This window comes from Phalacrocorax carbo, chromosome 6 (assembly GCF_963921805.1).
Source record: "Phalacrocorax carbo chromosome 6, bPhaCar2.1, whole genome shotgun sequence".
Taxonomy (NCBI): Eukaryota; Metazoa; Chordata; class Aves; order Suliformes; family Phalacrocoracidae; genus Phalacrocorax; species Phalacrocorax carbo.
Window position 1 is genome coordinate 11,836,408 of NC_087518.1, and position 1,153,433 is coordinate 12,989,840.

The 1,153,433-nt window shown below is 43.4% G+C and overlaps 13 protein-coding genes, 3 long non-coding RNA genes and 1 other non-coding gene across 38 annotated transcripts; 9 read left to right on the plus strand and 8 right to left on the minus strand.

Annotated features, from left to right (window-relative positions):
• The first annotated feature begins 36,970 nt into the window (after positions 1-36,970).
• GRIP2 (glutamate receptor interacting protein 2) lies at positions 36,971-167,942 on the plus strand. Of its 2 annotated transcripts, none has more exons than XM_064453713.1 (24): positions 36,971-37,020; positions 108,790-108,870; positions 112,093-112,228; positions 113,031-113,176; positions 116,002-116,088; positions 116,384-116,459; positions 117,011-117,156; positions 124,018-124,165; positions 124,626-124,795; positions 128,797-128,922; positions 129,816-129,968; positions 130,189-130,375; positions 136,110-136,255; positions 136,921-137,001; positions 145,057-145,123; positions 145,927-146,072; positions 146,358-146,502; positions 150,984-151,123; positions 153,522-153,698; positions 156,803-156,956; positions 159,920-160,040; positions 163,086-163,322; positions 165,041-165,187; positions 167,692-167,942. In XM_064453713.1, exons 2-24 carry the CDS (start codon positions 108,831-108,833, stop codon positions 167,887-167,889), a joined length of 3,174 nt encoding a protein of 1,057 aa, XP_064309783.1. In that variant the 5' UTR covers positions 36,971-37,020; positions 108,790-108,830; the 3' UTR covers positions 167,890-167,942. The 2 variants fall into 2 exon arrangements, with proteins under 2 accessions (XP_064309783.1, XP_064309782.1); XM_064453712.1 differs by lacking the exon at positions 36,971-37,020 and adding an exon at positions 83,350-83,945.
• A 5,395-nt stretch (positions 167,943-173,337) lies between these two features.
• SLC6A6 (solute carrier family 6 member 6) lies at positions 173,338-232,093 on the minus strand. 6 transcript variants are annotated; one of them, XM_064453716.1, is made up of 16 exons: positions 231,995-232,063; positions 227,422-227,457; positions 224,838-224,903; positions 207,655-207,894; positions 206,919-207,053; positions 204,454-204,688; positions 198,369-198,501; positions 194,902-195,036; positions 192,854-192,957; positions 192,615-192,739; positions 187,741-187,853; positions 184,953-185,090; positions 183,804-183,906; positions 182,782-182,882; positions 181,920-182,090; positions 173,338-180,416 (listed from the first exon to the last, which is right to left on the minus strand). In XM_064453716.1, the coding sequence occupies exons 3-16, from the start codon at positions 224,890-224,892 to the stop codon at positions 180,276-180,278; spliced, it is 1,929 nt and encodes a 642-aa protein (XP_064309786.1). In that variant the 5' UTR covers positions 224,893-224,903; positions 227,422-227,457; positions 231,995-232,063; the 3' UTR covers positions 173,338-180,275. The 6 variants fall into 6 exon arrangements, with proteins under 6 accessions (XP_064309786.1, XP_064309787.1, XP_064309788.1 ...); XM_064453717.1 differs by lacking the exon at positions 224,838-224,903 and having other exon boundaries at positions 231,995-232,093; XM_064453718.1 differs by lacking the exons at positions 224,838-224,903; positions 231,995-232,063 and adding an exon at positions 230,285-230,580.
• Positions 232,094-327,420: 95,327 nt separating this feature from the next.
• Positions 327,421-344,565, plus strand: LOC135313820 (uncharacterized). Of its 2 annotated transcripts, XR_010373312.1 has the most exons (4): positions 327,421-327,596; positions 331,720-332,324; positions 334,232-334,292; positions 341,540-344,565. It is a non-coding gene; the product is annotated as an uncharacterized LOC135313820 (long non-coding RNA). The 2 variants fall into 2 exon arrangements; XR_010373311.1 differs by lacking the exon at positions 331,720-332,324.
• Positions 344,566-423,395: 78,830 nt separating this feature from the next.
• LSM3 (LSM3 homolog, U6 small nuclear RNA and mRNA degradation associated) lies at positions 423,396-426,804 on the minus strand. Its single transcript, XM_064453743.1, has 4 exons — positions 426,666-426,804; positions 425,539-425,649; positions 424,133-424,228; positions 423,396-423,812 (listed from the first exon to the last, which is right to left on the minus strand). Exons 1-4 carry the CDS (start codon positions 426,684-426,686, stop codon positions 423,732-423,734), a joined length of 309 nt encoding a protein of 102 aa, XP_064309813.1. The 5' UTR covers positions 426,687-426,804; the 3' UTR covers positions 423,396-423,731.
• On the plus strand, positions 426,737-439,880 carry XPC (XPC complex subunit, DNA damage recognition and repair factor). Of its 2 annotated transcripts, XM_064453732.1 has the most exons (16): positions 426,737-426,926; positions 427,580-427,778; positions 428,682-428,809; positions 429,635-429,758; positions 430,698-430,782; positions 431,293-431,450; positions 431,657-431,777; positions 433,148-433,237; positions 433,675-434,610; positions 435,083-435,243; positions 435,504-435,585; positions 436,045-436,179; positions 436,683-436,852; positions 437,181-437,274; positions 437,824-437,913; positions 438,550-439,880. In XM_064453732.1, the coding sequence occupies exons 1-16, from the start codon at positions 426,821-426,823 to the stop codon at positions 438,757-438,759; spliced, it is 2,889 nt and encodes a 962-aa protein (XP_064309802.1). In that variant the 5' UTR covers positions 426,737-426,820; the 3' UTR covers positions 438,760-439,880. The 2 variants fall into 2 exon arrangements, with proteins under 2 accessions (XP_064309802.1, XP_064309803.1); XM_064453733.1 differs by lacking the exons at positions 437,824-437,913; positions 438,550-439,880 and having other exon boundaries at positions 437,149-437,245.
• Positions 439,881-441,159: 1,279 nt separating this feature from the next.
• Positions 441,160-922,794, minus strand: TMEM43 (transmembrane protein 43). Of its 2 annotated transcripts, none has more exons than XM_064453737.1 (13): positions 922,789-922,794; positions 456,298-456,361; positions 455,436-455,585; positions 453,720-453,854; positions 452,916-453,010; positions 450,973-451,022; positions 448,666-448,735; positions 446,797-446,867; positions 446,510-446,631; positions 445,816-445,890; positions 445,633-445,734; positions 444,012-444,129; positions 441,160-443,053 (listed from the first exon to the last, which is right to left on the minus strand). In XM_064453737.1, exons 2-13 carry the CDS (start codon positions 456,307-456,309, stop codon positions 442,851-442,853), a joined length of 1,203 nt encoding a protein of 400 aa, XP_064309807.1. In that variant the 5' UTR covers positions 456,310-456,361; positions 922,789-922,794; the 3' UTR covers positions 441,160-442,850. The 2 variants fall into 2 exon arrangements, with proteins under 2 accessions (XP_064309807.1, XP_064309805.1); XM_064453735.1 differs by lacking the exon at positions 922,789-922,794 and adding an exon at positions 458,727-458,779 and having other exon boundaries at positions 456,298-456,781.
• LOC104047914 (uncharacterized) lies at positions 456,838-465,870 on the plus strand. 2 transcript variants are annotated; one of them, XR_010373313.1, is made up of 3 exons: positions 456,838-457,014; positions 458,727-458,825; positions 465,750-465,870. It is a non-coding gene; the product is annotated as an uncharacterized LOC104047914 (transcript). The 2 variants fall into 2 exon arrangements; XR_010373314.1 differs by lacking the exon at positions 456,838-457,014 and adding an exon at positions 457,024-457,108.
• LOC104047913 (netrin-4) lies at positions 473,488-526,848 on the minus strand. Its single transcript, XM_009508296.2, has 10 exons — positions 526,725-526,848; positions 519,587-520,128; positions 506,640-506,903; positions 490,498-490,624; positions 489,775-489,963; positions 481,791-482,004; positions 480,863-480,999; positions 479,844-479,912; positions 478,527-478,697; positions 473,488-477,631 (listed from the first exon to the last, which is right to left on the minus strand). The coding sequence occupies exons 1-10, from the start codon at positions 526,789-526,791 to the stop codon at positions 477,495-477,497; spliced, it is 1,917 nt and encodes a 638-aa protein (XP_009506591.2). The 5' UTR covers positions 526,792-526,848; the 3' UTR covers positions 473,488-477,494.
• On the plus strand, positions 497,991-531,376 carry LOC135313821 (uncharacterized). Of its 2 annotated transcripts, XR_010373315.1 has the most exons (5): positions 497,991-498,091; positions 509,037-509,127; positions 526,737-526,849; positions 528,025-528,138; positions 531,294-531,376. It is a non-coding gene; the product is annotated as an uncharacterized LOC135313821 (long non-coding RNA). The 2 variants fall into 2 exon arrangements; XR_010373316.1 differs by lacking the exons at positions 497,991-498,091; positions 509,037-509,127 and adding an exon at positions 522,596-523,085.
• UROC1 (urocanate hydratase 1) lies at positions 532,043-576,090 on the plus strand. Its single transcript, XM_009501959.2, has 20 exons — positions 532,043-532,333; positions 539,077-539,207; positions 541,915-542,008; positions 543,101-543,160; positions 546,298-546,426; positions 547,052-547,113; positions 548,049-548,115; positions 548,727-548,870; positions 552,492-552,580; positions 553,084-553,146; positions 553,868-554,047; positions 555,552-555,649; positions 555,892-555,964; positions 557,337-557,458; positions 562,244-562,314; positions 563,964-564,062; positions 565,784-565,883; positions 568,758-568,839; positions 573,730-573,829; positions 575,848-576,090. The coding sequence occupies exons 1-20, from the start codon at positions 532,208-532,210 to the stop codon at positions 575,986-575,988; spliced, it is 2,031 nt and encodes a 676-aa protein (XP_009500254.2). The 5' UTR covers positions 532,043-532,207; the 3' UTR covers positions 575,989-576,090.
• Positions 580,592-593,014, plus strand: ZXDC (ZXD family zinc finger C). Its single transcript, XM_064453722.1, has 10 exons — positions 580,592-581,699; positions 582,224-582,376; positions 583,333-583,411; positions 583,527-583,657; positions 584,476-584,646; positions 585,197-585,882; positions 586,613-586,697; positions 588,491-588,663; positions 589,613-589,714; positions 590,776-593,014. Exons 1-10 carry the CDS (start codon positions 580,607-580,609, stop codon positions 590,860-590,862), a joined length of 2,760 nt encoding a protein of 919 aa, XP_064309792.1. The 5' UTR covers positions 580,592-580,606; the 3' UTR covers positions 590,863-593,014.
• Positions 593,357-605,595, minus strand: CFAP100 (cilia and flagella associated protein 100). Its single transcript, XM_064453727.1, has 14 exons — positions 605,526-605,595; positions 605,063-605,169; positions 603,482-603,674; positions 602,783-602,850; positions 601,957-602,120; positions 601,255-601,335; positions 600,475-600,653; positions 600,234-600,396; positions 598,620-598,668; positions 597,914-598,065; positions 596,972-597,107; positions 596,291-596,493; positions 594,655-594,748; positions 593,357-593,666 (listed from the first exon to the last, which is right to left on the minus strand). The coding sequence occupies exons 1-14, from the start codon at positions 605,590-605,592 to the stop codon at positions 593,553-593,555; spliced, it is 1,770 nt and encodes a 589-aa protein (XP_064309797.1). The 5' UTR covers positions 605,593-605,595; the 3' UTR covers positions 593,357-593,552.
• Positions 596,777-643,522, plus strand: KLF15 (KLF transcription factor 15). Of its 4 annotated transcripts, XM_064453723.1 has the most exons (4): positions 596,777-597,007; positions 597,112-597,214; positions 634,241-635,348; positions 641,492-643,522. In XM_064453723.1, the coding sequence occupies exons 1-4, from the start codon at positions 596,933-596,935 to the stop codon at positions 641,658-641,660; spliced, it is 1,455 nt and encodes a 484-aa protein (XP_064309793.1). In that variant the 5' UTR covers positions 596,777-596,932; the 3' UTR covers positions 641,661-643,522. The 4 variants fall into 4 exon arrangements, with proteins under 4 accessions (XP_064309793.1, XP_064309794.1, XP_064309795.1 ...); XM_064453724.1 differs by lacking the exons at positions 596,777-597,007; positions 597,112-597,214 and adding an exon at positions 629,468-629,831; XM_064453725.1 differs by lacking the exons at positions 596,777-597,007; positions 597,112-597,214 and adding an exon at positions 632,985-633,105.
• Positions 786,548-812,146, plus strand: SLC41A3 (solute carrier family 41 member 3). 4 transcript variants are annotated; one of them, XM_064453728.1, is made up of 11 exons: positions 786,548-786,694; positions 787,756-788,074; positions 798,555-798,662; positions 799,492-799,563; positions 800,353-800,497; positions 802,592-802,738; positions 805,348-805,492; positions 806,202-806,281; positions 808,080-808,214; positions 809,021-809,169; positions 811,252-812,146. In XM_064453728.1, the coding sequence occupies exons 2-11, from the start codon at positions 787,784-787,786 to the stop codon at positions 811,435-811,437; spliced, it is 1,458 nt and encodes a 485-aa protein (XP_064309798.1). In that variant the 5' UTR covers positions 786,548-786,694; positions 787,756-787,783; the 3' UTR covers positions 811,438-812,146. The 4 variants fall into 4 exon arrangements, with proteins under 4 accessions (XP_064309798.1, XP_064309800.1, XP_009507499.1 ...); XM_064453730.1 differs by lacking the exon at positions 786,548-786,694 and adding an exon at positions 787,506-787,590; XM_009509204.2 differs by lacking the exons at positions 786,548-786,694; positions 787,756-788,074 and adding an exon at positions 791,111-793,070.
• On the minus strand, positions 820,373-854,092 carry CHST13 (carbohydrate sulfotransferase 13). Of its 5 annotated transcripts, none has more exons than XM_064453740.1 (3): positions 854,070-854,092; positions 825,269-825,351; positions 820,373-821,707 (listed from the first exon to the last, which is right to left on the minus strand). In XM_064453740.1, exons 2-3 carry the CDS (start codon positions 825,332-825,334, stop codon positions 820,862-820,864), a joined length of 912 nt encoding a protein of 303 aa, XP_064309810.1. In that variant the 5' UTR covers positions 825,335-825,351; positions 854,070-854,092; the 3' UTR covers positions 820,373-820,861. The 5 variants fall into 5 exon arrangements, with proteins under 5 accessions (XP_064309810.1, XP_064309811.1, XP_064309808.1 ...); XM_064453741.1 differs by lacking the exon at positions 854,070-854,092 and adding an exon at positions 852,826-852,896; XM_064453738.1 differs by lacking the exon at positions 854,070-854,092 and adding an exon at positions 851,975-852,170.
• Positions 921,263-941,770, minus strand: TXNRD3 (thioredoxin reductase 3). Its single transcript, XM_064453734.1, has 16 exons — positions 941,531-941,770; positions 934,888-934,948; positions 933,175-933,284; positions 932,867-932,980; positions 930,927-930,999; positions 929,925-930,044; positions 929,376-929,518; positions 928,006-928,121; positions 927,672-927,897; positions 927,355-927,447; positions 926,844-926,920; positions 925,797-925,953; positions 925,495-925,602; positions 924,482-924,577; positions 922,807-922,941; positions 921,263-922,507 (listed from the first exon to the last, which is right to left on the minus strand). Exons 1-16 carry the CDS (start codon positions 941,651-941,653, stop codon positions 922,445-922,447), a joined length of 1,815 nt encoding a protein of 604 aa, XP_064309804.1. The 5' UTR covers positions 941,654-941,770; the 3' UTR covers positions 921,263-922,444.
• Positions 941,771-1,102,851: 161,081 nt separating this feature from the next.
• LOC135314053 (uncharacterized) lies at positions 1,102,852-1,108,519 on the minus strand. The gene is made up of 3 exons (XR_010373538.1): positions 1,108,107-1,108,519; positions 1,105,641-1,105,856; positions 1,102,852-1,104,340 (listed from the first exon to the last, which is right to left on the minus strand). It is a non-coding gene; the product is annotated as an uncharacterized LOC135314053 (long non-coding RNA).
• Between the last annotated feature and the right edge of the window lie 44,914 nt (positions 1,108,520-1,153,433).

Consider the following 1,153,433-nt stretch of genomic DNA (forward strand, 5'->3'; position numbering starts at 1 on the left):
GAGAGAAAAACTTACACTAAGCCTGTCTGAAAAAAAGCAGATATATTTTTCCCCATATGAATTCTGTTCATCCAGTTTTGTCTTTCTTTTCTGTTATGAAGTTTCTTATGTTTTCTAGCTGGCCCAAATACAGCACTGCTTAGCATAGCAGCCTCTTTTTAACAGAGGTCTTTCTAGCATTAATACCCCTGCATTCTTTTCATTGGAAATGATGCTGTTGCTATACAAAATTGCTTTAAAAATTATCCTGTGACCCAGAGGTTGTCCTTTGTGAAGGCAAACTGAAATGCTAAAGACAGATCTACACAAGGATGGGAAATCTGCATCATAAATTGGCAGTCTTCTAACACATGAATATAATTGAATACCATAATCACTGTTGCAAGGGATTTGTTGCTGAATTGATGCCTTTTCAGTCTATGTCACTAGCTTATTTGCAGGAAAAGGTTCTTGCCATAACACGGCTGTTGGGTGGTTTGTGTGAAATGAGGTGGTGGTCTCCATTTGTTCCCTTATGGACAAATCTGTATGTGATAACTGGACATACTGCTAGGAGAGGCAAAAGATTGAGTGAGAGCCGGAATTTGGTGCTGGAGACCAGTGTTGGCCATGGCTCATGAGGCACCAAGGGTTTGTCTTGCTGCTGCCTCCACCACACGTGCCACAGGGTAAAGTTTATTTCTCCACATTACCAGTCCAGCAGAGTTCTTGCATGCTGAAGTTTAGTTCAGTGTTAAAAGGAGAAAAAAAGAGCAGTCAAGGGAGGGTGGTTCTTGTGTAGCTCAGCATGCTATGGATGAAGGGAAAATACCGCTGTCCTGGTTTTGGCTGCGCTTTGCCTTTGAGAAGAGCCAGGGGGGCTTAGCACTACCTAGGAAAAACAAACAGTGGAGGAGAGAGGTGGGATTTAACTCACAGGTTGGTCTCCTTCCTCAGTAGTTCTATGGCCTTTCAAATACTTTGTCCTGAAGCTCTCTGCCAGGTGAGAGAGAAAGTTATCTTGAAAGCCAGGAGAGGTGTCTTGCTTGGGCCTCTCTGAAGAAGCAGCTCACTTGTAATAAAGATGGCCATTACCGCTTGTCACCTCAGTGGATCTCCATGAAGTCAAAGCCCTTGTCCTTTGTGCTCAGTGATTTTCTTGCTGAGCCAAGGTGGGTTTTGCTGCATGCAATTTATATAGCATTTCTGAGCCGCTGGGAGGCAGTTCTCCAACCCAGTTTTCCTTCTAATGTTCACTTCTGCATGAAGATAAAAAGTGTTTTTGAGGATTCCCTTGAGGACCAATTTAGAGTTCAGTTTTGATTGAATTAGTTGGATGTATGTAAATAGAATCACACATTTAACAGAAACTCAGATGAAAGACACTTTCCGGAGGGCTCAGGGCAGATGTCAGTTAGCCTGCAGTGAGCACCTCAGAGCAAATCCTGCACTCCTCTGTTTTATTGTGGTTTATTCCTTTCTCCTTCACATCTCAGTCACTGGTAAATACTGTTGTTGTGAGATGTATCTTTGTTTTGGGCACTTGTGACTTAGATCTACCTTGGGTCTAGGGCTGGCCCCTTTTATGTAGTCATGGGCAACAGAAAAAATGCTTTTGTGCTTTTCCCAAAGCCCTGGTGTTTGTGAAAAACTGGAGTCGTAAATATGGATGTCACAATTTGTTGGTGTGAGCAGGGAGGGAAGCGAGGGTTAATGAAAACTGCTTTAATTAGCTGTCTCTGTGCTGGGGGACGTGCACCCCATCCCTCTGCAGCCCGGAAAGGGGGATGTGGGATGCTTCATTACCTCCCTGCTGTGAGCATGTGGCTGATGAGGAACAGCTGCCTGCAAAGCAGTGGCCCAGGCAGGGCTCAGGTACTGTTCAGACAGCAGATGCAGTGGAGTAGGGGCTGTGAGTATGGCTGAGGTTGTAAAGGGCTGTGTGGTCCCACATCTCCATCACACAAATCAGGAGCGCAGAGACTGGCAGCCGATTTACACCTTGGCTTAGTAAGCCCGGAGCACCAGGCTCCACTCCGGATACATCTGTAAATCGCTGAGGAAGGTGACTTCCAAGGGCTCACCTCTATTCCTCATGCCAAGAACCTTAATTGCACTCTTCTTGACTGGTCGTTATTCTTCATCTGGGTACCTCATGAGGTCATAACATACCTTTACCACTGCTTTTGCACCCAAAAACACCCATTCATCTTCCTGTGGGAAGCCATGTCCTCTGCAAGATGTACCTGCTGGGCTGTAGCTGGGATAGGTTTGGGAACACTCCAGCAAACAGGCAGTGCTTGCTGCTGATGCAGCAGGGTCAGGTCCAGCTGCTGAACTAAGAACACAGGGAAGGTCGTGAGTTACAGGGCGGGACAAAACTTGTGCTTTCCTAGGTGTCTTGGAAGTGGCCAGCTTGCTTCCTTTCCACTACAGGCCTGGAAGGGCCCTTAATTTATGTTTCCTCAGGTTTGCAAGGCTCAGTGCTAGAGGCTGGAAAATGTTGCACTTTCCATGGCAAAGAGGGCTGTGCACTTATATAGGTGTATATAATCAACTGTGGGACCAATTCTTTCATTTCAGCCATCTCATAGAAGCACAAACATCCCTAGTAACAGCGAGGCTTTCTGAGCCTTGTATGCAGAATAATCTCATCAGTGCTGCACTCACTTGTAGCTATGCTGTTTAGCCAGGGCCTAATCCCATTCAGATGCAGCTGTGCTGCTTCTCTGGTATGTCTGTACAGCACATGGTACTATGCAATCTGATACTCTTCATTGCTTTTAAAAGCAAAGTAAATAAGATGCTGTCCATCTTTTCCCTCCCTCCCCTAAACCTGCCTGCCTGCCACCCCAAATTTGGGCTCATGTGAGTTATTTAGCTAAAGGCTAAATCACATTATGTCATACATATTGACTGGAAACAAAGCAAGTCTCAGCAGATGCCAAATGTCAAGTTTGATGGAAAATGCTTAATTACTTCTTCCAAACCTACTTCCCCCCTTCCCCGTGTTCTCTGAAAATTCCTCTCTTGCAGTGTGAAACGTCCTCTCTGTTTCAACTCTCAGTTCAACTCTCCAGGCTAGGACTTCTTGTTCCCTGTGAGAAGCTGGGAAACTCGGATGAGGGAGCTTGGAAGAATGGGATCATTTCAGCATAGCCTTTGCAGCTTATTTTTATTCTCAGTTTCATGCTCAGCTTTCTCCTATAGCATCATTTTGGGATTTTGAGGTTTTCTCTCTGCTTTCTGTACCTCAGCTCTCCTTTCCAGTGGATTTTTGCACTGTATCTCTTTGGCTGTATTTTTACCACTTGCTGTATTCCATAAGAGTGAATTGCAGAGTACCTGGTGGTGATGTGATAAAATCATAGAATCATAGAATCATTAAGGTTCAAAAAGACGTCTAAGATCATCAAGCCCAACTGTCAACCCAACACCACTGTGCCTCCTAAACCATGTGCCGAAGTGCCACATCTACATGTTTTTTTTGAACACCTCTAGGGATGGTGACTCCACCACCTCTCTGGTGTAGAGCTGCTTGGGAGTGTCTGTCTGATCCCAGGTGAAATTACTGGTCAAAGTGAGATGATGGGAGTCTGAAATGCTCAAAAACTAGTCACAAGAAGTGTGTATTATATGTGTGAAATCTAGGTTCTATTCACTGTACTAAAGCTGGTCAGGGCACGGGCTTAAATCTTGCTTTCCACAGCCAAGGTGAGTGCACTGTCTGCAAGGCTGTTCTGGAAGGACCTCTATTTTCTCCCTGCTATTTTTTGCTGTTGGTCTAATGATGTATTCAGATGGGGTTTGTCCCTAGGTGGGACAAATATATGTTTATGAAATCACGGTTACTCCCACAGGACAGAAAATCTCCCCTTACAAAGACACAGCAGTTGGACACGTAACCCTTCAGGACAGCAGCGAGGATTTGAATACACAGCCTTGATTTGAATACACCGTCTTAGGCTTTCTAAGCAACTGCCCTATTCCAGGTCTTTTTCACCCTTTCCTGTTTCTTGTCCCATCCAAGCACTGAGCAATTCAGTTGCTGCAGAGCACAGACAAGGATGTGTAATATGTACAAGGAGCCTGTTGATGGTACAGAATTGAGATGAATGAGTTGCATTTTGTTAATATTTTAAATCCTTTCTGTTATAAATGATTTTCCTGTGCTTGGCTATCACAACTTTCCAGATCTGCTTGTGTGTCTTCCCCAATATTTTCATTTGTTGAGCCTCTCCTGTCCCACTGGGCCAGCCCAGCAGCAGCAGAGATTTCCTCGCACAGGGTCTCCCAGCACACAGGGAGCCATGATTTGGGAGGCGGGGAAGGGGTAGTGGTGTGTGCATGGTTGTAGTGTTTCCACAGAGGTGGGAAACTAGGCAGCATGGTGGACATCTACAGGGCCTGGGAGACACTCTTTCACTGTACAGCAGGGCACAAACAGCCTGTAGCATGACATTATCATAAAGTGAACCACAAAAAGAAGATAATGAAATGAACTTGGATTTGCTCTCTTTTTAAAGGGTAGTTCCCTTAATGTCCCCCCTGCTCAGGATCCCCAAGGTCCTGAACAGCATTTGCCATCTTCAGGCAGTCCTTGCCCACATGGGTGTTTGGACTTGCATTAGGGTTCAGATGTTATCTCTCACCGGGCTCTGATGTTTGGAGCATCCTCAGTCCCACCCAGAAACAAACCCAGAGCAATTCACTTTGATGTCTAAAGTCTGAATTAATGAAATGACTGAATTAACAATTTGTGCCTCTTGGGGAGGAAAGCAAGGGGAATATGTTGGCCTATATTTTATCAGAAGAAAAAAACTTCAGTTGCACGTACAGAGCCAAGATTTCTTAGACTCTATGGTCTCTGTATTGCTCCAGTGCAGGATCTCTGAACCTGCTCCATTCCCCACACAGCAGCTTTTTGCTGACTTGGAAGCTGCTGGCCAGAACAAGGGCAAAGTAAAACTTTGTTTAATTTCTTTCCTTGAATGTTGAAATGGGATTTTGAAAAAGAAGCATCTCTTCTGGGCTTTTATGGCTGTGTGCAGTGGGACCTTCTTGAGGGCAGAAACCCCCTCATCACTTCTGAGGAGGATCGTGAAGTTCCATTCCTTAATAGTTGTGAAGCACTTGGATGCTGCAGTGATTAATGCTATAGAGAAGGCACAGCCATGGAGAGTACAGGACCCTGGATTTAGAGCAGGCTTTGATTGGGGTGAGGTGAGTTGAGTGCTGAGAAGCCCCTAGCTCTGTGGTTTCATCAGTGTGTGCAAGGGCTGCCTGTTTGGTTATCACCATTAAACCACTGAAGAGGAAGAACAAGAGACCCTCAGTTAAAAATGTTACATATCCTATAATTAAAAATGTGCACTTCCATATTTATGCACTCGGAGGCTGAGTTAAAGTGATAAAACCACTCTTAAATGTGCACTTCATAAGGCTTTCATCATGCAGTTTATAGTTGTAATATTCTTGTACTCAGTTCTGCTTTTCTATGTGGTTTTTATGTACAATCTGTCTGGAGTGGTCAGAGATGGGGTACGGGCAGTGACAGTATTTGCACATGGCTTCCTGAGCACAGAAGTGGTAGCTGGCAGCCCCAGAGCTGCTTGGGGCCAGCCTGTCTGCCAGCAGATCAGGTTTCCTGTGTCCTGGCACGGTGGTGCCTTGCTAAATTATGACCAGAGCCCGTTCCACACAAAGTGTGTTTTTCCAGCAAGATGAGCATATCAGTTGTTCAACTGAATCTCAGCTGGACTTTCTTCACTTCATTGGAGTGGGTAGAACACTTTACTGTCCTAATTAATCATTAATTAGGGGTGCAAAGTGTTACCGTACAACGCTTGGTGTGTCGTGGGAGCTGCTCAGCATCCTGCAAGATTACCCCCCAACTTGTTTGCTCAACTCCAGCACTAAGCAAACTGCAAAACAGGGAGAGAATAGGAAGGTTTTACTTTTTTGAGAAACCAGGTCATCTTATGCCTTTCTCATACAAAATAGCTTTAAGAGAGAGAACATTTTTCTGCAATAACATTGATTATTTTTCTGTGGTGTTTTCTCACAGAAGAAGCAGAAGAAACTGCCTGTTTTGGCAGGTTTTTTTATTATTATTATTCTCTATACAAGATGCTTTTGGGAATTGATCCTTAATAAAAGGTAAAGGAAGAGGGCAGAACTGAGAGGCATAAAGCACTAAGTTGTTTTGTCCATCCACAGAATTTCCTGGATTCTGCCTTGTCCCTTTATTAGCTTTATTTGGGTAGAAAACCATTGAAATTACAATCTTGTCTTCTAGGATGACTTGTCCCAGGCCCTTGGTTTTGAAAAACAGTACTGTGGTCTCTAAACCATCTCAGGGGTGAACACTCTGGCTGTTCCCTTTTGCTACTTGCAATCTGTTATGCTGCTATAGGAAGCTGTAAATTGTTTGTTTGTTTACTTTCTCCTACACAGCTCCTGTAAATCTTTCCTCCCCTGCTCAGAGTGTGACTTATGATTCATCAGAGGGTTGGTGCAAATCACCCTGAAAGGGATAGGAAGTACGAATTTGCTGGTCAAACAGCCAGTGAGTCATTTATATAATACACATACATATATGCACATATACACAGATACATATATAACACTCCTGGAAATCACAGCTCTGTTCCTCTTAACAGTTGTTCCCACTGCTAGTGGCATAGTAACGTTGTTGATTGTATTGCTCTTCTCTGGCATGCAATGGCCGATCGTGTGCCTGCAAAGACCTGGGCTAGCAAGAGGAAGAGCGGAGGGTACATTGCCACCCCACGTGCAGACCCTTTCCCTCTATATTGACCATGAAAACAGGCTTGGCAAAGCTTTGACATCAGTACTGGCACTGGTGCTTTCCCCCTGCATAAAAATAAGCCTCCCCCATGGCTCAGCTTGGTGACAGTCCTAAAACATGAAATATTTTCCAATAGTCCACAGCACTGGCAAACCTGCATGTGGGTGATATATCCTGATGTTTTCCTATGTGCAGCCCCAGTCAGGCCTTGACCTGCAAGGTAGGACTTTGCCACACCAGGAGTTTTGAGAGAGACCTTTGCCCTAGCAACAAATTTTATTTGGGTTTTGCAGTAAGAAAGCCTTTAAAAGAGCGGGAGGCTGGGTCTGACTATGCTGATGTCAGTCTGGATTTAGCTGCGTTGAAGGGAATGAGGTTAGTCTAGATTGACACTGGCATAAAAGGAGGGCAAAATTAGGCTTGCGGTATCTAAAAAATGTCTTAGGTCCTGATTCATCAAAGTACATAAGCGTGGCCGAATTCTTCCTAAAGCCCATATGTTAGCATTTTGCTGACAGAGGACATTTATTTTTATTCAGCAACATCAGGACTAAATGGAACACTTTTGGAATGGTTTCCTTCTGACTTGTAGTATAATTGGCTCTAAATTCAGGGGCAAACGTGAGAAAACATGTTTTAGGCTGAGAATTTCTTGTATGTTAAATAGGGTATTTAACAGCAGAAAGCATTTTCTAATGAAAATATTGTGTCAGTTGCAATGACAACATTTCTAGTACAGTGGTGTAATTATTATTTTTGATAATCTAAAAACATACTATTATTTTGAGCCAAAAAAGCTATGGAGTGGTCATCATGTAGGGATTTTTTTTTTTACTGGCAATAATCTATTTCTATATGCTGTTATAATCATGACATAATCACAATCTCAAGATAATATAAGCATTTGTCTGCCCTTCGTGCATCAAAATACCTCAGAGGTGTAATTATCCCCTGGCTACTATATTTTCTGACAAGTCTTATTGCTTAAATGTTGCAAGCCCTGAACACTGATGTGTACAGAAAACATTAAATATTCATTTGCTGATACACGTATTTATAAGAATCCCATTTCTCTGTTGAGTGAGTGGTGGTTTTCAGGTCACCCAATTCAATAGCTGTGAAAATATTTGAGGACTCAGGGATTTTTGCTCATTTGAATTTCTGTAGTTTTGTTTTTCTTGGGCAAAATAAATGCAGTAACTACTTTGTTAAGAATCGGGAATACATTTCTCCTACAGTTTGTTCTGCTAATAGTCCCTGTGCACTGTGTGTGCAGCTGGCCTGGCCTAATTCATTTACATTCATATAAATATATGGCACTTGGTGCAAAGCTGCAGCTCCTCCCATCTTTTGGAGGTGCAGACTGACCTTCCGCCCCCTCGTGCCAGTTCATAGTGGGGAGACAGACAGCCTTGGCTAGGCTGCAGGAGGGGAGATTTCCATTTAATCTCATGTATCTCCCTGAGCTTGGTGAACAAAACTTCATTCTTTTTGAATCATTACAAAGTACTTGTCTTTTCTGCAGGATGAGCAAATCCACCACTCCCCCAGCTGAAAGTCCCTTTTATTTGTGTTGTTGCAGTGTGTATCTCCACAGCCATTTTTGGCCAAAGCAACCCCTTGCGTTGAACCTGGTGTTGGTCAGCTGGTGTCTGGGTGGTCTCAGATTCAGAAAGTAAAATGACCAATGCTAGTAGCAAATGTTAGAAGGTGCCTTAGCTTTTTTTAAAAAAAGCAAAACAGTTTGTTCCTGGTCTGTATCTGTAGCACAGAATTGTAAGATTCATATTTCAGAGAATGGATATTAGTTATGGCTATGTATAGACCCTATTTGTTTGAACTTGTGGTGTCCACATGGTATGTGTATGAATGCTATGCATGCCCTGGGGGCTCTCTGGACTCTCTATCTGTGTTGCTCTGACTGCAGGAATTGGTAGGTTTGCTCCTTTCAAGCTGCTCAGGATGAGGAAGGATCTGGGGATCTCTCCCATGAGTTTTGCTCTCAAGTTTCACCAGCAAGAGCAGTGCATTAGTGTCACCTCTGATGTCGGTAAATGACATAGGAAAATGAGACAGAGCCAGGAGTTCTCGCCAGTGATTACACGGCAGCAAAGCTGCAAGAGGTATGTGTGCCCCACTGAAGTGATGGATAAACCCAGAGGCTGCATGGTCCTCAATGGCAAATTAAATCTTCCCCTAGTAATTGCCTGAAACATGACTTCTGATCTTTTGCATGAGCTGAGGAGTTGCACTGCTGCCTGTTCTTCTCCAAATGGCCCAGGCAGTGAGGGGTGCCTTCTCTTGAGTGTACCAAATATTAGGGAGGTACAGGAGCTGGTCAACATGCTTGGTTGTTTTTGTTTTATTTTTGGTGGGGTGTTTTTTGGATTTGTTTCTGTGTGTGTTTGGTTGTTGTGGGTGGTTTTTTTCTAAATAAATTTAAAATAAGGGGTCAAAATGCCTTTTGTTGCATGTTTTTGCCTGCTGAGCCCTGAGGAAACGTTTCTGTTATCACCCTCACTCAGGTACATAGGTATTTACCTGTTGTTTGGAGGAGAGCATCACTTTAAAATCAGGCCTTTTCTGCTTCTTGTACTTGAAAGGAAGATAAATAACTCATTTACTCCTTTTAGTTTGTCTTGGACTTTTCACCCCTAAGAAAATGTGAAGCCAAGTGGAATCAGGGAAGGGCTATATAGCAATCAGTTTATCCATGAAATGTATTTGGTTTTAATTGCCTCATTAAGTCAAGTTATGATAGATTATATTACCTTACCCAATGAAATCTGACATAATGGGATGCTGTCAGAAGTTCTGGAATAACAGAGTGATATTCACTTGACTGGGGTTTTCTTGCTTGTGTTTATAGCCTTGTCGATCACTTGCAGTGGTTATATGCATTAAGAAAGCCTGGACATGAGAAAAGGCAAGGCCACTAATGCTTTTTGTTGTGACTACCTGATGGGCTTGTTGTTCCACTGGGAATTAATGCCTTGCTGGTAGCACAGGAAGGAGGCGTGGGCTGTTGTCCTGTGGTGTGATGGAGTGGATGTCTCACGTTTCTGATGATGTCTTCCATGGCTCTGTCCATCTGCTGTTAACAGGGATCGCAGCCATTCTCTGCAACCCACAGGATAATTTCCAGCTGAGGATAACTGTGATATTTTTAATTCTTTGATTGGTGGTTAATAAACATGGCTTGAATAGGCCCCTCCAGAGGGCTCAGAGAGGTGTATAGCAAATGGAGATGTCGTGTCCAAGGCAAAGCAAGCTTGCTTGGCAGCTGGGGCCGGTCTCGCTACTCCAGCCACGAGGAAACAGGAACCGTCTCTTATTTCCTGGCTTGTGTTGGTGGCTTGTGTAATGGAGAGATATGAGAATATCTTCTGTTTCTGTGATAGATGAATTTTGTAGGTCTCAAACTGTTTAAATAAGACTCTTGGTTACAGTGGAGCTCAAAATATCTCCTCAAAAAAAAGAGAAAACCCCCACCCTCAGGTAAATCATTATGCTGCATTTGTTTTTCAAACCCTGTAAAAAAGAAATTAGCAATTTTGAATACAATTCCTTTTACCTTTTCCATTTCTCCCTTAAAATCTCCCAGTTGTTAAATTAATTTTTGCATTCAACCCAATCTTACGAATACTTCTTTCACCCTCTTCAATTATCCCTTTCTCTTCCCCATCCTTTTCCAGAATAGTTACCAGTGGATGAAGTTTTTGGAAACAGTATTGCCATGTATAGGTCTGGCTCACCTATCACATTTTCCCTTAAATAAGATGATACTGGTGTTTTTACATCACAATTTACATCACAATTAAGGAGAATTACAGTTATCTTTAATTATCAAGAGCTGGACCATTGACTTGGATGAATCCCCATTGTGTGTCAAGGCTCTTACAAGCATTGATTAGGATGGCAGGTTTTGACAGCTGAGTCAGCCAGAAACCTTGAGATATGATATTTGGGGCTGTTCAGTGATAATGAGTCTCAACTGCCACAGGCTTCTTCCCCCACCCCCAGCCCCCCCCCAAAAAAAAAAAAAGTTTAGAGCTTTCTCCTTCATCTGGACAAGGACATTTTTCGGATTCTCTTGAAATGGATGTGGCGCCGTATGTTCTCCTGCAGCAGTCACTGCTGTAGATATTTGTGAAGGAAATAGGTGAGATTTAGGAAGTGTTTGGAGATAAGGTTATTGACATTAAAGCTGAGAAGTTGATTTCCATAATAATTTTTGAGGTTTGTGAGACAAAAATATGTTCTGATTCAGAATTAATCTAAACTTAAGAATTTTCCAAAGAAGTGAAATTTCACAATGTTACTCATGAAATCACATAAACATGTTTCCAGGGGAGTAGATTGCTGTCTGACATTTCTGTGGCACTTTGGCTGAACATGGTGTTATTCTTGTCAGCTTCATTCAAGTTCCTTAGCGGGAGGTGGTAGGAGACTGAGAAAATTCACGTCAAGTACAATTTGCAGCTCCATGGATCCCTGTACTTCCAGGCCAGGAATGAACTTGCAAGCATTAGACAGGGCTAGGCAGGCTGTTCAGCCCCACAATTAGTTTGGCCACCGTGGCACGTGCTTGTAGTGTGCGAAGTGAAAACACAACTGCACGCCCTTCTGATCCTGATGACCTGCACAGCCTTATCCATGAGACAGCTGACTCCATCCCTCTTCTTCTCTGTCCTCCCTATTGAGATTGTCCTGACAGACCCCCAAACCAGTTTGTTTCTGAGCATTGACTATGTTGTGGCTACTGTGGACTTGGAAACCTTGGAGAAACACAGCAGAGCCAGGCAGTGCAAGGCTCCCATGGATGCCAGTGAAAATGGAGCTACTTCTATCTAAAGTTTTCTTAGAACCTGCCAGTCCTTTAGAAAAGTATATATTTCATCAGAAACCCACTTTCTTTCTGTTCTTCCTCTTTCTACTCATCCATCTGCACATTCCCATTCCCACTCTTCTCTTTGCCTCTTCCTTTACTTCCAACCTGAAGTTCTGGTACCGAGTGCTGGTAGTGGACTGCCAGCCCCTCGCAAGCAGCCAGAGTTGGTATGTTTTGGGAAAATGCAAGCCCATGAAACAGCATGGAAATGTGAATGCTTCTCTGGAGGCACAGAGGAAGCCACAAAGCTAAAACCTCGTCCTGATAAAATCCAGGGAGCTTTTACTGTAATGAAGTTCTTTAGCAAGAACTGTTGGTTGTTTGGAGCTGCCATGCAGTGATTATTTTTTCAATAAGAGTTTCAACTTCACCTGGGTATATCTGTAGTGATTGCAGGACTGAACCTGAATGTCTGGGGAGAATATGCTAAACTTCACTGCTGTTGGTGACAGGCTTCAGTAAAACCTACCTCCGCAAGCCTAGGGGTTTAGACATCTGCTTTATTTGGGCTTCCTGCAAATCACACCCCCAAGGAGCTTAAGGGACTGAAATAATCTGCACTGACAGTGCATGGTGTGGAAATGTCCTTCCTTAACCATCCTGCTGATACATGGCTTCAATGTGGAAGCAAAGGCAGATTGATGGCTGAGAGCAAGTGGAAATCACACGGAGGTTTTGGTTTGACCTGGGGTAGCCATTGGAGAAATAGTGGGTGGAAGAGCAAAATTTGGTCCAGAAATGTCATTCCTTCTGTTTCTTAACTATCTGAAATGCTGGTGAGATAACTCAGCTTCTTGTACCAGAAGCGCTGCTGTGTTTTCCTTTTCAGTGCCATCTTTTCAGAGTATTTGTTTCAATTCCCTTGGTACCAGACCAGGAGAGCTGAGCCTCCAAACAGCTGTATTAAGTCCATGACTTCATTTCCAAATGGTGTCTCTTGAGAATATAAGAAGGTGGTGGGGTTTAGGAGCAGTGAGCTGGCTGATTCTGGGGATGGCAGCTTCAGGGGTCAGGAGATGCTGTAATTAATAGGGAATGGTGAGCCACTGGGAAACTCTGGCACACAAGCTGATGTCCTGGGTAGAAGCTAAGGGGAGAGGGGGAAGGCAGTGAGAAAGTTGGGAACAGCCTTCCTCTTTCAGCCCTCATTAAAGCTGAGCCCTGGCTGTAGGAATCCTTAATTCAAAGGGGCAAATGAAGTTGTTTTTCCTCCTAAATAAGCTTAGATCCCTGTATTGCAGCCCTGATCACTGTGCCGTCTAAGTGCTTTGAGGCCTTAAATGTATTTGCGCTCTCCGGAGTATCTTGATGGGGGAATGTGCTCTTACCCTTGTTTTTAGCTGCATGGTTGAAGCAGAATTCCTGTTGACTGTAAAGGGTTGGCTTGGCTCCGTGTGGCATGGCCCATCACCTCGCACAGGTCCAGAAGCAATGCCATTCATCCCTCCTATTGGTAAGCCATGGACTTCTGTGCCAGGAAAAGGAAGGGTGTTTTGGGGCCAGTTGGCAGCTCTAATGTCTCTCCATGATCTGGCCAGAGGTCCTTACAGCCTGAGCCACCTACCTCTGGCCTCTGTTTCTTTACAGCAAGTCAGAGAGAGCTATTTCAGTTTGAAATGCTTGGGAGTAGGCTTTGAGAGGCTGATTATTCACAGTCATGCATGCACTACTGGAGAATAGGATAGGGTTTGTTCCTCTTCAGCTTTCTGGTCTGCAAAATAATAACAACATTTGCTGCTGTGAATCCCCTGTGAGGCAGCAAACTTGGAGCCTGTACGTGAGGTGCAGTGGTAGTCTGCAGAACAGATACAGTTTGGGAGGTGGGACAGCAAATTACCCACCTCATCCCACTGAAGCAGGCTGCTTTGTCGATGGCTTTGATCTCTTCCTGGCACTCAGAAAGAGGTGAATCCCCTGCCTCCATCTGACCTACTGACTGAAATGTGCACCATTTGTGAGAAGGGCCATATTTCATCAGGGTTTGGGCTGAGTCCAACACCTCGTAGCCAGACTTCCCCTGCAGGTAATGCCTTCTTGCATGGCACCTTCAGGCTGAATTTGGACTGGCAGGGTATCTTCCAATTTCATTCCACTGATGGTTGTCCAGCCATCCTGTCTTAAAAGCTAGGCAGATAACTTGACTGTCTTTGCTGTTTCTTTTTTATTGAGTGATCTCTTGCAGTGCTGTTTGTTCTTTCTAGTCCTTCACTTATGAGCATCAGGGATTCAAGAGAAAGCAGAATTTTGGACCCACGTGTCTGTATACCTTTAGCGTCTCTGAAGGGATAGAGATCATTCTCCAGTAAGAAACCATTGTTACAGGATCAGTCTCTTTAGACTTGGGTACAACTGCGCCACTTGTGATACTTTATACTGCTGAAAAAACTCCATGTTTCTTTGAACTTGCATCCTTCTGCAGCTGTCTTCCAGCCTGCATTTGGCACAGGATCAGAGTCGTCACCTTTCCAGATTTCTGTATTGAACCAGGAAAAAACTTTCAGAGAGGCTATAGCATGGGAGTGCCTGAAAGCATGAAGTTGTGGCATTGTGGAGCTGAGAGTAAAGGAGCGGTATCTTGACATGCAATGATCAGACTTTCACAAAACAAGACCCAGAGTTTTGGTTTAACAATTTTGTGTCAGTCTCTGTCCATTTCCCCTTCCAGTAGAAAAGTGTCTACCTACATGTTCCTGGGCTCGGCTGTGGCATACATTTGGGTCTTTGCTCTTCCCGGGGACACATGAGAGATGTATCAGTCACCAAACATCATTCTACCCCGCTTTTCCAGGGCTGTGGCTCTTTCCCTACCTAGTGAGGCTTGACAAAGACTATTTAATAGTGCCATTATGATCACACAGCAATCTTCAGAGGCCAGAAGGGCAATGCAGGTACTGGAAGATCTTGTGAACTACTATCAAACAAGTGAAAGAATTGAAGGTAATTGCAAGAAAGGACCTGGGAAAGAAAATGTGCAAGTCAGATAAGTTCATATTTTACCCAGCTCTCTTTAATAATTTCCCATGATAAATGGCCACTGTCTCTTCGCTGGTCTCATCATTGTTATTGTAACAGTGAAAATACCATGGCCACTGTCGGGTACTGAAATTTATTTGTGGCTGGTACATTTTTTTGTTGTCTCTACATCAATTACAGCCCTTTATTCATCCACAGGTATTTCTGAATATGTGGTGATACGTGTTTTCTTGCCCCACAAAACCAACCAAACAAAAAGCCAAATCTGCACCTGGTGCTTTCAAAATTGGGAAGATTTTAAAGCTATTTGAGGCCCCCCCCCCCCTTTTTTTTTTTCAATTTCAATTGTGAGACTACATTCTCTTGAAATAAGCATGAGCTTAGTGTGAGTGGCTGGAAGTAGCTGTGTGAACCCTTAATTGGTCTGTGAGGCCTGTGCTCTTCCATTGCTTGAAGATTTTGAAATCCCCAACTTTCATTTCTGTAACTGCAGTCAAGCTAGAAAGATGCTGCACACAGGTGGCAAAGCTCCAACGTTATCCTCTCTCTGTTGCCTTGATTTATTTTCATGTTTATTATTTCATAATGAAGCCAAAAGACCAAACTAATTCACCTCAAATGCAGCAGTTTGAAGACACCAAGTGGTTGTCTTCACAAAAGCTTCTTATGAGCTTTGAAACAGCTACAGAATATCTAAGGGAAGGTAGTAAAACGGTAGGGAGTCAGCAGAAATTTGCAGAGGGGGTCAGCTTCATTACATGGAACCTAACAACAGTGCTGCATGGTGTGATTAATAACCACAGCAAGCGAGATAGTGTTTTCTGCTGTCTGTAGACTCACTCTGCCTAGCAGAAACTTGGACTTAGCAACAAGCAAAATATATTGTGGCAGAGAGGATCAGGCAAGGGCTTACTGGTGAGATAGTGCTTGGAGTAGGATGCGTCCCCTTGCTTTGGAGGCATTTGCTCAGTTTTGAACAAGGACATGGTATCTTTCTATGCTGCAGCAGACTGTGTGTTGCATGTGATTACTGACAACCGTGCTGCAGCATTGGTGATGCATGGGTTGACCTGTTGGTTTTTGGAACTCACTTCCAAGCACTACCTCTGGAGAATGATGCCTTTGTTTTTGCCTGAGGGCTGCCTGCCAAAAAGCAGGCCAGAGGTATGGGTATGTTTAAATCCCTCTGCTGTGACTGGTGGGCCCTGACATTGGCAGATAGTGATGTGTTTCTGCATCCCTTGCTCCTTAGGGTCTTCCTGCTGAATAGCTACCATCCTTTTGTGTTTGTGGCAGATGTGCTTCACCTATGTTTTATAAAAATTAAGGGTGGTAGCACTGGCTCCTTTCCTGTTTGAAGTCACCTGGGATGCTCCAACACTAAGTACCACCTAATAATACTGCTGGTTAAGGAGCAGCCTCTTCTATGGGGCATAGGATGGCTCTGCTTTCAGGGGTAGGATTAAACATGAGCATGAAGGAGAGGAGGATTGCCCAGGCTGAAGCAGAGCGGGTGGCTGTTCTCTGTCTCGTCAGGCAAGAGGCAGCCACCGCATGCTGCTGACTCATGTAATGACCCTTGTGCTAATGCTGTTCCCTATCATTTAACACAAAAATAAAACTGCTAAATTGAGACCAATTTGAAACATGCGTGGTTTGCTTTGGAAAACACTTAATAGCTGCTATACTTTAACTCTAGAACTGTGATTGGAAAAAGAGGGAGAGGTAAATAGTTTGTATTAACTTAGCAACATTAAACTGTTATTATTGAACTTTCCTAAATTCTGCCCAAATCTTGGCTCAAATCAAACAGCTTCAGATAATTTGTAAGAAGCACACGGTGAAGCTAAGTGGGAATAGGATATGAAAGAGTATGGTTTCCATTCAGGTAATCACAAAGTGTTTCCAGTACTCACATAGTTAGTGAGTTGCTTTGAAGGATTTTCACCCCTTAAATCTTTAGTGCTTTGAGGCAGTGATTTTGGTCTGCAGATGAGTACAGAGCAAATTGCTGCCCTGACTGCAGAATAAATTTTGAAAGCAGGGTGAGTGCAATCTGCAGGATTAGCAGCCAGGCTGGCCATAAAGCAGACATCTTTCTAAAACATGTTATTAAGAGATCTCGTGATTACTTAATCATGAAAAAGTAGCTTACAGGGCCTGGGTGGTTCATGGAGGCTTGTTGCCTTTTATAGTGCCCAGCCAGGCCCTGTTTTAAGAATGGGGACAAAAACCTCTGTGCTGCAGATGACAGCAGCTTTACGGGCATTTGCACACTAAGGCAGACAGTGACATTGCATCAAAGACTATTCTTCCTTCTCCTTTTGTACAATGGGACACACAGTGCTGTGGCAGGTGGGAAAATGCAGAATGGGCTGAGTGCAAGTAGCATCTGCAGTCATGGGAGACGTGCTAGTGGTAGCTTTGGTCCCTGAGAGCTCATCTTAGCAAAATGCTTTATGTTGCTCCATGCTGTCTTGCTTTCCTGCTGCTCACTGCATTGCTGCAGCTCTCTAAAATACTGATTAGATGAGAAGGGGATTGCCCTCATATTACCATCTATAGCATTGCTTGCCGAATTGAGAGTCATGGCTGCATTACAGCCCCAAATTCATGTTTTTTATGGAAGCGGCAATGATTGACTCAGTATGGACAACAACTTGAATTGGTTATGTCAGCTCTAACTAATGACACTGAAGACCAATAAAGTGACTCTTAGATTGTTTTGGCATTATTAGTCTCATTATTAGTTATGTAGACCTGACAGCAGCATTAACCGTCAAAATAAAATAAAATGGAATAAAATGGAATTGTACTTATTGGGCTCAGCCAGCATGGGTTTATGAAAGGGAGGTCCTGCCTGACTAACCTGGTCTCCTTCTATGATAAGGTGACCCGCTTAGTGGATAAGGGGAAGGCTGTGGACGTTGTCTACTTGGACTTTAGTAAGGACTTTGACACTGTCTCCCACAGCATCCTCCTGGAGAAGCTGGCTGCTCACGGCTTGGACAAGTGCACTCTGCGCTGGGTTTAAAAACTGGCTGGCTGGCCAAGCCCAGAGAGTTGTGGTGAATGGAGTTAAATCCAGTTGGTGGGTGGTCATGAGTGGTGTTCCCCGGGCTCAGGGTTGGGGCTGGTCCTGTTCAATATCTTCACTGATGATGTGGATGAGGGGATTGAGTGCACCCTCAGTAAGTTTGCAGATGATACCAAGCTGGGTGGAAGTGTCGATCTGCTGGAGTGCAGGAAGGCCCTACAGAGGGACCTGGACAGGCTGGATCATTGGGCCACAGCCAACGGTATGAGATTCAAAAAGCTAAGTGCCGGGTCCTGCACTTCAGCCACAACAACCCCATGCAACGCTACAGGCTTGGGGAAGAGCAGCGGGAGAGCTGCCCGGCAGAGAAGGACCTGGGGGTGTTGGTTGACAGCTGCCTGAACATGAGCCAGCAGTGTGCCCGGGTGGCCAAGAAGGCCAACAGCATCCTGGCTTGTATCAGGAATAGTGGCCAGCAGGAGCAGGGAAGTGATCGTGCCCCTGTACTCGGCACTGGTGAGGCCACACCTCGAGTTCTGTGTTCAGTTTTGGGCCCCTCACTGCAAGAGGGACATGGAGGTGCTGGAGCGTGTCCAGAGAAGGGAACAAAGTTGGTGAAGGGTCTGGAGAACAAGTGTTATGAGGAGAGGTTGGGGGAACTGGGGTTGTTTAGTCTGGAGGAGGCTGAGGGAAGACCTTATCACTCTTTACAACTATGTGAAAAGAGGTTGTAGCGAGGCGGGGGTGGTTCTCTTCTCCCTAGTAACAAGCAATAGGACGAGACGAAATGGCCTGAAGCTGCGCCAGGGGAAGTTTACGTTGGATATTTGGAAAAATGATTTCACCAAAAGGGTTGTCAAACAGTGGAACAGACTGCCCAGGGAGGTGGTTGAGTCACCATCCCTGGAGGTATTTAAAAGAAGTGTAGATGTGGTGCTTGCGGCAGTGATAGGTTAGTGGTTGGACTCAATGATCTTAAGGGTCTTTTCCAACCTTAATGATTCTATGATTCTATAAATTTCACTGATGAGGGATACGTGAAAAATTACAGCTATTCTCCAAAGGAAAGGAGAGGAAATGGAGTGATTCTGGGTAGGAGTGAGATGGAGATGGGGGGAAAGTTTAGGGAAGGTTACCAGTATGCTGAAGGTTGTACAAAGAAGGAGCATGAGCAAAGGGGAGCAGGACTAGAGGTAAAGTCTGGCCCTGCCCTAGGTGGATAAGGTTGGGTTCTCCTGCATGTTACCAGGAATTGTGGACCCCATCACTCTTGAGCCTTGCTGCCTGTGTAGTGCTTCCCCCTTCCCTTTGGGACTCTGCTGCCAGCTTGATATCTAACCTGGGAACCACTGCAAAGAGTTTCTCTATTGTGCAAGGCTGGAACAAACACCCTGCCATCTCCCAGGGTGCTTGTGAAAGCCTTAATGCTTGTTAAGAGCATGGGGATTGCAAATGGCAGAGACCAATGCAATCTGGGATGAGCTCTTGTCAGGAGCAGGCTTTGTTTTGGTTGCTGTCCATGGACAGGAGCATGAGGAAACAGGCATATCCATCCTGCCCTGGAGAGGATGCAGGGAGATCCTTGCTCAACAGAAGAGCTGCCTTTGCTTCTGGGTAGCCAAGCCAGCTCTGACCATGGTAAGTAAATTGCTGAGACAAGGCAGTGGATGTTACCTCCCACCCTGGAGAGAGATAGAAGAATTATTACACCTCAGAAGGATGTGTGGGAATGACAGTTTCCTGGGGTGGTACAGTTTGCACAGTGCTGCTTGTCTGGGGCCATGTCTCATTAAAATCTGGACTTTAATGAGCTGAGAAGACTGCATCTGCCAAAACTGCCATGGCCATGTCTGGGTGGGAGAGTTCAGGCCTGAAAGGGTTAATCAAGCTGGCAGTGGCTGTCGCTACTGGGCCATGCTCTGCCCTGTGCTCGCCTTTGCATGGGGGTGGTGGGCGTGGGTTGCATCTTGCTCAGTGGTGAGAGTAATGGCTCTATAATGCCTTAAATGAAGTGCATGATAATTTAATTTGTACATCCATTAATACTATCTACTGCAGAGTTTGCTCTTAATTATACAGCTCTAAATGGAGTTTTAGGTGTATTAACGGGCTCTCAGTCCTGCTGCCGGGCACAGCCATGTCCATCCCACACATAGTTGCTTGGAGAAGGACATTTCTGTTCCACTAACCCCACTGCTCTGGTTGGCAAGGGCTCCTCCCAAGCTGACAGTCATTGCCCCAAAATCACCTTTCCTCCCTGAAATGACGAGGAGACAATTCTGATGGATATTTCCTTGGCATCAGTGTGGGAGATAAGACAGTATTGACTCTCTCTGCAGGGCCTGAGGGCAAAGGGGTCCTGAAGGACCTGTAGCCCCAGAGCCAGGAGCTACCTCAGCTCCCGAAGTTTTCCAAGGGAGCTCATCCTACAAATAGGAACAGGGCAGGCACCCAAATACCTTTGTAGGTTGGCCCAGCTTGACCTGACTATTAGTGAACTGTTAATCTGCCTCTGCTATTTGTTCCCATGGGTATGAGTGGGTTAATAAGCATCCATCTTAAGTAATGTCTCATGATCTGATTTACAGCTGAGAAGCCAGCAGTAAGGGTGTGTACTTGTCATCTGCCTGACTCCCAGACAGCCTTTCCCAAGCACACGGGGTTATTTTCCGCTTAAGCCTCCTGAGTCTGAAAACTGTCGTTTACCAAACAAAATGATTCTTCCAAAGAGAGTGCTGCTCTTACCCCTTGCCCGTGGCTCAGTTTGCAATGCCAGGATGGCAATAGTGGGAGGGACTCTGAGCTCTCAGTCTTTGGAGATTTACATGGATAGGAGATTATGTCAGAGTTTCCCGCATGGGGCTCTTGCATCCTTCTCAGTGGTTTGGCTGGTGTCTGAAAGCAGCTATGGCCCTGGGTGGACACTGCAGGCTGCATGTTGTTGTCCATTAAAGTCTCTTTAAAAATATCAGAGGGTAATTTAAAAACACTTAGAGGCTCTAAATTAGTTGAAAAGTTTAGAGTCTAAACTTTTGAAATAGGGAGTGAAGCTCCTTGCAGGGATGTGTTCAGTGGTTGTGCTAAAAGTGTCTTGACTGGCCACTTCACCTCGTAGTGCCTCAGTATTTCCAGGAAACTGGGGAAATTTACTTGCCTCTTTCCAAAGAAGTTGGCGAGAAAGTGATTGCTGAAAAGTGCTGGATAAATGTAATTATGCAAGTCCAGGAAAGTCAAGGTTCTTTCCTACAGACCACACAGTTACTTAGCATTTCTGATAGATACAGATATTATTGCCTGTCTGCATTAGCTTTTTCTAATCTTTGAAAGGCAGCCAGAATACTTTAAGAATCACTGCATTTTCTGAGCTGATGCTGGGTCTTTTGCCCGAGGTGCATTTGAAATCTGCCAGAATACATGTATTGTCGAAAACAGAAATTGAAAACCATCTACAGAATCTGCTGCCCCTGTGAGTTATGAGCTTTCCCAAGTCATCAGGGAGAAGAAATGTCTGCTCTCGTCTGCAAGAGCTGTAGATGGACAGAGGCAAAAGAAATCCTTCTCTCTCCTTGCCCCCTCCCACCGCCACCCAAAACTCTCTCTTTGGGTGGAAAGAAGCTTTTGACAGAGACACGCATGCATACACACATGAGAGCTTTTGTGCCTCCCAGTGACCTGCCTGCCTCTAGCTGTCCCTCCTTCCCAGGGAGCTGGAGCTGCTGAGACACAGGAGTCGGGGAGATCCCATCCCTTCTCTGTGGCCGTGAGACCAAATGAATAAAGTGAACAAGGTTTTGAAGATCCTTAAGAAGTCATCGAGGAGGAGGAAGAGATGGACAGAGGAGCAGAGGGTGGAGGAGGAAGGGGAGAGCCGGGAACTCTGTGACCCAGGTGGTTTGTGCCACCTGCACCTCTGTTTTACTGGTGGTAAGGAAACAGAAATGCTCCTGCTTGCCTGGAGATAATGTGCCTGTTTGATATCCATTGCTTACGTGACAGGAGAGCTTCCTGCAGCCAGGCACTGCTGTCGTGCTTTTCAAGGGCTGAAAAATATTAGTAAGGGCAGGGAACTGGGACTCCTGGGTCTCCTTTATAAACCTTGTCTTGCTTACAAGAGTGGCATTCTGGACATCTGTGGAGTGGGGACAGTAGGGAGTCTTCTGTCCAGTGGATGGTTTTCATAAAGGTGCAGGGAGGATGTGTCACCCATTGAAATTTTTGTTGTGTTTTGAGATATTTAAGCCTGGATATTTATTATGTGTATTTGTGCAACAGCAAAGCAATGGGAAAATGACAAATTTAGGTTGCCCTTTTTTCTGAGGGATGCTTTTGTCTGTAAGAGGATGCTATGGTCAAAGTCGGTCTGGTCCCAGGTCTGTCATATCCATCGTTATCTTCCAAGCAAACTAGGCTGTGGCTGTAATATCATTAAAAATGAATCTGGTTTTAGTCTGTCTATAAAAAAGCCAAATAAGACAAACCCAGAACCTGAAAAGGGGACATTTACAGCATTCACTGACATGTCCCCAGCACACCTGAACACTCTGCTGGTGGCTGTGACCCAGCAGAGGAGAATGTGAAAGGCTGTGCTCTTGGCAATCAGGCTCAGCTTCCTGTATTCTGCACTGCCAGCATCTAAGGATATGAACTGCTTATGAAACTACACTTAAGATGAAGCTATGCTCATGTGTAATGTAGGTCACTGTTCTTTTCACTGTCACATTTGGTAGATTGTTTGAAATAGTGTTGTTGCAGCTTTTGAACATTTTATTGGCTTGCTCTTTTTCACACACCTAATTCTGTTGAGCTGCTTTTCTGACCCTGTCCTGGAGCATCTGATGGCCCCTACCTTACAGGACCCCAGGTGGCTGGATGGATTCATTTACAGCTGGAGACCTGGGGCACAGAGAGGTTGCTGGACTTGCCCAGGGTTACACAGATTGGGGCAGTGCTGGGCACTGGTCTCCAAGCTTGAGGCCTGAGCCAGGGCTGTGGTAAGCAACACTGGTGACTGTCTTGCTCTTGGCTTCAGCTTTGATGTGAAAAAATGCTTTCTGCTAAAAACCTGTGTTGCAAAGGTGGTTCAGGTCAAATGGGTGAGTGACAGAAAGCCAGCAAATACTAAGGTGGGGGTGGCATGTACAGCTCAGACTGTCTCTTTGTGCTTTTGTGTGTAATGCCTTCTTTAATTGCACTGTGGCAATCAGTAGAGCATACTCTAGCACACCCTGTTGTCTTTCCCTGTGACCTGGCTCAGTCCTAAAGCCAGCCAGTCTAGAGGGCAGTTACCTGGGCTGCCCATAACCCCAGGGAGTTCCAGCCGCTGGAGGATTCTTTAGGAACCTTTCTTGCATCCCCTGAGGTCTCCCTGCTTTTTCCAGTTACAAGCTATGGTGAGAACAGGATATCCTTCTTAACTGGGTCTTCTTTGCTTGTAGGATTTGATTTAATTTAATTTTCTCATCCATTAATTCATTTTGCTTCCAGTTGCCCAGACTTCCTCCTGTTTTACCTCCTCAGGTAGTTCAAGAGTCTGAGATATGTTTTTGCCACCATTTTTTCCAGTGAAATATACTCAACTATTTTTGCTTAAACTTTTAATTATATTTCTTACATCATCTTTAGTTAGAAATTGATCAACAGATAAGAAAGGAAATTAAAAACTGAAAATATTTATGTATCAGAAATGAGGAGGCAATGGAAAATGTTAGTTAGTCCTAAATTGACAATTATTACTATTGTTAACCTTGTGTGTATTTTAATTTATCTTTATAATAGGCTGAGCTGAGAAGGTTCACACCCAGCCCTGGGAACGTGATCCCATCAGGGTTGAGATTTACATTCCGTTCACATCCTTCTAACCATCTGCTAAGTTTTGGGTGCTGACCTGAGAGAGAGAGTGTTTTCGTTATCTTTTTTTTCATTTTGCTCTTCTTTTTTATCAAAAGAATGAAACATATGTTTTGAACCTGCAGTTAATGCCTACCTGTATAGGCAATACTAGATAGGTGGTTGGGTCCATCTCAGCCGGCCATGCGGGGTAGACCTCTCCCTCTGAGCTGTGTCCAGGCTGCTTAGCAGGGAAGGAGAGGAATCAGTGCTTCTCAACCGAAAATAGACAACTTAAACCTGAGGGATGAGAGCCTGTTCCTCTCTGTTGGCTGTAAGGCAAGCATAAGCAACTGGCTAAGATGAAGATGTCTCACGTGGGCTGACTCTCTGTGGCTTGTAGGGTTTTGGGACACGAATGTGTTATATCTAAGAAAGTTTTGGCTTTACTGCCTGGGTATGCTTCAGGTGGAGAAGACCCTCTTTGACAGTCTCTGCTACTCTGGAACAGTTTGTTAGCCTGAGGCTTTGTGAAAAGCTGAACTGATGGCTTTTTTTTCCTAAATGCAAGATAGGCAGGGGGTTAATGCCCCTTCTGCCATTTAGACAAAAATGATAGAGATGGATTGCCAGAAAAAAAAAAAGCATCCGTTAAGGAAAATGGGGAGAAAAATAGCCCATTCCTGCAGTCAGGTCTCTGCCAGCAGTTATTCCAGCCAGTTATATCTCCACAATAAAATGTAAATGAATGCAATCATTTATTTTGCAGCCTGGAGGCATAGGAATATGAAAAGATAAGAGAGCATTTTCCATTGTTTATATGGTGGAGGTGGCTCTTCTGCATCTGCTACTGTCTCTCTGATACCTTGGCAGCATCTAAATGTTGCCTTTATTATTAAAAACACATATATGGGAGTCTAATACCTTAAACAGATTAGCATGGTGTTTACAGAAGTGTCAGCCAGCCCTCACTCCCTGCAGGCTCTTGGCATTTGTGTGCCTTCTTCAGGACCAGTGCACAGAAAGCAGAAAAGGCATCAGCTGCCCAGGACTGGTAAAAAAACAGTTTGTGCAGAGACATAAGGCACGGAGCGATGGGCCTGTAATGCCTGCGTTTTTTGCTGGTCGGAGGGACGAGCAGGAAGGATTGAGGGATGCCAGTGAGCTGCTTCTCTGGAGGCTGAGGAGGGAGAACAATAGGACATGGCAGTGGCATTGGGATGATCTCTGACTGTATTTAGGCATGTTTAATTGGCCTGTCAGTTTTTCACATCTCATGCATTTTCATAAGGATTCCTCTTTTGCCTCTTGTTTTATCTTCCTGTAGCTCCTTGGATTTCCCCATGGAGAATCTCTCCAGATTTCTTTGTTTTTTCCACCCCCATCCCCCTGCTGTGGCCCCCCTCCTCCCCCCATTTCAAAGCAGCACTGAGTTGCCTGGTTTTGTGGTGTCTAAGCAGAAAGGTAGATTTAGCAAAGGGGCTGTTTGGGAAAATCTCACATTATCCTCAATGGGGAGAAATTTGGTATGGGAGGGGTGATTGTCAGTGACCTAGATGCATGTGCCATCTATCATAGCTCTCTTTGCACTGGACTAGGGCTCTAAATATAAACCCACATCCCAGTCATGTGTAATGATATGTGGAATTAAAATTTATACTGGAGATCTTTTTAAATTTTTTTTCCTCTGGTCCCCCTGAAAGCTAGGATACATTTATTCTTCTGTATTTCCACACAGCATCAGCTACCTTAGAAATACAGAGCTACTCAACTTCTAGGTTAAATAAATATATCCAAAGGGATGTTGCTCAGTCTTTCAAATCCTCTGTGTTAAACTCCTACCCTTCCATTGCTAAGTGACGCCAGACCTAGTTGCTTCATCCTCCCACAAGAAATCCCCAAGGCATGTAATTAAAACCAAGCCATCCTTGTAAAGCCACTGGCTGAGCTCCCCAGAATTGTTCCTGCATTTCTTGTGGCTTTGAAGTTCACAAACGCTGGGGCTTGGAGGGACCTGAGGACCCACAGAGGTGCAGCCCTGGCAGAAAAAGAAAATCAGGAGCTACAAGTATCACTGATGGGCCCCTCTCAGAGCCAGTCTTGTCCCACCTGATCCCTGGGGTGAAGACAAACATCCTGAGATAGGTGTCTGGCCCACAGTGGGAACACATCAACAGAAGAGTCCAAAACTACATGGCTAGGCTGTCCAGAGGGTTTGGGTGCTTTAGGTACCTTTGGTCCTGATGAAACTTCATAGCCTTTCAGAAATATCTCATCACCAGGATTTGGGGCTGGTCCTCTGGGCATCATGGGGCAAAGCTTATGAGAAGCCAGTGAGGTGTCCCAGACCCTAGGCAGGGTAGGAAGTGGGAAGAGCTGCAGGTTGTGGTGGAGGCCAGGGATGGATGTCTCCTGCTTGCCTGCTTTGGAAGAGGTACCTATATGTCATGCCAGCAGAAGAGCAGCTGCCAAAAGGCCCTCTGTGTCCCATCAGTGGGGTTGTTTTCACATGGCTTTTATGTGTTTCATGATGACAGTTTCGTTTGTGGCAATTTATTGTCCTGCAGGGTTGTCTCCTCTGTTTATATCCCATGGGTCTTGTACAGTAGTAAATCATTGTAAAGCTGATAGCTTAGTTTCCAGCCATAAATTCAGATGCTGGAAAAAGAGATTTGTGTATTCCTATGCCTCTCTTTGAATGTGGCTGTTCATAGAGCTCTGTGTGCCCCTGGGTGTGAAGATGATGATTGGTAAAAGCGGTGATAACTAAAATAGTGCCTTAAGGAACCTCTGCATAAATGCTTGTTGGTTTGTGGGGTTTGTTTGTTTTGGTTTGGTGGGGTTTTTTTATATATGGGAATGCAGGAGGTGAAGTATTTTGGACAAGGCTGTACATCAGGGAAGGGGGAGAAACAGGAAAGGAAAAAAAGGTCCTTTTGGCAGGGCATTGGCACCAGACCGGGCGTGCATGTGCTGTGCTATTTGGTCCTGGTCATGGTCTAGGGACTGCTGGAGTACTGCAAGCAAGGTTTAAACTGCTGCAGGTCCTGTGACAACTCTGAAACCAAGTGTTCTGCTAGTGGGAGCAGTATTGTTGCCAGTGGAAAAGGGAAAACCTAAGAGCCGGAATTAACGTGTGGCTCTGAAGAAGTCAGGTTTAATAGCATTGAGGCAGGGATATTTGTAGATAAAGGTAAAGGATCCTGAGAAAGGCAACAGGCTGGAGACCCTAATAATCTTCTCTATGCCTGTGCCCAATGGTAGTGAGTGTACTGTAAATGAAGCAGTTATTAGCAGTTGTGTTCGTATCACAAGATATAAACAAGTCTTTTGAGCTAGAAAGAGTTGCCTTTTTCCAACCTTTTGAAGTGATTTCCCTTGTGGTGACCAGCACAAGGAGAAACCTGTATTTCTTAAGTGGAGCCTGGTGCCCTTTCAAAGCCCTGGCATCTCCAATCTCCCTCTTTGCTAACAGGGTTGTGCAGCTGCATTATTTATAGGTCCCCCTGGGCATCCCACTTGCACATCCTGCAGTGGCTGTGGAAACTGGATTGCTGGTGTACGCTGGAGATTCAAAGGTGACTAAAAGCTCATGAACGGCTATGGGATCTCTAACTTCCAGCAAAGACAATTGTATAGAGAAAGCTTTTGATGAAACAGAATCAATCCATTGTAACCAAACATAAGTTTTGCTGTGAAAATATTCTGTTTCAACATTTTCAGCAATTAAACACTTCTTCATGCAGACTGTTTGGTTCTAGAAATTAATTAGCTGATAATATCCTCTTTAGAATAAAGACAAAAGTTTTCATGTCTCTGCTGAAGGCTAATATTTTCAAAAAGAAAAAGAAAAGTAGATGAGTTCCTTAAATCTCTGTAATCTTGCCTTGATAAATATACTTCCTTACTTTTAAGCTTTCCATTAATTTCTGCGTGTCTCTTTCTCACCTTTCATATAATGCTAAGTGCTAAAGAGTGGCTAAATCAAAGCTTCAGGTTTCAGCTCTCAGAGGACTGGAGTGATCAGATTCAGTCCAGTCCTTCCATCTTGGGGTCACCTGTAATAAACGCCAAGGAAGCGGCTAAGAGTTAAAATTTGTAAGGGAACAGAAGGTCTTTTTCTTGAAGAGCAAGTATGTGAATGCTCATATGGTTAGAGATGGCGTCCATGCCTCACTTGCTTATCCAGTAGTTGTAGAAGCTGGGTAGTTTAGTCCTTTTTGCAGCTGTATCTTGAATTAGTCTGTGGATGAGACAAGCACAGGTGAGCCCGGAGGCCAACTGCTTCATTTCCTAGGGAAGCAGAGACATTCACTGAACTAACTACTCTGCAGCATTTGCTTTGGCAGCTTTTTGCAGATGAATAATAAAAATAAGTAAAGCCAGGCAGCATAGGAATTTTAGAAAACTCCAGACACCATCTTTCCTCTGATCAATCTGAAGCCCCACCTGTAGGGCGCATCAACACTTACTTCGGAGCAAAGTGTTTTCCTGCTCATTCATGTGATGATGGGACCAATCCATTAATAACGAAATGCAAATACAGAGTGAGGGTTTCAGGCTCCCTGATTATAAAATGCAGCTTTGATTTTTTGTTTTAGACGTCAACATAAAATAAGGTATAGACTGAATTGTTGCCTTTGCAAAGGGCTGGGCTGAGTTTGGCATTGCAAGTTAGAAATGAATGTGGCAGTTCCTGGATGAGGGAGGTGTAGGGTATTTAGGGTAGGAATAGGAATAATAGGAATAGGAATAATAAATGAGGTCTGAAGAGAGTAGACATGTGAGCTGGAGTTCTCAAAGCCTCCTCCCCCCTGGATGGCAAAAGTATATATCTTCCCTAGCGGGAATTATTAAATTGATGGTGAGTCCTTTTCAAAATACCACCTGTCATTAAGGTTTCATCTATTTTTAATTATGCCACCATGATGATAATTACTGTGATTTAGGCATTTCCATACATGTCTCTGGTTAATTATGGGGCAGTCAATTCTTGGAAGAGTGAGTGTTGGGTCACCTCTGCAATGGTGCAGCTCTGGGTCTGGTAACTGTAGTGGCTGGCAAATCCGCACCTACTGTCAAATGGGGTAAGAAAATGAGGCCTTGTGTGAATGGAAAAATGCTTAAAGTAGGAAAATTTAATGATGAGTTTTCAGATTGATGTATGCATTTAATTAGGACTGGGCTCAGTTCCATACTCTGCTGTTGGCTCCCAGTCCTGTACTGGGCAACCCACTGATGGGCAAGTTTTCTGCCAGAGTAAACTGGTGTGGCTGTTTTGCAGACGAGAACACATTGCCAGTTATATGTGGCAGTGGATGTGATCATTAGATTTGATGGTGGACAAGGATAATTTAGCTTGATGTCCTACAAAATCACAGGCCAAACCCTTCATCTGTGTATCCCTAGTAACTTGGACAAGACCAAGGCAAACCTTCCAGCTGGTTTTCTGGAAGGCAGACATCTGGTTTTGATTTAAGGAGACCAGAACATAGGCAATGTGTTTTTTCCCTAAGTAATTTTTTCTTGTGAGTGAAACACCTTTACTGCTATTATTTTGGAAAAGGGATCTTGTTTATAATAGTTTAAAATGGAGAGAAATTTACTTCTCTTGGCCCATTTGTTCTGTCTCCTTTACTCAAACCATGCTTGGTATGGTACAGGAATGTTTGTACAATGCAGGCAAAATGAGTCCCCAGATGAGGTCTCTATAAGCAACCATAATATTGGTGCAGTATTTAGTGATAATGAATTTCAACTTCATGGGTCCTCCTTGAAAGCTCTGCTATTGATTAATAATAGCGTAACTTGAAACTTTCAAACTTCTGCTTAAAAAATAAAGTAGTTTTTTACTGGGTGCTAAATATCAGTTACAGAAAGTCTGCTGGCACAAACATGCTACTTTAAAAAGGTACATGTCTTTCCTAGCAGAAACAGTACTGATTTTGCATGATTATTTAAAATTTCACAACATAACATGTCTAAATTGAGGCTGTTTAATTTCAAAGCTAAGCTACATGTTTCAGTGACCACAGCTTTCCTATCTGGGCACCCCACCACGGGGCTGGAAAGACTGATGGTGCTCGTAAGTAACAGTTGGTTTTGTGTATTATCTTTTAACTGTGCTCACCCTAAAAGACTGCAGCTGGCACTTTAAACTGGGTAACAAGAACCTGCTTAAAAGGGAAATGACTTTTGGCCTTTGGCATACTAACTCCTCTCGGGCTATTACCAGCTAATTGCTTCATTAGCACAACAGAAATGTAAAATACAGTGAGAAGACTGTTGGGAGTACATACATGAAGGCATTGCGTGACCCCCGTCTAGGCTAGCATCTGCAGTCAGCATTTGCAAGAGGCTTTCGTTCTACTAAGTAAATTGGCAGTCAGAGCGAGTGGCAGTACAGCACATGTTGATAAGACTATTTTAATTTCTTGCTTCAGGAGACTCAGCTGTCTCCTTGGAAAGACTAATGCCTTGTCCATGGATTCGCAGATTGAACAAGCCTACTGTACCATTTAATTATTTAAAAATGGCTTCAGCATTTCCTGGCAAAATAAATGGTAGCTTTGGGCTGAATCCCGGCAACCGTGTTCCACCTGCAAGACCACGCTTCTTACCATGGGCAATAGGCCGTACCACTTTGGTCTTTACTTTTTCTGATAATACAGCTCTCATAACCCCATTTCCAAATGCATACGGTATTTTCTTGCAATTAAATAGCTGCTGTTATTTACCACTATTGCAGCAGCATTTCCAAGTAGGGACCTGACTTCTCTTCTGCTTTGTTGTGCAGAAGCAGGAAAAAAAGATGGGCTGACTATCAAGCACCTGAGCTTTTGGTTTGCTGTGAATGCTAAGACTGCAGCATCACCAGGGAAAGACTACCAGGGAAAAATATAAGAACTTTACACACGAATTGTCAAGATGTTCTTGTCAGCTGATAAAATAATGATAGTAGGAGGAGATGTCTAAGTAATACTGATAGGGCTCAAGTTAGAACCTCAAGAAAAAGAAACGTAGATGTGAATTAGCCTTCTTAGCTTTGGGACATAATCCAAATGCCATTCACCCACTTGAATTGCACAAAAATGCCCATAAAATCCTACACATTCAGCCTTTCTGCCAATCTGGGGTGTGAATTATGGAGAGGACAACTAGGAAGACATAATCAGCACATAGCTTTCACCCCTAGCCTTCACTCATCTTTACATCATCTTCCTTGAATTCTAGTTTCAGTCTAATCTAGGTACCAACCATTAGCATCTCAGTGGTTTGGGTTGGAGATACAGTCCCCATGAGTGTTCCTTTTTGAAACTGTGGGAGTGTGGTGATTACGCATGGCTGTGTTCATGGTCTCGGTAAATGTGATGGAGGCTCTTGCTGGTTTCTTGCAGCTTATGCTACAGAGGGTCGAAGGTCTGGAGAAACTCTAAGTCAGAAAAATAACTGCATATAGCCAAAAATTAAACATGGCATTTCTCATGACATGGCCTTCTGTGAAGCTGGTGAGTTTGAAAAAAGTTTCACAGGGTGTTCGGAGCATGTGTCAGAGAGGTCATCCGTGGATGCAGAAAATAAGAAGGGCTTTCAAAATCCTGAGAGTGAAGGTTGATGACTGAAGCCTGATTGTATACTTAGCTGAACACAGTTTCATGACAGACTGTCACCTTCATAAGCTATTGTCAGGGTAATTAAAACTAATAGGGCCACATCAGACTTCCCCCCCACCAGTGTTGCTCCATTGGAGGCTGTGGAATCACACAGTGGAAGTCTGTAGCCATGCTAATTGGGACCAGGCAAGGTACTTGTAAAGCATAATTTAGACCATTTCCTTTTGGGAATTGTCTTCTAATCAAGCATGGCTTCAGTGAAACTGTTCATCGTTCATGCTGTCAGCAAGATCATTTATTAAGGATAATCAGTTAAAGCTGTACAGGTGTCAATGGGGCCAGAGCATCTTCTCCCCGACCTTCGTTACTGACAGTGTCAGCACACGAGGAGAGATGAGTTCCACTTGGCTTTGTCAAGCTGTCAATTTGACCACCCCCCAAAACTAACAGCATTTGTTTGCAGCATATGTGATTTAACAGGCACTGAGAGGCAATAAACTTGGAGCCTGGGGTCTGTTCAGTCGCTTTGGGGAGGGGTGAGCACCTTCTGGCGGTTGCTCTGCTTTATAGAGAGGATACAAGTATTTCTGTGGGAATTGACGTATCAGGAAGGACAGCTTCATTGCCAGCACACAGCATCCCATGGGTCTATGTGAGAACGGATTTTTATAGATCAGTTCATCCTGAGTTTGGTTCAAGGCATTACTGTACTGGATTTGTTGTTTCAGCATTGATCCAACTTGCTTATCTAAGGCAGACTTTTTGTCTCCAAGTGCTTTAATGCCACATTTGGCTGATGTTATTTGCTTCTGTAGCTCTCAAATAGCTCCCAAGCTCTTAGGGGGAGATCTGTTCTCTGCTAACTGCAATGGCTTATCTTAACATATGCTATGGAGTGAATATTTTTGAGACATACCTTCAGTCTGTTGTTGGCCAATCTGATGTATTTTAACTGGATGGAATTATCCAACAAAATCTGTTTATCAAGGGCAAGGTTTTAAAAAAGTGCTATAGTAAAAGAAGGCAGGCTGCTTCATACCTTTTGTTCCTGATACCTGAAATTATTCCGATTAAAACTTACTCATATGCTATTTATAGAGCACAACCATCTGTAATGCACGCTAGTTATTTTGCTTTCTTTTTAAATGGAAGATGTACACTGGTTAGCCAGTTTAACGTATTCTGATCTATAGTGATGATTAAAATCCTGTTAGCCCAGTATCTGGTAATATCTGATTTTACTTTTTGCAGAAAATGTGCAAATATGAAATTAAAAGGAAAAAAAAGGTTGCCTTTCCATAGAAATCTGCACTTTTCTCCCTAGAACCCATTTTATGTGTCTACCCACTGACTGTACCCATAGTCATACAGAATTGAAGCATGTATAAAGTAAGGTCAGAACATCCTTTAAACTAGTGAAGAGAAGATAAAAATAATCTGACAAAATTCACAAAGGCAGTATTATCGGTATTTGTAACATTAATACATTCATCCATAACTGTACTGTTCGTAAGAGAAATGATGTCTTTTAAAATAGGTTTTACTACAGTCTGTAATTTTCAGGATATGTGTTAGACACACGGGATTTTGCATTATTATTCCTGAGGAAGAAAACAAACTGTATGGCAACACCAAGGAAAAAAATTAACTAATTTAATGTGAGCTCTACTTTGAATAGTTTCTGCTCCTTTAATTTTGTTTTGCTACATATTTTTAAATGCTTACATGAATAGAAGGCTGTTTTCCTCCTTACCGTTTATCCACAGTTTGCTATTATAGAAAAAGTGTAATCATTGCTAGACAGATAAACGCAGAAGTGCATACATATATTTTGAATACTGTATATTCATTAATCACATGGTGTTTTGCTTTATTTTTCTGAAACTCTGTGTATATCTATTTCCATTATCCTCTTGCATTATTTGCAATGGATTCTATGGCATGGCAGAGCCACTTCAAATACCAGACATGATAAATGGTAATAGATTTCCCATTATCCAAATGCTTTCTTATCCTCTTAGTTTAATTGCTGCATTTCTCACTCCTTCTATTGTGCATTCTTGATGACCAGTGTCCCCATAGTCATTTCCTTAGCTGAAATGAGGATTAGATTTATATGTGGGAGAGCTGAAAACACTCTTGTTTCAGTATCAAAGAGAAACAGCTGTGTTTTGTTTGTGACTGGAATTTCCTCTGAGGTAAAATCAATTGTCTTGGGACATCCAGCCAATTCCCCCTGCTAAAGAAGTTCTCTGAGCCTCTCAGAGGAGGGTAAACTGGATCTCAGTATTCAGGTTTATGTCTGAATGTGCTTAAATCCCAGTGATGAACGTAGAGAGAAGCCAAAATGGCATGGTTCCTCTAGTCTTATGTGTACACTGGTACTTCAGCACAACGAAAGTGGGCAAAATCTGGCACAAAACGATATTTTGATTGGGAAAACTTGTATGAATTTTTCTGCTACAGCTCCAGGAAAATTAATTGGAGAGTAGCAGTGAGAGAATAAAGAGTAACCTGGACAGAGCAAGCAAGCTAGGGATCAGCCCTCAGGCTGTCTCAGAAACTGAATATTTGGGGCTCTGTGTGATCTGATCAGCCCCTTAGGGCTCTCGCAGCCATGGCAGAAGCAGGAGGAGAAGCCCTATTGCCTGGCCCCATCCCTCAACCCATCATCAGTCCCACGTGCATGTTTCTCACGCAGTACAAGCATGCTCAGGCTTTTCATCTTCTGTACGAGGCTTTAAATACACACATTACATTACATCTAAATTTATCTATACTTAATATACATGTACGCACCTATCAATGCTTTCAGCTTCATATTTTAAAGAAAACAAGATGGAATCAAGAAGCAAATGTCTTGTGCTGTTACATAAAGATTGATCTTTAAAGCACTGAGGGTTTATTGAGTTTCAGGGGTCTGTAACTGGAATTCTTGAATTCGAAATTCAGTGTTAGCTCCTCTGGGATTGCCATTTGTGCTGTGCTGTTAACACTGCTATGTGTTCAGAGCATCTCTCTTTTAGCCCTTTCCTTGCTGGAAAGCTTTCTGGGTCAGTCTGTGTTACGTTTTCCTTTGGTTCCAAACTTACACCTTTGAATTTGAATTTACCAAACTGTGCCTGTGTCTTTCCAGCCTGAACAGTGGGGGAGTCACCCTGGTAATTAAGTGCAAAGACTCAGTGGCAGAGCACCACTGAGATCAGGTATCAGAGGTGAATTATTCTGTGTCATGTCTCTTGGGGGCCTCGTAAAAAGATGCACTGCGTTGCTGCCTGCAGCAGTTGGTCTGTGGAAACAATTTGTGACCCTCTAAGTCATCTGTGGGATCAGCAGAAATGTTGGCTAGAGAATGTGCTGAGAGACTTCGTGTTGGTAAACTCCCAAATGTCCACCTATTGCAAGCAGCCTTTAGCCCTCAGGAATCGACTTGGTAATGGGGTTTTCTTCTATGAACTTGGAGTTTCCCCATGGCTTCCTGGAAGGCACCTTTGAGCTCCTCTGGGACTATGGTAAGAAGCAGTTGAGAACTGCTTCTGCCATCGTCTGAATTCCCACAGAGAGTGAAAGAATATTTTGCTGCTTCAGGTGCTAAAAAGCAGTGGGAGAGGCTCAGCTCAGTAGAAAAGGCTAACCAAAGTGCTACACTCCATGTGATTTGGGTCTAAAAGTCATGAAAGGGAGCAGTAACATATTGGTCAGGCAAAGTCCTTGGCAAGAGTCCTTCTCCCAGAAGAGTGTGGGGATGAGCAGGGCTGGGCCAGGAAGGTGGTGAGACCTGATGTGCCATCACAAACCCTTTCTGAGGTCCTTCCACCCAAAGAGAGTGGGAAGAGTCCATGTTTCTCTGCTATCCTCCCTGACTTGGGAAGTGTGCTGTGAGGAGATGGAGAAGAGCAAAAGGGGTGTTGGAGGCAGAGTGTATGGGTGTATGATCATTAACACACGCACCTCAGACTTAAAAGTGCTGCCATGGAGGGGCAAAGTACACCCCGTTACCACTGATGCCTCTCTGGCCTAGGGTTGCAAGCAGGGACTGGGGGGACAGAGTTCATGGAACTGAGGGCACACAAACTACAGTCCTGACTTTTGTTGAACACAAAGAAAATTGTACCTATTGGAAGCCTTACAGATTGTCTTTGTGAGTCACTGTCAGGCCATTCAAGTCTGTGTTTAGCCCCACTTGAAAAGATAAATGAATATGACCAAGCTTTGTAAACACTTAGTGGTAAGCCGCGGCTGTTCTCTCCTGGGCATTCAAAAGTTCAGAAAATTACTCCTTTGGAAATCTTATTTTTGGTGACAGCATGTGAGAAAAGTGAGACTGATACCAGACTAGTAAGCTGAACAAAAGAACAGGTAGTGTTGTATCTTCTCAGCTAGTTTCACAAATGGCTATTCTTTGGATAGTTTTATTACACTGTGTCTAATATATTGTATATCTATTTCACCCCACTGTGCTGCCTGTATTTGACAGGGGGTAACTTGAGGACTGTGGACTGTGTCCTGTCACTGTGTAACCCACAGGCTTTTGGTTTTTCATGTCCCCTTAGTCACCACACCTGGCTGGACAAAGGGACCTCTTTTCTTTTAGGTGCTCCAAATCTACCCTGTCATGCTGGCTTTGAGTCCTTGTACAGGTCCCTCAAACTCTTCTTTATCCCATAAAGTAGGCCCCCTTGAACCTGGTCCCTTCATGTGTGTGCATTGGGTCTTTCCAACACCCCAACCCACACAGACCCTCCAGTAGTACAGCTGGTTAGAAACCCCCACTGTCTCACACAGCATGAGTTCCTGGTGAGGGTTTGTATGGGGCTGACTTCTTGTGGGGACCCAGAATAGTCTTGCCATGAGTGAGGCATCTGTTTTGCCTTCCCCTACATTCCCTGGTAATTCTGCCCAAAATAAACATGGTGTTTTCTATTACTCGATAACCCCTGCTGAGAACCAGTCATGTCCTGGGATGCTGCCTGGGGCTGCCCACTGTTCTCTGCTATATGCAACAGCTTATAAAATCAAAAGCTCTCTAGCGGTTTTGAAGGTGCAGCCCTGAACTGCCCCAAGGCTGCTCCATTCCCAGCACACATCTCCTGGATGATCCATCATCCCACTTCTGCAAGCAGGAGGTGGGACTCAGAATACATCAGGTGTGTTGTTTGGCGATCTGATGTTCATCAGGTCACCTGAGTGCCCCCAGGGCAGTGACTTTGTTCTTGGGTCTGCAGGATATTGTTGATGGCTTCTGCAGACAGAAGACCTTTTTTTTTTGCAGAAAAGTTTCTTTAACAGGACTTAATGCTGCCAGGGCTGTTGCCAGTGCATAGCCCCATGGCATGTGCACTGGTCCTGGGCTTCTGGTGAACTGATCCCTTATAATTGAGGGCTTTTATCGTCTTTGCTTTGATAAGCTCTGGATTAGCTTTCTGGTGAAGTGCAAGCATGCACCCATATGTGCTAGGGAGTAATGCTACTTGCAAATTAATCTGTTAATGTACTACCAGATTCCCAGCCCTTAACAGCAGGAGGCTGGCGATAAGTTTATACACATCAATAAGTGATTTTATTCATCTGGACAAGATAACAAGACAAAATAGCCCTGCACTGAAAGCACTGTTGGAAAGGGTCTGTGCCCCCTCTAGCTCTTTTTTTTACCATCCTCCACCCCAAACCCCTTCCCTCTCACTCTGTCTGCCACTACATAAAGCACAACTCTGTTTCACAGTAATCATAAATTAATTTCAAGCCGGCAGCCCCTCACAGAGCCAGGCAGAGATGCAGAGGGAGAAGCAGCACAGAGCCATGTGAGCGGAGCGCTGGAGGCTGCGGTCAGGGAAGATGTTTGCTGTTTCACTCAAGTGCCGGCTTGGGGTGGTGAGACGGAGGAATAAAGGTACGGTGAGAGCGGAGCGGCTCGCTCCTGCCTGTGAGAGGGACTTGGAGGGGACTCACTTGAACATTTACTTTTCCTTAACTGGGCAGGAAGAAAAAAGCTACATGGTCTGTGATTGATTTTTCATCCTCGGTGTGCACTGGTGGGGGGGAGTAGGATTATTTTACTTTCTTGCATGTCATATCTTTTTCAAAGCTTGAAATTATATTTTTTCCCCTACTGAATGTCTGGATTTTTATTCTATCCTTCTGCCACGGTTATTATTGCAGTAAAGCAGATTTAGGTGTGCCTCAGAGTCCCACAAGATTTCTTCCTCCCATGCAGGAGCTGTTACTTTGTAGGGAGAGGCACTTGGGTGTTTGCCGGACTCCACCAGACTGTTTGGGAGTTCTCATGTCTGTCCCAACCCTGTGCTCCTTCCCGGGAGAGGAGTGGGTCCAAAAAATGAGAAACCTGAGAGGATAACAGGGAGAAAATCAACCTTGAGAAGATTTGAGAAGCAGTAATATTTTAAGTATATCTCAGAGTAAATTCATCTGAGACAGGACAGGGTTTCTCTTCTCGCAATCCTGCAGCATTGCACGTGATGAGAAGTAAAGAAGTTTTTTGTGTCACGCTGTGATCCCTTGGTCCTTTGCCCCCAGCTTAGTTGTGTGAGTTTTAGATGGTCTCTGAAGCTGTGTGGTAGAGGTTGCTGTGGCTGCAGAGCTCCCAGGGCATTCTGCAGCTGGTGCTGGTGCTCAGTCCAGTCCCTGTTGGCTTTGATTTCTGAAGGGTTTGCATTTTAATGGGCCTTGGAGCCATTGCTAACCGCTGGGAGCTCTGCTCTCGTGTGCAAGCCCTTACTGCTGGCGGCACTCCTGCAGCAGATCAAAGTCCTTTGGCGTTGATTTCATGCTTCACTGAATGCATAAACTTAGCTGTTAGCCTCACTTAAGGGGAGAGATGCTTACTTGCTGGTGCAGGGATCTGTGCATTGACACACAGGAATTCTGTCAGGACACTGGCAGGTATGAAACTTTGGTAGCAAAGGGAAGGCCCTGAATGCAATGCATATGTTTCTGAGGCAGGCTAGACCTTAAGTCTGAGGTGAAATTCCTGTGAGTGACTTGCCTAGTAAGTAAAAAAGTATTTGCTTAGATCAAGGTTGTAATTCTATGGGACAGACCTGAGAACAGAGCAGCAGCCTGAGGACTGCTACACTGTACATTGGTTATTGGGGTGCTGAGAGAGCAAGGAGCTACATGGGTTATGATTGCCTTGCCATACTGCTTCCTCCAGTGGGTGTGCAGGCAGTGCCGGGCACACAGAGGCATCAGGAAGACAGTTTCTGTGCTCTTCGTTGCACACAAAAGTCACTGTGGGGTTACTGTCCTGCTGTGGCAGCCTTGGAGCTGAGCTTATTTCAGATGTATGAATTTGTATTTGGCATCATTTGCCTTTGACAGTTTATACTGGTGCGTCTTTGTTTCTTCTCCTCCCTGGTTTGGAGGCTTCATGGGCTTCTCTCTGCACTGGAAGGAGTTTCATGTTTTCTATCAAGCAGGGTGACACAGGCAGGATTTCCACCTTCTAGAGAGATGCCTGGAACTGCTTGGATAAAACACAGCCTGGGGACCTTTTTAGTGTGGAAATACTAGGAGATGATTTGGTGCCTTGTTAGAAAGACTCTTTGGACGCAGGTAGAGTAAGTGCATTTGTGCCTGTAAAACACTGTGAAAATGCAGCCTGAGATTGTAATGCAGGTTAAAAAAGCCTTATCCCTGTACTGCCTGATAAAGTTTCAGTGGCTTTGGTTGAAATATTTAGAATTGACTTAGATCACCTGCATTTCTTAGTGACAGATTTAAATGAAGAATCGCTAATCCAATGCTAAATTGTACTGCTTTGATCAAGGATTAAACAGACCTGGAATTGGCTTTTGGGACTAGGGCTTTGAAATGAACAGCCAGAGAGAGAAGTTGTTACTTCTATATTTTCGGACAGCTGATGTTTAAAGTACATCCCTAAAAGATTCAGCAAAAATAAGTGATGCCTAGGCACTGTTGGTACCAGAATGAGCCCATCACGACAGGGCAGCAACCAAAGGTGGGAGCTGGTATGAATTATGCTAGTGAGTAATGAACTCTGTTGCATTTCCCATCTGTAAATGCTCACAAATGAACTCGCTATCTGTTGCATTCTAGGAGATGGTCACGCCTGGGGAAAATATTTGTTGTTTGACTAAAAATCCCAACCACCTTTGTTTTGGAGACAGAAAGGAAGACAGTGAGGGGGTCTGCAGTGCGATATATAAAAGAGAGTGGCAGATAGCCCAGTCCAGGTATCTGTCTGTCCTCTGGTCCAAGCATTTATGTGACTCAATGTCCAAAAAACATGTGCCCTGTCTGGCTCTGCACCTGGGTGCTTACTTGGGGAGATACCCCTTCTGCTCAAAGTTGATTGTAAATTACGTGTAAGGTAGTGTGTTCAAATCTCAGCTATGGTGGCTGCTGTTAGTTTTATGTAGTTTTAAATTGAAACATCCTCACAGAAATGAGGATTGATGTCCCTGTATTAACTGCTACTCTCTGCTTCATAACAGACCCCTTCCCACATGCTGGCACTTCTTAGGCAAGCTTTCCCCCAACTCCCTGCTTTGTGCTTTCTTCTCCTTCCCTCAAAATCTGTCTGCTTCTCCCCAGCTAATCCGCTCACTTCAGAGAGAAATTCTTGCTGTCGGTCCTCTTGGATTCCTGCTTTCCTTCTCTTGCTGAGCCCCTGAGCTTTTCTTGGCATGGGGAACATTCACAGTTAATCTGGCAGGCATTCATTCAGCTGGCTGGGGGCAGGCAGTGCTTCCCTGCCCACAGCTCAGCAGCTGCCTTCGGCTAACGCTGGCTCATACAGCTAAGGGGCTCCTCAGTCCTCTTCAGGGTCCCTTGATCCTCTGCAGAAGGTGCTATTCAAAACCCCAAGAAACAACAGTCACTTGTCCAGTACAATAATTAAACTTTCCTTAGCATTAGTGGGGTGTTCCACTGGAAAAACAAAACGACACTAGCAAATGCTGTGGATGCCATGTAGCAAATGACTGTCTGAAGGGCCATTGCCCCCTTTGCCGGTGTTACCGCCATGCATCCTGCTGCCACAATTTCTGTACGGCCATGCCTGATATTCAGCTGAGATCAAACTGGACTATTTGGAGGGTGTTGGTTGGTAGTTGGCTTCCCTGCTAGTCCCCAATTACTGCAGCAAATCAACTGTGTTTTATAAATAAGTAAACAGAAGTGGTGGAGATCCTAAATCATTAACCAGATACATATGTCAGCCTGAAAAGCAGCAGATGAGGCAATTAAAAGGTGCCTTCACTGTTTCTTCTGCTTCCCAAAACCTGCAGCCCAAGGGAGGGGATGCTCTGCTGGTGAGACCAGGAGATGCCTGAGCTACCAGCAGCGCACACCGAGGGGCCTGGAACCCACTGCTGTGACAGAAGGAAAAGCTTGGTTCGAGATGTTCAAGCTTAAAATGTGTTTATTTTTGTCCACTCGAATTCTTCCCAGTGTGTGGTTCAAATGGTTTTAGAGTAATAAAAATAGTTTTGCTGTTTCTTTGTCAAAAATTGTCATTTGGAACATGCTAGACACAAGAATTTTTAAAAGAAGATATATATTATGCTTTCCTTTTACTTACATCTGTGTTTTATTTGCCTTTTAAGTTTCACCGAGCAATGTTAATACTTTTTTACTTTTCTGTTTGGACTAGGTGCTTCCTTTTACTTTTTGTTCTTCCTCTCTTGTGTTTGAATGGGAACTGAGAAAATAAGTAAGCAAAGAAAAAAACACCCCCAAAACCCCAGGAACAAACTAGAAGGATGTGTTTAGAAAAACTGTCAAATGGCATGAGACTTGCAAAAAAAATTATCAGTTTTAGTATGGCAGCTTTTATACCGAGACCCAGATTTTCAAAGATATCACATTTGTGCTTGTAGGCATCCTGACTTGTCCTTTAGAGAGAAGTTACTGTGTCCTCTTTGGTGTAGAAAGATGTTCAGTTTTATTTACACGTTTTTTGTTGTGACCAGTGTCATGGAAAATCAATCCCATGAATTGGGAACAAGTGCTTGTGCCACATCACCTTGTTTGCTGCCATAAAGCATCCCGGCTTTGCTTCATAGCAGAGGGTGTTTCTGTGGCTGGGTTTCTGTCACCAAAAGATTTGCTTGCTGTGGAAAAACAAGAAATATTTTGGATCTCTTGTTGGCAAGGAACACACACACACACACACACAAAAGAAAAAACAACCCCAAACCAAACAACAACAAAAAAAGGTAAGCAGGTAAACTGTTTCCATCCTGAGGCATTGTGCCAAGACCAGGGCACTGCACAGAAAAGTCTTAGCGTGAAAAGTCCTATGGAGCACCTATTCCTGGAGGAAGCAGTGGTCGTTATTACTGCGTTTATCCTCCAGGCCTGGAAAAGCCAGTAAAATAAAGCAGTTTTTATTTAGCAGATGGGTAACCGGCACACAAAGAAGCCAGACTTCCCCCCAAAACGCAGCCATGGTGTGGAGGTTGAGCCCGTGGTTTCAGAAAACCTAAGGCTGAGTGCAGTGCTATAGCCCTCACTTGGCCACTTTTGGGTTTTTTTGGGATTATAGTTGCTTCCGAGAATTTATCCTCACCTGCGTGTTTTGTAGCAGAAGACATCTCGGAGGCTGCTGTGGTGAATGTCTATGGGGTTGTTCCTTCTGCAGCAATGACAGCCAGGCAGTGGTGAACACAGGAAAGCTCCCTAAGCTCAAACCACCGAGTTGGTGGTAGCTGTGATTCCTCTTCTGTCAGCATGGCTATGCTTCAGCCCTTTCCATACTTCATTGATAACTCATTATCAGGCATGTTTTATGTCTCCTAATAAAGCCCAATTTAGCCTGATGCTGCAGCATCCCAGGTGACTGTCGCCTGCTCTGAGCACTGTGTGCCTCCTTTGGCCCCAGCTCATCCTTCATCTTCCTCTGGGTTCCAGCAGCAGAGAGGATATTGGTCTCTTAGAGGGGGTAAGTGAATGAAAAAGGGCCCTTGCAGCCCCGAGGCAGGTGATAAATCCTTGCAGGGAAGCCGGTGTGCAGGACAGCTTGTCCAAGGTGTCATTAACCCTTCCTACTGGAAAGGTATAGTATGTGCTGGTGTCCTGAGGGCAAATCCTGCCCAGATCCCATGCATGTGCTTTGGTTGCAACAGGAATGAAAGCCCACACTGCCTCACTGTAATACATTAAATAAGTGCAGTTGTGCTGGCCCATGCAACAGGGGTGTGGTCCCTTTGCTGTGATGCACAGCGAGTCCCAGGCTGCTTCGGGAGTGCTTTGGAAAATCTGGGCTTTGTTGTCTCTAGCTGTAAACTACTGGAAAAAAGGGGTGAATTCCTTGTGCTTCTTGTGCATGCCCATGCATCCTTTCTGTTTTGCCTATAAAACCATGTGGGTTGGTTTTTCTGTATGTTACTAAAGCTAGAAACAGAGGTTGGTGACTCTTTGTCCAATACCTTCTGTTTATGTTACCACAATGAACAATTTGCCTGTTCTGGGGGTTTTAATGGCATTTATTTTCTGTTACAACTACTCCAGCTGCCCCAGTTGAGACTCTCGGGAAAAGCCCAAGATGGCGAGAGCAGGCGCTGGGGCATGTCAAGGCTAATGCATGCTGGCAGTGCTCAAGAGGACCCCAGGATGGGAACAGTGAGGGGACACTGCAGGTCAGTGTCAGAGCAGCACTGGCAGAGCCATAGCAGACTGCAAGATTAGCTTTTTAGACTGACCTGATTCCTCTTTGCATGGTGGAGATGGGGTTTTCCAAGAGGTGGCTGTTATTTAGGTGGCTAAAGGTGTAGGTAGGTGCTTATTGGAAAAAACAAAATTAAAAAAAACCCCAAAAACCTAAGTTCCCTAAATATTTTTATTGCATTTGATTTCACAGCCTCTTGGCAAGACAAATAGAATTCGAGCTTGAAGAAGCAGGAGGTTTTTTTTCCAGTAAGGCTGTGTGACGCTGACAGAGGGGTTTCTGTGCCTCAAACAAGGACATTTCCCACCATGTCCTGATGACCAGCAGTTTCAAGAATTGTGAGGGAGATTTCTAAAGGTAGCTAGGAATGAACAGCACTTTAATTCCAGTAGAAGCTAGGAGCCTAGACAGACTTGGAAAGCTGTTCCTTGATGGCCGAGACACTTAAAAACATCCCACCCTCCTGTGCTGTTTCTTTAAACATCTCACTAAGCCAAAAATCCAATTCTTGAGCTTTTTCCCCCCTTTATCCCAACCAAAAATTTTTTGGTTGAACTGCTTGTCTCAAACTATTTTTTTTTTTTCAGTCAAGATAAGAATTTTCACCAGAAACTGTTTTCAAAATCAGAAGAAAGGCAATTTCTGCTTTACCCAGGGAATATATAGATAATGGAATTTTTTTAAAATTCTTTTTTTTTGGTAAATAAAGCTAGTTTTGGGTTTTTGACACTCTCTAGTGCTTGTGAGCTGGGGGAGTGATCTGCACACGCTCTTGCTGTGGTGAGTAAATGGCAAGAGACCACAGCTCTTGTTGGTGAGGGGTGACCTACAGTTCCCAAATGACATGGAGAACCCCTTGCAAAGATAACTTGGCCCTTTGCTGCTGTGTGACCTGGCTGTAATTAGGAAGTAGAGAGCCTCCTTGGGAGCGGAGAGAGGCCCATTAAGGAGAATGGGGTAAATGAAGAGCAATGAGCTAATGGCAGAGTGGAGTGGTAAGAGGTACTGACCAAAGGAGGATTGCTGCTATGGGTGAATGCACTGTCTCATGGGATGGCACTGGGAGGACAGACGTACCTCCCAGTTCCCACTCCATCACCAGCTTTGCTATTTAATTAAGAGTCCTGTGATGTTCTTGGGGTTTACTCGCTGGGGTCATTGGGTGAGGGGAAACAACATTTCCATCTCTTGTGCTAGTGAGGAGGAAATTTGAAAACATGTTTTTTACAGCCCCAAAAGATAAACGTTTGCCTGTCTTATGTGGGCAGGCTATGATTTAATGCTAAACTAAAGATGGGGGGGGCAGGTAGACCTGACTCCAAAGCACTGATTTTGACTTTATACTTGTCTTCATCTCAACCCCTGCCACCCTTCAGGTTTCTCATAACTCATGTCCAGGCACATCGTCCCTCTGTCCTTGGGTAATGGGTTTTTTTTCTTGATCCTGGATTGTGCATGATTGGCAGCCTTGCACATTAAAGACGGGATTTGACAGGAGGACAAGGAGGGCATCGAGGCCATGCTGATGCTGCTGGGAGCATTTGCCGTGGCTCTAGTCGATGGGCTTCCTGCGAAGGGATGAAGTACTGCAGCAGTGGGCAGCCTGGATGTCAGAATCAAGACCTTCAAAAGCAGTCTTGAGGAGTAATTTTAATAGTACTAACTGTAGTCTGGTCATAATTTTTTTCTTGTGCTTCTCTTCTGCTGACTTAGAAATATGAATGGGGCATGGCGTGTGGGAAGCCATTTGCTGCTGTATTGCTGAGCGGTCTTGAAAGGTGTTGTAGAACCTGGTAGCAATCCAGGCGGATGAGTTTGCCCATCTGATGAAGAGCCTGTCCCATGTGTCCCCTGGTGCAAGGGCATATCATGGTGATGCATGGACAGCCCCTGAGGCTGGGAACTGCTGCTGATTTGCATCTCTGGCGTGCAAGCTCAGCCAGGCATTTTTGGAGAATGAAGAAAAATTTTCTTGACTCAGATGACATTTAGTCTGCTTTATCATATAGAGGAAAATTAGGCTTTGAATTTGGAAAGCTGTAGAAGGTCCATGAGGTTGCCACTGGCCAATGTGCCGAGTGTGCAAGAGAAAGAAATTGAAATTCAGGTTATAGTGTGGTTTGACAATTGCCATTTAACTATTTTTTTAAAATAAAATGTAGTTCACCAAAGGTTATAAGATGCAGTGAGCTCAGGCTCAATGTAAACAATATTTTTTTAAATATTATTTCAGAATTAGCCTTATTCTGCTTATCAGCTCTCTCTTTGCATTGGGTACATGTCACCAGAGAGGGTTTGGGTGTTAAAACCATGGATCTGAAGAAAGTTGGTTTCCCTGTTTAGTAATTGAGACACTTTCCTCCTCTCTCCATTCCTTACATACAGCTATGTGAGATTTTTGCCTACTTCTAAGTCAGTGAATAACACAAAACAGATTGGAAGCCAGTATTCAAAAGAGGTGAGGAAATACCTTGATCTCCTATTCCCCTGCATCTGTAGAGATTTGATCTGTAGCACCTCTTACCTTGTGTACAGGTAACTGACTTTGCATACATATGGGGGTGTGCCAAATCACACTTCTGCATTTGCTTTAGAACAGAATAGGGATATTCTGTAGGTCAGTCTGGAGGCCAGTCTGCTCCCGCGCCTCAGGACTATGTCAAGGAAGTTGGTGGGGTTTTTAACTCTATTAGCGTCTCAGTTGCTCTGCTCTCTGTGTGGCAGGAAGTACTTTTGTTTTAATTGCAAAAATCCACCCAAATTTGACAAAATTGAAAGTCTAAAATCACCCCATGGGCACCCCCAGTAAATGTTATATAATGCTTTTCTTCGCTTTGTGAGTCTTAAAATTCAGGGCTCCCACCAGGCTGATCTCTGCCTCCAGTGTGACATCTGAAGCAACTAGGCAAAACTATAAACCCCCATCAGTAAAAATTATTTTTTCCCCCCTTCATTTCTTTCTGCTATATTCATGTACAAAAATACAAAAAAACCAAACCAGAAACAAACCAAAAAACAACCCCTCAAGTCAGGTGCTAGAAAGGCAGGAGCTCCAGTTATTTAAAGACTGGTGTTACTAGTACAGGAAGTTTTATATTCTTGCTTGGCACATCCAGGCTTTCTATCCTGTTTCAGTGTAAATAACTGGTAAAGGAACTAGGTTTTAATTTCATACTTTGAATGATAATGGATAAAATAAAATGGCCTTATTAACTAAAAAAATATTTTAACAGTGCATTGCAGAAGAGTAAGAGGACAAAAATAACGTGAAGCGACGTTTCAGTGTTCTGGCTCTGGAGTCCTGAGATGATAACAAGGCTACATATTAGCAAGGTATAAAGGTCTGTATTTTAATTCATATTTTTGTAATCTGGCCAGAAAAATATGTTTTTATGAGTTACAGCTACAATCAGAAAGCTAAACAACATTGGCTCTTGCTGTAGACTAAAATTAGGGTAATTTTTCAATTAGTTCCAACAAATCTGGTGGCCACCAGCTGCTCTAATAATGCAACAGTTAGCTAATAACAAGAAGTGCTTCTCTAGCTTTCCACTCCCTCCCTGACATGTTTTGCTGGCTCATTTAGCTAGGGTAAAAGGAGCTATCTGTCTCCTTGCAGAGTGTGCTGGGATGGGAGCTGGACGGGATCCCTCTGTTTGCTCTGATCTCTGTTGTATGAGCTGGTTGCATCCCACCGTACTCAGGGGAAGGAAAATAGCACCATGTGCCTCATCCTTGGGCCTAAGTCCTGAAAAAACCCAAAACAATTATTTCTGTTGTTTTCTTTTAATAAAGCTTTATAAAAACTTTTCTTTAAACATGCTGTGTTGTGCATTTGAGGCTCAGCGGGTCCAATGTGCCTGAGTTAGGGTTGTGTCCTTGCCCAGGCTGGCAGCCTAGTGCTGAACTTTTCTCCTCTTCTTGGTTTCACTCAGATCCTGAGGGTTATTGTAACCTAGTTTTTTGTGAGCAATTTCTGTTTCTCTCTCTCCCTCTTGCTCTTTTTGCTTTACGCAGTATAGTCAGACTAATCGCACAAAGCCGTGGAAATCAACAGCAGTGTGTAATTCAGGGCTTGATAACTGATAGTGGGAGGGTGCAGGGGAAGGGCACGTGTTCCTTGCAAAATCACCACATGATTTATCAGTCCCCAAGACATCTGTCTGCATTTCCTTTTTTACAATCTATTTCAGGAAACACAAAAGCAAAAGGAAACTAAGTGCCTTTTCAAATAAATGGTCTATCTTCACAAGCAATACGTCCCTTCTCATCCAAGTGCATTGGACTGTAGAGGAACAGTGATGAGATAATGTTTTCTCCTTGTATACACTCTTTTTTCCAGTGAGAAAACAGGCTGGAGCAGAAAACAAGTGCTTTGGACATTTGTCCAGAATCTTGCAGCAGCGTGCTTCGTACTATTGCTCTGACTGTGCTGCCTCAGATCAGCATCTATTGTGCTGGTGGCAAACACACACACAAAAAGAATAGAAGTGATTAAAAACCAACACTTGCTGAGATATCTGTGTGTGAGCATACTTTTCACCAAGGTACCTCAGCCTAAACATAAAGTTACCAGAGACTTAGCTTTTTTTATGAGAAAATGTAGACTTTTTGCTGCTCACTGTCAGGTAACCAAGAGGAAATATCATCCTTTTTCAGTCAAAGGTTTTGCACATAACTCTTGGGGTTTTTGTTCCCCTTGCCACTTGCTTATATCTTGTTTTGCTTGAAGTATGTTTGCATATTTTTATAAGTTTTGGGAAATTAGGTATGTAACTGATAACGTCTGGCAGTGAGGAAGGCAGAGTCTTTCTCCCCAGCTAATTTCCTCCCAAGCCTATTGCAACCCATGTGAGTGGTCCGAGAAATGGAGGTAGTTGGGAGTTTTTTAGCTAAAACGGAGAGTCAGAACCCAGAGATCCATGGGATCTGTAGAGTTTTCATGCACCTGCCATTAGAAACATCTTCCTGAGCCCAGGATGAACTTTCTAACCACAGTCAGACTAAAGAGAAATATGTTTCCCTGTGAAATAGCCAATCACTGCGTGGACAGGACAGTCACATAAGCAGAGAGATCCCAGCTCAGATCCCTGATATGCCTGATTTAGATCTGGAATTGTCATCTCATGTCGTTTTAGATTATCAGATATGGTATGTACAGCCTCTGTATCATGAGAGAAAAAATAAAGTTCAGTTTTTGAAGACCAAAAACCACTTCCCCACTCACATCTGCTGCCGGTGCAACACGAAACACATGTAGAGGTATGAATCCAATAACACAGGTCTCTCTTCCTGAAGTAATTAATCCTCTGCCTGTAAGTGTGGGCTCCAAGCCTGAGCATTGGTTTATCCAATATCTCTTCAGTGATCCCAGATTGAAAATGAAATAGTGGCCAGTTTATTTAACAGCCACTGTCCCCATATAGTAGCAAAACCTGTGATCTTACATCCCAGAGATACTGGCAAGATCTTTTCTTTGACAAGATCATCCCAGATTGGTAAAGCAGGAAGAAATAACTCCTTTTTGTTTTTATGATACATAGCTGAACATTCATAAAAATGAGACATTTTCAGAAAGCATGGAACTGTCTGTAAAATGAGCACTGCTTCCTGGTGCAGTTAATTTCATATGCATTTTCTTTCTTTTGAGTCTATTATCCTGTTTTCTGATGAACTCCCTTCCTGCCCTGAGAAGACCTATTGCTTACAGTTTTGTCTTCAAGCAATGTTCGTAATAATAGATATTATAATGACTTGAGAAATTCAGGTACTAGAGCACCTGCATTTATACATTCCTTTCTGGGAATAAAACCCAAAGAAATATAGAGAGGGGATAAACAGACTGATTTGAAAAACAAAAAGCAATTCTAATATCCCTCACAGGGTAAATTAAAATTATTGTAGTGTTTCTGATATATTGTTTTCTTGGAAAACAACCAAGAGCTGAGCTTTTGTTGAGTAAGTCCAGCCTTTGTCTGTATGTCTGTCTAGCAAAGGTGGTATTTGGTGCAGTGGAGTAGGCTGGTTTCAGGTTGCAAGCAGCACAGGAGATGTGCTGGTGATTAAAGCCTCAGTGGCAAAGTCCACCCTGATTTTGAGAACCTCAGGGGGTGAAGTAAACCCCACGGAGCCCCTGACCCTGCAGCATATCCATATTACTGCTGGTAAATGCAGATGGATTAGCTGCAGTCTTGGGCTTGTGCTCCCTGTACTGCATAGGGGCATACTCAATGAGAGAATAAGAGCTTGGTCCCTTTCCCACTTCTAGACATCAGATGAAGTTCAACCCAAGGACTGGAGATCATTAGACTTTCAAAGCTGTTGGGGGTACACATGAAGAGATCTGGAGATGTTACCGGTGGAAAACAAAGCCCATGCTGTGTTTGTTTTGCTGTCATGTCTCACAGTCCTGCTTTATGCAGGGTGGGCGTGTTGAGGAGCTGCTTTTGGGGCAGAAATTAAGTGGCTCATGTCTGCCTTTGGAGGCAGGATCCAGGATCCACCTGGATCCAAGAAGATTGAGACAAACAAAACCCAGGAGGTGGATGGGGACTCAAAGTCATCAGGTGGCTGGTGTGAACTTGTGTCATGGTACTGAAATCAAGGTCACTGTGACTGAATTGGCCTGGGGTTTGCTCCAAGACCTGCTTTGTTTAAGGGCTTCTTGGCAAACCCTGTAGTGGATGCCCATAATTTGGCTTGGGCCTTTTGAAGCCTTAAAGTATCGAGCTGGGTTTGAGTAAGGTTGTCCATCCAATGCTGCCTTTTCACCAAAGGGAGCTGTGAAATCCTGTTGAAGGTGAAGGTCTCCAGAAGCAGCCTTGGGTCATAGGAGGAAGTTTGTTCGTGTGTGTCCCACTCATGTATGGGTTGGAGCCTGAATCCTCTGTGGTCACTCCTTGGGGACCCTTTTCAGGTCCATGCTGAGTGTCTCCCTACCACTGCCACAAGGAGTGTGATTTAGGGCTGTGGTGCTTGGAAGGAGCACAGAATGACCAGTCTGACCAGGGGGTTGGTGTGATGGGACCAGTGGGACAACTTCCATCACTGGCTTTAGCCATATTCTTGGGAGATATTGGAGTTACCAATGCTGGGTTGCTAAACCCTGCTGCACCCAGACTGTTTGCCAAAAAAACCCCTTTATCTGCCACTTCTACTGTAGCTTGGGGTAACATGATATTTTAATTTTCCACAGTTTTACCACTTTTTTTTCCCCCTGCACGTAAGCATCAAATGCTGTTTGCTGAATATTTCACTTTTTCTTATTTGGACTGAAGGTTTCTTTTACCACTGGCCCTTAGGGGACCAATTTAGCTGCACTGAACCAGTTTTGGTGTTCAATTCCTCCTTTTCAAAGAGCTGCATTTCCACATCAGTTGAACCCTTTGTATGCTGGCATCTTCCACACTTCCAGCTCAGTGAACGTCTAAAAAAGATACTTCTCCCTCCTGTCTATCCCCACACATACATATGCCTCTGCTATCTAAATGGTGGGGGGACATGAAAGTCATGCTGAGAAGTGGGGGAGATTTTAATGTAAATGATGTACCTCAAGGGACACAACCTCATTCCAGCTGAGTGAGGTTTAATGCACAGAAACGCAAAATATTCAGCCCATGTATCATTGAAGCATTGCAGCAAAGCCTCTTCTAGCCAGCAAGTGCCTGAGTAAATTCTGAACTGCTGACTGTGTCTCAGCTCTCTGCCCCAACCTGTGCTATGATACCGTCTTCTGCAATTGCAAACACGTCCTGTAGCATCCCGTTGTTTGCAGGGCTCTTGTCCCAAGTAAATCTTCATCCTGTTGGTGTCTTGTAGCTTTCATACCTTGATGGGAAAGCCTGCAAAATCCACTGTTCTCTTCCAGTCATAGTAAAAGATGTGGGCAGAGGAGGTAATTTCATAGTCTGTTGTGTTTTTCTGATAAAATACACAGGATAAAAGATAATATGGGTGTTTTGGTGCCCATAGTATATGAAATAATGCTTGGAGATAGGAAGTGCAATAAGTGTGAATATTGTTTTAGGTTATGACTTTCCTTAATTTAACCAAAGTTTGTGATGTTGGTGTCATGGTGGAGGAGAGAGGGCTTTGTGTTTTATTACAGGGAATTTTCAGAAGCAGCATTCTGACTTCAGCACATGGGTCTTTTCATGGGGCTGGTGCTCTGCAATCACAGAGATGCTTTAGAAAAGCCCATCTCTCTGTCTTATTTGAATCATCTTCCCACACTCGGCTGCATAGGAATCAGCCTATTCAGACTTACAGGATAAAGATAGTAGAGCCAAAACAAACTCCTGGAGAGGATCCCTGAAAGTCAAATATGCATGCATCCTGCACTAAGTTTGCAAATACCCCTAAATCCTATATATTCCTTTAGGGCCATTAAGTAGGATCTTTATTTCCATTCAGATTGTAGCATCTGAGTGATGGATTGCAGAACTCTGCCTATTGCCTGCCTATCAGTTTAACTTCTCAAAGCCCTTTTGGAAGCAATGGAGTCCAAATGGTCTTTTTCACCCTAGTTGGCACAACCCTTTCTCACTGTAGGGTGGAAAAAGCCGGATGAAAATAGGTCAAGGGATTGTATTGTAAATGTTATATTTAAGATCTCCATCACAAGCTGGTGTAAGACAGCATCTGTGCTGGGTTGGCTGGGTCTGGTGTGTGATGTGCTGGGGGCCTATGTGTTTTAATGCTGGTATTGTGTAAATTGTATTATACTAGTTGCTATATGTTAGTATTAGTGGTATATTGTAGCCCTGTAGCCTGTGCAGGGATATACTGTGTGCAGGGTAATACAAAATTTGAGTGATTTAGATCTCTGTCCTTAGCATGGCTGACTTGATAGAGCAGCCAGGAAAGACATTAGACATGTTCATGTATTTCCCTTCCTATCTCGCATGCAGGCTGTTATCCCCGCTGGCTCCTGTTTACTGGATGCTGCTGCTCAATTCTGCATAGTCAGACTCTGTTATTTAGGGATGGCACCAAAGCAGTGTTATTTGTTTCCTTTTTCCATTCCATATGCATGTCCCCCCTTCCCCTAAAGCCGCAAAGTGTTTGAGATGATACATGCAGAAGACACTTGCCTCCATACTTAGGGCTTGCAATGACCACCCGTAGCCCAAGACACCTCGGTTTCCCAGTTCTCCCCCATGCAAAACACATCTCTGAACAGGTTCCATGGCTGGTGGAAAAGGAGATGTCAAGCTGATCCCCAGCACAAGCACAAATCATCAAGGGCTGGGATCCATTTATTTATTTGTGACGTATCCTCTTGGCTCTGGTGTTCAAGTTATTAAAATGAGGCTTGTCAGCACACCAAAGAGGGTTGGGCGGGGGCTTTGCATGTTTCATGCGGTTTGATCCTGCTTGGCTTGTTAACACTCAGTTACTTTTGTGATTAATTATTTAATCCTCTCCCTCGGTACTGGGGTATAATAGCACAACCCCCATTTCTGCTGAGATTCACTGTTCTTCGCTTTTCCCTGCAAGTGCTTCATGCCACCTCGAAGCACAGAGTGAGGAGGTCTGTGCTGTGGTGCTTAAAGAGCCCATCAGCCCCCAAGCGGCTGCTTGCCCTGCAGCACTGCTGTGGCAGCTGGGCAAGGACCAGGGCTCTGCCCGCAGCCTCCGTCCCAGTTAGTGCACGTACCAAAAGTCAGTAGGGAGCAGTGGGGGGAGCTGTCCCTGAGTGCCCTGTCCCTCCAGATAGAGCCTCTCACTCCAGAGGGTACTTGTGTGAAGAGGAGACAGCAAATGGGGCCGGCGTTGACTCCAGATGCAGTCAGACACAAGAATCGCAAATTGGAGGCAAACTTGTCAGTAGAGAGACTTTATCTGGGGAGTCAGGCCTGGCAGCCCTCTTCCCTTTCTCTTTCAGATGCCTTTTGAACAGCTTTCAGTTCAAGTTTTTGTAATCACCCGGGCGTAGCTTCTTCAGCCGTTTGGTTTTAGGGGTGTTGCTTGTTGCCTTGATTTGCTCTCTGAGGCCATGTGTGCAAAGAAGTTTGCCAGTTCTCTGCACCCAGTGCTCAGGCACGCGCCTGTACATAGCAGGGGCTTGTGCCTGTCGTGGGGCAGGTGTGGGGTGCCCCTGGAGCGTGTTGCTGTGGTTAGGTGCTGATCTGTATTAATGCTCCACATGTGTGGGGGTGGGTATAGGGTGAATTTGTGCCCAGTGTTGTAGTTGTTACTGGGGTTGTGTTTCAAAACGGGTGAGCTGAGTGCTTGCAACACCCAAACCATCGCTTGTCCTCTGGGGCATCAGAGCCCATGGACCACATGCAACTGGTGGCCCAGGGAGGGCTGGCAGGTCCCTCCTGGCTCAGGAAGGCACCTTCCTCCCTCCCAAGCATCCTCAGCTGTGCTTCCTGCTTGAAGCCCCATCTGCTGGGTAAGGTGAGGCCTGAGGTCTGAATAATTAGCAAGGAATTAGCTGTGTTTTCTTTATGAGACAGTCCCCCCAGTTCCTCTGATGTTTGCATCCTTCTTTCATCTCGAGCCTCTGTGGCAGGTGCCCTGTACAGCTGTGGGATGCATGGGAGGCTCTGCCGAGGAGCAGGCAGGCGCATCCCAATGCAGCAGGGTTGGGAGCTGGTGCTCACACCCCAGCCCTGCAGCTGTGACTCAGAGGGTGTGAGTCTGCCCTTTGCCCTGCTGCAAGCTCTCCATCTGCTGTTGGGTGAGCCACCCTTTCTTCAGGTCCGTAAAATAGTAAAGTGCCAACTCTCCTCCCCACTAAAGATATTGGAAAAGCTGATTACTTTATGTTTAGGAAGCTGATGAAGTATTAGCCTGGGTTTCTTTATGTTTTATTGGGGGTCTATAAATTAAATAGAAACTCATAATGATGAGGAAGGGAGCTAAGGAGAGCGATTATTTGTCGGTAAGACAACATGACTAATGGTTTTGTGACATGTTAATTGAAAGTGTTGGAAGTTTTAGCAAAGTAACACCCGAAGGCAGCTGGTACTGATTGTATGGAGCAGACTACAACAGGCTGCATCACTCACTGTTTAGGAAGCTCAGTAGTAACCAAAAGATGTTAAGTAGCATCTTTAAGACTTTGAGCCAGATGATGGAGCCACGAAGCTCCAATCCTCTGAATGTCCCCATGTTTTTAAAGCTCAGGCCCCTGCCTGCAGAACAGTTCACTGTCTCCAAATGTTGTCTGTGCTGCAGTTTCCCCATAGGTTTTAATGTTTGAATGGCTTATCTCTGCCAGATCCATTGGGGATGTTTTGCTTGACCTCCCAGGGCTGTACTTTGGTGTAAACCTGTCTCCCTGTACAGGTCTGGAGTACAGAGGCATGTGTGCTCATGGCCTCTGCCCATGTGCCCTCACCATAAAACTTTCAACATGCAGATCCAAGATCAAAAACACCTCCTAGGCGAGCAGCAGTGGGTCCCTGTGAGCCCTGGCTGCCCCCCACAGCGTGATGTGGGGACTGTCACTGTCATGGTGTGGAGTGCCACTGAGACCCTCCCCATCCCTGGGGCCAAATCCAGCTTTCAGGAATGACGTCTCATTTCCAATTGCAGAATCATAGTGTGTGCCTCCACCTCCAGTGTCCATTAATAGCATATAAATAACACGCTTGGGTCAGAGATGCTGAGTGTAATACATAAGCTGGAAAGAATTCACAGTGGAGGCTGGACTTGCCTCCCTGGCAATTAGATCATAGTAAAAATAAAATTCAAGCATAAAATATCCTCTCCCCCACCCCAACTCAACCAACTCTTGAAATTATGTTGGGCCACACCATACGTGTGAGTATCCATGGGGTATTTTTTCACAACAAAACAGCATTTTAAGACTCCAGTTTCATAACCACTAAGCCATATTGGTCATATTATTTATTAATAGTTACCATTTCAAGGGCTGGGCCTTGATGTATAAACTTCACTTTATACTGTTTCTTTGTCTACTTAATGCTCGTGGAACTGTTCATTTTACAGGGAAACTAACATACATGTGGGATTGAGATTGTTTATAAGAATATGTTTACCTTCTCTCTTTCAAGAAACTAGCAAAAAAAATATAGTTCTGCAATAAAACAGTATATGAAGTAAGGAAGTTTAAAGTACACATTATATGCGACATCTTGGTAAAGTCCCACTTACAAAATCATTAAATCTCTCAAATTATTATCTAAATAAATATTTTATTGTATTTTAATGTGCTTTATTATATTCTGCAGTGCCCTGAGCACCTTGACTTCATAAATAAAAGAATTATTATGTAGAGTCTTTGCAGTATGAGAATTAATGCTTAAATGCTTGGAGACTTATAAAAATATCAGCAGGTTTTCTAAGGCTAGTGATAAAGGTTCATAAACACGCTAATTTTTCCACACTCAAACATTTCAGGTCAATGGAGTAAAGAGGAGATGTTAAAACCTGTGCTCTTTTAATAAGAGACTGGTGTGTTTGGAGGGCAGCGTACCCAACTGTTATACTGCAGCACTCTAATAACATCTCTAGACACTGCAATAGCAATAAAGCATGACAAGATTGTATAATAACTCTATTAATCTCTTTTTCCAGTAACATGAAGAGAGCGTATTACAGCAATCATCTAACCCTCACCTCCTTTTGTGCCTCAGGAAATTTGGGGCAATTATTGCAGAGGACCACCATCTGATGTTTTATGCTCTGAACTCATTTTTTGGGTGGTGCATGTAGTGTGTTTTGCTTCTTGGAAGGAACTGGGAGCAGGACATACATGTGTGTCTGTCCCACCTGCCTGCCAGGAGAGGCATCGGGAAGGGAACAAAGCCAATTTGATGTAAAGGAACATTAAACATGCTGACCCCAGCTTTCCTCCTCACTTGCATTATGTATGTGTTTTTCCCCTAACTTTGAATCCTGAGAGATGGGGCAGGAAGAAAGCTCTGGGATGGAAGCACTTTTGCACTGGGCTTATGGTAGGAGCCCGTTGTAGGGCGGGCATCGTTGCCCTCCCCAGTCTGGGTTGGGTCTTCTGAGCCCTGGGCAGGGTTGGCAGCAGCATCCATCCTGCTGGTGCAGCTCTGTGCCATGCACAGGAGGAGCTGCACATCGCCACAGCACGTTCCCTGGTGAGGGAACCGCTCCAAAGTCCTCAATGGCCAAAGATTAAACGCAGGCTGTCTCTAGATGGATGACCCGTTGCCGATTAAGCACACAACAGGGAAATTGTGGGTTCTTTTCCCCCTCCTGTAAATTTGCACATCTAATAACTGCTTGGGTAGCAGACATATAAAATTGGTCTGGATGGAGAGGTTTCCAAAACGATACTACTTGACCTCTGCCACCCACACTTTCCAAAGCTCCTGAGTAGCCAGGAGGCACCCCAGAAGAAGATAATTAGGCTTGTGCTATTTCAACCTCCTCTGATCCCTAAGAAAGAGTTAATTACAGTCTTTTCCCTCTTGCTCAAAGGTGGCTGGGTATTATCATCAGAGTTGTAATTATTCATGCTAATTGCTTATTTGGAAAGGGAGAGAGAATGAGAGAGAGAAGCCCCAGACTCCACATCAGTGATTAGCAGAGCAGACCAGGTGCACTTCATTAAGGCTGGACCGAGGTAGTGCTAGGGGGTGGAAGGAGGTTGGGGATGCCGGAGTGTTTGTGAGTGAGTAGTGGAGCAGACCTGGTCCTGCTAATGCTGCCACCTCCTCTGGGACTGAGGCAAAAGAGCATGCACTTCTTGCAGACCTTCCTCCGGTGGAGGGCACTCCGAGGTAATTGTACTTCTGACTGGAGTCTTTGTTTGTTTTGTGGCTTAATTAACCTTTCATCTTTTTGTTTTGTTTTGTTTTAAATCTCTTTACGAGGGAGCGGGGTGGGTTATGAGATGCTTGTCTGAGGTTTGTGTTTAAGCTCCTCTACAGATCTTGCGGCTGATATTTCATTAACTGAACAAAAACATCTATGATCCCCTGGCAGCCTCAGTGTTGATGTGTTGTTTAAGTTGGGAAGGGGAAAAGGTGTTGTGTCTGTCCTCTTCCCTAGTTATGTGTTTTTAATAATAACGCTGATTTCCTTTGGAGGCTTATTCCTGTAACCAGATCTGGGGTTCGCCTGTTAAAAGCAATGGATTTAAGCTTTACTTTTTGGTGGCTGAGGGTATCTGAAGTGTGAGGTCCTGATAAGATGCTTTGAAGGCAGTAGCATGGTAAAATATAGTATGCTGTAGAAGCTGGGACTTGGTGAGAAAACGCTGTAGGAAGCTGTCTCTTTGGGTGTACCTGGAGTGGATGGGGACGGTGGTGTGCTGTGTGATGGCACACACTGGCTTCTTCTGAAGTAACCAAATTTTTGGTGAGGTGGGAGCTTGTTGTGAGGACTTGAATCATCCCTAAGAAGTAATTATTTTATTTTACCTATTTTTTTTTTTTCCTGGAATAGAAGGACCATGTGTCCTGCTTGACCAGGGTTGCAAACTGTTCTTGGTATCTAATAGTTGTGTGTGTCAGTGCAGTGATGAGAAGTCCACTGTGGCATGGGTTGTTTTCTGTTGATCTTTCTGTTTCCCCTTAAGGCTTTGATTCCTGCTGTTCTTAAGGCTGAGAAAAACAACCTTAAGAATCACACTTAACAGGCGACATGAACTACGCAGGTTTTAACAAAATAACTGGAGAGAGCTGCTCCCTGCCAAATACCTTTGAACGTTCCTCTATCCTTTTTATAAAGGTCTCTCTGCTGTCATCCTTACGGACAGCATCCATGTGCTGTGCTGAAAGCGAAACTGGAGAGCTTTCTGTTTTGGAGATCTAAATTATTGTCCTTGTGCTTTTCCTAACAGGACATAATTATGTTTTAATGTGCTGAATAATCTTCTCGTCTGGATGTTTTCCTGCTTATTTAAATTATATAGGCTTTCCATGTTCATGTCCTCTTCCTGATACAGGAATTATCTCAAGTACAGCATGGTAGGGACTGAGGACTGCTGCTGCAGGGACTGCAGTCATCCCCATTCTCTGTGTGGGAAGCAGGGACAGTGATGGGGAGATGTCTCCTTTGAAGTGTCGAGGAAGTTGGATTTACAAAGAGGTTGGAGGCTTGGATTACTATTCTAACAGGTATTGCGTTGCTGAACCTGAGCTGAAGGTTTACTTGTCGTTTTCGAAGCTTTTTGTGCCCTTTATTTGGAACACTAGACATCTCCAGGAAGGCAAGGAATCCCAATTTACAGAGGTGGTGCAATAGAAATAATTTTGAGTGAACCCACCAGTGTGCATCCAAATCTGGATCCTCTAAAGGTAGCAAACTTTCTCCTTCTCTTGAACTCTGTGGGAATTAAAAGTCTATGTGCTTACTAAGGCATCAGACCAAAGCGTGGTGTGGGTTTTTTTTTCTTTCCTCTTTTCCCTCCTGACAATTACCACTTCATCCCTTGCTGTTCTGTTCCAGAACAGCATAAGTGCATGTTGTCTAGCCAATTGTTACTTACTGCTTTCCTATGGACCTTACATTTCCCAAACACCTCCTAAATAATGTTGCTGTAGAGCACTAATACACCCTTGTGTGCTCCTATAAGAAGCTTCCTGTGCGCTGCCAGCAGCACTTCCTTCCTCTCTGCCTGCAGTTTGTTCTTTGTGGTGGGGTTACAGGATTGTAAGTAAATGTTGAGCTATTGAGTGACACAGGTACAAGAAGGTCAGTTCCATGTGTAAATTGCTTGAGGAGGTCAGAAATCTTTGGGCTGTAGACCTGATTTTTGCTTTGCAGGGGTTAAAGTAGTGAGTGCTGGTGCCATCAAGAAGGGAGAGCAACATCCAGGAGTAATGTGCTTTGGAGGCTATCAAAGTCCCTGTGAAACTGTGGGCTCTCTACCATGAATGTAAGACATGAGGGAAACATGGAGCAACTCCATACAGCAAACAGCTCATAACTCTCATTGAGATACCCTGACTGTGGGGCTCTGCAGGGGCAGAATTTACTTTTAAAATCTCCATGGGCCATGTAATTTTCAAATCATAGAGATATTCCTTGATGGATTGTTGTCTCCCCTATTTCTGCTTTGAGATCAGAGTTAGAGTATGTAGGTAGGGGAGAACTATTAAGCCGTTGCTGATAGGGAAACAATTAAAATAATGTCAGACACTGTGCTCAGAATGTCTCGGTGGGATTGAGTTATTGCTGGCTCAGACTGGGGCTAAGCTCTTTCACTGCCATGTTGTTAATTCCTGTCCCAAAAGAAGGGAAGTGACAAGGGTGCTAAGAGCAACGTGTCCACTCGGAGTATGATATTGGGAGCTGCTGCTGCTGTGTGTTCAGTGACTGGAGGGTAGCCAACATGCATCCTAGGGATGTTAACCACTGTTTTAGTAATAGTAATAATAAAAAAATACAGCCTCTCTAAGTGACCTGGAGTGTCTCGTGCAACCAGCTGACTTTGTGCGCCTTAGGAAAAAGGACGTAGGATGTCTAACACGGGGGAGTCCCAAACAGAGATGACACTGTAGCCCTTGAGCTGTTGACATCCAAATTTTTGGGATGTGAGGAAAGAGGCTTGGAGCAACGCAGCTGCAAGTACAGGACTGGGTAAGAAGCTGGGCAGTGAAGACTTGTAGCGGTTTGGTGTATTTGCTAAATGCTTGCCTTTCATCTGCTGTTGACCTGTGTTGGACTCGGAGCTAATTGGGAGATATACAGACAAGCCTTTTGGAAAGCAGGCATATCTAAGCAGGTTTGGTGTGCTTTGATCTGAAAGGCTCTCCTGTAAGTGTCAGCCAGCCTTTCAACTGATTGCTGTGGGAGAGAGGTTTTGATGCAGTGAGATTGCACGGTTGGGTTTAGTGGAATTTTTTTTTTTGAAATCCAGAAGTTGAAATCAGAAAATGTGTAGGAAACGCTTTGTAAGAGGCTGGCTTTGGCAGTGGTGGTGGGGGGACCAGGGAAGCTGACTCTTCAGTCTACATCAACTCTTTCAGTAGTTTGGGCAGTCTTACAATTTTCCTTCCTTTTCCTGACAGAATCCATTAATTAAAAGGCTACATCAGTCAGCCCTCATTGAGTTTGACAAACCTGAGATTCAATGCTAATTCATAGAGATGCTCTGTGTGGTATGTGCATGAGTGTCTTTAGGGGCTAGGGCAGCCAGCAAGTAATCATTTGTCAATCTGAGTTCTTGCTCTATCTCCCCCCGGTATATCTGAATGAGGGAAATAGGGGAGGGGAGGAGTTTACAAAAAAAATAGTGAATATCACAGAAAAAAATCTATACATTAGCTGTCAGAACAGCAAAGCCGAGAAAAGGTGTTTGGCAATGACCAAATTATTCTTCCCCAAAAGTACACTTCTCCATGGTGAACCCTTGCAGGACTCCGGGCCAGGCCTGACCAGCATGGGACTGTGCAGCTATGAGAGCAGTTTTTCTAGAAATTAGCTGTGGGAAATATCCCAGCTAGAAATTGTTGTTTGCCCTGAAGTGTAACCCCTGCAGCAAGTGATGTCCCTTGCAGTGTGGTTTTTCAGACAGTTTCTGTAGCTATGTTGTAAGGGACAATTGCTGATTTTTTTTTTTTCTTGTGATGCTGCTATTTCCTTTCTTTGCCCGTACAACATTGATGAGGTCATCCCCCATCATCCTTACCCTCAGCAGAACTTTTAAACCTTTGTTCAAGTCTCTCTTTGCTGTTTTGTCTAAACAATGACATGCAGGAGATGTATGTAACAAGCTTCTGTGGAGAGACATATGTAGGCATATATGTGTGTATATCCATTTTACTAGCACTTAAATGTATTACCAGTTTCTCCCACGTGCCTTTGCTGGTGCAGCAACCTGTGGTGGGGATTTCATGGGCTGTTCCCAAACTCACAGACAGGCACATTGCAGCTTTCTTTATTATTCCTCTTTCCATGCTCAGCCAGAGTTACAATGTCCCTAACAAGGTAGTAGTAATTTTTCATTTTCCAACATATAACAACTAAATATTCTTCATAGTATTACCTTAACAACAAATAACCTGTGCTGATCCTTTGTGCTGTGTTATTCTCTTACCCCCCTGCCATTGCACTACGCATGTGCACACATCCATACGCACAAACCCACTACTTCGTTTTCTTCTGAGGTCCCCACCAGCTATAAAGCTTTGCTGCTGCCACTCTCTGAAGGCCTTTTGTATGTCCATCATCAGAAAATGACTGGGCAGTAGTCTAGTAGGGATTTAGCCAAGCAGTCCTGGGCACGAGGCTCAGCTGGTAATAATGCTGTGTAATCTTAATCCTAACATAATCGATACCATGGTGCTGGAAGTTCTCGTGTGAACTGTCTGAACCCCCTCCCCATCTCCTTCTAGTTGGCTGCTCTGTGCCTTCAAAAAGTCCTGACTTCAGGGGCTGATGTATATTAATTTTTTTCTTTCTTTACTCTGTGAGGTTTAATTCAAGTTAGCACACGAATTTTGCAGCTTGCTGAGTTTACGCAAGGGGAGCAGCAATGTCAGAACAGGATCTTGATTTCTGTCAAAAGTCTGGGAAAGAAGATAAGGGATGCCCAGTGCTTCAGCTGGACTTGTTTGGAATATCAACACATTATTAGGATGACCAAGTCAGGCCCTCCTGGCTTTAATATCTGACTTGTGACTCCTGAAGAGCCCGGTGCACCCAGGTTGAAATCGGCTCTGAAGCCTGATTCTCCTTGTTGCCTGGGTTTCTTGAGGGTTTTGTTCTGTTTGGGTTTGCTTTTTTTACTGTCCAGCAGCTATTTGCTCTGGTAGGTCAGCTTATGTGGATGCCAAAGCAAGAAATATCAGCTGTGCATCTCAGCAGCGCCTTTTTTCTTGCAGGGTGATGTTGTGGCCCTGTATATACGTGTGTGAGAATAAAAACATTAAATTGCATCCCTTCCTGTCTCTGTTCTCCTCCCCCAGCCCTGCGTTAGCCATTTTAAAAGGAGTTTGAGAGTCCAACACTCTCAATGGAAAGCACATGCTGCTCCCTTGTGGAGTACCACGCATTGCAGGCGAGGCCAGGAGTGTAGCGCTGCTTTGCCTTGCAGCCTTAGGCAGATTGCTCTGTATAAAGGAGCTGGTCTAGCAGCCTCTGAAACAAGTGGTGCTCCTTTTAGGAAGGGAAAATGGGATTTTGCAGGTGATGAAATGAGGATTTTTCCTGTTGTTGTTTTCCAGCCAGCCCCTGCCTTGGAACGGAACACATTGGAATAGCTCATGGAGCTGCTTGGCTTTGCAGGGTAGATGAGAAAGAAGAATGAGGACATGGTGGTGGGGAGAGGTTTCTCCAGCCTTTTTTAGAGATGAGTTGACCTGAAGAGCCTGAATGCATAGGATATTACAGGCTTGCCTGCATGTCCAGCATGGTCCCTGCAGGCAGCCCTGTGTCTGCAGTGCCACAGCCTAAGGCAAAGGCAAGGTGCTGGGCACTGCCAAACACAGGGCTAAATCCTTCTGACAAGCGATGAAGCAAACCTAAGGTCTGGGCTGTTCCCAAAGAGGAGCAGGAATTGCCTCAAGTGCCTCCTGCACTGCTGAGGAATCTGCTAAATCCTACCATCAACTATCAGCTTCTGACTCTTAGAGAGCTCAATAAATAAATGGTCCTTATCATGTCCGCTGGAAGTGGAAGTAGGTACCTTTATGGAGAAAAGTACTCTTCTCTTCTGATGCACAGGGAGGGGGTATAGGTTTGAAGCCTGGCTGTAATCCCAAGATGGCAGAGTTGGCTCGTGGCTCCTGAGCTCCGCCAGCTCATGGACCCACCAAGGGGCAGTGGGAGCTGGCCTTGCCCTTGGCGCTGGCGGCAGCCGGAGCTGCGGCAGTTGCTGGGCTGTCGGCACGAATGTGCCTCCATCCCTCTGACTGTGCCCTTCAGCACCAAGGTTGCTTGGGGGGAATATATAAATAAGACAAGAATATCTCTTGTGACCCTCCTCTAGTTGCTTTGGAAGGTCAGTTGTACCTGTGCTATGAATGTGGGTGTCTCGCTACAGCATTAATAGAAGCCTCATATTAATATTGATGTTAGAATTGAAAACATAAATTGATTGCTAATTAGCAGCTGAACAGTGGCTCAAGTGGTGCTGGTAATGATACATGAGGGTCGGCTTCCCAAGCAGTGTCTGCTCTAAATTATACAAATGGCATAATGTAGATCACAGGTCCTGTTTGCATTTAAAAGAGCAGATAAACACATCTTCCCAGCAGACACTCAGCAGGCTACTAGTACAGGCACATTTTGAGACTATATTTTGTGACATTCCCTGGAAGGGGTTGGAATGATCATGGTGGGAGACTGCCTCCTGCTCACCTGTTGGTGGTTGCTCTTGGCACTTTCATGTAATGCAGAAATGCAGAGTTGGAGACTTTTAAACAAATTTTAGCTTTAGATGATGGGAGGAGGCAGTCTTGCATCGTCTCTTTCAATTCCAAGGGAAAACAATTATCTGGATTTGTTCAGCCACTGCCTCTGGAAACTTGCCTGGAGTCTGAAGTGTAATGCAGTGCAGGTACTTTTTGGAAGTTGTCCTTGCTGAGGAATGAGCTTCTTGTCTGCCTCTGAGGCACTCTGGCACTCTGGAGTATCCTGGGCTAGGGGAGACTTGTGCTCTAACTTCAGCAGATCAAGACCAGATCTGCCAATACACGTGAGTGCCTGCACGTGAAGTGAGGTCCCGGAGTCATGGCCACTTGGATCCTAGACTGGAGACAAAGCCAGTACTGGGTATCTGGGCTGCAAACACAGCCTAGATACTGAAGCCAGTTCTTCAGAGATATTAAATAATTTGAAATTGAATATTTGAAATAGCCTGAGGCTATGTTACATCTCTGAGCATGGACAGTGTTGTTTGATTGAAAAAAACCTACAGGTCGCCTTCCCTGGCCTGTGCTGCTGACTCTTTCAGCCTGTGCATACAGACATCTGTCCCGTAGAGCGGCATCCCAGGCTGCCAGGCTCCCAAGTGCTTCCCAGGAGGGATATGTGAAGGTAAGAAATACTGTACAAAGCTGTCTGCTGGTATCAACCTCAAGATAAGGGAATCTGTAGACTGTGCCCGGGACAAATGAAGTAGTGCTGCTCACTTCTGCTGGTTTTCACTTTGCTTACAGAAATCTATCATGGGGAGAGGTATGGCTGGCCAGTGGTCCTGGGGTTGTGCAGGGCTGTGGTGGAAGATCATCCTTGTCTCCCACCTTGAGTCCAATTAGATAAATTTTTTAAGAGGAACTGATGCACAGCAGAAACGTCTTGTCCGTGGGAGCTTTGTGACCCTCTGTATCTTGAGAGCTTCCCCTCCTCAGGGGCTTTTTTTTTTTTTTTTTTAACTTGGAGAATTTTTGCAGCAATGTGGCAGAGAAACAACTGGCAGGGCTGGATTGCTGTTCTGCTCTCCTCCCAGCTGCAAGCTATAGTCCAGTCCAAAGATCATTTGCTTTTTATCCATAGCTTTTCCTGTTGGCCATTTCAGTTCCTATGCTAAAGAAGCACAAGTTTCTCAGCTGTGGATTTAGGAAGTAGACTATCTTATTGGGAAAAAAAGCGGTGACCACTAGTCAGGCTTAGCTGGGGTTAGAGGCTCCCCTTCACTTTTTTTTCCCCCTCTTCTTTTTTTTTTTTTTTCCTTCCAACTGGAGTGTTTGTTGGCTTGATGTTCTGGATGAGGAGTTACTAGGAGGAAATCTTTAATGCGTGTTGATGAGGCTGCTTTGTGTCAAAATAGAAATCCATTGCACAACTCTACCGAACTACCGAACAGTCTGAAATGTGGAAATCAATGTAAGTATGTGACCTGTGTGATTTTTAGGTAAGACCATGTGTAACCTTCACTAGAGGTTTCTGGGTCTCATTGATGCCATCAAGTCCAGCAGTGAAGTTACCTTGAATGGACAACTCTGCATTCTGTGGGATTTTTTCCTGGGGTAGGGGAATAGGGTGGTGTTTTTGCCCCCCTCCTCCAATTTAAATTCCTGGAAAGAAAAATTTGGTTTGTAAAACTGAAGACAGAGCCATGCCACCATCCAAAGCATGCTGGCATCTCCCATGGTTCCCCTGTTGTGAATGGGGTCGAAGAGTAGCTCTCCTGTGCAGCTTTGTTAGGGTTTGTAGTTAGCTCTGCCGTCTGGTCTGTTAATCTATCGATTCTCTCTCGTGTGAGTCTGTGCTAATCAGGTGCAATACTGGCATCCGTATTACAGATCCTCCTCTAATGAGGTGATAGTAGATGGCGCATACCATTAAGCTTCCAGACTGCTCTAATGACTTTGTTTCTGATCAGGCACCGCTTGTGTATTAGTATGTGATGTCTAAACTTGGTAGAGTGGTGTCAGAGCTGCACTAGGTCTGCTCTCCAGCAGACTCCTCTCTTCCCTTCCCTTGTTCCCCAGCTTCATGCATGAGCAAAGTAAGACTGAAGCACTGCCTTATCTTAGAAAAAGGCTTGGGGGAAGGAATCTGGGACAAATATAACCAATAAAGCAAAATGCAAGAACCTGCCAGGTTTTGTGTGTTTGCACTCAGTAATTTTCTATATCTTTCTTCTCAGCCTTCATATTTTTCCCCAAATCTTTACCTCATCAGTCTTAGGGAAGTCCCAATTCAAAGCAACTCCTAATTTACACTCCCCCCACCCTCCTTCACTTATTTAATTCAAATGCTGCTTTAATACTCTTCTGGTCCTACCTGAGCCTAACATTTTCACAGGAGAAAATAAAAAAGCTTAGTTGTCTTTGCACTGCTTAGTTGTCTTTGCTCTCTGGTTTGCTGATGGGGTGACTAACTGCTTCATTTTGTAATCTGTAAAGAGGTGGTGTCTGGCCGCACACAGAAGCGGTGTTTAGGGTAGGCTGTGCTAGCACAGACATGTGAATGTGTCTCAGTAGCTCCTGGAGCAGAGCCAGCTCCTAGCAGCAGCCTCCAGGGCCAAGGGTTGACAGGGTATTCTTGTCTAAACAAGCAAACGCTCTCCTCCAGAGCTGATGGGTATGCAAGAAGGACCAGTGGTGGGGCTGCCAGCTATGGACTCCAAGCTGGAGCAGCAGATCCCAGACCCCGGGCACTGGGGAAGCTCTTCAGGACGCTGTGCAAAAGCAACAAGAAGTGAGGCTAACTTCTCCTGTTGATCCAACTTTCATTGTAAAGCCTGAAGAGAGATTTCCCAAGGTACCACAGATGAGGTGACTGAGGAGTCCTTTTCCTTCTGTGTCTTCCTGGTTGAAGTAGGCATGGTGGGAGGTACTCAATTAGCAAGGGGAGCTAACATTGCCCTTGTTCCCTATACATTCCTATCAAGATCTGTGTTGGCACACTTGGCTTAGCTTAACATGACTGAAGAGCCTCATCTAAGATGTAGAGTAATGTAGCTGAACTTGCCTAGGTCCGAATTTGTCCCTAGGCAACATTTGCCTGAGTTGAAGACTCATCTTGTACTGTACATTCATTATAGCTGAATTCTGTTTAAGGATGCTCATGGTAGGGCATCCCATAAAATAAATCAATTATGCTTTAGCCATCTTATCTACTAAGTGTAAAATGGGGATTGATTGTGCCTCTGAGAAGAAAATGCTGTGTAACACATCTCATCTATGTCTAAATGTATTTCTGGTAGATCAAAGCGACTTAGAAACAGCTGTAGCAAAAGTAAGATGCTGGAGCTGGATGGGAGCTGGCACTGCCTTGTCATATCCTCAAGGCTGATATGGGAGGAGCCCCATATTGCCTTAATACAGCATCCTTTTTTGCAACTGCGCTTGAACAACAGTCTTGGGGAGAGCCCCCAATGTAATACCTGATCAATTGTGCCCTTGGTATGTCAGATTATCTGTAGATGCAATGCTAAAGCACTCTTGTTAATAGATTTTTATCTTCTGTACTGGTGGATTCAAGGGGAATATAAAAGATCTGGAGTGCTGGGCCACAGCGTGTGGGAGGAAAGCAGCCTGAGTCACTGATGGTTATTAAATGACAGCAGAATTGAAATGCCTCGAAAGCCCCAGCCGTGCACTCATGTAGGCTGCTAATTGTTGATGATCTGCAAAGGCAAAGCCCTGACTGAACTTCCAAGAGAGCCCTGTCTCCCTGTAGAAAAAGAGGATTAAAACAGCCTTTTTGCTGTCATCTCAGCTGAGATATAAGAACTCGTATGACTCAGAAGGCATGGCTTCCCCTTGGGCTGCTGGCTGAGATAGGATGGCATCACTGCCCTGGGTCCCCAAGAAGCATCTCCCCCCACCTCTCCTGTGGCACCAAGGGGAGCCCGGCATGCTGCTACATGGTCTGCACTTCTTGTGGCACCTTGGTGGTGGCCTCCATAGATGCAAGAACTAAGGTGCAAAGGATAGTTGTCCCTGCCTTATTCTGGTGTGAAATCAGTTGTCGGGAGAGATGCTGGAGGGGCAAAGGACTGTTGGATGCAGAACTGCTCCTTCTAGTGCTGAGAGCACCTTTTCTTTCCCAGAAGGGCGAGGGTACTCTTCTAGGATACAAAGCTCCAGTTTCAATTGCCCAATTGAGAGTAGTCTTCTCCATCTTGTGGTTCCCTCATTCACCTGGGTTGGTTTTAATTCCCTCCAGGCTGTGCTGGAAGCCTTTCTGGTCAAGGGTGAGGAACATCAGGTTTAGCTGGAATTAGGTATTTCCACTAGATAACAGCTGTCCCTGGAGGATTTTGTTGGAAAAATTTCTCTACCTGTTCAATTCTCTTACAATCCTGATGCCATGAATCCAGGAGGAGCTGAGCACTTGCAGCTCTGTGAATCACTCCTGGGCTGGCACTGGTGGCCTAAGGGACTCAATGGAGAGGAGCTGTGTCATGGAGGTGGCGTGCAGGGCACTCCTTCACTGCAGTGTGCTGTCAGCAGGCTCCCCCAACAAAAATTGCAGCACCTCAACCCAAGGTATGCACAGCTTAATGCAAACTTTGCATAATGAGAACCTTAACTAAGAGCTTACAGCTCACTTTAAAGTCAGTAGAAGGACCAACTTGATCATCCCTGCTGACAGCCCCAAGAGATCGTGACTCTCGTCTCTGTGGTTTAGCGTGACTTTTTGTCCCTAAAACTGGTACTGACTAATTCTGCAAAAAGAGCTATAGCTCGGTGCCTGGGGAGGTGTTGGAGGTATTAGTAGGTCACTGGTTAAAGCTATGTAAAACTCACCAGGGCTTAGTTAGAGGTCAAAGCCTTATCCCCAGACATAAGACCTGCTTGCTGCGTGGGGTGGCTCAGACACAAATATGTACCTGCCCTCCAGCTCCTTTGGGCTCGCACTAATGCTGGCTCCTTCCTTGCGGTCCTCATCAACTTGTTCATCTCTAAGAAAACACAATGCTTTCCTAAATTTAGCTGCAGAACTACTGCCGGTGTTGTCTCTCCTCCCCCCTTCCCCTGTTTCGAAAGCCACCTTAAAAACTGCACAGCGATTTAAATGGCAGCTTGATGGGAATCTATAGCAAATGACTCTGCAATTAGTAAATCTCTCCTATTGTGACAGCTCTATTATTAAACTGCCATAAATGCCAGGCTATTAATCTGCTGTCTCCTCAATCCCCATGCTTCCCTTTCCTTGCCTGTCCTTTTCACTGTTTGATTTTTTTTTTTAAAGTTTCAACTGCCTTCCAGCAAGTGTTTCCAGGGAGAGGGTGCAAGGTGGCACTTGCAGGGGGAGGAAGGCTTTGTGGCACTGTCCCTGTACAAAGCCTTTAATCTGTAAGGCAGGCGAGAGGACACCCCAATGGTCACCTCTCACTTGCTTTGAAACTTTTGCTACTTCAAAACAGAAGAATGTGAAACTCCTAATATGCAAAAGCCAAAGTTTAGCCCTTAAGGAAGCCTCCTTTTGCAAGTAGTCAAAGAGGTAAGGAGGGAAGCTACGACAGCAAATGGGTGGCAATATTGTCTTAGCAGAAAGGAAGGCCTGGAAAATTCATAGCTGTCCTGACGGCAGGGTGAACATTGCAGCTGCTGTTTCCTCCATCCCATGATATATGTGTGCATCTCATTTCTTAGCCCAGAAATCTGCTCTGTGACCCCAGGGCTCGGGGACAGGTGGTGCTGTAGGCAATGTGATGGGGCAGGAGCATGCAGAGCTGCAAACAGTAATGAAAGCAGAGCCTCAGATTTTACCCCAGATGGTGCCTCCATAGTGCAGGTGTGGTGTGTGTTGGCGCTGCACACTTGCACATACTTGTCCCTCCTGAAAGAGCAGAGGCTGCCTAGCCAGGGGCAGAGGGAGTGATACCGTGTGGAGAAGCAGTTGCTGTAGCATAGCACTGGGGGTGACAAGAACATTTTGCTTTTAATCTGAGCATTGACATTGGCCTATAGAGGAGGCAGAGCTGACACCTCTGTCCTGGGGTTTCCGCTAGGGAAGGAAATAGTGTCCTCCTTGCAGTGATGCAAGGACAAGCTTATCACAGGGAGGTGTCTGCTGGCTGGCAATAAAATGCTCAGGAAGGTCCCCACCAGCCTTAAATCTGTGATGTCTTGGCTTACAGCTGCTGCTTGGGATGGCGCTGGTCTCAGAGGAGAGGTCTGCCACCCCTGCAGCTCCTCTGGCACCATGGTGCCCTGTGGAGGAAGAGCTCATGGTGGTGCTGCCTGGCAGCCTTGCAGAATATCTGGATAGGTACTTAGAAAATGTGCATGTAAAGCTGTCCTGTTCTTCTCTGCTTCAATAAAAAGTGATACTGCCCTGTAACCACCGTATTTTTACAAGCTGCTTGGAGAAGACTATCTTGCAGGTACTGTCTGGACTAGATCTTTCTAAAAGCTTGGAAATTTGGGATTGTATGGACTTTTTACAGCTGGAGTATAAAGAAAGACTCCGCCCTACTCCTTGGAAGAACTAACAGGGAAATGACACCTCAACCCAAAATCTGAGATTTAAAAACTTGTGAGGATGAAGTGAAGAGCAGCAAAACTCTGTTTAAAGGGAATTGCACCTTATTTTTTCAGGCTTTTTCCTCAGCCTTAATGAATTAAACATAGGCACGATGGTATAAATCAGTTGTGCCATGTAAACACCTAAATTCTCTTTGCATCCCGTTGCTATGGAAACTTCCCCAAAGCCTGGGTACCTGCAGAGCTGCTTTGCTGCTCTGGGCACATCGGATGCCTCTGAAATGGGGCACCTGGTTAAGGAGATCTGCTGTGGACAGACTCAGCCTGTTCTGGGAAGGACTTTTGTCTGCTGCTGCTTTTGGGCTGATGAGGTATTAAAGAAAATGAAGATCTGTATCCACTTAGCGCCAGCTTTGGTCCCTTGTGATGGGAGATGGGCTTCCGCTGAGCATGCTGCTCTCTGTTAACTGGGGGTATTTAGGAGGCTCTTAGATACAGTATTATACTCCTAATTATGCAGAAATCCTTCAATCTGGCCTGTTTCATCTGGAATTATGCTCAACTGTCAAATCCTGCCAAATACCTTCTTCTTAGAGCAAGGGAGGCTGGTGCACTTGGATTGCCCTCTGCAGAGAGGCGAATCCCGGCCAGGAGGCCAAGCCGCCTGACCCCAAGTGGGATGAGCAGATAAGGGGGCTGCTGGTTTAGATGCACCCACTTCCCTTCTCCTTGCAGCCATGGCTATGGCCCCCACCTCCCCAGGCCTTTACCCTATGGGGTCCCAATAAATGCTTATGTTGTTGTATGCATCCTTAGTAAGGGGAGTATTTTTGTGTTTGTCTGTGAGATTCCTTCATGGCACCACTTCCAGAGGAGGCGCGATGGAGGCTTTCACCAGAGAATATGGGGGAGGAGAGAGTGGCTTTTGTAGAGGACTGATGTGGCAGCTACAGGAATGACTTGTGAAGAGCTTTTGCACCCTCCTCCTCCAGCACTTTTTTTTTCCTCTGGCTAAATCACTTTACGCCAGGAATGAGTCATCCTAGGGATAACTAAGGCTACATGGCACTTTGTATATCTGACAGCGTAATTCAGATCACAAACATCCTTTGTGGTAGTGCAACTGCTCCCTAAAAAACCACCCCTGCAGGCTTGAGACCAATGCTGTTTCTAAAGGAATCCAGTTCTTAATCACCTCAGAACATCACAGAAAATGTCAGTAATTGTTAGCCATTTATTCCTGGGCCACAATCTGCACAGCATCCGATGCTCTCCTGTAGTTACTGCAGACGTGCACCTGAAATCTTGCAAGGAAGCTTTAATGCCCTCTTTGTGATCCGTCCCTCAGGCATTGCTTGTTGGTTCAGAGCATCTGTAATGTTTATTGCTCTGTTTGATCATTTTGATCAAGACTCATTTTCTTGTTGTCTCCTCCCCACCCAACATACATGCATTGATTCTTAGCTATATAGAGAGCAACCCCATAATTTTCACTCAAATCTCCATGTCCTATTAAGCCTTGTGCTGCTTCATAGCAACGAATTAATAGTTGAGTGAAAGGGTTTTATAGTACAATATATTTTAGAGAATGAATGTTCTTAAATTACCATTCTGTAAGTAATTGGAGAGAATATTTCTGTTAAGAAAAACTTTTTCTAGGGAGCTCTTTTAAACCTGTAATGCTAGTTCCTGTTCTGCAGTAGGTTTGGTTATTACTGTGTGTCAGGGATGTCAGATAATATGGGAGATAGCAGAACTAGGTTTTCATAGCTGCTCTTATTGCTTTTAGAAAATATTTTTTTCTTTTTTTTTCTTTAAAAAAAAGGGGGCAAACAAACAATTTTTTCTAAGTGTACATCCTCAAAACTTGATTTTCTCGGCAATAATTCATCTAGTGTTGATTCTGGCCTGGATTCTGTGTGTTCGTCTTCGTGGAGTAATAAGGTTTGCAGTCGTGAGCCTTTCAATATTGTTCCCAGTGGCCCTTGCACAGAAATGTACTCTTGGAGTAGGAGGTATAGCTCTGGAGAATGAACTTCAGCTGCAGTTCCAGTGCCTTCTGGTATCAGAAACAATGTCTAGGAAAGCACAGGGAAATAAAATATTGAAGGAACAGCTCTGCTCTAAACTTTATGGCAAAAATTAATAAATCTCTAACTTTTAATGCCTTATTGCATGTGTAACTACTGTGTTTCAGCATGCAAATGGCTGCTTAGGTAGCAGAGAGTATTACACTTCTCATGTGTAATCAAAAGGTACACGAGAAGGTGTCTTTCTCATAAACTGGGTCACTGGGTTAATAGAGTTTTGCAAATATCCCCTCCTAACCCATGCTGTTAATATCTCAGCATCCATCTAGATTTTAATACTGTCATATGGCCGTGATATGCGTGTCTTATCCTCTGCTTGCTCTGAAGTTTTTTCTCCCTCAGTGGAGGAAATACTCTACATGATAGAAATCACTGCTGAATGCAATGTGATGCTTTGACTGGCAACAATTCGTCTTCATTTGAGCACTAAATATTCCATTTCTCTAGCCCAGTGAAAGGCTTGATTTAGGATAGTGGCTTAGTGACTATGCCAGGCACAGGTTTGAAAAGGCAAATATTCAGCTGAACCATACACAAATTCACTTTTTGAAAACTAGTTAAGCTTTTGATGTTTCTGTGTCTGGTACGTGTTCTCTAGACTCTTGTGTTTCCTGCTGCTGTGGGTTTGACTGAGACACTCTTGTATTGGTGGTGTTTGTATTGCTTTCTTGCTGGGTTTTAGTATGTTGCCTTTGATAGTGATTCAGCAGGAGGTTCTAGGTTTTGGGGAGGAGGAATAAGGGAAGCAGTTAATGAGATGTATTTGCTGTTCTGTCAAAAGAGATGAATCTTCTCTCTACTTCACAGATTGCTAAATTTAGGAACTTAATCCAAGGGATCTGAGATGAATGATTCTCTAGTCTTTCTCCTTGGCCATCTTAGAGGAAACCTGTTGGTTAGACAGCCCATGTAGGTGGGATGGATCCCTTCTGTAACACCTTCTTGAAAGGTGCTGCTCCTGTTCTGAACAGCGCTGCTGAGCTTTTATATCATAAAACATTTATTTTCCTTCTGATTCAAACGCCAAATGCTTCAGCCTTCTCCCTATCCCTTTTGGCCCCAGGTGCTCTGTTGATTTTCTGAACTACAGTCTGGGTAGAGTGGGCTGGCACACTGTTACTCCTAATGGTGTGGCCTTCCCTGATCTGATAAAGAGAATATGAAAAAATGCTGTGCTAATGGGTATGTTACCCCTGTTAGACTGGTAGTCAGGATCTTGCAAGGAGGTTCCAGATGCCTGGTTTTCTGAGTAGTGTGGGTGCAGGTTTCACATGAAGGAGGACTCAGTCCTCCTTGCTGTGTAGCCACAGGAGCTGAGTGGCCACAACCTGATTTTATTTTCAGATGTATTTGAATGCACTTTTTCTCACCCTCCCCTCCTTCTGAGAATTAGGGGTTACTCTGCCTTTGCTATTAGGGATCCTCCTCTCCCTCCTTAAAGTGCATTTCTACCAGAGAGATCACACAACCAAGCCAACCCCTTTTTCTCGCATCAATTCCAGGTGGTTAAGATTACCAAGTAACTTTGCTTGCAACGTGTGAGAGCATTAGGTTACTGTTTTGGTTAGCAAAACAAAAGCAATTTATCTCCACTTAAATGGAAGGCAGTTGGTCTCCCCATTAGCTCTTTAAATCTTCTCCCAGCCTAGAGCTTAGCAGCCAGGCCCTGGCTGCCCTGAAGTTTGTGGGATCATGCTCTGACTTCTATGAGATAATGGCTTTTCTGCCCACGTCCAAATTACACTGGCTACCAGTTACTAAAAGGAGAATGGTAAATTCATCTGTTAGCTGCTGTCTTCCTGCAAGATTTACTTCCATCAGGGATTTTTATAGGCTAATGCTGTATCTTTCATGATGGGGATGTGTGGTGGAGAAAATTTATTGTTCCCTTCCTAATAGATGGCTGTAATTTCATTTCAGAACAACCACTTTATGTGCGAGAAAGTGATTCCATTATGCCACTGCACAGCGTCGGGAGCATCTGTGGCAGTGGGGGCATTTGGATTAAAGAGAGTAAAGACTGCACATCTGCTGCCCTCCACCTCTATTCACAGAACACAGTGTTAATCCTAAAGAAAAGAGAGCAATTAGCTTGTAAACCCTTCCTGAACCCACTGGAAGATTAGCCATTTTCAATTAAAGCTTTTCAGCTGCAAAGATAATGGGCTGAAATTTCCAGCTTTTAAAAAATACTATTATTGACCATGTGGTTTTATTTCTGTCAATTTACATCCTTTATAATTAGCTACCCTGGGATAATTAGGACTGCCTTGCGCCATACCCTGTTCCCCACTCTTTCCTCTTATAATGCAAATGGCAAACTGACTTTGTGGTCTGTCTTCTGGCCTGTTGCAACTAGCACAAATCCACTTGTTGTTTGGACCCGTGCTGGTGATGAGCTGTAAGCAGTACTTTTGTAGATTCCTGTAACTCACAAGTAAAAGGATAAACCTTTACATATGGCATGCCATAACTGTTCCCAGGGGATCCAGATGGGAGGAGGGAGGCTGATCCCATCTTGTAAGCCTGCAATAACAAGCAATTTGCAGTCCCTTGGGGAACTCCACATGCTCGACAGCCAAAATACTTCTTTATATCTCACTGGTCCCAGCACTTGGGGGTTACCTGGAGCCGTGTGTGGCTCCGTTTTGTCCCAGCTTGGGAGGTAAAACTTCACAAGCTGGAGCTGGAGCCAAACCGGCAGATGGAAATGCCTCGCCCCACAACACGCAGCTGATTGACTCTGTCCGAAGGCGTCTGCGTGTTTGAGCACTTCTGAAAGCTGCATCACTCCTCAGGGCATCTGGGTAGAGCTGGGAACCTTCCTGTGGCAGCAAGGGAGTCTGACCTGGTTTCACCCCATGTCAGAGAGCTGCACGCTCACCGCTGCATTGTTGCAACGCCTTTTGGGTCATCTCTGTTTGCTGAGTGTGGTCTGCTCCTACTGTGTTTACTGTGGCTAATGCATAAGTGCAGCACTGGCATCACTCAGTGTGGTCTGTGCTGCAGACCCAGCGTGGGTGAGAGTCTCGGGCTGGAGGCAACAGCAGCTTATGCCCACATCCAGCACTGATGACTGCAGCGTCTCCCATCAGCCAGGTATCCCTGTTTGTACCGCACATGCAGCCTTGCATCCCATACTACTGCAAGTTAATGTGATCAGCACTTATGGATTTGGTGGCTATGTGTGACTCTGAAACATAGCCATGCCTGGGCTGCTGTTAGTGGCTGTGCTGATCTTCCAGGGAATTGCTTGGCTATGTAGTCTGATGTACCTGACATGGAGATTAGCCCTCTGGCCACAGCCAAGGACGTCTGAATGAGGTAAGCTCTATGAGCTATCTGAATGCAAAACCACCTGGAACTCTGACTTTGGGTGCAACATCAGCTGTGTTTTTTCTGAGTCACCAAAATTATTGGTATTTCTCCTAGTTCTTGGCTGTCTTCCATGCAGACCTTGGCCAGGTCCCACCTAGCTTTGCCTTGTCTCTTCCAGAAGAGTTGCACAGTGAAGGTACTGCATGGTAGTGTGTAAGAGTGGATATAAAAGCTATTAAAGTTTTTGGGTTTGGTTTTTTTTTTTTTGCATAAGGAATATGGCTTGGTGCTCTTGCAATCTCACTAGCCTTATCATGCTCCTGATACTAACATTGTCTTTTTGTAGTCAGTGCTTTTCCTGCTATTTCTGTGTTGAAATGCATATGAAAATATGCCTTGGAAAATATTTTAGATCTAAACTAGTTAATACAGCACCTTGGAGAGAAGGTATCTGATGCAATAGAGTACAACTGAAGCCTCATTAAGCAGGAATTCAGTGATTCTCCTGGATGCCCCAGCAATTAAATTTCATCTCGATTCATATGCAGGTCAGGAGAGTTTGGAAGGAGAATAGAGGAAGCAAAGCACTGTGGCTCCGTACTATGCAAATTAGTGTTAACATGGCATTTCATTTATTGTTAATGCATTGTTACACTGCTACTCATTGAAAAGAAACTGTGTGACAACTGCTAAGACTGATGACCCACTTGCTTATTTTTCCATCTGCGTTGGCAGCGTTGCCTCTGAAAAGACCAGTGCCAAGATAAATCTCTTAAGGGGAAGGGGAGGTTTTATTTCCCACAGAGAGGAGTGGAGCTGGGATGCTGATGAAATGCTAAGGCCTGTCCTTCAGGCTGCAGGAAGCTGTAGCGTTGTCTCTCTCTCCTTTGGGGTGAGACATGGCATAGCCCGCGTCCCTGCTACTGGAAGGAGCCTTTGTTTGGGCTCAAGGGCTGGGTCCTTTTGAAGCAAGAGGAGCGAGTCTACTATTGCAAAGACCTGAGCTCCTGTGGCATGGACCATAGAGGTTCAGGAACGCTGATGTGCTTTGCAGACCCATCAATGAGTTCACACCCCTGCTCCCACAGGGCAGCTTCCTGCTGTTGCTTTGGCTGATTAGGCTGAGGAGCTGGGGCTGCTGTCCTGTTTTTGGAGGGCTGAAGTGCCAGTTCGCCATTTTCTTTCCATATCCCAAGGTCCACAGCTGGATATGTTTACTCTTTTCTGTTTTTGATTAATGTGGTCTATGTGATGGAGCTTTTTTCTTCTAAACTGCCTACCCATAGTGGGGAAGGAGGGTGAATACTGGCTGGCTGCTAATACAGACCCATCACTGTTTTCATTCTTGGCGATATTAATAAAGTATAAAGAAGAAACAGAATTTCTGCTGAAGAGGAGAGATCATGAACAGGCTCTGCCAGGGCAGCACTGGTTTTGATATTGAGGTGCCAAGTGCAGCTGCTGCATACTCACTGTAAATTGGAATGGTTTAATGACCTTAAAACTGGGAACCAGTCCTGTCACTGAAGAAGTTTGACACTTTCCCTCCAGTTTTTTAGCTGTAAACACTTTGCTGTCATTCTGGCACGTTGATCACTAAAAGCTGAGAAGGTGAGAGCTATCAGGCATTTTGGTTTCCCCCAGTTGCATCGTGCTGCTCTCTGTTTCTGTTTCTGCTTAGTTCCTCCATTCACACATAGTTCTTTGCTAAGCTGGTTCAGTGCATGCTCAAGTGGGTTTTACTTGTGTCCCAAGGCTGCTTGATATTGGCTAGCTACATTGCTACGAAAGATTTGAGGGGAAAAAAACCAGTAAAGCTAATTAGGAGCATCCCCAAATGAGGGTGTGTGTTTTGCCCAGAAAAAGTGCTTGTTCTGTACAATACAGCCACAGAGGTAGAGATAAATGGGAGAAATGTGATCTGTCTAGCTGAAAGTGGTGGACCTGCTTTCAGATGCTGTGTGTACAGCTTCCAGAGTTCTGCTTCTTTTGGAGCAAGTCATAAACTCCCACCTTGCCCTGGCATGGCTGGTGGTTGCTGATAGATCATTAACCTCCTGCTGCATTGCTTATTGCTGTGTCTTTTCAACCTCATCTCCATTTAGCTTAAAAAAAAAAATTGGAAAGCTGAGATTCACTTTTGTTGGGTTGACCTCTGCTAACAAGGTCCCTGAATGAGGTCTTTTGTATCATTAGAACTGGCTGAGGAGTAAAGGATCTTGAGGGTCCTGTACTTTGCTGCAGCCTGTTTGTCTTACCAGTACTGGAGTCCCCATCCCTGTAGTTTCCTACTTTCATTACTCAGATCCAGAAATCCAGAACTTGGGGTAAATTGTGGGATTTCTCCTCATGTTCAGTGACTAAGGAAAAAAATGGCATAGCATATATATAGTATTAAGGGAGAAAGACATCTTCCATGCTGCCCTGAAGACCAACTCTTTATGGCCTCACCTAGGGCAATGGGGCTGGGGCTTCTCTTTGCATAACCTGAAGTATGACTGAAGGATCCATAAATGTGATTGCTCCCCAGAGCTCAGAGCACTTTCTTCCTCCCATGCAGACTGAGCATCGCAAGTCCTTTTACCGGGCTTTGGACTTGTTCGCACAACTTCAGATCACTGACTGAGGTATCGGCTAAAAGGGTGCAGTAAGGAGAAGCTGCCTGGACAAGGCAGGTTAATCATTGAGGTTAACCCCAGAAATGCTGGAAAATGCTTTGAAGCAGTGTGAGACCATGCCTTGGTGGGGGCATGGCTTGCAGGCATGGTTTTGATGATGGTGCCTGTTAGTTATGGCTCTTGACTCCTATTTGAAATGCTTGTTTTACCTAGTGGTATGATGTCTTCTGGCAGACGGTTGCAGAAAGCACATACCTGACCCTATGGTTGACTCAGAAAAGCCCCAGTAGCAAGACAGACCATGGGGGAAGGCAGGCCAGGAGAAGGATGAGAAGTGTGCATGAAGTCACCATCAGGACTGTGGTGATAAATGTTTTTGTAGGTCTGAAAGGATGTTTTACCTCAAATTGTTAAAAGAAACCCCTGTGACTACTGAAAATGGCAGTATGCTCTTCTCATTTGGGTTTTAGGGTAGAATTTTTAAATTCCCAAATCTGCATAGCAATTTCTCTTCTGTGACAGTCTGTCTCATGTAGTCTAGTCCTTTAAATTTGCTGTCATTAGTAATGATGCTGGTACATCCTGCCTCATTTGTTAGCCCAGTGATGTGACTCTTGAGATTTACTCATGGGTATATTTTCATGTATTTATTCCTCTGGTTTCACAAAAGTGTTTTTGCCAGGAGCACACATGGAGAAACCAGATGTAAAGCATCAGTGAACATGTATTTGTAAGGTGAACATACAGACCCTTAAAGTTTAGAGGACCACTGTGCTCTGTCATCTGGCTGAGACCAGCCAGTGAAGTTTTTCAAGGGAGTTAAATATAGTTTATTGTTCATCTTGGAGGAGTGTGGTGATTGCTTTCCATATGAAGTTGAGACAAGATGTTTTGTCTCCTCTATTTAGCTAAAAATCTAGGTAACTCACTTGGCTTTCAGTTGCTTGCAAAATGAAAGGGCTGAGCCATCACAGGTTATAATTTCTTGCCAGGCGTCCATTCAACAAGACTAGACTAATTTGGTGAGAAAGGACCAGTGCTGTCCCAGACACACAGACTCACTGACTTGTTTTTAAATTTAGCAAGTGAAAATTCAAGTGCCTGGGCTTACATCTACATGGAATAGGGAAGGAAACATTCCCGCTGTTGGCGGGGGGATATCTGCTGAGGTTGGCCTAGGGATGTTGGTCTTTGGGAACAGGCCAAAAGTTCCAGTTTTTACAGTTTTGAGCTTGCTTTCTTTCCTGAACTAAAGGTTTATTACTCTGGCGTGCATTTCAGCCCAGTTAGGGATGCTGGTATACAGGTGAAATGCATAATCAGGGAATGCCGAAGCGCCAGTGTCAAAGGGAGAAGGGGTCACTGCAGTGCTTCCTTCTTCCCATTAATCAGCTCCAGGAGGCATCCTGCATTCCCAACTGGCATCTTCCCCCGCCGCTCCCCTGCAGGGCTGTCAGGTGATGACAGATGCAGATGTCTCTGAAATTGTTAGGCAGAAAAATGTACAGCAACCATTTTATTGTGCTCTGGTGGTGGAGGGAATGGATGGCGGTCTTGGAAGTACCTCTAGGAGCACTCTCCGTCTTGGTGCTCTGCACGTGTGTCACGCAGCAAGGGTTCTAATGGCCTACTGGATAGGTCAATTTATCTCTCAGTGTTCATTACCTATAATAAATTAATGTTTAGGACTGGCTGGTGGACTTTGCACTTAAAGGAAAGAATAATCAAGGACTTCTTCCTCTGGCTCCGTTATTACACTCTTTAAATACCCTTTTCTTTAAAGTTTTTTTTTTTTCTCTAAAGTCCATTCTCTCTTTCCCATAAAAATATATCAATAAAATAGTGTGTTGCATTTTGGGTCTATGTGTGGGAAAATAGGCCATCTGCTTAGACCAAAGATGAGCCCCACTGCAGGCCTCAGGCTGGCATGAAGTTGTCTGGGGTTTCTAAATAAGCACAACTATGTAAAATTGGAGCAGATTAAATGGAACAAATGTGCATCCAGTGGATACCTGAGTAATCAGCTGTGAAGTCATTTCCACCAAGAGTGTGATGGGTCTTCCTCTTGTTCCTCCTCCTACTCCCTGTCCACTGCAACAAAAAAGCAATCGAGGGGTGTAGGCTCCCCAAACCTCTTGATTTTGTGCAGAGATGGGTTGGAGTTCCCAGTAAAAACTGGCTTTCCCAGTAAGATGTCTGGAAGCACAGGGTCTGCTGTGCCAGAAACAAGCTTTGACAGGGTGGATGAGCAGGAAGAGGGGTTCCCAGCCCCAGGCAGACCCCTGATGTGCAGGTGTATGTTTTTAAATGGAAGAAGTAGAATGGGGAGGAGGAGATGGCAATGTAAAATCTTAAAGATTTGAATTTTAAAGAAATAGAAAGCATCTGCATCAGTCTCTTCTGAACCTTCCCTAACCCAAAGCAATTTCTGTTGCTATTAATATGATTTCTAGATGTGGTTAGAACGTCGGTGTTTGTCTGTGCACTGTAAGCGCATGTGGTTGGGTGTTTTTCCTCATCGTTTTCCTGTGGCTGACTGTTCATTACATTCATTCAGCCGTCTTCAGAGAGTCTCCTGAGACTTCCTAATGTGGACTGATGTAAGATTCGGTCTGTGTTCTCCTGGGCTCAAAGCATGTTCAACGCTAAATGGTCCGTTTCAGGATCTTGCTGGAGTGTTCCACAGTCCTGTGCTTCTGATGAGGATGCTTTCGGATGTGGTTAAATAAGTAATGGTTTAAATCACAGAAACAAATACCCATCAAACAGTGGATTAAATCTTTGATATTCTGAATAGCCTGTGATCTTCCCTCTTCTGTCCTCCCTGTCTTGTTTGCATAAAAGTGTATTCTGTAAATGTCATCCCAACCAGCTTAGGCTATGTAAAGTTTGCAGCTTCACTCCCACCAAGGTTTTGGGAGGATTTGTAAGTTAGCTCTGGGGAAAGATATATTAAATGCATGAGCAGTACAGTATGTGTTGTGTACGAGAAATGATAAACCAAGCACTAGTATATGTATGTGTATGTAAGAGTAGCTACTCCTTACTTAGAACAAATGAATTTTGCTGAAAGGTCAGCCTGTTCCTGAGAAGAGTAAATATTCATTTTTCTAGAGTGGTGGCCTACTGGCCACCAAGAGCCTGTGCAGACAGATGCTTCCAGCAGGGACCACCCAGAATCTGTTCTAGCCATGGGCTGTCCTTAGCCCATGCTTTCAGCTCAGCATTTTAAGCTGAAGGAGTGGCCCAAGAAAGCATTCCCTACACCCTTTTTACTCCTAGGATGGTAACAGAATATCAGTATATGCCAAGAAAGCAGAACTGAGATTTCTTTTTTTTCTTTTTTTCCTGTGGAAAGACATTTTTAACATATTTCCACCCCCCACCCCCCCACCTTCTTTTTCCGGTGGGCACAGTGTGTGGGTAAAAACTGGAAATTCTTAGGTGACACTTGTTATGTACTTGATATTGCCAGAGCATTTTTGGATAGCTGCTAATTCTGAGCACACAGCATAAAGTGAATGTCAAGAGGTACAAGAGGATGTACAGACTGTTCATGAAAAATCAAAGCTCTACATACTGTTCCTCGAGTTTGTCAAGCCATAGTTTAGGTTGATGCGTTACACTCTTTTATGACACCTATATTATTACATCAAAATATATATCTTTTTGTGCTTCCGAATTTTGCCGGTGTGTGTGGTGTAGCCTTTTCCTTTCCCATTAGAAACTCAAGCTGTTCACTTCAACTGGTTTTAATATAATGTCACCTGAAACACAAAGGAAGTGTTGTGTTTATGGGTTTTGGCCAGAAACCATAGAGTAAACATCTTTATCCTCTCCAGGCTCCTGGCACACTAGGCTCTTGTCGACCAGCCCAACAAATGCTACAAGCAATTCTTGGTTTGAAATGCCAAAATGCCTCTTCTTTTTCCACCAGTAGCAGAGGGACAGGGCAGCTCCATCCAGTTCTCACCCACAAAAACAAGCAGCTTCAACTGTGTAGTAGACCTGCTCTCTCATACCCTTTCTCAATGCAGCAGATATTCTGGGAAGAATTTTATGGTGGTGTAAAGATAAACAATAGCTTTTAGCTTTTCTTTAAAACATCCTATTGGAGATGTTAATTTCATGGCATCCAAAGCAATGGGATATTCTCAAATTAGCAGCCTCTTGTTGTATTTGTCGTGCAACTGGAGATGTTTTTTTCCTTTAAGATGAGATTTCTCTGCAGCAAAAGCATTAATAGCTGTGTGAAAAAATGTCTAATTGCAAATTTTGGTTCAATTACTAATTAAGTCTATTGTCAGACTGAACAACTTCTTAAAAACAAATTATGGACCAAAATATCTCTTTTGTAAGTAGGTTTTTCTTACTTAGTAATTTTGTTGCTTTTGTATAAGTTGTCTGTGTATTGAAACAGCTGAGTTCAAACCAAAATGGAGATGATGCTGTGTTTCAATCCAAGCAAGAACTCTGACATTGGGCTGAAACCCAGTTCTCCTTCTCCACATGGACCACAGAGTTAGGGTCCCCAGGTTGGCAAAATTTCCTGCTGGCACATCCAGATATGTTCAGGCCCTTTTGATTTATCCTGATTTGTTTCCTATGGAAACAAGACTTAACCTTGTTGCCTCTCCATGAGTATCCTTCTAAATTTGTAACCTCTTGAGCACTTTCAGCCAAATCTGGTAGGAGTCTCAAACATGGCTGGACCTTCCTACAAAAATGTAGATGGCTTTTGTGCCTTCGTGCCTCAGACCATGCACGTATTGCTCTCTTTTCACCATTTGCGGGTATAATCTTGCCATTATAGATGAAACCAGTTCCCAAGGAAATACAGCAACTATGGAGAAAACTGCCTTTTGGATGTAAGCCATGGGCTGGTTGGTACCAATAGGGCTTGTGTCTCACAGCTTGACTGAAATGGGGACCTGCATGGTGCTGCAGGTGGGATGTGAGCCCTGCGCTCACCCTTGCTGCTTCCCTTGCCTCATACCCCAGGGCCAGGATAGTGGCATCACCCTCATGCTCTGTATCTCCAGTACAAGTCAGCCTACTTTGTTTTTCATTTTCAATAGCAAAGGAAGCAGAAACTGGTTTATTACAACAATTTCTTTCTAGTCCAGTACCCTATCTCCACCCGCGGTGGAGGACCAGCTGTTCTGGGATAAGCCAGAACATGAAGCATCCTGTCCTGGAGGGCAGGACTCCCTGTGACCCAGCTGGTGACCAGCATTGCCCCTAAAGCCTCCCCTCACTGCAGTCCATTGCTTGCCCAAATCCCAGCAGAGGGCTTCCATGCATTTTGCCACTGCCCTTCCTAAGAGAGGGTTAAAACTAGTTTTCAGAAAATGCTATAGGGCAGGACGTAAGATTGCAGCTTCATACTCCCTTACCAGCACTGTGTGTGTGTATTTGGGAGGCAGTGTAATGCTTTGACAGTAGCTTGACATTGCCTTGAAAGGTGCTGGAGGCTCTGCAAGCACTTGCCAAGAGGGGGTGGGGGAGAGGAAAGTGTGTCAGGCAATACTGCAGTCGCAGCCTCTTCTTGTGCTCAGCCCCGCTGCTGCTGCTGCAACTTGGAGGTTTGCGCGAGGATCCGCTGCCGGCCAACTTCTGCAGCTGGCTCTGAGCACGGCGTGGAGGGCAGCGGTACCTCTGCCGCAGTACCGGCTGCCCGTGTTTCCTTTTATTTTTTTTTTTCCCCCCCTCCCCCCTCCCCCCCCGCCTGAAATCCCCATGAAAGCCACAGAAGGGTTCAGGCAGGAAAGGGCCAGCACATCTCAATGGGATGATGTCCGCTCTCGACCGGCGGGGCGTGAGGTGGAATACCGCTGGGAATGAAGTGCACGCTCGACATTTGCTGCATCTGCCGGAGAGTCAGGGTTCAGTGGCTGCCTCCCCTTCGACCAGCTGTTCTGTTTAATCATTGCGCTTCTAACTTTTGCTTTGCAATGCCTGATGGCCAGTCGAGGCGAGAGAACTAGCACGGGATTTTTAGGACCAGCTAAAAAAAACTTAAACCGTTCATTTTCCTATTTCTGCACAGGACTGGCGAGTCACAGGTTAAACAGCCATTTAAAGACATTTCTTTCTAAAGGATTGCTATATTTTTGAGTCCTCGCGAACTGGAGTGCCCAGGATGATTTCTTTTTTTATTTTCCTGCCGTGAAGTGAGGAGCATCCCGCTCGGCTGTGGGAGGCAGCCTGAAAGTGAGCCTGAGCTGGCTGGAAAGTGATTCCAGTGCAGGCAGGGAGAGAGAAAGGAGCGGCTGTTGCAATTAGTTGAATGATTTAATAGATAACAGCAGACATGCTTTGTGGACTGAAAAAGGATTTGCAGTCAGACTTTGGTGAGTGAGCCTGTCTGTATTCTCCCCCCCCTCCCCCCCCAATAGTTTACTTTTCTTTACTGATTTCCTTTAACCACCTTAAATATCATTAACAATTTCATGTGCAACATTGAAGGGGCTTTTCCAAATCCAAACCATTGCATATGAACTGTGACTTAATTGCTTTGATTTGCAAAATGTATCTCTGCTTCTCCAGAAATAATTTCTCCCTGTGACCACTGGAGACTACCCTTCAGGCTGCCTCCCTCCTTCCCCTTCTCCAGCTGGAAGATTGGCAGGCACAGAGACTGTTCTTAAGGCACCCCAGATATTGTGAAGCCTTTACAGCTGTTTTGGTTTTTTTAAAAAAACAAAACCTAAATGTAGGTCTCTTATTTCTCAAGATCAGCATGTGAATGGGCTGGGCATTCAGCAACGGTGAATTAGAGGGCTGGGGGAAAGACAGGTGTAAGGGACTCTGCTGAACATGGTAGAATCACTGCCAATAACCCCCACCTCCAGTGTAATCTACTACTACCTTGTCTAATAAATTTTTCAGCTCCTGCTAGAAATCTGCCATTTCAATGAGCTGATAATCCCTGTTTTAGAAACCTGGGGTGAGCAATTCACTATTACTGTGGAGTATCTATTTCATTTCCGCAAAAAGAGTGGGTAGATGAGTGTAGAAGGGCACCTTTACAAAGGGCACGGTCACCAAATCCTGGCCCCAGTCTTTCCAGGATGGGTAGGCTCTGATATTTCTAACTGGGCGCAATATTCAGGTACTTCGTTGCACGCTGTAGCTCTGCTTGTTGCAGCTAAATATACTGCATGGATCTCACTCTGCTGCTGTGATGCAAGCGTTTCCCTTCTGAAAGCAAAGACATTGGAGTTGGAAGTACAGAGGTAGTTTATGGATTCTGAATCATTTTGTGTTGCCTGAAGTGATGTAGTGGGACTGACTTTGTCCTCTTCTTGGCCCCAAGATGCCCTAAAGCATGAACCTTACTTTAGAAAATTGTTTTCCTCCCTAAATCTGAGAGGTAAAATAAACCAGGTGTAAAGCAGCTTAGTCTGGCTGTGTTGCCTAATCCCATGGTTGGTGACTAGATGCAGTGTTCCCTTACTGTAGCAGCACAGCAAGGAGTGGTTTGGGGGCTGGGGCTTATTTTGAAGCTGCCTGAGACATGGCGATGAGTCCCAGTAGGCAGAGGGAGTCTGGGCGCGTGATTTAATGGGGCAGGAATGCAGCCGTTCCATGAAAAGATCAAAAGACAACTTGGCAGGAGCTCACGTTGCTCTTGGGGCTGAGCCATAAGCTGGGCCCCTAGCTCAGAGGTGGCTGACACCAACTACGCTGGAGGAGTCTCCTCGGTGCCACCAGCCACAGAGGGGATAATTTGTTCAGTTCCTCAAACATGTTGCCAGACACACCTGGTGCTTCATTCATGCAAGTCCTGATGATTGCTGAGTTGCAAATGGTGATGTTATCTGGGTGTTGGGTCACCAAATGAGAAATATTCCTGATTCCAGCCCCAAACGTTTCTTGGAGAACCTTGGGCCAATGTGGTGTGTAGCTCTGTCATGTACAAGGGAATGGTACAGTCATTGACCTGGAAGGAAGCTGTCTTCACCCTGGTATCAGACCCTTACAGCTTGTGCTGGTGGTGATCCTGAGGACCAAGCCCATGCTTTCATCACCAAGTAGGTACTGGTTTCCTCAGCATCCCACAGATGAGGCCATCCTTTGCACCAGCCACAGACCAAAGACAGAGGCGGAGCGGGCAACCTTTTACAGGGCATGTATGGATAGGACAAGGGGTGATGGCTTCAAACTGAAAGACGGTAGATTTAGATTAGATACAAGAAAGAAGTGCTTCACAATGCGGGTGGTGAGGCACTGGAACAGGTTGCCCAGAGAAGTTGTGGATGCCCCATCCCTGGAAGTGTTCAAGGCTGGGCTGGATGGGGCTTTGAGCATGTGGTCTAGTGGAAAGTGTCCCTGCCTGTGACCAGGGGTTGGAACTGGATGGTCTTTAAGGTCCTTTCCAACCCAAACCATTCTATGATCTCATTTCATGTCTGCCATCCTTTTTCTTCTTAGTTACTTTAGTGCCTTGAGAGAAGTTTTGAGGGAGACTCACCACAAGGCATTGGGTTTGCTTTTGCTGAGGTGCAGTGCTCTTTTGGTCACTCAGCCGGGTTTTTAATGTGGTTTTTCTCCTGTCAACCTGACTTCTTCATGAGACTCATCCCCTTGTCTGGAAATCATCTGAGATGGAAACAAAGTGAATTACTGTCACATCGTTCATTTTAGCTTTTTAAGTGTGAGGGGTAAAAATGAAAAAGAGATGGATCGTTTCATAGAGGATTCCAAATGTTTCAGAAGTGCTTCCTGGACCCACCACCGTTAGGGTCTTGGTGATTTCTTTCCTCTCCACCAGCCACTCTTGAAAGTTTTCTGATGGGACATTTTAATAACAGAGCTTTTGTCTGTCCTTCAGAATGGAAAGGTCAGAAAATGCAAACTAGTAGACTTGTTTTGTGGAAGATGGGGGAAGCATTTATCTTCTGGTTAGAGCAAGCTTGGTATCAGCAGAGCCACACAGTGTGATATTGTGTTTTCACAAGAGTCCTTGCAATTTTGCAATTGGAGAATGTCCCTGAAATGCTTTATGACCTTTCTGAAGTCCAGGAAGACCCTATATGTTTTGCTTTAGCAAACTTCTGTTCAATTAGTCCTTACTGCAGGATCACTGCAAGAGTGGCCAGAAGGACAAAGCCATTGAATCTCCTTCATGCTGCCCTAAGTGATGAGCTGAGGATCCCATCACAAACCAGCCCAGGTTAAATGGTTAATTGACTACAGCACAGGCAACTTCAGAAGACCCTTTGTATTTCAGATGTATGCATTGGGTGACTTCATTATTTTTTATTTTTTAAAATATGGTTTGTATAGAAGGCAAAAGAAAAATAAAGATGGTAGATGAGGATGTTCAGTGCTTTCTATTTGGGTTTGTGTTTGATTTTAGTTTTTTTGTTGTTGTTGCCATTAGAAGCCATGCTTTTAGTGTGAGATGGACCCTCTGCAGACCAAGGAGAGAGCAGTGTGAATTTCTTGTGCCTTCCTCCTGACCAGCAAAGCCGCACCCTTTATTTGTAGGAAAAGAGACTTGTTAATAGGTTTTTGCCCCTTCTTGCTTGTTGGTTTTCATGAGATCAGCTCCTCTGTGCTGTGCTCTGCTCTCTCTGTAATAACCCCAGATCTTCCCTGCTTGCCAAATAGGCAGGGGGAGAAATAGAGAAAAAAAATATCTGAAAGGGATAGAAAACTAATGTGAGGAATAAGACAGAAGGAAATCTTCATAGATAAATCTCCTAGGAAGAAAGATTTTATCTTTCTTATTGAAGAATTTATCACAATTGTGCTGTTTAATATAACTCCTGCTCATCAAGCTGCTTACGTCACTTGTCAGCTTTGCCTCAGTGGCAGCAAAATGAAAGATTAAGAGAAAGAGTAACTGGGTTGTGCATACCAAGACAGATATGTCTGGGTCTGGAGCTGAATCACAGTGATCTCAATTTACTTGAGCCAAAACTGGGCAGAGAGAGTTTATCTGGGCCATTCCTCTGCCCTTAAGCTAGTATCAGCTGTACCTATGTTACCATCCATCCACCATGCATCTGAATATGTCCATGCTGGAAACACCACACCAGCTCACATTCATTCACTAAACTTAAATATTAGGGAAAAGCTTTCTGCATCTGCAATTTTGGTGCCATTGTTTCCTGTCCTAACTGAGACGACAGATTACTCCTTCCCTCTGTGTATCGCTCTTCTGGATGTCTGAAGACAGAAATAACCCTTTCTCTCTCCAACCTCTCTTCTGTTTAGCGTAGACAACGCATTCCTCCTCCCAGTCTCAGAAGTCATGGTTTTCTAGGCATCTGACCAGACTGAACTGATTCAGTGTGAATGAACTCCAGCTGGACCACGTTTCTTGAACTATGCTACCCAAACTTCGGCACTGCACTCAATCTGAGGCTTTTATTGGAGCTGAGTAAAACAAAAGGATGATTTTTCAGATCTTGCAGATTATACCCATTTTTCTTTGTACTGAGGTGTTAGCTTTTCTTGCATATGACATGGCACTGTGGAATTACATTTGGTTTGCAGTCCATAGTATCTGAAGAGTCCTGCAACTGTCACTTAGTTTTTCTCCATCCTTTATTCATTTGCTTATTCCTGCCCAGGTCTGGTAGCTTGTGTTCTCCTCTGCTGAACTGTATATTTGTTTTTTTCAAACACATTTGAATCATTCTGGGTTCAAAATTTGCTTCCCAGCCTGTTTCCAGTCCCTCATAGCTGGTAACTGTCATAAACATAAAAGCCATCTCTCTGCAATCATCCAGGTCACTTAACAAAAACCTGGAGTCTTACCAGGCTGCGGATGGGCCCCCACAGAACTTCGTTTAATACATCCATCCCTTCTGATTGTGAACAACTGATGAGTTTTCTCAGTGTGTGGTTTTCCAATCAGTTTTGCATATACTTCATAATCATCTGTCTCCTGCTTCCCAAACATATTTATAAAAATAGCACGTGAAACAGTGTCAGAAGCATTTCTAAAATTGAGATAGAACAACTTGCATTTTCTGTCTATCTAGAAATGTTGCTCTGTCATAGAAAGAAATTGAGTGGGCATGACTTATTTGTGGTAGGTCCAGATTTGTGGTTAGTCCTCCTCATTTTGTTTTAGCAGCTCACACAGATGGCCGGTTCCAGGAACTGAAAGAGAAGGAGATGAATTTGTCATTCTCTCACCCCCACTCTGATGTCACTTCTATTTGTTTTGGTTTGTTTTTTTTTCAAGTTGAACATTGGATTTTGCTCTTCTGCAGTCTTGCGATGTCTTGCCCATTCTCCATAAGGTTGTGAGGATATATGCTGATGGCTTTAGGACTTTGGTGGCCAGGTCTCTAAAGTTTTGTTGACTGTGTTAAGTATAAATGAGCTGATCTACAAAGTGGAAATGAGTTCTTGCTCTTTTCTAGAGATGACCCATTCCGCTAAAATTGCTTTTTATAGAAGAAAACCTACTAATTTCCTACAACTTTTCATGGCCTATAGAAACAAATTATCTTTTTATTTGGTTTTTCACCTCCTGTGTGGAGGTTACAGTGGGTTTTTCCTCTTAAAAGATTGTGCTCATGCACATTTGTTAGTAAAAGGATGTTCTTCAATGCAAAGGCCAGGCAGACTTAATAAAAATGTCAGTCCAAAGTGTCAGTTGAACAACTGCTGTTTAGGTTTTCTCTCCAGCACTTACTGTTGGAGTCCAGTTTCCAGCCCAGATGTTTGCTTCCCTGCCAACCTGCTTAAGAAAATCTCATTACTGCTGGAAGAGATGCACTCTGGGTTTGAGTGACCCATAGTAGGGGACTGAATTTCATGTGGTGTGTTAAGTCTTGCTTTTGGCTTTATGTCCAGGTTTGTTATTCTTTATAGTGTGTGTTCTGTTTGGTTAATCCTTACAAGCCAAGGATACCCACACTGCTGAAGTGTTTGTATACATAAGAGCATGTAGGGTTTGATTTATTTTGAAAATGGACTCTTAACATTGATACTTGTATGTGGATGCTAATGTTTGTTGCTTGTGATATCATCTACTTAACTCAAGGATGGAAATCATATGCAATTTTACCCAGAAGGTCAGAAAAAGTTGTTGGGCAACTTGGAGGGAAAGGTGCCTATGTTTTTTTGTTTATGCATGTGTAGGTGTTGCAAACAAAAGAAACAATTAATGCTAACAAGTAATACTAATCAGAAAGAGGTGTTGGGGCAGAACGTGAGGAGAGAAAGTAGAGCAAAAATAAATATTTAGCAACATTCATCTACTGACAAATGAATGCTACTAGGCATAAGAACATTTAAGGTTCTTTTCGGCTGTCAGTTCAGCTACTGCATAATTTTTAGCATGTGAGTAATCCCATCAGGGTAGGCATAGTCTTAAGCCTTGATAGGATAGGACCCCCAGGTCATTGTATGGCTGTCTATTCAAGGTGGCAGAATACAGTTTCAAGACAAGTGTGCTTATGTGGGAGTTAGGAAATTCTGGTTCTCTGACAGTCTGAGTGCCTGTCTGCTTCTGATTTTTTTTAATGTTGTTATTCCATTCATAACAAAAAAATTACTAACCAAGCTCTATGTTCTCAGCCGCAAATTTATTAATCTGTGGATTTACAAATCAGTCTGGTAACTTCAGAGACATGCAAAATCACACAGGATGAAGAATTTCTCTCATTCCATTCCCAACAATTGCCATCCCCAATTTTTTTATTTCAATGAAAGTTTTTTTTTTTTCCTTTGACCGTGTGTTTTTGTTCAAGGATCTGATAATTACATGCTTGGAGATGATGGCTTTTCAAAAGCATCTTTCCCAGCAATTTTCAACTGGAGATGTGGATAAAAATATCTCCCCAGTTTTTTTATCAGAAATGTTTTCAGTAATGTGCAATTATGAGCTCTGCTCTCATTCAATTCATCCTGGAAGAATTTGCTTCACAGGGAAATTCGTTTCGTAGCTTCTGTAGATGCCAGCATAGTTGTCAGCTGCAGGTTTTTGTGGGGAGGAGGGAAAAAAAAAAGCCCAGAAATGAAAATTGCTGTGAAGTAAATTGGTCCCAACACCTGGAAACCATGAAAGGATGGGATATCATACTTCTTTGTTAAATCATTGTTAAACTGCTTTGCATGTCAGTCCCAAAATGGCCTTGTAAATTATTTAGTATAGCTGAGAGTTGAAGAGATGATCCCACTTAATTGTGCCTCACAACTGATCCGTTTCTCATTGTGCAGGTTCATGAAATCATGTTAGAAAGGTGGAAGGAGTTGTGGTTTTCTTCCCAGCAGTACTCTAGCTTCCCATCTCAGTGTATAATTAACACTCATGTGGTATATCCTAATGAAGCTGTAAGTTAGGAGCTGGCTCAGGTTTGGGAAGATCAATGTTAGCATTAAGGTGACAAGGGCAGTGAAGCAGTTGCAAAAAGAATAAATACACTTTTGTCCTGGGAGGCAGGAACTTGTGCTGGTAAAAGTAAGATCTGGCTCCCTGCTGCCCTGGCATATGGGTGAAAATGGGATTTGCTGCATCCTTCTGCTTCACTGCATCCTTCTCTTTCCCAAAGAAGGGAGGTAGGTCCCTGATCTGGTGCCTGCTGCTGTTTTGGAGGTTGTATGCAAAGTTGTTTGCAGCTATTGAGCAAACTGACTTGCTCAATATCCCAAATAACTTATCCTTTCTCTGAGGCCTCTCAGTGCCCCTGGAGCCTGTAGGTCCAGCACACCCATCCCCTGCCCTGCGGGAGCTCTCACTGTAGTGAGAGTGGGCTGGCACAGCTCCAGTCAGCTGCTTTTCTCAGCCAAATAGCTGAGCTAAGTCATGGATCTGCTCCTCTATCTTTGAGCACCCATGTGCATGATGGTACAAATCATGAAGGTCAGAGTGAAACCTCTAATAGGTCCCCACTGTTGCACTGCCAGCCTTGGTGGAGTTGTTCGAGCAATAAATCTGCTTCTCCACGAGGTCTCAGTGGAGATCCCCTCCTTTTCTGCTGTTGGCATGATGGCTGATCTGTATGGGGTCGTTACTGCAGTGGATGGTTCAGCCTAAAATGTGAGGGATGTGGCCTGCTCCTGCCCTGGTGGTTTATAGAGGATAATTTCTTTGCAGAATGCAGCGCTGTTTGGGTAGGATTAAAGTCTTGGTATAAGATGAATGTACATGTTTTGCTAAAGGTGTTTTTTGTTTTGTTTTTAATAATGTAATGCATTTCCCGTATAATCTACTGTGTAAACAGCTCGTGTTCCTTCTTGCAATGAAACACTGCACTCTGCTCATGCTGTAAGAGTGTCTCGAACCTGCAGCCCAGCAGCCCCCCAGGTGTGGGGAAGGGATCTATGGGCAGATTTTCTGCAGGTCCATCCCCAGCTGATTCCTCTGCAGCATGCAATGAAGCCATGTGTGGGGATCAAGCGTTTGTGTGTGAGATAGGAATGGACTAGACACGGGGTTCTGGGATAGAGCCACAGAGATGTATGCCTGAAATCCAGAGAAATCTGTAGGAAGATGCTCGGGTACATATAGATCTGGATCAAACAGCCCAGGTGACTTGTAAACCCCATACCTGTGGAGTTAAAATCAGGGTGAAGTTAGAAGAGCTCTGAGACAGAGGGCACACCCCTCATTACTTCCTATTTTGCTCCAAAACCAGGTTTCACCCTGTGGTCTGTTGCTCCCTCACCTGCCCTTGCTACATAGCACGTGGCTCTTTTGCCTGACATCCCCCGCTCCTTGCTGCTGTAGGTGGGCTATGCAAGGCAATTGGTGCCATCAAGGTGGTGGCAAATGTTGTCCAGCTTCAGGCTGGCTCCAGGGACAATCCAGAGAGCTGCCATGATTTGTGAGGCTGGGGCAAGAAGCATGAGACAAGAGAGAAGTGTTTTATTAGTAGTAATAACTTAAAGAATCAATGCAACTCCCCATTCCCCCTGTGTTTCAATTTACCCCCTACCTTCCCACTCAAGCAAGCTTGGTGGAGGGATAAGCGGTCACCTTGTAGGAACTGGAAAACAAAGTGTTTTGCAGGCTGTGGTGTAGGTGAGCAAGTAAAGCTCCACTGGCTTTCCTTTCTAGAAGTCCCTTTATCATTCAGCAGCTGACTCAAGCAGTACTGTGAGCTATAATAGGCAATTAGCTCCTAGCAGATTTATGTGACACTTCGTTTTGTAAGCAAACAATCATGTGTGTTTAATCATTAAATGGATCTGCTGTACCTAATGTTCACAGAGCTGATCTTCTGTCTCTCATCTCCCTGTGCACACTTAGCTCTCTTGCACCTCTTTTGCACCAATACAGACCTGTAGACATTCCCGCTCGTGCAAAACTGGTGGAAATGTATTACTTGGCAGCTGCCTTTGGTTCTGGCAGGCAGTGGCAAGATGTAAGTACTTGGAAATATCTGCTCTCAGAGACATCCAGACTCCCTCTAGAGGTTAGCAAGGTGGAAATGGGAGATGCCTGGTGCAGGGATGTTGCTTCTTCTAACCCCTTGGTATGGTGAGGGCCTGGGCAAGCGCCCGCACAGCACCCTGCCGAGTGCATGCATACAGGCATTGTAGCATTCCCCAGACTTCTTGAGGCTTGGAAAGTAGTCAGTTTTAGTATTTGTAGTTAATTTTAGAAATACCTGCACACGCTGCTCTTCCACACATCTATTACACACTTGATGGAACCTGCTGGTTTTAATTTTTATTAGCACAAGTGCCTTGTTGAATCAAAATTAAGTAGGTATTTGGGAAGCATAATGAGGAGCATTACACTTAATGGTCTGTGTTCCTTAGTGGAGAAGGGGTATCACATGAGTCTCCTCTCTCCCCAAGACTCTGCAGTCTTTAGCTACACCTGAATTTTCCCTGAGTTCATTGCCACTTCCTATCCTCTGTAATCTGTAAAACTCCCAGCTGTGTCTTTTCAGGTGTGTGTGGCATCTTTTCAGATATGTGCCCTTATACAGATATAAACATGATGGGGCTTGGGTTGCGGTGCGTGGGGAAAAGGCAGGTCTGCAGGGTGCAGGTGGAGTTGTGCTGCTGGGGGCTGCTCAGCCCAGCCCCAAGAGGGCTTTCTGTGCTTCTGCCCTGTTCTCATCCAGGTTTGACTTGAGACCCTCCCTTGTTTGAAGGGGGAGCAAGTATTTGCCTAGGGCAATGCAAAAATGACTTGTTCCCAGGCCCAGGAAGAGTCTGCCATGAGCCAGTCCCTTTGCCTTTTTGTGATGCTCATGAGGGCTTGGGCTCTCACTAAACTGTGAGCACTGTTTTAACCAGTGTCCCTGTTCTCCAGTTTGTGGCTCCTGTTGGTGTCACCCTGTTCCTAGCTAATCCTTTGGCTGGGGCAATTTTGGATTTTAAACATATAAAAAAGCCAAAGGGAAAATTAACTCACAGAACTGTGAGGCTCAAATTCTGCACAGAGCAGGATTTCCGTGTGAAAATTCCAAGGCTGCCCGTTTCCTTACAGGTGCTCACAAGAGTGAGCATCTCTTGTGAGCCTTTCAGGGTATGGCAGAGCCCAGCTTGCAGCAACTCTGATTTTCACCAGGAGTTTCCATGCCTTTTGGGAATTTTTATGCTGTCTGTAGTTGAGACCAAGTTTGTCACCTGCTTTGCATCACCTGTTCAATGTGAAGCAACTGGGAACCAGCACATCCGTTTGCATGATGGCAGCTACATAAAACAGCTGGAGTGCATTAATAACTCTGCTGGAGCAGGGTCTTATCCATCATTCATATTAAATAGATGCTTGCTTTCATTGCTATGGTGCTGTGCTAACCTTTGGACACCAGGCTGTTTGGAGGATGGGATGGTGGCAGAGCCTGCAGCCAAGGGAAGGTTTGATGGGAAGCAAGAAGTGGGGCAAAAGCAGGAGCAGGGCTTGTTGGAAGCCAAACTTAATAGGCAATTCAGGCAAATTTTTAACAGCTGGTTTGATGAGGTCAGACCTTACCAGTTCCATCATCAAATAACTGAGCTTTGAAACTTTATTTCATCTTGTTGTCCTGCTAAATCTGATATTCCTTTGCTCTTTGATTTCTGTTCTTCTCCCTCCCTCCTTTCATTTTAAGCAAGGCTCTTGCTTAAAGTTTCTTTAGTCTTTAAGCTTATTTCATCTCTCACACAGCTCCTGTGAATCCTCCTGTCACAGCCAAGGATAAAAGCAGCCCAACAGTGTACATGGGCCATTGCATAATGGACGGTTTGTGTGTGTCAGAGTCTAAAATATACATATGTTTAGATCAGTCACGAAGTGGGAACATCTGTATGTATTCATATATAATGGCTTTTACCACATGAATGAATAATCCAGCTCCCACGATTTGGTATTTACTTTTTTTGAAACGTTGTTACTGAGGGGAGAATCACATTTATGGGAATTAAGTCTTAGTAAGGTTTAGCAGAGCTTCGTGGATAAGCTGGAAACAAGTCTAAATGGGGTGCCAGAAATCTTTCTTTTAAAGTAGTTAATGCTGTCTAGAACTCCTTCCTTATTTCTTGACTCCCACTGGTTTTTAAGCACTTTGCATCAGAATGCAGTGCAAATCCAGGAGAGAGCACCTGATTTGCAACCTACTGCATTGAATGTCTTCTCATATGATGCCATCTTCTAGCAGTACTAACTGTCTTTGCAGTCTTCCTAAAGGGATTCCCAAACCTTGGGGGCTGCATTGTGAGCTGAGGGCTCCAGCTGGGTGATTGCCCTATTTCAATGTTGCTGACAAACCTGGCTGTGAGATACCTTGGTGCACTGGGCCATGGGATGATGAAAAAAACTGTTGGAGATATAGGCTCCCCTTGCTTCAAAGAAAGCTGAGTGTTTGCTACATCTGTGCCCTGCTTGGTCAGGCTGGTTTATTCTCTCTCCACAGTCAGCGAAGCCTCTAAGCCTTGTGCCAGCCCTGCCCTCGCCACAGCTGGGGCTGAGCGTGTGCCTGGCTGTAGGCTACGGTTAGCCAGGGGTTGTCCTCGTTCACCAGACTGCTCTGATTTTTCATAGCTCCTTTTGAAGCGGTAGCCTAGTTGAGATAATAAGATCAGTGCAGTAGCAAACGATGTTGTGGACAGCTTTGATATCTTATTCTCATAGTTTATTTGACTTTTTTATGCTAGTGCTGAAGGTATCCTTTAGGTTTTATATGAATCTGTTTTCTCACTTCAACCCTTGATCCCTGGCTCATGCTTTTATTAAATGTTACTGCATTGAAGTGCATCTCTTCTGTTGCCTGATTTGCCTGTTTTGTTTTGTTGTTTTTTTTTTTTTTCTTGTGGTTTGCATGGATTTCCTTATTGCTGTTGGCACTGAGATTGATTCATACCATGCAAGGGCTTATATCAATCTCAGCCACCACTTGAACTGGCACAGCAAATTTCCCAGATTTGATTCCTCATTTCATTTTCTGGGCCTTTTCCCTGTGTGAGAGCAGGCTTGTAATTGGCAGCAGAGAGAGGGTGCTAACCTGGACAGCTGGCAGAGTGACCTTCCTTGCAGCAGCCCTGCTGGGCTCTCCTTGCCCATCCCTTGTTAAATCTTGCTGGTGCAGGGGTTGCCTGTGTCAAACTGATGTTGCCCTGGAGATTGGCAGGGTGTGATTCAGTGTAAGGGGGCATTTTCCCCAAATCCTCATCTAAGGAGTTATATTTTCTAGCAGGTTTCCTTAAGATAGGTTTACCACTCTTAGTTGCTCTCCACATTGCACGCTGTAAGTTTAGCACAGATGCTAAAATTTTATGTATGTTCTTGGGAGCACTTAATTTACTTGTGTAACATGGGCTCTCTTGGAAGTGCTATAAGAGTAAAACAACAACAACAGAAAAGGTATTAAAACTGTAGTGAGTCTCTCTCCAAAAAGGATTACCAGGCTGCGTGTTGACATGGTGTCTAGTTGCCACCTTGTATTCCCTCTCTGCTGAATCCAGTGGGTTTTCCTCTGCCCTATCTACTGTCTGCTACAAGAGATTTGGTCTTTGCTGTGTCCCTGCTGAAGTGGGAGAAGTTATGCAGCTGTAGCAAAGCCCAGAAGAAACAACTGTTGTCTTAACCCATTGATTTACAAACTCAAGGATATCCAATGATAGTTTGTGTTACTCCCACTTCTATTGCAAAACTCATGTTCCATCTCTTTACTTCCCATCTGTGTATATGTTGGAGAGTAGGTATTCTGGTTTTCCTCTGATTGAAATTCAGGATCTTTCAGCAGAAAAATGTAGTATAGAGAACCTGGACACTCATTGCTTTTTGGCTCTGTTGGAGAAATACTGAGGTAACCTCCTGCTTCACATGAGGGTGCGATCTCAAGCTTTGAGCTGGCAGAATCACAGAAAATACTTATTATGGAGAAAAATGACCTTTTCACTGAACTGTGATTTTTCTTTTCAGCTAGCATCTGCCCAAATAGCATGTTCACCTTTTTTTTTTTTTTTTGGCTCTTTTCAGCCTGAATGAGCCTTTCATAATCCAGTCCCACCTCCTGCATAATACAGGTCAAAGAGCTTGGCCCAATTACTGTGAATCGTGCCTTGGATCCCCTGTCTAAGGGGTGCTGAACAGTTTTTAGAAAGATGCCCATCCGTCATGACAAGACATCTGGTAACACAATGTCCAGGAAGTTACTTCCTCTCATGGGATCAAACAGGAGGACACACGCACATTCCCACATATAGGATGAGTCTCTACAGCTTTCCTTCCCACATCCCAGCTCTCTACCTCCTCATTGAAAAGTTATGTGCTCTGCTGCCATGCTTGAGCACCAGATGGATTGTCTTCTCCCCTTCTTTTCAGTGAAGCACTCACTACCTTGTGCTTCTGAAGCTCCCTCCCTACCTGGGAAGTTAAGAACCTCTTGATTTGACAGTTCTTTTATAAGATCTTGGAGGATGGAAGACAGCAGAAACCATTTTTAAGGCAAAGGTCATAGGGACTAAAAGGGAGTTTGTAAAAGGTAAAATAGGTCAAAGAATTAACTATTGCTATTACTGCAGCACATTGGTCTCCCTTTCAAAAGGTGGAAGTCCTGACATCTACTTGTCCTGTCACCCCCAAGCTGTTGACTTTTGCTGCATATTCACACCCAGGCTGTGCATGAGGGTGCTCGGTTCTTGGCACTGCCAATGGCACCTGAATCCTGTCTCCCCACCTCTTCCTTGGACCTCTGTGAGTCCAAGCCCAGCATTAGGTAAGACAGAAAAAAACTCAACACAAAATATTTCGTAATAAGGATATTGATAAATGTTTTTGGCTTTAACTATTAAGTCAAAAGTAAAAGCTTTTGCCTGCTTGGGTGTACCTTTTGACAAACCTTCCCAGCTGGGAGGCAGCTTAGTGCCAAACCCTGTGCAGTGAAAGCGGTCATGGTGGTTTTCATTAAAACACAATATGTTTTAGCTTTTTGACCACTGGAAGGTTTTTAAACAAACCAGTAATAGTGGCCACTAGGTTTAGGTGGCACTAGTGATTTGAGTGCTAAAGTCTAATAAACTGACAGTATTCAATTTCATTTGATTGAAAAGCCACAATAGAGCTGTCTTTTTTTTAATTTGATTTCACCCCACAGTCACTTAGCATGGCATTTGCTCTTGAATGAAGGAAAGTCCTCAGGGTTTGGATTCAGCAGGCTGTGTTTCTTATCCATCTCCATATTCAAGAGAAAGTTTGAAAGCTTGCGTGGAGTTAATAGGGCAATTGTATTCTCTTGCCAGCTAGGATTTACTGCTGCCTGCTGCATAGATTAATAAACCCAGTTGTATCTAGAGAGGCATTCTTCCTGGGGAATGGCGTTAGACTTTATCAGTCAATTCTCACCATATTAGAATTGCTCACTTGGATAACTTTCACAAAAGATCAGCCTGAAAATGTGTCTTATTCCTCTTTAATTTTTACTCTTGAAAGGTAGTTCCTTCAGATAACATGATTAGTATATCAGCAATATTTCATCTTCCTAGTTTATTGTTGGACTCTCCCCAGTATGGTCTACACTGTTTAATAAGAGAAATTGCCAGATTGACTAGAAAATGTAACTTTAATAACATCATTTCAGGCACTAGAACCATTGAGAAATAATAATCTCATTGAGTTGGTTTCTGCACTGTTCTTGTACCTCATGCACAAAATTACTGCATTGTGTGTGTGTCTGTGTGTGAAAATGTGACCTGCCAAGGGGGTGAAAAACTGCATAGTTTCCCCTGGTACCAGGCCGTTCATAAATATAAACTGATGAACCTGTCTGAAAATGCCTGGGAGGATGAGAGGGACTGGGAGACGGGAAGTGTGTCTCCCTTTCTCTCTTTATTTTTATTCTTTAACAACAGAAATTCAAATCTTGCTGGGGAGCACTTAAGAAAAGCAAACTGGAGAGGGCTCACTGAGTGAAATGGACCTTTTTGGCATGGATGTTTTTAAAGGATGCTTTGGAGGAGGTGTATAAAATTGAAGGTGTTTGGGAAAAGCTATTCGTGCTGAAGACCAGTCTATGCTGTTCTTCAAGAAACTCTTAATAAGCGTAACAATGCACAGAAGCGTATTCTCACCAGAATGGGGAAAGAGTTGTCCCTGGTATTTTTAAAATAAAGAGAAAAAATCACAGGTTACTTCAGAAGAACAACATGTGTTCCTCTGTAAGAAGAAGAGCAAAATAACCCTTACTTTCAAGTTTTGCGTCAAATATCCTTTGTTCTCCGCCTTACCATGCAAAGGAAAATGAGTGGTGAAGCTGGTCTAGAGCTGGTTCGCACAGCAGCTCTTTGCTTTGCTGAGAGTGATAGTTCTGGTCTTTCCTCCTCAAGACACAATTTTAATGAAAGTTGCAGGACTATAGTCCTCTTTCAGGCTGCTTCCTTTACCCTCAGGTTGATGGATATTGGTCATTGTGTTCCAGAAGTGCAAAAGGACAGTAGGTGGATGTAGAGGCAGCATGTGATGTTAATTTTCTCAGAAAACCAAAGAAAAAAATGGAACTGGATTTAATAATAAATTCTAGTCTCTTTCTCAAGTATTTTTTTGTCCATCTCTCAGTCAGCTTGAGTGGAAATTAAGAACTGCTTCCAGGTCCTCTATAGCACACTCCCTCAGATGTTCTGATTAGATAAATAAAGTTGCTCTGCACTGGCATCCACAGCAATAATGGCTGACAGACAATGCATTGTAGCAATGTCTCTGGTATATAAAAGACACAACTGTAATGGCAGGTTGACTGCAGATTCTTAAATCATGTCTTTTTCATTTCTTTCCTTTTTATGCTTTTTTTTTTTAATGGAACATCATGTATTTAAAGAAAGCATGAGGAGTACCGGATCTTGGCATTGCTTGCTGGGTCCAGCATTCCTTCTTATCAGATGGGACTTGGATCAGTCCTTATGAGGTGTCTAATATCCTTTGAAAGTTGTTGTGGGTTAAATCTTTCCAAACCCTGGCTTCTCTGCAGAGCTACCTTAAATGGGTGCTCTGTGTGTGTGTGCGCATGCGTGCACGTATTACATCTTCCACTTGTTTGCTAAATGCTGAAACTCTCTTCTCCATGAGAAGTGGGAGTCTTCTTCCATCATCGTTGTCTATCTGCTGAAGGTTTGCAGGGGGGAACAAATATGCTGTGGTATCCATTGGAAGCCAACCTGCTTGATAAGAGGCATGTTCTGACTCATATCTTGGTCTCATAAAGGCTACTGCTATGCAAATAACTATCTACATCATTTTGGCTGAAAATGGTTGCTTGAAACAAATTGTTCCTTTAAAAGTAATTTTGGTTTCTTATTAAAAAGAAAAAAAAAAAAGAACAACAAAGCATGGAGTTTTCTGTTGAACAATAGGCTATTGTATCTTTTATAGATCTGTTTCCTGTGAATAAAGCAGCAGGTGGTTATGAAATGATACATGCCTTAGAAGGGTTGGTAGATAAACGAACACAGACTTCAGAAGAAAAGAAGGGGAGACGTGGAGGGTGTGGGGAGACTAATTTTATGCTGTGTGTATTGGGGAGAGGAAATTAAGAAGTACAACTTCATCTTGGAATAACCTTGAAGTTTGGGTGAGTTCTCCCTGGCTCAGATGCCAGGAGTGACAACTGTGCAAAAGCTTCTGATGGCACAAGAAGCACATTCTCAGCCCAGGATAGGATCGCAGCATAGTTGCAGTGGGGCTAGTGCAGGTACTGGCAGCAGGTTGATAATGCTCTTGGGATGTTTTGGTTTTGTTGTTGGTTGTTTGTGGTTTTTTTTTCCACTAGAAGTAACTGGGAAAATAGGGGAAAGTTCAGTTATCATCTTTGGGACAAAGATTTTGTTCCAGCAAGCACAGTTATTGTATTGACATGGCCATTGTCTGGCTGTGCTCTCAGAAAATTTGTCATAAGAAAAGTTGAAGAGAAAACATTTCCCCAAGCCCTCATTTGTCTTCTGTGTAGCTCATGAATATGTGCTGTGAGGGGATTTGTTGCTATGAAAACAAAAATACGAGGCTCTTCTTCACAACAGGCAGCCTCTGCCATTTGTACCACAAATTTGTTGGTGTGTGTATTTATTAAATTAGGGAGGAGCTGCTCCCAAAACAACTTGGTCCGTTCCAGTCTGAGCTTACTGGTTAAAGGATTTATTTATTTATTTATTTATTAAATCTTGCTGGTGCAAAGGAGAGGAGAAGTATTTCAAAGCCCTGCTTGGGTCTGGGTGGCTGCCATGGGAGAATCGCACTGAGGGTGCCCTGTGCTGATGGAGGTGAAGGTGGGTTCTGTGATGTGCACTGGGTTTTTCACCGGCATACTTCCAAACACCCCACCCCACCTTTGGGAGAATAAAAAAGCCAGGAAACACCGGCCCTTTTGAAGGCTGGGGTTTTTTTTGGTTGCAGCATGCAAATAGTCAGTGTAATGACAATGAAATTATGCTTCAGAATCCTAAAGCAAAAGTGAAGGGTGGTTTTTTTCTTATTTTTAAACACTTCACAGGAGCATGGGCTACCTTCCTTAAGGATTTGGTGTATTTGTTGCTGTACGCTTGGGCTAGTTTTATGTAGGGCAGGATCATGAACTTTAGCTCAACTTTTGCAGTATTCTAGGAAAAGCAGTCTGGATATCACTGGCAGATGTTTTTCATCCATTTGTTTGGGTTCTATTTTACTTATTTAACTTTTCTCATACAAAGCTGGAGCAATGAATTTCTGGAGATGGGAAAAGAACTGAACATCTGTATTGGGCTTAATGAACTTATGTACAAACTTTCCATGGGCCTAAAGAGCTTTGGATTTAGTTGAGCGGAAGAAAATTCAAGTCACCTTCTGAGGAAGGCTTGAAGAAGGTGGGACCCTTCATAAAAACAGTCTCTTGCTTGAAGTGGAGACATGGGAGGAGCTCTTGGGCCATGGTGGACTCCATAATTAAGTAGTTTCAGGGAATCGTGCAATCTACTTGTAACAGTATTCAAAATGGACTTATTATTTTCCTGTCCTAGCCTCTCTCGATCTACTTGTCTTTTGTGTTAAAGGCTAAGTGCTTTGAAGACGGGGGCCCACTGCTGTGCCGCAGTTGTGCAGAGCTGACGCAGCCATCTCCGACCTGCTGTGGTGGTACTAAAATAACCCAGACTGCCCTTAGGGGGATGTGCTGGAGGTTTGGTTGTGCACAGCCTTGCAATCAAACCCAGACCTGTTACTGGTGCATAAAATGCCATTGGGTGTGTTGCCACATGGAGTGCCAGCCTGGGGAGAGGTGGGAAGGATTATGTTACTCTCCTCCTCTAATGATGGTACAGTCCCTGGCCAAGCTGTAGTGGAGGCAGTGTAATTTGGGAGCTAAACACCAATTTGAGATTTATAATAGGTGTCATGGATATCTCTCTTTTCCCCTTCTCTTTGTCTAGTAATATGACAACTTTTTAAAGGTGATGAGGTGCCTAAAGAGACAGGTAGATGATTATAGTCTTTTTCTGAAGTACATGTCTGCATCTTCAGTCACTCAGATATCTTTAAAGTACTGGGCCTTGGAGACTAGCTCCCAGGAGGCTGAAGTTTGAATCATCACTAGCTGCCTGATCCACTCTCATGTACCTCTGACTGCTCTTTACCTGACTACAGATAAATGTCTCCCCTGACTTACAGAAATAACTCTGCTCAAAATGGATCAAATCACACTTAGTTTTAGTAATTTGGGTTCCTACTTCTAACCTCATGCTTTTATTCTAGAAAAAAAATACCAGATTGTGTTAGCGTGAACCGCTTTTGGTTCTTAATACTGTTTTAGTATTCATTTCTCTAAACAAGGAGTGCAATTACCCTATGGCAAAATAACTGTCTCCAACTGTCTTTTTTCTATTAAACAAATGGGAGGTTTTACCTCTTGGTCTTCCCACAAGATTAATGCACTTTCTCTGTGGGAACTGTCTTAAAGCAATCCAGGAATCTGAACAACTTGCACACAGCAAGCCTAATTGTCACAGAAACTTATTTAGCTGATGATTTTCATTAAGAGGTGACCTCAGTTAATAACACAGACTAATAACTCTCCTAAATGAAAAAAACCCTTCCTTTTTCCCCCCACAGGCAGGGATAATGAACTCCTAAATCAGTGCTCTTTCTGAGGAAGCTTTTTCTTTTCTTTTTCTCCCCCCTCCCCCCGTAAACAGAGGTTGGCTTCTTGAGACCTAACTGATGTCAGGAGATCCTGGTGCCTGTGCTCACATCCCATTGGGAATCTGACTAAGAAAAGTCATGGTGTTATCGAGATCGGTTTTGCTGCTGCTTGCCACAGAGAATTTGGCCCGGGACATCTCCACTGGCTCTGTGAAAGCTGGGTGTTGATGTGTCTCAGAAAGGCATCAAGTCAACCTTGGTGGGGGTTCACTGACTCAGACGACAAATGAGTCAAACCATTATGGAAGCTCAGCAATCCCTGATATCGGGAAGCTGTGAATTTCCTAGGAGTTAGGACTGATTTAAGTGTATGCAGCTGAACCCTGCAAATCAGCCAGCTGGCTGCTAGACAATTAATGGGCAAACAAGCATCTTGGTTGGAGGAGAGACCCCTATTTGTACCCTCAGCCAGAAAGCAAGGGTGGCAAGGTAAATTCAACCTTACTATTAGACCTAAGAGAATCCACAGGCACAGCCATGAGAAATCAGGAGACCAAGTTGAGCTGCTAATGGAGCAACTTTTCTATTAGTGCCCTAGTTCTTAATCCAAAAACCCAACAAGATCCAACCCAAAAACACAGGCTGGATGCGTGGCTATCAGGACAGACTGTGGGGCTTGGCAGATGGAGGACATCGCAGAGCCACCTCTCCCCATGCTCCCAGTTAACTGAGTTTGTTCCCCTTCTGTTTGGATTGCAATTATTAACAACTGTTATTCCCCTCTCCCTTCTTGTCTTCTCCCATAAAGTAGGGGGTAGAAGTAGATAATCCCCAAAGCATTAAGTGGTGAAAAAGCAGGGAGAAGTGGTTGTGCTGGTGGCAGAGCAGGTGACAGGACATTTTTTATGGCCCTGTGGACATTGCTGGAGCTGAGGTGCCCAAAGGCATGAATGAAGCAAGCAGCAGAGCTCTGGCTATACATCCCATGCTGATTAATCACAGGTTGACAAATCTCTGGCTTGTTTTTGCTCTCCTTGCTGCCACTGGTGCCCCTCCGGTACCACCCAGTATGATCCTGGGGAGGGAGGGGAGAATGGCTGCACCTTGCAGCTGGGGTGCCTGGTTTCCCAGGTAATACATTCAGTGGTAAGATGCTAAGCCAGAGAATGGAGGGGGGGAAAAAAAGCCTAAAACCTGATTAAAGCAAGAGCAGGCAATGAAACAGTTCAGATGTCCCCTCAGCGTTGTTCTTCACCCCCTCCACCCAACTCCCTGCTTTGTCCTGTGCACAACAGGGCTCTTCTAAAAACAGATGGTTTCCTACTGAGGCTGAGCTGCCTGCTTTGCTCGGGAGACAGACTTGGTCTGATCTGGGCCACCTCTTTTGCAGTTGTGGATTTCCAGTGCCGGGCTCTTGCTGTGTGGCTGAGCAGTTTTGCAGGGCAGTAGCTGTTCCTCACTGTGCTGCCCTGAATCCCGGCTGGGGTTTCCCCTGTGGGGGAGGCAGAGGAAGACTAAATCTGCTCATTTTCTTTTATTTGGATTAAAGTTACTAGAAAATATCTGTATTTTGCTGACCTCTCTCCCCATCTCATCCTGGGAAAAGCTGTGCCACTTTCTGAGCTGCCTGTCAAGGCGATGGTGCCACCAATGGGAGTCTTTATCTCCTGGGTTGCCTTGCCTGGAAACCTGGATGCTACTGGCACAATCTCAATTAAACAGGGAGACAAAAAAGTATTACAGTGCCCTGTCTGGAGGTGACACGTTGCGCTGGAGCCCCTGATGTGCCATTGACTATGGGCCCTGCTGAGAACTGCCATTAACTGTCTGGCAGCAGAGTGGGATATTGGAGTTTGCCCTGACCTTCCCTTCTTCCTGCCCCTGATAATTCATCTAAGGAAAGAGATCTTTTTGCTACTCCTTCGTCTGAGAGATTTGTTTTTGAGGGAATAAGATGGGATTATATCTTCTTTTTTGTCACCATATGAGATGTATGCTACTGTGAGAAACTGGCTTCAGGGGAGGAGAGTTCAGGGCCACGTGGGTAGGGGTAGGGACTTGGGAGCTCTTCTCTGCTTGGTGTTAGTAAGACATTGAAATGACAAAAACTATTGTCAAAGAACTTACAGGAACTTTTCCATATTGTCACAGATCACCATGGGATCAATATATGGAAAGTGTTGTGCTCTCCATTTTATTGAGGGTCTTGTGTACTTGGTGAGCTTTTCTGAAAGATCTAGAGCCAGCATTAACACCGCTGCTTGAAAATCACCAGTTTCACTATTTTGTTCTTTGGAAAATTTTTGGCCCACTTGGTGTGAGAGAAAACGCTTGACAACCTCACAGATTGCTTGCAAAAAGAACCTGTGCAGCCTTTAAAAAAGAAAAAAGTTATTTTCCCAATTTTAGGGAGTAGAAAGATTCATGAATTTTCACTGCTTGGGCTGGTGCTGCTATTTGGGCTGACTGAGCAATCAGGCTAGTTACCAGCCTCGCCTCTGAATCGATGCTGTGCTAGGCAGGAGAAATGACTAAGAGCACAAAGAGAAGGAATTTTTTTTTTTTTTAAAAAAAAAGTACCTCCCCCGCGCCAAACAAAAAAAAAGCTCAGAGAAAAGTGACTCCATTAATACCAGCTTGAGTGGCAGAGCAGGAAATCAGCTGAAAATGAACAAAGAGCCACGCGGCAGGGATGCTAATGCAAGCAAATGCCAATTCACACTTCGGCAGGCGGCAAGTGGCAGCTTTCTTTCCTGTTCAAACATTTTAGCCAGATAATGAATGAAAAAACCAAACATTTTTTGCATAATCAACTGAGTTTGGAAGGCAGAAGTAATAGAGGAAGGGGAGCCACAGTGCTAATTATTTGCTGGCTGATATGGCTGTCAACGAAGCAGCGCAGGACTGTGCGGGGGACGTGCGTTGCTAATTGCTAGCAGCGGCTGTAGCTCGGGTTGCTGCCCTTGGCCACTTGGCTGGTGGTGGAAGCTGTTGTTAATGCACAGGCAACCTGGTGGCTTGCTGAAATGGAAGCCAAGGCATGTTTACCAACAGCTATTGGGGTAGGGAGTTAGTGAACTGGGGTTTCATATCAATATTGATTGGGGTTGCGATGGGGAAATGCAGCACAGAAGGGCGCTGGTGGCTGTCTGGTCCAGAATGGTGTGTTTATGTGAAGCAGATGGTTGACTGCTTTACTTTGCCAGCAGATTATGGAGTTGGCTTAGAACCATCTTGCCTGGTTTCCCAGGAATGCAGGGATCCTGTCCACAGCAGAACATTGCTGCCTTGAGCACGTTACCTGGGGTCAGAGCTGGCACTAATGCTTTCATGTAGGAGGCAGCTGCGTGTTGGGGTGGTCCTCACCATCTGCAGTGTCTTTTGTGACTGAAGGCACACTGATGCTCCAGTGGCATTGAGAGGCTCCAGCCCTGGATGTCACAGGGTATTTTGCCATTGCCTTTTGCACATTTATCTCCAGTGCAGTGCTGAAAAAGCAACCTCATGCTGGGTATCCTGAGCTGCTGTTTTGGTGTTCTTCTCCTAAAGTGCTGATACAGTTGGGAGAGAAATAAAGGGAGGTTTTAGCCACTGGGCTGAGTAGTAGTGGTAGTTGGATCAACATTGTCCAGAGAGAGAAATTAAGATGAACATGGCCAACAGTGGGAGAAAGTGAAAGCTCTGAATCTTTATCACTGTCAAACAGCTACTGAAGAAGAGATGGCATGGGGCTTTGCTTTTTTTTTTTCCTTTAAATTGGATGCTGGAGCTAAACTGTCCCAAGTAAATTAAACTTCTTTCCAGAGTCATTAAGCCCAGATTAACCTTGACCCTGACATCCCAATCATCCAAAGAACCATTGCTATTAAAAATGCAAATTTCATTTTCAAGCCTTCTGCTCTTACAGTTGATGCCAGGCTGTACCGGCATCTCTTTGAAATCAGTGGCTTGCCTTGGTGCTTGCTGTAATTCTCTAGCCAAGTGCTGCTGCTTTCGCTGTCAGCATTGAGTACTGCTGGAAGATCTCCATGGTCAGGACAGTGCTGTTTTATCCTATCTGTTCTTCCCCTTATTTTTTGAAAGGTAGAGCATCATTCCCCTGTTTCACAGAGGTCCTGGATTGTTGGGTATCAAGGTTTTTTGGCAGCAATGGCTTGGCATAGCTTGGTGGTGGTTTAGTGCCAAGTGCTAGTTCTTGCTTCATTAGAAATCTTTGGTTTAGTCATGATGGACAAGTATTCAAAGTGACGCAGGAGGAGAGTCCGGGATCTGGATATCTACATTGTCCCTCTATGGGCTGCAAAATTTGGACTGAAAAAATACATCATGCTTATTTTTCAGCTGAAACTTTTTATGCTTGAAAGTGTATACTTGAGTCAGTCAAAACTTTATGCTCAGCTTTGTCACCTTGTGAAGTTAGTTCAGCTGGGGCAACAAGAACTAAAACTCAGTACTTTTTTTTAATTTCTTTTTTGGAAATTACAGTAGGTGGAACCTTATTTTATTTCACTTTTAAAAACCGTTCAAGCCCTTGAGCAAAATTCCCCTTCTAGTGGTTAAGTGTGACCTGCATGATTCAATTTACACCATCATTTTTCTGTTTGTGGGAAAGTGGGCTACCAGCAAACTGAACATTGTTTTTGCTTTCTCTGTGTACAGACCACTGTCTGGAATGGGGTTGAATAAGTCATTGTTCCTTTTGTACTCAGGGAGACAAAAACTTCGCTGTAACTTAACTAAAAGTTGCTTAAGGGCTGTGGACAGGAATAAATGCATCAGGTTTTCAGTAACCCATATTTATACTGTCAGGTACAGCTTTGAAACCTTCACAGCTATTGAAAAATTGGGAAGGGTGATCCAGGAATATGGCCACTGAGAATGGGAGTTATTTGATGCTACATGGTTATTGGAAATTATTGACTGAAAAAGTGCTGGCTTTTTAGGAAACGCCATAAAAGTAGACATTTTAGATGGATGTCAGTGAAATCTGTAGAAGCGTGCTCCCTTCTCTGCAAATAACCTCTGTGCCATATAGGAGTCTTCCGATAGGGGAATACAAAGATATTGAAATACTCTAAGTTTAAATTTCAATTTATGCTGGATGGTGCAGTTACAGTGCATAATACTATTCTCTCTGTCCTCTGACTTTTTTTTTTTAATCACTTAAGAGAAGGTGCTCTCTGTTTTACAGAGGCTGGAATAGCAGCAGGAAGATATGACTTTGAAATAATGGGATCTACAAGAATAGGCAATTTCATTCAAGTATAGTGATGTACTGCCCTGTTAGTGTCCTGATGTATAACTCCATTTCCAAAGATAGTAAGTTTCTTCACAAGCATAATGACAGGCTTAAAACTTGTGAGACTAGTGCCACAGCTTTCTCTGACCTCAGCTGTTCCACCTAATTACACGAATAAGGGAATTGTATTGTCTCCTAACAGATTTGCTCCAAGAGGAATAAATCAGATTATGTTATTGCTGCCTTGTTTCTTTCCCTCCCTCTCTGAAAAGCAAGATAGCCCACAGAGCGCAATGCAAAGCCAGGGCTGGTAATGTTTTTTCTTGCCTACAGTCTGTGATACAGATGTGTTCCCAATTCTGGTGTCACCAGGACAAACTTTTGAAAGTGCTGTCTTTCCGTTCTTTGTTGCTTTTAGTACTAATTTCAATGTCTTTGTTTGCTCTGCTCACAGATGATGGCCCTTACTCGAAGGGGAGCAAGGACTCTGGTGGAATGGACACAGCCCTGGTCTCCAGGAGGCAAAGCATCCCAGGTAAAAGAGGGAATCAGCTCCTGCTCCAAAACATCAGGGCATCCATTACACTTTACCTAGCTACCTCTAAAATGAGTAAAACCCCACAAAACACCCATTTTGGTGCATTTATCAGCAAGGCTTTTGCTGGAGGGCAGAAATGGATGGTAGTCACTGGTCTCAGTAAGCAGTATGTACGCTGATGCAATTGTAGTCTGTCATGGAGCTGTTGATGGTGGTTACAGGGAGCTGGGAAAGGACTGGTTCCTGGGCCAGGCTGATACCCATAAAGAAGAAAATGGCAGCAAAGGAGAGAGGGAAGAAGTGCTGCCACATCTGAGCTCGCTGGGTGGGAAGGGAGAATTGCGTTGTCTGGCAAGCTTTGTAGTTCCCACGTGTGACTGTTTGTTTTGGTACTTAGTCAGTCACAGCAGACTTTTGTGTGAGAGAAACCTTCCCTGTGCAGAAACACCACCGGGGGCTGAAGAGGGAGTGGAGAAATGGTAGTACGTTTGCCACTGTTGGTGCTGGGCTTTGTCTGCCAGTGGCATGCCAGCAGGTTTGGATGGGCTCCTCTGGACAACTCATCTCCTTCCTAATAAAGGCCAGGGCTTAATTTTTGAGTTCTGACCACTAATGACCCAGTCACAGGTTTGGTTTAGTGTGTTGTAGGGGATGGGGAGGAAACAGGGCCATTGCTTCATCAATAAGCATTTTTTCTAGGGGATAGTCTGGAACCTCTGGGGCTGCTGCAACTCTTTGCCACCATACCACAGCCCTGATGGAGAGAGGCTGACTCCCTGTTCAGTCTGCGCAATGACCCCAGCTCCAGGCATCTTAATGGGGAGGGCAAAATTCAGCTGTGTGCTCTTCCTGCCCTGGGATGCTTTGAGCAGCAAAATCCAAGCATATATTGGCATCTATGCCAAAAGAAGAAATCCAACACTACTCTCATACGGTATTTAAAGACTGTATTGAAGGACCACATCCTGCTTAACCAGCTCACTTTAGATCTGTATTTGTCTGTGATAGTGGCAGTAGATTTATAGAGGCATTGGTCAAAATCCCTTATTGCTTACCTTGACAGATTGATCTCAGGGACTTGCCTTTTTTCGGAGCAGTGATTTCTCCTTGAACCCATAACAATGGGTAATTGCACCCTGGGAGTTCTCATTTTAAACACTTATCAAGGATCAAAATTAAACCCACTGAAGAGCTAATAATCTCCCCTTGCAGCACCATCTGTGTTGATCAGTATGTCGGTAGTTGAGAGGAAATTTGCAGGATAGTGCTGGATGGTATTCCTTCTAGCACGACGGGGAGCCCCCACAAAGTTTCTGGCAGCCCCTGGGATCCTGGGCTGGTGAATTTAAAATTAAGTTACTGTAGTTGGCAAGGGATCAAAACTGAGTTTAAAAAGCAGAAACATTATGGACCTGACGTTTTACAGCGAGCTGCCAATGCCACGTTAAATGGGCGCTCAGCAGTTCCTGAATGCCTTCCAGACTGGCACTAGATTGCAAAGAGGTTCCCCCCTCGTGTTAATCAAGTGCATGGATTATTCTTGGAAGTGCTTTATGAAACAGGTAGTGCATGGCAGGACTTGAAGTGAGGTGCAATTTGTGGTGTCATGGTGGCATTACGTAAGGAGCAAAGTGCTAGTGATGAGGCACCACAGTGCCAAATGACAGTGTTGTCTCCCAGTGAAAGAGGGTGGAGGGGTGAAGTCCTGTACCAGCATGTGTCAATATGTTATTTAAGAGACCCTGCCTTGCTCTGGAAATCATAGCATGCAAGAGGTTTCAAATGTTCCCTCTCCAAACAAAGTATCTCATTTAAGCCTGATGGGGTTTGCTGTGCAAGCAACCTCCTGGGCTACATGGGTTTTAGTCTACAGCTGTGGGACTGCTGTTTGCCATGTGCTGTCAATGCCCATTACCACCTTCCCCTACATGGTCTTGTAGAAAGGTGCCCTGTGTGAGGGAGAGTGTTTTCCTCCTGTAAGGCTGTGGGAGATTTCAGTACACCAGAGGTAGTGGAGGTGGATGGATCATGTTGTAGACAAATTCTGCAAAAGCTTCTTAGAGGAGGCTCTGGCAAGGCATGAAAGTAATCTGATTTGTCCCAGGGCTAGTCCTCCTTTGAGCAAAAAGTGCACGTGCTGTCATGTGGATTAACATGGAGCTGCCTTTTGCCAAGTCCACAGAGCCCTTTGTCTTTCCTCGGGCCGGTGCTGGCTCTCCTCCTAACTTACTCCCTTCCTCCGTGTCAAATCCAGAAGTTGGAATAGTTTAGGGATCCTGATTTTGTAAAATGCAGAGATGAGCTGTAGCTGGATCAATACTGGCATCAGGTCTGGCTTATATGTAGGTGCTGGACAAACAAGAGTGTCATCTTGTACTGAAAGAAGGTAAAATGTACACTGCCTGCAGCAAACGGAGAAGTGGTACTAGTGCAGCTGGCATGGGGTGTGCATCCCATAAGCCTGACCCTGCCATATGTATATGGCTTGCAGTGCATGTGGAACCAGTTATGTTTGAAAAGTGACTCATGTCTTCAATTCTAGCTGTAGATGAGGTGGGCGATATGGAAGAAGTTTAACTTAGACCAGGTGCAGATGGCTGGGGAAACTGCTGTGAATGAATGTTTATGCCACCTCTCTCCTTCCCCTGCTGATGGCAGGTTCCTAATCCCTCTCCATGTTATGTTCTTTATCTCCCCAATGTATTGATGTCTCATGCTACTTTTTTTAAATCACAGTTTTTTAAGAGCCACCCTGTTCTGTCCATCTAGGCAGCTACTGCAGGTCCACAGCATCCTCCTACCTGGTAACTGTGATTGCCTGTCATGGAACCCTCCTAACACCCACCTCGCTCCATATCAAACATAATTCCTGAGGTGGTGCCCCAAGACCACTGCCTAGAACCCATCATCCTGGTTTTGAGTCCTTCCACTGACCCCAGCACCTTGAAACACAAAGTTTTTACCCTTTCAGAAGCTCTTACTCCACTGCCTTGTCCTGCTTGGTCTTGCCTGCAAGACACGGATGCCATGCTTTCCCTCCACTGCTGCAGGTCCACCAGCCCACACTTCTGTTTCACAACTTCAATTTAAATAAACTGAAGCTAATTGTATAAATCATCCCAGGTCTGCTCTCCCACCACCTGTAGGAAAAGGGTGTCCTTGGGATTGGGAGGAATGTGCCCTCCACTGTGATGTTCGTCTTTATTCCTGATCTTTCAGAGGAGTTCAGAGGGGTCACCATTGTGGAGCTGATTAAGAAGGAGGGAAGCACCCTTGGGTTAACCATTTCGGGTGGTACGGACAAAGATGGAAAGCCAAGAGTCTCTAACCTGAGGCCAGGAGGACTGGCTGCAAGGTAAGAAACTGAAACAGGGTGCAGAAAGCACAGTAAAACTGGAGAGGAATAGTTGCCATGTTCTAGCTACTGAATGAATATGGTTATAATTAAAATAGTTGGCACCCAACTCCCTATTTTTCAAGAGCCCCAGAACTGCAAAATTGTTGTTTCAGTAAGTAGAATGTCTTCTATTTTGAGTTATTTCCCATGCTCGGTGCAATTATGCTCTGAAATTTTGTGTAGGGATATTTGGGATTCTGTGAAATTAGGCAGCCTTGTCAGGAGAGCTGCATGGTACAATACATCTTAATCAAGCTAAGTGGTTTAATATTGTATCTGTTCTGCATACTGAGTGTGTAAGTAACATTACTGGCTCAGAAAAGGAATGGGAAAAGAAAGGCTTCAAGAAGCAGAGAAAAGGAAGGAGTAATTGAACAATTTTGCAGAAAACAGGCAAAAGGAAAGATGTTTTCTTTTTCCATGCTGGGTTCGTGTTTTTTTTTTTCTCAGACAGCTACTGGTATGCTTCTCTTTGACTGATTGCTATACATGAATGGGAATTGAACAACAAAAAGAGAGCTTGTGAACACGTATACTGCAATTGTTGCTGTATGTACAGATCTGAACACTTGCTGCTGGAAAAGATAGATGGCTTCAATTTTAGCACTTCTTTCTGGTAGCAGACAGCTAAGATCAGCCTGACATTGGTGGCTTGTTCAGGAAGTCCCCCAGTTACCAAGGGTTCGCCAGGCAAGTCCAGGCTGAGCATATCAGAGACTTTGTGCTACACTGCTTTTATTTTTTTTTCCTTTATTCGCAGAAGTGACCAGCTGAACGTTGGGGATTACATCAAGTCAGTGAATGGCATTAACCTGACCAAGCTGCGGCATGACGAGATCATAAGCCTGCTGAAAAACGTGGGCGAAAGGGTAGTGCTGGAAGTAGAGTATGAGCTTCCGCCAGCCGGTAGGTGACTCTGATAACGCTGCTCTCTTTTCTTGGCTGCTTTTTGTCCTCGGGTCCAGATGGGTTTGCTCGCGCATTAGCCATCATGGCCAAGACAGTATCTAGGGGCATTTTGACGTTCTGCCCTCATCTGCTCTCAGCGCCATGGTGGATGCTGCAGAGCTGTGTGCAGTTGGAGCACAGTGCTTTTTCCAGCACAGTGGGTGCCTGTTCATGCACACTGGCGGGAGATGGCTGATTAGGTCTGTCTTGCCTCGGAGTGACTTGGTAGCACAGGCCAATCTGCCTCCTGATGCTGCTTCAGCTTGTTTTTCTTTTTCCCTTTTGGAGCGTGGCTACAGGAGGTCTTATTCAGTCTTAAGCATGTATTGCTAGATCCCCTTTTCTGAACTGCAGCAAGTGTTGTTATTCTTCAAGATGCTCTGAAATGTTACATGTTTTCAGAAGGGAAGATGAAGCAATCTGCTTTCCGGCTAAGGGGACCTGTCAGAAGCTGGCAAGCCCAACTCACATTAACAGGGCTTGTGTCCTGACATGGGAGGCTATGTCCTCTTGCCCTTATTTGTTTGTTCTGATTAAACCAAATTCCTTGATATGGTTTCTCATCATAGTCTTTGCGTTGTGAAAATCGTCTCCCCAGTTATTACTCATTCAGTTACCCAGATCAGTCAGAGGATGACTGGGCACAAGAAATAGAGTGACTAAAAATAAGACAACAGGAAAAACAAAACTAATGAAATCTAAACATTTTGCCCCAGATAGGAAGCTATCTTACACTTCATATCTTTGCTATAGCTGCTGCCTTTACATGAAAAGTATTTAATATAGAAATGACCATCTGAAACCCTAAGAAGATAGAAAATATAATCTGAATTAGCTGAATGTCTATCCATCACGTCCTCTGTTCTGCTGTAAATGTTAGTTAGCTTTTGCGTACAATCCTGGTAAAACAAGCTCTGGCTCAAGTTTTCCATGTTCTCGTGCTCACTAGAGATGGCAACTCTTAACCTTTCTTCTTAGCTGTGAGCCTGGCTATCAGGAATCTGATAAGCTGTACTTAACAGCTAAGGAGCAGTGCCAATACCCCATGATCAATCAATAGCAGCGATGCAAAATGTCCCCATCTCTGAATGAGCAGGAAGAGAACACTGAAATAGTGACTTCTTTCCAATGAGATTATTGGTGCCGTTTATGACTAATCCAAACAAAGGGGCACTGCAAAATGCAAGGAATTGTCAATTATTGCCTTGCTCCTGTTTATTGTGGGTTTTATTATCTGCAGTGGGTGTCTGTTACTGCTGTGTGCACCCGCCCCTCTCGCCCTCTCCCCAGGCAAAGAGCAGAAATACAGTGCAATTCAATAGCTTGTGCTTGTGGGTTGGAATTTTTCTCCCCACTTTGTAACTTCCTGCTTTGGAAGAGACCTTGCAAGTCCAAGTCTAGTTTTCAGGCCACTGTGTCATATAATCTCTTTCACAAATAAACCAAGCCCTGCATTAATACTAGCTTAGGTTTCCCTGTTCATCACTGATCTTACGGAAGGCTGTTGCAGAACCTCATGCTTGGATGTTTAGGACAGAAATTGGATGGTTTCTGAACTAATTTGTGGATGCTTTATACTCTTTTCTTGGTATGTGAGTATCACCCCTTAGCTGGGAGCCTTCCTGCACCCTGAGCTTTACCCTTCTGGAGTGTTTCTAGGCTGTGTCCCTGTTAGCAGTCTGTGCACAGCAACAGGAGCAAAGCGGCTGTGTGTGGGACAGTGTTTTGGGGGTTTATCTAGCCTCGCTGTAGCCTGGTCCCCAGGGCTACCTTCCTGCAAGGTGGTGCCATGCCTCTACTGTATGTCTTTTGGGTTAGTTTAAAGGTTAGTTTAACCCTAATTGGGGTGCAGGTTGCAAGCCCTCAGGGTGCTTGGCAGTGAGGAACAACATTGGCAGTGAGGACAGTGCTTCAAAACCCCACTCCTGAGCCAAGGGGAAATACTAGCATGGACATGCCTAGGGGAGCCTTCAGCTTGCCAGGCTGAAGTCAAGTTCTTGGTGTTTTTTCTGGTTATCCTTGTGGCCATTGATTGCACTTGGTTTGAAGATTAGGAATTGATCTTTTTAGAGTACACCAGGCTGAAATGCCACGTGCACTTCTGGATGGAAAAGACTGTGAAATTGTCCCATATTCACTGTGGTAGTTCAGTAAATCATTAAATAGCAGGGGATGGCAGGGGACGGAAAGAGTTTCTTTCTTTTTCTCTTTACTTTTATACATTAAATAGTACTTGTGTATTTAACATAAAATTACTGAATTGCCCCTAGGATCAGTTTAAAGGATTCACTTAATCTTTAAAGTCAAAATATGAGAGGTAAGGGGAAAAAAAAACCCAATCTTTTGCACTGAGGATTTGGGATTTTCATTTTCTTTAAGGTCAGCCAGTGAGTTGACTCCTTATGCTGCTGCTGTGTTTTTTTTTTTTTTTTAATAAGTTTCCATCTGCAGCAGAAGCTTCTGGCTTTAAAGTAATACTGAACGCATTAAAGCCAGTTGATAAATGAGTCGGTTTTACTTGAATGTCAGAGTATTAACTGAGACAAGTTTGAGGGAAGATGCATGACACTGAGCTGGTGAAATCATCCTAAAACATGATGGTTGGCTCTGATGAAGGTTCACATGTCTGGGCTGGGCTCTTTTTTGCCTCCAAACAGGGAAGATACTATGTGGGTATTGGCCTGGACTTTCATTTCAATGCCATTTAGATGAGTTTTGGTATATGCAGAGTGGCATGGAAAAGGTTTATCTGAGGGTAACTGGGTCTTCCTCTCTTCCTTTAGTGCCAGAGAGCAGTGCTGGCATTATTCCCAAGACCATAGAGGTGTCCCTCTATAAGGAAGGCAACAGCTTTGGCTTCGTGCTGAGAGGTTAGTAGCTTCTCCAGTGAAAAACAAAGAGGGGACAAGCACTGGCAGAGGTGATCTGGTAAGCGGGAAGAGAAAAGTGAGATGATAAATGTCATAAACCTCAGCTGAGAAGCGAAAGCGTGTCCTGGAGAGCATCCCATGCAGCTTTCAAGGACTGCCGGCTGCTGAATCCAGGGCAGTCTTTTTGCTTTTAGCCTGTGTCAGCTGTTATGTGATAAATGTCTTTCCTATCTCAGCACTCTCATTCAGACTTTCAGACCTCCAGTGACTTACGGCTTTCCCGGTTTGATTACAGGGGGAGCCCATGAAGACTGGCACAAGTCCAGACCACTGGTTCTCACCTACGTGAGGCCAGGTGGCCCAGCAGACAGGTAATGTTTGAGTTGCACCTCTAGCATTTGCCTTCACGAGACAGACCAGCAGCTCTCACCATGCTTTTGGGTGTGTGTCCTCCTTGTCCTCCTTGCTGGTGCCTCCTCAAGGCTTCTCATGCTGGTGGTGTGGGACCTGTGGTGTGCAGGGAGGTACTTATAAGCTGACCCATGTGTAGATGTTATACTTATAACCAGAAACTCCTCTTCCAGAGGCAGCCACCTAATTAACCCTGTGCAGATGAAAAGCTGGTGCTGTGTTAGAAAGCAGGAGGCAGTCTGTCTATTCTCATGCTGCTAATCTAGTATGATGGACCTGGTACTATAAATAATGCAAGCTATTGTCCCAAGGAGTGTTCAGTTCCTACAGGATCAAAGTAATTGACTTTTTTATACACATATATACACATACACTCTCTTACATGTTTACACACACAAAACATAAGTATATTAAATATATATGCAAGATATATATATAATGTGTATAGAAAGGATATCTAAATATAAATAAATATACACAAAAAACCCATTTTGCCTGTGGCTTCCTACAGGGAAGGGTCCTTGAAAATTGGGGATAGGCTGCTGAGCGTTGATGGGATCCCTCTGCACAGCATGACCCACGCTGATGCCATCAACATTCTGCGGCAGTGCAGCCAGGAGGCACTCTTCCAGATCGAGTATGATGTGACCATCATGGGTAAGGCCAACATGGTTGTGGTGGTATTTTCTCCGACTGCCTGGAAAGTATGTGAGACTAGACACAGTAACTGGGATGCTTGGTTTCAGTGGAAAAATTGCTCAGCAATGAGCTGCCAACATGGATGTAGGGGCTAGAGTTCAAAGCTGGCTGAACTGAATGCATTTGAAATGCCCTTATCCAAAAATGTGTCTTGATGGGAATGGTGACTGATTTTAGAGGAGGGGGAAAAAGGGGATTTTCTAATGTAGGCAGTGAGGGCATAGTTAGTCAGAGTTAAAGGGGGCTGGAGTGCTCTGACAGCACTGCAAATAACACTATTAAATGTGTTCAGGGAGGTGAGCTGCAAGCAGGCAGCTGCAAAATGGCTCTGGCTTCAGTTCTGAGTTCTGACCCTGCTTAATTCTGGAGCTATTCCCTTTCTTAGAAATGTTAGTTCAGATCTGCTTCTGAAATAAATGAGGGGTGATCAGCTGATTGACCCCAAATAAGACAGAACTTACTGGAGGGCAGAGGACAGGTATTTCTAAAAAGTGTTCTACAGAGTAGATATTAAGTTTGAGGGTTTGGAGGGTTGGTAAGATTTTGGTTTTTTTTTTTTTCTCATTTGATTTTCTGTTTCAAGCCCTGGGAAAGGGTTTATTATTAGCTACTGTAAAGTCATTTTGAGCTGGCTTTGTGACACACAGCTGTTACTGCAGGGAGTATCGTTAATGAGTTTAAGGTTACCACAGAGTCCGAAGCTGTGTTGGTTCTGGAAGCTCTTTGAGCTGTGCGTTAGATTTTGATGTTGTATATACATCTCCAGAGGTGTTTCTGCCTCTGCTGGAGCCACAAGCTGAACTAGGTTGAAGTCATTTTTGCAAATCTCGCAAACCAGTCCAGCACTTCTGAGCCTAGGATCCAGTGAGGAGTAGGAGTCCGTGATATCAGGTTGTTTTCAGATTTGTCAGTGAGGAGGGAAATAAAAAGGATCTGCAGCTGAGAGAGTTTAATACCATGCTACCCCTAAGGAAAAAGAGCTGAGAATGCCAGAACTTGCTCCATGCAATGTGAAAGAGGGTTGCACCAGGACAAGGGAGCCTCTCATGCCAGCTCTGAGGGCTTTGTGCTTCCTTTCGAGTCTCCTTCCCCAGGCTTTCCCCTTCCTTTCAGCAAAAACTCCATAAGTGTGGACATACTGGGTCCCTCCTGGGGGAGGAGGATGCCAGGACCTGGGCAGCCGTGTGCCACGCAGACGTGTCCTCCACTGAGAGAGCTGGAAGAAAAACCTGATGCCTTGGCAGTTGCCTGCAAGCTGCCTGGCTTCTGCCATGTTACAGGAGCAGCTTCTCTTTAGAAATTGGCTGGTATTCATGAAAAAAGGGAAATGCTTAAATGATGGAAAACAGAAACCACCCAAACCCTATTTTCTACCTTTCTATATGATTGTGATTATGGTAACTCTGCAGCAGTCAGTAAGGGATGTCTGTTCCTCTCCTTGCAGGCTGGCTGGGCTGGCAGCCCTGCCTGGGGAGGGGACAGGGGTTAAGGAGGGGTTTTGCGCAGAGCTCTCAAGTCTGAACAATTAATGGTGTGTGGGAAATGGGCTTTTGGGGGCTCTTGCTGTTTGTGTGGTCCCTTGGTGCCTATGTTGCAGAAGGTTGGTTGTTTTAAAACGTGTCTTGGAGCAAAAATAGCCATGAAGGTGTCTTGGTATTTCTTCTTGAGTAATTCTCATACCTAAAACAGTTAGAGTTCAGTGAACACAGAGTGATGGCAGGGTTTTATGCACTGATTCTCCATCTTGCATTGCTATACAGTGGACCACAGCTGGATACTTGCCAAGATGTAAAAAAACCCCCTTTCTTAGGTAATTTCTGCATAGAGTGCTTCTCCCCAACTCTGTAAAGGGATATACTTGCCCTGCTTTCTTTTAAGGCAAGATGACGCAGAATATGTAGCTTAAAACAATTTCTGCAGACAGTTTTGCCAGGCAACAGCTAATAACTGCAACAAGAGATGAGTGCATCATCCCCAAATCACAGCTATTAGAGACATTCTCTTTGCCAGCCATGGGAAGATGATGAGGGAAGGGAAGAGCAGGTGCTGGAAGCAGTGTGAGGATGTTATTAGCCTGAAGGCAGCACTCCTAATTGCTATTTTGAAAACTTGGTGAAGGGTCTGGAAGGACATGTGGCCACACAGTCCACCTGATTCATTCTAAGAGCTGGGGATACCACCATGAAGCGGTGCTTGGCCTGTTCATCCCCAGGGAAAATAGAGGTTTTTGCATCATGCTCTCTCTCTGCTGCAGCCGTACGTGCTTGGGTGGTGTAGGCTGACCCTTTAAGGGGGAAAGTTGTTTTTCCACATCTGTCCTTGGTGAGAGACCAAGGCTGCTGTGGGGGAGTGTTGAATCACAGCGATCTCCAGCTGGCTGTGTGGTTTCCCAGCCAAAATTGTGCACTGAGGATGAGCTGCATGGGGCCAGCCCTGCTCTCAGTGTGAGGGATGCGGCAGCTGCTTGCCACCACCACCGAGCATCCCCTGGCTGTCAGGCTTTCACCAGGGAGGGCAGCGTAGGACGGGGCCGCAGCAGGCTTTTAATCAAATCGGCTGAGATTTCTCAAGGCTACTAAAGGAATTAAACTAATCTGCCATTTCCATTTAAAAGGAGTGCAAACTGGGCATGTACCTCCCTTGGGCATCAAGAAAATCTCTGCCCTTTGCTGATGCCAGATAAACATTGCAGTAAACAGGTGCTTTCCTGTGGTGACACTCTATCTTATGGGCCTTCTAAAAAAGAAGGGGAAAAAGAAAAAACAAACAAACAAACCAACAAATAATCTGATCAGCCAGAAACCAGTGGTATTTGAATGGTTACTCGGTAAATAAGCTATGTATGCATTGACATGAGGCACTGGGCTGCAAGCCTTTAGGTTTGACTTATGGAGTGGGGAAGCTCTTTGCCAGAGATGATGAATGAGCAAAGCAATTTTTGTCCTTCTCCTCCCCTTCCCCTGCCTGCCCCTCTGCCCATTTGTTTTTAGGCTGGAGATTTTCAGGCCTGTGAGATTTCAGGCTTCCTGCTGATGGAGTGGAGGGCTGGTGGCATCCCGTAAATGAGTGACCGCTTGGCATCTGCTGAGCAGTGGCCGGGGGATAGGGCCTGAAACAGAGCCTGTGAACTCGAAAGGATCATGAGCTGCTGGGCTGTGTCAGGAAGGGGGCAGCTCCCTGCTTTGTTTTTTTCTAGGATTTTTTGTTGTATTTTGTTTGCATTTGCAAGGGGGTGGCCTTTTTTTTTTCTATTCTCTCTTCCCCTTTCCCTCCCCTCCCTTCCTTTTTCCTCCTCTTCCCCAAAGTGCATTACAGCAGGGAAAAAATCTCTCCTACCAGCACACCTCACTTATCCCCCGGGCAAGTGCTCAGAACAAGCCTGGTTATGACAGCATCACTCTGTAGGGAGGTGAGCAAAGTCGGGTGAGGCTCAAGCAAATCTAGTGCAAGAAGGAAAAAAAACCCACGGTATCTCCTCCAAAATAAGCTGTTGAGAGAAAGATCTTTAAGAAAACACCTGCCAACCCTCAGCTTTGAGTGGTGGGGTAACCAGCTGTCCTGTACCTTCAACACTGGGGTGTCTGACTTCCTGGAGCAGACTCTGCTTCCCTTGTATCCATCATGAGATTGATGAGTACCCCTCAAGCGTATGGGTGGGAGCAGGTCTTGCACAGCCCCTTGTGTCCTCCTGGGGTTAGCCAGGTGGACAGGATGGTGGGATTTGCTGTACTTGAGCAAGTTTTGGTAGGCTTTCCTCTTTCTCTTCTGGTGGAGAATATTAGACGGTTGATTAGATCTGTAGTGAGTCACCTGGTGGCTGCTGAATTTTCACTTGAACATCTTGAAATGGCTGGAATTTGGGTTCAGAAGGAAAAATGCAGGCAGGATTTGAGGGCAGATGTTAACTGGGCTCCCAGGACTGATTCAGACTGGAGCAGATGATACTGAATTTAACAGGGTCCTGTCCAATTTACTTATTTATTTATTCAGTGCCACCTAAAAAGAGCAGATGTCTTCAAAAAGGTGGAGGGCTTAAGGGTTTATTTGATTACTAAAAATATTTTTTCTGAAGATGGATGAAGATAACATACGTGCTTTTCCCCAGCAATTGCAGGAGATGTAACACAATTCATCCAGAAATAGGGAATGGGAGAGGGATCCTCTTCTGGACCCTTTCTGACTATCAACTAAACATGTATTTTGGACAAGTTATGTGACAGCTGTGCCTCAGTTTCCCAATCTGTAAAATGGTACCATCCTTTTCTGGGAAGCACAATTAATTGCTTGCAAAACACTTTCAAACCCTTATGTGAAAAACTCTATGGCCATGCAAGGCAGCATACTCATATGTGTTTTTTCTGTTCCTTGGTAACAAAACCCTGGAGAAATGATGCAAGCTGCTGTATCCGTATTAAACACTGTGTCACTGGCCTCAGTGATGCTTGTTGTGATTTTTGGCCCTCACTACATGCTGAGCAGCATTTAAGTTGAATATCTTGTGATTGCTGAGCCTCCAGAACAACTGCTTAGAGTGTCCTGGCTTCTGAGAAAGGATCTTGCTTTAAGTAAGGTGAGATCTGCTGCAAAATGCAGGAGAGTTGCGGATGCCTTTTCAGCAGATGCTGGGTGAGGTTGCAGCTGTGCACAATGGTGCAAAAACACCTCGTGGAGCCAAAGAAGCAACACAAATTGACTCCCTACAGTAAGGTTATTGCACGGCCTGCCCTGGCTTCTCCATGTTTCTTTTTGAATTAGCTTGGGTGTAATAGCCCCATGTTAATCACACCTCACAAATATTGCTAAATTGCAGACTCTTGACCTTTGAGTTGAGCCAAATCTTTCACTAGAATAATTAATAGAGGCTTGGCTGGAATTTCCCCAACAAATGCCTCTATAAAGCAGATTTGGAGCAATTCTCATCTATGCCCCTGGAGATGAAAGTTAAAAAGGATGGCCCATGCTGTGTGCAGTGGGCTGGAGGCAGGACTGTGATTTCCTACAGCCTTATTGATATGTAGGTCCTGGTGTGGGAGAAGGTATCCAAAGCCCTTTCTTCTCATCATCGTGCTGAGACTCACCCTGGGAAACACTTGGCAAAGCCAAGAAGCTTGGATAGCGGGTAAAACCGAAAGGAGTAGGTATTTCCTTGCAGAGAAAGGTCTTCCACTCCAGCAAGTTTTTTTCCATGATTTTTTTTTCCTATCTCCTTCCCTTCAGCTGGAGAAATACAACTTTCTGCCCCTCTTCAGAGTATATGTGCTGGACACACACAGGCTGAAAAATCAACATATAGCTAGCCTTTGCTGTTGGAAGAGATCCTTAGCTTCTTGGTGCTTCCTTTGCTAATGAAGACTTAAGTGCACCTTCCACAGGCTTTAGCTGGGTGCTTTGCGTGTCCTTTGATTGTATGGGGCTGTGCTTTCTGCCAGGGCCTGCAGGTCTCCCCAGTAGTCCTTTTCAACTGAGAATAAACAGTGTTTTATTTGAAGCCTGCCTAACTTTTAACACAGTTCATTCCTCCTCCTTCCTCCACTGGGAAAACGGGCACTGCAAGTAGACCGGAGCCTGAACATCCCCTGGCTGCTCCCCAGGGGAAACTTCCAAGGGAAATGTCTGTCTCCAGAGTCTCAGCATCTTCATCAAATCTCAGGGATTACCTTGCTGTGGCTTAGCTTCCAAGATTTGCAACAATGCTCCTGTTTATCAGAGAGCAAGAATGAGCTATGCACCAAGTTTTGGAGACAAATAGCATCAGCATTTTCAGTGGAGCATGGCTTTGGAAGAGAAAAGCCTTATTATGAATAATTAAGGGCTGAGGAGGCATCAAGCTCTCGGAGGGCTCTGCTGGAATTTCTTTCAAAGCGGATGGATGGGTTTCTGTGAAGTGCTCTTTTGGGGGGGTCAAACTACACATGAGGGTGCTGCTTGTGGGTTGTGTGGTGGTGATAACACATTTGTGAATCCAGCCTTTTTATGATGGCTTTAGGTAATCTGGAGGAAAACATGTGTAACAGGTGGAGGGAATTTCTGTCTAATCAGCCAGAGACACAGGCTTTCTTTTTCCTCCCACTTCCTCAGAAGAGATGAATAGGTATGGTGCAGGCTTATGCTAACAGGCGCAATTTTGTAGGAGTTTCATAGTCTCACTTACAGCATCTATTAAGCTTATTGCAGAAATACATCTTTTAAACATGAGTTACCCCTGTATTGCCTGATGAGAGAGAAGAGGCTTTTGTAAGCGTGCAGGTAGGTAGTGTTGTGCCTCTGCTCCCACTGTCACGCTGTAAGAGCTGAAACGAGCAGTTGAGGCAATATTTTGAAGCTGGTGCTGAAGCACACAGGAGTTGACTGACTTGTGTGCTCGTCATCAGCACACAAGATTTCTGAGTACTTCAGGAAGTGGGATCCTGTTTCTTTGGGTTTTTTTTATTTTGATTGTTTGTTTGGGAAGAAACCTGTAACAGTGATGTCCTGATTTTCCTTTTCTGTGCTTTTAATACTATTGATGTGACTGCTGCACAACCTTTGAGCAATCTTTTCCTTGATCTCACTATTTAACCCCAAGAAAAGAGACAGAGGGGTTGTTTCCGTGTTTCCATTGTTGTAATACTCTTCATTATTGTATATATTTGGTATGGAAGTGATTTTGCTTCTTGAGTTTACTTCTTTGTTAAGTTACCATGTTATATAGTCTGTAGGATGTCCAAACTACATGTTTGCTGATACACATGGCAAGTCAACACTATTGGCCAGCCCTCTGCATTTAGAAATGGAAAAGGCTGTATGAGAAGTGTCTTCAGATGCTCTCTTGTTTTTCAGATACTGTAGCAAATGCTTCAGGTCCTTTACTAGTTGAAATAGCAAAGACTCCAGGGTCTACACTAGGAATCACACTGACAACAACCACACACCGGAACAAGCAGGTCATTGTCATCGACAAGATCAAGCCAGCTAGTGTGGTGGACAGGTACAGATCTGAATTGGCTGCTCTCCTAGCTCTGCTTTTCCTTTCTTTGCTGCTTTTTTGTCCCCTTGTTAGTTATATACCATTCTTCCCTGTCTCACCTTGAAATGGCCATGTCCACATGTTCTTAGGACTAAGATTGCTAAGCTGAACTGCTAGCTTGTAGGACTTAACTACACTGCTGGGTGAGCCCTCAGCCATCCAGACTAGCTATGAACTAAAAACATGAAACATCTTTCCCAAGTCACCAGCAGCACTGACTGAAGCATGAACTGTCTTAGTTGGTATTTTGGGCAATGCTTGAACCTAAGGTCAAATTGGAAGTAAAAAAAATGAGATATGAAAAAAATTTACGTGCATTCACATAATTCACAAGTTGGATTTTGTATGTTTCTGCTCCCGACTGTAAGGACATGGATTTTGGCCATGTGTATGATTACCTCTCTTGCTGTTTCCTTTGCAGATGTGGTGCATTGCACATTGGTGACCATATTCTCTCCATTGATGGCACAAGCACAGAGCACTGCTCCTTATTAGAAGCAACTCAGCTTTTAGCTGCCACTTCGGAAAATGTCAAGCTGGAGATATTACCTGTTCACCAAAGCAGGCTGCCTTTGAAGCCGCCAGAAACAGGTGTGTCCTCTGTGCAAACACTCTTGATTGCCCTCAAAACTCACTTGAGGTGTCTGCTGGGCTTCTTGCTGCTTTTGAATGCTGGCAACACACTCGGAGAGACATCTGTGGAGGGGAAAAAAAAATGATGTTTTGATGAAATGCATGTGATTAGATGACGTTCTTCAAGGATGTGAATAGGAAAAAAAGGTAACATCTGTGCTTGAATGGGGAAATTGGAGTTGGGAATCCCAGGGTTTTGCAGTGCTGAGTGCTGTGCAAGCCGCTTCCTTAGTGCCTCAGATAAGAGACTTTAATGGAGAGGGAGGAAAACAACCTTGGTGCGGGCAAATATATTTCCAAGCTCAGTTTTCATTTGCCAATGCCTAGTAAGGTGTTGCAAAGGACAAGTCAGTAGGTAGGATCCTGCTGGACCTCCTTAGGAAACAAGTTGTAACACAAGTGTTCATCTTCTGGACCAGCCTATTTGAATGGCCACTGTGTCTGAGCAGCCGGGGTAGAGTGAATGCATCTGTAACTGCTGCTTTCCGTCACCCCCCACCAAAGAAATACTAGGAAAAATATTCTATCTCCAGGCCCCAAATGCCTGTAAATGTCATTAGGAATTCACCCTGATGAGCATCTTTGTTGCCCACCTTTAGATCCTCCTTCCATGAGAGGCTGACTCAGGTTCTCATATAAACTTCATAGTGAACATAGCTTCAGTACTAGTAAATTTGTTGCAGCTCTTGCCTGCAGTTTTGTTACAGTCCATACTGGTGGTCTTGTAACTCAGGTGTTTCAGGCATGACTGTTCAGTGTCAGCCCCTTTTGCAACTGTTTGCAATCACTTGTCCCTCAGGAACATGCATTTTAAATATACTGGCGCACAGTAGCCCCAGGCACAGCTCTTTTTTTTCCATTCTCTTCTAGCGTGGTGTGGGGAAAGTAAGAAAATACCTGTGTTGTCGTCTTTAAAATGATGTGGTGAAACATAGTCTAACAACATCTCCATGTCTAGAAATAAATCTCTTGCATGTCCACTCCAATTTGTGCAGTATTAAAGCATTTTAACAAAGGGGATGGATGACTTGACCTTTGTGCCCAAGAAAAAATGGAAAGCTCTAATCGTTTTTCAATGGCTGTTAAAATGAACTATTCTTCTATTCTCCTCCTTCCATTAGTGCCCTTGTCCTAATCTCCTTTCAGAATATATGCATTCAGCAGCAGCTCAGGAGAAGGAAGATCTGTGGAAGGACGACTCGGTGTGTTCAGAGCATTTTTACCCAAACCTCCATATGTCAGATCAGTTTGCTGTGGCAGAAATACAAACCACAAACTTGGGAGAATAATTACAACACATGAATATGAAAAATAAGGGCTATACCAGTTGTTCCTGCTTTTGATTAAGCTCTTGAACACATGAAGGGAAGGATGCTGTTCATCCACACGGCTGTTAGGAGGCAGAGGTGTGTGGCTGGAGACCAGTGCTTGGCCTTGAACCTTCACCAGTGCTGATGGGGATGGGAAAGGTTGATGGTGGGGACAGGAAGGAGAGTGCTTTGGGCAAGAGGAGCAGCTCACAAAGCAGTGCTCTGTAGTGGTGCAACCAGGCACAGCACCGTGCAGCCCATGGTGAGCAGCTGAGCAACCACACCAAAGCTGACAAACCATGATTGGACCTGGGAGAGAGGCTGCTTTCTGCTCCAGACACCAAGTGCCAACTCCACAGGCTGCTTTTTCTGAGTTTAGGGAAACAAATAGGGCAGAGGAAAAATGGGCCATGCAAAAGCAAACCGTTGTGGTTTGCAAGAGAGTGAAGCCTGGGGAAAGCAGCCTAGGAGAGAAGACTCTGCAGATGCATCCCTGTTCAGGACTTCCATTACTGAGTCCTTCCAGTGTGTGCCTGCATGGGGCTTGTCATTATATTTTTTCAATGTGGCTTCTCATGCAATCAAAATCCAGTTATTGAGGAGGTGGAGAGGGATCCGAAGCTGCAGCTGCCATCCACAAGTATGGTCTAATGCTGAAGCACCGGATTTGTCAAACTGAGTTTGCTTTCTTTGTGGCTCTGGGGGCATTTGGAGAATTTGTGGGAGGATTACGCCCTGCTCACAAGATCAACGGGAGCAGATGGTGCCTAGGGGCGGTGCTGGGATGGATGGGTTTCCTCAGGCAGGGATGATGTGTGAAAGCTTGGGGAAGGCTGTTGTAGGTTTTTATCACAGAATTGTCCAAAATCTCTTCTCTCCCCCAATGCACTGACAGCTGAGTTTCAAAGGCACTTTTTTCTGTTGTCAGATATGAGCTAAGAATTTATAGACAAATGGGAGAGTTTTAATTACTGTAAATGGATTAAATGATTTTGTATATATGCCCATAAGCTCTGTCCCTCATGTTCAAAGTGTTTAATTTTATTAAGAACTTTTTTCTTATCTAGATATGGCTACATGTATTAATTTGATTATTGTTTTTAAAAGCTGCCTGGCTCTGAATTTACTTTTGAGTCCACAAAACAGAAACCCCAGAGCTGGAAGTATATTTTTTAAAAGCCTGGTATACTAAGTGCTAAACTCACTAAATGTTTAGCAAAGACTAAATATGATCAGTATATTGGTTGGGAATACCTGACCTAAATAGTTTGATGCCTGTGATGCATTCACACAAAATGGATATCCACTGTTAAAGGCACTAACAGGTGACCTTTAGATGAGGTCTCTGGGTGGACTCAGTAAATAAATTGAGTCCCTGTCCCAGATTGGCACCCTCAGAAAGCTCAGCCAGTACCAGCAGTGGTGGTGTTTCTGCCTACTTCGAGGACACAGAGCCTGGAGGACATCTCTTCTTGGAAAGGCAGTCCCCAGTCAGTGCAAGTGGTTGCGAGGTTAAGAGCTCTGGGATAACTCGTGGCTCTTGTGACGCTCCACTGTGGGATGCCGTTCATGCTTAGCTGAATAAGAGACAGTTGCAATCTTACTTATTAGCCAGCAATTCTTCTTGGAAGAAAATAGATCTACCCAGCATGGTGTAGAGGTTTAGGAGAGAAAACCCAATGCTGCTGGGCAAGGAAAATCAAACTGACCCTGTGCTGCCCAGGAGCAAGAGGAGCGTCAGTGAGAACAGACAGGGACCTGTGCCTGGGGGGATGTTTGAAGCACTCCAGAGGGGACCTGTGGCATTGTGACCTGATGTCGCAAAGCCACAGTTCCTGGGACAAGGGATATCCAGATGATGGACATCATGCTGCAACAGATTTCTGCTGTATGCTGGGCTCGGGTTAGGGTTGAAGCTGAAGTAGATGTGTGGCCTTGAACAGAGTCTGCCATGTTGGTGCCATGTTTTAGTTTACTGTTTGCCACAGCTTTGGCATCTCTTCCTGTGTCGGTGGCCCTCTGTAATTGCTTTTATTCAGCGGTGTATAAAATCCCTTTTGGGTTCTGGTGTGCTGGAGGTGGCCCTCCTGTATTCCCCTCTTTCATCCGTACGTGCACCCTGCAATGGATTCCTGGCCACGAGCAGCCACTAAACAACCAAATGCTGAAGCCAAGCAAAGTGCTCAAAGCAGTCTTTGGCATGTGTGGAAGGTGCTGAGCCTTGTCCCCGGGAGGGCTGCTCTGGAAGCAAGGTGGGAAAGAGCACAAGGAGGTTTCCCCAGTACTGTTGGATAATGATGATGGCCTCTGTGGGAAACTTGTGGCTGGAGGGAGCTTCTGCATTTTACACAACAGACTGCAAATGGTAATGACATCTGTGTGCTGCCAGCACGGCTTAGTCAGGCCGTTGGCTCAGGATGTGGAGTTTTTTATGGGGAAGGGGTGGATTTCTGCCACTTCGCATCAAGTGTCATGAGGTTATGTGGGGATGCGTTTTCGCTGCTGGTGCTTGATGCGCTGTGGCTGGATCCTGACTTGTTCAGAGCCAGTATGAGGCTCTTTTCTAAATGTCCTGGCTTGTGCTTCTTACCTTTTCTTTCTCTCGCTTCTCCCTGCCTGTGGTGATTTCTGCTTCCCTGGTGCCATCAGTCAAGGTGCAGAAGAGCGACCACCACCACTGCTGGGACCCATGTGTCAACTACTGTCACACCCACCACCCTGGGCACTGCAAGACGCCCACATGGACCCAGACGTCTGGACAGGATTACTGCAAATGTAACCTCAGTGTACAACATTGCCCCCATCCCTGCATGTATTCATTCATGTTGTGCCCCCCATTTCCGTAATACTCAACTCCATAGCAGCAATTGTCACTCATTTCCTCCTTGGTCACCTGGGGCTCTTTTCACAGGTCCAGTGCTGAGGTGCAAAATCAGCATCTGCAGCCCAGCACGCGCAGATCTGGTAACTGCAGTGAGAGAGGTGTGCTGGGCAGACCTGTGCTCCTATCCTCTAACTCCACATCCCAGTGCCTGGTTTCATATGGGCAAGGGCAAAAATGAGTTGCTGTGGACAAGGAGGGCAGATCTGGTGGCATGCAGGAATGTGATACATCAACGCATCCAGCTTAGCCCTGGTGTCACACAACATATTAGCAGCAGGATTATGGCTGCTTCAAAATCTCTCTGTAAACCCACCTCTTGCAGGATGCAGCCTCTGTTCAGCCCCAGTTTTCTTGTCTTATGACAGTAACACAGGGAAGAAATGTTCTGCTATGTGTTGGGAAGCAAACAGGGCAGCTCAGTTGCCCAGCAGCTAAAGTTCAAGCTGTGGTTTCTCTTTCTATGTGCTTAAGGTTTGTTAGTGCCATCGAGCCAACGTGCTGTTGGCTGCCCTGAATCCGTGATGCACTTCTCACCTGGTGGCCTGGATGCTGCAGTGACAGGCAGCCCAGTCACTGGAATCACTGAACACCAGACAGCAATGTACAACTTGAGCCCAAGCCCAAGCTCCCAGAGCTCTCCAGGAGCTGCAAGCCCAGGACAAAGTTCTCACCTCAGTCAGAGGGGGCTAGTCCAAACACATTAGCTGCTTGATGAACACCCATTAGATGAACCTGCTGCTGCACTCCTCTGTGCTCATCCTTAACATGCTCTGTATTTCCCCAGCTCTGGTGGCTGCCAACTTCTCATCTCCCAGCATGAATGCGCAGGGCTTTCCCTGCCAGAACTCAAACACGCTACCTCGCAGCTCCCACCCCATGAGCCCCCGCACCACAATGCTGAGGAGGAGGCAGAAGAAGAAAGAACACAAGAGCTCACGTAAGAGTGGTGGTGGGCTGGGTCTGGGTTGGAGGGGTCATGCATGCTTGCCTTGCTGTCCTTATTGTTGACTGTTACCCAGGGTAGGACTGCTCATCTCAGCACTGTCAGTAACTCCCTTATCCGTGGTCACTGTCCCCACCACTGCCAGACCGAGGTCTGTGACCAGACCCGCTACACTGACTGTGGCTACCCTGACTTTCTGCCTCTCTCCTTTCAGTGTCGCTGGCCTCCAGCACGGTGGGTCCTGGCGGGCAAATAGTCCACATGGAGACAACAGAGGTGGTGCTCAGGGGAGACCCTTTGAACGGCTTCGGACTTCAGCTCCAGGGAGGCATCTTTGCTACTGAAACCCTGTCTTCCCCACCTCTCGTCCGTTTTATTGAGCCTGACAGCCCGGCAGAGAGGTTAGAGACCTTGCCCTTGGATGCTGATGGTGCTGCTGCTGAACATTTCATGGTTTGGTTTGTTTTCTCTCCTCAGAGGCTCATTTAGATATTTACTATCATCCTTGTAATATCTCCCATTCTTCACTGGGCATGGTTTACTGTCACTGCCATTTCTGCACTCGTCGGCTGACCGTGGCCTCCCTCGCACCCCAGGTGAACGTCTTGGCACCAGGCTGCGGCTGTTCTGGGAGGAGGAGGAAGGGAGCGTGTGTCTGTGTGAGAGAGCCATTCCCATTCCTTTTTTTTTCTCCTTTCTCTTTGAAAGATAAAGCTTTTGTCTGCGTGCAGAAAGGGGAAAGATCTAAATGGGTGGGCCCAGCACTGCCTGGTTTCATTGTAGCAGAGCCCAGCTATATAAATTGGCCTAAAAGCAAGGTTTTGAACCTCAGAGGAGGGCTCTGGTTGAAGAGCAGGTAGGTGCTGTGTTTAAGCGCTTTTGCCTTTGGCTTTACAATGCTGGGAAAAGAGCAGAACAGAGGAGCAGCATTACCTGCTGCGTGTCACCCCCTGGGGATATCAGGAACAATGATTCCTCCAGTGGCCGAGTCTCAGCTCGGTAACTGTGGTTGCTCTGGCTAAACTTTTTCCAATACCCTAGCTGGGTGGATTTAAAGTCTGCTTGAGTGTCTGTGCACAATGATGTAGATGCCCTCTAACATTGTTTATCATACTAAATGGATCAGGTTCCAGCATGAGTTGAGCTCTTGTGGGGTGGAAAGGAGAGCTGGTTTCATTAGGCAGATGAAATAGTGAGGTGAGCACAGGGATGGCACTTCTGTCCCTGTGCTGGTTTCTTTTCCCGCCTGTAATTTCCACAGGTGGTCTGTCTTCCCGAGGCAGTGCCTGAGGTGCAACGACGTGGCAGTGTTCAGCGCCTGCTGCAGACACTTCCTTGGGAGGAGAAGCCTCCTAAGTCCTCACCAGCATATGCTGATGGTTTGGTGTCCCCAGGCCAGCCTGGGGAAACAGCACACGGGAGTCATATGCCAGGGAACGCACCTGCAAAAGGAAATGCAAGTCCTTCCCGTGCAGAGCGGTCTCTGTGTGATAGCTTCTCCAGGCGGCTGAGGGCAGAGGCAGGGAGATGCACAAGCACCTGGTGCTTGTGTCCATGGGAGGACAGGGACAAGGGGCTGGCATAGGAAAAAAAAGTTGTCCTGAGTGATACAGGTGAAGAGAGGTTTCAGAAGCCTTTTATGCCTTTTGTTTGCTTGTTTCCAAACAGGGTTTAAAAAGGAAAATGATGGTGTTTTGGTTTATTTATTCTGTATTACCAGGGTGAATTTGGCTTGCCTTGCAAAGCACCAATCTCCTTTTATATATCAGGCAACAACAAAGCCTGCTGTCCCAGGGGAGGAGGGAGATGTGCTGAAATCTGCATGGCTTTGTTTTATCCTCTTGCCAAGCCTGGAGCGAAAGCAAAGACTCGCAGTGCAGTCTTGCTTGGCTCTAATGTGTCACACGCACCGCCCTCCCTCTCGGCTGCCCACCCAGCAGGATTTGTGCTCTCCTGGCTACTACCTGCTTGTGAAAGGGATCAATTCTCTCTACATTTTCAGCCTGGATTTGATTTGGGGATTAAATATCTGCTGTGTATTTCTTCCTTTCCTAGACCATGCTGCTCTGCCTAGCTGGCAGGAAAACACTGCCTTTCCTCCCTATGTTGAAGTGATGAGTGCACTGGGTTTGCAGCAAGGTGAAAAAAGGCAGGATTTTGTTTTCATTTCACTTTTTGTTTCTTGTTTGCTTGTTGGAGCTTGTTTGCTCCATCTTTCCTTAGATACCTTATTCCCTGCCCTTGAGAGGTTCTGCTGTAACTGCAGCCCAAGACATTAAAGTAATTTTTCTCGCCTTTACCAAGCCAGGCTCTCGGCTGAGGCTGGGCTATGCTCTTGTGCTGCAGTTGCTGCTTTCTGCAAAAGCAGGTGAGTGGTACGGATACAGACATCAGGCTCAGCAGCCTGAGTCTGTCCTGCATGTTCACACACTCCTGTGAAAGACCTGTGAATCTGAATGTGCTGTTCCACAAGGGCATGACCCGCAATCACTTTGTCCAAGTGGTTTGCTGTGGAGGAGCTGCCTCTTGGATGTCTAGCAAATTTGAGTATTATCAGGGAGGAAGACAGCATCACCCTCCTTTCAGGGAGATTGGGCTGCCTCACATTTATTATCTGGTTTGTGCTAGCTTGTGGCAGGTGGTTTGAAGCAAAAGTGCTCACCTCCCTGGCTTGTGATTTGTTTTACAGCTGAGAGCCTCTAATAGACCTCCCTCCCCACCTGTTGTTTTGTTTCCTGGGTGCAAGATGAAGCCTTTGGGCTCCAAATGAGACAGTGATTCAGCCCCTCTTATCAGCAGTGAGGGTGGAATAAGATGATGCCTGATGTCCCCTCTTGGCTGCCTTGAAACGTGCAACTTCTTTGTCCTTCCTCCCCCAGCTGTCATTGACAGCAGTGGGAGTGTATCTGGCTTCTCCATCACAGTATCCAAAATCAATGCTTCCTGCTGAGTTACATGTTTTCTAGCTCTGCTCAAACACAGTTGTATGAACATTGTGTTTCTGGCTTTTGAGTATGAATGGTTTGCAAAAGGAAAGTTTAGCAGCTGGGTGAAGTTGTCAGTAAAGCTTTGATCTTTTGGGGGCTGGGACCCACCTGCCGATGTGCGGACACAGGTGTACAGACATACACACATGTGCATGTCTGATCTATGTAGGCCAGCTCGGAGCTGTGTAAGGGCACAACGGATCAGTTTCTGCAGCCCGCAATGTGGCCATGGTCGCAGATGCTGCCACTCACCCCACAGTTGGAGTGACCACGCAGATACTGATGATGCTGAGTGAGATCTTCAGCACATACCCTGCCAGAGGCTTGAATTTGTGCTGCTCTGCATTTAGCAAGACACCTCTGCTGCTCCGTTGCTGTCTTTGAGCCCAAGGAATGAGTCATGACAAAATGCAAATCTCTGCAACCCCAGGAAGACATTCCCATCATGGACTCCAACACATCTAAGGGGCTGTCTTTCACTGTGGGAGATGCCTGTACTCTTGTTTGTTCTGATTTTAAAGCACTTCTCCTCCCATGACCACAAAGCACTTTGTGAGCTCTGATGTTAGTCTGCATCTCTGAGACAAATGCCCTCTCTTTAGGAAATCCATCCAAAAGGTTCATATAGGATCCCACAGCAGAGCCAAGGAGAGGTCTGCAGGAGCCTTGGCTCCCAGGGCACTGCTCCCAGTTCAAGAGCGCATGAAATGTGGAAACTAGTGTCTCTGGAATTATTCTGAAGAGTTAACAAAGCACATTGGGTCGTCTTGCCCTCATGGAGGGAGCCAGAAGGTTGTGGCTTTACGCCACAAACTTTTACAAACCTGTAAGACTGGGCCTTAAACAACCATGATTGCCTGAGGCTAATAGTAAAAAAAAAAAAAATAAAATAATTCTGACCTAACAGAGCTATTGGCTGTGAAACACCCAGGGAAATCTATCTTGAGTGAAGAAACACAGGAAACAGTTGTTTTGCGAGAAGGTGACTCTGGTGGGAAAAGTGGCAAATGTTTGCTTAGATGCTGAGTAAAAGTCTCCTGTGGTGTCCCAGCCCTTGCGGCTGAAACAGTGGTGCCAAAATGGATTGTGTCCTTGTGCAACCTTGAAATGACAAAGTGACGTCTGTGTGATGCTGATGTTGATCCCTCCTTTCTGAAAGGTACATTCTGGCCATAGCAAGAGAGCTCTCAGAGCTGGAGGAGGCGTTTCTGTCGTAGTCCTTAACATCTTCATATTTATAAGGTGACATTTCTAAGCACATCTATGTGGCTGCCTATCTGTGAGCCCAGTAAAAGACTGTAATTAAACTTGATGTAATTTATTTGCAAGGGTGGATTTACTTATACACCATGGAGTTGTCTGTCCTAATCCAAGTCTCCTTGAACAAACACTTCTGAATTTACATCTCGTAAAATAACCAGCGTTCTTCCATGGGTGGCAAGAACTCAAGCAGCAGTGTAAATATACTGCAAGTTGAATACCTTTCTACCAGTAGAATAACCTCCCTAGGCTCTCTCCAAACTTGCTTATATCTCAGCTTTTGATGGGCTACCAGCACATACTGTTGTGCTTGTGCATTTTTCTTGAATTTGGATGTGTGCATTTTTTTTCTTGATAACTTGGCCTTTCATATACATCCTGTTGTTTGGAGGCGAATAACACAGTGAGTGTCCATTGCCTTTGATATTATCTTTGTGTGCCCAGAAACTGCGGTTCGATGTTTTCTTACGATTGAATTGGGTGTGAGTGATGAAAAGTGTCTGGAAGGATTAGTAAAAAACAAGCTGTCTTCTGTGAAATATAAGTGGAAGCTGACATCTAGAAAGGAGAGGGGAAAAAAATGTGCTAGATTATTAAAGAGCAGGGGAATAAAGATTATCTGGAGAAAGCTCAAAGCAGGATAGCCGATGCCTTCTGGGAAATCTCTGTCATAAAATAACTCCAAATGTAGAGGTAAACTTTAGACTTGTTCCCATAACCCTCAACCTATTTTGGAGACCACTCTGTAGCTTATGTTAATGATGGGGGAGGAATGGTTTCCCAAGCTCTGCTTAAGGGGGCAGCCTTACTGGGAGGTGATGAGTGGAAAATCTGAAAAGATGTGATTATAGCAAACAACTGATGAATGGTGTGGAGGAGAAGGAAGATGAGCAATTGCCCATGGCCAGTCACAGGGAACACTACACTCTTCATTTTGTAGAGCCATGGGCCAGCTCATGTAAGGTGTAGGATTGTCTTGCTGGTGTTACAGTATTTAAAGAAAAAAAAAAAAAGAGAGAAGAGAGGGTGAATCTTGAATGTGGTGGTTCACGTGTTATGAAAACCTTGCTTATAAATACAAAGGGGTCCCAAGAGACAAACCGTGCTGTAGCAGTATACCTCCAATGTAGCCTTGCCATCATTGTTCTTCTTCCAAAGTGAAAAATAAAACCTGCTGATCTGGCTCTTGGAAAAAGTGGGTCTAAACCAAAAACCCCAAAGTGCCAGCTGTGCTTATACTGCTGGGATATCGCACTGGAATAATATTGGCCTTTCAAGGCAGTTAAACAGTATCAATGTACAGTTGGCTTCCAGAAATGCAATTACAAGGGATAAATGATTATCCAATTTGCTGAGACATTTCAGTGAGTTCATTGGATTGTAGCTTCAATATTAGCCATGTATTAAGCAGAGGACTCTGGGCAATATTCAGTGCCATTAGTTTGGGTTTCAGAGGGCACAGGCACATGGAAAGAGCTGTACACTGTTAGGGTGGGAGGGCACATGCCCTTGCATTTATCAGTTTCATCTCTTGTCCGTGGCGTTGACTTTTAGGAAGGTGAGTGTTGCTTTTTTTTCTTCCTGGAAGTTGCAGGAAATATGACTAAAAATGGTTATTTAGCAGCAAACTATGTCTGAACTTAAGCAAACCACAAGGGTTTGCTATCCTGTGACCTTCCAGGGGCTCTTGGTACTGGGACAGGCACTGCAGAATGAGTTATCTTCTCTTTGGGGCCACTTCTGCAGGATTTGTCGCTACTCTGTGTTTTGTAACAGATTTGCCTGGCAAAAGTAACTCATGGCTGGCTGTGGGATTGTTTTTTCTCTCCTTTCCTCTTTTTCCCTGCCTCCTTGTCCCCTTTCCCTCTTTTCCCAATTTGGACTGCAGGTGTGGGCTGCTGCAAGTAGGAGACAGAGTCCTTTCTATCAATGGCATTGCGACTGAGGATGGGACTATGGAGGAAGCTAATCAGCTTTTGCGTGATGCTGCACTCACAAACAAAGTGGTGCTCGAGATTGAATTTGACGTTGCAGGTATGTTGCCAAAAGGCTGCTGCTCTTCCCTATGAGCAGGACTCTGCTAGTGCCTTTGCTAACCCATAGGAGGGAGTATATTCACACAAATACATAAGGTTTTTGCTAGAGCTCAGAGGGAAGAGCGAGAAGACCCTGTGAGGACCTTTTCCATTTCTTGTTGTTCTCTAATGTGCACCGAGATGGAGGGTCCTTCTGATCCTTTCATAAATGCCTGTGCTTGCCACTTGGCTGATATAAACTTAAGTAGTAGATGAACAGGCTACCCACACTTTAAATATTTGCTCATTAATATGAAAAATATTTATATTAATTTATGGCCTTGAAGAAAGGAGAGAGCCAAAACTGTTGGCTGGGGCTAAAGTGCAGCTTTGTATTAAATAAAATAATTTTTAGAAAAGTTTTTTCCTTTTACATTGACAGAGCTGACTCAATCGTGAAATACAGCATGATGTGAGCACTTCACTTGATGTTCAGAGCATGTATTTTTAATGAGAATCCAAATTTTAACCTGAAGACCACAGGGCCTCGAATAACAGCCTTATTTGAATGAATAAAGCTGAGTTTTATGGGCTTGTTTTTCTTGGTTCCAAAGAAACCATCCATGCAACTGAAAACTCTCTCTTTTCTCCTATTTTCTTTTTTGTCTGTTTTTGGTTTTATAGAGTCTGTCATACCCAGCAGCGGTACTTTCCACGTTAAATTGCCCAAGAAAAGGGGTGTAGAGCTTGGAATTACAATCAGCTGTAAGTATTGCTCATACTTGTGCTAGCAGTTGTAAGAGCCACTGCTATCCACCCTGGCACATCAGAGGGGCCCGGGGGAGACTGATAAGATTATGTGGGGTTTCCTGGTATTGCTTGCAGTGCTTCTGATTTATCCCAAGCTGAATTAGATGTGTGGTTCCTGCCTCCATGAGCTGGCAGCTGCAGAGAAAGGCAGCACATGAAGGGTTTGAGGCAAAGGATGCGTTTCTACTGATCAGTTGGTCTGTGCCGCAGACTAATATTATATTATATTGTATTATTAGTGATATTATATTTATTTCCTTGCTTACAGTTGTATTATGTTCCTTTTAAAAAAGAATTGCTTGGGTCTGGTGGGACCCTTGCAGGGAGAGGTGGAGGGAGAAGAGCAAGTGTGAGGTGAACCCACAGCTTGAAGGGTAGAGAGGGGAAACTGCCAAGAGGAGGAGGAGGAGGAAGAGCGTGGCTGGCCTTAGAGGTGGGGAGAAGGCACTTTAAGGACAGGAGGGTGCAGGAAAGGTTTTGCTGGGAGTCCTTGCATTGACTAACCCCAGCCACGGAGGAGATCCATGTGCCAGGACTTGGTGGGCACCGAGAGAACAAGACATAAACCTTTTTCTTTCTTTTCTCTCTTCTCTGCCCACTCTTGATTAATTATCTTTGTTTTTCTTCTGAAGCATATTTTTCATTTAAAGACTTTTGCCCTCTTTGGAGGGGATGCTGTAAAGGGATGATATAGGCAGATCCATCCCAAATTTCTAGCCAACTAGGGGTCATGTTATGTCTTCCACCAGTGAACTTTTCCTTTATGGCAAATGTGAGCAGGCCTCTTCTCGCTCACCCCTCTTTCACTGCTGGGTAAACAGGGTTGAATAATCTCAGATTTGCCATGCCCAGAGGCTGCCACCACCTCTCAGCTGAAACAAAGAAACTTGTGAGACTGCAGTAATGGGATCTTGTGTCTAAGCCCTCAGGATCATGGGCCCAGCTGTGTCTGGGGAACAGTGTCACGAGGGACACTTTAAAACTAGATTTCATTAAAATAGATCAGCTGTTTATAATAGTTGGGTTCCCAGCCTGCTGCCCTTCCCAGTGTGTTGGCATTGCAATCTCAAGTAGCAACCTAGGACTACGGATCTGGTAGCAAAAAACTTCTGGCTTGAGCACAGCCAGGGTTTCACCCCATTTAAGCTTCAAACCTTAGTCTGTATCTGGGGCTGGAGAGCAAAACAAACCTGGGAGTTGCCAGCAAGAATATTAGTTTTTATTTGTGGCGTCTCATGTAAATGACATCTACTTCAGAAGTACATTTATACTTCAAACGTATTTTTATGTTGAAAATGTTTTCATTTGAAATTTGTTTAAAAAATTGGTTTCATGCACTTTTTTGAAATCACTGCTAAATAAAAAGAAACTGACCCCTGGGTTTTAAATAGTTAGATGCTCATTATCCATCTACAAAGCTGTTTTTTAACAATATAATAATTTGATCATTTTGATTGTTGAATATGTTCGCAGGACATTGTTTAAGTAAAACATATGAATAAACGTAAGATATATTTCAGTCCTTTGCTGAATCAAAGCCAAAATTATACTTACAAATGGAGCAAAAGACAGCCATCCAGAAAATGCAGTGGCAAGGATTAAATGCTAGTTGAATTCTAATTCTGTTTTCATATATTAGTCCATATAAGCCTACATCCACATGACCCTTAGCAAATTAGATCATCATTTTGTCACTCTGCCTCTGACCAGGCAGATATATATGCCAGTTTCAACCATGAAAACCAAAGCAAGCAGTACCTCTTGCAGAGACATGATGTGCATGCACGAATGTGATGCAAGCAGCAAGAGAAAAGATGTAAAAATAACTCTGAATTGCTCAGTTCCTCCCCATTCTGATTATTTGAATCTTTGTATAGGTCTAGAAACAGCTTTTATAGCTTTTCTTCTGACAAGGAAAAGCATATAACTACTGTTTTAAAGTTGGGGACTTGGTTTACTGGCCTGCCTCATTGAATTCCTGTTCCCTACTCTGTAAAACTGGGGCAGGTTAAATAGATGGCAAGCTGTAGGGGTTATTAGAAGACACCCTGGACTGTTGTGGCCACAGAATTGGGTTTGTTCATAAACTTTGTGGTCCAGCTACACTGTAGACAAAAGCTGAGTTGCTTTCATTGAGTTTTACCTCTTGGCTTCAACAGGCTCATCTGTAGTTAATTCTTCTGTCTAGGAAGGTTTGCTGCTGCCTTCTGACATGGGCGGAAAGTGTTACGACCTCATCAGAGGAGCACTACAGAAATAAAAGCGATCAAGTTCTTGCTGTGCTGTGGCTCTCAGAGCTAATCGGGAGATGGGCTAAGTAAAGCAGGGGGGCGGGGAGAGCAGGGTTCTTGATGGATGCATTGGAAGAATTCGTGTAATGGAGCTGGCTGCAGGAGGAACCATAAATCTGCTGGAAAGCCTCATAAAAGGGCTGAAAACCCAGGAGGTTTTTGCATAAAGAGGGAAGGCGCTGCTGGTTCTTGGATGAACATACAGGGAGGGTCAGTGCTTGCTGCTGGTGAGGGGTAGATGTTTGCTGAGGGCACTCACCTCTGAGGTCTCTGGGTTTGCTAGAAAGAGAAGCCTTGGGCTGGGCGAGCCCCCAGTTGTGGTCTGTGCACATGGCTGTGTGCACACAGGTGTGTTTCTTCCCCCTGCTCAAACACAGGGATGGAGCAAATTAAGATGCATGATGCAAATATTCACATATATCATTGTTTCCTCTTCCATTCCCCAAAGGATGAATAGGAAATCCAAGGGGTGAGTCTTTCACTGGCTCTGCTTTGTATTTCTGTGGCGCCTTTCTGCCCTCAAGCCTCATCTCAGTCTCCTGTGTTTGCTAAATGAAAATTAGCAAAGCAAAACACCCAGGCTGCCCTGTGTGCACTGCTTCTTTGCACTTCATCCAGGGTGACAGGGCAAGAAGCCAGCAAAATAGGTCTTGTTTTCTCCATACTCCAGTGCCTCAGTTTCTGTCCCAGGAAGAAGGCTGCATTTCTTTGTAAAACAGCTGCTCTGCTTGAAGAGTGAAAAGTGCACTCCTTTCTGCATCGCAAGGTTCAAAGAGCTGTGTCGGCTGTGATCAACTGTTTGCAGAGACCTCTGAGGTGTTCTGAATGGCGGGGATGCAAAGATGTGCAAACTGAGATTTTTTTTGACACAGGGATGTGAATATTTGGCTCTTGTTAGCCTGAACTACTCATTTCCATTAGCAGAACACATGCCATAGGTGCTCTGATCTTGCTGGCTGCGTTCAGTTCTAACGATACAGCTATGCCTTTGGAGGTTTTCTGTAAATCTCTTGCAAATTAAGATCTCCAACAGTGAGAAGCTAATAGTCATGTATTCTTGTATGTTCAATACCTGACCTCTTAAAATAAGATATGGATTTGTTATTAGCCTCTGGAAAATGATAGCTGATTACACAAAAGATTGGGTTGGGTGGTTTTTTTCTGTCTGCCTCAAATATCCTCTCTAAGGGCTAGTTGTGAAATTCGCTGCAGGGTACAGGTGTGGTGTTGTTGTTTGAACAGATATTGAAATTACTGTTCATTTTAGCTATGCATTAATGCTTTATATAGCATGTTTCTCAAATTACCTTTCTATATCTTAACAAATCAATTCCTGTGCCCTTGAAGTACTGCAGATAAGGAGTAGGTAGTATATCTGCTTGAGGGCGATAAAACCAGAATTTGCATAGATAGATAACTTCAATTATGTTGCTTAAGCATTGTAATCACTGTCCTAGCAAGAAGATGGATCTATGAGCCAAGAAAATCTAGTTTTGCTGGTACTGGATTAACTTGGGACCTGCTGCCAGCCTAGCAGTGTGTGTCTGCAAGCGGCAGTGTGCCCGGCAGTCTCCTGTCCTGCCCCCTCACTAACATTGCAGCTTCAACTGAGATTTGCAGCTGATTCACTCTGGTGCTTTTACTGAAGTGAGATCTTCTGTCCTGGTTTTGCTACCTGGAGGTTTTGAAAGGAAATAGATCTGCGGTGGGGTAAATATCCTGCTGGAGGCACTGATAATGTATGCACCTGCTGCTAAAACTAATGAATGATAGACGAAAAAGTTGGATACTGGGGATTTGATTTTCACTGCTGTTTTTTTGTAATTGGTTCTGATTTGCTTTTATTCCTCTTCTCATTCCTTAGCTATCCTGAGATTATTTGGTTTCTGATTTCATATGAGTTTTCCCCTTTATAAATGTTTGCTTTCTTAAATGTATTCTTATAGCATTATTACAATTTATTTAGTTACACATTGGCAGAATGCTGCTTTGGCTTGGTCGATAATGAAGGGCATTTATAATGGTTTGAAGCACTGATGCGTGTGAGATATGTTCTTGTGCTCCTTGGAGGGGAATAATTTACCAATACAAGTCATTATGCATTCTATTAAAAACACAAACTGGACATGTGTTTCTGGCCTCGTCATCCATCACAGAGTAAACGCTGAGTGAGCCAGAATCCCAGCAGAGGTGGTGAGAGACTGAAAGCAATTTATAAAAAGTAAATAACAGTATTGATCAATTCACCTTTTTATCACTGCCCTGTCACCACAGCCAAGCAGTGTTTTCATTTTGAGTTTCTTCTCCACCCCAGGCTTCTACCTTCAACAGCTGTTGATATATAGAGCTTTCTCTGGGCCACTGGAGCACATTTAAACTATCTTTTGTACTGGTAAACCCACAAAAATACAAAAATACATGAAAGAGAGCCTACTTTCACCTGAAGTGGTTTGCCCTGGTAGATGGAGGCCACAACTAGAGCACCTGCCAAGAGAGAGCCTGGGTTTCTGAACACCAGCTTCTGCTTCTGTCTCTCCATCCATCTTTCCCCTTGACCCCCTTTGCTGCTGTCTCTGTTTTACAGACAAGCAAGACTCAGAAAGGCAAGGCTGAGCATCTGAACTGTGTCTTCCTGCAGCAAACAGAATTACCAAGACAATGTCCTTTGAAGAGAAATTACCACAATGACAGCAGAAATGAATAGATGAAAAGGCTTTACTGATCTGTTCAAGTGACTTAACTCTAAAGACCACAGCCCTAATAAAATGATAATGTAGTTTAAGTTTTGCTTTTTAAATTGCAGGCAAATTGGAAATGGTTTATCCAAAATCTGACCAGTGATCTACATATCTAATGCCTCTGAACTAGACTGAGCCACCACTCCAGTGATATTGCAGCTCTCCTGTCTGTAGACAGGGCTGTCATTATACAGAGGCATGTTGTTACCCTGTGTGAACAGCCCAGTACTGTTAAAAGTGTGAGTCCCAGGGTGGCTGCAGCAGTTGAGGGCAGCCTGGTCCCAGCTGATGGGCAGAAAGCCCAGCTGGGCACTCTGCTGGGGTGCCGGGAAGGGCTTTGGGCTGCCAATGGTGAATTAATGGAGTCAGTAACTACTGGTTTTTAAAACGAACAGCAAGCGAGCGTTCTGCGCTTTGAAATTTCATTATGTTAACTTTGCATCTTATGCCTCTTTAGAGAGGATGATTATTCATTAAGTGTAACTTACCCTTCAGATTTGTAGGTGCTGACTAATAATGATGGCTTTATAAGGCTTTTCCATTTTACTAAGTGATTATTTAAAACAGAGGCCTGCTATTTATTAAAGTTTGGGTACTCTGATGGTAGGGACAGTTGTATGTGGTTGTACATGGCTCTTTCATTTAACTGAAGTCTCAAGAAAATCCGTTTAGAAAGCTCAAGTTCCAAAAACACTGGCAAGCAAAACCTAGAATGATTTTTCCTTAAAACTGTTTTGGTTCCTAATAGACAAAGCACTTAATTTGTCACCCTTGCTTCTGATATGGGAAGCTTGTGCTGCATTCAGCACTGACACCAATTGCAGAGCTGCAGAAGGACAAGGTCTCGCTTTCTGCTCCGAGATGGACTGTGGGCAGGATGCACCCATGCATCACAGGGCTTGTAAGACAGACACTGAGACAAACACCATTTCTGCAGGGCTTGAGGCATCTTGGTGTCTATACTTGCTTTTTTTTTTCTTCCCTTCCCCCACCCACCCCCACCCCACCCCCGCCACCCTTTGCTCTTTTGAGTGTTCATAGTCTCCAGACACGTCGTTCCAGTCATGGCCATCCCCATTTAGAGGCAGGCATCCCCAACCCACCACCAGGACTGTGGAGATCCTCCCTAACCCCTTTCTGTCATGTTGCCTCTGCTTTGAAACTAATAAACAAACCTTGTGGTTTTTTTCTGTATTTTTTGCTAACCTGGATCATTTTGACAGAACCAGGCTAGGGAGCAATTAAACATGCAGCAGTGCCAGCCTAACCCAGGGCTCAGGATGTGCTAGCAGGGTCTCCCATCACTGCCAGCTCAGATCACCTTCTTGTGCACCTCTCAGCAGGAAATGCATGTCCTATGTTGAAAAAGAGAACAACAATAGTAATAACAGGGCAATACGTTTCCATCCCCTGTGCTGTTAATCTATGGGGTGTGGTCTCCTCAAGAAGGAGGGGATTTCTTCGTTGATTTTAGCTGCTGTACCCTATCCTTCCCTCCCAGCACACAGTTCTACCCAGCATGTATCGGCCTAACTGCTGGCTGGTCTGTGCTGTGGATAGGATAAATATAGGCACTAACCCGTGGTGAATCTCCACAACCCGTCTGCTTCTCTTCAACATGCGGCCTCAAGGTGAACATGGGTGTCCAGACCAAAATTGCCTGGCACCATGCTCCAGTAAGAGATGGGGAAATAATTCTTCCAGGCTTTCTGTCATTCAGCAGTTGCATTGCCATGACTTTTATAAAATCAGTCATGGTCTGCTCTTTGCTGTCTGACCTAACTCTTATATTCAGCCTGTTACAACTGAGACTGACTGTCTTTGCTCTGTTGAGGACAGGTATTAGTTATATCTGGGAGAGGGTATCCTTAAAGGTGATGGGTTAGCACATATGTTTTAAAATCTCATAAATGGATGTAAACAACAGAAAAAGCCAGCAGAGGTGTTAGTAAGAGGAAGCACTTACTCCTTTATGTCTGACTTTCTGGGGCGCTCTCTAACTGCTGTTCGGGCAGGTGGATCTCTGTGTGACTGATGCCATGTTCCTCTCAGATATTTTAATCTCTGACCTGCACCTGATATGTTCAGATGCTGCGAACTTCTTCCTTCCCACGCAGGTTTTGCTGAGAAGCTCCGTCAGCTTTAAATGAGATGATGAAATTCCCATAGCAAGGCAGGAGGGAGTGACGTGGGGTGAAAAGGATGCTCTTGGCATATGTTTGGTGTGTCGCTGGCAGGGGGGTCAGAGGGGGTTCGAGTCATAAATCTCACTTGGGTTTCTCAAGGGAGCAGCAGGTCTTGCAGGGAAATCTGAAAATGTAAATGCTCCCAGAGATGTGTACTTGCATCTCTCATGGGCTGAAAAAGTTATTGGCATGGGGTGGGAGAGAAGGATTAGAAACCACCCCTTCCATCTCCAGCACTGAGACCAACCCTCATTTATCGGGTTGTATGAAGTGGCCTGGGGAGCTGAACCAGCTGGAAAATAATGTTTTATCTAATTTTTCCTGGGTTAGTTTCCACCTGGAAAATTTCCCAGCCCACTTTACTTCAAGAACACAGAAATGCTTATGTTAGCCACAGTGCTGAGCTAGGTACTCCCTAGGCAGCAGTGCTGATGTCTGACTACTGCCATAGCTGTTGACTCACTTGCTGTCTCACATCAGAGATGTGGGTGAGCAGGTGTTTAACAGTGCTGGGATCGGCAATCCCACCTCTTGCTGTTGGACATCATGTGTCCTCTCCTTCTTCAGGAGACCGAAGGTAGCACCTAGCTAATTCAGACAAAAGGCAACTAACAAACGTTTGCAGGGTTTCACTACGTTTTCTTCCTGCTGTGGCTTCCAAAGTTCAACTGTGAAGCAGTATTTTGCCAAAGGAGTATAAAATGCCTTTCTTTAAAATTCTTTCTCCCCATTAACTATCCCCTCCTAGATAGCAGACTCAATACCTGGCTTTGTACCCATGTGTCTCTCTTGCAGCTGCAAGCAGAAAGCCTGGGGAGCCTTTGATCATCTCTGACATCAAGAAGGGGAGCGTAGCACATAGGTGAGCGCAGAATTTCCCATCTGCTAAACCCATTGCAAAATGTCCAGCCTGGTAACGAGAAGTTGAATGAAGCCCAAGCAGTAGCACTTGGTTCCCGATTTTGCCAGCTTCCAAGGAGATGTCAACCTTAGAGGTTTGTCTTAGACCACAGTAGGGTTTGCAATAAAACTGTCCATATTGAAGCAAGTAGAGTTGAGCTAATGGAGAAAGTGGCCAGGGCACTGATTCAGAGGTCTGCTGACCCTGTAAGAGATGGATGTTTAGCATTTAAGAGCATGTGTTAAAGGGCTTCATATATCCCATAATGGTGCTATGGCTCATCAGGTAGTTTGCTTTGTCTCAGCTCCTGCTCAGGTGAACAGACTGAGTGAATTGTGGGCACTGGTGGAGAACTGTGCAAATAACTCAGCATTTATTGCCTTCACCTCTGATCCCAATACCTCATAGCAAGGCTTTCAGAAGAATTTAGTGCTGATGGAGGACTCGTTTCTAAGGGTGCTCATACAGGAGTTTCCATAAAAGGTAGAATATCTGTCAGTTAAACATCAGGCATTTTTCAGTGCTGTAGTTTACCCAGGCTGTACATCTAATCTTCCTGCCTTGTTCTGTGTTGATGTATGCTCTACACAAACTTCCCCTCTTTAAGTTACAATTGTCCCAGACTCCATTCATGGTTGCTTCTTGGAAAAGATCAAGGACACTAAAAAGTTAGTATTGTCATTGCCACTGCAGGACTGAATGCATTGCAGGATCTGAAAGGCAAATAAAAATGTACTTTCATTTTTCTCTTCCTTTCCATGTAGAACTGGCACCTTGGAGCCAGGAGACAAGCTGTTAGCCATTGATAACATCCGACTTGACAATTGCTCAATGGAGGATGCTGTCCAGATTTTAAGGCAGTGTGAAGACCTGGTCAAATTGAAGATTAGGAAGGATGAAGATAACTCTGGTACAGAAATCCTGATGCAAACTGGTGCTTCTCCACTGTAATGACATTTCCCAATAAGTAGTGCAAGCCAACAAAGATAAGGGCTGCTGCCTGGCTGGTCACCACTTTCCAATTGATTATAGTCTGGTTTTGTTATTCTGCCCTTAAATGGAGTCTGAAAGGTTAAAGTCCTATTTGGAACAAGCATGGTTGAAGACCTCAGTCTTTTGCTTCTAAATGCTGCAAGTCTATGACCTCTTTCATATGGCTAATTAAAAAACTCAACATTCCTGTTTTCTCTCTCAGATGAGCAGGAGACAACTGGTGCTATTATCTACACAGTAGAACTGAAACGATATGGAGGCCCTTTGGGAATAACCATCTCCGGGACAGAGGAACCTTTTGATCCTATTGTCATTTCGGGCTTGACTAAACGAGGGCTGGCAGAAAGGTGAGGTTTGGGGGCAGAGAGTTTGAATTGACATGGGAAGGGATCTTGAATTTTGCAAAGTTTCCTCTGCTGTGATAAACTGTTTTTAGGTGTTTCAGTCTGCTAAAAAGGAAAGGTGCTATGAAGATGTGAAGCGCTGTGCAGCAGGGACAGCCCTGCCGGTCTGGCCCTGCAGACCCACACGCAGGATGTGGGGTGGTTGTGACTATGCTGTCAAGGCAATGAGAGAGGCTCAAAGCAGGGCACTCGTCGAAGAGTCAGATCCAGTGTGTCAGCTGAATGCAGCAGCCAGGAAAATATGTTTATCTACCCCTCTTCCACAGAGGTGCTTCCTGGCCTGTGACTTTACCACGCCACATCTTGTGTGGGGAGAGTGCCCAGCCTGCCCACAAAACCACCACAGACTGCTGCCCAGGAGCGGCCTATTGCTAAACTGTGGCTTATGGACATGGCAGCGATGTGTCCTGCTGAAACCACTGATGTCAGGGGTCTTCTGGCCCATCCTTGCTGGTTGCTTATTCTGTTATGTATGGAGGTATCTCAGTGCTGGACTGGCATGCCTGAAGAAGCAGACATGCTGCATAAACGTAGGTGCAGATTTACCTTCGGCAACCAGGGAGGTTGACTCTGTGTGTGCGCGCCTGTGTCTGAATATATGTGCAAGCGTGGGTTTTAAAGGATCAGGACATTGCTGAGAATATAAGGTGGAACTGAGTCATACACTGTATCTTAATCTGTCTATATGGTAGCTGTGGCTTGTAAATAGATCATTTCAGCAACCCTGACTCATGCTTCTTATAGGGTTGCTTTACCCTGTGCTGCCTGGCAGGCAGAACAGCAGCCAAAAAACCCTGAACAAATAGGTGTAAAGTGCTAGACCTGGGGGATGTCTGACTGCAGATCTGGCCTTTTGGTTCTTTCTGTTTCAAGACCATGATCTCTTAGCTGGACTGTAAAGCAGCTCTGTTCCTCTTTCTGCATTGGGTTCCTCGAGCTCTCAGCACACATGCTGCTGCACGTTTCCATTGCTTTCCTTTGGCACAGAAAGCAGAACATCAGTGTCCCCTGAGAAGTAAGGAATAGGGATGGACTTAGTCATTAGTGGTTCTTCTCTTTGGGGATTTTATATTACTGCCTGCCATTGTAGGATTGAGTCTTTTTCCCTAGAAAATAATAGCCACAGAGTATCTGAGGCTTTTCTGCATAGCAGTTCTGCACTGTACCTGTAGCTCAGCTTGAGAGAGGTTAAGGACAGAAAGCCCAAACACTGCCAGGTGTCAGAAGATGGTCTCATACCCTTGTTGCTCTCAGTTCCCTTTGCAATGCCTTGGCTGTTCCTCCTTTGAACTTGGATACACATCAGTGACTGCTCCACAGAGAAACGTAGCACAGGCAAGTGCTGCGGTACTATTGAATTTTGATCAGGAGCTGGCAGGCAGTAAGGAATGAAAAGCCTTTTGAGAAGAGCGATAGAGCCATTCAGCATGTTCACTGTAGCAGACTAACAAAAAATGGTGCCTGCGCAGAGGAGCAGCAAGGGGATGGAGCAGTGCGGGTATTTCTCTGGGTAACCTTGGCTCCCTGCGGGGAGGGTGAGGAGTGCTTGGATGGAGGCTGCCTGCAGGAAAGGTACATGTTTTTCTGCTGAGATGGTGCATATTTTTCTCCTGAGAGTAATAGAAGGGAGTGGCTTGACCTTGTCAAGGGAAGAGGGGTGGTTGTAGTGTTAGCCTAAATTGTCCCTTTCCTGCCATCACTACCATTCCCTGTGCCACAGGCACCCTTACCCAGGCTCTGAAGGATGGTCAGGTTTCTGAAGGACAGGGATTTAAACCCAAAGGTGTGCTTTTGCTGGAGCACAGGACATGTTTCAGCAGCATTGGCGCGGGGTGGACAAGATCGTGGTGTCTGATAACAGCGACGCGCTGGCCGCTCTCATAGAGGCATGAGCGAATGTCTGTGCTGTGGCTCAGGCTGCTTGCTTAGCGATGGGGAAGGCAGGGTGTCCTCTAGGATGTGTCACACATCTGTCACAGTGGGTGACAGGCTGTCTAAGCTAAAAAGGCTCCAGGTGCAGATAACTTGGGTTTTTTCCTGACCTTGAACATTTTTCTCCTTGTACATGTCTGATCCTATAGAAACCTACAGTGGCAGCTCAGGCTGTTGGGTTGGTGTTGAGCAGTGGCTTTCTCCTATGTCAGTCTGTTTCCCCTCCTGCAGCACCTGCAGGTGGCTTTAGCCTGGGCCACAGGACTTGTTTTCCTTCTTCTTTGGGAAGGGAGTGGGCCTGAACATACTGTTCAAACCTGATTGAGGTGTAACGGTTCTCCAAGAGCAATTTTGGCCTATCATTGGCATTTAAAGTGCCTGACCAGCCTCCTCTAGTGCCAGCTGGTCAGGTAGTTGGGGGTGGCTGCAAGAGGGTTTTGTCCAGGAGTGCTCAACACCAACCCATGGTAGCAGGGAGTAGAAGGGATGATGGCCCTGCCCACATGCTAGGTAAATGCTAGGTAAATCCATACCACATGCATGCAGCCACTTCTTCTTCAACACTTGCTGGAAAGTGCCTGCAGCCCCTTTTATATCTTGCAACTTAGTTGTTGCTCAGTTCTGCTCTTGTATGTGTCCTATGAGCAAGGTGGGACATTGGGCTGGTTTGTGTTTGAGGTGGATGAAAGACTGTCAGTGATGATGGAGGGGCACAAGGGTCATTAGCTAGAAACAGCTTTCTCTGTTCCTGCTCTGCTTCTGTCTGATTGTCCAGTTCAGGGGTGCCTGGAGATGGACAGATGGGAGGGCTGGACTTTCATTTACTTTTTCTCCCTTGAAGAAAAACACCTGGCTGAACATGACCTTCCGCTTTAATTGTTTCTGTATTTTTCCCTGCTGAGGGACTTTCACAGTCTCTGCAGAGCAGTCATGTTGTTCAGAGGCAGGTAATTGTGCTGGTGTCTTGGACAGGAGACGTGTCCCTGTGCTGGGTTCAGTGCTACAGCAAGAGGCCCTCAAATGCTGAACCATTGCAGTGAGCAAAGGATTGCCTTTTAAACTACCAGCAGTTAAGCTTAATTTTTTTTTTTTTTTACCTTCATAGATGAAACTTTTAAGACACATACTCCTGTTCCAGTTTGATCTGTAATTTATTTGAATGCACCAGTTTCCCTGAGGGCTTTTTCAGGCTGATTTGGATGGGACAAGACGGACATCTAGTGGCTGGTTGGGGCTGTCATGGCACTGTCCAAGTATCTCAACAGCTTCAGCAGCAGATCAGTCCTGCCTGCTGTTTGGCTACATTTCCCAATTTGATTTACTTTTAGTACATGTTTCACAGCAGTGTGTCTACAAAAGTTTTGTATTGTGGGGAAAGACAAGTAGCTGTTTTGCCTATGACAGTGTATCAAATCCCAATTCTGCAGGAGCAGCAGTCCTATTTGGAGATGTAACCTCAGAGAGGCATATTGCCATGAACGAAAGATATTGCAGTCCAGATTTGCATCTCCTTCTGGCTCGATCACACAGGTTCCTGGTAGCTAAACCTCACGGCACTGTTGGAGGAGGAGCGGGTTGCTGCTCTCACTTGCTGGTGTTAGGGAGCTGGACTGTGGGCATGGTGAGCTCAGTCCAGCCAGCAGGGAGCATGAGCTTCTGCCTTGGCTGCCAGCTCTGGCAATGGGCACATCCTGTCCTGCCTACTCTTCCTGGAGCTGCAGCAAATGCCGGGAGAGGTAAAGTGAGCCCCTGCCTGTGGGCAGGCACAGAAGGAAGGATGGAGAAGGGGGAGAATTGCCATGACCTGTTAGTTTGTTCCTGGCTGTTGCTGAAGCCTGAGGATTTATTTAGCTGAGAGCAGAAGCCAGTGCTAGAATGTGGCTGTGCAATAAAAGACAGTAACCTCTTCTAGTGCAGTGGTCTTGATGAAGAAGGTCACAGTGGTGTAGCTGTATAAGGGTGAGCTTTAAACATATCACAAACTGATCTGCAACTGGTTCAGCTTGTCCTTGCACACACAGTCTGTGTGTTGGGCCATTTGGTTATGTAATTTTTTTTTTAAATTGGGTTTCTAGGTTTGTCTTGTTGTTTCTTTCCATCAGTGTGAACATGCTCTTCAGTTCCATGTGTGACCACCAGTGGACATCACACACTGGAAATGCTTGTGCTTGTAGCATGTAGACCCCTTTTCTTTGAGGAGTTTTGACTGTAAGCTGGCCTGCAGTCCCAGTTCCTGAGGGGCCTGGGATCCGAGGAGCGCATATGTTCCTGTGCTTATATGTATGTGTATACATAGGTGGAAGATGAGGGGGGAAACCAGATTAGTGGTAGTGGTGGTGAAATCCTGCGTATACAGTGTACTAAAGGGAAATCAAGATACCTTTGAAAGTGCTGAGAGTTAATACACTATTGCTTTAAGCAACAACTTAATGGCCTGTCTCACAGAGGCAAATTGCTTCTCTGAAGTTTCTAACAGCACCTTTTCTCTGCAGAACTGGAGCCATCCATGTTGGTGACCGGATATTAGCAATTAATAATGTGAGCCTCAAGGGCAAACCGCTGAGTGAAGCCATTCACCTGCTGCAGATGGCAGGAGAGACGGTCACTCTGAAGATCAAGAAGCAGACGGAGAGTGAGTTGGGGAGCCTGGTTTGGCGTGGGAGGGCAAAGGTGCACCCCAGCAGGAACCCTGGGCGATGGAGTAGGTAGCAATGTGTGTTTTCTTCATGTGTTGTGGAAGGTGAAATGAGGCAGCATGGTCAGGGGCATGCATGGGGACAGAGAGAAGATGGGTGTGTTTTTGACTTCTGACTCACAGGCTTAAAAAAAGACAACCCAGGGGTTCTCTGTGGTACTAGGAAGAGATTAGGCAGCAGGTTTATTGGTGATAATAATTTTTTCTCAGTTTGATACCATGTACTTTTGGTGCCATTCCCTGTCTGTGTGGGCGTTTCACTCAACAGTGAAGCAGAAGATGCTTTTAATAGTAGAAGATGAAGATTTTTTTTGAAATGTAACCCCCCAAAAGTGAGCAAGGGGACTCTGAGCTGGTAGAATCTATGCGGGGGCGGGGGAACAAAACACCTTTAATTCAACTTTTTGAAAGCGGTTGGCAATAAATCTTTTACACCTTTTTTTCTGATTCAGGGTCCTAAGATCATCTTTCAAAGCATCTGCCTTCACTCTGGAAATCCCCTTCTCGTTTCCTTGCCAAGCTCCCTGTGACTTTGAAGCTGCTGTTCTTGACACTGTATCAAAGAGCAGGAGCATACTTAGTACAGGCAGGCCACGTTTTTGGGGGACAGAGACAGGGGATCAGGGAAACCAGGGAACATGCAAACTTTTCTCCTTGACTGCTTCTGCAAAGTCACAGCCAAACAGGCTTTTTCATCAAGTTCAGAAAGCAGCTGGTGCATTCTGGCTATCTCTCCCTACACCCAGTATTTCCTCTCTTTTTGTGCCATGCTTCTGCAGTCTCTAGATGTAGCTGGACCTACTCAGCCAGTGGCCCATAGTGCTGCAGAAATTGGAAGAAATCAAGCGATAAAGTTCTTCCAAGCAAGCCTGGCCTGTGGGATGTCTGTCTTGCATCTGAAAAAGTAGCATCTCTCTTAAGCGTGGCACTTCTGTAGACCTCAAAGCAGTTTGCAAATGTGTAGCAATGCCCCTATTTTACAAATGGAGGAAGCCCAGGCAGGGGGTGGTGACTTAGCAGTAGAGGCAGAACTGGGGAGTTGATTCCTCTTCAATAAACCCCAGTCTTGTTCCCTGAAGCCAAGTGTCTTGATCCTCGGTCTGAAATACTCTTCCCCCCCGCCCCCCCCCCCGCTGACACTTAGCATCGTCACAGCGACTTGCTGAAATAATTGACATGCAAGTGCCAGTTGGAGACTTGTTAATAATTCTGAGAATGAAGCAGGTATAATTGAAATTTCAAGGTAATCTTGAGTTAATCATGGTGAGCAATCTTCTGAATGCTTGGAAAATAGGGGCTTTCAGGACACTAGACTTTGTTGGGTAAAATAATCTGTCCTCACTGACAAATGCAGACTTTCAGAGAACTTTTCATTCCAGCCTCTGTGAGTTGGAGATCCAGGGTGTGGATGGCTAACAGGATACCTAGCCAATGCGGACTTTAAAATACCCAGTACAAAGAAATTCATGTGCTGAGAAACCATTCCTTGGATAGCTTTTGCCTGAAAGTAAATTTGATATAGTGATAATAAGGGCCTATTATTATGAAAATAATGGAAGGGAAGGTCTGAGCTTCATCATCCACATTCAGCTTTCCATTTCCAATCACTAATCAGGGGAAATTCAGCCTCAAAATACCAGGCCCAGGAATTCCACCGTTGTTGTGAGACTGCATAGGACACTCTTGGAGGGGTAGTGATTAGCTCTGAATTGATATGAGGTTGTACAATCTTGGAAGGGGCCTATAACTTCATCTCCAGTAGTTTGGGACCAGGTTGTATTGTTGGAATCTCATTGAAACATCTACTTATAACACAAAGTTTGCAGCCAGCACCCTGGCTGCGTGCTGCTCTGGCACTGTTTGTGTCCTGTCCCCCAAGGCAGATCATGCCAGAAGCAGTTTGGCTGGAAGCACTGCTGATCTGAGTATAAAGGAGGCTCTCTGAGACCAGAGAAGCTATGGGCTATTGCTTGCAAAGGCCAACACTTCTCTACGCAGGGCTGTTCAGAGGAAGCTTCCAAAGACAAAAGAAGATGCACTTGTGAATTGGCATCAGGTCCCAACTCTCTCGTATTTGGGAATCCTCAAATCTTCATGGTTGTTTCTTATACTCCATGTGCTAAAACCTCAGGCATTTTTTCTCGATTCAGCTTAGGAAAAGAGTACTTCATGAATTCCTTTCAACTGTAGTGCACAGGCCTTTCCCAGCTACTTTTGAAGAGCTAAAGAGGGTCTTCAAAAGACTTACAGTACCTGGGCTTGCCTCCACATCAGCATAAACCTTGCCCTGATGTTTGCTCTTCGTGCCTGCTAAAGAGGCGTGTTCTGGTTTCAGAATCCTATCCCAAGAAGTCAGGGAGTATAAACGAAGTGAGCGACCCAGAAGATGAACTGACGGACTCCCAGAAAACTAGCAAGCTGTCTGAGATATACTCCACCACAATTCCTAGTGTGGACAGTGCTATGGAGTCCTGGGATGGCTCTGGCATTGATGCTGGGTATGGAAGCCAAGGTAAGCCAGGGTTGTTTTTCCTTAGGGGTCTCTGGGCCAAGGTGAAGATAGGCAGAGCTTCTGAACCTGTCTAGAGGCTGAATGTGAGCCAAAGCCTGTGGTCTGACCACATTTGCATGGTTTCTCACTTCCAGCCAGGAACAAAATGTATTTTAAATGCACTCATGTGGTGCTCTGAGCTGATGTATCTGTTTTAGGTTTTTATTGGCACATTTCTTCTGGCTTATATGGCATCATACTGTTCACAGCATTTTCAAAACCATTACAGCACGTTATAATTCACATAATCAGGGGAAGTATTCACTGGCCATATGTCTTACAGAATATTTGGTCCATAGCTCACTTTCAATTCTCCAGAGAGGCCATGCAGGACATACTAATCCTCTTCAGGATGTTTTAAAATCCACAATAATGTTGTGTGACTAGAAGCACTCACTTAACAAAATAATTAAGGTGATACTACAAGAAAGTATCTCTAACTCTCCAGTGAGTGATTGGATGAACACATGTCTTCAAGGCCAGGTTTATTCAGTTGTGGCTTCTGGCAGACATATGGAATTGGGATGGAGAATGCGCTAGTCATGGGAACAGATTTTTACTTGGAGGGAAGCACTGGAAAATAGTTATTCCAGTTCAGATTTAGTGATGTAAGCTAGTATTAGCCCTTGTTGAAACAAAACAAAACCCTGAATCACCTCTGCAAAAAGAAATTGGTGAAAAGACTGCTGTCCAGAACAGAATGTAAAAACAGGGAGGGATGCTGCAGGAGTGCTGTTGCAAAGCACCTTCAGTCTGCTTAGCAAAGTAAGTGCCTGTGCTCACTGCACTCTGACTTAGAAAAGTTCAAAGGACAGCACCATGCAGGTATCTCTTCCACCATGCCTGTGTCTTCCTTCAGCCTCTGTTGGTCTGAAGTCTTAATCTGGGAGTGCAGTTGGGACGGTAGGCTTCATTAAGGATGAATCCCCTGGCCTTCCTAATGCTGCAATCCTTCTCCATCTAATTGAATGTTAAAACAAGTTGGACCCTGGATTTAGCAAAGTGATTGCTTTTACCAGTAAATTGAGAACAAGCAATTGAGCACAGAGCCCCATGGGGCGGGGCTGATGCCCAGTTGCCCAACATCCATAGACTTGCTTCAGGGGCTCTTTCATCTTCCCTGGCAATTGGATTTGGCTGCATGGTGGTGTGCTGGCACTGTCTGGGAAGAGGGATGCTGGAGGGTAGGGAGGACATGCAGGGTCACCCATGGGGTGGACAGGGAAGGCAGGATGCAGGGAGACCTGGGACACACAGAGCCTGGAGATTGGGGTTTGCACCCCAAATGGAGAACCATTGATTGGGCTTTGCAACCTTGCAGGTTTTAGGTTCATCCACAGCTTTTGGAAACCACTGAAGGAAGGGTTTGGGCGAGGAAGCTGTGCCGGGCCTGGTGGGAACATGCCACCAGGTGGCTCCAAATCCGAGGGATCCAGCCCGTCTCCCTGGAGGGAGGAGGTGAAACCGGTGGCACTCAAGCGACAGCTCTGCACACATACCCCTGCGGTCCCTGGCCCCCTGTGCCCAGCCCAAACCTGCTGCCCACCCGCTGCAGGGACCTGCATCCAGGCACCTTGTTCTGCTCTGGCAAGCAGCAAGTGCTCCTGACAGCTGTAAGATGTTGGCAAGCACTTTTCTGGGGCTGTCTCCAGAGCAGTCTAACTTTTAAAAACACACAGAGGAAACACTCAGCTAAGTGAAATAACAGGCCTTGGCATTTTCAAATAAAGTGCCAGCATTGTCTTTGGGTATTTCCAGTGCTCTTAGCTGTCTGGGAGGTCAAGTCTCCCTTAATTATGTGTTTCTCTGTTACTTCTTCCTGTTCACTTGGCACAGTGTGTGATAGAAGTGTATAATGTTTCTTGGAAAGGCTGTGAGATTTCTCTGAAATGTTGAATGGGCAGCAGGAGGTGGGCAGGGGACACAGGAGATTTATTTCCCCTGTAGATGGCACTGACATTGTTGAGGAGTGCTCTGTTTTGGAAGGTTTCTGTCCAGGCAGCTCCTCATGAGCCCTGGGGATCTTGTGACTTGCTAGTGTTGGGTTTGCATCTCCGGAGTAAAGCACTACACTACAGGGGAGTCCTTAGGGGCAGATGTAGCGAAACTTGTCTGATTTCACCCTAACAGTCCATACTGATCTCCTATCAAATGTGATACAAATGAGCCTCCCCTCTCTCAAGCCAGCAGAGCTTTTCCCTCCTGTTCCTTGCCTTTCATACACGTGTCCCTGAAGCAGTTTTCTGTACCTGTACCAGCTGATCCCAAAGGCATGGAAGGGCTCCGCCACCTGCAGAAACTCACTGACAGCTCTCAAGAACAGAGCTGGCTCTTCCTCATTTACCACTGCTGAGCACATTGGAGTCGGTGACCACCACCAGGTACCCTCAGCACCACCACACTTGTTGAAGGGATGCTGTTTTGTCACACTGTTTTGGATGGAGTTTCTTTGCTGCTGTCCTTCTATACCCTATTAATATTTTTGTGCTGTCCATTAAGACCCAAAGACAGTTGAGAATGTAAATGAAGAACTTTTTTTCCTAATAGAAATCAGGCCTCCAAATCCTTCAGAATGAATGGGGTTGGGCACACTAAGGGAGGCTTGGCAGCATCTTCTTTATGCCCTTTGAAGGACTTGCTGTATTTAAACACCACAATTTTCTATTTTCAGCAGCACAGTTTCTGTTGGGTTCAGTGTAGAAACAGGAGCCATTAAATAAGGTTGGAGCTGGCTGGGGGTAGGATCTACACCTGTAGGTATGCGTAGCCCCAGCTTTGTGGATCCTGCACCCACACCACATTGCTACTTAGAAGGGGGGAGCAAGGGAGAAATGGGGCACCTTATGACAAGATCCTGAGAAGCTGTTTTGGTTAAAGCAAGAAGAGATGGGAAGAACAACTCCTTTTGGACAACTGAAATGGAAGCAGTATGCAATCCAGGTGGCCTCAGGTTTGGACTTGGGGAAGGGGGCTCTTCTGGCTCAGCATGACTTAACCACATCTGAGTTTTCTGACCAGGGATTACCCTCTCTCTCTCTCTCCCCACTGCCTTTTGCCTTCCCTAGGTACTTACATACCTCAGGCTGCAGGCATAGCCCTCCATCCACACGAATGGAGACACAACAGACAAAAGAGCAGCACTCCTCCAGGGGACCCCAGGAAAAACTACCCCTACATGGATGGAAGCTTCAGTGAAGATGACTGGGATAAGCCCAGCAGGTACGGAGGGGTGGGAGGAGGCAGGGAGGTACATCTGCAAATGTGGGTGTCACTGCATAGGGACAAGGGAGTATGGGAACGTGATGGAGTGGCTATCGATGTCCCCATCTCTGCATCGGGCAGCCATGGGGAGGGGTGCTGGGATGGTGATCTGCTCTGTTGAACCACCTCCATATTGCCAGGTTACCTCTGGTGTAGCTCTATGGCACCTCTGCTGTAGCCAGGTAACATTTGCGTCTGGAGTTAGGACAGCCTCAGCTGCATGGATTACAGGTTCTTACCACATCTCATACTCCTGCCATATAAAAGCTGCAGTATTTTCCTAGTCTAGGTGTAATAAATAGACATGGCAAGGGCTGTGCCCTCTTGTGTTGGCCAGACACTTTTAAGGGAGGATGCAGCTTCACAACAGCTTGATGTCACGAAGCCAAAAAGGCCAACCAAAGCTCTTGGAGGACCAGTATGAGGTTGCAGGTCCAAGTTAAAATCTCCCAAAACTGTGGCTGGACATCTCTCTCCATCACAATTTGGCCCTTCCAGCACCATGGTCAAAGCCATGCCAAGTGAGCATGGCCAATTTAATCCCCTGGCTCAGCCCGCGTCAGATAAATTCTGCAACACCTGCCAAGCCCATGGAGGAGGCTGCAGCTGCCCCTTGCTTTGGGTGAAAACCCTGCTGTTTCTGTCCTGGCCAGAGGCTGTCCCTCATTGAGCCATGCATGGCAGAAAAGCCTTGTTGCTTCGTAACTAACCCTCCCCTCAACATCCTCCAGAGTCCCCATAGTTGTGTGTGTCGTGTTGTTACTGTCGGTTCTTTTTTTTTTTTTCTTATTTTTTTCCTTAACTTTTGTTTGTCCAAACAAAACCCTTAGAACACCTCATGGCCATTTCCACCTATTTAATGATGATCAAACTGGCAGGAAGGCTGGCAGTGGTGGAGACTTTGTTCTTGTTTTACCTCTCAGTGAGAGCTGGCTCGTAGAGGTCATTGATCCCTCATAGCCCTCCCAGTGAGGCTGCTGACAGCTGAAGTTAGCAAATCTGAGCACTTGAAGCCTTGTGTCCCCCCCAGTGAGGGCTCCAAGCCTGAACTCAAAGTTGCAACTGAAACGGTTCATGCCATTGAGTCCTTTTTATTAGGAAGAAAACAAAATGTCTCTAACCCGGGCTGTCTTTAGCCTGGAAAAACCTGCTGACCCAGTGGTGTCAGAGCCTGTACAGATTCATCTGCGTCCTGGATGTGTTTGTTATACTGCTGATCTGAGAGGCAAGAAACTGGTAACTGGAAGGGATGTTTGCTTCTTTGGGAACCTGGGAGCAGAGGAAGGAAATGAGTAAGGGGAAAGAATTGAAAATTCCTTTTGGGGGGAAATTTTGGTTTATTTTTATAAAGTCTCACTGGTTGTTTTTTTGACCTTTCTGCCTGGTGTAAAGGCTAGTGTCCTTTAAAAGCTGATAAGAGGTGGGGGGTAAATTTAAAATACAATAAGCCATGTCAGATACTGCTTTCTCCAGGCAGGCCACAATCCCACAAGAAGCAAAAGCATGTGTGTGGGAGTTTATGTGCTTGCTACAGAGTCCCATTTAAACCAGTGGATGAAAAGCAAAGTGCGTGCTAAAGACTTTGCAATAATAGAGATCTGGAAAAAGCTCTATTAATAGCCCAAGAGGTCATTATACATTTAATGGAGGCCAATGCCTCTTTGACTTGTACTCAAGTAAAATGTTTTGCGTCTGCTAAGTGGCTCTGGTGGATGAGCGTCCCTTCCCATCTGCGATGCTGATGACCATTAAGCTATGCGAGATGCTGCCAGATGTTGCAGAGGTGGAGCCTTGTCCATGCAGCTCCTAATAAGATGTGTAGAAGATGTGTTAGGGCTGCTCTAATGTCACTGTCCTCTTGGGGTCTCTTCCCATGACACATTAGTGGGTTTATTGTGACCTTGGTTTAATACTGTGGAGTTTCCTTCAGGAGGCTCCTGTTAAACTGAGTGCTGATGGTCTGAGTTCTGCACAGAGCCTGGTGTTCAGTAAGCAGTGTCTGGTGTCACCTACTTCACTGGCTTGTTCTAAACATGTTGCAGCCCTCTGAAGTCCAAGAATTGAACCTGGCTTGTGGTCAGAGATAAGAGATGCTGAAACTGCCAAGGTGGGAAATTGCAGAACCCCCAGCAAGATGCACATGGTATTCAGGTTAATGTGTGTTTGTACCACCTTGAAAGAGGTTCTCTCAATCCTTATTCTCTGTTGTAGATAGAACTGGTGGCAAATGTTACATGGCTGTAAGCACCATGACTGTTCTATGGCCAAAAAAAAAAAAAAGAGAACTCCTGAAAGTAACAGCTCAGTTCCCTGGCCATCCCAAAGCAAATGAAACTTGGTTTGTATGGGTTGTACATGACACTGTCGATACTGCTGGCTGTAGTGCGCATTTGCTTGTCTGGCCCAGGGCAATCATTTTTATATACATCTTTGCATTATTTACTCTCATAGAGACCTAATGTATTTATCATTTTCTCACCATGTCTGTTACCCTCTGTGTTTTTCTCTCTCTTCTCAGGTGTTCTGTGTCTCAGATCTGAGCTCTATCCCATCAGCCTTTGTACTAACAGTCTCTGAGGCTCCTGGTTTACCCATAATGCATCCTTCTTTCTTTCACTTCTCTATTTCACCAAAACGTCTTCCTAAACCTACAATCTTCCTACAGGCACTTTTTAATTTACCCTTTGAACTTTGACATTACTACACCAACTTAATTCTTCCTTTGAAGGACACTTGCCCCGTTAGTAAATGCATGGAGGTCTCGTATTCGGACTCTTGTCTGAAAAGTTCATATTGTTTGCTTTTGTATATGAAGACTCTTCAAGTCTCTGCTTTTACTGGTGAGACACTTGCTGTAGCCTTGCGGCTTTCATCCTGCTGCAGAAGAGTGCTGACAATGTTTGGTTCCTACGTTACAACAGATACCCCAACCGCCAAAATGGCCTTGAGACCACTCACGAGGATAGTTTTTGGCGTGTTTTTGGAGAAGCTTTGGAGGATTTGGAAACATGCGGCCAGTCTGAACTTTTGAGGGAGATTGAGGTAAATCACTTTCTGAATCTGCTGCTGATCCTATTGTTTTGCTCTTGCCGTAAATGTTAGACTGTTTCCCCAGATCTATTAATTTCCCGTAGTGTCCCTGTGCTGCCAGTGGGGTGAAGGGTTTAAGTTTAATCTGTGTCAGTACTAGTGGATAGCTATGTCTCATTAGACAGTTGCTTGCGTGCACTTTTTCCCTGAGCCAGTGACTTACCCATCAGGAACTCACGCTCTTTTGGCAAACTGTTGCTGGCCAACAGTCTTCACATGACTGTTGGCAAACCTCCACTGTCAAACGGTAAACCCTCTGCTTGGAAACATATTGTCTGTCCAAAGCACTTAAAGGCCAAGCAAAAGGAGGTCCCCAAAACCCCATTGGGACTGAAGGCTTGCCTTGCTTCAAATATAGACGAGCCCAACATATCTCTTGCATTTAGCTGTCACTCTGTCAGAAACTGTTTCAGTGAAATGGGTAATTGGAAGCTTTTCAGCCAGCCTTCCCCATGGAAAAATCTGAGAAAGTAATTGCTTCCTGCAGAAATAAAGGTGTTTCCTCTCTTCACAAACCACTTTCTCTTTTCTTTATCCAAAATGCTTTGAAGGTCATGTTATTGTGTCCGGTTATAGGATGGGGAGCCTGGATTTCTAAGCTGTGGGATGCAAATAAAGGCCTCCCCTGAGACTGTGAGCAGCAGGAAGCAAACCTGCCTAGTAGGATGGGACCCATGCTGTTCCCCTCCCCAATTCAGCTCCTGCAGCCCATAAGGAGGACTGGAACCCCACGAACTCCTGTCTCCCTTTTCCCCCTGCCTTCTGGGTGCAGGAGACTGGGGAGAGCTTTCTGGGTTGTGCCTTCCATCACCCCTAGTGGGACTGGTTTCATGCACAATTGCATATAACGTAGGCTTCAGAGGGAAAATGCAATTTCTGAATAATTGGAGGTGAAAACGGGAAGTCCTGTTTTGGTCTATATGTGAAAATATTGGTGACAAGGGACTTACTAATTGTTCTTTCCTCCTTGGTCCCTAGCAACTGTAAGTGCGTGAGGAAATCTCGATTAAATTTATTGTGCTGAGGCACAAAATGATGTCTTTATTATCTTAACTGCCTTTTATTAGTAGTAACATTTATTATCTTTATTATCTTACCTCCCTTTCCGTGTGTCCATCCTTCCTGAGGTGTGGTGTGGGATGTGCAATGCTCATTGGGACTTTTACTGTGTCACAGGTTTCTAAGCCCCAGCATCTCGCCTCCTGCAGTTTTATGACAGTCACAGGGGATTTCTTTGGTTTGGTTTGGGTTTTTTTTGTTTGTTGTTTTTAATTTGACTCTTCATGTTCCACATTTGAAAGTGTCATGCAAGGTGACCCAAGATAGCCTGGAAACATGTTCACACACAGTAGCAAACCACTCTCAGACTACCTGGTATGGGTAGAAACAGGCTTTTTCCAGTATGTCTATAGTGGAGTGTGTGTCCCTGCTTTGCTCTGAGGGCAACTAAGACATGGGGAAAAATAATGTGGGTCAGTCAGAGGCTGGAGAAGTCTGGAATTGCCCTTTCTGCTGCTTGCACTTAACCCAAAGCACCTAGAAAATTTCTTGTGATGCTGCAATGAGTATTGAAATACCTTGAAGACAGAGGAGGAGTTGAATGCTGTAGGAACAATTCGCTGTTGTGTAGCAGCCTGTTTCGGTATTTGCGGTATATGTGAGAGGTCAGTAGCATGACGTGGACAGACCTTTCTGTTCTCCTCCATGGCTCTGAAATGCTGGTGTTGGTACAGCATGGCATGGTGTCCTGGAGGGTATTGAGGATGCCTGAGGTCAGTGAACAAACATACCCTGGTTGGCTGTACTGCTGTTTGTTAATCTGCATTTCAAGTATGTGGTAACTCAACGTCCCTCCAGTGTGTAGCAGGTATTTGAGTTTTGTCCAAACACGAGCTGATTAAGTAATTTTTGTTTGAAGACCTGAAACATGCAAAGATAAAAGATTTTCTGTATTTTATCCATCCCTATTTGGAATAATGTGGCTAGTACTGGCATTTTCATCCTGCCACCAGGATTTGCTTTATTTGCCTTTGTTTCAGCTTGGAGCAAAGAGCTGGAGGGCCTTGATTAGAGATTTAGTCAGATGATATTTCCCCTGTGCACAGAAGCAATTGCTCTTTGACTTGCCACATTTAGCATTGCTGAATTTTGCTACCTGCTCCCTACCTTTCCTTTTCTTTCTTCTACCTTTTGACATTTAATGGGACTGCAGACCCTTGGAGCCTGAACTTTGAAATGACAGTTTTCATTATGCCATTTAAAAGGACTCTGTGACCTGGAGCCAGTTGAGGTTCCACAGACTGGATTCTTGACTCCTTCATTAGCTTTGATCAATGTAATCTCATTAGTGAAAAGCATTGCCAAATGGAGTAGAATCTACTTAGGGACATCTTTTAATGGATGCTATCAGGGATGATCAGGCTTAAATACTACTTAATTTCATATGTTTAACTCAGTTTTGCTCTGTGACGGCTCCCATTTGCTGACAGATAAAATTCTAATTTCTCTGCTGAATTGGCCTCAGTGGAGTCCCAGGTATTAACTTCCCTGGGCCATTGCCAGCACTGTGCAATGCTGCACCCTTCAGGGGTAGGCTGGAGAGCCAGGCAGACACCAGTTCCTCTGGCACCCCCCTGAGATAGGGATGTTCATCCTCTTGACTACCAAGAAGGTTCCTGCACAAGATGAGGCCTGCCTGGTGCTGTTTGTGTAGAAGAGGTCAAGAAAAAATAAGGAGATGCTTCACAAATGGTTCCTTCTGAGATAAAGCTCCACATTGGGGTGAGAGCACGCATCAGGTCAGCGACAGACAGGCAGCAGGCTCCTGAGGTCTGGAAATGGCTTTTATAGCTAACTGGAAGAGCTTCTTGGTACTTACTGTTCTGACTAATGTGAACAGTGGTTCCCCTGTTGTTGTCTGTGCCGCTTTTGTTGCTGTGTGGTCCATCTCTTCCTGCTGCCAGCTCAGCAGAGTGACTTTGTGCCCTCGCCCTACAGGCATCCATTATGACGGGGAGCGTGCACAACCTGGGCCTGGAGGGCAGCAAGCTGCTCCTGGACTCTGTCAACCCATCGGGACTGAGCCCGTTGAGGAAAGCAAACTCCAGCTGTGACGACGGACAGACCGAGGGAAGCAGCTCCCCTGCCAAGAAGAATGAGAGGAACCTGGACATGAAGAAGATTGAGAAAGAGATGCAGGAAATCATGTCCCCTACCCCCCTCGAATTTCACAAGGTTTGTGTTGCCAAAGATTGGTCTGGCTGTGGCACTGCAGTACCTTGATGGTTAAAACTGTAGAAGCTTTGCGCCCTTGTAGAAAACCTCTTTTGTTCAGAGGGACGCCCATAAAATGTTCCTTAAAGATGGCCCCCACCAATAGCTGCAGCAAAGGTTTCCAGAGGGTCAGATGAAGAGGAAGGGGCCCCTTCAGAAGAGTAATGAGATTTAGCTGCCATGCTTCAGCAGAGTTCAAAACAGTTTCCCTTTATTATATGATATTTGTCCTTGTGTTCTGGAGTTCATCAATTTGTGCTACAGATACACAAGAGAGATCTCAAAGTATGGTCCTGCAGAAATCCATCAACCCTTTTTGAGTAGCACGCGCCATTCTGTAGGCCACTTTTCTTATAAAAAATAACTTATAATAACTTAAAAATAACTTATTTTCCCTGCCCTTCCACTCTATCTGAAAGGGTGCAAATGGTAGGACTTCAGCGCTGGGATACTTGTTTGAATTCAGTACCCAGCTGAATGTAGCCAGTTTAAGCATGGTGCAAGGCAATAGTAATTAGGTGAAGTAATTAACTGTAGAAGCTGCTGATGCAGAATGCAAGCAGGGAAGAGAGCTGGAAAGGTTTAAAAAAATTTGACTGCCTTTTTATTTCCTAGTGTGACTTTAGAATGAAACCTGCAGTTATGGTAGCTGGAAAAAAACTTTTTCATGTTTCATCTGCTCCTGTCCTTCAGGGCATGGCAAATGTGTCTTTACATAAAACTCCTTCATACCTGAAGGAGGAGAGATGTGTAATTAGGCACGTTATAGGGTGACTTTTCATTCTGCCGGAGCGTCTGCTGTTGGCTGTGTTTGGAGAAGAGATTGAGACCAGGTGGGCTGCTCCTGTGTGTCATCCTGCGCACTGTTCTTCCCAAGGACTGCACATCCGTGAAGCTCACCCAGCCAAGAACGCGGCTATGGAGTTAGGGCCACACAGTAGAGATGCACTCCCAGTTCATGGGAGGCAAAGAGGGATTTTGGTGGTGGTGGTGAATCAGTTGTCCCTGGCTCCCAGTGTTAGCCCATGGCAAGATACACTTCCAGAAGTGCAACCCTCCTTTAGATGGGGCCAAAGAGTGACATGCACAGGGGAAGGGTGCTGAGGTTACCCATTTCTTGTCCTCAGTACGTCAGCACTTATTGATATGAATTTTCTGAAAAGAACTCATGAATAATATGGGGAAATTTAGATGTTCTTGCTCAGTGATGTATTAAAAATTAAAAATCTGTCTTCACATTAGAAGCACTATATTGAAAATTCCCTATGAACATGTCGATTTTTCATCTGCTGGTCTGGCATACACAGAAGATGCACAGCATAATCTGGGCCAGGGAAGGCAATGCTCCATTAATGACACTTGCTTTGTTGCTCTTTGGGTGAAATATGGCAGCTGTCTGTATTACACTGCTTGTGTTTCCTTCCACATCTAAGGGAGAGGGACTGTTGTGTGGTTGGTTATATGCCAGTCACCAAAGCACTTGTCCATGTGATGGTGTCTGGTAAATAAGGCTTAATCTGTATTAGCTGCCCAGGCTGAGAAAAATTTGCCCAGGAGACCTAGAACAGAATTGCTGTAGGTCCACACACATTATCTATGCTACTCCTGTCCTGCCAACCCTGTACATCTCCTCCTGCCTCTGCTGCACTAAAACATGTGTTCTGTTTCTGCCCCTCCAGATGACACTCCACAAAGACCCAGAGAGTGAAGACTTCGGATTCAGTGTGTCGGATGGCCTGTTAGAAAAAGGTGTCTATGTAAATATGGTCCGTCCGGATGGGCCAGCAGATCAGTGTGGCCTCAAGCCATATGACAGAGTGCTTCAGGTAATAAATGCAAAATGTAGTTCTGGAGGCTGGGACGGAGTGAATGAGTGGCTGAGAGGAAGAGAGAAGTGAGACCCATCCATGGCAGCACTAACTTTAATGAAAGGTAATAGTTAGCCAACTAGGTGAGCACTTAGCCACCAAGCACTCCATGAGACCTGTGATTTATAGTGAGAAATCACTAGGTAGTACCTGCAGGTGGTACCCCTAGGTTACACCTATTCCAGGACACAGCCTGCCTGGCACTGGCCTTTTTGAGCTCAGGCACCTCAAAACAACCAAAAAGCTGTGTAGCTTCCCCCTTTCACCCTCAGTCCTTTTCCTGTCATGTAAAAGGGTGATTTTTGGGTGAACTAGCCTGTGTTGACCTATATGTGTTCCTGCAAAGCCGCATGTGGAGTTAAAGCGGTGTTCATTAAGTTCTGTGCATGCCTTTGACAACTAAAAGTGTTTTATAGGAAATGCATCCCTCAAGCCAAGTGTTTTTCATGGATATTTTTCTTTGAAGGCTACTTGATCTCAACTAGCTGATGCAGAAACAGAATAAAAGCTGGTCAAAAGCAGTGTCTGTAAAATATATCACCTGGGCATATTGGACTACCAGAGGGGACAGTAAGAGCACAGTGAGTTTTGGAGATTGGAGAGGAGCTTTATATGGATGAAAACCAACTATTTTAGCTTTGGGGCAACTGAAACAGCAACTGAGAAACTGCAACCCTAATGGAAAAATTGCCATCATTTGGAAATGCAGATATTGTGACCATATTTGGAAACACTCAGAAAGATGTTTAGTTTTACTAATTTCTAGGCGGGGGTTGTTAGCAGTGAGATTAGAGCAAATATATTATGTACATCAGGTAACTGGAGAACTGGCAGCACTGTGGGGAACCTTGTTTAAGCTTGTTACGGTCTCTAGCCAGTTGGCTGCTATACAATTATTCCTTCTCGGCTTCAAATAAAAGATGGTGCAAGAATGAACAAGAAGCTAATTAGGCTCTGGGCTGCCTTTCTGTTGAATGTTGGATGTGTTGCTTTTTGTGAGTGCCAAGTGCTCTGGGAGGTGTGCCCGAAATCCTAAACAGAGCGGCGTGGAGACTTTCCAACAGCCCCCTTCCACATGCTGGGCCGCATGGCTCATACCTACAAAAAGACGGGGCGATTGCCATCGCGTTGATGTGTGGAGTTGTGAATGAGGGATTGCAGGCCTGGTATAGGCAACTCCCGGCAAGAAGTACGGAGATGCAGTGCTGAGTATGCTTCAGAGTGCTGCTGATTATGGCAACGATGATGTGCCTGAAGGCCAGTGAAACACCTCCTCCTTGCTGTGACAGACCCTCTGCCTCTTGGCTAGATGGATTATCTGGAGCACAGCATTGCACTAATGGCACTTCTGCGCTGGAACTGCCTGGCTGGCGTAAAGCAAAGGCAGAGCAAGATCCTGGCTTATCTCTCCTTGTCCACGTGTGGTCTAGAAATTGTCCTTAGTTACTACACTGTAAGGAACAGTATTGGGCTCAATTGTGTGGACATCAGCCTAGGGCAGGAGGACACTGCTACTGTCACAGAGCCCAGCTCTGCGGGCATGTGTTAATGCTGTGAAAGGGTTTTGGATGGAAGGGTTGCATGGACTCATCCAGCCCTTACCCAGAGAAGGAAGCAACGCCTGGCCTCAGGAGTTATGTTCACTCCAAAGGTGGGAGGGACATTCCTTTCTCTCTTCCCTGCTTCCCCTCCCCATGCTGTTTGCCAGCCACCTCCATTCTGGAGCTGTCATGGCACCAAGCCCAGGTGCTCTGGTAGCTGTAGGCGAGAGGCCTGGGGTGGTTCTTGCAGGTGACCCAGCCTAGAAATGTGCTTGAAGGTCAGCAACAGACATCAGTAAAAGTGCTTTCACTGCTGAATCCTACGGAGAGAATTTGCAGCCACCTTCTGAGCCCACATGAAATGCATCCAGACTCCTCTGAAATGAAGGATGTAAATGGAGAGAGAGGAGAAGCAGAAACTGTTCAGTATAGTCTCAATTTACTGCTGGCTGAGCTGGAAAGTGTTTGACAGAAGGCTCAGGGTCTGAGCTGTATGTTTTCTAGGTGCTGAATACCCTGCATCACAGACTTAAGGCCAGTAAAAGCCATGATGGCAAAAAAATAATGGAAAATGGCAACCTTCCTCCTACAGGCTTGAACTGGAGAATTGGTTTTGAGCCCTGCAGTGTTTAATACTTGTAATACTGCTCCAGACACTGGGGGTCAGGGTTTATGCCTGATCCAGACTTTTTTTTTTAACCCTCCCATACCGGTTATTGCATTATTTCTCAGCTAAGCAAGGATGTGCTCAGCCTGAAGGGGTGCCCCTGCTCTGCTCTGCTGTGAACCTGACATCAGGGACCCCCAAGAGTTGTGTGTTTCCACAGGTGTGGGTTTAGCACCAGCCTTGCATTTTCTGACTAACAAACATGATCTTTCTGTTGTTCCTCCCCATGGCATGCCCTAAACCCATCCCGGCAGGTAAACCGCATCCGAACAAGAGACTTTGACTGCTGTCTGGCTGTTCCCCTGATTTCGGAGGCTGGAGATAAGCTGGACCTGGTGATTAGTCGAAACCCCTTGGCACTGTCTGCCAACGCTCCCCTGGAGGGGAATGGAGAGCTGCCAGCACAGGTGGCCTGTGGCGCCGAGGTCAAGGCAAGCATCCAGACGCTCTGAGCAGCAGGAGCAGAGCAGACAGTGCCCAGGGCCTCTGCTGAGCCATTGTGGTATTTGGGGGGGGTGGGGGGGAGGTTTCCTGTTTTTTGCACTGGTATTTGTAAATGCTGTGTGTACCATAACCTGCAAGTGGGGAGGTGGGCCTTAAGTTGAGCCGTCACGTGTAGACCACCACATATTGCTGGAAAGGTCAGAGCTGGATGCGCATCTCGGGCCATGGGCAGCACCAGTGATGGGACAAGCTGCTGACGGGAGGAAGGAGCATCCACAGCCATCCCCCATGGCAGGGCATTCCCCTGTGCCCCAGCCATCAGGGTGCACAGGGTCCTGCCTCTGACACCCTCCTCACCCTGAAGGCCTTGGCCATCCTATAAACATACATGGTGCTATTATGTTTCTTGTTTGCTTGGTTAATCGCATGCAGCAAGACTGAAACGCCTTTCCGTTTCTGTTGTGCCCAGCTCCATCCTTTAAACATTCCTGATAAATCGATTTCCTCACCCCCCTGCACTCCTGGTGCAGGGCTGTGAAAACCCTGTTTAAAAGACACTTCAAAATGTGCTTGAGAGTGGCTGGATGCAATTCTTGTTCAAAAAATTGTTATTTGCAACTGCCTCCTGCCAGGCCCTTCCATGATCTCCTGCCAGGGCTGGCTCACCCTGTGATGGAATGAGGCGCCTTGTCTCACCATCAATTCCCATAAGCAATGTGGTTACCTGTGCTGGAGTAGTTAATACAGAGCAGAAGGCTGTACCCATGGCTAAATGCCTTGAAAACCTGCCCAAATCCCTGGCCATCTTTTTTGCCTGGGCTTTATGGAGATGTCTTGCTTGCAAACCTGGCCTGTGCTGCAAGTAAATAGCAGAACAGTGATCTTCCCAGGGCTGTCCCTGCTGTTCTGAATTAATAACACCTTGTTCTCTTCTGTCAGGCAATGACACGAGAAGCCCTTTGTTAGTTGGAGGTTGTGTGTCCTGTGTCCAGCGTGGGCCAGGCTCATGGGTTCGGCTGCTTGCCCCGGTCCACCCACCTTTGCCTGTCACTGGCCTCTCCATGGCTTTGCAAGCATGATGCCCCATGGTCACTCCCTCCCCAGAGCCCGCAACCCTGTGGGGAAGAGGGGCTGTGATGTTTGCATCAGTTTCCTTACCTGCCTGCCATGTTTCACATATTAGCACTTTATGATAATGTTCATGTCCCGGTGGTGGCTGGAGCCTGGCATCGCTTTTCCCAGGAAGGCTCAGGCACAGTGGAGGTGAGGAACTCTGTCGGCTGGGGACCCGCAGCCCTGGCGCCTACTGCCCCCATTCCCCCTTACCCTTTCTGTTCCTCCATCACCGCCTGTGTGCCGGTGGTGTGTGCAGGGTGTCAGATAGGTGTATGCCATATGTTAGTCATTTTGCTGAGCCAGGACTTGCCCCCCCCACCATCCATCCCTGGGCCACTTCGTGACTCCATCCCCCGGTGATAGCACCATGTATTGGAGTGTTTCTTCAAGACGTGTCTGGCCCCATCCAGCTATTTGTTGCTGTAGCCATTTTCTCTTCGAGTATGCAATATCTCATACCATTGCTGCCACAACTAGATAATGTGCCATAACTGATACTGTGGAGCATTGACAGTGCAGCCGAAAGTGTTTTTATATGCAATATTATGAGCAGTGGAAGCTCACTGGGGCTTCTCATAGGTTTTTAATGAAGACTTTTATTAAAGGCTTTAAAAAAAAAAAAAAAAGGAAGAAAAACTTAGTCCTTGTATCCCTTCCTATGCATTTTGAATGATATGAAGATGAAATGCATTACTTAAATGTGTATTTTTATCCATATATTAGACTGTATTCCTTGTAAAGTATTTTTATATGCTAATTTTCTTATGTATCTATGAAAGCACAATATTTAAAAGTACAGCATTTCAAAGAATATTTTAGTCCTGTTTTGGACCTGTTTGTAAATCTCTGTATTTAAATGGGATTGCAATGACTGACTTTTTTTTTTTTTTAAATTAAATAAAAGCAAATGAAATGCATTTGTTTTGGTTTGTGTCTGCTGGAGGATGATAGTGAAGCAACACTCTGCTTCCAGCTCTATTTGAACTTGCCAGAGGACCCCTAGTTAAGACAAACCTCAAAGGACCAGGGCCAGGGCACACAGGGGCTTTTGCTGGGGGCCCACTGCTTGCAGGGCTAGGAGTGTGGGGCTGGGTTGTCCCTTGCCACCATCCGGCAGTGGGGAATTGGGGCTGGTTGCCTCCCTCCTTGTGGACGTGGAAGCACTTTGGCTCTAGCTGTTAGTGATAAGAGCTGGAGATGACTCTGCACGTGGTTACAGCCTTGCTTTCAGCTTTACTTGGCCACATTCGAAATCTGATGGGGTTAAACCTTGGCTCCTTCATGGCAAAACACCAATGCAGCAAAGCACGTGGTAGCCGTGACATGTCTGTGACAGTGTTTGCAAAACTACGGTTAATCCCTGGGAAGGAGTTAGAAAAAGCCCTGGAGGACAATGTGCTGGCAGGAGGTGGCCTGTCTGATGCTTAGCACCCTGCAGCTGTAGTGGAGTGCCCTGGGAAGCCACACTGTGGTAGCCAAATCATCCCACCTCTGAAAACAGATGTCCAAAGAGGTGACTGCCATGAACCCAGAATGTAGTTCCGTGCATCCCTGCATTGAGGATTTCTTCTCTTCACTCTTACAAAGGGGTTTGGGGCACCTCTGTGCTCCCAGCGTGGGCTGGGATGCTCCTCAGATAAGGCCATAAGGAATAATTGCTTGCTGGCAAGGAAAGGGTGAGCTGGGTTTTGCAACCCTTCATGGCCAAGTGGGTAATACAGGAATTTTCAGAGGTCTGAGTATGGTATGGAAATGCTCCTGGTTAGACCTGGGGAATCATTGCCACATAAACAAGCCTTATCTGCCATCTCTGGCTGCCCTCCTGGGGCACAGACTTCAGAACAAGGCCCTTCACACATTTGGCACTGGGGACTTGCCAAAGCCATGCAGAGCCAGCCGAGGCACTGGGGCAACAGGAGGTTTAATGAGAGCCTGTGCAACATGATTGATGGGGTTTTGGTGTGTACACCAGGTAAAAGGTTAGCACGCTGCTACTCCCCTGGTATGCGCTGCTGGTTGCCTCAAGTGGGCAACATATCCTCCTGCTAATGTCACCTTGCATCCCATGGACCTCAGCTGAGGGAGCCAGCTGCAGCCATGGGCAGGTGACAGCTGCCCATGGCAAATACATGAAGCCCTTTGGCAGCAGCTGTTGTGGTTTAACCCCAGCCAGCAAGTAAGCCCCACACAGCCACTTGCTTACTCCCCCCCCGCAGTGGGCTGGGGGAGAGAATTGGGAATGTAAAAGTGAGAAAGTTAATGGGCTGAGTTAAAGGCAGTTTAGTAAGTAAAGCAAAAGCCATGCATGCAAAGCAAAATAAGCAATTCAATAAGTACTGCCCATCAGCAGGCAGGCGTTCTGCCATCTCCAGGAAAGTGGGGCTCCATCATGTGTAATGGTGACTTGGGAAGACAAAAAGCTATCACTCCAAACGTCCGACCCTCTTCCTCCTTCTTCCCCCAGCTTTCTATGCTGAGCATGATGCCATATGGTGTGGGACATCCCTTTGGTCAGTTGGGGTCAGCTGTCCCAGCCGTGCCCCCTCCCAGCTCCTTGTACACCTTGTGAGAAGCAGGAAAGGCCTCGACCCTGTGTAAGCACTGCTCAGCAGTAACTACAACATCCCTGGGTTATCAACACTGTTTTCAGCACAAATCTAAAACAACCCTATATAGCTACTCTGAAGAAAATTAATTCTACCCTGGCCAAAACCAGCACAGCAGTTCATAGCGCTTAGCGGCTTATTTATTTATTTATTTTATTTTAACCTGAGATATGTTGCAGTTTCTGTCTGTGCTGGTATCGGGCTGCTCAGGCCAGGCATTGCTGATGGGAGGAGAAATCCCTGCCAAAGTCCTCAAATCTCACAAGGCAAAATAACCAATCAAGAAAAAAAAAACCTCCAAATAAAGTTAAGTTCTGGGGCTAATCCTGGGCATGGGGTGCTGGAGCCTCAACAGTGATTAGGGCCTGATGCACAAATGCTGAGGATCTTTACTTTTCACAAATAGTAGCCACCTACAGGCTGCTTTTTCTTTCCTTAACTCGAATCAGAACTTTAGAAAAGGACTCTCTGGTTTAACCTTCTTTCTGCTTGACTGAACAGGCCACCAGCAAGCCATAAATGACTAGTCCCGTGCACTAGGAAAATGAATGTTGGTTTTAGGTTTGGGCCATTTTCCTTCCTATTGGGCTTTTTCTAACATATATGAACCCCCACAGCAGTGGTGTCATGCAACCAAGATGGTACAGACAGCAGCAGGCAAAGCCCTGCGATGGGCTGAGTTGGGGTGATCTCAGCCCACAGCAAGAGATTCACAGCAATAACTCACAAAGCTGTGCTCATCTCCCTATGCCTCTGTGAAGGGGCCAAGGAAAGCTGGTGTCTGTACGGACAGTGAGGAGATCAGTGCTCCATTTTCAAAGAAAGATGAGAAAAAGAGGGAAAATGGAGAGGGGAAAAAAAAAAAGGCTACTTTCTCATGGCCATTTAAGACTCAGCACATGCCCAACTGCACTTGATGAAGCTTTGGTCTCACGAAAATAAAGCACCAGTGAAGTAAGGCCATAGGCTGGGCAAGACTGAACTGCTGTAGGTTGGGACCAGCACTGACCCTTCTTTGTGCTCAGCCAAAGCCATTACTGAGAGAAATGAAAGAAAAAAAAAACACAACCCAACAAACCAAACTGCTGTTGATTAGTCAGGGATGTTTCAGCTGTTGCCGGACAGTGCTTACACAGCATCAAGGCCTCTTCTGCTGCTCACGGCCCTGCCAGCGAGTAGGCTGGGAATGCACAAGAAACTGGGAGGGGGCACAGCTGGGATTGCTGACCCCAACTGACCAGAGGTATATGCCACACCATACACTGGTGTTTGCAGGAATAAAGCCAAGGGTGGGTGGAGGAGGGCAGGAGTGGCCATTGCTTGGGGACTGGCTGGGCACAGCTTGGTTAGTGGTGAGAAATTGTTTTCTTTTACATCACTTGGTTTCTTTTTTTTTCTTTTCCTCTTTATTGTGGTGGGTTTTTTTCTCTCCTCCTTTTTTTAACTATTAAACTGTCTGTATCCAAACCCACAAATTTTTTGCATTTTTTACCCTTCCAATTCTCTCCCCATGGAGAGGGCTGAGCTGCTGACCAGGATGAAACCATGACAGACACAGAGTCAGACAGTGAGCTGGGCTGAGCACCTTGGTGAGCTCGTCTCACACACACACACACAAAATGGAATATTTTATAAGGCCAAAATAACCCCAAAGCAACAACCCCACATTAAATAAGAGGATTAAAGGAAGAATTGCGCTACTCAAAGACCAAAAAAGGTATCCAAGAGCATAGATGGTTTATAAAGGAAAGTTTTATTTTCAATTATAAGGTGATTACAAACTCATCTAAAAAAGCAAAGATGACTTAAAAATGTCCATATACATTTTATTCATCTAAAAAGCAAAACAGAAACTGCAAAATACAAACATTTACCATATACACAAAGGCTAGGGTTTTTTGGATTAAATTACACTCCAGGATTCTTTTCAAATACAAATATTCCGGTTTTGGAACACACAAAAAATGTTTTAAAATGTTTTAAAAATATTTTTAAGTATTTGTTTTTAAAAAAGTTCAGATGACTCTTATAAGGAGGCCAGCAACAATGGTGCCTCCTTGCTGTATGTGCTACTCATCATGTTACTGTAGTCACAGTTGCTAATAATTTAAATAATTAAAAAAAACCACCACTGTTTTTTAGTCAAATACATCAAACAAGATGGACCACCTCTTATAACGTGAAGTCCCTGGCAACGTTATCAGGTAACAATCACAACATTACACTGGAGATAAACAACATCCTATTGAACAACAAGCACTTCAGAACAGTACTGGGATGCTGCAACGCTGAGAGACTGTTGCTGGCTTCCAAAACAGGAGCAGGTGACAAACTTACTCAACTTGCCCCCAAGGATTTTTTTTCCCAGCCTCTCAGCATGATTTTGCCACTGTTCTCATTTTTTTATTATATATTGAAAACAAAAATAAAATGGTCTGAACATCTCAGCTGCAGAAGCAGATGGGTTTGGAAACAATCTGTATCATGCTAACATGTGCTATACTACAGGACCAAAGCCTTCCCCTGCATATGCACGCACACAAAAGCACACATGCACAGCTCCTTAGCATAATCATTTAACTTTGGGGTTTTTTTTTATTTATTTATTTTTATTTCTTTCTTCTGATTGTTTTCAAGCTGGGCCATGTTTTCACTTGCTGCAAACAGGAACGCAAACAGCACTGTCCTGCTGTGCACTGCAGAGCCAAACCATAGGGAGGAAGCTTCCAGAAACTTGTTCCTTTTTAAAGTGTCTTTAATTTGCTTTAGTCTAAAGCTCAGGGCTGTGTAAAGCTTATGGTGATTCAGTTCTGACACTGTTACTGATTATTTCAAATTAAGACACAGCAGCGATACAAAAAGGCTGTGTCTGCGCTGCCATTCAATAGTCCAGCAATGCCAGCAGGGTCAGGCTCTTTTCCAGTTGCAAGCCCTGGCTCCAAAGTTTTCCACCTTTGTTGGGAGAAGTGTGTGTGAGGTGAATTAATTTTCCTTAATGTTTTTAATCTGCAAAATTTCAAGCTTGCAGTTTTGGATTTTTTTTGGTCAGATGGTGTCTGAAGCTTTTTCTGTTCTTGTTTTAGGACATGAGTAAATTGAAATTACCAATTCACAATGACAATTGGAAAAAACACACCAAAAATCAACTGTTTATGTTTATTTTTTAAATAGAAAAAATTTTTTTTTTCCAAGCAGAGAAGCATTTTCTGTGTCAAGTTTATTTGGGCTGGCAGAAAAGAGCCATGATCCTATGGGTGGTGCAGGGCTGGACCAGGCAGTTTTCCAGCTGGGGCTTGCGCTCATTAAGCTCAAGTCTTCCTTGATCAAGCTTTCTAGTAAACTCATATTGACCTTTGATACCAATAGAAAATTTTTGTGACCAAAGCATGGAGCTCAGGGAGTCTCTTTTGCACATGGGGTTTTTTGGGGTTTCAAGTATTACCAAATCAACTGAATACTTAATTTCTTAAGCTTATCTTTGATTACAAGAAATAAAATGAGCTATTAGGGGCTGACAGTTCCTGACCTTTGCTCATGCAAATATACAAATACACAACTACACATCAGTCCTAACCACAAAGCTTTGGATGCTGATTATGGAGAAAAGAAGTCCAAGGCAGCTGCCTGAAGCCACACCACACCTAACTTCCCATACCAGGAGCCTTGTGGTGCTTACAAGGAGCCAGAAGAGTTTTCAAGTCCAACCTCAAGGCAGTCTTGTAGGGGCCACAGTCCAGGATTTTGTCACTACGTTCCCTCTTTCACCACCCCCAATTTAGGAAAGGCCACTTGGGCACCCTGGCAGGTCGGCTCTTTGCAGGCAAGTGATGCCTAAACCTTCTCAATCCTCATCCTGAACAGCTCTGCAAGACTTGCGCACATGATCTGCAGCCTTGGAATAGAAGCAATGTTCCCACTTGTGTGCATGCATATGAGGGTGAAAGAGTTCATCTACTAGTCTACTTAAACACAGAGGGTTTTTTTAATTTTTTTTTTTTACTCAAAGTTTGAGTGTCCTGGAAATGATGTCAGGGTCATCTTTCTTCCAAGTGTACTTGAGCTGCTTAACTAATTTGTCCACTCCATTCAATACACAGTTTATTAACATTTTATATACATTATGCCTCCATGAGTGATCCTGCAGTGACCACCTGCCATGGAAGCTAATAATCAGTTATTTAAAAACATTCAAAACGTTCTCCCATGGATGGAGTTTTGCCATTGATGCAACAAGTGGGAGCTTTGAACCCAAGTGTGACAAGCATGACCTCACCAAAACTGTAAGTCTCCCTGGTAAAGGTCTACTGACTGGAAGTGTCCATGTGTCTTCAGAGCTACTCGAATTGCCTAATGCTGAGACAGAGAAGAGGAACCAGGAGTATCTGCTGTTGAGAAAGGAGGATACACAAGGACTGAAAACAGCTGCAGAAGATGCTATCCTGACAGTGACATTAAAGTCTCTGCTGATGTTGTTGGGATTTCTTTTGTGTTACAGCAATCATAAGGCTGCACCTTTTTTTTTTGTTTTCCTGCTCTCCCCAAGAACAGCTGCAAAAATCAGTTTTGCTGCTCTGTTTCAGCAGACCGTTCCTAACTCCCCTTCACTCCAGGAGCTGCACTGCTGCTGCAGGGTGACCACCAGCATTATTCTAGATGGCAAACACAGCTGCTAGGCTTTTGTATTTTCATTTACAACACAGGACCAAATCCATTGTGGACCTACTATCTGACACTTTAAGGAGGACTTCTCTACATGTGTGTGGATCTGTTTGGACCAGATGAAAAGGAAAGCTATGGATGTGAAGGAAAATGAGAACAATAACAACAACAACAATAAAAACCAGTTCTATTTATGAAATCATACTGTTTAAATACCAAAATACAGACTACTGGTAAAGTCCCTTACAATAGATGCCCATTCAGTGAGATCATAACTAGTGACAGGTGAACTGAAAAAGTTTGGAAAATTGAGGAAAATATGAAACAGGTTGGAAAAAAATCTTGTGGGGCAAATGCTCCCCTTTACATTTCTACTATCTCTTGATTTCAGTTCAGCTGGGAATAAATACTGCTGAAAAATCTGCTGCTTTCAAGCCCAAAGGAACCCATGAATACAAAGGTGTATGAACTATGAAAAGGTGTGGGTTTTTTTTGTCTTGTTTTATTCTGGTTTTAAACTCAGGGGTATAGTTTTAAAGCTGTCATGCCAAAAATGCACTAACTTTTCCCTGGATCCAAACCAGTTCATCTATGACTAGTCATGATATTTTAAATAGAGTTCCTCATTTACATAAAATAGGTCACAAGTGTTTAAACAAGTAAATTAGGAAACAAAAATCAGTTGTATTTGGAGTCAGAAATAGGTAGAAAACACAGACTTTTTTAAAAAACTATTTTTTAATAAATTTGGCAGAGGATCATGTTGAAATGCAAATTTATCACGAAGAAAAGTTCAGAAATCTGATAAAAGTGTTAGGAAAAAACCCAAAACTGTAAAAATGTGAGTGTGCTCACTGGAACTCAAACCCCAGATAAGCCAAGAAGAATTAATTCGGGGGTTTTTTTGAGGGAATAGAAGAAGGGAGAGGGGAACTGTTTTCCAGAAACAATTTCTTAGCTCTTCGTGAGTCCCAGGCCTCCCTTGCAGTCATGCTAAAGAGCACAGCAGGGCCCGAGGAGGTGACATAGAGAACAAGTCAATGAGGTTGTTGCATATGTGCGAGACATTTTTCACTTGGTACATGGAAGCGACTGATTTGAATGGCACAGTTCGTATTGAAATGGGGCTGGGTTCTAGTTCTCTAGTAGTTGTACATTGAAAGGTGTAGTATTAGCCCTCTGGTTCTTAACACAAAGATGCTCTCCACAATGTGGGAGATGGCTAAATACCCAGCTGACTTACTGGAGACATCTTTGATGAAGCCAAACCATTATTTTTCCCTAACTAAAGCTTGTCTCAGCTCTATAGCATGAAAGTGATGTGCAAACTATTATCTCAAACACAGTTGTATGATGATGTGTATGTATATATAAATAAGCATCAGTATTTCATCTGCACTTACAGAAACCATTAATTTAGACCCCCTTTAACCTGCTACTGCTTCTTTACCCAGGCAAGCGTGTCTATTTACTGCAGACACTAAAAATGAGGGTCCAAGCTGAAGCCCACTAAGAGAGTTATCTTTGATTGCATTTCCTTGCCTTTGATGGTTAAAGGCTATTAAAAAAAAAAAAAAAACAAACAAAAAAACCCCTGTATGCATATGTCATTATTTTGGGCACATTTGATGACACCCACTAGCTCGTGGCATTCTTCTAGTGACCTTAGACGGCTATTGCCACTGGCCCAGCAGGTGACATTGGATGTTTGCCATCTCCAGCTGTGGAACAGTTTCATTTGTAAGTCTCATAATATGGTAACCAGAAAAAGAAAACCAAAGCAGTTCTGCCATGGCTGATTTTGTTGCTGCAAGCCAGCTACCTGATGTAAAAATGTGTACAAATTCAAACTAGAAAGATTTTCAAAGTTATAGTTGCAGCTACTTTTTCCTTTTTTTTTATTATTATTATTTTGGTCCATCTCACAAGTTTTAAATCACCCCTGTTCTGTTACAGGAAAACCAACAAGCTAATCAAGAAGTGTTTGTGCTGCTGCAGCCAGTTAGCCCATGGGACAAGAAAAAATAAAATAAAACTACTGTGTAGGAATGTTAAGAACTGGATATGTTCCTGTTTAAATGACAAACTTTGCCATGACAGACTAAGCTGACAGCAGAATAAACAGATACAAACTCTGTTTTTATCAAGCATTTCCTCTAAATACCTTCGAATAGCCTAACTGTGGTATTATTAGAAGAAAAAAAGACCTCTCCCTCTAATACAATGCCCACAAGAAAAGGCTGAGTTTCGCCAGAGAACCTGTTCCCAGCATAACCTGCTCAAGTTAAAAAAAAAAAAACAACAAACCAAAAACAAAGAAAGGATTTTGTCCATGTTTTGGACAGTCTTCAGGGAGCAATCCCCCATGGAAACATCCACCTAGCCCACACGAAGTGGAACGCCCACTCCTACGCTCCTTGTAGTGGCTTCTCTTCACTCCCCAGTCTACCCTGGAACGATACGCAATTCTTTCTGACCAAATACAAAGCATTTCAGTGTTATATGTTCCCTTTGCTTTAACTTAAAATCTTCAAAGCCCTATTTCTTCAGCACATAAGATTCCTAAACCTCATAAATATTTCTGCCACCCTCCAATCCCCCTAAAAAAGAAAAAAAATTACGGTTTAACCCAATGGTGGGCAAGGAGACTGGGGGCCCTAGGTCCACTGCTGCTATTTAGTAACATGAGACAAAAGACTTTGCCCTTTTGCCTGTTCCCCAAACAGCAATGAACCACCCCCAAATAAATAAATAAAGCAAATCCTGGTCACCAAACTTGGCAAAGCATTTTTGAGATACATGGATGAAAAGCATCTGATTGCTGAGTGATGATATTATCTTTGTTACTATTATTATTAACAATGTGTCTGCTATAGATACCGGTTACACCAGGTGTAGGTGAGTGGTTTTGTTCCACCTGTCGGGGATGACCTGGCTTGTGTTCACCTTTGGACAGTCAGAATCCAGAAGGGATTCTTTTATTTTTTCTGTCCAAAACTACACTCCAATAATTTACACACAAACAAATGAGCAAGCCAATGTCTGAGGCACCCAGAGAGCAGGTGCTGTTTTTCCCCTCACAGCTCCTGGACACTCGCCCCCACTGCCCTGGGACCGGCTGCCCTTCCCAGTTTGCAGAATTCAAGTTTACACCAGTGCCACCACACTAAAATATGCTTTGCTGGAAAATTCAGGAGCAGGTACTCAACCTCTCCGCTCATGCACAAACAGCAGGCATTTTACTTAAGTTAAAAAAAAACACAAATAAAGCAAAAATTTTTTAAAAAGAAAGAAAAAAAAGAGTGAACCATGCCAAATCCTGCAAACGCCTTCCTAAAGTTCTCCTCTTGTCTGCATGACAGGGTCCCAATGCCGTGCTTGGGAGGGATGGCCACGAGGCTTTTCACACCCAGCTTCTCTGCCTCCCTTGCAAACTCTCTGCTCCAGCTGCCTGGCTGTATCTTTACTCAGGGGCTGTGCTAAACATAACTGTACCTTTTCCCTGATGTGACCCTGAAGCCTGTCGTTTACCACAATTGAACCAGAGGGTGGAAATACTACACCTTTGAAAATTATCTTGAAACAGTGTCTTTTTTTTAATCTATCTCTCAACAGAGCTACTTTTGTGTGTTCTGTAGGTTACCCTGCTCCCAAACATACCAGCACCTAAAATTGCGTTCTGAGACTTGAATGTATTGCTGGCAAGACAATCAATTCAAGTGGTAAGGTATATAATATTTAGAGATAAAGAGATATATATTAAAAAAACCCCAGTAATAGTAAATTCCTGTAATATGTCTAGTCTGATATGAAAGCTCTCCCTCTACAGAGAGACATCTGCTGTGATTACTTTACAAAATATTAAAAAAAAAACCACACACAAAAAATAACTTTCTCTGTGAGAAATAAAAATAAACCCTAGTGCAAATATAAAGCTCTGTAAACCTGGTCCTATGAGAATCTATGGTTAGTAAACGGCAGTTAAAGCAGGTTTATCCTCTCACAGAGAGAGCTCACATCATGGTTTCCACAATGATATGAGTTGGCTTGATCAATCCGCCATTCGAAGTTCCATTGGGGCAGAAGGGGGTGCCGCTCTCTGTTTCTTTGGACCACCGATTCACTTCCTTGGGGGCAGCCACCGCTTTTATCCTCTGCAAGAAAGAAGAAAAGCAAAGGTGAGAAGACCAAGTAGTCCCTGTAATCTCTATGGGCAGGATGGAGGACGTGGCAATCTGAGGATGGGGATGGTGGCCATCAGAGACATGCCTATGCCACCTGGCTCTGCAAGAACGTGGGGACCTGGGCTGCAGAGCACCGTGTTCAACTTTTGCTCAGCTGCAGAGCCTGATTTGACACAGGAAATCAGACACGAGAGGGCATTCATGGCGTTATCCAGCATCCTGCACGTTGGGCTTTCAGTGCTGCAGCTGCTTCTCAAATTATGTGCATTCTCCTTCCTCATTTAGAAACAGCTCTGCCTTTTAGCCCAGCCGTTCCTTGCCAAGTGGCAACTTCTCTCCTACATCTAAGTTCACAAAGGAAGAACTAAATGGCATCTGACCAGTGTTTACTCTTTTTCCTTTCCTAACATGGTCTTTGAGGAGTGTTTTGGCTACTTTTAGGCTTGTCTCTCAATAGATAGTGACAATGTAGGCAGGAAAATAAACACTCATGAAAATGCTCTGGCCACAGCTGAAAAAGACCATTAAGACTTGGATGAAAACAAATGCAAGCATTTATGCTTTGGGAAACATTCTTTTTTTTATTCTAGTCTCTCTTTTCTCCTAACCTGAAGTGTCCTACTTTCTCCTCCAAGAATACCCTGGGCTGCATTTAAGACCATCTCATTAGGCAAAAACAAAACTGATCTGAAACCTTAGAAGAGAACTGCTAAGTTTCATGCTCACACAGTCTCTAAAAAATTTCCACCGGACAAAAAATAAATCAGGGGAACCTGTGCTAAACTGTGAAGGGCAAGAGATTGCCTGCAAATCAAAAGCTGAGAGAACCAACACTGTCAAGTCAGACTCAGACCCAAAGTTTTCCAAAGATCAGGGCAATCTGGATCCAGTGTTTTGATTTGATTCATTAGGAATAATAAAAAAAATAATTAAAAAGCTAAAAAGTCAGGCTCACTGGCATAAGTGTTTGACCTTTATTCAGTCCCCCAGAGTGAAGGCCGTGCCTGAGAGTCACACAATCCACAGCTGGATCCAAATTTCCCTGAAATTCAGTGAGCTCTTAGACAGCTGGGTTTGACTCAGCTCTCTCTCTCTCTCTCTCATTTTCTCAGTAATTTGTAGGATGGTGCTTCCTTGTCCCCATGGGCTGGAGAAGAGAGATCTGGCACTGGGAAGCACCCTTGAGCACTTGTCTGCACATGGAGGCAACTATTTGCCAAGCTAGAAACTGCACAAGTGGGATGCAAGGAAAATCACCTGGTGTTTGCCTGAGGACAGAAGGCTTTGTGTTTGTTCTGCTGCTACTGTTTGCCCAACGGACAGCTGATGTTATTTGCATTCACTGCAGGAGAGGTACCCACTTGGCCCTACCTGGGCAAGGTGGCAGTTTTCCAAGCATTGCGATTATTTTGTATAAAACACAGTGAGTTAGGGCTCCCTTGCTCCTCTAGACAGACAACTAGTTGCTCTTACCTCAATAAGCGACCCATCTGACTGTATGATGCGGATGACCATCACCATAGGGATGCAGATCATGGAGGAAAGGGCAAGAACCCAGCCCAGGCCAATTGCCCAGTCTGGGTATGTGTAGACCTTGTTGTAGGTCAGTGGTTTGTACTTGGCCAAAGAAAAGATAAAGCACCCCTGTAGATGAAAAAGGAAAACAAAGTGAGGCTCAAAAAATGCTGAAAGCTGTATGGCTCTGGTGCTACCACCGGCCCTAAGGAAGACAGGTAGTGAAAGGCAGAGCTGATGGATACCATATGTATTTTAAACCAATGGGGAAATTATTCTTTTATTTAAATTATTGAAAGAGCATCTGTATCTGCTTAAATGTAAACTGTTGCTTGACAATAGGGTGTTAAGCAATGGTGATGAAGAGCTGCAGTACGTTGCCTGTTCTTTTTCAGGGCTCATGTACTTGTTGTGCATTGCAAGGAGCTTACTGGGGTGCTCCCTCTAGCAAACAAAATACTTCAAGCTGCCTCAGACTGCTCAAGCCTTTTTGTTAAAATGGCCTAGTAGTCCTATCACTTGAAGTAGGGACTGCTCTTTGGAGAGTGAGTTTTCTGTGTCAAGAATGTAATATTTTGTCAATCCTAAGAAAAAAAACACTCAAATGTAGACTACTGCCATTTATGCAGGCACAGCGGAGGGCTGTCACATTAACAGCTAACATCTGAGAAGATGATGTCTTTGAGGGTTATGTTCAAGCCTCCAGCAGCTCTTTGCAAATTGGTTTCTGAATGCAACAGCCTTCACTTGAAGAGACGTAGTAAGAGGTGGCTCAGAGCTGCTACATGGAAGACTTGAAAGAGCCCAGGTCAGTACTTACCACGCAAAGAACTGGTGTGATCACAATCCAGCTCCATTTCATCCAGGGACCAGGTCTGTATCCAATCATATCCTCAATGGCATCATAAATATTATCAGCGCCTATAATGTATAGTGAGCACATTTATCAGAATCGAGCATGTAGGATTACAGCTGCTTCCCTAGCCCCCCCCAAGGGATATTTAAAGGGAAGATGAGGGTGTCAGATGTATTGTTCAAATGCCTCCCATGGCTCTGAAGTTCAAGATGATTTTCTCCTTAAGAAGCTCAAAGGTTGCAGAACCATCTCATCCTACACACCCCTCATTATATAGACGCAGGAGTGTAATGCTAATCCCTCCTGCCCAATCCTCTCCCCACAGTCTCACTGATCTTGCCAGGGGATCACCATGGGAAGCCCACAACTGCAAACAGTGCACCCTGCTTCCACAGAAATTTGACTGATGCAAAATGAAGGCTTTTTTTTTGCTTTCCTAAGGAGATGGAGTACATGAAGAATCAGGGAAATGACCAGTCCTAAGCGTCAAACAACTTATGATCTCCTTCCTCAGCTACCGTCTCATGCAGCTACATAGGCTACTGTCAGACCTTGGTACTCGGCATTGCCTAACAATAATGGGAGAGAATATACTTTTCTGCCAGCCTTCCTTTTGTATTTCCTATTTGGTTGGCTTGCCCCTTGCAGACATTACAGCTTTGAAAGGCAATTCTCTGAGAGACAAACAGAAATTTTCACGGCTGGCCAAACTTTCAACTCTCATCTCTAAACTTAACACATGTGAATGCTTAGTTGTGCCTTTATTAATTAGCAACGGAAAAATACTCATTTTTGTGTGGAAGAACACTGGAGGCTGGCTTCATCCCAGATGCAAATTTGTCTCCAAGAGGTCAGTGCAAATTTATATTAATGGCATGTGTCTGTTGCTGGGAAGAAGATTCTGGGGTGGCTGATGATTAAATGTTTGACTAACAATATTGTCACTGAGTCATCAAAAGATATCAGATGAAAGGATTCTCACTTACCATAAACCCAGGCTACAGCAATACATTCAAAGAATGCAACCCACAAAAGGCATACACCACTAGCTGCATAGTAGTCAAAGAGTTGAAAAACATACATGCCACCCTGTGAAAGAGAGACACATTGTATTAGGATCCAACAGGAAAAAAGCTGAATACTTCAGGCTCAGCTCCCAGTAACATCTACTGACATATCCTAATGATTGCTGTCTAACAAGACGAAATACCAGGCAAGCAGGTAAGGTAAATATTTAGTATTACCTTCCCCAGGGAACAGGCATGTTTACTACAAGCATCCAAACAAGACGATGATTAAACAAAATTAAGCCACTTAGTATAATCTACTGAGCCACTTAAATCTTTCCTTCTTAAAAGTATTTTAGGATGGGCATTTATAGAAACAAATGATGCAAAGAAATAATAGGTCGCCTCCTAACATTAACACCTCCAAAATACTAAAAATGGAAGTCAGTTCATCAGGAGGGTCTTAATTTATGAATTGGTGGAAGGACTTTTTTAATGAGAAGACTTCATTTTCCTCTTTCTAACTATTTACTTATACTATGCTGTTACACTCTTTGCTCTCACTACACTGACCTGCACTTTTACTTGAAAAATTGTGTTTGTTAGGCACCTCTGCTGCAGGTGTTATTTTAATTCTCACAGTCATGCTCTTCCAGTTGTTTTTAAAAGCCGGCTTGGATTTTATTTTGGAGATAAATATCACAACAGTACAGCCACTGGAACATATTCCCATCTTGTTTATACTAGAATAAATCCAGAGGTATTTAATTGATTAAAATCTGTGTAACTAAGATAAAAATCTCTTTCCCTGCATGCACTGGATGGATTCTTAACCTGCTCTGCTGAAGGTTCCCAATGTTTCATCATTTGAAGCCAGATGTTAATATTCATACTCATGTTGATTAGTACCTGAGATCAGACTGAATTTAATGAGATTTCATTTCTCTGTTCCTCTGACTGAAGAGGGGGGAATATGTAGCTCCCTTTCAAAATGATTTCAGATCTAGGGATGAAAGATGGTCTGTAGATCTAAAGAGCACCACTCCTCTGAGTGGCTAATTCTGTGCAGTCTCATTCATAGCTAAAATTGGTCTAAAAACTTGCTAAAAAAGTACTGGTGCTACTTACCTCAGTCACCATAGTTAGTCCCAGAAGATAGCTAAGGAAACACACTATAGCGATGAAGATTTCCCGTCGGTAACCCTTCCTTAGGAAGGATGGGTGCAGATCAACTAATGACGTGATCTGTCCTTCAACTTCAACAAACTAAAGGGGAAACAACAACAAAGAAACATGACTTGAAAATCACCCGCCATTCATTTTATCTGGGCTCATACTTGAACAAAGCCTCCACAGCAACACTCTGACTGTACTCTGTGGCAAAATGCTGCTCTGAATAAATTGGAAGCCATTTCTTTGTAACCCAGAGGTTGACATGTGGGGGTAGTTTTCAGCTTGGAGCAAGCTTTCAGAATTGCTGCTCATTTCCTAGCAGCCTTACGAACTACCAAAGGGGCTCTGTAAATGCAAGCTGCAAGGATAAAGGAAAAGGAACTTGATTTGATGGCAGGAAGGCACTTATATGGCTTTTATGTTGTAGCTGTTCCAGATGAATACAAGATGTACACTAGAAAAGAGGCAGAGAGAAAACAGTCAAAAAAGCCTAAGCTAGGACAATACCTCCCAGCCTTTTTTTGATGTGCCAGAAAACCTCACAGGTACTAGTTAGGATAATTCCACAATTGGATATAATGCTACTCTTGGGTGTGCTAGTGAAATCCAGCCAAGGGAAAGCAGACTTTGATGTGAAAAAGCAACACATCCTGACTGAACTTGTCTTTTCTGACCCTGTGAGCAGAGTACATCTGACTGAGGCTCTGGGGTACCTCTGCAGCAATAATGGAGCTGTTGATACAGTCCCCACACAAAGATTTGGTAAACTGTTTGCATGTGTAAACCAAAAATAGAGCTCTGAATAGATGAGCTAAAAAATTTACTTTATCTAGCATCACGATAACTGCATTTGTACTTACTTGCCATTGGAAAACTACATGTAAGATGTGTAACTTGAGTTAACCAAATAACCCAAACAGGATTTGAATAGAAGTTCAAAGTTAATCGAAAACCAGGTGCATTTCACCCATGGAGAAAAGCAACTACTGAACAAATTGGAAGAGAGATCATTCAGCTGGTCTGTACTTTCAGCCTGGCAAGGTACAAAAACACCAAGTTGACTGAAGACATTAGGATACCATGGAGAACCAAGGCTGCCTCTGTCTGAATGATCTTCACTTCAAGTGGATACGTCATCTTAGAACTAAGCGTTATCACAGGGAGTCTAAGAAATAGCATTATTTCAAGAAAAGCTAGCTTTTCCTACCCATAGGTGCCCTGTAACAACTCTACCCTCTTTAGACCACAAGCTAAAGCTCCATTTTGGAAATAAAGACCGTCCTGCAAACACTCCACCAGATTTTGTGGCCTCCTGTCCTGTTACTTTGACTTCTGTAAAACTGGTTTTCTTTTTAAATGCAAGCCTTTCCTTTGGGCTGATTTGATCTTAAACTGCTCGGCATTCCAGAAACCTGCTTGACTGCACTCCAAAAAACCAGAGTGGTGGAGGAGAGAAATTAAGCGCTCCAATTAGTTTTAATCATTCCACACAGTGAGGAGCTTTTTGAAATTACTAGACAGCTTCCAATTTGCATAAGCACAGGGTTGTTGAACCACAGCATTGGGCACTTTTACATTTACTTTGGAACGACTGAAAGTTGCTCACTAGGGTTCAAAGATTAAGCTGTAACGAGCAATTTAGGGCAAATGGAGTATCAAAAATGTAAGAGACTAAGTATACAACAACCGGGTAAAAAATCCATTTACAGATCTCTCCTCATATGAGAGCATTTAAGCTGAGTCAACATTTCATCCTTACCAACCGGGTTTTTATAATCTTAGCAACTTTCCATTTGAGTGCAGAAAGTTGCCTGTGGCCCTGAAAACTTTGGCAATTTTGAATGTGTAGTTACTGCATAATCCCTGGTCACCCATGTTTCCTTCTAAGTGGACTCGATCTAGAAATGATTTATAGGTTTTTTGGCAGCATTTAGTCCAACATTCCTATAAGCAACGACTGGGAAAAATAACCTAACTTCTTGGACTGAACTTTTGGATTTTTTTCATGCTCACTAATTAATAGCAGTGTATGCTATAATATTAGTACAGCTGGAACCCAAGACTCTCTCTGGCCTGTTTGGAGGTACTGAATGTGCACTGGTGATGTGAAAGTCAGCAGAATCCCAAGCTGCTCAGCAGCTCCAAGCCTAAGGCCACCAAAAAAGGCTGTGGCTTTGTCCTCTGACTGTTCACGAAGACACCCTGGATACACTGTACAAAACATTTTGTGTTTTTTGTGCCTCACGATGGCTTTGTTTTTCTTTTATGGCACTTGGCAACTGTCAAGGTCTATATTCCTAGTAGTTATTAATTCTTACAAAGTGTTTTAATGACACACTGCAGGTGACTGCAATGGCACAAAGTACTCTGTGGAGTAGACTGCTGTAGCCTTCTATGTTTTAAAATAATTAAGCTCTTCTCCAAATTAGGAAAATACTGCACGGCAACCAAAATGGTAGTATTGTGCGGCCAGACTGGGACTGCTATTTAGGTTAGGGAGTACTGCCCTAGTCTTGTGGACTCCATTAACTCCTGATGACAAAGACTTACTGAGCAACATCATACTGACTATCAACCAAAAGATCCATCAAATGCAGCCCCTGCACTAAAAAACAACCCAAATGGATTCCTCTTAAGCAGCATTACAGGTATTCTCTCCTTAACTCATGCCTGTGAAAACAGCTTTTCTCCGTCAGCAGCACTGAGACAATAAGCCACATATTATCTTACCCATTGTACTAACCTGGCTATCCAGTCCAAGCAACAGAAGCATAATAAAAAAAAGGATTGCCCAAAAGGTGGGCAGCGGCATCATGGACACAGCTTTTGGGTAGGCAATGAAGGCCAGGCCTGGACCTAGAGAAAGAGAAAATAGGGAAGCGGGAAGGGAAGGGAAAAGAAATAGTAAGTACCAGCTCTTTGGTAAAGGCAGCCACACTCAAATGCAGGAATGCCTGGTTCCGTTCAGATAAATCCAAACGCAGCTGGAAATACCAGAAGTGAAACAGTTTGGCTCTTTTATCTGAAATCGAAGCACGCATGACTACAGCAGAAACCACAGGCAAACCCCCGAGGCCATGGCTAACAGATCACCAGTTTTAACATCTGCCTTAAACATGCCAATAATGGAGGTGGTCCTACACCTGCCCCACTTGGACACAGGAAAGTATTGGGGCTGGGGGGAGAAGGGGTGACCCAGGGGAATGGCAGAATCCCACTGCTAGCCCACATGGTCACGATGAAGATGATGATGATGAAACTCTTTTGCATGCAGGGAAGGGACTCTGCTACAAACACTCCCTGGGATCTTTGCTACTGCAACCACTGCCTCCCTCTGTATGTAACCTCCAAACCCAACACGGCTTTTCTAGTGGGGGGTTTGCACTCCAGGAGTCTGCTCCCTTGCTTCTGCAAACCCTCACTGCTGCACTGAAGTGATCAGGCTATTCCTAATTATATCAGCTGTGGTCCCTGAAAAAAAATGCTTCCTGTGTCAGGAATTGCTGGTGTGTAAAATCACTCTATGTAAAATCACTTCCCCATGCTGGCATATCGCCTGTCCCTACCCAGCCAGCCTAGGCAGACCTGCCACAGTGACGCTAATATGACCAACGTCAGCCCCAACTGCAGGATGGATTGCAACAGTCTGGGAGCACCAGCAGGGCTGGGGCTAAGAGCCCGTCTTTTCTGCCGTGGAAACCAAAGCCTTGTTTGCAAGGGTTCTTCACTAGACTGGGTCTCGTCTGCGCTGTGGACCAGACGGCATCTCACTCACACCCACACACCGAGCATACGTGCAGTGCTCTCGCATGCTGATCTCCAAAGGCACTCTCACCTGGACCCAGGTGCTACCAGCTATTGCTTATGAGAGCTTTTGTTGAGAGAGAAAGAACCCTCTCCAAGTGGGAGACAGGAACACTGGCAATCTGGCATTTATGGCAGGCTTTAAGTGGCCGCAGAAATTTTGTGAAGCCGAAAAAAAAATCTGAGGGCAGATTTAAATTAATATTGAACCTGGGAATGCCTGGCTCATCTGCTTGTTTGTTTTAAGGAGCCTCAAAACCCAGCATCTTCCACAATTTTGAAGTGGATTCAAGTAATTTTCAATAGGAAAATGAATGGTTTTAAACTGCTGCAGTCTCTGATCTGTACAGAAAAATCTCTAACACTGCTCTTCCTACCTCCCACTTTTCCTTTCCAACAAGAAAGATGGAAAAAGAAGCAAGAGAAAGAGGTAAGAAAGGATGACTTTTTTTTTCAAACTAAAGAAAACTTTCAGTCATTGAAAATATTTGAACAGAAATAAATACAAATTAGCCAACAATTGAGCAACTAATTTTATTTAAAATGAAACACAACTAAGATTTTATATGACAGAAGATACCAAAAATTGGCGAGTGTCTCAAATTTTGGGGGGGCTTTGCTTTTTGCCCCCTAATTCAGCAGATATAGTAGATCCTCCCTGAGGGAGAACTGCTACCAAACAGCATTTGCAGCTAACCTGTGCAACTGATGAGACAGAAATAAAACTGCTCTCCTCAAAACTTGCTGCAATTCTGTATGCTGTGGCCAGTGAAACTGTCCTTGCACTGTGATATAGTCTAATACCAAGTGCCCTAAGCCCTGCACTATCTTTGATTTTCCTTTCAAACTAAGTGTTGAAATATAAAGAGGAAAGTCCGTGTGAAAGAAAATGTTCCTGGCAGCCCCTCGACTGAACAGAAATAATCTAAAATCATATTTAATTTGAAACTCTGCTGCTCTGAAGGGTGTTTTGCAAAAGTGAAGCACTTGTGACTATTATTAAGAGCTAATTAGGACTGCCACAATCCCAGCCCACTCACTGGTCGTTTGCTGGTGAAGTGCTGTGGCACAGCTGGAGATGTGCCCTGGCAGCAGAGCACTGCGGAGGCAGAGACCGGGCAAGCATTAAGAAGGCCAAGGCACTATAGTCGGGCCTGCTTTATCTGAATTTGTTTGCAACTGGATTTAAAAAAAAGGAGATTGCGTGCTGTTTTAACACTGCTACAAATTGCACAGGCAGTAATGTATTTCTTCCAGCCAGAGATGCAGCACAGATTAGACTGGACTCACTATGGCTTTGTTGAACCTTCACTGCTTTCCTCTCTCCCTTTAAAAGTATTTCTGAAAAAAAATCAAGTGCTATTTATTAAAAGTCTCCTTTCACTGGGAAGTCAAAGGGATCTAATGTAGATGTCATGTAAGTCTAAGCCAGTGAAGGCTGGCAGCAGCGACCAGTGCTTTAAGCAGAAGCCACCCCTCCCTACAAGGGTGTCCCAGGAACATTGCACCAAGACTGAATTTGGCACAGGTAAAAAAATGTGGCCATGAGATTCTGCCGTCAGCAAATTTTTTGATGTTCCCTGGGCTTGCAGGAAGGCAAACAAGAAAACAAATGGTGTCATGCATAGGGCAGGATGGATTTAACTCACTGGGCAGAGATGGGTAGGGAGTAGGAGGTCTTGACCCTGTGGACAACATCCTCTCCCTGGTGCTACAGCCAAGTGGCAGTGCCTCTGTTCACCCTTTGCTGACCCAGGGGAGCCGCTCTGACCTTGCATCATATGAAATCAAAAAAGACAAGGCTAAAAAAAGACGCTTAAACGCTTGCTGAATGTTTCTGTGCTGAGAAGTCAGCAGCAGGGCAGCAGTGGCACTGAGAGCCTCCGCCATGGCCCCGCACGGGCCCTGGGACGCTCATCCCTGGGGGACCAAGCGGCCTCCAGTAGCTCTGCACTCAATCTCTGCTGAGAAAGGCAGTGAGGAAACCCATAGTAAGTGGTTTGGATAATTTTGGCTAATTTTGATATTGTTTACTGCCATGTAAAAATATCCCTTAGGATTTAGCCAAAGACCAGCCAATGACGACAGGCAAGCCACTGAACAGTGAGATGGTTGCAATCTCTGGCCATTAGCAACTAGGGCTAAATTTAAATAGAGTAGAAAGCCTGAGGAATAGACAACAAAATATGCAAGAAACCAAAACCCAAGTCTGGAAGCTAATCAGTGACCTTGTTGTCCTTATAATAAGCTATAAAATCCCTCTTTTAAAAAAATGCTTTTTAAGCTGCTGATGAAAGAATGCTATGTAAACACTAAGCCTGTTTGTTAATTTGTATTTAAACATTACTTAAAAGTCCAGTGTTACTATAAAATGGTTTCATTCTAAAAATGTCAAGCAACAGGAATGTAGCTGACTGTTTGATATCAGAGATTTAATAATAAAAATTAGAATAAATATTGACCAGATGAAAACCTAATGTGGAGTACTTAAAAATGCTGTTCTTGGAATTGATCCACCTACATATTAAAAAAAGGGACTATTTATGATTCATTTAATAGGATTATTCCCCTGCTTCCTGTTTTTAAACAAAGCAATCAACCTCTGATCAAAATAAGCATTATGGCCAAGACTGTTAACTAATTACACTTGCGAGAGCTAGGCCAGTTGCAACCACCCAAGAATCCAGCAGTGCCACCTATGTCATTAGTTTTTCATTAGCCTTTGTGAAGTGAGATATTTTTCTTAAAGACAACTCCCAGAGCCATATGATCAGAAGGTACGTTGACTACTTCTTTTTAATAGTATGTTTGCAGGGAAAAACTTTAAAATACTACGCAGGTGAATTAAAATTGCTCAAAAAAGTCAGGAATAAATGCCAAAAGTGCACTCAGGTGACATTGTTATTACTTGAATCTGTTTAGCTTTAAGCCTCATGGCTGTCAAGGCCCAACTCATTATTTTTGAATGGTAAATCCCATCTAATCTGTCTGTTCTACATGAAAACACATGATTACACCTACCCTCATGGACAAGACATACACAGAGGAAAAAAAAGTAATCTGTTTCCTCTGAGATACATTCACATGCTATGAGGGTTTAGCCTTCTTCACCTGCAAGTGCATAGCTGACCGTTAATGGGAAGAACACTTCTGAAATAAGGAGGAACCTAAGTGTACATCCAGTTTCAAAATGTACTTCTCACAGTTCTTCCAACCTCACCCTGAAGCTACAGAGGACAAATGCAGGACTGCAACAACTAGAGTTCCTGTGGATGAAATGGTGCACAGAACCGAGGAGACGGGAGCTCTCCAACTTCTCTTGCCTTTCAGTGAAATTTAGGAATATACGCATGTATGTCCCTTCAAAAGGCCAAGGTAACATTCCCACTGCAGTGCTCTGCTGTGAGCAAGCAAAACTAAGTTATGAAAAATACATAAACACTGGCTATTTGTATTTGAATGAAAATAAAGGTAGTCTGAAAAGAAGGATGGAATAAATTTTCGAGTCAATGATATTCTGGACCCTAGATAATGGAGCGGTTATCTTAACTCTAATCTGAACTCAAATGGATTAGCATACTCTAGGAAATCCGTTCACTGCCCTGTTAATCAAGACAGAATAAACAATACAACCCCGCCTAACCCTCACTGCTCTAGATGAAAGCCCAAATCAACAATGTGCTTATTTTTCTGGAGATTATGGGAAATCTTGTTCTGTTTTTATTGCTTAGATGTTAGCTGATTGAGTCTGCAGAACTTTGCTCACACGCTAGGCGGCAGTGCCCACCACCACTGCCACCAATACCATCGTACCTGACTCTGCCACATCAGCAATGTTCACCCCTTGCTCTTGTGCCATGAAGCCCAGGACGGAAAAAATTGCGAAGCCAGACACAAAACTGGTACCACTGTTCAGGCATCCCAGCAGCAAACAGTCCCTAAGTCACACATATGTCATGGAGCAAGTTAATTAAAAAAAAAATTAACCCATTGTCCCTACTTTATTTACATCATTTAGCTAAAACACTAAACCCCCTTAGATGGAAACTTGCCTATAGCAGTTGTATTTGTACTTGTTGTAGCTCCCCAGGGAAGTCATTGCTCCTAAGCAGATTGCATATGAGAAGAAGATTTGTGTCCCTGCATCTATCCAGACCTAAGGGGAAGACAGAAAGACTGTTATTACCGGCCTGATTGCATTGCAACACTCAACACAAATACACAGCTTAAGCTATGCAAAATCAACAAAATAATTGCTTCCATTGAGGGTGATAGCTAAAGGATCAGGGAAGGAGGGAAAGACAACATCACATTTGCAAGTTTGGCTTTTATAGGGAAAACAAAATCGTTAGTATCAGAGCCTACAAGAACATCATCTTTTCAACAGTCCCTGTATCCCCTCCCCAGAGATGCTCAGTATTTCTAGTTTCTTAGTTGTTCAGCTGATCCTTCCTGTTGGCGCAACAATAAATGTGTTTCAGCGCAATAGGAGATGCAGAAGTACTTATAACGTTGCTCATTTCTGTTGTAACCCATTACAGTTAGAATCAGCTGACAGAGTCACTAAACGGAGGATGTGGAAAGGTTGAGAAACAGGTTTGTGTATTTGGTTTGTTTATTTTTCTAGCTTTCTGGTTGTTTTTGTATCTGTTCAAATGCAAGATAAAAAAAACATAGGAGTGGGGGGAAAACAAGCAAAATACAATGCACTTTGTAAGACAGGTATCTGATCTTGGTCTCACGATTCTTTCTCCTGATTACATTAAAAAAAAAACATATACAGAGTGAAATAACAGTACACTATCAACTTCTCAGTAAATACTTAGCAAGCTATCAAAATGCATCCACTGAATCCCATCTGTTCACTTCTTTCTGCTAATGCAAGTCTGCTAACGCCAGTAGAAACCACCAAGAAGTCTGAGTAAGTGACAATTAAGACTATAGATCGTTACCTCCTCCCTCCCACCATCGCTTTCCAGCACCTTGCTGACTTGTGTCTCCTTGAAGATGATGCTTTTGCTAGCCCATGGGAGGGGGCCTGCCAGCTCACATGAATCTCTTCTACATTACTAGCTGATGCTCTGGGCTTACGGCTAATAGTAGATCATAAAAATGATAGGGTCACATAAAAGAAGATTCATTCATAAAATATAATGTCTCCTGTGAAGAGAGTCTTGTATAAAGAGGGCAAGCCTAGACAATGAACAAAATTTCCACAATGTTTTTTTCATTTACACTTTTTCTACTTCAGTTATTTAGCTATCATTGGAGCTTTATTTTAACCAAATACTCATTAGAAAGAAATAGCAAAGACAAAGACAGATGTTATTCCCTCTCACTGTGACCAACATTTTGTAATGTTCAAAGATCCTTTGTTTTCTTCTTTTTGGGGGTGTACTGCTTTTTTTTTTTTTTTTTTTCTTTCTTCATTTCTCACGTGATCACTATTGGCTGAAACAATGCTGGTCTGGTCAAGGGTCACATTTTGCACTCTTGTGAGCACAGACAGGAATCTTTATCTACTCACAGCCTATACAGAAAGAGTAAGCCTAGCTCCACTAGCCAGGGCTAAGGGAATGGTAGTTCCTGTGCCTCAGAAAGCATTTTTCTCCACCTTTGCATGGGTTTTCATTCTTCTATTATTTCATTCACATCCTTCCCAATCTCCTCCTATTGAGCAGTGGGAGCTTAGTGACACTGGTACTCACAGTTGTCGCTTGTTGTTCCATCTGTGAAGCTCACGTGTCTCTCCTTTGAAACTAAAGACTATCCTCATTAAAAAAATTAATCTCCCTTACCTTACCAACAAGAAAGCTGAGATTGTATAACAGGACAGAGCCTACAGCCTCAGAGTCCTTTGACACAAAAAAAAAATATGCGTACACACATACATACACATGGAAAGATGCATTAACACGTGTAACAGTGACCTTCTCAAGCAGATCTCTGGAAAATATAACCCAGCATTAATGTTCATGCTATATTTGCACCTCTAAAGACTGTAGAAAAAGAGATCTGTTGCCATTACATTGCCACCATCACCCTCCACCATACACCTTTGCACAGGAAGTCGTCCTGCTCCCCACCCTGGGTTCTGTACCTGTGGGTCAGCTAACCGTGAGATATCAGGATAAAGATAAAACTTGATGCCTTCTGCAGCTCCAGGCAGGGTCACACCACGGATGAGCAGAACAAGGAGCATGATGAATGGGAACGTGGCAGTGATGTATACTACCTGGCAATTAAAAAGAGAAAAAGGTGTTTAGTCTGTGGCAGCCAACACTACACCTCCAAAATCAAGAGAGATTTAACAATGGGAATTCAAAGTCCCCTCGTACCTGAAAAGGACCTAACCTGAGTTTCTGTGTCTACTTTTAGTTTAATGGTCTTTACCACCTTATTGCCACAGGCCTGGAGGCAATGCAGGTTTCTTAATCCCTCCAGAGGCCCCCAGACATTGGTCATGCCACTCAGGCAGAGAACAACTCATGACTTTTGTTAGAAATTCTGCCTTTGCCATTTGTCCTCCTCACCGACAAGTGCACCTTCGCCAGGGAAGCTGAAGAGATTTCCTTGCCGAGGGCACCTAAAGCATTACCTGATCCTTTATTTGAACTTAGAAATTGCAAACTCTTTTTCAAGCTCTGCTGCTACCTCTAACTTTGCTGTGCAGTCTCACTACCACTTCTATGGGCAATTTCACCAGGCACTTCTTTCAGAGATTAAGATAATTTGGTCTGTGCTCATGTGTATCCCTTCCCATCGCCTTGAATGCATGAAGCCCTTCTGGTTGGCATCAGCCTCAACAGTGGTAATTTCCAGTCCCATAACTTCATTCTTGCCCTTGCTGCCTATTCAGCAACATCATTATTGGACACTAAGGCTCTGTTCAACCAGTTTTGAGAATATGTCTTCATTATCTTCAACCTCTATTCCCAGTCTCTTTGAATAACGTCGTACTTCTTTCCTTGTTATCTTCTCATTCATTTGATGAAAGAGCTCTTTGCTTTAATTTCCAGTGCGAGGGTTAATTGAGCTTGCATTTGGACAGTTCTATCTTTAGACCCACAGGTTTTGACCTCTAACATTTTGTTTTCTTTGCTTATCAGTGCTTTCACTTTTTATATAACTGCATTACAGTCAAGAATCACTGCTGTCCAAGGAAGGGCATTTTTCATGGAGTCAGATGATCCCCCAGGTAATTATAGTTTGCTGCCATAAGTAAGAATGTATTTTTGTTTTCCAGAATTTGTTTAACTACAGCAAAGCTCCTGGGATGCACCACTTTTCTTCTTAAGTGTGTCCTCTGAGAATACTGAGCAGAACTCAAAGCCTGCATTGCCATAATAAGTCACAGAGCTGGACTGATTTCGTAAAATGAAAGGAAACCTTTTCACACACATCCTTTGTAATTCTCTCCTTGAATTTTCTGTATATTTTCTGCTGATAATATATATTACACATTAGCCTGGTTTCACCAAAACTTGAAGTATAAAAGGGGGTTTCTGTGCTTTCTAATGTTTTTAATGTAAGCCAGGCCTATGAAAAATCAAAGTTTTCTTACAAGAAAGACATTCCTCGACTTGCAGAAACTAAGTAAACAACACTCACAAAGTGGCCTTTGCGCTGCAGGTAAAGATTCTCTTGTAACACTGGAGGAATTTTTAAGGTCAAACACACTATCCAAAGCATAAGCACTACTATTATTTTTCCTCATGGCTTCATGTTTGTTTGTCCAATACACTACTATGAAATTTAAAAACTATGTCTTCCCCCATCCCTCCAAAGAGCCATTAACACGCTGGAAAGCAGGGAAGTGCTATAAACAACCAGCTACTAAAGTAAACTAGACTTTTCAAATAATTCAAGTCCTCCATTAGAATTTACAGTTTACTTTTGTTTGACCCCAAAGTTAATGGAGTCAACCAGAGACTTTCCAATGGTTTTCTTGGGCTCTGGCTCCACACCCACATGAGCTCAGATGCTGTGGAGAGGAGGCAGCGAATTCCTACCAACTGCCTTGCCTTAGAAATGAGACCATTTTGCTGGATTTCCAGAAAACACAAATTTTTAGAAAACTGATTTTAACAGATCTGTTTTCATCCTGTTATCTTCACAGGGGCTTGAAATAGTGTACCATAGGGAGCTTGGAAAAATCTTGCAGGGCTACCGTAACCTTTACTGAGCAGACACCAGGCTCGCCAAAGGTACTGCAGAAATGTGCACTTTGACTCAGCTACTGAAGGAGATTTATTGCATTCACCTTTACTATAAACTTACACAATCACCTCATCGGGTCACATCAATCAGAGAGAACAGAGAAGCAAACATTTTTGTCAATGTATGCTTCAGAGGTGTGGAAGCCGTTCTTTGGGGTAAAGCTGGCAGGAATCCAGGGTAAGGCAGCAGCATGATTTTAATGAGGCTCCGTGATAAATATCACAGAAAGCAAGACAGAAACTACAGTAAAGCAAGTAGTTCAGTCAACAGTGGAACTAATGAGGTCTGGTCTCCTATGGAGTTTTGTCTCCTGGTTGATTCTGCAGCATGTAACAAGGCAAAACTGCTAAATGATGTTTTTTCTGCAGTTGAGGCATTTGCAATGGCTCAATCCTCCTGACTTCTCTGGGGACTGATAAAAGATTTGATAAAATTGTGGCTTTTCTCTCAGGTGCGACACTAACAGGGTCACTCCCTTCCACATAGTTGACAAGAAACATGTGGGAACTTAGAATTTGGGACCTCTGTTAGATTTATCTGAAATGCTGGCTCAACCAAAATGTTTGAAAGCTGAGCGCCATACATATGCAATGGCTTCAAAAGCCTTTTCTCATGAAGCTTGTTTAAAACCACAACTGCATGCAAGGGGCAATAATGTCATGCTTCATGTTAAGTGATTGACCAAGGTTTGCTATAATTTGTTTCTTGCACTGGAGTAGGATGAGGTTCATAAATGTTTTAACTGTTATCCTTTAGAGAAAAACATAATTCTAAAGAGCACATGATAAGACTAAAAACACAAACTATCCGGGATGTCTGTTAAGGAGTGCATCTAAACGAGTACCTAAGTTTAGTCTCCTATGTCTGCACAGAGCTCTTCTGTAAGGGAGAGGCATTTAAAAAATGCTATGCATCCAGCAGTTTTCACTGACTTAAAACATCCCTACCACAGCTATGTTAACATCCACCCTGCTGCACTGAGAGTGAACTTGGCTGATGTGAGAGCACGGACAGGGAGCGCAGAGCACCACACATCGCACACCTAATACCTTCCATGCTCATGACATGCATCAGTGGGACGCTTGTTCTCAGAGAGGCAAAGTGGTACTCGAACCGTGCTTGTATCTGCAACTTGATGCCATTCCAGTAATGGCTACTTGACTCACAGGCATTTTGGGCACTTGCAATGACTTTCCGAAGTCAGCTGAATCCCCAGTCCCTCTTTTATTCAGTGCAAAAACACGTATTTTTCAAAGAAATGGTAAATATCTTTTAAGAACAGCATTACTTAGTATTTTTAGCATCTGCTAACTGCGATAATTATAAAAAGGGCAAAACAGCACTTACTTTCCCAGTGGATTTGACTCCTTTCCAAATGCAGAAGAAACATATCACCCAGACGAGGAGAAGACACAGTGCTAGATCCCACTTGATAATACCAATATCTTCAATTCCTGATGACAAGCTCAGTACATTCCGCCTGAATATTTAAAAGGAAACAAAACAATGGAGAGATGTAGGAGCTCAGTTGATGCAGGGTCTGGTTGTGATGTCTGAGAGTATATGATGGAGTATAGGGCAGCAGGTGCATGGGCAGACCACTGCCGTTTTAACGCTGCTTGCTAAGTCAGCATGGCTTATGCGAGGAAAGCTGAGCTTTGCAGTCCTACATCTCCCCTAGGTTTATGGGACTCTTGTTCAATGTATTGCACACGTTTCCCTTTACGCTCCTTTTAGCAGCCTGTGATCACCTCAGGATGAGATAAGAAAGTATGCTCAAAGCACTGCAGCTTTCACATTTGCTCCCTTGAAGATGCAAGACCAGCTCATCCTGGCATTGCCACGAACCCCGGCTTTGAAGCCACGTAGCAGCATTGCAGACAATGTCTCCGTCACGGACACTTGCAACTGGCCTGCATCCATGTGTTTCTCCTCCTTTTCAGTTCATTAGCAAGACTGCCGCAAGGAGGAAAGGGAAAAAGCAACGCAGGAAACCATCAAGCTGCGTGGCTTTTCAGGGCAAAGGCTGGAGCCATTATCCGTTCTCCCCCCTGCGGCCCCCCACACACAAACACTGCCCAGACGCGCCGCCGTCCTCAGCACCGCCGCCACCAGGGTCTTGTTTAGCTAACTCCAGATATTTGGTAAACTTTATTCTGTCACTTAGGTTAATAAATAAAAAGAGATTCCTATCATAAGCTGGGTCTTAAGGGAGCAATATCTGACCATCAAAATACTCTGTTCCTGAGGGGAAAAATTCCTTACGGCTTCTCTCTTTTGGTAGTTGCCATGGGTATTGTTAAATACCGATTCAAAACTATTTCTCTTACTTTCGTGCAACATACACTGACCTCATACATTGGACAGACCTTGTCATACCTGATACTTACATAATTTGTCAAATATGTATAAAAGAACAAACTGTTTCTTACTGTTCACTTAGCTAAAACTCCTCTGCAAATGAACCCACTAAACTCTGAAGAGTTTCTGCAAGGTTTTTTTAAGCCAAGGAGAATTTTTACCTCAATCACAACAGAAATCCCCTGCTCAAGACTAGAGCCATGACCCTCCTACCTAAAAAATTCTTGATTAAATTTCATTTTCAGACAACTATAAAAATCAGCCACTTCCCTTCACCAAAGTCGTGGAGAGCTGAGACCACAGCAGTTTGGGGTGCCACACCAGCGTCAGGCCCACAAGTGTGACGGGCACAGCTTTGCGTGTGGATCCAGTACAAGACAAACCACTGTGGTTTGTTTTTCCCCTGAATTAATTAGCTGGGGTTTTTTTAGCTACTACCAAGGAAGTACTAGTGAATGAAGTCACCGATGGAAAATTTGCAATTAGTTTTTGGAAAAAAACCCTGGATTGACCAGTTTAATAGGACTCAAACCCTCATCCATCTGTTTTTGTGTCTCTCTCTGCCAAATTCACTCAGATTACCTGTGTGAATGCATTCTCACACCAAATGCTTTATTCTCTCTGAACATGTGTGTATTTTGTTATGGAAAAGGACTAATAGCACCAGACAGGGTAAGTCTGCCCTAATCAGCACAGCTATTCAGCAGTTACAAGAAACCCCTCGGTAATGAATATTTGGCATAAAGTTGCAGTCCTGGTTCACCTGGGCCTAAAGAAACCAGGGAAAAACCTGCTGTGCGTATACAAAAGAAGAAAATACATTTATAAGATGACAAACTTCAGCTGCAACCTTCTGTAGCTTTTTTAAAAATAAATGGCAATTTTCCAATCTAAGGGGCAGTTCGTATTAAATAGGCAACCTATAGAGCTAGCTCTCAGGAGCCATGAATAATTAACTGTAAATGCATTTTGGAGTAGGGAGCTCTATTAATGAATCCAGCTAAGACTTCTTTGCTTTTTATTAGGGAACTAAAAGCGAATGGTCATCTCACCTACCGTTTGCCCCAGCAACCCTCTCAAGCTTTTTTGGAGGGCAACCCAGTGGGTTACTCAGGGCCAGATATGTTACTTTTCTACGGAGCAGCAGCAAGAGCAGTAAGTGATGTGCTGGCTTTCTCTGTCCTGGGTTATCTTGTCTCACAAAGATGGACTACCTCAAGGAATCCACTCAGAATTACCAGGGGAGCCTCAGCAGTAAAATTGTTTTGTGAAATCTAACCCAACATATTTTTGCAGCAAAAGAACTCAACCTGCATTTGTGGTACCCTGAAAATTCAAGTTCAGGAAGGAGCATGAGCAGGGCTATGCTGACAGCTCTTCAATTTTGTTACACAACCCAGTGCTGCCTAGATTCAGCCAAGCCCACTCAGCTAACTTCATGCCATTTATGCATGAAGTTGCTGCTAATTCTAATTTATAGTCTTGATACTGTCATTAACTGTCACTCATACATAATCAATGGGACAACAGGCTGGGGCTGAGTTTTTTGTAAACATGAGTTCTTGAACCTTGTTCATATGCTAGTATGTTCTAGTGCTGTGCAATATGAAAATGTAATAGGAGCTGTAATTGGCTCTAGAACATAAACAAAAATAAAATGAGGAGAGTTATGCAATCCTTGGAGGATATTCCAGCTCGTTAATCAACTGAATGCAGACAGGACCTTTTGTACCAGGAAAGGCGAAGCACCCTTTCATGTTGGATGGACGAGAATAACTAACACTGAAGCAGTTGTACCAGAAGACTATTAGAAGAATATGAAACAATTTTTAAGACTCTCATTTGCCGCCAAAGGCAGAGACAGCTGCCCTAGATTTTGTTTAGTTTTTGTGTTGCTCCCTTCAGGATTACATGCCCTTAGCATGTGATGGTCTTTCTTGGGATTTGGACAAACGAAGTCTGCTGATTACCAAATATTTATAAACACTTGGCCAGCACCAGACAATCAGGGGTTTTGTTCAACCATAATTACCCATAACACTTATCCCTTATGTATTAATATGTGTGTAAGCCTTTAAGGTTTTGGACTTTAAATCTTCAGAAATAAGACCTGAAGCATGTGATACCAAGAGGTAAGTCTCCTTATACAAAGCCAGATTTGCTTAACCCCCTTTTATTGCTGCTCAAGCAAGCATGTGATTTGCACAGAACATTAATTCAAATGAACTGAAATGTCAGGCTGTACTATATGTCCAGCCTCGCTGAGAAGGACACGCGTTATTCAACGCGAAGAGGTTAATGCATCAATGTGGTCAATTATATCTGGGCAGCATTAGTTTTATAAAGCAATACTGTGAGGACAGTACATAAATGTCCCAGAATAAAAATGGCATTGGGTTTCAGAAACCAAATACTCACAAACCTCTGAATTAAATCAGAATTAATTGTGCCACAAACCAGATGGATGTCTTCAGTTAAAGACTATTTATTGACCTGTCCTTTCAATGCGGGTAGCTGGCTGCCTGGCAGCTGGCATTGTCTGTGATGACAAAGTACCTGAAAGTTCTTTGCAATTACTTTTAATTTCAGAACGATACAGAATAGTAGCACGGCTAGGGAAAAACTGGGGACACTAAATGACTGCACCATATAAAAGCTACGTTACTTTAATTACAACAGTGTTGCGTGATCTCTGTCCTTACTTTAAGACACCAGTAGCTGTTTATGCAGAGAGAACAGCTATTTTTAATACTTCTGTAAGTGCCATGAGTCCCAAAGGCAGCTTGGTCTGTTAAGGGCAGTTTCGTTCATGATGAAACAGTGAGCTATGGACAGTATGTCTGAATTAGTAGGATTACGGAGCCAAACTCCTCCCTAGCATGACTCTAGGGAAGAGTTCAGTTCATGATGTTTAAAACTTATTTGAGGACAAAAGTTAAAGTGGCTACAAAGTGCAAGGGCAGTCACCTCCATGAGCGCTAATTGCTGAGCAACCTTTGCTCTGGCTGTGCTACAGAAAGAGTGAAGGGAAGATAGAGGGAAGGGGAAAGCACTGTGAGGACGAAGGATTTGTCCTCCAGCCTTGGACACCTCCAGCCTGCCTACATCTGTTAGGGTGTGTCTACAGGAGGATTTAGTTCAGCTTGCAGGGGAGTTTTGAGGACAGAAACTTCTAGAGGAAACAACTAAAAGCTCCAGACCTAATGTGCTCCCATGGGGACATCATTCCCCTAACTCACAGACAGACTGCCCTGCCATAAGGCCCTTCAGTGATGATACCCACAGAAAGCTCTGGTGTCCCCTGAGGTTCTGGAGCCCCCACTCTTTCTTTTACAACCCATCTTCCAACTCCCAGCCCTATTTCCTTCTGCTATGGTATCTTTAGTCTCCTGAAGTGGACATGCTACCAGGGGCCCTAGGGAGACAACCTGGCCCATAAATCTGCGCATTACAGGAATAGAAGCTTCTGGAGCAGCAGGACAACCCTGTGGCCACATCAGGAGACTGTTAAGCTCATGGCTGCCCCCGGGTACACGGGGACCTGTGAGCAAAATTACTGCACAAAATTGAAGATGAACACAGTGCTTTTTAAGTCCTGGGAGAGCAACTCTATTTCAGAGGCAGCACTGTGGACCCTTGCTTCTTAGGGAAGCCTTGAGGAGAATTTGAACACCCTACCAAGCCAGCCACTCATTTGGACTCAGGGCCCTCAGTCCCAAAGTCATCGTGGGAGAGTCCAAACAAGTGGAAGTTGCTTCTTCTTCTACTGCAACTTGCCTGTAAGTTCCCCTAAAATATCCAAAGGTACCATTTAACACACCTTTTCCAACTCCCTCCATATTTACAAGGGAGGAAGTCTTCTGGGAAAGTATCTGTTGCTCAACGTAGAAACACAGTGCTCATGGCACGATGAAAACTGCCCTTATAGCCTGCACCCCACCTCTTACACCAGTCACCGCTGCCTCTTGACAAACTGCTCATCCAAGATCCAGTCTACCCTTTGTATTGTGGCTCTTGTGTTATGAATTTTAGCACAGTTCAAAAGAGTAGAGTATTTTTTTCTGAACTTAGCACATGCCAAATATCTTTGGCATGAACATCATTCCTGCTGGAGTTATTGGCTGACACTTCTTTTTAAAAATAGAGAAGTAGGTACAAGCTGATCAGGGATCAAACTGGACTTTAAACATGCTGAAAAAGCCAAGCTGGGTCAGAAACTAATTCTACTCTTAACTGACCGTCTCAGCAAGCCAAGAAAAAAGAGTTTCTTCCTAAGCTATTTGTAGATCCGTTGGATTTAAGTTTCCCTACAGGTGCCTTCCTCTGCTGCTACATTTTGATGCCTATATAAACACATAGAGATCTGAGGTCACGCCTGTTCAGAAATCAGGTTATCCAACATAATTTAAAACCTGAAAACTAAGAGAGAAATGGGAATAAGAAGCTTAGGCCTTGTGAAATCCAGGCATCTGGCAAAACAGAGTCTCCTCAGAGAAAAATGATGTAACAAAGATGACATGAGAAACGTACAGTACAGGACAATGTTCACCACCTCTGTCAGTTTTATTGGTGAGATCAATGCCTTGCTTCGTTTTCAGACTGATAAGAGATGTGTTATAGCTTCACAAAGTGTACTACAAATGCGAACAGCTGAGGAAGAGGTAAAGACAACCACAACGGGGGTGATTTGTCACTGTTTCCATTGTAAATCCATACTATCAGGGCATCTGAAGTGACTTATTCCTGTTCTCATGCTACATTTAGAGAATCCCAACCAAGAAGGAAGCAAGTTTTCTTCCAATCCAGAAATTAGACTGGGTTTTCAGGGCTCCCTGTATGCTTTAGGATGAATACAGTTATGCATCTAATGCCTTCTTCCACTGCTCCCAGGCTGACCAGTCTGTCTCAGGATGGGCAAGAACTGGTAAAAAACATTGGTCAAACAACTGACATGCAGAGCAATTTTGTTTTCCTATCTAACATTCCCCATGTGGCTTCCATAAAATCTCAGATCAGACCTCTGGCATGCCACTGAAGTGCCCCAAAGGCACCGTGACGAGGGGGTACTTACTCCCAAAACTCCGTGACAGGAGAGGTGAAGTTAGTGGCATTCAGTGATATCCAGAGTGTTTTGTTCTTCCTGAGAGTGTCTTCCACACAGGTTGGTGTGTTCCACTTCTGGTGGCAGTGCGCCCATGGCAGGACGCTCTGGAACGACTGGAACAGGTAGTAGAGTCCCCAGGCCAGGATCACAATGTAGTACACATTCAGAAGGGACACAATCACTATGGAAGCATAACCAATTCCTGGCAAGAGGGAGAGACAAAAGAAATACGCACAGATGTTACAGATGCTTCTTGCTAAGGCACCCTGTGATCTTGTGGAGCTGGTGCTATTCCTGCTGTGTTGTGAACTTGTATCCCACTCTACCACACTGCTGTTGGAGGCTCAACTCAACTTCATCACACATAAGGACAGACCTGCCACCATCTCTGACTAGCATGGGTGCTCAGGGTTGAGTTCCTGGCTGTGGTTTGCTGACATCGGAGAGGAGGTCTGCAGGATGTCTACCCAATTTAACACTTGGCTATTTCAAGTTTTATTAAAAGGAAATCAAGGCATCATGCTTTGCTTATTTGGGAACTACGCCATCTCACATCTTAGGTACCTACTTGGGCAACATCGTTCTCACCACACTGTCCCCCAAGCCAGCTTCCTTGGAGGCAGCTCGGCTGGGCAGCCCCTGCACCACTCATATTTATCGACTGGCTCGGCTCAGCCTATGTGCAAAAAAAAAAGACAGTTCTTGAATGAGTTAAAAAGGAAAATTCCAAAGCTATCAATGTGAAAGCTGCCCCAATTTCCCTTGTGCAAAGGAAGCATGATACTTTAGCTGTTACGGTTAATTAGATCAATGTTTAACTCTGCTATCAATATTTGACGATAAAAAATGTTCCCTGTTTGTTTTCATAAGCAGGGTCATGGGCAGATAAGGGCGAGTCCTACACAACTTCAGGAGGTGGTAGAATGCTGTTCCAGTGGAAGCTTTATTAAAGACCACAACCGTTCTCCTGAGTCTGGTATCTCTCTTCTAGCTTGGCAGTTTAGCTCCACCAGCAGACGTATACTATATCTTAAGTCAGAAGGAGTCACTATTTTTTAAAATACAGAATGAAAGGACTCTGAAAGCCCTCTTTATTGAAATTGTTTTAGCTCCAAAAAGCTTACAAAGTTTGCCATTTAGGAACAACGGGGGGGGGAAGAGATTTCCTTTAAAAACTTAGAGCAGTCTCTTACAAGAGGATGAAAAGCCTACAAGGTTCCGTTTAACTTCACTCTGATGGCTACCCCAGCACCTGGGAAACCTGCCTCATATTTTATAGTTTCAAACCTTATTGCGACAAGAGTCTTTACCCACAGAGATTATTTTTATGCCAGGTGAAAACAACCAGAGCAAGTGCTATTTATTCTGTACAGCTGCATTTCATTCAGGATATGCTGCTAGTCGCATTATTAGAGCTACAATTTCTCTTTATGGATGCCTGGGAGATTGTTATTTAAACAAGGAATGTTCCTTCCTCCTCCAAAGAAAAAAGCTTCACAGAAGTGGGAGGAGTAGGAAGAATACGGAGCTAAAGCAGCACAATTACATCAACTTCTGCAGCGTCAGAGTATTAGGTGGGAGTGTGAGCCACAAGAAAGCCCTCACTTCTACCTGGGGTGACATGGGCAGAGATGCCTGGAACAGTGACAGTGGCAGAGCTAGAGACACGTCACCGTGAAATGCTCACTCTTTCCAAATAGGATTTGAAGAGTGCTACTCTGTTTAGTGCAATTGTTCCAAATGATTCTGCCTGTGCTGTCCAGCTGTAGAAGGCAATCTATACACGTGATGGGCATCCTCGGCAATTTTTCTAACCCATCTTTGATTTTTCATTTCAGTTCACTTCCGGAGTTGCATTCATATAATTCCTATGAGTGGGGAGTGATTCTTCATTCATTGGCAAAGGCCCTTGAATAACATCAGACTAACATGCCTGTTTGCCAGGACCTGCTCAGTTATGACAGAAGTCCCATTCCTGAATCCTACCACAAAATGCTGTCCAGGTTTTGGCTGTATCACTAACAGAGGGATGGTGCCAATGGTAACCTTTCACATAGCAGAAGGAGTTTGACTTCCAGACCAGAATAATACTTTGAAGATGCTTTCACTAAGACCATGTAAAAGACGCTAGCCTTCCAAAACAACGCTTTCTCTGATACCTGTGAACAAAAGGTGCCATTGCCTTTTTAAGGCAAAATATGCAATTTCTTTCTTGCTTATTGGCAGTTCTACCAGTTAACAAGATGATAGTATCAAAATCAATACCTTACTTTGTCCTTCAGACTCCCTGACTTCTGCCTTTCCAGGAACCAATATCATACCCTCAATTACTACAGCAAACAGCTGAATTAATGGACATGAGGGGAAGAGTGTTGCTGCACATGGTTTACAGAAGTGTCTTTAAACAGTAAAGCACAACAAGATGTACTAACCAGTGAAAATAGGGCAGATCTTTTCCCAGCATGTAATTCCACCTTCAGAGGTATACTGTCCTAGCACCACCTCCAGGAAAAACACGGGAAGACCTCCCCCAAACAGGAAAATGAAATAAGGTATAAGAAATGCACCTGTTGAGAAAAATATCATAGCACAAAATTGAGATGAAATTGAGTGACTTTGCACAAGATAGTCTAAAAAGTGTAAATAGACATATATAAACACATAAACATATTTGATACTTTAATATCAGTATATAATTTATTCTGTTGGATTTTTGCTCATATTCAAACTCTCAAAAGTGGAATGGGTATATGAAGCTGGAAAGGGCATTTTCTTCTCTTTTAAAAATTAAAATCTGCAATAACAATGGGGTTAGGCACACAACAGTTTCACGTGGCTCAGAATGCTCTTATTCTGAAATCCACTGGTCTGAAATCCTACTGGTCTATATTAATAGCATAACTTTTGGTTAAAACTCAGACTCACTAGTAGCAGAAGTAGAAGAGCAGTCAAAGTTCAGTAGTATAAAATTTTAAATAGCTGTTGATTTTCCATAATTAAGTTTTAACAAAAACTATTAGGTAATAAAACAATCTCTCCCAAAGACTGGTGAAGAAGGCAGAAAACATGTGTGATTATTCATTTTAAAAGCTGGATGAAGGCACTAAAAAAACAGTAACCGTAGGGCAGACAGATTGAGTCATGATAATGAAATACGGAAATACTCACCTCCGCCATTTTTGTAGCAGAGATACGGAAAACGCCAGACATTGCCTAAACCAATAAATCCACCAGCCACGGACAGCAGAAAGTCAATCTTGCTTGCCCACTTCTCCCGCTGGGGTGGCTTTCCTTCTGCCTCATCCTCAGGCCGTGTCCCTGGGCTCTTGCCGGGGGAAGGTTTGAGGATGTCCTTGTGGAAATCTTTCAAGCACTGAAGCTTTTCCTTTGTTGCCATATTTCTGCTTTCTACACAGGAAAAAAAAAATATTCTGGATTTACTAAACAGTTTTTACTGGTAGAGCTCTGTAACTCTGCAAGAACTGTTTAAGCAAATTCAGTTCCATAAAAAACAGTGCTGTTTATCGAGCTGAGATATGAAAATACATGTGCTGCCTTCACTGACCAGGAGAGACAAACCACCCTTGGACTCTGCTGTCATCTCTTTGCGGCCAGTGCAGCATAGGGGACAGGAGAGGTTTGGCACTGCTGCTTACCGGCTGGCCGCAGGCAAGGGGTGTATAAAGATACCATCAGCATCACCAAATAGTGAGCAAGTGGCGCATGCTGTTTTCATGCCCATAATAAGGTACAAATCACTGCATCTGATTCCTTCTCAAACATTTAAGTGAAATAGAGCAGAATAGTAAATCTCACCTTTCCAGATAAAACCCATTCCTCTATTTCACAATAACCTGAACCATCCTGCACCATTTATTGCCTGCAATTTCCTTACCCTGAAGTATTATAAAGCTTTTGGAAAACTACACATTCATAAAAACTGGAATGGAAAGTCATCTGTTCTAATCAACCTGGAAGAACTGAAGGAATCTTTTCAGTTTATTCCATTTTCATAACTGCACTGTTTTCCCTTGACATCAATAAAAGGACAAAAATAAACCTTTATATTCAATTATTGTCTTATACGCACCTATGCAATTGAACAGTTTGCCAAGAATGATGGCTCCTTAGTTAATTAAAAAGTCAGTGGCATGAGTCACCTGATGCAAAACACAAACCATATTAAATCATAGCTGGTTTTATAATGTATATATATAATTTATGATTATAAAAAAAAATCACAGATTGTGTAAAAATAATAAAAAAAAGAATTACTCTAATACATGCCTTTTTATCCAGGGTTCCCTAATGAAAACAATTTAGGAATAACTTGTAGCTTTTATGTTAACTCAGATCTCAGGCATATGAGGCCAGTTCATTCCCCACATAACTCAAGTGACTTTAGCTGGATCTGACCAGTTATTTTAGCATAGTGTTTTGATACTGAAAAGCATGTGAAATTTTCACCAGAACCAGGCAAACCAGCAAGTTTATTCCAGATCACAACCATTCCCTGCTTGTACATGTTATTACGGGTGCGGGTGCACACTCATAAAAGAATCATGCTACAGATTATCCCATTTGATAGCTGCAAGCCTCCCTTGTACCTGCTTGCTGGTTTTGATCTCCAACCTGATTTAGCTTGTGGCAGTGACCTGAAACCTGAGTTGACATTAGCTCTGCAGGAAGCTTTTAATCTGAACATGACTTTGAGATAGATATGCATCGCTGTACCCGTAAATCTTTCCATCCACTACGGAAAGTTTCAGAAGGCTAACATTTTTGCAAACCATAGCAGCTCAATATTTGTTCCACTGACATATTGGTGGCCTTTGCAACACAGTTATTGTGACAGCAGTTGCCTATCAGGCCATGATCTAAAAAGGGACTTAAATTTTCACAGTGCTAATCATGACTTTCTCCTGTTTTTTAAAAAAGGCCACAGCTGACTGCGCAGAGGTGATACGAGCAACTGCAATACCTCCTTGTCAACAGCAGAGAGAGCTCACAGAAGGAGGAAGTTAATCACAGGGTGATGGATCATCACCATCCACTGTAGGGGTATGAGCACAGGACATATATTCCTCTAAAATATCTCCTATTGGTTGCTATTAGAGAGATGGTATGAGATGAAGTAGTGTAGTAACTGAATAAAAATGGTTGGGCCAGCTCTTCAACAGCCTTTAGGTGCCTAGTTGCTTCAGGGAATTAATTCACAATAGCTAACTCATGTTCCTAGTATCATGGATGGAGATTAATGGAGGTGCCTCCAAGAGGGATGCACAGTAGCCTTAACCTCCCTGGGACATCTGTATCTCACTCCAAGCCCCAAACAGGTACTACCCTGCACCATCCCCTGGAATCGCCTCTTGAGGGAGAAAAAAAAAAAAGTAGGTGCTACCACTTTTCTTCAAAGAGGTACCTGCAAGGTGGCTGATGTCCTGCTCTCACTGCAACAGCAACCGGGCATGGAGACAGCCCAACGTCACTTTCTTTTGCTATTTGTGCTGATTGAATCCCTATCTTTCACCTTGCAGAATGTCATAACCATCAGGCAACAGGCTATTCTGGGCTGAGGAATGGTGGGCATTCGGACTGTCTCTCATGGAAGCTGTTCTTCACAGGGGTTACTGAAATACTCAGCAACAGAGGAAGAAAGTGTGCAAAACAAAGACTAACTCGCACCTAGTGTTTAGGGTATGCTCTTGTTTTTCTGACAATTTTCTGGTGAACTGCTGGGACAGCCATAAACCTTCTTAACAGGGCACAGAGATATATACATTTATAGATCCTTGCAGGATTAAGGTTTGAAATAGGAGCTTAACTCCTCCCCATGGGGACTGACACTGGAAATGCCCCGAAACAGAACACTGGGGACGCGGGGAACATTTATGTAAAAAAAAATGAGGGGGCCTACAGATATCAGCCACCTCTGAAATGAAAAACTCTTCCAGGATTGCAGTTTTTTGCAACCTACTTTTATCTTGACACAGGAGTTCTGTATTTTTCTGCCAGCTCTAATCTTCTTGCCTGTGGATTTACGTTGACCCAGGTGTTACTCAGTTCCACTCAGAATTTGCAAGCGTGACCAACTGATTGCATTCTGTAAACCCGAACTCTCCCTGGGACAAGGTGATCACCCTGTGGTTTGTCCTAGTTACTGGCACACAAAGTGTGAAATGGTGCCTTTTCAGTTTCCTACTTTGTAACTGCATGGGACTGCATTTTAAAAGGGATTTTTAAATTTTAAAAAATTAAAATTAAAATTTAAAGACACCCCAAATTAATGGCCACACTTGAAAACCTAATTACTGAGTGTAAATTTTGTTTCAGCCTTAGCTGGAGTGTGAAGATGGATCGTGATCTTTCCCTTAGCCCGCAAATCCTAAATGTCACGCTTGCTTTTGGGGTGGCCATTTCACCGTACGGGTGCCAGAAGATGGACCACCACAACTTTGTTGCAATTCACCAGCTCTTGCTAGCGGGGCACAGTACAGTACCTATTCAATGCTTGCACAAAATTACTAACAGCCCAGTTTCACTGTGTATGTCTTATCTAGTCTTGCTAAAATCCCGATTGTGTTTCGAGGGCCGGCAGCTGTGGCTGGCAGGCACGTACCGTCGACCAATACCATAGGAATTGACGCTAAGTGGCCACCTGGGACTGCGGTCCCAGACCATGTCACGTTCAAGGGATGTCAGATTTATCCCCCTTTGCTGCCAACCATTGGTGTCCACCCAGCCATTCCCAATTACAGGAACTGTCTACAAAGGCTGCAAGGGTGGGGGGTACAGGCGATTCTCCTTGGTGAAGAAAAGCCAAGAAAATCAAATTTGTTTAGTGAAAGGCATTGTCTTTTTCCTTAATGGGGTTGGAGTTTCATTTCCTTTAGTTATGTCCCACTGGGTGAGGTTAAAATGGCTCTTAAGGGAAATAGTCTGACAGAGATGCTGAAACAATATGTTGCCACCGCCCAGGTCAGAACCAGAGAATAATAGGTTATTTTTACTGTATCACTTAGTGGGGATGGTATCCGAGATCTAAGTCCATCTGATTCCCCCAAGGAAATATATTGTAAGAAAATGCTCTTACAACCACATAGTCCAAAAGGAGCGATCCAAGTCTGAGACACGTCTGCCTCCCGGAGACACATGTCTGCCTTCCAGGAGCCATATCTGCCTGCGAGAGTACCCCCTTCAGGAAGCTTTGGACAGCCCCAGGAAGCTCTGGCTTCACCTGATGAACTTGATATGGATAAATAAAAAGCAGCAGAGAAGCCTGCCATTTACAGTGTGCTGCTAAGCTGAGTCCAGCCAAACAGCTACAGCCTGACCCAAAAGCAAGGGGAGAAAGGATCCGAACTGGGCCAGGCCTAGGATCCGCTCTCACATACAGTGGTGCAAACCCTAATTAACTGATGAATTTACCAATTGTCAAATCGAAGCCAGCAAAACATGGAAAAATAGATCGAGGGAGCAAGCATGGGCTCTTTGCACTTCTCAAGCATCTGATCCCTGGGGCAGCCAGCAGCGCATCAAGGGCTCCTCTCCTGCAGGAGAATCACACATCTGTCTCTTGCGCCTGGTGCACAAATTTCCTTATTTGAAATAGCCCCTGTGATAACTCAAACTCTACGGCTGGCTCCCATGACTGATTAGTCTTTGGTGCACAGCTGAAAATCCCCCAAAATTAGCCATAAGCAGAGAGCTTTCGCAGCCAGCCCAGCTTGGGCCATCTACTGTGGAACAGTTATCATATCTTTGCACGTACAGCCTGCACCTCAGATAACCCATACCCTTTAAAAAAATACTGGCATTGAAATGTAATCCTTCATAACATGCAAAAAATGAGGTGTGGGTGAAGGGGGAGGCAATGGGCAGGGGGATCACATGATGAGAGATGCAGATGGGGAAGGCGGACAGACCTGCTGGTTGTCAGAACAGGCATAACTCACATTACTGCTGAACCACTGACTTTTTTTGACAGGCAACCCACAGATTACATATCTGAAAATACACTGTTCAATTTCTGCTTTAGGATTACAGTGATGATTTGCTCCAAGCTTCTGATAGCCACAGACAGGCGACCAACACAGGGTAACACCTTCCAGGAGCAGCCCTGAGGACAAATTCATCATGGATGCTACCTCACTTAATAATCTTTAAAAATCAAGCCTTCAAAACAATGGTTTTCCAAATGCTCATGGAAACACGAAAATCAGAGTCTGCCTGTACACACCGATATGCATTTGTAAACATTTACACATACTAAAATGCATGCCCTGTCTTGCCGCTGAAGACCAGAAACCACAGCAAAGGAGCTACTTCTTTTTTGGTCAATGCATATAAACTTTGAATAGGGATTCAACACGCTGAACTGGTGACTAGAATTGTAACTGCACATTAGTTTTCTAGCTCCTTCTTCTGTTAGAAAACTGAAAGCAAAGTACATACCCGGAGTGTCTCTGACCTTGATGGTTATGCTGCCTGAGGAATGACTGTATGGCTGTACTGCTGATTTTCTGGACTATTTTTGCAGCACAATGTGTAGCACCACTACTTTTGCTTTCAAGGACCCTTTTCTACTAAGTTCAGCCTGTACAGGCTCTATGTCTTGAGCTTCTTAGTTCTCTCTCCTCCTCTGCTGTCTCAATGGCTTTTGAAAGACATCTGTTTATCACATTATAATTAATTTTTCTAACCTTTTCTAAGCTCACCACCTCTTTAGACATTACCATCTCTCTTATTTTTCTGCCATTTTTTTCTTTTGTATCTTGGAAATCAAAGTCAACTTCCCTTAAAAAATTGAGCTTTCTTAGCTCTGCCAATCTTACTGTGGGTTGTTTGTTTTTTTCAGTTGTTATTATTTTATTTTCATATTCATGAATATTTCAAAATTACCTGCCCTGATTGAAGGATCAGAGCTGCTCTTCAAATAAACAGCTTCCACTCTCATTGAGAGCAATGGAAAAGCTGCTATTGATTCCAGCAGTAGTAGGATCAGGTCCTGAATAAAACTGCATTTATTATGTTTGGCTCATTTCCTAGGATTATTTGGAACTTTGAAAGCTGTAATTCTTGATGTTGACAGCTTTCCCTCCCTCCCGGAGCAGTGTGGTTAAGCCAATCAATACATGATTAAAATAAACAGCCCCTTGATCAAACTTATGGCTTTAGTGCGAGTCTTTCTGATCTGCAGAAGAAAAAGCCTTTATGTTTGGCAGCCCTTGAGGCCACATCAGTATCCAAAGAGCACCTGAGTTCATTTATCGTTCTTAACTCATATCCAGGTTCTTTTTGCTTCATTGAACAAGATACCTACGTTTTCTGAAAAATAATACTACTGCCTTTATTGCACACATTGCCTCTCTTCTTAAACGTGCCTCTCAAAATTTGCCTTTAATGGACTCCTCTTTTTCCTATTACTTTTCCCTGGGTATGGGTAGTTATTTAAACATCTATCCACTTGCCCTTTCTTCTTTCTCAGTTTTCCCTCCAACTTTCACCATCTCCCTTCTCACTTCTTCATTTCCTTTTCTTTCACTACTCTGCTTTTTTTAGTCTTCTACAATTGACTGGAAAATCTGCTACTGAAAATTTTCTAGGAGCAAAATGCACTCCTTTAAAAAGCTGAAGTCTATTCTGAAAGGAAAGCCCAGAGCATAATGCAGTTTCTTTTTCATCAGTTGTGGTCTGGACAAAAGGTATCTCTTTTTCCTCCACGTTTTTTTCTCACTGGTGTTTCCATTCATGCTCTTCAAATGCTTCAAATAGGTACCATGTCACAGCGCCACGCTGTTATAAAATCCTGCATCTTTGCTCAGATTTCAGCAGCAGAAAATCTGCAGTCATGTAATACTCTAGATGCTCATTTTGTTCTATTTATTTAAGTGAAAGAACAAAGCAGTTACAAGTAAACCCAACACTGGAGGAAATTAAAACCTCCCTTCCCGTTGTGTGGGGTGGAAAAGAGGAGAATGAATATCCACAAACCCCGAGGGCTTTCAGAGAGAACATGACCTTTACCCTAAACACAGGGGATGAAGGGGAGATGATGCTTCCCAGCCTCAGAGGCATGGAGCTTGATTCCCCGGGGACATGGCCCAGGGCAGCCCTGGCCTTTGCAGCAGTCAGCGAGGAAAACCATGGGATGCAGTGAAGCAGAGGACTGGCACACTGCGTCACACTGGTTACTACACCATCGTACTGAAATCCTCTGTCAGCATAGTGTCTCCTGTATCCCAGTGAGAAACCAAGCGTCCTGCACCAGAGAGCCACGGTCCTCCTGCTCTGTCCCCTCCTCAAAGAAGAAAGCCCAAGGGTGACTCTTGCAAAGAGGACCACAGGGAAGGAGAGCGTCAAAACAAGGGTTGGTGGAGGCAGGGAGAATGAAGGGAAACCGCTCATCCCTTGTACACTGCACTGTAATTATGTGCAGGAGCACATCCAGTTAACACTTGTTTTTGTCCACATGTGAAGCCAACTTCTGACCTAATTTAATGCCTCTGGGTGTGCCAGCTAACAGCCTCCTGACTGTCAATAGGCTAGAAAGAAGCACCAGCTCCCTGCTGCTTTCCCTGCATACTCCCTCCACTGTACCAGCTCTCCTACTGTGAAAGTAAAAAAAAAAGTTAATTCAGTGGGTGACAACCACCTCTCAAGGCCCTTGTCTTTAAGAGAGGGCCCCTAACAAAATGCAGGAATATATCCAAGTGGCATGGCAAGGTGATGCCTTTCCAAGCAAGATGGGCATTGTCGAATAAGGTTCAACGAGCTGTGCACATCCTTGACTCTTCAACAACCTTGTATCCAGCGGTTACACAACTTTTGGTTAAAGGAACAAGCATTTTCATTTTTTTTTTTCGATTTTGAAGGTCTGCTGTAGAGCAGATTGCAATTCTCTAGTAAGCCTTGGTGCCAATCAAACTAGTTCTACTGCCACAAATAAACACCAAAATCTATAAACCGATGTCCCTCATCCTGCTATAAAAAAGCAAAAACCTTAGAGTCCACAAAGATTATGAACTTGAATAGCCAGTGGTGTACACTGTGCGTATTGAATTTTTTGCATGTGATTAATAACATTTTGATTCTATGTGACACATCTGCAAGGCATGTGCAACACATGTCAATGTCTGCAGTGCCGAGTAGTGCCCCAGTGCAGGGAAGAGAAACAATAAAGTAGTCATTTAGTGAAGTAAATGTACAATAAAATGTATTAATTAATAATTTCAAAGTAATTTTTTCACAGGGATAAATCGTTCTACCCTCACCTGTTTTCTCAACTAATTCTAAATTTAGCTTTAAACTTACTGAGTTTAACAATGCTTTCTCTTAACTGAAGATTACTGTACTTTTTCAGTATGTTTTCCAACCAGGTAAAAAACAGATATATGTATAAGATTACATGTTTGTAAAAACAAGCGGAGTTTTCCATACCCACTAATGGCTTTGATCAGCTTTGTAACCAGGTTGTTGCCATACCTGCCTAGGCCACCTCCACACAAAGCCAGAGTTGTATTTTATTGCTTCTATCCATTCATCTTAGTTTAAACAAGAAATGAAGAGGGCAGCTGTTTAAACATGTCATGCAGTGCCTTATTCTCACAAATCTAGATCCCAACACCACCAGTGGAGAACAATCCTCTTTCTTATTCTTTGTTCCTGTGCCCCATCTGCATAACACCTGAATTTTTTTCTAGAGTACATTAATGGAAGGAAGACTTGTGCAGCACGGCAGTGTGGGTGGAAAACAGCCAGCCAACTTGTACCAGGAAAACAGCTGCTACGTGCGTGCGATCAGCAGTGTAAGCCCCATTACCGGCTATAAAGTCTGAGAAGGTTATGAAGCCCTGACGATAAAAGCCATGAGCTCTAAAACTTAATGATAAGAGTAAGCTACTTTTGATTTCAGTCTTGACTTCTCCTTTATGCTGACAGTAATTATCAGCAAACATATGAATCAGCGATGGAAATGAGTTGTAGACTTTTAAGATGTGGAGCTAAGGTGGAGCAACGACCCTCGCCGCTGCACCGTGGTACTTGAGTGACTACAGCGCTCAGCCAGGGCACCACTGCTCACAGGCCTTCAGCCATCAGAGATTTCCTAAGCACCCCGAGGTTTAATTTACTATTGTTGTTTTCTTTCCTTCAAGAAAAAAAAAAATGGAACAGAAACTTTAAGCATATGAAGTTTCACACAGGAAATGAAATCAAAACTACTGATATGGCAGAGCAGAACAGAGCACTGGGGGTTTCTTGCAAGAGGATATGCTAAAAGAAGAAGTGGCAAAGTTGATGAACAAGCTCACAGAGAGTGCAACTTCGCAAAACAGGTCGTTGAAATATAGATTTTCACACACACACCAAAAAAAAGCAAAGCTGTGTAGACACTATGGTATTTATTTGCTTTCATGCAGCTGGTGCCAGGTGCTGGCTTGCACAGCCGGACACTGGCATTTTTTGTTTAATCCCAGAACTGCATTGGCTCGGTCTCCAGCTGCAGCTCCATCCTCTGAGCTTCCATGGCCAGCCAGAGCCACTCACTGTGCTCCTGGAGGGCATTTCAAAAGGAATACTGCTATATCCTACAGGCCTCTCAATGGGCATTATTTGGTCAAAAATCACAGATTTTGATCACTACCCTTCTGTTTTGAATGTCTGAGTTGGAAGTAAAACCTTTGGTATTGACCACTAAACAAACATGCCTTTATTAAATATCACATGATTCAGGCTGATTCCCAGTCAGAGGTGTATTTTCAGTTCACTTTTGCCATGGACCTCTGACATCAGCTTTGATATACGGAGAGCTGTGCTCATTTTTATGTTGAGAGATATGAAAACCAAATAGTGCAAGAACAAATACTTCACTTCTCCAAGGAAACTAACATACAAACCACTTCTGCATACCACAGTCTGCGAAGTGCAGAGCACACACGAAGCACAAACAAAATCCTGATCCCACACACCACTTGGACAAAAGCCCCACCGAATTTACTCTGGAATCGCTGCCTCCGAAGGGAATTTCGTAAAAACGAGGCTGGCTCCAGTGCAAGAAACAAGTACCTGCAGTTTTACCTTTATACCGGTGTCAATCCTGCAGGCTACAGACACTTGCTTTTCTGTTGGCTGTTGCTGGTAAGCATCCCCAAATATAGCATGACAATATATGAACAGCCTGAGTATTTTTCTCCATCTCTTATCTTTTCAAACAAACACCAGCTGATGGTTTTCACTGCAGGTTGCTTTTATAGCCCTAGCTTGACTACTGTAAACTTAACCTACTCCTGCTGACCAGTTCAGAGATGCAGTTCATAAAGCTGAACAGTTAAGGATCTTTCTCAGTGCAATTTCATCTAAGTGGACATGCTTACACTAGGTACCAATGTGGCACATTAACCTTTAACATCCAAAGCTGTTTTCATCATGACTACAATTGTTTTTCATTATTTTTTTTGTGTGTGTGCAAAAGGTAACTACAGACAGGTGGGAAACTGTTTGCAGTTCTACCATAAATGATGGGTACGTGACAAACAGCCGAGAGAGCCATAAAAACAACTCCATATGTAAACTAAAGATAGAAAGCAAGAGAACTTCCTTTGGTTTACTTTACTGGATTTTTGTAAGGAAGTGACACATGTACAACAGCTACATGAACTTCTGATAGTTTTGCAGAAGCAGAAACCCAGATGATTCAAAGTCAGATGCATGGCTTTAAATTCCTCATGTGAATATTATCTGTCTATTAAATTTGACTTGTCATCTATAGCTTGTGTATTACAGGAAGAGTGGAGGAGAAAGGATCTTCAACAGTATCTTCCACTACTATATTCCCTTTACAAGGCACAACAACTTTTTCACATTCAAAAGAGCAACCCTCTACATCACTTCAGGAGGATGTGTATGACAAGAGAGAACTGACATGGTTAAAGAACAGGGAGGGCAGCAATCACTTGAAGTATATGAAAGCAAGTCTGTCCCATTAAATCCGGATGTTAGAATCCTACCTTGCATAAAAAGGGACAAAAAAAGGCTTTTAGTTGCTCACATTTTGTCTTTCCTCAGTCCACTACGATAGCCTGATTTCTACATTTTACTTTCAACAGAGCCTGATGAGACATACGGTGTTTGCATGAGCAATATACTTCTTGCTGATAAAGGAGAGATATGGAAGAAAATCACCTTATCTTGGCAAACTTGAAAGAGCAATGCTATAAAACTATTCCTGTATTTCTTTTTCCTAGCAATTGGGTGTTTGAGAGGTTTTTTTGGTTTGGTTTTGGCTTGGTTTTTTTTCTACAATAGCTAGATCATTGTTGAAAATTCCTTAGACTGATATGGTGAATCTGAGCGTAGTTTTTCTTTCTTTTACCACAATTAAGATAATGTTTTTCTGACAAAGGGCATTTTTGGCTAGCATATGGGCCAATGCATGAAAATTTGCTACCCTATAAAGCTTGCAGATGCCCCTCTGCACATCCAAAGCTCTTTGGCACACAGCTGCAGGGCAGGGAAGGCGTTTGGCTGAGGAGCAGATGCTCTGTGCAGCATTAACTCCCTCACGTGGTTACAGCCACATGAGGAAACCAGCATGTAACGGCAGAGCAAGGGCAGTTGGTGACTCGCTAAACCCTGAATACCCCAAAGCTCTCTTCAAGGCTGCTAGAGAATGGGATTAGTAACTGAAAGGGAAAAAAAGGTGATCTTTACTTTTTAAATACTTATCATTCTAATATAATCATGCATCAAACTCTTCAACTGATAGCTTCAGTTGGAACTTAATGAAGTTTTGAAGAGATCTCAAGTGAAATTGTGGTAAAAACTCCAACTCATTCCAGAGATACCCAAATTTCACCTACCAATCTCATCTGAGGTTACCATTTACATCCTGATTTTGATCCCATGTGAGTAGAACCACTGCAACTTCATTGACCTTCAGGAGGTCACTCCTGTTCTATGCTGGTATGAATGAGAGTGACTCCATTCATGAGAGTGAGGAGTTAATGACACGCACAGCAGAACAGCTGAATCAGAATGGGAACTGGGTATTAAACAGAACCATAAAATCATTTAGGTTAGAAGGGACTTCTGGAGGTCACGTAGCCAGCCTCTTGCTCAAAGAAGGGCCAATATCAAGATCAGACTGGGTTGCTGATGGCCTTATCTGGTCAAGCTCTGAACAGCAGTTCAGAGGAGTGGAGACTGTACAGTCTCTGAGCAGCCTGCCCTACTGTTTCACTCCTCTCAGGGTGAGCAATTTTCCCTTTCCTTATAACCAATCTGAATTTCCCTATTGGACAAAGAAAGAAGATGAGGAGGAAAAGGGAGAAAAGGATTAACACAAAATGACAAGAGAATACTGAATGGAAGGCTAAATCTTCATATTCTGATACTGCACACATACAATGCAAGAAGTTGGAAAGGAAATGATACAGAGGGTGTGTGCAGTGAGTGACAAATGGGTAAGCTCCAGGTTAAGTACAAAATAAGCAACAGTCCCTGGTGGCAGCATATCAGACGATACTCATTTTATTGTCTGATTAAAAACATATTCCTTTAAGAAAACCAAACAAAAAACCCTACTGAATGTTGCAATGCATGCCAAGCAATTACTGCTTTCCACAATGTGTCCTGTGACTCACTGTGCCACAATAAATTGGCATATGGTGCTCATTCAGGGTATGTAACTCACGCATTTGCAATAGCTCTAAAGAGCTAATAGTTACTTGGACTGTACTTAATTTGGGAGTTTTTAATTTCCCCATGGCAATGCAATAAATGTCATGCTTATTATTGTATTATTATATTTTTTTTAAAAATAATAATGCTTTTAGTGGCAGGCAAGTGCCATTAAGGCCTGAAATCTCTTGTATGCTAGGGAAATCAATTCAGACAACCTCTGGCATGCAAAAGCACATAAATAATTGGTAAATACTACCTGTGGTCTTCTGGGTCCAGATTTGCCTGATGCCAAGAGCAATCAACTCCTTTTTGGCTGAAAAGGATAGGAGGGCACTCAATACCTTGCAGAAGGCACTCAGTACCTGGCAAAAATCAAGCTTTCTGTGTGCCAGCACCCCATGAAAGAGCAAACCTTGAAGTGCATATGACAGAAATGGTTCTCTTATCAAGAAAGGCAACCTCCTAGAAAGACACAGAGCCAGCTCTCTATAAGATACTGAATACTCCCCCTGGGAAAGGTGCACTTCCTATGCTTACCCCACTTAAAAAACAGCTTTAACTCTCTTATCAAAGGAGAAAAAAGTAACAAAGCATCTTTCAGTGAGTCTGCCCAAGAACAGGAATAAACTGGGTGTCCAGTTTTTATCATTAATAAGATATCAGAGATGCTTAAAAGCAGGTATTGAGAAGAGGCAGAAGAAATTGTGTGATTACCAGAAAATTATTCTCCTATAATCAAGATTACTCAAATGAGCCCAGGCTACACCATGACTTGTAAGTACCAGCAAGAGCATACGGCTTCAGAGTGCTAATGGAGCTTTCCATCATACCGAGATGAATTAATGGGGGGCGGGGGGGGTGGAAAACCTGTATAGACAAGGTCCATGTAATACTTGTATACATTTGAAATAAGTCCACTGAAGCCAGTGCTATTCATTAGCAAAAGTGGATCAGTAAGATGGAAGTGGACCACTGGGATATTTGCCCACGCAGGGACTCAGGGCTACAGCAGAAGTGCCATGGGTTTCAAGGTCAGCAGGACTGATTCTTGAAAAAGGAGGTCTTTCTTCAATCCTGTTTATACCATGATAAAGCAATAGCAATGCTACTGGAATCAACAAAGCTATACTGGAGTAAATCAGCTGAGAAATAGATCCTGAATTTGTATGTCTTTGCAGCTAATTTCACAGGTATTAAACACTGATGTCTCAAAATGTGACTTGGTAGGAAAAACATAAATAAACATCTCAGCCTACAGCTCTATTGCTCCCTGATCCCTGAGGAGGCAGTTATTCCCTTGGTGATGTTCTATACAGGCCAAATACAATCATTGCCAATAAAAATATTTTGTTCCTGGCGTTTTGCTTTATAAAATGTAAATTTGGACTGTGTGGCCTCAGGTGTTTTCTTCAGTGCTTTACACAACAGGCTCCAAATGGTGACCGCAGAATACGGCCACGACCTTAGCATGATTGGCAGTGCTGAATAACGACCTGCTCTGCCAACTTCCTCACCTTGAATCTCTTGAACTATTTAATTGTGTGGAAGACAGTAGAAGTTGTGCCTGAATTAAGTCTGCCAGGGTCTGACTTACACTCCTTTACTGTTATTCTCTAGAGTCTTTGCTACTGCTCACAAAATACTCTCCATCTTCTCAGAAATATCTTCTATTTATTAACTTCTGTTGCATCTCGGTTACCTACCTTTCTTGAGGAATATACTCAAGAAAGTGTAAAAGTACATAACCTTTAAATATAGCTCAGACCTTTTTCCAATCAAAGGTGGTATTTATCTATGCAGAAATGTCAAAGCCTTCATTTCACCCAAGGAGATAAAGCCAGCACTTCAGTAATATCCACCTTCTCCTCACCACAAAGACCCTCCCTCCAGAGAAGGCAATGCTGCCTTTGTCCAGATCCCACACGCTCGTTCTCTTGTTGGCTAATTCATGACAGTGTTAGCTATATTTTCATTACAGGGTATTATTTGTAGCTGCTGTTTTCATGAAGCAGCTGTAATAAACAAGTGAGATTTATGTTCCTTTTTAAATTGTTTGAAGTAATTAGGGTTGTTAAATTTAGACTCTGAAAGAACCTACTGTTTGTTTTTTTCTTTTTTTTTTTTTTTTTTTTTTTAATAAATATGGAAGCTATGAAGTGATCTACCACCACCACTCAGGCTTGGGCCAGAACAGCATGCACTCCATATGCTATCCAAAATGTGTTTTGGATGAGGAAATAATCTAAGTTCTCCAAATAATCTTTTAAAAGTAAATGATGGTTCCGCTGAATTGTTTTAACAACTGCACTGTGTGTTATTCTTCTCCAGCCTAAGCTTAGAAGGGACTTCTTTTTATTCCTATTCTGGTCTATGCAGGTGCAAATGGGCACCCTGGATCTGGATTACGCTGGTAAACTCAACGGCAAGTAGGACCAAAACTGAGACCCAGACCCAGACAACTTCTGGAGCTGACTTCCTAGCTTGATGATTTATACTGCAGCCAACTATTATAAAAGCCCTGACCCATGTCAGGCATTCAAATACCAAACTCTGAGCTTGTGGTTTGCTCTCATCTCTGCATCATTTACTTTTTCCACTCATAGCCCCTCAACTACAGCTTGCTGTATTGACAGTCCAGATACTTATTTAAAATAAGCAAACATGATGCCCTCCCTAACCCAATTTGGCTATTTCACAGCTACTGCTGCATTTCAGAGCCTGATCCGACAAATCTGCTTCATGACAGCACTGACCAAACATCCTCTAAAAAGCTCTTTACTCATAGTCATAGTTCTGTTTTTCTGTTTTGTTAGGTCAGTTTTGTGATTCACCAGCCTTACAGTATTTTTCTTGGTGTGGGCACCACCATCCTGGCAGTCCAGGTTTCCTCAGTGTGATGGGAAAGACAAGAAGAAATACCAGGGGCCGTGACAGAACTTAGCCCTGTTGGTTCTACAAGAGGGGACTGATGTTGAGCAGATGTTGAGCTGAAACCAACCCCAGAAGAGGTGAGGAAAAGATGATCTGCTGTGGGAATAACCACATCATGCCACACATATAAGAGATATAGCAACAATACATTAATTATATAACAAGAAAAGGTACAAAATTAAGACAAGGAGAAGGCTAAACCTGTCAGTTTTTATAATATGGACTTTTATAACTAGAGGAAGGAAAAGTGAAGGAAGGTATGATGCAGACAAGAATGATGGAGCTGGGAAAGGAGTCTGGAGTAACGTGCAGAAGACAGTTGTAATAGGTACCAAAATATAAAATTGTAACTAATTCTTTGCTCTGGATATGATAAAACCGTAACAACTTCTATGTAAATTATAAAATCCCAGGGCATTAAAATAAATACATAGGCATAGTGTCTTAAATCATTCCTGGGTAAAATAAGTAAGTGACATGCAATGGGATGGGAATTTAGTGCTAGAAAGTATAAAGCCCAACACCTCAGGAGAGCAGTGATATTGCCTGGGGAGCAGCTAGCTGCAAAGCCATGAATACAAGAAAGACCTAAAGGTGATTGCAGGTAAGATTAGCCAAGTAATAGAGTTTCTCTGTGTGATGCTACTGAGTGACGCAAGAGGAGAGCCAAAGGCTAAGCTATTTCTGGATGTGTACATATGAAGGGACGGTATGGAAATCTAAAGCACAATGCTACATCAAAACAACCACAGTGGATATAGTATGAGCTGTTCAAGTCTCCACAGATTAGAAGGGAGATAGAAAAATTAAAGGAAATACAAATAAGGACAATAAAAATTACCTAAGAAGAGAGTAAGAGAGCTAAATTAATATGGTCTATAAATGAGAAGACTCCTGGGCTGAGATCCAGCTATAAATACCTTCAAGGTACTGTGTGTAGAGGAAGGTAATTAATCTAGCTCAAAAGATAGTAGGACAAGAAGCAATTGCTTGAATTTAACAATGGAAAAATTCAGGAATATAATAAGAAAAAGTTATTTGACGAGACACATCTGCTCAACAGGGCTCCCAAAGTGGTAGCCAAGGCACACTTACTGTATGCAACTGAGAACAGGCTGAATAACAAAGAAGCTCTGGGAAATGCTGCAGTCACACCTTTCTACTGTCCAAAGAGATCACTACAGTCCAACTTACTGATCTTTTAGTCTCTTTCATTATGGGTTATCTGAAAGACTGCTCCTCTATTTAAAAAAAAAAAAACAAACCACCCAAACCTATATATCCATGCAGTGACAATACATCCACACCAGAGCACAGAAATGGGGGTGTGCAGCACTCCAACGTGCAACACAGGTAACGACAAAAACTGCTGACCCAACTGGCAGATTATTCTGATTATCTCAACACCAAGGTCAGAGGCTGAAGTGGGAACTACCTCTTGTGATAGTCATGGTCTTCCCCAGCCTTGGGTTAAGAGATCCTGCATGGAAGCTTCTAGTGCCACTGCATAAATTATGTATTTTCCTTTATGATTAGCTGAAAACCAACACTAGCAGTACTTAACACTCCTCAGGAGCTCTAAAAATACTTGCATTAAGAAAATAAAATAAAAATCCTAAAACATTTGCAACAGCCCTTACAATTTTCAGTGACAAATGGGTACACACAAATGTGAGGAATATAAAACCCAAGTACCAATATACCCCCCATTAAACATATCCCATCCCAACTGCACTCACCAGTCGGGACTTCTGTCCCCTCCTCAATGTAGATGGGCAGTGGTGATTCCTCCATAGGATGAGGCACTGATGGAAAGTAATGAATTGTGGTAGTATTTGTCACAAAGTGACTACAATAAGATGGTCCCTTTCTTATCATTACAACTACCTATGGCTGGTTACTGTCACAAAGAGTCCTTTCTCAAAGTGGTCACCTCCTGTCACGGTGACCGGTCCAAGTCACAGTCCTGAGGGGTTAATCCCCACCGAGCATTCACTGCCACAGGAGTCAGCCCCCTCCGAACAGGGCCTGGGAGCGGTCCCTGTCCTGGATACTTCATGATCCTGCCATCTTGCTATAGCCTCACTACTCCCATCCCTGGAGTTTAACTCTCTTGGAAACTTACACAGTTGAAGAAGCCAAGGGGAGCCAATGCACAGACAGGCACAAATAGAGTTATCGAGTCAAAGTCATAATATTTCATGCACAGAACCAGAGAGAGGCTCTGATGCTCAAAGCTTGCTGTTAGCTGTTGAAAAGCCACAGCAGGTAGTGGAAGGCTGCGCCGCAAATGGCCTCGGGACCACAAACTTTTCATTATCCATCCATTTTGGAGTGTACGTATTGGACTTAGGAAGCTCCTGATTATTTGTTTGTGATACTGAAATCTCCAGACAAAACTCTTTAGATCTGTGCTGCTCGCTTATTCTGTAGTCCCCAGACACCACAGTCACTGCTGTAGGGTTCGTCTGTTTGGGTTTTTCTCTGTTTGGGAGCTTCTTCCCTTAAAGGTGGCTTTGTTGCACTGTTTCCCATTTAAAATCTCTGGGAAGCATGTGCTTCACAGGCTTTTAAAGAGGTTTGAATTTCCTACAGTAGAATGAAATAATAACGAGCTACAAATGTCACAAATGGTCATAACCAAAAGCCTTCTGGAATTTTTCCTTCTCCGTTATATTTCAAAAATGATGCTTTACCTTCCTGAAGATAGAAACTCTTAAGCTAGTCTCAGCTAAGATCCTAGCTGCAGCGAAGGAGGATTCTTTAATCCTTTGTGGGATGTTTTTCACTAACTACTGGCTTTTTTTTTTTTTTGAAAGATTGTCTTATGATATCCATAAAACCAGCCAAAGAACACACTTGTGGTTTAAAGCTATTAAATAAAGCGTCTTACAATGTTTCTGCTAGAAATACAACCAGAATAAAGAGTGTTTTCAACAGACGCTTGACTAGCAACAGGCTTAATATAAAACCCACACTAGTCCTTTGCAGGATGCAAAGGGCTGCCAGTTCCCTGCCTTTACCTAAGCCCACCCCTCGCTCACACGGAAGATGAAGGGAAGCACAGGGGAGAGGAAGAGCAGAACACGGTTGCCTACAGAACTACCATACAAGCCACAGAAATCATGGTCTACCGAGGACCTTGCGCAAGCCGCTTTTATCTAGAAGCTGAACTAACATTCCAGCTCAACAATAGCAAAAAAACATTTGTTACCACACGGCGTTTTGCTACATATTAACCAGCAGTTGCTACACAAGCATAATGGAGTACTGCAATTTGGAGATATATGTTATTAAAAAAAAAAATAAAATGCTGACTTATGGGAAATCAGCCTGAGGTGAGCGCTCACGGGCTTGCCATGCCACTGGACGCAGTACATGCTTGGAAGTTACGCAAAGCGGGCCCCACATTGGGAACAATGCAGTCATTTTCCTTGCTAAGTTAATTTTGCATTAAGGCAATGAGAGTCTTCATCTATGCAGTCCCTTAAAACATTTAATCAGATTTATTTACTGGGAAGAAATACCAGAGCAGAGCTTCCTATACTACTCAAAGAGTTTTCAAGTCTGAGATCTGCAAGCAAACCAGGTCACTAGATGGTGTGGAAAAAACTGTTGTATTTTTATGGCATGCAGCTTTTTTGATCCCATGAAGAATACTGTACTGGGCTCACCCAGACCAAGCAGTCAGTTTGGAGCCAAATGCTTTCACAAAACATTTCCACCAGTACTCACCACTGGCTGGTGGAATTTACACTTCTTTTAATGGGTAGCACCATAGGTTGCAGAAAAGGCCTGAAATACCTATACGCTATTTGAAGCCAAAACCATGTATACACACTCTCTCTGACCCACACGTATACATGCACACGCTAGAACACACGCGTGGAAACAAATGGCTCTATAGGCAGAACTTGGATTTTGTAGGATCCAAGGCAGAGAAGCTTTCTCTTGTTACAGGGTTTGGGATTCAGGGACTCTGGGGTGCTAAAATGAGCTCTCACTTATGGGTCTCCCCTGCTTTGGGAAACCACTTTAATATTATACCTCCAGGATTTACACACCAACTTTACAGGCATTCTGCTTAAATGTCTACCAAGTGCTTTGCAATGGTTTCTAAATTCTGCAGTGATATGCACAGAAAAACTGCACAGGTAGATTTAAGGTAACGGTTGCTGAGGTTACTACTGTATAGCTACAGCCTATTTTTACACACTCTATACTTGGTTTCTATGAACAGATGGTAAATGTTCAGTATTTGAACATCTTAATGAGTTTTAGAACCCTGTTGTAATTTCATAAACAAGCATAAATAACACTTACATGAAGAAGAGTCTCTCCTGAATGGATTTTCTCTTTCTGTTTGGAAACAAAAAAAAGGAAAAGAAAGGAAAAAAATATTTTAAAGGAAAAAAAAAAATCAGTCTAGCAAGATAAGTCAGATATGTTTCAATGTTATCATGCAGTGTTTTCTGAATTTCACCAGTATGAACTTATATTTTGAAGAACATCAAGACACTGAACATAGTACCAATGCCAAAACAGATAATTTCTCACCTGTTACATCCTGTGTAAAATATGACAGAAAACTTGACTATACCCATATCAAGAGCAAGGAAATTACACTGGAGCAGTGAAATGGAATGCAAATGCCATGTGATCTGAAGCAAAAAAGGAAGAATTTTTAACTACATTCCAGCTCACTGATAACCCTGTGCCTTGACGTATGGGTTGCTCCCCTACCTACCGGCAACCTACCTACACCGGCACCCTAAAGCAGGGCACTCCTGCTGTGGTTTTGCACGGTATAATTGCCTTTCCATGCCAGCGCTCAAGCACTGACTGCATTCAAACCCAGGCCAGGCAGCCACGGCAGCGAAGGCGTTCTTCAAGGCTGTGACCATTCTGGGCGACAGAGAACCACAACAGGAAACGCAGTAACTGCTAAAATGCACGAGCCTTCCAACAGCCATGCATGAGTCTTAACAGCCACCCTCCTGAGGCCCCACGCCACCTGCCCTGCTGCCTCCCACCTAAAGTTCGCTGGCAGGACATGGATTTGATTCACACTCCCCTTCCACCAACCCAGCTGGTGGGTTTGGTGGATGCTCTTGGAGCAGGGTTTAGGGTCAGCATTCAGCAGCTTTTTGCTGGTATAAATCTGGAAACATTGAAAAAAAATGAAAGAGACTGATATAAGTACAGAAGATGCTGTAGGACACCAGCCACAGCTTCAGAGTCACAGACTGGCAGCATGGCAGCCCTTCCGACAGCAGTTTTAGGCAAGAATAAAAAAAAAAGAAAATGAAGAATGGCAGTTTTACTTAATTTCTACCACATTATCTTATATCAATATTAGCTACACTGTAAGCAATTTAAAGGGTATTGCCTGGAGTTTACATGCCTCAGGATGATACTCAGCTAGCACAAATCAATTAAATCCATGGCACTACAACAGCTGAGGATTCAAGTAAATATGCATGTATGGAAGAAATTCAACAAATATTAAATCACTGCCTTTTCATCCTCACGCTTGTCTTCCAAATGCCAAGGACTCAATCCTGCAAACAGCCCACTCCAGAGTGGCATGAGAATAAACCTGAGTTCTGTGTACGGAGCACTTAGAGGACGGGATGCAGAATTACTTTAAAAAACATAACCCTGATGTGGTCAGACCATTCTGGTCATGTAAATTTAGTTAGTGATGAGAAGAAGTCCAAGGCACTAATCCTACTGGGTAATTTATTCAAAGCTGCACTTCTTAAATGATCTACAATTTATTAGTGTGGCCAATTAAATAAGCATTACTTGCAAAAGGCTTTAACTACCACGGCTTTCCCATCCATTTTTATGTGTTGCAATATGGTTGAATTTAAAATAAACAAATCAGCATAATCTTTTCAGAGTCACTTGCCAGCACGGTTAAAAGCCTGGGTAGGGCATCACTGTAGAGACTCCCCTTACTGGTGGAACTGGCAACACTGCCATAGGGGCACTGGGGCAATGCCGCCCTATTGCCTGTTGGGGCAAAACTACAGGGCAGTGGAAAACCTAGAAGGGGCAAAATTAATATAATAGGGGGCTGCTGCTGAGTCTTGAGGTGCATTGATGAAAATCCTGGAAGCATCACTGCCTGGGAAACATGGCAGCCTGCTGAAGGGCTTGCGCCAGAGAATCTCTTTGGGAACACCCAGCCCACAGGACTTGGCTAGAAGCCTCTAAGATGTAGCTCAGTCTTGGTCAGTCAGAGTATCGATTTAAGGAAAACTCATTGAAATATTTGCAACAATTAGCTGTAAGACAAGATCCTCCCTGAGGCTTTACAAACAGAACTGCGCTCAGGCATGGGAGGTTTCCCAAGCACCATGCAGCAAGAGTAAGCCAACCTAAACTGTCTTCATATTTTTCCAAGACAATGTTGCACCTCTTTTCATATGGCGTTCCACATGGACTGAAGCCTCCTGCCGTAGCCCAAACATTTCACCTCGGGCATTTAGGCAACCTCCAGGCAACCCACCCAAAAGCTACAAATTAGTGACTACCAACAGAGAGTAGCATGCCACATTTTGCTCCTGGTTACAGCAAAATAAAATACAAATTGGTAGCATTTGAAGTATTCTAAATTTCTACTGGATTCTAGACCAATATCCCTAAACAAACAAACAAAAAACCTCAGGATTTTGATCAAGCCCCCCGGGCGTGCAACCACCTTCTCAGTTCCTCCAAATACCACAGTGCCACCTGCAATCTCCTGCTTATCACGAAGTGTGACAGAAAATAACCCTAACACCTCACAGTAAAAGATGTAGGTTAATAAATTAGAGCAAGAAGGGGCCTCTCCTCTTCCTCGGCCGACCCGCAGGCTGGGGGTGGGGGTCCCGCCCCACCCGCGGGGCAGCACTGGGACCCCACGGAGCAGGAAAGGTGTCTGTCGCCCTCCAGTGGGTGCAGCCTCAAAGCAGCCCAAGCCGTGAGAGAGGTGGGAGGGGAAAGGAACAGAGAAGGTGAGACGCAGGCAAATAAAGAAAAGAGGAAGAAAAAATTATGCAAAGCAGAGAAGAGACAGTTGAAGAGGAAACACGAAGATGCTATCGCTGAAAGGGCCAAAAATAAAGTTTCCACTGTCAGTCTAAGCAGGGCAACAAAGACATCTTTCTGTCACACTCGTGCTTCAGCCTTGACTTACTCCAGGCGAGGGACGCGGTCACGCTCCTGGCTACCTCCGCTGTTCGCACGTTTTGCTTTAAAAAAACACTCAAAAACCTTCAGGGGAATCTTTCCGTAATACTCCAGCAAAGGCAGGCAATGCCAAAAAGCAGTCAGCTCACCCAGATGCAGACCCAGAGGTAAACACCCAGCTGTCAGAAACTGTCAGGGTTTTCACCAAAGCCTCTCCCCTCCAAATTCCACAGCAGCAGGTTTTAATGGGTTGATTTACCCTCAAACCCAAAGTCATAATGTCTAAACCAGCAGCAACTGCCATCCCAGCCTGAATTACACAGCCGATGGCATGTCCCCTGATCAGGGCTGCCTCACTTTCTTGCTAGTCCAAAACTCAAAACATTTTGACATGCAAGCAATAAAAAAAAAAAAAAGAGCAGTTACCAAAATAGCACTATCAACGTAACCACCTCCTCTCAGCACATTTTCTTAATGCCTTTCCCAATACGGTTAAAAAAATGGGAACTAACCAAAAAACACCATCTTTACACCTTGGCACAAACCGTGCTGGAATACGTGCGGGGTTCTATTTCTTCGTGTTAATCTGGATCCTCTCCCACTATTTTTTTTTCATTGGTGCTTTCCTTTAAATGTAGCTCTTATTAAACAGCAGAAATCAGCTTTTACAATTTCTAAATACAAAGTTCTGCCACTCTCAGAGCTGCCTAAGGAAAATGCAGCTTGTCTTCCATTTCATAAAGAAGACATACTCTGCACATTTCTTCGCCTGTGTAAAATAAATTCTCCCATGTTCTTATATGGAAACCTCGCAAGTCCTCCCACATGCCGCCTGTTACAATATCAGGCAGAGATGGGCATTCATTATCTTAATGCCAGCGCATGAATTTTGGATCCAAGTTTCCCTGAGATGAACCCAGAATTATCACTCCTTCGCACCAAGCCGAGCTCGGTGACCTGCCCTGTGCAGTCCCTGCGTTTTTCTTCCAAGCCCCAGTTCGGACCTTTAAGCTCAGCGTGCCAAGGACCAACAAAATAAAAGGAAAACGCGGGGGGGTGTGGGTGGGGGGGGGTGGGGGGAAGAAAGGCAGCCAGCGGTATTATCCCCAGGTAGGCCCATTAGCATCAGATGTAGCATTGCGTGTACGAGCACTTGAGGTTAGCGCTCAGCAGCCACAAAAAGAATACAGCAGGAAGCGGTGGGAAGGCGAGAGAAAAAGGGCAAAAATAGCTGGGGAGAAGCGTGCTCCGTAGATGTGCTGGAGGGCCGCCAGCAAGTGGGCAATTGCTGCAAACTGTTATCGCGAAAATAAGTTAACGCAAGGTGGGTGGACTTGGGGTGTGTGAAAATAACCGCTGGAGGAGAAAAAAAAAAAGCCGCGGGAGTAGTGAGACAGCTGGGGAGGAGGGGGGCTTGAAAGAGGAAGAATGAATAAATAAATAAATGGGGGGGGGCGGGGGGGGGGAGGGAAAGCGCGCCCGGGGGCACCCCGAGGCGGCGCGGACAAAGGGAGGACGCCGCGACCCGGTTCGGTTCGGCTCCGCTGAGCGCGGAGCGGCCGCCCTTTGTTCGCCGGGCGATCCGCGCCGCTCCGCGCCAGCCCCGCCGCCGCCGATGCAGATGCAGCAGCAGATGCAGTAGTAGCAGATGCAGCAGCAGCAGCAGCCGCAGCAGCCCCGCCGCCCGCCCGCCCTGCCGCCCGGGAGGCGCCGGTACCTGCGTCCGCTGGCCGCGGAGCCTGCGCGCCGCTGCGCCCCTGCGGCGGTGCGGAGCGTCCGGCGGAGCGGTGCGGCGCGACTAACAGCGCCGAGCAGGAGGAAACGGTAATTTATAAGCGCTTTCTTCCTGACCTCTCGTGTCTGTTGTCTAATGAGGGAGCTTTGAGCATCACCCATCCTGCTGAGTGGAAAAACACCGGCACGGCCTCTTCTTTGCTGGGGAGGGGGGAGCCTAAAGGAAGGGGTGTGGGGGAGGAGGGGCCATGCCGCAGACTCGGCGGCGGAGCCCGGGCTGGCAGGCGGCCGCGGGGCGGCGGGGAGGGGCGGGCGGGTGCGGGGCAGCGGCCGCCGCTGCCGCCGGGGGGGGCCGCCCCGGGCTGCCCGCCCTCCCCCGCGGGGAACGGGGCCGCCCCCCAGCCCGCCCGGCGGGAGCCGGCCGGCCGGGCGGGGCGGGCGGCCGAGGGCTGCCTGCCGCGGGTCGCCGATCTTCTGTTCGTTTTATGAACCTATTTTTAATTATTCTTTTTGCCTTTACACAAAGAGCGCACTTCTCGCAGACAAAGCATCCCACGGCGTCGTCACCGGCGCTGCCCGTCCAGGCGCCCCGGCGCCCCGGCCCTGGCTTTGCCTCTCCGCGGCCGCTTTTCCCCCCGGGAAGGTGGCGAGGGCTCGGACTCCGGAACCGGTGTCGCTCTGCCAGGCTTTTGGGGCATTTGGGCTCGGCAGCCGTCTCCTGCTGGAGGAGGAAACGCAAGGGAGCGTGGCCTGGCAGGTGCCTGCGAGACCGGGATCTCCCTGCTCTTCCCTGTCTCCTCCCGAAAGAGCAGCCGGCGGCACCGCTCAGCCGCGCTCGCAGCTGGAGAACAAAGTACGGCCGGGGTGATCGGCAGGAGGAAGGAGCAGGGCAGCGTTTTGGCCTGCGTTGGGTTTCATTGCACCGAAAGCCGGGGCTTTTCTCCTGCAGGCAAACGGGCGTATGACTCAAGTACGTGTTTGCTCTCCTACCTGCATCTCCTCTAGTTCTGTTAATGAAAGGGTGCAGCAGCATACAGACTCGCTAGGCATTTTCATGTAACGCCTGCTGAATACGTAGTAAGAGCCTCTGTACTGCAAAACACCGTTTGCATTGTGGGGGCAGAGTAGCGGGGAAAAAGAGATTTTGGGGCCATCTGTGTTTCGCAGAAGTCCCATGGTGCTAACCTTGCGCTGGGAGCAGTGGAGCTGGACCAAAGAAGAGCGAGCAGTCCCCACAGCCCTGCTCTCCCAGGCTTTCAGAGATATAAGACCACAAATGAGGACTACAGTCACTGAGTGACACACCTTTGGAGCCCATCGCCTACACATAGGCTGCCAGGGGATCAAATTCCATCACAGCAGCCTCCAGGGAGGTCTGTAGAAAAGGCTGATTTCATGCAAAAGGCTGGTTCATGCAAAAGGACAGAGCTGCACCCCTTCTGCACGCTCCTGGCTGGCAGTACAGTGTGCCAAATACACCGTGCCACTGTCACGCAAGTTGTTTTCCCTGACTCCAATGCACCCTGTGATTTTCCAGTATCCGAGCTGATTTGCAAAGTGAATAGGTTCTTAACTGAAAAATAGCTACAGGTATAGGATATATGCAGCTAACGGATGCCATATCCCCACTAAACAGCCTGATTTAAACTAATAACACGATGTAGTGCATGCTGCCACCTACGTCTTCTGAGTCAGGTTTCTTGTGTTCTGCAGGTTTGGATTCATAGGCATCCTTTGCAGAAGGCGGCTAGTATTTTGTGAGACTCCATGAGGGACCACAAACACAGGTGGCCCTGGCTGCACTAGGGAAGGAAGCAAAACATTTCTCACTGATGCAGCGATTTGTTCAGTTGCAGTGAGGATGCCTTGATGCAGATTAGAAAGCGGCAGTCACATCGGTGAAATATAAGTAGCGGCTGGAGCCTCATCTGTGCTAAGGATCCTGCCAGCACAGCTGTACCACTGACAGCAGTGGAACATTTTGCTCAAGTTCTCTAGAGAAATCAAAGCCCGTATATTCTGTCTCTGGCTCTCTCTTGTTCTGTTGCTCCTCACTCATTAAAAGTCACACACACACAAAGCACATGGTTGCTCTTTGTGTTTAAAAGAAAAAAGTTTGCAGTAAAAAAACAACAGCCAAAGCTGTTTTGAAGTCAGAGGCATGTAAGTAGTACCTGGAACTACTGTTTTGAAGTCAGAGCGATGTAAGTAGTACCTGGAACTAAGTGGAGTAGTAATAATAATAATAACAATAATTATTGTCTGTTGTGTCATAAATATGTGCATCGCTGTCTGCTGTTTCATTATGAGACAGCACGACTTCTGAGAGTGTGCCTGATGAATATTTGGGGGAACTCTGCCTTCAGCTGCAGCAGTGTGCAGCAGCACTAATGGCTCTGGCTTCTCCAGCTCTCTTACGTAACCAAAATCACAAGTTAGAGCCCAAATTACAAAGCATAAGCATGTGTATAATATTAAGCATATAAATGGTGCCTGAAATTACTATCCTTTTTTTGTAGGTCTGGCTTTAATCTATCAATATTTTTACTTCTGCAGTTCTATTGGTTTCAGTGTGTGCTGGTGCCATTCATAGTATTATCAAGCCTAACCCTTACAAACCCCGCCATGAAGGCAGTAACCCAAACTTAAGACAGGCCAAAATCACTCTGGTTACAGGTAGGTGTAGTTCAAATGTGTATACCAGATCTTGAGTGTATGCGATATTAAGATGCTACAGAAAACAGGGTATAACATCCCTGTGGCTGCTTTGCAGATGAGGCAGAGCAGCAGCTTTTTGCACCCCAGCCCAAGGCACAGGTTAGCAATCACGCTCCTTTGCGTTTTCCCTCTTTCTTAGAGACTATTTTTGCCATTAACATGCTGAGCTGCTTCCTGGAGTTTTAAGGTGCTGGGTGCTGATACAGTGAGTGCCTCTTGTATCTGTTTAATCCAATAACATAACTCTTCTTTAATCTCCATGTCTGGGTCACAGGGTTTAAAAAAGACACTGGGCCAAATCCCCAGCTTGGCTACAATGTGTGGAAATCTACTGAGAAGGCATGAGAGTCAGAAGAGATCCGCTGTATTTGCACCCTGTAAAAGAGGTCTCCAGGGGCAGGGGTGCGAGTGCCTGATTTTGCAGACGGGTGCATATTAACACAAGTGTATGGCAGAGCTAGATCAGATTTCTATCGGGTGAGGTGGATGGAGGGAGGGATATCACACCAGGGTCTATAATAAGCTCATCAGCAAATTCTCATTAATTTTAAAATTTAAATGTATTGAATATTTCTTGATTTTTTTTCAGGAAAAGAAACTTGTTTCCTTTCAGTGTGTGGCTGCTAGAGCAAACGTGGGGTTTCATGGGCTCAGGACCAAGGCAGGGCAATAACGAGGAGGTTTCGCAGGGATTGGGAAGATTTTACATATAAACATTAAAATAAAAAAGGCAAAATTTATCCAGGCACAAAGTCCAGCAGAAATCTAGTGGACAAGTGGACAGCACTGTCTGTAAAGAAGGGTGTAAGGAAGAATAGCAAAAAGATGGTCTGAATAAGTCCATCGCATTAATGAGTCTCCGAACACAAATTTCCTATACAAAGCTATATGGGGGCAACCTTTTGGGGTTCCCCTGTATAGCAACGGATCCTGAGCTTGAAAAAGGGAGGCAGATTTTGTAACGGATTTGGACATTATGCAGTGACTCTGGATTGCAGATTTTAAGCATTACTAATTCAGGGAATAAAATTGTTGCTATTGCTGTTACATACCAGGATATCTCACTAATCCACAAAATCCACTAAGTTGCTGTAGTTTTACTCTGTGTTTATTTTACATGAAATTATGGGCTGGACATAATTAATTAAAAAGTAAAAATTAATTTTTCTTAGTTTATCCATTTAAATTATATATAAATAAGATATCAAACAGAAATCAAAACGTAACCCGTGTTTTTGGTACACTCCCCATCATGTGAAACTGCCAGTGATGGAGCCCCGCACCAAGTTTACAAGTCAAACACAGAGGCAACTGAAAACCACAGGTCTTCTTGAAAAGTAGCCCCATTGGCATTAAATAATCTGATTTTAATGCAATGGGTGGCCTATTTTGCCTACATTTGAGACTGCCTAGCCATTATGGGTTTGCCTCCACTGGCCCTTTCCTTACATCAAGCTGATTACATATTAGCTTGAGGCACTTAGGAAGTCTGAAAGGCTGGAGTTGGTCCTTTCTGAACTCCAGCCGAGTTCAGAAATGCCCGTTCCTTTACAGGGGCTGATTCCTAAAGTGAAGGGCAAACCCAGAGGAACCAAACAGCCTGGAACCAAAGTGGTCACGCTGGCTTTGGGAAAAAGTGTCTCAAGTTAATTGACAGTCAGCTACCTGTAAATAAAAAACTATCATATATCCAAAGGTTTTCACTGGGATTTTCAAGAGCTCTTGACCAGTTTAAAGTCCTTGAAAGGAATGCACTATAGAATGAAAAATACAGGTATTATTAAAGAATGTATCCAAACTGAAAGCCAGCCAGTTTCATAAAAATGAGCTAAAAACCAATAACAGGTACTCTGTCTCCTGTTGGATGCTGTAGGAACCATATGTTTTGCATTTTTGAAGTCACTTCTAAACCAATGTTATTTTTCCTTCACTGTTGCTATTGGGAAAAACAGTAAAAGAACTATGCATAAATTACATTCAAGTAATCTAATTAAAAAAATAAACAGTGTGCTTTTGTCTTCAGTTCATATCCGGTCATTTGGGATTGAACTTTAAAAAAAAATAGATAAAAATTCAGAAAGGATTTTGAAGAGCGACTGTTTCCCTTTAAGATTAATGATAAACATACTTGTGTGTTCAAGGGAGAATAGATCCAGTGTTATGTAACAGGATAAAGAAACAAAATCCTTTTTCCTTAAATTAAAATAACCAGTATGTATGTGGAATTTAGTCAATCACTGAAAATTCAGGAAACCCATTTTCTTTCACAATTGCATTCCACGTGCTAAACCTGATGTCTTGTAACGTTTAAACAGAATCACAATTAAAGACAAAAACGATTTGTTTGTCTGTTCGACCACGCTTTGCCAATAGAGGATTGTTCCCCAAGGAAAATTCTGCAGCACTTGCCCTGTGCAAAAATCCAAATTTGAGCTCATCTTTTTATTTTATGTGTCATTAGTAAATCCAGTTATTGCACTTCCTAGTTTTTTTCTTTTTAATCTTCTTACCTAGTACTAGATGTATGGTAACTTATCTCTTTTACTCATTTTTTGCCTGAACTAACTATTGCATAACAGTTCTTATCAAATCTTGCAACGCCTGCCTAAATTTGCCAAAACTGGGACACGATCAACACGTAATGGATTTTTTTTTAATGTTGGCATTGTCCTTTGCTGGCTCAATCATATAAAATTTGCAAAAAAATACACAAAAGAAAATAATTTCCTACCATTCAACCTGCATTTTCCACTTCTGTATTTTACAAAAGCACTCATACCAGAACTTCTGCATCAGAATTTGATACCTAAAGTTCCTCTTTATCACATGAATTCAATTTTCCACAAGAAGGCAAACGATACTATTAATAACCAAGATACAAGCCCTGAAAAGGCTAAGTCTCTGTACTTACTGCAAAAAAATAGTCATCTTGTTGGATCTAATTCTGGAGTCATTATTTGACACAATGCAGAACAGTTTGAGATTTGCATAGAAAGGCACTGCTGAGTTAAGGTGATATTCACTCTTGCATGAAAGGAGCATGTACGTGCTTCGCTGAGCTGCTCAGGGCTTTGTCTGCAGACTAAAGTAAATCCTGCTTATGTTGGCATGTCCTTGCACATGTCCATACTTAATGTTTTCAGTCCTGAAAGTAAAGCTTCAAGTCTGGGCAGTTTAAGTGACATTCCCTCAGTGGAGTAAGTCCTCTGCTAGCGCTACTCCAGTAGCACAAGGTGTGCTTGGAGAAGGTGCACATTTTGAACATGCCTCTTTCCCTGCTAATAACATACCCACTATGCTGCAGCTGAATATTCTGCTCCTGCATGGCCTGCAGAGAGATTTCCTTGGCCTCACTAGCAGAACAGTTCCTGCAGAGCTGAGATGGTTACACGGATGCTGCAAAGGCTGTATGAAAAGTGGGAAGCCATAGGAGGGTGTAGGCTAGGAGATGGGGAAGGAGTTGTGGCAGACCTACTCTGAACGCTATAAAAGGTCAGCAGGGTCCAAGGCTGCTGTGCAGAACCACTTCCATTTCCACTTGGAGCTGGTCAGCGAGCTGGGCAGGCTTGGCGTGACCAGTCCAGAAATTTATGGTGTTGAGCTCACTGATGCAGTTGAGCCCTTTCAACTTACATGGCTGATCCAGACAAGCCAGTGGATTAAACTCACCGGAGGGGAAGAAGAGTGATCACTTGAGTGAATTCATACATGCTCATATTTCTTTTCATTTGCTTATGGGTCCCTCTGCTCCCTTCCTTGTCAGAGTGATGGTGAAACACTTATAAAAAGCATATAAAAAATGATTTTAAAGTACCTAGTTTATTCTGACAAATTACATTGGCAGGTGTAGGCAAACACTAGGAAAAAATACTATAAGAAACAAAACCATTCCCAAATGCATGCTTTTACCAGTTCAGGCAGACAGAGTTTCTAGCTAGGTGAATTAATGCACTGCAAGCAGAGAGAGAAAGAGCATCAAATGCTTGAGCATCCAGAAGAAATCGAAAATTTCAAATAAATCCTGCAAGCTATCCTGTAACTGTTCATCCAGTTACATGATTTTAATTAACAAAACTGGAAAGCAAACATGTAATATAAACTTAAAAACACAGCGCTTTGGTTTTCCAGACTACCAGTCCAAATGCAAACAAATTGCTTGCATCTGGTGGCAGGGGAGGCAGAGCCGGCTTCAGGAGCTTCGTTTCTAACCAGCAGAGCGATGTAGCAGCATCCACTGTACATCCACTTATGGTGGCTCAGACAGCTCCTGGCATGTCCGTGCCAGCTGTCCTCTGGCACAGCCTGGGCACAAACACTTTAAGCATTGGCTGCGTGCTCTGAGGAGGATGCCGCGGCCTTCACCTCCGTGGCAGCACGTTGCTCCGTAGGGCAGCAATGTCACTGAGGAGAGGGCAGCGGCCTGCAGGCTTGGGTGACCTTGAGCCTCCCTAAGCAGTTACCTTTTCTGGGCCTTTGGCATGCTCTCAAGTGATCTTTCAGCCAGAATCTCTGCTGCCTAAAATAAATTCAGCAATATTCACTGCGGCATCCCTGCTCTTCTCCTTCGGGATACCTGACTCTTATCTCCCAACCCGGGCAGATGCAGGTTTTGGAAAGCTTACCTGGGGTGCTTCCTGGGCAGTAAGCTCCTGACCTGGCCTGAGGCCAGGGTGACTCACTTGGTGTTGTTACAAGGAAAGGCAGAATTTTAGGGGAGTTTTCTTGCCTGTCACTATATGCTAACGGTGTGCATACCTGCTGTGTTGTTTAGAAGCAGCCTTGGCAATGGTATTTTTACAAGGCGTTTCCTCCCTCCTCCTGAAAGAGGGATCCATTTAGGAAGAAGAGAAGCTGAAGTGAGGGGGATTTCTTCTTGGACTTTTTTCAAGCCTCCAGTGTGGGGCCTGCAGGAGATGGGGCTGGTGGCGAGGGAGAGAGCTGTGAGGTGGCCACCCCTGGGACCCACACAGCTCCGGAGCAAGCAAACACAAAGGCTAAGGAGAAAAAAAATTATGAAAACCCCATGCACTGGCAGCCTCACTCTGCCTGGCCAATGAACATACATGCACGTTGCATTCCCAGCCTTCATCTTGAAGGCACAGCATGTCACTGTCAGGTCTCTCCTCTATATAAGCCCAGCCAGAAATATGGAGAGTTGGCAGGACCGATGTACACAACCCAGAATTCAGGAGCAGCCACCACTTTATGTTTGGCTCCTTTCTGAATTTAGAAATATGTCTCTTCCTGAAAATTGTGAGTTATTTACTGTTCCTTAAAAAAATGATATCTGATCTTCCCTTCACATGTGGTTAATAAAATTTGCTAACAGTTTATTTAAAATGCCCATCTAAGCAAAGTAGCATGTAACCACAAAGCTGCATTAATGTAAAGCAATACACAACATGAGCTTGTAAGGCCTCCCTCAAGCTACCCAGGACTATTTCAGTTACCTCAGGCTCCGGTTTGTGGGGTGCACAGGAGCCCCTTTGCCCCACTTGGCCCCGTAGCTATTACATCAAACACAACGCAGAGCAGTAATGATGGGGGTATTTGCCTCCCTGAGATCCACTGACAGGAGATCACACCAGGATCCTTCCAGTCTGGCAGCTACAGCTGGGACTACCCCTGTAACAGGCATGTTTCCCCTGCCAGGTATCTACTACTGGTCCCATGAATCAAGAAAGCAAAGCACTGGATGGGTCTACTGTATGGCCAGGTGGCCTTACTGTGCCCAGCAGGCAATACCAAACCCATGTTGCATCCTTGCAGAGAGCGGCTGCTACCTGTGTCTCCCAGCCAGAGCAATCCTGCTTTGTTCTCTCTACACAGGAGGATGTGGAGAAGAGGGAGGGGGGGGAAAGGTCTCAGCATGAAGCTCTAGAAATCCAGCTTTGCACCTTTTAATCTTTTTGCGCAATGTTAGTCAGTTCTGATTTGTCTCCATGCTCCATCTTATCAATTGCTGATTGTTGTGGGCCACAAACAGTTAATATTCTGTGCATGGTGGTCACAGGATGCCTGTAGCATCCTGCAATTTTCTCTTACTGTCTGTATCAGGCAAAGACCTGAAGTTTTCTTATTTTTACTCCTTCATGATTGCCTGTCGGGCTCATTAAGTTCATGGAGAGATGTGTGAAATCTCGTCCCCAAGCTCCCACATTTCCTTGGAAAGCACATCCCAGTGACCTGTGGAGCAGCCAAAGCAGGTTTGGGATGTCCTCAGTGCTCACAAAGACACCCTTGGTCTGTGTTGCCCCACAGCAAGTGCCGGCGGGGGGGGACATTGGTGGCGTGGCTGGGGGAGCTGGCAGAAGAGCTGCATGGTCAGGCTGGGTTGTAGCAGCAGCTGGGCATCATCCGGAGCAGCGAGGCCCTGGGATTGCCTGATGACAGAGCTGAATAAAACACTGAGCAGCAGCACACAGCGGAGGGTGTGGTGGACCCCTGGGAGCTTTTCCATCCAATTTCCCCAGGAGATCCTGTGCAGCCATGTGGAGAGGGTTATGGTGTTTATGCAGGCACAGCCACTGGTCTGATGGAGCTCTGGGCACAGACACCATCTCCAGCCGGAGCAGCAGACACTGCCACACGCCCATTCCACCTGGCTTAAACTCAGGCTTTTCCCTCAAGCTGAATTCATGCCACCCCGGAGGTCTTGGCAGCTTTGCAAATGTTACTGCCTGAATTTCACTTCTCTACTGGGAGACTAAGCACCCAGTTCCGCCAGTAAGACACAGTTTTGAATCCAGGTCATATTTCTACTGTACTCCTCCAGCATCACAGCTGTTTGCTCCAAACATGAAGATATTTTTGTAAGAGCAAAAGCATGAATTATTTCAAATTTGCCTCAGGATGAATTTTCAAGGGTACTGCAGAGACTGTTTCCACAACAGAACAGGAGCTCTTCTTCCGCTGCATTGTTCATGTTACTTCTACGAATGCTAGAAAAGAGGCTGGCTTTTTTAACATGTCAGCAGATACCTGGAATGGGAATTTGTTTCCATTAAATCCTTTGGAAGCTACTGTTGTTGTTGATGATGTTGTTGTCTAATCTGACCGAAAGTTTAATCTGACAATTTTTATTAGATCTTGCTTTTAGGTACAAGCAATTAACTTAACAAAATATCAGATAGGATCTCTGCTGTGTATGCAATGCCTGTTACTCTGACTCTTACCTGGTGGGAAATGGGTTTGGAGGAGCACAGCCACGTCTTTGTAGCTGTTTACATCACATTTCTGATGGAGCTCCACCCTGCTTTCCCCATTTGTACTTTGTTTTTCATGAATAAAGGTCATGGCATTGGCATCACAAAAAATATTGTTGCTGTAGAAGGAATTCAGCTGTCCCCTCTGGGTTATAAAACAAAGCACATGACAGGACAGTAATGCACTCAAATGTCGGCAGGGCAGAAGTCAGAGATGGAAGAGAAGCCTAAGACCCATGGACATCTTTGCAGACCTCTAGCATCCCACAAGTCAGCTGTCTCCCTGCCTGTGCTGGGCTACTCTATACTGCATAGTCTCTAATATTTTGCACAACCTAGTTTTAAACATACCCCAGCTGTTAGCAGTGGGTCTGTTGTGGGTACGTGCCTCCCAGCCTAACAGGTCACACTGCTGGAATTAGTTTTCTAATAGTCAAAGTGCGTTCTCTTTGCATTGATGCCATACCAATAGTCCCAACGCCTTCCTGCAACTGTTGTTGGGCCAGGGGATGTGGTTACAGGACACCAGGCCCCACTTTGGTGTGCTGTACAAGGAAGTGCTGTGGCGAGGGCACCTTGGTGCCAGCAACTAGTTTAAGCCACTGGCTTGTGTGGGACGCTGACCTGGTTGTACTCCAGCTATGCAATACATCTTTTTGGCCGTGCTATATTTAGATCGGGGATAAATGTATAGTAGCTGCATCCCTTGACTCAGCTATAAAGCAAACGAGATCTTTCCCATGTTTTTGTATAAACATCCACACTGACCTTTGTGTTTGTTGTGCTTGGGTTAAAATCACCACTTGCCTTTTGGTTCAAAAGCCATTCTTCTAATCTTTTGTTATGGGTGAGTCTCTCAAGCTCTCTGATGTTTTCTCTTCCTTTCAGTCTGCTGATACTTTCTAGCAAGGTGATCTTTTAACTAGCTGCAATATTCCAGGAGTAGTTTCATCACTGGTGTTTGCAAAAACATGGCCCCAAACTTATAGTCCATGTTTTTATGATTCTCTTGACGTATACCAAAATCTGAATTGTTCTGAGAATATGAGGGGAAAGCAGCAGAAACTGCTGTGTTATGGTTACAGCCAAGGACATGCAACAGGCAATGAACAGAAGCTCAGCACCAAAAGCATGGGAACACTTTTAGCAGGAACCTTACTCAAGCAATCCCCAATTAACAGAATTCAGTAGGAAGCGTATCGGAAAAGAAACTCCAGGTTAAGCAGATCCTGAACTTCTCTTCCCAGGATCATACCAATACAATCAAGCATTAAATCAAATTCAAAAGAAATAATTGGGGATTTAATTAGTAAACAGCCTAGATGTGAATTCCTTGTTTTTTCTTGGCTAAAGTCTCATGGAAGATATGTTTGAAGCTGAGAATTGTCTTGAATGCTAGTTTTTACACAGTATTTTAGCATAATACCAGAAATTATAATTTAAGGAGTGCAGATCTTCCTTGTTGCAAAGCCCTCAGGATTCATGTGGCAATAGCTAGTAATCAGATAAAACAGAAGCAATTAATAAAGTATGTCATCATTAGAAAAATTTCCAACACCGGAAGATTTTGCAAATCACCCAGCAGGTTTTGCGCATCCTCTGGCATTTGAGATTTTGTCAGTAATGAAAGCTAAATGATTGATGAATATAGGTGTAAAGCTTAAAACAATGTCACACATGCTCAGTGTGAACAGAAATAGTATTTTAAGGGACTTGTTCAAATTTAAACAAAATTCTTTCTTTTCTTTATAAAGCAGCCTTCTCTTGATTATTAATAAAATAAAAGTTGCCTCAGAGATAAAGAGGTTGTTAAATATAAGACCATCACACTCCTATTTTCCCTTAGCATTGACTAAGAAGTGGTTGAAGTTACATCCCCATTTAAGGTTTCCACACCTCTTAGTACTTTGCATTGTATTTCCTCCATGAAGTTTCATAACTTCTGCTAACCTCATAGGCCTGGGAGGCCTGCAGAGCACATCCACACTCTATAGGAAGTGGGTTTGGTGTTGCTCTAGCAACCTGAAATCAGTACTGAGTAAGCAGAGGTGCTGCTCAGCAGAGAAATAATATCACACTCTTGTCTGTACATCCACGTAATTATGAAGAATGGAGGCAGCAGTTACAATGGTGATGCATAATACCCTTCAAGGAAATTCTTTTATTCCTCCCCTATGTTTTAATTTGATAAAACTTCTAGTCCTGGTGCTACTTGTTGCAGTGCGCTCTCAATGACTGAAGAACACACTTTGCTCACAGTGTCCCCAGATACAAACTGAGAGTAGATGACGAATCCTTTGTGACTCTGTGGTAATGTAAAGGGAGAAGGATCTCACCCACCAGAAAACCCAGGTCCTCTTTTACTTTCCTGCAGAGATGACTGCATTTCAGAGGAAAGAAAGTAATCTTTTTTTTTTTTTTTTAGGTTTTTAACGTGAAGCTCCTTTAATTCATCCTTGTGAAGCATTTAGGGATCACATGATGAAAAGTCCTAAGAAACACAAGGTATCCCTGCTGCTTGGGTTGCAAAGCTAAGGCTCAAGCTTTGAAAAGAGAGGTGTGTTTAGAACAAAGGTTTTGAATACAAAACCAAATCATGGCAATGCACACTGACAAACACTTCATCGGCCTGCTGGCATTTACATTTTTCAAATACACATGGCGTATTGTTGAAGGCCTTGGCTACCTTTGTCTGTCACCGAGCCAAGTCTTTTTAAGCTTTCTTCAAAACTAGTCCCTACTACCACTCAGGTATTTCTTGCGGTTGCTTTTTTACCATTCATCTTTGAATTGTTTCCACTCTGCAAGCACCTTTCTGGTACCAAAACTGAACAGAATATTCACAAATGTTTTGGGCATTGAAAGAAAGTCTAAAACTCTATCCTCCATGATTTTTATATAGTTAGCCCATATTTCAGACCTTGTTTTATGTCTACACAAGAAAGGCTACACAAGAAGGACCTGGATGCTCTGATGGGTGAGATCCTTCTCCATTTACATTGTCAGAGTCACAAAGGATTTGTTATCCACTCTGGGGACACTTATCCATATCTGGGAACACCGTGAGCAAGGGAAAGAATAGTTCTCCGCTCATTGAGAGTGCACTGCAATAAGTAGCACCAGGACTAGAAAGCTTTGGATTTGCTTGGGTTTTTCCCCTTTGGTTTTGATTTTTTCCAGTTTTCTGGATAGATTTCACACAGCTTGCCACCACAGCTCTAGTGGACAATAAAAAATGTATGGGAACTCCTCCAAAGTATGTGTTTGCAAGGAGTGCTATGCCAGGAACATCATTACTGGAGTCCCAGTAACTAATCCAGAACTGATGCCATAACTTTTATGTGTACCGGGGGCACTGAAACCCATGCTGAAATACTTGGCAAATCTGCCCTTAAATTAGGATATATTCTATTGATATTGGCTACAACTGACAACAACATTCCTTGGTTTTGAGGTAGTATTTCTGAAGGGGGAGGGTTTGCAATGCCAGTTCTTGTCATATGTTTTCCTGTCTCACCCTATCTCCAAGCCCAGCTAATCTGATGATATCCAACTGTCCTAATGAGCTGTATCTACTTCTAGACTGAAGCGTTGACAGCTGCCTGTCCTATTGCCAACAAAAACTTCTGAGACAACTGTATCTCGCTCCTGCAAGTATGCAAACTGCTTAGTTTCCATCCCAAATATGAGACATAATGATACTTCTTTTCATTGATCCAGGTCTAAATAAAGGTGTGTCAAGAATGCACTCAATCATTTCCTCACGTGCCGTTTAATCCTTCAGCTGAGATGAGGTTTCTGTCTACTGGTTACAGAGGAGAAATCAAGGGCTCATGTCCCTTACAGCAGAGGTACAGTCACACAGGCTGAAGCCAGTGAGAAGGACATGATCCTCCAATTAATATTGGCATGCATTTACTTATATTTTTATATATTGGTAATTCGTCTGTTTGATGCTCTTGGATTCAGAGCACATGGCAAGAGCTTCAGCTTGTTCTTATTCAGGTAGGGTTTAATGCCCTTAAATCCTCACCAAGACCCAGCCGATCTCATGCACATGGATTCACTTTCTTCCCCACAGATAAGGCCCAAAGCTGATGGACCTGCAGGTCCAGAGAACTGAAACTGGGTAATAGGTGAGCAGATAAGACCAGGCTCCCAACAAGCCATTAAAACCTAGTCACAGCCTTCTAGAGAGAAAGCTATCTAACATAGAGACTGAATTTGCAAGATAAATTTTGTCTTGGGTGACTTCAGTGTCCACAAGAACAGTACACAACAATCCCCAGACAAAGACAGAGAAGAGACACAGAGAAATGCTGATCTTGATCCAAATGTGGTCAGAATAAATAGAAGCAACACCTCCAATGACAGCCGATCAGGGCAACTCGTCTCCAGGCAGAAATAATGGTTATCCTTGTCAAAAGAGAAACGCATAGCTATCCTCTGCCCCTCATTATTTTTGCAACTTGCCAAATCCCACAATCACAGAAAACATTACCGAGGCAGGGGCCAAGGAGCCGAAAAGCTAGGGGAAGCACATCTAGTCCTGTAGCAGCCCAGGTCACTGGTGTGGCCTCTCCCATGCCAGCCTTTCCCACTCTGTTTTCACAGCTGAAGGTAGGACCCATTTCTTCAATTCAGTTTCTCCTCAGTAAGTTCCTCACAGACATACAAGCACAAAAACTCAAAACTCTTATTAAGATCCGGCTGTGAAGGAAGAAAGAGGGAGTTTGTTATTGTTCTAGGGTTTTTCTTTTTTTTTTTTTTTTAATTCTTGGGATGTGCTCAAACATTACGACAGTGGAGACCATATAAGTAGCTAGATTAGAGCAACAGACATAACAGTGGTATTGGATACAGAAATAGCAGCTATTGCCAGTTCCATGGAAAGAGAGGACAAATGAATAAACATCGATCATAACATCTGAAACCACCAGGCTTGGAAAAGCCTCTTTATTTTAGGAATAATCCACCGGAAGATGCCAGGGCTAGTTCTGACCAGCTCTGACACTTTTTCTCAGGAGTATAAGTGCCACTGAGGAAGAAAAGGATGTTTGAGGATGGATAAATCCAGGAACTTCCTACACCATCATCTTTTAGTTACCAAGCTCTAGGGACAAATACAATGGTTTGCTTGTTTGGTAGGGCTTATTTTTGGTTTATTTTGAATCTGTAGTTTTTCCTAAACATTTTTTCCAGATGTTTTTCATGCTGAAAAATTGCATGCAGTCCCAGGCTGTTGTACAAATTGAATGCGAAGGCAAGCAAAAAACCCAAATAGATCTCTCTCGCAATACCTCTTGAGTACACGATGGTCTCACCTCGACAGGACATCCTGCCCTGTTAGCAGATCTAACATAACATCAAGAATAAGGCAAGGAAGGAAATAGCAAACTTCTTGACTGAATGTCAGCGCAACTATACTATAAGTCCTATCCCAGCCTATAGGGCTGGAAAGGTATTTTCAGTGTCTGGTGTTATTTAGGAAGTTGTTTCTGAAGGAATGCAGGCTGTGCCATTCCGGGGAGAGATGAACTGACTTCTTTGGGATTACTGAAAACTTACTAAAAAAGAAGCTTTCTGTATTTCCTCACAGCTGGACACCAATCACTGCAACACAATTAGAAAAGCTGGAGGCTGAAAGAAGTGAAATTCTCTGATTTGACCTGAGTTCCTTATGTTATGGCTGGTGTGTGCAAAATGCATCTGGGTTCTGCGAAGTGCAAGACACTGAATATCTCTGTCTGCCTCAGCGATATTTTGAGCTTTACATTGAGCTGAGTGCTCAAATCCTGGAAGGTGCGATTGGGAGGCCAATCCCTTGGGACATCCTTGGTGTCAAATTCTTTGAGGATACTTGAGTAGATTATGCAAAGGGATCACTTAATGTGTCACAGGAAGGTGACATTTACTTTCTATAGGGCACCAAGAAGACCATACATTATAAAACTGTGCCCAATTTTGGTTTCCTCAGCAAAAGCCAAGTACTGAAAAATAAAACCAAGCATAACCTCAATGCAATTTGAAGAGGCTTTAGATACTGATTGAAGATGTGGATGCCTAAAATACACATTAAGGGTGAAACACCGGCACCATGAAAATCAGCAAGAAAATCTCCTAGTGACTGCATTGGGACTGTATCCATACAGTTTATCCAGACAAAGACAGTATAAACACCAGAGGCTCAATTGTCCCTGAGCTAACAGTGCTCAGTTGTTTAAGCACAGGAAGCGGCCCACCCTTTTCCCACCTTTGTACACCCAGGCAGGGGTCAGACACAGTGTAGTCGCCATAAGGGCAAGGCTGATCCAAGTTAATGTCTGGAATAGGGAGACTGAGGCACGGAGATGGCAGAGCTGCTGCCCTGGAGCTCTCCAAATGATTGCAGAGGTGGCCACAAATGGGGCAAATGTACAGTCAATCTGTGAAAATGCCCTGTGGCTGAGTAGATATGCTCCACCAGTTGTCTTGGAGAAGCTGGTTTAAACCAGTGCTCAAGACACATTTTTCTTTCTTAAGAGTATAAAGTCAATACTCAGGCAAAAAAAAAGGTTTCAACAGTTGCCCTTATAGAAGGAGAAGTCGTCCAAGGAAGCAAAAGTACCACTGCCATGGACACAACACATCCCACCACCTTCCAGTATGTTTTGCCACCATAACAGGATCCTCAAGTAGTTGTTTTTAATTCAGGATTGAGGTGATTTCATCCTTCACGTTCATTATCTGAGTAAGCGAGTACATACTTCTCTCATTCTTCATATTTGTCTTGATTATTCACCTTTGGTAATGGAACATATAACAGGAGAGGGAAGTCGTGAGTTCTCTGCCAGGGAGTGCCTCTGCATGCAAAATGAAATGCCAGCACAAAAATCAAAATGATGATGGAAGAGAAAACTCTCCATTTTTACTTAACTTAAAACTCAAGGCAAAATAGCTGCCCAGTCCTCTACAGGAGCTCTCCACAGATCAAGCGTTGTGAAGTCCTCATCTTGGGAGTAGTGGGAGGAGGCATCACAGCTGAATTTCAATGCTACATAGACAAGCACACATTTAATCCAGTTGTGGTTTTCTTAATATGCAAAGATCCTAAAGTCAGCTCTGATTCGACTCATCAGTTGCAGCTGATTTTCAAGCTAAGGGCTCTAATAAGCAGACTCAAGAGCATCTGGGCAAATTTAGCTCCAACCAATTTGCCTCTAGAACATCCTCTGAATACATTTGCATAGTCTGTGTTCACAAAGCTACATAAAACATGCCTTGCCAACTGCTGGCTAGGCCTCTCAGTCTGGCACGCTGCTGTTGTTGCCGACTATTGCTAAAGCTTTGACAAAGTCCTTACAGTCATTCACCTTTCTTTTAGTTGATATTAAGTGTACCCCTGTATAATGGTGTGCGACAAATGTCTGGAAGAATGATGATTCAACCACTGGACAGGCAGCGTGCAGGCAGGGGGCACATTGCCCCATGTCACTGTGCTGCAACCTTGACCTAATGATAGGATATCTGAGAGTAAGAATGTAGAGCAATGGCTACCACCCAGACTTGGCTTTCCCACCACAGCACAGTGCCAAATTTGATAGTCTCTTTGGTGATCCAGGCACATGCCCATTAAGACAAGTTTATTTTAAAGAGGTCAGGCAGCAGCTGGTGGGTGGTAGGAATCTTTTAGCATCCCCAAAACAGGCAGTATTTGAATGAACAATCTACAGATGCAAATGTCAGCAGATGTATTGGCAATACCCTGTGCTAGAGTCTTCATGAACTTTGAGTAGTTGCTGTTTGGTACCTAATTATAGTCCCTATAGCAGTTCACTACTTACAGCACGCTGGGACCTAGGGGTCCTGGTCAGAGTCAGAGCCCCTTTGTGCTAGGTGCTGCACAAACACAAATGCCAGTTCTGGTAGATCATACGAGCTAAGGCCCTATAAACTCTTACCCATGGGCTGAACCTTCTGTACAGCTGTAACTTCACTTGTTTCAGTCTGATCTGTGCAGATATGCAGTTCTATTGTGTTCTAGTTCATTATCTATTTAACACCTATTGAACTCTCTGCAACTGCTTAAAAGCATAAAGTAAATCATGCACATAAATGTCTGTAGAACATGAGGCTTAATAAAGACCAGCAGCTGTATAGGCAGAGGAAAACTTGAGAGGGAGGGAATATAAAAGTAATCATAAAGGAAACTTGTGATTACATAGACTAGCTACGTACATAATTTGTGGGCTTTGTGGTTTGAGAATTCTGTTTGTTTGATTAATGTATATGAGCAAGAGAATTTAAAGAATCTCTGCCACCTACTGAAGCCGAGAACTGAAATGTTGTAGGCCTCACCCAATGCATTTATAAGTCCTTCCTTGTTCAGCAAAACACTTGGCCATGTTTTGCACTCTAAGAGGAGAATACCAAATAGCGTTTTTTTCTGCAAGAACTGGGGGCCGCTTGCCTGCAAAGTGCAAACCCAAATAAACATGCTGTCCCCCAAATACTCCTGCACAACAAACATAGAGAAGAAGGACTCCTGTGAGGTTTGGGGGTGTTTTTTCTTTCCATATTTGTGAACTTTTTTCTGTGTTACTTGACTAGCTCTAACCAAAAGCCACCTTTGGGAATGTTCTGTATTCAGAGTCTAATTTAGATGTACCCAATTTAGATGCAAGTTCTCACCATGCATCACTTTCAGAACAAGTTTCTTTGTAAGCTGTTGACAGAAAATGTTTATAGTCCTATTATACTCGAGTAAAAAATGTGAACTGAGTAATGAATGTAATATCTTTTCCTTTGGCTTACTGGAGTTTATTTCCCTGTTGTGCAAAGTTTTGTCCGGATTTTTTAAACAAATTCACTTTGTCTTGACTCATGCTTTTTATTCTCCATGAACAGTTTAACAAGCTGAAGCTTGCAGAGTTTGCAGAATGTGTCTGTTTTGGAGTGACAATATTTCCAGGGAACCAGGATTCCTAAAACCGATTATGCTAACCAGAAATGTGTTGTAACTCCTCTGCTTTGGGAACACTGAGATAACAGGTCACCTTTAACTTACTGACACACTTTGAATTTTGACTGCTGCATACTTGCAACACTCTACACATCGAGTATCAGCTATTTGTAGCACTCGGCAAACAAAAAAAAGGTGAAACTCTGAATGATTTTTTTATCAGCTCTCTGCAGGTCTAAAAGTCTTATTTAACAAAGAGTTTCTATCCTTGCTGAAGTTAAGCATACACTGCAGATAAGCATAAGCCTGAAAGCTTTGCTGAATTCATATTCAGTTAGGTACGTTTTTACAGTTTTTGCTTAATCTGGGCCACAGCTAACAGCTGAGTAGTGATAGTGAGTGTAACAACCGGGACTCCAGGAAGAGCATGGATGTTATTTTTGACCCACCTAAATTGATTGCTATTCAAGTTTTGTGTCAGTTACAACATTTTATGAAGACAGAGACTCTACAAACAGGCCCAAGTTACCATCTTGGTTTAATGACACCTCACTTTCTTATAGGTCTCCAGAGCCCTTTCACTTTTTACCTTGCCTGGTGGCTTTCTTTCCACCCCAGTGCACCAAGTCAGCTGATCTCACTAAATATTTATATGAGAAAGGAACAAGCCTTCCCTTTATTTAACATGGGTCTTGTTTGCTCTTCCTGGCATTGGATCATTATTATGTCTGCAGGGAGGGTTAGCTTTTAATCTGCGTGTTATTGTAACGTGTCTCCATCAAGATAGAGGCAAGCCCCAGCAGGACAAGGTGCTGTGAAAGTTCAGGTTGGTACTGTTAGCTTCCAGCAAAGAAAATTATTTTTCAGCCACCCATGTTGAATTGCCAATGGCCAACACAGAAACCTTTTATTGAACAAAAGCTATGGACCACTGATATTCACAACACCTAAGATGCACCCCAGACAGACGAGCAAATCAAAGGCCAAATCTTGAATTTCCTACTGAAGGCTTGGTCTTGTTAAGCTTGACTAGCCTAAGAAATCTTGCTTCATGATATTAATCCTTTTGATTTGAACATGAACCCAATCCTTTTCCTACTGAAATTCCCCCTGAATACAGTGAGGGGAAGCCAAAACGTGTGGATTACACCAGTGAAAGAATATGCTATGAGCGGGCATTACAGGCTTTGGGAGGAACTGAACAGAACACAGTACACTATTATAAATCACAGGATCATGCTCTTAAACAAAACACAGGGTCCTTACAAGCTTTCCTCTGAAATAAGTGGGAGGGAGGCTGTCAGGGCTAAGTCAATGCTGTATTGCAACACAACTTTGCCATAACTTTGGTTGATGGTTCCCTCAGCGTACCTGCCTGTGGACAAACCACATTTTCCAAAGGGTTTTGATCTTCACATACAAACCTTTCTTTTTCCAATCAAAGCAAATGAAGCTCCCAGTTTATGAGGAAAGACACTTAGATTATGACAACCTGCTGACACACATGATAAAAGTGGTTTTTTTAAACTCAAAATAGCCAGAATACCCCTATAAAATATTCTTTCTCACAAAACATGCTGTTTTCTCATTATGTGTGTTGACATTTTTCGGACTGACCTCAGCTAGATATTTTGTTCCGGAGTCCCCATTTAGTGGAACATTTAAACAATAACACTTTGAAGCATGCTCAGTGTCTCTTTTGAAGTCCATTCAGGCTCTGCCCTAGGGTCAGCAGGCGCATTCCAGCAATGATGCACGGACCATCTGCTGTACAAGTTTAAATCCCACTGGTCCTATACCTAGAAGTACTAACATGTTGCATAACTCACACTGAAAAACAGCCTGTCAGTTCAGATGGTGTTTGGATTTATTCCTATAGTTCTCTTATCCTCCTGCTGGAGGGCCTGTGCTCAGTAACCCTTGAGTGTGGTTTCTGGGGACTACAAATTAATGAGATAAATAATAAGAAATGACATTAAGTTCTTGCAGTCAAACCCTCTCACTGTCTGGCATCTCATTTAGGTGCCTTCCTATTCCAGACTTCTCACTTAGGTGGGCTTTGGCTAAGTTACCCTAAATAGTGGTCCATGGCTTAGTGTCAATTGCTGAACAAGGGAAGACCAGGATGGTGCAATATGAAGGGTGAGTTTTCCAGGACAATGTCAATGATTCAGATGACCAATGGCCATTTACTTGGGTAGGAATCTGGCTTCAAAGACATGACAAAAATCTCTGCCACAATATGTCTTTGTCTATATATTTTATCCGTTGTGCTTTAATGTTAACTAGTCATTATTAAACTTAACAATGCATTGGCTAAGGTTAATGTATTTCAGACCCAAGCACTGTTGGTCTTATTGATGCTATGTAAACATAGAGGAAGGAGTGGTCCCTGCCCTTGGGAGTTTAAAATTTAAACTTGGACAATACACTTCAAACATATGGTATATCCTGCGGGCTGAACTACCAAACTTCAATCAGCATTAGTCTTAACAATTAATTTATGTTGCACATATGTTCTACATTTGGGGGCATTAGCCCTGATGGGCCCCTTGAAGGAAATGTGAGTGTAAGTACATGCTGACCTTTTAATGACGGCAGAGGACAGGGCAACAAGCAGGAGGAGGCCAGTTGAGACCTGCGGGATGGAGCATGGCATGAGGGTAAGCATGGCAGAGGGACATAAATATGGCACGAAAGAGGGAGATTTGGAAGTCTCGTAGTGTAAGCAAAGGAGAACAGCCATAGCAGAGCAAGTTTTTCAGAGCAGCTTTAGCACTAGTTGAGCACCAAAATAAGTAGGCACATTTCCACTTTTGAGTATCTGTCACTTATTTAGACGCCTCCTTGGAAACTGAGCTCTCCGGAAAATCTGTCCTCAACGGTGGGTGCTGAGCACTAGACAATCTGGCCTGTTCGTTTTCTCAGTATGTGGTTCATCTGTTCTAAGGAACAAGTCCTTCTGGAAATGTTAAAAAAAAATAGGCAGTCCTTCTGGAAATGAAAAAAAAAAAAAGTAAAAAAGGCAGAAAGAAGTGTTGGACACAGAAAAGCACGCAAGCTGCCTCATGGAGTAATGATCAAGAAAGGCAGAACAAGCAAAATTTCATAAACCAGATGAAGTTAAAAGTCTAGCCACCAGGACCCCTTACAAACATTGCAGTAGTCCAGGAAAGATGGTGGACATGGGTTAAAGCACTGAGTAGGAGTCAGAAGATATGAATTGGCTGATTTGCTTCATCTCCCTGCTCAAAGTGTTCTTTTCTGTCCAAAAAAAGAAGTGGAACAGGAATATCTGCCCCACTACCCTACAGGAGAAAACTGTAAACATTAGTTAGGACCAAAATATGGCCTCAGACGTAAGAAGCAGTCCATAGAGTTGAAGGGAGATCCTCTGAGGCTTTCTGCCTCCACAAAACAGAGTTGAAAACAGCATAACAGAGCATGAAGGGACACAAAGCTGAAAAGCATAATGTGGGACATGCCCTCATGTACACAGAAATCCAGCCCCCAGCTGTGGAGGATGATAGATCCCCCATTTTTAGCCATGCCTCATGATGGAGTGTGATGTAGCACCAGTGGTGGCCAGTCAACCTTTTAGTTAGACCTCCTCAGACCTTGCTGTCACCTCTGATCCCTGTGAACCAAAGCGGTCACCTTTTGCATAATGCATCCCTCTCTTTGCGTCACCTCTGAACTTGTCCTTGTGTCTCCCTAGTGGGATCCTGTAAGAGGATTGGGTGGGCCAGGAGGGAGCAGCTCCATTGTTTGAGCACAAAAAGCTGCGTTCATTAGTAGGCAGGCATCTTAGAGCCAGTCATGGAAAAGAAAGAGTGGATTTGACATTAAATCGGATATTCTCAGAGCTTTTCCCCAGCACAACTCCCTCTTTTAAGCTAACAGAAACAATTGAGAGACCTGCCCAGTAATTCCTGAGTTCCAGTCCCAGCTCTGACATTAACTCTGAAGCCAATATAATCTCCTTGTTTCCTACAATAAGGCCCCAATCCTCCACTGCCATAAATCAGCCTAACTCGTTTCACCTAAGTTAGTGTTACCCCACTTGAAGATTTTGTTCAGAAATTAGGGCACCACGAGATGGGGTCCTGCAGAAATACCCAGGAAAATCGGGTCCCCAGAGAGGTTTACACTCCAAAACAGCAAGACATTTACTTGTGAGCTGTCCTCATGACATTTTAGGCCCACAGAGTGGTTACCTCCTGACAGGACACGTTCCTCTGAGATCCAGGCTTACCAGTGATGGATATCTCTCAGGATAATTAACCGTCTTTGGTTGCGGCTGCCAGAGAAAGGAGGGAGATTTGCAGTGCCCACTGCACAGCCATAGCTTAATTCTGTGGAGGAGCTGCCAGAGACTAGCTTGGTTCTTGATCCAGTTTAAAGGGGCCAGAGGTCAGGAGCTGGTAATTACTCAAAATTTAAACAAGGTTCTTAGTTCACATCCATTGCCATTTTCTAGTTATATTTGCCCTCCTCTTGGTAAACAGCAAACATTTTCTTGGAAACAGTCTCATTTCTTATGCCAGTGGCAAAATAAACCCCAGCTCTTCATGGATGTGTCCTTTCCAAAGAATTACCACAAAAATGTCTGAAACCCTATAAAGGCTGTTAATGACTCTAAATCTCCATAGGGCTTTTTCCCCCCTTCCTCTTCCCTCTTTTCTCCTTGCTCTGACGAGCTGGTGAGTTGGGAATGGTTTAAAATACCACAATAGCCATGGCAGGACATCAAGAAAGAAAAAGGAACAGGGTTTTGAAATACTCTGTGTAAGGCTCCAAGCACTTGAGTTGGTGCTTAACTGACTGGACTTTACCACACAGCAGTCAGATGATCTCTGCAGCTTTGGGAAATAAGAGAAACTCTGGAGAAGGGTGGGGGGGAAACAGTCTCTGCCACATTGGTCTTTATTGTCTTATGGATTTTATCACAGTATTGTTCTTTATTTCCTGCTATTTATAGGCTCTCATGTTTTGTGCTGCTTTCATGTTTGTGTTATCTGCCTTCCCACGACATGTTTCACCCCAGCCCTTGCCTACAGCTGGATCCATAAAGGCCAGACCAACAGTTTTGAATGGCACATCCAGGCTCATCTTCTTTCTCTGGGTGATGCATGCAAACTGCTCTTTTCTGAAGCACTAAGCAACCCAAGACGGATGATTTAAATTACGTTGGTCGCTCTGCCCACTCTTGCATAAAGGAGCTGAGGAGTTTGCCACTGGGCTTTTGGGTATCAAGCAATGACATTCTTTAAGAGCCCCAGCCAGTGATGCTGAGGCCGTTTCCTCTGAAGTCCATGCTTCTCAATGGATTTAAACCATTGCAGTCAGTGCATGAGTTGATGATAACCACTCCAGAAACTTCACCTGAATTTTTTATAACTCTCATCTTTGTGCAAGGTACTGCAGAGAGAACGTGCTACAGGGGCTGTTCTCATCCTAACTCCCCATGATTTAGGGAGGTAACTCCACTGACCTGAACTAGCAAAAGTGACGTTAGTTCTGGTTCGATACAAACAACGAGATCTGTAAAAGTCAGGTCCCTGCCCTAGTAAAGTTACTGTCTAAAATGTGGCTCCAATAGGCCGTAGGGCTGGAAATAAAAATGGGAGAGGTGCAAAATAATGCTGAAATCACTGAAGTCAGTGATTTAATCCTGTCAGCATCCTTGTACCTCACCTCACAGCAGTTTCCAGGCAGCCAAAACACTAGCTCCAGGCACAAAGCAGAAACCAGGCTTCTGGTTAGGTGGGCTAGAACTGAGGGATTTACCCTCAGCAGTGGTCCCTTTCCTGCCCTCAGTGAGTGACAGCCTCTCACATTGATCCACAGCTTGCATCACTTCGCCTTGTGTACAGAGCAGCCTGCCTTGGAAGAGACCACACAGCTCAATGCCAGTAACAACAGGGAAAAACCCTTCACCTAAACAGAGAGGAACAGCAAGCCCTGCTTTGGGACTCTTTCTCAATACGTATCCAGAAGCATCGCATGCTAAGGGCTGCTGGAGAATTACAAAGAAAATGAAACACCTCCTTAGAGATGGAGCCAGTCTTGGCCAGCTATTGCTTATGGGATATTTGGGCAAGTTACTCCCGCTGCTTTACCTGTGAGTGCGTGCAAAAGGACTGCAGAACATTGTTCTTCACTGCTGCAGAGCATAATAAAGGCACACATTTGTCAGTGAGAGCTGTTCTGTTTTGCCTCAAATTGTGTCTATTCTGGTAACATCCCTTGAAAAAAGAAGCAGAATTTTTCTGCGAGCAGTGTGAAGTGCAGGTTTCTTAGACAGTTTGACACAGGTTTCAGTAGTTATACTTTACTCCCTATAGAAGTCAGACTGAAAGAGGAGACATGATGGAAATAGAAAGCATCTATGACACACCAGGCTAAGCAAAGATAAAATGCAGTGCAAGGAGAATTAAGAGGTGGCAAAAAATTGGTGGGTCCCAGGATTCTTTCTGAGGTGATGCTAGGAAGCAAATTTATGTCAAGACACGAGCATTGCTAAAGCAAATGCCTTGTCTTCCAGGCACCAGTGAGCTCCAAAAGCTGGCAATTAAATTTTTTAGTGGCCATTACAGTGAAATAATCCATTTTGCCACATGCAAACAAGGCGGGGAAAGCTATGTGGCAATCCTTTTTCAGGATGGGAGAAAAAAAATTCACCACTAGGAAATTCACCACTAGGAACTCCCAACACTGGAAACCAAAGACTGGATGAACTCCCATCCCACCTGAGAAACAATTAAAAGTGTGAAACCAAAGGTTTCCAGCAGAGACTGCTGCAGAGGCTTAGAAGATAGTAGCTCTGGAGCAACTGCTGTAAAAACACAGCACCATCCCTCCCAAAAAGTGCCGAGTGCCTTGATGTCCATGGGGATCAGCATGGATGGGGGGTGTTACCTCTCCCAAGCCCACCAGTTACATTCTCCTTCTGCCCTTTGTTTTGGTTGCTGAAAATCTGACTGTTTGCTCCTTGCTGTCTGGTACAAACTAACTCCTGTTTGTCTCCTGAGATACACTTTTCAGTGTGTCATCAGATGCCCTCTCAGCCACCATCTAAGGCACAATGACAGGTTGTGGTAGTTTTCCAGTCAGACTCTGAAATGGTTATTCACACTTTTATTGTGGCAAGATTAGATTATTGTAATTCTTTATTGGCCAGCTTCCCAAAGCGGGCTCTGCACAAACTCCAGATGGTGTGAAATGTGGCCAGCAGGATTTGAGTTAAGAAGGGACAGTATCATCCATTCTGTTAAAACCTCTACCTTGGCAACTGGTTAGACAGCAAATTAATTTCAAACTGTCCTTTTTCCCTCTGTGCATAGCTGAGGTCAGGCCTCTGTCACCAATCTTATGATTCGTTATGGCCCGGAGTACGTTACCCAGGCTCACGCTACCTGGCAAATAATTCTCTAAGGTGATTTCAAGGAGGTGAGGGTAGTTTAAACCTGATTTCCATCTGCTTGTTCTCCTCTAAAGCCTGTGCAAAAGCTGGGCGGGATACCAGAATTACACCCTTTACAAACATTAGACAAGGGTGTCAGGCAAGGGTGTCAGGGAGCGATGGGCTCTCCTTATTGCAGCAAAACTGCAGCCTGAAGACCGCCCCCTCCACAAGCAACTGCCTCCAGGCATAAGGCAGCAAACCATAGCCCTCCCCTGAGCATGGCTGGGGAGAAATGGTGATGCCAGCCTGATCCCACAGAGGCAGCCATCTAAATGCAGTACAGCCCTAAAGCTCTTCTAAATTGCAGGTGGCTAATCTTGTCCCTTCTAATCCCAGTGTGAGCTGCCAAGGGGATACCCGGACAGTGGCCAGGCCCCCAGCTCCTGCTTTTAGCACTGCGGGGCCTCATCAGAGAACACAGGCTGCTGGTATGTGTTCTTATGTGCCATCTTTCACTTGTGTAAACAGTGGTTACACAAACAATTGATAGGATAATAACTGGCTTCATACAGACCAGTACAAATAAAACCTTCCGGTGTTTTGGGCTTTTGTCTTCTTAGAACTTTCTTTTTCTGGAAGAGCACGATACAAAAGGTGTATTCCTTCATATTTGATTTGTTTTTATATTGAGCCCAAGAGTTAAAACCTTCCCTGATTTAGCTCATGGTGGCTAAATTCCTACAGGCCTTGCATGCAATGGAAAAGTCTTGGTTAGGCTGTAATAAGAGTCTAGTAAAAAATGATCATTTGGCTTCTTTTTATTAACTACTCTTTACAAAGTGGTATGTGATTTGCTGCAAAAGAGGGAGAAAGGCTGGGACAGCTTTTGCTGTGCAGTGAATGGCATGGCAAACATGGCATGCTCTGAGCTGTTTACCTTCCCTGTCACTTCTGCAGGGAACCTGTGACCTGCCACTCATGGATGTGGATATGAAAGCTCATGCTGTTTTGGTTGGGGTTTTTTTTCTTTGTTAGTGTGAGACAGCTGACACAGACTGTTTGCTTTGGGAAAACAACCAAACCCTTTTGTTTTGCATGAGTGGGGTGAAAAAAACCCTGTATATAAAGAATTGTACTGACTCTGCAAACAGCTACTGCATAAGAAAGAGAGAACGATGGTCCATTCTGGGGTCATACTGACTGTCATTTTAAACCTATAGTGCCACCACCATTTTAGAAATTCAGGAGCCTGGGGAAGCTGTTGAAGACACAAAGTATTTCCCCATATGGATAAAAATACATTATTAAGAAAAACCAGCAGTGTGAGAGAACATGCAAAGTCAGGATGGTTTACCTGAAATCAGGAGAATTTGGAGCTGAGATAAAATGAAATACAGCTTGGTCTCTGATCCTTGAGCTTAGCTGATCTGCACTTGCCATGGGACCGGGAAGTACATGGGGAACTTTTGTATCACTTTTATACACCCACCATGTCATGCTGGACCAGATGTCTGGCCATCTTAACACAAAAGATCTAGCAGGAATGACTTCAGGATTACTATAGCTTGTACCACCTTGAGAACAGCCTCCAGGGCAGGAGTTACCACCATCTAAAACTAGCACTTCAATACAGACCTGCCTCAGTGCTGCCTTGAGCATGATGCTGCCTATGAGAGGTGCTGACACACACCCAGGTCGCAGGTATCCATTCATTCCATTCCCAGGTTTCCCCAAACCAGGAGACCACTCAGCTGCTGATTGAAGGTGCCAGCCCATCTCCCACCAGTGCTGAGGGTACAGCCTTAGCTTTAATCTGGAATGAATATGCTACTAATTTTACAAAGGATCTTTAGTTTCCCAACATCTCATTTTTAAAGACAAATTTTATCAGTATTTGTTCAGCTGAATCAGTGGGTGGGCTTGAGGTGTCTGAATATAGGCATCTAGAGCTATTTCTAAAGCTTGTGATCACCTAAGGCACCTGCGTTGGGCTGACAGGTAATATGCAGGACCTACAGGAGACCTACATCCTCTTTTAGGGACAGATGGAGCTTGTGTGGAACACATAGAGGTACTGTAGTATATCACAGTATTCTATACAGTGCCAGCCACATACAGGTAGGCAACTCAACTGCCTCCTATGTGAATCAACCAGACGTTTGCAGAGAATCTGCTCTCAGCTTTTTGTGCTGCTAAGAACTGAGCCAGGAATGCATTTTGTGCATTTCAGAATACTGTCCAACAGGAGTGCTGGGAAAAGTTTCTTTTACATAGAAAAACACAGATAGCCTACTTGTATCTCTGCATGTGGGCCTTATTCTGGTGGGAGGTCACTAGAAAGGTCCCCATGATTCCAGGTACCATGGCCTTGAGCAGCTGAGCAACCTGAACCATGCACCGCTCAAGTCTTCATGCACCCATTCAGCACATGCATGCGACAGTGATAACTATCTATGGACCACATGATAGACTGGAGAATCAGAGAGCAAACCTCACCCCACTGTGTGTCCCATAGCCCACCAGCCCAAACATGTGCCATTTCAAGCCAAGTTCTTTACCAGATGAAAGGAAGGCTCTCTTGATCAGATAAACATCATAATAAGTGCTGTAGCCCTCAGCTGTGAACATTAATGCTCAATATGCCAGGTGGCTTAAGCTGCAAGCATGTAATCTCATGTCACTATGTAGCTTTCAGGCATCCTTCCATGTTCTTAACTGTCCCGATCAATTTGGAGAGATTTGTTTCCAAAGAACACATTTTCAGCAATTCATAACATAAAACATCACACATTATAAACTCTACCTACCTGACAACAGCCAGGAGTGGAAGAGCTCAGATATCCTTATAAAGCCACTTTTGAATAGCTGAGGTAAAGCACATTAAAAAGATGCATGCTATATTCTCTATATACCACCACTGTGACCATAAGTGTAAATGACTACTTGAACCTCAGGTTACCTGCAAACTTAGCTGAAGAGTGAGTAGAAAAATAACTAGATCATGAGCATTCAGACAGAGCCTTTAATTAGAGAGAATAACATAGCTGTCTGCATAGGAAGGCCATATCTTTACGTGGTACAAATCAATGTAACTCCGTTATGGAATTACATCCGTTTGTGCCAATGAGGATTTGGCCCAGGTATGCATACGAGGATGTCTGCCTTTACCATGGAAACACAACACCTAAGCAAGGGACCACACGAGCAGCTTAACAGCAACTGTATTAATACTTGACAGGGCAGGAAAAAAAAATGAAAGCAATTGCTCTAATTGAAACTACAGGGGATGTGTAAGTAGGGCAGAATGCACAGTAATTACCTGAGCTGGAGTTGAGCCAGAACACCAACACTAACTCTTCTGCTCTATGGGACTGTGAAGGAGCCTAAGTAAACAGGATTCTGGTTTTCCACCTTTGGCTAAAATGGTTGTTTACACAGAAACAGAGAACTGTGTAAGAAGACATGGCGCATGCTCAAGTCTGAGGAATGAAGCGGGGCTGCAAGCTGAGGAGCTGAATTTCCACCCACACTTGTGCCAAAAGGCAGAGAGATGTGGTATTCTCTGGGAGAAATGCTTCCTGCCTGGATGGCGGATCTATGCACGGGCACAGCTTTGTCCAGCTACGGAAAGGAAATGCCAGGTTACTGCAAATAAAATCAAGGCTCTATTTACTTGAGTGTTAACATGAACTTTCTGGATATCCTCAGGCTGAAGGTGCCACCAGCTCCCAGCTCCCTCTCTCGCAGCTTCGCAGGACTCCTGTCCCCAGCCACATCTGCCTTGCTCACCTCCCTGCAGTCCACCTGCCACATGCCTACCCCTACACCTTCCTCACAGCCATCACCAGCAGCCCCTGGGCCCTGCTCCTCACTCCCCACCACATCCTTTCCATGTCACCTGCAAAGAAATGCAAACCTGCATGGAAAGCTGTCCAGAAACCAGATCCTAGAAAGGTGGATTCCCAGCAATGGGGTGCGTGGGAAGCACGAAGACAATAGTGAATAGCAAAATGAGGCTCCACTGGTAGCACAGGTGGGAGATAACTTGGCCTGGTGTGACCTAGGAGTCAGCTTGAAGTATCAGTTGAGAAGCAGCTACAGTGTCTATGGAAAAGATCAGATGAAGTCCTGGAGCAACGAAGCTCCTTTTCTGAGGAAAAGCCAACGGGCAATGGCTTACCCAGCAATCCCCATTCATGGTCCAACGAGCATGTCTTCGTCATACAACAGAGGCACAACTTCAAGCATCTGCCATTGCTTCATGAGTGTGCCAGATCTGCCAGCAAGTAGCAACTGCAAGCCCGCTGCCAAGCCAGCATTACAGAGCTACAAGTCCTGCATGCTACCGATGCACATGTCTGAACCTGTGACCCGTAGGTCCTGCAGACCATCACAAATCCCCTGAGACATACAGTTCCCCGCAGCCTTGCAGGTTGTTGTTAGTTAGACAAATTCAAATGGCTGCCACAAAAGCTTAATCTCTTTCCAGCCACACTCATGCTGAGTGTCAATAGGAAAAAGTCCCATGAATACGCTTGATAATTACAGAGCCATGGCTGTGGCAAAGAACAAAGTATAATGCAGGCTTGAATACTCAGGAAATTGACTGCTGATATGTTTCCATTCATTGTTTTGTTCTCTGTTCACAGTGTTATATTAAAATCTCCTACTAAGAATGAGCTTTCTTGTTTAATGGAACTTGTCAGAGGAAATCTGCTCGAGCTGTTTGATCTATTCTTTAAAATAATATTAATTGTAAATTTAGCACATGTCCCTATCTTAGTTAGCAAATAATTTGAAAAATAAAGCTGATATTTTTCAAACTTTATTTGTTACCCACAAAAAATCATGGCCCATCACTTTCTAACTCTAAGGCATTCACCATCCCCTTGCTCTGCCTATTCAGTCCTGGCTATTCATTAGATATGTTGATCGATTGTACCAGTCACCTGACGTTGTTTTCCTGACTCTATTAGTGAAAAGTGATGGTAGTGAATAGCAAACAGTAAACACGGTGTGAATTTCTGGTCATGAGAAAATTCATGAAACTTTGTGGTTTGCGAGCATTTTCAGAAAATCCTGACAACCTATCAACTCAGTCAAGTGTGACCTCACATCTATAGGAAATCACTCTCAGTGCTTCTGTCTGCCTCTCCATTAATGGAACTATCTGTCTATTTTGATTCCATGTGACTTGTTATTAAATATTGAATTTGCATGTTTGTTATTCATCCTGATTCCTGACGTGTGAGCATGTGCGCTCACAATAACAAATCTTAACTTCAGGCTCTGAAGCTGATGTACAGCTGCATCTGGATTCCAAAGTCCTACAGTTCAATGATATTTAAATCTGGAGGTGTCACTTGGTTTCTTGCAGACATAAAAGAACCATTTAGAAAAAACAGATGCAGTGGCCAGTTTAGACTCTGTGTAAATCCGTAGGATTATTTCAATTTGCTGGTTCTGAACCTTCAGTGAAAATCTGCAAAAATGGGTTGCACTGGATGGCTCACAGAAACAATATTTCTTTTGTGAATGTCTTCCTGCTTCCAATTATATCAGAATGATGGAAGACAGGGGAAATAGCCAATTCCGGGGTTCATATAATTAGATTAACACACTCTATCATAATCAGTCCTCAATGCTTTTCTTTAGACAATCTCAAAGACTTCTGGAAATGCTCAGAAACTACTGTTCATGTCAGCATGATCACAAGTGCTGTCACTTTTAGGAATTTGACTTTATAGACAGACAAGTGGTGGTGTGAGCCCCCTCCCCAAGAGGCAGCAGCATTTACTCTGTACACAGACCCCAAGCATCCTCCCTTCCCCTCTATCTTAACAATTCTGACAGGCACCAGGAGATGCCTCTCTTCTCTGGTGACAGCAGGTTTGGTTATACTTGTGCTCATTCATGTAATTTGCTTCACCTTGGCCTTGCTAAACCATTGCCCCGGTACTGCGCACCTCTGTCAGCCCTGCAACACTGTTTGCTGACAGAGAACAGCTGACTGGAGATTAGGGACAGCAAGACACCCCTACAAAGGTACTTTAATGTTGGGACGTGCCTCAGCCATGACTGTTCATGCTATCAGGGGAGCCTGAGCTCCCTGCCTGTGTACTGTTTCTGGACATGTACTGTCCTCCTCTGCTCCTGACTAATTCAAGCAGCTCAAGTCACAGGGAATTCCTCTAAAATAAAACCATTCCTCCCCCACCCTGATCTTTTATTAAAAGAAGGACAGAATTGTTCAGAACTACCCAAGGGAGGAAATCCAAATAGGAGGTGACCTCCTTCCAAGACTCAGTGCTGGGGGCTGAGGTGTGGCCCCCTGCAAACTCCCAGGGTCATTCCAGCACCTTTGTCTCATTCCCTCCTGGAGCGACACCCTCCTGCGCTGCCACCCACATGGCTCGTGTTTTCCTGCGGCCCATGAAGAGCCCTCTGTTCCCCCGCATGAGTCATGACTGCAGGCTGCGGGCTGGTGACATCAGCCCCTCCGCAGCCCTCGGCGAGGCCGAGCATGCCGGCTGCCCCTCGGCGTTTGTTTGGAGCTTTGTGACAAGTATAACGGCCGGGACTGTTCATCGGGGAGAGCAAGGAGCCGAGAGCTCAGCTCGGCACAGGCCCACAGCTACAGCAAGCTATCTGTTATGGGGGATGCCATCCAGCAAGCCGGAGGAGGAGCAGCTGCAAGAGCCCTGTTTTTTACGCCTGCTAGCAGGCAACCCCTCTCCTGGCATCCCCAGAGTGGTGCCACACACTGAAGCCTTGCCGGCTGCTGCTACCTGTGCCAGCCACCCTGCAACACCGGCACCAGCACATGCTGCCAACACCTCTGTATTTGACAGTGTTGGCACTTCATCTGAGACTGGGACAGAGAGGGTGCGGCTAGTTTTGAAGGCTGCTTTAAGACTACAATAAGAGCTTTTCATGGGCATAAAATTACCATTCTACAATACCGGCAAAGCATTCCCTTTTCCAGAAAAGCTGCAAGAAAGTTATCCCTCTGCTGTTGCAAGCTACACCAGCAGCAGTGCAGTCCTGTAGCTCTGACCAGAGGCTACTACAGGTATTTTGGTCAAGATGTTGAATGACTTTATGACTTTGATGGATGCAGAATCAGCTCAAGAGTGCTCAGCTGTGCAAGCAAAATGTTGCCACCTCATTGATAAGAGGGGAGGGTGCCCATGCCAGGGCAGAGGAAGGATGCAGCAGATAATGATGGCTCAGGGAGACCGCTCCAGCTCTGGGCTTGCCGTTTTGAGGAGATAGGCACCCCACGAGCTTCCAGCTAGTCCCCTTCCATCCGTGGCAGGAGCAGCCAGTGTGGTTTGCCAGGACTTTGCTATAAGCAAAATGTGTAATGAAGCTTTTTTGTACCCGTTTGCTTCTGCTAGCATTGCTGGAGATTAGAGCCATCCCAGAGTGGTTTGCTCACCTGTGGACTTAGTTTAAGCTACACCAGCAAAGCCCTCTGCATGTCTAGTGGGGAAGGGTGCTCGGTGAGCTCCCTCAGCCTAACATGGCTTTAAAACATCAATAAGGCAATTACACAGAGAGGCACAAACCAAACTTCTCTATTCCATGTGCGAGGACAGTTCTGCTTTTGCTCTGAATCATTTATCTGAGCTTGCTCTTTTGGTCCTGTTCGAGCATTCGACTACAACTCTGACATACCGTTCTGCTTTAGATTTGACTGAACATCCATGAAAAGGTCAAATACGTTTATGAGATTCCAGCACAAGAGATGGGAACCACCTGATGGCTGCTGTTGCTTTCTGAGGGCTTTTTCATCCATGATACTTCAGTACCTTGCACCCAAATCCTTCCCCCAGTTTGTGCTCCAGCCCTGGTGAAGACACACTCTGTAGCCAACCAACATCCCCCTTTTTTTGTTTTCCTCTGGAGGCACAGCAGCTGTTCTGTTTTGCTGCTGAATTAAGCAATTGTTTTACTGGCTAAGGTTTATGGATTTGCAGGTTTTGGTGGCAATGCTGTCACAGAGGTCCCACCATCAGCCCCTGCCAGCATTTCCCTTCTGCCACACAACGCTTGGGCCTTTCAGGTAGGCCAATGCAGTTGTTCCTGGGGGCCATGCTGATCGGGGAACTGAAGTAGTTGAAATAAATTGCAAAAACAAAAACAAAAACAAAAACACACACACACAAAAAAAGGAAGAAAATAAAATCCTTCCTATTTTACAGGACTTTTTTTTCATGGTTTTTAACCTCCATCAGCGCCTGATGCAGCTTGCTGCAGAGTCACACAAGGAGTTATTTGGGTGCAACTGGAAGAGGGCTGTGCTGGAACAAAATGATGGGAAAAAAAGTCTGGGATGGGAATACCTCAAGGTAGTATTTCTACTAAAGCTTCCTTGTCCTCAAACCACGGCCACGGTTTCTTATCTCAGACTGACATTATCCACAAGATCACCATAACTTTCCAGTAAACAGCCAGTTCATTTCACAATTTATACTTTGTTATGCATCACCCACATACCAGAGAATTAGCTCCACAGACTCCTTTAGGGCCTTAGAAGGATCCTTAGGCTTCAGTTTTCATTTTTAAATGAATAGAAGCATCCAACCAAGCTGCAGACTATTAAAGCGAGACACTACTTCAGTGATAAACAAAATATTTTCCTAATAATTCACTTACTTGTCCCATTCATGGACCTGTGCCTTTGGAATGGGACATGCTTTGGGATTCCAAATAACACAAATAATAACAACAATAACAACAGCACATTCCATTTTACTGAACGAAACAGTGATATACCAAAAGGCTCGTGATACATTATCACTGTCTGTGCAGGAGTGTGGGTGGGAAGCAGGAGGCTGCAAGAAGAGACAGATAGAACGGCTCCTACATGCAACTGTTTCTTCTGTGCTGCTATTTGCCTTTTGCTCAAGAAGTGCAGCAAATATATTAACACATGCATGAAAAATGAGCTGAGGTAATTTCATCTATGAGCATGTGATCGGTCCCACTGCCACGAATGTTTTCCCTCTAGGTCTGTATCTGAATCTCACGCAGACTGACTCACGCTGCAGCGCGTACGTCACTACTACCTGGCAGCGTCAGACTGTCATTTGTTTCCTTTTGGAACGGGATGTTCTATAATGGCTCCAACTCCCACTCAACAGTTTATGAAATTGCAGTTCTTTCACATACCTCCTTTGTTCCTGAGAAGCAAGGAGCTTTCAGTTTGTTTCTAAGGTTCTACAACAGGAGCAGAGAGTGGCCTGAGCTCAGGGATGCCTCACCCGAAACTCTAACAGGATGCATCTTTTAATAGGATGGAGTTGCGATGGTTCTCAGTGTGCTGCAGAGTTCGTTCTTCAGGGACACAAACAAGGCACAGCACAGAACTGTTTCTTCTAGGGCTGCTGCTTGAAGTACAGCCCCACATCTCGTTCACAAGGCTCCTCCTCCCACAGCCAGGGAGGGACTGTCACATAAATGGAACTTGATGCTCTGGACATGCTGATGGAGCCATCAAAGCAGAAACAGCTGTGCTTCAGAGTGCCTCACCATGATGGTAAAATATGCAACATTCACTTTTCAGCACTGGCTTGTTTGATCCTCTGCCCCTAAAACGCTGATCTACATCTCTCTCTTAGTCTGGATCAGGAGCATGCTTCAGAAGTGAATCCCTGACACTGCGGCACAGTTGCAGATCTCAGTCTATAGGACTAAGCTAGTGCTAGTCTCAGGTTAAAAACCGCAAGTGTCAATAGTATAGACATGGAGTCCTCGGGACCAACTGGTTTGGTGCTCCTGTTACACCAAACTACCAACTACTACTGCTTGCTACGTGCCTTTTGCAGCCAAAAGTCCTGAAGTTGTTGGATCCCAGCGCACAGTCGCAAGAGTAGGAACATGATGTGGTACCAGGGGTGCAGCAGAAGGGAGGAGGCAACAGTCCCCCAGGGATCCCTGCCCATGTAAAGACCTAGTTCATTAGGATACACTCGTAATGCTGCCAAGTTTCCTGCTGGGAACATCCTGACAGGCAGCTGACACAAAAGGACAGAACCAAGGGAGTGGAGAGCCAAAGAACGAAAGGGTGCAAAAGATGATGGCATTTCTCCTGCTTACTTTTGGGATGCTGCTGTGATTCAAGGCAGGCTAAAATGGATTTGTCTTCATACTGGATGCACAGTAAAATTGATGCATTCCTATGCTCCCCTATTTATCAAAGAGCTTTAACTGAGTGACGACCTTAAATTACTTCCTACAGGTGCAGCCGTTCCTAACGAGGAGGTCAATACTAGCTTCAAACGAGGTAGAAACAGTATTCCTAGCATTCTTCAGAGAAAAACTATCACTTATTATCTGCCACTTGGAATAAAATGGGAAGCTTAAAAATGATCTGGGGAGAATTTGGAAAAGCGAGGCTTATATTTGCAAACTGCGCATAGCCTTTCTCTGAGAAACAGAAAAGCTCCTGAGGCTAGCCTCTGCAAGAGGATGCCCTAAGAGTCTATGAAGCTATTTATTCTGACCTCCTGGACCTTTGTCCAATGCACATTCACTGGGGTTAAATAAATAAGTATTAACAAACCCAAAGCTCCAGACGTTCCACTGTCCTGCATTGAGCCAAGACCTTAAGTAAAGAGACTTAAGTCATCTTTCCTTTGACCTAAAGACCAAGCACCGCTCAGTCCATCCAATTATTGAGTGAAAAGACCTTTGTGGCTGCACTACCTCGCATTCAGCTGCCCGACAAATCTTTAGAAACCACTGCAAATGCAGACCATCACAGCCTGGCATTCCCTGCTCGTTACAGACACCTCCACATGCAGCACAGGCTGAGGAGAGCAATCAGTATCCCAGCCCCGACTTATTTTCATGACAGCCCTCAGGAATCCTCCTTGTACTGTTTGGCGAGCTATAGGTAATGCTGCACTGCAGGAATGACGTTGCTCAGGCTCTCGGAGCTGGCCCTCAAGCTTTGGCAGCCATCAGGACAAAAGACAACCTATAAATGCAAGGCATTATAATCTTACAGACATCACCTATACCTTTACCTGGACTTACCTGGATTGATGTGGAGGGCAGAATTTCTCTTGACATTCAAAACGAACGCGTGCACTAAAGAATAGAGGTTTCTTGTACACAGGGTATTGTTCTGGATTTCGTATTTCTTCAGGGTTGTCTTGGCAACGAAGAGGGTTTGCCGCTAGAGGTGTGTGAAACACTGGGCAACAAAAAGCAAAACGACTCCCACTTGTTTCATTCCATCACCCAGTTAAACCAGACTTTTTATCAACCTGCTGGGATGTTATGAGTATGCTGTGTGTCAGGAGGGGTAGCACTAGTTAGCACTGACTCCTCCACCCCCCCACTCCCCCTGAAACACTGTAATTTTGAAAATAGCAAAAAATGACATCTTTCATTGGGAAATTATTCTATCCAGACATGCTGACACTCTGTTCACTTTCTCCCTTCAAATACCCCTTTCAAGAGTAGTTCCCTGGAAGGCAATGGAACCGATTACGGATGGTTTTAAGCAAAACTAGTTCTGGGTTGGGATTTTTTTGTTTGTTTGTTTCAATTAGGGAAATTTTAAGTGACTTCAGTGAAGTTAATGGGGTTACTGTGGACTGATTCCAATATAACCAAGTTTGCCAGTTTGCCCCAATGTGAGTCTTTCCTACATGAAGAGAAGAGATGCTGGACAGCTAAGCCTACACCGGGTCAGCAAGTGAGTAGAAAAGCCCCACTTGCCCTTTTGGCTCAGCTCCTTACATGGAAAATAGACCCTTTATTTGCTGTAGATGAGGTCCAGGAACTATTCTGGAAAGTTTTTAAAGCACCTTTGGAGGCAGTTTCACATCACTTATTCATGGCATTTGCCTTTATTTTTACTTACTAAAGGAATTTAAAAAATTAACCCAAACAGCTGTTCTGATTCTCTATTTCTTATGTAGCAAAGGGAAAAAAAAGTCTGAACAGCTGTGTCAGGAAAACATGAGCCAGGTGGTCTCCCTAAGGCAAAGTTTGTATGAAATCTATAAGATAATGTTTTTATTATCTGAGTTATTGTATTTCTTTTTTATTTCTTTGGTCTTGTAGATTCTTAAAGAGGTATTGGCCACGTATTTCTTATCTTCATCGTCTTCCCTCAGTATTCGAGCTGTACCATAACTCAACACAGATGTTACAGTGATTCAGCCATCAAGAGTGAAAATCACCCTTTCAGCACAAACCTCCTGAAACTGTTTTGAGGACTTGAATGGGATTTAAAGATGGTTAAGGAGCAATTTTACAGATCTGGCCTTTCTATGGGGAGAAATTCAGGCCGTGGCACCAAACATCTCTCTAGGGATGTGCAAGGGACTGCCTACAAAATGTTGGTGGAGGGAATTTGTTTTCCTTATTGTATATCTAAGTCCAGTTCCTTGACAAGGTAGCTGGATCATCCTCAGGCAGAGGCTAAGGACTCACTGTTACACAACAGTCTGAAAGAACAGTTGTTTTGTACACCAATGTGTGAAACATTGGGGATTTGTAAGCTGCTAGCCAAATTCTCAGCTGGGTGGTGCTGAAATCTATATAGCCAGATTGGTTTACCCCACAGTTGCCCCACTGCTGTCATCTCAGAGCATATTCTTACTGACAAAGGCTCATGAAGAACCTCCCCTACTGAGGCTTTGAATTCCTCAACCAGCCTCCCATCCTGTATGGAGCAAATTTTAGCCTTCAAAGCTCTGGTGCTCCTTCCACGTGCTCGCTATCATGGTGTTGGCCCGAGAGGCTTCCAGCTGCCTGCTCTGAGCCCCACGTTCTATGGCACCACTCCATCTGTGCTCCAGGCCATCATGCCACGGTCCAAACCCTAAGTCCTGTCCAGCCCTCCTAAGAGCGTGCTTTTGTTGCTGTAAGGGAGCTTGCTGATATGTGGATGTATTTTCCATAAATTGCTTATTGATATTTTCTTCCCTGACTTCTGTCCTTGGATTATGAACTCTATAGAACAAAGTGAAAGCACTGAAAATTGCCAGCAACATCACAGGTGTTACAGCAGATGATATTCATAGTAAGAACAGCAATGATAGTTGTAATGATAATTAAATCATTTGTTGCTGTTATTATTCCTTCTCCTATTCCTACAATATTTGACAAATATGGGCTCCAAACACTTCCTGCACCTGAAGAAGCATTTTTAGGTGACACAGCATACAAAGAAAAGAGAAAACAGCTTTATATTATTCCAAACACATATATAGCTAATATTATTACATATTATTATATAGTTATTTTATATTAAATTATTTTGCTGAACTTTCTAATTTTTAAAGTTTCTTTTCAGCTTATAGCATAATGATCGTATATAGCTAAATGCCTGAAATTTGTTTATATACCAGTAGGATTTTTTTTTTTTGGCTTGAGAAAGAAAATATGTAAAAATGTCTGTACATGAGAAGGACCATCTTCCAGGAAACACACAGGAGAATCATCACCAAGACTAAAGGAGAATTTCACCCTCCTTTAAATCATTCCCTTTTGGTATGTTTTCTTCATATTTAGTAGCTGGATGCAATTCCCTCTCTATGTACTAAGCCTGTGTTATTACAATTCCAGCCTGATATATGTTTATTTGTAGTCTAACAAGATCATGAATCAGGAAATAGCATTGCACTTTATATTATGTATTTATTTATTGTGTTAGGATGAAATTTACCTGGGTCCAGAGAACAAAATTAGGCTGTTACAGCCCTTGGTTTCATATAAGTTATTTTCCTCTCAATACCTATGCCCTGTGGACAGAAATTTATTTCGCTGGTACTGAATGAGAATTCTCCCATTCTCTCACTGCCTCCAGGTATGATTTCTATACTTTTCCTCCTGCTTGCAATTTTGTATCCATTACCTGAATGCTTGAAAACATGAAATATAATACCAACAATCACAGAGTGAGAAAGTCTGCGGTGTGTAGGGAATATTTTTTGTTCCCAATCATTTTGTAATTAAAGAAATCCTACGCAGTAATTTGATGTCTTCAGTGACATTATCATACTTCTGATCTTAACCTTTCAGCTGAATTTTAGGGGCTGGTTGGCCAATAGAAAGGATTATTTTGCAGAGAGTTTATGGGATGCAGATTTGGAACATCTAAGTGTGTCACACACTGAGCAATGAAAAATTACTAAATGGAATGAGTACTAATAAATGTAAATATGGAAGTGGAAAATTACATCATGGTATAAGAAAGCTCAATGTATTTAATAATACAACAGTAATTATCTTAATAGTACTAAAAATATCAGTGAAAAACATTACAAGAATTCGTTAAGTGTCCAAACGTGTTCTGATTGCTATATTTGATAACTTTGTAAGAACTTAAGTCTCAAAGACTCGGAGTCTCTGTGAAATTAGGTAGTATTCATACACAAAATGCAGGAGAGAAGTGAAAAGAACAAACGGCAAGTTTATTTCACATAGAGGAGTATTAATACCATTAACCAAGTAAAAGTTTATTCAGTTAGTTGGCTAAAGCCCAGCAAGGATTTCACAACACTATCAGCAGGGTGTTGAAATAGAAAAAAAAACAACAAAAAAAAACCAAAACAAAAAACCCAAAACCCAACCCAGCAAACAAATGCTCAGTTTCAGAGAAGCACTCTCATTTAAGAAACACGCTCTTAAGTATTTCTTAGATAAGGAGCTGTTTATCAGCATGTGTGTATGTTCTTCCCGGAATCAAGGTCCACACAAGTTTTTTCACATACACCAGTGTGTTTTGTGTCTCCGTGTTTTGTGATTTCTCCTCACTTGAGCACCAGGAACGCAGAAAAGTGGAAGTAGGAATCATATACAGTTACAAAGAGGTATGACAGAAATATTATTTATATTTATTACTTAGTGATTTGAGCTAAGATAGAGAGCATCAGAGTGTAATGAGTTAACCAACAGTAACTTCTGTCACCTTTTCTTGTGCACAGAGAAAATACAATCTCTTAAGAACTTGGAAGGATAGGAATATGTCAAAGCAGGAGCACAAGGAAAGGGACCTCATGCAACTGCTGATACAACAGAAAATTGGAAAGCTCTGAAATGAATCGTAAACAAAATTGAGGTGTAACCTATGTAAAGACAATGAAAGACATCCAGTAAAACCCCGGTGTAATTGTATTGATGCTGTAGCATCCTTTGAAACAGAACGTTTCTGAATTTCTGCTCCATGATGTATCCTTTCTGAGGAATAGTCTGGCCATCTAGGAAATATTTCACCCTATCTTCCAGCACACACAGAAGTTTAAAACCAATGTAAATATAAATACTTGCTGATGCCAAACACTTCGTTTGCCAAGAAGAAATTATGCATTTTGTATCAGGATTACATTATAACCAAGATTAATTTTTGTATTGTCTCTGGCAATTCTTTAACAAAAACACCACGTGATGAAACAGAACATGTAACTTGCAGGTTTTATGTGTTTGGGGAAACTTCTCTCAACAGCTGGCTTACAAATGTTGATACAAAACAAGGTGCACTGTAACCTGCTTTTAATCTAACTGCCAGATACTACAGAGGTAATGCACTGGGAGATGGCACCAGGTTTTTGAAGAAGGAGCTATCCAGTGATGAAGATCTTACGGAAAACCAGAACTATTTAACAAAACCAATCAAGGAAGATACCCCAAATTCTCTTAGGAGAAGGGAAACATCTCACCGTTGTAATGTAAGGCCGCCCTCACCCAGTAAGAACTCAAGCCAAGCCTCAAGTGGTGCATCACAGCATGAATTATATTATAAGGTCACTTGGTGCAACTGCACAGATTGACTGATCACAAACATGCCTGCAACTTCTGTATCCACGTCTGCTCTCTTGTTTGGTAAAAGAAATCAACCCACATAAAAAAGCAACCACTTTATATATCGACATTTGTATACACAGATTCATCAATATTCAAAACCATCTACTATAAGTTCAGAGATTAGTTCTGGGAACAAACCAGGCATCATCAAAACACAAAACCAAGAAGAGATAAAAGGGAATAGATGAAAAGAAGGGATTGCTGACAAAGAGTAAAGAAATAATGAGAAAATATTTGTGAATACATTGGATCATTATCAGATGGATCTTCCCTTGCATCCAATTTTAGTTACTTTTGAGCACAGCGATGCTGTGCTCATGGCGGTCATTCTCAAAAAAAAAAAACAAAACCAAACGCTGTGCAAGATTCAGCCCTGGAAAGCAAACAAACAGAAGTATCATCCACTGTTTGAGTCTTGTTAAATCCTACTATGACAAAACTTTTTGATTAAAAGTAACTTTCACTGGCTTTGAGTAATGCGGCAGACTCTCCTTCCAACAACCAAACGATACTTTTCTGAGTCAAATGTAGTTTATAAGGCTTAAGTCATTAAACACGACTGAGCTGACCAATCACACCATGCGAACACGGACTCATCACACTAAGTGATGTCAAAAAAATAACCACATCAAGAAAACCAAAAGCTTAAAATTTGGAACAGCACAGAGACTGAAAAGCTTCAGTTTCTACACAAGTAATTTGTCAAAAGATAAAATACTAAACTTGACAAGGAAATTCTTTTGCTGAAAATTACATGCTCAGTTATATGATTACATTGCTGTGTTCCCCTGCTTTTCGTCTTCCTCCTGAGTTTCTATCTAGGAAGTATTTCCAGAACTTGCCCCTTTCAGAGTCTTAGCACTCAGAGGTTCCTGCAACAGAGCCTTAATATTATAAATACTCATCTATAACTTTTCTACAGAAATTAGACCAAGTATCATCTTTTCCTGCTGACTCTCACCTAGCAATTTTAAATCTGTTACTGTGGAGGAAGGCTCTGAGGTCAAAAAACTAATTTCATTATTTCATTAAAAGCAAAAGAGGAAAATTAGGATAAAAATTCCGAAGCCTGGGAAGGGAAGTCAGGAAACAGCAAGACAAGAGATGATGAAAACCAGCACTACATTGATGACTCTGGAAAATCCCAAGTCAAAATACATCACAAATTTTGTTTTGGTACAACAAGATGATAAACAGTACACTTGGGTTGCACAGACTTTTTTAAAGTCTTTTTTTAATCTTTCTTATTCATCCTTGCGCTTGAATAACAGCCCATTCCTGAGCTTACAATCATGCAAATTCTCCTCACTCACACACAGAGTTACATTGGCTTCCAGAAGATTATTTTTTGAGCACCGACATCTCCCCTGAACATTACCTTCTGGCCTTCAAACTTGTCATGCAATATCTAGTATTTAGATATTAGCTACTATCTAGAAATGGGTACAGTTTTGACGTGACTGAGGTATTTCACCACCTCACAGAACTACATGCAATGAACCAGCCGTAGCACATTGTGAGAGGTGCTCTGTCACTGTCTCTTGCACTCAGCATTGCTTTACAGAATGATGTAGCATCAAAGATAATATCCATCCTCTGGAACAAGCAAATCGCAGACTAACTAATACAGAACATTAAAGCCAAAAGTAATTTTCCCTGCACCCTCAGAGAATTGTAACCAACACTATAGAAAATGCTGAATGAAATCTTGCAGTCCTGTGTGTGGAACCCAGTTGCAAACCAGCAGTGATGTAAGATTTGCCAGGAGTTCAAACTCAGCCCTCTGAATTGTTCTGAGAGCACACCATTAAAAGAAGAATAAACATTAGCAATTAGAAGTCCAACGTCTGAGAGCCTAGGCTGAAGATCTGCAATGAGTCTCATAATTCATAGTAAACATCTTCACTGGTGGATCCACAGAGGAGAAAAATTCTACATTACCCACAAAGCACATTTTCTACAAACAGCCTCTTTCTGTCTAGATACAAAGAAGTGAAGCAGAACATTTAACATGTAAAATTCAATGTTTAAAACCAAGGAAAACAATCAAGATTAGAGCTGATCGGCAAAATTGTATCTCCCTTCACATAGTTTCTTTTTATTCTTATAATTTGTCGATGAACCAGCAAATGAGACTCTGTCAGTACTGTTAGATATCACAGATTTGGGTGCACAAAGATAAATGAAACAGTATGGGCTCAAAGCATGTCAACACTGTAGGCAACTGCTGTGGGTTTTGCCACCCAGTGTGTTGGTAAGGGATTAGGGTGTTTCCTATCGATGCGTACCCTAGTGCCCTAAGCTTTGAGTAATGCAGAGGTCCCGGCAATTTTTGTTGGCTCAGGTCCCTCATACACAGGCCATGTGTGACCAAGAGTAGCTTCTCCTGAAGAACACAGCAGAAAGTCGAGTGTGCTCTGCCAAACCCCCCTTCCCCGGGAAGCAGGGTTTGTTGGCACATCCCAACCTTCAAGCAAGCAGCCAGCTCCTGGCAAAAATGGCATAGGTCTCTTCTAAGGCAGACTGAAAACAAAATTATGGAGGATATGATGGATAAATAAAAAAAGGGAAGACAGGAGAAACACATACCAAAGAATATGAACAGAACAGGAATTTCACTTTTGTTACCAACAATATTGACATGTATAGGATACAAACATATAGGATTCTTTTTCTCCTCCTGGCATCTAGCCCTGGGTGGTGAAACAGCTGATGCTGTAGGCTACAGTGATCCATCCTTTTTCTGGCTGGTCAGATACCTGGTGAGGGACCCCATAAGCACAATATAGCTCTGGCAACAGGGAACTGCGAGTTGAGATGCCTGCCTCCACAGAGTTTAGAGGTTCTCAGGGAAGCCTTTAGCTGCTGAAATTCCTACTGCCCTCACATCTACCCCTTGTGCTTTCCTAGGCCACAGCAGAAAATTTGGACATGGATGAAACACAGCTAGCCTGGTCATGGACTACTTCTTGGGGTCCATCATCGTAAAACCTTATATTCTGGAGCTGAAGTAAGATAATATTTCAGAAAAGGAAAAGAAAACAGGCAGTTAAGAGAAAAAAATCTGGCATAAACCACATAGAACAGTGACAACAAACAAGCTCTGCAGTCAAGGAAAGGGTAAAATCTTGGCCCTGCTGAAGTCAGTGGGAAGTCTGCCAGAAAGCTGTAGGCAGCTTGTTTTATCCAGGATTTTTAATTAGCGATTAAATGATTCAATGGCAAACTGGCTGTTTTAAGAAGGAAAAAATCATAGAACAGCTCCAGCATGCCTCTCCCTGCCCCACCTCCCCCTTGGGAGGTATAGATCATACACAGCTTTTTATGGGGGACTTGACAGGTATTTCATTGAACTTTAGTTGAATTCTGTAGTTTCCCAGGCCCTGCCTCCTTCCCTAGTTTGGGGATGAAGATAGGAAACACCTGCTAATGACACCAGAGACATAGCAAACAGCAAAAGTCAGGTATCAGCAGAAAACACACTGGAAGGCCGGTCTCTCTAGTGCAGAAACAGTCTATCTGATAGTGGAGAGTATATATGAAAAAATAGGATGCTGCATTCATTTAATTGACATATATTTGAATGGATTTGAATTATTCTGGAGTGACATACCAACCAATAAATACAGCATCTCGCTGCCTTAAGGTGTAAGTCACCTGTTAAAAGGTCCACGACCCAAACGATCTATTCACACCGCACACTTCTCTTATTCTGCTTATCTCAGCCTCCTTCTGCTTTTCCCTCTCCAAAGTACATTGGTTTCTATGGAAACAAAACACGTCATCAGAATGGACAGAACTTGGTGACATCCCCAAGTGCAGACAGAAAATGCAATTTAAATAAGCATTTTTCAATTTCTATCATGAGCTGAGGAAGGCGACGGGCGATTATCCTGTGCACGTGTGTGTACATGTGTGTGTGTGGGCGGCCGCCCGTGCACGCGCACACTCCCTCTTGCCATGCATTTCACACACATGTAACACCACCAGCTTCCCAGGACAGCACTCAGCAGAATCCATCCCATCCTATTCTGTTTTAATATAGCTGAAAATTGCTTTGACAGCTGAATAGCTTCTTTGTTTATAACTCGTTCTTAGCTGACTCTGCTGCATTATGTAGCTTTGTAAAGAGATTACTTTGTCAAGAACTGAACATATATGGTCTGAGCATGAACAATTCGGCATGATGAACTGCATTCATTTTATATGACGTATGGGGCTGCAATCTTGCTGCCTTTAACGTGCCTCCTTTCTTCTGTGGGTTTCATTTTCTGATCTTAAGTGTTTTTTAAATTTTCTTGGGGTCTTTGGGATTATCTTCTTTACCCTTTCCTGGACAGATCCAGACAGTTTTCAGTATGTCAAATCTCAATATGTTGTATCTTGCCCTAAATGCTGTACCAAACCAAGTTTTTGGCTGTGTGTAACAGGAGATTATAATTATTCAGTTAGCTAATGATCCACCTGCAAATATCTTATTCCTGCCCTAAATTGCTACAGTTTTGTTAGCATTTGGATTAGTTTTTCAACACAGCAGTGCCCCAGCAAAGGCTTAGAAAATGGACTCCACTATAGGGAACACCGTTCAGAACATACACAGCTTCTAACCTTGCCCCTTCATCCCCAGCCCTAACAGCAGTTCTAAGTAGGCAGATCTCAACCTGCATGACTTCAGTACAGCTCCACGTGACCCAGTCCCTTGTCTTTACAAAGCCTTATCAAAAATATTAAAAGCAAAACCAGGCCGCACAGCATTACTGGCGCTATCAAGGCCTTTCACTGTGCACTGAACAAGCTTTGCAGGCTCTGCTAGGTATTGCCTTTAATGGCGTTTGAGTTGACTGCACTAGTGGTCTCTTATCACCATTGCAGTTTCTACTTCTAGCCATGGCTTGTTTAGAAATTACATTATTTCAGATTAATTTTGGGCCCTACCCAGAGGCACGCCACAGACTCAGGGCATTTTTCTCAGGTTTCTCCTGGCTTTTTCCTCTCTCCCTCCCCTAATTTTTTTAAATAAACACCATTAATTCTGATGGGTAGATGGTGTAGTCCAGTATAAAGATAACAAAGAACATTAAATGTCCTAATGGCAAAATTCCTATTACTTTGTAGGAGGCATTACATTCACCTTTTGTGGGCTGGGTTCTGAGACTTTTCCTTAGAGACACCACTTAAGGCTTTTCTTGTGCAGGACACAGAGCTGGGCCTTGGAGCATCTTGCATTCCAACAGTTTTTGCTCAACCCATGAACTGGCAGAACTCCAATTTACAGTATGCCCTGCATCCTGCACTCAGTGGTATTTTACCACTTCTGAAAATACCAAACTTCTCTAAAAACAAAGGGGAAGTTTGTCAGACAGACAAATCCCTCCTTATCTCTTAGTCATAACCATGAACACTTCAAATGATTTAAAGACCTTCGTACATGTTTACCTTAAAAAAAAAGACAGACAAGAAAAAGGCGTCTTTGCAAATCACTGTTTGAAAACAGAAGGTACAGAAAGATTCCTCACAACCTTATTTGCTCCCACTCATATTTCTAATGTGCACATATTTCACTGAGTTGGCACACTATGTGCTAATTTGTTGAATATATATATATTTTAAATTCACCGTCTGCATGGAAGTTCTTTGTACTAGAAACTAGTGTCTTGGATAATTAATTTCTTATCATCCATCCCTTTGGCAAATGATGGACTGTTGTCTAACACTGACAAAAAAAAAATGCCACTGACCATGCAATATTCAGGTAATGATGAAAGACAGCACAGGCGGTTTAGAAACAATTATGCTTGTTGTACTGGGAATTTTCAGATTTAGCAAGAAGTCATGAGATCTTCAGAGAGTCAGTAAATTTCCACAGACAGTTTCTGTTCTTCACCGCCCCTTGTGGCAAACCTGGCTGAACCACCAAACATGTCTCAATCGGTCTGCAACCTGTTCTGCCGCAGGAGCCCTTGGAAAATCCCAGGCCAGCAGACAACAGCTGTATTGGGTTATGGTTGGTGCCAATAAAGGCAGCAGTGATTTGCACCATCACCGATTTTGCACGTTAGTAGGAGATGAAACAGGACAAAACACACCAAAAACATTGTGCAAAAAAAAAGGACGAGAAAGAGAAAAGGAGAGCTATGGTTTGCAGAAGAGATGTAAATAATTTCTGAGATCAGAGGGACTCAATACAAGGAGAAAATGAGAAGTAGAGAAGGGAAGGAAGGTGCATCATCAACTCTCAGCATGATCTTTCTGGAATAAATAACACAGCTTTGCGTATGCTAAGTGTGCTTCGCACTTGCCTTCAGGGAGAGCTCCATATTGTTAATATACCAGATGCTGGATTTCCATGTTTATATGCCTTCTCATTTCACTGCTGCTGGCAGCTAGAAATCTGAATTTAGGTTTCCAAAAACATCTAAAATCCCTGCATCCAACCGTAGTCTTAGTTGTTCCCTGCCAGTGTATGAACATGACTATTGTTCTTTAAGGTAACAATTAATAACGAGCTAAATATGTCCCAATTAGATGACCATCATGGGTTACAGAATCACAGAATGGCAGAGGTTGGAAGGGACCTCTGGAGATCATCTTGTCCAACCCCCCTGCTTGAGCAGGCACACCTAGAGCAGGGGGCACAGGACCGTGTCCAGGGTTTTGAATGTCTCCAGGGAAGGAGACTCCACAACCTCCCTGGGCAGCCTGTGCCCCTGCTCTGTCACCCTCACAGGAAATAAGTTTCTTCTCATGTTCAGGTGGAACTTCCTGTGTTCCAGCTAGAGCCCATTGCCCTTTGTCCTGTCATTGGGCACTATTGAAGAGCCTAGTCCCATCATCCTGACACCCACCCTTTAGATATTTATAGGTATTTATGAAATCCCTCTTCAGTCTTCTCTTCTCCAGGCTAAACAAACCCAAGTTTCTCAGCCTTTCTTCATAAGGGAGGTGCTCCAGTCCCCTGATCATCTTGGTAGCTCTCTGCTGGACTTGCTCAAGGATTTCCACATCCTTCTTAAACTGGGTGCCCTAAACTGGGCACAGTACTCCAAATGTGGTTTCACTAGGGCAGAGTAGAGGAGCAGGATAACCTCTCTGGATCTGCTGGCCACACTCCTTTTAATGCATCCCAGGATATTACTGGCCTTCTTGGCCCACAAGAGCACATTGCTGGCTCATGGTCAACTTGTCCACCAGCACTCCAGGTCCTTCTCAACACAGATGCTTTCCAGTAGTGCAGACCCCAGCCTGTACTGGTGCATGGGGTTGTTCCTCCCCAGGTGCAGGACCTTGCACTTGCTCTTGTTGAATTTCATCAGGTTCCCCTCAGCCCAGCTCTCCAGCCTGCCCAGGTCTCGTTGGATGGCAGCACAGCCTTCTGGTGTATCAGCCACTCCTCCCAGATTGGTATCATCAGCAAACTTGCTGAGGTTACACTCTATCCCATCGTCCAGGTCATTGATGAATATGTTGAAACAGGACTGGACCCAACACAGACCCCTGGGGAACACCACTAGCTACGGGCCTCCATCCAGACTCTGCTCCATTGATCACGACCCTCTGAGTTCTGTTGTTGAGCCAGTTCTCAATCCACCTCACTGTCCTCTCATCCAACCCACACTTCCTTAGCTTGCCTGTGAGGATGCTATGGGAGACAGTGTCGAATGCCTTGCTGAAGTCAAGATAGACAACATCCCCTGCTTTCCCTTCATCAACCCAGCCAGTCATGCCATCATAGAAGGCTATCAGGTTGGTCAAGCATGATCTCCCCATAGTGAATCCATGTTGACTGTTTCTCATAACCTTCTTGTTCACTATGTGCCTGGAGATGACCCCCAGGATGAACTGCTCCATCACCTTTCTGGGGATGGAGGTGAGGCTGACTGGCCTATAGTCCTCCTCCTTGCCCTTTTTGAATACTGCAGTGACTTTTTATTTCCTCCAGTCCTTGGGCACCTCTCCTGTCCTCCACAGCCTTTCAAAGATGATGGAGAGTGGCTCAGCAAGAACATCCGCCAGCTCCCTCAGCACTCATGGGTGCATCCCATTGGGGCCCATGGATTTGTGAGGATCCAGTTTGCATAGGTGATCTCTGACCCAATCCTTCTCAACCGATGGTAAGTCTTCCTTTCTCCAGATTTGTCCTCTCTTCTCTGGGGGCTGAGATGCCTGAGGGCCAGCCTTAGCAGTAAAGACCGAGGCAAAGAAGGCAGTCAGTAACTCCACCTTCTCTGCATCCTGCATTGCCAGGGCCCCTTCCTTGTTCAGCAGTGGGCCCACTGTATCCCCAGTCTTCCTTTTACTGCTGATGTATTTAAAGAAGCCCTTCTTGTTATCTTTGACATCCCTTGCCAGATTTAATTCCCAGTGGGCCTTGGCCTTCCTCGTCACATCTCTGCATACCCTGACAACATTCCTGTATTCCTCCCAAGTGGCCAGTCCCTTTTTCCACATACTGTGAACCTCCCTCTTCCATTTGAGTTTCTCTAGAAGCTCTTTGCTCATCCATGTGGATCTCCTGGCTCCTCTGCCTGACTTCTTCCTCCTGGGGATGCACTGATCTTGAGCTTGGAGGAAGTCGTCCTTGAATACTGTCCAGCTCCCTTGGACCCCACTGCCTTCCAGAGCCCTAGCCCATGGGATTCCTCCTACCAGGTCTTTGAAGAGGCCAAAGTTGGCCCTCTTGAAGTCCAGGGTTGTAACCCGACTCATAGCCCTGCTTCTACCTCGCAGTATCCTAAACTCAACCATCTCAAGCAGCCAAGGCTACCATGAGCCAGCCGTTCCTTGTTTGTTAGGGTAAGGTCGAGCAGCACATCTTGCCTTGTTGGCTCCCCCACCACTTGCATCAAAAAGTTGTCCTTGATGCTCTGTAGGAACCTCCTGGATTGTGCATGGCTTGCCATGTTACTTTTCCAGCAAATATCAGGGTGGCTGAAGTCCCCCATGAGAACCAGGGCCTGTGATTGCGAGGCTACTTCCAACTGTCTGTAGAAGGCTGCATCAACTTCCTCTTCTTGATCAGGTGGCCTGTAGCAAATGCCCACAACAGTGTCACCCATATTTGGCCGTCCCTTAATTTTTACCCACAAGCTCTCAACTTGTTCTCCTTCCACTCCAAGGCAGAGCTTGATGCATTCCAGTTGCTCCCTCATGTAAAGAGCGACTCCCCCACCTTGCCTTGCTAGTCTGTCTTTCCTGAAAAGCCTGTAGCCATCCATGACCACATTCCAGTCATGCGAGCTGTCCCACCATGTCTCTGTGACTGCAGTGAGATCACGGCCCTGCGACCGCACACAGACCTCTAGTTCCTCCTGTTTATTCCCCACGCTGCATGCATTGGGCATTTCAGAAAGGTGCTTGAGCACACAGGTTTCTACGGGGGGGTGTATGAGGACCCACTACAGCCATGCAAACCCTTGAGGTGGTTGGTCATTGAGTCGCAGACTACAATCCTATAAGAAAACATGAGAGTTTATTAAAGGTCACTTTTCCAAAAAGCACACTATATTCTGGGGCTGATAATGGGTCAGTGCATAACTCCTTTTTTACTAAAGGCAGGTAACTCAGATTAGGTGCCTCAATTTGGAGAAACATGAATTTTTTGAGCACAATATCAGTCAAGAAATGATGAATAAAATTCAGAGGAACGTTCTGCAATTTAAGGGGGCAAGTAACAATACAGCAGAATCAGGCAAATCCAACCATCAGTGAAATGATAAACTTACTCCAATGGGTATATGGCCTTTTTGTGTCTTCTCTCTGGGACTGTGCCAGGGAATACATTAGACAGTGGACTCCAGACTCGTGCCACTTCTGATTCCCCACTGACTCACCAAGGGTCCGATGGTTGACTTGCATCTAGCTCCTCACAGACATGAGAATACATTTACCCAGAAAGGAGATGTTGTACATTCTGGTTTCCAGAAAGATGACTAAAAATCCACGGGCTGATACTATTCACAGATGGCATCCACAGGGCATTTCAATTTATCCCTCAGCAGGGCAAAAGTCCACCTGAAAAAGAAGCGATGGAGAAGGAATCCCCAGCAGCTGCTGCCCTTGGCTGAATGCTACAAGTCTCTTCCAGTCCTGGTCTGTAAACAGGAATTGCCTTTAGACCCTTAAAAAACACACACCATATCATTCTGGAATGGCGTTAATCTCTCTATCATAGAGGTCAAAGCAAGCTATTATAAGCTCTGTGAAACACACGTTCTTCCCAGCCACTCACTTCCAGGGAACAAAATTCAGTCGGCCGAAATGGTCCGTGTGTAACAGGATGCTGGAGCAGGCACTTGAGGCAATGTGGGCGAGGCATTTTGGAGCAGTCTGATCTCCGAGCTGGAGGCCGAGCCCTTGGTGAGGCAATACTGGCTCAGTGCCACAGTCAAGGAAGCAGAAGAGACAGTTTTCTCTTTGCTTCCTTGCAAAGGACAATGGTCTATTCATGGACAGTACCAGCTGGAGAGGCCACTGCCTCACCTCCCACCCAAGGTCCAGTAGGGCCTTGCCATGGTGCTCCCCAGCAGCAACCACACTCCTGGCCTGCCCCTGCCATGATGTCATCTTCCCTGGCACCTTTGCAGCAGTCCTTTTTCACCCATTTTGACAGCACTTATGATAGCTAGATCCTGGGTAAGATTGGGCCTTGTGGTTACAGATGGCAACATCCAAATCTTGAGTCACATTGGCTGGAGCAATGATTGACATATCCCAAAGCACGAACACTGATACCCAGGGCATGGTAAGCTGGGGGTTAGATGAGGACCCTCAGCTTCTCTTTCTTCAACACATTTTCTGTGTATTTTTCTAGGGGTCCAGAGTGCATGTTGGCTTTGCTGATAAACTTATCAGTAGCAGAGTGAAACATCCGTTTCATTTGCACTGTTTACACAGAGACTGTTTTCTCCAGTTGGTAGGTTGGGATTGAGCGAACAGGGTGACCCTGTGTTTTCTTCCTTCCCCCATGAACATTGCTCTTTAGCAGTGTGCGTTACGTGTCAGAAGATGGGGGAGAGATGCTGTGTCAGGAGCCAGCCCTTTCCCACCCCTATTCTGGAGGTCTTCTACCCCTATGCATCATTCCCAGCCCCAACCCAACCCCTAGAGATGAGGAAAGGCTGTGGCACAGTATGTGGATGCCGATTACATCTCCAAACAGGAGGAACACACAATTGGTAAGATCCGCCTGCTTTCTAGCCCCTTTGTGCTCAGGGGCAGAAATACAAATAAGCTTCAATGTCTTTTTCCTGCTTATATGAACCGAGATCCGCTTTTCAACAGCAGGCCCTGGCAGATAAGTATTCCCTTTGCTTGGTATTTATTTTTTGGGAGGGAAGGCCTTTCACTGGCTCCCATGACACTCCCCTCCAGCACTCGGGAGGTGCAATGGGGCAGCAGGTAGAGCTGTGATACAGGGATGCTCCTACACCCACTGGAAGTTGGTGTTGCCATGCCAACCCCACATAGCCTGTGCACAGGCAGCCCACGGCACAACAGGCTGCTACGTGCTTTTGCAGACAGATTAGTCCCAGGACCCTCCAGGTGAGGATCTGGTTGAAGCTTTGTGCCATGACCATAAGACAGGTGATGGATCTCCCCCCACCCAGCCCATTTACTTGGGTTGCCTCAGAGAGAATAGGTCCATAAACTTCAAGTGAGTTTTCCCCTCTAAATGAATTACATAACACAGCCACTGCCAATAGCTCGTGTTGTTTCAGCAGGACTATAGAGATAGAAGTGGGTAGGAATGGCAACAATCCTCTCAACAAGCCCAGACACACCCTGGCAGCAGCCGCTCCCACCTTCACCCTCTCAGCACTTAACATCACGCACCGCGTGAGACAGCAACCCAGAGCCCATCTAAAGCAGAACACACAGGACACAAACAATTGCCTCTCCTCTGCTTAAACCCACCAAAAGGGATATTTTAAAAACTGTTCTTTCTGAAAAGCACAAAGTGTCAAATCCAGCTCTGTGCAAAGCCAACAGAGGTGGAGGGCCATGCAGACAGCTCACAGGTTGAAGACTCTGGTTTGAACTTTATCTTCTTGTTGCACTTGAAGAATTCCCCAGGTAATTTCCTGGATATTTTCTAGGTTGGTTACTTATTGCTTTCCAGGTAACCTAGGTCAAAAAACTTGCCTTGTCTAAACCTCAGTTTCTCAATATATAAAGTGAAGGCAACAGGACAAGTTGTCCCTTGCTTTTTCTGCATGGAGTTCAACCTAATGGAAAGGCTAAACAATGCCCCCCTCCTTCATTAGAGCCAGGAAGGCCTTTGAAATCCCCAAATTCACAACAGCTGCATGTTGCTAAAGGCAGCTCAAGAGGAGTGTGTGTGAAATTTGAACAACTAGACTGATTTAAAAAAGATGTGACAGGGTTGGGTAGCTTTTTATCTCTAAGGGCAAAAAAAAAGTGCACCATCTATAATTATTTTCCTTGATCATCTTGCCACCTAAAGTAGGAATACCTTTACAAATCACAATATCTGAAATCTCAAGAAGTGCTACAGGAACAAAATGATCCCACCACCCACTGTCCAGCTATCCCCTCCTGAGATACTGGAGCACATCCTAGCCTCGTTGGCTGCCATGCTACACACACTGTTCATTCACCTGTGCCAACCTTCTCAATCAAAAGCTGAGCACTTAAAACCACTGTAACATTTGAGGGTCCTGCAGCATGTATAGTGGGTCTGATAAAGGGAAAGCTACTGTGAGCAGACAGTGCAGACAGTCATAGACGTTGCCCAGTATCTTTGAGTCTGAACTGATACACATGCCTATCAGGTTTCCCTTAGCAAAAAGGGGTAGTCTACAGCACCATAGGTCGGAAACGAAGTTTTTTGAAGATGTCTGCCAGCAGCCTTTTACTGCATTGTTAACTGCAGGTTAAAAAAATACCAGTGAACAGCACCCAAGACATGAGGCTGTTCTTCAGAGTTTCTGTATTTCAGTGTCTTCATTGAATATGGCAATTAACCTGGACCAATTTCAGCCTATGTTACACTGCATCAGCACTCTCATACTATCTATAGCTTCCCATCTTTCTCATATAATAAAAGCCAGCTATCTGGAATGAATTTTTTACTTGAGTGACTCTTTACTCCTTTAGTGTTTCAGAATTTGGGGGTAATTTTGTCATCAGGTCTTTTCAGGGGCAGAGATAACCACATTAAAAGTTTCAACTTAGCAAGACAACCACTGGGAGACAGAGGAGGAAAGCTGTTGTCACAGCAGTATTGATGGGACTGTTGTTTCTTACAGCAACTTTTGTCTGCTTTCCACTCTTTAAGTGTCCCTTTGCCTGGCTCCTCCTTCTCAGTTGTCTCACCTATGAGCTATGTATCTTCCGTTTCGTGGCCCTGAACGTGCAGACTCCATTTTATGGTATCTTCACAAATCATTACTGTGACTTGTGTGGCCAGGCTTGGTACACAGGTTCAATAGTGCAAGTCCTTTGAACTGCATTCCTCAAGTCCAATTTTTACCCCGTTATCAGATTGGTACTGAATAAAGGCCAAGTGGAAAATCCTACAATGAAATGCACTCCTGTGGCTGACATTCACATAATGGCTATGTACAGAAAAGATTTGGTAAGAGACCTCACTATATACTGGACTATATGAATTATTAGTGTTTAGTCTAGTTTGAATGATTTCTGGTATCTCAGGGTCAAAGACTCACTTTTCATAGGTAAACATTATAGAGTACTCATATATTAATGACATATCACTTGCCAGAATCAGAACTAGTTCTTCTTTGGCAGTTATCTTGGACAGAAAAATATTCAACCAGCGCCTCTGAGACACAAACTGGTCCAGGCCTTAAAATTATGAACATTTGCCACACTCCCTAACTATAGAAATTATACAGCTGAGGTTGGGGATTCAGGACAGCAAAGCTACTTGAAGACATTAGGAAGGTCCCTCACTGCCTGCTGAGAAACAAACAAACCCCAACCAAACCCCAGCTAATTTTTGACAGTTTTAGAGCTTCTTTGCTTGCTACAGCAGAATAAAAGAAAATATCTTAGCACTGGCTGTAGTCATCTGATGATAATGATCTTCAGCCATACCAGGTCTTTTAATGCACGTGTGCCTTGTGCTGCACTGAACAGAGCCTATAGGAGCACCCCTGCACATATGGTCACCAGAGGGGTTTTGCAAACTGCTTATATGAACTGTTGCATTAAATTACATTTAGCCTGAGCAATCAGCAGCTCATCAGTTGACCTCTGGCTCTGATTCTCAATACTTAGAAGCATCTGACATAAAGAAAGCCCTTAGAGAAGGCACAGGGAAAGAAATAACTGTGCTAATTAGGCTATGCAAAGTGTCTTGGAGAAGAGTGCTCCACTTCAAGGATACCCTGACATTTCTGACCCATTACAAGTAGTAGGAGAAAAAATTCAGGAATTTAATGTGGAGTGTTTAATTGAGACAGAGGAAAATAAATCAGTAGAATTTAAAATCAATTTCTCCCTTACAGCTAAAACATGTCCACTTGGAAGACTTAGTAAATATTCTTAGCCACCGCTGTGTCTTTATTTTGATTACATAGGGGGTAAATCATACTCGTAAACATGGTGGAAAACTATGTTGGCCGGCACGTTTATGATGAATTCTTTGCTCACAGGGCAAATGTAAATGTAATAGTCCTATTGCCATACCCTGCTTAGCACTTGAATACCATTTTTCTAATTTATTTCCATCATTTGAACTTAAAGGCACAGTGGATTGTTTTGAATTTTATGTATGATAAATATTGCTTTCTGAGAGTGAACCTGTAAAAATACAGCCCATTTAATAATACACAAAGCGTCTTTCACATCTGAAAAAACCCCCAAACACTTCTATAGTATCCCCATAGGATCCTCACAGGAAACATATATTGGTCTATCTATTTTAAAAACATGGTTAAACTGAGGCCTGAAAAAAAAATAAAGTGACTTATCAAGGTCAAAATGCATATTAGGTACAGAGCTGGGGAGAGAAAACCTGATTCAGGTTCCTAGTTGTCTGCTCTACTAGTTTGATGGTATTCCTTTCCTTGCCTACATTCGGGAACAGATTATCAGGGTGTCCCATTCAAATAAAAAGTGTTGAATGGGAAACACTTATTCCTAGGGTGATTTGGAGCCCTCCAGGAGAATTCCTTCAAATGAAAATGTGTGAATTATTACCTAATTTGGGTAATAATTTCACTAGTAGATAAAATTCAAGCCTCTTGCATTGTAAATAGCTCTCATTTTTAATTTGCCCTATAATCTGCTACCTGGCATCTGCAACTTCATCCAGATTCACCACAACACTGAAGAGAACCTGGCAGAGCCACCCTTTTTACAGCTATAAAGATAAGCTCAGAGCACAGCCCAAGCTGTGTATTTGGGAATTCAGAGTTTAGTTCATACTCATCACAGGTGTTAAACTGGGATAGCCTTTCCGTACATCTCCCTGTTGCTGAAGATCAAATAAATTGGTTGTGATTAATACAGGAGGGTCACAACTCATAAAAGTCCTTTCCATTCAGGTGGTTTTATTCCATGTTTGGTAGAAGAGATGAATACTTGGATCAAGTCTCTCAGTTTTTCCTGTTAGTGGGAATGCAGAGGACTGGATATGCAATCTCCTAACACTCTCATTTGTGCCTCCAGCTATATTTAATCCATATACTGGGGCAACAGCCTACTAGTACTACTAGGCGAAAGAATTACAGTGGAAATGACTGATGAACCAGGGAAGAATCAGAATAAAGACAGCCTACAGTTACAGCATTTTCTCCCTCTGACCTCCTAACCAGAGCAGTATCCTGCAGCGAGAGGAATCTAGAGCCCATTGAATGGGAGAAAGTTGACTGGAGAAGGCAACAGCATCCCTTTGGTGGCAAAGCCAAGGAAGAAAACTATCTAACTTTTCCATTGAGAAGTTTCCACTGAACCAAAAACAAAACAAGCATTCAGTTCAGTTACGCTTGAGACTGGCTTTTAAAATACTTATCTGGGCCTCCTATTCTTTTTCCAGTTCTGGACACTGCATGCTGTGCCCTCATGCCTTCACGCCTCTCCTGTGGCCACACAGCCTGACTTGGGGAAATGTCCATGCTGACTCGGGCTCCTCTGCATTTCCTAATGGTCTCATGCACTAGCCTAAGCTGCTTTATAGGGTAGTAAGCTATTTGCAGGTTTAACATAAGGAAAAATAAAGAATATATTTCTGTTATTTTGTTTACATAAGGATCAATGTAACTGGCTCTCCCTGTCTCAGTCTTGTGCTATTAATAAAGTCCACGTGAGGAATATACAAATTTACACCATGTGTGGAACCTGTCAACATAACTAGTCTCTAGCTAGAATACTTTCCATGCCATGTATCTCCATATAGCCAATCTTCCTGGGACATGTGACCCAGAAATGTGTCATCGGGACACATGTAGTCACTGGACTGATGAAAGGAATTCAAGAGAAACAGAAGGAACAATGCTGCTTCTCCTAACCTCCACTCAGCTTGTTGCTACTGCTCTCTGAAGAAGTTAGTGAGACATGAAAAAGATGTCGTTGTCCCAAACTTGGCCCTGGTTTTAGCTTTCATACAACAGGCTTTTATGCAATGCCATATTTTTCCCGAGATTATTAAGAAAAAGGAACTAAAAATCCGCAGATGTCAGTTTTTAAAAGCAAATAATCACTTCCATGCAATGGCTGAAAGGCAAACTTATACCTAAAGACTTGCAACTGGCATCACTAACATTTTTCATTGTCCAATCAAGATGTTAAAAATAAAAATAAACAGAGCCCACAAAGAGAAAAATACACTGGATTTTAACATTCTTTCACAATTCATAACCAAAGCTGTGGTCAGCAACATGGAGCGAGAAAAACGTTTGGTTATAAGTCATGACTTAAATCAGACAGTCTCACTGGTGTCTCACAGAAACCTTCCAAATTAAATGGATGTCCAAATTAGAGATTTTCAGACTAAAGATGAAACATCACAAATAAGCTCTTTTGTCTAGAATAAATAGAACCAAAATAGTCAAATGCTCAGGAAGATAACTGATACAACATTGTTCCCTTGGGCATCTTTGTTCGTGATTAACCCAGTGTGTTTTAAATGCATAAAACAATGAAACTAGTGGACAAGCTATTCTAGTCCTCTGGGCACGAACTGTCCTCCTAATCTCTGCTCACCAGGTCTCCTCACAGCCACATCCTTCTAACGCCCCGCTTCTTCCTTCCAGCCTCCAGCTGGTGACTCACTATTTAATCAGTGCAGCCATCAGGATATTCACCTACCAAATCAGCACAACCCTTGATCTTGCTGCCGTGACCTCTGCTGTGCCTATTCCCAACTTTTGTTTACTACTTTCACTCATTGTACCAAATATAAACTTAGACAATCAGCACTTTGGGGCAAAGCTCCCATCATGCATGCTGCAAAGCCTCCCACACACACAGTTCTTGCACGCCTTATGTAAGCATCTTAGCTGCCCAAAGGGATGAAGGAAAGAAAGGATCACAGTCCTCAGGCCTGATTAGGTTTGAAATCAAGGGTAAAACTTCCACTGACATCAACAGTGCTGGATCAGGCAGAAAGGGACTGATCCAGAAGGTACTGCTGAGTGCCTCTTGAAGAGTCTGCATCTTCTCTATAGTGAAGGATTTCATCTTGCAGATTAAAGTTCTAAAGCCAACAAACCGTTTTAACGAGAACCATGAAACTCCTCCAGCAACACTTTTTAGAAAGTTACCCATCATAAAAGACACAGCATTAAGGACTTTTGAGATGTAGGGATCACCAGAGGGTATTTTATCTTTCTCTCATTTTCTCCAGAAAGAATAAAGAAGACGGAAGATAAAGAGTGAGATTATGTCACAGCAGAGGAATGTCTTTACTTATAGGAAGACAGAAGATAAGCCTTTTCCACTGAAGTCAAGTAATCTTCAAAAGATGACTGTGAGCCTCACTGCCATGCACTGTACAGTTTTGTACTGTCTCTCCACTTCCTCATCAACGTTATCCTTGTGTTTCATATAAAAGCCTACATTATGTATTACATTATATAGCTCAGCTGATCTTAAGATCACCTCCAAGTCTAGTTACTAATTAGAATGAGGAAGAACATCAAGGTACATGGCAGGACTTTTGATTATGTCAGATTGACAATGGATACTTTAACAAAGAAAACAGTCAAATCATGCCTTGGACATAGCGTATGATTATCCATGGATGGATTGTCTGGGCCATGGAATGGTCCACTCCATCTTGCCTTGGCTGCACCACAGCCAGGACAGAGTCACACCTGCTGCAAGTCGCCTGGTGTGTAAGGTTAACCCTGTGCTCTCAGGAGGTGCACGTTTTAAAAGATGAACACAGTGAATAGTCTCTGTCTCACTGGCACATGTTACGTATTAGCTGTAGATAATCTTCCCCCTCCCTCTCCCTGTCCTTCTTCATTATCTGGGTAACTGGCTGCAGACCTTCACTGATGGAATGGTTTTGGTAGTCATCACAGGGGTATGTTATGAAAGAAGGAGCTCAACCGTACTAATATCTTAATTATAAGAACAGAAAGGCCTCATCTCACAAAGTTTCTGCCTTCCAAATCCCTGTATTTCAGATCTCATTCTGCATCCTGCAGTCAACACTGACACTTCTACACAGGCCAGGCTCCCTCCTCCAGAGTTCATCAGCCAAGGCTTGTCTGGAGGAAGTCGCACTTCAAACATGGATTTTGGTTAAGTTTGATGATGCAGAAATATATAAAAGGCAGCAGTGACCTCCAGTTCTCTTTGAAAATGACCTGTTGCAAAGGTGCCCTATTTGTATTTACAGAAGGGCTCCAGGGTGCTAAGACACTTTCTGGGCTCTATAGCAACAGGAACTCCTTGCTCAGTGGGGTGGAGCTGGGAGCCTCAGGCTAAAACAACTGGCTGGTCACTATCCAGACCACAAGGATTTCAAAACATATGGTACCCATGGGCTGGATCTACCCACTTGTAACACATTGTTTTCTACTCCCAAAAATCCTACAATTGCTTTTATTGTGACTTAGCTCAGCTCCCTTCTCTGAAGGGAAAACACACGGCACTTTTGGACTGTATCTGACACGATGGTTCCGAACTCCCCTTTAACCATAGCCCAGGGAGTCAGCAAAGGGATAAATCACACTGAATCCCACAAACACCTTCTCCACACTGCATTCATAAGTAGCCAGAGATAAAGAACACACACACCTCAGGACACAGGACCTGACTCAGAGCTACCTAGGAAGAGTGAGGTGAGGCACCAGGAACATCTCAGACCTGGGGAATTAACCTGTTTCTTTGGAGTTGAACAAAGACCTCAGTCCATGCAGGCAAGATTAACAACAACAAAAGCATATTTTTGGATTATTTATCCAACAACATAAGCATATATCACATTATTTCAGGGTATCTCTTCATAGCTATACTATCCTCTATGGAAGATGGAAGAAGCAAGGCTTGTAGTCATTTGGGAATAATAGGAGGTAAAGAGTTCATAGAAAATACACGTCTAAGAGTTTTTAGCTAACAGTAGACCCTTCCTTTACTAGATCCTACTTTCCTAATTCTGATAAAGTTCTTCCTTCTGTTACACTGTTATTTGCCTGAGATTTGCTTATTTACTTAGCTATTAACAGTCAGGCACACAAGGGGTTGAACTTTTCTTTCTACTGGATACAGGCACTGTGAGCTTCCAAAGAAAAGTCCCCCCTGTATCAGCCACTGCACATTCAGTTTGGGACAGTGACTTCTCCGAAACATCTAGTGAAATAAATTCTTGGAACAAGGAGGGAAGGAGCCTTATGCCATATGTATGGTAGCATGGCTACACAGAGATAATAACATGTCAGCTTCAGGAGACTTGTAACGGCAAGTTTTTTTTATTGCTTTCATTATCTAAATGCCTATATATGGGGTGTTACTGGAAATCATGTGACTTCCTGAAGTTCAGCTTCCCCTGCTTGTAAACATGTGTAAGATTTTCACTTTCTGATTGCTGGAAACTAAAAGTGAGGCACTTCTCAGTAAAGTTTCGGTATACAAAAAATTCATGTTAATGAAAATAACATATGCTAATCTTTTAAAACTGCAATACTCAGCTGTAACTTTCCTTTACAAAGCTTGGAGGCACTGACATGAAATTTCATAAATTTCATTATTTATGGTGACATTGTCATCAACAACAAAAAATACCCAAGTTACATGGTAATGATTAACTGCACTTGGCTGTATTTTCTCTAAGAATTTCAGCGTGCTCAGAGTGTGGGACAACTGACTGATTCTTTATGAGGAGAATGCAGTATAAATCCTGCTAATTATTTGTGCTGAGAGTGGTATCTACAATTCATTTGTTATATGAGCATTACAGGACTCTGGTACTTTGTCAGTAAAGTGCCATTAATATTGCAGCTGGCTATGCTACAGACACTGCAAGATCTGAAGAAATCATGTTTCAAGATTGGGTGGAAATAATTTAAATATACTTTTGTTCAAAATATTTAAATATTTTTTATTTGAACATACCACCCCCTCAAATGAAGCAATCTCAGCAACTCCAGCAGGATGAAAAAGAATGCCTTAGCTGCAGCTGGAATTCAGAAATAGACAGTAGGCAGCACCGGGAAATGCTGTGCATTGTTAAAGGATTCTTTGAAGGGGTGCAAGGACTGGAGGTGACTCCCCAGCCATTTATTAATCCCCTATCATTAAAGGCCATGTTCCAGAATAATTCTCAGAACTAGCTAATGGGTTGTTAATTAGTAGTCACTATTGTATAAAAGTAAAAACAAGGGAATAACAATGCAACAGAAGCCATGACACATGTTAGGTCCCACCCAGACCATTTCACAGATGGTCTTTGTGTTGAGAATACTGCCCATGCCTGGATCTGCCATGAGTCTGCCCAGTTCCACCACTGGACCACAGCAGAAAATCTATACATAGCAGTATGTGTTTGTATAAACTAAGAGCAGAAGGAAGAGGAAAGGAGAAGGCACATGAGGAAAGCAACAAATATGATGATGCAAATTACATGAAGCTTGAAAGAACTTGTCAAGGCCTTATCCTGCTGTAGATCAGTTGCTGTAGTTAGCTGAGCTGCTCCATTTTTCCGATAAACTAAAATGAATCCCACTTAATTTCAGCGCCATTCGTATCCAGGCTAAGTACTTGTCTGGCTGTCTCTAGGATATGCATTAGGAAACTAATGGAAAGCACCTGATAGCATCAGTCAGATAAGATAGCTGATGTTCTCTCTACATCCCAAAATGATGTAAAAATACGAGATAATGTTTTGGGCTGAGATGACTCAGAAATCAGCATCAACTTGCCAACTTGGAAGGCCCTAGGATGTTTGCCTCAAATAGTACCACCTTGGTAACAAATTTGTATGTCACATTCACATACACAAGTCCATACATAAGGAGCTGTGACCTTTAATCTCATCAAGAGAAGCACCGTTAATATGGAAATACAAAATAAGTCTGCTGTGTACAAACAGAAAACTATACTCCAAAGGCACTTCATTAAGTGAATTGATCTGTTTTTATAGCTACACTCTGTAATAGCCTGTAGCAAAAAAAGCCCCTTGGAGGTTTTTTGGTGTCTTGTGGGGTTTCAAAATTTTTTTTCTTTTGATTTATCTGTCATTTTTATCATGCTTGGCTTTCTAACTTGGAGCATTAGATTTTTGGTAAAGGACTTACTTATTCTGAAGACTTACAGAATTCTGATAGACTGAAAATGGGGGTGGGGGGGGTGGCGGGGGGGACACACACGTGGGCGGTGGTGTCTCCAGGAAAAGTTCCCTTTGGTATCTAGGAGCTCCATTAAGAGGATAGGAATGAGTTCTTACATTATGTATTGACAACCAACATGTGAACCTGATATCAGTTTATTTTAAGGTTGCCATCACAGAGATGAGCTCTATAATCAGTAGTAACAGGAAGAATTAAGAACAGCAATAGTTAGACTGCATTTGAGAACCAAAAATTCCTGCCAACCCTCTAGAAAAATTTCCCTGCAGAGAGGATGCCATATACCCTGAGATGTTTACAGAGAGTATCAAGGAAAAAAAACAAACAAATTTACTACAAGTACATTGGAAATAAAGTGTACCTAAAGAGATGGACTGGGTCAGCCATAGGGCTAGTTTATTACTGTACTAAAACCAACAGTCACTTGTGTGATAGCACAAGCTGGCCATGAATATCCTGTAACATGCCCCTAGACCCTTTCTTTTCCTTGCATGGTCACTAGTTGCATGTGAAAACTATGACAATTTCAAGTAACATGATGAGATCTTTTTTTCCCATGGGTTATTTTGCAGACTGGAAAAACTTATTTGGGGAAATGTTTGGGAAATTAAAGTCACATGCTTTGATGTGAAAAACTAGCCTGCCTGAAATGATATATTCTTAGCCCAGCATCAAACAGAAGTTACCAGTTTCTTTAATGAAAACACAGTATGCTTTGGAAGTTAAAACAAACTTCCACATGATTGGAGCAGAAACCTCATGCTTGATTTCTGTGCATTTGACATGAAATACAGAAACCTCTGATTTAGAGTTCAGCGTGTTTCAATGGATTCCAAATAGCCTTAAGGGCAGCTCTGAAACGAAAGGTAATTATGAAAATAAAACCTTGAATTTCTCAAACAAACCAAAGGCTTAGTTAAAACCCTGAAACTTGTGGAGACTGGTCCAGACTGGGTCACCAGAACTGGAGATAAGGGCTGGTTCTGCACCAATCTGATCATGTCTGAAGCATGCCTGTAACTTTATACATGAATGATGGCTTCATTAAAATTATTTTTGCACTTAAGAGGTATGCACCTAAAAGTCTTAATTGAGTCTTACCTACAAATTCAGTCTGGAGCATCCTGCAAAATTAGATGCCTTCAAGAGCAAAGCTCCCAGGACCCTTGACACAGAGGCCTGCAGATTAGGCATCACTTGCTTGACCAACTAGCTGCTATTTGAAGATGTCAGGCTTGGCATAAGTACATTTAGTCATAAAAAGGCTCATGAAGTCTTTATCTTGCTAGAAACATGCAGCAGTAGAGAGCTTTCTTGCTCAGAAGTCCATAGGTCTGCCCCACCAGTGGGTTTAAGGCTCAAGAAACCCTACCTTTACTTGCTTTCAGGGCCTCACTCATGACACTGTCTCCTGGCTTCCACTGTCTCTAGCACCTATGACTCTGGGTCAATATTTTAGTCCCTGTAATAGTAATTCGGGCAACCAGGCAACTTGGTTTCACCTTGTCGTGTGGCCTAGTACCTCCAGCACTGTCCCACAGCACCTTGCTCAGCACTGGAGTGGGACCAGTCCCTCCATCTGACCAGTCCCTCCATCTTTGAGCCTGAAAGACAGCACCCAGGAAACCCACTGACTTCAAAAACCTCCCTGTCCACAAATTCCTCTTGACATAACGCTATTAAATAAATACCACACAATAGTACTGACTTTACCTCTGCACTGTACCTAGCACGTAGCCACAGCTAGGTATTACACCACATGGACCCAGTGTTTGCTTTTCAACGACGGTCTGTGTTAGCTTATTAACCTCCAGGCCCATTTACCACCACTGACTTGAACCTGTGCTATTGCTATACTCCCTCCTAATTGCCCAAAATCTACTGCTTATCTCCTCCATGACCTGGGATTATTCAAGGCATCCATTTTATGGTGCTGACGCTTCTCTTGTACTGACACTCATTTGGTATTATAAAAGCCCACCTGACTTACGAGCACTCTGTTTATTTTCTGTGACTTCCAGAGGACGGTTCAGCAGGTATCCACAAACCTCAGAGGCTTGGCATCAAGGAAACTTGTACCGCAGAGATCCTGACATGGGACATGTGACAGCAACCCGATGCTCACAAGGTGGTTCTGTGGGGCTTTCCAAGAAATAGGGCTCCCACCAACAACTGAGGCACTATTAGTCCCTGGTCTGGGCTGAACATTTACATGACTAACAACCGTTTATTACTGCCGACATGAAAAATCTCCACTATTCAACATGTAGAGATATCTTTACCAAACATTGCTAAAACTTAAAAAATTTTTCTTAATAATGACAAGACACAAAACTAGTAGCGTAAGCTACTAATTTTCTGGTCTGTTTGTATTTTCTACTTTTTTTCATAGTATGAGTATTACAAAGTAGACCACTGAAGTTCTAGCTAACAGAGTTTTACTCTTAACACACAAATTCAGGACCTAGCTTTGGTAGCTTTTGAAACACAGGGACAGTAAAGGAGACCATTTGGAGACTCACTCAATGACAACTACCTTATTTCTACATATGTATTAGCTGTACAGAATTTGCTCTGGCCACACATTAATTCCACCAAAACCTAGGTTAGCTTCCACTAAGGTATCTGACTCAGCACCAGGGGCTTCTCACAGAGGAAGAGTGCAAGCATGTCCCTCAACCCTCTTGGGAGAGGAATTTGACCTTCCAAGTTAGACTCTAAAGCTTCACTACAGTCTTAAAAAGCCTCTATCTCTTCCCATCAACACTATTAAATCTTATTTTTGCTTGGCAGATCCTGTTTCCCACAGACCTGCCTCTCCTCCTCTTCTCTTTGTCCCACATCCTTCCCTCCAGAGTTTTCTTTGCTCCCATCGTTCTCATCATCTTGGGCTCATTTCCAGAGATCTGCTTTTAAAAATTCAGCAGCATGCTATAAACAGGCTAGGCTTGTCAGCTTTAAAACTTGCTCGAGTTACTGTTTCCAAGGCAGAAGAGGGGAAAAAGGATATTCCAAAGGGACCCGCTTGATGTGACCATTCAGCTGTCTACATCAGCAGTTCCCAAGCTTTTCAGCTCACAACCTCCTTTCCAGGCTTGTGACCTCTCTTCCATCAGTGCTCCTCAGGGTCGCGACCCTAACTTTGGAAACTTCTCGTCTGGATCAGTCAAAAGTGACACCTTGGGAGTAATCTTCCAGTCAGTGCCATGTTTGTTTATACTCCTGAGTGGCGTGATTACCCTGAAGTTCAGGTTTAAACTTGTCTCTTTGCTTGTTTGTAAGTCTGGAAAGAATTTCTGGGTGTCAGCCCACAGATGGTGAACTCTGTACCTTTTGACTGTTCTGGTTAGAAACAATTATATCCCAACTGACCTGGTATGGCATTAAGCATTTGGCTGCAAAGATCAGCTGTGCCTGGATGAAGCACGGATTTTGCTTCTCTCCAGAGTCTGGAGACATCATTGTTTTCTCTGCTTGCATGTCATAATAATTCAGATATAACAGTTACTATACCCAAATCACACCTTATATAGGAATACGGTTTCATCTACCACACCGTGCACCCTCACTGCCTCACACATGCATGCTATTCTTCACATCAGTTTGTCTTTCTCTTTATAGTCATTGAGAACGTGTGGTTAGTGAAAATTTTAATATTCAGATTTCTAATTCTGCTTTGTCATCTTGGTTCACTGGCAACAGGGTTGGGGGAAAAAACGGCAAAATGGTTTGAACAGATTTTGAAAACACTATTAAAAATGCTAAACTTTTAGAACATTTGCAGCTTGGATGTGCTACAGCTAGTCCTGCTCTGGAATTTCCCTGGAATTAAAATAATTGGGAATTTTTCAGCTACCTGTTTCTCCTATTTTTACATCATATCCCTGCTCAGTCTGTATGCCTCTGCAGAGGAGGTTCCACTGCTGCATTAAAGTCCTGTTCCTTTAGCTTTGCTGCCTGTAGAACCTCTCATACCTGGTACTCTCTTACTCTAAGCCTAAAGCAGTTGTTTGACTTTCTGTTTGACCTCAGTTTATTTCAATGTTAGTTTTTCAATTTAAACAGCCAAGAGATATCTGCCTAGACACACCAGGCTGGAATTTGGAGAATGTAAAGTGGAAGCTTAGCAGTAGTGGCAACACCTGGGAGAAGCCAGCCTTCATACCTGCCTTTGGAAAACACAGAATATAAATCTCGAGTCCAAGGGCAACCAGTTAATATGAGTGTATGAAAGGACCTACCACCATCCATGCAGTTGAGGGGATCAAGTTTCTGAACACCAGTAGAGGAGACAGAGAGAAGACGCACATTCGGGGTCTGTGGCTTTGCACCACTCGGGCACATGAGTACACAAGGCAGTTGGGTACAACCCCTTTTTGCCATTATTCAGTCTCCATATGAGGTTTAAGCATCTGACTTTGGCTGCTGCCAATAAAAGAGATTAGGCTGAAATGTTTCAGCATGAAAGGCAACCACTGAAGCCAACATCAGGACTTCTCTTCCCCTCAAATACGAGGGCAAAACCCCATGGCCTGGCAGTGCAGGCCAGCAAACAAAGTCATGCTTTGTTAGAATGAAACTTGGTGAGTGCCAGAGCACATCATCAGCAAAGAGAAGTTCCTGTTTGAGCCTGCAGTGATTTGCCTGAGACCATCACTTGCTACTGTACAGCACTTTCAGAAGAGTTGCTGATCCCCTACTGAATTGCAAATGGTTTTCTCTTTCTTCCAGTCTTTTGTTGACATGCTTGTAAGAGAGCACCAAGGTCAGGTTTGCCTTCTGCCTTCCCCTATGCCATTATAAAATGGAAAACTGGTGGAGATGTCAAAGCAATCAGGATCAAGAAGCTGGTGTGGTTATTGCTACAGAGTTGAACATATTCTGAAAAATCTCTGCCCAAAACTTCTCCAATTTCAGCCAAAGAGTTCAGAGTAGGAGGAGATTTCAGGTGTGTGTGTGAGTTTTGTCTGGTTGTGCTTGGATTTTGCCTTTTTTAAAAATAAAATCAAATAAAATAAAATTGGATTTGCTTCAACTAGGATGGAATTAAAAATTTTGTCAGAGAGGATGAAGCATTGGACATATCCCAAATCTGCAGATACTAATCCAACCTCATGGTTAGAACACGTGCGTCTTCATAAATAACATTCTACATAAATTAAAAACTGTACTGTTAAATGGAAGAGAGATACGAAAATCAAAGTAATCTTATTTATCCTGGTAATGCACATTAAAGAATGATTGGCAGTCCCCAACTCTGCACCAACTAGACGGAATTTAGTAAAAAAAAAGCAGATGGACAACTGAAAAGGTTTTGACCAGTATGAGAGATAAACCTTCATTTTGAAGAAAAGGCCCACTATCAAAGGTTCATGGCTGAAAAGCTAATTGCATCATAGACGTTGTAGTTACATGGTGTCTGTATAATCAGGTTAGACTCCCATTTGATTTATCAAATGCAGAGGCTCTTGTTTCAGTGGTGTATGGAAGCACACTTTGAAATGCCTATTTCATATCTGGATGAAGTTCTGATGTACAGGTGCAACATTTCTAAAATGTCCAAGAAAATACAAAGGGGCCTTTTATCTACCGCTGCCAGCAGAGATAAGACTCCAGCAGATATCTTCAACATATGTGTTTTAGACTTCAGGGTACCTGAAGACCTACCCTAAACAAGAATAATTTGGGGAAGGCAGGGAGTGGTGGGGGTCGTTGGGAAGACATGTAAAGAATGAAAGTGCTTTTGGAAAAAAAAACAAACACCACAACCAGAAGTAAACCTTGCATGCAATCACATAGCAGCCACAAAGCAAGGGATGAAGAAAAAGTCTAAAGTGAACTCTGCTGGCCACTCTGACAGCACTCCCAGAGGAATGAGAATTGAGCCGGCATGTCTTGGTAAGGATCCCACTGCCAAGGCCTGTACACAAAATGATGCTAAGGGACCCATTCTGCTCAATTTATTGCAGGAAAGATAATCATGTTTGCTCATTTTACTTATACATCAGTTCTGAAGCTGCGTCCATTAACCATATAAACTATACAGGGAAAAAACAGGTAATGAAAGAATCTCACAAAGTGGCAAGGGAATTCACTAAAAATCTGCAATTCTGAGCAATAATGACTTTCAGGAAGTTCATGGGTCCTCCCATGTGATCCTGCACCTGTCAAAGGGAAAGGACCTAGACAAGATAAGATCTTATTTGTGAAACTGAAAAATCCATGTAGTCCTTGAAAGGAGGGGGTGAACTCTTTGAAATAACAAGGATGCAAAAGGAATAATTCACCACAGTTTGTTACTTCTTGCCCTTCATTGGCATATTATTCCCTAGACCAGCTGAGCAGAAAACAGAGAAACATGGAAAATGAGTGCAACTGGGCACCAACATGAGAGCAGCAAGTCTTACTCCACCAATTCTCAAAGTAAGAAGCTTAACTATATTGTATGATGATAACAGATCACATCTGAGACACCAAATCTTCAGTCCCAAAGATAGAAACATTTTATCCACATCTGCGAAATGACTATGATCCTACAAACTTGAAGGCTGATGAAATTAAACTGCCCTCAAGGAACACTGCAATATTGCCTGATGACACGATACTCACTCATGAGATGGGCACTTCTTTATATTAAGTGCTTTCTAATGCCATATAGTCTTTCAGACTTGCTTTTTAGTGGATGCTTTTTGAAATAGCTTGCTGTCCAGTGACATGGAGTCACATGCTTGTGCCATTGATCATTCAGAGAGTATTTCACAAATTCTCTGGGAAAATACTCAGACTTTCCTAGATAAATAACAGAGCTATGCCTGCCACAGAAACTCCCTTCTTTGCCTGGAACAGACTGAAGACAGGGGGAGATGTTTCCACAGTCAGCACCAGAGCTAAGACTAAGGAGTGAAAGGTGCTTACCTACCTGTAAGTTTGAACTCCAAGGCTACTGCTAACAAGCAGAACAATCAGAATAAATAGCCAGTGGATTGACACAGGTAAAGGTATATACCATGTGGGGGTGCAGAATTGGAAAGGAAAGCTGGGATTATATCTAGCCAGCTCCTGTTGTTTCAAGAAATGCATCTCTGCAGAAGAAGCAAGAGAGACTGGTCAGGGGGATGCAGACTGACCATGCAAACAGGGAAAGGCACAGCCTGAGCTAAACCCAAGAGGGTGGCAGAGACTGCTGGATGGGCTCAGTCACCTCTTGGGAAGAGCAGCAGGGATTCCCCTTGCCCCTGGCTAGTACCTGGCTGTGCCTGGTGAGTGCAAAAGGAGCTCACAGCAACGGGATTTCAGTGAGCTGTACTGGTGTGCTATTAGACCTTGTGCTTTAATTTCCAGATTTATCTATCACTGGTCTGGGAGCACCAGTGTATCTGTGGAAAGGCAGTGCCCTGATCCCTGCTATGCTAGTTGCATATGTATAGCAAGGCCAGAAAAGGGGGCACAACAGTTTTAGAGCAACAAAGTAATTTTTGGATGCTTGCAGGTCCCTTCCTTTTCTCTGGCATGAACTAGAGCACCTTGAAGACAGCTCTAAGATGGGCTCTGTTTCCCAGTGTCCACAATGGGACCTGCACTGCATGTCAGTATGGCTCATTTGCAGTGTCCCTGTGCAGTGGCTCATGAGCTGGAAGAGGATACAAAATGGGCTCTTCTTGCCTCTCCTGCCCCCTTTCCACAGCCTCTGAGAGCTGTCAGGACATCATATGAGAGATTAAGTGCAAGCAGGAGTCAAGTCCTGCCCCAGGAGTGAGTAAGAAGTTTATTAAATAAACTGGCTGGTGACTGGAAAGTCTGATGCATTTAAGTGTAAGTCTTAAGGATGGCTCATCCTTGGAAGGAAACTACACACCTTCAGTTATGTCCAAGATCACCACAGACCTCAAGCAAACACTCCAAAAGGCACCAGGAATTCACTAATATGAATGAAAGCTGCTCCGCTGAATCCTGCAATCCACTGCACAGCAAATTGCTACAGAGCTAAACCCCAAAATGCTTCAGCAGGGCTGACCATGCAGCCATCTGCCGCGTACCACCGAGGCCTGGCACCCTTCATCTCCTCCACCTCAGGCATCATTGCATAGGTGGCCTGACTCATTCTCTTTGGTGTACCTGATGGTCTTAAAAGAGGATTTTTGCCCCCAGAATTAGGCCTTAAAACCGCACTGAAGGTATAGGGCACATGGAAATCATGCAAACATCCCTCTCCTTGCTGTCCAAATGTGGGAGAGGATGCAACGGAGAGCCGCGAGTTCTAATGCATAACCAGCGGCTGCTGTAAAATTCCTTGCGGAAACAAAAGATCTATTTTATTTATCACAAACTTGCTAAGTAAGGTTAATACTCTGGCATTGACCCTGCCTCGTATGCCCTTAGTAATAGTACCATGCTTTGTCCCGTTAAGACTTTACAGCAGAAGAGATAACATGCAGCGATAACCCATTATAAACAGGTACTTTTCTTCTTCTCCCCCTCCCCGTGGCCCCCACCCTGCTGTAGCAGGGAAGATAACGCTCCAGCCAGAGAACTTGTTTCTAATGTCAGCCTGTAACCAGCCTATGCCTGAAGAAAAAGAGACTGATCAGCCATTGTGGTCTTTATCCTGGCAGTTGAATAGCCTACGTGAATATCAACATTATCATAAATTACTCAGTTGCTGAAAGTCATCTTACCCTCAGAAGGAGCTGAACAGCAACAATTTCTAAATCCTTATGTACATCCATTTACAGCAGCTGAGCTGTGGGAGTATATAGACCTATTTTTCAACTAGCACAATAATCAAGCCATTCCGCATTTAAGAGTGAATTCATTTGCCTTGGTATTAGCCCCAAATAATAGTTCCAGAAATTGATATGTAACCTCCAACTAAAAGAAAGATTAAGCTGAGGCTGCCAAACTCCTTTATTCCTCAAAGCACCTTTAAAGTCCCCAGCCAGATTCTGATCCTGGTGTGAATCTGAACATAGCAAATTAAATTGAAAAGCCACTGCTTTAAACTGGTGTTTCTCAGAAGCCCCAGCATAGCCATAAAGATCAGAATCTGTCCTTAATACCTCTGCACACTGGTACTGTGCAGAACTCGCTCCAGACTATTTATAGCTCATACTATATATACACACTGCAGCTTCCAAAAGGATATTTTATCTTTTGGGAGGACAATGCTTTCAGAAATGTAATAAAAGGCAAAGGTTTGTTTAAAAAAAATGAAAAATCTGCTGAAACCCTTAACCTGGAAGAGTGGCCGCAGGCTGCCAATCAGATAATAAGCTTAATTCTTACATCACACTTTATTTGTAGCTCACTGCGTAGTTAATGGTTGCAGCTTATCTAACAAGAGAAATGTGAAACCAGAGTTTTTAGAACAATAGAAACAAGGCTGTCACCAGCAGGCTGCCAATGAATCACGTCCCTGTAGTCAAGTTCTCCCAGAAGGTCATTTGTAACAGAAATACCTCTTTGCCCGGAGCTGGAAAAATGCTGGAAAGTGTTTCTCAGTTTTACCCTAATAAAACACGGAACTGATCAATTACCAGGACAACTTCACCTGGTTGTATTTTTAAGTTCTGTTGATTGCAAGACTTAACAGTAAAGGTTACCAAGTGAGCAGGCCTGCTTGCTTCTGTGTCTGGGATTCTAGAGGTGGTTTTTACCTTCACCCTAAATTCAAGGTATCTAAAAAACAAGCTTTTACAAACCTTAAGACAAAAATGATTTACCAGTCTCTCACATTTAAAAAAAAAAATATTATTTTTAACACTAAGTAACTTTCTTCCATACCATTCAGAACTGAAACCCTGAAACCACTTAAAGACAGTGAGCTGTGTAAAAAGGATTTACCAAGAAACTGAAAGCAGCACTCACATTTTCTCTTCCGTGTCTAGAGAGGTATGCAGAAAAAGGACAAGGAAATAAGAAAAAAAAATCAGGTACTATCTGTGTCACAAATATGGAAGCTAGCTTTGCTCGTACATAATTATTTTAAAGTAACTGCTCTGTCTGCAGCTTAAAGAGGAAAAAACCTCTTCTGTCGCACTTCCAAAAGAGCTCCAGATTTTCTGCAAGAGGGAAAAGAACAGATGATGGAAAGAGCTATTCTTTTAAGACAAATACCATTGGCACAAACAGCTGGCAGTTGGTGGCATATTATTTATATGTGCAGTTGCTCATGTTTTTTAACAGATGAGAAAGCAATATCTCATTTACAATTCAGGTGAGGAAAATGAGTGGCTCTACAGCGCCACTGGCCCCTGGGCCATGTTTCTTATCATATCAGAAACATCTGTCACGGTGCAAATGAATTCATTATAAAAGCACATCAAATACGCAGTTTCAGGATGAGGCAGCAGTCTGCAAAGAAACCACAAAAACAGCCTCCCCTATAAAAGCTGGGATGGTCTGTCCCATATTCACCAGTTGAGAGGAGGGCAACCACTGGGAGGCGTAAGGGGGAGAAAAAGAGAGGGAAGCCCTGGAAATATCATGATTATAAATTATCCCTTCTCTAGGAGCCAACTGTGTCTGAGAGCGGGCTTGCTCACAGGGTCTGATGCACATTCACATGCAGAGCATGCAGACAAGCTGCAAAATCACATCACTCCGTGCCAAATCCTCTGCTCTTCTGGGCTGCAAACAGACCTGACTGTAATCCTGGCCTTTGTGGTCCAGAGAACTTTCTTTACTTGAGAAAACACCAATAGGCTGGGGTAGAAAAGGTACCTGGGGAGGTGGTCAGTATGGGTGTTACCATCAGAAGTGCACTTGTGGGGGCTCCGTGCTCAGAGATGGAAATGAATCCATTTTGAGGGCAGCTAACAATGACACGATAGGAGCTTCCACTTCCAGGGAAGGCAAGGTGCATCTTTGATCCATGCTGAGAAGAAAAACAGGATGCATTGGAAACAGCTCACGTATCCATGTTCATCCCTGCAGTAATGCTGCACCTGGCACAAATTTAGAATGCAATGATTGGTAATACAGGCCATGTTTGTCTCCAGTGGTGTTCTCCAGCGCTGGGTCTAATACTCCTGTGAGTATGATGATGTTTTTGTGCTCCTCTTTAGCAGGGGTCAAGATGGCTCAAGGTGACTTCAAAATCCTTTATGCCTAGAAGAGGCCTAGAAATGCCGCTGTAGCTCTGGAAGCAGGTGGCTGGATAGAAACCCCCATCTGTGCCACACTGAGTGACCACCTCCTGCTGTGCCTTTGGGTTTTTATTAAAACATACAAAAGAAAAATTACTGTGTCTTTTGCCCTTGCTGAGAAACCCCTCAACTCCAGCTGACACACAAGGGAAAGCTACAGACAGAACCTGGACTAGACTGTTACTTCTTTAATCTGTGCATGGCCACCAGGCACACATGGCTTTTTCTGTCCCACCAAAGACCATTTTGGTGAGCCTATATGGCTGCTGCTGCTGCAAATGTAGATGAAATGTGAAACACCCTCGTTTTCCCCCCAAGGAGTACTAAAACTAGGCATGCAGCTTAAGAAAAATGAAGGAGAATACCTGTTTTAACTTTGCTTTTAATCAGAAAACATATATTCTTAAATACGCATACATCAGCAGAAACAGCGGGTAAGGGCTCCTATTCTAAAACAAACAGGAACATGCACTTTGAGCCCTCATACGAAATGGCAGTAAAAGCCCAAACCACTAATTATTTTCCTTGATTTTCAGCCAGCCAAGGCACAAGACAAGTCATCAAGGACAAATAAAAGGAGGTTCATTCATCGCATTCAGGGCTGGAATCTTTAATGGTCACCAAATGAACTAAGATAACTAAGTAACCATTGTAAATATTAATCTTTAAAGGAAAACAATACTCCCAACAACAGGAAGCCTGATAAGACATTGGATGTTGCCATCAGTGTTATGGAGTCTCTCTAATTTCCTTAGTTTTTTCTTGTGCCTGTAGAGGGATCAGGAAGGGGAACATATGGTATCTCTCAAAGGAAATAAATTAACATTATTAATAGCTAATGTGGGAGAGGTGAAACAGTGATTGTTCATCGTGGTTGTTATTGTGCTTTTGTTGTGGGGGGAAGCCTGCCTGCTAGTGAGTTTAAGCACTCAAGCCAAATTCAAAATCTTGTATTTATAAACAGAGATTTGTAACAGTTGCCTAAGTATCCATGATGCTTTGCCAGTGCACGCACATCAAGCTGATCTGAAGGGACTGTGTCTTGGGGTTTGGCCCAGGAGTTAACTAACACAGATCAGAACTTACAGCATGGTCCCTGTTCCTGAGTAACTCTTCACGTGGACCCTCACAATATTCTTTGCATTAATTTAGTTTGAAGCAGAAGGAACAAGGGTAGGTAGACCTGCACTTCTGAAGAACAAAAGCTTTTCTCTGGCATCACTGAGGCAGCTGATCAAAGGGCCATTGAGGAGGTGGGTTCTCGCAGGCAGTGGTCACTGATGTGATGTGGGACATCTACTTTCAAGCACGCAGTGATGGCACCAGCAGGTTTCTGAGGACTGTGCAGCTGTGCGGTACGTAAATGGCAGAATTATTTTGTGGGAAGTGATGATAACAAAGTGCTGTATTAGGATGGATTGAATTGTTGACCTGGAAGGGTATCTCAGAGTCCTGGGATCCCTCACAATTTCCCTGCACTAAGAGAAGAATTTACCTTTCTTAGGCCTCTGCATTCATCTCTCTAACCCAAATACTTATGAGATGGTATTTAATTACTCTAAATAACATTGACACTTACAGAACACACATTACAAGCTGTGGCTACTCGAAAGGCTGGGACCCTAATCCCACCCTCAGCTCTGTTTGTCCCAAAGCACCTGGAAGCAGAAAATGCATTCCTCATTTCTTTAAAGATCCTATACTTCCTGCTTTCTTCCAGATCATGAAAGCCTGAGGCAATTCCTAGCTGGCCTGGCAAAGACTTCATGACACTTTTCATGCTGATACAATCTGCAAAATAAATCTGGCAGATCTTAACAAAAATTAGAGGACTTGATTAAAATTACCCAGTGAGCTCAGTAGATATAAGCAAGTTTTGGGAAATTGTTCAATAAACTCTTCAGAAAGAAAACAGTGGATTTTTGGTATAATTAACTAACTGGATCTTAATAAAAATTGAGTAGCCTAGTAAGAAAACCTCATGCTTCAGGGCACATGGTGATTGCTTTATAGAGACAAAGGAATTCCCTCTGCCCTTGAAAGTTTATACTTCAGCTGGAAGCTGACAGCTGGATTTTGGTTTCTAGGCCTGATGAGTGGACAACTTGAATATCTTAAGACAGTACAGAGTTTAGTTAAACTTAGACAGGTGCAACTGCTCTGTAAGGAAACAATTTCCCTCCCATACCACTCTGCTTAAAGAGATAACTCAGTAAACTCTGATAAAGTTTGTCTTAAAGCTGGTCTAAAATACCTCTTCCTGGGTGACGATGGGATATTTTATTTCTTAAGAAACTCATCACATTGGCCAAAAAGTTCATGAAAGGCTGACAGAGCTGTGCATTGTTTGCTGGCACTGTGGAGTTATATGACAAGGATAAATTGTTCTCTGTGTTGAACCCCGGTGGTTCATAACATTGTGAAGTTTTCTACACTGCCAATTTTGGGGCCCTTTAGAATTTCATGTTATGTAAACTTATAATAAAACTGTTCCTCTGTGGCTCCCAAGAATGGGACTTTCTGCTAAGTCAGTATAGGGCTGAATTCAGACATGAAAGGATGTTTTCCTGATGGCTTAGAAGAGGATGTTTCCAAAACATCTATAGCAGTATAAGACAGATGTTTAGCCAGGACAGTCTACAGTCAGGTGAGACACTACCTCAAGGAAATTAAATGCATCAAGCCAGACTCTTTAGTGACTGAAATACCTTCTGAGAAAGGTAACAAATCTGCATATCTTCATAATCTTAACTACCAACACAATGACATCACCCTGATGATAACAACTCATTCTACTGTGGTCATCCATTCACTTCCTGCTGCTTGTCCTCACCTTCCATCGATGTCAAGCACAAGTGTGGTTGGTTGGTGGTGGCAGATGAAAACAATTCTACTCTAAACCTACCACAACCTCAAAAAGAAAAGCAAGTTATCGTGTGCTTCCAGGGAATTATAGCACCAAGTCCAAAAGCTTAGAGATCTCAAAAGATAAGTAAGGCCCTGTCTTAACCCTGATATCAGTGGGGTCTTGGAGGGTGTGAGTCTATTGCAGTGGAGGGTGTGAGCTGCACCGGGCCATGCAAACACACACGTGGTTAACCCCTGCACAAAGCTACTGCTCACTTCTGACCCATTTTCTAGCCTTCTGTAATTAATCACACTTTGTGAGAGCTTCATGGGAGGAGTTGTCTGGGGGTGGCTATGATTACCCAGTTGTAACTTGGACTCTCCACCCAGGCAGGGGAGTACGGAGAAATACAGCACTCCCTCCCTACTGACTCACCTACCCCCTTGGACCTTGGGCCAAGGTGCAGGAGCCGTCCTTTCCCCGTGGCACACGAGAGCGAAGGGCAGACTTGGATTCTGCCCTGCTCTTCACCAGAGCAGCAGCACGCAGAGCAAGACATCAGGTGACAGTAACAGGTTATTTGTGGTAAAGCTCAGCAACTTGATTACTAATCTCTGGAAACGAGGGGGAAGTCGAGGAAGGATTTTGACCCCATGGTACATCTTGGCTGGCATGGGCACATACTGCCTCCCAGGGCCACCACAGGGAAGTGTGCCTCCAGGGCCCTCCTCCCTACACCCCAAGCCAGGGCATGCCTGTAAGTGCCACAGAACAATTTATAGGACAAATATTGAGGATAATTAAGGATAATCTCTGCTTTAGGTGTCTTACAAAGAAGGTCAGGTACTCTCTTGTCAGATGTGATAAAGTTAGGCAGGTCCCATTAATAGCAGGTACTTGTTCCTCAGAACAAATAATAATAAACCCCCCTAACTAGATCCTAAAGGTTTCCTAGATTTAATCTTCTCAAAACTCATACAAGATCATTACACTGAGTTATGTCTCTAAAGAACCATAACAATGAATTGCATTACAAGCACCAATCTCCTGCTGGTATACGTTTTCCTTACTGTACCCACGCTAGCAAATACAGAGAGGTGCTATAATATTTATGTCCTGAGCTCAGACAATAACATCCTTTCAAATAACTTGGCAGGTCAGGGTAGATCAGATAGTCACATGAAAGCAAAGGAGGAATCCGCCCCAGCAACTTCTGCTATTTTTTGTGGTCTGCTGATTTCATAATATTTGGTCATAAGATGTTGTTTTTGATATTCAATTATCATGATGGGCTTCTTCCTAAATAGCCTTTGGGTAACAGACATTTGCATTGCTGGCAAAGTGGAAAATCTGGGACCAATTCCTGCTCTTGAAAGATCCCACTACTCCTACCCAAGGGGACTTGAGAGGGCGTGTGTTCATGATCTCTTCTGCCTATGTATGCGACAGCTGACACAGGAGGAGGTCTGGTAAAACAGCATGTTCCAGCCTTTGTTTCACAATCCTTGTGCACCTAAAAGCCCAGTTTCCAAGGAATCAGAGCGACAGCGGTTCCCATCCCTGTGAAGAAGGGATATTCCTTGGAAACATCTGTCTTGTGCCATCAGAGGCGGGATGCTGAACGTGGAGGACCAGCAGCCAGAGGAGGCTAGATGGCCTGTGGCCAAGCCAAGACTTTGCTCAGGCAAGAGGCAAGTTCAGTGATTTCTGTGGAAAAGTTGATTCAAAACATAGGAAAAACACGTGGCAACATAAAGACACTGAGAGATCATTATTACAGTCAAGCCATTTGTAGCACTTCTGACCTAGTAATCACCTTTATCATGCCTTCATGTGTCTATCTCTCCTTTTACATCTAGGCACATTGCTGCAGAACTTGAGCAGCTCCAGCAACCTTTTTAACATATCAGCCTAACTATATTTAATTAAGCTGATGGGACTGAAAGCAGTATTTGATCCTCAAGGCTGCATACAGCAATTGAGCTTTTACAAATAACCATGCCCACATAATCATGAAAATAGAAACTGAAAGAGGCCTTTCCATGCAGTCCAGGTAACTCTGCGGTTCTACATATTCCATAACATTAAACAAATGCATGTTATTTTATCTCTGTACTGCTGTGTGCATTCGTGATCCTTTGAAAGCTCAAAGATAAACAAGAGTGCCATAAAGTGACCTGTCTACACTAGATCAGAGTGTTATGCCAGTCAAACTGTCCATGACTGCAAGAAACTTCTCCCTAAAGCAGGTTCACCCCACTTATCCTCTTCATGTGACCCTTCAGCTCAGGCAGACTAGCCCTAGCTCCCTTATTGTGTGTTTTCATTAAGCCCCAGGTAGCTTTATAAATGAATGTGCCGATACAAGCACCAGGGTCTGGCCACTGTCAGCTCTTAACAGATTAAATGGGCTATTGATCCAGCCGGGCACCCGCCACCTTTCCAGATGACCTTACAGTCTGGTACAGACAGAACTGAGCAGTAATGGCATCCAGCTCCAAACTCCTCTTCACCTGGGGGAAGGAAGGAGGGAAGGAGCCTGGATCTCTGGTTTAGTCCTCTCTAGCAAAGTCAGGCTTATTGATGCATGGGGCTTAGAGGGTGCATAGGCAGAGCAAACCAAGAAGCTAAGGGGTAAGCTCACCATTGCACTAGATACAACAGCAAGGCCATTGTGTACAAAGCAGAGGAAAGTGTCATCATCATTATTTGTGATAACACAAACTGTCCCTGCTTTGTGATGCTTACTTTCTTTTTTTTTTTTTTTTTTTTTAATACAAGCCAGGCAGCATTCCTTAGCTCTAGCTCATCTTCTGTGTTCGCCCATGACAGAGTTCTGCAGAAAGGTGTGTGGTGAGTTCACAAGGATGCTCCTAGCAATGAACAGCATCTCACTAGTAAAGCCCAAGGAGCAAATCTGACTTGCTGCATGTTAGTCTCCACATTTGTCGTCTTTGTTTTGGTGGATGGTGAGGTTCCATGGAACTGGAGATGATCCATTACATAATGTTAGCCAAGAGCTCCAATCAAAGCCACACCAGCATCCCATTAAAAGCCTCTACAATTCCTCTCGTATTTTGCTGGCTCCCAACAGAGTGCAATGACAGGGCAGGGGGCTGCACTATTTTGAAACTCTAGGATACTGATCTGAAGCTTGCCAGATTTACACTCCAGCTTTTTAATTCAACTTGATGAGCACCGAGTCTTCACGCCAACTGTGCCTTATGGAGTAGATGCTTGTGTTCAACAGGCTGCTGTGCCAGACTCACCTCTATTCTGTCCCTCCTGTGTACCAACTACATGACCATGACTTAAACCTGCAAGCAAAAAAGGCAGAGAACGACAAGCTCTGACATCCTGTCCCCCTCTCAGGAGCCCAGTTCAGCTCTGTTTACAATGAATTTTATATTCAGGCAATAAAAGGCACTTGAGCTAGAGAGCAAAAGAGTAGGGCTAATTTACTTCTAAACAACAGTACCACTCAAGGCTTCTGATTTGCATTTAGCCCTATTGTTTGGCCAGTAATAGTTATAGATCCCCCCAGGACATATACAAATCCTAAACCTTAAAAGAACTACTTATAAAAACAATGATACCATTATATTACTTTACAGAGTGGAAAACACAAGCTTGAGAAAAGTATCCGATAACTTGTCCAGAATACCATGATAGTAGAGCCCAGAACCTACAGCTCTGTGTTCTCGAACTAATGCCTAACTGTCTGCATAATCTTCAATCTGGCTCTGCTCAAATCTTTTATTGTGACAAGAATCTAAATATTTTATATCACTTTTGACTTACAAACTATGAGATTACATTAGTAATATGTAAAACTATAAGCAATGCATCCAAATTTAAAGTTTTTTCAAAGCAGGATGGAAATGGTTTAGTCTGAAACTGTAAAGCTGGGGTGGGCTTACACTATCAGAAAGAAAAAAAGCATTTTGTATTCAACATAAGGATACGTTCAGCTTGACAGTGGGTCTATCAAGTCTGACTTTTGCTCCTCACCCCATATCCATGATGAACCAGATGAAGTACTTTGTGTTGCACCTCTTCCTTACAGGGCACTAGAGATAGCTAATAACCCAAAGCCAGTGACAAAGCACACTTGTACAAATAAGTCAAGTGGCTAAGCCTTCAAAAACCATGTGCACCTGCTTGTAAGCACTACAGGAAAATTTGGCTTCTACCATGTTTCATGGCTGTGATTTTTAAAAAGGGGCTAAGAGCTAACACCCAGTGAACATCAATGCACAATGACTGCTGACTGCATTTTCTGAGATCCTTAGAAAATGCCAGCCAAGACAACTAGTTCAGTCTATAATAGAATCCTGTAGTTATAATAATTAATGATAACTTCATACCATCAAACCCAGACTGAAAGGGACAGTACGATATATACAGTAGCCTAGAAACGCGTCAGGTGCAGTATGGCCATATGGCAGAAGCGTGTTCTTGCCATAGCTGCCTTATGCACAAAGCTGCATCAGACTTGGTGCTCTTTGAATACTCTCTCAGCACCATTGCATTTGAAATTTGGGGTTGTAGCCCTGCTTATTCATCCATAATGAGAAAGTCAGACTGATCTCTGTTATTCTATGCTGAGCCCAGCTTAACTTCATTAACTGTCAGAACAACGTCATGCTCTATTAAGTCTGTACTTTCACATCCCTTAATAACTTTGTATCATCCTAGCTGTCAATGCACTGACATTTATGGTCTTCTACTGTCATTCCTTTGTTTATGTTTAAAGTTCACTCATTGCCTTCTTCCATGAGGGGTCTGTAACACATTCTCTGCCCTAGTACCTTCCGCTACCTCCTTACTTCAACCATCAAAAGTTTCTATCTGTCACTGAAGAAGAGGTAGTTTCCATGGTAACTCTGAAGAACAGGCTAAGTTAACGAGGCATAAAATGAAGACAGTGTCCTCAAGCTCACCCATTTTGAAAATCTAGGTCAGCAATGTTTGCTTAAAACATTCCACTCTTCTAAAACCATGTTCATTTGACTGTTAAGGATGTAATAAAAAGAGAGGCTCTAGCATACCCCAAACTTAGCATGTTTAATATAATACTGCATGTCCATGTGATTAAACAATTCTTACAATTTCTCCCAGCCTGCTCTCCCTGTTCAGTTTCCTTGGATAACTTTAGTTTTATCATCCAGTTACTTATCTTCACCAAACATTTACTCTGGCCATCATAATCTGACTTTCAGGTAGTGTTCAAGTAACCTGCCATGATCTCACCAAGGGCAGGAGGTATTAACTATGTCATCCATTACAATCCCATCTAGAGGATCTACAGGAACAAAAGGACTGTACACATGAAAATCAAATTCAATCTCAACTTGAACAACACACAAGCAGAAGCCAAGGAGTGAAACCAATGCTGAAATTCTGAAATTGAGGTTGCTTACAGTTGATGCTGACTGATCTCAGCCACCAACTACAAGTAGCAAACGCTGATCTGTTGCAGTGTAATGGACCATGCTACAGTGAATGAAGTAACTGCATTCAGTAGGTTTCCTTAGTGAGCATCACAGTTCCTCTCAGGAGAAGAAACAGCCATACCAAGTGTTAGTGCTAAAATATGCTGTCAAGTATGTAAGGTTATGGAAGGCTGCATCAGAAAAACTGCTGTGGAGGCAAATAACACTGATGATTTGCTAGTTATTTCCTCTGCTAATTGAAATCAGATGTAATCAGTTGCAGTCAAATACCTTTTGAGATGCAACTATTTCACCAAAGATACCCAAGTTTTCAGGCATATCACAATCTGATCTCCAATATTTATCTCTATAATTTATGCTGACTGAGAGCCTTCAGTGCTTTGGGTAATTGACTGATGACCTGTTCCCATTAACAGGTAAGGTCCTGTATAAGGGGGAGCTTTGTTTTTTCTGTCTACAGTTGATGATGATGGGATTTCAGCTGTTGATGACAAGCAAGAAACAAGGGTTAAGAAAATACCTATAACCTTATGACTTCCTGAGAGAGCAAGGTGCACATGATGACAGCTTACAAAAACCAATCTACTGTCCTAATAAAAACCTATTGCAATTCATACTACATTCCTTGCCTTATTAAATATCAGATCTGAAGTAAATCAAGCATTTTCTGGCCGATGCCCTTTTCCCTGCCTAAACCCGTATATAACGTGTTGGTTTAGAAGTCATATATAGCCGGACAGCTTGAACAACTTATCTGAAGCAGAACAGCAGTCCCCAAAAACACTTTGGTCTAATCCAATTACATTAATTAAAATAATTATTTCCACTTAGCTTGTTCCTGAACTGCTTGCTTGGCACATCTAGAGTCCGCTCATACAAAGGTCAGGTGCAGCCTCTCTAAAATCTAGGAGGACAAAAAAAAATAAGTGTGTTGCAGGTACAAGTCTCTAGATGTTGTTGGTGGTTTGGTGTTGCTTAAGTATGTAAGTTAACAACAGGCAGGTGGAGAGCCTCCAACTTGTTTCATCTTGTCTACACACATTACACTTTCCCCCTCAGCTCTTACTCCACTCCTCAGTTGTGCTGCAAACTGAATTTCCAGCCTGGGAAGTTTTCTCCAATGGTAAGATGGAAAACAAGATGTGCTGAAACCTTACAATTTCTCTGCAAATGGGTACTGTGTAGTGGTCATTCTAGAATGAGAATCATAAGGTAGACAGCTTGCCCTCTAAATCTGCAATTGAAGCGTCTGCTACTCATGCCTACATCTTTTGCAGAATCTCTGGAGGAAAAAGCAATCCATTTTAAAGAAGAAACAAATAAAGACATAACTATCAAACTTATTTTCTATTTTTTCAGTGAGCCTAAAGGAAAGTTTCCTTCAATTCACTCCATGTTGCCAGTATAGCTTTGTCTCCATCACTTCACAATTTTCTAGCATGCCTGTCTGCTGCCAAATCTTTCCCTTGACACAACCACAGAATAAAAAAACCACACTTTTGCTTCCCTTACTTGAACCTCCAACAAGCCACAGTGGCTTTCTTAACTACAGCCTTCTACAAAGAAGCACAGAAAGCAGTCCTCAGTCATTCCCACTGGACAACCATACAAAACAATCTGATTTAATTTTTTTCCTTATACCACCACTGTAGACCTCTGATATTACCTTAAATAATGCCTCTAACTGGCTACCTCAGCAAGCCCTTAGGTCTTCCAAAGGGCCATCATTCCTCTTCTTCACACAAGACAGCAAGCCATTTTCAACCTTTGCTAGCCCAGGACCATGGGATTTCTGCCTCACCGCCTGCGTTTGGCCAAAGCAAGCATAAACAAAACTGGAGTTTTGGAGTTCCCAAAACAACAGTGACTTTGGTATAACAGATGCTGCTGTAAAGGAACCTGGCGCCTACAAAAACTGAGGCATTGAGGTTTTTCTCACATGACTTCATGTTCCCACTCACTGCTCTTATCTGTATCAAAAGGACAAGGCCACAGTGTGCGTACTACCGATATTTCCCTGTGCCTTGGATTTTTATATTCTACTGACCCGAGTTCTTATGCTGCGCTTGTGTGATAACCTCATGTGCCTCCTGATGACTACAGAAAGTGTTAGCTGTCAGGGTATGTGTCTTCATTTACAAAATATATGCCCAAATTTCCAGATGAAAAACAGATGAGCTTGGATTAGCTACTGTTTTAACTCTTGGTTGAAGTTAAAGAAGTTAAAAGCATAACATGGCAAAACAAAGTAACACAGTCATCAGTTGGCTCTCTGATTATGATGATGATGGAGAGGAAAAAATTAGCCTGTTCAGTAGATCAATGTATCTATTGATCTATCCTGAAAGAACATAAATAATGGAACATATGCCAAGCACATATGGATAGAAGGCACAGAGTAATCCATCTCCAAATAGCACCTGCTGATTTGCTGAACATATAAAATATGCCCTTGCAATCTATTGATTGTCATGGAATTGGATCAAAACACCGATCTCTTAGCACTAGCAGTAGTCTGGCCAGGGCCCAAAAGACCAAAATATATGACAAATCCCAGCTAAGAATCTTTTAGGTTCCATCTCTTCTGTCATCCTCATTTGGAGGGTTTTTGGTGCATTCATTTATGTTGCTCCAGAACCTCTGGGTTATCTTTAATCAAGGCATATACTTTGATGACAAACTGCATTCCGTCATTCAGATGTCCTACTTCTGACCCAGGAATGCAGCTAGATTAGAGTTTATGTTATCCCAGGGAGACTGTGAGATGCTAATCCATTCTTGTGTTACATCTTGGCTGGGCTCCTCACACTCTTTACTGACAGCTTTAACAGGCAGGGCCATGAATTTATTGCAGCTTAATCCAAATTTATCTGAAAAAAATGCCACCTGAGACTAAACATTCACGTATCATTTTGCTGGGCTTTAGATCCTGTCAACAGTCTTCCCAGGAAAGAAGGGTATCGATATTAGCAATTTCTCTGTTAATGCTTATTGCCGTTCATTTGTCTGATCCTCTGCAGAGACATACATTGCTCTGGGCTCATCCTTTCACTTTGCTCCTGGTGGACCAGTTTAATGATCTGAATGAGAGTAGAGAGCATACTAATTAAGTTCAGATATTGAATTTAAATCAGGAGGTGCTGCAAACACCAGAGAAGGCAGGGAAAACACAATTCAAAAGGAGTTCATAAACCTAGGGACTAAATAGAAAAGCCTGTGAGATCTGTGAGAATGCAAACAGAAATGTTCGGGAAAAGGGAAATAACATGATAGATACTTTGATAGCAGAATCACTGCAAAGTGTTAGTGTTAAATGGACTGTAGAGAAGAAATCAGATCACAGCTTGGAGTAAAATATAGCATTAATGAAAACAACACGTGGTTAAAGAAACTGGAAGTTTCCTTCATCAGAGGAAGGACACATCTCTATATTCAATGTACTCCCAGGATGCTACAAGGCCAGAAATACAGCCAAAAAAGCCAAAGGGTGAGAGGAAAACCAAAAGTGATTTATAAGGATAGATATAAAAGACTAAATATGAGTAGCACAGCCAGATGGATGGGGGAGGAGTAAAAAGGCTGGCAACAGCTTGCTAGGAAAACCAGCATGGAAGAGAGAAATTTGCAAAAGCTCAGGGGGCTCAGCTGGAAAAAAAAAAATAGAGTCAAGCTTTGAAAAAAAGGAGGGTCTAGGGTTACTGTCCAGAAAATGGTGAAGTCTAGAAATCTATTGGCCTGAAATATATTCCCCAGGGAAGTAAAACTGATGGCTAATATAAGTCAGGAATGGGCTAAAGGGCAATAAAAAACTTACTGTATTTTTTTGCATAAAATTGCTAATTTTTTAAGCACCAAGGGGCAAATCTTCAGCTGAACTAGACCACTGCATCTTCACCAAACCCTGTGCCAGTTTACACCAGCCAAGGTCTGGCATACCTATCGTAACCCATATGCTGAGCTACAAACTCTAATTTACCCTGCTTCCACCCAGCAGAGTTCCCTTACCCTTTGTATTTGTTACTCAATATATGTTTTAGGAATACAGAGCTAGAAGGATAGACAGGATGTCCAATCCTGTCTTTTGCTGTTACAGTGACCTGTACCCACTCCAGATGACAAACTGTAAAATGACTGTGGGTGTATCCTCCCACTGCTCTTTGTAAAAAAGGATCCCTCTATACCTCATACCACAGGGTTAATGCCTAAAATGACCAAATTCAGTTTAAAAGCTCCCTTTTTCCTTTGCTAACAAGGTTTTCTTCCTACCGTGGCATCTGCCTCTCCATAGTGAAAGAGGGGTAAATACCTCCTCTAATTACAGCTGATAAATTGGAGGGAAGGTGAATTTTGCTAGAGAACTAAAAGATGTTACTATATGGCTTCTTCACAATCATTTCCATAGGTGATGCTTTGAACTAAACAATACTTATATGACCCCAGAATGACCATGATTGCCAGGACCAGCCATGACAACATTTTCTTTACTTATTTCAGAAAGCCAACAGTGTTGAGTGGCTGGAGGTACCAGATGAAGTCAGCACCAGTTCGTCACTGGCAATGATTTCACTACATCTACATGCCTCGAAGACTTGCACCATCTGCCATTGCTCCTCTGTACCAAAAATCCCTCCCCCATCCAATGTTCACACCAGCAAAGAGTTGTAGTCCCTCCCCATTCCAGCCTTCCCACGTAATTTCTGAAGGCAAAACTGAACGACCTTTCACCAGGCCAGAATACCATCGTCCACTTTCAGTGGTGCCTATCTTGCCCTGGGTCATTGCCAATAGGTTTTTCACAGGGTTAATAATTTTGGGAAGCTCTGAAAAGCATTAGTGCAGAGAGCGCAACACAGAACTAAGCTCATGCCAGTGGGAGTCAGAAGCCTCACAAGACTGGCCTGACCGCAGCTGTCCCAGGAAAAGGGTACTCACTCACCCTCAGATAAGGGGGGTGGGGGGAGCGGAATCAGACCCTGGCTTATGAAAGGTAACAGAAACATTTTACTTTATATGAGAAGAATTGCATGGACTAGTAAAAAAATCTTTATATGGCAGGGCAAAAGTTGACTGTGGTTAAAACTGGGGGGCAAATTCACCTTTTGACACTGCATCCTATGAGGACATAAAAAGACATATGGAAAGCCATTTTCCCTGCCAGGTACCTTCAATGCCCCAGTTTCAATGAGATTATCAAAACAGGTATTTCACAAGATACTAGAAATCCAACAGATTTATGGGGAATGATAGTAACAGATCAATTGATACACCTGGAAAAGCTAACAAGCTTTCAAATGAGCCCTTCAACTCTGAAGCAGAAGCCACTCACTTAACACTAAGCAGAGGCTAGGGAAGCCGCTCCAAGCTTACATTTATGCTCAGAAATCCACCTTTTTGAAAGGCCTGTATTAATTTTCTTTTGCAGGGCAACTTTCTGCTCTTTTCAAGGCCTAAGCAGCATCACACACTTTCTTCTGCACAGACTTTCCTTCCCCCCTCCTTGTAAAAGGGCAAATCATTGTGAAGAACAAAGTTCCGGCTTTGCTGTTCCTGTCCAACAGCCGAAGATAGGAGAAGGTTGCTGTGTTATGAGATGTAGATTAGACAGGAAAACCAGCATCCTTTATCAGGTCATGCAAGTTAAATAGGAAGGAACTGGCTCGCAGTACTGACTATGCTGCACGCCCATGAATGCCTTGCAAATATTAACTAATACTCACAAACCCTTGTGAGATAGGTTAATATAAACCATTTATATGAATGCAAGCAAACAGCAAGAGTGTCCAAAGCCTGCCTGTGTGCTTTATTAGTGGTTCAGGAACTGAAGTAGTTCAGTCAAATATACCTTCTAACACTCTCCAGTTCACTTGGCTTCAGTGTCTGCAGAAAACATGACCAATATCATGTTGAAGGTTCAAGCATGGCCCAACCCTGTCAGACAAGCTGGTACCTAGAATTTCATGGAAATCTGTGCTTGGATTATGGGAGGTGTACAGTTTTAAAGGATTGGAATGAGAAGCTAAGAAAAAGGCTGGCCATTCAGTTTTGGAAATTTTGGGGTTGGTCCAGGCATGACTCAGTAAAATTTGGGTGTGTGGCATTCACATTCACACAGACACCAGAGAAATTCTCCATTTGGAGGATCCTCACCATCAAGACTGACCGGCTAAAAGGCATTTTCCCATGAAAGGCATGTGTTCCTTGTGTGTCTAATCCAGGAATTTAATACAACACTTCAATAACTAAATTTATACCCTTATGTTCTGTCTCCTCGGCTTTATTTAATTTCCCTGATCACTAAGGAATGAATTCCACTCCCTGTTTAAGCTGGTGAGCACAGAGAAATGTCTTTTTTCTTCCTTTTTGATAGGAAAGGCTTTCATTGGCAACAAGAACCTGGCCAGATTTATCTTATTTTCCTGCCTGAACTATAAGATTGTGGGAAGGCAGCACTAGAAATTTAGCCTCCCACCTTAAGAAATCCAGTCTTTTGTGGCTAGGTGGAAGCGGGGCAGCTGTGATAGTGGGGACAGTCCAGTGCAGAACTAAGGGAGCTCTCAGCCAGCTGAGAGAAAACCAAAAAATTGATCTATACTTGACTTTTAGCTGACAATTCAAATACTTTAAAAGAAGTTCCCTTAGCAAGGAAATGATTGCTCAAAGCAAGGGAGGCATATCTAGCAATTTGTTATGGGGATGGGATCCAGGATTCCCAGGGTCTGTTCCCAGCCTTGCCATTGGCCTCATGCATAACCGCAGGCTAGCAATCATTCAACAACTTTTCCCTCAGTTTATTCTTCTTTATAGGGTGCTATAGTACTAAAATGCAGGACTTCACAGAGGATGTGTTCCTACAATTCATTATGTGGGGGTGCAACGAACCAGTTTGCTGCTTTGACATCATCGGCTGAATAGTGACTGAATTGCTCCGTGCCTTGGTTTTCCACTGACATAAAGAGAATATTCACGTCCTTTGAGATCTTGGATGGAAAAGAGATGCAAACACAAAAGTGCTGCTCTTCTATTGAGAGGAAGAGACAGGTTAAATTCTACCCTTTGGTTCCCCACTCCATTGGGATTGGCATGAAAACATAAAGATGACAGGCTGGGCCCCATTCTATTAAGATTTAAATTTAGCAAGGAACTGGAAAATTACTAGAAGCCTTATGTCTAACCTCTGCCTCAGTTAGAAACAAATACGCATAATTCTTGTCCCGTAGCTAAGTTTGAGTGAATTATCAAATGCCAGGCCAGTAAAAGAACTGCCCTATGCAAATGTTATCTACCCTAGATGCACGTATCTGCTTACAATATCCTTTGTTAGTTAAACAAAACAGAATCATTGTAGCTAAGCAGCTAATATTGTTTAAGATTCACTGGCTAACAGACAGAACGCTTTCCTGAGTTCCCCCAAACACATTCCTTTTCTATTCTCTTAGTTTCTTCACCCTTTTTTCTTTCTTTCTGACTTTGCTAAGGCTGAAGTTTTCCTTATGTGAACTTGCTTGCAAGGTGATATGAACTTTGAGGCAGGCAAACACTTCAGTTGATACAGTGAAGTGTAAATAGCTGTTCAGATCAGAGCAAACAATTAATTTGAAGAATGGAATATAACTAAAGTAATTCCCCAAGCATTAAACAGGAGCCTATTTGCTCTGTCTCCTACCAGCTCACCTTTTTCTTGATTATTTCCCTAACCTGCTTGTTGCCTTTTAAACCTGTGTTGCCAGTGCCCAAAATTCCTTTGTTCAAACAGCGAGTTACTGTGGAATAAAGCCAACCATAGCATTCCAATGCCCCATGAATAAACACCCTGCAATGCTTTCTGTGATGTATTTTAAAATTTGATCATCTGCTGTGACAGTACGTGACACAAATATCCATACGGAAATGAAAATAAAAAAAACCACTTTACCAGAGTAATATCAGTCAAGATGCCAGATGTAAAACACGTCCCTGGCAGAAGCATATCACTTGCCGCAGGACCAGAGCATTGCTAATGTCCATCCAGTGATATCAAAGCTGCACTTTGTATTGATCTGCTAAAATCATCCCATCCTCTCCCTACATTTCCATGCTGTGCAGCATTTTAAGGCCTACCATTAAAAATACACTTTTTTCAGGGTAATTCCACCTGTCCTGTAGGTGTCTGCCAACAAACTCTGCCCACCCAAGAGGTTACTACTTCATGTCTCTCACCGATGTAGCAGGCACCAGCAGAAATCCAGAGTCAACTGGTTTGTAAGCTGTGATAGCCCTCCAGGATCCTTGGCTGCAGCTATCTTACAGAAAGCTATGCAGGCTAAACGAGGTCATGGCGAACTCCGTGCCACTCTAACTAGACATCCTGAGCATCTCTACACGAGGCTGCAGCCTGCAGCATAGGCAGGCTCAGATATGTGGAAGGTATGTAGGTGAGACATAGTTACAGAACCAAAGAACACCTTTCTGCTTTCACAAAGACAGCACTGATAAGAGTCACTTTGTACAGCATGTGCTTTCCTATCAGAGGTAAACATCTCAAATATTTGGCTTTCACTGACTATCAATTTTTCTAGCTTAAGGATTGATGAAAAATATTTTGATGGTCTGAAAAATGAAGTCTTTCATTTTACACACAGAACAGGCAGAGAACTGTAGGCAGCAGTGGAGGCCGCATGATCAAGGGATCAGTCTGAGAGTCCATGACAGACCTTTAAAGGGCTTAATTCCAACAGGCTGGCAGTGAGAAACCCCTTAAGCCATGAACAGTCCTGATAACCATACAAACAGCGAACTCCTCTTCAGCAAGTGCAAAGGACAGACATCCAAATAAAACTTGTGGCCCATGCACAAATTCACTCTGAATTTCTGCTGGCATCAAGTAGGCCTCATTATGAGGATAATGTTCAGAGCTAAATGTGTAACACAGCCAAGCAGTGACAGGTAAAGTGGGCTGTCTTTCCACACTGAATGCATCTGACAGCATTTGCTAATGCTTCAAGGCAGAAAGGTATGAGATATGCCCGAGCATAGTAGAAATTACTGTCAAAATTAAAATATGATCCACAAATGTGATGACTGAGTTTGTCTTGCAAAGAAACTTTAAAGGCTGGCTATCTGGGGGCCCAGATAGCATTTCTGAAATAGCATTTCCCAGAGATTTACAGAAAACTGCAATAGTCAGTGAAGATGCATTGTTGCCCCATACTGGGCAGAATTAGAATCTTTCACCACATGTCATCAATCATCTCAGGAAAAAAGCTCATGGTGGCTCATCCTCACTGAGATGGTAGGTAGGGCTTTAGCGCATAAGGAATTCATCCGCTGCACAGTTCTGTCCACTGTGAAATCACACATGGCTGCGATATACAGCACAGACCAATTGTGATGCTCCCACATGATCCTAAATTTTTTTTAAGTGTATCAACACTCAAAGACTCAATTCAAGTGTGAATTTAAGAGCTAGATAGAAGAACATGTTCCTTTTCAGACCAAGGAAGATCAGTCAATAAAATCAGATTAAATGAAACATTAAGTAGAACAGTTACAAGCCCAAGAAAAGTGATGCCAAGATCAAAAAAAAAAAAAAAAGAGTATCTCGTCTCAGAAATACCTCCCTAGCCCTCCACAGTTAGATGTAATCACATAAATAAAAAGATTCAGAGCACCCATCAAAAAAAAGAACAACACCCTAGATCTAAATTGTGAAAGGACTATTTCTTCCTGCCTTCAAAATGCTTCAGACCCTTATTCCTGATTGGGATATCCTTTTTCAAAGCTGGAGAGCACTCACACTCTCTGGAACCAGAACCCAAGATAAACCTCCCAGGAACTAAGTACTGTCACAAACCTCCCACTTGCTGATCCAAAACATAATTATTCCAGCAGCTTGCACAACCACAAGCACTGAGGATTATAGAAACACATGTCACATGCACACATCTAAAAGCTTGCAACGACAGGACACTCCATGGCACAGACAACCCATCCCCACAAGGAGCGCAAAGGGAGAGCGGGCAATACGTGACAGACGTTATTTGTGTCATATCACTGCAAGGCACAGTGCTACGTTGGTGCTTGGGGCAGATGGAATGGCCAAGCAGGATCAGATAGGAGGTTTCCAACTACCAAGTCCAGGGTAGTATGTACTCCCATGAACCCATCACAAACCCGACCAGGAATTTTCCTTTACAAATCCCTTCCTGCCTTATGTCATCTGATGCTGTACTCATCCACCTCTACTCTGCATGCAGGTTCATCTGCCATGGGCCCTTCTATGCACATCTAGGCTAGCTCTGCAATAGCCCCTATAAGTTTCCCCTTTCCTCCACCTCAACTTATATAAGCTACTACCCACCTACTATTTTAGGTTATACATAGCAACATGATTGGGAAAACAGAAACAACAAGTTTGGGGATGATTGCCTTCCCTCCCCTCTTTGTTTGGTTTTCTGGAACTACTTCATCCCAAACATTTGTAAATAGTGCCTGGAGTTACATTCCAAGTTCCAACAGTAAACACTAAACTAGCTAATATATATAGAAGGATCCCTGTTCTTCCAGTGTATCCAGGCAACCTTGCAATACAAAGTTAAAGCACAGCTATTTGTTCAAAAAGTGTTTTCACAGCTATTTCCTCTTCCCCCTCTTCGACTTTTTCCACGAGGCACTATTTGTATTTATCATCTGGAGAATCTGTTCCCTTTTTCCTTTCTAAAACTTTTATAATAGTTAATTTTAAGAGCAGCAAAGCAGAAACATTTTGCTTATGATAAAGTTTGATTTAGTTTATGAAGAATGAAAGACAAAGAGCAAAAGTTTCACAGGAGTACCTAAATATAAGTCCTTCGTAATGTGGCATGGAAACGTTGGAAACAAGATCATTTCCAAATGCTAAGGAAACCAAAATGCTGTAGGAATACAAAAACATTTACACAAACACTGAAGAAAGCTGAAAATGTGGTTTATTATATCCTACCTAATAATAGTTGAAGTTTTCAGAATAAAGTAAGTTACCTCAGAGAACACAGGTCAAGCTGAACTAAAATTTTTCCGAAGGAAAATACCAATTTTTATTACATTTTCCAATTGAGAGAACTTTGAAGTAAAGCCAACATCTCAATAGAAAGTGTTTTTCATTTCAAAATGTCAATTTGAAATGAAAACTGTTACTTTGATATGTTGGGCACCTTTATTTTGCTAGGTAGTGTTGACATTTTATGTTGACGTTTCTTATTTGAAAACCTCTCCAGAATATTTTTCTTCTATATGGATCAAAATTTCACCTCTTCCTTCCTATTCTGATTAGAAACCATTTTTCCTACTATAAAGCTTTCTGCTGGGCTAAAGAAGTCTTTGCTGAACATTCCCTGCTCTCAGTGCCATTTTGTTCTCATGAAGTGCTCTACAGTACATAGTTGAAATTTTTTGTATCTGAACAACAATCAATTAAATACTCCTCATTTAAAAAAATATGGAAATGTTAATTGTTTTCAGCCTTTGGGATGAGGGCAGAAGGAGAAATAAGGAAGAAGCTCTGAAGATGTAACAACAGATTTTGGCAATAGCACTCTTGTGCCTTTTGCAGAGCAGCCTTAGTGTTTTCCAGCTATCTTTGTGTGTCTACCAAGCTAAACAGTGGGTGACGCCAAAGTTATGAAATCAGCTCTTACTTCCTCTACAAAAGCAAAACCCACTTCTCAAAAGATAGTTTTTGCCTTTACAGAATCTGCAGATCTGGTGTCATGTAGATGAACCAGGAAAACCAGCTTGACACGAGGAAGAGCTGGCAATTAATTTGCCACATTTATTAAGTACAGAGTCGTTTACACATCTCAAGTGTCCAGAATAAACTCCCATTGCCTTTTCCAGGCAACTCAGCTTCCAGCACAACTCAGCTTCCAGCAGAGTGTCTTTTTCAGAGTACTTTGTTCCTCAATTTACCAAAAAGGAAGCAATGGGTGCAAGGGCAGATGCTGATTTAGTAAACGCACAGTCTCCTGTTGAGCAACTTGCTTTTCCTGAACTTGTTTATGCTGAAAGCTGACTTTGAGAAGCTGAGGTCAGCAAGGGAATATAGTTTATGGTTTGGCCTCAGAGTTGCTGTGTAATTTGTCTTGCAAGTCCTGGTGTTCAGAGGAAGCTATCTTCACAGTCACGGCATTTTTCCTCACCTCAGTACAAAATCTTGGCTTGTTCTTGAACAGGTGAAGATCTTGGATGATTACTTACTGCTTGAGCCCATAGGGTGATATCTAAGAACAAAGGCAGCAGGTAAGGCCCACTACAAATTTCTTCTCATTTTGAAGAATTCTTTAATTCTAGCAGCTTCACTAAATAATATGATGGATTCCACTAAGACTGATGGGACTGGTGAAACAAAACTGTTAATCGATGATTGGTACAGTTTGTCAGTGGTACCTCATAAAAATTATCCCCTAGATCTTTGATGCTACATTATAACTATCTAGTTCCAATGGTAATAAAGGAGAACATCACTGATTTCTTAAGTTCAGTTGTGAAGTACCAAACAAACCAAACAGTGGTACAGCTAATAACAATAAAAGAAAGATGCTGTTACAACACATCATTTTCCAGGGCCCTGATTACAGCAATGATAAAATGCTAAAAAAGCAATATGACCAACCGTAATAATGCACAGATTCAATTTTCCCATTATTTCCCAATTAAAAAAGAATATAACCCAGATAAAGCAAAACATTTCTAAAAATGTTTCCAAAAGTCTCTGAAAGATGTCAATAGCTGTTCAGCCACTGCAATATATTTCCTATTTCATTGCTCCCATACATCAAGGGAAACAGTGGTTAACAGGAACAATGTTCTCATGGTTATAAAACACAGACTGCACCAGCAAGTCAACAGCCCTGTTCATGCTTCCAGTGCAACTTTACATAGTACTTTCTCTTTGTTTTGATTTGTCTTTTTTTTCTTTTAAACAAAAATAGTCATACCAAACAAACTAGCCAGAATGGAAGGGAAACAGTTCAAAAGGTGTTTTAAAATCACTCTTTCATCTCAGCTGGACAGCATGGCAGAAATTCATAGTATTACTTGCAGCAAACAAGGCTGGGTAAGTACAGGCTGCCTTGTGTGCTCCTGGCACATCAGGATGGGAGGGATATATTGGTTTTGCTGGTGATGAGCTTTTGTCTCAACAGGATCAGGGCTGAAACATTTGCCACCTTCTTTCTAATGTAAGGTAGTCGCTCAAGCTTTGGGCACACACAAACATCACCTCCTTTAAGCTTTGTGTAAACAAGTGTCTTGGCAGAAGCTCACATTTCTGGATTACCACTGCACATGAATATGACTTAATTTCCTTAAAAGCAAGAATCAGCTAGATGGAGGTTGGACCTTGCTTGGTGATTAACTCTACCTTTTCCCCCCTCTTACCCCCCAAAAGTTGGATATAAACACAAAAATAATTCAGACACACAGCCAAAATAATAACTTGGAGGGGCAAACTTTTCCAAAAGGAAATGGAGGTTCTTCACTAAAGAAAGGTGTGGTTCTGTTGTGGGACAGGGCAGAGTGTTACGATGCTCTTCCAGCTACCTGAACTCAGCAAGCATTACTGTCCAGCACCCCAGGAGTTACACTGCATCACCCAGATGGGCAAGGGAGGGCAGACCCACCGTATAAGGCTATGGGTATCATTTTTCCTTTCCCCACAGGCAGGCACTTCAGTACCCAAAAACTTTTCCAAGCAGTGGTGCCAGGTGCTACTCTGGAGCCAAGTGTCTCCCCATTCTCCAACACCCCTTTCCACAGACAGCCTAGCCTGGTTTCTGAAAGTAGGATCTGGTCCTCAAGAAAGGCCTTGTTCCAAAGCCCCATGAAATAATGGATGGCCTTCAATTGTTTTGGGCCATACCTACTACAGAAAGCCAATTAGAAAGGAAATCCTGAAGACATATAAAAGCCTTGCACCTAGCAAGAGTGAAAGGGTGGGAAAGGTGATCTAGAATTTTTGGCGGAGGGACTGATTCCTTCCCCGCTCTGATTTTTACAGCTGTTGCTGTTAGATGCTCCTAGGAGGGTATCAACTTGGCAGGTTCACAGAGAAACAGTAAGTTTTCCCAGTCCTGGAAAAACAACTGCTGCTGTTGTAGGATGATGGTGAATTCAAAGCCCTCCAACTCCTGAAATCAAGAGTAAAAACCATGGACCACTTGTAAATCAAGGAGACAAACCCAAGGGGCAACCACTTAAAACAGATGGACCAGATCTGCAGTGTGACTTGGATACCACTATGTCAATTTTTACCATGTGAGGGATCCATCCTTCATATTTTAAATCAGCAAAATTTGACTAGATTAGGCTGGCCTTAATCATGAAAACATTCTTTTTAGGGAATGGCTGTCACCCAAAAGAGAATTAATAGAGCACAGCCACTGTTAGCAGGAGAATGAAAGCCAAAGACTTTCCTGGCCAGCCCCTGTGGAAGGGTTGTGAGGTCAGAATTGAGAAGGAAGTCTCCTCGCTAGCTCTAATGGCACTCCAGCAGGAGTCCAACAGGTTGCAGATCTACTTCTCCTCTGGAGAGGAGTGCATACGCTCCTTCAAAATACATACTTGGCAGATGGAAGAAAACCTGAAGAAGCAAGACAGATTCAGAGAATTGAAACTCAGGCTAGGCATTGTCTTTGCACACTCATCCAGCAATCTGGAGCTAACTTATCTGCTAGGAAAATGTAATTGCTGTCATCAGCAATCCTCTTTATACACTTCAACTGCCCCAAACTACCACATAATTGCATATTCCTTCCTTCCATGTACCAAGTAGCTAGCACGTGCACACCTACCCAGCTTTCCCCATGTGAAATAACCACGATTGCCCCAACAGCAATCACTCCCTTTCCACCAAGTCTTGTCTCCATGATTCTCAGGTGTGCATAATATACACCCTCAATGGTGACATAAGCCTTTTCCACCCTTGTCCATTAAAAACCACATAGAATCCAGCAATGTGGTTTGAGAGGGACAAGGCAAATGTGCAAGACAAATAGAGACATCTTGCCAGCTGCAGAGCAGTTGGGATTAAGACATGAGATTCATCCAAGGCACAACTTCATTGCCTTCATTTGGGTTATGCAAAGAAAAGATTTGGCCTGGAGACCAAATTGATCCATCTGAATATAAACTGATAGCAGTAATTAGAGCTGGTATGAAGTACTGCAACTGCTGGCATCTCTCTCTCCTTGGTTCTTTGCCGCTCAGCATTCTAGTTCAATTCATCACTGTATTAAATAATGAAGTTCAATTCTTAGTGATAGTTTATCCTGCCCAAAAATATCACATTCCAACCCTGTGGCAAACCTGGAAAGAGTCTAGAAATAGGCAATGAAAATATGAGACAGATTCCTCCACACAAAGGCATGAAGGAAAGGCCTACACAGTTCAAGGTAAAGACAAATCATAGGGGACATGACAGAGCTATACAGACTAGACAATAGCATAGGGTAAGCTGACAATGTCATGCACCCATGGGGGAAGCAAGAACAATTAAAGTCTTCACTTACATCACAAGCATTTTAGCTGAAGTAAAAAATAAAATTATCTTCTTCTTCTCCAAAACCACGAGTTAGAAACATGGATATCAATTCAGAAACAAGCAGTAGGTGTTGGAAAAAGTTAGAGTCTTAAGTTTGTGTACTCTAGACCCTATGAATAAGAACTTGATTTAGAAAGAAAATTCCACCTTTAGCCTGGTTGTTCCATTATCATCTACAGGATTTCTTGGGTCTGCCTCAAAAAAATTGTGCTTTGAAGAAGGGATGCTGGTCTTTTGGTCACTAGCCTGTCTTGTTTACTGTGCTACATCCCCATGCTTCATTGGTTGGATGTAGAGGGAAGGTGGGTCTAGAAGTTCAATAAAATGAGATCTGTGGTTACAGTATCTAAAAATTCAAGCATATTCTGATCTGGGGACCGATTGAAGCACACTTTAACCCAAGTCCTCAGTTAAGCAAAGATGCCTACTGACTTTTATGGGATTTTAATCCAGTCCTTTATGCAACTGTCTCAGCTAGATTTCCCTCTTTCAACAATACTCTCCATCACATTGTATAGTTGCATTTCAGCTCTGAGAACTGCTGTTTATCACACTCCTTAAACAGCCTTCAAAAAGTTCCACATTTCAGCAATTAGAGGTCCTTCCTGTGATGAGTCCTGAAATTTATTCTGCTCCTTCTTGTTAAAACCCTAAACCGGTTGTTTTGGTATCTTAAAAGATGGAAGACCTCCTTGCTTCTTCTCACCAAATGCACAGGGTTATTTCAGCCACAACAGGAGAAAATTCAAGAAAATTTCTTCAAGGACCACAGTATCTATAAAACCCCTGCTTATTAACTTATAACTTTAGTCTTCGTTCTAGTTTTAGGTGAAACAACCTGCCTCTTGCAAGTGCTGGCCTGCCTGAAAACCAGATCTAGTTCAAGGACTCCCAAACTGTACCATTTCCAGGAGTTAAAAAAAAATGATTACCAAACATCCCTGGGAGAATTTTGAAACATGAACGTTTGTAAAAGAAAGAGGGAATGGGTGAGGCAAACCTACTGACTGGAAGATTAAAGAAAAAAAAACAGGTCATGCATTGGCTTGGTTGTCCCATTTGACATGCACTGTAACACAAGGGGAATGGTTAAGTTCAAGTTGGAACAAATTTCCTCTGGAACACCGCCCTTCAGGAGGGAGATGAGCTGCCACCTGCTCAGCCCCCGCAATGGCGCTGCCTCGCAGACAGCAGTTGGCATGCTGAGGCCTGGCACTCTCCTCACACACATGGAGGTAGTAGCACACATCAGAAGTGAAGCGACAAGTGTGCTCTTGCCAGCAGCAGCCTGCTGAGAAGTGAAATCCCAGAAGACCGCACCACAAGGCCCTTGGAACTTTTGCCTTCCTCAGCCCACAGAGCCAGCAAGTTACTGTCAGACCAAGGGTGTGCTCCAGATGCTTCCTGGTGGAGACCATCTGCTGCAGGTAGGCCAAGCAGGAGCCCCAGGGCATTTGGTTTGTATAAGCCCTCCAGCAGTTCCCAGGAGCTATGTAAGGCCTGGCCATGCATTTGTGGTCTCCTGATGGGTTCAGCTGGGTACGCAGCACCTCTGACCACAAACACTACTAAGAAAAGGCTCCGAGTTATCAACTGGCTCAAATTGTGCTTACAGGCCTGCTTGAAGCTTCCTTAGTCCTTGGAGAACTGCTCATTTGGGTCAGTCAACTTAGTAGTTTGCATCAACAGTCTGGGACATTGGCTTCAAGCTGTCCATTAGCATTATGTCCACAGGATATTTGGATAGCACCGACTTGAAGTGACTTATGGCAGGTTTCAGATGAAGAGGATGTTTCTGAACACTTCAGCTTCTGTTTCCAAAACATTTTTGGCTCAAGTGGTAAAGCTCTCTGGAAAATACTGTTTATACTGGTATTGTATAAATACACCATGATGCTACTCTCTAGCAAGAGCAGAGGTCAAGTATCCTACTACCATTAGGAAGGTGCACCTACTCTGTTTTATTAATATTGATCGAGTACATATCAAGGTCTTCAAAACATCTTCAGTAATTTAGGATCAGAGTTCATGAGGAACCCAACATCTCCTTATGGCTAAGTAAGGAAGATAATTTGAAGATACACTTAGAAGAGATCCATTTTTAGCAGGACTCAGCAGTTCTATGCTTGTCACCCTGCGATTCCTTACTCTGCTTAACATAAACAGAAGCACGCAGAGGACATCTGTCCAACTCATGTTGTGAACACACTGCAGGAGTAAAACATAGGTGTTTGAAAAGTTTAGCTTCTAATCTAGTAAAGCCACATCACCTGATGTGGTTAATTTGGTTTGCAATTTCTTTTTTGGGGAGTGCCAAGAGGTCCCAAGGCCTTATACTTTATCAGTACTGTATCTGCTAACAGCTGAAATTCAGCTTGCCTGGCAACTGTCATACATGTAAGCCAGCAAACACTTTTTTTCCACTTCTTGCTGACCACTATAGAAGCTGGAAGGCAATGCATGGGGATCTGCATACATGGGCATGCGTGTGAGTGCACACGTGAGAGAATGTGTGTGCACGCACATGCATCTGTGTGAGTAATGCCCTCTAGAGGGAATCAATGTCCCAGCAAGACAGTTGCTCTGAAGCCAAGGGTGCCAGAACAGGGTACTGCTGGCCACAACTGATGAGACAATTCTCATCACTGATGTTCTCAGCTAAAAGCCTACTGGGAAAGGTATTCAATTAAAAAAAAATGTTAAAAGTGGGTTGGGGCTTAAAGAAAAAAAAAGAAAAAAGAATTTAGTAAGTGCCATTCTCCAGCAGTTACTAAGTGCCCCCTTGGAGGATATTTGACAGAGCTGACTGCATGGTGTACAAGTTTCCTCCCCAAATGCCATGCTGAATATTGCGGCCAGGGAAGCAGAAAAGATGAATCAGAAGCTAATCCTCACTTGATGAGACCTTTGCAACAAAGGGCTGGTTTAAAAGCACCAACTGCCTTAAGGTCCTTTCCTACCAGCAGAGCATCTTTAAAGAAGCTGGTCCACCACTCAGGATCTGTCTGCATTTGGGGGATCATATATCAGCTGGCCAGAGAGATGGGTAAACACTGGGTGAAACTTAAGTGAACTAACTTCCTCCACCAACAGACCCCTTCAGCCAGGTCAAAGCAGGCAGACTTGTAGAAGAGAGAAATGCTTTTGGTGTTGCTATCTTTCTCTGCCAATCCAATGCATGCATACAACATACCCCTCTCCAAGTATTTCTGAACACTAGTTAAAGAGAGGGAGCCTTTATCTGATTTGGCCTTTCTGAAAGTGTCCGCATAGGGAACTTTCTTGCCAAATACAACCTTGATCTAACCTTTCTATATATGACTTTGATCTATAGACCCTGACATGAACACAGCTTTCATCAGGGAGCTGTCATTTTGGAAGAAGGACCCAATAGAGTGAGTATATTTATATCTCAAACACTTTGTAAAGCTGTTACATACAGTACAGTCTATTCTCTTCTATTGCAAATGTATAAATAGTCTCCCCATCTAGGGGTCAGTTGAGCTTGTATCAGAGTGCCTCTTCCAAACTCAGAAGCTCACTCTGTGTCTGCTTGTGCCTAACAACTGCTTTAGGTACACGAGTTTCTGCTGTCACACGTGCTTTAAATCCCAGTACCACAGATCCACCAAGGAGCCTCCAAGACTCCTTTACAACCTAAAAAGCAGGTGGTTAGCTGAAAAGCCCACCTGTAAAACCTCATATGCCAGAAACTGTGAAAACATCCTGAGCAGGGCCTGCTGCAAAAACCCCAGCTAGGGGGACAACAGTCAGAGCACTGACTGGCTTCTGTTCCTATTTCAGCCAGTAATTTTGTGGCCAAGAGCATATTACAGGATGTGGGAAAGCAGAATTCATCCCTGGGCTTTCCAGTTTAGGGCCAGGGCTTGATTCCAGCTTTCCAGTGTCTGTGTGTATACTTGGCATAGTATAGGCTAGGTCCCACTGCAAACTCAGCCCTTCTGGTACCAACCAACAGAAAACACTGAAATACCTTCCTTGACTTTCTAGTCTATTCTATTTATGGCTGCCAACACAGGATTTGTTTTATTTAGTGCGCACTTTACTAGCTCCTAAAGACCAGTATCCTTGCTGAAGTACAATCTATAGTCCCCCAAGTTAAGAGGGATTCAAGAGTCTAATGGACTCAAAAGACCCCTATTTTATCAGGTAAGACAAAAGGCCTGCTAGCTTATGAAGATCCCACTCACTCCAGCCTTTTGCCGAGACTGAGAAAAAGCTGTACCAAGGAGTTGGTCCAAGGGTGATGCTAGCTTAGAAATGGAGGAACCTCTCTTGGCTCCTGCAGTGTTTATCCTCCCTCTAAACCCTGCGTATTATTTATCTGCCCTCCAATGCTTTGTTCAGTCTGGCTTTAAATTACTTGAGCATTGAAGCTCCTTCAGTTTAGACAGACCAACACGCCAGCAATTAGGAAACACTTTGCCAAAAGCCAGCTTACATATTGCATGTGCCTCATTTTTGTCATCTTGCTGCTCTTGTTCAAATTGTTTCTCCCTCGAGGTTTTTTTTTTAATGCTTTCTTTTTTCTTCTCAGAGTGGGACTTGTTTTCCAATGACTGCTGGACCTTAGCTTAGCATTTGGGAAACTTAACAGAAAAATCACCCAATAATGTTTTACCATTATCAGTAAAACTTCTAATGCTTAATTTTAGTCATTCTTTAAAAAGTGCAAGAAATTATCTTTCCAAACTTCTGGCCAAGACTGCTGGCCAGATTTATTTATACATGATCCCCAAAACCTGAAATCGTAATAGTTCCAGGAAAAGAGGAAAAAAAGGAAGAGAAATGCACTTTATGGGATATTCAGTTGGTTAAGTCCTGTGCAGTGAAAGGAGTTGGACTTGCTGATCCTTGTGGGTCCCTTCCAGCTCAGGACATTCTATAATTCTAAGTCCACATCTATTTCTGTTCAATATCCAAAGCCAATCTGAGCTCCCTGACCACCATCGTTCACCATTTATTAGACTTAATTATGTAATTTCTAAAAATAGAGAGGAACTGTATTTTTCTTATTATAACATGAGTTTTTCTTAAAAACTGGGATGTTAAGGAAAGAAGCCACTAAGGGAAAAGACAGGAAAAAGTTAAGAACATTTCCTTCAGCCAGCTTCTAAAACACACTGTGCATTTCCTCTCTGCATGAGTTGGAGAACAGTTTTGGAAAACTGTTTTTTCTCATATGCTTTCATCTCATGGCTGGTTTCAGAGAAGTATTCACAGTTGCGTGAAACAAAGTGAGAATCTGCATTTTTTTTGCAATTATTATTCTTTTCTTGATCTATAGGAATCTGGAGTTCTTACATGTGGCTCACTCTGTCCTTTCAGTCCCATTCCTGTGACCAGCATGCTGGCTTTGTGCTGGGCTGCCCACATCTCACCCACAGGACTTCCCCCCACTCCCCCTCAGATACAAAGCTGGCAGGCAACCACGTCCCTACCATTTGCTCCTGCAGAGGGGTCCTGAAGAGTCTGTAGTCATTGCCAAGTTATCCTGCTCTCTTCAGCTATCTCAGCCAGCTACATGGACACTATCAGCAGCTCAGTCTACAGCACTAAGATCAACTGGTACCAAAATTGCTTCCCTTTTCCACTCCTCTATATGCTGGACACAGACTACTGTAATTATGTTTCCTTTAAATCTAAGCAGAACCAAACATTTTATACATGCTTTCCTACTGAGGGACTCTGTATTTAGGAATGTACCTGGCAGTTTCCCTCCTGAGGATTTTTAAGAGATTTGAAAACATAACTAAGATTCATCATTCTTGAAGCTGGTAAATGGTGGAACATATTCTTTCAAGCTGAGGTTTGTCCACTGGTTCAAGATTATACATTTCCATGGCACAGGTAAGAAAACCCATGAGACTGAGTGTAGATCCTCATTTCTGCTGCCTGTGAGCCATAACGCACTTATGAACAGTCCCACTTTTCTCCTTGCCTCTCTCCCAGCAGGGCTTAGTGAAAAATATAATCTTATCTTTCCTGTCCTTGTCTCTCACATCTGTAGACACCACAAATTATATCTATCAACCCTCAGAAATACAAGTTACTCCCATTTCAGAAACATGTTCTTTGCCTGATGACTCTTCACTTGGGGCTGTCAGTGATGTCCCCTGCTGTGTATTATGTGCAGGTGGGAAGTTTGGCCATGTCAAACACTAGCTGCCACATCCTGAGCACTTGCAGAACAGGCCTTTGCCATTGCACCAAGAGAAGGCAAGGCACTAAACAGTATTCGTAAGAGTATCCGAATTTGGCCCTGAATGAGTGCCAAATAACCGAGACCTGAATATGAATGGGCTAAACTCAAGGAAAACTCACATGTTAAACTCATCTATGCTTCCCATAATAAACATGAACTCCACCACTAACACTAGGCAAAATTTCCATGCCTCTTTTGCCCCACAGATCACTTTTCTGTATAACACCAGCCTTCATGTTCTTCATACTATTCCCACCCAGGGGTCCTGAAGGCTGTGTGATGGGACCACAGACCTGGACTGGGTGAAACAGCCTGGCATACTCCAGCATACTATAGCTGCTTCTTCTCATCTGGATAATTTAGCTTATCTTCCACCTAAAGCACCTCCAGGACCCTACAAGTGTACACGTGCAAGAGAATAAAGGTATCTGTCATGAAATCTGCAGGCACACATTTACCAGGTGGGATGTGAACAATCACCAGACAACACTAGAGACCTTTATATGTCTTATGAGAAGTACCTTCCGGGTGTCAGCAGAAGGGCACGTAGTTGATTTAACTTTGCCAGGTCAGTTTTTAGCACAGGCTGCTCCCATTTGCCTCCTCCTTGTCTGTTCAGTGCGTCTTCCCTTCCTGGCATGCCGCAGCCTTGAGAGGAAAGTTACTGTGCCCAGAAAGGGCTTGGCACTGCACTAATATATATTGACAGTGTGTTTTCTTCCCTGGCACCCAGCCACACACAAATCCCCTTTCTGAGTCACTCCCAGTGAGAAAACCAACACCAGCATTTTGCTCTGTTGAAATGGTAAGGCTGGGAGAGCAAACATAAAAGGAGCAGCCTATCAGGGGATGAGCTGGTGTCTGGAAGCATTGGAGGCAAGGGGAGGGAATTCCTATAAATGCAGCATAACACTGATAAAGGGGAAGGAAAAAAAAAAAGTAAAGGGTGCTGGAAAAATACCACTTGGCAGGGCAGATGTTACACACTTCCATCAGTGACCCATAGCGAAAGTCAAGCCTCACAGGCCGGATTCCCACTTTCAATTTTTCCTCTCATTATGTTTATTGTCAAGGCATTTCTTGCAGACATCGGGGCCAGTTTTGCCCTGCTCTGTACAAGTGTGGCAGATGCCATCTTGGCAAGTACCAGGGTTGAAACAGGGACCAGCAGAGCAATAAGAGAAGGATTCTCTGCAGCTTGAGGTGGAAAGCCAGGCCAGCCAGCTGGGAGCTATAACGGACCAATATCCTTTGCAGATCAGGCACAGATGTGGACATGTAACCACAGGCCAGTTGTGTTACACAAACACATCATGCGGACAAACTATGCCTCAAATGCTTACGGCCTAAACAGGCAACAGAGTCAGAGGAATAATGGGACAAGCAGAAGACTGCCAGCTAAAGTGAGAAACAAGTCTCTAGTTTTCTCAAGACTGAGAAGAGTAATTCACAAAACTGCACTTCTAGCAGAGTCTTTGTATTTGTATATGCAGGATCCAGAAACAGAGAGAAACTTGAGGTGACATTTTCTCAGTAACCTAGTTCCCCTTGGGCTGCTTTGACAGAGTTATTGAAGTTATTAATTACTTTCCACTGAAGTGAAACAGGTGGAGAGGAATAAGTCAGAGGCTCGCTTGGCTAAAGGTAACCCATCTTGTACCTTGGAGAAAAGCAGAACAAGCATCAGCAGGGCTCCATTCAAGCACTCCAATGACTAAGTCCTCTCGGAAACCTTTAGACGCAGCCTCTAATACACATCTCAAGTCAGAAACATGGCAGTGCATATGAGTCATAGGTCACTGTGAGAAGCCACATCACTGAGCCAGATACTTATAACAGGAGCATCTCAGGCATGTTTGGGACCATTTACAGAATCACCAGCTGGCAATTCCTTCCTGATCTTTCCTTACAGCAAAGGCATAAAAAGCAAGTACATAACCAGGTAACTGATCACACTTACTGCATAGTTGAAAGCAATCCTGTGCTCCAGGCTGCTAAAAGCTAGGTTGAAGAGTAGGTTTCTGTTTTCAAAGCCCTCTGACCAGGCAGTAATTAGATACACAAACAGAGGGTCCTTGGCTATGTCTGTAAGCCATTTCTCTCAGCCTCTCCTCCAACACCTATAGCCGCCAAAGTTGCTTCTAGCAGCCCCAGTTGCTTTTCCTTCTCTAGAGATGCCTTGTTTCCCCCTCATCCTACTCCAACAGCTCCCAAACTTCCTCGTCTGCATATCACCAATATTTGACCAGTGTTGGATGTGTCAGCAGTAGCACACTAACGGTCTTCTAAGAGCATAGACAGAGGCATTGACACCATAGAAGCATCAAGATGTGCTATAGCGAGAAGCAGGAAGAACAGCTGCTTGAGGAATCATCACAATCTCCTACAGCACTTGTACCATCAAGTAAGTGCTTGCTAAACAGGTAATCATTGAGGTGCTTGAAAACATGACAGAGCCTGGATGCATTCCTCTTTTCTTCCCTTTCAGGTACTCTAAATCAAGAGGTGCCTTACCTTTAAGACTTAAAATACACTCAAACTTTGGATTTGAACAGATGTACCTATCCAAAGTTATTGCATTAGAGATGGAGGAAAAACTGCTAGCATATTATAGCCTTGTAAGGAGAAAACGCAGACGAACTAATGTATTTCCATAACTGCCGAGTGTTGTGTGCTATACACCAAACAATATACAGTCCACACACCAAGCTATATACGATCTCATAGGCAACAGACTGGGATGCCCACAGGATTAAGTATAATTTGGTGGTTTTAAGCAGTTACTCCAGTCCACACAATTCTGAGAAGCAGTAATCAGTGGGATGAGTAAAAATAGGAGTCATAGGTCACTGTGAGAAGCCACATCACTGAGATGAAGTCTTGAATGACTTCAAACACCCAGGAGACTAAACCTTTATCATGTGGCAGCCACCATGGAATGGGATGTAAAAATAAAACTAAGTGAAAATGGAGATTGCACACAAGGCATAAACTCAGTAGAGCTCAGCATCTCCCAAGATCAGGTCTCATACTGGGCATTGGCAATATGACCACAATATCACTATTGGCTGTCCCCAGAGCACTCGGCCTCATCCTGTCTTCTGATGCTATTTCATGACAAGCACAAGTGCACATTCATGCTCATGTTTTAATGCACCTGTACAGCACCAGCTCATACAGGCCTTCACAAACAGTTTGTGAACAGTTGCACCCACAACTTCTTTTGGAAGAGGAATGATGCAAAAAGTCAGCACTCACCAAATCAGGATTAACCAGAACTACTCCGTCTATGTAAAAAGTACGAGAGGAAAGCATACTTCTGATACATAGCGTGAGGCTTCAAATTATAGTAAGAGCCTTCTATACCCAAGCTACATAAAGAAGTCATCAGTCACACCTAGAAGCAGAGTTGGGGTGTGGAAAGGTGAAGTTGGAGTTATTCCAAATCTTATGGCTAAGGACCTTCACTTGAGCTCTGGGCTGTGTGGATATTTTCTTGGTTTCCCTTGCTTCCCCCAGCATACACAGACCAGCTTAGACTACCCTATACGATTGCTCTGGGACAAAGCTTTTGTTTTTTCCAAAGCATGGCTTCAGACTTAAGAGATGTATACATGCACATAGGTACATAAATGCCTATACATGAGTGCACACATACACATGTGCACATACACAGACACAACGCTCAGGACTGATCCTGTTGAGTCAATACAGAAACACCACTAGAGTCAGGTCGGTGCTTCTGCAAAGCCCAAACCAGGGACTGGGGCACATCTGTAGCTGAGTTGAATCAGCACAGATATGATTCTTTTCACTACCTGAGGATCTAACACTAAGTGCCTCTGTGCTCATTTAAAACAAACTGAAAAGACAAGTTACAGCTCCTAGGGAAAAAAAAGCACATGTTTGTTTAAAGACATAGCAACCACCTCCTCATGCTAACAGCAGTACCAGGTGCTGGAATGATATCACTACCCTTGAACTTATCCTTGCATGAGTCATCTCTGAGATTGTTGAAGCTGACAGGTTGTTTAAAATCACTGCCCATGGATTACATTCAAAGGGAGCTTTAAAATATTTTCTAATTATTTTTGCTTCCACTCCACCGAACATTGTTAATCAAGAGCTATTTCCAAAACACGCTGATTGTAGCAGTGCTGTACTCCACAGGAGATGCACCGATTGGGTTGGACACCTTCCAGCTCAAACTGTCAGATGACCAAGCTGTTCCTAGAATAAGGTGCTCTTTATTTGCTGGAAATTTATATTTTCTCTTTATTTATGCAAAAGCCAAAGGGAAATGCATGGCTGTGGGGAAATGAAGCTGCCTAGCTTGGTTTTGCATTTTGATGTCCATTCACTTCATAATATAGTGAGACTGACTCTTCATCATTTCTTCCTTGTTTTGTTTTCCAGGGTGTTATTTCTTCATGCTGTGCATAAAGACCTGGCCTGTACTCTGCCCATGGGGACATGACGACATACAACACACAGTCTCTTCCTGTGAGTGCAGGAGGAACAAATTGGAAGCAATTTTGCAGCTCCAAAGCTTTGGGATCCAGCTCTAAGTCTTGCACTGGTTGTTGGACTTGGCTAGCACTGTGTGATACACAGCGGTTTGTTTGCAGAGATTTTACCCTTCTCCTGGTTTTCCTCTACTGCTGCATTCCTTTTTTTTTTTAACCACATCCAGAGCTCAGTATGGGAGAAAACATGAATATAACACAGAACAAACCTCAGTGCTTCAAACAGAGTTATCTGAAAGCATCCCAGCAAGTGCAAAAATCAAAGCTTCTAAAGAAAAAAAAAATCAAATTTGTCTAAAAAGTGACTCTCTCCTCTATGGAAGGTTTCTAAGCTTCAGAATCCTTTTCATGAGCTCCCTAATTTAGAATTGGTGAAACACATGATGTTATCTATGTTTCAGTGTTTTGAAGTTTCATCCTAAAAAAAAAATTGGGAAATGTTTTGAAAAAAGCTTTACCATACATTGCTAGTTTACATTAGAATTGCTATCAATGTGTAGAGACTGTACATAAGTAAGTAGATCTAAGGTACTCATTAAAATATTTTCAGTAAAAATGGCACAAGATTTATGCACTCCAAGATGTTCTAAAAATCAAATTTTAAATTTTTAAATAGTTTATGTTCTAAGCCTCTAAACTGCTTTTACTAAAAGAAAATCTTTAAAATTAATCTTTCCTCAGAAGTTTTGAAAATTTATATTAAGATTTTCAAAAGCCCTAATTTTCCTTTAAAAAAAAAAAGTAGTAATACTTCTGTTAGTTAACTATCCCATCACGCAACAGCTCTGAATCTAATTAAAATAGGTCCAAGACACTAAGTTTATTCCTGGAGCTGGATTCTTCCAGAGCTCAGTTTTCCTTCCATAGCCATGCATATTTTCCTGATCACCAAAGTAGGTGCAGAGATCTGCAGTTCACCAAAAAAATACACATCTTGATCCTGAAGATCATGAACTGTTCCATCTTACAACTATTTTTATTGATTTAAAGCATGTTTTCACACTGCCTCTCCTCCCAGGCATGTTTAAACAAGCAGCAATGTGCAGTGCCAGAACTCAACAGAAACATGTTCTGTAGACAAGTAAACAAAATACCCGATGGCGTTAGCTACCCACACCACGAAGAGATTTTGAGCAAGTCACTTCAAATTATGTTTCGGTCTCTGGACACAAAGCAGAGTTGGTTTAGAGTTCTTCGGCTGTGTTTTGGGTTGTGTTTTTTTATTGTTTTGTTTTTTAAGCCATCGGCTGGCCCCAGAGATGTGGTCTATTCATTCTGTTCCAGCTTAACGACTCAGACTGTACTTGATTTCAGTAAGAACTGCATGGCATGTAATGTGGTTATAATTTAGCCTGAAAACAGAGGGACTCATCTCTACAGGCGTGGCTTATGTGCCCTGTGACTGCAAGCTAGAACAGCCAGCCATATGAACAACCAGTCTGGGCAGACTGGTTTTGATAGGCCTTAACTAACCACACCACTGGTCGGAGATCTGTGTTGGAGCAGGGGAAGTGGGAATCACAGCCCTAGGGATGACGATCGGTTCAGTCACACTGCAGGCAGGTTAAAAAAGAAAACTCAGAAAGAAAAACAGCAGCTTTCCCTGAGAGCCAAGGTTAGTCTTTGCCATAAATCTGTTGGCAGTGGCACAGAGTGACATACCACCACCTCCCGTGCGGAGCTGGGGCCAGCCCGCAGGAAACGGCCGCCTCCACGGCAGGACCGGGCAGCTGGCTCCCGCTGCCATGTTTATACATCCCTGGGACACTCCAGCAGTAAATTTCCTGTTGTGCGACAGTGCAGGCAGGAGGGAGGAGAGCGACCCTCACGTGGCTCTAGCAGAGATCCTGGCTTTGTCAGCAAGTGCTGAAAATACCAGCTAGCTGGCACTGCTGCAGAGCTATGGCACAGCCTCCCTGCTTTGCCCTTTCCTCCACAAGCACCTTTGACTCATATATTAGCAGAAGGGGCTCCACCGTAACCATCTGTAAACTCCTGGAAGACTAGAACATCTTGACCTGGGACCAGCCATGGCCCCCACCACCAGCATTTCGCCTTGCTTTCTTTTGGTTTTAGAATGATCCTTTCAAAAATTCTTTTCTTAAAAATTGGATGCTGAGTCCTGAAATGACTCTGTCAGAGTCCACTGTCTTCTGCGTCACCAGCACCCCAGACAGCACGAAGTACACACAGGCCATAGTTACCTGCAAGGAACATGACTGCAGCTTTCTCAGCAATAGCCTGCAAGCTACCTCTTGCAGTACAGTTCTTACAACCCAAGCACAAGAGCTGATGGGAGACTTCACTGCCCAGCTGACGAACTAGCCCTACTCTATCGTAACTGTGGTTCTGGGCTCCCCAAGACTGAATGTCTCAGCTGCTGAATCAGCTCTAGATCAATGATTGCAATCTCAGGTCTGCAGTGGAACGTGCTGGCAAGGAATGAGGTGAAACTATGACAACCTGTATCTAGTTCTCCAGCATAGCTATTGGCAACACCATGTTAGGCTGCTGTGGACACATCCCTACTGCTTCCATCAAAATTTTTGCTAGCTGGCACTACCTGTATTTTGTGTTGAAGAAAACAAGCCTGCTCCAAACCTGGAGGACCTTCTTCCCCTCCGACCCCTTTCATTCTTTTCTGGGTGATCCCTTCTCTCTCCTGCAGGAATATTTACTGTTTTTACATCAACTCGCATCTGACTGCCTTCTGTGAGTGACAGACAGCACATCCTTCTCATCTCATCCCTATTTCATGAAACACAACTCTCTTCACTTGAAGCAGACCACAAGTTCAGCACTTAGAGCCTAAGTGCCACACTAGGTGGGAGCATTAGGATCTTCTGCTGTGTAAGATTTTGGCATCTCCTCACTCCTATGGTTAACAACTGTTCACATCATAAAATAAAACATAGAGCTGTGGTTCAACATGTTTATTATGCTGAGGAAGAGAATTGCATGGTGTGGAAAGTTTCCAATACAAATAATTATGACCATCATTTTGAGCCGCGGCCACACTGTGTTCCATACTTCCAATTTGGGCTTGGGTAGATTTTGTTATATGACATCATGTCCATCAAAACCCACTGCACTGTGTGCAGCAGTGATATTGAGAGGACTCACATTAATAGTACTGATTCAGAGTTCATGAGTGACACTATAGCTGACACAACAGAGGAGAAGGTGATACAGCACCATGACAGAACATTTGAGGGCAGAGATGACTGGAAAATAAAAAGTCACAGAAGCACAGCATTTCAGTGCACTTTCCCTGCACCACCCCAAGCTTTTTTTGGCATTTTTCAAGCAGCACTGAAACATTTTAAAATTATTTTAAAGGCTATTGCTACTTCTAATAGTTTCTTTATGGCCAAAGCCAACAACATATTTCCCTCCTTCCTAAGGTGTTTGCACTTCATCACTGTACTGTCACTTTTCAATGAACTGGCTTTTATTGAGGAGCTATTCTAGGGCGCACAGAATTTTGCTGACTAACAGTTGCTGCACACAGAGGTTTATTACTGTAGGGTTGCTCATAAGTACCTGGTTTTTAGAAAAACAGGAGGGTTATATTTTAAGGGAGGTAATAATATTATTAGAGCTTGGAAGTTCAAAACAAGCCACATTAAGAGTAATTTGAATATGAGCACCATGTATTTACTTTTAGAGCCCACAGTTATTTCAGTGTGGCACTTTTATTCCAGCCAATCCATAGGAAGCCTAACTAAACTTCAGCGTGTCTCTAAATGAAAGCCATAGACGGAGACAAAATGCCAGGTTTGTGGTCTTCTGTAAATAGTCCCATTTAAGCCCTCCTCCCTAGTCTACAAACTCTTGCCCCCATCTGCCTAAAAGTACAAAACTTACTCAGGTGTAGTGGTGCCACTCACAGTAGTAGAGTTGCATGGTGGTCAAGTTTCAAATCTTGCAAAGACTTTTACTGATGTGTGTCACTTCCACCTGAAAATGACCACAGCTGTGCAAATGGCCAAGTTTTCAGTCCATTGCAAAACTGAAAAATCCAGGAAATGGAGTTTGCATTGACTCAAAAGATTTTATTTAAAAAAATAGAAATTGTTTAATGACTCTTTAAAGCCAGAAATACCTCTGGCTCTACCAAAAGTTCTCTCTTCAGGTTATTTAACCATCTGTTGGAGTTTTTTGGGGGGGATTGGAGTCTATAGGTAGCAGGAAGGAGGGACTGTTTGTTCTTTGTTCTAAATTTACACCAACTCATCACTGAATTTGAAAAATGTCAAGATGTTTTCGGCACTTCTGTAATATTTTGTTCTGAAAACACTGAAGCAGAACATTTAGACTTCAAGTAATGGCTCTTTTCAGCAGAAACAATTTGTAAACAACAGTCTGAAAACTTCAGACACAGGGAATAGAAGAGTTGAACAGAAACTTTCCTATTTCCTGGCAGTCTGCTGCCACGACCTCCCCCAACAAAAGCTCAGCATTTAAGCACGTGAACATGCATATATTACACCTTTACAAATTTGAAGCTTAAGGACTTGTAGAATCAAGCTATATGTCAATCCAATCTGTAGATTAGCTATTATTGACATCCAAGAATCTCGCAATACAGGCATTCACAAATAATTATTGCATCCATGGACATGCATCCACAGACATTTGAGATGTCTGTGAAAAAGTAAATCCCATCCTGATGAAAGACAGAGCAGTACGGCTTCTCCTCACAAGTTTCATGCAAATAAAAGCAGAAAACATTTTTCATATGTCAATAATTTGAAAGCATCTATTCGCACTGTAAAAATGGTGACATTCTACAGGCAACCCCCCACCCCCCCCACCCCCCGATTTTGCCATCATCATCTTTTCCTCTTGCAATATTAGTTAGTGACCAAATCAGCAACTTTCTAACCTCACAACTCTGTAGTTCTCTATGGTAGAAACCCCTGGATCAAAGGTCCAAAGAGACCATATGTACCATCTGCTACATCCAGTTAACAGAACATTTTGAATTTAAAATTTAAATGCACCACTAATTGTGGTACATACTACATTATCCCACTCGCTCACAAGTCCCGGTAACCCCATGTGGAAATTGAGTGTGAAATCACATTAAACCTGCAAAACACTGCTCTCTGCAGAGAGAGCAGTATTTCACAAAGCTAAGGACATGGCGGAAATGGATGAGTTGTGGAGCCTACTGGGAGTCCTCCTCCCACCTTTACCACCACCCATCTCTAACAAACCGACCTCAGCATACCTCTGTTTTACATCCACAACCAAAGCTCACCACTTCCCTGCTCCCCAGAATAAAAGAAAGTGACCCCCTCTGTGTCTGGGGACTTAAGTGTTTCACTTATTTTGCTCCAGGTATTTTACTTATTTCACTACCCAGGAATTAGACACAGAAGACATCAACCAAGCCACCTGCGTACATCTCATAGTCCAGCAAACAAGACACTCCCCAGAAGCTCATGAGTAGCAACACAGGAGCCTGACCACTTCCTTCTACAGAAATAACTGCAGCAAAGGAAGCAACTCTAACCTTCTACCACTCCATCCTGCCAGCACACCTGAACTTTAGCCTTCAAGGTTTCCCTCATCCCTTGCCATTCTGCTGAGGCTGCCAATAAGGGCGACAATTAGTGTAAGTTATGATTGAAGGATCTGTGGTGCTGACATATGACCCCACGGAAACTGGACTGTGCCCAACATTTCTATTTCTACAGGCCATTAAACAGCTGTCAAAGAGCGTTGACCTATAATTCCTCCCATCCCATCCAAATTCCAAGTTGGTGACAAAATGTGAAAGGCTTTAGGTACCCACAGTCACCCAGGTGTCTAAGACAAGGAACCATCTAGTCCATAGTGCTGCCTGTTCAATAGCTGAAAGGATTTTACAGCCAAAGATAAACACACCTCTCCAGTTTCCCGCCAGCTACAGCCCTAAGGGCAGGCAGTCTTCTCTCCTGCTTTATACTATGAGGAAGGAACTGGTCATTCTTCAGGAAAGATGTCAAAGACCCAACTGGCAGCACCTACCGAAACAGATCAGTTGCCTTCGATTCTGGCAGAAATCTCCCCCATCAATGGCATGTTTACATAGCTTTCCATCCCTTGGATATCAGCCTGCCCCAGAAAATTCTTTCAGGCTGGTGGTACTGTCATTTTAATGTTGCCATTTGTAAATAAAAAGAAAAATTCTGCAGTCATTAGGCAGCAATAAAATGCCTTTTAGATCATGGGTTTCAGCAGCAATTTTTTTTTTCCAGCAAAATTCAAGTAGACACTGTAGGAATCAAGGTGCGGCTTCTCAAGCAACAAGCTCTCTTTGTCTACCACGGATTTTTTTCCCATTTATTTGCTTACACCCAGTCCTCTTTCCTCTTCTCATTTCCACATCTTTTCTTTCTCCTCCTCCTTCCATTCCCACCCTTCACTATACATACATATCATATGCATGTATTAAGGTGGATCATAATATCATCCAACATGCAGATAAAGTAAATGTGTGCTCTGAGAGCAGATCTAAGACTGAAATTTGCACCAAAAAATCACCTCAACCTCTCCCTTTAAACCACTACTAACTCTGCCCTATTCCGTTTACTTCTCATCTCCCCACCTCTGCTACACACATAATAGGTGTTCCCCATATGAGTGGATACAGCAAGTGGCTGGGACAGAGCTCCTCACTGAGCTTGGAGATGGAAGCCAGTTATGCACTTTTTATTTATGTCCTGTAAAATGCAACGTGTGGAGTTACATATGAGAGGCCCTGTAAACAAGCTGAGGGCCAGTTGCTTTATACAGCATGGAAAGTTTCTGTTTCTTGGAACAGACAGGTCAGCTTGGAAGGAAGTCAACCCTCAAGGTCTTTCTCCCTCTTTGGAGCTCATTTGAAACACCAGCTAACCCAGAGAGCACTGCCCAGGAGTTAGGAAAGCCAAACAAACAAACAGATCAGTGTAAGGCACAGCCTCAGCTGCTGTGATGTTTCCATTTCTTGACTGGCCAGGCACTCAGAGGTGGGGTTGTGTCGTCAGACCACTAGTATTTCCTCAACTGAGAGGGTCAGCAGTTTGGAGATTTCTGCTAATGAGATGCACAGCTGGGACTGGCAAGCAGCAGTTGTCCCAGGGTTAATATACGCCTGTGTGCCTCTCCTGACAGACTTGGGAAACCAAGGAGAGAAAACCCGAGAACTGTTCCAGAATTAGATCAGACGGCCCCAAGCCAGCTTCCCAGTGCTGGGTGCCCAGAGGACGGGGGAGAGGATCAGATGTGAGTTTCACTCTGATGGGCAGGTCCAGCAGCAGCAAGGGTGAAGAGGAAAGTTCATTTACACCTCTGCTCCCCTCTCCAGCTCGCTTCTTGCACCCGCTGAGCCTACTCTTCCCGGATTGTTTCCCCTCCTACACCCAGCAGTGCTCTGACTTTCCTCCCCTCTCCAGCTCCTCATACCTAGTTCAGCTCCAAGCTGTCACTCAAAAGGATGACACTTGTGAAAAATGTCCAGATGCTTCAGCTATTTCTATTCTGCCTGACATAAGGTGAACATCTGAGTCAGCTAGCTGTGCTCCATCAGGTCTTCTACAGCCAGCGCCCAGCCCCTCAAAAACACCCACCTAGTTTCAGACACACTAGTCCTAACTTCGGTGTTCCTGATGGGAAGCAGAAAAAACACACTCAGCTTAAATCCCAGCTGCAGGAAAGGATCCAGAGAAAGGAATATGCCTGAATAGGAAAAAAGTACTAGCTCCTGCTCACTTACAAACATTTTATACAGTTGTTATGGGAAGAAGACAGAAGCCTCTTGCCAAACACATTGTCTTGGCATAATTATTCCTCTCTCCTCCCTCTGCCAAGCTAACCTGCCTCTGAATCAGGCCATAAGGAAGGAATGGAGCCAGGCAGGACTTCTACACATCTTGGCTCAACATACTGCAAGTGTAAGCTGTCAGGCAGTATTGTAGCAGCAGGAACATGTTACTGAATAGTATGGGAATATTAATAAGCAAGAGATGAACACTAACATCTGTCACAAAGAATCTTTCAGAACCACAAAAAGAATAAGAAAGGAAGAAGAGAAGAAAACAAACTAATCTGCTGTTCAGGGCAGTACTCCTTTTCCTGAGGGAACAAAATTACCCCAGGCCAAAAGCTTCAGCATCACAGTGGTCATTTGGAGTGACTAGAAAGGCTGAGACTTGCAAAATTGGTTTAACTCTGCTCCCACTGACGTAAAGAGTGAGATATAGACAGATTTCAGTGGAAACAGATATAAATCAGTAAGAAGCGCTTTTAAAATTTGAAATTTTATATTACAAGCCCAAAAGCAATCAAAAAAACCCCAAACAAACCAACCCCAAAACCCATCTCACCTCCTTTCCATGCCACAGAATTAGATCTACTTTTGTCATAGAATCATAGAGCAGTTTAAGGGACCTTAAAGATCATCTAGTTCCACCCCCGCTGCCATGGGCAGGGACATGTTCCACTAGACTAGGTTGCTCACAGCCCCATCCAACCTGGCCATGAATGCTTCCAGAGATGGGGCATCCAGAATTTCTCTGGGCAACCTGTTCCAGTGCCTCACCAGCCTCATAGTGAAGAACTTCTTCCCTCTCCATCTTTCTTGTAGATCCCCCTCAGGTACTGGAAGGCTGCTGTAAGGACTCATTATCAGCATTTCTCCAATTGCCCTTAGAGCTTTGCAATGCTGGAGGCTCTGCGCATTCCTAAGCGGTGCCTCAGGACTTCAACTGCCTTGAAATCCTCTCAAAACCTCTCCTCCAGCAACACAAAACCATTCCTTCTTGTCCAGTTTGCCACAAAACACAAACAGTTTCTTCCCTCTCTTTTTGCAGGGATTTCAACAGGAATTTTTTTTTCAGTATGGGAAGGCTGTAAAGGCTGTGATCATTTATCACTAAAACAATTATGTGCAGCAATACTATGGTTGCACAGTAATACCCCCTAGAAAGCAAGAAAATACAAACAGCAATGAATTGAAACCTGAATATCAGACCACAACACCTTTGATGCACACAGATAAGAAAGTTGTTGCGGAGTACAATAGTAAGAAACAATTTTTAGAGGCCTCACTGTGACCATCAACAACAACACCCCAGTTTCTATGCAATTAGTCTCTTTTACTTACTAGAGACACATAGTCAGCTACCAGACTGCTCAGACTCTGAGACATCTTCTTCCTAGAGGACATAGCCTGTAGTTGCCTCCTTTCTAAAAAAAAAAAAATTAATAATGATGATAAAAACACACATAGTAAAGTTTCAATATCACTCATCCTTCTCAACACAGCCACCTCTCATTATTTAGGCGACACGTCTGCCTTCAAGCCAAGCCTACAAATGAAAAATTCACAGCCTTGAAAGGAGAAACAGAAAATTCCCTGAGCAAGGTGTTTTAGAGATGCACCTCATCAGGTTAACAAGGCTGCCAAGGTGTCTGTCTCCTGGGCTGATTAGGTCTGCTCTGGCCTTTCCCCAGAAGTACTGTGTGGGCTGCAGAGGTGGATTTCAGTATACTTCTTCATCCCCAACTACCTATTCTGTGGGGCTTCGAGGTTTACAATTACAGCTGAAACCAGAAGGAGCCTGTATGATATTTCCAGTTTGTTTGTGGATCTTCTGGAGGGAAAGCATTCTATATTTCTAATCCTTGAAACCCTGGCTTTAACTCTGAATTTCCTGTGAACCCTAATTCAGATCTGAATCGTGGTTCTTTTTATTTTTCTAGTTAGTGTTATCACCTGTGTTTTATTGGCATGTCAAACAAATGTCTCCCACTGAAAGTGGCTCTTGCTTTGTAGTTTCATCAAAGTAGTCAGGAGAGCCTGCCCAGTATTAGCTAAGGAAAAATCAGGAAGAAACTCAGACCTTATGGTCTAAGCATAGTGCTGGGGATGAAGTACCACTATGCTCTTCATCGTGCTCTGTTAAGGCATCCTTTTGGTGTCACCAAGATCAGTTAATGTCTCTGCACTTTGTTCTGTTGAAGATAATCTTCTCCATATTGAAAATAAAGCCATTGCCTTCAGTTATCTATCCCTTCAGGGGGTGAAGAAGGAATCATGTTTGCACAGTGCTTTGTAAACCTATGTTTTTAAGAATTATTTGCTGGCACAACAGTCAGAAGCCATAAGTCATTCAACACCCTCCAGCTAGGAAATCAGGTTCTACTGACATCCCTGGGAACATTCTCTCTGGCTTGAAGCTGTTCTTATTTAGGTATCATCGTAAGTGTGTCTTGTAGCCAGTATTGTTTTGTGGCCAATACTATTGCTATAGCTCTATAAATCTGCAGACACTCTGCAGTAGGAATGTAGTGCCAAAAAAATGCAGAGCTCCCTTCTCTGTTTCCAGTTTGGGAACACAGGCTGAAGCAATCCAGCTAGACAAATGTGGCATACTGAACACCTGACAAAGCCACTCAGCAACGGGAGAGGGACTTCTGCATGTCTCTCAACTGAAATGTTTTTTCCTGCTCAAATGGTACAGCAAATGAGTGAAAAATAAACTGGAGACATTGCATATTAGTATTCCTAGGACCTATACCCAGAAGGGGTATAGTTGGCAATCACTGGGGATGTCTGTGTGTTCTCAGTCTTTCTTTTCTCCCCTGCCAAAACCAACTACCAGTCTTACTTTCCTTCATAGTATGAAGAGGGTAGCAGCATGCTGGAAGACTACTTACTGCAGGAAAAGCAGCCCCGTTACAGACAAGAATGAGAGAACAGGGAACATCAATCCAAGCTGATGGGGCCAAAAGGGACTTCACAGCACTTCAAGAGCCACCTTCCCATCTGTGCAACAACTGCAGCAGAGAGCTGGGAACCCTGGGGATGCTCTTTCTTGGCACCCTCCCAGGTTCTCAGCTGGCTGTTCTGCTCCTGCTTGGTGTGAATGACGGAAACTCTGGCTTCAGATGCTATCCTGCCTCTTTCCAAAACCCCACAGTCTGGCAGGAAAAGAGGTGCTTTAGCAAGGGGAACTCAAATTTATTCAGTGCAGTTCAGCCTGCTGAGGAGGACAGCTCTTGTAGAGCAGGTGGCAACATTACAGTGATAGCAATACCTAAAGTAGCTCTGCAGCAATGATCAGAATTATGCGAAAAACCATAATGGGGCATCTCCTAGGCCGTCGTCTCTGCTAACTAGAGCTGCCACCCACAGCAGCCACTGCACCCATTCTACCACCCATTGTGGTCCAGCTCCAGTGTCGCTACCAGGTGAACAAGTTTGAGCCTGTCATAACCTGTGACCATCCTGTCTTCTCTAGCGTACCATCTGCCGGGCAAGCCAGTGTTCCTCTCCCAGGCCAGGCAATAACCGTCCACTGGATAGTGGCAGTTCTGTCCTTGGAGTCTCTACCTGCTTGAGAAGATGGAAAGGGAAGAGGATGGAGAGTTTCATCAACTCTCTTGTATCATGTGCTGTAGCCATGCAATTTTGCCCTTCGGCTGGCTCTTAAATGACTGCTCAGCTGGAGTGGGCTACTGTCTGGCCTTGCAGCTCACAGCGCAGTAGGGAATCTGAAGAAAGCGGCTGTTCCGCTGCTGAGATGGGGACAGTGGGTTGTTATTATTTATATTGTGGTGCTGCCTAATATGTTCTGGGTGCTTTCCAAAAGCAGAGAGAAACATGGGCCCTGCCCTGGAGAGCCGTGTGTAATTGAAAGAGCAGTCAGTGCATTATCCAAGCTGTGGGCTCTATGAACAAGCCATTCCTTCCATTCAGAGAATTGTTTGAGGCTGAAAGAAGTGCCGGAGATCGTGCAGACCACCCCAACTCTAGCCATGGACTGGGATTTATTTAATCTTCCCAGAGTGATGGCTGGAAGCTTAGAAGAGATTCCAGTGTGTCCCCTGATAGTTTGTTCCAATTGCTGTAACTCTTCTTGGAATTACGGGGTTTTTTCCTAATATTTATACTAAATGTTCCCTGCTGCAGCCTCAAGCCATAACAGCATTTTCTGTCATTTTACTAATGAGAGTATTTGATGTGTGCTCTTCCTCAGAACACCCCTTAATGTATTTGAGCACAGCCAGCCTGTCTCCTCCGTGGTACGAACCAGCCCAGGGCTCCCAGCATTTCCTCACAGGCCACAGCACTTTCATGGGTCAGTGCACAGCTCCAGCCAGCTTGCCTGTCTTCATCTCAGCTTGTATAAATGAGCATTAAACACAGGAATCTATTTCTCTGTCTTTCTTAATACATACCACATGGCCAATGCTCTCAATGCCTCTAGCATTCAGGCCCTCTGAGCTCTTTGCAAACCATTATTTAGGAGGCTTCGCAACCATGGACACAACGTAGGACTCTTTAGATATGACTGAACTCTTTTGGTACAGAAGAAGAGCGATTAAGTGGGGTTTCATAAAGTGTTTCAGCAAAATAGTGGCGGAACTAAGACTATGATCCAGAAGTGCTGTGTGTGGACCTTTAGGCAACACTCCCTCCATTCTGTTGCACACAATTCTACACATACAGCTGAAGAAACATCTTGATATGACGTCCTGTTCACATAGTCCTGGCAAATCAAACTCTTAGACAAAGCCAAACAATCTCTGAAGCAGATTCATGTTGTTATTCATGAACTGGGGAAAGATAATTTCTTTCGATTTCTCCTTTTTTCTTGTAGATAACTGGTAAAAGCAGATATGTTGTGGTTTCAGCTGTGAAAAGCAGATTAACTATTTATTGAAAGTCTTCCTGGGCAAAACCTTTCAGAAGCATTTTCTAATATCTGGTGACCCAGGTGAAGTCCCTGGCAAAGGAGCTCAATTTCTGGGAGCACTGTGTAGCTATGCAAGGACTTTTAATGGTGTCTGGGCACCCAGAATCCTGATCTCCTGTGAAAATTTTGGCCATCATCAGTAAACAACTGGTTTAAGTGTGCAGCAGCAGCCTGCGTTCTCTGCTCTGGATACAGCTACATAATTGTGATTTTATCAGGAGAAGTCATGAACAGCAAACACTAGATGGATGAAACCAACACTGTACTTTCTGGTCATTTATCTTGATAGAAATAAATCTATGAGGAAAGAAAAAAAGAAAGGATGAAAAAATAAAACCCACAAGAGAATCCAGGAAACAAGATCTATAAAGAAGGATGTTTTGCAGAGTTTGGGATGAGGTTTCAGGTAGCCTCCTTAATCCTGACACAGATTTGCATTAATATTCCTGGCTTTAGGAAGACAGAATTATGTTGCATAAATTGGAAATAAATCTGGCAAGGGATGTCAAGGATAACAAGATGAGCTTCTTCAAATACATCAGCAGTAAAAGGAAGACTGAGGAAACTGAGGGCCCGCTGCTGAACAAGGTGGGTGCCCTAGTGAAGCAGGATGCAGAGAAGGCAGAGTTACTGAATGCCTTCTTTGCTTCAGCTTTTACTGCTAAGGCTGGCCCTCAGGCATCCCAGTCCCCAGAGAAGAGAGGACAAATCTGGAGAAAGGAAGACTTACCATCAGTTGAGAAGGATTGGGTCAGAGATCACCTATGCAAACTGGATCCTCACAAATCAATGGGCCCCAATGGGATGCACCCATGAGTGCTGAGGGAGCTGGCAGATGGCAGATGCTGTTGTTAAGCCACTCTCCATCATCTTTGAAAGGTTGTGGAGGACAGGAGAGGTGCCCAAGGACTGGAGGAAATAAAAAGTCACTGCAGTATTCAAAAAGGGCAAGGAGGAGGACTATAGGCCAGTCAGCCTCACCTCCATCCCCAGAAAGGTGATGGAGCAGTTCATCCTGGGGGTCATCTCCAGGCACACAGAGGAAACGAAGGTTATCAGAAGCAGTCAACATGGATTCACTACGGGAAGATCATGCTTGACCAACCTGATAGCCTTCTATGCACTTCTAGGTGCAACTAGCTGGGTCAATGAGGGGAGGGCAGAGGATGTTGTCTATCTTGACTTCAGCAAGGCTTTTGACACTGTCTCCCATAACACCCTCATAGGTAAGTTTAGGAAATGTGGGTTAGATGAGTGGACAGTGAGGTGGATTGAGAACTGGCTCAACAACAGAACTCAGAGGGTCGTGATCAACAGGGCAGAGTCTGGATGGAGGCCCATAGCTAGTGGTGTTCCCCAAGGGCCTGTGCTGGGTCCAGTCCTGTTTCAACATATTCATCAATGACCTGGACGGTGGGATAGAGTGTAACCTCAGCAAGTTTGCTGATGATACCAAGCTGGGAGGAGTGGCTGATACACCAGAAGGCTGTGCTGCCATCCAGTGAGACCTGGACAGGCTGGAGACCTGGGCCGAGGGAAACCTGATGAAATTCAACAAGAGCAAGTGAAAGGTCCTGCACCTGGGGAGGAAAAATCCCATCCACCAGTAGAGGTTGGAGGTTGACCTGCTGCAAAACAGCTCCTCTGAGAAGTCCCTGGGAGTGCTGGTGGACAGCAGGCTGACCATGAGCCAGCACTGTGCCCTTGTGGACAAGAAGCCAACAGTATCCTGGGGTGCATTAAAAGGAGCGTGGCCAGCAGGTTGAGGGATGTTATCCTCTCCCTGTACTCTGCCCCAGTGAGGCCACATCTGGAGAACTATGTTCAGTTCTGGGCTCTCCAGTTCAAGAAAGACAGGGAACTACTGGAGAGAGTCCAGCAGAGAGCTACCAAGATGATCAGGGGAGTGGAGCACCTCCCTTATGCTGAAAGGCTGAGATACCTGGGTTTGTTTAGCCTGGAGAAGAGAAGACTGAGGGGGGATCTTGTCAATGCTTCCAAATATCTGAAAGGTGGGTGTCAAGAGGATGGGGTCAGACTCTTTTCAGTGGTGCCCAATGACAGGCCAAGGGGCAGTGGGCACAAGGTGGAACACAGGAAGGTCCACATAACATGAGAAGAAACTCCTTTCCTGTGAGGGTGACAGAGCAGTGGCACAGGCTGCCCAGGTAGGCTGTGGAGTTTCATTCCCTGAAAATATTCAAACCCCACCTGGACGCGGTCCTGTGCCCCCTGCTCTGGGTGTGCCTGCTCAAGAAGGGGGGTTGGATGAGATGATCTCCAGAGGTCCCTTTCAACCCCTACCATTCTGTGATTCTGTGATAATGTTATTCTCTCTGAATTTTCTCTCTGAAATGCATGCACAGGCTTCATCAATATTCTACACTTGCTACAGTGTTTAGTACTCATACAAAAAGTATTTGCTTTTGTCAGTTTTACCTGTCTTCTCTTGGGGTCCTGAATCACATCTTAGGCAAGCTTATAGGCACTCAAGTAGGAATAATCAGTGACTTTAATTGGCCATTAGGCTTAAGCATTTAGGAAGAACAGTCAATTAATTATCAAGGTCTAGAGGATATTCCCTTGATTTATTTCCAGGACCTGCCTTGAAATTCCCCATGCATTTAGGGCTTGCAGAGTAGCCTAATGGTTAGAGAAGCATAATTGATATCACATAGCCTGATATTTCGTCTCAGCTTAGAACCAACATGCCCATGTAAACATTTTATATGACACTTGGCTGAGCACCTGAGATTAATCCCATTCTGGTCTTGCTGTTCTCCAGCTACAGAAGCAGGTTAATATATCACAAGGCTTCACAAGGCATAGAATCATTGAATCATTAAGGTTGGAAAAGACCTCTAGGATCATCAAGTCCAACCATCAACCCAACACCACCGTGCCTCCTAAACCATGCCTTGAAGTGCCATGTCTACACAGTTTTTGAACATCTCCAGGGATGGTGACTCCCACAACCTCTCTGGGCAGCCTGTTCTAGTGCCTGAACACTCTTTCAGTAAAGACATTTTTCCTAATATCCAATCTAAACCTCTCCTGATGCAGCTTGACGCCATTTCCTCTCATCCTATCACTAGTAACTTAGGAGAGGAGGCCAACATCCACCTCACTACAACCTCCTTTCAGGTAGTTGTAGAGAGCAATAAGGTCTCCTCTCAGCCTTCTCTTCTCCACACTAAACAACCCCAGTTCCCCCAACCTCTCCTCATAAGACCTGCTCTGCAGATCCTTCAACAGCTTCGTTGTGCTTCTTTGGACATGCTCCAGCACCTCCATGTCCTTCTTGTAGTGAGGGGCCCAAAACTGAACGCAATATTCAAGGCGTGGCCTCACCAGTGCCAAGAACAGGGGCACAATCACTTCCCTGGTCCTGCTGGCCGCACTATTCCTAATACAAGCCAGGATGCCTTTGGCCTTCTTGGCCACCTGAGCACACTGCTGGCTCATGTTCAGGCGGCTGTCAGCCAGCACCCCCAGGTCCTTCTCTGCCGGGCAGCTCTCCCGCCACTCCTCCCCAAGCCTGTAGCGTCGCACGGGGTTTTTGTAACCAAAGTGCAGGACCCAGCACTTGGCCTTGTTGAATCCCATACAATTGGCCTTGGCCCATCGATCCAGCCTGTCCAGGTCCCTCTGCAGAGCCTTCCTACCCTCAAGCAGATCAACACTCCCGCCCAACTTGGTGTCATCTGCAAAATTACTGAAGGCACACTCGATCCCCTCATCCAGATCACTGATAAAGATATTAAACAAGACTGGCCCCAAAACTCCCTGCCGGGAGCCTTTTCCACCCACTGTGCACATCACCATTTGCAAATCTGAGTGTTTATACTGTGCAATGTTTCATACAGAAAACCAGACTTCAGCACATAATCCCAAACAGCTGGGTTGACCTGAAAGAGACTGGAAGCTTTTAAAGGAGGGCTACTTTGTGAGCAGCCACAATGATAACCATGGCCATCATGATGACACTGATCAAAAGACAAATGGAAAAGGCAACCATGGGCACTCACTGAATATCCACTCTAAGGATGGGGAGATAAGGAACTGCACTGCCCATGGAGCCTTGCAGGAAATGTATGAGATGCAACACGGCAGGACTCTCAAAATGCCAAGGAAAATTAGACAGGTTGTGCAGTCAGCGCAACGAGTGGAGCCAATGCAAGCCTTCCACTTTGGAAGAGGAAAGGATGCAGGGGTTTGGGTAGCCCCAGGACCAAGAGGTTGCAGCTGCCTCACTGTCATTTGCTGTGGGTTAAAGCTGACAGCTGCAAAAACATTCCATGAACTTGCTGTTCTTTGCAGGGTTTGTCACTCAAAGCCAGCGTTTGGCTGGACTCAGAGGAAATCACAGACACTCTGTTTCCAGCACGGGGAGCAAAATGAAAAGCCACAGCTAGAACAGCTGCTTCCTTCAGCCTCCCTGACCCCTTGGGTGGAGACCAAAGCAAGTTGCTCCCCCTGTTATACTTACTGGCTCAGAGGGCAGCCCTCATAATGCTATTAATTCTTAGTAGGGAGGAGGACCTCCTGGGGGACCTCAGGTAAGGTTGGTGGAAATAAAAAAAAAATTTAAAAAGTGAGGTTTCAGCAACTGTTTTTGTTCTGCAGAAGAATGAAATCAGACATGTAAATCTGCCCTGGAAAATGAGTTTATCCTCTGCTGAGAAGAGACCCTAGCCCTGGTGAGTACCTTCACAGCTGGGCAGAGAGCCAAGATGCTTGAGCTTTTCCAAATCAGGCTGTAGCATTATTCTTTCAGTTTCTTGCAAGGAAGATGTCCCAATGGTTCAAAGCAGGGAGTGCCCACCCCACTGTGGTGTCCAGTGCTGGGGGTTCTTCTTTTCTCTCTTCCCCTCCAGCTTGCAAATGAGAAACTTTCCCAACAGTGTGTTAGCTGAAACTCCCCTGGGAGAGTTGGTGGAAGAATATTGACAAATACTTAATGTGTGACTGGGCAGAGATGGAAAATGAGCACCGAGGTGTTCTGGTGGGAGCATATTTAGGAAGAGCATTGAGTATCTCAAGTGCTTTCAGATCAAATGAGGAAGCAACGTCTAACCGCTTCCTTATGCTAGGTGACAACTCACTGAGGGCAATGGGCTCAGAAGTGAGCCTTCAGTTCACTAAAATTCTTATTCAGCTGTTTAGATCCTTAGTGAGTTATCTGAAAGCATGCAAACAAGTTGGAAAAGGATGGGAATGAAACCCAGATTCTCTGTGTCCCAGGGCTCTATTTGCCAGATTGTCATTCCTCACAGACACACTGCATGTGAGTCATATCTACAGTGTCGGAAGTGAACCAACACACCCCAGTAAATGGAGGAATGTTTCCAGACCCATTGTGACCTAAAGTTCCTCAGAATTCCAGTCTCCCTAGGAGGGGATGCAAGGACACTATGGACAACTGTACAGGAACAGTCCTCATGCATCAGAGAAAATCCTTTCATAAAAAGATCAAATGTCATCTCAGAAATAGGTGATTACTGCTACTTAATAGTCACTCCAGAACTGCACCCTTCTGAAAGCTTGAAAATTTTTCTATTTCTTGGGTTAAACATATATTTTCAGTAGAATATAACAATATTCTTGGCCAGTTCATGCCCTTCTATTTCTGTGCCAAAGTTGATCTTCAACTTAAATAAGTTTTAACACCCTGGTTCTGTGTGCCAGAAAAACTGTATCCCCTCTTGGTCTCATTTTCTTAGACATAATAAGAAAAGGTTATTTTAATGTCTTAATTGATAGCTTCTCTACAAGGACCAGCCTAACAGACCACTTAATTCCCATTTGATTTTCTGTTTCTCCTCTGCATGGACAATTTTCCTTAGCTATGTGTTAGAACCAGATTTCACTGGGATACTTTTAAACATGTTATTCATGAAGCTATAAAGACAGGCATCAAGATTTTCTTTGAAGAATTGTAGTGGTAATTTCCCTCCGTCCTCTTTAACATTACTCTCTGTCACCTCCCCTCTAGCCTGCTCCTTTTCCATTTTTTCACTCTTGTAACCCCCAACTTCTCCAGCTCTGCTAAAAATTTCCCATCATGAGCTTATACCTTTTTTGTTTCACTGAAGTCTAGACAGATGTGATCTATCACATCTTCTTTGTCTAGATCAGTTATCAAAGAAAACCATAAGGTTAGCCAGACATGATTTATGCTTGGTAAACACTTGTATTTTATCCCATTTTTCTATTACTTCCCTGTCTTTAATTATTGTTTCCTTCAAAAATTGTTTTGATGGCCCTATATGCTATTGTGATCTGACTGATAGATTTATAATTTTCCAGATTGCTTCCTCCCTGCATCTTAAGTAAAGGTACTATATTTTCTATTCTCTAATCACATAGCACTGCCTTTAACTTGATGGATTAATTAAAATATTTTCTAACAAACATGCATTTTCATGTACCAAGTCTCTTAAAATTTGAGAGTGAAGATTATTTGGTGCCCCAGCACAGGTCAGTTAAGCACTCTGTGTTTCCCTTCCCATTGGCTACCCTGCATTTTTTCCACATTCAGTATCTTTAAAAGGTACCTATTACATGTTTGGGTCGTCCCTGGGCTCTTAAGTTCTAGTGACCCCCATCACACCTCATGCACATGTAGATTGTGTCAGGCATCCATTTAAAAAAAAAAAAAAAGGTGGGGTACACCCACCATTTTCTGCATCAAATCGTTGTTACTGTGTCTGCAAATCTTTGATTTGCCTCTCCTTATCAGCCCCCACACTTGTATTTTCTTCCTCCTCTCTGCCTTTAAAGTAAGAAGGGAGAAAAAATTCTTTATGTCTCCAACAAACTTCCTTTGCTGACTGTTGCCTCTTATGGGTTTAGCTCACCCAAAACACTTCATATCAAGAGAGAATGGAATAAGTCCTAGGGCAAGCAGGAGAAACTGACTCTGATTATCCACTCTGAAAGGAATGAAATATTCTGGCTCCTGGCAATGCCTTCCCAGAACGCTTCTGGACTGTCTACAGGCAGTTCATTTTTAGCTGTATAAGTTCAAACCAGTGTAATATTAGATGTCTATTTGATTTTGGCTATAGGTGTAGTAACGTCCAGAAAGGATTCTAAAGTGAGACGTGCAAATCATACAGATAAGCTCAATCTCCCTGTTTTAATTCCAGCTACAGGATCTTTGAGAACACCCTGTCCCTTTCCCTACTTAGAAACCTTATTAGTAAGTGGCCTCCACTCAGTTCAGATGGTTTTGTTGCCAGATGTCTCTACAGGCAAGATTGCTTGTTAACCTCATTCTAATAATAAATATGAACACTGCTTTCACAATACCTTTCAGCATGGGAATTCAAAGTGCTTTAAATACATTGAGCATTTTAACAGCAATGAAGAACAAATTTTGTAAATTTTGTTTTAACCTTGTAACAGCAGATGAAAAATAACACTGGGAAGAGCATAAATATAATGGGATAGATGTGCCTTTCCAATGGATGACAACCTACATAAGAGTTTAGGACAAATCTCATCTTTAGTAGCCTTTTTCAAGCTCATGGTGAAGCTACTGAGATCCCCTTCAGCCAACAAAGATGGCTCCCAGAGAGAAGTTTGTATAAATGTGCTGTATGCAACCACTGAATAGCATGTCTCCACCAAAACAAGGGAAAGCATCTCCTTGGACTCCATTATAGTAGTTTCATTGCTTTCCTGCTAGGTTTTAGTTAACATACAGTGAATCCATTAAATTGGCGTTTGCTCCTCAGGAATGTCCAAGAGCTTCAGGGAAGGTCAAGAATAGGTCAACCTGCAAAACAGTCTTCTTGCTCATTGCCAGGCTTTTCTGCAGGTAACCATCCTATCAGCAGTGCTGCCCTGCTCCCGTAGTGATCTGACTTGGAGTTCAGCTGCCCTCAACATCCTTAAGGAGGCTTCACTCCTTCACATTTTCCGTATCCTAAAGACAATGTGATGGGAGTGCATTGGCACCTTCATGGCCCTCCTAAGAACTTGTGCTGCCTGTGATGATAGGTTATCTAGATGCTGCCAATAGCAATACTGCTCCTTCTTCAATGGAGATGTTCTGCATCTGGAGCTGAGCCATTGATGGGATTAAGTCCATCTTTGCAGAGCACCTAAGCCTAGTACCTTCTGGTGAAGGAAAGACTTTTTTCCAAGCAAGGCATGATGGCTCAAATCAACCAGCCAGCTTCTCTCTGCTGCAGGACAATGTGTGAACAAGGAGCAATCCAACATCCATGATAATAGAAGCTTTTTGCACTGATCCAACACTATGGAAACATTGCGAGTTATTTTTGGGTGCCACAGCATTTGGTATCAGTGAACTGCCTTTCCTGCAGAAGGGAAGAAGGTTGGAGCCCTAACCCATGTTGTCAGCTGCAGGACTCACAAATCTGCTTGGGCTCCTGGATGTGCAGCTGGGAGCGTGGAAGCTCTGGGAGCCCCAGTTCAGCATGGCAGAGCTACCTGGGAGATGCAGACCCTTAGTGCCTGCCTGGCTTTCTGCCAGTCATACTAGCAATGAGGCACTAGATCCAGGGGAATTTAGCGTGTATTTCAGTGGGAATGTATTAATTTTGGTGAAACAGAGGTTGTTTGTTTTCAGTTAATCATTGCTTTCTGATGAAGAAAACATTTAATTCCCAGCAAACTCTACCCATGATTCACTTTCTAGATTTCAGCAGTGGAACTCAAAATCAGCTCCAATGCCCTCTCCCACCTCTGCACACAAAGCTCTTTAATAGCCTTGTCTCTGCAAAGGGCCCCTCAGGGCACACTGACCTTGCTGCAGTGCAGTGGCACTGGAGAACACAGCACCCATAGAGAGGGGGCATGCTTTGAAATTTGGTTGTGGTTTAGCTGCTCTAGCTCATTCCCTCACTTTTTCTTCTCCAGCATTTATTAAAAAGCCCCAAAACATCTCCCATCTCCCTCTAGAAGTACACTGTCATGGCTGGTCTACTCTTTTCTGAGATAGCAAATTGGCTGGAGACCTCAAAAGTTGAAAAATGTTGGCAGCTGCCACCATTTTGTCGCAAGATTCTAAAATCCACTGGTTTTCCTATAGCTCCAGCAACAAGACCAATGTGATAAATATAAATTTTCACTTTCTTTTACTTTTGTTCTCTCATGGTAAGAAAAAGATGCAGTAATTGAATGGCAAAAATGAGAGAAAAGTAAAAAGAAAGAACTCCAGGTCCTGAGCCTGCTAGTCTAAAGAGGTAGGTCTTGCAAAGGTCTCAAAGACAGGAACTTGTTACACAGCTTGTGTAAATAAGCAGTGAGGATAGAGACCCTGTTAGTTCTCTCTGAGGGGAAGCTGTGGCAGGACTCAAACCATGTTAGACATGAGAGAATCAACACTGACACAACCACAGTTACAAATCCACCAGACTCCGTTAGTTCTTGTGCTTATGGAAACACTTGTTTTCCACTTAATTATTTTGAACTCAGTCTTTCCATGTTAAGGAAGGCAGATTCTCAATGTTTTAAACAGAGTCAGCAGTACAGACGGTGAGAGCTCACTTTCTTTTGACAATGGCAGATTGCTGAATTCTTTAATAAGCAACTGTTTATAAGATGCTTAACAAAGGGAGATGTTAATACAAATAGAAAATATAAACTGAATACAACTCAATTCCTCTCTTGGGTCTTGTGGTTTTCTCTACTTAGAGGTTCTCTAGCTGTCCTGTCTTTCATGAAATATAAGGTAGAAAGGGCATGAGCTGCTAGTATATACTTTAAAAAACTTAAAAAAAAAAAAAACCTAATACACTTTTGGCTTCTTTTTGCTCCATAAAGAAGAAATGGAAGAAGAGTCTGGAGCCTGTTTTTTTTTCCCTTTAACACCCTCCTATGGAAATACACACCAGCCCTGTGGCATTTCTCAGTGCAGACCCCTTACTTTACACTAGGCAAAGATTTGGTGCTGTGTGTTTTGCCCTTTGAGTGTGGGAAAACACCATGGGGGAAAAAAGTGCTAGGGCTTTCCATTTCTTGCATTAATCCTCTCAGCCTGCAGAGTTATCATTATCATTCAAATAAAATGATAACAAACCTAGCCATCTGCTTAAAAAGCCCAGGCTGGTCATAAATCCACCCGGTCCCTTAGATTTAAAAGAGGGGCAAATGCTTGCAGGCAAAGAGGCTCTTATGCAATGCCAGCCCCCTCCCTGGGAGTGCTGAAACCTTTAATCACCTAAGGAGGGGGAGACGCACGGAGGCCGGGGAGCCCCGTGTCAATATTATTCCTCTTACATAACATCCTGCTTTATTTCCTGATTGAATGGGCTTTTTTTTTTTTTTAACTGAACTTGTCCCTCAGATGCCAAAAGAGCTTAGTGGTAAATTGCAACCCTCCCCAGAAGAAAAGCAAACCTCACCCACAAGCAAAAACAAAGCACCATCACAGATTGAGATTTGCTATCTAAAAATAAACAATCATTAACAACAAATAATCCAGAAAGAGGGTACAGCAGGCAATGGGCACCTTGCTGACACAGAAAATTAGGGCTAGCCTGGCAGGATGGAAAGATGGAGCTCCCCCTCTCTCCCACAAACCTGAATCACCTGCTACATGTTTTCTTTACCCTCCTCCTAAAAACGTTTTATTGATAAGGCCTCTCCTAGGCTTGTGATTACCCCCCCAGGCCTGAGCAAGGTTTGAAGCTGGTCAGCTTGACATCATGTCTAGACAGTCTCTTTCATTGGCAAACACTCAATGCACCTGAGAACAGACCAGTGAGTCCAATGATGTGCAAAACGGGGCAGGAGGAACCTTTAGGGGCATGTTGGACACAACGAGGAGATTGCAAAGAGATGCTCATGTACGTGTGTGCCACAAGTCCTCTTACATGGGTGCATGCACTGCTCTGCCCATTCCTGTCCAGATACCCAGCTTTGCACAGTTTGACATAACTAAAGCACTGTCCATGTTTCCTGCAAGCAGACACACATGCACAGTCACACACACGCAGCAACAAAGCCGCTCTTGTTGCACACGCACACCCACAGAGCCAGCGGGGCAGCTATCCCCCACATCTCCCTGTACCCCCACGGCAGTGACTTGGCAGGGGTGACTTGTGCTAGTACATGCCACGCGGTGACACCGCACAGCACCTCCAGCTCTCCACCATGTGCCTGTTGCATCAGTAGCTGACCTACTAGGGAAATCCTTCTGCAGTTTACAACCTGATGTTTTAAGGCAAACAAACTCAGAACCAGTTTTCCTTAAAACACAGCAGCTTTGGACTAGCTTCCCAAAGCTGGTAGGGGAAGGCACTGTATCTACCTTCCAGTGAAGACTACAGTCCCTTTTACAGCAGATCCCTGGGGTCTATGATACACACCTGTAGGTACCTTCTTACTGTACTCACCCGCTTGCAAACAATCACATATTTGCACATGAAAACAGACCTACATCCCTTGCCCTGCCCTGTTCCAAGGTAAGCACACCCACAAGCACCAGTGCTTGGTCCATCAGCCCAGCACACAGGTCTCTTTTCAATCTCTCTTCACTGGCATTCATGTGCAAAAGGAAAGGGTGAAGATCTTGAGATTCTCCCAGGACAGAGAGGCACTAGGATTGCCCTTGTCATCTTTTAGGCTCACATGATAAAGCTGCTGTCTGCAGACTAAGCCCATGCCAACTGAATTGTTGTCTAAGCCAACCAACACCCACAGGGCCCAATCCCTTTTGTGCTCTCCCTCTTTGAACTGGGTAGAAACCATCTCAGTGAAAACCTCTGGTATTTTTAGGCCAGAGCAGAGCTGCTTGAATGGTTCATTGCTGGTTCCCTGCTTGCCCCTTGGGAAGGGGGCATGCAGAAGGCAGGGAGGAAAAGGCACGGTCACAGCACACTGTTTTGCAGCTGCCCCCAGCTGCCTGGGTACTACAGAAAGCCTGCGAGCAGTTTATTCTAGAAATAATATAGGCCTGAAGAAACTCCACACATAAGAGGAGTTAAAGGTTGCTCAAAGCCACCTTTGCTACAAAGTGGCACTGAAGACCTGAGAACAGCTTCCCTCTGATCCTCGTTAGCAGCTGGCTGACTCAGCTGAACATCCATCAGGCAGCGAAATGCGATAATTGTCCTGATCTGTGCTCCCCAAACCTGCCAACTGTGGCTGATACCCACTGTTAGCAAATCCGACCCTCATTATCTGCTCTCCACCCTCGTCCTTCCAAGGCGCCGAGCACTGTAGTGCGCAATTAAGCACCCACCATCGAGTTGCTTCTAGGCCGATTTGTCATCGCCAGCATCTGTTTGGGAATGTTTGTTGGGAAGCACATGGTGGCAGGGTCAATGGGTGTTGTTGAGGTTTCTCCTCTTGTGCCTGGGGGCCAGAAAGCTTTGTGCATTTCTCAGTATGCTAAACTCAATTTAAAAAAAATAATAAAAAAAAAAACAACATCAGGATAACTTAAAGCAGATGTGAACACAACAAGCCTGAGACCCTTCTGAGCACAAACACAGCCATTTCATTGCAATTCCAAAAGGCTTTTTCTGGCAAGCCTCCCCTCCATGTCCTACATTCTTTCATTCCAAGGAAGACAAACAATTCAGACTGGAGCAGCAAGGCACGTTTTTCAAATAAACAGGTTCCCTCAAACAGCTTTTGCCTTCGTATCACCCCAATACACTCATTCCGCTCTTAAAGGATCTTCTGGGGTGATCTAAATAAGAATTTGTGTGACACCTTTCATTTAAGGAGTTCAAATCACAGCACTTGCCTGTGTGAGCCTCTCACATGGAATTGTTTTCACCTCCATATCCCAACATAGTATCTTCATGACCTGAAGTTACAGGGAGTATCTGTGGCATTTGTGGATGCTAAAACCAGAAATCCTGTGGAGCCTTTCACTGTTGGAAGAGGAACTTGGCTGGAATGTGAAGGGGACTAATTGCTAGTGACTGGGGAGCCATCCTCTGAAAAGCAGGTTGCTTGACAGTTTCTGCTTATCACCACCAGGCCTGCAGTTTTTAAGAACAGGTAAACCCTATTTTACCTTACAGGTCTTTCAACAGCTCAAACACAGGGCCACTTTTGGACAGAAGTACAGTTTATAAAGCACTTCCCAATTCACTTGTTACTTTGATGTCACCTCTGTCATTTTTCCTTGTGTCCCTCAGTCTGGCAGCTGCCTTGACTGAAGTCACTCATTCCTTCCTTCTAGCTTCTAAGTTTCATGCTTACTTTGCCAGCTACTTCTGACTCTGGTTTTGACTTCTCTGGCTAATTCCTGGACTCTGCTCCAGTCCTGCTCTTGTGCTCTCTATAGATCCAAATTACCCCACCTGTCTTTTGATGGGGAAGTAGTCTGGGAGGATTTTATTATTTCAAAGTTTTGTTTCATTATACCTTTTCCATATTCTCTTCCATGAGAAAGAACAGAGGTTGTCCCTGGAGAATATCAGGAGATGGGTGGAGACAGTTCCAAAAGTTACACCTGGGATTTAAGACTGTTTCTCCTGGACCTTCCACATATGAGAAAACAAAACCGAGGCCTACTTAGCTTACAGCTCTAGCCTTCTACCCAGGGAAAGCAAACAATCAAGTTTTGGCGATTTCCATTTCAAATCAAGATTGGTTGGAAATGCACTGAGCTGCCCTGTGTGGGCAACTTGACGGATTTCTTACACCTTGCAGTTGAATGGCATTTAGATTAATAAAACAGATCGTAAATAATAAATAGGAGATGTAGTAAATATAATAGGAGATAGTAAATAATAAATAGTACATAATAAAATGGATTGTTTCAGACAAACAAAAAAAAAATAAAGAGGGATGAAAACAAAGGCCCAATGCCTTCTGCAATGTGGGCACAGAGGAATGGCTTAAGGACAAACAGGAGGTCAGTCCACAGGTGGCAACTTTCAATCCACACCACTCTCTCCCCACCACAACAGCACAACAGCTTCATCACAGATTTCAAAGCTGGACTAAGCAGGGTGCTGTTCACTTAGTGGGACACAGGTACAGATGTGATGGTTGATGTAACTGGAGCCTACTGACTCCAGTAGAAGGGGTGAAGCAAGACAAATGAGATTGCCTTCACAGCCCACGTCTTCCAGGAGATGGGTTGTTGCATCCTCTAAGAATAGAAATATCTGCTTCACCCTCCTAATAAGATTTTCATATTCCTCATGAGCTTAACATGGGAAAATATGTACAAAAAATAAATTGATCATTCCAAATAATGGTGATGAAAAATCTTTAAATCTCAAAAATCCCTCTAAATCCCTTTACAGGATTCTGTATTTATCACAGTAAGTTCCTTCAATTAAATCTGCCACTGAGTTAAGGTACCCAGAGGAGGAATAAAAAAAGCTGTGTTTGAAAAACATTTTTCTTTGACTGCTGGACTTCACAGGACCTGAAAAACCAAGGGACAAGCACCCCACATCAAGGACAGCTGCATAAACTTCCTGAGCACAAGAAATTAATCATAATAAAAGGCTTTTAAAGTTTTTTTAATACAGTTAGGTACCAAAGATAAAACGGTTATTTCCCAGAATTGTTCCTGTTTGGCACGGCTCCTGATTGCTTAGATGAAGAACTTTTATTATTGAGCTTTTCATAACCTCTACCCTCAAAATCTGGGGAATGTCTTACATGGAAAATACAGAACGCACTAGAACTGCAAGCATTCCTGGCTTTTGCTTTCCCTCACACCAATATTCCTTCCTCCTCTTCATCAACTCACGCCAGGGCCATGCAGGCAGCAGTGTCTGCAGGGTGCTTCCAAGCTGACTTTTGGCTAGTAGGAACGATTCTGAAGGTTGGATGAGACTGAACCAAGCAAAGTAAATCACTGTGTAAGCCTACTCATATTTGCCTCTACTTGCATAAGATGGTAAATTGTGTGCTTAAGGGTTTCAGGCTTTTCCCATATTGATTGATGTTTCAGATATTCCTGCTCACAGTGCTCGAAAGCTGTTTGCTGCCAATATTGGTTATGTGTTGCTCTCTAGATGGTTCTACAACACAAAACCATAGCTCCGTTCTGCTGCATGAATGGATAGGAAATGAGAGTTCAGTTCTTATTATAAGCCTAGAACCGGCTCCACAAAGTGACTTGGGAATGACAGCCTAAACCTGAGCGGAGTAGTGTCTGCTCACAAGCCAACTGAAGCTGGTGCGCAGGAGGTAGGAGGCAGAGAAGAAATGCCTTCCTGCTGCCTAAATACAGTATGAACATGAACTTTGGTGACTTTAAAATTTTGTTCACCCTGAGTCTTCAAGCAATGGGGAAATGAAACTAAACTGAAAACAAGGCAGAAGCCAGTTCTATTCTGTTCAGGCTGGGGCATGGGAGCAGGGGATGGGCAGCACAGCTGGGACCTCATCAGATCACATTGGAGCGCACATCACAGCAGCTGGTCCTGAGGCAGGAGGGACGGGGGAAGCTGCTGCCATCCCTGTCTGCCAGAGCTGTGTCCAGTCCCACGCTGTGACCGCATTAGTATTATTCCATCATGTACAAACACTGATTCTAACTGCTAGCTCACCCCATAGGCTACGCAGGCAGAAAATAAATTTTAGGGACATACTTGATCTCTAACGGCCTTTAACATCAAAAACAAACATAAAGCTATCAAGTGCAAGAGGGGAAACTGATATTTGGGGATGGAGGCAGAATTGTGGCTCAGTTCTACAGGGCATTCACTCAGAGGAATAGTCCCTTTGAAATTATCATGCAAATCTGGAGGCTTTTCAGCATTTTCAGCTAAATCCTTCAGGTTTGTGCACACAGAGACGTTAATTTGGTTTCAAGCAGTATAAATTAAAAGCAGGGCAGTTATTCCCAATTAATTCCCTCTGTGGTTGCTCCCATTTTGGAATAAAAATGCCTAACTCTGAACCAATGCAACTCATCCCCAACCTGGTTTAAGTTCATTAAGAGTCAGTCAGCCTTTTCCTAACTAACTAACAGTGTTCACAGAGACAATTGGTTGGGAATTGTCAGGAATTTCTTCACAGGCAGTCAAACCTTCACTAGGTCAGAGAAAACACCTGAAGTGGGGAATATTTTCTAGATCAGACTCCAGTATGAATTATACTATTAACAAGATTAGGATAATTCTGTTTTCTTCCATGAGCCAACTTTTAATCTAACCCAGTGTAACCACAGTAAGAATATGACCACTGACTTTAGAAGAAGTTTTTCCAAGAACTGGAGGAAAAATGCATTATCAGACCTTAAGCAGTGATTCAAGGGGAGTCATTCACTTGGGAAAGGGTGACAGAACTGACCCTTTTTTTCCATGTAACTAATTTAATAATTTGTGATTTGGAAAGAAAGTTTCAGAGAAGGGAAAGGATTGAAGGTCTTAAGTTGCTTGTAATGTATTTTTTAAGCTAGAATGTGTGTTTAATCTGTTATAACAAGCAATGAAATGTTTTATGCAAACAGCAAGAAATCCAAACACTTCACCAGTCAGGAGACTAAAAGTGCAGGGATACCTTGAACGCTGCAAAGCCAGCTGAAGGGAGCATTGGAGCATAGCCAAGGGCGGCCAAAGCTGGAGATAAGATACCAACAAACAACCTGTGAGTTCAGGGGATGCTCTGGAGCCTACATTGGAAGTATCTAGAAACTGGTCACTGGGCTGCAGAGCTCACAGAGAAAGCATTGCCTCCGCATCCGCTTTCTTGCTCAGGCTAAAGCCTGCACAGGCTACGTGCAAATCTGTGTTTCTATAAATCATCAATTTCTCGCTGCAGAATACAGCCACCCCCAAAAGGGAGCACGGCAACTCTTTGAATGCTGATGGCCACACACCAAGGCAGGCTAAGACAGAAAGTAAAGGAAAGTTATGTAGGATGGAATAACTGGTCCTGTAGCAATCCATTCAGATGAACTCCAGCAAAACATCTCCCTCCTCCTGCCCTGCAGGCAGAACTTTTGCCTATCAAATTCACATCCCTTCTCACCACAAACTCTTTCCATCACCAGGCCAAAACCACACCTTGTGCAAACCGAGCTCGGAGAGGTTAATCCTAAAAACTACCTTTATATATCTTTGTGTAGTGGATGAAGAAAGGAGGAATTAATTACCTGACTAAGAAAAGTCAGCAGTAGTAAGGGAATCTGAAAAAGCTAGAATTTTTATCCCAAAGCACCTTTCAAGTTTCTGTTGTCAGTCTCAGGCTGGCTTGCTGCTGTGCCCTACAAGACTTTGGGATTGTTAATAATATACATCAATTTACAGATCTCTCAGATTACGCAGATTAGACTAATAGGTAGATAGAGTAATTTGAAAAATGGAATTAGGATCTTTGGGTGGTAGACACCATATAAACACCAGTCACATCAGTCACTGTTACTGCTTGTGAAGCACAGCAGGGTACACAGAACAGGGCAAGAGGGGGCCTGTCACCAGGCTGCAAATGGACAGAGATACCAAGCTATAAATATGCTGATATATTTTTACATTTGTTGTGGCAAAGTCAGGATGGTCGTTGTGATGCTGGGATGTTGCTGGGGTTGTTTTCTAATTATAATTACATTCTGTTACTTTTCCAGTGTCATTATCAGAGACGCAGTCATGTGTTCTTGGTTTTAAATGCTACTGGCCCTACTAATTATTCTGGGCACAAGGGAACTCCACAGGCAGAGGGGAAATAATTCCAGTCCCAGGAGCGCCTCCTTCTGCTGTCAGATGGTGGATACCGCTCTCTGATACCATCACGGTCCACAGCAAGGACACGCTGGAAGATGCTGTGACAGATTTTCCGATGCCAATCACAGCGAGCACCCCTCAGGGAGTGTTGGAGGTCTCTCTGCAGGTGCTCTTGCCTTGCCCTTGCTGCTTGCCCTTACATGCTGGTGCCCCCACGTCTGTAGGCTTTTTTGCACCTGTGGATTCAGAGGCAGGACTTGAAAGCAAATGTACTGGAACGTTTTCAGAATCCAAAAATAAACGACACCTGTCATTATAAAATGACCTCCTGAAGCAGCCACGCTTGAACGTCGTGCCTCATCAGAGCACCTGATGCTGAAAGGGCTTTTTGTTGTTGCTTGCGGTACCCTTGCTCTGCATTCCACAAGTGCCACTACGGGAACCTTCCCAAACAAAGTGCAAGGAGCTGTGCTGAGGAAAAACGGGACCCTGGGCTTTGTGGGTGAAGCTGATGTGCAGAAAGATTCCCGCTGAAAGCACTAGAGGACTTACCGGAGCAGTTCCTCATCTACAAATCCACATGAAAGCGGAATTAAATGATTGGACTTGACAGATAGGGAGAACTATGCTGTCTCTGTTTAATCTTCCTTGTAGGATAACACAACCAAGGCAAGGGCAGGAAACAGCCTATCACACTAATACAACACTTCAGGACTTTTTTCTTTTTGGAATACTATGCTATCAATTGCATTTCTGACATTAAGAAAATAGTAGGAAGAAAATGGAGATGGTTCTGTACAAATGTACAATCACTGCCAGAAGCCTTGGCCATGCAACTCCGGGCACTGCTCTGCCTGATCAGGTTTGACCACTGCTCAGGTACCTCAGCGTGCACTCCACCTCCTTGATACCAAGCCAGGAGATTCCAGACGCTGTGTCTGAGCCATTTCCAGGATGCCTCCCACACTGTGCAAAGGCCTCTGCAACCAAAATGTAAAGACTCGTGGTCCATCAGATTCTGCAAACTTCACTGTATTCATAGAGATGTATCTTTAGGGCTGATTCATTCCTTTATGTTTGTGTCTGAATGAATTGTTGGAGCTCCAGAGGGAAAAGGCCTTCAAGATCATCCACAGTGTTGCTTTTATCAGCTGCAGGCTCTTCTTTACATGGTCTCTCTGTGTGTCAGAGGAAGAACTGATTGACCTGACTTTCGCTTTTAGACTTCCATAATAAGTATTTATGGTTTTCTCCAGTTACACTGCCTTTATGTCCAGAAAACAAGGTATTAGTGCCCAGTGTATGTCTGCCTTTGCTCAGCATTAAGCCCTGAGTTCTATTTTCCTTTTTATCAATAGCTCTTTCCCTTCCTGATGATGATTCCTTTAAAACATTTGTAGATTGTTTTAAAGTCACCTTTTAATCATCTTGTAGAGGTAGGTCACGTATACTTAGCTCCATTAACCTTACTTTATTTAGCTGCTGTACTGCAAGGCAAGATGTTCCCATCAAATAACCCTTGACCTTCCCTGCTCTGTTTGAACATCAATTACCCTCAATCCAAGGGACCAGTCCCCTCTGCAGCCTGGGGTGCTCCACAGGTGCATGTGGGCCAGGATGGTGGAGGAGAGCATTTCACCCCCACTTTACAGCTTGGAAATATAGGGAGACAATCCTCAAGAATCCTTTTTGCTTTTAAGAACACTGTATTCATCCTCTAAAACAGGAAATTAATTAGCCTGGCTGCTCTGACAGTATTTTCTCTTGGGAAAAAAAGTTGCACTCCTTCAACATTCAGAACTTTTTAATCCTGGTGCCAAACGCATTTCTCTGAATTAATATTGGTGGAATAAAAAGGCTTTCTTCTCTGCTTCAGCCTTCTCTCCCAGGATAAATCTTTTTGGAATTTGCTTTATATATTGTGTTTTTGAATGTTCTTTTAAATGTTAAAAAATGACTGTGTGAGAATGTCGCCTTCTCATTAGCAAAATTTACTACATATTTTCCTCCATTGTTACCAGTACAGTTCCAGCAGTGTTAACAATGGGAACCCTAGAGCAAATGGTCTGGCACCAGCACTTGTCATCTAACTATGGCTGGTCAAAAATGTGTTTGAAAAGTGGTTTTGTGCTCTTTAAATGTGCTTGTTTTGAATAAGCATTTCCAAATGAATTTTTAAAATAAAAAAATCCAATTTTTAGTTATATTTTGATCAGGAATATATTGGGAGTTTGGTGGGTTTTTTGTTTGTTTTTTTTTTTAAAAACCTATGGTGGTGAGTAAAAGAAAGTAGGTACCACATTACCTGCCTTCCTCTTGAGGGAGGGGGCAGGGGAGGGGAGTTAACAAAAAAAGACCAGGAAAGTATGATTTTCTTCATTAGAATAAAATTAAGCAGTTCTTTCTTAATTCAAAATTTCTAACAAAACTGAAAAAAATAATAAACCTTCTGATGTCTTTAAAAAATTTGTTCTAGTGTATATCCCCCCTCTCTGTAACACAGACCAGTGTCAGTATAATATAGCCCGTTGTGACAACAGTGTGCAAGCAAGTTTTCAAGTTTCAAGAGACCTCAGCTAGATTCAGCAATGGTAGGAAACGTTTAAACAGTGTTTGTAGCGCTGGTGGAGGAAGCATAGCAGCAGCAAACCTCTCTGGTGAAAGCTCTGCGCAAAGTCAGAATGGTCCCCTCTGACATTAAAACTGAGTGATCTACAAAAGCTCCTTCCATTCACTGGAAACTACTGCTACTTTTTTTTCCCTTTTCCAATTACTTAATCTCTTTTGTTACCACAAATCTTTGCTGTAACTAAAACACAGCAAAAGCACGTGCTCTGAAATCCTTCAGCTGTGCCTTCCTCTAGCCATGGAAACAGAGTTTTGCGTGCCCAGGGCAAGGCAAGGTGGATTTGCTGGGTTTTGTTTTCCTTGCAATCTGTCACAAAGTCTATTTGCTTCTTGTGAATATACAAATCAAGATCCTGGACTGAGGCATGTTTTATCTGAACTCGGACCAAAGGTCACACCTGGGCATGACCTGAACTTGACCAGCCTCCCTCGGTAAACTGTTTTTTATACTGTTCTCATAATGAATTTAAGTCATCAGCTGATAACACTTCAGCAAACCTACTGCTTCCTTCCTGGTGTTAGACAAGGATTCAGAGGACCCAGTTAATACTCACAGCTCTATCCAATTTAAGAAGAGGATTTAGAGCTCCATTAGGCCACTTATTGGCTGCTTCTGAAGCTGAGCTGGGACTAAACTGTGTTAGAACCTTCCATTGGGTCAGACCAAAATAACCCAAGATATGTTGGCACACCTGAACAAAAGCCCTGCTCCACTTCCCATTTAATGCTCTGCATTCTCGGTGGTCCTGTGGAAATGCCTGCATTTGTATAAGAACTTACCCACTGACATTACAGCCACTTTTTTTTGATGCTGGCATAAAGTGATATTATTAATAGTTTGTGATCCACTGTGTCTTTCATCTGAGGATCTCTCTCAAAGCATTTTAGAAGGCTGAATCAATTTTCAAAACACTCATGTGTAATACTATCCCCATTTTACTGGAAGGAAAACTAAGGCAGCGGGAGGCAATTTTCCCAAGGGTTCATTGGTAGAGTCAGAAATAGAGCCCTGGACTCGCGCTCCAAATATAGCCTACATTCTCATCCCATGGCTGAAAACTGAATGTAGGAGTCCCCGCTTTCAACACTAAACATACCTTCTGCCTGGTGGTTTATGCTTCCGAAACGGCTGCTTGTTGCCATGGGAACTGCAGTTCAGCTCGCTGGACCAGATTTGCTTCAGCTACATCAATGCAAATCATGAGCAAATTCATTTAAAATAATGGAGCTACTCCAGATTTCCATGGGGGAGGGAGGATGCAGAGCAGAATCAGTCCCTCTGGATTTGATATAAGAGGGTCGTGATCTCTTGAGATTGGGAAAAAAATTCTTTGATCATTAGAGGTGGGGGAAAAGGATGAAGGATATTTTACAAAAAAGGTAAAGAGAGTAAACCTGAGAACTTGACTTTACCTTGGGTGACGTGACATTTTCAGACCTACTTCTGGCCATTACCAGAAGAAACTCTCAGAGGTCCCCAACAAGTGTACTGCTTCCTCTTGCACTGAGCAAAGACCAGATCCATGCTTTTTCTGCAAGAATAAGGGATGGTAAAGAATGGAGTCAAAGAGTCCACAAACAGAAAGTGGAAAGGACCAGTCTGTGCTGCTGTTTGTAGGATGGGTCTCACAGGGATGTGGGAGCAGGTAGCAAGTCCCCAGTTTACCTCCCTGTGGCCTTTTCCTGAAGAGGAGGGGAATGCCTGGTGGAACAGGAACCTAAATAGACGAATGATTTCTTCAGTGTCTGCCACACCACCATGAGGACCTGGACTGCTGCTGTCCAGTGAAATGGAAGAAATGTGGGGGGCAAGAAGTGAAACAGAGACATCTCTTCTAGCAATAGCAAACATCGCCCCATAGCTTCCTTGTTACCTTGCAGAAACTCAGGTCTATAGGCCAGAGAGCAAAACTCAGGCTGCCACAGCCAGTGTCCCCTCCTAGTCACACACTGCTTTGTGTGCTGTGAAAGATGGAGGCTAGCACTGGGGGAGGAAGGGTATGGCATATTACAGGGAAGGGACATCTCGAAGGCTTGGAGGTTGGTCACCCTGCACTTGTGCTAACGCGTGAAGTCTAATTTGAGATGAACTTCTCCTGTGATAGTGGAAAGCAAACCATCCTGTCTCCAAGGCTGAGTAAGCAGCTACTGTTTCATACAGTTCACACAGATACTGGAAATATCCTCTATAAAGCTCAGTCTTTCACACTGGCAGGGGATATACTGTTAATCTTGCTGGATCTCAAAAACTTAATCCACAGTTACTTAACTTCATGAATTAATATTCCAACTTTCCAAGCTGCCAGACATGCAGCTTAGATTGCTGCTGACCACCCAAGAAAAACCCTTTGGATCTGGGAGATTCAGTACTCAAAGGTGTTCTCACCACAGCAAAACTGATGCAGATTTTCTGAGTGGAGACTCCTGAGCATACAAGCAAGAGATAGAAAGCCTTCAAGCAGCAAGATTTGGCACCATCTGCTGTTCCTTATGGCAAAAAATCCTGCAGAGCTTTCAGATCTGTTTAGATGTTTACTCTGCAAAAGCTGTTCTCCTGACCTGGGATCAAGGGGCACCTGGCAGTGGCACTGGACAGTGGTAGGACTCAGCACCCAGTTTGAAGGACGGTGGCCATTGTTCCAGGGGGTCATTGCAAGATTGGCCCTTGCACGTGTCAAAGATGCAGCAAAGATTGACTTCGAAAAACAGAGCTGATCAGATTAAACATTGTGGCCTAATAGCACGGTGACCCTCCTGAACATCCTAAAGCTGGATCTGGGTCATGCGCAGTCAGCCAGGCCAAGTTTTGGATACATGTTTCAAAAGCCTCTGTACTTCTTGCAAAACAAACTTTATTCTTTCATCCACCACAAAATAAGAGGTCAACACTCTGATTCACTATCTCATCACATGCTAAACTTTGGATTTGTGTCATCATTTTATCATAAGCCTGACCTGAGGTTCAAGCTTTTAAAGAAATCCCCTCCTACATGTGAACATTAGGTTCAGGCTGAGGGTCCAAGGTGACCACTTTCCACACCTGCTGCTGGAACTGCTACCAAGCAAAACATGACCAGACATAATACAAAAATTAAGTTTCTATGTTGCCAATGTTTCTAGTTTCTTAGCTCCAGTTCTTGGGAATAAAAGAATCCAAATATTCTCTCTCCTATATTTTTTTTTTTAATAAAAGCAATTTTCCAGTTCACAAGATTGGGTAAAAAGCTTGAACAAGCAACTTAAAATTGAGTTGTAAGATTAATAACAAATTGTGCTCTTAAAAAAAATTAGTGATTTTTATACCCACTTCATTATATTTGTGAAGGCCCAACACATAAGATTTAAATACTTGAGGTTAGTAATACTAGAGATGCCATTAGTATGAGACAGCAATATCTATTCATGGAGGATACGGGCAACAAGCCAATTTTTCCCCTTCAGTTAGACCACATGAGTCTCCCACACATCCCCTTGAAGATTTATACTTGGAGAATGGAGACTCTCCACTGACTCAGGAAATCTCGTCACTCTACATTACCATCATTTGAAGGGGCAAAATGTTTACATGGAAAGGCAAAAATTCTCAGAATTTGAGTTTGCTGCTTTTGTTGAAAGTTCAGAAATTAAGCAGTTATTTTAATATTGGAACCGTACTTTGTAAACTGCTGCTTGAAAAAGGATATTGCTCCAGTAAAAAATGGGATTATTTCCAGGTCTAATGGAAACATCAAAGAATGAGTATTTCGACTTCCAGATGATCTAAATATGCCCATTTTCTCAGAGATCTTGGAAGAGGAATATTTGAGGACAACAGTCAGAGAAGTTTCCAGAATGACCTCCTGCTCCACACAATGTGTTTTATAGATGTAACCCTGCTGTATACTACAGGCAGTGGCTCTAGAGTAGGGCAAGTCTTCTGTGTCTAAGAATGGCAATGAAAATCCTTCAGATCTCTGTTTTATCGGTACTTTTTTGAAACAGAAGTATATCATACTATAAGACAAAGAGTGAACAGGTACCATCCAAACCACAGTGCCTTCTAATTTTGTCCTCCCAGGCATCTCTGACCATGAGCCTACACCAGAATACCTTACTGGGCATCGTCCTGCATCCCTCGTGGCTGCCTGTGGAAGCTGGAAACCGATGCAGTCATACCAATCCATTGAACTGAAGTTATAAAAGGAGCTTTGCAAACTCAGAAGATATCAGAAGACAGAGCTATGATCCCTCTGTGAAAAGGCCTTACACCAGTGACTTTACCAGTACGACTTGCTTTTGCTGACTTTGTCCTGGCTTTTTCCAGTTACTGTTCACTGCCATTTTTTACACTATGTAACTCTGTTCCCAGGGGCAGAGATCAGTTACAGTAACACCCTGAGCTTAAAAGGATGGAAGCTGAAAACGCTGTATCAGCTAAATATTGATACAGTTGGGTTTGCATAAATGAGCTTTACCTGTAGAAGTCAAAAGCACATAGCACGTTGTGACAGGTAAGTCCCTGATTACCTCTCCTCAGTAACGAGACAGATTGACAAAACAAAAACATACAGACAAACCAGGCCTTAATTACATGATTATGCCAAAACTGAAAAGCCATAAAAAGGGAGCAGCAGTAAATTATCTCAGCTGCTGCATGAAAACAGAAAAAAAAAAGTGTTTGGTGATCATGTTCTCTAGCACGGCTTTCACTTGCTAGAGTTGGTGATTTGCATGCTTTGCATAGCTTTTGGCTTTGAGAACTCAAAGTTCTTTTTTTTCCCCACAGTCAAAAACCATACTGTCCTGTTCCCATGGTCCCAACGTGCAAACTGCACGCACCTGCAGAATGGCCGTGCCCTGAATCTACATCATGCGATGGAGAACGTGCAGAGATCCCTCAGCTAGCTGAGACCTGACAGGCCACGTCCGCACTATGGTTTAGCATGGGTAGAACTAACTCAGGTGCCATCCAGACATGCCATTATTGTCCTTAGAAGAGAGTCCCTCGTAGCGGAAAATCACGTTCAGATGAACTAAAGTTAGCCCAACCTGGGTGTTTACAGGGAGGAGGACGATGCTGTGGATCAGGGATGCTTTGCTGAATTCCATGAGAATTTCCACTGAGGCCAAAGTCTGGACAAACCTGTTAATCTCCACAAACCTCTGTTTTCCCACATAAGAAAAAAGGGTATAAATGCTCCCTTTCCTCAGAGAGAGGCCACATGGGCAAACCCTCTTATACTCCCAATAAAAGTTGTAAAATACGTAAGAAATTCAGTCTCATTCCACAAGCATTTGGTCTCTGTACTAAATTAAACATAGAGTAAAACACAGAAATTAATGGCCAAAAATGGGAAGTTAAAATCTCAGTGATCAAAATTATGTCAAAACATAAACCTGCTAAGGAAGGACCAGCACTGCCTGTCACACAACAGCTACTCCCTGCACTCTTCCTCTGGTGCAGAGCCTGACCTACTTGATACGTGTTCCTGCACTAAGGCCCCAGCACTAAGCATCTTAGACCCCTCAAATCGCATTCCAGACTTATAATTGCAAAGCAGCTGTCAGCCCTGAGCCCTGCCATCGAACCTCCCCATCTGTTCAGCCCATCTAGCATTACAGCAGAGGATGGCATGAAGGCTGAAACCGTATCGTACGTGAGGGCAGAACCTGCTGCACTGCCCACAGGGCCAGATGAGATCACTTGCACTTTCATGGTCTTGAAATCTTTCAGGCTTCAGAAGAGTAGTGGGCAGAGGCCAGTCAGAAGAGGGGAGAAGGGACACAGGCAGAAGGATCAAATTCTGCAACATGACTCTGGCAGCTAAGTCAAAAAGACATCCTTAGCTTCACTGGGGAGGAGATGTTTGACTGCTGGCAGGGCTGAGAATCATTTGAGAGCCCCTTGGAGGAAAACCTGATACCGTGACTTGCCCCAAACCCTCCCCCTCCATATCTCTTGCTATTAACTCTTTCTGTAGCAGTTGATTTTACATAGTCTTAAATTATCTGACCTGAAATGTATACCTGGAGCAAAAGCCTCTCCTGAATTTGTGTGCTATTGCTTAGACAGTGGTTGATGAGGGAGTACCTGTCTCTGAGTCAGACAACAGTAAGCTCTGTCCTATAGTTCTTACCAATAATATCAGCAAAACTTCATATCAAAGCTAATCACTCTCCAATCTTAAGAACAACTATGGAATTGCAGCTGAATTGCACTAATTCAGTTTCAGGGGAACATATCATATTTTTTTCGGGAGCTGGAAGTGCTTTGACTTGTTACCTTGCCAACGCTCAGTCTGTGAACAAGCAGTGTATACAATCCACACCTCCTGACTCCCAGGACTTTCAGATCCTCCCTGACCCCAAGCCCTAAGCCACTGCAAGCAGTCAGCAGGTGCTAAGAAGATGGGAGGAACAAAGGATGGTGCCTTTCCCCTCCCATTGAAACTGAAGAAGTATGCTGTTGCCCTCTCAGTGCCACCACGCCGAGTAATGGTGCAAGCAGCTCTGTGCTGAGATCCAGTGCTCCTTGTGCTGACAGATGTTCATGCTCAGGGCTACCAGGGTCACTTCCCCTGCCCTGACTTCCCAGCTGGACTCTCCTCCTTTAACCCTCCAGGTGACCTAAGATCCCCAAATGTTCCCAGCTGATCTTCCTGAGGAGTTTCTGCAGGCTGGGACCTACCCATGAGAAACCCAAACCCATAATACAAGCAGCATCTCGCTGATCGGAGCTCCCCATCCCACGCTCAGCACAGCCAGGATGCTCCATGACCTGCTGTGGCAGTAGTGCCTGGAGCCCCAGTCTGCTCGCCTCGGTCCATGTGAGATCACACATTGTCAGAGTAACTGTGCCTCCGAGTGCTTCTGCATGCCTGCCTCTGTGTGTGTGCATGCACACGTGCATGTATGCCAGTGCCTGCGAGCGCCAGGCTCCCACATGGCAGCAGATTGGAGGCAGAAGCTAGTGTCTCACAAACTCATTTTCTAGCAGAGCGTGGATGGGGGAAGGGACAAGAGCTTTTTGTCAGCCCACACAGTTACACCAAGCCCCAGCCTGGATAAGCCAAACCTCTTAAAGGCACAAAATGTGTGTGCTGCCTGCAGCAGCTCTGCCTTAACTCCCCTGGACCAGCTGGCATGAGGGCAGCTGAGAGTTCAGCAGCTGAGGCAGAAGGGATGGTGACGCAAGGCGCTATATCTGGAGATCAGCTTTACAGTTTTCTGTTTTAACCTCTGAACCTTTGGGTTCTGAGGGCCAGATCCTGAGCTCTGGGCGTGCCCTCCCTGCATAGCCCTACCGACACTGGTACAGCTACTGGAGATGCTTCTCATCAAGAGTGGGCTTGAGACATTGCTGACTGGCAAACAGTGATATGTGTCATCACTGCCACCAGATGCAAGCAAACCACATGTTGCCCAAGTGAACTATCCCTCAAAGTCTTCCTTTGTATCCAGAATCTGGAGCCACGTTATCAGAGAAGTCAGCCAGGACTTTCTGTCTGGGGCAAAACAAACCCCCTCCACAATTTACCTGCACTACTATACCAAGGCTGCAGTTTGGTACTTTTATCACTCTGGTACATGTTTCCTCCCTACCTACACATTGGCTTATTCAGAAGCTTTTGCAACCTATACAGAAAAAATATCCACTACAATAAGAGGATACTGCCTTCCTGAAACCCCTAAGTTAAGAAAGGCCAATATTTCCCAGGTTACTGGTAGAATCCCTCTTCTAACTAAGGAGATCTCTAATCTCAGGCTGCTGGAAGGCTGGAGGATATACCAGCCAAAGCATCACACTGCAGCCCTCCTGATCTTCTGTCTCCATCACTGGCTAGGGCTAGGGACAGAATTCAGAGCAAAACAGATATTTAACCTGGCCCAGAAGGCCTGTTCTTGTAACAAATAAAGGGATATATTTTACTGCACAGACAGCTGTTGGCTCTGCACATGCCTCCCTATTTCAAAGTGGCAATTAGGAGCAGAGCTGAAAGGGCAACATATCCTTTACTCTAGATCTCCAGCCAAGTACAGGCACAGATTCCACTCACAGAGAAGCAGGAATGCTCGTGTGGACACTCAGGATATCAAAGCACTTGGGCAGCAACACATGTAGTGACACGTGACAATTCTGCAGCGTAAGATGTGGTTTGCCAGCGTGTGTAAACTGACATCTCCAAAACACACTAGGAAAAACCAAGCACCACCTAGAAAACACTTGCATCAGTTTGTTCAGACTAATACTTTTGGATACAGCTCTTCAAGAACATAACACAGGGTGCTTGCAGCATGTCTTCACCATGAAGGCACTTTACAAGACTTTGCTGCCTGTAGCATGGAAAATGGGATGACGGAGGAACACCGTGAACTGAACTGCCTCAGCTGAGGGTTGGTAGCAGGCCCCCCTCCTTCCCATGGCACTGTGCTTGGCCTAGTGACCCCTGTTTCCAGCCCTCAGCTGGTGAGTCCACGCACATTGTAGTGATGAGCTGGAGAGCCTGCCAGCTCAGTTGTGCCCTGGCTGTCTCTGGGCAGTGTGTACAAGCCCGTACGGCCAATGCCAGGAGAAAGGAGTGAGCATGACCCAAACTAAGTGGCCAAGTGGGAGCTGGAGGACCAAGAACCTGGGTGACTCTCGTCTCAGACACAGTTATCCTGGAACAAAGAGCAGGTCTGGCTCTAAAGGACACATGGCTCAGGTTCCTGAACAAGCAGAATGACAGCATGGATCGCACTGCTGAAACAGAGCCACAAAAAGCTGCAATAGGCCGGGCTGTACACTGGGAGACAGCAATGATCTCATGGTGCCAAGCCCAGTTTGAGGACTAGCACCAGGCATCCAAAACATAGGTTCTGAAAATATTCCCTGCTACCAGGTACTCAAGCAGGAGAGAGGCAAGCGCCTTCTCCCATCACAAATCAGGATACAGGGCTCAATTGGACTGTGCCCAAAAAAGCATGATGGTCACATTTGGTGACATTCAGAGGACTGTGCCAGTCCACCATAAACACGTAACTCAGGACCACTTAATCAGCTCCTTCCCCAATGATTCCTGAGGCCCCAGGCTTTGTTCTGAATGTCTATATTGTATGTCTACAGCAGCCTAACATAGATACTGTGTTTATTGCCTATTGTGCATTTGCTCTCCTCTATAAAGGCATATGTAGTCCTCTGACATGGAAAAATATTACTGAAGAGAAGGCAGTTTGAAATTCTCACCTATCAACAAGTCATGACACAGCCCAGTCTCCAACTGCCTGTATTTGGCTTGCTAACTCACAAATAGGGAAAATCTTTCTGCCTTCTTCAATAGGATTTTAGCTCATATTAAGCATCTGTTTTGTTTTGCTTGTTTTTTTTCTTGCAACAAGTAGTTTTTGGAAAGTTCCAAGGGTATCTATCTAGTCCTTTTAAAGCCTTATCACCTCAATATCAGAGATGGCATCATTCCTAAAGGCCAGTAAAAATAATTTTCACTGGTATAAAATAAAAAGTTTTTAATTGCTCATTTTACAGGAAAGTTTAAACTGGCAGTTTTATAATGAACTTTGGAAGCTGAAATTAGATTGCTTGTTCAATAAATTTCAAGAGCAACCGACCTATGCCAGAGCAAGGTTTCACAATTTTGTATTTTGAATATCAAAAATACATTTTCTTTCCAACTCCCAGAAAGAAAGGATAGAAGAAGAAGCCTGGAACTGACCTACTTTCATTGCCAAATCAGTCAGTTGTTGAGCCAAAAGTATTCTATCAAACTTCTTATTGTTCTTAGCAAAGCACTGCCATTTCTATGAGTCTAGAATGATTTGTGAAAAGCAACCTTTCATTTTGTGACCTGCAAATTTCTACACAAGCCTTTCAAACAGTTTCAGAGATACCAAACTTAGGGAATTGCCCCTGTGAAACAATTTCTATAATCTCCTTGATCTTTCCTGCCTCTTAAAGTGATGGTGGTCACAGCTGCAGAACAGAAGCTTGCCAAATGTTAAGATTTTTTCTATGGCCCCCTTAGTATTTTATAGTTTTTCTAATCCCCAGCTTCTAAATTCATGAGATAAAGTGAGCATTTCTGCACTGGTAAAAAAAGGAAGAAAAGATTTATCTCTCTCAGTTGCAAAGTGCAGCTTCAAGATATGAACCCTGAAGGCTACACCACCGGACAATAAATAAAAACAAGTACCAACTCATCATTATTTTTAAAATGTAAACGCACATCTCATGATTTTCTAGACCCTTATCCATGATGCTGTGAGTGCTGGGAGTTGGGGTCAATGAAATAAGCTTATTCCCAAACAAGTAATGTTTATACTTCTCAAATTATCTCATTTCTCAGTTAAAGAATAACTGTTCACAGGCAGGAATTGATTTTCTGGCAAGATGACAGGGTCTGGGGGAGCAGTCTTAGGGCAAAAGTGTCCTTCTTACTGCTGTCTGGGAAAGCACACTCTCCAAAGTGTCCCAAAAGCCCTCCCTGTCATCACTGCAACTAACCCCAGGCTTTCATACCAAGTTTGATCCCCAATCTGTGATTACATCTTTTCACCTACTGATGCCAACTGCAAAGTGCGTCAATGGAGGATCTGAATAGCGATCACATAAATGATCTTCTTGACAGTAAGGAGGGAGGATTCGGGACAGTACCCCTTATAGCTAGAAGGAGGAAGCTACCATCAAAATATCATGATACACAGATAAAGATGAGGGGGAGGGAATGGGATTGGAGGTCGGATCACTTGGGAAGGTATCCATCTCCCTGGAGAGAAGAACCTCAGAAGAACTTGGCTTGACTCTGACTCCAGAGATGCACATCGACAGCAAGCTACACTGAGCCAGATGTCTCACAAAGATCAGCAGCTCTAAAAATTTGTAACATTTAAAAGAAAGCATACACAATAATTTTTGCAAAACCTGTCCAACCTGAAGTGTTTCTTGGCTGTCTTTTATATTACTCTTTTTTTTGGGGGGGGGGGGGCGGAACTTTTTACTCCCCCTTCCCATGTCTAAGAAGTCAGTAAACATCTGACTGTTTCGCTGCACAGATCCCCTTTCAGGATCCTGTTCCAGTCTTGATTAACCCATAAATGCTTTGCTGGAACGAAGAATTCTTCTAGTATCCTTAGCCTTTGACTTCAGAAGTTTGTTTTGCATCCAATCTCCTTGAACATATACACAGATAACCCAGAAAAATCCTAAATGCAGCTGGATTTTGCTGCAAAAGAAGCAGAGGGAAAGCAAAGGGTTGTCAAATGACATATACAAAAAATAGGATGCAGCTTCAGGACACACTGTCTTTACAAGGACTAACTGTTTTTCTTTTATTTTTTTTTCTTTTTGGCATTTAAACCAGCTTACACAAAGCACAGCCCTTTCAAAATCCCAGCAGAAACTTAAAAAAAAATAAAACTGGGCTTGTTCAGACCAGGTGACACCTTCACAGACTCCTGAAGCAAAATTGTACTCAGATGCAGTACACAACAGATTCAGATGTTCAGGATTTACCAGGAACTTGGGACAAATCTGTAGAAATCAAAACTATCCCAATTAATTGGGATGCCTGCCAACTCTAACATCACATGTTCGGACCACGCGTCCAGCAGAGAATGTATTTCTGGTGACCAAGGTCTCTTAGAAAGTGGTTTAGCATCAAGAAGAAAACCCTCCTGTCCTCTCACTATTTACAGTCTACAGACATGATATAGAAATCTCTCCGGATCTGCATGGATGTGCTGCACACACCTACACTGAAAGCCACATTTTCACGCACATGTGTGCATACGCTCCTTTTGCACTTTCAAGAGTGCAGGATTCCCAGGTCTCCCAGCTCAGCCAGTGTGGCCCTACCACAGCTCTGTTACCTGATCCTGCAGTTGTTCACTTTGCCATGGAGCCACTTGCGTGTGAAAACAAGTTATAGGCTGAGGCTCCCACCAGAAACTTGCACTGAGTGTCTTAGGGCAAACCAAAATGTCCTAGTTCCCCATGCTAATTGCACACTTGTGATCCCCAAAAAGAGCAGCCAGGTGACAGCTCCATCATGCTGACTGCTTTGCACTTCTTTTTTTTCCTACCCTTTTTCTCGAAAAACATAATTTACTCTGCTTGAGGGAGCCTATTGAGTGTGTATCTGTAACAAGCTCTTCTGGGAGCAGCTGGACTGGTACATACTGAAAGGCAAGGCAGCCCATCTCCTTTCTGGGAAGAGCAGGCGAAGGAAGGGTACTTGCCGGGGACAGGGAGTTCAGCTGGGCTCTGGCGTGCAGTGGTGGCACCCATCCATCCCACCTTCTCCTCCCTGAGCTCCTTGAACATTCTGTGCCACTGCTGGCTGCCCAGGACATCACCATGAATAAGTATAACTGTCAGATTAAATCATTGCCTGGGTGGGATCTTCTGAGCCTATGACACATTCTGGGCACCTAAGACAGGCCAGGGAATCTGTCCAAGAAAGAAATCTAACTGCAGCCGCTTCACATGGCAAATCAGCTTTGGGGCTATAGGATGAATTACGTCTTTCCCTGTTTCAAGAGGGTTAGAGGGGGTGGGAGGAGGAGACATATAGACTCCCTTCACTGCTAATGCACTTGTAGAATAACTGTATTTAAGTCCCCAGAGGCTCAGAGCAGGACAATGAAGCGACAGCTATTGCCGACAAAGCAGAGCTTTGTGGGGTGGGAGCACAGTGAGCCTGTGGGCTCTGAGCAGTGATGGTCAGAAGGATGGCAAAGGTTTATTGCTGCCACCCAATACCCAGAAAGAGCCAGGCTTTATCTAGAAGTCTCTCCTGGTGATAGTCCCCACTGCAAGGTCTAGCTGCTGGGAAGAAAGGCATGAATTAACCCCACCAAAGTACTCAGAGCTGCTGGCACTGCGTTGGTGCCGTCCATGCATTCTATAACCTAGACCGGGCTTGGGGCATATTCTCAAAAATTGTCCTTCCGTAGATTACTGGTGGGCACACAGCACAGAAAGTGCTCATCAGGCTGATCCTCTCAGCAAAGTAGAGGTATTGATCTGCTTCCTTAACAGCTTCTGAAAGAATTGGCCCTACTTGTCTGCACTCCATTTCACCAATGGCTCACCAGAGCTGCTCATCCCCTGGTGCTCTCCAGACCTTTCGGGAGATGTCAGCGGCAAAAAACACAGAGTGGTAAAAAACATACCTGTTCAGAAGATAATGAAAGGGAAATAATGTATGGACATTCTCCCTCTCACTTGTGGATTGCTTTCATATGAAAACATAACCAAACTTATTCTGTGTCTGCAGTTTCAGCTACAACTATGTCACCACCAATTCTAAGTGTGCTAACATCTATAACATTTTCTGTTGATCTCTTTTCCTCCCACTTTAAATATTTTTCCTATCACCAAGGGGGTTTTGAAAACCACGCTATCCTGGAAGCTGGGTTTCTTACATACATTTGCCACCTGCCTGTGAGTGGAATGCTAATTTTTGATGAGTATTTACTGCTGTGCCATACCTTAGCATGGGGAAAGAGGAGCCCCACTTGCCCTTGCTCTGACCTTTGTTGACCGTGGCACCAGGCCAAAGATCTCTGAGTGGCTTCATTCATGGCTGACTGTTTAATCAGGAAAAGTGACAGTAGTTTAAACAGATTTCCCTTGGATGTGCTCACTGAATGAATAGTAATGACCATAACACCTTATGTTAATATTGTGTCTTTCACCCAATGACATGACAGTGCTTCACAAGGGGGGACAAATTTGTTCATCTTTATGAAGACAGTTGTGGAAAAAGTGAAGTATAATAGGATGAAACACTCCTGCAGAGGACATTGGTGGAGACAATGGAGCAGAACCCAATGGGAAACACTGCCAGCCTCTGGCTCTAACCACTACACATTACTCTTCAAGCTGAAAAGAAAATGGATGCTCCCAGACCTAACCTCAAAGCATGCTGCTCTCTTAGTGAGTCTCAATGCTGCCACTGTTCTCTTACGGTCACTGAAAGAGTACAAACGGTACTCTGGCTGTGTCTGTTAGCCTAATAAAAGACCATGAGGTCCTTAATTAGGACAACTGAAAGGCTGACTGACCTTTAGTCCTCCCTAGCATCCCACAGGAAAGACCTTTCTACTAAGAACCTCCTTTGTGCTCCCCAAAAGCCACCTAAGAACCTGCCTGCTCCCAGGACTAAGCTCCTCCTCCATTTGGCAGTTGGTGGCTCTCAGAGGTGAGGAATGACAAGTATCCCTGCATTTTAGCCACACTTCTCTGCTTTCTCTGATTTGGTTCAGCAGCACATGGGGACTCGCCTTTGACACTCTGAGCAGCCATGTGGCAGGTTTCTGTGAACTGAGCCAAGCCAAGCAGTGTGGAGCTTTTCGGCAAAGGAAGGAATGGGAAGAAGTTGATCAGGAATATGCAGAGAAGAGGGCAACAACAAAATAAAGAGGGAGTTATGAATACAGAGGGAAGATAAAACTGGGATTAAAAGGAGGGAGAACTACAGACGCAAAGAGAACTGAACACAGATGGCCACATCTGCACTAGGCACAGCACAGATCTCAGGCTGGGCTTTGCCAAGCCGTCAGAGTGAAGATCCAATTAAAATGAAAGGCAGAAGACTGCTGCCTTCAGCAGAACACTGTTCCCTCCTTATGAGATCACTCAACACGCGCCTGATGCTGTCACTGACCCTACATTGTCCCGACAAAGTAATTCTCCATGACACCCTGCAGAGGAACAGTCATTTGTAACAGGCCGGTGGGTGGAGGGAAAATAATGGGGCAGGGGAAATACTGGCCCCCACAGTGGGAGGCATGAGTAACAACCAGACAACCCAAAGCATCCGACCTCACAGAGCTGTGCACAGGGGACACTAGGACTGCAATTCTTGCTAGGTTTATAGAAAGGAATGTAAGCTTAATTTGTGGCAGTGGGAAGCCACTAGGGATTTAGGGAAATTAGTAAAAGGAGCTGTTGCTGCGTTACTTTATAGGAACTTGACATGATGTTCAAATGCTGTCTGTTGGGAGCCTGGATTACTTTATTATTATTTTTAATAACTCCAGAGGGCTTTCTTTTGCAAAGGAACTCAAGCTGAGATGGTGGGTTTGTATATTCACTATTCATTTGTAGGGAGAATTGTTTGATGGATGCTGAAGTTTATGTTTCTTTTGCAATGAGAATTGCTGGAATGTTTTGTGGCCCAGATCTGTGTTCTCATTTTCACCACGCAGTTATGTAAGACTCTGAAATAATAAAATAATGCTGGCTTTTTAAAGGGAAGAAATGGTTGCATGTGCTTTCAGTGTGATGGCCTGCGTGTGGTATTCAGCGAACAGCAGAAGTCTGATGTGTAGGGTCCATTCTGACGGGTCTGTGACATCCATCAAGATTCTTTGTTCTTCCGCTCAGAAATGAGAAGGAATCTGTGCTTCAGAAGCACAAAGGATTACTGGATTTGTGTGTGTGCTCTAGACTGTATAGACGTGAATTAACATCAAAGTGTAGGTCTCTCATTGCTCTGATATGTGTATTTTGGGGGAAAGGGAAATAGGACATTTCCAGCACTGAGAGGTTCTGGTAATTTCTGCTGTTCACCTGATTTCCCTTGTGCACATTCATTCCCTTTTTTGAACCCAAGGATATTTTATTTTACAGAGGAATGGACATAAGGTCATTTAACTTGAAATGAAATATTAGCTTGTCATCACATCCAAAGCACTTCATCATGACCGCACAACTGCTTTCTTTACCCCCAATATTCCTTGAAATGCAGGTGTCCAGTCAGTCTCGGATCTGTTATGCTGATTCTACAGCTTCCCTAGGCATCTTGATCCACAGCTAAAACACTCTACGTAAAGGTTTACCCAATGTTTAGTTTAAATTACCTTGCTACAGCCTAAGTTTATTTACTTCTGTTCCCTCTTCATTGACTAACAAGTATAATTGATGCTCCATTTGCTTTCCTCAGTAGTAATAGAAGGTTGCATAAACTGTTTCCCAATATACTGTGTTGTAACATGACGGGCTAACTAGGTATTAAAATAAAGAGCAACAAACAATTTAAGATAAGAGATTAATAATGGACTGCAAAGACTGGGGAATCAAGCTACAGAGAATCAGGAATTCTGAAGGAACTAAATTCTGTTTCTGCCTTTCTTTGAATGCAAATTCAGGGTGACCCCATTAAATACAAAGAGATTTGGGATAAATATGTGCCACATTGAGAATATGAATAACAGTCCCAACTGCTGTACAAAAACACAAAGATTTTTTTTTTATGAAGGTTTGTTCCTTCAGCAAGCTTCTACTAACTGCAGTTGGTCTGTTACTCAGTTAAGCTACGTGAGTGTAAGTACATCCATGTAACAGAGATGTACCGATCTACAGTAGGGATTTAGGAAATAATTTCGTTAAGTCTGTGTAGTTTCTCTGTGTAGAATGACCCTTTGTGTAAATGAGGCCCAGTGACTCAGAGTACATGGGAGGAAAATCTCCCAGGGTTCTCACATGCAGTATCCACCAAATACATCCTCAGGGAAAGCAGATTTGCTGCTGCTTTCCCATACACAAGAGGCAAGAATCAGCTCAAAGCTGATCAAAGCAAGAATAAGCTGCTGCTGCTCCAAGATCTTGGGAGGATACATCTAAGGACAAGGCATCTATAATAATAAGGGGTTCTGCTTTTATGTTGCTTCCAACCATGCTGTGAACATCCCCAAGATACTTTGCCAACATGGCTGTGATGAAATGCAACAGATAAGATTTCCTCTGCCCTTTTAAGAGGAAGTTTGAAAGCCCAGGGAGCTCTGCTGGAAGATAATGGGACACAGGCTGTCCATTTTCTCCAAAGGATGAAGATTAATGATAGGCAGATGATTAATTCAAACAATGATAAAAAAATCCACTGAATTGTTACAAGATTTTATAAATTGGCTTTTCCACCTTTACAATCCACAGAATCTGAAAAGATCCATTCTCAGAAGCAATTAAGATCTCAGTCCGGTCCCTATCTTCAGGTTTCATCAGTTCCCATTCCAAATCTATTTGCACACAAATATTGGGAAGCCTGAAAGAGAAGCTGTTATATTGTAAATCAGTCAGGTATCCTGTAAGACAAGAACTGAAGCCTCTGCTTTTATTAGTAGAAAGAACTGAGTCATTTGCCATGACTACATGATTCTTGATATGAATTACTGCTTGTGCGGATCGCAACAGTAAAATACAAACCAGTGCACAGTGCCTGCCTTAAATTTCACATCAACATACATTGAGAACTAGAGATGGATGCAAATTGATCTTTGCATCTGAACATCCTTCCAAAGCTGGACTTGCCTTTATACTTTGCAGCACACATCTTCCTGAGCCACAAGAGAAATGGGAGACAGAGGTTGTGACACAGACCCGAAGTAGGGACAACTTGTGTCAGAGATGTTGATTGCTTCCTTTCAGACAAGTAGCTCTTTCTGGACTCTCTGCACAGCAATTCTTTATTTTTGCTGTAAACACTTAGAAGAGAGATATTACATTTGCCCAGAATATGGCTAATTTTATACATAAATTCATGACAAATGAGAAGTAGTTTAGGTCTCTCTCTGAATGACAGGGGAAAGAACTGGTGAACAAATGGGTTGCCATGAAGATTGCTGCAGTCAGAGACACCAGCCATGATTTGGTGAATACAACGGAACCACACAGAGCTGTCATTTCAGAAATGACTTGAACTAGCAAGTGAGTAATGTTTTGGATTATTGTCCCATTGGTAGCTATTGTATTCTTATTACTATAACAAGCACCACTACATTTTCAAACAGCTTCTTATAGTCATACTATGGAAAGTACTGCTTATAAATTATATAAAATATGGCTTTAAGAGCATATTCTCAAAACACGTAACTGAACCAGTCCACTCATTCACACCTTCTGTTCCCACGTATCTATGGTATTTCTTGGGTGCTGATGACCTTGGCAGTCAAAAGCTATTTCTATATACATGATACATAGGAAACACATAACAATGTTCAGGTTGTCTCATCATAACCTCATCTCCTAAAGATATTACTTAATGCTATATTCCTTTGTGCTTACAGGACTCAAGGTGAATCACTTGCCTGGAAATTGTCCTTCTCTTCTTAAAATGGGAAGCTTGTTTTGGAGCATTCTTTTGCTGAGATAGTTTGGCTGGAACCATGAAATTTAGATATGAACACAAATTTCAACTACCCTGTAAGCTGTTGAAATCCCAAGGTTTGTAGACAGCCAGGATGACTTGAGCTCAAATTTCCCTAAACCGTGATTATGTTTGGACACAAGGAGAGTAACAGACTTGTGTAATACACCATGAGCTGTTGAAACAAATCTGGATCAAGCATGCTACAACTGTACCTAGAGGAAGTGAGTAAGAGAAAATTTCCCTAACATGATGATTGTTCCCATACCCCCAGTTTGGACTGTTTTGTGCTGAGCTTTGCAGAGCAAAACAGGTCAGTAGCTGCCTTAGAGCAGTAGGTGTGAATTCTCTGAACTGATCCATGCACTCACCATCACAGAGGCAGAGACTGGGGAACAGGCAGGCCAGAGAAGAAAAATAACACAATGTCCAGTCCTCTACCGGCCACCTCAGAGGCCCAGTGAGATCACCAAATGCTAAAAAATCTGCTCCATTCCTTTGGGAGCCCAAAGTGAGCCTCCCCACTGCTTAAGGAACAGGAAAGGTTGGGTATCTTTGCTGCCTCAAATGAAAACTTATTGACTTTGGTCTGTTCTGTGGCTATTGTTTGAGCCCTCCTTCCATCAAATAGTTTTCTCATCATAATCTAATGACCTTATTCAGCCTAACAGTGTGGTACTGAAATCCACTTCCCATAGAATCTCACACCCAAACAGTATTGTTACAGGTCTCTGTGGACTTGCACTGAAATAATTTTTCCATGTAAAGTGATATTGTTGCTTCTCCCTGCAGACTTGCATTGAAAACATTTTCCTGTTATATCTCACATAGCATAGTGCTGTTGGTCTCCACAGACCAACCCTCTTTGGAATAGCTTTCCATGCAATTTCACATTTTAAATGCCATAATCCATAACCTTAGACTAGTACAAAGCTGTTCCCCCCTAAAATTTCACATTCAAACAGCATCACTTTAGTTCCCTCCAGACTTGCGTTACGATCCATTTCCCATTCTAATGACATTGCAAAGGAGATGTTTTACTTGTTGCTGTTACATTGATGTTGCAGGCAATTTACACTTCTGTGACTAGAAATTGCCATTCAGAACCTCATGCCATTTATGAATGCCAGTCCAAATGGACAAAATACTGACCCTTACAAAACAACATTCGTAATGATATAGGACAAAGTAAAGCTGCAGCAACTTCACCGATAGCATAGGAATGCCAGGCTGTGAATTCCAAATTATCTCATTTTTATCATGCTACAGTTTTCCCTCTTTTTTATGTTGTTATTCTTTCCACTTCTCTGAAATCCTTTCCCTCACTATGAAGTCTTCAATCCCTCACTCTCCTCTTCTCTCTCCTGTGCTGTATACAACTGGTACTTTCTCCCACTACTGTTCTCCATTGCTCTGCTGGAATGCAATTTTAAAGAGACTTGTTGATGGCCTTCTCATTTGCCTCTTTGGCCTGTTGCCTTTCAAAAAGAAAGCTCAAATTAACAGCCTCTCTTACAGTACAATCAATTCTTACCTGCCAAAATTAATGACGTGTTAAAAATCAGGAACTCTCAGATCTGCTTGTTAGCTTTGTGTTTGTTACTTTCCCCTTCAATCTGCTGTTATCTGAACCATCGAGATTTAATTCCTAGATTTTTTTTTGCAGACTAGGGCCTAGAAACATCTACCTTTAGGAAAGTCATAGGAAAGTAAAAAATCACATGACTTAAGGGGCTGAGGCTTTAAGAACAACATTAAATATCTTGAAAAGTACAGCCTGAGGACATCATGAGAAGTCATTATGCAGGGACCATAACTGGCACAGTTAGAAAGTTTCTACCTGTTCGATACCCAGCGAACACATGAAGCGTTGGGCTGGCTCCAGTATTGCTACCTCTTATCTACAATTCCATGAAAACCTGGACTTAATAATCCTGTCCTAGTAAAAAGTCTCAGATTCCTGGAGAGCAGGAAGCAGTAGAATGGGCTTGTTTAAGGCTTAAAATCTGAAATACATATCAGAGGGGTGAAAAGTCTCATAAAACATGCTCTTCTTCCATAGAATCAACAGGTTTCTGTCTAGGTGAATAAAACACCTTGGCTGCATCATCCAGCATGTATTTCAGTGTGTCACCATGCCCATAAGGCTCATGTCCTTTAAAGTATATTTGGACAGAAAAATTTATTGTCAATACAGCTGTACAGCTACTACTACAGGTTGTCCTGTATCAAGCATACATCCTGTGAGCACTGAAACTACGCAATCATTTCATACAGGGCTTCAGTCAGCCTGTTATTGTGTAAATAAATTTCTAAGGGTGATGTTTGAGTCCATATTCAAACCCTTCTGGATTTGAACAGGTTGCCCTCAAATCTATGGCACTGAAACTGTAGGTGCAAGTCCCTCAGCTGACAGCAGGTTGTTGTTTGCTGGCAAGCAATCAATTCCAGAGGGCAATGATACACTTTGCCAATGTGCTTCATTTTCTGCCAGAGGGCCTGATCAGGGGTCAGGGTCTCACCGTACCTGGCACTCTACAAAGAGGGAGTAAAGCAAAGCCTTTGCCTCAAAGCACCTATTCTTTCTAAGAGTTCAAAAACAAACTGCCAAAGTCAAGGCTAGAGGATAAGAGGAGAAGGAAAACACCAATGACTAGAGTGTTTCACCTGCTCAGTGCTCTGTGTGCTCATGAAGAACAAAGGAAAAACAAATTCAAGCCCTTGCTTTGCCTGAGTTAGGTCTAGGGCTTGTCCCTGGATCATCCAAGTTAAATATCCCAGCTATTATTTTTGTAATCAGTCTCTGACCCAGTTTTTCTATTTGGGAATTTCTATTTTGTATAAATAATTGAATATAAATTGGGCCAAAACTAGTGAACGTGTGTGCATACATGTGAGACCACCGATTTACAGCCTGGTAGCAAAAAGCCAAGCTGATGTCCCTTGTGCTAATTAGACAGAGTTGAATTTGAATCCTGGCTCGGTCCTGTTGCAGGTGAGTTCTGTAGCATTTTTGCTACCCACTGAGTTGGGGTAGGACTGATTTCCACATCTGCTCCAGATGATTCTTGACAAATCAGCATTTTTAGAGGAAAAAGTGTCTTGTCAGAAAGCTCCTGATGAGCTCCTTAATGATAAGCTCCATAGCCTGACAGGTTAGCTACTGTCCAGCTTAATGGCTCTGAGTAATGTTGTTTTATCTTCAAATGCTACTCAACTTACCATCATTAGTCAGTTGATTTCTCCCAGGCATCACAGCAAGAGCACAGCTTAGTCTTCATTTTTGACAAATTAAGCCAGGTCTTATTTTTAAAAGCAAGGTAATTAGCAAAATACCTCTGGTGGGGGAAACACCCTTGCAGTCATTCAAAGACATGAGTCAGAGTGTTTCAAATCCAATCGATGTGCATTAGGTAACATTTTGTTTCATCCTGACCTACACGTTGTATGCATCAGCTGGACCCTTTGACTTGCCCCCTTCTTCAGTCAAAGTGCACCTTAGGCAGTTCTTAAATATCACAGTGCTGCAGTGGAGCTCTTCAAGATGTGCATGTGAACACCTAGCCACCTTCATTAAGATCACAGTTTAGATAATGACCTCCCCAAAAACTCATACCAATCACACACTTAATAGGGAGAAAATCTTAAAGATTAAATTATGCAGATGAACATATTAGCTAACAGTATCTGAAATTATTCTATGAGAAGCCCTAGGGAGTTTGAATTAACAGTAGAAGCAGAGCATGTGAAAAAACCCTCTCAATGTCACTTTGTGCCGAGCATTCAAAAACCACATACAAACTGCGTATAAACTTGGCAAGTGCTTCAAGGGGTACAATCACCATAAATCTGGGATAACACTCTAGTCTATTCAAAATGATTTTTTAAAGTACTGTTCTGTTGATGATGTCTTTGTTTTATTTCATCCGGCTTAGACCATTCTAGACTGGCTATGTTTTTCTTTTGTTTACAGAAAGTGTCTCAAAGCCATAAGTCTCTGAGAGTCATCAGAATTATTATTTCTGTGGAGACTCAGCTCAAATGTGGATAGGCTGAGTATACAAGTGTACGTTGCAAGTGATGCACATGTATCCCTTAGTAGCTACAGTATTCAGTTCTCACACTTGGCACTCCCTGGAAAACTCTTCAGTTTTAGACCCTGTTCCTCACTTATTAAAATGGGTTATATATTGGCCATATTGCTATCTTCACTTTTCCCCTAAAAAGATGTGTACTTTTTTTGTTCTTGAAATGCAACAAACAAACCCCCCAAAGCCATGCACAGCAGATTTAAACAAAACAAAACCAAAAAACCCCAAACCAACCAATGAAGCACACAAAAAATCTTAGTTATCAAAGCTAAATACCACACTCAAACCCTTCCCAGCAGTATGCTTCCAGGTGACATTACCCTGTGGATACAGTTTAGGATTAAACCAGACATGGACAGAACATAAAATACTGCACAATGTCAGTGTCCAACTCCAAATTCTGCATTTGATGGCTTTGGGAGGATATTAGAAAGCATCAGAGTGACAAGCATTATGTTGGGAATGAATCACAATTTCAAGGTTGTTTATGGCCGTGGAGAAAATTAAACATTAGAAGTGTCACATAGGTTGCACTCAAGAATCAGCTTCCAAGAAGAATAGATGCTGTTTGTCTGTCTTTAAAATAAGAGCATATATGCCTTGGATTGCCCCTAAATGTACTTGACTGTAGCGTCTGTAGCACCGACCACTCAAGAGCTGTCTATCAGCCCCAGGGGAAGAACATTAGGTGCTTTCTCTTCTTCCTTATTAAGAGATCATAACCAATTTTCTGATCTTCTTTAACAACAAGAATATTACTGTTGGGAAAATACAGAAATGAATGAGAAAAGAGATTTATTAATTGCTCAAGTCCTTCCCCTGCTTGTGGATGATTAATTTGATTTAAATACTAGCAATTTTTTCTGATATCAAACGCATATAAAAATTGGGTCGCAAATGGGGTCCTATCCACCAGCAGTTCACTGACAGCTGCGATGTGTATCTTATGCCAATCAAATGGAGCAACATAGGAGATGTAATCTATATTTAGGAACACCTGGATGCTTCAGAAAACAGTCAAGTGAAGAAGATGAAGTAAGAGGGCAGAAGTATTGTACAAATAAATGAATACGGCTACAGAATATACCCAGTAAAAGCATATACTCTTTCCCCTATCTAAAGAGGAAACAACGTTAACGCAGTTTACACAGTGCTGCAACAGGATTACAAGTATCTTAAGGGAGCTGGTACTGTCCCTGCAGGAGCCTGAGTACTGAGGCAATAGAAGAAACAGTGTGATAAAAATGAGGGATATATTTGGAGACATCAGAGAGCAATTTCAACAGATACTTGGTGAAGAAAATGATTCCCAGGACTGATTGCCCCTCATTGGGAGTGCTGCCATTGTAGTCTGTAAGAATAGAATTGGCCTGAATGCTTTGCACCAATGAAAAGGAGATGTAATCTCCTCTAGCACAAAGCGTAGCATTTGGACTTTTTTTATTGACAACTAAGTGTCAGCCAGCACAGTCAAATGGAAAAGGCATTAAGCGCAGGGTCAGGAGCTCCTCCATCTTACCTACCTTTAGGAAGTGGCTGAAGATGAATGAGTGAAAAGCCATCATTTCAGGTATGATCTATGTGGGATAAGAGAAATCTTTTGAACAGGGACATGACTACGTGTCTGAAGTGGCATGTTTTAAACACTTTTGCAGAGGGACATCCTTGATTCTTATTTAACCTGTGAAGTACTGAAAATTACACTGATTTGTTTTTAACTAGTATTTCCCTACAATTAAATCATTATCATTGTTTACATGTAATGAAAAGAAGCTGGATCCAGTGCTTTGAGACAATATACTTAAAATGCAGGAATCATGGGCAAAATGTCAGGGGATTACAACTCAGGGACAAAGACTGTGTTTGAAGTCAATATTTTGTTAAGATCACATGAAATTGGTAGGTAGAGACAACAAAGCCACCATTCCTAGAGTTTAAAGCAGTTTAAAGCAATATTTACATGAGATATTTCTGCCAACTGCTGACAAACCTTGTTGAAAACAGCCAGTAATTTAGGACAATGCTCCACTTGGTGCCTGAAACCATTCTCCTGCCCAAGGCCCCTGTTGTCCGCTGCTACTACCTTAAAAAAAAAAAAAATCAGCTCCTCACAGGGAAAACCAGGAGGCATTCTACTCTAATCTTTGGTTAGTCATTATTATTGAAATCTTACATCAATCATAAATTAGGCTGGAAAGAAGGGATTTTCTCCCTCTAAAGATTAATCTGAGTCATGAAATTAATTCCTAGACTCATATCCATGCCTCAAGTTTCCACAAATTTTGAGCTGGGCAGATAAAAATTTGTTTGATTCCACACAGGTACTGAAAGTAGTCCTGAGTTTCAGATCTGAGTTCAAAAAGGAGTATGAATTTTCCTTAAACACGAATAAAAGGTTTACTTGAATCTACAGTTACTTATAACTATCTTGAAGTAAAAGTCTCCAGTGTCTGTTTTCAGAAAAAGAAAAAGTGTCCTCGTAACATAAAACAAATCAGTAGGTACATTTTTTTAAACTATTGATAGAAGTATTACCTGAAGGCATAAAACTAAGCTGATCATAAACAGCCTTATATAGACTAAAAGTTCCATGCCTAAAGGGACTGTCATAGGGTTATGAAATTTTGAGGTGACAGATGAAAATCCACTGAAACAAAGACATATTTGGGAATCATTAGAAAGTGGTTTGGGCATTTGTTCAGGTTGTTATTGGTAATTTGTTGGTTCTGTTTTGAGGATAGCACTTTATAGGAAAATGCAGCCATCCCTTCATCAGAACTTCAAGTCGTTTTCTTAGACAAATCCAGATCAAAGAGAGAAGGTATTTAAAACTAGAGTTCCTGGCTACCAACAGAGCCATTAAATCTGTAGGCCATGTGAGGCTTACAGCATTGATTCCTGAACAAATCAGATTGATGGAAGGGGACACCAGTCCATCAAAATAATAAACCAGGTAGAAAAAACCGGTAGATTTCTAGATCTTAGATTGTTGCTACCCTTTTTTCCTAATTTATCATTTTATTCTACTGTGTTTTCTCTCTGTTTTGTCTTCCTTTAGCCTCATCAGCTGACTTTTCCTACATATTTGCTATATTCAGTGCTGGAAGCTGATGGGATATAAGCACTCTAGCATGTTGCCACAAGATGGAGAAATTAAATTAAGTTAAAGATCTGTTGAAGTGTCAAAATATGTGGTCTGCATCACACCTATGAATGAAGAACTGCAGGCAGAGTTTCTCTTGTAAGTTGTTCCTTACCAGTTTTCATTTCCGTTTTCCTAAAAACAAGATTAAAAATCAAATGCTGGACAAAACCTTTTAATTCACCCTGCAAATCAACTGTGCAGCTTTTGGACTCTGACTAGACCCTTTTCTTCTTAGCATCTGTAAAGATTCTGCAGGCCAAACAAGGTTTTCAAAGACAGTCATCCAATTCCAATGCCTTGAAAATAAACCACATTGATACCTGGGTAGAACCAATCATAACTTAATAATCAGCATCCTAAAGGAGGAATTCTGTCCAATTCCCTCTACGCTTCTTTTGGCTTTTAACGAAAGAACAAGGCAAAATGCAGAAATATGTGTTTGCTTTTACCAAGCCCGTAACTCCGACTCTGCCCAGAAATCAGCTGAGTGGGAAGATCCCATTCTGACATATCCCCTTTACAAGATGTAGCTGCATTTTAACTGAATACAGCTCCTGACTCTAATTTTGGTTTCTTTGCAGTTGGTCGCTGAATTATATCTGAAAACCAATCTCAGAACTCATCATCGCCTACACATATACACACACACCCTCAAAATTAAGATAGGCTCAGCTTTCAATAACCTTTACCCACAGATACACTCTGTTCATTTTCACAGCAAATATTCTCACCATCAGATTAGTCTTAAGGCTGGAGAGTGACATTTTCTGTTTCTCTAGAAAACACTGCACAGGTAACAGCAGTGCCAGTTACCTCCTCTTCCTACCACCTCTGCTGATTTTGATCTCTATTGGATTGCTGTAATTGACCAATATTCGTATTATCTTAGGAAAATGCTTTAACTGCAGCATCTATTCCATGCATTTTACTACAGTTGCTGTTGCCAGCAATACAATACACACAAACAGTGCCTTTACAGGTGCACTCAAAGTTCAGACTAGTCATGAATTACAACTATGAATGAGAATTTAATAGAACATTCCTTTCTAAGTACTTAGAGGTTGGCAATCAAGCCTTCATTTAGTAACAAAGGTATTAAGCCTGAAGGATTTGGCACTAAAACGGAGCTTCTTTCTGGGGCAGGGATGATTTTACTGAAATGTTTGATAATTGTACTTATTATAAGCAAGGGCTGGTAGCATCAATTATTACAAAGGTTGCTTGACACTTCCCATTCATTATAAAATTCTCTTTTGAATTGCTGAAAACTTTGCCAACTTTTAGCTAGCCAAGCTGAAATTTTCCATGCTATGTGACTCTCAGGCAGATTTATTTATTTAAAGGGAAGTTTTAGCCAAAATAGTCCAAGAATGAAACTGGAGAAAAATACATTGCCTTGGCCGCATTAAAAAAAAATCTGGAAATCTCTATACTTCAGAAAAGATCCTGAAGGAGAAGAGAGAGAGTTTATCATGCACATGTCCCGTGCTGTTGCTGTGAAACTCAGAAACTGTGTTTCAGAGTCTTTAATCAATATTTCTTGAAGGGGATAATATCTGGAATACTAGGTGAAAGTCTGAAATTAAAAAAATCACAATTTTTGCTACAGATCTCCATTCCCTGAAAGCACCTACGTGGGAAAGGTGTGCATGGGTGTGCCAGCCCACTTACAACTCTAAGCTGAGCATGCAGCATTCAGGACTATGTTGTTGGAGCTGGTTTTTTTCCACATACTCTCACATTCCCACCTGTTTGAGATACATCCCGACATTAAAGAGCAAGGGAAGGCTCATGACTCCCTTGTGCTTTTTATGTCCACATTGCTGCCAAGCCAGTAACACTGACAGTGAAACTGTCTTGACACAGAAGGTAAGAATTGCAAGACTATTTGGAAAGAAACTGGTTGAAACAGAGTGTGGTGAGGCAAGGACTAGAAGATGGGCTAAAACTAAGCACAGGGCTGTTCAGGTCTAAGAACTGAGGATGGAGGGAGGGGGAAGAAGATGAAACAGCTATTGGGACCAGGAGCCTAGAAATGCACTGAGTGGGGCCTAAGAACAGCTAGCAGAGGTGGGAACCTACATCATTCACACCAAACAACTTCAGCCTTTCAGGATGGTGGCCTTTGGGTCCCTCTATGGTCAATGGGGAAAGCACTTGCCCCACTGTATTGCTGGTCACAGTGACCAAACTAAGCTCCTAAGCTTTCTGGATAAACCTTTCTCAACAGAGAAATAAGCCTCCAGATGGTAAAGTCAGACTCTGTGAAAGAGAAGCTGTGACAAAGGCAAAGGCCAGAGTTCAGCTGGAGAAAGGGGTTTTGGAATTCATCTGGGAGTAGGGGAACTAAGTCTCTTTCTCCCTCTGCTTATCAGTCCAGGTGTCTCCTAAAGTCATATAAATGCTGGTCCTGCAGAACTGGACTCCATCACAGTGTTTGTATGTGCTGCTAAGCAAATCAACTCATCCACGTTTTTACAGCTTGTCAGTCATCCTGTTAGGGACCCAACAGGAGACCCTAGAGTCTGATCTGCAAAACTACTGAGTATTCACAGCTAGAACTGAAATTGGTAGGAACTATGCTTTGAATATACAAAATATTTTGCAATGCCATGAACACAGAAAACAAAACAAAACAAAACAAAAAACCACAAAAAAACCAAAAACCAAGTCCCAGACGCTCAAAAACCTTTGGCAATGTTTTCTCTTCATCTTCATATCTCTATTTGCCATCTGTCCAAGTGGGGATGCAGTATCCCCTCACTTCATTGAGGCATTGTGAAAATAGATTATTTCATGTCTGTGAAGCTCCCAGATACAATAACGATGACTGCTGAATGAAAGCTCCCAAGGAAATTAATAATTCTGTATTCAGAACAGGCTTTGAATAGTGTGCAGTAAATAAGCCATGGGGTACACACTGAACAATGAAGATAAAAGAAAATATTAAATAGCTGCTTATTAAGCGAGCAATATCCATCCTGCACTTTAAACAGAGCGGAGATTTAATAGTATATGAGCCTGTGATTAAACACAATACCATAATGCATATGCACAAAGGCTACAGCAAATTCATAGCAACAACTTAAATTCTTGCATCTCCCAAGTTTTGCGTGTTTGGCTTGGCCACTTTATGAGAATGCCAAATTCTCTTAATTTAGCTCCACACAAAAAGGGACATAGATCAATAAAGATTAGAGAGGGGGATGGGTTCCAGAACTGGCTCAACACAAAGTCCAAGGGTGTCTGGATTCAGTTCATATTAGAGAAGAAAGCTGACCACAGCTTTTTATCTGGATCCAGATGTCCTCAAATTTCAGGGCTAATCAAGACTTGGTTCTGCTTTGGCACCCTCTCTACTGTGATTTGTTCTCCCCAGCTTGGGAGACTGTTTCTATGGACCTCTTCATTATTTTGACCTATATAAACAGTGCAATGCTAATCCTGCTGTTAAATTCTACTTATTCTTGGTAACTATAGAGGGTCTTGTTTAGCCACATCATTAAAATAGCTTGAGGTAGGTATAGGTCTTCCTAAGCAACTTGGGTAATGCAGGACAGAACATGTATCTTCCACTGTGAGACTACAGTCAAAGGATAAGACAGAGGAGATACTACATCAGGATTAGAGGGCATTCTAACAGGGTCAGGATGGAGCAGGAACGAATGCAGCCCGGTTGGGACAGGGAATCTCACGTCACACCTCCTAGAGCCCTCCAGCCCCACCAAAACAGTGGACAAGAGGAAACCCAACAAAAAGCAATAGGATTGGCTGTGCCTTAGAGACAGGTACAGGATTATAATAAGAAAAGTATATTCTAAGCCTTGTCTTGACCAACACATCAAGAAGCCAGGTAGCATAAACTGCCATCCAGCTGCCCACAGGTTTTATGGGAAAAGCAGAAACTCAAAGAAGTGGTAAATCAGGGGGTGCAGGTAGGAGGTCCCATTTCCAAGGCAGAAAAGTCATACAGCTGCACCTGCTATTACAGGCTGCAGCATCACCCTGACATTTGCTTCAGTTGTACCAAATGAAGCCATGGACAACCAACAAACCACACGCCATTTCACATAACATAACCAAAGCATTTATATCTGTGTTGTCCTCCAGGCTGTACACTCAAACTTCCACATACAAAGAACAGGACATGCATGCAGGTGGCTGTGCACTAGGAGCTACCACAGCAGTAAGAAAGTACTCAGTTCAGACACAGAATCACACCATTCCACACATGAATGCTCCTGAGGGACTGCTTTTATGAAGTTTTACTCTTAAAAATTTAAACAGAATGTAAAGCGACTGAAAAATTTTCTTTTATACAGCAACTTATCCCAAATGTCTTGAAAAGAGCCTGGAAACAAGGAAGATCAACTGCAACATTTTCCACACTGTATCATAAAGAACTTAGTTTTATGATGGCTGAAAGCATTTGCTTTTATCCAGTATGAACTTGTCAACTGTCAGAAAATTATATGGATGTTTGTTCTTGAGTACTGAGATAGAGGTTAGAAGCTCCTGATCCACTTGTCTTGTTTTATTCACCATCACACAAAAACTTCACTATCTGTCCAGAAATGATAGGAACAGCATGTCAAAGGAAAAGGGTATTGACATAACTGGGAAAAAACCAAAATAATAATCTATTCTTTCCCCCACTGGATTGACAGCCAGAAACTTCAGTGTGCTAATCCTGGCCACTGAATCTCATTTCCTGTATGAGAACATGGGCAATACTCCTTTCTAATACCTGGGATGCCACATCTGTTTATTACCTAATTCCTGCTCCCAGGATGAAATTTCTGTGTTTTCAAAACTACAGACAACTCATGCTAGTCTTTGAGCTACCTGTAAGTAATAATTGCATTATATATGTGCACAGAAACGCAAAGAACGCAGCTGTTACATGGCCATGCACCCTAAACTGCTACTGCAGGTATCTCAGCAAGGTTGAAACTCCGTCCTCTTCATACAGACAGACATTTCCACTGATGTGTGGAAAACCTGAATCCTGTCTGTAATCCCAGGTCAACCAGCTGACACATTTGTAGCACTTCACAGTGTCCTTTCATTCTCAGCATCTGCCTATGCAGTTATACAGCAAATCCATCAGACAAAGCACCTATTTAATAGAGAAATCCTGCTTTTGCTCCCAACATCATGAGCAAAGCACCCAGGGCTGCAGGAAGATCGGGCCCAGGCCTTCTCCACCTAACGTGGTACAACACCGTCATCTAGTGGAGGCCAGCCTGGAGAGCAGGGAACCAGCTGTGCTCTTACAATGCCATATAGCTAGAGTACCAAGTACCTGGTTTGAGCCGCCTACCTCTAACTAAACATCAACTTGCTGCTTCTCACTTATAAACTGTCGTGAATATCAAACAGGAATTCCATATTCGGGTTTTTTTATGCTCATCCTCCCCATAAACCCATTCTGAAAAGAATACTAGAAAGAAAGACGTTTACTTCTGCCTTAACTGGAAGGTTCTTCTAGACCTCTGCTAGAGGTCTGTGATTCAACATGTTTAAGCACAAGTACTTTCCAGTGTTGGGATGTTAGCACATTATGAATAGGCATTTACCAAACTTTGCTGGGCAGAACAGTCCTGTACAGACAAAATGGTGCAGAAATAAAATCTGGTTTTGTATAGAGATGTTCAATGTGAGACACTTAGCACATTTTGGAAGTCTTAAGCAGGTCTGCTTTCTCCCCAGATGGCAAAGACGAATATTAGCAACCACTTACAGGTGGCAAAATCATGTTGCAAGGATCCCACTCCAAGTTCTTTAGAAGATTTGTTGTTTAACAACACATCCACGATCACCTCTTCAGCTTTCTGATTTTAGTAACCCACCTGAAAAACTTGGTGACACACTGTCAGATTGCTCCTTTCCCACAACCCTGTTGAACATAATGAAGAAGCTGGTGGTTGCTGTCTCTGAAGGATTTGTGTGCAGGTGCTTTGTGGGGGCAAACTGAAATACAGAAGCAATGTATGTACAGAGGCTAGCAATGGCCAGCCGATTTGCTAAAAAGGGGTACTATAAGCAGAATGGGTCCAGCTCCTTCCTTTTGTGTTGCTATAGTGAATGGATCCATATCTAGGTTTGCGCTAACGTACAAACCTCATTATCTACATGTCGTGACTACTGGTACAATTAACTGCCCAGGATTGTCTCAGCTGAAGAAACAACTTCATTATCATACCCTTTATCTGAGTTAAAAAGTTACTTTTTCTCTAACTACTTCATTTAGTTTTCAAATGCCAAATTTATTATGCTGATTCCTCTAGCTGGTTTAAAGCAGAGAATATTTCAGGAGGAACACGACTAAAACACAGCTTGCTCTTAGAATTAAGGTTTCTCATGTAAGCTTTACGTAGCTTGTTTTAACAATGGAAGCTCAAGAGGATTTTGTGTTCTTCCCTTCCCTGCTTTTACCCCAGGGAAGGCAACATTGCTAATAAAACCCACAAAGATAAAAATAAATATCTGCTGTTGGTCTAGACAGCTCTGGCTCTTGAAAGAATTTGATCTGGGTGGTAATTACACTTCACTTTCAATCCATATATGAATTCAGTACTGGCAAGATGTGTCACACTTATCTTTCTATCCTCCCCTGATCCATCCATCAGCATTTACAAAGCATTCATCATTGCAAAAACAGTGCTGGAGATTGAAGTCTCTTGTTTATTCACACAGCAAACAGCACAGACAACAATAGTGGAAGCTGCTTCTTTACATTACACTGCTATCGTTCTTGCACCATGCCCAGAGAGAACAAGTTTAAGGGCGAGAAAGCATCCCTTTTATTCATCAGCTTGTGTTATAAATTTGCCTACTAGATTCTTTTAAGGTCTCTCAGGGAAGGCAGAATGTACATACAAATATCTAATAAAAGATATCATCTCTCTCTGAATGCCTAGCTTCCATTCTATCCTTAGACCACCATGACTTCAGCACAGCTATTATATTACTAATAAGTAGACTGGGAGGTATCAATTTTACAAGAGAATACTTGTCTGATGATAACACCACCAAAACCTCGTGAACACTGTTTAAACAGAAGAAAGAAAAAGCAAGTCCTTTTACCACTCATCTCCTCTGCTACTCTAAAGACTGTTTATATGTTTACCTCCTGGCCTTGAAGAATCAGCATAGCAGTTTACCTAGTGGTGAACAGATTTTTGTTCTGTCAACTCCTAGCTTTTACAAAGTCCTGTCCTGAAGCTCCCAGTTCTTGGTGCAAAAATAGGTTAACAATGACTCTTCCAACATCAGAGACTGGAGAGGTATTTTTATGACTGGATTTCCCATTTTCATCACAATGCTGTCCTGTCTAAGTTCACTTTATTAGCCAGTTGCCAGAAGATAAGAATTTTCTTTGACTTAAATAATTTTTCCTTTCCCATTGTTTTTATAGCTATTTCCACCACCACTGTTGTAAAAACAATTGAAAACAGGACAAACCAATCTAAGCCTAAATCCTTCCTTTGACTCTCCACAAAACTGGACTCTCTTCTTTCATGGTAAAGATTTTCATTAATTTCCCTTCAAGGAAAGAATTTCAAGGGAGGAATAGTATTACTCATTTGCCTGCTGTTCTTGGCAGGCAGTGACATGTACCAAGCAAAGCCACAGGTCCTGTTATTGCCTTCAAGTTAGAGAGAAAGAGAGAGAGAGAGAGAGAGAAACAAAGGCATTGCTGTTTCAGAGTCAAAGAGGAATGAGTAATGGATATTTTGTGGGTCACACTAACCTGTATGGACACTTCTGAGTTATTCTTTGAATCCTGAGGTCTTCCGGAGGTCACTCATTTCTTAAGCATCCATTTACTGTAAACTTAGAAAACATATAGCTCTGGATAAAGTGAACCTCAGTTCTCCTCCTGGTTGCAATCATGTCAGGATCACTGGTATAGTTGCAGGTTCTTTTGTGAGGCTTTATACTGACATAAGGCATTATAGATAAAAAAAGATGTCTAAAGTAATTTCAAAAAGTGAAGAGAACGTTTTCAGTCTCCAGGAAAACATATCTTTGGGAAAAACCTGAACCTGAGAACGCCCACTGTTTTCAGTGGAGCTATGACAATTCACATCAGTAGTCTTTTACCTTTAATTTCCATTTTTGTTTTGATGCTCCTTGATGAACTCAAGACAGAATGAAAACAAAAACGCAATGTGTGTGTGTTAAGCACAGCACCTAACACAATGGAATCCCAATCTCAGTTTGGGCTTTCAAGCACTACCAGAATATGCACAAGAATAATGAACAAAAATCAGCATGTTCAGGGCCTTCTGACTAGACCTGAATACCCCAGCTGTCTAGATCAGAGCAAGTGGCAACCTACAGACTCTATCTGACCTATGGGATGAGTCTGTCCCACTCCCAAATGATTTTGCACCATAAGGTCTCTGGCTTACAATCAGAGGTGGATGTAGCCATGGGAGCTGCAGCAGTTATCATTCCAACCTGTTTACGCCATTTTTATGCCAGAGTTCACCAGTCTCACGAGAAGGACTGAATGGTGTATGTAGTCCTATTCGGTTACCATGCAACATAGCTTGTTTTATTCATGTAAACTAAAATTAGCTGCCATCTTTGCTAATAAGTTAGACTGGGAAGTGTAATAGCTCAAGGAAAGAAAATGGGGAAAATAGAGGGGAAGGCAGGGATATGTCTCCTGCTGATGACAGCCAAATCTGCCTGTGACTGTAAAGCTAATCCTTCACATAATATTCCATGTTTTAGAAGACCTCCAAAAGTGAAGAGCTATTCCATTATTTGGCCAGAAACTTGACATTCTGTCTCTAGATAATCCTAATTCTGGTTCACAATTCCTTCACTTGTACCTTAAGTAAATCACTTCATAGCCATACTTCAACTTTGCATCAAAACTGCTTATTGCCAAAGCATTTAGGAGAGTGCTAGAAGGGAGCTGTGAAGGTTAGTTAGTCAGCATTCATTTGCTGCTGAATCTGAACAGTCTCCAAGGGATCCATGACTGCAATGAATCTCCAGCCACTCTGAAGGTTTGTCATTGATTCAGGGGAGTCAGAATTTTATGTGTAGAATTGGAAGCAACTACAGACCAGCCCTTCTTGAGAATTCAACCCTAGGCATGCTGAGACAGGAGTTAGGGAGTTTAGGAAGGGTTGTGTGGCTATGAATACAATACAAGAAGGATTAATAATGCTATGAGCCACAGCATCAGGGTCTGAAATCAGAAGTTTCCAAGATCCTGGAACACGTGAGAATGTAAGAACTATCATGCTGAGCCAGCTGACAGCTCCCTTTAGCGCAGTGTATTGTTTTCAACAGTAAGGTAAAAAGTATAAGAAACAGGGTGTGTATATAGAGCAATTCTTACCCAAGGACATCCTCCTACTCTCCAGCCATCAACGCTTTAGGACTGAGAGATCACACCAGAACTATTATGTTTAACCGTCACGAACAGACCTACTCTCCATAAATTACCCTAGTCCCATTTTAACCTACATATACTTCTGACCTCCACACCATTTTGTGGCATTAAGTTTCTAAATGTCATTAGGAGTTGCACAAAAATGCGCTTCCCTGTTATTAGCTGTAAACACAAAATTGGTCAGTGCCATCCAGCTACTGGTCAGAGCAATGCTCATTCCTGCACTAAGTACTAGACTTCATTAATATTTGGGTAATTATATGACACCTTAGACTGTTTAAACCTTAATGATTAAACACAACCCTGAAAGAAAAAAAGAAGTGTTTTCACGAGCAGGGAACACCGGGTATCATCCAAACTGCCTCCTCTAGTAATACTCCCTTACCCACTGTCTAGACTGACGATATTCAGATAGGAATCTGAATCCTAATCACTACACTGGAATCTTAGGCATGTCGATCATTACACACTAGCCAGAATTAGCGATCATTACATCGCTAGCCAGAATACCTTTCTCTGTGCTACACACCACTGCTTTTAGAGCAATGGGACAGCATACTGCAAAAAGCTATATTAAAATCCCGTAACAGATGGAAGGAAAAAAAAGGTCCTTTGCCTTCTGTGCACAATTGCCTCAATCTCTCCCCACCAGAGCTGTTATGTCTCAAAGACATAAGCCAAAAGATGGCTGCACAAGCTGTGTTCACTTCTGTGGCTGCCTACAGCAACCCAGTGGATAAACAGCAGCCATTTCAGCTGAAGAATAAGAAAGCCATTTAAGTGCTTTGCTCACTGGTGGCATTTCCAGTGGAGTGCTAAGTGTCACAGGATGAAACAAAGAAAAGTAGAACCTTCTGCAAATAGAGATTTCAGCATCTGCATAGCTTGCAGGAGTATTTCACATTCAGCATCTGTCTTTGAAGGTGAAACTTTCTATACTGGTCACTGAGGGAACAATTACATGCAAGTAAATTGGATCCATTAAATCAACAGGGTCTGAAACATATGGGGACAAGCCAGTGGACTTTTTTCTTCCAGAAATAAGCTGCTTCTATCATTGAAATAATCTTAATGTTTGCTGACATTGTAATTAAGAATTAAAGTTGCAGAAAAATGTGAGGTTTGCTAAAACACAATAGATATCTTTTATCCATACAATATATGGCACCAAAATATTCAGTGTTCTGGGGAGGATAATTAATCAGTGTTCTCTTGCTGAAGTTCTTTTAATTCTCTATGATGGGCTGTGTTTGGGGGGGATTATTGAATTTTAACATGCAACAAGATCAGGCACCATGGGGAATATTTACATGAATAAAGACTGCATGATCAAGATCTTTGATCTGGGAATTGCTATTCTGCAATCATCTTTAAAGCACCAGGAGTGCCCCTGGCACTGTATATATAATAATAAATGATTAACAATAAATCATGTAATTAAATCTTCACTTGAAACATTCTTTTCATAATTCTTGCCTCAGATTTAAGTTCCCACATCAGACATATTAGGTCTTCATAATATCATTAAAGTTCCTACACTTCAGCTTTTAAAATTCCCCTAGGGATCTATTGTTTCTTTGTTTAATGTGTTTATGAGCCAAAGGGCCCATTAAATACAATAGGGAAACTCCCAGACCTTTAAAAACTTTGCCACCAGAGACATTTCTTAGGAAACAGGATCATTTTTGTCATTCCATCGCGTAACTATTGGAAAGCCTATTGATCAGAGACGTTCCAGGAGAAAAACAGGAAAAATACTGCCCCCCACAGATCATCAAGTCATTAAGGCCACAAGGCTAGCCAAGGCAGAACTGCTGCACACATACAGTTTTCCTTCCTCTGTTGCATCTGGTCATTCACATAATCCCACATTAAGAATATTTGGTACCACTATTGCTCTTTATGCCTCATCACCTTTGTAGACGCTTTCTGTAAGGACAAGGAAAAGACAAATCCTCCTTGTATTTGCTTGGTCTGGAAGATAAAGAGACTTACATTCATCTAAACGCAAGCTGTACACTGTCCCCTACAGATTTGAATGGAACATTACATCCGAGACAGGATTTTTTGCCAAAACCAGTATTCTGAGTATCAAACACTGACTTTTAAAAGTGAATTCCCATCCACCTTCAAAGGGACTTCCTAACAAACTTGGAGAGACTCTTTACAGAGAGCAGGATGAAGCCAGTCACACTGAAGAAGCTGGACTCTATCACAGACAAACTTCATGGTCTGAACCCTCGTTGAAAGTTCTTTGATATTGCATTCTGCAATCCAGATAACCAGTGAATTCTGGTTTCATTTAGAGGGGTTGTCTTGTCTAGCTGCAAGGCTCTTCTCAACTGCTTGCCTCATTTTTCTAAAAAGTAAAACTCATTCAGAATTTATTTAAGTCTCCTTGGTGAAGCCACAGAGGATAAGCTGGGGTGCTGTGGTTTATCAATTCAGCCTCAAGGTTCAAAGAAGGCCCAGAGCTAAGTGGGGAGTTCACACTTGTGAAAAAGTGTACCCAAGGGATATGCAGGGTTACTGTGTAAAAGCCAGAGTCTGAAGTGAGAATGCCTGGCATCAATCTGAGCAACACCATGCCAGTAAAGACGGTTCACCCGCAGTTGAGTTGGCGGTTTCTCAACATAGAAGAGCTTAGAATGAGGGTTAGTGTGAGCCATGGGTGAAATGGAAATTCCTTTGGCCTCAACTAATGCATTTTAAGTAACTCCCACTTAGAGTTAGATAATTACAAGTTCTATTTTGTTGAACAGTTAAAAAAACCCAAACACAATATGTATTAGGCTGGAAAGTTCTACATTCCAGTGAACATGAGGGATGGTGAATATAGCCTGTGGGCCAAACACAGCCCACGCAGAGCTTCACACTGTTGAAGCTTTCATCTTCAGCACCCTGAGGTACAGCCCACAGAGACCATAGGAACTCAACATGCAGTGCTCTATCCTGCTCCAACCTAATGCATATCACATGCTAGGGCCTGTACCTTCCGTGAGCCATACTGTCACACCACAACCGAGGAGGCTCCCAGCTTGCTGTATCTTTAAGTACTCAAGGGGTGGGGGGCTTAGTTTGGATTTCAAGAGGGTGACACATAGGTGTAACTTATGTAACCAGCAAGGTTCCCACAGGACTGCTTCTTGTTCAGAAGGTACTTATTGACAGCATACATATTCACCCATCAGTTTGCTGATTCTTGATGAACTGCATTCTCATGCAATGTATGTCTTATGCTAGTATTTACAAGTCACTAAAAAATACAAACCAAGTGCATTTCCCTCCTACCTCACAACAAAATCCAACGATAAACAACCAAAATCATGTAGAAATTGAATATACGCTTGGTTGTAAAGATGTCTGAAAAGACAGTGAGGAATAAGGTTTCAAAGTTTCACATAAACACAGGAATTTAAATGGTAGATAAGTTATATCATATGACCTGGTGTTAAATAACAAGGGAATCTTTAATAAACACTGTTGCAGCCGTATCTCTAATACCTTTACAGGACTTCATGATATAACCCCAATGAACAGACCTAGTAGCTTAATCTACATTTCCAGCTTGCCAGTGGAAAGTTATTAGTATAGATATTATTTGTATCTTATTATTACAAATGTTACAAACAAGTTCTCAATACACCTGTGAAATAGCTAAGAATAGACTAAAATGCAGAGACACAAAGAGTGTGCATGCCAAGAGTTTCAATCAAGTCCATTTACTGCCTAGTGTAGATCCAGAGTGAACAGTACAAATGTCCTTATATAAGTATCAGTTGTGCTAATGACATTCAAGTTATTTAGCTGTGGCAACAGAGTAAGAACAGATTAGAAGAAATTTGTAGTTTCTCATTCCCAAATAGTGGACTAAACCTGAGGATCACGTCTTGGTTCTTAGCCTAGCATTGTACTTTGCCTTTTGAGTTACCTTTTGTTGACTTGAACTTTACAACAGTGTGATCAACCACTGTCAGCTCTCTGTAGAAAGAGAGATTGAGTTATTCAGGATAGTTTGGGTTTTGGGTTTGTTTTTCTTTTTTTGGGGGTTTTCTTTTGTTTTTAAAGACTGACACTTAAAAATATATTTTCATCTTTTTAATATTAAACCCACGCAGAAATCTTAAAACTGAAACTTATTTTCTACTAATATTACTCATTATTTGCATTATTGAAGGAAACTAAATTTTACCCCGTAGGTTCAGCTTAATTCCTCCTCCAACACCTTCAGTACTGAAGGTGCCAGCTTCCTCCATGTTACCAGTATAATTGGGGAAACAATGATCCATGGTGCAGCCTCCATTACTGGGCTCCAGGATTTAAAAGACCCTTTACAGCAGACAGCAACATACCCTATTTGCAGCTCTGCCACAGCCTTGAACGAAATGCTTAATTGCAATATCCTGCTTTATTTTCTTCAGATGAAAGAACTTAGATAATTTATAGCCTCCTTCGTAAATGCTCACAGATTTATGAATGGAGCATTCCTCCCTCCCTTGCTATTGCATTCCTGCAATGGTTTTCTGTCTGAAACAAAGGATGTTGGGTTAGAAGGGTAACTAATAAGCAACCTAAAAATAAAAGGAACATAGCCTGAGGTCAGCATGACCTGCAGTACTGCAGTAATTGCTTCTGCTGCTCTTAGACACACACCAAGGATTAGCAAACACCCTACACAACTCCCTGGAACAGCAGCAGAGTATAAAAAAACAAAAAGAAAAGTAAGATAAAGCCTCTTGTCCCAAGCTTACTGTTCAAAGGACATAAAACATTACGTTCATTCCTAACTTCTAAAGAACATTAATTTGAAGAAAACTCTGGGAAGAAATCCTATGGAAATTAACCCTTGTTTTTCTGGATACTATTACTACATGCAGAACTTGCAGATTTCTCTAGAAATTCCTAGTCCTTAGAAGTGAAAAAATGTTCTGATTAGTTTCTCATGTAACCATCCAGCCCATAAATGCCAGAGCCAGACTGAAGGGAACAGTTATGCAACAGGGCCCTGTTGAAGAGGGAAAAAAAAAAAACTGCTTGAGGCAAATTGGCTGCTAACATCATATATTTTCATGCTCTGTTTACAACCCCTCTGTATAGGAATCTCACAATTCTGCTCTATAGACGTGGGTGAATGTCTTCTGATGAAATATGAAAAAACCCAAACAACTTACTGAACATTCAAATTTCAATTGAACATAGTGTTTTAAATGTCACTTGTTTAGCTGAGGGTTGTTTTGTTTGTTTTTTAAAATACTTAGCCTATTAAAGGTTTTGACATGAGGAGTGGGGATACCCTCCAAATACCCCTGGGAATTCTTTTTTGAGACCACAATTCCCATCACATTTGGTTCTTCTGGACTCCCTGTATATATTCCTGCTTCATATCAGTACTAACATGCTGAAAAGAACTCCCATACTTCCACTTTCTTCTAAGGGGACTCTGACATTAAATGATAGCTTAATTAACATTTTTCCCCTCAATTGCAGTGCTGCTTAACCAGCTCCTGTTCCCCAAACTGACTGGATAATTGATTCAAGTTAAAGCTACGCTTCATCTTCTACCTGTGTCAGTCCCCCAAGCTGCTCAGACACTGCAAACAATTCCTACTTAGGCCCTGCGAGCAGTTTTATCAGCAAGCACTGAAAAACTTAAATTCCTGGGAATTCTCCCTCATCCATCACACAGACTTGCACCTATCAACTAGGCATGCATTAGATGAGAACTCAAGCAGTGCTGTAACAGTGGATTTCAAGAGTGGAAACAAAATAAAATTTCCTCCAAGACCAGAATATATCCCTGAGCAGAGCAATGCAGGAAGAAGGGGGTTCATCTCTGGCTAGAAGGAGAAAATACCTCAAAGACCACATATGCGTTACATCTCTGAACATGGAAATTTTGGAGTCAGACTCAAAAAAGTTTCCAAACATTTTTATGTACTTTTTGTACAGAACTCCATGGCTTTAGATATTCAGCCATCATTTAACTCTTATCAGAAATAAAAATCCTATGGATTAATGACTCACATTAGCATAGCACAACTGCTAATTCCACAGGCGAGGCGTACATTAAACAAAAAAATAAGTGGGTGGACAATTAGTTCAAATGATGCTCTGCAACTCACAGTCTAACACCTTCCCTTCAGCAGAAGGGGAGGACTTCCTAGGGTAGAAACACCTTGAACAGAAAACAAATGCTTCAGAGATGTACCTGCACGTTTTGAATAGGCCACAAGTTAAATCCTTCCTTACATGGCAGGACTTCATGAAATAGCTGATGAGAATAGGTGTTTTTGAAAAGGAAGTAGTGTACCCAACATTTCTCCTACTAGTATGTTGAGACTATAATCAGCTCAAAATTGCAACTGCAGTTTGTGACTATAGTTTAAAACGAGTTTCAGATTTGCTTGATGTGGCAGATGTCCACTAATGCCAACATTATTGACGTCTTCTATGAGATCAACAGTGTTTACAGAAGCTTCACCAACATATAGGTGTTCAAGTGTTCACTGATGTTTAAGATAGTTTTTTCATTTCTCATCTGTTCTCCTGTAACTAGTATTTAGGCTTTTTTTTAAAAAAGCCTAAATACTAGTTACAGGAGAACAGATGAGAAATGAAAAAACTATCAGTCACACACAATAAAGAACATACTAGAGTACATTCTAGAAGATGAAAATTTAACTAGCTATAGGCTACAAAAGGAGGAAAGTGCAAGGAAGATTTGGTCAGTGTTTTTGTTTACATCCTTAAAGTTTACTTCTTTGTGATCAAATGAGTCAACTGTATTGAATCAGATGTATAGCTTGCATCCTTTAAAAAAAAAAATAAATCAAGATTCTAGGAGGCAAAACTGTACAGAAAGAATCCAGAGAGTAGGAGACACCAAGATCAAGAATCAGCAGACCTGTTGTGAGTGTGATGATAGTACTATTTCTCTGTGTGACTGTCTTCTCTGCACAGCTGTGCCAGTGAAAGAACAGTGCCCACCCTCTTTTCAGAGCTGTGTTTCAAGACTGGCACCAGAAAGATAGGAGTAAGATGGAGGAATGGCTGTCCAGGAAGTTTCATCCCAGAGACATCAGAGACCTTCCCAAAAATGAAACCTCGTAACCTTTCTTTGGGACAACCGTACTAAATGAAAATTCAGAGGAAAACAGAATTAATGGAAAATTACACAGTAAATTTCATATTCAGCACCTGAAACACCCCATGTAAAAATATTTCTCCTTAACTCATGAAACCACACAGTGGGTGCGGGGCAGAAAAATCATTGTACACACATCACACTGCCTCAAGAAAGAAATAGCTATGACAGCTGGCTTTAGGATTGAGTACAACAGACAGATCTCTTGTTACCCACAGGACGCTGTGAATCTGGAAGCTGCATGTATGTAGCACTGATGGTTTTAAGACGGTTTTCAGGGAATGAATGCAGGAAAAAAGTTCTAAAGGCTTAAAATTTAATCATCAGGAAAATCGCCATTAGCTAGTACTGAGATTAGAGCCTGTGCTTTATGGATAGAACTGCATTAGTACAGAAACAACTCTGAATATTTGAATTACACCAACAGGCAATCAGAAGGTGTGGTATAAAAAATTATTAGGAGTTGTGTTGTATTTAACTATAGTGTATTTTCCTGGGTTGCAGTGGTGCTTTGGATCTCTTGCCTTTTATAAGCAGCACCTCAGTCAACAAGAATTTAGCTCAGAGGAATGCATTACAAATGCAGAACAAATCAAATTAACTCTCAGATGGTATCTGCTGATATCTCATTTCTTCCTCAGACTTCTGCTAACCACTGAAATGCAACATCTGGGCAGCTGGGGGAGGCAACTGTTTTACTAAAAAGTACTAAATGTAGGTGCTACAGAACAAATTACAATACACTGCTTTACCACACCACCTATAGCACAGGATGAAAAGGTAATTAGGTCTACCTAGCCTGTGTCAGCTTTACAGCATAAAAAGCCAACTTAATCAGAGCAATTACATGCTCAGGATGAGTGAAAGTTAGAGTCACCTGCCACAGAGGTTATTTAAAGAAATCAAGATCTGGTGCACCATCTACTTGTTTCAATTTTTTTCCCTGCCACTGAAATTTGAATGGTCTGGAATAATTCAGTAACAGATTCAATTATGACAACCATAGGCTTACACTTCATATTCTACATAATTTAACTTCAATTCAGAGCAGCATACTTCCTTCCTTTAAAAAAGGAAAAAGTGTGTTTTCATGAAAGTTCTTTGTAATTTTCATAGACCAGGTTGAGGAAAGGATTACGTGACTTCCTCAGTCAAAATTTTACACAGCATTTCACCTTGATTAGCATTAAGTGACAGGCTCCAGTGACATACACATTTGATACAATGATTTACATAGAACTAGAGGTTTTACTGCCCAACAGTTTAAAGGATTTGAGAAAAGCAAATGAAAAATTACTGTAGCAGAAGTGCCACAACTGTGAGTTCTATTAAGTAACGATCAGACTATGAATCATTTAATAAACTGTGCCACTGCTAGCAAAGGTTTTTTTATAGCCTCATTACCAACCAAGATCATAAACTTCCTGTGCAACAGCTGAGTGCTGTGAGAAAGCAACAGGACTAAGGCACCTGCAACACAACGGTCTCTTTTAGAGACTAAAATTGATCCACTATCACAACACAGTTTATGGAATTGAGGCTTCCACTTGCCAAACAGTTTAAAGACACTGGTTAAAGTTCCTTGCTCAAATCATCAGGAAACAGGCTGGGCAAAACACTAGATTATCTACTGCAGAGAAACTATGTACTGACATGGACTTTGGGTGACACAAACTAACAGACTGTGATCAGAGACTGGGATGTTTAGCTAGCACAGATGCATAAAGCATAGGTCTTTATCAGACAATTAATTAAAAAAATGTTTCTAAAAACCTAGAGCAATTTTCATCATTAAAACCGAAGAGAAACTGGAATGCATCCATTACCTGAGGTATTAAAGATATTTTATGATCTAAATATATAACACAGATTAGGCTTACTGACGTTTCTGGAACTATACTAGTTTTCAAGAACTATTTTATATTGCCACATGAATACTTTATTATCTTCACAAATAAGAATTTATCTTTTCCATTTAAGGTTTACGCTATCCCTCACTTTCAGAAAACAAAAAGGCATAAGACTAAGGAACCCTGTACGTATTCTGGATCAAATAACATCCTTCCAATTCACAAAACATGATTACATTGTAATATTCTGATCCCTTCCACAGATTTCCGTATGGACCTTGAGTAAGTAAACCTCCATGTCTACCATGTACCGTACAGAAGGAAACATTGCTGAAACACCCCCATCATGACCAGTCATTACCCAACTCTTCCAAAGGCTTATGCAGTGTTTTCTGCAATCATTTGTCCACCCACACAGACAGTCAGCATGGCTAGTCCCTTGCTGTTGCAGACAGACACATCATAAACCGATCAAATGCCATTGTAAAACTAAATAGGCTTTTTGGCCTAAGTTTCCAAAATTTGGGAGTGGGCCTCTCGTCCATTCAAACTAATTTGGGTAACAATGAAAAACTTCACTCATAAACAGGGTTTCTGACTACATCTTTTTCCGTCAGTGGTTCTTGTTTTCCGCTCCAACCCACATCATCTATTCTCTTCCTTCCACCCATTCTTTCCCCCCAAAAAAAAGGCTGGCTTGGACACTGTGCTTCAATTTTCTGCAGAACTTTCTATTTTTCTTTCCCATTCTTTTTGTTTAGTATATGAAAGCAGCTTCCTGTTTAGAAACATGGGAGTCCTACACCCTCAGTAATGATGTATTCAGCCCATCAATGATCTTGGCATGAATGTCTTAAACCTTAATAAACCTGATGGGATTTTCTGTACATGTCATCATCAGTCCAAAAAACAATGCACAACATTTGTCATCTTGCACTGGATCAGCTCCCTTCCCTGTGCTATAATCCTACTAAGAATCCTAAGGGCTTACAAGTCTCCTTTTAAATATTTCAGATTATAGATTTCCCATGCCTACAGAAGAAGAACAGAAGCACCAAAAGGAGACAGTGCTGTTGCAGAACTCCCAACACGATCAATACTGTTCCGCTTTTCCCACCCTGAGTCCCTGCAGCAGTCTGCTATTGCTCACTTCTTACTATAACCTATCATCCAAATCCTGGGCTTGTCCTGTACTGGGAAATGAAACACAATGTAATCTCTGTTCAACTTTAAAAAAAAGATCCCCCCAAATCCTGCATGACCTAGAACAAAATTATATCTTGTTCAAATACATAGGCTAGATCAAAATCTATTTCTGTGGGTTCATAGAGGCAGCAGCGGTGTTGACTCAAAATAATCTGAAATATTTGTCAGTTCATGAGTTTAATGTACGTACATTCATAAGTGCAGGTCATTCCCCTTGCTGAATTTTAACTGCAGTGAAGTTCTCCAGTGAAGTTACTGGACAGCCATAGAAACTAGCACTTGAATCGGTGGGTGCAGCAGCTGCCTTGTATACCACACACAACAAAGTGCTGTCCTTCTCCAAGCAGTGCATAGCAGCAAAGTGGTTAACCACAATGTATTCTATAGGGCATAATTCTCCAGCTAATGCTACTAGCAGGGAGTTCGTGCATTTTAAAATCTGACAATGCAAAGCACACATACTGTTATACTTCAACTCTCGTGGGGGCTTGGTCTGTGCCTACATAAACATCAAAACATATTTTGGTCTTTACTTATGGGTGAGCAGCAGAGTTAGTTTAAAACTGTCAGCAAGTGCCATCCTAATTAAAAACAAATGACTAATTGTACAACCAGAGGGCCTGTTGACACAGGCTACATACATCATTCAAGCAAAACCAACAAAGCTTGAATTTGAGGAAATGCAGCACCATCTAGCGTCCTACATGAGAGATTCAAAAATCAATTTTATGATGAGTCCACACGCAAGTTTCACAGGTAGCTGACACTGTCACAAAAGCAAAAAAAAAAAGACCAGACAACAGATACCAGAGGTCTAATTGCACCAGCACTTCTGAAAAAGGGAATTATATAATAAAAGTCTTGCTAAAAAGCAGCTGCTGAGAGTCAAATGTTTGCAGGCAGAACAGAAATCCTTTAAAGACAATAAACTGAGAAATTACTCTGCCATCTACTAAAAAGATGCAGGCCAAAGGCTAAAAACTACCAGAAGGCTATTAGAAAGGCTACTGTTAACAGTAAAAAGCTGCTAGAAATAAAAAGGCAACCTTCAAGAAGCTGAGTAATATTAAGAACTCTGGCAGGCTAAAAATATAAGACTATGAAAAGGCATTTGAGAAATCTTGAGAAATTTGAGGAAAATTAACAATAAATTCTTTTTCAAACACATTAGGAGCAGGAATCTTGACAAAGCATTGGTACAGCCAACAGATATCAAAGAATAGAAAGAACAGTAAAGGGGAGACAATGCTGTAGAAAAGCTTTCAAAATATATATACATATTTTTAATCCACATTGATCATGGATGAGCTTACACTGGCTCCCACTCTGGAGGGTCAGTAAAAGATGCTACTGGGCATTCAGACAGTAAATACCCAAGAAACCAATTAGACAATAGAACTAACACCCACCATGCATAATCTCTCACTTCAGAAGAAGCAGAAGGTGACAAATAAGACAATTTAAGAGTTCTACAGGGAATCAGGTGAGCTATGTAGGCGAGCTGACCTCTTTCAACTGTGCTGATACTCTGTAATATAGTATTACTGGACTTATAGATAAATGCATTATGCTGCTAAATATGGCTCAAATAAAGGAAATGTAGACCCTGTATCTCTATTACCATTCTCAGAGAACCTAACAAGTGTTATTAACAGATATTAATTCTAAGTTTTATCAAGGCAGAAGTTCCTGATGTACCAACACCTTGTCTATCATGTCAGTCCTCCAATACAAAAATCATACTACAAAAAGGAATGGAGCAACTTTCATCAAAACTGATTGATCAGAAAACCCATCTGCAACCTGGAAAAGAGAAAACTGAAAGACAGTTAGGAGTGGAGAAGATGGAAAGGTAAATGTATACTCTGCTATCTCTGAATACCACCAAACTAACATTGTCTGTCACATCCATGAAAGCGACAGGCAGCAAGTTCAAAACCAAGCCCAAACCAGACAAAGCCAAAACCATAAGTATTTCTTCAAAGAACATACGCTCAGCCTGTGACGTACCATAACAACACATAGCAAGGGCTTTACCAGACTCCTAAAAGGATATAGGCTAATTAATGGAAGACAAGTTCCTCAGGTTCTGTGAAACATACTCTCTCCTTTGAGAAGTGCAGATCCCTGAGAACTGGAGGACTATCACTGTGTTCACCTGTTCTTATTCTCTCTCCCCCCTAACCATTTATTCTGGCCTTCTACCATGGTATAGAATAATAGACTAAAAAGCATCTCAGTGCAGGTATCCTTTACCCCTTCCAGAAGGGGAACAGTAGCTTTCTTCCAACATCAAGGGTTGTGTACACACAGGAGTTGATGCTTGTTGAGCAAACTCTTGCAAAGACAGCGTGCTAGGAACAGATGACATAGGAATCACAGAAAATTGTTCTCATCCTAGCCCAGACCAACTTCAAGCAGGGATGGTATAGTGAGGGAAGTCTGCCACAAAGCCACTGCATACCTGCTCTTCATTCAAATAATGTTGTAGTAGTTAAACTGTACATATGCTTTCTTTGTTCATTTACATACAAGGGACCTATATATGAAAACAGCATCAGGCACAGGTTTAAAATAATAAATTCTTCCCTATGTGTACAAGTGGAACAATTTGTCCTTTCTAGAATGAAGTGCAAGGAGTATGGTAGCAAGTCTCCACGTGATTAAAAATTTAAGATTATAATTGCTATTAACACACTAATTCTCAGCAATAGCTTCAGCTATCACTCCTATTTTTTAGATCTATCCCAAAGCTATAGGACACTGCATGAGTCAGAGTACAGATGCCACCTAGAAGCCATAGCAGATTTTGTATCAGTCCCCACCTTCCTGATTTCGAAGAGCATGAAGTATACATTTATCTTGAGTGTATACATTTTACTGCAAAGAGTTAGCATTCCTTTAAGAAAAATCTGCCTTGGGGCTTACTAAGGGCAACCTTGCATTCCTTACCACTGTCACAAGCTTGGACATAAGTTATGAAGATTTTAACTGTAGGAGAAACTGTCAGAGCAAGCTGCTTTTGCTAACCTTACAGAGCATACCTAAGAACCTAGAAGAATTGTTTATTAAGTCATAAGTCAATCTCTGTAGGCATGTCCCAGTGCAGACCTACATCTCTCATATGCCTTTCAAACCTACTTATTAAAACATTTCATAATGTAACTGCCTTTTTCCGCCCCCTCCATAAAATAAGGAGAATAAATTGCAAACAGGGTGGGCCTGAGAAAGTGTATATTAAGAGCAGCTTTGTTCAGGGTTCTAGAGCACCTCCACTGCAGATAACTAAGGAGCATCTTAAGCATTCAGCAGAATTGAATGTATTCAAGAACTGAATCAGGCTCCAGACAGTGGGAAATGAATGCGTGCAGCAGGCAACTCAACAGCATACAAGACAACCTCAGCCTCTACTTATGGCTTTGCAAACCATAGCTCTATTAACAAAGCTGCAATAAAAACATCTGAAAACATCATAAGGAAGCCCATCTCCCTTACATATCTTAAGCAGAATACGCACATATATATTATTTCCCTGCTACAAGGATACGCATCAAGAATTGGAACACAGAAAAGCCAGAAATTGTAGCATGGTAGAGCCAAGTAGTATTGTCCCACTAAACATCAATCTGCAAGACTAAGGTATTAGCAAGGACAGAAATCAACATGAACACACAAAAGTAACTTTTTTTGGAAGGTGAGGCTACATACTACAACTTAATATAGCACCAGCTCTATAGAACATAGGAATAATGTCTTCAACATAAAAACATGACAACACAAATATGAAAGATAAACCAAATTTATTTAAAACAAAAAATTAAGACAGTGCTATTGCCAAGATTGAAAACAAAAAAAGAGGATTCTTTTACTGATATGACAAGTCAGTCAATTTACAGCAGTTACATTAATTCTGAGAAAATCAGGTTGGGTTTACACTGCTTCGGTTGACTAAATGTACTTTCTGCAAGACAAACTGGTTCCCCTCCCTCCCCTCCCCAAAAGAGGGGACAAAAACATCCCTTAAGAAACATGTACAGAATTTTGAGACTCATGATTGAAACACGAACCATTGTCCAAAAGCCTGAAACTTTCCAACAAGGTTAAATCCTTTGTTGCTTCAACCAACCCTCAGTGGGGGAGCTACAAGCACAACGCCGTCACCTCTGACAAAGAGCATCGGAATATTCCTTTTGGTAGACTATGAAGAAGGAAAGAAAAGTTTACATTTACAAAAGCATAGTTTACAAAACATATCTGCTTAGCATATGGTCAAATTAAATCATAACAAAACACCAGAAACAACTCCAACAAATATAATCTTAAACATACAACACTCCGGCATGCTGAAGAGATCAATACAACTAACACCACATCTTTGGATATCCTTTGTACTTGCATAACAATTCACCCAAAACTTTTTAGATCTTGGTTCAAAAAGCAGTCAGCAATAAACTACTTCAACAATATAACATGGTTTAGTTTTAAAAGTTTTTCATGAGGATAAACTGAAGTCCTTACTTTATAAATCTCTTCATAGGTTTCTTCATCAATCTCTATTGTAGTTACAGTTTCTTCCACATCACCCAAAATCATATTTAAGTGCTGATCATATGCCTGTAAGAATGAAGTTAGTTATTACTTCTTCCAAAATTCAAACACAAGTTCATTAAAATGACAATTATAACAAGACTTTCAGACAAAATTAACTTAGCCTGATTTTGATGAAAATGGGCCGCTACGTCAAAACACAGTACTAATAGTTTTAGTCATAATTTCAAACATAAATGCCAACAAGACAGTACTCTGCAGCATTAAAAAAAACATAACACATTTATATTCACTGAAACACTCCCAGGAAATAGCTCTGAAGCTTTCAGTGAGAACACACACAAGAACTCAGAGACAGACACACTTCATTAACACTAAACCAGCTACACATTCTCTGCTGCCATTCCAGCCTCCTGGAATTGATTGCCTGGGGCCAACTTAAATTATGTGAAAGCTGTAATTCATACAATGCTACAAAAACTTACAATAAGCACATGTTCCAAACACTTCACAAAAGCATGTTGCAAACTACACATGTGCTTCATGGATTTCTCCTCATCTTTGTGTTCCCAAAGGAGTCGAGGCCCAGTTAACGCATGGGGCAGCTAGACCTCTTCCCCAACACAGTACAGTACTTGGGAAGGATGACTGACTGAATAGAAAGCAAACATCCGTCTTGTCAAGAGACATATTGGTCTCAGAAGAAAGCACTTAGACAAATGAGATTTGCAGAGATTCCAGCTGAGGTCACATCCCATCATACCCTCATAAGATGTGCCTTAAGAGATACTTGTTTGATAATGATAATATCATTCTTAATTCAGTCTTAGAGATGTCAGGGTACTTCACAAGAGGAGGCCTCCAGCATTATTGCTTATTTCACAGACACAGAAGCCAAAAGCTTCAGTAGACTGAATTGCTTGGTATCGCTCAGGAGACAACAAATCTCTTGAATCTCTAGAGAAGCATTTAATAGCAGAATATTGAACAAATCAGATTTTGCCACCAATCACATTACACTTTTGATAAAACATTCAGCCCTTGTTACTAAGATGACCTTTAACCTACCTTCTCTCACCACTTCTGCACTTTTAACCATGAGATAAAATTACTTGCACTTTTAAACTAATGTTTTTAAACAATCAATGGAAGAATCATAGAATCATTTGGGTTGGAAGGGACCTTTAATGGTCACCTAGTCCAAACTCCCGCAGTGAGCAGGGACATCTTCAACTAGATCAGGTTGCTCAGAGCCCCGTCCAACCTGACCTTGAATGTTTCCAGCGATGGAGCACCTGTGTACTAGACTGTTGTACATAAAGGCTGCCCAGTGCTTAGCTGAATAAGCATGGTAGTGTTCTGAAAGTTTTACTTACATGTAGTCTGCCTCTAAGCTCTCTGTCATTCCTCATTTTGACATAGATTCGCTCATCTAGACTGAGTCTGATGAGATCAAGTGGCTCTTCTACAGTATTTGTTGTCTGTTGCTAAAAAAAATAAGATTAAAAAAGTTATTTGTACAGAAGAAGCCTGTGAACTTTTCAATTCCTCTGTCTGTAAGACACAGACAACAAACAGGTAAGAACATATTGAAATATTCCAAATCATTCCTTCACATCCTGTTAAACCTGAGGGCAGCTGATATTGCCTCTCTATGGATATACACAGGCCTGAGCAAAACGAGTTAAAAGGCTTCAGTTTAGTTTGCAGCAAGTCATGCCTCACACATACTGCTGTACAGACTCTCTTCCTTATCAGCAACCACTGTCCATACAGCAGCAGAAAGCCCAATCAGCAAAAACCAGCCAGCTCAGGGACCAGCACCACACCTGTGCCATCACATGGCACAGGCTAGAGAAGCCAGACACACTGCCAGCACCCGTCAGCCCGCCGGGCACGGCGCTGCCCCTCCTGCCCCAAGCACACACCTCTCCTCAAGGGCTAGCCCAGCAGCACAGCAGTCCAGCCGGGCCTCGGGGCAGGTTCGAGACCTGCACGCACACCGGGCTGAGGTCTCTTTTTTGGGATAACGGCTTACTCTCAGGATCACAGCTAAGACGTGGGAACATCTTTGTGCATATCCCGCGGCTTGCTACCTACTTCTTTCTCAGCGAGGCAGAACCAAGGGTACTTCCCTCCGTTGTTTTCCCCCGTTTCCCTCCTGCGGAGGTTCCTAGGGGAAGCGGGCCTGAAGCGAGCCTCGCCCGCGCCCTGACAACGCCGGCGGCAGCACAAGGACCAAGGCCGTGCGGTACCTTCACCTCACGCAGAGAGCGCTCCCGCCCGGGGGCTGCGCCTCTGAAGGCTACCCGAGCGGGGGCTCTGCCGGGAGGCACGCCCAGCGCCGCCTGGGCGGCCGAAAGCCTGCCTCCGTCTTACGCCTCTCCAGCCGCGGAGGCTCCCCCAGGCCCGCACAAGGAAGGCGGCGGGAGCGCGGGCCCAGCCGCCGCGGGGAAGGCCCCGCCGCTGCCTCCCGCCCTGAGGGAAGCAAGGAGCTGCTCACCTGGTCCACCTCATCCGCCATCTTTCAAACCGCTTCCCGCGTTCTCCCGCGAGACTTTATGGCCCTTCCCCTCCGACGGGGGCGGGGCGGGGGTCGGCGGGGAGCGCGTCGGGGACGCGTGCGGGGCGCGTCCTGCCCGCTGCCCGGGGAACGCCATGGCCCGGAAGCGCAGAGCATCGTCCCGGCCGGCGGCTGCCAGCAAGAGACGCTCCGGGGGTCCGGGGGCCCCTCGGGACGAGCCCGAGCTGGAGCCGGAGGATGGTGAGGGAGGCCTGCCTGGCCGGGCCGGGCCGGGCCGGGAGCTGCGCCATCGCCGCGACCTGGGGCCTCTCCCGGCCCTTGGCGTTGCGGGGCAGCGTCAGCTCGCTCTTAGCGAGGCGCCGCACCTGGGCAGCCCCGTGAGGGGAGGGGCCGTTACCTGCGGCTGGAGGCGCGGGTGGCTGTCCCGCACAGCGCCAGGGGGCGGGGCGCTGCACGCTGAAACCGCCCTCTGGAAGCACTGGCAAAGGCTGAGAGGCACCGAGCGACCCGCTGAGGGCCTGTCTGCCCTCGGCCGCGGCGGGGCTGCGCACCCGGGTCCCCAGGAGGTGCCCTGGGAAAAGTCCTCCAGAGCAGCTTCACAAAGCAATAATTTCTCGTGAGTGGCAAGTGCGATGCTTGTTTTTCAGCTGACCCCATTGGTAGGACTGTAGGAATCTTTATGTACTTCTTGTGCATTACATTATTATATTTTCCTTAAACAGGTCTCGTTCAATTCTTACCTATTTATTCAGAAACAGTGACATGCTTGTCATTGTGAGTGCTCAATTTCTTCTGTGCCTGGCTCTGATGAAGTGCTAGAGGTATTGTTTCTGATTGCCATGGAGATAAGACTTCATCCTTTAACATATCTTCCTTTCTTCTGTCCCGTGCAGATGATTTTGAAGAGGAAAAGCCCAGTATAAAGAAGAATGACTCAAAAGCTGTGACTAGGAAGAGGGAAAAAGATTGTGAGACTGAATTTTCCAACTCGGCAAATAAGCATTCGGAACAAAAAGGGGCAAAATCGCTAATAAAGGCAAATAAAAAAACCACTGGAAGTAAGGAGAAGTGTAACAAAGAGGAAATTTTCAGGTAAGTCTACTTTTTTGAGCTCTCTTTTCATGGTTACATGTTATTTTTTAGAGCCCAGTGCTTTGTATGTGCATGTGAACAGTTTAGTTTAGGCTGTCAGTCCAATTTAGTACCTTTGTGTCACACAGCTGGACAGAAGTACTATCTTATTCATTGCGGAGTCAGTCCTGAGGAAGATAGTCTGTATGGGAAGCAAATATGTGAGCCTTTTCAAATTCAGTGGTTTATACATAAATCTTTATTTCATTTGTTCTAGTTTTTACATGGGACTAGGGAGGCTTTATGGAATCTAGCACAAGTAGAAAAGTTGGCCTGAGATTTGGATTTAAAAGGGTGAGCAGAAATCTTTAAACATATCATTCCCTTGTGTTTTTTGGAATCCAGATATAATATCAGCATGGTCTGCCCATGGAGATGGCTATAGCAAATGAATTAATAAAAAAAGAAATTAAACCGTTTGGTCCCTTTTCACTGGCCAGCCAGAGCTTTGGCTATTAGTGCAGTGAAACAGAAACAGTTTCAGTACACTTTGAAGGTTCAGTAAGAACAAATGATTCAGTGAACCATTTCTCGAAGGACTGATTTGTACAAGCTGTTTTAAAAGATGGGGCCTTTTGTAGGTTCAGGCATCTTCCTTCCTAAGCGTCCTTGCAGAACCAGGACCAAAGTTTGCACTGAAAAAGTGTTGCTTCATTGAGCCCATGGTTATTTATGGCGAAGGCGGTTTGCTTTACAGAGAAGGTATCTGTGGTTTAACTGTCAAATACTCAATCTGTTGTTACTGATGCAGAGGTCACGCTACATTTATTTCCCTTTTTTTTTAGTGTGCTCTTTCTATATTTTTCTTAAATAAACAAGCACCTACGCTTCCTGATGCTAAAGCTGTTTTGATAATTTTAACAGTGACTTGCTGAAGCCCCCTCAGGAGGAGATGAAGTTGAAGAGAGAATCTCCTGTTAAAAAAGAGGTGGATGAAGACAATACTGAAAATGATGAGGATGAAAGTGAAGATGAATGGGAGGAAGTAGAAGGTAGCAATCGCATGTGTATTCATTTTAAAGAGTAAATATACACAATTTTTCTTTTTGTAATTTGATTTTTGAACCATTTCGTATTTGGATTCAGGTAGATGCATATACTCTGTACACCTAAAGAATGTTCCATATGCATATCTGTATCTTTAAAAGCTCATATCTCACAATGCTTTTAGAAAGATTCCAAAGTAGAAAAAACCCAGACAATTACTGAGCTGATGGTTTGAATTTGACTATTTGTTGGCTTACGTTAAAATTATGCTGCCATGCGCAAAGCACTTTCTTAGCTGTTTGCGCTGTCTAATATTGAGCAGCTAAGAATGAGTCAGTTTGAAGATTCAAAACTGCAGCTCCCTAGTAGAGTGGAGATAAAACCAAGTGAACTGTTCAATTAGGTGGCCATCAACAAACTGTGATAAGAATCATGATGATCATAATCTTCATATTTTGCTGCTACAGATCTATACCTTCTGAAGTGAACAGTTGTCACGTTTTTTCTTTGCTATTCTACAAGTACTCTTCAAGTCACATCTGCTTCATTCACCTTTCCCCTGACTGAGTTTGCCTGTGGCAGTCACATGCCGTTAGACTGTGTTGAGCTGATTGCTCAGCAGCAGGTGGCTGGCATCCCACAGTTATTTGAAATAACTGAGTGAACACAGTGTTATGGAAGATCCAGGAACTGGTAATTACTGGGGGTGTTCTGTCTGTAGGTTGTTTGAACTCTTGAGAGGAATAGGTAGGTTCTTATCCCGTTGTCAGACCTCCCTGGGGCATCTATTCCATGTTTACTTATCATTTAGTAATATTTTATTTTTCCAGAACTCCAGGAACCTGCCACAGATAAGTTAGAAGAAGCTGCAATTCTTCCGGCAGCGGTGCTGCCACGCAACCCTGTCGAGATAGAGATTGAAACTCCAGAGCAGGCAAAGAAGAGACAGAGGAGGTAAGAACAGGGAAGGCAGTGGAGAGCTGTTAAAGGATGAAGTTAAAAATACGCTGTCTTGACTGCCACTGACTTGCTCTGTTCTGGGTGGAAATCCCTGCTTTGCGCAAACTGTTGAGTTGGAATGATGCAAGGTCATGGGATGGAGAACAGTTTACACACTGACAGTTCTACCAAAATCTTCAGTGGAAGTTGGTGGGAATGGAGGTTTTTCAGCTTCCTTGAAAATCAAGCATGTAACTTCATTGTGCTTTAATGTCTACATTTCCAAATGATGGACAGTCATAGCTTTCTTCACAGAGAGCTGCGGGTGAATGGCATTGTTGTACAGCAGGTGCCTTAACAGCTCAGGTGGAAGCCTCTGTGTGCTCATGCCTGAGGTGTGAATAGGTGGGTGAAATTAATGTCCTTGGAGCTGGGAGCATTATACCAAGGAAGGCTTTCTTTGTGTGGCACCTGGAGGCTTGATGATCTCTCATGCTCTTACAGGGTGGGCACTGTCCCAGGCAAGCCCTTCATAACAAAGCAATCAGAATATCTGTTGCCTCTGAGTTAAAAGACTTCATCAATGAAGAGAAAACCATTTTTCCAGGGTTCTGAATGCAATGCTAGCAGTAACCTAAAAGTCAAACAATTCAGACAGTGGATTATAAGTTTAGTATGGAGCTGGCCAAAGCTGTCTGGTAGCACATAAAATTAGGTGGAATTTAGGTCACCTGAATACACCCAAGCTCTCAGTAGTCGGGCATGTGGAGTTCACAGCTTATGTCATATGCAGCCTGTATGTCTATTCACACATCCAGCAACTAAACTTTTGTTAAGTGTGCACAGAAGATTCTCTGGGATGGTTTCTCTTTGTGAACTGATCCAGATCAGGAATCTAGAAAGGCAGGTCCATCGAAAACCCGAAACATTCTTTTCTGTTGTAATCCTATGTAGAGAAAAAAGGAAAGCCGAGTTTGAGATGTATCTTCGGAGAATGATGAAACGTTTCAGCAAGGAGGTTCGTGAGGACACACATAAGGTATTGGTCACAGAGAAACCTGACATAGAAAAAACTGAGTGTAAAGAGGCCTGAACTTATTTGTAATGAAGAAGAAACTAATTTTGGTCAAATAATTGGGGGACATGGCTAGAAGTGAAAAAATAAAAAAGCTGTAGTCCTGACAAATGCTCATTAGACTTCTGCTAAACTGTAACTTAGAAACATCAGTGACTGCATTAGTAAAATTCTAAATCAAAGCAGGTGTGAGCAGGGTGTGTATTTCTCCATTGAGTATGTATCTGCTCATTCTGTCGGGGTTAAAGTCTCAGTCATGTAGAGGAAGAGATACCGATAGAGGCTTCAGGGTTGTACTGTCTTCTGATGATGATCTGAAGGCAGCCCTGTGTCCACCCTGTGTATACTTGGGAGGCTTTATTGTTGCCTGTCTCTGTTAAAAGGAGCCGTAAAGACTTCCTTTTCTATACCATGGACAATAGTTCCGACAAAGAAAATCTCTTGTGAACTCACTATAGAAACTTTTTCTCTCAGGTTCATCTCTTGTGTTTATTAGCAAGTGGTTTCTATAGGAACAGGATTTGCAACCAGCCAGATCTTCATGCCATTGGTCTATCCATCATCCCTACCCACTTCACAAAGGTGCCGGCAGGCCAAGTGGACCTCCTCTATCTTTCCAACTTGGTGAAATGGTAAAACTCTGTCTCCTAATCATGCTATCCCATAGAACGTATAACCAGGGATCAGGGAGAGGGGTAAATGTAATTAGCAATTTTCAGTGATTTTTCTGATTTTAAATACAAGGGTGAGAGTCTGTCCTTTTTACAGACAGATGAACTATGAAGTTTAGGAATACAGTGACAAACACTAGACAATAAGTGGGTGTCTCATATTTCAGGTTTGTTGGTACTTTCACTGTCAATGATGAGCTCTCCACTGAAAAAGGAGAGCCCCTTCAGTCGACCTTGGAGAGGCGCTTTGCCATCTATGCTGCACGAGATGACCAAGAGTTGGTTCATGTAAGTGACTGGGAAGTGCAGGGTTGGTTGCTGAGTTTGCATGCTAGATCAGTGCTGTAGTGCTATTGGGTCATACACAGTGGTGTCTGAGGGATGGGTTCGGAGAAAACAAATTGGTGACTTAGGCGATTCAGGTGCGCTTTTTTTATTGTTGTATTTTCACCTGAAGTCCTTCTGTAATGAAATTATTCAATTTGAACTGTGCCTAACTGGAGCCTTTAGTTCTGGTTGGCTTCACCGCGCACTCCGTGTTCTGCTGTGGATGGTTTTATGTATAGTGTAAAGAGCTACTTGTTCCTAAGTGTGCTTTGGCTTCTTTATATTGCTTTAGCAGTGTAGAACAAAGAAAACCTGCTTAATAGGTTTCTTCTGAAATAATAATTTGAGAGAGGAAATTCTTGGGCTTACTTGCAGCCGGAGCAACTCTTTACAGATCTTTGAGTTAGAAGGTTGGTAGTTTGTTACTATGAGTCACCGTTTAAGGCCAAACAATTTGAGCTTTGCTTTAGAGCAGCCCGAGGCCAAGGCTTCAAAAGGACTTCAACTCTGCAGTCATTTTGTGGTGGAATTGAATTAAGGGAAGTGGAGTCAGTTGCTTCAAGTCACATGGAGATTTTGGTAAAACAATCAAGGGATGGGGAAACACGGGAGATCAGATTGACAGGGGACATTTGAAAGAGCAGGTGCATGGGTTGCAGCTCTGCCCAGTTACTGATAGAGTGGAACATTGCAGCTTCTCTGCTGCAAAGCAGGAAGCAGTTGTGGTGGCTTTGCAACCTTGCTGTGGAGATGCAGAGGTGTCACTTCCTGGGACAGGAGGAAAAGACAAAGCAAGCCTTGCTTAGGCAGCTTCAGCTGAGTCCCATGCAGGAAGGCAGTTGCCAGGTTGCAGCTATTTGCCACTCAGTTGTGACTGTAATGACATTCTCTGAATGGCTGGTGTTTCTGCTGGGTTCAGCTCATGGTGTGTGGTTGGCTTTGGCCACCTTTGGGAGGCAGGATTTAATGTCATCTTATTCAGTTTTCCTCAAGAGTGAGAGACTGATAGGGTGGATGGGATTTGGTTGAATTACTGTGCCTGCTGCAGCAGAATGGTTCATTTTGCCTCTTTAGGAACTGGTTCCTCATCTGTGAGTTAGCAGCAGTACCTCTGTCACAGTAGTAAGGTAAATAAGAGCCAGAGAAGACTGTGCAGTGCTTTAATACCATAGCAACGGGGCTACCTACACATCTGTGTCAGTGCATACAGCACTGGGTAAAGGGTAAGAATGAAAATTATTTGTGACAGAACCCAGATTGTAAAAGAGTTTCAAGATTTTTTTTATACACCTCGAAAAAAGGTTAAACATGCTTTATTTTTTCTTTTGCAGATATTTTTAATTATTCTGCGAGCACTGCAGCTGCTGTGTCGCCTTGTGCTGTCTTTTCAGCCTATTCCTCTCAAGGAGACAGGAGCAAAGGTAGATTTTGTTGCGTGTGTGGAATAAGGAATAGGTCACTGGTTTAGAGAGTAGGATTGAAAAAACTTTCTGGGTGTTGCAGCTTGAAGTGAATCCCTTACTGCCTGAACCAGGGTGAATGACAATGTTCTGTCCACAGTGCAGAGGATGAAAACCCTTAATTTTTCAGTTTCTCCTTTAAATAAACCACACATTTTGTGTGTTTCGGCAAAGACTTCTTATGCTTCAGCAGTTTTAAATTTCTTTCAAACTTAGACAGCAAACACTTGCTGCTTGAGTACACTGCCTTCAGCCTGATGTTTTCAAGTCCCTAAGACGTGCAGATTCACCATGGTGACCAACCTTTGGTCTTAATGCACCTTGTGCTGATTTCAGTCTTTTTTCTTAACATATTCTTAGCCATGGTAATAAAAGTGACCTATCATCTTCCGTTGCAGGGAAAAAGCTCATCCAAGAGGCAGTCTCTCAGCAGTACGTCTGAGGGGCAGGAGAGCTCTGCCACAACGCCCAAAGCTGTGGCAAAAAAATGCCCCTGCAGAAAAGCCAAACAGGATGAAATGTCCTCAGAGACCGAAGAAAACAACAAGAAACCAAAGAAACGCAAAACTGCTCAGACGAAAAGGACATGCAAGTCAAAGTTGACTACAGGCAGCCAGGAACGGAAGGAATCTAGTAATGAAGAGGGCAGTTTAGCAGAAAAAGATGTGCCAGTCAGGCCCAAGAATGATCGCCGGAGACGAGTAGCCTCCAAAGTGTGTTACAAAGAAGAGAGTGGAAGTGATGAGGGCAGTGTTTCAGACTTCAACGTTTCAGAGGAGGAGAGTGATCTCTCTGATGAGGACTTTGAAAGTGCCTTTAAAGGACAGAGGGGCTCGCTGGGCTCCCAGAAGTCAAAGGTAACGGCTATAAAAAGCCCCAAAACTGAGACTTCAGAATCAAGGCTATCCAAAAATTCATGTGGAGCTGAGCCTAGGCCAGCAAACCATACAGCTCCAGCCTTGCCTCATGCACAGAGAAAGAGAAACAAAATAATTTCTAGTGAAGAGGATGATGGACAGCAGGAGATAAGGAAAGTGATGGGCACAGACCAGTGGCTGGAGGTTTTCCTTGAACGTGAGGACAAGTGGGTGTGTGTAGACTGTGTTCATGGCAATGTTGGCCAGCCCCAGCTGTGCTTCACATATGCCACAAAGCCGCTTTACTATGTTGTGGGATTTGACAATGATGGGAGTGTCAGGGATGTGACGCAAAGATACGACCCAGTGTGGATGACCACAACAAGGAAGAGTCGTGTGGACCCGGAGTGGTGGGAAGACACATTGCAGCCATATAAAAGTCCCTGTGTGGAAAGAGACAAGAAGGAGGAAAATGAGGTAAATAGCAGTAGGTTATTCAGGACATTTAGTGCCAGGGATCCAGTCCTTGGATTCTCATTCAGGCAAAAATCATTGGGAATCTTTCCATGAAGAAGGAAGTTTATATTTGAGCTTGAATGTTCAGATTAAGCATGTTTTAAAGGGAATATACAGTAATAGATTAAAATAATATCAAATGGAGGCTGTTCAGGGAAATCTGATAGCAAAAGTACTGGGCAGCCCATGCTGGAAACTCACTAATGTGGTTTCTGTACAGTTTAACATTACCCTTCTCGGAGAAAGTCTTTAAAATACATAGATCTGGGTACACATCTAAGTACCTATTTCCAACAAGAATGCTTTGGTCTGGTGGCTCGTCTGATTAAGTTTCTGGTGTTTTTTTCCTTTGATCCATACTATAATCATTTTATTACAAAGGGTAGTGCAAGACAGTTGTGAAATCACTCTTCTTTTTGTATAATTCCTTCAGTTTCAAGTTAAGCTTCAAGATCAACCTCTACCAACAGCAATTGGAGAGTACAAAAACCACCCTCTTTATGCACTGAAGAGGCACCTCTTGAAATACCAGGCGATCTATCCTGAGTCAGCTGCTGTCCTAGGGTACTGCAGGGGAGAGGCTGTCTACTCCAGGTGAGTGGTGCACATGTTGTCATGTGCGACTGTGATCTTTGTAACAAATTCAAGAGCTAATTTGTGTGAAGACCACGATGGTATCAGCAGTAGTCTCAGGCCACGTGCATAGACAGGGTGAGACATTCAGCTGCTCAGGCAGGATTTGCATATCACTTAGATACAGCTTTTTTACAATTCCTAACATGTGAATAACAGTTTGGAAATCTCTTATGGAGAGACTTCGAAACTCTTATGGTGCTTCCTTCTGTCCTCTCTAGAGACTGCGTACACACGCTGCACTCCAAGGACACTTGGCTGAAGCAGGCTCGAGTGGTGAGGATTGGAGAAGTGCCTTACAAGGTAAGAGGGTTTGAATTCCTCCTGTGCAACACATCTGCCCTCTGAAGTTCAAGCTCAGCTGTGTTTTGGTTTTAGCCTTCTCTCTGTCAGCAGATGTAGATTTCTCACTTACTTGCATGGTTTGTGGTAGCTGCATTGTGAGTCTGTCCACCTACTGTGCCTATAGTTTCTATGGACTACCTAAAGCCCAGCTATATCTTCTTCCCACCCCAAGGGTATTTAGTAGAACTGCACCATTTTCACCTTTAAAGGCATCATTGTGTTCTATATGGACTGCAGGATCTGGCTCCCTGTTGCATACACGTGCCATGGGTTATCATTCATAAGCAGTGGATACTGAAGCTAGGAAACAGACATTTATTCTCTCCCAGAGCCTTCTCCTTTGATGTCCTAGGAAAGTCTGAAATCACTGGCAGCTTCCTGTTGTGGTGTTACAGAGATATAATTGTATTTGCACAGATGGTGAAAGGATATTCCAACCAGGCGAGGAAGGCACGCCTTGCAGAGCCTGCAAACCGGGACAAAGAGGACCTGGCACTGTTTGGTCACTGGCAGACAGAGGAGTATCAGCCACCTATAGCAGTGGATGGAAAGGTAGCTAGGAAGGCAGAGGGCTGGTGTTAAGGGAAGGGTTTGTATGGAGCTGTGGGCTTTATTCTTCTGGAAGTTGCATGTTTCATGGGTGGGTTCAGTCAATAACATCTGGATTCAGGATTAAGACTTCTGAGGTAACTGTACCCAGGAGGAAATGGTCAAAACTTCACTGAGGCCTTTCTTTCCTGAGTACAAGTAATGAGTGCTAGCAGTGCAGACTTCTAACTCTGTAATTTCATTGATCTAATTTGCTTACCCCATGTTTCTTTTGCTAATTCTCAACACTAGAGCCTGAGTAACAAGTCCTGGGCAGAGAACACAACTAGGAGATAACCATGCAGCTAACATCTAGACATATGCCTTGTCACGTGGCTATTAATCGAATACTAGAGTGGAATGTAGCAGGTCAGAAGGAAGGGAGAGTCCCTGAGTTGCAGCAGGGATTTTCACCTTTCTCCAGAGAGCAGGAGAGTCACCATTTCTCTTTAATTTTGCAATAACAGGTTCCTCGGAATGAATACGGAAATGTCTATCTCTTCCTGCCATCCATGTTACCCGTTGGCTGTGTGCAGCTGAGACTCCCAAACCTGTACAGACTGGCACGGAAGCTGGACATTGACTGCGCTCAAGCCATCACTGGATTTGATTTTCACGGCGGCTACTCACACCCAGTGTATGTAAAGCTGCTTTGTTGCAGCTGATAGATTTGGACGTCCTCAGAAGCTCTATACCCTGCATTAAGGAGCACATGCCCTCCTCGTTTGTGCTTGTAGTGGGTTGAGTCAGTGGCCCTGGCATACAGAAGTGACTTGATATGCTTTAAGAGTCTGTGCTTGCTTAGGGAGGGTAGGTGATGAGTTACACACTTAGGTCCTACGAGACAGACAGATGGTTCTGTCAGAATTCGGTAGCTTGGTTTTGGTCTGGCTGGGTCCGCAGGCATTTGCTCCCATTCTTTTTTTCTTCTAGTAGATGACAGAGGATTGTGTTCTCCTTCCTAGTACTGATGGCTACGTTGTCTGTGAGGAGTATAAAGAGGTCCTCATGGCTGCCTGGGAGAATGAACAAGCAGAAATAGAAAAGAAGGCGAAGGAGGTGAGAATTATTTTTGCAGCTTCCTTATTGTTACATTTATGAAGTAAATTTCATTTAATTGGTGGACAGTCAAACAAGGGTGGGCTGTCCTAGCAGCAGACACAGAGCGCAGTGACCATGAGCGGCCATGACCAAAATCCCCCAAGTGGTGCATTTTGGGCTCTCTGTCCGGACTGCAGTGGGATGCAATACAGGTGTGTAGCAATACCTGATATAGTGCATACTCTGCAATAGTTTTCCGTGGCTGCTGGGAAACAAAAATGAGGAATACAGGTATGAGGTTACAGTTTTGGAGGTGGCTTTGGTTTAATTTACACAGGGTGCACATTAGAAAGTGATAGGAATTCATATATTTAGTAGATAATTAGACACCAACACATATTACTCTTAAGAATCCTACTGGCCTGTAATCTTTTAACGTGAAACATTTAAGTTGGCGTGTTTTTTTTAATGGCAGTTTAAAATCTTCAAGCTTCCATTTTCTGTGGGTGTAAATACATTGAAACCTAACGAGTAAATTTTTCTCTTTTCAATGACAATCCCACACAGAAGCGCGAGAAAAGAGCTCTGGGGAATTGGAAGCTGCTGACAAAAGGACTTCTCATCAGAGAGAGACTGAAGCAACGCTACTCCATCAAGGTATTCTGCATTTCTATTAGGGATTTCTTTTCAGGGTGAAATTTCCCTACCAAGAGATTTTGTCCCAGTCTTTCCAACATGTTGTTTTAGAACTTCCAGAGTGTAGTTGCTCAGAAGTCTTTCTCTTACCTGTTGTTAGCATGTGACTAGCAACTAGTAAGGCAAACTACACTGGAAATTCGATGTGGTTGTGTCTGTGAAAGATTCATTATTGTTTAACAAGAGATTAGTGTTACCCAAAGCATCATTTTTTGGTATTATTTTCTGTTTTGACATTCCCCCTTCCTAGATGTGTTCCTCCAAGCCAAGCAAGTAGCTAACAGGATGAGAGGGGCCTGCTTTTTGTTACATTTTAGTTCTTAACCTTTTCCCCACTGATAAAGGTGAAAAGCATGATCTTTTTAAAGTAGGTTTCTTTTTATTCTTCCCCAGCCAAAAATGTTCTGCTTGTGTTGAAAGAATGCTTGACATCCAGGAACAGAAACGCACTGCTTTGGGTGAGAAGCCCAAACTAGAGCAGCCAACTTTTGTGATGCCATTAAGTGTCACTGTGATGGAAGACAAGCCCTTTCAGAAAGTAGTAGTTAGGAGTGATTTCTAGAGCAACTTTTCGATTTTCTTACCTGTTTTTTCCAGACTGAGCCATCAGCACCTGAGACAGAGAAGGGAGCAGGATTCTCTGATGAAGAAGGAGGTCCGAGTTCAGAGACCGCAGTGGTGAATGCGGCCATTTCTTGGCCCCAAAATCGCCAGTTAGAGAAAAATAAAGAAGAGAAGACAACCAGAAAGAGCAAGCGAGAAAAGAAAGGAGAAGCAGCGCAGTTGTTCCCTTTTGAGAAACTATGATCAAGACAAGCGTTTTTTTGCCATTTCCAGACACAACAACAACAGTCAACATAAGTATCTGTTGCCAGTTAAGGACTCAGTCTTCCTGTGCACTTGTGTCTCTGAGCCATCAAGGATCAAACTAATTCAGAATCAAGAGTTTCTTCTGCTGTCACAGGTGATTTGTTTCATCCTTTTATCCTTGGACTTACGAGAAGCAGATGTGCAGTTGTACCTTCTCAGAAGATCGCTTCGTGCTGTTTGGAGCATTTTGCTCTCTTTTGTATCACTCAGCACTAATAATTCTGTTTTCTGAGGCATTCCGTTCATTAGCACTATCTTTCCCCATTTTTCTGCTTTTCCCACTTGCTCAGACCTAAAGATGCAGCTGCTATTTAACAGTCTGTGGTGAGCTGGCTGAAGGATTACTGACACCCACTTTGATTCATACCTTACCCAAACCAGTGGTGAGGGAGAGTTCTGGTCTTACTGTCTCATCATCACAGAAGGGGAAATACTCCCTCTAAGGTGTAAGAAAACATGCCGTTGAGATTTGGAAGAATCTGAAAATTTACTTTCTAAAGAATACCTGCTTTTTGTGAGAACTCTGTTTTGGCTTTGCAGCCTACAGTCTTCCTTTACTGGTAGAAACCTTGTGCATTAGAAGGGAGAAGCCCTGTCCTCATTTCAAACTTAAGGTTAAATATGTCTTCTTAAGTTATATACATATTTGGTTTAGTTTTGTTTTTTCAAGACCACGTAGTATATTCTGGAGCAAAACATGTAAAACTGGCTGAGTGTCATTGCCAGAAACAAAATTCACTGAAACCAGAGCGCTCTTGTAAATGTTATCCAACATCAAAGTGTTTAAAACCTGTTAAGAATGTTGAATCTTAATATGCTTTTTCTGCAGTTTTGTAATAGAAATGTGGATGTGTCTTTTGCAGTATTTTTATAATTACTCTGACACTGTCTCTAAAAGTAGAGGGGAATACAGTCTAGTGATTGGTGGACATGGTCACAGAGGAAAGACTGGAATGCTAGAAAATGGCTTACATTTAATTACATTCAGAAAAAACTCTATTTTTATACTGTATTTGTAGAACAAAATAAAATATGGAAAAAGAATATCTTGACCGTTACACCTCCCCTCCAGCCAGCTCAGTTTCTCTGGAAAGACTCTGATGCAAGGATAAGAACATACCATAGTATTTCCAGAAGTCACAAATGGGGCCCCAGGATATCCCAGAGCCGGCCGCTTGTGAATTGTTTTAATGTTAAGGATTCATTTGGAGTTTTTAGTTTTTGCTACCGAATTCTAAATAGATAAAGGCCAACCTAAGTTGGAGACTCAGGGAGTAGATATGACCTGTATATAAGAAGAATTCTAAATCTTGCATAAACTGGTAAAACTGCAGAGGGCAGAGAAGATGTAGTTCCTTCTGTGTCAGTGGTGCCGATAGGCAGGATACAGCCTGAGATGCGTTTCCTGAACGTGAGGGCGTATGCCCTCATCCTGCTGGTATCCGTAATTGCATCTGCTTAAACTGGGAGCTGGTACCAGCTGCGCCAAAGCGACTGTACTTCCTAACTTGGGGCACTCGGCACAGGTACACAAAGTTATGAGTCTTGTGACTTTTTATAGTCAGCCAGGAAAGAGACAGTAACATTGTCAGATGCAGGATGCTGCTCCTTAGCTAGGCAGGCAGCCAGCTCCCCTAACCTCAGCATGCAAAAGATGAGAGTAAATACACTTTAAGGGAGACCAAAGCAGAAAGGGAAGATGATTGACAGATCAGGTACATGTTCTGCCAGATTTTGGTAAGGAAGCAAGAGAAATACCGATTCAGTTGTTTCTATAGAAACATCATTTGTGTATGTGCACTGAAAGCAAGCCTTGGCTCCACCAGCATGCATGGCCTGCGAAACATGAAGTTTTGTTTGTGAAAGGAGCCTGTCTTTATTTTGCGTCATTCCTGTGCACACACTAGTATGTAAGACAAAAGTATTTTAAGCTGTTGGATGCACACATAAAGCCCCAGTCTCTTTAAAAATACAAGATCCTGTATCCAGCCAGGTTGAACCATCATAGCTTTCAAATAATCTTACAGAGGGAAGGAAGTTACTGGTGCTGGAGTGGTCAGTAATGGGGAGTGAAACCCTGGCAGGCTGGAATCAGCCTTTCATCACACAGAAGTACACAGGCCAGATGGCAGCTGCACTGTTCCTAGGATCTCGCTTCCCAAAATGGGGAGATATTTGCAGGTGAAACAAAACCCAGCTACACGTTTATCTCAACAAGCAACAGACAACTAGTTCATGTGGAAGCTACAAACTAATCCATGTACCTGGACACTATTCCTGGACATGAAAAGTGCAATGCTTAAATGTAATTAAAAAAAAGAAGCCTACAGACCAACCTTCTGAAAATTGTATTTTATTAAATATACAAAAGCTCAGCACTTCTTTAGAAAGTGGTATTTTCATCTCTGATATGGTAATGCTGGTTAGTTTCCTGCATCATTGGTAAAACAGCAGTTCAACACTTGTTTTTCTCCCCAGTGGAGTGCAATTCTTGACTGATGGAGCAAAAGTTGGTGTCAGCAAGCAGCACAAGGCTAGGCAGTATTGCTAACGCATATCAGCTGCCTGCGTGAGACCACCTGCACTTCCTATAACCTTTCACCCGCTACTACTGCTTCTACCAGAGGAACCCAGCCATGAGACGGAATCGACAACATTCAAATACCAGAAGAATGAAAAGAATTAGGGCTAATAATTACTACTTCTCAAAACATTTATAACTCCCATCTCTTTTCAGTACCATTTGTAGAAAACATTTGCTTCTATATATGGTCAAATTCAGTTCCTTTGGTACAGGGAGCACGCTTCTCCTGATGGTCACAACTGGATTTCATAAATGAAGAATTGTGTATACTTACAGAAGAAAACCACTGTAGTGTGGGGAGGGAACCTGTGGAAGCCAGACGCCAGCTAGGTGGAGAGACTTAAAAACAGTACAAGATAGTCTCTAATCTCAAGTACTGGTTACAGCAGAAATATGTAAACGTGAGCCATCACAACATTACAAGGCGGCATTCCTCTAACATGATAAAAAGCTCAAAATTTAGCTTACTGAAGTCTATGAAATCTCAGACAAAAATGTTTTCATTGCGTAATTTCATGGAGTACGTTCATTGTCCTTACTAAGTGAAATCCAAGAAAGAAACAGTATGCACAGAAAAAAAACCCAAATATTTTAAAGAATTTACATTCAATTATAAAAATTAATTTTGTGTCAAGGCAGCAGGTTTTATTTTTAAAGGTTAATGACCTCTGAGTATCCCCTGAAATAAGTGCAAATTGAAGTTAAATTTCTGAAATGGTAATGCAATAGAACAGTCCACGCTACAAGTTTGGATGCTTAACCAAGAACAACTTCAGAGATTTTTGAAAAGTTGGGGGAAACCAATGCTTTCTAACAAATCTGCCCCATCTCAGAGCACTGCTAACCTGGCCACACATTATTTCAAGTTACTTTGAAAACCCTCAGTCCAAAAGCATACATTTTACGTAAGTATTGTGTGAAATTTGACTACATTGCGTTTTTCCCTGGAACACATGCACTTCCAAATGCATCAGCCAAAGAAGTGCACATGACTCTGCATGTAAGAAAAGGCAGCAGAGGGAGATTTGCCAGAGACAGGTACACACACGTACTTCCTAAGGATATCTAATTACTGTCGACGTGATAAAGATGGCACTTGCTCCATAATACACCTGCCAGGGAGGACTTCCCAGGCCTCAAATCAGGGAAATTTGTAAGTGATAAGAGGTACAAATCTCCTTGTTCACTGAGTTATAATCAATACAGACATTCCAGAACGCTTTTTTTTCCCCAAAGTCAATGTCATTGACTTCCTAAAACAGCATCCTACAGTCATGTTTTTCATGGATAATGTGTATCAACAACCACATTTGAGCCCCCTCCCCAAATCTGGGTGCACGCTGCTGAACTGTGATATGCTGTAAGCACGCTGCAGTTACCGGGACAGAAACGCACTTGAAAAGTTTCTAACCAGGATTCAGCGCAAAACCCGACCACCTCCTTCTCACTGCTGCTTCTTTGGTGGAACACGAGATTTCGCAACCACAAGTGGAACAACAGAGAGCAACCCGATCAGCAAAGCCCAAAGAGGGCGGTAGAAGAGCCAGCCAATGGAGATGGTCAGGAGCGACAGCGAACTGGCTACGCAGAAGGCAAATGCTTTCAGTCCAACGTTAACCAGATCTCTCACAACAGGAAACCAGTCCACTGCAGAACGAATTAAACAAAGGATAAAGCAGTTGACAAGATGATGGTTTAACAGGAAGTCTTCTCCATGCCTAGGATTTGCACACTAACTATTGTAATCAAAACACAGACTCCAATTATTTATCAAGAGCTCTGGATAAGGCATTTTAGCAGAGTATCTTCAAGGCATTTGATAATTAAGCAACAGCTAAACATCTAAGGCAATGGTATCGTCATCTCTTCAGGCAGGAAGTAATCCAAAATTTAAGTCTGAAGTCTTGTCCAAGGCTTGAAAGGCAGAGCAGACTGACGGCCTTCAGCTATGGAACAAGTCTAGGGCAACTGGTACAATATGCTAGCACAAAAATTGATTTCTGACAACAATGAATCTTGCAGAAGCATGTATACGGACAAGTAAATAATAATACTAAACAAAGTAAGTGCACCGCTACAAAGCAAATGATAGCTTTGATGTTTGAAGTTTATACAAGTTGGAGGCGCCGTCCTGCTTTTCTCTAAGTTTTTATTCCAACATTTTTCTATGCTAAAAAGATAAACAAAACCATTTTTTGCTGTGTGTTCACAGTAGTGTAGACTAACCCAACACAAAGACATGTTAGTGTACAACTGCTAATTAAGACCTGTTGGGGTGACCCACTTGTGCATAGCTGGGGAAAGTAATTGGATTACAGCACCTTGAGTTAGACTTCTGCTAAGACCTGGGCTGGGATCTTCTGAGACCAGCAATAAATATTTACTTTTTGTTGGTTGGTTGGTTGGTTTTTTTTGTAACCTTCGTCTGGTTCTGGAATCCTGTTTACCTGAAATTGCCCACAGTGACTTTCAGATCAAACCCTGAGTTCAAACCAAATTCCTCCTGACCTCCAAGTTAATTAATTACATATGTGAGCAAGAGAGGACCTCTCTAGGGATTATGATCCTATTTCTAAATCATTTTACCTTTCTGTAAAAAACTTACCCAAAGTGTAGAAGATTCGGGTCATTAGGCTGATGCCTACAAACATTGCCAGCCAGCCTGCTCCACGGAGAACCCAGGTCTTCATGGTATTACTCTCATGCTCTTTCTGAAACACCTCCTGAAAGCAAACACCGTTATATGCAGCCTGTTTCTCAATTTCTTTTGAGATCCTCTTGATTCCAGTGTATTATGAGCCAATCAGAGCAACAGCACTTTAGGAGTACAAAGTCTCTCACAGAAGATACCTTGCAGCTCATTCTGCAGGGTCTTTTTGCGCAGTATTGCCACATGCTACAGTATATGTTGAAGTGCAGCACCGGGGAAACTAGCATTTCTCTAAATTAAGACAGCTGAACAAGCACCATTTGACACGCTATACCGCAGGCAGTTTTGGCTGCAAATGGATACATTCAACATTACTGTGGAAAATACAACGCTAATAAGTAAATGTAGCAGGGAGAATGATCTGACTTCACTATGTTTGGAGGAAGAGAGAAAAGGCAACAATATCCACTGATGACTGAAGGAAAGATATGAAAGAAAGCAAGCAGTACGCAGAGAAGAAAAGATAAGAGGCATGCCTATATTGCGTCAGGCAAAGCAAGGCATCTATTTGCAAGAATTCTGAGTATGATTTTTTTCCAAAATGGGTTGTGTGTCCCTCTGGCTCTATAAAACAAACACATGAAGATGGCTAAGACATAATGTAGTACTTAATGGGAGAAAACTTGTATGACTGATTGACTACTTGTACGTACAAGTACTCTACAAATTATTCATTCGTAGTGAGTTAACTTCCAATGAACTAAAATTCTGTCTAATGAAGATTCAGAGCTCACAGCAGAGAGCTGATTCTACTGCTACTCTCTTTCAACTCAAAACAAAAGCCTTTCTAACTGCTTTTGAGAGCTCCTATACATTCTTGACATCTGGGATTTCTGCAGTAGGGCATGAAACAATAATTAATCAAAACAAACCTACTAAAAGGAGTAAATGAATCACCAAATTGCTGGAGCATGCAGGATTTATTGGAGCATAATGCTCTGCCTGAAGGTTCTTTCCTAGCCAGAATAGCAATAAACATTTCAAACAAGCCTGCACTCCTGTTATTAAAAGCTGAAGAGAGCATAGCTCCTACAGTTTGTTTAATTAAAGCCTGATTTTTACTATTTTTACATATGACCTTTTCAAAAGTGCATGCTTGCATATGTAAGTGGGAAACTACCAAAGAGCAAATAAAAGCAAAATGAGAAGGCAGAGAAACACCCTTTAAAGCAAAGGATGTTCTGCAGTAACACAAGGGGATTTTAAAAAAATAAATATATAGCTACTTTAGCCATGGTTCCTCTTTAAAACAAAAAAGACATCAGGAATAACTATAGCCAAATTATCTACTGCTAGTGGGTGAAGCACAGCATTTTGCTGTAACACAAAGAATGTTCAGAAACCTGGAATGCAAACACAGGCTATAGCGTGTTGTCCTAGAAAAAGGAGAGAGAAAAGCCAGTGTTTACACTGAGCATCTCCCCCTCTAGAGCAGGTCTGAAGGAGAATGAGGGCTTACTCCCCTGCTGCTTCTGCACTACCATTAACCCTTCACTAGTGCAGTGTGGTATCTCACCTCCACAGAGAGAGCCCCAGGGTACAGAATCTGCAGGACATCTCCAGACTTGGTATGATATGGAACCAGTTGATCGCCTCGCTGGCGAGCAATCACAGTCACCTTGGAAGAAAGGGAAAAATATTTACTGATTTCTGAGTTGGGAACAGAATTTGCAAAACACAGAAACAGCCAAAGGCTCACCTGATCAGCAGAGCCCAAATGGGGGTCATCTCCGCTCAGACCTGCATAGAAGAATGAGACACGAAGGTCTCCTACCTACAAATAAGAGAATATTGGAAGTCAAGAAAGATTTCTTTATGAAAGAGAATCACAGGAAGGACAACTCTGCATGGAAACACCCTTTATGTATCAACACTTTTTCTGAATGTTTATGTCAAGCCAGAGGATGTCCAGAACGATTTCCAAGCTATGCTTTTTTCAGGCCTAGTTGATAGCTGAAACACGACAGCTCAAATGCTGTTTTGCAATACCCCCTCTGATTTAGCTGCAGGAGCACATTAACACCAATGAGACCTGATGTTCATCCCTTGTCATTTCATCTTTTGGCAGAGGAGGGCAGGCAGCACAAGTTGACAACAAGCTGTTTCATTGTACCTCTGTTCAGTACAGCAGAGCAGAGGTATAACCCACCTCCCAGCACCATCGCAGGTCTTTCCATTTAAAAGCATAGCAGACAAGAATACAGAAGACAAAGAAGCAGGATCAGAAACTTCCTGCAAAATAAACACTCATGCTGAAGGACTGGACTAAGGGTGTCATCCTATGTGATGGTCTGCACTCACATTTCTACATATTTAAATAGAAATGCAACATGCCCCAACTTTCTTTTTCACATAACAGTAATCACTGCTTTGCTTTATGTTTCTTGTCTTACTTCTGGACGCCTGGGGTTCTCACTGTGGTAAAAGTAATCTCCTCCTCGGGTAACATCGGCATGTGGATCCTCAAGGTGTGACAAGCTCAACTGCTTGAAGTCATCAATTTTATCCACAAGGCCTAAGCAGAAGAAACAAACAAGCTCAGGTCTGGTGTCTGATTTGGAACAGCCAATTTGCTGGCTGGCTTCCTGATTATCCCTCGAAATGACTGCCATTGTGGAAAGAACCAAAATCAGCTGCTGATGCAACAACGGACACAAAGCCAGTACAACGCAATCCTTACCATTGGAAAGAACGAAGCTGCCAACCTGGACATTAGGAGAAACAGCAGTGAAAGACTCCACAGCCATGGCACTGAGGAACAGAAAAATTCCCTGATTAGTCCCAGAATTATGATCAAACTCTTGATTTGCAGTATACAATATACAGCACATAAAAGGTACTATATCAAACACCAGGAAAAACTCAATGAACTAAACAGCTGTCATGATGGGAAAACAAATCCATCAAGAAACTGTGTCCAGACTTCATAGTGTTGGAGCCATTAAAGTAAGTTAAGACAAGATACGACTGTCTCATACCCTGGCCTGACCTTTCATTCACACTACAGGATCTCAGTAGTTTTTCCTGTACCGAACCTCTAATGGGCTGAAAGATCTCAGCTCTTAGCTATCTGTTCAGTGGTGATATAGAGGCTTCGAGTGACAATGAGTTAATCACATTCCTAGATTAATTCCTGCAACATTTAACTACACTCATAAATGCACTTTATTTCTAGCCTGAATTTATTTAGCTTCCACTGTCAACTGCTAGATCTTACATGCTAAATTAAGAAACCTAGATCATAAAACTCCGCCATATAAAGGTACTTCTATATCATGGCCAAGTTAATAAAATTCCAAGCTCAGAAATCGTTTACCAACAGACTTGACTTCATTCTCATAAGAAGTACTACTAGAATCTCCTTGGCAGTAAAGAACAGATTTTATTTTTGCAAATGTCTGAGTTGCATAAAAAGATAAGATGGATGGATGGAGGAAGATGACACGTAGTACACACTTAAAATAGAGTCTTGTTAATGCTAGGCATGAATCCTAACATTCAGCATGTCTGCATATACCGTGCTGTCTCATGCAAGGATCCACCACAGCTACGCTGTCTCTTTGGTTTGTACAAATACACTCAGATGAAATGTTCTAACTGAATAAAATATGTTTCTTACTCTCAATTGGAGATTTGCATTTACTGGAAAATGCTTGGAGCGTTTTCATTAACAAAAAAGTGTGCATGGGGAGGAGAGACAAAGCAGGTATGTCACCTGAGCATCCTTTTTTCCATTGTCTCATCTATACAAGTCTGCTAGTTGGGACTTATAATCAAAACCATGCAGATTTTCGATTTCCCTCCTGAAGTAGTACTTCCAAATAAAGGACAGTGTATTTGGAGAAGCCCACACAACCAAAACAAAGTTCTGGAGATTTTGCAAAGTTCAAAGTTTTGTTGGAATCCTGGTCCTACTATCACCCCAGCTGTATTTTTCATTCACACATGGTGTTTTTTGCCAGATGGCATCCTGCATCCTAAGGAACCAAGCAGGTGCTGTGAGAATGACAAGCAAGCTAAAACTTAGCATTAAAAATGGCACATTGTAGTGTTAATAAAATGCTGCAGATGAGAGATATATGAAACAAATTATATATGGGCAATTGCCACAAGTAAGCCTGAGCTCATGCATGCTATCTTAGAAAAGGCAGCATGCAAGTGGCGTGACAAGCTCATGAGATACCTGCTATTCTAACCCTGTATTTGTAATAGAGGAAAGAATTAGTAATAGACTGCAGTAATAGACTGCTCTAACAGAAAATAAAAGTCAGAAGGGAACCCATTCAAGTTCTCCTACAAGGAGATCCCATGACCCAGAGGTAATATAACAACAGCCTGATGTCCAGCCATTACTAATGGACAGCTTAATTCTGGTTCCACCAGGCTGCTCTGAACTGCTCTCTAATCTTTCTACGCTTTAGTTCTCCCAACTACCAAAAGACCAACAGTTTCCAACTACTTCACTGTGTCATGAAGGTTAGTCATTTAGGTTTCATCTTTGATCAGATACAGTGACAGAATCTAGAGGGACTGCTAGGTGGTAAATTACCTAGGGTTTTTGTGTCCAATTTCTCGATCAAAGTTCCTGCTGTTCACAACTTCGGATTTCCATTCGGTATCTATAGAAAATTATATGAAGGTTGAGGAGAAAATAGGAAAAATTGCCACTCAGATCTTAGTCAATGAAGACACCTTTCAATCAATGAATCAGTTCTAAGCAACACTTGCAGTAATAATGTTTACATCAAAGTATGCATGTGATAGTCTGTACTGATAAGTAAATCCATCTTCCTAGCATATTGATAAGGAATGGCAGGATTTAGAAAAAAGGATTTTAGCAATAAAACTGTAACTCAACTTCACTCAGTGGGAGCTTTGCTGTTGGGTTTGATTCCTGGCTCCACTCTTTGGGAATAATCTGGGTTTGTGAGGAAAAGCTGTGAGCTCTGCTGGAACTACCAAATTTCAGCGCAGTCAAGCAACAGACGGAGACAGTACCTGTATGTGCCACTGTCAAAAATGTATAATGCTGCCTTCATTCAGGCCACAGCAGCCTTCCCACATCCCCAGAACACATACCAGTAGGTTTCTTGTAACTCCTACAAAACTAGAGTCCCTTTTCTGAGCAGCTTCCATATTAAATACAGCTTGCCCTACTTCCATGAAGGAGCAGAGAGGAAGGAAAGGGAGTTTGGTTAAACAGTGGAGTAGGGATCATTGCAAGAGATATTCTGGTGTATTCGGTACATGGCAAGATTTGGGGCAGGGGGGTGGACAACAGGGGTGGCCTCTGTGGGAAGAGGTCAGGGGGTGCCCTGTGTTGGACACAGCTGGCTCCACTTCAAACCTGCTGCAGGCCACTTCTGTGAAAACATTTTTAAGAAAGGGCAGAAAACACCAAATGGGAAAGGGAGCGTAAAAAAAGGAGCAAGAATCTACAGAGGGAGCACCAAAGTCAGAGAAGGAGGTGCTCTGTAGCAGAGGAGGTATTCACTGCACCATTGGGAGAGTCCATGCTGGAGCATGGGAAAAGTGTAAGGAGAGTAGCAGTGAGAAACCACTGCGTACTGATTGTAAGCCTAACCCACCCCCTGCACTGCTCGCTGCTTCACTAAAGGGAGGGAGCATAACCTGTAGCAATAACAAAGCTGGGGGCAGCAAGGGGAGAGGAGTCTGAAGTGAAATTGAGCCTGGGAAAGGGTAAGAGCAAATGTGTTTACCCAACACCCTAATCAGTAATTAAATATATATTTCAATTGACAATAAATTATTTTTCCCCAAGTCGAGTCTGTTTTGTCCATGATGGTAGAATTGGTAAGCGATCTCCCTATCTTTATTTCAACCCAGAAGCTCTCTCATTCCTGTTCTTCCCAACCTCTTCCCTGCTAAGGAGAAGAGGAGTCCCGCTAAGGAGAATAAGCAAGCGGAGTAAGTGCGGGCCCTTGGCTCCCAGCCAGAGCTAAGCCACCACATCTAGTAATACATGGACTTCTGCTGGACAGAATCCATCAATCTTGAGAGGGCAGCTGTTTTTTATAAACGGCATTTCTTTTGTTCTCTGCCACTGTAAGGCTATTTTCACGGCTCACAAACACTAGCTTTGCTCCTAATGTGTCTCCATGCTGCAGGGTCCCATGCTTCACTGAGCTGGGGCATTTTTACGATCACACCCAGAAACTGCTGCACACCCATGTTACACATCCATGTGCTTTAATCAGAGATAAATGAAGCACAGAGACCAATATCCAGATATAAGATGACTCAGAGTATTTTTCTGCCACTGGGTAAATCAGAATAACACTCTCAGTTCTGCTCCTGCCAAAAAGGTATTTGGCAAAAGCTACAGCTCACATCAGAAGGTGCAGATGGTTTTTATTAGCTGGTATCAACACATAAACAGACTCTCAATGGGCTGGAGCTACACTGTTCTTCCCTGTCTATTTTCTTTTGCTCACGCCTGACATGTGCTCAATTACTCCACTTCTGAAGAGTAATCTCAGGCATAGCTTTGAACATGCTCCTATCTCTGCCCATCTCCAGCCACTGACGACCTTACAGGTCCTATCTCCAGAGCACCTTATCCCTGGATGCTGCTCTGAACCTCCAGGAGTTCCAAGACAAGACTTTCTGTAGTAGTTGCTTGCTAACAGCACACCTCCTTTCACCTCAGTCACCTCAAGAAAGGGAGGTCCTGCCATTTGTTTAGGAAACAGAATTTTTGCTTAGTTCTTCACATTCCTTTCTTTCGTTTCCCAACAAGAAAATACAGGGTTTACAACAAAAATCAAAATACACACACATAAAAGTCCAAAGTTACATGCATAAAAGAAAAGGGACTTTCTGTTGATCAACTTACTGTATGAATATTTTGTCTCTTTCTTAATCTCACCATTCTCTTCATACTCCCTGCAGAGAAAAGAGTGGGATGAGAATGAAAACAGTGCATGCACACCCCTGCTCAGGGCAGAATACACTTTACAAATGAAATGCACAGGCAGCTCACCGGCAACAGAAACTTATCTTTACAAGTAAACTAACTCTTCTCTGAACTACCTATTCCAAAGACATAGATTCTCTGTACAAGGAGAAAACTACACACAAATGCTAACCAACCACACACTTATTCACATGTTGCCATCCAGGAGTCTACTAGATTGATGTGGAACAACCAATATTAAAGACAGTGAGAAAAGCTGACTTAAATCAACAAGTCTTTTACAGATGCTGCACCATAACCGTGTTAAAACCGAGAAGTTATTTTTCACACCTTCACAACGTCTGACTTTTTTTGTATACCACAAAAGAAATTGGCACTTGAGTTCTGTGGAATCACACCTATTTAATAGCTACGAACTTCTATACTACTGTCAGTTTAATTATTATTAACAACAGAAACATTTCTTCCCCTTCTGCTTGCAACTATTAGCAGAGTAGCTAAAATCTCATTACAGTTTTGTAAATCCCCTTGGAAAGGTACCTAAATTGCAGTGTTGCCTATTATGAACTAATAGTTCATAATAGTTGAGTGTCTCTCAAGCAACTAAATTTTGCAGTTTACTTTCACAGCTAGAAATTAATGTTGGCTTTTGATTATTAAGGATAAGGGGTAGCAGAGTCTTCTAAAAATTGAGAAAACATGTCTTGTTTAATTAAGTACTTAAATTTGCACATGTTTATACCAAAGAAATTAAGAGACTTCCCTCAGTCGTGTGCAGTAAATACTCAAGTGTCCACAAGTCTGAGAAAAGAATCTGACTTCCAGATTCAATTGGATACAATAGGGGTTTTAATTGCTTTGAAATATATTAGTGTGTGTTAGGCTGTAGGTATTAACCAGGCAGTTTTGGGGTCAATGGGTTTATCAGAGTTTATTCTGGAATTCATAACGGAAATTGTTGGGTTCACTTACTTTTCTAAGAAAAGTTAAGACCCCCTTGGGAGATTTTTTTTAAAAAAAAAAAAAAAAAGGCAACCAACCAACCAAAAAAATCCAACAAGACACTGTGGAAAGCCAAGGGAAAATATGATGAAGTTTCTGGATTCAGCAAAATCTTTTTGTATTTCCTTTTTGAGGACAGGGAAAAAAACTGGCTAGGAAGTCCATGATCAACTTTTAGAGAATGGCAGTAGGAACAGTTTAGCAGATGGAGGAGGAAAAGAGGATTATAAAGTTTTATTTGAAAAAATTCAGAACCAAGTGTTTTGGGACAATGGTTTTGATTCTGCTAATCAACTAGCACGGGGGTGGAGTTACAGAAATCTTGATAGGCAGAAAGTACATCAATAAATAAAAGAAGCTTTAGGAACATTAGAAAGGATAGAAGTCAACTGAGTCTGGGAAAAACACAAGTGTTTTATTTCTTTTTTCTTTTTCGTGAATTAGTAAAGATCTTTGAATTCTGTTGACACCACTAATGACAGAAAATAGATCAATGGGCTCTGAGGTGGCCCAGTATCAGCTAATAATAACGAAAACAAAAAAACCACAGCTGCAGCATGGAGGCCAAGAAACCCCACATGAAGTTATACAAAATCAGGAAGTAGAAACATTTGATAAAAGACCTTGGATGATATGCAAATTTTATCAGATGCAAATTCTGCAGGATTGACCATCTACAAGACCTGACATCTCCAAGGAAATTAAAGTGACTCCCTAAAAAACCCAAGAGCTCTAGAATTTTCCTGCCATAAAGACTCGTTGGGTTTTTTTAATTTGGAGGTGAGGAGAAAAAAAAAAGTGATGGGATCCTGGTAATAAAACAGCTTTATGAACAACTTTTAAATATTTCTTTCACTTACGTGGAATCTTCATATTCTACCCATTGGTACATTTCCACGTTACGCTTAAGTTTGACAGCTTGGATGGAGAGCCCATAGCTGGGATCAAACAAAGGCTATTTAAAAATTAAAGAAAATATGAATCAGTGTAAGTGCTGTACCTCACAAACTCAAACACTTTACTTTTATTATGAAACCTATTTACATACCTCACTGTACATAGTACTATGTTATACACAGTTGAATATAGAATAGATGTTATGAAAGACAAAAAGGAGCAACTGTTATAGATCACTGATAAATCTGACCATGAAATTATTGCCATAGTGAAGAATAAAACCAGAAATGCCGGGTAATGGTATGCAGGCTTAAGTGTCTGAACCATGGAGAGATTTTATTTTGCTGGAAGCTACTGTGCTGTGTTACCTTCTGCAATGCAGGCTGACCACGGAAAGCATCATCGCTACTGAAAAGTCAGAACTTGCAGAGTCTCTGTACTGCAAGAGCCTAAAGACTTTATAATATCATGAATACACAACACGTTCCCTATGCAAGGGGGAATTTAAATTACCCACCAAAGGGAGTGAGAGGGTAAACACAGCTAGAGGTAGTATGTTGTTTGGGAGTAGGGAGACCAAGGCTGTACAGCACCTCCCCGATTCTGAGCTGAGAACCAAAGTTTGGGTGGTAGCCAGCAATGCTTGCAGGGGAGGAGAGAAGCTACGTGTCTTCTCATCAGACATCAAACACAATTTTAATTGGCAAAGCCTTTTCCTTCCCGCCAAGCTTGAAATACTCATCTCTTCAGTAGGCTATCTTATTTACCTTAGATGTACTCAGAGCACCAGCTAAGTGCACCAATCTCCCCTCATTCTGCTGAGACACACTGTGGATGCTATCAAGAGGGATCACAAGAGAAAGTCCCTCATCAAGAGATTTGGCTGTCCTTAAAGCTCGTCCCTGCAATGAAGAAAGGCAAATTCAAACTGTGGAGAATCAATGGTACAGCGGTATTTTGTGAAAAAGGTTAGCAGACAAGTGATCTGAAGGCTGCAAGAAATGCTTGTGTATGCAGCCTTAAGCCATATTCTTGAAACACACTTGTGTTTCTCTACTCTCTCTTTCTCTGTGTCTGACACAGTTTGGGCAGTACTTCTTACACAAAGATTATTCTCCAAGAGTCCAAAAGTTATTACTCTTCACCTCTTACCTTGTTCATTGTTCAAGAGTAACTGCAAAAGTTATGCCAATTATAGTCCTTTTTCCACAGACACATATGACTACTTGGCAGAAGTTTACCTTACCTTACCATCTGTGCTGGTTTAGAGTTAATTTTCTTCATAGTAGCTAGTAGGGGGCCATGTTCTGGATTTGTGCTGAAAACAGTGTTGATAATACAGGGATGTTTTAGCTGTTGCTGAACAGTGCTTACACAGACTCCAGACCTTTTCTGCCTCTCATCCCACCCCACCAGCGAGTGGGCTGGGGGGTACAAGAGGTTGGGAGGGGACATGACTGGGTCAGCTGACCCCAACAGACCCAAGGGATGTCCTACTCAGCATGTAAAGCTGGGGAAGGAGGAAGGGGCAGGATGTTCAGAGCAATGGCATTTGTCTTCCCAAATAACCATTACACGTGATGGAGCCCTGCTTTCCTGGAGATGGCTGAACACCTGCCTGCCCATGGGAAGTAGTGAATTAATTCCTTGTTTTGCTTTGCTTCCATGCACAGCTTTTGCTTTACTGAATAAACTGTCTTTATCTCAATCCATGAGTTTTCTCGCTTTTACTTTTCCAATTCTCTTCCCCATACCACCAGGGGGGAGTGAGCGAGTGGCTGTGTGGGGCTTAGCTGCCAGCTGGGGTTAAACCATGACACCATCATGTTACGGTTTGCTTTTTCCTGCAAAGTCACCAAAATTGGGAGTAGTTCATCTTTTAGAGGTTTAGAAGGAAGTCTTAGGTGAAAATTCACAAAATTCCGGTCCCCCACTCCAAACCAGACAAACACACGTCTACTTGCAATTGTAGGGTGTTAGGATTCCCTGCTTACTTTAATTGTTCTTTAGTCTAAACCCAAGACATAAAATAACACTAATTAACACCCTCAGCTTTGCAACACGGAGCATGAATTCCTTTAACACAATTATAAAAACACTAGAAATGAGGACCTTATGTTATCCCAAGCAAAGAGAGAAGACTGGAACGTGACTGGCTCATACAACCCTCTTTCAATAATGCTACAGCCTGTTTCTGCACCAGCTCACAGATTCTTGATTTTATCTCTCATCACACACTGCCACTGACTCTACCATACTCAGTTCTACAGAAAGTCTATCTGTGGTCCAGTGATTTTACTCTTCTGTTATATTCGAAGAATAAGCACCAGACTCTCCAGACATACTGTCCTCTTCTCACGGATGAGGTAATAAAGCTTTAACATGACCGTTTATAGTAAGCCTATAAACGCAAAACTAGTTGAATGTCACCTCAGCTGTGACATTTTAAAGCTGTGTATAAACACTGATGGTATTTCACTTACTTCATTGGTAAAAAGAAGGTAGAAAGACAGAAGAAATGTCACAAGTCCCACCAACATGCCTCCAGAAGTCTCGCTGAGCCTCTCCAGGAACCCTGGTTTGGACTCACTTGTGATTTTAACATGTTCTTTTCTGCTGCCTGTGTCAGAGAACTGTTGGAGATAAACCAAAAAATGCAATATTGGTGTGACAGGGGAAGGCATTCTGTTTCAAAATAAGTCTTTTAGCTTTGTTAATTCTGCCTTTTGCCTGGGATCAAAACTTTCCCACACTTATTAAATGCCTCATCACACTTTTGATACCAGAAATACAGTCAATAAATAAAACTCAAGACTAATGGAAAAAACAATTGCTATTATAGTGGTTCAACATGTTCCTTCAAGTGTTCTTCAGTCTGCCTCTAGGTTCCCTATTTGGTGTCCACACCCTGCCATGACAAATTGAGTAATACTGCTGAATTGCAGACCAACTAAAACATAGCTATAAATAAGAAGTTACATTTTTACCTCTCCAGTAGTAAGTGACCGCATATTTTAAAATAATTGCATCTAGTGCAATAAAAAAGAAAAAGATAGCTTAAAACAAAATTCCTATTGCTGTCCCAGCCAGTGCCACATTAAAGCGTGAAACCTGCGGGTAATAACCAAGAAGTGACTTCAGGTGAGCGCACGTAGCCATGACAGGAGACGAGGCTTCTCTGTGGCTCATGTCGAGATGCGGGATATGACAGCGGCCCCTCCAGGCGCGACACCGGCCCCTCGTCTCTGACAGGCCACCCCTGAGGGGGACGCGGGACCAGGCCGGCCCCGGAGGGCGCCACACGCAGCGCGGAGAAACGCCAGGACCGGTCCGAGCAACACTTACATTCCTCGACATCTTGAGCCTCTCGCCCTCGCTGCTACCACCCCGGAGAGGCCGCAGGAGCCGCCGCAAGAGCCTCGCCCTCCCCCTCAGGGCTCGCCCAGCCCTCCCGCCTCCGCGCCGCTCCCCGCCCGGGGCGCCGCCGCAATGCACGCCGGGCCCGTAGGTCCCGCCTAGGAAGGGCGGGCGCGGGCAGGCTGGGGGGTGTAGTCCAGCCCAAGCCGGGCCTGGCCGAGCCGGCTGCTCCCTCCCCGCGCCGCGGTCGGCAGGAGGTGCGTCAGCGGCCGCCGGCGGGCAGGGAAGGCGCTTCCGGAGGCGGGAGGCCCTAGCGTGGAGCAGCGCGCCGCTGCCTGCTGCTGTGGCGGCGGCGGCTGTGGTGGAGGACGAGGAGAAGGAGGAGCGGAGGGGACGGTGGGGGTCAGTCTGCGCGCGCGCTGCGGAGGAGAGGCACCGGACGGCTCCGCCATGTCCTACTGCAGGCAAGAAGGTGCGCCCGGGTGTCCTCCCAATGTCACGCCGCCGGGAGAGGCTGGGCGGGCTCGCCCGCCCTGAGGCGGCTGCGGGGTGGGGGCGGTGCGGGTCGGCTGCCCGCTTATCTCAGCCCGTGAAGGGAAGGCGCAGCCTGTGGGGAGAAGAGGCGCGAAAGCCGCCCGCGGGCCGTGCGTGGCGGCGGGGCGGGGGTGTCTCCCTCGCCACCCTCGTCCGACCTTTCTCCTCACGGTAGGCGGGAAACCGCGGCGGGGCGTTTGGCCGTGAGGCGGGGGAGAGCGCGGAGACGGGCGCCCGCACCGGCCTGGCCGCGGGGCGAGGCGAGGTGCGTGGGGCCGCGGCGGGTAGCGGTGAGCAGCGTCGCCCTGCTTTGGTCGCGGGAACATCCCCGCGAAATGGGCAGCGCTGCGCGCGGCTGCGCCCCGGGGCTCGCTCTTTAGCGCGCCGGGCTTTGCTGTGGGGCGGCTGCGGCACGCGGCGCGCTCCTTGTTGCGGCGGGAACGGGATCCTCCCGCAGGGGTTAAACTTCTGCCAGCTTAGCTTCAGGGGTCAGAGGTGAGGTGTTTCCTTACCTTTTTAAGGAAAACACCGTGCATGGACAGGATGGGTAGAATGTGAGCTTTATGTTTTTGTATCTGTACAAGGTATTATGTTGTATGGGTATGGGTTGTGGTATTTGTGAGTCTTGACCGCTCCATAACCTGGGGGATATATTCCCGCCACCACCAAATGTAAAGTTTCAAACTGGGGAAAAAAAGCCATTCTGTAGTTCTGAATGCCATTTTGAAATTATAAACATTGGCACACTGAATGCCGATTATAAATTGCGGTGAGATAGTCATACCCTATGGACCTCTTTTTTCTGTTTTTAATTTATTTTTACAGCATATCAGATCTCTGTAAGATCTGTATGTTGACTTATGGCATCCTACAAAATTACAGCAACGGGTTAGAGTTCATATGTTTCTAGTTTCTTTTGTATAAGAAACAACTGGGCATTCTACATGGTAGAGTTTGCTGGAGTACAGTGCAGAGTTGACAGAAAAGTTTCGCTTTTAAGAAGGGAGTAAAAAGCAAAGTAAAGGGAGTTGCTGAACTTCTGCTAGTTGGGGTCACATCGAGGGGCAAAAAGATACTAATTTCTAATATGCCGAGTCATGAATCTGGAGGAAAAGGGAGTTCTTGGGGAACTTACAGGGTTTTTTTTTCCACTCAATGAGTACTCAGTTGTGCATTCAGAAGAATTTCAGCTAGCTGCTGTTTTATGTTTGTGTCTGCCTCGGTGTTTTTTATAGTTTTATAGAGTTGTTAGAAAACTCTACTCAGGTTTCCAGCCAAGCCTTCTCCCACCCTGCTGCAGAACTTCTTCGTTAGATCGAGAGTGGCACAGGAGCAGGAAGTACACTGTGTTGTTCTTCTGTCCTTGGTGATGTTCGCAGCTCCTTTCAATATAGTTGGTTCTACGCTGTTAAGGTGCTCTTCAGTATTTAATTTGGATAGTTACTGTAAAATATTACACCAATCTTTAATATTATTAACAAGTATCCTATTGGACACGGTTCTGTAATTAGTATAGTTTTTCTTTCACTCTGCCTTATTTTGCCTATTCCTTTCATCTGAGTTAGCAGATTAGTTTGAGCTTATTTTGAAACAGCCTTTTACTTCACAGTTCAATGAAGTGTACTGTGATCTGCAGCTGTTACAGTATGTTGCTGTGAAAATTGGAACTTTAGAAGAATAAAATTTCAGTTGTGTATGTGTTCCTCTGAGCCAGCACCTGTTCTAATTGAAGGTGATTGTTAAGTACAACAGAATTCATTCACTATTAATGTTAATGCATCATGTTGAGTATCTCATTACCTTGTTGTGTTCAGCAGCTTTGTAAATGACTCCTTCTGTCTCAGCTTGCTCTGAACTTTTGCTTCTTGTCTCCTATGTGGTAGGAAAAGACAGAATTATATTTGCAACCAAGGAGGACCATGAAACACCAAGCAGTGCTGAGCTGGTTGCAGACGACCCAGATGACCCTTATGAAGAACAAGGTCAGTAGTAAGCAGAAGAATGGAAGTAAGGAATGATACATTACATATATCATTCTCACAATCTTAAAAAACAAGAACAACAGAAGACAAACCTTCTGTGAAGTAGGAACAAATTACTAATTCATTTTTAGACCAAGTGCAGCTGGTTATTCAGTAGATAAACACCCAAACTCTTAGCAGTTCTAGCTGCCAAATTAGGACATTGCAAATGACCTGCTTTCCTTACAGGGTTTTTTTTTCTCCTCTATTAATAGTCTTACAAAGTAGCTTGTTCAAATACATCAACTGATGGCTTATAGTTTTGGTTAGTAGCCAGAGATATCCAGGAAAAACTTTTCCTTCCTTTCTTTTATTAACAAAGTTAGAGCTTAACAAGTGAAAATTACGGTTGTTTTTTCATTGTTTTAAATGACAAAGTGCAATTTTCAGAGAAGCTGAAGTGAGTTACATGCTGCTATCATTGACATAAGTTTCTCGCCTGCCTGTGTGCAGCTGAAATTGCTGAATTTGGTGACCTCTGAATGTCCAATTTAATATAAATTATATCTGACTGATCCCGTAGTGTACGAGTAACAATATAATCAGTAACTAGTATTAATACTTTTCAATGGCACATGACAGGTAATTTCAAATTACTCAGTTTTCAACTGTAGCCATCTTGCCTTGAAAAGATGGAGGTTAAGGTTTTCAGTTAAGATTACAGTTCTTATATGAAATAGATCTAACCTGCAAAAGGAGATTTAAGAGAGCAGAATATTTCTGAGATCAAGACTTGTAATATTCTGATTGCACAGAGCATATTTTACATTGATTCTAATGGGTAGATGAAATAATCTTCCTATCATGATTAAATACATTTTGCTCTATGTTAATAAATTGTCATGAACATCTGTGAATTTGGATCAATTTTTTTTCTAATTGCCTGTATGCTTACAGGTTATTTTTTTAGCCTCTTCACTTTGTGTGAAGTGATCTCATTGCCTTCAGCTCAGCTGAGAAGGAAAAGTAAATGCTTCACCCTTTTTGAAATTTTCTTAGAAAGTAAAAGTTATGCAAGTGGCTCTGTGACCTTTAGAGGGCAGTATTTAAGCACAGTTTAGCAGCTGGAGCACACAGGGTGGTTTTGTTAGCCGACAGGGTATGTAGTTTAATTTGAACCATATCTTTCTGTGTCATTAAAATAACCTCTTTTCATACATAGAACTCGGTTGAAATGATTTGTGTTTAGCTGCCTTTCTTGGCTTCATTACAACTGTATGTAGTCAGGAAATGTATCTAAAAGTTTTGCATGTCAGCAGTGATGAGTGTCCAGTTTTAGAATGACCCATAAGAGGATAGTGAGAGAACTTCAATTTCAGAAAGGTGTTTAAAATCTGAAGTTTAGTATGCTTCAGGAATTTTTCTATTTTCAGGTAGGTTGTTTTGATGGCTAAGACCCAGTACCCAAACTGCCTATTTGGTGGAAACTATCCTTCGGGATTTATCATCTTCACTGTGGGAATGGTGCTTCAGGCCCTAAAGATTTCAAATAGAGACACCTACAGACAATAAAATCTATGTGGCACTTTCTATCTGTTACTGCCTTGAACAGGATGGAAGGTGGAACATACAAATCATTTATGTAAAGTAGTTAATCCTGAGCTAGAAGACAGTGTCTGAGGAGAGCTCTTTTTTTAAAGAGTATTTTCTCCTGTCAGTATGCTATGTGGAAGTGAAACAATATGAACGTTTTTAACTCCTGTCTCAGGCAAATTTAAAATGCATTATTGGTCAGTTAAGTGAAGAGTTAACCACCTCTAATGGTCAGATGGTGGAATTAAGTTCCCCATTCCTTTTCTGTGGCCTGTGGCTTTCTGTTTCCTCTGAAAAACTGGAGACTGCAAAATAAAGCAAAGAAAGATACTTTTTCTAGATATCGCATCTGGAGAGCATACAAACCCTTGGAGATTTTTATCATTCACTGAACTGTTAAGTCACCTTGTGTGGTGTATAGCAAAACAAAGTGCATTGCTGTTGAGCTAAGTAAATTCCTGTATGCAGTCTGTAATGATGTTGTGGTTGTTTAAAGTTCACCTGTCTTCCCCTTTATAACCATTCATGTTTTTTTGTGATAATTAAATACCCTGTTGGTAAAATGCATCTATCTAGCAACAGCATGTGAATGCATATTTGTTCTATAACTAAACATGTATTTTTGACGTCAGCTTTTAAGAGGAAAGGGAAGGGTGCCTGTCTCAGATCTAGTATAACAGAGTGACATACTACAAAGACATGGAATGTGAACATAGAAAACAATCCTCTTGGTACCTCTGAAGAGGGGATTCTCTTCCTTCTATCTTACGCCTCACCCCTCTGCCCTAAATTATTCTTTTTCTGGTTATACGTATACCGCAAGTATATAGTCTTGTGCCATGTATTTGGGTAATAAACTAGCCAACATTAAAAGAGCCACTTCCTTCTTGTTTCAGTGCCATATTAATTGATTCCTCTTATATGTATTTTGCTGGATATGGAAAGGCCATGGTGAGGACGAGGGGTGTTGGGGTTTTTTCCTAACAATCCTGTATTTACAGCATGTTAGATCACTTGCTTCCTAAACTATAGATGAGGGAAGAAAACAGAAAGCCAGGAGCTAGGTGTCCCTGACATAACTTACAGTGAAAATGTGTGTGTCTGTGTGATTCAAAATGAGAATCTCTGAACTCTGTTTAAATACTGTTAATAAGTTTGGGTGGGGTTTGTTGGTGGTCTGGTTTGTTTAGTTGTTCTGGTTTTGTTTTGTTTTGTTTTTTTCTTTTTTTTTCTTGGCATGTGGTAAGTTACTGCTGTGTTTTAAGGGTTCTCTGAAAACATCTCACGTGAATGATCTTGGGCTATAACGCATCATTAAAACAGAGAAACAACTGACATATCACAGAATAGCTGCATCTAATGGGAGTGAAATTCTTGGTCAGGAAAGACATGGGCAAAACGTTTTGGACTATGCTGAAGTGCAGAAGCTTTGGCTCATGTGGTTTTATTTAAAGGAAAATTGGAAAGGGCTTTGCTGTACATAAAGTAACATGCAGGCTTTTCTAATTTAGCTTCTACTTTGAATAGAAGACTTGGTTTTCAGTGTTCAACTTCCATGGCATAGTTAATTATAATGACTCTTCATCTTTTCTGCTGTGCTGTGCACAGAACAGTCATATCTGGGAAAGAATAGCTTTATTATATAGATACACCATAATTGTGTTGTTTTCTAACACAGCTGAAACTTCTATTTGAGGTTTTGGTTTTTTGTAGGGGCCTTTTTATGCTTAAGATAAACATGGAGTTTGGTATTTTTGGATAGTTCTTACTTTGCTTCAGGCATTAGCAGACATCAGTCTTCGAGCAGTCCGTTTTAGTCAGTAGATCACTTGGGAAGACTTGTGCTCTGTTTCCCTTGGGAGAGAAGTTGTATTCTTTTTAATTTCTATCATTTACAAGATTTAGTTAGTTAGTTCTATTGGTTATGAGATTTTGGTAGGCAATATATTAATGTCTCGCTTTAAGCCAAAAACGTTGAAAGAAATGAAGCCATGTGAAAAGGAAAGGTAGACAAACCAGGACAGGTTCAAGTTAGCATTTGATATTGCAGCATATCTCAAAGTTCACTGTTTGCACCTTTTTAGCGGCTGTAGCTGATGGAATTCATTTGCAGCAGTTTTGAAATCATATTCTTGCTGTAAAGCTTGTTTTTGATCTTACGTGTTGCTGATGGAAGAATTTAAATGTGAAAGATGTCTAGTTTTCATTGATCTTTTCTACCATCAGTTAGAATAATTTATTGGTTATTAGGATTACATGAAAGCACTGGTGAGTTTTATGCATGAAAAGTAGTTTTTATTTGCAATACAGCTGTGATAGAGTTGGTGAAGAGTGCTTATGGAATTGCACCTCAAACACAGGTTGTTGCTGTTCTCTCCCTTCTCTGTTTCTCCAGACTTGTTCCGGTCATCTTGTTTTAGAGTCAGTTTTGAAATGGTTTCCACTGAGGAATGATGAAGCAAAACCCCTCATTCTTTTAAGAAAGAACTTGATGAATGTTCAGATGTACAGGACTGTGTTTGTGACTGATGTCCTTTGCAATCCTGCTTTCTGTGTGTCATCTTAGATTGTGAAACACTGGCAGATAAACTTGTTATTGGAATGTTTGTCATATACCAGGGAAGAAACTTTTCTCAGAACAGCAGTGGGACTTCATTACAGCAAATACAAAGACAAGTGTTGATATAAATGCAGCCGGGCCTGCCTTCATCCATGAGGTTAATAGATCCCATGAGCTAAGAGAGATTAGGTTGTGTGATGTCAGCAGTTAATTGCTAATGCAAGCCTTGATCTGCTATGATGTAAACAGGGTGGTTTTTTCTTCCCCAAGTGCAGACTCAAGTAGATTATGACCCACTGGATCAATGAGGTTCAGGCTGCATTTGAAAGTTTTAATTCAATTTTAATTAAAAATAGGAATCCTGTCTATTGCAGACTTGCAGTTCAGAGAGAGTGAGGGATGAAATCTGTTTCTGTTTTGTGTTCTAAACTAGCTGATACACTTACTGAAGCATGCATTCTGCTGTAATTATCAGTGAGGAAAGGCTTGCATTATCTGTATTTTTGTTTTGTTTTTTTTTTAAAGCATGGGTTCTGTGCATGTAACATCCCAAACTGGTGCTATTTCAGTGATTAAATAGGTGCAAATCAATGATCATATGATATACAAGAATGTATTGTTTATGGGATAACTCTTACATTGTTGCTAAAATTTGCATGCTTACAAGGCAGTTTTGGCTCTAAAAAGGATGGTTAATGTGATGAGAATTATTTTACAAGTAATTTTATTGCTGTGGTGTCTTCAGGAACACTTCAAAACTCTTCTCTTATTTTTTTTTTGTATTAGAAAAATCACTGTTTGAAATGACTGGTTGATGTTAGTAAGGAGGAATATAGGACTTCAGAAATCTAGTTTACAAAGCAAGCTGTATTTCTTCTACACTGTATGATCAACATCTTTCTGCTTTATGTCATCCTTGGCAATAAGGAGTCTGGCACCAGCCACCCATTTCCTCTCAGAAGTTTTGCTTTTCTTCCAGGCAGGTAGAGATGCCATGATGCACTGTACTAGGTATATCTTCTCAGTACAGCAATTATTACAGATATTTTGCAAACTATCTTGCTGAATAAAGTATGATCGATGAAGAATGACAGTGTTACTGTAGTTGACTAAATCATGGTAAGGAGACTGTTGCTTTCTGTAATGAAAAGGAGATGACACTGAGATTTGACTGACTCAGTGTAATTTTCTGCTGAACTGCATGGACTGAGTTAGAGTACATCATTGATGAATTGCAGATCAGAGTAAAATTTTCCTTTCATTCCCTTTAATACAGCAATAAATATGATCGAGCTGCTTTTGCTGTACAGTACGTAAGATTCATGATATTGTAGCCTAGCGTCCAAGGAGGTGCTAGTGGGGGTGAAACGTATGTCTGGAACTTCATGATCCCACAGGACAAAGACAATAAGAAGGCTTACTGAATTCTGTGGGAGTACTTTAAGTAACATCAAGTTAATCAGGCCCCAAATATAATTTCATGTTCAGATCAGAATTAATGCAACTTCAGTCTCTGACAATAGTATTTTCATACCTGCTTCTGAAGGGAAAGTACTTAAACTTCAGGTTTATGCATATGCTGTTAGCTTCTGCACAAACTCAACCTGGAGATGAAGTTAGGTAAGTCTACTAGAGAGAATGAGAGCAAACTGTTGAAGTGGAGAAGAAACCAGCTTGGATCACAGGATAGTATTTCTCTTGTTCTTTGTAGATGAACATAACTACATGTATGTCCATGCAAAAGGGAATGGAGATCTGTTGCTTTAGGGGAATATATTACAGACTCTAAAAGTCCACACAACCAAGTCGTCATATTACATTTCTATACCTGACTGTTTAAAAGACTTTCTAAAACTTAGAGAAACGAGTTCTCTGGCTTGCTGCTTGAACTTCATTGTGCAAATCAGTTGACGTCTCAAAGAACATGTGCCCATTTAAATCTTCACTTTGCTATTGCATAACTGAAGTATTTCTATGATGGCTTTAACTGTTACAGAGCAGAAGTTTAAAGCTGTTCCACTTCAGAGTCTAAAATGAGACCTAACTGGCTTTCAGTTGTGATCTAAAGCATAGTTTGGTTTCTGGGAACCCAGCAAGCTGGTATGCACTCACTATTCCTTCTGTTCTGTGGCATGTGACTTAATCTATATTACAAATAAACAAACTGATTTTTGTTTTTGTAATTCTGGTTTTCCAGTTCAAATTTGAAGGGGAAAAGTTGTGGGTTAGTATTCCAGGGTTTGTTTAAAACAAGAAGAAAAGTGCATCCATCCAACTTGATTTAAAAGAACTCTAGTCTTAATACTGGAATTAAATTTGTATGACTTGTATGACACACTTTTAAGGCTTGTTTGTTCCCCTGACAGAGTCTGGCAGGTGGATTGACTTTGATCTGGTTTGCAGTTTCCTTAGAATATTCTTAGTGGTCTGTAGTCCGGGGAGAAAGACTTAATTCAGGCATGGATACAGAACTAATCTCACTTGTGCCCACTCAAGGATCATACAGATCAGAGGTAGAAACAGGCTTGCCAGGAAGGAATGGTGTTTAGCACCCTTGACGCTACAGAACTTACATGGCATTGTTAGTACTTCAACTTACACCCGCAACCTAGCAGCTTTCACTGAATGAAATCAATTTTGGGAAGGAACGCTTAACTTTTCTTCTCTCTCGTTTGTTCAGGATTGATATTGCCCAATGGAGATATCAATTGGAATTGCCCGTGTCTGGGTGGAATGGCTAGTGGTCCCTGCGGGGAGCAGTTCAAGTCAGCCTTTTCTTGTTTCCACTATAGCACAGAAGAAATAAAGGGATCAGACTGTGTGGACCAATTCCGTGCCATGCAGGAATGCATGCAAAAATACCCAGATCTTTACCCTCAAGAGGATGAAAATGAAGAAAAAGAGAAGTCAAGCAAAGATTTGGAAGCTATCCCTAGGGAAGCCTCTGCTGCCAAAGAGGAGAAGGGATCTAGCTAATGAAGATGCAAGGAGGCTGTTGTCTCCATTTCTCATTTTCAGAGCCATGGACTTTTGCAGTATGTCTGTCTTTTGAGTCGTCAAGAAATGTTTCACTGTTCTTCTACACACTGTATCATAGTAAATAATTTATTGCTGAAGGAGAAATCTCAGTGCTACAGCCTTACAAATAACTACTGCAAAAGGAATGAGTATGTGTATGTATTGTATAACTTGCTATCAGACACAGTTAGTACTAAAACAGCTGTTTTTTACCCTCAAGTTCTCCTTGAGATTCGACTTGAATAATGTCTTTAAATATATCTAATTTTCAACTAAAATTCCACTGTCACACCGGTCTGTCTTCATTTCAGTATGTGCTGATTCATAGCTGTTCTTTTTTAATATATTCTGTTCTATTAACAGAAATTGCATTAAATGATTGGTTTTTCTTAAAGATATTTTTTTTTGCCAGAGCGATACAGGACATTGGAAATGGCCTAAATCTAGAACTTGTAAAATAATTTCAAATGGTCTTTTTAGATTATGGTGGCATTTTACTACCAGTGTCAGGTAAGAACTGCCTGAAAAACTTTGAAATGTGTATCTCCTTTGATTTCATTTACTTATTGTGATTGCTTTTGCATTTTTAAAAATGTTGTGTTGTAGAGCTGTTGAAAAAGGTGAATAGAAATAATGTTGGTCACTGGCTTTATTTTGCTCTGAAACCACAGGTTTTGGGTACCCTTAGTTAGTACCTGCTCCTTCAGTGTGTAGGCAGGCTCTTGCAAAATCCTTTGAGAATACAGTGAAAATATTACCTGGTGTAATGATCTCAAAACAGATACTGTGACTTAAGCGCATATTAAAAAGTAAATACTTTTTACCTTCATTGAAAGCTCCTGTTTCTGTGTGGTGTGGTGTGGTTTTTTTTGTTGTTAACACTGCTTGGATTTGAGATACTCTTCTGAATTGTAAGCAGACTTTGAATCTGTTTGTGGGTTGTGAGGATCAGTTGCTCCAGCTTGTCAGATTTTTATTCATGTCCCTTTTTTTTTTTTCCCCAGCCCCAGGCAGGGAAGGCATAAAAAATGTAAAGCGTTTTCAGTAGCTATAGTAGGCTGTGAATCATGAACCAGCACCGCAGGGGACCTGAACAGCTATTAAAATATTTGAAAATTACGTTAGAGGTACAAATATTTTAATAGTAATTCACTATAGTTTAATACCTGTGGATAAGGGAATGAGACATTGTTTTTCTTTCCTAACAGTGTAGGCTGAGAGAATTGAATTACAAAACAAATTGTACCTGTAGCTTTAGTAACTGTTCATTGCAGGGTGGTTTGGTTTTTTTGTTGGTGTAATGTTGGGTTTTTTCCTCTCCTAGTGTGTTGGTTACCTTAACCAAAGCATAAAAAGTTCTAGTGGCAATAATGCAGCCCAGTAAGTCTATAATGTTTAAGCACTCGCCTGTCTCTGTGGGCAGCTGTCCATAGTGCTCACCAATATTGCTTCCATATAATGTTTTGGTATCTTGTTGTTTGCATAAGTTATTTCAGTGCTAGTGATGGTGCTTCTGAATGTTTACAGGGAATTTCTGTTAAATTTTACAGTGTTTGAGCTGTTTATATTTCAGTACAGCTGTTGGCTCCTCAAAATATTGTAGACAATTAAGTGGCTGACAGCTCAGTTCTGGGGGCATGGATAGCAGGTACTCTCAGCATCTCTTCACTTTTAAAAGAAACAAAGCATGACAGAGCTTCTCAGTGTGACTCTTTCAGGCATATGAAGACAAATGCCAAGTTAACCTGAGTAAATGGGCACAAAAGCAGCGGTGATAAACCTTGGCACTTAGGCAATTGAACCATGCAAATGAAATCTTAGGCAATCAGATAAACACTGGGCACCAAATTAAAAAAAAAAAATCACACGCACCCAGGCTTTTGGTTGTTCAAATGGAAATCCAATGCATTACTTGTGAAGAAGCAAGAGCTGTTTGTGAAGAGGTGCTCTGTTCTCAGAATGGTTTGCCTCCTGGTTTTTTTTTTGGTGTGGGTTTTTTTCTTTTTTTTCCCCCCTGTGCTTTTCTTTCCCACATTGCCTCAATGCTGTACAGGTTTTGGATTTATCCTCTGTAACAGTATTTATAGCATCTGTGTACAAAACACAAAATGCAAGAACCCTGGTCCTGCAGTAGCTAGGGACCTGAACGTAATACTGACAGACGGAACTTGCAACATATAATCTAACATATTTGAAGGTGAGTTTAGGATGGAGTTGCTTCTTTCTGACTCTGCTGTAGCTTGATAACCTTTTGTGCCAGATCCAGTCAAATATGGAATATGTGTAAAGGCCTTACATCAGAAACTGTGAAAAACATTGTGTAACGTGTTTGAGGTGTTTTGAGACAGGAAGTCATAGCTCTAATCCTAAGGAGGTCTTTGTGGGAATTATCACTTTATTTTCCTCTGATCTAGTCAAATTAGAAACTAACATACCTGTCATCACTTCACTGCATTTGCGTTCTGGACAATCCCTTAAAAACAGAAGTGATGTAACTTGGACTGAAAAAAAAAAAAAATCAAGTCTCTCATTCTCCCCACATATTATTTTTTTCCTCTTGCTTCTGCTCCTGCTCTGCAAGTGCCAGCCTGATCTATTTTTGACTGATTATTTTTTTTTTACCATTAAAAACTTAGAATAGTAATAAAGATTTGCTTGACAAGGAATTATAGCCATTATGTTGAGACACAGTCCAGTCCCTTCTGTTTTCTGGTTTAGTTCTTAGAGTACATTTCCTGCTATGGGATTTGTATTTTGCTGTGTTAAGAGAAGTAAAATGCAGTCAAACTTCCTTCTGGATTTTAAGTTTGTGACAACCATGCAGTACAGTTTGCATTTCAGTGAAAGATTAGGAATTAGAAGGTAGACCAACAGTAAATACGTATTGCCATTCCTTGGACCCTTGGAAGTGAGGAAAGAGAAGATATTCAGTGTGGACTCTGCAGCTGATTTTGATGATGCAATTTTAGGGTCAAGTTGTCTTACTTGACCATTATATATCCCTTGAAAATATTACAGAATTTACCTGGAGATTACTCTTCCATCTCTAGTAGTAGACTTGTTTTTAACTCTAGATGAACAGGGGGGGAAATAAATTGTCTGGAATTTTTTTGCTGTGTAAACTAATGCAGTTGTCTAAGTATAATGTTAGTCCTTGTTTCTGTTATGGTTCCCAGTATTGCTTTATTTACATGATTTTCCTCTTATAGTTGCATGCTCCCATTTTAAATCTAGAATCAATCAGCGGTTATTTCAGTATGTAATAAAGATGATTAATTGATCCCAGGGAATATGTGGCAAGCTTGTGAAATAAGCAGATGGTAAGAAGTTGCATTTTTATTGTCTGGATACAAAACATAGAGCTGCATATTGTTGTCTTCCTCTAATGTGTTTCTTATTTTCTGCATAAATAATGGCTTGGTTCTCTATCTGCCATCCGTGAGCCACTGAGTCGTGGGGGGTGAGTAGTAGATTAAAATGTTTTGAGAAACTGCTTGCATCAAGTCATTTTGTAATGATTTTATGCATCATGTATGGGGTGCTTTTGTATGTCAAGACAAAAGTAGTCACTGGTGGGGAGAAGGAAGACTTTCATTATGAAATAACTGCTCTTTAGTTGATCTGTCCTATAAAAACTGACATGCTGAGTGTGATTAAATGTTTATTAGATTTTAGCTAAAAGGAACTGTTTACAGGCATGAAGCACTTCTAGATGCACTAGAATATGATTTTAATACAAATTACTTAGCCTGAACTGGTTACATGCGGATATAATCCCAGTTGGATTTTATCCATTTAGTTTTTAGAATAAGAAGAGGTAGGTTTAATTGTATTAATCCTACAGACTTTTATCATTGCTTCTAAAATACCACCTTGTCCAATATTACTATGCAATACTTCAGTTTTCCAGTTTTATTCATTCTTCAGTTGTTGCATGCCCTTGTAGTTCTGGAGGTAATGCACTGGTGAAACAAGCCCTAGTTTTGAAGGCAGGGTAGGACCGTTATACACTGGCTGGAACCCCTGCGTGATGGAGGCCACGAATTCATATGTGACTTGTGATAACTTACTTGTTAGGATGGGGTTGTTCCTTCAATCAACTTAAACTTGAATCAGTGGAGCATGTCACATGTCCTGATGAGGATAAATATTGCCTATAAAATTTCTCTTACAGGTGCATATTCTAACATAAAATAGTCTAGGTACTGAAAAGTAGCTAAAATTAGATAAATTTGCATTTTCAGGATATGTTTAGAAGTCGTTATTTTTTTCTGCTTTACTCTGCAGGACAGCATACCTGCATTTCAAAGACCTGACTTTAATTTGTGGTTAGTAACTTTCCTAGAGAGGTGACCTTGCTTCATGTGCAAAAATGCATTATTCTCCCCCCCTGCAGCTGGAGTGATGTATGCAATGGTGTCTAGAGGGAGATCTTGCAGTTTATTCTAAGGATCATTAGATCTCGGGAGCTGGCAGGGCTGTGCTGGAAAAAAGAGCTATATCCTATGCAGTTCTTATTGAGAATGTCCTTGTTAAACCTTACAGTGATGTCTCCTGTTCATCTGAGGCACTTATCTGATCACATGTCAATGAATCTCTTTGAGGAAAGTTGGTACTTAAATAGGTAGAACCTACTTTCTTATTCCTAGGGAAGAAAAAAAGGATATGACATGCTTCTTGGACTCTTGTTTTGCTTCTCATTAAAATTCTGCAGTGCTAGAGCAGAACAGTGTAGAGAAGCTACCGGTAGTTTGTAATTTATCCTTAATCAGCTCTATTCATTGGACATGACTTCATTTTGTTGGACAGCACTAGCCTGTCTGCAGGTGTTTTTCAACTGTTTTTAACCCCTCTGGAGCTGATGTTTTGTTAGTGGTACTGAGAACTTGAGTGAAGACACACAGACGCCCCCCCCCCAATAGAGGAGGGGTGGAGAAGGAACAGCAACAATTATAACACCACTAATGCCAGAGAGTACCTAATTTGGTTCATGGATCAGTGTGAAGTTATTTAAAATGTCAAACTAGGTAATTTGGTGGTGAATTCATAGCTAGAGCATGAAGTTCTCAAGGCCCGAAACAGTAAGATATTAGCCTTTTTTGTTGTTGTTCACCGTAGGCTAGTTCTGACTGCGTAGGGCAAGATGACTAGAATTCTAGTTCAAGACTTAAGGATTTGTAGCGGAGCATAGAAGAAGCAACAGCTTATCTCTCTCTGATATTCACGTATCTTGATACTATGAAGGCCAAGAAATAGGTCAAAGGCTGCTAAAGTACTGAAATATTAGTCAATGTAGTACATGACTCTTTCTACCTCAGACACCCTGAGCAGTTCAGACTGATGCTATTAATGTGTTGCTTGCAGTGGGTTTTACACCCATCACTTCTAGAAGCACGACAGTTTATTATTAGAGTACCCTGTGCATTCATCCAGTGGTTTGAGCTGGAACAGCCTTTTCATGAATTCAGAGCCACTGAAAGTAGCCCTGTACAACACACTGGAATGCTTGGAATATTGCTTAGTTTTCTGCCATTTGCTAATTTAATTGAAATTATTAAATATTTGGTCCTGTTTGTGGAGAGTGCAGTGTTTGCTGCTTGATACACAAAAAAAGCTTGCTGTAATTTGAGGAACGTAAACCTGAGGTGACAAGTTTCACCTAGGGGTGTGAAGAGTGGAATGTATGGTTGTGGCTGCCTAATGTAGGGCTGTGATTTTTCTCCTGTCTGTTACTGACTTTGCTTTCATCAAGAATCCTTGGGCTTTTCCCTTCTTTTTTTTTTGTGTGTTTCCTCCAGTGAATTACATGTTTGTAGCATAGTCAGTAGCCAGAGCCTAAATGGAGAGGCAATCTCTAAAACAGGAAGAAGTGTTTTGGATGATGTTTGTTTGGTTGGTTTGGTTTTGGGTTTTGTTTTGGGTATTTGGTTGGCTTTTATATTTAACAAATAGGTTCAGTTGATTGTTTCTGAACATGACAAGTTTCTTGTGCCTCCTAAAAAGGTGAAAGCATCCCCTCATATGCACTCGTTCCCTTCATAGGGTGCTGTGTGTGGGAGAGGGACGTTTGATTTCTACGTGTGTGGTTTCTGACCTTTTTCTTGCTATTATGAGAGTCTTGTTGCCTCCACCCTGTTCCTTTTGCCTTCTCTTTTGTCCCCTTCAGATAAGCCTCCAAATACCAGATTTGCTTCCTTTTCCCCTACAACCAGTCACATTTCTCCTTACAAGTCATTGGCTGTGTTCCCTTACCTGGTCCATCTCTTCTTCCTTTTTGCAACATAAAGAACCTAAACTAATGAACTAAGCTGGATCCAGCTGATTTTCTTGGTTTGGCCCTGCATGGAACAAGCAAAGGTTGGCAGAATTTGATAGTTGGATGCCATTCTTGTTAGCATTTCCCATGCTGTGTGTGAAGCTGCTGATTAAGAATTAGTCCAGTTGATAACCATTTTGTTTTTGTAGTGGGAGTGTATACAGATGTTATTAATGGGTGTTAACCTGCACAGTTAACAATTGAGATATCCTCAGTGCTTGTGACCTTTCTCATAAAGGCCTTGTTAAAAATGAATTTGAGTTAATATTTTCAGACCTAGACTCACTATTTTTCGAATGCAGAACAGCCAAGGGCCTGAGAATCTGGGCTAGCAGAAGTGGTATGGTACCTTGTCCCATGTTGGCCTATGCTACTTTAAGTCTCTTCTAAGGGTCAGACCTGTGTGTTTTTGAAAGTATACATCATAATGTTTCTCTTCACTAAGCTGCAAGGCAAAAGAAAGATGGTAATATTTATCATGTCTTTAATGTGAAGAATGAACACTGGGTCTTAGAGGTACAGTGTTCTCAACAGAAATATAAAAGTATGGTAAGAAGTTGTATGGCACCCCAAAGAGTAAGTGCAACTACTATAATGTAGAGTTGCAAGGGTAAATCACTGAAAAATCTCTTGTAATACACTGGCTTTGACACGGACAGACTTCTACTACCGAAGTTTTGAGCATTTATAGCTAGGGCATCTTCTACCTACCTGTCATGCATTTCTGTTTTCATGCCTTGCCAACTCTGTGTAAAGGAGTTTTAGGACCTGTAAAGTATTATTTTAGACCTCACTAGGTCTCAAACCAGTAAAACCTCGTGTATATTTTTTCTGGGAACGAAGCACCTGCAAGTACCTACATAGAAGATTTTTCAGGATTAGGTTTTGATCAGTTGTTGAATTAGCATGCCATTTATATAAATGAACTGTACCTGTTTTGTTTAATGTGTACATGTTCTCATACCAAATGTACTTTTTTTTTGAAAGTTGCTCAGTAGAAAAGTAATGTATCATGGTTGTCTTATTAGCGAAATGCTTTTCTCTGTTTGCCTGATTGTGTGCTAACACTATCAAAGCGAGAACCTTATGTTTGGAACATCTGTGGTTTATTAATTTAAAAAGAATTAATGTGCATGCGTTTTGAGGATTGTATGGTTTATAATTCTAAAAATAGATCTCAAACCTCACATCAGTAGAAGTGTCTGAGTATTTTTAATTGAAGTTTTAAGTACAAAAAAAAAAGTGCTACAACACATAACAAATAATACACTAACTTTTCCAGGTCTGGGGGACTTGAGGGAGCACACCATGTGAATTATATCAATTCAAAGAAAGCTTACATCAAGCAGCATGGAAAAATTATGAGACATGGTAAATGCTACAGTGGAAAAAACTTATTCTTCATAGCAGTGAGCCACTCTCAGAAGAGCAGTGCACAAAGGTTCTGTACAGGCACATTTTTGTTCTTAGCTGCTCACCAAGAGCAGAAGCTGGGGAAGTATCTGTAGCAATGTGTCAGTACATTGGTGTTGGGGCTCAGCACTCACAATGGCCATTTGGTGAACTACTGTGATGGTTTAAGGGTTGATGTTGCTGGAATGACCTTTGTATTCATGGAGACATGTGCTGCATAGCTGTTAGAGCTACTTTGACCTCTAGCAGTCCTGAGTTTGCTGCTGTGAAGTGTTACATGTGCTTCTGCTTCAAACTGTCATCTGCCCTATTAGACAGCCACAGCTTTCCAGACTTTTCTTGTGGGTAAAGGCTTTTATTTCATCTTTATGCAGGATTTCCAAGTGACAAATTACTGCTACTGTTCGGTATGTGGTTGCTCCTACTTGTGAGGCACCTTGTCTATTTGGCTGCTATTTGGGTTGTTCATACGGCCACTTTGAAGATGGGTCCCATTTTAGATGTACTAAAAGAGACTGTCCAGCCACTTCTGTTAGTATCCTTTATATTACTGTGCCACCTAAGACACACAGTCACAGAGAGGATTGCAAGGTATGCGATACTGTACACAGCCCTACAAAACAATTCTTTTTGGTACAGGAACACCAGACCTTCTACGGAAGTTCTTTTTATTTACTATGCATGACCTTGTTTGCTTGTTCTGAGGAATGTGTAACAGCTGCTGCTAGGATGACAATTGTCTTGTGCTGTCTTATGCTCATCTTCATTTCAGGTACTGGTACACAAGAAAATAAATATTTTTCTTAAGTCTCATGGCGATCAACTGAAACTTTCTCATCTCTCCTTTAATCAATAGCTGTTCTAACTTGATCTATGTGGTTCATCTATATTTAGATACTTATTTTCAGACAGGCTACCTCATTGTAGCACTGCAGAACAAAGCACATGATAGCTCTCTGTGAGTTGGAACTTCATTCTTTTATCCTTCTTTTTTGTGAATTCAGAGGTACTTGATTAGCCAGGAGTATTAATACCATTAAGAAGCCAACTTGCAGTGTTGACTTACCCTAATGTGCTTTCGCTTTTCACTTTTAAATTAAATTCCATACTTATGGAATACCTACTACTCTCTAGAGCAAAACCACTAAGCAAGAGCTGGTAGTTGGAACAAAATGTGCAATGTTTCTAACTAATTGAGGGAATGAAGTAGACTTAGCTATACGGGTACCTGCAAGTAAATTAGGGATTCAAAAAGAATGTGAAATTAGAAAGAGGAGAGGAAATTAGCTGAGTATTTTTGGGGGCCCCACTCACTTTATGCTTTTCTATAAAGCGTGTGTATGTGTGTATATGTATCACCTACTTTTGAGGTATCTGAAATGTCATATATTGATGAGTATCATGTCATCAATACAAGGGTGTTAGCATTTGGTAGTTATTAATCACTGTATTATAGTAGGCCCCAAGAAAACACACGAGGGTATCAATATTGTTCCAAATAGTATTCCTTCAAGCAGTAGCTAGAAATGCTTGTAAGTGACCATGTTAAAAAATAACATTCATCCACAGAAGGGAACTACACAGATGTTTACCTTCCCCACAACATCACCAGTCTGGAACAAAATGTAGAACATGGGAGTTTGCTTTCATATGGTACTGACCATAAACTAAAATGGAATACGATCATCATTAAGTAAGATTCCCTGCAGGTAAAATGGCCTTTGTTGAAAAGCATGTTCCTTAGCTTAGGTCTAAACTTACACTTGATTTTCATTTATTCTGAGAGGCCCTTTGAGAACAGACTGTAAATTCATGTACACATCTTTATTTTTATTGATATTTGAAAGACAACTAGTTGATCTTTTTGTTGTGAGATGATTTCTGGATACAGTAAAGAAAGCAGTTGCTATGCTTTTAATTTCTGAATGCTGACACTTCAAATTAAGCTAAATTCCTTGGTTAAAAAGTGTTTTATTGCATTAATTAAATGGCTTGTTGGGGATGCCACACTGTTGGATACTGCTTCAGGTAACAACAAATGAATAATGAAATGAAAGAGGGAAAGCAATGGCAATGGAGGAGGGGAGGCTTCCTGTAAAGGCGGGGAGGAAGAAACACAGTTTATGCACTGGTGGGAGAAAAGTGGGGCTTTTATTATGTAAATAGCTGCCTGTCATCCATTTCCAAATGAGCTGAGGATTTTTCTGCTGTTCAACCAATATGAGATTAAAAGGAAAACAGCAACAAATGGAATGAAAGAAGCTGGTTTTCCAGGTTCCCGGTGATAAAGAGAACAAACTGATGGCCTGAGATGGAAGTCCCAGTCTACATCCTTCTGCATTAGTATTTAGTTTTTCTAGATACTCCATGTGGCAGTCAGTGCGAAATGAATGTATTTCCTCTTTCCTGAGAGCATTAAAATATTAGACATGGAATACAAATATGCAAAAAGTAGTACGTGTGCATGCTTTTTCTCTGTAACCTCCTGAAAGAATAGACTGACTCACTATTATTCTGCTTTACTTGATGAGGGAATGTGCTCCAACCAGCTTCATTTGATTGTGAGTCCTTAAACAGGGGCCACAGGTCTTAAACTACAATTTCCTCAAAATACTGTATTAGGGAATGATGCAGGTAGCTACCCCTTAATTACTATAGGGTAGGGTAAAATTGATTTAGAAAGAATGCTTTTGCAGAAAAGAGCTATTTCTACCTAGAGTGCAGATATTACCGTTCCTATACTTCTGTGGAGGGTAAAATAATCCTCAGGCACAATGGGAAGGAAGCCTAGCTTCAGTATCTTAACCCGAAGTGTGACCAAGAGGAATAAAGCAGAATGAAAGCACTTAGTGCAATCAAATGCCAGTAGTCTTGAGCACAGTTTGAATAGCCAGGTTGCTCTCACAGTAACTATAGCTACCTCATTTAATACACGGTCCAGCAAATCCATTTACCTCCTCCTACTCTGTGGCTTTTGTAGTGTTACAATACCAACATTAGAGCAGCTACTAGTTCCTCTCATGTTTTGGCTCTTTCCTGGCATAAGGCTTTTTAGTGGCAATCGCTGTGAAACCTTTGTGGTGTTACAGACTAAAGTACAGCAAAGAGCAAAATCACCTTGGAGAGCGAGGGTTAGATCTGGAATCAGGTCTGAGCCAAGGTGCTTTCTGCAGCAGACTTCAGCACTGTTCTCCCAAGATAAGTCACATGTTAGTTTGTTCTGTTCAGCAATGGGATAATATTGCCTTCTAGAAAGCAACCCCTTGTATTGGCATAATTGCAGCGTGATGTTAAATCTATCTGAGCTCTTTTTAATAAGTCTTATTTGGCATGCTTGTTTAGTATTATGCCACTTGTAAAGCTGAAAGAAATTGCTGCCTGTTAGTGGTCACTTAAAGAAAACTACACCCAAGTAATGAATGCATTATGTAAGCAGCTTATACATATTAATATCAGACTCTGACCTGAAGTATGGAAACACTAATCCATATCTTTAGGTTTGCTTTGTAAAATGATTCTCTGGCTGTGTGGAGTTAGTCTCAAATGACGAACTGAATTGTAACCTATGTATGATGCACTAGTTAATTTTGTATGATAAGGCTGTGCATTTTTTGAAAAAAGTAGTCATGTCCCAAGTTTCCTGTCTAAGCACGTGAAAGGAAAGGATGGTAAGTCTGCTTTCATCACTTCAGCTAGGAGCATGTTGAATGGGAACGCGTGAACTAACTACACCTTTCACTGTGGTGTTACTAAAAGGCAAAGTTCAGCACTGTAACTTCTGAAGCAGAAATTATTTGCACCCAGTTTGAAGAATATCTGATACTTGTTTTTCCAAATATGCTTTCCAGGGTTTCACCAGACTGTTCATGTTCACAAGGAGTTTGCTGGTCCTAGAGTCCTCCTGGCCTGCTATAAGATAGTCAGTACCTAGTTAAAGAAAGAAAAAAAATAATAGGAACAACTTCAGTCAGTAAATAGTTCAGTTTTCTCCTACATGCAGAATTTCTCTATTTTGTAAGCATCTGGCATGTAGCATCTTAGCCAGCTTCACGCAGTTTATGCATGTGCCATCTTATGTGTAAGCATACTTCCATGGGCATATTGTCACTGCTGACTCCTGGGCGCACAGGTTCAGTGTTGTCATGTGACTATGCTCAGGAATTACAGCTACAGATTAATTTAGTTCCAGTGGCCTTACCATGTACAAATCCAACACCTCCATGTGCAGATGACCAACTTTGAGTCTGATCTGGCTGACCTTTCTTTTAAGCCATTGTAACTCTGTGGGCTTCAGTAGCATTATTCCTGGCTTGTATAGGTATGATGAGTAGCAGAATTTGATCTGAACAGGTGTGGAAGCTGATACTATATATGAAAATAGTAAGCCAGACTTCCTAGATTCCCTACACTTTCCCAAATTTTCCTAATAACTTTTAGTTTTTCTAAAAAGAAGTAAAGCATGATCTGAAAATACAGAGTGAGGAGGAAAACTCTTTGGACTTAAAAGTACAGGGATTTTTTTTTTTCTTTTTCCTCACAAACACTCTTCTAGTCACAAATATTCTGGAAGATTGAATGAAGTCACTGAAAGTAAAACATTTTCAGGGAGGTTTGGGCTTTTCGGTAAAACTTCGTTCTCTGCTAAGAAAATGCTTTTTACTGCAGCTGGCTATTGACTCCATCTTTGGTGTGGATGAAATCAGAGGACTCTACCCCAGAAAGACTGATGGGAAGCATTGAGTATCCACAGCTAATGTTCACAATGAATTGTCACCACTATTTACAGGGGAAGGAAAACACCTAGTAAGCATTTTGTCCTTACCAGGATTGAGAATAGGACATGTACATCCCCTGTTGGTCCAGGATTCTGGGTAAATGCTTCTGTTGCTCCGAGCAATTCTCACTTTGCCTGATTTCAGGACCTTCTTCACTTTCACAACAACTTCTGCATGGGTCCCTTTGTCATGAGCTGATAGGATTCTTGCTTTTATCACTTCCAGGAAACAGATCAAGATACAGACCAACAATGAATTTCTAAACTAATTTTGTTTTATGCTGCTCAAAGGTAGAATTTTAACACATTGAAAGAAGACATGAAAAAAACATTTCAGTCATACAGAAAGTATTTCAATGCTTGTCCACTTCAGTAATGGTTCTTTTAAATAATTTTGGAGAACAAAACCTAGGTTTTTCTGATGAGGTAGTTAGCTGATCCTTTCACCATGTTATTTAGCAACTACTTTATAATGGGCTGGTGTCAAATGCTTGGAAATCATAGGAAAGCACTTGTATGTATAGATAGGAAGGGTGGAAAAAACAGCAGCAGCTTACAGTCTGATTTTTAAGTGCAGTGATTCTAGGCTTTATATTTTGCAGCTTGAAAACTTGTGGTGAGCTTTAATACTGACGTCTCAAAAATTTTGTCCTATGGAAAGGGACTGTCTGCTCTACTAGAAGGAAGCCAGGAAGTTTCCCATCAGAGTGCAGGCATGTCACATGGCTAAAATTCCATGATTGCACAACAAACCAGAAAAAGCATTTTTGTTTTGTGGCCCAACATCTGGTTGTTGTGATAAATTTCTGTTCCTTTAATTTCAGAGGATCCCATAGCTTTTTGGCAGGATAGTCTCCTCTAGATCGGCCCCACAAGCAGGCTTTGTTGTGTCATGACACAAGCACATCAAACCCTTGGATCTCAGAGCTTTCCTGTCTTGTTTCATGTGATGGCATGAACTAGGTGTTCATAAACCGCAGTATTAAATACATTCTTGGTAAACAAGCATGGCCGTTTGAACCTGGATAATGAGTGCAAAAGCAATGGCAGTTCAGATGCAAGGTTTTTAAAATTTATTCTTGATGAAGAGGCCAACCCTTCCACCGAGTTACAATTCAAGCAATCCTGCTGTAAAGAGGGAAGCTAACTGGGTGGAAGGGAGACACTGCAGAGCCTTGCATGAAAAGTGTTATTCAGTTCTGATCGGAAGTTGGACATGTCACTTAGACAAAAAAGGCAGAGGAAATCCTACCTCTTATTTCATAACTTAGCCAGTCCTGTCATTTTTCAAAGCTATCAGCTAATAACATGCATAGAGAGAATGTTGTGAAATTATCATATGTTGAGGGCATATCACCCACTTACCATAAGCATATTTCATTTGGCAGAAGTCAGCAACGGTTCCAAGCACCTTTTCTTTGCACACACACTTTTCTAGCAGGGGAACCGCAGAACGCAAAGGGTTGGAGAAGGGCCAAGACATGAGAGGGAAGAGAAAAGCAAATGATACTCAGTTATCAAGTTATAAGTATATAGCTCCCATAATCTGGATGGACCTTGAGAGTAAATTTGAGAGTGAGCTCAGTTATTTACAAATCTGTTTCTTGTTAGATTATACAATAATTGTTCTGAAACCTGACCAGTACTGTCAAGTAGAATGCAGCCCTCATAGGGTCTACTGTACAGTTAATAAACCGATACTAATGAAGAGATTTGTAAATCATAGAAGTAGTAATGCCCTTATTTGATCCCATAAGCTAAGAAGTGCTGGTCCTTGCTGGTATTAAGGTAATATCCCCATCAGAAAAGTCAAGATTTGCAATAGGTGGCACGACTACCTCTGGGTCTTACAAAGCCATTGATGCTGGTGAGTGCTGACCTTCATACAGGGCAAGCAAAACTGGGAACTTTAATACTTAAAAAGGCTCTACCTCATTCTGTAAGCCTACTTACTTTGTAACTTTAGGTGGATACAGTATACTTTACTTTCTCTCCCGAGCTGTTGTGCCATGAGAAATATCTTACTCTTAAAATCTTTTTGCAAATTGCATTTGAAGTTCTGAACAGCACCTGAATGCTTGAGAAGGTGCTGTGTAAAATCGTAAGCATTATGACTGTAATTACCACCACAAAAGGAGAGTATTTGTTCCACACAATCTTAATCATGACTTACCAATTTCCAAAACCAAAGCTGGATAGTACAGTTGGTTTGGAAAATAACAATGTAAGCATAATCATAACCTGCATAGTTCATATTAGTAGATGTTGCCAGCAGATGGGGGACAGACAAGCTAGAGGTGAGTGGGGGAATTTAAGTCAGGGTGGAGAGAAGAAAGAGCTGGGACTCGGTGAAGTCACTAATGTTCCCAGAGTGTGGGCTGTACCTGGGTGCCTCAGTGCAGAAAAGCCCTGCTCATGGTCATTCCATTTCCACTCCTCTTCGCTCACGTTGGTTGGTGTTTGCACAAGGTCAGGGATTCGTCCACCAATGGGGATATTAAAGAATGGCTCATTGTCATAGCTGGGGGGAAGCATAAAACAGAAGACTTGGTTAGGACAGGAGATGGGTGGGAAGCAGGTGTTTGTAGCATGTGGCTGTATCCAGACAGATGAGCTTGCTTTCTTCAGGTTGGGAGTGCAAATAAGAGCAAGACTTCATGCCATATAGAGAGATCACAAGATCTAGGCTTTTATTTTGGCCTTACCACTGCTGACTTAGCATTTTAAAAGTAACTCTCTATTGGGCCTTTTTTGCTTTTGTTTGTTTTTACTGAGTTAAGTAACTCAAAGTTAATGACAGCTTGCTGATGTCACTAGTAACTGAGGACACCTGCAGGACCCATAAAACTGCAGTCACGCAGCAAATCATAGGTTTTCTGTATGGATTAATGCATGTTTGGGGTACAGATGCGTGCCCCCTACAAGCAAGAGGGAGACCTTGTAATTTCTTTTCCCCTGGGCACAGGTGAAAGGCAAGCTCTCCAGACTCCTCCATCAATTTCCAAGGCAAACAGGTGTATTTGAAGATGCTGTACATATTTCCACAGGGTTGTGGAGTCACCTGCTATTACTGCAAAAAGTCATCATTTCAAGATTAACTTGGATAATACAATGGACTTAAAAGTGTACCAGCCACCAAATGGAATCTAAGAAACCTTTTATGATTCACAGCCACCTTTTGAAATGATTGAGGACAATCAGATGATTGGACAGCATCCTCCAATTACTGTGACTGCTGCAGTATTTCAGTTAATCTTTGCTTCATTTCACAGAATCCCAACTCAAAGTGAACCCAAAGGAGGGCTTCTTTACCCATTGAAACAGTTTCCAGTATGCTGGTCGCAGTCTCTGGCACAGTCACAAGGGCGACAGCCATTTTCTCCAAAGCCCCAGTAGCCCATGAGACATCTATCGCAGTTGGGGCCCGCCACACCTGGCTTGCAGTAGCAGAATCCCGTCTTGGGGTGGCATCGCCAGCTTCTGCTGAAAGTTGCGTTGGCTGAACCCATTGGCTGGCAGGCGCAAGCTATGGAGATATGGTAAGAGGTGACTGAGATTGTGTGCCCAGGGGTCAACTGGATAAGTGACATTTTTTGCAAGGCTGATAAACTCATGCCCTCTTCCTTATGCTCAGTAGTTTTAAGTCAGAACTGGTAAACATTGCATTGTCAGCCTATATTTGCAATAATATTTTTGTCTCTTATAAACTCATTAAGCACATGAAAAGAAGTACAACTGGGACTCATTTATCTGTGAAAGTCACTTCTTCCCTACTACACAAATCTTGACCATAGGAGGTTTTGAAGCAGTGGCAGGAAGCCTTCACTGGGTGTTTATTTTTAAAGGGGCTTGCAGGTGATTGATGTTTTAAAGTATTTTACAGAAAGATTCACTAGCATGGACAAGGTAAAAAATGATAGCTATTGCCTACGTTGTATTTCCTGTGAACACAGAGATCACAAAACTACTGTTTTCTTTGGGGCTAGATGCAGCCTGTGCAGGTGGTTCAGATGAAGAGAAATATTTTTTCGATTTCTGCCTCCAGAGTCCACAAATTTCCTTCAGTACAAGTTCTAAGGGACACATCTCACCATGCAGTACTGTATGTATGTAAGGAAGCTGATGAAATTTTTTGTACAAATACATGAGCAGATTTGTTATAAAGAAGGTGGACAGAATGAGAGATCTCTAAACTCACTAGACGTATTTTACACATAGCTGGAGCTGAGCAAATAGGAGGAAAAAAACCTAGATCTTTCTAATGCTATTGTCAGTTTGACACCAGCCTGGCAACTCAAGGCAGCTTGGCAGTAAAACAGATCCTGTGGGCAACTTTGCCTTCACAGACAATAAATTGTCACAATCCCACGCCACCAGTACATTCCCAATGTGACAGCATCAAGGAGTGAGGTGGAAAGTAATATACAGATAGGATAGTGGTGCAAAGCCAACACAGTTGACTCGTCTCCATCAGGGCAGAGGCTAGCTGAGATGGTCAAGCCTTGTGTCAACAGCTCTGGAGAGGTAAAATACAAGCAATAAACATATCCATTCATTTTGATATTCAAACAAGTTTGATTAAAATGAGAACTGAGCTGAACTCCAGGCCTTCATATTTCAGCTCTTTTGTATTAACAAAGCAGCACGCCCTGGCTTTTGCTTGTAGCAGAGACTGAAAAGTAAATGCATCGCTACTTCATCCATCTGAAAGAGAGCAGAAATAAAAATCTTGTGGCTAAGACCCGCTTTAACAGAGATTTTCAGTTAAATGTAGGACACCCAAGGTGTTTAGATAGCTTGGATCAGGGGCCAGCTTTTTGGATGCTTATCTGAACCAAACATGATCTCCAAAGCTTTTGAAGTTTGCCCATCATTGCTTCTAATCAAACTACTTTTCTTCATGAGCTCACAAATAAAAGACCAAATGAACACTCTGATTCCACACATCATTTTCCAAGGGGAAGGGGCAACTATATGACTATAAAGAGTGTTAAGTGTAGCAGGGACAGCTTCACTTTCATCCACAACCTCATATTTGATGCTCATGAAAAGAAAATACCTTTTGAAAATAGTACAAGAAAAAGGATGATCAATTTTGTTTAAAAGGTATTTCTCTTATGATCTGCTTATTACAAAGCTACTTTTTCACTATGCCCTGTGTTCTTTGTGCCAATATTTTTAATAATATTATTACACTCTGCTGTAGATGGATCTCAGTACGTTGTTTTCAGGGAACACTAGCACGATAGCCTAAGGACAGAAAATTGCGTATGACAGCACGCTTATGTATACTCAACACAGCAAGCTGTTTGGCAGATGGCAGCAGGCTCACCTGTTTGCCACACAGCAGTCTTGACTTTGGGAGGAAACCCAGGAATTTTGCTGTCAGTTCTGGAGAGCAGGTGTAACAATGAAGTGCTCATTAGCACAGTTAGTTTCAAAGGCAAGTTCTGATTTGTTGCTGCTCAACTTGAATTATTTTTGCTCAGATTTTTGCAGGGCTAACTACCTCACCCTAAAAGAGGAGACATTTAGTTCCGTCCATCACTGAAAAGAATGGATGTCATAGATTTGAGGATAAGGAGTGGAAATACATGCTTCCTTTATTGCAGACAGGTCTGAGCCACAAGAAGTAAGAGGTTGCCAACATCGGGGTTGGCTTGAATCCAGGTTTCTAATTTCACTGTAATATCTCTGGATGGAAGATCTACCTGTGGAGCTTTCACCTTAAATTTCTTACATTTCTGCAACTTCTGGGTCTGTCTTTATTCCCATCTTATTTCTGGTTTTCAGGTTTCATCAGTTAGGGTTTCATAACAGATGGGTAAATCATTAGTGTCATTAGACTACCTGTGACCAACTGAGACTAGATCCTGATTCAGGAAGACGAGACCTCCAGTCCTATCCCTAAGGGAAAGTGTTACAGGACAGTGACTGACAGCATTGGCAGAAGCTCATGAGGAGGTAGGAAAAAAGTGCTACCTTTTTTTTCTTTTTTTTTTTCATTTTGGGGCTACAGTTTAGGAAAACTAATGTTCTCAAAGGAACTGTGGGGCATATTCCCCCATTAGGAACTGGGACAGCTTCTGGTGGATTAGAAAGCAAGCTGAATCAATAAATGTACAACACTTTCAGTTGAGTTATACAAGTGGCTTGCGAATGCTTTACTCAGTCTGTGTTTGCTTAGCGTTTCAGCTTGGGTGTGTACATTGTCTGGCTTCCAGAGTATTACAGCCAAAATCCCAGTTGTGCATCTAAGGTAACTCCCAAAATAAGAGCCCACATGTCACATGCTGAAGGGGCAGCTGTTGATGACTGCGTTTTATCTGTTTAATAGTACCACAGATTTGCAGATAAACCTCACAATTAAAGAAACATAAAAGCAAGTTTCCAAAACCTCACCCTTTTACGTTTCCCAATATTTGACAACACAGCATCTTTCCCTGCTGATTTTTGCTTCTTTTCTCTTGGCAAACCCTAGGTTTCTCTCCATCCGCCTGCCTGTCTAACAAAACACCAGCCGACATGACAATGGCCTTGTTTGTCAAAGGCATCATCAATTATGTTAGGGACGGTGTGCAGACAGTTCTGGCTCAGAGATGGCTGGTTTATTTGGGTTCTCCCCTTGACAGCAGAGTAATGAAAAATTTCATCATTGTACTTTAGAATTGGCTATCAGTCATGAAGCATCACAAAGCATCCGCTTGCCTTTTAGTCTCACTCCTATACTAAGTTTGTTTTGTCAAAAACTACTGTAAAAAGGAGGAGACAAGGAATAATGAAAAATGAATAATTCATAGAGCAGTCTCCACTCATGTCCTCAATAAATCTGTCTGCCCTCAGCACAGCTGTCTTTCCCATGTAATTAGACACAGATGTAAAATATAATATTGGTTGTAACAATATGGTCCCAACTTATAGGAAAATAACAAGTGGTCCAAGTAATTCAGTGGACTTTGAGGTATCTTGCCTTAAACTTCTATCTAATAATGTTGCATAAGACATAGCTATGAGCAGACTGGCTATTTGATGGAAAACAGGCAAAACAAAAAAATCAAGCAAAGCCTTTTGAATCTGAAATAATATACATGCACATCTTTGGAGCATATGACCGAATCAGGGCAATTTTTAAAGCATGTCAGATGTGAGGATTGACTCAGCCAATGATGTTTCTTAAATGAAGGAAATAAGATAGACGGCTGCATGTGTGGTCAGGGCTGATTAAGACAGACTTTGAACCAAGATGTGATCAGGCCTTTGTGATATTACAATCAAAAGTTCACTCCCTCTGCTCAGAAGTAAAAGGATGAGAATCAGAGCTTTTCAGAGTGTGCCTGTGCATGTGCATCTGGGCACATTTTAATTTTCAACCCTTCTGCTTAGAGTAAAAAAAGCTTGTTTTCCTGGAGACCCTTTTTAATGGGTCTACACGCCTACATTATTTTTTAAGCTAAGCAAAGGGTGAGTACAAAAGATGGTGCCATTTCAGAAGGATCCCTTAAGCCTCCAAATAAGCCACAGGAAAAAGCCAAGGATACAGCAGCTTTTCTAACCATTGGTTAGGAAACGATTAGGCTTCCGAGTGAAAGCTCCCATACAAGCCTATATCCAAACTTCTTAATCCTGTGTTGTCACCCCCAATAACAGGCAGGTGTGTGCCTTGCTCTGGGGGTCATTTCATGCCTTCCTTTTTTTATTTTTAATATAGATATAAGCAGTGTCAAAACAAGGCTCTGCATGTAACCTGGCTCTCGTTCATCCCCAGCTGCTAGGAACAGAAGCAAAGGCTACCTCTGCAGACAAAAAGGAGTATCAGATTCACACTTACATGTTAAATTTCAACAGATTTTTTTTTCCAAGGGAATGTCTTTGCAGTCACACATTGGAGGGTCAGCAAAGGGTGGTTTGGATAGTGCCAGGACATCCAATTGTTATACAACTGTTTTTTTCCTAGCAGTGATTAAGAGAGAATGCTGTTCATTATTATGACTAATGCTTAAAGACTCTTTCTGGGCCTGAGCGCTGTCCTGTTAACTTTCTGGGAGCCTGAGGGGGATATCACAGCTGAACCTAGACTTTGCTCTGGATGGCAGAGCACTCTTCAAGCGTGCTTTCTCAAAGGGATTAACACAGCATTTCATTCAGTTTTTTCATCAGATTTCCTTTCCCAGCTCAGTATCTACTGTACACAAGGGTCAAGTTTTGATCTGCCATTGAGGTTTTTTTTTTTTCTCTGAGTTCAAAATGGGAAGCTGCAGACTAGGTTGCTCTCACCAAAATCATCCATTCAGTCCGCTGTTTGCAATTTATTACTGCTTTTCAGCACTTGCCCAGTGGGTGGGTTTTTAATTTAGTGTTGTTAGTCTGGCACTGTTTGCGTGGTTTTCTCAAAGTGAGATGATGCCTTGGAATTGGTACATTTAAATCACCATAAACATGCTAATCCAGAAGTGGCAGCTCTTCAACTTAGGATCAGCAGGCTGAAGTACGAGAGAAATGTACCTGGTGGTCTAATTGTCTAATTTTTTGCATATTAGCAATGCTCAAAACAGTAACTGTTTTTTACTGAGTAACCAGAGGTGTTTTAGGGTCACACAACCTGAGGAATTTACTCAGATCACACCAGATTAAGTTTAATAGCAATGCAAGTTTCACAACCTAAAGGATAGAGAAGAGGGCCTCTATCTTATATCCTGCATGAGGCCTTTCAGTTTAATATCACCTCTAGGCATAAGGAGCTAATGATGGTCCTGGAGGTGAAATCTTCCCTCTATCAAACTGAGTCTGTTCTAACCAAGACAACTCTGCCTGTCTGCACTGGTGTTTCTGGTTTTGCTGTCACTGATAATAACCAAAGTAGTGAAACATTCCCTGAAAATTCTCTGCAGAGGTACAGCATAACATGAAGTGCACACTACACACTGCCTGCAGACCACATGGGGAAGTGTTTGGGGGATCAGTTCTTTCATCATACAAAGCACTACCCTATTAATGTAACTTGTCAAATGCCATTGTGAGAATTCTCCTCCTCACCTTAAATAGAAAAGGCACAGAGTAACCACCCCCTTCCCAGGTGTCTCTTAACTCGGTAATTATATCTGCAGTGTCCCTTCTATTTTCACACAGGTACAGCACACCAGTCCGCTGTAAAAGCTGAGGCTCTCTAAAGTGAACTGCAGTACCCTTTCCTTATATCTTGATGTAGTGAGCATTCATGCATGCCTTTACATACTTGTAAAAGGTCCCATTGACTTGAATCATGCACAGGTAGGGTCATGCTTACCTGTTTGCAATAACGCTAAATCAAACCTGTTAGATTCATCTCAAACAACAGAAACTCTAGTGCAGGCTAGTGATCCAGAATACCTCTTAAATCAAGGAAGAAAAATAGATATCCTCTAGAGGGCAATTCAGCTCATCTGCCTCAGGCATCTACGTTAGACTGCAATAAGTCATTCCCCAGAGGTCCTACTGTTTCTCCACTGACTGTACAGGGAGCCTAGAAAAGACATAACTTTCAGGTGGCTAAAGCATGATGGCAGCTATCTAGGCCTAAGCATGCAAGTCAGAGTGGAAACAATTGCATTTGGGGGCCTTCTGCTGGCAGCAGCATGTTCCCAGGTGAAAAGAACATTATTGTGCTTGACTGGCACAACAGGAATAAAGCTCTTTCAACAAGGTAAATTCCTGAACAGTTTTTTCTTTTGCTGTGCAGAATATTGGCAGGAGGTACTGAGAGGCCTGTAACCAGACCAGACAAAAGAGGCAGAGGTAGAGTCAGGGTCTGATTTCATCCAGGCAGACTGTTCTAGGGTTTCCACACAGATAGGCTGTATTTTCAAACATCTTTTTTTTTCCCTCTTTGCTGCTCTCCAGTGCTCCTTGACTTCAGCGGTTATCTTATATTACACTTGATGTCCGTTACTACACCATCACCCTGCTGTTAAACACAAGAGTTTATACACAGATTCTTTCAGGTAATATGAGATTGAAAACTAACCTTCTGGCACAACAATTTATTCTCATTACAATATTTCCCTGTAGCAAATCTGCTCAGAGTAGAAACAGGACTAGAAAGGGGCCACCGTAGAACACTGTAGGATACAGGGTGAGTTAGATAAGCTCACCTCCAGCCCTGTCTGCTGATCAGTGTTCTGTGATAAGCATTGTGAAATTGAAAAGAAAAGGGTCGTGTGGAAGCAATCTGTGCTGGCACTAAAATCCAGTGAAAAGAATACAAAAGAGCAGAAACATATGACGTGTCATGCACAGAAAGTTTAAGCAATATCACAGGCCATACAGTCCTAGGAAGAGGAGTGTTTGTAACCTGAATGTTTAAGAGAAATCTTGATGAAGAGCATCAAAGGGTCAGGAAAGTTTCAAAAGCACATGTTGCCAGTGGACATGAGTATAGATGACAGAAGATGAAGTTCTCTGTGCTGGCAACTGATGTCTGAGCTACAGGGAAGGAAAACTATCCAAAAGGAGAAATGAAATGAGGTATATTGTTTGAAATAGCAACCTCCCAAATAGGTGCCAGATGGAATCAGATGTGTGAAGCCTGGCAGGACACTCAGGAAATGTTTACACTAAGTAAGGGAGATTTGGGCTATGTTCCAGACTGGCTGGGTGCAAACTACCTTGATCCAGAGGTTGTGCACCCTCTGTGTATAACCATTAGTGCCTCTGTGCCCAAGTTACTTCCTAACACATCCTGCTGAAGTGTTAATGAGGCAATTAATTTTGGCAGAGCACCCCAAAATACAGCTGTAGAATCCAGAGATAAGCCTGAGTGAGCTCTGATGTATTTGTTCCCTGGAGGATACACATGGTCTCATGCTTCCTACACCTCCTACAGTCATTAGTATATATATTTATGTGCACAGAAGTTGTACAATCAAACGGAATTTAACAGTAGCTTACACACAGGCACACACAATCTTAAAAGTTGCAGAAAAAGCTAAATAAAATGTGCCTTAAGTAAAAATAAACCATATTATTTTAAGTGCAAGCACAAGAAGGATCTGCCTTTCCCCAGAATGCAATGCATTATGGAGCACTGTAGCAGTTATCACAAAAAAGTGTGTGATACCAGGGGTAGAAATGGACACAGAAAATCAGGAAGATGATCTTTGATCAGAAAACTGTAGTTTAGGAGCAGAATACAAAGAAAGGATAGTAATACTCCTGAGTTACTTCTATAGGAGTTATTGATTTATTTCTTTCTTTTAATAATTCTTTTAATGATTCTTCCAGTGTTCATGTGTCTTCAGTGCATGTAACAATAGTTACTTACGTTTGCAGACCTCTGTAGAAGACATGGGTTTCCCTCTATCTCGGTAATACCCCGGTTTGCACCTTTGACAGCGATGTCCCTCTGTGTTATGCTTGCAGTTGTCACAGACCCCACCACTGCGCTTTCCTGATGCCAGCCAAACACTCAGATCAAAATGGCAGCTATCAGCATGGTTGTGACAGCGACACTCTGGTGGGAAACAGGAGAATGTATTTCAAGCTTATATAACAGACACAGCAATACTATTCAAATGCTATCCGTTTCCTACTATGAATCATGGAGGAAATATCTGAATGTACCACATTTCATCTACCTGCAATCCTTGATTTCCATAAAAGCTAGAAATTGCAACACAGAGCGAGAGTCCCAGCAGGGTCTGAGAAGCTTGGGTGGTTGTGAGCTGTGTGGTATTCTTACAGTAAGACAAACTAATCTGATGGTATCGTAAGTCCTGCACAAAACCCTGTAATGCTAAAACATGTGAGGGGACATAGCTGCATGAAGAACAGATTTCTGCCTTGTAGATTCCACTTTCTAGTAGGCCAAATGGGTCAGCTGCAGTAAAACAACATGCATACTGAAGTTTTCCATCAATGACCAGCAGCTTATCCCCAGTTTCTGTAATGGCACCACTAGCGTAATGTCTTTGTTAGAGAACTTTGCCTGCTGGCATGGTGAGTGCTCATCCTGAAAGCCTGGATCAGTAAACTCCCTCCCACTCACTTCTGCATTCATTTGGCGCCCCTGTTTTTCCATCTCCTGGCTTCCAAGGTCGATCATTGTATAGCGGTGCACATTTCTCACAGTGGTCTCCTGCTGTGTTGTGTCTACACACACACTTCCCATGGACCTGTCAGGAGAAAGAGAATGCATTCAAATAGCTACACGCAAGAGCATGGTGGAGTACCCAACAGCCTCAGGAGGAGGTGGGACTTCTGCACAACTCCCACACAGTTGCCTGGCTCTTTTAGGAAACCCACAGAGCCTGGAGCTTAAATGTGTAGCTTTATCTCTTCACATAGTCACTGATGATGTAGATTTTTCCTCTATCTTCCAGTTTAAATGCATGTGAAAACAATTTATTCTTACCTCTCCAGGTGGCTATTTTACTACTACATTGATGAACAGCCTCTAGACTATTTAAATTGGGTAAGCTAAGACAGCTTATTTTGATTTACAGGTTCAGGGCATGCAAAGATGCTGAGCAGGCAGTCACCTACAGGCAGTGTCAAATACACTCTTGGCTAGCAGAGATGAGTCACAGGAGAGCAGAGTCTAACAGGGGATGCTGGACCCTGTCTTAGTTGACATTAACAGCGGTCTGGAAGAGAGAGTAAATATCGGGCAATGTAATCACCATGAATTACTAAATTATAAATTGTTAGAAGAATGAGCAAGTAATCCTGTAATGTAACAAAGGTATTAAACCTGGAAGAATACCAACCAGTATACCCACAGTAAAACAATCCAAACCACACGTTCTGTGAGAGGAAAGCACTGATGCTTGAAGAGACTTAGGTACAGTAGGCACCAACTTACATATGAATAGATATATATTCCTATTTACGAAATAGGTTAGTGGAAAAGGCCCAGTAAAATTTTGGCTGTGTAACTAAGAACACTGTAATTCCAAGTGAGCAGGAAATTGTACCTGCAATGCTGTGATCAGTTATGAACATCTTATTACCAGGTAAATGAAAAATTCGAAGGTGTTTACCAAAAATGAGCAAAATCTGGCATGGCTGAAGAATTAGGCTGATCTACAAGCACTAAGCATGTAAACCCACCTAAGCTAGGAAACAGCAGTTTACAAAATATCAGGGAGAAACAAAGAAAGAAGTAAAAATGTCGTGACTAAAACTGGCTGAATAGTAGAGTTCTCTCCATGACTATTTGCTTGAAAAATTGCTCATAAAAAAGAACTTGCTTCCTCTGTACTTATCTGCCTCCATTGGAACACAATAATGATTTTTAATCATGGAAATATTCTAATGTATGTCAGTGTTGGAATCAGGTATTCACACCAGAAACATGAGCTTGGAAACTGAGCTAGTCCGGCCTTCAGGTGTAAAGCTACTCTTGAAACTGGTTCTGTTCTCAAGTCATTTCACGCACCAGGAATATAATAGCCAGTTCCACTATGGGCTGTGATTTGGTGCACAAGATTCTGTAATATCAAGCCGCATCCAATAAGTCCTTTACAGGATGGTTTTTATGTTGGTTTTTTGTTTTTTATTGTTTTGAATTAAGAAATAGGATTCCAATATCTGTTCGCAATACCTCAGAGAGAAAGGATTTTCTGCAGAAATTATTTGAGGAAATATCCAGCATAGGGAAGTGGGAGAAAGGGAAAGGTGGTAGCATAGGTTGTGTTCTACACTCATGACAAGAGAAGCTGCTAATTAGTGGTATTTCACATGCAAGGAGACACTTGTGCTAGAGCAGGAAATGCACGGAAATCAGGGACTAGAGCCCTCTCCCTCTGTGCACTGCTGAGGATGCTAAGCTCTGTAACCACTGTCACAGTTCTGGCCCACTACATGTCACACAAAAAGCAGAGGCTGAAATTTCATTTTGACTAGGGTGTGAATTGAATCTAATCCTTTAATCTCACCACTAATGTGAGTTATGTTTCTCCACAGTCTTTCCTGAAAGTCAGACTTGCCCTTTGCAGTCCCCCTTTCCCCCATCTTGTGTAGCAGGTAGCTTGGGATCAAGAAAAAAAAAAGGAAACGTTCAAAAGAGCAGTTGCGTGAATGTGCTCCCCTGCCCCCAAACTCATCTCCCTGCAGCAATTTGCTCTCCGCTCCCCTGGTTTCTAATCCTCCCAGACCAGATATGTCATGTAGCTAGCAAAGGGGATAGGCTGCAGCTGATGCCATCGCCCCTCTATGGCCAGCTGGCAGATTTGCTGCTGCACAGAGCGGATGGCTGCCTCCTCACGGAAGAATGAGCACAGACTTCAGGGTATGCATTTCTGTCAGAGCTCAGCACCAGTAAACCTCAGGAGGATACAGCATGTAGCACATTATGTGATGCCTCTCCAGACCTTTGTACCAGAAAGTCATCTATGTTCAAAGTGCTAAATAGGATGACAAATTAGAAAGACAAAAATACTAATAAACAACAGTGTCAGGTTTCTCCCTGTTTGGGTTTGGCTCTTCAGGCTTCTAAGTTCCCCTCTGTGGACAAAGTGACCACTTTTCAGAAGCCATAGAACAGAGAAAAGAACGAGGAGTGAGAAAATATAAAATGATCCTGACCCAGAATCATAGATTTTAATGTCCCCAAATTTCAGACTGTATCTGAACTTTAAAGCTCATTCCAAAATGGATCAGAACAAAAACTTTGGATCCCATCACTTGTTAGGAAAATGCTAGTGTATTTCAATGAAAGACCATTGGGTTTTTTAGAGATATATACACAAACTGTGCATTCACTATATAAAAGAAAATTACATGAAAGAAATGCTGAGATTGTACAGTTGGGAAATGGCAGAATTAAACCGTGCAATTTTGCTTTAGCCTTGAATGACATGATCAAATATTCATTATTCCACAGGACCCTGTGCTTACAGTGCACAGCACAGATGGTGTGAACGCTCAAGAACAATTATTCAGAAAGTAAACAGGAAAATTTAGTGAGAAAGGAAGAGTCCAGTTGTTCTTTGGAGGTAGGTAGATGTGTTAGTTCGCTCATTGCTCACTTGCCTGTTGCAAACTGTAGTTTGCGGAGACTATCTAGGAATGGCATGTTGTGAGTAGGACAGAGACATAAAGGAAGGTTCTTGCCTGTGATCTCTGCTGTCAAACAGTTCACCAAATATATGTGGTAGGATGGCTGGCTTAGACAAAAGGGTTGAAAAGTCAAGCAGCTAGCAGACAGGAGAGCCACTGAGCAGGCATAAGTGAACAGTGGAACTGGCATGGAACTTTTTTCAGAAAGTGTTAGGTTCAAGGACTAGCCTTTTTTTGTATAGGTTTAAGAACAAGGAAGAGAGACTTGATGGGTATTGAGACAAAGGTAAAGGATAATGGAAAAGAAAGCAAGTCTGCCATGTGCTATCAGCAAATGGGTATCTCATGGAAGATTTTTCTTCTGTGGAGAGTAATCTCATAGACAGCATTCATAGGTGAAAACAGCTAAGGAGGAGAGTGCAACATGAGGTGATGGTGAAGAACAGAAAGGAGTTAGATAGGAGAAGAGAGCAGAGACAAACAGCTCAGGTAAAACACACACGAGAGGGGTAATTTGTGGATGTAAGTGGCCAATGCAGAAAGACTGGTTAATGCAGAAGAGCTGTGGAAGAGACTAGTTACACTTAAGCATGAGGTGAAATAAGGGTAGGTGAGGTGGCTGAAAATAACAAGATAATTTGTTCTGTTAGAGAGGAAGAGATAGGAGAGAGAGCTGGAGACCAAAGTCCAGGAAGACACAAGAATGAAATGCAGGGAGCTGTCAGATAAAATAGGAAATGGGATATCTGCTTCGGAACGGGCAAATGTGGGAGTCACACTCGACACCAACAAAAAAAAGCAGGCATGTCCCTGACTTGTTATTCACTGCTGAAGTGAGTCCAGACCTCTCACAAAAGTGGGTCCAAAAAACTAGAAGGCTGTGCTCTCTACCAAATGCAAGACCTTGGGATGCACTGGATCTCACTGGAACAAAGATGATCATGCTAAGGTAGAAAAAAAATAGTCAGAGAAGTACAGATTCAGGTGAGCTAAACTGATGTTTTTTCTATGCCCTAGAAAGCAAGGTGAGAGTTGCAAGATAATGATGATTAAGGAGATGGTTGTCAGGGCGCAGCAAGGACCAGTTGCTCTTTAAGGGTTGAAGAGCTATAAGCTGAGGGTCACCACAGCACATGCTATGCCCTTATGGAGGGAGCACCATCCTGAGCACAGTGGGCAGAGCAGGGAGCTGATACCACAGTCCACTGAGAGCCCCCGACACAGCAAGGGGATGGACATAGGGCAATTCAGGAGCAGCAAGAGACAGGCCCAGAAACAAGCTCACAAACTGGGTTCAAAGTCCATCCAGGATGCAGAATGAGACACATGCTACAACACATGTGAGGGAGTCCGCTAGGAGAGAAGCTACAGCATAGGCCCAAGGTCCACATAGGAGGCAGGGCCAGAGGCAGGGATACAGACAGGCACGTCTACAGCATAGCTCAAACAGGCAGATGGCCCAGGGCTGAGCTTAAATGGAGCCCCCAGGCCAATGGACAGAGAGTGTGGGTAGGAGTCCCAGGTGAGTCTGGTCAGGGCTGTTAAAGTCTTTTTACTGCCTCCAGAACCCTGATAATAGTACTTTGATTGCCACTGGATTAATGTCTTTGGAAGCGTTAGGATATCTGACTACTAGGAGGCATCTGAGGAAACAAATACTTCAGCTTCCTAAATTTAGAGCTGGCAATCCAGGTGAAGAGAGCTTGAAAGCAAGGTGTGAGGAACAGAGGCTTGCATGGGATCCATGCCATCAATTAGGAAACTTAGCCAGTTTTCAGCTAAAGCCTGATTAGTTTATGACACAGATTTATATGAATACATATCAGCACATTGGTACAGCAGGAGAAAGGTTGAGATCCAGGAGATTTCTGTCTCACATCTCTCATATTTCACTTCATCCTCAATATTCAATATGTGATGCTGCATCACTCAACTTATGCTGATCTTTAGATAAAAAAGCATTTAGACCTGTATGGGCTTTTCCACAGTGCTTATTGCTGCAATAATTGAGTACTTCAGAGATATTATGGAATTTATTTTTATGACACCTCCCTTCATCTGCTTCTCTTCATTACTGTGATAACTCTAGTTGTCTCCAAGGATCTTTCCTATTCATTGGACCATCATTGTCTTGAGAATTCAGTTGCTCTGACAAATATTTTTTTAAACTAGATGGTGCCTTCTAAAGTTATTGTGGGGAATGGATCAGAGAAATAGATACACTGGTAAGCAGGCAGACTGTGTGATCATGTAAGCCTCCCCATTTCATAAAAGCAGTCTAAAGTACTATATGCATAACCTGTAATAGTTTGTATTCTTGCAGTACTGCTTTCTGACTGCATTCAACCAGGGTTACTTATGCCACTAATGCATGCTATGAGCTTTGAAAGATGAAAGCTGTTGCTTTGAATAGTGATATTCTGGCTGCATCAAGCTTCCAGTTTTCTAATCAGCTTTTGCAAAGGGTAGAGGTTTATAGGCTGACATACTTGCAGTTAGAGGATATTATTAGTCCAGAGAAGGAATAAAAATGTTACGCTACTCTCAGTCACAATCATATTGGCTTTAATGGCCACTTGAAAGCAAGCACTGCTTTTGTGTTTTGGTATAGCAGCTATGTTCTCAGGCTGTGGTTTCATGATGTAAAGTCTTCGGGGCAATCCCAATTTGAAACATTTCTGCTTTCCTTACTACTTCTTTCTAGGCTACCACCTTCTGCATCATGCCCTGAGTCATGTGTAAATTGGGCTGTGGAACTAAACCATGTTTAAAAAAAAATTAAAACCTTTTTTTTTTTCCTTGGCACTAGTATTTTTAATCTGGATTAATTCCCTCATCTGCCTCACAGCACAGTCGTGCTGTTACAAGTCTGGTGTTGCTGCCAAAGGCTTTGATTTGTACATCTACCACCTGAGCAGCTTTGAATGAGGACATAAAGGAGGTTATAGCTTCATGGATTTTAATGCCAGGATGATCAGTTCCAATCATTTAGCTTGACCTGCTCTACTAAGCCATGAATTTCATCCAGTAGTTCTTCCATGGAGCTCAGTAGCTTCTGGCTGATTTATAGCAAGTAGTGTAGAACCATATCCTGCTTTCATACAACAGTTACAAGAAATTACATTATACATATTCACCTTTGACTGCACGAAGTTGCTTCACCTGAATTCTGGTCTGCAGCTGAGAGCAAGTGGAAATTTTCCATCTGTCTGTCCCGCAATTCTTTTATTATTTTAAACACTGTTCAACTTTTTATAATACCTGAAGCTTCTTGCTCTCTCTCTGCCCATTTAGTTTCTTTTTAGTTTTCCTTTTGTCTTTTCAGTATATGTTGTGGTTGTTGGTCTTTCTCCTGGGCTATTCGCAGTCTATTTTGGAGCTTTTTTCCTAATGAATGAAGGTTAAATTTGGAAGCCTTCCAGAACAGAGCAACTGTTGCTGATTCAGAGAAAATGTTTGTCTTTGGGCTCTGTATTCACTTTGTAATGTTGCCAGAGAAATTTTGGATACAGCAGTTTGCAATGACATCAGAGGCTAGTCCCTTACCTGCTTTTAGTAAAACAACTCCTTCTGGGTCATTTTGGGTGGTTAAATACAAACCAGTGTCCGCTATTCTGCTTTGTTTCACTTAAAGTTCAAATGGGCTCTGTTGTCTCTCCAAATGCAGAGATTTAGCCATGCAGATTTATAACAAATCCTTCACTATCAGGTCCTGAGGAGAGCACATATGACTTTTAAGAAGCCAAATTAAAAATTTCCTTCAACTTTTTCAAATTTGCAAAGACTTAGAAGAATGGGTGGCTTGGGAGTAAGTCCCAGATTACAGTACCTGCTATGGGTAGATTGACAGTTCAAATTCCTGTTCTAATCAGGAATGAAAAAAGCCATTATTTTCCTATGTCACTTGCTGGTTTCTGGGAAAGGTCTAATAAGTGTATGTATCTAAAAACTAGTACACATATGGATGTTTTTGGAGGGACCTGAATTTCTGGTTCATACTTGGTCACTTTAGTAAATTAAATCTGAGGGAACTTGGCAGGGATAAGTAGAGCTGGGGGACTTGTGGCAAAGCCACCTGAGGCCTTACAGGTTTTGGCCTCCACAGCAGTGAGTGAATGAGCTGCCACTGGTTCCAAATTCACTGAATAGGTAATGGTGAAGAAAAATCAGTGCTATTGTTTAGTTGACTATTCAGACTGGCATCACTAACACCATTTTGAACAGTAACAAAAGAACAGGATAAATAGACCAGTAGAGGTACAAAATTCATGCTTCACGTGAGGGAATATAACTCAGCCTGTGATGGTTTCAATACACAACTCCATCCGCTGCCTGAATTCATGTCCATCAGACTTTACACACACACGCCTGGCTATGCCTTAGCCCACATTTCACTCTGCTTTCTTATTGTTTTCTTTCTGAATGCTAGCTTGATTTTTATTCATTTTTGGACTAAGCTGTCCTCTTATTTTTACCTACAGTGCCAACAACTCCATTATCAATCTGTAACAAACTGCATACAAGTAACAGCTGTCACACTGAAATGCAGCCCCTGAGTTACAGGAGGTCACCAGCTCTTGGTGAGTATCTCAAGAATGGAGGAAGCAGGGAGGGGAGCGAGGCTCAGTATTTTAATAGGTGAATGCCTGAATCACAGCAGAATGAGTAAATACCACCATTCAAATCTCCTGAAAGTGAATGGCACAAGTGAGTTTGGTCTTGTTCAAGGCTTTGTTCCTGATGCCACTGAACAACCTGGCCTGCCTGCCAACCTTTGCTGTAGAAATACCCAGAATTAGTTTCCAGAGGAGGAAGAAATGGGAGAAGCACTAGATTCTGATATATGGACAAGGATTTGTGGATTTACACATCAGGCATAATGGGTTAGCAGACTGTCGACAGTTCAGAGAGGTTTGGACATGACCTGTTCATTCTACAGGAAAAATAATTCTGTCATTTACTTTGTAATAAGTCTGGCTAACAGCAGCAACTGTCTCAGTTTAGCTGGGTTTCTACTGGTTAATCCACAGTGGCTTTAGGAGTGTGTGATTGAAAGTCCATTCCCAAATTGGGCCTGTGATCTCTTCTCTGAATTTTTACCTCTATATTGAGTGAACTCGGCAGCATGCGTAGCTCCCATCCAAGTGAAATTATGTTGAGTAATGGAATAGATGAAGCCAAGGGAAAAATAGTTTTCTGCAACTTGTCTGCAGATGGCTGCAGCTTGGAGAGTGGGGGAAGGGCAGGGCTGAAAAAGGCACAGGACCAGCCAAATTTATAAGGAATCTGAGAAGGGAGAAAAAAGGCAAGAAAGCCCATGATTTGGCAGAAAATGTGTGTACAGCAAGGAAAGGATTCTAAATGCACAAAGGGTACAAAGCTAATCCCCAGGACCCTTCCAGAACCATGAGTGCACCAAGGCAAGGAAATATACATAGGATTTTGTAACCTTTCCCCTAAGTGATATGGAATTTGTTTATAATCCTGTGCAAAATTTCTCCATATTTTGTGTGTTCCCACTGTCAAAGTGTTAAAATGCAAACTCCAGGCACCCACAAGGTAGAAGTCTAGAAAGATTTGCTTAGATTAGTTGGAGATTTATTGGAGATGAGTGAACTGGCTGGACGGCCTTGGAAAAAAAAGCCTTGGTAAAAGACTGCAAACTTTTGTTCTAGTAACATGTAGGTGAGCCGAGGACAGAAACAACATAGCTGTCCATTCAATCCCAAGGGAGCTTAAAAACACAAGAATTTAATGTATGAGGCCAAACACAGCAGCTCCTATGATTGTCATATCACAGCAACTTCCTAGTGTTGGTGCCTGTGTCATATTCAATTTAGAGAGACAGAACAGTATGTATTGCTTGCAGCTTAAATGAAAGAACCTCAGAAATATGCTGCACTAGAGGACATCAGAGTTGGTAGCAAGTGGTGGCTGATAGCTGTGAGATGAAGCAATTACTTCTCTCTCTTAGATACACACACACACACAGAGACTCTTGTAGCTTTAATGTGAAAAGCAATCCTTAAAAGATCTGTAAGACATATTTTACCAGCCCTAAAATATATTTTACAGTGTTTTCAATCAAATGCTTCTACTAGCAGGGTTGTTATGGTTCTTTCGCAGAGATGAAAGTGGCAGAGAACATCACTTAAGTGGTTAAAACAACAAAAACCACTACTAATCACAGCAATTGGACAATAAAATTAAAATACATTTAAATTGCTCACCCATAGCCATTGCTTTTAAGAAAAGCTGTGTTTAAAGGCTAATAATGTCAGATAGGAAATTGTTTGCTACCCCATCCCACAAAATAAAAGACAGTTTCCTACAAGTAAGATGAATGTCTGCATGGGTGGGTTTACACTGAGCCCTGATTCAGGAAAACATGTAGGCATACATTGAAATACCATTCCTAAATAGGCATGTTTTTCTGATTTGGTCTTCAGTAGTAGTAAAAGATATTTCTACAATAATAATAAAATGTAGGAAGAACTTGCTGGCTTTGTAATTGTACAATTCCTGCTAACTGAGGTACTATATGGGTCCTACTGTCAAAATTGTGGTTATTCTCTAAACCATAGGTACTCAAAACATCATGTTGATGGTATGAATGCCAGGTGCTCTGGCTGCAAACCACAGGTTCCCAGTAGAGGTCCTAGAGAACCTGCATGGATATCAAGTTAAACACACTGATTATAACCAGAAGAGTGTAGAAGCAGAGCCCACACACTCTATGTGCATCAAGAAAATTAAAGATGCAGTATGCCATGGTATATTGTCAGGGTACACCAAAGTAGCCAAATTACCTGTCTTTCATAAGATGAAATAGCATTCACAGATTAGCTTAATTTCAGAGCTCAATAGAAGGCAGGATATGTCCCCTCTAAAAGGGAGCATGTTGGCCAGTGCAGGTGGATGAAGCTGCACAGCAGCACAAAAGTTCTTCTGCTCTTGCCTGTACTTCAGTGGGCAGTGCTAAGTGGAAAGGCAGGGGGTGGGTAGAACATTCTACTAAACCACCTAGGAATGGTTCCTGGAACCATTTTAGACCTAACATTACCTGAACGTTACCTGAATGTCAGTTCAGAACTGGCTGAACTAATGCTTACATGTGTCCCTGCTATTCCAGCTGCAATAGCTGTAATGCAAAGCAGTGCTGATTCTGTTGGGAGGGGAAGACAATCTTGTTAAAGTTTGAGTCTAGTGTAGAAGAACTAGCAAAACCAGAAGTGTTCACAAAAACTATGGAGAGGAACCCAGGTTACAGAGCATAAATCTGTACTGAACAGGACTCTGAAGTCTTTAAGATCTTTTTATCAGGACTACTATTGCAGGTTTTGTGAAGTTCTAGGAGATACCTGATGTAGCATCTGAGTCAAAACTATAAGAGAGCTAGCCAGAATGAATACATTTTTTCAAAGGAAACATCCCAGACACAAACCCAGAGGTGTGCTTGTATTTGGAGGATACAATATATCTAAAATAAAGGGGGAATATGTACCATATTTTTGCTTGGATTCAAATTTTTAACAACTCAGGAGGACAGAGGTGTTGATTTTTGAGTTGGCCAAGAGCCAACTCCTGGCAGTAATGGAGGTATTACTTTAATTACTTTCATTTTTTGTCTTCCTCACAGTCACTCTGAAACAGCAAGAGAAGCACGAGATGTATAGGAAAGCTCATTTTTTTATTTATTTAGGTATTCTTCGATTAAGGTTTCTGGTGACTTTTGTGAGAGTATGATAAAATAGGATCTTCTGGATGTGACCTACAAGACAGTCCTTTTCCAACTTTTGTCTAAGTAATTGTTTGAGAACTTAACTGGCATTTAGAGTCACAGTTTTGAAGCACATCTTGCCCTAGGAAACTAGGAACTCATTAAAATTAACCACTAAAATTAAAGAGAACCCTTCCATGGTGCTTCTCTGTCAGCTTCTTTGATATCTCTGAACACAAATATCTGAAACTTTCTCATCCACCTACATGTTCCCACAAGGATTCCTGTGAAATGCTTTGGTCCGCTGTAGGTAGCAAAGGTGTCAGCAACACCACTTCCTTTCATGCAGTACACGTAATTCATGACTACTTTTTGCTTCGTAATTTACATGATCTTCTTCTGTGTTTTTAGGTCGTTATGGGCAGAGCTATCCCGTTTTAATTTTTGGAAAAAAATCAGCACAGAGATCTGTTTCTAGAATTTATTTTGACGTGACCTAGAAGCTCTTGTAACTTTTTTTTTTAACATTCCTGATGCTACTCACATAGTTGATGTACACAGGGTAACTTTTTCTTAAACAAAATCTATTCTTTGTGTTGCCAGCTACAACAGAGAGCCCCCCCACGTCTCTGAGTGCTGGACATCATACAGACTGGCACAGCTTGGATCAGATAATGTGAAATCTTAGCTGGGGATTATCAGTAGTACTGCACAAGATATTTGAAGAGGAGGTAATATTTGCAAGGGATACAACAGCCAAGTCACCTAGAAAATTGCTGTAGAAAAACAAGTTTTACCTTATGTAACCTCCATTATGCCAAACAAGGAATCTCACTTAGGACCAGATCCTGCTCCTTTGAAGTAAGTGGAAAACTTTCCATTTGCTTCATTGTGGAGGATCAGACCCACAAGCCACAAGAAGTTTAGTTTGTCTCTGTAAACAGGATAAAGAAGCAAAAGAAACATCCGAGGCAACTTGTAAGAATTTCCTGGCAGTGTAGGTACCAATACTTAACAAGGGAAAAAACCCTAATGCTTTGTAAAAAATCATTGTAATCCACATTTGCTTTCCTCTGTCCATATTTACTTCTCATGGACTAGAAAGAGAATTGTGAAATATTTGGCAAACAGAAAGGACTTTGGTCTAGATTCTGTGTTCGTGTTCTGAGTCCATGTGTGCTTTCTGCTTTGTAAACTTTGTTCTGGAAGCACCCCTGGACTCAGCTAAAATATGTCATCAAAGCAGATCCTAAACCTGACAGCTCTTGCTAACTTTGTTGGAGCTTAATAAAGAAATCATCTACTGTAGAGCAACACATAACTTTTTACAACCTGCAACAGCAATATCTGGGACAGGATTACATTGTAATGCAGCCAGTGGTAGAGGAAGACTAGATGTATTCAGGTGGCCAGGTCCTGGCAGTTTTTTCCCTTATAGCAGCATTTTGATGACCTCCATTTAAAAGAAAATGCTTCTCTGTAGTTTCTGCAGCAAAATGCAATCTCAATAATTTCCCTCACTGACAAAGAAGCTACCTGTAAGGGTTTGAATAATACAGGCTGTGAAACTCAGGAAGAAGAATTTTTTCCTTAGCTGTCATAAGAAGCTATTTAAGTTGGGTATGTCATCTCTATGTCTCTTTTTTTTTGTTGTTCTGAGGAAAGGAGATAGAAAACAAGAAAACATCACTGTCAATAGCAACAAAATCCAAATTCAGATATGTTTGTCCAGAAATTTTTTGCCTATTGTTTACAGCTCCCATCTTCGTTTCTCAGTTGTTCTCCTGTCTGGCATGATATTCTCAGTCGTTAATAAGTGTGATCTAGATAAATTGTGTTGAGGTGGGTGCATGGCTTGTTCAAAAAAAAAAAGAGTAATCTTAACACTGAAACAGTATTTTTAACACTGAAAGAGTAATTTTAACTGGTTTGCTGCCAAAATCAGAAGTCAAAGCACATTTCCGTTGCACCCAATGGAAGTCTCCTTTGAACCTTGCTGTACTCCGTATTTCTCAAATTACTTATGACCAGAGAGAATATGCATGACGCTATCTAGGATTTCAAGCCATGAGAAATGATGTACCAATTGGAAGTCATTTTACAATTTGCAGTTTTCTTGTATCCATTCATTTCTACGGCACTGTGGCGGCTGTGACATTACTTCTCACAGAGCTGCATTTCTTGTTGGTAGCTTCAGTGGAGAAGTCAGAAGCTGAATGGGTTGCCATGACTGAACTGACAGATCCATGCAAATGTTGATCATTGATGGATCATCTAGTCCCTCCAAAGTGGTGTTGAAAAGTGTTGGTTCAAAAGTGTCAAGAAATTTGCCTCAGTTTTCTCCATTATTTAGCCTCCATATAGTATCAATCTAGCAGTGGTAGAAGTATTACAAATGGAACAGATTTCTTTCAAGAGTAAGAAGAGCAGACTTACCAGTTAGCACAGTTGTGTCTCTTCCAAGACCTAAGTGCAGAATGATCTCAGTTTTGGGGCCTATCCCATGGCAAACAATTACAGTTGTTTTCTACATGGACTTGCTTTTGTTATTGTTAACTACAGAAAAGAAATACATTGTAGGAGGACTCTGAGATCTTAAGAGACTGGAACTCCTATTACTTAAGCCTTTCTGTGGAGGTCTGTATTTTTCCAGTATTTTATTTAATTACTTGACAGCAGCCCAGGAAACAGGAAGCTGCTCTGCCTTCATGCTGTGATATCACCCACACTAGCCACATTAAAAACTGTGTGTCTTGAGACTTGCTCTGCCCATGTGTTCATTAAATATTAGATGCGGCCAGTGGAATGAATCTGATTATTTCTGGATGTGCAGTGTTTGTTTCTAACATCTCTTTTCCCTGTTCTATTTCAGTCATCATATGACTGAAAGTAGAGCACCTTCCCAATCTCTGCCAAGAAATTGTAAGATGTCAAAGATTTTTGTTGCAATGTAGTTTGGCTGATAGGAAATGCATCATTGGTGTTCACCACTCAACAGCAAAGTTCTTTTCCTTCTGCATGTAGGCAAGGAGGTTACTATGTTGCAAGACGCCAAGTTATACACTTATATAAACTCCCTCATGCTAGCTATGTAAACCAAATCCTGAGATCTGTACCTATGTGAACTCTCCCTTCACCACTATAATATCATCATTGGTAAGCATTAGATGAAATGTAAAAGGATCCAGGAACCTGGCTCTTCCAGGAGTGGATGTTCATTGCATATTTGAGAAAGAGCTAGGGTATAAATGACTAAAGCACAGAAAAGAGGAGTAAAATAGCATGATCATCTTTACTCCAGACTTGTATGACCTGGGAGTAGAATTTTAAATTTTGACAACCTAAGGTTTCATACTTCTCTGGTTAGTAAAAAAAACAAACCAAAACTAAGGAAGGATACAGTAAGACCCTTCCAATTTTATCTGCAGAATGAGGGTCAACTACTTTCCATGATCATTAGGAGAGAGGGAACAAGAAGGAATCACCTTAATTTGCAGCACAGCTTATTTAGGCAGGCACTAAAGAAGAGCTTTCAAAATGTCAAAATGGGAACAACGACTGAGGGTTGCTATTGAATCTTCTTCATCAGAGATTTTAAAAAGCTAGTTCAATGTGCATTCGCTAGTGAATAGGTTAGGTATGCTTGATTATACCTTTATGCGAGGACTCAGACCAGCTCACTTATGGCCCTTTCCAGCCCTCATCTGGGATTCTAGAGATAGTTAAAGCTCTGGAAGGCTTTTCTTACTTTTACCACTGCTGCGTTTGAATCCCTGCTTAGGCAAAACTGTGCCTGTGTGATTGACGTGATGCATCCACCCTCTTGTCTCCTGGGACATGAGTCACTCATGAAGTGCATTTCATCAAAACTATTTCACCTTCTGCCCCATGAAGTCATTGATGGCACAGAAAGATTCTATTCCCTTGTGACTAGTAGGAAAAAAAATCCATCGTTTACAATGGTTATGCCTGTAATATACACAATATTTTGTTTTCCTTTTCCAATGAGCAGTGTTTATTCTTCTACCAGCTGTATTCATTTAGCATGTTATTCATCTATTTGGTTTCACTATGTGTGTATTTAACAGTTTGCAGTAGGGAGAATGTACTCTTTAAACAGCTTTTCTCCACACAGTTGTGTATCGAGTCTCTATTTATAGTTAACTGAATCTGATAATATTACCTAGTGCTGGAATACTGTAGCTGAATCTTAGATTTAAACCACAGATGGAACTGATTCAGAATGGTTTTGCAAATATTGTGAAACTCATACAGTCCTAATTATCTTACAATATCTACCTCTGAACCTTGAAAAGTTGAAAGGAAGGCAATGAATACACATTCCAGAAGAAAATAAACCAACATGTCAAGTGTACCATATATCTAAAGGGAGAGAAATTAGCTGGGGATGTATTTCTTGAGTCTGTTATGTCAGAGTGAGCCAAGGACTAAAGTTCTACGGGTTATTTTGGTTTTCAAAACCCATTACAGAGACAGACAGCCTTCTGGAACCAGTGGAGCCATTGACTAGTTTAAAGGGGCTTGAATTCTGTCTGTGAGGTATGTGTTTAGATGTACCTGGATATTTGGTTAGCATAACTTCCCTGTGACTCTTATTACAGTTCTCTTTTGTGGTGCTTGCAGCTAAATCAAAAAGGAGACAGCGGTCATTCCCCCTGAATTGCAACTTCTGAGTATGCATACAAACAACTCAGATCTTCTGCACACCCAGGGTCAAATGCAGATAAAGGCTGAACGGGGGGGCTAGTCATAGTACTATAGAATAATCTTCCTACAAGGTTTGGCTTTTTAAAAAAATTCTAACTTATTTTAAGCTGAATGGGTAAAAGGCAGGGGTGGGAGTGGAAATTATTTTCACATCCTGAGCATTGCTTTCTATGTAGTGAAAGTTACAAAAATGCAGAAGGCTGAAAACCTAAAAGCAAAGGCTGAAATCCTAAGTATGACAGAACTGCTTATGTCTTACAAACTCAGAAAATCTGAGATTCAAGATCTGATGCTGAAATTCTGGTCAGGGCAGTGTTTGCATCAAAGAGATTAGTTCAGCTCTGTGTAGGCATATAGGCAGGAGATTTCATTCACTATATTTGGGGTTGGATCTCTGTTCCAATTACAAAGCCCCTTCATAATTTATAGGTATTTTGAGGTCCAGAGTTTTTAGAAGGACCCATCATCTCTAGCAATGCAATTAATACCTATGGAACTGCAGCAACAGTTATGGGAAATCCCAGAGTGGTTTAGGTTTCACTAATGTGGATTGATAGTGATGCCCTTTTTTAGATAGGCTTAGGGAGGCTTGGACAGGATCATAGACAAAATGTACAGTTAAGCTGAGAAAGCACAAGGAGGTAACATGTCTAGTAAGTTAGTGAATGTCTAGAACTCACCACATTCTCCATGACTCCCGTCCTGTTGGCAAGCTCACATTCCTCTGCATGCCCATTGCAAAAGCAGCTTCCCCGGATGATCAGGTCATAAATAGCATAGTGGGCAAATCTCTGAGGTTTCTCTACCAATCCTGAACCATGGCATGGGCATTCCTGTCTTTTTAACAAGAGGAGACGGAGGTTGGTGAGTTTCAGGAGATCTTGAGCCTCAGGACTATAGGGATCTTCAATCTTGTTAGCCGGACTTAAGGCACGATAAATCACCTGAAAGATAGAAAATACACATCCAATAATAGGTATAGGACTCTGCACACACAGCAAGCATCTGAAGGTGATATTCAGGAAAAAATATTTCCTATTTAGAAGACTCTGCATAAGCAGTAGTGGGGCTGTGACTAATCCCAGAACATCACATCTGAGTCACCACCAGCTAGCCAAGCCACAGCAAGTGACTGTGTACCTGCTTTCATCCCATCTCAGATGTGAGATGGGAAATGCCTTAGTTTAAACATCTCTCCCTGGGGTTACTGAGCTCAGTCAGTTCTTGCAATTCAGCCAATATGTGGTAACTTGTCAAACACTGGTTACTTCCCTGTGTTTCTGATCCAGGTGACCACAGTGTCACTCAGAGAAATCTGAGGTTTATTGGCATAAATGCAGTATTAATGGCATCCAAATTTCTCAAAGCATTTTAGGAACATGGCTTTAGCATGAGTTCAGGAGTCAGGTAAACTGAGGCACTAAGGGGATCTGTGAAAGAAGTGGCAACTGTGATCAGACTTTTGGCTTGGTCACTTGAATTATGTGCTAGAAAACACAGCTTGGCTTAGGGTGAGTAAGCATTGAGACAACCCTGTCTTCAAGTAAAGGCAGACAGTTCATTAGGAGAAGGGAAGTAGCTACACTGCAGTGAGCTTGCAGGACCAAAGGCGCTTTGTACCTACTGGCTGTCTGTGGGTTATTACTCTTTTGTCACAGCTTTTATGCTGTTTGATTCTTCTCCAGAGCAGCAACAGTTTGGTTTTGACCAAAGGGACACGTTACATTTTAGCTCGTGCACCACTCTACCCTTCTGTATCTCTCAGGGTGTGTTTGTTTCTGTTGCTTTTGGGGAGACGTTGACAATGGAGGGCTGCACCTCAGTCCGTGCCAGTGAACTAGAGAGCTGGTTGCATTTATTCACAGGCTTAGACATCCTCTATGGATATACTAACTCCAATTTGAGAGCTATTTTCTCCTCTGGTTGAGTTTTTCCATCATAGCAGAGGGACATGCTCTCGGGGTTCTTTGGCCCTGCTTTATAAGTGGTGACAGTGTCTGTCTGACTAACTTTGTTTCCATAGGGATTCCCTCTTTCTCTCTCTCTGTGTTTTTCTTTTTCTTTCTTTCTAGTGAACCAACCAGTTAAAATACTTGCAGCATGTAAAATACTTTGCTTCTTTTTGCTTGCAGGAGCCAGAAAAGAGTTTGTGGTACATGCCTGGAAGATAATTCTGTTGCATATTGATGGCACATGGGGAGATAAACCCCCTTAAACTAACAGAATCAGCTGCCAGGCTTTGCACAGAGCTACACCTGGCAGTACCACAGTAAAGGCAGTGGTACATTTCCCACCCGTCCGCCGCATTTTCTGTTTGGTTAGCTCTGGGATTTTTTTCTTTTCATTCCCTTCTCTTATACTGTCAGCTACTTACAAAGCTGCAAATAGCCCTGTTTGGTGAGATCAGAGGTGCCCATATTTGCTTGTTTCATAGAGCTATGGGCAGATTGCCCAGGCTGTGCAATGCAGGTGCCTACATTCCCCTGACTAATGAAGCCATGAGAAAATAGCCCAGGCCTTTCCACCCCAATGTCTACATTCCCCTAGTCAATGGAACCATAAGCAAATGGCCCATTCTGTTTTGTCCAGGTGCCCAGCATTCCCCATATTGACGGATTCACAGTACAAAGATCAAATCTCCTCTGTTTAGTTCCCCTAATCCAGGATGGTCTGATCTTTTAAGTAGAAACCAGTTTTTTGAACCCTCTCTCCTCCTTCCCAGTCCACTATGGACCACAGAGGTGGAGTGGTTTCTCAGAGTCCTGAGCACCTGGCCATGTACAGACACACACATCTTCCTCCACATGGTCAGTTAATCAAAGACCAAGACAGTGAACTGAATGGAATTGTTCTGCAGAGTTTGCTAAGCTCCGAGATCTCAAATCAGGGTCCAAAACTAACTACTGGGATATTAATAGTTAAAAGTCCTTGTGAAAATGTGTTAAATTGGCATAAAACAGAGGAACCAAGGGTAAAGCAGTCTGTTTAGTTACTGGTTTTTATAAACTCTCACACTTAGCTTTTTGTCTATGGCTTCTCTAATATATATGCTTAGTAAAAATGGTATCTCCTTTCAGGATAGCTCTCCAGAGGATACCTACCAGATAGCTGGCTTGAGAACATAAATGCTAGAAGTACATTGCTCCAGGACAAGATTTCTGAAAAAAGGTAATCAATATGTGATTGGCTTCTGCAAGCTCTGAACTGGTCCTGGTCCTGCCAGTGACCTCCTTATACAAGGCTGGCCAAGAGGCTTAATGTCTCTGTGTCCCAGAGATCCCAGTTGTGAAAAGCTACGGATCTCCTCACAGGAGACAGAGGAAGGGTGAATGAGGTGAAGAACAAGAGTTTTTACTGGGCCTCTCCAAAACAAATGACTAGGTAATGGCCAGTGTTTCTTTTTGCTCTATGTGTCTGGTATTATACTTCTGCTTGATGACAGCAGTCTTGCATTGTGCGATGTTAACTGGGAAGGAAATATTGTGTATTGTATTGCACTATTAGAAACCTATTTTGTGTAAGTATGATAAGTTTAAAGAGATGGGTTCATGGTTTGGAATTTCCAGACAATTATCTATCCTCCTCATGTCTGAATTGGCATCCAGATAGAACTGAGTTCTTTGGGCAAAACAGCAGCTGTTGGGTGCTCTTCTCTCAGCATAGGGCCATTTGCTTTCACGAATCTGTATTGCTTTTTGTTTCTTTGCTTGACAGCTTCAAAAAAGGTTGGGTTCCCTGTGGGCTTATTGTTTTACAAATATTTTCATTTCTTCCCTTGCATATCTTGAGGGAAGTTGCTTTGGCGTTTTCCATATCCCCTTAGAACTCTGAACATTATTTGTGAGTAGAGATGTTAATAGCTTGGATGTCCCATAGGGATTGTGGCATCCTTTTAAGAAAAAACAGTATTCCATTTCAGTTGAGGTACAAGAGTTTGCTTGTATGATTAATTCATGACACATTTCTGTCTGGAATAAGCTCAGTGGTGAGACTGGAGTTGTTTGTCTTCATCTCTCCCAAGGCAAGACTTGTTAAGTGTTAAAGATCTGATTTGGGTGACATAACACTAGTGAAGTCTTTTGGGAGTGGCATTTATATGTTCATCTCGGATTCAAGAGCCAGTGAGGAATTAGCCTTCCTTAACTTTGTAAAAATTAAAGATATCAAGGACTTGCTTAAACAAAGATATTTTATATCAGCAGAGTCAAAGCAGGTATGTTGTGCCAATATAAGTAGATTTAGGTTAGTTCGATTTTGCACAGAGGTAACACAGCTTTATTTCATATTTACATCAGTTTAGCAGCATTATTTCATATACGTATAAAACTGGAAAATGGAATTTTCCACTCTCTTCCCTTCTGGAGAACACATTCTCCTTGCAATATTGGTGGTTAAAACCCTTGAGCACAAGGAAGAGTATAATGTAATCACCATCTCTTGGCTTATTTTTAATACTTGATTGGATGTTTCTTCTCACATTAAAGTGCCGGTCATTAGAGCTTCCTTAACATATGTGTTGCCCTACTGCCAAGAGCAATACGTTACAACCCATAAGTTATACTTATTAGTCTACTATGTGTATTGATTAAAATAATCATAGAGTGGGATGAATTTTTAAAACAGATCTGGTATCTCACCTTACATGCCCTGAATTATTTTTCCATAAATGCATAATTTGCCTATAAAAAACCCAGAACCAAACCACAAAACTTTTTTCTGTACTAAAAATACATTATTATATTTTAAATTAATGTATTTGGGTTTATGGTTTCCTAAGAAAAAATTAATCCTAAATTAGGAGACAGATTGGTAGTGGTTGTATATATGGGTTGATATTTTTATACAGTACAGGAAAGAATTTTATTCCTGTAAAAAAGGAAGAGGTGTCACTGTGACCAAAATACAGAGTTGTGAATGCAGCTATTTGTTCAAAGCTCCAGCACAATTGTTCAGGGTAGTGTTCAGCAAGTAACTTAAGCCTTATGCTGTTGTGGATTGCCAGTGAATTCAGTAGGAATAGAGGTCTGTTGCATGTCCTGCTTACTTTTTTTTAAAAATAGCATACAAGTATTCAAGTACTTCATGGAATGGGAGGAAGATCAATAAATTTGTAACTGTAAAATTCTCTGAGAATCCCTAGAAATGGATGTTCAGTAGATGCAATTTTAATGATAATAGGTAAAAGATAAGAATTTGGCCATCTCAACCATTTCTGCATAAATGTTTTAAAGATTAGGTTAGAAATGGATCTATGTATTAGTGAAATCCCAGAGTCATGAGCTGTGGGAAGAGACACTCCATCTGTGTTATTTGTTCCTTTTCTTTAGCTCATAAGGTTTGTGTTTCTATGAAGCCTATGAAACAGATTCCTTCCATACAGATAGGCATTTAACTTCTGCCTATGATTAATTTTTCATTTATGATTATGTTGTGCAAATTAGCAGTTTTCCATTCTATTCATATAAAAGACATGAAGAGAGTGTAATGAAAAAGAAGTGTGTTCTTATAATTAAGATGCAAGCTCTGAAAAGAGCTTCCCATTATGTTCACTGTAAAGCTATTTCTCATCTAATTAAATCTCTATCTGGTATCAAGCTCTGTGGAATCTCTGTTCTTTTTTTTGCTGTAACAGGCTGCTCTGAAATCTTCCAGTCATTTCTCTAACATCAGTGTTCAGCTTTCATAAAAGTAGCGCATGCACAGCTGCAGAAGAAAATCTAATGGGATTAAGTCTGCTAAGGGACACCCTAGAAATCTTTCTGTTTTCATTGAATTGGGTGGAAGTTGAGGGTATTCAGCACCTCTATAGTCTCAGCCCTTTGTGGAAGTACATCCTAGATCCTGAGTTTCCCTTATAATCAGGAGCTGACACTGGAGCTGAATGCTGAGTAGGACATTCATGCTTATCTGCATATCTGCTATCAAGCGCATATTTGTCATTCTCATTTTCAAAAGTCAATCAGCTGCACCTCAAAAAGATGGTCACTACACTGTCCTCTCCTGACCTTTCTAAGGGCAAGGACTTTTGGAGAATGCTGTAAGTGTGCAAAGCTAGAAAAGGTAGCCACTGTTAGAGGATTGGTTTTGCTGTACATAAGTTGGCACAGCTTCACAGGGGGTGATTCTTTATCGCCGATCAAGAGATCATCTTCATTCCGGAGACAGTGTCTCAGATTTTTGATTTCTTGCCATGTGTTTTGCTTCCTCATTCTTGATGCAGATAATTCTGTTTTCTTAACCTGATCTTCCAGCCAGTATTAGTCAGAAAAGATGTGGACACAACAAAGGTTCCCCCTTGCAAGCTCATAGCCTAAGGTCAAGGAATCTGAGTCATAAATGGAGGGCAGTGCCAATGCATGGCCTCCTACAAAAGAAGATCCTTGTGCAGAACAAGAATTTGATATTACAAATCATCCTTAAGCTATGTTGATCATGTTGCACACAATCAGGTTAATGAGGTCAGAAATGTCTGTGTGCTTATATTAGGTCCATCAGAAGGAAGCTGCAAGAAAAACTCTCATCAGTTCTAAATCCTCTTCATTAAGAGATTTTCATGTGAGTTGATTTTGTTCTTAAAGGAATAGTAAACAATTGTCTTAGATTTTTTCCTACCCAGTGGCAAATATCCTCTGATTTGTTTGATGGAGCCCCTTGACTAAAATGAATTCTTCCATCTTCTGGTACAGTAGTCTTCACTAAGAAGTAGTCTTTTTCCTGTTTTGAAATACTGTTTGGAACACAATGAAAGTCTAGCTATTCCCTTAGCTATTAGAAGGCCCAGTTTGACAAGTCATGGGATAGTGTTTTTTAGTCAAGATCGTCTGCTTTTCTGTCCTTCTGGAGAATAAAACTTAGAAGCCAGTATAGAACATGATAGTTTGGTAGAGAAGTAATTGTGCATTTGATTTTTTAAATTTCTGTCATCTGGGTAAACTCAGCTACTACGAAGACAGTGGCATCTTGAATTAATTCTATGTTTTCTGAAACAGAAAGGGTCAATATCCCTTCAATTTGCATTTGTTTTGAGGTTATTCCAGTAATCCAGTCAAGGTGGCATTAATATTAATATTTAGGCATTGCTGCCAATATGATGATGGGGAAGGACTGCACAACTGAAGTCAGAGGCAGACAAACGTGAAGAGCCATGCAGACTTTTTCTCTTCCTCAAACAAAATGTATTCTGTAGGTTCAGGTTATCCACAGAGGTAAATCTCTACATCTGTGTAGAAAGGCAAGGTTTGGAGTGAGAACCACTATCTTCTGACAGGCCATGTAATGTAGTTGGAGTACAAAATCTAGACTATTGGGCACAAAAACCTTCAGCTTGCAGTCTGTATACAGGGAATGAACAAAATTCCTTCAATTCTACATAGCACCACCTTATGTGGGGATGTGAGAACACTTTCATGCTCCCACACAGTGCTGTGTCCTTTTTCATTATGAGGAATGATACTTGCTCTGAAATGGCAAAGGGCAGCACAGGGAGTTCTGTGATACCGACAGCCTGACTGGGAACTGGGTTGAGAACGAGGAGACTCATTTCACTCTGTCTGCTGAATTGTCAGGGGAAGTTAAAACAACCCATCACCATCAGTGTCAACCAGTGTCAACCAAGCTGTGTTCTCATGGAAGAGCATCCATTTCTTAAAAGTGGAGCCATTTATATCTCTAGGTCTTGGCTGAAATCTTGCACAGGAACAGGCTTAGCTAAGTGTCTAGTGTCACCATGACAGTGATGTGTGGACAACCGTAGAGCAAACAGTTAAGTGTTCTTTTGCCTGGAGTTCGAAAATTACAATGAATCTCTAAGATTCATAGCATTTTAGACAATAATTTTTTCACAGTTTAGACTTGAAAAAAGGTCATGCCTGCAACTCCTCTAAGGTTTTATAAAGCAGAGAGAGAAGAAAAATTCATTTGATATCTGCTGCCTTGTATGTTCACAAAATGCAGAAGCAATGCTCAAAAAAGCCCTACTGTGTCTTTCTGGCTGGTTTATAAGGTTCCAAACGTCTCTGAAATAGCTCATTACAAACCAGGTCAGAGGAGAACATTTTGTGCCCTCCTGACATTCACTTGCTGGGGATGGGAATGCTGGACTAGTCTCGTCAGTTCAAATTCCCTTCAGAAACAAATCCTCAAGCCCCTTAATTCTTCCTCCAGGGAAGCAGGGCCAGGCGGTGCTATCTGCTTGTTTACACTGCTGGTGTTAACTGCTTCCTCTCAACTTGCCTCTGCATTCTGTCTCCTCTACAGTTCAAGTTAAATGAAATGCTGAACAGACGGCCCTAGTCATAACATTTGGGCACTTACCTTCACCAGTGACTAATCCCTCCTGGAATCCTTTCTGGCTGGAAGTCGGTATAACCTGAGCATCATGCAACTTTTAGAGGCCAGTCCTGATGACTGTTGGACAATTCACTGCAGTGCAAGACCCTGCCCTTGCATCTTAGCTACTAGAAATTCAACCTTGTGATGTGCTGAGCATGTTTCTTTTCAGTGACCCCACTGCCATGTGAGATCAGACCTTTAAGAAGCCACTGAAGCCTCAGTGGTGACCTCTTGAATTATTGATGTTGCCACTTAATGAGGTATGTGTGTGTGTGCGGGGGTTCCTCCTTTGTTTATCAAAAGGTTTGGCATGAATATAGTAAAAGAAAAGCTTGAGAAAAGACAGCAAAAAATGTAGGTCCTTGGAACAAGATCACATACATTCCACACAGAGACCTGCCCCTGGCCTGGTTTGGTGTCTGTGTGCAAGTGGTCACCCTCTGCCATAACTGTTGCTCAGAGAGTCCCTGTAGATGGAGAAAGGCAGCAGAGGTCTTCAGTGTCAGTGCAGAGGAAAAGGCCTTCCATAGGGTTGGCTGTGTCTTCTGTCTGAACTACCTGGTGGCTTTTAAAGAGGACAGAACTGCATCCCATCACAACATGTCTTGATCTGGCATTCACAGAGTGGGTTTAGAAGAGTGATTAAAAGTCTTTTAGCTACAAAGCGAGTCCACTCATCTTTGACAAAAGGCACTGCTGGGGACTTCTGTCCCTAAAGAGGTCACCACAGGATACAAAATGGAGAATGAACAGGTCTTCTGTGCAAGGCATACTTAACATGTTGCCATAGAAACCAGTTACTTAATTCAGGCATACACAGTTCTTCCAGCCCCCCAGTGAATTCCAGTAATGGGTTTATTATATCACACTTCATTGGTGTCATCTGTCACACAGACACTCACATAAATGAGTCAGCCTTTGATTCAAAATGCCCTTCCACTAGCTAGACCCAATAGGGGAAGGGTCTCCTTTTGGGTCTGGTGGTTATAAGCAGGCCAGTGTTCTACACCACTTGGCATGCTAATGCCTTCCTTTCAAGCAAACACCATCTTCAATGGAGAAGAACATTTGTTTTCATTTCCTCATATTCCAGTTTATTAAAAACGTGCCCTTAATCTCTCAGATCCTTGAGTGCACATGCTGTCAGGATGCAGGTTGAAACATTTCGGTCCCTGTTTCCCCCATATGATGTTTGAACTGTAAGTCACACTAATGTCTGATGCAACATTATGGTAATTTCTCCTCTTGTTTGGGCCAGAGTTTTGATTTACTTTAGCTGACCTGAAGGCTCATTTTAAGCACTGTGACTATATAGTACAGTGTTTTTAAATTAGAAAAACAGATGGATGGACAAGTAGGTAAAAATGTCTCAGTGCATAAGCCTCTATGCAAGCATTGCCTGTAGATGCCCTTACAGTAGATGAACAGACCTTAAAAAGGTGGGGTTCATTTTAGTTCATGATATTATGTTGGAGGTTGGCATATGGAAGCTGATGAGTTTAGCAGTAACTATTCTCCCTTAAGAATAGTTAAGAACGTTCTCCCTTAAGAATAGGATAAAGATTAGAAGCACTTGTTTCCCTTTAAATAGATTAATTTCTTATAGTGATAGAAGTCAACTGGCAAAGCACAGGGTACTTAACAGGCCAGGCAGGACTTACGACATGCTGGTGGAGGGTTTTCACTGAGAAGTGAAAGTTAGGTGTTGAATTTGTGGTGCTTCATATGAAGCAAACAATGTGTAGGCAATTGGCAGTGAATAAAATGCTCTGCCTCCTAGACCAGAAATCATCAATAGAGTTTATTGCAAGTTTATTTGGCAGAAGAATTAAGATGGGGGGACCTAGGATCTCAGATAGATAGATTCTAGCTACAGAAGTACTCTGGATCTGAACAGGAGTAAGGGATTTACTAAACGCTGGAGTAAAAGAAAACTGCAAAAAACTGCAAAAGAGACATTAGGAATTCATCTCCTTGCATTTCTACAGGACTTGTCCCCAGTGCATGACACCTTCTGCCTCAGCTGTACCTTATCTGAGATGGAGTGGAGATGTGTGACCCTGTCAGAGGTGAAAGATAAGGGATAATCTACAAGAGACAATGGATATGCCTTAACTTAGTGATACGTTATGTTCTGTCGTGACATTGTCACATCGCTCACCCAAATGTCTTTTGCTTCTGTCATAGTCTCCTAAAAGTTTCTCTTCTGCCAAGTTTCCCACCATGCTCCCAGGAAAAGCCTCTTTCAGTTATCTTGGAGGATCACCAGAGTGTGCTAACTCAGGGAGATGCATCTCAATTTATAGACACACATGAGTTACTGCAGCTCTACCACCTTCTCCATTCATATCTACATGCTCACTTCTGGAAGCCAGTTGACCTGAAATCTTGTTTCATGATGTGTCCCACATGGGTTTTAAACTTAAGTGTTTCTAGTAAGCCATCTCTTTTTTTATTCCTTTTGTGCATTGTTAAAAAGGAATTTGTGTCTCTTCTCCAAGTGAATCAGACAATACCCAAGAAAAACCCAAGCATCATGCAGTGGAAATTACTTCAGCCCCCTCCATAGAAAAAACTGGAACTTATCTCAGGGCATTAATTAGCATTTAAGTTGGAATGGTTTTGATAATTTCAGAAAAGTTGCCAGCTTGTGATGTGAGCTCCTCAGCAAACCAAGGCTTAGCCAGAGTCAGTAATTGGACAGGTCAGAGTGGAGGTGAAAAAGCAGCAGACAACACTGCATGAAGTAGTGGTGGGGATTCAGTCAGCTTCCTTCCAAGTCAGTTGTGAGTCAGTGCTTGAGGGGATGCCCTGGTGACATTTGTGACATCCTTAAAGTAAGATGTAAAACTGCAGTTCTGAGATGTGTAGGCAAAGCTCCTGTGAGACTTGTAGTAAGAGTAGCAGTGTCACTCAGGCAAATTTGATCAGGTATCACTTTAAATAACTACGCTCTGCTTTCCTTTATTTTCATTCACAAAAGGATCTGCTGTGTCATATTGCTGACGTGAAAAGCCTGATGCTTTTGCACCCTTGCCATAGTGGCATTTCATGGATTGATTAAGAGGTCTCTAAAGTCCATCCAAAACTTTAGAATCCTTTTGGGTTAATGTGCTGTGAAACAGTATTTGTCTTGTTCTCTGTTAAGTTGCCATGCAGATTCCTGTGTGCTGCTTTAAAGCTTCAGTTCTCCATCTCAGGGAGGAAGCGACCTCTGTATGTATTCAACTCATGTAATAGTTTGTGAAAGTATTTGGGATCTGCAAGAGTATTACCTGTAAATATATGACTGTTCTATTACTATTGTTTTCCAATATCTACTACCACAGCATAGATTCATTAAGCGCACACATATTAATTTCAGTGTAGTTGCTGCCCAAGTTGATAGAATCATCTTGACACTTGTAATTACAAAGGCTTGTGTTGGATGAATGTTTTATTATTTAATTTTCTACCGTCCACTTCGCAGATTTGTTGTAGCAGCAACACATGGTCTTAATGATATTCCCCAAGGTTAAGTATGCACGGAAGCCAACATAATGCAGGACAACGGGAGATGCTGTACTAGAGAAGGAAGAGTTGTTTTTCACTTAAGGCCAAGGCATTTGCCTCAGACCCTGTGTTCTCTTCCTTACTCAACCAGAATTGTCCTGTTTAACCACAAAACATTTTACCTTTTTGTGCTGCTTTTTCCCCATCTGTGAAATGCCAACAGGACCCTTATATGTGTGCTGAAGATCATTAAACAGATCCTGCAAAGTACTTCCACATTTTTGATTGGAAGGCATAAAAGAGTGGAAATTTGTATTAGTTGCCTAGATTCTGTATTGATGTGGCAAATTGTAATCTCTCTGCAGAATACATTTGGATGTGTTTGATTTAAATGTATCATGATAACTGACCAGCAGAATTACTACTCCAGGAACAAGACAGTTTAGTAGTCACATGATCTGCTCCAGATTTCCAATACACAGAGATGCTTCGCAGCCTGTTGAACAAAGATGAACTCAGTCTCTCCTTAATGCTGTTTCCCTGTCTCAGGCATAATACACTAGTTTCTTTCTTCTCTAGTGCATTTTGAAGTGCACTGCTGAAACCACTGTGTTTTTTTTGAAGCCTATCTGGACCATTCACCTCACACCTGAGCTTAATTTGCAGCAAAGTACTACTGCCAAACCTCCATGATCACTTCCAGACAGGGAAACTAAGAGGATTGGGACTTCTCTAAGGAAGAAGGAAGGAAGTGAAAGGACCCAGGCACTGTTGTGACTATAGGAATGTCTTACAATCTCTCTTTATGCCTTTGTGTCTCCTCTATAGAATGATACCAGTGATATTTACCATAATTCTCATCTAAACTGTTTCAAGATAGATGAATGAAAAGGTTTATAACTGAACTAAGTATCTGATTACTAAGCAGTCGCTAATGTTCTTGTCAGAGGAATTTATCAGAGCAATTGTATGTTTATTTTAAAAGGAAGCTTTCAGCATATGTTTAATAGCACATCAGAATATTTATACCAAGGGAGGGCTTTTTCCCACTGTTGACTAGTGAAACCTGGCTGCTCACTTCTACTTCATGTTTCTAAATGGTTCCATTTCTGGAGCTTATGGCTTGATACAATCAGAGTGGTCACACCCAGCAAGAAAAGTTACATTGAACTTAGGGGAAGGATGTATTTAAAAGTCACCCAGTCATGTAGAACTTTTTATATGGAGATGAAAAAGAAAGACCATGCAGTTTATTTCAGGCACTGGAACGGGCTTCCAAGAGAGGTGGTAGAGCCACCATCCCTGGAGGTATTTAAAAGACTTGTAGACACAGCACTTCAGGACATGGTTTAGGAGACAGGGTAGTGTTGGGTTGACGGTTGGACTTGATGATCCTAGAGGTCTTTTCCAACCTTAATGATTCTATGATTCTATTCTATGATTCATGTAATTCTAAAGCATGAAAAGAGTTTGGATAAATCAGACTGTACAAATGTGTATTTCCCTACATCTATTTTGCTGGAATTCTGGTTCAGTCATTGGCATCTGCAATGTAAAATTAGCAAATATTAATCCTATCCTGTGCAGCTCCCGTAAAAGAAATTTGTTAAAGCATTTCCATTCATTTTTTTGGATAGATAATTTATCTTCTTTTTCACCCTTATTTTCTTAAAACAAAGCCTTTGGGGACAGGCTACCTTTCTTAATTTATATGCACAGTATCTCTCTGAGCACACACTCCGGTTTTCAACCAGTCTTCAGCTGTCTGACATTAAACTTAATCCAAACCTCAGTTATTGCTTACCTCTCCTCTGGTGCAGGGCACTGCATCTGAATACCTGGAAGTGCATATGGAGCCCTCCTCAATGAGATCATCCTGGAGCCCAAAAGTCGCTGTACAGTTGACAGAGAAATACTTGTAGGGCCTCCAAGTCTGCCCATTGTCCTGGGATCTTTCCAACACCATCGCAGCTGGGCGAGGTGACTTGAATACAGCAATGACATGGGTCAGGTAGAATTCTGTTTCAAAGTCCAGTCTGATTTCTTCCCTGTGAACCCCTTGGGCAGACTGCCACCAGGAGATTGGGTTTGCAAAGAAATCGTCTGTCATGTCAGCAGGGAGATGGGAGTTACCAGGCTGGTTGGCATTGCATTTGGTGCAGCGAGGCTGCCCACAGCCATGGGAGACCTGATGGAGGAGATTCTGGTCTAGGTAGAAGCAGTACAGTTCTGTACTGTTCTGGCCACACGTGGTGAGAGTGACTGGTGTCCTCCCTGTTGCAAGGTTTCCCACTGGAGGGTTGCAAGAACGGCCATTACAACGGAAGGCTCGTAGCCTTGTGGGATCTGAAAGACAGGCAAAAAAAACCACAACTAGGTAGAATTTCTCAAGTACCTCTCTGGCTATAACACAGGTGACCATGCAAATTTTTGGAGTCCTCATCTGGGGATATACATTCAAAAGGACTCCTCAGGAGAGCTACTTCATCTTTTCACACAAAGCTTGGAAGGAGTTTCTTAATAAATCTAGTCCTTGTTTTTGGTGCCTAACTCAGAAACTGAGGACTTTAGAAAACTCATGCTTATGGTGCTTAAGTTCTATTTCTGTTGAAAATGCAGTTGCGTTGGTCTATTGAATTTAATGTTTAACCACAGAAATCTTGTGTTTTCTTACTTTCACTCCAGTAAAGTTCTGTATCTGAGGACTGAATCTATTCAATGCATTTATTTTTATTGTTGTCAGAAAGCAAAGTCAAACAGTACATTACTCTGTAGATACATCGAGAAAAAAGATTATTTCTGCCCAACAAATTACACACACTAATTACATGTACAAACACATAAAGAAAGCATGTATTTCTATAGTTATACATCACTGGCGTAATTTTGAGGGGTGTTGAATTTCTACTGCTCCTGTTGAGATCAGCTGGAGTTGTTAATACTCAGCAGAGCTGAAAATCAAGTCTTTCTTTTGTTTAAATACCTTGACATGGAGGTAGGTGACTATATTCTGTTTGCCAAGTTTGCAAATAATGGCAAATCTTTGGTATCTTCAATGCATATATCTACGCGCTTCTAAATTAATAAAAGGTAGCGATAAATACAAAGTCTTAATATTGTTTCAAAATCAGTAGTGTCTTGTGACACTGGAATTAAAATTCATTCCAAAACCTTCCTACCATACCGGAGAAAACTGCTTTTCTAATGACATACAATGTCCTTTTTGCAATTTAAGGTCTAGAAGGAGTTAAGGAGTGACCTTGCAAGGTCACAAATCTTATCCAAGAGGTCACAAGTCAGATGACTGGATGTAAGTCCTACAGGAAATGACCCTCCCAATGAAACATAGGATGACCATAAACCCTGGGTAGTCTAGGAGCAGTTCAAAGGTCAGCTATTAGTTCAACATTCTAGGTCAAATTTTAAAATCCCCACTTGGTTTATATCCAGCCTTTCCTCAGGCAAAATTGGTTCTAAAATTGTTAGGTCAAAGGAACTTGGACTTTGTGTGTGTTTGCCTTACAGACATTGTAAGCAGCAGCCTCAAGGAAAGAGGGGGTGTTTGGAGACAGTTGGTTTCCTTCTGCTGGAGGTTGTCTTCCACCAGTGGCTGGAATGGACTGGCCAAGATTTTTTTAGTACCCCAGTGAAGTCCTAGGGGACTGGCAGAGCTTAGAGGGCAGCAGTGCCTGAATTACATGTGACCTAATAGTCCTCAGATGAAAGGAATGAAAGCTGCCCCTCCTCAGTCCCACCACCACTTCCTGAGCCAGCACAGAGATGATTTTTCATGAGGAGGAGTTGCAGAGAACAGCTGGAGAGGAAAGGAGACAAGATGCCAAAGTTTAGCTCTACCAATTCTGTTCTCTGCTCCTCAACTTCAACAGAGCAGGTGCTTCTTAGCACTCCTGCAGATCCTCCACCAAGCCCCTCACGCCATCCTGACTGCTTCATGGCCATTTAAATGTATTCCCTTTCTGATTATGAACTTCTTATTCCACCTCAGCCTAGTACAGTTACAAGGGAACACCTGGAGCTTCAGAGGTTTTATCTGGGAGGTTCCTTGCAATTTCTCTGAGTCTTTTTGTCCTAAGAAAGGACTTGGGTTTCCACAAAAGTTGTTTAGAGCTTCCTCTGTTTTGCAGAGCATCTGAAATTCCAAATTTTCATCTGCTCTGAAGGGTGAATTTCACTGAGCCATGCAGAATTCTTGAAATGAAGAGAAATCTATCCTTGCAGATCAGCAAAAATATAATGAGCTACAACTGCATGCCGCAAGAATGTCTTTGCAAGTGGTATTTCGGTTCACGTTCATGTCCAAGCTACTTGGTAAAAACTACTGGAAGTAAGGAAAGCACAGCAATTTCTGTGTTTAAAGTAGATTGGATATTAACTGATTTTGCTCAGTGCTGCAGAAAGGTGTCATCTTTGCCTCCAGAGAATTTAAGTGGGACTGGTCTTACAACTGAGCTTTGAACAGGCATTAGCTCTAAGAGTCAGGTTACTTAGTTTTGATTAAGAATGGGTCCATGTTACAAATAGTGTTGGAATATGAATAAATAGACTGTGTGATTAAAAGAAAGTCCATTTCTATTGATGGATCACACCACTGAAGCTTTCATAGAGGAAATGGGATGCTGGAGTTCTAAATTTAAGGAGTTATATAGGGGAAGCTTTGCAGACAAGAATGAGAAAGTAAAAAAGGAAATATTTTTTAATGGGAATGGCTGCTTTTTATATTTCCCATAAATGGGCTATTAGTCTCATATTGAGTTTTTCAGCGGTTTTTATCTGAACCTGGAAAAGGAAAAAACCATGGTTGTTCTCCTGAGCAACAGTCACAAGAAGGTTTATCTGCTCTGCCAGCTAATGCAGCAACATCAATAAACAGTTCCTGTCTGAACTGCTGTGTCATTAGGAAAATGGGAGAAGAACAAAGTGCAAATTAGCAGAAGGGAGTTTGAGGGAAAGAGAGAGATTGTAAACAAAATCTGCAGTCGATTAAAAGCTTTGCATTTAAAGAAATCAATTGGCAGGACATTGCTTGGCCACAAGGATAGCGCAGCCTGTCAGTCACTCACTGATTCTGTGGAAACAACATGAAATGTTGAATCTGGACAGCGAGGGGGGACCGCTGCAGAAGAGAAACAGCAGCCAGGCGAACAAACAACTTACCCAACTGCCAGGAGGACTCCTTGAATAATTCATAAAGAACTAAACAGTTTGATTGCACATGGGTTCTGCATGTTATTATGAAGTTGATTAGCTTTTACTCCATGGAGGATGGCTTGTCTCCATAAAAGGTATGATTAATTTATTTGTTTGTTTTTTGGTCCCTCAGAGCTGTGCCACAAAGTGGCAGGTCAATGGCATGTGCCCGGCACGTGTTATAACAATGGTGTTATCCGATGATTAGAGAATCATACAGTTCAAGGGAGGTCATACTATTGATATTCCTGGGACACCATTTTAAACAGAGATCTTTTACTTCAGAGCCTTGTAATGCAACAGAACATTTCAGACATTGACTGAAAACAGGTTCAATTTTTTTTAGTTTTGGGGATTTTTTTTACTGTTCATTGGATACCTGACAAAAGAAAGGTCATATGTCATCTATCATCTATCATCTGTCATATATCATCTATCATATATCAGGTCATATGTCAGCAGTCAAAACCTGCTGATGTGACTGGAAAGATGTCTAATATTTTCTGAGTGATTTGAGTTGGAATTTTTATTTCTTTTCCATATGCAAATTTATGATTTTTTGTGTTCAAGTCTCCTACAGAGAGACAGGGGAGCGAATTTCACAGTTCTGAGCAACACGTGAACACTAGAACCTTTGGGCACCTTCTGCTATGTTTCTGATGAAGCAGTTTCAGCATGTATGTCCAACCTGGATTTCACTTGTTCTCTATCTGTTAAATTTTTTTTCTTAATAACCAAAAACATTTAAATATTCTTTTAAAGCTAACCACCCTGGGGACATGAGTTGCTCATGTTTTTATTAATCAGACCTAGAACCCCTTAATGCTGGTTACAACAGAAATGCTATTCAACCCTTTGGTTTGTCTGGGGTCAACATGCAATAAGATTGGCAAGTCTTCATCCATTTATGAGTAGCCTGATGTATTTCTGTACTGAAATAGCCCGATAACTGAAGCTAATGAGCCAGCCTTCATAAATACCCAAGAGGTGAATTTCTGAATATGCTATGAAACCAAGCTGCCTCAGTGACCTGAGGCATGGAGAGAAGAATAAGATCCCAGGCTCTCTTCCATTGTGGCCAGTTGCAGTCTGCCCTCCCACATCCCTCCTGGAACAAGGGTCAGCTCCAACAGCTTCAGCTTCATTTGCAGATGAGCTGAGTAACCCCAGACCAGAGGAAACCAAACCCTGCTGACAATCAGATCCTGCAATTGATTTTAAGCTTGGTGCTAGAAATGGCCATTTTTGACCACACCACGCCCCCTTTTGGAGGGCTGCCATCGGGAGGAGAGCTGTCCCGGGCACTGCTCCCCAGGGTACTGCTCCCCCGGCAAGGTCTGGGCTGGCTGCAGCTGAAGCAAGAGCCCAAGCTGTTGTCAGTCCTGTTAACTGTCCCAATATGCAAAAGTTTTCAGACCACCTCAGAGTTTATTTGAAGGGAATAACACCCTCGACTTGCATAAGACTAGGGGAAGGATCATGCAAGTGTCACACCTCACAATATAAAACTTAGGTGACACCTCCAGCCTAACCACCCTGGCATTAATTTAAAGATCTAAGGAGCCAATCTTATAACCCAGACTGCCTTTGCACTGAGATGGCAGAAGGCAAATACTGTACTCCCTACAAATATTGTGTGTCCTGTACTCCCCAGACAACTGCCCTGTCATTTTGTTTAACTTTTGACCAGGAGGGACCCACTATAAGGCTGAAAAGGAAGCTTACTGTATAGGCTAATAAAGTGTGTCAAAAAAATACTTCCCTGTACACCTCTCTGCTCAGGAAAAGGCTGAGATTTTCAAATAATTTTACACATGTTGGCTAAACACTGTCTGAACTAACCTTAGTCTGAGCAGTACTGACCCTGTCCGTAACAGGACCTGTAAAGACTCAAGGTTAATTCAAGATTTTTATATTGCTTCTAAAAAAAACCCAAACAAACACAAAAAAAAAACCAAAACCCCACAGAATTAAAAATGAACAGCTAACCCATGTGCTTTCACAGGCTAATGGTTTCTGCAACCTTTTGACCAAGCAGCGTATATTTATTGAAAGTGACATTGAATCCTTAGTGTCATCGCCTTCAATATCCAATTATTTTGCTGTTATTCACTATGCCCTACACCATTATTCTGAGTGTGTTTAGCTCCATACAGAACACATTCCCTCCCCTCAAATTCACTTTCCAAACAGTCAGCTGTGGGCTGCATTTCCTTGAAGATTCATTTTCACTTTGTGAATTGGATGCAGAGCAAATTTAGTCTAGTTTATAACAGACTGCTTTCCACAACAGTATCAGCAACTTTACAAGAAATCTCTGCAACCTGTCTGTGCTAGGTACCAACATATGCGCTGGGCCATCTTGTCTAGACTGCGCTCTTCCTCAAAAGGTTGGACTAGATGATCTCTGAGGTCCCTTCCAACCTGGGATTCTGTGATATGTATCCTATAGAGAGAGTCCTTGCCTGGGAAACTAGTGAATGCCCAAGACAAGACACTAAGAGGACTGAGGTGCCATGTCCTCCCTCCACTCATTCCCTATAATGTTGTGATAGCCAGCCTTTTTCCCAAATGAATCACTGGATAGTATGACAGGATTGTAAATTCATGAGCTGTTTTCAGTTTTTAAGAAAATATCTCTTGCAGTTATGGAAATCTGATGTCTATGTTATCAAAATGGTCTAGTTGGGGAATAATCTGAGCTGAAGCCACCTGATCTGCCTTTGACGTTACTGGAGCAGGCAGGGTAGCTGGATGCTTCAATCACTTTCAAATCACTGCATGTAGAGTGTTGTTCCTGTCCTAATACTCTGAGCACACAGGTGACATTTAAACCACTGGTGCACTTTCCTGTACGGAGAGAGAGATCCCAAGCCAGTATCTCAAAGGATATATTGTTGTTTTATCAATAGTTAATTTTATTTTTCTGACCTGATCTGCATAATTCATCCCTGCTAAACTTAAAGATGTATTGAACCACAGCAAGAAGAAAACAATCTAATACTTTGCTTTCTTTCCCTTAAGGAATTTGTTTCCGTCATAATCCAGGTGTTTTTAGGACCCTATGTAAATACCATTACAGCTGTGTCATACCTATATATGCTTATTTGTACACCCACATATACACACACAACTAATCAGCTTCTCTTTCTGTCCTAATCCATTTCCTCTCTAACACTAATTTAATCTTGTCCACTGCATGTAAACTATTAAGTCAGAGAATACACTGAATGAATGGACTGTCTTGGATAAATAGTAATTCCTAAAAAGTGAATCTGACTTTTAATGATGCAAAGTTAAGTTAACAGAGAATAATTCCTATTCCTACAGTGATGCTGTCCAAGGATGTTGTTGCTTCACTCTTGTCCTGCCTAGGAAGGCAGTATTTCATCCTCAGAACAAATATCCAGCATATCTCAATTAACCTACCTCTTTCTTTCTCTCTTACTTTTCTTCCGTTCACAAAAATAATGCACTTTATTAAGGATGTAGGAAACTGTACATCCTATTATAAGTCTTTGGGAGGAGACCGAGCTATAAAGCTGTCTGATTATTGCAGGGAATAAGAAGCATTTGTATGTATTGACTAACCCAGATTCCTTGTAAAAATCCAATCTAAAATAAAGATGTTGACATATTTTTTTTCACAAACAGATCTGATTTCTACTCCCTTTCCCCTTGCTAAACTTAGGATAAATTATTTCAGAATGGCAATATTGATTTATTTTGCTTACCTGCTTCCCCAGGGCCAGAAAGAAAATATTCCAAGATCACAATCAGTATGATGCCTTTATGCTGCATGGCTGTCAGTAAAATATCTGTCCTCAGTGAAGCAAAAAAGAGCTGCAGTAATCTACAGGTTTGGTGCTTGCATGGCTTTTCTGTATTTTCTTTCTTTCTTTCCGCTCACCTTCCTCTCAGTGTAGGGGTCAAGGCTGCTGTCTCATTCTTCTTGTTCTTGTTCGGGTCCAGAGGTGGTTTTTTTTTCAGGGCTCAGATGCCTTCTGGGTGTCACCCGTACATTGCTTCCAATAAATAAATAAATAACAAGGATTTTCTGTGTGTTTACCCCTCTCCATGCAGAAGGCCGGGGACGTTCACATCCCTGATGCCGCCCCTTGCATGCACCATCGAGGGCTGATGTGACGCGCAGAGCTCTCTTCGGTCCGGTCCGTTGCTGTTGTTTGGATGCTATTCCAAAACTTTCATTTCTGCTCCTTGCTTTTGGTGGAGCTTCGTTTCGGCTTTGCCCGGGTTCCCCCTGGCAACCTTCCCTACCCACTCGCACCTCCCGCAGCCTGCTGCTAACCGGGGTGGCGATGGGGTGCGGGCAGCGTGAACCCTGCTTTGTTAGGAGGTCTACCCCAGTACCTTCTTCCCCTTTGCTCCCTGCAGCAGAGGGTCATAAGAACAGAGTTGGCTTTTCTCCCTGAGAGATGATGAGAAGCAAGTGCTTTCTTGGCTCTTCTCGGTTTTTATTTTGGTTTGGTTTATTTTATTTTCCTCCTCCCTCCGCTGGCACGGAAGCCACTTCTCCCCCACCTCCAGGGGTTTGCTTCACACAGCCAGCGCCAGGGGATAAGAGTGAAAAACAAGCCCGCCGCCAGCCCGCCGGTGCCGGTGCCGGTGCCCGGGAAGCCCTTGCCGTCCCTGCCGCCGGACCGCGGCTTCTGGCCGCGATGTGGGGGCTGCGGCCGCCGGGGGGGGCAGGGGGGCAGGCTCGGGCGGGGGGCTGCTCTCCGCGGGGGGTGCAGTGCCCAGCGCCCAGGCGAGAGGGGAGGAAGGGGGAGGGGGGTCTGGAGGATCCTTCCTCCCCCCTGCTACAGCAAGGCTGAGGGCTGGGGGCTTCCTTCCCTCCCGAGGGCTCGGTAGTTATCTGCAAGTTTTGCCCCTGCCTCCCTTTCAGCCTCTAGCACATCTCTCAATCCTAACTGGGCAGTTCTCCTCTCTGGTCCTCTCTGGCTGCAAAGGGGATTATTATAACATGTGATCTTCTTCCTGTTCTTTATATGTGCCTTTTTTTTTTTTTTTTAGGGTGGAGGAGGAGGAGGATGGGTCGGGTCCGCACCTCCTCGCCGGCTGGGCTGGTCCTCGTTGCGCTCAGATACAGGCGTTGTTTTTCAGCCGCATCTTCTCCTCCAGGAGCCGGTGCGTGGGTATTTGTGTGTGTGCGTGTGCGTGTGCTCGTGTACTTATGTGCGAGGGCGGGGGCAGCCCGCGCAGCGCGCCCGGCCGGTGCCTGCAGTCCCTGTCCCTGTCCCTGTCCCTGTCCCTGTCCCTGTCCCTGTCCCTGCAGCACCCTCTGCCAGGCCGCCCGGCACACGGCACCTGCCCTGCTGCGGGGCACTGCCCGGCGCCCCGGGGGACACAGCTCCCGCCCCCGCACCCACAAGGCAGCCCCAGGGCGTGGGGAGAGAGGGGTGGCTTTGGGGTTCGGTTTAGGTATGGATCACACGGTCTACAAACGGGCACACGCACCGGGTTTCTCTCCGTGATCACAGGCATGAGCTGGGACGAGCCAGGCAGCGAGGGGACTTGTGGCTTCCCAGAGAGCTGGGTTGTCTGCTCGGGCACCGCTGACACCCGTGCCTGCCCCGGCCGACACCGGGCATGTCCCTGAAGTCGGGTTTGCTCAGGTAACTCCAACACAAAGCTCCCAGGCACCCAGGGAGGCTCCAGCGTGTAGCGATCAGGGGGCAAAAGTGCTCAGCCCTAGAAATAATTTTAATTCAGGGAGTGAGTTCCCCCCCCACCCCAGCTTCATTCTCTCTTTCTTCAGCTCTCACGGCAGTGTAACGCTATTAACTTCTGCTTGATGGCACAGAGGGAAGCAGGTCTGATGAGAGTCCAAATGCAGACGAGGCTGTTCTTGTGCCCATGTGTGCACAGGGGGATTTGGAGAATGTGGGTCATAGAAGAATAAGGAAAGATTTATTTCCCTTTGGGGCGTGAATGTTTATGTAAGGCAGGGCTATTTAGCTAGGTTTTGGGGTGGAATTTTCTGACTTTACCCTTACCTTCCTTTTTTTTTGTATGTTTTTAATAAGAAAAACCCAATAAAAATGTAAAAAATGTGAAGGAGGATTGTCTCTCTCCTTTTTGTCTTTGCCTTTTCTTTGAAAACAGCTAAAATACTGTATAATTACAAAACAAAATTCTCCTGCCACAAATGACAGTATCCTTCAGAGGGTTTGAGTCTGCTGTGCGCTCATCTCCCCTGTGATGTTCTGAGTTCTTTCAACTCAAGCATCTTCAGTGGGAGCTGGGGATGTGCAATATGTCCTAGAGCTAAAGCCAATGTGACATTAATGAGATACTGTCATTTAATAATTGTGCTTTGTTGTCATCGCTTGTTGATTGCTGCCTTTGTGGGGAAATGCAGCAAATTTTTATTCCCAGGTTTTAGGATCATTCCTAACTGAAGTGTTTCTCCCAGTTAATTTCGCCAGGCTTGAACTGAGACACTTGAGAAAATTCCCTGGCCAAGAGTTGTAGTTCTATGGATGTAATAAATCACAGAATCACTGGTTGTAAGGGACCTCAGGGATCATCTAGTCCAACCTTTCTAGGAAGAGCGCAGTCTAGACAAGACAGCCCAGCACCCTGTCCAGACGACTCTTAAAGGTGTCCAATGTGGCCGAGTCAACCATTTCCCTGGGGAGATTATTCCAATGGTTGACTCTCCTCAATGTGAAAAATTTCCCTCTGGTGTCCAATCGGAATCTCCCCAAGAGCAACTTGTGTCCATTCCCCCTTGTCCTCTCCACGTGACTCCTTGTAAAAAGGGAGTCTCCATCTTCTTTGTAGCTACCCCTTAAGTACTGGTACATGGTGATGAGATCCCCTCTGAGCCTCCTTTTCTCAAGGCTGAACAACCCCAGTTCTCCCAGCCTATATTCATATGGCAGGCTTCCCAGTCCTTTGATCATCTTGGTGGCCCTTCTCTGCACCCCTTCCAGCCTGTCCATATCCTTTTTGTATAGAGGGGACCAGAACTGCACGCAGTACTCCAGGTGTGGCCTGACAAGCACTGAGCAGAGTGGGATAATGACTTCTTTCTCTCTGCTGGCAATGCCCTTTTTGATGCAACCCAGCATCCTGTTGGCCTTCTTGGCCGCAGCAGCACACTGTTCACTCATGTTGAGCTTTCTGTCCACCAGGACCCCCAGGTCCCTTTCCACAGAGCTTCTCTCCAGCCAGGTGGATCCCAGTCTGTACTGCACTCCTGGATTATGTTTTCCCAGGTGCATGACCTTACACTTGTCCTTGTTGAACTTCATAAGGTTCTTGCCCACTCTTCCAGCCTATCCAGATCTCCCTGCTGAGCAGCTCTCCCTTCTGGAGTGTCTACTTCCCCACTCAACTTGATGTCATCTGCAAACTTCATCAGGCTACACTTGATGCCGTTATCCAGATCACTTATAAAGATGTTGAATAACATTGGGCCCAATATCGATCCCTGGGGGACTCCACTAGTGACAGGTTTCCAGTTTGAAAAAGAGCTAACTACCACCACCCTTTGGGTGCGGCCTGTCAGGCAGTTCCCCACCCACTGCACAGACCACTTGTCTAGGCCATAACACATCAATTTCTCCAGGAGGAGACTGTGGGGGACCGTATCAAATGCCTTGGAGGAGTCCAGGTAGACAATGTCCACTGCCTGCCCCATGTCAACCAGGCAAGTCACTTTGTCGTAGAAGGCCACCAGGTTTGTCAAGCATGATCTGCCCTTAGTGAAGCCATGTTGGCTTTTCCCAATCACGTGCTTCATTTGACTTGTGATGGCCCCCAGGAGGATTCGTTCCATAACTTTCCCAGGGATTGAAGTAAGGCTGATGGGCCTATAGTTACCCAGATCCTCCCTTGAGCCCTTCTTGTAGATAGGGGTAACATTTGCCTTCCTCCAGTCCTCTGGGACATCCCCCATTCTCCATGACTTCTCGAAGATTATGGAGAGTGGCCTTGCAATGATGTCAGCCATCTCTCTCAACACCCTCGGGTGGATGTTGTCAGTGCCCATTGATTTGTGGGGGTCAAGCTCATGTAGTAATTCATATACTAACTCTTCCTTCACTGATGGTGGGTCGGTGTTTGGTTCAATCGGCAATTTTTGTTCCCAAAGCCTGGGACCCAACAGTGTTCGTAAAGACAGAGGTGAAGAAGGTGTTGAGGACCTCTGCCTTTTCTGCATCATTGGTGATTGATTCTCTTTCCATTTAACAGTGGGCCTATGTTTTCCTTCTTTTTCTCCTTATGGTTGACATGTCTGAATAACCCTTTCTTGTTATTTTTTATGTCTACAGCCAGTGAATAATAAAGGTCGAGAAGCTCCTGTAAAACGTAAACAACAACTCAAAATGGAGAGCAAAGTTCATGTTGCGCTGTAAGTGGAAAATCAAAGTTAAGTACATTAATTTACTTGTGATGTCTGGATGGCAGTACCATAAGACTTTGTAGTTGTTGTTGACTGTAGGGTATAAAAGTGACTTAAAATTGGAAGTCTTAACACTTCCTCCCAATTATTGCCTGTCTTGAGAAAACCACTACCAGTGCTAATAAGTACATTTCCAGTTTAATACTACTAAAATCCATTCATGCCTGTAAGCTAGGAGGAGCTAACACCTAAGGGGGAAATTTTGCTGTTATCATTGACAAACACTGTTGTCTAGAAGATGAATTGATGAGATCTGAGAAACAGCCCATACCTGGAGGTGTCAGAGAATGCCCATCTCAGCTGTACAGTGTGTATGAACAGTGACATGAACAATAATTATTAACTTTAGTAAGTTCCTAACTATAGAAATGTAAATGCACAATCCTTGAGGTCTCAGACTCCAGACCATGACTCTTACTAGGACACTTGGGGAATCAGGTGATTTGGAAAGTGATTGAATTTGCTCTAGTGGCTTAAGCACAGCACCAGCTGACAAAGCACCCAGAGAATAAACAGCAAAACTGTGAATCATTCATTTTGGGGGAAGATGGAAGAGCCAACGGCGTGGCACGGAGGGAGGAGGTGTGTCACCTGCACCACCTGCCCTCTCTGCTTGACAGGCCTGTTTGCAAAAGCCAGAGGACAGGCTGTCCTCTTCGAGATCACCCCAAGTGGTGGTACATCTGAATCGCTTAGCACCTTGCTTTCCTGGACCCTTTGTTCTTCACTCCTTGTACCTCTCCGGTTTGCATTGCCTTTCTTCCTCATATTTCCTCAGCAGCTATGACCAGCCTGAAGGAAATCTGTTGTGGACTTCCTTTATACCCTTTGCCTGAAAACAGAGGTCGGAGGAAAGGAATACCCCATGCACCTGTGAGAACCCCTAATCTCACTGCTCAGGAGAAAAAGGTAACGGGGAGTTTCACAGGGCCTCACTTCTCTTCCTTTCAGATAAATGCAGCTGGGGGCAGCAGACCTGATTACCTCAAATGCTTTTCTGAGCGTGCACCTAACTTTGTGGCAAGTGTATTTCCTTGGTGTTATAATTTCAATGGGTAATGGAACAAAGTACTGGAAACCCTACTGCTTGCTTTCGTTCCTCCTCCAGAGATAAGCAGGTTGATAGGAGAGAGATTTGCTGCACAACAGCTTCTGTGACTTTAAATGGCTAAATAAGAGGCATTAGACTTCAGTGTTGTCAATCCAGCATTGCTCCTTAGAGATGAAATTATGAATGCTCTTGCAAAAACACTGCATATGTATGGGAGTGAAAGCTAACCTCTCAAATACAATAATCATCAAATATGATGAACCAACATCACAGTACAAGCTACACATCTGTATATTTGCATAAAAGACCCGAAGATAATTTGTTTTAACCAGTAGTCTGAAGTGGCCTGGAATTCAGGCAAGTTTGTAGGGAGTTGAGTTAATTATTTGTCTTTAGTTGTGTAATTATTTTCCTGTCTCTTTTTGTTTGAGTAGTCTATGTACACACTAAAGTAATCATTGCATTATTTCATGTTAGAGATTTAAAAAAAATCATCAGCAGAAAATAATGGTCAATGGGTGGACATCCTCAAGAATTTGTGTGGGAGGGGATAAGGTGGGTTCCTTAGCCTGAAAATCTGTGCTTCGTCACATGTAACATCACTTATAATGTGACATTCTGGTTCCTTCCCTATTAACAAGTTGCTCGCAACTTCCTTGCCTTTGTGGGAGTTCCCCACTGGCATCAGCAGCCAAATTCTTTCAAAGTCCACTTCCACAAGCAGAGGAGAGCCTAGTCAAAGGGTAGAAAGAGGAACAGCTGTGAGATATCCAGAGGATGTACGTCAATGTCAGGAGCATTCATGGCTGAGGCATCCTGTCTGTGCCTGGGACAGCTCAGACATGTGGAGGTGTGGCTACTAAGTGTGCAGATGGCGGCTGTGGCGTGTGATGGCTGTGAAGATAAAGGAGCAGGCAGTGAGCTCCACTGTATGTCAGAATATTCCCAACCATCTCCATTTTATCCCTTGCATTTGCTAAATCACTTTTCCTCATGAGAAGTCTGCTATAGCATGAAGGATTTGCAGGAGAAAAGATGGTATCTCTCAAAAGGATGCCAAACCTTACTCTCTACCTGGGGAGAGAAAGGTAATGAAAGGTCCTCATTCCCTATATAGAAACTGGAATAGTTTCCTGCCTCCTTTAAGTGTTCCAGGGAGACGGCAGTAGACTGATTTTCTGGTCCCAGTCTAATGTCTAACATCCTACCTGCATCTCTCCTTCTTATCTACCACATGTGATAAGAGGTCATGCTAGTTGGGTTTTTTATTAGACTGTTAAAGATTTAAAAGCTTCCTTTCTAATTTATTTTACTCTTAATCTTCCACTTTAAACTCCTAACAGAGTTAGAGACTCAGCTGGTATTTATTTTATATCTTAAAGGTCAAATCTCTTTTTTTAAGAGGTGTTCCATGCTTAGAGAAGCATGTAGACAGACAACTATAGAAAAGTTTGATTGTCTACAAGGTGGTTTTTAAGTCTTGAGACAAGCTTCCAGATTTTGTTGGCAGTGTCTAATGCTGAGCATATTGTGAGGCTTGTCTTTATGTATGACACTGTGTTCATTTTCTAATTGAAGTACTCGGGAAGCTTTGACAGAAGTGACGTTAATAATGCTCTGCTAATTTCCTCAGGATTTGTCCCTCTCTTCATATGCCCTCATTCCAGTTTTAGCCCTTTCTACAATAAAAAACCTTAGCACTGCCAATGTTTTATTTTCTTGGGCCTCCTTTTGTGGTTATAATAGAAATCTTATAAGTGAGATTTTTAAAGCTCTGTGTGTTATGGGGCTTGCTGAAGAGGTATATAATTCTTCCTATCATACCGACTTTAATCTTCTTGGATAAGTCGAGCCATTTCTCAGAACCGATTCTGCTTATATGTTTTTTGAGTTCTTTTCCTTCGGCATTCTTTGCCTGAGGCCTGGAACAGCCACATCCTCTCTCTTTCCCTTCACAGCTCAGGAAACCCTAGCTTTCTGTTTCTCAGCATCTGTATCTTAATGTAAATATGCTACAAAGGAACTACCCCTAAAATCTTATGCTTACTGTGTCCTTTGCAGAACAAGGATTTTGCATTCTCAATACCCACTGACATGCCAGTAAAGCTGGAGCAACTTGGGAAGAATGTGCACTTCTCAGTGATGCTCAGAATCAGAAAAAAAGAGTACATCTTCATCCATGCAGCAGTTTCTTTACATATCTTAGAGCCAAATCATGTTACAATCTTCCTGCTACCCCAGCATGATCATCTGTTACCTGATTGCAGTATCACTTGTGGCTGTCGTCAGGCCCTGAGGTCAGTAACAGGCCTTGATGACCTTGACAAGCCTCACCTCAGATGTCCACCCACACCATCTGCCCATAGGCTTAGGGGATACATTTAAACTCAGGCCTAGGATTTCAATTTCAGTTATGCTGGAGATGTGTCCATCTCTAGTTCTTTCACAGACTGTCCCAGTGCTCAGCGGTGGACCTCGTTGATCTGGTCTCCAGCCGGTGGGCTGACTTGCCCCTAGAAACCTTCATGGTGATTTCTGGGCCCTATCTCTCTGTGGTAACCATCACCAGACATGATCCTGACTTGCACTCCTAGTTTGGTCCCAGACCTGCGTATCACCATGATGTTGCCTGCTGACCTGGACTCCTGGTGGATCCTGGCTGCTATCCCTGGGCTGCCCTGCTTGCCTCTCTCAGGTAGTGGGAGGCTAGACCCTGGCTGTGTTACTCTGACTCCATATCCTTTAGGGAGCAGCTGGGCCTTGCTACTTCATGACATCCTAGTACAAAGGGCTGAAAACCAGAGCCTGTGATCTTGCATAGCACCTGAAGTTCTTGTTGAACTTTCTGGAGAAGCAGCAGGACTTCTGACCTTGATGGTGGCTTTATGCATTCAGAAATGAGGCCATTTTTAAAAGTTTATATGTGGATTGGGAAAGCCAATCTGTTGGCTCCTGTTCTGGAATGTCTGCATGATAAAGAACTTGGTTAAACTTTTGCAACCCATGGGGCATTTGTAGCAATGCCCAGTCAGAAATCAACATGTTTACTTCCCAACTGAGATGAACTAAGCTTAGCTTAGATCATATCAGAAAGAATCATACAAGAAACAACTATCTCGCTTTTACAGTTGCTGTTTAGAGAATAGTGCTAGCAAAGATTCTGGGCCTGGATATCATCAGGCAGAAGAGGACAAGTGGGAGGCAAGCAACATCTCCACTGGGAAATGGCAGAACTAAGAATGAAACTATTGTAGAGTTCAGCTAGTTGCTTCCTCTCCTAACGCTTCCCTTCCCCTCAGTAAACAAGGGGACTGCAGATCTTAGTGTTTGAGTGCCTCAAGATCCTTAAATTGGAAGTCCTGATGATGGCGTTAGAAAAGGGAAATTAACATCATTCCTTCTGAAAAGGCACTGGATCTTCAACAAACACCAATTAACAAAGAGGCTAGTATTCTTGATTTCTCAAGAGAACCTCACAACAAAGATTTACAGCTGAATGACTGGAGCAGGATTTCATGGGTTCTTTTGACTACATTTTCTTGACATTGAGAGGACTGAATTTTGATTAAATGGCAGCAGGACCCTGTTTTGCTGTATAAATGCCAGTGAATACAAAAGAAGACACCCTATTAGTGACTAGAGCTTAAACACAGGAATCAAATGTTAGATCTAGCTGGCAGACATAAGAGGAAGACTTTGCATCTGATGCTTGTATTGCACTGAGCTGAACTGAATCAGTACCTCGGCAAAGTCAGAGTGGATTTTTAAAAACAACCTATCAGGTTCATGAGTATAAGTGCAATTGATTTTTTTTTTTTTGAAAGACACCAGTGAACTCTGGACCTAGTTTTTCAGAGGTGCTGAGCACGTGCACTTAAGCTTCCGTCAGTGGAAGTTATGAACAGGAAGAGCACCTAAATATCAAATGCACAATGTCTAATATTCAGAATGCAATGTATCAGAGGTAAAATCAATCCAACTTAAAGGTGAGAATAATGTTTTATATGGTGCTTTAATGAAATGCAAGGAATAATGGCCTTGTATTGCCTTTCCACAGAAGCATGATGAACAGCCTATTTGAATTTGCTCCTTGAGTGCCTTTTTCAGGTTATTCAGTTTATGACTCAATAATGAATATGCAAAATTCTTCCTGATGCACATGGCAATTGCCCTTTCATAAAGCAGTCAGGCTCCATCTAAGCAATTTTATGTGCCAGAGCTCTCCTATTGAGAGACTGTTCCAGAATCTCTTATATTTAAATTCTTCTAATTTCAAGACTACATTTTTTATGGCCAATTCACAGCTATTTATTCCTCTTCCAGCATTTCCCTGAAGCTTCTTCCTGCTTTGACATTTATCCTACAGTGAGACAGGAATCAAGTGTCACCTTTGTTCAGATAAGCTAAACAAGCCCCAGACTTAGTCCTCTTTCATAAGATCAGCTCTCTATTGTCTGTGCATCCGAGGTGCCCTTCCCACCCTTCATAAACATCCAAGTTCATGTTTCATTAATGTTTGCATCATCAAAATTCAGGCTTCTGCTAATGTGTAACATCAGTAGGATAGAGGCTCAATCTAAGTGAATTTATTTGAAAATCCAAGCAGATTGTGCTTGCTTGCTTGCTTGCATCTTTAGGGTGAAGAAAAATATTTGCCCATCAGATTCATTATAATAAAAATAATATATTGATCAAAGACTGGGTGATCCTTGCCAGGCTGGAAGCAAAACACTCATCCTGATAGTTCTCTGTAGCTCTCATAGGCAAGCAAAATGCCAATGTGCAAATGCTTTCTTCTTGATTTTGTTGTTGCAAGGGGTGATTTTATTCTTATTTCAGAAATCTCTTATATCTAGAACCCACTGTGATGGCTGCTTGATGCTGTGATTGACTTTGAAAATCCTCACGTATTTTGTCATGGTGTGGATATAGCTGGGAATTTTGTGTTTATTAATAACATGCCCTTGAAAAATGACTGCTTATCTAACTGGAGAAGAATAAGGTGGTATATGAAGATGGAAGTTGCATTTGCTCATTTGGTAAACAGGTTTTCCCCCTTGTCATTCTCTGTGTGGAATGGCAAATCTAATTTGTAGGGTTTTACTGGTCTGATTCTCAGCTGGTGTAAATCAGTGTAGCCTCACTGATCTGAAGGGGTCTGACCCATATGCCTGTTCAGTAGCAAGTACGCCAACAAAAACCTCTCTTAGTATGGGGCATTTTTAGATGTTGTTCTTTCTGTCTGCTCTAAGGTATGTGAGATGGGCATGCTCAAATGAAGGGGCTGGAGAGCAATAGCCATAAGAGCCAGACCACAGTCATGATGAATGAGGAGGTTTGTTACTGAGCTAAGGGCTTTATAGAGCTTTTCAGGACTTCTTACCAGGATGGATGGTGATGATACCTAGAATGGATGGTTCTAGATACCTATTTCCTGTACTACAGCCTACCCCTTCACTTCCCCCAGAAAATACTTGCTTCCATAACTCTCTGAACCGCCAATGGCAGGTGTCACAAATGTAGAGTATCCTAGCTATACTCAGCCCTCTCTGAAACTGGGCTTCCCTGGTTGTTTTGTAGAAAGTTGTCAGATCTGGAAGCAAAATTGGTCCCTTTTTATCCTTTCCACAGTCATGAAAAAATCAGCCTAAAGAAGATGTGAAATTCCATATGACTGGTGAATATCTTCAACTAAAAGTCATTTGCATAGTATCACCATTTGTCAGGGAATTTACAAGATCTTTTAGCATCTTTGCATGAAACTGGCTTTTTAAAGATTACACAATCTTTATTGTCATTATAGTTTTAATCAAATAGAACATGGAATACAGAGACATGACTTAACAGACTGTTACTAAAGACAGTGATTTATTTATGGTTTCTTTTATCCAAAAGGACATACTGTACTTTGCTTTCAAAGAGATTACCAGTAGTTTGCAATAGGGAGTATAAGCCATATAGCATCATCTGCAGAATTTAGTTCAGTGCCTAGTAATCACTTTAGCTAATTTGGAAGTGATACATGTAGCATTAATAAAATCATGTAAACCACCACCCTCTGCAATACATTAGGATGTTAAATGTAGTGAATCTTTAATAAAACTTAGCCCAAGAACATCTTCATCAGGGAGTACGTCACATAACTCAGGGCTAAGATCCCTCTTTTGAATGGAAAGTACAGTAGGGTCTTCAGTGTCTCTAGCAGTTCAGGGTCTCAGGCTAAGGATTTCTGAACAATATTTTCCTTGGTAGTTCAGTGCCCCCTAGCATTGTGAGAGGGAATTAATCCACATCTGATATTGATAGGACTGAGCACTACTTAACAAATCTCCAAGGTGTCTCCATGCAGACTTGGTGGGGGTGGGTAGGGGAGGGCTACATGTATACAGCAATTGAATCTACAAGGAAAGAGGCAGGTGGAAAAATTTCAATAGGAAAGCAGAAATGGAGCTCCCCTGGTGTGAGCTTGGCCTTTTAAATTATATCATCCTTGTGATAGCTTAGGCAGGCTTCCAGCTGAGTCTGATTGAAGTTCAGGGCCACCCATTTACCTCCATTTCTCTTTCACACTGATTTTTGTCTCTCTTGGGTTTTTTGGCAGCTGGCTTTGCACAATGCCTTGCGTTATTTCCCACCTGAAATACAAAAGAAGCTGGCACTGGAATTTGCTGAAGAACTCAGGCTGTATGGCCATATCTATATGTACAGATTCTTTCCAGATATCGAGATGAGGTAAGGACTGCCAGGTTCACATTGTATTTGGCTGCCATTTCCTTACCCAGCTTTCACCTGTGAAACTGACCTTTAAATAGCGGCATTGCTGTGTCCTGATTTATGTCTTGCAGAAGTCATGTGATGACATATTAATGAACTGCATCATCTGAATAAATTGGATGTTCTATGTACTGTTAGATAGCAGTGATTTCATCTCCAGTGAGTGATACTGCGTGTTTTGGGATGCTTTTCTGTAAAGCTGTGTAACGGTGATCCTTCATCCTCCAGCTTTCATCCTGTTCTCTGTCCTCATGAGAGTCCCATGGGACTAGTAAAGAGGCAGTGTGCACCCTTCTGCATAGGTTGTGGCAGGGCCAGGACAGTCTCACTGCTGGAAAGCTCAGCACCACTCAACACAGGGACAGGATTGTGCAAGGTTGTGTGCTTGGTAATGCCAGCTTTACCATACACAGAGATCCCAAATGCTCTGCCCCGTAACAAGTCTTAGTTTCTAGAGGCCAGTCATTATTCAGAGACCTCTGACTGCAACTTGGACAGAAAATTTGCAATAGTCCTGAGCTGCTGCAAGTCAAGTCTCAGCTGAACCAAGAGGTGTGATCAGATGAGTGGATGGCTTGAGACCTGCTGTGAGTGGCTGGTTGTTTCCCAGTCTCACAGAGAAGGCTTTCTGGGCTTGAAAGACAGACAGTACGTTTTTCCGTCATTGGAACCTGTATCTGACCCTGGTTTGTAATATGCTATGTGCCTGTTATCTTGGAACATCACTTCATTCTAGGGCTGATGGGGCTAATGTTTGTGAAGCAGAACAGCTTTAGAGAGGGCTGCCAGGGGCTAGCTGCTTTTTTTTAGACTGATTGATTCCTTTTTGCATCCAGCAGGGGCCTGGTTAATGTCTATACAGAAATCTGAATAAAGCAAGCAACTAGAAAGCACTCCAATTTCCACAGACATCCATATTTCTGTGCTGTCCATACTGGTCTGGGGTCAGCTCTTGTATAATTCAGCTAAAGCGAGGACAACTGGAAGACTGTCTGAAAGGTATTGCAGAGCTGGACTTCAAAGGACCCTAGTCCTGAACTGTAGATGAGAGCACCTTCCAAGTATGCTTGGATGAGACAGTCCATCAGTTTCCACCACTGGCATCAGTGATTCTTTGATAATTTTAAATACTTTTTTTTCCTTGTGACCATTTCACTGATCACTCATTCTAGGAGGTTCTTAGTCTCAGATCAAGGAAATGCCTTTTGTTCTCTGTAACCTGGTAGTATTTGACTTTTGTTCTGTGTATCCCAGGGACTACAGTCCAACTTGGTTTCCATACCAGCCACATTCCCATACCAGCACACTCAGCTGATATCTGAACTTTGGGTTTCTTATGTTCTGAGCAATATTATGTGGAAATATCTGCTCTTGATGAATTGGTATCATTCCACAGAAATCCTGCTATTTTATCACATCAAGCTTAGAAAAGCAGAAAACACCAATAAAAAAAGTATTGTGGAAAAACTCAGATGCTTTCCTTCCTGGTTTGGCAATGACTGCAAGGCATTGGTTTTAGAATCCTGATGTAAAAAGCTAGGATGAAGTGCGTGTGATCATGGGAGGAGCCCATTTGCTAAATCCATAGAATATACATTCCAGATCTTCGGTCATGAGCTGTCAGTAGTTGTCCAATTTCTTTTGTAGTTGGCACTCTTTAGCCTAACCTTTTCAGTGTAGCTGCCTTGGTTGTGCAAAGCAAGAGTCCAGCCACTGAAGGTCTATGGTCCAATAAAAGGAAGATAATTTAGAAACGACATCAAATGAGCCTATTTACCTTTAGGAATTTCCAGCATCTGTATTGCTGTTGTTGCTTACAGAAAGCGAAAGAGCAAAACTCTTGATCAATGGTGATACTTCCTTTTGGTATCATACCTTGGAGGCCTCAGCACAATTGTACTAAGACCTGTGTAAACATAGCAAAGGAACTGTCCCTCCTCTGAAGAGCTACAGTATAAATCTAGGACCAGAAGTTTTAGAGCAATTTGATATAACAAACAGATGGAGGAGAAGATAACAGTGAGATGATTACAGTAGTTGGCTTTGAAACACATTAGTGCTAGGAAACCTGACTCAGAATACCTTTGTGACGGTTTCCCATATCTCACCTCTCAACTTTCTGGATGAAATGTGTTTTATTCAGCAAAAAGGCCCATATTTCTCCTAACTAGTTCAATTTTTGACAGGTACTTTAAAACTGAAATTCAAGCTGGGTGTTTTTTCTTAGATAGGATCTGGTGAGCCTGAACGCAACTTCCACTGATGCAGTTTTCCCCAGCATTGCAGGACTTAGCTGCTTGGCCCAGCAACCATGTTACAGAGGCCATTTCCAGCATCCCCAAAATAATTCAGTTAAAAAGCAATGAGGGCTCTTGGCACCATATTTATAACCAATTGTGATTAACTGATTCAGCAAATGATAAGCTGAATACAATTTTTTTCTTTGCTTGGTTCTGATAACAGTTAAAACCTGATTTGCCTGTTAAGGTACATATGTCATTTCAGACCTGCACTTTCTCCTTTTTTTTTTTTTTTCCTCTTCCCTCCTGAATAAAAGCCTGCAATTCAAATGAATGTGTTGCATGCAGGAATATTTCTGTGGGGTATGTTGTTGTGGTTGCCCTTGTGAGTCGGAGCGTCTCCTAAATTTTTGTGACTGTTTCAGGGCGTACCCCATAGGAGACTACCCTTGCAAGACCAAATCAGCTGCTGCCATTATGTTGATGATCATGAATAATCTGGATCCCTCAGTGGCTCAGGTAAAGAAAATAAGGAAGCTGGATTCATAGGGCAGTAGCAAATGTGCAAGTTACTTCCTGTATGTGCTCTCACATAAAAAATGAATTTAGGTGTATAGGTGAACTTAATCCTTGTGCAGATGATCCTCCTTCCATGGATTGAATAGGATTTTAGTTGTTCATAGGCCTTTTGCTGGTTCTGTGCTCCAAGGTACATGCCAGTCCCTGTATACACAGAGCTGGCTGCTGTGTGTTAGCTACACAGGCCAATTTCAGTAGAGCCAAGGCAGCCTCCTTACAGAGGGATGTGCTAGAATGTCCATTTCTGTGGGGCTAAGCCTGCAAGGGACTAGAGAGGTGTCTATACTTTCCTTGTGGTTGTGTTTTGATTCCTGGGGTTTGGGGTCTTTTGTATTAAGTCCTTTAGTTTCCTGCTGTGTGCAGTTGTTAATCCTGCACAGTGAGTCCTGGTGCTAATTCAGACCTCTGAGACCTCCTACAACACCAGCAAGGCTCACTCCAGCTCCCTCTATGTACAGGAGGTTGGTCTGATAGGTAGAGCTCAGCTCTTAGTACATTGGTTCTACAACATATGTTGAAAAACTAGTGCTGATGCTTCCTGTACCTTTGAAAGCTCATCCCTCAAGGACAGATGTACTAGATTACAGGACCAAAGTCCATCTTTACAGGCACTACCCAGTGTAATGCATCTTTTTGCAAATGGCAGGGGAGAAGCCATGCAACATGCCCTGCTGGTCTTAGACTCTTCCAGCTGTAAATGCAGTAGTGACCAAACTGTAAGCTCACTCAGTCCCTGTTCGAGAGAGTTTACCAGGATGTCTGTCTGTTACAGAAACTGCAGTCCAAGAATCACTTTGTAGCATTCTGCATCCAAAATCCCATTGTAACAATAACAGGCATCTCATTTTGAAAAATATTTTTTTTTCTTTAATTATCACTTTCATGACAGTATTTTCTGTTTTCAAGAATCTAGAGAGTGGCGTTGCAATAAGCTAAAGAAAAGATTTATTACTGAGATTAATAAAACAGCTCGGAGATACAGTGAAATGTTTCAGAAAAGTGCTTGCCTTATTGTTAAATTGTCTTTTTCAGTTTCCTCAGGAGCTTGTCACTTATGGAGGAAATGGGCAGGTCTTCAGCAACTGGGCGCAGGTAGGACATTGCTGCTTTTGCAACTTGTTTCACAAAACCAGTTTCACCCTCCCCCACGCACATTCTGCTTAGGCAGTTTGTGATAATTCTTGGCAGTCGTCGTCTCAAAATACTCCAAAACATCCTGTCTGGGTAAAGGAATGCTTAGTTAGGAACTGCATAGATGGGGAAAGCTTTGTTTAGTAAGGAGAGCACAGACAGTCCAACAGAAATACTAAACATAATACCATAAACATACCAAGCTGTGTATGATGATGTAAAGACCAGTTCTTTGTCTTTCTCTGCATTTTTATGTGCCAGTGTATTTTGTGCATTCTAGAAAATGAAAAAGTGTACCTTTTCCTTATTTATGGTACTTTTGCCACATTTTTCATAGCAAGTAGTGGAATAAAAAACCAAAAGGCTTTGATTTAAGAAAGTGCAATCATGAGTCTTTTTCCAAGCAAATCAGATTAGCTGTAAATATTTACATGCTAGCTGGCCAGATCATAGTGCACTTTACTGTCTGGCCTAGCAACATTATCCCTGATCTTCCAAGAATAATGGGAGGTGGATAAAAGCCTGTCTAAAATCAGAGCTGGGATGTTTAAGGTGTGATTATATAATCTCTCTTTTCCTTTGCTATCCAAAAATGGCAATAAATACACTTGCTTTAATTCAAGTACTGCAGAATGCCTGTGGGGAGCACTTGCAGGAGATCTTTTTGCATCAGCAGCATATTTAGACATGTTTTCTATGAGCTCAATTTTTTCTCTCAAGAAAAAAAAAGCTCTGAGTCTGAATGCTCTACGGGTGTGTGGTGGCAGGAGGAACATTTAATGAACAGCTATCCTGAGTGTCTACGAATAGACACAAATGTGGTTATTGTGAATGCCAAAATGACATCATCCCTGCAGCCTCTGGTGTGCCCCAAGACCACAGAGTGGGGACAGGTGGAGGTGTGGCATTGGGTTTTGCAGTGCAGAACAGAAACAGCACAGGTAGAAAGCTCCATCACCCTGAAGGGCAGCATCACTCCTGAAGGCTGGGAAGATCTTGATTTCTGATTCTGTAGCTTACATAAGCAAGTGCTGACTTAAGGAGCCAACTGCTGTCATAAAGGATCATGTATGCACCTTGTTGTGGCTCTATCTGAATCTGGCCTCTTGCTTATTAAAAAATCCAAGCCAAACTAATGTGTAAATGAAGTTCCTGGTTACAGTGAGGAATCCATTCCTCTCCCCTAGCATGGGACTGAGTGATCTGGATTTTCTTCCCAGTTTGACTGTGATTTTTCATTTGTGGCTAAAATAAAACTTATGCTTTAGTTCCCTAATCTGGTAAATAGGAGTTAAATGCAAGTCTTAGGCAGCTTTTGAGGCAAAACTGTTCTGATGTTAAAAGAAAGGTACCATGACAATGCACACCATTTCCTTAGCCTCTGTATTAGTTAGCAAATGTCAGTTAACTAATGCCTGTTAACCACGAGTTTTACAGCATTTCTGATGTGAGCAGTGCCAGCAGTTTACATAGTAGCCTTTATTGGACTGACATCTCTTAGGCAGCTGCTGGGCTGCAAGGTGAAGTAGAAGTGCTGCCAAAGTCAGAAATATTCTCTTCTTTCTTGTTCTCATCCAAGCCAGGGCTATGACTTGCAGTTGTTTCACAGCAGAACAAACAAAACCTTTTTGTTTTTGCTTCCTTAGAGTAGCAATCACATGAATGATTCAGTTATGACAGAACATTTGTTCTGTTTGTGGTTTGAAAACAACATGCTTTTTTGGAAATCTACCACTGCAGAATTCCTAGTGAAAAGGTTCCGTTTGGTTTACGTCGTCCATGCAGACCTGTGCTTTCTTCTGAATAATTGAAAAGAAAGAACCACGTCCAGAGCTAACTTTACAAGCCTGCAGGCAACAGAACTGTTCTTTAAGCTAGGAAAGGCTTTTGCTTCCTCCTGACCAGTTGTGCCTTTCAATGTAAAGAGTTCTATCTTACAGCTTCTAGTTTTATTACAGTGTTTTTCCCAGCCTGCTAAAGAGTTGAGAGTTCAGCCAGTTACCTGTTCTGTCCTAGGACCAGAATGTGATTATTCAACATTTTTCAGGAAACGAAAACAAAATGTAAAAAGCAAGACAGTAACTCTAGTAACTCTTTCCTGTTCAACTTAACTTGCAACTTGGGAAATGAGCTGGGTTAGAAGGGACTGGCTTCAAATCTCTACCATTTTTAATTCAGATCAAGGACACAACCACAGAGGTTGAGTGCCCGTGACAACTGGTTTTATTTATTTGTCACCAATACTTTCGTCTCTTTGATCAGTTCCTTTTTTTTTTTTTTTTTCCACAAAACTTTGTGTCCCTACAGAAACTCTAGTTTCAAGCTATTGTTGAACTCCAATACTGCATAGGAAAGCTCCTTTCAGGCCTGGTTGTCACATACTGAAAGTCCCATGGAATATAATGGGCTTTGTGATAAACAGTGATGGATGAGAATCAAATCTATAGGCAGCTTAGATGGTCCAAACCTACTTTTTTGGCATACATGAGGAGTAACTACTGAGTTATGCAGACAAAGTTGAGATGCATTTATTTGTGTATTCCTGGGTGCATCAAGGACTTTCTTCACTGTCCACAATGAAAGCTGAATTTTTTTCTTTGAGAAGAAAAATTATTTCATTTTTAAGTGCACATTGTAATATCCATTTGTTGGGAAGATGATAAGCACTAGAAGATGCTGAATAATGCATTTCAGGTTAGGATCAACAATATGCATGGGTATTTTATTCACTTCTGTAGGGAAAATTTTACTGTTTGGCTTTGAAAAGATCACCAGAAAAGTGCCAGATCCAAATGGTTAACCTCAAGATAAAATTAGAAGGGCTTTAAAAATGAAGGATTTCTGGGGTTTGTACTGGAAAAATTATTCTGGAACTTATTCAGACTTTTGCTAGTTGGTGATTTATATTTCCTGCTGAGTGATACCACTTAATGGACTTTATTAAAAGCAAGAATGTGTTGAGAGCTCTGGCTGTTATTCCATCTGTGAATACACCTCATTATCTCTCTAGCTGCCTTTATACTCAAAGTGTAGCAGCTTCACAAAGAAATGTAAATGTAAGATGCAGATTCCCTCACTTTCCTTGCTTTTCCTTTCAGTTCTGGTTGGTAATGCACTATTTGTCAGAGATGACTGAAGAGCAAACACTAGTAATGTACAGTGGACATCCTCTGGGACTCTTTCCCAGCCATCAGTATGCTCCCCGATTAATCATTACTAACGGCATGGTAGGTATTAGCATCTTGTTTTCTCTTTTACTTCATCTTCTCTTTACTTTTCAAGTGTTTGCTGAATTAAAATATTATTTATACTACCTGAACTTACAACAGCACACAGGAGAATCTGGGGCCCAAATCCTGCAGCGTTTATTCCAGTACAGCCGCTTTCACCTCAAGTGTGCTGATCTGCAGTGATGGAGGGAACAATCCTTTCCCTATTAGATGACTTCTGTTCTGACTGAGCCTGAGCTGTACATGTTCTTGACCAAAACAGTTCAGCTAGGCTGAGTTTGGAAGATATCTGGACTGCTTTTCTTGGAAGGCAAGCTAGGCAAGTGAACATAGTGGTTCATTGCCAGTCTTTTGAACCATTCAATATCTATCTCCCTGCAGGGTAGTTTTGTGGCTAGAGGACTGCTGTCCTTAAAACCTGCATGACAGTCACACTGCCAGAAGACCAGACATCTTTTTTTTCTAAACTAGAATGCATGGAATAAAGCACCTGAATTACTCCTTCTGTTTTTCACTGTTTTTCTATGTGTATGACCATAGTTAGAGAAATGTAGGCTGTTAAAAAGATCTGCTTAAATCTCTAATTTGCTTATGTGGGGTTTTCTTTTGTATGTTTTCTTAGGTTATTCCCAACTATTCCACCAGAGATGAATATGAGAAGATGTTTGCTTTGGGAGTAACAATGTAAGAAGATACTTCACTCTTAAAATATATCCAGTACTTAGCTAAAATGTAATACAGACATCAGGCAGTGGCTGATTAAAATTTCTAATGCAGGTGGGTTTCAACTGTGCTGCATAAGTTTGAGTTACATTCAGCCACATATATAAGGATGTAACTGATGTCTGCTAGGAATCAGTATTAGGTTTGTGTGTGGGACTTGGCTGAATTACAGCCTGAAGCCTTGGTCATAACCTGCTTATAGCACTGGCTAGTTCCACTCTGCAGTGTGTGTTTTACAGTCTACAGAAAACACAAGTTATTAAACATTCCTTCACACTAAGAGAAAGCTTTGAAGCAGAAAGATAGCTTTTTTTAAAATGATTATTTAGCTACTTTCTTACTGCTGATCTAGTTGATGAGCATAGGATTATTTTTCTGTTGTGTACCTTAAATGAAAACCACTGGAGAGCTGGGTGTGTACAGATAAGGAAGCTAAAAGAAATTAAAGGGCATGAATAGAGACTATGCATTGCCACTTTCCTGGGAATTTCATAGGAATGTGGGCAACCATTTTAGGCTAACAACTTCAAAAGTGACTATGTGACTTAGAAGCAGAAGTGCCACTGAAAACCAATGGCATAAAGATGCCAACAAGGTGAAAAGGAGTGTTCTTGTGTCCTAGTCACTATGCTAAATGCCAAGACACATTTACACCCAGTTTTTTGATCCATGCATTTTTAAACTCAATTCAATGAGCTAAATGCTGCTCTGAAAACATGTTGGTGCATTGCTAATGAAGAAACTCAATTAAAAGTTGTGAATTTGGTAATAGCAGATCTTTAACAACAAATTGAAGCACAGAGATTTTTTTGTTATACTAGAAACCAATGTAGACATGTACAGAATTCATTCCAGCCTGAGTGACGTGGTATCATTGTGTTCGTTGCTATTGCTAGGTATGGTCAGATGACTGCAGGGAGCTACTGCTACATTGGGCCTCAGGGAATAGTCCATGGGACTGTGGTAAGAAACTGGGGAAAGGTCTATTTGTTGATACCTTTTGGAGGAGGGTATCTCCTGCAGTGGCTGGTGACTGGAGTGGATTGAATTGCTGTGAGAGGATGTTCTGACTGCCAAAGAAATTCTCATTGCCCACTCCTTAAAAAAAAATTAGTGTGCTTCCACTCAGATAGTCCATGGCATCTTATGCAGAACACAGACCTGAAGGAATCTGCAATCAAGGTCTCAATCTGAGCTCACCTAGCTACAATAAGTGAAGTATGAATTGACCAAATCTGTTAGATAAAAACATTTTCTTACGTGTTCTCTTAGCTGTTTCCTCAGGTTTCTTTTGCAGCCATCCTGAATAAGTTTCTGTACCCCAAGAGCAATGTGTTGGGAACAACTGATTATTCTACTCCATTTCATGGTGAAAGAAATAAACATAATTAGGACAGCTAGTTTCATAACATCACTTCGTAACATGGTTCCTTCTTAAAAGGTTGAAACAGTTTCATGGTCTAAATGACCCCTGAGTTTCAAACTCTGTTTGCAAAAGGGACAGAAGATCTTTAAAATTCAGGGAATCTAGGAAAATATAGCTCCTGATAATTGCTATCTGGTGTTGTGTGCAGCTCACAGTGCTCAATGCAGGCCGTCGCTACCTGAAGGCAGAAGACCTGTCCGGAAAGGTGTTTGTTACTTCTGGTCTCGGAGGGATGAGTGGGGCTCAAGCGAAGGCTGCAGTAATTGCTGGCTGCGTTGGGATCATTGCAGAGGTGAGAGCAGTGCTGCTTTGATTTTTTGTTTGTTTTGTTTTGTTTCTCCTTCATATGCTGATCTCCCTTATTCTCGTGATCTGACATGTTCCTCAAGTAATGCTGACAAGCCAAACTCAGAAAAAGGTACTCTTTTCGAGATTTATCTTTTTCATTGCTGAGCCTTTTCACTGCTATTCCACTCTATTTGTTCACTCACTGGATCAGGCTGTAAGGATATAGACAGTAACTTCTTATGATTGCTTCACTAATAATGCAGAATGTTGTTGTCAGAGCTTGAGCTACCCTCATTTCATGTGTGAAAGGGTGTTACTTCCACTGGCAATTCCCATGGTAACTGCACCCTCTTGTGCAAAAGAAGTCTGTGTTAAAAAGGTGCTAGTTACATGGCAATTAATTTTTAATGACTGTGGCACCCTTATCAGGTGCAATGAAAAGTACCTGTTAAAAATGTTGATATGATTCTCTCATCAAGGTTGGGACTAATAAAGTTGCTTGATGTTGTGATTCTTTGAAGTCAATGGGATTTTGTAAAACTGGGAATTTTAAAGTTGGCTTCAGTATGAAGACGGTGAGGCTAATTAAAAGCACTTATGAGAATCCCAGGTTGTGGACAGCAAAGGTAAGTTCTGCAAAGGGAAAATGCTGATCAGGGAGAATTCTGTAGTACCATTCTCCCTGTTCCCTGAAGCTCACCCACCACATATGTTCTTTGTAGAGAGTCTTTCATCCTGATGTAATGCTTCTCTATTCCAAATATGTTAAAATAGCCTAGTTATTTCCTCCCATAAACAGAGTTTCTAACAATGATTTGTCATTCAAGGACTGCTAAGGTCCAAACAACTGGAATAGCGTATGATAGGATCCGCTGGATCCACAGATACACATAAGTATCATATATAATGCAGAACACCAACATCATAATCTTGCTAAGTGTGTATGCCTGCAAGTTTTGAGTGAAATGCATTTTCATATAAAAAAGTAACATTAGGTTCTCCTAATACCTGCATTTTTCATCTATTATGCTTATCATACGGCTCTGTTCTAACATATCAGATGGAAGGATGGACTACAAAAACACTGCAACAATTTTTCAACAGAAAATGTTGCTCTGCAATTCTGTGAAAGTGGTAGTGAATATCTTTAATGATATTGACTACTGAGAAACAATAAACACTCCCATGCATTTCTTCATGACTACCTTTGAATTCAATACACGAGAGAAACATTCTTGGTGGTCAGTCCTGTATCTGCTCCAAAATGCATTGAGGTCCTTTGACTAAATGATGAGGTGATGAGCTCTTACTCCAGTGGGAGTTTAGCCTCCTCAGCCGAAGTCGTTTATAGAAAGAATTAGCTGGCAGACCTCTGCTGTAGGCATGTCACTTGCTGCAATGAAAAGTGTAAGAATATTGCAACCTGACACATTGTAATTATAACTAAACTTCAAGCTGTAATGCCCACGTGGCATGCAGTAAATCTGACCTGCTTTGGCTAGCTTGGGTCTTATTCATGGAAGGTTAGGGTTTCATCTGTTTTTACAATAATGGTGCAAAGGTGGTTTTGTTTAGCACAAGTAGTGTGTGTATTTGAAATCCATCAGGTACTCCCTGCAGAAACAGATTTATTAAATCTATTGTTGAATAAATGATTATTGAATAAATTAGCTTTATTCAGACTTCTACTCTGTCATTATGATCTTTCAAATGCTAGAATACAAAGGAAGGATTCCAGTGAAAGCTATTCACAGCAGTCCTTTGTCTCTATGGCTGCAGATGATTTTGTTCAGGAGACTGAATATCGCCTGGTTTTTATCTCCTGTGAGATGATCCTTGTCGGAAATGAGTCTCAGGAGCACACGTGGATAGCTATATATATGTACATATGATTTATTTAAGGAACTATTTATGCAAATGACATTGATGAATTGTGTAAGAGATGTCATTTTGTCAGCCAGGGCTTCCGAAGCTCAGACAGAAGGGATTAATGGTGCAAGTCTTTTACCTCTTCTGTTTGACACAATGCAGAGTGTAATTTTATGAAATAATTGTGTGGAAGGCCAGACTATCTCCTCTGAGCTGCACTAAGCTCTTTAGGGTTACACTGGAAATTACATTAGCTCATCATGTTTGTGCAATTTTTTTAAACTAATGAGATGCTGATCAAAAAATGAGCATATTTTTGAAAGTGTGATCCAAAGGAAGCTAGTTTTCTTGAGTATGCTAGCAAGTCTGTGAAAGACTAAAACTGTCAGAGAGGTCTGAGGTAAAATATGTAAGATATGGCAACAGATTTAAATAGATCTGATCTATGTTATGCTGAGCTTTAAATGAACCCAATTCCTGTAATTCATATGGATCACTTAATATCTTTCCTCCTGTGCTGATTTAAATAACTCCCAAAGAAGCTGTCCCCCATGGCATCTGACTTTATTGAATAATTCCATTGGCAGTGACACTGATATTATCATAATCTGGGGGTTTTGGAGGGATAGTCTTTATTACTGATGTGGGAAGTGATGGAAGGTTTCTCATGCTAAGAATAATTAGGAAAGAAAAGGTTTCCTGGTGTGCAAGCAACTCCTGAATACGGAACGTATTTAATTTACATAGAAATACTCTGTTAATGAGAAATAATAGAATGGAAGTTATGGGGGTGTGTAATAGAGAAGTAAAAATGCTTTAATGAAATACTAGAGGATGATCAGGTTATGTGTTCTTATGCATGCACACCACTGTGGGTGTTTAAAGATGTTGCTACCACAGAAAATTGGCTTGAATTATTTTTTCCACTTGCTTTATGCTACTGATAGCTCTTTATAAAAGTCTTAATGACGTGCAAGTTTGTACATTGAACCATTAATACGGAATCTGTGCCAAAGCCTCCATAGTTTGCCTATCCCTTTATATTTTTATCCAGCTGTCTCTTATGCATATACACACAGACACACACAGAAGCTGAGCCCAGAAGAGAGCAAAGTACAGATTTAGCATTGAGTTTGGAGCCTCAAATTTCAAACAAGAGGGAATTAAATACGTAGTTTCGTTTTGATCCATTCCATTTTTCAGAGGCATTAGCCAACTGGGACAAGAAAATGCTTTCCTCTTCTCTTTTCTATATTTGGTTGAGATTTTCACCAGCAGTTGAAGAATAAAAGTGAGGGCAGTGTGGCAAAAATGTCTCTCTGAGCTGATCAAGGAAAATATTTCCTTAATTAAATAGAAATTTTATTTTCACACAAAATAGCCAGATTTGAAAACAAATTGGAAACACCTTGGCTTTCATTTTTTTTTCCAATATAATAATGAAAATAAACAATAAGAATAATTAAAATCAGCAGAAAAATATTACCTCTTGTACAATTTTAATGATAATTTTTGGCTTGTAAAATATTTTGGGAAGTTTTTTTTTCTTGCTCTGAGCCTAGATTAAAAGAGAACAGAAAGTGTAAAAAAAATCAGAGGTGAAAAATAAGTGTTTGAACAATCACTCCGTATTCTTAAGGCCAAGGCAGGGCTATTTCCTTTACCTATTAGCTATCCTTTCTTGCAGACTAATTGAAAAACTAAAGGTAAAAGTGAGTGGATAGGGGAAACAGGAGATCTCTGCTATTCCTCTTAGGTTGATGAAGCAGCACTTCTGAAACGTCACAAGCAGGGATGGCTGATGGAAATCTCTAATAACCTGGACCATTGCATTGCTCGCCTCAGGTATGACTTGTAACATAATTCAGTGAGCTTATCTCTGCTTCCTAATCCTTACTTTACATCTTTCTGCATTGTGCCATTTTAGTGGGCATATAGAAGGGGTTGGGGAACACCTCTTCTTACTCCAGGTCTGCTTTTGAATGCGAATCCATCCTTCCAAACAGCAGCAGTCATTATTAGTAACTACCAGCGCTTACTGCAAGCCACTACCAATGCTTCATATTATTTGTATATGTTAAATGTGTCTTTATTCAGTTTCATGAATATGCATAGAACAATTGCAAATAATGTTACACCTGAAGCATCACTCAAGCTTTCTGGAACCAGTGATTTGTTAACCATTTTTTAACCATTACATAAAGGTTAAAAGATCCGTTGCCTAGATAAGTGTTAGAAACCACATACAGACTTTTTTGCTGGGTTCGACTCTGCGTATGATTTGTACATTGCAAGATGTAATTACGTGAGGTGCATTTTCTTAAATAAATCTTTTTAATCTATTCTAGAGATGCAAGAAAGAATAAAATTGCCCTTAGTTTGGGTTACCATGGGAATGTGGTTGATCTATGGTAAGTAGTATATATGGATAACAGATATATTAATGTTCTTGCTTGTTAGTCAACCTGGAATTAGTTCCCAAACTTAGAAAAGAAGAGGCATTAAACCTAGTGCTGGGTTCATCACAATTTTTTGTAAGCATCTAGAGTGTTGTCAATAGAGGGGTCTTTATCCTTGTGTTCCAGTTCTCAGTTGCTTCTCATGCACCTTCTCCTTTCCTTATGGAACAACAAATTACTTAGGGAAAGACATCCCTAAGATTCTTCCTTGCATGAAGAAAGAATTTATACCTTTCCTTCTAACCTTTTGCTAATGGGATAGCAAGAAAGTGTCTTGGACTTCAGTGAAGACTAGAAGTATTGAGGTATTGATTGAATAAAAATAATTAGATTATGGGTGGAAATTCTGGCACTCCTGAGGCTTTATCCAATGGTGAATCTTGCTGTCGCATCATGTATCAGGGGTTGAGACTGACCAATAAGACCAGTATGTCATACTGGTGTCTGATTCATCTATCAGCATTCCTGCACAGGTAAATGTGAAGTATGAAAGTTGCACCTAAATCTTTGTCACCATCATTTCCCACCTCCTGACTCCTAAAACAAAGAATTAGCCTGCCAAGGGCATACCTTTCTAAATAACCTCTTGGGATGGAAGAAGTTCACCTGAAAGAGGAGCTAGAATGTGAAATGACAGCTTCTGTTCAAACATGCCATTCATTGTCTTCCCCAGGGAGAGGCTAGTATATGAGCTGGACACAACAGGAGAGCTGCTAGTTGATCTGGGGTCTGACCAAACTTCATGTCATAACCCATTCAGTGGGGGATACTATCCGGTACAACTTGGCTTTGAGGAAGCAAAGCATCTCCTTTCCAGCAATCCAGGGAAGTTCCGGACCCTGGTACAAGAGAGGTAAATGTTTTGGTGACACATGCTTTTAAACTTTAAGTTTACTTGCTCTGCAAGTGATCAGATCTTTCTTTCTCACAAGAAGTTTCTGTTCTTTGGTGTTTCAGTACAAATCTGGGGTAGAGCTACAGTACTAGTAACTCCCAACTTTGTACTTATACGGCTATCACTCAGAATATGGCAGACATCACTTACCCACCATTTTAGGAGTAGTCTCTAGCATAAGATCAGAGGTCTGGACACTAAAGTCTTATTTCACTTCTATAAATTCCTATGTTGCATTAGGTTTTAAAAATCTGGTACAATAAGGACAATTCCACGTAGTCTACCTGTTAGTTTAGGTTCACTGAATATATCATAAAAACCCAATGGGTAAACCAGAAGGTCCATCTAGCCTACCATGCCTCCCGCTGTGGTCAGTAATGCTTTTCTTTAGAGAAGAATATAAGGAGGGAACAAACTGTCCTCACAGCTTCCTGCAACTGTAACTACATTCTGTTTAGCATCTTGATTTGGTGGAGTTACTTCTGATTTGCAAGTTTGTAAGTAAAATTGGAATTGGACATTATAAAGGGAGCAATTTGGTATTTTATATATATAAAGATATATAAATAAAGATCTGTGGAACAGAGGCAGCAAGCTGTTGTTCTCATCTGGTACTTTCAAGACTTTATGGCTCCTACTCTGGTTTTGTTCACCTTGAACATTCCTGCTGGACACCTTTTTCCAGTAGAAGGTAGAATATAGGCATATAATCTACTTGACTTTGGATGAGGGACTACAAGAACCTTTCCAGTTTCTCAATTCTATATCGTACTACTCTAAGACAAAGGTAACAGAAAGGTAAATTTCTGGGAGGGCCTAATTTCTATCAAGCTAGGTGTGACCTAAACAAACCCAGTTTCATTTGTGAGGCATTGATTTACCTCTCTAGAGTTCCAAAAGGTTACACCTCTGCATGTACAACTCCATATGCAACTATGCATTGAGATCAGAACTGGATAACATTAAGTGGAAATGGTTTCACAGAGCAGTCCTGGGGTATGGTCCACTATCAGAAACAAAGGGAAAAGTGGGCTGTTCTGGCCAAGGGAGGGGCTGAAGCACTGATGTTAGGCCATTTTCAGTTTTTCTGTCTCTGCTCACTTTCTATGTGAACTTCTTAAACTCTTTTGCAGTTTTGAGTAGGCTGTTTTTTGTCATTACCTTCCATCCTCAGAGCTGGCTGTATTTCTTTGCTGAAAGACATGACCCCTCTCTGCTAATTAATGAAGTTCCCTTAATGACTGTAAATCACTTAAAAATTCGGGGATAACAGGTGCTACAGTGATTGAAAGCATCTCAGCTGACATCTCAATTGGTATCTTATGGGTTTATGCCTCAATTTCTCTGGGATCTTTCAGTTACATCTGTCTCCCCCTACTCCCATGCCTTTAGTGAGTTCATGAAATGATTCTTTTTGATATTTTATCAATCTGAAGAATAACTGTTTCCTTCTTTATTTCAGTCTGAAGAGACATGTGGCTGCTATTAACAGACTAGCTGATAAGGGAATGTTTTTTTGGGATTATGGCAATGCTTTTCTCTTGGAAGCTCAAAGGGCTGGTGAGTAGATCCTGGAATTGTTAGGTGGAAACAAGGACAATCCCATGTGCATCTTCCCAGCTGTATATTTTGGTAGGATAGTGTGGGCCGCTGTGTTATGCTGACTCTCTAGTCTCTCATTCTCTGAGACCCCTGACCTTCTCTGTGGCTGAGATAGAGTCTTCACAGGAACCCAGGTGCAGCCTGGTTTTACATTTTATTGTTTTTCTTCATAGCGACTGACTATTAAAATTATTTTGTAGGTGCTGATGTTGAGAAAAAAGGAGCCAGTAAAACAGAATTTCGATATCCTTCCTATGTTCAGCACATCATGGGGTATGTTGGGGAGAGTTTGGAATAAAGCACTCAAGTCCCTTGTGACTCCCTCTGTTCAGAGGGAGTACTACAGAGGTTCCCCTTAGTGCAAATCTCGCAGTGCACTATGAATGATGAAAAGGCGCCAATGATAGCAGTAGGAAAATTGATCTCACAGGTGTTATGCCAGAGTTACTCCTATTTTTCTCCACTCTGGAGTAATGCCCAGTGTGGTTTAGGAAGATGTCCTGTTGGCTGTAAGCATCATACTCATGTTTCTATTGGCTTCCTTAGAGTTAATCCTTACATTCTCCTGTGTACAAGGGAAAAGAAGAGCCAGACCTGGAGGGACGTATTCGATGTGATTAACATAAGTAAACTCTGACAGCAGAGGCTGTGCTAATCTCTTGTTCTGAAAGGCATGGCATGTCTTGATAATTTGGTGTAAAGCTTTATCCTTCTTAGAATAAAAGGTTTTATGAAAGCAGACACCAGATGTGTGAACAGTAAGCTAAAGCATTGCCAAGTCAAAACTCTTTACTCCTTTACATGAATAGTTGCATTTTCTCTTTTGTTGCATCAATTTTCCTGAAGCAGTTCTACTTAAGAGAATAGCCAAGTCACAGCCTCACACTGTAACTATATGCAGCTTCACTTCTAGGTGCTAAAAATTAAGAGCTTTTACCTTCAGAGCAAGAGAGCTTAGTTCCAAATTATCAAAGCCTATGTCTACACGGAAGTTAAAAGCACGTCTGAAATGAGGCACTATTCTGCCCTTATTGCCGGCTGTACCTCTTACCCAAGCTGTTCATATTGTTTGTAATTAAAGCTGAGCACAGGAGATCTAGGTTTATAATGCTTTTTGCCTCTGACACATGCTTAGCTTGCCTATATCATGTGAATAAGAGCTTAAACGTAGAGTAAGGCACCAACCAGATTAGATCTCTTCTGGAACTCTTGCTGAAGTGTGTCTTACTATTGTGTGCAAACAGTGTGGACAGCAAATGATTCTGGACTCAGGCACTTGTTCAGAACTTACGCTTGTCTTATAGTATAGATGCACTCAGCCTGGGTTAAGGCAGAAGAGGGAGTATATTTGATGAAACAAAAGAAAAATTGCAGTTCATCTGGTGATGGACTTGTTCGATTGAATTGCCCAACATCCCTGTCAAAATTCTGGCCTGACTGTATTTTTATACACCAGTTGATGGCTGTGTGAAACAGCGCTATTTAATTTCTCAATTAATGGTCCCCGATGCTTCTGTTTAGATTAGTTCATTGAAAATGTCAAATTCTTCCGTCTCCAGCTAATGAAAGAAAAGCACTGCTAGCAGCCAGGATAAATAAGGAAAGAATTCCAACTATCTTTTAATGAAACATGTTCTTTTCCCAGGGACATTTTTTCCCTGGGATTTGGACCATTCCGCTGGGTTTGTACCTCAGGTGACCCACAGGATCTTGCTACCACTGACTCAATTGCCATGTCTGTGCTAGAAGACTCCATACGCCAGGGAGGTAAGATACCATCCCGTGCCCTCTTCACTGGGGGTCCTTTTGGGGAGAAAAGGAAACAGAGTTGTACAATGCATGACGGCTTTTGGCTGAAACTGTAGAAAGCACTCTTTTTCCTGTTCCATTGGGACAGGAAATCTCACTGTTCTCCACATTCCTATAAGGAGTGTAATTGGTAAGTAAAATATAAAAACACCATGTAGAGAGGTTATTGATCCCAAAGCTATTGTTGCAGTTTTGGCTAAAAGCACTTCTTTTCATTTGTTACAGATTTTCCTGTATTTCTGTCACCTTGAAACTTTAAGGCAAACAGTATCTTTCATCACTAGGTCTCCCAGAGTTTTTTTAAAAGGAGTCAAATTGCTTTCCCCCTGTCTTACAGGTGACTGAGGCATGGGAATCTAGGGAGGTTATTAAGAGGCTAGCAAGCAGGTCAGTGGCAGGAAACCTAGGTTTTATGGGTGTGGTGCTCCATCCAGTGTCATTTACTTCTGATTACAATTGTGAGGTCTTTCTTTTTTGTCATTTGTTAACAAATTGACAGCTGTTTCTACTCACGGGTGGATGCAATTTGGAATATCTGCATGGCTCTGTATGCTACTCTAGTATCTAGGAATTACACTGTCTTTCTTCCATATCCTTGAAAGTTGGCTATTCCTGTTATACCCTGCTTATGAATGGGAACTGAGACAAAGCTGATTTTGTGTCAGCAAACATGAATCCTAACCTCCCAGGCTACAGTGGAAGGCCCCAGTACTTCCCCTTTCTTTGTCTGCTTTTATGGTAGCTGGACAGCAGACTCAAAGGCTTAAGTGTCATTGTCCCCTAGCACTGAAGTCCTCAGCAATTCCGTTTCGAGAGAGTGGAGCCTTGTGCTTCTCAGAATCAAGGAAGGGATCACAAGGAAACAGATCACAAATCCAAAGCATATTTTATGGGGAGGAGACCATAATATTTTTATCTGGTGATATTGAAATACTTGTTGCTTCTTTCATGAAAGACATAATCAAAATATGAATAGAAGTGTGGAGACTTTTAATTCCTATTCATATTTATTCTAGAACAGTTAGCATTATGAGGGTCTAGGGTGGTATTTCCAAAAAGGATATACGACATTCAGATATGTCTCTCATCTGAAACAAAACCACTCTTGTCTTCCTATAGTGTAAGGCTGCTACACTTCCAGCTTCCTCTTCCTCCTAAGAGGTGAATTATTTGATAGAGTGGGTCTAACTCTGCAAGGTCCTTAGGTCTGTCTATTATCTTAAACTTTCCTTAGGAGTCATCTTGAAGAAATAGCACTGGAGCATGAGGTGTTTTTAATGCAATGGCCCAGAAGTGCATCCCCTGTTCTATGGATATTGACACTTTCATGTTTTTAAACCTGGTCCCTCAGCTTAATTGAAGGGAGGGTGAAATCCAGTGCTATAGATCGATCTTCAAAAATTTGCAGTAATTTTTCTGCCATGTACTGCAATCTCCAGTCATCTTCTCTCAAGACTGAACTGATGCATGACCTTTGGATAGTTAGCATTGCAAGACTAGGAAATGAATCAGTTGCTGTGTGTACAATAGTATGCATGTGTTTATATAGATGGTAATGTAAAGCTGGGGAGAGAAGTCTCTTCCACACATAAAAAGCATTGAACTCTTGTATGATATTCTCAATTTAAATGAAAAATGACGTTTAAAAATTCCCAACAGGTGAAAACAGGCTTAAGGGCAAGGCTATTATTGGATTTACTGTTGAATTTGGCAGGACAATGGGAATAGCATTTCAAAGAGAAATGAAAATGGAATTTGGCCAGAAAATAAACAGCCATTCATGAATTCATGTTCTTGTGTATTCCATTTGCTGTCCACTCCCATGGGACGCGGGCTTGGACCAAATTCCAGGGTCTGGATATCCTCACACACAAATACATCTAAAATATGAACCTACCTTTGGATTTTATTAAAAAACCCAACCTGTTATGATGGCTGAGTGAAAACTCCACAGAGCTGAAGTCTGTTGCATTCCAAGTCTAAACTTTTGACCTGGCCTTGAGTCCAATGTTAAACATTCTTCTCCTTTTGTGGAGTCAAATTTTTGCACTCACAAACAGTGGAAAAAGTCCAATGCAGTTTTATTATCTGCTTCCACCCCTAAGGTACCCAAGCTTTTAACTTTTAGCCTTTGCATGAGAGACACAGCACTGATGATTGGAGTGTAACTTGGATTTATGACCTCTGGGGCAGTTTGAAGACTGAGCTGATACACAGCAGTAATACAAATCTCCCAAGAGCAAAGGGAGCCAATCTCTGTGTTGATGAGGACTGTTCCTCTAAGTACACAATGCTTTCTAGTATCTTTTTAAACCCTAAATATGTACAAAGGCCTATGAAATACCAGAAGCAGTGCAGTAGCTTGCCTGGCTTCAGGGTCTATTCCCGTTGGGGTAGGGAAATGGGGGAGCAGTTTAGCAAATGAGACACATGTGGAGCTAATCTGAAGTTAAGGTCTTTCTAGAAAGAGCTGTAAGATTTTTCAGTTGCAGGATGTAAGTCTAAATAAAAGACAATTCTTCAGTTCCCCGGGGATAACAGATGAAATGCTACTTTGGACACACCACAGTTTAGGACAGAGAATATGACACTTTATTGGAGCTGACTGGGACAGACAGATGTGCTGTGTTGAGATAAGTCCTTGTAGCCAGTATTTTCACTGGCTTCCCTTCTGGTTATGTTGTATGGAATTAAGAGACCATAAGATCTTTTCTATGAGTGTGCACTGTGGAGTATAAAATATGTAAGTAATCTCTGACATTGCTTATAAAACTGATAGAAAGGAATTAATTCTCTATTCGGTTTTCTAGAGCAACTCCTGTAAACTCTCATTAAGTATCTATAACAACATAAGTGAATACTACCCATTACCTTCTAGATGTTTCCTTAAAACTTATGAATGGTGGCACAATCCTCCTAGGAGAGCACTAGCAGATGTTTCATCTTTGACTCCCTGTGAAGCTAAGAGCTGACATGTTAATCCTCACTGCAGAGTTTAGAAGCTCACTTGGAGCCAACCCTTAATGCTTTAAGGGTTGACAGGTCTTTTTAGGATCATTAAAGCTCTGTATGGAAGGCCTGCCTCTGCAGGAATGAGCATACTTTATATTTTCCTTTAACAATGTGTTCAACCAGGATTAGATACTAATATCTTGCCTTTTCCTCTTTCCTTTTTCTAGTTTTACTACGCATATCTGCTGACATATTGCCTAGCGGAAAGACAATAGTCTTAAACACTCTTCTCAGTTACCAGGGATGATTTCAAGTTAGTAGTGTGCTGTTTCTCCACTTTGACTTACTTTCAAACATAAGTTTCAGATTTAAGATTCACTTTGAAATTCAGGTGGACGGTGTGCAAAGCCATGTTGTCTAGACTGTGCTTTTGCCAAGAAAGGTTTGACCAGATGATCCTTGAGGTCCCTTCCAACCTGGTATTCTATGATCTGTGAAGTTATATGTATATTATAATTTGACTTGACAATGGGTGAGAGCTGGAAAGTGATGAGGAACATGCTATCTTGGCATCTGCAGAAATGGTTATAACTTGAAGCTCTAATGCATAAGCAAGTCACGGTGGCTTAGCATGTTCCCTCATGCCAGATGAGCCCTGGTAGCTGACCATGCCTCTCGGGACAAGGTAATGTGATGTAGCTTAGCCCATAGAGAAAGAGCCTACAGGCAGTAACTGTTTCAGCTGTTGTAACTTCATCTGAGCTCACACTCAGCCTGCATGGAAAGGCATAACTGTAAAAGTCCCCAAAATTAAGACAATAAGACAGACAGTAAGACAATGCCTCTGTCCCTTTCAATACACCCTCTCCCTTTTGTTACTCGCTTGCTACAGATGGTGCCATGCCTGTGAAGGTTGCTGATTCTACTGAGGTAACCCTGTATCTGACTGATATATACCATATTTCATTGTCTGTCACTTCATGTATCTTTATTCTTACTTCTCTTTGGTTTGGCTGGTTGAGATGGAGTGGCACAGATATAAATGAGAGGAGAAGCTGGAGAATATAAAGTGGTTATCTGTAATTCTCCTCTTAGATAACATATCTAACCAAGCTGTAGGGTGGATTTACACATAAAGTAGCTACTCCATAGTAAGTCAGCAGTGTTCAGTTTGTGCTCTATAGCAATGCAAGGCAACATGCCTCAGTTTGTAGGATAAGAGAGCTCAGTTTTATCTTGGGATAAAAATATTCATGTGGGCCATTTAGCATAGAGCAACTGCTGTGCTATAGATCTATTTCCCAGCATTGGAGTAACTTATCCTCAGGTGTGTATTGCCAGCTGCTTCTGAGAATTTCTGCTGGCTGACTCAAGGGAGTTATTTGCTACCTCATGCAAGTCTGGACTGTAGTACCCAATGTCATGGAGTTTGCTAAAGCTACTAATTTAGCAAAGTCTCAGAAAGGGATTGGGCATTTAGTAGGCAGCAAGCCACCTGAGTAAAAATGAACAGTACATGTAACCCATATTTCAAGGTTTAATTTAGTTTGCTAAAGATCTGAATGGGAGTTATCATTCCAGCTGCCTCCCAGACCACATCTCATACTTCTCTCTAAATATATGGTCAGGTTACTGCATCAGCTGCACAGAGGATTCTATGTAGCATTTCCTTAAATGTGTACTTGTACCTAAGAGCAGAATTTGACTTCTTAGTGCTGTCAGATAAATGGGATTTAAAGCATATTGCATTCATTTTCAAAACCTCTTTTCTTTCCTGCTTTTTCTTGCAAGTGAGCACATCTGTGAAGCAGCAGTACCATGATAACATCCGTTGGATTCGAGAAGCTGGCAGGCACAGCTTGGTAAGTGGATGTATGCCACAACAGCACATATGACCACTCCTAGTTCAGAATGTGGTTTTTGAATGCTGGAGTGAAAAGCAAGGATGTGCACAGATGAAAACACTGGCTGTAACTCCCAGGGCTGATAACTTAAAACTCTCTCCACAGCAGAGTTTTAGTGTGAGCTGAAGCAGTTATTTCCCTTCATTTCCTCATCTGGAAATGTTCAAATAATCCAGCAATATCTAGTCTTATATCTGAAACTATACACTGAAACATGTCAATGATTCACCATCCACCTCGGTTGTAATTATGTTTTCTTTCACAGCACTATTCAAAATCGCAGAATCACAGGTTGGAAGGGACCTCAGGGATCATCTAGTCCAACCTTTCTAGGAAGAGCGCAGTCTAGACAAGATGGCCCAGCACCCTGTCCAGCCGTATTTTAAGTGTCCAACGTGGCCAAGTCAACCACTTCCCTGGGGAGATTATTCCAATGGTTGACTCTCCTCAATGTGAAAAATTTCCCTCTGGTGTCCAATCAGAATCTCCCCAAGAGCAACTTGTGTCCATTCCCCCTTGTCCTCTCCACGTGACTCCTTGTAAAAAGGGAGTCTCCATCTTCTTTGTAGCTACCCCTTAAGTACTGGTACATGGTGATGAGATCCCCTCTGAGCCTCCTTTTCTCAAGGCTGAACAAACCCAGTTCTCCCAGCCTATATTCATATGGCAGGCTTCCCAGTCCTTTGATCATCTTGGTGGCCCCTCTCTGCACCCCTTCCAGCCTGTCCATATCCTTTTTGTATAGAGGGGACCAGAACTGCACGCAGTACTCCAGGTGTGGCCTGACAAGCGCTGAGCAGAGTGGGATAATGACTTCTTTCTCTCTGCTGGCGATGCCCTTTTTGATGCAACCCAGCATCCTGTTGGCCTTCTTGGCCGGAGCAGCACACTGTTCACTCATGTTGAGCTTTCTGTCCACCAGGACCCCCAGGTCCCTTTCCACAGAGCTGCTCTCCAGCCAGGTGGCATTGCTTTGGCCCAACCTCTTCATGCCTGCAGTTCCCAGTACCCTTTTCAAAACAGATGATGAGGCCAAAGAACTGCCATCCTTTTGCATTGTGGGAAGGAGGATGCCAGTGAAGCATCCTTTGTTTTTTCTTTTAGGGCAAGCTATCACTGTGAAGCTAACTGGTAACACTTTAGGGCTCATATGTGTTTTCCTCATCTGGAAGCCAGATTGGTCTGTGGGGTGAAAGCTAGAGAGGAGCATAGCTGTGTAGGACAGATGTTCTTTGCTATTCTTCATCTCCATATTTCTCTTCCCTTCCAGCCCACCATTGCCAGTTCCAAACTTCTGCTTCTCAGCTGTTGATAAGGGATTTGCTGATAGGGGGATTATAGTCTGGCAGTCAGGTTGATTTAAAAAGTGGGATTTATTGGATAGTAGCAGCTGAATACAGAAATACATCTCACTGATCATGTGAGTGGAGATAACTCAGTTCAAAGAGGGATTTTAATTTCTTTTTTCTGGAAGCTGGATGCTGATGAAGAAATAATCTGCACTTTTTCCTACAGAAGGGGTCAGTCCTGTGACTCCATTTATCTGGGGCCTGAAGATAAGCCAGCTGCGCAGGGAACCTTATCGCTTTCGTATTTTTACTTTCCAGGTTGTTGGCTCTCAAGCTAGAATCTTATACTCTGATCAGAGGGGTCGTGTGTCTATAGCTGTGGCTATTAATCGAGCGATTTCCGAAGGAAGGATTAAGGTTTGTCTTTTTTATCTTGATGTGGTCTGGTAATTGTGTTTAATATCTGAGACTGGGGTGGCAGGCGGGAAAGGAGAAAGCTTCACCCAGTGAGGACAGAAGTGCCTGCTGTTTACATGGGACCAGTGTTCTGTTAGCATATATTAGAGCTCAGTCATCTTCTCTGCCTGTCACTGGTACTGCAGTACATAATAGAAGAGAGTAGTTTAGAAACCCTCTGAAATATGCTACCTTTTATTTCATGGTAGGAATCTGCCTTATTTTCTATTTGGGCATCTACAAGCACAACATATGATGCTGTGATTTGTTGAAAACAAGGCAGGGGCTGTAACTCCTTGGCAGTGCCCCAAACATTGAAAGTAAAAAGAGGCTGTGCCACTGCCCCATGCTTAGCCTCTGTCCCTCACTTTCAGAAATGTTATGGCTACAGCCAGCTCTGTAGTCCATTTTCATTTGCATTGCATATGTGAATGAAGGAAATCATTAGGGTTGATGCTGCCACTCTAGTGCATAATTAGTAATATTTTACTCATCTGAGTAAAATCCCACTGACCATATGTGGTGGTGGTAAAAGTACGTACTATGGGCAAGATTGTATAGGGATTTTCTAAGTTCTTCATGAGTATTGTAGGTAGATGTACAATGTCACATCCTGGGGACCAAAATCCTGAAGGCACCACTCAGTAATTATACCCATTTCCTGCTGTGTGTACTGCAGCATCAGACCAAGGCATGTTCACTCATTCATCTCCATCTTTTTCATAGCTGAGTTACAATTACCCTTTCTAAAGGGGGCAAACCCAATGGATTCTATCTAGGAAAGGTCTGGTTTTTGTTACTTAGAAAATGTTTATTAAAATATTTCAAATGCTGTTGACCTTCTCAGGATTCAAAATGAATGTCATTGCAAGCTAGTCTTAAAAAATAAACCTGACCAGACAGAACATTCTCTTGGAGCTACGAGTGGCAAGGTCAGACTCCCAGGCCCTTCAGATTTTGTTGTGTCCTTTTTTTTTTTGTTTCTGCAAATCCCTGTTACCCCTTTCACAAGCTGGGTGCTCATGTCTATTTTCAATTATTTTCTAATTCACTGGCAGCATAAAACAGAGCCAGCTAATTCCAGACCACACCATGCCAAGAGTGAATTATTCTTATATAAACCCTGTGCATGGCAAATGATAATGAAGACCTGCAAGCTGATTTAGATTCATACTGTCAATTAAATTCCATATCAAGAATGAACTTGTTTGAGCTGTATGAAATCACTGATTTTTATTGCTAACCTATTTTTAGTCTTGAAGTCTTCCAAAAGAATGAGAAAGTGTAAAAATTCTTAATGTTAGTTCTCCTTTTCAACAGCAAACAAGAACCATTTTTGAATGAAGATTTTTGCACACTGAAATGTCTTTGGAATTTCAGCAAAGAAATACTCAGATGAAATAACTGTACTGCTTCCCCTCCCCTTCTTTGAGGATGCCGTTGGCATAAAAACAAGCTCTTGTTCTTATTTATGAAAGGATGGTGGTTTTCATGAACAGCATGTGAACCACTGTTTTATAACAAATAATAGCAGGCAGAGAAGGTGTTTCAGGGGTTTAGGGGAGGGGACAAAGCTGAGGTCTGAAATTACTTAAGACAGAAGTGAATTCAGCAAATGATGATCCTCGGTAGTGTTGACAGTCCATGAAGGATTCGATTTTCTTGTTGTTGGCTTTTTGCAGGCTCCGGTAGTCCTCAGCCGAGATCACCATGATGTGAGTGGGACCGACAGTCCTTACAGGGAAACGTCAAACATCTATGATGGATCAGCCTTTTGCGCAGGTCAGCAGAGAAGAAACTTCTTGTCTGTACGGGCAAACAAGGAAATTGCTTTAAAAATTGGGGGTTTTATAAAGTAACATTTAAAAAAATGTTTTTGTTTAACCCTTTAATCCAATTAATCAGATTTCTTGAGCAGCTTTTGGGGATTTAATACTGATATAGAGATGAATGTGGAGGTAGTTAAACAGGAGAGGTCCAGAACAATGCTGAAAATTCCATGAAGATGCATCAGATTTACCTGAATGTAATGGAGAACAATCTCTCTCTGAGGACTGTCTTCTGTTTGATTTTACTTTTGCACCTCACTGTTTCAAAGAGGCAATCTGAGGAGAATTACAGCCATATTTGCTTGGGATCCACAAGTTCAAAATCAGATCTATGATTACTATCATAGTTTTTGCTTAAAAGAAAAACATTCACAGCTGCTTTTATTTCATTGCCTGAGGACTCAAGAAAGCAGTCTGGAGTTTCTGAAAGGAACTTTTCTGGTCATAAGGGAACATACTTTGATAGTAAAAGCATAAGAATGGAAGTCAGGTGTTCTGGATTAGACTCCAAGCCTTGTTGCTCACTTAGTGTGACTGTGAGCAAATCATGTATGCTTACTATACAAAAGGAGCTTTTAATTCTGCACACCTGACCTGAGCTAACCAGACTCTGCTTTTAAGTTTGTGAAATGGTGCTGTAGAAAAATAAATCCACAAAATATCAGATAGGAGACCTGAAAAAAAGATGAGTGAGGAACTAAGTGATTTTTAGCCCAAATCTTCCTCAATTTTCCATCCATAAACTGTAAATTATGATAATAGCTTTAGCCTAGTGGCGTTTTTGCATGTCATGAACTGACATTCAGGAAGTGACTTGAGATTGGAGGATACACGCTGTTGTAGAAGGAGAAATTATGATAGAGGTAGCTGAGCATATTGAATTACTTCCATTATGGGAATCCATAATAGATTCATAATAGAACCAAATTATGGCTCAATTTTAAGGAGGAAAGTTCCCTGCTATCTTAACTGGATTTCCTGATGAAATGAGGCTTTTAGCTGTGTCTATTAGTCCCACTTCAACACTCTGAGTACATTGGCTAGTTCTAACAGAGCAGATGGATAGATTCCTTGAATAATGTCTGATTCTGACAAGCTGTGAGAAAATGGTGCATCTGCACAAAGAACAGCAATCCAAAGTAAAGTCTCCACCAAAGGGCTTAACCACATAAGTAAACCCCAGGCAATGTCCTCAGAAAAGGGCAATAGAAACAAGGTTTGTGGAACCCCATTGCTCATCATGTTATGTGTTTTTCTTTGCATTTTGTGATTTTCATTAACCATTTGCCTTCTCTGAGGGCTCATCCAAAGCCTGTTGACCACTGGTCTTTGAAACCAGGTCTAACTTTTACCAGATGAGCCTCTGGAGGTAATAAAAGAACATCTTAGGTCTTCATCTCTCCCTTATTTCCCATTGTTTTGACACCACATTTGAGCTGTTTCATTTGAAATTGGCTCCTCTCTAGCACACAGGAATTTTCCAGAGGGTTTGCCTGTCTTATTTTGTTCTGCAGTAAGTACCTCAGCCAGATCCTTGGTAAGCATGGGTCGTTGCTGCTCAGCAAAGTGCAGGTCAGCATAGACATTCGCACAGTTAGTGACTTTTAATGAAGCCAAGGAGTAGCACATTATTACATTGTTAATCCGCTTGCCATGCTCCTTGTCCAACCTCCACGCGTATTATGCTAGTGGCTGAGGAAGAAATCTATACATTTTTTGAAATGTGGATTTTGATATCTCCCATTTCCTCTTGACAGCCCTGTAATTATGATAATTGGGTTATTAAAGTGACATAATGCCAGATAAAAGATGCCATAATGGGGCTTTTGACAGGGTTTAACATAGATTAGTGCTCAAATAAACTAATTTTTCCATCAGACATGTAACAACTGTGGGTCTGCAAATGTGGCTGGTGGGGATATTGCTGTTTGTCTCTTACTTCTTACTGTTAAAAGCACAGCAAATGATCTATTAAATCTGTCCTGATTTAAATCTGGACAAGCGTTTTCAGTAAATTTTACCCTGTTATCATCCATGTGTACCTCTTTCCACCTCTTTGGGCATATTCTTTAGCACAAATTGTAGCGAACTTCCAAAATTCTAGTGAACGTTTCAGTGGAAATCACACATTTGACATTAGACAGATGATATTTGGCTGCTAAATTTATTTATTTAAAAAAGAAAAAGAAACCACCTTTGTGTTTTCAGCAGTTCAAGTTCAGTTCCCCTATGTCTAGAGAACTGGGGCCAACAGCACTCTCATCCTAACTGTGTTCTCAAAATGCAAGTCCTTAACTTTAGACTGGTTTTCTGCACAGGGCTGAATTAACTCTGCAGTCTGGTCTGAAAATACTTCAGACTGCTGCAAACTGCAAGGTGTGTAGTTTTCCAGGTGTCGTCCTCCCCATTTTGAAACCCTCCACATGGATGTGTCCAACCTGTTCTTCCATGAATGAGGTATCCCAAAGGAGAGGACTGTATTTCTCTCCATGCTGAGGAGCTATCTCCCAGCTGAGGAGTGGTAGGTTCTTCAACTGCCTGAATTGGATCACAAGTGCAGAAAGCATCAGGGTTGTCACAACCCACAGTGTCAAACTGGCATTTGGTTCCTCCAGCGTAGGGGCAAAGAGTGGGAGGAAAATCTCTCTTGCGTGTTCCTCCCAAGAATGTAATGTTTAGTGTATATCTGTGAGAGAAGCTGTGAGTAAATGCTGTCTTCAACACTGTCTTCATGCAGAAAATCAAGGTGTTAGTGGAAGGAGTGAGCAGCACAATAAGAAACCAAATGCAGCATGTCAGAGCCATAACACCTTTCCTTTCCTCCTAGACATGGCGGTACAAAATTTTGTTGGAGACGCGTTCAGAGGAGCAACCTGGGTGGCATTGCACAATGGTGGTGGAGTTGGCTGGTAAGAACTTATTTATGCTTTTAAAGCTGGACTCTGAATCCTGTTACTGCTGCTGCGTATGCATGCAGAGACAGGAGGAGAACTGCAGGAAAAAAAAAGTGTGTACTACTGGAGGAGTACAATGTCATGATCATGGGAAGGATGGGTTTGGAGACAAGGATGTATTATAAGGTAAAATATGGTGTTGTATGAGGCTTTTCTAATTAATGCCCATATGTCTAGAAAAAGTGTTTTGGACATTGGCCACGGCACAGTTTGGAGAACTTAATTTGCCAAACGAGGACAGACTGCCATGGTCTTTTTGAACAGATCCTACTTCCAAAGCTGTCTTCACACATGCTCAGCCAGAGTGTCAGTGGATGGATTATGTTCAGGTTTCCCCTTAAGCTGTATTTAAATCTGTGACCTTAGGACCCCAATATAAATGCCCATGTGCTAAAGTGCAATGAGGGGTTATTGATACAAAACAGCTCAGGTGCCAGCAAACCCTCCCAGCCTTCTTTCTCCCCTTCCTTGTGCCTGGTAGGATAAAAGACCATAGCCAAGCAAGGACTTGATTAAATACCTCCTTCACATAAGATGCAGAACTAAGAGAAATGTCTAAACTGAGATGCAGAATGAGAGAAATATTACGTATGGGGAGAGAAATTAATCTCCTTCGTATGCCACTAAAAGGTTACTCTGGGTTGGCAGAGGTTTAGGGAAAAGGAGAGCCTGGCCACACTGCAGAGTCTCTAATTCTGGTTTGCTCCTTCCAGCATACTCCAGCAAAGCATCTCCCATTTACAGTCATGTCTTAATTTTGTCGTGTCGCCAGTCAGAAGCGGGGCAACCCTCTATTAAATGCTATAGTGGACCCTCCCACTTCTATATTCCATCCAGCTCTGGAATATGCCAACAACAGCAAGTCAAAGAACTCATAGCAGATGTTATCCTCAGAGACATTTGATGATAATTTATTGTTACTTATCCAGATGATCTGGATCTAGAAAATATCCCTTAAAGTCAGATGGAGAATTCCCTCTCCTGTACTCTAACTCCTTTGATTTCAGTGAAGTAAGTACTGAATAGAAGGTACATGAGAGCAAAATTGAACACCGGGATAAGAAGGCTTTCTGAGGGCTCAGACACAAGGAGTGAAAATCTGGCTTTACTGATTTCAGCAGTAACATCCACTGTGGCCAGGATTTTATTCACAACTTCCATAATTCTGAATGGAGAACACATACCTGAATATCTGGTTACTCTGGTCATCTCATCTCAGACTCCAGAGATAGCAGCAGACTAGATCTGTCTGAATGGCCTTAGCTGATTTTAACCTTTTAAAATATCTGCTTATGAAATACAAGTGAAGAAAATAACTTTCCACCACATATTGTGCAAAGTATTTGGAATATTTTTATGATAATTGATTATAATTATTAGAATTGCTAAAATAATTGCTTATGCCATGAATGCTTTGTGCGTAGATGATGCTTAATTCAAAGGATACAAAAGAGAGTATTCCTGGTCTCTCTCTGGCTTCTGTAAGGCCAGTCCCTCCTGCATGTTTCTAGCCCTCTGAGCAAGTCAAAGAGAGACTGGCTGAATGGTGAGACTGCCCTTACTTCTAGAAAACTGGCACTGGCCACACTGCCACTTCAGTTATATTGTTTTAGTTGTTTCTTAAGTGGAGTTACATCATTACAAAGAAGCTCCTCCGCAAGGCAGAGCAGAGGTGCTGTCATTTTTGTAATGCATCAGAAAATTAGCATGGGGCTATTCACCGAAATCAAAATATCAATGGAAAAACAGGGTTTGCTTATACTCTTTGACATTTCCTGGGGCTACATAGTGGCTTGACGTTGTGGAGTGTTATCTGCTCACCTTATTCTTGGAGCAATCATAGCCCTCTGTGATTAAATTACTGTGCTTCAGTGCAGAATGCAGAGCATCAAAATTAGGCCTGTCTCTGCAAGAGCCTTAATAAGCCACCATGCTGAGACTCAGATGTGGTAACAATGTTGTGTCATTACATGCTGTGGTCTGGAGAGCCCCTGAAAGCCATGGCACGACAGGTGGTTCTGCTTGGCTTAACTAATCATGGCACCACCCTGGCTAAAGTACTGTACCCCTTTGCCTTCTAAGGAGAAAGAGAGGAATAATTTAAAGGTGGTGAAAAAAGCAAAACCAACTCCCAAACATAACAAATTACTTTCTTTGCTGGGAAGAGACAGATGCCTTTAGTTTTTAGGACCTGTTTTTCTTTTTCTCTGGAGAGCTTACAAATTCAGTTTACTTCACCATAGTGAAATCTCCATGTGCCTGATAAAACCTTCTTGTCATCAGCTGATTTGGAAATGTGAGAGTGGAAGCTTATATATATTTATATTATGTTTATAAACAAATATGCACATAATGAGAGAGAAATCAAGTTGTCATTGGCAAGTCTCTGTTCAGGGAGTTCAGAAATGGCAATTGCACTGTGTTCAGCTACCAGTCCTCCCTGCAGAGGCTGGGCTTGCGTGGAACTGCTGACAGATCTGCTATATCCTCCCTGTGAGACTACAGAAGTACCTTTTACCTGGTTTGATTTTCCTGTGTTATAGCCTTGTGGGACAAACAGAAAAAGCAGGATTAATATTTATTTAGCTGGAATCTGCATCACATGTGCTGTTTGAGAGATTTAAGATTAACATAGTCTTGACTATAATTACTGCAAATTAATGTTATTCACTTCTTACTGCCTGTTTATTTGCAGGAGAATGTATATTAGCACAAAGCCTGAGTAACCTGTAGTAACAAAAAGGCAGAGGCAATTTAAGAATCTAACTGCACTGTTGATAGTGTGACATCTTGATTGTGAGAGAGGCCTTGTTTTCTTTGATCACCTTAGAAGGAGACATCTGGAAATTATAGGAGGTAGCTTAGGTCAAAATGCCACATGTTTCTTTAATTACCTGAAAATGTGACCCAATGCTAATGAAGGCAGAGAGCACCCCTTTAAAAGTGAGATGTTTTGCTAGAAAATCCATCGCAACAAACATTGGCATTTAATTTATGAGTGATTTTTAGACAGTAGGACAGATTCTGATGAGTGATTCTGATTTACACTGGAGTAACTCCATGGAAATCAATGGAGAGGCTCTAAATTTATGGAGTGCAAGTGAGATCAGACGCTCACTGTTCATGCCTAAGCTTCAAAGGATGCTTTTTGGGATGCTGTGCACAGAGGGGATCTTTGCCACTGAAAGAATATAATTTTCTTGTATGGAATATCTTTACAAAGCACTGGTCCAAAGGTCTGATTTTTATATTGTCTGATATCGCCAATAGGCTGTCTCGAGGTGTGCTTATACTGTGATCCCAATTACATTGCAATGGCATCACTGACGTTCATAAGTGTACGCTAGTTTGGTACTTTGACAGCAAAGAATAGTGCTAATTTGGTCTCTGTACACAGAAGCAGCGAGTACGGTGAGGTAACTGGCCCCGGTCTTGATATATTTGTAATGTTGTCATCCAGCATGGCCCCATCTTTTGGAGAAGACAGTAACAACCTGAGCTATTCAAAAAGTAGAGTTTGCAAGAAATGCAGATGTTTGGATGTTTGTTTTCATCCCAAAATGAGACTATGAGCAGAATGGAGGGAATTCACAGAACGGTACCGTGATGGTGAGATCTGGAGCTCTAAGTTCCTTGTTCAGCTATGTGATAGGGTCCTACTCAGCACACAGGTAGTGCAGGTAACTAGTGAAAGGGAATTAACATTACATAAGTAACAACACTACATGAAAACAAGAAAATGTGATTTCTAGTTTCAGAAAGAAGATCTTAGGTCTCTGAGACTCCAATGTAGCCTCATTTCCCCATTTCCCGAGAAGCTCAAGTTACGGCTGGAAAATATGTAGTAAGAAATGATCCCTTTCTGGACTGGAAGACACCTAACACCTGTCTGATTCATGGATATGTCTGATGTTATTTTATGTAAATTCTGTAAACTATAAAACACAGAGGACAAAATCCTGCCTCCAGGGATCTCCATTAGTAGTCTCTTGTTGTATGATATACCCCTCCTCTCAGGTATTGCTGATGCTGAGTTATAATGCCAGAACTCTCATAGATTTACAGCAACAGTTCCAACTGCATTCACCACTATTCAACGTATGCAATGAAACAAGAACTTGAGCAGGCTAGACTCTGAAGTCAGACAAGATGTTTTGCTCTATGTGTTTTCCCTGTCCTTTTAAAACCAGACTGGTATTTCTCCCAAGTATAATCTGTTAGTTTTAACATATTTCTGTTATTCTTCTGCCAGTAAGTCTGCTTCCTCAAAAGCTGGCACTGATGAATCTCATACAAAATGAATTACTGTTTTTGAAATTATTGAGGCAGATGTGCATTAAGTGGTGGTTAACACTTTTTTAATAAAATACTTATGCTCTCTCATTTGTCCTGAGAGAATATAAATAGATCCATCTGTCTGCTTCAATAAGTACAGAATCTTCCCCACGATCCTATCTATATGGCAGGCTCAACTGTAGCAAACATGAACAGTTTGAACTTTAAAAATACCCTGAGATAGGTAACCCTCCAGCCCATCAGAAGTGCTAACCCTTCTTTACTTCTTTCTAGAGCCAGTACAATGTGCAGTCCTCAGGAGATGCACTCCTGCTTGGAGCAGATACTAACTTCTAGCTTGGCATTACAAGAAAGGTGGAATAGGTTTGCTGCAGGTCAGGAAACTAGGCCTTTGCCCTGCTAAAGGTCACTGATAAAGTCACTTATTCAGCACCATTTCTATGTTCTTATCCTTCTTCTTGCAGTGCAACTGAACAAATAACTCCTGTGAATTTTGTGGGATTGGTTTGCGTTATTTTTATCTAAATCTCTTCAATTTATATTTTTTAGGGGTGAAGTGATCAATGGGGGATTTGGCCTGGTTTTGGATGGCTCCACAGAGGCTGAGGAACGGGCTAAGATGATGCTCAGCTGGGATGTTTCCAATGGAGTAAGCAAAACTCATTATATATGTCCACTTCAATATCTTCCTGCATCCGGGACTATGTTTATTTAGGTACTCAGATTCCAGTGCTTCTATTCAACTGAGCACTCACGCTGGAGTTGTTGGGATCTGTCTTTTTTTGTATCCCAGGAATAATCCTAATGGACCAAGTGACTCGTTCTATTCACGGCTTCTAATGCACGGGTGGTTATGAGCCTAATTCCACTAGAGCCAACCAATTCTTTTGCTTGGTTGGGTTTTTCTCTCCAACCAAGTTTAAAGGACTATAAGTCAATAAAAAGGCTGAATAATTCTTGGGTAAGGAACCTACTATGAAGCATCAGGACCACGCCCTCTGACTTTACAACATATTGGATCCCAATAATTTCCACATATCTCAGTGTGTGTTTTGTAATTTTTTAAGCAGAAAGGGAAGCATGCTTACCATAATTTTTAGACATGTTGGCATTGTTGTTTGCCTACATAATACAATTGACAACTGTATGAACTTCAGTCTTGTCTATTCCAAACTTCTAGATCTAGGTATCTTGAAGGGCTTGTCATTTAAGTGCCAGCTTGTCCAGCCCTTGCTACAATTACAGTTTTTGCATTCCATTAGTGTCCAGATAGATCCTGTCTGGGTTTAAGACTAGGATCCCACCTCTGAAGTGGCAGAGAGGTTTTGATTCAATACTTGCAGGAAACCTAATCAGCAGGTCATAGAGATGCATAGTCCAATTAAAGGACCTGTTGCGTCTCAGTCTCGAAACCTCAAAGACCTCATGTATTGAGGGAGCTCCTTGCTGATGCTGACATGATCTGTTCTGTTTTACTTCTCAAGAGAACTGCAGAATTCCTTCTTGCCTTAGACATACATTTTTTTTTTCTCCCCGTAAGACCTGGGGGTAGAAGAGGAAGAGGAACAATTTGCACATATTCTCTGTCCCAGGTCTAAAATAACACATTAATAATCTATTAAGGAAGAAGGAGGAGGATAATTATATTAATTTGTAGGTTAGAAAAGGGAAGACCCTTAACATGCACTGTGTATCAGAGACAGCCTATTAAAAACCCAATAAAACTTTTGATGCTCTGATTTATTGCAAACAAAAGCCCTATTCCTCCACACACATGTTGAAAAAGGACAATCTGAGAATGCTACCCATATTATATAGAAGACTGGAAGGAAGCTGGAATGTACCCTTGCAAATATACTGCCAGGAATAATCAAGGTGAGTGGCAGGGAAATTGAGTTGTTAACTTGAAAGGTAATTTCTAGCTGGTTTTGCTATGATCCTGAGAACTTACTAGGCTTACCATTAATCATACGCTTAAATATTTTGCTAAATTGGAACCTAAGTGTTTTCTTTCTTGAACACTTTTGAGTCTGAATATTTCAGACACTGATTTACAATTCATAATAGAGATTTGTAAGCCACTGAATAGAGGGAAGGACTTATTTCCTTTGTTCCAGATCTTGACTTTTTTTCATCTGGGGACTCCTACTTGTACACAGACCAAAATGCAGAGCTTTGCTGTTGGAAGAGGCCATAAAGTTTCATCCTAATATGCTGGCAGAGAATTTGGCTCTTTGATTTCATATTTTAAAAACACATTGAGTGACATTTTCCTTTTAAAATATTTATCCCACTACAAAAGCATCAATTGCTTAAATGATACTCTTATCTAAAGCAAGTGCTAGTTATACAGAGCTGGGATGTGCACAATTATTTTTAGTGAAAGAATTTTGTAAAGTTGGTAGAGCCAGGCACCTTATAAATGTTACCTGTCCAATGTTATGTTTCTGCATGAAAATGTACCAAGTCTATCTAAATACAACTCATAAAAATGAAGTAGGTATCACAAAAATTACTTCCAAAATCAGTAAGGAAACTAGAAACTGGCCGAGGGTTGAAAGATTTGTTGTCATGAAATTGGGTGCCAGTGTTTGCACAAATATTGTCAGATGGATATGGCAAAAGAAATGTACAGTTTTTACACCCATTGAATTTCTGGTCTGACAGGTCGCCAGACGCTGCTGGTCGGGTAATGACTATGCTTATGAAACGATCTGCCAAGCAATGAAAGAGAATGCCACGTTGAAAGTGACTCTTCCTCACAAGGTGATGGATGAGAACATCTTGGAGCAAGCCCTGAAACATTAGTGGTATTCCGAGTGCAATGCTGTCCTTGCAGATACATTTGAAGTTGTTTCCTTGATATACTATTTTGCTCTCTGGCCAAACGATAAAAGCATTGCAAATGTCTCTTCCATGTGAGTTGTTTTTTTCTTTCTTTCTTTCCCCTTTAACTGGTTAATGGGGCAAACCTGTATCTGTCTGTGACAGGCCTACCGATGTCAGGAACAGTCTTTCACTAACATATTTGGAACAATGTTTGCAATAACAAACTATTAATTGTAAGGAAAGGAACTGGAATTTTGTCCCTGAAAATGGAATGGAAAAAAAAAAAAAGGAGTCTCAGTTCTGGTAGATCAAATGTGGAATGGAAATCAGAACCCTTCATTCTAATTCAGAGTCTGCTGCCACCAGCAAAAAGCCATGAAATCCAGTAGCCAAACATGTGGGTGCATAAACAAACCTATTCTTCAGCTGGTGGGGGATGTACTGATATAACATGTGTAGACTCATGCCTTTCTATATTGCCCTGAAAGTGTTTGGTGATTGCAATACAAAGTGACAGAGAAACTGTAACTGGTTAACCACAGCTAGCCTGCATGTGTTTCTCCCTGAAATTTTCACCCAAGATTTTTACCACAAGCAGGAAGGGAATGCTGTGCCAGATAAGCAGGTGGAAAAGCCTGAGGGCAGTAAGTACTAGACCATTTCCATACACCTTAGAGCAAGGCCAGGAAAATATGGAACAACTCAAGATAAATTAGTGTGAGCCAAATTCTGCATCAGGCTGAGATGGTGCCATTCTGCTGAATCTGGTGGTGTGTGCACTTTGCTGCCTCACAATGATGAGTTTGTTCTTCTGTAGAAGCCCATTGCACTTGAGCAGCTTCTAAATGGATGGAAACCTCCAGAAAACCTAAAATCCTTAGCACTGGCTGCTGCTTTTTAATGAAAAAGCATGGGCTACTCACCCATTTGGATGTGAATGGGGCAATTAGCAAAGCACTATAACAAAATGATCATGCAGATGTTCCTTCTGAAATAAAAGACAACTGATGTGGAACAAACTAAAGCACCAAAGACAAGACAGTGTGGGCTTCCTTCACAGAGAAGTTGATTACAAAGTTGATTACAAAGTAAAATAGAGATAGAAAGGTCTTTTTGGTCTCCCTTCTTCTTCCTAGGAACAGTTAGGAAGGCACGCAACCCAGTGCGCCTAGAGGCCACTAAAAGAAAGCTCGCATTTTGCACCTGAACCTACTATTATATTTGTGTTAACAGTAACTCACTGAAGTATTTTGTGTAATTAGCTGTGATGCAGAGCCAAAAGTTGAGGCTGACTTTGAACCCCCTATACACATACATATGGACAGATACATACATATATTTTTACGGAAACATATTTTACATACACATCTATATATGTGTGTGTGTGCAGAAATAATTCTTAGCTATGATGCCTTATGCTAAGCATGGCCCTTGCATATGGGCCTCATTCAGACATGAATACAGGGCATCAGGAATCTCTTCCCCCAGTGCACACGTGGTACCGGACTTGATCTGGCCTGTCACTCGGTGTCCTTGGCACTGTATTATGTTATTATGTATGTTACCCCTTGGAAGGGAAAGAGGTTACACAGGTAATCCTGTGTTGGCTGCTGCAGATGCGGTGTGATGAGCTGAAGTCCTCAGGACTGTGGGGTCTCAAGAAAATATGTAACTGTGGTACCCACCAGGTGAGCACACTCTGCAACTCTATGTTGCCTCTGGGGCCGAGTAAAGGAAACCACTTGTTTTGAATGTTAAATCAGTTCTTTACTCTGTTCACGTACTGTATATGTCTCCAGATGAACAGTGAGAGCCTGGCATCTGCTTGTAACTGAGCCTTCTGTGAAGTGCAATCTGCAGTTGGTCGGAATTGCTTTATATTATGGAAAAAAACGCCCACATTGCCAAGTTACACGATTGAGATGTGGGTAGTTGTCAGCCAGATTTGACAGCCTTTGCTTTGGCATATGTTATGCATTACCTATTATTAATAACCACACTGGACTGGGTCCAAAGTTAGTATCTTGGTATTGTACAAACCCACTCTAGTCTTCATAGTCCAAAAGCACCAGGGCACGATTTTGTCATGAGGAACAACCAGAAAATACACTGGGGTTTCTGTACTAAGGAATGTAGAGCTGTTCCATAGAGTTACCTTAATTCTGAGTTGAAAATCCACCAAAGACAAAATGTTGAAGAAATATTTGTTATGAACTCTTAATCTTTGTATTGTTTAGTACCGGGGTACCTGCCAGCGTGCCCACCTTCACAGCCCAGACAAAAAAGGAATCTTGTTTTCATCTTGTAGCTTTACTGACCAGGGGACATAACCTTGCAAGTATACCCGTGCTGAATGCCACTCAAGTCCCTGGGAGTTTATAACTCTGGCTACTTATAGGGAAACATAGAACTGGAATGTATGAGCACAATTCAAGAGCTACTAGTTGAAGTTCAGTTTATAAAACCTTTGTCTATTAACTGGGTAGCATGAGTAAGGCAAAATGGGTTACAGAAAGCAGTGAACTGATGAGAAGTTGGTCATGACTACTCACTGTTGTTTATTTTAATTATGAAGAGTATATATAGTTATGTGTATACATTTAAACCTTCTTTGGTCTTTTAACTGTATATCTCAAGTGCTTAAAAAATGGGAACTGAGGTTTACAATACTTTTGGGAGAGCACAGGTAAACAGTAACCTGTTACTGCCTGGGATGAAATAGCAGGTCGTCTCCAGCATACAAAAACCATAAACAAGACCTGTGTGAAGATTCCCTTTCTGAGCTCTGCTGACCCTCATTTTATCTGCTCTCTGCTTCTTTGCAGAGAAGCTGAGACTGTGAATGGGCTATTGTTCTGTGGGGATGCTGATGTCATTTTCAAGTAGCTGACCTCACTGCTGGACAAACCCAATACAGGGAGAGCAGTCTTCAAGCTGTGCATCTATAGGCATTGCATCAGACCCGGACAGTGGATATAGAGGTAGTGAATTTCTGTAGTGAAGTCCCAAGCTTGCCCCAGACCGAAGCATCCTTTCCTCAAAACACAGACACTTGTCCTGACAAACGTGTGCCTGGTGGCAGATAGAGGCAAGAGCTTGGTGACAAAGGATAGTTCATGCAGGGCACATACATACGTAACCACAGTGGCTTTTAAAGGTATAAAGCTTGTGACATGAGAGCACTGCTAGCTCTCCTAGTTAGGGCCTTGCTGAATCCCTCCAGGCTGTAGCAAAGGTAAGGGATTTGCAGCTTGATCTTTTTTTTCCTTCTTTTCTCCTTTTTTCCTTCATCCTTCAACCAGGGATGCACTGATGTGTTAAGCAATAAACTCCTGAGCAGACCTTTCTTTTCCTAGGAACATGAAGAAAGGTACTGCAAAGACCTCCATAGGGAGATCAGGATGGCTAGGGGCAGCCAAGAACAGCAATGACCCACACCCAGTGACAGTCAGCAGTGGGGTAAGGGAGATTTCAGAGAAGGCTGAGCTTAAGCACCCAGGGACTTAAGACTCTGCACAGATGGCTGTGAAGGTGTGCAGTGGCGCTCTGGCTGTACCTACAGCTCAGTAGCAAGAAGTACCGGCTTCCCTGGAGCTGGGTGTGCCTGGCCAGCAGTCTCCCATGATTCAAAATTGCTCAGTGGAGAAATAAGTTGAGCACTAGAAGGATCACAGCACCATCTGCCGGGACTGCTAGTCGGTCCCACAGCAGGAGACTGGTGTCGTTCCTACGGCCAATACAGCATAATTTTCCCTTAAGTACTGGACAGCCAGAAGGCAGCTGGACATTCTCCCAAAGAAAGCATTGCCCAAAATGAAAAAACTGTTTTATGCACTAGCTGAATTTGTAGGTTTTTTTTTTTCCTGGATTGGACTGACTTGAGCATCAGCATGCCCTTTGAGATCCTCTTTCCTACCCTCAATATTTCTTGTCATCGTTTGTCCTTTTCCCCCTCCCTCCTTTGCAGCGTGGTCCCTCTGCACAGCACCACAGTGCTGTTTATTGCCCTCCTTCACCCAGGCCCATGTCTTCTGCGAGTCTGACTGCCTTGGGCGATGGAGGGGCAGGGCCATGCCTGGACAGGAAATTTGCATCGGTCGAGGCTGGTTCATAATGCTGTTTTCATATTTCCACCGAAGGTGCACAGGATATTTTGCTAATGTATTTACCTGTTGCAACTCTGCAAATGTGGCTGCAAGCTTAGACTTGCTCTGCTTTGGCACAGCTTCTTCCTTGCTGTTATCAGGGACAGAGAGATACCAGAATAATCCTGAACGCGGAAATAATTCCAACTACACCACTTTGGCCATTGAGCGGAATTAAGGTAGGAAGCTCGCTAGTGTACGATAGCCACCAGGACGGCCTTGCCCCAGGAGAGGGGAGGCGGGCTGGGGCGAGCGGCCCCGGGCCAGGCCCTGCCCGCTCGGAGGAGCCCCGCCGGCGCCCCGGCCCCGCTCCGGAACTCCGCGCTCCGGGTTTCCCCGCCGCCTCCCGCGCCTTCCCGCTCCGCGACACCCGCGCTCCGGGTTTCCCCGCTGGCCCGCGCCGGCCCCGCCCCGCGGCTCCGGTTTCAGCCGCTGCTACAGGGACCCCCAAGATGGAAACGCAGGGGCTGCCCGCCGCGGAGGCGGCCCGGGCCCGGCCCGGCGCCCAACATGGCGGCCCCGCCGCGCCGCCCGCCGCCGCGCGCCGCCCGCCGCCGCCGCCCGACTGGGAGCCGGCGACCGCCGCCGCCTCCTCCTCCTCCGCCGCCAGCACCGCCGCGTCGGGCCTCTACGTGAGCTTCCCGGTGCTGCTGGTGGAGGAGAAGCCGGAGCCCGGCGCCAGCCCGGCGCCCAGCCCCTGCGCGCCGCCGGCGGGGCCCGCGCCCGACAACGACGGGCTCCTGCTCGTCTTCAACGTGGTGCGCGGCGCGGCCGAGGCCGGCCCGGGCGGCGGCGAAGCGGGGCGCGCCCAGCCCGGCCCGCCGCCCGCCGAGCCGCCGGAGGAGGCCCCCGGCTCGGCGCCGCCGCCGCCGCCTCCTCCTCCCCCGCCGCCGGCACCGCTGCCCCCCGGCGATGGCGATGGCGGGGCGGAGGACGGCTCCTTCTCGGGGACCATCACCATCAACAACCAGAGCCTGGTGGTGCGCATCGAGAACGGCGTCCTGACGCTGGGCCCCGGCGCCGAGCAGGCCGCCGGCACCGCGGCCCCGCCGCCTGCCCCGCTGCCGCCGCCCGCCGCCAGCCCCGCCGAGCCGCCGGGCGGGCCGCGGCCCCGCTCGCCGCCGGCCTTCGCCTGCCCGGAGCCGCGCTGCGGCGAGGCCTTCCCCCGCAAGCAGCAGCTGCGCCTGCATCGCCTCTCGGCGCACGGCGGCGGCGGGGAGGACGGCCGGGGGGCGGCGGGGGCGGCGGCGCGGCCCTTCGGCTGCCCGGTGCCGGGCTGCGCCTGGTCCTTCGCCACGGCCTACAAGCTGCGGCGGCACCTGCACTCGCACGACAAGCTGCGGCCCTTCGCCTGCGCGGCACCGGGCTGCACCAAGCGCTTCACCACCGTCTACAACCTGCGGGCCCACAGCCGCGCCCACGAGCAGGAGGCGGCGCACAAGTGCGAGGCGTGCGGGCAGCGCTTCCCCAGCGCCGCCCGCCTCGCCGCCCACCGCCGCCGCAGCCACCTGGAGCCCGAGCGGCCCTACCGCTGCGACTTCCCCGGTAAGGCGCCGCCGGGCCCCGGGGGCCTGGTTCCCTTCCCTCCCCTTCCAGAAACAGCTCTGTCCGGAGTCCGTGCTGCGGCTCGGCTCGCTTTTCCTCCCCGCTGCCCCTCCGTCCCCCTCAAATCGCCGCCGGAGCCTTGAGGAAGGCCCTCGCTCCTCGCCACCTCGCTTATCCACGGGGAGAGGTTGGGAGCGGAGGATGCTGCGCCTTCGCCCGCCAGCTTACGCGTGGCCTCGTGCTGGTGTGGTGGGACGCCGCGAGTCACGGCGCAAGTCCGCGGTGCTGTGCCTTAAACCGGGCTGGACGTGGTTTGATTGTCCACTTTGGTCAAATAATCGTAATCCCAGGGAGCAGTGCGGTTTAGGATTGCACAGTCTGGTTTTCCCGTGTGCCAGGATGTAATATCCTGGAAAAAAGAGGATCGTGAAGGTCCCCGCTAAAAGTTGGGAGGCAGAAAAGAATGCGGTTTTCCTGATTCAGTTCTGTACCAAGCTGACGTACTGTTTCCCTTCTCTACCCAGGCTGTGAAAGAACATTTATCACAGTGAGTGCATTATTCTCCCACAACCGAGCCCACTTCAGAGAGCAAGAGCAGTTCTCCTGTTCCTTCCCTGGCTGTAACAAGCAGTATGACAAAGCCTGCCGACTGAAAATCCACATGAGGAGTCACACAGGTATTCGTGAGGGTGACTTGTACCTGGGGAAGTGCATGGAAGATAATATGTGGAGAGTCGACTTTGGTTTGCCGGAAAAACTGAAGGTCATGGAGGGTGACATGAGTTGTTTGGAGTCAGTCAAAGCCTTTGATTCTTGGCCTTCTGGGGGTAGGAGACCACTGAATGAACTTGCTAAATGTGAACTAACTATGGAGGTGCAAAGCTGTGGCTTTGGCATGTGACCTCTGTTCAGAAAAAATATCCCAGCTCTATTCTGGAGCTCCTAAACGTGCAAAACATTGTGCAAATTCTAATCTTCGTCAAAACAAGTGACTAAAAAATTCTCAGGAAATGTGAAATGTGTGTACCAAGGTTGGAACAGCAAGAAGATAAATTTCGTCACAAGCAAGCACTCCTGACTTGCAAGGACAACTGCTGAGCTGAAATCCAATCTTTTAATGTTTTAAAGACAATTATGTATGCTCTCTACTGACCTCTGTTTTCCTGGTTTCATGGCTTTACAGCGTGGATTTTGGTTTTGGTTTTTTTGTGGTTTTGTTTGTTTGTTTAAGTGTCACTTTTGTTAAGTGACAGTTCACGGATGCGATGGAAACAAACTTCCCATACTTCACTGTACTGTAATCAATGTATAATCAGAAGTCCTGAAAACAACAAAAAAAAATCTCATCTGGGTTTCTGTTTTGAATAATGCTGTTACTGCTTATTGAAGCACCTTCAAGATAGCTCAGATTAATATGAGATGGATTGATAATTCTGTGCTCCCTGATGCACAGGGAAAGATGCGAAGGCTCAGCTTGTGAAGTGGGGAAGGGGCATCCCAGTACTTGTAGTGAATTGCAGGAGAGGGTGGTTGAGTCGTCTTGTTTTAAATCAATTCAAGCAGTTCTTGAGATTTTCTAGTAGCAGTGTGTATTTCCGTATTAGATTATTAATGTAACCTTTCTTTGCTTAAGGTGAGAGGCCTTTTATCTGCGACTTTGAAGGTTGTGGCTGGTCCTTCACCAGTATGTCCAAGCTGCTGAGACATAAAAGGTAGGTTTTTTTCTGATTATACTCTCCAAAGTCACGTGCTGCTTGTTTGTTTTTCTTCCAGTACTTAAGCAGCAGTGGATTTAATCATGCCAATGGCAATTTCCTTCCTTTGTAGGAAACACGAAGATGACAGGAGATTTATGTGCCCAGTAGAAGGCTGTGGGAAGTCCTTCACAAGAGCAGAACACTTGAAAGGCCACAGTATAACTCACCTTGGTACAAAACCATTTGAGTGTCCAGTAGAAGGTATTGTTCAACTCTTGCATGTATTAACTGGTGGTCAGTGTGTATATTGCCTAAAGATCGTGTGCCTCTATGGATTGTGGAGAAAACAGGAGTTCATGCTCTAGCTTCATTTTGTTCTTTATCATGAACAGAGCTGCTTTATTCTGGAAAATCCTGCTTCTGATATTCAGTTTCCGCACTCGGCTTTTTCACTTGATTCATTAGCAGTAGTGAGAAGTGGTTCCGTCCAACACCTTCAAGGCCATGTTTTGCTGCTGTGACACATCATCTCGAGCGCTCGGTGGTTGTGCTGTGGTAGTCTCTGCTGCTGGGATGGCAGATGGCCATGCGAATGGTGTCTGTTTTGCTTGTACTGGAGCTTCGCTGATGCTCCGTGCATTTCTTAGCACTACCTCTGTCACTTCATGAGGACTCCAGGAGCAAAGATTTTGGGTCTGATCTGGAATATTCTGCTTCATAAAGTAAAGCAGCTCTACTTGGTGATTTTTTTTCTTCTTTTAATGGTTTTGCCAGCGGTTGTCACAGAGTTTACGTTTAAGGTGCCACAGCAAGGAAAGGTTGTGCATTACGCTAAATGACTTGAGTTTCTTGTTGTCAGAATCAGGTTGCTGAACTGGCCTACCCACTGAGAGGTCCTTGATGTAAAATGAGGAAATGTGTATTTGGCTTTCTTCTGATTTCTCGTAACATAGGCACAGGCACTGCAAAATAGCAGACAGAGTTCTGCAGAGCTGCTCTGATTTGTTTTGTTAAGATACTAAATATGAACATCAATTGAAATTGGATGAAACTTTAAATTCTTGTATATCTTCTTGCAGGCTGTTGTGCAAAATTTTCAGCACGAAGTAGTCTGTATATTCACTCCAAAAAACACCTTCAGGATGTGGACTCATTAAAGACTCGTTGCCCTGTATCGAGCTGTAATAAATTGTTCACTTCCAAACACAGTATGAAGACGCACATGGTCAAACAGCATAACTTCAGCCCAGGTAGAGTATTTGTTTCAAACTGTAGGAGGATACAACGGAAAAATGAAATGTTTTGTTAAGGAAAATGTCTATTGACTGATATTGAAATCTGAGCCCCATCTATATGAATGGCAGAATCTTCACTGAGGCTGGAGCTGGTTTCCCCCACTAAAATTTTCAGTGAGACCAGTAATTGAGTGTCAGAAACCGAGAAATTGCAGCTTTTTTGAATGAAGTAGCACTTGTCCTTCTCCATGCCATCTGTAAAATATGAGTAAGGATTAAAAGCACTTCTTTTTGCGCTCACTGTTCTACTCCTCTGCAACCTAACCTAGTCTGGGCTGCCGTAGCGTTATCTTTTGGCAAGTGCTTTTGCAACTGAAATTTCTCAGTAAAGGAGTGAACTTATTTCAGTAATCTTCTTTTCTTTAAATTTACTTTCAGGGAAGTTGTGAAGTGTTTTAGTAGGCTGAGAATCTAGAGTTTTAACCCTCCTCCTTTGATAATTCATATTTTTCTTCCCTATTGTCTGATGAAGGGTCTGTCTTACAACCAAACCCTTCTCTTCCAGATCTCCTAACTCAGCTTGAAGCAACCAGCTCCCTCACACCCAGCAGCGAACTCACTAGTCCGGGACAGAGTGATCTCAGCAACATAGACCTCGTATCCCTGTTCTCCAACGTGTCTAGTAGCAATTCTGGCATTGCAACAGACATGGCGCTAGTGAACTCTGGAATTGTCACGATCGACGTCGCTTCAGTGGGCTCAACGCTCGGAGGAAACATGCCTGTCAGTAACAATTCTTTAAGCCAGGCAGTTGATCCCTTGATACTGGTGGCTAGCAGTGATATGCCGCAGAGCCTGGACAGTTCTCTTTTGCTGGGAACCAGTGCAACCGTTTTACAGCAAAGCACTTTAAATTTGGATGATGTACAGACTGTCAATGCAGAAGCCTTGGGTTCGCTAGCATCTCTGTCGGTGAGGAATTCCAGCCAAGATATGCATGGTTTGACGTCCAGCAATAATTTAACAATCGACACAGCTACTTTGACTCCTTCTAGTAGCCTTGGCGGTACCAATGTGCCTGAGTTACTAACACCAACTAAAGTTGAACGGAGTTTGCTTCCTAGCTCGGACGTTGTTGGGCAACAAGAGAGCAGCAAAGTAGTGACGCAGTTTGTCTTCTCCAACCCTCCAGGGAGCTACAGTGCACAGAAAGAAATGGATCTTGGCACAGTGACTGGCAGCTCATTTTTGGTATGCGGTAACTATATTCATTTTACCCCTAGATGCCCGAGACACCCTGACTTTGGGGATATCCATTGCTACTTATACCTTATAGGGAGACCTTTCTCAGATTTTGCAGATCATGCGTTTTGGCTTTTTTTGATGAAGGATGTAGAATGTTATGTTGAATAGTGTGTTGTCAGAAGTAGATTCAGTGTGATGGTAAGTTCTCTTGAGAAATACTGGAATTCTGGTGGGGAGAGTTAAGGGAGAACCTTTCAAAATAAGGGATTAAAAAATAAGCAGACATCTGTCTGAGGATGAAATGGGATTTATAAGAATACCCAAGAATATGCAGTATGTCTCGTGCATTTTGTTCCAGGGAAAGATTTGGGCTGGGGAAGTAACTGACACATTTTCATCTCAGTCCTTATTCCTGTTTTAAGTACTCTTTCTGCTTTACCTTCTTACTTCAGACTTAACTGTTTATTTACATTACAAAGTAAATGTTTACCCCATTAAAAATTGGAACACTTATAAATACAGAGCCAACTTTCTTTTCTGTTGAACTCCAGATATTAAGGACATAGAGGGAATTTATTGAAACTCTAACCAGAAGAGCATGGGAAATTAGAAATCAGTGTTTGCAGTGTAAAAGATAACTGCAGCTGAGAACTCATTAGTCTGCATTCATTGTCCAAGTTTGTTCTTGCATCCAAAAACTTTGCATCTCTTGGCGCTTTTTTTTTGTTTTAACTAGGAGAGCAGTGGGTCTGCGAGAACAGACTACAGAGCCATTCAGCTAGCCAAGAAAAGAAAGCAAAAAGGGAATGGGAGCAGCACAGGTGAGAAGCCATTAATTTTTGTTAAATTTACTAAATACCCTAAATTTAGGTGTTTTGGCAGTGAAATGGGAGCAGCTATCTGAGTACATTCTTAAACATGCCGTCTGGTTTATTGCTGGTTAAAGTAATTATGCATGTGGTGTACCGTCTGTTACCCAGGGTAATCACATTCTGTGGAATATCAAATTCACAGTAAGTTTACAAAGAAATCTGCACCATATGTTTCCTGATTGTTAGCAAGACACTATCCCCCCATCTCTTCATCTGCTTTTTATTTTATTATTATAACAAAAAAAATTAAGGTGTCTCTGCTTTCTGTTGTTTATGCTTTTGGTCTTACCTAGTGGGTTCTTTTACTCAGTACAATGAAAACATCAGCTGGATTTGTTTTGCTTCTGTGTTTCACTCAGTGTATGCAGTGTTACAGAATTTATTTCTTAGGTATCTAGAAATACTCAAACCCCTCTCTTAGATTTTAGCTGTGTAGAGAGTTCTTGTGCAGGGTGAGGTTTAGGTCGTGATTTCAGATGTGTCCTCTTTCTCTTAGACAGTAGTTTGACTCAAAGCTGCCTGATGTGAATTAGACACAGTTACTTCGTGAGATCAAATGTGGTCTGTGGCTCACTAGACTTACATGAGCTCAGGCGTTTGAGTTGTGTCTACCCTTGGGGCTGGGGTGGAACATGATATATATGTAGCTTAGTTCTTCCTTGCTGTCTCTTAATACCTTCCATCTCTGAAAATCAAAGTGATAGTTTTTAAGGTGACCTAAGAGACTAGTTCTGAATTGCGCACTGTCACATGTCTGTATTTGTAAAAGGCATACCTGCATAAATTCTGTCTGGTTCAGTGAATCATCACAAGGAAGGATAACTGCTTTATGAAGCTAGTTCTAAATGTGCTTGTATTATCAAACATGTGCATGTATCATCAAACGTGCCTTTTGGACATTAGTTTAAAAAGATGATTGCGTTTAATCTGCACATCTCCTAAAATGGCCTCAGAAAATTCCTGTTTCTGTTCCTACTCAAGACTCCCAGTTGTCCCACTTTTTACCAGCTGTTGCCTTGATGCTATTATGTGCTTCTCAAAGTGGTCTAAAGAGTCTTGTAATTCTAATTGGTTTTACACTGTAGAGGGAAGTTCAGTGTTTAAAAAGAAGTTATTCAAGCCTTTTATTTACTCTAGAATTAAAAAATAAAACAAAACTGAAACAGCTGACAGGATTGTATCCTTATATTTATTTTGATTAGTTTTTTTGGTTTTCAGCTTGTGATACAAGCAGCTGGTTCCTTTTGTTTTAAACTGAAAAATGCTTAAGGTTGTGATAGTTGTAGTTCTGTAGCTTCTTCTATCTAACAGTCGTTGAAATCTTTCTGGAAATAGATGAGCTTCACTATGCTCTTTTTACAGTTTGGAAAAATTATGTACATGACTTCTCAGGAAATGAGTTGCAAAATTAAAAATAGAAAATGCAGTTCTACTTCCTAATTCCATTCTGTAACTCCACAAATAAGCTGGTATTTCCATGCTACCACAGAGATGAGCCCTAAGCTTAGCAGTTTGTGATGTAGTTTTAATGGCATTCATGTAAAAAGATGCTCTGTCAGCAGCTGGAGTCCATCAGCTGATTGCTGTCTGGCCTTTAGCAGATATTGGATGATACTTAATTATATTGCACTGTTCCAGGCATTTGCTGTGTAGTGTATAATGGCATAAAATTGAAGAATACTAGCAGGAAACTTTGCCAAATTTCTTCTGACCATCTAAATATTAAAACTGCTCTCTTTTAGGGGCATCTGGCTCTGGTCAGAGAAAAAGCAAGGGTGGTAAAGTAAGCCCTACCAACTTCTCATCATCCACCCCTGGCAATCGACTGGGTGGCAACATAGTTCTGCCAAACGGAGGGCTGACAATAAGGGACCCTGCCACTGGAGCCCAGTATGTGCAAATTCAGCTTCTTCAGGTAAGAGATGAGGAGGAAAAACATGCTCATCTTCTGTTACCCAAACTGACACATATATGGAAGAATCTGGCTATCTGTGAACTCGGGTACTGCTGCCCCTAGACGGGATATTGAGAACTGCAGTATGTACCATGTCCATTAGGGTGTTTGTCCACAAGAAGCGCTTTCCTGGGAAGTTTATATGAAACTGGCTTTACAGAGGTCTAGAAATGCCTGAAAACAGAGCTGGTTCAATCATAGAACTTCTGGGGGCCCAAACAGATGCATTGTAGAAATGGGTAAGATGGTTTTTTTTGGTTTAATACTACTCTTCAGTATTAAAGTATTATTAGTGACATGAAAAGATTCCTGCAAAATGAAGTTTCAGCCTAAACTGTTATTCTTCTACGCTGTTGAAATAAAGCTTAAGATTTTTTTCTAAAAAAACCTAGTAATCCATGTGGGCTGATTACTGGGGCATGGCAAGTTATACAGTTTTAGCCAGGTGTGTGTCTGTATCGTATCCAGAGGGAGGGTAAGTTCATTCCACTTTATTCCTAACAACATACGGTATGGAGGAAGCTATGGGCAGAGTTCCTCCTTGACCTATTTTTCTGATGGGTGTAAACGTTTGTACCTTTTATGTTAAGTATCAGCTTCACACAGCGTGCTGGAACTTGTCACATACTTCTGAGTGTTGTTTGTTGGAAGATGAGCTGTTCCTTTCGTTTCAGATCTTGCCAATTTTCTGAGTTGGTTATGATAGTGTAATAGGTTGTACACTGAGCTAGGTTCAGATTTAAGTGGTAGTTAGCTTTCCACACACCTTTGTGGATCTAGGCCTTAGTAGTACAGTGCAGCAGCTTTATCAGATTTTTTTTTTTTAAGCTGGTGAGGCTGAGTGAAGTTTGCCCTATTGCGCTGAGGTGCTTGGGGGTCTTGTAATCGCATTGTATTTCTGCATTCACAGGACGATTCCCCAGGAGAAGGAGATCTGCCTTTTCAACTGAGCTCTCAGTCCTCCTCTTCACATTCTCAGCTTACAGTGGATTTACCTGTTCACATACTTCAGGTACATCATGTCAGAGCTGTTGGGTTTTATTGCATAGCTTGAGAGGGAAGAGAGTTTACTGTGAACAGTCTGGTGTTCTGCCTAATGAAAATACTTCGTTTTCCTCTGGGAGTTTAATTTCACTTAGAAGAAGCAGTAAGCAGAGAGCTGCACTGCAAGATTTATCTTGCGTATGTTACCAACCTTTGACACATCACAGGTGGTTGTTTTTCTTCCTCTGTTAACTGAGTAATGAATAACTAAATGTTACTCATTTATTACTGAAGTGTCCCATCCTTGTTTTCCTGATCCCATCCTGCAGATATTAAATGGGTTGAGAAAAGAGGATCAGAATTGAAATGTAACAGGCTGCAGGAAGAGTGGGATGAGGGAAATAAAATCTTGAGCTTAGATTTCAGAGCAGTGTCTTAGCTGGGAATGGCAGTTAGATTAAAAAGCCTGCTCAGTTCTACAGTCTTTCATTTCACTACTTGCCCTTGTTAACTACTGAGGGTCAGTGTTGTTCGAATGCAGAAAGCTTCCTGTAGCTTCTTGTGTAAACGTTCTGTTATCTGCTGTTCTGGTAAACTGTGTATTAGTGAGTAGGAGAGGCTGAGAAGCAAGCAGCAGTGAATGATTAGCATGTACATAAACTACATTTTTGGCTTGTCCATATGGGGCTTTGGTTTTGGTAAACTCTGCAACGCAGTTATTTCTTACCAAGTGTGCTTCTCCTGGATAAAAGATAAAGCTTTTTATTTGAGAGGAGCACCTTACTATGACAAACCTAGAAATAGAAGAAGAGTACTAGGATCGTCGGCCCCGGTAGAGAGTTAATAGAGGAAAAACAAATAGTGATTTTAAATTTATTTCCATTAGTAATGCTCATCTGAAGTGCTCCAAACGAAAACTAGAGCAGCGCTGTTTGGGTCCCCAAAGTAGGAAAGCTTTGGGTTTCCTCTAAACCATTCAAAGCATTTCTCTAGTCTTGGATAAATGTTAAGGTAATCTTACTGATAAGCGTTAAAAGCATCTAGAGGTGAAAGCACTGAATGCTTCGTGCCATCTGTTTGCTTTAACAGGAACCACACAACTCCGCAGAAGATGATGCAGGTTCTGATAACTCTCAGTTCACTGGAAGCACAATAAACTTACAGGATCTGGAATGACCATTATTGAGAACAGTTACTTGAAAACAAATTGGCAATCATGTCTTGACAGAGTAAGATAACTGTGTGGGTCTTTTTCCAAGGAAAATATGAAAACTAGGAGTACTGGAGTATAGTTGCACTCTTCGCAATTTCCTAAGGAGAGTTGCAGATGAAAGATTTTTTATTTTAAAAAAATGTAAATCGCACTTGATGTGCCTGTGTAAGATACTCTGTCTGCCTGGTGGTTGGAGAGACTGAGGCAGACTGCTGTACAGTGTTGTTTCAGGGAGAAGTACTGTATTAAACTTCAAACTGAGGTAATATTTACTGTTTTCACAGGAAAGCAAGTATTCTACAGCTAACAAGTACAAATTTATAATCCTGCCTATGACAGTTAAAACTTTCTGTCCGTTGGTCTCCTGCTGGAGCCAGTGGCGTCGAGGAACTAAAAGCTAAAATTTGCGTTCTCCACACACAAAAAAAGAAAAAGAATTGTTTTGGCCCCTGTGTTTTGGCAGAAAACTGGGATAAAGTGTCACATGTAACAAAATTAATCTCCTATGCCATGAAAAAGAGATGCTCTAAAATCTTTGTTTTAGAAAGCTAGATTCTAAATGTTAACTTAGCTGTGAATCAGTTTGTAGCTCATGTTGAGTTTCTCCCTTTGCTTGCTCCTGCTTCCCAAATACTTTGCTGAATTCTTCCAGCAAAACTTGAAAAAGAAAACGGCAATAGAACTGTAGTCACTGTAAGTGATTAGCTGAGAGTCCAACAGCATCCGAGAGAGGTTCGTTTTATCTTTGTGTTCCCTTTTTTGGGAGGAATGTTGACCGTCACGTAAATTTAAGCACCTTGATTTTCTCTCATCTATAAAGTGCTGCCAAGTTACCTGTAAACTGGCCACTACCTTTTCATTTTGGGTTGGGTTTGTTTATTTTTTTTCAATTGAACACTGTTAACACTTGTTCATTCTTGATATCCCAGAGTGTCACATGCACATGGAGCTTCCAGCTGGTTTACAGAATATGCAGTTGTCAGAGTATTTTATGAGAGGAAAAGAATTGTTACCTAGGAAGATTTGCCCCACTGAAAAACTGCAGTTTCTCTTGGGGGCGGGGGGAGAGGTTGTATGTACTGTACTTATCTGGATTGCAGACACCTAAATAAGTATAGGGTTGTATAGGAAAAAAACAAATGCCTTTGGTTACATTTTAAGGTAGTAATTTAAATGTTTCTTATGGTGATGTACTGAATGCCTATAAAATTATGTATAGGAGTTTGATAAAAGGGTGTATGTACTGTTTTTTATTCTCAATGAGGTATGTGTGTATGCACGTATGTGTATTTTTTTTTTTTTACAAAATAACATGTCATGCAGGAGAACGTTGTGATCTTTCTAATCTTGCACATATTTATTTATTTTACAGTTATACTGATGTTGAATTCACATGAGGTCATTCAGAAATGCTCTTACTTCTTGTGCCTTTTGAGCTATGTATGTGTCCAGATAAATGCTTTTTTTTTTTTTTTGGTTGAAGACTTGAGGAGGAAAAAAAAAGGATACAGGTTACATTCAACTTCAGATCCTGATTTGTAGGCAGTGTTATATCCTCTGGTTGAACCAGTTTTATTTTTCTATCTCTAGCTTAACTGAGCATTGAGGTCGCTCTGTTCCTCTCATCCTGAGTTTACAGCTTATGTCCGGGGAATCTCTTAACCCTCTCAGGTTGGGTTTCCAAATCAACCTAATTGGTGGGTGAGATCTTCTACCTGGTGGCTGTGACTGCAGCATGGAGTCCACTCCTGAGAGGCACAAAGGTTGAGGAGGAATTGTGCTGAAGGGACTACGGGGTCTTGTTCTAGTGGTCACCATGGTCTCCCTGGAAGCTGAGACAGCTCGAGCTCCCAATGCCTGCATTACTCTGTTCTCAAGGACCATACCAGTTCTTAATCTATTAAAATGGCCAAGGAACACTCCGTCTTTTTATGGGACTTGTAACCAAATCTTTCTACTTCTGAAAATGTACCTCACTCAGCTTTGTAAGTGAATGTAAAGTGCTAAACTCTTGGGGCCGAAAATTGGATCACTTGGCTTGAACTCCATTGCTGGCAATGGATACCTGAAGAACTGCTGGTGCAAAAGGGTTAATAAAGCTTTTTTTTATGGTCAGTTTGTCACTGGGTGGTGTTCTTTGTGTGGCTGTATCTGATGTGAAGCTAATTGTTAGCAGCGTGCTTGCTGCAGAGCTTGTATTTTTCCTTTGCTTGCATCTTCTCCACAGTAGTGGGGTGGAGTCTATAACGAAACCCATCCTTCGGATTAAAGGATAGTCATTTTTTATAGTCCTTCAACAGATTTGTGATCATAAATGTCTGGCAGGTGCCTGGCTTAGTTGTGCATTGGCAAAGATTGTTACCCAGAACTGCGATAGATCTCACTAATCAGGTTTGGAGGGATAGTGCTATTTGCATCAAAAACTGAATGAGAAAAGCATTGTCACTAGCAGGAGCCTGAGAAGAGAATGAGAGCATTTTAATGTATTTTCTTAGGCAAAAGACTAATAAGGGGGAAAAGGGGCCTGCCTGACACAGCAACTTTCCCTGGCCTCTTAGGGAAAAAGAGTTCTGTTAATCTTAACAGAATGTAGATCTATGAAAAACTTTCTGGAGCAGTATCAGCCCTACATACTGTGGTTAAGGCTGTGCTGTCAAGTGAAATAATAGAGTTGTTCTTCTTTCTCCTTATCCCTTTGTTCTTGGCTCTGCTTTCTCTTCTCCTTCCTGGCAGGTGGGTTGGAACGGAACACCAGCCTGCTGCCACTCTGCAGAGGAAGAAGAGGGGCGTGCATCAGTGCCGCGTTGCAGTGGTGTGTCTGAACCACACAGTCAGAGCTGCTTCACGCTGCCAGGCTCTCCTCTTGTGAGGGGTCATGGCCCCTTGTTGTCTGGTTTCTAGGCAGGTTTCAGTGTGTCTATTAAGTGTGTTTTTTTCTATTAGAAAACGAGTGTGAAGCACCTGGAGGCCACGTGTGTGCTTGTGCTTCAGCTTCTACTACATACTATTGCACCTGCAACTGGTTCCTGACTAAAGTTTTATTTGTACTATCTCAGGAGGAAGGGAAGCTGGAAGTCCAAAGAAATGTCTGAGGGAGCCTGCAGAACCTTCTTCTTTTATCTTGAGTAATGGGGCAGGGACTCATGGCGCCTGTTCTCAATCGCCCATGCTGTCACTAGCTTGGGGTGTGACTGAGAGCTGGGGTGTCCTCACCGTCATGTTGACCTGTGAGACATGCAGCAGGAGCTGTGGCCTGACGCTCCTCACTGTGCCTCCTGAGGGCCAAAGCTCAGTTTGGCGTAATGTGGAACATGCCAAAAAAGGTATGGTTTGACGGTACGGCTGAGCTGATCTAGGGCCTGGCTGCGGCTGTCAGGAGTGTCTTGCTGCAGCCCAGTTCCTCATTCGCTGCTTTTCATGCTTTTTTTAATACTGCCAAGTTAACAAGTTGAAATGAGCTTACAGAAAAAAATTACAAGTAATGGAGGGGGCCATGTGACCAGGACAGAAGGACAGGAGGATGATGGTGGAGGGACACTGAGCTGGAATAACTCGCAGTATAACTGGCTTCCCAGCAGTTGCTTGAGTTACGTCAGTCCTGTACATCGGGCTACACTTGAGTATGGGTGCCTTCCCCACGCAGCTATGGAGGCCCCATGTAACATTCTTCCTTTAAACACTTGATGTTCAAGTACCCCCTGCTTCTCTGAAGTGGGCTGTTGAGACGAGGTGTTCCTATGTATTACTGCACTTACTGGCTTTTTTATAGTTGCCTGCGATTTTTCCAGGGTCCTTTGCAATCTTTCTTCCTCCTGCTGCTTCTGCTGTCTCAGCTTTTCCTCTCTGAGTCTTTTGAAGGGAGCAAATAAAGGATGGGTTAAATGTGTGGCGCAGCTACATCGAATATGCTTTTGACACACAGCATCAACACCTCATACCACATCTCACATTACATCTTAACATCTAACAGTGTAAGACCACTAGAGCAAAGAGGTTTGGGTATAGCCGATGCTGGAGTTTGTTGCTGTGAAGGTGGTGAGAGGAAAACACTTGCTGCAGTTGATCCTACTCTTTCTGGAGTGAGGGGTGGAAAAGGCATGTCAAGCTTTGCAAATAGAGATGTCAGATGGTTGTTCTCTGTCACAGACGTGCTCTGTACCACCTTCAGCAGGTGACTTACGCCCTACAGTTGACACCAGTGTGCTCACCAGCTTTGTGGGTGAAAGATGCTTATTGTGCCTTAAGTCCTCACGAGCACAGCCAAGTCTGTAACGTGCAGCTGTGAGTAGGAGGGTTTTACATCCATGGAGCTACACTTTGCCTAAATGGGGACAGTGGAGGCCAATACTGTTAACTGGCTCCAATTCCCCATAGAAATGAAGTGCTGGAACAGAAATGGGCTCTAGCTACGGAACACTGCAGTGGAGAGGAAGTGAATTCTTCATCTTTTGATCTTTGAGAAAAGTTTAAATGCTCTTTGAAGGTTTTTTGTGTTTGGTTGGTTCTGCTTTTTATTTGGGGGGGTTAGATTCCTTCCTGAATTATTCTCGTCCATTCCCAGAGTAGAATAAATGTGTGTCTCATTTCTTTTGTAAGTTAAGAGTGCAAAACCATTCACAGGATGTCAGGAAGAAGCATCACACCCTTTCTGCTACACAGGTGAAGAAAGATGCAGAGAAAGAGACTAACTAAGAGGGAAATGTCACTGTTCTGGCTTTAAATCCTCACACTTGCATTTTTTTTTTCCTCTGCTGGATCTGATTCACGTGAGGATGGCCAGATGCAATCAGCTGTCCAGCTGCATCTTTGCTATTTGTGAAGGGAAATTTCATGTGTGTAACTGTGTGTTAATTAGCTACTCTTTAATTTAATAATACAAGTGAAACTTAAGAGTTTTGTAGAAGAAACATTTAAAGGCTGGCATTGCTGGCAAATGCACTTATGTATCTATTGAAGCCTGACAAAATATCAGGGCGTGTCAGACTTTGAGTGTTCAGTAACTACAGAGGCGTAATTTTCTATTTAATCAGTTTAAATATTGTTACTGCAGATTGTCCTCTTAAAATGATTATTCTCATAATTTAATCTGGTTTTGGTTTTTTTTTTTGTTTGGTTAGTTTTTTATTCTTCCAGATTTTGCCCTTTTCTAATGTAGCTTCCAGGTCTTTTCTAAGGTAACTGTTGGCTGCTGCTCGCTGAGCGGGAGATGCAAGTACTATGAACGCGAAACCCTTACCAAAGTAAAATGGGATGGAATGGTCACATGGCTTTCAGATTGCTGTTACAGCTTCCTGAGTTGATCTGACAAATTTGGCTCTTTCAGTGGCTTTCATTTTGGCTGTCAACATTTAAAAATAGAGGCCCCATTTCCAGAAGAGGGTCTTGTCTTACCTTATCCTCTGTTCCTTTTTTTTGGCTTTCTCAGCCTGTTCTATCTTTGCTGGTGGGATTCTCTCCAGGTTGTCCAGTAAATCACTGAGCTGTTTTTCTATCACCATTAGCATCTGCACTGTCTGCAGGTTTGTCTCATTTTCTCCAGTGCAGTGGCAATAGACTTCCAGCACCTTCTTGTTCAGGCTTCTAAGCATTTTGTCCTAGAGATGAGAGGAGATACGGTGAGAGGCACAGCTGAGTTCTGCCCAGTGGAACCACAACACTCCTCCAAAAGCAAAGGAAATCAGTACACTGTAGTTCCCTCAACAAGACTCAGTTTCTTGTTCCCCAGTTTGCTTAGCACCAGTGCCTGGGATAGATGGCTGTATGGAGCCATTCTTCGCTTGGTCTTAACTTCCCAGCTTTGCTGTGGCCGGGGACAGGTTGCAGCTGCGTGGTTGCTTCTGCAAGCCCTCCTCCCACCTCGTAGCAGCTGCATAGAGCAGACACATTTGCTGCCTCAGCAGTGCCCCCAAACTGCCCTTATTATAGCTCCATTGCTGAGAAACAAACAATGTTGATCCCTCCCCAGTGCAACCCACTATCTGTTGGTTTTTTTTTTCCCCAGGGTGCGTACAGCTGGTGAGAGGAACCGTTTATATGCATGCTAACCCCCCTTGCCGTGATCGCAGGATGTACCTGGTCATCAGCTTTGTTTTCTTCAGAAGAAAAGAGGTGAACTTTAAGTTTGAGATCTGCTACTTTCTCTTCTTCCTTGGCGATGGAGGATTTGAGGGTGAGTATCTGCTGTTTCAGCTCTGCTAACTTCTTTTCCCTAGGCCAGAAGAGAAAGGAGGTATTTTGAAAGGGCATCTCTGAAACACATGACGACTCTGCTGCTTTCCAGCCTGGGACCGTCCCTCCTGCTGCCGGCAGATGGAGGTAACACTTCATGCCATTGCTGGGGACCTTGCACCCACAGCTCTGAGACCAGAGGGAGCTTGTGGTTTTTCTGGATTAGCGGTTCCTGTGCTGGTGGGGGGAGGGAGAAGTAGCATAGCTAAACATCCAAGATTTTTTAATGAGTTAATGGGGGAAGTAGATTACCTTTACAAACTTTCACAAGGGGATAAGCTACACTTTAAATGGGAATATGTGTGTCTATCTGCCGTTGAAATACTATATTGCAATCACACTCAGGTTCCCTGCTGGCTTCCTCTAGGAAGGATTTGCATTGAGTTGGAAGAAGTGCTGGTCTGGATCACTCCAGGACATGCCTTGTTTCGTCCTTTGATCTTTCTTTCTGAGAGTTACACAGTACTTCTGGCTTACGTCCACTCCAGGATGCTAAATGCATCAGTTCCCCAGCCTGTGCCTTGAGTCCCAAGCTCAAGTCCCATCTCCTAAATGACATAAATGGGACACTTTCCTAGGAGCCCACAAGATGGTGAGTTGGATGGACTGCAGCTGGGCTCTAAGGTATGCGAAAGAGACTCTCTTGTGTGCTGCGTGAACAGCATTATGTGTGGTCTGCAGCATGCAGCCTGACGGCAAGGTGCTAGCGGGGGAGAGAGGGCGTCACTTATGTTTGAAAGCTGGGTCACAGGGACCGCTTCCCACCGCTTGCGGGCTCACACTTACATGCTTTCATGTGTGGTGATGAAAGTGTGTTGGACTTTGTCCAAACATTCCTCAGTCTCCTGGGAATTCTGGATGAAGGACAAGTTCTCTTCCTCCATCTCCGCGAAAATAGACAGCAGTTGTTGGGGATCAGTAAAATACAACTCAGGCTCCTGGAGTGGAAAACACACATGATGAGTTTTAGTCCTCCTCTAGCTTCTTTGCTGTTGAACTACATGGAGGTTAGTCTGCACCAGCCCTGCTGTTCAAATGCTCTCCTAACTAGAGAGGTCCGTGACTGTCCACCTCCCTGCCATGTGCGTAGCTTTATGCTGCCTCAGCAGCTCACCCCTAAAACATGTTGCATTTTGGGGAATAAAATGTGGTGCAAACATCCGGGGGAAAACTTCAATTTCAGACCTAAAACAATAACTTCACTAATTTCAAAATCTAGCATTATATGATGTCATATCTTGTTGGGGGATGGCAAGCAAGCTTTGATGGTAGGTTTTTGGGAAGTGGAGGAGGAAAGTTAAACAAAGGTATTTATAATATGTGTTGCTAAAACATGAACGTTTATGAATGTATAAACATACGTTTATAATTAGTGGCTACAGTAACTCCTCAATACCATAATGAATGGTTAGAAGGTGACAGAAATTAATAACATCAATAAATGACACAGGACAAACAGAAATTGTAAATATTTCAACATGAGACTTCTGACCTCATCTTCGTCCGAACAGCTTTCACTTTCTGCATCCTCCAGTGAACTTCTGGAAAAGCATTTTGTGTATCAGGCCCTTAGAGAAATGATAGCTCAAAGCCCACCTTGTTAGTGAATTATGAACACTGTTGTTGTTTGCTGTTGCTGTTTGCCCCTGAGCAGTCCTTTCCACATTCACACATTTGGTCCCCTGTGGCTGTGGGCTATTTGGGGGTCAGTAGGAGTGAGGGGTCACACAAACATACAGCGTGTGAGCTATGTCTGACCACAAGCAAGCTGCCTTTTGAGTTGCTCTGGGCTCTGCTGGCCAGCAGGGTTGGGACATGACGCATGAGCGTCATGACACAGAGGGTGTTGAGCCAAATGCATCTAAACTCAATGGGAGGCTTTGGCTTTTGGGCAATGAGAAGGCAGATGTCAGAGCCATATTAAAAAGGCTCAGGCAGCAGCACAGCAAGTGTAGAGAAAGCCTTGTGTTCTGTGTGGGATGTGATACTGCTCCTAAACAACATGGTGTAGCCACCATGGATGTCTCCAGTTTTTACCTGCCCTGGGAGAAGGGTGTTAAGTACTTCTTCCCCTGCACAGCCTCCTACCATTAATCAGCAGTGCAGCCTCTTTCTTCGCTGCTCTGCCCCAGGGACGAGCCAGTGCAAGAGCTGGAAGAGCAAAGCAAGAGGTGCCTGACTGATGTCAGCAGCAGAATCTGCTCATCACCTTCACTTGCACATGTCACCCTGTACCATGGAGGGGTGAAAAATCTGCATTTGTATCATCTTAGTGTCAGCCCCACTTGTGTCCTCATTGTTTCTGCCATGTGGTAGCAGCCCAGTAATTGCAGTGGCTTCGTGACAGGTGGCACATGGCAGCCCTGCTTGGGAGAACCTGGCACCTGCAATGCTCTGAGTGGAGGCAGAGAAAATGGCCCTGCAAGCAATGACTTACTTCAAACTATTGATAGCCAGGTTTTTTGGTCTTAGGAGACTCACTAGCCACTTACACTTTGCTTTTCCATGCAATTACTTTCTTTGCCTCAAGGAGCTGGAGCAGTCATACTTGTCTCATACTCCCACCCACCCTTCTTCTTCTCAGGCCATCCCTGCCTACATTACAGCAGTATCACTCTGCCTGCATCCCAGCATATACTGTCTGACAGCTCTTACTGAAAGTAGACAGTCAATGCAATGTGGGTCTACAGTGACCTTGGACCTTCATTAATGGCAAAACAACAGGCAGCTATTTGCATGGAGGCTGTGACCAACAGAGGGAACCAGTATCTCAGCCACAAATAGGCCACAGAGAAGCTTTGCTCCAGGACAAATACCCAAGATGCGATTCCTCCTGCGGGTACCTCAAGGCCCAAATTCTTTGGGCAAGGCTCTCAGCAGAGGATTTGAGGATGGAGCTCTGTTGGAGTAGGTACATAGGTAATGACTTGCGCAACTAATGGCTTTCTACTGATATTTTGATTTGTTCCAGTAAGACCCAGATCTCAGTATGCTCACAGCGAAGGTTTCCTCTGTACTGAGTCCTAGTCAGCTGAGTGCTTTCTACAGTACTTTCTACAGTACTAGTACTTTCTACAGTCTGTTGTTTGCATTGTCTTGTACTTACAGTTGTCTTGTTGATAGAGGCTTCAGGAATTTTTTGAGCTGTGGCCTGATCTCATGTAACGACCTGAAATCCAAACTTTTTGAAGACAGCAGGGAACCTGGCACATGTATATAACTGGTACTATAGGGACTGGCAGTGTTTGTCCTGGCCGTCAGACTGTGGCCTGGAGAAAAGAAGAAATGGACACTTAGAGCGTGGGGTTGTCCCAGAGAGGAGTGGGCAGCTCTTCCCTGGCACTCACCCTGCTCTGTGGTGGGAGGTGAGGCACCTTCTTCCTTAGCTTTGGATGCTGTTTTCATATCCTTTTCCTTTGTGTGCTTTTTTCCGTGTTCCTCCTGCCACTCTTTTGGAGATAGTTGATAGAGGAAGTCCCTGTACATCTTGTACTCCTGCAGAGTATTCTTGAATCTGGATATATCACTGGGTTGAAAGAAGTGGACAAAGTTTGTTAGCAGGGAGGAAAGCCCCTGTTTGAATAGGTTCTTTCTAATGCTTGATATTTGGCTTCACCCAGAGAAGGGAAAAAGAGAGCGCATGTCTTTGTGGACATGCAAAGACAAATGGGAGCCTGCCTTGCGTGCCCTCTGTGGTTCCTCATGTGGAAGCTGTCTGGTCACATCTCTGTGGCCAGACCCTTACTGTGGCACTGGGCTTGCTAATTTGGCAATCTTTACTTGAAAATGAATGAGAAATCTTGCCAGCTCAGCTCATAATGGGATTTTTTTTTCATCTTTCCCCAGATCACAATTAAAATGCATTACTTAGTTTTGTTTAGTTTTTAATCGAGACTAGGCATTTAATTTTGGTTTTGGATTATTTATACTTTAAAAAATATAATTAAAAAACTAGTTGAGTTGTTTTAGAAGCAAAGCCAGAACCTGGAAAACAAAAAGCATTTTGACTCTCAAAATTGAACAATTTTAGAAATCTTTTTCCCCGATTCCCTTTTTCCCTGAGGGCTGCGAGGGTATAGCACTGTAGGGGCTGTAAAGGCTAGGCAGGAGTAGTGTGCAACCATTACCTTTGGAGGTTCTCTATTTGGGAAGTGATTGTCTGGATCTCCCTTATTTTCTTTGTCTTTGCTGCAGTTTCTTTTTCAGCACTAGGGAAGAATGCATAAACATAAGCCATGAAACAAATTAGCAGTGACTGAGTAGTGAATTGAGTTGCATATAAAACAGAGAAAAAGGTGTGTGTGGGCGACCACTAGAAATCTCTTATAGATGTATCCCTGGTGATGCCTGGCTCCAGCCTGAAGGCCCTGCTTGTCTTGGCAAAGAGAGTATGGGGTCCCAGTGATGCTTCCATGTTTAAGACCTCCCTAATTTGGCTGCTTCTGAGCATCAATTGCTCAGCCCTTGTGGTACCTGTAATGGGCCAAAGTGCTCAACTGCTTCACTTAGGGGACTGTTCCTGCTGTGAGGCATTGGACAGAAGCATCTCCCTCTCATAAGGGTGTTGTGAGAAGAATCAAAGTGGTGGGGCCAACAGCAGGTTCCTTGCTGCAGCCAAATCAAGGGCTTTTGCAGTGAGGGTATTCCCCAGCTATTGTTCTTCCTCTCTTTCATTGAGTGTGTGGGGAGAAAGTGCCACCAGGACTGTAACTCTGGGCAACCTCAGACATAGAGCATTTGCTAGCCAAAAAGCTGCAGGAAGGTCAAGCAAAAGACCTCCTGTGTCCAGCACAGAAGAGTTCATGGGTAGTTCCCTCAACTTTCATTACATCTTCAGAGCTTGAACAGAGTTTTTATGGTTCTCCTTCAGGAACTCATCAAACATGGCAGAATCCTGCTCCAGGTAGTATTCAGCCTTTTCCAGCTTGCTTTCCTCATTCTTTGCTATGGTCTCCATCCTTTGAATCTCATCTCGCTTTACTGCCATGGCATACTGAAATGAACCCAAAAGGCAAGAGAGTCACATCGGTTCATTGATTTTGGAGGTATATTGGCTTAGCTTTGGTTTTGTTATATATAACTGCTATAAGGTAATAATCTTATTACCTTATAGTTGTTGGCAGAGAGGGTAAGGAGTAAGTGTCTTAGTGCAAACTAGGTACATAGAGGCCAGGAGATATTTCAAAAGTAACATAGCAAATAAGCAGTGAAATTAAAGACAGAATTCAGAAGTCCCAGCACTGCATTAACTCCTGGCTGATAAAAATTGATTCAGTTGTGTTACAGCACAATAACAGAGGTGAATAATGGGGATATTCCATCACGGCTCCCTTATTTTGAGTTCAGAATCACTCCCAGCTGTAATTCTGCAGGAATTCAGCAGGAGCCAAAAGGTCATAATCAAACAAATTAAATAGTTGCATGGATGCTACTGCATGGTGTGAATGGCGTATGTTCCTTTCTTTCTTGGTTGGGAATTGCTGGGCTGTAGACTATGGGTGTCTTTAACACAGGACTTGGGCAATCAGTTCATGAGGTCTGATGTGTGCCTCCTTGGTTTGACCTCCAGGCAATGGATCTCAGGGAGAAAAAAAACAAGTAACACAGGGAAGAATAATTAAAGGAACAGAAAGTAACATTCCTAAAGCCAAGTACCTCAAGTAAAAATATCTCTCTTCTGTCATTTATGTAGTCACGGAAGGCCTGCTTTTCTAATGGGTAATCTGAAATGAGGAGATAAAGTTGGTCAGACTAGAGGGGGAAATATGGCCAAGGCAAAACACAGTGAATATGGAGGCTGCCGTGAGCATGGATGTGATGGCACTGGAGCCAGCAATACTGATTATTTTATTGTAGTTTTGACGTTGTTTAGGATCAGTTTCATATGGGCTTTTGTGGAGTAAAACCAGGTAGAATGGAGTGGAGAATATGGTCCTTACAAAGGTCAATGTCCTCTAGACATTAATGGCAAAGCTACCCCTCATGTCAGAGGCAGAAAATTTGGGCCCACAGCCACTAAAATCCAATTTGAGGTCAGCTTAGTAGAAATGTCTGCATGTCACAAGGTCCTGCAAACTCTCAGCTGACTCCAAGCTGATTCCCAGAGCTCACAGCTACTGCAGAGGCTGGTGGAATCCAGGCTACTGTGGTGGGGGTGATACATGCTCCACATGTAATGCATGAGATGGAGATGCCCCAGCTGCACAGAGGTTGGCAAGATGCAGCATGTAACTGTTGTGTCTGCAAGAGCTCACCAAAGTCATCTAGAGCTAACTGCTACTCCCATCCCCTCTTTGATTTTTACTGTAGGCTTTTACCCAGCTGAGCTGCACCACTACAAAACCTGTTCCCTACCTTCTTTAATGGATATCTTCCATGAAAGACTCTCCTGAAGAGTTTTCAGTCTCTCTTCATTTGTTGCCTGTTTTCTGCCCTCCTCTTCTTCCTCCTTTTGCAGAGCTTCCCTGAACCCCTTTTGCCTTGCTTTTATTTTAGTGGAGTAAGTAATTTTCTCATGGATTTTCATGGTCTTCATCCTCTCACGTTCCTATGAGAAGTCAGTTATGTGGACAGTTTGATTATGTGCTTTGTTTGCTGTGGTTGAATGATTATTCACAGTTTAGAAATTTGCAGGCTACTGATACACTGCTGATGCATGTTTGCCTGGTTTATCTGACTAATCCCAGTGTTACTCTTTCCTGAGGCAACTGAAACACTTCTTTTCTTAGCATTTGTTCTTATAAGTTTGTTGATTTGTATTCCGCATCTAGCCACCAGCTGTGCCTGTTTGTACCTACTCAGTGTCCTCATTTTTCCTTCCTGGATTATTCCTGGGAGAGAATGGAAATTTTCAGAGATTCATCCTTCAAGTCCCCTAGTAAAAGGGAACGACAGGATAGCTCACACTCAATACCAACTCGGTCCACTTTCACAAAGGCATGTAAACCCTCAAGTTCAGATTGAGAGGATCTATTCAAACCCATGCCAGACCTTTCTGGAGGGTAAAAGGTTCTTCATGCTCAGTGCTTTCACACGGGCTGACGCATAATTCATTGCTTTTTGCACAGTTTGGGCATGGGTTAGGCTGAGGACATCACTCAGCAGACATCCTTAGTGAACTTTTTCTTAAGCCGTTCCCCGTACTTACATAGTGACCTTCAACCCAAGCTAAAACCAGACTATCAGTCATGAATGTGAGGTGAGGAGGCTTGCTTAAGCTTGTTTGGAGACCTCCCTTTGTGATTTAGAAAGAAAGACCTCTTCCTTCCACACTACTGCCTGACTTCTGCAACCACATGCAACAATCTGACCTCTCAGAGGAGTGACAACCTCTCCATGACTTCCCACCCTGCTTTGGATTGCATGCCCTAAGGAAAGTCCTCTGCAGAAATAAGGAAGAAAGAGACATTCCTGAGACCCCGCTCTCTGGTCTGGTGGGTTGCAATTCCCTCTTATGGAGAGAAACCTAAAGCATGAAACCCATGTCATCCTTCTTCCTAGGCATTCATTTCATTGGCAGTTCAGAAGGAGGCCACATCAAACATTGGAATACAGCTTCCCAAACATAAAGCCAAGCCTGTTGAAGTGGAAAGCAAGAGATCTTGCACTAAAATTTTATGTAGAACTCCATGCTAACTGCCTTGGCAGATATCTTCTCCAGGAACAGGAGTGAATGGTAAATCTACCTTGAAGTAAGAAAACAAAGTGGCAATATCCAGATTTTACACTAGCAACCAGCAAGCCTGTGCTCAGAGCTGCTCTTGGTAAAGTTCATCTTTCATCATGGACTTCAGTGGACTTGAAGCTGATCTGGGGGAATCTCAGCTGAATTTGGCAGCTATTGTTTGTATGCACTGAATTTTGGTGTCATGTTGGTTGGTTTCCTGCCCTAGTGAACTGCTTGTATGTACATTGGCCTAAAGCATGTATACGTACCGCCTTAGCCTTTTTTCTTTCCTTGTCCCTTATTGAGAAGATATCAACATCTGGAGGAATTGTAAATGGATTTTTCACTGGGTTTTCTTCATCCTCTTCTGGGCTTACTGAAAAAAATGGATGTGGAAGACACAAGGAAGAATATCAGGACCCAGCGCAAACGCACTCTGCTGCATCATGCCTGAAGGGTGGGCAGCTGTGCTCACAGCTGGAGATGTTTTATGACGCTGAATCAAGAATGGGGAACTGGATAGGGCTTATAAGAAGCCAGTGATATAACTGAGACCTCTGTATGGTTTATGGCACTTTACCGTATCTGCTGATCAACTCAGGATTTCAACCAGGGATTTTTGCGAGTCTGGATCTGATTTACCTGTTTCATCCGATCATGGGCACAAGAGTCTGAATCCAGGCCTCTCCTTTGACCTAACAATGAAAAGGTGCCGGAGCTTTGTGACCTCACCTGACAGCACAAGCTGGGTTTCCATTCCAGGTTTGGAAGATGTTGATTCTGTATGTGGAGATGACATCTTTGACCCTGGTCCAAGGAAAACCATAAACAAATCAATCAGCAGGGACCTGCCAGTAACTGACGCAGTTTTTACAGCAGTGATGGGCCTAGGGGCTTTCTGGGCTTTAACCACTGAGACTTTTGTGTCTGTAGGAATTAACAAATAGCTTCAGTAAACTGGAAAATATTTGTGTTCTGACCCCAAAAAGGAGATGGTCATCCCTGGCTTATATGAAAGCTGTGTAAAACCAAGTTCTCCTTACACACTGATGGGAAAGCAAAGACAAAATAATTTGGAGATAACAAGCAACTCAAGTCCCTTGCCTCTTGTTCCACCCACATCTCCAGTTCTGATCCACACACATTATTTTTCATCCTTCTATTGCTGGTTCACAAGCAACATTTTTGATCCCTAAAGCTCTTACCAGTAATTGCTTCAGCACTGTGGGTTTCTTGTGATAAGGCTGAACGATTGCTGGAAAGCACAGACATGCTGTAGGGAACTCTGTCGTGTTTAATTTGAGGCTGGCAAACTGTTGAAGGTTAGGTTTTTGTTTCTTTGAATCCAGTCTCTTTTTGTCGTCTTTGCTATGGGTCCTAGGGGAAAAGGCATAACTGTAACGATCTCACAAAGAACAGACAGGCCATTGTTAGAGTTATCCTCTAATCAACAAAGGCAGCAAGCTGGGTCCCAGTGAGGTATTAGTTCAACTGATGCAATTCTGCTGCTGGGACCGTTTCTGATCTGCACTGGTATAAGACACAGCAGAAAATATCCTCTTCCACTTGCACTACTTTTAAGGCTATTTAGAGCATCTGTTTTTTTTTTTTTGCTCTGAACAGCCTCCAGTTTCTATGTATTTTGAGCTAAACTCATCTGGCCTAATTTCCATGTATGTCCTTGGCGTTTTGTGTTTCCTATTGGCTGTGTTTCTGCAGCTGCCCAATTAGTGTCTTATTCTTTGGAAGTGTCAGGCTTTCACTGTTGATGAGACATAGAGGCTGAGGTGGAATTTAGGCTGTTTGAATACATCCCAAATGTTTTCTCTCTCCTCTTCAGTTCTTGAAGTACCTTTTCCAAAAACCCCTTAAACTGGTTGCTTAGTTTTCATGTCTCTCGGAACTTTGCGTAACTTAATGGGATGTTTTTCTCTAGGGGTCCCTCATCTGCGTCCTGGAACCACATGACCCCTGATGATGATGTGAGTTTTGGAGAAAACCCCATCAGGGCAGGGGTAGGAAGGCAGTCAAACATCTGCAGTGTTCAGTTGAATACGCTTTGTGAATTATGCAGAGCAGCTGCAGCAAACACCTGGATGTTCAACCCTCTTAGTGCATACCTTGACTTCTGTAATTGAAAACCCTTCTCATAAAAATCTTCTTGTTCATGTGGTTGACTTGAATTCCAGCTACAGGGAATGGGACTGAAAAGCAGGACCTGACAGAGGGTACTGGCATATGGAAAATAATTGTCGGTGAAACCCTTGGAGATAAAAACTGCTTTAGAATATAATTTTAGCAAAGTACAGATTATTTATAAATTATTTATAAGTTAATTCTAAGATTAACTTATAAATATTCATTTTATTAAGGTATTTATGGTTTGAGGTTGTTAGGTTTTTTTTAATAGGTTGTTTGCACATTACTTTGGAAATGCCAAAAGCTACAGAAGTGCTAGTTGTGCCAATTAAAATTATTAAGCTCAATAATTCAAGTAGAAAATTGCTTTGTTGCTAGAATCATTTGGCATATATTTCACTGCCTCTGACATTTTTGTTTCAGTAGCTACATACCAATGGCCAGTAGTATGTGAATCAATAGGTAAGACACGCGTGGTTTTAATGTACTGAAATATTTATTCAGTGCTTTTCCCTAGCATCAAGCTGCTGCGCAAAAAAAAAAATCTGCCAGAGTAAACATGCAAACAGTTCTTAAAAATATTACAATAAAAGCCATACACCATGTTCCCAGAGCGCTGGACGAGCGTGTGTTTTATACACTCAAATGATTTAAATGATACGATCGCTTGCAGAGAAGGCTCGTTATGCTCACTGGGAAACCACTCCAAGTTTTGAGCTACAGAGCAACTCTTCCAGGGACAGATGTGTCTCATTTCCCAGTAAATACCCCCCGACTTGCACACGGAGGAGGAGGTGGTCAGTGCGTGCGATCTCCCGGTCACACGCACCAGCACCTCAACTTGTCCGAGTGAGACACTGTACCTGATGTCAAAAACAGAGAAGAAATTGCTGTGATTGCCCTCACGCCTTTATTTTTTGGTTTCTCACCTAAAAAGCAGCTTCTTCAGGCTCCTCTCCCTGGTGGGGCCGTGGTCAGACGTGGATGTGGCCGCAGTGCAGCTCGGCTCAGCTCCAGGCTTTAGCCGTCTCTTGTTTGCACTGCCATGGAAACCTGTTGCCGGGTGGCATCTGACCCGCAGGCATGGGAGGGATCCATCGCTCCCTTCTGGCGTTGGGCCTGGGTCTCCTGCGGCCGGACAACCATCCCTACACCAGTGGAGTGGGGCTGAGCTGGCTGGGTCCTGCCGGAGGTCAGCGCCATGGGAGGCTTTGCAAAATCACCTGCCCGGCTGCAATGCAGGCACGCCGGTAGGTGTCCTGAGCAGGCAGCTCGCTGAAGTTCAAACCAGGTGTCAGGATGGAGAAGTAAGAACACTCCCGTGGTGTAAGAGGTCTCCCTGGCTTGCTGGGTTCTTTATTCATTATTTCAGTCCACATGGCATGGGAGTCGGGTATTTAACCCCGTCTCTGCAAGCAAAACAGTGGGTTGGGGAAACGGGAGCTGCTACCCCTGATTGTGGAAGTAGCTGCAATTTATCATTTCATAGCATCTCCCTTGGTCTTTCTGTTAGTGAAGTCTGAACAGTCACAGTTTGGTGTGGTATGGATGAATGAACTGTCATTTACTGGAGGTTCTCTGAGTCAATAGTGCTGTAGAAACCCAAATATAGCTTTCTAAAATATCATATAATTCTAAAGATGATTTGATAAAATATCCGTTTAAAAAAGTAATACATTTTAATGGAGGAAAGATCCTTAAACACCCATATTTATTCTTTCCTGTTTCTAAGAAGACCAATCAGTTCCAAATGGATCATATTCTTCTCTAGACTCTTTAGACTCTCTATTAATACAATCTCAGCTTTCTGAAATAGCAGTTTCTTTCATTTACCGGTAGGTTTCCAAACAGCTTTCTCCATCTGAATAACTCATGCAATAAATAGCAATAGTAAGTACAAACTCCCATTTAATTGTTATAGTTATATTCTGTAACTGCTGATTATCAAGAGACTGGATTCAGGCAAGAGAAGGAAAATGCTTATACAGAAAGAAATTTCTCTTTATTCTGCACATGAATGCTTTGATTTTTAGCAGTTATGCAGAAAACCATAGTGCTATCTTTAGTATGTTTTGGGAACTTTCCCAAACGTATTGAGGAGTATATGTAAAAAAATGAGACTATAGAATAACTTCCATTACCAAAAAAATAATTCAGTAATAAATTGTACTTAAGATGCATTTTTATAAAGTCAGGCTATCAAATGGTCTTTGTTCAGAAATACCAGTTTATTACAGAATTGCAAATCTGCATCAGTGAAATAGGTAACAGAAAACTAAGACATTTGAACAGCTGTGGCTCTGTCTGGCATAATCTCTAGATCAATGAATGATACATTTATATATCTATTGCTCTGTTCCGTGCTATCCTTGCTGAACACTTATTTCCCCAAACTGGAACAGAGTTTATTTAAAAGCAGAGATGTACTTTGTGAATTCTTGGAAATGGGCAAGCTCTTCATAGCTTTGGTTTGTTGTTCATGTCCCACACATGCCATAAGCCACTTAGGCCTTGCATTTCCTTGAGGGCAAATAAGTTTTTAAGGCCAGAAGGACATCTGGGGTCTATTCTTAGCCACCATTAACTTGGCTAATGAATGGATAAATAGCATGTGCAACATCATGGGAAAATCTGCCTGGTGGCACAGGCTGTGCAGCTGACCAGCGCTGCAGCTCATTAGGGATTTCTGGGTTGTGCAATGTTGCTTCAGGGCACCATGGTTTTGGGGCTTAGTGAATGTCTGGACAGTGCGTCCTTGGTGCACAGCTGAGAAAGGCAGTTTGCATGATAAGAATGGCAGGTTGCTGCTCACATTTCCGACAGGATGTCTGCAGACTCGAGGGCTTGTAGGGGGTGGTTTTGCTAGGACATGAGATTGGGATTTCAGGGTGGTGTTATTTCCTCCCTTCATTTCTTTCTTGAAGGGGTTACTTCTCTTCTCCACTCCTTGGTCACCCAGTTTGTGATGTGAAAGGGGTTACTTGTCTCCTCCATTCAGTCACCCTGTTTGTGACGTGGGGGTGCTGATCCCTACCACAGAGTTGCTGCGAGGGTTAATTAGTGTAGGCAAAACATTTTGAAATGGCTGATTGAGAAACACTGCCAGAGATGAAAGCTGAATAAGTATCTAGATAAATAAATATTCCTTTGTAGTCTTATGGTTATGGGAAGCTCCCTGTGTACCCAGGATGCTGCACAGGTCACTCAGCAGTCACCTCCCCATTGTCTGGAGTCTTCTCAAGGGGACTCATTTAAGTATTTCATTTTAGCTTCTGTGATGTGAGCCACAATACGTAACAGACAAAGAGAAAAGCCTGGCAGTAACCAGCAAACACCATGGAAATACCGAATGGATTGGCAGTTTTTTCTTTCTCTGGAACTCTTGTTCCTGTGTTTCCTGGTGAATTGTGTGGCTGCAGAACCCAGAGCATCCCAGGAGGGAGAAGGGGAAGTCAGAGCCTATTCCAGGGTTAGATACAAGGAAGGAGGAGAGATCTTCAAGTGAGTGTCCACAAGACACTGTCTACAAAAGCTCTGCTGAAGGCAGTGCAGCCAGCAATCTGCTTCAGTATGGTCTCTGGTGAGCTGTCAGGAGAATCTTTTCTGCTCATGGCTCTCTTTAGGACACTGTTCTCCTGCCATTACTCTTGTCTGAGGGGAAGCACCTTCCAGATGGTTATGGAGATCCCATGGGGAATATATGACTGCTCACACACTTCTTGCAAGGTCTGTGCACATTGCTGAGCTCTGTAGAGAGGCTGAAAGGGGGAGAAAAAGTGACCATGTGGTTCTCCTCCATTTGTATTTTTATTCACAGTACGAATCCCTGCATTAGCACCAGAGCTCAATGAAAGATGCCAAAAGAGACAGTACTGGAGGCCATATCCATCCCATCTGATCCCACCATGTCTCTGTTTCCTTGCAGATCTTCTCCCTTCCCAGCACCAGACCATTGCGAAGGCCAGGCTGAATGGCCACACACTTGGCTGCTGCATGTGCGCAGCAAATCCAGGGCCTCTCGACAGCAACAGGGAAGTCTTCTGTCTCCTTAGGTTATAGGGCACAAGGAAGTGATAGCCGGATAGAAAAAGGGTTACTATGGCTTGGGGTGGAGTCACCCAGAACAGAGGCGAGCAGCTAGTGCAGAAGGTAAGCAGGAGACCGCAGGTGAACAACAAAGCTGTGATATGCAAGTGCCATGGGGTCTAAGCACTGGCACTGCTGTTTACCCCCTGCTCCCTACAGCTGAAGCTTACTTCCAGGAAAGATTTTATCTCAATGCAAAGTTTTCCAGCTGCAAAAACCTGCCCCGTAACCTTTGCATGGCCAGAGCCAGCCACGAGATGGCGGCAACCTTGTATTGCCAGAGCTGGGGATTCGGCTCAGTGATCCACATCTCCTGCTCTTCCTTCTCCATGTCCCTTTGACCTTGTAGATGAGGTCTCCAGGCTTAATAAGTACCAGAAAGAAACCCTGGCCCATCCTCTGTCCCCAGGGAGGGCCTCTGCAAGAAGACCTGTGAGCTCAACTCTCATCTTTGCAAACAGGCTGATGGAGCAGGACTTACTCAGGTCTTTGTGTCCTACTGCTGATCCTCAGCCCCCAGTGTGTTCCTGGGCTGTCTCATCCAAAATGAATTTGTGGTATTCTTTCAACTGATCTGATTTCAATGTAGTGGATGAAAGCTGCTAAGAATCTCTGAAGGGCCACATGGAAATGACAAGACAGCCCCTGTTGTTTGTCCTTTTACTGTGGGTATGTGTGGGTGCTATGTAATGACTTGGACAAAAAGCAGCAAGTGGTCAGTGATTTGTATTTCACACTCGTTCTTGCTGAGAATGCAGACTCCTTCCTGCTGAGAAGAAGAGAAAATGATCTGCAGTCTTCATCTTGGGACCCTTGCCAGATCTGGGCCAGTTTCTTTTGCAATGCAAAGCTTATTCTAGTGTGTGCTGTGGTGGCAAGGAGTCCTTCCTGCAGTGACTGTCAGCAGTGCTCTGCTCAGACAACTGCACGCAGATAAGCTCTGTGCTTCGCTCTAGCTCCTGAGCTAATGCAGCCAATGCCATGAAGAGTCAGTTGACTCAGGCTCCCTGACTTCTGGATCAGTCAATGTGGGGACTGCTTGTTGATCGGTTGAGCGCTGGTGGTGTAGCATAGCCTGATGCAAATGCAGTGGAAGATGGCAGAATCACAGAATAATACCATTTAGGAAGGAACTCTGGAGGTCTCTAGTCCAACCTCCTGCTCAAAGCAGGGCTAACTTCAAAGTTGTATCAGGCTGCTCAAGGCCTTGTCCAGCTGTTTTGAAAACCTCTAAGGATGGAGACTTCACAAACTCTCCAGATGATGGAGGGTAAAATCTGGGAGGCTGAACTTGGGCTCAGTGGAGTGGCCCCACTGGTTTGCTCTGGTAAGGATATAAATAAATTATATGGTTGCAATTTCAAGGCCAGTTCTGAATAACCATTTAGACCTGATCCCAAACTGAAAACTGTTAACTAGCTCCAGACTTCCCTCAGAGCTCGATACTTTTGGGACCTAGGACTTTGCATTTGACCCATTGCAAAAAGAGCCACAAAGCTGCAGCCAAGGAGACTTTCCTAACCAGGGCTATAAATCCAGGCTATTTGCAGGGACAAATGACCCAGGAACCTGAGGCTGCAACTTCATGATTTTGCATTAAGCTCTTAAGGCACAGTTCCAGCCTTTTTCCTGGCCCTTGCTTTATGGCAAAACTACAGCTGCTGTGACTACATGGGAACTGATCCAGCTGAAAAATACCCTGCCTAAGGAAAGATCCTTTTTATTATGATCACCATGATGGCTTGAGGAAGATGGACATAGGGGCTGGGGGAAGGTGGACTTGCCCCTTTCAGTGACAGCCTGTGCTTTGATCATCTGAGGGAGATAATGAAACTGCAGCTTCATGGTGGTAAAACAGGGTGGTCCTGCAAGCCCTGCACACAAGTTCCCTTCAACAGGGGTGTATGGAGCAGACCAAAAAGGATTCATAAACTTATGGGTTATGCTGATTTCGAAGAGCTGCAAAAGGAAGCACATGCTTCATGGCTCCAAACTCTTTCTGCTTGTGTGGAATGAATTAAAGATAAAAACAACCCTGTAGTTCCCTCTGCTCCTGAGCTGTTTCAGTCCTGTCTATCTTCTTCTCCAGAGAAGCTTGTGTAAGAACTATTATCTGTGATCCTAAACTATGGCTCATATCCCCAGGGTAGCTCATGGGATCCACTTCCCCTTGCCAGATAATGAGGCATCACTGGGTACCAGCTGCAATGGTTCAGGAATGTTTGATGCCAGCCTGGCTGGTTTCTTGCAGGATCCACCTACTTGTATCTCTGCTTTAAGTATGGAGTACTGGGGCTCAGAGAAGCACAGTGCCTCCACTTAGGCTGCGCAGTGGGTCTTTGGTGGGACAAGCCCTGGATCCACATCTTGTATCTGTTTAGCTGGAATCACAGACAGCACAAACATGCTCCTCACACAATGACAGCTTTATTACTTGGAAACTTTAGAAAGTTTCCACAACCTGTTCCTATTCCTTTGCCTGCACCTGTGTGAATGCCCGCCGTTCTCCCCACCAGGATGTCAGCAGATCCTGTAGCTTGTTTTCCACTGAAATGTCTCTTAGGTAAATATTACATCTGGGGTTGCTTTGCCAGTGGCTTTCCTACCTGGAGTTTGTACAACAGGTCAATGCCCTGCTCAGAGATAAGAGGAATACTTGCTGTGAGTGCTTTTTGCTGCTGTGATATGCCACCTTGCTCTTCCCTTGTCAGCTTCTCCTTTGATGTTTTTTGAATGCTGCATAAGTCGTGGAGGTTTTAGCAAAGTGAGGGAGATTTAAGACAAGCCATCGAGTACTTGGACAGAGCAGAAGGACTTGTTTATTGCAACAGCCGTGACTTGTAAATTATTCATCTGTGTGTAATTGAAACACACAGATCCTCAAAGGTCTTGTTACAAAGGGTGAGGCGAAGATCAGCGAGCTTCGAGCAAAACAGGAAGGTTAACAGGTCCTGGGGAACCCTTCTCAATCCGCCTGCATCTGCTCTACGATAATGCGTGTTTGCAGAAGAAAACTGAATTGCCAATAAGTGAAGCAATGCACAGATAGGCGTCTGTGGCAGGGAGATGGTATCTGTAAAATATCTTCCTGTGTCAGTTTTCCCTCTAGTAGGAATCACAGATTTGAAGCTGTTTGCAGTGAAACATATACACAGCCTGCGGGCATGTACCAAGTATCAATGCACAATAGGCTCTGGCCTCTGTGAAATGGAGAAGTTTCCAAAGACCAAAAGAGATCAGAATAGCCGGCTAAGCAGAAAAGAAGCCAGCACACTTCTGCTCAGCAGTTCTGTCTCCAGACAAAACCAGACTTCAACTAATTAAAAAGAGCAGATGCTAGCTGGAACATTAATTGGAAGAACTACCATCTTTTGTCTGTACTTAAACCTGTATTTTAGCGCTCTCATATTAGGTTTGGAAAGAGTTAACCTTTTTGCTGGCTTATTATCTTGTTAGGCACAGCATGTCCTTAAAAGAGAGAGCATAAGGAAACATCTATGAATAGGTTTGGATCCCTTTTTTTCAGGAGCAACCAGTTGTCTGTCTAATAATGCAAAACCATCATCACAACCAGCATTCTCAACCCTTCCTTCTCACGGTGTTGTTAGTAAAGTGATCTTGCTTGGCTTTCAGAAGCCTTGTAAGTAGTACAGGGCACAGGGCCAGCTGCTGTTCTTCCCTGTATGCATTGTATGAGGAGGACATATCTTCTTTAACCTGTGCTCGTTTGTTCCCCTCAGTCTGTGTGCCTTCTCATTAGACTTGATGTATGATCTATAGAAAGTGCAAAGAGCTCAGCTGACATCTGATATGCTTATAAATAGCCTGTCTGCCCTGCTACGGTTCTGAAGCTATCCCAACATGAGCAAACACTTGACGTATTGCACTCTTCCTGGAACTGGGATGCTATCGAAGATTTTCCTCTAAAGCATCCAAATTTTGCCTCTGCTGGAAGCCGGGTACTTGACTGCAGGCACCACTGGCCTGTTCCAGATTGGCAGTTCCTCAGTCTTGTCCTAGTCTCTGATTTCTCCCTAAGAGATGAGGCAAAGGCGTCACTTGAATAATGAGGCTCTTCCACTGCTCTCTGCCTTCCCTGTTACAGAGGCTCCCTCAGCACAACTACAAGCCTCGGTCCTTTCCTATCTGTTCACACACCACCCCCGGCTCCTGTTACTTCCTTCATTCCTGCACCCTCAGTTTCCTCCTCCTCCATCAGGGCCAGATTCTTTTTCCTCTATAGGCTCACCAGGTCCCTCATGAGTCTGGCAATGCTTGCTGAGATTTGTCCTGTGATGCTTTCCTGAGCAGCAAGAGCCTCAAAGACAGCACCCCCTCCCCTGTGCAAACTCCTCCCCACTTCCTCAGTACTTATCCCTTAATCCCTTTTTCTTTTGCCGACCTCCTCGAGTGATAACTAGTGTCAGTTCTCATCCCCTACTTGCACTGAATGAGCCTCAAATTCAGCTCCCAAAGAGATTGCCAGAGAGACATCAATTTAGGCAAGGAGATCTATTGAGGCTTAGGAGGCTGATTGGGATATTTAAGATTATCCCTGACTCATTTTCTTGCAGATCTGATGCAAGAAGTGAGTCAGATCCCTCCGACACAGTTTGACCTGACAGATGTGGCCGGCAGAGAGCTGAGTGGCAGCATGTGGAGATCATTTTGTTTTGCAAATGGAATAAAGTTCACTTACAGCAGGCAGCTGCCTATACTTGTTATTAACTCAAAGGCCTCTCACCTGAAACACCTTGCAGATCACTTACCCCATCACTGTAAGCAGGTGGAATTAGCTCCTGAGAGTCACTTGTGGTAGAGGAGGTGGGTATTTCTGAGAGGTGACCCTCTCTCTCAAGACAGGGCAAAGGTCCCTTTCCTGTGATGCTGAGTTCATCATGTTTAAAATGCTCACAGTCCCCAGCCCCTTTTAGGCAGCCAGAATCTTGCCCAAAAAAACTCTATCCCTCCTCTGGTCTTCCTCTCTTAGCAATGCTGTCAATACTAGTTTTAGTGTAATTTTGCATATTTTTTTTTGGCTGCTTTGTTTTCCTGGGTGTGAATGCTGTCATTACTAAATGACAGCTATTTCCCATGGGTCCCTTCAGTCTGTAGGAAAATCCTTCTTTCCCCTCAGCCCAGCTGCAGGCAGGTGTCTCCTGAGGCCAGTGGCTTAGGTAAGTCGCTCCTTCTGACTCAGCTTTCATTGCACTGAGCTCCCAGTGCCTGTCTTCCTTCTGGATGGATCTTGTTGACTACTGACAGCCATGGGTGAATGGCTCATACACTGATAGATGTCTGATTTTTAGACATTTAGAGGTCAGGAGATGAAGTTCATGGAAATTTGTCTCCTATGTAAATAACTTCATGTGTTCTGCCAGCATCTGCCCTTATCAGCACCCACCCCAGTTTCACTGCCCTTCAAGTCTCCGTGGTGGTCTGCTGCCTGCCCTGTTTTCCCTCGCAGCCAGGTTCTGGTTTGGACTCTGCCCATTTTTTTCCAACAGGAGATGAACTCCTACTACAGCTTCTGCAGGTGGTACCCCTGCAGCCCATCCTCACCTCTGGAGGGCAACCCCCACCCCCCCATCTTGGCTATGGTGCTCCCCTGGGGGTGCTGTTCCCTTGCGGTCCCCCAAGAGTGGTGTTTGCAGCTAAGCTGTCTGGAGAGAGCATTAGCGTTGCTGCATTAGGGCTGGGGGCAGGTTTTATGGTTGCTTCTTGAGTTGTTCTTTGTGGATGCTGACTCTCTGTATACACCCCAGAGATGTAACATGTATCCTGACCCCAGACTTTTCCCTGTGGAAACAGGGGCATCCGTGCTCAGAGCCTCTGATGGGAGTTTCTTTCAGGTATGGCAGCAATCTCTCTCTGCTGAATGCAGGCTTGTGCCAGGTTAAGCCATCACCCTTGAACGCCTTCTCTGTTCTTGTTCCAACACAGCTTCTAAATTAGAAACCCTACCACCTGCATATGATATGAGCAGGGATTTTGCAACACCAGGAGGCTGAGTCAGGCACAGGGACAAGAGCCATTTCTGCTGCTGAAAGGCTCAGTTGCATTCAGGTGCCCAGTGCAATGGTTTCCCTTCTCACCCCATCTCCCCAGGAGTTGTGCAATATTGGCAAACACACTGGTCAGCCCGGTGTCAGAGAGGCAGCTGTCCCAGCACCAGCAGCTCTGTAGGGCCCCAGATGCTGGCTGGCTCAGTGGGGACACTGCTTGCTGCCTGCTCGTGGCACTTCCCACTGTCAGCATGTGATATCAGGTATCACATGTCCAAGGTAAATTACCTCTTTTTGGAACGGCTTTAGTTTGAGCTCAGATTGGCAGCCTCTGTCTTACTGTGAACCTTTTTGATATAGCAGCAGGACACCATCTGGGTATGAAAAACATATGGCTGAAAACACATGCCATGCGGTACCCTCTCCAACGGCCCACGACACGTGTGTGTTATATGGATGACAATTCACTGCTCCCACTTTCCCTAGACAGTACCCTGAAGGGAAAGCAACCTGGTGCCTGTCCTTCAGTTCCAGCCCCTTTTATGCATTCCTGCTTTTTAAGCTTCCTAGATAAAATTTAATGGAGCTTGTTAAGGCTCTTCAGATCAGCGGTGGCTTTCGGAAAGGGTCCTGTAAAATGAGAGTGTTTGTATTTCAGTTATCCTCATATTTAGTTTCCTGTAGACCTTTCAGTGCTTTCTGAGCCTGGCCTATGGCTGAACATTCTCAAGGACTAAAGACTCTTATTTATATTCTTGATACTTTTTCTAGCATCTTGTAAACCGTCTGCTGCCTTTGGCACTATTAAATGGTAAAGCAAGGAGTTTTACCACTACAATATATCTATGTTTTGTTACAGCAGAAGGAACAGAGCCCAGTTCCTAACTGAAGGTCTCTCAAGTTGTTCTAAGATTCTCTGTTTGAATATACAGCATTACCTTGGGATAAGTCCAATGAAACCTCCAGCAGTTTCACTGATTTACCTTCCACTCCACAAACACTGTGTTAGACCTAGGACTTTGTGCTATACTTATCCTCGGTCACATCTTGATCTCTTTTCAGAGGGTAAATCCTGCAGCTCTATCAACATACAACTGCTCAAGAAAGCCCCTTGAAGCAGCCCGTGTGTCTCCTCAGCAGGCATGTGGACTTGAAGGCAGCCAAAGAAGGCTCCTGGCATGTTTTCCTCTCAAAAGTGGGGATGAGGGAGGAGGAGGCTGCAGTAATTGAACTGAGAAAATTTTTCATCTCCTGTCTGGGTCCCAGTGGGCTCTGAAGCAACTTGAGAAGTGCCAAGTCCTCGGGCTGGCCCGGTCCCACATGGAGGCTGCCTTCCAGTGTGGCTCAGGAGCCTCTACTCAAGGTGATTTTTAGGCATTTTTATTCCATTCTGCACCTCTTGTTCTGGGTTGCTGAAGCTTTCCTGCTGGCTTATATTTTTATGAGGACTTGTCTCACCCATTGGGCTCTTATGACTGGGCCACCTTCCCATCCCCATCTCCAGAAAAGCCATGCTGCAGCTGAGCTTCACCCAGGATGCCTGGACACAGTCCGGCTCTGCCCTGGCAGGGTGCAGCTCCACCAGCAGCTCAGCTCAGCCCTTTCTGGGAAACCTTTTGCAGACTTTCATTCCTTTTCTGCAAAGCTTCCGTATCTCTCAATTCTTTGGTCCACCTTTAAGGCCAGTGGCCCCTCTGCTGCTCATTTTCTCCTGGCTTGACAGAAACGCCAGCCCTCAGTGTTCTCCTTGGAGGTGACATCCCATGCCTGAGTCCAGCATTGAACCATTTGCCCCAAGCAGCCACCAGAGCTGCTGGCATGCCCTCAGGGCTTTGTTCCTGACTGTGGCCAGCTCCTTTGGCTGCCTCAGAGCCTTTTTGCATCATATTTTCTGATGTCTTTCCCTCCCATCACTGCAAAAAACATCACCATATTTTACCATATTTTGGCTTCCCCATGAACCTTCCTTTATTCTCTTACCCCAGAGAAGACCTAAACACCTCCATGCACTCATGCTGACCGATGGGTCCCTGGGATTTTTGTAGCCTTTATTTCTCTTGCCCAAGTCCATTTGTACTAGGCAGTGCCCAAGCAAAATGAAAAAATCCAAGGACTGTTCAAACCCTCCCCTTCATGCCATGCGAACAGCCCTACTTATGAGGGCCAGCAGGTCTTTTGTCCATCATTTTGCTGCTGCACAGTGATGGCCCCTCTATTTTAAAGAGTTTTTGCCTGAAAGCCAATAATTAAACAGCTTTTTAAACAGACTTGCACTGATTTCATTGCCAAACTCTTGCTGTTTCTACACACTGAAGGCCTGATCCTGGTGGTGCTGAGCCAATTTGCTGTGAGGCATGGTTATGCCTGATTCCTCAGTAAAGTCTGTTTCAGCATTGCACAACACATCTGTTCTCTGGGACGGCCGTGCGCAATCTGTGATCAGGACAGACGTCTGAGCTTGATCCCCCTGGAATGACGTCAAGGGTTGCAATATTGTACCTCTTCCCAGCGCTGGCAGAGCCTGGCCTGGCAGTGTGCTGCTGCAGTGGCTGCAGCTGCACTTAAAGCTGCGTGGCTGCCGCTGGTTCAACCCGTGCAGTGCAATTAATAGGTTACCAAATGGCAGCACAGGTGGCCTACATTGCTTTGCACGGTGGAGATATGCTTACACGCCTGGCTCTTCCCTGCAAATTCCTGCTGCTCCAGAAACCTTTGACTGAAAGCAAATGGAAGCTGCTTTTAAAAGGAGCATCCTCTGGTGTTGACCTGTAAGCAGATAAAACTCCAGCAAACTAGTCACCTTCCCCATGCCTGGGACTCAGGCTGGCGCAAGCAAATGCCATTTGTCACGGAGCTGCAGCAGGCAGCACAACAGAGGGTGCCAGTAAATCACTGGCTGCGGTTTGATGGTCATCTCTGGCACTGATTAGGAGAATAGGAATATGTTGTCTGTAAACAGCTATTTTGAATGCTTGCTGCTGAGATCTGCTGAAGGCAACAGTGACAAAGCAGCAGCCTAAGCTTGCACCAACCAGCTGTGGTGAAATAAAGGTGACACATACACGGCTACACCTGACTGTTTGCATTAAGAAAGTTTTCCCAGTGCTGCAGGGAAGGCAGAGACCGGCATGTCCTTAGGGCAGCGCAGACCGACTTCCCTGCACCCTGAGGCACCCCAGCCTGTTGCACTCCCCAAAGGCTATGGCAGGGCAGGAGAGTTGTGAAACACCATTGTGCTGCTCAGCAGGACATGATTCATTGCGACCTCTTGGCATCATTACAAGCATTGCCTGCACCTCGCCGGCCCTTCGCCGGACCTACCCGCTGGTAAGGCGGCTGCTGACATTTCACATCTGCCAGACCCAGTTTGAAGTGGGCTGATTCCAGCCCTGGACTGGTGAAATGATGTTTCTGATTCAGTCAGCTGTACGCTGGCCCAAGCTATGGTCCATTTTGACAGCTCTGCACATAGGTCAGGGGGAAGGAAGAAGTGTTTGATGGTTTCAACTTTTATATGAATGCCCAGGCAGTTCTTAGGTTCTTCTTACAAAGGTGCTGACAGATTAAGAACAGCTCCCAAGTTTTGATTTTGGAAATACTGGGATTTTCCAAGTTGTAAATCCAGCAGGAAGAGTTCCAGCATGCCTGTGGCTGCGCGCAGCATCCTCTCCTCTAGGCAGCTCAGTGCTGTTCGGTGGTAGCTACTCCCTGGGCGCTGCTGCTTGGGGCGAGTGCCCTGGGGAAAGTAACAGTGGGATATGGGCAAGCAGGAAAAAGACAAGCTGAAATGTTAGCAGGGGTATTTACGATGGCTCATCAAGTGAAGAAACTATAAGATGTATAAAATTGTATTAAAAAAAGAACCAAAACTTGCTAGGTTTAAAAAAATGTGAGCGATTGGGTTTTAACATATAGGAGCAGAGGTAAGGTATCTTTAAAAAATTTGTAATTTTGAGCTGGAAATAGGACTGAGACAAGTCTTGAAAATAAATATTTAATTACTGGATAATTTTTGGTAAAGACCCAGAGTTTGCGATTGATTTCTTTAGCCTCTGCTGAGCCCACCAGTGAAACTCCTGGTTAGTACCAGTGTCGCTGTGGTTCCCATCAGAAAATAACTTACACTTGTGATTATAATTGATTTTGTGTGCTAAAAGTGAAAAATTTGATATCCCAGAACTAGCATCCTCCCTGTCTTCTCCGATAGTGATAACTATCTTATTTCTGAGCATGATAGCAAAATGAGTTTTCTTGACTGGTCGCCCTAGTGAGGTTGGGAGAAGAAGGGCTGGTACTACAGTCCTTTGCTCTATGCAGGGCAGAAATTAGCCAGTATTTGCCTTAGAGGCCGTGATATTTAGACAGGAGGTCCAAAGAGAATCTCGGTAGTGAACTTCAGCTAACCCTGACAAATTTGCATTATCAATGCTCAACTGTAGTACAAGAGTTGATACCTGTTGACTGACAGGAGCTGCAGTGCTATCTAGAGAAGCTCTACTGCCTGCATTAGTTCACAGGATGATCACAATTAAATGAAAGCTTAAGGAGAAAAACCAAAGTCCAGATCTAAGCGCTACCAAGCATTGGGGTAAATCAGCTTTAGAGTCAAGAGCAGCTGCTGCGCTGTGCCTCTGCAGCAGACAGATCCAGAGTCCACTCGATCAAATACAGCATGATATGCAGAGGTTTAGAGCTACCTTTTCTCTAGGAAAAAATGAATTAGCATGTCATTAAGTAGAGGTTATGGAAGAATGACATCGTTAAATAAGATGTGATGTTCTCTCCCATTCAGTGATTACAGGTTCTTCTCATAGGAGCTGCCATATTCCCTGTGCCATTGGCACAATTCAGGTGCCCTGAAAAAAAAGCTTTGTCATCATCTTTTTTTCTATATACTCTTCATCAGACAATCTAAGTGCATTTTATGAACATCAGTTTGTTCAGTATTGTACAGTGTCAAGATTATTATCCTCAGGGAACAGGTGGAGAAACCGAAGGGCCAGGAGATGAGGTGCATTGCTTCTGGCCGTATAGACAACTAAACAGTAGCAGACTTGGGAAAGGACATGGTTTTCTCTCAGCATTTATGGGAAAAATATATGCCAATTACCTGAATTTAGCTATCCATTATGTCTTGTGACACCAGTAGGGGTGAATATTTTGCTCCCAACCACCTACAGAATAAGAAAGTGTGCGTCTTTAGATCACAGGTTGTGTGACTACATTTCCCCAAAACTTTCTGAGAAGTCCAAAGTTGGTGTGAATGAAAACACCTGCTATGATCATATCTGTATTTTGAGGAAGAATAATACAGGTCTGAATCCATGTTCTCTTCAAGATTACATCACAATGGATCTTTTTTTAGTGAGCAATCCATTTGTTTTGGGGGTTTTTGTTTGTTTATTTGTTTTTAGTTATTCTGCTGAGAATATCTGCCCTGTGACAAGCAAAGCAGTCAGCTCTCAACAGCAGCGAAGTAAATCTCAGTCCAGGGCAATGCAAATTGGGAAGGAGCTCCAGAGAGTGGTGCTATTTGAAATAAATTGAGGAATTATTTTGAAAGCTTGCAAGGAAGAAGGGAGTTTTGCCAACTATTACAATTGGACTTCAGAGTAACTGCTGAGTGGGTAATTAGTCCCTCAGGAACATGGGAGTCTGGACAAATGTAAGACAGAACAAGAGGGGGAAAAAGTGTATGAAAAATTAACTTTAGAAAACAAGCTAGAACATTAGTCACAGGAGGGATATAACTCAACTTCCATTTAACATTGATTTCTGTCATGAACAGAAATGTTGTTCTTAACCCCTGTACCGAATCAGGAAATAGGAACCTTCTCTCTTTTTAAGGCAGCTAGAACTGCTTTATTGAAGTTTGTATCTTTGATAAGGGGGTGAAGGGGAGGACAAAGAAATGTGGTGAACATACTGCAAAGCCAGAAAATAGGACTTACGGTTGGGTGGAGCAAGGAAAGAAACCACTTGTGGAGCAGGTCAAGATATTATGTAGTGTCTGTTGTGGTCTTCAATGACTCCCCCATCTTGAAGACAGAGCAATTAGCCAAGGTCTAAAAGATAATGCCCCTGTGCCCCCAACATGAGTATTTGCTCATGGTCTGTCTACAAAGCATGGTCTCATTCTCCTTTTTGCTGAGCAGCACCCCAGCTGCAAGGAGGTGATTCACCTACCCAACATTTTGGAAGATCTTGACATACCTCTTTGCTGGGTTTACAAAGACTTGATGAAATACAACTGCAAAGAAATCTCAAAGCATGTGAGACACTTCTGAGGTTATATAGTGCACATGTTGTTGGTCCTGCCCTTCCAGAGTTCCTGATTCATAGTCCTATGCTGTCACTATTGAACCATAGACTTATTTGTAGAGTTTCTACACTCAGCTTTTGTGGTTCATTGCTCCCATTATTATCTCAACAGCAGCAATTTGTTAATCAGTCCTTTTTGTAGAACAGGACTAGTATTGCTTTGGATGCTTGGTGCTCAGAAAAAAAGAAGAATGTAACTCATGTGACTCTGGAGAAGGAAGCTTCAGAAAAACATCTAATATATTCAGGTATGAATATATGTAAATGGGTCATATTCACTGAACTGTGTGTCTGGAAGGCTAATGGTAACATTGCAGCTGAAGGTTCAGGACCAGACCCCCAGACCCGGATCTTCACAGTTTTGAGGACTTGGTACTTCAGCGCTGACTCTACTCTATAATCTCCAAAGAGATTGTCAGCCTCCCTTCTGGGCTCTCACCATATTGTTGGCCAAGTGATGGGGTCCCACTTGCCCATTCTGCACCGGTACCCCCAGGAGCGCTGTCTGTTGGTATTGCATTTCTGACCTGGCAATGCTCCACTGTGACCTGAGCGAAGGTTACTGCTGTTTTCATGTAGGTTCTGTGTTTACTATTTAAGGTGAGTGAGCTGCTCTGGATTCCATCAGTTGGGTCATCATCTCCATTTCCCAATTCAATGCAAACAGCCAGATGGGCAGGCAGCTCTTCCTTGAAAACATTCACATTCTCTTGAGAGGTGTGCCAGTTTCTGGCAGACTCTGTATTGCCAACAGACGATGGACACAACATGGTCATAGTTATTCATTCCTGTAAACATTGTCTCAAAATCACCATCTCCTCTCACCACCTTGAACCACTTCCCTGGAGTGCTCAGCACAAGGATCCTGCACAAACACACCCAGCTCTGGCATATTCCTTCCAGGAGAGGGCAGGGGAATACAGTTTATTGCAGATCTGCTCCTGAACTGGAGCCAACATTTGTCATGTCCCTGATCTTCCTGTACATCTTCCAGTCTATTGTGCTTTCCTAAACTCAGATGAGCAGAGGTAGGAGCTGAATTTCCTCGAAATGAGTCAGTGGGTTTTGTCACATTTACAGACCTGCCTGTCCCTGAGTCATCTTCAGCAGGGATAGCTTGGACCAGGCTGCTCCTTTTGCTCTTGAGCCTCTCAGAGTGAGCCTCCTGTGTCATGTTGAAGGCATCAGCTCCAGTACATCTTTTCGACGAGGGTTTAAACAGCTGAGCCCCAGCTCTTCTGCTTCATCTCACCATCAAGGCAGGGGATGCAGTGATGGGGCAACTTCTCTGTCACACACTCAGCACACCCATATCCCTTCAGAAGGAGGTTGGATTTTCTTGGGCATTCATAATATTAGCAGGTGCAGCTCTGCTCATGGGTGCTTTTGTCAATAGTTTAAAATGCAGGGGTTGTGCATGGAAACCCGAGGTTGGAACTGGGCCTGGTTAATGATGGCCTGGAGAAACAGCAGCCAGAAAGTCAGCTGACATTTTCTTTCTCACTATCTTAATGAACTGAAAGTTTGGGAGAAAATCAGAAATTCTCCCTAGCTCCCCACTCTCTTTAATAGTCCAAAGGGCATTAACATAAAAAAATCATTAAATGAGTCTCTTCCATTTTATCTCCCCCCAGACCTAGACTCCAACTTGAAAAGACAACATGATTTCCAAAGTACTAGAGGAAAGAAAAAAAAAAATCAATAAACAGTTGGCTCTGCAGCACAGATGCCCTTTCAAGGCCAAAGAAATTAAGTCCTGAGATTGTCGTTGCCATTTCCACCTTGCCCTGCAGAACCACAGTCAGGGATAAACATATTCTTTGTGTCAATATTTCTGTAGTACTGAAAGAACTTGCAGTCCTTATCTGCAAGTGTCAAGGACTGCTAAGTTAAAGTGATCATAACATTATTGGAGAGTCTGACAGGCTTTTTTGTTCCCTCTGTGTCCATGTAACTGTTCTGGTGCTGAAAGCTGCAGCCCAGCGGAGCTTGGCCGGACACAGCAATCAGCTTTGTGGCACATGGAAGAGATCCATCTGCAGGAGGCTAATTCAGAAAAAAATCCCCTAAATAGAATTCAAACTTCCTTTTAATTTTTCCTTTGCCTGATTATTTTTGCTTCTTTCATTGGAAAGGAGCAGCCTTGATTCGTAAATCACATGCAAATGTGCAAGTAATCAATTCAGCCTGACTAACCTTTGTTTTGCCAAGTGGCCGGTTGGCTCATCGGATTACGAGTAGTTTGCTGCTGCAGCAAATTGGGAATAGAAGGGGCTGGGGCAGAAATACCACGGCTCACCTCTGAAGATGGGAAAGCACTTACCCTGTGTGGCACAATCCCTCTTTTTGCCCATCCATGAAGTTCAAACACTTTTCCTTCCAGTCCCCTCAAAAATGAGAAGTCATTTCTAACACAGAGCTGCAAACAACAATCAGAAGATGGGAAAGCCTGAGGCAGGAAAAAATCTGCCTCTGTACAGCCACATATGGAAAGGCAAAGTATGGGCAGAGCCAAGCAATTCTTAGGTGTAAACTCTTGAGCGCGGAGCAGACGAGTGTTTTGCTGCTTTTCCCGCCTTTAATGTGCTACATGGCACAACAACTCGGGAACAACTTCGGCCGACAGTTTCTTTCTAACTTCATAATGGAGTGCTATTATTATCTTGAGGAAAAATTTAAAAGGCTTGAATGCCAAAGTTTATTTGCCTTTCCTGACTGGATCTTTAACACGCGGCCATCAGACAAAAGCCAATGAAAAGGACCTTCATTTTATGTTAGCCCTGGTGTTTGACTGGGCTGCAGGAACCAGTTTGACTGAAGTTCTCTCCTGAAAGGTGGCAAAAGGGAGAAGGGAAAATCCCCAAGCAGGACCAAGGGACAGTGGCTATAATAGATTTGAAAAGGACTTGGCAAAAAGATGAACCGAGGGAAGGAAATCTCTTAGCAATGCACAGAAAGGATGGGGCAGGGATAAAAACAAGTGTATTTTATAGTAGGAAGTGGGGGCTCAGTTTTGTGGCAGTACCAAATGAAGGATGCCGATATGAGACATCGGCCACAACTGCATGAAAAGTCATTCCCAAAAGCCTGTCTCAGCCCAACAGTCATTCCTGGTTCTCATGAAAAGTTGGCGGCCAAAAGTGATCAGAAGTCACTATAGATCTGTGCATTTCTCCTGCTTTTAATAAAGGCTCGTAGTGTTTCCAAAACCTTGAGCAGAAGTTGGATGTGTGTTGATTTGTTTTCATTATCCTGGAGCTCTAAAGAATTAATCAGTAAAGCAGGTGACAGCTTGAGAAGTGCATTCAGTTATCACCAAGGGATGGAGAAGTGGCTGAGTCAGCCCAGGGGCTGGTACCTGCCACTGTAGCTTGTAATTGTCAATTTTGGGTTTAAGGCCCAAAGTGCTCCTGTGGATCCCAAAACCAGGACTGTGCTTGGAGGCCCTCACAGCAAGCTCAAGGGTAAAATAACGTGATCATCCTGGGAAAGAAGATTTTGCAGATAAAATCTCTGCTCAGAAAAGGCGCTGTAGGGGATGAAGCTGTGGACATGTTTCACCAAGGATGACCCCAGATCCAGGCTCCAAGTGACAGTGACTTTTGCATATTTTCTCGTTATTCTCTGTTGTACGATGACAGGTTGGTGCAGAAGTATCCTGTTTGTTTGTTTTTAGCGTGTCCTTTGTCTCTGTCTAGCAATTTTGTCTGGGCAGAAAAAGAGGACTTTGGATATTTGTCCAGGGTGTCCTGGTGTCCAATAGCCTGGGAAGGACAGTAATTTCTACAAGAGTGCTGGACACCCAGAAATGCTTAAGGCACAGCCACTGAACGTATGCACAAGGGCTTTGCTGAAGTTTCCCAGCACAGCTGACTCTATGTGCCTGGCAAAGAGGTCTGGACGGATGCAAAAAGTTTGGTGCATCCAGAACTTGTCGCATAGTGCGTGAGCGAGCTCAGGTCAGGGGTTCATCCCAGATGCTCTGGACTCACCTCCCAAGCACTGTGTGCTGCTTGCCTGCATTTCTAGTATTTTTTTCCAGGGAATTCTCAGGGAGAAATACGGAAGCCTTCGTTACACTTGCCTGATTATTTTCATTGCTTTTCACCTCCTGATGATCACTGTTGCCTTATATTGAATGGGTAAGGTGCTCTGTAGGGTTCTTCAGATGTGAAAAAGCATCAGATCCCTTCTCCATCGCAGTGTGCAGCTGCGCAAGGGCCGGCACTGGCACAAGGGAAGGTGGCTGGGCATCTCCCCCAGCAGCAGCACATGTTTGCATCTGTTTGAGCCCCCTGAAAACATCACATCTTCGTATGGCTAACTTCAGCAACAGCTGATGGCACAGTCCTGCAGCTCTGTGGTGAGCGATGCATCCAGCCTTGAGTGGTACTTTCAGGGAAGTGGAAAGGTTGTGGGCCTAGTAAAATGGATGAAACTTGAGAAGCAGAACTGGGACACACACCATTTTATTTCCATGTAAGGTAAATAGGGATTTCACTGCCTTCCCAGCAATTTAGAGAAAGTCGGGACAGGAACTACTGTAACTAAAATACAAAGAAATGATCTTCTGCACGTGGAAAAACAAAATTTAGAGAAACCTCTAATGTGTCCCAATGCATATGTAGGTCATAATAATGATAAAACTAAGATGGTAACTTTTGGGTTCTTTTCATGGTAATAAAAATCATAAGGGAATTTCGTATCAAATTCAGCCATCAATTCAAATTCCATTTAAGCACAGTCTTGAGAGCTTGGGATTTTAGCTGTATCTAAATCTCATGCCCTTTGCATTGCAATAAGCTGAACTCCACCTACTCAGGGAACAGGGTTTTTAACTGAGAGAAATCAGTAAAGCAAGGTTTGCCAAAAATTTATTTTGGGTAAATATATTTAAGGCCAGCATTTTTACTGATGTAATGCTTTTTACATCACTGAAGTTTGAATTTGGCCTTGATGTTTTTGTACAAATATAGTATCTAGGAATTTGATGAGCCTGTATTCATGCATTATTCATTGAGATAACGTGGAGAGGAAGAGCAAGGCCTGTGCATGACAGCAGAGCCCTGAGCACTCCAGGGTCGTTTGGCGATATCCACTGGGGTGAGGCAGCACCTGCGGTGTCACCCCTGGCTGCTGTTATTTGTCGAGGCTGAACATCCCCTTGGGAAGAGACTGGGTTATGTTTGCCAAACTGTGAAACGTGGCAGTGGCAGTTTTGAAGCAATGCAGGTGGAGAATACTTTTGCCAGTTTAAGGCCCTGGGCTGGAGTTGAAAAGAGAAGAAACTGTGGATTGGTTCTGCCACAGATGTTTGGTTTGACCCTCTGTGCCTCAGTTTCCCCCCATAAAATCATCAAATGAGGATAATGCTTAATTTTGCCAGCAGGACAGCAATTTGCAGCCCTGAGGCCCACAGTCCCTCAGTGGGAGAGTAGGGATGGTGCTCTGTCCCATGCAGCCCTCAGAAAGGTGCACAGACCCGTTGGCACATGACTGCATTCTGGTATCCTGGCCTGCACCTTCCCAAGGATCTGAAAAATAAACCCTGAATTTGAAAAACCACTGACTGAAAAGAAAAACTCACTGCTAGTGCAGCTGGCACCCCCGCATGTTTCCTCAGCTGGGCTTTGCCTCTGCAGGAGTTAAACGCGGATCCCGGTCCATGCCGAACATTGCGTAACTATAGTGTGTATTATATATACATAATGTATGTATTAATAGTGACTGTAACGACACTGGAGCGGTACCCCAGACCCCAACACTTTCCAGCATGCTGGAAATCACTCCATCAAGCTCCAGCAGGTGGGAAAGGGACAGACGTGAGGCCATGGGGCAGGAGTGAGGGCATGGGACTTGCACACCTCCCGGCACCTGCTGGTCTCCAGGGACCTGCACCCCCTCCAGCAGCCCCTGCACGTCCAGGGGCTCGCCCGCTTCCAGCAGTGCGCGCTCGCCCGGGCACCGGCCCCGGGGCTCTCGCAGGCCCGGGGGCCCTCGCAGGCCCCGGCTCCCGCCCGCCCGCGGGGGCTCGCCCAAGCGCCGGCCCTCCCGAGCACCGCCCCGGGGCCGGGCCGGGCGGTGCCGCGGCTCCCATTGAGGCCGGTGTCGGGCCGGCCTCCGCCGCGGCGGGGCCAATGGGGGCGGCGGACGCGGTCGAGCCTCTCCCCGGCCTCCCCCGCCGCCGCCGGGCGCCCGTCATGTGAGGGGGATATAGTACTACGGGAGCGGGGCCGCGCTCCGCAGCCGCGCACCCGCCTCCCGGGGGAGCTGCGCCCGCCTCCCGCCGCTCCGCTCCGCTCCGCTCCCCGCCGGGGCCGCGCTGCGTGGCGTGCGCTCCTCTGCCTTGGCGGCTGGCTTCTTTAAACTTTGCTTTTTTTTTTTTAAAAAAAAAATCTACATTTTTTTCCCTTCTCGTTTTCACTGCTGTTTCTGCTCTCTTCTCGTCGTTCTTGGCCTTTTCTCCCGGGCTTGCAGAGGAGTTCAGGTAAGGGCGTGCGAGGGGCGCGGGGTTTGCGCGGGCGCGTCCCGCCGGCGGTGACCCTGCACCCCGGCGCCGCAGCACCGGTAGCCGGAGGGGGGGAACACACGCCGGCGGGGGTCTGTGCCGCTGCTGCGCGGTCACGGGGGGGTGTGGAAGGTTAAATCCGCCCCCCCGGCGGTGCAGCAGGGCAGGGGTGGGGGGCTGTTTGCAGGCTGGAGCCGCACCGTGCCATGGTGTGACAGGCGGGGGGGGGGGGCGGGTTACTCCCGGTCATCGCGACCAGGAGACCACGCCGGGAGGGGACGGGACGACTGTGTAGGGGGCTCGGACCCCCAAAGCCTCCGGAGAAGGGATGGAGGGAGCCCGAAAACGATTAAAATAAAAAATAATTTTAAAAAACCCAAACCAAACCAAAACCACAAACCAATCACCGAACAATCAAATGCTTTGCAGCCGTGGAAACCTGCGTGTGCTGGGGTGGGAATTGTGTCTGACCCCCCCCGGCCCACTTGCACTGCCCGGGCGGCTCATGCTGCGCCCCTGTTATTTCGGGGCACCGTTCGCTGCCGGGCGCTCAGCCCCGGGGGGCGCTGGGGGGGGGGGGGGGGGCCGCCGGCGCCCGCTGCAGGTAAAGTGCTTCCCCTTGTGGAAGTCAAAGTTTGGGCGCGGAGCGGGGTTAGTTTCCAGAAAATAAGGCTTTGGGAACGTTTCTGCAAAACAGCAGAAAAAAACCCAACAACAACAAAAAAAACCCCCAGCAAACAAAAACGGGGAGACCCTAAACAACCCCCAATTTCCTCCGTGTCCGGGGAGCAGCACAGGCACCTAGCAGAAGGGATGAGAGCAAATGGGTTTCCCCCTGGCTCTTGGCGTCTTTATTGATATTTTTACTTTTTTCCCCCCCCATGCATTTCGATTTTAATTTCTTAGAAACGCTGGGCCTGCTTCACTGCCTGGTTTATGGCTCCGTCTGTGGAGCAGGAGTCAGCCTGAACAGATTTAAAATCTTCTAGGGAACAAGAAAAAACCCTGAAGAGATCAGTCCTAAACTAGAAAAAGCTGTAGCAGTACACATAGGAGATGACTGTCAGTGTATCTGAGCCCATATACCGCTGGGCTATCGGTTGCACTGAACTGACCGTCCAGAAATGACAGGCTGGGAAATATGTCCCTGTGTTTCAGCAAGTTCCCAGGACTTAACATTTAAACATTACTCTGAGTCAGAATATGCCTTCTCTGTTTTGGGTTGGGTTTTTGTTGTTGTTTTTTTTTTAGCTGGCGATTAGATAGACAGTTTTTAAACAGAACAACATGTTTCTGGCAGAAAGGACATCATAACAACTCAGGGAACTCTTAAAAGTTGGAGACTGTTGTGCTGCCGTGTGCTGTTGAACAGCTGCTGTATTTCACTCCAGAAGTGGCTGGTTTTCAGTGGCTCAGGCACTGAGGTCCCTCTATAAGTGCTTACATTTCTAACGTGTTTTTCACGGCTCCTAGAGATGGAAGTACTTTATGTAAACAGCATCATTAGTGTTCATGGCCTGTGTAGCCCTGCCTTTTTTTGGTTTTATTTTTTAATCTTATGGTTTTGTCTGCGTCATCAGGAAAAGTAGGGATGAAAGCCTTTTGGTTGTTAGTCTGGCCTTTAGGATAAAATATAGCCTGGGCCCGATCCTGCATTCCAGTCATTCCCCAAAATCTTCTTGGCTGCTCTGCAAGTTTTGAGAGTGCACAGAAAGCAGATCTGGCCCATGATGTGCCTGGATCTATTTGCCTGTGACAGTCCCCTCTCTTCTTAAAATTACTCTGGTTACTCCAAGTGGCATTGCTCCATGTCAAAAGAGATGGGGAAATAGCCGTGCTGGCTGTTTTCTGCTGAGGTACATTGCTCACAGCAGTTGCTAGGAGTTTGTTGGGGTTTTTTTCCTCTCCTTTCAGCCTTTATTCAAATTAGGGTTTAGTTCTATTCCCTGTGGAATATATGGCTATTTTGATACGTGGCTTCCTAGTTTTCACAGCCATTTAAAGAAAACTTGAAGTTGTTTTTTTTTTTTTTTTTCTTTAAAGAAAACCCAAACAAACTTTGCCAACTGCTTTTGGTGCATGTTCTTTCCCTGCACGCACAGAACACGCCAGCTTTTCTTAGAAAAAAACCATGCTACAGTCCAGATTTCACTCACAGCACCATTTTTCAGAAGTTCAGGCTGGAACAATGCAGACATAGGAGGGAGGATTGGAAACCATCTGAGGGCAAGTCCTCCTTTCTGCCCCACATTTCACAAGGCAGTCACCAGTTTTTGGTGCAAGACAGGAATGAGGTGCTTGGGTGAGTTCTTACTGGAAGCCAATACAAACTTCTCAGAAGCAGATTGTGTTTTCTATTTCAAAACTGGGAATAGCTCAGCTGTGGAACTTCTGCTGTAGGAACTTTCTGTCAACACAGAGATTTAAAAAAAAAAAGTCTGTTAGAAATAGTTCAGCTCTTCTGACTCTTCACTTTTACTCTAAGAAATGATTATAGGCTAAGGTCACAAAACAGAGCCACTAACCTCTGTTTGAACTTCCTTGTGTTCGGCACATGTGGGTATTTCATTATCGGTTCTGAGGCATAGCTGACTGACAGGCCACGCATACCAGGAAAATGTGCAGTCTTACTTTTAAGTCTTTCAACCTGCCCCTACTTCCTCCATGTGCTTTTGAAGGAGGAAACTTCAATCTTTAAGAAATATGTTTTTTTTCCCCCCGTTTCCTGTGAAATATTAATAGATGCTGCTAGTGGGACAGAGCTCTCGAAATGTGTTGTGTAAAATACCTCACTGCGTTTGCTGCAGCACGGAGCACATAGACGCGTTTTGATTTTTCTCTAGAGAAGGCAAAGACAGGGCAGATTTTGGAGATCAGGCAGCAAGGATGCTCTGCAAGAGCAATAACAACCATCCCCTTCCCTGCACAAAACTGGGAGCTATTGACTATTCATGGCAAAGCGTCCAAAGCGCAGCGGCAGAGCCTGTGGAAAATGACAGCGTGTAACAAGATTGACTGGCATTTCCTTCACGCTGGGTCACATGCCTCCTAATTCACACACACACAAAACCTCATAGGCTGATCAAATGACTTCTATCTCTGCAGTCCACATACCTTCCACAGAAAGAGTTGTTTTATTATGCACATATACAGCTCTGTTTTCAATCAGTCACCTTGAGCGAATGACTGAGGATAGTGTTCGCTCCGTCTGGAGGTCCCTGCGTTTGCTCCCTAAGAGGCATAGTCTCTGTCCGTAAGCAATTTATTTTTTTTCCTCTGGGCGGGGGGAAAACCTGAATACGCAGATGCCCCTCCTGCCTTTCCCTCCCCAGAAACCTTTCTAGGAAGTTTGCTTGGCTTAACTGGGAAAGCGCAGGATGGTCGCCGGTGTCGGCGAGCATTGCGGTGGGCTGCGCCAGGAAGGATGGATTTTGCCCTTGTGCCTCTGTGGGGTTGCAACGGGATTATGGCTCATGTGAGTAGGGGCTTGCGGGATGGTGCCCGCTTGCCTCCTCGATACAGGGGGGGAAACTGGGAGTGTGGCTGCCTGCCATGGGTCACGGCAGATTGAGATGGCGGGGGTCTGTACGAGCCCTACGAGCCCTCCCAGTTTAGCAACTGGCGTGAGGTTCAGATCACCTCGACCTCTGCACTCAGAGAGAAAGGAGTATGGAGTGATGAGGTGAAACCAGCCACCAGCTGGCTTGCCAGGACATGGTAATTAGCTCAGCGCAGTGCCAGCCTTATTAAGGGCAGTGCAGGTGATGATGACGTTGGTACACTGATTCATTACATCTGGAAGGGAAAATCCGCCTAGTAAATGCTGAAGCACAGTAAATATTTTTGGCTCCTGACAGATTGATCCTTGCATTATGCTGATTAGCCTATATTTGTGGAACTGAGGAAGTTAAAAATACGGTTGGTGGAAAGCTACAAGATAAGGAAAGGATTTGCGTTTCATGGCTACCAGCAATAAGCTTCTTTTTTTATTTGTTTTTTTTTGGGTGGTAAAAATTTCAACACTTTATTTTTTCTCCCGTTTCCCTTTGTTGGCTCTAGGTTTCACCGTTAAGTGAAAGCCCATAATTTATTTTCTCTTGCCAGTAATATTCTGGAAGGGAGCTGTAAATCTAGAGCGCACACAGTTGGGAAATTATTTCTGAAAGAATTCTTTTGCAAATATGTGGTGCAATCCTGCAAAATGCTTCAGCCCTGACAGTCCTTAGGGGGTGGTGGAGACGTATCAAAGCGTGTAGCAGCATGTGTACTCAGTGAGACTGCATGCTTTGGACTTTCCCGTGAGCTAGAGGGCTTTACGAGCTTTAGTTTGTGGAGATAAATGATTAAACCAACTTCTGACTGTTGCTGTTTTGTTTTCCTACACTCAGGCTCTTACCTGAACTTTTGCTGCCTGGTATATGCTGTTGGGATATCCATAAGAGATCGCCCAGGAATGGTGGATCACTTGCTGCCTACTGATGAATCCTTTTCATCTACAAGATCTTCTCTTGGATACTTTGGGGACATGACAGCAGGGGTGAGGTCGTACCAAATGCTGCCCTCTCCCCTGTCAGAAGATGACAGCGACTCGTCCAGCTTTTGTTCTTGTTCTAGCCCTGACTCCCAGGTTCTCAGCTCCAGCTATGGAAGCACGTCCAGTGCAGAAAGTCAGGACAGTATCTTAGACTACTTGTTGTCCCAGGCATCTTTGGGAAACACTGCTGCATCATGGTGGGACAAAAGGAGACTTCAGCCAATAGTGAAAGAGGAGTACTTTAGGTTGCCTGAATTTGCTGTGGATATGGAAGACTCAGGACCATTTCAGCCCACACTTGAGGAAATTGAGGAATTTCTGGAGGAGAACATGGAGTTGGAGCTCAAAGAAAGACCTAAAAGTGAGACCAAGGACTTGAGAGCTTGCAGCCAAGTTTCTGTTGCTTCGCTACAGCAAAAAGACCATATGTTACCCAGTGCTAGTTTAAAAGAAAGTAAAAATGAACAGTTGGGCAGCTCAACAGAAAGTGGCCAAGCTCAAAATGGAGGAATGTCCCTGGAGAATGGGATACCAGTTATGCTCCAAATTCAGCCTGTACAGGTCAAACAGGAGTCCAACACAAGCCCCGGTTCCCAAGGACCAGCACAAGAGAACATTAAAATTGCACAGCTCCTCGTCAACATCCAAGGACAGACATTTGCCCTTGTGCCTCAGATAGTTCAGTCGTCCAATTTGAACTTGTCCTCTAAATTTGTCCGCATTGCTCCTGTCCCCATCGCCGCCAAGCCAATTGGGCCAGGAGGCATGATCCAGGGTCAGACAGGAATCATCATGGGTCAGAAATTTCAAAAGAACCCTGCAGCAGAACTCATTAAAATGCACAAATGTTCTTTTCCTGGTTGTACCAAGATGTACACGAAAAGCAGCCATTTGAAAGCCCACCTGAGGAGGCATACAGGAGAAAAGCCTTTTGCATGCACGTGGCCGGGTTGTGGATGGAGGTTAGTATTGGGGTTCAGCACTGTCCTATCCCTCTTTCCCTTTTGCTCACAGGTAGGTTTGCACTCTGATTTATAAACCGTTTCTGTTCCCAAAACTTGTTCGGTTGGTTTGAGAATTAAGACCTTTTTCTTCCTGTTAGGTTATCTAGGGGCTTTGGAAAATTAAATAGTAGACCATCACCTGCTGGGACCAGCTGTTTAAGTGTCTTAAAAAAATCGTAGTAGTCCATCGTGATTTGTATTTCATTCCAGGAGGGTCAGATTAAGCTTGTTACTGCAGGCAATATCTTGCGTTCACATTGGTCTGGTTGCAGCACACCAGTTGCAGCAGATGCTTGGCTGGTACCAGCTGAAGGCTGTAAGTGAACTGGATGGTTTAGGGCAGAATCACTGCATGGCTGTCTGTGCCTCCAACTGCATGGGGCTAAACAGGGTCACTGAAGGGCTGTGATAAGTGAGTGTGGTTAAGAAGAGCAGTGTTCTGTGCAGTTTTCTATAAAACTCACTCCATCCCACTCCTTCTGGAAATGCTGGCAGTGACACTCTGGCACGCTCTGGGTTTTGTTCTCTGCGTTAATTCAGAAGAATGCGTGGGTACCACTCAAAGTTGCAAAAAGCTGTCAGATATAACAACATAACCAGAAGGCTGAGGTGGAGTTAAGCATTGCTTGAATGAAAGATTGCAGGTTTGATTAAGCAAAATGTTTCGCAGAGGGTATCTCTTGATTTATTTTTTTTTTTTAATTTTTAATACTAGGTGAAAAATGAAAACTTCGTTAAAAAAATCAACTTCTTATTTTAAGGAAACTTTGATGGAAGTCTTCTTCCTTCATTCCAGTTAGCTGTATTACTAGCTTGCCTGCTGGCAAGTGTTAATATACAGCACCACGAATTAAGATGGGAAAAACAAAATCTTAACTCCGTTGTATTAAATTAAACAGGATTTCTTTCAAAGAATATCCTGCAGAGCTTCAGCGAGCAATGTCTAATGAGGAAATGGGTTGTGATCATGGGGAACAGGCGAGGTAAAAAGTAACAGGAGAGGGTTCTGTAAAAATGCAAGTATGTGAGACATGCAGCACTTAGAGATGGCTGGATTGGTTTGAGGGAAAAGGTCAGAATGGGGCTGAATCCTGTGGCCCCCAACTGGACTGGTTTGAAATTTGCCTTTCAGAAGGACTGAGGAGATGAATGTAATTAATTTCTTTGGTGAATTTCTTTTCTGTTTCAGTTTACGGTGGTTTTACAAACTGGTGGTGATTTTCTTTCCTTTCGTACTGGTGGCACTTCTCATGAGCCAGGCTCAGTGGCTTGCTGCTCAGCATGCACTGAAATTAAAGCCATGTTATTGAGCTGATTGGTCCCATAACCTGCAGGCTGGTTTGCTCCTGACCTGCAGTAGAGGCACTCGCTCCTTTTTATTTGGTTGCCAGAGTACGTGCGCACAGGCAGCAGATGTGCCTCCTGCCTGTGAACGTGTCTGTGGGTGTCACGTTGGCTTCCCTTGCACTGGGATGTGAGCAAAACTGTCATTTTTGTGACAAATGCATGTGGCATGTGAGGGTTTGTCTGATCCATGCTGAGATTTATCCCAACCCTTCCAGTGACTTTTGTGGCTCAAGATCAGGAACCCGAAGTGTTGCCTGTGGGTGATCTTCTCCCGTTCTATCTTACAGAACTGGTGTTTCCCAGGTTGCAAAACCAAGGGGAACATTTAGGAAAGATATTAAGTGGTAAGGGACGGAGGTTGAATTTACACCAGGGTGCCTGCCTTCTCCCAGCATTACTGCAAATGGTGTGAATCAAAAGCAGGACGCAGGTGTAAGGTGGGCCAAGAGAAGTGCAGGTCCTGCCACTGGGAGCATCCTGAACTTTCAGCCAGCCACAACTTTTTAAAGATGAGGAGCCCAGCAGGGATGAGAAATTAATCACCTTAGCTATGAGGAATGTGTGTCTTGTCCACAACCAGCTGCTGCAAGGGCTTTTCAAACTCTATTGCTGTTTATCTCGTTGCATTTCACAGCCCAGGCTGGTACCCCAATCCCCAACACCCCCAAACTTCAGAAGGGTTCTGCTCTGAGCAGGGAGGTTTGTAGCCAGCAGGAGAGGCAGCGCTTGGCGAGCTGCTTCCTGTGCTCACAGCAGTCTGTCGCACTGGCCTGAGACTCTTGCACATCCCCTACATATCAAAGGCCAGACCCAATTGAGCACTGAATTACTCAGTCCCTTTTAATCAATAAAGCATGTTTACGTTTTCCAGAAGTTTAGTGAGAGCTGAGATCTCACATGACTTAAGTCAAATACATCTGGACTCTCTGTTTGCTCCCAGTTTTATATCATCTCAAATTAATTTAAGTACTGAAATGCTGCTGGGCTCTGCTTTCCCCTTCTTTCACTGCATTCTTGTACTTGCGTATTTATTTTTTCATGAAAGACACTTAAGATCTGACCTCACTGAATACAGTAATTTCAAAAAGAAAACAAAGTGTTGCCTAGCACAAAGTGGCTGAGCTGTGGGGGATTAAAGCTTTCCCAGCTCTACAGGCAGCCCTGCTATGGTGAGGTTGGATGCTTTAAATGCAGCAAGGTAGGGGTGTGCACACAGCAATCCCTTTTGCTAACCCCTAGGACAGTGGGAGAGCCCCAAGTACCTCCCTGGAAGAGGCTGAACCCTGGTTGCTTGTGCCCTTCCTTGGCATGGGGCAAGAGCTGTTTTCAGCAGGCTGCAGAAAGGCGTTCGTGAGTGGCCGGTGACCCGTTGCGTTCGATACCCTGCTGTACCGGTCGGCGCGCTGACCTGTGTCATGCCAGCTTATACCTTTGGCATACAGCAGGCTGCGGTTAGCGCTGCTCCTGAGACAGCCCTGACCAAAAACCTGAGCTGCAGCGTGGGCCGGTCCCCAGCAGCCGTGTTACGGCATGCAGCAGGAGAAGCTCTCGATGCTCCGATGGAGCAGCAACACGCAAAGCTGCAGTTGTTGTAAGGCCTGGGGGATTAGGCAATCACCTTTAAATGCCCTGCCACATTGTCGGGCTGGAGGCGCTTCCCCGCAAAGCTCTGCAGGTGACAGCGTGCAATACAAGCTCTGCCTGGTTTGGTAGGGAGGGTTTAAAGGCTTCTAATGCATGTGGTCAGGAGTGCGTATGGGACCAGGCAAGCGTGGAGGGGACCATGTGTGGGACAGGTCAGGGCAGGCATCTCACGTTGGCCTTTTTTGCAGGTGCTGTGCAAAGTGGTTTGCAGGTGTGCAGGAGATTTACTGTAGCGGTGCTTTGGGGATTGGCAGGATGACTCTAGAGCCTCCCCTCCGCTGTGGAGGAGAGGTACAGCCTGAGTGAGTTTCAATGGCTTGTGGCCGTGGTAGGGACCTTGGAGTACCAGGCTGAAGATATTGACCTTTCTTGCCTTGTGAGCCACCTAGCAATGTCCTCATATGGCCAGGAGACACCATACATGTCCTACACATCATGGAGCTCTAGGATTTGTCTTCAAGGGAGATATAGTTACAGGTCCTTTGGGGTCCCACCCAATAGAAGGATGAAAGAAACTTTGCTAGTTGCTGTGGGATTGCCCAGATCCCTCCACCTTTCTTCTGAAGGAAGAATCCTTCTGGAAGTGGCAGTGATTTGGGATAGTGAGGTGTTCCTTGGGTGTACCTTTTATTTGTTTGAATTTGGCATTCCACTGGGGATTGTTTGCAGTTTCCTTGGGGTGACCTCAGTGCCAGAATGTGCTGCAAATATAATTTCACTGCAGAACCAGGCCACCAGATCCTCCTGGCTTCCTTGTCCTAACCTTTGCGTTGTTTTTTTGTAAACACACTGACAGCTTGAGGTTTATTTCTGTGGGCTCTGTAAGCTGATCTTTCCATGACTGTTGGGGAACAGTATTGCAACATTCCTGCCTCTTCAGCTAAGGACATCATTATGAGGCAGAGTGTATTTTTGTCGGATGAACTCATCCAAGCTCCCAGGGTATGAGCGGAGCTGCTCATTCCTGACATGCGCCTATTTCTCCCTCACCATGCAATTCCCATCAAAATGCACTTGCAGAGCTCTTGTGCAGGATTAGCATGTGCTACTGCACTTCTGTTGCAGATGGTGACCTTAATGGCCAAGGACATGGGACAAGGCAACCTGGCCACATCTGGTTTTACTCCTTTGGGTGATAAGCCTGCACATAAGAGGATGGGTCTTGGCAAAGGTGCTTTTCCCTCTCTTCTCCCTCTTTTCCCTGGGCGTGGTTGCCACCACTGGCAACAGGTCCATTCCGTGTCCAGCACTGAGTCCCACTGAGGCAGTCTGCGCCGGCAACATCCTGCCCTTTCCAGAAAGATGATTAGTCCCACTTGCTCGTAGCTCTACAAGAGCATCCCTCCACAGATGTGGCACTGGGACTAGCTCACTGCTAAGGACTCAGGAGAAATCCCCGGCCCTTCTGCGCCCAGGTCCAGACATGGACATGGTAAGCCGTGGCTGGAAGGAGCAGGGGTGCTAGAGAAAGCAAACATGCAAGTACTAGGGGTGAAGAGGAATCTCTGTCATAGCATTTGTGAAGAAGAGGCACCTCAGACAAGGACAGGTTGATGGCTCCATTAGGGCATCTGCCTGCTGCTCTTAATGGTGGATTTGACTCTTTCACCATGGTATACCAAAGCAAGGGAAGGGAGAAAAGGAAGAGAATGGGTGAAGGAATCTCCCCTAGAAATGCCCCTGGAAGATATATGTCCACACCATACCTTATCCACATTAAGTATCTGCGTCTGCTTTGTGCTGGCTGAACGCTCCCTGGGTAGCATCACCAGACTGAAAAGCTGCAGGAACTAAGGGAACCATTCCCAGCTTTCTGACTGCCGGCACCCCGTTCCTCAGCTGGCGGCGGGAGATCAGAGCTAATTAAAACCTTTATATGGAAACTTATTTTTCTTGCATGAAGGACTTATTCATAGGATCCCAGCAGTCCTGTTTTCCCCCTTTCATAAAAATAGCATATTCACTCTGTTGATGATGTGATATTCTGCTCCAGAAGGGCACATTTTTCTACATGTTCTTTCCCCCATTTATTCAGCTAGTGCCCATGACTTCATTTATTTATTGTAAATAAACAGCTGATACCATTTCTTGCAAGCACTACTTCTGTGCCGCTCTTTGTTACTGCTCTGGCAACAAAACACTTAATTGCCCTTTGTCAGGCAGCAAAAATTTTGTACCCATCTGGACAGGGCTGTTTTAGTGTGACATTATTAATTAACCCTGTGGCTTCCAGTCACATCCAAGCTGGAAATATAGCCAGCCTTGCTGTTAAGACGAAAGGATTAGCTGATTTGAGTTCAGTAAATCCTGTGAAATTCACAGTGGCTATTTGGGCATTTTTCTGTGGAGATGGAAGGTGGGAAATATCTAGAATTGAAATGACTCTGGGAGACAGTTCTGGTAATTAAAGGTTCAGTCTTGATTTCAATTTACCCATGAAGTAACTATGCTAATTGCCGCTGGGGCCCACCTGGGTTTCAGCTGTTACAATGTTGAGCATCTCTGGTACTGAGGTGTTAATGACTATTTAGCGCGCAGGAGCTCGTACAAAAGCCAATTTTTTCAGCTGGATCTGATAAGCCATGTAGCTTCTGGGCAGCAATGTCCAGCTGTTATCTGGGGTCCATCTCAAACCACGTGCAAGTACTGGATGTCTGTTGTGCTCATGTCAGTGGGAACTTGGAGCAGACCTTACCTGCAGGATGCTGGTTGTTATCTCTGCTCGAGAAGGGTCCATGCGTGGATTTGCAGGAGAGATGTTGCAGGACAGGCTTTGAAGGGGACGGGCAGAGGGATCAAGAGCAGCGCTGTTTTTGTTGAGCTATACCCATGTTATTGGGTATGGAGCAAGGGTGGTACAAACGTTGCCTCCGTGCATTACTCTGAGTCCAGAGTTGACATGGGATGAGGTTGATGATTATGTTTCCATCACTGCTGCTGACTGCCAGTTGGGACCAGACCGGCCCTGTGGTATGTCCCTTTCAGTTCGCATGTTCGGGCTTTGCCACAAGGGAGCCTCCCAGTTGCCTGAGGGGACTTTTTTTCCCTGCTGTGGGAGACTTAGCAATGTGAAAAACCATTTATATGAAAAGGCTTCTCTTCTCTTGCAGGTTCTCCAGGTCAGATGAGTTGTCCCGGCACAGGCGCTCCCACTCAGGGGTTAAACCCTATCAGTGTCCTGTCTGTGAGAAGAAGTTTGCTCGAAGTGACCACTTGTCCAAACACGTCAAGGTGCATCGGTTTCCACGAAGCAACCGCTCCGTCCGCTCTGTGAACTGATTCGTCCCGCTTTCCCCTTCCCGCCCAGCCATCCAACAGCAGCCCATGACAGCACTTTGCTCACTATATTTCTAGTGATAATTTATTTGTCTCCACAGAACACTCAATGCTGTTACTTGATACCACCATGTCTGAGTGTCCCATGTCCTTTAAAGATGATTTGAGAATGAAGTTCTTTTTGGGTCAAGGGAGGGGGGTGCTTCTTCCTTTTTTTCCTTTTTGTCTTTTTTTTTTTTTTTCCTTTAAGGATGTTATTTTCCTTTCCTTCTGTCTTTTCCTCCTTTGCTGCTGCTTCTTTTGGAAATTACAGTGTTTTATTTTTAGCTGTTTTCTGCTGCACAGGAAAATGTAAGAGTTGCTTGCTGCTAGTTAATTATAGCCCTGGCATTCCTGAGGGCTTTGCTCATGTACAGGCCATTCATTGTGAGTTTTTATTAAGCTGCTCTATTTGTCCAGTTTGGAAACAGCAAATTCCTTTTGAGATGAAAACAACTCCTTTGTTTTTGGGTTGCCTGAGCCAAGGATTTGTAGGGGCTGGCCATAGGAGGAGGAACAGTGGGAGTCGGGGACAGTGGGAGGCAATGCGTGGAGAGTGCTGGAATGTGCCTCCGTGCCTCTCTAAATTCTCCCACTCACATTTACCTTTGCCTTGGATAGGGCTATATATAAATATTTATGTATATTCATACATATATATATATTTAAGCAAAGGCATACCCCAAGCAAACCCAGAAGCTCAGACTGGATGAAATGGCTTGGAGTGGAGCCTTTTGGTGTGGCTGACCGTGTACTGCGTGCATGTTTCTCCTGTCCTGTGCTGTCATGGGGTGAAAGGATGCTCATGCGTCGAAGGAAACGCTGCTTTCCTTTGACTCTGGTTTGTAGCATCCACTGTCGTTAGCAGAAGAGCTGTTGTCTAGCATGTAAAGCAGCAGGAAGCTGTCTCTGTGCCTGTCCTCTTGTGTGACCTTGGGGGAGAAACCCAGAGCACCAGCCCTGGAGGTGCCTGGTGGTCCTGGTGAGCACGGGGCATCCCGAGCATCCACTGCAAGGCAGCGCCTTGCTGGTTGGAGCTAAGTCTTTGTCCACTGGTCAGCTGGGTCCTGTAGGATGTTCTTATCCCCAGGGGAGGGTGGGAGGCATTGTGGCCTGGTGAGACAGCACCGTGAGATCTTCTGTCTGAGGGTGATCATCAGTGCTAGTCCTCTCCTACTGACAGCCATGTCAGAGCTCCATGCAGCTGGGGTGGGTGAATGGGTGAGAACAGTAGCCAAAAGAAACAAATTTGTGTGGTAGCTGGCTAAGAAGGGAATTTAAACAAATAATCGGATGGTAGCAGGCGAGTGATTTTGTTTGTGTTTCTTCTTGTTTTGTTTTTCCTTTTGAACTCTGGCAATTGTAAGAAGCTTTAGAAGAAGTAGAATTCAGTAATTAGGAATGATTTTTATAATGGATGTTGCATTTCCTTTCCATTTGCTGACAGCATCTGTTTGTCTTTTTGTTGGCAAAATGGGAGATAGGAAACTGCAATTCTAGCGCTAGGCAGAGCAGGAGCCCGCACTGTGCAAGAACAGCAGGTCTAGCTAAGGCAAATGCATTCCTTTTGTCCTCTAGAAATTAATATAAATGAACTATCATCTATTGACTGGTTTATATCACATCCTATGAATGTATGTAAATAAAACTGTACATAGATGCATATCTATATAAAATATCTTTTAATAACGTATCAAAATTTGTGTAAATTGGAAACAAAAATACCTATAAAGCCAGTGTACATAAGTTACAATTCTGTATATTTTCTTTTGTTCTTCATAAAAATATATTTACTTTGACAATAAAATGAAAATGGAAATTTTAAATCCCTTCTTGAAATTAGTATTCATTAATTTTCTTTGTAGCCAGCTCTGTTATTGGGACAATAGAACTTGAAATTTTGATTCACCTGGATGTAACTTTTCAGGTGCTGGGTAACAGGGAGACAATGGAACAGACCTGAAGTTGTCTTCAGAAGTTTTTCTCATCTCAGAAGGTCTTGGGAGGCACGAGATGTTTCAGCTCTCCCTTTGCTAGAGCCCTCACGCCTCTCCTGGCAGCCACACTGGGACCCGAATGCCTTCTGTGGTTTCTGACTGCTGTGGAACAGGTCTGCAGCTTCAGTAAAACTGTGGTTAATAAATTAGAGCAAGCAGGTTTTGAGGAAATTCAAGCTCTAGTGGTTAGTGTGAAGGAGGAAGGCCTTCAGAGTCTGCTTGGGACTGTGATGGTGACTCACTGTGTGACCCAGGACAAAGGATTCAATTGCCATGTGCTGCAGTTCCCTTTCTTGTAAAATGGGGATAATAATGCATCATAATGATACTGTGGGACTTAATTTATGTTTGTGTGATCCTTGGATGGAAGGAGCAAGCAACGAGACCAGTAGTCACAGGATTAGATTGTGAAAGAAAGGCTCAGCACGGCGGAGGTCTTGGTGCCAAGGCGCTTCAGTTGGCTCTTCTGTAAATCCCATGCCTAAGAGTGATGTGAAGGATCTGTGGTACGAAGCATGCCTCAGGCCTGAGAAGACACCCTGTTCTGCAACAACCATTGCTTCCCATTTGTAACAACGGGGCATGAACATGATGCTCTTGTGATCTGCAAGCCAGGACATCTCTTGCACTATGCGTTTGGTTGCTTGGCCTCCACTGGAAGAAGAAACCAGCAACACTACTGGTGTTAAAATAACTGAGTCTCCATGGGAGCAATGGTGCAGTGGGTCCAGATCTTCTCCCAGCAAGAATCACTCTGACACTAATGGGCACTTGGGGATTAAAGTATCTCCCTGAAGAACAGCCACCAGAAAATGCCAGCTGATGAACCAGGGCTCTCCAGACCCCTGATTAATTTTCCCAGAGAATGGTATGAGTCTGGCAAGAGGATCGAGGGATGAAGCAGACCAAGTTCTGTTCACTCCAGATTGTTGTTACCTCCTGAGATGTAGCCTGAAGACAAGAGTCCTAAGGACAGCTGTTTTAAGAGTGCTAGTTGCACACACACTTTAATTAGCAAGCCTGCACCAAGAGGATCTTTGATTCCCTTCTGTTCTCACCCTATTGACATCATGCATTAAACCAGCTGCTTTATTTTAACCAGCATCTCAGTCTCCTCCCCATCTCATCTGGAGTTCTGATATTGCTGTAACATTGGGCAATTCATCCTGCAGGACACTCGGGGCAGAAGTTGTCATTTTTCTGCAAGAGACAATACTTAAAGCTGAAGTGGGGTAATGCAAAACACCTGCTGTTGGAGCACAGCAGTGCAGAAATCTAAGATCTAAGCTATGTTTTAGCCTGGAATGTTTTCCATGAAACACTTTTTCTTTCTTTTTTTTTTTTTCTTTTCTGTTTTCAGTATGGTTTCTGAGTGTGGATTGTGTGGGTTTTTCTGGCCTGTAAGGAAATTTAAGTTTATGTAAAAGTTGCAACATATTGCTCAGAAGAATACGGCCACGTTTTCTGTGAAGGGAGTTAGTTCTGCATGAAAATGAATGATGTTTTTGAGAGGTTTGTCACAAAAGAGAAGAAATCTCCAAAAGAGATATTGGTGTTTGTTGTATGTGGAATTGCTGGCTTGCCTGGGCTTTGCTGATTCACGAGAAAAATGTGGCCTTGCCTTAAGCTTGATTACTCTTTACCCACCTGACGATAAATATATATTTAAGTGCTTTGATGCCACAACTGTGGATAAGTTTTTTATGTCCCTGCTTCAGCAACTCTGCATGGCAAAGCACAGCATGGCATCATTATACATATGCCTAAGTCTCATTGACTTAAAACATCTGTAATTGGGTTTCTGAGGTGTTAATGGAGATGCGTGTAGTGTTAGCGCCTCCACGTAATGATCATGATCTGGTTCCTAGCACTTGTGAGATCTCTGTATGTTTCCAAAATGTTTTACTGGTAGTTTTGGGCTGTTTATAGTCTCTTCGTCAGAGCTAGTGGTGAAGGAATAGTGTTATGAGAGGTGAAGAGCCACCAACTGGGAGGGTTGTTCTCAAGGTAAGGACTAAGCATAAGGAGTAAGAATAAAGTGGTATTTCTATAAGGTGACTTGGCTTCTATGACCCATGGCTAAACACAGAGCAGTGGAGTGATGTGTCTGAGACCACAGAGCAATGCAGAGGGGAGATGGGAACAGAACCGAGAAGTCCCAAGTCTCCTTTGCCCCAGACAGTGGCACAGACCACATGTCAATACCACACAGAGGCATAGGAGGCAAAGAGTAATAGGACACATAAATGAGACATCAGATAAGCAAAGAAAGGTAAAGACGGGGCATGAGATAAAGCCAGGCTACACTGATAACGTCTACTTTCGGAAAGGATGCCAAGGAGAGAGGAATGAGAGCTTGCTTGCTGATGTGTTGCACTTGGGAGTCACCGAGGTAAAACTCCCTAAGAAGGGTCCTGCTTCCCTGACCTGTGTTATGTGCGGGCTCTTTCCCCTGGCAGTTTTTGGGGCAGCTCAGGGAGCTGGACCCCTATGGAAAGCAAACCAGCCCATTGGGCAGAGTGGTGTGATGAAAGGTGGCAAATCTGTTTCCCTGGAGGAGTGCTTGGGTTTAGACCCTGGGATGGCTACAACAGTCCCCTGCTTCCCACCCTCCCTGGGGGGTTGTTTCCACTTAAAACCTTGTGCCAGCAGCTGCCTTCTTGTCTAAATGGCCACTATACATTTAATCCAAACAACCAGGTGACTCCAGCACAAAGCCAGTGGCAATAAGCCAGTGTTAATGATTACCCTTGGTCCCCTGGGTTATGTAAGCCTGGATGTGCTGTACCACAGGCTCTCGGCTCAGACCTGCCCTCCCCGTCTGGGAGAAATACCAAGGACCTGCCAACACACACAGAAGGCTGTTTGGAGCCAGCTGGGATTTTCCTTCTCCCCTTTTGACAGCACCTATGAAACCTGTTATTCACTTGGTTCAGTGATTGCTATGCTTTGCTTTCTTGATATTCAGAGACATTGCTTTTAAAGAATGAGTTGTGCTAAGCTCCCACTGACTTCAGCACAAGCCAAGGACAGTGACCACCATGGCTTATCCAGGGAAAAAATTTCCCCGCTAAGGCAGGGTCTGCAGATCCTGGTGGAGCCTTGGCTTTTCTTGCTTATTTCTTCTGGGACATCTGTGTTTGTGTCTTTTAATCTCTAATCCCACAAGTTTTAGTTTTGTTCTTGCTTTGTTTTTTTTTGGTTTGGGGGGGTGGTGGTGGTGTTTGAAGGTGTGTGGTGTGTGAAAAATAGATACTGTGAAGAATCTTCTAGTCTTAACATCTAGTGTGTGTTTGCATTCAGCTAGAGGGATGGGACTTAATCACTATTCTAGTCAAATGATCCTGTATAGTGAGGTTTGTAGCTCCTCAGTGCTCAGCGTTTTACAGGTCTGAGCTTTGATCTGCTCTGCCAGCTCAGTGCAGGTCTTCCTCCAGCTGCAGCTGGAGCACATCCTGAATCTCTTGCCATGTTCCCTACCTGACTATAACTTTTCTAATGGTTTTGTGGTTAGGCTGACTCGAAGCCCATGTAAGTACTTTATCTCCTACAGAGCTAGGGCTGGATGAACCTCTTAGCCCTTGGAGAAGTCTGTTGCAGAGAGCTTTCATCAACTCGCCCACCCAACGGAGTGTGTATGCCTTGGCCAGCATCTCACTGAGCACCAGCTCACTATTCAAGTGCCCTGCAGTTTAGAGCAACATCTGACAAGGCTCTGGCCATCACGAGCAGAGGGCAGTGTTTGCATCTCAGCCGAGCGCAGCAAGCCGAGGTGTTAGGTAAAATGGGAGTGAAATACATGAGTGACAAGTAACTGTTGGGAAAGCCAGCTCTCCTCTTGCTCACACTGGTGCCCATCTGGTAACTCTTCCCCTGCTCATCCTGGATTCATAACCATCCTGAAAGGAAGAGAAAATCGAGGTGAATGTGACCTATGGTTTTCTGGAAGGGAGTGGAGGAAGAAAAACAGAAACAGAAGCAAGGTATGGCGTAAGAGGCACTATTCTGTCTTTTCCAGCAAAAATATAGTGACAGGCTCTTTTCGCAGAAAGGGCTCTGCTTGTTGCACAGGAGGAGGGTGGCCTGAGCTAGCAGCCAGCGTCAGAGCAGCTGGTGTACAGTGCTCTGGGGCAACAGCAGCTTTATGGCAGGGGGTTTAGTGAATGATAGTCAGAGAGTTGGGGCTGGGAAGTTGGCAGTCACAAAGAGAAGGGGCTGGGATTGTTCGTTGTGGGTCCATCAGGTCCCCTTCCTTGTATAAGGATACTGCTTTTCTCTTCCTGACTCTGTAGCTGATTCATGGAGAGACCTCAAATCTTAGCACTTCCCAAAGCAGAAATATTATTTATCCGTATGACCCAGATACCGGGAACATCAATAATTACAAGGCACTCTGAGATCTTTAGTGGAAACATCTATCCAGGAATTGTTTTGCATGTGACTGAGGGTGGAGTCCAGCAACCCACAAAAAGAAAAGTACAAAGAATTACTGTTTTGTATCTAAAAAAGCCTCTGGCATCTGCCTTTCCTCTTGAGTCCAGCAGGCACCAGCCTAAACCCTGCTAGTTATTCCAATATTATGGTTGCAAATATGGGATTGGGCTATTGCGCTGAAAAGCGTCCAGACATTTAGTAAATTTGCCTTCCATAAGTGAAGGAGTGGCGTGAACGTTCGAGTTTGGCTGTTGACTGCTGACTTTTTCTGAGAAGTCTATAAATGGCAGCCAGGTAGTCTCTCACTTTTTGTTTCTCTGATGTGCGTTGTTTTTCCATGGACAACATGTCCTGGACCTTAGAGAGTTGGCTGAGGCTAGATTCATTCAGACCAGGTGTCCCTAGTGGCAGATAATGCATCAGGGAGGGTAAAGGGCTTGGAAATTTCATTATGTCAGAAGGTCCATGCTGTAGCCAGAGTGGCTGGAAAAACACCTGGGCTGCGCTGATCGCGGCAGCCCCATAGCAAGTGGTCTCATGGGCTGGTGCCGGTGCTGGACCTTGACTCCATTGTGCTGGTTCTCGGGCCTGGGTAGGACACCGTGGCACTGTGGAGCTGAGATGTGGATGGGGTAGCCTGGCGCAGGACTGATGGGGGGAGCCCCTGCTGTAAATGAGACCTCTCTGCCTCGGCTGATGTGGAAATGGCCTCTGGTACAGGCTCAGCCTTCTGGAAGTGGCAGAAGCTCCTGGGGAAGGTCAGCTTTGGCTGGAAGGGGAGCATGGGGTGGTGAGCAATCTGCTTTCTCTCAGAAAATCGAGTTAGTTACAGCTGACAAGTTTGCGGGTAAACTCCCTCTTGCTCCCTAGGAATTAATGGCACAACTGGAGGGTGTTCATTTACCTGTTACCCAGGACCTTTAGTCTCCTCACAGTTTATTCCAACAGCTGATAAATAAACACACATTAGTAACATATTTGCCTTCAAGAGAGCGTGGATTTTCTTTGGCACTTATGCTCACAAGAGCCCTTCTCAAGCACCACCCAGCTGCCTGATTGCTTACCCCTCACTCAGTATCATTGGCAGCACCTTGCAGATAATCCAGGCTCGTGCATGAGATCAGTGACACCCATGAAAGTTTAATGTGAATCAACCTGTGTCATGCCTAACGGAATGATCAGCAAATTACAGTTGGTCCTGATGACTTCATGCGAGTTACCTGATACCCTGTGACAGATCCCCGGTGGATAGAAGACCATGAATCCAGGGAGAGATGGAGCCATCTTCCTTGCTTTACTCCTACATTTTCATGCTAACCTCAGTGAAATAAATCAGCTGTGCTAAATTAATAATATTTGGCACTTCTCTATCATCTTCTAGCTGAAGAGCAGAACATGCTTCCCAGTGGGGAATTAAGCCTTTCAAGCCCCCTGGAGAGTAATTGTTACCTTCATTGTGCAAAGTCAGAAGAAGGATCTAAATGATTTGACCAATCTTGGGGAGCTTGTGGCAGAGCTGTAGAGCAAACCCAAATGTACCAAATTCTTCTCAGACCCAGGCGTTAATCACAGCTTAATCATTTGATGTGATTTTGAGATGCGTACACACTGATGTATAGATGCAGTTAATTGAAGCACACTGGGGGAGAAGTGAGGATGCAATTTAGCCCTATGGGTAAGCTTAAGACCTGCATGAGGTGAAGCACAAGGGATGACAAACATGGTCATTTTGCTGGTGTAACATGAGTGATGGTGCAAGTGTGCTGTGGCCCTAGCAGCTGCTGCAACACCTGGGGAACAGTAGGGGAACAACTTGGCTATATCTGCTTGAGACTTTTTGAGTCCTTGCAATGGCCCTCAGTGACCTCTGCAGATGGATTAATATTCTTCAGCTTCTGTGGGGACCATGCCGGCTCCCATAGTAAGTAACAAGAAGTTCAGCTCGATTTATTTTTTATTGACTTTATCACCCCATAAAGCACTTCCAGACTGCTTAAGCCTTCACTGGTGTGGTTAACAAGATGCTGATTAGCACCCTCAGAGATTTCCTTGCACAAAAATCCAACTTGCACCTTGCAGTACCTTCCTATACATCTGCCTACAATCTTTCCTTCCTTAACTTTGATACTTTCTGCTTACTCTTCTCAAACACATTTGTTTTAAAGAAAATGACCAGCTGCTGATGCACTAGCTGTTATCTATTAACACAAACATTTTTGATTGCATAAGAGTGCCCATTTTGAAAGTTTGTACAGAAGATCTAGTCCAATGTAATCGCTGCTGTTTATTCTGATCTTTTATTCAACTTCTGCAACTAGATAATTTGTGTGGGATTTAATAAACTACTCTTTCTTGTGATAAGTTGTAATTATTATTTTCAAGGCAGTTTACTGAATCAACAAATAACTAGTCACTAGCTACAGCGATGTGCTGTTGAAAGAGACATTTCTACCTGCCTTATAGTGACTAAGTAGGTATGTGTAACCCTCAGAAAAACCTTCCAATCAGAGTCTCTGTGTCATAGATGCAGTATATTTGCAGAGCAAGAGACAGCCTGAGTCAGCTGGCAGTCTAACAAGATGTGCAGGACAAATAAAGTACCTTTGGGGCTGCTCAGAAAAAAATAATTCCTTTTCATTAGAAGAAAATTGAAAGTGTTCACCAGAAGATGTGAGAGAGCAAGAGAGCAAGAGAGACAAAAGAATTGCTGATGCGGTGGCAGGCAGTCACTGGGGATGCTGGTTGTGCTGGTTCATTTCCCAGAGCTGCTGGATTCCCAGAGCACTGCATCCCAGTGATGGAGTCCATCACTGCGGCTATGTGATGCCTGGACCTGCCAGAGTTAGGTGTTCTGAAGTGATGCTCCTTCTTCCTCATTTTCTTTCCACAGAGGCTCCCCTTGAGAACAGAGGATGTTGTGATTTTACCAGAAAGACTCCACTGAGCTAACGTTAAAGTTTCTAGTGCAAAATATCGCAGCCAGCTGTGGGTTTATTTAAGTGAAGTGCTGTTTGGGGACTTGCTGCAGTCATTCAGATATGCAGACAGAATGAAAAGTGGAATCTTCTGTTAGTTTGTTCTTGAAGACCCTCCATGAGGCCACATCTGTGTCTATGTTAACGGAGGAGCCCTGGGACAACGGGGTGCAAGGGCAGTGGAAGGCTCTCTGTAACCCATTTGTCTTTGCTGTCGGCACCTCCTCTCTTCTTCTAGTTCAAGGTCTTCCACCAGTCAAACACTTTTCTGTCAAATGAATTTCAGACTTTTTCAGTTTTTGTAAAAGATTTTTACACTTTTTTTTTCCCAGATGTGTATTTCAAGAATTATGTGTTTTTATTCAAATCTCAGCAGTTCTCTTTGAAGCTGACTTTTCCTTCACTTCTCAGCAACCCCAGAAATGTGATTTTTTATGACCAAAGCATGAACATCTCACCGGAACATACTTCTTTCATGTTCATAGACCTTTTCACGGGACAACATCCACTGTTTCCTACTCGTCTTTGGAAAATATCCACCTCAGAGTCCGATGGCTGCAACTTCTAAATGCAACCATATGATAAAAGCCATTTGCTGTTCCCCTTGCCTGGCATCAGCATGCAGACTCCAGCCACGAAGACCATCTCAAGGCCATTTCCATACTCCGGGGAAGTGCAACACTGAAGAAATGTGAAGACTCAACTAAAGCCTTTAGGGCCTCCAAGTGGAGGCAGCAACAACACTAATTTCTGATTAGTGTTTCAATGTGATAGCAACCATCATGAGGGAAAAGAGAAAAACTCTAGCAGAGGGAAGATGTTTAAATCTTCAAGGTCATATTTTCAGTCACTCCTAAGCTCAGTCATTCTTCACCATGCTTTGCCTTCTCTGGTCAGCAGTATTGTTGAGGCAATGCAGAGGTATTATTAATTTTTTTGATGGGCACAAGGACGTAGGTGGACCTCCTTGGCAGAAGTGAAAACATGATTTGCAATTTTTGGCATCCTGTCTCATGTTTAATCTGTGAGCCTGTGGCTGCCAGGTTGATAAGAAGCACATGGATTTGGAGTCTGTCATGTTCAGGCTCTGGGTGCAGAGACCAAGACAAAAAAAGGGTTCTCACCCAGGTGAATTCTCAGCTCTATCAGTGAAGGCTACAGTCTTGCTGAATTTGTCAGACACATGGCTTCAATCTCAGGTTGTACTCAAGCAGCCTCTCCACTCACAGTTAACTACTTTTCTTGCTGGGTTGATCTTAGAGGCAACTGGGAGTCTCACCTGGGTCTGGGGCTAATCAGAGGTTTCAGCTGAGGGCATCTCCAGGCTCTCATAAGGGGAGGAGCTCAGGTGAGTGGGTGGGATAGTGATGGGGTGCTTATGCCTGGTCAGGAAGGTCATTGGGTGCAAATGCCTCTAGGGAGTGATCAGGGAGGGAGACTACAGCAAGGAGCAGCTGGCCTGTGTAGTGAGGTGCTTTGAGGAATGGACCTTCAGCAGGTGCTAAGTTTGGGGGGGCTGTGATTGACATGATTGAATCTTTTGGTTTGGAGCTCTTTCATTGAGGAAAGGTGGTCCGTTCAGGGGTGAAAGAGGCTTGAGGCTGAAGGCTGTTTGCTGATGTTTAAGCCTAGGCAGTGATGAATTGTGCCTAGGTGGGAGGAAGCTGGGGTGTTCCTTAACTGAGGTGTCTGAGCTTAGGATCTTGGTTGTGTCTGGCCTTCCTCAGGGGATGTAGGATAGGTTCCTAGTTCAGTTCAGGTGGCTGGGCTGCAAAGAGTGACTCAGGGGATCATGTTCCTTTCTGGACCTGTTGTTCTTTGTCTTCTCCTGGCACAGAAGAGAGGGCTCCCTGCTGCTCCAGCGTCCTTGTGTAGAAACAAACCTCCTGTCAATTCTTTATTTTCTTCTTCTCTGGATAAAAGAGGCTGTGCTCTGAACCATAAAGGCAAGCATACAGGCTGTTTTTTTGGAAGCAGGGAGGAGCAAACACAGTTTAGCCTCTGAGCTAGAGAGTTTCCTAGTACAGGACACACTCCAGATTTTTCCACGTGTGGGCTTGAGCCCAGCTATCACCCTGACAACATGTGGGAATATAAATACAAACAAAAATAACTTCCAGATGAGGGATATATGCAATGTTTTCTTTTACTGGCATTTATGCTAGCTTATTTGGCTGAAGTTGACAATCAACTCTGTTTATTGCAATAGGGTAGCAGGAGGATGTTAGGAACAGTGAAAGTGCCAGTTCAGCTGTGTCTGTATCCTGGGAGGGGTCTGAAACCCATGGCAGCCACCTCGGGGAGGCCCTGTGCAGTTTTTGTGGCGAGACAGGGCCTAGGAACCACCAAGAACAGTCATGTCAGAGCAAAACCTTTCAGGAGACCCTGACTGACCTGTAACTCTTTAGGAGTTCTTGCTTTGTGATGCATCTTGTGAGCCGCCTCTTGACTGCTTCTGCTGTGTTAGGTCCCATCCTTGTGGTGTGTCCTCATGGATCTGGGTAGGACTGCATCCTCAGGGATTTAAACCAGTCCCCTGAGGAAAGGAGGGTTTGCATTTTATCTTTTTACTCATGAATGATGTTAGTGGGTTTTAAGGTGATTTTTGGCTAGGAGAACGTCTAAGCAGCCTGATCTCAATGGGATCAGGGTTGGCTTGGGCTGCGTGTCCAGCGTCTCTGAGGTTTCCTGGAGGGTAAGAGGGTAAGGGGCTGTAGCCCCTTGTCTTACATTGGCAGCAACTTCTCATCCCCTTCTGCCTTGTGTGCCTTACTCATGGGGCTACTCAGTCTGTTTCTGATCTCCCCTGAAGCTGGGGCTATGAAAGCAGTATCTGAAGCTCACTTTTTTATATGGGAAGATAAAACCATGATTTCTTGTGTGCGCATATATATTCCCATAGATATGCTGCTCTAAGCAATGCTGTCAGGATGCTTAGGGATGATTCTGTCCTGCAGCCATTAGAGGGGGTCCTGGTCTACCTGGACACTGAATTTCTTGTTGACTTAGGGCAACATCATGGAAGACAATAATGACGCTTAACACTGGTGAGAGGAGAAAAGGGCTGACTGGTGCTGGGTGCCCTTATAGCTACACATCCTCTTTTTTTTTTTTGTTTTTTTCCTCTTCTCTCTCTGGAAAAATCAGTCTGTGAATGTGGCTTTGATATATTACAATAGTCAGCCCCTGACGTTGCTGCTTTGAGTCTGTATGTCTAATGGGTCTAAAAACAACTAAATAAATCACTCAAATGAGGCAGTAAGCAAATAGATTTGCCCACCTGTTTATTAATAAACACATGCACACGAACCTATATTTCTATATTAGAACATGGCTCTGCATCTCCTGTGGGTATAAAAACACCTGGCAAAGAGTGAGGGCAGTAAGGCAAGTACAAAGTTTCCACAGTAAACATATTTGTGTTTGCTGAGCAAGTGTTGCCTTAGGAAGGCACGCGAGGCGAGCAGCTACCACTCGCTTGCAGAGCCTCAGATTACCAAGCACAGAGAGCAGCGACTCTGACAGCTGCAGATCTGCAGATTGCAGTTAGATCATACAGGGGAAGTATATGAGAGAAGGGACATGCAGGCATTCTTCCCAGCCTCTCTCCACGCTGACCATATGTGTGTAAAGTCCAAGTGCACTTCCTCCTTGGAGTTTGGCTTCAGAAGGCAGCCAGGAGATAGCACAACAGCAAAGCTGAGCGTTCGTGTGGTTTGTTGGTTTTTTTTTTTTCCCCCCTCTTTTCTGGGGTTTACTGCTTGGAGGGTTGTTCCTCAGGATGGCTAAGCGCATGCCCTAATCCGTACCCTTGCAGAAATATCTCTGCTAACTTGCAGAGCAGTCTTTTCACAGTGCAGAGGTGATTCAAGGCAACCTTTCCTGGTTGGATTTATGGTATTTACTGGTAGAGCTGAAATATGGGGGTAAAGGACAAAGGAAGCACAGGAAGAAGCTGGAGGAAAAGTGTGCCCAGGGTCTGGCATAGGGTCTCTGGGAAGGAAAGATCAGGGTGTCCTGATGACAAGTGTCACTTGTGTGCTGTGAGGGTAGCTAAAAAACCCCAAGTGGATGCATCCATCGTGATGGCTCCTTTTCTTGCCTTCCCGTTCCTGTTTGAAAGCTGTGGTGTACAGCTCTCCCAGCCACACTACTATTTCAGCTCCCTCACAGGGTCAGCTGAAACATGCTGAACAAGGGGCAAAAGGGTAACAAAAAACCCCAGGCAAGTTACTGTCTAACTGGGACATGTTAAGAGGTGTGGCCAAATCTGGGACTGTGTGGGTAGGTGTCTTGGGTCTTTCTGAGCTGTTTTCTAGCTCTGCAAGAGACTCAACAGTTCAATTAAGGATGATACCTCTTTATAATTAAACAAATAGCCTTGAATTGGATTAAGACAAAGCCTCCCATCTAACTGCCTCCAGCTGTAGTGGTGCAAAGGAGATGTCAGGTTCACACTAAAAATGATCTGAGCCCGTGACAGACAGTTGCACATTGGCCTGGCTCCCCTAATATATTTATAAAGCTTTGGGTTCCCCCACTCTGCCAGCAGGGGCAATAAAGATCATTTTTATGAAGCTGCTAGATAACATAATCATGCTTCGCAGCTTTATCTTACATGGTAATTTTGCTGACTACTAATGTGCAAAATCTGAATGTCTGAATTACTGGTGTGGTCTTAACGCTGGGTTTGGGGAAGGAGGGTCAGAAGTATTAGAAGGTGCTATGATTCAGTGACGTGTATGTCACTGCATTTGGCCGCATGACCTGCATTTTCTGCCTAGGATCTGCTGATCTTTAATCAGAATCACAAAATTATGTTTAATTAGGTCACAAATGGTAGTGAACTGTCACTTCTCCTGTTTACTAAAAGCCTTAAAAAGCCTGGAGAAATCTGGTTATATAGACTTGCCATCCTCTAGCCTTCCTAGAGATACTCTGCCTTCTGTGTTAGGACAGTACAGACTTGACAGATTACTATCTTAATAGTTTCTGGTTGCATCCAAATGTTTTGTGTCAGCAGCTACTACCTACAATGAGATCTCCCAAAAAGAAACTGTAGGCAGAGGAATAAGTCTAGGGCAGAAAAAACCCAGGACCGGTAGTAGGAAGTAGAGAGGCATTTTTCCTCCTAGTCTTTTCATTAAAAAACACTTTCAGTTGGGATGGGTGTTGTCAGAGACATATGGAACCTAGTCTGGCCATAGCATAGCCCCAGAAAATCACTGAGAGCAGTGGTCTACTGAGGTCCTTTGGCATCCATGTACTGAGGAAGATGTGTTGCTCTATGTTAGTAAAGTAGGAACTGACCAGATGAGGTCTTTCCTTAAAGTATCCTTCTTCTACTGGTGGACAAGCATAAAGTAGCTCCAGTTAACAGGTACCTCCTGGCTGTGCACAGATGCTACTTCATTGATGAAAAATAGCAGTTAATAAAAGAGTGGCCTGCCAGACATTTGAAACAGCAGTGAGGGAGGCTAGACATGTTTAAGCAATAGTAGGGGATGGGTCACTTAATTTTGCCACAGCAATGTATTTGCATTTTGTCTTGCCTGCTGGGCCCAGTGCAAAGCATAACTCACCCCAGAATGGTTGTTCAAATGACAGATAAGGCTAAAAATGGATCACGCTCATTCTCCTTAACTCTTAAAACACAATAATGTATAATGCTGTTAGATAGTGGAAATCATTAAAAACAACATGCTTAGACACATGCATATTAAGTGATTGTCAGACATAAAAGATGAGAGGAAACAGCTCTCTACCTAAGTATGCTGTTGCATGATTTCTGCTAGGAGGCAGCTGTCATAGCCTGCACCACTGAGGGACTGGACATTATTTAAGACATGTATGACAATTTCAGTGGTCTCACAGTTCCACAGCTATTTCTGAAGCAGGTCCACAAGGCAACTGCTAATACAAAGTGAGCTGCATGTTTTTAAACAAATAAGAGGACTTGGGTTAAATATTAACTTCTGGTCATTTCAACTCTGATAGCTTTGGCCTTCAGGTTGATCATTTAATGAGCTCCTTCCTGTTGCTACAGCAACTGCAGCCCTGGAAGACCTTGATGTTCAAGTCAGCAAAAAAAAAAAACCTTGTCCTGAAATTTGCTTAGGCTTCTATTGATAGGTGTCTGTACTCAGAGTCAATTGTTCAGACAAACAAGGCTTGGAAGTGTACCATAGGGTTTAATGTAATCCTTGTACAACCCCATCCCACTCCACCTGCTCTTGTACACTTCTAAAAAAAAAACCAACAAAACCCAAAAAACCCCAACAGACCTTAAATTTTGTGCCTTCCTCTGACATGCACTGAGCCATTCAGTGATGTTGTTTTAAGAAAGCAGACTCATTTGTTCTTCTTGCTGAGTTATCATTGTACATGATATAATTCTGGCCCATGAATGTGCATGCCCTCAATGTACTGTGTACCAGTGGAGTGTCTGAGGTGTGATATAAGCTGACTTTTGGAAGGACAGCATTCATCTGTGCCCTGCTTCCAGCATGTGCTTGTACATAGCACTGTGCCAGATCTCAGCAGCTGCTTTTCCATCCCTTTCAAATACAACTTCTGGCCAGAAGGTCCTTTCTTCTTGGACCTCTCCCATATTTAAAGCATTCAAAATTTCCTCTGATTGCTGGTCCAATTTTACAAACGCTTTCTGGGATGACTCCTTAGCTTGTGTAAATCAATTTCACCTTGTTGAATTCACTGCAGGCATGCCATTTAATGTCATATGAGGTTTTGGCTGGTTGTTTTTACAGCAGTAGAAACCTCCTCAGTTCTGTCCACTTCTCTGAATGTTAATCTTAACAGTGCTGTTAGAGCACACAGTCCCTCTAATTTTCAAGGACAATAATTCTATGTCTAGGCAATTGCATCTACATCTCTGATAAAAAGCGGGGTCCAGAATGAGTCACACATTTTTCTGTCTAGTTAGAACGCTCCCTCTCTCTCTCATAGAAGTATGAATATTTTAATGGAATGTAGGGCTACAGATGTATAGCTGAGTGCTCATCAACGCTGATAGCAAAGCTGCTGTTGTCTTCAGTGTGCAGCCCTAAGGGCATCTTGTTTGAGTCATGTTTCACAATTGTTTTTAAACGTAAAGCTTTATGGCCTGATTTAAAGTACAGCTGGCAGGAAATGTTTTTTCCTATCTTGAAGAACACTTGAAACATTCACAAATAGTCCTGCTCTGCGCTAAGATAGACTGACGGCTCCCAGACTGGAGAGCAGAAGCAACTCACTGAAACCAGCTAAAGCCCCAGTAATTTGGATTCTCTTGGAGAAGCTGAGACATTTTTAAATCCACAGTCTGAACCTGACTCTCAGTCTCCTGTATTGGGGTGGATGGCCTGGCCAACAGTACTTTGCTACTTCACGTTTTCTCCTTCTGCTCTGGGTCTGAAAAGTGCATTGTGGACCTGAGACAACAGCATTTTTACTGAGCTGTTACTGTGAAAGCTATTCCCGGAAACTGTTTCAGTTTCAGTGAGTCTGCATTTTCTGTCAAAATAACATTTTGTCAAAAACCTCCAGACTGTTTCTCATCCAAAGCCTGCTGAAGTCAATGAAAAACATTCCTCTTCAAGAGAATTTTAATTACTATTATGTATACCAGAATAAAAGCATAATCGCATTAGGAATTTGCTCTCTTGATGGAGGTCTGTATTGATCTTTGGTTTTTTTCTGCACTAATGAAAAATAGGAATGGGGCTATTGGATAAAGATCTGGACTTCGCCTTGGTTTGAGAAATGGGGTATAAGACTAGTTCATGCCTGCCAGAAAACACGTTTCTTTGATGCTGGAATAGTCTAGCAAGGGATCGTCTGCCATAAAGGACAGCCATGACCACATAGTGATACCCTGGTCAGATGTATGTTAATACCAATTCACTCCAATAACTTTTTTTTAAAGTAAAACAAAAACAAACCCTCAATAAGCAACATAGCCCTTTCCGCCTCCCTTGAAACTTTTGGCTGATAGGGCATCATAGTTTTTAAAGATGGCTGGAAGGAATTAAAGAGGCAACAGTTGCAACATCATAGGGTTTTTTTCATTATTTTGAAAAAGTATACCGTTAAGAATGAATGACAATAACAGGCTAATGAAATCACCTCTCCACCTAACTTCTTCCATGGAATGCATGCACATGCAAACACACACACACACACACACACAAACAAAAATATCCTGGTGAGCTATTAGCCTGGAAGTTACTCAAGTCTTAGAGTGATCCAGTTCTCTCGGGAAGAAGAAAGTAAAGCTGCCAACTTCATGCATCAAATGGAACAATAATCCTGAACTAAGGAAAAAGCTTCCAAGTCTTCAGATGGTGAATTATTTATCTGCTGACATAGAACAATAAGCACTTTGTAGTTGGTGTACAAGATTCCCTATGTGTGTCACATTAGAAAGCAAGGGGGTGTGGAGTCATACAATTATGCCTTTTTCTTTTTTTTTTTTTAATGGGGGAAACACCCACTCCCTCCACAGCTTCAAAATCTATAATTAGCCACAAGGGAATCCAAATGTCTCCGGCAGCCCCTTTTGAGGTGTTTGATTATTATGTTACTAGGACTGAAAGATGCTGCTGGCCAAAGTTGTTGGAGTCAAAGCCCTGGGAGTATCTGTCAGTCCCCAGAACAACTCCAGCAGAGCATCCCAAAGGGCCCCAATCAGTGCACTCCAGTTGCTTTATAATTCCTGTCCCCTTTTTTCTTCCTCTTGTGTTCTCTTATTTCTCTGGCTTTTCATTTTGACTGAAAGCCCTCATCATGGGGATCTTGTCTCCAAGACTGCCTGTAAAACACCTTTTACCACTGTGCTGTTGGGAGGATAGCAGAAACATGGTTTGCTTCTTAACAGGGAAGAACCATCTTTGAAAGCAAGTCTTTGTCCCAGCACCGCCAAGCCTTGGCCCTGAGGCTGAGATCACAAGCCTGAGGCCTGGCTGATGGCTACTGCTTTGGGGCTTTCATTGCCTGGAGCCTTGTCTGAGGAAAACTGGGTTCATTTCACCTGGGAACTACCTGAGCTATCATGACTTTGCAACATCATCACAAAATAAAAGTCTATAATTAGCACCAGTTATCTAGAGGCAAAAAGGCTTTGTATCTCGTCACCAAACCCTTGAGTCAGCTTTTAATTGCTTTAACCTTTGTTAATGGTAAGGCTTTCTGTGGACTAGTTGCGCCATTGTCTGTGATCAGAAAACTGGTATTGCACTCTCCAGCATCCCTGGAGCTGGCAAGGTGCTACTGCATTAATTACCAGAGGCAGACCCTAATAACCACCCTTCTATAGAAAGCACCCACCCTGCAGATTTCCTCTGTAGGTTCTGATGCTGGGTTATGAGCCATAAAAAAATGCTTCAGAGATGTTTAGCAGTGTTAAATGTGTCTGTCTCCTGATAGGAGTAAGTACATATACCCAGTAGAAAAACGCCCTCTGCCTGATCATCAGACCAGTGATATTACCTGCCATCTGTGCTGGCTTTCTCAATGGGGAGGCCCAGTGCTCAAGAGTGGCTACCTCTGCAGCTGGTCAGGCAGGTCAGGGCCAGGGCACATTGCATTGCCGTTGCCTGTTAGGGAGATCAATACAGGACTTCAGTCTCTGCCACTTCAGTATCTTTCATTGCAAAAATCCTCACATGTATTTAACATGTGAAAAAAAAAAATCCAGGTGCATCCCAAGTTCCCATTCAGGGCAGTATGCACGTTTTGCCCAGGTGGCTTGTATGTAGTGATTCCTGTCTGGATGCATTGGAATGCAATCTGCTCCTGGAAACTATGGCTTTCGGTGTATATCCCTCAAAGCAGAAAAGCAATGTGGGGGGGGAAAAAACCAACAAAACAAACCATGCATAGTGGAATGAAAGGAAGATCAAGGATGTGATGTCCCCATCTCACATTCTAGTGTGAACTTAATGTATCTGTTTCCGGAGAGCTGTAAGAAGCACAAGAGATTTTTTTAACTTAAATACTTAATTGACAGGAGGAAGCCGCTGTCAGGTCTTGCAGTGTTATTCAGAACAGGAGAAAGCTCTGTGGAAGTGCAAGGCAAATATGGTTTGGTGTTGATGGTTTCCCTGCTCCCCCGATCTGATGTGAAGACTAGTTCTCATCATCATCAGTCTGGGGGTTTACTGCTGGTGAGTCGGCCAGACTTTCTTGTGTTAAACAAGCTAGGTGACCAATTCCAGCTATACTGATCAGGCCAAATGTCAATGAAGCTGATTAAATCCATTCCCTCAAGCTCAGCTCCCTTCCTTGGCTGCTGTAAAGGAGCATTGAATACAATTAGTGCTGACTACCATTTTTTTTTATAAAGGTATTATAAACCACAATTTTATCTTGTGGTATCAGCTCCAGCAAAGGGAGAAACCACAGACAAGAAACTTTACACTGGTTGCTGTATTTAGTCAACCACCTTCATGCAGTAAAAGAACTCACATATAACGCCTTTCAGAGCCTTTCCCTACTTGTTTCAGGATTGCAAACACCTGCAAAACCCTCTGTAAGTATCTAATCAGCACCTGTAATGTGACTGAGCAGCAGGACCATTCTCAGCCGTTGTCACCTTCACTGTCCTGGGCAGGGATTGCTAAAGTTGCTCTTTGCCTTTACTTTCTTTGAGCTTACACAATTTTGCTGTTAAGCACATTGCAGAACAGCCTGGTGACTGATGAAATACCTTGCAGAGATGACAGGACACAATGTAGATCTTCACACTGCACTCTCACAGGAGAGACCTGCATGTTGCAAGGGGCCAGGGTCTGTCAGAAGGCTTCAGACTTTTTGACCAACACATTCATGCTACAGACTATACCATGATATGATATTTTGAACAATAAAAACTCCTCTGACCTTGCACTGAATTCAGGTTTGCATCCAGAATGGTTGTTCATTCAGACCATAGAATTTTTTTATCTTAAGACCTTTTCATCCTATAAATTTGGGATCGTGCCACTGCAGAAGCATTTTGTGGTGTATGTTCAGAGTAACAATCAGTGGGTGAAGTGTACATTAGGAGTGAATGTAACGTGAGGGCATTTGGCTTGCTGGCACCATGGAAGACCTCTTGTCCCAGTGCAGGTTCATATGGCCAGGTCTCCTTTGTTCAAAATGGGGGTGTTGGCACATGCCCATGCTTGTGTTGCACTGGTAGGACTGGCTTTGCAGCAGGCTGTCAGCAGGAGAGGTGTATGCAGGAGCTCAGCTCAACACTGACTCTGGGGCATTCTATGATTGTACTACTTATGCCCTGCCTCACCTGGGCCCTTTTGTAGGTGCTAAGGTGGGGAAAGCAGCATTTTACCTCTTGGGAGATATGTATCTGCCTCAGGAAAGGGTTTTGTAGGAAGGGATGAGATGCTTTTCTGGCTATGGTCCAAACTCATCCAGTTGGTGACATTTCCACACGGGGGAAGCAGACACAGAAGTAGCTGAACCTGATATTTTGTGTTGTGTTGGTCTTACCATCACTGCAGCTCGCTGTATTATAAACGCTTCATCTCTAGGAGAGAGGGTTCATTCTCCTCCCAGCTGCAGGTTACAGCATGTTGGAAGATGATTGTGCAGGAGCTTTGCCCTCAGTAAGTGTCAAGGAGGGACAGGGGTTGTCTAGTTTGGCCCAGGTGCTTGTTTAAAAAATTTTTAAAGAGATACTCCATTCTGCATTAATTTAAAGTATGGCTAAATTGTTGGCAATGAGACAGTTGAGTGCTTGCTGCAAGATATCTATGCCTATGTAAAGCAAGACAGGTATGATGCGCACCCTAAGTTGCAATTTTATATTCGAGTTGTATGACTGTGTAGGTACCCAACTCCTAAAAGGTCAGAGAGACTGAAAAGGAAAGGAAAGATTTTCTCTTTGCCTTGGATTCTTTCCTTCATCGCTTCCCTTTCCAACAATCTCAGTCCTTTCCTGATGTCCTTGCTGCCAGCTTCCTCTGTGTCAAAAAACAATGATGCAGAGGGAGCAATGCAGCCTGGCATCACATCAGTGCCTGATCCCCCTGCACAGAAATGGACCACCAAAGCAGTGACTGCACCTGCCAGCATGGCTTTCTGTTGGGAGCAGCTTGTGGCTCTCAGCAGATCTTGCACCTCTTCCGGGAACCACGTGGGTCATGGTGTCAGGTGGATTTGTGGTGGGTGCTGTGGCAATGCCAGACATTGTCAAATCCAGATAACCTCACTTCTCTGAACTTGGAGGAGAGTGCACACCTTCCTAGGCTGAGGTCTGGTAGGAATCTGATTCCTAATCAGCAGAAAAGCAAACAGATTTTGTGCCTCCAAGGCCCCAAGCTTTGGAAATCTCAACCGTTAATTCTCACTGGTGTGTGTAGATGGCAAGTCTGTTCTCCTGAGCGAGGCAGTGCCCTGGGACAGCTGGCAGGGTTCACTGAGATGGAAACTTGACCCTGTGTAACTCTTTTTGGACCCTGTAACTGCTTAGCAAGTCTTCCATTTTAACCAGTGCACTCATGTGGCACGGTTTTAATCCTTCGTTGCTTTTGATGAGTGGTCATTTAAACTGAAATCCTGGCCTCGAAGGAGCTGGTGGGAATTTTGAACTGACTTCACCCAGGGCCACCGTGCTACCTCTCATGTCCCCACAAGAGCACTGAGCAAGTGGAGAGGAGAGCACTCATGTGTATCAAGTGCAGAATAAAGCAGGAGGGTCAGGAGGGGGGAGCCAGGGTGTTGAACTATGCATTAAGTTGCTGCTGCCAAGGAGGGGAATATGTACCTTACGTGCCCCATACACATGGTGTCTCCTTGCTCAGCATCAAGGCCACAATGTACCAAGCACTTCTGTGAGAAAGCAAAATATGCAAGTAAATAGCAGCAGCCTTTAGCTCCAAACATGTCTCGGTTGGTTGCTCCTGTTTTCTTGTTGGTGGAGTGGTTCTGCTAAGGGAAAGGTGATTGAACCATTACCAGAGGGGGAAAAACACCTATTAAAAGATAAATAATTCAACATACTGGAAATGGCTCTTTTATGTGAAAGAGACTGTTGCCTTGGCTGCTGACCTGTCCTTAATGATCCTTTCTCTTCTCTGCTTCTGGCAAAATGATGTTCAAGAGCCCTAGGGTGATTCCTCACCTGGAAGAAAGCAGAGCTGGAGAAGTGTCCTTGTCCATTCCAGGCTGTGAGCACTGAAGGAAATAAGGGAAGGGAATTGGATGCTAACTCAAGTTTGAGCATGAGGAGTAAAAAGCTTAAGCTGAGCAATGGAAACTGTAGGTTTAAATGTCAGGATATAATTCCTAATGGTGATTTCTGTCAAGTTGTTGGATAATCCCAAAGGGAAGTGGTGGAAATTTCATACATAGAGGTGTTTCTCAAATTTGGTTTGGATGAAGGCAGCAGAGAATACATACTTGCAAAAAGCAGTTGAACTAGATAATCTAGGAGTATTTTCCCATCTCTAAAGTGTGATTTATGCTATAAACACTGCCAGACCCTGCAAACTAATCTGTTGTACTAAAAGTGACTCAAACATGATTGCTTATATTTTTACACCCCTCATGATGTTAAACATTTGTTTTGCCAGGAAGAGTTGGACTATCCAGGATGCACTTTACTGTGAATGGATTTCATGAACTATAATTACTAGGCAATAAATCCATACAAGTGGGAAATGTCTCAGGTCTTGTGCTGGATAATAGGAAAGGACAGGAACTGACTGTTTTGGGGGTTACATTTTTGTGTGAACTTGGAAGGAATTAAAACACTAATGCTACTTTTGAAAGGCCAGTTAGGGCAGAGGCCACAAAATTGCTCTTTACATTAACAGTAAAAAATGTATTTGTGCAGCTATTTCTTGGATGGAAGCTAGCACAGAGACAGCTGGTTTTAATTATGCAAACAGATGCAATAGCTGAGCAATTACAGCTTGATCATGAGCCCGTGCAAGGCGAGGGGATCTTCAGCAGCCTGTGCTTAAACTGCTTGTGTTGGGCAGGATCAGACCCGCAGATGAGGAATCTTGTGCTCACTACAGAAGTTCTTAGGAAGCTCCTGGGAGTAAGACTTTTTCCTGTAGTGGTCTCCATTTGTGCACCAATACACCTCGGTCTGATTTGGTGGTGGGTACATGTCTTGGGGAACAACCAGCTTGACTGCGGTTCATTGGCTTTGTAGACATTTCTTCCTGCTTCTAAAGGGGTAAACAACAGGAGAATATGACTAGGTATATCTCCAGCCAATTTCCTGCCACCATTTTGGGGGACACTGCAGCTATTTCTTTTGTGTTGCCAGAGGAGTTTGCTACTGGTCATTACAGTAATTGCTATCAGTGGTAATGGATTTATTATAATGCTCAGAAGGGGTTTCATATTACTACAGGCATTCTGAAAAGAGAGTTCCTTGCCCAAAAGAGTTTAAAATCCAAACCCAGATGTAGATCTATTTATCTGTGACTATTTTAGGCACAGATCACCACAGTACCAAAGCATGACCAGGCTTACCACCCCAGTGAAGGCAACAGGACTTTGGTTGTTGGTGGCAACATGAGAAGGGTTAAGTCCCTACAAACTGTATCTCTCTGTTCAGTGTATTTAAGTATTATTTTCCTCTCCTTGGTTGTTAAAGAGGATGTACATGGTATCAACAGGCAAGCCACAGCTTCATACACACATATATATATATATAATATTTACAGTACAGACTTTAAGAAGAGGTTATTGCAATGCTGAGTTTGGACAGCTGGAAGCTTATCTTATTATCATTATGGGGCTGCAAGGGAACAAAGATCTAGCACTGCTGAGATGGACAAACACAAACTCATCAGAGGAAAGACGTGCACTTGTGCATTCAAGGAACTGTGCAACACCCCAGCCTTTAACTGCGTTTCATAAAAAGTCATGGCTTCTGCAGGGGGTTCCTGTCACCCCCTCCCCTCCTCTGCCCCAGGGCAGAGCCTGTTCATTGTGTCCAACCGAATCAAGAGGAAAATCTTCTCCTAAGTCAGAGCCCAGCCCTCAGGCTCTTGATCTGACCCTGAAAATAGCAGCTCCAACCCATATGAGGTTGGGCCTTCTTGCCTTCTCACTCTGTTTAATATCACTGACAACTCTGTGTTGGAGGATTGTTTCTGTCATGTACAAAAGTACTCATGAAACATTGCTCTGCTGATTAAAACATGTGCAAAACAAACCGTGTCAGGTCCCGCCCCCTCCTTCCCTCGGGGAAGTCTGCCCAGCCAGGATGGCCAGCTAAGAAGACCCTCTGTGAGCCTTTACTAGAGAGAAGCAAGAGTAGGAGACTTCAGAAAGCAGCCACTGTCCTGTGGCTTTTAAGGCCACTTTGTAAAAGACTGACTCAAACTGCATCCCCCATCAACATGTCATCCCCCATAAGCATGATTGTGTGGCCATCCCAAAGCTCTCAGATGTAGCAGTGTCTGGCTTGGTTTCTCTATGCCTCCATGACAGCAAATCAAGCTGAAGTGGAGCTTGTCGGTGTGGGGTGAGAAACGAAAAGGTGACCTAGCTGTCGGAGGAGAACATACAGGCTCCTGCCCTCAGGCTGGGCATTGAGCCTGCCATCTCGTTGTTCAAATTACAGCTGGGTCCCAGGCTCCCAGGTTCCCTCCTTCCTGCAGCTGGACCTGACTCTGGGGGATATGCTGCCTACATCTGGCTTGCAAGTGTCTCTTTCCGCCTCCTTCCCTATCCCCTCTAGTTCAGATCCCCAAATCCCTCCCTGTGTGGTAAAGAAGGGGATGTGGGGATCTCCCAGGCCTCCCCTTCAGAGATGGTTGATATTGTTTTGACAGCCCTGCTCATTCCAGCCTTGTCTCATTCTGCAACCCCAGCTCCATGCACCTCTTAGGCTGCTCCCTCTACTTCTCCCATGAACAAAACACAGCCTCTTTTTCCTTGTTATACTCTTGTTCAAAATCTCCCCCTTTTACAAGTTCTTCCTTTGCTTGTGTTCTCACAAATTATGTTTGAATTACTGTTCTAAGCAAGGAGAAAATGTCCTTATATATTTGGTAATGACTTCTGGCCATCCCAAACCAGCTCCAAGAGCTTTCTCAAAGAACTTGAGGATGTTCAAAAGTTTATAATTAGGAGGTGCTGAACACCATATAGGATTAGATCTGGCAGGAAATGGTATCATATGGAGGAATGACTAGGCTCCACATTTGCTTAGTCCTCTGCCATATGGTGTCGGGCAGACCCTTAACCTTCATTCCTACCTTTGTGATGGGAATAATATGCAGGCCACTTCAAGATAGAGTGGGGACCTCTTAATTCCTTCCAGAATTACACCCTTGCTATTCAGAGTTTGCATTTTATCACTTTAAAAATTTTTTAATTTATTATTTATTTATTATTTATAATTTTAGTTTATTATTATTTATTAGATCCTAGACCAACCTTTTTCTCACAGCATTTGATCACTGATGTTTTTTTGGTTTTTTTTTTTGGTGAGATGCTTTTTTCATTGCAACTCCTGCTGTCACTTTCCCAACACTGCCCTTTTTGTCAGTCTATGGATTTTTCTGGTTGGAGCCGTAGTTCTCTGGATAAGCAGTATCAAGTATTGCTTTGAATATTGAGCAATTAGATGACAGCAAGCTCTTCCACAAAGCCAATAAAATGGTCTCTGGTGCACATACAGTTATCAACAGTGCTTTGGTGCTCTGTTCCCTTTGCTTTATTAACCCTGGCCCTGTGGGCATTGAGCAATGATCCAAATGATATCTGTGCTGCACGTACAGTGCAATCTGCTGGCCACTTCTACGTAGCAAAACAACCGAACAGATTTCTGAAGCTGAGTACTTATATTTGCAAACACATTTGCAACATCAGCATAAACCAGCTTCTGACTTCGAACATCCACGGTGCAGGCATGCCTATTTAGCCAAGAAATGGACACGCCTCACACTAACCTAAATAGGGACAATTTGCCTATCTACAGTTGCTGCAGCAAGAATATTCTGCACACTCCCTAACAACTTTTATCTCTAATTAGGTTTTTAATAATTCATAAAGTGATTCCAAGTGAAACATTGTGCTTCCTTCAAGCGAAATGTGGGATTTGTGCTTTCTGTTTGCTCAAATGAGCCAGATGTTTTCCAAAGAAAGACTGAGAGGATGGTATGGAAAAGAGCTGTCTGACAGTGTAGGGCACACACTCTCATGCAGAAAAGCTTACTTCAGTATCATGCAATGGACTTTATTTTTACTTCTGATGGCGTCTTCAGGGCTTTGTTGGCTACATGACAGCAACATGTGAACAATATGTTACTCATCAAACGCTACCTGGCACGACTGCCTCAAAAAAGAATAGAGCAGTGAATAAATACAGCACAGAGGGAAGTGACGACAGCAGCCACATTTCAAATAGGTTAATCTTTGTTTAAATGGTGTTCTGATGAAGAAAGATTAAATGGTGTGCTGGAAGTGATGCAGTATGACTAATGAGAGAATTCACAGTTATAAGCGATAGGAGAGGAAATATCACAAGGGATATAAACCATCAGGCATCCACAGACTGGTGGATTTTCAGGAAAAAATTTTGCTGATTGGCAAAAGATATCACAGTTGGCTGTTTTTTCAGTCTTCCTCTGAGATGTTTCAGCCTATTAGAACTATCTCCAAAGGATCCAGAAATGAAAACTTGGGCCCAGAGTGTTTGTAGCAGCTCCAGGCTGTGGCTGCATGAACAAGTTGGCCTGAGATAAATTGGGGCTGATTTCTGGCTTGTCTCTTCCTCCCCAGTAACAGCGCAGTTGCCCGCTATGACACTGCAGAGGGTAGAAAGCAGCTTCCTGTGTTTTCATGGCCAAGGAAGCACACCGACATCATCCAAGGGTATATCCAACTGCAGACAGGCAGCTCCTTGCAGGATGGCAAAGTTGTGGTGAGTTGTTTGTGTAGCTGTACTCGGGCAGGAGGGAACAGCAGGAACGTCATAGCCCCATTGATTTGACAGGGGAGGTGAAGTTTTCAGTTATATGATGAGTATTAACATTGTGTTGCAACTCTATGTGTATTTCCTCATGATTTTTCCAGTGTTTATTAGGCCTCTTAGGCTGGGTATAAGTCATATTAGTGACATATAATAATTAGGTCTACTTTGCAGAAAGTAAAACTGCAGCAGAAAAATTATCTGCCAGGTGCTTAGCTCAGGGCTAGAACAAATTGAGTCCCAGCTTCTTTAACCAAGCTTCTTTAACCAAGAAGTTATGCTGCCATAGTCCTTGAGATGAGTGAGGTTTCTTCTTTCCAATAGTTTTAGTATTTATGCCACCCCACTATTTTGATCTTGGTGCTTTCTGGGCTAAACCAGTGTATAACAATGGAGAGGACCGAGGAAAGATTCTGTGAATGGCTCTGGGCAGTGGCTCCACATGCAGTGTTAGAAAACAGTTTTATTATGAGAAGTTGTTCAGCAAAATACCCTGAGGTCACTGTCCACATTGACCAGTAAAGCTCAGCCTGTTTCAGTGGGATATAGCAAAATTTGCAGTAAGGCTCCTTCCTTACTCTGTGCTACACCCATGTCACTGTGCAGTACTGTGAGTCACAGCTGTATGGGTACTGCAAGACCTTGGAGATACCACAGCACTAGGAAGACAGGGAGACAGCACCTGGCAGCTCGAACCAAGCCCTAGCACCAATGCTGCAGCGACCACACACAAAACAAACCACCTTTTCTTTCTGGTAGAGATTTTGATCATTGATCCCTATGGCACTGGACACACAAAGGAAAATACCAACAACAGGAAAAATCCAGCGAGAGAGGGAAGAAGTCTCTGTGCACTTTTCAGTTCAGTTGCTGTATTTCAAGTCTTATCCAAAATCTAATTGATCAATGGGAATCCTTCCAGTAACTTCCGCTGGGGTTCTAGAAGGCTTTAATTAATGGCCTGGTTGCTATGATTGGGCATGTTCCTCTTACAGTACCAGGGAGAGCTGTGCCTCCAAAACAGAATTCAGCGAACAGGGCTCCTTGATCCACATTTTGCAAATGGCAACAAATTAACTCGCTTGGGAAGGATTTGATAGCAAAAGTTTGTCTCCAACTGTCCAGAAGTTTTCTATTATAAACGGAGGGAGAAAAAGTAATTTTTGACCCAGTTTATGGCTGAGTTCCAGCTGTATTAGGTTTAAGACTAATTTTCTGATAAGAAGTAAATGTTTAACGTTAAGACTAAAAATGTCTTAGGATTAAGGAGCTCTTGGATTTTATGTGAGTGTTTGGCAAAAGACCTCAAACTGCATCTGACTCAGAAGAGAAAGAGCAAGTTCTAGTGTAAACGTTCAGGTTTCTCCTGTAGTTACCTTTTTCCTTTTGGGCAAGGGTCCCAGTGGTGCGGTGTACCAATCCAGCTGCTACCCCTGATTGTCCAAGTTTCTTTCCTCTTCTTGTGCCTTTTGAGGAATCTGTCCTATATTTCTTTTAACCATGGTGCTTATTTTCTCAAAAAATCCCTTTGCTTTCCAGCATCCACCCCACGTCTCATCACCAGCAGCCACAGTCAGCTATGTTCCTTAGAAGCCAGACAGGATTTTAATAACCAGCCAGCCAAGAGAGGCTGGTATTGAGTGGCAGCTTGTAGGTGCTCATATACCTGCTTGCACCCACAAACAAGGCCCTGTAATCCCTGCCTTGTGCCAGAAAACAACTCTGAAACCACAGAGCTGCAGACACCAAGACAGGGCTGTGGTCAGGACTGGGCTGAAAGAGCAGTGCCTGTTCTGGAGAACCTCACTTTGTTTATGACTGACTCCCTCTGACCTGCTTTTAGTCATGTGGGATAAAAAAAGATAGTACGTACTCTGTAGGAGTGTACATATATGTGTGTGTGTACACCCAGTCAGGCACATTTATAAACAAACCGCAGAACACATTGCAGTGCTTGAACACACTCCAGTGTGTCTATGGACATCTTGTTCTCTCTCTCCTTCTGTCCTTGAGGTATCAGGTTTCCTTGTTTACAGTCTGCCTCATTCAGGATCTGGAATTCCTAAAGAGCAGCAAAACACTATCATGTGACTGAAGACTTATTTCCAGGAAAAGCGGAAGAGGTCCTAGGAAAGGTCACTCCTCACGTTCTCACTTGCTCCCATCAAGAATACAGAATGAAGGAGGTGAAGACAATGCAAAGTCCCTGGTCCTTTGTCTCTCTGTTGAGCCTGGGATGAGAGCTAAAGGAAAATCTAATGTTTGATGCATAGTTCTTTACACTTCTCATATTTTTCTCCCTCTTTAATCGTTTATTGACATTTCACACAGAAGCAGGATTCTTGCCTCCTGGTATGTCAGTCCTTCCAGTGGCTTCCTTATCTTTTGAAGGGTTATTTTTACATGTGCTGTCACAAGTGGTCATAACCCTGCCTGTGACATCACTAACAAGACCTTGGGACAGATCCAAGCAACAGTACACGTAGAGAGGACTACATTAAAATTGAACGGAAAACAAATGAAGAGAAAATCACAAACGAAATCAACAGCCCCATGTCCCATATGCCAAAAGCACCAATGAGAGCATTTTTAAAGCTCTTCTCACTGGGCAAGAGGAGAACTAGTGGCCCTTGATTATATGGGCTTATCTGGATGTGTGTCTTCTGGGTTCCTGGCCCTGTGCTATAGCTTTCAAAGACCCTGCACTATAGCAAGTCTGCAGTGCCTCTTTGGGCTGTGCCCCACAGCTCCCAGGAGCTTAGCATCTCTCTCCTTGTGATGAGGCCATTTTGTCCTCCTCAAGGACTTTGCCTTTTTAGATGCTGCAGTCATGGTTCCTGGTACTCTCAAGGTGTTCCTGGTGCTGGATGAGATGGAGTGTGAAGGATGAGCAAGGCTAAAACCTGTTGATGATATGCCTTGTTCAGCAAAGACGACAATGGGTGTGATGAATGAAGTGCTAGAAAATGTAATGGAAATCTCTATTACCTATCTAACGGAAGACTGGAAGACAGTACCTCACAGGGTTGCCTTTTGGCACAAGCAAGGTAGACAGTTTCCTACAGTGGCTGATGGCTGCCCTACCTTGCAAAGCCATGTTGGCTGTTGCTGCTAGGAGGGAGGGATGTGGTGTGAGGCACACTGGCAATTCCTGGGGAGCTGCAGCTGAGTCTCTCCTAGAGGCTGCAGCCAGTGCTTCCATCCCTCTGATCTTGCTGGCAGCAGCAGGAGAACCCTTAGGTGATGATAGACATTGAATCTCGTTCTGATAACATTGTGGTCAACTGCAAAAATTCCCATTGTCTAGATTTTTGCTCTGCAGCCATGAGTCTTTGTGCTTTGAGGTGCTGCATTTTCTGGTCTAGCTCCAACAAGAGCATGTACAAACATGCTTAAATTTTAGCAAGAAACCTGCAAAAAGATTCACATGCTTAAGCCCTTTCTTAGATTCAGGCTCAAACTCTCAGCCCTGGGCAAGTCTGTAATGGTTCTCTATTTCGGCACAAATCTGCAGCAGGCTGAGGGTTTAGAGCATTCCCCAGGCATCCTCCACTTGTGCAACCCACTCATACATCTATACAGGCCACCTGCACAAAGTGTCCTTGCGCTGTGTCATTATTGCAAGGGTCATTGGTGAAGTTGCAGGGAGGAAAGATAACAAACATGCGGTGAACGTACTGCAGCTCTATTGTAATGAAGTGAGAGTAGTAGGTACTCTAGGCTTCATTGACTGTTCCAGTGCAAGTCAATGTTGGATTGTGGAGCAAATCCAGTTTGGAGAAGCAATAAGGAAAATCAGCAGCATCTGTACAGTCTTCATTCCTGAGGTATACTGACAATAAAAAACGAGTGCCTATAAAATTTGGCACATGTTGCTGTTATGAAAAGAAAACTCATGGCTGCAGCATCATAAACACCTGCAGTAACTGGTGTGGATGCTCAGTAATGTCAAGAAATTCTGATTCACTGACTAAAATCTAGTCTGTAACTTAAAATTAACCATACTGCCTCAGACCAGGGCCTTAGCTCTTCTCACTGATAGCGACTAGTGGTGGTTACTTGTAGAAAGAGAAAAAGAAATGGGTATAGCTAGTCTGTCCTTCCAGTTACAGCTAGCAGCAACTAGGGGATCTTCCAAGCCAGAATTTCCTTGTGCGTCTTCAAGTTAATACCAGAGATCAGCCATGGGCCGATCCTGTTTCTGAACAGTGATGCCTTTGGACTCATAACATCCTGCAGCAACCAGATTCATGGGTCCATGAGGCTCAGTGTGAGATATATTTGTGTGCTTCTTTTAAATATATATACTAGTATACTGTAGTATGTAGCATTTCTGCACGTTCTCCCTTGCCCATGCCACAACATCAGGCAACAGTTCCCCAGGTTCAAGTCCCTTGTATCAATCAGGCAGTGCAGACGTATGTTCTGGTTCCTGTCAACATGCATTTGTCTGGCCACTGGACTCTTGGTTACTCTGAGTAGAGGTGTGACTTTGAAGAGGAAGTCTTGGACCGGGAAAGCCCTACCCCAGAGGTGCCTGCCTTACTCTGCTGTGTCAGGGGTTGTACTGAGTGAAGTCTTGAGCCATGCAGGCTGTTTGCTAACCAGAAAGCTTATGCACCTCCAGGCTGCAGTTCCATGTCAATTTGAATCAACAAGTCTGACTTTTATTTTCCTGAGATCTCATCTGAGCTGCTATCAGCTTGGATCCAACCTGGTGGATCAATGAAAGTTATGACGCTATACAGATTTGTTTTTCAGTGGCATTGATAAACCAGTGTTGCAAGATCCTCAGCTCAGACTCAGAGTCTGGCTAACTGAAGGTTGTGAAATTTCCAAAGGCGACAAGGGGCAAAAAAGCAAAAAACCACTCTCCCCTGTGTCGCAACCCTGAGTGCAATCAGTCACAAACAATAATTCTCTCACTGGACACTCAGGTTCATTTTACTTGGGTCCATGGAAAGTCATTTCTATATATATCAGCTAGATGTCTGACCTGAGGGTTAAACCAAAGAAATCTGCTTGCAAAAAAGTTGCGAATGCAAAATTCTGGCATAGCAGTCCAAGTTATGCCCTCGACTAATACCGTTTGTCTCAAAGTTGTGACCACATTGAGCAATTGTACAGGGGAAGGGAAGAATTTAACCATTCTGAAGAACATCTGTAAGCTAAAAACCAAGCAATGAGAACCACCAGAAATGGAAACTCTTGATTAATGAGCAACACTTTAATGAAGATATTTGCTATGAAACAGCTCATAGGGCTGCACTGGTGCTTCAAAGTATTCTTCCTCCTCTTCTTGCGCAGCTATGGTTTTAGCTGCTCTGTGCCATAGATAAATGAGAACACTTGCTCAGCATTTCATCTGCTTTCTTTGACTCAAAGTGTGTGGGCTAGTGGATGAATCATGAAGGTACTGTGTTTAATTGGATCTGATTCCCACAGCAACCTACTGAAGCATCTCTGGTATTAGTTGGTGCTTCAAAACCTGAGCATGACGCGAAGTCAGAAAGTCTAGTGAGTATTCAGTGATGTTTGTTGGACTATGGCAGAGCAGAGAAGCCCTAGTCTTGGTCTGTGAAGGTTATGTATAGGCAGGGGACACTCAGGCAGTCCCTACATTTTCCCAAAACACTCCCTTAAGCAAATTCAGAGGAATGGGCCAAAGGGGAAGAATCAACACAATTTGCACCTGGTAGTTGAGGAAAATAACAGAAAAGCTCCAGGAAATTCTGCTCCAGCTCTTTCCACTTGGAAGAATGGATTACCAAAGTGATTTCAAGCTCCCAGAAATCCTCCAGAATATAGGCCAGAACAAAACTAATCTAATCTAATCCAATCCCATCTGATCTAATTTAATTTCTCACTACTGTGTAATGGCCATAAAAACATCTAAGACACTTTTAAATGTTGACTATCTGCCAGGTCATGTCACACCTATCATTGCTATATGGACACTGTTCCTTAGTGGAATTATCATTTAATTGAACCACAGTATGTTGCAAGAGGAAATCCTTGTTAATGACAACTACAGCCAGGAGAAGTCTTTATGAATATTTTTACTAGGATCACTGTAACAACCGTAGGAATATGCCACACTATGATGATCATTAAATTTTACCCACTGTGGAACTGCCATTGTGGGTGACCTTTCTTTCAGCAAGGGCAAAATGTTGCACAGAACAGGCTTCTGATTCAGCTTACCCATACCTCAATGGGCCTGTCTTCAGTGACCTTTCATATGTGTGCAAGGAGGAGCTAAGGAAAGAGGAAGTATAAGAGTAGACCAAAGCCCTTCATACCTTTTAATGCAGTGAATAATGTTGCATATGCAGCAACAACCAAGAGCAGTGCTTAACACCTCAGGTAGTTTTCCATTTTTCTTTGGCTAGTAACTTGATCATTAGACTTCTACATTTGTAACTGATGTTACATTGAACTCTGAATATAAAGACTAATGACAAGAGAAAGCGGCAGTAATTTCTGACTCAACATTTTCACCAATAAAAAACAATCCTAAAATGACTGACACTGCATCAACTAGGGCAAGAGCCTGATCCCTTTGTACTTAAGATACTGCTTTGAACTGTAAAGTCAAGTTAGGGTACATATATAGCAAAGTGCGTGAGTAAATGCATCACAATCTGACACGTGTCTTTGGTGAAGTGCATTAAAGTCCCCCAAAGGGAGGTGCAATGGAAGAGTAAAGTGTTAATTGTTCCTTTGACTTTTTATTACTCCTGTTTTGCAAAGAGTGGCCATGTGCTATTTTTTTGAACTTCAGTCATGTTTGTTCTATTTCCTAGATCTGTCTTTGTGATGGCCACTCCCAGAGTAATCAACCCTGAGGAAATTCATGTCTGGACTGATGAAGCTCAGTTTTATTCTCAGCTCCTTGCTGAGAATATGGAAGTTTTTCTTCTACCTGCATTTCTTCCAAACCCTTCCCAATTTAAAGATCAGTGGATTAGTTCTGGCTGCTTTGGTGTCAGCTCTTCCATGCCACCTGCACGTACTCTATTACTTCTAGGATCCAAAACCACATGTAAAATGTACCAGGCAGACTTTCCGTTGCCTGGTGTTTTGTGTACAGGGGTACACAGGACCTGTGTTTAAATTCCAAGCCAGGTGTACCAAGCCTGGATTTCAGTCAACCAAGAGTTATGATGAAACCGTAGATATGGACTATAGCAAAAAAATATTTAAGCCAGCAAGAGCTGAATCTGCAGCACCTGGTGGTTTTGAGACAAAGGCACTAATCCCTGACATTGGGTTTGCTTTTTTAAGTGGGTACAGTACCAGGTTAGTGTTAGGCTACTGCAGATGACTTGTGTCCACACAGTGTGAGTACCTCTGTATTATACCTCCCCACATTTCCCATTTTGTGTGCAAAAATGTCTTGGGATGCTCTTCTGCTTGTTGAGGCATACCCAAGGGATTCTGCTGAGTTCAGCCTGTTTTCTTGTCTCTCTTTAATGAATGATCAGAGAATGATATTTTAGTTCCAGAAAGAGAATCCTTTAAACTCCACATGTCAACTGTAGATTGTGCCCTGCACAGAGCAAACAGTATCAGGCAGACAGGAGAGGGTCTAGGATTATGAAAATGGCCACTCAACACCATGGACCTCAAGAAAGCTCTGCATTCCTACAGAGACAGGGCTAACCTGCCTCCACACCAAAGCACTGAAGGCTGGCAGGGGTATGAGCAGCCCATGTTTGGATGCATGAAGACTCCATGTTATGAAAACCTCCTAAAAACAATACAGAGGGAAAAATAGAGTGTTTCAAAATTTGAGCCCAAAGGAAAAGCAAATTGACATTTAACAAAAGACTGATTTTCTTCTCCCATAAAGAGGTGTCTGCCACTTACTCGAGCTGGCAAGACATTGTCTCAAAGGGCAACTTAACCAAGTTGCATAAGGCCTTGGCTGGGTGGCTGTAGAAATATAGGGCCTCTTATCTGAATGCTGGCCACAGCTGTTGGAGATCTTGAAGGAATTATCTCTATGCTTGTCAAACATCTGCTTTGTAAGCAAACAAAGAGTCTGAAACACTCGTGGTACACATGACACATTGCAGCTCATGGGGTAGAGCCAGGAGGCAGCAAATAGGAGCTTTTTTCCCCTGGCATCAGAAACCTGATGTCCCATGAGTGACTCTGATGGATGGATAGGCCCTAATCCCTCTGTGTTATACAGACCTGTGCCTTGTCATAGAAAAATAGCCAATGTGGTCCAAGCACTGATCTCAGTGTCTTTGGTAAGCTATAAATCATCTACAGCACTCATGAATATTCTGGCGTATAGCCTACAGAACTACATTTATTTTCTCTCTCACCACCCAGGAATTGTTCCATGTAAATGTGGGTAGACCCAAAAGGGCTGATGCTAAAAATCAGGTTGTGCGTTTGAGCCCTTTGACATTAAATATATTCTTCCTTTTCTGTCTTCCCTCCCTTAGTCATTGCTATATTTTTCCTCTACAATACAGTCATGATGCTTCCTCTGTGAACCAGGCTAGCTGCCTTTTTGTATCTCTGGTAGTATCTCCATTACCAATGCCCCCCCAACACATAATGACTACCCTTTGAGATCCTGGCCACAGGGACTGCGGGATGCCTGTATATTGGGTAACCAGAATACTTTGTGTTCTCTTGTGTGTGTTTTTATGCTACCACCAGTCCCATAAAACCCCTTGATAACTGCCCATTGCTGTGATTCTTTGCACGTATGCATGTGGACCTCCACTCTCCCATGTGCAACGTGAACCTCCACTCTCCCAAAATGTAGATGCTGTGGGAGAATCTAGTCCAAAGATGAGGACTGGCCACCATATGAAGATACTGATTTTGTGTTTTGTCCATTTAAGACTTTCCTTCTTTGTGCTGTATCAAAAACCACTGGTGATGAAGAGGAGGATGATGACAGTGTGAACAGATGAATAACCAGATGAACGAATGTAAAGGGTTGTCCTGAGGTCTCTCTGTTTTGACCCTGGCAGAGACCTCTAGGTGTTCCTGCAGTGTGTTCCTGAGCTGTTTATCCACATCTTTTAGAAAATGTCTTAGTTCAAAGTGACACGGCTTCACATTTTCTTTATACATATAATCAAATGCAAACAATTAAGATTGCCTAACTGAACTCTGTGCCAACAGGTAACTACAGTTCAAAGGACCTTTTACTCGGTTAACAATTTGGACTGTATTTCCTCCACACCCTTCAAACAAGGTTATGGTGTAACATCTAAAAGAACTTTCCTGTCCAAATCTCCAGTTCTAGGGTAAGCTCTCAGGCCAACTGCCTGAGGCCCCAGGTCATGAAAGACACCCCTGGGATGAGTAGAAAACCAATGCATGACATTCAGTGTTCAGCTGAAAAAGTGGGAATGCATCCATTTCAGGCTCCATGCAAGACCACAAGGCTATTACCAGTTCTGTGTCTGTCAGCTGGAAACTAACAAAGCAGTATCACCCTGCAATGAAGACAATCTTATCAAGGACTACCAACTGATTTCCATTCCAGTTATGTTGCTGCAATTTTTATCTCATTATTCTCAATGACACCGGGCAGAGGAGGTATTAATATAAGGAAGATTGTGTTTCTAGTTACAGCTTAACACTATAAAGCAGAGAGAGTGGGTTTTGTTCCAAGCTTTGCCATAGATCTGGGATGCTTAACATACCTTTGCCCCAGGGCTTTTAATCTGCAAAGTGGTGCGAGCAGTAACACTTAGCTGTGAATCTAAAATCATTACTATATTTAAAGTGCTTTTTCTGGAAGATGGGGCTGGTGCATAAATATCATTGCAGTGCAGGTGGCTTGGCTATACTTGTCATAGGAGAGATCACCTTCAACTTTCTGCTCAGATGCTGTATTTCAGAGATTCACATAGTTAAGTTTCTGCTCATCATTCATGTGGATAGCTGGATTTAGTTTAGCTAAGGCTGGAGGTGGTATTTGGCTAGACAGGCATCTCATTGTCTGAATGAAATCTGAATCTTCAAAGAAAGGAGAGCAGCAGGGAATGGACTCAGCCAAGGATTGGCTGTGAGATATGGGGCTCTTCAACTCCTGGATTCAAATCCAATAAAGTTAATAGAAATCACATGGCTTTCTTGCCATCTGACAGCCAGTTGGGAGCTTGTGTGCATTGTATTGGTAAAAGTTACTATCAAGTTACAGGACAAGTGACTTCATCAGTTCTAAGGACAAACTGGGAACAGTGAAGAAAACTGAATAAACTGTATCAATCTGGGGTAGTGTTTTGGTACTTTAAAGGAGTGATGTGTGAGAGGAATGAATTAAGTCTTAGTCTTATAGCTCCCTTTCTTGACAGAGGAGGATAGACTTTACAGCAGATGAACACCAAGGCTTCTTCCTGGGAATCAAATAGGTCAAAATCTTCTGTCAGTTCTGTGGTCCTTACCATTAAACTGGATGATAGTTCTGATGCATCGGGAAAACTCACAGTTCTAAGTACACATTTTCTTTGGTTTGAGAAGACAGGTTAATCTCCTTTTTTGAAAGAGGTTTCTTTTGTCTTCATGCTCACAGAAAAGATGGATGTGAATACAAGGGAGAGGTACAGGGATGGTTTGCCAGCATGGCCAGGGCACTTGGAGGATGTAAAAATGTCCAGTGACTCATGGATACACAGTGATATTATAAAACCTTCACTAACTGTGTGCAGGCTTCAGAAGGGCTTTTACCCCGAAGAACCTGAACTGGAGTCCTGACACCATTCAGCTGCAGCCTCGTATCCTGTCATGGTTTTCAAACTGATGTTATGCTGCAGCTGGTGGCCATTTTACAGTAGCCCGTGTCCTCTTGTGTACTGCAAAAGTACAAGCCCTGTGGTTTCTGAAATACCTTCTTAATTTGAAAACAGATCCCAAGGCACATTCTAGTCTACCAGGAGGAGAAAGGGGTTTCTGAATTTCTGCCCACCCCAGTTTCATCCCTGGGGAGAGCTCTCATTTCTCCACAGGGTCCAGAGCCTGCTTGTGAAAAATCATGAGGAACCAGTGTGCTTCTCTCAGTGGGGAGTTAATTAACATCTCTAGGTGAAACACTGGGAGGAAGGTGGCTATTCTCTAGGAATTTCTCATTTTCCCTCTTCGCCAGCACAGCTGAGGACTCCCTGAAGGGTGCCGCCAGGCTGGGAGGCTGTAGTGGCCAGGGCCTGTGATTGGCTGACAGCAACCCATGTGACCAGGGAAGCCATTTTAGCTGATGGGGCTTGAGGTCAGCTGGAGGTTTGTGTGTTGTCTGTCAGTGGTAGTGTGTGGGCTCAGTTTGCAGGGGTGTGTGCGTGTGTGTTAAAAGCAGCTGTATTAAATTGTATTTGCTGCAGGAACAAGCAGTCTGGCTGCTCTGGAGGTGGGGGAAGTGAAGCACTAACATTGTGTCCTCATCTTAGAAGGTACTGGAGGAGACCCCTGTTCAGGTGGAGCCTGCAGGGGCCTGGAGGGGAAGTGCCCAAGGCAGTAGGTAAAGTTCTGCATGCCTTCTGGGTTTATTCGTTTGCATAGTGTTGGCTTCCTGGTGCAAAAACTGGTCACAGCATGTGTGTGTGAGCATATGCTTGCTTCACCCTCTAGGTGTATTTGGATTGGGCCATCTGTATTTGGAGCTCCTGGCATGTATTTTGGTGATGTTTAGTTGCTGCCTTTTGACTACATTTGTTTTATCCATCCTGGTCTCCTGTTCGTCTCCACTTACCTGGAAACTTACAGTGCTTCTTTTTGTTGTTGCAACAACCCATTTTAGGTGGTGGGATTGTGCATTTGTGTTGTTGGCTGGCTGGAACTGAAGTTATGAAGAGATTAGCTAATATAACTGATGTCAAGAGAAAGGTCTAGCTACAATGTGCGTGTCTCCTACTGCTTAGGCACAGTCCTGGAGCTGCTTTTGTTTATCCACATGGGGTTTATGTATCTTTTTACACTTCACTTTGAGTTTGTGGTCATAGGAGCAGAATTTGGCAGATGCAGCTGATGTATTTCTTCCATATGAAATTTCAGGGTGGCAAGGGAACTTCTGGGCGTTTTCAGGTGGAACTGGATGTCCTAAGCCAAGGTTGGAGCTCTTGGAGGTGTTTAAAACAAACAAAAAAAAAGCTTTCGCATATAAATCATGGGCAAAACAGGCCCCTAAAACCACTGTTGTCCTTATTCCATCAGTGTTAGCAAATAAGAATGAAACTTACGACTGTGTACCTGGGGAAACTGAGGCAGGGAATGACCAAGAACACATGTGAAATCATTGAAAGAGATTGGAGTGTCATCTAAGGATTCTGGGTGTGGCTTCTGGTTAGAACTGATGATTTTGGGTTTCTTAGTATGAGAGCTTTAATAGAGCCTGGTATGTGTGCATGTGTTTTTTGTTTTGGGGTGGGGTGATTTTGTATTTTTGTGTTGTCCCTGTGTGTCCCCCCTTTCCTGCTCCCTCTCCCCACCCTAGATATTCACTCATATTTATAAGATATAAGGTACCTTTCTAATGCACAATTTTGGGTGCTGTAGAAGTGAATCATCTGGAATAATATGTAGTTTTGAAAAATCCTTACCTTGCATCCACTTTCTCCCTTAAGAAATACTATCTATGGGAAATAATTACACCTACATGTGCCCTGAAGCTAGAGCCTAATGCAGAGAAACCTACTTAGCTTTTGTCTGCTGGAGTACAGAGGTGAGAATGGGCTTCCAGTACATGACTTACTGTTTCTAAAATATGAAAGACTTTTGCAAAGAACAGCAAATGTAGTTAGAAACCTGCCAAAGTGTTTCCCTCTCTGCGTGACTAGTGCATGTTGTTGAAACTGGGGTCTCACTTTAAGGATATAGTAGATGGGACTGTGAGAGGGACAAAGATAAGTTAGACCTTGGTGTGTTTGGCATGTTAATGTGGGCTCTGAGGGCTTGAAAGGGACTGTCTCAGAGGCCTGTGTTGGTTAGCACTTTTAGCTTGCCACAGGTAATAGGAGACTGCACTCGTGAAGAAATGTACAAGTTTATTAAAACACCAGTAGCCTGCTGTCTTTCTCCAGGATAAATTTCATGTCTTCTTTCATCACACTTTAGAGCATGTTGAGACATAATTGAGAACACTGGTGTTCTTGTTCGGAAGCAGGGAGTGTTCCTGTGAATGGAAAGCTCCATCTGGATTAATCATGGGTGATTAGGCATCTAATGGCCTCTGCAGCTCTTTAGATCTGATGTCCACAGCAATAGCCAATGTAAAAATAGTGTGTGTGAGAGACAGTGAATAATAACTAGCATGCAAGGGCATGTGTACAGCCCTGTCTATCAGCATGTACATCAATTCTGTTTTCCTGGCATTGCAGTTTCATACTTTGACCAGGTTATGTCTCGCTGTATCTGTGTGATCACTTATTCTTGTCCTCAAAAACACGGTTAGTCATCATTTTGTGAGATTTTTGAGGGGATTGCGAGGAACTACAGAGTTGTCAGGAGTGTGTATGTAGATCTAATCCCAGTAAAATCATTACCCAAAAGGGAATATTGAAACTCATAGGGGTTTTTTGTGTTTGATTTTATGAGCAAAAAATTGATACATTAAAAAAAATTAACTAGAGAATGGTGGGAATATGGTAAGTGAAATCTGTGTGCATGCATTTGTGTGGGTGATTATGTGACAGAAGGAGAAATTGCACTGAACCATCCCTTTTTAGAAGTGTCCCAATACCTGTTTTAGATCTACGCCTGCTTACTGATCTATTCAATCATTCCTCTGGGGAGTTTCATGGAAGTTCTTAATTTCTGCAGGTCATCTCTCTTTATGCTGCTCCATGTGCTTGTTTGTGAGGGAGAAAGATCTTGTTGTCAGATGTCTAAAAATCTGTTTCAAAGTGGAGTAAAAAGCATGTGATATCTTTTTGCTCTGCATTTGTACAGCTTCTGCACAGCAGGACTGCTCATGACTGAGATCCTTGATCTCTATATCAATACAGAAAACTAGTAAAGTAAGCTGCTACCTGGGGCAGGCCAAATTCCTAAATCTGACCAATGGGAAAAAGCGAGGCTTTTTAAATGCCAAATACACCATCTGCCAACATGTTGTGCCAGGTTTCTGGAAGACCAGCAATACAACTCAAATTGTGAAACTGCATTGATAGAAGTTTCGTATCACAAACTATTAAGTTGTGATGAAGCAGCGAAAAATCCTGCTGTGTAAGTCATGCTGTCTGGGAAGGGGCAATCAGACAATAGCAGTTCAAATGATTCCCCAAACCAGCCTACTAATGCTGCCTGACATATTGCAGGGCCAGGCACTTGAGGTGAGACTGATGCATTTCAAAAGCATGCGTAGGCTAGTACGTTGCAGTCAACTGTTCTATTTAGGTACTTGGAAGGTATCTTTCACAAAAGTATCTTTACTAAGGCTCACTTTAACATGGTGAGTCCCTGTTGTAATGATTCATATAAAGGAAGGCATAGATCCTTGATCCCCTCTGAATACTTGTTTGCATCCTGATGACTTTTAAGAATGAAGAGACTGTGGAGTGATCAAAGCTTAGCCCAGGCTGGGTGGGGTAGAAGGAGATATTGCTAAACAAATGCTGTGCTACTAATTGCTGAGCAGATGCCTCCCAGATTGTAAAAAGTGTTTTTGCAAGGCTGCCTCTGGGAGGCAAGATGCAGCTGAGTAGATTCCAGCCTGACAAAACTGAGGAGGTGGCCATAGCACTCACTTAAAATTGCTGCTCTAGTACCTGAGCTGAGTTTAGGAATGCCCTAGGCTTGTGTTCTCCATCCGAATGCTTGTCCTTCTGTAACTCCCAATCGTGTGATTAGGGACTTAACCCACTGGCTTTTTTTTGCTCTGATATGTACCATTTTATGCCAACACTTGTTTAAATGCCCTAGGCGGACATAGGTAGAAGTGGAAAGCTCTTCAGACTGCAGTTTTTTTCCCACAAGTAGAGAATCAAATTAACTGGTCTTGCAGAATCATCCACTGTGGCATTGCCCTTTACCGACAGGTTTTTTTTCCTGCAGTTTCTACTTGAATTGTGTGACTTTATTCTGCTGACTTCAGTCTTGTGGAGGGAGATACACTCCAGTGAGAGGCCATGGCCTACAGCCCTGATTCTGCAGATGGGAGTGTCCTTACCCTAGTTTCCATGAGTGTGCTACAGAAACATTCTGGCTTCTGTACTAAAATTAAGTATAGGCATGTGTGTTTGTGGAATTGGAGCCTGAGAAAACAGAAGCAGAACATCCCAGAGAGTGTGTGCTTTTTACTTTTAACCCTCTGATGTGTATGTGCTTTGAATTTGTTCTTGAAATGCATTCACATTGCTGTATCTCCTTGGAATCCTCTTGCAAGGAAGGAGAACAGAAATGTTTTTACTCTTTGGTTGTGATAGTTGTTTTTGACAGGGGGTGGGATTGTTTGCTGATTTGACAAGGTAATTGCCTTACAGCATCTTGTCCAAACATCTCTTGGTGCATAAGGGAATTATGGACACAGATCTTCAATGTCAGTGAAATAGTGGGTCTCTTGGGGACACTTTGGATGGCTAATGAAGGGGTCTCCCTCATCCTCTCTGAAGGAAATTTTTGAAGGCATGGAACCAGTGTCATTCTGTAGTGTGAGACGTTTTGAAAAATGTGTATGGGGTTGCCTTGTGTAGGTAACATGGATTTCATGTGTGGAGAGACTGCGTGCTCAGTGTCTGCACCTCAAAATGTTTCTGGAGCAGCAAAAGCAGCTGAAGGAAAGCTTGGGGATCTGGGGTGAAACTCTGAAATGAAAGACCGGATTTCATTACAGTTTTGTAGATTGGGAAGCGTGTAGGGTTGTGCTGATAGTGGCCTAGTTTTTTTAGTGCCCTTCATTGTGTTGTGTTTGTGTGTGGCTTATTTTTTTCAAGCTTTTGCTTATGGACTCAAATCACAGTGAGAGTCATACCTCAAAAAAAAAAATCCAGAAAAAAATGTATCTATATACTGGTTTCCTTTAGTTTTGTGCATTCTCATTCTTTCCTTTAATTTTGTGATTTCCAGGTGACTGAAGTGTGTGCTACTACTGTTGCAAGGATGATAATCCTCACTGCTAGCTATAGGAATCAGGTATCTGTTACTCATCAAGTCTTCCTTGACTTGTTAGTGAGAGCTAGCCGTGTATCTGCAGCATGATTCAGCCTGTACTAAGACCTTTGCACTAACATCTGGATGTGCCTGGCTATCTCTTCAGGCAATGCGGAACAGTTATCACAGTTCCTGAGTTAGGAGCACGTGGTAGAGATCAGACCAATACCCCATGAAGATCCATCTCTTCAGTGCTTGTTGCCAGAGGGCACCTTTTCAGCAGGAACAACCTGGTGTAGCAGTGCCCAAGCCTTTTTCAGAAATGCTTGTTTCCAGCAATTCCTGTTCCTGCTCTGGTCTTCACCCTGGTCCTGTGTTGAGCATGGTTTCTTGAGACTAACTACTCTGTGCTGACTAATGGGTAGAGAGGTGATTATAGACTTAAAGTGACAATATCCTCAAGCTGTGGAAAATACTCTTTAATGCAGTGTCATGCTAAAGTGTGACAGTTGTCTGATAGAATATAACTCTTTGGTGTCTGACTGGATTTGTTTGCTGCTTGCTTCCAGTAATACTGGACAAGTTGTTTCGTCTTGGATTTTAGAGGAAGTAAGTGCCTGTGGAAGGCATTGACGCTGTGGAAACTTGAAGACCGACTTTTATTGCAAAGGTCAGCACTTTCTAGCAGTAAAAAAGGTGACAAAGCTAGCCCAGACCACTCTAGGAAGGTGGGAGTGACTGTGATCATACAATCATAGAATCATTTAGGTTGGAAAAGACCTCTGGGATCATCAAGTCTAACCGTCAACCCAACACTACCCTGTCTCCTAAACCATGCCCTGAAGTGCCATGTCTATACATCTTTTAAATACCTCCAAGGATGGTGATTCTGTCACCTCTCTGGGCAGCTTAGATCTGCTTGCAAATACTTTTTTCCCCAAATTTGGGCATTTAGATCCAGTTCAGATTGACCTATAGCAGCTAACAGAAGAGGGACAGTCTGGTTCCCTGCACCAGAAACATCCATTGCTCTACCTTGGAGCCTGGCAGAAAGTGTCATTATGCCGTGCAATCCCAGGCATTAGCACTGAGGACAAGGAGACAAATACCAAGAGGGGAAGGATCTTTCAGTTACTTTCCTATGGATTTGTTTCATGTGGGCTTTTTAACATATGGTGTTTATGGCAGAAACCTGTGACATAGAGATAAGGAGACACCTGATCTGGACCCCACCTTGTGTCACTGCTGTTCAGGGTGCAGCAGGGTCACCTGGCTGGGCAAGAACATGGGGAGAGGAGCCCAGCACATCTGCAGTTATGTGCATGTGTGCCTGTGTGCACTTGTGCTGCAGAAGCAGCCAGAGGCCCTTCCCACCGCAAAGCATCTATTATCATGTGTTTAAAATAATCTAAAGCTAAAATGGGAGCATTCACTTTCCCTTCCTCTCCAGCCAGAGCTCAGAACAGGCAGCCGAGTCTGCCTTAAAGACTTGCAAGTAAATTGTGCAAGATCTTGGCAATGAAAGTACATGGCGTGTCTCTGCAGCTGGGGAGCTGTTGCAGGAAAGGGTCATGGGATCCTATACAGTACCGTGAAAGATGCCAACATAAAAGCCCAGCCTGTCTTGCCAAATTACAACTCCTGGGCTGATAGAAGGGAGTACCTGTAAAAGCATTGACCTTTGGATCTGCTTTCCTTATAATACGTTATGTCCGACCACAGGTCTTCAAATTATGTAGAGGAGTAGTTTTCCCAAACAGTACACTTCTGTTTTCCAGTGACGCATAAAGGTGAGGTAGATGGTAAGAAACAAAACATGCTTAACTTAATGGGGATGACAGCAAGACAGATGGCTGTTGGTGGATCACTTACAGCAGGCCTGAGAATGCCAGCTTCTGGGTGGAGATGAGCACTGAGGAAGTGCTCAGTTAATCTCACTGGAGGCCGGTGAGTTGCTTGCGCTCATGCTCACTCCTGAGCTGCTGTGGGAACTCAACTACATTTGTGAATGTGTGCTGTCTCTGAGGATGCCTGTGCAGGAGTGATTGTTCATATAAACACCCTCCCTTTGAGGCAAACAAAGCAATTTGTGCTCAGACAAGTATTTGCAATTCTTTCATTTTGTAATTCATTTTTCAAAAAACACATTGTCATTCAGCTGTGGAGCAGAAATAATGCCATCTACCCACAAATAAAGGGCAGCAAACAGTCCATAATCTCTTCAGGCTAAAAACTGTTTGTTCAAAAGGTTTGGCAGCTACCTTCAGATAACAAAGATCTTCACAAAAACACTGACTGGGTGATGGTTGGTTTGGGGTTTTTTTCAGCCTGCTTGCCTTGTAGCCCTTAACCTGCATGCATGCTGTACCCTGCCCTTCATGTGCATGTCACTAAAACATAGGGCTATGGCACATGAATGGCATGTCCTTAAGTGGCTGGGACAAGTAAGGGTGATGATCTCTTTTAAGGCAAGGAGAGAGCTGGTAGGAGTTGCCCTTGATCTGTCTGCCTCATACCACTGGAAATGAAATTTTCTGATTCTTCCTGGATATGGCACTGGGAGAAGGACTCATCAGATACCTAAATTAATTTACTTGGGCTATGTATAGCATGAGACAGCAACACCAGCATGACAAGATAGTCTAAGAAAGCTGATCATAGATCAGTAAGGGGATAGCACAGACTGTCACCTGTGTGCTGCAGTCTATACCATTGCAACTAGCACATGTCTTGTCTGAATTTCTGTGTACAGATCTGCAGGTGAAGTACCTCCCAGCATGGTCTGCCTTCCAGTCCACCCATTCTCTCCAGTCACCTTATGCATATAATCAAATAGCTTGTCTCTTGCTGCTTTTTTCCCTAAATAAAATGAGGAAATTTCCTGTTAATTGTAACAAAGTCCAGCAAGACCTTTCCAAAACTGTCTCTCTCCTTGCCTTCTATCTATGGTATTTCCAGTGTGTCTACAGAGAATTGTTAACTGAGTTGGATCCCAATTCATTAGGTGCAACCCTCTGTATTGCTACTTGCTACTGAAGTCTTTGCACTGCTTGGAAGTCTAGGCCTATTTTGAATGATGGAAGATTTTGAGCTGCATTTAGTATAGGAGCAGATTTCACATGAAGATGGGAGGGGAATATATTGTATGACATTTGTACTTCAGAAGCAAAATGACCACCTATAACTTGAAGGTAATTTAACAAGGACTCTGTTGTCTTGGGTGGGAGCCAGGATTTCTGCAAGGAGCTCAATAGAATATAGCTGCTCTGCTCATTTGAGAGGTGTTGTAGGAATGTGTTTTTGATCAGTAAAGCTAGTCTAAGTAATGTCAGTTCCTCTCCCGTAGCTCTTGCTTGCTGGGTTGTGCTAATGTCACAGTTTGTAGGGCCTCAGTGTATATCTGCTTATTGAAATGAACCAGGCTAGGAAAGCCCATCTGGGGGGGAAAAGTCATCAGGTGTGAAGAACAAGACTGTCCTCAGCAGCGAAGGTGGTTTATGAAAGGGTTTGCAGAACTTCATGGCACTTGAATTTGTGGTACTTCACCCCATTCTGAAAATGTAGGATGTTTTATTCCATATGCAGAGGTAATAAAGCAAATTGTTGTAGCATAGTCTAGGAAATTGATGAAAGCACCTCCGGGTTTGGCAGCACCAATGACTCCAGCCTTCTGTTGGAAGACCCTGCATTTTTTTTTTAATAGCAGTTTATTCTGTGTTGTAGCCTGCTGCAAGGGACAGATTGTTAGCCAGAGTTATGAGATTTGAAATGAGTAGTGGATACAACCCAGACTGGTCCCTTCTGTAAGGGACAGACACCAACTAATAGATAAGTCTCTCCTGGATGGGCTTGTATTCTTGCTGTCTCCCAAGGGGGATGTGTATATGCTACCCACTTCCTACTTAGCACAACTAATAAACTCATGCAGGGGTTTCTGCTAACTTCAGTTAGCTAAAGACCTTCCTGCTCTGCTGCAAAGGAAGAGTAGATTGGCAACAGGAGCATTGTATCCTATACTGCATACGTCTCCTTGCTGAACCTGAGTTGGCTAAGGAATAATGGCTCCATGGCCAGGTGAGGAGTGGGATTCCTCATAGTGCTGGAACCCTGCTCAGAGCAAAGGATTTCCCTTAAAGTTAGGGCATCAGACAAGTTTATGCAGAACTTCAGCATGCACCAGAAGGTATAATTCTCTTTCAGGTGATCTGTTTTCATAGTGAATTCTTCTGGGCACTTCTTTAGGCTGTTGCACTTACTGGCTTTGGCTAAAGGGTGATGTTTCAGACTACCCACAAAATAACTACAACAGTAAACTTCTGGCTTGTCTGAAGCACAGGAATGCTAATTTATCTCTTCTACCTCAGTACAAGGAATCAGCCAAGGAGGAATGATATACGGGACACTGTTGTGGTTTAACCCCAGTTGGCAACTAAGCACCATACAGCTGCTTGCTCACCTTCCCCATCTTGGTGGGATGGCAGAGAGAATCGGAAGGGCAAAAGTGAAAAAACTCATGGGTTGAGACAATAATGGTTTAATTGAAATAATTATTATAATAAACTGCAGTGAAAAGGAAAACAACAAAAACGAGAGAGGGGAACAAAACCCAGGAAAAACAAGTGATGCAACTGCTCACTACCCACTGACCCATGCCCATCCCATCCCTGAGCAGTGATTGTTGCCTCCCCCCACCCATCATGCCATATGGTATGGAATATCCCTTTGGCCAGTTGGGGTCAGCTGTCCTGGCTGTGCCCCCTCCCAGCTTCTTGTGTACCTGGCAGAGCATGGGAAGCTGAAGAGCTGAAGTATATGCACTATTAGCAACAACCAAAACATCAGTGTGTTATCAGCATTATTTTCATACTAAATCTAAAACACACCACTATGCCAGCTACCAGGAAGAAAATTAACTTTGTCCCAGCCAAAACCAGGACAGACACTTTCAAAGAGAAAAAAAAAAAAAAGCAGCTGAAATAAGAAGGATTATGGCTCATGCATCTTCTGTCTTCCCTGCATTTCTTAAGGTTGAAACCATGACACCCTTGAAGGCAAGAAGACTTTAACACCAGAACTGAATTTTAAACTGGGGAGAGTTATGTTATGGGGAATACTTTGTGCACAATTACAAGACCAAATCTTTGCTGGTATAAATTAACACAACTCCATCAACTGTCTGTGACCCAGTTTGGACTTGCATGCATCTCCCCTCTCCTCCTTTTATGCATTGCTGTATCTCAGTCTTATCAGATCTATCATTGCTCGGTGACAGAGAGAAAGAAGTCAAATGATAGAGGGATGTTTCTGTAGTGGTCATTTGAGTGCTGAACTTCAGAAGCTTCCCTGACCATTTCAAAATCAAAGTAACCTACTTTGTAGCATCTGTTATTGATTATGCAATGTGTTCTTTGCAGCCCTTAAAATGTAAAGTGTACTGGACACAGTAATTTATTGCCAGTACCAGGAATTACACAAGGAACTGCTGCTGGAATTAGAATGAAGTTCTACGTAATGTGTAGTACTATGAAGTACTGCGTACTAGACAATAAATTACTTAACACTCCTGTTTAGCAACACCTGACTGAGCAGTAAGATACTAAGCAGCATGTGATGAGATCACTTTATGGTTAAAAAACCTCTAAAGCCATAAGACAAAGTGCATATCTTATATTTAGAGTGACCTGACTCATCCCAAATAATGCTGACTGTTCACATACCAGAACTTTAGTCATATTATAGAGGTTACTGAATCAGGGCTTGCCTGTGGATACCCTTGTCTGTCTGAATAATTACACTGAAGTTAATAACACATGTTAATAATGTACAACTTCTGGGAACTGGGTCAGATCATGTCTTAGTATCTTATTGTAGGATGTTTTGTACCCAAACATATTGTTTCATTAAATATGGACTTGTACAGATAACTTGGTACTATAATAGCTGTGATTAACAGCAGCTCTTCTTCCATGTAAACATCTGTCTTTCCCATGTAGATTTTCTGGATAACTGTCTCATGTGAGAAGTGTTCTGCCACTTCTGAGCCAGGCAGATGTGGGGAAAGATGCTGAAAAAGCACCTTTATGTTAACACAGTAGGAAAGTGTCTCTGCATATGATGCAAAGGTCAAAACTTTAAATCTTTAGACTTAATGAACTGAGATGTTTATAAGCAACCAAAAGGTCAAAAAGCCTGATAGGAGAAAGTATAATACAGTTGGGGATAGAGGCAAATAAAATGTTTGTTCATTTGCATGAAACTCCGCTCTTAAGTTTTTAATTCTGCAATCACCAGCAACAGAATGAAGTTGCATAACTGGTCCTGTCCTGCTCAGGTATGCATGCCTTGGATGAGGTACCAACCACCCTCATGTCCCCTGACTCCAGTGTGTGCTGGCTTAGAACCCTCCATACCTCGTTCTGTTTAGTGAAGGGTCAACCCTGCAGAAAGAGATGCTAAAGTACCTCTTCAGTGAAGAAAGGTTTGGGATCCTTCTCAAACTCTGAAGAAATGTTTGTGCTAGGGGGTGAAACAGGAAGGTTTCTGTTAATGTTGTTTTGCCGTGTGTCAGTTAACTGGTGACAAGTTACTCTGCTAGGTTTCTGCTGAAATGTGTGCTTGGATCCCAGTTTTCCTCGTGTGTCTCTGCTTGTTCCAGCTTCCCTTGATGGAAGTAGGCTCCAACAGTGCTCAGTGCTCATTGCATGAGTCTTATATTTAGTCAGCTGCAGGTGTATTTTAAAAACCTAAGGCCAGATTCTGCTCCCATGTGAAGTTGTGTAGCTCAGAATAGCTCAGCTGATTATCAAAGAGGGTGAGACCAAAGTTGTGCATAGCGTAGTGAGCAAATGGGTTAGAGGAGCAACCAGCCACTCCGAGAGGGCTAGATGTCATTGTGACCTTGCTTGATCGCTATTGTATATAAGTGGCTTTTGTCAGTCAAATTAATTCAAGCACTGACTTAACAAACAGCTAAGAAATCACACCCAGTGTTTGCTTAACCTGTTGCTTTGGGGGTCTGCCTCAGAGTTATCTCACTCCTCTGGAATGAATATTGTTAAAGTTGAATTTTTTAGCTCCTGGTTTCTGCTCAGTAATTTTGATCTGTTTGCAGTTGCCATGAGGCTTGCTTCAGTGCTCCTTTAAATTTCTTGATAACCAAAGTGAGATGTAGTAATTGCAGACAGAAGAGGCAGGGGAAACGGTAAAGATTATAGAAACTGATGTGAGAGCATATTAAGGGAGGAAGCGGATGATTCTCTGTTGCATATGCAACTTCCTGATGTGATCTTGCCTAGTGCAGAGCAAGGGAGGGGAAAAATGTGCTGAACTGGGTCGTAAAGGCTGCTTCGTTCATGAGCCTGCGTTATGGCTGACTGACATTCAGATTCTTGCAGTGTGCAGAGCCTTTGTAGCCACTGGGAAGTAGGGCTTGCCCTCCTGAGCTACCGTGTGCAAAGAACTTCAGACACAAAATTCTTTATAATTGTTTGTAGTAATAGCTGGTGTACTGTGACATTTGTTTGCTGCTCCTCTTTTTTATTTTTTTCCTTTGAATCTTGGCCTGTAGTTTAATTAACTAAAAAAATTTACCTTCCTAGCTTGTTCTAATTGAAATTGGTGAGGAAAAATTGCTCACAGGAAGCAGTGCTGCCTTACAGAAATCTGGTTTTCCTGCTGCATTTGTTGCTCTCCATTCTCACGTCTTGACTCCTTCAACTAAATGTGTTCCTCTGTTTCTCCACAATGCCTTGATGCTTTCTACCCTGCTTTTTCCCTTAGCAGGTACTAAACAGAAAGCTAGAAACTTGCCTTGATCTGATCAGGGAGATGGTGAAATGTTTAATAGCCATTTACAGACTCTCTGAAAGGCATTAGCATCCAGACAGAGGAAAATGATTCCTCAAGGAGCAGCCAAGATCAAGGCTATAACTTGGAGGAGTTAGTTAAAAATAAATTGAGCAATGGAAATGAAGGATGTATATCTAGAAAAAGATTTCCTGGCAGTTAACTCTTTGAGGTTGTTAGCATTTCCCAAAGGGTAAGATGGAGTTGGTTAAACTGGATGTGTACATAGCACCAGGCTGTAAATCCATGATCTAAAACCAAAGTTTTCCAGAGTGTAAGTGCTTGAGTATAGGAGATTGGCTTAGATATTTCTCTTTAAGACTGGACATGATTTTTTTCCCCCTCAAGCAGCACATTCCCAGTGCTGCATTACTGCTGCAGTGGGCTGAATGACAGAGGGAAGAGGCTGTCCTCTTGAATTTCTACCTTCTCTTCTCATTTCCTAAACTTGATGCAACCCTAAAATGAAAGATCCCAAAGGGACAGGATGGTAATGAGTGCTTAAACAGCTTCTCCATAGGCTTGAGACAATTGTTGATATGCCTCCTATCTTGAGAAACAAAGGCATATTGGCTTTTCCAATATTAAAGTATGATGTAAACTTCCCAGCTGAACTAACTCAGTGATAAAGCAGTACCTGATCCTTGATGTATTTTTATACTTGCAATTGGTAACGTGACAGCATGACAGTTTTCCTAAAGTTTTTAAAAAATGCGGCCTTTTCTGTACCAAAGACTGGAATCCGTAGGCAGATATCTCCTGATCTCTCTGGGAGAATGCTGCATTAAGTTGTACTTTGTGTTTCTCTGGAGAAATAGTGGGATGGGAAGGAATTTAGAGCCCAAGACAAGACTGCAGTCTCCTTCAAGTGGTCATGTACAGGTCACCTGTCAGAAAAATCATCAGCTTGCTACTGAGAAGATGTATCAGTTGTGCATTTCCCCTGTAGCCAGTGTTGTCATCTCTGCTGCCCAGCTAAGAGGCTCTATTTTTCTACGTGATATGATTTCACAGGGGTCTCCCTTGGAATTGCAACCAGCCAAGAGGAAACCAAGACTCTGACCATCTTTTCTAGTGATTTGAGATGCTAATTAGTCCCTCTAGGATGTGACCTTAGAAAGGGAGAGACTGAAGCCAGCTAAGATAAGAACAAGGAATTGGCTTCCTCTGTTCTCAGACCAGACTTGAAGCTGCTGCTGTCTTCCCCAGTGTCTGACATTTGCAAATGGATGGTTTTGAGAACTGGCCTCAAGCTGTGTCTGTGGGCTGGCAGGGCCCACTGGAGGCTGCTGTGGTGGGCACTAGATGTCCCTCAGCCTCTAAACCTCTGCTCAGCTGCCACCAGTAATGCTTCTTCTGTGTGTGATGGTGTGTCTTGATCATTTTCAGCATACACTTGTAAATCAGCAGGCCCACTACTATTTGTGGATGTCACTGTTTATTGTTGTTTTGCTTCTCCCATGTCTCTCTAGACCAGGACAGCCTGATTCTCAGTATCAGGGTGGGTTTGGATGTGAGAACAGAGTGTGAAGGAAGGAGACTGAAGTCACAGAGCAAGGCCAGAACCATTTGGTATGCAGTGACTAGCCGGGTGCTCCCAGTTGACCTAAGCAGTTGGCTTCTCTTTCTGCTCTGTCATTTGAGATTGCAGTCAGTGTGTGTTTCTGCAAACACATGATCGGTAATTGCCTCCCAGGTTTCTTGATGGGGTGCTTATTCCAGGCATCCCTGTCATTCGAGGTGGCTAGCTCCCTGTTACTCAGTTGATGGAGGCTAGCTAATGGTGCAGATACTCCACTGGAAGGTAAGGCTTCCTGTTACCTATCAGGGGAATGAAAAAGCAGGAGGTCTTACAGCAAATTAAGTCAGTAGAAGAGAAGGCGTTATGAGCTATCACAATTATGTGTTGTTCTTTAAATGTATTTTACAGCATCTGCTCCTGTCATTCCCAAATGATGTGTCAGGCTTGAATGTGCCTTAAGGTATGATCATTTGAACATAATAAATCTGGGCTTCCTTCTGTTTTCTCTTGATACCTTCAGGCTGACAACTTCAAGAGATTGAATATAAGTGTGAGCTCTATGGCACCTCCGATGTGATATGGGGTACAAGCCAGCTGGGGTTAATAGGGTAAGCCCCCAGCCTGAAATACCCACAAGCCCTGTCGTCTTCTTACTTCCTCCTTCTACCCCCAATAAACTGACCTCCTGGAAAGTGCATCAAGAGTGGGGGGTGAGGAAGAAATGAGGGTATGAACCTCTTCTGCTAGACTTGGAAGTGGATGTATGTGCGGGGCAGAAGAGGTTATATACTAGGTTGAGTTTTCTCTGTTGGCTTTTTGTCCCTTAACATGAGGGTTGTAACCTTTCAAGATTATCACTCTTCAGGCAGTGATAGCTGTTTGGATGCCTTATTGAGGGTGTAAAATGGAGTAATAATGGTCAACAAGAGAAAAAAGTCAAAAGAGTTAAATGGTGAAGATTGGCTTTTAGTAGAAACTGCACACCACATTCAGCAGTTCTGATGTTGCCAGGGGATTGATAGATATGACTGACCTCTTGTGCATATTGCAGAGTTATTGTTTTAGCGGTAAAGATAGTTTGACATACTTTTTCTCTTCCCGTGTCCCCACCCCCTCAATGCTGCAAAGATAGCTGTTGACCTAGAGCATCCTTCCCTTCTCTGCTCAGTTTTTTTTGCCATGGTGGATATTTATCTTTAGGCTGAAGTGATGGGGTTAACCCCTGCTGAGTTGTCAGATTAACAGAATCTCTTCAGGAGAAATCTGATTTATGCAGGAGTACCTGTAAAAGGGCATGGGGCAGAGAAAGGAAGGATGGTTCAGGCTGGGATAAGATGCAGCTACAGGGCTAAACAAAAAGGAGCAAAAATAGAGAGGCAAGCATGGGGTGGTAAGAAATAGTTCTTTCCCCTTTAAACTTAAGAAGTCAAACCCTTTAATTCTGTTTTGGTCCGATAAAAGCTAGATCAAGAGGAAATTAGTGCTAAGACAGACTTTTAGAAAGACAGACCTTGCTTTCTTTAGTATTGACAGGCAAATTGTCGGTACCTTTTGGAGCAATAAAATTGCAGTCTGAACAAGATTTTTTTCTCCTTCCTCCTTTTAAAAAACAAAACAACCCCACAGACAACAAAAATCTCCCCAAAACTGGGAAAGTCTTATGCAGAGCCCCAAGAATGGTAAACTCAGGAACATGGAGAACATGTTTTAAAGGGCAAAGCAGAGTAGCTGCAGCATTGTCTGACACTGCCATGTGCATGCTCATGCTGACAGATGGTACCTTTGGCTCTAGCTTGGAGGAAAGAGTTGGAATGACTTCTGGGTACAGAGTTTGGTGAAGGGAAACAGAAAATATGGGAGTGGCAGAAATAAAGTGATGGCGGTAGTTTTCTGACATGAGGCGTGCCTGAGGATGCTGTTTCAAATACAGCCCTTACCACAAAAGGAGACTCGTGGAGAAAAGCAGAAAGAACATCATGTCGATAGGATTAGAACAGCCAGGGGCTTGATGTTCCTGCTCAGATCTCTTTGTCCAAGCAGCCAGAGTACTATGGTGCTCAGGCAGCCTTCCTGGCTACTGGTTGATTCCCATACTGTGCTGTACCTGGAGGCTTCTGGACACAGGTCTTCCTTGTACCTGGCCTAAGTAAACAACAAGACCCACCATACCAGGGATAGGCAGAGCAGTTGTATTTAAGAAAAATAAAAACAGAAGTTAAATGTGTGGTGCATGTCCTCCCCATTGATAAATTCATGCTCTCAAAATAATGCCTGATTTAGGGTGTGGGATCCTACAGAGATGTTTTCTCCTAGATAAAGATTGCCTACTCTGGCTGCCCTGTTTAGACTGGTTCATATTGCTCAGCAGCTTGGGCAGCGTGAGGAAGTCATAGTGATGCTGATGTGTAATGCTTGTGGATCCCCTCCACCTGATTCATCTTGATGAGTCATAGATATGGCAGCAGATCCTGGGGAAGTGGAGGGGAAAACAGTGGTGGTAGGAAGGTGTGGTGGAAATGTCTGTGGAACCACAGTTTAAGTCTGACCTCTCTTTTTGAAGTTCCTGATAATATGAACCCAAAACTGAATTAAACCAAAACTCCTTTACAACTTCTGAATAACAGTTTGACTAGAAGCTGACGTTCTTCAGGAAGGACTGTTGGTTCTTGAGGCAGGGGCCATGTTCTATTTTCCAGTAAACTGCCTGGAAGTCACAGAACCCATAAACAGATATCTTTTTAACCTGTTTCTTACCCATAAATAATTGTTTTACCAGAACTAAACATGACAGTTTTTACCTGGAACTGAAGCTGAATCAGAACTATGCCGAAGGGTCAACCATTCAGCTGCTTCTTATGGATTTATTCTGTGACTAAATATAAGAGCACCTCCACAGGCCTCATGTTACAATCAGGGCTGATACAGGGAGGTGTTGGGTCCTGCCATGGCTGCTAGGTTGAACTGCTCAGGCTTTCCAGGTGGGAATTATTTGACTGTCACCATCTCTTCAGGAGATTCAACTCACCTGTCCCCTTTCCAGGAACAAGATCAGTGCTTCTGGCAGATCAGAGCTTTGGAGATAATTTTGTAAAATGAGAATATCTTCTCTCCTGTTAATTCAACCAACTGCAGATGGTTGAAACCTCCACTTAAAGGAAGGTGAAGGTGCAGCAATATTGAACTTGGGGGAAGGCTTGCAGACGGCAGAAGGAAGACTTTGGTGGTGGGTGATGTAGGGACATTTAGTATAGCCTGTAGGGGTAGAGTGCTCTCTGCTGTTGCACTGCAGCTCAGAATAGTGATAAAGAAGTTCTTTCACTCCTGCTAACCTTACCTGTTACCTTGGACAGTGCATCTAACACAAAGGAGGTAGTGGAGCTTAAAAGGAGAGTTATCTGGTCCAAAACCAAACAAAACCATTAGGATGTCAGACAGCTGCATACCTTTCACACTAGGCCATGAGTAAGAGAAAAAGAAAATGACCATATTTGCATTAAAGCTGTTCACCCCTCTCACCTTCCACCACAGCTGCACTTCTTTAGAGATGGCATGGGGCTATTTATCGAATGTATATAAAATTATACATATTTCTTCTCTGGGTTAAGTATAGGTAGCCCATCCACCTTGGTAAAGATTGGTGGTTGTTGTCTGTGGCAGATTAGGTGGCACATCATGATTCCAAGCCCTAATTTGTCCCTACATATTATTGCCCTCTTATCTAAGCTTTTGTTGTCCTTGGCTTTTCCAGGGCGTCCAGATTCCGCCTTAGAGAGAGGAGAGAGGTCAGCTTGTTTATAAATCATTAGATAACACATTTACAATACATTAACATATGAAGATCTTATAATAGTTCTTATTTGACCAACAAACATATGCATAATATCCACTGAAGAAAATAGTGCTCTATTTGATAAATGACGGGCTAACTTTTCCTGCTGAGGACTGGAGGGTCCTAATTCTTTCAACAATTCGTAGTTGCCTTGGTACTGTTTTCTGCATGCACCTAACAGAAATCCCATAAATTTAATAATACTGGTGTTAACCAGTTCCTGCATTTGGTCTTTTAGATGTTGGTATTTCTTAACTTTTTTGCTGCTGCATCCACCAAAGATGTTGATTTACTCTTCTACCTGACCGTGATGTCAACAACCAGAGCTTGGTCACTTCTAAAAAATACCAGGTCTAGTTTATATAATATGGACTGTTCATCTCTCAGCAGCAGCTCTTGGAATACTACCCAGTCCTTCTTTTTAGGACTCCACCAACAATTCACATAAGTGATTGTGCCTTTGATTGCGCCTAGCGTCCCGTACTGCTGGTCAGTATCCAATAATGTGTGCACAGGACTTGTTCTTTACCTGAAAATGGATAACCAGACTTAAGTTGACTTTCCTGTCTATGCCTTGCTAGAAGTTCTCTTGTCCAGTAGACACTGGCTCTTAGCTTTAACGCGGTGTTGAGCTTTCTGTGGGAATGCCCCTATAAAATTCTAACCAGTTGTTGCTGATCTTATCCTTCTCAAAGAAGGAAATTCCATGGCCCTGGGAAACTGACGTGGTCCAGTTCTCAAGTTCACGTTTCTGCCAGTTACAGGGACTCAGAAGGATGACTTTTGGAATGGGTATCTCCCATTCCAAAACTGGTTCCTTACCACAAAACTCCTCAGATATGACCATAACTGCTTTTGGGTCCCAGCTGGATGGAACTTTTCCCTTGTCCCCTCCTGCTGCAATTCACAATTTTTCAAATTCTTTCTCAATTCCCTCTTGCCACACTACTGCTCTTGTTGTCTCATCCAAAGACCATGCAATTCTGTGTAGCCTTTGGACCTGTATGCTGGGAATCAGTCCCAAGAGCCTGGTAATACCTAGGCCTCCATCCTGGGTGCTAGAGTATAGGATGGCATCACATGTACTTACTGGAAGGTGTAACCATGCCTTGACAGCTGCTCAAATTGCCAAGTCAAGGGTTCCTAGGTATGTGGCTCTCACATCGGCCTGGTCTGCCAAGTAGATCAATTGTGGGATAGCATATCCTTTCAAGATGTCGACCTTCTGAAATGGTTTTAGTGTAGCCTTCGCAGTCTGTTGTAACCAATCCTTTACGTTCTCCACTAGTTCTGGTTTTGATATTTCTGTCCATGGGTCAATACATAGGCCCAGGTACTTTTCAGAAGTTCTGGGTTCAATTATATTGAGGGGGGTACCATTAATCATCCTGGCAGGACAGTCATTGATGGTATATGAGTCTGTTGTCAGCTAGATGTAAAAGCCATGGCACTTCTCCCCTTGGGTCTTGAGGCCAGTAAAATTGCAAAAGACTTCCAATATTTCAATATTTTTCTGCATACCCTCCCATGAACCACTTAAAAGAATCAAGCCATCCACAAAAGCTGTAGTTATATTCTTTGAACAGTGTTGGAACCCACTTCTTTCTTCTCCCAACTTCAGTGGCAGGGGGTCCACATGTTAGTTAAATAATATTGGGGGCATTGGATCACCCTGTTTCACCCCTACCTGAAATCCAGTGGGAACTGACTTTTCATTCTTCAGATCAAACCAGGTGTTAATGTTGTGATATAAGTTTGTAACCAGGGCAATAATGTGACTGTCCAGGCCTTCCAGTTGAAGAGCCAGAATGATGTGAGAATGGCTCACGGTGTCAAAGGCTTTTCCTAGATGAACAAAGACTCCACCCCCAGGGATCGATGTTCCTTTTTGGCATTATGAATCAAAAGCTGTGATAATCTTATATTTTCTGTGCATCCTGCTGACCTTAGGAATCCCCTTTGTCTTGGAATAATGGGGCATACCTTAGTCAGCCTTGTTGTTAAGATCTTTGAGAACAGCCTTAAAATGGTTGAGCCAGTGGTAATTGGCTGCCAATTATTGGTGGCATTCTGGCGGTCTGGCAAGGTGGACTTTGATCTTAGCAGTCTGACATTCTCTCCCCGTGTCCGGTATAGTTCCTGACACCAACGAAAGGTTGAAAAGTTCCATTAATTGCGTATAGTGAGGATTGATCTTAATGAGATCTCTCGAATTAAGCCCATCTGGTCCTGGTGCTGTGTTCTTACTCATCTCTCTGATGTTTTGAGAGATTTCTTTCACCATGATTATGATTTTGAGTGCCGAGTTGTCCACATGACCTTTAGTTCTGAAAGCATCTAGGCCCTGGAATGATCCTGGTGATTCCCATCTCAGTTTGAACACTTTGTGTACTTCATACAGTGAGGTACTGCACTTCAGGGATTCCACATAATCCAGGATGATACTGGCAAGTTTCCCTCTGTCCAGGTAAAACAGCTGCTGGAATCATAAGAATTGACCCTCCTCTTCATCCATTCCTTTGGAGGTTAAAGTGACAGTGATACTCTTCTGAACCTTCCTTTCCCTTTCTCCTCCTCCTTCGTGTTTAAGGGGCCTTCTTGCCATGGTTAGTGTTGCTGTTAAAGCTGACTTAGTTACCTTGGAGCTTCCTTGTCTCTGAAACAAGTATGCTTCTTCTCAAGGACTTGGAATGAATGATTTTGGCTACCTCAAAATGTCTGTTCATTTGACTGTTCGCTCATTATAGGATGTGGAAAGAAAGATGGTTCCTTCCTGAGAAGTTGGGGAAAACATTTTGAGGACCTTGAAAGCTGCTGGATGTGATATCGGAGAGTCCAATACTTGTGTTCCCTTCCTGGTTGTAACTGGAATTTCCAGTAGTCTCTACAGGAACTGTTTATGTAAAGACTGTATTGAGAGTTTTGAAATAAGCAAGCATTTTGGCTATGACCGCATTATTTATTTTTTTTTTTAAGGGCAAGATCTTAAGGGAGTTGAGAGGAACTGTAATGATGAGATCAGCAGATAGAGTTGGAAATTTGGACCTCTCTCCCTGTTTCTAATCCTAGACCCCTGGCCAGATTGTAATTCGTGTAATCCCATTTTTTCTTACCGTCTGTGTTTTCAGCTGTTGGAGTATTCTCTGCTTTCTGGTAATGATCTGCTCGTTATTGCTTTAAAGGTAGAAGAGGATTTTCTGCATAGGGGAGGCTTGCAAAAGCACTTTACAAAGAATGTCATGGCACAGATGCATACAAATTATTATTGTAAGCATAAAGCTTTTCAACTGACCTGCACAGTATAAATCTGACAATTTGTACAACATTTGACTGAATAATCCCCTGAACTAGTTTGGAGAACAGACTACTTGTTGCTGGTATTTAATATCTAATTTGCTTCATGTATGTATTTTTATCAGGCCTGGAATTGTAGCTTTATCTGGACCCGTTCAGATTTCCAGTCTAATATAGTATAATGCAGTTTAAAATAAGTACATTGATCTTAGGGTTTTATACACCATTAGTGTTCCCATGTATCACTTTTGATACTAAACTCAGTCTGAATTACTGAGCTCTACAAGATGGACTTTAGACTGGAAGCAGCTGGAGGGAATTATCTTAATTCTGTCAGTTTGGTTGTTTTTTTTAAAAGGGAAAGAAGAATTAATTTTATCCTTTCTGCCACTTAAGCTTCAAACAATGACAATTTGGAACGTATGGTAAGCATAAGGCTCTAGTCCTTTTTGCTGAAGCATCGTAGAGAGAATTGTATTAAGGTGAATATAAGGGCGAATCATGCAAAGAATCAAAAAGTGGGTTTTTTTTTTTAATTATTGCTTAGGAGAGTATTGGATCTTCAAAACCATGGGTATACATTCAAAATAAAATTTTCAAGTTTGTGTGATCTCAAAGCAGAGGAAGCCCAATCATTATGCCATTAAAGGCTGCTCCTGTCATTCCTGGTCAGCAAAATCCACAGCGATAGATTTGCTCGATTAAGAGTAAGTCTATCCCAGTAACTGTAAGTATAGTTTATAATGCAGGTTTGACTTTAAAGAATCAGAATAGGGAAGGAAATAAATGCCACTTGATGCATCAGTCTGTCTTTATGAATCTGCAAGCGGCTATTTTTCATAAAGGAACAACTTATTTTCTAGAAGTTACAGTTTCTAAATACTACGAGATCTTAAATTAAGACTTCCTTATAAATGCTACGTTTTGTGGCACTGAGTTACATAGTGACTGTTGCAAAATTGAAACTGCATTGATCTCTTATACTCCTGTAGATGGGAGAGCAATAGTTACAATTTTTAAGTATCGTTTTAAGTCCCTCTTAAATACGGCTGGCTTTGACTATTAGAACACTGAGTAATGAAAAACCATGGAGGAATTGTAAGAAACAAATCTAATTTAGCTTTTGGAATCCAGAATTGCTTTTGATATTTCAAAATGTGTTTTCTGACATCAATATTTTTTGACAGTTATATTTTGCACAAAGCAGGAAAAGCAATAATAAAAGATTTTAACCCCAAAGTACAGTGAAAATCAGTCTTTTCCCCACAGAGAGTTAAATGTTGCATCCTGTGGATTAGTCTTTGAACCATTAGGGACTTAAGGGTACCATGGGATTCTGCCATTCTCCATGGACAGTAAAATTAGACACTGACTTTTTAAAGTGGAAGCTGGACTTTTTGGTAATCACAAGAGTGAGAGCTTATCACAAGATCCAAGATGAAATAATGAGATTTGCAATGCTGTGAAGGCAGACTTTTCCCTTCTTTGACAGTAGGATTCAAGTGTTTGATTTGCACCCATATGAGATCAAGGACTTTCCAGAATGTAGCATAGCTTTATATGATTCATAGTCCGTGGTAAAGATCCCAGTTTGTTGTAATCTCTGAAAGGAAAGAAATGATAAATAACTGAATGAGTCTTCCTCATAGTGACAGTCCTCTAAAATCAAAAGGCAATGTGTGGAAACACTTGGGCTGTGCTAACCGTATGCTCCATATACCTCTCATGGTTGTGTGCGATGCTTAACCTTGATTTGATGCCAAGGACGATGTGAAATATCTTATGTTAACATGCTCATGCATAATAAATGTAAGACTTATAAAGCATAAAGCTCAGGGACTGGCTTAAGAATAATATGGCAACCCCAAAGGGGTTTAAATATTACTGGTAATGGTTTACCTGTGAGAAATGAATGCGAACACAAACGTTCTTCTGATGGGAGCAGTTTAGGAGGGGAAGGAGATACTGTTCCTGCTATGCAGAGGTGTGTTTGCCTCCAGCCTCTTAATGCCATTCTAATTCCCCAGTAATTATGCTGCTTGACAAATCAGCAGTTATGGGAAGAAATTGGACATAAAGAAGCTCTGAGGAGGGACAATTTTATCCCTCATCAAGCAGGTCATATTCAAGCCTCATGTTTTCTGTATTGATAATGTTAAATGTATGTCACTTGGTGGGAAGCTAATTTTGTTTCCTTAAGCAGTATTTCTCAACAGAAAATGCCACTATACAAAAGAAACTTGCCACCTTTGTTTTAAATGGAAGTAAGTGGGAAGCTGCTGTTGTAGAATTTAATTGTTTTCTTTCTAACTATAATTTCTCATTTTATTCTAAACATCTCATCCCCTGAGGAAAGTATTTCCAGGGAAGTAAGATCTCTGTCTATCCAGAGTTAAGATACTATTGCTGCAATGAGTTTGGAAATTTTTCCATTGGGGGATGGGGGAAAATTCTGTCTTCTTTCAAAAAATGAAAAACCATTCCTGTTTCACCTTGGATCTGGGAGCTTTCTTTTCTAATAATAAAAAAAATTCATTAATAACTCTCACACAAAAATTAACTGAGACCCTGTTTATCACTGAAAACAGTTGGGAGAAGAAAGAGGCAGCTTGTCTTAACTATGTGATGAGCAAAGTTTTCATGAAGTACCAAATTACTTTGTTAAAAATAAACCAGAAATGAACCAGAAAAATAGATATGGAACTAATGATCGAAATAGTTTAGCAATGAAACTTTTGACATATAGAAGATTTTTCACAATTCTTATAGATGCAAAACTGTGCACACTCTTCCTAGCACACAGTTTTGGACAGATGCCCTGTGGTATTAAGAGCAAGCGGATACAGAAATCCATTCCTAGGGGATGTCAGTGTCTTTCAGCAGACACTAGTGCCAGTGTTAATATATGGCTTGCTAAATATTTTGTAAGCCATAATGCTAGTAATTTTTTTGTTTTGTAGTTTCCTCATTCCCAGAGTATCAGGTTTTTAATAACTTTTCTAAATCTGATTTTTATGTATAAACCCATTGATGTGATTCACTATAACAGCTTATCCTATCAATCATGGTGAATATTTCATGAATAGAAACAGTGCACTCAGAAAGGGAAGTATGGCTTACTAAAGTGCAAAATAAATGCTGAGAAACAGTGAGGTAGACAGCTGTGGCTATTAAAAGTGAGAGAACTCTGAGGGCTCTTTCTTTCAAATATTTTTTTTCTATGTCTGCCTAAAGTCAAGTCACTTACTTATGGATCAATTTCCAGAGAAGTTCTCCATATATAGTGATCCCCTAGATACAATACAAAGAATAGTTTCTGAATAAAATTTAACACTTTGTACTTTCATCTCTATTTGCATATTGGTATATGATTCTTATATTGGCAGTGATTTGTAAGTCTGAAAGACCTCCCAAAGTAAATGAATGATTCAGTTAAAAAACCGAAACAGAAAGCACCCACCTCCCTGCACCAACCCAAATTATTAAGAGTGATTCTCTTGGAAGAGTGGATGGAGTCTGACTTCTGAGCCTCTTCTTGGACTAGTTTCAGTGGCCTTAAATGAAAATTTCAAGGTATATCAAGAGGAGAACATACAAAAATATAGGGAGTGTAGGAGAAGATGCAGTCCAGCATGAATACCTGCAAATACCAGTTCAAGTCCAAGATATCTGTTTGAGAAAACACAACTCAGTATGACAGCCTACAAATAGTTTGGTATTTTGGCTTGTGCCTTGTCTGTTCTGTAGTCAGAAGGGAGACGTAGAGAACTAGCTACATCACAAGAACAATTAGAAAATTATTTGCATAATAAATAGAAAAAATTAGCCCAGCTGACAACATGCTAAACAGCTTTTGGACAACCTGAAAACTGAAAACCAACAGCAATTTTTGAGTAAACTGCAGTAGTCACTGTTGACAAAGAAACAAGGAGCTTTGATGGTACTGAAACACATTGTTCTTGATGCAAATGGACACAGTTTCTTTGACTCTGTTGATTTTTGCCTATTCAGCATAGTCACTCTGACACAATGACTCAGTTATTTAGTTATTGCTTGGTTTTATGATTTCCAGTTGCTCTCTGCTATTGAATGCTGTTTGGGTCCTGTTCATGTGGGTGCTTATATATATAAATTTGACCTACAAATGAAAATTGCTTGCTAATAGTTCTGCACCTGGATTCAGTCTGGAAGATGCTCGCATGCAAGAAATCCCTGGTTCAATCTTGCTGAAGCTGGTTAGTAGCAATAGTCAAAATGATGACCGTGTGCTGTTGTACTTTTGAGATTATTATAGCAGTAACCTTATTGTTGTGTTTCACTATCTAGTTAAGTCACTTGTTCCTTGAGGACTGAAGAAGTCACTGCCCTGTGTAGATATCCAAACTACAGAATTTTGTCACAGTGCAGTAAAAAAAACCCCAAAACTCAAAGTTGGATCCTTTCCATTTTGGGGGGGGGAAAAAAAGTGCTTCTGAATCAAATCTGTTTGTTTTCAGTGTCTTTGTTTCAATGAGCAGCAGTATGAACCAGTTCTTTGTTTATTGGAAAATATGTGTGCTTTCAGAGGCCACTGAGTCAGAGTGCTGCGCAGAGCAATTGAAATTACAAGCAAATATTTTCCTCTTTCATGTGGTTAAGTGCCTAATAAATCCCCATAAACATGAGCTTTGCTAAATGAGACAGCATAAACAGGCTTTATTAAGCCCGGACTTAATTTACTCTGCAGCTACTTTGAGAACATCTGGCAGCAAGGGACCAGCCTTAAAGTGAATGTAAAAGTTGCTAGTGCTGACTTTGGGGCCACAGCTGTGCAAATGTGCCTCAGTATGAACATGAACTGGACTAGTGGTCTCAAGCTTGACAGCAGGGCTGACTGCTGGCTTCAGCACTAGGTGGTTCAGGAGCTGCACTGAGCTGCAGATCACTGCTTTGCCTAAGCCAAAGGAAAAATTACAACAAGATGCTGCAAACAGTCCATCCCTTTCTGCCTCTGCAGCTCATGGTATTGAAGAACAGTAGATGGGTTGGTGCCTCTGCCACCCATTTCCTCCACACCTTGAAGGTGGCAGTCTGTACCTGTGCTCCATGGTCCTCTGGCATAAATACAGTTCCCTTCTGCAGCAGACCTGGATGCCTCCTCTTTCCCACTCCAGCAGCTTAGCAGGTCCAGACTGGGAGCCAATGATGGGAAGGGAGATATGTGGAGAGGCATGGGAGAAGGTGGAGAGGAGCAAGGGAGAAATCCACAGCTATTGCATGGACAGAGTATGCATAGAGGAGAGGTATGCGAGTGTCCTGGGAGTGGTGGGTCTGAGAGTGTATGCGTAAGGAGGGTGAGTCCTTCAGGTAATGGGACTAACTGAAGGAATAGAGCAGAAAAGACAAACTGATCATAAATCCAATTCTGAAGGTTCCCCAGAATGCTTCATCAGCTGACATTCCTGTATATGCCAACCGCCCCCTGCAGAATTTGCTGCACCACAAGAGAAAATGAAATAAATGACCTCTCTCCTTCTTGGAGAGGCAAATTGAATGGTTCTGTTGCTACTGAGAAAACTGTATGCTGGCCGTGGGAGCTGGATTCTGACTTTAATTGCTGTTGCCTGAATCCAGAATAACTGTCTGGTATAGCTTTGTCTTAGTGCTTGAAAGTGTAGTCAAAGTCTGATTGTGACACAGTGTACAGGGATGGGTGATGTTAAGGGATGAAGACATCCTTCCCCTTCCACCGTTGCTTTTTGCACTCCGTCTGGCGCACTCACAGCTGTGTGAGTATGGCCCCTTCCGTTGCTTCATTCAGATTCAGAGCTGGGTCCAGGGTTTTTACAGCCCATGTTCATGAATGTGGACCAAGACTGACAAAAAAAGAACTTGCTTATGTGGGGGCAGAATGTGGCAAGTTTTTAACTCTTTCTCTTGAAAGAAAGACCAAAGAGGCAAACAGATCACTATTTTATTTCATTCCATGCTTTGACACTCGGTGGGCTAGGACCTAGAAGGCATCTAATTGATAACAGTAAAAGATAGCAGGAAGAAAGGTTTCACACTGAACTGATATAGTGTGGCCAAAATTTTCTGGTCTCTTTTCTATATGCCTTTATTTGTTTATCTTTATTAAATTGTCTTTATCCAGGCACAGAAGATAATGTCCAAGTAGATAAAAATAATTGTCATTGCTGAGATCTTTACTGAAGCTTTCGATGTGGGAGAAAGTTTCCTTTTCCTTGCTTCGCAGAAAGGTGTTTCCTACAGCTCGGAGCCAAGGCACGCTGGATTAGAAAATGCATGCATTTCTATACCCATTTCCAAGCAAAATATTATTAAATCTGTGGAGTTTTTTTACGTCAGTTGGCATTTTTGTCACAGTTACAGAATGTACTTTTAGACTGGCTGAAATGTGCACTTAAGGAAAAAAAAAAACAAAACAAAACCAAAAATCTGCTCTTTAATATGCGGACATGTAGGGAAAGTGTGGTAATGAATTTGGCTTACTTTGTTGAGTCTGGGCCAAATCCTGATCTCAGTTATGCTGGCCTCAGCTGAGTTGCTCCAGATTTTCACCAGTTTGACTGAAGCCAAACTGTTCTTTTGTCCTTCAGCATTCGATTGTTGGTATTAATAGTTTAGGGGCGGGAAAGGGGGATAAGCTTTAAGTGCAAGGATTTGCTAGAGTGCTGTCCTGAATACATAGTTTGAGAATACTTTAAAATATACAATACATATTTTTAGTCACTGGCTACCTGATGTCACAGGTGAGGTGTTCCAAGGCTATTTATTGTAAATTTCTATAGATAACACCTTTTGCATGGAAGTGCAAAAAGCTGGCTCCAACATCAGTGTATCTGTATCAGTTGAGTCTCATGTAAGCTGTGAAAGCTCTTCCTGAACACTGTCAGTAGCTCCCTTATTATAGACCATGGATTAATACATCCATGGGCAATGTATGCTTTTGTATATTTAATAGCTTTAACCTTCCTAGTCATGTACAGTCCTTAGGACTTTGCTTTTGAACAGTTTTGTCATTAAAGTACAGTATTTGTACATAAACTTATAAAATGCAGTGAACGAGTCTGTAGCACTTATGACTTTATAAGGTAAAGAATCTATAATGTTATGTGTATGTTTGTACACGCACACTCATACTGTTCGTGAAAGCAGTGGCTAAGCTCTTAGTTCAGAGGGGCTATTATCTTTCTGTTATTTTGCATGGATACTTATACAGTGATAGCAGGAGAAAATCACTTAAGTCCATAAGCCTATATCTATGTTAAAGCATGTTAGAAATGTTCTCGGAGATGGGAACTCAATCATGTGTACCTTTGTATTGTTGGCATTATCCCTGGCATGCCGTTGGTCATCTAGCACTCTCCCATATAATTCCTTGGCATGGTTCAGTAGTTAGTACTGTATGGCACCAGTCTGCCTAGGTGTGAGCAGCTTGTTCCAAAAAGTTAGTGAGTTAATAGTATGACTGTGGAAGGCTCCCATGCCAGTGGCCGTTGTTGTGAAAGAACTGCCCCAAATGAGAAGAAAATCAGGCCTTTTTTATATATATACTTTAGCTTTATTTCTACTAGTAAATTAATCAAGAACAGCTCTTGGCAAGTCAGTTATTCACAAAAAGGATAATGATGATGTACTGCTGCATCAGCCAAAGAGGTTGACCAAAATCAGCTGTTATCAACCACAGCAAATGCAGAGGCATCTACCTCTTTCCCAAAGAGTTTACAGCCTAACACTACTAAAGAACTTCACTGGGAGTGAGAAAACATTGCACATGCTATATGCATGGTCTAAACCTGTTTCCTTTTTCTGTACCCCATAATCCTAGAGAGGAGGATATGAGCATTGAAAGACAGAGTTGGGCTAGAAGCTGGGATGTCAATGAAGGGATTCGGTCAAGGTGGAGAGGAGGGGGTGAAAGCATAGTAGTCTGAGAAAAATGGTGTTAATCCAGCAGTAGAATAACAGATTTAGCTGATGTAGAATAGCAGGAAAGAAGTTCAGATAGTTGGGCTTATCTAGTCTAGTGCTCCTTTGCAATGGACAAAGAGCAAGACTGAACTTCAGAATTAGGGCAGAAAAGGATGTTAGGATGCAGTGATGGACATGTAAGAAGGAAGACTCAGCTACCCTGAAGCTGGGCTGAGGTCCAAATGATAAGGAGGCTGGCAGTATGGTCAGCTTTGACAGAACAGGGCAGTCAATAGATTAGGCTCAAGGAAAAGGTTAGGAATTCAGGGTGGGATGCCCACTCTTTGGACTCTAACAGTGGGCAGAGAAAGCTGGCAGGAAAATTGGGAGGGGAAGGGAAACAAATGTAGAGCACAGCAAAGGAGAGTGGCTCTTCTAATAATTTTTGGTTGGAAACCAAGTGGGTGGCAATGTTTTAGTTCTCTGTGAACTGTGTGAAGAAGATAAAGCTATAAATAAATACCACAGATCATCATATGTATTCCTTTCAGTGTCTGTTCTCTAGTCTATGGGAAATGCTAAGATTTGCTGATTGGCTTTTCTAAAAAACACCCTCATGTAGAGTGAGCATATCATACTTCAGGGAGGTCATCTTCAGCGGTTCCGTTTGGTGTTACAAATATGTTATTGTCACATTGTAAGTGCTCTCCTGAAATGGAGCATATGCTTCACTGGAAATACTTTCAACAAGGGGACTACATACTTAGCGAAGTAATATAGCCTGAAATAAATCCTCATCTGGATCACAGTAACTCTGAGCACCTCAGCAGATTTGTGTAAGTCAAAGCAACTGTGGTAACCTGGACCATAGTTTGGCCTTGAGTTTGTGAAGAACATGAACATAATGTCTGAGAAATTTTTCGAGATCTGCTCTTCTTAATACATCCAAAAAAAGTGTGCAATACCGCATGACACCAAAACCTTTCTCTCCTTCTCTTCCATACTTAAAGTATGGATCATTCACAATCTTCTAGTATTTATGTCCTATTAAAAAGTTTGAAAAGATGGACATTGAAGGGATAATGTCAACAAGCAGTTGTGTCCAAAAAAGGAAGCTACAAATGAGAGGCATAATGTTACTGGTTAAATGAACTTATTTTCTAAAAGAGTCATTGTTACATAACAAATGCCTAATGATAAATCTGATATATGCAGAACTAAATCTTTGCTTAAAGGGAGCAGTGCTAATTGAATTACATTGGTATAAAGGTGGTGTAAGAGAAGTGTCCCCAGTGTTTTTCCACTTATATCCCACTGTTATTTAATAATTTTGTGAGTAGTTTTTTTGGTTGGGGTGTTTTTCTGGGTTTGTTTTTTTTTGGTGTCTCCCCCCTGCTCTGAGGCTTCAGTTTCCTTATTGTCATCTATTCACTTCCATATGGTGTTTTTTCTAGTTGGCAAGCACTACAGCTGGCTTCGATGGAGGGATCAGCTGTAAGAAGAGTTAGAAAATGAGATACATCTGCAGGGCTTTTCATCTTCCCAAGCAGTCTGAGGACTGAGTGAAGGGGCTTTAGGGCTGAGAGTCTGAGTTCCTGTTGCCTGAGCAAAACCACTGTCTTGGCACTAAGAGACATGGGTACCAGACAGCGCGCATCCTGTCCCATTTTGACGCATGCCAAAATGATGCCATCTGAATAATACCACTATAGTCCTGGTGTCTTGATCAGTTTAAGACATCTGTTAGGCTGCTCAGCTTAGGTAACTAAGGTGCTGACTTGGCTCCCTGATTTGACAGAAGCCAGGAGATGCTGTTGAATGTGAGGGATTCTGATTTCTTATAAGGAGCTGTATGATCTTTGGATCCAACTTGGCAAACTTACTTCTCACCCAGCTTTCCTCTTTGTGTCTTCATGGTCAGCCACATCTTCAGGGTGTTCCACACAGTGGGGAGACAGTGTAGGGTCTGTAGACACTCAGGTATAGCAGATCATGCACTGCAGGACCACACATTCATCTTTCTTTCTGATATTTGGCCAGAACTAGCATGTTTAAGTTCCTCTTGCAATGTACTGTGTTGAAGAGTCCTGGTACAATCTTTTAGAGGCAGGTGGGACTTGGCCACAGTGAGGGTGCCCGCTAGAGATACTACTGGGGATGACAGCAAAATTGCAAGCATTTTTAGGCATTAGTGTAGATACCTAGCATTGTATTTGGAATATGCTGGAATTGAGCCCATTTTACATTTACTTTAGTTTATCAGGACAAAGACATAGTTTGTGTTTCTTTCATGTTAGTCGTGACTCCATGTCCCTCTTATGGACATCCTCATTCAGATGGGCTCAAGCTTCATCTGTTGTGTCAGAGGACAGCTACATTACTTGCTTGTTTGCCGCAGACCTGATATTTGCTTTGACTATGTACATAACCTACAGGACTGGTAACAAACTGTGATTGCAGTTACCCTGGAATAAACCTGGAGTGATTCTGGTGGAGCAATTACTTTTCCTCAGCCATTCAAGTCAGAAAGGGCCCCTTCATCTGCAAGTTAGTATCAAACTGAGGACAGAAGGCAGGGAACTGCTTTCTAGCTGAATTTCTGAGGACACGACAACCTCTTAGAGCAAGGTCAGCCAATGGAGACGGAAGCTCATGTCCAAGGACACCGTTCCTTGTAACAAAGCTAGGGGATGGTGTTTAATGTAAAAAGGTCTCCAAATGAACCTCAGGCAAGAGTAGCATCTCCTTGACTCTAAGCTACTGCTGACTGGGCATGGAATAGTCAAATGATGTTAATTATAAAACAGTGGAGGCCTCCAACAAAACTAATGCCTCACAAAGACATGATGCTGGACTTAATTAAAGCCAAACTAACAAACAATATGTAACTCTATTCTGTAATTGGTTTATTTTTGTTGTGTGTGTCTGCATGTGGTTATTCTTATGTGTGCATTAGTGCTAGTAGCTGGGACTGTACAAGTGTTTCACTGACCTCAGCTTAAAATATTTCTGCAGTGTCCAGGTTCTCTTTTCATTGGTTTGTGATGAAGTAGGCATACAAGAAGAAAGCTTTTCCCCATCACAAAGCTGTTATGATCTGACCAGTATTTTTGCTTATGGGTTTAATAGAGGCACCCAGGTGAAATGACCTGATTTATTTCATAGGAAATGGTGTTTTTCTCATTATGAGGTAGCACTGCAGGCAACTCAGACCATTGTGGAGAACTGGTTCCTGCGATGTGAAGAGGCAGGGTGGGTTGAAGGGTTGAGAACAAAAGCCATCTCCCACATCAGACCTAATTCCCAGACGGGGCTGGAGAAAGTTTGTAGTTTTCATCACAGCTGTTTTTCAGTGCATGCCCACTGCGGAGAACAGAGTTTAGTTGTGTAATAACACGAGTAAAAGACTTCTTTCTATCTGAATGACATGTCAGGTATGTTTAGGCCCTTTCCCACTCTTTTCCTGGCTGAGTAGCTGACACTGTTGGATCATTTTTCTGAGGAGCTGCTGCTCTGCTGTGACAACAGCCAGGCGCTTAAGCAGGAACCTGCACTGAGACCATGCAGGATCAGAAGTCAGCCAGGCGGCTGCATATTGCTGAACATCACCAGATCAGACTGTCATTGTCAAAACAAACCATAAAAAATGATAAAGTACTGCACACCTTGTTGGGATGGTTACCTGGGATGTTCTGGCCTGCAGAGTTATGGCAAATGTCGCTGATTTACTGGTCACAATGCTAACGCTGTACATGTAAGAAAAAGTGTCATATTTTTTGGACAGGCATTTAGAACAGTTTGTACAAATCATCTTGAGCTGTGGAGGACACAGTGTCTGTACATCTTTATGGTACCTGAGAAGTGACAGCTATCTGAACATCCCCTGGGGGCTTTTGCCACAGGCTGTGCATCCAAATGCTGTCTACTCATAGTGGCTTAGTGCTGGTGGGGAGGAAAGTCATTCTAGAGGCAAGCTGAGTGAGATTTTATATTAAGGACTGTGCTCTGGTCTCTGGCCTCCCTTCTTTAGATTTATTCCATTATTGAACTTGCTTGCACTTAGAGTAAAGGAACTGAAATCCAAAGTAGTTCAGGAAATGCGCACTGGAGCTGGAGTTGACCCCAGAGATTATGGATTTGTTGCTTTGTTTGCCATACTAACTGAATGTGTTCCACTAGTGATTTCTATGCCAAGATCTCAGATGGTTTTGGTAGTATGTGGAATATATGTATATAGAGAAGTCAAGACAAATGTAACCATAGAGGCTTATCTGACCTTTACAGAGTTTTGGACACTGGTAGGATTTGTCTTGTAGCTGCTCCCTGTGTTACGCAGAGGACATCAGACTCCAGCCAGAGCTGGCAAGTTCCCACAGTGCTAGGATCCTCCATCCTTTAGTACCACTTTCACCATCTTAAATAGGCTGAGGTAATTTTATTCTTGGATTAAGTCCATTGTTTCTGCCATTTTTCTTGGATATTAAGTACCAGCTTAAGAGTGGGGAAGGTTTTTCCTCTGTGTAATCTGTAGCTGGTATCGTGTAACTTAGCAGAATTTGCTACTGGATCATGATGGGCTGCAGCTCATGACGTGATGTGTGGAGTTCTGGTTCTGTTCTCTCGAGCTGCTGATCTGGTCTATGAATTTTGAACTTAATCTCTGCCTGCTCCTCTTTTTCTGTTCCCTCCTTTACTGATCTTACTGAATTAGATAAAAATACCTTAGGGCAGGGATGGTCTATTGCTCTGGGAGAAATCCTGCCTTTCCTGATATGAGTAACAAAACTGGACTTTGTTTTATTCTGGAGCCTAGATTTCACCCTGTGTGTTTATACAGTGCTTATCAAAATGAGACCTTGATCTCTGTTGGAATCTTAAGGTGAATTAATAATAACAAAGGAGACCAAAAAAAATGTATGGGAAAGTTATTTCCTTTTGTTTTTATGTGATGCTGGATGCCTGTCTGTTTCTGTGGTGTTGTGGATCTGCCTTACCCTTCTGCTCATTATTTTCTCTTAAGCAGTTTCCAAAGGCACTGGTTTTAGCTTTGGATGTGCCAACATAAATGTGGAGATGAGCGAAGTCATTCCCAGGTTACACCTATCTAGCTGAGTCTGCATCTGGGAGCTGAGTGTTATCCACAGGGTACCAGTTCAGGATCATAGCAGTAAAACTGTTAACCCTGTGACATCCAGTGCCTGGAGGAATCAGAGCTGCTTCTGCTACATAACACAACTGTTCCCATCAGGTACTAGGTACTGTACCAAGTGCATGCTATCGAGGCTCTCCCTTTGTTGGGAACATGAATAGGGTAGCTTTATCTTTCTGCTGCTTCCATTTCCATGCATTCTGAAAAACTTACTGTTCTCATTATGAGAGAGATTCCTTATATTACAGGTCTAATTCTCAAGAGTACTTCAGTGTATCCTCAGTCTTCGCTGAGTCTTGGGTTTGATAAGCATAGCTCCTGCAAGAGCCAGAGTTGTACTGATCAAACTCATAGTCTAAATGGTGTTAGAAGGAATGTTGGCAGTCTTGGGCAGTACTACATACATGGTAGATCACAGTGACATTAATAACAATGCATTTTTGCAGTCACTAGTGTTAGATCATGGATCTTTTCCTCTCTCAGGCTTTTTCTGGAAGTAGTGTCTTAGGTGAATTTGAAGCAATACACATACTGGAAACGGCAAGTTCTCTGGATGCTGGCCTTGGGGTATCTCTAACTGGGTAGCCTTATAAATAAACAGTGCTGTCTCTGGGATTCCTTGGAATAGAAGTGTGGTGCCCAGGGTATTTCTGCTCTTGCTGAGCTACGTTCCTCTAAATACCCTCTTGCTGCTGTAGCTGATGCAAGATGCTTCTGCCAAATGTGACTGTTCTCCAGAGCATCTCACAGATTCATTTTCTTTGGCTTTACTTTGAGGCTGTTCTCAAGCTACCATCGTGCTGACTCGTACATACAAACAGTCATGGCACTTGTTTCCAAGAAGAAAATACAAAAAAAGGCACTCTAGGAGAGCACGAAGGGCAGAACTGGCCTAGTTGTGGAATCTTGGCTATTCCATTCCTGTTGTTTGTTCATCAGTTCCCAGATTAGTAACAGGAGCTTTTGGTCTGTGACTTCAATCTCTGACGTGGCTTTTTTTAAACGTTCTTCTGACTGCTTCACCAAGCATTTCTAGTCGTTCCCTTTCATTCACTGGGTCTTTCACTAGAAATACCTGTTTGCAACATTTGGGTGTTTTTCAAATGCTTTTTTTTTTTTTAGCATATGCCTTTTCTGCAAGTAAATATTGCAAGTTGACATGCACTATGTTTCACCCATAAGCCTATCTAAATTTTTCATGTCTACTCATCAGTTGACTGATGACACTTTGAAAATTTAGTTGAGTTGTTGATTGGCTGGGATACTAATTTGACATGAAACAGGTTTTCATGGAGCCATTCCAAACTTTCCCAATGTTTTGATTGACAACGATCATGTTTGATAGAATACTGACAACAGGTGTCCTTTTTGCCAGCAGTGGTCTTAGACTGGCTGCCAACATGTAGTGTTTGCCAGCATACCACAAGTTTTATGCTGGGCTATTTTAAGACTATGTTCTGTAAAAGAGCTGAGACACTTTTAAAATACCTACTAGCATCTAATGGAAACTACACATGACTAGAATATGCAAAGCTGTGAAGCATGGTTGGTATAACTTGTTGAGTTGCATGCTACTCCTTTGTAGAGCAAAATATCAGTATTTTGAACATCAGTCGGTCAAGACAGGTACTTCACCCAGAGCAATACTTTACCAGATGATTCAGATCAAGGTGTAAAATCCTATTAAATAATTATATGGTATCATTACTTAGAGACAATTTCCTCTGAATTCCTAGCCGTTAATATTTGGCTGTCATCCTGGAGCCTGAAGGTAGATATTTCATATCCTACTTAGTGTCACTGTGAATGTTTTCTCATTATCTGTATAACCATTGAATCCTTCTCTCAATCCTCCAATGTGCTTTGTTATATCTTGTAGTGCTTGTTTTACTTTTATCTTGTATGGTGTGTTGGGGGGAGTATCTCAGCAGTTGGAGGGAGGGGATATGTTTTTTGTAGGGAAAAACAATCTCTGCCATTTCAGATCTCCTGCCTGACTTGTGATTTTGCTTCATGTCTTGTCCTTCAGTAACAATAGAAGGAAGTTAAAAGTGGCCAGATGGGAATTGGCTAATTCACATATTTGGGGAAAAGGCCACCACCATGAACGTTCATAATATAGAGCTGACTGTAAAAGCCTTCTTTAAGTCTTTAATGGGTTTCGGAAAATCACATTGTCTAAGGGGAAACTATTCATTTGTACGGGCTGCTGCTGGAAAAGCACTGAACGAGCTGGGAAGCAGATGCATCTTCTGGCTATGCATTCTGTTCTCTAGTGAAGATATGAAGAGTTCTGTAACCTTTTTAGCAAAAACTCACTTCCACAGAAAAGAAAGGACTTGAAAATATTGCAGATATTTTTCCCTACTAAGATATTTCAGTATAGAGTGTAGGTCACAATCAGGATATCAAAGGGATTACCAACAGGAACAGGTGTATTTCACAAGTTTAATATGTAATTGTTTTAATATGTTTTCTGGAGCAGGTCTTATCAGCTGTCTTTGAACTAAGATTTTCCATGACACTTGGTGCAACTTTGATCAAACTGTCACCTTTCCTGTTATCCCGAACTGTCTTCTATAATTTACACCACAGTGAGCACAAATGAAGAGATGTGTCCTTTGTGGTGGAGGAAGGAAAAGAACTACTAAGACTGGATCTAGTACAAATTCAGTGAGACAAAACATAACTTATCAATGAACCTTCTTTGTTAGAATCACAGGTTTTTCTGGTGAGGTTGGAAGGTCTGAAGTACTGTACTTCGGTTCTAGTTCTGAACTTGCAGCAGTGGAGAAAACTGGAAAAATCTGTGTGCTTTAGCCTAGAGAACCTGAAAAATGCAGTGTTTCTGTGTTTAAGGAGTTTTTATAGGTCAGGCTTTCATTAATTCCATTAAGTTTTCTAATCTCATTTCAGCTGAGCATTTATGTTGCAAAGTAATGCCAAAGGATTAGCCAAGCTGGAGTTAGCATTGCAACCTACAGGCATTAACTTCTTCAGTGCCAATGGCATTACCAGGAATAGGAGAAATGCCAGCGTCTGCCTGGTGTGAGCTCATGTAACGCAATAGTATGTGCAGAGCTCTGTGATGGCTCATAAATGCCAATGTGTTGCTCCATAGAGAGCATTAAAGCTAAATCTGGAAAGAGACATCTTTCTGATTATTTCTGATTCCTAGCTAGTTGATTTATTTGTTATAGGCTGTTTTTTTGTATTCCCAGGATGGCTTCTCAGCATTTGAATAAATCTTGTAGTATAACTTAGCTTCAGAAATTAAAAAGTAAACTGTTTATTCCTCTCTACCCAGCCCCATTGGCTGTCCACAAAGGAGTCTTTCAAAGAAAATGGGCACATGCTTTAAGTTTTCAAGTAGCTCAAACAGTAATTGCGCTGTGGGTTATTGTTAGAATTACAATGACAGAGGCTAATTAAAAAGAATGCTATTGCCTTTTAGGAAGAAAAACAAGTTTAATTGGTAACATCCCAGACATGTTCTGCCAGAGTCTTCCTCTCATCTTTTCCTAACTGGTTTTGATTAATGTAATTTTAACTATAATTTCTCTGTGTAACTTGGCTTCTAAGATTCTTTCTGCCAAATTGCATTATTGTTCTCTACTTGATGGAACTGTTTACAAATGTCATTTTCAGAATACTGTTGTGGGAAGACACTGTACTATTGCTGCTACTTAGTGTTCTTTCTCACTAGCAAGCAGATAAACCAAAATTTAAGAAAAGTAAGGCAAGGAATTAAAAGCCTCTTTTCTGTGCATCCTGGAGTGTTTACACCGTGCTAGAGGCAACTAGTTGCAGAGTAACTGTATGCACGCTACATTTGTTTTGGTATAACCTACAGATCATCAGTTTAAAGCAAAACCTTGTAACTGAGTAGCAAGGTGGATACGGGCATGTGTTGGGATTTTACCCCATACCAGGGAGGAGTTTACCTCTATTTTTCAGCTCCCTTCCATTAGCTGCCTTTGTTCTGATCCTGCAGTCCACACTGATCTATTCCAGGAGCTAAGTTCCTGTGGTCCATCCTTCTCTCTGTCCCTTGTTTCATGAAGGTTATCTTGGGATGTGGGTACCTAGTACCTAGAAAAAGTGCCTGTTCTAAAGCAGAATGGATTTTTGTAGTGCAGAGTATAGGCATGAAAATATGATGGTACACGGTGGTACTTATAGGGATATAGGGAAATAAAGCGTAGTAGTATATTGGCATACTATGTTTTGATTTCTAGAGTTAGAAGGGTCTTACCAGTGCTCTAGAAACTGCAGTTCTCACTGTAACTTATAGAGTTTGTTTTGCCCTGACTCAGCTTCAGGAGGGTATAATCAGAGGACTGTGGCTTAAACACCTTTTTTACTTAATCTTAATCCACCATGACGATATCTTCAGCTCAGCTTGACTAACTTGCTGTTGGGGAAATGAATGGCCTTGGTTCAGTGACTTCATGTGTTGTAGATGCTGTCTCCATATGTAAAGTGAGGAAAATCCAAATGTGTAATCCTCCAGCAGCTTGTGACAGATATCTGTTTATTGTATGCAACTTGCTGGGGTTTTGAAAGAAAAACAAGTTTTTCTTTTTCTTCCAACTTCCAAAACTCCCACCAAAGTTTAGGTAGGACATAGGCACACAGCTGGGTTCTGCTAGGCTGGACATCAAGTCCTGCAGTGCTATGGGCTAGTCCACACATTGGTCAGCATCTGATTTGATTCACTTTCCAGGTGTCCGGTGCATAGAGCCTTCAATATCTTGGCACCTCAGCTGGACAGTACTGAAGTGAATAAGGCCTCTCCCTGTGTCTTGGCTATGGTTGTGACCCTCACCCGTGCAGTTCCCATTACATGGCATCCTGAAAACTTCAATGGGATTTAATGTATTACAAATGGCTGGTAGGCCTGCACCCTATGACAGTGGCTACAAGAGAAGCCGAAAGAGGTGATAGAGGTGGTGCTCTTACTAAGAGCACTGAAAGCTTTGCCAGTGAGAAACAGTGTTTTGCAGAGGTCTGTTAGACAAAACAGTGACCAGATGAGCTTGGTTGCTGTGTGCTGAGGAGCTCAAGGAGGTCTCTAGGTAGTACGGTGCTTCCTGGAGCTACCACAAAGGCCAGAGGATCGCAGCTGCTGCATTGGCCTTCAGTGAGACTATGCTGTGCTTTTTCTCCACAGCTATTTACATTTTAAGGATGGCTCAGATAGAGCTGAAGGTCGCTATTGTGCCTGCCTTTTTAGCTATGGTATTAAATTAGGAGAGGTTCCTGGGGCTTTTTCTTGCTTTTGAGTGTCCAGCAGGAGCTGAGCTTCAAGCCCCCGAAAGTTGGTTCCGAAATCTCTTGGAAGAAGTGTGTGTGTCTCTGTGTGTCCCAGGGCAATGAGCTTCTTGTTTTGAAGCCTGCCTCAGCAGAGGGGAAGTCTGTGTTTCCAGTAATGAAAACCGTCATAGCTCCAAATGAGTCCCTTGCGTAACTGATAGATGGGTGCAGAGCGGAGCTTGATTCAGCCTCTGAAAAGAAATAATAAACTAAAAAAAAAAAAAATTCCTCAAAGTCCCAAGTTTCAGACTCAAAATAAAGTACTGATTAACTGCAAGCCTGCTCATACATACAAAACTCTGTATGACAGCTGCAGCAGAACTTCTTTTCCTAGTAGAGTCATTCCTTTGCCTCAGCCTAATTCCCTTACCAATGGAGATTAACCTTCTGTGGACAGCGTATGCATTTCCATGTTACCTCTGTTGGCAGCCTATGAGATAATGTTAGCCTTTTGCTAATCTGAGTTCACAAGTGAACCAAGCCCATAGATTCAAACTCTTCCGATCTTGAGGGGTGGGGGAAAAGGAATCGCATACAAATGCATATTTTTCTGGCTTGTGGACACTACTAAAGATTACTGGGGACAAAATCCTGCCTTCATTTACGGAAATAATATTTATATTCAATTTTGGGCCTGTTCCGCTGTTGCATAACTCCCCAGGTTTCAGTGGGGCTCCAACAGCTGGGAATTTGGCATGTCTTACCTTATAGTGTGTTGTTTTTAATTTTCTTCTGTATGGTTCAGAGCAGTTTGAGCACGGCATTAGAAAATCTAGGGCATGTGGGCTCTATTTCCAGCAGCATGGTGGGGGTGTCTGCATATCTGGGCACTAGTTAGCACTCACATCTTCTCTGTCTGTAAAATTTCCCTGTATTACTTAAGTCAGGATCTGGAGAGGAGCAAGGTGGAACAGTAGGAATGCTTATTACCATGATATGCTGAGAGAGTTGCCTCACTCTCTTGAGATGATTGTATGGGCACACAAATAGAAGGTTTTGCACATGCAGGAATGGTACCGAACATGCATGAGGCTGGTGTAGCCCGTTGCTTGATAAAGGTTTCTATGGAGAAAGTGGTTTTGTGCCCATGCCTCCAGCTTTTTATCATTCTTGGTCCCCTACCATGCAGTATTATCCAGGACCTTCTCTAAGAGACCTTCTCCATGTATTTCAGCACTACTCAGGACAATAGAGATCAGGCTCTGAGAAAGACCTACAATGAAAACTTTCTCAGCTCACTGGGGATGTTTTTAGCTTCTCCTCTCCATGTCTCTAAAAACAGAGCGCCAAAAACAACACTGAGTCACTCCAAGCTTGCTCTTCCCCAAAGCACAAGCATGTTCCCCACCCCACCCACATCCAGATATGTATTGCTGCAAAGAGCCGTGAGAAGGGGTGCAGGCTGGATGCTGATCCCATTCCTGATGATGCCTGCATATGTTTTTTGTAGCTGCATGTTGCATGGTTCTTTTTAGCTGTGGCACATCATCTGTGCAGGTGCTCCATCATGCATTACAGAGGGGATGGATGGAAAGGAAAGGGGTTGTAAAGATCTCATGTTGAAATTAATTTGGCTCACTTTTGCCTGGACTGAGAAGCATTCATATGAACAGCCTGGCTGGATGGATGTTATAAGCAGCTGTGGTACATTCAGGGCTGCATTACAGCTTCAGAAGGATGTTTCTAGAGCGCCTTGCTGAGCAGAACTGGGCTGTTTGCTAATGGATTGCCTTCCCATAAGTATGGGCTTAGAGGAAAATTGAAAGAAACCTTCGTGTCACTGAAAGCAAAAGTTGTTAGCAACAGAAGTCTGAATGTTTTACGGACTCCTTTTCTGTCACTCAGAATACTTACAAACTGGATTACAGGGACATGGTGGAAAAGTCTCTTTGTCCAGTTCATGGACATGGCATTGGAATAGATATAAGCTTGAAATGGGCCAAGGAGAAGGAGTAGGCTGGGTCGCACCCCAGCTGCCCTGCAGACAGCTTGGCCAAGGCACCCCACCAGGAGATGTTTACTGCTGAGGACAGCTGTGTTTGTGCCTATCCCCATGTATTCAGGGGATATCCCAACTGCCCCCAGCCCCCTTAAGTCCTGTAGCTCCTACCAAGTGGACTCTCTGCCTCAGTGTTTTAGTTTGCTTCAGTGTTCAGTGGCACATGATTTATGAGCTGTGCTCTCTGATTTATGATCTGTATGGCTGGCAAAGAAAGCAGGATTAGGCACTTGGCTATTGTGCAAACAGGGATGACACATAGTATCCAAAGAAGAACACAGGAAAGATAAAATTACACAGATTGTTGAAATACTCTCCTCAACTGTGTTGCTCATGTGGATGAGTAAAAGAAGAATAAGGGTTGTTGGGTTTTGTGTGCAAGTTGCTTTTTAACTCCATTTTTTCCCTCCATTTGTGCTTCGTTCAGCCCAGCCAGCAGTGCTGGATGCTTTACTGTAATTTGCAATTCTGAATTTGGGTATTAACATAAAACTGTTCTTTGGGTTTCTACCAACTGATGGAATTGTTTTATATTTTCCTTTCCCAAGCTCCAAATAAAGTTTGCTTTTCTGACACACCATGAAACTTGGGCTTCTGACTTACTGGATATTTTATTACTTTTTTAACATTTTCCTGAATGTGTGTTTGAAAAAATCACTTTCTTCATACAGTACTTGTTAAACCTCAGCAGTGGAGATTCAGCCATGAAATATGTGAGAGGAGCTAAACTGGGGAGGGGAAGTATTACAGACTTGGGGTGTGTACTGTCCTGTGACAGCAGTACAAAGTTGAAGTGATTTCACTGAAACTTGTGGTGTAATTAAGAGCAGAATCTTACTTCTTTAATTTCATCAAAGTGAATAGCAAGCGGTTATAAGCAATAACCTCCTGAACAGAGGATACATTTGATCAGTGTCTTTGGTGCTAAGCAGTGTGGCAATCACTGTTCTTTGTTTAATCTTTTGTATGAATAATAAGTCCTTCTTTACTTCTACATAGGAATTTCTGCTAAAGCAAAGCAATTTTTTTACTCTGCTGTTGAAGTGAAGTATTTTCCTTTAAATACCAGAAAGTTCATCTGTGCACAAGTGAAAATTAACTTGAAGGTCTGTTTTCTGAGACGATGGGGGAAGCAGAGAGCAGTTAGAGATTCAGCTCTGGTACAGTGACACCAGCCCAAACTGTGATCACTGGGAGCTCAAAACCAAGAGTCTTCTGTGGAAGATGCACTTTCATATTGTAGCCTGGAAGGAGGAAGGTCAGCATTTGAGAATGCCTTACAGGGCTGAAGGTAAGGAGACACAAGCACATAATACTGCTCTAGAAAGATGTTTAGGATGGTAGGCTGAGGAACTCAGGAACTTGGGAGAGCGTCAGAAGACCTAGTACATCCAAAGATCCAAGGTGCAAGCAAGGATCTGAGATATTCAGGCCCAGATTTTTCAAAGGATCCAGCTCACCTTAAATTTAAGGAAGGCTAAATACCTAAGTGTACTTGAGGTTGTGGGCAGACCTGGCACAATGCTTCCTAGGGCATGGGTGGAGTTGGAAACCAGTGGCCCAACACGGTCAGACTGTTCTTGCAATGAGAAGGATATGAGGAATATCTGGAGTTGAGACAGGAGTAGGAGACCTGAGGCTGAGGGCACTAACTGCTATTCAGCAAGAAGCTACTCTCCCATGGTCTGCTTTCAGTGCCTGCTGCTCTAGGTGCCTTATGACCTCCCTCAGCAGCCACCACTGTGGATTTCTAGGGCTATGACACAGGGAAAACAAATGTTTGGATCATGAAGGTTTTACCATGCCTTGCCTGTTGTCCTTGCAATTACGCCTACGTCTGGCTTCCTACCCCAAGATCACACAAACAACCTTGTGGGTCTAGCCTCAAGTTTCCCTGAGTGCCAGGGATCCTTGCTGACTGAGACACCCGCCCCTCATTTTCTTCCCCACCATGCGTGCAAAACAAAAACACTGCAAGTGGAGACTGTAGAATAGAGCCTGCCCTTAACAGTACAGGTAAAACCCCATATACTACTTACTCCTTGTGCTAAAATTTGGTGTCACCAAGATGTACAATGTGGCCTGAACCAAACTGCAGAAATGCATACAAATTGGAAGAAAAGTCTTTTTAATGTGAAAAATTGTGTTATGTGAAGGTTGCTTTGCAATTGCCCACAAAGAAGCGGTAGAGAGTGTAATTCAGCGACCACTTACCATGAAGACAGTGTTAAAGATGGCAGTGGGCAGATGTTGAGTGACAGCAGAAGGACTGGAGCAGGCCTGGGAAATGAGGTGGGTCCCAGACCCTGGTGAGATCTAAAAGTAGCAGGAACTGTCAGCAGAGAGGCGAATAGCTGATCGTAATGTATTACCTCCATGAAAGTCTGACACTTCCAGCTCTTGAATGTTGTCTGCCAGCATGCCTGTGTTGTCTATCAGCATCCCCACCCACTAATTTTGGAAAGAAGACTGAATTATTTTTTATGGTGCCCATGGAAGGTCATTGACCTGAGGTTTTAGTCTCTGCTGTGTCATCAACTGGCATTTGGCTGGTAACATTCATTCTCTGTTAGTATATTAAGGGCATCGTTAAGAAAAGTGTAGTGTAAGTGGATCAAATACTTTAAGACAGCAGCTTAAAATTTTCCATTTGCCCTTCCCTTCCGCAGAAAACTAAGTATTGAACTAAAAAAAAAAAAAGGTGTGAAAATATCCACTTTGCTTAAAAGTCCTTTTTTTTTTTTTTACTTGCTGGCAAAAGACCAGCCTCCTTTACCCACCCACCCACCCCCCTTCACTACTTCTCACTTTGTAGATGAAAGCTGGACTTTTCACCCCAGCTTTAAAAAATCCTAAACCCTAAACTTGGGGTGACTGTTCTAAACCATGTGATTTCTGGAACATGAAAGAGAATTAACTCTTCAGGAACTAGCACTTCGCTCCCATAGGCTTCCAGCCCCCTGGGTATATTGAGAACAGCATATACTGTAGCTAAGGTCTGTGGCAACATTTTTTTTAGACTTGTGCAATTATCTTGCCAGAGGCAAAGGATATTCCGGGAAATCAGCCAGGAGAGACTTACAATAAGCAGGGCAAGTGGTATAAATGTAAGAATAGGGTGGGATGCTTGGATGTGGCAACAGTTGGCCTAGGATTATGTTCAAACTGCATGGCAGCCTCAGAAAAGGAAGCTTGAGTGAAGGCATTTATAAATACTAGGGTTTTGTATAGACCTATCCTATTAATATTAAGAAGCTTGAGGGGACAAAAAAAAGATAAACATGTTACTCTTGGGCCATAAAGACGGTTGGATCAAAACTCGGGTACATACATCATCAGTTTCCAAGTAAAAAGGATCTGGCTTTCTTCGGTACTGCTCACATGACAAAGAATAGCAAGCCAAAGCACTATAAAGCAAACAAGGAGGGAACACACGTACCAAAGCAGCCAGGATGTTCAATTTAATTACTAGTTCTCCTTTATTTCTGCTTTCTGTGCTAGAACAGAATGGAAGGGGCAGAACCTCTGGCTCTGGCCAAGTGTCCTATCTTCATTGAACTTAAGCTTTATTATTTTTTTCATGCATGCACAGGAGATCCAGTTCCAGCACAGATGAGCTGATCTGTGATCCAAGCACGTAAGTGCATCAAGCAGCAAGGGAGTGCAACAAGAAAGGGTTAAAAGAGAAATAGGTTTTAATGTGTATAAGTATGGGTGTTGGAGGGATCATGCACCTCTGCTAAACAGGATGCCAGAAGATTCATTTACTCACGTAGAAAACAAGGCACACACAAAGAAAGTTGTTCTGCAAAGTCCTCTGATGAAGAAAGCAGCTGAGGGATGAAGTCCAAGGGAAGAGAAAAGAGAAGAAAACAAACTCATGGAATCTGTACATTCCAGTCATAACATCCCAAAAGGAAAAAAGCTTGCTATGAATAAAGGAAAAAAGAAAGGTATTTGGTGAAATAAGTCCTTACATGTTTCTCTTAAAACCACCAAATGCCTTCAACTCCAGTTCCTTTTCATGCCAAGTATGTTGAAGTAACCACATTGTGCTGTTTGAAAGCAAGCATACTCATTTAAGAACTGTATTGCTGCTGAGGCTTCATGTCTGCTCAAGCCCAGCGTTTGCTGGTTGAGTAGAGGCCCTTCTGCATGAAGCTCAAGGTGGAGCTGGGAACATTCTGCCGCCCAGAGAATAGTCCCGAGCTCAGGCAAGGCATTCATCTACAGGTTGAGTTTGTATACTTAGCACTCCACCCAGTGTGGCCTCTTGGCTCTGCATCCAACTAGTTAAATTCCTCTAAAGTGTAAATGTCAAGCTCACCTTCCCGCAAAAGGATTCCCGTTTTCACCTTCGTCACATTCCCTTCCAGCTTCTCCTTTCCATCATGGCAAGCACTGGAGAAGTAGCCATCCGATGGTCACAACTCCACCCAAACCAAAGCCAAAAGCCACAAAGAAATATCAGCGCTAACTCCTGCTAAAGCAGCTCTCTGGGGTATCGTTGGGAATGTGCTGGAGCTGGCCATGCCTGTATCTGCCTAAATGCAGTGATTGCTGTCTATCTTCTCTGCCGTTATTCAGCTTCTTTTTACTTGCTACTACTGGTGCCAGACCCTGAATGGACATCCAGTGCCCAGGGCTGGATTGTCAGGGGTTGCAGCCCCCTCTGTTGTTGATGCTGCTCAGATGTGGTAGTGGTGAAAGATGTTCCTTTTTTTGATGTGTACTAGGCTAATGAACTGAGCATGCTGATTTGGCAGGGATTTGGGAGCTGAAGGAACCCAGGTGTTGCTTTCTTCCTCTGCCCCAGTTCCTCTGTGAGAATGGTGGGATGTATGAAAAGCATAAAACTATTCCATAAGGAGTCTTCATCTCTGTAACTTATTCAAACAGGCAAGGTGCAAATGAGAAATGAAGGAAGAGGGAAGAAACAACTGTGTTACTACCCATGTTCTCTTACCCTTCTTGGGAGCTGTGTTTCTCCTGTTCCTTTGTTTGGGTTGATTGTAAAGTTAAATCACAATATGCTGTGGAACAGCCTTTATTACATTTTCTCCTTAAAAGGAAGAGATGGTTGCAGGGACACTTTTATGAAGAACCTGTTCGAAAGTAACCCAGGAGAATGAAACCAACTTGCCAGTCTTTGAAGACTCATCAGAAGTAAATGTAAGAAATCTCTGAACCTTAAGGGTTGTGCTATAGTAGGAGTATTGGTCATCCTTTAAAAGTGTTCCTTTTTATTGCTTTACCCTAAATGTTTCTCAGAGTAGAGGGAGGGCTGTGTGTCTATTCACCCATGCTGTGCAACTTATCCAGGTATTTGTAGATTGGAAATACTGTAGCCTGGAACATTGTTTTCAGCTGCTGAGTAGATTCTTTCCCAGTCTCTGTCCTTCCAGCCTTGCCATGCAGCTGACATCTAACGTAGGTTAACAGTCTCTCCTTTTGGTAGTACAGATAGATGCAAAATAAACGTCTAACATTTCTGCTATTTTCTGTGCTTCTGACTCTAGTTCTACTTGCTCATTCTTCAGAGGACAGATCATTTCCATCAACCGTTGTCTGTTATATACAGAACATACCAACATAAGAGGAATGTTTAAGCATTCAAGATGTTCTGTAGCTCTCCATGTGAATTTTGTTTGTATGACCCTTACAAGCTGGATTAATTTTTGCACCAGTTGTTTCTCATTTTTTTGCACATAGTGGCTGACTGTGCATGTGGAAATGCTTGGGGATGGGTGAAGGGAAGTATCATCTTTTTGTTGCACTTGAAGGAGAAACAGCCATGAGACTTAATCTGGATGAAAAAAAAAAAGTGAAAACATTTGAACTACATCCTCTACTCGTGACACATAGCAGTTCCTCTTTGTTTTGACCCACATTACATCTTTGCTTGGTAATAGGAAGTAGGCCATCAAAATAATAGCAGATGCATTTGGGACACTTCTGATATCCTCTAAATTTCCTAAATCCTTCTCAGCTGCACAGAGCAGGTAAGACACTGATGATACCAGAACATATGATTTCTGCTGGGAGTAAATGAAGATAATGCTTCTGCTCTTTTTATTTTATCTCTTAGTCAGCTTTGGTATGCTGACTACAAAGGGCTCTCCAGGACACCATCGTAGAAACGAGTGAAGTTGTGTTTGGGAGCTTGTTGTTCTTAGTGGCTTCTTAAAGGTAACTTGTCTGCCTAACCTACTGACTCCTTTAAGGCATTACTGAGAGACAGTTCAAGTCTCTTAGCATGGATACAAGGCCAATAGAAAAGTGCCTAAAAGCCTCGAACCTTATTATGTAAGCACAATAGGTGCAGTGGAAGGATAACCCTGGTATCTTTCCAGCACCTAGTTAATGGTAAATTGGCTTATGTTTCATCTAGATAAAGCTAACACAATCTGGTGAACTTGGAAGAGGCAAACAGAACATCAAGGAGGATGATCTCTCTACTCCAGACACAGGGAGTGCACTGGATTGCGGTTGCTTTCGGGAAGCCTCAACATCTGGATATCAGCATCTGGCCCAGATTTTTCTCTCTGCTGGGGATCTCCTCCTCTTACCCATGCCTCTGTTTTCATTAATGCTTTGAATAGGAAGGGATGCAAAGCACATACAAGCAACAAAACTTCAAAAGCTGTTCTGACTTCAGAGCTTTCCAGGAGTATTTCCAATCTTAACTTAAAAGTACTTTAGGATTTTTCTCTCCGTGTTGACATTTAGCATAAGTTTAATCATCCATGCTGAGAAACCTTGCATGCAACCTCCCATATAGTGTTTTAACCTAGATTTCTGAAGGAATATGACTAAGGCACTTGTCTTTGAGTCAGGATTCACCCTCCTGCTAGGACCTTTTGGTTGATTTCAGCTGTGCTGGACAGAGGAGTAGTAACTTATTGTCATTCTACTTGCTTCAGAGAAAAGCAAGCAGCTCCAAGAAAGAGAGAAAAGAAAGTCTGTGGCACCTCTGAAAAAGGTGTCAGAGAAGTTGCATGAGAAGATATTATGAGACACACCAGAGAAGCTGTGTGTCACAAATTATTTTTAAGTGACACCAACTGATCCACCATCAGGATTCAATGCTATAGAAAGCTGTGCATGGCTTGTTCCAGAGGTTATGGAAGTACTTGCCAGACTTGAAAATGTTTGCTTCCTTTGGTAGCCTGGGGTTAGATTTGCTGCCTTCTGCAAAGGTTACATTTCTTCACAGATGCTTTGTAAGGCTGAATTTTTGGTAATGCAAGGGAGGATAGACTGAAAGACAACTTAAACTGATTAAAGAGCTTTTGTGTTCCGTAAGAGTTATTTTATTGTGACTTGGGTGGATTTTTGTATAATATGAACACTTCTTAGGATTTTTTTGTTTTGCCTTTTTTTTAACCTCTAAGTGCTAGTTCATTGATCCTTAGAGGGGTACCTAACGAGATGGAAAAAACATCAGAATGAAACAAAAAATTGAAAAGTGGGAAGGTTCTATGCATCCTTGATGTATACTGGAGTAATATTTCAGTTGCAATACAAATGATTTATTTACTGTGGAGCCGTTCTGTACTGATAATAAAAGCACGTTTCCTCTTGGAACAACCCGTTACTGTTTGCAGTTCAAAACCATTCATTCATGGAGTTCTTCATACAATCCCTTGCCCCCACGTCTCGTGTGAGCATCACTAGGCGCCAAATGCAATCAACACAAATTCTGCTCTTGATCACACTGGTATCAGCCTCACCCAGAGGAGAACTTGGCTTTTAGACCTTGTGTCATGTTTTAAGAAAAATAATATTGACTCACGTTATTTCAAAATCATTGTTTATAGCCAGCGAATTTTAAATCAAAACAGTCAGGCACACTCTCCTTTTATGCTCATTGCTAAATAAGCCATGGAAAAGGTTTCTGTTTGCAGAACTGCCTTTTTTTTTTTTTTCCCCCCCAAGATTATTGCATTTCACGTGTTCTAGTTCATCCCAAGATCGTGCTTTGTTCTCTTCAAAGTTTCCTAGGCCATTAATCTCTCTCTATTGTTTCCATTTGGCCTCAGGATAGGTCAGCTGGAAATTGTATTGCTGGAGAAAAATATTCTGGTCTTGAGAACACAAAAAAAGGAGTGAGGAGAGCCTCCAAATACTGTTAGTTCTTCATTCAGAGTGTACAACTAAGTAAAACTATAAAGGCTGTGTTACTAAATCCTTTTATCAAGGCCAGCAGAATATACTAGGTATCAGGCACCAGGTTCAACAAGAGCTCTTTTTCTCCTGTTTAAAAAGTGAGTCTTTTCACATCGTATTTCCATGCTGCTCTATTTTTCTCCTTTGTCTTTAACTACCCACCAGGGTCCACTATATCGGATATGACAGTTCAAAATGTGTATTTAGGGCTCGGTGACACATAGCTAACACCATGGCCACAAAGGAACAGTTATGGCAATTGAACCGTGTGAGCCGCTGTAGTGTTGCAGATCCATCAGTCTTTCCATTGTGACTCCTCCTTGCTCCCGGAGGATTTATAGGCGCGTTTTTGAGACGACTCCAGTAACTAAAATAAAGATGTATTTGTCTCCACAGAAATGTTGCAGCCACATATGTGGCTCTTTGGAGACAACAAAAAAAATTGAAGCTCATCAAAGTCATGCTGTAGTGGCTCTACTGATGGATTTCCAAAGTCTTGTCTTAAAGCACATCACTTTTTACCTATTTTTACATCTGTGTTTACCCTTTTTGACTGACATATGGGACAAATTAAAGTGTTTCAAGCAAGGGCATGTACTCATTAGGACAGGAAAGGTTAATTTGGCTGCTTTCTTAGTAAGTATGTAACACAGTCTTTCATTGTTCAGTTTTCTTCCTTTATGTGTCCTAAGATCTCTAGTTCATTCAGTGCACAAGGTGGTTATACTCTGGAGCAGAATTTGTATCGGACAGAGATGCAGGATCATGTTGTGAGCTGGAACAAGGCCAAGAGGAAGAAGGGGTCCTGTGAAAAGGATATTAGCTGAGGACAAATGCTTAAACTTTCCTGTTAACTGATGTAGTCTAGGGAGAAAGAACATGGGCTCACTTCTGGAGGGCATGAGCAGCTCCCTGTGGAAGGAGGGAGCTCTTGGTGGGCGAAATTCCCAAAATGTTGAGTGCCCAAAAGGGGCTGGGTTCCAGCCATTCCCTACACACAGGCCTCCTGAGAAAAGGGCTCATGAAACCACACGATAGCAAACCAATTTTTTTTGTATATTCACAAGGTGATCAAGTTTGATTCACACAAGCAACTACACCACCTCAGCATAACATTTTTTTTGATTTTTTAAGGAAAAAACCCACCCATGTATTTATTGGCAAACATAGCAGAAAGCTTATCTTTTCCATGTGCAGTACAGCAGGTGTACATCTGAAGGCAGTACCCCCGGGACTGGTCAAGTGCCTGGTCCCAGCGCTGTTCACTGGCAGCTGGAACAGAGGTCTGCTGAAGTATGTGGGCTAAACATGCCCTTTTGAGTCTGGAAGTCTAATGAGGAGAGCTTGGGACTGCTAGAGCTAAGAGACATTTCCCTCTCATTTTGAATCAAAGGCCTGTGATTTGGGAAACTGAAGTCTAAGTTTCAGAGTGCGGTGCTGCGTTTGTGTAGTTAAATCTTGGTTTTACCCCCCTCCCCGCCCCATACATATATATTTGGCTTTCACCTTTACTTAGGTACTGATCTCCAAGAAACACCATAGTTGTCTGCTGACTGGGACTCTTGGTCCTGCAGCTGAAAGCTTCTCCTTTACCTGGGAGAAAGAGGATGCCTGATTAGCTCTTTTAACTTGGGTTGTTATGCCCAGACTACCAAGAAATGCACTTGTGAGGGAGGCATACTGCATGCTCCCTTGTTGCAGCCTCAGGCTACAGCCTCCTGTTACATCATCCCCAAACACTAGGCATGTGCCTCTCCCATGCGAGACCTCATGTGTGGGTTTGAATCTGTTCCAGGTCAGACATACACCCTTCTCACATGACTGTGCATTCAGGGTTGATATCAGTGTTAGAGGAAGGAAATTTAGGGAAACGTGCATTGGCAGAACACATCTGGACTGCCAAGAGTGGAGACTGAAGCTGCAGACTGACTAAAAAGTGGCTGCATCCAATAGAAGGGGGAAAATCTAAAATGTTATCCCCCATCTTCCTGTTCACAGCTTTTCAGAAAGCTGACATGATCTTAAGGATAACTCCAATTTTTACTTCAGCCCATAAACCAGAAGCCCCTTATGTTAGAAGGGGCACGACAGAACACTTAGGCAGATGTTCCGCATCTGCTCTGCTCTTCTACAAATCCTTTCCACTGCAAAGTTTGATTTATGATCTATGCAGAAGTCCTCATTCAAATCCTAATCTAGCATTTAACCATGCAGTACTTATTTGTTGTAGCTCTTTCTAGGAAGGATCAGATTCATGTAGCCTCCAACAATCTTTCTTTGTTAGCAAAGTACTCAAGTCATCTGGATTTCAGCTGCTGTTCTTTTTTTTTCTTTTTTTTTTTTTTTTTCAAATTGTTGGAGACATATCTCCAGAAAAACAGAATGTATTGGCTGTACAGAGAGCCCATTGTACTGTCCAGTCAAAGAGAAACCACCACCATGTGAAATGAAACATGGTGTGCAGAAAGCATGAATCTGGTATACACTGGTGTTTGCAAACTTGCTCTTGATCTTCTGGAGCAGATGCAGTCTCTAAGTCAGCTAATGATGAATTAGGGACAGCTCACTAACACACTTTGAAGTAAGAAAATAGTATTTTGGAAGGATAATGTGATTTGATTTGTGACAAATAGTACAGGCATGCCTTTATAGATGGGTTTTGTTGTTTGGTTTTTTTTGATGGGGGTGTCCCTTTGAACAGGTAGTATGCATCTATGAGTCTGTAACTGATTACTGTGTACTTACAGAGTTCAGAAGAAATCAAGAGGGAAATGTAAAACAATAGATGAGATAAGCAGCATCGTTGCTTATCTACAGTAGCTGGGTTAAATAGCTAGGAAAATAAACTTCTTAGATTTATTCCTGGTAAAATTGGTTTGCCTAAATTGAAAAGCAAGAAATTAAGTACTGAGCTGCTTTATAACCTAGGCCAGAAAAGGAACAGGGGTAGTGCAGTGAGTCCAGCTGTTGGTAAGGCTGATAGACTGATACCCCCTCACACACCCTCAGAGTGCAAGCAAGGCAGGCAGGAGGTAGTGTTCATGGGTGCAATGGGGAGACTCTGACAGGTGAAAGAGTAAAACCTTAATGTCAGAGTTTTTACTATTTTCACTTATTGATCTAAGCACTCTGTACCATTGGGAGAAAGGATAAATGCTTCTGTCAAGGGAAGAGTCTGGTTTTGAGACAACTTATTCTTCCTTTGTGTCAAAGGGCCAGAGGCCTTGTGACTACCACACCTATGGGTCCATGGCGCTCATATCTTCAAGAACGGTGGATGTAGCAACCGCTAGGGCCCTTTCTAATAGTGAGATGAGGAAAGTTTGGCATGTTGTCTAGGAGGGTTACTTGAGGGGTCTAAAATAGGTCTGAGGCACTGTTCGGTTTCTCTTGAAGACAACCTCTGAGAAGCAAACGTGCATAGAAGAAAGCTCCTATGATGCTTATGGTTACCAAAGGTTACAATGAGGTGGCTGACTCAGTGTGGTTGAGCAGGAAGGGAAAACAGAGCAAGAAGTGAACTTTGATTTTGTTCAGGAAAAATCTCTTGTCCTGTACAGCAGTGAAATTTGATGGATATGGAATGTGCAAAATGGAACTAGATAGGATCAACTTGAGTGGTAGGAGTTTGATCATGGACCTCTGAGCTGCATGTATTCTGGTGTGCTGCTGCTTTCGTGTGGCATAGGCTCTCTTTTGGGGCCTCTGCAGTTAATTAATGGCATTCAGAACCAAGTCTGCAAAAAAGCTACAGCCAACAGAATATACCTCTTCAGACTTTTTTTTTCCTGGAATGTCCCTAAACAAAAGCTAATTCCCTGGAGGGAAATGCTTTAGTGTCCTTTTGCTCGGAAATCATCAGATTTCAGTCCGTTCTGAAAACCCGTAATTGTAATAAAGTGATTCTTTCCAAAAGATACTTGAGTTGTTTTCCACCCTGCTCAATGAGATCCATATTCCATGGCACTAACTGTAAGTGAATGGTTTGAAGATAAATGAATGTCATGTCATGAATGTGTTTTTACTTTGTCATGGGGAGACACCAGCCAATTTAAAATCTGAATCAAGGGGTTTTATATTTATTTTCTTATTTAAAAAAAAAAATTTAAATCTGTTAATCCCATGGAAAAAAATGGTATTTTTATCCCTGATTTGATTATTGCTATAGTAGTGTGAATTAGGAAAGGAAGTTAGGGACAGAACTTCAGTTTTATTTGCAATTGAGACTTTTGAGAGTCTAAGTTTATCTCAGTTTATTCATAACTTAGCAACGATTTGGATTCATTTAATAAGATGCTTCAATTTCTTATAAAGAAGTGTGAATATTTCTTTACAGGAGATGGTATGGTGTGTGTGGGTGTGTATGCATGAATGTCTAGTTTCTAATTTGTGCATCCCACCCCTGTCTCTGGGACTGGGATGGAGATTCAGGATTATTAGTTACAATGCTCCTTGCTAGAGTACTGAAGGGCTGCTTCACAAGATGCTGCCCCTAGCATCTGAAAGAAGGGAAATGGAGAGCAGAGGTAGAACCCATTCAGAGCTAAATAAATACACTGTAACATATGCTTTGAGTCACATGCTTCCTGCAGGCACTGCAGAGACAGTGAGCCTAGATGGAGAGTGTTGAAAGAGATGGTTTTGTTCAAGAATGCTGATATGTGGGAAATGTTAAAGGGGAACAACAGAATGAAACCACTTGAGAAACATGTCTGCTGAGTAAGGAAGAAGGAGTTTGCAAGGTAGGTTGTGGACTTGTTCTTAGTGCTTGTCTTGAGCTGCAGTGGGCATCCATGTAACTTGCTGAGACAAGTTGCCTGAGCAGTGGTAGCAGCAGCTGCACTTGGAGCTGGAGGGAGACTGAAACACCGCGTAGCTGCTACCACATCATATGGCAAAGACTGATGTGCTAATCAGCTCAGGAATGAGCTGTGGCCCCGCAACGTTCCCCTCCCTCATACCTGGCCTGACCCAGTTTTCTTTTTGCTCTGAGCTATGGCATAGAGGGGAAGAGTGGAGATATTTTCAAGGACTTAATAGAATCAAGGTCTTGAAACAATTTTTAAGTTCAGCTCCAAGAGACCTACCTACTGCACCTTTTCCCTTTACCCACAGTAGACTGCATAGGCATGATGGCCAGTAATTCTGAGATCTTAATCCAGAGGTGTAAAGACATAAACCGGAGGCAATTAAAAAGAGTAAGATCAAATCCCCTGTTCCTCTCTGAAAAGTGGAACTTTTATATGTTTGGCTTTCCTATTCCCCTTTGCTCTCAAAGATCCAGCCTTGCTAAGGCACCTTCAGGGTGAGGACAGTTCCCTACCCCGGGTGCAGTTCAGCTCAAAGTAGAACTCCCAAATGAGGTGGCTTTTTGTTCCATTTTTTCCAACCTGAATCAGTCATGAATGCTCAGTGACCACTTAATCAGAGGCTTCTTTGCAGTTTCAGAGGATTGTCTTCCAGATTTAGCATGTTTCCAAATGGTTTCCTACTCGTCTGTTCTTGGTGTCGGATCATCTGCCAGCTTTGTCAGCCAGGGTGAAATGTGAATAATGGATTCTAGGCATTTTCATCCAAAACTTTCAGATAATTACAAAGTAATAAGTAGATAATTTTCACCATCCTTGGAGAGTTAAGTTTTTGCAGTTGCTGGCCAGGTTTTTTGGTGCAACAAATTCAGGAAAGAAAAACAAGTTTCCTCATGCTGAGGAAGGAAAATCTCTCTCTAGTTTTTGATGGCTAACCAGTCTTGAATAAGAATGTCTGACAAGCATTCAGATATAGCAGTCGTGTACAAGCTAGCTACATGTTGTTCAGTTTGTAACTCTACAAATCAGGACTCCGAAGAAACTTCTAACAGCTGCCCAGATTTCATTCGGCAGCAAAATTGGAAGATGAGGAGGTAATTTAATGACAAACCCCTTTCTTAGCAGCTTGAGGGCTCCCTTTTGAATTGGATCCTGGAAATAGTTATTCTGGCCCTTGTAATGCTTTAAGATAGACCAAAATATACAGAAATACAAAAGAAGGGATTGAATTGAACTAAAATCTTAGGTCCAGGCTCCCTGAAATTGGAGATTGTTTGGATCTGGATCTAAACTGTGTGCCTTGAATCCATTGGTGATGGGAAAAAAAAAGGTCATAACAGCCACTAGTTACCTGTAACAGAGAACAACCCTGTTTGATAAATGTCTGAGTTCTCAGTAGGTGAATTTATCTAAGTTATTCAACCATAGTTTTGGGTACTCTGCATTGATCTTTGAAGCAACATACTCTAATTTACCTCTCACCATGGTGGTTCACTATCTACTTTAATAGTTGATTTTTTTAATACTTATTTTTTATTCTTGAGTTATGACCTGAAAGTGTTAAATCCATGAAGGAAGTGGAGAGACCTCCACAGTGGTCCACCAGCATGGCATCACTTAATGTGTACTGATTGAAGGTAGGCTAAGGACTTGGTTCAAAGACCCTTTACAAGGCTTTTAATCAACTTCAAAAGACTTTGGGTTAGTCCTGTTTCTCCCAGTGAACTATCTAAAACTACAGAGCCATTTACAGCATAAGGTGCTGCTGGATTTAAGTGACAGAAATAGGCCTTAAGGAAAATGAGAGTGTGTATATAGATGGGCAGCATGCCTTGACAGCCTCTGTGAAGCTTTCCTTCTTTCCATGTTTGAAGAACTGGCTTTGTGATACCCCTCACTGGGGGAAACCCAGAAGAAAGTACATCCAATGCAGGCTGCCAGCAAAGCTCACCAACCTGCTAGTGCAGAGGTGCCCCTGTTCTGTCACTCTCATTGCTGAGACAGGGTTTTCCAGCTCCAGCTGGGTAAGCATGCCAGAGGGAAATGAAACTGCTGCTGTGTTTTGATGTTGAATTTGGAGTTGTTCCCTTATGTAGTGATACCCTGGTAATCTCATATGTCCCATTTGAAAACCACTGCTCTATCAGACTGGGAGGAAACTGGAACCAGGAAGGAACTCCTATGCCTATTCTCACACAGATTCTTGGTACAAACCAGTGTGTTTGCAGTTTTCTGAGTGCTGCCTGAGCACTCGGGTGCTGAGGCATGGAGTGAATCCCTTGTGCAGGGGATGGTGTGTGAGTGCATCTGCAAGGCCTTACTGAAGTCTCCTAACACCCACCCCTTCCTGCTGTCTCGGATGAATGAGAAATGAGAAACAAATCAGAGAAAAGACCATCTCAGACAAGGTTATCAAGTGAACTTTGTTCTTCACAGGCAAGTGTGGGCTGGCAGGAACGAGGAAAGGCAAGTTAAAAAGATTTTTCTGCTGGTAGGATCTGTCGGCTGAGGCTGACAGAGCAGAACTACCTTGGCCTTCCCCCAGAGTTTGTTCCTCAGGCAGGTTAGGGTCTTCGCGGAAAACCAGTGGTGGACTAGGTTCTCATATTAAACCCTTGTGGGTATAGAGAGACAAGTCCTAGGATAACTTTGACTGACTTTTGCAAGGTCTACAGATGTGGAGAGGGTTGCCATAGGAGTGTGGAAAATAAGATCCAGTCCTTTTTCTTCTGCTCCATCCTCCTTCACATGCTGTGATGGCCACTGTGATGGTTCTGAAGGGAAAAGTGTCTGCCTTCAGAGCAAACTTTCCTTGAAGGGAGAGATCTGTCTACGGGCTTGGGGTTTCAGGCAAGCAGGACTTCTCCAGCTAATCCTGGCTGAGTTTAACATTGAAAAATGGTTTAATGACAGTGAAAGCTTGCCTCTCTTGTTACCCATGCACATGTAACAGGAGGCATGCAGTGGATCTGTGGATTAACAGAAGGGCTTGAACATGTTAGAGGAGGAAAAGCAGGCATTTGCTGCTTTGGCTAGAAAAGCTATGATATCTGCATATTTTAAGGGTAAAAGTGACTGATTTCAGAAATGTCAGTTCATTTTCTTTTCCTTAGTTTTCTTGCCTTGCCCTGAAGATCTGCTCCAATAAAACAGAGCATCTTAGGGCTTATAAATATGAGAAGGTCAGAAGAGCATGAATAAGAAACTGCAGAGAAACAGAATGGGGAAGAAGGGAGGTAAGAGCACTGCTTTGCAGCCCCGTGGAGAGTTTGACTTCAGGAACGAGGAAGCCAGAGGACTTTCAGACCCTGAGGTGTGGCTCAAAGTTAGTAGCATTGTGTGGATGGTGTCCTGATGTAGCTGCCTGGAAACATACTGTTTCGCAGGTTGGGTCTCCAAGGCTGTAAGAGCTTAAAAACTGTATACCACTGGTCCTGTCATCTGCCTCACTTCTGGAACCAAATTGTCAAGAATGGTGTTTGCTTTCCAGATGGGAGGCTTAGGCTCTAGCTCACTGTTGGGCCAAAAAGGAGGATGGTATATACCTGAGATGTGGCTGCTGCGCCTAGTCTCTTCTTATGTATATCATAGTTTTAAAAACATAAAAATGGCTGTGCTGATGACATGCCAAATGTCCCTTCACCCCAATACGCCATCTCTAATGGTGTCCGAATGCATACTCAGGGAAGATCAGGAACAGGGCAAACATACATGGTATTCTACCCAAGGTAGTCTTTCAACATTCAGCTATTTTCACTGAGAAGGACTCATGAGCCTTCTGTGGATAACATAATTAGTAACCCTCAATGAATCTTTTTCCCAAGTAAATTACATCCATTGAGCCTGTGTAAACTTTTTGCATTCAGAACATGCTTTGGCAGGGAATCACAAAGGTCAGTTACCTGTTGTGTGAGGAATCACACCCCTCCTGTGCTGAATTGGTCTGTCTTCTTCAGGGATAACGCATATTTCTGTTATGTCAGGTCAGAGCTGTATTTTGGGAGATACTGGTAGGAAAACAGTCTGATCACTTCCTCACCAATTCCACTTTTACAAATGAAGGAAGATTATGATACAGCTCCATGCTCAAAAGCACTCCCAGTTCAGGGGTCTTACACCAGTGGGACATTGCAGCTTGTATGAAAATTGAGCCTGTAAGACATAATGGATGATCTGGGGAGAGAAATGTATTGAAGGGGATGGGTTCTGGCAGTACAAAAAGCTTGCATCAGGTTTTTAATTGCTTTCCTAGTGTTTTCCAACTCTTTCTTCATTTCTATTCGCAAGACTCCTTAAAAATGAAATCATAAATTTTCCACTTGCTACAGCCAATATCAGATGTGTGCAATGGCACTGAAGACTGGACCCAGATCTAGTGGTAGATAATTAGACGCCAATAAGAAAGTGACTTTTACCAACCTTGGCGGCTTCATTTTTATAGTTGCTCGTTTGAGCTGCTGACACAGCAGAGCTTGGAAAACAATAAACTATGTGTACTCTTAGCAGGAAGGAGTGGTCCTATTTTTATACTGCATCTTAAATGGCCAATCATTTCCTACAAGGCTTAGGAGAGACCAGAATATGAATAATTGAGAGTGGAAAAAAAAGATAAAGCCAGGAAGACATGTCCAAGAGAGATATAGGTGATGCATGGAAAGACTTACATCGTGAAATTAAGCACAGGTAGATTTAAATGAGAAATTTTGAAAAGCCTTTTAACTCATTGATCAATTAGATAACAGAACTGTTTGCCAAGGAGATCACTGAGGGCTTTTCAGAGAAGTGTTCAGTAGAAAAGATGAAACCCTTAAAATCTGCTTGAGGTAGCAAGATAAGGAGGGGTATTCTGGAATACTACTTCTCTGCTCATCCAGATTCTACTGGTCTGTCTTGCTATGGCGGAGGAGATACTTGCTGCAAGTAAAAGTTAACATATGGAATACATAAAAGGGAATATCATACAAAGCACCTATAAGCTACCTGGAGAATTCCCTGCTACCCCGTCCCATTTAGGGACCCCATTCAGAGAAAGGACTAGAATCTATTTGTTGTCACTGGCAGTGCTTGCAGAAGAGGATGTGCACACTAGTCAGCGGGAATGTGCGCTCTCGGTGTTGGGTACTGATGTCCATACAGAAGCTGACACATTGTTGTTCTTGATGTTCATGATCTGATCTGGAGAAGGTGCCCATCATCTCCAGGGACTCAAAGGTTGACCCTTCTCTAAGTGTTCTAATTGCACAAATAAGCACATTTAAGTCCATATTGGACATTTGTAAAATTTTGGGTTGGATTCTCTGTTGATGTAAATTGTCAGTGTTCAACAAAGCCAGAAGGATTTACAGCAGCTGCGGATTTGACACTTCTCCCCAGTGACTGCCTTGGGGTTCAATCCTGAGCCTGACAGATTGAGTGGTGACTCTTGTGCTCTTGGGCCCTTCTGTGAAGAGGTATTTTAAATTCTTGAATTCATCTTCTTCCCTAGAGCTAGACAAAACACGAAGGCTGACTTTCAGCCAGGAGGCTGACTGAAGCTATGGCACTTGTAAGCCAATAAAAAAAAAAAAAAAAAAAAGAACAATCAAACCAGACTTCTGGTTGATGTAGAGAAAGAATAATTATGAAGACTGAAAACTTGTGTACTAAAATGTGTTTGCACATTGAACTTCTTTCACCTGTGTGCTCAACAGCATACAGCTGTTCACATCCACAAGAAGATGTGAAAATCAGAAGGGCTGCAGTTGACAGTTACCGTATGCATATGTAAATAACAACACACAGTGGAAAACAGAGAAGAATCAGGCTTTTTCAGTTAAAATATTCCTCTGGCCCAGATCATAGGAATTGCCAGCAAAGGACTTGGTGCCAAATTCAGTAAGCCTCTCTAAGAATGTGATGACTGTACTCTTCAACCACTTACACTCCTGGAAATCAGCAATATCTGATTAAAAGACAATGAAGTTACTGCAGTATCAGCTCAACTGAAATAAGAAACTAAGAATATTTTTTAGTTTTCATGAGTATCATTTCTGCAAAGAAAATTCTGAAATAGATGATGCAGAGGAGGAGGACACTGTTGCAGACAAGAAAAGACCTGTTTGCAATTTTTTTATTATTATTATTATTATTATTATTAACTGCATCGTATCTAGCCTGAATGCATTTTTAATTCATTAGCCTCAGTCAATCTTCAAGCACATTTTTATTATTAGAATGCATTTCAAAACTGTCCTGTATGTAATTTTGTGTGTTTGGCTTGAGTCAGCAGTTTACAGTTTGTACAGAAGTAACATTTGCAATACCAAGTCCTAGAGGAATTTTTCAAGACAACAAGGTTATTTCATATGAGCAGTTAAAAAAAATCAAAAAAATTACAAACATCTGTATTTTCTCGAGGGAGACATAGATTATTGCTTACAATGGTGTGGGCTGGAATGTGCCTCTTTCAGCTGGATAAATCCATGTGCCCTTGCCAAGAAAGTTTTACATTTCCCTTTTTCCTCGGCTGCTGTATCCAGCCTTGGCACTGTATCTACTTATTATATTTATTTCTTGGATGTGCTGGTTCCAGCTTTGGCATTTACCGCATTTCTGTATTTGTCTCCCTACCCCTGTCTGACATCATTCAAGTGAGATCAGGGTGGGAAAAAACCCACAGCTTGGAGAGTCTAGTCAGGTATAATAGTAAAAATAAGAGCTTATGTAGTGAGAAAAATGATAGACAGTTGGCTAGTTATGAGCAGGATTGTTCTCCAGGAGTTTTGCCATTGTTTTCAATGAGATCAGGACTGGGCACTTGGCTGCAGTGATAAGTGGATCTGGGCCATGTGGTTTTACATCCAGACCTTCCCAAAACTCAGGAGTGTTTAAAACTGGCCTCCCCTTGGTGAGAACATGCAATGCTTGGACGTACATGCACATGAGTTGATTCTGAACGTGCCTTATAGGCAGAGTCCTGGTGTTAACGTTCCCAAGCAGAAGTTTGCAGAGGGTTTGCAATTGGCTTTGGACTTTGAACAAGATGCATAATGGTGTCATCTCCTTGTGTATTCCTTTTTCCCAGCCATGCTTGTCCCATGTAAGGGCCAGAGACAGTGTGGCTCACTGTAGTGTTATTCCAAAGCTGTAAATATCCAGCTGTTATATAAAAAAGTTGGTGCTTAATACATTTTCGGGAACACAATTCTCTATTTGTGTTCATTTCTTGAACCCTGCTCCTGTATAGCTTGTATTCAAAGAAGAGACACAAGGATATTCTGTTAGTCACTGCAGATTCAGAGCAATGTTCCTTAATGCAGTAGTTATTCTCGGTCTTGGCCCTTTATAATCTTGATTTGATTTATTTAAACCACTGTGAAAAATCTGGGAAGCTGGCAAATTGTATTTCTTAATTCCCTGATTCATTTTCTTTAATTTTTTAATAGAGAAAATGAAAAGAAAACAAGCCTGAGAATTGATATATGGTGTATACCACAGCCTCTTTGGACGAGTAGCATGAATCTGTCACACACGCCTCAGATATAAATCACTCTGCACCATAGGGACATTAAGACTCTTAGTACAAATGTACGTGTTGGGAAATTGTTCTGCAATTGTTACATGTACGTGTGCAGTAGCTAATTTGCAAATCTGAAAAACTTGGCTTGTTTACATCCTCTCTGAAGTAACCTAGGATGTCTGGTCCGTGTTGGGAAATGGGCTACTTTGCCAAATGAAACCTGGAAGGAAAAAAAAAAAAAGTAGTAAGTTGGGTGGTATTGTAGCACAAAATGTCCCAACCTTGTAATCTTTTTATTTAATTTTGAGTCTATTTTAAGCACTCATGAATTACTTGATATATCTTTTTATCTCTGAGGGTGGAATGGGGGATTCTCTATGTGTGGCACTGCTTCAGTCCACAGTAAAGGACATGGGGGAGCATGTGTCTTCTGCTGAGCATGCGGTATAGAGATCTCTGTTCCATCTCCAGAGACTTACAGGCCCAGCTCAAAAAGACTGGACTTCCAGCTTGAGTTATAGTGACAAATTACTTAAACTCTAAAGATCTTGCTTTTATCCCTGTTATGCTGGTCAAACTGAATGTTTTACCAGTCTTTTCACCTAAGATTTATGTAGAAGTTGCTGCTGTGCCATTCAAATCTGCCTCCAGCCTGAAACCCTGAATGCTAAGCTTCATTTAGGTATGATTCCCCCCCCAAACTAGGATTAAATCAGATAGTTTCATTTGAGGAAAAAAAGGAAGAGAATGATTTTGCAAGGGTTTCCTTGCCCTGAGGTGCAAGTAACAAGTAGTCTGTAAATCATGGTAGCCATGGATGAGCCAAAAGCCTGGTTTCTTATTTCTGAGGGAGCTGCTAGAGCCAAATGCCATCTCTCTAGGTAGACTTTCTGGGATACGAATTCATCCTTATTTGATGTGTACACAGTTCAACATGTTATCTTCAATGAAGAATAGCATAGGTAATAATAATAAGGGGACACGACTAGAAAAGGAGTCCAAATTCAAGGATATCATGAATGAATCAGTGGTTAAAGTGCTTCTGAGTATTTGGATGATATAATGGGAGAGTAGTTTAAAAATGCTTTTGTCTAGTCATTGCTATCTACTGGTGTACCTGGAAAACAAATATGTACCAACCAGTAGTAACAACATGATTGCTTATACAGTATCTTCATGCTCAGCTAACACGTCTGTAGGTTGAATTGTTCAGCATCCCCCAAATCGTAGGGAAGTCAGAGGGTTTAAATGAATGTCTTGAGTTTAACCTCTTGTGAGATTTCAGGCAAAGGCAAGGAAGCCAAATTGCAATGTGAGTACCAAAGGTGTTATGTGGTTTTTAAATGCAGTCCAAAGCCATATTTTCTGTTTTATGGCTGAGGACTAAGTTGGTTTTAGATGCTGATAAGTTCTACCACCAAACAATGCTTTACATGCAAAAACCCCTCTTGTGTGGTCATAGATGTTCATAGGTAGATCATAGTTTTACTTGGCATGGCTTAAAGTTCAGGCCTAACATGTCCATAGGCTAAAACAGTATGTAATGTGATATTAGGAGAAAAAAATAAAGGGGTTTTGCAAGAGATCAGATTCCAGTGAGATTTAAAATACTTCATCTAGTGATTTTAAGCGGTTTAGGCATGAAAGGATTTTGAATACTCCTCAGCATGCTTTAACCTTGAGTGTGCATGTAGACTGTGGTATTTGCACAAGAAAATACTGTGTGGGGTTGAAATAGCTCCCGTTTTAGACATGTAGTAATAAACACTTTGTTTCATAATGGAAGTTTAATAATATCCAAGCATTAATAACATGCAATTATGCTTCTGCTGGATTATTTGCACCAAGGGACTATCATAAAGTTACAATTCAGTACCTGTCATTACAAAGAGTGAGCATGAACTTATGTTGTAAGAATAAGACAAAGATTTTGGTTTCAGCAGAAATGTGGCAAATTCTGGCAGACAGTGTGGTTTCTAGAAGATGGACATGTCAGAATCATAGAATTATTAAGTTTAGAAAAGACCTCTAGGATCATCAAGTCGAACTGTCAACCCAGCACCCCCAGGACTCCTAAACCATGCCCTGAAGTGCCACATCTACACATTATTTACATACCTCCCGGGCTGGTGACTCCACCACCTCTCTGGGCAGCTTGTTCCAATGTCTGACCACTCTCTCAGTAAAGAATTTCTTCCTAATATCCAATCTAAACCTCCCCTGATGCAGCTTGAAGCCATTTATTCTTGCTCTATCACTAGTGACCTGGGAGAAGAGACCAACACCCACCTCACTACAACCTCCTCTCAGGTAGTGGTAGAGAGTGAAAAGGCCTCCCCTCAGCCTCCCCTTCTGCAAACTAAACAACCCCAGCTCCCTCAGCCGCTCCTCATAAGACCTGCTCTCCAGACCCTTCACCAGCTTCGTTGCCCTTCTCTGGACACGCTCCAGCACCTCAATGTCCTTCTTGCAGTGAGGGGCCCAAAACTGAACCCAGTACTCGAGGTGCAGCCTCACCAGTGCCGAGTACAGGGGCACGATCACTGCCCTGTCATGAGAGGCTGGCGTCCTTTGTCTGAATAAGTGCTGCCTGTCTCTATCAATCTACTCAAATGCCTATGTGTTGAAAAAGTAAAAGAAATTTGATTCCAGTTTGTGATTATAAGAAAATCACATACAGATGGCATTGAAATTTTGATTATTCAAAATACCCATAATACCCCAATGGGGACCTGTGCAAGGAGTCGGACTTTAAACCAACAGAAAACGTTGAAGATGAGGGAAAACCTTGCTGCTTTTGAGTAAAGTAGGAGGAGGAAAGGAACCTGCACAAGGGTTGTTGATTCAAGGTTTCCATATGTCCTTGCCTACAGAGACGATCCCTGGCTTTCTCAGTATAGTCACTGTTTTTGCATAACCCAGCCCTTGTCCATGCACAGCCATAGTGACTCCAGATTGTTAATTATGTTTTTCACACCCAGTAAAATGCGGCTAAGCTCCCCTCCATTCCCCCTAGCACTGCAGATCCTGTCTCTCATCCTTCGTGCTCCCCACACCACCTCACCCTGGTTACACAAGTCAGCCAGTGAGCCAAGAGAAACCTCTGAGCTCTCTGGCTGTAACAACAGTTGGTAGGAGCCAGGTTTTTGCTGTATCATCTCTCTGAGGGATTGGGCAGGCGGGAGAAAGGGCGAGGGTTGGGGCTTACAGGGGCTGCTCAGTTCCTGGAGCTGAGAGGGACGCCCTCTCCCCAAACCGTCCTGTCGGAGGAGGCTGAGTTGGCAGCCTTTGCAGCACGAGGCTACAGGGACGTGCTGCAAGTAGGATCTGCCATTTGGGACCTCAGTGGTGGGGATCATGGTATGTGAAAGGGGAGTATTGAGGTTTTTGGACGTGTGTGTAATACCCGTTCACCAGCTTGGGACTAGTCTGTCTTTCTTTTTAGCTGGTTTGTATCCCCAGGTTTTCTGTCATGCTCCAGGTCTCCATTAACAAGTGTTTGTTTATGTTGTACTTGCTCTAGGCCACTATCTGCCTAGCAAAGCATAATATACAACATTTAAACTAAGAGAGTATCTTTGTTTAATCTGGGCTAATTAATTCCTGATTCAGGGAAACAAAAGAGAAATTCCTAAGTAAACTAAGTTTTCCTAAAGCTAAATAACTCTTCCTACCTACTTTCTCTCCTCTTGCCCTACTCCCTGTGTGCAATAAAATGGCCACCCATGAAACATGCAGCTCAATTGAAAACATAATGGGCTCAACTGGGGTTTGGAGGAACACCAAGAGGTGATCTTCAGGCTGTGCTGAGGAGAATTTTTCTGGACACTACAGTAACACAATCTCTAAATGGGAATGCTCTAGTGACACAGGCCAACTTGGCCACTGTCCACTGGGAGATGATGCTTTGCTTGTCCTGTTTGCTGAGCCAGGGCATTTGGGCTCCTGTGTTCTCAGAGGTTATCTCAAGCCCTAGGACTTGGGTCTCCCAGGTCTCTCTAGTCTTCTGCTCTCAATAGGTTAAGGGGCTCCTTCAGTGGATAATTCTGACTATATAAATTAGTGTCCTATATTGACTTTCCTATCAGAAGGGCATAAGGAAAGCAGTTTCCTTAGCTGCCTCAGTGGATATCTTCCCTCCCTCAGTATCAGTCTTCACTGTTGTAAGAGCCCAGGACAGGGGATGCAATCAGTTCTGGCATGTGCTATGTGTCAGATGTCCGTGGCTACCTGTGTCCCTGCTGTGCAAAGAAATCCCTATAACTCTAATCTCTTCTTTCAGCAGCAGCTGACAGCAGGGCTTTTTTTTGGGAAGGATTTTGTTTCCTGACACTAGCCAGAGCGTAGAGGGATGGCTGGTCACACCGTGCTCAGTGTCTTCAGGGTGGGTTGTGTGCACATCCCTTCCCTCTGTTCTATACAGTTTCCCTTAACTCTATGCTTGAGTACAGATTTCCATCCCCAAAGTATTTCTTCAGCTCTCTGAGGGAGGCCTACTCTGTAATCTTTACTAGTGAGACTAAACTGACTGGGTAGAGCTGGGCCTCCTTCTTTCCATTTGATTCCCTACAGGGCAAAACCTGAAGGCCTTTTTTCCAGTTTCAGTCAGTCCCATAACTGGGATTTCTCTTTCCCCGATTTGCTAATATGGCTGTTGCTGGAGGGTATTCATTAGCTGAACTCAAGATACTGGGTCTGGTCCAGGGATGGCTGGGTGAAATTATATGAGCTGTTTTATACTGGGGCTCAGAGAAGAGAATTTGTTCTTTAAAACTTGGGTTCAGTGGGAATATCACCTGTCAGCATCTGGCACTGTAAATTGCCATGTCAGTTTGTTGGCAGAATCTATGAATGAGACCAAAAGTGCCCTTGATTTACACCACTCAAAGCTGATACTGTTTTTTTAGCATCACAGGATACACAGGCACAGCTGAAAAGCCATTCTGGAAAAAAAATGTTGAAGTTAGATATTTTCTTCCTACTCATGGGAGCTGAAAACTCAAGCTTACTGTAAACAGCCTTGGAAAACATTTTATGTTTCCAGAGTTCTGAATCCAAACATTTCCATGAAGCAATGACACGGTTTGAGAGTAACACACTTCTTTTCTTTTCATGAGTATATTTTTTCTAATAGATGTACAAAATTTTAAAATACTTCTTTTGCTTTTAAGGACAAACATCTCCCTTCTCAGAGCAGATTTCATCAGAGGTGGGGAAAGGGAAACATGTACTTCCTTAAATAAATACCTGTATGCGTTTTTAGTATTTCTGGGTATTTTATTTTTTCAAGCAGAAGCTTGACTTTTTTTTATAACCATCGTTTAGTACTATGGAAAATGTAGAGAGTTGTTTTGGCTGGATGGAGCAAAGCAGGGGGTTAAATTTTAGCACATTTAGTAGCACAGAGATCTCTCTTCTGTGAAAGACAGGATTGTATTATGTAACAGCCCGGCTGCCAAATACTTCTGCTGGCAGCGGTCAGCCTTCTATGCACCATTGACATCAAAACCTAATGAGGTTTGATCCAGAGAAGGGATTTGAAAGGACGTCTTGTTTTTCTTCAATCTTCACAAACTGAACTTGTTTAAAAAGGGGGAGAGAAAAAAAAAAAGATACAGAGTCTTATTTGATAAATGAGGAAAAATAGTGTTTTTTCTCCAAAGTTTTGACTGTTTATTGGTTTAACAGCTATTGCTCAGAACAAGTCGTTTCTATTTACAGTGTTTATCGTATCAGCTAACCTTCTGTGATGGATTGAGGGGGCTGGAGGTTGGGCCTGCGTGTGTTCCCTCCACAGGGTTTTTCTGACAGCTTACCTTAGTATCTCATGTGCCTAATATTTATACATAAGTCATATTGACCATTCAGTAAACATAAGACTAAACAAGTATCCCACTCCCTATAATGTGCGTGCTGAATAAAATACAGCAGTAGGTAAGCGGGGACAAGAAACAGAGAAACATAACAAGACAGCATGTAAGGATACCAAGCTCCTGGAAGGCTGCCACAGTGCTTGAAGCAATATAGAATGATACTGTGTCAGTGGTAATAAGCTCTTGCTGAAAAGCAGGTCTTACTAGTTTACCCAAAAAAGTAAGAGAGATGCTACTGGGCAAGAGCAAAGGTTTATCTAGCCTGATATCCTCTCTGACAATGACTGGTAATGAACGTTGGAAGGAAGAGATCAGGGAGCAGGGCATGTGTTGAGTGGTCTGTCCCCTGATGCAACACCAACCAGCAGGTTAGCCATATCCTGAGTTGGAGATTTAATAGACTGTGACTCTGTGAATGTGTTTAATCCCATTTCAAACCATATCACGTGTTCACAAGCTCCACAGTTTGTTGCATGGAAAACTTTTTCCTCTGGTTTGTTTCAAACCTGCGCTCAGCTTAGTTGGACCCAGGCTACTTTATCCAGACTGTTGGGTACAGGAACAGGGGAACACACAGGCTCATGCAAATGTCAAGCAGTGTTAGATCGGACATCTCCCTTTTATGTTTCTATTGCAGTGCAGACACAGCTGGTTTTGGCGTAATACAACGAGGTTTCATCTTAATGAACTTGCCTCATTATTGTCATGTTTTAGGGTGATTTTGTGGCAGAGCTGGTTTTAAGTAAGGATTTAAATCAAGAATGAGGTAGACTTACAGATGTTCATTAGAAGCAGCTTCCCATGAGGTTTAGTATAGTTTGTGCATCTGTGGAAAAAAGAATATAAAGCTTCTAATTTGAAATAAATAGCAGAGTTGCCAGCACTAGCAAAATGGAGGCAGGAATGAACATATGGGTAGCATATTGAATATTTTATGCAAGTACAGTGTTTGCCTTGGAAATGTATGGTGGAACATATCCACTTGCCTTAGCCTCACCCAGGAAGTTCAATATCCTTTTGTTCATTTGCCAGTGGGGAAGGCAGTGTAACCAGGGGTTAAATACGCCAAATGAAATCACCGAACAATTCAGTGGCAGAACAGGGATTGGAGTCCAGGAGCAATGTCTTTCAGTTACATATTTAGTCTCCTGCCTGCATTTCTCTGGAAAAGTATTTCTGGTCACAATGTTAGAGGTGTTAACTCAAATGAAGTTTGACAGTTATGCTTGTATTTCTGCTTTCATCTTGAAAGTTACAGGGCTCTCTTGCCTGTTCAACAAGTCCTGTCAAAGCTTTTTAAGAGAAAACTACAGAGCTCAGAATTATCATTAGTTTTTTCTTGTTCAGTGCTTCAGCTGTTGCCAAAGCTCTGTGATGAGAGTTGCGTGTGTAGGAACAGAGACCTGCTGATAAAGTCCATCTTTAGTGTCTGTGTGTGCTACCAATGGTACAGGAGTGGAATGTGAATGATAAGCAGCATTGCCACGTGATGGACTGCATTTTGCATGCAGGTCTCAGCATTCGCTTCTCTCCCCTAGAGCAGCTCCCAGTCTGTCAGGATTCTGGGCAGCTACAGAAAGCTAGTTGCTTATAAGGTAACCTGTTAGACGAATGAGGTTGTTTTCCCCCCTCTTTTTCTCTCGCCCTAGATTTTCCTTCCAAAGGCCCAGCATGTTCACATCAGTATTTTGCCAATGAAAACATATCTGGATTTAAAAGTGGCATATGGTAAAAGTAGTCTGATATCACAACACTGGACACTTCTCCTTTTAGGAAGGAGTAATTATGCTGAAAGTTTCCTGGTCTAGCACTATAATGTTCAGAATGTCAGGACACATGCTAGAAAGAACAAACTAAGACCCTCAAACCCTGACCTGATTTGGATTTTTTGAAGTGCACAAGTTCACTTGGCTTTCAGCATCTGTGAAGACAATGTAAATTAATGAAAAGGTCTTCAGACAGCATCTTGGAGGGTGCATTCTCATGATAGGCTACAGGGACTGATGGGGCAAGAAACTGCTGAGTCCTTTGGAAAAGGCAGGATGTGCAATTGTATCCATTTTTCTATCACATCCTTATCTACTTTGCAATCCTGATGATTGAGATGGGGATAAACAGAGGGATTAGCAGGTTATGCTTGTATATCCTGAAAATTTTGGGCTTTGTGAGTGTACCCTTATTTTAACAGCTCCTGCATTTGTAGGAATGGGTGGTTTTAACAATAGATATGACTGAAAACCAAGCCCAGTTTATTTATCTGAAGATCAAATCTTAAAGTTTTCTTGTCCCTCGAGAAAGCTGCTTGGGGACATAGTTCTTAAACTCATTCTCATTTTCATGTTGCATTCACAGTAGAAGATTTTGGGGTAGGGAGGCATGCTAGCATTTGTGTTCTGTTTGTGGTTTGCTTGGGTTTGTGTATGGGTTTAGTACAATCTCAAGGAATCCACACTTGGATTGTGAGAGTTTCACAAATAAACGTCATGGAATGGAATAATTTTGTGGTTCAGTCCTTGTTGTCTCAGTGAAAGTAGAAGTTGCTTAGAGGATCGACTTAGTAAAAGCAGTGTTGCCTAAAAGCCTGGTTTAGCAGCCCCGGTTTTGTGTGACTCCATTGATTGTGGAGGAGTTGTATTCATGTCAAAACATAGCGACAAGAGGATGAATCATGTTCTGGAACTTTTAATGCAGAAAATGAAACCATACAATTTAAGTTGGAGTGATTTAGAGTATGGACCTATTCCATCAAGGGCACGTTTGAAGAAATAAGGGTGTCCTCTTGTTTACAGTACATAGGTCAAAACCAGAGAGCATGGTGTCCAAACCTGTTTTTCACAAACCTGGCATGACACCCTATTTTTGACACTGTTTGACAACTAGACAGTGCTAATGGGTTATATTAATGTATAGTAAGGCAGGAAAATTGATGGCTTTTCCTTGGTAGTTAATAAAACAATGTTGATGTCTGTAAAGCCTTTACAAGAGGTTACTTCAATATATATATTGCAGCAGAACATAAGATATTATATTTGCATAACACCTTGGATGCACTCAAACTTTTCTCAAACACATTTATGGATGTAGCTACCACAGGCTTGGAAAAGTGAAGGAAAAGCACCAGACCTGGCAAAGCCTAGAATACAGGTTTGGCTTTCAATATCTGCAAACTGGCTTTAGACAGTGACCAATTTTCAACCCAGGCAGTGTGTCTAGCCCCCAGGATTTTGTTCTGCCCTTGTTCTGGGAACATGGCACATCCCAGAAGCCAAGGCAAACATGGTGTTAGCTTTTGCTGGATTATGTTTGGCTGACATTTCCTGAAGGAAAGAGCTCAGGAAAATAAAAACTTAATTTTTATTGGGCATCGTAATAAGAATAAGAATAATAGCAGCTCATTAAACAGAGCAGTTGCATTTCACCCCTTTACTTCTGAGAGGCTAGTGGGAGAAACAGGCAATGCGCATTGTAGTGGAGAGTAGAGATTAATTCTCCATCTATCTAGCAGAAAGTAACAGTTTACACAAAATTGTTTTGGGAACAAATTGCATATTTACTCCTGTATCTAAAACCCTGGGTAGGTAGCCCAGATCTTGTATAGCTTCTACAGGAAGAAACAACTTTCCATTACTTAGTTCTGCCCTTCAACCATTTAAAATGGGCACTTCGTATCATCTGGCTTCCACAGGGAGCCAAATGCAGGCAGGGTCATTTCCAGTACCCAGGGAAGTCAGTAGAAGGATGCCACTTGTTTTTGATTTGGGCCTCCGACAAAACAACTGAGGGGGATGTTTTATGTGGCAGTGTGGCACCTAGATTTCATGGTAATTTTTTTATTGTGAATGCTGCAGAATGAAAAGGAAACAGCTGCAGACGAATTCTGTGACATCTGTAAATTCATGTCTTTCAAGAACATAGATACAGTAGAACATCCAGAAAGGACCATATATTCCACTAGCAAGACCTGTCTTCCTAAATCTGGGGTGCAGTGTCTCAGTCAGCCTACATCAGATCAGCTGAATTCTCAAGATCAGTTTAGCAGCTGGAATTATCTGCCCATTTTCCCAGATGTGCTGTGTTTACTTTTGCAGTGCCATCTTCTTCATCTGGATGCTGTCACTTTTTACACAAAAGTCTTACCTCTCTGAGTTCTTTGTGCTTACTATGTGAGGAACCCTGGATGCAAAACAAAAAAACAACAAAAAAAAATAGCCTTGGATAATTAACAACTAAATTGGGATATTTATTCATGTGGTGTCTCCAGAAGAGTTTGCACAGAAAAGGGATCAGGAGTTAAATCCGGTAAAAGATGCAAACATCTTTGCAATATGTGATTGTCCTTGGAGCTGTTTAAATCCAGTATTCACAGCTCCCTAAGGGGCAAAAATTAAGTAGTTATGATTTCCTGTGAGCTAATGTAGGCAATTCTGCACTGAGCATGGTGGCTTTCATGAATGTCACTGTTGTGCATGCACCCATCTAACATCTACCCATGAGGTCCCCAAGGTAGGCACTACAGTGCTGGCCTTTGGTGTTGGGAAACAAAAGGTAAAATCTTTGTGTTTAGCAAATGTAAAAATACGCAGGATAGGAGAACTGCATTCTGGCACTGTGCATTCTCGGAGGAATCACAAATTGATTAGGGAAGCTGTTTTATGATTATTATGGGAATCTGCCTTCAGCAGTACTACGCATTTATTCATGGAAAGGTTGCCCTGTTACAATATTTCAGGTTAGATGCACTGAAATTAAGTCACACTCTCCTCAGCCATATCTTCTGATTTTCAAATGAAATCTTGATGTATTTATAGCTGGGGGGAAAAGAACCAAACCCAGCAGTGACAAATTGTTCCCTTCATGATACAACAAAGGATAAACTTTTATTGGTTTATGGATTTGCTTCCCCCTTGTCACTTGGCTGCATCTCAGAGTCATAATCAGTACCTTTTAACACCAGAATGAAGCAGATTTGCTCCATATGTTTCATACTGTATATTGCTACGCTATCTGCTCTAGCTGTGCCCATAGCCCAGTGACTCCCATGTCAATGCTGCAAGAGCCAGTAAATTGCAAGCTCTTGGCAATAGCAGCAACTATTCCCCCTGAAAATATTGCATTATATTCCCTGGCAAAAGAGTACATCTAATGGAGTACAGATGATGTGAATTAATCTTTGAATAAGCATTTAATTTGTTGGCCAAGATCTGATTGCCCTTTTTTTTGTAGTATTCTCATAATGAACATAAAAAGATTACAAGATTTGTGAATGTAGTCAGTCCTCTGGAAGCTCTGGCAGCTGGCTCAGCTTTGACTTCATTTTTTTTTCCCTTAGTAATTAAAAACACTTCTACAAACTCAGAACCCAACCATCATTAAGGGCACTTCCAGAGCAAGATGTAAGATTCAGAACTCCATCACCTTGCTTAGCCCCTTCTAGCCAGAGATGCTGAAGAAAAGTATCCTGCTGAGAATTTGTTTGAAAAATTTATTTCTTGCACAGGACATTAGAATTGAATAGGTTGGCTTGTCTACAATCATATGGATTAGAAGTATTGCTATAGCTGAGATACAGGACACTTAAATTAATCCCTCCTCTTGGGTAAACCCTGCTTTCATTAGGCTCCACAAAGAGCACATTGCCATGGCCTGTAATAAATCTTGCCTCCAAACTGTTTCCAGAATGATGTACAGGATGGCAGAGAATAGATGCTGGTAATTGCATAAAGCTTTGAAATGAAATATATTTGAATATCCACAAACTCATTAGCAGAAGACGAGAGGAAGACCCTGTGGCTTTCTGGGCAATGGAAGGGTCTTTCACCAGCAGTGCATTTGCGTCATGACAGAGAGGAACTGGGAATAGAAGGAGCGATGAGAGAAAGAGAGGAGAAAATGCAAAAGGATTCTTTTGAACTGGATCCCAGAAACAACGGGGTGTAGATAAGATATTGCAGGCAAGGCTTGTCTTGGATCAAAGACTTACTGGTGAAATCAGGGGGCTGCGGGTCCTGGCCTGGATCCCACAGGCAGTGCATTAGACTCCATCTGTGACATGTGGGATCTCACGTTCCTGACGCAGTTGAATCTACAAGCTTATGTGTCTGCTCTATGGGGATGGGACTAGCCCTTGTCTCACGCTTCTGCATGGGGTGGGAAGGTGGGAAATTACACGCTGCACCTGGTAGGGTTGGTGTCATGGGCAGCTGGGGAGGGTCCATGAGACAAGGGAAGTTCGCTGCTCTCCATGGCCAAAAGTGATTGTGGCCTGACGGAATGGGGATGCAGTCCAGGCCTTGGCACTTAAAAAAGGAGGTGGTGACAGGAAGATTTGCAGGCAACAGATGTGGAAGGAGAAGGAGAGTTCAGGGACAAGGAGGATGGTGTGGTTGGTTCACGTGCAAAAAGAAGGTGGCTGGAGACAGGGTGGCAGGCACTGGGCCACATTTGAAAGTCTGCTTCTCAAATGACTGTGGCTTTTTTTTTTCCCATTGTTAATGCACATGGCAGGTTGGCACAGTTCAGAGCTGCTTTTCCAGCCAGGGTCTCTTGGTTGCAGGGAAAGATTCTCTTCTTGAGCATGTTTCTGCAGGGCTTGTGTTAGGAAGTGGAAAAATATGGTCTTGGGCTAAAGCCAAGGACTGGAGCAAAGATAGCTGGGTTTTATTTCTGATCCCAACACAGGTGTAAGGTTTGTAGGAGTCATTTAAACTTCCATTTCCCTTAATGTAAAACAGAGTAATAGCCTCTTCTTATCTAAAAAGATATTTTAAGGCTTAATTCCTTAGTAAAGTACTTCTGAGGTAAAAGCTACTGGAAAGAGGTAGAAAACTTTGAAAGCAGTGTTCACACATCTGAGAGTTCTGTCCTGACTTTTAGCTCTACCCCAAAGGACATCCATGTTTTGGCATCTGTACTCCTGTTTCACAATGCTTGTGCAAGTGTTGTGTTTGCTGTTTTCCTGGTTAAACTCACGTGACAAGATCAGATGGCTTCTTGTCTGATCCAGAAATGTCAGACTGACTTTGACAGCAAACTGCAACTGAGCCCAACCATGGACATCAGGTGCCTTGTTACAGATTTCCCCACTTTGTAGCAGAGTGCTCATGTATGACACAGCTGGGTCTGGATTTGGGACAGCTCAGCTGAAAGGTAACTGAAAACATTGAGGAAAAGGCAAACAGAGCAACTTCTTTACAGCAGTTAGGATAACAATTTACCCGTTCCCCCATGAATCTTTTATGCCTGAAAAATTCCCAGAGCATATGCTGCATGATTTTCAAGGATGATGATCACTCATGTTTCCTTTTGTTTCCAATGGAGAATCAAGCCATTGATCTGTTTACTGCTAGCTGACTTCTAGCATGAAACTACAAGGAGAATAAATAAAATGGGGCCATGACTCTCACAGATTGACATGATGCAGGAAAATCTTAAACCTTTTGAAGACCTCTTTTTCTGTTAAAATTAGCATTTTTCATGTTCATTAGAGTCCTCTTCATTCTGCAGCATTGGGGAGAGGAAGAAGTAAGGTCAATCCAGTTTGCATTATGCACTTTGCTTTGTGTACCTTGCAATGTTATGTTTACCACATACAAGTCTCTCATAGATGGCTATCCTCTCCTGAATACGAAGACAGCTTCAATTACCAACTGGGCACACTTTTGTGTGTTCAGGAGTGGTCACTGCCCTCGTGGGCTGACAACTTTAAGAAGAGAGGCAAACTGACCCAGAAGGAAGTACTTTTGTTCCTGGGATATAAATGGGAGAGAAAGGCTTAAAAATTATGTGACTTGCTTGGGATTGTGCTGGATGTATGTAGCAGAGCTGCATTATAACCTAGACCACTGGGACCTAGCATTTTAACTCAGCCACTGAACTGTACTTGTTCTCCCCTGGGGCTGCAGCAGTGTCTGATAGTTGTAAATCATTACTCAGACAGGTTGATTGTATTCCAGCTATTAGGATCTATTTTGCTATTAGTAGAGCTGCTGAGTGTTTCTCTGGGATTCCTCTCCTCTCTCCACCCCCTGGGTTTGCTGTGTGCAGTTATGCATCCCTTAAGTTTTCCTTGAAATCTCAGATTCATTCAGTTCATGAATGCACGATTCACAGTAGAGCTGACACATTTCATTAAGCTCAGCACATTGCGTAGAGGCTTGGCAAAGGGTCCCTGGGCTTTATTCAACCCAGACACACCGTGTGACCAGCTGTCACAGATTGTGTTGTAAAATTAGAATAAAACCATAAAACACAGTTGAGGGATGGGAAAAATTGTCCCTCTCTGGGGACAGCATTTTGAGCTGTGACAAAAGATTCACAGAGCGCATCAGACGCAGTCACACAAGAAAGCTTTGTGCAAAACTCAGCTGGTTTCATTTTTCATGCTTGACCATTATACCGTAGGTAGGTGCCACTGTATAAAGGATTCACCTTGTTCTAGCTTCAACACAAAGTTCTGCTTTTAACTTTGCTGTCCAGAGCACACACAGTTTTTGGTGAATCAGTGTATCCTTTTAACCAAGCTACAGGATTAAAAAACAACCTGTAAAAACATTGTGTTTTGCTCTGCTGCATTAGGGAACAGCATAAGATTGGAGAGTTGTGCAACCCGTTTCCATAAAGGAACTAAAATCTGTTTGTATTCATTAGATCTGCTGGAGTCTGTGTTAGGTAGACACAGATATGGATTGTCCCTGTTTTGCAGGGCTCTTTTTTCTCCCCATTGTGTGAGACAACATGCTGTGGGATTTTTTGCCATACAGATACATCTGGGTATGTTTTCTGGGGGCTCCTCTGGCCTCAGGTCTGTCAAGTGGCCCAACCCCAAGCAGTGCAAAGCTATGACCTCTCCTCTTGACTACACGTAAGAAACGTAGCCATGTGGCTACCACAGTGCATTCAATGCATGGGATGCTCAATCGAGAGAGAAAGATCTGCACTGCAAGTGTTTCAGGCATCTTTTTGGGGGAGTATCAGGCAGGAATCAGCTGGTGTGTGAAGCTTGTTATATGTGATTAAACAGCTAAAGAATCGTTACAGAGCTGAATTCTAGGACTCTCTACTGCATTTGAGAGCTCATTTGGAGGCACTGATTTGTTGAGTATCTGTATTTTCTCTTGATGTCAGATGGAGATCTTGATTGTCTGAAACAGGATTCCCAAAAGTGAACATGAGGAAACTGTGGCCTAAGTGAATTGGCCACAAACAGCAAGTGCGTAACAGAGCTGGGACAAAACATCACCATTGCAGTTTAACTACCAGGTGTCATTTTTATTGTCACTGTTAGGTAATCAGATGATGTATAAGTATGTCATAACTTTGGTAGAGAAGTAATTGGAGACCTCAAGGCACTGATAGATGATTACTATAGATGCTAACAAAATTGGTTAATCAACAATGATGAAATTATATCATCATCCAGTAAGTGAAGCATGCAACACTGCGACTGGAATCTGTTCAACGCCTGCTGTTTACCTTGATTCATGCCAATTTATAAAATGGGTTAAGCTATTTCCATTCCAGCATCATGTTCTCCATGTGGGAGAAAGCTTGTCTAATGAAATACTTCCAAGTGAAAATTCTGTTCTGAGGCTTGTTAATCTCTTTTTTCTGTGATAAGGAGGTGCAGTTCTATGTCCATGCTGAATCCTGACCCCTCTGGAGAAGAGATGGTAGCAAAAATGTACACCAAGTGAAAATTAAATATGTGTTAAGTTCTCATTTTCTTATGTTTAAGAGCCACACATATAACCTTGGATAGAAGAACAGCTCCTTGAGGGCATTAACAGGCATCTGTAATGACTTTTCCACCAATGCTATCAGTTGCATTCATCTCTTAAAATGGGACACTATGTTGAAAAGGCAGAAAGATGAGGCTGCCGAGGTGCATCAGCACAGTAAATTAAGGTTTGGGTTCAGGTCTGTTCTCTGTTGGACTCAAGAGTCACATCAGATCCCTGTTCTGGACACTGACACAGCCCTAGTATTGGAGACAGAAAATCCCCACATGCTTCATGATAGCACTGGTTCTGCCCTGGGATGGATGGATGGATGGATGGATGGATGGATGGATGGATGGATGGATGGATGGATGGATGGATGGATGGATGGATGGATGGATGGATGGATGGATGGATGGATGGATGGATTTGGGCCTGAAAAAGGCCAGGCAGCTCAGTTTCTGTAGGTATCCTGCATTTTGCTCTTCCTAAGCATAGTACAGATGCTTTGAGACTGAATTACAGTAGAGCTCATTAGGCTAATCCTGCATGATTCACTGTGTGGGAACAGATGTGGCTTTTTGCAATATATAGACAGAGAACCCACTTGCAGCATTATTTGTTTATGAATGTGTAAAAAAACCCTCCACCTCTGATATTGGGAAGCAGTAGGCTGGTACCAGGATCTAAATAGGGCATCTTGAATGTGAGTGTGGGGCTCATAATATGAGGAAAACTAAATTATGATCTTAGGGATTTAACTACCTTATTCATAAGGAGGTGGCAATGTTCAGCATCTCACAGGATTCAACCCAGGAAGGGATATCTCGCATTTCCCCATACTTCTACTGTGCTTCTCTAAATCCTCAACATAAGGTTTTAATTTTTTTTATATAAAGGCATTTTTTTATGGCTTTTATAAGAATAAGTGTCAGGTATAGTGCTTCTGCAAGTCATGAGGCATATTGTCACACACAGAGACACTTTTCCCTGAGGAGCTATGGGATTTCACAGCCCTTTTTTATTTTTTCATTCTTTTTTTTCTTTTTCTTTTTTTTTTTTTTTCTCTCTCCTTATTCCAGCCAGGGATCTGAGGAACAAGGCTGTTTGTCAGGCAGCATTTTTGTCTAAAGTGGAATGTGACCAGCCTTCCCAATGAAAGGCTTTCAAATGGGCTGCCTGGGGGATCTTACAGCAAACTCACCCTCACTACAATAGTAAAAGAGCTGCTCTGATATAGCTGGCCTGGCAAGGCAGATACACAGGAACGAAGGCCTCTCAAGGGAGCAAAGCCAGCTGGAATGTCCTCTTGACTGAGCAAACCATAAAGGGAGTCCTTATTCTGCTGGGAAGAAGTTGTGGAATTGGCTTTACTCCCAGCCTCTGGCAAAAGGGACGTGTCCATGGCAGGGAGAGGGTTTTGTCCCTAAACACTGTGTGATATGGCTACGCTCTGTCCTCAGGATAGGGCTTTCTTGCTCTTTAACGGGACTAAGGGAGACAGACTTGAAGTGAGAGCAGTCCTAAAATTGATTTAGTGGCAACATGAGCTCAGCCAGGCCCCAGATCTGAGGAGGATGGACGTACTTCTATGCTACTTTCCTTCTCTTCTTTGCTTGTTCTTTGCTCTCCCAGTATTTGCAGAAAAGCCCTCAGGCTTTGCATCCTGCTGTGCATTTGCTGCTCTTTCTTTTTCCAGACAGGTGTTTGTACTGATTCTGATATAATCAAGTGGTTATTGTCATCCTCAGACCTGCTATTAGGCATTTTTAAGTGCATAAAACTGGTTGCCTGATGTATGCAGTATTGCATCGCATGTAGATTCTGGTGTTTTGTTTGCAGCTTCTGAAGCATCTTCCCCAAACAGGTAATAGATGCATTTTCCCTTTAAACAAATAATACCTTAAAAAAAGAAAACAAACCACGAAAAGGCTAGTGCTGATGTTCCCTTGGGTTTTTACATCCTGAAGGGCCCCTCACCAAATAAACTACTACCAGGCTGTGCAGGATGGTTGGATCTTCAGAAATGCGATGGTTTAGGCCTTTTTAATGCAAATCTGTGCTTCTGGGAGCTCATTTAACAGAAAAGGCTCCTATAAAAGCAACATCTTTAAGTGCATGCAGATTTTTAAATCTGTTAACTTGAAGGGTAGTTCTGCTTTGGCAATTGGCTGTTGATATGACAGTTATCAGATTTTCCATGGTAATAGCTATTTTCTTCAGACTGAAAAAGAAAATCTTACTTCTGTTAAGTGGGGATATCACATACTCAGTCTAGTAGATGTGAACTTCCTGGTTTCTAATGGACTTCAGAAATAGACTGCTTTCTGCTGTGAGAATTATCACTAGCATTGAAAAATAATTAAGATTAAATTCTGCTCTCAGTAAATTCAAGGATTGAATATAGGAAATGCAGATAGCATTTGACTTACCAACTGCTGTCTAGGTAATAATCCCACTGGGCAAAAACCATAGGCACAAAATCATTTTCACAGGCCTGCTGTGGGTGTATGGTATCCCTAGATGTGCAAATACCTCTGTAGTCCCCTAAGGCAAGAACACAAATCAAGGTAGGGCAAATACACGGGAAGCCATTAGCTTGCTGTTTCTGTACCTCACTCTGCGATCTGGGAACAAGTAGCTCTGCACTTCTTAAAACTGTTGTGAAACTGCATGGATGAGAATTTATAGAATGATTTGAAGTCCTCTGGTAGTGGGGTGGCATATTATTAGAGTCAGAACTGGGCCAGATATTGAGTTCATGCATGGACCCTGGGGACCATAGCTTGAGTCAGATGGTGTAGGTAAATTTAAATCCATGCCACAGTCACTATGTCTGCAGAGAATGGCTGTTTTCCTTTTAATCTGCTGTTCTTCAATGGGTTTCCAGCCTTTGCTAGCCTGTCTTTGTGAAATGAATTTTCCCCATTCAAAAGCAGCAGTGTTTTATTTTTGTTTTAGCTGTGCTTGGGAATGCAGAGCAATTCAATCAAGAGGAAAATACACCATGAAAAGCTCTGAAAGCCCTGAGGTCAAGGATCTGAAGTTACCCACAATATTAATGACAAACCAGTGGATGCACCATGGCAACGGACAGAAGAATATGTGGCGTGGAAACCATAAGTAGTGTGGGGCTTTGAAAGAGCACAACCGGCAGAAAAATGGAAATTACATGATGTTCTCTCTGTTCTGTGCTAGGACAGCCATGTACAGTCTAATCCTAATGTTGGTGAGTCTAAGACTTTCAAGAGGGCCCCATAAGAGACGGAGAAATGAGTTGGAGCTGGAATTAAACTGCTGAAAAGTTTTATTTAAAGGGGGAGAGGTTTGGGTGGGAGCAAGTTAAATGAAGTTCCTTTAAAAAAAAGGATGCTGATCTCCATGCCTGGATCCTCCTCTGGGGTTCCCTGTTGGATCCAAGTGAGTCACTCAAAAACCAAGCGTTGGTAGTGGACTTGATTAGAAATACGAACCTCAGGTCCTTTGCCAGAGCTGGGAATTAGTGGCAATAGGTTGTGCTGTTGATTTCAGAGGGTGTTGAGTTTCCTAATTAAGAAGCGAAGGGATTGCTTCCAAAAATGTCTCTAGATAGAATAGCTTGTTATTATTTACTCTTACTAAATGGTTATGTTTCTGTGACTATCTTTGCTGGCTTGTGGTATGTGAGACAATGAACAGTTGAAGATATGGTAGGCTGAACTGTCCAGTTTTGCATCACACGGCAGTGCTAGGGAGCAGGGAATGAGGCAGGGAGGGGGATGCAGCATTATTCTAGTAGGCCCGGTGAAAACGGCAGTTCCTATGCTTGTAAGCATGAGAATTATATCAGGAAAAAAGCCAAATAACTTCTCTAATGGTGGTCCTGCAGTAGTCCTGGTCCTACTGTCACCTTCATTCTTACTGGCGGTTGAGGCACTGATGGGAGAACTCTGAAACATGGGATGTTCTTTTACCTTGCAGAAACCTGCTTCTGCTGACTGGGCAGTGTGGCACCTGTGGTTAGTTCACACCAATTTGTGCTGGTCTAGTTCACACTTCAACAAACATTTTTCATTTGGCAGAAATGCCTGCAGCAAGCAGTTGGCGGTGGTGAAACCAAGCTCTACAAACCAGTGATGATCCACATTACCACGGCTTGGCTACCCCAATCTAGAGTAAGTGTGGTTTTGTTGTTGTATTGCAATGTGTGCTGAACCCTCCACCTAATCCTCCGGTAGCATACGTTAGCATTATGGCTTGAAATCAATGCTGGCAGTTGCAACTGCATGTTATTCTGCACAACTGCCTTTTTTTGCTCTTCAGCTGTAGGAGCACTTCAGCCATATAACTATGCATGGAGTTTTGTATACATGTGGGTTTTTTCTTTTTTTAAACCAAGCCCCTACTTTTCAGAACACCAGCGATATAGATAGCAGCTCAAAAAACGGGTCATGGTAAACTGGATCACTGAACAGCCTGCAGTTCTGTGTTGCTGTAAGACCTGTTCCTGTAGCATTTGTGGTGTACACTTGCAATCAGATGACCTAATTCTTTTTGTGTGAACAGGGAGTGCACTTGGGCAGGGAGAGGGCTGAGATTTGAGGAGAGCCCTGTGCAGTAATCTGTCCATTGAATCTAGCTGGCTAGAGGAACTTGATTGCAACAACTGAATGAGAAGAGAGAAAAGAAGCATATAAGCCTAGGGGGCAAAAAAGGAGGGTAACTTCACTTCGAAAAGGAAATGAGCAACAGAGGAGGGCAGCATGACTTTGTGGAGGAACTTTAAACATCAATGAGAGAGTGGGCAAGGGAAGGAAAACCATCTGAAATCAGAGAAGAAGGTTTTTAACATAAAAAGCAAAGTTCCCTGGATAAAGGCGAGAACTGCAGAAGCAGTGAACTTATTGCTGTGAATGCTGAAAAGGATTGCTTAGCGGCTAAAATATGCCCATAAGACCATTTTAATGGTATGAAAAGCTCAGGAGGTGTTGAATTTGGAACCAGAGGGCTGTGCAGCTTCTGGGCATTCTGGTGAGCAGTATCCTTTGAAGCACTCTTTGATCGCTTGGAAAAGCTGGGATTAAATGACAGAAGGAAACAGAAAGTTCAGCTGGGACATGTGGCCGAGAAATGTAACCATGTTTTCTTCAGTTGTTTAGCATTTCTTGGGTACTTTTAATTTCTTGTTCAGTGCATTGTTCAGTGGCTATTCAGCTGACCTTGAATATATTTCTTCTGAACACATGAGAGTTGCATCTTTCCACACCTTCTAAGGCTTGTGGCACTATAGCTCCAACCATACGACAAGGAGAAATTAGATTAAACTGGCTAGTCATTCATACTAGTATTTCCTGAGGGCATTCTTCTTTCCAAAATACTCTTAACTCTACTAATTTAGTTAATTTTTAACTGCCTCCCTTGCATGGATCCTTTTCTCCTCATAACTAGTTTAAATGTCTAACATGGTTGTGAACAGAGAGAAATGGCAATGAAGAGTGAGTGGAAGAGTGATGGTGAAATATGTGTGCATGCACTGAGGGAGATCCAGATTTCTGGATCCACAATTTCTGTGCAATCATTTTGTCGGCTAGTGTCTCCAGGGCAGGGACACGCTCTGGGTTCCTCCTCGCTTTCTGTATCTGGCCAGGACTGGCTGGCAGCAGAATGAAGTGCCATGGAAGGTCTGCAGGAATTTGGCATCTGCCTTAGAGTGAATGAGCAGGACAAGAATGATGGCCAGGTTTGGGGCAGAAAAGAAGCGTTATCTCTACTGTTTACTGATGGAGGAACCTGTGTGGGTTTTGGGCTTTTGTTCCTTCCAGAAACTTTTAGCAAAGGGATCTTCTAGGAGAATTTGCTGCCATGCAGGGGAGCTGGTGGCAGAGGTAGGTGGAGAGGAGGACCTGGGTCTGTCCATGAAAGACTGCTCTCTGTGCCATTGAACGTGATCAGTGTGATGGATGTCCGTATCCTTTGGACACCCTTAAGACAGTGTTAAACTCTTTGAGAGGTATTTGGACATTCCTGGAAAGCTGGGAGTTGTACAAGTAGCTGGCTACATTGAGAGCTAAATGCAATGCTGATGTGATGGAGGAAGGAAGGTAGCAATAGTGGGTGCCCCATCTTGTGTGACTCTCTAGACAGTTGAAGCAGGCAAAGTGGGGAGGAGGTTTGTGTAGCATCCTTCTCCTCTTGTGCTAGTGCTTTCTCTGAGGGCTATTTTGCTGGTCAAATCAGATATTGAGAACTCTGAGCTACTCTCCCCTCAAAAACAGCCCAGATGTTGCACTTGGACTAAGGGACTACAAATCTGCCTCTCTCTGGCTGCTTTCTTGACTCCCCTCATTAAAGTATTGATATTTCTCAAGGTGGTTGTGTGGCTCTGGAGCCACAGCTGCCTCATAAGTACAACTCCTTACACACTGACTATGTCACATAACCAGCAGTGGGGGCCTGTGGGGCTCTGGAGGCTTTTCTGTGACTTCAGATCTATCTGGAAGTAAACCAGGAGGGGGCTATTGCTGCATGCACAGCCTGGTGCCAACACACGCGAGAGCAGAGACACCCCAGTGGAGCTGCTATCTTTGCCTCTGTGACACATTCCCAGGCTTCCAGAATGATACTGCGTGTCTTGTGGGGTTTGGCTGTGCAAAACTTTCAGTATGCAAGGGAGGGTTGGCCACGGCTTCTCCAGCTGTTCATAAAGTGATACGTGTCAATGGTAACCCTGCGTGTAATATCAGAAACAGCAGCTACAGATGGAAAATCACCAAAGTGCAAGTCGTACTGACATGTTCAATGCCTGACATCAGATTCCTCAGAAAAGATCCTGAGGAATCTGGGAACCATGGCACATGATGGATTATTTCTGGTTTGGCCTGTCTCCTCCATGCAGCTTATTTCTGTCACTCTCTGCTCCTCTTGACAGCTGGAGGGTTGTGGAAACACAGCTCGTCTCTCACTGCCTTTACTATTCCTGCTCTGCTAACAGGCTGGCGTAAGTCTGTGTGTGACACACGCCAATGTGGATCATATGTCCTAAGGTGACAAAGTCCTGGAGTACAGTCTGCTCTGTTCTTTCCAGCAAGGATGCAAAAAATAATCGCGCATGTTTGCTGGAAGCAAAAGACATACTAAAACTCCAGCTGTTATGTTCCTTCAGAGTTCGTAAGCAATTATGCACCAAGAAAAACAGCTTACCATAGGTTAAAGAGAAGAGGCATGTTTAAAACCCATTGCTGTCTTCTGATCCCTGCAAATAAAACCTGTAAAGGCTGCTTCCATCTCTTGCTAGCTCACCAAGGGGCATATTCTGAGCTCTTCCATCACAGTTTTTCCACTGACCCTGTTGTTGCAGAATCAGATGTTAGCAGTCTGCCCAGGCAATGTTGGGCAGGACTTGCAAATTGTGCAGCACAGTGTCCCCTGGATGCTAAGCCCTCTGCAAGGCTGTCAGCACTGTGCAGGTGTGCTGTGAGACACAGAGAGAGATGTTCTGTGGAATCACAAGCTTAGGGCCCAGCCTGTTAAATGTTAAACACTTCTGGCTCCTCGGTGCTGCCAGAGGGATTCAGGATATTCAGTACTGGGTGCACAGAGTGGCTTGCTCAGATCTGGCAAGAGAGGTTTTTACTCCAGGCTTGGGTGATCCTACTCTAATGTGGGAGGGATGGCTTAGGCAGCTTCTTTTCTTTCAGCCTGTTTCCAAAAGACTCAAAGAACAAATACTACCAACATGATGAAGTTCGTGATATTTCCTCTAAGGATATCTAACAGCAGGAAATAACCTGTTTAAACCTGAAGCACAGACTGAAAAAAAGCGGAGCCCAAGCAAAGCTGCTGCATGACTCCATGTGTGTAATGGGTCAAAAACCAGGACTGAAGCCAAGTTTGTAGCAGCATTTCCACTTCAGATCCAAGTTTTCTTTTAGTCTTATGTTTATATAACCTGAGTACCCTGGTAGACAGACTTACACAGGCTGTGCAGCGGTATGTTACTGAGTGGCTATTTTGTATAGTTATTGCTGATGTCGATACTAACTGGCCCGTCCTCTTTAATAACATTGAACTCTCATTTTACTCTGCCTAGTAATTGTTTTCAAGATCTAGGGTTCAGTGAAGGAGTCAACCCATCTTTGGTCTCCCTCTCTGCAGGATGGTGCTTTTCTAGTAGAGATTCCAGGGAAATAATGGCACTTGTGGGAAGGGTGATGTTACCACGAGGTTCATTTGAATCCCACTCACACAGGTAGAAGGAGCAGAGCAAAAAGTTTGGTGGCTTCCTGCTTTGGAAAAGGAGGGGAACTCACTGCAGAGGCAGCTGTTTTCTGGGCACAGGGGCCAAATTTGTTCTGTTGGTGAATCACTTTCATAACACATGAGACCTCCTAGATATGCAAAGGGGTCAAGATGAGCCATTAGCTCTTGCAACAGTTCCAGAAAAAGAGTGAAAGTCCTGTACTGCTTGTTCACGGCCTTCCTGGTGTTTGCACAGGGGAAGTCTAATGCCATTCCCCTGCCATATTGTTTCCCATGAGTATCTCCCAAAGAATGCCTGATGCAAAAAATAAACCATGGCAAGTGCCGTCTGTTTCCATTACTGTATGGGGAATGACTGGCTTATGTAACGTGCAGCATGAAACCATTGCCGAGATCAAATATAAATATTGCTCTATTGTGGAATGTACTGGGAGCATAGTTGACATTTTTGTGGCTGATGAAAAAATCAAAGCTCATTATCACTCTTGAGGTTTGCCCTCTCTGTGCATGTTTGTGTGTGGGTCTGTCTATTTCTGTATATCAAAGGCTCTGGGTCGAATCCTGATATTCTGAGTCTATTTTTACTCGGTTTCTACTCAGGCAAAACTTTCATTGACACTAATTGGAAAGCTGCCTAAGTAAAGGGCGCTGAGGGAATTGAGAAGCTGGCTGGAACTCAGCTTGATTTTTACTGAAATTCCCTGTCTTGAGATTTTTCTTTATGTTATATATACTTACTAACGCAAGTTTAAAGCTGGTACCAATTTACACTGCACCACTGGAGCCGGACACTGGTTTTATGCAGCTGGGATCTTTTTGCTCTGCATTTGGGATAGGTGTTCTCTGTGTCTCTAGGTCTGTGCTTTGTAGGACTTTCCCCATGGAAGGGGCGGGGTCTGTGCACGAAGCCAGCCAGATGGCAGCAGGGCTGTGCTGACTTGCACTGGCTGTAGATCTGGCATGCAGAATATTTACCTTTTTTTCTCTCTTCTTTTTTTCTTTCCCCCCCTCATCACTGGAAGCATTCAGAGTTTGATGGCAGGGATCCAAGCAAGTCCCCTCCAACCTTGAAGCTCTCCCTGCTTTTTGCCTTCTAACCTGCTGCTTCCAAGCTTGTTCTCTCTGAACTGCCACCACTATCACACACAAAGGCAGCAGGTTGTCATTTGGCATGGAAGGCCCAGTGTGAAAGGCACCTAGGGAAGAACTGGCTTGTGGAGTGAAATGCATATCCTGCAGATGAAAGAGTCCACTGGCGGCATGTTGAAAATGTCTGCCAGGTGGGGACTCTGACCGGGGCAGTCAGAAAGGAAGATATATTTCCTTTTATCATTAGCTCAGTTTTTGATTTTAGACTTGCTAAAATCATGTGCTTACTTCTTAGGAAGAATTTGTTTTGAGGAAAAACAGACAAGTCCATCCTGGACAGATGGTGCTGCAAAAAAGGAGTGGCAGGAAGGTGTTGTGAATGGAAATGGAGGAGTGGGTGTGAAATGAGGATGGAGAGAGGGGGTATGTCTGATACAGACTCAAGCAAGTCTGGGAGGAATGATGTGACCCAGCCCCTGAAGTGAGCAGGGGAGCTTGTGGTACATGAAAGTTGTGTCAGTAAGAAGAAACTTGTGTGAGTGCACAGCGGCTTTTTGTTTCCTTCTGTGGCACTAATGAGAGTTGTCAAGTTGCAGCTACTTACTGGACACAGTCAAAGGCTTTGTTCTCATCTTTCTTTCCACATTCTCAGCTCCACTTTCCTGGTGCTACCACTCAAACTAGTTTGGAGTTTGGGAAGTTGGGACCAAGCCACCTAATTCCTTTCTTACCACCCTATGATCCAGCCTGTGTTTTAACTAATTGGGTCATTTTCCAGCTATTCCTGGAGTGTGTGGGTGAGACCATGCTTTGGGCCACAATGCTAGTCATAGAAAATAAGCTCTGTTTTGATTAATGCTATGTTTTGCTATTAGGAAAGCAGTGATGGGAGAGTTGCCAAGGGTTTTTTGCTGTCTCTGCAGAGAAGAGATTCCTGAATTGGACTGTGTCATTTAGTGGAACCCACAGTCCTATTTTTGGTGTCAGGCCTTTGAATCTCTCCAGAAAAGGGGTATATCCCCATTATGCTCCCACACCCGTTAATCATGGGTATGGAGAAGTGACATCCTGCCGGTACAACCTTTGAGAGGAGGTGGTGAATACTTTAGGAAGTAAACAGGTTGGTTGTTCTCAGCAGTGTATGAAGCTCTCTGGGGATAGCAGAAGGAGGACTGCTGTACTAGAGATGTTCCTGATGAACATTAATCAGCACTAACTTAGTGTTCTGCAAACTTAATACATTTTAAATGAGTTGTATATAGTGCTCATTATCTGGCCAGACAATTTATCCCAAGAGATATGTTGGGTTGACTGCTGTTCATTTCGATGGTAATCAAGTTTAATATAAGAATAAAATGCACACCATGTTTAAACCTCATCTTACATTGATGATGTGAGCAGAAGAAGAAATTTCCTTTTTTGTCAGTTTTAAGGTCAGACTTCAGATTTCTTACCCTCTGATATGACAGGTTATTCCAACTATTGGCCCAGACAGCTGATTCAGTGGCAAAAAGATAAATTGGGCTTCCAATGCACCCCTGCACTTCTGGGGAAAGCATGCTGCCTTTCATGGGATATTTGCAGAAACAGTAAAATGCAGAAATCCCTTGTATCACTCCAGGAATAGCTGGAAAATGACCCAATTAGTTAAAGCCTTTTTCACGAGGTTGCTGATTGACTATTTAGGAAACCAAAAGGACTGAGTAATTTGGATAATTTTGCATAAGAAGTCTCTCATGTTTCTAAGCTTCATTCATTACTATACTTAATATGTAATTACAGGTAGGTAATATACCATTAGCCTTTAATTCCCTGTTACTGATGATGATGGAATAGAGTTACTGCTTGTAAGTGTCTTATTTCATGCTTCTTAGTGCCTGAGCCTCCAGAGGAGCATCTCTGAAATATCTCTGTAGAGCGGGCAAAGCATGACCTCCCTAGAGCTGGCCTGGAGTTATGACTCAACCTGAACAATCAGTATTTAGGATTTTGGTTGTTTCTCATGTTTTGCAACACTTGAAACTGTTTAGGAGACCTCCAGAAGGCTCCCAGGATTTAATGAACCCCCCAGCCAGGTGGTTTTCCTGGTGTGTGTATGGTCAACCTGACTTTACATGTGGCTGAGAAGCATTAAGGGCTTTCACCGGTACATGTTTCTGCTCTCTATTTCAGGGAGGGAAAGATGGGCTCTATGCAGCAGAGAGCCGAAGTGTTTCACATGGGATGATGTGCACATCACAAGGTCTCTGTTGTAATCCTTGGCCTCCTCCCTTGTCTTTCCAGGGAATATCTGTGCAGATGGGAACAGGCACAGCTAGGCTGTTCTTTCCAACCTCTGAGCTGGCCAGACAAAAGTTGTTCCTGGTACAGGTGCCATGTAGGTGCATTAGCAGAGTGCAGTGCCAGAACTAATACTCCCTGCCCTGTGGCACAAGGATAGGCAGAGTGAGAGCGCTTATCTCTGTCCATAGCCACTGACACCCCTTTGCAAGGCACAGATCGCTGGTGGAGAAGCGATGTCCAGGAGTGAGGGCAGCCCAGGGACATGCCCAGAACTACCTCTGCTCTGTGTTTTTACTGTGCAGGGTCCTGAATCATTTGGTGTGTGAAAGCACCAGGAAATAAGAAGGCACCCAAAATGAGTTTCTTTGCTTCCCATTAAGTTCTGGATCATTATAACCTACCTTACCATAGCATTGTGAAGCTTCGTTTCTTAATATTTGCTCTTTGAGACTAGAACCCAAAAGGAAGCTGTTAGACAGGAACACCTGTGTGTGACTCCAGCTTTACATCCAGATTTTCATGTCCCTGAGGAAATGTAAAGGAAGACGTGCTTTGCATTGTAGGGCAGTGACTGCGTTGATCACCCCCAAGGAATGACTGCCTTCTTAAATTGCCCTGTCAAAAGGGCTTCCTGAAAGAATGCCAGGGAGAATCTTACTGAGTTTATATATGCATACATCCATGATATTCAGGTGTAAGGAGACGCACACAGCTTCAGTATCCAGCGAGTCTGAGTGCCTGTGAGCTCTCATTCCTTGTGGTTTGTCAACAGAACTCATAACTGTGTCCACAGAGAGTTAACTATGTTATATTTGACATGCCTTATTATAAACCAGAGCTGCAGGCCTCAATGTATACAGTAGGCTTCCTCCAAGTCCATCATTTAGACAGATGAACCCAGCATTTCTGCAAAGTCACAGCTATTCAGGAAGCTACATTAACTACAAACTGACACTTGAGCTGAATAAATTAACTTCATTGAGTACTGGAAAAAAATCACAGGTTGTCTTTGGATAATGAGGTGTACTTCATAACAGGCTTGTGACTGCCGCTCTGCTGCTTCATGGTCTTGTCTTGATTTTCTGTTCCTTCCATTCTGCAAGAGAAGATGGGCCCCTTGCTTTGTTTTGAAAAGAGCTAGTGACATAATGGAGACCATATCACTAAATGAACTAAATTAAATGATTCATGGATTATTAAATGTTAAGGCCAGAAGGGACCATTATGACCAAATCCTCTGACCTGTATAACACAGGCCAGAGAATCACATCCAAAAATTCCTGGAGCAAGTCCTCTATTTGTATGGGAGCTATGAGGATATCTTTTAGAAGGAGGGTCTTAATTTAAATTACCACAACTGATGGGAAGTCTCTCTGATTATAGTAATTGCCATGAAGGCATGACATCCCTCTGCCCCCAGCCAAAGTGCTCAGGGCTCAAATATAACATGATGATTTTACACTGCACGCCCTCTCAGGAGGGTCAAAGCAGAAAACAAGAAAACAGCAGAGTTTCAGAGAGGAGATGGCTATGAACTGGCTATAGCTCAAGAAATCAATGCAAATTGCCCATTGAAAGGAAGGAAAGAAGGTGAATTAAGTTAGATTTTACTGAGATTCAGGAGGCTATATCAAGTCATCTAAACCAGGCACTGATATAAGTAGAATAGCCTCCTGTTGGTCTTGAGCTGCAGAGAGTGCAAGGGGCATTTTGAGATTGCTCCAGTGCAGCCCACAGTCTAGTAGATGATCCACAGGGTGCACTGAAGAGTAAATGCAAAGCATAGCCCTCTGCACTGAGCAGAAAAAGGTCTGAGGGCGTTTTGCCCTGGAGTGAGCTTGATCCTTTTTCAAACAGATGTGCAACATGTTTAAAAGCAAAGGAAGGACTGGACATTGAATGCTGCAGAGCTTGACCCTGCCAGGGGATCTGTTCCTGCAAAATACTGCATGTTCTCAAGTCACTGATGAGTGTGAAAGCCAAGGCTCTCCAGCACATAGCAGGATCAGCTCCTTAATAGGAGTGGTGGTGTGTGTTGGGCAAACTTCCCCTGATTGAGCCAATCAGAGCAAGCACCTTCTCTAGGCATGTCTTGTACTCCAAGACGCTCATTCTGTATTTGCCTATGCACCTCGTTTGATCCTCTGGACAAGAAGCTTCAGACTTAGAACCAGAGAATAAGCTCCCACAGTACCTCTGTTCATAGCCTTGTTGCTTTGCAAAGTGCTTATTCCTATCACAGGCTGCTCAGAAGTGTGGCTTTTCTGATAGCTCATTTACTGGGAGTGTGCCTGACCTTTAAAGGGTTCACATTCAATTACCCCTCTGTGCCCCTTTCTGGTCACCAAGCAAATATCTCAAACAGCCGAGAAGGCAGTGCAGCAGATGAGGATGTTTCCAGCCAAATCGCTTAGCAGGAGGGAAAAAAGAGACACAGGAGTCTCTCAGAAAGCCACATGCAAAGCAAGAAGCGATCTCTTTAGGAGTAACCATTCACACCTCCCCTGCAGCTTGCCTCTAGGTCATAACAACACCCCTTTAAAAAAAGTTTTTGTTGCCACTACTGTTGTGGTTTGGGAATCTAGCAATAGTGGTGTCTTTAGGGCAAAATAAATATAATTATACCTATAACCCCATTGACTGTCTTCACATGTAGCTTGCAAAGATATTGCATGAATAATTGGTGGCATGGCTCATGTTGTGCCATTGATTAGCTAGCCGCTGACTGAACCATCTGCCCAATCCTTTGAAGATGAAGTGCTGAATATTTATTGTCATCATCGTAATTCTGGCTTTCAGTTCCGTGGAGAAGGGCCAGCACTGAAACTCCAGCTCCAGCCACCCCAAACATGGGTGTTGTTTGGAAGCTGATCCACAGTCAGGTTCCAAGTTTAGCAAATCTTTATCATGGAATGAATAAAACCCCAGGTGTGACCATCTTGGGGTCAATCTCTGGCCTCACTGGAATCAGTGGGACTTTTGCCAGTGGCTACAGTTGGAGCCAGAAGTGCAGACTGAGGTTCAAGATAGGATTGCATTTACAACTTGATCTTACCTCCTTACTTAAGCTTAGACAAGAGGAGAAAGTATTCCTCAGTTTGTACCCTCTCCTAAGGACCTAAGTAGAAGCAGCTAATTAAAAATGTCTTCAGACTGCCTTAGCCTGTGTGTTGTTCTCAGGCAATGGGCAAAACTTTATGATCTCCTGGCCCCTGTTCTGCCCCTGTTCTACCCCTGTGGTATACACATCCCCTTCATTGGAAATTCTCACTACAAGTGGTTTAGCATATTAGCTCATCATTTCTGGAAACCTGTAATGAATTTTATTCTCTGAAGGACATTGCCCCTGTATCCAAAAATGTCCCTTAAGCAGGAGACTTTCACTCTTCTGGGAAATGCATGAGATCAGATGAGGGTGGGAGTCCTTTACAGGGCTGTGTTACTTTGAGGGCCTCAGCCAGAACCAGTGTCTTCTCTTGCTGGCTGTAGTTAGCCTTATCCAAAAGCATTGTCCTGCTAAGGACAAGTGAGGCTTCTCTGTCTGAAGAAGAGTCTTGTATTAAGGTGACGCTTTTGTTCTTTGTGTCAATACACAGAGGTTGGAGGTAGAAAGAAAAAAGGCCACTTCTTGCAACCACCCCTATTGCTTTTGCACCTGTACTGTGGCCAAACTTAGTGTGCCTGTCAGCCACACATGCTGCCAAAACACAGTCTCAGCGGCTGCATGCTTGGGAATGTAGGGAGCTGAGAGCCAGCCCTGCACCAGCTGCAGAGCAGCTGCTGCCCAGAGGCACTTTGTGCTCCAGCTGCTGAGGACCACATCCCATTGTAGTGTGGCGATGCTTGCTGTGACCGCAGCTCTGGTTCTGACATCCAGCTTGCTCTCTGCAGCACTGAACCACATTAACCCGCCCCTTTCCAACTTTGTACATAATTTCTGATGTTTTTAACTTCTCATTAATTTTGAGCTTGAGAATTAGTTTCTGTGGACATAGGTACAGGGGAAGTAATACACTGAAAAACTAGTGTGTTAAGATAGTGTCTGTACTACTTCTGGAGAGGATGGACTGCCAGTAGGCAAAGGTGGACAGAGAACTTTCTCCTGCCTGGGACAGGGCAGGATGTTGGGCAGATACTGGCAAGCAAAACAGCCAGAGGGCAAGGAAGAGTGATCTATAGTTTACTCTGGCAAACTCTACCAAGGTGTATCAGTGTAACTCATTGTGTGCTTTACCTTTTCCTTGCCCTAAAAGGATCTCTGGCTTTAACATTGTGAACATGGGGACATGAATGCTTAATGCTCAGATTTCAGTGTCTCCTTGCACAGAATCCATTGGCATGTGCAATAGACAGCAAGCTGGGGCATTTATCGTGTGAACTTTCAGGATTAAGGTTTTAATGTGGGCAAATGCTGGGCAGATTTCCCTTGAGCAGCTCTCCCAGTGTTGCTGTGAAATGTAACACTGCATGGCTGCAGTGCTAAGTAGTTATGTCAGAACAGTTGTTAGCCAGATGAGAAGAAACCCAACTTGGTCCACAGGAATGAGCTCTGCTGAACCCAGAAGCCACTTGGCTATTGTGGTCACTGTAGGCTGCGGTAAAAGCCTTCCTCATGTACGAGCAGAGAGGTGGGCAGTGATGCTAGGCTTTGTTTGGTGCTGAAGATTTTTTCTAAGATTCATATTGCCTGATTACTGCCCTTTAAAATCCAGTGTTTAAGGCAGATTCCTTCTGTAGTCAGCAGAGAAAAATAAGCACTTTAACTGAGTCCCAGACTCAGTGTTTCAGATGGTTTGGATGAATTGTCCCTGACTCTCTTACCTTCATAATGTTTAATGGGTTTGATCCAGCCTGTTTCAATTTTGACAGATGCAGTTGGGGACTTTAGACATTAGTCAAGTTACGCTGGGTTACCAGTGCTCACAGCTCACATTTTCTCTCTTATCTGTGAAAGGCAAAGATTTATGTAGCTCAGCTGATATGCAGTAGCTCAGTAAACCAGAGCAACAAATATTGAGCATCCAAGAATGAGAAATGCAGTAACTACAATTTATATAATGCCCAAGGATGTATCTCCAAGCATTGATAGTTTGTTACTTTCAGGAAGTAACTAGTTGATATTTATCATAGCTAGTTAGCAAATTGTGGAGTGGGAAGGGAACTCTGAAAGCCACCTCATTGTCCTCTGCTGTAGTTACCTGTGTGTAGTTGTTTATGCCTTTAAAGACCTCCATTATTGGAGCCATGCTCGCCTAATGCTTCATTATCTCTGTAGTTTGAAAGCTCTTCCTAAGCTGAAATCTAATTTCCTGTGTCTTTCTGAATGCTGGTTAGCATTTCGACATAGATAATTAAACAAGAGTATTAATGGACAACAAAATAAAGCAAAAATCCCCAAAGGGTGTTTAAATGGGCAAGAGAGGAGAAGGGAGGCTTGCAGTACATCTGCAGAAATAGCTAGATTTTGGCAGTGACAAGATAGCGACTGTTTGCAGTATTATAGGAGGTGATCTGTTTGTGGAAGTAAGGTTGAAGCATTTATCTTTTTTTTTTTTTTTAAGCTAGTTTGCTTGAAAAAAACTGCAAAGGACTTTTGAAGGGCTCTCCCAGCTCAAGTTAATGAAATATATTTTATTATATTGTGATTTTAAAAAGTCAGGAGAACTTCTGCAAGATATTTTTTGCACCTGTACAAAACTCTCTCTGGTACTTTTTATAGCCTTATGACCTGGTATTTGTTCAGTTTGAGTGATAGTCCCCTGGTGTTATGGATGGGAAGGAAGTTGTTTTAATGCTCATTCACAGCCAGAGTTTTCTGGGAAGGTGCAAATTCTTCAAAAGCTCATTAAATTATTACTTTTATCCCGGACTGCACACTGCAAAACATTTCCCCCTGGTCTTAATGTCACCATCCGTTCAGGCTTATTATTACAGAGCAGATCACAAGATGTAATGTACTACTAATATTGCTGCCACAGGCTCCAAACAGACTGTCACAAATATGGAAAGCTCAGGGCCCACATACCTATTATGGTTCTCACTACTCTGAACCACTTCGCTGCCAGCTCAGAGTTTCCAGGCAGTGCAGGGCAGGGTCCATTCACCGGAGTGTCTCCCTCTTGTGGCACGGGGGAGTACTAAACACATGGTGCTCAGCAGATTGGTTCTCGTTATTAGCTAGGATCTCCGAACAGAGAAACCTGTTTGTCTGTCATTTCAAGGTCTCTGGTTTTTTGCTTAAAACACAGATACATAAATAGATCTTGCCTTAAGACATCAAAGCTGGTTTTGGTCCTATTTGTGGCAGAAGCTAGTTACTAATGGAGTAAAAATCCATAAATGCAATCTCTCATGTGTCTGCAACTTTCTTTACCAAAGTGTTTAAGAAAGCTCTACCACAGTCCATGCTCAGTTGTTAACTGTAATTATTCTGTTAGCATAAATGAGAAGACTGAGACACAGGAGACTAAAATGCTGCTCAGCCTAGCAGCACATGTAACTATAAGCTTTGCCTTGCCTCCTCCAAGATTTCTTTTTCAGCAGCTGGACCATGCTGCCTCTGAAGTGTGCAGCAGTGCCAATATCCTTCAGGGTCATATCAAAACTTTTGGTAAACAGTTTAAATAGCTATTTAGCATATATCACGTGCTATGATTTCTAATTGTTTCTGAATCAGGAGGGCTTTGAGTCTAATGTAAACCACTTGCTGACAATAGAGAGAAGCAATAGTTCTGCCTATGGCCAGAGGCACAGAGAGGTTTGGGTAATGTTAAGGGTATAGATTCCTGAAAAGCCAAGGCATGTGATGGCTAGTCTCAGCATGTTGGTATGAGACTTAGTGGCAGCACGTGAGCTGTATACCCATTGGCAGGCTCTCCACCCACTCTTGCAAAACTGCCATGTGCACTTCTTGTATTCAGGAACCAAGTGTTTCCATGCACAAAATGAGTGGTGGTGCACAAGCAAGAACATGCTATCTTCTTCCCTTATCCAGGCTTCAAATGAAAATACGATATTTCCTAGAATGATATTTCATGTTGTAATGTTGCATATATATACTTGCATGTAATCAGATTTCTAAGCTAGTTTGATGGAGTATCTAGGCTCACCATGTCAGGATGAGAACTTCTTGTATGGTGGTGTATATGAACACTCCAGGTTGGAGTCTGAGCCTGGAAAGATGTTCCTCATTATTAGGGAGAAGGGACTGGGCAAGAAGAGATCAGGGAATAATGGAAGGTGATACAATCTAGGGATTACAAAGTTTAAACAAGGAAAACACTTGTTTGGTTTTTTTTTTCTGCTTGGAGTTTTCTGCTGATATGGCTGTAGCTTTGCATAAGTTAGAACTCCTCGTGTCTCATTTTCCTTAAATACACCACAAGGGGAATGCAAACCGAGTTGTAAAGGGAGATCTGTGTATATTTTTTAGCCAAGTATCCCCAAAGTCTTTCACAAATAGAAAGTCAGGTTCAAAACAAGCTCAGCTGGCCTGGGTAAAAGGAAATACAACAGAAATAGTGTCCCCTGCTCCTGGAATGTACCCATGTCTGGGACTGAATGTTACAGCAGCGCTTTTTCACAGCCTGGCATAGCAGTTCACAGCAGAGTAGAGAGATCAGGCACTGCATACCTTCAAAGAAGCAATGGTGATGCACATTTGAAGAATGTAATTTACCCAGGCTGGAGCTGGGAGATCATCTGCATCACGAGCTTTATTCCTTCAGTCTGCACCCACGTTTGACAGCCCTCCTCTCACAGTGTTTTGTGCCTTTGCGCTATGGTGGCAGAAGACTGATTCCAGAGACACTGCATTGTGTTGGCAGGGCAGCTCCAGAAGCAGATGTGAGTGAAGTGTGTGCCTGCATCCAGCTGTTGTCTGCACATGGGCGTTGCAGCTACCATGTCACCTGGTTGGGTATATCTAGTGACTTTCCAGCCATGGGAAATACTTAGACAAACCTACTTTGAAGTGTGAATTCCCCAAAAGATCTGATGCAATGTTTCTAACCTTGCTTTTTAGATGGGAACATGCCCTTGGAATTGGCCTTAAAAGGGGTTCATGAAGTACCTATGGCTACAGCACAGAGCATCAAGAGTGTATTCAAACACTATTTTTCTTTTTCAAAATTAAAATAAGACTCAGCAAAACCTTGGAAGTTCCTGTCTTCCTTTCCTCCAGGCTGTACAATTCTAAGTCTGGATCTTCTGAGGGCTCTCCCTAAACAGTAAACAATTGTGCTACTGAACCCTAGATCTGTGGAGGATTAGACCTAGAAATACGCTAAGTGTAGTAGCTCATACTCAAAAAAGAACTGAACAAATCCCCAGGCCCAATACTGGCAGGGTTAATCTGCTGGGAGCACTTTCTATTAAATATAGAAACCAGTTTTCCATCTCTCAAGCCAGTTATAAATAAATACCTTTTTTTTTTTTTTTTCAGGAGAGCCTGGCATGGCCCCAGATGAACCTGATCAGCCTCTGTTGCAGAGCTGTAACAGCAGCTGCAAACCTACTTAACACGTGAAAAGGCTGACAAGCTGCAGCTCAGCTGCAGAGCCAGGGACAAAAGCTTTTCCCTTTTCTCACTTCCTGTAAGTGAGATGCTCTGAGCGGGGCTGCGGAGGCTAAGGATGAGCTCTGCCCGGGACCTCAGTGCTTGTCCCCTTCTGCCTGTGGAGGAAAACAAAACAAGAGGGAACTTGGTGCTTCGCTTGGTGTGTGGGAGAAAAGTTATGACTGAAATAGGACTGGAAGTGCTGAAACAGTTATTGCCGGTGGTTTTCAGTGAGGGGAGTTTGTCGGATTTGGGCTTGCACAAACACATGATAGTGTGAGCAAGAGTTTCCAGGTGTTCAGGCCTACAGCTGGCTGCACAACCCAAGGAAGGAGGGTGTGAGTGCATGGGAATTGATGGCAAGAAATAAAATCTCAGTTTTTGCACTGTCTTTCAGTTTGAAGGAGGCTGAGTTTGGATCCATAACCTGCCTTTTTGGGCCTATTAACAGCGGAACATTTATGTAACATTTATCTTCTTTTCAGAATACTACTTAACAAATAATCTGCTTGAGGAAGCCAGTAAATTGCTCAAGGACCCTTGGATAGAAGGCATTACCAAGGGAGAAAATAAGTCTCTATTATTCTCATGCCACTAATATGTCTTCCCTGCTACACAACCCCCAAACAGATTCTGCTCTTAAAAGATAATCTATAACAATTCTGGATGCCTGTTCTACAGCAATGGTAATATATTGCTCCCCCAGGTGACCAAGGGTTGGCTGAGTAAAGAGCATAATATTTGAGGCTATTGTCAGAGATGTACTGGTGTGTGTCCGCATCTTGTTCAGATATGGAGTGGAGAGGAGAAAGGTCACATGCCACAGGGTGGAAACTGGACAGTGGATTGTGGCACCAGTAATGTGGGCATAGGCAAATGGCAAAATCCTCCTTGCTCCATTTCCTTTGTTGCAGTATTGTTGCAGGACACTAGCAAGGAGAGCTTGCCTCCTAGCACAGGGGTGTACTGGGGACAAGTGACCCTCACACTAGCCATAGCAGGAGGCCTTCTCTGGTTAGGGAGAGAATACAGCTACGTTCTTCTCCAAGAAGGCTTCTGCTTAAGTTTTTTCTCTGATCAACTCTGTCTCAGAAGGACAAAGCATGCTATCAAGTCAATCTCAAAATCCATGGAGATGTGTTGAGCTTGGTGCCTTCCATGATTTCCAGAAAGTTTAAATGCTGTTCTATGGGAGTTTTGTGTTGGGATGTTTGGGGATTAAAATGCATTTGCATAATACCTATATGGAGTTTGCATATGCATTTGGCAAGTCTTGAGACAGGGTACACAAACTGCACTTGCCTTGTCAGACAATGACTTTGAAAAGGTGCCCCTGAAAGTCTATGGCTATAACTATCATTTTAAAAAGCCTCTTTCTGATAATGAATGTTTCTTTGCTCAGTTTTCATAGTCCTCTTTAAGCCCTGTGTTTTCTGCTAAGGCTTGTAGGCTTGGGCCAAGCTTGAGGCCGGTTCTCATGGTGATCTCTGGGACACCTGTCAAGGAGGAGCTGGGCTGAGACCAACTCATTCCAGATGTCACCAAGAAACCCTTAGCTTCTAATGACTCCTAGCCATTAGTGTTTTGGATACAACTATAATTGGTAATTTGGGAGTGAAGGGGTTTCTTCTTCCCTTCACTAATTTCCTCTGCTACTTAGACCTGCCCAAACCACTTTGCATACCTTGTTTTGCTGAACAATATTGCTTGGACTTCCCAGATCCTTTATCTGGAAATATTCAGCTTTTCTGGAGAGACTTCAAACAGGAATGTTTGCTTCTATTTGCAGCAGCAAACAGCTAAGAAATCAAATGCAAAGATTCCTAATAGAGATTGGCAAAAGGCAAGAATGAAGCATTTGCCTGAGGAAATATCCTAACAAACCAGAAAAATGTTTCAAAATGATCATTTGTGGGTTACTTAATAAAATCACTTCAGCACAGCTGTGCCCTAAGAAATAACCATCTAGATTTAATTCCTCTTAAGTAAGAGGCATTTATCTGTGGGGAAAGGATGCTGGATGAGAGCTTTGTTCCTCTTCCTTGGGGGCAATGATACGGCCTTGATAATATTCAATGGTACCCAGCATTCTGCAAAACTGAATGTTTTTGAAAAATGGTTTATTTTAACAGCTACAAAAAAAATATGCAGTACAAGGATCACTGCCTTACTTTAAGGTGTCACTCCCAGGCAGAATCGAATGGCAGAAATGATGCTCCTGCTACCGACTTTTGGAGTTGCTCCATCGTAGCAGAAAGATTTCCTACTGCCATCTCCATCATACTCAAAGCACCTAAAAAAAACAGAGATGAGAGTTACCAGTCATAAGGCTGTGTACTGTATCAAGGCACTTCAGGTGTAACATATTCTCGAATGGTTCTGCATGTTATCTTGAAGTGGTCACTACAAACTGGGAACCAGAGAAAGACTGAGTACTGCCAGCTTTTACCTCATGTTCCAATGTGTGCTATGGGGAACTAATTTTGGTGCTTAGCATAAATACAGCCATCTTGTTTCTTGGCATAGGTGCAGTTATGCTAAAATAAGCATGCTGAGATGACTAAGAATAATTCATTGTGATATCCTATTGAATTTTCAGGGGTCATGAAGATGACTCCCTTTTAATACTAAAAATCACGTTATCTGAACAGAGTGTATCTGGTGTTGCCATTAGTAAATTTGGGAGATGAAGCAGACTGAGAAGCTACTTCTTGGTAGCTAGGAAAACTCTGATTATTGTTTTTTCTCTCCTTCTTACTCAGTAGCCTTATCTGTCAGTGATGCTGAGAAACAGACCCTGAGGAGGCAGCAAAGAACAGGGATGTTCCAGGAGAACGGGAAAAAGGCTGTGCTATGTGTCACCATTTAAGAGAGCTGAGAAAGTGTTGTTAGTCAAAATAATGGAAGAGCTTAGAGGTTACTCATGAATGAAAATAACTGGGTAATCAGCAGCAGTGACCATTTATTTAAGAAAACCAGGTCCCTTTGAATTAACGTAGTATCCAGTTGGGTTGACAGCTTACAGGCAGTAATCTATTGATTGGCTGAAAGTAACACTAACACACTGATGGTCTCTTTTGGTACAAGCAACCACCCAACATTTTAGTGGTGCAAACCCATGGGCCAATGTGCCAGCCTTTAGAGGTCTAGAAGGGCTAAAATGGTTACTGGACTGACAGAAAAAAGCCTTCTGCTGGTGCAGATAGGTTTGGTTCTCCCTGGATTCAGTACTACCACCCAGTATTTGGCCCCATTCAGTAGCACACTATTTGGAAAGATGTTGATAGGGGTGAGTTTTGAGGAGAGCCACATGAGTGAATGGAAGCTGATCTGCTTGCCTAAAGGTGAGGGACTCAAGGAGAACCACAAGAATGGAAAGGGAAGTTTGGAAATGAGCTTATATAGTCATAAAGATATAACTGCATTCAGGGGCTGGAAGCTGAAACTGGTCAAATTCAGCCTCATAAAAAAGTACATACTGGATGAGTTCTTCACCCTTGTGGTTGATTCTCCTCCATCACTGGCTGGTTTTTTGTAGGTCAGGTACTTTTCTAACATAAATGCTTTATTTCAACCAGGTTTGAATCTAAAGATGTACTATGTCCTTTAAGTCACATGGGACAATGGTCATTTCTGGCCTTGCCCACATATCAACCACAGATGGCATGAAACCTCAGGGTTCCAGTCTGAGATCTGAGCCTTGTACTCAGGCTGGTGACGTTTGGGGTTTGGGTTAAATATAATACAAAAGAAAATCATTATAATATGTTTGTTCCTCTCATTCTGTCTCAGGACAGTAACTGTGGGAAAGCCATGAAGTGTTTGGTTTCTTCCTGGGCTCAGGCAGTAGCCCACGTCTCAGAGGTGAGATGGCACACAAGACATTTCCTATTTTCAAGCATACCCTGTTGCAGTACCAGATGCCTCTTTCCTGCTGTGTCATATAGAGCTACACCACTAATTCAGTGCAAGTAGCAGTCTAGCAGCACAGGGCTTGGTGAGGAAGGACAGATTCCTTAATGCATGTCTGTGCTTCCCTTAGTGTATTGCTCATGATACGGGAGAAAGCCCAGCAATGTAAACATACCCAGAGGTGGGAAGGGGCTGTTTGTGAGAATAATAACCACGTATGCAGAGGGTCTGGGTGCTTGTCCTTGGAATGAGACAGCTGGATCCCATCCCTGGCTCACACTGGCATTTTCTGATGTGTGGCAGTATTGGCACCATGAAATGTCAGTCTCAAAATGGAAATGGCCTGGCATTGTTTAGGACCAATTCCAGGAAATGCCTCTTGGATAGAAGCACTCTCTCTTGCTGCCCCTTCTCCATGACCGTGTGAGGAGAAGTATCTAAAATAGGTCATTGTTATGCACAGAGAGAACCCTGTTCCCTGAGCGCCCTTGGTTTCCAAGTAAACGAGCTTTGGAGGTAAGTTAGCAAAAGAGGCTGATTCATTAGCAGCAAGGGAAATCTGTGCGTTGGAGGGGTGCCCAGCTGCCCAAAGGGATTTGCATAGTGACATGCTCCTCAAATCTTAACAGAACAAGATGAGTGATACACACACAGGCTTGAACTATATCACAATCACATGCTTGCTGGGCTCATTTCTTATCTCATGGGTTTCTCTGGAGAGTATCAGTTGCTCCAGTCCCTCATAGGGTTTTAAATTTGTAAGGGAAGGAGTCACAGTGAGGCACCTTCTAACGTGAGAAAATTCTGTATCTGTTTTCTTTTCCAAATTAGGTCACCTTGTAAGGCAGTTCTGGATGGAGTTTGTCCCTGCAGTTATAGAGGCTGTAAATAACATACATGTTACAACATGTTTGACGGGATTTCATTGCACCATCACAAGTCTATCTGAATATCATATCCCAAATTAATAACAAATTAATTTTATCTGCTGAAAGACCCCAACTGTCACCCTCCTGTCCGGAATGAGATCATTTTGGGCAGCTATTTGCTTACAGAGGGAACAGGGCCAACACATTCTTCTGGCTTCATTACTGAGGGCAGGCTTGTGCACAGACATGAGTGCTCCCCTTTGTCGAATCATCTGGAGTGCAGGGAGGAAACTTCAGTCTGTTTGGAGCATCTTCCGCCTCTTTGTTGGTGTGTCAAGCAGGGGTGCCAGTTAGTGCCAGTGATGAGATGGGCACTCGTCCACAAGATCAGAAACGGAAACCCGCAAACTGCTCTCGGACAGGACGCTGAGCAGCTGTCAGATTATAAAGATCTCTGGCCCCTCCTGACCTGGGCCAGATTTGAACCATTGACCTAGAAGTGAAAAGCTTGAAATCCCTGCACAAGCCACGGGATAAACAGGGCTTGCAGAGCTGCATGCCCTCATTCCGCATTCAGTTGCTGCCATCTAATGGCAGATGGGGAGCAGAAAGTCCTCATGCAATATAAATATCTTGTCCGTGGGAGAAACTGTGCAAATAATTCTCATCAGCCCCTAAGAGTTCTGGGGAAGCATGGTGATTTAGGCTGGCTTTATTCCTCTACAGAGTAGTTTGACACAGGCCTTTTGTGCTGCAAATCAGGTAAGATGTGTCCCACTACAAAAAACATGCTTTTGTGCTGCTTTTGCGCTCCTATGCTGGCCTATTTCCATATATGAAACCTGAGTGAAAGTCTGTGATTATAACCTGACTTAACAACCATCCCAAGGGCAACAGTAACTGAGTGGTGGGTGCCAGTGGCAAGGGCAGGTGACGAGAGAAAGCAGGCAGGAGATGGCACTTTGCATTTCTCTGAGTAGTGCTGGTGCACTCAAAACATCTGCCTTTCAAGAGCTTTGATACAGAAAGAGAAGGAGGTGGAGACTAGATCAAAATAATCTCAAGTATCTGGAAACTATTGGGTCTGAAGGCTAACAGACAATAAAACTCACTTTCCTTCAAATCATACATACAGGAAAAAGCAAAGGAGAGATGTCTCCTTCTCCCCCTTGCCCAACTCCAGGAAGTTCCTGCTGTATTTTCTGTCTCTAAAAGCCCAGATTTATAAGTCACTACGTATTCCTCATGTATCGGTTTTGCACTGCCTGTTTCTCTCTACACACAGACTTCCAAATAATACTTTTAAGCCACACTAGCTAACACTGTCTCACAGAGGAGAAAGGTTAGAGATTGCATATTTCTTTATGCATCCCTGCACTGCAGCCGTTGGGTGTCCGGGGACATCTCCCATGATGGGACTGCAACCCAGTGAGTCATGGAGCCGTCCCCAGCAGCCTTAACACAGCCCCAGTGGTGCCATGGGAGCTTGCATGGCCCAGCAGTCAAACTGTTACCTGGGGCTAAACGAAGTCATGAATCAAGCTTTATATTTGAGAAATATCTCCAGTAGTACCTAGTCACCAAAGAAATGCCATTTTGTAACAGGAAACTGTGGGAAGAAAAAAAAAGTCATGTATCTGAACAGAATACTGGAAAAAGCTGTAAAATTCCCCTTTGCTTGGCTGAAGGAATAGTTGTTGGAAAGAAAGTCCAGGAGCAAATCAACATGGAGGAGAGGAAGGGAATAACAAACTTATTTTCCTACTGGAGGAAGGCCTTTAAAAGCACTGTGGAGAAAAACAGGAATGACTGCAACGAGTCCTCAAATGCCCTTGTAACTGCTGGTACTACCTGCACTTCTGTGGGAGAGCGGAGAAAAGCAGCACATGTGAATTCTGGCTCCATGGGCAGGGGGGTAAAACATTTTAGCATGAATTTGCTTAACTTCATGCCAACAAGCACTTCCCAGACTCCAGTGAGCAGCTGAACTATCCTATCTAAAGAGTGACAGGAGTTGTGTTTGCAATCAAGGTCCAGCCACCATTCCCTTACGTCAAAGCCAGGATCTATCTAAACACCGCTGCTGCACTTCTGAGAAAGTGCAGCTTTGTGCCGCTGCTGAAAGTCAGCCTTCTAAAACACGTCCCCGCTGGTGATACCCCGGGGATTTCAGACTGGTATATGAGGACACAGTACACAAGCCAGACAGTTATGTCTGCTCCTGCACACAGAATGAGATCTGGCAGGGTGCTGGGAGCCCCTGTGGTAGCTGATGGTTGGGCCCAGGTGGGAGATCCCTGTAGAATGGTGACATTCCTGAGCTGGAGCCATTACGAAAATGCCCTTGTCAATCAAGTTCCCCAGGAGACTTTCTGCTTGCTCTGTAGATATTTTTCATTGAAGCTCAGTGGTAAAGTGATAGCAGAATACATTTAACAGGTCTAAAAATGTCTTGGCAAGGTTGCTATATTTTTTAATCCATGTCCCTTCCCCTCTTATTTCTCACAGGAAAAACCGTCTTCTGACCGCTCTCAGGGAAGCATCGGTTGCAAAGTGAAGACATAAAATTACACCAAGTGAGCTGAAATTTAAGCCTTGCCATTGCAGCAGTGACATTCAACAGTTAACGCGCACCCTCAACACGCAGCAGCTGCAGGGTTTTGTTACTGTCACTTACAAAAACCTTCAACTCCCTTTGGTGTGCCCTGCTTTGAGCCAGAGCTCGCAGGCCCAGAGACACCATTTTATCAGTAAGAGCCCTTTAGCGTAGCATGACATCTGAGAGACCTCAGCAGGATATAAGATTGCTCTGGTACTGAGGTATGATTTAATATCTTCAATTGTTCTGGAAATTTGAGCTGCATGATTCAGGAGACTTGCATGAGTACGGTTGCTTCAGCGCTTAATGAGATTTATGTGCTTAAATGTGATGGATGCTGTAATCACATTTCTAACATAATGATTCAATGTGGGAGGGAGAAAAAATCAACGGGAGTTTTGCTGCGGTTGTGGCAGAGGCAGGCTTTTGACAAGAAGCTTGCAACAACAGCTCTTACAAATGCCAAAATAAGGAGAAAAAAAAAAACCAAACCCATAGAGGAAACATCTTTCCTCAGCTCTTAATTGCAGCCTCCTCCTCGCTCTGCCTGCGCTGAAAGTTGTCGCCCTTTCCGATAACCTCCTCCCCGGGCTCTAGGGGTGGCAGGAGGCCCGGAGGCTTGGGCACGTCCCTGCGGGGCAGCAGGAGGTACTCCTGGCACCCCGGGTACCCCGAGCGCCTCCTCCTAGGGGGCTGTTTCCGAGCAGGAGCCGTCCTTGCTGGGTAATGCACACCCCGCCCTCCGCCCCGAGCTGTGTCCTCTGGCAGCTGGGGTACAAAAGGGGTCTAATAATAATGACAGCGTAGCGGGCTTCCAGCAGCTGCCGGCCTGCAGAGAGCGGCCAGCGTGCGCCCCGATGCCTGCCCGACCCCGGTGCCTGCAGGGCTCCGGGGCAGGCCCGGCGGCTGCCACTCACGGCGCCGCACCGCCTCCGCCGCCGCCGCCGGGGGCCGGGCTCGAACCCGCGGCTGCCGCGCAGGGCGGGAACCGCGCCGCGCCGCCGCGCCCCAGATGTGGCGGGCGCCTCCCGCCTTCGCATCGTCCCGGCTGCGCCCGCGGCCCTGCGGGCAGAGCCCCGCGCAGGGCAGAGCCCCGGGCAGGGCAAGGAGCCGGTAAGCGCTGCGGGGGGGAGCGGGGGCTGGGTTTCCTCCTCCCGCAGAGGGGGACTTTGTTTTGTCCACCCCTCCTCCCGCACCCCCAGCCGTGACTGGGGCCTCCTAGCAGCCTCCTCTGCTCCCCAGATGTTGGGCAAGAAGAGGATTGATCCTACCTGGGGTAGTGCAGGGGCTTAGAGTGTTAGGGGCCCATCCTGAAAATGAGAGCATCGGAGAAACATCTTCCAGCGGTTAACCCAGATGGGTGCTGGCAGGGGGTGACGGGGAAAGATTTGGGGCACTGCCTGGGCCAGCAGAGGGGCAGGCAGAATGAATGACAGCTATATCAAGAAATGAGATGCGATGGCATGAAAAGGGTAACTGCTAACAATTTTGCATGTTTATTTTTTCTTGTAGGATGCTGTGGGGTTATGGCAGCTTCTCTGTAGATAGATCAGTCACATAGTGCATGCGTGTCAGCTGAGGTGCAAAAGGAAGAAAAAGTATCCGGATTAGAAAGAAGATCAAAGAATTATCTTGTTATTGAAGAGTGGTGGACAGCTAGCTGTGCTACACTAGGTGCTAGGTACTATGCATAGTATATACCTGTACTATCCTAGGTATGCTAGTCCTTTGCTGGACTGTAGGATGCTTGGGTATGAACTGCTCCCCTTTCATGGCTAGGGGTCAGCCCTAAAAAGGTTTGGATGCTGCTGGGCTTCTCAGTTCTCATAACTCCCAGTGTGAGAGCTGGTGGGTCCAGAATTCAGACTGTGTGTAGCACCTTCTGCATCCTTCTAGGTGTTCTCAGAGTGAGAGCCAGGATGCACAGCAAGCACTCCAGTGTGAACACAGGCCTAGGAAGAGATGCAATTACAGAAACGAGATTGATTTGACACTATACAAAGTTGAAGGTACACTATACTAGCGTTTGGGTCAGCAGAGCATCTAGGGGTTTGGGTGTAGGTGGTGGTTTGCCTTCAGGTTAGTGGAGTGGACAAAACACCAAAGGGTATCCTGTGTCTGACCCATCTGATGCCTCTTTTTGTTATCTCATTGTTTCTGACTTTGTTTTTCAGATAAACTCCGTGATTCAAGAAAGACACCATGAAAGGTGAGGAAGTTCGGCAGAGGAGAAAAGAGGGCAGGACTAGGAATGGAGAGCGATCCAGGCACAAAACAAAGAGCAAGGGCAAACGCAGAGAGAGTCGACTTGGCAGCCAGGAGGCAGAGGATGTCTCTCTGCATGCACAGCAGAAGCTGTCGGCTGAGGAGAAAGCGGCCATGGCAAAGTCAAAGGAAGAGTCAGCCATTGCAATTTGCCTGCAAGTGCTCCTGCCATACCTTCTAGCAGGGCTTGGCATGGTCTTGGCAGGCATGGTTTTGGATTATGTTCAGGTAAGGGAAAGAAACTGATCTGATGTACCTGACATGGGATAGGTGGGGGCCTTTTCTTCAGAGGCAGGGGATTTGCTCTGAGGATGGCAAAGTAAAGGAGGATTTGCAGCAGTTTTGCATGCCAACATGTCCTTCAAAGTTGGCTATTATGTACTTTTGTGCAGCTCTCAGGAGACAGCGTGTGGTGTTTTTCTGGCCCTTTTTCTTTGGAGATAAAAGACAATATGTTACTGTTACTAAAGAGCACACAGAGGATCTCAGGCATCTATGTAGGAAGATACAGTCCTGTGCAAAGATCTCACCTTGTTCCTGGAAAGAGGGTGGCTGAGCTGCAGCCCCAAGGGCTGTGGTGGCGTAGCACTTTCCTGCAGTAGATACAGCTGTGTCACTCCTGGGTGTAGCTCTGGAAAGTCCTGCATCCCCTGCTTCATTGCGCAAGGAGCCGGCCAGCTTAGCACTGTTAACACTTCATACAACCAGCCCAGACCAGCCTGTGCACCACATCCTTTTGTAAAGCCTTGTAGCAGATGACTCAAATCCTTGAGTCTTTTTCCAGTCTGATTTCTGATTCTGTGACAGTCAGGACCGGATCTTTCCTCCTACAGTACAGCAATACAGAGCTTTAAGGTAGTGGTGAGTACCTAATTTTAGACAGTTTAAAGCTGCAGTTAATTTCCAGAGTATAAATTGCTATGCCTTTGTACTCTAGGTGACACTTCTGTGTGCCTTTCTGTTAACCCATGTTATTTGATGAGCTAGCCATTGGGTCAGAGTGCCCTGACCGGTCTGATACAGTGGCACTGAAACCACTGTGCTTGCATTGACAACTTTCACAAATCTGGAGCTGTGTTCTGCTATTAGCCCTGGGCTGATCTCCCTAGGCTAGAAGAGCTATAAAGGCTTAAGAGTGACACAGTATCCTTAACTGACCTTAGCATGTACTCAGTACCCAGAATAATGTCTAGTCAGATCAGAAAACACCAAGGCAAATCTAGCCCCCAGTGGCAAACTACTTTTTGTCTCATTAGACATTATCCTGAGAGTCTTGAGCCTTGAGCAGCCACTTTCATTTTTATTTTTCAGACTGTTCAGACCTGACTAATGGATCTCTAACATTAAATGCATCTACTTCCTATGGTGAGATACTAAAGCATGAAATAGGTTGCAGATGGGTTTATGATGTTGGAGAAGCATTTTTCTTTCAATGTTCTTCCCTTAGAGTATTTTTTTTCTATGAAGGACTGGGCCACTAATATAAACAGAATGTGAAGCAAACCTCATACTCTTCTGAAACTGTAAAAGCCTGAGTTCTGTTTTATGCAAATAAAGACCTCACAAAGAGCTTTCGTTAGTAGTTAAAGCCTGGGAAATCAACCTATGCAACATCTCATAGGAAAAGCAGGCCTTTGGCAATTAGCACAGTGACTTTTCATGCACGGTCATGGACTATTTCAGCATGTGTCATTGTGGACTTGCTGCTGCTAGGAGCTGCCCTTCCTTTCTAAGCCGTTCCAGGCCTCTGCCCCTGCTGCTGCTTCTGTGGGGCAACAGGAGACCCTGCGAGGCTTTGGGCCCCAGGCCCTCTCTATCTACTTGCTCTCAATCTCTCCACATAAGCACTCTTCTCTGCCCTTTCCTAAAGCAGGGAAGAGAGGAGCAAGGTAAGAACAAAAATACACAGCCTGATCTGACAGAGAGCTAGCAGAGTAAGGAGTGATAGTACTCTAACAACTGGGACGTATAGTCCTAGAAAAGCATCATCCTCCCATAAGTCTAAGGAGTCAGAATAGCGCTGTCTGTTGCTAGCACTGCCATGTTGTAAGAGCACTCACTGGTATCCCTGTCCCTTCTTTACAGGGATGATAAGGCACATCTGAAAATATGTTATTTGGCACTTGTCATCTTTCTGTTCTTTTTTTATAGCGTGGCAGTGGATGGAGGTCCTTGATCAGGGTCAGGGCCCACCAGAGAGGCTGTTTCTGCTTTGGCTCCTCCAAGGCAATGTTACCTGTTGGGTAATTTGCAAGCGCAGGCATACAGTGTATTTGTGTGCAGAGAAGGGCAGCGGTGTACCTCCCTGGGTTTTGCCGTGATGAGTAGTGTGCAGCCATGAGGTGGGTTTTTTTTCCCCAACTAGTTATAATTGTTTCCCACATTGTTCAGCAATGCTCTTTTTCTTCTTAAACCTGATGCATCTCTTTGTGGACAAATATGGTACGTCTCTTTGCCAGGAAAATACGATGCATCTCTTTGCTGGAAATATGGTGTGGATCTTTATCAGAGGCTCCTTAAACGCGTAATAAAATGACCCAGTGTACACACACAGGTCACCTGAACCAATTACCTTCTCTGCATACTGATTTGTCGGTTGAAGGCTTTTTATGGTGCTTGCTTAGAAACAAAGAGAGCCTAAGCGTGATAAACTCATAAATCCTGCCAGGCTGATGCTTTAGTACAGGATGTGTGGCTTCTGTGGTTTTAATGCTATTTGAGTCATTCTGGCTCGTTAATATTTCCTTTACGTTAATGTTTCTGCCTGTCAGTAATCCAGCTGGCAGAAACAGTGGCATGTGGGACTAGGTATGAACATTATCAGACCTTTGAAAACCTGTAATAGTTGTCCAGAAATTGTCCTTTATTTCCTTGAAGCCTCTGTGAGCCTCTACACAGAACTGGGCCTTCATGCTGTCACTTCTCAGTTCCTGGCTTGTATAAAGAGGCTGGGTCGTGTGTGGTTATTACAGGATTTTTATTAACCTCCCTCTTCCAGCTATTGTGGCTTTTCTTTCCCAGTTAGATTAGCTGAAATGTACTCCCTTGTTAGCTTTCAGCTAAATGGACCGTTGTTAGGTGGAAGAGACACATGTACACACCAAGCCAGCTGCGAGTGGAGAAGGCTTTGGGGGTGGTACCAAAATATCAACCTAGAAAGCGGCAAAGGACAAGTCTGTCATCTGTAGCTAGGGCTTGTTTTCCACCCTGCCATGCCTGCAGAGAGATCTGCTGAGCCATCTCAGCCCATTAGGCTTCATGCTTTGGTTTGTGTGAATTCAGACCAAAAGAAACACACCATCCAAATGGCTGAGAGCTTCCTTAGTTCCTATTTATCTGCAAGGCAAAAGCCTGTTCTGTTCAGTCCAACCCTGCTGATGCATTTAGCTCCACGCTGGGGACCCTGTCACAAGGACAGAGTGAGTCCACAAGCCATGAATCTTTATGTCTCTCTGCAGAGAGTGTCAGGGAAGGGGTTGATCAGTACAAAAAGTGTTAGTGAGGCAATGTAATTTAAACACCAAATTTGAACTGGACTGAGAAACCTGTATCCTTCGTGCCTACCACTGAATACTTGCATTGACTTGTTTGCCTTCACTGGGGCATGGCTGGGTTTGAACCTGTGGTTGAATAGTGAAAAAGCTCAGTTGCCAATGTACTAAACCATTCCCATACCCTTCCATCCTAAAGTGTGCTTTTAAAGCTTTTTGACCCTCTGATCCAATTAGTTTGCCCAAATTAATTATTCGAAAGGAGCCCCAACAGAATGCCCTGACTCCTGCCCCACATGCATGACTTTGAGCTGAAGTCTTCACTGAGCAGGATACAAATCCTTTGGCTGCATGTGACCATGATACAGCTCTGGTTCTTGACCTTGTGTCCACTGTTTAACCATGGAGACTCTGAGGTGAGACCCCCTCTCTCAAAGACAGTATCTTCCTGGAAGCATGCAGAAGCAGTGTGTTTCACTTCGAGACGGGACACCAGCTCACAGCATGCCATGGAAACATTTACTCTTTCTCTCCCTTGCCTGCTGTGTAGTGAGATTACAGAGCTACCTTAAATAAGCTCTGGCTATGACTCTTATCTTGGTCTTTGCAAACTAGCAGAAAGTTGAAGTGATGACAGCAGATAAGGGTGTTCTCTTTTGAAGCTTATTGGCTGGTTCTCTGGATTTTTTTTTCCCCTGAAGGCCAGTCATTCAGAGGTATAGCTGCCATAGACTGATAGTTACATCCCGCAGACCACGGAGGGGACAAGAGGGGCCAGGGTCTAGAAGGGCAGATAATCTCTCATCAGCTGGTTTAGCTGTGTCACTTGCCTGGGGATGAGACCTGCGTAATACTGTCAGCCGTGAGAAGTGTGGACTCATGTTTTCCTTGACTTTTCTTCACCTTGAAGGACAGCAAAATGGATCCTGGTTGTTAACTCCCCACCTTCTTGGCCTTGGGACAGTGAGAAAAGTTCAGTGTTGCTTATGGTGGAAGTGAGGGAGCTGGGGCTGGTTCACAGCAGGCTTACATATTAAACCATCGTATCAAAGGCGAGCCGCAGTCTGACAAGAAATGTAACCTGAGGAGAAAGGACACTACTGCGTTTGAGCACGCTGAGGGATTCTTGCAGGACCTGTCACTCTTTCAGTGCTGTAGCCTGAGCAGGTCTTACTGGTTTTTACTGAAGTGGTGGGAGCCGAATGGGGTGTGGGCTCATTTCTATTCATCCACAGACGTCTCCACAATCTTCTTTTCTCTTTTTTAATTTCCCCCTGGATATAAATTGGAGAAATAGTGTCTGTCAAGTTTGCTGCCACCTGGGCTCAACCCAGCTGAATCAGTTTTGGAGGATACCCTTGCTGCAACCCTCTGGACGTGCTCCTAGGAGGAGAAGAAGCTAAAGCAATTTGGCATCGTTGCTGTAGTTTGAGGAAAAACAGTTCTTTTGACTTCAAAGAGAGCTACCAGAAGGATCCGTGTGATGTCCTGATCTCCCCTCATCTGCCTTGTTGAGCATGGGGTAACAGTGTTTGACCATGGTGGTCACCCAGTTACAGTTGGAACTGTGCTTCCATGGCAAGAAGCTGAGAGGTTTCACCTGCAAGTTGACCAGGTCAGCCAGTGGATTTCTCCCAGAGACTTCATTCTCCATTGCCTCCCAGATTTTCATGCCGTTCCTTCTGGCTGGCTTGGGCATGGTAGCTGCTGGCCTCTTGATGGATGTTGTTCAAGTAGGTACATGTGGTTAGGCAGCTTTGTAGTGCTAATTCACTGACCTTGAGTATTTGTGCGTTTTTGGTTTTGATGTGTGTGGTCCTAGCAGCCAGTCAGCAGGGTGGCTGTAGGCTTTTCCTGTGCTAGAGAGACACTATTCATCTTTGTTAGATCAGTACATGGGCTTCTTGTAAACCGGGATAGTGGCTTTCAGACAGGCTGCCTGACACTGCCCTCGGTGCATTAGACTGGGTGCTCCCTTTACTGTGTCTTGCTAAACACTATGCTGATGACTGCTATGAAGCAACTGGGATCAGACTGCAGCATATTTCCCTATTGCATGATATTATTTCTTTCCTTCAAAAACTGCTGATAAGGAGATCTAGGTCAGGGTTGTTATTAACTACCTGTCTCACTTAGAGGCAAGTTTATGCTTTCAGTTCTTTGCAAACAACCTCATGTAATCTTTGGTCTAGAAGGCATTTAGATACTGTGATGAGAGACATGCCAGTATAAAAAGATTAGCATTGCCTACAAACTGAGTGCATCTTGGCCGCATTCTGAAGCGGTTGTAAATTTGGGATAACTTCCATTGACTTCCAAGGAGTGCTGCTGGGTTTACGCTGTTGTGCCCACTACCAGAATCTATCCCATCTGTCTTTCCTTTGTACCAGCAGCACAAATAGAAATGCAAAGTTTGATCTAGTTTGGGCTTCTTATGCCAGTGGATTTACAAATCAAAAGGCTGGCAATGTTTCGCAAAGATATATCCTGCACTCTGAGCTCACTGGAGTACATTGGATTCTCTGGCATTAGTACCACAGCAGGAGCTAAATATGGATACTTGAGTGTTTGGAAAGACAATACCTTGCTGTTTTTTCTTGCATTGGGAGAAACAAAGAAGGCAGAGAAGTTGAATTAGAGGGCATATGAGGAATATCAAAGAAGGGTTAACTGGAGTGGCACATGCCTGTTGCTATGCTGTGTTTGTTGTCTCTACGTTGTGCTGTGCTTAGGCACAGACCTGTCTTGCAGCATTACAGAAGTTCTCAAAACTACCCAAGATGTTATGTTAATAGTTAGCAGTTATCTCAGAGAAGGCTAAAGACATAGTACTTACCCACCCCATACCCTTGGCAGGTGAAAAGGTCTTTGTCTAAAAGAAATTGAACGCACTTGCTAAGAATTGGGCTCCATTCAGAAATATACCTGTATTGTTGCATGTGTTCTTTAAAAATCAGAGTGCAGTCTATTTTGTGTATTTGTTCACTAGACTCCTAGAAATAGGGTCATGCATGAAGCACATTAATAGGGACTGTAGAAGTCGTCAGTCAGTGGGTTCAGCTCCCAGAGGAGGGAGCTAGTGCATTGGGAGTCACAACTGGTGTAGGAAAGATGTTCGGGAGCTAAGCTGCCATGGTATCAACGACCCCATATTTAAAAACAAAACCAGTAGCTGGGGAAATCCAGAGATCTTAGCCTTTAAAGTTTTGCATTATTCTTCTGTGCCTTTTTGTCTTTGAGCTGCTTATTTTAAGCTTTTCTTCCTGCAAGTGTGAGAGCTAGACTCACTGTCCTGTCCAAATAAATTTATTTGCTTGAGGCCAGGTACCATAAGACTCATACTGGTAATCATGAGGGCTCATGCTACTGAAACTACAGTTTTTTCTAGTCCAGGAGTATGTGATTTGCCCATTTTTCAGGGGTTGATCTGTCTGAGGAATGCTTTGCCCTATTTGCAGTGACTGCAAAACATTCTTAGGAAACTTCATGTCTGCCTTTGACAGGAAGAAACATGGGCAAGTTCAAAGATTGTATCTAGACCATACATGTGAGTTTGATGGTGCTGCCCTTGTTTTATTACATGCAAAATATCTTGAAATAATCTAGTCTGTGCTGGGAGTCCAGCTGGCACTCTCATTTGCAGGGCTGATGTTGTGGTAAAGAGGAGAACAAAGTGGAAGTTGCTTGTTTGTGTCCTATCAAACTTTTCAGGATTTTAGCAGTTTCTGATCTGTCCTGAGATGAAATCAAGAACTGAACATGTTACTGTTAAAAAAAAACCCCAAAAATCAACAAGAGAGATTTGTCTAGTTGACTCTAAGGCTCAAACCTGGGTCTCTCATACTGTCATAAAAGGATGCCCAAAGAAATCGCCATTTGCCATTTTCTCGTCTTGGTTGTGGAGATGATGCAGCCTCTGTACAGGACTGATGACATGGCATGGGTCTTTTCTTGCTGGATGTTTCTGCCTCTGCTACAGTGATCCTTGGCCAGCTGGTCGATCTGGATTCCAGGCTGGCTGGCATTGCTGAGACCTTTGAGGGCCCTGGCAGTGTTTGGCCAACTCTTTTCCGTAAGGTGACAAATCAGATTGAGACTGGGCAATCAGATTTCAAACCAGAGAATTCAGGAGGAAAGCTTCCCTTTCATTCTCCCCTTTCACACCAGTGCAGTGGGACACAGTCTAAATTAAAGTCACAGACATAAGATACTCCTGTCCTTTGTTAATAAAAGCCCATGAGATGATTGTAATTGAAAAGGATTTTGAATTGGCTTGTGTTTTATAGTCCAGGATCTTTTTGATCTTTCTGTTGGCTTGTTCAGGGCAATGGAAAATCTTCTGAGGTTTCTTAGCTGCTGCCATGGGAGGATGGGTGTCCTGGAGACGTGACAGGACATGGTTGGGACTGTGAGGACAGTGTAAGGAGGAACAGCAGGGCTAGACAGCAGCTGGGGAGACTCAGTACATCATAGCCTCTCTTCCTCTATGGGATCCCATGAGCAGATCCAGCTGGCATGGGAACCAGCTGCAGTGGATCACGGGGTAACCAAGTTTCTTCAGAGCTGATCTTTAGGACTGTAACTCTATTATGGGGACGTGAAGTGGGAAAGATTCTCTTTCTGGCTCAGTGTGCCTGTACAGGTTTTCAATGCTTCAGGGAATGGTTCTGTTCCTTCTAAGCCAGTTTTCATCTCAAAGGACAGAGGTGCTTCCTAGACTTAATCCAGCTGCCTTCATTCAGGCAGCTCCTTGCCTGCACAGCTCTAACCTGCCACATTCGTCTGCTCTTCCAGCTGACTGTCCTGCAAGGTGATGCAAGGGATCACCTGAGTATCCTGTATTTCTGCAGTCTCTAACACAATGAATTCCTGGCTACTGTGGTGTAAATCATTATGAATCTGTCCTTAGGCTATTGGTGAGTCACTAACGAGACTCAAAAGGAGGTAATAAAGTGGGCTTTTTTTATTAGTACAGTTGTGTGATTATTAATTGTTCAGAGCCTTTCAGTGGAATTATATGTAAGGGAGAGTCCCAAAAAATCATACCTCATACGCTGAAACTTATGGTATGATAAGGCTTGAGACCTGCAAAATTCATCATGAACATGAGGATTGGAGAGTATATTGATATGACAAAGACGTATTTACCAAAGGTGACATACACAGAAAATACAAAAAGTTGAATTTTTATGTTGCTTTTTATTTATATGTCTTTTTATGTGCAAAATATGCAAGCACTTAAGTATGAATGTCTACACACCTGTGTATTTTAAATGATTGGGGTTTTTTACATTGTGACTATGAAGTCTGTTTTTTCCCCTCTTTCTTTTGGAGATGTCAAAGATGTGTTTGGATCTTTATTCTTATTTAAAAAGAGAGGAGTGAGGGGGATTTGAATCTTTAAAAAAGGTGCCCACCCCTAGCTTTTCTCAGGTATTTAAGTTCCATGTTAACAAATTCAAACAAAATTCTGGTGTGTAGAATAAAGTGACTGTTCTTGTGTTGTCTGTTATTTACTCAACAGTACCATTTCGAAATGTGCCTGTTTCCAGGTCACCACTGCCAGAAAATTTGCCTTTTTATATTGATAGTAATGTCTTGCCTGTTATCTGCACCTCTGAGGGGTGTCCTGCACTGTGTGCTCAGGGCCGGCTCAGGCCCACTTTCATTCATCCTGACTCAGAAGGAAGCTGTGAGGAAGCTGCTGTGTCCCAGCAGACAGCCAGACCACCATCTTTTCACAGCTTCCCATGGCACAGGCAGAGCAAAACATCAAGCCGTTACACCCTGTATTTATTTCCCAACAGGCTGACAGCTGAATGTGTCAACATTTACTGAGTCTGGCCGGGCTCCTGGATTTTCAGGTTTATAGAATCCCAGTGGATGTGGAGAAGGTGGGCAGGGATCTGTTCATTTTGACATCTAGTGCCAGAACTCAGGACCATTGTATGATACTAGCCAGTGACAAGTTAGAATTAGTGAACAAGTTGATCATTCACATGATGTGTAGCTAAACTATGGAAGTTTTTGCCACAGGATGGCACATGTGTTGGAGGCGGGAGATTGGATGAGTACTTGAAAGAAAAATTCTTTGAACACTGGTAAGTGTGCAGAAAACCTCTGCCAGCTCAGTACCCTGTGGCATAGTCGTAGTCTGGAAAATACACAGGAGAATTATCCCATCTTATTGTTGTACCTCTAGATTCTTGCTTTGTACTCCTGAATTTGACTACTGGTGGAGATAAGGATAGGTTAGATGGACCTTTGGTCTGACTCATTGCAGCAGCTCTTATTTCCTTGTATTCTGCTCTTAGATGCTGGGCTAGTTGGTTTTACTTCATGGTGAGCTGCTCCGTACTGTGATTTCATCCTGATGTGAACACCTCTGAGTACAGTGGGATTTTTTCAACATCCCTGAATGCAGCGGGGTGAATGAATTATGATCCAAGGCACAGATAAATGAGAGAAGATGTGTTAATCAGTGAAGTTTCTTAAGGTTTTAGAATATTACTTGTTTTGCAGCTGATTCAACAGCTTTGTAAGGTTCAGCTTCAGAGGAGCAATGATAATCAAGATATTGGCCCAGCAGTTTGGGCTTATGGTGTATCTTAATTCAAAATCCTCTTTCCGGCTGTGCTGGGAGCATGCTTGGTAACAGGAAGATTTAGGAACTACCTGTGAAGAAGAGATACAAAAATCTCCTTCCCTCCCACCACCAGCCTTACATGCGTAGTTAGAGGTTTGGTAAAAAAAGACAGACACAACTTTTTGTTGTAGATCATTTCCAGATCTTTCTTTGTTCTTACGAGTCTGGATAGCAGTAGGCGTTCCTGTATCTAGTGTCAGTACAAGGGATGGAGAGCATGCTGTATTTCGTTTGGCTTGTGAACCCTAATTATTTTTCATGTTGTTCTTGGCTAATGCTAAAGGCACATTTTAATTTGTGGCTTTCCAAAATCTGCTGCTGCCCTCAGGAAGAAAGTTCCTTCCCTGTTAGGATAGTGATTTGCAGTGCATGAGATCAGAAAGAATATCGTAAGCTAAAAATTGCTTCCTTCAACCCCAAAATGCAACCACCCCAGGGCAGCATCTGCCCCTATGTATGCAGCAGACACCTGTAGAACAGGTGGCGAGGTGGGAACCCCCTCCCCTTTGAAGCAACAGCATTGGACTGGTCAGCATCACAAACTGAGGTTGTTGCCTTTGTTTTCTTCCAGCACTGGGATGTGTTTCGGACAATTACGGAAGTTTTCATCCTGGTTCCTGCCTTGGTTGGCCTGAAGGGTAATCTTGAGATGACGCTGGCATCCAGGCTCTCTACTGCTGTGAGTGTTGACAAGGTGGTTGTGGGGTGTGTGTGGGGACGGGGGGATTAGCAGGAGATGCCAGGAGATTCTGCCTTTATATAACCACACCATGTGTATGAGACATGCCCTTTTCTCCTAAGTAGAAACTAGTGGTGTGTGAGTGTTAAAATAATGTGTTTGCCCTCATTTTGTAACTGGAACAGAGAATTTCCATCTGTGCTTTGAAGGTGAATTAATCCCTCGGTGGTCAGTTGCTGATATCTGGGGCCCTGTGACACATGAAGGAGACAAAGCCAGAGCTCCACAGCTGTCAGCTTAAGTACTGGATTGCTTTTCTGTGGGTATTGATCTTTGAGAGACCCAGGGCTTCCCAGCAATCCTACCTTGGGGGGAGCAGACTGAGGCTTCTTGGGACCTGCAGTAGCTTTTGCTACTCTGGATTTGATTTCTCTTATCTCCCTAAGCAGTTTTGTTTACTTTGGGCTGTTTGTATTGCATGTCTCGAGATAAATTGGAGCTTAACAGAGCAATTTAGGGGGAATGAAAGATGAAAAATGGTTTAATTGATTCAGCTTTTGGTCTGTGTGCAATGCAGTGGATGTGCCCACTTCTGCTTTAGCTGGGTGCCCTGCATTACCTGTCCACCTCTATGTGACACTGGGACACTGGGCTGGAGCATGATGAAGATGTGTCAAGAAGGAAGTGCAGGAAAGGCTGGGAGATGCCAACCTGCACTAGGTGTCCCTGGCTTTAGCAGCCCCTTTTCCACAGGGACCAGGTGAAACTGCCTTCAGCAGCCACCTGTGTCACTGGAACAGGTTTTCAGGGTGTCTCTCTTGGCTCCTAGGCTAACACCGGACAGATGGATGATGCCCAGAAGCAATGGAAAATGGCCACCTGTAATTTAGCCCTTATCCAGGTGAGTCACTTCAGCTGAGGCTCTTTTCTCTTGCTATGCTGCAGCCCGACAGCATCTGTTCCCAGCAGTGCTGAATCCTGAGCTGTTGATTTGGGGCAGGTATTCTCAACAGAGTCAAGCAGAGCCCAGGACTTGACCTCCAATAAGGCTCTATGCGGCCCCAGAACTTGTAGTTTAGCTGCAAAACACATCTAGACAGTCATTGCCTTTGTGGACAAACTGAAATAATGAAAAAACCTCCTTTTGCAGGGGGAGCTGCAGCACAATCGTTGTTTCACAACAGCATCTAGATAAAGCCTGTCATTTACTGGCAGTGTTTGGGAATCAGCCTTGGGCAGGAGGGAGAGATGGGAGAAATGTGACTCTTGTAGCTCTTTCTGCTTGTTAAAATCCAGCAACCAGCCTAGAGGTTGCACATGGCAAGGCCACGGGGCTTGCAACATGCGCCTGTGTGCTTTCCCTTATCTCCTTCCACAGCTTTCAGCTTGCCGGGAGTGCTGTGTTGATGGGGAGCCCATTTTTGTGTTGACCGGGGCTATTCCTTTGCTGATGGACTTGGTGTCCTTTGCTGAAATGTTATCTGCCCTTTGCAGACCTCCAGAGTTTTTCTCCAAACTTTGTCAGGATTTTTTTGCATGTAGTGGAGCCTTACAAGGATGCTGCTTAAATACATAAGCAATCAGCATCTCTGCAAGGCTTAGCTGTGTGGAAATTCTGTGGTCACATGGAGCCAGGACTGTCTGGGAGCAGATGCAGATGATTGCTCACCAGCTGTCTTTTGGCCCACAGGTCCAGGCCACTGTGGTGGGACTTCTGGCAGCTGTTGCTGCTGTGATCCTGGGAGCCATCTCCAAGGGCTCTGTGGAGCTGAGCCAGGCTGCTGTGCTGTGTGCCAGCAGCGTGACTACAGCCTTCATAGCTGCACTTTCTCTTGGTAAGTTGTTTGGTTCCTCAGGTCAAATATACAGCACTCAGGTGTGGAATAAAGTGTCCCTTCTGCCAGGGGACCCAGCTGACATCCCTTTGGTCTGGCATGGGGAGGAGGGATGCAGGAAGCATTGGTCCTATGTCTGCTGCTTTAACCCCCTCTGCATCCTGCCTTTGCTTCTCCCAGGATCTGTTGTTTGCTGGGCTCTCGGCATCCACAGCAGCAATAAAATGTCCCACTTCACCTGACATGTGAAAAATGCCACATGCTATGCATGGGCGTACACGCACACACGCTTTCTCCATGTGTCTTGGGTGACATGTTAGTCATCTACACTGGCGCTTTCCTAGGGGAGAGCAAACTAAATCCTGCACAAAGCAGGATATTGAGAGTCTGTAGCAGACAACTCCAGACAACACTTGAGATGGACTCAGGTCACCCAATACCCTGCAGAGGATTGTGGCCAGCCCTGTGGCTTGCCTGCTGTGAGCTCTGAGGCAGGCAGCCCACTCCCCTGGCTATTCCCCTTGCAAGGGAAACCTGGCAGGCTGGGCAGATAGGAGCTGCTCTCTGTCGCCTGAAGATGATCAGTTTGTAGGTCTGCCATGTGAGGGCAGCATGGTACCCTGAATAGAGGGAGCTGGCAGAGTTGGATACAGCAAGTTTTCTAAATGAAAGGGACAAGTTAGACCAAGTGCATATCCTGAAGCTGGAGTCAAAGGGTGATTGTAGATGCCTTTGATGAAAAGCATGGGATGAGGCAGTTGTTAAAAGAGGAAAACAGCAGCCCAGCTTTCATTAAACTCTTCCCTTCAATCTTTCTGCTTGGTGTGATACAGAGGCTTTGCTGCCGTACCAACACAGGCTTTCAGCTAGCATTAGTTTCTTCCCTGGACATGGTCATAGGCAGCCTCTGTGTGGGTGTGCACAATGGGAAGCTATTTTTATGACCAGGAAAGGAAGCAGCATAAACTGGGTGGTGGGGAGGGGAGCGTGAGTGTCTGAGAGGGCTTTTGTGGAGAATGCCATGTTGTGTGAGGATGTATTTCTGTATGAGGCATGTTGTACCAGGGACCAGGGGAGGTGCACACACATGGTATTTCTTAGGGGTGCTGATGATCTTGTGCACGCTTAGCTTTGGTGGGCCTGTGTGAACAGGCACAGAGAGATTGTGAGCTGGAGGGAACACCAATTCTCAGGCTTCCTCTGGTGCATCCTGTCAGCCACGGAAGGACTTTGATGCACTTGTCCTGTGTCTTGTCTCAAGGCTGCCCTTGTTAGTCACACAGCAGCGGGGGCTGGCCAGCCAGAGTTTATTCCAGGTGGCTCTTCCACAGGCCTGTGAGAGATCTGATGGCTGAGGTATTCCCACATCTTCATCAGGGTTTGGGGTTTGTGCTCATTAACTTACCTGGGCAAGCAAAACTTCTCTCAACAATGCTGAAAAGCAGCTGAATTTTCCAGGTACAGCTCAGAGGGCGGGATGAGAGGGGTCCACTCTGGAGCTGCCCACAGCATCAGCATCCACCCAGTGCAAATTAAACCAGCCCCAAAGACTCTGGGACATGAGGGGTCAGTCTGATGGCCAGGCCGAAAGGCTAATTCAGGCTACTGTAAGGAAGCTCATTGCTCCTTGGGGGTTCAAACTTAGAGAAATTTTGGTCTAATATGGAAAATGTCTTTGTACTGTGAAATCCAGAGCAGGGGATGGCACCAGGAGGCTGCTGCATGCCTGCTGTATGTTTATCTATGAGTATGCTTCGTGCCTGGTCCTGCTTCAAGGCAGCAAAGATTAGGCTGCTCAGGAGGGGAGCTTCTACATTTGGGCCGCCTGCTGGTATCTCCTTTGATCCCTGGAATTTGACTGTGTGCCTCTGGGCCTTTAGTGCGGTTCATAAGGGCAGAGTCAATCCCTTCAGGTGGGTGAAAGCAAAAGGACAAATTCCTGGGGATGTCCAATCTCCAGCTGCATGATACTGCTACAGGCAATCTGCTTCTTGCTTTTCCCAGACCCCATGTCCCTCTGAGAACGAGAACAGCAGCTCTGGGGTGAAACATAGCAGGATATGTTCTCTGATGCCTGCTTTGTGTCTTCTGTAGGTCTGGTGATGATTGGTGTGATCATCGGGGCAAGGAAAGTTGGGATCAATCCAGACAACGTCGCCACACCCATAGCAGCAAGCCTTGGAGACTTGATAACCCTTTCCCTGCTGGCGGGAATCAGCAGTACACTCTTCAAATACATAGGTACAGTGTTTAGCAGAGATTTGCAGCTCAGCAAGGGAGTGATGAATCCTTGTGAAATTATTGCAGGGCACTTACCTATTTCTGGGATGTTTCAGAATGGAGGCTGTCATGCCACTGGCATAGAAAAATGACCAAAGATGCTTTTTCCAGGCTCTCTTAGGAGCGAACTGGAAGGCAGAGCCTAAGAAACGCAACGGGGGTTTGTCAAAGAAATGACCCAAATGTATTGCATAGCTTTGGAACAGAAGGTTGACATATGTGACGCTGACTCTGTTCCTGCATCTGTTGCTAGTCAAGCATAATGACTTTCTGTGCATGGGTAATAGCAGGTCTTTCCTCACAAAGCTATTTCAGGGTTTTAGCATTTGTAAAATATTCTTGTATCTTCTCATGTGGAGAGTCGTGGATGAACAAGATATTATCATCTTGGAGGTAGGGAGGCAGTGCTGCACTGTTTTATGCTTGCAGGACTCTGAGTAGGAGTTGTGGCTATGGGGTTAGCTGTGCTGCTGGTTGGCAAAAACCTGGGCACCTGTTGACACTGAAAAGCTCAGAACATGTTGCAACTTGGTGATATATGCCTGACTGTTGCTTGTAAAGTGCTAGGCTATTTACTGTGAGCCTAACCTAGAATAGAAACAGGAAAATAAAAATATCCAGCAAACTCAATATCATTTGAAACCCAAAATGTTGCTTCAGACTGAGCAGAAGCGGCGAGGCAGCTGTTCTCAGTTAGCATAACTCATTCCATATGCCAGCAAGTGAGGGAGTGGAGAAGGACACGTTGCAGGGAGAGGCCCATGAATTTCTTGTGTCCAGTCCTCCTTGAGCTTCCAAGGTGTGTTTTTTTAATAGGCTTTTTCCATGACGCCATCGCACCTGCCTCTGTAAAGCTAGTTTGTCTTTCAGTTGCTATGCCTCTGATAATATCTCCCAGGGAGCACGAGGCAGAACAACATGATAACCTCTATGGTTGTGACCAGAGAGCATTTGTGATGTTTTCAGGGTAGTTTAAATAGCCTCTTGAGATGGAAAGTACTCAGCACACAGACATCTAGTCATTGGGAGCAATAAGTGAAGCAGGGAGGAGGAAGGCACTGTTGATGGTGGATGAATAAATCTATTTCCCTCCCCAGTGTGTAGTAAGGGACAGTCATGCTGTGACAGGTTCTGGGTTCTACCAAAATGTATCCTTCAAAAATATGTGTGAGTCTGTAAATGTTGGAGTACTATGTGATGCAGCCCTGTCTCCCTCTGGAGAATACCCTTTTGCCAATGAAGATTTTCAGTTTTTTAAAAATCAACCCTGGTCCTTCCCAGTCCTGTGTAATGGCGATACAAACTGTGCCAAAGGGTTGCAGCTTGCTTATGGGCGGTGTGTGAGAGAATGTGTCAAAACTGGAATGTGGAGAATGAATGTCCGTTCATCCTAACAGGAGTCTTTCTGTGGGCTTTGATAAGGTTTGATAGACTCCAATGTTCTGTATCTGCATTACTTAAGAAGGAATTAATTGTCGAAAACAACAAGGGGGTGGGGAGAGATCCAGTACAGCAGCTAAGTCTGTCATACAACCCATGTGCCCTAAATGACTCCAGGTGGCAACGTGCGCTGACAAAACAGCAACTATTTACTCCCCAGAGTGTTTGCATTTCAGTGCCAACTAAAGCTGCACGTAAAGAGTGCACCTCTTTGTGTAAGAGCCCTCGATTCATGGAAGATATCACATCACTGCTATCTCATCCAGGTAGCCCGAGGCCCTGGCAATGTCATGTTGAAAAATGCACACTTTGAGCCTGCTTCATCTCCCAGATTACCTGCAAAGTCTGCGTTACAACCCACTGGCTTTGGCCCCAACAGAGACCAGATGGAGAGCTTTGTTGAAGACGCATTTTTATATCAAAAGGATTGGCATCATCCCTATTGCTTGAAGGTGTTTCTCATGCTTCTGAGTCATGTTTATTTTCTTTTAGTGCTGCACATCTACTTATTTTTTAATTCCTTTGCTTCTAAAGGTCACTTCAAGGTTATGCCCCTACCGAATGGAAAAAGCACCTAAAGGAAACTCATGTAAGCTAGGACAAAAGAAATCCTGGATCTTAACTGGCTTATACGTGCAAAAGAGCATTTGTTCCTATAGAGCAGACCAGCTGCTCAGCAATTCTGCTAGCTTGCCACCAAAAGTACCTATTACCTATTGTTTTAGGTGAAGGCGTAAGGTGTCTGTCGTAAGTGTGATACAGCTTGCACGCAGAGTTTCCCCCTTGCCCTGCCGTTTGATTTGTACCCTGAAGCCAGAAATTTTTTAACTTTTTGTCTTGCTTAGTTGGAGATGGAATTGGAGACTTGCTCATCTTCAAATATAACTTGCTTTGAATCCTGCTGATTTTCAAATAACATCCTCTAGCAGTGAGTTTCAGGGATTAATTATGGATTTCTGTGGTGGAGTGAGGTGGCTGTGTGGGGAATATCTTGGTTTATGTGATTTTTCTGCTAACATAACTCAGTCTGAGCGAAAGCCATGCTGCCTTTCGTCCAGACTTTGTGCAATATGATTTTGGCAACATGTGAAGCCATGGGCATTTAATTCAAGATTTCTTTTCTCTGCTAGATATGAAATACCTTTCTCCTCTGATCTGTGCTGTCTTCATTGTCATGATCCCTCTCTGGGTTGCTATCGCCAAGCAAAGTCCTTCCCTCGCTGAAGTCCTGAAATCTGGATGGCAGCCGGTCATTGTTGCGATGAGTATCAGCAGGTAAACCAAGGAACTGCTCCTGAGCCCACATGCATATGCATGCTGCGGAGAGAACCTGTGCTTATTTAGAAAGCCATCAAAAGTGAAACTGGACGGACAGCAGAAGAGTATTTGTCCAGTGCGGCTTAGCCATTGGTGGCCCTCCGACAGGCTGTGAGATAGCAGCTAAGGAGCCCCCAAATGACTGGAAAAAGAAAGTCATCATTTTAAGTCTCACTCACACATCCATGCACCATGTAAGTGCAAGCCAAGAAACTGAAAAGGGAGATGATGACCTTCACAAATTGTCAGACTTCACCCTCATTTTTATCCAGCTGTAAAGACAGAAAACTGGTGAATGTAGAGTCAGGTAGTTCATTCCCGCTATGCAACATCTTTCAGACCCACCTGAGATCTGGGAGAGAATTTTTTAAAACTGCTAAGACCAGTATGGAAGTGTAGCAAAACTCCTGGGGAGGATGATGAAGCCACTGCTATTGGTTTTGCTCAAGGGTGGGCAAGGGGGTCTTCGTAATCTCATTATGCCATTAACAAAAACTGTAAGGCTATCTGTTGGTGAAAACTGAGCTGTAGAAGGAGTAAATGGGGAATCGTCCAGCCCTGGCAATGGGGAAGAAGCAGTAAGTCATCTGTGTGCTATTTTCACAGCATAGGAATTGCCCTGGGAAGAGGGATTGATCCACCCTCATTGTCTGTCCTTTTTTAACAGCATTGGTGGGCTCATCTTGGACAAAACTGTAACTGACCCAAACTTTGAAGGCATGGCAGTTTTCACACCTGTGATTAATGGTAAGTTGGGCAGGGGGGATTATACACCTGCTTTTACTTATACCTCCCCTCCTCCCCAAGGGTTATCATATCCACTGTTGCCCCTACACAGCGGTCTGTGTTCAAGTCCTTGCTCCCATCACGAGTGGAAGTGAAGCTACATCCCTGCTTACTCATATCTTGAAGCATCTCTGGAGCAAAATAGCAGGCAGGGCTGAAAAATTCTGGCAGAGCTGTGGGAAAGGTTAACAGCACCTGATAGCTGTCTCCAAGAGCTACGTCGACACCTTTACTTTCGTAACATCAAACCTACTAAGGATGTCACAATAAATCCATTTTCCTTGTTTCTCTCCACTCAGCAATTTGAGCTGTGCAATCATCTCCTATACAGATTGTTGATAAAGATTAATATATTAAGTTTACACGTGTGTGTATATATAAAAAAGATTATATATATGGATTATGTATAGGGATTTTTAATATATATCTCTCTCAACATTTTCATGTGTATATTTCTATTGGTTTGAAGCCTCACAGTACTTTTATACGCACACATAGCTGTACAAACTGCTGGGGATCCTGGCAGCACTGAGGATCCACTGGGTTATTTTTTCTGCTGTTGTAACATTCATGCAGGCCAGGCCCATGCCAGGGGAAACCCACGTTCTTAGGGCAGGCTTGGCCTCATGCCACCCTCAAAGCGTCGTATCCTCTTGCAGTGTCAGAAGGTGTCACCCAGCTGTCACCTTACTGCATCTGCATGAAGACAGCCACCTTGCTGACAAACTCTTTCCAGCATGGTCAGCCGAAGAGCCTGATTAGGAAAGTACGTCAACAGCAATTTAGTTGAACAATGATTGACCCAGACGTCGCTCTGTGGGGGCGGCTGACCTGTTCGGCAGATCTGATGGCAGAGTTAACGCAGTGCTCTGTGTCTTTGCATAGGTAGCTCTTCACTTTGCATGTGCAGGGGAGCCCTGCAAAGTGTGGCTCCCATCTTGAGCTATATTGAGCTCATCTTAGTATTTTCACTTTGATTCTGCTCTGGCAAATGTCACGTTTAATGATGGAGCATTTCCTTCTTCAAGGAAGGGAAAACATGAAAAGCCCCTAGGATCTGGCTCACCGTTATCTTTTCTGTGGCATTTCTACCCTGCAAATACTCAGGGTGGTGGAGGTTTGCTCCAAAGATCATCATTCCTCTATTTTCTCCTGGAAAATGTAGCTGCTTTTTCATGTTTGCTAGAATTAATCAATCTGGAAGGAATTAATTGCCTTTTAATTACCTAACATATTTGGGCTTTGATTCATTCTCATATGATTCCTTCTTATTTAACAAGTGTGTTAGATGCCTTCAGACAAACCTATAATCATTCTCTGTGATGTCTGTTGTTTTTTAAACAATAATGGCTCTCTGGATGAGTAAATCCAAGAAGTGTCTGTGAGCGGCATCTGCCATTGCCTACAATGCTTTCCCCAGGTGTTGCTCACAGACTGCGTCAAACCAGGTGCGATTACATCATCTTCAGAAGCCATGTGGCATTTACAGCCGGTGGTGGGGAGCAAGGGAAAATGTTTCCAATAAAGCACTCAGAAGGAGATGATCACTGGAGCCTTCCTGATTTTTAAGAGCTGTTCCTGCCAAGTGAATAGCGCAGCATCACCATGACATGTGGGATCAGGTTTTCTCTTCCCCTCACTGCTGCTCTCAGTGAGCTTGTAAGTGAATGCAGATTGACTCACCTTGGGCTATGTTTTAGACTAATGTTTCCTGCAGCAGTGAAGGTGGTTTAGAGGTTTCCTGTGTTTGTTCTCATAGGTGTTGGAGGGAACCTGGTCGCCATCCAGGCCAGCCGTATTTCCACATTCCTGCACTTCTGGAGCATGCCTGGAGTTTTGCCATACAAGATGAGGCAGAATTGGCCCAACCCATGCACCACATTCTTCTCATCAGGTAGACCTTGAACGCTAGGTGTCCATGTCTCAAGGCCTGTCATCACAGATAGCTCCTTTATCAAGCCTGGTTGGCAAAGGACTAGGTGGGTTTCAAAGGCAGAACTCCCTTTCCCCCTTACAGGGAAGATATTCAGATCAGAGAGGAAGCGCCTTTGCAGTGGGCAGCTTTTAAAAAAGCTTGTGGTATACTTGCTCACTGGCATGCAAAGAAACTGGCCCTCAGGGAGCACTAAAGAAAGTAATTGAAAAAAAGTCTCAGATTTGATCTAATAGAGAGTCATTTTAACCATGGCCAGCCTAGAGTCATCACCTGTGGACAGTGGGGTGAATAGAGCATAACCTTGCTGAAAAGCAGCAATTCCTCCATCTTCAGCAATGGATAAGCCTAAGCATCAGCAAAACTGGACTTGGGTCTGTTGTCTTTTGAGATTGCAGGTTCCTCTTGATTTTCTGTGCTAGGTTGGGAGTTACTGCTAAAACAAACCAAAAACTGGGAAAGTGGGTTGCATCAAGGCAGAGCAGAAGCAGTGGGAGGCAGAGAGCAGCTGAGAGGATTGTTTGGAAGAAGTGGAGTGGATCAGCGTGGAACACATCTTTGGCACATAGTTTCAGTGCTAGACAGAGCTTCTGGGCTGATACTGCAGATGCTCCAGGTTTCTGCATGACCTAGAAAAGGCATTAGCCATGTGGTTGGTGGGAGGGGACAGCCCCAAGTCTATGCATTAAAACGTGCAGCTGTGTCCTGTCCTCCTTCCACTGTCTGTAAGCTGCTGTCATTGCTGTTTCTGTCTCTGTCCTCTGCAGAGGTGAATTCCAAGTCAGCCCGAGTCCTTTTCTTCCTGGTTATCCCGGGGCACCTTGTGTTCCTCTACACCATCCATCTGCTGCAGGGAGGCCACACGTCTCTGTCCTTCACCTTTGTGATGTTATATCTGACTGCTGCTTTGCTGCAGGTAAACCCCAAACTCTCATCCAAAAGGAACCTTTCAGACACAGTGAAAACAAATCAGTCTCCAGGCTAAACAGGAGTCACAGTAAAACTTCCAGCAGGTTTCCCCACTTATTTTGGAAACTAGTTTCACATATCATGCTGAAGACCTAGGGATCCCTCTGGGCAGGGCCATATGGGCAAAAGCGAAGGGAAAACCCAGGCCTAAGAAGTTTATCTTCAAAAGTAAAAGTTCTGGGTAGGCAATGGGCAGTTCATCCGATCTGTTCTGCCTGTTCCCTTTCACTGTTTTGCCTGCCCTATAAACTTTGTTGTCTCACTGAGAAGTGCATGCGGCTGTTGCTTGAACTCACAGAGGCTCTGACTTCACTTGCTCTTTTAAATCAGTGATTCATTAATGTGCAGGGTGAGGTAGCTGACTTGTCGCTTTGCCTTACAAGCAGCCTCATGTCTGTGGGTGAATTCCTTGCATGTGTAAACAATCAGTTTTTCTCGACCTTTGCACAACCCTAAGCCCAGCAGCATAGCCACAGTTGTAAAGGAAAATATTTATTCTTCTCTTTATGCATCGAGGTGACTCCTCAACCAGAGCCAAGCATGAAAATACGCAGAATAAATGACAGGGTAGCGCAGAATCCCAGCAACACCAATGACCCTGAAAGATTCCCATGGAGGCCAATGGAGGAGAATACGCTCAGCCTGATTCTTCCTTCTCCTCCATTATACTTTATAAAGAAAGATAGAAAGAAAGAGAGGGGGAAGTTTGGGTCAGCTGGAGGAAGCCCAAAGAGAAAGATCAGAGGCCTAGAAAACATGACCTCAGAGGAATGTTTGAATGGACTGGGGTTAGCTAGTCCAAAGAAGAGAGGCTTGAGAAAAATCTGGTTAACAGCCTTTTGAACTACCAAGTTTCTGTAGGGAGGGACAGAATAACATTTTCTCTGTGGTCACTAGGGATGAAACATGAAATCATGGGTTTCAAATGGAAGAAGGGAGATTTATGTTAGACCTTGGGAAAAACAAGAACAGAAAAAAAGAGCTGTAGAACTGATTGCTTAGAGTGTGGAATCTCCATCTTTGAGGGTTGTTTAGCATAGGTTAAACGAACGACCTTCAGAAAAGATGTGGGCATATTTAATCCTGTATTGAGGCAGAGGAATGGCCTATATAAAACTCTTGAGTTTCCATCCAGCTTTAGTTTCTGTTATTTAATTTGCTTCCCCCATCTCTCCTCCTCCCTCTCCCCGCACCCAACTTGCAGTTTTCACCTTTAGAAATGCCGCCTCTGGCTTTGGTTCCTGTTGTGCTGCGGTCTCCTATGGAGGGACAACAGATGTGGGGTGCAAACTCTCTCCCTTCTTAATTCAATTAATGAGACAGTCTTTAATCTTTAACTGAAGTATTTTTTTCCTCCGTCTGTTTATCAGAATCAGGAATGAAATAGGAATTAAAAGAAATCACAACAAAGATATTAAAACTGTTGAGATGAAAAAAAAAATATTTTCTTTTTTTAACGTGTCAGTGCTGCTTGGGATAACTTTTATGTAAAAACTGCCTCAAACTCCAGTTGTCCACTGAGACTTTTAGGAAAAACAAAGTAGACATGATCTGAATTTCTAATGGGAAAAAGAAGGATGAAGAGAAAAAAATCTGGCTACAAACTTGCCCTTTGGGGCTGCCTTTGTATTCGCACTGATGGATTGAATGGGAGCACTCCCATTCATGGGGTAGGAAGTGGGAACCGTACCTTTGGGAGGTGCTGTTGGTGTGGCCAGAGTCCTGTTTTGGCCACACAATGCTGAGGAGCAGTTCAAGTGTGGTCCCATGCTTGTGCTGGCAGCATGGGGCCGTGGTACCATGGGTGATGCCAGGCAATGCAGTGCCCGAGGGCATGAGCCACCTACGCCCGTCCCAGTGAAGCTCCATCCATAGAGAAATGGTGGTTCTGCAGGGAAGGTGTCAACGGTCAGCAATCCCCATTAGCTCTGGTACCCTGGCCGTGGGCCATGTAATTTTGGCTGTGAGCTGAGGGAGGCTGTGTGTTATCTTGCTGCCTCACACCAGGGCCTGTCTTGCCTCCTCTTAGGTGGGAATCCTGCTCTACGTGGCTGACCTAATTGTGCGCCTGATGTGGAGGAAGGCGCTGGATCCGGATAATTTCTCCATCCCCTACCTCACTGCCCTGGGGGATCTCCTGGGCACCGGATTCCTGGCCGTCTGTTTCCACCTGGTTTGGCTTGTCCATGGTGCAGACATGAACCTGGGGAACTGAGAGACCATGTGCTGCTCCGCATCACTTATGCGACACAGTGCTTTCCTCTGGGACAACAGGGTACTTGGCGATGAGTGCTGGGTCCCCAGCTGGATTTGGCCTCCCCTGCCGCCCCTGATGCCCCATCTCTCCTCCCTGTCGTGCCTTACTGCTGGGCTCACCCGCCCTGAGGAACGAGCACCCACAGCAAGCTGGTTTTAAGCTGTGCCTGCTGCTCGCACCTGTGCCTGGCAAACAAGGTGTTAAGGAGCATTTGGGCCATTTGTAATGAATGAGCATTTTGATCGGTTTGACACAGCCCAGGCTGCTCCAGAGCCTGCTGAGGTCACTGCATCCAGTCCTGCAAGTGGATGTCGCAACCTCTCTGTCGGACTCTGACTTCCCATCAAAGGAAATTCTTTATTTGCCCCCCTTTTCTCTCCCAGAACATCCATGGAGGAGGAGAGCAACCAGGTCTTTAAACGTGTCTCGTCTCCATCGCTCAGACGCTCAGGATCTGACGCAGTGAGCTCCTTGCTGGCTTGCACCCAGCAGGAGGTTATCTAGGCGTACCGCCTACCTGCCCTGGCAGTGTCACTGCTGTCTGACCGACAAACTGCATTGATTGCATTTTGGGGTTAGGAAGGTTTGTTTTTACGGTTTATGAAATGTCCAGTAGTTAAAATGTTTATAGAAACACACACACAAATAAAGTGGTTAAAGAAGGTAATGCGGAGGATTGGGGACTGTTTTTTCTTGCTGTGGCTCTGCCTGTTTCTAGTTCAGACTTGTCAGATAGAACTTCTTTCTCACTTCTTTCTCATCCATTCAGGATTGGACAACTCAATTTTAATAGGGCTTCAGGAAAATCAGTGTTTACTAACCAACAGCAGCTGTTTTGCAGCCCACATGTTGCAGGCTAGAATTAAAGCCCATTCCCTCTCCCACAGTTGCCATCTACTCATTAACAATTGCTCTGTGATGAGTCTAGAATCTGTGTGCGTTCATAAGGACTGTTTTGGGATGGGTGAGGATTTGGCAGATGACTACTTCGGTCCTTGCTCCAGGGTGGCTATCTGGTGCTACCAGGAACCCATCGGGGAGGCTTGCAGGGCTGAAAGCAGCCAATTCTCACTGAAGTCTAAGAAGCGGTAGGGTCCCCTAAATAGCAAGATACTTAAGAGTCAGGAGTTGAGGATGTGGATGAAACCTTTGAAAAATGCCACTAGGCCTCAACTTTAATAATAATCTGCCTTTGTGTGTCTGGAGGTCAAGTCCCCCAGCCTGCTGGCAGACAGATGCCTTGTTCAAGGACCTGCCAGCTCTTAAACACTTAAATCTGAGCTTTGTTGGGTGCCTACTGGCCTTGGGTGTTTCCTTGCTCCTGGTGTTACTCCAACCTCCCAGAGCTACTGCAAAGCTGAGGCCCCTGCATGGGATCAACACGTGGCTAAAGGTCCCTAACAGCAAAAGCTGTTCAGCTCTGGGCTGCCAGGCATGCGGAAAAGCACTCCGTAAAAGAAACCAAGCTGTCACCTCCCCCCTCCAAGCCTCCTCTTCCTTTCTATGTTACGAAGGATAAATTACCCCACACTGGCTGAGCTTGAGAGTATGCTTACATCAGCTTCATGGTGGGGGACGTTTCAGTGTTGGAGGCACATGCTCCCCCGTCTTAGGCCTCGCTGCTTTACCTGTTGCTGCAGCCTGTGTGCTGTCAGCTCTGCTCAGCTGCACCACTGTCGGCCCCGAGCACCCACATGTGGTAATTGAAGCAGCAGCAGCTGAGGGGGCTTGCGGGGAAAGCGAAGCAAGCGTCTGATAGCTGGTCCCAGTTTGAGGGGGCTGCATTAGGTGATATGTAATATGTATTTTAATAGCTTGAGCTTAGCGTTTTATTTTGTAAACCTTTATTAGCTCGAATTTGGCACTGGCTTGAGCAGTCCTGGTACATAACTCCTGCCTCAACACCGTCTTTTCTCTTCCTTGCTGCATGTCCCCATTGCTTGGAGAGGTCCTCTCCAGATCTTGATGCTTTTCCTGCTGGTATGAATCAGGTAAGGCTGGTCCTAAGGCAAGGCTGCTGAGCGCACCACAGCCCTCTGCAGGGTCCCAGACATGTTAATCTCTTTTAATAGCCCAGATTTACCTCTGGCCCCTCCAATCCCCCAAAAGCCTTAGACTGAAGTCCATGGCTGGTGCCTACAAGGCACCGTATATACGAGAGTCCCCAGTCACCCTTCTCCAGCATTAGTTCCCAGTGCCCAACACGTGGCTGCTCCTCTGCCATGTGACTGCAATGAAACCATGGCACCGGTGCGTTCCTTCATCAGGGGACTTCTGGGCAGCGCTCAGGTTATTCTTATTGTCACTGTTGACGGAGCACGGATGGGAACATGTAATGGGTGCCATCTGTGTCCTACTTGTGGGACCCATCTGGGCCAGGGTGATCTATGCTGCACCTTGCCTGTGCTGGGCTCGGGGGTTCCCCTCTCGCAGGAGGCGCTGAGGCTATGAGCCGATGTGGGGAGATTGGAAAGGGCACAGCAAGACACGCTCTTCTCCAGGATACCCCCGGTGGGCAGCCAAGCATCAGCCTCGTGCTCATGCACTTAGTGCAGGGATTGCACTTAAGACTGAAAATTGCTTCCAGCCTCAAAAGAAATGATATAACCAAAGGAAATGGTTTCAATAAAAGGGGATATTTTTTTCCTTTTATTAAGGGCACTGAAAGGCTAGTTATTTGGCTCTTCAATCTGTTTACTCTTTCCCCCTTTTCTTTTTTTCCCTGTGCAAATGAGAAAGGGCCTTTGCTAACAAAGGCTGTGTGTAACCCTGGAGCATGGCTTGGATCAGCATTCCTGTAACTCCATCTGAACCGGCTTCCCAAGGAAGCACCCCCAGCCCTTCCAGTGGGCCGGCAGCGCTGTGCGGGCAGCACTGCTCCCTCCCCGGCACTGGCTGCCTTGGTGGCACCGAGCACAGCCCCCGTCCCAGCTGGGCGAGAAGCCACAGAGTTGTCCAGGCATTCCTTTGGCGTCCCCCTTCCCTCCCCTTAAAAGCAGAGATTTGGTGTTTAGAGACCTGCAGGATCCTCAGCTTTTAAGAGCATTCAGTACATCATAGCAGGTACCTACCTGGTTTTATGCTCCCTGTGGTGTTGTATTGGGGTTATTTTGTTGGGCAGGAGATTTGGGGACAAGGTTGCTTTCCACCCTTTTCCTTCATAAAATTCACATGGTTTCAGAGCAAACCATGGGGTGTGGACATTTCATAGTGATTTCTGTCTCTAATCTAACCCAGGAGAAAAGCCACTGCCAGCGGTGGGCCTGGTTTCCCTGCTGCCGTGTCTGTGTCATTTCTGTGCCCAGCCTTCCACTGGGTTGTAGCCACCCTGCCACAGTGGTGCTGACAGTGACTTTTGACAGTGACGTTTGAGCTGACAGTGACTTTTAGTTGTATTTAGTCCTCACAGCTCCCAGAAAAGCAATACCCTTAAAAGGGAAGAGGTGGGAGAAGAGAGCTCCTTTCTTGTTGCTCTTTGGGCTCAGCACTGCCCTAGAGTGAGAAACCCCATCAAATGCTATGAGATCCCAGTTGAAGGCTTACCGTGTTTTAATCTCATGGGGGAATAAAGCACGTGGCATGCCAGCAGAAGAATGAGATGGGCTGTTTTTGAACAAAGCAGAAATTAAAAAAAATATAATGCTTTGTGCTGGATCCTCCAAGCCCTGTGCAGCCATCAGGGAGCTGATCCAGGCTGGAGTAGGAGGCAGTTAAAAATAATATTATTTTTTTTTAATCTCCCTTCCTTTTGCTTCACGCTGTATTACCAGTGCAGAGTGTTGAGGCTCACTCCTGAGATGAGCCACTAGTAGTTCCCCAATAAACTAAATCTCAGGTTCATGTCAGTGTTGTGGGATGGGGGCTGCAGAAGGGCACGCGAGTTTGGGAGGGAGTGCTGCCCGCCCTGCACCACCACAGGGCCAGCATATGGGGGTGCTGGGTGCTGGGGTGGCTGCTGCGACCTCAGGGAGATCCCAGCGCACTGGGGACGAAGGTCAGTCAGAGGCTCCCTCGCTGCTGGGTGCAGAACGGATTCTCTTTGCAAGCAAAGAAAGGGTTGTCACCGGCCATAGAGAGAGATGGGAGCAGGCGTTTGTTTTCAGGCATAGTCAAAGCTTTTATTTCCCCCCTGCCCCAGCTTCCCCTCACCGCCTCCGTCCTAATACAGTATTTTTCCAGAAACCCTACTTTGTGAGAGATGCAGCATCCTTACCAGGGGCAAGTGAAGTGCCAGCCAGCAAACACAAGCAAGTCTGAAAAGCCTCCTTCAAGCGAGACACAGATCCAAGTCATACTTGAAAACACTTACATTTTTTTTCCCCCTTCAGTGAAGGCTATTTAATCCTCCATCTGGTAAACAACCCAATCTGTGGTGCACAGCAAGATCTGGAAGGAAACCTCCCTATCGCTGAAGCTCGGTTTTGTTCCACCTGGAGGAAAACCTCAACAGCTTCACATGGGCCACCAGGGATGGGGCCAGCGGCTCCATGGCATGAAGCACCCACAGCACAGCAAAGTGCCCGCCGCTCCGAGGGCTGGAGCGAGCAGAGCTGTTGGCAGCACTCGGAGGAAGGGGCTGGGTCCCCATTAGCTGCTAAGCCGCGCTGGACTGTGGCAAAGCTCGGCATTGCAGGAAGGGAAGGTGTTCCCTCTTCTATGTTGGGGGATGTGTGTGTTTATAGAACAAATATGAGGTTGTACACACACGCATATGTAGCCATACATAAACCAAATGGCTATTAAGTATTGCAATCGTATACAAATATAATCACTCAACATATAATATCTAAGTATAATAAATATTGTTTAATTACGCTTGTAATACATACTTTATACACATATACATATTACATATAAAGCATGTATTATCACTTACCTTTCAATTATTTGCAATAATTCCATTACACATTATAATATAATTATTATTTACACTGTATACCTGTGCATGCAAAGCGAGGCTGTTCTTGTTTTTTGCATCGCTGTTGCTCTGACAGCTCCCCGACAGCTCCCAGGCCTCACGCTGAACCCCAGGGCCAACCTGGCAGGGTGGGTGCCTGCCCCCCTTGCCCCTCGCTGCGGTGCATGTGCCCCATGGCAGCTGATGACACAGGCACTCTGTGATTCAGAATTCTGAACAATACTTCATATGGCAACAGGCGTGGTTTGTTTCTTTATTTTTTTATAGGCACTTGATGGTGGGGAGGGGTGAGGGAGGGACGGTTTAAATAGAGTTTGCAAGGGTATGCCTTGCCTGAGGCTGAGCCGTGTGCAGTCGTCACATCTAGCTTGGATTTTTCCGTTTGTCTTTGGGCTCCCGTTGCCAAGCCAGGGTGACCTTGGCAGCGCTGGCTGTGGCGGCTCTTCCTCAGCTACCATGGTCCTCCTGCCCCAGCTGATCACTGCCAAAGGGGCACTGAGGACTCCAGCCTGGCCAGAAAATGGTGCTGCCAGCGAGGCACGGTGCCCAGCCCCACGCACACCAGTAGATAGGCTGCTTGGTTATGGGGTAGGCATCTAGTCGCAGCTATGCTCATGTCCCTCTGCTCCTTTTGGCAGGGTCGATGCACTTATTGCAGCGGGGACACCCCGGTGCTCTCACCTGGCTGCTTTGGCAGCCACCAGCACCTTCAGCTTTGCCATGGGATGGCCCGTCCTTGTTCCCCAGCCCAGCTGCTCCCAGCACTCCCCAGCTGCTGGAGGTTATTGTGGGGCTGTGTTGGGTAATGGCCACACTTACCTCTGGGCACCAGCCCCGCAGGGAACGTTTAGTTCCCTGCAGAAATACCAAGTTGGGTTTTTGGTTTGGGGTTTGGGTTTTTTTTTGGCAGTGTAAGGCTTGTATTTAAGGGTACCAAAGAAGTCCATGCACAGGTAGAAATGCCCCTGCTGCCCTTGGTGTTATCCCTTTGTGCTTTCTCCAGGGGACAGCAGCTGTGCTCATTGCTGGGGGGATGGTTGATCCTGTCTTCACCTCATTGGTCACAGGGCTGCCCGAGAAGAGTCTTCACCTCTACTCATCATCAAACCTCGGCCAAAATGCAGCACCGTATGCGGCCCTGCAGGGCAGCTGCACCGAAGTCCCATTACCACTAAGAAGCAGGGCTATGTTTTGGTCCCATTTGGGATCCCAATGATGCACACATGCCCATCACCACCGGACCACCATCTTCCTCTGAGAAACACTCCTGACTCACGGTGGGGTGCTAGGCAAGGGTCGAGGGGATGACACCCTGCTCCATCCTCCTGGGCGGGGGCAGTCCCTAGGGAGCTCCTTACTTTTCAGCCCTTGTTGTACATCAGGCACTACCATGCTCCCAGTTCCAAGTAGAGAAGAAAATGAAATCCAATTACACTTTAGAGGTAGCACAGATTACCTTGATATTGTCTCCTCTAGCAAGAAAAAGCGATGCAATGGAACAGCTAAAAGTAAAAAAAAAAAAAACCCCAAAAACCAACTACCACAAAACCCAACTAGGAGCCCTTCAAACAAGTGGTTCCCTGTAGTGGAGTCTTACAGATTAAAATGATTGTAGTTGGGGTCACCAGTCGCACGGTGTCCTCCTAACTCCGTTTTGCTCCAGTGCTGCAGCGTTTTTCGCGTCGGGGCTGCCCAGCGCCGGGGAGCGGTTGCTGCTGCTGCGGCTGCTGCTGGGCTTTGGCTCGGGCAAAGCGTTTCCAGGCCCGCAAAGCTCCAGCCCGGGCTGAAGGCGGCTGCTTCAGAAAGCCAAAGTGGCCATTTTCTGTTTGCATGGGCAGGTTTTGCCTCAGAAAGCAGTATTTAGGCAGCCAGAAAGCCAAAGGTATGACCTGAATGAGTTGGATTGTCGCTGTTGGTTTTTTTTTGGCTTAGTTTTTGGTTTTGTTTTCTTTTTGAAAAAGCCAAAAGGTGGGTATTTCCAAAGGTCCTACACTGAGCTAAAAGACACCCTGTTACAGACCAAATCTCAGTTGGGTATAGCCCTTAGCAGACCATGGCTGAGGCTGGAGGGCTGCATTTGCTCCAAACTCACATGGCTTTGCTGTTGTTTGGGGCACTGGGTCAGGTCTGATGGGGACGCCGGGGGAGCGGCTGCCGATCAAAGAGCTGCTGCAACCGGACCATCTCTGAATTGCCACTACTGCAGAAAAGGTTAGAAACCAGCTGGCTAAAAGACAAAGCCCAGAGCATGTTGCCCCTCACTTCACACCAAAGAGAGCCCAAAGGGGGTCCCAGCCAGGCAGGTATTGCCTAAACACCCACAGAGAGCACAATGGGAAGACAGTCTGTGTAGCTGTCCTTGCCACTCACTGTGCCATCAGCTTTTAAGAGCTACCTGCTGGGAACAGTATTTAGGAAAAGGGGAAAAAAACAAAAAGAAATCCATCCAAAAATCCATCTCTTTATGACTCTGAATCTGCTTCCAAACCGTGATTCATCACCAAAAGTGATGAAAAGAGCTTGTGGTGACTTGAACAATGATTTTTCCAAGCAGAGGCAGCGCTAAGCAGGGAATGTGAGACTCCTGAGAAAGCAGGAGGAATGCACTCCGAGCCTGAATGCTGCAGATGAAATTTGTTGCGTCATATAATCTGGTTTTGTGCTTCGAGTTTCAGCTAGATGGGGAGATACAAGAAAGGCCATTTTCGCAAGATCTCCAGTCCAGATTGGGAGAATCAGTCAGACTGACAGGATCACCAGCGATTTTATTTACTTTTCTTTTTCATTGCTTTGTTAAACCTCCAGCCCCAAACGGAGCAACCAAGGAGAGAGTGTCAGCATATAGGTGCAGATCAGAGGCAGAGAGGAAAAAGGTTAAGATATAACAGCTGAAAGCTGTTAGATGAAAGCATTAGTTCTTAAAAGAGCCTGAGAGCACTGGGGTTTTATAAAACCTCCCATTGTATTGCACTAATAAGTCAAGTGTTCACGGCCAAGCCAACAGACTCCCTCCACAGCATCTATTACCGGCATGTTTACTTACAAAGGCAGCTGCCAAGCCAAAGCCAAAGAGGAAAGATTGAAATACGGTTTTAAAGAAATACAGTCCCATGGACTGGTTTTAATTTAAAATCCTAGGACTGGGGTTGGCATTTTCTTTTCTGTTTCACCCCCTCCTCCCCATTTCTTCTTCAAGGAATGAATTGTCCAAAGCCAGCCAGCTAAAGGGGAACTTTCCTCTAGGTGTCTCTGTCCCCATTTTTATTCTCAATTTCTCTCTCTCTCTCACATGCACACACACACACAAAAAAAAACAACCCTCTTCTCTGGTCTTCCCAGTCCATGCTCTCCCACATCCCAGCACAGTGCTTTGTGAAGCACAATATAACTCACACGTGTCTCAGCACCCTTCACTGTCCCCCAATGCCATGGGGCCACCCCATGTGGGAGGCACCAGCTGCCACAGGAGCAGCACATGGTGGCAGGGAACAAGAAGCCGACACTTCAAGCTGGGTCCTGCCAGCCTGGTGGGGCGACAGGCAGGATACCGTGGACAATGTGATTTCATCTGAGCAGACACCTGCACCCATGCTGTACATATGGCTTTGCAAAACAGTTATCACTTGCTCTTGAAGAGCAGCAGGTATGGGGCCTGTATTATTGGATTTGACCAGAAATCCAGAGACATGCATGGACACAGGCAGAGTGCTCTGCTGTTGTAGTTCAGGAGAAAGCCCTGGCTCTATCAGTCCATACCTGCTGCAAACCTGCTCCTCTCTCTCTCTCAGGATTATTTTTCATCCCAATGGAGAGCACGTGGAAGAGTGGAACAAAAAAGCCCTCAAGGCTTTGTCAGGGAGAAATGTGTGGTCACAGTAACACACCACTGCCTACCCCAGCAATGAGGAACGGTGCAGGAAGCTGGGGGAGGACGGAGGAGAACAAGGCAAAAGAAAAGTTGGGAGCAATTTTAAATTAAAGGAAAAACTTACATTAAATTATTGCTTTATTTCTGTTTCTATGCAAGTCTCTGACACACTCCCCTCTGCCCCCAGAGACGCCATGGCCGGCCCCAACAGCCCAGTAAGGAGGAGAAAGACCTGAAGGGATCCTGCCCGAAAAAGCAGCCTTCCCAAGACTAGGATCTACAAAGTAGTCTCTTAGTTAAAAGAAAGTCCCCAACCAAGGCAATCCCTCCTACCCAGCAGTGTCGGTCCCACCACCAGCCCTTGTAGATGTTGAAGGGTGGGAGGGAAAGGCAAGGAAAAGCTCCAGCGCCAGTGTTTTGAGAGGTGTCCTCCCTCCAGACCATGCATGAATGAGGCATCAGGATGTGGAGCAGACCATAACAGAGAGGGCACGGGGTCGAGGTCAACCAAGAGATGAGCACAGGGTGGGAGGAGAGGAATTGTGGCAAGATGAGAGTTACCCAGCTCTCCCTCACCTCTCCCCCCAGTCCCTGCCTCATCGGATGTGGAGGTACGAGGGGATGGAGTAATTGAACAGCAAGTAGTCCATTTTGTATAAATTAAAGAGTCTCCTTTGGTAGAAAGGGCTAATGTCCTGGAAGAACTGGGCCGTCATGTCGTCCGTCGTCCTGGTGGTCTTGGATGAAGACGGGAACTTGACACTCGTGTCAGCCCCAACCAGCTGGAGGATGTAGTTGGCATCTTCGGCCAAGGTCTCATACTTGCCCACCACGTCGTAGTGGACGATGCAGGGGTGGCAGAGTGAGTGCACCCGCTCCCAGTGCTCATTGAAGGGTTCCTCCCGCTGCGTCCGTGGATCCAGCAGGTAGTAGACAAACTCCTCAAAGCGCACGTCATCCCCGCGCTCCAGGGCCTTGTCGCTGGGCTCCTGCCGGTGCCGCCGGATGATCTTGGTCCCGTAGCGCTTGTGGAAGGCTGTGTTGTAGCTGCGGGTGAACTTGTTGCGGTATGCTGAGACCAGGCGCTCAAAGGGCTCCCGCACAAAGATGAACTTGAGGTAGCTGCGCAGGCGGTGGTTGATCTCAGGGATGCTATACTCAGAGAGGGTGCGCAGGTTGGATGAGACGTGAGCCTCGTTGGCGGGGATTTCCAGTGGGTCCCGGTACTTGCCTTGCCCCGTCAGGACCATCATCACCCGCTTCCAGTTAGTGCAGGCCACTTTGGGCACGTAGCAGTAGAGCAGCCCATGTGTGTCATCCACCACCAAGTGCCGCAAGTCGTCCGGCCGCAGAAGTCGCCGCTTGCGGGTGTAACGGTTGCAGATGTTGCTCAACAGCTCTCGTCTCTGCTGGTGAATGACCTGCAGGGATGACTGCTCAAACTGGGGAGGAAAAAAAAAAAATCACCATCTCACCCAAGCTGATCATGGCCTACACACAACACTTGGCCCACAACCGTCCCCATTCCCTGCCCTTTCCTGGGCTTGACAGTCACCCATGTGGGAATTTTGGGGACAGTGTTGACTTTGAACACAACTTGATTTGGTGCATTTAATCCTTGGCCCTGGTGGGGGCAAAACAGAAAGAAATATGATGAGGAGCCAGATGAGAAGTCAAGCCAAAGGGGGTGACAGAAGAACAGGCAGTGCAGATAGGGTCGACAACTGAACAATTTGTTATAGCAAACCCAAACGCACTGGGGTTAAGCTCTCCCTTACACTGTTCCAGGGTAGGATACATGGCCCAACCCCTCCAGGGGCAAAGAGTGCAGCCCCTCTGCTGGTGCAGAGCCCCGCACACCTCCTGTCTGCGATGGGGCATCGCCGCATTGCACTGACACCTACACCCGCGGGCTCCCGGCAAACACTGCAGCCAAGTGGCAGAAACACAGCATGCAAGTGCAGGCATGTATGACGAAAATGGCGCAGCTGTGCTGCCAAGGAAAGGCAAAGGGAGCCAGGTGGAGGAAAATGGTCTTTAATGCTGATGGTCAAACCCTGGGGAACAGACGGTGAGCTGGAGCAGAGGTGGGGTGGCCAGGCATGATGGAGAGGAGTGAGACACTGCTGGAGGTGGTGGGGTGGCCCTTCCTACGGGCTTTGGGTTTCTTCTCCTGAGGGACTTTTTCCACACAGGCCAGTCTGATGCCTCAGACTCCTTTGTCCACAAGGAGGTCCTTTTCCTTTATCCCTTTTGATCCTTGCATCAAGGCCTGGCAGCTGCTGCCCTGGCTTCCCAGGAGCCCAGAGCCCCCTGACCCCTGCCCCAGCTGAATCCCTCCTCCAGATTTGGGGATTTAACCTTTCCTGTCATGGTGTTAATCAGAAATCCCAAAACGTCATTAAAACATTCGGGTGAAGGAAACCATTTCCAGGAACTGAGAAGGGGAAGGTGCCTTTCTCGTTCTGCCCACTCCCTCCCCGTTTTGCTCACAAGGGTTGGGAGGTTTCACATTCAGCCCCAAGGTCAGGACCGGGAATGTCCAACAGCCTTGTCCAAACCACGACTTCTAATGGCTTCACCGCCCGTTTGCTAACTCGGGGCAGCTCTGACCCCGTGAGCTGTTGCTCTAATGCAATGACCCCCATGTTGCAAGACAACAGTGGCTTCCACTTTGGGATTGTGAAGACAGTCCCGCCAGCATCACAGGGCGCCACGGCAAATGTCTCTGCAGCCTGCAGAGATGTGGCAACCTCAAGATGAAGGGCAAGGGCAGGCCACCTCCTTGGTCCCTACGTCCTTGCTGCTAACAGCTGTCATCGCTTATGCATGCCAAAGGACACTCTTTGCTAGGCGCACCCTCACCTCTCCCTGGGGGCCCACAAGGGGTTTTGGGAGGCACCAGAGCCTGGGAGAGGCAGCGTTGTGGAGATGAGGTTTTGTAAAGCTCCTGCCAGGAGTTGGGATCCTGAGACAAACTGCCCATCCCATGGATGATCCAATAGACCCATCACCTTCAGAGGGGCACTAACATCTGGACAAAAAGCTCCTCCTGCAAGAGATGAACCACACTCAGACCCTTCTGGATCTCATTTCCACAAAAAAATAACCTTGTCCAAGTCACTTTAGTGACCACTTTCTCCAGAAACCTGCATGGACAGTAATCTGAGACAGGAGCAGGAGAAAGCATCCTATCCCTGCTTCTTCCAAGAGGCAGATGGTAAGGTAAAATGCTCAGATGGAGGAAATGCAGGTCAACAGACTCTAACTGGCACCACAAGATGATTTTGACATTGTTGGCTACTTGGCTATAAAGAAGATATAACACCTAGGGAGGTGATAATCATAGCTGAACGGGCATTTTCATGGTACACCTCTTTGCAACACAGCCAAAACTTTCAGCAGAAATTTCTTTCGTTTGGAGGCTCCCCATCACCTTTTAAAATTGGAAAACCTTTTTGCAAGTGCTTAAAAAAAGAGGCATTTTAATAATGTGATTTTTTTTCAGGTGTACTTTCGTAATTCAAAACCATTGGACCAGAGAGTCAGACGGACAGACGTTGTCAGCAGGCATGGCAACAAATAAATTTGACTACTTTTCAACAGCCGCCCACTGGAATAAGTGCAGGTCTTGCAGTTATTTCAGAGTAAAATTGCTCCCTTCATTTCCTTCTCTTTCAAAGCCAGAGAAATTAAGTTTCAGTTTTAAGGAAATAACACCATGACATTCCAGCGGCGTTAGGGTTTGCCGGCATTGTGGCCAAGGAATTCCACATTTGCCATTTTTCCCCGAGCAAGTGTAATTTGGCTGCTTATAGACATAAAAGCATCAACCTAGACACTAACATAAAGCACCGTGTAGAGAAAGGAGATCTGTCTCTGGCTGCAGCGAGCACTGCTGATGGGCAGTGGGGAGGCAGTGGGGATGGCAGCCAGCTGCAGGGACGACCAGCATTGCCCTCTGCTTCTTGGGGGCTGCAGAAAACGACCGCCCCATGGACGTGGGGGGATGCAAGGCACATTTGGTGGCTGGGGTGTGTGGCCAGGGCCCAGCCTGTTGCACCGTTTGGAGGGTGGTTTCCTGCAGGACCTCCTGCAGGGTAGTTGTGGGCGAGGATCCCTCTGCAAAGACAAGTCTGGCTGCATGGGGGGAAAAACTGCCTGCCCAGGTGGGGATGCAGTAGAAGGAAACAAACACCTTTTGCAGCTTCAACCACAAACCCCAAGCTCCCACTGAGCTGCTAAAGGGCAAGTGGGACACCTTCCCGGATGCTGGGTCACTGATGCTGGTTGGGCTGCGTGCACGGGGGGCTGGTGAGGGCAAGTGCTCCCTGCCTCAAGCAGCAACCATGGCTCATCCTGCAGCAGACCCTTGTACAGACACAGACCCCCTAAGCCCACCTGGATGGGAGCGTTTCCCTGCCCAGACTGTGCCTGGCTACCCAAGTCTCAGCAGGTATATCTGGCACAGCTCAGGGTGATGGACAGGACTCACGGTGATGAATGGAATGTCCCACGATTACAAACCCCTTATGGCTGGGTCCAGCTTTACACGTGTGTGTATATATCTATGTGCATATACATGTGTGTGTGCATATGTGTGTGTATATATATATACACATATATAGCATCCAACACAGAAGCCTCTATCAATTATTAGCTCAGAAAGAGCAGCAATGATGCTCTTGCCCTGCTATGATGGCCCAGAGTTGGCTTTGAAATCCTCAGGTAGCGAAATCTGCTGGTTTTGCCCAGCTATGGCTCAGCCCACCGGTAATGAAACCATTTGCCCAAGTACCAACAAGGGCCATAAGCACTTTTTTTATCACCAATTACTCCCAAAGCAGTGTGGTCTTTTCTTTTGGAAAGAAAAGGGGCATGGGGACCTTGGGGGTGGTTGGAGACAGCATAGTGCCCCACACACCAGAGGGTGGAAGAAGGAGTCAGACCCCAGTGCCCCACTCCCTCTTTACCCCTCCATCGCCCTCTCCCTGTCCCCTTACCTGGTCACTGTCATACAGGGCCTGGAGTGGGCTGCGACCGGCCTTCCCCTGCCAGGTGGATCTCATATCCCCATCTTCTGCAGCTGGAAAAGGAGTGAGAAAAATCAGAGGGGTTGGGAGAGGCTGATTCCCTCATCCTCTCTGGAGATGCCCAAGTTCAGATGAGGCAATGTCCCCCGAGAAGAGACAGATCTGTTTGGCTGTCGGAGAAGACACTCAAGCAACGCTTGTTCCTCCCTCTTATTTTTTAACAAAACCTGCAGTTAGGGTTCAAAGGTCCAGACTTAACCTTTAAACAAATAAAAGGCCATAAATAAAGATAACAGCTTGTTGCAATTTCAAGAGCAACTGGCAACAGTTTGATCCATATGCATTTGGGAAATGCCACTGCATGCAGGCTGCATTGGCGAGGAAATGACCCAGGAGGTGACAGGACATTCACCAGCATCGCTGCGGCCCTGTGAGGGGCAAGACAGCATCTGTGCTTGGCAGAGATAAGGGGCAGGTCCAACATCAGCAGCTCTGTGCTGAGCCCCCACGGACTCGGAGTTTGCATTTCTGGGCTCAGACACACGGTCATTAACAGACAAATTGGTCAGATGCTTCATCTGACTGATAAGCCATTTTAAGTTCTTATTCACTATTTTTTTAACTTCCCTTCTACACTAGCAACATCTCCTCCAGTGTCTGAAGCTGAAGCAGCCACCCAAGCAGTCCTCGCCCCTTCCCTGCCATGCAGATCAGCTGGTTTGATTTCAGAGGTCTATCTGCAGCAGCACCAAACCCAAGGCTGGATCTGGCCAGCCACAAACGCAGTGCTGGACATCCAGTCGGTGACAAATGCTCAAGTTCTCATGCTCAAAAATTACATAGGGATGCAACCACCTTCCAGGCTATCCCTCAGCCCCAGGGACCTGTTTCCAGCACAGCATGGGCAGAACTGCATGGCTTGGATATCCCAAACCCAACGCATGACGCCAGTCACGACAGGGGTGCAGGCTCTCACTTGCAGTAACACCTCCAAGCAGCTGTCCCACCTCCCACCCACCCTCTCCGTTGGCAGAGGGTGTCATGGCAGTTTTCACAGGAGAAGGTGGTTTCTAACCATGGGGGTTGTGCAGCCCTGGAGTTGGCTTCCATAGAAGAAATTGCACTGTGAATTTTAAAATGGAAGAAGATGTTTTTTTCTGACGGGGATGATAAGACACATTGTTTGGGAGATCATGGCCTGGGAGGTTCTTCTGGTCCTCCAAGTTCCTGCTCCTACACGGACCTTCTAAAATCTCAGAGGGACGTATGTGTTGGAGGGAAAAGCATCTCCCACAAACCATTTCTGGCAACATGAGGCTTTTTGCATGACAGTTTGGGGCTCTCAATCTTTTTGTTCACTGATCATCACCAAACAAAACCAAATTTGTTATAGCCCCAGATGACATCTTTTTAACCGAAATAACCAGAAGGAAAAATCCAAATCCCATCTTCATTTTCCTGTGCTTATATTTTGCTTAAATGAAAACTATTCCAAAGCACAAAGTCACGAGGGTCTAAGCTAAACGTTATTCATTCCTGGAGCTGTAATTAGGGGAAAATGACTGCCTGACCTCACAAGATTTCATCAGCAGCGCACATACACTCGTGCGTTCATGGGAAATGACACTTCCTGCAACACTGGATTGATCGAGATGTGACTCAACAAGAACGTACGGTTTCTTCCTCAATCCCCTGCATCAGTTACCCCACAGGAGGGTGAAACGGCATCTGTGCTAACAAGAGATAAGCGGAAGATCCAACGTACGAGCGCTGGGCTGAGGTGCTCATCCCAGAGGAGCCCCGTTTCACATTTCCAGGCTGAGCCCTCTGCAAATGACAAGGAATGAGATCGACCTTGAAAACTCAATGCACTGCAGCTCCAATCTGCAAGCAGAGAGCATTAAACTCGAGTCCCCTTCCTGGCTACGGCTGATAAACTCCTGTTCAATTTAAGAGCATGACCCCACTGTGGGCTGTCTGCAAGCGCCCTGCACTGCAGCAGACACTTGTCCTATATTTAGTAAAAGCAATGTGGAGGGGTTTGTTTTTGAGATTAACACCTGTATCAACCATAACGTTTCTTACAAGGAGCATAAGCAAACCCTAGGTGGTTCAGGCTGACCTGAAGCTAAAAGAAATGCAAATTGCTCGTGGGTGTGTGGAAACACCATCCCAGGGAAAGGCTTCAGCTCCCAGTGCAGTCAGGTCATGGCCCAGGAAGAGATGGCTGGCTCAGCAGGAGGCTTTTTAGGGTGACCAAAAATCAAATCTGCAGTAAAGCGGGGAGTGAGCAGAGGTCACGCAGGTCAGTTCCATGCTCTGACTGCTCTGGGCTGCGCCTTTCGGTGCTGCTGAGGCAGGGGAACAAGCCTGGCCAGGGCCTGCTGCACCTCGCGTGACTTTTGCCAACAGCCCCACCAGAAACCTTGCAAAATGGATTTCCTCCAGCCTTTCCCCAGCACAAGATCTGGCAGAGAACAAGGCGTCTCCTTCGGATAGCAGCAAACCCCCTGGGATCCCTACTATGCTCATGCCGTACAGGGTTCCAGAAAAAAGGGAAAGAGAAAATAAAAGGAAAAAAAGCTGCCAGGCTGCTCCCGTGCAGTAGAGGAGCCCAGGAGCACTGAGCTGGCAGCGGGAAGACACCAGCACTCCACATTCACTGCATCTTAACAGCTTTTGCTCTCCAAAGCGATGACACCACCCCCTGCCCGGGGTGCTCGCCAAACCCTTCAGAGAAAATGTCTGGCCCAATGGAAGGTTTTTACAAGGCTCCACCTGCAGGAAGTCTCCCCCCTCAGCAACCGTCTGGCTCGTGCTACACGCGGCATCCCAAGGAGAAAAACAAATGGGCAGCTGGGCCATGAGGATGACTTTAGGCTACAGTGTTAAACCCTGCGGCAGAGGGGCAGATGCAGCAGCTGCAGCCCTGTGCAGCTCAGCACAGCACCATGCTGGCACCAGTGCATGCAGAGGACAGCAGCTGATCGGTGTGTCCCATGGGACCAAGGTGTCCATGCTCTGCAGGGCTGGGGTCAGGGTGGCTCCAAACACATGCAGCTGGCAGCGTGCACTTGAACGAAGGCAAGTCCAGGCCACCTGTGCCCAAAGCATCCCCAAAACATCTGGGATCACCTAGCACCAACATTGGCCACCACAGCAGTAGGCAGGCCAGGGCTGCAGTGGGAGGCTGTAGGTGGTGACTTAACAGAGTCCAGCCTGCCTAAGACCAGGCTTGCCACCTAACACAGCTCTGTTAGGTGGTTATGGTGTTAATGGTGTTAACCACAGTTAACATCATTATGGTATGGTTAGGGTGTTAACCCATGACCCCAAACTGTGGCCATCCCGTTCACCATCCTTCAGCCCCAGCACCTGCAACATCTCTGCTGATGCACTCCTCTCCCCATCCTTCCCCATCACCAGACCCCGGGTCCTCATCATGCAGCTCTATGATCACAGCTCAGCCCTAATTTAAACATAAACCCCCTCTTCCCTGGCTGCTCCTTCCCAACCACCTCATCACGCAAGCCCACAGCGTGCTCCTGTCCTGGGGTCTCTCCCCATCCCCTAATTGCTGTCCCCATCCTGTCCGTGCCTTCACTGCCTACCACAAGCAGGCAATGGCCCACCTTAGGAAGGCTGAGCTCAAGGGGCTCCACAGCTGGCTGAACTGCACAGCTGGAGAGGAAAATAAACATGGAGCAGGGGAAAGGCTCAATTCTTGATCTGTGCTTGTTTCTTCCACCAGATCTGGGATACAGCCTGGGCTGCGAGGAGGAGGAGGGAGGAAGGGGGCAGATGGGCAATGGCATTTACACATTCCTCTTCTTTCACTCTTTCACGCTGAGAGCAAGTCAATAACCCACCCCCTGTACCACTGGCTTACCAATCCCTGGGATGCTCCTGGGACTCCAAGAAGTTTGGGAAGGCCAGAGAATATTGAAACATATGACAGTGTTGAGGAGGCAGTATCATCAGAGTAAATTAATGGTTCATGCTGCATTTTGGCACCGTGGCCCTGAGTACAGCAGGATCTTCCATCATGGAGGAGCTGCCAAGATCTTCACATCCTGGCTTTCCTCCTACCATTATAGCTTTTTACTGAGGTTCCCAGATTCCACCACATGCAGTGGTAATCCTTGGAAATTTAGCATCGCCACAGTTACATCCGAAAGCAGGGATGTCACTTAGCCGAGGTATATCGAGTTTCTAAAGGGGAGAAGAGATCGACCCTTGGCAACTGCTGGATCACCATTTGGATAGCAAGTGTTAAGACAGTGTACGTCAGTGATTTAAATCCAAAATGTTTTTCACTGAGACAGGCAGAAGGAAATATCGCATTTTTCCCTTGCATCTTCAAAGGATGAGGCAAGGGAATACGAATGATGCAGAGCAAGAGACAGAAAATCCCATGATAAGGCAGTAACACTGGCCAGAAATCACCGAATGAGATGAGCCTGAAAGGGAGCTCAAGCACATTTTTGAGTCTTCTGTGCTACTAGTGCTTTCAGTCTTTCCTTTGGATCATAAAAAGGTAAGGCGCTCCCACCCTCCTTTTCCCCGACAGCCCAGATTTTAATGCTGTCCCATCAAAACTGAAGTTATTCTCTTGCGCGGTGTGACATCAACACCGCAGCAGGATCTGGGGTTTCAATGACTTGCCAGCTCTCTTTCGAAAAGGGAATAGATTTTAAAGCTGTGAATATTTAGGTGTACTAGCTGATTGCAAAGACAGCCAGACATGTGTGAGGTGAGGGAAAGACTGGATCATGCCTATCCCAGACTTCCACCAGTGAAAGAATTTGCTGTTTTGGCTGCAGAGACTCTTAATTGCAGAGGGAGGTTCTCTGCAACCACAACAGCAAATCCAGCGCCTGAATTGAAGAGTTTGGCTAGGAGACAGGATTCAGGCAGTAACAAGCTTGCTAAGCTGACATCAGCATTGCCGAGGCTTTAGAAAACAGTCTGAAGGAAAGAAAACAATTAAAAGATGTGGGTGCAACTGGATAAAGGAATAGAATCAACATGGCATTTACTAAGTGCAGCTTATACTCATGCAGCCCAACCGTCAATAAAATAAGCTGTTTCTGTAGATCAAACATATGCGGTAGATCTTCACCCAGATATATGTAACACATCGGATATGACATACCACAGGCAATAAGTACTTCAAACAGAGAAGATGAAGTTTAAAAGGTGAACTGCAAGGGACAAGCAACTGGAAAGGAGGTGTTTAAATGGGAAATACTGGGCAGAAGGCAGATTTCTAGTAAAATATCTCCGAGATTGGCTTTGGGAGCAATACTTCAAGAATGACTCAACATAAAAATAGAAAGATAATGATGATGGACAAAGTGTTGACAAAGGCTGTCACGGCAGGGAGAGACTGAAACACTAACAGGGAAACTAAAGTTTCATCCTGGATCAGGGGAGGGGAAACACAACAGAATTTAATTTTGCAGTGATGGAATTCAGCAGTTTCTGCTGCTTTGCTGCTGGAAGTGGCAGGAGGTCCTAGATGCATTAGTTCTGGGCTATCAGCTGCCAGTGTGACAGTCATAAAAAAGGCAAATGAAGTCCTGAAACGTATCAGGTGAGATATTTGCCACAGCAGCAAAAAATGCATGAATACTATTATCCATAACACTGGCGACCCTCACCTGCAGCACAGACAGCTCCGCTCTCGTGGGACCAAGGCAAATCCAGAGCTGCTGAGAAGGGCTGTGAAGCAACAAGGCGGTCCCAGGACTCGATGCCCCATGGGAGGCTACAAGGGCTGGATGTGTGTACGAGCTAAGCCGGAATGTGATTGTCCCCTGAGAATGGGCCAACAGAGAGGGACTGGGACTGTTTCACATGCCTAACACCTTCATGCCCACTTGCTCAGGTGCCAAAGAGGAAGAGATTTGGAAACCCCAGATCAGTGGAAGTCTGGCCAAGATGCAGCAGGAACAACCCAACTCCTTTTGGGCTGGAGGATGGAGCTTTCAGGCGTTTTTCCAGGATGGACCCTGGGCCACAAGGAGCCAAAAACTCCACTTGCAGCCTCCGATATGAAACATGGGGGAGGATTAAAACCTGGAGATTCAGTGGTCCCCAGCCAGAGGAAGTAAAGAGAGAGCACACACACTTACACGTGCGTACGCACCCCGGAGGCCCCAAGCTGCTACGCCTAACCCCACCACTGCCTCCTTGCTGCTGTCTCACGGCCCCAGCTTCACTTCCTGTTGTGTCTGCACAAAGCCTAAAAAAAGAGAAAAAATAATCGTGGTGCCTGGCCACCCAAAATGATCAGTCTGCGTGTTAATTACAGCCTGCAACTCCCAGTGGGTGAGTGGGATAGGTGCTTGTTTGTACTGTAGGAAGAGCCAGCTCTCAGGGCAGCCCCTCTTGGGGACATCTGAGAGACGCTTACTCTCAGACCAAAAAAAAACCAAACTCTGAATTTGAGGGAGGGAGTGTGTGAAACAATCATATTTGTGATGGATTCTGGATTTGAACATAGGAAATGGTATTGGTGACATGAATTGACTGCCTGGCACACGTGCCATGTGCACAGCTGCGCAGCTGAACTGTATTTATAGGATAAAGAAGAGTTTATGGTGGGAAATAAGAACGATATTACCACTTTATATTAAAAGCAGAAACACCTGGAGCTCTATAGTGTAACAGGATCAGCACTTGCTTAAAGTCCGTCACTGGAAGAGCCAGAAATTAGGACCCGGATCTATCTCTTTGTGGGCACAGCAATGAGCTTTTGTAGACTCTTCCCTGGCATCTGTCATGGGCGGTGAAGGAGTGCTTTGGCTGTACCAGTGATGGCTCGCTCATCCCTGACTGTAGAGACACAGCCCCGCCTTGTGAAGACATGCTCCTCGCTATTAAAATAACTGTACCCAAGAGGCATAGAGAAGGATCCTACCATCTAATTTAAGAAAGGATATTGAGACTGCGTTATTCAAAGCCAAATCCTAGCTGTGGCCACTGCCTGCTGAATCTGTCCAATTTTTTATTTTAACATCTGGAAAAAAAAAAAAGAGAAAGAGGAAAAAAAAGAAAATAGAGCTTGACATAGCAGGGAGAGATGCAGACAGTTCCTGCAGTGTGAGCTCAGTTTTCCTTCGTGGTTTGATAGCAAATCCTGGGATACGCTGCCCAGTTGGCAGCTGGACACTTTGTGTGAGAATGGTACAGGACACAGAGGCCAAGAAATCACACATGGAAACAGCTGTCAAACCCCTGGGCAGTGGCCCATGGTCTGTGCAAAGAGCTGCCCTGCCGGGAAGGGTCAAAGCTATTGGGTCTCAAGGAAGAAAAGTTTCAGTCTAGGAAGTTCTGGCTTTTATGCTTGGGCTTGTAGTGGTGAAGAACACATTTGGTTCAACAAAAGGGTTGATTGTTGTTTTATTGTTTTGCTTTGTGTTGGTTTTTTTTTTTGAGACACTTCTCAAAATGAGGGTGATGTGGGATCCCAAATCCTCCACTGAACTCCAAACCCAACAACTTAACACTGCTGAAGGTAATGACCTCTGTTTGATAGAGGACCAAATTAGTGACCATTTGCTTCCTTGCATGCTGCATTCAGCTGTGAAAAAGCGGCAGTTCTGGAGTTCTCATCTTTATGCATCTTCAGAGCTAAGGGAGCACCTCTGGGAACTGAAACCAAAACACATTCCTATTTTTATTCTTACAGGAAGGTTTTGATTTGGGAATGCAAAATTTTGACTTCAGCAAAGAGGCAAATCCAATCTACTTAGATTCCTATGACTGCTCATTTTTACTGCATAAAAAAAGCTGGGGATATGGACAACAGAGGCTGAATTAAAATGCTAGAGAAGAAAGGAAATCTAACAGAGCCATGTGCTTGATTTGCTTAATGTATCTTTAAGCTTTGTGAATTCAGACACAAGGTCTTCTGCTGGTGCGCTGCAAGTGAAACGAGAAGCAGGAGGTGTAACCAGCTCGCTTCATCCAGGCATTTGTTCCCAGAGCCAGCTCAGCGGCTCGATGAATTGCCAAAAAAACCCTCAAGTCTACTTGAGCATCTGCCCGGCCAAGGCTGAAGATCCCCCACATGCCATGGTGATGTGGGGAGGGAAGGGGTGGACATGTCTCGCTGCGTTCTCGCGTTGTGGTCACCCCCTCATCATGGGCCCTCTAGCACGGCCCTGCAGCGCCTCGCCATCTGCTCAGCCGGCAGCACCTGCTTCGTTTGCTGTTCTTAGAGATGGTAAAGAGACAGCAGCCCTTGTCGCCCATCACACTGCTCTGTCACACTGGCAGCTACCTCCAACGGGTTAGGTGGGACTCTGCCTCTCACCATCTTGTGGAACCGTGAGGAAAACCTGTATTCCCGGGGTCACAAGGGAAAAGGGAATATCCCAACTACTTTGGATTTGGGGCACAGGACTTGAGGCCATAGTGTGGGAAATCTGGGGTGGATGGCAAATGCCAGAGACCTGGCTGAGACTGCACAGGAGAGCGGCAGTGCAAATGCGGGAGATGTACTTCCCACTGGGGGAGAGACGAGAGCACCAGTCACAGCTAAGAACATTGATCCCTGAATCTGCAGGACATGACAGGTGCCATTCTGCCCCCAAAAGTGAAACAATAACACAATGACTACGTATAAAGACCTCATTCAAGTGCTTGTTCTTCAGTGCAGCCCCAACCACTGCATTTCAGGACATGCAGGGGTTTGTGGAGAGAATGAGGGGATGCCCGAGGCATTTCAGACTTGCTTGGGAGCCTCCAGACTTCTGCCAAGGGACTGTGGGACTGAGTGGATTTGGAAGGAGCTGCCTTACCAAGTAGCAGGCCAAGTATTTTCCTACATCTCCAAAGCTGAGGTTTGTCTCCTAGACAGCTGATGGGTGTCTCTGCACTTTGTTTACACTCCGGCGGTAGCAGATTGTGACCTTTGGGCATGCTCAGAGGTAGCAGGCAGCATCCATGCCCCACTCTGGCAGGTACACTTGGCAGCACAGCACACAGGGGATTAAGCATTTTGGGGAGACAGCATTTCAAGGTGAACAGCAATATTCAGGCAGGCACAAGCAATGGCAAAAAGTAACCAGCCCTATGGAGAATTACCAGAAGAGATGATTTCTGATCTTTCCCTGGGCTTTATCCATGCACAGCGCTGCTCCCCAAGCAGCTGCATTACAGAAAAGGGGAGAGCTCAGATATCAACCTGCAATACCCCAGCTGAGCCCACCTCATGCAGCTTCCATGTGGCAGACAACTGATCCCTTTGGAGTGAACGTTGTATTTTACCTCTTTTGTTTATCCTGGGGCCGTGCCAGTGAGTGGTGAGCTGGAGGAGTGATGGAGGGGAGCTGGCATCAACTCGCAAAACTCTGTAGCTCTAATATTTACAATACAAACATATGTTTCTTGTTCCAGACCCACATCCTTTGTAGCTCAGGAAATGCCCCTGTGGCCCTTCCCATCTTTGCTTCTCTTTGCATGGTGTTTTTCTCCCCAGTTATGGCTTGTTCCATCTGTTCTGCCTTGTGACAACGTCCTCTTGCAGAGGCAAGAACAGACACAGGTGACCATTTGTTCCCATCATGAGGTAAGCAGTGAGTGACTCCTGTGCAGGAGGTTATATGGACATGGGCAACAGGTTGTCACCTAACGCAGCCCCGTGCAGTATGGTCACAGGCAGACCCACCATCACCTGCCTCCGATATTCTCCCTGCTGATGAACAAGCCAGTAATATATAACCCAGCCTATTCCTGACAGCCTACCCTCTCTCTGCGAGCCAAGCCTCGGTAAAGGCTGGCTGGCTCTGCATTTCTCTCTGCTGAGGTAGAGGTGGCATAGAGTCTGTCAGAGCCATCTATCTCAGCTCACTTGTTAGGGAAAGGGAATAATCCTCCATTCTCCAACAGGCGTGCCCCTGCCAGCTCCTCCCATTGCCTGCAGCAAAGCAGCAACCCAAAGCATCCTGGGGTGCAGCAGGACCTTCCCTCGCTTGCTTCAGAGCATTTTCACACATCATAGCAGAGCAAAGGGGCATGATACTGCTGAGCTGACTAGCTAGGGATGGCTGAAAGAACTGCACAGGGTGCGCATCCATCTGCACCGGGACCCAACTAATGCCCTGATCCTCTACACCTTGTCCTCAAGGGACGGGCAATGGGAGCATTAGGAACAGGACCTCCAAGGGGAGCCCAAGGTCTGTAGCTGGCTGTACCCCTGCAAGGGTCCTGGAGCAAGTCCTTCCCAGATAACAGAGCCAGGCTAATGTAGCAGATCAGAAGGGCAGGATTAGAGTCATCATTGTGATCCTGCTTCCTTGAGCAGGCCAGCGGGCAGGGACATCCCTGTTCCCTGCAAAACCACCACGTGATTTAAGAGCATCCCTCTGTGTCACCAGCTGAGCCACAATCCTTGGGCATTGGCATGGGACCTGGAAGTTCAACTGCCCATCTGAAACCACTGGATAAGTGTCTTCTCTCTCCAGCACTGCATCCTAACTCTCAGGCTCAGAAGCTGCCCCCAGGTAGCTTGGTTTTGGGCTGTACAACTCTATCCTCAAGCACAGCCACCACCTGGATGTTGTCAGCCCGGTTATCCCCCACGGCAAAGCCCCATATCCAGCCAGGCGCCATCTCTCACAAGGAGCATCACAGCACTTTGGCTGCTGTTACACGGGCAACCAAAATATGTCTGTTCTCACAGGGATGGGGAGTAAAACATGCACATGAGCCTGAAGCTCATCTGCTTCTCCATCAGAGGGCTTAAAGAAGGCTATTTAATTTCTCTTACCAGTAAAAGACTGCTGCTCTGAGTCTGTATAAGGCTCAACAGCACCCACACAACATGGTGGGCTGGAGAATACGTACCTGCTCAGTTTGGGGCTGAGCAACAGATCATTGGAAGTTTTGGCTCAGGCAGTGCAACACAGCCTTGTTTAAAGGTCCTGCCGAATCAGTCAAGTACAGGATTGTACCCAGAGACACCCCCGGTACCAGCAGCCCAGCCTGCTGGGACTGCTCCTCATGAGAAGGGAGAATGCTCCAGTCAGCGATCCACGTGGTCCTGACTTAAAGCTGTTTCATTCAGCAGAAATTAAACCAACTGAGTGACTTGAACTTGGCTGGATCAGACAGAACCGAGTCCCAGCAGCGTGAGGATGCTTGAAAGCTTAGCTCAGGCTTTTTTTCCACCACTAAACATTTTCTACCATCCCCCTAGCCCTTTTGAAACAGCCAAACCAAATAATTAACCACTCTGCTCCCCTCACCTCCCAGCACTTACAAACTGCAGAGGGCTAAAGAGAGATGTGTTGCAAAGAGATTACCCACAAAGCTAAGGGAAAAACCACAAATAAAAGCAGCTGGGAGTCAAACCTGAGCGGGGCAAGACAGAACGTGCACATGAGGAGGTTTACACAGAGAATAGCCCATGTACAACAGGCACCACAACCTGCAGCAATGAAAGTCAAATCTCCTTCCCCATCAGTGCAGATGGATGAACCCACACATATTTGCATATGGGAGAAAGCGGTTTTGCTGCACAACAGGCACCAGGGTCACCTAGAAGTGATGTTATAGGTGCCATGAGAAAGTACCTTTTCAGGGCAAGATGAGGGATGGATGAAGGCTGCACAATGGTCCACCCTCTTCCTCTTCTCCAGTGCCTGGCTAAATCATGTCCCATCCCATGAAGCTGATGGAGGGGTCCTACCAGTCCCTATCACACAGACCCTCCACCCCTGGAAATCTCCCCCTTTTCCCCAAATGACTCTTTGGCAGTCTGGGAAGCTACTTAAGGCTGACTTCAAGCAGCTACAGATGGCTCCTGAAGGGTGATGGGGCACCCCATTCCCAGCACCCATTTTCATCCCACATCTCTGCTGATGAGGCACCCCCAGTACCTCTTTCCCAGCCACATTCCTTAGAAGAGGTACCACAGGCAGCAACCTCTGAGGTGACACTTCCCATTCTGAGGAGGCCCGGTTGTACAAACCTCCTAGACAAGAGGGAAAGGAGCATTTTTCCACCCTCCTTCCACCAAATGCGCATGCTCCACAGCTTCTATCCCCTGGGACAAACCCTTCTGCAGTATTTCCATCCTCAAACCACACAGTTCCTATACACATAGAGACCTAAAGGTATTGGGGATCTGCGGACTGCACTGTTACAAGGTGTGCACGGGCTCTCCCCAATGCCCAAGATGACCTCCGAGGAGGAGGAGACGAAAGGAGGTGTCACTCCCTAAAAATAATACCCTTGTTTGCATCAATCACCATCTTGCAGCTTCTCCAGAGTCCCAGGGCTGTGTGGCACAACTGGATGGTAACAGCATCCAGGCTCCCTGGCACTAATGACAGTCTCCCTCTAGCCAAGAAACACACTCTAAGAGGGGACAATGAGTCACTGTTATACAGGCTGCACTGCCTTTAACAGGAAAAATCATTCACTCTTCTCGGGATGTGCCCTGCTGGCTGGAAGGCAGCAGTCCATGGGCAAGAGAGAGACAAGGGGGTGTGATGCCTCCAGGAAATGTTAATTCAGGGTGTGGACAAAGGCCCTAAGCTATTCTCTATGGAAAGTGATGGATGGGAAGAGCCACGCAGAGGGGTGAGTACATGTCCTGCTCTCGTTCCAGCCAGACAGGGAACGGATGAACCTGCCAGAAGCAGCAGTGGTTGCAGTGAATGTCTGGGGATGGAAATGCATGGCCTCAGGGAACTGAAGAGGGATCAAAAATCTAAGCACACATGTCTCCACCTGTGCGTGAGATCCCTGATGCCTGTACAGAGTCACCTGCTGTCTGGGACCCTGTGCCAGGGGCTCATGGAACAGGAGTGCCTTTGGCACACAGCATCGGGGGACGGAGTGGCAACAGAGATGCATCACCTGTCTGTCTGACACTGGGGCACTTAAATCACCCACAAAGTGCACATTACTCCCAGCATGGGGCCCTCACACACAGAAAATATGAGGTTAGACAGGCCAGGAGCTCTAAGTTGTTTAAATGTACCTGCACGGTTTCCAGTCTGCTGGCAAAAGGCAGATGGATGCTCCCTGCTTCCTCAGTGTGGGGTTGCAATCCCCCTTGTTCATGATTGTCACCTACCCATAAACATTTCCATGCCTGATGACTTACGCTGGATGCAATAAAACTGCAGACAGCAGATACAGGGCATTCATTTGGCCTCCAGCACAAAGTGCCACTGGACTTCAAGTTTCTCCATTTGGATCCAGCTCAACACAGACACACTGACTTTCATAGGAAAATGCCTCAGCCCACCCTCCCAGATGCTGTGGCAACCTTTGTAGGGCAGGCAATGCCTCTGTGCCAAGAACATCAGCAGATGCCTCCTGAAGGGCTCGTGAGACAGAGGCAGCAGCCTTGCAGCTGACCTGACCCCCTTCCCAACTGCAGTCTCCTGCTGACTGTCCCCCTTGTCACCGACTTTTCAGTATCTTTTCTAGCTGAAATGTGTCCCGACCAAGAATCACACCTGAACAGGGCTTTCTGGCAGGTGACACACAGGGGTGCCACAGAAATGTGACAATAAGACCTATTTCACATCACCACCCCGTCCTCCACTGAAAGGATCCAAAAATACCTCTCCAACAGGCAGCTGCTTCATTCTCACTCCTCAGGGTCTGCTGTTCCTTTGGCACAGACCATAGCTGGAGACAGGATTCTGGGCAAGATCAACCACTGCTGCACCACAGCCTGTGTGCCCCATTCAACACCACGTGGGGCACGGGGTGGGAGGGGGACAGCGGTCCAATATTCAGAGCTATTTGGATTTTTCTGGAAACCACTAAAAAAGGGGTCTCTGCTGAAAGCGCTCCAAAGAAACATAGCAAGCACTGCTGACAATGTAATCTCCACTGTCCATTTCTATTAAACCTCTCACAGATTTAACAGGAACTGGTGCTGATTTTTCACCATCCGAGGTGTACAAGGGCTCCCACCTGCTGTAAAGCTAGCGCAACCCTGTGTGCAGCCCCCTGCCAGCACCCTTTGGAGGAGCACTTCCCAGCAGGCTGCTGGAGCACTTGCGTGTCAAAACAGACAATGGACTCGTGTGTGTTTTGCTTCTCATGCCTGAATGACAAACCCAGCCCACAGAGCTTCGTATTTGCAGTGCAAACTCAGCACTCTGCAGTTAACACTGGAACTGAGAGACAATTTAGCATTTATGTATTTCCAGCCAACTCCATCTTCCATATGCTGTACACAACTGCTCAGACAGCAGCCACATAGGCAGCTAGGAGATTTGAGGGGGTGTTGTCAGATGTATGCATTTTTTTTAAGCTGCTACAAAAAGAACATTAAACTCCTGACATGAGATTGGCTCTGAGCATCCTGCATGATTGCAGATTTCTACTGTATGTCACACACACTGAACAGGGAAATAATTATCTCTCTATTTTTTGCCCTTCCCTCCCCCCGTCCCTACAGGAGACTGCTCAGACTCCTGAAACCTGAAATCCCTGGACTGTCCAGGCTTCAGCCGGATGACTCCTGTTTAGGGAGTCCTGGCCATATCCAAGCCAGTGCAGGGACTGGCAGTCACTGGTTCCAAAAGCGACTGTGATTCAGAGATCTGGCTGCTTTAAAACCACTTCAGCATTACTCTTGATGCTCAAGATCCTGGGAGGTTTACTTAGGAAGAAGTTATTGCCATTGCCATTAGGAAGATATTAAAATTACATACGGAAGCTCCTTGTTTTCTGTAAAGCCTCATGAAAGCTCTTTCCTCTCTTGATTCCTGCTTTCTCACGCAGCTTACTTTGCCCTTTGTGAGGGTAATTTTTCTTCATTTCTCACTGATGGCACCTCTTGGACCATCACAGTGTCACCAGCCATACCCAGGCACAGCAATTGGCACAGCTGGCCCTTGGCCGTGTGGCTCCCTCCCCCCCAGAGACAGAGACAGCTTGGGCTCTGTTTTCAAGGAAGGCTTTGTTGTTCCAATTTAGTCAACTTGAGTCAAAGATCAGCCAGGGAAACTCTAATCAAGTGATGGAAAAGGGTGACAGCTATAGGATTAGCTCAAAATAAATCATGTAGAGAGGGAAAGAAAGAATCCAGATGCTTCAAACAACCTGCCAAATGCCACAGCACCATCTCTGGCGATCAGAGCAGAGCCAGAGCCAACGGCAGCTGGTGTGGACACTCTGTCCCATTCAGTGGTTCCTCCTAAACCCACATGTGCCCTTGGTGGCAGGAGGCTCTGGTCACCTGGTATCAGCCTGAGGCAGATGTCAGGAAAGCTTAATAGAAGGACCACAGGCATTTGAGGTGGTGGGATGTATTTCACTGGGGTAATGTGCCTAGCTCTCTGCTGTCACAAGAAATGCAATTGAGATCTCTATAGGAAACAGAAAATTAACAGTATCCAGCAGGAACATGGCCTCTGTGAGCAACTAAAATATCTGTGCATGAACACCACTCAACCTTCTATTTTCAAATGGTTAATTCCTCCTACAAGCCACACTAGACGCGTTCCAAGAGCAATTCCTCTTCCCCATTATGCCTGTCACTCTCCTGGCCCCGGCTGGCTGCTTGCATATATAATGCAAGCCTGAACTGCCAGCATTTCCATTCCTTGTCAATAAACTCTTCCTTTCCAGTCTGCTGCTCAACAGGAATTGCAGCAGAAGGGCTTGCGCTGGCAGTGCCAAGGTAGAGATCCCTGCTGGGATGCACACGGGCTGATTTTCAACTGGCAAGGCTGCACCAGAGACCCACCTCCCCCCTGCACAGCTGCACTCGGCAGTGGTGTCCGTACCCCTGCAAGCTCCCATCGCCGCGGCAGGCTCAGGCAAGCCACAACTGCAGAAAGCTCTTGGGCTCAGCCAGCTGCATGGACCTACCAAGCCCTTCTGCACCAGCCTGCTGCCTCCTGGTCAGCTGCTGAGGCCACAGCAGGCCGGGGTATCAGGCTGGACTCGCTCAAAACCTCCAGGCAGTCAGGTCTGGCTCAGGCAGATGCTCTTTGTGCCCTCTGCACACAGGCTACCTACACACATATAAGAAAAAATGACGTCTCTCTAACATTGTATGGCTCAATGATTTGCCTGCTGAATACGTTTCAACCAATCTTGTCAGCTTCGTGCATCTGGAATTGATGAAAGCCCCAACAAGCAGTTCTTGGAAAAAATGCACACTCAGCAAACCCTTCCCAACACACCACCTTGCACACAGCCACTCCCTCCCCAGCTTTGTTTCAAGGCTCTTGCCCCTCTGCTCTCAGCAGGGGGCCAAGCCTTTCCACATGACAGCAGGTCGTTAACCTGTGAGACTCTCTGCCACAAGATACAGAGAGCAAGAGGCTTTACAATGCATTGAAGAGATGCACGAGCTTGCAGAGGACAGGAGCTAATTACAGCCTGCTGGAGGCTAGGGAGAACCGCCTCCAGCACATAACTTCTCATCCTATAGCTCCTTGTGCCTACTTCTGCCGCATTTAGTAGTGGGCGTTGCCTGAGACCACCAAAGAATCCTGTTTCCCCAGCCAGCATGTTTAAGAGAGGATACGTACATCTCTAGTGTCATTGCAGCACTGAGATGCAACAGATCCAGCATCGCTGGTAGCAACTTGTCTGAGTGGTTGCCGGATTTATCTCCCTGTCATTGGCTAAGCCCTGAGAATGGCTGTTAGCAGCAGGTGCTCTGAAGACATCTCTCCTTTTTACAGGGCACGAGCAAGGTCTAATGGAGACCTCAAGGAAGAAGGGAGCCAGGAGTCTTGCATCTACACCCACCCAGCAGCAGCCGTTCATGGGCAACTGAAGCAAAACACCAGCATCAAGTCAACCTTGTTTCAGTCTCAGAGGGCCTGTGTCTGCTGATCCTATTAAGCTGAAGGGAAATCAATCTCTCTGATACTGCCAGGAGTAAACTTGGAAAAAACCCAGCTGTGAATATGCTACCTCTGCACCCTTGCCAAAAGCAATGGACTGGCTCTGCAGATGTGTGCAGGACTGAACTCGCCGCCTTCTCGTGCCATGGAGAAACATGACCGTGCAGAGACACTCCCCATGGCGCAGGGAGGCCGGGCAGAGCCACATGCTTGCAGGGCACCACACTAAGAATGGGGGTGGGGAATTGCTGAGGAGCTTCTGACCTCCAACTAGTTTGTGCTAATTTCCCAGGTCCCTGCCTTGAAGAAAGCCCTCTGGAGCAGGGGAGCCAGCCCCAGTCACACACACTCACCTGGCAGCTCCAAACAAACATCACCTTTGAAGCTCATGTCAACATCACCCATCTTCCTGCAAGGTCAGTGAAGCAATATCTGGCCAGAAAGCAGGCTTGGGTCAGTTTTCACGTTAGTGGTGAGGCTGCAAACCCTCAGGGAGAGCAGCTCTCCTGGGGAGACCACTCTGAAGGATGGCTCAAACCTGCTGTCACCGCTCCTTCCCCAGAAGGGCTGGGAGAACAGCCAGGAGATGGAGGGCTGTTCATCAAGTGACAGTTACAAAGAGAAGAATAAGCTGTGAGCACTGTTGTGACATGAGGCCAGGACTCGTGGCCTCCATGTCCCTCCATACCACAAAGGTGACATGGAGTGGGAAGGGACCCATGGGTCACAACACGCCCTGTGTACTGCCGTGCAGGTCCAAAACATTCACCAGCACATCTTCTCCACAAACACCCACCATGCATAGAGCTGCCAGCGCATGCCACGACTAGGGACTTGCTGATCTGCCGCTTGAGCCATTGCAGAGCCAGTGACACCTTCAGAAGAGAGTTTCTGGGTAGAAAGCAGCTTCAAGTCCAGCTGGATAATGCTCCGGGGGAGTCTATGACAATTAAGTCCCATTATGAAAAAGCTGGGTCTCACCAGGACCGGGTGCTTCTGCAGGACAGCAGGTCTCAGCACCTGTGCTCAGCCACAGTTTGTTTACATGGCCACATAACAGACTTATCTGAGCATGACACCAGACTCATATCTGGGGCTGAGTGGTTTGCAGCATCTCCCATCTGTGGAAACAGCTTCACAATGTGACACACCACCATGGGGGTTCAGTGACAGCAATCATGTGGAGCAGCACTGCTGGGAACACAGAGTGCATTTTGTCTTCCATTGCCCCAGTGCATCAGGGAGGATCACTGACAAGATGGAGGGAAAGCAGGACACACTAACCAAGAGGGAGGCAAACAGGCTCGAAGGAGCCAGGCTGGGCTGTCCACAAGGCTGGAAATGGCTGGTGCTTGGAGAGCCCAGCTGTAGGTGCAGGAAGCCCTTGCCGCTGCCCAGGGAAGGACTGGAGACTGCACAGGGCAGTGTATGCAGCTGGGACAGCAAAAGTAGGCACACTCCGAATCCACATGCACTTAAACCCTCAAAACCAGGTCTTCGACCATTTTTAATACCAAATGGTGTGATTTTCACCTCAGCAGAGAGCTGCCAAAGGATGTGGCTTATGTGGCCAGGCTTTTCTGCGCAGGTAGATGGTGATGAGCCACCTTGTTGGTGAAAGGAGCTTAGCTCCTTTCACACTGACCTGTCCACCAGCAAGCCAGCATAAAGATGTCCCCACATCCACAAGTCCTGCCAGGCTGGGTGGGTCAGCAGGACAGCACCAGCTTCAAGACAGGTCTCTGATAGCATGGCTGGGGTCCAGATCCCATGCAATGATCTTGCACAGCTATTCATAAACTTTTCATACCAAACCCCCATTTTTAGACAGCTGCCCAGGGCGGGTCACAGCGATGCCTGGGGCTGACACTGAGATGTATTTGCCAGCTGCAGGGGAGTGTGTGTGCACAGGGCAGTGTGGTGTGTTTGCTTTTTGCAATTGCTGTCCTGTCTGCAGGGCTCAGACTACAGGTCCAACAACATCCCTGGAAAGCACATGTCAGGGCAATACTGTACTCTGTCAGATTCAGCGCAGTGAGACGGTAACAGAAATTTGGGGGCTGTTAAATAGTGGAGTGGCAGTCGAGGATATTAGCTGCTGCAGGTTCATCTAGCCATGAGGTCTCCTTGGCTTGCATGGCTCCATGCAGAGGGAAACAGGCACTGGTGGCTGCTGAAACCAACTGTGCCACCTCCTGCAAAGTGTGCAGTATGCATGGTTGGTGCCACTGCAGCCCGTTTGCTGACCAGCCAGCACATCCCGTCTCCTGACAGCATGAGGCTTGCAATGGAGCTGGCACTGGGGAATACTGGGCATCACCTCTGCGCAGGACCCGAGTTGCATAGAGCCACTTCTCACACTGTGTCCTTTGGCTCCCCTTCCCTTCCCTGTTCTCATGCACGCTGCATGTTCCCTCACAGCACCATGCTCTCCTTCCAACACAATAAATGAAGTATCAGCTTTGCTCCCTGGCTCATTAAAGCTACAAGAGAAACAAAATCAAACCACAGGTCCTGGTGCCACCTCCTGTAATGGGTAATCTCCTGTGAAGGACATGCAGAAAGAGGAGTTTAGCTGAGCAGTGGCCACACAGCTGCTGGGAATACAGAGCAACTCTTTCTTCCCACCTTTGCCCATGTAGGGTTTGGACTTGGACTGAGATTTTGGCTTCCCAGCAGAAGCCACAGGCAATTGGGAAATGGAGAACAGAGCAAGCCCAGGCTACAGAGGAGAAGTTTGGGGGTTGATCCCTATTTATCAGAGCTCTACAACTTATTTTACTGGATAATTTACTGGAATTACATGGGGTGCAAACCTGCAGCAGAGCAAAAACTGGGCTGGTCAGATTTAACCTCAACAGCCGGCAATGAAGCAAGGATCCCGGCACATGGAGATAAGCATCATGGAAGGGGGACATCCGCCCAGGGCAGCGGTGTGTAGGGTGGATTTAGCAATCGCTCCCACCATCCAGGCCCACTGGAAGGGCTTTACTGCCAAGGAGGCAGTTGGGTTTGACGAAGGGAAAAATTAGAAGATCCATGAGAAACAGTGGAGAAATCACAGAGGACTTGTAGTTGAATATAGGCCTATCACAAAGCTGCAGATCCAGACAGGAGACAGAGACAGGGTGTCCCAGCCACTGGTCTGAACTGGACAGCAGAGGCTGGGAATACAGGGTTCAACTCCCCACTGACACCAGGCCTTCCCTCCACTCATGGGGGAAAAAAGTACTCTCTTAGGGTAGCTCCATTTGTCTCTGTTCTCAGCATCACTGCAAGCCATGCAGTGAAGGCAGGACCTAGGCATGGCAATGTTCACCCCAGGCCTTCCAAGCCACTGGAGCTACTCAGCGAGATGTTCCCTCCCTGCCAGACCACTAATAGTCATTAACTGCCTTTTAACAAGGAAAGTTTTGGGCATTTGCCCAGCTGTGTCTCAAAGCCTCAATGTGAAACATCCCTGCCTTGGTCCCACAGAGGTGTTTGGGGAGTCAAGCTCTTCTTTGGGTACTCAGCTCGGAGGGGGAGTAATGGGAGTTAAGCACCTAATGCCTTTGTAGTTTCTTGGCTTCTGATAGCAAGTCCTGAGAAAGACAGCTGTGTTTGCACTGTGATTAAGATGGAGGGTTTGTCATGCTCTCCATTCAGACGCTTGCGGGAAGCAAGGACCAAGAAAGAAAATCTGGCACTTAATAAATAAATCCCAGCACCCCCAGAAGCGCACCGGCCACTGCATGAGCTCTTGTCTCCCAGCCTCAGACCTGACTGATGATCACAGAAAGCCCTTCCTGCACGAACACAAGCAAACGTCCAATTGCTCCAGAAGATGTTTTTGTAGAGTCCTTTTCCCACGATAAATAGAAGCATTGGTGTTTTGGGAGTGGGGACAAAGCAGAAAGTGCAGGTGCAACATTCTGCCAGAGAGAAACAGCTGGGCTGGAATGCCAGAGGGATGCGGGGCCAGCAAAGGCTGGATCAACCTGGCAGAGCCACCGAAATGTGAAATCTCTCCTGCATGCACAGAGTTAACTCCTGGCATGCTAAGTCCCCTCCTTCCCCTTCCCAAGCCTCTTACAAGTATCAGAGATCCTCAGGAAACCGTAGAAAGCCAAGACAGACTAGAGAAAGCATTCCTTATAAAAAGCCTGGCCCTTTGGAGCAGATGGGCTTCATTACTGACCTGCTCTCAGCATTGGACCGGGCAGATTTTTCTACCACGACAGGTCACGGCTACAGCATTTTGTGTCTTCTTCAAACCAGCCAGATCTGAGGTCTTTTCAGCCCATGTTGCCCAATGCCTCGGCCGACAAACGTCATTGTACTTTGAACAGTGGCTCCCTGCAGGGCAGCGGCTACATCCTGGGTGTCACAGCACTGCGACCGGGAATCCGAGCCAGGCAAAACTGCCCCACGACAAAAGCAAACAAAACAAAACAAAACAGAAAAACCAACACCATCTCAGAAGGCATCTTAGATTTCACATCCCTGCCTGCACTTGCAGTGCTAGCCAGGGCAAAGGCAGCATATCCCTCGTTTTCTGGAATGCTGAGGACACGAGTAAGCCAGCTGCAAACATGACCCAGTCTCAGAAAGCCTTCGCTGGCCGAACCACACTCACATTCCAAGGCAGTGCCTGAATTTCAGCCTGAAAATACCTTTAAACAATGGGAAGGAACTGAGGTCTAAAATAGGCTCTTTCCTGTTCTGGAAAAAAAATCTCTGGTTTATAAACGTCTGCTATATCTAAGTGTGTATGTTGCACCATTCAGATGAGGTCTAGGCACATTTGTTGGTTCAGGACCTAGTGCTCTGCAGGACCTTTGTCAAATCACTTATAATCTCTACCACTCTATAATCTCTATAATAATTTGTTCCCCCCTGAAGGGACAAATCTTTAGGCACAGGTCAGAGCTGACTGACAGTTCGCAAGAGCAACTGCTGACTTTGGATGCATAGCTCAGATAACTTGAAAGGCCAGATTTGCAAAGATCATAGCAAGAGTCTCTCCAGGACCTGCGGGTGCTGAGAGATGCTGGGCTGGGCAACAAAAACCATCCCAAAGCTGGCAGAGAGTGGTGGCAATGAGTATCTTCTGTATCCTCCTTGGCACATCAGAGGGCTGCTAACCACACCAGAAGGATAAGGCCTGTGATAGGTGCTACATGCCAGTGGTGTGGCTTCTGGCATTTCTGCTTATCCTCCTGTAACACCTCAGTCCTCCTCTCTTGGGCTAGTGAAGTGGTACCTCCACTCCAGGAGTAGCTGGAGGAGGCTTTGCTCTACCAGTGCCCGGAGGAGATCCAACTGGTTTATGCAGCCGGTAAGGATGGAGAGGGACATTGCTGCTTCCCTGCTCACAAACCTTCATGGAGTGCCATCACAACCTTGGTGCTATTATGATCCTGGCTCTGGTTATCTCTCATTGTTACAGAGTCAGATCAAAGGCTGAGTACATTTAACCTGCCAAGCCCCGTGGGAATCCAACAACTCATGCTGATAGCAGGCCGCGAAAGAACATGGGGAGGGCAGAAGCAAGGGGTAAGAAAGTGCTGCTAAAAAGACCTAGGAAGCAACAACTGGATGCTGAAGGCAGACAGAACCAGAGCAGAAATAAAGCAGCAAGTTGAAATTAGAGGGTTTTTTTCCTTCTTTCTTATTGGAGAAGGTGATTCAGTGCTGGAACTAACCAGAAACATGGAGCAGTCCCTGTCCTGCTGGCTGCCTCTGCGCAAGGTCTGCCTTTGTCCACACCAGTCACCTCCAGCACGCACAAGTCACTGGACTGGACACAGGAAGGATGGGCAAGAACAGAATAGCCCAGCTCTTACACAAGGGTCTCTCGGGATCAGACTAAATGATCTCACCCTCCCTTCTTGCCTCAGGCTCCCAAAGGTGCCTCTTCCTCCAAACACTTCTGCGATTCAAGGGGATGTTTTCTCAAATAACACTCGTCAGAGATAGAAGTCTTGAGAGGGGGAAGGTTGTGTAAAATGCTTCATATAGCACCCAATGACCTCTTATTAGGAAATACGTTATTTCAGGATGGAGGAGCTGCTTATTAACTGTTTAGGAGAATGCAAGTTCAGACACGCAACCCTCTGGCCCCTCACTAGAGGCCTGAAAACTGCCAGCTCTCTGGATGTCAGTACATTTTGCCTGCTCATGGTTTTCCCGAAAGACCTACCATTGGGGTGGCCCCACAGCACTTCTAATTAAGGTCTGCAGAAACCACAGACGCAGATTAATACAGGGCCTTACCACCTGCCACTCACCTCCCTCTGCCTCCTTCAGATGTTCTCCCTTCTCTCTGCCCCACATCTGCACTAGCATAGTTATCCCCAGCTCACCTACTGTTGCTAAAATCAGTGCAGTTCCCCTGAGAAAAGCAGTGACCAAAGCTTTGATGTAGATGAGGATCAGCAGCCTCCAGCATTTACCGCTGTGCCAGTCTAGACACATTACGACTGGATTTAGATGAAACAACGGTCTGAAAGCCCCACTGCCTATTCCCTTCCCACCTTCTGTGTGCAGAAAATGTACGGTGTGCAGAAGTCAGCATAGCCACCACTAGCGATGTGCCATCCCTGGAGGAGACAGTAGTGGAAGATCAACTCAGAAGATGGATGACAATCATGCTGAGGCCAGGCAGGATCTCCTGGATGGCTGTGGGTTGCTACCAGTACAACCAAGTCCCCCTGATGGACCATGTAACTGTCGGCACCAAGCTGAGATCACGTGAGGTTTGCCCAGGAGCTGAGCGTACCTGCCCACATCACCAGTCTGGATGCAGGAGGGCCTGGAGATGCTGAAAGATGACTGCTCCAGCCAAACCCCGTAACTACCCACTATGGCAGCCATTGTAAACTCCACCTGATGGTGTGCTGGGCACCACTTTAGTACCTTCCTGCGATGCAGATATTCTGCCCCAGGCCACATGTCTGTGAGCCTGGAGTGAGACAGCTGAAGGACAACAGGACAGACAGGTCATCACTGGCTTGAAGTAGGCAAGGGACAGAGTCCATGGGTGCAGCTGCACCCCACGGCCAGGGGAGAACAAGGACTACAGCCTTCCATGGCTGCTCAGTGGTGCAGCCAGGGGCAAGGAAAGCCAACATAATATAAGCGGAATATGAAGTCAGTGCATGCTCAAGCACACAAACCCACATGTGGATGTTCTCCCTAGGGAGCACTGAGACTGGCCTCACCTCTCCTCAGCGCCATTGAGGTTGGCAAACACGCCTGAGCCCATTTCTGCCTCCAGGTCATACAACGGGGGATTCTGCCACTAAATTCAGTACAAACAAATTCAGCCCAGCACCAAAATAACCAACCCAGCAGCATTTAGGAGCAGAGTTATTTCAGCCCATGCTGGTGTGTGGGTGTTCCTAGGGCAGAACAAGAAAGCCTTATTTCAGCACAGCCACGGAGTTCAGAGCAAACCATTCCAGCGCACAACTGCCCGGATGCAGTTAAAAGTGGGAAATGCAAACGGAGGAGTTAATTCCTGCACCCCGAGATGAGTGAGCCCTTAGCACTCTCAAGCTTAAAGGTTTCTAGTTACATCATCTTTCCTCCCATCTTGTGTTCCTTGTCCCCGACACAGGATGGTTCGATCTCTATGTGCTATTAGTAAGGATTAATTCAGCGTGTTGCACGTAATGGACTGTGGGTGGCCCAGGAAAGGCGACCTGCTGAATCCTGCTAAAGATGGAGAAAAGGATCTGACTGCTCCCAGGGGAAACTCATAGCACTGCTGCTTTTTCTAGCATTTTTTCTTCATTATTATACAGAAACCAAATGACACCAGAAATCTAGAACTCCAAATAACCACAAGGCAACTGTCACTTTAAAGATGACATTTTGTCTGAAAATTGTTTACCTCTTATTGTAACTAGTAACTTCTAAAATTCAGGTAATTGACCTCTGTTTGCCTTTCTTTGGGATAAAAAAAAAAAAAAAAGCAGCAATTTTTAGCTTGCTTCTTTTCTGTATACAGCAATGACCTTTCCTCTGCTAGTGCAAGTTTTTTACAGAACTAAAGAGGAAAGGAAATACTGTAAACTGAAAAATAATAAGGGAAAGAAATGGCACAAAAATGAAGGCTGGACCCAGGGAGACAACTATGTGGCTAGAAAATAACTGGATTTTAGAGGATGTGAATATCACTTTAATACACCTCTTTCATGAACCTTAAGGGGCAAATCCACAGAGGGTGTTCACCGAGGCAAATGGGCTTCCACTGAGTGGCAAAACACCACTTGTTTCCACCAGGTCAGGATCCCTACCCCAGACCTATCCCATCTACAGGACCTTTCAAAAAAAACCATACTTGCTCCATATCAAGGCAACAGATCCTTGCCAGATGCAAAGGGTGTTGCATTTCCCAAGCCTCAGCTGGCCAGCGCCTCTCAAGGGAGCGTTCCAGATTCTGAAATCCCCCAACCCCTTTGTGAGATGGCGTCACCATTACCATCACCTGGTTTCCTCTGACCTGGTGGGAACTCTGTGTGAAACTGTGTTGAGATCATGCAAGGGATTAAAGTCAAGTAAGCACAGAAAGTTCTGCTGACTCAGACACGCAGAAGTCTCCTTCTGAAAACCAGAGTCCTGAAAAGAGCCATGTTTTCCAGTCAAATACTAGAAAGTGAATCCAGTGTAAAGCGTTACCGTCTCTCTGTTAGGAGCCCTGGAGACTAGCGCCGATTCAGCGCTGCACTTTTTACTGAACAGTCCCAATACTGACATAAGATGCACATATCGTTTCTTTAAAAAAAAGTAACTAAGGAATACAATACTGACTCTGGTCTTCTGGGATTACAGAATTAATTTGACAAACTTCACATGTTCTTCTAGAAGTCCCAAATGCTTACTGAAACCTAACTCCTCTTCGATCTTATTCAGCCAACAAGTTAAGCCTTTTTTTATTTTTAGGAAAAAACACATTAAAGTGATGGAGCAGCCCCTATAAAAGGAAAATTGCATTTCATTTAGTCTACACTGATAAAATTCCACTAACGTTTCAGTCAAATTGGTCTTCTGAATTTTAAGATGTAACTTTAAAGGCCCCATTGATGGATTGCTGCTGTAATCAGAAAACATTAGTGCATTGTTAAAACTACAGGAATTACCAAATAACGTCTCTTAGGCAAGCGGAGATAATTTCCCCAAAAGAGCAGAAATCAGGCAGGGAAATAAATAACCCCTCCAGTAGAAAACTGATTATATTTTAGTTCTGTTATTACTGAATTGTGTCCCAACGTGGAAGATATTTCTGTGAGCACACGCTAAAGAAGTCCCTTGAGCAATTCAACCGGATTCCCCGGGGCTTTTAGCGACCGTGCGTGTGAAACAGGCGCTTGTGGACCCGAGCAGCTCCTCCGCCTGTCCCAGCCCCAGCGCAGCCTCAGAGGGACCGCACGAAGCTGGACGCAATTTCTCGCCCCGCTGCCACCGACCGCAGGGGCACCGAGCGGGACGCTCGCCCAAAAGAAGCTTGCTTTAAAAAATGAAACACGAATTTCACTGCAGGACAGCAGCGCTGCGGTGGTTAAGTCGGTCACACGCTGCAAGCAAACGCAAGAGCGAACTTCAGCCGTCCCAGCCGAGAACGGGCAACCTCCGGGCGAGCTCACCGGCTGCCCCGAACTTAAACTCCCGCGTGGGGCGGCCCCTCCGGGCCGGACCGGCTCCCACCGACACCGAAGCGATTTTAGGAGCCAGCGAGGGGCTGACCGCCGGTGCCCCGACCCCGCCGTCCGCCCCACGGCCGGCCGGGGGTCCCGCCGGGAGTGGGCACCCCTCGCCGAGGCGGGGAGCGCGGCGGACCCACCTGGGTTGAGGCTGCTCTGGAAGTAGAAGACGAGGAGCAGGAACGAGCCGAGGCAGGCGGCCAGCACCAGCCGCGGCGCCCGGCTCCGCCGCATCCTCCGCCGCGGCTCGGCGGCGCAGCCCAGCGCCCCGCGGCCAGGGCCCGCCGAGCCCGCCGGCCCCGCACCGCCCCGCGCCCCGCCCCGCCGCCGGGGCCGCCTCGCCTCGCCCCGCCGCCGGCAGGAAGTGACACCGGAGCGGCTCGGCCGCGGGAAGGGGAACTTGGCCCCCCGGGTGCCCCACAGCGACCGGCGGTCGCGGCGGGGATCGCTCCGACCAGCCCCGCCGGGCGGCGGGAGGGGGCCCCGCGGGGGGCCGGGGCTCCTCGCCCGGTGCTGCGCCCGCTGCCCGCCAGCGCTCGGGAGCAGCCCCTTCCCTACCCAGCGCCCGCGACGGCTTTGCAGCTCCTCGCAGGGGAAGAGGGAGTTGCTGATGTGCTGGCAGGGCGCGGGGTTTCCTGATGACTTTTCTCAGCACGTTCAGTACTTCGTAAGCATCACAAAGTTTCGTGGCCTTAAAATATACCACTTCGTCCTTTTTTTTTTTTTTGGGGGGGGGTGGGGGGGCTAACCCCATGGCCCTGCAGACTGTTACTGCTTTCAGTTATGCTTCTGACTAACTTTGACTCAAGCAATAAAGTTACATAGAAGGAGGACATATAATTTTCTACTGATCTCTGCATGTTTCTGGAAAGCAAGAGCGCAAAGCTCTCTTACCACGTCTTCTAATCTCCAGGCTCTGTAATTGCAGGCAAAACGAGCCCTGAGTTTCTGTTGCCCCGGTTTTGAAATAGCAGTGATGTTGCTGACCTACCTCTGTAAAACACTCAAGATCTACTCAAAGGCCACTTGCCAGATTAGAAAGTCAGGCTGAGAGCTGGATTCCCACTGACAACAGGCAATCGCCGCTTCTCTCTTCATCCCTGAAATACTCCTCTTTAAGAAAAAGAGGGCAGCTCAGGGAGGAGCCACTGAGAATGACAAAGCAAGCCCGGGCGTGTGCACGTGCTGGGCTTCATTCTGCCCTGGTTTAGGGCAGAGTAAACCAGAAGGAATTCATTGCAGTGAAGGAAGCTGGAACGAAGTAAGAACCCGAGCGGTGCCTTGCAAGCCAAGCTGAGCTATCACCATGCCATTACACAGCTCTTCAAAGTCCCGGTTGGATGGTCTAGAGAGGGCAACAGAAATGAGACCACAATATACTTACACCTCCTTGCAAAGACACAGCAGTGTCTGCAGTAAGCAGTTAGAAAGATAACCTCCGCTCCTGAGCCCTGTGCCTGTCAGCTCCGTGCCGAGAGGGACTGTAACCCCCGCCGCCAGGAATTGAGCAGTGCTAGGGGAGAGTGATAGCTGCTGGCTGGGAATGGCTCCGCAGATGCAGGTTGTGCTTCGTTACACGTGGTGCAGCAGTTTTGGCCCCCTTGGCGAGTGTGCAAAGAGCTGGGGTCCGCCTTACTTGCAACGATAGGCTGAGAGACCCCAGGGACAAAGGGACTGGCTGAGTCCTGGTGGGGAGGGGGACTGGTGCGTGTGAATACACTTTGATATCTGCTTACAGGCATTACCCTTGTAATGGGGATGCACTACAAGGTGAGATCTCCCTTTATTTTTGTTTCTGAAGAGGCTTCAACAACCTCAGAGGGGAATAAAGACATAGCGCTTTTTTCAGCATTAGAGGAGACCAGAGTGGTTCTCTGGGCGTCTGCTACAGCAAAAGGGATGTCTGGCACTGCTGCCCTTGAACCTCTCAAGGGAACAGAGTGAGGTTCAGAAATTGAAGGCATATACAGCCTGTGCGGTAGCTTTTCAGGAGCTGGAAGGTGCACTCAGACAGTAGATGAGTTTTTCACTATTTGCATCTCCCAATACTGAAACACTGGAAAATCTGGACCAAGGCTCTCAGAGGACCTAAGGAAAATAATCACCCCTTTAGCCCAGCTTCCCTGGGTTCAGCAGAAGTAAAAACAATGCCAAGTAACCAAACTTCACCCATAGTTGGGCATTCCATTAAAAGAAAATGCAATAAAACATCCTAGTTGACACTCAGACACTGACCTGTTGAGTCATGCTGAGTGATGTTGGTATTTCATACCCACAGGGGAGGGCCAGGGCCATCTGTGATCACATCAGATATGCAAGGCTGGTCTTCCAACAGTCCGAGGTAAATGTGCTGTTCAGATCTGTGGGGCTAGATGAGGTAAGGGGAAGCACACCATGAAGATTTTATAGGAATCCTTCCTGCACTCAGTTGCAAATATGATCAGCTCCAATGCTAAAACATGCTTTTTAGGAGAAGAAACACATCTTCAAGGGGGATGAGGCACATTATGGCAAGAGCTGTTGGTTAGCAATGACACCAGCTGCTGGGAGGTCAGGGCTTTGCTGTTCACTATTTCTGTGTGTCTGAAAATCTCCCTGGCCCCACATGCTGATGTCTCATACGATCTCCTTTCCCCTGCAGCCCCACCATACAGAAAAGAAAAAGCAACCCCAGCCCGTAAGGCAGAGGAAGGTGGCTTGTGCTTCACTCCAGAAGCATACAAAGGCTCAAGTTCTCAGACTCCCAAATTATTATCCCAAGGGATAATAATTTCTAAGGGAATCATCAGATCCAGTTTGCACTGGAGAAGCCCCCTCTCTCCCTCCCCAAGCCCCATGGGTGACTGGAGAATAACTGAGGCATGAAGCACACATGAAAATACAACTACTCAGCAGCACATATGAAATGAGTGTGGCAGTTTTCTGTGGGCAAGCACTGAGCCTGGCTCTCTTAATCTGCTGCTTTGCCAGGTTAATTCGAAGAACTGAGAAATGAGTATTTGCTAAAGACTGGCAATGGCCCCTTCCCTGCCCGGCTGTGAACTCCCCATGGACGGGCCACCCTGCTCCCTGTCTGCACAGAGCTTCACACCATGGGGTTCAGACTGGCTGGAGCTATTTATGACTGTAAAGGCAACATTGATAACCAAGAATAACAGTCAAAAGGTACTAATAATACGGCATAGAGGAATATTATTTGTTACCGCTGAGGCCTGGAACCGCATCTGTCTTGGAGGTGAAGAGGGAGCACTTTTTGCCTGCAAAAAGATGCTGTGCCTTTGGTGCAGTGCATGCTTGACTCCCTCCCTGCTCATTAGCAGTGCTCGTTACTGTCTTCTCAGCAGGTTTCCCTCAAATGCCTTGCTGTTTCCCAGGACCCTGGTGCCACTGAGTGAGATTAACCCCAAGCTTTGGTCTGATGACCATGTTGAATGGAAATTAAACATCAGCCAGTTTCAGCTGAAAGCTGAGGAATCTGTTGAACTCCTCCCCAAGTCCTGTTTTTCCAGCTACTGTGAAAAGGAGCCTAAGGGATATTTTGCTTTTGCACCAGTTATTTAATTCTGGAGCCTGAATGCCATGGAAATAATTTACCCTGGTCTCATGGTGGTGAGACCTCCATCTGCTGGTAGATAGGCACTAGTGCACGCTGAGTTTGCTGCCAGAGCCCCCAGATTTTACCAAGCTAGCAAAGGCTTGGGCAAATATGTAGGAAATGACACTGATGCAGTACAGGCTTTCTGCAGAAACTAACATCTGGGGAGCTACTTATAGACATGACTATGGGTAATCGCCTCTCTCTTTTCTAAGTACTGCTTTAGACATCACCCTGTCGCCAGGATGTCTATGAGCCCCAATGTGTCCTGATACCCAGTGCTTTGTTTTAAATTTTATGGCATCACTGTAATGGGTCAGTTGAGGGGGACCTTGCAAAGCCCCAGCTCATCCTCTCCTTGAGCAGATGTAGGTACAGCTTATTCCAAAACTTTCTCAGAGATGGACACCCTGTGATCTTGTCAAGCAATTCCTTCCAGCTCTACAAACCCTAGAAAGGTTTTCCTACCACCTTATCTGAACTACCCTTGTCATAACTGGGACCCAATATGTGTTGCCCTGAAAGACAAGCAGGGAACCTGGTTTGTCACATTTTTGTATGAACCAGGAAACGTCAATTCTGCTAATATCACCAAGCTGGAATACTTGCTTTCTCAAGCAGTACATGGATTTTCCACCATCTCCTGTAGTCCTCTTCACCTGCAGAATGTGGGTTTTCAAATATTATTTCATTGAAACGCTAATGTTTATGCCCACTTTGCACAAATCTACAACAGCTGTAGTTCAAAGCAGCAGAGAATCATGCTGGGGTGGGCTTTTCACCACTAAGTGCTGGAGTAAATGTTTGCAGGCTCAGTTAAGAGAAACAGGTTGGATAAAAGGTAGAATTTACCTTAAATACTTCTGGAGAGATAACTGGAGAATTATAAGTACGTATAATAAAGTAAGACGCTTGGTGGATCTTTTAAGTCTATGGTCAGATTTTGCCACTGGTTCATACAAAGTAGCCCTAATGCCTTGAGAAATCTCCTTGGTCTCAGGGGGATAGGGCAGGGAGTAAGTAGCCGATACCAAAGGCACTCCACACCCTGGAGAATCCCACTAATTTGGTGGGTGTGACAGCATGTGCTGGCTAAAGTTAAGCAAATTCATATGCCTTGTCAGAAAAAAAGTACTACGGGTTAGGATAGTGCAAGTAGCATCTGGTCCTGAGTAGTTAATAATGTAACCTGGCTAATTCCATAGCTTGTGAACTTTCTGTTCGCAAACAAAATGCTAATCACTTCCAAGAGATCCTTTTGCAATTATCTCCTGATCTCCTGGAAAATCTCCCTAGAGACCAAGAAACTAAAAACTGGGCTCTTGCTTCTTATTGTAAAATGCTGGCCTCTGTCAAAATAGATTTCAAGAAATCATTCAATTTTCTTGCTGCCACAATTAAAAAAAAAAGAAAAAGTAAAAAATAAAGCAGCAGCTGTTTTCTTTTAAAAGCACCAGTGGTGATGGGAGCAAACCAAATTACAGGCTCTGAGGGCTACTCTCTGCCTGCAATACTTACATCTACTGGAAATGCCATCGGTATGATGGAAACTCCCATCAACCATTTCATTCAGTGGTGGCAACTAGAGACTGTGTTTGCCTTTTGTACCAGGCATTTATATTTCATTAGTTTATATACTGTTACCAGCTGGGAGCTTGTTCTCTGCTGATGCTGATTTAGAGGCTCGCATGGGGAAGGTATGTGATTTACAGATACACACTGGAAAACCAATTGCCCTTCATCTTAGCACAGCATTGGGAACGGCAGTTACTTCCGACAGCAAGAGCAGCAAACCTGTCAAGCCTCCCACTAGGAGTGCAAGACTCCTGCAGTTGGTGTTTGCTTCGTGCTCTGCTGTTTCTTGCACATTCACAGCAGAAAGCCCCAGCCTCTCTTCCTGCTGCCTAAAGCACTGGCCGCAACTGGTCAGCTCTAGCTGCCGTCCCTGTAACAGCTCCATGCAGGGTTATACAAAGAGAAGGGGATGCTGTAATGTTGCTGCATGGCTGAGATGGGAGCCAACTAATGACCTTTCTGCTCAAGGGAACCTTGTAAAGCCCTGTAAAACCTTGTAAAGTCTGGTCCTGCCCATCATATGTCAGTGCACAGCTCTGATGACTCAGTACATAGCTTCTCCTGCATTGCAAGAAAACACAATTCAGAGGGAAGAGATGGAGAGAAGTAGTTTTTCTACTGTGTCACAGAGATCTCCTGCGAGCAAGGCTTTGGGCAGAGCAGGGACTCATATAAACGGTGCTCTCTTTTACAGTCTGGTTATGGTGGCTGGCAGAGAGGAGTCTGAGCATTTTAAGCACAAATAGCTCTTGCAAGAAAAAACATGTGTTTCAAGTTTGCCTCTGGACATGGGAATTTCTCCCACTCATTTCTTAAGATGTTGCCTCCTCCAAGGAAGAACTATATCTGCAACATCATGAGGGGTCTGAAGGGAAGGGTAAAAACTCCTGAGGCAGGGCCCCATAGGGTTTTACCTGGCTTACAAATACCTAACTCAGAGCAGGTACATTGCCAGACTTTTCACAGGACCCAAATTACCTTCTTTTGCAGGTTTCTTAGGATTAGTGGCCACTGAATATTCACTCCTTCTTATCTTGTGATACAAATCCCAACAAATAACACCAAATGCTGTTGTGGCGGAAAAGAAATACAAATACCCCTGTAGTTATATACACAAATCCCTCATGGCAGGATGGGCTCTCAAGGTCCCAAGCCTGTAATTTTTTGAACACACAGAAAAGCCTGACTCCAGCCTATGCCATGCTGCATCACCTCACAGTGTGGCACAGCAATATTTAAGTCCTTGGGGGATTATGAGCATCGTTCTACTGCTTGAGTTTGGGGTTACACACGGCCAGACTTCTCCAAAGAAAACAGGCCCTTCTCACGATGGCCAGATCCATGCCAGGACAGGGGCATCCTCTCTGGGGATGTGGTGCTTCCCTGGCTGGGCTCAGCCTGGCAAATAGAAATGTATGCCATCATGTTTTGACTGGGCAGTCTGGTGGCACTAGCACTGGAGAGCATCCATGTAAACAACAGCCAGGCAGCCTGCCTCTGGGAGCTGCTGTTAGCTTCTAGGAAAGCAGAGCAGGCAAACAAATCTCTTTATTTCGAGTATCATAGCATCACAAACGAGATACCCATGGTACTGAAGCCAAGTAACAGGCAGTGGAGGAGCTGCCAGATTTTGTTACACTGATGAACATCTAAACCCAGTAAAGGCTGCATGAGCACACCACCAAGCTCCCTTTCACTGCATTCATCAGTGCAACATCACGATGTCTTCCAGCTGTGCACCAGGACAAGGGATTAACATCTGTCCAGAGTTAGTTTCAAAACGCCTTCATGAAACAAACACTCACTGTACACACTCTTTGCTCTGTTGGGTGGTGAGAAGATCTGTTTTCATGCACACGGATGCAGACACATGTATTTTGCAAGCATGCTATGAGCAGACAGCTTGCATTTGGGATGGAGGATGGGAAAGGCTTGTGGCAGCCCTCCTCTCCTGTGGGGGGTTCCTGCCTTGATCTCCATGAAAGCCTTTTCCCAGACAGAAATCCCTTGGGTGAGGCAGGCAAAGGCTAAGGAAGGGAAGAGGTTTATCTGGCATAGTGGCTAACTTTCAAGTACTTTGCAAAGCATCAAGACACAATGATTTGAGTTTTACTACCTGCTCCCCTGAAGCTCTTCTAGAACAGGAAAAACTAGCCTGCATGTTGGTTTCCTACCATCTACAACTGGGGGGAACACAGTGGGGAGTCTGCATTACCAGGTAACACTAAACCTCACAGTAATTTGTCATGAGCTTTCTAGGGTATCTGGGAGGCCAGGGCTTGTGGTCCTTGATCTGTCAAGCCTCTGTCTGCATTCAGGTCCTATTGGACCTCCCCGGCAGTGGCAGATGAGGTAGGCACAAAACCTGCACTGTGTGCTGACCTTGCTACCATGGTTCCAGCACACCAGAACAAGAAATTCTCTCCCTGAGCCCAGGCACAGTTAGCATTCAAAAGATTCCCAAAACAGGGAAACAGGGGCTTGGAGATGCCATCAGGAGATCTTTCCATATTTCAGGGCAATTTGAGCACTGTGCTCTTTAAACCATTTGGCTGAAGCTGGTGATAACTAAGAGGGAGGGAGTGTTTGCCCACACAGGCACGGCGCCTTTGCTGATGTATTTGCAAGCCCAGAATTGTTAGTTTGAAGCCTGTAATGAAACGGCCAGATCTTTGGCTGCTGTACACATTTGCTCAGAGACAGTTCATTTTTATCCCAGCCAAGGGACCACGTCCAGGAAGTCTATACATACATTTGATAGAAATAAATTTGTTAACAGAATGCTTTTATACTTTCACAAAAGGCATAAAACAGATTAATTATTCTAAGCTGGGCTTTATTTGCTTGGAAACGTGTGACTCAATAGCACAGACAAGCCTGGTATCTTAGGAGCAGCACAGGTAGCAAAGACAGCTCAGAAATTTCTGTGAAAATTCCTGTTTTCTGGACTTCAATCTACTTATGTTGGTTTGTTCATGACCAGAACCCCAGGACCAAATGATCTGGTCTTGAGATCTTCTATATCCAACAAACCAGCAGCCAAGATATAGCATGAGAGAGAGACCCTACTTTAAGTACCTCCTCTGGAAAGTCCCCTTTCTTAGCATAGGAGCAATGAACACAAGATTGTGATCTGAGGTATTTCATTCTCTAGCTCCTTAGCTCTCAGCAAAGGCAAATTTGTCCCTGAGAGTGGAGTGAGGGGGTGTACTGTGGTGAGAAGCGCTCACGGCCGAACGAAGCTGCTTCTCAGCCTGGTGGAGCACGGCGTGTTGGAGAGAGCTCTCTTCCCTGCAGCATTCACTTTGCTGCTATTGTGCACACATCCATCTGAAGTGGCTCCAAATACAAAGGAAAAGGAAAAAAAACCACACACTGTATATAACAACATAAATTGAAATCAGTGGTCAAAGCAGTGCTATAAAAGTCTCCTTGAGCACAGAATAAGGATGCTGAGAGACTTCCCTTTCTCCTTAAAACCTTGTGTTTTAGGCAGGGACAGAGGTCCCGTATGTCCCTCTCACATCAGGGAAGGTTGGGCAGGTCTGTCCTTTCGCTCCTCAGCACCCCATATCCTGACAGCATAACCAGACCATCCAGAAATACTGACGTTGTAGAGACTCCCTACAGTGAAGCAGCCTGGCCCTGGAGAAAGAGGAGAATGAAAGAAGACAATGTATAGAGTGATGTTTTCAAAGAAACCCGTGTAACTTAGGTACTGCCCTCACTGACTATGTTTAAATTAGTCTTGAAGTTCCTAAATCCCTTTAGTGCTGCTGAAACATTCCCTCATGACTAAAATAGAGTTTCTTGTTTACTGAAGGGGTATGATTAAAATAATCATAATCATAAATGCCATTTGTAAGGCTGTACCCTGCACGTACTGACACAAAGTCAAACCTAGGTTTGTTACTGCAATTTTAAGCATAGAGAACTAATTGCATATGCCTAGACATGACAGGGCTGGTCAAATCCAAACTAAACAGGTCTTATTTCATGGAAACCCTGGCTGAAAAAGCATAAAAATATTCTTTGTCCAGCAGTAGTCCATGACTCTCTGTGTTTTCACTATTCTAGGAAGCCTGAGATACTATTTTTATTTAGACTAAAAATAATAAAAGCTTTTCTCCAATCCTCTGGGTGCCTTAATTGAATTATGTCTGCATCAGTAAACCCCAGTACTGCTAAAATCAGACAGCCACCTACCCAGAATGTCTAGGAGACATATCTAGGATGCATGGTGTCTACCTCCTCCAGAAACTCTATCCAGAGGTGTCTTTTGCAAGAAGTTTAGTCCTGGAAAGTTACCAAATCAACTTAGTATGGAATGGAGAAAGGACATTCCAAGTCTCTGAGCCACCGCAGAGAAAGCCCAGCCAACTGGCTCCTCTCTTTTATAAAGAAATCTTTCAAACAAGGACTTTGGTCCAGTGTTTGCACAGTCCATCATAGACAGAAGGCGACAGGGCATTAGATTTGCAGCTGGAGCTCTTATTACTACCACAATTAAGGAGAAACAGCCAAAGTAGCCCTGCAGACTTCAGGCCAAACAACTTAGATCAAAGGTTTGCAGGTAATGCCTTAGCCTCTTCTTGCAGATATTAACCATGGAGTGATGATTCATGAGTTTCTACATCATGTGCTCCCAGAAACATAAGTCTGTGAGTTCTCCTCTTTGTTTCCAAATGCTTTAGAATCATAGAGTCATTTAGGTTGGGAGAGACCTTTAAGATCATCACATCAGTTGCAGCCCAGTGAGAATATGCCTGCTCACCCTACCACAGGTGACCCTGGGGGAGGTACCAGTGTGACCTACAAGGTGGCCTCCCATCTAAGTGCAGATAGTCTGTCTGGCTGAGTTACTGATACTCTGCACTGCTCAGGGCATGGTCAAACTTCTCGCAGTGCTCTTGGCTTGTAATGTTAGCACTGCTGAAAATGTTAAAGAACAGCCTGTCTGCTACCAGATCTTTGTATTGATGGCGGCTAGCTCCTGTACTTTTTAAGCAGTTGCTGTATTTCCAGCTGGTTGCAATGAGATGAGCTCTACCCTTTTCAGTGTAGCTAAAATAATCCACAGAAAGACCTATGAGCCTGACCTTCTCTGAAGTTTGCTTTCAGTGAGGGGGGGAGAGAAAAAGCTAATTCTTTTCTACAGATGTGCTCAGCAATACTGTGATTTCAGCAAAGCCAGAGAGAATTCAAATGCCTCTCTCAGCTGAGGAAAAAAGCACAGTCATATGCCTTCCCCAGTCCTTCTGTCCAACTAACAGTGCAGCCAGTGTCATTGAAAAAAAAAAATTAGGAAAAAAAATGAAGCAAATAGTAGGGGTTTTTCTTTTTGGCTCTTATTTCTGCGGTTAAAGCTACAGCTAAAAGCAGCAGTAGCAGGTTACAGCAGAAACTGAGTATGCTACTGTGCAGAGCTTCAGTTCAGTGAACTGGGCAGTCTTAAAAAGAAATTTGTTTTCAAACTTCAGAAATGAATTTAAACAAAACACGATTATCTTTTTCAATTGGGGCATGTTTGGAAAACACCAGCCGGACACAGTACAATATAGCTCAGGCGTATGTTGCAATGTTTAAAACCTGAAGCATTGAGAACTGCACTGAAGCTTGCTCTGTTTTACTTCCACTTGGCATCCTGGAGCTAACAGAGTGGAGGAGCTTGAACAAAGTGCTTCAGTCAGCCTTTCTGTGGCTTATGCCCTGAAATGCCCCTGCCCAACAACTCAGTACTGCAGTCCTCCAGTCCTTCAGAGGGTTCTTCCAGTCATGAGATGGGGGAGTAAAGCCACCCCAGCCTCCTGGTTTTATCAACACAAGACTAAGAATATCTAATAACTAATAAGGAAATTAAAAAGTGCTGCTCAAATTGCAGGGGTGGCAGAGAAGGACATGCTCTTAATGAAATATAAATCAGTACAGTACTGCAACATCGCCCTCATCCAAGCTTGCATGGTGTGTGGAGGCTGAGGCCCCCCCGTTCAGAGCTCCCCTTTGCACCATGAAGCTGGTGAGATCCAGTGGCTGCTGCTGTCCATCATCCCTGTGCTGCATGGGGATCAAATCCCTCTGGGCTGAAAGCACCAAGCTCATGTCGCTTTTTAATGATGTCCACAGACCATGTGGAAAAGCTTCCTGCTGCTCAGCAAAGCAGCTGTAACTGAGCAGTAGATAATCAATGAGATGGAACCATGATTATACATTATCTAGAAATATGGTTGGCCCAGAATATAAACTCTGGCTCCATGCAAGGAAAAGATTAGGAATTGGGGAAAAAATGTAAGAAAGCTGTGTTATTCTGACAGTTAATTCTCATCCACACTGCAGTGCAGTATATATGGCTTTACTGTCCTGTCCTATTCTGCTCTTTTAGCTATGTGTTTCCTCTGGTAGTTGGTTTGTAGCCAACCAAACTATTCCTGCAGAGCCCAACAGAGATTCATGGTGCTAAATCAGCCAAGCATGCAGTCAAGGCTAATGCTGGCTTTCCAGGACCTCCTCTCAAGATTTCCAAAGCTTGACAAAGTGGGCATGACTCCATGGATCTCGTGAGCCACTGTTTGACTACACAGGAATTTATAGCTATGTGGTTGCTACAGCTTTAGCTGAAGAAGGGATATACTTTACTAGTTAACATTTTCCAATGAAATCTTAATTGGACTGTGCAGAAGCCAAGAAACGAAAACCATTCTCAGCTGAAGTTCCTGAACAGTATTTTGCAATCAGTCAGGACAAGTGAACAGCAGAGAGAAACCTAATCCTGAATCCCACCCGTTGTGACCAAGGCTAGGAATGGCAATGAATGACACAAAGCAAAATCTCCTCATTTTGAATGCGGTGTCTCAAACAGCTGTCCTGAGTTCAAAGAAGTCTGATCTGCAGCTGCATGTTGGCAGTTTTGAATGTGACAGTGAATCTGAAAAAAATTACTGAGAAGACTATAAAGGAAAAGGTATCAATCAATAGCAACATGACACCACTTCATGTGTTTCCTTCATGTGTTAAATAATGGCTGAATAAAGTAAGAATCTGTAACAGCTGAGTGAAATATTAGACTGTATAGAAACACATGGCAGTGCTAAAAGTATCAGCTTTTCCTGCACAGAAAAGCAGTGCTATTTCTATACAGACTTAGCCAACAAAACTTTCCATCTACTCCAGCTTTTGAAACAATTAATCTCATGGAAACCAGAGCGGGAAATCCTGCTGAGGAACCAAATGCTTTTAAAACAGTATTTTGGTGAAAGATCCAACAACAGTGAAAGTAAATGCACCTGACTTTCTGGGCTGCATTCAGAGAAAGCCCCCTTTAGTTGCAGCAACAGATGTGAAAACCTCTGTTCTCCTGTACCAAGCCTTTCTTGCCAACTTTAAAGCACATTAAGTGCAAAATGGGGGGAGGGGAATCTTTCCTTAACTAGCTTCAGAGATCTGTTTTTCTCTTTGTCTAAAAAGGCCTTCCACCACCCGTCCTCAAGAATATTGACTGCAAAATTAATCATCAGTCTGGAGAAACCTGAAGATGCCCACTTAGCATGAGCATTTCCCAGGACATCAGTGTCCAAACCCTCTCCAGATGCAGAAGGTACCAAATCAGCATCTGAATTACCCCAGCTTCCAGGACCCCTACACACACCTGGGTAGAGGCAGGTGCCAGAACAGTACTCTGAGACAAGATTGAACCTGGCAGCCAGGGAAGATATTGAGTAAGTGGGAAAGGCCATGTCATCTCCCAGTTTTGGTGGATGACTTCAGAAGGGTTGTAACAACTGGGAAATGTCCAAAACGTGATTGTCCAGACTCATACAATCAAATAAAATCAGGCCGTTTGCCAACTTCAGGGAGGGCAACAGGGTACGTCTGACCACATGAGATGCTCTCCTATCACTGTCCCCCAGCTCAGGGGCCAAAGGCAGATTTGCAAGGATTCAGCCCTGTCACACAGAGGGGAAGGGGAGATGAGACCCCATGTGTATTTGTTGAAGAGAGGGAGAGACAACAGCGAGCTACTCAGCTTGGATGCTGGGAAGGAAGACAGGAGCAGGGAAAGCAAGTTATCCAGGAGACAGACTGTAACAGGAGACAACGAAACGGGCTGTGCTTTTACCATTTGTTTCATACAGACTGTCAGGACAGCCCTGCCTGACACCAGAAGGCACCTCCAAGACATGACAAGCTTCAAGTCCAGCACATGTTGGTGGTAGGATTTCTTTTACATAAGGGAGAAAAGCCTCCACACTAACTCAGTAAGCAGTAAGAACAACATTCAATAATACGTCTCCTTAATCTTAGTCAAAGAACAGCTGAAACATTTTTGCAGAAATTTAAAGCAAATTAATCAGCATTAAGCAGACACTTTCTGGTTGGGAAGTTTCAACCCAAATAGTTGCAATTTGGCAAAACTATAAGCAGCTGAAATGAATTATTGTTGCTGGAAGTGCTGGTCTATTTTAACAATAGGTGGTGTACCTGCATCACTTACCATATGCACAAAATCTAGTGTTGTGATGACAAAGGGAGAAACGAAGGCTGATACTGTTAATCACTAACACCTAAAGCGTTGTAAGGAAGTCAGGGAAAGCAGCTTTTTCCTTGGAGTTAAAAGGTGGTAATTTCACCCTCCCTTGCTGAGGAAGCTCTGGCTGCTGAATTTAAATTTTCACAGATCAAAAAAAAAGCCCTCCAGGGGGTTTCTAATCCATGCAGTTAACAGAGCCTATGAATTTTGAGACCCCCTCAGATAGACAGCATCTCATTTTCGAAGCCTTTTTGAAAAGCCTAATAAAGATGAAATGAGCAGCATTTTTATTACCCATTCCAACACAGAGGCCAGGAGTAGAAAACATCAGGGGACACTGCTGGGTTAGTAGATAGGTGCTGTGGCTTCTCTGCATTAGAAACTGGATGATGAAGGTGTGGATATAGTTTGTATAAAGATGTAGACAGAGCTGTGTAGGGGACTGAGGTTAGAGAGATGTTGGAAAGCAAAGGTGTACAGAAGGAATGCACAGCGGGTACACCCGCCTCCACATTGGATTGACAGTTGCATAAAAAGAGATTAGTATAGTGACAGCATCCTTGGTTCTGAATTTAAATTCTTCAACCAGATTCTAGGGTAATATTATAGCTATTACCTAAGCAAGACAGGTGAATTGTCCAAGTAACTTAAAACAAGAAGAACCCTGAAGACTCACTGGGATGGATGTTTGCAGGGCATTCAGACTTGTATTCAACCACATCAAGATGATGTGCAAAAGAGAGTCCCCCCCCAAGCATCTTGTCAAAGTAACAGCAGTCCCCAAAGCCACACTCCCTGACAACCTCTGTTCCTAGTTTACAATATTGCATGAGTCCTATGTAGAACCAAAAGGGAATCAGCTGTGAATGCAGAGCTCTGCTCACACATTCAGCAGAACTTCCCAAAGCCAGCACAGGCAGGAGGAAAGCCCACTGGCCCAGGGGTGTCAGCAGCTTCCCCACACGCTTCTGCTTTGGAAAGGGGTACTCAGTGCTTCATGGCAAGCTCCAAAAGGGTTTTAGCAATGCCACTATAAAAATCCTTGATTCAGAAGAGGTGACATTGCCAGACAAGTTAATGCCATGGGGGACACAACATATTTATGACTCTTTATGGCAAAAAATACACAGACAAGCATACAATTAATCTTGAAAGCTTTGTAGGCGCCCCATAAACACTCTGTGTGCTGATGAGGTGAGAACACGGAGATCTGTGCCCTACCAGTAGCCACAGGTTCCTTTCCATTTAACTCACTCTTTAACCAATTACACATTCACTACCATTTTAAATCCTCTGTTGCACATTTGGCTCTTGTAACATGGACTTCTAATTCATGCTATCCTCTTCCAAACACAAAAGCCATAATTCCACAACAACCAAACATGGACAAAGTAGAAAAGTAAACAGAGCTGTTACTAGAAAGGCGTGAGACAGACTTTTCTCCTGGAGACTTGTTCTCACTAATCCTTGCATCAAGGTGAAGTGACTTGACTGTGATGGAAGAATGAGTCAGTGGCAGAGCAAAACAGAGGATTGAGGTAACTTGGTTCCCCGCAGTTTACGCCAAAAAGTTAATCTGTGCTCCCTCCTAAACCCCATCTAGAGAACCTTCTCTGTGGGACATCCAGGTTTATTATCAAACGAGTCTCCCTCTCTCACCTCCCTGGAAGGCTAGTTGTGCAGCACAGCCCTGTGCTCAGTGCTGAAGTTCAGTCTCTGAGGATGAGCAGATATCACTTTTTTGATGATGTGAGCAGGTGATCCCTACCTGTCCTGCACCCTGTTAGGGCAGCAGCAGTCACATGAAGACAAATGGTTTCAAACACACACTCCAAAAAGCACCCCATGTTGTGACAGAGGATCCCTCCAAAATGAAAGCCATAGGGAAATCCCTGTGCTGCAAGCTTGCACGCTGCCATCAAAAGCAGCCTGCTTGTTCTGAACACCCATCCCATGTTGAGTATCATGGACCTGGAGGGGTTTTCTGGCTGGTTTACTGACCTGCAAATTTGCCTGGAAAGGGCGAGGAATGCTCCTGCAGCACAGTGCATGGATGGAAGAGATGTGGGACTGCCTGGAGCAGCCAGACAAGCTGCAGTTGCTGCCTCCAGGATGTTTTCAGAAGACAGCAGGTTTTGCTCTGAAGGAAAAGGGGAGAAAGAGAGTTGCAGAGAAGTCAGGCATTTGGCTGAATCTACACAGGTACCTACACAGGCATGTGAGGGTAACACTGATTTCCATGTCTCTCAGGTGAATGGAAAACATTCAGCCTTCTACTAATTTATCTCTTTCTTTTTTGCAGATTTATTTTATTTATTGAGGATGTCTCACAATTCAGGAGTATACAGAGAGTTAATTTAATTTACCTCAAAGTGTCACACTGTGGTATGAAGTGTTTCATACACATGCAGGATTAAGAGGTTTCACTGAATTGAAAAGCAGAGTTACATTTGATTACATTCAAAGGGGCCAGAAAACAGAAGAATGGGAGGAAAATAATTTTCCATAGGTGAAAGGGGGTGGAAGTTAATGATCTCTCATGGTTAACTTACAGCTTCTTATGCTTTCTAGGTGTTAATGTTAAATCAGCTAGACTCCTGCCAACTTACTTCCTGCAAGATACCTTGAACTATTAATGCAATTTATTTTTTTCCGTTCAAGTTCTTTTACTTACACATCTTACAGCGTAAGTTCATTTTAAGTTCACTTCCAGAGTAAAGGGTAAACCTGTCCCTTTGCTTCAGCTTGCCCCAGGAAATATTATATGATCAGTGCAGCAAAACATGAGCATGGGTACATAGCCTGTGTTTTTACCATTTTAGCAGGTTCTCCCTTGTGTGCATGTACAATTCAATCCAAACAAGCTCTCAGGGTGGTTTTGTTCTCTATTGTAGCACACGGTCCAGCCTGCTTGGAGATGTATTTGGACATTAGCAATGAAGTGTTGCTGAGAAACTGGCTGAATTTCAGGAAAAGGAGGCATTCTTCCTAGGGAGAACACCTTCACCCAGAGAGCAGGAGCATTTTGCAGAGGTGGACTGAGCTTTCTCCCCACGCCGGGGATGCACACTCCAGCAGGGGAGCAGGTCTGGTGCAAAACAAGCTCAGGCTATCATATCAGGGTGTTTACATCCAAACCTGCTCAGGAAGTGCTGACTCACATAGGGAATAATGCCATTTCTAGTACAAAGACAACCTCTATCTGCGGAGAGGTTATGCTGCTCTTTAAAGAGCAGCCAAGAGCAGAGTGTGCTCCCCAATGCCCCCAGCTGCCCACGAACAGCAGGAGCCTCTCCCGCCGAGCGCCTGCATGCATCTGGAGGGCCCGAGTCCCCGGCAGCTGTACCGGTGCCACACTAAGCTGCCAAGTCTGCTCAGATCCACAAAGGTGCCACATACTCCTGAAAACATTCCCTGCGCGTGCCTGTAATTTTGTCTAAATCCACCCTTGAACCTCGTGGACATTGTAAGCTCCCCCTGCCGTCCCTCCAAAATGCAGGGCAGACAAACCCCCTCTTCATTTTGTTTAAGGGAAGGAATATATATAAAAGCCCTAATACAGAAGAGCACACTTCCCTCTTTGAGCATCAATTGGAAAGCAGCCAAGCAATTACTGAGTCCTGGAAGAGAAAAACAGCAAACTAGCTACCCTGAAGAATTACAAACCAAGGCCGAAAGAGATTTATAAAAAAAAAAAACAAACCAACATCCAAAGAGGCAGAAGACAGCTATGGCAAAGCACTCGCCCCTTGGGAGAAGGCGCATTTATCCCCCCAGCAGTGCCACTCTGCCAGGAACCTCTCCCAGCCACCTGCTCGTCAGTGCTGTGGCTATAACGAGTTCCCCTAAATGTCCTGTGTAACATGTGCTCACCCATCGATCACACCAAGCTGAGAGCAACTGCATCAGATGTATGGCTGAAATCAGTCAGAAATAAATTGTCAGTGGGGGATGTTTCTCTGGAGGTCGTTAATTGTCCGATTACAATGCCAGCTGACTCCCAGCCACATCGGGTGAACTGGCCTGACTCTTGCAGAGTGCTTTCCATTGGCTTTTGACCCAACTGAACGTTTACACAGCCTTAATATTTCCAGTATTTGTTTCACAATGCTCTTTTGAATCTTAGGATGCGTGCACTGTCCTTGATTTTGTCATCTCCTCCGTGCTGCCATTGCAGAGAAAGGGATCGTTCCCTGGCAGAGACCAACTTGGTGCGCAGATCTGCCATTTCAGCTTGAGCAATCCCTTACGAGCAGGACGTGGTTTTCTCAAGTATATTCGTTACTCAAGCTGACCTTACACTTTCTGCTGGCATTTTGCTTTTTGGCTGTTTTCCCCCCTCTCTGGACTTTTTACAAGGAGTTCACTGACAGAGCAGGCTATTGCAAGATCACAAGACCCTTTTGTTATAACCCCTATAAGTGGGGAAAGGCATGGCTTTGAAGAAGGTTGTTTTTTTTCTTGAGAACATCAAATCTCCCAGATCAGACAGGCCTTGCCCAGGGCATTGTTCCTAGAAAAAGGATTGGTTTAGCTTTAACCTCAAACTGCACCCTGAGCAGGAACGGGACATGGGTGCAGATGGATATGAATTCCTCCAGCTAAGTTTTCAGCTGGCCAGATGCAAATTGGCTCCAGGCCAGAAGCGTTGGGCTGTGTGAGTGCAGCACTGAGCCCGGCACTGCGGGTTGGAGCCCTCCGCACAGAAACGCAGCAGTGGGAGTCAGCTCTGTCCTCTCCCTCCAAGGCTCTCTTGGCATGGAAGGGTGCCAACATCTGGACGGGGCATGTCTGCTCAGCACAACCTGCACGCTAATGCAGCTCGGCCCGGCTGGCCCGATCTGACACTGGCAAGAGGGTCACGCCTGGCTGTGGACTCAGCATTATGCATTTTTATACTTTTTTTTTTCTTTTCATTTAAATGCAGATCCCTTGCAAATTTACTCGCAAACACTTAGGTACCAAGTGGTTGTGATTTCCAGTGAATTACTTGCAATACCATCCATTCAGGGGAAACACCAAAAAAATCAGCAAAATTTGCAGGGTCACTTGCAGCATCTGCCACATGATTCCAGCTGCAGAGGAGGCAGCTGACTCCTTTGTCACCGTGCTTTGATGCCAGGGTTCTAACAAGGCAGCTGAGAAACTCCAAGTGCTCTGGAGGTTCTGTGGAAGCAGGGTTTCATGAAAATAAAATATATGAAGCACATTGCATGTATTGATTTGTAATTCTCACCAGTGGTTGTTTTCATAAAGTAATTGCAGATACTTGCTCTTGTTCCTTGCAAAGAGAACAGTCAAATCTTTGTCTTGTTTAACAGCCTCTGCATCAAAGACCTCATGAGAGGTTTGGACACTTTAAAAGGATCAGCAATTATCTGTGGTGCTGGCTTTGCATTTACTTTCCTTGCATATTCATGCCAGCAATATTTTAGCATGCATATAACAGAAGGAAGCAAAGACTGACAGTGGGGGATACAGCTGAAGTGAAGCAGATGTCTTTTAAATTCAGAACACATACAGCACAGAAACACTGAGTGATCGAACACAAACTAGAAGTGAAAGCAGGAAAAAATGGACTTCATACTTAAAACTGAGCACTGCAGAAAGAACAAGGAGCCTACGTGGTACAAAACAAACTTATTTAAAAAAACCTCTTCACTCTGAACACCCTGATGCATTGCCAAGTAGCACAGGTAAGGAATTTCGATAAATTCAGTTTTATGTTGACCATGTCCCTTTAATTATTACTTTTTGGCACAGCATGTAGGACACCTCCGGGCCAAAGCACAAGTGATGTTTAAAGTACAACTGTTCCTTCCCTTTGGGAATGAAAGTTTTCTGATTTTCATTTAGACATATTTGGATCTATTTTTTAGATATTCATCCCATTAGCAATTATACTATTAACAGTGAGTCAGAGAACATTTTGCTGATGTTTTAAAACATGTAACTTAAGGTCAGAACCTACAAAACTTTACCAAGCAAGCAGACCTAATGTGAAACAGCCTTACTCGCTCCAGTGGGACTGCTCTAATGAGCAAGGGTTTGCAACATGTGATCTTAAGATTGTGAACAATATAGATCTGCTTTGTTTTAATTGCAAGGCACTGGGCACATCCATGCAAGAGCAAAACACAAGGATAAAAGAGCAAGGCTGGAGAAAGAACAGATAATTATAAAATGAAAAAGAACCAAGGGTGGAGGGTTCCTCTTTTTCTTGGTTAATCTGGGAAACTTATTCAACTAAGGCAGCAACCAGTGGTCATTAGAAAAGTGCTGTGAACACGCAGGCGGTAAAAAAAGCTCAAATCAGGCTTTTACAATAATCACAGACCTGAAGACAGATATTCAGCTTCTCTTGGAACAGCTCTCATCTAAAAGCAGACCTGAAATGTAACCCACACACTAGAGGCTATCTTTGGTCCAGAAGCCCTTCTGGATAAACCGATGTGATGAGTTTCTTGGAGTGGAGTTACTTATAACTCTGATTTGGCTTTTGCACAATGCAGATGAAGCCACGGAAAGAGGCAGGCAAGGCTCAGCTGCCTTGTTTTGCTGCAACTCACTTAGTATTTTATGAAATTTTGATCCATACGGATTAGATAACTGCCGGCTCTCCCACAGTTTAATTTCACTTGGGTTTCAAAGAAAGCTAAAAAAATGGAAATAAAACTCAGATTAAAACACAGCTTCTGTTTTGTGCATGTGCCCATTGGCTCAAATCATACAAAATGGTCAGGTTTACCTAGTTTTGATATCATACCGAAATATCAGCTTGCACTTTTCTCAAAAAGCTTGTGATTTTCCAAGTGACTTGCATGGCTGTGGCCTGGCCGCCGGTTTTGTGGCAGAACCACGCAGGTTTTACACAGTTTCGCTTTTTGCCTGGCTGCATTTCTGTAAAAGCTGTTTCCCTGCCAAAACCACAAAGGATGAGGCAAAGAGGAAAAAACTCTAAGGCTGTCAGTGAAACTGTTCTCGAATAAGGTGACATAAACCTCGCCTACAGATGATTAAGCTTAATCTCTGAAAAGGGACAGCAGAAAAGGCTGGTAGACTTAAAAATGAGCTACAACAGCTGTGTTTTGGTTGGCCAACAACTGCTCTCCACTTTGGCTGCGGCTAGCTCGGCTCATGTGAACAAGACAGATTATTAAAATACAGCATTCAGCAATCCCATCCTTGGAGCACTTGACAGAACAGCCTTCTCCTTTGTATTTCACTGCTTTGAGTGAATGTAATAACAAAGCAAAGTGGAGTGATAATGCGATGTGCCTGTGACAACACAGTCAATGATAATTGTACGGTGCTGTCCTTAGTTCAAAGCAAAAGATACCGTTTACTGGCTTAAAGCATGTCTTTTTGTTTCAAAAATACCTTTTGGGTAGGGAAATGCATGCCCTTCTCTCTGTCTGGTTTAACTGCTGGGTTTAATTGGCCTTATTTTAGAGCATAATAGATAAATCAGCAAGACATGGCAGAAGTCAGAATAAATCAAGCTAAAAAGCTTTTTATAACTTACTAGTCACCACAGAAGGAGAGAAACTGCCAATTTTCCACAGTAATAAGCTATGCTACCAACCTGAAGAGTAGCTTAAAATAATTAACAGTACCAAAAAAGAAAGGGTGTGTATACGAGTGTGTCTGCGGAGCCACTCCACCCAGTACAATGGGAAAAAATTAACTGGGCGGACCTGCATTCCCGTGGCAGCTTAGAACGACTGCACTTTATATTTCTGTGCCTGGAGATATACATTTCTTGCACACAAGTGATGAGGCAAAAGGAGAGCTTGAAAAGCCAAGCAAGACAAAACAAAGCACCCAAGAAAAAAATGGAAGCAATTTGTACAAGATAAAGAGCAACTCACTGTGTGTTTTCAGGAGCGCTGGTTTTCATCTTTGCAGTAATTATATCATTTATTAGGTGATGTTTCCTGTATGATATTTAGAGTTATTGTGGGAGGATGTCATAACATCCATGTTTATTAGATAACTTTTGGGACCTTGCTGTGGGAGGCTATAAGAGAAAAGAATGAGAGATATAAATTGTCTAAGAAAGATCAAGTGTTCTGTTTAAACACAAAGGGCACAACACACTTAATGGAGACAGGGGAAATAACCATGCAGCATCTTTTTTCCTGCGGATGTAGGATGTCTGGTATTCAGATCTAACCGGGTAACTAGGACATCTCTCATACTGACAAGAATCAGGAAAAAAGCCTCACAGTTCCTGCTGGGAAGGTAGGAGCTCAAAGGAGAGATGCAGGTGCAGAAAGGCTGGGAGATCTGGAACAGGAGAAGACTGGGGCCACACACAAGAGAAGCACACAGTACGCTGTTAAGCTGTACTTCTTACAGAGGCATTGCTCAAAATGAGCTTCATTCCTGTTGAAGTGTTTCAGGATGACTCTACTCTGGGGCCTGGACATTTGAGGCAGATCAATTACCCTGCTGTTGATGGCAGCCTGGGAATCACAGAGCTCTGTGCCACTGCTTCGGTACGGGGGGATGTAAGGGTAAGGTCAGGTTAAAAAGTGGGCTGGGCTCTGACATAGCTTAAGGCAGCCTCTTGTACCTTATTAGAGCTTTGTTAGTCCAGGTCACCATCACCTCTTTGTTGATAAGTTTGTTTCCTTAGGAAAGTCCAAGAAGGAAAGTCAGCACCACTCACTTCACCTTTGTAACCAAGATATTGAATTACTATTAAAAAAAAAAAAGAGAGAGATAAAAGAAAAATTAAGTGTAGTGTTTGTCTGGAAAAATAAAAAAAAAAAGTTATATCAGTTGTACAGAGAGAAATATTCAAAGTATTCAATTTTGATTTCTGGAGTCAAATCAACTTGATTTCCTCTCCCTCAATAGGATGTCCCTTTGGTATTTGATATCTTTTCTGTATTTTGAAATGCCAATTTTGTTGGTGGTGTTAGTGAAAAAGCTGTTAATAATCCTCCCAGAGTGCACTCATGAATAAACATTAAATTCATTCATTTCCTAAAATCCGTCATCTTGGCTGCACGTTACTTAAGGCAACACTACTGCAAGTTTGTTGTGGGGCCCACTCCAGGTCTCCTCTCAGCCTGCACCTTTGTGCAGAGCTGAAGGCTGTCAGCTTTGCCAGCGGATCTCAAACAAGCAACATCACTGATCACTTGGCAGAAGCAGGATCTCCTTGGTGAGCCTCGAGGAGGAAGAGGGGGAAATAAATCTAAGTGGCCAACAGTGCATAAAGAACAGAGGTACCAATTTGACAATGGGCTCATCTGATCCCAAGGGCTTGGGTGTTTTCATCTCTTTCTCCACTGTGCTCTGCGTTTCTTGTCAATGTTGGATGCGCAGGTCTGCTACTGTCTGATTCAAGCAAAGTGAACTTGGTGAGAAGAGTACAGACTTCATCACCTATAGGATCCTGTCCCCTGGAATTTGAGTCTGTAGGTAAGGGAGTGGGAGCAGGGGGCACAATACATCAGAGCACTTGGGATGCTTGGCAAGATAAACACTGCACACGACTATGTCTTTAATGTGCGATTGCTCTTCATAGCCATGCCTGGTTTATGGAGCTAGGAAGCTTTTTCCTTATTTAAAAAGTAAGCTTTATGGATCAGCAACAAAATGGTAAGGTGTGTCTTCAATGTAATGCTTTTATTTGCAGCAATGATGGAGCAGAGAAAAAAATTTGGGTTTTAGCTCTTCAGAGTTTGGAGTGACTGCAGTTAGAAATATCACCTTTTGACTTGTAGAAAGAGCACCTTTGATCTGGGAATTGCTCAGACAAGAAAAATCAATATGGACTGGTATAATTTGTTATTTACACACAAAGTCATTCTACTCTTGACTGCTAAAGGCTTTGCACCTTTTAGTAATAGACATTTTTCAAACAGATTGTGCTGAAGACTCTAAACCCCACACACTGGTTCTCTCCCTCTTGGCTGCTGGTTCAAATTTTAGGTTCAAGTAGGAGGTAAAGCAGCCAAGTGAATGAGGCAGAATTCTGCAAGGAAAAGCTTGAACGTGGGCACTAGTGACACTAACTCCTAGTTGGGAAAAGGTTTAAGCTGCACATGAGAGGTCTGTGAATAGCTGTCAAACGCTTCTGTCAAGGTGGGTTTTTCCACAGCAGCATTATGCCCTGGCCCAAAGAGACACACTGAGCAGGGCAAAAGAGAAGTGTCAAGCTTTGCTCTGCAGCAGCATTTTAAAGCTGAAGGCAATCAGCATAACCATCCAGCTTTGTTCATCTGAAGAGAAGAAATTTCTCTTTGCTTTTTGAATGCTGGGTTTGTTCTGCACTGCTGCTAAGCTAGGGGTTTTTGTTCGGGTTTTGTTGCCTTTTTTTTTTTTTAACTTTGTCATCTGAGGAAATCCATGTCTAGAGTAGAACCAGCAAATTCATTTTGTAAGTTGAATGCAAATGAATGCAGTCATCTAAGCTGTCTCTGTCTTAAAGCAGAATTTGATAATTTCCTTTTCTTCCACTTTCATCTGCTGTGTGCTACTCAGGTTTACCATTTTCAATGTCCCTGATTAATGCTTTCTGCCGGAGTAATGCCTTCTGTCTTACTGCCACATTGTCTTCAATATCTGATCTGCAGAACAAGGGTGGCATCCAAGTAGTGCAGCCGTATTTTCTCTAGCTCTTTTGCTGCAGTACAGAACTGTGGCCCTCTGAAAAAGGCAAGTGTCATTTGGTCTCAGATGTTTTGGTTTTGAGATGGAGAACTGCACGTGCGGATCTGAAGTCTCTTGGAGCAGAGCTTCTGTAATAAAAATGAGACTGGTGGTGACAGTTTCCATTATGGTAAAGCAGATGAGTTCTTATAACTTCTTTTGTCAAAATTAAACTCTTCTTGTCCAAAAAGATAATTCTTCTGTTTGAAATGTAGATCTGATATTTTACTATTCAATTAAATTTTTCTGCCTTCTTAGGTAGATTGCAATTGTTATTCAGTTTCCTAAAACAGGCACTGTGAGGGAAGGAGGGACTTGTTCATTGCTCTTTTCCCTGAGGCTGTATTTAGGATCTTAGGAAAATTAACCTGTAAGAGTGTCTTACGGTGCAGCTCCCTTGTATTTGCTATGCCACCTCCCCCGTAAATACAGTCCCTTCATTAAAATAAGCCTATTAACCTCCATCAGTTCAATGTCACTTCCATAACCTTGGGAGGTCAGTGTCCTCTTTGATAAGAACATTCCTGTTTGTTTTTAGCTGTTTTCTCACATGCACCTACAAGTGACCCCAAACAGCAGAACATGGGAACACATACATGTCCATCACTCAGAAAAGCGCACAAGGTTTCATTTTAGGTCAATCTGTCTTGACAGCATCCTTTTAAGAAGAGGCCTTGCGTTGGTGGATGGGTAGGAGTCTCTGGACTCTGACCATAGAGGTCTTTCTGATTCACTTCCTTCACTACCTGCTCCAGGGTACATTCCCCTAGGGAGATTTCCCACAGTCAGAAGGTGATTCTATATGTAGCAGCCTACATAGCACCTTCTGACCTTAGCATGCACAATATTTAAGCAGTGTTCAGCAATTAAATGTGTCAGGGGTGCCAAAGCTTAAAGTAGTGCAGAGTTACAGGGGAGACATCTCAAACTGGAGATACAGCAGAGATGAGGGATTAGTTACAAAATCAAGATGGAAAGGAGTGATTTGGCAACTTTACCCTTTCCCATAACTACTGATTCAGTGAAGCGGGTTTTTTTTTCTGCACTGCAGTCATAGCCAGCAGTATCTACAGAATAAGGATTGAAATATTTTGAAGTGCTGTCACAGTGTGAATGATTTTCTTTAGAGCATAAAATCAGACTGCAAAGTTATTTTCTGTCTGCAGCGACACAAGAAGAATATGAATGCGATCATATCTCGCCCTGGGCATACAGGAGAGCAGAACTGGCCTTAACCAGATTCTCTTTTTTATTCAGAGTCCTTCTAAGAAATATAAAATCCAAAAGAAATTCTGAATCTGGCTAGATGTGTCGTAAGAGGCACAGGATTTCTGCATAGCTGAAACAGCATGACTTTGATTATTTGAAAATGCATGATTTAATCATTTCATTATGCATACCTTTCTCAGCAGGCACCACAGCCTAAAACAGACAGAGACAAGCATTAGATAAAACAACATGCTTTCTAGCTAAAGAGATTGGAATCAAAGAGTTTAGTCTTGCAAGGCACTAATATCCTCAGTGCCTTTAGACTTGGCTGCAAACAGCAGGGGTGCGGCATACTGCCTAATTGAGCCTTAGCAGAATCCTTTGCTCAGAAGTGACATCCTGCGGGATGACTTTACTTTCTCCCTTGAATAGTGCACATCTGCCCATGTCCCACCTCCGTGCTCCTCCTCTTCCTCACACCTGTTGTGTGCAGAGTGTTGTCGGTGTCCTGACATTCACTGTTAGTTCAGGTTGCTTTGACGGCCCCCACCTCTCTGCCACACATCCATCCAACATTTTTCCAGGCTGTGAAATTATCACAGAAGAGACCTGGATCTCAGATCTATCCATGACATACCTAGGCATCTTTTTGCACCATATAGTCAATAAATACCCTCAGCACAGTGCCCTTGTCATGAGTCACAGACAGCTACTCAGTAACAATGCACAGCACAGTACTTTGGTTAGCAGCAGGCAGTCCATCACGTGTGGTCAGCATGCAGATACACTATTTTTCCTGCACAGAATACCTGGTGTGCCCCTCTCTACAATGCCAGATCTTTTTCCTCTACTAGAGAGTGGAAACAACCAGGACAATGCTTTACCCTACCCCACAACAAAAGTCTGCCCTGTATTTCTCCCTTGGTACAGCGAACAGCAGTTCGGCTTTGCTGTCTTCGCAGCAAGATGTGTTTTGCACAGCAAATCAACACAGGCATGCTTGTAATGCTGTATTATTTAGTAGAGGGGGTACAGTGTCCGGAAGAGCCTGCTTTGACTGCAGAACAGAACATGCGTTCAACATCCCAGCTCTCCAATTCTCCACATGTTTTGGCAGACAGTTAAACCAAATGGCCTCAATTTCTAATGAAAATAAAGGAACGCACATCGAAATCCCCTGGGGAGAAGCCCCAAAATGTGACTTCATCAGCTAGGCTAGTTTTACAGTGCTGGAAATAAAGGGGATTGCAGTTAGCTGTTGGGGTGGGTTGACAGCCATGCACCATTTGTGCCCGTTGTCCAAGCTGGATGGGAGGCAAGTCCTCTGCCTTATCGAGGCACTGAATGCCAAGCTCAGGGTTCATCTCTTAGCTTAGTCTCAGCACTAAGCTCAGGAGACTATTAAGCTCTGGACTGGAGCCAGCCCTGGCCCAGTTTGCATCAGTGCCAGCAGAGACTGTGTCAGTGACCAATCTATGCTTCTTTATCAGTGCAGTTGGGGCCTCCATGACGGGATCAGCACAAAGGTCATTGGCAAAGGCTGCTAGGTAATTTCCCCCTCCCGTTGCGGGAGGAGATGGGTGAAGAGTGGCTGCCAAGGCCAGCTTTGTCCATTCACCCTGAATCCCAGATTCATGCCCAGGCTAGTACCCATCACTCGTAAGTTATTCTCTGCTCCCCAGGGAATCAGGTGTTTGAAGAGTTTGGCACAAGCCTTGTAAGATCAAGGTTGGCCAAACCTGCCTGAGATCTTGTCTGCAGAGGACACCTGGGGTATCCCCACTGAACAGATATTCCTAATATGATTCAGTCAACCTGCAGAACCCCCCCATAAGAAAGAGCAGGGGCTGTAAACTCACATCTTCACCATGACTCTCGGCAGGTAAGAGAACTGGAGCAATGGGGATAATGACAGAGCCCTCTCTCCACTAGAAAGGTGGCTAAGAACACCGACCGGTTTCCTTCAGACCTAAGCTGAATTCACACAGTGACCTGAGGAGGCAAAACTCAGTCCCAGATCCTAAAACATGGTCTCTTGGTCAATTAAATGCTGTTCAAAGGGCAGCAGAGCAACAGAGAGTGCTTTGATGCCAGCGAGATGTGCAATATCTACTCAGGTGTTTGCACAGGTATCAGTAACAGTCCATGCACATCAGACAGACAGGCTTCTTCCTGGGTTTGCTGACAGAAGCAGCGGTTGCCAATGAATCACAGAGAACAGAAATAATCCCTGCCTTTTAAACATTAAAAACTGTAAAGCTTCACAGCTGCACAGTTCTGAAATTGAATTGAATGACTTGACTTGCCAAAACCAGAGATCAGAGTTCTAGGTCTTTCATGCCACAGCTGAAAGCATCAATAGCACTCAAAAAAGAGCACAGAGCTGCCTTTCAAATACCAACTGTGACTTTAGAAGCATTATTGGGTCTTACCCTTCAAACACAGTAGCCTCAATTCAAAATGGATGTGGGAGTAAAGAAAACTGGTTTGCAACATGAACATTTTATTATTTAAAGGACTGATTTTTCTTTCTGAAGTTATATCTAAAACTAGCCAAGGAATCTGGATTTCAATTAGGTTTTAAATTTAAAATAAAAAGCATTTGAGTTAATCTTTAAGTAGGAGGGCAGCAGTGTGAGTGTTTTCTCTACAAGCAATGCAACAACAATTCAAAAGCAATATCCGCGCGTATGCACAGACTTGATCACACAGGGATCCAGGGAAAAAGGCTTTTTGGATGGAGCATTCAATTCCCAGAAATCGATTTCCCCACTGTTCCGAAAGAATCACAGGTCTGTTGACTTCTCCTGATGCTGTAGGACCTCATTGCTCAACCATAATATCTCTCTGCTTAGATAAAAATCTCTTGGCTTCATATATTGTTCCAGTACCTGACATACCTGAGCAGCTCAATGTAAATCATGCATTTATCATCCTAATGCCCCTTCTGTTACTACCTACCTTTTACAGCAGGGAAAACTGAGGTATAGGGAATCTAAATAATTTGTGAACAGCAGCTTTTTTTCCTCTTTTGATATTGTATTATTCACTCAGGTTACTATAGATAAACAAAATGTTATGAACAATTGAATAACTGATTCCAGCATTAAGATCAGAGGTATTTTTCTTGCAAACACAAGGAAGGGGATCAGTCAGCTCACCACAAAAACTCACCACACTATCACCCCTGACAGGCTGAGTTGGAGAGCTCAGCAACAGTCAAAGAGGCAGGTCCGGTGTCTCATCATCAGGAGAAACAACATGTGGGGACTCTGAAAGCGAAGACTAGATTTATACATATGTGTGTGTATATATATAAAAAAATACCTATATTTTTATGGTTTTATTTATAAAAAACCCCATACATATATAAACATACATTTAAGTAGATATATAGGCAGAAAGATGTAAAAATGTAAAATCCATAACTGCTGTAAAATTAACTATCTTCAAAGCATAGCATTCTGGTCCTGAAAACCCTGGAAACCTATTCCCAATGACAAATACATCCTGTTCCTGCCTGTTTATTACACACATCAGCTGCAAAACCCAGAACCACTTCACGTCATGGCAGAGAAAAAAAAATGAATTGGGAGAAGAAACCAAAACAATGAAAATTTTAAAATCTACCTCTGCTAATGTTACCAGCACTTTCTTAATGAACATTGTTGTGTCTCTGTCACAGCTAATGCTCACCCAAAAAGCACTGCTGATAATGCAAAAAATCAGGGCCTGCTTAAAATGCCGAGTTGGGAATCCATGGACACGATCTGGTTATGTTGGCACCGAACCAGAAACATCCCAAACCCCTGAGCTGTGAGCTTCTTGAACGAAAGCCTTGTATCAATTTTGCTGATGCCTGGTCCTTGCATTCATAATGCCCCAGGTAAGAAGCTGCATCCGAACTTCCCTGTGCCTTGGCAATGTTTGAAAAGCATGATCCAAGTTTTGCATCTTGAGACTACATAGACAGTGAATGATTAAAAAATAAACAAACAAAAAAACCCCAACCAAACCTGCCGCCTATTTTACATTCTCAAGCTTTTTTGTATCTGTACAAATGCTAGGAACCAGCCAGACAACAGATGCTTCAGGAAATTAGCTAGTCTCTTCCAGGAACACATATTAAAATGAAGAAAGAGATGAAGATCAGGAGACCTGATGCCCTTCAGGGACTACTGCTGGAAGCGTTGCCTCTAGGTGATAAAGGGGGAAGTGGTTAATCCAGGGCAGATGGAAGTAGATAACATTTCTGTACTTGTACAATTCTGTACAACATTAGTCCAGACAGGAGTCTATTAACAGTGTCTGATGGAAGCAATTGTATTATTTATTAAACTGACAAGATCAGTTGCCTGCTTTGTACCCATATAAAGAGAACTATTGTACTTTCATGTCCTTTTAAACACAGAGAATAAAGCGCTCCCCGGGGTGCTTTCAGGGGCTGCCTTCGATTAAGAGTTCTGAGAACACTTGATATTGTCAGAGATCAGCTTGCCAGATCCCCAACTGGATTTGCAGCCCTCACAAAGAAAGGAAGATGGTAGCAATTATAATTAAAAGTGAGCTGAGAAGGAAGGACCTTACCTGACTTAGAGGAGTGCTTTTACTTACTCTTCCCAAAGGCTAGGCTCTCAAACCTGAGGGAGACTGACCTGCTTTTATAGCACCACCAGTAATGTCAGGACTAGCGTTATGGCACTGATAACTGAAAATGGGATGTTAATTCTTTTATTCACCTGAAAAATATGGGGGGAGAGGAAGATTACAGTTTCTAGGGCATAAGTAATTTTTAATAGGGCCTAATTCTGACAGGCAAAAGTGTTGTGTAAATTATCAGCAGGTTTTAAGATGAGTTGTGCAACCTATCTGTATATTCTCGAGTGTGGTGGAGAAGGGCAGAGGGGAAGGCTTTTCATAATGCCTCTGATTGATAAAACCGTTGGCTATTGTAGCCCCTTCATTATTAACTTTCATCCCAGTAGCCTAGAACAATTTGGATGCAGCATGTAATATGCTGGACACATATTTAGGATAGTGCCATCATGTAGTTAGTGAAAGACTCTACAGTTACTTCCTCTGGGGAAGAGCCCAAGTCCATGGCTACTAACCACGTGTGTTAGCACAGACCTTTACCTGCAATGTATTTTGAGGAGTACATCCAGAGGGTGCAATTTTGTAAATGAAAAAATAAGAAATTTCAGTTCATTTGGGGTGGATAAATACGCTAACCTGGTAGCATACTTGATAAATTAATAGCAATGCTATCTCAGAGCAGATTTTTCTGGGCAATTATGGAATTTTCCAAACATCTGAATGCCCCTTTTACTACGGGCTCCTAAACAGAGATGTGCATTGATGGCACCAAAGCCAGGCACTAGCTTAGGGAAGGAAAAAAATTCTTCATGGGTACCAAAGGAATGTTGTTCTAAGTTTTGTTGTGTCATGATTATGTGTTTATCAACTTAGAACTAAAACCTCCGGCAAGCTGCCAAGTACTACTGAGACTCCTGTATGCGATGAAGCTCAGACTGAGTCTCTCACAGCTTTCCAGAGACTCGAGATGACTCTGCTCACAATTACAGCACAACAAACTTGCAGTAACTCTGTTAGAGGAATTCCATGGTTTTGATCTTAATTCACCTAAATGTAAATGACTAAGTTTTGCCTCATATTTAAATGCAGCTTTTCTACTGGATTTTGCCTGGTCCTTGCTGTGAACATAGAAAATACATACATTTTAAGCAGAAATCTGTACAGCCCAATGTTCCCAGTTAATTACTGCCCCAAACAGTTTCAGAAACAGTGGCAGACACAGCTACGTGACGTTTGCTTCAGTTCAAATTCCTGCATTTCTGTTTTCTCCTATTTCTTACCTCTGCCACCTGGGTGTGCAAGGCTTTGCCAGCAATGCCAAGAGACCTCCTGGCCTACTAGCTTCAGTTTTGAGTGTGATCTTAAAAGCTCCTCTAACTTTCTAGTATTTTACTTTTGCAACTTTAATCTGCAGTCTGCTGCTTCTTTATCTCCAGTGAATCTTATAAACCTCAAGATTAGTGTTCAGCATCAGGCCCATGCAACCATCAGCATACCAACACAAAACAGCAAAGCCTGTGCCCCACCTTCTGGCTGCTGAACAGTGCTGCAGGAAAATCATCTGCCAAACCCTTGCTCGTTCAGGGAAATTTGTACCCTCAGCTGTGTCGTGTCAATTGCTACGACTTTACAAAATAGTGATATTTCTTGATTGGCAAAGTAAAAAGTGGCTAAATACACATTAACAGAAGCATCCTCTGCACCCATCGTGGAGATCTATATTGCAGGACAACGTTTGTTGTTACTAAATCGAATAAATCTGTGGCCCTATTTAATTTTACATTTTTTATAAGCTGGTTTCCAAGGTACTGTGCAATGACACCGTGGTCAGTCAGTGGCACAAGCATTAGCAGACAGAAAGCTCAAATTCTCCTGCTGTAGAGTACCTGATCCTCTCAGGATCCAGCTACACTGGGAAAGAGCTCTGTCACTGCAATGCTGCTCTTGGATTATTCATTATGGGCAAGAGGAAAGCAGCTATTTGGTACAAAACTATCAGCTAGTAGAAGGAGATGACAAGGAATTACCCATACAAATGAAAGGAAATAAGAACAAGGTGAATATTTGTGGCAGGGAAAGAGAACAAGGAACCAAAACACAGGCAAGTGTTCAGAGTTTGCCCTCACACAACACCAGTCAGTGCCCATGTTCCCAGGCCTACAGCCTTCCTAGATTTGAGGCCAGTCAGTGTAGACATGCATAGTAGTAGAGCTAATTATAAAAGTTTTCATGTTCACCTTTAAAATATCTATCAAGAGATGATTAATTAATTTTCTTTGAAATTGCACTGAGGAAAGGAATCCTTAAGCCTACTATTTTATGTCTAAATTTGACAGAAATAGCTGACCTTGCCTGTAGGAATAGCCAAATGCGCTCACAAGACAGTCTTGATGTCTTTAACCAGCCTGTAATCCTAGCCTGCATGCACAGAAAAATAAACATATTTCAAGGAAACAATTGCGTGAAAGTACAGCATAATTTATCCTGCTTCAGGTCATTAGAGTCTCAGCACAGCGACAAATGTGTCATTCCCTATAATTTATACTGAGTAGATAACAATTGTGGAAAATACCTATCCAAGGATGGAATAGTCCATCTGGATCACAGGAACGTTCTGCTTATTGCGAGCATTTCTCAGGAGTCCCCTCTTTTCTGTGCTCTGTCGGTACAGACAATTTCAGGAAATCTGTAGGACTTGCTTTTGAGATACCAAAAAAATTCAGATACAAACACTATTCTTTTTAAGAGGTATAACACCTAAACTTTCAAAGTCCTTTCCAATGTGGCTTCATTCCAAGAGACACATCCTAGTAAAGTAGCAGTTTAAGGTGAGTTTCTCTGGTTTATGATCATTCATGAGCCTTCTTCAGCAATATCATTCCTTCATTATCCAACTGTAGCCTAAATGCATCAAAGACTTTTTTGCCTGTTACACAAGAGCAATGGTGGCAAACTGGGAACATTTCCATGGAAAAGCACCTACATATACAACAGTAAGTACCTGCGTCACTGAGGAAACTCTTACTTGTTTTGGCATTTGTGTCTTTCTGGGACGAGTACTTCCTGGTTTATTAAACTTCCTGGATATACTCTTCTAAGCTATAATTAAAAGGCAAGTTTAAGCATATATTGTATAATGAACTGACATTGTGAGCATAGCAATGTCCTGCTTAATAGCTAGTAATATAGCTCTGAAGTATATTTTTATAGAGTTGTATCTAAATTACTTATTATTATAAATAAGTCTAAACAGAATCTAAGAGGTCTTTACATCTCATGTGTCCTCAGAAATGCAAATCTGTGTTGGGTTTTTATGTCTGCTTGTTGCAAAGGCAAATGTACAAATACAGGAAAATATACCAAAACCAAGCTTTTTCTTGCAATCTCAATTTGTCTTCCAGGACTCTGATTCTTGTATGATCCTATTTTTCCTCAACAGGATCAGTTCTTCCTCATGGCACTAAACGTGCCTTACAATATTTGGAGGTCTGTGTTACTTCCAGTTCTCAGCAGGCCATCAATTTGACTATTTCAAATTTACCTCTGAATACAGAGAGCTTAACTTTCTTATCTCCCCTTCTGCTATGCTTAGCAGTACTCTATCTCAGCTACCATCTTCAGGACTCTTGTAGGAAATTATTAAAAGCACAAACCACTGGGGATATCCTGCCAACTCAAGTCCTTGCAATGATGGAGAATACCTTTTTTTCTAACCACTGAAAAGCTTTCCGTCTTAGAAGCCTTTTCTGTTCTTTTTCCAGAGCTTCAGAAGAGGATCGATAAGAACTTATCACATGACTGGTCTCTTGTGCTTAATTGTGTGCATACTGATGTGTGCATTCAGAACAACTGAGCAAGCCTGAGTTCAGGTCTTGAGCAGAGTGGTTATCGCATTTAGAAAGCATTTTTTTACACAGCTCTGATTTTCCTCCTCTTTCAATGAGTATCCCCAGTGAGTTCAGGTCTTACAGGAGCAGGGCGTGGAGAATTTGGGCAATGTTCATGTTGGGTCTTTAATCAGGTGCTTTAATATCAGTAGGAAAATGTTTTCCCTTCTTCAAAAATCTTGCAAACACTAACTGGGACATACAGTACCTTGCACAAATTTACCTGGGAAAGATGAGAGATGGACAAGCAGAGGACTTAACCTTGGGTAAAGCCAAATCAGCTGAAGGCACATGAAGATAATTCAAGCCCCCAAAGCTAAACCATTATAGTTACAGTGCATTTTGCTTCTGAATTCAGAGAACGAAATAAACATATTATCACTAATAAGGACAGGAATATCATCCTTACATACCTATTTTTATTCTTTGATGAAGTCTGTGCTTATCCAAATAGAATTCTCTAGCTGCTAAAAGGCCTAGAAAAAAAAAAACTTTTTGCTCTTTCTCTACTTACAACTTCTTGTTCTTTGCTTGGGATATTCCAACGGTCTCTCTATCAGGGGATTCATTTTCAGTGTCAGGAACCTAAAAAAATAATTGAAAAAAAGTCACACATAAGACCGGTCATCAGTAGAAAGAAAAGCATGCCTTACCCTTGTTTCCTAAACCAACAGCCTGTGGCATGCCAAAGCCAGAAAGTATTGATTATAAACAAAAAGTACCATCTCAGATTCCCAGATTCCACAGATTTTAGTGAGTCTGGCTTTCAGCAGCCTCTGATAGTGTGACACTTCCTACCAAAAGATTCTTTGTCTAAGAAAAAGCAGAACAAGCAAACTAAACAAAACCACAAAAAAAGCCTTCAAGGCAACGAAAGTATAATCCCACTTATTCATAGCTCAGCTGAAATGCTGCCTATGAAAGCCACTACAGTGATTTATTCTGCTCTCATTTAAATATTGTCAGGAACCCTGCCTTCCTGCTACAAATCTACCTCCCTTTGCTCACAGAATAACCCAAACAAATACAGAAATATTTACACAAATAAATTCTACATTGCATTTAGGTACATATATTAAACTTGATATATAGCTAAGCTACCTTCTGCAAATGCGCAAGCTGAGATTGTTCTACCGGTAGATGTCAGCAGGAGCAGAGAAAAGCATGATGGAGCTCTGGTAGATCCCAGCTGTCCCACCTGTGTGTCAAAAGGCACCCAGTTCAGACAAGAGGTTTCAGAAGGAACCCGAGCAGGCGGCTGCCAAAGTAAACATGATTCATCAGCATTTCTGCTTTCTGACCCAGTGGGTACAGGACTGGAGGAAGTAGCATGACACACTGCTGCACTTTGTACAGCAATGCAAAATGGTTTCATACAAACCTGTTCCTCAGGCTGCATCTCCAAACATACATTGATGAAGGAAGAACGCAGGGAGATTCCAAACGTAGGAGTTTCCAAATCCCTGTCACCTGCAAGCTTTGGCCCCAGTGATTATTCAAAGTGTCTGTCACAATCATTCCATCGCGTAAAGAAAATGTAATCGCTGAGTTGATTTTACTCTTCGCTGCTGTGAGCGGAGTCTAGGAACGTGATGATCAGGGTTTCTGACAGAGCACTAATCAGGCTGTATGGTGGCAATACAGGATTTCAGGATGTTTAAAGATCAACTTTCCTATAAGAAGGGTGTTTATTAAAAAAACTAAATGCCTTTGAAACCCCCCCATCTGCACTAAAAAGCACGAGATCCCAACTCACGCATCCTTACCTGTACAGTGCACATAGTAAAAAATTGTTCATGACAGTGAAAGCCTCACTGGAAAAAATATTTTTCCATCAGTGAGGGAAATTCAAATATGATGTTTAGGTGAGACATAAACGGTACGCAAGAGAGACCAGCACCTGTGCTAAACAGTATAAGGAATATGTCGTGTCATGCCTTTTTATATCGGAATAGGCAAAAAAAAATTTCACACTAAAAATGCAAAGGTAAAACTGAAGGCTTACAAGCCATCTACTTTCCAGGAGACATGCATATTTCATCTTGCATATTGCTTTCATCCACAACTTCATTCTGAAAAAGTATTCTGAATCTTTTATTTTGCTATATCTTAGTTATTAATATCTGGTACTATAAAAATACATGTAAGAATTTTCTCCCATAATCCTTAGAAAAAAAGATTAGAGGCTAAATAAAGGCTCTGGGATGAGGAATTGAAGCCTCATAGCTGTGGCCAATCAAAAGGCATTTTCTTACATGAAAATTTATCTTCATCATCTTAATCAAAATTTAAGTTTCAATGAAAAACTTCAAATATGGATTCTTTTTGAAAATCCAAGGCCTATGGAAAATACAGAAACAAGAGAGAACTTTCACAACGAAAGCATCGTTTACTTTTCCGATTTAGTTTTGTGTGTTTAGTGAGTAGGATGTACATGGAGCAGAGTACTGGTGAGCTAGCTGGAAAGAGAATGGGGAAGAAATAAGTCAGTGTTACTGTGTCTAGTATTTGTAAGGAAATTCTCTTCAGAAACCCAACCTGCATCACAAAGAAAATTCCTATTCAAAAGCCAGCTAAGCACAGTCTAATTGATAGATGCATTTATTTTTTTTTTTCTAATTTGAAAGGTTCTCTTTTCTTTAACGGGCAGCAATGTCTGCTTTGGAAGCAACTTTCTTTAGTAAAGCAGGATGTGAAATCTTCCAGTCTTTGGCCAGAAGAATAGCTGTTCTTGCAAAACTTGTGCCCTGGCTCTGGATTTCACACAAGGTTCCTTTCTTCTTTCTTTCCACTCCCTACTACACAACTCCAGATATGTGCACAAAGGATTTTTCTTAAGTATATTTAGCACATGGTGGCAGGCTTAGCTGGTGGGATCAATTCGTCTTTACTCTGAACTGATTCTTATGTTTCTGAATGCAGCAGCTCATTCAGAATTCAATTCCTTGTATTTCACAGTAGTACAACTTCAACTAAATTTTTTACAGGCTCAAAAAGCAATTAAGCAAACTCAAGACAGAAAAATCCACCTGAGGTCCTAGTTAAAGCTCAAGTAGCAGCAATACTACACTGCACTGGATGCTATGAAGATGTATTGGAAGACTGTCACAGTATGCTTTGCCTGTCTTTTTAATTTCCTCTATATTGGACTCTATAAGAGCCCATATGGACCTCTAGTCTGCCTTATTATGGCTGTTCATATGTAACATTCTGTTTCTGAGAAACCTTCCGGGTAGGAGTCAATGTCAGTGACCCCAGCAACATCAGCTTTTTCTCCCTTTTGGAGAAAGGTGGGTTTTCAAAGATGGGTGAATCTGGTAAAGATGTAAGAAGAGTAATATTTTATGAACATAGGGGACGCTATTAAGGTTAAAGCCTCCCTCACTATACATGAATATGCTTGCAGAGCTCCAAATCAAGATTCCAGACTAAGAACCCTGCCATATTCCTGTTTTACCCTTTCCTGCTTTATTTTTCCTCCAAATGATGCTGCTATTTTCTTTTTTCAGCAGCTCATTCAGTGCAAAAGTGAAGAGTATGAGTTGTCCTGGGTCCTCCACACTAAGTAGTCCAGTGCTGTTGTGTACAGACAGCAACCACTTCGGAGAACGGCGGAAAGTAAAAACAAAAATAATTTTGAAATAAAAGACAAACCCAAGAAAACATTTAAACAGATATCAGAAGGATTTTTTCCCAACTCAGATTTGGGTCTAAATGACAAGCCTTGCTTCTTTGTCTTTTACATAGAATAAACTTTGCATATTTATTTATTTGGGCATTTATTCCAATTCACAGGTGTTCTATGACATTGTGAAAAGGTCAGCATTAAGTGATTCAAAAAGCTAGATCTGAATCTTGTTGAAATTCAGATTATCCTAATTTTCTACATTGGATACATTTTGCTCGTGTGCTGCTCATTGGCAGCATGGTGCAGTATGTTTTGCAGACAATGGAAGCAGACAAAAGCAGCTGAAGAAAAAGGAAGATCCACTAGCTTATAATGGGAAGGTTTTTTACATATTCCCATTTTATAGCTGTTGCCAATATCCAAGAAACACCTGTACATGGTAGTGAGAAACTTGGAGCTTTAACTGCACAGCAAGATATAAAGATAGTTTTTAAAAGCTTCTAAGATACCTTCAAAAACAATCAGGAAACAAACGCAGGAGTGTTATCAAGAAGGCTCTCAGCCAGCAAGCTCTCCTAAATAGCCCAGAGCTTTACTGAACAGCTTGCACTGGAAGATCAAGGAATCAAGATGATCTATGAAACAATCTTAATGCTGATTTAGTAATTTTCTGTGAATACAACTCATCCCAGACTAGATGAGTCTCAGGAGACCTAAGACCCAGCAGCTCCCCAAAACAGGTCATGAATGGCGCTCTAAGTGATGCAGACACTGCATGTGGATTCCTCTCTGGGGAGTAATTTTTTGCCACATTGCCACAGGAAGAATCCATCACCTGGTAATTTTATTCCATTTGCAAGGCAGTGAACAACTTCAGCAAGCAACAACTAAATTAACCTTAGAATAGCAAAGCCAGTCTCAGTTGAAGATGAGGCAACATTTTACCATGGGGACTTAAACGCTGTGGCTGTACATAGACAGCTGAGCCTACTGACACACTAATATGTGGCATCTTGAGCCACCACAAAGCCGACAGCCTCCCTAAAACTCAAATATCACAGGTTGAGCTCTGACTCTTTGGAAATACTAAGCTTAAGCTGAACTCTTACCATTTCCATCATAAGATGTGGACATTATAACGCTTTGAGACCTGCATAAGAACATCTCCCAGACCTGCTGCATTCACATGAAATCAGGTCCAAAGCCAGAACTATTCTACCAGCTCACACACTGACCTTGTCCCATAAGTGCCCCAGCCTCCCCATTTGCTTCCAGGGATTTTTCAGAGATCTGCCATTTTTTTTTGTCTGCTCCTCTCTGGCTTTCTATCTATTGCCAAGTATTTTCTCTTCATCTACATGTTCAAAGCACAAAGCTAAAAATGCAGAAATTAATCACTTCTGAAACTTCTCTTTGTGGATGAGCGCAGCCCGTCTCTTGTGAGGACCAGCAAACTGTGGTTCATTTCAGTGACACGGGCAGAGAAATCTGCTGAGCCTGACCAGAGAAACCGGGAGGCTGCCCTCCACAAACAGGCCGCAGCACTTGCTGGAGGCACAATGTGTTCTCTGCCTACACTGCGCTAGTGGTGTGTCTCCAGCTGCAACACAATCTCATATATGCAAGCAAGAGGCAGGAAGAAAGAATGTGCTCCATGTAAATTTAGCTAGCATGTTCTCAGATCTAATTGCTTTAAGTGGTTGGCAAAGCTGTCAGCATCTAATTGCTGCGGAGCCTTCGTCCCAGCCTCCTGACAGAGACATTTTTAGAACTGTACTTGCTGACTAGGGACAAAAAAAAAAAAGTTAGGAGTCCAGAATCACCTGCAATTTGCATGGGCTGAATGCCTTCTGGTAAGGCCATGAAGCAATAGGCTTGGGGATGAGGACAACTTGACACCTACATGGCATAAATTGCCTAACAGTTGCCCCTAACAAATACCCCAAAATATTAAGTATGCAGCAATTTAAAGCAGAAAAGAGAACTTTCCTCAGTTCTGTGAATGGACTTCTGATGTATTCTTATCAAATATAAAATGTATTTTTAAAAAAAGTAAACTTTAACCCCTGTAAGCCAAGATCCACACCTTATCTACCCAACTGCATGGCTGTGACGCTGCCAACATGCTGCTGCCAGGCCAGGGACATGCATCAACTACACAGACTTTGTTTTAAGAGCATTCCCAGATATGCCAGAATTTTTGACATAGCATGATTTCTTTAAAAACCCTCAATGTACTCAAGATTGGATCAAGATTAAACAAATCAACATGCTGGGACATATTTTGGAGGTAGGAGAGGAAGGGAAATAAGCAATATTTAAGGAGTTGTCTTCCATCCCCTTTCCAGATAAAGTTGGAACGCTGACTGGCCCAGCCCACGTAATTGTGTCTAAACCACCACACACACACACACTCCCTTCACACATTTCTTGAGAAACAAAAACCAAACAGAAACCCAAACCTTCCAAAACAGTAAGGGAAACACAATTCTACTAAACAGTAGCACCAGATCACTATTATGATTTTAACTCAACTATTCATAAGAACTGAGTAAGCCAGTTTTAAATGCAAAAGAATCAACCAAAAAGATCTCAGTAAAGATCAAATATTTGCTGATGAACCTTGTACATAACATAGCTCTGACCATGGAAAATTGAATCTAATCAGTTATATTAGTTAAACTACACATGGGTGGAATTTAAGTGGGTTGTAAGCAACTACGGTGCAGAAATCAGATTAAGCCTGGGAGAAACTGCAGTGTGTGATTATCATGTGATAATTACTCAACGTTTTGACAGAGCCCAAGGCTCAGCTCAGCCCAGCCCTTGACAATGAGAAGGCAGCATAAACATGAGTATGAAACTGTATCACTTCTGTTAATCCGCCAGCATTTCCTCTGTGGGAAGTCCGTGAGCTTCTGGTGAAACCCCAGGGCTGCTAATTCATGAGAACCCCTGGGGACCAGAAACAAGGTCCAGACCCCTGGAGAGGGCAACATTAAGTCAGCTGCAGTGCAAATCTGTGTTGATAACCTTTTGGAATTGAGTCACCATCAATCGTTCACGTGTGTGGAGTTCTTAGAGAAACCCATCTGGTCCTGGCATCCCTTTGATCTGCTCTTCATGCTGTTACCACAGCAACTGATACTTAAATTAAAATCTCTTAGCAAGTTGGATCTACAGACAGCCCACAAGGTAGCAAAAGTGGATGCTTGAGGCAGGTCTGGGAGGCATTTATCTGCATATTTACCAAAAGGGTTTTCAGCCTTGTTTTCTGTTTTTCTTTTGGCAGAATAAGCATCAGCACACCAATTTTTCTTTACCAAAAAATACTCTGTAGGTCAGTCACAGCAATGACATCTTTCTGTTTGGCCTGCTGTGCAGTCTAAATAGCTCTTTAAAAATTTGATTTCTGCATTGTTTCCATATCACACACAAATGGAACATCTTTTGCCCCAAACACTATTGTTGAGAGGTGTAATAGTAGCCATGTGCCTTCCTAAAAATAAAGGATGCTTTACAAAAGTATAAAAGTCTAATTAGATCTTCCCAATGGCATTTAGATTTGTCCTTTTGAATTTGACCCAAATTTCTTTAATACTTTAGGGAATACAGACCTAATGTTCAAGTTCTTTGCAGGCTAATTTCACGTTTGGCAATACAGATTCTAAGACTCATTTTGTTGGGAGGGAGGGAAAGTCTGTGTTTGTAGTAGAGGATATTATATGAGCTGATGTGACCTGTGGTATTCTCCCAGTTGACTAGCTGAGCTAGCTCTGAAGTATGCTTTATTTTTGTCTCTGGCATAACAGACACATAAGAACTAAATTTGAGATCTCAATCTTTATCCTGAGGAGCAGGACAAATGAGGGATGGTTTTGCCCCAATCTGGCTCCTAAAGCACCACCTACACAGATTAAGTATGCTGCATCACACACAATGCAGAGGGAAGGGTGAGCTTGTGACTGAGAACAGCTGAGGTGATGTTTGGTTCGGCACCAGTAAACACAGTCCACATCTTCAGTCTTTCAAATCAATACTGAACATTGCCAGTGGAAGATAAGTGGAAGAGAGTAACACAACGTCTTTGGTTTGGTTTTTTTTTTCTTATTACTCAAAATCTAAGAGTGAGACTACTGTATGCTTGAAGTGTTCTGGGTCACAGGTATGATTTCTTTCAAAGACCAAGGGGATGGAGAGAAAGAGACAGAGAAAGCAAGGGAAAGAGATTGAAGGATACTGTTGAGAGAAGTGAGGAATACGTAGGATAACTCAGCCTGAAATGTAGAGGCACATTTCAGTAAAGTTTCACTATTACATGATTTGCTCACTAATTTCTTGCAATCAAAAGAACTGAAAAATTTCCACACAAAACCCCCCCCCAAACACTATTTTATCACAGCAACTTTTTTTTAAAGCCTATTCATTGCTCATGAATCAAATTTCTTCCAATGGCTATTTAAAAATCAGACAACGAAGGTCATGTTAAGTAGATTTCTGTTTGGGGAAAAGTCAGAGGGACTTTCGTTTTAATGTTTCCAGTTGTAGATGTTGGGCTGGCGGCCTTCCTCTCATCCAATTTTTTTTCTACTCCATCATTGGTTAATCAAATTTGAAAACAGGAAGAAAGTTAGAGCAACAACCATGGTTTACTTAACCAGGAGCAGAACAGCAACCCATTAAAATTTCTGGCACAAACCTTCCTGTGAACACATTTGCATGTTTATTAGCTAAACTTTGCCTTTTGCAAGCACTCTTGGGTGGGTGGGGGGGAACAACCCACAAATCATTAGTACAAAATACAGTAGAAAACACATTTTTTAAAGGCCAAAAATGTTAAAACGGACTGGAAATCTTTATTGCAAGAAATGTTTGAGAATTGGTTTGCCCTTCTGTAGGCACTGAGGCCAGAGGCCCAAGATACAAATTCTGTTAGAAGACAAGTGTCTGAGTCTTTGTCTTCAGAATTTGGACAAAAATTTGAAACCACTAATTTTCAAATTCTAATGTGGATCTCCTCTGTCAAATGGAAATACTCTAAGTAGGAGAAGCAACCCAGTAGGAAGATATGATGCACAAACTGTGCAAAATAAGCCCAAATTCAGAAAGTTAGAGATATTTCATGATTTTAGATGAAACAAACCTATAAATACAACTAAACTTTTTGCTGATCTCAGTCAGGTAAAAGCTACTGAAGTAACTAGAGAAGAAACTAAGTAATTAAGGAAGAAAACCACACCTTAATTTGACCCTTTCCTTTTAGTGATTAATTTAATAATATTTATATAATAATATTGAATATCTGATTTGCAAAAGCAGCATGCCACGTCATACCACAACTGTCTCTCTTCCTCAGCAGTAAATCACCACCCACCACTTTCAATTCGTGAGGGCAGAGGACAGCTATTCATTTGTCTGTTAACAAGTACCGTGTTTGTTCTCATCCTTCTCCACTGAATTCACAGAGTTTTCTTGAACTAGGAGAGCAAAGATGCTTACAGCTCCTGTCTCCAGGCCAAGCAATTGTTTTAAAATCTCCAGAGTCATGTAACTGTTGGTGTTGGCGGGAAGCTGGACATTTCTGCTCTGACAAGGGCTTCATTTTAAGGTATCTCAGTCCCTTTTACTTCCTGTCTTACAGACTTAGAAAGACTGCTAATGGCTATGCACGCAAGACTCCTCATTTCAATCTCATATTTGTGTTTCACTGGAAGACTCTCGGGGAGGTTTTAAGATTGCCCCAGATTAGAGACAGACCCAATCCATCACCTTACAATCAATTCTAAGAGAGGCAGGATCACAGTCTCAACTTCTCCCTGCATGCTCCTGCCAAGATCATAGTGCCTTCTGTTCTCTCGAAGTCAGCTATTAAGACAAATCATCTGCATAAAAAAACTGGTCCTGCCAGGAATGAACTGTACATTTGTATTCCAAACAAATTCTTATTACAGTCCTGGTGGATGCCATGGTCTTATTTCAGGTATTGATTTGGTGGAGGAACAATAAGGCATGCAAATGTCTGGTCTGTATTAATTTATGCTATAACTCTTGGCACAGTATCAGCTGGCAATGCTCTACACCATGTTTTAAATCAATTACCTGTAGTAGTAATTGTTTGTTATCAGTAAGGGGAATTTAATAAACAAGACGTACTTGATAATTCAATGCACAGACAAATCCAGACATTAACATATAAATTAATTTACATGAATTTACTAAAATGAGACTACCAGAATTAAAATATCGCCATACACCAAATTAACGTTACCAGTTCTTGTAACTTGGTATGTTAAATACACCTCTGGCCATTTCTTGATCTTTAGACCTTTGCTTCTGGTAAGAAAATTAGGTATTATAAGGAGGCTAGGCTGTAAAGTCCAGACTATTTTCTTTCTTTCAGTATTGTCTTAATAGAGTCAGTGAAATAAAAAGACGAATTATGTTGTTATATCAGCTGAACAACTTATGTAACGTACCTCAGTTCCTACATACTTGAAATTTAGTGTTTTAACAATAGAATTTACTCTTCCACTCACCTGTAAATGAGTGCTACTGGAGCAGCAATGAGAGCAGTTCTGCTTTCTCACCAGCTAAATCTGTTTCCTCTTCTGTGAAATCACTGCTGTTTTACATCATTGTGAATTAGGTCAGAAACAAACCCAGCGACTGCTCATTCCAGCCTGTGAAACATATGAAGAGCGGCTGCAATGACAGACCTGTAATAATGCTTCTCATCTTCAGTCAATTAAATTTAGACCATGCAGAACTATAAGAAGTACACAGTGGAAAATTTTGGCAGGGTGACTGGCAAGCCATAGCAAAATCTAAAAAACCTGAAGTCTTTAAAATTCATCTTTCCTGTGAGTTTTAATCAAATGCTATAAATAACTCAGCTAAATACAATAAAAATTTAAACAGTGAAGATCATTAAAACAGACACTCCCCGTTACCTCATGGTGACTTGCAGAAAAATCTTATCAACGTAAGATGCTCATCCTCTATGTTGCAATCATAACTTACCTCGCTGAAAAACAAACAGCACAGTAATGTCTGCATTCACTAAACTTATGTACCAAAAGCAGATACAAGAGGAGACCAAACATGTTTTTGTAACTTACAGAAGAGGACAATTACTCCTATCAGAGGGAACAGGAGCTTTTGGAATGTGCTTTTGGACATAGGAGTGTCTTTTGAGAACTATTGAATATATCTTTAAATGAAAACCATAAATTAAGTGTAATTATTGTTTCTGGCAGCTTGCATGAGAAAAATAAAGCATTTATCCTGTCATTGAGGCTCACAGTCTCAGTGCAGTCTCAGGACTTCTGATTCGTTCTTTTGGCACATCTGCGCTGCTGCTAATACACATTACCTTTTGTTTTTTCTCCACCACATTTTTTTAAAAAAAATACTTAATTTTGCTTCAAAAATTTGTGACTAAAATGCTGTCTGTCCTTTGGCTGTTTTCAATTTTGACAACTTCCCTAACAAACACCATCCCACAGTTGCAATTCTCTGCAGAGAGTGTAATTAGCCCCCCCTTGTTCCCTACCCAACCACCAGCCTACCAGCAATCATACCCAAATTTTTCTCCCCTCCTCCCATCTTTAGCAGCAAATCCAGACCTTTGTGTCTCTGCCTTGCCTGTATGCTAGTTATCTTTTATTATATTTATGCATATGCTCTGTCTCAGAATTCCTGCCATTTTGTCTGTTCACATCTTTAGGCTTGCCAGTCCATCTCGTGTGCCTCTGGTTTTGCCTTCATTAGGCGCATCCCCCGCCCCCTTGCCTTTTATTCAATCAGCCCTACGAGACAGATCCTTTCTGTAAAAGCCACAAATGATTACTCTGCAAGATCTGGCTCACTAGTTATATACTCAACATGTTTATCTGTTTATACAGCAGGTTCCAGAGGACAGGGGCTTTTCTTCGGCACCTTGTGCAGAGCTTGCCATTTAAAACACTGCCACTATCAGCCACATTACAACAACATCAGCAACACTGCTTTGCTGCAATTAGGAGGGAAGTTTGCCAGCAGAGGATGGGGTTTAAACTCTTCCTGACAAAGAAAACAACACTGAAACCATCAGTTAAGTCTCCGTTTACAAAACCCAAGGGGGTATCTAGAAACCCCAGTTCAAACACAGATTGTCTATACAAGTGACATGTCATGTAATGGATGGTTTAGTGTGGTAAACAACCCAAGACAAGTAAACGTGCTTGTACTGGCTGCAAAGTTTTGGTCCATGTGAAACGAAGTGCAAGACCTGAATTTAGAGGCAGGTTGTTTTTTTGAGATGGTGCTTTTTTGATTGCTTGAAAATATTTTCAAGTATTACATCTGAAACACAGCAACATATATTACCATAATCTGCTTAGAGAAAATAAATAAGAATTTACTAAGGATAATATTAAAAGCTGACAACACAAAGTCTTTACTAACCCACTTTCCTGCAGTGTTTTTACTATGAGATCAGTCTGTCAGACAGCACAAAATCTGAGGTAACATGTTTTTAATGTCGCAAATAAATTTTTCCAGAGCAGGTTTTCACAAAATGGCCATCCTCTAATGGCCTCGCTCTAAGGCAGAATGGACCAAGCCATGACCATGAACCAGCTCGTCCCAGCAGACACTCACCAGGGAAGAAGCAAGAAGAAAAGATGATGGAGTTGTTAAAGCAAAGGAATTCCTGTGGTGTCCCTGGTCAGTGGAATAACTCTCCATGTTGTAATATTTGAAATAAATGCAAAGTAGAACACGAAACCTGTTCCCAGAAGAGGCCAGAAACTTTTTTTTGTTTTTCAGAACAATAATTGTTCTTTCTTGGAAGGCAGGCTAGCCACCCTACAGACAGAAATAAGACTACTCTGATTAAAGAAAACCAGATAAAGTTAACATTTTTAGGTTTGACTCTATATTAGATGGCAGAAACAGCAAAAAACTTATGCTGATTTTTTGCATTGTTTGGCAGTACTTCAGAGGCTTTAGTCAGCATTTGTCCCTCAGGGGTTCTACAAACAGGTCTCATGCAGTACTTCTGGTGGAGTAGGATGCACAAGGTGCTCTGGAAACTTCCACCAGGCATATGCCCCTCAGCAGGCATCAGCAAATACATCTTAAATATGTATTTGAGAAACTAAATATAAAACCCCTGTTTTCAGATCACTGGCAGATTCTGTTGATAACAAAATAATTTACTCTGTGTGGTGCTTTAGGTTTAGACAGTGTAATACAGCATATTATGGAAGCTGTTGTTACCATCTCTTCTTTGTATAAGCCTGCATACATTTATTGCACAGTTAGTTTCCAAGTATATCCTATAAGGAGGAGAACAGGTTGGGAGGAGAACCCATCAGGACTAATGATGCATAAGAATATTTGAGGCTATTATCTGACCTCCTCCTCAGTGTTTCGAGAGAAGGTAGTTTATTAAGAGACCAAAACCTACATCTTTAAGATAGGGTAACCCAACCTGCATGAAGACAGCCAAATTTAAACACTTTAATCAAGAAGTTTACCTCTGGTATAAAGTTTCAGAGAGGGTTCTGTGTAGGGTTTGCATAAGTTTCTCTCCAACAGACAAGCTGAAGAAAGGGTTTGTACACCTTGTTATTATTTCAGGAAAGTATCAAATCAATAGATTTTTATATGGGCATATTTGAGGAACAAACTTAGAATGTATTCAGTTTTCTTTACCTTCAGGAACCCCATTTGAATAGGTTAACTTTCAGCTAATGTGTTAATTACTTCCCCAATATAAGCTGAAGCCATCTTTCTTCACATGAAGATTGGTTATGTACTTAATTAAAAAAAATCCCTACTAATATTTTTAACTGTCATTCTGGTGTTTTAAAGAAAGTGTCACAATCTCATTGATTCCTTTCAGATCTAATTTTGTGAGCAAGCATGTAAGGACAGTTACTATTATCTCCATACGGATTCAAACTCATCAATGCTGCAGAACATTTTGTAAAATAAATATCGATGATAATACTACAGATTATTCAAATCACACATTGACCAATGTTGGACCTAATTCAGCAAAAAAAAGATTAAATATCTGAACAATTCTTAAAACTGGAAACTGTGCTCCAAGGTGACTCCTTTGTAGCTTATTTCATATAAGTTGTATCTAGATGGATGGAAAAAAAATGCATTAGCATACAAGGAATTACCACTGCCAATACTGGTGAGGAAACAATGAAAAGATGATTGGCATAAATCATTCAGAAATCTTATTACACAATCCTGATCCATATAATAGATTGACTGGCATTCCAGAGTTGAGAAGTACTAAGGTCAGACTTACTGTGGAGCACTGTATTTCTTTTCACACTGTATTGTAAACAGAAAGTGGAATTCTCATCCCACGGGAAATTCCAACATTTTGACATTTATTTTCAGTGCAAATAAAAAAGCATACTGAGTTGGAATCACTGAAACTTACATGCAATAGTATGGGAATATCAAAATAAAGTAAATATCATAGAAGTTGAAATAAAAGGAATAAAATGCCAATATGAAAGGTTTCAACATTGTCAGAAAGAAATAATGTAAAATTAATCATTTTGATATTTTCCCATCAAATTTAATCTAAAATCAATGTATTCATTTATGATTATTCACTTTTTATGAAATTGCTTTGAATAGAAAATTGTCTTTTTTTTTTACAGCTGGCTCTCATTATTAAAGATTGATCAGATTTTTAAAGTGTTGAAAAAACCTATTAAGAATTCAGCTTTTGCAAACTTATTATATTGAGAGTAATTTTGATTAAAGTTTCACAATCCACAGGAAAGAAAAGCAAATAGTCTCAGTAATTGTCAAACATATTCAAAGGTCTTACAGGTGGCTCCAAAGTGACTTCATAAAAGACAAGTAACTGAATTGCTAACATACATGAGACCATTTGAACACAAGACCTGCCTTCTTCCTCTTCAGGCCCTGCGGTTATACACCCTCAGTAGCAACCCGTGCTTTGGTTGCTTGTCCATAGTAATCCTGCATATGATGATTTAGAGCATCTCTTTTATACCAGCTTGCCAGTGTCCAATTTACTGTCCTGTCAAGGAGTGGAGATGTGTGTGCCCAACTTTCCATTTTCTACCATTTAAAATTTAGCTCCTGCACATTGTTTCTATGGCCTTACGTATAGCTTGCTTCTCCCCTACTGTTCTCATTGTGATCCCTTCATTCAGTTCTCTTTTTCATTGTCACTCACCTCCTCCTCTAGCTTTTCTGCTTTCTTACAAAATACTCTACAGAATTTATGCTGTCACAGAGCAAAAATGCTCTCCCCTCTCCCCAGAAATAATCTCCTAACTCATTGACCTGTCTCTCATCCTACGTTAAGCTTAAACACTTCAAGGCTCTTTTGGGAAAAAACCCTTCATTTATATAAATGATATGACTTCAGTAGTATTCAGAAAACAAAGAATAAATGAGCAGAAACTTTATCCCACAGGGAAGGCAACTTAATTCTATGCCAAGATAATTAAGGGAACTCATGAATATAAGAGAAGCCTTCTGTTCAGATGTTGCTATATTTTTTCTACAGTCTGTAGTGCTTCTGTACATGCACCGTACATCCACTCACCAGGTGCAAATGGAGATCAAACCTGAAGTGTTTCAATGTCCTTAGATGATTTATTATAATGGTTTTATCAATAATCCAGCAAAATTATGGTAAAATTAGTTTGAAACAACAGATTATCCTGGAATTGCTAATAAAGGAATACGGAGGGCAAACAAAAGAAATTAGTGTAATGCACTTGCTTGCTAACAAACTTTTGATGCTGTTGTTTATGGAGAAAATCCAGCTTGGACGCGCAGTTGGGCCTATCCATACATATTGAACCGTTCCCCATCTCATGCATCATTAAACCTCTCCCAGGTGCTCAAGTGACTTACGCAAACAAAGTACTACATAGAGCAAACACCTCAAAGAGAAGTGGTCTGCATTTCCAATTAGAAGCACTAAATTTGGCCCTTGGATGCAGTGGCTCTGTGAATTATTTGGTATACTTTCCCTACCACAATTAGTAAATTTAAGCTGTCTTAAGCAAAAGGCATATACAAAAGTATTTCTTCCTATACAGTCAGTATTTCTCTGGTCAAATGTGTCAGTTTCAAAAGTTCTCTCTCAGGCAAATTTTCTCCTCTCCTTAAGTTCGTCTACTCCTAGCTGGCCCTGCCTTGTTCTACCCTAAATAATTCCTGGTGGTATTTAAATACTATAATTGCAGACATTTATCGCTGGTAGTTCTCTAGACAGCCTTGTGACTTGGATAGCAGAATGTAACTGGTGTTTAGCATTTGCTTTGCACGTTTCCAAAGTGCTAAGCAACCATTCATTACCTGCATTTGGCAGCTGTCCATAGCTTTTTCAAGCCCTTGTGAGGGTGGGAACATTATTAAAGTGGTATTCTCAGAATTCTGGATATACATTTACTTCTGCTGCAATTAAAGTATTTCTGAATATTTTCAGACAGCTAAGAGGTATAATTCCTTCTTATTCATATCAGGTATGTTGCAGTGTTGCATGTCACCAGCCCTTTTGTGGACAAGTTGAAGGAGCCAGATAATTATGGTCAGTGTGGTATTGAACCCAAATGAAGAAGGTGGGCTTAAAGGGTACAGGTATCAGCTTAGGCACTGGATGCCTTCACATGACTATGTGGTTCCAATTACAGTGACCTTGAATCTGCCTAGAAACTATTAAGCAGGAACACCCATTGCTTACTTCATCCAAACCTGCAGCTAGGCTGCTGATCATATGGTAAACTGGAAATGTTCAGCAAAACCGTCAGAAGAATCCTTTAGATAATCATTCTGTTTTAGAGGACTTTCCATTTTGCAGAAACCATGTAATCTAAGTGTAGTTTTGTTGTTGTTGTTGAGTGAAGTAGTTGAATAGTTGATGCCTTCTTAGGGAAAAGCTATTCTCATGTTTTAGTCATTAGAGAACGCCACAGTCTCTGTACATTTCCAGAGATACAAGATAAATCACAGATGGAGGGAGTTCGGTGATCTATCATTACATTGGGTATTTTTCCACGTGAAAATCACCACCCAGTCTACTGGGTACTGTATTGGGGTAGGAATGGACTCAGCAGACGAACCGCAAGTCCTGGCACACCCAGTGCTTAAATAAGCAAATCAAGCAGGTAAACAAAAACAACGCAACACACAAGAAAGCACAGAAGAACAATAGAGGGCTGGATAAATGCCTGAAACACTTTTTGGCTTGATGTGTTTTTCTGGTTTCACACTACTGTCTTCTCATGCCTTGAATGAAGCATTGTTAGGTATTATTACCATTAATAATAATATATTAACAACACTGCCATGATCAGCGCACCAGAGGTGGGAAAGAAAAGTCTAACAGAATATTCTCACAAGAAAAAGTAAGTCTAATAAATTGGCCACGACCCAATTTAGCCTTAGTTACAGATTACTCTTAGCCATCAAAGCATTGGTATTTTTCTCCTACTACAAGCAGCATGGGCAATGCAACTCTTTCATTTATGTGTTTAAAGGAGTGGGAGTTGGTAACAAAAGAGATCTGTCACAAAAGGGACACCAAAGATACTTGTATGTCCCTTTGAAAAGCAAAGCTGATTAGGCCAGTGGCTGGAAACAGCGAAAGGCCAAAATTCCCAGCTATTTGGGATGATGGAAACTCAGATTCAACCACTCACTCTGAATGAAGAAAAGCAAAAATGTAAATTTGCCCTTCACGTATCCTAGATGAGATCTTGACCACTAGGCCGGTTTCTTTCTGAGGACAAAAGGGTAAAAAATCCATCTTGAGTTTTAGGATTTTTCCTGACAAATTGCAACATCGCTGGTATGCTCCTAGGAAACACTTAAGCTTTGATAAGTCCACCTCTTTTACTGACTGCTAATTTAGTTGAAAAATGTGCATCTCACTTTAGTTAAAACCTCCTTAGTTCCACCTCAGTGTTTTAATTTTATGCTTTAATTTTATGCTCTGCCACAAACTTCAGTATAACTTTTGGCAGGCACTTAATTTCCTGCATACCCATGCTCTTCCTATGATGCTGTGATTTTCTCTCTCCATAAACTTTTCAGGGAAATGGAGTGTCTGTAATTGTGACTATAGCTCATGTCTTCACCTTCACATACCAGATAGCTGCTCCAATAAAGCTCAGGAGTACTCAGCACAAGAAAACAAACATTTTGTGATGCCTGGGGAGATCAGCCCTGTTCAGTCTGAGTTCTTGGTCTGAGAATTATAAAAAGTTTATGTGCAACAATCCCACAGATTGCACAATGCGACTTCCAGTACTTTTAGGATCCCATTAGGGTCACACCCATTCACCCAGAGCCACGTATAAGTCAGCAGAGTAATCATCTTCCCAATGTTCATCTCATCATGAAGATGTAGTAAACTTATGTGAACTTCAGCTGTGCACATAGCCAAGCATGTGAGAACAACACGCAACGTGTGAAATGTCTGTTCACCTACTGAATCATAACAAACTGTTGGTTTTCAATAGCTACACCATGCTGCAAAATTACTGCATTATTCATTCAAAGCTGTGGTGCAACTTCCTTTATTGATTCTGGATTTAATACTGGCTCCAGCAGGGGGAACGGTCAGATAGCAATTATTTAGGGCTCCACAGAGACCCCACAAAGCTATGTTAGATAATACAATGAGTCATTCTACGCACTTGCCCCTTAATCTCTGCCTGGGGCCACCACTAGTCTCCCACTATCCCTGGCAACTAAACAGGGATTAGTGCACCTCTGACTGTATGAGTGCACGTGTATATGAGTACATGTGTATTAGAATGAAGATAGATCTGGTTTTTCCCTATTGCTACATAGGTAGTTCTTCCACCATTTTCTGGGAAGAAAATACTTAAATCAATGGCATGTCTGAAGAAGTTCATAGGCAGGGGCTTGTGCAGTACATTTTAAAATAAACCGCTAATAAAAGGAAATGACAAATGATGAAATAGATCTGCCCTGTACTTGCAATCCACTTCTGCACATTCATTTTAGTGAAAACAGATGATTTAATAGCCTTTTCTTACAAACAGCATTACAGCTCTTACAGAATCCAGTTTGTATTTTGTATTTTTTCACATCCCATCAATACAATTCTTAAGCAGTTTTCAGATGCAAAGCTAAACTCCATTGCCCTCTAACACACCTTTACATACCCTCTGAGACTTCTGGTGCTGCAGAGTTATTACTGAGGGCAGAATATGAATTGCAGTGAGAACTGCTGTGATAAGAGTACAGCATGAAATCTGTCTAACAGGATTTTCATGTGATGCCCAATGCACTGTAAGCTATACTGGCCAGATTTATCATTCCATGACTGAACCTGCATGGCTGCCTTTTTATTAATAAATCTAGCAGATATATTAGTTACGGAGAACTAAACACAGATCTCGCTAATTGTGCATCATAACAGAGCCACACTTTAATAATACTTTGTTCTTAATTACTGGAGAAGTTAGAACAGCAAAGCAACCTTTAAAATCCTACTCTAAACCAGCTTTCTCTTATTCTGCCACTTTACTCCTAAAGCAAAGCTTCCAGTATTTACCTCAGATTTCTTCTGTTTGAACAGCTGCATTATTTCCCTCCTTAACTTTCCCTAGATTCACATTAGATTTTAATTTCTTGACCACAGAAGAATAGTAACATACTAAAATTCACTGAGGACACACAGGCCATCAAAAATCTTTCTGACTCACCTTTTCCTTCCTATCTTTCATTAAAATATTAGTCCAGAACTTCATATTCAGCAAGGATATGGGATAGCCACCTAAGCAGGCTTCAGTACTGTGACTTGAGACTAGACACTTGCATTTTGGGTTCTTTTCAGCTTTTTGAATGCAAATTAAAAGACTAACATTACAAAGCTATATAAGAGAAGAAGAATGGAGTCAGGCTTCCCAATTCCTAATGTCTAACCTGAAAACCATCTTATTCTTCCAGATAACTAAGTATTCTACAACAAAGTAGAAAATAGAAATAATTCTACCTGGAAAGACTTAGAGAAATCCACAGTCTACATTATTCTAAAATGCAGTGATGAGGCTCTTTTTCTTACAAGTTCCTGGTTCCAGTCTCTGCTCTGAATCAGTGGAAAAGGGATTTGACTCTGATTCTACCATCCACAGATCTGTATCAGAACCATGAGAACAGAACTATCAGAACCAGAGAGAGCAGACCAACCTGCTCTGGGTTACTTTGGCAATTTAGCCTCTGGGAAGAAGATGGAGGTTTCTTTACCTCTGATGGTTAACTAAAAGTGGTTTGTATCCCCTGTGGAATGTCTTTGGTTCCTTGGGAATGAAAGATGCAGTTGGACACATCAGATACTCCATAACGCGCTAGTTTCTTCTCCACGGCACTCCTGAATGTGCCTTGTCAAAGGATCAGAAATTTTGAAATGAAATTTTTGAAATGAAAACTGGACTTTGAAAGACAGCCTATTGCTAGGTGCTTCAGATCTTGATCTATAGGTTTTGATACTGTAAACAAAGGGGAAGCAGATGCAGGCACAAGCAACAGAGTAGGTCACCTTACCATCCCCAGTTTCCTGTGTTTCAAAACGTTTGCACACCAGCTGTCCAAGGCACCCAATCACCAGAGCCAAACATCAATAGAGTGCTAATCCAAACTAATCCTTGGCATTATGGATGAATAACATCTATTAACTGTTGTGCTGATGCTTTAACTGAAATTTTGCAACTCATTGAGCACACCAGTAGAAGTAATGCTTCCCTGGCCAGAATTAGAGCAGTAATGTAGTAAGCTTTTCTGTTGAAAAGGGAGATAAGAACTTATTATGACAGAAAGAGAAAGCAGAAACAGTAGTCCAAACTGTAAGTGCTGTAACAATTTGGTGTACCTTTTATATCTTAAATGTGGTCCTTTTTTGTATTTTTTCTCTCTGAGATACAAAAGAGATAATGGAATTGTTGCTCTGTATCATTTGGTGATTCCTTAGAAACACATTAGAATAGACTTTGCTAATCGACTCCACTGCAAAGCAAATGAAAGTATCTAAAAGTAACTATTATATTATACAGGAACCACAATTTAGCAAGATTAGAATTATTTTATTAGACAGTAAAACTCAGAGTATCTGGAATGGTACCTGTTTTAAAACTCAGTCATTATCTGAAATGGTATTTCCTTTGTTACTTAGGAGTGTCAATATTTTAAAGGGTCTGAAGAGATATAAGTATTGCTTTTTTTTTTTTTTGGCCTTTTTTTTAGTGAAACTCAAGCTATCTGATTTTCTTCCTTCTGACTTCATTGTGAAAGAAATTATAAATTTAGTCTTGAAATAAAATTAAAATAAAACTAATAAGTGTTTGCTGTAGTATTTGTACCAGGTAAGACTACTGGATGCCTGTGACTACAGCTCATGCAAATACAGTGCTCTGATTAGCAATATTCTTACAGATACTTTTTTGTTTTCTTCATTTAATGTATCTTCACTTAACCTTAAACAAACTCTCTTTACAATACAGAGGGACTCTGAACTTTTAGTGACACTTCTAAATCCCACAGCAATCTATATAAATAAATAATTACACACTCAAACCTCATAACATACAGAAATCAGCTAGCAGGGTGCTACCTGAGAGACGGGGTACTTCAGGAGACAAAACACGTATGCTTTCACTGAAAATACAATTCTCTCTGTAATATGAGCTTTCTAAGTGTTGGATTTAAACTTGAAGCATATTCAGAACACAACTAAAATCCCATTAAAATGGAAATGAATTTTCTTACTCCCATTCTTTTATCAAAACTTCCTGCTTTTCAGTTTCTCTCATCTTTGGTGAAGTTACAATTCGGTATTTGTAGCTTCTTATTTAGTCCAACAGAATAAGTGGTATTAGCAAGGTGAAAGCTTATATTAACTCATAAAAGCTTGGGTATTTTTAATAGTATTAGGAAGGGTTATAAGGCTACAACAGCACAGCTTCCTTTATAGTCAAGTCACAGCATTTACAGAATAACTTCTATAATGTGAGGTTCATAAAAAAGGAATGCTGAAGCATTCAGTTAATTTGAGACTCAACACTTCCTTTGTCATAAACAGGTTCAAGTAACAAGGGCTTACAGAGCAAGCAAGAAGCAGCATAGAACCAGCAGCTCTTACTTTCCTACTCAATCACTCATTCACCCTTTTTGTCTTTATATTTATGCTTACCTGTCCCAGGTAAGATGAAGCGGTTCTTGCATGTCTAGTCTATGCTTTACAGGTTATCACCAGATAGCCTGAAAATTCCAATCCTTTCTCCTGTTCTGCCACCTGCTTCTTATATGTCTTCAAATTTCTCACTTCTTTTTCCTTAGAAACTTTTTCTAACCTCTTTCTCACAATACATGCATAAATAAAACCAATAACAAAAGCAGAGGCTTTTCAAATCTAACCATAGATCAAGATCATTTTCAGGATATCTGTGCCTACATTAAATGAAGAAGATGCACTAAATGAACTTCAGAAATCTCTTTCCATTTTGTTTTCTGTGGCTTCTCTTTGTTTTTTTTTTTTTCCTATAGAAGGAAGAGGACCCATATTGACATTGCAACCAGAAGTCACTGAAACCTGAAAGGCACCAAAATAAATATATCTTATTACCTGTGTTCATATATGCACAAGCCTACACCATCATCTAATCTGGTTTCAGCTGGAAATCAATATTTCTAGCTTTTTCTCTGTCAAGAAAGTAAGAAAGAGACACATCAGCAACTAAGGGCAGAAGTTGGAACAAGCAGCTTTTGAACAAGGTGCAGTGTGAAAGGGCAAAAGTAAAACCGGTACCTTGCTGTGTAGGGTCTGATGTCCCACAGTATCCAAACTGAATTGTTCCACTGGCGTAACTGTACAGAAGGTTGATGGTGGACTGGAGCAAGGAGACAGCTGGAGCTATTGCATCTTGTCTGGATGCAGAAGGAATGCTTTAGTGTTAGCCATGAAAAAAGGAAAAAATAGCAAGGGAAAATTATAATGTAAAGCTGAAGTTTCATTAAAGGAAAAGGTTTACGTAAATCTGTGCTTGCAAGCTTCCATGCAACTAGTCCTCTACTGAAGTGTGTGCCTCGTTATTTTCAAGTGAAGCTATATAGTTCCACTTTATGCTAAAAGCATGCCCCAACTGACACGCTTAAATGGATAGCAACATATACTTTATACATTTTTAAGTACTGGAAAATACTGGAAGCTTTCAAACATTGATAGATGTATTGCAGATGATGAAAGACCACATTAGTTGAAGATGACCAGTTCCAACTGTTGGATGTTGGAAGTCATGCTTCTTCCTATAAGCACTAAGAGCTTGCTTTGTCGGTTGGGACCTTTCCCAGGCATTTCATTTCTTTGACAAATCTACTACTCATCTAAAACTTCAGAGCTTTACCCAACCGCACCTGTGTTAGGCTCCTTCTGGAACAGGATGTTTCAGTGTTTTGCAATTCCCATTAAGTCCACAAGCCTATCATCAGCTCCCAGCGCTAGTATACTGCTGGATTTTCCACCTGCATTGTGTGGACTGGATTACTGACAAACCCAGAACTGGATAAAACCATTCAAATGCTTGCATGCTGCAATGAGAACAGCAGCACAGCAGATTCTCCTTTGTCAGGAGGTACTCTTTCATCACATAGGGCTAGAGCGCAGACACAGCAAAGAAAATAATGAAATAACCATCAAAGGTATCTTACATCAATTACGATAGACTGCAGATTAAACCGCACATGACACTTTTTCAAAGCAAATCAGCTTCTCCTATACAGAAGTTCTTGTGTCATTTAAAAATTCTAATAATTTGCTGAGAACTCAAGATCAGGAAATAAAAAACCCCAAACCAATTATTTGCTACAGTTGGCCACTGGAATCAGATGCAGCTGTGGTATGGACAGGGCAATTAGAGCAACATGGTTTTTCCCCCTCCTGTTAGTAGAGATTGTACTGCATTAGGTAATATTAAGAGGGTGGAGAGAACTCGAAAGCTCCTAAGACAGTGATGTATTGTAGAGCTGGATGAGCTAATTTTAGACCCTTTAAGCTCAGAAACTGGCAGCAGTTTTTCTGAGAGCTCAGTTAAGACTAATTTACCTTGAATTGTGTACTGAACTCATCCTGCAGATCACAAAAATGTAAAATTATCATGCACTTAGAGGGTAAAAAAATACTGTGCTAGTTCCTGCAGGTTACATAAAAATGCTTTTAGAAGCAGTAATGCCAGGAGGACATGACTTGCATTTTTAGACTTATGCTCTTCCCCTGTAATTAAAAATGACATATCCTATTAAATCACTTAGTACATACCTTAAAGCATACGATGCAGAGGTTTCTTGAAAAAGCCAATTACACAGTGCAGCACTGTACAAGGCCAATGCTTTAAAGCAATTTTCAGATTTTATGAGTTACATATGCTTCAGAAAGGGAGAAGCTTTTTATTTTACTGCCAAGAAGATACACTGCAAATAAGATACAAACCTCCCTACTTGATTTTATTGTTGTTGTTGTGAATTAAAAGTCCATTGCATATCTTCGCTTCAGCACAAACATTCACAAATTACTAGAGAGGTCTTTTAATAGGAGAGGCCCCTCTTTATACTAAACTTTTGGGTAGGTAAAACAACGGTAACAATTAGATGGTGGATAGGATGCAGTTTTGGTATTGCTTGCGTATTCCCACCAAAGAACACTACTGCTAGAATTCATGGGTAGGAGAAGCCTCAAGTTGTTGCCATGTAGCTACGTACCATATTGATTTTGACAGTAACAATCAGATGTTCCTGCTTATTAGCAAATGCAAAGTCTGGGACAGCCTAAAAGTTTATCAGGAACATATCCCCTCAGACATCTGAGAGGCATAAGTTTATGGGAGAGATTCTTTGGACATGACAGGCAATTAAAAACACTGAACCTTATTATAAGTAGTTAAGATAATTGAAAAACACAAACATATCTGAGTTAGGGCACACTAAGTTCAATTTATTCGTTGAGTAGCCCAATGCCTTCACTGCCTAAGCATAGTAACTTGTTATTGTCCCAGAACATGAATCCTGGATGTCTTTTGTAACAGCACTTCTGTAAGGGCGAATACACATACAATATACAAAGGAGAATAATCTGACTTGCTTCACAGCTGGAGCTGAAGGAGAGGTTCTAGCAACATCCATATTCATAAGTCAACATCATACATAATTTTGATTTCAAGTATTTATAGACTCACAGAAACTTTATTTCTGAAAATTAGAGGAAAGATGAATGGATGGAGGGTCATTGATTCCAATATCTGCCCCTCTGCCCAGACCCTCTTGGAAAGCTGACTACAGCTGAAGCGGTCATCTGGCATATGATAGCAGACACTGCTACAGTTACATTTAGAATTAAAGAAGATCAATCTAAAAGAATGGTACCTTAGTGAAATAGTGTCACTGTTGCCTCAAAAATGTGAGGTAGATGAAGAAGTTCAACCCATGGACTCTAGCACATATGCTTTTAACTTCAGGGTCCTTGGAAGAAGACCAGAGTATGAGGAATAGGCACAGAAAAGGACGGTACTCCGATGGGCAGAAACAAGCTGAAATCGTGTACTCCCTGTGCTTTCACAGCAGATGTGACATTCAACAAAACCCAGTAAGTTTCAATATGCTGACAGTAAACTATGCTCATACACCAGATGTTCATGGGTTGAAATTGTGTTTTATTTTAAAATAACATTGGTAATATCATATCTGTGCAAACTACAGTGGAATGCGTTAAAGCACAGTTTAAAAGGCCTTACTGATACCCTTCTGTGATGGCAATACAACTTGCTTCTGTCTCCATCAATGATTTATCCCATCTTCCCAAATTCCAGTAAAGGACTCAGAGTATACTGTTACATGCTGGAATCACCACACAAAAAATAGCTGTAGTGCACAGAACTGTCTGAATTATTACTTGGTCTTTGAAACCAAATGCTCTAATTATCAAGAGTCCCATCGCAACTCTCCAAAAGCCGTAAAACTATTTTAAACACTCATTCTGAGCTTCAGATCGTAACATCTCAGGAATTTCTAAGTCAAGCCCTCAAATTCCCTGAATATTTGGAAACATTGACTTTCCAAAGACATAAAACTAATTTGGCCATATTTTAATAGATTTTAAGCCTAGACATTTCTATGTACCAAAAAAAGAGATAGCTTTGGTCCAGGATTGAGTATTGTCTGCTTAATGTATTTTTTGAGACTGTATCACTAAGCTATGGGATAGGTAAGGACTACTACTACCACAAGTCTGGTTCATCTGAAATAAGAACTGGTTTACAGCTTTTAGGAAAGCCAGACAAAACTGGGGAAGATTTATGAAAATAGTCTCCCACCTTTTATCGATTCTGATCAATAAAATGATGCATTTCTGCATAAACTGCCCAAGGTATTTTTCTCAAGATGCAAGATATTGACTAGAAGCATAAAGGTAAATCTGTCATAACGAGAACACCTTTAACAAGATTGAATACAATAAGCACCAATACAAGTGACCATGATTTTGTGTAAACATACTCCATATAATATACCTTATTAAACCAAAACCTATGGCTACAAATTATGGCAGAAATTAGAAAAAGGGTGGGTGGATAAGGACCTGAATCCAGTGAAGGATTTAACTCACAACAAGAGAACTGCTGAAGTAGGAACTTGATTCTGTAAAGATGCATTTCCAAAATGACTTGCTGCAACCTTTATTAGCTTGTCTTTATGAGCAAATGTATTATTTAAGAAATACAGTTAAATACACCATCTCCTACCAAGAGTTCAGAATAGCCAGTGTGAAACTTTAGAGTTGTTTTCACCCAAGGATCATGCAAAGACAATAATATATGAATCTCAAACACATGCAGTAGTTCAACTTCAGTCAGCCCAGACAAGCACACCATGCACAGTGGTACAGCAAATTTCATCATGTGTCTCATACACTACTTCTGCTTCCTTTGCTTTCAGACTGTACATGAGAAAAGCAGCCCCCTTCTTCATCTCGTGTTTCCAATATTTTTTCAACATGATGAACCAAGTAAGTTCAACTGAAGTTTAGAGAATGATGTTGTGAGAACCCTTAGATGAATCAGCTGACAAAACATTAACATTACTCTTTACCACAGAAGTAATCCAAGTTTCTCCCCCTTTCTTCAGTTTGTTGGCCTCTGCTTTGGCAGAAATACAAATATGCAAAGCCTTTAGGATAAAACCAGAAACAGAAAAGACATCAGCAAGACTGGTTAACAGTATTTGTCTCCAAACAGCCATTACTAGTTACAAAAAACACCTAGGCAAGGCTTTCATCAGAAAGGCTGAAGCCATTTCGCATCATTTTCCTGGTGCCTAAAGGCTGGATACTACAGTGCTATATACAGGATTCATGGGCTTTCCCTCCGTCTACAAATTAATCTTACCTTCAGAGCACACAGTACAGAAAAGGAATCACCCCCACCTCACTACCAATCCTAGGTCACTGTAAGAGATTTTACTTCAAGCAAATGATCTTGTTGTAAAATATACATCCTATTTTTCCGAGGTTACGTATCTCACGATGTTGGCTTGGAACTTGTTGGAAACTATTTCCTTTTCATCTAAGAAACCAAAAGATCAAAATTCACAAGTTAACACATTTCAGGTAAGTTTGTGTTCTTTCCAAGCACAAAGTATTATATAAGCATTTAGCATACTATGTTCCTAATTATAAAAAATAGCCTATGTATTTTTTGCTTTAAAAAACTTGCCTCATTTGATGGCAATTCATTCACAAAGCAGTAAAGTATCAAGAATTTGTCCCACATTTGTTTTATTTAAGGAGATTGGAGTTTTGCTTTTGTGGTCTCTTGAGGGAGATAATGAATGCCTGGCAGATTACAGAAATCTTCACAGAAACATAATGGAAAAATAGATAAAGGTTTTTCTTTTTGTAGGATTAGACTTCTCCTATGTCATCAGGATTTTTCAGTCCTTTTCCTGTCCCTGTTTGGGACTATGATGTGTGTTAATCCAGACTTGTTATTGTTCTAATAGCAGCCAAGGAAAAATACCTTCCTAAGTTCGCTTATACATTTTGCTCGTTTGCGTGTACTGAAATGCATCTGCTGTACAAGCAACTTGACAAGGCATACTGTGGAAATTGGGAAAGCAGTAAACACCTCTGTTTTGCTTTAGGTGAGACTAAGATCCAGAAAAAATAGGCACCCTATGTTACAGTCTAGCAATCAAGTCAGGCACCTTTATGCAATCTGTTTTTTTTTTCTGAGATGCCCTATGGCTTCATAAATCAGAAGCATTGACTACTTATTCTACACTGATTCTACAAAGCTTTAAACATGAGTGCTATGGACTGTTTGAAAGCAGAACATTCCTTCAGGAGATCTTCTGCAGTTCAGAGATACAAGCCGTAGACTTTTCAGACAGACTTGTTCGGCCCTCTGCATTGACTGCTGAATCTCTGACGAGAAACAGTTTAGGAAGAAAGAAAATTTTTTAATGGCTACTTGAGCTCACCTAAAAAAACAAGAAAAACAAAGCACAACTGAGGCTGAAGGAGGGCTCCATATAATATTTCTTCTTTGCTTAGCCCACTGGCGTCCTGATTTTAGCATAACACAAATCAACGATAAAGACTATTAGACTACCACTTAAGTCTATTTCCCGGCAGGTAAGAGCTCCTCAAATTAAAGGTTATAATCTTTCATGTTGTAACAATTAATGAATACATTTAAAGTATCATCACTCTAATAAAGGATGACTTAGGAAACCACAAGAATAAAAAAACAATTTAGTGTAAGAACTACCTTGACATTTTTATATTTCACTTTGAAAATAATTAAGTTTTTAACTGTATGTTACTATTTTTAGGGCTAGCTGGAAAAACGATTTTGATCTCCAGGGTATTAATCATCTACTTAGAGCACAGAAGCAATGAAAAAGCAGCAAGGTGAGCACTCCATAGCTTAGCCCACCAAGTCACCTCCACCAGAGGAGGCAGTGACAGGCAATTCCACAGTGCTGCCTCCACTAAGACTGTGAAAAAGGCCACAATGTAGACCAAAGAGATGAACACGGCCCCCCTCTACTGCATGTTGTATTGCTCACTTCCTGACACAAATCAAATGGCTTTGGAGGACAGTGGCATCTAAACCAATTCTTTGCCTTATGGTCCCACCTCCTTGCTTTCATTTCCTTCACTATTAAATCTTAAAAAAAAAAGGGACACTCCTTGACCCTCCCCAAGGAAACAATATAAACAATGTAACAGATATTTATAAGGGGATGGACAAGCATGAGCAGCTAATCCAGTTTATGTTAGGTTTAGAGTTTAGGTTTTTTGTTATACATAAAAATCACTAAAAAAATTAGTGGTAATAAGTGTGCTGAAACCCATTCTTTTTTTTTTATTTCATACTGAAGAAAAACAAATGCATGAGAAAAGTATGCCCAAACTCTACTCAGGAACTCCTTTTATCTTTAGTACTTTTTGAATTGTGATATGTATTGATTTCAAAATGTCTGTCAAATACAACTGTCTTTCCTACTGTACTGGAGGGAAGTAACTCAAGGCTCAACAATCTTCTGCAGTTTTTAGAAGCAATCTATGCTTGCTATCACATGCCACTAGGATGAATTGCAAAGATAGTTTAATCCCTGATTACCAGTACAGACTCTTGAGATACTGGGAGCAATGCGTAGGGGGTGCGATACTAAATGTAACAGCTCTGCCCTACTAATACTATTTCGTGGACAGTAGCAGGACCACGGGAAAGAGTGCCAAACCATAAAATCCCAGCTGAAAAGCAATAACTACTTCCTTGTACTTGATAGTAGAAAAGGGACTGGAGGCAAAAGCATAAACCTAAGTGTCTGTGAGAAGGGCCTGCACTGGAGAAGTTTGTGAAGGACTGTATCCCCTGGGAGGGACCCCACGCTGGAGCAGGGAAACAGCACGAGGAAGGAGCAGTGGAGATGGTGTCATGACCAGACCACAGTCCCCCACCCCCAGCACCACTGGGGAGGAGGTAGAAGAGTTGAGAGTGAAGCTGAGCTGGGGAAGAAGGTGTTTTCAGTTTTGTTTTTCTCACTATCTTACTCTGGTATCAACTGGCAGTAAGTTAGTTTTCCCCAAGTAGAGCCCATTTTGCCTGTGACAGTAATTGGTGAGTGGTTTCCCTATCCTTATCTCGACCCATGAGCTTTTTCATCATATTTTCTTCCCCTGTCCTGCAGCTTGGTGGGCACCTGATGGCCTGCCAAGGTTAACCCACCTCACCTTGTTTATAAGAATTTCAACAGGGAAGTCTAGGAAATCAGTTTCTGACAGGGCCCCTAACAAGACCTAACACAACTGCCGGTGATCAGACAGAAAGAGATTGGCATCAAAAAGATCCTGTCAGTGACATTACTCTTAACACATCCCATTTTATAACTTTAAAATGGCGTGCAAACAGCAATTAATCCTCTCACTCATGCAATATATGCTTATCCTCAGAGATGTTAAGTAACCAACAGAGTCATACCACAGATGCAAGACAAAGCAAAGCTCTAACCTTTACTGTCACTGCCCAGATAAGCAAACCCAAAACACATTTTAGAAGTGTGCATTTCCTGTCAGGATCAGTGAGGTGAACTTAAGGCCCTGCAGAATGTGAACTAAATTAAATGCAAACATCTCAACAGCAGAATCTCAGGCTTCCTCATTTAGAAATTCAACTCCTTTACTAAAAGGGAGAGACAAATCGGAGCCTGAAAGGAAGGGGCTGTTTAATGCCTCATCCAACATGGGAAGCAGTTGGCCTGTTTCCAAAGCTTTTTTTCCTCCACCTCCCTGGCCCAGCAGAGACCTTGAGTGTTACAGAGATGCCAGCCTAGCAATCAAGGAGCACCTTTAATTACCTTCAAAAAGAATAATCCTTCTAAAATTTGTCCCTCAGCTGAGGGGAGGGAGGGGGTTGTCAAAGGTCAATAAAATCAACATTCAGGAGCAACAGAAATGCAACGGGGAGGTGACAGCTGTAATTGAAAGCCTGGGAAGTGACAGAGGAAGGGGAAGACCATTAGGGCAGTTCGCAGTTCTGTAGAGGTGTTTCCTCGAGTGAAAGTATGGGGCGTCTTATTTTGGGGGGAGAGAGGAGGGGATAGATAGGTAGAGGAGCAGAGTGAATCAGGCTGAGGGAAGTTCTGCCTGCAAAGGGAAGGAACAGTGCACAGTAAAATCTTTGCTTCCCAGTCCTCTCACTTGCTGGTGTCACTACCTACACCCAGAAAAGATGGGATGGAAGGAGCAGACACATCACTGGCAACAAGCCTGGCTGATACAGCCCCAGCACAGGGTTTTGACCACAAGGCTGTAGGGGCTTTACCATGATTTTTCTTCCTGCTTGAGGTGAGGGGAAAGGAAGAGAGGTAGGTGAAAAATCCTAGATGAATCCTTCCCACCCCCAATTCCTTCCTGTTCTGCCTGACCTTTGCCAAGCCAGGCTCCCTCCCCCCCACCAGCGCACAGTGCCAGCCCATGACTTCCCCTCAATCACTGTCTGCTATAGTTCAGACCCCATCAGTGCTCTAAATTGCCCTCCACCCTCAAGCTCTGCAAGCCCTGTGTCAGAGCATGTCAAAGGGAAGATTACATAAGGAAGTCAGTGCCAGGTTTCCAAGAGTTGTATTTTCACAACGCAAGAAGGTAGCGAACCGTGCCAACATCTACCCACAACTATCAGCCTGTTGAAAGCAAGTGACGACAGTAGTGTAAGTTCTATGTAAAGGGAGTTTTTGTCCAGACGCTCTTAGGCTCACAAAACCTTGGTTCTCAGTTCGTTTAGGTCCATCTTACATGTACCTACAGCTAGCAGAGCTGTACGCTACTCAGAGCGGCAAAGCAGACAAATCAATCACAGCTAGGGACTCTGTTGGCAGGGTACAGTTGGAAAGGGAGACAAAGTGAATTTCTTTGAAGATAGAATTCCTTACAGGACATTGTACATACAGAAACCCCCCTACTCTCGTATTTCAGAAGAAAACTAGGAGGCTGCAGTAAGTATTTTTAACCAACTACAGAAATAGCACTTCTGTCCTTTCAGTGGACAAAACAAAGCTGTTAAACTGATTATAAACCTTGTTTATTACAAATGAAATCTTCCAAAAATTCCTTTTTTTAAAGACAACTTTTTCTATTTAGAAATCAAAGGTAAACTTTTTAGATTTTCACTACCATAATGTTTGGACTGCAAGCATCGTAAGAGTGGAAAGTTATTTAAAGAAAGCTAGTAGAAAATACCATAGCTCAAAAAACCTCCAAACTCTGCTCTCTAGATAAGAGATTCAAGTAGAGAGATTCTTTCTTTCTTTCTTCCCTACCCAGATATGTCTGCTGCAGACACACATACAGCTGATTTTGGTAATTTTATAATTTCTCCCCTTGCAAAGCACCACAATGCACAAACATGACATAGTCATACCTGCTGTTCCAAAAGGAAGTACAAGTAACCAGAAAACCAGTGACATTGGCTCTGCAAAATAAACACATGGCATTTTCTATCCTGCCTTTCAGTTAACAAGCAATCAGTGCTGCCTCCCAATCATCTTGTCTTCCTAACATTTTTGAGCACAAGACTGCTCCTGTTTTTGCCATGCAAAGAAATTATCTTGAAGGGTGGCTGCTATTTTTAGAATCTGAAGCACTGGAAACTACGCCACTCAGCTCCAAATCGTGAGCTCATATACCTAATGGAGCTGAAGATGTTCAATCACGCACTCACGTAACACACACTCTCTGTGTACTGTCAATTAGAAAGGTCATTTAAGGAGTTCTTAACCTGTCTCTTCATTTACTTGAATTACAACCTTGAGAACATAGTGCTGCAAACCCACAGAAAAGTGGTTTGCTTCATTAGATCCACTGTTTATTTTTAGTTATAACACTTGACCTTTCCTTCCTCTGCTGTTCCCACCTCTTCTAAGGCACATCCAGGAATTTTTTCCCTTGCCAATATTCAGGGAAGGCTTGGTAAGCACAAGATTTAAACATACAGGAATTCCAGATTAGAGCTAAAAAATTTGTTCTTCAGCTTTCTTCCAGTATTTGAGATGTGTTTAAGACAGGTAAACACTTCAAGTCTTTGTCAAAAGCCACTTCAAGGGGAATAGTGAGAATCCCAAGCTTTAAATAGGAAAGATTTAAGTACAGGAAAAAACTTTCGTGTTGCCTTCTAGCATTTCAAGGCTTATTACAGAATATTCAGCTACCCCTTTTCTCTTACTTGCCCCCACAATTCTTGCATAGGCCAACTAGTTACTTGTGTTACTCAAGACAAATTACAGTGCTCAAAATATAATTAAAATTCATGCTATGTGGAAAGCCATCTACTAATTTGATGATTAAATGTTTTCCATGTTTACAATCACTACCATCATAACCACTCCTAGTCCCGGAAAGGATAAATTTCACCAATAAGTTAAAAAAACCACCAACACACAGCTTTGCTGTTTACCCACTGTATCAAGAGCTACAGTCCAGATATAAATTCCATAGTTATCAGTGATACAGACAAAACACTGCTTCAGCCAAGAGCAGATTCAGCGAGCAACTGAGTATTTTCAACTGCAGCCTATAAAAGGTTCCTGGTATTACAACATGAATAAATATCAGAGTATTTTAAAGACACAGAACGCCCCTTCAGAATATGGCAAACAACATTTATGACAACAGAAATGTAAACACACCATTTTGCCTTTAATGCCACTGCTTGAGTGACTGCACTACTCAAACTCACTAACGATTTGGAGCAAATGAGTTTCAGGACAAGGAATCTCTTGTCAGCTAGAGGGGAGATCATTTTAGAGCATTCTAAACCCAGTTAGACCTGCACTAGCTAAGTTTCCATCAAAGCAAGTTTGAAAACCAAAGACAAACATAAGCAGATATTTTTTTAAGCGCTACTTATGTAGCTTAACAATCAAAGGCTCTCCCTGTAGTTTTAAATGTCTAATCTTGTCACTCAAGCAAACACACACAGACAAAGTGCTAGTGCCTACTACCTGTCTACTGAGGATCATTTAATCACCTTGTGTAAACTGATGTCTGTTTCTCACAGTTCTTTTATCAAGCTCACAACCCAGCTGTTCCACACCTCATTGCACTGGATTCCCGTAAGCTTCCTGCCAGAGGGCAGACCAGCAGAAACTAGAAATTGCAACATAATGAAAGAGGCAAAAGTTGTATCAAAGCCTTTTCAGAGCTACATCATGAAATTCTCCCCACACTTGGCTACTATACTGGGCTTGCAATTTAAAAAAATTTATTTCCAGTTTTATAAGTAATGCATTACTAAGATACAAAAAGCTGGACAGGTGCTGGGCAAAAGAGGGCTTTTTGAGAATGAGAGACAATACAGCCCCAATACTTGTGAGAATTGACAACTTGAGCACTTAGGGTCACATAACAGCTGGACTCCAGGCACCAAATACTTAAGAAGATACTTTAGAAAAGACTGAAGCAGGAAGCCTATCTATTTAACTCAGTCACAGACCAAACAAAAAATAATAGGAAAAACAATGTCAGACTCTACATTCAGGGGTATTTAGTTGGCTGTTACAGGCTTTTACTTCTCAGATTCTACCTTTTTCTCTAACACCTAATGTCAAGCTTAAAATTTTGGCTTTTAACTATGTCTTCTTGTCATGGCACCTTTTACTTTACATATGAGCCTACTGAAACACAAGCAACATGTTCACTTAAAATACTGATCTTGCTATTAACTACTTATTGTATATTTTAACTGGAGAGTTTAAAGCTTAAAAGACTAACTGTATAGAGTGCTCAATGCTTATAAAGTATCACTTAGAGCTGACAGTCTGGGCAAGTTTGACATAAGGAACACATGCAATTTGTACACTGTACAGATATTCAAGTGGTAATTATTGATCAACTAACTTGAACATGCTAATCAAATCTGAATTTGAAATAAAACTATTAGTGCTAACTAACAGTAAATTCAGGAAGTTGTCATTTATTGACTTGATTTGTTTCCTCCTTCACTTTCTCTTTAACTTTGCTAAAAGACCAACTTGCCATTATCAGTTTCCCATGATATAAAACCTTCTCAATGCTTTATTGTTTATTAAGTTTCATTTCAGCTGTTTAGGTTTTATAAAATCTGTAACACATTACCTGCTGCTAGCTGACCACCCTAATCTCTGTCTCTGACTTTTAAAAACAGCTCAGATGAATCTCTGGTTCATCCACTTCAACTGAAAGATTAAGGTCACTTCTACTATGCAATACTATACAATTATGCATACTTTACTTCAAACTGTAACACCTGACCTATTAAGAGACAAACTTTCAGGCATGCAAGCCTTTGGCAGCACCCCTCTCAAGGTCACTGCTGCAGAAGTGATAGCAAGTGGGTGGCTCCATCAAATATTTCTGAGAGACCAGAACAAGCAACTCCCCAGAGCTCTGGAATATACAGAAGTGGTATAAAATTGTTCTCTCAGTTTGAACAGAGAGAATTGTACACACTGAAATAGAAGCACGTTAGATTTCTTGAGCAAGCCCTAAGACGGAGAAAGCAAGTTTTCTTGCTGCATTTAAAAAGGTTACAGCATGCACAGGCCTACAGAGGTTTTAGTATTGTATGTGATAAATATAACCGAAGCACAATAAAATCTCATGTATGTAACAAACCATGAGGTCAGACACCACAAAGTGTTGTATGTGTTTATTGAACTTCAAATTCCATGGTACATCATAGATTAAATAGTTAAAAACTGTTTACTATCATACAATGGTCAGAGTAGTCTTTCAAAACATCTTTCTGGACGAAACTAAGAGCACAGTTCCCCCAGACCAGAATGCTAGGGGTGGAAGAAAGCTTCAGAGTACTGACTGTACACTACCCTACACAAAGCATGATAGCACACCAAGTCATTGTTCTCTGCTGCAACACATGCTTCAAAGAAATTCTATACAACGTTTACTACCATCATGGGCAGGCACCTACTATATTAGTGGGACAGATTACTCTCCGACCCTGCTGCTCCAAAGACTCAATACTCCATGTAAGGGTACAGACTTACAGTTCTGAATTCTGTGATGTTTTACATTAGAGCTGAAACCACATTTGAGACTATTAGCACTAAAACAGCAAGAGCGAACTGACAAGTTCTTGTATTTATGCTCTTCAACCCTGACACACAAGATGCCTACAACTGAAATTTTTATCTTAAAGACATGATGTCACCTGAGGTCAAACAACTGAACAGCAATGTCTTAGGTTACTTTGAAATTTTAGACTGGTTGAGGTGGTAGACTAGTGCTTGAACTGCACTGCTCAACACTGCATCTTATCTGTGCCATCTTGCCTCAACTGAATATACAATTAAGTAAAAAAAATTCATCAAAAAAGAAATCAGTCAACTGTAAACTGTTGGCAAGAATAATTCAATTATATATTCGTCCTCTATCTCAAGCATTTGTACAAGACACTAGAACCTAGAAGCGTTAGCTTTAATTTGTGCAACTTAAGAATTTCCTTCAGGAGGAGTTCAGTCACCTGACTGGACGAAGAAATGTCCCAACCTTGCATGGCATCCATCAGTCGTAGCTCACCTCACAGTAAGGTTCCGAGCCAGAACATCAAAAAAGCACAGTAATGCTGATTCCAAGCAAAGTCAGGATTTACAGTTCAATATTTCCCTGCTGTATTACTGTTTCCATTTGCAACACTATTTACGGAGGAAGCCTCACAAAGGCACCACTCCCAGCTGCAGTACTTACAGTGGAACTGATGCAAATGTTTATTTTGCTGCAAAACAGTTGGATGTATTATGGCTTCCACAGAACCAAGTGTGCACAACATGAAAACATGTAAAACAGCAGGTTTAACCTCAGCAGCCCCTTTGAGTGATGTCTTGTCCTGAAGATTTCGTAATATCCATTGTAGTGAACACCTGTAAGACACCAAGAGAACAGCTTATTTACTGTTGCTCCGTATCATCATCCACATGGCTATTGGTCTCCTCTTGTAAAGTAACAACGCTACATTTATTTGAAATGTTACAATTGAAAACAAGTTGCAGTGCACAATTAACACATTTTCTATCACATGTCAATATCTTATGGTTAGAAGTTAAGCAAATACTAAGTAAATCTCGAAGTACAATGTAGTGTTCTTTCCTTCTTTCCTTGCACCTAGGTAATCATCTTCAAAAGCAGGCTTAAATCAAGCTGTGCCCTCCCCCTCCCTTACCTCTCCACAAGTTGGATGGATACCAATTGTTTCATCAAGTAATTCTTTGGTGAGACCACATTTTATTGCAGCAGCAAAACCTTGGGTAACTTCACCAGCATTAGGTCCAAGAACATGAAATCCTATCACACGATTCTTTAAGACAGGTGAGAACAAAACAGGAGTCAATACTAGGTAAAGTTTAACAAAAGCTCTAGTATGTAACTTCCACTACACTAAAAATTATGTTACACAAACAGATCAGTAGCAGAACCCTTAACAAAAAATTAACTACTCTGAAGAAAGTAGTTCTGCAGTTCTTTTCAGTCCATTATAGCAGAATGAAACAAGTTTTAAAATTAATGAGTTTTAAATCATTGCGCAGCACTAATTCAAAGATAATGCATAAACCCAAACAGATTCTAGTCTTGTCAGCTGTTTTTATTATTTTATAGGTACCCGGTATGTTTTGTAAGTTCAGATTTAAATTTTTTTTCTACACTGAAATTAATTCAGATAGAGGACCTATTTATATTGTTTGTTAAAAATCTGATACTGAAAAGCTTCACTGGCCATTCCCTTCCTCCCCAAGAAATTAACAAGAAGGAAAATGAAAACATTATAGGCTTGAATTCTGAGCAAGCTGACTCTGTAGTAAGATCTAGAGTGATGGCAGTAGACTATAAAAACAAGTTAAAAATGGGTGTGGCTTGTTTCAATTTGGTTCATTAATTGGTTTATCAAGAGGGATACAAATAAGGTTTTAAAACGTTTTCCCAGGATGTTCCCATACCTTCAGAGATGCCCCAGCCCAGGTCTGGCCATGATTTGCAAGACAGCATACAAACTCCTCGTAATATAAGCCATTTAAATAAATTATTTACCTTACATTCTCCTCCAGCATGCCAGGAAAAAAACCTTTCACAAAGAAATCTAAATGAAGTCCCTCCTTCCATTGTGTTCTTTTAATTTGGATTATTTCCAATGAGGCTCCAATAAAAGCAGAACTTTGAGCCTTTCTGCAGTCTGAGAAAGGGTTAAGGGCTAATAAGGAAAAGAGTAAGCTTACTCCCTCTTAGCTTAAATGCCATGCTATTTCATCGTATCATTCCTTCTCTCCAAAGTAGTTTTAAAGACCAAAAATCATCCTTTGTCTGTTCTCCCAGATTTTTCAGGGAAAAATACCGGACAGCATTGGCACCTATTTGTTGCAATATCAAGAACCTACTGATCACTAGAAATTCCCATTTCTCATCATTGAGTTTTCTAGGACCAGCCACACGTTTTCCAAGTTCAGTATAAACATACAAAACTCTGCTTTTTGCAAAGGGCAAAAACCAGAAGATCCAGAAACCTAAAGCGAGAAACCAGATAGTACAGTTATTCAAGACCTACTTTGAAGAAAAACCTTGGCAAGTTTCTTCACAAGTCTATCCTTAAACTGGAACTCAGGATGAAGTTTCATAATGAATAAAGCTACCACTTGCTCAAACAGCTGTTATACCAAAAAAACCAAACCCCAAAGCAAACCAATCGGGTCTCTCCAAATTGATTAGACCTCTTAAAACAAGTACTTACGTTAACAGAACGGGTAGAGCTGGCCTCAAGCAGGCCAAATAAGATACTAGCCTCTTGGATGGTCTAAAAAGACATTTCAAGAATACACTCAGCATATCCATTCCAGTTTGCTACTTACGTTGTCATGTTTACTGCAGATAATCTTTGCATAACAAGTATTATTATCTCTGCCTGGGACTGTCCATTCAAGTGGCCAGAACAGACTGTGATAAACCTGGGAGGATGACAAGAAAAAGAGCATTAGAATTTAATTAATTCAGTCAGACACAATTCTAATTTTTGTCTTTACAAATAGGTGGTTGGACATTTAACCCACTAGATTTTCATAACATATACTAGACAAGACAGTGATTTTTGTTCCCCCTGGCCCAGGCAGTGCATCCTCCGAAGTCAGTAAAGAAAGACTTGACTCGAACCATGTACCCCTGATCTAAATACTCAGTTAAAACAGAAGCAGGTATAAGACACAGCATTTTGAGATTGTACTGTCAGAAAGAAAAGTGCTTTAGTAGTAAAAGATTAATATCTAGTTACTCTAAGTTTAAACCTATTCTGCAAAACAGCATCAGAAGCTAGATAATGCCAAGTGTATTTGAAAGATGTAAGGAGTTAAACACATGGCATGCAAAGAGCTTTAGTGAAACTCTTCAGAGACGCGCAGAAGCCAGGAATGACCACAAAACAGGGAAAATTATGCCTGATACTCCTATACCCATTACGAAAAGATCAGGAAGAAATTAATTCCCAATTGAAGTACAGTGAATAAGCAGAATAGTTCATCCCAGGAGTTTGGTATACTTCAGCAATAAGTCTTTAATTCACGACAAAATAAAACCCCCAAAAAACCAAATCAAAACCATCTACGATTTCACAACTTGAGTTTCACCTCCTGAATTCAAATGCTTCTTGGCAGCATGCAAATAGCTATGCAAAATTCTAGTGTAATCAAGTCCACTCCTGGATTTCTGGGAGTCCAATACCTTGTTAGCCTGATGACAATGCTTCCATGATCAAAGACCTACCTAGCTCACCTTCTAGCCCTGTTTTAACACTATGCCTTGAGTGTAAAGCAGCAAAGCTCAAGACAAACATTCTCAAGCTCCAAGTTAAACGAATCTTGAGTGCTCTCACCTCCAAGTTTTGCTTTCCGTATTCTTCTATGGCTCTTTCTTCAGCTAACCCACAGCTGCCATACTCTAAAGGAGTAAACACTGTTGTTGGTACATTGATATAGTCACACTGTAAGTAAAAAAAAAATTTTATTTAGACTATGCAAGTTATATGTAGTATATAACAGGAAAAGTTGTATTAGCACTTTTCTTCTTTTACAAAAACATTTGCAGTTCCCACGGTCAAATGGACAAATCAACTCGTGTTTTATTGCAATTTTGAAGCAAAAAGCATAGAAATAAGTTGAATTCTTATAGCTTTACCTTTGTGGAACTGCCACCATAAAGCCTGCGGGCTAGCAGTTTCCCTGCTTGAATGGCAACTGGTGTAAGTTCAAGCTTTCCATCCAATATATCTCCAATAGCATAAACATAAGGCACATTAGTTTGTTCTTCTTCATTTACAGGTATCTTCCCATTCCTTTAAAGTAAACAGAGAAGAGAATAGAGTTCAGTATCATAACCTTCTTCAGAGCTCAGCAAAAAACAGAGGGGAGAAGTCCTGCTACAAAGGTATTACTCTAACTACTGACCACATTTTATTAAACATGCTTATGCCTTTTTTACTTCAACTGCAAACTCTTCAGAGCATCAGTTATCTCTGACTCTGACATATGGCTGCAGTCAGTATTCAGTGGGACAGTTCTGACCCATCAGACAACAGTGTGTGTCTGATGACAGTGAAGTTACTCTGATATCTTTGGACTTATTATCTTTTACTTGATTATTATACAGCTTGTAAAGTACGTTTTCCCCCATGGGGGAAAAAGAGCTGCAATATTATTCACATGTTTAAGTTGGCTTAGTAAGGTGTTAGCTGCTGTAACCTGATCTTATTTTTTCTTTGTCCTGAACAACATAATCCTATCTCTTCCTTTGCACCACTTTTGCACAGACACCAGGGAAAAAACAAGAAAAAGAGCTGAATATGTAGGAAGCAAGTAGTTTGCTGCCTCTTTAGATCCCTAGATTAACTCATCACACAAGCTGAACATAACATTTAATTTAACAGAATATTAAACTGTCATTTCTAAGTAAATTAAACAAATATATTAAATCTGTTCCTTAAGCACAGTGGCCAACAAGTAGGTATTACCTCATTCAGAATAGTTCTTTTATGAAATATTTATTAAAGAAATTAGGTTAATGGACAACTGTACTCAAATCCAGGAAAGAATGTTTTTAAGGTTCACATAATTGTCAGGGATTAGAGTGAGGATTTGAAAAAAAAAAAAAGCATCATTAGGTATTGTTAAAGAGGTAAAACAAATCATCGCATCCAGTGGTTTAAAGGAGTTGAGCAATACTCACTTCTCATTGATTTTGACACCAATTGTCTCTAAACCAATATTTCTGGTACATGCATCACGACCAATGGCTATCAAAACCTAAAAAACCCAAAATTAAATACAATAATTTTATGCAAGAAAAGCATATCAGTGTAACACACTGGTATTTTTCTAAAAAAATAAAAAGTAAAGCATAATTGCAGTGACTGTTCAAAAAATTTTTTGAGAGCCACAAACAGTTCAGGCTCCTCCATGTGCAAACAGCAAAACATTAACATCAGAACAAAAATAGAAGCAACAACACTGTTCATGTGAATTAAATTCCAGGCACAAAGTTTCACCCATTCTGCTGACAGCACTCAACTGAAGATTAATATTGAGATTTTTCATGTATTTTTTTAAACCAGTAATTTATGTGAACAATTTTTCAAGCAAGACTTCCCTTTACTCTTTTCCTGAACAGCTTTTGAAGTATTAAAATACATTTTCATGTACTGATATGGCCAGTTATTTAAAATCCAGAAATAACTTACGGTGTTGTATTCTTCTTCAAAGATTTCTGGTCCCTCAGTAGACCTTGCTGTCACTTTCAGTCTTCCAGGCATGCCTTCCTCCAGCTGTTCAACCTGTATAAATATTTGTAAGCTTGGAATAACCTTACACAGCAGAGCTCACTTACATTGTAACTTCAAACCTTGACCTACTAATGTATCATTCAGCAGCAAAAAAAAAGCTTAATCTCAAAATATTTATTCCTGAGCAGAGCCAAAGCTTTCCCAGACAGCATACATTCTATATGTGCTGTTTAAAGTAATTTTGTGTTAAGAGAAGAAACAAAGAAAGCACTTGCCTGAACAGGTACAAACTTCCTGATGAACTTTATGCCATGTGTTTCCATGTGAGCACCTACTTTTTCTGCCATTTCTTGGTCGAAGCCCCGAAGGAGTATGGAACGCACCATCACTGTGACATCTAGACCTAGACCAGCAAGAAATCCCGCACACTCTAGAGCCACATAGGAAGCACCCACAACTAGAGTTTTGCCAGGGCAGTAAGGCAGAGAGAAGAGGTCATCACTAAAAAGAAAAGAAGTGTAAGTTACAAGGTTCTTTCAACACGGACTTGTTTGTCTTTACAAACACTACAGCAGATAAAGTTCAGCCTATTATGCCTTTGCATCTCACCTTGTAATACAGTATTCTTTATCTCCAGGGATGCCCAGATATCTAGGCCTTTCTCCTGTTGCCAGGACAAAAGTCTCTGCTGTGTGATAGGTTACTTGTCCTTTTCTATTAGTTGCCTGTTTATGTAGACACAGTTAAGGAAGTCTTTATCATAGGAACAGGTTTCAAGATAAAATTTAAAAAATTATGTAATCCTCCCCCTCAAATATTGTGGATATGTTTAAGAATCAAGAATAAGCAGTTTCACACAAGAACTAATGCATTTAGGGAAGTCATACAGGTCATGTTCAAGTTATAAAAAGCCACAACAAATTAAGACCTCCCTGCCCCCCACTTCCAATAAAAGGCCAACACAATGTTAGTGACAGAATAACACCAGTAGTTCCTAGGCTAATGTAGAAAATAAAAAAAAAAAAGTATCTGGTTACATGATTTCAGAGGGCTTCACACAAACTTAAATGAATTAGAACTAATTTGACCTCTAGAGGCCCTTGGTCTTGGGAAATTTCATCTTGCCAATGCATCTCTCAAAACCTGACCTTCATTCTTGCTCTTTAGTTATTTACCAACAGATGAAGGGAGACCTCCTCCCTATCAAGTCATCAGGTAATTCAAGTTGGAAAGGAGCTCAGGAGGTCATCTAGTCCAACCTCTTGCTGAAAGTCTTTCTGTTCTACTTCCTTATAGACTAAGGACACTTAAGTACCTGGACACTAGAACAGCTAGTAGATGACGTAATTTGTCTTTTCAGTGCTAGTCTCTCATTTTGAAAAACATGTAGTTCAGCCTTCATAAATTCATATTGAAGACAGACAATTACACCCACTGAACCAGTTGTCTTCAATATGCAGTTCTTAAGTTAACCTTGCTAGAATGATTACTTACAGCAAGATTGCCAGCATGTTTTGTCTTGCAAAACTGAGAGTTTAATTCCTATGCTGATACAGCATAGGGTTCTAGCAGTACTGTTATGCAAGTGCTTAATCCAAATTTAATTTCAATAGTTTTTATGTTTTAGTAAGAAGATTTTTTGGAAGTGGCAAAACAGTACAGCTAAAGCTTTTCTTCTTCCCCCCAACCCCCAGGCTGCTGACCTCAGTCACAAAGTTACCAACTGAGACCACCTTACTCTATTCATACAAGACCTAAGTTTACAGATATCCACATTACTCTTATATAACAGTTACTAGGTTTGCAAACACTGTGGCATGTACTGAAGTACAATAATAATTTGAATCAATAACTTATTTCACAAATGAGTGTTTAAGTTGGCAATGTCAGGATGAAGTGTCTTCCTTGTTGGATTTTAAAAGGCAGTTTTAGAGCATGAGTTCTCTCTCCCAACTAAATGTTTTAAATACAGTTAATACCTTAATTTTGTGTGGTTCAATGAATTCTCCATAAGAATTGAGGTATGTCACAGACTTCTCTCTTAAGGACACTCGATAGCCCCAGTTTAAAGAACCAATGTAGTTTTGAATTGCTTCTACCATAATCTCCCAGTTGTGTTTAACTGAAACAAGACATCAATTTCATATTTAAAGAAATCAAAGTGCAATGAACCCTTGAAGAAAAACTTAAGTCTTATTTATTGTACATCATGCTAAGAAAACTTCATTATCATCAGTAATGGGGATACACATTAGTCTTGTTCTACTATGTTAATATTTACCTGACTTGTTAAATCTGAAATAAGCTCATCTAGAAGTTCTCATTTAATTCAGAGAATATAGGGAAGAAAAGACAATTTGCTTTCAATCCTAATGGTTTCTATGACTCAAGAAGGAGGATGCCTTCTGATTCACTTAAAAACTACTGAACTCTGCCTCTAGTTTACTAAGTCCAAAGTACAAGAATGATCTTAAGCTCAGAGTCTCATCTGTACACTGTTTTGGTCTGTCCTCTGTGTTCTTACTAACCTTGTTCTTCATACTGCCACCCATATTTCCTTGAATCTTGGAGTGCCTGACCCAGAAGTGCTGCTTGATGCATTAGCTTCTTAGGAATGCAACCTACATTTACACATGTGCCACCAAGTCCTAAGATGGAAAAAACAATGTTATTACCTGCATGAACAGGATATTTATGCTTTTCTTGTCACATGCTTTGCATAATCACCTATATATCAGTTGGTGATGTTTTCCTATAGCCATACAAGTTAAGATGAAATTTCTCTTGTAAGAGACATTTTAAAAGCCAAGGAACACAAGTTTGTATTCAATTTAAGAGGTTACTTAACTCATTGAACCAAGAAGGGTACAGTCTGTTGTCTTAAACACAGAGTCAGGATACTTACTGCAGAGTGCTTCAGATTTTAGTCAGATTGGCAGGTAAGCAAGGCAAAAAGACACAAGTTCCTAGACTTTAGTATCACCTATTATGTGGAATTTGAAATATGTATTTGTTTGAAATCTTAGCTATGAAAGCACATTCATACCACCATTTAATAAAACTTGACCAATGAAGTTCCATACTCATTCTCAACTGCCAATAGCACTAATAAGGTCAGACAGCAACTGTCTCTAATTAGGGAAAGGTGAGGCATGCGTAGCCATATAGTCACACTGTTCTAGAGATAGCCTAGATCAGTTGTCCACAAAATCGAACTAGATGAACTAAAATGCAACATGAGATATCCAAACATGAGAATGTGAACATGCGCACACACAATATCCAGATACGATCTGAAAGTCAACAGGACTAGAACAACATTTGACAAAGAACCGAGAGTTAGCAATGCACAGAACGGGAATAACTGTCCAGAAAAACAGGCATGCCAGGAAAACAACTCCTTTGTTATCTGTGTTCAGAATTACAGGAATTCAGCCACAATTTCTAAGATTAGAAACCAAAATATCTAACAACTCAGTATGTATCACTGGCACTCAAGCATCATAAAATACAAGTTAACAGAAACTTACCCCATGACGTTCCAAGAGGCGTCGGAACAACATAATCTAAAACCATTACTTTCTTTCCCAAGGCAGCAGCTTCCTATAAAAGACAGAGACAAGTCAGCATTACTGAACTTTTGCCTGACCAGGAAAGCCTGTCCACTCATTATTGTCATAATATACTTGGCACTAAGAGAAGGCTCTTGCTAGTTAGTCTCATTTTGATATATGGCTCTTCCACCTCCTTCACTAGACAAAAATTCAAATCCCTGGAAAACTTACTTTCTTCCAAAATTTAAATGGGTGCTTATGTTCAATGCTGCATCAATATCATCCTACACTATCAAAAGCCATGATCTGAAGAGGGTACTAGACAGGCTTATCAGCCTATGATCCTCTTCTACCACACCCGAAGAAATATTTATGCTGTTAGCTCTCCTTTTCTCTCAGGAGGGAAGGACTGACTTGGCATATTCATGAATGAAAAAAAAGTGATGTCAGTAAACTGGACACAGTTCCATGGAGAACCACCAAGATGCTCAGGGGGCTGGATCACATGCCCTATGAGAAGGGTGAGGGAACTTGACTCATTCAGCCTGGATTTGGAGGGGACCAAACAGCAACTGTCCAATACCTATGAGGAGGTCATTAGTACAGCTGCACCAGGCTCTTCAAACTAGTAAGCAGTGGAGGGACAAATGACAATGGCCACAAGTTGAAACAAGAGAGTTTCAGCTGTAATAAGGAACTTTCACACCATGAGGACACTCAAGCAGTGAAGCATGAAAGGCTGTGCCATCTCCACCCGTGGCTATCTTCAAGACCCAAATGGATGAGGCCCTGCATAATCTTGTTTGACCTCACAGTTGACCCTGCTTGGAACAGGAGCTTAGACTAGACATCCTCCTAAAGTCCATTCCAACCTGAATAATCCTATGATACTCTACCCAAGGAATTACCAGGCACTTGATTGAAGCTACCACCCATTGTTTGATCTTCCAAAGGCTTGGATCAAATCTTTAAGTGCCACAAATCTGCTTAGGAACTCCTGCACACTTACTGCAGTCCTGGCTTAAACAAGGTTTAGAATTACCCAGCTGCCACATATGCTGTGAATAGCTGCTCTCTCCCACTCTGAATGCTTTGGTAATTGTCACCAAGTTTATAACTGATGTCCCAGAAGGCAATGTGAGGAAAGATCTGGAGCATTCTGAAAATGCCCAGTTGGCCAACTGAATTCAGTTGTCACCTTTGCTGCCTGCCTTATATTTACCTAGTCAAAGTAGCATGCGTAACTGTATTGCTGTACAGCAATGATCAAGGCTGTCAAGAATAACTTCACCATCCACAAAACAAACTGACAGTTAGGATACCTGGGTGAGCGGTAGGAAGTGTGTGTTCAAATCCCTCAGGTAGAAGAGAAAACTGAATCCACACTTCGGGTCCTGAGGCACTCTGAACAACAACTAATTCATAATAGAGGTTTGTGCACCCCTCACACATTTCTGAAAAAGCAGCTAGAAAGAGAACTAAAGAGTGATGCAGTTCCTTGAGAGAACAGCTGAAAGCACTTCATTTTAGATGACTGGCAACCCTGAATCCTAAACTATCAAAATTACTTCAACAGTAGCCTTTAAATTTTCCAGATTAGTGTTTGGAAGTGTTAAAGTGCCCGTGTACTACAAATAAGGAGAAGATGCTTGAAAAACTTTTGATTCCACCCTCAGCCAGGAACCTAAAACCTATTATTAGGATAAAGGCCTAACTAGGCATTGGCTAGAAACTAGTCCACAGAGACCATGATCTCCTGAGTGAGCACATTACTTGACCACTACTGATTCATTAACAAGTTGAACAATAATAATCATCAAAACATAGACTGTTTTATATTATTGCTATTAATAGAGACTAACTTTTGAAGAAGTGTCATATACAACCTGTTCCTTAATGCAATTTTCACATCATACCTTGGAACACGCAAGTCCACCTGAGCCACCACCAATAATAATGAGGTCATAATCATAGGGTTCTGCATATTTGCTATCCCCAAGAAGTTTCTGCAGTGAACCATCATGATAAGCCTGGGGTGGCGGGGGGAAGAAAAAAAAAAAATCAAATGCCACACACATTTCTGAGCAAACACAAACTGAATAATGTTGCCTTCTCTGACCTAGATCACCCAGTCTAATACATCACACAAAATTTAGTTATGATTAAACAGCAAATTCCCTCAGTAGTCTTGTCTACTTCCAGCTGATTTTTAAAGAAAAGTTACCTGGTAAGTTGAATCACAGCCCCCTATGTGAGTTCCATTCACAAATACATTAGGCACTGTCCTCTGATTAGTTAGCTCTGCTAACACTTGCTGAATACTGGGTCCATCAGCTAAGAAAAAGAGAAACAGGTACATTATAGAACCATGTTCAAGAAATGAGCTTTTAAAACAACCTGAAGTATTACAGGCTTGGACTGCAATATACTGTAGGCCTACCAAGAAAACAATTCTATTATAAGCGTCACATTTGTAGACTTCCTGAACATAATTAAGTCTTCAGAAACTACTTCTCAAAAAACCATGCTTATATACCAAGGATAAATTGGTGTTTCAAGGCATAATTCTACAGAATGGAGTAAAGTTGAAGGAATAGAGTTTGGTCCCTGAATTTCCTGGATTCTTACCAGTCTCTTCCTGACAGTGTCACACTTGGTACTACACAAAAATTCTTTTCCAGATATCACAGAAGATCATACAGACAGCTTTTCTTCCATAAGAATTGCCTGGTTTTGGAGTATGTTCTGCATAAGTGCACCTAGTTTTGCCCAACAGCTTTGTATTATGAGAATATAGGGATGGGAAGAATGAATATACTCTTCTAATTACCCTAAAGCTACCTTCAGACTTTTTTTACCCACCAGACTGTCGTAAACCTTCCAGTTTTAAGGTTGTCATTGCCTGACCTGACCTGTCATGTGAATCATCAGCACCTACACACAGGCTCAATTTGGATCTCAGCAGTTTTCCAGCAGTAAATGTGGGAATGAGAATTTATAGTAATCACTGACTAAAATCTTTTTACTTTAAGACCATATCTATTTAGTATCAATAATCAGAGCAATTGCAAGGGAGATACATTATTAATTAGGAGTAATTCCAGAAAAAAAAAAGACTGTGCATTGTACTTTGCGTATCTTGGGCTGCAATTGGTTCACAGTATCACAACTTTAATAAAAAGTAAAATTAAGTAAGAAGAGATGCTATGGATCAATAAATAAGTACATTTTTTCCAAGCACTGCTTAAGCACAAACACTTCAAAAAAGCATTAGAACTTTAAATAAAAAACAAAAAAGGGAAACCAAGTTTTGTACAGAAAAAACTGATATGCACAATCAATAGCTTACCAAGAGTACAATTAAGAGTTTACCAAGAATTATGTTAGAAACTACTTTTCTTAAAACTACATTAAAAACTACATGCATTATGGACATATATGCATAAGGCACTACACATACTAAAAACTAAAGCAGCTTGGGCTTTAAAAAAAAAAACCACCCTCAAACCAGCAGCAACCAAGGTTCTGGAATTTACCCTTCCTTCCAATGACTCAGCAACTTTTCCTAGGAAGGTCACCCATATAACAAGTCAAACATTAACAGTTCATCTAAAGCCACAAAAGAACCTGAGGTAGGAGAAAAATACCACAGGCTTTTCCCGAAAAGACAGAACTCCTCATAGAGAAATCACATCTCACATCTTCTATCAGTTGATGATTTGTACAGAAAGAATCAAAGCCTTCAGTTATTCTGAAACCATATCCTGTATTAAAATATACATTGAAGCCTAATTGATTTTATCTCTGAATATATTAAGATCAACTTCAATCATTTTATATATCCTCCAATTAGTACAAGACAGGTTAGAGTCATGCACAGCCACCCAGTTTTAGTTACAGTAAGCAGCATGTGATAGATTTTCTTTCTTCTACTTACCAGTTACATCAAGTTCCAAAGCGTAGTACTCCACACGCATAGAGCGGAAGAGTTCTTTCACCTACAACAGAAACAATACCAGTGCAAAACTTTCACAAGGTCAGGATAAAACTTGGTTTTTGGACATACAGAAGTAACTTAAGTCTCATTTATGCTTTGAGGGCCTAGTTCTACATGCCTTTGGTAAAGTTTGGCACTACTACTATGTTTTGCATGTTCCTCAGTTAAAGCCAGGCTACTTAACAGCATTCAGAATAAGCATCCTACATCACAGCACTTCCAAGTTTCATTACCTTAAGAAAAAGTTTCCATATACAATTTGCTTAGCTGCAGACTTCTCCATCCCTGACAGACACCAAAAGCCATGAGAATAACTGCCATATGGAAAAACAACAAGACAAGAGATAAAGTAGCAGCCAGATTCCTTGATAGTACTAAAGAAAGAAAGAAAAAACGGAGTAGAGAATAACATGCAAAACAAAACACTGCCAAATAAATGCAAAAAAAAAAAAGTGTCATAAAAAGCTGCAGAAAGGGTAATACTCTCCAAGTGTACTCAGCACTGGGACAGCTCATGCCTACCAGCCCTGCCTTCACTTTTGCTTGCTGTACTTCACAAACATTTTAGAACAAGCAGAGAAAAACCTACTGTAAGGAGTCAATGCACTGGGTTTAACATACAGAAAAGATGGAGAAAAAATAACTGTGTTTAAATAAATTATTGACTATCTCAAGAAGAGAAGTGGTGGTGAGAACTAATGGTCTTGAACCACATCAAGAGATTTGAGATTAGACTTCTGGGAAACCTTTTCCTAATAGCAAGACATTGGAACATACATAGTGTCTAGGTAGATGACAATCTTCATCAGTGAGTGGCTTCAAAGTACATTTCAAAAGTGTTTCTAACTACCACTTCTCCTACCATAAGCTAGGGGACAAGACTAGATGATCTCATTTTTTTTTCCAGCTGAGTTTTGGTTTGCTGTTTAACAGCATCTGTCTCAACCTCAGGAATCATGCAGGAGTGGTTCTAACTTGTTTGCTATTGTTTTACTAAATCAGTCATCTCGCTTGTGAAATACTGAGACAGTTAATACCAGAATGTAACAGTTACATTTTTTTAATCTTTTAAATTGCTATTCTTCTCCATTACCCAGGAGAAGCATTCTAAAGATGCCCGGTCATTAAAAGGCTACTTTTCTCCTGCATTGCCACGAATAAACTCTGATACAGTATCACTGGAACATGTCCCAGAAACACGTTTCATGCATCCAGAAGTCAAGAATAAATTAAAACGGGGTGGGGGAGAGAAAAAAAAAAAAGAGAGAGAACTCTATATACAAGCCTAGTCTTTAAAAAACAAAACCAAAAACAAACAAACAACCCAACCATCCTAATGACAACTCAGTGGAGATTCTCCCCAGCCTAGACAGAGTTCTGGGTGTTTTTCTAACATCAGCTCTGGACAGAGAGTGTATCATTACCAGATTCAAATCAAACAGCATTTCAGAACTGAGGTTTTTTTTTTTTATGGTAACACCTATTTGTAAAACTGGCAGTAATGAAATTGTGAACAGACCTTCCAGTTGGACAACAACATACCTCACAACACAGGAGGCAGTATTACTTCTGGCAGTATCTACTCCTTTGAAATACATTTTGCAGACTTACTGTAAATAGCTATTGTAAAGCAATGGGTAAAATATCTGCTTTTAATCACAACTGTCTTGATGTGAAAACAGCTCTAGCAAGAAGCACTAAATATCTGTGCGATGGATCCACTTGCCAGCATGGAGTCTGAACAATGAAGCACACCAGGTTGCTGCCAATTCAGAAGAAAGCTTTTACAACCAGCTTTCTGAATAACCTCAAATTTATTGACAGCACTTTACTAAGAGTAAGTTGAGTCACATCTAATAAGCTTAAAGATGTCAAATACATGATGAGTAAGATGTTTTTAACATTGCTGTGATCCGTGCTGCTACTATGTCAAAGTCTGAGTATTCCAGTGCTTTCTACTGGAGTTTCAGCTTTTTGCAGAAAATATAAAGCTTTTGCATTCTGTACCAACTACGTGGCAAGTTTCTTACCACATCATGGATCAGTTGTACAAAAATAAGCTCTGCTTGTATAACTGATTATATTAGGTCTATAATTTTAGAACAATGTAAGTTGCAAGGGACCTTTGGAGGCCATCTGATCCAACTCCCTGCTCAAAGCAGAGCCAAATGTGAACTTTGATCAAGTCGCTCAGACACTGTCCACTCCAGTTCTGAACATCTACAAGGATGGAGGTACCATAACATCTTTAGGCTGTTCCAATGTTTGACCACTCTCACTGTCAAGAATTTCCATTTTACCTCATTGGAGTATCTCTTGTTGCAACTTTTATTTAATAGTCCTTGTCCTTCCACTCTGCAACTCTGAGAACAGAGTCTGGTTGTCTTCCCACTTGATAGCTGCAGACAGCAACTAAAATCTCTCCTTAGCCTTCACAAGGCTGAACAACCTGACCTCCTTCACAGATCCTGTGCTCCAGTCCTCTAACTGCCTAGGTGGCCCTACAAACTTTTGTCCTAAACTCACCATTACCTTCAGGCTTGCTTACTGGAATGACTATGGCTATGGACTGAACGAGGGGGAAACAGCAGTCCAGCTGTTCCAGACCTCACATTCTGCAACTGCTGTTACAAAGCCCAAGCTGAATGCCATGTAAGATCTAAAAAGCAAAGCTTAAAGGGATTGCTACTATGAAGTGGTAAGCTAAGAATCTGGAGCTAAGTCACAAAATTAGCTACTTGGCTGCTGTTCCAGTTTGTAGCAAAGCAGCAGAGTAACAGGAAAGTTTTCATTAGTGGTTTTTTTTTTTACGTTAGTAGAACAAGAAAGGATTGCACTGAAGAAAGGGCAGATTTAAGACAATGCATTTAGGTAACCTTTATTCTCTACTGAAGATATGGAGTAGAGGAAAAAAAAAAATCAGACAAGTGTCAGCATCCTAATTAGGAGAAGCTATTGCACTTTATACTTATGAATAGATCATGCTTGTGTTGTGCTAATGAAACAAAAAGAAAAGTAACAAGTATATGATCAGAGTTATGACATCTTCAATACAGGCAAGAGATAATAGATTATTTCAGTTTCGAAAAGAAAATGATTAGGAGTAGAAAGATAACATACACTAATCATGAGTAATATCTAGATAAGGTGAACAGGAAATGATTTCTGAGAAACACTCACTGGTACAAACAGCAATTGAATCCACCAGAAAACTATTTTGAAATTAAGAGGAAGTAAACCTCCATACAATACATAAACCAGAGAACTTGCTGCCACCTGGCATTGTATTAGGCTAAATGATGGAAGAAAGATCTACTGAAAACTTAATAAAACTAATACAAACCCAGGTCAAGAAATTCCTGAGCCACACACTGATGGGAACTTCAGCAGCATACTGGGAAATTTCCTTCGTTATACCCCAATGCTAAAAATGTAATTTCTCCAACAAGTGTCTGGGGTGCATGATCACTGATACATTTACTTATCTTCCCTTCTGACCAACACAATAGCCTCGTTTACCTACTAAACCCTTCCAGGTTTCTCAAAAAGAGACACTAGAAAAATTTCCAGAGATTACTAAGCAGTAGATAATTTCTCTGAAACTGAAAAATTGGAGTAACTCTTTAGAAAACTCTTCCTGAAAATGCTTTCTGTCACTAGGGTAGCAAAGCAGATTTGAAATAAGCTTCATACAGTAAAGTTCAGTAATAATGGTATGCCCTATATCTGCTGTTTCACATATCAGCTAACATTCTATAATAGCTACAGCTGAATTGGCCAGAACCGCCTGTGGACACAGAACGTAATTGGTAATAGCATAACATATAGCTAGAATAACCAGCAACTTCTATACAACCCCAGCTGTTGCTCTTAAAAATAATTTCAACATATCACAGTGTTCAGACTTGACAATTTTTCATGCTAAAAAACTATGTGTTCTTTATGCATTTCTATTTTACTTTACATTAATCTTTTCAGGGTGGGAAGAAAGTAAAGGACAGTCAAGACAAGTTATGACAAGGAAGTCATTCTACCACCACCCTCTCCACTACTCCCTTGCTACAGCAATTGAACAATAAATTGCATTTGCAGAAAAAGAACTGCACAATTGCCTAGTCATACTACTAGCTAAACTGAACAGAACTAACTACTTAATTTAGATAATTTATTTGCAGTGCTTTCTGAAGAAAAGCACAATCTTAATTTTCTTCCAGCATGGTTACATCAATTTGAAATAAAGAATTCTTCCCACTCCTCAAATTAGGTCCTTTTAGAGCATGAGTGTTCTCTGCACTAGTGCTAAACGTCATCAGTTTTTCAATTAATCCTACACCAAAAGCACATTGCTAACAACTCCCACAGTAAAAGATGGACACAGTGAACACTATTCATATCTGTCTGTCTTTAAGAACTCAAAACTATGTGATTACAGGCTAAGTACCCAAGCTGTAACTACACTTTCAAATTATATCCACTTCATTAATTCTACAGACTAGATCAGCTATAGCAGAAGTGCTGCATTACCCATTGCTCTCCCATTCCTTTCACTATTTTGTAAGTCTTCGGTGGGAGGGGTTGTTAATACTCATACTACTGCAGACAGTTCTCTGTTCTAATCACTTGATATCTAATGTGTGGCTTCCTTCTCTCATAAGCTTCCTTCTTTAAATTGTTCCTCTGCAATATATACCTCTTCTACATGTTTTCTTCTTAAATCATCTTTCTCTTCTGTTCCAAAGAAGAAAGTAAGCCAAGGAAATCTGCCTACCAGAGCAACCAGCTCTTCCTCCCATATCTCCCAAGTTTATCACCTGTTAATTCACAAAGATTTATACAGAGCCTTTCAACTCTCCCTCCTAGAAAGGGCCATGAGAGAGGACCCCCCTACTCACGATATTCATTCTTCCCCTTTCCAAGACAATAGAGATAATATTCCTCATATCTGATTGTTTTCCTGAAGCAAGTAACCCTGCCTAATGGAGAAGCTCTGAACAAATGCAGGAAAGAACATTAATCTGGAATTCAATAACTGGACTACAATCAAGTCTATTTTTTTCCCCTTAAGCTCCTTGCATTAGCCTAGACCCATTGCAATACCAGAAAACAGATGAAGGAAAAGGTTGCAAGGTTTAAAAAGTTACTGTGCCTTTGTATGCTCTCAAAAACACTGGACTGAGTGCCATGCATATCATCACTTGAGCTATCACAATCACTAAAAGCACACAAAGCAATATAGACAGGCACAACTAGGTATTTCTCAATGGACAGCACTGAAGCCCTCAACAAAAGGATTTCTCCTCAACAGAAGATAACTTTTTTGTCAACCAGACTAGACTTGAGCAAGACTCCAATGCTTCATTTGCTAAAACTTCCATTGATTAAGTTGATAAGCAAGAAAATATTTGAACGATTTGAGCTGCATACCACACTATACTATCTTTCTGCCAAAACATTCTTGGAGAGAAGGCATTAGTTTTGCCTATCCTCTCATACACAGAGGTTTCCTTTCCCAAAACCTCAATTAAGCTGCAAGTGAGATAGGATATATTCATTTCAGTTTTCTACAATAGGGTCATAGTATCTGCTCCCTCACAAGAGCTGCTGGAATTAAACCTAACCTACACGTGGGAGTGCAGCTTCTGAGTGTTTCCCTGGTTATCAATTACACTGAGGAACACTGAGACTCAGTCCCACAGTTCCAATGAAGTTTTTCCACCATAGCCACATCAAATATGGCATTATAAGGTTTAACTAACATTTCATAACATGCTTTTTGCAAACATCCAAGAATCACAATGCCTACAAACACCCAGATTCCATGTGGGCTACCACTATAGTGTGTGTGTGTATCATAAAATTCTAATGACAATCCTGTTTTTCTTTAATGACTCTGGGTCACTAGTTACAGCTACCTTGTGATATTGACATAAAACCAGGACTAGATAGATATATTTCTCTAAATACCACAATAACTTTTTTGCGTGTTTTCTAAGCACACATTATGGCTAGCATTTAGAACTTACACTCGTGCTGTAGAATCAACTTTCTCCCTCAAGTTTCAAAAGCAGCAGAAACTTAGCTTACCCCTCCCCAGGGATGCAACCTTGTCTAAGCTGAACCCCAATGCCGTGCTCAAACTTTCAGTAAGAAAACAACGCAACCAGCACCCTGACCTTCAAGTAACAGATACAAAAGCTGCTTAGCTGAGGAACAAGCACATAGTGCGTAACTTCCCACGCATTTCTCTACCACTTCACTAACGTGGCAAAGGGAAAGAACTACCAAGGATGCCAGTTACGAACTTTACCTCGTTTCAAGCCCAACAATGGGGTTTCCAAGGGGTGGCACCTGGTGCTTAGGCGGGCCGCCGGCCGTGCGACCGGGCCCCTCCAGGCAGATGCCCCTCGCCTCGCACGGGGGCCTCGCCAGGCCCGCCTCCTCCTCACGGCGAGACCCTTCCCGCCCGGCGCTCGCCAGGAGGGCGAGAGGAGGAAGACGGCTCCCGGAGACCCCGTTCCAGCGGCCGCCGGCCGGGGGCGGGGGCCCGCGGGGGAGCGCGCCGAGGCGATCGCCACCACCTCACCTTATTGCAGTAGGGGCAATAGCTCTTACTGAAGATCATGACGCGGTGGGAGGCGATGAGGGTCCGCACGCGGAGCTTCAGGCCGTCCCAGTCCGGGAGCGGGGTCTGGCCCGGCGGCGGCATGGCGCGGCCGGCGGCTGAGGCGGGGAGCGAACGGTACAAACACCCGCCCCGCGCGCACCCGACCCACGGAACAGCGGCAGCGCGCGCCCGACGCCCGCACTGACCCTCAACCTCACCCCGCCCCTTCCGGAGCCGGGCCGACCCATCCTTAGGGAAGGGGGAAGAAATATGCCAAAGAGAGCTTCCTGCTTCTTCTTTCCGCCACACGCGCTATGACGCATTGTAAAATAATAAAAATTGCTTTTTATTATGGGTAGAAGCGCTACTATTTACCTAAAGATGATGTATATAGGCACGAAATTGCAGTTTTTTAAGCCACCCCTCCCCTCCGAGAGGAGGTGTGGATTAACCCTAGGGAGGGAGGCGGAGAGCGCATGCGCAGGGGCGCGGCGCGGACTGGCGGCGGGAGGCGCGTGGTGGCTTGGGTTCCTCATGGCGCCGTCCCTTCCCTGGTTGCCCCCAGCCACCGCGATCACGCGGCGCCTTCAGAGGCTGGGGGGAGGGGGAGAGGAGGCAAAATGTTCCGCCGGGGAGCGACGGGAAGGGACAGACGGGAGCCGGGGCTGGCTCAGGCTCAGGGGTCACCGGCCTTTCCCCGCCTCCCGCCCTCCCCTCACGGACCGGCCGACCCCGAGGTGGCAGTGATCCCGGCGGGGAACAAATGCCCGGTTTCGTCCCGCCCTCGGTGCCCTATAAATTAGGACGAAGTCTAGAGGGAAGCAGTCTTACAGGGGATAACAGCTTTTCCTCATCCGCCTTCACCTGCTGCTTGGGTCTCTTAAGGACAAGGAGGAGAATAGGGGTACAGGTGGAGCTTCTACAATAAAATGGATTGTGGCTTGAGAACACGTTAGCCAAAACAGCAGAAAGAAACTCCCTTTCTTTCAGATTACACGGTTGAAGAGGATGCTGAAGCATCTGGTACTACTTATCATTACACAGATCTCTGATTAGATTAATTATTCTCTTCCCAAGAATCACAGAGGTGGAGGGGGATGTCCTGGCCTAACAGTGGAAAGAGCCTGGAAGCCTGGATCAGGGCATAGAGCTGGAGGAATCCTGTCTGGTTATTCCCCTGCTTTGGTGGGTTTTTGGCTGGGGAATGGCAGGCAGCATGCTGGTGTCCCAAGAGCCTGGTCATCTCCCTGCAGAGCAAGCCAGTGTTTACCAGTTGCAGCAACAGCTTTCTGTAAACAATCATAAAGGGTTGCCCTGGTTTAATATCTAAGAACTTTGCTACTCTTGCTAAAACAAACCCTGCAAGATCCTGAGTGACAGGAATTACTTTCCATAGGTGAGGAAAGCACAGAGACAGGGCGATCTAGTGAGGTTCAATACAAAGTTTTTAATGAAGCAGGTAATAGAAGTCCAGTGCTCCCTCCACGCCTGCCACAGACCAGCCCCACAGCTATTTACTAATGCTAAAAATAATAATTTAAAAGCTGTAATGCCACCAGTGATGAAAATAGGCCTGGTGGGAGACAACTGAATTAATTCCTTTTTGATCACATATATCTGTGGTGTTCACTGCCCAGTAAATTTGAAAAAATGTATATCATATTTATTTAGATGTTGGCCGTGAAAGAGTTCTGGACTCTTTCATGGTGTGTTTCTATACTCCCCACAGAGAAAACCAAATCTAAGTTTTGCAGCCTTTTATTTCAGTATCAGCACATGGGAATGCACATATGGTATCTGCAGCTACTAAGGTTTGACGTAACATGCAGGGGCCAGATGTATGCACTGGGTTTTGTTCATAGTCCATCCAAAACTGCTTGTTTCGTTCCTAGCTTTGGCTAATTGTTCTCCCTCCTTCTCAGACTCCTTTTACCTGATAAGAAACATCATTACTGTTTGTATTCTTACAGGAACTAATATCACAAGCTCAAGGGTTTGTGTCACTGAAGGTTGGTGGGGTTTCGTATTGAACTTGGCATCCGTCAGCTCCAGGAATGTCAGAGAATGTAATAAATATTCAAAATAATTTTTTTCTGTTGAAACACTCAACACTGATGGCAATGTGCCAGGTCCCATAAGGGATAAATATCCAAGCAAATTATGTCACTTGAGGGTTTTTTCCCCTTCTGTGCTCTCTCTGCTGTTGGTTATTATTATCACTGTTAGATTAGATAGAGCAAGAATGCAGTAATGGTTTTAAACTAAAGGAGGGTAGATTCGGACTGGATGTAAGGAATACATTTTTTTACAATGAGGGTTGTGAAACACCGGAACAGGTTGCCTGGAGAGGTGGTCAATGCCCCATCCCTGGAAACGTTCAAGGTCAGGTTGGATGGGGCTCTGAGCAACCTGACCTAGTTGAAGATGTACCTGCTCACTGTGTTGGGGTTGGACTAGGTGGCCTTTAAAAGTCCCTTCCAACCCAAACCCTTTTATGATTCTGTGATTCTGAGAAGAATGGATGAGGACAATGTCAACTCGGAACACAAATGGGTGATCTGGAAGCACTGTAATGGCAGTATCTTGCTTAGCTTTGCTCTCCTCAGAGCTGGAGTGGAGGAGAGAGCAGGGAGGTAAGGTCAAGTCGCTGTTGATGGTTGAGAGAAAAGGAAAGGATTGAACACTGGAGAAAGAGGGAAGACGACTCCTTGGTTCTAGAGAGGAAAGGACCACCACATTAGTATCCTGCCCATGCACCTCAATGGTTTATAGTAGCCCTGTTTCTTGTCAATGGTGTAGGCCCTGAATCTGTTTTCTGTTCTGTGGGGTTTTTTTTTCTCCCTCAGAATACCAGATCGTATTCAGCTCTCAATACCTTACTCTTCAGGTGTTCTGGGGGTAGATCTAAGGGTTTAACTAGAGCTCTTTGGTCAACCATTCCACTGACTAGGACACTATGTTGAAATATTTGAAACAGCAGAAGTATTGTAAACATTTCTGAATGAAATGGTTTGTAAGAAGGGATTTTGAGGAGGGGACAAGTGGCTTGTGGAAAGAAACAGGGAACTGTTTTAAACATAGAAGTGTGAAAGACTTTTAATAAAGGTTTAAACATGCTTGACTTGTGGCTCCCTGCAGGACAGTCAGCAGCCATACAAAGAGCTTATAGGATGATAGTAAACTTCCCTACCTTCCACATGAAAGGCCTTGGTCTGCTTTCTCTAATATAAACAGGTAGAATAAAAGCAACCGGTCTCATGAATATAGTCTGTCCTATGCATTACTCACCTTAGTCTGAGGATTAGTAAAAACCAGAACACATAAAACAGTTCTTAATGATGTAGCATAATGTGCCATGGGAAGGCATTGAGGTAGGAACTGGTAGGGGAGGTTTATGAATAGAATAGAATAGAATAGAATATGCATCATTTCCACAGCTCTTGCACAGGACTAGAGGGCTCTTAGCACTGTAAAGGTCTGATCCCATATTTAAAAGTGTAAAGCTACACACCATTCTGAAAAACATGCAGTAAGACAGTCTCTGCAGTAAAAAAGGCTCCAAAAGACAAATTGACAAAGACAGATGTTGGAAGCATGTCTAAATGAAGTTGTTTGCAAGAAGATATTTGGAGGAAGGAGCAAATGGCTGGTAAAAAAGAACCAGAGAACAAATTCATGTGTCACTGGGCTTGCTCCCATTCAAATAGCTGTGAGCCTTGATGCAGCTGAAGAAAGTTGATTTAACAGTGACAAATAGCCAGAGAGCTCCCTCCCAGCCACATCCCTCTGTTCTGTGACTCAGTCCTCATGTCGCAGCACAGGAAAGGAAAGAGCATGACCTATCTCCAGCTTTATATTCCACTGCAGATCTGTCTATGAAGTGGTATTCTCTAAGGTTGCTGCCTCTTTTGCATATCCAGAATGCTCTAACACAGCTAACAAAGAGTAGAGAATGTGTCTTAAAAAATCAAGAAGGTGGCAAAAGTCCTAACCTGTAGCCTAATTCTTCCTCACATTATTCCAGTGCCTTCCCTGACCTTCTGGGAACTTACCCTGTCTGCACCAGGAGAAGAATAAGGGTGCTGTCTTCTGGAACTGCATTTCCTGTTTGGAGAAGGAGCTCCAGGTCTCCCTGAAGCCACAAGCATTTCATGGGTAGAAGGAACAAAAGATAAGCTGGTGATTTCTTCAGAATAAATAACAACTGGATGTCCTTGTATTACTGCAGAAATCAGTCATAAGCCAGAAGACAGCTGAAGTCCTTAGCCATGAGCATGGTTACACCCTTTGTCAACATTAACAATGGAGAGTTAATGGAGACTGAGCCATGCTGGAGGCTGTTGAAAACCTGATTTGATAGCCAGTCATTTAGGTGGCATGCAGATAGCCTGCAGCTCAGAGTTTATGGATTAGTGTTCATGGCAAATGATGTCAAAAGCCTTCTGGCACATTCACAGATTTTGGCACCATTAAGTATATTACCATCAGCTTGTTGGAGTGCTGATGGTCCACATAATACAGAGTATGTAATAACCCTGTGCTGCAAGTCTGAAACTGGGAGTCTTTCAGATCATAAGAGACTTTGGCCAGGGAGGGGGGGGTAAAGCTTTAGGGAGGAATGATTATTCTTCCTTCACTGAAGAATGAGGAAAATAAGCTCTTCAGCTGAATAGCATCACTCTCCTAGAAGGTCTGGGCATAGCAATAACTTCTGTTAGCAGTGGTAGTGCTAAAATACAGTGAGCATACACACAGCAGAGGGCAATCACAGCTTCATTGTTGTAAAGACTCAACATCCCACCCAGAAAAGCTTGTCTGGACAGTGGCGGAGCATTAAAATGAGGCCTTGATGTTAGCTACTATTGAGAAGTCATTGGGGGGAGCTCAAGACCCACGAGGAATAATTTTTCTTCAAGATCTTGAATAAATAGTGAGAAACCATTGTGCTCCTTTTTAAAGGGCTTCAGAAACAAGGTGGTTAAAAAAAAATAATCAAAGTGGAAGAACTAGGACCTGCATCTCTCAGTGATGTACACAAGTATTTTTTCTGTGCAACACCCATGCTTGCAAAGTCGTAAAAGACGGAGTGGGTCCTTTAAGTTCACTTTCCTGGTTTTGCAAACCATCTGCTAGTTTGTGCCTGCAAACGAGAGAGGGCTGTATATCTGCTTTTCTGCAGATGTAATGTTGGTGGTCGTCTGTTTCAAAATTTGTCCCTGAGAGTCTGCTGAATGTGTCTCATCTAATCTTATCCATCACACTTTAAAGTGTATGGTTAGTGTCCCTTGAACAGTGTTTAATTTTGATTAATATCGTTATTATAAAGTGCTAAGGTGAATATGAGGTTTTCTGAATGCATCATAATTAGACTGCCAGCATTTAGATACGGGGAATGTCTCCTCCCTTAGGTGAGGGTGCAACGTTTGTTCATGATGTTACATATATTTTACAATAAACCGTAGTATAGAGAGTGCCAGGTCTTCTTCCTCAGGTGGCTGCAGTGAGAGGGAAAGCAATGATGCTCTCAGGCTCCAAGAATTCATGCAGACCAGGGTCTTCCTTTGCCCAGATGAAGCTTTAATGAAGTCAGAGAGACTCAGGCTGGATCTAAACCTGCAGAATAATGGCCTCCACAGTTCAATTGTGTTAAGTGCTGCCAGCCAGAATCTTTTCTACAGCTGACAGAAAGTGTTGGTGCTTAGCTGCTTTACAGGATGAGCCCTTTATTTGTCTGCTTTAACAAACGGCATGGTGTCTGTCTCCCATGCACCGAAGTCACCTTTCCATGCTAAGTTTCTTATGAGGGCTTTTTAAAAGAAAAAGGAAAAGAAAAGAAATGTAGAGATAAAGGATAAAAAAGTCTTTAATCTTTTAGAAATATGAGACTTTGGCTGTATTTCTAAGCAAAATCAGTTCCTTTAAGCAGTCATATGCTGCACATTTCCCAGGAGAGTATTTTAATGAAGGTTGGGTTTTTTTAAATTCTAGTCAGCTTTAGGAAGACAACCCTTTTGCACTTGTTATGCAGGGGTCTTAGACTGGGTTCTACTCCCCTTTGCATTCTTCACTTCCAGTGAAATTCCTAGTGTCTTGATCTGTCCACTGTGACCCTGCTGTTCTCCACTTGAGAGAGAGACGGTCAGAAGCATCACAGGTTAATATTTCAGAACAGGGAATATTCAAATGTTTCCTACAGTTTCTTTAGCTAGACCAATTTATTTTATCCTGCAGCTGCACAGGAATGCTCAGCAGGGAGGTCAGATAATAAATTCAAAAGCACAGATCTTACATTGCCTTTTGTCATAGATTTATTATCAAGTGTGTCTCTTAAAGTCTATTTACATGGTTTTCCTTTAGGTAATTAAATACTTTGCTGAACAGAGCAGGGATTCTCCCAGTTTTTCACCCCTGGGGTAGCTGAATCAGAGAGAGATCTTTCTGTGCATCTAGACTCCCACCCAGTTTGTAGTTGCCCTCTTAGTTTTTTCTTCCATTCTGCAGATAAGCAGGCTGGACATCTTTGAATCCTTGGCGTTGAGAGCTCTGCCCTTTGTGCCTTATGATTCACACATACTGCGCTCTCTGCTGATCAGAATAGTGTTGCTAACTGCATATGTCATAGAAGCCATCCTTTTAGGATTTTCACTGCTTCGGTGGAGTGAGTTGATTCTTAACAGTGGCCGATGCTGATGAGGATAAGCTGTTGGCTGAATTTCTGGATCCATTCAAGGTTTTGCATCTGCTAAGTAAGGTGGTTCCTTCAATAAAAACAGGCCCGCCCAAGAGGCTCATAATATTTCCTGCTCCTGGGTGGTGATCTGAAGGTGCAATCTTTCTTGTGGTTTTTGGTGCTTCCAGGCCTGGCTGCGACCCAGAAAGATGCAGGAAGCACAAGAGAAGGTATTGTGGAAAGGAGAAAACATAACAGACCTGCATTTTCTAAAGGTTTAGAGATGGATGAAGCTAAAATTTCAGGGAAGGATCAAATAAACCCGTATTTGTGCTGGTATAGATTTCATGGCCTTGCTAGATAACAGCATAACCCAGACACAAACCCAGGCTATTGTTAAATCTTGGCATTTCAAGACACGTCTCTCAATTTTTGTGTTTTGCTTAAAACAGTGATGGGGAGAGAAACTCTGCCTTCTTTTTCAGCTTCTGTTGCAAACAATGGTTTGGAAACAGGTCTGACAGTCTCAAGTATCAGGCTGACTGTGCAAAGAACTAAACACTTCTTAATGGCACAATTTTAGAGCCAATCTAATGATTTTTGTATACTTTTGTGGCAAGACTCAACAGCGGGCTCTTTAGAGATGTCGTCTGATTGACTCTTGATTCAGTTTGCAGGTGGTCCCTGTTTTTCTAGCAGGTTAACCCAGAAAACAGAATGACACATTCCCAAACACTGGTGTTTGATCAGGTCTGAACATAGTCTTTTGGAGTATCTGAAATGTTTTTGTTCTGCAGCTACAGCACCAGCAGGGTGCTGCTTTAAAATCCTAATGCCTGTGCGCTCCCTGGAGTCCCTGTGTTCAGAGGTACCTTACATTGCCAAGACAATATTCACGGTATGTCTAGCTAATTTTAAATTGTTGACTTTATCATTGGTGAATCTGTGAAGGAAGGTCTTAGTACTGTTCAGTGAAGGCCTAAAATCCAAATCAAAGCAAATGCATTTATTGATTTTAATTAACTGAGCCCGAAGTGATAGTAGCTCAGAGTAAGAATTGCTGAAGTGCTGTCGTTGGCCTTGAAGTTTCCCAAGGCTGTCTTGTGTTTGTCCTTCTCTTCTGCAGTAATCCACAAAGATCCCTGTCTCCTGGAATGTCAACACTTAGCACTGTAGTCAAAAAGAAGAGTAGGATGACAGAAGTTACTTCTTCCCAGCCCGCCGTTCTCTCCTGAGGTGGTGCTGCTTGCAGCCAGCTCTATTTGATGCAGATAACATGGCATCTGTGTAGATGTACATCTTTGCAGATAGCATGGTCTTTGGTCTTACCAATCTTGCATGTCCTTGTTTTTTGCCCATGTAAGCATTTTGTCACAGGAGGATGTGGTGGATGGGGGTGAGGGTAGTGGGAGGGACAAAGCAAAGAGACTATAGCAACTAGTTATTTAACTTAAGTAATTGGGTTTGGAGCTCTGCTTGGAGAGGAGGGACAGCCAGGCTAAGGCGTGGAGCTGCTAGCACTTCTGTGCTCCCTACTTGATTTTTCAATTGCTTTTGCTCTCCCTTGTATGGAATCCATTTTGTTATTTTGAGTTCACTCTGGCTAAAGTGTTTTACGTAGTACCTTGAATGTTACTGAGTCATTGATAAGTACTAACAAACCATCTGCTTATCTCAATTTGAGCCAGAGGATAGGCTGCAAAGCATGGCAGGGCTTGGGGTTTTTTTTTTCTCCTTTTAATATGTCAGAGAAAAATGCAGCAGAGGGCACTGTGTTGTTAGGTTTCAGGGGAACATTTACTGAATTGCACTGGGTGGCTGGGAGTAGCCTCCTTCTGAACGTCTGTACAACTAAATAACAGAATATTAAAAGCACTTCCTCTGAACATGAGGGTTTTAGGGTTAGAAAACAGTCTTTTTTTTTATGCTGTAAGGACTTGGCAATTTTAATTTTTAGAGCACCTGGGAAGTGCTAGCGTCAGGATCTTTATTATATATAGGATCTGAAAGACAGCCTCATTAAAGGAGCAGCACAGAACACAGATGACATCAAGTAGGCAGGCTACCTACAATAATGTCATGTTTTGTCATCTGTAATAGATACTTCTTCCAAACCTTTGGGATTCCCACAGCACTTGGCAAATTAAATATCTGAATGTTGTTAAAGGGAAGCTTGTTCAAGGAGACTGGGCAGCTGCGAACTGGGACATGGATGCCATTGCAGGAAGAGATAGGGTGCTGAAATTTTGTTTGAGGAGAGTGAGTCCCCATTCACACAAAGCATGTCATGGGACATTTTTAAGTGTCTCTTCAATAAATATGGACTTATTTAAGGCATGATTGGAGAGAGCTGGATACAGTAAATAACATGCCGTGTTTTCACAGCACTGAGCTCTGCCACATGGCTCATCATACAGCAAGCACTGTGCAACCCCCTTTACCTTCGACTAATGGCTGAAAGTGAATCTGATGCATCTGGATAGGTATGATTTTAAGAAGCCCTGTTTTTTCAGACTGGAGGCTGGCAGTGCAAAGCCATGTCCCCATGCTTGCCTTTGCTGTTAAGATAATGTTGAAGATAATGTTAAGATAATTAATTCTAGATGCTTCAGGTCAGTGGTGAAGGTTTCTCTGGCAGACAGGGACTCTGCTGGGATAAATACTGTGATTTCCTGAGCTTCCTCTGGAGCAGGGTTTTGGTCTCACAGATTACACCCACACACAGTGAAGCATAAGCCCACAAAAGAGGCTCATGAGGTTGACTAGATTGTTCTTACGCTTGAAGTTAAGCATGTGCTTAGTTACGTCCTAATAGGTTATATTTTATTTAATTTGTAAAGCTAGATTACTGGAAGAGGAAAGAGACCTGAGGAGGAGCATGGCCTTCTCTGACACCATCCTGTCAAAGGACTGCCAACATGGCAGGGTGTGCTAAGGCTGAGGAGCAGGTAGAACCCTGGAGAATGCAGCTTGATCTCATGGGATCAAGGTGTTCAGTCTGTCCTGTTTTGGGTCAAAATCAGGATGTACCATTTCAATGTAAGTTCATGACCTTTCCTATGGGCTGTCAAGGGATATGGGAAGTGGAGAAGCAGCTATAAAAATGCACAGCGTTAAATTCTCCAAAAATTGTATGAGGAATAAAAGGAATGAGTGGAAAGCCTTCCCCTCTCCCCATCACATAAATGATGTTCTTATCCTAGTAATGGTGACAGGAGGTGGTCAGATGGCATTATTTAGCTGAATGGCCTCTGTCTCCTTGTGTGCTCAGATAAAGTTCAAAATGACCTTTAAAAAAATCCATTTTTAAAGATCCTTTTTACTTCAGAAAGGTCCGACTTTAGTAGCTTAAATTTAATTTTGTTCTTGAGGGAACTGGCTGTGGGGAAGGAAGGCAGCGCTAGAGATGCTCACAGTAAACTAATAGAAGGTAAAATGTCATTTTAAAAAAGTGAGTGGAAAGCATGTGTCATTGCGAAGAGGAAATTAATGAATTCTCTTCCCCTAATTCCTTTTCTCAGGTTTGATTTCTGATGTCTTCTTCTGACTGCCACTGCCTCTGCTCATGTTAACACAAACTTATTAGCTGGCTCATTGGTTAGACTGAACACAAAGCCACAAGAACAGGGACGCTGTAGTGGTCAGCTGCACACACTTGCAGGCATAGTCATGGTAACACAAGCATCTCCAGCTCTAGAAACACACAGCTCACAGGAGAATCCCCATTGTTCCTTGGTAAGCACAGACTGTGGGTTTTTCTCCTGTAAATCTCCACCAACAGAAGGCTAAATTTACTGCAAGCACTTCACAGCTGTACCCTGTAAGGAACAACAGTGACATATAAGTACCAGCAGACATGTTGTACAAGGCCAGGGACTTCATCACTTCTTAAGAAGCAGTAATTGCTCTTCTTAGTTCTCATGTTAAGGAAATTGGTCTTCAGGTTAGTATTGATGCAAGGTGAGGAGACATTGCAGGGAAACCCTTGCTGGGACTGACTGGATGAGGCATTCTGGCACTGGCCTGTTGCACAGGAGTGGAGCCACCTGTTTGAAACTAGGTTGGTCTGTGCTTTCATGGAAATTTGATTTTGAGCTCCTTTCAGTGTTTGTTGCTCTTATGTAGAACACAGATAATAGTTGTGCCAGTTTGCCCCAGTAAGAATTATAAAATGCATCATTGTGGCAGCTGGTAAGCAACCAAAGGAGTGGGCAAACATCTGTTGCAATCAATGGAAGAAAAAGGCCATCTAAGTCATTGGAGTGAGCAAAAAAATCCCCTCGAATTATCATTACTGTCCATAGAAAAACATCCTTTCTTTGTCTCATGCTTCGTCTTGCAGCTTGGAGGATCCTGGCTGGATGCTGGAGACAGCTGAATACCTTTGTTCTTCAAATTTGGGATTTCTCATAAAATGTATCCACTGGCCAAACCTCCTTTCCCCACAACACATGGACTGAGCATTTCTAATGTCAACCAAAGACTATTCGCTATGCCTCACAGGACACTTTTATTTTCTTGCACCTGAAGTATTCAGCTGCCTGAAGTGAAGCTGGAATTAGCTGGCCTGGCAGCTTTAGTTTGGCTTGTCCTTTGGTTAAGCTACTGACAAGCTAATTCACACTGCTTTGTTGTCCCTGGAGATCCTCTCCTGGGCTTGTTGGGAAAAATAAAAGAGATCGGGCTGGGGATGGACAGCAAAGACTACCCATGTATAAGAACAAGACAGGCCAATATGGGAGGGTTGTGCAATTTTGGCTGGGTCTTCTGCTGCCCTGGGATGGAGGCATAAGCAGCTCACTGTGGACTGATGGCTACATGCTGCTTTGGATGAATTCTTGCACATAGGCCCCTCTCTGTCTGGACCTCACTGCAGGATGATGCCTGATGGCTTGGCTGTATTGTCAAGGTAGCAGCCTGGCCCCTTCTCTCAGCCCTGGTGTGTCTCAGAGATAATGTCCAACAGGAGATCCAATTAGAAGCTTGACTGGCTAACCAGAAACAGCAACTGGAGGCTGAAGTTGGTGTGCCTGCTGTGGATAAAATAGAAAACTCTACCTGCAAATCCATCTAAAGACTTCTGTTGGAAATTATTGTATCTTGCTTCTTTATTGCTAAGGAATAGCCTATCTGCTTCTAGGCCTCTGATGCAACAACTCATTCACAGGAGTCCTGTAACTCTTCATTTTTTCTCTTCCTGCCACACAGTAGATCTCCCTCTAATAGTAGTTTGTGTTGGAGCTGATACTCTGCTGAGCCTTTGTTATTCCAAAAAAAAAAGGAATTCAAATATAATCCCATCAGCCTCTCTCTGGAGGAAGAACGTGGACCTCGATGTACCGCCTTCCTGGGAACATCTGCAAGCTCAACTTTTTTTTGTATTATGTAGCTGAGAGTCTGGGATGTCTGAATGACCCCAGGCAGATAGTCAAAGATGACTTTAAAGGCTGGATAATGTATTTCACAACTGTATAATCCTGCAGTAGCCTGGGGGTTTAGAGTTGTTATGTACTGTTTTTGATGTAGAGCTTATTTTAGGTTTTATGAAAAGATGTTGCTTTCTTAACTAGCACTGCAGTAGCTTACGAGCTGTTCTGTAGAGAACCCATTTGCTTTAGGCTCTGTGCATACAAACCAGTATTTTTTGGGGGGCTATGTTCAGACATGCACATGGGTGGAGGCATGCTGGCCTGTGGACGTAAATGCACCCCTGTATATACATGCAGTTACTATATGGAAACCGCCACACGAAGAAAGATCTATATCTTCTAATGCCAAATTTATGTATATGCACAAACACGTGCTCATACATGCAGAGAGAGAACTGCCTGTCCTCAGACATATACACAGAGGCATGTGTCTATACAGAGATGTGCAGAAACTAAGTCATAAATGTACTTCAATTACAAGGCATCTTTATGTAATATCTGTTCAGGTAATGGTTGTGCACGTATTACTGCCTGCATCCTGACTCTACTCAAACCCCTCTCAAGTGATAGTTTCACCTTAGCCTCAGAATACATGGACTAGTGATGAAATCTAGAGAAAAAACATGGGGCCATAACAAAAGAGAACATTGTAGGAGTCCATTTTGAGCTATTTTCCCTTCCTTTTCCCCCAAACCCTTCTAGTCTAGTCATAAAAGGTGCTGCTTCTGTTTTTCTCCTCCAAAATCTTTCCTTAAAACTTTAATAAGTAATCAGGTGTGATCAATGCCAGCCACTACTCTGCTGCTCCTCTGCTTGCTGTTCTAGTGCAGAGCGATTCTGTAAAAATGATGTCCTGGGGATTCTGCATTGATTTATTCTCAGCTGATCTGAAACTTCAGCCATTTTCCTTCTTGCATTGTCCCTGCTAGAGCCTATTCTGGATGCTGCGAAGGCAACTGCTGGTGTATGATCTGGGATCTGAAGCCTGAGGCAGCCTCTCTGGTGGCATGGGTGCAGGAGGGCAGAAGCGGCTCAGGCACAGGCAGGGAGCAGAGAGGGAGACTCAAAGGGGGGCACTTAGATGTTCTCTTTTTTGCATCTATTTGCAAGCCATGAGTAAAAAGGCATCATATGTTTTCCTGCCGTCAGAGCTCACAAGGGAAGCGGTATGAAATAAGGAGTGAATTAGAAAGGCAAAGGTCTCTTCACATATCCTTAGTAAGCACAGGAATTTCACCAGTGGAATATGAGAGGCAGAGCACAAGTGTGGCTGTACAATGTCATATCAAATAACCGTCTAACCCGGGTCTCTGGTTCTGGCCAGTAATGGGGGGGTCTGGAAAGAAAGAATAAGGAAGAGGTCGGATGGATAGAGTGGTCCTGTTCTGCTGTTCTCCCCAGGAGCTGACAAGCTGTAGTTCAAGGGGCAGTCTTGGAGCTAGCGTATGTGCTAATGGAGGAATTTTGCAAACAAGCTGGGTTTGCTGCCCTGGTGTGAAGCTAGAACAAAACAAAGAGAGCTCAGGGCAGAGACTCACAGCAGCGCTATGGAGGCCAAAGCAGCAAGTTCGGACTACGATCTTCCCTGTGCTGCAAACACAGATTATAATAGTATGTGATGAAGTATGTCAGTCTCTCAAACAGGAAGCTCGGGAGAAATCAGCGCAGTTGCACTGACCTTGCTCTTTTCCTGATTTAGAGAAATGAAACTCAGGGACTGAGACCTATGCTCATGGTGCCAGTGTTGACTCTCTCTTCTTTCTAGCTGAGACAGACAAAAGAAAGGAGGGTTTGGATTTGATGAAAAAGCAGCAGAACTCTGGCAACGGTGCCAACTCTCCCCCTGCCAAATCAAAGGGGTTTGGGTTAAAGCCTTGACATCAGGGCTCTATAAGATACATAGGATCACGAGATATGTAAGGTTAACAGAAGGTTAAAGCCCCAAGTATCAGAATGCCTGTGTTTTCAGCACATCTGTGTTTTCAGTCTGGACTAAGTGCTATGGCACCCTTTGATACAGGAGTCACCTTACAGCCTGCCTGTAGCTGTAACCAACAGAGGCTGCTTCTCTTTGCTCCCTCTCTCTTCCCTTTTGTACATAGCCCATTGCATCACTGGAGTAGAATGAGGATAGGGAAACCCTCCGACCCCAGTGTGCAGCCTCTGTGCATCTGGGAGAATAAAATCTGCTTCTCGCCTCAAGCAATTATAAGTGATAGCTGTTTTGCTATTCAAGGATCGTGATTTCAACACTCAAGGGGTTAATGCACCAGGGAGGCAGCTGATGCTTTCATGCCGGTATGCTGTATCAAACAGCACAGTTTCCAGGAAGATGAATATCCGTAACCAAGTAGCACAGCAGAGCCCAAAGCCTGTTCAAAAGAATTCTTTTTGATGATCTGGTTTTATTACTTTCAATGAACTGGAGTCTCCAAGGTACCAGTGAATAAGGGATGCTGTAAAGCAGCATCTTGTATACATGTTTCAAGCTGCATCTGCTGGTGCTAAAAAGGATGAAAGAGAAACTGCTTAGCAATGACCCTAGGGCCTAAACCCAGCTCAAGCTTGCACGGGGCATTTGCTGAGACAAAAAGAAGATCTTAACCATTTGCACTGGGACATGACAACCGGGACGCAGCCTACATCATTCACTTTCCCCTCTGGGAAAACTAATCCATTTCCAGGACAGAGCATGTGGCATGTGCTATATGTTTCATAAAACCTCTTTGCCAACTGGGAGAAAAAAAAGAAATGCCAAATCAGGAACAGGGAGATGTGAATTATGGGGCTCTGTGCTATCTGGAGAATCTATGTGATTTAATAATATACTATATGAGACACTACACTAGTCAGAAACCCTCTTAAATTCACCATTCTTATTTTGTCTCTACATAATATGTGGATTTGGATGTAAAACACAGTTTGGACCATGAGTACATGGACCTACCTGGGAATGGGGTTCAACATGACCCCCACCAGACAAGTGAAGGGAGTCAAAAAAGAGTGAAACCTGATCAAAATCAGCAGAAGGAGCACCCAGTCATGGTTTCTTCTTTAGGCACTATCTTGCTATTCCTGTAACAGCACTAAGGAGGAATTTTATAACTGTAGTCTGGAGCTCAACTTCTAAATGGACAGGGGCTGAACTGTGCAGAAGCCCAGACTGTTTGAAAGCCCTCATATCATTAAAGGATGTCAGCTAGTGCCCTTTCTTCCTAAGCTGTGCATATACCATTATAACAATATTAGCCTGTGCGTTGCCTCTCAGTGCTTTTGCTTTGGAATTCAAATCATGTGTATGTTTTATAAAAGGCTCTCTAGTGTGAGCCTCAGAAATACATATGCACTCTCCAACTGTGTGGGTTTTCTCTTGCCTGCCTAGTGTACAAATTACTCATTGTAACATGATAAATGAATGGGACTGTGTAACCTTCTTTATAGTTTACACTTTTTATAGTGCTTTGCCACCATATGTTATAAATTCATGAAGCAGTTGTAGCGTGTAACAGGTTTTTCTGTTTGTTTATTTAGTTATTTGCTAATTCTTACAGCTGTATATACATATATGGATGTGTGTGTAAATATATATAGATATTTTTCTGGTGGACTGAAGGCTAGCAGAAAAGATCAGCTGCATCTGGGGAGACTTGAGGGGCAGAAAACAAGAAGGATGAAAATATTGCCTTGATATCTGGTGAGAAGTGAGGAGATTGAATACAAAGTCACTTCACAGGGAAAATTCACATTTCATGGTCTGCAACACTTGGGGCAATTTCTGCTAAAATCAACTATATTGTACAGTCAAGGAAATACAGAATATAAAATTGCATTGTGAAAAGCCTGGGGAATCTTCATGTGATCCTGTAGCTTGCAAGCAGGGAAGAGAAGTTGTAAGCCAAGGAATGAGGAAAAACACAGCTTTTAATAAAATTCTGGGATTTCTGATAAGCATTGTCATGGGATCCTACATGCTGCTCCTCCTGAGGAGTGCGAGTTGTGGGGAAGCAGCTAAAAGGAGTGGCTGATGAGCAGAGCACCTGGATTCCCAGGTGTAGATGTGAAGACATCTTCTGTTTCAACCTGCAGTGCAGTAGGCTACCCTAAATCACCCATATAGCTCAATAAACCTCTGCGTGCTGCCATTACAGGAGGAGCAAACCTAGCTGGCCCTTTGTGTGTGTAGGGGTGTGTTGGGAAAGGACTATTTGTGAAGTGGGCTTTCTTCTTGCCCATTATTCTGTTCCTCTTCATTCTCCCGTGTGACTTCTCTGCAAGTACTGTTTGGTTAGGCCTATCTGTTTGATTCATCAATTGTGAATAGGGAATTATATTCACTGAGTACCCAGACAGGTTGATTTAATTTCCCCACGTTTCCTGGTGGGAAATCAAGCTGGTGTTTTAGTAGAAATCCCTAGACATTAAGCCCGCTTGCAGTCAAGGCCTGACAGAAGGAATACATATAACTGCCTATATATCTATATATGTGTAAGCATGCTTTTTTTTTCATATACACAAGCACAGCTACATCCATAGGTGTGTATATGTGTGACCATGTGTATTTATTCTGTGCCTGGCCAGTTTCAGCATCTTTCTTAGCAATTCCACTAGCATTCCCATGTGTCTCACTGTTCAACAGCACTGGACAGGACGTGTTTACACTTTATTTAAGAAACACTGTAAAAACAAGAGCATCTTAATCATCATTAACCATGGTAGCTGCAATTTAAATATCTAAGCTCTTGGAATCTCATTCATCATAAATATCCTATGTGTCTCTAAGAGGAGGACTTAGGGAAACATTGCTAGTTCTATCTGAGGGAGATTATTAAGAGGACTTATAGCATAAGTAAACTGGAATAATGTCTATAATGATGGATCTGGTGCTTCTAATAAGAATAGTTCCTAGTATTTGTATGTCTTACTTTACCTATATCATATATATTTCCCATTTAGAAAGCAACTTTAAGGTAGGACTTACTCTTTAAAGCCATAAGTTGATCTGAGGAGGGCAGAGGTCAAACAAAATGTATGATAGAGGCTGTCATAAAATAACAACAATAATTCACAACATACTTTCTCTGGCCACACCAGATCAACTATGGGACCCTTTTGTCTGGTAGCAGTTACAACACAGCTGATGATTCAGAGAAAGAAGATGAGCTTAATTAGTGGTTTCATTAAGCCAATTTTCTAATAGCTCAGACCAAAGGAAAATTCTTTGCTCTCCTAGAAGGATAAATTATGATGAGTATTTTCCCATCAGGCTGTTTCATTTACCTACTGATGTTATGTTTGTGTATATGTTCTGGAAGAAAGCTAAACTTAAACTCTGATCCAATACTAGTGAATTTGACAGATGGAAGATTTATACCCTGTCTTGGAGTGCAAACTTGGCTTCACTGTTGCACTGACAAGCTGAAGAGATGTCTCCATAGGTCTAATAAGAACCATACTTTATCCAAAAAGTATGATTTCCAGCCTGTGATTTTACACCAGACATGCCAGGTACTCAGCCTCTCCTGGAAGTCAGACCACTTCATTAGGCTCCTAAGCAAGGTTTTAGAGGGCTTGCTTGAGCCTTCTGCTATTGAAATAGAGAAATACAAATTTTCTTATTTGCCTGCATAAGGCTTTAAATGAAAAAAATGTTCACCATAAGCTGCAGACATACAAGCTGTGGATATTAGCTTCATCAAGACAATGCAGGCCAGGAACACCTCATTCACTGCAGATGCTCCTATAAGTGTGAATAAACTACACTCAACATACAGATAACTGCATCTCCAGAGAAGTTGAAGTTTACATGCTGTGCTGCAGTATGGAGTTAGGAAATGGACAGGAACAGTTGGGAATTTTTAAAAAGAAACATGCAATACTGGTTTAGCCATCTGGAGAAGCAACCCTTGTTCATATTATGCAAATGCTTTGCAAGTTTGGGTTGGTTTTTTTTTTGGTAGGCAATTGGGAATGATATGGAGGAACTCTAGCTCATAAAGTTAACATAGCAGCTCGTTGGCTTGCACTTCACCCAAAACAAAAGCAAATTACTTGTTTGCTCTATAAAGGGTCACAGTCTCCCAAATATTTTTGGTCAGAGATGTTATCCACCATCAGTGATACAGCACCTGGTCTGTACCAGGGGAAACTGGCATTGAGGTCCTGGGTGAGTGTGTGCATGTGAGTGCATGTGAGTGCAGGAAGAGGGGAGAGAGGAAGGAATTTGCTCTTAAAGAAGCTTAGAGAAAAGGGAGATAAAAAATCAGCTGTCTCATTCCTTTCTCTATGAATTGATTGAGAAAGATTAAACAATTTATTGAATCATTGCCAATCCAACGAAGCATTTACCAGAACAACCCAACGAGATCCTTAGAATAACAATGAAGATTCCTCAGCTCTGATAGGACTTAAAAAGGTCAGGGCTATTCTGAAAAGTGGTCTTGAAGGCAAGATCTGAGTTGTGGTTTTGCCTGAGGAGTGGTGATGGGCACACCTTGTCCTTCCTTATTAGCAACATGAGTGTTTGCAGTGCAGCAGGATTACACAATTGCCTTCTGCTTGGGATGCAATCTGTTGGTGAGACCCATTGGGGGTACAGTTGTTCTGTGATCAGTGAGGTAAGCATTTGGTTATATGGTGGTGGTGTGTTGCAGAGGCTGGTCTGGAACCAGCCCCTCTGGTGGGTGTGTTGGGTTTCTGAGCTGTGGTAAAGAATTTAGCTGGGCAGATTCTCTTTGCACAGGTATCTCTAGTCTTATTTACACCCAGGCTTCATGGGGCCATCTCATCACCCTGCTTGGCTCTGCCTCCGTTTACTCACTGAATGAAGGCAGGGCTTAGCCCTTACTCATCTGCCCCAAGGACATTCACATTCTCTGTCTCTAGACAGCCATTCTTCTAAAGACAACACCTGGCAGCGCTCCTCTTCTTTTCTTTGTTCCTCGTTCTACTTCAGCCAGATCAGGATTTCAAAGTAACATCTTGGAAGCAAGAACAAAATAAAAATGGACATGACTTGCGATATTTGCAGATCTTGGATCTGGATGTGCCAATTGTAATTAATCTAGCCTAAGGTCCTGTTTGAGCCAGAGAATTTCACTTGGTAATTCCTGAAGAATTCCTTTGATTGCTTTCATGTTATTTGACTTCCCCTTTGGCAAATCATGGTCTCCTGTAAGATTCAGTCTCACAATTACCTGAACTCCCACTGTTAAGTACGAAATAGTCCTAACTCCCCTGGAGTCTGTTGAAATCAGCTCCAGGCAAGATCAAGACACGAGCCTATTCTCCCTCCTCCCCACCTCCTTCCCTGCACATCCAGTTTTGTAGTTGTGAAGTCCTGCCTTTAAGAGTCACTGGGTACCACATTTGTACTGCTGTCTGTCCCCCACCAACACTTCCAAGGTGAGCCTGTGTTCAAATGGCAGATCCTGTATCGTAAAATGCCAAGGACGCTGAATGCCAGTATCAGATGAAAGGAAGATGACATTGGTAGTACATGCAAATTCAGCCAGAGACCCACATTCCAAACTGCCATGTAAATCCATACTGACATCTGCAGGCACGTGCCCTTCGTTCAGGATCTTAAATATGTCAGAGAAGGTGGCTGCCAGGCATTGACTTCTGGATCTGATTTACAAGGAAAATTTGCACCGCAGTGGCATAACCTTTTCATTGCCTTTGCTCTGAGCAGAGAAATGAATTGTTTTAGACAACTCAGGTCATGTTTCCAGGACTTCAAGTGATAAACTGAGACACAACTGGCCATCAGCAGAACCACAGTTTCTGCCTGTGCACCTGCTCTTATACCCTCTGTAATGGCAAGAGAAAACAGTGTTGCTTCAGCTCTCAGGTTTGTGTAGTCAACAGAAAGAATCAGGTTGGGCTAGAAAAGTGATGTGGAACTTAAATCTTGGCTTCCCATCAAGGCTGCTCAAGTGATTCAGTGTATGGCTATGGGCACCTGCAGCTCAATAATCAAACTGCTGCAAAACATGTGGACTTGCATCTGGTGGGGCATGGCCATGAGATAGGTTTATTGTGCTCTTCCCATCTGCTGCAGAGGGACATGGTCAGGGTCTGGCCACATCCATCCCTGTGGCCTTGTGTCCATGTGAAGGTTTCTCAAGGTTCCTGACTCCTTCTCTGTGCCAGGGTAGAATAGCTCCGATCACAATAAAGATTAGGAAGGTAAACAGCCTCATGCTGTACCAGGCAGCATCAGTGGCAGGTGGGCTCAGACCTTCTTCCTACCCCTGGGGAGATCTGTGCTATTTATCTCATTCTGAATCTCTGTCTTAATATCTGCAGCTTCTTGTTTCAAATGATTAGTGATCTGATGACTGGCATTAACAGTGATTAACAGAAACTCTGCAGAGGAAGAAGCACTGACTGTGTATACACTATCTGAACCGGGCCAGTCGGTAAGTACTCAAGAGAGATTTATTCTGCATCACTCCCAGCCTTAAAAGAATGATGCTAAACTCTATCCCTGCTTTATGAAGCCTCTTATGGCACCCCACTGCTAGATTCAACAAACCATTTTGCATATATTTACTGTCTTCCTAGCCCATAAAAGCTGGCTTTCCTTTATTAACTACAGTTTACTGCCACTCTCAGCAGAAGCAAATAATAATGGAAATGAAACTATACTCATTTTGAAGATCCCAATATACTTCCAGATGTTGTTCACGTTGGCAGTGTCTTGTCAGACTGTAACTGCATGTATTGTGATTACAGAATGGTTAATCATAGAATCATAGAATTATTGAACGGTTTGGTTTGGAAGGGACCTTAAAGCTCATCTAGTTCCAAACCCCCAGCATGGACAGGAACACCTCCCACTAGACCATGTTGCTCAAAGCCCCATCCAGCCTGGCCTTTAACACTTCCAGGGATGGGGCATCCACAACTTCTCTGGGCAACCTGTTCCAGTGCCTCACCACCCTCATAGTGAAGAATTTCTTCCTTATATTTAATCTAAATCTACCCTCTTTCAGTTTAAAGCCATCACCCCTCATCCTCTCCCTACATGCCCTTGTAAAGAGTCCCTCTCCAGCTTTCTTGTAGGTCCCCTCCAGCCACTGGAAGGCTGCTATTTGGTCTCCCACGATGCCTTCTCTTCTCCAGGCTGAACAACCCCAACTCTCTCAGCCTGTCTTCATAGAAGAAGTGCTACAGTCCTCTGATCATCAACAAATAATAACAAATAAGCGTCCTCCAGATGTTATCACTTCCTCCACCCTGCGTTACCATTGCAATGCATGAATCCTTTGGAGGGTTCCATTGTTTCTGTATCCCTGTCTCCCACAAAGCCTCAGTGCCAGGAAGTGCTGAGCACACAACACTGGTCCTCCCCTCCCTGTAGGAGCTAAGATTACCTGGAAGAGGAGATATGAACAGTTTGTAGGAGCCTGGCTATAGTAGAGGAGAAGGAGTGTGCATCAAAGCAGGCTTGTCATGCCAGTGCTGTGACCATCACTGTGGCTATTCACCTTACTGTGTTCACCTTGGACTGAAGCAGGCTGGATTGTAATGCACTTTCCTCATGTTAAAGTGCTCACATGAAAGTATTTTCAGGCTTTCCCTCTCTATAGATCCATATATTAGTTCACGTCATCAGAATGTGCTCAGCATCATGGGTAACTGACTGTAGAAAGAATACTAGGAAGATGGTTTGCTTAATGCTTTGGTGGCCACTTGACCTTATACATAATCCTCCTATTATTTGAGGATGGTAGATCAGGGCTACAAACATTTGTGACTGCACCTTTCCATAGCAGCCAAAATTATTCTGGAGGGCTAATAGTCAGGATGCAATCTGAACACTTGCAAGTGGCATGTTTCCCGACGCCTGCTGGAGGAAACCTCATGGAATAGGGTCCCCATGAAGGATCATGGCTGGGACGTAGGACAGAGCCAGCTTACCAAGAATCCCTGTACAAGATAAAATGGCCTCGGTGAGCTTTTCCATTATGGATCAGAGTAAGGATTAAGTTCAGCCCCCTGTGCTGAATAAAACATCAATATTCAGTGCCACTTAATATTGTTGTGATGGGTCATGGAGGTGGCTTTCAGTGGGCTCATTGCCCCAGAGAACTACTAAAGAGTCTTCTGTTTCCTTGAGCAGCCTTCTAAGCTTGCTGAAGTTTGCTGGTTGCTTTTTTGCCAAACAGCCTTGAGGGCACGAATATGGGTCATGTCTGTCCCTTTGGTTGGAAGGGTGTTCGCGTTGCTCTGCTTGAAAGCACAGCACACAGTCATTGGCAGCACTTTGAGTAAACCCAACTGCACTGTTTAGTAGTTTAATTATAATCTCTGTGCCTATGGCACCTTCCGTCCAAGAACCACAGAGCTCTTTACAGGCATTAATTCATTCTCAAGGGTAATCTGGTGAGGTAGCTAAAAATCTTATCCATTTTCTAAATGTGTGTAGGGAGTGGGGATGGAAAAGAAAGTAAAGACACAGGGAGGTAAAAGGTACAAATTTCATTCATGCATATGCATATTTATGACTCCAAATGTATAAGTGTCATTTCATAACTAAACTGCACACCGCAACCCAGGTTTAGGCTTGATAGGGATCCCCCACCTCACTATGCTCTATCACTGCAATTTTTTGGCCAAGTTGAGAATCCAGTTGTGTGGGCATTTTCACACATGAAACTGCACAATTGGAAATATCACGACCCAGACAGCCTGACACAGTTATCAAAAACTGTTAGCAGAGCTGGAACCAGAATCTGTGTACCTCACACCTTACCAGCCTGTCTTTGCACCTCTTCTTCCCATTCTAAGAGAAGGTTCCTGAAGATGGTCCTGCCATGGTGTTGTGGGACTTGTCATGGTGCCAATGCCTCCAAAGCATTTTTGAAACTAGATTGGCACCTCAGAGGAGAAAATCAAAGCAGATCTTTGCACTGCACCTACTGTACCATGTGTGTGGTCACTGTACTGATGAGTTCTGACAGCATAATCTTATTAAAGTTCATTCCTGACAAACCATATAGATACGGGTATAGGGGAAAAATCACATACTGTTAGCAGTGACAGGGTAACCTTTATGAGGGTACAGTGCTATTAATTGCTGCAAAATTCCTACTCTAGAGAGGTTCATTGGGCTCACAGTTGGCTTTGCCCCCACTTGCTTTTGTTCCACTTTAATTTTGACATTATAATTAGTTTGCTGTCCTTGATCTTTGAGGCCATTAACTATGTCAGTCCACAAAGCATCTCACAGCAGTATTTCAGGAGCAGCTGATAGGCTAGACAAACCTATCTAGCTCTAGATTCCAAAATTTGGGCCTTTTTCCTCTCCTTCTGTGCTCTTGTCCTCAAGAAACAAAATGGTTTTTATGATTTAGTGTCTGATTTCTGTGCTGAGGATAGAATGATGCAATCACTACCTTTTGTTTTTGTGGTAGCATCGTTTGTACAAACGCATCCCTGATGATTCATAGGCAATTGCAGTTGGTAGGTACCAGGATGTATTCACTGAATGGGTTTTTAGTAATGTATTCACTAGAAATTAAGCTGAAACTTAGCAGCTCATTTTCCAGATGCCACTGATGCAACTGTCAGACAGGAACAACTTCCAGTGCCTGCTTGCCTGAGCCAGAATTGAACTGGAGATTTGCAAGTAAAAAGCTTTGGCTTACATTTTAATCACCAGTAGTGATTTCTTGGCATTCAGCTTTACCAAAAGTGCTGAGAATCTAGTCTCTCTAAATCAGGTCACCTTAAATTTTCTCAGGTTGGACACCCATACATAGAGACACTGAAAACCACCATCACATTGAGAGAATACTAGCTTTTGCTTCCAGCTACGGAACACTGAGGCTTCACAGAATCACAGAATCACAGAACGGTAGGGGTTGGAAGGGACCTCTGGAGATCATCTTGTCCAACCCCCCCTGCTTGAGCGGGCACACCCAGAGCAGGGGGCACAGGTCTGCATCCAGGCGGGTTTTGAATGTCTCCAGGGAAGCAGACTCCACAACCTCCCTGGGCAGCCTGTTTCACTGCTCTGCCACCCTCACAGTAAAGAAGTTTTTTCTCCTACCTGTTACTTTTATGTATACACTGAAACTTACTGGTCCTAATGGAAAGCCTGTCATCCTAAGCACCACACAGACATACAATGAGAAAAACAGTCTCTGCCTTGAATAACACACAACCCAGAGCAAACTTACACAGCCTCAGGGTTAGAGGTGAAAGCACAGAGAGATGAAAGGTAGAGACTTCAAAGCAAGCCATCCGCATTTAGGAGCCCAGCTCCCATTGCCCGGGTTGAGGAGTACGTCCCACTGAAAGTCAATGGCATTCAAGCCATATTGAAAGTTTGATGAATTTGCCCAAGGTCACCCAGTGCAAATGGAGCAGAGGTAGGAGCTGTGTCCAACACTCAGAAATTCTTGGCCAAAACCTAAACCACACTCTTCCTGCTCCACAACTGTCCCCATCCACACAAGCTCATAATGAAGACAACTTGGTGAACGTGTTCAGGCAACATATCGGGGTTTTTTCTTTCTTTTTTTTTTTTTCCTGTCTGTGGAGGAGATAATATTAATTACTCTGTATTCTGGAAATAAATAAATAAATAAATAGAAGGAGATCCTGAGGAAAAAATATCCATAAATTAGAAACCGATGATTTACGAGACACCACCTGAGGAAAAATCTCCATCTCTTTTATGCTTGGCTATTTCAGTGCTGCATTCTGAGGCTGAGAGAATGAATCCTAATATGCAGATGAGGCCGTGATAATGATTTTTTGCTGCCCGGATTACAGAAGCGTATTTTTGATGCGGACATATTTAAAACATCTTAGCAGGGCTCTGAGTTCCCTGCATAATTTGATGAGCAATAAGTAAGACACAGGTATGCCATGCAAGCAGCAAAATGTTAAAAGGTTATAGAATGGTATTACATCCAGTCATGTGAGAGAGCAAATTAACAGTGCTGTTCTTCCAAAGAGACATAGGCTGTAGAGGGAAGATCATCAAGTTGATCTCACTGGGAGAGTTAAAAAAAAAAAAAAGAGACAGACTTGCTTCTTTTATGGATTTGCCAGCTCTTGCTGGTGGGCTGCAGGGGCTCAGCTGTTCTTTCAGCTGAGTTTGAGTTTACTTAGAAATTTTTAATATTTTTATTTAAATACATGGGAAAAAAATATTTATTCATGCAGCGGCATTTCCTGTTCTTGTTTGAGACATCAGTAAAAGAGTCTTGGCACCAAAATCAGTCACTTCAGAATATTTCCCCATTAGTTCACTCTGTCAGTAAAGTGGGAAGCATGGCTCCCCAGCATACAATTCCTACTGACATTCAATCAAAACATCTGACCTAACATTTTAGTACTGACACTCAAATTACAGGGCATCTCCTGAATAGCTAACTATTCCTTTTTTCCTTTTCCTCCCCTTCTCTTCTGTACCTCTTTTCCTTTCTCCTCCCTGTCCCCTTTCTTCCTTTAATGCAACGTGTGATTGTTCCTTGTCAGGCTGGAGCACGTTCCCATCCTGCTAAGTGTCAGTGTGCTGCTATCGGCTTGCAGCAAATTGTGCTTTCCCCGAGCAGTGGCTGATGGAATGAATGGCAGCCCAGAGATAGTCCTGTCCTTCACAATGCAGAAAGACTGAGTTCCCACAATTGCTTTTCCCTGCGAGCGCATTATGGTAGCAGGTCAAGGAAGCCAGAGAGTTGGAGGAGAGAGAGAAGAGAATTAAAAATAATAGTCTAGAAAGCTTGGGAATATCCTGATTATAATCAGATGGAAGCAAAACAGTAAGGGCACAAAAAGATCCCTCACCCAGAAAAAAACGCGCTCTCTCCCCCCAGAGTATTTGTGTCTGCTGAACCTAATACGGTTTTGCAAGGCTGAGGTTCAAGACTTTAAGCTGTGCATAAAGCCACAGCTTCATCTTCTGCTGCCATCATGGTCAGAAAGGTGATGTTCAGTGGCAACTCTTGCATCCTTATGTGCTTGTTACTGAATTTCTCCCCACTCATATCCTACATACATTCAGGGCAGAGGGCTCCTCCTCAAAGGTTTGTCTTAGCTCCTGATGGTTTAGGAGTTCAAAGGCAGTGAGCTCTGCCACACCTCTTTCTCCATTAGGAACCTGGGGATAAACCTTGTTGAACATCTTGTTTTTGTTGCTGTTGTGGTTTTAATGTCACATTTCCCAGGTGATGTGTCCTAAACTGTCCTTCATCCTTGTCTGCTACTGAGAATCATGCCATGACAGCTGTGGACACTTGCATTTTGTAGTTGTCACCCCATTGCCAGGTCACAAAGTTCCTCTGTAGTAGGGTTCTGCCCAGCTCTTCCCCATCAAAAAGCGTCAGCTCCCATCACATTTCTCTCACATCAGTTGATAGTGCTGAGGGCTGACGCACAAATGAGCAGCCCTGGTTCTCTGCAGCAGGGTGCTATTACACCACCTCCCATTACACCATTAACAACTATAGGTAGAAAGAAATCCAAACCAAAGTAAAAATAGGACCTAGACCTGGATTTCTTGCAGCCTGTGTCCCCTGTATTAAAGCATATTAAAGGTGGGCGGTAATCGCATTACATGCTGCATTACACAGGGCTGTTGGTGAAATCTGAATGTAGATTCCAGTTTTCCTTCCAGACATCTCTTTTGGCTGATGAACTGAGAGAGGGAGGGAAGTGGCATTTTGGATGGGCCTCCTATCACCTGCCCCATGAAAAACCTGTAAGACTCAGCTTCAGGAACTGCTGGAGCAATGCCTCCTTCACCCTCACTGTTCCTAACTCAGGATGGGGCAGAGCTGCACGTCATTTCCCCATTACATATATTTAAAAATTCAGGGTTTTTCTGTGTCCGGTGGCTGCTCCCAGCTACTCCTTTGGTGCTCCCAGTACCGCCGCCTGGCCCTGGGCTCTGGCCCCTGGCCTTGGCATTGTGCAGAGGCAGCGAGGGCACTGCTACAACACCCAAGAACACAACCTGAGAGCATTGCTGGACATTGCTCCAGGGAGTGCCTGGCTGCTATTAAACCCTGCCAAAGATTCTACAAGGCTTTCCTGAAGAGCTCTAAAGCAATAAGCACTTTTTTGCCCTCCTTCCACCTCGAACAGTAACAGCAGCTGTTACCAAGTCAACAGTAAAGCAAACGAAGCCCTTGCGCTGGGGCTGGGAGATGCTGCTAATGATATTCACTTGCTACGGTTCGGAAGTGCTGGCAGAGCCATCACAGAGCAGTTAGGCGTCCCGGATGTAAAAACGCTGGATGTTTATGCAGGGGTGAGTGTCCCTTGTCTATTCACAAATTCTTTACCTTTTTGAACTGGAGGCTTTATGAAGACAGCCTAGAGTTAATAATAAAATAAGAAACAAGAGATACCTTCCAGGGGCCCCATCTAGCTCCATCTCTGTTGCCATGCGTGGGAGTTGCACTGGGCTCTGAGCAGACAGACGGTTTCTCCTTACTGCCTGGGTTGGCGGCATATGGCTTTCTAAACGTGTTTAGTTTAGAGGTTTGGGTTTGTATCCAGCCTCTAACTTCCAGCAGGTCCCCATCACTGTGCTTCATCTGCCTGCCAGTGTGATGGGCCAAATGCAGTCCCTGTCTACTTTGACTACATGTTCCCATAGCACAAGCAATATTGCGAAGCGGGGCCCAGAGTTTTCCACATCTCCCAAAACTTCTATGCTGGCATGGAAGTATGGTGGGATTTTGGCCCGTCTGGGTTCCACGTTTGCTGCAGTGAATCAGTCCTTGTTCCGCTGCTCCTCCTGGGAACCAAGTGTTGCCAAGGAAAAGGCTGTAACTGGCCAGAAAATGAAGTTTTTGTACACCTCCAGCCCTCTCAATGCAAATAAGTGGCAATAAAACAGAGCTAAGAGGATGCTTTTCCAGTGGCAGTCATGTCCCTGGCCTTACTCTTCACTTGGCTGTTTTTGTCTTTCTAGGCTATAGGATGTTTCTGTTCCTACCAGACCTACCATATTTGGATTTTAAAGAATAATGTTAATTCTTTCAATTTCTTTCTTATCCCAAGCAGTGATCTTCCACCCCCAAGCATGAAAGTAGCCTTTGTAATGCTACCTAAGTAAATGCTGCTGCAGAAAATTTTCTGTCTGCTAAAGGGCTCTTTCGTCCAGGGTAGAAAGGCATAGCAGGAACCAATGGCTAGGAGCTGAAGCCAGATAAATTCAGATGAAGAATAACGAAATAAGGTTCATATTTTAAATAGCGAGGTTGATTAAGCATTAGTTCAAAGAAAGTGGTAGATTCCTTATATCCGCTTGGCCTTAAAACAACCCTGGAGGCACTTTCTGGAAGATGTGTTTTAGCAGGCACAGGTTGTTACGCTCAGCACAGGGTTCTTGGGTAAAATGTAGTGGCCTGAAATAAACAGGAGGTTGGCTGAGCTGTGCTAATGGCCTTTTCTGGCCCAAAGCTCTATGAATCAATGAATAGCATGCATATAAAAATATACTCTCTGAAGCAAGCTACTTAAATGTGTGCCTAACTCTAAGTGTGGAAGTGTTCCACCTCTCTTCTGTGGGACTTGCCTACTAAATCAAGTCTCATGTCCTGCAGGCTTGATCTGATACACCTTGAAGTCAGCAGGGATCTTTTCCCTGACCACTTCAGGCTACAGATCAGGCTGTCAGAAAGACATGAATAGGTTAGTACAACTCCTGGAAATGCGTTTCATGCTGAAAGTGCTTTGCACTTGTATGAGCACTGTCTGATGAAGGATCTCAAAGCACTTTGCAAACATTAATTCGCTACTTAATTAAACTTAAAACACAAAGCAGATGAGCTTTGTGTCTTTCTTCAAGCACCATTTGTCAAAGGAACAGGTTGCACTTGTCATGCTGATAACAGCGAGTAACTTTCCCGCTTGCATTGTGTTTCTAAATCCAGTTTAAGTTGTTTTCCTTCAATATGAATAATTTTTAGAACAGTTTTTGAAAGAAAAATGCAATCCAAGCATATTTACTTATTTTGTTGGTGGTACTGGAAATTAGAGTGCAAACGCTTTATCTGCATTACAAATACTATTACAAAGTGCTGGGGTGCTTTAATCTATCTTCCAGAATTTTTTTTATTATTATTCATGCTTGAAGTGCTTCATCTTAATGCTCACAGTAGTTACCATAGGCACACACAGCAGCACCAACCCCACTAGAGGGTTTTCTGTATTTTGTTTTCTTTTTCCTGATGCTCTTACTACCTGGATGACATTAAAGTATAAACAAGCCAACAGATGTGCCCACAGCCTGGTAGCTCTCTTGGTGGAAGGAAATACTTGATTGCAGGAAGAGGGGTTTTGTGTGTGTGTTAATATTGGGATAGTGACCTAAGTGCTACTAGATGGTGGTGTTACCAGAAAGTAGATTGGAAAATGTTGCCTAAAATCACATGGAGATAGTATATAGCTGCAGGGAAAGACCTGATGGTGCTGGATTTACATACGGGTTGGCTTGACTGATCTTCCAGCCCCTATTCTGAAGCACAGATATGCCTGCCTCCCTCTGGCTGTTAAAACTTGAAGGATGATGGATCTGAGGCTGCAGCATGAGGGAATTACTGGAGCTGCAGTTCTCTCTAAATGAACCATCTGCTTAGTAGCCAGAGCAGGTCTAGGACAGGAGACCTTAGTTTTGCAAGGCTGAACTCTCATATTTAGTCCTTCATACAGAGAGAGGGAAACCTGATAGATGTGGGACAGTTATGTCTAAGGACAGTAGTTCTCTGTGAAGAATAACATCTTGGGTGGACGTCCCATTTCCTCTCCTAATTACTTACTAAAACTCAGCACAGGGTCAGCCTGAGACCTGGTGCACCCAGGGGCAGAGCTGCTGGAGGAGTCACCATCCCAAACAGTCTGCACTCATGACAGAGCAGAGAGGCTTTCCCGTATTGCTGCACTTTGGGGCTGAATATCACCTCCTGTAAAGCAGTGGTTTTATTGAAGTAGTTGCAACTTAAGGCACTTTACAGCAGGTGAAGGTCTGGCCCACAATTCCTTGATTGCTTAGGAGGAGTTCAGTCATTTTCTGGGTCATTTGAAAGCTGGGTGAATCGGGATGCGCAAATATTCCTATCAAAACTCCCCAAGCCAGCTTCTTTTATCCGATTTCCCTCTCCTCCCCCTTTTTTAAGCAAAATCTCATCAATCAAGCTATTACAAGGAAATGTTAGTATTTTAAGTGCATTTGCCATGTATGGACAGAGTCAGCACACACATCCAGCACATTAAAATTTGATAATCCACATTTTGAAAAGAGATATCAAAAGGCATAATTTAATATGTTCTCATTGAAAAAATCATGAACTGCACATTCCTTAGTACTGTATATTCAACAATCCTAATTACTGAAGTTATTTACATTAGGAAGAAAATTTTCACAACCTGAAGGGTTAGAAGGATGTGGTGCGGGTGGGCTGTTTTGTTTTCTGTTGTTCTGATTTTCAGTAAAGCCTGAGTCTTCTGATTCCTGGGAAAATAAGAGCCTGATCCACTGTCCTCCAGGGCCACCACTGAACTTCAGAATGGACCATGAAAGTGGCGTTTGTCATAATAACCTCCCTCAAGATGGAGAATGATTGAATTAGCTTATTGCATTGGAAAATGCCTGGCAGAACTAAAACCTCTGTGATTTCTTGGCTAGTTGGGTTTATATGTGGTTGCTGGAACTTACGATCTTGTGGTTCATTAGTCCATGTTTTCGCACTCGTGGAAGGAGGAGTGGAGTTGCAGAAGTTTGGGGAACACCTCATACTGCTCAGACAGGTCTGCAGACAGCCATCCAGTAGAAGCAGAACGGCAAGTGCTCGTGAGGGACTACCTGCAGCAGGCCTTTGCCTTTGCCTCTGCGTGCCTCATTCATGGATGAATACAGGAAGGTGGTAATGTTTTCACACTGGAGTTTGTTGGACAATCACTTCCTAACGGGAGGGCATGTACATCTGACAGAATTTGCTGAAATATATGCAAATATATGCAAATGAATGTAAATTTGCAATCTACTTTACCCCCACCTCCTTTTGCAGAGGATATTAGCAGGTATGCAAAGATCTAAAATTATCCAATTGAGAGCAATGCTGTGAGAGTGTCAGGAGGGGCAGGTACCCCAAAGTTTGGGGATTTAGTAGAATGGATGTACACTGAATATCTTTTCCCACCTATCTCTAATAAAGAGACTAATCACTTTCTCCCTCTCTCCTACTGCAGGAAAACCTAAAATCATAAACACCTAATTGGGCTGGGGGCAGTGAATTAACGTGAAAAGTGTTGGCTTGCTGCTGAAATGGAAAGAGTTGGCAAACCTAATGGCAGAGCGCCTTTCACTTGCTTTTTTTCCCTGTAATTTGGAAATTCAGTGACAGAAGGATGATTTTCAAGATAACTCCTCTCTGGATTGCTGAAACACAGACACCCAGAATTTGACATTTTGAACAAAACAATACTTGATCCAGACAAGTAATACAGCAACTCTGTGATTGCAGTCTGGGGTTTTTCTTCCTCCTGTGAGAGATATTTTTCTTCTCTGCTCTCAATAGCAAACCAGAATGTTCTACACCCTCAGAATTAAGGAGTGGTGTATTGAATGAGCTAGGGCTTGGGTCTGATCTGAGGCAGGTCTCCATCCAAACTTCGAATGCATACAGGTCTGGCTGTGGATGAGCCTGGGAGCACTTTGGATTAATGGTCTTGGATCTACACCCCCATGGTTTCACTGTGTGTAACGAGCTAAAATAAGAGAGCCTGAACAGCTCTGAGAGTCTGGGTTTGGGTTAAAAAATAACTAGTTTTCTGCTGCACTTTGCATTGGCTTAGAGAAGTTCAAGGTGATTCCCCAGCCTTTGCCCAGACCATTCAACCCTCCATATCTATCTGAGCACAACTCGCAAGCTCAGAAGCAAAAATATCCTTGAATGTAAATACTTTCTTTCCTGTGTTCCTCAAGCTAGTGCTATTGAAAGTTCCTGAAATCATAGCATAGAATCATTAAGGTTGGAAAAGACCATGAAGTCCAACCACCAACCCAACACCACTGTGCCTCCTAAACTATGTCCCAAAGCACCACGTCTACACATCTTTTGAACACCTCCAGGGATGGTGACTTCACCACCTCTCTGGGCAGCCTGTTCCAATGCCTGGCCACTCTTTTCAGTAAAGAAACTCTTCCTAATATCCAGCCTAACCTCCCCTGACGCGGCTTGAGGCCGTTTCCTCTTGTCCTATCACTAGTGACTTGGGAGAAGAGACCAACACCCACCTCGCTACAACCTCCTTTCAGGTAGTTGTGGAGAGTGATAGGGTGTCCCCTCAGCTTCCTCTTCTCCAGGCTTCTTCTGTCAGTTAGTGATGAGATGTCCAGTGCCATGTAAAAACATGGACAGGAGAGCAGCAGGTCAAAAGGAATTAGTCACATGGAGACCTAAAACCTCTTTTTCCAGTTCCTCAGTTTGGCTGAAGCTCTGGGGAGGCTCAAAGAGCCATTTGCCCTTTGAGCCAAGTGGCGGCTCTTCTTCCTCCTCCTCACTGGAAGACCCACCGCTTTGTAGACCCTGAGGTGAGCGAAGCCTCCTGGGATGGAGGGGTGTGTGTCTGAAATCATCCCTCTGCCACCCCTTACTCTGCGAGCGCTGACGATCGGGGTCGGTCCGGGGAGAGGTGGCCACAGGGTGTCACTCGCACCCCACGAGTGAACCACCGCACAGCGCTCCCGGAGCTCCCCCGGGCCGCTCCTCCGGGGGCAGGGTGGGAGGGCGGAGGAGGAGGGTGGGAACGGCTGTGACAGCTACACTCCGGAACAAGAAGATATAAACCTTGGTACTGCTGGTCAGGAATCGCGACCCTTTTCCACAGCACCTTCGGGAGCCAGGGTGCTGCTGGATTTTTCAACCTGCTCATTCCTTCTCCTTCCGCTACAGTCAGAGAAAGTCTCCCAGGAAATGAATTACCATGGTCCAGTGCAGACACAAGCCTGTCTAGAGGGGGATGTCTGTGGGAGTATAAATGAGAGGGGAATCAAATAAATGGAGATGTGCAATAACCAGCACTATTAATATTTGCACATTTCAAACTGTCTTCTAGGCTTTGTTTCCAAATGCCTTTTATTGGGCAGGGGTTGGTACCAACAGGACTATTTTTTTTATATTTTTCTTAGACCCACAGGATTTTTCTCTTTTGGACCAGGTTCTTGGAACATTTGGTTTTAAGAACAAGTCTTATTAAGATCTATCTAGCAGTCTATCTGTCACAGGCATTTTCTGCATATATAGGCACATTGTCAAGTGTCTAAGATTTTCTAGCTTGAGAGCCTTACATTTGGAGTTGGCAGCTTCGGGCATGTGAGCCAGGTGGCCTCAGGAAAGCTGATTCAGCACGTGGCTTCTGCCACTGCCTGCAGGACTTGGCCAGCAGCATGATTTGCGCCCTGCTGAGGCAACCATGCTTTCCAAAGAGTTTTGCTTCTTGACCTGGGAAAAGGGATTGGGCAAGGAAGGAAGCACTGAGCCTTCCCCTTCTCACAGCTTTTTCTGCATGAGTCACATCTTGCCTGCCTCAGGCATAATCCCTCCTGCTGCGTCTGTAATTTGCCCATTTGTGTCAATTTACAGGTTAAAAAGAAGGGTCCCAGTCATGCTGCTGATGGGTCTCCAGACAGCTTGGGTGGAACTTTCCACCTGGATATTCACGGTGTTCAGGGAGATGGTTAAAGGATGCGCTTCCTTCTTGGCTTGCAGTCATTGTGAAAGCGCTTGGTCTAGTTACCTCTTGCTCCTCCTTTTCTTCTGTGAGTTCTCTAAGTGTGAAGAGACGATAGCTTGTCTTCTTTTCATCTAGAAAGCCTCCACATGATCCACTGAAAAGAAAAAAAGAAGGTGAGGACCCCCACATCCCACCTTTAATATCTTAGCTGGCTCATCAGCAAATCTGTAGTGTATTTTTTTCCCCCTGGTGTATGTAAATCTCTGTTGGGAAAAAAAAAGATGCATTTGAAGAAGAGGAGAATACCCACTGTTTAAAAAGTAATAGCTGTCCAGCAAAATGCATTAATATAATCTTTGAACTAATCTTCTCCTAGGTTCCTCTTCACAACCCTTCCTGAATAGCTACAAGAAACAGTGTGTGCAAAACACTGAGGAAACAGCACAAATAATTCCTTCCTACACTGCCCACTCCGCTGCTGTAACACTATGATCTGTTGGCTACTTTGGCATCTAGGGAACCAAGCAAGGAAAGCCAATAGATGCATATGCCTTTTATATAAATCTGTTTTCTAACATGTCTCCATAAGCTACTCTGTATGATTTGTATGCCGCCACTAGGGATAAAGGTGCTATTTAGTTTGTTTGCTTGGAGGGAGTCCTGGGAGTCCCATGCGTGCATCCAGCAAAGGAGTAAGCACTGGAATATCTTCAACCTCAGGAGTAAAGGGCCCTTTCCTGGGTGATTCCCTTTGTGCCCCTTTCTGCTGCTTCTCTAGGTCCTCCTGACCCATCAGAGTGGGAGATCAGATCTCTTCAGAGCATATGGAGTCATTCCACATCACTAAGTTAGCCTGGAAATGGGAGTTGGCAGTGACTGTTATCTATTACCACTCGACAGAGGGTTGGCTGCCTGTCAGATTTGTCTGTAGAGTCTCCTTGCACAGGCATGTGTGCCCCCATTGCAAAATTCACCATCCCAAATGACATTAACTGTGCCTTCACCACAGGAGCTGAATTAGCCCTAGAGAATCCCTCATCTGTCAAAAGCTGGAGCCAACTCATGCTAGGAAAACAGCGGGATAAGGAAAATGTGCTTTCTGAGTCCCACTTGTTTTATGGATAGGTCAAGACCTCCAATCACCAGGGTCATCAATTCAATTAGAGAGCATACTTAACAAAACCCTCATTATCAGAAAGAGTGCTGCGATGTGTGCGATAGGAGGAGCACAACAACTCAGACATAGAGGCAACCCGATGATGCTGACGTTCAAATATCCTTTCCATGGGCATGGTTTCTGTGGCTGCCCCCGCAGCTTCCCAGCCATTGTCAGTATCTTGGAGGAAACCAGTATTTGTTAGTCTAATTGTGCCTACAGTTAATGCGGAGAAGATGGAAGATGCGGGCTGCTGCAAGGCTACTTCTTTTCAGTGAGTTTGTGAGATTAATGGAGGGGAAGGGCACTGAAACTCCAGATATTCTTCTAAAATGTCTGGTTGTCTCACTTCTCCACTGGCCTTAGATCCAGTTTCAGCTCTTACTGAAGCTGGATTCTCCTTCAGCACAGATGCCTTTCCAGACATCCTGCTTATTTCCTCCATCCTAGGCTGAGGGACTCCAACTTCCAGTTGGCAGAGACCATCAATCCTGCAGTTCGAGAAGTGTCCACCGAGCCTTTCAGACTTCCGACCCAACCATCCTGGCTTGTCCTGAAGCATGGTTTGCCTCAAAGAGCCCTACAACGCTACAGCTTCCCAAGTGGGTACCTGCTTTTGAAAGACTCCATCTCCCCTTGATATTTCTAAACATGGTGCTCTCCCTTGCTAAGCAAACAACAAGAAAGCAAAATGGAAACAAGGGAAAATATGACACCCTCTACTAATAAATGCAAAGCGATGGAAAACAATTTTGCCAACTAGGCAACTCAAATTAGACTTCTCTCTCAGAGGAATATGGTCGATTTGTAGCTCTTATTACAGTGTAATGCTATTTCCCTAAAAGTTTGTGTGTGCATTTTAATGAATTCATAAAACCCGGACTGTAAAAGCCCCATGGGGGAAACCTGGCAGCTCTTTAATTCAGCATTAAAGCTCAACTGATGTCAATTGAATTGATTTCTGTGCATAGAAATTGCATTCGTTGAATGAAAACTTTAGCCCTTGCCATTCCCCCTTTTAAAGCTCACTGTAATACAATTGGCTCCTTGAGTCAGGTTCAATTACATGTTGAAAGTTTATAATCTGGTATGCTGAATGGAGGCTGTGAAATCAAGAGAGAAAACCTAGCTAACCTGATTAAACCTTACACCACAGCCGTTCTGGGGTCAGTGAATCCTTATTGTAGCACAGGGGACCAGCTCCTCTCTGAGCATGCAATGCGTCCTGATTGCAGCCAAGGACTTTATTCTGGTAACAACCACAGTGACCTCAGTGTCTCTAATGGGAGTACAGAGCTCTGACCTAATTTTAAATTCTTCCTCTTTTAGCCTAGGGAGAGCTTTGAATCAAAACAGGAATTATGAAGGGAAAGGAAAGATTCAGTGGTTTTGCTGGGTTTGGATTCTCTTCTAGTGTTGGTCACATCTGTGTTAGGGTACAACCCTATGAAGGGTAATTTGCAGTCACATTTCGTGTGGGTTTACGTCCCTTGACTTTTGCTATTAGTCTGGGGAAACTCCAGTAATCCCCCAAATTTTGACCCAAACAGAGTCAAAGCCAGGAAAGTTTTACTTGTTGGAAAGTTTTAGCTGTTTCCACAAACTCCACCTCAGTCTGCAGGAGTAGCAGCTAACTTCTGCAGATATTTCACCAGATGCAATCTGCAACAGATCCCATATTTTGGATTTTATTTCCAGAACTGCTCCAAGTTCTCCTATGAACATAGTGGAAATCTGATGAAAGTGGCCTTCGTTCACATTGTTCTGTCGAGGGTCAGATTAATGTTAGCTGTTCTCTTTGCTTTTCCAGTGTTTCGAGTACTTCTAATGCTCTTTCACTGCTTCCAGAACCAAAAGTATATGAAGAATAAAATTGTATGATCTTCCCACTATTAAAAAACAATCAAATGGGCTTTATCTGAATTTCAACCTATGGTAAAGGACTGGCTTATTCAAACCATTTGCTTATCCTGAGCCAACATCACTGTAGCTTAGACAGCATGGAGCCACCCTCCAAAATCTCTGTTAGTTTGCTTTGGTCACGTGCAAAGAATTATTCCCTAGTAACAACACTGAGTGTTGGTATGGTATATTCCAGCCAACAGCTGCAAGGTTTATTACAGCCACAGATCCTCACACACCCATCTGAGACAAGTGTTATAATCCTTATTTTATAGATGGAGAGAGTGAGCAACAGAGATTTTCAGCGACTTGGGAGGAGTTGGCTGATTTTCTGACTGCCAGCCCTGTCCTGTGGCCTCCAGCTTGGTTCCTCCATGGGGTGCATGAGACATGCCTGAGCCCCAGAGGCCAAAGTTTTGGATGAAACAGCTTTCCTTAATTTGGTGTCTCAACCTGCAGTTTAAACCTATGTCCCCACTGGTAGCCCCTTAGCCAGTCTGGGGCTGCCTGTGGTCACTGTAATAATGTCAACCCAGAGAAACTTTAATCCTTTAGTGAAAAATAACTGCAAGTCTCTGCTTTTATTTGGTCTGCTGATCCAACGGAAAAACCTCATCCCCTTCATGGCCATTGAAGGTAGGTCAAGGAGAAGATGCTTCACTACATCTGGGTTAAAAAGAACTTCCTGAGTGGCATTTGCTCTCTGTGTTGCACAAGCAAGGCCCTTGGGGTGCTGGGCTACATGCCAAATGGCCAGGTAGTCACAGAGCAGGCTCAAAACACCCACCACAGTGAGTCTACATCGGTAGTGGGCAGGGATGGGATCTTTCTCCATCATCCATGAGCTGATTTCCTCACCCCAGTCCAAAGAGTCTTTCCAAATCCTTCCTTGGAAAAAGTCCCCCAAACCTGTCTTCTCTAGTGGTGCCATAAGAATGGAGCTAATTGCAGAGGAATACGCGCTTTTATTTGGGCATTTCAGTCCACACACCGTCTTTCACAGTGGGACAATGACTGCCAGACTTGTGGAAGGTGTTTAAGAAATGGTCACAGATTATAATTAGTATAAATGATACAGAAGTAAAAACAGACTCTAGGGCGTTTGAAAATCAACCAATAATTTTGGGCACAGTGTCACAGAAGGTCAGAATATCCCAGAGTCCTGAGCAGCCTCTCTGGAAACACAGTGGGACTAATGTAGCAGGAAACTTCCCTTGAAGTTCAGTTTCTGTTCTCCTTTACTTATTTTTACCTTCCTCAATCTAGTCCCATGTCCTGCAGACTCACCAAATGTCACTTAGCAGGATTGTACTTCCCCATTATTGGCTTTTTTTTGTGCACATTTTCTTACACAATGAACTACAGAGCCTGGTAGATCTCTGCAGGCCTGACTACGTAAAGGGTGTATAGGGGATGATGGCGGCTATCAGGAAGGTTAATTTATTGTTGCCACACACCTGAGTGGGAACACACATCGATAATCAATGTCCCTGAGTTCCTCTGACTTTCTTCTCCCAGAAGACATAACTGCCCTGATAAGCTTTTGGGTAGAATAAAGCAGCAAAGGGAGGGGAAAAAAAAAAGCTAACATTCTACTTCAAAATGAATCCCCATTTCCCTACCCAAATAATAGGGAGAAAATGTCCTCAGCGAGCCCATATACTTATCATTGTACAGCCACAACGTACTTTGCTTTGTTGACTTTGCCAAGCAACATGGCTAAGATGTAAATTGTTAGGAAGAAAGGCAGAGCAGAAGGACTTTTTTTTTCCCTTCTCCCTTCATTCAAATTTTTTTTGCTGTATCATCAACTTTAGGCATCCAGCAAAAATAGCCGTGAAATATGGAAATTTCTCGTTCATAGCACAGTGATTTTTAAAGGCTTCTGCTGTGCAAATGCAGCTGAGATAGGCTTCTATAGTCTCTTGTCATCTTCCACTGTAACAGCGCTTCCTCGCTATTTCCCTGAATAAGCAGATACAACGGGAAACTATTCACCAAACTGAAACAACATCAAAAGCCCATTAAAGTTCTGATTTAAACTCTCCAAAAAGCGTGGAAATTCACAGAAAAATAAAAGGCACCCAGGATCTGTTCACAGCTAGCCATCACCCTTAACGTTATCCAACTGTGCTTCCATATTGGATGGCTGGCACTTAGCTGTGAGTTTCTAGATTCTAGTGGGTTTAAACCAAACTCTTAATGGCCTTTTCAGTGCTGCTCCCTCTTAAACAACCTGAAACTTTCCTCTGTTCCCTCTTTCTTTTCATGTCTGTTTAGCAGTGCACAGACAGAGCAGGAGGCTAAGAGCATGCCCTTGCAAGAGCAAAAATATCCTTAGCTTGCAGTGCCAAAAGGGGCTCTGTGCAGGCAGCATCAGTTACCCGCTCTGCCCTGCATGGGCCAGAGATGAGACCCTTTGCAATGCATTCAGTGTTTGCTCTGCCCAGTTAGTACTAGTTCTAGCAGGTACAGTGGCTAAGCTCTCACTACATAATCTCATCTCCTTACCTGACCTCACTTTGCTGAGACTTTTAAGTGTTGACCTAAAGTATCTTTTGCCCCTTCAGGCTGAATGAGAGGCTAAGGACAATGCAGGCATCTGCAGGAAAATTAATACCAGAAAAGTAAGGTGTGGCTATAAATTAATTGAAGCTCATTAAGCCCCATGTAGATGTGGCCATTCACAATTCTAGTGGTGGTATCATGTGATAGTAAACCAGCTGAAGACCCTTTTAATGTTTAATGAGAAAATCCAAATAAAGAGTGCAGTTTCATCAAACCACTTCGAATTTGCATCGTAATTATCCTGGAGGAACTTTCCATGCTAGTGCAATGTTGTGACTGTTTCTCTAAATCTGCCCAGATTTGCTGCTGCTCTGCCCCTGGAACCAGCACACCTGAAGCACTGAGACGGTTTGGTAAACTAAAGTGGCACAAAAAAGTTTCTTTATTTTTTTTTCTGATGACTTGCTTCCCTCAACCAGTTCACTGGGTGTCTGTACAAGGGTAAGTAGGAACACACTCATGAATGCAGAAAGGGCAGGACTGTGGTAGGGTCAGCTGCCATGAAGCAGCACCCTCTTCTCCCCAGGTGGTCCATTAGGCAGGGAGAAGGGCAGAGTTTTAGGTCAGCCTCTCCTTAAAGAGAAACTCCCATGATCCTGACTGAGCCTAGTGGGCCTCTGGATGCTTTACAGATTCTATCAATGCACTTAACCAACTCAAACTAAAAATCAAGAAACTATATTACCAAAGCTAACTTGTTATTGATCATTGTAGCCTACCAGGTGCAACTGTCAAATCAAAGTCAAACCAGCAAGTAACTCTCAGTATGAGACTGGAGCTATATTAGGCAAATCATCAACTATGCAGCAGAAATAACCTTTGCTTGTAAACCCCCAAAAGAATCTGAGAAACTGGTTCTACAGGTAGTTTGGAAATGGGAAACTTTACTTTATGCTTGGCTGCATCCACTGCTATTCCTCTGCCCTTTGCTAGGACTGGAAATATGCAGACTTTGAATCTAAGCCCCTTTCAATCCGAAATGAGGGCAGATAATGAAGACCAAATAAGCTTTATTTCCATCTGCCATCCCAAAGCAGAAAGAAGCTGTATTTTTGATTCCAGCAAGAACACAAGAAAAACTTGCATGATTTCAGGTTCTCCCACTTGGAACAAGAAATCAAAAGTCTGGGAGGTAGTTAGCTGTGTCTCCATTCCTCTTGTGCATCCTTTGTATTACTGTTTGACATCTTCAAATATCCTTGCTGTCTGCAGAGACAGCAGGCTATTTTGTGCTTCATTCACTGTAGGCTGTCAAAAAGGAGAAATCCCTGCCCTGTGGGCTCTGTCCTGGAGGATTTTATTTTGCAACTCTCAGTCTAAAGCAAAGCCAGTGTCTGCCTCCTCTCTTCAGATCTCCTGCAGGGCTCAGTGCCCTTCTCCTCTACTTTTGCCTACCACTGCTCACCCTACTGGCAGGGGCTTTCTTGCTGCCTGATCCCCATCCCTCTGAGTACAACATCAGGGAGAGAAGAGCCTCATGTACTCAGCTCTTTTAAGGAGCCTGCATCCATCATCACTGATCCCAGCAGAAAAATGCTTGGAAGGGGCATTATTGTTATCAGAGCTTTTGTCATACTGACCTCCCTCTGTAAAGCATAGGAAAGGTGGGACGGGAAAGAGAAAAGAAAACTGCTCTGAGGACTGCTTGTCCCTTTGCCAGCACTTTTTCTGTGTGAAATCCAGTACTGCATGCAGAGTGCATTAGTATTGTAAATCCTTATAAACGTCTGATAAAATAATCAACCTGTCAAATAAATGAAAGTCTCCATATGCTAGATACGGAAATGCAATCTGAAATCCTTTTAAAGAGAAGCTGATAAAGAGTGGGAATTCAGGGTGTCAGCAGAGATAGAGCTCAGATCACCCTGCTCCCTTTAATCTGATCTCCAGCAGAATCCTAGTAAGAAAGGTCATGGGGCTCACAGGCCACTGAGATGCCCTCTCTCTCAGATGAGGGGGCAGTGGTGATGCAGGTTTGCTGGCTCCTGACTACAGTGCTGGTTATACATAGGCATTAGAAAACTCCACTGTGCAACTGCAGGATACATTTCAGCTAGCTAAAATCAGTTTGCAGGTGCCCAGTGACCTTTACACTGCAGGGAGACCCTTGTCACATGTCTCTGGCCACAGCACTTGCATGCAATGTTTGACATGACATTACTAAGGTGTTTGAACAAACGGAGAGAGGCTGAGACAGGAGGGCTGGAGCTGCACCTTTTCTACCTCATGCCATATCTCTCAGGCAACATTTTGCATCCCCTGCAATAGAGGATAAAGTGGGCTGCTTGGTATTAAGATGTTTGGCAGCTGGCCTCACAAAAGATGAGGCATAATTCACAGCTTGGTCTTTGCCCAACTCCACTGAACTCTGCTGGATTGGCCACTCGCTGTGATGAACATCCCCATGTTCTGCCTGGGAGATCTTTCATCTAAGGGACACAGTCACAGCCCTGGTTTGATCCTGCCTGGTGAACGGTTGGGGCAGTTGTGCTGCTGGAACAGGAGAAAAAAAACAAACAAATGCAGAAGGGGGGCCCAAATTAGAACTACGCTTAGGATGTGAGTGAGGACTGGGATGCTATAGCTTGGGTGGAAAGCAAAGGGCATGAGAAGAAACTTTCATCATGAGAAGCATAAATCACAGTGGTTGATTTCTTTTAAAAATTATTATTCATCCAATGCACAAAGGTCATTATAGGCAAATGTTTCAACTGAGTTTAGTTTTACATTTAGGAGTTGTTTTGTTTGGATCCCTCTAGAGTTATCTCCTGCTTCCTCCCTTGGATGATGTGCCCTGTGGTCCCAGCCAGCTTCACTTCTGCTTCTTTTTCATTCTCTCTAGCTCATATGTGCCCTTTTAAAGCTCCGTTTCCCCTCTCTTTTCCTGCCTTTCTCCTTGCTGTAGTCCCTCTGCCTTCCCAGGGGACCTCCTGGTATCAGGACCAGATTGTCCAAAAGAATTACTACATCAACCTTCAGGGCTGAAGGAGACCTCAGGTATTCATCTATCCCTCAGCCTGCTCAGTGCAGGGTCAGCTTTATTTATGCCTTTCTTACAAATGTCTTACATAATTTTAAAGTTTCCCATGACAGAGACTCTGCAGCCATTGAAGTTAGCCTGCTCCAATGCTAAAATAGGTGCAGTTTTATGTAAATCAGTGTCTAGTGGACACAACTACATATAACTGGACATCTTCAGATGTCTTTCACCTTCTTTCCAAGGCCTTGCATCTCTCTGATATGATGTTTTCATTTTAGCAGAATGGTTCCTCAGGATAGCAGCCCCATGTGACATTTGGGGCAGTGTTGCAGAGCCTTTGTGTCCTCACAGGCTCTGGGGAGGATAAAAATCCCATTTCCCAGTTGATTTTGAAGTTGGGCCAGATGCTCAGACAGAGTAAATCCAGGAGATGTCAGAGTTCTCTGCAGAGGAAATTAAGGGGAAAAAAGTAATGTCCTTTCAGGTAATTCAAAACAGTTCACTTTTAACAAACAGAGATGTCATGCCTCAATTTGCCTTGATTTTGTATCATATTTATAGCACATAATATAATGAAAAAAATAAATTGAAAGTCATTTCAAAATGAAAACAAAAAATGTTTCACTTCCAAAATGTTGAAACAGGGCATGTCAACCATTTCAAAATGATGTTTTAAATCTCTTTTTTTTCCCAAGCCAAGAAATGTACTGAAAACAATCCTCATCTGCAGAACTTTTCCGTTTCAACAAATTGACATTTTTTACTGAAATTCACATATCTGTAAAGGTGGGGGTTTTTTTAAAAAAATAATCCAAGGATTTTAAACATTAATTTGTTGTTAGGCCTCAGAGCACTCTGAGAGGTAGTTAAGTGTTATGATCCTCATTTTGCAGAAAGGGAATCTGACTCATAAAGAAACATAAAATGCAATTGAGTTCCCACTAACTTCAGTGGAAGAATTGATGTGCCCAAGGTCAGAAAGAAAGTCAATAGCAGAGCTGGGGGAAAAAAAACCCTGGAGTTTTGAAACCAGTGGCTTTTCTGCAACCACCAGACAGCCCTCCCATGCAGTGATCAAAGCACAAAGTCAGCAATGACCACTCTACTAAACCCTACCCTCGGGCTGGAAGACACCATCCTGAAACCATCCCAGTTTTGGAAAGAGACTGAGATCTCCCTTCTCAAGGTATTTGGAGCCATGATTCAGCCTCATTCAGGCTCCTCTGTCCCTCGCAGCCATTCACCTGCTGTGGGTTGGATCCCACTTGGTTTCTGAGTAGTAGAAAACTATCAACTTCCACAGGGGGTGGACCAAGCCCTTTGAACTCTTGTGGTTTAACTTGTGGTTATTAGTTTCTGCAGCAGACCAGCCTCTCTTCTCTGCTTGTGCCTCAGGAAGAAAGAAAAGAACAAAGCTGTCAGAAGGTAGTCACATTTTATTGCAATTCAGAATAACTCATTTCTGGATTAACTTTGAAATTTATAGAGCTAAAATATAGAATGTACCTGGCATTGGAAAACAATATATTAGTGTGCACAGCTGCTGTACACAAGGTTTTAAGATATCGTCTTAGTCCCTACATGCTACCATGCCTTGCAGGCATGGCTATTAATTCTCTTTGAATCCTGGATTGATGTGCCTTGTGCATGGTGACGCAAATCCACCCAACCTCCCTGTGCTCCCACCTCTTCCTCCATGCTGGCACCCATCCCACAAACCACCTAATGCTTGTTTCTCTGCCAGCTAGTGATTGTGCTATCTGCTTTCCCCATCCAAAGGAGGGAGATGGGCTTGCAGATACCAATGCCATGTCCTGCAGAGGTAGCACAGGGAGGTGAGCTTCAATAGAGAGAGAGGAAGAGATTTTTACTTCCCCCACCTCTGTGTGATCTTGTGCATTTCCCTGACTTTTACAGTCCTGCGCTGCCTCCTCTCCATCCAGTGCTGTGCCCGCAGCATTCAGGTGGTAGCTCAACCCTTCTGCATTTACCTTTGCTCCAGCACTTAAATTGGTCACGGGTTACTGCAGCAAAGACACGTTTTATGCTCTCCCTCCCCCCACCTCCATCATTTGGATTCACATAATCAAGCAACTTGCAGCTGAAATTGCTCATAGAAAAAATAATTTAAAATTGGTTCATTAATGCTCATTTACGCAGAATTCTTAAATATGATAAGAACATGAGAGCAAAAGAGAATGGATCTGCATGAGAGTAGGAGGATGTTGAAAGCACCTTTCCTGTAATCATGAAATCTTGTGTCTAAATATGTTTAGACAATGTGAAAAGTCAGTTTAAGAAGCTAGGATACATACAACCACAGCAAGGGAGGAGATATCTTTCAGAATGCAGACATCCTGTAGCTTAAGCTTTTTTTGTTCCCAGGATGGTACAATATTCTGTACAAAACCGAAGTATCACCATGACAGTCAATAGCTGCAGTCTACATTTGGAGAAATGGGATGAGAATGGTGCCTTTCATAAAGAACCTCATTGTTCACACTCCCATCTCTATTTGGCATCTGGAGAGGGCAAAATAACAGGAGGTCACCACTCAGACTGGTGGAGCTGTGCTGAATTGCACCAGCTGAGGATCTTTGTGTCACACCAGGTCAATGGATCTGGGCTGATGTATGTCACTGAAGGATCTGGCCCTGGAAATACATCAACACTGAGACATTAGCCATTGTGGCAGCTAAGACATGAGCTGCTATAGCAAGAGGAGTCCATCCAATCCAGCTGCTCTCTTCTACATCAAAATTAACCAGTGATCCAGTAAATGCAGAATACTGTGCCTGATAGTAGCCATATACTCCTTGGAAGGAATTAAACTGCTGAAACACATCTAATTGTAAAGTATCGTAACAAAGAGGTCCTCTGGCAATTACTTCCTGAGTTAGCCACTGATCAACTTACACTGTGAAGCATGAGGATTGAGAGCTCTTGTAATTTTATTTAATAAAGATCAATTTAAATAGTCTGCCTTAAAAACAAAAGGAAGGTTAATGAAGGTAGAGTCTTAAATTATATAGATCACAGCTCTGATTTTCATGCTAACAGAAAACAGATCAATGGCAACTGTGCAGTATAATTGGAAACGTAAGAAAACTGAAAACAGCCATACTGTGGAAAAGGTAATAAATACTGCTGGCAGACTGGAACGGGGGCTATCAGAGGAGGATAATACTGAACAGAAAAAGATGAAAAAAAGTCTTGCCAGAGAAGAGGCAGGAGAGGTCGGACTGCAATTCAATCAATGGGAGGCATGGGCTCTCTGTATTGCTTTGCCAACTCATATCAGGAGTTGCAGTGCACCAGAGTCTACATCAGACCTGGTCCACCATTAGAGTAGTGAACCTCTGAAAATAAGCACACGCATATCTTCTCCAAGCATCAGAGGTAGGCTGGGGGAACTCTCTCACTCCCTGCATAATTGTGTTCCCAGAACCAAACGCCACAGAGCTGCAACAAGGACTTTAGAGGAGAGACAGAGCAGCACACGCAGGAGCGAAGAGCTGCAGAGCTGTGTTTTCACATGCAGCAAGGTGGCTGAGGTCAGTGGTGGAGGAGGAAACGATTCAGGTTAATATCACACCATGATGACATGCTGCTGTGTTAATGGAACGGCATTAAGGGGCAAGTTTACAACTGGTAGATGTCAGGACGGTTCAGAGCTCGCCAACCTGCTGCTGTGCTTCGGCATGCGGTTACCACAACGGTGCCTGACTCACGGGTAAATATTCCTGCATGCAGCTAATGAGATGGCTCATTAGCAGTCTACACAGCCATTGATCAGACTTGCACTTAGGCACAGGAACTGCGCATATGTTTGGTCCTATGCTAGGTTTCTCCCTCTGGAAGGATGTGCCCACAATAGTTTAAGCCATCCTTTCCTGAAAAATAGAGGAACAGTGCTGGCTAATTGCTGGTAAAAGGAGCCTTCTTTCTGTCTGATAAACTGGGCACTGCTTATTTTTCTGGCTGGTGGAGAAATCTTATACTGAATTGGACTGTAACGTTCATTACAATTGGTCTTTGGAGAGCTTGGAAAAGTCCTTTAAAGTCTTGTCAAAGCAATCTATGATATAGAAATGGTTGTCCCCTCTTTATGTTAGCAGATGCCTAAATAAATGCATTAATAAGATAAAAAATTTTTATCTTTATCAATGGGATCACTGGAGTGCCAGGTACTATGGTGTTTCTAGCTTTTTTGGGACTCAGAGATAAATCAGCATGGGCAAACTTCAAAAGGTTGATGGCTTAGAAGATCTTAGCATGGTATGGCTGTCACCCTGACCTCGAGGCAAGAAATAGCATGGGATCAAACCCTCTTATTGGTATTTCAGCTTAGACAGCCAAAACCTGAAAATAAAGCAGACTCTAATGCTCAATCATGTATTTTCTGATCACAGTAATCATTCATAGTCCAAGTTCAAGTTTAGACACACTATTTGGGTTTGTTCTCATTTTATCTGGAGTAAATGGTTAATAATTCCTCTGTCTCACACTTTAGCCTTTACCTGTGAACACCACAGTTAGGGTCCTGCTGCAGATGGATACCTGTGTAAGGGACTTTCTTTTTCTCAGTCTCTTTACTCTCTCTGAACTTATGTGACATGAAAAAACTCAGTTCTCATCACTCCACAATCCCTCAGTATCTTTTGCATGTTAGCCATCTGTAACATCTGCCATTGCCCTGCATGAAAGGTAGCCAAAACTTGAAATAAAATTAAATGTATGCTAGTTACATCAATCTACTGCAGCTGCAGAAATACTACTTCATCTTTTTACTGGTTATGGATGTTGACAAAGAATGCAGATGTTTCCAAAGTACTGAGACAAGCTCAAAATGCAGCTGCCTTTGGATCTTGACTCTGCCATCACTTGCTGTTCAAGGACTGTCCAGACTTAAGTTTTGGGGTGTAAACATCCTCAGAACATCCTGCTTTTTTTTTTAATAAAAGAAAAATAAATCCACATCTGAGATGAGGGAGATTTTGGCTTTCTCTTTCCTGCTTGTTCTGATCAAATATTAAGTGTGTTTCTTCTTCCTGTTTTAATTTTTAAAATTGTATGCAAGCAGCCTAGAAATGCGTCCCCAGTCTGGTTGCCTTTATAGCCGGGGAAAGAAATGAGCACCTGCAGAGTATAGTCAACACCTAGAATTACGGAGAGGTAGTGAAAATGACAGAAAACAGGGGAAATATCTTCTGCTTGCTTCAGTCACTAACAAAGGGCTCCGCATTGTACCACCTTCACTTAGCAGCATACTCCTGCTTTTATCTGATGGCTATTTTCACAACCACTAGGCAGCTGGGTAAGTTTTTCAGGAAAGAAAACTTAAGTGTGTAACCACAGGAAGACTTTGCCTTGCTCTACTTGATTCATCTAAAAGTTAGTCATCTGTACCTAATCTTGACACCAACACACTCTTTTAGTCAACAGAGAACACCTCAAAGTGCTATTCCTTTCTAAGAGGGTACCCAAGAAGGATGATATGAATATCCTTAAATGGAAAATTTAAATACACATTGACAAGCACACATATATATTCCTATAGATATGAGGGACTCTGCCACTTTTACTGGCAGAACGATATGGTCTAAAATATCTATTTGAGCTTTGTAGGATAGACTCCTCTCATGCCTGCATAAATCAATGGGAATAAGTGCATTAAAGTGAAAGGAGTTATTCCAGTGCTAAGCAGTGCAAAAGCAGTACAACCCAACTCTTTAATACATCTCTGTCTGCTGTCCAAATATGATATATTCTTATAAGGGTAAATCCTGTTGGCTTTAATCTATTCTGACTTCCAGCACTGCACATTTCAGCAGTCCTGCCTGGGGGAGTGGTGACCAGGGAATTCAGGATTTGGGCTGCAGGTCAGAAGCATGTCCCACTCCTCAGCCATTGTGTGCCTCTGTTTATTTCAGCGTGCTGCTGTCACTTGTGCCCTCTCACAGCATCTGAAAAATTTCCTATTATTTCTCCTTAGTGTTTATTCTTTTCCAAATCTGGCAGATGGTCATGTGCCACTCTCTGCCCCTCTGTTTTCTACTTCTATACATTTCTGATTGTTGGCACAACTTCTCCAGCATTTCTTGGAAACTTTCAGCATTTAACTTTCTCAGCACGTCACCTGGTTTTGTCCCTTCAGAGCCATAAAAGGATATGATTGTTTGGGGGCAGAGCTACATATATCACCCAGAGTGTATCATGGCTAGGTGGATGTAGTGAAAAAAACCTATCTGTGTGGAGAAGGGCTGTCTTTCAACACATCCATTTGCCAGGAAAAGAAATACGGCAGTTGGGCTTCTGAACAAAAAAAAAAAAAAAAGAAAAAAAAAAGAAAAAAGGCTAATTAGCTGTGTAAGTCAGCTCTGAAAAAGTAAAGAAAGAAATAAAGGAGTTAACACTCACATGCACTTTAAATCCTGAGGCTGCTTCCTTGCTCTTACATGCATGTCTTTAATAATACACAAGTTCCTTACTTGCTGCGTTTTTGTGCTACACCCCAAACTCAGTGGGAGTCAGCAAACTGGCCTGGCAGGGAAAAGCAGAGGACACAGCATCTCTCCTATAACCATACAGTGGCCCAGGTAAAACCCCACAGAAACAACCCTGGAGCATGTTAGAAAAGCCCAGTGGAATAGAGAAATACAAAGCTTTCAAATTCCTAATTTGCATCTGTGTCCTCTAATCTGGAGCCCCCTGCACTGACAAATATTTGATTGCCTAACAAATTTGCAGTGATAGTCCCTCCTGAAATATGCTTCTCCATTGCATTTCCCTCTGTTAATAATCAGCTGGCCTGGGAGATCATTTGCTGTTTGCAATGCAGCGATAAGTGCATATTCTGGACAAACAGAGCTTGTTAAGAAAGACTTTTAGGTCTTCTTGCTGGCCTCGTTGCCAGGAAACTGGAAAAGCTACTGAAAAGCTGCTTGAGTGTGGTGGAGTATATTGCTGGCAATCAGTGTCACTTGCCCTAGGTGATAGCCTGCAGCCTTTAAAAATACTGAAACATACCCCGATGCCATCACGTTAGTACTGGAGATGTTGTGAGGACATGCAGCTAATTAAGTGGACTGTGTTTGTATGTTTGGAGCTCAGGAGTCTAGTGTAAATAGCACCATTTAAAAGGCAATGGAGAAATGTTTAAAACAGAATAGGTTATTTGAATTGCTGACCATTAAAAGTCAAAGATGATCAAGGTGTGAATTTGCAGCAGAGTGGTAGAAATCTCTCGTGCATTTTTGCAGTAGTAGCACAGCCCCTCAGTTTCACATTGCATTTAAATTTGGTTCCTAGTTGGAGCCTGGGAAGTAATTTTGAACAGGGTGACAGCTCTCCTTGCTTGGAGTCACCGTGCTCGCCCTTCAGGGGTGACCATGCTCACCCTTTATGCAGCTCTGGGTCCTTCTCTGTAGGATGCGTATATACCTTAATGTTATTACTGCAAATCATAAGCCAAAAAAATCCCCAGAGTATTTCCTCTTGTCACGAGACACATGGCCTCTGTAGAACTAGGAGTACGTAAGAACGTGGGGATGAAAGCTTTGATGTGCCTTCAAGAGGCTGTTGGAGGAAACTGTGAGCAGATCAAGGAGCATCCCCAATAGGCCAAACAGCTACAAGCCCTCAGAAGCAGCCTGAAGGACATGTACACCATGGACCACACACTCCTGAGCCCAGCACAGCCCTCGAGGAGGGAGCTGTTAGTGCAGAGGAGGTACAGCCTTTGACAGCATCTGAAACACCAGGTTATCAGCTGGTGTTTTGTAAGAAATCTCTTTTTGTCCTCTATGCCAACTTGCTTTCCTGCAAAGTGAACAAAGGTAATTTTTAGTGTAACTTTTCCATCTCAGTGGAAACCTTCCCCAAGAAAATGCTGTGTGAGGGTTTTGGGCAGAGAGTATATGGCATACTGTACATGCTGTGCTGGGCTGCTCCTGCAGCAAGCGTGGTGAGCTCCAGCCTTCAGCAGGGACTGGCTCCTCATATAAAACTCCTTTCCTGCAGCAGCATGTTTGAATCACTGCATTTAGGAGTAGGAGGAGATTAACTATGAAAGGTCTTCTCTAGAGCAGAAGGCATGGTTAGATTTTGTTCTAGATTAGGTTAGATTTAGCTGGCTTCTGACTAGAAATGAGATTTTTGTAACCACAATTTAAACAAAGTATTTTAGAGATACTACCTTTTCGTCTAATAATTGTTTTTTTATTGGCTATCAAAATTTTGGCTAGAAGAGACCATGAATACATCCATGCTGTACACCACTATGTCAAAGCTATTATCCTGTTATATCTATCTTCACAGCAAAGACCTGTGCAAGGCTGAGGGTGCCTCTGCTCCTGATATGGGAACAGTGATGGCTTTGGAGTCTACCCTTTCCTTTCTCTGTAAAGGTGAATCACAGCTATTACTGCCCTATTCCCACTTAGTTGCCTGGAATTTAGGTTATGGCTATTTTTTCTTGCTGGACTTTTGTTTGTATGTCAAAGTCTCCAGGACTTTCTCTTCACAGAAGCTGTCAGATCACTCTGAAGTGCTGCTCTTTTGTTTGCTAAGCAAGACAGAATTACAACTGAAAATAAAAGCTCACTGTTTCCACATGGAAGATTAGCATTTTTTTGGACTAGATACAGTGAATCTAATTGTTAACTAATAACCCTTTCTTAGAGATTCAAGTGCTTTATTATGGGGACTTCTGTGACCAATGGATTTCTTTCCTGTATCGAGCCCATAAAGTGTGTTTTAACTAGACAGTGATTTTCAGCCATTTTTACTTTGGGGTTCCTGACTACTTTTCCAGCAGAGGTCTTTGGATCCCCCAGTCCCCACCCCAGGGTATGCAGACTGCAGCTCAACGCCCCAGAACTAGAGGATCACTACGTAAATGCCATCCAAAACTGATGGTGACCTTTCTGATGGTGAAAACCACACCATATCCATCAGCAGATAAAACTTTATATGGGATCTTCCCCCACCAGTGTGAGGGGGTGGTATTGCACCCACCCAGGCTGCCTCCATGGCTTCTGCCAGGAAACCTAGAGCTCAGTGGAATGAGTTCGCATCCCTGTTCCTTGAATGAAATTAAGGCTTTATTGCTTCCGAGGAAATGAAAACAAAACACAGGTGCCATGCAGTAAAAGGAGATATGAGGAGAGAAAGCGTGGGATTCAAGAGCATAATAAATGTGTTTACAGTTGTGTTGTCTGCTCCTAGGACAAGGTATCGACAAAGACATAGCAGAAGGGGAGGAGGAAGAGAGATTAAGATGATACCAAATACATGAAGGAATATCAGCCTCACCACTAAAGGGTACTCAGCTGTGGTTAAGCAGAGCAAGGGATGTAAATCGAAATGGTTTGTATACTCAGATTAAAGCTCATGCAAGTGTAATAGACCTCTCTGTCATCTTCCAAGCAACAACACTGTTTGCTTAGCGAAAAGTTTCTCTGTCAAGGTCAAGCTCATCCTGAAAGAAGTTGTGCATGAAGACTTGCATGAAGGGAAACTGCTGCTGGAGTGCTGTAGATGCCCTGAAGATCTTTGCTCATTTTTTTTGGTGGTCCTCTAGAAGATTCACATAAAAAATCAGCACTTCAGGGCATTAAGTTCCCCATAGGCATAGCTCTTGCTCCCAGTTTTTTATCATCTAAGAGCCAGTGCCCCCTTAAGCCCTATGCAGATACTATGGAAAGACATGACCATATGCGTAATTTTATCAGAGGTTTCATCTCACCTGCATAAATATCCCACTTGAAATTTATATTCATAACTGTGCTGCCCATGTATGTCCAGCCCATCCTCCTGGTGTTTAACATGATATGTCTGAACTGAAATAAAACTATCAGTTTTCACTGTGCTCCCTTAATTCTGCCTTTTAGTGGGCAGGCTTTCCCTTACCATGGTATCTGGGAACTCAACGGTCATTAATAGACACTATCACTACAATACCCCTGAAGGGAGATGAGGCAATACCACACCATTATATGGATTGGGCACTTGGGCACAGAGTAGATTTATCCACTTCCCTAGGATCGGGCAGCAAGACGACGGCTGCCTGAAGGCTGGTATCCAAAATACTTGAGTCCTGTCTTCTTTCAGGGCTATTTTTCAAAGGTCTTGAACCTCAGGAATCTCACAGAGACAGGAGGGCAAGGGTGGCAGCAGAGATCATGAAAGCACCAAAAAGGTGATGCTCACTATGTACTTTTCCGCTGGAAGCAGTGGCCTTAGTGTCTGCCCCCTTTCCACCTCTGAAACCTCAGGCTATGGAATAGCAATGCCTGGCTAGGTAACAGATGCATTGTGGGGCCTTGCCTGCCCTTGTCCTTGTGCAAATTGGCTGAGCCATCCCCCTCTCCCAGTAGCTGCCAAGCAGGAGAAAGCTGGTGGCTGCATAGCAGACCTGTCACCATCACGGCTCACGTTTCCCCACATGCCCTGTCCTGCTCAGCAGTTTTTCCATGAACTTATCTGAGCAGCACTCCATGCTTTGTGCTATGAAGATCAAAGACTAGGTGTCCAGAATAAAAAGCTCACAGTTACCATGAGGCATGTCTCTCAACATGCTGGGAATAGAAATGTGGCAATCAGCCTTCGGGATGAAATCATATTGGACATGCTGGCTTAATCTCTAAAATATGAAATTGTAAGGGAAGAATTACAGCTAAAAAGCATTTTATATTTTAGAAAGCTGCTCTGACCCATGCTGGATCAGGAAAGAGAAGGAGTGTGTGTGGGGGGGAAGCCTGTGGGATGCAAACGATTATAGCCAGTTGGGTTAGGAAAGAAAAAAATCCATCATCAAATAAGCAGACTCCTGTTCCCATTCTACGATGCATGATTCTGTTTGAAACAGAAAGGGTAGAATTTGGCTTATTTCAATTATCAGGATCAGATTATTTGCTATTTGCAAATATCCAAATGTTATTTGCAAATCTCCCCAAAGCTTCATGTATTTTAGCCCAACTCATACATTCATTTCACAATCATGTTTAGGTGGGATACAGTGCAGTATTGAGTTAGCTGCTCTCCCCGTATACCTTTATTTAGCCAGGCCATCAGAGAGCAGAAACAATAGTCTATAGATAGCCAGCTGCAAAAGATGAATTACCAGCAGAAAAAAAATGAAGGAAGAAGCAATTTGTGGGTTCCTTGTTGAAAAACATTTGCAATTCAATGAGTATTTTCTAATGCACATCCAAGAACAGAGATTCCCACTCTCCTGTTCCATTGCAAAAAACCCTAAAAGTTTTGAAAGTTTTGCATTATTCCCATCATGAAGAGAGGAATGGGATGATAATAACAATGATGATGAATGATGCCACACTTGACGGCACACCTTGAATTCCTTTGTTAACACAAAAGCATGGCAGATAGCTGTAGCAATGTTTGAACTGCATCTTGACTATATGGCAAAACTATCAAAACCAGAGATTAAAGAGACCCTTTGCCTGCTTCAATTATTAGTAAAAGTTTGCTCCCTTCATTGTTTCATTGTGTCAAGCAGTAAAAATCCATGAATGTTAGTGTTTCTCAGCTTTCAAATATTCAACATACTTGTTATTTTTTTGCAGGGTTTTGGGTGTTTATGGATGTCACATCCAGAAAGATTTTTCCTGAAGTACTTGTAAACCATGTAGACACTGTCATATGGCAGGTTATGGAATAAGGTCTCTTTACCATGAGCCTAACTCTGGCCAAGGGGGTGATGGACTGACCCTTTAGGAAGAGGGCACCTGAGAGCAGAACAAGGGGAATGATTGGGGTTTTTACGTTTGGTTTCTCACTTTTTCACGAATGCTGACTTCTGATCGCAGGATAATTTATCCAGCCCATCCCTATCTGTCCACTGTGCATCTTTGCTGAAGCAAACATACACCAGCCAGCAGGACCCACTTCCCAGCTGTGTCCTTCCCTGACAGCACATTAGCACAGCTTCTCTCCCCTTCCTCCTTAAAAACCTGCTTGGCCAGAGGGGAACCCACCTGCCTTCGGAGTCTGCGGCTGCAGCCCGACCGATTACCCGTGAAAACTGCACCATTAGGTTCCTCACTGAGAGGAGGCTATATTAGAGACACTCAGCGAGGCTCAGCGGGAAACTAAGTTTATTAACAAGAAGCAGGAAGCATCGTGTGTAAGAATATCTCTACGCTTGCAGTACCTGGGGGGAACATTATCACTTATCAGCCTAATATTTCACTGCAGTCTCTTTCACAGGCTCTTGCTTCCTTCTCCTTGCAGAGTAGCCTAAACACACTAACAGACAGTTGGCAAAATATGCCAAAAATGTTTATAATTTGGATGAATTTTCAGGATTTTTCTGACCAGCCTGGTGAGAAGAGAGAAAAGAAAACAAAGGTAAAAAGTGAGTGAATCATGGTTGGGCTAAAACCTGTATATTAGGTCAAAAAAGGAACAAATCTCTGCAGGATTCCAGGGGGAGAGTCTATTTTATTGGTGTTTTTATGTACAAAGAGAAAGGTTAATAGAAGGTCTGAACAGAAAGGTTCATAGGAAATTGTCATCTGTATGTGTTTTCTTTTTGAAGTAATAGTTTACAGGAGCCAAGGGAGGGGGTAAAACAGTAAAGGCCAGAGGTAAATTGAAGGTGGAACAGTTTGGAAGAACTTTGACAAAACCACTTAAAATTACGGAATGCAGCTTTGTCAAGACTAAAATGCATTCCTGAATTATGCCAATTTGTGCCTGCATTTTGTTTTGGAGGAAAGGAAAGGGGAGGGTATGAATGCTAACACTGAAAATACCATTGGGAATAAAATATTTTTATTTTTCTTCTCCAAATTAATTTTCATTTAGATCAATTTTTCTAATTGAAATGACTTAACAGGTTGTCCATAAAATAACAATGAATATCAAAACAAACACTGCTGATCTAGAAAGTTTAAATTAATCCTAAATGAATCCCTAGGGTATATTTTCTTTTGCAAAGAATGATGTAGTTTTCCATGCTTGGTTTTAAGCCAGACCGGAAGCAAAGCTAAAAAGAGACAATGCTGGGCAAAGCATAATTTTCATAATTTTCCCAGCAACGGTCTCCATGTGGAGCAAGACAGGAGGGGCAGCTGCTAGATCAGAGCTCCTCTCCAGTTTGGTCTCAAGAGCAAACTACTCTCGTGTTAATTTAATTTTTATTTATGTTTCATTTAACATAATGTCTGTTGTACTGATCAGACCAGATGTCCACTTAACCCAGTATCCTGTCCCAACACTGGCCAATAGAATGGAATTTCCAGGGAAAGGAGATAAAAAACAATTCCTGGATAGAAAGATTTTTCCAATCATATCAACTCAGCCCTGGCAATGAGCCCTTTAGGGATTCCTTGTTTCATTGTTTTGCACATTATTTTAAAATAGGAATCCAATGGAAAGACAGAAGCTAATGGAGAAGTTGTGCTGGGCTCTGAGGACTTCAGTGCTGAAGACGAGCAGTTCTGGCAGTCTGGGGATGGTGCTGGTGTATCTGCAGAGCTTTTGGAGCATGGGCAGCATGAAACTATGGTTCTCTGCACCAGCCTTGTGGTCTGGTTTCAGCCACAGCCTCAGCAGATGGGAGTTTGTACGTGGTGGAAGCTGCTGTGCACTGATAACCTCCTTGCCATCCTGTCCATGTTCCCAGGATTAACACTAGACCTGTTAGGCTCAATATGCCTTGACTTAGTCTGAACACTAGTGAAGTGCAGCAGCATCTCTTCCCTCACGGGCACAGGGGCAGAGGATGGCAGTGAGGCTGAGTCAGAGCTCAGAAGACTGTTGTCATCTCCAAGCCTGGCAGATTGTACTTCCCTCCCAGGCCTCACCTGGGAGGAATATGATGAATACAGAAACTATTTCTGAAGGAATAAAACTGAAGTGATCCTTAGTGCTGAACTACACCTCCCTCTCCCACAGAACTGATGCCCTGGAATGGGTTATGAAGTAGATTTCAATGTGGGCTGGAGAAACAAGTGCTCCCATTTTTCTCTTTGGGATGTCATTGATAGTTAACCTGCCTTAAATCTATAGTCAAACTCTAATCTCTTCTTGATGTGATCAATTGCAGTGAGATGGTCAGGAAAATGTCGTTTTCCTCAGCCAGGAGAGCATTGCCTTAGGGTCTGCAAGCAGCACTGCAGGGTTGTTTGCACTCATGTTTGACAAAGCATGTACATGTGACAAGATAATAATTAATCTTAGAAATTAGAAAGAAGCCTTAAAAAGATCCACTTTCAGTGAACTTAAGGATGTGACTTGCCAATTCACTGTGATGATGTTCCCTGTGAATGGGTACTCATTTTGGAAGCTGTGCACTATATTTCTAAGATGTTTTACGCAATTTCCCAGGATATTGTGTCATATCAGCAGAAATTCAACATTATGCAGCTCTTAAGCAGCAGAATTTGACATTTCCACTAAGCTTTAAAGAAAGTAGCATTGGTCCTTCTGATCCTGATACTTGCCAATAATTCAGGAACAGCAGGCTTAGCCAAACTATACAGCAGTTTGCTGCTGGCTAGGTTGCTAGCTGAGCTTTTCAATATATTTTCATGTAGAAACAGGATGTTCTTCAATTAGTTGGCAAACCAAAGCAAGAGGAATGGTGAAATGTTGAGCATAGATATTTATCTGATCATTACCATGGGTGCAGGTAGCTGGAAAACCTGTGAGAAATGACAACAGGTTTGCAATTGAGTTTGAACAGGGAGCACATTTGAACAGTAGAACATAACCACTTTTGTCTTGGTAACGTGGAGAGAATTACCATGGAGAGATTAGACAGCCTTGATAGGTAGATAGGTGGGTAGGTGGGTAGACAGAGAGAAAGGGAAAGAAAGAAACCTGAACAGAAACAAGAGAGGAAATTAGGCTAGTAAAATAAAAGGTGGGTGTAAATGCCATTTCAGGGCTTTCCTCTGTTAGAACTCAGAGCACTTAAAAAGAAAAGACATAAGTGTTTTCTCTACAAGGAGAACTGCTACGGCAGGAGGAGAAAAATTGTTACCCAAAAGGCCAGTGCTTGAATTAGGAGCAGGATCAAATCATGCTGGCTGCATTGCTCAGCCCCACAGTGCTCCATGAGATGGTGTTGAGCACATTTAGAAGATGGGAGCACTCCACAGCAAAACAGGCAAAATATTTCTTTGTGAAACTGCTCTCTGAAAGCCCAACACGGTAACTCATCTGGAGGGAGAGTGGTGGGGAACTGCCACTGCCGACTCACTGAGGAAAGATAAGTTGCTCTGCTCAAAGATGGATCATCCCCCAGCCGTCCATTGCACTTTCTGCCTGAACTGCTGCCGTCTATGGAGAATGTCAAGTCCTTGGGGCCTCGTCTCCCTGTATCTCCCACATGATGTCGAGGGCCTGGCAAACACCTTCCCAATAAATTATTGTTATTGCAAGGAAGGGAACAGGCAGAGAAAGGATTTTGCACAGTGATCCTAGCAACATTCTGCCTCCAGAAAGCACATGTCGTGGGAGAATTTCAAAATGCTTCCAGGAGCCGAGGAGGCAGATGCAAGTTAGAAACCTTTGAAGGAGATGAATAGCAGGAAGCATCTCTAAAAGACCCACAACGGCATTACTGCAGAAAAAACAGCTGCAAAATGAGGTAATGACTCTTCAATACTCTCCGATATGCTGGCACAAGTCCTCTGTGTTTCCTCTCACTATCTATCAATGTAGCATTAGAAGATCTTAAAGTGTTTACAGGGATGCGGGGTTAGTCCAGTGGCCTCATGGGGATGCTGACCCTTCTTTCTGCAGGAGGCACAAGGCAAAGGTCATCCTTCTCCATGCGCTCAATAACACAAGATCCAGGCCCCACTGAGGTTTTTTTTTTGGAGTCCCCTCCTGGGTACTTACTCTAAAATTACCTCTTGACACATATTTCTTTCTCCTCAGATATTAAAAAATAATTAAAGATAAAAAATAAGAACAGAGAAAGGCTGGGGAAAGGGGACAGAGGAGGGGAAAGCCCTGTCTCTCTGTGTCCCTCAAGAGCCGAACAGCGCACACAAAATCATTGCCACTCGATGCACAAATGACATCCTGATTTGCGAAGGACATGAGCTGGGTCTCCCGGTGCAGCACGAGCCATCAGTGCCATCATGTCCTACTCCTTTCCTGCCCCACTGCAAGAGGGTGTAATCTGCTGGCATCCAGGGCAAGGTAAAGCCCACTGAGAAAGGAAACTTCATTGGAAAGAAGCTTTAGAGGGGACTGACTCAAGCAAGTGCCTCTTCTTTATATAAAAGAGAGCTTTCTGCATGCAGGCAGCAGAAGAATAGATGGAGACCTGTCAAAAAGTGATGCATAGGCAGCTAAGTGAAGCTCAAGCATTCATAAAGAAACAATGTTATCAAAGATGAATAGCTTGAAAACTGCTTTTAGGAACATTTACACAGGGTTTCACCTCCTGGCAACACAGAAACGTCAATGCTGCTCTGGCAAGCTGACTCATGGCAGCGCAGGAGAGCTTTACAGAAGGCTCACGCTATTTTTTCCTCCCACGCCAAGGTCTGTGCAGAGGTGTGTGTGCAGCGGGGTGGGGGGGTGCAGCACCAAGGAATCACCCTAAATTGGCTCAGAGAGGAGTTGTTTTCAGACTCCTTGCCACACTTTATTAGTGTGGAAATTCAATAATCTCATTAATTACAGAAGATAGTGTAAGGTGGATCTGCTGGGCTCCTGAACAATTTGAGCTCTCCTTCTGTGGGTAATTGCCAATGACATGTCTGAGAGAAATATCACAAAGATACATAACAAAGGGCAGTGCAGCTTTACAGCATAGATCTTGTTGCTATGGGAACTTGTCTTTGCTCCTATCCCGGAGCTAGATGATTTATGTATGTGCAAGAGTTCCTTTATTTTAGGGCTTTTGCAAAAGAGAAAAAAACCTTATCAGATCTCTATCCACATCTATCCATCTGGTTATCTATCCAGTTATCTAATAATTCTTTCTTTATTATAATTACCTGTCTATTATAATCTTTATCCATTGCCTCATTCTTCCAAATATTCCACTCACTATCTACTTTTGGGGGCCAAGATATAAGACAAGAAAAAAATGTGGACATCAGTTACTCTTTGTGCATGCTGCATGAACATGACTGCTGTTCAGGAGCTGAGGTGAAACAGTCAAGTTGCATGTCATGAGCCCCTACTGCCCTAGTGATGTTGTCCATGCCCACATGCAGCAACATGACAAAAGCATCTCCCTTGTCAAGCTGTGTGTCATGAACCCCTACTGCCCTAGTGATGCTCTCCATGCCCACATGCAGCAACATGACAAAAGCATCTCCCTTGTTTCTGAGGCATAAAGGGAATGGTGGAGCAGAAAAAACACTCAGATCTCACTCTCTGTAAATGGTCAGAGAGCACAAGGGTCTCTCACAGCTGTGCTGGGCACTTGAAGGTGCAGTATCGGGAAGAAATGCTGAAAATCCTGGAATCACTCTCCAAAATATTGAAGTTGAAGCATAATTCCCATTAACAGACCTCTTTGGTCTGTTCATTTTGCATGGCAAGTGTTTGGGTGGCTACCTTGGGTGGCCAGGTGATATTTGCCTAGAAGGTGGAAATATAATCTTTATTCAGAAATAGGCAGATTTGGCTGCAGCTGTTTGCTGTCTTTGCATTTCATGACTTGTTAGGCACTTCCCAGTAAGCTCATTGGTCAAGATGTATCTGAATTTTTGTGTGGTAGTGTTTCTGTTAGGGTCACTGGGTGCTCCAGTGGGACTGTATAAACTAACTGTGCATCAATTAGAAACTAAAGGTTTCACACTCTAATATCCAAAGATCCATCAAATAAGACATTCAAATTCTGGTGTGCACAAGGATTTAGATGATTTTGAGACACAAGATGGCCCTGGGAGCTTCTACCTCTAAATTTATTTCATTCCACATCCCCTCCAGTTTTATGAAACTCCTTTAAACATATGTTTGTTCAGAGCATTGAGTGTACAATTTGCAAGTTCAAGATATGATAGGGAAAACCAGGCCAGCAGCCACGTTCAGGTCCAGGTTCATCTTTATATCAATCAAAACAAGACCCTGAGAAGCCATCTGACACTTCTGTCAAGCCACTACAGTATCTAAAATGCAAGCTCACTCTCATTTTGCCACATGCTCTGGCATTACTCAAGGTTATTTTACTGGAGGAGTGAACATGATGGCCATGACTTCGTTCACTCCATGGCTGGAAACAATTGTCGTCTTCTAACAGGTATCAGCAAGTCAGTGCTTTAAATTTTTGAAGGAAAAATAATAACCATGTGAACCACTTGATCTTGAAAAGAAGGAGAGTGAAATTCCGTATTTATGAGAGTTTTATTTTAGCCTGGAAATTCACTGATCAGTGAAACCTCACTTTGCAAGTTCAGGGAGCTGATTACACTCGTGGTCTAATCAGTTCCTTGCTGCATGGAAACCTCCTCCATGTAGACCTCCCACTTGACTTTCCCCACCCAAGACCAGCTGTGGTCGAAGCATGGCTCTGCCTGCTTTGAGATGCTGAGTCATGAAATGGAAACTGCCTGTGAAGTTACAAACAGCGCAAGCCTTATGGCGTTTGAAGCACTCTTGCTCTGTAATTTCTTGGGTCCTCATCGTATGGATGGCACACTTGCAGAAACCACTTTCCTAATTCATGTCAAAGATAAAAGTTAATCCCTCGGCACAGCTGATCAACTCTTCATAACAGGGCTCCTGCTCCCACCACGAGTCTGTAGCCAAGAGCAACGGCTCACTCCTCCCCTGCTTCGTCGCTCACCCTGAGTTTCAATTCCTTAACTCTAATCAATATCCTTATTAAGGTTCCAAAATCAATTATCCTAATAACGCCTGGAGGGAGCTGAAGGGTTGCTATTCAGCACTCACCTTTTATTATCCTGACTGTTTATTTCCCCATTGATAGAACTGTCTAACTTTATGACAGATTATGGGTGAAAATGCAGTACTCAACACACTTGTCAGCCCTAGAGATATGTTGTGTTATTATTACTATTTCGAGAGCCTTTTGCTTACATTCCCTGGTTGTACCAATGCTTTAGAAAGAGTTCCTGGCTTTGGTCTGCTGGAATATTATAGGGAGTGCTGCAGCTCCGTGCTGCACATCAAACAGATAATAATTGGTTATATCTATTCAATTATAATATTGCCCTAGGCCATGGCACTTTGTTTATGCAGTATGTAGTTCTCTGTGATCCGCAGTAAGATTGCAAGATGCATGCAGGGTAGATCACCTCATGGTAATTCACAGCAAATCAGGTGAAGGTGTATTCAGAGGCATGATCCCTAAAGCATCAGGGGAGAATGGCATTTCTCTTTCAATTAAATCTCTCTTTTTCATAGAGGAGTTGTGCCAAGAGCCTGGAATAAAAAGAGAGAGAAAGACTACTATTCCTTGCAGAAGTGCAGCATCGTGGGTGCGTTCCTGCAGAGGCAACTCAGGAGTTGGGGGCACAGACATGTGTCATGGGAGGGAAGCAGCTGTAAATGCTCCTCAATCTTCTGAGCACTGAATTCAATCCATAGCTGCTGTACATGTCTACATGTATATTTTAAGGAAATTCAAGCGCATGGTTGTTTTTTCTTTCCTGGGCTTATTGATTAACAATTTAAGAACATAGAGTAGGAGAAGAGACTCCACGTCAGGTTATCCTCTAAGATCATTCCAGCAAGGAGCTGAGTAGGAAGGGAAATTAAAGCCTATAAACAAAATCAGCCTTTTCTAAGTGCCCTCCTTGTCTTTGCATGCAGTGTCCATCCTGGCCAGCAGCCTGATCTGCTCACCAGCTCACAGGGAGCCCCTGGCAAGAAGAGTTGGACTGGGAGCACTGGGGAGGAGGTCTTTGGTTGTGCAGCCTCTCCCTGGGCTGGAATATGTCTCCTCCCTGCCTCTGTCTTTAGACAAGAGGCTCTGAAGCTCCAGGGAAAACTCCTTCTGCTACATTTGGAGGAAGGCATCCGAAAGGCTTCTCTCTGATAATCCTGGAACAATTTCTGTACCCTGTAGAGTAAATCTTTTACCCAAAAGGTGGCAAGTGAATGGGGAGATTGACCTGGAAGGAATGACAACTAGGCAGACAGAGGCCTTTCTTACTGGGGCCAGAAAAGGAAATGTATCACTTCTCAGTTAACCAGTATTAGATAAGATCATTCACACCAGTCATCAAACTGATAATGAGACAGGCCCTATTTCAGGGAGATTATTGCTTTATTATGGAGTGAGCATTCGGCAGATGTCTTAATTTTACAGAATTCATTTCACATTATCAAGATTTCTGTCTATCTTATTTGATTTAACATTTGTTAAGAGTGATTTCTCTCTCTCTAATGCTTAAGACCAGTGCAGTCCAATCAAGCAAATTGTATGTAATTTAAAGAGTTCCTGGGGGATTCATAACAGCAATAGGACCTTTTGGGTTTTCTTCCGGAAAAGAAGAAAACCCAGAAAATACATCCTGTGCTAATGATTGCTCTCATCCTAGTCTTCTTTCATCCCAGCCTTTCCTGCCAATATGCCCATATAGCACAATTCCAGATAAATCAGAAATGCAGTGAAAAGTGGCATGAAAGCAGCATCACAAAAAGAAAAAAACTTGATTGAAGTTGTGAGCCAGCGAGAGAAATGTGAGCCCATCCGAATCTGAATTAATTAAAGATTTTATTAGCATCTGATGGTGCCCCAGGGAAAAGTACTTTTTTTAAATCCTCTCTCTGTTTTAAAGGCAAAATACTAAGTGAAAACATTTAAGGGTCATGCGAAAAAAATTTTTTTGAGTGTGACACAGCTATTCTCTATCTGTACCGAATTGCTGCTTATGGTGTAAATAAGGCCAAGCCAGTTGGGTATTTTTCTGTAGCAAGGAACTGGCAAGGCTATACTGATTGGGATCTCAGATGAAATAAGGAAGTTGGGGCGTTTTCAAATTTTACTCTTCCTTTTTTAGTTTTTGCAGTGGAAGTGAGGACTGAAAACACTGCATAACCAAATAGCCCCATGCCTGGGTTCCTCAGCAGCTGGAATCTCCTGTCCCTCCACATCTCATCACATTCAAGCCACCAAGGCAGCCAAGAGGATGAGCCCTCTGCTCTGCTACCCCCTCAGGTACGTTGCTTCAGTTGCATGGGGCCAGGGGTCCTGCAGAAACAACTTAAATTATGGAAAAGGAGGCCCAGGGAGCACTTGAGGGAGAAAAATTTAAAAAACAGCAGCCCCAAACAGCAGCATGTCTTGCTAGCTCCACCTGAGTGCATCAAAAGCAGAAACACTGCCAGATTTACACACTGTTTGCCATTGAGCTGTGAAATCCAAGCCTCACTCCCTGGACATGCTTTGCTGAATTAAGTCAGGAAGAAGGAAGAGAATAACTCTCCCTTCCACCCATCTTCCCTTCCCTCCCCGTCCCACTTGGAGCTTGTCCTTTATAAAGGCATTTTCCTCCCAGGCAGAGAAGAGATTCCCCTAGACCCCAAATGCTACATGCAAGACATAGACAGCATGCTGACATGTCAGTAAGTGCTGGTGTTTGCTAGTTCAGCAATGCATTAAGGATAATGACTAGAGCAGATCGGGTATTTAAAGAAAACCAACCTATTCATAATTTATTTTTTCAAATAAACACATTGGCTCTGTGTTGCAACACTTAGCTGAGTCATTATATGCCATGTTGAATGGTGGCTACCAGTAGATGTGTCACCAGAGATCTTGCTTAAAGTTCTAGCATAGTCAGCAAGAGACCTGAAACAGTAGAAGGCAGTCCATAAGGTACGGCATGGTACAAGTTCATTTCTTCATTTCTTGGGTGACTGATAGAGCTTGCAAAAGCCTTGACGAGAGATTTGGCAGTGGGACATGTTGGGGAGAAGCAAAAAATGAGTGGATCCCATGTGGAGTGTGAAATAGCAGGTAAAGATGCTCGTTGGGGCAATGGGCTTTCTAGAAAAGGCAGTTTTGGGAGCTGTAAGCAAGGAAACTTCTCAATGCTGACCATGTTCTGGGAACCGGGATTTCAAACGTGCTTTGTAAAGAAATAAAATCACTTGTCAAAGAAACACCTTGCTTCATTGTCAAAATCTCAAAAATAAACAGTTTCCAAGAGACAGATTACTGGCTGACTTCTTGGGCCAAAGCATAGCAATAATCCAACCGAGCCATGCCAGCAGTTGCCAGTCCCTCAGATGCACAGTTTTTAAGCCCTAACAGTGATTAATCAAAAAATTTAGACTTGGCCCTTCCTGCTTTAGCAACACACTCCAGCAGCAGAGAAGCAGGCGACTATGCTACTTCAAAAAGCCCTTCTTCAATGCATTTCCTTAAAATCCCATTCCTGCACTGTGCTTGAAATCCTTGACCCTTCTGGTCTGGCAGGACCGATGCTGGCTTGGTGCGAGAGCCCTAGCACCCCACGAGAGGGATGCTGATAGCAGCTGGGGCAAAGAACCACTCTCCCTGTGAGGATGTGAAATGTGTTTCCCAGTCTGGCCCCAGTGGATGCAACCTGTGGCAGGCACAAAGGGGAGGACTAAAAAGGTTGATCTGTTTGAAATTAGTAACCCTTGTGAAAAAAAACACTTCTCTTTCTCTAGTCAGGAGCAAAGCTAGACCAAAACCATCCTATCCACTTGTATCAGAGAAGAAGAGGTAGAGACCTGGGAATTACTGTGCTGTGTTGCATGAGCTGAAGGGTCATATTTCAAAATACAGAGTTTTCCAACAAGTCTCTGTGAAGAGAATGGAAGGAAAGGAGGATCCCTGTAGAGCCTAGTCGTCAGCCAAACTAACCACCCATTCATGAAGTCCACAACCCAGGCCATAAAACTGCGGTATTAAACTGTGGAGGATAAAACCAACATGATAAAATTTCCTTTTGTGACAAAGGATCCTGTGAGATTCTGTGGGTGGGAGCAAAGGATGGAAGAATAAGGAAGAGTCTTGAAGTTAATTATTTTTATTACCATCTGCAAACCACACTTTTGGCTTAAAAACTGTGATTTGTTCAGCACCAGTACTGCTGAAATATTATTTTCATTCTTGTTTTTATTATTACTGTTTTTTCCACTTTCCATCCTACTTGATTCCGGATTGTTCCCCACTTTAGTGGCCTGGCTTGTTATTATTTTATTTTCCTCAAGAGGCTTTTATGTAGACTCCGTAGGAGGAGATGGAAGCTTTGACGGGGAACTCCCCGCAATAAAGCCTTTTCCCTTACTTCTTTTCTACATTTCATGCACTTAATTATTTTGATAATAAACACACGCAATATCAGAAGTAACAAAAAAGAAAGAAAGAAAGACCAGAAAAGTTAATTTTGGTTCAAGAAGCCTTAAAGTGAATGCCAAGATGCAAGTCTTGTTTTAATGTGAGAGTAGCCAGGACAGTAAATGAATTGTCATGCTTTTGCTGAACATCTTTATTGCTTTCGTTTCAGTGGGCCTATGGACGGCACAGAGAAGCAGTTTTGCAAACACCACAGCCATGTCCTAGCATTTGTCTCAACAGACACTGGGGGGAGCTGTTCTTTGCTCTGGGTACCTCTCTTCATGCCAGGATGGGTGGGCACATATAGCACCATTTTTCTTTGGCATCACAGATGGCCACAGTAACCAGCTCCCATGCTGGCTTGGGGAAGATATCCCCGGGTGGACAGAGAAGTGGTATTCCCATTTTACAGCTTAAAAGCTGAGATAGAAATAGATTTTTTGTCTAATTTGAGGCAAAGCAAGAAACCTGTGGCAGGACGGGGGAGCGCCCTCAGATCCCCGCCCCAGACATATGGCCAAGACAGCAGCACCGCTGTTCTTTCACTCTGAGCTTTCAACAATGGAGAAGCATAAAATGAATTTACGTCTGCATATGAGCAGATGCTGGAGGGGTGATTTGTTTTCCTGTTCTTTTTGCAGTATCTGCCTAGCTCTGCTGGAGGCTGAGTAAATGAGACAAAATGCTGAACCAAAGCTGCAACACCCACTGATGAAAATTTTTCTTGGCCAGTGCTCATGGCCACCCTAATTTTCTGCAGAGAAGGGAGTGTCTTATGCTCAGACACTAGAAAACCATGAATTTGCTTCAGAGCCTGATAATATCCCACAGCCCAACCAACACATAACAAAGGAGCAGCCAACGGACAAGTGATTTTCCAAACTTTCAACACAGATGGCTTCTCAGAAGAGGACGGGATACAGTCCTGTCTTCATTATGAGCTTGGTGGTCTGGTGACCTTCAGTTATCCTGAAAAGCAAAACCCCTTCTTGCAGAACTAGCACCAAAGCCATCCCTATAGGATAATGCAACAGTCACTCACTTCCACATTCTCAGCTTCATATTAAATTGCAACACAGACCCCACTGACAGACAAATTAGCCAAGCCAACATTTGAAGGATTCTCACTGCTAATGATCTCTGGTCCATGAAGGCAAACCTAAAGACTTCAGGCTATAAAACTATTGCAGATGAGGAACCCAGCTGTTGATAGAGCTGGCATCAATAAAGCATTTGTAATGTAAAGTCCAAAAGAGATCTGTGTATAAAGTGCACTTCTGTTGAGAAATCAAGTAAGTCAAAGGCTGTGCTGTTTACGTAAGCTTGGTGGTGAAATGTCCCTCAGCCCTCCTTACTGTACAGACAACCCAACCTACCAGGACTGAAGAGCTTGCAAATGCACACTTGATAATGCACAAGATTCCCTCCAGCAGGGATAACACTGTGGGATTACAGCCAGATGTTTTGTAACAGCCACAGGGAGAAATAGAAGATGATGGTAAAAGCAGGATCCTAAAACAAAAGCAGACCTACCCTGGTCAGGGAGCCAGGAGCAGATCCAGGACACTAACTTAAGGGTTTGTGAATCTTTAGTCCATTTAATAAAAAAAAGGTGTGGGAACTTTCGCAGAAAATGTGTCTCAAACAATTCCAAAGCAATGCATGCAGTATATGAAAAGGGAGGCTGTAAATGCATTCCTCCCTGGCTGAGCTTGGGGCTCCACCACGGGTATCAGGCACCTCTGGGGAAGGGACCACTTGTGTCTCAGAACCCTGTCCAAATACTCCAGCTTCACTGCATAGCTGAGATGCTAAAGGACCCTTCTGGGAAATGCCTTGCATAAATGAGCTTGACCAGGCTGGACTAAGTTATAGACCTAAGGAGTGGAGTGAGAAACACTAAGGCAGGAATCAACTTCCCTGGGTAGGAACCAAGGAAAGCCAGAGGTGTGCCAGGCCAAAGGACAAGGCAAGGGCACATTCGAAAAAAAAGCAAAGAAGAAAGAGAGGTAGCTGGAGTCTAAGAACCCAGTTTGTAAGGACAGGTGGTGACTGTGGCAAGGTTAAGAGAGGAAAGAGTTTTGAACAGGGCTGGAAGAGACAGAGATTGGCTACTGGATTACAGGGAAATTAGAGTGCTAAGGACAAAATAGTCTTAGGGTCACAAGTCTAAAGCAACACTGTGCCAACAGCTTTTTTTTAGGCAGTAGAAATGCTGAAATGGATGCTGGAAAACCTGTCTCCTCTGAACTGGTGTGATTGTGTGCTTGCTCCTGTTTGACCTGCTCCCACCTGGGACCAGTGAGGCTGTGTTGCACTGTAAGACTGAATCAGGCCCAGCAACATTTACTTGCTCTGTACAGAGAAGGGATTTTTGAGGATTGATTAGCTAATATTTGCACAGAGCTTTAAACATATCAAGGGCTTGGTTTAACTAGGCTTTTCACTGCTGTACAGTGATCTGCACATAAAAAAAAAAAGAGGCAGAATATGTTAGCAAACAGGGTCTTAGCTTTCCGGGTTACAGAGGTGGACCTGTCCTCTTATCCAGCTTTGTAGGAAGAGTCTACAATGAAGCTGAAATGTCTCTTTAGGACTTCACTCTTCAGGTTACAGAGCAGGCTTGCTACATCTTTGGAAACAGCCAAAGCTTTCTGGGGGCTGCAGGACCTAGGACACAGTGATTCTGGTTCAGAAGTGATGTTGGAGGAGCTTTACTAGGACTTTCTGGTCTCTGTAACGTGGATGCTAACGCCACACAAGCTGTTGCAACCTGGTATATAGGCAGCGCCCCATGCGCACATGGATGGGAGGGAGATGTTACTGCTGATAGCGGTACAGTATTTAGGAAGAGATCCAGAAAGAGACATAAGAAAGTTTCAGGGCTGTTCACCACCCTTGTACTGCCCAGACTGGACCTTCATGGCTCTCAGTGAAAGCCTGTTTTCTCCTGCCTTTTCCCTTTACCCCTTCCACAGCTTCCTTTGGCACTGCTCTTCAGATCCCCTCCCCATTGCTTTCCTCCTGGGGCAAAATCCCCTCTCGAGGGTCGACGTGGAGGCAGTCCTTGCTCAGCCACTGCAGGAGTGCATGGGGAAGGGGTCATTGCCTGCCCTCCCAGCAATCTGCCGTCCCTGGGGACCTCCTTGAGCTGTTACCTGGACAGGTCTGCATGATGCCTTGTCCACCTGCTCCACAGCTATTACACTAGAGACGGATGTTGCTGAACAGGACAAGAATCCCTCAGGCAGCAGTTGTCACAGCTAATGCCCCTTTCATTCTGGAATTACCTTTTACCTTCCATAAAAATGAGGAACCCCTTACTGCCTGCTTGTAATCGGGAAAGTGGGCTAGGTTTCATGATAAACAGTAACGTCTGTGTCTTAAAGCAGAAATTATCACAATAAAAGAGGCAGTGGTGGTCTTCTAGGATGGTATATGCATTTCCCTTGCCCCCAGGGCGATGCACTGGTCTGCCCTACCTGCCCACGTCATGGTACTGATGCTGCAGCTCACAGACATGGCGAGCACACAGAGCAGGGGCAGAACACAGTAATATTGGGCTTTTAAAAGCTCCTTGTCTGGTCTTTTTCCATAGCAAAGCCAGGTACATGACCCAGGGGCCCTGCAGTCTGTCTCCATGCTGACAAACCCTTCTGCAGCAACCTGAACTTCAGAGTTTGGTGGGAGCCAAATTACTTCCTCAGCACTTCCCAGAAGGACTAGACTAGTTAAGAGGAGAGACATCAATGCTGTCATCAGAGGGCACGGAATATATCTCACAGGGGACTCCTTAGCGGGGAAAGAGAAAGGGATATCTGGGCCTTCCTGTCTATGGGAAGATATGCTGAGTATCCACTTCATCCCTCTGTCATCAGAGGGAAGAAGGGGTAAAGGAGAGAGAAACAAAGCTGGCAATTAGCTTCCTTGGGTATCCCAAGATGATTGCGCTTCAAAGTATTTGGTCAAGACCTTGCTACATGCTTTCTCGCTGCACTAGACAGTGTGAAAGAGAACAAATGAGTGAGAAAGCAAGCAATCTGAAGAGTTCGTCTCATTGTTAATTAAGTGTCTGGTGCTTAGAGGAGCAATTTCTCCACCTGCCTCTGGATGGAAGAGGCACTTGTGAGCATTAGGAGAGAATCCTGTAGGTAGCATCTTAATAAAGCCAACACACTGCATCAAGGAAAAAGAACAAGCAGGAAAGGAAAATGAAAAGAAGAAATTAAGCTTAGTATCTCACTTGCAAGGCTAGAACTGGTCCAGAAAGCCCAGTAAAGGTGGTTGGGCTAGGTCTCTGTTTCCATGGGAGATGGCTGACAGGTGATGTCTCGCTAGGCAATGAAACCAGTTTCTCTAGAAATTAGAGAAAAGCTGTTCTACCTTCCTACCACCTGTGCAAATCAGTGGACATACAGGACATCATTGCCCTTACGAGGTAATGCCCTTGCTGCTCCTGAGAGCTCATAGCCTTGATTGCCCCACTGTGCATTAGAAACAGGTGCAGCTCCCTGCTCCTCTTCAGTCTGGGTAATTATGTGCTACCATGGGGCAGGATTAAAAATACTGATGTACCCATGGAGATATTATTACTCTGTTCCTCCCCAACCTGACCTGGGTAGGAAATCTGAGTGCTGAGCCAGTTGTGAATTCTCTCCCATACTGTCTGCCAGAGAGCAGGAGCTGATGTCAAGTACACAGAGAGAGGATGTCTGTAAATTAAGGGAACACTGAGAAATGTTTTAATACAGAATAACAGAAATTGCCTTCCCCTTCATAAACCATCCTAAGATGTGTAACTCACAATGTGTGATAGAGACAGGTACAAATGCCTCTGTGCACTCTGGTTTATAAGTGGCTCTGTAACAGGTGTTATCATTTTGTCTGCTCAGTATTTTAACATCATTCGTTTGTGCCATTGCAACGTGGCACAACAACGCATCTTAGAATAATTTACTGGGAAGAAGCAATTGCTATGAATCACATCATATTGTCATTATGAATAAAGTACATCTACATGCTGTGCCTTCAAGGAAAGTATGGAAGAGACATGCTCACCATTCAGCTTTTCACGGACCTGCATTTTCTTTTCCTCTTTCATTCCAGTTGTTCTCAATCTGCCCCTGCACAAATAATCACATCGAAGGCTCGAAGGCGTTTTTTTTGCTTCCCTTTTATTCTTTCTTTTCTTTGTTTACCAGTTGCGAAGGCTGGCTGACCATGACTTGTGGGCTTTCTGGAACAAAGAGTACAGCTAGCTAGTGCTCGTAGATGGATGCTTTCATGATTGACTTTAACAGAATCACAGGAAAAGTCAGGTTGAATGGGATCTCTGGGGGTCACCTAGTCCCACCCCTGCTCAAAGCAGGGCTAACTTGTTTGCTACCGACTTTCCAGTACATCAGCCTGCAAAATTGAAACCTGCAGGGACTTAGGAAAAATGAGAAGCAGCGGGTAAATCAGAAGAGCCCCTCACACTCAGCAGCATGAAGGTCAAGGTACTGTCCCTAGATTTGGGTATGCTGATCCTGTCTCTGCCTGGTTCACAGCAATATAGAATACGTATTTACTGATTAATTAATGAATGAATTAATTTATAGAAATCTCAAACCAAGAAATGCTGCTCTCAGAGTAGGAATATGACCTTGAGACTGCCAGAGCCCCAACTTTCAAGCCCCAGCCATCTCTTTATTCAGCATGCACCCAGGTTTCTCAGTGCTTGGGTTTTAATCAGAAAAAAAATGTTTTGTCCCAGTTCCATTTCTGAAACACGTTCCCCATACTTTGAGTTTTCTCTGTCACAAATGGGGAAAAAAACCCAAAACAAAAAGCAAAAGACAATTTTCAAACCTCAGAAGTTGACACAAAATGAAATTGCTATTTTCTCCTCCACTTTCACTTTCTTAAGTCATTGTTCTGAGAGATCCTCCTGATGTTTTTTATTTCTCTCCCCCCTTCCTATTTCATTTTCAGCCTGCTCTCTCTCTCTCTGACAATTCTGCCTGGCTGCTATCCAACAGGCCTGTCCAGTTTCTTCTTGTACAAGCATATAACACAAAAGAATACAAAGAAGACTGGAAATGCAATTATAAAACTGTCTCTTCCGCCCAGGCAGAGTTTTTTTAGACAGCAGCCTCCCTTTCAGCACAGTTGGAAGGAAAAAAAATGTAACTAGAGCCCTTCTGAGCAATGTCATTATTTATTCTGGAAGAAATGTCCTGCAGGAAACTTTAATTAGACCGCATGTATGATAAACTAACAGAACAGGCTGAAGGAAAAAAAATTAAACAAATAAAAAGGGTAATGGTGCAATTACCTATATTCCTTAAAGCTGTAACTCTTGGAGGTGAGCCCAGTTTATTCAGAGTTCGGGAGCTGAAATTGGGACACACACATTAAGGTTCAAAGTGGTGCACACACACATGCACACATGTAAAGGTTTCACTGAAACAGCTTTTCACTGGATATTTGGGCTTTTCAACTAAAAGAAAATGTTGGGAAGTACCTCCTCACAAACAAGAACTGTCTGTGAAAGCAAAATTCTGTGGTATTCAGTTAGTACAAGAAAATCTTTTAAGTTATGTGGAAGTAAAACTCCCTTGTCAGAACTGCTGTAAGATATACATGCATGTCTTTGTGTGTGTGTGCATGTCTGTGTATATGCATAATAATACATGTACAGGCATATGTGTATCTGTACAATGGAGTATTTATTTTATGAAAAAAACTTTTAAAACTGTCAGCTAAATTGCTTAATTGCAGAAAAGTAGGCAAAAAAATTTGTCATAAGATCAGCACTGTCTGAAAATACAGTATCAGCAATTAAAAGAAATAGCCAACCCACCAACTGCTGAGCAGCAATCTATAATCCATGTTGCAACATTCTGCTGATGCCTTGTGCATCCTTGTCCATACTCATAATACAAAAAAATATCATTTCAGACCTCAGGTGAATATCCCCCAAGTGTCCCCTTTATAAGCAAATATACAGCAAAGATACAGAAAATATAGAAGAAAGATGAAAAATCAGGAGGGGACTATGAGGTGGGCTGGGACATGCTGGACCTCTTTATTGATGGAGAAAGGACTATGGAGGGTGATTTCTATTATATACAGCATTTCCTACGTTCCTCTGGAGAAAAATGGGTCTTTTAATTTTGCTCTTGCACTACAAACAGAAGGCAGGTGGAGGGCCAAAATGCATCTTCAGGTATTCAGCTGCCTTTAAATGGGAGGAGAGAGAGTGGTGAGCACTGAAAGCGAAGTGCTCTAGCTGACTGCAGCTCTCATAAGCATCATGCACGTGCCCTGCCATGGGCCAAGAAATCCAGCAGGACAAGTAGGGTTGAGTCTCATGATCCATGATCTCTTGGGCATCTACTGTGGTGAGATTGTCATCCAGGCAACTTTCTAGATAGTTATCTGTCAGATTGAAAGAGGCAGGACAGTTGTCACTGGATTTTAAGCCATTGTTTGGAAACAGTAAGCTTTTGAGATGCCCATTGAAGCTACTACTGAGCTAATACTGACTGATGCCAAAGATCGTTGAGGCAACTGGATTTATAGAGACAGCAGAGTAAGCTATTGCTAAAGACAAACAAACAGACTTCCACCATAGCTAATGTGACAGTTTTCCATGAATCACCTCTGGTTTTGATTGCTTTTTAGGTATTTAGGAAATGGCAGGTAAAAACCATAACTGTTATTTCTGTCTTACATGGCTCCTGAATATTAAACAGTGTATGGGACCAGTGGCATCCAAAGCATGTGGAGGCATTCAGATTTCATGTGCTCCCAATGAACAGAGGTATCTGCACCTTGGATGCTTACTTTTGACCATCTGTCACATTTAACGTACTAATACAAAGATGACAGCCCCTTGGGGCCCCAAATGGTCAGACTTTCCTGTGAGCATCTTGTTGGAAACATATCCTTTTGGGGATCCTGTTTTAGCCTATATAGCTCTGGTTTTTCTCTCTCTTTCCACACAGGAATTGAAGATGAAGTCCTCATCATTTCCAGATGCCTCAGAATAGCTTTGTGTGCCTATGGCAGTGCCTTGGAGACATCAGGGTGTCTACACCTCTGCAGCCTGACATTCCTCTGTGTGCTGCACAGGCAACCTTTGGCTTCATTTAACCAAGAGACAGCAGTGGAGTAGGAGGGTCCAGGGAAAAAGGGCTCTGGGTTGCTTCAGACATACCGCAGCCCTTACTCAGCAGAGCATCTAAGCCTGTGCTTAAGGATAAACGCATGCTCCAAGCCTCATTGCCTTACCCAAGATTTAATCCTATCAATTCAAATACTTGCTTATACATGCTTATGAACTCGGCTGATTTCAGTCCTTAAACTCACAAGCCTATTCCAATGGAAGAAAGGCAAAGATCACCAGTGCTTTAATAGGATGAAGATAGGGCTTCCAGCCTCCATGCAAATATCCTGATTCAAAGACAAAAGGGGAATTCAAAGAGAAGTTCAGAAAGGATCTGCTCTGTCAGCAGCATTGGCTCCAACTACTGTGTTTTTCAAAGTATAACACGAGTGTGGTATATTAACATAGAGTTAACATACAGGCACATTCATTGGATGTATATGCAATGTGCTTTTGTACTACGCATTGATTTCTGCACTGGTGAAAGGTGGCAGAACCTGAAGGGCGCCTGGCTTATCAACCATAAATGTCTGGAGGAGTCAGAAGCTGAAATCAAAGGATAATAATATTTACATTTTCAAATGGACCTGCCACGTGTATTAAACCACAGGTTGCATCAGTCTTGCTGCCATTGCCCCCTAGCTCATCTCATCTCACATTCTCAGACATCTTTAGCTGGGGAAAGGAACAAAGATACAGTGTGTGTGAAGGTTAGTGCAATGAATTGAAGTGTGCATGCTGCGGGTTGGCAATAGCTGGGGCTCAGTGCATTTTGCTTCCTCTGCAGAGGCACTGTGTTCATGCATGTGGAGACATGCTGTGCAAGATGGACCACCCCAATCCCAGCTATCCTCACCCTTCTGGGGTGAGTTCTGGCTGAGGCAGGCTTTACACTGTCGTTGTGTCGATAGAAGCAGTTAAACCAGCCTGTGTGCCAGCATCCCTTCTGCACACAGCGGTCACAGGCGCACCAGAGCGGCTACTGTTCTGCAATGATACAATATTCTGTGTTAATCCACCTTGCAAGCACCTGGAAGGACTTAACTACGTGTACCATACAAGCACCCTGCTGAGACAGTGGGAATAGGAACAGACCTGTAATTACCAAGTAAAGACAATGAAATCACACGTACTCCCACCACCTGCGGTTCTAAATGAGGAGAAGTGTTAGTTACACTGTTGTATTTCTATAGCATCTCAGGAGAAAAAACAGAGGGCGTAATGAGCTACTAGGCTTGTGATAAGCTTATAAGAGGCAGAATTAAAGTGCATTCACAATTTACCCCAGTCCACCGCTCTGCAAGGAGGGACGCAGAGGGAAGCACAATTAAACTTTTGCACTTCCCCTTTAATTTGGGGAATGAACAACATGCCCGAGAGAACAATTTTGTGTTGTTTCACAGGCCCCAGCCATTTGCCACCCCTAAATGGAAAGGTGTATCATGAACAGAGGAAAGATACACACCGCAGCGGCGGGAAACTTTTGCGATGACATTGCTAAGAACCTGAATCTGGGTAGCTTGGGCTGAATTTTAATTGCCAGGCACCCGCTTTGCCCTAAGTAGAAAGGGTAAGTTCACAGGACTGATAGGAGAGCTGCTGTTTGAAAGAGACCTACAGAAAATGTTGCATTCTGCTAACATGGAGTTAGGAAATCTTAAGAATATGAATATGAAAACAGAATGATGAAGAAAACATATTCCCAGAAGTAGGTTCCTCCATGAAGGCTCTCCTGAGGGGAAGACTTGGGAGGTTTTTTCATGTCTTTTCATGCTCTGTTTTCAGTCCTTTTAAAAGAATATTAATTCTGAAAGCTTTTTTCTTTGTTCCCTTCTTTGATTACTATTGATTTGGTGTTATGTGGTTGGGAGTCCTTTTAGGTGAAAGGGTTTAACTGATTCTTCTGCTGGAAAGGTTTTTCCAAAGAGGATGTTGCTGGAGTATTTCCTTTGGATGCTCAGAGTTTGCATTCAGTACGTCTGGAAACATCATGCAGCCTTTTCACTGGGGACTCAGGCTGAGCACAGCTAATTCAAAAGCTCTCAGATATGCATTTCCTTATGGGCAAGAGTGTGGCCAAAATCACAGTCCATATTATCTTATTCATTTAATCAATAGGGGTTAAAGCACCTTCTTGGGTCAATGGGTAAATATTTTAATTTTTTCTTCAGATGGAGCAGGTTAGAGAAGCATCTTTATAAGTGTATTCCTAGATAGATTTCTGAACTGAAACTTCTGTGGATTCAAAACTGAGCTTCTGACAGTAAAAATTATGCTTTGGCCTCATTCTAAGGCAAGAGAGTTAATCTGCTCTGGACAGACAGGCCCTTTGGAAAACATTCACTTAAAAAGAGAAGGAAAAAAACACCCTGAAATACGTTTTCTTTATTCACAGAAAACAGAATGTCATGGACAAAACGACAAGGGAGTGTGTGTGTAATCATGTATTTATTTATCTGAATCCCACACTGAAAATTTTGTAGGTACAGAAGATGATGAGAAAGATAAGGCACTGAAGTGATTGTTTAAACTGAAATTGAGTCTCACCCACTGCAGAGTTTGAATTAAACAAAAATAACCCAAAGCAGCAATGTAATAACCTTAAGTGAGCCACTTTTTAAAGCAGCTTATACATAATGGAATTCTCTCAGCTTTTTACAAATGTTCCACATACATTCAGATAATCATCAAACTGACGGGATTTCCTCGCAGACAGCTGAAAATAAACAGCAATCTCAAAACGTGAGCATGTCTTCTTTCTTTTCACCTTACATCCAGCTTCTATATGTTGTTCTTTATCAAAGTATCTAAGTGCTTTCAGTAGACCAAAACATCCTGGTTTTATAGATATATAAATGTGTTTTATAGCCACTATAGGGATTTCTATGCTACAATACACTAATGGTTCACCCAAGCACGATACTCTGGCTATAACAGTGATCATTGCTGGATGTTTCAGTGTAAAGAAGGGCTCTAGTGTCTCTCTGAACTAGGTAACCTATAAATTGTTTAACATTACCAGTGCTGACTCCTTATTATTTTCTTCTGGTGAGTGCCGCTGTAGAGATAATATGCCAATAAAATAATTATTCTTAATTGTTAATTACCATTTTCAGTTCCAAAGACCCAGGGTAAAAGCAAATAACAACCTAGAAAAAAAATTTGGAAGATAAGGAGAAAGGCTATAATGGGGAAATGGATACGAGGCAGAAGTATAAATCCCATCACAGATGGGTCTGAAACAGGGCTCCAGGCAAATCTGGTCTGTGCAGACATCAAGGACTTTTGGATGTGAATTTAGTAATGTGGACCCTACCTATCACCTCATTAGCCTATGTATGCAATTAGAACAGGATTATCTAGATTAGCCTAGACCTGAAAAAACAGCTGGAGCAACCCATTTTCTTTAGGTGGTCTGTTCATCTGACAGGCAAAGGAAACAACCAGATCTAGATGACAGCACTTGGGGTGAGGCTGAGAAGACCCTTAGACCCTTTGGCTTTGCTCAACCGGGTGGGTGGCAGCAGCAGCAGAGCTTAGAAATACGCTTGCCCATGCTCTGTTGCCAAAGGTTTTCCAAACACCTCCAAGAGCCAATCCTTCAGCTGTTCTTGTCACATCCTTGGCTTCAAGTCTCACATGCCATGCAGCACAGAAGCCAGTGAGGTGCAGCATGGCGCCCGATAACAGGAGGCAACCGTGGCACCTGTGCTGATGCAGTCTCTTTCTATCAAAAGGAAAAGTGCAGGGACTTGAAAGAGACGCCCCACGACTGAATAACAGTGTCAGCTCCTCTAATGAATGCCGATCCTGAGTGCATGATGGGTGATGGGTAATTAGTGACTTTGATACCTGTGGGGAGCAGGTCATGATTTTGCTGTCAGGAGCTTCAGTGCAGAAGACACATCATTACTCCAGTCAGTGCTGATTATTACCATACTTGCTCAGTGCAATTTCGTATTTCATTTGGGGCAAAACCCAAAAGTGCTGCATAGGGGTTGGAGAGTTCTCGCTTCTTTTTTTCTTTATTTTTGTTTTGTTGAGGAAATGGAGAGCATCTCTGTGTTTTCACACAAAGCTGTCTCTCGTATAAGGAGATGAAAATGAGAGAGGGAAGGAACCTGACATGTATCCACTGAAAACAACTCTTTAAACCAACAAAGCACATCCACAATGTGCCTAGATCAGTAGAGATCAATAGAAGATGATGTTACTGTGATGTCTGTGTATGCATTTGCCCATCTTACTTGTCCAAGATAGGAACAACACGTTCCTGTTAGATACATCCCAGGAGGCAGAAGAATTCAGCAGACCTCCCCAGTTCTCTTAATACTGAAGGAGTCAGAAAGATAGATGAAAAGAGAAAGAAAAAATGTTAGAAGAGGGCTAGGTTACATCCTTAGGAAAGATGAGGTAGTTCTACTGGCCCCAGTTCAGAAAAGCACTTAAACGTGCAGGCTGCAGTGTTTTGCCGAGCTATGATGGACCACCAAGTGTCTTCTTGTCTCCTGGTGTCTGGGAGATACTGGCAAAGCTCCACTGGAGACGCGCAGTGCACATACAGTTGGGGATGCAGGGCACATGCTGGGCTATACTGGGATCTGCAGCACTTATCAAGGTTAATGCGGGGTGGCTAGTTAAGTTGCTGAGGCTAACGGCTGAGTTAGTTATACACATATTTCAGTATAGTGCCTAATTCAGTAACTGACAGTCAATCTCTTTCTTAATTTTAAATATGGTAGATGTGGTATGAGCCCAATCTTTTGCAAAAATGGGATGAGAGGGAGGAGGAGGAGAGTAACTCAGAACTATTTGTGCATTTGCCATGGCTCACACATGCTCGCTTGGCTAAATAGCTTTTCCTGGTGTGGAAATGCACTATGTGATTTATTTCCTTTTCATAAATAAAAGATTTGGGATGGAAGAATGGCTATTTTCTTTTATACAAGCTATTACAACCTAATGGTTGAAGACAGGATCTCAGTTCAGCTTCCTGTGGACAGCTTTAACTTGCTCTAATACCTGCTCTGTGGGGAGCTGCTGTTGACACCAGTGTTTGTGCAGCCCCTGGCCTGGAGGATTTGGATACCTCAGTATGACTGGTGATCATTTCACTCTCACGGGTCACAGAAAGTGGGAGGACAGGGTGGATTAAGTCACTTCTCCAAACTTTGGGGTATGTATGAGGTGGAGCTGGGAATGACTCCACAGTCTCCTGAGTCCCAGGAGACTGCTGGTCCTACCAGGCTCTACTGCCCTTCTCCATGCAGAAGCACATTGTGTGCTTCTGGTTGCACCTCATCCTTCCCAGCTATGCCAAAAGGCAGAAGAAACCATTTCCCCAGGAGCAATACAGAGCAAGCAGGGTGAGCATCATGCCAGCCTGCCAGCTCCTAGGGTGTGCTGGGGTGTCCTCACCTGGGGAGGGCATGCCAGATGAGGACTCAGCCTTCCTCATGGTTTCTTTTCAGTTAGAGCACACTGGTAGCAAAGTTTGATAAGGGAAATTTGACCTTCTGCTGTCCAAACAAACTGCAATTTCCAGGTTCAGAAGCTGGTCTCTTGTTAGTGGGACATTTCTTGTCTGGAAGAAGATTCTCTGTGCCAGGTTATTCTGTGTGTAGTTACACTTTCAGTTGGCTTTGCCTCCTGTGCATTCTTCAGTTATTGCTTATTTATAACATCAGAGACATGAAACTTTTCCAGTAACGATCCTGATAATTATAGCCATCTCATTCAGCCTTAACCGACCAGCGGTTGTATCCTGATTCAGGATCAATGGGAATTTAAAAGAATATACTTATTAAACTCAATAAGGATAGGGTACTAGTTAATGGTGTGAAAATTATGTCACCAATAACTATGTAATTACGTTCTTATTAATGCATTCAAACATCTTACCATTTAATTGGCATTTAACAAGCTCATTATAGCAAGATAATTAGATAGTCATTAATTGGTAAAACACTGATTGACATGTAGTATGTTAATAGATGTCTAGTGTGGTGTAGTTGTCTTGCTATATGGTAATTTAATGCTTTCATGCTCCTATCAATTAGCTCGTTTAAAATATACAAATGTAATGTATTATAAAGTGATTGTATATTTATTGGCAAAGTCATCGTGACAGAATTAGAGTCAATGTATTATTTGCATATGCGTTTACCTCTGCTGGTACTTGTAGGAACTACAAAAACCAGCTAAATTCCTGGGACCTCCTTCAGTCACTATGTTACAAAACAAAGCAGAAGCGTCCAACGTGTGGTTCATGGCCAACATGTGGCTCTTGAAGCACATCCGAGCTGAGTCCCCAACCAAAAGAAAGGCCTTGCTGGATAATCCTGAACCTTGGTAGAAATAAATCAGTACGAATCACTGAGGATGTCATCATTAGCATGCCCAAGGTTACAGCTGTGTGTCCAGTCCAACCCAGCAAAGTGCTGGTACCTCATGGGGAACAGTTGTCACGTGCCACCTGTGAGCCACTGCCAGAGCATAGCTCTATGCCTGTGGTGTTGGCCACACAAAGATTTTGGTACACACTTGTAGGATCAGCAAAGTTGGTGCCTAAAAAAATCTCATCATATGTACAATCGTAAAGCCTAGACTCACTTATTCTGAAGTCCTGACTACATGTTGCTAGCAAGGAGGCTTACGGAGCGATCTGGGGTCTGCCTTGAGCCGTAATTCTGTTGATGGCTGCTAAGTGATGTACAAACATACTGACCAACCCGTTATCTTAATTATCCTTCCCTATGTCATGCCTGTGATAGTTCATTTTTTTGTGACACTCAGAAGATGATCTGGAATTATGTGCTGTCTGCTTGATGTTAGAGCTTGTTCACATATGCATAATACATACCTGGCTTTTTCTAAGAAGGTTGTCAGATGCATTGAGACAGGACACAGTTTAAGGATGGAATATTATTATTATTATGTGCATTACAGTAGCAGCTAAAGGTCCAGCAAAAAATCAGTTTCCCTGTGTGTTGGTCACTGTATAAAGGCAGATAGTGAGATGCTGTTCTGAAGACTCTGCTGTCAAAATGGACTGGACAGCCAAAGGGCCAGTGGTGGAAAGTCAATGTCAGGAGGGAGGAGAGGACAGAAATTAATATTGCAATCTATGCTAACACATGGAGACAGAAAAGGTTTTGAAATGGTGCCCTGAGATGTCCAAAAAGCAGAAAATGAAAGTCTCGCTGCTGCCCCAATTTTCTGCATTGCTCTAAAACACTGCCACAAGTAGCCTGTTTCCATGGCACATCTCACGTCTCCAAGTCATCCGGTACTTCCAGCCCTTGTATCGCCATTAACAGCCCGGCATAGCCTGCACTGCTGACAGTTGCTCTGCAGCACGGAGGTGCAGAGATATTCAGGTCTGCAGCGAGGAACTTCCTGGGACTGGCTTGCCTGTTTGCAGGGTTGCGAGTTCATTGTGCAGAACAGGAGATCTCAATTAAGCATAGAATCGTACCAGAAATAATGGATTAACTTATAGTACATTTCCCCAGCTACCAAAGGATTGGTCCCAACGGTGTATTAAATAGAAATGATGTGAGCCTGATTGCAATGATGACGTGAATATTGTTAATGTTGATATCCCCAAATTAGCTCAGAGGGGGAAGTTTCAGTTAGAATGTTGCAAACAGTAAGCGACTACTGTAACCTTTAGAAGAATCCTTTTAATTCTTTTCCATTATTTCTAATTTCAAAGACTAGAAAAATAACAAGAATGACTGGTTCACTAAAAATAGCTGTTATGTGACCATGGAAGAATGAACTTTCCTTGAGGAGACAGTCAACACTGCAGGGTATACAACATTGTGCTATATTTTGCTTAGCTGTGGCATCATTCATCCAAATGTAGGTAGTTCCAAAAGGCTCAGAAAATGTGGTGAGTTTTTATTAGGGGAAAGTTTTAGCAGGGCACTAAGGAGAATGTTTTGTTTCTTCCAGTCATTACAGTAAGAAAAGAGATTTAATGCATTGAGAAGTGAAGAGGATAGATTGCTCTGAAAAACAGGAGTGGTTGAGTTGTGGGTCAGCTGAGGTGCACAGTGCAAAGCAGTGAGGGTGAAAGAGCAGTTGCAGTGCACAGTAATGGGATGTTGCTGGGTAGTTGAAGATTTATGGTTATTGGGAGAACTTTGCGTGGGTCCATGAACGGGACAGGTTGGAACTGCGAATCAGAACAGAGTAACATGGACAGATTTTGGATGGTGGCCCAGGGATATAGAGCTGGCCTGGGGAGGGATGTAGCAAGATGGGTGTGGGACGCCAGAGCTTGGTCTGTACTGTGGGAGTGTCCCGGAGGGGCTTTGGCTGGCAGTGAAGGAAGGCAGCTGATCATGGGCTTGGGACTGCAGCCATGGCATGATGGAAGAAGCCCACTCACCGTTCTCGTCTTGGGCCTTTCCCCGGCAAGAGTGAATCCCCATGCCATCATCAATGGCAAGTCAGCAAGAGCATATATCAAAATGCAAACCTGTTCTGTAGCAAAAAAAGCATCTCTGTAAGTACAGGTAAAATAAGCTCAAAAGACAAACTTTCCTATGGTTCAGGTAACTTGGAGAAGTGCCCTTGAATTCAGTGGAAACACACATTGGTGAGCAGAACAGGTTGCTCACCCCTGGGCGTAGTAATTCCTGTGTTTTCTCCACCACTCCTTTTTATTTTGAATTAGCAGCCAAGAACAGGTAGGCAGCTCTTGAAATAATTTGCTTACAAGCACTTATACCCATCTGGGATCAGGACAGAAATCAGATTAAGCTTGTTTGTGTGTTAAATGTTTGGGAAAAAATTACTTGTTTTAATAAGGGGCAAGGGCTGAAATGTGCCCCCAAAGCGGACAGCACTTGTGCTTATCTGCAGCAGGAGCCTGAGTAAACTCCAATCACACCAGCCTCTTCCCTCGTCACCATGCTGCCTTCCCACCCTTCCAACTTGCCCTTTACCTCCCACCACATGAAAAAGATGGGATTAAAGAAAAAAAAAGTACTCCTAGCAAAATGCCAGGGTTTTAAATTAAATTTAAAACAGTTTAATTGCCTAATTGCTCAGCTATTCTGTGCAGTTTATTAACAGAAGCAATTCTTCGGCAGTCATGCCAACATAGCAGAAAATTGGCATTTGAGCCAGCGGGAATTAAAGAGGCAGAGTGCGGAACTAAAACAAAAAGAATGCCTCGAACCTAGTGGAACAGACATTTGAGGCTTTCATCTCATTTTTATCTCACTCCCTAATCTGCTGTAGAAAGATCAAGGCTTGGTTTTTCTTTTTAATATGGGAATGACAGTTGCTCATCACCAGTGTTTTTGCATTTGGAAAAGTACTGGATTTCCAAAGAAATTAATGTCTAAGAAAGCAGCGCATTTACAAAGAAAATAAAATGCAATTCTTGCCAATAATATTGGCATCTTTTAAAAGAGTTAATTTGATGGCATTTTTTGTAATAAACCTCGCTGTTATATGTGTGTGTGTATTCAAACAAAACTAGCAAATCATGCATTTAAATGAATGCATGCACTGACTGAATAGAAGAGCTTAATATTCAGTTATAATATACTGCACTCATGTTATGCTCTTTCCTTACCAGACAGAAAGAAAAAAAGAAGGGAGAGGAAAAGAGAAAGCAGTCGTGATGCAAAATAAATAACCCAATATTTATTGCCTGTAAAAGAGAAATTCTAGTCAACTATGGATGATGCTATTGCTCTAATCTTTAGGGCTGCATCCAAGTACCTGTCTGTGGAGCTGTCGGTATGCCCTTGCTGATGTCTCCTCTCTTTTTTTGGGTAGGCAGCCACTTGGGAAGCTCTTGTCAGATATTATGCATCAGATGTATCAAGAGCAGAACCCTGGACAAACTACTGGGACTTCAGTTTAAGTTTAGTTCCTTTCTGCGTGAAGGATGGAAACAATTCACTGCTTTGGGGAGGATTTCTATAGCTGTCATGAACCTACTGTGTCATAACCCACCCTGCCACAAACTAAGAGTCCTGTGCACAGTGATGGTCAGGATGGTATCCAGGGCAGTTTTTCTAATTGGTATCAGTCCAGGTCAGAATTATACCCCAATGTATTTAAATCAGTCCTGTTGGCCATTGTGTGGCTAACTGGCATAGGCAACTGCAGGAGTGGCATTCACAAACTAAATTTCCTGCTGATGTCTGCTAAATTGGGGACACTTAAGAGCTGACACATCACAGGTGAAAATGATCCAGAGCAGAGCCCTTCATCTCTGTATTAGCATTTTGAGATGCCCCTTTACATTTACAGGAAGGCCTGTTTGAAATAGCAGCTCCATCCTTCCAGCTACACAATGTATCACGGTAAACAGATTTTTCCAGACTGCATTCATCATGTGCAATCTGGCAGATTTCCTGGAGAAACCCAGGTCATCCTTCCTGTTGGTACCCATCTCCAAGGCCACCTCGGAGGGGGCTGAGGTTGGGGGTGGTGGTGAACACAGCCCTTCCCTGTGGGGCTGGCATGGAGGGGGAGAGAAGAAACCTCTGTGGTGTAGCATCATGCAGGGTCTCACATTTAAAGCTCTCTGTCTGCCCCCATACTAACACACAGAGGCACCAGCAGCTGGTGAATGATCAGTGCGTGACTATACCTGGGGAAAAAAAAAGGGCGACACTCACTAGATTCACTATGAGCAGTGTGCCCAATAAAAGTGTTTTGTTTCTTCAGTGAGATAATCCTGGTGCCTACAGTGCTGATTGTCTGAACAGTGAGAAAGAGATGCCAGCTGATCTCACTGGGGCTCAAGGCTCTCAGAGAGCCTATTGAATGATAACGACTTTATCCAGAATACTCAAGTCCTTGTTTCTGCTCTAATTTCATCACTCAGATATGTCAGCTTTTTTCCTGTGTGTAGAAAGGAGAGGATACAGTTATGCACACACTGTGGGTGAAGCCTGCTGTGGGAGAGCTAGGTATTATTCAGCGATGGAGTTAGAGAAGTCTAACTTCTCCCTGCTTGAATTTTTGCAAACAACCCCACCTCAGTTTTAGTTCAGCCAAAATAGCTTTGATATGTTTTGACATATGACATTTTTATGTATTTCTCTAAATGAAGAACTGACATTTTCCATGAGAAGCAGATATTTCCTGTGAACTGAATTATTTACGTGCTAACTGTTTGTTTCGGAAAGCCAGTTTCAATGGAAAATGTTCACACTGGCTCCATTCTTTCATCATGTGGAGAACGGGCAAATTTGCCTCCTCTTCTGGGGAGCTTTCATGACTCCAACTCTCATTCACGGTCTCCTTTTTTCAGCCCTTGGCTGTAATGTACAGGGAAGCAATGTAGGTAATGGTCAAATTTCCATATTCTCAGGGCAGAAAATTAGGAACCATCAAGAGGAGTGCCCCTGTTGATATTCAAAGCAAGCTGGTGGGATTTCAATCTAGAGATGAAGGGAAAGCTCCCAGTCTTATCATCCATTCACTGCAGGTATGAAGGGATGATGGGAAGAACTCATTTCTTCAAGTAACAGACAGCTGGAATTTCTTCTGACTTTTTCACCTCTCATTTAGAAAAATGGTGAACTGAGCACTCAACCTCCTATCTGCTTGAAGCTTCTGACACTAGGTGATGGCCACACATTTATTTTCTCTCAATCTCTGTGCTAATCTTGCCATACTGAGATGGTTTATCTCTGGCCTTGCCTTTGTTGCTAAGAAAAAGTGCATTTCCCCATGGGAAAACTCGTGTGCTTGAGCCAGGAAGCACCTGATGAGGGCAGAGGGATAAAAGTGCAGCCAGGACATGGAAAGTAAAAGCAGCACAGGGTTGCTCTGTGAGCTGCTGGACATCACAGCATTGCTAAGAAGCATGGAAAGGCATCCTAAGACCTGAAAGCTAAGATATCTGATACCACCAACTGTCAGCCAAGCTCTGTATGCCGTGACATGTGGCACCTGCTGCTGTCCTCCCTCTGCTGCCAGACCTGGTGGCATGCAGCGAAGGCAGCAGCATCTGGCTTTCCAAAGTCCCCAGAGCAGGTACTGCGGAAGATGGATCATGGATGCTCAGCATGCTCAGCAATTGCTGTCCTGCCTTGGTAGCACATGAAAGAGCACCCGTATGCACCTGAGAGGAAAGAATTTACATTACAGTGAGCTGTGACCTACTTTTAAACTCTCTCTCTTACGGTGTGGTGCAGGTATTGAGCATGGCGTTCATACCTGGCTGCTGACATGCACTTTTGCAACTTACACCTGAGGGATAGCACATCTCAAACACAGCAACAGTCTGGTCAGTGCTCTGGGGAGTTCCCAGCCATTATATCTAGATCTCGTATAGCCTGCAAGCAGCCCCGAAGGCATCTCCTTCACACCAATTTTCCACTGATTTTGACCCCTAATTCACTTTGATTCTTTTAAAGATCCCAGCTTCCAGCCCCTGAAGGTGGTGGCTGCTGAAGGATTCACACAGCAGCCTGGGACTCCTCATGGTCCCAGAGATTTCCAGCTCTGAACCAGTGCCATTTGCTTTCTGTGTTGCAGTCCTTTTGCCAAATGCATGCCCTAATTTTCTGTCCTTTAGGTTCTGGCTCATCTGCCACTCTTCTACCACTCATCTGCCTGCAAATGCCCCACAGCACAAAGTCCACCTCATTTCTGTGCCTGCTCTGTCTCTCTTTGGATGCAAATGCATGTTTGACAGAAGTCAAACTCCTCTGTGCCTCAGACCCATCTTTTTATGTCCCATGCCAAAGCTCAGGGTATGGATCACTCAGATGATCTTTAAAAATCAGTGTGAAAAAACGGTATTTCAGCTCACTGACAATATTAAAGATACACTTACAAAACAGGTTTGGGAGATACTTCCCTATCGCCTTCCTTCTCATAGCAGCTTTGGTGAATAGAAATTTTGACATGCAAAGTAATATTTCACTTTGTTTTTTTCAGCTTTGTTTAATGTTTTAAAAGTGGTAAAAAGAATATATAAACGCCAGAATTTTTCTTTTTTAATTAGTGTTTTGAGGAAGAGCTAGAGGGAGGGGTAGGGAATTACTTTTATGTATAAAATTTTTTTCATCATTTTGCCAACATCTGCAAAGTGTTTCACTTGACCCGATGTGGCCTTCTGGGCTGAAAACCACTGTGCTGGCCTGAAAAATGCTGCTGGGCTTCCTCAGTTGGGTACAGGGGTAACCACATCAAACAGGCACATGTCCAGGAGAAGCTGCAGCAAGACATGTGGCGTCTAGTAAAGCCTGGGGAGAAGCCAGCCCTCGCTGTCAGTGGAAGAGGAACAGCAGGAGGGGACATCTCTGGCCAAGAAGGTCCATTGCATTGCAGTACGTGCAGAGATAGGAATACGCCTTGCCTATTGTGCTGGAGAAGACCTTCAGAAGTGTGTGGCATCAGGGCGGAATATGCCAATGTGCAACACCATTAGAGCCCTCCGGAGCCTGAGAAGTGCTGGATGGAGATTGAAGCTAGAGGTCTCCTCTCTCCTCACTTTTGTTTTGCTGCTGTCTCTGGGTTTGCCTGGAGGGCACTGTCTTACATGGCCGGGATGGGACCCCCCCAGATGGTCTCTACCACTCAGCAAGAGGGAACAGGTGGGAGATAGTGGGTTTTGATGCTCATGCAAGTAGAGGTACAAACAAGTCAGGTGTAATCTCCACTGCAAATCTAGCTGAACCTCTTCTAAGGATAAAAGAGTAGAGTACATGAAGCAGGGAAGATCAAAGTGGAGGTATTTAGATGTGGATTGGAACTGTGAAAAAGGTTTGGCCCTCAGGCAAACCCAGAATTAAGCTCTCATTTTTGGTTTGATGGTAACAAATTCCCACCAGCATATCTGCTGAGGCATTCACCGGCCTGGAAAACACATGATCTGGTCCTGAAAAGCCAAGTCTTTTACATGTGGGTTCCAAGTAAAGGATTAACACTTTAGAGGAAAAAAATATAATTGAAGCTATGTATGAAAATCCCTACCACCCACAGTCATATTAATATAGCTTTTAGATCAGAGGGGGGTTACGCTCAGATCATGTCTGTTTTCCAATGTATCTTTTGGATGCAGAACTGGGAAACTAACAGCGCCCATAAACTTCTCCAATCACTGAAATTAACTGGAAAAATCAGATGTGAATTCATGGCAGAATCCCCATCTTCCAAAGTTGCTGAAACTTCAAATCCTACCTGTATCCCAAGAGAAAATTTCAATATTGAGCCAATTCCCTAGATTTTAACATTTGTTTCCTTCACATTTTTAAATATAAATAATAGATAGTTAATATGACAGCCCAGTGATTAAACATATTTAGTTCCTATTGAAAAGGAAATGGGTTATGACTGCATGCAGGCAATGTATAATTTCTTTTGATAATTTCTTTTAACAGAAATGTTTTCTTTGGCTAATCCACTTCTTCAGTCTGCTCTGCCCAAACTGTTTTTCTGAGAGGACTAGTGTATGATACAGGTCTGATAGGATTTTTTATTTTGGACAAAGGAATTGCATTAATTGCTACAGCCAATGATGAAAAAAACCAAACCAACCTACAAAGGCTTACCATTTCAAAGCTTTCCAAGAAATTATTTGAGTGGTGAAGCCCTTTTAGGCCTATAGTTAACCCTTCTATGTGCCGCTTTGTCAAATAAATCGTCTCCTACGCTTGCACTCACACAATAGTCCCATTAATTTTAACAGGTACTATCATGGGACCAGAGAATGAAAAAAATGAAGTGCAGTTCACTACCATTCTTCTCTCCCTCCCTTCCTCAGCTGAAATGATGGAGAATGGATCGTGACAGAAACACTTGTTATAACCTAATGGATGTTTTCACACGGTACTAGAGACATGCTGAACTGGAAGGCCCTTCTAGGAGGTCACATGGGATGAATCTTTCCTCTTGCTAGACCCACTGGCCAACCTCCCCTTGTGCCCTGTGGGTATCACATCATTAGGACTTCCTGTGATGGTCTATGACACAAAACCTGACTGATGGGAACAGGAGTCTCAAACACAATCTACTGAGGGCCAGACTGTGATAGATTTCCTCCATAGCTTTGAAATTAGCAGATTGGCAGATTAGTAATTATTAGTGCTACAGTTCTGATGGGCACAAGAAAAGATGTGGTGCCTGTCCTGAAACACTGAGAAACTGGACACATTATGGTTTGAACAGCTGTTTAACACAGACCATTTTGAATCAGTCATTTCCTCCTGCCCCAGTAACCTTTCTCGCTAGCAAAACCTATCAACTCTAACATTATCAGAAGGGACCATGTTCAGTGGGAAGCCAGGGATGCATCAGTCTTCTGACAGTAGGAGCTGCTGTAGTATTGTACATGTCCCTGCAGACGCCCAGATTAACCGTTTGACCTGGTTCCAAACACAAAAAAGTGTTTGTGGCAGAGGCTTTGTCACAAAAGGCTGCCAAAATATTCTGCCAGACAGCAATAAACTCAATTTACATTATAACTTAACACTTCCTTACCCCTCATCCTCCTGCCAAGTATGACAACATAACATGCAGGAGCCTGCAGCGCAGTGTAGGAAAAAAACCTCTAACATCTTCAAGCAGAAAATGCCTGTGAAAGACCAACTTGCTCGGAGAGCTGCTGGAAGCTTCTGGAAAGCACTGTTAATAATGTCCTTTCTCCAGAAACTACCTCCTGCCTGACTCAGGGTATGTATGGAAGATGCTGGGCAAAATCACCGTGCTGTGTTCTTGCAACATTTCCCTTGTATCAAGAGACACAAAGGTCTTGGCTGGTCTCATCTGACATAGCTGTGGCATAGCTGCTCTGTGGCTGTTGTTGGACCCAGCATCTTTACACATTGACCTGCTGTTGCTGGGGTCTCACCAAGGAAGACTTTTTTGTCCCTGGTGCTGCCATGCTTCTTTGCTCAGAAGAGGCTCTGCTTTTTGCAGTCAAGCTAGAGCCAGTTTTTTCCCTTGCCCGTGCTGCAGACAGCTGCTCCACTACACTATGGAAACCTCACCACAGCCTTCCAGCTTCCTCTCTCACCTTCCGTTTACCATCACTTTTTCCTCCTCATTGTCACCTGGGACTGAGATGATTTAAGGTTATGTAAAACTCACACTGCTTAAGAAGTGCAAAGGGAATTTCAGTCAATAATCAGTTTCCTCTTTGCTGGTGTATGTATGCACTAATATTAAGAGCTGCAAAGTATTACAAACTCTTTTGTTGCTTATGTTGTAATCTGTGTTTAAATCTGCGTTAACCAGGACTTCAAGTATTTTTGAACTCTTGAGAATATTTTGCTCGTTTCCTGAAGAGCAAAGCTCACAGTCCCCATTAAGAAAGCACAACAGATGTCCAGAGGACACAACGAAGAACAGTTCATGGAAGCAGTTCAATTGCTGCTGGAATTTTGCTGTCTTCACCAGTTGCTCTGCTGCAGTGACCTCCAAACTCTGCGAAGGGCATTATAAACACCAGAGCCAACTCTACTCAAAAAATATTTAACATGAAGGGAAACAGGTTCAAATGGAGTGAAAAGCAGAGCATCAGCAAATTGCAGCAAAGCACAAAATCTGCCCATGTTTCCCGAATAATGAATGTATTCCGACTATATCAGATGTATGTATCCACGCTGTAGCCAGCCATATTCAATATTTCTAATGTATACAGTCATATTTTGTTTCTAGTAACAGACAAATGCTGTAATCTCTGCATTAAAATTCTAGTATTTTCTAGCAAAAGAGATCCATCTCTGAACAGTTCTGATGGAGCTCCTCTTTTTTTTTCTGGTACAGGTAAATTCACCTACATGCACATGGATTCTTATATGACCTCTTACTCCAAATGCTCAACCTCCTCTCTCTCAGTTTTGACAGCTAACGGCAAAGTCCTACTTATTTCCTCCCCGCCCCAGATCTGGCTGTATCTCTGAGAAAAGCCTGGTGACTGCTGTACTCCAGTATCTTTGAAGGAAGAATTCCTTGTTAATATGGTTTTCTGGAAAGTAGCTGGTTTAATTATTTAACCCCAGCCCAACAGATTATTTAATCTGTTTGTTTGTTTAACCCCAGCCCAAAGGACAGGCAGAAAGGACACACAGATTTCTGGTGTGTATATAGACAGTGTTTTGGGATTTTGACTCTTAAGTTCACAAGCAGTTTGGAACAAAAGCTATGCTGTACAATCAGTCTCTTATTTTATGATAAGCAGGCACAGAAAAGAGTGTGATTTCTCAAGGACAAAATGGTGGGCACAAGCTTTCTGAGCTGGAAATGAAAATAAGGAGCATTCCCAAGTGCGTAGTCTTGAACAACACCCATCAGTTTAACTCCAACAGGAAAATATGATGGTCTCCTGGATGCCTGGAACTGTCTCAAACAATCCACCCTTCCATTAGTGCTAGTGATTTGCTTTCCTTTTCAACACAGAAGATGCAGTTTTATCAAGCACCAAGGCTCAGTAACCAGAGTTATTCATTCTACAACTCCTGCCTCCAAATCAGCCACTGTGGCTGTCGCCATGAGCTAACTCCATCAAAAGCATCTTTGGTAATCCAGGGGGAAGAGGTCAGTGGTCGAGCTCAGCTCCTGCCAGGGAATGGTCTAGAACAGCAAATAATACATGCCTGAGGCTAGGCTTGCATTGACCTTGCTCTTGGCAGCTCCATCAAACAGACTAAAGACTGGTCCAAAGGACTGCATTCCTTTCTTGCCCTTAGAGGGTCGTGGTCCAGAAAAGTCACCCTGGGTCTGTGCTCCATGCTGAACCTATGTGGATTTGTGGGTTTTGGTTTTAGCAACTTGTCAGGCAGGCTGCTTTTACTAGCACAAGCCCAGCTTTTTAAAGGAATCTACAAGGCAAATATCTTTTGTCTCCCTTGTTCTGGTAACAAAGGCAATGCAAATTACTAGGAAGGCTGAAATGAAAATGGAGAATGAAAATAATTAAACCCCTCTCCTACCAGCCATGCTGGGCCTGGCTTTCTGCTCTAGCATTATACAGTTAGAGTCAGCAGGAACTGAGCTGTCTGTAAGAAGGACTCTCAGGGTTATCTTAAATAGTTCTGATGTAGCTAATGTTTTTCATTGTTTCTTCCATGTGCCAGCAAATGGCCCCACATATCTGTCCTGTCAGTTCAGCACAGTCTATGCAGTAAGCTCCACTCTGCAGCCCCATGCATCTTGTCAACCCAAAACTAGCAATCAAAATAAGCCTTGCAAAGCACTGTCTATGTGCTGGTACCAGAAAGACAAATGCTTTTGGTGGGCCCAGACACTCATTTCTTGGTGCTGAAGAGCTGTTTGGATGTACAAACATGAGGTTTAATGGTGCTGGGATACACCTAGCAGGGAAAAGTTCCTACACATGGTTTTATTTTTTTGCACCTTCTTTTTAATGAATGGATGTAGCAACCCTGAAAGAGTCAAATATTAGTGCAGATTGGAGACAGGAATCCTGAGGGCAGATACCTTGCTGGATTCCCCACTGTTGTGGTTTAGCCGGCAACTCAGCCCCACAGCCACTCGCTCTCTCCCCCACCAGTGGGACAGGGGAAGGAAATCAGAAGGGTAAGGCTCATGAGTTAAGAACAGTGTAATAATTAAAATAACAACAACAAAAATGCAATGGAAAGGAAAACAATGAGAGGCACAAAACCCGGGGAGGGGAAGGAACCACCAAAACAACCCACACATGACACAGCCACCCACCAACCCAACACCAGCAGCCCCTGAACTGCAGCTGCCCCCATTAATATACTGGTCATGGTGTCACATGGTATGGAATGAGCATCCCATTGGCCAGTCGGGGTCAGCTGCCCAGGCCGTGGCCCTGCCCCACCCAGCATCCTGCCCACGTGGCAGAGCATGGGAAACTGGAAAAGGTCCCTGACCACCGCAAGCACTACAGTGAAGAGAATTAACCCCATCTCAGCCAAAACCAGCACACCGACACAGCTCTGCCAAGGGTCTTCATTCCTGACCTAAAGTGGCCTTGTTCTCGCACAGAGGCTTAATTCTGCCTGTACTTCTCTGTGCTCACTTTCAACAACCTTTGCCATGCCTTGCATCAGCTCTGGAGTACCCTGTCTAAAGACCTCTCTCCTGACTGGCAGGATGCTGTAGTCCACCAACCCATATAGCTATGATGAAGCCCCCTCTCCTTATCTTCTATCAGATGAAGAATGAGGCACTTGTCTTGCAACCTCCTTTGCTAGCACAGGTCTGCTTGAGCATGGACAGCTTCTCCCGGTCCAGGACAGTTGAATCTATTATGCCTATGACAGAGTAAAATGGGTGAAATAACTCAGCTGGATGTCACTAAAGCCATATATGAATCCTGGTTTCCCAAGATCAAAGTTGCTTACATGTGACCTCCCTGGAAAACACTGTTGTGGGAGGATTTTGCAAGCACTTGGCACTGATTCTACTCTGTTCCCCTTAAGTCTGTGGGATCGCAGCCCTTGTAGGAGCAGAGCTTTACCCTCATGAAGTGTTTCAATACTTTTGACTGATGAATTTACATATTATATATGTGAAACCATATGTGACTATGTCGGAACCGCTCCAGTTTCCCATCCCTTGCAATGTGTTGTGCTGCTTTTAGCACACAGAAACATACGCCTCCTATCACTCATATTGACATGCCGTCAGTTTGATTCGACCATTTCTCGACCACTGGAGACTGGAGTAGCACAGCTCAAGAGAGTGGGTTACTCTGATTTATACCAGATTCAACTTTTCCCTAAAATGATTAATATGTTCAAAACAATGCCACACTAGGGTGAAAACAGGACTGCATTTTTGGTCAGAAAATCAGGGGTCCCTTTTTTTTTTCGATACAGTCCTCTTTCAGACCTGCCTGCTTTCTGTATTCAGTGACTTCTTTCCATGTAGAGAAAGTCTAAAGACCAAGAGCAATGGTCTCTCTAAATTGTAAGTCTGTCTTTGGTGCCACAGATATAAGAGCCCTAGGTGAGGAGCCCCGCACAAAACACTGTGCAGATATGCAGCAGAAAGAAAATCCCTATCCAGAGCTGTTACAGTCAGTGTGCTCAGCGTCCTACTTACAAAGGTAAGTTTGGCTCTGCACCCAGCTGACAAAACAGGCCAGAAGTTCAGATACCACAGGGAAGGTGCAATATAAACTAGCAGAAGACAGCAGAACATAAACCTAGAAAACTACTTATGTCCATTAATAGTTTTCTTTTTTTCTCCCCTGTGAATAAAGGCATAGGGAATAATAATGGGCTCTGTGCTTGTTAGCAGCAAAACACTACCGTCAGGTTCTCTCCCAGACTCCTATCCTCTGTCGTGCAGTATCTGAAAGAAAATGGCAAAGCAGTTCAAAGGCAGGAGTGAGTCTAAGTTCAACTTGTTGAGCAGTTTGATACCTTTAGGTCTCATTAATATTTATGTAGGTTGAGAGAATTTAAATTCCATGCAACAAGTATGGAATATATGTACTCAAAACTCCACTCAGTGTATAGACACACATGCATATCTTCCCCTTTACAAGTTAGTGGCACTTGATGCTTTACAGTTCTTATCAAATCATTGTGCCTCAGTCAGAGTTACACCTCATTTCCCCCTCCCCATAAATATATTACGATCACATAATGTTTTAATAACTTCACTGGAAAATTGAAAATAAGGCCAAAATGACAACTTATGGATATAAATTTCAACAGCCTGTTTTTTTTATTAAGTCATTAAATGCTTTAAATTGAACAAAAGGTAGGCTCATAGCCTTGTTTAGCAGCAAATTGGAAATATGATGAATTCTATAACTTTGGGAAAATAAAATTGACTTTGTCGACTAATTTTCCTTCCATTAGGCTCCACAGTTCAACAGGCAATGATACTTTTTTAAGAGGATCAGTAGACATCTTGATGAATTCCCAGCCTGATCATTGATGGTGATTTCATCACATCTCTTTCATTCACAACTACTTTAAGCAAATATGCTCTTTACTGTGATTGATGGGGAAGGAGTGCATTTCAGCATATATAGAAAAATGCTATGAAGGAATAAATCTGCTCCTTCAGCTCAGCTTCTTGATATGATTCTGCTTTTGTCTTAAAATTAGGGACTAAATTTTCACACGGACTGATTTTGACCCTTCTGTATCTTATTTGCTGGAATGCAGCCCTTTGTTCAAACCACCTTTCAACCCACTGGCAGCAGCTCTGAACTTTGGGAAATAGTGGCTGAACATGGCATCAGGTCTGAAAACCAAGGGTTAACCTTCACGGTTAGAACAGCCCAAATCAAACCCACCTCATCAGGAGACTCTGCATTCAGTTGGCACCCTTAATGTCTCTAACCCTCTGTGTTGGTTCATCTCCCACAATTACCACTCATCCTACAGGACTGGTGATTTTGGAGCAGTTCACAAGGAAGCAGGTGGCATCTTTGGGCTGAGAAGCTTTCCTAGAGCAGTGTGCAAGTCCATACCACAAAAGAAGCAGTCAGAAGCAGCAGCTGACAGGCTGGTGAAGATGCTCAGTGTGTGGAATTACAGAAGATGTTCTGCTGGTGGCTAGAAAATTCACATGCTGTCTCTTCATGGAAAGAAATACTAGTCACCTTATTTAAAAAAAAAATAGTAAAAAAGTGCTCTGTGAGGCAGAATAGCATCACCAAAGTGCTAATCCTTTCTAAGACTGATTTATTATCTGCTGAGCTAATAGATTAACAAAGCAAAACACAAACTACAAATAGTGGATGTGATATGCTGGAAAGTCACCAACCTGATGAAGATTTACATGTAGTTATGAGAGGGGAAAAAGCCATCGCTTTCCATTTCAACTCATTTGAAATCTTGCCAGGCACAACAAGGGAATTGTGAAGATCTGGTGCATGCATAATCTGCATGGGTACATGTGTACAACAGTTTCTATGAGAAACACGACACATGCAGGGATGCTGCATTGAATACAGGTCAATGTACAGTGTACAATGGCAGAAGTTGGATAGTACAAAGGCAGGGATAATGAAAAAGCCTTTGTGTTTGCATGTGTGCCTGCATGTGTGCTGGACATATGCTTGCGGGGTGTTATGAAAACAAGCTTCATCTGACAGGCTTTTTATTACTCCTATTGAAGCATGAAATTAGGCCTGGACTTGAGCAAAGAACTCACCTTCTCTTGAACAACCCTAGGAGGCAATGCCAGAAACACAGTGGACCAGAGAGCTGGTTTGGGATAGTGTGAGTAAAATATCTACCTCCAACATCAGCCTCTGCTTTCACTGTGGATAAGACCCTCAAAACCCTTCATCACCCCCAGCAGCCCTTTCCCTTTCTTCTTTCTTACCCATAGGGTGGAAACATCACACAAGTAGTGACAGCAGCCTATTTCAAGCAAATGCTCCCTGAAGTTTTATGTAAGGCATTAAAGATCCAAGTCCAAGTAGCTTGAACAGTCCCTCTTGGTGAAGTGGCTTCTTGAAGAGCAAGAAGCTTGGTCTTAGACGCAGAACTATCTAGCATCCTAAGTCAGTAGGAACAATTTATCTCATACTAATTTGTGATCAACTTTGGGGAAATTCAGGGAATGTTTAGCAAGGAACGTGGGTGAGGAGACACTTCAGGAAGCTCTCTTGTTGGCAGAAGGCAGGCTAGGTAGTAGCACACAGAACAATTCCTCTTCTATCTGCCAAAATACTGGCACACAAAAAATTGCATCTTCTCCTTATGCCCCTTCTGCAGCATGACATGACCTACCAGCCAGAGACAGCAGGACCTCCAGACTCTCCGGGGGAATGGACATCCTTACCAACCAGCCATCATGACTCTCCAATGTCCCAGACCTCCTGTGACTGTTTGGGCAGCCGAGCCCTCTGTGGAGCACCACTGAGGAGCTCACCATAACACCCAGCCCAGCAGCTGTACTTCTTGACATAGTAGCGAGCAAGAGGGAGCTGATCGCTGTATAATGCAAGTGCGGCATTGGTGAAATACCCACCATATTCAGATATATAAAGCAGCTCTTTCTCAGGCTATTTGCTAATAGGTCAATGTTGCCATCTCTGTTACCCACCCACCCTCCACTGCTTTGAAACACACACTGGCATTTGTCAGTGAGACGGGTAGTATGTCTTTCAGGTCAGAGATGTATTGTGGGCTGTAAGGCCACGTAAATCATCCTAGAAGCAAAGGCAATGTCACGTTTTCTCCTTAACTGCAATCAAGAAGGGTTCAGCACGGAAAAGGAGGTGAGCACCTGCACATGTATGCTTTGAACAGGCCAACACCATCTTCCCAATCACAGGCTTGGGAATTACAGGCTTGGTAGGGCAGAATTATCTATCATGTAGAAAAGCAGATGAAGACTCAGAAAATAATCCCTTATTAATCAATAGCTCATCGCTTTAAGCAAATAATTTCCAAATTTAGGAGCTGTCCTAGCACTGGAAGACCCAGTAGGGATTACAGCAGCAGTTTTACAGCATAGAGTGCCACCAACATGAACTTAATTTACTGAGCATTTAGAAGGAGGAGGGTGAAATCAGGCTGTGGTACAAATCATGCTACTACTGTAAGTTTAGTTTGCCAGACACAAATATCCTTCCAGCCAGGTAGCCTAGTGCTATAAACTAACATATGTCAGACTGCCATAGACCCCCAATTTAAAGTTTCCATTTGGCTCAGTGGGAACTAATTGTTAGGTTCTGGCTTCTTCTGTTTTCTTTTTAATGTCAAACACCCATCCAGCGAGAGCCGCAAATAATACCCTCCTAAGGGTAAATTGTGAGCTCATTGCTCGTTTAAGTCACATTGAGTGAGAATACTCCCTAGCTGTGCTCTGTGAATCAAAGACAGAGCATATGCAATCATCTGAAGCAGCAGCAGCAGCCGCATTTCCCAGAAAGCTTTGGGAAACCTGACACAATTACCGATCAATACCCTCTCCAGTTAATTGATGAGCCATGGAGCCAAAAGGAAAAAGAAAAAGAAAAGAAAGAGGCTATCAATAAATAATCTTAGTTAGGAAGCTTAGGTCTGAGGAAAGGTGCTTGAAGTTTAAGGGAGCATGCCCACGCCTGAGAAGAAAAATGAGGATTGAGGAGAAGAGGAGCTTTCTCAGATAGATGTGTCTTTCAAAGATAATGGGCATGGCAGAAGCTGAGTAAGATGCAGTGATGAACCCTGGAGAGACTGAAACCATTGGGTCCTAAAGGCAAACATATGTTCATTGCTACTGAATTGCTACCCAAGACTCTCATCCTGACCCTCTCCTTATTCCCATTCTGGGAATCCTTCCTCAGTCCCTACCCACACTGAGCCAGGTCTTCCTTCAGTTATTCAAGGTTGAAAATCTTTTCTGTATACAAAGGGGTGGCTCTGAACTGCACCCAGTTTAAGAACCCAGCTGGTGCATTCAGTCCAACTCACAGCAGGACAGAGGCCCGCAGCTTGGCAGGACTAAGCACAGTAGAGGTGACAATCCCAGGAAAGCCTTAGCAGAAAGGTCAGAGATCAGGACTGATGTTCATCAACAGAGTTTGAGAGATGGCAGTGAGTGATGAAGGACAGGAAAGGCAGGAGTCTGAGCCTTTCATTCCTGAGGGGGACGAAACCGCAGTTTGGTGCTTTAGTGAGTGTGTGTGTGAACTTTAAAGAGGAGGTCTTCACTTTTATGAGCTGGAAATTCACTCACATGTGTAAAAATAAAAAATGAGATGCATTTATAAAAAGAGGCCTTTGATTCTGTTAAGATGCTCAGACTCTCTTGAGGACCTGCCAATAAATTTCTATGAGCATTATGTATAGTGGACAGAAAACTACCTCTGTGAACTGAAGCTCAGTGCTGCCCCAAATACATGTTACTCATTTGCCCTTTTGCAACATAAATGCTGTGCAGGTTAACAAAGTACTTTTCTCCATTAAACCAGTTCTCCACCCTTTTCACCAAACCCAGTTAATGAGCTGGGTGAAAAACTTTGAAGAGTCTGGAGAACAGAGCAAGCAGGTTCACTGAGAGGCCACGGGGCAGAGCCAAGGAAGCTCCTGGCCACTATCATCTGGCAGTGATAGCAGTAGCCACACTAGCTGCTGCTTTTCGGCCTTGCTATGTCTAGAAATCTGCAGACACACCAGCCATCATCCATGAAACAGTTTGGTGCGCTAGCAGGAAAAAGTCATCGGCTGGTACCATTCAGGTAGACCTCGCCTTACGGCCCTCTAGACTTTACCACCCATCAAAATTACACATATGCCTTCTTTATTTAGGTCTTTCACAGTTGCAGCAAAGGAGTTACGAAAGGGATTTTCTTTTTACTTGAGTAGAGAAAGCTGGGGCAAGGGATATATGAACATCTGACTCACCCTAGGCATTATCCACTTGCCCAGGAAAGTGCTAAAGTTGCTGTGCACAGGAAGAAGCCTTCAAAGTCAGAACACAGGGCATGTGGTACCCATTTGTTCGTCTCTGTGCCTCCAGCAGGAGATACTCTGGCTGGAAGGCAGTATTGTGTCCTGTAAGTCTCATGCAGTGGGGCCTCTGGGACAAAGCAATGCAGGAGGTTCTCAGCATAGTGTTTCTGAACCTGCTCAGGCTGAGCCAAGCATCACTCTCAGGGCAGAGCCAGTTTAAATCACTGCTTTCCCAAACAGCCATGGTGAAAGGCTCCAAGTGTCCAACTGTAGGAAAGCAGGAGGGAGGTGAACTTGTATATTTCTTCTAGTAGGACCGTTAATTATCAAAGATAGCATCAGGGAAGTTGTGGTTGAGGCTCAGGGCAGGGAGTTTTGGATTGATACCCTGTAACATACCTTTTCTGTGACCTTGTGTGACCAGCTCAGAGGCTGAGGGCCCCATTTAATGAAGTGCACTTTGTCTACCTCTTCTAAAGAGAGCCAGAGCTTTCCAGGGCAGACAGTGCCTTTCTAAGGGTTTGTGTACAGCTTCTGCATGGGTACATCTCCCTGCAATTAGGGGACTGCAGCTTTGCAGAAATACACACCCTGAAGTTAATGTCTGCTCATGTTTGGATATGAGTCAGTCAGCACTGGCCGGAGCTCCTGGGTAAATACCCTGGGCACCAGCTGGCCAGGGCAGTTTGATCTCCTGCTGCCTTGCAGTTATCATTTAGGTGTTTGGCTTTCACTGTTGGGTGAAGCTACCTCAGCACAGCCGCATGGGCTGAGATTAGAGCCCTAAACATACTGGTATTACTTCAATCTTTTGCAATACCAGCACTAAGTAGCCAGCCAGTGGATCAGCAGGCAGTGCAGAACCCAGTTTGGGGTAGGACACAGGGGAGACCCTCTCAGGGGTTACCAGACCCCTCTCCCTCGCAGCACACCTGCTGTTCACCCCATGTGTCCAGCAGCTCTGCACTGATGCTTTCCTCCTGTGGAGAAAGAGTGCTCAGGCAGAACACTGAGGAGGACCGTGGCTTGTTTCCCATGTTCCCCCACCACTGCTGGAGCAGCGTGGGGATGGACATAGCACTGCCCTAGCTCTGGGATCAGGAGGGAGGCTGCCAGAGGCAGAACATCATCAGGACTGGAAGCATGATGTATTACAAATATGACCTCTGTCCCTTCCTAATATTGGTATCAGTCTGTCTGTCACCCACTGCTAATGCAGGCAGATGCAGAATGGAACCAAATCACTGTAGAAGGGCTGAGCCCAGAGTCCACCTCATCCCAGCTCTGGAGAGACTCAGAGCCCATAAATTAGGCCAGGCATCTCTCTGTCTCTCTGAGCCTGAAACTCAGACTCCCTCTGAGAATACCCGCTGGAGCTCTGCTCCCAGCTCTGCAGTGCATTTGTCCTGTAGTTATGGCTTCGAGCCACTTCACTGCATATGCCACTATTTCACCCCTCAGAAAACAGGGCAATATTTGTCCTGACTTGTGGCTTATTGGTATCAGGAGGCTTCATAACTGACAGCCAGGATAAAGGTGTTGAAAGGGACTCCAAGCTTGTTGCTTTTATTGAATACAAGGGAAAGGCTGTTTTATCAGCTGTCACATGTACTAAAGACAACACTCTCTTGTCTTTTGGCCAAGGAGCTGACGTGCTTTTGTGGGTAATCCTGGCCTTTTAAGGAGCCATTTCTGAGCCACTGGTTCATGCTGTATACATCTGTCTCCTTAGTCTCAAGGTTGATGGCAGGAATAGGTGCAGTGATTTACCTGGTTAACCCCCCTGAATGCTGCAACTGCAGTGAGGGATTGTGCATCTCCCCCCATCAGCACAGTCTTTAACAAGCAGCCCCAGCAGAAGTCCAGTAGTTTCTAAGGAAGGAAAATATGTGTATGCATGTGTGTGCATGCATGTGTACACATGTAGAAATAGGCAAGGGGGAACAAGGGCACCCCTTTGAAACTTCTTGTTCTTCCCTTTGATCTGATGGCAGGGCTGGTACACACACACACACACACACACCTTTGTTGCTTTGATAAATCTGTGCCTCACAGGCAAGATTTCAAAGGGAATTTTCAAGCACCTTCCCTCCCTTCTCCTGACGAGTTTGAACAGGGATGGGGGGAAGCTGGGTGGAAGTGGAGAAGTTGGGGTGTCAGCTGTGGAAGGCATAGATGTGATAACCATCAGCAGCACCAAAATAGCTCTCGGCTCAGGCCCAGGCAGAAGGACAGGCTCTCGTCTTGCTTTTTTCTTCCAGGTTGGTGGAAGGTGCTATGCCTCTGCAGCAGGGTCAGCAGATGTGCAGATGAATGCTTTCATGGGTGGGAGTAGAGGGCTATCAAATATTATTCGCACCACCCTGGGAGTTTGTTGTGGGTTCTGGCCTGTTGGCATGGACAACAAAAGCCCACTGTGATTTCTATTGATGTGCCTTATCATTTGGAGCCTGTAAATGAGGCTGGTGTCTCTTGTCTTGGGAGCGGTGCAGTTTTGCAGAGACCAGGAAGGGATCCCCGTGTGCCTGCATATGGGGAAAGGGAGGCTTTCCTTTATCCTCAGCTAAAAAATGAGACACCATCTGGGGTCAGAAGCAGGATTTGGAGGTTATGATTAAGAAAGAGTCTAATGTAGGAGCTGGAGGCCTCCCAGGAGGAACCTGGGTTAAGATTTTTAGTGCGGAAAAAAGGACACATGCAGGAAGAGATTGTAACCACTAAAACATTTGCAGGGAGAAAATTCAGTCACATTAAAGTAACTGTGATTTTTGTCACCACTTCTAAAGAAAAGAAGCCTGTTTGCCCTTTTTGGTCTAAAAGCCTCAGATGATGCAAGAGCATGTCTTGCATGGATCAGCCATGCAGAGTTTTGCATTGCTGTCCCCATCAGTCACATGGGCCATCCTTCCCCAAGCAACACATGCTTCTGCACCCATGCAGGAGTGCTAATATGCCTTTGCATGCCTGGCATGCTAATGGTGGGTCTTAGAGAAGAGGCAAGGAAAAGAGGATCATTGAAAACTACCTTTAATGTACATGCAGGTAATGATCAGCATGTGGGCACAATAAAATCATCAAACAACAAGAAATCTCATATGAACAGATTTGCTCTTCCTCTGGGAACATTACCAATTCTGATACAAGCATAGTTCTGTCTGACCCTTTACAAGAGCAGAAATAGTGGTGACGTAGGTGGTACAAAATTTAATGCACATCTCTCATGTAGAACACCTTTTCTGCCAGAATATGTGGCAGAGGTTAGCTTAATACACATGCCAGCTCCAAAACCCGCTGCTTTATGATGGGAAGCTCAGGACAACCAAATGGATAGATCACAGGGATCCAGAGAAACTGTGGGAAAATTCTCGTAAATTTCCCCTTACTGGCCTCAAAACATACAGTTCTTTGATTTCTTCTGCTCACTTTTCCCCTGAAATTATGCATTTTGATGACAGTCCATAAAAAAATCTTTTTTCCCAAGAAAGTCCAAACAATAAGATTTTCTTAGTTGGGGTTTTTTAATGCAATAGTAAATTACCTTCAAAAAGGATTTGAATTTTTATTTTGGAGGGAAATTGAGTAATTTTATCACAGCAAAGTTGAGAGTAATTTGGAAGTCACTGTCAAATGTAGAACAATACCCAATTTTTTTTTCCATGTGAAACATTACTTTCTTGATCTTCCCACAAATTTCTTTTATTTTTCTCTGCACATTTTTTTAACCACACTTTCCCCAACCAACTTACATACAGATAGGCAAAATAGTTCCTACAATATGATTGTCATGCATCTATCAAGCCTCAGACTTCTGCCAGGTATACAAAAAAAAAATAAAATTTATTTCTAATGGATTAACAACCTACCCATTTCATTTTGTATTGAGGGATTTGGATTTATTTACAGAGCTGAATGTTGGCTGAATTAACAATTTTTGCCTAGTTTATAGTGAAAGCAGAAAACCCCTCCTATTTCACCTTTTATGTGACATTATAAATCAGCTTAGGTTCATAAGGAGTTCTATGGTTTTCTACTCTAATATACTGATAGAGCAGTATAAAGGGCTTTAGCATGAATTGGAAAATGGAAGTAGTCACTATATACCACATATTGCCAGCAAGCAATATGACATCAATGTGCTCTTGTAGCAGCAACATATGGTTTCCAAAAAAATCCCTCCTTGAATATACATTGATTTTAGTGAGATGGGAAATTTAGAATGAAAAACCTGTAGGAGATAGGGTGGTGGACCTCAAATCAAATATTATGATCTGCTAAATCAAATCTAAATTTTAGATTGATCTCACAAGCAGCAGATTCTAGCCTGAACTTTTGTAGTGATTTGAAAAAGATGGTGTTCAGGAGCTTTGCATATTACCACAGAGATATGTAGCCAAATTACCTCCGTCTGGATGTGCTAGAGTTTCTCCTCTGACTACAGTGTCACATGGCATCCTAAGAGCCCTGGTATGATAGATTATCTTAGGAAAAGGAGTTAAAAAAACAGAAAGTACCTGAAATAAACCAAAATTAAACATGCTGATATTTCCTAATATTTCAACTCTTTATTTTGCCAACAATGTCTATTTTGCACCAACCTGCTCAAAACCAAATGTTGTAATGTCAGAAATTCACACAGGGTTGCAACTTGCATTTCCCATTAGCTCTAGCAACAAGATATTTATATAGGGCTTGTCATTGTTTCACTTGAGTCTCTCCTAAACTTTAATTAATCTGTCCTTTCAACACCCCTGCAGTCCTGTAAAGTAAGGATACAGCTGGTATTCCTTTTTGCATGATTAAACACCTTGCCCAGGATCACCCCAGGAGTGTGAGGCAGAGCCAGAAACACAGCCTAGCTATTCTTAATCTCAAAAGGCTATCCTTCTTCAAATCTCAGCCTTTGACAAATCTTGGCAGAGGTTCAGTCAAGTCTCATCCTGAATTCCTTCAACAGTCGGTTCACATTCACTAAGAGCTGAGCTCCAGGGGCATACGATATTCAGCCAGGCTGGCTTCTGCATGTTTTCTTGGCCAATACGGCTGAGGGGTGCCATATCTGAATCAAGCCAAGGCTTTGAATTTTTTGAAAATCATCCACTGCTCATCTTTACTGCTCACACTTCCAGACAAAGGGAAGCAACTGCTCTTCTGGTATAGCTAGAAGGAAAAGGAACTTCTTTTTCTGCATTTATTCAATCTTATTTAGCTCCCTTTCTCTCTCTTCTTACAAAATTTATAGCATACAAGTAAGATATAAAAAGCAATGAGATGCAATTTATGCAAGTGACATGTTAGTGCACCATAAGTTCCTGTCCCTTTGATGAGTGAGACTGGGATAAATTTTTATGTCTGGGTTTCATGCTGACATGTCTTTAGGTGCTGACTAATAGGGCAGGTGCCAAATGGAGGGCACCTAATGTATCAGCCTTTCAAATCAAGGTCAACAACCCATATAAAGACCTGACCAAAATATTGCCAAATGGCAATTTCACTGTTCTACTTTGCCCAGGGGAAAGTGGCTGTTTGTTCCCTTCCTGGCACTCTTTGGTGCAACACATCTGTTGCTTCAGCTGCTATCAGAGCCTTTGGCAACTCCCTGCCCCTATCTGGTCTTTGCCAGCCTGCTTTGCATGGCAATTTGCATACCACATCCTTTCTGTTTGAAACCATGGCTAATGAAACAGGTGGCTGTCACTATTAACAGCACTTGCTAACTAACTCCACTCCAGCACCACCGCTTCTTGCAACATGCCAGTACTATTGCTTCCTTCCTCTGCTTTGTGGTGGGCATAGCCTGTTGATGCCACCCCTTTTCCCACAGTCCTGCCATTCCTCCAAAAGGAATGAGGAACAGGCTGCCACCAAGCCACCCAGCAACCCCTTCCCACAAGCCAAATACCCTCCCAGCCCAGCAATTCTTAATCCAAACTCTCTGCCATCCACGGGGAAAGAGAAGAACAGGTGGACAGATGGAGAGGGCTGGAAAGGCTGGGCAATGGCAGTGCCACAGCCGCAGGAGATCTGTTACAGCAGGACATCTGCTTTGGCACAACTGTCAGAGCAGAGCTGGAGATGCTGGAAGGAAGAGGTGACCTGTGGGGTTGGTGGCCTGGCCAAGCTCTCCCCATCCCTTGCTGCTTTTTCATCACATATTTTATTTCTCACCTCCAGTCATCAGCAAGTAGGATTGGCCTTGGGAGATTCAATCTGAGCAGAGCTTTGTGAAACAGTATGAAGAACAGTGGACAGAGCTAGCATTCAAGAGCATCCTTGTTGCTGCAGAGTATGGCTCAGAGTGAGCTTCCCTGGGAGCAATTCACTCATCAAGAGATGAAGTCAAATAGGACCATGTGGTACTGTGGGTCAGTGCCACCAGGCAGCTCTGAGAGGCATCCTTATCCTTCAACATTTAACCATCTCCACTGGACCACTAGCCTCACTGAAAGGCTTCTTGCCACCAGGTCCTCAAAAAGTATGTCTCACTTCCATTTGTGTTTTAATAAGTTGTATTCTGGTCCTTTAGAGCATATCCGTGAGTGGACATTTAGAGTTCTCTTTGTCTACTGAGGAGATCAACCAACCATTTGAATTGAGGCTGGTTCTGAAAAAAAAACAAGAAGAAATTAATGGTGTATATTTTATCATAGCACATGGCATAGATATGGTTTCTTTTTGTCCTGCCTTACAATAGAATTTCTACTCTCCTCAGTGAAAACATTTCAGTATTAATGAAATATAATAAATATTGCTATAATAAACAACCATCATTATGTTTCTTGGGGCTCCCCCAGTCACGGCTCACTGTACATCATTAGTAGAACAGTAAAATAAAATTACAGCTTTATAATAAAAGAAAACATTCTGTATGATAATTTACCCCTTCAGGAGACATCCTCTCAAATTCATTAGATTACAATACTGATTTTCTACAGTTCTTTGAAGAACACAATGTTGAACATGATACGCTGCTCTCGAGTCATCTAAGGAGGAGCCACAATTCTCATTTTCATCAGTGGGGCTTACACAAACATAGATATGAAATTCAACAAAATTAATCTCCATTATGGTTCTTCCCAAAAGATATCTCCAGTAAAAGGACTAATGCAGAGAAACCTCAAGATGCTTCTCTTCCTGCACCTCAGTGTCTTGCTACACAAGAAGAATTGGGTAAGTTTTTTAGCATCTGCTGCAAACAAACATCACTGGCTATGGAAACACCCTGCATTATCTTTCATTCAACAATATTGTAAATTTGGGCTTTAAGTGACCTCAGGTAGAGATTTACCTGAATAACCTTTTGCTGTGGTCTCCGTTCACATCTGACCTTTTCTTTGATAGGTGGTATGGAAGTGTTATATTAATGAGAGCTTTCACTTGTAGACCCAAGAAAGGGTCTTCTCAAGCTGTATGTCATTGCAAAACATAGACAATGCTTTCATGAGCATTATTTTCTTTGCTCAAAGTCTTATGCAGCCTCAGGTCCTTGAAAATTCTCCCTTTTTTTTTTTTTTTGTTTGCAAGGGAAAGAAAATTCTCTTTTTTTTGTTTGCAATGGAAATTTTGCAGGAGACATACAATCCATTCTAAAACAGATAAAACAACCCTGGAGGAATTTCAGAAGTCCAAATATTTTTGCTTTTCTCCTTTATTTACATTCCATTTGTTTGTTTGGGTTTTTTTTAAAAAAAAGTTCTTTGCATTCTTATGTTGGAATAATATTATCAGAAACCACCTAGTCATGCCTTTTCACAAACATAATGCAGTTAAGGAACAAGTAGCAATTTAAGAATGCTCTTAAAATAATTTTGCATGGCTAATCCCTTTGTTTATGAAAATTAGAGAACACATGATAAATTTTTAAGCTCAGCATACTTTGTGTCCTTGGCGATATTGAAGACACATTCATGGACTCACTATAAGTCATTTTTAGTGTTGAATATACCCAAGAAAAAAGATACTTTGTATAAACTTGGATAAATCCTGTGCCACCTGGGCATAAGCAGTTTCCCTATTGACCAGTCAAAGTCATGGGGAGTTGAAGGATCTACCTGGAGACAAGAAACTATGGTTTCCAACACCCTTCCTATAAGGTTTTATAGGGTTCATACAAGAAAACCCAGTAGTTCTGGACCATCTATTATGTTTCTATATCCCATATGAGATGATAGCTCTGCACTCAGGATGATGGTTGTGTCTGAACTTCAGCTATGAAGACCAAGAGCAGGTCACCTGGAGGAAAAGACTTCTGAAGAACAGGAAGAGGAAGAAGCACTTGACAAAGCCAAACAAATTACCTGATGCTCATCATAACGCTGATGCTCACTGGAACTAGCATATTCCTGCTCAGTGAGAGCCAGTCAGAGCTGCAGAGAGATTCATAACAATGCTGGTTTTAATTCTTCATATTCCTTACAGAAAATGCATCCCATCCTCCACTCATGGAAAAGGTTAAGAAACTCTTTAGCAAGAACCAGCATACTACTGTCAATCTCTATAGCTATGACTGTTGCCATTTGCAAGGGGCTAGGGAAGTCAGGAAGCTCTTAGCCACTGACAAACGATTCCACCCAATAAACGGTGTTGGTATTAAGTTTTTAGAGGCTGGTAAATCTTCTGCTCGATTAAATCCAAACCCATGGAACCCATTAATTGGTGTCTTTCTCACAGTGAAGAGCTGGTTCTAATTTAACATATATTTTATGGATCAGTCTACCACTTGGTTCATAAAAATGATCCGACTTCTTCTCGCCTCACTGGTCGAGGCCACCTTCCAAATGCCTGTCCATAATCTTAGTTGAAAAATGATAGCCCTGGAAAGGTGATGTGGCAGAGGAGTGTGAGACGCACCAACACACATGCAGATGCAAGGCAGCAATCTGCTGAATTAAAATTACAGAGAAAGGAAATGATGAACCGTCTTGTTAACTCAGCTTGTCACTCTGACAGCCTCACTCCATGTAAATAAATAGGGAATGGGGGAAAAAAAGAGCCTTATTAAAGCACAGCTGAAACAAGAAAGTACTTGGGTCATCACCCACTCTAAGCGACATCACTAATGATATAGCTGTAACCTCATGATGGCTTGGTCACCCTGGCTTGACCATGGCACTTCTAATGTGTGATCTGATCCTGCAAGAGTCTGAGCACTGCTAGGGAAGGTCTCAGCATGCCCAGTTCCTCTGGCTGTACTGATTGTTCAAGGAATTCAACCATTCAATGCTCAGTGTTAACAGAAAAGTCCTCACACTAATCTTTGAGTATTTCCTTTTTCTAAAGCTTGAAGCCATATATGTCCCATATTGGACATTTTTTCTCTTTAGGATTCTCTCCAAATATCGAATGATCTTTGCAATAAAGAGACTTTTTGTCCTACTTTCAATCAGCTAGTTAAATACACAAACAAGCTGAAATTTCAGGGTGCTCTGAAAGCAAAGGTAGCCATTCAATACCAGCAGCCCAAAATGAGGAATACCACGCTTCTACCTGAAATGCAGAAAGCAGTGTCACACTTTAATAAAGCCACCAGGAAAACTAGAATGAAAAAGCTAGCCACGTTATGAGCCAAAAACAATGAGAATGTTTTGGAAATGGTGTCAGACCTCGTGTTAAACAAGGTCCTCAGTAAATCACCAGGAAACACTATCCTCGTGAATGGGCCAACTTTCTGTTGAGAGGCACACCGAGGTTACTAGCTTGTGATGGTCCATGTTCAACATGGCACTTCTTGTAGGAGAAGCAGTACAAGCCAAAGGGCCCTTGCTTAGCCCCAGACTTGCTGGTTCTACTCTGCAACCCTAATTGCACCATGAAATTTCTTTTTGTTACAAGGTAGTTATTTCTTTTCTTATCCCAGCTTTCTTGTACACTTTTAAGGAATGATACCTTCCAGCATCCATCAAAGAGCTTTGTACACAAATACGTGTACATGTATATGCATATGTTCATACCTATATCTATCTATGTATATACATACAGCTACAGCTGGAACAGGGCCTCTCCTGTGATTCACAAGCAGCTCGCTGAATTAAGGGGGTTGTGCCAGTTTTTCCTATGGGCACAGGGTTTTGTACCAAACCCTGTCCTCTCAGGCTGGGAGGAAGACTCTCAGCTGAAGTTAATGCAAAGACTTGAGGAAAGAGTTTAGACCTGAATATTACAGAGACCCAGACCCATATTCCACACAAGACTGCTGATAACTTGGGAAAATTGTAATAAAATAATTTCCCCTTCATCCTTTCCTTCTGTACTGAAAATGTGACAGGAAAGGGAGTTCTGAGTGGCCTCCTTTGAATTTCCCCATCAACTTCTGTTTCTACAGACTTTCTTCTGCTCAGCTGCACATCAGCTTCACATAGGGGGCTGGAGCACTGTGTGAAAGTCTGGTCTTGCAGGCTACCCAGGCTGAGTGAATGCTAAAGCCTCTCCAACAATGTTGTTCTCAAGAGGTTTCCTCATTTTATGAGCTTCAGAGGTCTCAGTTATTTCAATTACAGATAACATGATCCACTTACCCAGCTGCCCGTAGAAGTGCTCAGAAACTACAGGCTTTTTGTCTTTTGTTCCTCTATTCTTTTATGTATGTATATTGCATTTCCATCAGTGTGTGCTACTATCAGGCCCTTCACTATGATACCAGAGAACAAAACTTGTCCCTAGAGACTAGACTGCACTCAATTTGAATTATAACAATAGCCAAATTTGATAGCCATATGCTGCAAATTCTCAGCCATCAAAGGGGTTTCAAATTTGTTAATTTTGATTCTTGTTTGTACTCCTACTTTTCTATCAGATGCTTAGGGAGTACTGGTGGAGATGGGAGAACTTGCAGGCAAAGGAACAGATTTCCCTCAAAAAATTATATTAGAGGTCAGAAAAGGCTTTTCCCTGAGACATGTATGGGTATTCAGCCTTTTTAGGCCTGTGTGCCCATGCTGCTAATAACATTTTCATTGAAATCTACCTCCAGCCATCAGTTGCAAGGCTCTGACTGAACCCAGATAAATATGACTACAGGCATGCCATATACGTTACCTCTAAGCATACCCCAGACCTATGCATAGCATTCACTTAAAGCACACATTTTCACTGGACTGCTGCTGATTTGGTAAAATTCACTTTTCTTTAATCCTAACTCCTGAAAACCTTCTGTGAACCTGCCCTTCGTGCCCACAGCTGCTCAGTGCTCCAAGTCTCTCATGGGTTTTCTTCTACCCGCAGTCAGACAGAAACAGGCTGCAGGAGCCAGATGGCACACAGGGAAGGACACTTTGTCAGCTGCACCCTTGAAGGACTTGTCCTCTGGTAATCTTATCCAGCTCTCTGGTTGTCTTCTCCATCCTCCGTCATCAGTTCACGAGCAGTAACAGCTCTCTTGCCCTGCAGACACAGGCTCTGCCCTTTGTGCCAAAGGAGGGTCCCATCAGCCCCCCTGAGGACTTTATCAACATTTGGGGAAGCTGTACACTGGTGGATATCCTTTCATGATCTCATCTTGATGCCCCGTATTGAACACAGTGTATGAGCAGAGGTGTGTGAACAGTAGGAAAGAGAATGGGTGTGAAAGAAGCATATTTCTTTCTGTGTCATGAATACACACCTCCATCCCCTGTAGCATTTAATCAGAACGCTTTAACTTTCCTCCCAGTGCATGGGGGAGGGGCAAAGTCCCTGGCTAAACCCAGAATGCCATTTTGTGGCAATTTATGAACAAACAAGCTTCCCATCAAGCCAATCCTTAGAAATGTCACTCCAGGCTGGCACTAAGCAGAGATTAAACGACGGATTGTCAACCTTCCTTTTTTATTTGATGTTTTGAATTTCACTGTTCCTCTCTTTCATTAAAAATGAACTAGAGGGAAAAAAAGCAAAATAAAATAGAAGGTTTTTACATCTAAAAGTCAAGATAATTATCTCTTCTATCCAACCCACTCCTCCAAGACTCTGAATGAAGCCATCATTAAAATCTGTGTCCATCTGGTGACTTTTCCACAGCTAATTAGGTGAAGAAGCCAGTTAACAGATATGTTCTGCTGAAATCTCTCTCTCTTCCTCTTTTAAAAAACTTCCAGACATGGCCCATGTACAATCTGGATGCTGCTTGTTCTGTCCCTCAGGTGCTAGGAGAACATGAGAAGCAACATGGTGGGAGATGGCTGCTTTGGTGAGCTGCTCACCAAGGCCCTTTCATGGCATCAGGGTTAGGAAAAAAGGAGGAAGCAGATACAAGAGACAGCAGGTTTGACTTCCGCTGTGCGGGAAGCCCTTTCGGGATCTGGTCGGATGTTTTGCTGGCAATGTTTCAGTGTGTTTCTGCGTGGAGCTTCTTTTAATGCTGTGATTTTCTCCCTGTGGTTTGTCAGGCACTCAGCCAGCCTACTAAAGACTCTCTATCAGATACCCATCTGCTGCATTTGTTAGAGCTTGTCACCCTAACACCTAGGGGCTGAAAGGTATTGATTCCTCCTGTGTCCAGATGGATGGTTCGTGGGATATCCCCTCCTACTCCCAATTCTGCACCAGCTCTGCTGTTGGCTCTTAGAGGACTGCCAATTTTCAGGATAGTCCCAAACTCACAAGGAGGTCCCTGTGGGACCCCTCCAAAACTGAATGTGGTCCATACTGGTTATTATAAATGCAAGTGGAAGAGTGAGCAAGGTGCACTGACTGCACTCAAGGCGCAGTACTGTAGGCAACATTGATCTCAGAGTGCTGAAACTTTCTCTAGGGTCACAGGAGAAAAATTCAGCCACCCTTACACCATATAAGAGATTGGATCTCATGTCAAGAACAGTGGACAAGTATCTGCGTGTGGCAACTGAGAGCATAAATCCCTTAATGATTCTGCCATCAAGGTCCCAGGAGTTCTGGCCAGTTATACACATGGCACACTGCCCAAGGTCAAGGATGGCTGACTGATGGACTTTCAGAGCTTTCTGTCCAGTCACTCAACCAACCTAGTTTTCCCTTTGCAGTTCCTTTGCAACTTTCCCTTGCTGGCAGAAGGCTGTTGCCCTTTTTCACAAAGATCCTGGGGCTCATAGCTCCACAGCTCATAAGCCTGTAACTCATAGCAGGATACACAGCAGTCCAGTTCTGTGATCAGGCATGCAAGTAATTACTGGCAATGCCATCTCCTGTGTGAGTGCAACACAATCCCATGACTACATGCATATCCATAACAGGAGCGGGAAAGGCCCTTGGGAATTTTGAGGGCTTTTCTAGTATGCTACATGGTCCCCCTGGTTGCACAGTCAGGCCCCACTGCTTTGCGGCTCAGCAGTCTCTATTTAACTGTGCTGTTTGAGAATATAAGCCCCTGAGAGTACGAACACTACCTTCCTCACTCTCTCTGACTGGAAAATGTCTGCCTCAGTTTGGCACAATTACTTTAATACAGTTATAATTCTAGGAGGATTTTAACAAGTGAGTAATACAGTAACTTCCTAATCTTCTCTCAAAGAGATATAACAGAGGCCACAAAGACTCTGACACAAGGAAAGCAGGACACGCTGACCCAAAAGGTCCTGTCTGTCTTTAATTTCTCTGATTGAATCAATGAGAAGACAAAATTACTGGAAGGATTTTCATTTTCATTTACTTCCAAAGTCTGGGTCCAAATGTTAAGAGAGCCCAGAAGGGTTAATGTTCATTGGAGTTCATCTCTAGCCAATGACTCCCTGCTGCTCCTAGATTTACATCATGCAATTGTCATTATAGCTAGAGATGAGAAAACTTGATAAAATGAGCCCTGTACGGACAATGGATTGAAATAGAGCTTGGGAAAGAATTGTAGCAAGGGAGGGATTACAGGCCATAAATATATCACAAGGAAAGGACTTTTTAGATACAATTTTAGCTCACTACAGCATCATCTAAACTGTTATACATCCTGTTTTGCACCCTACCATTCATGAGCAGTATTGGAAAAGCTGTACAATTCAAACACACAAAGAGAATGAACAAAGACAATTGCCTTTAATGGTACTGCAGTTCTCAGGAACACTGGGTTTCTTCAAGGCCATGCAAGTAAGGTGCTGAGCCAATTAAGATATTTTTCATATCTCATGATAAGTTCACTGTATTGGAGTTAACTCTGCCTTGTACATCTTAATCAACAATGCAATATCCCTTATACCAATTTAATTTTACATTGCCAGCAAGATAAAGGCAATTTATAAGTTTCAATGACCGCAGCCTGGCTGGGCTCCAATCCAATCCAGGGAGTATAACGTTTGCTAGGGAATTGCTCAAGACCTTAATGTCTGGCATATGGTGAGCTGCTTTCATTTCTGACCTGTGCAATTAAGGTCAGCTGCGAAAATTACATTAAAACAGTTCTTTATTAATCATGTTCTATCTAGGGCAGATGTTGATGACCTCTAAGCACAGAGATCCGGCAACCACAAAACAAAATACTGTTAGTCTCAAAAGCCACTCACTAGCAAAGCTTTGCAGTAGATTTGCTTTGGTGCTTTGCCCATGGCTTTGGAAAAATAAAGGTTTGTGGTCACGTCTTGGGGGAATAACAGGCAATCAGTGCTAGAGGGAGATCTTCATTTAAAGTGTGGTAGATTTCAGAGAGACCTGAGAAAGGAAATCCATGGGGATTTTTTATGCTTCTCTTCTCTATTTGTGAAACAGGTACTAGTACTCCAAGCAGGTGCTAGTTTCTGAAATGGCTCTGGGTACTTCTCAGACATATGACTGCCCTAAAGACCAGCTGCTCTCCCTTTTGACATGCTGTGAAAATGGTATTGCCTGGAAGCTTGGGGTTGGCAAACCTGTTTTTTCCTGAAGCTCAGCTCCCCATTTTCCCCAAAGAGATGCAAATAAAAATAAATTCACAATGTGCCATGAATTTGTATCATGCAGTAGAGAGAAATAAGCCACCCCTTCTTGCTCCAAAGGAAAACCCATACAATCTTCTTCTGGACCTAATCCAAAGCCCACTTAGAGTCTTAGACATTGGTTTAATCCATTTTTGCTTGGTTTCTGCCCTATTCTGTCCTGGCACATAGTCCAACCTTGCAATGTGAGCACTTGCATCAGAGGACTGTGGAGCTATTGACCTATTTGAACCAACTGACCATCAGGTCATAGTGAGAGACTCTTCAAATCAACATGTGCTTCATCCTCTCATTGATGAGGCTGATTATTGCAGGTTTTTGCTATTCAACTAATGCAGTGATGTTGTGACCCACAGTGTCATGAGCTCATTCCCAATGTCTGGAAGGGAGAGAGTGAGCCACACCAAGAGAGAAACAGACTGAAAGGCCATATCATTAAGCAATGCCCCAGTGATGACTCTGACCTACAAAAGGGATGCAGTGTCAGAGTCAGTATAAACAGAATGACGCTGGGTCTGAAATATGTAGTAGTACAAGAAACCCAACATATTGGAAATTGTAAGTAAAATAGAGGAATCCAGTCAAATGCGAAGACCACTTTCTAATTTCTTTTGAGAAAAATGTGTAAAAGAGGGAAAGACTATCTGAGCCCACTTGTCTTTAATCCAGCATTCACAAGCATCTGCATTAGGAGCTAATAATAGCAATACTATGTCATCTCCCTTCTCGCTGTACATTACTAATGCTAAAAGAAAGAGGAAACAGAATGAGAACAAGGTGTTCCTGTCCATCTTGCTCATTAAAACATCAAAAAAGATTCAGTTTGAAAAGAAAACAGATGAAAAAAAGTTCTGGTTTAGAGTCAAATATGTTTACAATCTCAATTAATAAAATGAACAGTAAAGCAGGATTTCACTGATGCTGGCCAGCCATCAGAAAGCCATTCTGGTATGAGTCTCCCTGAAAATACCAGCCTGTTTTGCTGTTTCGTTTTTCTCTATCTTTGCAATTTTATGGATGGTGCAAATGCTGTGAATTTTTCTAGCACCTTTGGTGTCTGCTTTCTTGCAAAGATAAAGGCGCTCAGAACATCCACACTGCTGCCACAGCTCTGTCCCAGACTGGAGAGAAGAAGATGCTCTGTAGATTTTACATCAGTGTTCAATATTAAGTAGTGATCCAGACAAACAAATTATTGAGAAAACCCTTTAAAAATTGGAAGTTGTATTAACTATCCAATTCTTTGTGAGATCATGCTTCCAATTTGTTTGTGAAATTTCAAGGTTAGAGGAGAATCACTGTTGCGGGAGAAGTTTTTGTTGCTAGCAAAGGTGCAGAAAAGCTTTTTGGGGAACATACCTGTTCTGTCAGCAAAGATGGGGCACAGCTTTATGTAATCCAGGCTGAAAATGCTTGGGAAAACACCTTGGATTTCAAAGGCCTCAAAGGTCACTGACTATATCTGCACTGTGTTTTCCAGTTGCTGTGTGAACTAGCAGACATTGGGATGCTGAAACCTTGGCCTCCAGAGTTAAAGGAAGCCTTTCAAATTGCTTCACCAACATCAGGGCTGTAGCCAAAATCTCGCTGCTCACTTTGAGATTAACTTTCCCATGTTGGATCTTAAGCTATTGAGTGTGAAAACTGTTCATGGAGCAGGTGTGTATTTGCTTTACACATGTAACAGTGCAGGCACAGCTCCCTCTCACAAACCCACCCCACTGTGACCCTTTGGGAACCTCCATTGCTGGTGCTTAATGTCCCTGAAACTCTCCAAATAGCAGGCATCTGTTCCTAAACAAATATCAGGCTTTACTCCATCCTCCCTACTGCCAGCACAACCTCACTGTTATGTCTATTTTTTGTTAACAAAATAGCAATTTACAGGGATCCAACTGCTCTCTAGCCAGGTCTGGACAGGTATGAAAACATCAAGTGGCTCATGAGAGGACACTTAGTAAGCTGTGGCTTCCGCAGGAACCTTTGCTTGCTGAAGATTTGTTACACAGGTTATTTGTTTACTTGGATCTCTGCTGCCTCTCCCACTGACTACAGCAGATGTCTGAAACCCATGTTCCCAGGTAACATGAGAAAGGATACATTTTCATCCAACAAGACCTGGACAGGCTGGAGAGTTGGGCTGAGGGGAACTTGATGAAATTCAACAAAAGCAAGTGCAAGGTCCTGCGCCTGGGGAGGAACAACCCCATGCACCAGCACAGGCTGGGGGCTGAACTACTGGAAAGCAGCTCTGTTGAGAATGACCTTGGAGTGGTGGTGGACAAGTTGACCATGAGCCAGCACTGTGTCCTTGTGGCCAAGAAGGCCAATGTGCATTAAAAGGAGCATGGCCAGCAGGTCGAGAGAGGTTATCCTTCCCCTCTACTCTGCCTTAGTGAGACCACATTTGGAGTACTGTGTCCAGTTTTGGGCTCCCCAGTTCTAGAAGGACAGAGAACTGCTTGAGCAAGTCCAGTGGAGAGCTGCCAGGATGATCAGGGGGCTGGAGCACCTCCCTTATGAGGAAAGACTGAGGGGGGATTTCATCAATACCTATAAATATCTAAAGGGAGGGTGTCAGGACGATGGGACTAGGCCCTTTTCAATAGTGCCCAACAACAGGACAAGGGGCAATGGACACAAGTTGGAACACAGGATGTTCCAGCTAAAAATGAGAAAAAAATTTCTTTCCTGTGAGGGTGACAGAGCAGTGGCACAGGCTGCCCAGGGAGGCTGTGGAGTCTCCTTCCCTGGAGACATTCAAAACCCGCCTGGATGCATTCCTGTGACCCCTGCTCTGGGTGTACCTGTTCAAGCAGTGGAGTTTGACAAGATGATCACTAAAAGTACCTTCCAACCCCTACCATTCTGTGATTCCTTGAAAATCTGGAACAGGGCTGAAGCAGTCTGCTGTTGAGACCACTCACCTTTCAGCCAGGACCGAAGGGCTTTTCCAGATTTGGTACTGCTGTGATAGGCTCTATTTAACATGCTTTTATAACAGAACTATAAATCCTGGTTTCATCAGCTTCTGAGCTAATACATCAAGCCATTATCAAGCCTGAATGTGACTTCGATGGAAGTTATAAAAACACCATGCCATGCTGTGTCTGTCTGTCTGTGCATTGAGCAGCGTCTCACAGCAATGGTCCATAACCTTTAAAGATGCTGTGCCTGGAGATGAAGCATGCAGCTGCGCACCCCCATCTTGCCTGCTGGCCCTACATACGCAGTCGTCCTACCCTTGCTTGCTGTAATTAGCCTCGTAACTTTTTCCTCAAATAAATGTCTTTGCTTCTCTTCTCTTCCCTTCACTGCTTCTCTGAGGATTATTTTTACTCTGGTTTTTTTTTTTTTTAACTAATTCCTTTTTAAACATTAGTTGTGTGCTACCCTGCCCTTTCACCTCACTGGTGTGACCTCTTTCTCTTTCCATCTACCTGATACATGTAGCTCAGGACTTCTGTTATCCCCGTGATAGGTTTATTTATCACACTCTAATGATTCTTCTATCCACGCTCCACATCTCAAAGGCTGGCTCTCAGGGAAGAGGGTGAGAGGTTGCTGTGTAGCAATCTTTGTTTATTTTAAATCGCAGTAAACCACTTGAGCTGGAGAGGTGGGAAGAAGAAACCTGTGTCATCTTTTTTTTTAAATGATAAAAATATGCCTGCAGCCTGGGCTTCTCAGCACATGAACCCTCCTAGCTGGAAACATCTCACTGATTGAGAGAGGAAGAAATATGCAGCTACAAGATGTATTTTACTCCCACTTTTTGTCTTGAGCGAGCAACAATATGTGACATACAGATCAAGATAAGTAGCTGTGCAGGCTCGTGTTGCAGTGAGCATGCCGATGTGATGTATTCCAGGCACAGATGAGTTCAGAAGCCTTTATGCCCATTGTCCCAGGACCATTCACACCAGGCATGTGGAGGACCAGCTCAGTCTCAGGGACTGAGCTGAACTGAACCTGGCCTGGAAGCAGGGCTGCCATTCACTCTAACCAGCTGGAGAGGGCAATGTAAAGTTTCTCCAGGTTTCAGGCTGACTGCAGGATAAGATGTAACACCAGGTTCTGCAGAAAGCCAGCTGATGCAAAGGTAGCCCATTAGTGGGTTTTGAGCAAATTTGAGCTGTCAGAGCAAGTATCCACCAAATCAGAGCTTTGCATCTTGTAGCCACAGCCAACCTGGTCCAGTGCTGGAAGCTTTAAATCTGGATTTATTGTACCATTAAATCAGAGGTGTAAGAGTCCATTGGTGTGGTGGGAAGGGGTTACATGTCTTCAGTCCCATGCCAAAGTGACCTGTACCCGACCAGAGCATGTTATATAGATATCATCAGTAGGAAGGCATGGGACACTGCTTGACATTTTAGTCTGTGTTGGGGACAAAAAGCAAATGTCTGTCACAAGCCTTAAGAGAGGACAGCTCCTGTTGATCAGTGCACAAATGAAAATATTAACTGGAGTAAAGATTGCAGAGATGAAAGGCAAATGGTAAAATATCTGCAGCATTCAAGGTCCTGGGAACTTTTCATCCGTACAAGTTAAACAGCCCTTCAATTCTCCTTCTAATAACTTACAAGGCCATTAAAAAATATATATCTATGTATTCCCTCACCCCTAACCCTCCCCAAAACCAAATCTTTAATCAGCTACAACTTTTAATGCAGAATCAGCAGCAGCAGCAATGAAGAATGACCCTGTAGTAACAGCCCTGGTGAGGCAGTTTTTTTTTTTCTTTCAGTCTTTTTTTTTTCTTTTTCCTCTGCAGCTCCAGTTGTGCCTTTGAAATGTCTTTAAGCATTGGAGCTTTGTCCTTTTCATTTCCTTCTCCTGCTTGTGTATTTCCCAGATAGAGTCCCTGGAAAAAGTGTTTTCACTGTTACTAGCAAGTCAGACATTTCTGCTCTTTCCTAAGGTATACGTTATCCTCCTGGGCTGTGCAGTCATATGCTGTTTTGTGTCTGGAGAGTACTTGGCACATGTATTCCCTGTCCGAAAATGAAATCTCAAGGCACCACTGCAATGCAAGGAATAGTCATGGCAGAAACAATCATCCTTTTTAAGAGCTCTTCTTATTCCAAAATATCCCCCATATGTAACACCTCAAACTCAGCTCTTAAATTCAGTGTGACCTGGAGATTTTTAACAGAACAGCTGAAGGCAGAACTTCAGTCTTCTGCTGATAATTTTTATTCCCCTTCATTAGAAAACCGTATCCACTAGGTGACTGATTTTTATGGGTCTTTTGAGTCAGTGTTTTTTTATATTGTGAAAAGTCTTGGCTCTTAGAAATGTCAGCTCTGTGTTGTGGCACTGGTGAGGCTATGGCAGGAGCTTGGGCAGGTTTCCCATGCAGCTCCATCAACCCACCTCAAATGTGACAGGCAGCATCTCCCACCAGTCCAGCCTTGCCTACCCCCAAAACTCTGTCAAAGAGCCCCAGGCCTGAAACTGCCTGTCACCCCAAGAGAACACGAGGGACTGGAGATAAAAGGACAAACTTCTTTCACCAGTAAAAAGAAATCGAGCCTTGAAGGCAGCTTGCAGAGGTGAAAGCTGATATATTAATGTCTTGCTATCCTGGAACAGATCTCAGTAAAAACCAGCAAGCCTTACAGTAAAAGTTTCAGTATTTTCTGTACAATCCTGCTCAGCATTACTTATAAATCTTATCAGGTGATAGACTGTTTGTTCTCACACAAATAAAATAACAAATGGAATGGAGATCGCAGCAAGCTGACAATCACCAGAGGCAAAGCAACACTCAAGGCCCTTGGAATCAGAAGAACTTTTCAGCTCAAGAAGCTTAACAACCTCTTCCTTTCTCTCTCCAGGAACTTATGAGCCCATTAAAAATATATATCTCTCTATTCCCCTTCACCCAGAAGCCTTCCTCCTTCAACCAGCTGTGCCATTTAACGCAGACTCAGCAGCAATGAGGAATGGTCCTGTAGAAGAACCCCAGGGAAAGAGCTTTTTCTTTCTTTCCTTCTTTTCCTCCTTTTTGCAGATCCAGTTGTGCCTCAGAAATCTCTCCAAGCAGCTGGCACCTTATCTTTTATTTTTTTAATTTCCTCCTTTTTTGTGTTTCTAGGCAAGGTAGCTGGAAGAGAGGCTTTCATCTTCATTAGGGCCATACATTTCTGCAGGTTCATTAGGCTCTTTTTTTGTTGCTACTGGTATGCAGTTGTCTGCAACAAGAAAAATAGTCTCAAACATCATTAGTCTGCTGAAGAAAATTTCAGTGCTCCTTCCTAGGGCTTTGGGAATTTGTGCTGTGTTGAAACTTCAGCAAAATCGAGAATCTGACATCAGGCTTCTTCCTTTATTTTTTCTCATGCGCCTTATGACAGACATCGTTCCTTAGGGCCCAATTTTGCCTTTACATAAACTGTGTTGTAGTCTTAAATATAAGCCAGGGCAAACCAATGCCCTGATGTTTTTCCAAGGCAGCAACACACCTGCTGCGATCACTCCCTGAGGCATGAGCTGACCCATTCATCATGAGGGGTGTTGACTCTACACATAAAAATGACAGCTTAAATGGTATTTAATGATATTAGCTATTTCCCAGCTGATCACTTTAGCAGATTCATTCAGCCATGTGCAAGTTGGCAAAGCTTGGGGCAAAAGGCCACACCTGGCCATTCAGAAACAGCCCCCTTGGTAGCTGAGTGCAGGTGAAATCAGGGCCCATTTGCTGAAGAGTTTTTCATCTCGTGTCAGCTATCGGGAGTGCTCCAGGACTCTGCTCTGCTGCCCCCAAGACTAATACACCGATACAGTGTGTGCAAGTTCCTCCTAATGGTTTTTGGCTTACAATCTCCTCCTCAGCATCTGTCTTGCTTACATTTGAGGCCAGTATTTTTTCCTAATTTGCAGACTAAATAAATGAATCCATGACCTCTCAACAGACACCCTTCCATGCCCTGCTGAATGCCAGGACTATTTCTAGCTGAGTGAATTAAACAGCCTGGAACCCCCAAAAGAGCACTTAGATGCCAGAGCCTGAATGTTGGTCCTCCAGGAATATTGGCCAGTTCTTGAGATAAAAGACACAACCTTCAGTACCAGGACCCTGCTCCCAAGGACGACTCTCTCTTAATCAAACTCCTAATCAATCAGTCATATGTCAGTCAATCCCCAAAGTAAAATTTATATAAACACCATATTCATCTAAATACTCTAGCCACTTTACCCATCTTTACAGATGACCCCAACTCCCAATGGGCTCTACTGGCTCTGCCAGTATTTCTGTCTGTATGTGCACATATACTGACAACTCTTAATTTCATCTGCCTGTTTTCAGCAGGACCTACATGCCCCAAGGTTATCCTGCTTCTAACACCTCTCTCCGTGGAAGGACCCATAAAATTTCCTGCAATAAACAACAGATCATCCTCTGCTCTCCTGGCTATGTTTCATATATCTTCTGCAAATGACCAGTCAAATGACGTGTTGCTGCCCTCATAAACTTCTTAAAGCACCTTCCAGAGACATGGTGGGCTCTGCAATGTGCTTAGCTTGCCATTGATCTCCATGTACATGGTATAAAGGAATAATCTTAGCCATGCAATGAGAAATTGGAAAGGAGGATGTATTGTAAGCATATTTCATCAAAAAAATGTCCTCAGATGTAATTGCTCAAACTAGACAGGAAAACTAATTGAACATAATAACTGCGATGAAGCTCTCTGTACTTCATGACAGAGGCGGCACTGTTGGCTGAGCTTAATCTGGTGTTATGGCATATGGGTTACACAGGGAATTGTTTGCAACCCTAGGAAACTGCCTGCAGCCTGGACAGGCTTAACATGAACTATGTGGCCACCAGTTCAACTGCCTTGAAAGTATCGAGTGATTTTGAGAGACTTAGGCTATACGAGGTTGCTGTAGCCAACTATTTTCTACTTAAGTGACTGCATTTTTACCTTCCTCTTTAACAGTTTTTACTCTGCTGATTGGTGTTGTGAATACAAAATTTATGGCATCTTGAGTGAGACCAGGATATTGAGGGAGAGTGAAATAAAATGCAATTTCACATCAAAATAACTCACAGAGAAGCTGCTTCACTGACTGTGAGATTAATTGTCATTTAATGCATTATAAACCTTTGCTTGTTAATTTATATCAAGTCACCCCAAGATTTCCAGGCTGTTGCACCAGGCAGTTACTGATTCCAATGTAGCCTGCTCTAATATTTAGGTCCAGAATGGCTATAATCCATTAGGATCTTACTGCTCAATTACAAAAGGATCATTAAAAAATTATTTCATCCCATGGCATTGGTAATAAATCAGTTCTTCACGACCAAGGTTTATTCTGCAATGACTGACTGTGCTTTAGCAAATCAGTTTTGAAACCTTGCAGTTTTGTTTGGGAAAACCTTGAAATCTTTTGAAGCCTTGTTTTCATGCACTCAGACTCCTGACACCCATCCCCAATTCAGTCACCCGCACAGATGAAGACATCACCTTCCCCCAATTTAAGGCTGTCCTTGTGCCACAAAACATCAGCCAAAGCATTGAAAGGGTTATGCCTATTTGCCCACCTGCTCCTTAAGAATGATCCCTAAACATTTATTATTGTCCAAGAGATAGGGCAAGCTGGATCTTTAATCTGATTTGGCACAGTTCTCCTCGGAGCACAGCTTTGGCTCTCCTTGTAAGTCAGTCTACCTGCCTGGAACAGAGATGAGGGGTAGATTTGTTATCAGTGGTGTAAAATTAGAGTAATATTATTGAGGCTGTGTAAAGCCAACATCCATGACATACAAGTGAGGCCCAGAAATCTGTTGTTCTCACAAAGGGAATTAGATAAGTCCTTCAAGATTGTCTGGATTTACGTGCCATGCTGTATTGCTGTTGCTGCACTGTAAGCACGTTTTCATTCAGACAAGGGCGGATCACAACAGGCAAAGGAAACCTCTGTTTCAAGCAAATTTAAAGACTATCCATGCATGCTTTAGAGGCACAAATTACCCCCCCCCAAACCAATCAAACAGCAGCGTCGTAAATGTGGAGACATCAGAGCGCAATATCCCTCTCTGACTGTCTCTGCACACCATACACACACACACAATGTTCGTCTCTGGGTCAGTGGGAAAGTTAATTAGAATAACGGAGTTTCTTGTGATGGAAGATGCCACCCTGATATGATTCTGAGTCCTCTCTCTGCTTCTGATGAATTACAAATGACAGCAAGGGAAGTGAAGGACACTGGCAGAGACAGTTTGTCAGCCACACTTGCCCTGCATATGTTTTTTTTGGGTGGGTAACTTTTTCTCCTCTGTTCATTTCACACCACTCACTATGTCTTCTCTCCTCCTTTCTGCCTCCTCTCCCTTTCCATCTATTTGCCAGCAGGCAACTGGAAGGTGAAAAAGAGAGCAGCCCCTTTGACCAGACCTCGTGAGCTGCAGAGGGAGGAATTCGGAGAGAAGCGGTGCAGGACACCTCTAGTCGGGTCTTTCAGATGTGATAACTGTGATGCTGAGCAAACATCTGCGAATCCTGCTGGAGCAGGTGCAGAGCTATGTGCTGGGTTGTCACTGCCTCCAGATGGACAGGCAAAAAAGGAGCCTAGCAGTGAAATATTTCTTACCAAGAGATGCTTCTTCTTTCCACCAGCCTATGCATCTCTCCAGTCAAGAAGCCAGCAAGTAGACTGGACAGTGTAACAGGTCTTGCTCATTCCCAGTTCTTTAATTCTTCTTTGTATTTTTGCAAGTTGTTTGTCTACTGCTACAAAGTTCTTGCATTTCTTAGGTGTGTTGTTATGTGAGATGGCTGCTGTCATCCTGGTAAAACATGGGCTGGGCAGCGGCACATTCTGCACAGTGTGATTTCTCCCATCACAGTATTTTTGTCCTACCAAAATATGTGTCTCCTAAATACTTGTTTCTTCCCCTTAACAAAACAAAACAAAACAAAACAAAAAGTGGCTTTTTCAACTTCAAACATATTGGGAAACCCTTTTCTTGAAGTTGTAAACATATTTCAAGGAACTTCAGAAGAAGAAAATTCTGCAAATGATTGCAAGATAGCCTGGTTTCGAAATAAGTAACATGGGGCTGTGGAATTTTTACCAGGGCAGCAAATGCTCTGTGAGTGACTGGTGTGTACTGCACTTCTCCCAAGTGCTTCTCCTAGGCAGAAGCAGATGAAACACACAGAGGCCCTGAATCTTGATCTTGGAGCCAGAATAGGGATTTGAGCACTTATTTCAAAAGATGGAAAATTAAATAAATAGCAATAGAGAAGAGTATATGTTCATGAATCAGATTATGACCATGCCTGAGTGAAGACGATTGGTTGTTAACTCCACTCCTATTAAAGTTCATATTCTAAAAGGCTACACAGCTGCTAAATAAAAGCTGAAATAGATTTCTGTTCTAGCTTCAAGGTCATGTTTCTGCAACATTATGGAATACATTAAAATGCTCAGTTTATGCCCTGTAACTCACCAAAAATATAAATGTAGCTTATATTAAATAAACCTATGCCAAGATCTCTTCCTTTCTAACTTTTTCTCCTTTGCCCTCTATATTTAATAGAAAAATGTATTTCAATATGAGAAGCTTTTCTTTACTATACTTGCTCTTTCTTCAGTGAAAGCCATCATTGCCTGAAAGAAAAAAAAAAAGATAGATTTTATCTTTCCAAGTGAATGAAGAATCAAAGGTCTCAAGTCTCCTCTTGCCCACAAAATCCACTGACCTCAGCCCAGCTATTTATTGTTCCAAGCCTAAGAGAGCAATGGTAACAGCCCTGATTTTCTTTTGTTTGTGCTTAGGTTCTGTGCCTATGAGTAGGCACATGCCACGTTGTGTGCAACTAAGCTGATTCCTCTTCCTTTACCTCCAGCTTAACCCATCAGGGTGAGGGGAACTCTCACCATGCAGGAACAGTAGTTTTGGATAGCAGAATTCTCAGTCCATGTGTTCAAGGACCACACAAAACATCATGGTGGGGCACTGGAGCGTAAATGAGGACAACAGATGCATTTATTTGTTATTACTACCTGCTGCTGCAATAATTAAAGGAAAATACCACATAATTCTTTAAGATGTGCTAGAATGCTAGAATCCTTTAGGGAATGCTTCCACCAAGAAGAGGCAGCACCCTGTTAAAAATGACCATATGGCTCTTAGGCTGGAGTGGGATTACATCTGACCAGCTTGGAGCACCCACAGAGATTGGCTATCTTGTCTCCTGCCAGGAAAGGTATATTCAGTGGCATGTCTGCTGAGTTTGTGCTTCTTGCATAGTGCATCCATCAAAATCCTTGTAAATGAGTCCTTCCCTGCACCCTTTCCAAAGCAAGAAAGAGAAGGGTTTGCCTTTTGAGGTAGGCTGAGACTGCAGTCACAGGCTTGGCCAGCCCTTCACTCTTCTAAGTCCTCTATTGCACAGACATCAGCTCCCAACCATTTATTTTGCTTCTTCCACCCAGACTGCATTTCACAGGACATGTATGCTTTACTGTTAACAAACCAGCTCTCACTCTTTCTGCCACATCTAGAATGCTAGTGATTTTCTTGGCTCTTGCAGACCTGACAATGCAGCAGAGATGCCTTTGTTCATCTTCTTGCTGCATCCCTTGGGCGCACTGGCAGCACCATGGCCCATGTTTTTTTGCCCTGAGCTGCTCTGCCAAATGATTTCACATTTTGAAGTAGGAGAGGAAGCTGTTTCCTGCAAACAGATTATGAATTGAAGTATTTCCCTGTGCTCCTGTTCACAGGATTTCTAATGCACTGGACATCAGCTTAGCCCTCTGTTGAATCAAAGTAATTTTGTAAAAATTGCACCTTAGTGTTGCATATATATTGCCCTCCTCAGCTTCCCTGGCATATTTATTCAGTTTACTAGTCAAAACTAGTTTCATGCTACACTAAGCCCAGCAGGGTCAACACCTAACCTATGAAAATCAAGCTGTCTCTTTTCTCTCTGCTTCATACATCATCATCAACCAAAGCTGGATAATAGAAAGCAGGTTTTCATCCTGGAATGAATATTGTTGCTGCTGCTGCCTGGGATGTAGCAGGAAGAAAGACAAAGAGGGAAACATGTGAGTTTGCAGTGGGTTGATCCTGCAGACCTAAGAAAAAAAGCAAGTGCAGTGTGGCTGGTCGTATACAGTGAGCGCACCATGTGGACGAGGCCTGTGGGTGTCTGTGCTGAGGCTGCAGATGCGGCTGTGGATTGATACGGACATACAAAAACACACCAGCACAGAGAATTTGGAAGAGCTGCATCTCAAGGGTCATGGCAGTAGGATCTCTCATGTTCTGGTGAAGTGTAGATTAAAAAACATCTAATCAGTGGGCTTCTTGGTTGCAGACAGGAAGGAAGCAAATACCAGAAGCCCTGGAGAAAAGACAGTTGTGTGGTATTTGTTCTAGACTTCTGTGATGAACCCAGGAAACTGCTGTCAACCAAGATCAGGGACTGACCTTTCAGTAGACATCTGGAAGCAGAGATGATGGAGGATCCTGGTATTTCAACTGTATCCTTCCATACCTCTGAGCCAGAAGCTTTACACAGGCTGTGAACATCTGAGAAGGCTTCAAGAATAGCTGAAAGGTTTGGTCCATGTGAACTGTGGGCAAAGGCCTGTCTGCATGTAACATGGATAGGAAAGGAAAGGAGCAAAGGAGTAATTTAGGCTGCTCCTGCTCAGGGCAGCTCTGTCTGCTCAGATGCCAAGCTTGCTCTGTGACAAGTGGAGAAAATCAGGAGTTGTATCCGGCTATCCAACTAAAAGTACATAAGCCATGCATATGCTAATTCAAACAAGCTATGCATTTTAAATTGATCAGTATTTTCTCCACTGGTTTTCCCTGACTCTCCCTGATTTTCTCCACTGACAACTCTAGGATGCCATATCTAACTCCCTTAGATATGGCAGCGAGCATCAGGACTGTGCTTTAAAAATGGCCAACAGTCCAGAGCTTTTCTAGGGTGCCAGGAAGCCCAAGGGCCCAGGACATCTGGGTCTAGCAGAAGTCAGTACAGCAGCAGGGGTGGGTGAAGAAGCTGAGACCAGGGACACGTACAGATCCCCAGGCAGATGCATGCACTATTGCTGTCTGCAGGTATAACTGAGACAGTCCCTCTTTGGTTGACAAACCCAGCAAAAACAACCTTTCCAAAATGACCAGATGCAGTTCTACAGCTTGAGATAAAAAAAAACCCCAAATGACCCCAAGCTGTGGTAAGCAGGAGCTGAAACATCTCTCATCCTCTGAAGAGCAGGCACAAGGGGAGACTTGTAACACACACACTCTTATTAAAGTTTTGAAATCATAATTAAAAGCATGCATTTCCATTGCATGGCATATGCTGAGCTGCGGATTCAGAGCTGTGCTTACTCCTGCCTGCTACACCTGCCCGGCTGCACAGTGCAGCTCTGTGAAGCTTCATCTCCAGTTGTCAGTTTTACATATCGCTGTGTTTAGCATGCAACTGGCGCGCCTCACCTGCCTTTCGCTGGAACTCAGCGTGGCCCCCCTGCTATTGATTAATTTGTGCTAATTAAAACCAGCAGTGTTTCTGCAGAAAAGAAAGATGTGTAAGTGTCAATAAATTATGGGAAATTTCACAGATTAAAGATTGCCAACTTCTGCTTGAAAATAACTAAACAAATGCTAATGGCTCTTTCCAAAGAGCCTAAATTCGCTAACAGGGCTGCATGAATGGGCTCCAGTGCTCTTCTTCGATTTCAGCGTAGCTAAAATTTACAGCGGTGCTCTGTCTAGGTTACAAGCTGAAAGACTAATTTTTTTCTACATAGGTATTTCTATTTTCAAAGATAATTTATTCATCACCATTTGGTTTTCTTTGCCAGCTAGTCAAACCAATGGGTTGGATCAAGATTTTTTAGTGCCAACAACATGGCAACCCTACAAAAATCCCAAGCAAATAAACAAAGGAATTGTGAGAAACCACCAAGCCAGCAGTGCTTGTTAGCAGCTGCTGGTAATAAACCTGCTGGAAAGCAGGTGCAACAAAGGAAACTTTGTAAACCCGTAACAAACAGCTGGGGACAAGCCTAGCTTTTAAGGGATGAAACTGGATTCAGGGGCCTGAGATAGTGTTAATTCGGAGCAAAGTCAAATTTCTGTTGCCCCAAAGCCAGGGACACAGACCAAGTGAGCAGGGAGCAGCCTGTCTGCAGGCACGGTTGCACTGTGATGGCTCTCTTGCGCTTTCCTTTCCCTGCTGTGGTCTTGACCCCAGTCTCCCGTGCAGTACCTTTCCTTGGTGCCAGGGAAGCCAGCAGATTGCAAGGGCAGATTCAGGAGACGTTGGTTATCAGGAGGAGCCTCCCAGTGTCCTGATTATCCTCAGGGTTTACAGATGCGAAGTGGCTAAAATCCCAATGCACTAAAGTTTTGCAACTTCCTGGCAATTAAGGATGCAGACTGCATCACCAACAGGCTCTTCAGCAGGGACAATGCACTTACTGATTTTCAAGTGGGAGGAGCGAATTCCCTGGGAACAAGAAACGTTATGAGGCCTGACACAATGCCAGCAAGGCTGAGGATGTGGGGGCTTGGCAGCGAGCGATGTCTGTGTCATTCGTTACAGGGTTAGGTTTAATGACACCCTCTTGCCCTTGATCTTTGGAGCTGTGTGAGGGAGCAGAGGGGAGGAAGAGCTTAAATGTCAGCTCTGCACCAAGGTGGGTGAATTCCCCAGCAATAGCAGTGGCTGGCCAGGATGAGGTCCCATCCTGGCAGGAGCATCTCATCAGGCATGCTGAGAGCAGCAATCACAAATCAGGAAGCTCCTGCCATTGGCTTGGTGGGATTAATTAACTCCCGCATTGTCACTGCCTCCAAATAACTCTGTGGCTGCAGGCTGGGCCCTGCTGGGTTTTGGTGGGGAAGGGCCGACAGGGTGGCGAAGGGAGGTATGTGGGAGCTGTGTGGCAGCACGGGGCAGGGGCAGGAGCAGGAGCAGGAGCAGGAGCAGGAGCAGGAGCAGAGCAGGGGCTTCGCTGCACACATAGAAAGAGGAATGCAACTGGAAGCAGATGGATATGTGATACAAAAATAATAATGCAAAGTCACACAGTTGGGTGCTACATAAGTAAGAAATTCTACTGCAGAGCTTGGAAGGAAAAGGGGGACCCCTGCCCTTAGGAAATCTTTCTATTGAAAGATTCAGATTTATTAATCAGTCACAGCAGAAGAAATCCCATCAAAACATGTGTTTCCATGAGAAACAGGGAAGTACTGATGCCATTGTACAGGCAGTAGTAAGGCTGTGTATGGGATATTTTGTACAGGTTATGGTTACTCGCAGTAAAGACAAAATAGTTTAAATGGAGAAAGGCACTGAGAAGAGATATCTGTTGAGAAGAGGCTGTTAGCCTGGTGTGATGGGTTTCGACCTTTGATCTGTGGATTCCTGGGAGCAGAAAGTCTCTAGACCTTAAAAGTGTCCCCCAAAGCATTATTTGATTCCAGAACTAGGTTGCCGCATGGACCAAGGACAGAGATAGGCCTGACTTCTCCATAGGTAGTGCACAGTATCAGACTGAGGGTGTGTTTTGTTCTGTGGCTCACACTGCATTTCACTCCTACTGATGAATGTACATTTGATCTGACACATACCTTAGGCTGTAATAAATTAATCTCAAAAAGTCCATCTCTATCATTGTCGCCCATAATGACCAGTATCTCAAGATGAAAAAGAGTTTATAAAATTGTGGTACAGTTTAGCATTAGCTAACATGCAAAATTTAGCCTGGTTTTTGTTGCAGGAAAGGCAAGAAAACAAGACTGGCAGTTGTGGAAATGTTCAAAGGGCTTTAATCTATGGAGACATCTCTCAGGTATTTCATACCACCAGCTGCCCAGTCTAGATAAATACTCCAGAAGCTGCGTTCAATAAGTGAGCTTATGAGAAATGTGGACTACTTTTATAACCAATCCAGTCTCAGACTGTAGGAGGGTAGACAATGCTGCACTGATATACCCAGAAATCTGGGATGGGATTCATTTCATCTTCCTATTCGGAGAACTGATCCACTCATAGGTTTATTTTACAGGCTAGAAAGAATAATAGGCATTTTAAAGTGCAATTCATCTCACCCTAATATGGACATTAGGATGAGTGCCTGTGTCTCTCTTTGGCTATAATTGGAGCCTGGGGTGCCTAGCTCAAATGGAAATGTCTGCCTTGTGGAAGGGAGATGAATCCTACCCCTTGCATACAGAAACCAAGGGCCATATTTTTGCTTTCCTCTTCAAGAGAGACAACCCTTTTAGGCTGTTTCTATTCCGAATTGCTCAGCATTTTTCTAGACAGGTGCCTATGTATTTCTCTGTGGTGTCTCAGGACTCTCTTTCCAAGCACATGAGTGTTTTGCCTGTCTGGCTGCCTGCCATGGGGCAACAAGTATCCTCGTGGTTGTCATGGATGCTGCACTCTTTTGTCACTCTCCCAGCTCTTGGGGAAGAAGATGTGAACTCAGTTGTAGAGAGGGAGGAAGGCATAGCCCACAGAAGGGTAATGGTCACTCAACCCAGTAAGCAGGAGAGCTGGGCAAAAGCCCCAACTTCTGATCTTTAGATTGTGCTGTCTCTCCACATCATGCAATGGCTTGTAGCTGAGTTGGGAGGAAGAACAAAAGTCCTTGGAAAGGGAGACATGGAGTTTAGGTTGTATTGGAAACTCACAGGAAAGAGATTACATTATCAGAGGCATTGAGTGGTGGGTGAGGCATTAAACCATGGTCATTTGAACAGAGCATGAAACCTCACATTCAAAACAAAGTACATTCATTTCTTTGGAAAACACATGCTTGGGAAATTTCTTGGTCGAAGCGTATTTTTAAGGACACAGTGTGAACAGGGTATTTTTCACCCCATCCCCGGGTCCCTAAGTCAAGATCTTGCCCTCTATCCCAAAGCATAAGTGATCATATTTGCCTATACTCTGAAAGACAGCAAGGCACTAGCAGTGCAGAGACAGGAAAAATGTCATGGAAGAGCCCTTGGGACAGCCCAGGTATGAGGTAAAGGAGCAGGTCAGTCCATCTGTACACGGGCACATGCTGAAAAGAGTTCAGAGTCCAAATCAGAGGGGTAGAAGTTTGTTTCAGAGGTGAGCAAATTGCATGTCAAGCAATTTAGGTGGATGAAAAGGCACTAAGGTGTATCCCTCAGGTGGGACACCAAAATCTGAAACTTCAGAGGCTGACACTGGTCAGATGGGAAGTGCATGGGGTCCAGCATGAACGCTGTACAGAACCTGCATCCAACATGGTTAGTCCCTTGGGAGCCCTACATCCACTCACAAAAATTTTAGAAGAAAGAGAGAGCTGTGTCGGCATAAAAACCAGCTCCATTATGCATGGGCTGTTGGCTTCCCTTTATTGCCAGCTCCTCTGGATTCATATCAGGAAGTCTGGAAGCTGCACATCCCTAATGAAAAGCAGAAGATATTCATTATTAAATCTGAAATGTTCAAATGCAATTGGTTCCTAGAAAATTTCAAGGTCTGTTTGAGCCATCCCCATGCAGCAAAACCAACGCAATGCAAGCAACAATGAAGCTGCTCTGGCTGAGGCTGAAGATACATGTGATTGTACCAAAACTTGCATTGGATTTGCTTTTTGCTGTCTCTAAGGCTGCTGATTCACCTAAAGAGGTGACTTCTGCCCTCAGAGTTTGAGGGTGGCTTCTTAATCTGCTCTTTCCTCCTGAGCTTAGCTGGAAGTGCAGCAGAAAGTATTGGATATATGACTGACACTGTTCAGTATTTTTGTCATTAGCCTGGCACTGAAGTGATAATGGAAGGACAATAACTTCTATTATTGACTCAAAGAAAATTTTTAAATTTTTTTAATCCCAGAGATGTCTGTGTTTAGGACGTGAAGTGCAAGAACAGAGGTGCTATGTGCTTGGCCTTACTTCCCCTTTCTGTGCTCAGCACTATGCCAGGATCAGGATCTGCTGCCTTTTTCAGTGTTTCATGGCTAGAGGCTTGAGGGCCTCTTCTCCATGGGAGTCAGAGATGCCCCAGGACTACCAGGCATTCTCTCCCCAGACTTCCCTGCATGCCAGGAAAACCTTTCCTTTTTATCAAGCAGTCACTTGGAAACGTCTTTCCCAGACCTCTGCAACACCAGTTTTCAAACCATGCCATGAAACACGTTTCCTGCCAGGCTGTGGACGCTCTACAGTAATCACAGGAAAGCTGGGTTCTTACAAGATATTTCACTACCATGCCTTTAAGAGCAACTATATTCCTGCAGTAAAACACGCCTGAGTATCAAACCACTCATGCTGAAAACAGACCATGCTCAAACTCAGGGAAGATAAAATGCAAATAAAAGAGGGTATTTACAACGTCTAACTAGACAACACAGTGGCAGGTGAAGAAAGGCAATAAAAAGCTACTTAATCCAGTAATACAAGGATCAAATCTACAGAGTCTCTTTCCTTTTCCCTGTATTTAAGTTCCTCTTAGCTAGCACTACTGACTGGCTGGATTTGCAGCAAGGGCCTGATGCTGTGGCTTCTCCAAAACTGGGACTTCTGGGGACAACTTAATGACAACGCAATCCAGACAGGCAAGTCTAGAGAGCACCAACAGTTTCAATATTCCCCTGTCTCTGCACACTGGGAAGCTTTATTCATGAAATGCCTCTTATTTTAAACTAAAACAGTGCCTATTATCTGATCTCCAGACATCTCAGTACAATGTTTTTCAACAAAGCTGTAATCAAGAGTACTGTACTTCTGCAGGCCTCATAGCTCTCTCTTGCTAGAAAACTGGGGCTTGCTTTTTAAGTTGCAAACTAGAATCAGGGGATGTATTTCCACTTATCCCAACGGGAACATTTTAGGCCTGTATTACATTAGGAGAAATACTCTGAGGTTTCTTAAATTTTCAAGCCACCTTCCATTCCATCATGAAAATTATTTTCATGGTAAACCAGGAAAGTCACTTTGTTTTGTAAATATGCAGATGAAACCCTTGTGGGTTGAGAGAGGAGGAGCGAGGCATGAAAGACGGCTGCCTTGGGTCTGCTGAGGAGACATGAGCAAGCACTGATGAGATGCTGATCTGACCAGGAATTGCATGACAACGTCAGGATAGCATTGAGCCAGAGCTAATACACCATGCTGACAGGATGAGTTTATTTTAGTTGTTTGGGCTCCATGCCATGCTAGTGCGGTGAGAAGGGTGCTGGTCAGCCTCAAGCATGGGCAGAATAAACCTGTATCAGCAGGGACAAGTACACCTGCAGCCCCTTTCTTCTTCCCACCAGCCATTCAGTCTGGAAGGAGTGAAGAAATGTGTCTCATTTTCCTTCCCATGTTCATAGCATATGCCAGTAGACTTGAAAACTGTCCATCTTTCCATTTATGCTTTGCAGAACACTTTGAACTTCATGAAATAGCAAATACAAGCACTCTCTTATAAGCAGGAATATGTCCCATCTTCCCAATCTTCTCAGCATCCAGCAAAACCTTCCGCTAGTTAGTACTCAATAGTTGCAGAGCAGTATTTGAGGTTTAGAGTTTGGGCTTCCCTCACAGCTCTAGAAGCAAATTTCAAACATTCACCCATGTTTGAATCTCCAGGCTCATGCTGGAAAGCATACCTGAGGTGGGTGGCTAAGACAGAAATCATGGTGACTAATGCTGGTTTAGCAATGAGCAACTCCCAGCAAATGCCATCAATGGAAGTTCAAAAGCATTTTTTTTCTAAATTCAGTATTTTGAAGGAAATTCAAATGCTGAAATATCATAGCCACAAGCAGAGATATTTCACATCGATAATGTTCCTGTGGTATCTCATGCAAGTCAGACTTCAGCCACTTTAGGCTCTCACTGTCTTTGTAGGTGAGACCTCCCTACTGTTCATGCTCCTTCTCTGAGGGTTTTCTCCCTGGGAGAGGGAAGGCAATGCCCCCAGGAGCCTCTGCCATGCCCCACCACAGAGGAGGCAGCAGAGATTTAGGGCATTCAGTCCATGGTGGGGAATGAGAATGAGAATTTCTCTGACAAAATCCCCTGTGTGGCAGCATTTCCAAATCAAAGTATTTTAATGGAGACACAAACACACACACACTGGGGATCGGATATGTTTTTGGCTGACATATTTAGGGTTGCAGTCAAAATGTTTTCATTTTTTAATATTTGTTTTTGTGAGGAATAATTGAAGTTTTTGCTGCAAAGCAGATACTTCACACAATAAACATGTCTTTTAAAAAAAAAAAAAAAAAAAACGTTTAGAGGGAAAATTTTCAGCCATCTGTCTGGCTGAAGGACTATTGAAGAGGGAATACCAAGGGTTTATGTAGATTTTTTTGCAACTCTTCCAGACCCATTAAAAATCAGAAGCTTTGACTCATGTGAGAAAAGGTGAAGGACACAGAAAGGAAAACAAAACAGGGTCAAGTGAAATGCCAGAGTCAAAGGAAAGCAGTTCTGAAATAACTATGAAAATTTTCAGTAGCCATTTTCTATCTTTCTAGTGTGCTTTTCCACAGGCAGCAATGGGGTATTGCTGACTATCCTTGAAAAGAGAAGGGGCTACATTGCCATTTTGCTGTAGAACAGTACTTTTCTCCATCAATACCTTCATTAAAATAAACAGGACTATTTGTGCAGTGCAGTGCTCTTCAAAAGCAAGCATCAGCATCTACATCTGGCCCAAAAAACTCAGTAGAAATTCCCCTGTGCCATGAAGCTGTGAGTTGGTTCAGGTGCGCATGCGAAAGAGAGAGAACAGCAGCAACCAGTGGTTTTTCCCTGTGGCTGGCAGCCAAGGCGTTGATTATCATCATGCAAGCAAAGGATCAGCTCATCAGGGGCTTGTTTCTCTGCACAGCTAAGGAGCTTAGTGCAACAGAGGTTAGCTTGATTCCAGGCAAAACAGCCAAAACGGCTGGCAATGCGGGCTCCACCTCACCTCTCCTCCCAGGGTTCACTCCCCTCTTTTAGCATAAATCCTTAGCTCTGGACCCAGAGATGGTGGGTGAAATATTAGTGGACCCTCCTGTACCCGCTCTGTCAGGCAGCTTTATGTGGTTTAGCCCTTCCAAAAAAGAAAAAAAAAAAAGTAGAGGAGGGGGGAATCACTAAACATTTTCTATTTCAAAACAGATTTCATCTTCCATAGAAAGTAATACTGCCTCCAGCCATGTGTAACTTATTTTTTATCCAACGGAGTATATGGTCTTATAACTAGATCCTGATAGGAACCCGAGTTTAAAACATTATTCACAGCAGGTTATTTGATCTTTATTTGCTGAATGCACTCAGCTGAATCCCTATCTCCAAACAATATGAGAAATAAAATGCCGGGCATGCTTCATTGGCCAGCCAGCTCATCTTGATTTGCAGAGACGACTACATCCCTCTCAGCAGTTTCAGAGACATACTGTATCCCAGGCACTAAGATGCAGTTTTTCCTTCCTCTTTCCCCACCTGAATACTTATCCTTTCTTGATTTTCTCCTTCCACCAATTAGGAGCTTTAAAGCGCACTTCTGACCAGCCCTTCTCTCTCCTTCACTATGACTTTTGGGAAATTGTGCTTTCTACTGCATATTTTGGGATGCTCATTGAATACCACTTGCCATCTGTTCTTGTGTGGAAGGTCAGATCCTGATAACCTGCTCAGGAAGCCATCGGACTTCACGGCAAGATTGGTCACCTGAGGAAAGGTGGGTTGGTAGAGGCTGTGAGACCCTGGCAAAACTACTGCTACTTCATTTAATCAATATAACTGCTGTGACACATGTCAAGGCTGACCTTGTCTCTACCACATCAACTTTGCTGCAGCTCCTAGCTGTGCCCCAGTTAAAGGTAGACTTGGACATTGCAGGTGACCACTGGGACTGCTTCTTTCAAGAAAACCCCTGATGACTACAAAACGGATTCATTACTAAGCAGGATGGATAAGGCTTTGCTGTCCTAAAAGGGAAGCCAGAGCAGCTTGGGGAGAGAAGCTGAGCTGCACGCAAGGAGGTCAGGTTCTTCATTTCCTTTGACTTTTGATGAGATATGCCTTTGAAAATTCTCCCTCAGATATCCTGAAATAAAAGTCTCCAGCTTCCAGGCCAGAGCCCAAGCACAAAATATGCTTCAGAAACTCCAGCACGGAGGGTCCTGCTGTGGCAGGGCTTTGGGGATGGTGAGCAGTCCTTGGTGGACATCAGTGCAGCGGGACGGTGTCATTAAACTGGCCAGTGTTCTGCACTGCTATTTCAGATACAGCAGGTCAGGGCCGCTTTTCACATGAATATCAGTAGCTCTTATGTTCCCTTCCCTGGGATGCATTTCAAAGCCTATCAGCCCATCACAGCTAGCTCCTCCTGCTTCCCTTTCAAGACAAGTCAGGAGGTCATCTCGCTGCTGGGCAATGCGTAGGTTATGTTCATTTTCCCTGTGTGACAGCAGAGCAGTGTCATTGACCCAGCTGAATGTTCCTCCACACAAACATGAATTAAAACCACCCCCTGTTGCCGTTAACCAACTCGCTGTACCATGCAATGTGACAGATTTGGCCCTGTCCTCCTTCACATACAGCCTGGGAGTGTCACCGAGCCTAGATGGGTGTGGCAACGACCAGGACAGCTCCACTATGGCTCTGTGGTCTGAGGGCAAACATTCAGGTTGCCTGTGGTTCACTGAGGAAGGAGGGGGAGATCTGAGGAGGCGAGAAATAAATGTCTCGCTTTTCTTTCCCAGTAATTAACCCTGGAAAAAGAGAAGGAAAAAACCAAACACAAATGGAACAATCAGGGATGCAGCTTTGCATGGCTGGATTAGAGTCACAGTTGGCCTATCCCCTTGGGAACACTACTCTGCTATTAATAAAAAGATAAACAAGCCCTTTTATTTATTTATTTTCCCTTCTCTCCCCAAGCCCTTTGATTTCTCTTCTGCTTCAGGGAGCCCTGCTCCTTTCCATTAGCTCTGCAGAGGGAGTGTTTGCAGAGGTAGTGTTTGCAAGAGGCTGCTCTAGGAAAGACAAAAATCAAGGGTGGAGGGAGTGTGGGGAAGAAGAAAGTGGGCAAAAATTATTTAACCATTTCTAGCAATCACATCACCTAGCAGGACAGGCAGAAATTATGCCGGTCAATTATTCCTCTGCTGCTGCTGCAGCTGCAGGTCTCATTCCCACAGGCTTCCTCTAACTCCCTGAGGCCACCCCTTCCTTGCAGGTACCTGTCTATCCCTCTCCACTCCTGGGGGCAGCTGCCTGAAGCCCCCTCGCTGAGCTAGGCACAGCCTTCTGGTTTTACTGGATCTGCGTACGAATAGGGGCTGTCAGGAAAAGCGTGTGGGGGAAGAGTTACCCACTGAGGAAAAGCTAATTGCCCACTTTCAGACGAGGTGATATTTGTATCTAAACCACCAGCAGGGTGCAACAGATCTCAGCAGTTCAAGAAAACACAGAGAGGAAAAGCATGTCAATCAATGTCAGGTTACTTGCTTTGGAGGGGATTTTTGCCAATTTTGTGGGCAGGAATGGGTATGGATTGAACTGTGGTAATTCTGTGGTGATTCTTTATACAAATTAGGCATTCAACTGAATCTGAATTTTAAACACTTGCCTTAAAAAAATCTGAATACCTGAAAAATATTTCACAAAGCTCCTAAATTAATGATGAAAACTATTTGCCAGGCTTCTTAGCGTGGTCCTTAGAATGGGAGAACTGCAGATTAAATGGGAGAGCAAACACAGAACTAGTGTTGGGCTACACACGCCTGGGCACTACTTGTACGCATTCGGGGGATCATCTCATCAGTGCCTCCAGCCTTGATCTGAGAAGAATTTGGTTGCCAAAGGGACAGGAATGCTTTGGTTGTTTGCTGTGTTATTGCTTTTTGCCTCCAGAGACATATAAACTTTGAGCAATAAGCAACAGTCATCAGCATGGAGGTACCCATGAGATGAGTTGTCCCTGTGCTCTACATGTCTCCTTGGGGAGCTTGAAGAAAAGAGGGGAAAGGAGATGCCTTAGTGCTGCTAAGGGATCACTTGTGCTGGTCACGCAATCACTCTTGCCAAGCCTCGGTACCTTTTTGCTGGTAAAAACAATGTTGCAGGGCAATAAGGAATGGTGAAATGGGAAACAGAACTGGCAGGTCACTGCAGGGGCACCTGAATGACAATAAAGAATATCCCAGGGTCTCTACCCACATACGAGACCAGGCACTGCTTCATCAGGGGCCTTTGTTTTCTGGACCATCCCTCAGGTCTTTCCATCAATGCTGTGTTGAACTTACTTTAAAAGTTTATGAAATAAAAGCACTTTGTGCCTTTTTTTCTCAGCCAGTGTGGAGCAGACAAGAGAGAGCAGCGGCCAACACTGCAGCCAGGGTGTTAATGGTCACATTAGCTGGAAAGGGGCAGCCAAACCAGGATGTGTAAAACCCCACCCAGGCTGCCCTTTAATCTGCTGCTACATGGAGTGGAAGATCTGAAAGCATATTTCTGGGTAATTAATTCAAAGAGTGATTCTAATGGCTAACGCTGTCAGTTTTGACTGCAAGGGAGGTCTGGGGCTGGAGCAGGCAGTGAAGGGAAAGGAAAATGCTTGGAGGTCACAGGCAGATATTAAAATGTTTTGACAGCTCACATCCAAGAGGCTAACAATGAAAGGCTTTGGCCAGCACCTTCCAAGAGGTCTGAAACTGAATCCATTTATTTTTCTCCAGTATAGCATGCATGGCTTGGACAGTGGCTTGTCCATAAATCACCATTCTCCATTTGGTCAGCAATACCATCAGTCATTCTCAGTGCCTGCCAGCCTGCTCTTTGTGCCACTGCAGAAGCACCAGTCAAGAGGGATTTGGTGTCTCTTGAATTTAACTCCCAAATTTTCAGCAAGATGGAGGTTAAGCTCTGCCTTCATCTCTACTGATTATTAAAGCCAGTGCAGCAAAGGTCCTGCACCTGTGTATGGAAATACACCTGCTCCGTCGTGCTGGGGAAATGAAATTAGGAAGCTCTATTCATGGTGTTATTAACTCCAGCTGCTTGGAAGGATTTAATCAAACCGCTGCAGCTTGCTGATGAGGATGTCCATAGCTTGTGAGTTTGGTTCCTCCTGCACTATGTATCCCTGTGACATTTACTAAACCCCTCCATCCTACCCTAGTGGACTTGGAGTCAAGCACAGCATTTGCAAAGGATTTGCCGGGGACCATTCTGCTGACGATTTTCAAAAGTTATGGTCAGGAAGCCGGAAAGGCACAGCTCCTGGCAGATGAGTTCACTGGCTTTCACTGCTTTTTTTTGTGCTTCAGAGAGCACTAGGAGTAAACAGGGAAAGGGAAATTGTGAATGTGGAAAATAACTGGGAGGATGTTTGATTCAGGTTTAAATTTTGAAACAAGGTATGGGTCAAATCTTCTCCTTTTGACCTCCTTTCCCTGTTTCCAGAGATTAATCCAGTTCCTGCTATATGTGTATCAGTTCATCACTTCAGCATCTATTGTTCCTACACTTCTTGTAACAGAGTGTATCAATAAATTAGAAGGCTCATCCTTCACTTCTTGTCCTACACTTTTGTGCAGCACTGTAATGCATGGAAAAAACATTTTTCAGCCTAGGCCTGGGGTGGGTGCACTTCAAGATGGGTGAAGGGACGACATGTGCCTATACCACTTGCGGACACAGTTACAGAGGTTGATTAGACGAAAGCTGACAGATTTCCACCCCGATTCACTGCACCCATTTTGTTCAGCTCTCTACAAAGCACAAAAGAGAGATGTCTGTATGCAGGCATGGACATATACAGAATTACAGGTGACAATCTGTATGGTATACACCATCACAGAATTTGGAGCAGAGTCTTACCAGCCTGGGGCTCCTGGAGTTTATTTTGAGTACCAGGCTCGTGCGTGGTGGCAGAAGGCAACATCTTCCTCTGCATGTGTGCTCAGGAACTGGTGTATCACTGAAGGACTTGTATAGTGCTAGAGATGTGCAAATCCATCTACAAAACAGATGGACAGTTGCACACTTGCTTTGTATGCAGACTCTGTCACTCCATGGATTAATTAGGTAAGTGCTTGCCCCATTGGCTAATCAGCTGTATTTGGGCATGCCCCTGGACTTAATGCAGGGCTAAATTAAGCATATGCCTTCAGAGTCCAAAAATATCCAGAACTTCTGGTCATGTCAATATTATTTATCTATTTCAGTTCTGTAAAGCTCCTCATCCAACAACGAAGAAGGCTGCATACCTGCAGTCAGTCTGTCTGAACACAATTTTCATTAGCAGGGCTCCAGGATGGCAAATAAACAGCAGCACCTACATATATATGCAATTAAACCATTGCTTACACAATATCTACCTCCAGGTACCCCAGGAAAATCAATAAGTAACATTCCTGGATCAGCAGCAGTCATCAGTCCCTCTTTGCCATCAGTAAATAGGCAGTCACCCCCTGCCCCAGCCGAAGGATGCAGGCGACAGAAGGCAGATGCAGAGCTCGCATTCCCCTCTGAGCAGCTGACAAAAATCCCTTTCTCCCCTCGTGTGATAATGGCAGGGAGGGCACTGTCAGGGATGTGCCGGGCGTTCTGCCTCGCTGGCCAGCGCAGGCTGCTCTTCACGCTCCACTGCCACTGAGCTCCACGCAGAAGTTGCCTCCAGCCCCCTGATATTTTGGACACTGAGTGCTGCATGAACAATAAGACCGCGGTGCTTGGGAGGGAGTCACAACAGCTCTTCTCTCTCCTGGACTGTGACTGGCTCTCACTGGCAAAAGAAAAAAAAAAGAGAGATTTCCTTTTAGCACTTTATTGTGAAGGGACATAGGGCAGCCGGGAAGGCTTTTTCCCTGTTCTTTCTTGTCTGCTTCTGCAAAGCCAGAGAAATCTTTGCCTGCCAAAGGAGGGTGTGAAAGCACATGGCAGGTTTTGCAAGTGTCCATTAAGAACTTAAGGTACACCCAAGACTTCAGTGTTAACTCACATCCAAGCTTTTCATGGCAACGACATGAGTGCAGGTTAATGTCAAGCAAAAGCACCGTGAGACCAGAGGCAGGCTAACAAAGCTGAGTTATACTGGTCAGGGAGAGCAGGAGGAAGAGGGAAGCTTTGATTCATTGCAGCCCCCAAATATGTCTGGGGCTTTGCCTTGCTCTGCAAAAGTCTCCCAGGTTTGTTTGTTCCCAAGAGATTCCTTTCATCTTGGGTAGCAATCTCACAGCAGCAGCTGCTGAATGATATGAGTTGTGTTAAAGCTTAGAGCTGGCGAACATCTCCTCTCATCAGGAGCAGGAGCGGAAGACCAGATTGTAGAAACTGGATCAGAGGTGAATACAGTTATTCTAAGAGCACCAAAATCACACAAGTACCTGGGGGCGCTTAAAAAGCCTGGTATTTAATCCTTGCAGCATGCAAAAGAATTAGCATAGAGGAGAGCACATAATAATAGTTTCAGATTACTTTTCACATGTTGTTTTCTCACTAATTTTTCATTTGGATACTTCTACAGCTTTTTTTTTTTTTTGTCACTGCACCAGAAGGCACTGACATCTTTATGTCCTTTTTTCCTTTGGGGAAACTGAGGCATAGAGCAATGACAGGACTTGGCTGCAGTGGTCTGACAAGGACGTGGAATCCGTATTTTCACAATCTTGAAAACCCAAAACCAGGGAGTTCCCAGCTGCCTGTGGGCAGCCAGGTGAGGGAGGGTAGGTAAAAGCAAAAAAATGCAGCATGGCTGTTATCTCCAATGCCTTCAGAAATAACCCTTAATCCCTGCATCTAGGAGTGCAGTACTCCTAATTTGTTAACGCACTCACTTGAAACCATTGCCCGTAAACTTCTACCTTTGCCACCTCAAGCAAGGCTGTGCTGTAGAAAGCTGTGCTGTGCTGATTCGTGTCATGACTGTATAATCAGAGATGGGGAAAACTTGGGAAGTGACTCTTAGGAGGTACCTTCTGGGTTGAGAGCAACTTCTTCTGTGTTTGAGAAATTCAGTATTTTTCTACTAAGAAAGGAGCAAGTTATGTCTGCAAAACTTGTACAACTTGAAAATTACTTCAGGCCTTCTGTGAAGTCGCCACGCTTTCGCTGATGAGAGGACAAAATAGCAGACATCTGCCCAGAACAAACCGGGGGAAGAGCCAGAAAAAGCCATCCCCACCACTACAGCATAGAGGTGCTTTAGAAAGAGCTAGAATTTTACTTCAGGTTGAGGATGGATAAAATGCTGGTGTTGTCCCAGATCCTAGGACCAGCTCCTAACTTGTGATTAGAATGACTAATCTTGCTTCCTCATACAAGTACATATACACCCTTCACCCTACTAAGAATGGGTTTATCAGCCAAGATCAGCTCTGAGCTGGATCTTAGCAGATGCAGCTGAGCTGCCTATTGCCCTGTCCAGATCTTGGAGCAATGCTGGCAGACATGAGAAAAATACATGGGGTTTTGGCTGGTGTGAAGAGGTGCAGTGTGGTGCCTTTAGTGCAGAGGCAGGAAGGGGCTGGGGAGTGCTGCAGTGGCAGGATGAGTCCAGCAACTGGAATAAAGCCCAGAGGCTCCATTTAGAGCTGAGATTCAAAGGCACCTTGACTTCATAAGGGTTTAATCTTAACCCCATGCCACAAAACCACTGAATCCCAAATACGCACCATTCAGCCATAGTACCAGTGAGCTTGTTGTGAAGAACATTCACTTTTTGGTATGGTAAGGAGCGCATGAGACTGAGTATGGGGAACCACATGTGTATGGGGGAATCATGCTGCAGGCGATGTGCTAGGATTGGTTATTTGGGAATGGATAAATGGGCAGTGGGTCAGGAAAGAGGTTCCTGGAACCTGGAATGGCTTTACCAGGGACTGAAGACTGGGAAAATGGTGGAGCACAGATTGGCATTATGCCACATTGGCAAAACTCTCTGGAGTGCTGGGGAATAGAGAAGCAGAGAATTATTTTGGCTGGGCTTCAGTACCCGCTAGAAGTGGTGTGCATGTGCGAGCGCTGGATAACCAAAGCTTTGGCAGGTGGAGGGATTAAAAAGTGGCTTTTCTGTTATGTTGCAAACCCCAAAATTTCATGCGGAAAAAAATATGCATAAGTCAAATTAAAATGAGGCATTTGCAGGAGGAAGAATTCAAGGCCCTGAAAAAAATCATTTGGGGGCTAACTTGAAATGCTGCATTTGAGCTGAAACAAAGAATTCATAATGTTTGACCCTTATTCTTTAAAACTCTTTGATGATTTAGTTTTTAAATGGAAAATGCCATTTTGAAACAAAAGTTTCCCTTAAAAATAACTTGAAAATGAAACATTGCAACATTTCCAAACATTTATTTCCCTTTGTAGGTGTTGAAATGCAGTGTGTCACACTTGCCTACAGCTTTGACCTACTCTTTTTCATTCAACCTAAATAATTTTCTCAGTGTAACCTGAGCAGTTTTGGTTCCCTTGAAGTTCTGCTTTTTGGGATGAATTTACAATTTACTGAAAGGATATCTTTTCAATTTTACTTTAGACTGAAGTAAATTAGCAGAGCTGTTTTGGGGAAGGAAATACTCAATTTAGTTCCCGCTGCTAAAACTGCTGATGGTCTCCATTAACAAAACATAACTTTCATAAGACATGGGCTCATCTGAAAGTGCATGGAAGAGAAGACCTGAAAACAGAGCTGAGGAATGATAAAAGAAAAAAATTAACTGCATAAAAAGGCTACTTACATTTATGGGATTTTTAAAATAGCATTTAGATGGAAAGCTGATTCCCAGTTTTTGTACGTGCTGGTATTTTTTCTCAGGCTATCTGAAATTTCAGGAGTTAAGCAGAGAAAAAATCTTGCATTGCACCATATACACCAAAGAAATGCAATACAATCTGATTCCACTTCTTTCTCTCACGCCTGAATGTGCTCATTTTTGCTTACAAAAGGAAAGACACAAAAGAATTGTAAGAAAGGGAATCAGATGGTGCCACCCGATACTGTTTCACAGCTAAAACGTGAAAACAAGCCCAGCTTCTTCTGCCGACACTCAGGTCTCAAAAAAAGGGTTATTATTCTTTTTAAAGGCAATTCTCTTAAAGGGACATTGATCCAAATTCAATCAAAAGCACCATTTCTAATAACTTAGCAGAGCAGTTGCCTCCCGCTGCCTAGAGCCCTGCCAACACGAGGAAGGCTGCAGAAGCGGCATGCCTTTCACCCTTCTCTTTAGCAGCACTGGCTCACAGGTTCGCTCTCTGTGTCTCCTACTGCTGCTACACTCTTTGCAGATGGACCTTAGGGAGGTACCTGTTTGTTGGGGTGTCATTGCTTAGTTATCCCCTCCTTGGCTGATGCATGACCTTGAGAAATTACAAGGTCACGTGTCTGACCCAAGCGAGATGGTGCATCGCAGGCAGCATGGTAGATGGAGCACCCAGCAGCTGGCATTACCTCTCATGCCAGGAGGTCCAGGCTCATCCCACCTGCAACTCCCCACTGAAAGCCCAGACCCAGCTTGAGGGAAACAGAGCAAGGCAGCACATGGTGTGTATATTGCTCTCAGAAGTCTCAGCAATGAGGAAAACAAATGGTGTTTTGTGGCTTGCAACCGCTACATGAACAATTTTGCCTCCTCCTGCATCCCAAGTTTCTGGATATTCAGCATAGTGTATAAACACAAATAGAATCACCCCTTCCCTCCCAGGGATATAGCTCCTCTCAGTAGATAGGTTTCCAAGGACCAAATCCCTCACAGGCACTTTAGGGAAGGCTGCTTTCCTCTTCCTCCCTTGCTATTCCCTCATTTGCTTTCCAGAATTTAGTGGCTTTTCACTTTGCTCAGGTCAGGGTGAAGGCCAAGAGAAACTGCAGTACTAAAGTCATCTAGTCTGAATGCTTTGTGCCTGTCTCATAGGCTGGCAAAATAACATCTTAACACAAGTGGAAGGAGACACATTTGGGAATGATTGTTATTTTTAAGTTCTGTCTCGGCAAACAGCCACTTGCAGCATTTACTGTCTGCCACATCGGAAAAAAATAGATCAGTCCCCCGTAACCAAACTAACGCCAGCCTCGCAGTCTGGTGCGGCTAACCTGACCCATCATTGCAAGCTCTCCTGTGGTTTCTATCATGGTTAGATCTCATCCTCCTGGCTTTCTTCTTCAAATCTCAAGTGCAAATTGAAATGAGGGAAAACTTGCTGCAGAAGGTTTCCAGCCACAGCTGGCAGGGCTGAGGCCCCACACCCAGGCAAACGGGGCAGCTGCTCCTTCACTTTGCAAAAGGCCAGCTGTGGAGCATGGGACACCAAGGTACATCACTACCTGCCACCATATTCCCCCAGACTGTAGCACAAGCCCTGGTTGCCATCAAGAGAAAGCTGTTTTACACTGCTGCTTTACACCTGCTCCTCAGTTTGCAGTTTTCAAAAGCATAGCAACAGGCTTCAGGAAATCCAGGGTCTGGCTTGCCTTATAAGCCCTGCACTGTCTCAGCTGCAAGAGAGCTCCTGCCTCACATTCATGTATCAGGCAAAAGCACAATATCCTAATGAATCCAGAAAACCTGAAGTCTAGACTTGGCTCATCACCACTGATTTGCTTTATAAACCTGGGTGAGTTTCAGAGCTTATCTGAGAAAGAGGAAGCATTTGAATGGTTACTTCTAGCCACTTCCATGAGCTTTCAGATGAAAACCTGTCAATGAAAACATCTTGATGAATGGGGCTTCATGCAGCTTGTGGTTATCTGAATAATCCTTATACCAGCTCCCTCTTCCTGCCTGATTTCTGCTGTGGTTAAGAAGCCTAAAGTAGTAAGATTAAGAAGCCTAAAGTAGCAAGAAATATGCCCTAAAGCAGTCAGCTAAGGATCCTAACTTAATGGGAACATCTGCAAAGAACTCAGAGCTGGAAAATTAACTTTGCAGTATTGGCTGCTGTGTCTCAAGACACAAAGGGATCACTCCCAGACAGGAGGCAACCTGCATATTCCACTGCCCCAGCTCACAGGGCAGCATGGTTTCAGCCAGGAAGATTAGCACTATGCTGAAGTTACTCTAACATATGCTATGAAACAGGCCTCACTTTCCCCTGCCCTACCAGCCCTACAAAAGATATCAAAGTGGCCCAGAGCTTGCTGTCTCCACTACAAGCACAACCTGCCCAGAAGCAAGGATATGACCCTAAAAGCCTCCTGTAGCAAGAGCCACAATGGGACCACTGTCCTCCCTTTCCCCAAGGCATGACAGCAAGATACACAACCCAGCACCTACCTCACCTCCCTTTTCCCTTTTATCACCTGCAGCAGGGCCGGAAAGCTCACTGAACACAGCTGGGGGCATCCCACCAGCCCTTAACCCTCCCTTCTTTGCTCTTCTCCCACAAATCCAGAAGAAAACCAGAATAAAGCATAAGACACGCAAGTGGAGCTCCTTGAACTTTGTAGGTACAAAATACCTTCAGGAGCAGTAGCTAGCCATAGGGAAGTGGGAACATATGAGAATGCAGATCAGAGGAAAATTCTGCCCTGAAGTTCAGGAGGGCAAGAGTTACACCAGCAATTCAAAAAACATTTCTTTGCCCAGATGGTGCCTTGAACATAAACTGTCAAAGTCATTACTCTGACTTTATTATCAGGGTTATGTTTTCTTTATTCCTTTTAATATTCCATATGCTGGTCATATAATACATTTCTTTGTATTCCTCTTCCCTTTTATTCTCTTTGTTTGTTCCATTCATGACTTATCACCTTCTGGTAGCAATTTAATTATCGGATCTATATTATTAGTATCTTTTTTTTTTAGAATATAATAAAAAAATTCAGTACAAAACACTGCAAGTAATTCAATTTCCATCAGTGAGGAAGGAAGTTGTACGCATTCAATGAAAGGGAGGAGAGTACCTGGCTATAACATTTTTAATAAAAATATAATAGCTCTTTGTACTTTTTAGCATTTTCTGTTTGGAGAACCTTGTGGCTTCATAATCATTAATATTGCTTAACTTTTCCATTGCACTTTTCATCTATAGTTTTCACAGCACTTTCTGAAGGTGAATCAGTATCAGCCTATCTGTTTTGCACCCAGGGAAAAAAACTGAAAGCCGATACAGTCCAGCCAGCCAGGGTTACTGCTAGAATGAGAACCCAGGCATCCTAGAGCCCTGGACTGAAGCCCTTTCCATTGGATCATGCTGTCCTTAATATGAACCACTGCTCGTCCATTTCCTTGAATGCTAAAGAGCTCTGTCTCCTTCCCAGGTCTCCTTCAGTTACCCACAAAAGACCAGGGTCCGTAGCTCCTCAGACTTGTGTCTGCTTTTGTGCATTCTGCCTTGTCCATATCCAAATTAGACTGTGTGATTCTCTGGGCAGGGCCTATGCTTTTGGTGGGGTGGGAGAGCTTCAGAAGGACTTGCTGCAACAGGAGACAAAAGCAACTCAATCCCAGCAGCCTTCTGAAGACTTCCTGAAACATCTCAGTTTTCTCCTTAATCACCTGGGTCAGATTCCTGGTTCTACATCTTGTCTGAAAAGTCAGTTTCTCTAGAAGTGGAGAACCCCAGATTTTATTTACCAAATCCCCAGTGACTTGGAGAAGGTTGAATAGGGGTCAACGGTTCTTGTCTAGTACAGGTACCAAGCTATCAGGTTGCAAATTTGACATAAAAACAGTGAAGACGTTCTTCATTTTCCATGTTGCTCAGCTGCAGGACATGGACCCTGTGGATGCTGAAAGTTTACATGGGTGCAAAATTGCCTGGATAAACCCACAGAAACAAAATCTACCAAGAACCATTAAGTACAGAGGTGCCACCCTGGACTCAGAAATTCCCTGAACTACAGTCTGCTGCAGTGTTTGAAGGAAGGTAATCATGTGGCCTCTATCCTATTCCCTGGGCATCAGCTACTGGCCCGCACCAGAGATAGGGTGCTGAACTTACATTACACTTCTTGGCAAGTACCGGGCAAGGCAACCTGGAGGGAAGAGAGTCACCTGCTGACCCAGAAGTACCTGCATCTCAGCATATACTATTTGATGGGAGAAACTCTGTATGCAAGACAAGATCTACCTTTTGCGGGCAGATCCCTTTGTCCGTGTAGTGGCTCCCTGACTTATCCATGGGTTCAAGAATCCTCTAGATAGGGCCTATGGATCTATATCCTGGGCAGGAAGCAATATATTTAGTTATACATTTGTATAAATTTCTCTACTCCTCAGTAAAATGGAAACTTACTCTGTAAGAATTAAGGTTACCAGATAATGTATATGATACTCCAAAATGGGTTTTTTACTACCTCTAAATTCTTCCTAAAATAGGTAGGTTCCTGCTTTTCCTGTCCATACAGATAGTTCTGCTCCTGTGGCTCCAAACACAGCACTCAGAATGGCAGAAGATGTTACTTTCTGATCAGTAAAGTGTTTAGAGAAAAAGCTTTCCTTATTTTCCTTCTTTAAATATCAGTCAGTTTTATTTTCTGTAGATCAAAGCTTTCATGGATTTTTCTGTATGTTCGTGCATTTGTTTCTTAGGGTCAGAAAATATTTAGAACACAATGGAGTAAAAGAAACCATCTTTTCTTTGCCTTTTGCTATTTAAATGAAACCACTAAAAATATTTTCAGCTCCAGAATTATCACCCAAACTCAAAACACCCACAAAAACTGAGGTGGGGGGAGAAAGACAGAAAAAAAAGCCTGGAAACACATTCACAAGACTAGCATGTGCGTAGCAGATTATATTTTTTTTATTACTAGGGAATTATTGTATCTGCGAGCCAAAACAACAGCACTCCCTGATGCCAACTCCAGCTGTTCCTCCCTTGTAAAATTTATGAGCTGTTTTCAAGAGCTTGAATAGATCTTGTGATGGAACTTCAGTGTAGCCACAAAGATATTTTTAATTGTTGTGATGTTGTCAGGTTTCCCTATGACAAAAAGCGTGCTGTTAGTTGGCTGATTAGAAAGCATACTCCTTGAGATGCCAGCCTGCTGGGTCACTCAGCTGAAGTGAAAAGTCCAGCCAGACTTCAGATCTACTCCAAATCCTTGCTGGGAATGCTAGCAAACAGGCTGACAAAAGCAGGCTGAAATAGTTTTAAACAAACAAGTGCATTAGTGGGAGATTTCAGTATCTTCCCAAAAAGCTCTCCATAGAGCTCCAAGTGGTCTCTTGCACCGTAGGCAGCTGCAGCTACAGTGCTTATGCCCTGTGAGGGATTCTAGCTGTGCCTAAGGTAGGTCAAGGTTAGACGGGGCTCAGGGTCGGATTGGACGGGGCTCTGAGCAACCTGATCTAGTTGAAGCTGTTCCTGGTCATTGCAGGAGGGTTGGACTAGATGACCTTGAAATGTGCCTTCCAACCCAAACTATTCTATGATTGTATGATTCTGTGCTTCTAGATACAGCAGCCTGGCATCAGTCCAAAACACCTGGCCTCACTATCTTTAGGTTGTGACAGAAAAGTGGCATCCTGAACACGTTTTGTCATTAAAAGTGTTCTAGCAGATATCATAAGAGTAAGAATCTCATCTCACCTACCTAAAATTCAGATTTCATAATTATAATTTTATGTCTCTTTCTCACCTAAGGAAAGACCCAATTATTTATAAAATCCTAGAAAAGACAGTGGCTTTTCCACGGGCAGATCATGCAACAACATAATCAGTCCTGGATCGGTTGTCCAAAGCTACTGAAGTCCAGGCTAGATATTGCCACGTTCAGCTAGCTGGAGGCTATTAACTCAAGTACTCCACCCTCCACACATGCTTCAAGCCACCAGAAATAGAGAAAGAAGCACAAACAGATGACATGGCTTATACAGCCACTAACTAACAAGGCCTGAGTAATTTCTGAGCTTATGGTTTTATATATTTTCATGCCACAGAGATTTCAAACCTCTAAGTATCTCAAGATCAGTGAGACAAAAGCCTTAAAATATCTGCCAAGGACACAAAATAAAGGACAAAAACTTAAATAGGAAATTGGAAAAGCAGTGGGATTATTAATTGCTACCTTTTAAGCAAAGTTGCCTGTAGTATTAGGACCCTTTGTAGCTTGGCATTTGTAGCCTTGGTATATTAGAGTGATAAAAGAAATTGGCCTCTCTGGACACAGGTAAAATCAGGTGTAATACCAAGGGTTACTAGTTAGTTCATGGTCCTTCAGCCTATTGATAAAAACCGAGGCATATACTGCCATTCCAGTTTGACCCGTGCAGAAAATATTGGGAGACATCCCCACATGAGGCACAAACTGGCCTAGCTATCCTGGGGAGGAGGCGATGCTGTTAGTTATCAGCAGACACAGAAAGTAGGAAAATCATGGCTTTATCCTCTCTCCCCCTTTGAGATGATTTACATCTGTAGGAGTGCAAGGAGCAATCAGCTCTTCTCTCTTGCCTGTTGAACCATAGACTATCTAATCCAAATCACTGTTAATATTTCATTTGAGTTCAGTAGATTTTGGAGCCAGCCCCAGGCTCAGCCTTAGCATGTCTTTTTGGAAGCTCAGTATCTGATTATTATTAAGATGTGAAAGGTTCCTGTGAAGCAGAAGCCTTAGCATTCCTGTCAAAGTGAGACTTAAAGCACTGAAAGGAAGAAAAACTGGATCTGCTGGGCTGCACCTTGCCCTGCTGTCAGGAAACTCAGCATTGGTCCAGAAACAGAGAGTAGATACGAAGCGGTGTACTCAGGTGACTGGAGATATTTTAGCATGATATCATGCAGCCTGCAGTTCCCAGTGCAAACAGCATACGGAAATTTGCTGCTCTCTGGGATCTTGGTTAAGGATAAGCTCTAACACTGTGTATATCCTTGAAAGACTTTGCACTTGTTCTGTGGTGGTGGTGGTATCTCCTGCTCTGCCTCATTATTTAGACAACACAAGGCATAAGGGAGTCAATGGCATCAGATGGTGGAAGCTGGTTTAACATCCCTTTCTTACCCTATGTATAGCTCAGCTTGACCTAGAGAGTTACCTGAAGAAGTAGGAAGCAAATAAGAAAACTCAAGCCTCAAGCCACCGCGTTTTAGTTCTTCATCCTCCCCCACCATAGGACCTTGTTGTGAACGGACCAGCAAGCTGCATGTCATGTCAAACATCAGAACACATGCTGCTGTTTGGGGGTACCTGGTGTTCCCTGTGTTCCCTGTACCCTTCCTGATGATTTCAGCTCTCTTTGGTGTTTGGAGTTGTTCCTCCTTGTTACTCTGTCACTGCAGTGTCTTCCCACCGCTGCTGGTAGGACAAAATATCCAATAGCTCCTGGACAAATGCTAGTACATCTTGTAAAAATGTAGTATTTTTGAGAATGAATAAGAGCAGAAGATTACAGAGTGCATTTGTAATTCTAGGATTTTTTTTAAAATAGATTTTTTTAATAAAACTGACTAAAGAAATGCAGCATCCTAGAAAACCCAGTCTAGACTGTTGACTGTAACTTTGTCCACCACACTAGCAGGGTCTATACATAGCTGTTTGATCCTTTACTACCAGTCTTGAGTTTGCTCAAAGGTGGTGTGCACTGTTTTGGAGTCTGGCGCGTGGACTCAATGTAACATGGATCTTTCCTGAACTAGAAAATTACTATATAGTAGTGATCGCAAACAATGACCCTTGTTTTTATATAAACTGGTGGAATAATCCATTAGTATCCTTGGAAAAGACTGGGAGAGATGCATGGAGAGTTTGCCTCAGCCTACTGAAGTCACATTAGTGGGATGCCAAAATGTAACCCTTCTGCCGTGATCGTTTTAACCCCAGGAGGACCACAAATTCTGTATGTGCTCAGCCAAAGAGGCAGAGCTCTCCCATTAGCACTCTTTAAGTTACACAGGTGGATGGCAAAGCAAGGAGCAGAGAGCCATTGCGGCCTTTCCTATGAAAGAAGGATTAACAAAGAGTCTGTCAGTAGGAGCCTGCTAGTGAGAGATCCCCATAATGGCAGAGCAAGTGAATAGCATGTGTTTAAAGAGCCCATAATCCTATATTTACACAACAGTCCTTAATGGCTCATTCAGAGCCATTGCAAAGATCCAAGTAAATAGTGTGGTTAGAAAGTCTGTTACTTTATATTGAGTCACTAGACCGTCTGCTGTGGGAGCTGTGAATGTCATGGAGAGCTAAAAGGAGCATTCTTTTGATATTTTTTTTGCTATGAAAAGCCAACTAATAATGATACTGAAAACCACTTTCAATAGGAACTATCCCTTCACTTTGCACCAGTGAAGGAGAACAACCATTAGCACACTTTGTCAAGGAAAGGGATGCATTTATCATCACCTGGAGTCTTTTCATAGAGACTGGATGTGCTCTAAAACATACACTCTTATTCAACAAGACGTTATTGAACTCAACAGCACTCACCTGTGTGGCAGGAAAAAAAACTCATTCCCTTCACTGCAAGAATTACTAGGAAGGTATAAAATGGTCTGTCTTACACATATATTATTCAAATGGTCTATTCTGGCTTTAAAATGCACTACATTTGAGACTGGACACTAAATTTTTTCTCTCAAGTGTTTATTCATGTAAACACTCAAATCTTCATTAAAGTCAGTACTATACACACAAATCAGACTGAAGCAGACAGCTGATTAGCATGTTAAGGTGACATTAAATATTTGGAGATTTGAAGAGCAAATAACTATAAATCTGAAGTTAGTGGTCAGTTATGGAATGGACTGTAAAAATCTGATGAATCCACTCAAACCAGAAAAAAATCACAGAAGAAGCCTCAGCTAATACCTGGTATTTTAGATTCCTAAAACGTTATTCAGGATTCTATCTGAACCTTAACTAACTGATCCTCAAAGCTCCCATAAGGCAAGCACTGGAATGGAGCAAAGAATTAATAAGAAATTATTTATGCAATGAATTTTTCTTTTTGTTTGTGATTGTCTACACAGATCATTAAATCTATTTATTATACACAATGACTAACACAATTTTGTCAATAATACTTTCCTTGCAAATAGCTAAAAATTTGCAACTAGAAGGAAGAAGAGAGGAATCCTGCATGCTTATTGATGTTTCCTGATTAATTACAAAAGCCATGTGATCAGCATGTCATTACCTATGAATTAGGAATCAATTATTTAATAACTGAATGTATCATTTTAAATTTCTCTTCAGTAAAAATTTAGGACCTCCAATCTGAGGCCAAAGGTGCTCTTTCCTTATGTTAGAGGAAACAACAAAATGTATTTCAGGCAGTACCATATGCATGGTCACACATCTCTCAGCGTGAACAGGGAGGGTGAATTCAGAGTGGCTGCACCTATATGGGAAAAGGGGATAAGGCTGGAAGCATACGTCTTCCTGAGCCTTGACATGGCTGGGGACATAAAACTTAAAGCCACTACTGCTATGTCGATGCCACCTTGTTCAAACAGATCTGATGAAGCTTCACAATGATGTAATCTGCTGTTTCCTTCTCCCAAGCATTCATGCTCCTGAAGTCTGAGAAATAAAATGTGCCATGAGAATAAAGGGAAATAGATGAAGATTATGTCAAATGGATGTTTCCTATCAAAATGGAATGGCTTGTTGCAAGCCAAAAATATGCTGTGGAAAATCCAGTTTATGTCATAACCTTATTGATGCTTGGGGAGATAGAAGCACAGGCCAGCAATGAGGACTCAGGAATATCAACCAGGACTTCCCTGGTGAGAGATCCAAAGTTTGTACAACTTCATCCAGTGTGGGGAGAGCAAAAATATGCCCTCCTCTGTACAACAACAAAATCTCAGCACTATCATTGGTGTTTTCCCAGGGTAGTCTTCAGAGAGGCCAGGCCCTTTTCTACTGCAAATGTGCATTTCTTCATTGGCTTTTGTAACACATTTAATTAACACAGCGGAATGGCCATAAGTACACACAAAGTCTGTGATATTGTTTATTGGAAGCTGGATAGCATAGCTCTCCTTCTCTTTTCAGTGTCATTCAGTCTTGTTTTTTTGCACTCTACCTCTGCAGCCCCAAACTGCAAGGAGCAGTTTCTGTCTGGATGCACGGTCTTGTCTCTGAGGCTGTCTACCAGGACTGCAAGGAGGGTTGTGTATATTTGTATAAGGATAGCAGTTCCTATCTTTAATTTGTGCCTTGCCACTCTCAAAAGGCTTTTCTCTATGGCAGCAGAGGAAATAAGGTTAGAGCAGCTGTTCTGTAGCATTTCTTTCCAGTATGTCCTTTTTCTTCTGCTGCTTTGTCGTTTCCCCTTGAGCTGGCATGAAAGGACTCATTTGAAAGAGCAGCCAAAATGTCTCCATCAGCCCTGACAGGGCTTGGGGGCACACAGGGAGTGCAGGGGGGTTCGTACACCCCGCTGTGCCAGCAGGCACCCATGTAAGAGGACTTGCTGTTTCTTCACACGAGCAAACCCTGGAGTGAATCCTCTGAGACAGGCAGGTTTTTGGGGACATGGAGGGTGGGATCAGTCAGCAACATTTATGACAGGGTGAGGAGTTGGAATAGTTCGTCTATTTGTGGTTTTTCTTCCACCCGGCCCAGGGAGACGCGCTGGGCACAGCCAGGCCCAGAACTACAATTCCCAGCATGCAGCCAGGCTGTGAAACCCTTCACAGCTACGGGGCCGTGGGCAGGGCCCAGCCCTGAGGGCGGGGGGAGAAGCCCCAGTTTGATCCTTCCTCGGGACCCCTGCCCATGCCGTGCTCCTATGTGTAGGGAACAACCCCTAAGACTAATGAGTGCCTCTAGCGGGCACTGGCCCGTGTCAGTTTGTCTCCTGAGGAGAAGCAAAGCACACAAGCCCTCGCCCAGCCTGCACATGGCTGAACTGCAACTAGCTTTGCCATGACTTAATATGCCAGTGGATGTCACTCCCAGACACTGCAGTGGATCTTCTCCCACCCTGGTGTATTTGGCCGGTGGCGGGAGCAGAGCAGCTTTGCTGGATGTGGCCCCATGGGTACTGGTGGCTTCATGTTGTTTTTCTGGTTTTTTAGTACTGTCAAGATACTGGCTCGATTACATCTGGGGTTCTTCACCCAGTCGCTTTAGCTAATTAAATGTTTTAAGATGCCACGATGAAAGTTATATAGACACAAGCAATTTTTATGAACTGGTAGTGTTAATTTAAACTCGATTCCAGCAGAGTATGCTGCGATGTTTCGGGCTATTAGCCCATCACTAATACAGACTATAGAATAGTTAATACCATTCAAATCCAAGACATATTTTGATTTGCTGAATAGCTTTAATTCTCCCAAAGCTGATCAAATAATAATAATAATAATAACAACAACAGTAACAATAACAATAAAGGCAATTCCAGTGTGATTAGCTAATCTGATGGTTTTGCTCCCAGTTTATTTTTAATTTCTGGCAGCAGTGATATTGGAAATTAAAAAGCTCTCTTGACAGTCAAGTGACTCAAATCTCAGACCAGATGAAATGAGGTGACTGAAGCAGCTCTGGGTCTTTTATTCTCTCCCATCATTATTACAGCTAATAAGAAAAAACAGGGAGGCTGCCCAGCAGTGAGGGCTGAGGACACCCCCCCACCCCCCACCCCCCTTTCATTTTTGTGCCATCCGAGATAAAGTACTAATTATCAGGACAGCTCAAGCTCATTTGTAGGAGGAAGGGAATTCAATGCTGCTTCAGTGAAAAGACTTAGCTCATGCGTGCCCTTGGGCAGGGATTGAGGTACTTTGGTGATTTAAGTATCCACATTAAAACACCTTGAAGTGACAGGCAGACATCCCAGTGGGCTTGCTCTTAGGACCTCTGCTCTAGCTTTTGTTGCAAGGTGCAGCAGGAAAAAAACCAATTTCACCCAGATCACCATGTATGGACAGGTCTTTCAGATGAGACACAAAAACTCAGGCCTGTCGTGGTTTAGCCCCAGTCAGCAGCCAAGCCCCACGCAGCCGCTCGCTCATTCCCCTCTGATGGGACGGGGGAGAGAATCGAAAGAGTAAAAGTGAGGCAACTCACGGGCTGAGATAAAGACAGTTCAATAGGTAAAGCAAAAGCTGTGCATGGAAGCAAAGCAAAACAAGGGATTCATTCACTACTTCCCATGGGCAGGCAGGTGCTCAGCCGTCTCCAGGAAAGCAGGGCTCCATCACGCGTAGTGGTTACTTGGGAAATCAAACGCCATCACTCCAAATGTCCCCCCCTTCCTTCTTCTTCCCCCAGCTTTATATACTGAGCATGACGTCATACGGTATGGAATATCCCGTTGGTCAGTTGGGCTCAGCTGTCCTGGCTGTGTCCCCTCCCAGCTTCTTGTGCACCTGGCAGAGCATGGGGAGCTGAAAAAGTCCTTGACCAGTGTAAGTGCTACTTAGCAACAACTAAAATGTCTCCACTTTATCACCACTGTTTCCAGCAAAAATCCAAAACATAGTCCCATACTAGCTACTACGAAGAAATTTAACTCTATCCCAGCTGAAACCAGGACAGGCCCTTCTCTGTTTTGAACCACCAACATGGAAAGCTCTGAAGTGTAGGTTTACCACAGGACACAGGGAGGTGTGGGCAGTGGTAAACACTTAGAGATTCACACAGTATTTGCTAGCAAATGACTTGTGGAGAAAAGCAATTGGATTGAAAGTCTGGGGATGAATAAGAATTTGGCCTGGTTCTGGCTGGAAAGGACACACTTTATTCATGCAAGGCCTGATCACACTGTCACTGTTGCTGCTGACACAGAAAGCACACAGCAGTGCAGGCTGATCTCATTAGGCACAGCTCCCTAACACAAGGGAGAACACTTAAACATTTCACATTGGTTGCGATGACCTAAAGTGATGGAGAGGTTGAGGTAAAGGTTGGAGGACAGTCCAACTGTAAGAGACTTTAAAGTCCGTCTCATCTGTCCCTCTATCCCAGGGAAGGAGCAACTCTGTCTAAATCACTCTTATTTGTCCCACCTCTTTTAAAAGACCTCCAGTGATGGAGACTTTTCAGACTTATGGCACTCTTTTCCGTATCTAAAGCCACCTGCACTGTGACATAGAGAGGAGAGCCAGAAAGAGGACAGTGATTTTGCAATGTGCTCAGCATCAACTAAAGATCTCCCCAGATCACTGATGCACTCACTCTGGAGCTGTTGATGGAGGCCACAGTGGGAATATAGGATGGGGGTTTGCAAGATGGGCCTGAAACCCCTCCCTCTGGCAAGGAGGATGCCAGTGCCCTCCTTGCTCCATGGGCCCCGGTCCTGCCTTGCTCAGCATGTCCAGGCTCCATCCACTAAGTGAATAAAATGAGAGTTCAGGCCACAGGTCTGTCAAATCCAGCAACTAATTCATTCAAAATAAAAAACAGTGTTTTCATGCAGGTGCTAAAGTGCTCTATCAGCAGGAATCTGTGTCTGCCATGTTCCAGATAAATGCTGGGAGAGGAGCACACCCGCCAGCGAGGCAGAGCGCCGCGCTTGCATGCCACCCTGTCATCTGTTTTGTTAATGGCTCCATCGCTCGCCCGTCTCAAGAAGGTGGCGCTTACCATGCATCACAGGGACAGCTGAGCGTGACTTATGGGCTTGGGTGCCAGAGGAGAGCCATTTGCCCTTCCCACTGCTGCAGAGGAGCCCCAGGAAAGGCAAAACTCAGCCCTGCCATTTCCACCCGTGAGTGGGAAAAGCAACGTGATTTTGCTGATTGCTCGCAATAACTGCCACCAGTGAGGGCGAGAATGGGACAAGTGGGGAGTGATACTTCTGCAGAGCACCCTCCCCATCGGGGTGCTTTAGGACTTTCCAGGACAGTGGCACATCTTTGTTTTTGTAGTCTTCCAGACATTTAATACTTCCACTAGATATCACTTAGGAAGCTTCACCCTCACAATCCTACAAGTGTTTTGCAGAGATGGTTCACACTGGGAATCATTTGTCATCTTTTATCCTAAGCAAGACTAAAGCAGCAGATGAGGAGAGAGTCTTACTCGCCAGTGCTGTTGGGGAGCCTGTGCCTCTTGCATTTGAAGGATTAGGGAGCAGGGAGAAGGCTTGCTGGCTACCACAACAGCTCCCATGTCTGGCAGATCCAGAGGCCAAGCTGGTAAATGAATTTCTGGCTAATGGAGGTGGGTGTTAAATATTTGCTGTACTTGAGCAGGAGGGCTTTTGTCACTAATTACCAGGAGATGTTAAAGGAGATGGGATGTATTTAAACCTCATTGTTTGCCATTAAATCACAGATTCTTTTGCTTCTTTTCTGGGCTAAGCAGCTAATACACTTTGAGCAACAGCAGAAGGGCTTGGTGGATTAATCACTGTCCTTGAAAATAAAAAGTGATTTATTTTAATGCATGCACATGTTAGGCAAGAGATAGAAGCAAGTGACCGCTGGCTCACAGGCCAAATCAGAGTTTTGGGTCTGGTCTCTGCATACAACAGGCTCTTCTGCTCTGACCTGAAGGAGAGCAGAGGCCAGGGAACATGCCAGGCAGGCGAGTCACAGGCATTGCTCCCTGGTGGCCCTCCTGGTAGCTGCAAGTTCTTCCTGCAGCAACCGCCACCTGTCCTCAGGGTGCCTGTTCCAGCACTGGGGGAAACATCAAGTCTGGTAACTGCAGAGACATCTCTACCCATTTCTCACCACCTCTGTCCTTTCAAGATACATGAATTGTGTGGCCCTTGGCAGTTGAGTAGAAGGGTGAATAGACAATACTAACTATACTATTAACTACAGCTCAATAACTATAAGGATCCCTTGGCCATTTCGCTGTTGCTAAAAGTACAATACAGAAAGGCTTAAAATACAGCAGAGGATTTGTTCTCGGCTTTAATGCCTGTGGCATGCGGAGTAACACAGGACACACGTCTCCGTCAAACCCTGTCAGCAAGTGCCTTGCGGCTGCCGACTCAATGAGCCCCTTGCCCAGAGAATCGCAGCAGCTCAGGGAATACAGACAGGCTGTTGGCATTCACTGTTTCATGCTCAGCCCTTTAGGCTCCATAAGGAAATGCTGTGCAATGACACCCTTATTGGCCCTGGATGAATCAGATTAATTATTCCAATGAGAAATTTCCCCTAGCAAGTGATTTTCCTGTTCAGTACACTTTGTAAATATGGACTGCCTCTTCCAAAATCTTCCTGTGAATGATCAGAAAATCTTGTTTTTCCAGAAAGGAAACTGAGGCATAGGGAAAGGTCAATTGCTTGCCCAGGGCACAGGAAAATGTATATAAATGAAACAAGAACCATTTTATCAGCATGCTTATGGGAATTTAAAAATTATAATTACAGTAGGCGATGGGGCACATTTTTGCCAGTACAGTGTGTGAAAGAGCAATTTTAAAACATTCTCTGTCTGCAATTCTCAAGTGTTTTCTAGTAGAGGAGGGAAACCCTGAACAGCACATATAACTGTCTGCACAACAAACCTGTTTTTCTCAGTTGCATCTTGCAGATCCATTAGAAATAGTCCATGAACTCCTGTAGATCCCTGCTGCAATGATTAGGAAACACTGAAGATAGAACATTTTCATCACAGTAGAAAAGAATATGTTAGGAAATTTGGTTTTAATCTAATACAGAACAGGAAAAAAATCTGGTTTCCTAGCCGTCCACCAAGAAGAATGCCCAGCCAAATTTTGTTTTGGAATAGAAATTTTATACTGCAATAGAAATAGGAAACACTGTGCCAAAAAATAAAGACGTATTTTTATTAGTGCTAAGCAGCAACTACTCATGGGATTTTAATGAAGGGATGCAAAAAAGAATGGCAGAACATTTCCAGCAGCACATCTGTAGTAGCAGGGGCTATTGGCATAGGCTATTAGTCTACTTTATGCATTTATATAAACATGTGAAATGCAAATTACGCAGATATGAAATTTACACAGAAAATTAAAATAAAAACCTCTACATATGGTTCAAGGATGGAAAATTTCAAAACTTACACATTTCCCAAACAGAAGTTACCAAAGTTTTCTTTCACATAAATCAGATTTTTCCCTGGAAGAAGATGCTGACATTTCATTGATCCCAAGAAATTTTATTTTTGACTGAATAGTGTTTTCCAGTAGAAAACAATATTCGTATCGAGTTTCTAAGCAGCTCCAATCCCAAATCAACATTTGCAGCCCATAATTAGAGACAGGCAACTTACAATGGCTAAAATAAAGATATGAACTTTCTAGAAGTTTAACTATGGAAGGGTTGGAGAAGGCATCATGAAGCCTGATGTGACCTTGTTTGCCTACCAGAAGCACAGATGGGTTAAGAGAAAGCACCGGGTCAGGGATTTCAGAGTCAGCTCAGCAGCGCCAACATCCCATCAGGGTTTGATACTTAACCAGACTCAAACTGTGGGAAACAGACGGTACGAAGGGCAAAGCAGTCCTTCCAAGAGGATCAGCATGAGTAAACCATCTTGCAGGCAACCTTACCCCAGGACGTGTATGACATGACAAAACTGCCCTAAGGCTAACTCACAGTGTTGGAGCAACAGCTGATACCAGGACTGTGTGCTCATGGTGGATCACCTGGGAGGGACTGGGATGGGGTGAAGAGGCAGTCCAGCACTCATTTACAGCAGTGGAGAGGTAAAATCCTGGGCTGTAATCCCCAGTGGATGGCAAAGGTGTAACTGAGAAAAGGGCTGAGTTGCTAAAGATGCTTGTGTTTGTGTACTGCACAAACATAGGGAAAGATTGGGAGAAACACATCTTCCAGTTTATGTTCTCCTTTCAAGGACTTTGATCTTGCCCCTTATTCCTAAGATAAACACAGGAAACTTTATATTAGGCTGGTGCCTGTTATTTTCCTCCGGTTTAGGAGGCATCGCTGTGTGCTTCGCCCCTGGGAGCCCTCCATTCGCAGGAGAGCTAGGAGAGCTTATGTCCCGAGGCAGTGCTGAAATGAGGCCCTTCTCCTGGATGAGCCACAAAGCAGCTTACTCCAGATGAGCCAGGAGGAGCTGAGCGGAAGTGTCTCAGCTGGAAGTCTCTCTTAGCATCTATTACAACAGCAGGGTTATCTTTGCTGCCGAAAGGAGATGTTACTGTGAGCTATGACAAACTCATTGAGTTTTACAACAACACTGGAAAACTAACTGCAATGAATTCAGAAAGGATGCTCAGGGAATGCTAAGCCAGTCCCTTCCTGCTTTTAGTTTGGCACCACTCATTAGACCTTGCTCTAAGGCATGCTACATGAATTTGGATTGCATGCACGTGTACACACAAACACATGCACATTTTTTATATTTTTAGGGTTGCTCACAAGGGTATGGCCATTGGGAAGTACTTTATTTTAGTGGAGAATACAGAACTGAGTTGATTGGAAATGAGAGACAGGACAAGAGGCTCCACTGGAATTTTCCTGAATTCATCAAAGAACAATATCAATGGGCATGTGAAATCCTCAGCATTTTGTAGCAAATCAGCCCACTAATGAGAAAACACACATGTGGCCAAAGCAGTGATTGCAGCTGAAGTTTCTTGGCTTCAAAACTGCCACTCAAGCTACAGGAGAAAGAGTTGTAGTTAGCAGAAATGCTACAATACTACTCCACCAGCAGTCTCCCAATCACCTGAGTCAGAGGCAAGGCCTTTACTTGACAAAAGGCCACTAGAATGGTGCTACCCCAGGACTGGTTTAGGGTAGTTAAAGGGCAGATTTATGCCAACAGACTTTAGAGGAGGCCTGGCTAGGGTACTGCTAGGCTCAGTCATGCCACACACCAAGTGAGCTATTCAGGTGCCTATACACAGGCATCATAGACAACGCATGAATTGGAGATGCCTGTCAATGGTAGGTGGACATGTGACATGAATACTGGGAACCTGTGACACTCCTGTAGCAGTTGGAGGCAAGGTGGGATACCTGAAGGTCTTTTAAATATCACTGTGTTTCACAACCTACATTGGTCCCCAGCTAACTCGAAAATGCTCTATGCCCACAGCAGGCAGTGTTCTAGGTTGCTGGAAAACACTAGCAAGGTGTATTGGGTCTGGCTGAGATGGACTTAATTTTCCCCATAACAGCCCTTATAGTGCTGTGCTTTGTATTGGTAGCTAGAAAGGTGTTGATAACACACCAGTGTTTTGGCTACTGCTGAGCACGACTTGCACAGCACCAAGGCTGTCTGTCCAGTTTTTCCCCACCGCCCCCAGCCTACTGGTGGTGGGCAAGATCTTGGGAGGGGACATATCCAGGACAGCTGACCCAAACTGACCAAAGGGATATTCCATACCACATGACATCCGCTCAGCAACAAAAGCTAAGAGAAAGTGGGGTAGGGGTGGGCATTCCTAATTTGCAACGTCTGTCTTCCAGAGCAACCGTTACGCGTACCAAAGCCCTGCTTCCCAGGAAGTGGCTGGACATCACCTGCTGATGGGAAGTAGAAAATAGAATCTTAGAATCTTTTTTTTCCTTTTGCTTCCACGCATGGCCTTTTCTTTTGCTTTTATTAAACTGCCTTCATATTGACAGAGCAGCTCCATTACTGGGGATCTTGCCATAGCTGCAACTGCCTCAGAAATTGATTTCACCCCTTTCACAATGCCTTTTTCAGAGGGAAATTGGGGACCTTATTCTTATTTATTATGATCACAGCTAGATCTTCAGAGATTTCCTTAATTAGCATCATTAGACACACAGCTTAATCTTAAAATCCTGGGCTTGTCAGCACGGCAAATTAAAACTTTGGTTTTTTTCTCTTCTGTATGCTGGGTTGGGTAGTGTATGAAGAAAAACTGGGGGTCTCCTGATAGTTTCAGAGAGTGTGGGAATCCGTCTTTCATCTTTGATGACTAGAGCAGTGTATGTAGAGCAGATGAACAAGAAGGGTCAGTTCTGTGCCAGAGAGGAAAAGTGGGGTCACTGCATTTGAAAGAAGACCTATCCTTTTGCACACCAGATGAGCCAAGCATACAGCCTGATGTCTCCCCCACAGCAAGGGATTTCTCAAAACCCTCCAGGAACAATGGGAAGAAAAACCTGCTCCAGCTAATGAACATTGAATTCTAACAGAAAAAAAAAAACCCTACAGAAGTATCTGTGACATCCACATTAATAGCAAATGAGTTAGTTGTGATTGATGCTATTCCAGTGAACACCAAAGGAATTAATAATGATTAGGGCCATTATTTTAAAGCATTACCCCCCAAAAAAAAAAACCCAAAGGGAAAACAATTAGATGTCTTCAGTGGTTATCTTTCACAGTATACTTACTGCAGTGATCAGACACAATATTCTGCCTATTAATCAACAAAATGATGGAAAAGGATGTAACTCGTGTATATCCATGAGGCAGTCCTTAGAAGCACATACCTTATTTTCTGGTCTGCTTTTAAGTCTGCTGCTGCCACAGGGAAATACATTAGAGTTGTGGGGGTTTTTTTGTTTTCCTAGCAGTAGAAGGAGTCTTATGAGTTTGGAAACAGGTTGGAGTGTTGTTCATTAAAACAAAGAAAACAAATAAAACCACACACACTTAGGGACAGTTTTTGCATTCATAGATCATATGACCCTGCTTAGCCTCACTGGGTCTGAGGGAAAGCAACCAACAGCAGACCTTTCCACTTAATGGTTTTTTGGTTTACCTCATGTGCCCAATAAGATCAGATCCTCATCGGTAATGAAAGGTTGCAGTGAGCCTTATCACTGTATTGCAGGTGAGGAAACTGAGGCTCTGAGTTGCCATGCGGTTTTCCTGAGGTCACACACTGATCAGTACAGAGCCGGAGGGAAATCCTGATTTTTGGCATTCTACATTAACCACTGAGTTAATAAACTCTCTTTTGTTCATCTCTGATGTGTAGATTCACTTCTCTATGGTTCATGACCAAAGTCATTGGTCATCTGTATCATGGTCTTGCAATGCAAAACGAGATTTTAGTAATTCAGCTGAACCTAACGGGTGGGTTCAAACACAGATGCCAGCTGGGAGAAGGTTGTGGGGTGCAATCTCTCCCCCAGACTACCCATCTCATGCAGAAGGCATGGTATTTCCACCTGTGTGATTCTTCCGCTGACAGCAGGCCAGCACCAGCTGCTGTGAAAAGGAAGCAATGCATTCCTTTGCCCAGCAGCCCCAGTGGCTCATCCCCAGGTCAATCCTGGCTGGAGTTAATGGTTCATATGTGTTATATACCTTCAGAGTGGGTTGACTGGCCAGGACTGGTTGGGAGGAAAGATGGTGGAAAAGTGGGATTGGCCATTAACATGATGTATCTGCATCCCCCTAGGCAGGGACAGATGAGATTTCATTATATCTAAAGCCACAGTATGCCAGAAGATGAATAAGCACACCAGCATCTCTCTTCTCTTCCAGGGACTAGTTCTTATGTCCACCATACCCACATTGCACCTGGAGAAGGAAAGGAGGCAAGCTTGAGAACAAGTCAATGACAAAACAGCATCAACTCTCAGGACTGTTTTCTTTTCCAACCCATAATTAAACTCTCCCAGGTCGCTTAGGCTTGGCTTCCATTTTCCTTTTGAAAAAGTGATCTGAATTTCCCAGCCAGTTGTCTGTACCCCTCAGTCACAAATTTGATGATTAACATCCCCAGGCTGGGCTGAGAATCCCAGTAGGAGCCTGTAATCAAATTCCTCATTGATTCCCGTGATACAGGATCAGAAGCACAATGATGAAGCAATCTTAATTTTGCTGCCAGAGCCAAATGCCAATTAGATCCTCAGTGGGTGTAAACTGAGCTGGTATTGTTCTCCCTGGAAGAGATAATTCTGATTTACACCCAGAGAGAGATCTGCCGTGCCGGCCTTTCCTGTGCTGTAACCCTGAGCTCCCACTCCCTCAGTGGCCCAATGGCCCATACAGAGGCAGCAGCAGTGTTTTTCTATGACTGTGGGTGTCCATGTCTCTGGACTAAATGGGAAATGATCTGCTTTCTCTGTCACCATCAGTGGGACTAAGCATAGTCCTTGTTTTAATTGTCTTTTTAGGCTGCCTGGAAGCACTGAAGTTTAGCAGTAGAAATATATCTGTCCATGCCTGCCCTTATTTCCAGCCTGAGCAACTGCCCTGCCCTGGAGCTCGTGTGGGGGTTGGCATGGGTTGGGTTCCTGTACCTTTCTCCCTTGGGAAACGCTCTCCTGGCTCATGGCAACAACACTGGCTCTTCACAGCTTCCAGAGCATCACAGCACAGCTCTGCAATGCAGGACATCTCCCTCTGCCTCCTCAGCAGTTGTCACTTAGCCCTTTCTTTCCACATCTGGGTTTAGTGTTGCTTTCAAAGTCCTTGTGATTTCACTACCACAGAAATCAAAGCAGGGAAGAAAAAGTAAACTTTAAAATCTGTCCTCAGAAAAGAAACAGTAGCTGTGTAAGGATTTTCAGAGCCACCTACCCATCTTGAGCATGCAGCAGCCATCCCCACCGAGCACCTCCATAGTGGTGTGCCACCTGGCTGGGGAGGCAGCCGCTCCGGAAGGGATTAGCCTGCACCCGTACGGGACCAACCCACGTTACAAATGGCAGAAGCAAAACAGAATATATTCAGGGAATTAACTGTATGGAAAATTATCCAGGCTATTAAATGCCACACGAACACGCTGAATATCATGCATTTTAAGCGTACACAGAAAAACATCATTTTGAAGGGGATTATTGTTTAAATAGGCAATAGGGGTTCTAGCAGATAAGCTTCCCGCTCCTGTCTTCTCTTATTGTCTGGAGTACATTATCTCCACCATAATATTCTCAGCTCTCTCCAGGAGTATTGTCAGAGTGAAATGCTATTTTAAAAGTATATGTTTATGTTTCAATAGACTTCATAATAGCAAACACATCCGCCCAAGACACAGTAAGTGAGAGGCAAAAAAAAGCAGGAGGAAAAACTGAGAGACAGAGGTTGCAGCTTCCCCGGTATTGAGTATAACAGGAATAAATGTTACCAAGCAAAAGGTATCCTGTTTTTTTTCTTCCTCCCTGCTGAACACAGGGCATCCCTGCATCTGGAGGAGGGCTAGCTGATGTGCACTTGACAACGAGAAAAGGAACGAGCAGCACATGGCTCTTGGACAACAGCAGATCTGCATAGGACTCTGGCCCCTCTGTAGTGTTCACTGTCCCACCAGTTCAAAAGTCAGCTCATTGAGTCTTCAAGCCTGAGTTTAAAAGGTAGGAAAACATCCCAATGCAAGGCTGAGTCACAGGCTCCCAGCAATGTGCTCTGACTTGCAGAAGAGTTTAAGTGACCCTGATCCTGCATCTTGCACAGAGGCCTGGAGGCAACCTGCTGGGATGCCTCCGAGTTTCACTTTGCTGCGCTCGTCCATGCACATGTGTAGGTGGGTGTCACGATCCACTGTCGGGTTGCACAATTTGGCAGAAGTTGAGCCCCCTTGCTTTCTAACCAACCTCAGATAATTCTGGGTGGCTAGGGGCAGCTGGGCTTCACTTCTGAGTGATGTTCAACTGGATGCGTTATCGTGACCAGGATTGTTGTATTCTCGGGAACAGAATTAAGACTCAAAACGGAGTCAAGTGCCAAGTCACTTTATTTGGCCGCCAACAAGTACGCAAGAGAAAAGGAGAGAAAGGGTTAAAAAAAAAAAGAAAAAAGAGAGAGGGAGAGAGTTACAATAGCTACCACCACGGATCTGCGGCATCCCGTCGGCCCGATGTCCCGTCAGCCCGGTGGGGGAACGCTCCAACTGCCCTCCGCTGGTCCCGCCGCAGTCAGTGAGGGGGTTTGCACGGCCGCACCTCCCGCTCGGCAGGGGGGCGCATGCGCAGTATCGTCACTAGAAGGTGCTCAACGGTTCCAGAGGGTTCCAGGGGGTCCGAGCCCCCCTCCCATATGTTGTAAGATGACCCTGGGGCCAGGCGCATGTGCAGAGGACTGGGCCTATGTGCTCTGAGGCAACAAGATGTGGGTATATATGTTCCTGCTGTGTAGAACTTCCTCAGTTGCCGTCGTGGCGAAGCCTTGGTAGTCAAGCCATTCTGCCGACAATGTTGAGACAAGTTTCTAGTCCCTTACAATGGGCCTGGCTGGGCTGTGGCATTTGTACATGGGAGAGGGCAGAAACTACCCCCGAGCCTGTAATTCACTTTGGAAACTGTCAGACATCTTCACAATGTATTTCTGAAAGGTACACTGTATAGAGTGAATTTCTAACAAGCTTCCATGTGATTTTCATCTCTCGAGTGAGAGAAACCTGATAAAGATATAGATCCATTCTCACATCTTGGCATAAAATCATATCTTATTGGTTTAGATCATTCTGTGTCTTATTTTTTTATAGTACTAGTGTTTTCTAGTTCCAGCAGAAAATACAAACACTCAAGAGATCTCATTTTTCTGCTAAATGGATTTTCATTCCACATGAGTTATCTCTCTCTAGATATAAACATACACATAGAGATATACCACATACACCCCCTCACGTTAAATGCCAAAGACACCATTAAATGTAATGTTAAAATAAAAAATCCCCAGGCTCACGCTCAGAAATCCCCTCTTTTAAGCATTCACAATTTAAAAGATACTTAAATAGATGTTCTTCAAACTTGAGTCAATTTTAGGCTCTCTAGTGGAAGCCCATAAAACAAGCCGAGTAGTAATTTTCGGGGGGAGCTATTCTGGGAACAGCGCACGTGTAACAACTCCATTGTTATATATGGGATGAATAAGTTCTCTACTCGTGTTCACCTAAGTTAAATAGGTCAGCTGAACAGAAGCAAACTCTCAGTAACCGTAAGAAAATATTACAGAAAGGAATTAATCTGAAAAGAGAGAAGCACTTGCTTCCTCTCTAAGAAAAAAAAGAGAAACTACAAAGGACAGTCTGAATACTGAATTTATGGCAAGCTTTTTCTTAGAGACTCAGAGCCAAAAATCTGCTGTCAGTTACATTAGTATAAATCTGGAGCAGCTCCACTATCATCATTAGAGTTACAGGCCAATTATGTAATGAAAAGAAGTATTTCAGGCTTGCCAAAAATCTTAAATGTAGGTCCCGCTTCAGGCCGTGCTGAAAGCCTAGATAAGTGGCCTGAATTTCAGCACACCCTTCACCAGCATTTTTCTGTCACTTACCTATTATTATTACACCTATCAACAGTGTATGTATAGATTTATACTGTGTAATCAAGCATTGTTTGACCTCTAGTTCTGGGAGTAAAGAGGAAGTCAACCCATTGACTTTCCATGTCTTTGATGTTAAACTCTACAGACAAAATACTATTTGGAAGAGCCTGAAAGATGACTGGATAAAATATCCAGAGAGATCTTAATGCATTCATTTGCCCTTCCTTTAAGATATGGCTGTCAAAGGCGATCGTATCACCAACAGTACTGGCAAGATTCAGGATGACCTGGGATGTTTTAGGTGGCAGGGTCCAGAGGAAGATTTTCTCTAACTTTGGGAACGTACATTGTGCTATTGACCTCTTGCTTCTCGCACTTCCCCACAGCTTCCCAAGAAGAGGTTTCAGGGTAACAGCCACTGCTCAATTTATAGTGGATTGGGCATTTGCACTTTCTGGTTTAGCTAAAAAGCCCAACCTTGAATACAAGACACATTTCCCTTTAAAAGTATTTTTTAACCTTTACCAGCTCTTCCTCTTTCCCTGTCTTCCAAATTCCCAGTACCAAAGCTGGTGAACTTCCATTAAAAAAAAAAAAAAAAAGTCATTTTGATGAACTGGCATTTATCCAACAAAAATTCTGTTACCAAAATCCTCCAGCCATTTCTGCCAAAATCGGAGCATCAGCGGAGCTGCCACCCTGGCACATATGCACATTCACATGTGCCTACAGTGCACACAGATGTCTATATAAGTGTATATGTATATGTGTGCGTATGTATATATAGATATATGCAGGTTTTGCAAAAAGTTGATATTAAACCCCAGCCGAGGCTAGAGAGTAGGAACACTAATCAATTCTTATGTGCGTCACTGTTGAAAGGTAGAGTTTGCAGAGTGCCTGGTGTGGTCTCTTCCTCCATCTTCCTGAAGATGCAGAGTATGCAGAAATGCAAAGAGGAAAAAAAAAAGAAAAAAAGGTAGGTTATTCCCAGGGGTGTAATTGGCCAGCAGTGCCTGGATTGTAGCCAGAAGATCAGAGGAAGAGAGGAGAGCACTGAGTAATGAACCGCATGCTTTTAATTTCACTTAAGAACTCAAAGCAGGAAAACCTGAGCTGTATCCATGGGGATTGCAATCAATAGCCAAGCAGATAACAAAGAACTGGTACTTGGGATAGAAAACTGACTGGGCCCATTAGTTTATTGCGAGGCCTTTCTTTGGGGTCTCGCTCTTTCCTGCCTGTGTTTTTGGCTCTAGCTCTGAAACCTTCAAACACTAGGGAGCAGCAGCTTCCTTTGAAAACCTCCTGGCTGCACGGTGGGGCTGGTACTGTCAGCTTTTGCCGTGTGCCAGCCCTTAAAATAAAGAAAGAAGCAGGGGAAAGGGAAGGGGGGGCTGGTGGGAAAGCATTCCTGATGATAATTTGATTGCATGCATTAATGATCAAAGTGTTGCAGACTAATTACCAACACTTACCTCTCAGATATTAAGTTATCATTTATTCTCTTCCCCCCCACCCCTTCCCCCAAGCTTTAGCTTTGCATCTACCCCCTGTTCAGGGTGATTGTCTGCAGCCTGACACCTCGACCTGCACCCTGACACACTGACACCCCAGGCAGCCTACCGAGCCCCCACCCAGGCTCTCAGGGAGCATCCCCTCCACAACACCGCCCTGTGCTCCCTTTGGTGGATTTGGTGGATGCTTTCCCATTTCAGGGGTCTTGGGGAACCAGATCACCCTGGGAGAGGGAAGCAAGAGCAGGTTTTGCCATGACCTAGGAGGGTTATTGGGGGAAAAAAATCAGCCATCTCCTCTTCTTCATCACATCTCCAAAGACTGATCCCTCAGGGTGGGTACCTCAGTGCATGGTGCCTGTGTGGGAGTGGTCCCAACTGGGTACCGCCAAGCCAGAAATGGAAATAACAGTCCCAAACAATGTGCTTTTTGATGCTGCTTCCAGCATCCTTTTTAACTAGACAAATGCCAGCCTGCTACCATCTGCTAGCAAGAAATACTAAAAGCGTCAGTGAGGAGCAGAGGGGACCAAGGTATATTACCAGCTGCGCACAGGTTGCAGAGGAGGAGATTTCTTTTAAACCTGGGCTTTTCATACTCAAAAATGAACTCAAAGGACTCTGGTAATGATGGGGACTGAGGAAATACTCCCTCAGTTGCCCCCTCTGCCTCTATCCTCTGTGGCAGTGGGAAAAGCGTCCTTGCCTCTTTCAGTGCCTCCTTTCTCTGGGGGAAGGGCAGGCAGGAGCAAATGCTGGGTTGGATTTTATTTTGTGTTTTAATTAGATTATCTTTAATTGACTAACACCTTCCCCTGAGCCATCTTGCTCTGCTCAGAGACAAAATACCATGGAATTGGCCCACTTTCCAAGAGCACTGTGGTATTTCCTCTCTTCCTGCAGATAAATAACCTCCATGCAGACTTGGCTACCTGCTTGCAATTACTAGAAATAACCAAAAAATGAGGACCAGATTTATAACCAGTGGCAATCAGCTTAACCCGAGTGCTGTTAGAAGAGTTGCATGTCTTCCTCATGCTGCTAAGGAGTGCTCTTAATGTTTGTAAGGGATTATTGCTGGGGATCTTTGTCCTTTTCCACATGACTCCTTTCACAGGGTAAAACTAAAGTTGTTGCTGAATAAAATCTTTAGGGCTGCTAATTCTGAGGTGGTGCTCAGCAGGTACACACAACCTTATAGCTCCTTCATTCCAGAGCATGTCTGTGTCTGGGGAGGCTCCCACGCACGGAGCTTGATGCTCAGCATCTTGGTGATGTTTGCAGGCAGTGGCACAATTGGCTGAAAGCATCAAGAGCACGGTGAGGTGGTTTCATTGGAGCGCACGCACAGCAGATGAGATGTCACTCTGTTTACTTACACGTACTGTGCACAAACTGCCCATTATTGGCATTGCAAAGTTACTGGCTGCAGGAGGCACAGCATTGTCTTTCAAAAGGCTGTAATGAAAGTGGGTCAGACATTTTCCCTTCCTGGGGCAATCCTTTAGCATAAGTAGGGATTTAAGTGTACACAATTCCCATTATCTGCAATTGTTATACTCTTTCTCACAAAGAAAGGGTTTCATAATTTGACTGGATCTGTCAAATGCACAGACAGTGATGAAAATGGCCCATTAGATGATAGGGAGTTGCCCTTTCAGTGCTGAGGAAGGGCTCAGCCCTCCTGGGAGAGGATGATTCCAATCCTGAACTGATAAACTGTGCTTGATCTTAGAGGAAACATTTCTGGGGGAGTCTTTTCATATGGGCATGCAGCTATTTTACGTATTTTGTCACAGGGTGGAGCCCAGCTTGTACCTGGGTCTCCTCTGCGGCCAAGGGGGTGGTTTCAGGCATGACCTAGATGTTCCCGAGCTTCACAGCAGAGCCAAGGGTGAACCAGGCCAGTGAAAAGCAGACCGTCCACGCAGCCACAAGTTGTGTGATGCATCTCCTATGCAGAGAGCAGAGCAGCGAGTTCAGCGTTTGCATGCAGGAGCTGCATGACAAGGGAACGTCTGGACCTTGTCCAGGCCACTGGCAGTGGACCATCAGACATCCAGAAATATGGTACATCACCCAGAGCAGTAAGGGAATAAGTTAAAGAAGCAAAATGTCTGCCAGATGCAAGTGTCTCTATGCCCCTGAAAAGCTGTTCTGGAAGCCATTTTAAAGATGCATCAAAGACTCCTGTGAGTGGCCAGTCTAAGATCACTTCCCCATCTCAGGCATTAACATTTGGTGTCAGCTCTGCTCTCACTGCAAACATTAGAATAAGAAGCAGAAAATGGGAACAGAACAGGAAGTGTAGCAAATAATCCAGTCCCCACAGTAGCTTTAAAAATCACTTCTCTGGCTTTTCTTGAAAGAGAGAGTGTTTCAAAAGCCTTTGCTGTGCTGACCTTCTTTCACGACGCTCTTCTTTTTGGAGGATATAAGGCTAGTAGAGGAAAAGGGAATTTAATAGGAAGGAAGTGAGGAAGATAAAGAGGAATGCTGTATTGCACAGGAAGGAAGAACAAGTCTGGAAAAAAATGTAAAAACCCATCATCATCATTCAGTTAAGGATGGGTGAGGGTGTTGTTTTCTTTTGTGTCTGAAGGCAAGTTCTGGGTCTGTTCTCACTGAAAGATATTGCAAATAGCTTCTGATTTCTTATCCTCGCCATATCCTGGGAACTCTGTGGTAGTGTTGCTCAGGTACCAAGGCTGTCTGGCAGCCCCTGGGACTAAAACCTCTTCCAAATATTCTGAGGTAGACCCAGAGGGAAGACAAGAAGAAAGTTCTTTTTTTTTTCTGTTTTGCTGTATCTTTCACTTGAAGAAATTATACAAATTAACTCTCAGATGCCATATACTAATAAGTATTTGAGAACTTCCATGTTTTTGGACTCCAAGGTGGAAGCAAACCAGCATACATTCAAGAAAAAAAACAACAAACAAACATGATGAGACTGTCCCTCTCCAAAGATTAAAGCACAGCAGTAGTCAGGGAGGCAACTTTCTAGTGATGACCTCCAACAGATCCAGTATTTATTCCCCTTCCATGTGTCTCTGCTCACCACTTAGAAAGATGATCTTTCTAAATGCCAACTCATCCAACTCTACCTCTGATGGGAGGAGAATTCAGTCTGGCTCTTGCCTTCGCACTGGCAATAACAATTCTTCAAATGGAAATTAGCCGACAGATTTGATGATGATGCACGAGCCAGAAGAGAATACAGCTCACTCTGCCATAGCTCTGTGATCTCCTCAGGGAAAACAGGAGTAAAAATCCATTTGTGTTTGCAAACAAGATATGTCTTGAATGTTCGCTGGGGACCTCTTGAGCAAGGAGGTGCCAATTTTACTGTCGTTTTTCTAGACATCACATAAAACCTGCAGCCCAAGAGCATGAGGTATTTTCTTCTCCAATAAAGCCCTTTTGCCCTTGTGTCCTATACTGAAAGTGTTTCAGTTCCTGGAGGAATTTTTGTCCTTCCTAATGTGATTACTAATCTGGGGATCTCTCATGCAGAAAAGGAGAAAGGGAGTCCGCAGTCTGTGTATTTTCCTTCTCTTTCATTCAAGGCTGCAGATAAACACAACTCTCTGTCAGCCACACAGATGTAGCTACTGGGTCTTCATTAAATCTACCAAGACCACATGTAGGTCAACAAGGTTTTTTCAACAAGACAGGAGGGAGGACTCAGGCCTCTGAAGACCTTACCTTCCAGCAGAGCCAGTGAAACGTAGACCTTAGGCAGCTCCGAGAAGGTACTCCCACCTGCTTGCAAAGTTAGCTCCTCGCAAAGTTAGCTCCTCTTGAAAATAACTCATATGCGTATTTTACCCAGAATTTACCCAGAAACTGGGTTTTACTGATAAACTGAAGGGTTCCTGACAGTGTATTGTCTTTTCCCCCCACAAGCTTGTAATTCTGAAAAGGTACCTAGTGGCTAGGGCAGACATCTAAGATTAGAGGCAGAAAGCTATTAGTGCTCTCAGTTTCTAATGAAGGAGTAAAAATCTATAGCAAATTAGCCATCTAAATAGGAGATATCACCATAAATAGCTTTGTAGACCTTGGGCTAAAACCTTTTGCTCCCACCATAAACAATTGTTACCCTATGCTCTATGTTTATTTCCACAAGTGGATCCAATGCAAGAAAGCTTCATCAAATTCAAACAATGAGTATAATTTTACAGAGCAAATTAATGAGAAGCCTAATTTAAGACCATGGACACTAACTCAAAGGAAAATTTAGCCTGAATATATGAAAATACTACATAACAGGTCTGTGAAACTGGAGATGTATCACTCCACAGAAAGAAGAAAAAAGGACACTTAAAACTAGACTGAGAAAACATCATGGCACTGAGGGATAAGCCTATGGTGAGAGGGAAGGACAGGATGAGTAAATAAGGCTTTTTGTCCTGAATTTTTGTCTTCAGTGAAGGGGGAAAGCCTTCCCAAGTTTACAGTGACAAAGAGAATGTTGCTGCAATCTCTTTTCATTTAAATTAGCAGGTCATCCTGGGAGACGCTGGGAGGAGGAGGGAAAGGAGGGGGCCTGCTTCAAATGAGTAAAAGAAAAACAAGGACATCTCAAAGGATGACGTGAATTGCTCAGAAAATGGAGTTCACTTACATATGCCAACTTAGCATAAAAAGGCACTATAATGCAAGTGTCCCTGAACAAATACAGTGAATACAGCAAGTTGGAGACATGGTCACAGGGAGTTTGTGTCCAGGTGCTGGCTTAGTAATTGGGTCAATGTCTGCAGATTCATGAGTAGAGGTGTCCCACAGGGAAGCAACAGAGCATGCTCGTAACCTACCCTGTATCTCCTGAATCCATCATCCATCCCCAGATAGCTTAATTCATTTAGAAGAAAAAAAAAATCATTTGTTTCTAAACCCCAAACGAGGCAACAAATTTGACAGTGAAAGAGAGAGAGAGGCTGGCTGTGTGTCCTTGATAGGCTCTTTGCTTTCCCTTGGTAAGCCATGAAAGGTAGATTAAAAAAAATAAACTGTTGTTTCAGACTTGCCTCCCCAAATTTTTCCCTTGTCATATCTGTTCTGCTCTGTTCTCCAAGGGTTCCTGCGGGCTGACTGCTGCTCCCTGAAAGAGCAGCCTTTACAAAGGCTGAAAGCAGTATGCATTTTGCCTCCTGCCAGTGTCCTGTTTGCACAGCCATCTTGCTGGCAGCACGCAGACAGCAGATCTGAATGTACCCTGTGGCATGCTAATAAGCCAAGAGGATTTGAGGAGGAAGGCTCTGGATAGGCCTGGGGTGCCTGCAGACTCACATGTGGGTAAGTAAGCATTCCTGTCTTGAGGACAACCCAACAGAAAGTCTCCACAACCCTGTTATCCTTGTCACCATCTTCCACCAGCACCTTGCATGACATGACTAGCATCTGCCACAGGTTTCCCTCTCCAAGGAGAGAAACCCTTGTACAGCCAGCAGTTTTATTACGGGTTCCTTTTTTTAATGTTCAAGCTCCTTCATGGTGATAGGGAAGAAGGTGAGTAGAAGAAGAGACCCATCTGGCACTTGTAGATGGACTCAGCAAGCCTTGGAGTGGTCTTAATTGCTGTGGGATTTGCTGGCAGCCACAGACTGAACTCTAATATGGAGAAGTTTCCTCTTGTGGTTAAAGAGATCATAAAGGACAGGTGTAGAAAAAGAAGTCTGCAATACTACAGAGTCTCTGGGTAGCGTGAAGACCCATTGGAAAGACCTTGCAGCCTAGACCAGCCGCTGTGGTGGTCTAAATTAGGAGAGGAGCATATCCAGTCAAATTAGTAGCTCAGAAGTGCAAGGGGCAATTGATACCTCTCTGACTGTGCTGAACATGAGCAGTGTTTTCCCCAAAATATCAGCTCAGGGTAATGAAGTTTTCTCATGTTATTTGCACACACACTGAAATCACACAGTCCAGTCTAAGGATTATAAGACAATGACTATTGTAAATGTAAGATCATGAACAGGGTCTACTATTTGTCTTCAAAGCAATTTTACTATTAGAGAGGCAGAAGAAAACAAATCAAGCAAATCATATTTGTTTTAAAATGATCAATCTCCTCGTCTGACTCATTTAGCCAGTTTCCCTGCTTGTTGGGTGTGACTGCCTATATAATTCTCCATTGTTTCTAATGACCTGTTCAGACTTGGGTTAATTGACCCACTCAGACATCTTTCATTAGCCTTCTTATTTTAATAAAAAGCACTTGTGAAATTTATAAATACTAAGATGAATCAAGATAAAAAATACAGTTAAAGAAGGTTCTTATTTAGCTGTTTCCCCCATTGCTTTTCTCTGCGTAATGGCTACAAGCGGGCAACTGGCAGTAAAGTAAGATATAGTGCAGCATGAAGGTTTCCTAATTGCTCCTTCTGGTTACAAAGAAAAGGCACAGCCAATAGCTGCACCTTCAGTAGAAGGGCATTAATTCAAAGCCCATTGTGCTTATGACTATCTTGGATCAGGCCTTGAGATAATTTTAAACCTGTTGTAAATACCTAGAAAATGGATAATTAACAGTGCAATTAGAAGGTACTTCCCTGATGACCTGAAACCATAGGTGGCGCACTGGAAGGCGTGGGAGTGGTGTTCAATATTTAACTCTCTTGCAAGCTGAGAGAACAATGTTTAAATTAGTAATAAACTCACTAGCACCTCCAAGCAAGGCCAGTGGCTGGAAAGGCAGAACTCCCACCAATTTTCCCTGAAATACCTTTTGGTTGAAACTCAGCATTCAATTGAAATCCCTCCTGAAGTTCACTGAAACTTCACTCCCCAAAATTCCACTGTGGGGGGGAAGATTTGTGATGTGTGTAACTTGACTGTGTATTTAATATTAGCTATATGCACACACTACATTAGCTAAGCAAGGACTGTTTGGAATTGCACCTAGGAAGCAAGCTGTGAACCCAAAAAGACCTTTCTTTGCAGGTGTTGAAGAGATGATAAAAAAGCCCTTTACTTTGATGTCTATGCTCAGCTTGCCAGATGCCTGGACCTAGCAGCAAATAGGGCTAGAGGTGTGGCTATCTTAAAAGACCATCAGATTGAGGGTGAGGTAAAAAGATGGCTAAGAAAGACAGACCAAAACCAAGCCTTTGGAGGACAGCATCTCAAGGGTAGCTTAGCATATCCAAGTAACTGATAGGAATGGCCAGCATCTAGGCTTGACAGGGAACATGCTTAGACCATCTTATTCATTCAGCCTCCTTCTCAGTCAATGCCCATTCCTCATGCTAAAGTGCCCTGAATGGGCAAGTATGGCAAAATTAGAGGGCATTGTAGGAGTGAGAGAGGGAGAACCAGGTAGTGGCACCTTGGGGAAAGAGACAAATATGTCCAGAGTATGCTGGGAGGGATCTGCTCAGAAAAACCCTGGGGAAGCCTGCAGCCAGCCCTGTAATTGTGACAGTCTTAATAATAAAGCAGGGGCACTGTAGAAGACAGACGATCCAGTAGCATCTCAGGGATTAAGGTGAAAGCTTAGCAGAATTTTTCAGACACTGTCAGATGTGCTTTAATATCAGCCAATGCTTCCTGGAAAAGAGTGAACAAATAATCTGGTATAAAAAAAATTATTCTCATTTTGCCATATTTTTCTAGTTATCTTTTAGTATTTTGGGGAATTTTTGATCTTTTAAGCACAATTAAAGGGACTGGGAGGGGGGACTCTGTTCTTTTCCTCTCCACAGGTTCCAGGTTGAATTAGGTCTATTTTCAAGTCAGTTTCTTTGTTTTAATAAGATTGCAGGCATATGTTTAAGTGTTTTACACTATCATAATTATGTATATAGATCAATAGAAATGCATATTATGAAGTAGGTACACAAGTACACCTTATAAAGGATACATGTTTTTCATACACCAATCATTACATACAGTTTAGCATTTTGGTGATTGACACAACATTATTACGACTAAATTGGAAAGCATCTTTTTCTGTAGCACCTGCCTCGCTGTTTGTTGCAGAGAAGACGGATGGGGGTTGTGAGACTCCCCACACTATCCCTTCCCCTTTTATTTTGCATTAATGCTCTGACAGAGGAGAAGGCCCCACAGAGAGCAAGAGTGGGCAAATCTTTAACTGGGAGTCTGGTTTTAGATGTCTTTATGCATCAAGACATGCTAGGCTGCACAGTTTTTACTTCTTCCCTGCATTAAAAGGTTGCACATACTGGTAGAAATCAGTGGGCACCAGGACATCCTCCTAAAGTGGAGGACACTGCAGTTCCCATTGAATCGTGTTCTGAATGCTGGCAGGTACAACCTGTGACTCATGTCCAGCTGGGGAAAACAGTGCTTATTTTAGCACTAGCATTAGGAGGTCTCTTGCAGCCTGCTTTCATTGCTCATTGCTCGCTGCAGCTCCTCTCCACCCTATCTGTTTCCAGCCAGTAGTATGGATGGCCATTTTGGAAGGGTTATCATTCTCTGTGGTACCCTGGAGCCCAGGATACATTTAGACACTGTAATAATATCTATAACGATAATAATAAATAAAGCTGGAATCTTGGGAGGACATTTATTTTAATGATTCCAGCTCTGCCTCTTATATTCAGAGGTAATATCAGCTATCTGTCTATGTCTTCTTTAATCTGGCCAACTAATTTGAGGTAGTATTTATCACATAAAGGCTCTGGCTATTTGCAAATACCTCTGTTCATTCAGAAGACTCAAAACTTGGATTTCCTGAAACAGAAGAACCCCAGGGCTAACTAGCCCAGGCTTGAGGCATTTTCAGTTTTGAGCTCTATCCTGCAAGTGGTGAGCACTTCTCCCTGGTGCTGGGCTTGCTTACCACTCCCGGCATTCAAGGAGAACCTAGAGATTAACACAGGAGTCGAGCAGGAGTACAGTGATACAGATCCAATTATTCTTCCTTCCTCCAACTCTTCTTGGTTCTGGGATATATTCAGCCAGAGACGCAATGTCTTCCTAGTTGATAAGCCAGGTGGACTCCTCTTCCATGAACATGCTCATTCCCTCCCTAAATGTACACAAACTTTCAGTATTCAGAATTTCCTGTGGGAAGGATTTCCACAGCTTATCCACACACTGGGTTGAGAACAACACCTGTGTGCTTGCTCTGTGTCTGCTGAGTGCTCACATCATTTGGTGGCCCCTTGTTCCTCTCCTGGAAAAGATGGGGAGTACTTGGTTCCCCTGGTGTGCAGAGTTCACCATGAAAAGATTTAAATCTGTAAGCAGATGCCTGCACCTTTGTGGAAAGCCCACTGAGCTCTCATGCATCTTATAGCAGCCTGAGAGACATGTCAAGGGAAATTACTGGGCAGCATCTCATCTGCAGTATATCTCTTAAGAAGGGTTTTGGTGCATGGTTCAGAGACAAGCATCTTTCAGAGGACTGAGGCCTCCTTTTTTGCCTATCCATTTGTGCTCTCACACTCTTTTTCTCTCGCCTTGTCATCCAGTGCGATGACTCATGCAAATGAAGAGCAGCTGAACTTAAATAAGGAAAGTCCTTAAAGACTGTCAAAGGGCACAGAACTTGGGGAGAGGGAGGGAAAAATGTATTTGCGTAGTCATCATGACAGTCGCCAGAGCAACAAACAATTAGGTTCTTCCTTGCTGATGAATTAACAATGCTTCAGCTGCAGTATCTGCTCTGCAGTCTCTATCCAGGAGAGTCAGCCAGGCCGTCAGGTGTTTAACTAGCACTTGCAAAAATCCTCAAAAACAGGGGAACTTCACTTTAGAGTCTGTCCTACTTCAGGGTGTCCCTGGAGAGATAACTCCTCAGCTCACCCACTCGGCTAATGAGTGTCAGTGCTACTCTGTGCAAAAATTCCTCAAGGTGAATGCATCTGGTAGGAACATACACAGATACAAAGCCATACAGAGGAAATCTTTGTTTACTACAGAAATAAAAAAAGGGTGTATGTGTATGGGAGAGTGCCCTTTCTTGTCCTTCATTCCCCTGTCTTCCTTGCAAGCTTGAACTCCTTGTATAAGAAGGGACAGTGTTGAAATGGTGTCTCTAGGTCTACAAACGCAGGCTTGTTTATCAACACATAGCTAAATCACTACTGAAACACCATCTTAATTAATAACATGACCTTCTTAAAAATGGCATCTAACTGCATGTGCTAATTCCTGCTTATTTCTAAGTTGCATTTACTCCCTATTCCCAGTAAAGTGTTTACGTATCACCTCAGCTCCACAGAGTCCAAAGGTAAGTGATCCTGTTATCTTCCCAATTGCACCAACTCTGTTGATGGCATAAGGCATGGAAAAATCAGGGCCTGATTTTTCCAAGTCCCAAGCAGAGTTTCCAATGGCCACTCCTAGGGACATCATCTGCCAGTCTAGCACGTGGTTCTTTTTAGATCTGTGAGTGGCTTGAATGAGGCTGAAGATTGCATCCCTGCTGGTGATTTTTCCTTGCTGTTGTTTGCAGGACCCTCAGCCTCAGAGCAGCAGGTCTCCCCCTGCACCAGAGCAGAGGCTGAATATGGGAGTGGGAGATGTGGGGTTCCCTCTCTGGGACCCTATGGGAGTGGTGGGAGAGCTGCCTGGAGGAAAAGGACCTGGGGGTGTTGGTTGACAGCTGCCTGAACATGAGCAGGCAGTGTGCCCGGGTGGCCAAGAAGGCCAATGGCATCCCGGCATGTATCGGGAATAGTGTGGCCAGCAGGAGCAGGGAGGTGATCGTGCCCCTGTACTCGGCACTGGTGAGGCCGCACCTCAAATATTGTGTTCAGTTTTGGGCCCCTCACTACAAGAAGGACATTGAGGTGCTGGAGTGTGTCCAGAGAAGGGCAACAAAGTTGGTGAAGGGTCTAGAGAACAAGTCTTATGAGGAGCGGCTGAGGGAGCTGGGGTTGTTTAGTCTGGAGAAGAGGAGGCTGAGGGGAGACCTTATTGCTCTCTACAACTACGTGAAAGGAGGTTGTAGCGAGGCGCGGGTCAGTCTCTTCTCCCTAGTAACAAGCGATAGGACGAGAGGAAATGGCCTCAAGCTGCACTAGGGGAAGTTTATGTTGGATATTAGGAAAAACTTCTTCACCGAAAGGGTTGTCAATCATTGGAACAGGCTGCCCAGGTAGGTGGTTGAGACTCCAAACCTGGAGGTATTTAGAAGAAGGGTAGACGTGGTGCTTGAGGATATGGTTTAGTGGTGGACTTGGCAGTGATAGGTTAGCAGTTGGACTCGATGATCCCAGACCTGCTGCTCTGGGAACCTTCCCAATGGATATGCAGTATTCCTCCATTTTAAGGGGGGCAAGTGGAAGAATTGAAATAGCAAAACAAAACTGAGAAATCCTTTCTGTCTTCTGTTATCTTTGCTACTTCATTGCTTTTTAATAAATGCGCATTCCCAGCTGGCCTGAGGGCCCCTCTCTCCTGCCTGGGCAGAGGTGCTATTCATTCATGGTTCACAGGGGAGGGAAGGAGTCACACACTCTCCTTTCATAGTCGTGTAGCCCAGAATCAAGAACTCCCCACAAGACATTATCTAATGAAAACCAGACGCTGCCTCAGGGCACCATACACATTTAGGCAACAAGGACAGTCAGCCCTCCATCACCAAACTTCTCAATGAAGGAGAAAACGGTCCTTTTTCCACCACACTCCCCAAGTGTGCTTGAAAATTAGAACATTTTCCTCTCCTCCTCCCCAGTTCCCCACCGCCAAGTCCCAACATTAAAGCAACCAGAGAAATAGCATGCTCACAGCTCACCCTGGCAGAAACACTGCTCAGGAGATGCACCTATCTCTAATTCCCAGCTCAAGACAAATTGACACTGACATTTTTCCTGCTAAAGCAAAGGGGTACTTAAGGATGGGCCTTAACTCCTTCAGTGTAAAGTACAATGAAGTGGAGCAGGCCAGCCCTGCCACCCTGCTCTCCGGGTCCTCGGTGGAAACCCAGGACTTTCACCCTTCCTTCTCCATTACTTGTGCCTTCTGTGATGCACACACTGCTTTGGGAGACAAGGAAGGGGACAGCTCAAAATGGAAAAGAAAGCACTGAAAGGGATGATTACATGTGGGAGAAAAAGAAGCAGCCCAGTTTCCTCCTCACAAAGGGAAGCTGCTGGCTGATTGCTTTATGCAATACACAGAGGTTGCTTTGTAACACACAGTTTTCTATCCAGGGTCCTCTTTTAACTGCTGCAGTAGAAGAGGAGGGAGAAAGAACGAATGGAAGTGGATTCAAGGCCTCTTCACAGAGAAATGCCCAGCCCACCTTATAAGGCTTTTATCCACTCTTGTAAAATATAACTAGATCTGGTTGAGGCTTACAGAGCTCCCAGTTCTCATTGCTACCAACTACCAAGCCCAGATGACCATCACAGTTCCCTCTGGAATCTGCTAATCACCTCTTACCCCTTCTCTTCCTCTCAGTGACTGGGTTTACTGTAGCCTTCCTTGTAAAATGCCACTGTGTCATGGTAAACCTACATGGCTGGCCAGTGTCTCCCCACATGGTGAGAAAACAGCCATATTTTTAATGCTACCATCACCTCATCTAGATTACAAAGGGCTGAAGGAGATGAGGTAAGAGCAGGAGTGTACGAAGCAGTTGTAAAGATGATGAGAAAGATATGACCGTATCTGGGAGATTGTGGTGGCTTTGGCTGAGCTAGAGTAAATCCTTTTCATAGTAGCTAGTATGGGGCTATGTTTTGGGTTTGTGCTGGAAACAGTGTTGATAATACAGAGATGTTTTTGCTGTTGCTGAGCAGTGCTTAAACAGACTCAAGGCCTTTTCTCCTTCTCGTACTGCCCTGCCAGCGAGGAGTCTGGAGGTGCACAAGAAGCTGGGAGGGGACACAGCCAGGACAGTTGACCCAAACTGGCCAAAGAGATATTCCATACCATATGATGTCATGCTGAACAAAAAACTGGTGGAGCTGGCCCGGGGGTGCACGCCCACTGCTCAGGAACTGGCTGGGCATTGGTCAGGGGTGGTGAGCAATTGTTTTGTATATTCTTTTATCATTATTATTATTTTCCCTTCCTTTTCTGTCTTATTAAATTATCTTTATCTCAACCCATGAGTTTCACCTTTTTTCCAGTTCTCTCCCACGCCCAACTGCAAGGGAGTGAGAGAACGACTGTGTGGTCTTTAGCTGCCTGCTGGGTTAAACCACGACAGAGAGGTACTATCTATGGTGATGGGCAAAACTCCTTCATTTTTTAATTGCATGACCCTGCAATGACTTCTTTCCTTCTCATGACCATGTTAGTCACACACTCGCCAGTCCATGCACTAAACTTGGCACATGGGAAGCAGCTGTTCATGCCAGCTCTCCCTCAAGACCTTCTGTGTCTCTCCAAAGCCATGTGCCTCCAAACCTTCTCATTCTTCACCTTGCACTGAATCCTCAATTTTACACCATAAGTCTTCTCTCTGGCCACACATACATTTTCAATAAAGATTTTAGCTGCTGAGAGTGGAAAAGGCAGAATAGTGTTGTCCTTCTCATGTGCATAAACTTCTCTGTGTGGCCTCCTTTAAGAACAGATCCACGGTTTCCAAATCCCCTGGCCTGATTTCCAATGCCCAGTGATTTACAAGTGTCCCCATTGTCTTATCCAGGGACTCTCTTTACATCCTGTTATTTATTTCGGGGAAGCAGATTTTCTTTTTGAATTATGTGAAAACATTTGCCTGACATGATGGGAATTTATGAGTTGTGACTTCCAGCTCCTCCCCCAGGGCTTGCGAAAACGGTGTATTTCAGGGGCGAAGAGGAGAGAGCAGTGTTTGCAAACAGAACCGAATGGACATGGCTTCCTGGTGACAGGGAATATATATGTATTTGCCAACACTTTAGTATAAAAATAAGGAGAGTTACTGAGATGCGTGGGGGAGTACGGAAGGAACAGCAAACTCAAACACAGACATCAATCTCCTGTCTGACAGGGGTGGGGAGTGGAGGATGGACCTCAATTACCCATCATTGCAAGCAACCATTACATAAGGATACAGATGATGGAAAATTTTCCCATGTGCTTTTTTTTTTCTCAAGGTCTTCTGCCCCATGATCATTGCATGGAAAAATGGCTCAAAGTACACAAGACCTGTATGTGCTGATGCATTGTCAGAAGTGGTGTGGGAACATGGAGAGATGGGGTGATTTTTTCCTGTGCAGAAGCTGCACAGACAGAGCAATTCAGGCTCGGAGGTACCATTACTCCTTGGTATATGAAGGGACTGAGCACCAGGATTGGTGGCCATGTTTGTCAACTGCATTATGGGCAGTGAGTATCAACTTCTCTGATTGTTCACTGTCAGCCTTTCACAGCCAGAGTGGTTAGTATTATTAATGTTCAGTCTCATTAAAGAAGTCCCAGGTTGCTTCCCTTCCACTTCTACCCTTTTGACTTTTCTTTCTCCCTTGCTTCTCTCTTTCTCTCCCAGTGGTGTCTTTCTTCCTGAGCTGTCACTGCAGATGAGGGCTGAAACTTCTGCATTTCTGTTCCATTCCACACTGAAGGTCTCACCCAGGTCAAGAGCCTCTCCAGCTGCATGGGGATGATACTGAGAGCACTTCAGGCTTTTATGGGCTTGGAGAACATCCTTGTTGACTCATGAATTGCTGTTTATGTGCTCTGGCATGGAATCCAGTGGCCCCTCAACTGTGTAATGTGTTCCTCCACTACCAGGTTTGTCCCTGACTTTTGTGGGCAGTAGCTCAGGACCCCACACAAATGCAACATCTTCACAGCACCTCTGAGAGATAGAGGTGGTGGCACACAAGTGTCAGCCAGGGTTCCTAGGAGCTCAGCACAGAAGAGGGAGGGCACTATAAAGGGGGACTCATGCTGTCAAGAAAACTTGAAACAGAACAAAAAGTGTTGATTTTAATTATTTTGGGGGGGGCTTGCTTGCCTTTTCTGTTTTTTATTTGTTTCAGTAACAAGTCATTAAGCATTTGTGTGTATGTGTGTGTGTGTTCACAAATTGTCATCTGGCTTGTACCATTTTGTGCTTTAATTGTAAAGGATGTAAAGGATGAGCATTTTATGGAAGCATATTTCAGCTTATAGGCCACCCTGAGGATACCGCTGCCTTGTAATTCACAGTGTGTTACTGGTCAATGAAGTCTTATGATATTTATTTTATCTGTAGAGAAAAACCTTCATTTTCCAAAAGCTGAACATGCCCCAGCACAAGAAGAGAATTCTGGGTACTCACGTTTAGATGCAAGTATCTCTTTGCTGCACCCTTCATGGAAGAGTTCTCAAGGAGGTGGGTGAAAGAGACACGGACATGGGTCAGTCAACCCACTGCTGCAAATTCAAGACATCCCCACCCACCGTGTGTTATATTTGTATGACAAAAGCACCAGTCAGTTCCCAAAGTCACACGTATTCTCTTTAGGGCTCTGCAATCCAGTTGCATTCATCCCAAAACACGTGGCCTTGTCATGCTGGCAAGGCAGGAGAACAAAACCTTTTGACTGCAGGCTTTGTGCTATGAGCTTCCCACGAGAGGCTGAGGAGAAGATGCTTCCCGCGATGAACAGTGCTCAGATAAAAAAGAGTAGCTCTCGACATTGCATGTCTTATTAATTCCCCTGTTTTCACTCGGGCCATGCATCCTGGAGAATTGATGGACTGCCAGCTCTATGGCTACACTGCCCCTTCCATTCTCCCCTCCCACCCCTCTGTTCAAAACCGACCAGCTGTGCACTAAAAACACAAATAACAGCTCGAGCAAGAGTCAGTGGCAGAGAGAACGAGAAGGAAGGTAGCTGTGTGGCACACAGGGACTTGAGGCGTGCAGTTGCCACATGAGACCTGAAGCATGCCAGCTGTCAGGACCCACCCCTGCAATCTGCCCATCCTCACAGCACTGCAGACAAGGACTTTAAAAAGGGAGGAAAAAACCCACAGTAGCAGTAAAAATTATTTACCCAAAGTTCAGGAACCTGTTATTAATATGATTTCTTCAAGACCTGCATGCCAGCACAGTTATGAATACCCACCCTTTCTTTGCTGCAAGCATGAGCAAATATGGCATGAGGCAGCACAACACAAACAGCTTCTGAGAACTGCAGTAGTTGTCTGTCCCCACTGCCCTCCCAAGCAAGAATATGGGTGTAAGTGTGCACGCAGGGACTGGAAGCCTGCATACCTTGGAGCCCCTTGAAACCTTTCTGATTTGAAGCATCTTCCCCTAGATTCCCAGCAGATGTACAAACCTATAGACAGAGCATGTTTTCTCAGCAGAGCCACAGCCCATATATGAAAAGCAGTTTCAGATGACTGCAGCTGTGGGGCACAGCAAAGGACTTTCCCACGGAGCATATGCTGCTGCTATACTGCAGTGTACCGTCTGATGGTGGTTACGATCAACCCATGCTTGTGGGTACAAAAGTGGGAAAGCTAGAGGCTAATTCCCTGACAATGCATGCTCTGCCTGGACCGTGGGGCATCTGCAGCAGGCACGCTCAGATAACCCCGCACTGATGGACTTCTTCAATGTATTTATCCTCTAACTCCTCATTAGATAAGGAACGTTATAGATGATGAACTGAAGAGGGGAGTTTAAGCGGGGGAAGAGCTGTATGCTGGAAGATGGTACTGGGTAGCTGATTTCTCTGCTCTGAACTGGTCTCCTGAGGAGCCCAGTTCAGCTACTGGTGTGACACTGGTCCTTGGCTAAATCTCATCTTCAACACAGGGCAGGTCTCCCCAGGGTAAAGATCTTACATCCAACACATGTGGCAGAGCTATCCTGTGAGTGGCCTGCCAATATCTTTTCTAGGGATTAAAAAAAAGTCTTTTTTGGAGTAATCTTTCCTTGGCTGAGACTGCCACCCAGGAGTTGTCCTTATCATCGTGTTTGGAGTTCCTGCCTGCCAAACAGGAACTGGATTTTAATCAACAATTTGTTTCCCTTCAGGGCATCAAGCAGTCCTGCTTAGACTTTGGGATGTGACCAACACTCCCCTACCCTTCACTCATACAAATGAGCAGCGCTGTTGCTTAGTAGTAATTTCTAAGCAGCTATGAGGCTAAAACTGGCCATTTACACAATTTCCTCTAAGGATACAGGAGACAGGAGGGAAAACCAAGTGCAGTATTGGAGGGTGGCAGAAAAACAAGTGAGCTTGCAAGGGTCTGAAACAGGATTTACCTGGTTTATACTGGTACACTGGCCCTTCGCTGGAGCCCTCTGTGAAGCCTGAGTTTGCATCGGTTCCTTCTCCCTCTGAAACACTCTCAGCACCCTTCGGCACAGGTTCTGCTTCCTGCTCTCCATTTTCTTCCACAGGTTTTGCTTTTTTGAGTTCAGAGGGGTTTCTCTCCAGTTTAAAGCCTTGTGTCTCTGTGCCAGCTGCTGGGACTCTGGGTGTTAGAATCACCACCACTCACTGAAGAATACGGAAAAATAAATGGCAACAGTAACTTTTCCATTGGGAGCTGAATTCTCTCTCACACTTTCCTTTAGGTCCCTTCAGGTTGGGGCACACTTCTCTGAAAATGGGTCTAGACTAATCTGGGAATAACACCATGGGACACGTCACAGGGGATTACATCTAAGCAGGTCACAAAAAAATGCAAACCAAAAGCTTGCACAGAACAGTATCTATGCAAAGCAATTCCCTCAGAAATGTCTGTTTTCCAGGAACAAAACCTGAGGTGATTACTGTTATTTTTCTGGAGGGACAGAAAGATGGTTTTGATTCTTTTCTGCAGCATATTTCACAGCTGGAGGATGGCTTCCTTGTAAGGGATCCGTTCATCAGTCCTGTCCCAGAAATTGGCCTAAAAGTCTCTCCACAGAACACACACAGCTCTGGGGGATGTAGATAATATTTCTGCCTCTTGCAAAGACATGACCACCCTTGCTCACACAGATTGCTCTTGTGCAAAGGGACTGGAGCCCTCACCATGGTAGTGTGCTAATTCTCAGTCTTACTTTCATCTTCCTGGTTTTAATCTGAACTTTTCTGTGTAACACTAATGTTATGGAAAATCAGTTGCAATAGATGAGGACCATTATTGTTCTTCAGGTCAAGCAATCAATGCAGTAATTTCCTTCCACTTTAATGCTATTATTTGGCTGTAATCATTTCTAGTTGAGTTTGCATGAGAATGAAGTTGAAACTGCTCCTGGTCACATGTACCTGGAAAATTTTCAAGACTCCTCTAGAAAATCAAGACTTTCTCCCAACGAGCTTTAATTAACTATGACCATGATTCTGGTACTCTCTGAGGATTTCTTATCTTCCAGAGATGTCACCAAAGACACTCAGGGGATGGTGTAACTCACTGTGTATTTCTGTCTGAGAGAGAGCTCACTATGGCCTTGGATTGCAGCCTGAACATATTTTTGGTTAGTTTTATAACAGCAAAGCTACGACAGAAACAAACCCTGTCTTTTATGGACAGTCACATCAGCCCTCAGTGATTAAGGAAACACAGAACACTGCCTGGAAAGCAAGGCTCAAAACACTGCCAGTTTTCCTCCATAAATCCTGTTCCTTAAACAACACATCCATATATAATAGTTTAAATAAAGCAGGGCCAGATGCAGTCCAGAAACAGAAAGTAGCTAAAAAGGATGCCATAATTTAGGGCCTTCCATAATACAACTACCATGGCTTATATATTGGTGCAGGGGTCTACAGCCCTTTAATTTTCCTGACAGGTTTATGCACAGTTATCCCTTCAGAGGCTGCTTTTGATGCCTTTTCTGCACTGTGTGATATTGCAAAAGTCATGCAGAACAACAACACAAATCCCAGCCTTTTTTGACTAGGATGTGCCTTTCCCCAACATGTTGTTGTGTGGTTTGTGAAGATCTTCAGCAGGGACTGATTCAGGCTACGCATCTGATGTGATTTGATTGTCCAGTATTTCGCTGAGTCTCTACCTAGCTGACAGCAGGAAGAGGAGAAACTTTGACCCAGTTTCTTAAAATCATCACAGAGATGTGCTCCACAGCATTCAAAAGCAGCAGCACTTCATAAAGGCCATTGTTTGCTGAGGTAGACTTGGCCTGGCATCCTCGTGCCTGCTAGAAAGCGCCTTCTGCATCATGAGGATGGTGTCCAAAAGCAGAGGGACTGGTGGAGCAGAAAATTTGAGGCACACTCAGAAAAGCATGGAGTTGACTTTGCTAACCAGGTTTCCCTTGTGCTTAGCAACAGCTCCAGTGGGCCCCTGGGAGTTTTCAGTAGTCGGGAGCCTTGTTCCTTGGCAGAAACATAATGTTGGCTGTTTAGCATGCTGCTGAACCTGTAATCTACAGCCAAGCAATGGCAAACATTGTAGCCAAGTGAACAGCAGGCTTGGAATGGGGTTGGTTTTGAGGGCTGATTTCCTCTGCCATTTGCAAAAGGGCATCCTGCAGCCAGGCCATATGATCCAGGACTCTGCCTCACCATGGATGTGCTGCTTCAGTGCTCTGCATGTGTAAAAACCAACACCACACATGACAGATTCAGGTGACATAAGGTGACTGTTCAGCAGGTGGGTAAGAGGCTCATTAAAATCGAAGAACGTGCAGCCCCAAAGCATGCACAGCAAAAACAGATGCTGCATATGCTTTTTCCCCAAAGTGCTGACCAATGCTTCCTCATGCACCGACACCTTCTGCAACACTATGTTGTTGTCCTTCTTCCATCACTGTTACTAAACCTCCACTCTCTTCTGGCCAACTTTCATTTTTCATGGAGCCACTTGTGGTTGTGTCCCACTTCAAGAGCATGTGTAGGTATCGCAGCCCATCCAATACCCTCATATATCTGATCCACAACATCCCTTGCTGCTCCTCCTCTGGGTAGTTTTGAAGAAATGGATACCAATCACAATAAATTCCTCCAAATGGCACAACAGTTTGCTGGTATGGAGAAATGATGAGCGGGACAACTGTAGATTCATTTTCACTTGTACTCTCAGCCAGAATTGGTATGGACTAATGACTATGGCAAGTAAAGCAAATTCATTTTTGCCTGTGGCCTCTGCCAGGATTTTAATGCAAGGTCTAGTACACTAAATGATTACCAATGGAATATCTGCATATGTGTGTCGAACTACATCAGTGCACGCATTTCTGAAGAAGTGTGATGTATACTTCTAGTGTAATCCAAACTTGGGGAAAATGTTTAGTTTTCCTGTCGCCAAAAGCATGTCATGTATTTGCATATAGTGAAAACAGGCACATCCTCTGCTTGTGGAGCAGTGTTCCCCTCCTTCTCCCTCCCCACAGTGAAAGGTGAAATTTCTTAGTACCATTCTCCACTCCATTATGTCCATATCACTGTGTGTTCCCACACCCCTTTCCCTTCCTGTCATTTTCAGCAGGCAACTGGGATCATTTGTACTAAGCTTTGTTGACAGAGGTAAGACAAAAATAAAATTGACTACAGCATAATGCATTCAAAACAAAAACCTGGGCTTCCTTTTTAGTTCATTGAACAAAAAGCCAGGATGCAAACACTTTCAGGAAATTCTAGGCTGTGTCTCAATTATCCTTTTTTCACTTCCAGCTCCAAATAAGAGACTTCATAACAGGTTATTTTGAGATAGAGTCAACCCTTATGATCAAAGGTGTCATGTCCCAAGTGTCCAGATAGCACAGGGCTGCAAAACAGACATCATAAACATTGAAAAAACAAGGAAAAGAGAGAATGATGTGTGGTTCACACCCAGGAGATGACAACACATCTATAATGTTCCCTCTTGTGGAGAGGGGTCTAAGCTAGATTGAGTTTTGGCAGGATACCTGGGCAACCTGGTGAAATGGGTACCATCAGACTGTGCTGGGTCACTTCCTTATGGAGGTATCACTGAGGTTACCACATGCCTTGCCTTTATAGTAGCAACTGTGGACTATGTTGGGGGTTCGGGGACAACCCTACCATCTGTGCCTTATACCTCATATCTCCTAAAAGAGTTAAGTTGGGTCTGCAGATGGAGAAGGCCAACCCTTGCACTGCAAAACCATCCTGGTGTTTAGACAGCACCATCCCCCATCCCAAGGTGCCATATGAAGTTTGGCTCAGCACCATCAGCTGGGCTGGAATGTGAAGCATCCAGCATGAGTCCCACACTGAAGGAAATACATGACAGGCAAGTGCAAAAGAAAACACAAATGCCTTGGTCCAGGCATGGTAAATTCTCACTTGCTTCCTTGAGCTAGTGTCCTTACAGTTTTCCTCCTCAGCCCTCCCTCTGTCTGAGTGTCAGACTGGTCACTATCCCTGGAGTAAAATCCATCTGACAGATAACTTGCAGGCTGACAGCATCACAGGTGACTACAGGAGACCCACAGATCACCCTTTTGCCCTTGTTAACATCTGTATTATGAGCAGCACTAAAGGCAACATGACAAGCTGGAGATAGATGGATACAAACAAACGCCCTGCAATAGTCACGGGAGAATTATTTGCATCATTATCTATTTCTTCATTACCTGCCAAGGATCAGGGCTTTTTTTTTTTTTTTGACATGTGCTGCTGGTCAGTTTAGCAGATGCAGGTTTAATTCTTATCCTTTGTTGAAGAGGGGGAAAAGAGATACAGAGGGATTGGAAAGGCTTTGCCCTTGTTTATGGGAAGGTTCTAAAAGGTTGAAGGAAAGCTGAAGATCATCCCCAGCAGTGGTATCAGTGTGTTTATAAGCTATAGACACAAGAAGCAGAAGCTTTCAAGCTAGAAGCCAATCTTCCTCAAAAAGAGAGGACTCACAGAACACAGGTATTGAGGCAGCAAATGGTAAAGAAGACCACATGTGAAGTTCAGTGGGTGGACAGCAAAGCATGGGATCCCTGCAGCAGATGGTACCACTAAACATGAGCTTCCTACTAGTGTCCCCAGATATTGAAGGGAGAGGGAGTAATACTGCTGCCTAGGTGTGGGCAGAGGTTAGGAAATATTCCTTTATTCGGGGTGAAAAAGTGACTTTTTGTTTAGTGTCATGACCAGCTTATGGAGAGATCCATGGAGGAACATGCAGCCAGAAACTTCTCTGTAGAGGAGCTAGGCAAAATGCAAGAGCTGTGTGAACTGGAAAGGATGGGCCATTATCTCTTTCTTTAAGCATTAGCCAGATGTTTGGGTTATCCTCCCGTTACTCTGAGTCACTACCATCATGGAGGCCTGCATCACCTGGAGGCCTCAAAAGCAGAGATGAATGAAGAATGTTTTCCTCAGGATCCTCACTAGCAGGATAGATATTCTGCCACTTGTAATTCTGCCACATGGGATGTGGGGTGAGGAAATAATGTGAAGCATGAGCAGTATGTGAGTGTGTGCTACCTGCATGGTAGACCTTTTGGCCAATCCACTGGAGGCAGGAATTAGCGTGCAGGGCAGTAACTTGATATCAAACTCTATAGGGACAGAAGCTAGGGGAATATTGGGTAAATCTACAATTAGGTCTTCTTCAAACACAGACGAGTGTTAAAGTCTAGAAGACAAGCCATTTATGAAGATAAGGTGCAGGGATAAGGCAAGGCTCCTGACTCACTCCTCAACAGTGTATTTCAGCTGTGAGAATAGTTCACCTTTTGTATCCCATTCAGTCCTTGGCCTCTGCAGGCTTTCAGCTATGGTGCCAGGCGGTGTGAATGTTGTTGGCTTTGATGAAATGGGTAGCTTCACGCTGGAAGCTAGACAAAGGCCAGCAGTTCATTAGACACAGGCCAAAGAGCATCTGCAAAGGGACATATGCTAGTGTTTTGCTTGGCCCTTAAGCAGTATCAGCTGCTGATGGATGTAATAAGATACATAGGGGGTAAAAGCTACACAGTCCAACCAAATTCTGTCCTGTTAAACCATACCATTTCTAGTACACCAATGCTCTTATTTCTCCAAATACATAGCCAGAGACTGTTAATCCTGTAGTGCATATGAATTGAATCTCTTATAGTTTTCTTGATCCTAAAGTCACCATTTTATTTTTAAGGTGACATGTCTAATATAGGTAGTGTTACCTTCCACCAGGCTCCTAACTGATGACTCCAAGGATCTCCCCAGAAACATCAAACCTGATTTGATACAGACTTACCCAACTCTGTCACCAGTAAGAAAATCGCGTGGAACCATATCCAGCGGAGAAGTAATACAACATGCCATGTGATACAAATACATATTTTTATAAAATCAAGCCATCTGGGGTTTTAAAGACATTTCCCTATAATAGTTCTTAACCTTTCATATGCTTTTCTTTCTAAAACAAAAAGAAAAAGTCACCAAGCCTCAAAATCCAAAGTACTGAGATTACACACAGGAATCAGTTGGAGAGTTTCACAGAGAAAAGTAACAAACTCTTTATGAACCATTCTGTGCTTTTCTAAAGGACCCCCAGGGTTTTCTTCATTTAGATATATGAAAGGACAGCATATTGATTATGTAACTGCCATCTGAAGTTTAATAATATATACAAGAAGTAAATGGAGTTGCTGAGGAATTTAACTGGCCTATAAATAGAGAGTGGCATCCCCGTTAATTCATTAAAGGTATATGGGGAGCGTAAGGTATTCCAATTAACATTTCATAAGATGGTTGTAACATGTTAGTTATGAACCAACATTTGTCATTTTCTTTTTAGCAATTATATGATATCTAAATCCCTTGCCAGGCTGGAGCTGTCTCCTTTGATAGCTTTCAAAGTTTCTAGAGAGAGCATATACAAAAGGTAGAGGTCCTTCTTTTGCTACCTTTTTTTTCCTATTTTTCTATTTTTTTTCCTCTTTCTCTCTTCCTTTTTCTTTCTCTCACTCTTGCTCTCTTTCTGCCAGTTAGAAAGCATTTTGCAGTCTGCATGGGCTTGTTCACCCATCATTCAGTTAAATAAGCACTAGCCTGATATATCTTGCTTAACCACAACAACTGGCCTGGTACCAGATGAGCTTGATATTTATTTAACAAACAACGCTGTCTTCGTAGATCTAAATTAGAACCTTATTTGAAATACTTAAAGTGTAGCCATTACTGTTTGCCCTCAGTGAAAATCCAAGTTCTGGTTATGTCCCTGCTCACTAGGATTAGAACTGTCACAATATTTATTTAACAGGAGGAGGCATGCTAAGCCATGCTGCAAACATTACTCTGCCAATATGAAGAGGAACGTACTGCTTTTTACAGTGTTTCTTTCTCTCTACGTGCTCTCTCTCCACCTCCCCCCCTTTCGTCTTCCTGCCACTGCTGCCATTCCGATGCTCTCTGTCCCCACTGCCCCCTCCACATTCCCTCTCCTACATCTGGCATTTCTATTGCCCACAAAGTGAATCTCATGGAAAAATGTGTTTGAAAAAGGGCTGTGAAAGCTGGTACTGGTGCTGATGGAGGAAAGGGAACTGATGCATGGCCTGTCCCCTCCTCTCCTGGTGTCCTCTGTGCCCCAAAACACACTGATCAGGGGTAATGGAGACAGGGCAGGGGATGGAGTCCTGCCATCTTGGCTTCTCACCCTCCAGTGTCACTCCATCCTTGGTGAAACTCATGCTGCATCACAAAACCCCTCTAGCTGGGAGTGTCTCTTAGTCATCAGTCCAGGTCATTTCTCATGGTAGCAAAGTCAGGTTCACTTTGGGTCTTTCCCCATCTCATGGAAAAAAGCTCAATGTAAACTATGACAGGGGAAGAGTATTTTTCTTCTTTTTCACTGGGCAATGCAAACTCCCATTCCCCACAGGGCATGCATAAGCAAATACCCTTGGTACAAGCACTAGTCTAACCTAGTCATTTCCCCTTCTTTTTGAGATATAAAACACAGATATCTCCCCCTGCTCTGCAAAGCCTGATGAATTTCTGAAGCTAGGAAAAGAGAGAGAGATGGGTTCATATCTACAACTCTCTAGAAAGACAGCAGTACAAGGGAAGCAAAAGAAGCAGTGGAAAGGTAGGAAGAAGCCTGTGCTAAGCAGTATACATATATTTTATGCTGATAATTCTGAAAGAACAAAGTTGCTATCTCAGGAAGTTAATATTTTTAGCCTGAGTTCCTCAGCAATCATTCTGTCTGTCAGTTCCCTTCTAATAACTTTTGAACCAGTTGGCCAATTTCAATCAAACTTGACAGACAGCTGAAAGTCTAAGTGGTACAAAGTTCCTGCAGGATTTACAAGTATTGGTGCCCACATCAAGCAGAGACAGCACAGTTCCCCACTGAGGGGAGCACGCTATAAGGGTTCAGCTCTCACAAGGCACCAGGGATAGACACCCTGGGCACAAAGAAATCCTCTGCGCACAGGAAGACCACCCTGTATGATGTTAGCACCTGGAACCATCACAGCTGCACAGAGATGTTTCTGAACCCCAGATGAAAACTGGGTCTCCACAAAGAGAAGAGGGGAAGAGGGTAGTGCGTGGGAGGGAGAGGGTTTGTCAGGTGTGCTTTGGGACGGATACATTGCAGTGCAAAAGGAAAGAGAGCTCCAGGGAACACTATAGGCCCTTGAGGAAGGGTTGAAAAGGCAGGGGAAAGTATGGTAAACCCCACAGCATCACAAAAATTAGGGATGGAGGAAATACTGCCATTCAGTCTACCAAAAGTATAATGAGGAAAGCAAATTGAACTGCTTTCAGCTAACCCATCCTGGTCTCTGGGTGAGGAATGCTCCTTTCAAGGGCTGAATTCCAGAGCTGACAGACTTGTAACAGTCAATTCTTGTTACAGCTACAGATGGGAAAACCTGATAAAATGAGTCCTGTATGGACAGAGGATTGAAATAGAGCTTGGGCAGGGATTGTAGCCAGAGAGAGATTAGTGGCCATAAATACATCAAAAGCAAAGGACTCTAAGACACATGCATAGCTCAGCATAGCACCACCATTTATAAACTGCCGTGTGTCCCAGTTCATACCTCACCATTCATGGGCATGCTAGGAAAGGCTGCACAACTCAGACCCAGAGTCTGCATGAAGAAAGATACATTTCCTTTAATGCTAGTGCAGCTTTCAGAAACACTGGTGTTTTTTTTTTCCAAAGCCAACCAAAAGAAGCAGCTGTGCCTGTTGAGATGTCTCTCATATGGTGTGCTAAGTCCATGCTAGAGTTAACTTTGTGTCTGCATCTTCATCAACAATGCGACATTGCTTACACCAATTTGATTCTACCTTGTCTGGGAGATGAAAGCAATTTATAAGTTTCAAAGAGCACAATCTGGCTGGGATCCAAACCCAGGAGTGTAGTGCTGAAAAGAGAATTGCTGGAGACTTTTATGTCTGGCATATGGTGTGATAGTTTCATTTCTAATCTGGGTAATGAAGGTCAGTACAAAGTGCTGAGTTGGTCTTGTTGGCCAAGACATTTGATGACCTGCTCACACAGATGGGGATTTCAAATCCTGACCAACGTGAACTAGGAAAGGGAAATCTAATCACTCACTTTGCTGACAACTTTGAAATATGTGTTTTCTTCCTCATTTCTGACTACATTTTTCTGAAGAAGACAGAAGTCATGACTGGGCTGCAGCAAGGGAAGATTTCTACAGTCTATGCCACATGGGGCTATTCGGTAGCACACCTGGTGGATCCCACTAGCATCTGTGACTAATTGAGAAGATAAATCCATTTTGCTGGAGTGGTTTAGATTTCCAAAAGTCCTTCAGTCTATTCCAGCTGAGCTGATTAGAGTCCAGCTCACTGGGAGTCATTACTGTCAATCCCACCAGCTGGCCTGAATTTTGCAAGGAGAAAGAAGCAAGAAAAATACATTAAAAATGAATAAATCTATATTTCATGACTTTATGCAAACTAATTTTCCCTGAAGGGGGTCCTATTCCTAACATTGTCACATCTTTGTGATGTTTCTATATGGCTTCGCTCGCTAGTAGATCTTCAAAAAGAGAAGAAGTATTTCAAGAGTTAAGTGTCAGCATCAATGAGAATAAGAGAGTTTTGGATATAGATGAGATAAGGGCACATACAGCCTCTGGATATAGACACATGTAGAGGTAATGAATTCAACATCTAACGCAAGATCTAAATTCTTACATTCAGCCAAGTTATATTTATCACAGACTCTGCTTCTTAGAGTACAGTCATAGCTGGAGCATGATTGGAAGTGCAGTTCATTTCAGTTACCTCAGACTACTTAGCAGCTGTATATTCCATAGATTTTGCTCATCTGCCAGTTCCAGGATTTTTCAGCATCTCTGTCACTTCTTTTGCAAATGGGAAGAAAGAGTAACCATCTTTGGACAAGACCATACTAGCTGGGGAGTCTGTGTTTGGAAAAACCCCCAGATCTCCTTTCAGAGAATTATTTGGTTTTTGCTGGTTGTGATCCTGGTAATCACTCACTCAGCCACAAAAGAGTGGGGAAAATCCCTGGGAAAAAAATGCGATGAACTGGAAGGTATTTTCCATTTCGATAAACTCAGGTCTGTTCCAAAGAGTGGACCCATTTTAGCATGCCCTAAGGTGCCTGTAGGACCACAACTGTGAATCCATGAGACCACGACTGCTCAGCACTTTCTGAAACAGAATTATTGAACGGCTGTCCCACCTCCCACACTAGTCAGTACCAGAGGGGTATTTCATCTGTCTTTTCATATCTGGCAGAGACCCTCTCCATGTGCTCCATCCTAGACTAGGTTGTGATCAGGACTACCATCCTTCAGTCCATCCCCAGCTTGTGCACAGACCAGTGGCAGTAGTCCTGCATGGAGGGTCATCTAGCCCTGATCCACTGTTAAGACAGTCGTTCTGTTGAGGGGGTGGCCTGAGGAAAGGGAAATACAGATTTTTGTACTCCATCATAAATCTGAGCAGACCCTCCCCTACATGAGGTATAAAGAGATTCTGCTGACCTAGAAAACCCAGTCAGAAGAAAACAATGACGATTAACTAAAGAAATTTTTTACTTCATTTTCAACAATTTGATGTGTCTTCAAGTACTGACAGCAAACTGGTGTTAGGAGTTACCTCATGAGAAGTTCAGCTTCCCAGACACCAAGAGACAGCATTGGTAGCTACAGGCAGTCGCCATCTCTTTTGCCCCAGATCAGTCCATTACCTTTGGTGATACATTCCTTCATTCACAGGTGACACTCTGGAGAGGTACATTGGGAAATCAGGCATTCATCTTGCTGTGGGTATGTCTACACTGCAGTCACAGCAGAGAAAATAGCTTGCTGTGTGAGCTCACACTGAACTCCACGCTGCTGCCATTGAACCAGTCCCAGTACACCCTCAGGTGTTTCTGCTTTTGCCTGTGGACACGTTTGTCATCTATAAGAAAACCGAGGACTGTATGTGCAAGGCTAAGAAGGAGTGTGGGGAAAAAGACACAGAACCAGGGTAGGTATACCTATTTAAATACCTACTTAGATCCATCTCCTTCTGGTGCTGTGTATTCCTCCTCCTCTAGTGTTTATGACTCTAACATTTGTTCCTGAGTCTAGTGGATGCCAGCACAAGACCTATGCCCACTACAGCGTCAGTTTACATTGTTCTTCCCTCCACCTCAGATATTTCTTGTTAGTCCAACAGAGAAATCTGTCACCAGCCCCATCTCAGGGAGTTGAGCCTCCATCAACCCCAGAGAAAGGGTCAGGATTTTTTGTCACTCATTTTTCTTTTTTTCTTGTTCCCTTTTCCCTCTAGGAGTTTATTCAAGCCCAGAGAAAGAGCTTAGGCCCTAGCTCATGTAGAGCTCTGATGTATGCAAATCCTCCTTTTGCTCCCATGGCCCTCTTTCCCCCCCCCCCCCCCCCCCCTTTCCTTTTAATTCTAGATTTGAAAATAAAATGCGAGCTGGCTGCACAGAGATCTCTCATGTGTGCAACTTCCAATTGTGGCAAATTGGAACTGTCGATGCAAGCAGCTCGGATTTATTTATATATTTAAGAGGAAGGAGGGAGGAGAGGGGAGGGGAGGGGGAGATGCTCGTGGTGGAAAGGAAAAAGGAAAATAACAGATCCAAGCAAAAAGGGATTGAATCTCAAATACTGCTCCCTGGCCCATATTATCCAAATCCCTCCAGCCTTGTCCGTGACTGCCTCTTGCCTAGTTAAAAACAACAGGCAAAAGATCAAACCATTTTTTTCCCCACCATGCTAAGAGTTGTTGAGTTTTGCAGCTGCCTGTAGCCAACCAGAGTCTAACACCGAGACTGATGCAATTAATACTTGGTGCTTCAAAACATTAACATAGCTATTTATATAAATTAGTAACCTTAAGCCCAGACGGTAGCATTATTACAGCATTACTAATTAAATCACAATAAGCTTAGTTTGCAGTAGTATTAATTATGAAGCTGACATAGTGATATTGGAGATCTGATTGGCCTGTTGTCAGTCATTACCCAATCGGTAATGAACCAGACAGGCAGTGAAAATCAAAGCGACCGCTCCAGCAGTGCTGCTCCCATTTCCTGGGAAGAAGGGCCACCATTCCAGCAGAGAAAGTATCAGTATCTTCCATCAAAGCAGCCATACAGTGTACACAGCATTCAGCACTTTGGGAAGGCACGTGGAGGGAGGCTGTCTCCTGCCATCTCTACAGTTCTGAATCCCCAGGAGCAAAAGTTACTCTTTGCTATGGCTAACAAAGACATTGTGGGCCTCTTTTGTGAGACCAAGTGGTTGAACGTGCCTTTATCACCTCTAGTGGAGCGGATTAGAGAACATCCTTTAGGTTTGTTTTTTTTTATGGCTAGGCAGAGTTAGTGTAGGGAAGGACACTGATTTAATAAGTCTGTTGTGGGTCCTCTGTGATAATTTACAAAGGGCTTTTCATGAAGAGCTGGCTAAGTGTCTTTTTTGACAGAAAAGGCAGTGGGACAAAGTCACCATATCAGGAAAGGGTCCCATCAAAGGCAAATGGTGCTGTGCCTGGGGGCAGGAGGAAAGGAGGGGGTGTCAACAGAAACCCAGGGATGTAAATGGAGAACAGAGGCTGTAGGTGCTTATACTGGGTTCATTACCCACTGAACACAACACGCTCTCCCAGTGCTCAGGCTGAGGAAAGGAGAAGGTTGGTAGTAGGAGACTGAAGAGAAGGAGTCCAGGGTGGGGAACACAAGTTGGTCTGAAGTTGCCCTGCTTTAACATGGCAGTAAGAGACAAAACAGGGACATGTGCAGAGCAGTCTCAGCCTCTGCTCTGGATAGGTTCAGGATGGGTCAATCCTGAACAAGGGCTTTGGCTGTGGGAACCCTAAAAAGAGCCTCTTTCAGGCTTGTTTGGTGCTGCAGTGTCTCAGGCAGACATCTAGCAGTGGTCCTCTCTCCTGTGTTACAACAGGACTGCACAGCCTTCTTGGAGCAAAGAGCCCATAAAGCAGAACAGGTGTACACTCAATGACAGCCTATGCATGTTTCATTAAAGAGAGAGCAAATGATTGATGGCTGTCAGTTTAATCTGCACCTGCCTCTCCTTTTCTGATGGACCTAAAATTATGAGCATGCCATAGAAAAGCAAGTAAGCCGGGTGCCTTCCACTCCTGTTATCCACAACAGCAATTCAAAGCAACAAAACACTCAGTGTTTGGGAGAGGGAGGGCAGATCCCACTCTCTGACTCAGAGGTATCATCTGAACTTCTGCCCACAAAAGGGAACCTCTTCTGAAAAACAAAGCAAAATGATCATCCAAGCAGGAGGAAGATTGTTACAGAAAGATCTGGTACCATGGAAAGATATGCTTAGCTGGAGAAGAGAGAAAAAAGGTCTCACTCAGTTTCTGCACCAGTTAAAGAACTTGCAAGGTCCTGAGCAATTGGGGATCACCTTCAGTCACCAATGAGATGGCAGATACCAGCCCTCACTGCCAGCTGGCAGATTTCTCCTCCATCTCAAGGGGGGCTTTTTGCTTCTTTTGAAGATGGGCAGAGGTCTTATTTCTACCTCTAACTGCTTCCTGCATTATGCCCAGTGTCAAAAGCTGCTCTCTGCTCACAAGCTAGATCTTGCTGGCACCTTTCCCTCTCCCCAGCATAAGCCTTAAAACACTGACCTGCAGCATCAGCAACAGAAAAGAAAAAAAAAGCCTTCAAAAAGTCTATCCAAAACAGAACACAAAGAAAATGCAATGTCTAAATTAAACAGCACAAGGCTCCCAGGACAGACTGCAGGATACAAGTCCCTCTGCTTTTTAAAGAAATGGACTCAGAGCTGCTAGGGATTTTTTCATTGCTGCAGCATGCAGGGCCACTGCTGCATGTTCAGGAAGGGTGCAGCACTGTCTGCCATAAATTACACGCTCTTTCAGGAGACCCCTGCCAGTTCACACCAACTGAGGATCTGACCCTTTTTATGCCCTGATGATAGGGCTCCTGGAGCCACAACCCCAAATCCATGGGTGTTTTGCAAGGATTAGGCTCTGCACACTAGCTACAAAGGAAAAGATGGATACAGTCCTTCCGTAGGTCCTGACTTTTAGAAGCTTACGTTTCTGTTATTGTATAGGTCAGCAGATGGCACTGCTACATTTAGACTTACAGGTTTTTTTTCTTCTTAGCACACAAATGTGTTTTTGGTTCTAGAAGAAATGCTGCATTGCTGTTATTGCCTTCTTACTGCTATTTGACTGCTGAAAGTCCTGTGCTCTCCTGGCCGCTTACAGGTCCCTGACCACAAGCTACTGTTGAAAACTGGGTGATGGTGGGACAGTTGGGAAGTGGGGGGGTCTCTGCAGGTTGAATTGGGCCAAGTCTCTCTCAGGGCAAGTAGAAAGACTATTAAGCTTATATTGTATCTGGTTTCTACAATGCAGGTTTCTTTTTTAGAGTTACCACTTAATAAAGGTGTGCTCTAACAGGGGCAGTAACGTTAGCATTTCAGGGTCTTGAGATGATGCCTAGGAATAGCTTTACTAGCTCAATTTCCCCTAGCCCTAGTCTCTAGTCTCTAACAGTGGGAATAAGGAAATGCTTAAAGAATATAACATGTAACATTTCCCCTTAATAGTCCCCCAGCCATTTTCACCCCAGGGTTATACTGAGCCAGATGTGATCTCTCTTTTGTGCCCTTTGCCAGTTTCTCCTGAAGCCCACCTATCTCTTAACACTCAAAACATCCCTTAACAAGGAGCTTCACTCCCAAACCACCTGTTGCACAAAGAATACCCCTTTTTTGTTTGTTTTAAGTCTGACTCCTGTGAGCTTCATTTGACGGTCTTGAGCATATTCAGTGTCAAGGGAATGACTGACCAGTCCTACCCTCTTCATGCCACTGACAGGTTTGTAGCCCTTTGTCATTCCTCATCATTTGCTGCAGAAGTCAGAAAACATGGAGAAGAGAGGGGTGAGAAGCAACGACAAGCTGAGTAAGATAAGCAACACAAAATCAGGGACCACAAGATGGTCTCAGGTCTCTACAAACATGCCATTTGGCAAGCTCTGTCCTATCCCAGCAACAAGGTGGTGAATGGGGAGGCAGAACAGGCAGGGGATGGACCTGGGCAAGACAGGGCTCCTCATTATAATCCATATGAAAGGATAAGAAGGCTCTTTGCCACAAGGGTTGCCAGGCCAGCCTGCAGCATGGTCCAGAGCCAGAGCTGCTCAAAATATGAGGAGATGCCTGAAGACATTGGCAGGCATTCTAAGGAGACAAAGACTGAGAGCAAAGAAGAACAGGAATCCCAGGGGAGAGACTTAAAGCACATTTAGGCTTAATTTGGATGGGAAGGTGAGAAGACCATAGAGGGATACCTGCTCTGGCAATCCACAAACTGGGGCCAAAACCCAGAAGAGGCAGCTGTTTATCTATGGCTGAGCTGGGAGCTGTTGGAGTCCGAGGAAGTTCATAAGTAGCTATCAATGAGCACGGAGAGCCCTTGAGGGGGCAGGGACACTGGAAAGCAGCAAAGGCAATGCATTTGGAAAGAAGCCTCAGCCTCTCAATAAAATTTGTGTTCTTTCCACTTTATGGTCAAGGAGTTGCTTTCGCCCCAGAGAGCAGCGAGAGCCAGCTGCTCTCCAAGAGCTAGTGCAGGTGGTTAGGGAGATTCAGACTTCCTCGGATGCAAAATATAGAGCTTTTCAGCAAGCCTATTGCAGTACAGTGAAGTGATATGTGCATTCACAGCACCCAGGCTGGCAGTAGTGTCCTTGTGGCTATAAAATAATGGTAGTTGAGCCCATCTCCCACACGCTATGGAAACCCGAGGGATAAGAATACAAACTCATCCTATGTCTCCCAGGGGGGATTACTCTGGAAGAAGCTATTCAAGGGCCTTTGTTGTGCACTTCTGGCAAGCTGAGTGAATGCCTGGGTGCTGCTGTAAGCTGTGTGGATGTCTGCTCAAGGGCAGGGGGATGCAGCATCCCAGGAAGGTGCTGCTGTGCTCAGAAATCTGAAAAGAGGAAGCAAGGATTTAAATGAGGAGAGAGGTCTTGCAAAGAGCATGAGGAAACACATCTCCAGACATCAGAGGGGTGAATATGAAGGATGGTTTGGTCTCACCCTGGGCAAAGGCAGCTTGCTGGGTGCATGGGAAGAGTCTGTCTCACAAGACTACATTTAAATAGCTCTACCGTGTTGCTCCATGTCACATGCCCAGGGAGACCATGCAGCCCCACAGAACAAATAGCCAGCACTGCCTTGAAGCATCTGTAGCTCTCTTAGGAACATCAAACACTGACAAGCATGATGCACCAACAGCAGAGGGACACCCTTCAGCCCCTTGAATGGGGACAAAGTAGTCTGCATACCTAAGCATGTCCAAAGCTCCCCCAATTCCTCTGAAGATCCTTGCTCGCCCTCTTGCACCACCTTCCTATTTTAATTTGTAGATTATAGGAGCAGGAAGGAGTACAGGAGCCAAAGGATTTTGTCAGGCTGAGCTGAAAGCAGCGGCAGCCGCTGTAGCAGCAGGCAGAACCCAACCAGAAATGACCTCACCAAGCTGCTCATCTTCGTTGTGCATTTTCATCCCTGGCAAAATCCCTGCCAAGCCAGAGTGTTCTCTGAAGAGGCCAGGCGAGAGCATCCAGCCCGCAGGAGGAACCCACCATCATTGCTGTATCACAGCTGCTCTTCGTGTGCTCATTATAACTGGGAGATGAGGCTGAACAGAGGAGTCGGGGCGATTTTTAAGCACCCTGGGCAGATCTCAGAAAACACAAGGTGGTCGTGAAAACATGCACTATGTTTTCAGAGTTGTTTAGACTTATGAATCAGGCTGATGAAGGAAGGCAGGAGCTGTGATATTAAATGAAAGGCTGCAGAGAGAAGCATTGCCTAGCAGAAATAGTCTTAGAGTACCTAGAAACCATAGTTAGTTTTATTCCTTGCAAGGGATTTTTACAAGAAACAAGATGTTGCTTTGCTTTGTTTTGTTTTCCCTTGAGATGGGATTCAGATGCAATGCTAGAATCTGCATTTCTGGCATTTTGAGCTGCAGGTGCTGGAAGCTGTATCCTGATTTGGACCTCATCGCTCAGATACAAACTCAGAGTGTGTTTGGAGGGAGGTTTGGTTTGGTGCCAGCCCCTATATGCAGAGAAGCATGGAGGTTGGCAAATACAGTCCAAAAAACCACAAAGCCACCAGCTCAGTATGGCTACAGATTTAAGCTCATCTTGGACTCCGAGACATTGAAAACAGGCTGTAAAGCAACGCTAGTTTGGCTTTGACAGAAGATGGAAATGGTGAAGGAAATGTCAAAAACAATTTGGAACTGGAAGTCAGTTCTCTAGAAAGAAGAGAAAAAGAGGATTTGGAGGACTGAGGCTTGCCTATTTAAGTCTTATCACAACAAGCAGTAGCTGTGTTCATGCTGTGGGGAGGGGCACTGAGGTCCATGTCCTCTCAGTCCTGACCTTCCACTCGTCCAGAGCAGGGGACCCTTTAGGGCACCCAGTGGTGGTTTCCTCCTTGCCCGCATACCTTTGCAAACTGAGCTTCTGGGGAAGTGGGGGAACTCCTGGGTCCCACAGCTTAAATCAACTCAGTGTGAGAACAGCAATCCTTAGCAAAGACCTATGCCCAGACAAGCTGTGATGCCCTAAAGCATAGTGCATGATCAAAAGATTACTAAAATAGGACTGGATATGAGACAGGCACTGGCAAGACAGCAGCCACCTTTTGACAAAACCATGGATAAGCTGATGTTGACTAGTTTCCCAAACCTCCACCCAAACTTCAAGCTTCAACTCAAAATCCTGATTCCAGGACATCTGGTTATGGCATATATTCCTCCTCGCTGCCCTGTCTCCATGCAGCTGTTCTGCATTTTCTGATTTCTCAGTTGGGCTTGCAACACCAATATTGTGTTGTTAATATGAGGTCTTCTTGTCCAGAAGAGATAGCAATTGTAGAAGTACTCAAACCTGAAGGAACCTGAGTAGCATAAATGGGTCAAAGCTCAGGAAAAATATGACACTACCTTAGACATAAGACCCAGGAGTGGAGGATGTGATGGGAGTGGGGAGGCACAACAGGTTAGGAACTGAGTGGATAAAAAAGGATGTGGTTCACTGGCTGATGGGGAAAGGTGATGGTACATCTCTGGTCAGTAGAAAAAGCATGTTAATGGAAGAGACAAGGAAAAACAGCATTGGGGTTTGGGATCTTCTTCCACCAAATTGTAAAGTTCCTGTAAATATGGCGTTAACTGACATATCATACTAAACTGTCATTCCATCAACTTGATGCCTTTACCACTCTTTTAAACCCCTCTGGTAACCCATTGTCCCTTTATCAATCTGCCTGTCTCACCCCAGCATCTCTGTGCCGCCTGCCCCGACCTCCACTCGCCTTCGAGCAAATCAATCTGTGCAGTTGCCCAGAGGCAAGAGGCAGAAAAGGAAGGGCAAAGGAAGAGAGACTATTTCAGCTTTTTTTCAAAGCAGGACAAGCGCTTACTGTTAATATGCAGAATGCCTGTATATCTCAGTGATACACCTCCCACAGGGGCCTATTACAGCTACCCTGGGCAGCCAACATGCGTCAGCAGAGCAAACATCGAAGGCTATCCCGACGAACTCCAGAAATAAAAAGCAGAGAAAGCAGGACATAAGGTGTTGGCAGCTGCTGCTTTCTTTTTTCCCCTACCCCTTCTCCATGTGGTTTTCAGGTCTAGATGCCATCCTATGCCTTATCATTTAAATGTTTGCAAGCCCCCCAATCTCCCCCTGCACACTGGAAATGGGGAAATAAGCATTGCTCCATCACAGCTTATACAAGTTCATGTTACAATTCGATGCTGTTTTTTTTTAAATGGTAGAGACTGGAAGGGAGGAAAATGCCTTCCCAGTACAAGAATGATTTTTGGAATACTGATTCCTTCCCAATGTACATCTTATTCCCAAAGCCTGGGTACCTGAAATAGGCAAAAACCCCAAGCAGTCTAAAGGGTTCTGTGCTTTTGTTGTTAAGTTCCACTTAAAGATGCTCAGAAGCAGCCATGATGGAATACAACACAAACCCAGAGATGGATCTATTTGGCAAAGTGGGTGCTGGAACTGATGACCCATTTCACTTTTATAAAAACCCTTTTTACTCCTATGTCTTCTCTTGTCTGTTACTATCCCACCCCATAGACCTTTGTGTGGTACCACCAGGAAATGCGCTGAGCTTAAGTTTCTGGTGGAGATTTACACTTATGCAAAAATTGTTGAAGAGAAGTATCTTGAATGAACAAATCATGCATGGTGAAAAAGGGCAAATCCAATTTTAGTGGATCCTTGACTAGATATTTACTGGAAGCTGCCCAGTAGATCTCACAGCTTCTGCTGTTGTTTTAGCAGGCACTGTCGTCTCACAGCACTGCCAAGACGATACTGCTGGAGCCCTGCTGAAACACAAACGTAGAGTCGTGGCTGACATCCTTTCAGTGGCAAGAGGGTTAATGTGAAAGGTATGCTGTGGCAGAGAAGCCAGGCAATTGTGTGTCTTTTCTGTTTTAAACTTGACTTCCTGTGATTGAGCAAGGGAGAAAACATTCAGAATTACTGCAAATAAGTGCAAAACATTTTGAAGTCCCCAAAGAAGGAAAGTTACAGGGCAGCCTGTTGACTTTATGTGGCCCAGAAATAGCTCCTGTCTTCGTAGATGTTTTCCTGACACATCATCCTCCGTATATTACTGCACCTTCTCTGAACTATCTTGCTCGTCCTTTCACTGTTTGCTGTCATATCTTTCCATTATCTAAGAACATTGTATTGTTACCATTAGACTGACGCTTATCCACTCCTTGCCTTCCTTTTTTATGTTACCTAGCCTGACTGCATTTCCCACCATGCGGGAAAATCTTTGTTGGTATGAAGAAATTCTTCCTGCCTATTATATTTTGCACTTTTTGGTTGCTGGTTCTGTTGGACAGAAAGTGTCTTTTCTGTTACTTGCCACACATGGAGGGCTCAGGCAGGAAAAAAGAGGTGAGCCTCACTTTAGGTTAAAGCCCAAGGGTCAGATTTATGCTTTTCAGTACCTAGCACTTCTGAGGTGGTTTCTTATCTCCCTCCTGTTGTAATTCCTAAATCAAAGCATTGAACTCTTTTGAAAATCTGATTTATTCAAAGTATCTGATGGAGAGGCAGAAAAAGAGCTCTTGGTGTGACAGCCTTTGTAAAAAGAAGAAACCAGGTGATTTTACTCCGCCGTATTGCAGCAGTGGGGTACATCATCTGGAACAGGAACGCAGCAGGTCACAGTCAGACTTGGCACTGGACGCTTACTGAATACCACAAAAGAAGTTATGCTATCCCACCGGTAGGCATCCACAGCTCCTAGAAGGATATGAAGGTGTCCCCAGAAGTGTATGCCATGAGATGCCACCTCCTGTTACCCTGCTTGGCTGCCAACAGATTGATTCACCATCAACATCTATGTCTATAAGCACTATGTACTAACGCACCACACATATGATAGACACAGACATCAGTATGTCTTCAGCCTTGAGTCAGCCATGGGGAACTCAGACTCAGAAAATGGTTTCCAGCCTGAAGATGTTACAATAGTCTTTCATGAGACTGCTGACAGTGCTTACATTACCCCAGGATCTCATAATTTCCTCCATCAATTTCCTCTTCCTTGTGTAAATTAGAGTGAATTACAGTATCCATTCGGAATAATGTATAGCCACGAATGGATTCACATCAGTCAGAAAGGGTACGTTTATTCATGAACACTAGAGTGTTTATTTCAAGAATATTAGTGGGGATAAATGAGCTTCAGAGATACCGGTGCTGTTAAGTAGCTGGGAGTATTCCTCCTGGAAGAGTACTTGAAGATTTTTTGAACAGCTCCTATTTATTACTCACACAATGGATTAGCTGAGCACTTCCACATGCCTCCAGACATTTTTTGAATAAAAAGGGATTCTTTCCTTTTAGCGTGTCCCTCCCATCCATCCCAGCAGTAGAAACAAGACTGTGCAACATGGATGACTACATGTACAGCATGAGTAGTAAATCAGAAATAGCTCTTACTCCTGGCAAGCCTTTTGTAGATGCAACAGCATTTAAATTTGGCTGCACTGACTATAGTTTGAACAGTTGCAAAACTGCAAGTAATCAATACTTTAATAAAACTCATGATCTGCTTGCAGATAGTCTGCCAAAGAGAAAACTGCTAAAGGAGCTACATTGTTTGCAGAAATCATTTCAGTGGATAATTTGACCAGCTCCAACATGATGGTATTCATATGCAGAAGCTCTGAAAAATCCTTTAGGTATGTTATGGGAGTATATAAATTTGTTGCTATACTGAGTTAGATTCTGCCTGAAGTCTGTAGAGTTATGTGAGGCTACACACAGCAGAGACTCTTCTTCAAAATACTTAGCTAATAGTTTACAGGGTGACTCAATAATTTAAGAGGATTAGTAGCTGGAAATGAAGCCTTGCAGCTATGCATAGCTTATTTAGTTCCACTCCAAATTTACAATCATCTGATGGTTGTTTAGTGGCCTAGGTGAACTGAATTGCCACCTCCAGACCGTTTTGTAGTAGACTGCTGTGTACTTATTACAGACATCACATCACCATCACAAATGGCTTGGCAGTGTAACAGCTGAAAAAAAGAATCCTTCAAGGACTGACGGCTTGAGCACTGATCTCTCTGCTAAGGCTACAAGTGCAAAAGCCATTTGTGAGATGATTTTGTGGTGGGCCCCCAATCTGAGGACCCTGACAGACTTCCCACAGCCCACCCCAAACACCCTTCGGTGCTGGCAAATGACAGTGTCAATTTGGAAATGATTTAGGGACCTGAATGCAAAAATGTCTTTATCCCATTTAAATTGCTGGGGCAATCAAGTTTCCCACTGTGGTATTTACAACCTTCCTTGCAACCTTCATTCTGAGCATTAGAATTATTAGAATGCCCCATTTTAGTGAGTTTTATTAACATGCTCTTCTATCACCTTGACTTTTAGTACTCCTTCACTTGATTGGCCTATCTTCATAGACCTGCTTCCAGGTAGGAAGGCAGGGTTGGATGGAAAGAGAAGGCAGCTCATCGAAGCACAGCCTCTGAGAAAGATTGGCTGTTCCTGCAGCAGGAGACAAACATTTTCTGTCCCAGAACTTATTCCCATGTTGGAGCTACCACCTAGACCGAGAGCTGTGAGGAAGCAACGGATCCTTGTGATGGGTGCAAGAAGGATCAGGAAGAATGAAAGGAAAACAGATCCAATGTTTCTGCTTTAGGGAAATAAAAATCTGCATTTTGGGCAAACAGCCAAGCTGGGATTTAATGAATAAACAATACATGAGGAGGGGTGTAGCTCCGCTTCTGGGTAGATCAGAGAGGCCATTCTCTCTCCACAGGGAACAGAGCTGGAAACTTGGAAGGTGTTAGAAGTGAATGAGCTGGGTGGAAGTCTGTACAGTGCACACCAGGCTGGTGTGCCGGCATGGTGTGGCTGCTCAGAAACACCAGCAAGTGGGGCTCCTTGGTTTAGCAGTTGGAAAGGGGTCCTCAAGGGCATCAGTAAAGAGTGTCCAGACCTGGCCTAAGCCGGGGACAGCTTTGAGCAATTACGTATACGATATCACCTGGAAAGATGGTCTGGGACAGCAAAGGACCTTCAGAGAGGGTTAGGGAGTAAACAGAGGGCAGCAGCACCATGGCAACAACAGGACACATCAGATGCGCCCAAAGTGGCATCCTAGGAGCTGTGTGGATAGCCCCACTGGGATTCTCTATTTTTATTACTTCTGCTGAAGAGCCACTGAATCTTAATTTTCCTTTCCCCTGAAGAAGAGGAAGAATAAAACCAAATGGCTTCTTTTGAGCCATTCACACCCACTGACTCTAGCAAAGGTGCATTAAAAAGACAAGGAAAGGAAAATCCAGTAAAGTGAAAATAAAAATCCATTAAAATTCCATTGGCTTTTACACATGGAGCTTATTTGCAGTAGCTGAAAAGTTAGAGCCAAAGGCTACAATCCTACGGCACACACAGCTCTATTACGAGAGGACACTGATTCATCCCCAGCATCAGCTTGGCAAATAGCACCTGGCTTTACGACAGAGAGGCTCCCTTCTGGGAGGACACAGCCTTCCTCCAGTGTTGACTTCACAGGGCAGCCTCCTGTACATGCTGCCCATAAAAACATGTCCTTACTATTTTTTTGATGCTGAATACAAAGCCTCCTCAAAATTCAGCTGCTCAAAAAATTCTCCCCCAGCATCCATGGGGTTTACTCCAGAGTGGCCCCGGCTCAGACAACCAGGGATCTTTCAGCTTTTATCCCTTCCTACCTCCATCCTACCAGCACCTGCAAACACAGAACTACCTGAAGGATTTTTTGGCCTAACAGATTGAACTAAGATGCTGTGATGAGTTTGACAAGGAACAAGAGCTGCTGAGATTTCAAGCTGCTAGGTTTAGTTAATTTGTTCCAGCAGACATTCACCCAAGGCTGAAGCAATGTGCTGCATGCATAGTCCCATTGGGGCTCATACCAGTGGGTGCCAGTAAAAATGTGATGCCTTCTTCCATGCTCACAGCTGATGCCAGGTGCCGAGTTCTCCAGGTCCAAGGTCTCCTTGTGTGCAGATTCAGAGGATTTGACTCACCCCATCAAAGGAGGAACAGCCTGGTTTGAAATTGCCACATTTTTGGACACTGGGGTGATCACTTCATTGCTTCCTGCCCATCAGCCCGTTTCTGAGGTTATCTGACCCTGCACAGCCTTCAACCAGGTTTTTCAAGGAACATTTTTTGCCACCAGGCCTAGACTTTGGGGACCACCTGCCCAAACTAAGCTCCTAACCTGGCTGCAGATTGGTCCTGGGCCTGTCTTCCTGCCTTTTCACCACCTTAGGATGCCTCTGGCTTTTCTTCGTCTGCCTCCTTTTCTCATTCACTTCTCCCCAGAGGACAATAAGCACTTTAGAAACAGCTTTAGGGATTCTCCGCAAGGAGAAAACAAGGAAACCCAGCGACAACAACCTAATCAGCAAACAGCTGAGCCAGGGATAAATTCACATGGAAAGCCTGTGTTTGTTTATTACTAATGGGTAACAGAGATGATAACCTTTTAATCCAAAACCATAATGAAATATGCATATTTGTTAATGTGCAACTATAAAATGCAAATCTTGCAAACACAATGGGGAAGGGCAAAGAAAGCAGTCGGCACCAATCCTAATTTATTCCTTTGGCTTCAGATATTTATCCAAATTGAGTTGTGTGTGTAATATAAAGTCAAATGAATATGTAATTGTAATGTATATGTATAAACATTTTCATCTCAAATATGCCAACTGTTTATCATAATAGGAAGTAATACATATTTTGCCAAATAAAAGGTTACCTATTAAAATATTTTTACACTCTTCCCACCCCAAGCTTTTGTGCTCTCTGTAAAAGCTTTATTTACATAGAGGCAATTTCTGATTTTCCCTTTCGAGCCACGCTACCAGAATTCGAAAGATTTGAAAGATTAACAAAGTAGCATCAGAAAGATTTTTACGCAAAGTTCTTTCTTTTTCACTCTCCTCTTTTCCAAGCAGCACAGAAACTGCTCTCCTAAATATCAGTTTTAAACAATAGCTAAAAAGCTGAGCAATTTCCCCCTTCTATTTTCAGCCCCCAAAGAAACAGCTTTCCCTGTTGCTGTCAGAGTAACTACATATTCATCTACATATTCATGCAGTAGCAACTAAGCTTTATTGCTAGTCCTGGTCACCACTGCTTCTGTAAATCATGTCTTTGGCAGACTGAGAGCTAGAACCAGCTTCACACGCTGTATATGAGAAGGTCGGCATCAATTTGTGAATATCATGATTTGGGAAGAGACCAGGAAAATGAAGAGTCAAGACAAATCCTGTTTTCCTAAACTCACCTGAAATCAAACCTCTTCCCACAATGTAAAAGTTCATGTACTTTTTCTTCTTTTTTGGTGGGACCATCATGTTTATGATTCCTGGGCTATTGGGTTGTGAGGAGTACTTCTGTCTGAAATTTAGCATGGCTTAATTGTCTGAAATTTGAATGCACTGCCAGGAAGTCAACA

Excerpts from the sequence above, each read along its gene's own strand:
- GRIP2 (XM_064453712.1), top strand. The coding sequence starts at position 83,906 with ATGCTTTGTGGACTGAAAAAGGATTTGCAGTCAGACTTTG. Across the intron at positions 151,124-153,521 it reads GATCAAGAAGCAGACGGAGA|AATCCTATCCCAAGAAGTCA; the intron begins GTGAGTTGGGGA and ends TTCTGGTTTCAG. Across the intron at positions 165,188-167,691 it reads CATATGACAGAGTGCTTCAG|GTAAACCGCATCCGAACAAG; the intron begins GTAATAAATGCA and ends CCATCCCGGCAG.
- SLC6A6 (XM_064453716.1), bottom strand. The coding sequence starts at position 224,892 with ATGGAGGAATCACCACTGCCCATCTACATTGAGGAGGGGACAGAAGTC. Across the intron at positions 183,907-184,952 it reads GACTAACTATGGTGACTGAG|GGTGGCATGTATGTTTTTCA; the intron begins GTAAGTAGCACC and ends TCTCTTTCACAG. Across the intron at positions 182,091-182,781 it reads TCACACCAGTTCTTTGCGTG|GGGTGCTTTATCTTTTCTTT; the intron begins GTAAGTACTGAC and ends TTTCATCTACAG.
- LSM3 (XM_064453743.1), bottom strand. The coding sequence starts at position 426,686 with ATGGCGGATGAGGTGGACCAG. Across the intron at positions 425,650-426,665 it reads TGGCGGATGAGGTGGACCAG|CAACAGACAACAAATACTGT; the intron begins GTGAGCAGCTCC and ends TATTTTTTTTAG. Across the intron at positions 423,813-424,132 it reads CCTATGAAGAGATTTATAAA|TCTACCAAAAGGAATATTCC; the intron begins GTAAGGACTTCA and ends CCTTCTTCATAG.
- XPC (XM_064453732.1), top strand. The coding sequence starts at position 426,821 with ATGGCCCGGAAGCGCAGAGCATCGTCCCGGCCGGCGGCTGCCAGCAAG. Across the intron at positions 434,611-435,082 it reads ACAAGAAGGAGGAAAATGAG|TTTCAAGTTAAGCTTCAAGA; the intron begins GTAAATAGCAGT and ends TAATTCCTTCAG. Across the intron at positions 435,244-435,503 it reads GGAGAGGCTGTCTACTCCAG|AGACTGCGTACACACGCTGC; the intron begins GTGAGTGGTGCA and ends TGTCCTCTCTAG.
- TMEM43 (XM_064453735.1), bottom strand. The coding sequence starts at position 458,764 with ATGGTCCTCCTTGGTTGCAAATATAATTCTGTCTTTTC. Across the intron at positions 445,891-446,509 it reads AGAACCCCAGGCGTCCAGAA|GTAGGAGACCTTCGTGTCTC; the intron begins GTAAGACAAGAA and ends TCTTATTTGTAG. Across the intron at positions 443,054-444,011 it reads CCGAATCTTCTACACTTTGG|TGGACTGGTTTCCTGTTGTG; the intron begins GTAAGTTTTTTA and ends TTCGTTCTGCAG.
- LOC104047913 (XM_009508296.2), bottom strand. The coding sequence starts at position 526,791 with ATGCAGCATAAAGGCATCATACTGATTGTGATCTTGGAATATTTTCTT. Across the intron at positions 520,129-526,724 it reads TTCTGGCCCTGGGGAAGCAG|ATCCCACAAGGCTACGAGCC; the intron begins GTAAGCAAAATA and ends CCTGTCTTTCAG. Across the intron at positions 489,964-490,497 it reads GGCGCCAAATGAATGCAGAA|AGTGTCGCTGTCACAACCAT; the intron begins GTGAGTGGGAGG and ends GTTTCCCACCAG.
- UROC1 (XM_009501959.2), top strand. The coding sequence starts at position 532,208 with ATGACCAGCCTGAAGGAAATCTGTTGTGGACTTCCTTTATACCCTTTG. Across the intron at positions 532,334-539,076 it reads TCACTGCTCAGGAGAAAAAG|CTGGCTTTGCACAATGCCTT; the intron begins GTAACGGGGAGT and ends GTTTTTTGGCAG. Across the intron at positions 554,048-555,551 it reads CGGACCCTGGTACAAGAGAG|TCTGAAGAGACATGTGGCTG; the intron begins GTAAATGTTTTG and ends TCTTTATTTCAG.
- ZXDC (XM_064453722.1), top strand. The coding sequence starts at position 580,607 with ATGGAAACGCAGGGGCTGCCCGCCGCGGAGGCGGCCCGGGCCCGGCCC. Across the intron at positions 582,377-583,332 it reads CCACATGAGGAGTCACACAG|GTGAGAGGCCTTTTATCTGC; the intron begins GTATTCGTGAGG and ends TCTTTGCTTAAG. Across the intron at positions 583,658-584,475 it reads ATTTGAGTGTCCAGTAGAAG|GCTGTTGTGCAAAATTTTCA; the intron begins GTATTGTTCAAC and ends ATCTTCTTGCAG.
- KLF15 (XM_064453723.1), top strand. The coding sequence starts at position 596,933 with ATGCATGCTAACCCCCCTTGCCGTGATCGCAGGATGTACCTGGTCATC. Across the intron at positions 597,215-634,240 it reads CCTGCTGCCGGCAGATGGAG|GCTCTTACCTGAACTTTTGC; the intron begins GTAACACTTCAT and ends TCCTACACTCAG. Across the intron at positions 635,349-641,491 it reads TGGCCGGGTTGTGGATGGAG|GTTCTCCAGGTCAGATGAGT; the intron begins GTTAGTATTGGG and ends CTTCTCTTGCAG.
- CFAP100 (XM_064453727.1), bottom strand. The coding sequence starts at position 605,592 with ATGTCATCTCCACATACAGAATCAACATCTTCCAAACCTGGAATGGAA. Across the intron at positions 601,336-601,956 it reads TCTGTTCAAGCTCTGAAGAT|TGCTGAAAAAGAAACTGCAG; the intron begins GTAATGAAAGTT and ends ATTCTTCCCTAG. Across the intron at positions 598,669-600,233 it reads CCTCTATCAACAAGACAACT|AAGTTCACTGGAGGATGCAG; the intron begins GTAAGTACAAGA and ends ATGCTTTTCCAG.
- SLC41A3 (XM_064453728.1), top strand. The coding sequence starts at position 787,784 with ATGAAAGGTGAGGAAGTTCGGCAGAGGAGAAAAGAGGGCAGGACTAGG. Across the intron at positions 805,493-806,201 it reads GTTGCGATGAGTATCAGCAG|CATTGGTGGGCTCATCTTGG; the intron begins GTAAACCAAGGA and ends CTTTTTTAACAG. Across the intron at positions 809,170-811,251 it reads TGACTGCTGCTTTGCTGCAG|GTGGGAATCCTGCTCTACGT; the intron begins GTAAACCCCAAA and ends GCCTCCTCTTAG.
- CHST13 (XM_064453738.1), bottom strand. The coding sequence starts at position 852,068 with ATGCGGCGGAGCCGGGCGCCGCGGCTGGTGCTGGCCGCCTGCCTCGGC. Across the intron at positions 825,352-851,974 it reads CCAGAGCAGCCTCAACCCAG|CTGCAGAAGATGGGGATATG; the intron begins GTGGGTCCGCCG and ends CTCCTTTTCCAG. Across the intron at positions 821,708-825,268 it reads CCCTGTATGACAGTGACCAG|TTTGAGCAGTCATCCCTGCA; the intron begins GTAAGGGGACAG and ends TTTCCTCCCCAG.
- TXNRD3 (XM_064453734.1), bottom strand. The coding sequence starts at position 941,653 with ATGCCGCCGCCGGGCCAGACCCCGCTCCCGGACTGGGACGGCCTGAAG. Across the intron at positions 927,898-928,005 it reads AAAGAATACTGTATTACAAG|TGATGACCTCTTCTCTCTGC; the intron begins GTGAGATGCAAA and ends TTTTCTTTTTAG. Across the intron at positions 925,603-925,796 it reads ATGGTGGCAGTTCCACAAAG|TGTGACTATATCAATGTACC; the intron begins GTAAAGCTATAA and ends TTTTACTTACAG.